Source organism: Triturus cristatus, chromosome 7, assembly GCF_964204655.1.
Source record: "Triturus cristatus chromosome 7, aTriCri1.1, whole genome shotgun sequence".
In the NCBI taxonomy this organism is placed as follows: domain Eukaryota; kingdom Metazoa; phylum Chordata; class Amphibia; order Caudata; family Salamandridae; genus Triturus; species Triturus cristatus.
Window position 1 is genome coordinate 184030114 of NC_140590.1, and position 1153433 is coordinate 185183546.

The 1153433-nt window shown below is 45.0% G+C and overlaps 1 protein-coding gene across 1 annotated transcript; it reads right to left on the minus strand.

The window, feature by feature from the left end:
• Positions 1 to 32683: 32683 nt before the first annotated feature.
• Positions 32684 to 967453, minus strand: LOC146809179 (alpha-tectorin-like). The gene is made up of 21 exons (XM_085614840.1): positions 967247 to 967453; positions 949703 to 949984; positions 842643 to 842780; positions 841431 to 841590; positions 696923 to 697332; positions 521137 to 521704; positions 504950 to 505548; positions 482337 to 482904; positions 470502 to 471088; positions 467009 to 467567; positions 463744 to 463943; positions 422260 to 422652; positions 346853 to 347136; positions 260776 to 261041; positions 248040 to 248159; positions 176483 to 176667; positions 173542 to 173696; positions 152675 to 152923; positions 101324 to 101486; positions 36821 to 36920; positions 32684 to 32913 (listed from the first exon to the last, which is right to left on the minus strand). The coding sequence occupies exons 1-21, from the start codon at positions 967451 to 967453 to the stop codon at positions 32684 to 32686; spliced, it is 6423 nt and encodes a 2140-aa protein (XP_085470966.1).
• Between the last annotated feature and the right edge of the window lie 185980 nt (positions 967454 to 1153433).

A 1153433-nucleotide genomic window follows, 5' to 3' on the forward strand; every position in this document is an offset into this window, starting at 1 on the left:
CTCATCAGGACAAACAATACATGTACGTTTTTACAAAAGTAAGCAAGGGTGATCGCAGTCCTGGACTCTCTCGGAAGAGGTTCAACTTCTGTGAAAATGGACAAAGTTGACATTGCTGTGGAACCTCTGTTAGAATACCAAAATGATCAGGGAGAAGCTCTCAGTTGACAACTTTCAAAGAGCCAAGAATGGGAACTCCACCAGGACCAAGGCGACTCCATCTTCTAACAAAGGGGTCAGCCCATGAATGATCTGTTTATCACCCAGAGCAACAAGAAATCCCAGTGCTTTGCCAGCAGATTTTGGCTTCAAGGGACTGTGGGCAGTTCCTTTTTGATCAAATGGTCCAACGTCTTTACATGCACCTTTTATGTTTCTTCTGATCCCCAGGGTTTTGAGGAAGGCTAAGAAAGATCACTGCACTCTGATCCTCATTGCTCAGCTAGGCCCAGCCTATATTAATGCACCAAACTACTGAAACTATCTGCACATCCGGGAATACCACTGAAACCGCACTCAAGGTCCCTCTCCAAACACTATGCATAGATATTCCATCACGACCCCAAGTTGTTCAGACTGACAACATGGTACCTGATCATCTAGAGTTCAGCCACTTGGATTTACAGAATGTAGGAAACTCCTACCACAAGTATGGGCAGATATAAAGACATAAAAGGCCAAACAAAAGCATTTCTGTGTTTAGTGCAAAAACAAAGGGTTTCATCCTATTTATGTACAACCTCACTAAATACTCTCAAACTTGTCAGAGTTAGCTAAGAAGGGTCTAATAAATCTATTGGTGCAAGTCCACATTGGCGGCAGAATGAAGATTTAGAAGAACTTAAATCGCCTCTTCCACTTTGTACTCTCAGAGACTCATAAATCAGTTTATGAAGGTACTCTTTTGAGTGTATTCACCTGTACAGAGCCCTTTGGCGTTGTGGGAGCTCAATACTGTTCTGAGTCAATTGATTTTGCCTCCCTCCAAACCAGTTGTGGCCAGCATGACTCGCGGGTGGGGTTTGAGGGGGCCACGCGTTTTAATTTAATAATAAAAAAAATTAAAGCTATCCTTCCTGCTGGCTGGGTCCTGCGTCGTCTCTGCTCTTCTCCTGCTCTTCTGCCACCGGCAGGAACACTAAGCAGGCAGCCAGGCTCTCACCCCGTAAGCCAATCACAATGGTGCAAGCAGCATTGTGATTGGTTGGAACACCGCCCAGCCAGGGGCTAATGGCCCGACCATGTTCTCCATTTAAGCTAAATTGCAGCCTCCACGGAGAATGGCAGAGTGCGCATGACTGGTTTGGTCGGCTCCAGAGAGCAGACCAAACCATGTCCTTACAGTGAAATACTCTCCATTTCGTTTTTCACTGTTGCAAGGCCATCTTGCTCATTGGACATAATGGGGAAGGCTGTGTAATATGTTTCCAGCCTATCTTCCCATAGGCTTAAGATGGAGAGGTGACGTTTAGTATGCCTGAACTCACAATTTAATAAGACATCTTTTTGTAAAGGTGGTTTTTGAATTGTGTGTTTAAAAACCACGCTTTTAGAAGTGGCTGTTTTTTTTTAGGTCTCACATAGGCAGCGCATGCACTGCCTCTCCGAGGCATCAAGTAATCAGTATTACTACTGAAATTCCACCCATTGCATTTGTCTTCATTTTGTCGCTTGCCATTGGTGGAATCTGGCATTGCTGTTCTTATCTTGCTCATTGTTGGCTTGTGGACTGATACATCACTTCCTTTTTCTTCCGTTTCTGGAGGAAGCAGCATCAACCAACTACAGTTAACGTACGCTGCTGGCTGCTGCTAACTTTTTATTTTGGGACTACTTTTTTTCTTTGCTGCTCGCATTTCCACATCTGGTAGCTTCTTGCACTTACGCGACCCTGTTTATTTAATTACATTTAATTTATTCATAATTAAATCACACTTAAATGATACAGCCCACGCCGAGGCTCCAACCCTGTTTTCCTGCTCCAAAGTCAGCAGCGTTATTTGTTGAGCCACTTCCACGCACCTTTTGTTGTATTTGGTTTCAGATGCTACATTTGTCCGTCTCAACTGTGTTTTTTTTATTGTTTTTATTTTTTTTTATCTGTCTCCCCCTCCATGTGTATTATTTTTTACATTTGTCTATCCCCACCCCCCACTCCAAGATCGCTGTGTATTTTCTAATAATTAAATAATGCAGCCCACGTCGAGGCTCAAACCCTGTTCTCCAGCTCCTCTGTGTACATCATCAGTGACGAGTACGGTGAAGTGGCCTCCGCCTCCCACTATGAAATCCGGCCGCTGTGACAGGCATCACTTGCAAGTAAGTGTTTCACTTTCTGTTTTATATTTGGACCGTTCCTCCGGTGCTCTTGTTTAACATTATATCTGTTTAACTGCAGGGCACGCCATTTTCATTTTGTGTGCCGGCTGTTTGGCCAATGCTACAGGGAGAGGGCGGGGCACAGGGGCCGAGCTCTTCAGGGCAACACAGCTGCACCAAGTCAGAACGTGTCACAATTGATGTTTGACTTCTTGTAGACATGCTCTCCTTAGCTGCCACTGTAGTAATACGCAATTGCAATGCTGTAGGTCTCGTGTTTGCCAGACTTTGAGGTATTGGCATTTTAAATGACAATTAATAAAAGCCACTGTCATTTACAATGCCAATAGGTCAAACTCTTGCAAATGTAAAACCTATTGCATAGCAAATGCATGTTTTGTATTTGCCGTTCAGGGTGTTGTAAACCCATGTACTTTCAATACTTGCTCATTGGGTGTAACCAAGTTTCAGGCTTGTTGAGATGTACATACTTTGGCATGCTCGACTGGATGATGAAATGCCATTTAAATAGGGATCTTCTGAGCATTAAAAACATTTGATTTAATAACGTTCTTTAGGCTAAAATGTAAATAGCATTTAAATAGCATTGAGAGTCCGGGAAAGACAATGAAAAGTTACCATGAGCCCAAAAAAGTCCACAAAATCGGATCTCAAGGTGTGGGAAATAGAGGTGCCAAAAGTAAAAGAAAATGTGTCACTGTACAGACCTACTTCTGTTCTTGCTGTTTGTTTAGAGCGACCAATTTCTTGTTTTAAAGTGAGCGAAAAGCCCGGATAAAGCGGAATGTGTGCCCTTATTACATATGTTGATCCATGCACTCTACAACTAGAAAAGGGAAGCCCTTTTTATTGCATGGTGAAAGGTACACGCACGGATGAAACTTAGGGGCCGATTCCGATCCGGTAGCCTCACCTTGCGAGTGTCTCGTACAGGGAGCCGGTCCATCCAGGCGATGAGGTAAGATGCGCAAAACTGACAAAATTCCGTCCGACACGTAGGCTGCGATTCCAGCAGCAATTCCCATACGAGCCGTACCTCTGATTTTAGTCGTCCAGAAGCAGTTCCCAAAGCTGTTTCCGGCCGGACAAGTACGATGCGCAAATCCTTAGCGCCGGATGGGTCGCCACTAGCAGCACGTCACAGCATCCGGTAGAGCTGTATAGCGGGTCCGATTCGCACCACAACACGATCCACGGCTACGAGACGGACCAATTCTCAACGTGTACGAGACGGAGCAACGAGCAGCAAGTACGAGACGAACCAACGATGAATCCCATCGCGCAGGTCATCCCAGTACTGTATATCTATGACCGGATCAGGAACAGACGCGCGCAACGCAGACGGTAAGTCAGACACCCCCACAAATTAAAGTCACGCACACATGAAATGCTACACACACAAAACCACAAGGGTAGCATGGACCTGACTACCAGCAGTCACCACAACTGGGGGGGTGCCCATCACCACTACCAACCTCAACCATAGGGGGCTGTATGTACTGCACCACTACCCACAACTCATAGGGGGCTGTATGTCCTGTACCCCAACCCTCCCCACTCATAGGGGGCTGTATGTCCTGCACCCCAACCCTCCCCACTCATAGGGGGCTGTATGTACTGCACCACTACCCACAACTCATAGACGGCTATATGTCCTGCACCCCAACCCTCCCCACTCACAGGGGGCTGTATGTCCTGCACCACTACCCACAACTCATAGGGGGCTGTATGTCCTGCACCCCAACCCTCCCCACTCATAGGGGGCTGTATGTCCTGCACCACTACCCTCCCCACACATAGGGGGCTGTATGTCCTGCACCACTACCCTCCCCACTCATAGGGGGATGTATGTCCTGCACCACTACCCTCCCCACTCTTAGGGGCTGTATGTACTGCACCACTACCCACAACTCATACGGGGCTGTATGACCTGCACCACTAGCCTCCCCACTCATAGGGGGCTGTATGTACTGCACCACTACCCACAACTCATAGGGGGCTGTATGTCCTGCACCACTACCCTCCCCACTCATAGGGGGCTGTATGTACTGCCCCACTACCCATAACTCATAGGGGGCTGTATGTCCTGCACCCCAACCCTCCCCTCTCACAGGGGGCTATATGTCCTGCACCACTACCCACAACTCATAGGGGGCTGTATGTCCTGCACCCCAACCCTCCCCACTCATAGGGGGCTGTATGTCTTGCACCACTACCCACAACTCATAGGGGGCTGTATGTCCTGCACCACTACCCTCTCCACTCATAGGGGGCTGTATGTACTGCACCACTACCCACAGCTCATAGGGGGCTGTATGTCCTGCACCACTACCCTCCCCACTCATAGGGAGCTGTATGTACTGCACCACTACCCACAACTCATAGGGGGCTGTATGTCCTGCACCCCCGCCCTCCTCACTCATAGGGGGCTGTATGTCCTGCACCACTACCCACAACTCATAGGGGGCTGTATGTCCTGCACCACTACCCTCCCCACTCATAGGGGGCTGTATGTACTGCACCACTACCCACAACTCATAGGGGACTGTTTGTCCTGCACCCCAACCCTCCCCACTCATAGGGGGCTGTATGTCCTGCACCCTAACCCTCCGCACCCATAGGGGGCTGTATGTCCTGTACCACTACCCTCCTTACTCATAGGTTGACCAAGCAAACCACCCCCTAACATCTTGGCAAGATCATATGTTTGTGTGTGCAAAATGGCCACAACACAGATCCTGACAATGAACATACAATGTGACTCACATCACATGTCTGCCCTAAAGGTTGCTGTGGGGTTACAAAAACACGATTTCTAGGATCATTGTGGTAATGGGGTCTAAACCCCACATCACTACAGTGAGCAAAAGGTGAGTGTGGACAAAACAATAGCAGCATTACCAGACCACCATTTGTAACTACTGGACCCAACACCACAACCAATGTGGTGGTTGTGTCACATACAAACATAGATAAGAGAGGCAAAGAATGCTGTGTATCACAAGAACTCCCTCTGCCATGTGAAAGATGGTTGGCCAGATATGAAATTTCCTTCACTCTGCCTCTTAGTGAGATACTTATCAGCACATAATCTATCCTAGATTGGTGCCGATATTTGTGATTTCGAAATGATACTCCTGGCTGCAGACCCGATCTCTGTCTCCATATATCCAAAAAAGCAAATTGTTCCATAGCTTCCAATAAAAACTCACGAGATTTGGAAGGGACCATAGCTCTACTATTTGGGGTTTTGTCAAATGCAGGGTTCAAGACTATATTAAAATCACAGGCTAAGATTATCGGTTCAGGAAAATCTAGTAAATGCGAGAAAATGGTCTTGAGACTGGAGGCGTCATCTTGGTTAGGTCCATAATAACCCACCAGGGTAAACAGAGTCTCCCTCATCATAACTTTACTGATAACCCATCTGCCACCTGGGTCAACCAGTTGCTGTAAAATAAATGCTTTGGCTGATTTCTTAAATATGATAAGGACTCCTCTAATGTTTGCTGTCTGATTCGTGCAAACATATGAGCCCACCCATCTTTTATTTTTAAGGAGAGAGGCTATCTCCTCTTTAAACAGATGTGTCTCCTGAAGAATCAAGACCTGAGCCGGTGAATCTTGGAGATACTGTATAATCTTGTCCCTTCTTGGTCTAGTTCGCAACCTATTGACATTCCAAGACAAAATCTGTATAAGACTCATGGTAAGTCAACCGAAACACCCACAGGAAATTGGAAGTATGAATTAGAGCTAACCACACCAGCATTGAGCCAACGCAGCTCCAAAAACCCTAACCTTAAGAGTGACGTGAATACAGATACGAACAAAAAAGAAGAAAGAAGGAGAATGAGGATATAACGCAAACACCAACCCCGTGCCCTCCCCAAACCCCCCCCTCCCCCCTCTAGGAACCCTTACCCCAATTATCTGGACAGATGAAGTCCAGGCAATACATCCCGGAGGTACCCACCCAGCCACTACCTAGAAAAAAAGGAGAAAATTCCTAAGGAGACAGAGAGACCAGATACGAGGAGAGGCTCTATCTATATTTCATGCAAAAGCAGACTCAAATGGAATCTAATCAAATAAAGAGTGTGAAATTTAAGTAGATGTGCTCTATCTCTATCTCTTCCAATAATGGTGTCACTAACTTTTAATCTCTATAGTCTCTATAGACTCTGTAGTCTCTAATTATGTTTAATCTTCCATGCAAGAGTAGAAAAAGGTAAGACCCTTCTGGGCCAAGTATTACCCCAGTATTACCCCTGATTAGCTCCTTAAACTAAGCTCAGCCATTATAAACCCCCCTTACTGATGCTGTTAAGCAGCTCGTCTGCTTCCTGCACTGGTTTTATATTATTTATTTTGTTGTTGTGCATCACCTTTAAAAAGGCCAGGAATTTCAACTGGGCTACTGCGCCTAGTTTTTTAAAATCTTCCAGCCTCCTGCCCAGCTTCCACTGCCTCTCCAGTGTACCCCTCGAGAGATTAGACCGGATCTCAAACGAGAATTCTTTTGCTCTCACTGTTATCAATTTCAGTGCAGAATTGAGAATTTTTTACTTTAAGGTAAAGGTAAGAAAATTAACAAGGATTTTCCTGGGTTTAGGTCTATCGGGGTTCCTACGGAAAGGATCTCTGTGCACTCTCTGTATATCCTGGCTAAGTTCTTCCTTCGAGTCTTCAAGCTGTAAAGAAGTCTTAAGTAGGGAGACGATATAAGAGCGGATGTCAGATCCTTCGCTGCCTTCCGGAATGTTCAATAAGCGCAGGCTGTTCCTACGTGCATTGTTCTCAAGCCTCTCCATTCTATCGCTAAGGTCGACATGACCTGTCTTTAGCATTTGAATATCAGATTTTGTCCGCCCCAAATCGTCTTTCAATTCTCCAACAGTATTCTCTAGAGCTACCGTCCTAGAGTTTATTAGGTCTACTTTTTTTCCCAAGGATTCGCAGAAATTCCTAATTTCCCCTTGGTTCACTGTGGATACTGCGAAGCCCTTTTTAATGTCCTCAGAAAGTGTAGCGAAAAGACCCTCCCAACCTGAGGGTAGAGATATCGACGACGGTACAGATACAGATAGGGCCCCACCTCATAACCTCCATCAGAACTACTGTAAAACACGGTCAGTGACTGTGGCTGTGGCTGTAACTGTAACTATGATTGACTCAGAGGACAACTCAAAGGGCCCGCGCTCGGACCATTCTTGCCCCCAAGAGGCTCCCCTGAATCACGTCGTTGTTGAGAGGATATGTCTAACGCTAATTCCATACTGCTCCCAGAGACCGTATCTAATGTAAATGCTGGTACTGTAGGGGTGTTTAAGCTTACCGAGCTCTGTCCTGGAGGCTCAGTTCTTGCACTAATAACCAGCACCTCTGGTTGAACCCAAAAATAAGAGCGCAGCGATGGAGTCACTCTACCCAAGCTGTTAATTGACTTACTCTTTTGCTTCCTAGGTTTTATAGACCTGCCTTTAACCTGGTATACCTGAAAGGCAGAGTCACTGCTTGAAGACACTGATTCAGTAATGGGGGAGGGGTCTAGAGTAAACCCGTCAGTGTTCAAATCCTGGGATTGCTCTACGATGTTCCTCGGAGTGTCTATTCTGCCAGAGATACTATTACTATCTACTTTGGCCCTCCTTCCACTCGCTGTGACTTTTTTTGATTTTTTTGGCCCTTTCCTGGTAATGGCTATGACAGCTGTTTGTGCTGTATTATCCTCCTGTGTGCTACTAAGGATCCGGGAGGTTTGACTGTCAGAAGCCACAATCCCTTGCAAATGCTGCCCCTGCGGAGAAACTAACCCTCCAGCCTCTGTCTCCCCCCTGGTGCCTCGATCTTGTATACCGGTAGCAGCTGCTGCCTCGCTGACCTTACTGCTACTTTCCTGCGCGGCTTCACCACTTCAGTCCAGCGCCTGGCGGAAGAAGCCGCTAATGCCGGTTCGGGCGTCGTTCCCCCTAAGGTGGCCTCTCGCACCCGCCTTACGTCCTCTTTGGAGTTCCAGGGCGGCTTCCAGCCAGCGAGATGGTGCAGGTAGGCGTTTCCCCGCCTCCTCTCTACACATTCCCGGCCGCGCAGCTGACTCGTAGCTCGCGGAAACACACCGCAACTGAGGAAAACACCGACCTCACCCGTAAGAAGCAGCAGGGGTACTTAAAGTTGAAGTTAAAAAATCAATCTCCTCCTTTCAATCTCTGTATCTCTGTCCCGACTCGACTCATAAATCGCGTAAGCTTCTCTACATCCCAAACTCAACTCATTGAGTGGCTGCTATGGGAGCTCCGGGTGCTAGCGGCTTATGCATGGCCGCCATGTTCCCGTTTCCATTTCTCATTTAGGGGTCCATCTATGTCTGGTGGGCCCACCAGTAGGGCCCGCCCGGCAATGGTCATTTGACCGCTCCTTACTTTTGGAGGAGGAAGAGAAGTCTTTTTTATTACAAGAGACAGAATGGTTTCTGGAAACGAACCTGTGGTCAACTTCAATGATTAATGTATGGGACTCGCTTATAGCTTTTTTGCGGGGTCAAATTACCAGCAGGATATGTTTTAGAAATAAAAGATATAAGGAGGAGGTATCATCTATAGAAGGGAAGCTGAAGGAGATAGAGGCTGATTTAAACCTCCAAGCCCCTCCTGAAATCCAGAAAGATTGGAAAGCTGAGCGGGACAGCTTAAAGGGGCAGCTAGAGAACATTCTACATTCTAGGCTAATGCGTAGATGGGAGACCAGCAAAATTGCCCATTTTGAGTATGGTGAAGGTGCAGGCAAGCTCCTTGCATGGAAATCCAAAGTTGACCGGGTAAGAAATCATATTAAAGAGATCACTAGTGGTAACGATACTCTCTCCTCAGATGGGGAAATTAGACAAGAATGGGAAAGCAGCGGGTCCGGACGGCCTCCCAGGGGAGATTTATAAGATGTTGGGTGATAAGATCATTCCCACTCTTACGTTGCTTTTTGTAATCATGTACTGGAGGCCGGTCTTGGGCTCCCAGCTTCATGGAATGAAGCTTTAATAATCCTGATTTTGGAACCGGGGAAATCTCCATGAAACTGCGGGTCATATAGACCTATATCATTATTGAATGTAGATTATAAAAATTTTACTTCAATTTTAGCAGCAAGATTAGGCCTTATGGTGGGGGATGTCCTCCACCTAGACCAGAAGGGTTTTGTCAGGAACCAGCAGCTTTCGGATCTTACCTACGATTTTATTGGTGCTATTGATCTCTCTTCCACATATTCCCTCCCTTTGGCAGCCATGACTTTGGACGCCACCAAGGCCTTCGACACAGTGAACTGGACTTATCTGTCGGAGTTCTTGAGGAAGTTCAACTTGGGGGAAACATTTTGTCGAATAGTCCAGTTGATTTACCAGAACCCATCGGCCAGACGTTTGGTTCATGGGAATATCACAGACTCTGTTAAGATCACAAGAGGGACCAGGCAGGGCTGCCCACTCTTCCCTCTTCTTTTTGATCTTTACATCGAGCCATTTGCCCAACGGCTTAGGGATGACCCTAATATTCAGCCTTTTAAGTATGAAGAGTGGGAGAGGAAGGTAGCCCTGTACGCTGATGACATTCTGGTTTTATCTGCTAATTTACAGTCAGCCTTTCCAGCGGTCATCAGTTTAGCCCAGGAGTTTGGTTCTGTCTCCGGATATGAAATCAACGCTTCAAAGACGGAGAGCATGACCTGGAATCTCGCAGAGACCCAGCATTGGGGCTAGCTTAGTTCCAAAAGGAGATATTTGGGAGTCCAGGTGGTCCAAGACATCACTAAGATTGCTGATATCAACATGACTTTAGTGGCAAGAGACTGCCAGAGGCTAATGAGATCTTGGGCACATCTTATACATAGAGTGGGAGCAGGCCTTTCCCGATTTAAATATTTTCAACTGGCAAGCTGGTTTCAATCCCACCCACAATTAAATGATAAAAACACAGTGGGTTGTGGTAGTTTTTTGGCACGCCAGCTTGTCACAAAACCCCCAGGGAGGAAGGAAGTTTCTTTTTGGTACCAAGTTTTATTAGAGAAAGTGGATGGTGAATTCAAGCTGGCTGAGGAACTGTGGGGCGGTTGTTTACCTGCACAGGACTGTGTTCGACTATGGATGAATTCTTGTAAGACCTTACACAAAGTTGTGAAACCAGCTTGGTTGAAAAGAAACCACCTAATACCATTCACAGGGCCTACTTCACCCCTTATAAACTGTCAAAAATCACTAAAGGACCACCAGTGAGTTGCAAGAAATGCAGTCAGGTTGCTGCTACCGACATACACATGTTTAAGGAGTTCCCATCTCTGGCTGTCTTCTGGGGAAGTGTGGGTGAATTTTTAACAAATACTTTGGGTTGCCCTATTAACATAGATCTACCCCTAATCATATTCGGCTTTGCAGAAAAAGTTACTGGCCCCGTGGGAGCTCTGCTCTTCTATGCTATTTTACTAGCTAGGAGGCAAATTTGTATAAAATGGACAGAATCAGAATCATCTCCTCCCACCTTTTCCGACTGGCAGTCTTCAGTCTTGGCGGTTTCCAAATTGGATCTTGCCAGATCAGGCAGTAATAAGAAGAGAGCATTTTGGAACCTTTTGCAATCAAGACGGGGTTCAGAGTCATAGTGACGTCTTATATTTGATTTTTTTCGGTTTTTTCCCCCCCTGAGTCCTATGACTAAGCCATTAACTTTCTTCGGGCTAAGTTGGGGAGTGCCACACTCTATGGCAAATTCTCTGACGGAAGTCATCTAGCTCTTAGAGCTTGGCAGAAGAGGTATCTCAGTGGTTACTTCATTGATCCCCAAGATGTTCTGGTACTAGTAGGCGGGTCCCCCTCTTTAACAACCTACGCCTCTCAGCTGTCTCGGGGGGAGTACAGACATCTAGGGTGTGATTTGAAGTGGGATAGGTGGCGAATGAGGACAAAAAAATGTTTTAAAAAAAAGAACTCCCTCTGCCATGTGCAGACAAGCAATGGCCATGGCCCCTGACAATGCCAACAGTGTACAATTAGACTATGTGAAAAGTGAGCATCATGAAGCATACACACATATCTCTACGAACAGACACACTAAATGCGGAATCCTGTTGAGACTGTCGATGTTAGGTGACAAAATCACATACCATGGCAGCAATGGGACATACTAAACATGATCAATGTGCAGGATGATGAGCTGCAAGACACATGGACACCAGGGACAAACCCCCAAACAACATCCCCCCAATGGAACGCTAAAGCCACACCAATGCAGAGGCACAGATGCTCCAACACAGACTGTCAGCCTCACACTGCATATCATACACAACACGTGTGTGTGTCACAGTGTCCCCAGGCTAGTGCACAACGCATGACAGTGGGCTGAACTACAATGACACACATGTGTTCACAGTGCTATACAAAAGTAAGTCTTTGACTGGGCACACCTTTGGGGGCAAGCAGGCATTGTCAGGTAAGCAAGATCACAAAGGATTCATGTGACACAAGGTGGGTGGAACAGCAACCAACACAGAAAGAGACAGACCCAACCCAGCACTACCCTGCAGTACCCCAATTTGTGTTAACATTAGCCTGTATGCCAATCCCACTGTTATTATAAATCTAGGTTTTTTCCCTTACTGCGTAGCACAGTCAGATGTGCATCCTAGTTCATGTGTCCGGGACCACAAACTCACATCACACCTCCATAAACACAAGTCACTGGCCATGGCCTGCAAACAATGTGCAAAAAGTAGTCATGGGCCTAGACAGGAAACAGCTCCCATTTGACCACCATCAACACCACACACCTTGATCTGCAACAATGTGCATCAGCTAGGCACACAGGGGCTGGTGATATTGCTCATGCACACATGACAATCCTAGGGCTGGTGGGGGATCCAAGGTACCCACAAATCCTCACACATGGACTGGCAACAACACCTGTGAAGGTCTGCACACTGCAAAGCATGTGGCACATCGGCATTACGTGAAACTACACAATTCATTCTGAACCCTGACACACACCTACACCAATGTTGAACAAAATGAGAGCCACAACGAACAAATATCGACACCTTCCAACCTAGCAGCAATGACCCTGATGATAGGGAGTAGTCACACACACATACAAGTGAGCCTGTCACAGAAAGATACCCCATAGGGAAAACAACATGATGTCGGTAACACATAAGTGCCATTGGGAATCCAGAATGTGTCCCACGTGTGTTGTACAACAGCCCTGGAATTTACAACTGAAACGGCCAGGGATGACACCCTAATTACCAGTAGTTTGCCATGCAGCAACAGGCCAGAAAAGGCAGGGCAAAGAAGTTAGTTGAACACAGGCCAAGTCTGCAAGTCCGCAAAACAGGTATATCTGTCTGGAACACAGGTTATGTCCAAAAACGTGAAGTGAACACACACAGACATGCTCACACAACACACACCATGTGCCCAGACAATGTCACGGAATGACACAATGCATGAGGGGACTGCACTCCTGGGGAAGGTCAGCTGTGCCAAACTTTGTCTGTGCAGGCTTCTGTCATGCCAGCACAACACTTGCCCAGTGATCCAACAATTACAACTCAAGAAAAGCTCTGGTCACAGAAGCTTGTGTATGGGAGTCTTCCCTCAGTCATCTGCACATATGCAATACACATGTAGAGCAAGTTGGACTGATGACACAGATGACTTGTGTAACATGGATGCACAAACATGCCTGTCCAGTGGAGATTGGCCAAGTCAGGGAATCTTTCCATGTGCCCAAATGGAGCTGCTTCAGTAAGTCCACAGACTCCACACTCAGGGCAGCAGGGGAGACAGGGGCAGGGGTGCGGTGCCTGGACCAAAGGAGACATGTTCCCTTACACGGGGGCCTCCACAGACATCTGGAATGGCAGCAGATGAGAGGGTGGAGAAGGTAGTGGTGTCAGGGACAGACTCGCTATGTGTTGTCTGGGGTCTGCTGACACCTGCCTCCACAAGGGAGTCCTCACTGGAGATGCTGTGTTCCTCAGCCGAGGTGTTTGTCGCTGATGTCTCTGTGTGGCTCCCCTCACCCTCTGTGCCACTGGGTCCTTCAAAATCCTCTGAAGCTGACCCAGTCTGGCTCTGTGGCTCCTCTTGGTCCATGGAGCTGTCTCCTCCAGTAGCCGTAGATGTATCTGCAAACAATCGGGACAAACAGATCGACATCAGTCACCTGTTTCACCTGACACATCACAGTCAGTACAGCACATCACAGAGGACGCCTTTGCATCAAGTGCCAGATATTGCAAAAAGTGAAGAAATGTTTTGGAAATGACACCTGTCAGTCAACCATGCCCCTCATATCCTGTCCCTCCATGGACCCATCTGTCTGGGGCATGTAGTATGCCACTTCTCGTATGTGTGCACATGCACCACATAGACATATCTCAGAACTTCGGGAATCGTGATTGAAATCTGCCAGGACCAACACATGACTCAGTACATGTGTCAGGAGAAGGGATGGCCAAAATCATTGTCAGTGAAATGGATATGCTTCATTCACAAGACACCATGAGGTGCCCATGTCTTGATGGTCAATGCCACAATAGAGTGCATGCTGTACAACTGACATCACTGCGGGATACACATCAGCAAGTGGGATACCATGCTACGGCCCAGTATGGCTAAGCAGCCAGCACTGGCTAAAGTCTCTGGGGCAGTGCATCCAAAATTAAACACTCTGCACTGTGTCACAACCATTAACATGTTTGAGAATGTAAGCCCTGCAGATGTCAAGTGCACAGGTACACCCAATGCTAACCACATCTTTAGGCATCTGATGATCACACATAATACAAATGCAACAGATGACTGACTGCAAGCACCAGTCTGTAAGCATGATGACATCACAGCATGATGAGAATGAGTTGAGGCTGCCTGCACTGTGATGTACAATACAACATTACGCGCAGCCAAGTGATTCAACACCTATGCATGAATCCATTGTGATGATCCATTGGCCACACCCCAGCTAGCTGCACAAACCAAAATGAGCAACACCACAGGAGTCTAAGAGGCTAGGCCACCTCACAATGACACCGAGGCAAACATCATATAGCACATTTCACAATGCACTAATATTAGGCTGACACACAGGAGTAGAAGGACAGAGTGTACTTCATGTCAGAAGTAGGCATATCTGTCCAGGAACATGTGCAACATGGGATTATCCTGGACACCAGGCATGTGTCCATGCATGTGTGAAACACATGATGTACATTCTTCTGATGACCCTAAATTGTCATTGCTACTACATGGCTGTGTGTCAAATACCCCTGGCACATATGGTGTGCCAAAACATCAATTGGAACACACATCAATTGCCCACACAGAGTACATGTCTTTTTTTCTGGCAATGTGCAGACACATGGAAATCATTTGCCTCAGTCATGAAGACAAAACAATGCACCGGTAGCAGATGCTGTTCACAACGTTAAGTTTGTACAACAGCAGGGACACACAACCCAAGTTACACAAGTCACAGACTGAAAGGGGCACACCTGGGTATCAGATGAGGATGGGACATGACCTAATTTTTGCACATGACTCTGGGACAAGCAGACAGGAAATCTGTGGAAGTGTAACTAGGATGAGTGAGTACAAAGAGCATGTGGGACATTGGACACAGAGTATGCATGCACTTACCCCCTCCTTGCTGCTGTCTGGCCTTTAACTGCCTATCCAGGTCCGGGAAGACCACCGCCAGAATCTTGAGTATGTGGGGGGTCAGTGTCCATCCTCCGCCCCTTCTGCGAGGAGGAGACAGCTTCAACTGGACTCTGGCAATCTTCCAGGTCCAGCCACGAAGGTCCTGCCACCTCTTCTGTAAACCCCCACAGAACGAACAGCCCGAACAATGATCAGCCAGGTCTCCTGCTTCTGGTGGGCATCAACCTGTGAGGATGACAAGGATAGAAAAAGTCCTTTATCACACATGCCACATGTGTGTGCATCACACAATTGGATGTCTTTCTCGCAAGGGTATATGATGGACACAGGCAGTGCAGATATGGTGATTGACAGTTGTCCTGAATTTTCTACAGGGAAACATTGCCTGAGTTTTACAACAGTGTGAAAAAGCACTTTTCCTGCACAGTACCTGTCCACTACAGGGACCTACACATCTTGGGGGTTAAAACTACTCAGTGAGCATGCTAAACACTGTTGAACACACTTTCCTTGGTGCCAGTCAGACAACATACACAATGAATAAGGGATGTGAAGTGCACACTCACCTGCTCCCCTGGTGTCCTATACAGCTTGCTGTACTGTGGAAGGAGGCTGTCCAGCAGGGCCTTGTTCTCCTCCTCTGTGAAGGCTGGGCACCTCTCCACAGTATGTGCCATTCTTGGAGCAAGAGGATGCAGAGACAGCAGCCTTTGTAGCAGAGATGTCAATCTTGAGCATGTAGTGCAGGCAAGTGAGCTCCCAGGGGAACAGACAGACTTATATCTGTGCTGCAGAGGCAGATTCAGTCCCATGTTTCTAAAGCGATAGGTCCAACACGTTTGCATCCTATGAATCTGGCCAATATATCGCATTGCACGCCTCGTACATGCCTTCCGCATCGTTTGAAATATTCAAAAGCATTGCAATGACGAGTCTGAAACATTGATGCAGGCAGCCAACGGATTTTCCAGAAACCGATTCGTACCAGGCTCGAATCCCCGTCAGTTCCTATTGGAGACATTGTGCAAGGCGTGCGTGCAAGGCGTGCATGCGGCTCCGTCCACCCGCATCAGTCCCCAGTGAAGACATTGTGCAAGGCGTGCGTGCAAGGCGTGCGTGCAAGGCGTGCGTGCGGCTCCGTCCACCCGCATCAGTCCCCATTGAAGACATTGTGCAAGGCATGCGTGCGGCTCCGTCCACCCGTGTCAGTCCCCATTGAAGGCATTGTGCAAGGCGTGCGTGCAAGGCGTGCGTGCGGCTCCGTCCACCCGCGTCAGTCACCATTGAAGACATTGTGCATGTTTCACTTAGTGGCACCCACTCCTATGCAGAGCAAGGTGTCATGGGGACAGAGACAATGGTTGGCTGGACACATAAGCACTTTTCAGTGCATGAGGCATGTACACAGTTCCCGGTGTACATTGTGTATGTCATGTGACATACACCCTGACTCTGCAGTGGCATGATATGTTACTCACAGGGTGTCACAGTGCCACATATGTGATTTTCATCCACAGTATGTGTGCATTTCCATGCAGAGATGACTCAGATCTAATGTGCTCAATGTCAAACGGTCACAACATCCATGTATATTGTCAGTGTGAGTTGATGTTGCGTCTGTGTGTCACAGACATCCATGTGTGAGCTGGCAATAAATCAGGGGGCACTTCATGTGTGTGTCGTGTGCGTTTTTTTGTGCAAGGCATGCGTGCGGCTCCGTCCACCCGTGTCAGTCCCCATTGAAGGCATTGTGCAAGGCGTGCGTGCAAGGCGTGCGTGCGGCTCCGTCCACCCGCGTCAGTCACCATTGAAGACATTGTGCATGTTTCACTTAGTGGCACCCACTCCTATGCAGAGCAAGGTGTCATGGGGACAGAGACAATGGTTGGCTGGACACATAAGCACTTTTCAGTGCATGAGGCATGTACACAGTTCCCGGTGTACATTGTGTATGTCATGTGACATACACCCTGACTCTGCAGTGGCATGATATGTTACTCACAGGGTGTCACAGTGCCACATATGTGATGTTCATCCACAGTATGTGTGCATTTCCATGCAGAGATGACTCAGATCTAATGTGCTCAATGTCAAACGGTCACAACATCCATGTATATTGTCAGTGTGAGTTGATGTTGCGTCTGTGTGTCACAGACATCCATGTGTGAGCTGGCAATAAATCAGGGGGCACTTCATGTGTGTGTCGTGTGCGTTTTTTTGTTCATATGGGATGCTACATCATGATGGTGTCCATGTTGCGACACAAGGTCCCTGTGTGTGTCTGTCACAAACCTCTGATGTGTGGGCAGACTTCTGTCCTCACTAGTCACTGTGGTGTGTCCCCGATATGTGACACTCATACTGATGGCTGTGACAGAGGCCATTGATTGTTCACAGCACAGCAGAGACCTTGTTGCGTGGCCCTGTAGAGCTGAGATGTCAGATGATGGGCATGTATCTGACATGTGTGTCCATACCCAACAGCACACACATCATGTACTTGTGTCCTGTAATGCGGTATCATGTGCTATTTGTCTGGTACACTGGCAGATACATAGGGGGAATAACAAACTGTCTTTGCTCTTCTATGTACTGCAGGAGACCAAATGTCCACAGACCGTTCCCAGACCTGCAAACCATGGTTGAATGTGACTGCATGCGACGGTACCACTTCACCAGGCCACTGATCGAAGAATTGGCGGAGCAGTTGGCCCCACATCTGCAACCTGGCCGGACATACCCTACAGCACTGACCCCCAAGGTGAAGGGGATGGCAGCCCTACACTTTTTTGCCACCGGTACTTTCCAACACACTGTTGCTACTGCTGGTGGGATGTCACAGACTATGCTCCGCCGTGTGCTTCGGGATGTGTTGGAGGCAATGTTGCATTTCCTCGACCAGTACATCCATTTCCCTAACGCACAACAACTAGCTGACATCAAGGGGGACTTCTATGCCCTGGGCAGGATGCCACATGTCATTGGCTCCATCGATGGGACACATGTGGCCTTGGTACCACTGCAGGCACATGAGAAGACGTACCTCATGTGCAGGCTGCTGCGGTGCCGAGGGCTCTTCACCAGAACCCTCCTCCCTCCCCGTGGCTGTTGCGGATGTTGTGGCAACAGATGGTGTGAGCGCACTGGGAGGTGTGGTCAGGTTGGTGCTGATCTGGCGGAGGCATGTCAGTATGTCCCTATGCACCACTGTTAGTTCATCCAATTTGTCCCACTTCGACTCCGCCCAGGCCATGTGGGAGTCCAAGCGGGCATGATGGGCAGCCTGCTGTTCTTTGAGTTCCTTGAGGATCCCCACAACCTGTCCAAACCCACCGGTGCTTTCCTGGTACGCATCTATGATGCGTTCCAGGTGTGGCTCATCATGCAATCCAGCCCCCTCTGCAGGCCGTGTCCTCTGCCTGCCCACCCACCCACAGCCCTGACCCACATGAGTAGGACCTGCCATGGCCGGCATCGGCGACACTGGGCCCCCTTGAGTGTTTGCGCCGGTGGGGTTGTCCCTTGCTTCCGGGGGGCCCTGTGTACCTGTTCCGATGTTGTTCTGTGGCCTGGGCCTGTCCGTGTCGGTATGGGTACTCTGTCTGGTGTCCGATGTGGCAGGAGTGGTTGACGGGGGTGCTGATGTTACTGCTGCTGGGGCTGCACGATGGCTCACGCCAGAGGTGCCTGGTCGGTCAAGGTCATCGTCCGAAGAGGACGGAGAGTGATCCATGCCGGGGAGCTCAGGGTCTGCCAGAGTCTGGGACTGGGACCCTTCCTCAGGTCCTGTGGAGTGCCCAGCATCCCCTGTGTTTGGAGGAGACACACAATGTATGTTATGTTTCTACGGACCTCAACGTTTCACACACATGACATTTGCCACTGGACCTCATTATGAGAATCTGTACATTGCATTGTCCTAAGTTGTGACAGACCGGGGTTGATATTGTTGAAGCACTTTGTAATGGCGACATGGAGCATTGCGATGTGCACATCACGCTGTGTGTATGACCAGCTCATGTATTGAACAATTGTCTGTAGTTGGCTATTGGCACTCACGTTCCATCATATGCCTGACACAGCTGTTTTATCCCTGTCCACATTTGTACTTTGACAATGCCAGCCGTACAATTGCATTCGGGTTATGTACCAAGCTTGGGGCATGTGTTGTGTGATTCTTTTATTTCCTGTGTGCTTCACATTGTTGTGTCTGTGCAACATGGTTGCTGTACGGTATGCCTGAGATCTAATGTGGGATACTATTTTGTTGTCTGTGTTACTAGTTCACATCTCTTTTCATACAAGTGATGGTGTTTGCGTAGCTAATGAAGTAGTTGCTGAGTTTTGTAGGTGGTAACGCCTTCTATCGTGTCAAATTCCTCCATAGTGAGAGGGATTGGGCACAGAAGCCCTCTTGCTTTTCCATGCTCATGACAGTGATGGGCAGAGGTGTGTGTTACAGTTCAGCTGTTGTGAGTTGCATGCCTCCTCAGGTACAGTCCAGGTTGGTCATTGTGTTTTGGGTGTTCATGACAGTGTATGATGTGTTGTGTGAATGATGCGTACAATGCAGAACGATGGATTGAAATGCAGCTCACAACTGCACATTTGGGAATGACACCATGCTACAGTGTTAGCTATATGTGAGTGTCCATTCTAGTCACTGTCAGGTGTCCACTGTCAATGATGTATAGGTGACATTGTGTGTGTTTGTTGCTATGTACTATGTCTACATCTCCACAATTGTCATCTACGAGATACACCTTCACAGCCAGGTCAGGGGACACCACAGGGACACTGCATATCCAGAGAGTGGGAGGATACCTACAGTTCCTATGGCTGTGAGTGTAGATGTGTTTGAGTTGGCCAGTGCATGGGTGTGACTTGCATCCAATTCATACATCATGACCATGTCAGCCATCTTGCCAAGGAATTTACTTTTGGAGTGATTGGTCCCAAGGGTGCACTTTGTTGTGGCTGAGAAGGTGTGCTTTGAGGCTGCACTGATGGCATTTTGAGTCATTGCCGGACATACTTCACCCACAGAGGCCAGATAATACCCCATGTGTCATGCTTCCATTTCATGAAGTCACAATTTACGTTCAGGCTGTCTGGCATTGGTGTCCTGTTGTTCGTTGGAGCCCAAGGCCCAGCAAGGCCTTGTGCTCCCCACAGCAGGGCCTAGTGTCAGCCATCTTGTCAGTACTTTTGCACTCCCTGTGAGGTGAGCATGGTTCATGGTGAGCTTGCTGGGACATGTGGGTGGGGGACTGGTGGCTGTGACTGCAACTCCCATCATGCTTTCTGCTACATGCACATTCCCAGCAGCCAAACCTTCCTTCATTTTGACTCAGCTTTCCTGTGAGGTGGTGTGACAGTGGTGGTAAAATGGATGACAGTGTTTGTTGGTTATTTATGGTCATGCCTTGCAGTATTAGTCTTTAGGTTTGTACATGTTGGGATGTAGTTCCATATTACTGTGGGATGGCAGGTATTTTGTTTGTGTAACTGATACACACGTCACAGGATACTTGCCTTTCCGTTGCTATGGCTTTGCTGGCAGTAATTGGTTTCACATTCCCCTTGACAGTGCTGTATGTGTAAAGCCACACAAATTTAAGTAAATAGGTTGTGTCCTCACCAGGCTCTGGTACTCCTGTTAATCCATGTATGCTCTCTGGTGGTAGGATGGCCCGCACCTTTTCCTCCCAGGACCTGAAGTGCATTGGTTTTGCAGGAGGGCCACCGTCAGTCTGCCTGTTCAGGGTGTGTTCCCGGGTCGATGAGCTTCTTGACCCTCCTGCGCACATCATAATACCTGTTCTGTATATCGTCCTTTGTGCGCAAACAAGGTGCTTGTGCGTTGACCTTGTCGACAATCCTCTCCCACATCTTGGTTTTCTGTGACATGGGGGTCTGTTGGACCAATGTGCCGAACAACTGTGACTCTACCCTGAGTATTTCGTCAATCATGACTTACATCTCACTATCTGTGAACTTTGGAATCTTCTTGGGGGGCATGGTGCTGGGTGGTAGTGGTGGTTGATGGGGGGTATATGTGTGTGTGGTGGGTATAAGTTTGTCAGTGAATATGTGATTTAGTTTGTGAGTGGTGCAAATGGTGTAGTGGTTGTGTGTTGTGTGAGTTGTGCTGTGTCTCTGCGGTGTGGTGGTGGTGTCTGCTGTCCTATGCCTGTAGTTTGCAAAGGATCATGGTAGGGATTTCTTGCCTTTATATAGGTGGAGTTGTGGGTGTGTCTTTGTTCCTCTTTTTTTATTTTTTTTATTTATTGACTTTGTACTTTGTTTTGTTGCTTTTTTTGTGACATTTCCTTTGCTTTTGTTGTGCATGGTGGAGACGTTTGTTTCACTGTGTCAGACGCTGCCTGTAGCTCGCGCGGGCTAACCCGAGTCTGTCATACTGACATTCTGCTGTTTTTCGACGTTGGCGTTCGCGTCGGATGCAGAGGGGTCTGTTGTTTGTTGGTCACTATGTGCTGTGCGGCTCGGTTTTCCTGATCGTGCTCCATGTGAGTCGGTCTCAATTCACACGTATTGCATCGTACTGTGCGGCTCGTGCTTCGCGGGTACGTTTCGGTCGCGTCAATTCCCGAAGAGTTTTTAGTCGGTACGATTCCTGGTCATTTTACGGGCGACTTACTGATTTGCGTGTGGTTCGGTCGTGCGGCTCGTTTTCTGTGCGAGTGGGTTGTAGTTCACACGCGTTCCATCGTACTGCACGGGTCGTATGGCGCCGGTCTGTGTCGGTTGGTACGTTTTACAGCCGGAATCGGAATCGGCCCCTTAATTGTTTTAATAAATTATTAGTGTCTAGTGCCGTCAGTGATACGAGCCTTGTTAAAGACATTGAAGGCATCTTTTTGTAAATATGTAATTCATTCATGCTAACACTCATGTTCAAAATGAGAATATGAAGTAATTTCCATTAATATATAGATGTGTTTTATCATATGCGTACATATTGGCATCAATATGTAAACAAAGTTTTTAACTAGTCACTTTTTCCAAACACGTTTATTTTTATTCACTATTCAAATACACTATTTCATATGTTTCTGGGAGGAACAGAAACAGTTTGGGCTGTTCGATGGCACCTTACACTGCTGCCAGCATTGCTCTTACAATAACATATTACACTACTACATTAGTACTTTTAGATCTCGCTTTTTCATTCAGAAACAAGACATGTTGTTTTTACCAGTACTTGTTTGCTTCCGTATGGCTACTGCTCAGGGCCCATCCGGTAGTTCTGTCACCCAAACTCACCCACAGTCCTTGGCTGCTGCGCAGGGCCCATCCTGCATCTCTGTCACCCTAAAACACCTACAGGCCATGACTGCAGCACAGGGTCTGTAGCTCGTCACCCTATGCCACCCACCCGCCTTGATTACAGCGTAGGGCCCATCCTGAAGCTCTCTCAATATAACCAACTCCCAGTGCTGAAATGCAGTGCAGATTGAAAGTGATTCTGTGTAACCCTATCTTATCCCACAGTACGGCGCTGCAATGCTTGCACCATGCCACATTGTTGAACTGCAGTGAAAATGCACACCTTGTAGGTTTTGTCATCATAATTCAACTATATGCTTATCACTGCTTATCACTGCAGCTCTCTACTATAACTTGCTCACAAAGCTAAACTGCAGTGCAGGCTTATCCTGAAGTTTTGTAACAGTAACCCATCTCACACTGGGGGGCTGCACGTCAAGGGCCACCCTGCAGCCATGCCCCCTTAGACCATTTCACACTGCTGAGCTGCAGTGCACAGCCTACCCTTAGCTTTATGTTCATAATCAACCCACAGTCTGGTCTGAAGTGCAGTATTGAACGTGCATCACTATCACCCTAACTGACCCACAGTGTTGAATTGCAGCGCAAGGCCCATCCTACAGCGTTGTCACCTTAACCAATCCACAGTGCTGAACTGCAGTGCGGACCCATTATGTAGTTTTGGCACGTTAAACCATCTGATGTGCTGAGGTGCAGTGCATGGCTCATCCTCCATCTCTGTCGCTGCATCGCACACACAGTTCTCGACTGCAGTGCAAAGCCCATCCTTCAGTTTTTCACCTTAACACATCCACAGTAAAGGGCTGCAGTGCGATGCCCATTTGGCGGCTTTGTCACCCCCACTGGACCACATGATGGACTCCAGTGCAAAGCTCTTCCTCCTGCCATGTAACCTATCCAACTCACAGTGCCGAAAGCAGTGCAGGGCTCATCCATCACTTTTTGGCATCCTAACGGAAGTACAGTGAAGTAGTGCAGGTCCTGTCCTGTAGCTGTGTCACCCTAGGCCATTCACTGTGATTATGTGCACTGCAAGGCACCTTCTTTAGCTGTCTAACCCTTACCCACCCACAGTACTGAGCTGCAGTTCAAGCCCATCTTTAGATCTGCCAGCCTAACCAATCCACAGTGCTGCAGTGACTTCATGGGCCGGTCTACAGTTGTGGCATCCTAAGCCATCACAGGTGCTGGAGTGCTGTACAGGCTCCTTCTGAGACTGTCTCACCCTAACCCACCCTCAGTGTTAAAGTGCAGTGCAGGGAACGTCCTGTATTTGTCTTACCCTAACCCACTCGCAGTGCTGCAGTGAAGTGCCCTAAGCCATCCCAGGTGCTAGAGTGCAGTACAAGCTCCTTCTGTGTAGTCATTGTCTACAGATAAGTCGTACCAGGACCACCGTAGCACAATGCCTCACTTTATGCTCACTGGAAAACCCGGTCAAACTATTTTTGGAATGTTTTTACAACAGATACTTTAGATACAAAACAAAATAAACATGCAGCCTTCCCTGGCATGGCAGTGGTTCCTCTTTTACCCTCCAAAGGGTTAAAATAAAAGAAAACAATTGTGTTAGCTCCAATTTGTTGTCTTTTTGTGCACTTGCACACAAGTTAACGCTGCATTCAGTTATTCATCCTAATTCTTCTTACAAACCAGTCATGCTCTATACGATGGTAACACAGTGAGTCTGCATATTGTCTGCTATTTTTGTTTCTTTTGGTTGGCTATCTCTAGCTATCTGTTGCATCCTCGCTCGCAGACGCACCCTCTCCCTCCCATTATTGTCACTGTCCTTCCTGTTTTTTCTTTGCAGTGCTTACTTACTTTTGTAGCAATCGCTGCATAATGCGCTTTATTTTTAAGCATCTTAAGCTAAAACGCGGCGTGTCGCGATTGCTACAAAAGTACATAAATTTAATAAGATATGGCGCGCGCACTTTTTAAAAATGTATTAACTTTTGTGGCAATGACGGCACGCCGTGCTTTAGCTTTAAACATCTAAAGCTAAAGTGCGGCGTGCCACCATTGCTATTAAAGTCAATAAATAGAAAAACAAAGGCGGGCGGATCCACATTTGTTTTCCATTTATTTACTTTTATAGCAATCGTGCTATGCCGCTCTTTACTTTCAAACATATTAAGCTTAAGCCCGGCATGCAGCAATTGGTACAATAGTAAAATAAAAAATTTAAATCAGGCGGCCGCACAACTTTTTTTTCTATATATTGACTTTTGCAGCAATGGCGGGACACCGTGATTTAGCCTCAAACATCTAAAGCTAAAATGCAGCGTGTTGCCATTGTCACAAAAGTCAATAAATAGAAAAACAAAGGCAGGCGGACGCCGCATTTCTTTTCCATTTGTAAAACCAATGGCCCTCCATTTAACTAATGCGATACCTATTGCATTGCAAATGCTTGTTTGTTACAACAATTCTGTGTGTCTCTGCCTGGTTGTGGATTGACTGTCTGGATTTGAATGTGATAGGATCTGGGAAATGTCTTGACCCAGGGTAGGAGTAGGTGAGACAGCAACAGACTGACCTGCATCTGGAGTGAAGGGGGGAGGAGTAGCCCCCTGGATGTGAAGAGGCCTGGGCTGCTGCCATAAAAGAATGGCTCCACCTCCTGTTGAGTGATTGAGGAACCAAACCCCCACTATCAAAGGAAGAAGGTGTCACTGGCAGGGAGACACCCAGAACTGGTTTGGCCAGGGGTCAGTGCCCCCTGAACACAAAGACTTCGAAGACATTTAGGGGTATAACTACGTGAGATGAAACCCCTGAACGTTGGACTGATCATGACTGAAAATGATTGAAACTACCTGATGGTCAAGAGGAACCTCTGCCAAGGAAGAACATCTGAAAAAACTGAAGAGAAGGACTGACCCTTGCTGTGTGTTCTGAGGCGGGCCTGCCGTTTGCTGATTTAACTAAGGAGAGGCTAAGGGACCTTGCTGTGTGCTGTGTCCCCCTGCTTGAAAGGACTTTTCTGTGTGCTGTGTCCCGAAGTAACTTGTCTCCAAGGGCCCGAGGAGAGCTGGCTCCCTGTGGTGGAAAGTCAGGAACATCAAAGTTTCCAAGTGTGTCTCAGCAACGCTGTGTGCATGTTCTTTTTGCAGCCTAAGACCTTTGTAAGCATTGCCCCGGGACTGTGTGGCCGAAACCCAACCGAGTCTCAGCAACGCTTTGTGTGTCTGCAGCCTGAGACTGCGTGGGGTTCATGGTGCTGGTTGGAAAGTGCCCCGTGACTGCAGTGCCCCCGCAGCATGAATCATCATCCACGCTGCTGTGTAGCTGTTTGTGGCCTGAACCATCATTGTAACGGAGGCTGCGGATCAAGATCGCCGCCGCCGGCCCGAGCCGCAACGTGCTGAAGGATTTTGTAAAGCTTAGGAGGTCGTGGGGTAATCCTGATCGTTGTTCGCAAGAGAAATCTCCCAAAGATCGTCAGCAACGGAGAAGGCAATGCCGTAACCTGTCCGGCTACAGCGTCGACCTGCATCGGAGCTGTGTCGTCATTGGGAGCGCCCAGCAGGAGGTCCGACGAGTGGAGAGAGAGAGAGAGAGAGCAAGGCAGCGCAACCCCCAGTTAAGGCTTTGACTTCGGTTGGGAGCCGCAAGCGTGTGTGGACAGGGGAGGTGTGCAGGAGGAGTACAGGAGTGCTCCAGTCTCTCTCCCGCTGCATCGAGTTAGACGCGCTGAGTCCTCGAGCGGCCCAGACCTGCCTGGCGGTGGAATAGAAGTGGTCCCAGAGTATACATAGAGATTGAGAAAAATCAACAAAAAGAAAAATTGCAACAATTTTAAGACAAAACCATAGTGTTATTTAATCACACTAGGAACAGGCATATAAATGCATAAAGTAAATCACACTATTTACAAATGTGCAGGGTGCCACGGGGAAGGGGAGGGAGTGAAGAATTGGGTAGGGTAGTAGAATAAGTGACTTAGACAAGTTCAAAGCAATGGTACAAATCAATTGTTGGGCACCTTAGTGTCGTGCCAAATATTCAAGAGTCATTCATTGACAAAATCAAATATTATTGCCAGGAGGCCATATACAAGTGAAAGTTCACAGTGCTCGACGCACTATTGAGGGTACTGGCATGATGGGATGTCGACGTTTCGACCCCTCTTCAAAGGTAGGTAGATTAAATCCTTACAGGTGGGGTCTTCCTCAGGACAAAGAGGATGGTGGACCGGGGAAGGTAGGCACCTATGCAAAGATATGGGTGGGAGTTAAAAGAGGAATAGTGCCAAGCGGAAATTCAACTGTAGGACTGGGTAAGGAAATGACTGCCATAATTACCAGAAAAAGAGAGGACATCAAGTCAGTGACAGCTTGGCATATGGGCACAGAAGGCTCAAAAAGTCAGGTGGGAGTGAAAGTCACCTAAAAATTAATTTAAAAGCGACAGTAAGGTCAACAATGCAGTCGGTTTGAAAAGCGAGAGGTGGGTGATGACTCCAAATAAATCTAAACTCACGTGTATTATTTAAAAAAAGGGGAGGAATAGAATACTCCATCAAAAGCACACCGCTGTGTAATCGGTATGTAGGGTGAGACGAATCACCGAGGAAACAGCCTCTAAAAACAAATGGAAAAAGCGTTCTATAAATGAGTGAAACTATAGGTGGTCCTACAATAGAGAAATACAGAGCTAACAGGACCAGGTCACCCACATTATCATCCGTATACTACGATGTCAGAAAGCGGGACTAACAAGTCCAGTCAATAGCAAAACTGAGAAAATGTATAATTAATGAGTCGAATCGAGCAGGAAAATAAACAGAAGGGCGATTAATCGTGTTGTGCACGAGGACTAGTTAACCGGACTGAAGTTTGACCAGAAGCACGTACAGGTGAAAAACCATAACAATAATGAATAAGGCAAAAAATGACTATGAATAAAACGGGGGACTAAACATATGGCCAGGGACGAAAATCTGGGTCAAAATTAATCAAAGTGAACGGAGTGTCTTCCAAAAGGTTCCCTTACCTTGAGACGGCGTGCAAGACTGAACTCGCTCGACTCTACCGGCTAACTGAGGACGCGGAGCGGCTCCCAGATAAGGAGAACGCTGGAACCGCGTGACGTTAAACCGGGTGCAGCAGCAGGATGCTGCCAATAACTAAAGAATAGAAGAAAGACCATTCGAGTAGTTCAAATGCGAGGTTAGAAGATAGAAGGTGGGTAAATGAAATCCCGGACAAAATAAATAGAGTAAATAGAATAATGTCAGATTAAATGTGTTAATGAATATCATTTAATAGAATGCAAGGCTGAAAGAGCCTCGTCGGGGCCCGGGGGATCAAACTAATCAACGGATTGGGGTTGAGATGGTAAAATATGCACGTAGGGGATCACGTAAAAGTAATGAGAAAGGATCTCATTGATTTACAAACGATTGTGCACTTTTGGATTGCAAAATTACATATAATAAAGAGCGTACAGTAAAACTCGTGATCATTTAAACAAACACATAAATGAAGAGACTGTTATACAATGAATGCATTGGTTCGAAGCGTCTCAAGGTTGAAAAATGACACATTAAACCGGCACAGCATATGAATGAAAAAGGCAACCAATGGTTGTTAAAACAGACATATGAGCTCATATCGGTCAACATTTTCAGATGAGGATGCAAGAGAAATAGAAGATGATTACATTGAAAAAAGACGTCAATTGGTCATGTCGATACATGTGAATGGATACAAGCTTGCTGGATATGACAAAGTATGGTTCCAGTGGGAAAAAAAAAACAATCAAAAAATGCATGTGCATAATACGTACATTGGTCAAAAAGGCTCATGGTCAACATCATACAATGTCTCAGAAATAACGTTAACCACAGGTTAGAAAATGGGCTGGGGAGAACAGAGCAAAAAAGAACCTTGTTCATGAGCTACCGAGGGTAGCTAATTGGGCATTACTCGGGTCTTGCTCATTTAAACCAGTTAGAATCGTGTCAAAGCGGATCATCATTTTTGACTCTCTAATAAGCAGGATAGAGGATATATTACCTCCCCGAGGTCCCAGTTCTGTCTTTTCCAAAACAATCCATTTCATTTCTTCGGGGTGGTGTCCCAGTTGGTGATAGTGATCGACTAAGGGTGCACCTGTCACACTACATCTGATTCGACTTTGGTGTTGAAGGATTCTGGCCTTGACTTTCTGCTGTGTCTGGCCAATATATAGTCGGTCACATGGACACAGGATCCCATAGATGACGTTGCTAGAATTGCAGTTGGTATGTGATTGTAATGTAATGGTCTGATGCTTGTATTCAAATTTCTTTGATTGCATAGTTGTGGGGCATGCTTTACACGAACCACACTTGAAGTGACCTATGATTGGTGGTAAGCTCCAGAGTGACCGAATCGTTGGTTCAACCGGGTCCTCAAGGAAGGAATGCACCACATGGTCCATAATGCTCATTGCTTTCTTAAAAGAATGCATCGGTGGGTCAGGTTGGTCAATCTCCGTGGATATAATGTTCCAGTGTTTATTGATGATCTTTTTCACTGCATTACTGCGTGTGGAGAATGTTGTAACACATATCATTTTGTTATTTTGACGTGATGTATTGGGATGTTTGGGTGAGAGCAGAGTGTCCCGTGGGTTGTACCATGCCCTCTTCCGGGCCCTCTTAACCAGGCGTTTTGGGTAACCTCTTAGTATTAACCTGGCTGTTAGGTTCTCAGACTCTGTAGTGTAGTCCGATCGTTTCGTGCAGTTCCTGCGGATCCGCAGGAACTGTCCCACTGGGAGATTGTCGCGCAAGCCGCGCGGGTGGTGGCTACTGTATCTCAGTAGCGAATTTCTTTCCGTTGGCTTCCTATATAGGGTAGTAAGAAGTTTATCATCTTCGTGGAAGATTTTCAAATCGAGGAAGGGTATCTCCTGATTGCTGGACTGCATGGTGAACTGAATGTTAGGGTCGCACTGGTTTAGCCATTGGTGGAACAAATTGAGTTGGATAGTCTCACCGTTCCAAATCATCAATATATCGTCAATATATCTCTTCCAAGTGTTGACATGTGCCAAAAAGGGGTTGTTGGTGAGGACGAACCGCTTCTCAAAGTTATCCATATACAGGATCGCTAGATCTGGAGCGAAGGCAGCCCCCATCGCGACTCCTTTTGTTTGTACATAGAACTTTCCTTGGAAGTAAAAGAAATTCTTTTTCATAGCGATGGTCAAGAGAGCTATGATAAAATCTGTAGGTACCCTTGTTGGTGCTGGTCTTAGATCCAATACTTCCCGCATAACTGCCAGTGCAGGCTCCTGCGGAATGCTGGTGTATAGCGAGACTATGTCACAGGTGACAAGTAACTGCTCACATGGGTTGAAAGGTTGTTGGTCAATCATTGCAATAACTTGCATGGTGTCTCGAAGGTATGTTTCTGTTTCTTCTGCCAATGGTTTCAAGAAAATGTCTATGTACTTGCATAGAGGTTCCAAAAGTGATCCGCAGCCAGATACTATAGGGCGACCTGGTGGATGTAGGATATCCTTATGTATCTTGGGTAACGTATAGATGGTAGGTAGTCGTGGATGTTGTTGATTCAAATAGTCGTATTCCAATTTACTTAGAAAACCACAATTTAAAGCGTCCAGAGTTGTTAAATGGATTTCCTCCATCAGGTCCTTCGTTGGATCAGACCTCAACAGAGAGTAACTGACACCGTCCTGTAATTGCCGTAGAATCTCCGATTTGTATGCAGTCGTATCTTGCACCACTATAGCCCCGCCCTTGTCGGCAGACTTGATCACAATATCTTTGTTATTTCGGAGGGTTTGGAGAGCCGCTTTCTCAGACTTACTGGTATTCGGTATGGTGTGTTTGTATGTAGAAAGTAAAGTACCAACATCGTTCAGAACCATGCTCTCGTAAGCCAAAATCCTGCTACTCATAGCATTGGCAGGTGGAAAAAACTTCGATGGAGGCCTTAATCCAGTGACCGACTTGGGTAGACTGTCTTCCTTATTTTTAAAAAAATACCTGAGACGGATCTTACGAAAAAACCCTTGGAGTTCAGTTTTAAGGTTAAATGAGTTCGGATGGGCAGTTGGGACGAAAGACAAGCCCTTGCAAAGTACCGCCTGTTCGTCAGCGTTGAGGTTATATGCAGAGATGTTGACCACCGGACTGTCACTGGGCTCTACCATCTGTAGACTTTGCGCCTCGTCGATATCTCTCCGTGGTTCTCTTGCTGGAATCGAACTTGTTTCGGGGTTGTCCCTCGGCCTCTGTCCCAATTGGCGCTCGGTGGATTCTGCTGGCCTCTCGGAGGCCCTCTTGGCCAGTTGCCACCTCGTCCTCGCGGTGGTCTCCATTGGCCTTCCCCTAAAAAAGGAAAATAACCTTGGGGGGGATACCAGTTGTCTCGGTAGTTATAGTCGTAACTGGGGCCAGGAGTCTCTGGATCACTGTCAGAACTAACCGTAGAATCGGAAAAAGTGGTGTAATTCCTTCTTCCTCTGAAGGCCCCTCGTCCTCTGCCTGTGAAGCGGCCAGAGGTATCCTGTTTGTAATAGTCTTCGTTGAGATAGGGATATGTGTTCTTTTTCTCATAGAACCTGATGTCTTTGGAGAGTTTATCTAATTTTTTATTCTGCGTAGTGGTTTCAAAGTCTTTAAGTGATTTTACGAGATTCTCAAGAGCACTTTTAGCGTTGGTCAATGTTGAATCCCCTGCAATTTCTTGTTTGAGGGCGGCTATTTCTCTGGTCAGGGCCTGAACCTGTTCGGCCGCAGTTTCTACTCCGAGAACCATCCAATGTCGCGAAGCATTGTTAGCAATGAAACTAAAACCTTCTTTGAATTTTGGTAGATCTACAAAAATAGCAGGTTCATTTCTTATCTGTAGCCCAACTGGTATTATATTCGCCTGTAAATATTTGGTAAGTAAATGGCCATGAAGTTTTGTACGAATTAGTTTCTTTTCCAAGCGTTCGAGTTTAGCTATTTTGTCATTGAGTGTGAAATCAATATTGGGTGTATCGGATGACAGAAAGAGATTCCTGGGGTCCTGTAGCAGCTGGTTAATGTATTCCTCAGTATAGGAGAGGGTTTCACTCTCCACCATTTTATAGAGAGAGGAAGAATTCACAAAGAATTGGGGCCGCCCTCAGAGGTTCAGGACTGTTGTCTGTGGTTGGGGCCTAGTGGGGCCCGCGCTAATCGCGTCAATTGGCCTGGTATTAATCCTGCATTACGAACTGCCTTAATACTTGCATTAGGGATTGTATTATTCCTGCATTACAAACTACCTGATTATGTGCATTGAGGATTGAATTATTCTCGCATTACGACCTGCCTTATTACTTGCATTAAGGACTGCGTTATACTTGCATTACGAACTGCCTGATTATGTGCATTGAGGATTGAATTATTCTCGCATTACAAACTGCCTTAGTACTTGCTTTAAGGATTGCATTATTCTTGCATTACGAACTGCCTGATTACGTGCATTGAGGATTGCATTATTCTTGCATTACGAACTGCATTGATCTGACAATACGAACTGCATTACGAATTGCATAACATTGCATTAGTACTGCATTTGAACATCGTGAACTGCTCATTAATACCGCAAGAACCTACAAGTGTTTGTTGGCTTAATAACCGACAAAGTGAAATATTACGAATACGCATATGTTGGATTCTTATCATTTGGTCTTACCGTATTTTTCTTCTTGTTAAAGATATCGCTATTTTCATACATCAGTGTGGTCTCCATTTGTGGTGTTATCACTGTGTCACTGGGAGTGTGGTTGCAAATACTTTACACATTGCCTTGAAGATAAGCCTGGCTGCTCGTGCCAAGCTACCAGGGGGTGAGCAGGGATTATCAAAGAGGGTGTCATACCTCCTTTCCCTGACTAGAAGCAAGGGTCCCTATTTAGACTAAGGTAAATACCTCAGCCAACTAGAGACCCCCAGTTCTAACAGTAGTTATTACCATTTTATATTTCTGCTTCTCGTACTGCGAGAATGCAGTGGGGCGATGCTCTTCTGCCCTAGTGGAGGAGCCTCCCCTGCTCCAAACTGATCCACAAAGCACATCATAGTTTATATCCTGGGAAAAAAGCTTTCTCCTTGTACTTACGTCAGCAAGGAGTGTAGGAGAGATGTAAACATTCACTATCAAGGAACCCTTTCTTCGATTCTCAAGAGACAAGGTCATCCTGAGTACCAACCCTAAATTTATATCCAAGGTTCCTACAGACTTTCACTTGAAAAACATTGTTGTTCGTTCTTTCCAAATCCAACAGTGCTAGCAGAAAGATCACTGCATTCATAAATCATTCCTAGATCCATCAAAATCTACTTTGACAAAACACACGCTCATCAGACCAACTTTTTCTGTCTTTTGGCCAATCAGAAAGCGATGGAACCCTGTCCAAATAGGGAATAAGACATTGGCTCTCAGCCTGCATCACCGCCACAACAAAGCCAAGCACTTGCTCTAGGGAAGAGTCAAGGTTCATTCCACCTGGAGCATGGCTACGACTGCTGCACTCAACACTGTTGCACACTTGCAAGATATCTGCCATGGAGGAGCAGGCACATGTTAACGAAGCTTTACTGCCTCAAAGTGAACGCAGACGCTGACACAGCAGTGGGACACCAAATACACAAAAGGTGATAGGAGGAATGCTTTCCAACCCATTGTTCTTTTGCCCACCATGCCACCTCAGTTTGGACCCACCATATGCAAATCAGTCTTCACCCTGCTCCAATAGAAACGTTCCGGCCCAAACTGCCAGACCAGCTCCCCCCTGAACTAGAACACAAGCAATCCAGGACCGGTTTCACCTTGATTGGGGCTCATCAGTTGGTTGCAGCTTGGCTCCAGTGAGCAGGGAAGCAACGTCTGGGCATACCCTTGCCACTTAGGGTGGTACATCAGACATACACAAGGTGGTAGGCGGAAAGATTGCAATATGTCTAACCACTGGCAATCACTCAGGGTGGCATTCAGCCCTTCATTCTTTTGCCCACCATTCCACTTCAATTTGGACCCAGCCATAAACAAATCAGTCTTGACCCTGCTCCAGTAGGAACAGTCCAGTCCAAACTGCCATGCCAGGTCCACCCTGAACGGCAGCAACCCAAGACCTGTTTCGCTCTGATTGGGGCTTGTCAGTCTGTTGTAGTTTGGTTCCAGTGGCATGTCCATGTCCATGTCTGGGCATATACTTACCACTCAGGGGCCGCTAAAGGTTCAGTTTGCGGGGATATGTTGCAGACATGCCCTGAGGCAAATAGCCCATCTTTTCCTGGGTCTATTGTGTGAGCTGTCCTTGAACTAACTACTTTTGGCTCTCTCAGCGACATGGGCGGTTAAGTGTGATTATAGAGATGTCAGCTAGGATGTGCATGACTTGCTAAGTACTGGTAGTTGAGCTTTAGGCATGATGTATATAATAATTCAAAGAAGGTTTAAGCATTGTAGGTAATCAAAATCTGTTAATTCTATTGCTCGCCTTTTAGTTGATTACTTATTTGTTGCAGGTATGGTTTTGATAGCAGGCTTCTGTCAAAATTAGCAAAAAGAGGTTCTTGTTTTAGCTTGCGGGCTTTACAGTTTGGCTGCAGGAAATGTGCTGTTTGAAACTTGTTTTTTTATTTCCAAATACTGTTGTTTTAAATTGTATTGCGGGTGCTGGTTTTGGCAGGTCAATGTATAAAATATGCTTTTATGCATTCCAGATTGTGCACAGTCTTGTGACTTCTGTTTTACAGTGTTCAGTTTCTTGGCCTGGTTTGGTCATGCCAATTAAATTATAAAAGTGAATTAGCTTTATCAAAGGTGATGCAATTGGCCTCTCCTTGCCTTGATGTGTACCATGCTTTCCGTGGGCGAAGATAGAGACTTTGTGTCAAAATTTCAACCCCGCATTTGCATGATTTTCGCCTTTGTCCGATTGGGCGCAGATGGTGCAATATCAAAATTTCATTTGCTGCTGTTGGTTTCAATGAAAATTATTGCAACTTGTGCACTGTGATTTACTTTGGGGCTGGGGGTACAAGTCATATATTATTTGGTATTACCTGCGCCCCTTTCATTCTCTGTCTTCCACAAGCAGTATGCTCCTGAGGCTTGCTTCAACTAGAACCACTGACAGTTTTCAGTGATTCTTTTAAAGTGAGTACACCACAATTCATGAAGGGAAAGGTAAAACGTACACCTTCCTTTCATACACACAGGAGACACTAAGTAAAGGCAAGGGGGCTGTCTTCCGAATATGTATACGGCAATATGGTTACTTAAGGAGAAAGTTGTTCTCCACTGTGATAAAGTTGAATTAGGGAGGCCGTTTGGAATCACTGTCTAACAATTGAAGAAGTCAGCTCTCCTTCATGAAACATTGAATAATGTATCCAATAATGTGGTTCTAAAGAGAGTAGCTATTCCTCCATTATATGTATAGAGCTCCTGAAAAAACCTTTTCTAGTAAAATTCGAACATTGGCAAAACAGCTTTACGAATGTTGTGGTGGTGTACAGATTCTTCTAGTGGCCAGTTGAAAAAATTCATATTTCGCTCATTGTCTTTTTTATCTGCTATAATGATTATTGTTCACTTATTAGTGAAACTTTTTGATTCTAGGTCATCCTAGAAGATGACTTAATGTGTTGTCCTGATGAAGACCCTGCCAATATTTGCATTGAGGTTGAAACACCAACCTGATAATTGCCGATTAATAGACAACGCATTTACAATTGTGCCTCCTTTCTTTTTATTCTTGTGTTTTTCTTTACTGTACTACAACTTTTTGCAACTGTGCACCCTGTACTTGCACTGTTTTCCCGCTATTGACTGTAAATAATTAGTGGATATTTGTACATATCTGCATCAGACGCCTGTTTTGCCATTTTTAGATCCTGCCTGAGCCAGCGCATGCGCTGCGAGACATTTAGTAAGTGGGTTTTGAAAGTGCTACCACAGACTTTTGCTGGCCTCAAGCTTGCGGATACGGGCGCGTGCACGTGCGCAGCCACCATCTGTCTTTCCTCTGTCACGGGTCATTAAGTGCATCGCGATCACTTTCATTTTCACGGCTGCGCGGCCAATGCTTGTTCTGATTTTTAATGACGACATCTTAATTACAGTACACTTTCCACGGAATGCCAGCCTTCTGACAGTCACAATCATTGGTATTTAAGAACATAAGATGTATTTGATATTCTATTCAAGAATTGTTGATGTTAGGACTGGAATTTTCACTTTGAAGAGGTGGTGAATACAGCACTGTAGGCTCACACGATGCGCCGATCAGCATTAAATAAAGTTAGATGACTCCTCCAACGGGTGAGGGGAGCAGAGGATGAGGAAGTACATATATAGCAAACGCTACTCCTAGAAACGATTGCTGTTCTTTGTTATCTTTAAGGAAGACACCGTGTTTGCAACCTCATGCCTGTCTGGAAAGTTCTTTGACGTCTGTGTCCTTGCTCTTTTCCATTCCCGACGAGTGAGCTATCTCGCCATCTAGTGGCAGCACCGTAAACTTTTTTTCATATGGACTAACATTACTTACTACTTACACATGCCTACTTCGTACGAAGCACCTAGAATAGGGTGACCAGATGTCCCTGATATGCCGACACAGTCCCGGTTGTCCATCAGCTGGCCCGGCAGATTTAGGCAATTTTGGCTCAGATCCCGTTTTTCAGTGAGGGTCGACTCAAAACATTGGAGGCACGTTTTCATGTGTTGCACAGCAGTACTCAGTAGCAGCTCTTATTAAAAACCAAGTTAAATAACTTACGATACTGGGTTTAAAAATGGACCTGTTAGTTATTTCCTTAGTGCTTGGCCTGTGTTTCTATATTGATGAGCGCCACCATTCTGTGTCCCTCAGATACAGTTGAATCGAGTCCTTCTTCTATTTTTGCGAAATGTCGCTGGTTTTGGCTTTTAAAATCCGGTCACTCTAGCCTAGAACCATTCATGTGGGCATGCATTTGGCATACCGCCAACTTGAACAACAAGCATTGGTATAGCCAATAGGTCTCACCTTTGGGACCTTATAAGTGTTTAGCCATGCAACAGTTGATGTTGTTGCACCAAGGATATTGTGCTGCATAGCTAAATACTTATAAGATCCCAGAAGCGAGACCTATTGGCTATGCCAATGCTTGTTTTATTTTTTATTAGAGCAGGGTTTTATTTCAGGAGCTTTAATATGCACATAAAATAGGGATATTTAACCTCATTTGAAACATATTATCGGATCAATTGCTTAACAACATACCCTAAAGGAAACTGTTTTTCCTCAAATATTCTACCAAGGTTTCCTTTAGGAATACACATTTGGCTGAGGTATACGCGTGTGCTGAAGAAGGCATCTTGACATGCACAACAGTGAATGGGCTTCTCTAAGGGTGCCTGACACTAATTTATGCACCCCCACATGCATACCATGTAACATTGTTAGAAATCTTACCTGGCGCATTCTGTTCGTCAAGACACTCTATTGGGCCAATTGACATGGTGGGAGACTTTTCCTCCCTCTCAGTCACAGTAACTTGAGTTCTACCGCATTTCTGAGGGAGGAACAGAGAAGAAGATACTGACTCTTTTTGCACCATGAAAACTTTCCAGGAGATTTAAAGTCCAATTTTTCCTATCAGTTAATTAAAGCATCAAGTCCTGAATGAGCTGAGTCAATCAACTGTTTTCAGGCTTATCAATCTTACTAAAGAAATTACCTGAAGGCTATAAATCTTTAATAATTCAAGATGTCCATCATCATAACTTATAAATGTATGTTCACGCAGCGTATGCACATTTCAACATATTGTTTACATTGAGCTTTACTTTTCTATAGGGTTTGTTAAGTGATACAATAAACTAGAACCTGACTGCTTGTGGACCAGTGCTTAATTTGTAAAATGTTAAGTGCCAGGGCTCTGACCATGAGGCCACTGCAGCTTGCACCACCCATCGCCCTTGTCATCCCTGCCAAAACAACTACTAACCATCTCTCTCACATGTAAATGCGACAGTTCAAATTATTCCAGGTCCCCAAAGGCATGGCTGGGGAGGCAAGTATTAGCAATTTAAATGTATATTGTATTCCTAAACAACTGTTGTTTTGCTCATCTCTAAATTAGATGAGTAGCGCCACCATATGGTTGACTGTTCTAAGTATGGTGTTGACAATAAGGTGCCGGTGCCGAGCACCGGAAACCAATTAAGTGCCAGTGCTGAGCACCGGAAATTACCGGCTTAAATTAAGCACTGTTGTGGATTATTCCCAGGGAGTGTTGAGTCATCCACTATAACCAGGCGTGTACTATCCACCAAGTTTTATAAATCATTCACTGCCTTGTTATGTGTTGATCCCTTTCTAGCCTTTTTTGCCATGACTTGGTTGGTTGTTGCGGTGACCAGGACTAGTTATTCACTGTCACCATATGTGCCCCTTTCTATTTCCAACATTCAAATGTAGACTGTGCTTAATGATCCATACACTATGGTGCCGATTACGATCCTGGAAAAAAATTCCCCGTACGACTCGTATCCGGTCGTTTTACCGTACGAATCGTACAAGTGCCGTACAAACTGCCAATCACGATTCGCATGGTAAAAAGTCCACACGAACCGCATTGGGAATTATTCCCCACACGTCCTCGGGTCGGAAAATGTGTCCGACACGTCCTCGGACGATTTACCGTACAAATGTGAAAAGTGAAGTCCGACCGCGGAATCACGATCCATCCCGTGCGTCCGATGTTACAACCGTATGGAAAAAACACCGTACTCCCACCCCAACCGAACTCCCATAGCAACCATGGAGACATGTGCCCGCATACGCGCCCAACACCCCCCCAGCCCTCCTATGTACGAGTCGAATCCCCACCCGTGTATGTACACCCGTGTATGTACGAGACGTACCCCCACCCGTGAATGTATGGAGCGTACCCCCACCCCAACCGTGTATGTACGGACCGTACCCTCATCCGCGTATGCATGGAGCGTACCCCCACCCCAACCGTGTATGTACGGACCGTACCCTCACCCGCGTACGTATGGAGCGTACCCCCACCCCAACCATGTATGTACGATCCGTACCCCCACCCCAACCGTGTATGTATGACCCGTACCCTCACCCGCGTACGTATGGAGCGTACCCCCACCCCAACCGTGTATGTACGGCCCGTACCCTCACCCGCGTATGCATGGAGCGTACCCCCACCCCAACCGTGTATGTACGGACCGTACCCTCACCCACGTACGTATGGAGCGTACCCCCACCCAAACCGTGTATGTACGACCCGTACCCTCACCCACGTATGCATGGAGCGTACCCCCATCCCAACCGTGTATGTACGGACCGTACCCTCACCCGCGTACGTATGGAGCGTAACCCCACCCCAACAGTGCATGTACGACCCGTACCCCCACCCCAACCGTGTATGTACGGACCGTACCCTCACCCGCGTACATATGGAGTGTACCCCCACCCCAACCGTGTATGTACGACCCGTACCCTCACCCGCGTATGCATGGAGTGTACCCCCACCCCAACCGTGCATGTACAGACCGTACCCTCACCCGCGTACGTATGGAGCGTAACCCCACCCCAACAGTGCATGTACGGCCCGTACCCCCACCCCAACCGTGTATGTACGACGCGTACCCCCACCCGCGTATGCATGGAGCGTACCCCCACCCCAACATTCTAAGTACGGAGCGCACCCCAGGCCCCAACACCAGCTCCTTCACACAACATCGCGCATGTACGAGTCGTACCAAGCCAGACACAAGGACAGCACTGTACAACAAAATGCCCGAAGTACACACCGTACACACGCTAAAAACGCACGTACACAACCAGGACAAAGCAAAACAACACAAGAATACACCATTCGAATGGCACAAAGCCACAAAACATGTCCAACAAGCACAAAAACAACACATTCACTGACCTGCAACTGCCAAAATCCCAAACAGAGGCCCAAAACACAACCACTCCTTATAACACACCCACCCAAACTTCAAACACAGCCACACCCACCAATGGACCAATAAAAAGGGCCCCCACACACAAACCATGAGCCTTTGCAACAGACTCACTGCTGCCAGACCCCACAGACAACCTACAGCACCATACTAGAACCTTTACTACACCTTACACTTGCACACCTTCACACACCCACCTTCACAAACACCCCCTCATCACATTCACACACACACCTGCACAACCACACCCACACACCCACAACCATCCACACACCCCCCCTCCACCATCCACACCCACACCCCTCACCATGCCCACTAACAAGAATCCAAAGTTCACTAGCCGAGAGTTGGAGGTCCTTGTCGATGAAATCCTCAGAGTCGAGCCACACCTCTTTGGAACATTGGTCAGACAGACCAGCATTTCAGAAAAAACAGCCATGTGGCAGACGATTGTCGATGCTGTGAATGCTGTTGCGGACACCAGAAGGACCAGGCATGAATGCCAAGCCAGGTGGTACGATCTGCGGAGGAGGGTCCGAGCCAAAATGACCGACGAACACAACCAGGCCAACGTCACTGGAGGAGGGCCGCCCCGCAGACGCGTAGAATACCATCCCTGGGAGGAGAGGGTGATGGCCATACTGCTGGTGGTGGCAGTGGACGGATCAGAAGGACTCCAAGACCCGGGTGAGTACACAAACAACTCACCTCACATGGGGGGAACGTCATCCACAACCAAACTCACAAACAGGCACGCAACCACCCCAAGCTATCGCATGACTCAACCACACTCCATGAACACGCACATGCCACTGGCGCCACCATGCCCCATGCACCCAGCTGGACAATGCCAAGTCACAGGCCACAGAAAACACCAACACAAGACACGGTAAGCCGGATGGCGGGAGTGTGGGCCCCAAAAATCACATAGTGCAACTCAGAAGCAGACAACAATGCCCCCTGCCCATATGGCCTAGGTCACAGCCAGACAAACAGTGTGTCCCCCCACAGGAAAGACTTGCCAGCAAATGGCGGACGCCTTGCATGAACACATGGGGGTGACGGCACGTTCTTGCACATGACAGCAGCTAATGAACAGCCAACACTGTGAAAGAGTGGCAGCACACACCACCACAGCAGCAGCGCAGACACAGACACTACACCCAATGGGTGCCTGGAGATCAGAAACAAACTCACATCAACAATCCAAGGGCCATTCAAAGATCTGCTAACAGTGTGTGCCCAGGAAGCTGGGCTGAGGTGACAGAGGGTGACACACAGAGGGAGGGAGAGGGGGACAGAGAGGGAGGGAGACACAGGGAGACGGACAGAGGGAGGAGGCTGACACACAGAGGGAGGGAGAGGGGGACAGAGAGGGAGCGAGAAAGGGACACACAGGGAGAGCAAATCAGCCTTGTGGGGTGTGGGAATGTCTGCTCGTCAGCAGGTGGACTGCGTGCATGTAGACAAGGGTGGCCAGTGCCAGAACCCCCCCTATTCTCCATGGCAAAACACAGGGCCATGTCACAACCTGTGCACGAGCACAACGACAGCTACCTGCATTATCTAAGTGTGTGGAACCACTCCATGTGCCCACGTACAGTGCAACACGGAAGGCGCCAATGCATGGCTCGCCACACCTGCCCACTCCACTGCTGACTGCAGTCACAATTGACGCAGCAAGTAAGACTGTGCCACACATAGGTAAAGTCGCAAAAGCTGTGGCCAAGGGACATGCCCATGCACAAGTGCACTGTGAGTGGAATGCAAGACATATCCAAATTCCCAGAGGAAATGTGCCAACTTAGAAACCAATGAAACATGGATGTTGCATGGAACAAAATTAACATTGTCTCTCTCACACACAGGTCAACGTCGTGGATCACCCCCAACACTGGGGGGGAAGACTCACAGGACCCGGCTCGGCGGGATGACGGAGCCACCGGCAGCGACGACTCTCACCACTGTGTGGACGAACCCGACCCCGACCAACCTGGCCCCTCTGGTGTCCAACGACCTGCAGCACCTGCGTCAGGTACAACTGGGCCAACAACCACCCCCACTCCTGCCACATCCCAGGAGACACCCAGGATCCCTGCCCCACCACCACAATGCAGCCAGGCTGGCCGGGAGGGACACGGTGTACCGGGCACCCAGGAGGAGGCAGGCGACAACGCCAATGCCCCCCTCAGGGGTCCCGGAGACCCGATGTGCCCACAAGGGCAGGCCAGGTGCAAGTGGGCAGGGGTGGTGGGAGTGGAGGACAGCGGAGGCGCGAGCCTGACCAGTTGGCTGCGGAACCGGTATATTCCCATGTCCGAAACATCCTGGACACATACCGGCAGGACACCACGGGCATGGCCCAGGTTGTGTCCACCCTCAACGAGATGAAGGGGACCCTCGATGAGATTAAGACCCAGCAGGCCCAGCAACATGCGGAGCAACATGCCTGTCTACTGCGACACCAAGGGCGGATGGAGGACAGACAGGCTGAGCTCGTGACGGTGTTCACGGGAATTCACAGTACACTCCGTCGGATAGCCGACAAAATGGCAACCCTCCCTGTGCCATCAGGCGTAGAACATCACCACCCACAGGGAGGGATCAGGAGGAGGAGGAGGAGACATCCGACGGAGCATCCCAAACATCGTCACGGCCTGCTTCTGAGGGTCCCCGCAGGAGGGCGGGTCGTCCACGGAAAAGACCGTGAGGGTCAGCGCAACAGCACCATCTCCCAGGACACCTGGCCTGGCCCACTGGAGCAACAGCAGCACAGCAGCAAAAGACATTCTCTGCCACATGGACTTGCTGGTCACTGTCTGACCAATGTTGACAAAGACTGTGGCATGGACTCTGAGGATTTCAAATGGCAAGGACACCAACTCCCCTAGTGAACTTTGGATTCCACACACCCGGAAAGCCCCTCATGTCATAACCCCCCCCGTACCCCAACCAAAATAAAAAGTTACACCATAAAGAGAAGATGCCTACATTTTGCATTATTACCTTACATGTGTCTTGTAAAGTCTAACCATGCCTGAGTTCTCATTTGACTTCAACCATCCACACCCTGGGGCCTGAGTCCGGCACAGGACACACATGGGTCACATTGTATTAGGCAAGACAGACACGGAGCACCATACACACCCGTGATGGGCCCAACCAGCTGAGGGGGTGGCCGCACAACCGTGCCAACACACATTTTGAGTACAGCGACAGCCATGCGCAGAGGTCAGGGATCATGTGGAGTGTCCTGTGGGGCACCCAGGTATGTGTGGACAGGTGGCAGAACCATGTCCTGCAAGCTTGAGTCAGGTGGATGCAGAGAATGGTGGCCTGGCCAACGTTGGATGCATGGGGATGGCACATGTCACAATACCCACACAGTCATGGACATCATGCACAATACACAGTCTAATCCCACACAAACAGCTTGCATCTTGCTACTCTACACATAGACACATAGCCATTATCACGGAAAACCATGCCAGACATGCCGGATGCACCGTGGCAACACACCAGCATTGACTGAGAAGAGGCACCTTGGAGGCATAGGGACACCTTTATTAGTCATGTATTCGGGATTGCAGAGGCAACTCGGAGTACACATGAACGGGTCATGTGAATTAACATGTGGGTCCAACACTGGAACCCCCCTTCTGCAGCACAAATGCGTGATAGCCATGGAACTGGCACACAAGTGTCGGCTAACAGCTAAACACCCCCTGCTGCTCACGGAGAGGCTGCCATACACCATTGATCCGCTGATGTGGAAGTCCCACACCATGTCAAGCCAATGCAAACCGTATGTGTCCGAAGGCAGTGTAACACACATTGATGCCATCATCACAATCCACAATCCCATCACTGATGACTGTCAACAAGTCTGACCATCTATTCAGGTGTACACAGCTGCATGTCATGTGTCCCATGGTGATGCGACATGTCTGCAGAGGAACCAAACATCGACAGGGGCAGTGTGCATACATCGTAAACAACTGCCACACCCAATACACCCCTGATGCATCCCTTACCCTAAGGAGACTTCCAAACGTGTCCGTGCGTGTAACGCTGAGTCAGCACACGATGACGTGGCCATGAGGAATAGCAGTGCCACAACAATGCAACCAGCAGACGGCATGCGCAAGTACCTGGGGATGAGAGACACACAAGAAGTCAGCCACAAAAAGCACAGCCACTTGCATGTGCATGTACTCGACACATGTAAAGATGACAACATGCTAGGTCACAATTATGACTGGGGAAATACACTCATCACTGGCACCATCACTCCAGTGACACATCCACACACACCTCTGACTCACGTGCCATACATGCAGATGGACACACACATCACAACACATGCCACACGGGGACCAATGCATGCACACACAGACACTGGTACTCACCACTAAGCAAAGAAGTCGCGTATGAGCCGAGTCCGGATGTCCTCTTGCGGAACCACATCCTCCACATCACTAGCCCCATTGCCAAGACCTTGGTCCTCCACGGGTGGATGGTCCTGATCATCTTGATCCAGGATGAGTGGCACAGCTTTCTCAACTGCCATGTTGTGCAGCATGCAGCACACCATGAAGATTTTGCAGACCTTCGCCGGGGCATATGGGAGGGCGCCGCCGGTCTTGTGGAGGCATCTCAATCGGCTCTTCAGGAGGCCAAATGTCCTCTCTATCACTCGCCTTGTCCGGCCATGGGCGGTGTTGTAGCGGAGCTGGGCCGGCGTGATGGGGTTGCGGAGAGGTATGATCAGCCATGGCATGTTGGGATAGCCAGCGTCCCCTACATGGAAAGCACATGGACATAAGTAGGACAGGAGAAGCGGTCGTGCTGGAAGTCTACGCAAAATACAGGGCAGACAGAGTGTACCGACCAACAACACATGCTCGTTCGTTGCGCAGCTGCGTCATCATTTCAGGCACCCTGCTACGCCTCATGATGTAGGCATCGTGTGCTGATCCTGGAAAACGAGCACAGACATGTGAAATCACCATGTTGGACAGACACACCACAAGGGCATTTATGGAGTGGTAGTGCTTGCGATTCCTGTCCGCTACCTCCTGTGCCTGTGGTGGTACCAAAGCCACATGTGTCCCATCTATGGACCCAATGACATGGGGCATCCCTCCCAGGGCATAGAATCCACGCTTGACCCCAGTCAACATTTCAGGGGTTGGGAAATTGATGAACTCATCCAGGTGAAGCAACATGGCCTCTAAGAAATCATGCAGCACACGGCAGAACATGCTCTGGGACATGCCACCAACATGAGCGATGGTATTTTGAAAGGTACCCGTGGCAAGAAAATGTAGGGCTGCCATTACCTTCAGCTTGGGTGTGAGTGCCGTAGGATACCTGTGCAGCGGTTGCAGGTGTGGTGCCAGCCTCGCCGTCAACTCCACAATCAACGGTTGGGGGAAGCGGTAGCACCGGATACAGTCATTCTCCCGCATGTCAGCCAAGTCCGGAATTGCTCGGGGAAGAGGCGGCGCTCTGCAGTAATTTGGAAGTGGCAAGGAAGAGTGAGTGCACTACAACAACAATTTTTTGGTGCTGAGCACATGTTAATCTGTCAATACACATATGCGACATACGGAGTCAGGTATGTGCCACATGCCCTGGACACGTATGGCTGCCAGGTGACACTCCTACCAAGACCCAGCTACACACGGAGATTGTGAGCCTCCACATGCCATGGCATGGGATTAGCTGTGTCCCAGTGTAAGTGAACAGCCAGACGCAACACAGGAGTGACATACATCAACACATCAGCAGAAGTAGGATGTCGATTGCAGAGACTGGTAGCGGAACACTAGAGCCACAGGTCACATGACATTACACTAGGACAGCCCACACACCTTGCCATAAAGGTGTACATGTAATGACTCACCACACATTCATAGAGAGGATGCAGACATGTCCTTGTTACGCTACTCCATGTCCCATGCATACATACGCACCTCACATCCGATACCACATGTGGCCTGGTGTGCGGAACAGTGTGCCATGTCCATCTACACACAGACACATGTTGGTTGCTGCAACAGCTGATGCTTTTGAGGGAGCTCCAACATCAAGCTAATGGGAACCCCCCACACATACATGACATAGTCACATCGTGCACCGTGGGTAGTCACATGTCTGGTGTGGTAACCCCTGTAGCGGGCATCAGGGGACACTTGCGTGTGTTGTTGACTGTACCATGCCAGTGACGCTCATCCCAATTGTGCAGTACGACATGCACACATGTCAAAGGAGTGAAGGGCATGCCTGGCATACATTGCACCGTCACACATAACATCTGTACACATCTCATCATACATCTGGTGCCTTCTCGACTCAGGAGTAATGTGCCACATCACAGCCTTTCACACCTGTGCCCCACACATGTAGTACTGCCCAGACAATGCCTTGATGTCCATCCATGGACAAGTATGTCAGCCCTATTCCTTCCTGTGTGCTGCCTGTCACCACTGTGATGTGTGAAAGGCACCGTACTTTCACTCAGAGGGCCTGTGTACGTTCCCTATCACTATGGGAGTGCTGCCGTATGTGTACCCATAGTGATAGTGAGCGTACGCACGCGTGTACGGTCCGTATCACTATGGGTACGCATACGCAAGAACACCCATAGTGAAAGTGAGCGTACGCACGCGTGTACGGTCCGTACCACTATGAGTACGCATACGCGAGAACACCCATAGTGATAGTGAGCGTACAGGCGTGTGTACGGTTCATACCACTATGAGTACGCATACGCGAGAACACCCATAGTGATAGTGAGCGTACGTACGCGTGTACGGTCCATACCACTATGAGTACGCATACGCGAGAATACCCATAGTGATAGTGAGCGTACAGGCGTGTGTACGGTCCGTACCACTATGAGTACGCATACGCGAGAACACCCATAGTGATAGTGAGCGTACGCACGCGTGTACGGTCCATACCACTATGAGTACGCATACGCGAGAACACCCATACTAATAGTGAGCGTACAGGCGTGTGTACGGTCCGTACCACTATGAGTACGCATACGCGAGAACACCCATAGTGACAGTGAGCGTACGCATGCGTGTACGGTCCGTACCACTATGAGTACGCATACGCGAGAACACCCATAGTGATAGTGAGCGTACAGGCGTGTGTACGGTCCGTACCACTATGAGTACGCATACGCGAGAACACCCATAGTGATAGTGAGCGTACGCACGCGTGTACTGTCCGTACCACTATGAGTACGCATACGCGAGAACACCCATAGTGATAGTGAGCGTACAGGCGTGTGTACAATCCGTACCACTATGAGTACGCATACGCGAGAACACCCATAATGATAGTGAGTGTACGCACGCGTGTACGGTCCGTACCACTATGAGTACGCATACGCGAGAACACCCATAGTGATAGTGAGCGTACGCATGCGTGTACGGTCCATATCACTATGGGTGTTCTCGCGTATGCGTACTCATAGTGGTACGGACCGTACACACGCCTGTACGCTCACTATCACTATGGGTGTTCTCGCGTATGCGTACTCATAGTGGTACGGACCGTACACACGCCTGTACGCTCACTATCACTCTGGGTGTTCTCGCGTATGCGTACCCTTAGTGGTACGGACCGTACACGCATGCGTACGCTCACTTTCACTATGGGTACGCATACGCAAGCACACCCATAGTGATACGGACCGTACACACGCCTGTACGGGCCGTTGCGATGCATTTGTGGTGCCCTAGGGCCCCGGGACGCACCGTACCTGTGTGTGAAACTCCAAATTACATAGGGGACACATGAGGGACAAGTAGAAAGGCCTACATGCATGCTGGTTGTCATGGAGACCAAGTTTAAAGTTTGAATTTTTTTCTGCAGCTGCACAGCAGTAGTCAGTTTGAATGAATCTACTTTGTTGCAATGTGGTCCTGGAGTTGACATCATGCTCAAGAAAAAAACACAATAAGAACCCACTGACTGTGCTAGGTTTGAAGGGATTGGAGGAAACATAGGATGCAAATGTGAGTGACCAATCACTCTGTACTCCTGTGCATGAAACAGGCCAGCAAGGCAGATATAAGGCAGCCAGGTCCCATGAGGGAGCACTTGCCTGCACATCTTTGGATTCGACGACCCAGCTGCTGCTACTGATTCCCTGGAACCATGTCAAGGTCTGTGGAGAGGTCACAGCCTTTCACCCTGGAGGAGAACCTGGCTTTGCTGGATGTGATCCTCCCACAGTACCCCCTGCTGTATGGGCAACCAGGGTATCAGGTGAGTGCAGAGTCTACTAGCACAGACTGTGTCCCTTGTTTGTGACTGTGACTTCTGGCATTGTGTCCAGGTGTGACACATATGCTATGTACTGTAGGGGGGGTCCCAGGGGGGGAATGCCTGATGTCTCCCAGCCAGTATATGCTGTGGTGCATGTCTGCCATCCTCACTTGCATTGTGTTTACTGTGACAATCACTGCATGGTGCATGCCACATTCTGCCTGTCTTGTCCTCCTGGGAATGTAGCCTCTACAGTCCTCATTTAATTATGTGGTCAGCCCAGTGTGACAGGTGACTGTACCCACAGATGTGTGTTAGTTCTGTGTACCTGTGCTGAGAGTGGCCACATGATGTGTTCGTACCCTGGACATCGGTGTGTGTGTAAGTCCCCTGTCATGTGGGTGGGTGCATATGTGGAGTGTGGCCCCCGGCCTGCATGAGGGATGGATATACCCTGCCCATGTGATGTGAGCAGGGAGCAGTGCTGTGTGTCTGACGTGCAGAGCCAGCCCCACACCTGTGAGCCCCCCTGTCTAGTGGCACATGTGCAGAGTGAGGTTTGTCACTGCATTTGGCAATGGCAGGTGGATATCCTGTGCCTGTGTGTGTCTGTGTACTCTGCTGCGGTAGCGTCAGTGGCCTGTGGCATGTGACTGCTTAGAGGTGCTGCACATTATCCTGGTGTACCTTCTGATGCACAGTGTGAGCCTGGATCATTGATTGTGTCGTTGCCCTCATTCCACCTGTGTACTTTCAATGGCACGTACTGCTTTTGCCCTTCCCCAGAGGATCATGTCCCTGTGACAAAGGTGCAATGCGTTGGATGCATACTATGCCTTGTTGTAAACAGCTAATTTGTTCTAATATGTCTCTCTGTGACATGTGCCTGGTGTATTGATGTAGTGTCACTTGTTCATCCTCACAGGTAGGCGCCTCTGCCAAGGAGCCGATATGGATGAACACCGTCAGTGCCGTGAGGAGGACGGAGGGTCGCAAGCAGCGCCTGGCCCAGGTGAGGAAACGCTGGCAGGATATCCGGTGCTGGACGCGGAGGATCGCACGGGTCCTGCTGGGGGACTCACCTGAGACCCATAAGAACCGTGGGCGCCGCCGTCTGACCCACATCCACAAGCGTGTGCTGGCGGTGGTATTTCCAGACTTGGAGAGGCGCTTACAGGAGAAGCAGCAGCAGGAAGGGGGTAGGTACATGTGTGTTTGTTGTGTGTCACCAGCATTTGTAAGTGCACAGTTGCATGGATACACTGCCAGGGTTTAAGGGTGCTGTGCAGATCCAGTTACCCACAGTATAGCGGTGCTCTCCTGCCTCCCTTCCCCTCCTTGCTATGTGTTCCCTGGTCTGTGTGTAGTCACTCCTTCACAAGGTAATGTAGGCTGGCGCGTTCTCCACGTGAACTATGCCTGTAGCATCATTTGTGGGGGTGGTGTGTAACAGGTTTTGGGACCTTGCCTGTGCCCTGTCCAGTTCAGTACATGTGGGTTCCATGTCAGTTGGCACTGATGCTGAGTCCAGACATGGGAGTTAGTCTCTCAAGTGTCATGCCTTACAGCACGCATGTCCTATGTTGGGGCCTGTGACATGATGTGCATGAGTGTGCGATACGCATAGTGCAGGGATGGTGGCGTGTGTTGCAGTCATTCCCATTCAGGACCATGGTGTTGTGTGGCCACTACTGTCCCCTGGGGCATATTTTCCTAGGTGTCATGTGTGTCATCACAAAACGTGGACACTCTCAGTGTCTACAGCATAGGTTGTGCTCTGTGCCATTGTCCCCTGGCACCATGTATATTGACGTAAAATGTAGTACAAGTATCCACTGTACAGCCTGACCTGATTTTCCTTGTCCATACTCACGGGGGCCAGTGCCTGTGTGTCTTGTTACAATCATCTGATGCTGCCCATTTGTACATGATTATTTGGACAGGCGCACCTTGGGTATTTGGCGTCCAATCTTGCATTTATGCAGCCTCTGTGTATTTCACCCAGACTAAGAGATGTAAGTGCTTCCTGTGTCTCAACAAATTGTCTCATGTAGGGGGTGGTTGGTGCGGGCAAAGCCTACATGTCAAAACCTGTAATCTCCTTGCTAGGTCTGGCCAGTGTGTGATGTTTGTCTGGACATACACTCAAGGTGCAGGGAGCCAGTCATGGTGGGCATGTTTTCAGTATTACCTATGCTGCATGTGCCTCAAGTTCATGGATATGGTCCCTGCTCATCCCTATTTTCGGCAACGCTGTGTGGTGCAGATGCAGTGCTGGATTGTCCCCAGGGCCTGGCTCCTCTGTCAAACTCCATTTCATGTCATTTGCTATTGTGTCATGCTCTGCATGGTTTTTCTGTGGCATGGTGGGTCAACCAACTGTGTGTTGCATGCCCTACATCTGTACCTTGTTTTGTAGATGTTACTGATCTTTCTTTTCAGGCTATGCACTGTAACCTATGTAGATTGGACTCATGTGACATATGTATACAGGTGTATGATTAATTGCTGTCTCTTCACCTTGCCCACAGCATCGTCGGGGGACACGGAGGGAGACATGAGCACAGACGGAGCGGAGGGACCGAGCACCAGTGCCAGCGTTGACATCGTGGCTGGCACATTGAGTGGAACTGAGGCGGAGGAGAGTGAGGCCGAGGACCTGTCCACTGGCACGACAGAATATGAAGCTGACGGGTCCGAGGATGATCTCTCCGAGTGGGCGGAGGCTGCACCAGCAGCTGACAGCGGCACAACATCTCAGCCCGCCCCCTCCATTGCCATCAGCCGCCTCCCACTTGCTCGTGTCCCTTCCCAGCGTGCCCGGTCACCACATGTCTCCTTCCTGCCAGGCACCGCACCCCCTGCCCCTGTCTCCACTGCTGCCACCAATGCCGAGTCTGTGGACATCCAGCGGCAGTTGCAGGTTGGTCAGGCTGTGATGCTTAATGTCCTCCATGGCCACAGCCAAGTGCTGAACAACATGGAGGCATACTTGGAGGGCATTTTTTCATCGCAGGCTGACCAACGCAACTTGCTGAGGTCCATTGACTCAACACTGACTGCAGCAGTGGGTCTCCTGCAGCGCTACGTCCAACCCCCTACCCCTGACCCATCCACACTTCCCACTCCCATGCCTGTCCCACGTACACCCAGACGTCAGCATGCACCCACCACAACAGACGCAGGCACCACACCAGCAGGGAAGGTCATACGCACACCTCCTGGCAAGCACACACAGGGTGAAGTAGGCACACCCACTGGGTCGGGGGGCAAACGCAAGTCACGCAGCCAGAGTGGGAGTCCGCATTCCACCAAATCCACTCCCTCCAAATCCCCTCCCCTCAGTCCTCCTGGCCACATATCCGGCAAAGACTCCTTCATGGCCGCTCTGTCCCTGAGCCCCACTGTGACACCACCCTGCAAGCGGTCAAGGGAGTCCCCGGTCAGGGTGGTTGAGTCCCCCCCCGTCCACACCCTCCCCCTGTGGCGCTGCGACCCATCCCTCCGCCCCCCCCTCCTTGGGGCCTGTGGTTCCTTCGGGTGCAGGGGAGTCGCTGGAGGACCTTGCAAAGGTGTGCAGCGCCATCCTGACCTCCGCCTTTGGCCCTGACCCACCCCCTGTGGTGGAGTCCTCCATCCCTGAACCCACGACGCCTACCCTTCGCCCTCATGTCCCTGCGGTGCCTGGTCCTTCCTCCCCACATGATGCCCTCCCCGCTCTGGAAGACGAAGGAGTCTGACTGTGCAGGCAAGCTAGGGGACACGCGTCCCACTGTGTCCCCCACCTGGATTGGAACTTTGGTTTGCCCTATGGGCATTGTACTTTTTGAACTTTCAAGGGACAAACATATTTTTGGATGCTGATTAAAGCAATTTATTTTTCCTTAGTACACTACTGTCTGTCTGGTATTGCTGTTGGTCGACCTGCCCCATTATTTTGGGTGGTGATTATGTGTTGGGTGTGTGGGAATTGTCATCTTGTGCTGGTCATTGGGTGGATCCTGGTATCTGTGTGCCATCACAAGCTGTTGGCTACATAACTTTGTTCATGTAAGCAGTTACTTCATGGTGACATCGTCCCAAGGTGTGTTCCTTCCTCTGTGTAACCTGACTTCTTCCCTGCAGGGTCTTTCCAATATGTGGGGCTGAGCTGTGTCTACATTGGCTGGGTGTGTGACGGACTCGTTAGACTTGGCCCATGCATGCTGAGCGATGTCTCCACCTGCATCATTCATGGCGTCATTGGTGGTCACTGTACTTGTGTATGTAGACTGTTGCCATGACTTCATGTGTACATGTATTCTATTAGGCGCTATGCATATGTATACTTCCAGCCTCGCACACATGTGGTACATGTACTGCAGGATCTTTGTGCACCTGACTGACATTTGTGGGCATTGGATCTGTGGGTACTCCACCCTTTTCTTTGCAGGGGCACTGCTGTGAGTATAAGGCACCCACCCCTCCTGTGTCTGGGCACTGCTGGGAGGACTCTGCACCCACCCCTCCTGTCTCTGGGCACTGCTGGGAGTGTTAGGCACCCACCCCTCCTGTCTCTGGGCACTGCTGGGAGGACTCTACACCCACCCCTCCTGTCTCTGGGCACTGCTGGGAGGACTCTGCACCCACCCCTCCTGTCTCTGGGCACTGCTGGGAGGACTCAGCACCCAGCCCTCCTGTCTCTGGGCAGTGCTGGGAGGACTCTACACCCACCCCTCCTGTCTCTGGGCACTGCTGGGAGGACTCTGCACACACCCCTCCTGTGTCTGGGCACTGCTGGGAGTGTTAGGCACCCACCTCTCCTGTCTCTGGGCACTGCTGGGAGGACTCTACACCCACCCCTCCTGTCTCTGGGCACTGCTGGGAGGACTCTGCACACACCCCTCCTGTCTCTGGGCACTGCTGGGAGGACTCAGCACCCACCCCTCCTGTCTCTGGGCACTGCTGGGAGGACTCTGCACCCACCCCTCCTGTCTCTGGGCACTGCTGGGAGGACTCAGCACCCACCCGTCCTGTCTCTGGGCACTGCTGGGAGGACTCTACACCCACCCCTCCTGTCTCTGGGCACTGCTGGGAGGACTCTGCACACACCCCTCCTGTGTCTGGGCACTGCTGGGAGTGTTAGGCACCCACCCCTCTTGTGTCTGGGCACTGCTGGGAGGACTCTGCACCCACCCCTCCTGTCTCTGGGCACTGCTGGGAGGACTCTGCACCCACCCCTCCTGTCTCTGGGCACTGCTGGGAGTGTTAGGCACCCACCCCTCCTGTCTCTGGGCACTGCTGGGAGGACTCTACACCCACCCCTCCTGTCTCTGGGCACTGCTGGGAGGACTCTGCACACACCCCTCCTGTCTCTGGGCACTGCTGGGAGTGTTAGGCACCCACCCCTCCTGTCTCTGGGCACTTCTGGGAGGACTCTGCACACACCCCTCCTGTGTCTGGGCACTGCTGGGAGTGTTAGGCACCCACCCCTCCTGTGTCTGGGCACTGCTGGGAGTGATAGGCACCCACCCCTCCTATGTCTGGGCACTGCTGGGAGGACTCTGCACACACCCCTCCTGTCTCTGGGCACTGCTGGGAGGACTCTGCACACACCCCTCCTGTCTCTGGGCACTGCTGGGAGGACTCTGCACCCACCCCTCCTGTCTCTGGGCACTGCTGGGAGGACTCTACACCCACCCCTCCTGTCTCTGGGCACTGCTGGGAGGACTCTGCACCCACCCCTCCTGTCTCTGGGCACTGCTGGGAGGACTCTGCACCCACCACTCCTGTCCCTGGGCACTGCTGGGAGGACTCTGCACCCACCCCTCCTGTCTCTGGGCACTGCTGGGAGGACTCTACACCCACCCCTCCTGTCTCTGGGCACTGATGGGAGTGTTAGGCACCCACCCCTCCTGTCTCTGGGCACTGCTGGGAGGACTCTGCACCCACCCCTCCTGTCTCTGGGCACTGCTGGGAGGACTCTGCACCCACCCCTCCTGTCTCTGGGCACTGCTGGGAGTGTTAGCCACCCACCCCTCCTGTCTCTGGGCACTGCTGGGAGGACTCTACACCCACCCCTCCTGTCTCTGGGCACTGCTGGGAGGACTCTGCACACACCCCTCCTGTCTCTGGGCACTGCTGGGAGTGTTAGGCACCCACCCCTCCTGTCTCTGGGCACTTCTGGGAGGACTCTGCACACACCCCTCCTGTGTCTGGGCACTGCTGGAGTGTTAGGCACCCACCCCTCCTGTGTCTGGGCACTGCTGGGAGTGATAGGCACCCACCCCTCCTATGTCTGGGCACTGCTGGGAGGACTCTGCACACACCCCTCCTGTCTCTGGGCACTGCTGGGAGGACTCTGCACACACCCCTCCTGTCTCTGGGCACTGCTGGGAGGACTCTGCACCCACCCCTCCTGTCTCTGGGCACTGCTGGGAGGACTCTACACCCACCCCTCCTGTCTCTGGGCACTGCTGGGAGGACTCTGCACCCACCCCTCCTGTCTCTGGGCACTGCTGGGAGGACTCTGCACTAGGCCTGGGCGTAGTTCGCGAAGTAGCACTTCGCGAAGCTACGCAAAGTGAAGTTCGCACTACGCGAGCTACGCATAGCACTTCGCGAACTGCGTAGTACCTTGTTCGCACTGTGCCAGATGTCGTTTTCAATGATTGCACAGTGCGGACAAGCAACCGGCACTGTGCAATCATTGAAAATGGCATCTTGCACAGTGCGAGCTGTAGTTTTCTGCTGCTCGAGTAGATTTTTACTCGAGCTTCAGCTTTCTCAACGCGAACTGGTAGTTTCTCATCGCGAGCGGTCGCGAGCATACGCGACCACTCGCCATGAGAAACCTGACCTCCTCGCGTTGGGAATCTCGCCGGGAGGTTTATTTTCCATGCTCGCGATCGCCAACTTGAAGTTGCTGATCGCGAACAAGGAAAAAGTCTCGCCGGGATGTCATTTTGCTTGCTCGCGGTCGCCAACTTGACGTTGAGGACCGCGAGCAAGCAAAAAATGACCGCAGCACTACGCAACACTACGCTACGCGTGTTCGCACTGTGCTATGTGCAGTTCGCGTAGTGCGAAGTAGCGCGAACTTCGGAAACTACGCGAGCGTAGCGTAGTGCTTTGCCCAGGCTTACTCTGCACCCACCCCTCCTGTCTCTGGGCACTGCTGGGAGGACTCTACACCCAACCCTCCTGTCTCTGGGCACTGCTGGGAGGACTCTGCACCCACCCCTCCTGTCTCTGGGCACTGCTGGGAGGACTCTACACCCACCCCTCCTGTCTCTGGGCACTGCTGGGAGTGTTAGGCACCCACCCCTCCTGTCTCTGGGCACTGCTGGGAGGACTCTGCACCCACCCCTCCTGTCTCTGGACACTGCTGGGAGGACTCTGCACCCACCCCTCCTGTCTCTGGGCACTGCTGGGAGGACTCTGCACACACCCCTCCTATTTCCGGATATGTACGCTTAGAACATACACGGGTGTGGGTTCGCAACATGCATACGAGGTGGGGGTACGGTCCGTACATACACTGTTGGGGTGGGGGGTACGCTCCATACGTACGCGGGTGAGGGTACGGGTCGTACTTACACTGTTGGGGTGGGGGTACGCTCCATACGTACGCAGGTGAGGGTACGGGTCGTACTTACACTGTTGGGGTGGGGGTACGCTCCATACATAAGTGGGTGAGGATACGGGTCGTACTTACGCTGTTGGGGTGGGGGTACGCTCCATACGTACGCGGATGAGGGTACGAGTCGTACTTACACTGTTGGGGAGGGGGTACGCTCCATACGTACGAGGGTGAGGGTACGGGTCGTACTTACACTGTTGGGGTGGGGGTACGCTCCATACGTACGCGGGTGAGGGTACGGGTCGTACTTACACTGTTGGGGAGGGGGTACGCTCCATACGTACGAGGGTGAGGGTACGGGTCGTACTTACACTGTTGGGGTGGGGGTACGCTCCATACGTACGCAGGTGAGGGTACGGGTCGTACTTACACTGTTTGGGAGGGGGTACGCTCCATACGTACGAGGGTGAGGGTACGGGTCGTACTTACACTGTTGGGGTGGGGGTACGCTCCATACGTACGCGGGTGAGGGTACGGGTCGGACTTACACTGTTGGGGAGGGGGTACGCTCCATACGTACGAGGGTGAGGGTACGGGTCGTACTTACACTGTTGGGGTGGGGGTACGCTCCATACGTACGAGGGTGAGGGTACGGGTCGTACTTACACTGTTGGGCTGGGGGTACGCTCCATACGTATGTGGGTGAGGGTACGGGTCGTACTTACACTGTTGGGGAGGGGGTACGCTCCATACGTACGAGGGTGAGGGCACGGGTCGTACTTGCACTGTTGGGGTTGGGGGTACGCTCCACGCATACGGGGGTGGGGGTACGGTCCGTACATATCCGTCCCCACGCTATGTGATGCTTGTGCGGGCCATACCCAGGCCTTTGCCACGTGGGTACAGCCGTCCCGCCATTGTTGGGATGACGTAGGTGTGGGCGTGGTACGACTCGTACCCACGCTCTTAAGGCGTGGGTACGGGACGTACCTGTATTGTTGTGTTGCCGGTTCGCATCGTCAAGCACTTCCGTTGTGGCGGACGCTGGCTTTGCTGGACACGCCCCCACCCCATCGTAGTGACCAGGGCCTGAGGGTCAGGTATGTCCAGGGCATGTGTGCTGTGTGACTTTGGTGGGGTTTTTGTGGCCTGCCCCTGGTCCTGCCCCCCCCTTTCTCCCCTCCCTTTGTTGTTCTGACCTTCTGCGGCGTCTGCGTCGTAACCTGTAGAGGAGGTCGACTGCTATGAGGGCCGGGATGACACGTAGGTTCGGGTCCATGTCTGTCCGTCGCGTGCATGTACTCCTTGTTCGCGTCGTCCTGATTTCCCGGCAGTTTTTGGCTGCCGGAAAATATTCACCGTGCGGGATGACGTCGGTGCGAATCGTAATTCCTGGTTCGTGAATGGCAGGCTGCGTGCGTCTAGACGTCATGTCGGCGCTTTCCCGGATCACATTTGTATGTTTATTTTCGTTGGTCGGGGTTTTGTACGATTCGTACGGAAATGGGATTTCCGTGCGAATCGTAATTCCATGTTTGTATATTTTTTCGACCGGGTACGCGTCGGACGGAGAATATGCTCCGTCCGACGGTTCGTACCCGGTTTTTACCGGATCGTGATCGGCACCTAAATCTATTGATGATTTACCAACTGTACACAAGGACTAATGAAATGACAAGTTGACGCAGTCGCCTCCTCCTGCTTCCACACACTTCGCATGTTCTGCAGATGGATCCCAACCAACACTAGAAAGACCTGCACTCAGGCCCTTGTGATCAGCCGCCTCAACTATGGTAATACCCTCTACACCGACATCTTCATCCAGCTCCTCAGAAGACTCCAGACCATACAGAATGCTGCAGCCAGACTCATCCTGGACCTCCCTTAAACTAACCCACATCACCCCCCACCTAAAAGACCTTTACTGGCTCCCCATCCAGGAAAGATGCCAGTTCAGGATCCTCATGCATGCCTACAAAGCACTCCACGACCTAGGACCCGTCTGCCTCAACCATCGACTGAACTTCCACCAACTAGCTAGACACCTATGCTCCTCTTCACTCACCATCCATCGCACACACCGCTTGCATCCGCTGCACATGCATTGGTGGCCACTCCTTCTCCTACATCACAGCCAATACTTGTAGCAACCTCCCTCTCAAGCTCTGTACGGCACCCTCCCTGGCAAGCTTCAGAAAGAAACTCAAGACCTGGCTCTTCAACAGAGACACCACACCCAGATACCCCAGGGGTGACAAAGTGCCCTTTACAAATGCTGATTGATTGATTGACTAATTAATTGTCCATCACCTTAAAGGCCCAGGAAGTCATTTAAAGTTGCAATAGCTTGGTGAGTCATTCACTCCCTCTAGGGCTTGGTAAGTCATCAGTGCCAAAAGAACAAATGATGGACAGAATGCTGAACAAATCAAACATTCGCCCATAGTCATGGAGCTGGGTTAAATCCATAGTTTTTTTAGCTCATCATGCCATTCCAGTTTGAACGCAGCCTTATGTAAAACAGTCTTGACCCTGCTCCTCATGGGAACAGTTCAGCCCGAACTGCCAGTCCAGGTCCTCCTTGGACTGGAAATAAACTGGAACCAGTTTCTGGGTATCACCCCTTCATCAGCCAGGCTGTCTTGAATCTGGTGGCATGGAGAGCACGGGACCCACGTCTGGGCATATCCTTCCCACTTAAGGTGACAAATGGAATGAGAACAGATAGACGAAATGTTGAACAAATCAAACGTTCATCCCCAGTCACAGATCTGGGTTAAATCCATAGGTTTTTGCTCACCACGCCATTCCAGTTTGGACACAGCCGTTTGCAAATCTGTCTTGACCCTGCTACCCATGGGAGCAGTCCATCCTAAACTGCCAGGCCAGGTACTCCCTGGACCGACAACATGCATCCTGGGACGGGTTTTGGGTATCACCCCATATCAGCCAGGCTAGCTTGAAACCGTTGGTATCAGTGCCACTAGGAGTTGATGACACACCCACTGTTCCACCACTTAACATGCCGTCCACTGGCTCTAAGGATGGTAAGTCACCCATTGTGCAGTTATATCTTGAAAGTGTATGCAGTCACGTATCCTGAGTGTGGGAACATGTCCATTATGTCTGTGCATGCAAGTCAAGGCTATCATCATAGAGGGGGTGTCACGGATCCTGCTGACTAGCTTGTAACTGGATTAGCCACCTGATGTTCATTAATTGGAAGCAACATTATGATCCTGTTATCCTATACTCCCTACTATCACTCTTCCTGCTCATTATCCCGGGTCTGGCATCTTCATGCCTCACAACTATGCTCCATGTGATAAAAGTGAGGATTAATTCTGCAGTGGGGAAATCACTTTCAGAACCAAAGCTGTGGTGGATATGCTGTGCTTCCTTCTATAGGAATGGGTATTTAAATTGACTTGAAGTTCCACATTTTAAAATGAATCAGTCTCTTGGTAATATCATTCAGAGTTTTGTTTTCATGCAATTAGGAGGGCAATAGCTATACAGGGGTTATGTATCCTACATTTCAATTTTTGGTTATTGGCATGTTGGAGTTTGCAGGATATTCCTTCTTGAAAAAGACTGGTCCTCATTAGGTTACTCTATTCTGAAACATGTTTTTCTTCAACAGCAATAACTCACAAGGAGTTTATTAGGTACTGTCATCTCAAAACTCTAAAATGAGATTATATATTTTTATATTTTTTGTATATTACTAGAGGTTGTGGCAAAACCAGATTCTGTGGGGGTTATGGACAGTGACCAAATTCATTAAGGCCTAAATGGTGGGCATCTCTGAAGTAATTCATCTTTTTTTAAATGGCACATTTAAATGTAGTTTCAGTTTAGAAATACGTTCATTTAGATCGTAGGTCTTTAAACAACATAAAAACATGTTACAATAAATATTTTAAAACATACAATACAACGTTTCAGTGACACCTTTGAGACGCAATTCCTGCCTCAATCCTACAGCTTACTCAGTATGCCATTTATAAAAAGCACCAATAATATTCCTCATGATAAAAGTCTGTCTAAAAATATCTCTTAAAACTAATTCTACAGACTAAAGAAATTATTTGGAGCAATGCCAATCCTTGCTTCTAGGCTAATTTTTATCCAACCATTTCTGTTTCCAGCACGGACCTTTTTACCGCCTTCATATATTTTGCAATGGCAATTGCTATATTGATGTATGGCATGTCAGTAAGAAGTTTAATCGCAAATAGGTGCTCGGTTACACCATATTTTAGAAAGATGGGTTGTAAAAACAATTTCCGCTGAGGTATACATTTTTGACGGTCCATTATAATATGTAAATTGTCACATTTTGTGCCCAACCCACAAAAACATTTGCCATCAGATTGTATCAGTACTGATTTTCTGCTCACATGTGCTACACAATGATTAATGCCTATTCTCCATCTAAGCACTTCGGCTCTGAGGCCTGGATTGGGTAGTGTATTCAGGTAGGGGTACCAAATTTAATTCTCCCAGCTATTCATGATGAATGAACAGATTCTTTCTTTCTCAGGTACCCAAGATCTTTTAGCCTGGATACTTCCTTCCTGGCTGTTCTAAGCTCACCGTTTGTTACTTCTACCAGGAGGGAGAACTGGTCGATTTTCACATTTAGATTTTACAAACGGAGACCAGTTTCGTTCTGACCTCTTTGGCCCATTTTAGGTCACTTTGCAAAGCTTCGTCCTTGCACCATTGTGATGCTTTCATAACTTCCTCAGATCAATCTTTTCCAGAATCTTAGAAGGGCCACTTTCACCTGTACGTTCCATGATGTCAGGCCCAGCTCCAATCTGATCGCCTGGATCATAGAGGAGCCTGGTAATGACATCAATGGTTTTAAACATTTCCCTTCCTCAATGTTCCAACTAGTCTTCCCACTTAGGCACTAGACTTCAGCTCCGTACTGCAATTGTGTGGGTATCATTGCATTGTATGCTTTCAACAGTGGTCTGTAGGACATATCCCCATAGATACGGTTACATTTTCTTAACCCATTCCCTGATGTATGGGCTTTGGCATTCTGGGCCGCCAAATGCGTGTCCCATTTTAGAGACTTTTCAGTCCAGATACCGATATATCTGTACTCGTTCACCTTTTCCAATTTGGTTGGGTCCAAATACCATTTAAAACTCTGGGCTTTTTTCCAAAAGCATAAGATTTTAGTTTTGTCTATATTTACAGTTAGACGCTTAGCCACAGAATGTTAATTAAAAGTAGTTAACTTCCTCTGCAATCCCATCTCTGTCTGGTCAAGGATTACCAAGTCGTCGGAATACAATAAGCAGGAAAGTTGTTTCCCATTCATTCTTGGGCTAGCACTTCTATCCACCTTCAAAACAGATGGCAAATCAGTCAGGTATATAGCAAAAAGTAAGGGGGCTAATACACAGCCCTGCCTTAGACCATTCTTGATCATTATTTTCGGTGTCAGGGCCCCGGCTGTATCGTTGCTATATTCTGAAACATGTTTTTCTTCAATAGCAATATCTCAGAAGGAGTTTATTAGGTACTGTCCTCTCAAAATTCTAAAATGAGATTATATATTTTTATACTTTTAATATATTACTAGAGGGTGTGGCAAAACCAGATTCCGTTGGTGTTATGGAATTAATTTTTCAGTAAGGGCTAAATGGTGGGCATCTCTGAAGTAATTAATATTTTTTTAAGTGGCACATTTAAATGCAGATGAATGTTATTTTAAGAATGTCCCTAGACACCGAATCACTGACAGAATATCGAAGGTCAGAATATCGACCTACAGAAATATCGACGCAAGAATATCGAAGTCAAGAATATAGACATCCTATCTTCATTATGGTAAGTACAAAAATATAGAAAAAAAATATCGATGTCAAAAATATCGTTGTTAAAAATATGTTTTTTTATTTAAGTTAAAAAAATAATGTAAAATAAAGTAAATAATACATATAATTAAACTAAACATAGAAAAAATATTTTACAATGTTTAAAAATTATAAGTAATATATACATAATGTACAAATAAATTAAACATTTCATTTCATAAGGCTTTATTCGGAGCTTAAAATACAAAGTCCATAAAAGCAAAAACAGATACACATCAAATACATCAGTCATAAAACCATAATAATAATACTACAATACAGATCACATGGTTAAAACAGTTAAAAATGGTTAAAAGAGCATACTGGGCCTTGCTTTGGTAGCTTGTAGGAGGAAAGTAGCAGTGAAAAAACAAACATCAGGGTAGGGTTTAAAAAGCAACTTCATAGCATCTTGTACACTCCTAACTCCATATTTTAACAGGATAGGCTTTAAATAGGCTTTACGAAAATTACCATATAAATTACACAGTAGAAGAAGGTGCATGGTGCTTTGTACTGATACATTGTCACATGGACATGGGCCCACCGGATGTTTTTTAATACAGGGGAAGGCCACCAGGTGGTGCACTATCCCGAACCTTAGTCTAGTAAGGACAAACCGGGGAGAAGAACGTGTTACTAAACTCAAATACGGCTGTAAACCCACAGTATCACAATATTTTCCATAAAACGTACACGTGGTTAAAATACTGCAGGTCCTTTCCCACCTCACTGATTTATAGTTCATAAAAACTGACTTCAACACTTCCTTAGACAGGCTGGAGGGGGCATAACAATCATCTTTAAGTTTGAAACCATAGATCTCTAAAAAACAATTGAGGACAAATTAATCCAGGGAATCTTTAAGTGGTCATCAGTGGAGAGACAATCTCCAATAATAGCTCTATTTAAGGAGGTCTCCTCCTTTGACCAGATGGTACGCCACAACATTAGTGGTCTTATGGCCAGCAAGTCAGAAAGATGTGAAATGCTAAGCTCTCTGTGCGCCAGGTCATTGGAAACTGATTTGGGCAAACACAGGAGCCTCTTAAGGAAGAGATTTTCCTCCACTTGCAAATTCCCTGCCATGGTATGTCCCCACACCCCGGCACCATAAAGAGCCACAGAAAGACATCTAATTTGGAAAATTTTTAGCATGTTTTTGATCCTTTTGTCTCCAATTTTGGTGGCAAACTTAAATACTCCATGAGAGCTTTTCGCCATCTTGGCCCAGACGTGATTGATCTCACCGGACCAGCTGCCCGATTTTGAAAAAGTAATGCCAAGGTAATTAAAAGACTCCACTGTTTGCACCTTGTGCCCATCAATAAAAAAGGCATGGGGCTTTTTACGTCCCACACCACATTCCATAATGAAGGTTTTGGATTTATTGATCAACAGCTTCCTGTCCTTGATGAACTGCGAAAACCTGTCCATCAGACGCTGTAGGCCAATAGGAATCCTAGACAAGATTACGGCGTCGTCCGCATAAAGAAGAACAGGGACGTAGAAATCGTTTACTTTGGGTGCATCAGACGCAACCGTCTATAAAGCTGAATCCACTTCATTAATAAAAAGAATAAAAAGTAAAGGGGCAAGCACATACCCTTGTCTAATACCTTGCCTGACCCTAAACTTTGGGGTGTGCTCCCCTTCCTGACCGTAAAGGACACTGGTGCTTAATTTAGCATAAAGTCTTGCTAGAAAGTAGACGATGGCCTCCGGTGCCCCCATTTCTAGTAATTTGGGCCATAAAATATTGTGGTCCACCATGTCGAAGGCGCTACTCAAGTCTGCAAAACAAAGGTAGAGGGATCCTTTTTTAGCCTTCGTGTACTTCCCGATTAACAATTCGAGATTAAGACATTGTTCTATGGTCCCTCTACCCTTCCTAAAACCATATTGAGAGTTAGCTAGAATATTATTAGTTTCAACCCATTCTTCCAGCCTAACCATAAGCACCAGACTCATAATTTTCACAGAGGAGTCCAGGAGGGAGATTGGGCGATAATTCTTCACATCCCCCCTGTCACCCTTCTTAAATATTGGTATAATTATGGATTCCTCCCAAGTGTGGGGGACCCCAATATTTACGGCAGCATTAAATACCTTTGTTAGCAACGGACCCCAAATCTCTGGTGCTGTTTTATATACATCGATAGGTACCCCGTCAGGTCCCTGGGCCTTCCCACCCCTACTAGATTTAATGCTATCCCACACTTTAGCAGTGGTGATGTCCAAGGGGATGACCGGCCACCCATCTTCATAGGGTCCCCTAGATCTGTCCGAATCAAAGATCAGAGAGAAATGGGTAACCCAGCTTTCCGCACTAACATTTGCCGTTAATTCGGGCATTTTATCATCCTTTAGAAATGGGCTATTAACTGTCGCCCAAAATAAAGAGGAATCCGCGGTTGAGGCTGCCTGGTCTAGTTTGTCCCATGCCTCTTGTCTTAGTTCTATTTTCCTAGATTTAACTGCGGCCTGGTAAATACCTCGCAGTTCCCTAATCATATTAATATCTCTATTCTGGGCTGCCAAAGCTGTTTTGAGCCCCTTGAGTGCAATAGAACATGCATGGTCAAACCACCCCCTTTGTTGGAGTTTCCTACCCTTGGAGAGTATAGTGAAATTGCTGTCTATGATTAAATTAATATTAATAAAATTACGCACAGTTTCAACAGTTACTACCTCACTTTCTAAAATTGTAGTGATTTCCATGAGACATTTTAAAACAATGGAATTAGACGTAATGTCCGCTTTATTACCTTTCCATCTGATACGAATTCCATTAGGCCGATGTGGCTCAATATTGGTAATGGTACAAGTATTAGAAACCTGTTGCTCCTTCCAAAGTATAACCTCAACGGTAATACAATTATAGTCACTGACATAATTGTCCACAACCACAGGGACCGAACACCATGGGCTAATACCAGAAGACATACAGATAAAATCAATTACTGTATTAGCATTTCTTCCCGTGAAAGTAGGGACAATTACACCAGAGGGTTTGACCTGATTAACCAATATTTCCATATCATAAGTAGTTAAAATTTTATTCAAAGAATTGCCATAGGAATTGTGAGGAAAGTGGGAGACACCATCCCCAAAGTGGTTAGTAAAACCACATACCCTTTGGGCGACAAGGGGGCACACCACTGTGTTAAAATCCCCTACCCAAATGATATCGAAATCAATATCAATTTTGGTTATGATGTCTTCCAAAGCGGACTCCAAAGCAAGTATAACCTGATATCTCGTACAATAAAAAATATTATTATAAAAATTAATTAAAAGGATATTTCTACCCTGCTCCTGTTGAAGCCATAAAATCTGGGAGTGTGCCCCGACCAAGATATGTTTCTTGACTCTGATGGGTATTTCTACAGAGACCAAAACCAATAACCCACCCTTTGCCCTACCCGACTGTGAGGCTACAGCAGGTAGGTGAAAAGAAACAAAACCATTATAATTGATTGGGTCCACACACCAGGTTTCCTGAAAACATATAATATTAAAAGCATTAATGTACTCTGTCCATCCCAAACAGACGTCCTTTGATGAAAGTCCCGCAATGTTCCAACTGACAATCCAGCAAACACTCTTTCTACAAGATTTGGATAAGGGTATAGGGCTAGTGAGATCAGGGGGTACATAATTAGAAAGTGAAAACCCATTCTCACCATCCAAAAGAACCCTATTCTCACTATCACAACAACTAGCCGTCCTGTTGATATTGTCCGGGGGGTTATCGTTACCACTAGGGTCTATTGTAACTAAAACCCTCAAAATGACGTCCCCTCCCATGCCTGTTTTAGTCGGGGCTGGCTCCAGTCAAACGTTACAATCCAGTCCGCTCAGGGCTTGGAAAAGATTTGACGTGGTAATTTTAGGACCAGGGTATAAGTTCATGTCTCCTTCTTTAGCCCCAGTATGTTCGACATTAGATCGATAATTAAAATGCCTGTAAAAATACCCTAGGGGGCGAAGAGATATCCCTTGATCCCGAGAGGAGGATGGTGGTGCTCTTGACAGGACAGTTGAAGCAAGATGAGGGTTTCTAAAATTAATCACAATACAATCACCCCCACAAGTCTTGTGCGAACTACCAATCCATTTAATTCTTCTTGTGCTTAATATGTCCTTTGATAGAACAACTGGGAAACCACATTCCCGGTGCAACCAATCCACGGTCTTGTTCTTCAAAGAAGCATGGGATTCACTATAACTACGACCAGTCTCACTTACTGGGGGAACATTAGTGAGAACTGCCACAAATGGTGCACAAGCCGGGGGCAAATCAATCCTAGGGGTACCAGAGTTTTTAACGCTAAATCCTAACTGATCCTCTGGGGCTGGGTTACGTAAAGTGCTGAGTTGCCCTGAAATCCGCAGGGAATCTGGAGCATTAATTCTCTCCTCACGAAGTCCTACAAAAGAGGTCTTGGGAGGGTTGGTCATAGGCGTGGGTGTAACTTCCCTAGAAACCTGCGGAGGATCATAATTGTTTCCTTGATCCTTAACTGTAGTTTTAGTTTGAATACTAGCTTTAAGGTGTGATTCCAGCAGGCCTCCCAGTCTGACCACCTCATTAGCTACCACATCGAGTTTGATCAATAGAGGTTTAACTAGTAGATCAAACTTTGCATCTATCATGCTAATTAAGAGGTCAAACTGCTTACTATCCATGGAGACAGGGTTACTATCCTGCGCTACACTAAGATCATGGACAGAGTTGGTAAATGAAGGGTCATCTCTCTTAAGTGATCGACCCCCCCCCCCGTTTAGAGTAAGCATTCTTATTATTGTTCCTACTAGAACGTAGTACTCTCTTTGATATGGTGGCCGTCATGGTAGGGGTCGATGGATCCGGTGTAATCGGAATACAATAAGCAGGAAAGTTGTTTCCCATTCATTCTTGGGCTAGCACTTCTATCCACCTTCAAAACAGATGGCAGATCAGTCAGGTATATAGCAAAAAGTAAGGGGGCTAATACACAGCCCTGCCTTAGACCATTCTTGATCATTAGTTTCGGTGCCAGGGCCCTGGCTGTATTGTTGCTATATTCTGAAACATGTTTTTCTTCAATAGCAATATCTCAGAAGGAGTTTATTAGGTACTGTCCTCTCAGAATTCTAAAATGAGATTATATATTTTTATACTTTTAATATATTACTAGAGGGTGTGGCAAAACCAGATTCCGTTGGTGTTATGGAATTAATTTTTCAGTAAGGCCTAAATGGTGGGCATCTCTGAAGTAATTAATATTTTTTTAAGTGGCACATTTAAATGCAGATGAATGTTATTTTAAGAATGTCCCTAGAGACCGAATCACTGACAGAATATCGAAGGTCAGAATATCGACCTACAGAAATATCGACGCAAGAATATCGAAGTCAAGAATATAGACATCCTATCTTCATTATGGTAAGTACAAAAATATAGGAAAAAAATATCGATGTCAAAAATATCGTTGTTAAAAATATGTTTTTTTATTTAAGTTAAAAAAATAATGTAAAATAAAGTAAATAATACATATAATTAAAATAAACATAGAAAAAATATTTTACAATGTTTAAAAATTAGAAGTAATATATACATAATGTACAAATAAATTAAACATATATATATATATAATATATATACTTACGAATAATTTGTAATAATTATTTTATTAACTTATAATTTTAAAAATAACATCATATAAATTATAAATACATCTATACACATACAACAATAATATAAATACAAATTAAATAAACATATATAACAAATAAAAAAATATAAATGTTAATTATATACTACATTAACTAAAATACTACAAAAAAGATTAGATAGCGGAGGTAATAAAATTACTATTCCAACTCCAAACATTACAACAGTAGGGAAAACGTTGGATAGCGTAGGGGTAAAAATTACTATTCCCACTCCAGTGAGTGCAACAGTAGGGAAAGTTTTGGATAGCGTATGGGTAAAAATTACTATTCCCACTCCAGTGACTGCAACAATAGGGAAAGTGTTGGATAGCGTAGGGGTTAAAATTGCTATTCCCACTCCAGAGAGTGCAACAGTAGGGAAAGTGTTGGATAGCGTAGGAGTAAAAATTACTATTCCCACTCCAGGGATGGCAACAATAGGGAAATTGTTGGATAGCGTAGGGGTAAAGATTTCTATTCCCACTCCAGCAAATGTAACACTGTTGAAAATGTAGGATAGCGTAGGGGTTAAATTAACATACTTATTCATTAAATAATTTTTGTAAAATACATAATATATTAAAAATTAATTAACTAAAAAGTTAATAATAAATACCAATAAAATTAAATTAATATTTACTTAAATAACATTATATTACTTCCCATACTATTCCCCCTTAAACACACAACCCGCTACACATAAAAAAGAACACAATTAATTTAATTGTCAATTAATCAATTAATAAAAATTAATTACCCATTATTAATACATTAACAATAAATTAATTAACAATGGCAACGAATAAAAAAGAATAATACATTAATTATAATTAATATAATTATAAATTAATCAAGTAATAAAAATTAATTACCAATTAATAATTAATTAACAATAAATTAATTATCAATAACAATAAATGAAAAGATATTAATTAATTAATATTAATCAAGGAGTCTATTAGGATGGTGGTTGGAAAACCACCCTGACCGCCATGGTAGCGGGAAAATACCGCCCGCCGGACCAGCGGAAAAACGCCGGTCAGATTATGATAAACCGCCAAAATATTCTGACCGCGGCGGTAGGAGGCATCGAAAATCCGCCCACAACCAACAGAGCTGTTAAAAATCCGACCGCGACGGTCTGATTCGCAGCGAAAAAGAAAAAAACGCTGCCAGGCACTCCGAGTCACCGCCCGTGACATTATGATATCCCCAATTCCACAGCGGTACGTTCCGCTGTATCCGACCGCCACGGACACAAACAGCAATGAATGTGATATCCGGCAGATGGGCTGCAGCATAGCCATTGCTGCGGAGGCTCAGTGAAAAAAATGGCGTCCGATTACAAAAACACACAATAAGGCCACCAAATGCACACAGGAAACTAGCCTTGCCCCCAAATTAACTTAAAACCTCACAATGACACACCCCCATGGCAAATTCAAACTAACAAATCACAGGACAACCCACACAACCCACCTGACAGCAATACACTAGCTTGCCACACCCACATAGCTGAGCATAAAACCAGCCCCTTCCCTGACCACAAATCCTTTGCAAAAATACACAACTGAAGGGCCCAATACCAGAGCAAAAATTAGAAGCAAAGCTGCACACATCAGACCACAAACACAACGCACACACACACACCACCTACACCACCCATACCACCCTCACAACTCTACCCCAAAACATCAGCACAGCACACACCATGGCACTACATAAAATGCCAAAATTCACAGAAACAGAGTTGACAGTCATGGTAGATGAGATTATAAGAGTTGAATCACAACTCTTTGGTGACATGGTCCAACAGACCCCACTAGCCACTAGCACCCAAATGTGGGTAAGAATAGTGAACAAGGTAAATGCCGTAGGGGCCACCCCCCGCAACAAGCAGGAAATACAGAAGCGGTGGCATGACCTAAAGAGTGTTGTCACGAAGAAGAGGGCAAAAAAACGTGAGCTGGCTGAGGGGACTGGTGGAGGCCCCCCATTCCACCTAAAACATACTCTGCATGGGAGGAGAAGGTGCTTGCCATACTGCACCCAGAGAGTCTTGAAGGAATAGCTGCGGGAGTGGAGGTTGGTAAGGACTAACAAATGTATACCATCACACTGCTATGTTCTGCCTTGCACAACTACAAAGCTACACCTCCTGCACCACAATACCCAACACAAGTCTCACAGATGTAACCTCCACTCAGCCTGATTCACCACAAAAGTACCCAACATCAACTGTGTTGTATGTGCCCAGCCAACAAGCACTACAACTCCCACCAGCCACCCCTGCCCCCTCCCCTCCACCCCCTCAGCAGGATGGAGCACTCCACCACAGCCAGAAGCATGTGTCAGCCATTGTCTGCTTCACCCTCACCTAACAAGTAGGTATCCATCTTCACAGGGAGAGGGAATGTGTCTTGGGACCCAGCACTACAACTCCCACCAGCCACCCCTGTCCCCCCCTAAGCAGGATGGAGCCCTCCACCCCAGCCAGAAGCATGTGTCAGCCATTGTCTGCTTCACCCTCACCTAACAGGTAGGTAGCCATCTTCACAGGGAGGGGAAATGTGTCTTGGGACCCAGCACTACAACTCCAACCAGCCACCCCTGTCCCCCCCTAAGCAGGATGGAGCCCTCCACCCCAGCCAGAAGCATGTGTCAGCCATTGTCTGCTTCACCCTCACCTAACAGGTAGGTAGCCGTCTTCACAGGGAGGGAGCTTTGGGGTAGGGAGGCCTGCTCCACAACTCCCACCAGCCACCCCTGCCCCCCCCTCAGCAGGATGGACCACTCCACCCCAGCCAGAAGCATGTGTCAGCCATTGTTTGCTTCACCCTCACCTAACAGGTAGGTAGCCATCTTCACAGGGAGTGGGAATGTGTCTTGGGACCCAGCACTACAACTCCAACCAGCCACCCCTGTCCCCCCCGAAGCAGGATGGAGCCCTCCACCCCAGCCAGAAACATGTGTCAGCCATTGTCTGCTTCACCCTCACCTAACAGGTAGGTAGCCATCTTCACAGGGAGGGATCTTTGGGGTAGGAAGGCCTGCTCCACAACTCCCACCAGCCACCCCTGTCCCCCCCTCAGCAGGATGGAACACTCCACCCCGGCCAGAAGCCTGTGTCAGCCATTGTCTGCTTCACACTCACCTAACAGGTAGGTAGCCATCTTCACAGGGAGGGGGAATGTGTCTTGGGACCCAGCACTACAACTCCAACCAGCCACCCCTGTCCCCCCCTAAGCAGGATGGAGCCCTCCACCCCAGCCAGAAGCATGTGTCAGCCATTGTCTGCTTCACCCTCACCTAACAGGTAGGTAGCCATCTTCACAGGGAGGGATCTTTGGGGTAGGGAGGCCTGCTCCACAACTCCCACCAGCCACCCCTGCCCCCCCTCAGCAGGATGGAACCCTCCACCCCAGCCAGAAGCATGTGTCAGCCATTGTCTGCTTCACCCTCACCTAACAGGTAGGTAGCCATCTTCACAGGGAGGGGGAATGTGCCTTGGGACCCAGCACTACAACTCCCACCAGCCACCCCTGCCCCCCCCTCAGCATGATAGGGCACTCCACCTCAGCCAGAAGCATGTGTCAGAAAGTCCCCCCCAAAATGACAACTGGACAGGTAAGCAGACAGTGCATGCACCCCACCATCCCTCAACAAAAGCATTGAGCCATATGACAACACAAGGCCACACTTCACACCAAAATATGAGCAAACGAAATATATATTGACAGTATGCAGACAGCTAGGTGTACGGAACTGTGACAGAAACAGAACTGTGACTCACCAAAATTCATGTTTAAACAAATCCGGGAACATACATGCACTGCCCCGAAAGTCATCTGTAACTTCCATGGGTGCTGAGCATGAAGGACCATAGGAAAAATAAACAAGCATGGTCTGTTGTACATAGAAATCCAAGCACAGGACATGACAATGGCTAGTTCATGCGCACCTGTAATGGCTGCTAGGCAGAGTAATCAGCAAAGATGCCTCACATCAAGTTGTATTTCCGCCAGTTGTCTGATGAAAACCTTTCATTGTAATAGGAAATCCTACCGTGGGGCATGGTATCCAATTACATGTTACACCATTGAAAATAATGAATGTATCTCCACATCATGTCATGACACACATCACTGTGCAGACATACAGTGTGTGATAAACTTAACTGTGTGTAGCAAAACATGTAAATAAGAGACATCAAACACAGCAAGCTTGAGGGATGTAAGGCAATGACAATCTACCCTCTGTCCCACAGGTGATCAACAACTGACTGCAGAGGACGACAACCGCAACCTGCAGAGCCAGTCTCCTTCCCCGGAACATGGACACTCAGATGCGGACTACCAGGAAACTGAGGATGTGGAGGACCAAGCCGGACCATCTGGTGTGTCAGGGCGCAATCTGTCCCAGGCCCCCACTGCCCCACCCCCCTCAGCAACATCAACGCTGACCCCTGCTGGAATGACCTGTGCCGCCGATACCACCCCCATCGCCACAAAAACTCGCCCTGCCCCAGAGGATAACCAGCCCACCCCAACAACTGCGGATGTCAGGGAGAGTTGGCGGGTGCCTACAGTGCTGAGGCAACAGGTCCGTGACAGCAGGCCAGGTGGGAGGCCAAGTGTTACTCAAAGCCAACAGGACACTTGGTCCGAAGCCCTGGCAAACATCACCAGAGTCGTTGGGGCCTATTAACGGGCCCAGGGACAAATGGGCAAGGCTCAGCAAGATGCCCGTAAGCAACAACAGCTGCTGAGGTGCAGAGACAACCGCATGGGCCAACTCATGGACCGCATGGGCCAAATTGTGGACCTCTTGGGCCAGCTAGTGATGGTACTAAGGGACAGGCCTGCAGCACAACCAACGCCTCCATCTCCCTCCGGTGGCCAGCAGGATAACAGTTCCACATCCTCCCTTGCAGTCACGGAGAGGGGAGACTCCTCAGACTCCCATGAGCCTGCACCTGTGTCCCCCCACTGCCAAAAGATCAAGGGGCCGTCCAAAGAAATCCTTGGGAGCATCCCGTGGCAAGGCACCGTCCAAACTCCAGTCAAGGAGCCAGCCATGATGGCACCCCTCTTCACCCTGCCATTGAATTTGTACACTGTCCTCACCCACACTGCCATGGAAATGGCATCCATCTGTTGGACTGTGTCACCACATCAATGTTGTGCTTACTCGATTGTCTCATCTATCATCCCTGCCAAATCATTGATTCACCATTCACATTTATGTAAATATCCACTTCCCTCTCATGGATACACATTGTAAATAATCACTAATCACGCAACAATGTCGTTGTGTCTGCTTCATGTTTATCACAGTGAGTGCAATGTTACCCATGATTACAATGTCAAAGGAGCTGGGATTCTCTGCAGGCAAGTAGAGGCTGAAGGGACCTAGAAAAACACAACAGAACATTAGTCGCTCCTCAGGTGGTGGCCTACCAACCATCGCACAACACTTTTCATCAAGGTATTCCAATCTGCACACATTCCAATGAGCAACACTACCGACATAGACATCAAGTAGCTGTGCCAAACGACCTTGCTACCAACACATTTGCAGCCAGCACTGACTCAACAACAGGCTGCAGTCACAAAGCTCACATAGACCTTATTACCAAGCACAACATCAGCAGACAACGTCCCTGTTGTACATTCTCACTCACCTTCAAGTGAAGTAGTTGTTGATGAGCTGCTGATGCAGGTCAACACCTTCCTCCTCTCCACTATCCTCGTCACTCGACATTTGGGGGTTCGCAGGTGGGGGCTGCGGCTGGTCATCATCATCCAGGATCAAGGGGATTCCTTTCCGGAAGGCCAGGTTGTGTAGCATGCAGCATGCTACTACCATCTGACACACCTTTTTGGGTGAGTACTGCGGAGCCCCTCCGTTCTTGTCCAGGCAGCGAAAACACGAATCAAGTAGTTCAAATGTTCTCTCCACCACCCATGGGCATTGTTGTAGCGGACTTCAGCTGGTGTCCTGGGATTGCGTAGTGGACTCAGCAACCAAGGGCTGTTGGGATATGCAGAGTCGCCTAAGTGTGAAATACACATATAGATTGAGTGTCTTAACTGTGGCCGAGGACAGCATAGCCGAGGACAGCATAGCACACATACAGCACATACAGCACACGACTTGACTCACCCACAATCCATTCCCGCTCCACAAGCAGATTGGCCATCATCTGTGGCACAATGCTGTTGCGCATGATTTAGGAATCATGGGCTGATCCTGGAAAATTGGCACAGACGTGTGAGATGATCATATCGGCCTGGCACACCACCTGCACATTGATTGAATGGAAATGTTTCCGATTCCTGTATATGTACTCCCGTGCCTGTGGTGGAACCAGGCCAACATGTGTGCAGTCTATTGCACCAACAACATTCGGGATGTGTCCAAGTGCATAAAAATCCCCCTTTACATTTGCCAATTCCTGCCTCCTTGGGAAATTTATGAATCGGTCCTTGTATTGCATCATAGCCGACAGGGCATCCCGTAGCACCATGCTGAAAGTTGGTTGAGACATACCCACTGCAATGCCCACTGTGTTCTGGAATGACCCAGTAGCCAAGAAGTGCAGGAACTCCATCACCTTTGACGTTGCTGTGAGTGCTGTTGAATATGTCCTGCGAGGACGCAGGTGTGGCTCCAACATTGCACACAGGTCTTGTAGGTTTGTTCTGTCCAGACAGAATCGGCATATTACGTCATTATCCTCCATGTCAGCCAGCAGGGTGAAGGGACGATACACATTAGGCCACCTCCTAGGTGAGATGAAAGGGTACACGTCATTGCAACACACAATTAGATGTTCCCAAATCTGCAAATTTTTGCGGTCACAGCGCTAACATTGACTGGCATCACTTAAAGCATACAGCACAAGTAAGATGTTGTGCCACCTTGAGACAAAATAGTCGTACACCTTTTCTGTATTTGCACAGTGAGCTGAACCAATACAGGAACTGTCACTGTGAATGCCAATAGTTACATTTCAAGCTCTTGTATACCCAGCCCTGAGAGTATATGATACAGGACATGTGGGAAGCAGAGACACTACTGGCTTCCACGTGGCTACTGTACCTGCCACACCTTCTGGTGCACTCATTACGGAGGACACATTAACCACATAATGTTGAAAGTTCAGTAGGACTGTTTTTGGATTCAGTGCCACTTAAAATCCACACAAGTTCAGAGACATTCACATACATATTCATAAGCATGTGCTAATATTCACTGTCATCAGTACACATGCCACTTCTGATGCTAATTAGAATCCAAAGTTTGACAGTGACAGATAATGCAAAGCATTTGCAGAGTATGTGTACCCGTGTAACAAGACACCATTACACCACTGCCCAATACTCTCAACAAGCACACAGATTGTCAATGTGGCACACAAAAAGTGGATAAGGCACGTGATCAGCAGGGAGTGTGGACAACCTTTATTCTGCTCTTAAGTTTAACAATGACATGCAGTATGAAGGTAGCACTGCCCAAAGACACATCTGAACTACAACAGATGCCATGGAGATATTCATCCAGCTGCTTGGAGACACAACAGTGCCACTACACCAACCTACAACACTACCAGGACAAATCAACCCCAGTATACCAACAAGTCAGCGCATGAATGGACTGGGTGCCCTACAAATGCATAACAGCCTCAGACACATGACACCAGTGGATGTAATTGCACACCACATGTTCCAAAGGACATGCATCCAGAGCCACATTCCCCACAGGCTGGCAGGACCGACACAGCGGACAATCAACATCCCTCCGCAGACAATGACGCTGGCTGTTCATCACTTGTTGGCCACTGGTACCTTACAATGAACTAAAGTAAGAGTTGGATGAGTGTCACAGGCAGCACTATCAAGGTACATCTCACCTGTCTTGGATACCCTCATATTCTTGATTCACCAGCACATTCAGTTCAACCACACAGCGCAGGAACAGCTGGTGAGCAAGCAAGGCTACCACGCCATCGCAGGCACATACACTCGTGTTGGTGGCAATTGACTGCACACGTGTCCTACTTGTGCAACCTACCAACACCGCACACAATTACTGCAAATCAAAGCACACCCATGCCATCAATGTGCAGGCAATAGTGGACCACGGTTGACTGTTCACAAATGCCATATCAAACTTCCCAGGCAGTGAGCACCATCCCCAATTTTGCCTATAGTCCATCATCCAACGCAACATTCTGGATGTGAACAATGAAAATGCACTGGTCGTTGTTGACTACCAACGGAACACACCACACAACTCAAATCCAATATCAACTAACTCACTATTGTGGAAATATACATGTGACAAAATCTCATACAACAGGCACAACAACATGAGCACATACCAGACAAAACAACACAAGTCATTGTGGTAACAGGTGGCAGACATGGAGACAAAACATCCACTAAGGCATATACTCAAGTGACAATGAATAAGAATGTACAGTAGTCCAAGTGTGGCGCTGATGTACTTATCATCCCTGAGTATGTAGATCACCCACATGTACATGTGGACATACACTGCAGGAGTTGCTAGTGTGTCCAATAACATTGCATGAAGGCTGTAATTGGTCTTACCAAAATGACAACAGGGTGACATATGTGTTCAGTGATGACATTCATGCTTAAATTATGAGTAAAAATTGAACTTTAGGGTGACATATGGTCTCCGATATGCAATTGGGGGTCATGTATGGTGTCAGGTATGAAACGGGGTAATTGTTGTGCAACATTAGTAATTACAGTGTGGCATTTGGTGGGAGATATTACGTAAAGGCTGTCATTTGTAACAGGATAACGTATCAATGACATTCTGTGCCATGTTTAAATGTAAGTGTCCACTGTTCTAAGTCCATGAATTACCATTGATATTGACTCAGCATGATGTGTCCTTAGGTGCCCGAAAAGTGCTCCAAAAACCCAATAACGCACACAGTCAACAATGTGATGCAGCAGGCTCACCGTAGCGACTGCCCATCCTGTCCTTGAATTTGGTGGCAGAGCATGCCAACCGCCATTTAAAGCTATGTATATGCCTATCCCTACCACCAGTGTGTCTTGTGTATGACAAGACACACTGGCAGTAGGGATAGGCATATACATAGCTTCAAATGGCAGTTGGCATGCTCCTCCACCAAAATCACGGCAAGTATATTCAATGTATGGCACACATATTGCACACGACTGGCCCTATGAGAAGGGTGTGGGTTTGTGGGATCATGTTCCTCAATGTGACATACATGACACAGTGAGCTATTCACAGGGCAAGGTCGTTGAGGCCTGCGCAGTATTGGACACAGTGAGTCTCCCTCCAAACACATGTTGATATGTGATGTATGTCTTGCTCTACCTGGAAATGGACAGTAGATGTGGGCAGACTACACATGGCTTTCTGTGCTGGCATCCTGCTTGTATATGAGATGTGCAGGTACTGTGTCCCCCCTCACACCTGCATGCATTCACATGTGCTTCTCACATGCAGATGTACCCTGTGAGATGCATTCCTGTCTCTGCAAGACATATCTATGGAGTTGGGATGAGTCAGTATCATGCTACTGTACTGAGAGATTTTGTTACATAACAGTGTGTCACTGATGTTTTCCCGCTCTTGTCTCCCATGCCTGCAGCTCAAAGTACACCAGCGTAAGGCCGTGTGGAGGGCCATTGCAACCAAGGTGCGGGTTCTGGGTGTCTCAAACTGCCGGCGCACCCACTGCCACAAGAGGTGGGACGACATTTCACGGCTGCCAAAGAACATTGCGGAGATAACACTGGGACTGCTCCTTCGCATTGGCAGGTTGGCACGGTGCAGCATGACACCACTAATATACTGCATCTTGGCCGTGACACAGCCTGAGCTGGATGCACGATTGAGGAAGCGTCAGCAGCAAAGTAGGGGTGAGTATTCTGGGAAGGGTGACTTTGGCTGTATGTGTACCAAGCCAGTGCCAGCGCTGGGCTATGTGATGTTGGTAGTGTGATGCAGTGGCTTGCAAGTGGCCTCTGTGCTGGGTGCAGCTGTCATGCATTTGTCCTACCTGTACTTCCTAAGGGAATTCGAGTACTAGTTATTTCTATGGCATTCTGGGTCGTGGGCTTCAGGTCAGAGCTATTTGTGTTACTGTTTGAACGGAGCCACATGCAGGATGTTGTGCTGTGTGGTCATCACATGGCTCACTCATGCCTGCTTTTCTTGTTTACGCGCACTGTTTGAGTTACAAAAGTGTGTTTGCACAATATTATTGCACAGGGTGGCGTGCAACATGTCGATTTAGTCATCCTCAGTGTTGCTTTGCTTGCATATGTTTATTCTGTTGCTGACACTGAACTAACCCTACATCTCTCTCTCTCATGCAGCATCTCCCGTGGTCACGGAGGGACAGGGGATGGACACCAGTGGTGGGGAAACAAGCACAACAGCTGCACAGGAGCCCAGTGACACAGATGTGACCAGCGCCTCGGAGGGGGACAGGAGTCTGCTGGAGGAATCACAGCCCAAGACGCAAAGATCTACGTCGTCTGATGCCAGCGGTGACGCATCCATGTTGGTAGGCACAGGGAATGGGGACTCTGCATCATCTTCCACAACACAGCGAACAGTGCCCACCCTCCCAGCCACTTCCTCTGGTGCTGCCCGTGTTCGCACCAGTAAGAGGGGAAAAGTGTCCTTCACCCCAGGCACCGCTGCCCCTGCCCCTTTCACCCCTGCTGCCATCAGTGCTGAGTCTGTGGATCTTTTGTGCCAGCTGTGTGTGGGCCAGACAGCTCTCCTCAATGCATTCATAGACCACAACAAAAAATTGGCACAGGTGGTTACTTTCATGGAGTGCATACATTCAGACGTGGGTGGGCTGCACCGGACTGTCCAGTCAATGTCCTCCGCAATGACGGCAGCCCTTCAACTGGCACAATCTCGTAGTCCAGCTCCAGTCCCTGTGTGCATCCCATGCTAGTGGCCACGTCTGACGATAGTGACCACGCTACACTGACTTCAAGGACACGATACAGCACACGTAGCACACAGCAGCAGCAGCCCAAGCGGTCCATGGTGCAGAGACCATCCCCACAGAAATCCAAAGCCACCCCAGAGCACAAAGACAAAACTCCGTCAGGCGCCACCAAGGCCCAAAAAGCAAAGAAGCAGACCTCAGGGTCACATGCCTCAGAGCCATCCACAGCCAAGGACTCTCCTGTCCCAAAAGCATCTCGCAAAGACAAGCAGACAGTTTGCGTGCCTACTGAGAAGGTGGTGCCTGCCAAGGCTACACATAAGAAGCGCTCCAAGGCAGATTCACTCACTACCTCGACTCCCATTCCTAGCCCAGTGAAGCAGGGAAAGGAGGGCACTATACGGGGAACACCTGGTAAACAGGGGATGGAGGGGCAGAGGCAAGGCCAGGCGAAGCGTACCGCTGGATCCAGCACGTCCCCAGAGGGAGTGCCAGCGTCTGAACCTGCTGCAGCCTTGGTGTTGAGTGTGCCTGTTGTGCCCACACCACTTCCTATTGATCCAAAGTCAGGCAAGCCATTTAGAATCCCCAAGAAGTGGAAAAGCACCCCTCAACAATCTCCCATCCACACTGTGTCTCATGTCAGCATGACTTCTCCTCCATGTCCCACTACACCACTTGGTCCAAGCAGCCTTTCGGCTTCCCAAGCCACTGATAGCTCTACCTCAGCTGGGCCTCTCTCTCACCAGTCCAGTGCTCCAACTGTGCCCGACACACAGCCAGCTCCCATTCCGACTGAAAGCCAAGTCTGAATGTTGGTCAACCTCACACACCCGTCTCTCCCACAGCGGTGCCTGTGCTGCCCATCGTGACACCCCAGACTGTATTGCTGACCATGGCAGGGTACAGTCACACACATTCCCTGTGCAGCTTCTCCTGGACTCACTTTGTCCTTCCCACTGACCTTGTCCTTCACTGCTGTGTGCCCCCTGCCTGTGCAGATTCTCCTGGACTCACTCTACACTTTGTCCTGCCCACTGGCCTTGTCGTTCACTGCTGTGTTCCCCCTGCCTGTGCAGCTTCTCATGGACAAGCTCTGCACTTCGTTTTGACCACTGGCCTTGTTGCTCCTTGCTGTGTTTAACTATTCCCTGTGCAGCTTCTCCTGGACTCACTCTGCACTTTGTCCTGCCCACTGGCCTTGTCGTTCACTGCTGTGTGCCCCCTGCCTGTGCAGCTTCTCATGGACTCGCTCTGCACTTTGTCCTGCCCACTGGCCTTGTCGTTCACTGCTGTTTGCCCCTTGCCTGTGCAGCTTCTCATGCACCTCATCTGCACCTTGGACTGGCCACGGGCCTTGCTGTTTGCCCCCTGCTTGTGCAGCTTCTCATGGACAAGCTCTGCCCTTTGTTTTGACCACTGGCCTTGTTGCTCCTTGCTGTGTTGAACTATTCCCTGTGCAGCTTCTCCTGGACTCACTCTGCACTTTGTCCTGCCCACTGGCATAGTCGTTCACTGCTGTGTGCCCCCTGCCTGTGTAGCTTCCCATGGACTCGCTCTGCACTTTGTCCTGCCCACTGCCCTTGTCGTTCACTGCTGTGTGCCCCCTGCCTGTGCAGCTTCTCATGGACACGCTCTGCATTTTGTGCCTTGCTGTTGTCTAATATTGGTGCCTATCTGTGCAATTTGTGAATAAAGACAATGTTGTCTGTTTGGTCAGTGTCCTTACTAAATAAAGTTTTTCCTGTGTGTATATGGTTTACTGTGCCACATGCCCTGTGTGCCACTTCAACATTGCCAATGGCTTGTCTGACTTGTTCAATTTTGTACTGGGGTGACAGGGACTTCAGTTCTTCCTGACTGTGATACTTGTGGGTGCCATGTTGTTGTTTTAGATGGTACACTGTTGTCATTTTCATTCTTTGTTCATGTTGGCTATATTGTACACATGTCAGGTTTGGGGGCACTGCCAGCACAGTGTGGGATTCTTTCCACAGGAGTGCAGGCAGGCTGGTCAGGGTCATCATGTATGTGTGTTATTACTTTCTGTGTGCCCAGCAGTGTAGGTGTATGGTCATGTTGCGATGGGCAGTCATCCTAGTCACATGGGTTACTTTCAATGTGTGCACTTGGGTGGTCAAGAAGTGAGCAGTGTGAAGGGGTGAGTTTATCGTGAGTGTTGGTGTGTGTGTGCCCATGCAAAGTCAACTACACACATGTGTCACACAGGAGTAGAGTGCCTGTTTGTGTGATTGTTCAGGCCTGTGATTGTGATTGTGTGCACTTGTGTGAGTTGTATGTTGTGCACTGTGCAGTGTGTTTGTGTGTCCTTGCACTCCTACTTGTTGCTTTTGCCAATTGTGTGTATTTAGAGTGTGTGACTGGCAAGTCCGGGTTTTTTTTTTGAACAGCCATGTGTCTTGATACTGTTTGTACTCACTGTGCATAACTGCTCAACCACACTGACATTGTGGGTGTGATGTTCTCATACATTGCTGTCACATGGTGCTTTATTGCCTCCAGTGTGGCATGTGGTGTGCGGTGTCATACCATCCCCTATCTGTGCTTCAGATGCCTTGACATTGTGAGTCAGCATTCCCTCTATTTGTGTATGGTACACTCCTGCCATGTCCAATCAAGAAGTGCACACCGCTTCACTTTGATGTCAGCTGTACCCTTGTGTTGCCTGTGTGTGTTCCTCCCCATCACTTTTATTTGTGACACTGTGCTTTGTGGTGCAGGTCTTTGGCCAGGAGCACTGTGCCACTCATGACATTTCCCCAATTAGTTATCTGTGTTGTTCTAGTACTGTTCAGCAGGCATGGTTGCCCATGTACAGTTCAACTGTCTGTTCTGCTCAGTCCTCTGGTCAAGTTGTTTCCACTTTTCTGTCCCAGACTTGTGCATCTGTGGGTGTTGTGTTAGGTGTATGTGTGTATGCTTTGGTACTGCTTGACTTCCTTGAGTGTGATGTTGTCAGTGTGCTGTTTTGATTGTAGTTGTGGGTGCTCATGGTGTGTCACTCATGGCTGTGTGGGACTGTTATGTTTTGTGTGCACACACTGCTTGTTGTGTATGCAGTGCTGTGGGTGTATGTTGCCTTGTCCTGGCCTGGTGTGCATCCCCTGATGTCCTGCTGTGTTTGCTATGTGATTGAGTGTCATGTGCATCTGTTGTATGTTTGATATGGCTGTGTTGTTCTGTGATGGTGCACTTCTTGTCTGTGTTGTGGTATGTTGTCTGTGCATTGTTCCTGACTGATGAGGTTGTGCACTCCTGTTGTGTCTGTGCTCCCACATTTTGGCTGCACAGGTCATGTGTGGTCTTGTTGTAGTTCTGTGTGCGTTTCTGTTGAGTTATGTGTTTGGCTGTTGTTTTTGTGCAGGCATTGGTCCTGGCATCCCTGTGTGTGTGTGTGTGATGTTTATGGATACCCCCAGGGAGTGTGATTGTTTGTCTGTGTATTGACTGGACACTATTGATACCCTTCTGTATGTCTGACACTGGGGTTGTGTGCTGCAGGTGTGAGGGGGTATGTGTAAAGAATCCTACTTGTGTTTGACAGTCATGGAGTGTGTCAATATGCCCTGTGTGTTGTGCTGCTGGCATACCCCTGTGTTGTTGTTGTGTACATACGTGTGGCTGTTCACAGTTTGACTTCAGGCCCTTCCTTTCATCCCTGTGCCTATACATGGGTTGCCTTGCTGTCTCCCTGAGGTGACTGTAGTTTGAGTTTACTCACTGTGCCAGCCATGTGTGCTTTGATGGGGTGAGGCTGTTTTTCTCTGTTCCTTGTCTTGCATGTGATGTACACATGCTTGTTGGTTGTCTCCTTGGCCTTCCATTTGTGTGCACCTCACTTTGGCTTTCCTATATGTTGTGCTCCATTGTTGTTGGCATGTGGTCTGTGTATGTGGCTGTGTGTCAGTGTGGGGTATGTCTGTGTGACTTGGTAGGCTGTGTCCAGTAGGATGTTTGTTCACTGTATGTGTGTGTGTTCATTTGGTGCTTGTACTCAGCTTTCTTGCCATGGATGTGGTGTTGTTGTGGTGTGTGGGTTGCCCTGTGCCTGTGCTTATGTGTTGTGTGTTCCTCTGCAGCCACTCCTGCTGTGGCTGTCTTCCTAGTTGTTTGTTGTGTGGTGCAGGGTGTGGATCCACCTAGCTCTGTGTTGGGCATGGGGGTGCACAGGGGGGTGCACATAGCATGTCCATTCATGTTGGGGGGGAAAGTGTGTGGAGTGGGGAGGTGTGGCCCTGTGTACTTTATGCCCTGCCCATGCCTGGCGCTGGCCCTGCCTTCTGCATTGTGTGCATGTTTTCCCTTGTCTTCACCGCTGCGGTGATGTGACCGGGATATTACTTGGAGATCGCGTTGATGTGTGACCTGGCTGCGGAGGGGTGACTTGGTGGCAGATAGGACATGTGTGGTATACTTGTGGATGTGTTCCTGTTCCCACCAGGGTGTCTGGTGTGGCCAGGGACCCTGTATCAGCCTATGAGTTGTGTGTTGTGGTTGTCTGCGGGATTGTGTTGTTGTCTACCTGCGGCGGCGTCCGCGACGGTCCATGAGTTGCTGGTGATGTATCAGGTACAGCACCGGAAAGACGTGAAGAGCTGGATCCATTACAGTCGTGACCGGGAATCAGGTTTCACGCTCCGCTGTCGAGCTTCCGCCATCTCTAGTTGGGAGGGTTCTCCGCTGAGGTGCATTTTCCGCACACCGCAGGCACCGCGGTGGTGCCACCACCTGCCATTCTAATGGACCCCAAATTACTTCCCACCCTATTCCCCTATAAACCGACAATCAGCAACACATAAAAATTAACATATTTAATTTATCAATTAAGCAATTAATAAAAAATAATTACCAATTAATAATTAATGAACAATAACAATACTACAAAATAAAAAAGTCATAATTTAATTATAATTAATATAATGATACATTAATCAATTAATACAAATTAATAATTAATTAACAATAAATTAATTAATCAATAACAATAAATACAAACATATTAATTAATTAATTATAATTAAATTACTTCCCACCCTATAAACCCACAACCCGCTCTGATACTAAAATGCAAAATTGACTTTAAAAAATTACTAATTTATAAACATGTGATACACATATTTAAAAATAATAAAAATACATAAACATTTTTTTTAAACATACATATAAAATACATACTAAAATACATAACAGTAATATAAATATCGATATTATTAACAGCGATATTTTTGCTAACGATATTACTTACTTCGTTATTACTAACTTCGATATTACTTACTTCGATATAAAAAATAACTATATTACTTACCTTAAGGTCGATATTCTGGTCACCTATATTCTTGACATGGATATTCTGTCCCTACGATATTAAAAACTCGATATTATTGTAGGTCGATATAAAAAAATCAATATTTTGACTGCTCACCGTAGAGACCATCCAGCAGAGTGTAACATTAATGGATCATGTGCCTATGGGAGCTGATTTTAACAGTGTGTCTCAGAGTCCAGTGTTCTAGAATATGTTGCATCCATGGATTTGTTTTTGGTATCAGCAGCGGCACAGAGAAATACAAATTTCTACTAATGACCACAAATGTAAAGATAGCAAGTTTAACAAAATTATTTTGTATATACATAACCACTGAAACCATGTCATCTATATCCATTGTGCATTTCAACAGCAGAGTCCACGGCATAATTTTTGGGTATCAGCAAAATGAGACATCTAACTCTATCCCAGCACTCCCGCTGAAGGGTATTCCTTTCACTACTGGTCCAGACGGCCGAGGAGTTAACCCAGTGGGAGGCTGTGGGTATCCAGGCAGTGGAGCACCTGTATGTCCACCGCACTGTCTGTACTTGTTTTTCAAACCTTGACCGCTGGAGCAGGGCTGGGGAGAGGCCAGCTCCTATGGTATGGTAAATAAACGAGCTGGACGTAAGTTGGAATGTGGATGAGACAGAGGCAGCAATGGGAGTAAGACTTGCGACGCGCATGATACCGACTATCGAATATTCAAGGAAGGTCTCTGGAAAGGCTTGTTTTAAGTGTATACAATATGGCATATTACACAAAGCGTACCTACCTAACGCCCAAGAGATCGCATAGAATATTCCCTGGTGCGCGTGCCAGCTGCCCCAGGTGTCGGGCCGACCAGGCTGGCCTCTATCATATGTTATGGCATCAAGCGGTTACTGGGGAGAGACCACTGAATGCGTAGGCACGATTACCGCTGGACCACGACTCGAGACTTTTGGGTACTACAGAATTCACTGATCTGCCACTCCTACTGGGCAAAACTGGGCAAAAGAGCGACCACCATGTGATGGAAATCCTCCCCCCACTTCAAGTACATGGTATGGGGACCCAGAATACTAGGCGGGAGTCAAGAGACGAGCCCTGTGAGGAGAGGAGGTGGGCTGGCTGTGGCGATACCCGAGTGCGGAATACTGGGGCACGTTACTGCAGTCCCTCAAAGATCTGGGGAAGGGTGATGAGCGCCCGCCGTAAATGGGGTTTCTGTCTGGGGAGTCTTGTGAACCTTGAGTGCCCCCCTCCCCAGCCCCCGCTAAAGCGGCGATAATGGGCTTGATAATATGCCCTTGAGAATTCCAATAGAAGTCCATGTTCTGGTGTGAACATGGGCATCTATTGGGCTTCTCCAGGGCATATTATCAAGCCCATTATCGCAGCTTTAGTGGCAGTTTTCTACCGCTAAAGCAACAATAGTTTTAACGCCGTGCTTGATAATAAGCCCCATAGTTTTTATTTTAGAGTTTTATATACCGTGGACTAGACCCGAGACATCGGGTATCAGAGCGCTTTATATTAGCACCAGTTTTGTTACAGAAGGATACATACATTGATTTTTTTAGGCATGGGGAGATTAACTAATTTGCCCAAAATCACAGGATGTTGAGCGTTGTTGCCGAGACTCGAACCCGGTTCCCCAGCTTCGAGGTCGACCTCCCTTGCCGTAAGCGACATCCTCTTATTTCTTGCACCAAAGGATTGATGCTTCCAAATGTGTAATTAGTTTAACAAAGAAAAAACCCCACATGGAGCTCTCGAAGACAAGTTTTTAATCATAGATTTGATGCACAGAATAAAACGTGCGTCTTTAAATACAAGACGTGCGCACTTGTTGATTTGTTTTCTGCTGAGTGCCACAAACTATTTCACTCAGAAAGGTCTATTGCAGAGTTTGGAAAACATTGTGTACCGATTCTCCTTTGTAGGAAATATTAAGTTAAGGTACAAGACATCATGGCTGGCTCTCCGCCTACCTCCCAGCACAGGACCACCCACAAGAGCTCCGCCTGTTGGTGTGGTGATGCACTGTCAACAGAGTTCAATTTGATGCCATGTTCTTTTTCCCACTCAGCATTTGTTTTTTTGCTTTTTCACAAACTAACTCCCTAAGCAGAGTTTGTGTGGGGAAAAAAAAAGTCAACCGCCCTGGCTTGCAGGGAGTGCTCTCCCTGCATGTGAAAGCTCTTGTGTCTTTTTCTGGCCTGGGTTGGTCCTGCCCTGAGTGGTGGGTGTGAGAAGTGCAAATAGACAATGGGAGGGCCATCCTAAATAGCCGTAGCTTCTGGGTTCCTCAATGACTGTTGTCAAGTACAAATACTGCATTACAAAAAGACACCATTCAATACCAAGGAAGCCATGAGTGTTGAAGGGCACACCAGTGTCTGTTCATTTACTGTCACATCATTCGGCATCATGGCACTTGACGGTACCTCAGTCAACGTTCTTACACCTCAACATTTATCCATAGATGTTCAGCGTCAAGAAAGTTTGCTTCATAGTCCACAAACCAGATTGGATCCCCTGAGTGGTCTTCACTTGCAGTCAACATAATTCCCTCAGCTGACCTGTGCAGACACACTTCATCCGGCCCAAGCAGGAGAGTACGGCCCGACTGCGGACCTAAAGATACGGCTCATAAATGACTTCTGTGAATACCAAAATCCATAAAGTTAGACTTTTGTCTCAGATTGCCTATGTAAATCAGGCCCTATGTTCTAAACTATGCAATGAGATCAGATTGGTAATATGACGTAATGTTTGCTGTTCTGTTCTATTGTTCATGCCTTATCAATGAACATCGTAAGATGCAAAGGGAAAATCTACTGGTAACCCTAATTCTTCATTGTAATAATTAGTGAATTTATAAACAACCCTCCCAATTTCTTAGATTCAAAATTTGCTTGCCACTAGATACTAGAGTAGGAATCAAGAAACATTTATAAAAAATAAATCTCAGGCTGTGGATCTCCCTATTGCAATTTTTCTCTTATATTACAAGGCTTGTGGGCAGTTGGGCCTTTTTCGGGTGCAGCGCTGAATAGGAAACGTTGAGTATTTATACTTTTGCGGTCATAGTCATATAACTGCTCTGTTTGGTTTGGGTATATGAAAGCAGCAGGCTTCTTCAGTGGTGGATTATGTATTAGTGCATTCGGCTATATTTACCTAATATGTGGCCTTCAAACCTTTTTAGAGTCTCCTGACATACTGAAAGCATCCCATTGAAATTACAAGCAGTAAATGGCTGCCTTATGATGGGGTGACCATGGCTTAGAACAAGGGTCAGGGCCAGGCCCTTTCAGGCAGGCTATTGCACAACTATACAATATGACACATGCATCAGGCACTGTTGGCAGGGCTTACCCATGTACACACCCCAACTGCTATGCCTGTAGTGTTGAAGATCAGTGCCGTGAAATAATCTGGCTTTGGGGCTTGGAAAACCAGCTGGCTGCTGCACATCTCAAACACCCCTCACTTTCCCACTTATCACGAATGAGGCGGAGTTGGATCAGCGAGCCTCACTGATTGTAACATTTGTAACAAGATGGGAAAAGTTGTGGTCACACTACCTGGCACAGCACCTTTCTGGTGAGGGAAAGCTGCAAGGAGAGTAATAGTCTATGAATTACAATAGCAGAAACCTCAAACTCTGATAGAGGTGAAAGGGGCATGATGATGGCAACCAGACTAGTAATGTAGTGCACTGTAAGATAGGCAGCTCATGTAGAAATGGGCACGGACTACCAATGCAAGACATTTTGTACATCTGGTGATGCGATCAGCACATTGGGTGGGGAACATAGGGCGAAAAAAATAAAGGTCTTCATGCCTTTGTTAGACAGTGGCGCAGGGTTGTGCTGGAATAGCTTAGGATTCTATTTGTCCTAAGGTAGATGACTAGAACAGGTGATAAGTCAGTCCAGTCTATCTCAATAATGACAAGGAATGTCCATTGGTTAAGGGAAAGTTAGACACAGTGGTTGGTGAAGCAATATCTTAGAGATTATGGTGCGTCAAAAATCATCCTCCAAGGAACACACCTACTGAGGGAGTAGCTTGCAGCATTTTGCAGGGGGATGAAGTGGATTGAGCGAGGGGTAGGCACAAGTCAAACATGTTGTTCAAACGGAGTAGCCATTTTAGTAAGAAAGAAAATGCAGGCAGAGGTTATGGATTATAAAGCTGACACTAGAAGTAAATGGGTGATTGTGAAGATGAGGATAAAGGAAAGGGGCTTTGCCTGTGCTAGCTATTATGGTCCAAATACTGATGACCCAGAACCCTTGAGGGTTGTTTTCTAAATCCTTTTGGAATATAATTGTCCAATAGTAATAGGAGGAGATTTCAATGTGTTACTAGAAAATGCTTTGGATAGATCAACCAGCTATAAGTTAATGAGCTATTCAAAATCCCGCTCATATATGAGGTACATAATTAGTGAAGTAGGGCTGTGTGATGTGTGGAGGATTAAGTTAAGAAAATGTATGGTTGGAGTATAGTTTAGTTGCAAAAACATGTTCACTTTTCAAGGCTTCCTACTTGATAGGAAAGATCTGGAAAAATGGGAAAGATGGTACATCGTCCCATTCATTTATCCGATCATGCAGCAGTGTATTTATAGGTTACAGTCAGTAGGCAGAAAGAAGAGTGGAGATGGATGTTGGCTAGAAAAATTCTGTTAGAACAAGAAATATTATCAGACCTAAAAAAATGTTCAGAAGCTTTCTTCACTTTAAATAGGGGGTCGGCAGGTCTACAAATGGTGTGGAATGCATACAAGGCATTATTAAGGGGGCAATTGATATGCTCAAATTGCATGGGAAATAGGAAAAGAGAGGAGGAAATGTATGAGTTAAGTGACCCTAAACTGCAGTTGGAGGAAAGGACAGTCAAAAGTCAATCTCTGCGAGCAACCCAAGATACATTAGAAGCCCTGTTGGAAAATCCAACACTGAGGAGTTGGAAAGTCAGCAAGGTTCACCCTGAATATAGAGAGAAAAGTGGTAAGATGTTGGCATGGAAAGTTCGGGCTAATCAGAATAGGAGTTTTATATCAACATCATGGAGTGTTCAACCAAGAGGGTTTGGTATTCATCCCAAGATTTCGGGAGCGCTTTCCACTGCTTTTATAGTGATCTATATCATGAGAGCTTTAATCCGGATATTTTTGAGTTGCAGCATTGGTTAGAAAGCAAGCAACAGAGCAAGCTGACTAATGAAGAACAAGTAGCACTGAGTAAAGCTATAGAGGCAGAATAAATAGAAGATCTACTAAGTAAATGCCAGAAAGCTGAAGCACCAGTGCCTGACAGTATCTCCAGTGATAAATATATGAATTAGAAGGAAATAATAGCTCAGAGTGGAATATTTTGTTTCATAGTATTTTAGCAGGGTACTCCCCGCCTCCAGCATCCTTTTAGGATGCTACTATTAGGTTAATCTTGTAACCTAATAAACCATCTAATAGATGTGAGTCTTACTGGCCAATATCTCTGCTAAATTGTAAGTTTTGGTTGCTAAACATTCATGCATACCGATGCGATTTGGTATTAGGAAGGGACGCCCTAAACACGCCCCTTAATTTTTAGCGAAGCGCAAACACATTTTGCGATTCGGTAACAGGTTACCGAACCACAAAATAAGGTTTGCTGCATCAGAAGAGCATTTTTTTGCCTTCGCAAATGGCCGATTCTGTGAATCAGCAGTTTGCGAAGGCAAAACATGCTTGATGCATCTGGCCCTATATGAAGTACAACTTCAGGAGGGCCAGTATCTTTACTACTGTTGGAGCACTGTCAGTAAATCCAGACTAACCAGAGTTCCAAACTAGGCAGCCCTAGCTTAGTGTATTTTTACAAGATATCTTTAAGTGATTTTGGAGGGTAGAGACTTGGGCACCAAGTGCTACGTTTGGTTTTTTTGTATTCCGGGAAGATGCTGAAAATTCCGAAAAACAAAACACAGAACTGAATCTAAGGTAATATTATTTATTTATTTATTTATTTATTTATTTATTATTTCTGATTTTGTATAGCGCCTGGTTACACTGTCAGTGTGTCCCCGCGCTGTCAGAAGAGCTAGTTGCTCCGTCAGTCAGACAAGACGGGGCTATTCTTTAGGAAAGAGGAATGTTTTAAGTTTCCTGCGGAAGATGAGCTCCGATGTTTCCACTCTTAAGCTCAGGGGGAGAGAGTTCCATTTATGTGCCGCCAAAGTACGAAAGGATCTACCCCCCATTCTGGCTCTCTTGTGTCTGGGGACAGCGAGGAGGCCTGCTCCTAATGAGCGGAGTTGTCGGGTAGGCGTATAGGGGCAGAGAAGGTTCCGAAGGAAGGCCGGGCCCTTGCCATGTACGATCCTGTGACCAATGCATAGGACCTTGAAGTCGATCCTTTCATTGATCGGAAGCCAATGTAGTATTTGTAGAGATTTTTTAGAGGCGGCTCTTCTGGACAGCCGGAGGACCAGGCGAGCGGCAGCATTCTGGATTGTCTGCAGTCGACGCCGACTAGTGGCGTTGGCGCCTAGATACAAAGCATTGCCGTAGTCCAGTCTCGACGTGACAAGAGCGTGGACCAGGGTCTTCCTTGAGGATTCTGGGAGCAGGTCCAGGGTCTTACGGAGTTTCCGTAGAATCGAAAAGCACGTACCAGCGACCCGTCTGGTGTGGTAGTCGTAATTAAGCTTTGAGTCCACCCATACTCCAAGGTTCTTGACCTGATCACTGGGGGTAGGGAGAGGCCCCAGGGTCTGTGGCCACCAGGCAGATGACCAGACTGAGGGGGGTTTTCCTACAATCAGCACCTCAGTCTTGTCTCCGTTCAGACGGAGGCAGTTCTTCGCCATCCATCCAGCCAGCTCTTGGAGGCATGATGAGAAGTTTGCGGCGGCTTGTTCAGCAGGTTGGGTCAGAGCGACCACCAGCTGAGTGTCGTCTGCGTATGTCACTACTTCCACCCCATAGCGTTCCGCAGTAGTAGCCACGGGGGTGACATATAAATTGAAAAGGGTAGGACTGAGGCTTGATCCCTGAGGCACTCCTTGACCGAGGTCAAAGGTGTCGGAGCGTGCTCCTCCTTGCTCCACCGAGAAGCTACGGTTAGTAAGAAAAGATTCCAGCCATAACCAGGCCGTGCCTGTTACCCCTCCTTTCTTCAGACACTGTAGCAGCGTATGATGTGCTACAGTGTCGAAGGCTGCGCTGAGGTCCAGGAGCACTAGTGCCGCCACATGCCCGGCGTCCACGTGCTTCCTCAGTGCCTCAGTCGAAAAAAGGAGGGCTGATTCTGTGGAGTGGCGGGCCCGGAAGCCCGATTGGTTGGTATGCAGGAGGCCTCTGGACTCTATGTGTGCTGAGAGTTGTTGGTTGACCAGCTTTTCCGCCAGTTTTGAGAAGAAGGGTAGGAGCGAAATGGGGCGCAGGTTGCTAAGCTGGGACGCACTGATATGGGGTTTTTTCTTAAGAGGCAGTACGACTGCTTGTTTCCACCCGTGTGGGACCTTGCCAGTGTTAAAAGAGGTAGACAATATATGGCCTACATACGGTGCCAGAAGACTCATGGCACTGGCCAGGAATTTGGCAGGGGCAGGATCGTGAGGGGAGCCTGATTTGATTCCTTTAGCAGTGGCTATCAAAAGGTCCTCTGTCGGAACCTGGTATGCTGTAAGGCAGTCTTCGATCTTTGCCTCCCAAGTCGCTTCTTCCTGAGGAGGTAGAAGGTTGGAGCCAGTTCTGGCATCATCAGGGAAACTGGTGTAGATGTCGCGTACTTTTTTGTGAAAAAATTCCGCAATGACGTTACAAGATTGTACTGAGGTATCGGCCTGCTCTAAAGAGGGGGGAGGTGTAGTGATCTCTTTATAGATCCTAAAGAGCTCCTTGGATGAGCAGTTAGCACTATCTATACGGTCAGCGTAGAAGGTCGCTTTGGTTTTCCTAATTTGGAAGTGGTATTTTTTTATGCTAGCTTTGTACACATCTCTTGCCTCTGGTGAATAGTTCTTTCTCCAGGCACGTTCGAGCCTCTTGCAGGCTGCCTTGGTTTCTCTAAGAGCTGTGCTGAACCAAGGTGCAGTTTTAGTTTGCCGCTCCGGGCCCTTATTGGCCCAAGGGGCAGTGATGTTTAGGGCTTTAGTGATGTGTCCGTCCAGGGCCATGCAAGCCTTGTCAACATCTACTCCTAAGTCTGTGGGGGAACCATTCAGTAGGAAGTGATATTCAAAAGAGTCCATGGAGAAACGGGCCCATTTCCTTTGTTGTTTATTGGCGCTATGGTGGGTTTGTTTATGGTGAGTCTTGACTAGGAAGTGAAAGGGGACTAGGAAGTGGTCGGTCCACAGCAAAGGAATGGGAGGGTCCTGTTTCAGATCCTCCAAATTACTAAAGATGGGGTCAAGTTGGTGCCCCTGTCGATGCGTCGGGAGGAGGGAGGCTATTTCTAATTGTATGGTTTGCAGCTCTTGACGCAATTCTTGAGCAGCTGAATTGTTGAAGTCTTCGAAGTGGAGATTAAGATCCCCTAATACAAGGAACTTCCTGTATCTCATAGCCAATGGGGTAGCGTTCTGGATGAGACTTTCCGCGAAGTTTCTGCTACCTCCCGGGGGTCTATAGATTAATAGGCCTTTGATGACCGTATTTTTGTCGATATCGATGGAGAAAGCTCCAGTTTCGCTATCTTTTATATTAGCTGGTTCGAGGGAGCATGTCATATTCACTCTATAGATTATGGCAATGCCACCTCCCCTTCCCTTAGGTCTATCCTGCCTGCAAATTGCATAGCCAGGGGGAAGGGCCTCCCTGACTTCAGGGTCTGAGTCCTCGTCCAGCCAAGTTTCAGTGAGGCATAGTATGTCCCATTTGTTGTCTATTATAAGGTCGAATACTTCTAGTTTATGTTTTTTGAGAGAACGACAGTTAAGCAGAGCGCCACTGATTTTCCTAGTGTGCTCTGGTCGGGCGTTGTCGTTGGGCGTGCTTGCTTTAGGATGCTTATTAAGGATGAAGCCACAGTGTTCACAGGGATTTGTAGGACTGCGTATACTGAGATCAATACTGTGCTCACATACCTTAAAGTATTTGTTGCGAAGGTTGAGGAGCTCCTCTTTATCGTATCGGTTATCTGGGAGGTGAGGACTAGGGGGTCTGGCCCCGTGCCCCGGTCTGCCGCGGACGGGCGCAGGCGGGCTTGCCTTAGGCGCGCCTTCGGCGCGCAAACGGCGCTCCCGCTGCGCTCGTCCGCTGCGCTTCCGGAGGCAACACATGATATGGGCGGGGGAGGGCGTGGCCTTGAAAGTGGGCGTGGCCTGTGCATCGCCGGGGAGGCGAGCTAGGGGTCGTTGCAGCCGTCACGAAGGACGCTGTTTAAGATTAGGTTCAGGTAGGTGAAGCAACAAGCTTAAAAGTGAATAAACACAGTTAAAAACAGATTTAACAAGCTTTAAAAAGAACGTGTCTCCCGGCGTCTGCCTGCGGAGCTCTGGCACTATTGCCGGACAGAAATCTTCGCCTGGCAGGGAAGAAAAGTGTATTCTCCAGGATACTTAGCTATTGGATTAGGACCAAAGGCCTATAAGGTAGCCACATGTATCTTGTTAGTTAAGCAGAGAACTGCCTTTTTGTTCTGTATGTGCATTAGAGGACACAATTCACTCAATGGACTTGCGTGCCTTGCCTGTGAAATAACATATGCAATTTCTCTCTCTCTCTCTCTCTCTCTCTGTCTTTCTCTCCAGAGAGTACGCACAACTTGAGAGAAGAAGCAATAGTCAACCTCCATCATAGCTGGGGGGTGGACATCAACTGAATCGTAGAATACCAAAATCGAACTAGAGATTATCATTTCACCTTTGGAATATTAGTAGAGTGGCGTGGAAAATGTCAAGTAGGGACAGGATCTCACAGCCTGCCTTGGCACACAAGACCTTTAATTCCTATAAACTGTTCGACAGAATGACCCTGGGGATAACCACAGTACAAGGGAGAAAGTAAATGCACAGTACTGTTTAAGCTCTTGTGTATAAAGTGCAGTAGAGAAAGAAGGCAAAATTTGAGGCATTGGAATGGTCAGTGAAGGTTGGTTTAACAACGGAATATAGCAGATTTATAAGAGAAATTGTTCTAACCAGGGTGACTGATCAGTGAGAGGCAGTCTGATTAGCACTATAATTGTAACATGGAGCTTTTACTCAATAAAATGCAGAGGGTTGTAAGCTTAGTGGATGAACTTCAAGGATCATTAAGTGAGTAAGAATAGCATGATGCAAAGACTGCATAAATCATATATTGTCTGAAAGCAAAATGAGAGGCTGAAGCTTCAGCATATAATCCGGTCCCTTTTACTTTGCTCAGAGTAGCGAGTGCATGCCCAATGGAGAAACTATTTGATGATCAATTCAGTATTAAAGAGCTTCTTAATGCTCGGTGGGACCCACTGGCAGTATTGGCGGCCTCTGGGGTGAGGCACCTGATGATCCTGTAACCTGCCCGGGGGGCGCCCGCTACCAGGCCCGCGCTAGACTGCGTCCTTTATGTGGAGCTGCTGTGGAGTGGTGCGTGGGGGCGGCAGCGGTGAGCCTCGAGCCGGGGGCTTTCTTGGCGCCGCGCACCGGTGGTCACTCTGCGAATCCGATGCTGGTGAGTTGCGGGCTGGGTCTATTGACTGAGATTATCGCCAGGAGCCCCGCTGCCGGACAAGCACAGTTGGTGGTCCCAGAGCGGCGGCCCGATTGACCGGGGACTCTGTGATCCAGGAATAGACTGGCAGTACGCTGAGAGGCCCCCTCCTTGTGGATCCTAACGGGCCTGACTGCCGGGAGCGAGTGGTTGCCTGCCAGCCTTGGAGGGGTTTGGGACTAGTCTGGGAGTGGCTGTGGGGAGGCGCGTCGGGGCCCGGTGGACTGCGGAACCCCCCCCCCCTTCAGCAGCGTGTGCAATATATCGCCGGGGACTGAAGACCCCGGGAATACATCCAACCCTTTTTTTTTTTTTCGACAGTTGGCCCTTCCCCCTCCCCCCCATCCTCCCCTGGATACTGGGATGGGCAAGGGCAGGCCCCGGTTGCCTGTGCAGCCGTCCGGTGTGAGCCCCCCAGATTGTGCGGATGGACGCCCGGGACCATCGGCGGGGATGGGGTCGTCGACTCCACCCCCGGACAAGTTGGATATGATCCTCCAGGAGATTAGAGACACTCGATCGGCACTGGTGGGCCAACTGGGGGCGATCTCGGTGGACCTGAACCTCCTGAAGGATGATCACAGGAAACTGGCGGACAAGGTGAGACACACGGACCAGACAGTGGAGCCGCTGGTGACCCGTGTGGCGGCACATACCGAACAGCTTACCCTCATGCGCCAACAGATTGATGCCCTACAGACCCGGGCTGAGGATGCGGAAGGGTGCGCGCGCCGCAACAACCTTCGCATTGTGGGATACCCGGAGGGGGCGAAGGGCCCGAACCCCACGACAAACGTTGAAAACTTGCTGCGAACGGTGGTGGCCCCTACTGGATTATCTGCCCACTTTACCGTGGAGAGGGCGCACCGCGTTCCTGCGAGACGGCCTCCGCCGGGAACCAACCCCCGCCCACTCTTGCACGAATTCTCAATTATAGGGATCGGGATCACCTGCTGCAGGCTGCCCGTGCCAGTGGTCCACTACTTGTAGATAACACCACCGTCCTCATCTTCCCAGACTACACGCAGGCGGTTCAGCGACAACGTTTCTTCTTCATGGAGGTAAAGGCGCGGGTCTGGGCTGCGGGCCTCCCATTCGCCCTGCTTTTCCCGGCCAAACTGAGGGTGATCCATCAAAACCAGGCCATCTTTTTCGACACGCCGGACGGCGCATGGGACTGGCTGGACACGCACTTCTCGGAGGCTCTACCGGCTAGGCGACTGGATCCTTCGCGGCCACAGTCGCAGCGGCCCCCGCGGAGACGGAAAAAGACTATGCTCACGCAGAGCACTACCTCCAGCATCCCACGGCAACAGCAAATCCGCAAGGGTCAACGTGAGGCATTGTGTTCGGCCTCTTCCTTCCGATCGACCCGGCCATCAATTAGCACTAGTCCATCCGTAGGGCACTCCTTAGACTCGGATACGGATGGTAGCGTGGCGCTGTTCCCGTCGGATTCCACTCGCCTGAGCAAGGACCCCCTTGAGAACCTCCCAGACTGATAGCCGAATCGCTGAATCATTGGCTGCAACGCACATGCAGTCCGCCCACCTTAATGAGCGACAATGTGGGATAATTCGAACATGTATGAGTAGTTCCCCGGCCTGCCCTGTTCTGGGCACTTCCACGAATTGTACACGCTTTTGACCATTTTCTGTGTAGTCTCCTTTTTCCCCCACTAGGCGATAGCACTGGTTCAGATTTTGGACTTATGTTTCAATTACAGTTTGGTCGGACGCAGTTGGGGCGTCGGACCCAGTATTGGGTATCGAAGTTTATAGTTTATAAGTTTGCCGCACAGTCTGTGAGGGGGTGGGGTGGGGTTGGGGGTGGGGGGATTAGGGGAGTGATTATTTCCTACCATGATGTCGGTCCCAAGGTTGTATGTACTGCTCTCCTGGAATGTAAGAGGAATGGGCTCCATTCACAAACGCCACTGGGTATTAGCCCAATTGCACCACCGCAAGGCTCAGATAGTATGTCTCCAAGAAACTCACCTACTCACTGCCGAGTCCCTGAAGTTACAAAAACGTTGGAGGTGTCAATTCTATGCCACTTCTTATTCCGCCTTTTCTAGAGGGGCTGCAATATGGCTACGGGCCGGGGTTCCTTTTTCCTTGTTGGAGAGCCGGATTGATGATCTGGGCCGGTATGTTTTATTGTGGGGTCTCCTGGATGGACTGCCTGTGGTCTTGGGCTCCCTATACGCCCCTAATGTAGATCATGCCCAGTTCCTCTCCCGGGTTTCCGTAGCCCTGTCTGACTGGAGTGATTGTCCCTGGTTGCTCGGTGGAGATTTGAATGCGGTGTTTGATGTTGACCTAGATCGATCGCACCCTCCACTAGCTGGCACTGCTGCGAGAACCCGCGCTGCGGCCCTGGGTCAGTGGGCACGGGGTTGGAACTTGCTAGATTTTTGGAGAGCACAGCACCCGACTGATAGGGAATACTCCTTTTACTCTTATCCCCATCAGTTGCATACACACCTGGACTACGTATTAGGCTCTCCGTCGTTATCCTCTGCGGTTTCACACTGCACGTATTTGGGTAAAACCCTATCGGATCACAACCCTATTGAATTGCGCCTCCAGTCGGGCCGATCGCCGACACTGATACCGACTTGGAGGATGCAACCCCTTCAACTAGAGGACCAAGTCTTCCGTGATACCTTACAAATGGCGATCACCACATACTTCACAGTTAACGATGGCACAGCCTCGTCACGTTCCATAGAATGGGAGGCCTTTAAGGTCTCTATACGAGGGGTATCCCTGGGCTCCATGGTGGGAGCCCGCAGGGAGGTGATGCGGGACTTGGCAGACCTGGAGGCATCGTTGCAGGAATGTGAGGTGGCAGCCCAATGGGACGAACAGGGTGAGGAACCCTTACAGGCGGCCAGAATAAAGTATGCGGAGGCTCTAGAGCGGCTTCGCTTGATAGATTATAGGGCGTACACCCAGCGTACACACTCGGAGGCTGACAGAGCGAGTACATTATTAGCTCGGTTGATTGCCCCCCCAACCTGCCCTACCCCTATCCTGGCTATTAACACCCCGCAGCATGGACGTACCCAGACCCAATTGGGGATAAATTTAGCATTTCGGACCCATTACGAGGAGCTTTATGGAGCACGCCCGGCGCCGAGTGCAGACGTGATGACTGAATTCTTGACACAGGCGAACCTACCAGTACTAACTGCAGCAGAAATCCATGATTTGAAAGCGCCGATTACCTCGGCCGAGATCAGAGTGGCGATTAAATCCTTGGCCCGTGGGAAGACGCCCGGTTCTGACGGACTGCCCATCGAATTTTACTCCACGTTCTCTCCTTTACTAATTCCCAAACTACTACAACTCTATACGACATCACTGGCAGAGGAGAGACAACCCCCTACCCCTCAGGAGGCGATTGTCACATCCCTTTTAAAACGGGATAAAGATCCTTTAGAAATGTCTTCCTATCGGCCCCTGTCAATCCTGAATACTGAATATAAGATTCTTAGTAAGCTTCTGGCCAACCGCCTTCTCCCGCTTCTTTCACGGCTGATTCATACGCACCAATGCGGCTTCGTTCCGCGGAGGAGTACGTCGCTCAATCTCCGGCGCTTCCACGCGATTCTGCGTGCCTCCGGGCTTGGGCCGTCGGGGGCAGGGTGTCTGTCCTTGGACATCTCGCAGGCATTCGACACCCTAAGCTGGTCCTATATGTTGGCAGTGCTATCAAAGATGGGCGTTCCCCCAGAGTTGAGTGCCTGGATTCGACTACTCTACGCCGCCCCCACGGCCAGGGCAAGGACGGGTTCGTTAATTTCCTCGGCCTACCCTATTTTTCGGGGTACGCGCCAGGGTTGCCAGTTATCGCCCATTTTATTTGTTTTGGCGCTGGAACCACTGGCCCAGAACCTTAGGCGGTCCATGATCCCCCATGGCATTCCAATGGAGGGTGCCCTGCATTCAGTCTCGCTTTATGCGGACGACATGCTGCTGTATTTTCGCAATCTCCGGGCCGACAAAGGGGAGGTGGTAGCTCTTTTTCTTCTTTTCGGGGAGATTTCCGGACTGCACCTTAATGCTACTAAGTCCGTTGCCTATTCCTTTGATGGGACGATCGGAGCCCCGGAGCTCCATTTCAGGCCCTTCTCCTTTAGGGTGGCACCAGTCACTTTTAAGTACTTGGGGATTAATATATATCGGTCAGTACCGGATGTCATAGCGGGTAACCTGGTGCGCACGATTTCTTCATTAGGCTCCCAAATCGCATTCTGGAATACACTGCCTCTTACTGTGGCGGGATGAGTGGCGATATCTAAGATGGTGATGCTACCTCGCCTGCTTTACTATTTTGTCAACATCCCGGTGATCTACCCCGCTTGGATATTCCGAGAATTAGATGTACTGCTGACCTCGTTGGTCTGGGGCCCGGGGAGGCGCAGGGTGGCATTGGCTAAACTGAGACTACCGAGCGGCGCTGGGGGGATGGGGGCGCCGAGTTTAGGGCGTAAAGCATTGCGGGTCAACTGCAGTGGCTGGCATACTGGCTGGCCGGGAAAAACCTGTTTGAGATTGGCTATACCGCGGCATTGCTGGCACACGGCACGTTACAGTCGCTGTTGTGCCCCGGTGCCCCTAGACCATCGGATCCCCCGGCCCTCTTGAAAATAGCACTTCATTATTGGTCATCGGCGTGTAAATATGCTAAGATTCACAATCCCTATTCCCCTAACATACCGCTGTGTGGTCTTCCTACGAGGCAGGGAATTCTGAGTGCCGGGCGAGTACGGAGTTGGACACAGCAGGGGGTGGAGACGCTTGGAGCCTTTTTTCAGGACGGCAGTATGATGCCACACGTGGATTTTGTGCGGGTGAATAGGGTGCCCGATACCCAGTTTCTGCTCCATGCGGCGATCTCCCGGTACATCCGGGCGCAGTGGAGGGCGACACCTGCAGAACCCTCAACGTTTCACCTCTTACGCTCCCTGCATATCATGGGCCATGGGCGCTTCCTGGTTCGCTGGCTGTGCCGGGGACTCCGGGAACACACACAGATCTCCTTGGCCCCTCTTAGGTTGCGGTGGGAAACAGAGCTGTCCCGGGCATTTAGTGATAAGGAGTGGTCCCTTATTCTGGAATACCCCAGAAAGGTGTCCCGCAATTGCAGGTTGAAAACGATCCAATTATTTATCGTCCATAGGGCTTACCTTACACCCCATACGCTGGGTAAGATGTACAATGCAGCAATTGCGGCCTGTCCTCGCTGCCCGGCGTCAGATGCGGACCTGATGCATATGTTGTGGCAGTGCCCGGAGTTGCGTGGATACTGGGGTAGGATAACACAAATCTTAAGTGCAATCACTGAGCGCCCCTCTTGGGACGTCGCAGAGGCTTGTTTATTGGGTCTTTTACCTATCCCCATTAAGGCGAAACTATTGCGAAGCGCCTAATAACGCAGCGTTGGAAATCCCGTGCTCCGCCGCGGGTAGAGACCTGGGGAGAGGAGGTGTTGAGATGGGCGGTGGCAGAGCGCGAGACCCTATACCGCGAGGAGAGCCGGGGGCTGCGAAAGCGTCCTATTTCCTTGGACTGGGCGCACCTAACGGAGCTGTTTAGGGGTGAGATGGAGGAGGTGGTTGGGTCTGAGGGGGCCGCCCCCGGGATCCCCGTTGTCACCCTGCGTGAGCTGGGATGTGTGTGGACGGTTGGGTTTGATGTTCGTTGGAGCCAGTCCCCTGGCATTAAATGAAGACGTATATCGGCTGATGGAGGCTGCATGCAGGTTGGGAGGGTCGACCCTCCTGTGCCCCCCCCCCGAGCCCTCTGGGGAATTTCCACTTATCTAATACTCCCTGGGAGTGGCGTGGCGGGCTGCCTTCCTATTCCAACTGCGGGCGTGGGATGTGGTTCCCTTCCTCTCTCCTCCTCCTCCCCCCCCCCCCGTTCCCCCTAGGGAAATGCCTTGCGGCACTCAGACTGATTTTTAGTGGCGGCATGTTTTGGTATAGGGGGTGGGTTTAGGGTGGGTTTGGGAGTTTCAGGAGTTGTGGGAATGTTCGACGGGCTCTGCCCCCCCCAATGAGTACGATGTACTGAGAGATGGGTATACTATACGCTACAATGTACCTGGTTGCTGGGCCTCTGGGGATCCAGAGGTGATATATGGCTGCAATCCTATACTTCCAACGTTTAGTCACAGGTTTGACTTCTATCGCCTGCATTTTCTCCACTACCGCCTATATGGTTAATGTGATAAATGCAATTTGTAACCCAATGCTCCTTCTCATGAACTCTTAATAAAGTGTTTTTTTTTTTAAAAAAAAGAGCTTCTTAATGCGAATGATATAAAGCCTGACAGAATGACCAATTGACCATCATTCTTTGACTCTTAGAAAGGTTTTGAGGCCATAAAGATTGCAGTTCATTGGAGAAAGTTGAAAACTGTTCTATGCGTTCACTGACCAACCTTCCTGTTAACATCCCGCTCATTCCCCTGCTGTTAGGCTTGCTTGAATCCAGTGGCAAAGTGAGCAAGGGACTCACGTCTGAGTATACCCTGCCAACTTATGGCGAACAAAACAAGAACCAAAGCAAATGATGGACGGAGTGTTGAACATTGCAAGCACTCACCCCCAGTCAACTGATCTGGGTTTAATCCATCACCATTCTTTAGCCCACTCTGCCACCCCAGTTCAGACATGGCCATATGCAAATCAGTCTGACCCTATGCCTCATGGGAACAGTCCAGCCCGAACTGCCAAGCCATGTCTTCCCTGGACCGGAAACAAGCTTCCTAGGACCGGTTTCTGGCATTTCAGCCGTCTTCAGCCAGGCTTGCTTGAACCCAGTGGCAAAGTGAGCAAGGGACTCACGTCTGAGCATACCCTGCCAACTTATGGCGAACAAAGCAAAAACCAAAGGAAATGATGGACGGAGTGTTGAACATTGCAAGCACTCACCCCCAGTCAACTGATCTGGGTTTAATCCATCACCGTTCTTTAGCCCACTCTGCCACTCCAGTTCAGACATGGCCATATGCAAATCAGTCTGACCCTATGCCTCATGGGAACAGTCCAGCCCGAACTGCCAAGCCACGTCTTTCCTGGACCGGAAACAAGCTTCCTAGGACCGGTTTCTGGCATTTCAGCCATCTTCAGCCAGGCTTGCTTGAATCCAGTGGCACATTTTAAAATAATAGACCATTTTGTTTTTATCAGACTTTATGTGAACTCACTGACCTAGATGACATATGTATATGTGAAATTAAGAGAAAAGTGCAGAAGCACATCATTTTATCCTGGTTACACCCTCTACTATACAGAATTTACAGACAGCAGATTATGGACTTGCAAGAGGTTTAGTGGAGGTAGACCAAAATCTGTCTATCTGAGTACCATAGCACTGTCGCAGCACAACAGTGCCATTACCATTTTCTAAAATGAAAACGAAATTCAGCAATTTGGCCTATGTACGATTTGTAACATGTCACATGCTAGTTATAAAATGATTTAATGTGTGTCAGTCTAAATAAAGGAAAGTTTATGAATACGCACTATACTTACCCTGGTGCAAGCAACCTCTTGAATACGACAGAGCTGGACTTTGCAGTGCAGGTACACTTGTTTGGATTGATCAATGAACTTGAAAACACTGAAGGAGAATCGGCCAATTGTAGACAATCCATCCTCTTCTATGACTAGCTGTCCTTCTCTGGGGTTTGGGCATCTGGCATAAAAAAAAACCCGAAATGAAACCAAGTGCTTACATTGAAAACATGCATGCAGTAATCCAGAGAGAGATATATGTGGGGTTTAGGGGAGGATTAACAAAATTCTGAATTTATGTTTGCAAAAAAATGTGCTTTTTCAAGAGCTAACTAGTATTTTGCCAGGAAAAATGTAGTCTCAATGTCTTTTCTGTCATAGAGCTGTTCATGATCGAGAAACACATAAGTGAGCCCACTGCTTTAAATGCCTTTAATTCACATGTTCTCTTGTTTTCTCAGAGGTATTACCCCTAGTTTGAGAGAGTTATAGTTAGGAAAACTTAATTTATTATTTATATACAAAAACAACGTAAACTACATAAACATTAGAAATTCAAACGTTATCGTTTTAAGTTAGTTATAATTTGTGCCCTGCCTAAAACTTACTATAACTCACAGACCTCCTACACAGTGTTCTGCACTCACTAGCCAGACTACATATTAACTATAACTCACAACTTCCACATGCACAGCTTATTCTCTATCATATTGCATCACTTGTAGCATGTTTAATCATATTATTTATAAGAACACTCATGACATCATGTATGTGAAGAGCGTACATGGGGATGAGTTATAGTTAATGTAGTCTGACTAGCAAGTTCACAACCCTGGGTTTGAAAACTAGTCTGAAGCAGAAGATGAAAGTAGACAGTATGGAATCATGGGGATCTTCACAGGTGATTGGGATCTTTTGTGACTTTGGGCCATCTATGTGAACACACTTGTGTCAATTGGAATGGTATGAGGAGAACTAGACAAGGACATTGACAGTTAATCCCATTCAAGACTCCAGGGTGCTTATGAGGGTTGGGTGGGTGACTGTGTCAAAGGAAGCTGAGAGGTCCAGCGATATCAGGGGCAAGAGTCATCTGCAACTGTTGGCAAGAGGGCATCATCTATGATGTGTAGGTCTCAGTCTCCGTGCTTCACGATGATCTGAAGCTAGACTGATAGTCTTGCAGGAGATGGTTAACACTGATGTGCTGTTGGAGTTGAACAAAGACTGCTTTTCAATGATCTTTGTGATGAAGTTTAGGTGAGTTATGGCCCTGTAGTCAGTGAGGTCATCAAGGTCTAGTGTGTGTTTCATTAGAGGCTGGAGGATCTGACTTATCTTGGGAGCATCTGGGAAGATGCCTTAAATGAGAGAGGCATTGACAATGGTAATTAGGGTAAGAGAGCATCCAGAGAGAAAGCTTTGATGAAGGATGATGGTAAGACATCATCTTCATAAGAAGTGGCTTTGAGGTAGTCGCATATATCAGCCAGATCTGGCACAGACAGACTTTGAAGGCTGACCATTGTTGGACTCTAAGAGAAAGGGTGGGAGTAAGAATTGTGGAAGGATTTGTATTGTCGATGTGCTGTCAGATCATCTGATTTCTTGTTAGTGAAGAGATTGATGGCATTGCACTTTTCTATGGAATGAGAAATAAGTGATCCCGGCAGGGCGATGATGCATTACTTGATTTTCTTGGACAGTGAACTGCTTCATTGATTAAAACATTTAATACAGTCAGATATCCATGTTGACCCTCGGTGTCTGTTTGCTTCTAAATTTGCAGAGAGAGTAGAATAATGTTCTCCCGTGTGCTACGTTTTTTCCTAAAACTGGTTTGGAACTTCAACAATTGTGCATTGCTCTCCGTCCAGTCTTGCAGGTAGTTGAGAAGCAGTGAGGTATGCCATTTTTCATTCACATCGAGAGGCACAAAGAGTCGATAATAAGAGGGATCATTTTTGGGTCTTTTTAATATATTGGGTTGATGATGGAGCCTTTCAGAGAATTAAGAATGGTGGCGTCAGGAGGAGCTAGGTGATGACCGAGACGGCCACACACTGATAGTGCTTTCAAGTAATCCGCTTATTAAGGGCCCTCGCTAACGGATCAGGGGTCAAACGACTGCCATAGCTTGAGGTGAGAGCAGTGACACCCTCGAGGAACCACAGGACCGTCCCTTCTCGCACCACCATCTGCATGCTGCACAAGCGCTGACGACCTTTGAAGAGCGGCCAGGGGAAGAGTGACAGCTGCAAGCCCTTTGAGCGGGCACAATAAATGGAAGTTCCGCTATCCTGTCAGGAGTCCCGGGTACTGCAATGTTAAAGGCGCTGTCAATGCCTAAACACCACATCCCTGCTACGGAGTCCCGTGGAGCAGGCTGCACCCCATCACTTGTTTCAGCATTAATCGGAGCTCCAGGGACAGGGCCCGATGGATCACCTCATACGAGGCCCTGATCGGATGTGGGCAGTCTTGACGAGAGATGGCCACGAGCCCACGGAGTAGGCTGGGTAAACTGGAGCACTGCGCTCTTGCCCCCGGAGTCCCAGGTTGACCCACTTGGCATTGGCACTGAAATTCATCCTTACCCAGAGATGAGGCTCATGGCCCAGGCCCTGCAACCATCCCCTTACTCATTCCAGCACAGGCGGGGTTCCATGACTTGGGCCTCACTGGTTCAACACATTTGTGGCCCTTGGTTCACCAGCTGGGCCTTCTAGCCTACGCCAATGGACACCCTACGTGAGGCCCTCCTTTTCTGCTTTATTCACCGCGAAGACAGCCACACTCACCCACTCACTGCAGAGATGCTTGCTGGTTCCCTCCCCTCTCCTCTCTCTCTCACCGGACAGCACACCTACTCTGCCCATTGGGGGTCCTAGCGGAGGTGAGGGTTTGGAGCCTGCTTGTCCTCCAGCATGTACCACCAGGGCAGAGGAAGGACCACTCTGGGAAACTAACAGTCTTGGCCACGCCCACTCAGCAACAAGCTGACTACCTGGAATCAAGCTTTTTCACATGTGCCACAGTGGTAGTACCCCCACACTGAACAATGACCACCCGGCAACACAGACGTATCCGGTCCGCCCCCTGTCCTGGAGACTGCACCGACACAGTATGGCTGCAGGGTTGGAGACCAACTGTGGGGCTAAGGTCCTCGTACCGGTCATACCCCCATGGACCCCCAACTGGTAGGCTAAATGAATGCCCCACGTACTGGAACTGTATCGTTGCCACACTGTAGAACAGGCTCGCAGAGGAACTTTCACACACTGCTACGGCCAACTGAACCCAGCTTTGCCACACACCCTGACATCTGCATTCCTGGTGACAGTGAGAGTACCCCGTAGAGACGATGCCCTTGACCGCTGGGATTCTCATCTGCTCACCCTTGTACAGCCAATTTGCGGTGTCTCTTGCCTTCTTCATGCTGAAGCCCAAGCCCATGGGCTGACAACTGCTCTTCTCTGCGGCGGTGGTGCATCATAAATTTCCAACTCCATCCATATCTTCTACCCAACCACCATGGGCCTCAGCGATGTCTATGGAAGCCACCCTGAAGGAATTTAGGCCATTGGATCCACCTTCTCCACAATGGATGGCTCAATGACAGACCTTACGACTGAGGTTAAATCTCTAGGCTTTTAGCTGACCAATTTTCGCACCCACCTGAACTCCCTTAATTGGCGTGTGGAACAAATGGAAATGCAATGCACTTCACTACCAGACTGGGTCAGAGACATTGACTTCCTACTACATAAAGTCACAGACTTGAAAGACAGATCTAGGATGAATAACATCTGCATCTTTGGGTTCCCAAGAGAGCGGTAGGAGAAAATATTCTGATCTTTCTCAAGGGCCTCTTGCCCAAACTGCTATTGCTCCAACTGTCTGTACTGCTGAATTATATGTGATCCCACTCCACGGCTGCTGCCCAATCATCAACTGGCTAGCGCTATCATAAAAGCGGTGAAGCAATCATCATCCCTGCTGATTTTTGATGACCACCGCATTTCCGTCTCAGTGGATAATTCCTCAACCACCAATACCAGACGCAAGAAGTTCCTGTCGCTATGTCCATGCCTTTGATGTTGGTTTCAACAAAAGGGTATACCAGACCCGGTACACATGCGCATCAAGTTCAATGAATAGACGAATCCCTGCAGATCAGGAATCCTTTCCGGATGACCTTGAGGCTTCTTCTTCAGACAGAAGGGCCACTTCGGTGGCCCTCACCGACTAACCATCAGATGATGGGGCCTGGTCTCTACCCTGCTCTCAACATCGCCATCACAACTAGGCCTTGAGGCACCGGAAATCGAATCATGCTGGTCTCTACCAAGTGGTGGAAGCCCTGACCAAGGATGGAAATAGAGATAAATCTTGCTTACCTCTCCAGCAACCCCAAGCTCCAGGGTAGAAGGGGAGCCCACTTCATGAATAGACTATGGTGGTATGACTCCTAGTTGACCCTTGTTTGATTTGGGGGTCTATAGTTGGCATAGGTAGCTACCTGTGACAAATAGGGACCCTTGCGTCTAGTCAGGGTAAGGGGCTACACTCCTAAAATAACCCCTGCTCACCCCCTTGGTAGCTTGGCACGAGCAGGCAGGCTTATCTCAGAGGCAGTGTGTAACGCATTTGTGAACACATACAGTAATACAGTGACAACACTACAAATGGACACCACACAGGTTGTATTATAAAAACAGGTATTTTTATATAGACTTAACACAAGACCAGACGACAAAAATCCACAATACTGTACTCATCAAAAATAGTCTCTTAAATGTTATAAAATAGCTCAGTTCTCTCAAGTTGTAAATGCAACACTTTACTCTCAATGTACCTTAGATGCGTAGTGCAAAGAAAACCAAATGGGTTGCAGGGAAGGTGATGCGTCGGTTCCTTACACGCAGGGGAGTGGATGCGTCGGTTCCTTACTGCTGCGCAGGGGAGTTGATGCTCGCTTCCTTACTGTGTGGGGAGTTGATGCGTCAGTTTCTTACTGCTCTCCAGTGCGATGCGACACGCTGGCACCTCGATGTGATACTCTTCTCCGGTGTGATGCGACAAAATGGCAACTTGGTTGCGATGCGACAACGTTGGTGTGATGCGACATGCCCGACGGCCGTGCGGCGACGCGATGATCTTTGGAGCCGCAACTGGCCCTGCGACGCAGTTCTCCGGTGATGCGACGATGACCTCTGTGGCAGCGTCCCGCTTCTCCTGCGATGCGCCGCACTTCGGTGATGCGATGATGGTAGCGGCAGCTTGCTTCCTCGGCGATGCGATGACAGCGGCTGCGGCGGTGACATGCTTCTCGTTGTTGCATTGCGCTTCTAGGTCCCAGCGACACACAGTCTCTTAGAAGGCCCTGCACAACAGCAGGCACTTCAGTTCCCAGCAAGGGAATTCAGGGGGGAGCTGGTTGGTGAAGTCTTGTATCCCTGAGACTTCAGGCAGGAGGCAAGCTCTAGTTCAAGCCCTTGGAGATTCTTCTTCAAGTTGATAGAAAGCTCACTCAGTCCTTTTCTCCTCTCTTTGGCAATGAAGCAACCCCTGCAGGCCAACCCCCAAACACACAGCACAGGGGTAGTCTCCTCCTTCAGCTTCCTGGTTCTTCTCCTCAGCAAAGGTTCATCTTGATTCCCAGAGGTGATCTAAAGTTCTGGGTCTGGGTCCCAATATTTATACTCCTTTCCCCTTTGTTCTCTGAAGGCAGAGAGGCCTTTGCCTAGTCCAAACCAGTTCTGGTCAGTCCTGGAGCACTTTGTTGACATGTCTCCTTATTTCCTTTCAGGGTGCAGGGCAGGGACATCAGACACACCACAGGAGGTGGAGCCAGCATTGTGGAGGGAAGGCCCAGCCCTATTCAGGTCCCAGGTGCAACTCCTCCCTCCCATCTAGATGCAGATCTCTCAATTCACCACTGGGCTGACCCACCCTGTCTCCTGGAATCCCCCAGCCCTGTCACTCAAACTCCAGACAATGAATACACAACCTAGCAGAGGCAGGTTTAGATGGTTAGACAAGAAAATGCCTACTTTCTAAAAGTGCATTTTCAAACACAGAATGGTAAAACCAACTTCTATCATTCTGAGTTCAGGCATACTAAACTCAAATTTCTACCATGTTCCCTGAATCAGTTAGGATTATAAAATGTAATAACCAAACTGCCCATTCTGGCCTATGGAGAACAGGTAGCCTTGCAATAGTGAAAAACGAAAATGGGTGTAATTCACTATTAGGACATGCCACACACAGCAGGGCGTGTCCTACCTTTTACCTACAATGCACCCTGCCCTTGGGCCTACCAGTGGGGTGACTAATATGTATAAAAGGTAAGGTTTAGGGACTGGCAAGTAGGTGCACTTGCCCAGTCAGCATGGCAGTACCAGATTGCACACAGGCTCTGCAATGGCAGACCTGAGACACACTTTACAAGCTGCTCCGGTGGGTGGCGCAATCAGTGCTGCAAGCCCACCAGTAGCATTGGTTACAAGCCCTGGGCACACGCAGTGCACTGTACTAGGGTCTGACAAGTAAACCAATCAAGCCAATCATGGAGTCACTAATCCATACATCAATTTACCATAGGAAGCACTTGCATTGTGCTCCTGAAGCCAACCATCACTGGGGGAAAACCAGCCGTCCCAGCAAGGCCTGTCTGGATCCCAAAGCTTGGTGATCTAGTCAGAGAAAAGATCGCGGACAAGAAGGAATTTGGGCCTTCTTACAGACAACCAGTACCTGTCCTAGCAATCCTCGGATCAAGAACAGTACTTTTGCCGCCCCTTGCTGGTAAAAAAGGAGAAAAGATTTGTGTCCATCGACCTGATCAAACCACACTATGTGGCCGATACTAAGCAGTAGGCCAAGTGGACTCCGCCAATGTAGCAGACGCACTCCGCTGGCTACAATCCAAGAGGTTCAAACTGAGAGACTTATCACCTTTGAAGATTCTGCAGTGAGAAGTAAAGGACTAAGCAACACAACTATGGAACTTGTCCCTCTTGAAACTCAAATAACAGTTCATCCTGATACACATGTCTACAACGAAGTAACAAGTGACCAATTCAACAAATCCTAATGCAATTCCAACCATTGACAGAACTGCCTCTGTCTATTTCATGAACTTTGATACATTTTCTGAGGATTCAAGCGAACCTGAAACGAAACCAGGACTTTAAAAGAACAAGCAACAGACTTTTTTCATCTCCTGTAAAAGACTTATCTGGTTTCACCATAGATTGAACTATGGATTGTTTTGGGAATATTCTTCTTTCTACTTTGGTTAGCTCTGGTATTAACTCTGGGTATGCTGATAAATGGAAGATATATTCAAATGGACACAGCAAGTAAAAGAGTGAACTTGCTTCTCCAGCCACACAAATCATCCCATCGTGAAGCAAGAGACTTGTCAGCAGTGAATATCACATCTGTTCCTATACATGATGGTATAGTTTGGGACCCAACTCAAAACACCTTGCAAGTGAATACCATAAAACATCGGCATGTGTTTTCAATACATGTAGAACATTTATTCTGTTTGTATCACAGAAATAACTTGATTTCAATCCGAATGCTTTGTTCATTTGAATTCAATCCATTAAATTGTTCTTTTTGAATGCATTGGGCAAACAGAATAAATGTTCTATATGTATTGAAAACATATGCCAATGTTTTATGGTATTTACTTGCATGGTATTTTTGCCACAGAATGTGGTTTAATTAGAAGAACATGTATGAGGAATTTTTGTAATGTGAATTTTGCAACAGCATATAGGTTACAGTGCACAGAGGTCAAGTTTCTTAACTTGAATTATGTTGTAACAATTCATATTGCCCCTATTTAGGCATAGAAAATCCAGCCCTTATTTAGGCATAGTCCATGCTAACCAAATACAGGCATGGTCTCCTACATCCGTCCATCCACGTCACAACGAGTTCTTGGAAAACCGTACTCTTAAGCCTTTAGGAATTTCCCTTGCTTGGATATTGATTTCTCCAAGAACTCATTTAGTATGCATGAACATCTATTCCTTAGGGGTTCATTCATGACGTTCCGATGCCCGACTTTTACGTCAATACAAGCATTCCTAAACACCTTCAAGGTATAAATATACCAGCACTTGCCCTGGCAAACCACGGTTCCGGCACATTCCAGCTCGACTGCCTACTTGTAGTTCACCACGGCAAGTTCGGAAAGAAATCGAGTTCCAGCCTGACGCACTGACCAGACGCTGTCATCCTCTTCGCAGAGAATCCAGCTCCAGTGTTTCTGACTCCCCTTGCGGGGTGTTAGATATCGAGTCCCGAACAGAGATTCCAACCTCGCACATTCTAAGGTATGGAACAGACTAGAACTTAGAGAAACTTTTGGCAACTCTTGGCAAAACTAAAACTATAGCTATAGTTAGCTATACTTTAGAAAACAGCACCTACTTCTTACCTCGTACTACACTTAGGTTAGGTACACTGGGGTAGAACTATTTAGAAGCATCAGATGAATATCCACATTTTAGCCTGTGGTATTTATGTATGTATTTTAATTAATATATGTTATAGCTACAAACCATGCTATTGCAGTATTATTTTATCTTGCTGCTAACTTTGTACATATTGTACTTTGCAGCCTGTCTCACGATTGTAGCAGGTCATATCTCTTGCATGAGAAATAAAACTGTTCAATAAACCCTTTTTATTGAAACACCCGTCTCTCTATTTCTGTGCAACTCTGTAGAAACGAAGCATGCACGATTGACTGAGTGAAACTGTTATCTATTGTTTCCACGGTTCTGAGAATGTTCTGACTCTAAGGGAAACAAAGTTGTCATGTTTATGCGGTTGTCAGAAACGAATCCCTTCTTGTATATTCGAGAAGTTTCTAGTGACCTCTGAGTTAGCTGGCACACACAAGTAATTAAGTTTAATGTACTCGATAGAGACATACAGACCTCAGTCCTATGTCAAATCTCTAGTGTATATTATTCCTATGCGCAGAGCCTATCAGGGATATAGGAACTACACTACATGGAGCCCAACGATTTGGTAATGCACTAATTTAACGCTAGATACTGAAGTAACTCAGTCATGCTTTTCTCAGAGACCCCTACTCATAATACTCCATAAGACCTTTGGAGTGGGTAGGGATAATATCTGCCATAGCTGAGTAGGACAAAATCCTATGTATTAGCTGTTTGGTTTGTTCAACGTTGAAGGATACAGTGTTCCAAAATATTGCGCACCTTATCTTTGTTCCCTTGAAACTTGCTCTGAAACTTTCATTAAAAAATGACCGAAAATGGCACAAACATCGATACTGGTGGAGCTGCGGCTGACCAAGTCACAGCAGCTTTTAATCCTACAGGTTTTCAAGAAACCGATGAGGATGTTATAATCATCCATCCAAATTTAAGGAGAGCCATCACTCTAAAACTTATAAAACATAGCCTAACACCAAGAGGTAGTAGAGCAGTTTTTGTGATAGAGGCACATGAATCTCCCAGACAGAGGTATTCTATTCATGGATAGCATTCCCAGAATCAAATCCAGTAACACACATGTTTCACTTCTACAAAGAAGATGATCCACCTGAGGAATATATTCCTTTCGAGGATATTGAAATTCCACTCACATACCAGGAGCATGAGCTCTGATTTAAAGGCGCCCTAAAACATTACAATCAATCAATCAATCAATCAATCAATCAATCAATCAATCAATCAATCAATCAATCAATCAATCAATCAATCATATCATTTGTAAAGCGCACTACTTACCCTTGAGGGTCTCAAGACGCTGGGGGGTGGGGAATGCTGCTACTGCTCGAAAAGCCAGGTCTTGAGGAGTGTTCTGAAGGTCAGCAGATCTTGGGTGTGCCGTAGGTGGATGGGGAGGGTGTTCCAGGTCTTGTCAGCGAGGTGGGAGAACGATCTGCCACCGGAGGTCGCTCTTCGGATGCGGGGGACTGTGGCGAAGGCGAGGTTGGCAGAGCGGAGCTGGTGTGTGGGGGTATAGAAGCTGAGTCATCTGTTGAGGTACGCTGGTCCGGTGGTTTGGGAGTGACTTGTGTGCATGGGTGAGGAGCTTGAAGGTAATCCTCTTGTTGACGGGGAGCCAGTGCAGGTCTCTCAGGTGGGGTGTGATGTGGCTGTGGCAAGGGATGTCGAGGATCAGGCGTGCAGAGGCGTTCTGGATGTGTTGAAGCTGTCTCAGGAGTTTGGCCGTGACTCCTGCGTAGAGGGCGTTTCCGTAGTCCAACCTGCTGCTGACGAGGGCCTGGGTGACCGTTCTTCTCGTTTCGGTGGGGATCCACTTGTAGGAGCATGCGGAGGCTGTTGAAGCTGGAGGAAGAGACGGCGTTGACCTACTTAGTCATGGAGAGGGTGGAGTCGAGGATGACCCCAAGGTTGCGTGCATGGTCGGTGGGTGTTGGAGCTTTTCCCAGTGCAGTCGGCCACCAGGAGTCGTCACAGTCCCAGGCTGAAGGAGTGGATCCGAGGATGAGGACCTCTGTCTTGTCCGAGTTCAGCTTCAGTCGGCTGTTCCTCATCCATTCGGCAACGGCCTTCATTCCTTCGTGGAGGTTGGTTTTGGCGGTGTGGGCATTCTTGGTGAGGGAGAGGATCAGCTGGGTGTCATCGGCGTAGGAGAGGATGCTGAGGTCGTGCAGTCGGGCGAAGTGGGAGAGCGGTGCCATGTAGATGTTAAACAGCGTTGGGCTGAGGGATGAGCCCTGGGGTACGCCGCAGATGATCTTGGTGGCTTCGGAGTGGAAGGGGGGAAGGCGGACGCTCTGTGTTCTGCCGGAGAGGAAGAAGGTGGTCCAGTCCAGGGCCTTCTCTTGGATCCCGGCGTCGTGGAGGCGTGTTCGTAGTGTGTGGTGACAGACCGTGTCGAAGGCGGCTGACAGGTCCAGGAGGATGAGGGCTGCTGTTTCTCCGTTGTCCAGCAGGGTCCTGATGTCATCGGTGGTGGTGATGAAGGCAGTCTTGGTGCTGTGGTTGCTGCGGAACCCGGACTGGGAAGGGTCCAGGAAGCTGTTCTCCTCGAGATAGCGGGTCGGTTGTTTGTTGACAGTCTTCTCGATGACCTTTGCAGGAACGGGAACAGATGGAGATGGGCCGGAAGTTCTTGAAGTCCTTGGGGTCCGCCTTGGGTTTCTTGAGCAAGGCGCTGATCTCGGCGTGCTTCCAGCTCTCCGGGAAGGTTGCTGTTTCGAAGGAGATGTTTATGACTTTCCAGAGATGGGGTGTGATGGCTGTGCTGGCTTTGTTGAAGATGTGGCGTGGGCATGGGTCTGACGGAGATCCGGAGTGGATGATGTTCATGGTCTTGATGGTGTTGTCGTTGCTGATGTTGGTCCAGGAGAGCAGGCGGTTGGTGCGGACGGTGGTTGTGGGGACGGAGGTGGCGTTGAAGCTGTCGTGGATGTCTGCGATCTTGCGATGGAAGAGTGTGGCCAGCGAGTCGCACAGGTCTTGCGAAGGTGGGATGTCGTTGGTGTTGGAGCTGGGGTTGGAGAGTTCCTTCACGATGTTGAGGAGCTCTTTGCTGTTGTGCTCATTGTTGTCTAGCCGGCCTTTGAAGGAGCCTCTTTTGGCAGATCTGATGAGGTGATGGTGTCTGCGGGTGGCGTTCTTGTGGGCTGCGTAGCTGTCCGGAGTTCGTTCACGGAGCCAGTTCTTCTCCAGTTTTCGGCAGGTTTGCTTGGAGGCCTGGAGGTTTTCAGTGAACCAGCTGGCTTTCTTTCTGGTGTGACTGTTGGAGGGTTTCATGAACGGGGCGAGGGTGTTAGCGCAGCCGTTGATCCACTGACTGAGGTTGCAGGCGGCGGTGTCGGGGTCGGTGGGGTCGGCGTGTGGGCTCTGGGCGAGGGTGGTGGTTAGCTGGTCTTCGGTGAATTTGCTCCAGCAGCGGCGAGGCATCTGTTGGGTGTGGTGGTGCGTGGTGGGCTTCTTGAAGGTGGAGTGGATGCAACGATGGTCGGTCCAGTGGAGTTCGGTGGTGTGGTTGAAGGAGACGTGGGGGCTTGCGGAGAAGATGGGGTCAAGCGTGTGGCTGATGGAGTGGGTGGGTGTTGTGATGAGTTGTCTGAGTCCGAGGTTGCTAGGTTGTCGATCTGGGTGGTGAAGTTGGTGTCGTTCTCGAGGTGGAAGTTCAGGTCCCCGAGGAGGATGTAGTCCGTGGAGGCGAGGGCAGGTGTGCTGACGAAGTCGGCGATGGAGTCGCTGAACTGTGGTCGGGGTCCGGGGGGTCTGTAGATGAGGGTTCCTCTGAGGGTGGTGTTTGGATCGGTGTGGATCTGGAAGTGCAGGTGTTCGGTGGTGCTGAGGGTGTCATCGGTGTTGGTCGAGACTCTGAGGTTGTTCCTGTGGACGATGGTGATTCCTCCTCCTATGCCGTTGGTGCGGTCCCTGTAGGTGATCTTGTAGCCTTCCGGGACGGCTATGGCGATGTCGGGTGCCGAGGCGGGGTTCTGCCAGGTCTCCATCAGGAAGGCAACGTCTGGGGATGTTGAGTCGAGTAGGTCCCAGAGTTCAACGCCGTGTTTGCGTGCAGAGCGGGTGTTGAGGAGGATGCATCTGAGGTAGTTGGGTTCTTTGGTAGGTGGGTTGCCGGGCTGGATGCTGTTGAAGCTGCAGTTCCGGCAGGAGAAGGGTCCCTGGGTGCACTTCGGGGTGGCCAGGCAGCAGGTGCGTGATCATCCGGTGTTGAGTGCGTGGAGGGTGCTGGAGTCGTACCGGAGATGGGCGTCGTGGCATTTGCGGGGGCCAGGGGTTCTGGCGCTGGTCGCAGTTCAGGCGTGGACGGGCGCAGACAGGCTTGCCTTAGGCGTGCCTTCGGTGTGCCAGTGGCGCGGCAGTGCAGCAGCCGCCATATGAAGGGAGGTGGGAGGGAGGAGCAGCTGGGAGGCGGGAGCGGGCGGCGAATGGGAGAGCAGGGGGTGGGGCCGCAGGGGACGCAGTGGCGGGAAAGAAACAGGAGAGGCGAGGGGTAACAGAAGGCAAAAAGGGTCACAGGGGGAAGCGAGGGAAACAATGTATGAGGGCAGAAGCAGAACACAGTACACAGATACAGTAAACAGTGAACAAAATAAAGGCAGTGAAAAATAAAGCATAATGCAACGAGTCAGCAGGACTTGCCTACCAAGGCAGAGAGGAGCCTCGAACCTGCGGCGGCGGTGGTGAGTGCAGCAGGGACACACCGTCCCACTGGTGGAGCTGAACGGTGAGGGGGAGCGACCTGCCTGAAGAAAGGGTCAAGGGTCGCTCTCTTCACTGCGCAGCGGCCACCATATGAAGGGAGGTGTGAGGGAGGAGCAGCTGGGAGGCGGGAGCAGGGCAGTGAATGGCAGAACAGAGGGCGGGCCGCAGGGGATGCATCGGCGGGAAAGAAATTGGAGAGGCGAGGGGTGACAGAAGGCAAAAAGGGTCACAGGAGGAGGCAAGGGAAACAATGTATGAGGTCAGAAGCAGAACACAGTACACAGGGATACAGTAAACAGTGAACAAAATAAAGGCAGTATAAAATAAAGCAAAATGCAACGAGAGTCAGCAGGACCTGCCAACCTAGGCAGAGAGGAGCCTCGAACCTGTGGCGGTGGTGGTGAGCGCAGCAGGGACACACCGTCCCACTGGTGGAGCTGAGCGGTGAGGGGGAGCGACCTGCCTGAAGACAACACATTACCAGGCTCGGTCGACTAGGTAGACCAGGAGCAACATGGCCAATTTTAGCCGGCTACACACCTGACCCTGACATTGAATTAATGTCAGACGAGGAATTACTTAATAACATACAAAAGCTAATAGAACCATACAGTTAAACCACAATTGTCTGAAAGTCCTGATAAGGTCTTTCCTAAAAATAATCCAACCTCTTCTAAAAAGTGAGAAAATAGCAAACAGCATTCCAAAGAGAAGTGCTCTCAATCCAGAGGTAGGTCTCCTCAAAAGGAGCTCTCTGAAAGGAGGTACAACCTCAGGAAAAGGGATAATTTGTGAAAACCTGACAGATATCATCACAGACATCCGAAAGAAGAGGACGGTCAGAAAACAAAGAAGAACGTGTGAAGTCCAAAGATGATCAACATGTTCAGAAAAACAAACAAAAACCTAAATTCTCCAAGAAGAAGGTAGCAGGTCTTAAGATCAAACATGCCGAGGATTCTGAGAACGCAACTCAAGAACGGAGAATGTTCTCAGACAATGTTGGACAGTGCAGCAGAAGTTACAGTAGCTCGCCAGAACCTGAAGGGGCTTCTGGAGACAGTGGACATGAATGAGGACATTCAAGTTGAAACTGCAGACACCAGGGTTAGTTCTCCGCATAGGTTAAATGAAATAACACTTCGGATGGAGGGAGACATACCAAGAAAAGTGAAAGCACTCTTTTGGGAGCATCTTTCAAGGGGTTATGATATACTTCTAGCAGAAAGAGACTGGCCATCAGAATGTGTCAGGGAGTGCCCACATGGCGAAGACATCATTATGCCAGCCTTCTCTAACCATGTTCCAATCCATTTAAAATATACTTATGCCAGGAAATGGGCAGTGGCCCAGGCCTCAGCATTATACAAGAATCATGTAGGATGGGATGAAGACTCACCTCACCACAAAATCCAGTTAAAAAATCAACCAGTTGCACAAAGGCAGTGCACAGTTAAGCAAGAAGCTAAAAAACAGGTCAGGGAGATCTTAGATCAACTTGAATACAAGGGGGTGATTAAAACATGCACCTCATCAATGAACAGTCCTTTGTTTTCTGTTTCCAATTCAGACAATACATACTGTCTAGTTTTGGATTACAGACACCTGAACTCATGTTGTAAAACATTTGCAGTGCAAAATGCACACAGTACAGCATTATTGAATAACATTGTGCGTAAGAAGTACAAAACCACATTAGACATTTCAAATGGTTTCTTTTGTTGCACCTCAAAGTAGATATCTGACCGCTTTCTCAATAATAGGGACCCAGCGTAATTTTTTTTTACTCCGACAGGGGTTCAAGAACAGCCCGGGGTTATTCTCAGCAAGAGTAACAGAGTTACTACAAATTTATGATGACAAGGTATTGTCATATGTCGATGATATATATCTGACAGACGGTGACCTGGACAGACACTTGAACAGGGTGAACACCATTATATTGGGCATCACTTCTGAGGATTACAAATTCAACTTTAAAAAGTCCAGAATTGCCCATCTCAACATCCTTTTCCTAGGATATGAACTCTCAAGTGAAGGAAAAAGTCTGGCATCCAACCTTTTAGAAAAGTGTGCGCTGCTCCAACCTCCAAAAATGCGGAAGAATTTACAGTCGATTCTAGGTTTCCTGAATTTTGGAAGAACATACATTCTAAACTAAGCAGAGAGGGTTAAACCTCTCTACGAATTAATCAACCCTGATTTCAAATCCACAAACTGGACACAAGAACACACAGAAATTCTGGGTTCACTTCAAACAGACATGTTAGCAACTAAACACTTGCAAACAAGCGTAAATGTACGCAACTTAGTGATCCGAATCATTCTGGGTCAATGCGGATTCACCTACTTAACTTTTAACGAAGGTGAAAAACTACCCATTGCATACAAATTACACTTGTATACACAAGCAGAAATGAAATTCACTTCTACAGAAAAAATTCTGACAGCAGTTCAAACCGCTGTAGCAAAAGAAAGAGCCCTAGCACAGGGGAAACGAATAATGGTCGTGACTCCTGTACCAGCCTTAGAGGCAGTTTCTAAAGCTAGCATTCTGAATGCTAAAGCATTACATCTGAGATGGATACAATGGGTTAATTCTCTTGCTGCAACTGATGTTGAATATGTTTTTGATCCTTAATTGAAAACACAAGCATTCCTGCAACACGAACAAGAATGTCCTCTGCCTACTGAAATTCTCCCTCTTCATCAGTACGAATTTATAATTTATACTGACGGATCTGCACAACCCGCTACGGAGAGTAAACAAGCTTACAGTGCAGCTTGCGCGATTGTTAAAGGTCGTATGCGCAATGGCAAATTCCGACCAATGGTCACAAAAGCGCAATCTCTAGGAGATTGTACAGCTCAGCGAGCTGAATTACAAGCATTCAAGATGGCACTTGAAAACACGGATCGCGAATTCCCCACACTCATGGTGTGCGATTCTTTTCACTGTGTTCAATCTTACGATGAATATTTACAGAATTGGCTTCAAAATGGTTTCAAGGATGCAAAAGGTGGCACAATCAAGCATAACATGCTTTGGGAACAAGTAGTTCAGTTGTGAAACGGACTACAAAAGACTCACGTGATACACACGCTGAGTCATGAACGTGATGGCGTTCACGTTGAAGGGAATTCATTGGCTGATGAAACCGCGAAAGGGGCTGTGCAAACGGCTTCCGTAGCTGCAATCACTCGTTCAAAAACGAACATAGACAGTGAAATAATGCTGGCTGTCAATGCTTCAAGCAAAGGCAGCGGTGCAGCGTTACCTAAGAAATGTCCACTCAAATACTCATATGTAATTGATGCGAACAATGTTCTGTTTGCTCGAATCCCTGGAGTGGGGGATAAGGTAATACCAAACACTGAACAAAGAGCAGCTTTGATTTACGAAGCACATCTGGGAGAGGGTCTGACAAATCAAGGGATCTCTAAAACAATTTTAGAACTAAAAGAAATGTACTAGTGGCCAGGAATAAATACACTGATTCATATCTTCATCAATAACTGCATAGACTGCAATAGAGATCGCAGTACAGAACGCCACCAGATACCTGACTACAACATAGTCAGCCCAGTCCAGACACCATTATTAGACAGCATTAGACTATCTACGTGCAGGCGTCCTCTTGGACAAATGCAATCCCACAAACACTAAATCAAGGTTCCGTTGGATGTGGCCTCAGCGCTCGGCTGACCCTTGAACTGTTTTAAAAAGATTTGCAAGTCTTTATCGGCAAATAACCAATTGGCACACTACATTCTGACCAGGGTCTTGCGTTTAGCTCTCGAGCTTACAAAGAAGCCATGGCCAGTTTGGGCGTAGCATTGTAGTATTCTTCTCCATTCCATCCTGAGGCAAAAGAAAAAACCGGGACATAAAGCAGTCTATAACAGCTAGGGTATTAGGTTTGGGTGATGGGTGGGTCAAACACCTTTATGGGTCCAGCGCGCACTTAATAACTTGCCAAGAAGTTCTCTAGCAGGAGTCACTCCGTATGAAGTTCTATTTAGAACTAGAATGTTGGTACCGGAAGTTGATATGCAAGGCACAGTGATGGAAAATAAGAAATTTGATATCAAAGATCGTTTGGCTGTTTTACAGGACTTAAATGAGCTGAGAACAAAACAAAGCAACGTGCTCCTGAAGCCAACCATCACTGAGGGAAAACCGGTCACCCCGGCAAGGCCTGTCTGGATCCCAAAACGTGGTGAACTAGTCAGAGAAAAGATCGCGGACAAGAAGGAATTTGGGCCTTCTTACAGACAACCAGTACCTGTCCTAGCAATCCACGGATCAAGAACAGTACTTTTTCCGCCCCTTGCTGGTAAAAAAGGAGGAAAGATTTGTGTTCATCGACCTGATCAAACCACACTATGTGGCCGATACTAAGCAGTAAGCCAAGTGGACTCCGCCAGTGTAGCAGACGCACTCTGCTGGCAACAATCCAAGAGGTTCAAACTGAGAGACTCATCACCTTTGAAGATTCTGCATGGAGAAGTAAAGGACTAAGCAACACAACTATGGAACTGGTCCCTCTTGAAACTCAAATAACAGTTCATCCTTATACACATGTCTACAACAAAGTAACAAGTGATCAACTGGTTCCAGCCAATTCAACAAACCCTGATGCAATTCCAACCATTGACAGAACTGCCTCTGGCTATTTCATCAACTTTGATACGTTTTCTGACGATCCAAGCGAACCTGAAACGAAGCCAGCAAAAAGGACTTTAAACGAACAAGCAACAGACTTTTTTCATCTCCTGTAAAAGACTTATCTGGTTTCACCATAGATTGCACTATGGATTGTTTTGGGAATATTCTTCTTTCTTCTTTGGTTAGCTCTGGTATTAACTCTGGGTATGCTGATAAATGGAAGATATATTCAAATGGACACAGCAACAGTGAACTTACTTCTCCAGCCACACAAATCATCCCATCGTGAAGCAAGAGACTTGTCAGCAGTGAATATCACATCCGTTCCTATACATGATGGTATAGTTTGGGACCAAACTCAAAACACCATGCAAGTAAATACCATAAAACATTGGCATATGTTTTCAATACATATAGAACATTTATTCTGTTTGTGTCACAGAAATAACTTGATTTCAATCCAAATGCTTTGTTCATTTGAATTCAATCCATGAAATTGTTCTTTTTGAATGCATTGGGCATTTGTGACACAAACAGAATAAATGTTCTATATGTATTGAAAACATATGCCAATGTTTTGCGGTATTTACTTGCATGGTATTTTTGCATCAGAATGTGGTTTGATTAGAAGAACATGTATGAGGAATTTTTGTAATGTGAATTTTGCAAGAGCATATAGGTTACAGTGCACAGAGGTCAAGTTTCTTAACTTGAATTATGTTGTAACAATTCATATTGCCCCTATTTAGGCATAGAAAATCCAGCCCTTATTTAGACATAGTCCATGCTAACAAAATACAGGCATGGTCTCCTACATCCGTCCATCCATGTCACAACGAGTTCTTGGAAAACCGTACTCTTAAGCCTTTAGGAATTTCCCTTGCTTGGATATTGATTTCTCCAAGAACTCATTTAGTATGCATGAACATCTATTCCTTAGGGGTTCATTCATGACGTTCCGATGCCCGACTTTTACGTCAATACAAGCATTCCTAAACACCTTCAAGGTATAAATATACCTGCACTTGCCCTGGCAAACCACGGTTCCGGCATGATCCAGCTCGACTGCCTACTTGTGGTTCGCCATGGCAAGTTCGGAAGGAAATCTAATTCCAGCCTGATGCACTGACCAGACGCTGTCATCCTCTTTGCAGAGAATCCAGCTCCAGTGTTTCTGACTCCCCTTGCAGGGTGTTAGATATCGAGTCCCGAAAAGAGATTCTAACCTCGCACATTCTAAGGTATTGAGCAGACTAGAACTTAGAGAAACTTTTGGCAACTCTTGGCAAAACTAAAACTATAGCTATAGTTAGCTATACTTTAGAAAACAGCACCTACTTCTTACCTTAGGTTAGGTACACTGGGGTAGAACTATTTAGAAGCATCAGATGAATATCCACATTTTAGCCTGTGTTATTTATGTATGTATTTTAATTAATATATGTCATAGCTACAAATCATGCTATTGCAGCATTATTTTATCTTACTGCTAACTCTGTACATATTGTACTTCGCAGCCTGTCTTACAATTGTAGCAGTTCATATCTCTTGCATGGGAAATAAGAATGTTCAATAAACCCTTTTTATTGAAACACCCACCTCTCTATTTCTGTGCAACTCAGTTAGAAATGAAGCATGCACGATTGACTGAGTGAAACTGTTATCTATTGTTTCCACGGTTCTTAGATTGTTCCGACTCTAAGGGAAACAAAGTTGTCATGTTTATGCGGTTGTCAGAAACTAATCCCTTCTTGTATATTCGAGAAGTTTCTAGTGACCTCTGAGTTAGCTGGCACACACAAGTACTTAAGTTTAATGTACTCGATAGAGACATACTGACCTCAGTCCTATGTCAAATCTATAGTGTATATTATTCCAATGCGCAGAGCCTATCAGGGATATAGGAACTACACTACGATCTGTGGACACCCGTGCTGCAAGCCCCCATCTGCTAGATGGAAGAATACCCCGGTGGGTGGATGAAGGTCTATCTGTTTAATCTAAGGGGCTGACTTTATCTCACACGTGCAAAAGCAGCCTCTCCACGAACCTCCCCTTCAGCTGAAGCCATCCATGCTACTTGTCCATCTTAGGGAATTTAACTGGCCTATTGGCTCTTCTTCCCTCGCCTCCCCTTTGGGGTTCATGGCCCTTTCGTTAGATGGCCCAATTCACTCCCTTGCTGTCCCACAATTAGCCTCCATTCAGAGAAGAACACCTCTACCCCATGTAGCTCTGCCCATTGACTGCATTCCCTACAAAACTTGTCTCACTTAGGGGCCAGTGTGAGAGTGATTGCTACCAGGTGCAGATTTTAGCTCCAGGCACCATTGAGGTTTTTCCTCCACTTCCTCACTTAATCTCACTTCACTCCTCTGTCCTCATCCCCCCATTAGTCCCACCCCAGTTCCCCTAACCATAGGAAGGCTCTCCCTCTGGGTTTTGCACACTTCCACGCTCCCATACAAGTCTACCTGACTGTAGTCCCACATTTTTCTCTGTGGCCTTCCCTGGATATTGCCCATGTCCCTATCCATTGCCTCACCCAATGGCTTGTCGTACTACATTAAGCACAAAAAAGTCCTCCACTACCTGAGAACAATCGGGACGGATATTGCTAGCCTTCCAAAAATGCACCTAACCCCAGAAGAGTTGCAAAAACGTAAACAAGACTGGGTGGGCACTGTCATCAACAGTAGCCAACAGGTGGGGACAGATGTTAGAACATATCCTTCGTGTTGGTGCTCCAAGAAATGCAGGGTGGCCATTCTGCTCCGTAAAACCTCTCTGGTAGAGTGCTTAAGACTAAGGGACTGATTTAGGTCTTGGCTGAAGGGGTACTCCATCACAACGGAGACGGATATCCCGTCCCACTATGGGATTTATATGTTGGCGGGTGTGATATCCGTTACTGTTGTGATGGAGTAACCTATCCACCAAGATCTAAATCAGGATCTAAGTCAGATAATGAGGGACGCTGCGTACTTGCGAACCTACGCTTCACAGACAGAATGCTGATCCTCTGCTCCATTTTGGATCCAACACTAATATGACCAGCTTACTAGTCAGCTTCTCCGGGTTGCTTCTAGCCTTGGTCTGTACCCCTCTACTTATGGATGGTGACTGGAACTTCTCCCCAGACCTGCTCTTTGACCTCACAAGCAGGTTAGCTATCCGTACTGGGGTGGACAGGGTAGTTCTCCGTAACCTATTGTCCGACAATGCACTTATGGATGTGTGGTGCCTTTTGTGTCCTGCAGAGAGTAAATATACCTTTTTTTCCTATCCACATGGCACTCAATTTTGCATTGACTACTTCTTGATCCATCACCCACTTCTCTCCTCTGTTGCAGGTTAGTAATCGCTAGAAGTGGCTGGCACGGATCATAGTATGATCTTCGCCCCAGTTACCGCCCGCAAGCTGATGAATGTGGGATTACGCTTATTCCCTGCCAGTCTACAAGGATGTCCTGCGGAGCCACATCCTCTCCTACATAATAGAAAATGTTGGCTCTGTTGATCCTGCTAGGACCCTTTCAGCTGCTGGGAAGGCTACACTATGTGGGGGGAGATGCCACCATCGCCAAACGCCAGACTCAGGCATTCTTTTCCGACAGCAGAAAGTTAGGTCAAGACATCCCATGCTTGCTACACAGCAACCCCAACAACGGCCAATAGTAAGATATTTGAACTAGCAATGATGCTCCTCAATGTACTCTTTGTAGTAATACGTTTATTGTTTGATTACTTAAAATCATTACAAAAACAACACAAAACAACCACCCCCCCAAATAAATACCACATTGAACTAAAACCTTAATGTCCAGAGTAAAATCCACATCACTTATCAGTAGGATTCAAGTTAAAAACAATTACATTAATAGCTTTTGGATGGGACGACAGAGGAATAAGAACCCAAAGGGGTGCTGGTGATCTCATTAGACTCAAGTTAATTAAGCTCTCCCTCAAATTGACGTAAAAGTCTGCAGACTAGGTTCATATATTTAGTTCCACGGCAAGCTAGTATCGACGAGGTACCCTCTAGCCAGCAAATCACCGCTTGCCTGCTAGAGCGAATGTTCAGCTCAATAAAAATTGGTTTCAAGAACTTTCTCCTTTGGTCTAAAGTGGCTGTACATGCGCATGTTAGATGGATTAATGTTTCTTTTTTAAAGCCACATAGTCTGCAGGATTCCGTTTTGAATGGCTTTTTCCACTGGGGGTAAAAATCCTTAGCCTCATGCACACCCATTCGGAATTTTAAAAAACGGGTTTTTAGTTGTGAGCTGAAATGGGCGGATAGATACGGTTGTAGCCTCAAGAATCTATATGTATTAATTACTGTCCACCCATGCCGCCGCTTGGAGAACTCTTGTTTGTCTGCCCATAGGGATTTCTTTTTGGCTGCGCTATTTACTATTTTGCCAAAGCTTCCTCGATCCAGTCTTTTGGCCCATGCTGTTTGTAGGGCCATCTCAGCCAGGGACTCTCTCAAAAAGCTTCCCCAGGAGTTGGATGTTACATGATCCCCCTGGAGCTTAATTTCTTCCCAACATAGGCTATTTAAAGAGTTCGTATCAGAAGAGCGGAGCATGTGGCACAGTTTAATAAAACAGCTCATTACTCGAAATTTCTGGTGCTGGAGGCCAAATTCCAATCTGACCTGCGAGGGCGAGACTGATTTAGGCAGGTCAAAAACTGCTTTATAGATCTTTGTCTGCAATGTGTTCAATATGTGCACTTCTTTACCACGCCATGGAGCCAGGCCGTTGGACAATTTAGGTAGTATTTGGGCGGCCATTACTTTGAGTAAATGAGAGAAATTTGGACTGTCCATCTTTTTGCGAAGTAATTTATATGCAAAAATTAAAGAATGTGCCTTTGCTGTTAGAGCCAGTTTGTGATCTTTGTGGGTTGCACCCTGCCCAATTATTACACCCAGGTATTTATATGAGCTGACTTCTTCGACAGTTACCCCCTTAGCCGACCATTTGAACTTGAGTTTCTTACGATCAAATAGGCGAACTATTTTTGTTTTTTCTTTATTTAACTCCAGTTGTACTCTAAACTGAGGTGGTCAAAAAGGTTCTAGTGAAATTACGATGACACAAATATGATCAGGACGAAAAGGCAGGCTCATTACTCATTGCCGAGCTGTGCCAGTGTGAATTGCAACTCGCGATCCCAGCCATCCATAATGCATCTGGTGACTGCCCCTTGACTCATCCCTTCAAAATCGTACAGCAGTTCACAATGTTCTGCTAAGAGCTGTGCCGCTCTGATTCAACTGCCTCTCTGGTACAAATTGATGACTTTTTAGGGCTGTTACATTTACTATCCCTCACAGACGAAGGACAGGTATGCTTGGAAGGCGACATCATGGAGAAGAAGTGGCAGATGCCATTCCAGCACTTTCTGAATGCAAATCCTAGGTGAGGAAGGATCACTTGGGGAGATCAATAATGGATAAGCCCCTACCACTCCCTCTCCTGATTGAAGCCTATAAAGAAGCCATAGAGAGTGCACTTTGGGACTGATCCCAAGCAAAGCCACTATCACAGTTATCCTTAAATAGACCTATTGGATTGTGCCAGCAATTGACCAATATCATTAATCAATATGGGTCTCAAAATCCTTGCTAAAATCCTGGAGTATAGTCTGGGAAAATGTATCCCCCAACTGATCTCTGTGTCACAAGTTGGCTTGTTCCTGGCCGTACTTCTTCCGCTCACCGATGGACACTTGCCCTTGCTTTGTGGCATGTCAGGCATGATCTGGAGGAAAGGCTAGTACTCTTCCTCGATGGCGAGAAGCCATTTGAGAAGGTGGTGGGGCCATATCTCTTCTGAGTCATGACAAAAATGGACCTTGGAGACAACTTTATCTCCAAGGTGCAGTTCTGTATGGCTCACCTACTGCTGAGGTCCAATGTGGGGGCTTTTTGTCAGATACTTTCTGGATTCATAGAGGCATATGTCAAGGCTGCCCACTCTCCCCCTTATTGCTTCTGATGCTGTGACCTCTGTCTGTGGCCCTCCGTTGTCCCTGGATGTCCAGGGAATCCCTATAGGGGATACCACAGTGAAGGCACTCCTTTATGCGGTTGACATTTCACATTCTCCTTCTCCTTTTTGACCCAGACCCCTCGCTAGCGGCTGCCATGTTCATCATAGGCCTCTTCTCTAACATATCTCAATACAAAATCAACTGGGCGAAGTGCAATGCCCTACCGCTCTTCAGGAGGCCCACAAAGGGATGTCTTCGGGTCTGGACGTGAGCTGGGTATTGGAGGGACTTCAGTACAGGTACTCAGAATTTGAGTAAACTTTGCTTTCATCCACTGACATTCGTTACTATATGAAGCAAAGCGGACACAACTGGATTTTTAACATCTTCTGGCGGGAGGTCCCTATAATTTTGAAGACCTGAAAAGGCTGACCAGCACCCTACTCTGAAAAGTGTTCCAGCATTACTGACTTTAAGACCTAATTTACATTATCACAGACCAGGACACCAGCCCTCTACCCCACAGTGTCCTTTGTTGTTAATCTCTCCCATCTTCATGTCAGTGTTTGGAGGGCTCTTTTGGTGCTTGGGTCCAGAACGAGTGAACGAGTGATCCGTCAGGAGGGGACCACATCACCCAGAGGGCCCTGCACTCGCGAGAGGAATCGCGCATTCAGCGTGTCATCCAGCGCTTAAATTGCAGAGGGACATCCCGCGGCGCGGAACGCGTGCTGGCTCACCCGGGGCAAGGGCGGGCCCGTCCTTGGCTGTCAGTGGCCGGAGGAGGCTGGGTTGGGCTCCCCCCCTTGAGCAGTGACGACTGGGAAGTATTCTTCAAGACTGGACTGGTAGCGTGAGTACTGTGTTTACAACCCCACAGAATGTCTAAACGGAAAGGGAGTAGAGAAACATCGAAACAACAGGGGGCTGGCCAACAATCACTCCTGACATACCTCACAGGGGCCATGGGAGAAATTGAAGAACAGATTCACATGGTGGAAGAGACATTAACTAATGAGGGTGGAGACCTAATTGCCGTGGAGAAAGGGAATACCATCGGCCCAAAAGCTACACGAAAGCAGGGCACTCGCAGGAACTTGCATAATGGTTGTATAATGCCCGCGGACGACTTAATAACTCTTAGCGATCATAGCGGGATGGGTGAGGATTCATACCCCCCCCCTCAAAGCGTAGTAAGACATCTATACGCTCGGAGGGCCACCAGTCAACTGAAACAGTCAATCAAGTTTTGGGTATCGGACATATTGATAAGGGAGGAAAAAAGAGGAAAAATGTAAAGAAAAAACGGTTTATAAATCTAATGTGCCAAAATTGAACCATAATGTGGGTAATAACTCAATCACGGCTATATTGGAGAGTCAGAAAAGAATAATGGAAACCCTGCAGAATATCATAGCCACCCTTCAAACACATCTTATAGACGCTATGGGAGCATTATCTGACAGATTGGCGGCTATTGAAACCAGTACACGAGGGCCCATAGGAATAAGTGCAGAGGCGTTACATAAGAATGTAGGGAGTCTCCAAGATCGCATTATAAATACTCCTGTAAATTTAACGAGTACAGTTGGTGTGCCTAGAGATTCTAACAATATTTTTCCAGCTCAAGGCATGGGTGGAGAGGGAGAACAAGGCAAGAGTGCTAAGGGACAAAAGGTACCTACTGATAGTAACACAGACATATGCAGGACCCGAGAGCGCTTTATGAGAGGGCAGTTCTGCCTTGATTTACCTCCGGCAGCCAACCCTTATGTGGTCATACTAGCAAATGTCCCAGAGTTGGTCCATCCTAACCAGGAAACATGGAGGGAGCTACGTAATAAATCGTTGCACTGGCTGGGTAATCGGATCAGCCTGTGCGACCCTTTATTTAAGTATTTTAAAATGGCCAGACGTGTACAATGGGTTGGGAAGGGCAGAAAAGAACTTAAGGGGGATTGCATAGTTTTGACTTTTAGTGACCCCAGATTGATAAGGGAGATCCTGTATAGGGCGGGGACAAATCGCCAGGTTTATTCAGAGATTGTTATATTACCTCTAGGATCCTTTTATCCATTAGTTAAGACAGGATCAAATAGTGCATTGAGCACTATTGACAATGCCCCCTCTGGGAGGAGAGCAACCAGTGACCCTTGTGACGTACAACCAACAACTATAAACTGGTCACATCCCAATCGTTATGAACTTTTGTCACGGTTGGATGATCAGGACCGACAGTTCGATAACCAGGAGAGTAAGAAAACCCATGTAAATTGTGTGATCTATAGAGAGTTGGAGGCTGACAGGGCTACCAGGGATTCGAACACTGGTAACACCCAGGATACTGAAGGGATATCACTGGCGATTGATAGGAGCCAGCTTGATGAGGTTGATACTGATCACAATCTAGGTACTATTGATAAAATAGTTAACACCGGTCAGTTAACAACATCTCAAAAAGAATTGTATAAGGAAAAAGTGAGGCAGATGGAGGAAGTAAGCTCTTGTAACATTTTGAGCTGGAATATTGCAGGCTTAGAATCTAAAGTACATGATCCAGATTGGATACTTTTCGTTGAAAAGTATGGCATAATATGTTTACAAGAAACATGGCTGGAGAGGGAAATCCATATTCAGGGTTTTAGCACATTTCATACCCCAGCAATTGTTACTAACTTCGGTCATAATAAGGGGGGCTTGTGTACCTATGTCTCAGTTGATGTTGGGGCATCTAATGCTAGGATAAGGCACTCTACTGAGTTCTTTCAGATCTTGACCCTGAGGGTAATGCGGAATAAGGAGGTGGTCTTAGTGAAATTTTATAATAATGTCCCAACAGATCGCAAAGAGACTATCTTTAGGGAATTAAGTAATATCTTAAAAAATATAGACAATACCATAAGAGGTGATATGCCCCTACTATGGGTAGGGGATTTTAATTGCTCCCTTTGCGTGCACAGTGAACGGGGCATTTGTGGCCTAGGGGAAGATAAAGAGGATAACTCTTTGCATTTCACGGATAATAAAAGTGAGGAGATGTTCAATGATATTTTATTTCAATTTGACCTAGGTTTTGCCAATGAGCTATGTTTTAATTCTACACCCTTCAGTGCAACATTTAATGGGAGAGGTTGCACCTCCATGATTGACTTTGTTGTCCTCTCCAAGCGATACGCATCAAGTATACTGGAGTGTACTAAGGAGGAAATCTCTATGAGTGATCACCACCCTATTTCCCTAAAGCTGTCTGCTCAGAGTAACTGTATAAAGAGCAAGAGACAGCCACATTATGATCATGGGGTGTGTTTGGCGACCAAAAATGGTTATTCCCTAAAATGGGAGAGAGTAGAACCTGAAGCATTTCTGCATAGTTTAATTATTAAAACTCAGGCTGAATGGGATATTTGTCTAACACAGGGGAGTGCTGCTATAGATGCTTATACTGCTTTCTTAAAGATATCAGAGGAAGCCTACAGACTCCTCAGGAGGGAAAATAATTGTGGGAGACTGAAAGCAAAGGGCTGGTTTGACGATGATTGCTCTATAGCTCATACGCACCTTAAAAGGATCCTGCATATAGTACCTAAATGTAAGGATGACATAAAAAAGGCGAGGATCGCTTATCACCTAGCCCGGAAAAAGAGCAAAAACCAGCTAAAGAAAGAAGCCTGGGAAAATCTACATCAGGCTAGTTTCTATCAAGATAGAGAGGTAGATATCATAGACGTGGCCATTACGGGTGAAAGGTGGGTGTAATTCTTTGGGGACTTCTATAAATCCACGGGAGCTGTTTTGGATAGCCGAGTTGCAGATGCGCAGGATATTTTCCCCCTGGGTTTGAACTTTACTCTGGAGGAGGTCATAAGGGCAATTAGGGAGAGTGCGGCAGGGAAGGCACCAGGCCCGGACGGGGTACCTGCGGATGTCTACAGATCCAATATTGACCTGTGGGCTCCATTGCTAACGATGGTTCTAAATAGTAGTTCCACCCTTAAACGTATTCCTACGTGGTCAGATGCCATAGTGGTACCCATTTTTAAGAAGGGGAATAGGAACGAGCCTAGTTGCTATCGGCCTATTTCACTTCTCGACGCCTTACTGAAAATTGCGGGTAGAAATATTCTCAACAGACTTCAAACCTGGGCAAGTGAGGCAGGCTTTTTAACAAACTTACAATATGGTTTTCGTTCAGGCATGGGAACTATGGAACAGGGACTGAACCTAGCCTTGATTATAGACAAATACACTAAAGCGAAGAGGGGGAAACCTTTTCTTACCTTTGTAGACCTGAGTTCAGCTTTTGATGGAGTTGACCATGGCATGTTGTGGAATACCTTAGAAGATCTTAAGGTGGACAGGGTTTTAATACTGTTCATAAAGGAAATGTACAGGAATGCAGGGGCGAGGGTGCGTTATGGGAAGATGTGGGAGTGTTTGGCAAAATTTCCAATTGAAAAGAGTGTCAGACAGGGGTGTATATTGGCCCCTTTTCTTTTTTACACTTTATATTAATAGCCTGGGACAATATCTCATCAGAGACCAAAATGATTATCCGACAATTGGGGGCACCCCCGTCCCTGTTTTACTCTATGCCGATGACTCGGTGATTATGTCAAGGACCCAATTAGGCCTCCAAAGAGCGGTAAATAGTTTTGTTACTTATATGAAAGAGAGGGGTCTAAGAGTAAACATAACTAAGACATACACCATGGACTGTGGTAAAAGTAGCGGTATGACATGCAACATCTTTATTGATAATAGAAAGGTAGAAAGTACCGGTACCTTCTGTTATTTAGGTATTACCTTCGATAAAAAGGGAACATGGAAATCAGCTCTCAAGGCCAGAAAATTGAATTTTAGTAGAGCCCTGGGGGCAGTCATGAATTCTGCTAAAAAAATAGGAGGTAGACCTGTTCCAGAACTCTTGAAGGTTTATAAGGCCAGATGTGTTTCCACGGGGTTGTATGGGGCCGGTTTATGGGGCATCGAAGAACCAGACATTATACAAATCTGTGAAAATGGTTTTATCCGCTATCTTTTGGGAGTTCCTATTTCTACTGCCACCTACAGCTGCCATCAGGAATTGGGACTCTCTTATATATCGGATACCATCAAGATAGCCCCGCTACTATTGTGGCATAAGGTGTGGGCCACAGATGAGACAGGATTTAACAGAGACGTAATCTTGGACTGTCTCAAATTGGAAAGAGCTAAAGACATGGCGTGGCTTAACTACATAAAAATGATAACTAACGCCATTGGGCATCCTGCTTATTTTACAGACCCTAGCAGCCTGGTGGATATCTCGAGGAAAGATTTAAAAACACACTGCATGAAATACCTTGAAGATCAAAGATGGTCCAAAGAGAGTGTAAAACATTCGGTTATGGCGAATCATTTGATTTTGAGCGGCCTGGGTCTTCAACAATATTTGTTGTCAGTTCAAGATAGCTACAGCCGTATGCTTTTGGCCCGTTTCCGACTTGGCTCCTTTTATAGAATGGTTTTATTTCCGGTGACAAATGTTTGGTCCCCTCAAGCATCTGTATGCCCCAGTGATGATGTGTCATTACAATCAACATTGCACTTCACTTTATTTTGTAAATATTTTTCTATACCCAGGCAGCGGTATCTTAGACCGATTCTTATAAATTGGAATTTTAGATATTGCAGGGTAGCATTTTTGAGATTACAGATGTTGGAAACACCGGCAACGATCCTGGCTGTTAAAACTTATTTGAAGGCGATTATAAGGTCCTGGGCTACAATGTAACTTTTGTACTTTTTACCGTGTTTTAATATTCTTTTTATAACTCTTTTAGCTGGTATTTTTAAAGAGAGATCGTGGTAAATCACCTAAGAATATTGTGATGAAGTGTTTTTTTCTATAATAATATATTTTTGTACTTGAAAATTGATTATTATAAGTTGGAATATTAGATGTTGCAGGGTAGCATTTTAGAGATTACAGATGTTGGAAACACCGGCAACGATCCTGGCTGTTAAAACTTATTTGAAGGTGATTATTAGGTCCTGGGCTACAATGTAACTTTTGTAATTTTTATCATGTTTTAATATTCTTTTTATAACTCTTTTAGCTGGTATTTTTAAAGAGAGATCATGGTAAATCACCAAAGAATATTGTGATGAAGTGTTTTTTTCTATAGTAATATATTTTTGTACTTGAATATTGATTATATGTCATGTATATACTTATATGATTTCCTTGTCATGAAATTGATTAAAGTAATTTTGATTTGATTGAGTAAACAGCAGCCTCAGATGGATGGTTGAAGAGAACCTAATCTCTCTACAAGCACAAACCAAACAAGATTTCCTCAAATGGCAACGCTTCAACCTCTCCCTGTGGAATAGATTTCTAGTTCAAACTGTGAATATGGTGGTGGCCCACCAGGTATATTTTTAGCATGTTACCCACGAGAGTCCTCCGTGGACTTCTTCAGGGGATCAAGGCAAACATCAGGTCATAAGTATGGAGTGGCAGCCATCTAAAGCTATGGCCTCCATGCTCTGGGCTGTCACGTAGGCTGGGGGCATTGTTCGCTTCACATGTCCTCTTACCACCTGGCTTTGCACCTCTCCCAGTTGGTATCTTATCTACATCGGTCGGGGGAAAGACCAACGTGGGTGAAGATGTAACAATATCCGATGGGCTCTTCATGCCCATCCCCTCAGTGCTACCTACCGCCCTTGCACCCCACATGGTGAGGCAACAATGTTCTCATAAACACTTCCTTGGCATGGACAACAGCTCATAAACTACTGAGTATTGACTTACGAATCCACGGTAAGGCTCCTCTCTAGCACAATGCATCCATCCATATTGCTGCCACACCATTTCACAGGGTTTGAAGGAGCACAAAGGGAATTCATCATATTGATGATGTTCACTATGTGGGCACACTTAAACTATTTGCGGTGCTTCAAAGAGAGTTTGCTCTCCCCACCAGACCTTTGGCTATAGTGCAAGGTGACCCACTGCCTTCGCTCAGTGCTGCGCCCCCTCCCAGTGGAACTACCATTCTCACCCATTCCACAACACCTCTGACCATGGGGAGGGTACACGGGACTAGTATCTGGACTACACAGCATTCTCCTAAAAAGCACACATTTGGTACCAACTCTTAACTGGACCCACATGAATGGCAGACAACCCTCAGCGGGGAATACATTCCGGATGACGGGCCACCAAATCCGATAGTGTCAGGATCCTTTGGGAGTCTCGCCTTTAATGTCTCTACTTCGAAGTCCTTCACGAATCATACTGGACCAAGTGGAGGCTAAATTGGCCACAGCTACTGCCCCTTGAAATGATGGCAGCTAATTCAGCCAAAATGCCCCGTCCAATTTCCTTTTCTTTATGCACTCTGGGATCTCTGAATGTCTATACACCCATTTCATATTCTCGTTTATGGGTGCCTAATTTGATACCTGATCCCAGTTTCCTGTCGCTAGATTATTACTATATTGAGTCATGAGCATTGGCTGACTTATCAAGGAGGAGACATAAAGCGTTTGAACATATTGATGGTGCTGTTTGTATTATTTCCCTCGAAAGCTGATGGATTAGACTTGATGATCTTCTCTCAGATCCCACTCTGCATAAAGCCTCAAATGCTATTCACTGTGTTTCCAGGCAGCATCATTTTGCCTCCCAGACTTTCTGTTAGTAAACGGCTCACACTGCCTTGTGTGCCATGCCCAGCATGTCATTTGCAGGATGAGACTTCAGTCTTCTATAAGCCTTAGCTAGGTTTTTTTTACTTCCTTTATTGTTGAGTAAACAGTTCTCCCGAAAGCATGCTTACGTCACGCTCGTACTTGCCGTAATTGTCTGCTCAATTCGCTCTGACAAGATAGAGTTATTGGAGGCTTCCCAGGAGTCTATCGATTAATTAGTAGCCATGCTTGTTTAGGGAAACCCCAGGCTGGGGGCTATATAGGTGAGCCATGTGCCCATAAAAGAACTATAATTTGATTGAACTTTATTCTCTTCAGCTGTTCCATGCTGACTGGGGTAGCCAATATGTATAGCCTTTTGTACAGAAGAATTATAATTAAATCATTTCAAATTGTGGCATGTGGTTGGTATCATGTCTGATTTCTAAAGCCTAATATATGTCTAACAGATGTTAAAAAGACCAATGTATAGTCCAAGGCTTTGCTGGGTCCACTTGCTTTGCAAGTGTGGCTTGGTGGTTGATCACCCAGGAGTCAGTCATTCAGGGCAGACAATCCCAAACTACAAAGGACGCCCAAAAGACCTGCCATTAAGTCATCAAACCTTCCCACAAGTATTGTTTTTTGAAGGATGTGCCAGTCATAATCTTGGGCAAATAGTCAAGGTTCAGGCAAAGAATTTGCCATGAGATCAAGGTAAAAGTCACCTGATTGTGTGGGGAATCGACTAAATCCAGGAAGGGGGACGGGTCACAGTGGAAGAAGGCAGCTTCAACCGGCACAAACAAAAAGTGGTGGGGCAGGCGGAGGGGTACAGGAGGGAGTGCGGAGGTTAGCAATAAAAAAAAATAAGTCTTACCTTAAGCTGACCAGCTGACTTCGCACCTTGGTGTTCTTCTGCTTCCTGGTCTCAGCAGACACTGGGACAGCATCAGAGACTCCCTGTACAGTCCCCACGCTACTCTGGAGATTAAACTGAGCGGGCTGGTTTAATGCTCGCTCAGGTACAGGAAGTCTGTGCTCTTTCTCCAAACCAGCTGTGCAATACAGCTGGGTTGGAGAAACCTAACTGTGCTGTGGAAATATGGATTTTTATGATCAGTTATGTCCCCTATCTTGGACCCCAACGGTTTCATGTATAAATCACAAGTACATGTATGTTCCCTCCAGTTCCAGTTATGAAGACGCAAACACATGTGCGTCCACCGTCAACATGTCCTCTTTCAGATCCGCCATGAATGGGCCGGATATTCTATTCCTAAGTATGAAAGGCCACCGGCTTTATATGGTTCATTTATCCCATTTTACGTCCAGGCGAGTAGGCCCTGATTCTGCCATCAAGCCTTTTCCTGCCTTCTGCCTCTGAAAGCTCCAGTCTGAGCTCGCATCTGTATCCATGAACTTTGTCCTACTCCCTGCGCGGCTAACGGTGCCTGACTCGGCCTGTTGGCCTATATGCCTGCCAAAAACTGTATTTCACCTTCAAGATTATCTGCTCTGCTCCGCTCCTCATCCGATGCATTCCTGTCTAACAGTTTAGGTAAACATTCTTCCAGCTTCCGTGCAAAGGGGCCAGGCCTCGCTGCCCTCATGCAAGTAATTCATAGCCCGTTACCATGGAATATTCCTACCCCCTCGCATCTAGTGTAGACACTTAGACGCTTGTACACGCACTAACAGTCAGTATAGTCAGTATAGAATAAGATTCTATCCTAAGAGACCTCTCTTTTTGGATAACACAGTTCTTTAAACATAGGATATTAGATATGATTTGGGATTAGGTTGACATAACCCCAGACTTCTGTGTCCACATGTAGAGCTAAATGTCAAGTCCCCTTCACCCTCTAGTTACACGTCAATCATACGTCATGCTGCTGCGCGCGCATCTCTGCCAAGTATTTTTACTGACATTGCGAAATTCTTTCATGGAACCACCCATTTATGATATCATATCTAATGACGTTCTTTAGTTACGCCTAGTTACACCCATTTTAGTTACGCATGTATGATTTTATCTCTGTTATCAACTGTTACGCCTCCTGCATCTGTTTCACTATAATGCCTCTTCTATAAATATGATTATCTGTCAATAAAGTATTGTCTTTCACTTCCTGAACCTTCGTGGTGACGGAATATGGAGTCCTCAATTCGAATTGATTTTGGAATAAAGCCCGTTCCGAACCTCCAATACCACGGATTCTGCCTCTTATTTTACTGAGCTATTATTATAGATTTTCCGCATCAAATTAAGTACCGGTAATTAAATTATTTACCACATAAATGGCGCCCGAACAGGGACACTTTCTCATCTCACGCGCCGGAGGTGCGTTGCAGGCCCGGTCTCCTGCCACAGCTGGACGGACAACAACGCGTACCCACAGGATTTCCTGTATCTCCCTCCTGCCGAGCGGGGGTAACTGAGGCTGCGATCAACACCCAGACGAGGCGGTGAGAAGTGCGAAGTATCCCGACCAGAGCCTAGCTGAGAGAGCAAGATCCGAGGTATACAGAGGCCCCCCAGGTTCCGAAGTTCCGAAGTTTCGAGTCGAGTCCAGTCCGGTCCGAGTCCAGTTCAGTTCAGTTCCGAGGCCTTCCGTTCCGAGCTACCCGGTGAGTACCATTGTCGGGGAGGCGTTCTGACGTGCACATAGGTTGTGCCGGTCAAGACGGGTTTGGGTACACAAATCCGGTCTGCACTGTTTCAGCAGTGTATCTGTACTGTTCAGCAGTATATCAAGTATGTCTAGTATATAACTCAGAATTACCTAGTTAGTGCCGAGTATTATGCTTAGTGACTAGTTCCCTAAATGGCCATCATTGTTGTTCATTAAATGTTAAATGTTAAAATGTTTTAAATACGTTCTGCATATTGTGGTGTGAATGACTGTTCATTATTGTGTTTTGTTGTATTAAAACGTGTTCAGAATTAGGTATCAGATCAGTTCTCAATATGCCGCTCTTTTCGAAATTAAGACAGATCAAAACTAGAAAAGGGGTACTCGAAGAAGCTGTTCCCATTCCTCCTAGGGACACTCCAGGGTACTTCATGTATCATAAACATGGCCTAGACGCCATATTATTTCTTGATTTATGGGCAGACTACACCAAGGAATTACCAGAAAGTCAGAGGTGGCCCGCAGCTGGGACCTGGGAAGCAGATTGCATCATGAAAGTAGAGGAAGAATTATGGAAAAAGAAAGCTAGACAATCACAGAAAGATGCCATTGAATTATGGCGTAAAGAATCGTATAGACGTACAGAGAAAGCACGCAGACAGGAAGAGAAGAGTAAGGAGAATACAAATAAAGTCCGAGAAAATCTATTAATTGAAGAAGGTACTCGAGTAAAATCAGAACAAGTAGACAGACAAAGAAATGCCCTTATGAATGGTATGTATCCTCTTCTGGCCGAAGGGTTACCTAAGGCTACTCCGGAGATACCAAAAGACTTGCCACCCCCATTGTTTCCGATAAAAGCACATCCCAAAGGGCATCCCAGAACCGCAGAAGATGTTTTCCTTTCCTCTTATTTAGACGACGCAGCTCCCGAGTATGCTAATACCGCGCCACATAGACCGCCTGCCGAGGGGGTTCAACGCCAAGACCCTCCTCCGTCTGTACCTCCGCAACAACAAACTCCGACACAAGTTCCGGCAAGCACATCTGTTTCTACAGCTGTACCCACACCTATGGTTGCTATATCACGTTCAACGAATCCTTTCACACCCAGCACCCCAGGCGGTGCTACAGGAGGTACAACAAACATTTTTTCCACGCCACCCAGAGTAAATAAACTTTCCTTTCAAGAATTAGCCCACCAACGTACGCCCAAACTAGTAACTCCCGACACGCTTAAGGAACTTCTAGTAGATTGTAGATATGACCCTGTGCCCGGCAAAAAGGATGAAATGCTGCTGGCATCATTACGTATCCGACGAGCTGCAATATATTTAGGGAGGCTACCAGGAATGACTACACATTTAGAAAGTATATATCATTTTGTCCAGTCAGGGCGAGATTCTGAAAGTATTAATAGAGCCATGGAGTACCAGAAAGTGGAGATACAGGGGGAACTGTTACGTTTCCTCATAAATTGTGTGGTCAGAAATCAAGACCGACCAGGAGTAAATCCGGAAGAAATGCAAATTCTTACCACATGGAGTCGGAATATATCAGAAGGGAGACATGATAAACGATTAAGTATAATAGCTATGTGCCGAAAAATCCGCAAAGAAGTAGAACGAATACACGAAGAAAGATTAGCAGTAGACCAGCCTGAACAAACCGAAGAGGAGGAAGAATTAGAACTGCCCACAGGACAGTTAGAAACAATGGCCTATGTAGGTAGAGGAAGATCTTGCAATAATACTAGATGCTTTACTGATCCGATACGTCCGATACGTCCAGATAATAACAGAAATTTCCAAACACCTATAATAAATATAAGGTCCCCCGAACATGCGTTCCAAGCCGCTGACAAATTACTCCGAGAACGAAGGGGTTATCATATACTCGATTCTATGGACGAACAAGAATTAGCCAGGTCAGCCGTTCACTGGGTTGACAGTCCCGGAAATTATAGTGATGATACACTAGCACACACGTTTTTGAACCTCAACCCAGATGAACAGCGTTTAGCTGGTATCTATATGATTCAACAACTCCTCGTATTATATAAAAGCCAACACTCTGATCCTGGTCCCTTACCTGATATATTGACTGAATTACTCACGAATAAATGGAGAGGTTCAGGTACTGAGTTGATTAGAGAAATACCAGAATCCAGAAAGCAGTACATTCTTTTTGTATGCCCCGAACATGTCTCACTGCCCATCAAGGAAAGAACGACGTATTATATGGATAGACAGAATCCCTTACGTGAAGTGCACCCGATAAAAGGTGATGACAATCGGTTTAAACATGTGTTTGTATACACACCCATATCCAAAATGGAACTATTAGAAATGAAGAAAGTGGTACCCAGTCATGACAAAGACCCAGCGGGTTTCCACCGTGAAATTAAAGACATGTTGCTCATGGGAGAGTATACCTATCCCGACATTATGAAAATATTAAAGGTATTAATGCCTGCGGGCATTTACGAAAAACTCAAAGAAAAGGATTGGGAGGTGGGAGACCAAAAGATAGATTGGACAGCATTAGAAAACGAAGAAACAGCTCGAGGTCCAGGTTTAGGGCTTGGGGAAAAGACCAAAATACTACCAGGTTTATTAGTACAGGTACTGCCACGTTTATTAACTACGAAAAAGGAAGACTGGGGTGCAATCTCAGCCTGTAAACAAAAGCAAGATGAAGACACTAGTGATTTTTATGCCCGATTCGAAAAATGTTTTGGTATAAATAGTGGAATAAAAGCAAGTAGCGAATCTTATCCACATCTGTTTGTGACAAAATTAGTTGAAAATGCCCTGCCCCAAGTTAAGAATAGAGTATTGAAATTCGAGAGTACCTGGCAAGGTAACACTCCGTCACAAATGTTACAAATGCTGCAGTACCATCACAATAGAATTAGAGAGGAACAAGAACATGAGCAAAGACGCATGAAAGACACGAAAATGAAAATGCTAGTTTCCCAGACAGTTCCAGCTGACGGTCATAAAAAGGGTATGACACAGTCCAGTGTTTCAGCAGGTTCTGTAAAAGGGACATGCAACTATTGTAAACAGCCAGGTCATTATGTACACGATTGTCCAGTTTTAAAACATAATATCGCCATAGGTAATACAAAAGAAAGACCACGGCCACTTAGACAGGATCAGAACCAACAAGGAGCCCCGCAGCATGCACAGGCCATGCCAGCTCCGCAACAGTCTATGCCAGCTCCACCACCGCAGCCTATTGCTGCCACACAGACAACGACACAACAGATGTACCAGACCGCACAGTATGACTATCCTGATTATCAACGATACTCATGAAACAGCCTAGAGAGGGAAGTTGGCTTACCCCTTATTGAGGTCCCTGTAGATCAAGAAGGACCTTATGTACACAGTGAACTATTAGGCCAGGATAGAAAATTTTTACTTGATACAGGGGCAAGCCGAACAAACCATAAAACGTAGTGAAGTTCCAGGGGCACCCCTCTCAGGCTCACAGAATATTTCCCTTGGTTTTTCAGGAAAACCTATCATTAACGAGGTATCACAGCCTCTTCCCCTTACGATTGGTCCTTTGACACGAACTACAGATTTATTGCTTACTAAATCATGTCCAGAAAATCTGTTAGGTATAAAAACATTGAAAGCTCTAGGAGCTATAATATGTTGTTCTCCGGAAGGAGTAAGATTGTTTTTACGTGATTTCAAAGGGCACTACGTGTCCCGAGACATGGATCACCGACTGCAGACTTTACCCACACATTTATGGGCACAAGGCCCTACAGATGTTGGTTGCATGAACATTACACCATATCGAGTCACACTAAAGACAGGAGTGGTACTACCACGAATGCGACAATACAAGTTACCCCCAGATGCTGTAGTGGCTTTACTGCAAATCATTGACAAGCTCATTGCACAAGGAGTGGTTGTGGAAACCGACTCCAATGTATGTAATTCCCCGATAATTCCGATCCTTAAACGAACTGATCCAAAAGCCCCGCCAGTATATCGATTGGTTATTGATCTGCGCGAATTAAATAAATGTATTGTACCACAATACCCCGTAGTTCCAGACATTTCTTCATTACTGACTGCCATTGATTCCGAAGCAACATTCTTTACTGTAATTGATCTCAAGAATGCCTTTTTCAGCGTCCCAATAGATCCGGAAAGCCAATACTTGTTCGGATTTAGTTTAAATGGACGAAGCTTTAAATTCACACGCGCACCTCAAGGATTCACAGAAAGCCCCAGCATCTATAGCCAAGCACTGAAACGAGAACTTGACAGTATCCACATGCCAGTCAACACTGCCCTGCTTCAATATGTCGATGATCTGCTGATCACCGCTAGAAGCGAACCTGAATGTGAAAAAGCCTCACTGACGGTTTTACAATTTTTGGCCGAAAAGGGGCACAAGGTGTCCCCTTCTAAGCTGCAATTCTGTGTTCAGCGAGTTGTTTACCTTGGTCACTCGCTGTCCAAGGAGGGAAGGCAGCTTACACCCGATCGCATCCAGTTAATTGCTAACATGCCAATACCCAAGACACAAAAGGAGGTACGAGCTTTTATAGGCCTCACTTCATATTGTAGGCAGTGGATCCCTCAGTATGCATTTCTAGCAAAACCACTCATTCAGTTGACAACACAGGAGGCGGCCACATCGACTGTCCTCCCTTGGACTCAGGAACATACACACGCCTTTGAAAGCTTAAAGAAAGCTTTATGTCAAGCACCTGTCCTAGCAACACCATGTTACAGTAAACAGTTTACACTCTTTGTTACAGAACGCGAAGGTACTGCCTTGTCAGTACTCACACAGGAACAAGCAGGAGCACACAAACCATGTGCTTATTTTTCTAGTACATTAGATCCCGTAGCTCAGGCTCTGCCTGCGTGCCTGAAATCAGTGGCAGCGACAGCTTTGGCAATCAGACAAAGCGATGCCATAGTGTTGGGACATCAATTGACAGTACAAGTACCACACGCAGTAGAGGTTCTCTTGAACCGCACGCAAACACAACACTTGACTATAGCGAGACTCACCGGTTACGAACTGACATTGTTTCAGCCACATATAGAAATCAGACGTTGTAGTACATTGAATCCTGCCACACTTTTGCCGGTAAATGGAACAGACCCACTAGCACATGATTGTATTGAAGTTATTACTATCACGACGAAACCCAGACAAGACTTGACAGACGTCCCATTGTCAGATCCAGACCTGACGCTGTATGTAGATGGTTCATGTATGAGAACAAGTACAGGAGAGCTAGTGGCCGCGTATGCAGTCACAACAGACACTGAAGTCATTGAAACAAATCGTATTAATACCTTGTCAGCTCAAGCAGCAGAGCTCATCGCTCTGACACAAGCCTGTATTCAAGCCACAAATAAGAAAGTCAACATATACACTGATTCACGTTATGCATTCGGAGTTGTACATGACTTCGGCGTGCTGTGGCGAGAGAGAGGTTATTTAACTTCTCACGGTGCCCACATTCAGCACGGACCCCTCATTCATGCCTTATTAGATGCAATACATCTACCCGCTGCAATATCAATTATGAAATGTAAAGCTCATACGAAAGTTATTGATATCATTTCCCAAGGCAATGATCTAGCTGACAGAACAGCTAAACAGACTGCTCAGAATAAAACTCACACATCTGACATGACAAAGACAATAGTTCAGACACCAACACATTGCATGATGGTTAAGGATCCCGCTCTTGACGTAATTGACATACAGACACATGCTACACCAGAAGAAATAAAGAAATGGACTGAATTAGGAGGGATCCAAACCGATCAGGGATGGATGACGAAGGAAAAATCTATATGGTTTCTTCCCGACTCAATGGTCCAAGTTATCATTAATACAATACATAGTCCAGCGCACCTAGGAGAAAAGGCTATGCTAGACAGCATTCAACACATTTGGTTCAACAAACATTTACGAGCAGCAGCTAAACAAAAAGTTCGTACCTGTATGATCTGTTGTCAGTTTAACCCAGGTAAAAGCATTCCCGTAGAACAGGGTGGATTTCAGCCTCCTGATCACCCTTTTGAAGTCCTCCAGATGGATTATATCCAGATGGAACGATGTCGAGGATTCAAATATGTTCTTGTAGTTGTTTGTGCTCTTTCCCGTTGGACAGAGGCATACCCGGTTTCAGATTACACTGCCCCGACTACTGCCAAACAGTTAGTTCGAGAATTCTTCCCACGGTACGGTTTACCACGTGCTGTCTACTCAGATAACGGCCAGCCGTTCTCATCCGAACTAATGAAACACGTTTCACTTTTGTTAGGTTATCAATGGAGATTTCACTGTGTCCGACACCCCGAGGCAGCAGGTCTCGTGGAACGACATAATCAAACTCTGAAAATTAGATTGTCCAAAATATGTAGAGAGAAAGGTGTTGACTGGGTAGTAGCCTTACCAGTTGCACTCTTTTACATGAGAATGGTAGCACACTCTCGAACAGGGCTATCCCCGTATGAGGTGATCTTCGGTAGACCACCAAATATGTGGGGGACGCCTATACCTCGTAAAATCACTGACGTTGACTGTAATATGCTGACAGATTACTTGGCTTCCTTGATGTCTGCACTACAATCTTGTCGTTCACAGGTAGCTGCAGCCTTTCCCGACAACACCGAGGTGAAACCCCATGACGTAGTTCCCGGGGACTTGGTGTTAGTGCGTTATTTTGACCGGAAGACTCAGCTGGATCCTAGGTGGAAATCGCCTCAACTTGTACTGCTCACCACGAGGACAGCCGTGAAGATCGAAGGTCGCAAAGGTTGGATACATTCAAGTCATATCAAGAAATTTCATGGACTACCGTCTGATGTAAACGTTACACCTCGCGTGTCTTCACCAATTGACTCAAAGCTTCCTTTGGTTGAACAATCGAACTCAGAACTATATAGACTAAAACTACGGTCCAATAAGTCAGACAATTTGATTGTTTAAGTCCTCTCCAAGGTGAATCGGTTGAATTTGTCTCTGACATGTATCCTCTGGACCGGAATAGAGAAAGAAATAATCAAATGCAGTTGAAAAAACATGCGTACTGTAAATCACTGCGTAGTCATTGCACAGTGACGTTATTAATTTTGTTTTTCTTATGTCTTTTAATAATCGCTGCAAGTATATTGTTGCACATATATTATCCTATTTCTAAACATGTTTACAATGTTACTGCTGAACATTCTTTTAGTGAATTACCCCCGCATGAGTTGTCATATAGATTTGCGCTGCGCAACAACACTTTTATTAGTATGTTACATCATTCCCATCAGACTAGCAATGCTACAAATTGTTGGATATGTGGCCGACTCCCTCCCTATCAGAACTATAAGGGAATTCTGCCTCTCTTTCCATATCCGTTCACACACAATGGCTCCTGTGGAGCATGGTTTAGTTTAATTAATTCCTTAGATTCAAACTCAGTAGCTTATCAAGACAACTGGGTATGGGGAAACCTGAACTTAGTTTTGCTTAAAGTCTGCTACCCTAACAAGGAGGGACTTCCCAAAAGAACAGGAACTGATCTAGAAAATGAAGTATATGGATTAGGTAATTTTACGCTTAATCTCATGATCCTGAACGTTGAATCTGAAGCTACACCAATCTTGTCCGCCATGTCCGTATTCCCAGTTAAAGGGGAACTATGCATAAGAAAGAATGGCTCCATACACATGGGCCATAGTAAATGCACCACTGTGATAAAATTCAGTGATCAAGGCAAGTCTACATTTAGAGCTTCTCGTCATTCCTACTTTATATGTGGCCAGACCGCATATATACGCCTACCTCTAGATTGGGATGGTACCTGTTACATAGCATTCCTTCTACCACCTGTTTTCTTAGCTCCTCCTGATTATCATAGAAATACTCATTTAGTACACAATAGACAGCAGAGAGATCTCCCAATCGTCGATTACACTGAAACAGCATGGGAAAAATACACAGATTTCAATAAAGGTTTCTTTCCTTATATAGGTACAGTCACTAATAGTAAGCTGATACGTAGATTAACCAGAACCCTTGAAGCAGTAGTGAACAAAACTATTTCCGCCTTAGGCAATTTAACAGAAGAGCAGTCTGCTATGCGGATTGTTGTGCTTCAGAATCGTCTTGTCCTTGATGTCATCCTGGCCGATAGGGGCGGAGCTTGTAGGGTCATCGGATCAAGTTGTTGCATTTTCATACCAGAAAATTCACCGTCAGTATATAAAGCCATAACCCGCCTTCATAAGATTGTAAGCCAGATACACCAGAGTCCAGGCACCTGGACTTGGTCCGGTTGGTTCTGGGGCGTGTTGTCAGCCTGGGGATGGAGAATGCTCTCCTTCCTAGGTATTGGCTTTCTCATACTATTCAGTTGCTGCTTATGTCTACAATGTGGGCCAGCGATTTGTGGTCTATGTGCCACCTCGTGTATCCCACATCCAAGTTTTCATTCAAGATCCCGGAAGAAGAAAGAAGAACAAATGATGTTATATGAACAGATCAACGGATTGATGAAGATTGATATCTCTTAAGGGCAAGTAGGGGACAAGGAGGGAATGTGGAAATATGGATTTTTATGATCAGTTATGTCCCCTATCTTGGACCCCAACGGTTTCATGTATAAATCACAAGTACATGTATGTTCCCTCCAGTTCCAGTTATGAAGACGCAAACACATGTGCGTCCACCGTCAACATGTCCTCTTTCAGATCCGCCATGAATGGGCCGGATATTCTATTCCTAAGTATGAAAGGCCACCGGCTTTATATGGTTCATTTATCCCATTTTACAGTCCAGGCGAGTAGGCCCTGATTCTGCCATCAAGCCTTTTCCTGCCTTCTGCCTCTGAAAGCTCCAGTCTGAGCTCGCATCTGTATCCATGAACTTTGTCCTACTCCCTGCGCGGCTAACGGTGCCTGACTCGGCCTGTTGGCCTATCTGCCTGCCAAAAACTGTATTTCACCTTCAAGATTATCTGCTCTGCTCCGCTCCTCATCCGATGCATTCCTGTCTAACAGTTTAGGTAAACATTCTTCCAGCTTCCGTGCAAAGGGGCCAGGCCTCGCTGCCCTCATGCAAGTAATTCATAGCCCGTTACCATGGAATATTCCTACCCCCTCGCATCTAGTGTAGACACTTAGACGCTTGTACACGCACTAACAGTCAGTATAGTCAGTATAGAATAAGATTCTATCCTAAGAGACCTCTCTTTTTGGATAACACAGTTCTTTAAACATAGGATATTAGATATGATTTGGGATTAGGTTGACATAACCCCAGACTTCTGTCTCCACATGTAGAGCTAAATGTCAAGTCCCCTTCACCCTCTAGTTACACGTCAATCATACGTCATGCTGCTGCGCGCGCAACTCTGCCAAGTATTTATGCTGACATTGCGAAATTCTTTCATGGAACCACCCATTTATGATATCATATCTAATGACGTTCTTTAGTTACGCCTAGTTACACCCATTTTAGTTACGCATGTATGATTTTATCTCTGTTATCAACTGTTACGCCTCCTGCATCTGTTTCACTATAATGCCTCTTCTATAAATATGATTATCTGTCAATAAAGTATTGTCTTTCACTTCCTGAACCTTCGTGGTGACGGAATATGGAGTCCTCAATTCGAATTGATTTTGGAATAAAGCCCGTTCCGAACCTCTAATACCACGGATTCTGCCTCTTATTTTACTGAGCTATTATTATAGATTTTCCGCATCAAATTAAGTACCGGTAATTAAATTATTTACCACAGTGCATGTCTGTTTGGCCGGCCTAAGACGGCCGGCAAACAGACATGCACACTTAGAATTCTACATAGCACTTAATTCCTCTTCCTGGCCTCGCCTGCTCCCTACACATACAGGCTCAGCCAGCAGCGGAAAAAAACCCGATAATAAAATAGCTGCTGGCTCTGAGCCAGCGGGACGGCGCTCCTCCACCACTGACGAGGTGCCACAGCTGCAAGAAGGTCATTTGGATACGGTCTTTCTGCACACAGAAAGTAGAGTTTTGCTGTATGGAGCAGCTGGGTCCCTAGGTATATCCTACCTCTTAATCTGGAAGGGGGTGTAGCATATAATGTGTCTCAGCAAGGATTCAAAATGTGATTCAAAATGTGAAGGGGGCGAATCTGAAAAGCCTTTGCTTGGATGCAGCACCATAGACGTGTACTGTGTGCGGGTCAGATCCTTAGAGTGCTCAGGACATAACATGAAACGGCAATTAGTCAAGTGGTCCTGCAACAAGTGTAGCTTAGTTGATGAGCAAAAGAAGAGGGCCAACATATTGCATGTAGTACAGTATGTCACAGCAAGGGAGAAATGTGGGGGAGAAGTGTACCCCTGGAGCTTGTCAGTTAAGAGCCTTTCCCAGGGGAGTCTAAAGAAGTGCTTCCAAAGCATTTAAAAAGCTGGTAACTGATTGTAAGGCTTGTATTTGTATAGATTACATTCATGCCCTGCTATGACCATCACTCATTTATTTAGTCTAAATGTTTCAGGACTTGTGGAGTCCTCCAAACCCTAAGTGGACAGACTTTAACAATCATAGGGGCCATAGCCAACCACATGCTCCTGTGTGAAGTAAGCCCTTCAATGCTGGTTATAGCATGTAACACGACGAATGGGACTTGTTGCACTTTGCTCTTTTTGCAGGGTCATCCCTAAACTTTTTGCCTTTCCCCTAGCCTTTTTTCTGCCATCGTGTTGGTGGTTTTAGGCCTTTGGGCACTTTAGCACTGCTGTCCAGCACAAAGTGTGTGTGCTCTCTGTGATAAATGTGGTAAGATTGGTCTACACCTGTTTTGGCCTATTTAATTTACCTGTCAGTCTCTTGTAAAGTGGTACCTCACATAATTAAATGCTACTGGTGGGCTTGCAGCGCTGATTGGTCTACCCACCAAAGTAGCCTTTCAAACCTATCTCAGGCCTCTGCCATTGCACGGCCTGTGCGTGCAGTGTCACTGCCGCTGTGACGTGGCACCTAAAGTGTGTGCCATGTCCATGACCCCCCTTTTACTACATGTCAGTCACCCCTAAGGAAGGCCCTAGCTAGCCCTGTGGGGGCATTGTAGGTAAAGGATAGGATATGTACCCTAAGCGTGTGGCATGTCCTGGTAGTGACAAACAGCCATTTTGGTTTCTCACTACTGTGGGGCTGCCCTCCCATAGGAATGCATTGAGGATTCCCTGATAAATGTTTCAGTGGTGATCCCTGATATGAGAGGCGCAGCGTGGTCAAGTTTGGGATGTTTGGAATAGTGATAATAAATGCTACTCAATGGTGTACGCAGATTTATTATAACTATTTTAGAAATCCCAATTTTAGAAGTTGGCATTTCTGTGTGCTATGTGTCTGCCTGCCTGATGTGTATTGCATGTCTGGCTTTTGAGTGCTAGGGGCTGGGAGGTGTGTGTGGCTCCAGGAGGGCCAGGGTGAGTCAGCACTAGGCTGAATAGGGCATCTGCATTAGGAGTAGTGGGAGGAGTAATCCCCTGGTCCCTGAATAGGTCAGTGCCTGGCCTGTACAATGCTGGCTCCGCCCCCTTGTGGTGTGTCTGATGGCAGAGTCCCATCTCTGAAAGGAGGTTGTGAGCACTGTAAGCAAAGTGCTCCAAAACACCCCAGAACCAGTTGAGACTGGTTCCCCCAAACCCTGTGCCAGGGCAGACAAAGGAAAACTAAGTATAAATGTAGGGGCTGTGACCCCATGTTGGTGTGCTATTCCTGTGCTTGCTCTGACGCTGGGGGCTGCGGCTGCTGGGCCCCAGGAGGAACCGCCGCGAGGGACTGCCTCCCTGCTGGAGTGCCCTGTGTGCTGGCCTGCTTGAGCCCAGCCTTGTGCCCCCAGGACTTTGCTGACTAGAACTTTTGTCTTCAAGCGCCTCGTGAGCACTTTATTTTCATTTGCCCTAAGGAACAGGAACTGGCGAAGTGCAGCGCGCTGCTGCTGTGATTATCGAGGAAATCCTGACCTGGGGATTCCCCCGATCTGCCGGTGGGAGTGGGTGCCCACCCCTCGTTTTCCGCATTTCTTTTTGCATACTTCCACAGTGGGTGCCCAACCCGCGTTTGGTACCTTCGAGCGGGTGCCCACCCCGCAAGTGTTTCTTTATTGAAAACGGGAGCCTACCCCATATTGCCACCGCTGAAGGAGAAAAGAAACGGCCGCTGCGACCGTGCGGCGACCCGGTAGCCCGGCAAAGCTGCCCGTTTGTGGGCGGGGCGCTCCGCGAGCAGAAGGAAGCAGACGAGAGCCCACCCTGCGCACTGGTGGCCAAAAAAGAGGCAGAGTTGTGCCGGGGAGTGGGAGCCTACCCTGCCTTCGTGCACACCAGGAAGAGCAGTGGGGCCTGAAGAGAAGCGCCACACTCCAAGACCCAGGTGGGAGACCACCCCATGCTGGGACGTACATGGAAGGAAGTCCCCGGCCGGGAGCGTGGTGCCGTGAGGAGGGATTCGATCGGAGCCTCGCAGGTTCCCAGCCCGATTGTGGAAGCTCTCCCTGCCAGCGAGAGAGTGGTCCTGTGAGCGGGGCCAGACCCAGGAGCAAAGGGAAACCCCCGCAAGAAGATCGGCCGAGGCACATTGGCGGTGCCTGAAGACTGGAGGAGGCAGAGACCATTGAGGGACAGCCCCGGTGAGTGGGGCGAAGATGTGAGCTGTCAGGGGGTGGTTCGAGGCACATTGTCAGTGCCTAACCCCTCCATTGGGCCTTGTGGGTGCTTCTAGAGCAGAAGTGGTGCCGGTGCCTGATCTTTGTCCTGGTGCAGCTGTGGCGTTGGGCACATTCATTTTGTAGAGTCCCAGTGGGGGACTCAGGGCACAGTGGTGCCAGTGTTTCATTTGGTCACAGCTTCCCCACCGGACAGTGGGCAGCCGCAACATTTGGGGGCCAGTTCTCTGAGGTCAAGAGGGGGTGAGTGTACCCCATGCCCCAGTGCATGTGCGCATTGTGTGGTTGCTGCAGAGGCTGCCACGGGGCCCTTAGAGAGGTCCCTCTTAGCGCCTGACTTGCAGGACATAGGGCAGTGGGGGGCCCCAGTGAAAGGCCAGTTGGCCAGGGGGTCAGTTGAGAGTGTTGGTAGGGCATCAGGCCCTTACGTGATGACCAATGCATAAATGTTCCTGACTACAGTGAGTGTTTACCTTGTTTATGCTTAGGATATTTATGTGCAATAAATGGCCTAAATGTGATTCATGGAATGAGATGCATACTGTGTTTTTATGCTTGTGATATCTAACGTGTAATGTATTTATGCTTAGGCTGTTATCCATAATGGGTTTGGGCTGGTGAGGCCTATTGCGTAATGTGCTTGCGGTAAAGAGGTTTGGGCCTAATGTGTTTTATGCCTAACGTGATAATGCTGAGGTCATTACTGTACCAGTAGTTACTGGTTGTGTTTTAGATTTACTTACCTGTCCTGATGGTTCTGACCATGGCCCGAATGGCCTGGTCCTGTACATAATCCTCTATGAATATTGCCCATGCCAGTTGGCACAGAGTAAATGTGTGATTAGGTTTCTAATGTGTTTATGATAATACAAAGGCTATTTTTTATATAACCTTGTGTGGAGTTTCTTTTGTGGTGTGCCTAGTTTGTTGTTGCTGTGTGTGTGTGTTGCGCAAACGCTTTACACATTGCCTCTGGGATAAGCCTGACTGCTCGTGCTAAGCCACCAAGGGGGTGAGCAGGGGTTATCTTCAGTGTGTAACTCCCTTGCCCTGACCAGAGTGGTGGTTTCTGCCTGGCTTTGGCGCAAGCCTTAGCCAACCAGAAATCCCATTTCTAACAGGACTGAAATATAAATAATGTAGCCCTGTGATGATTGTATTTGAGACCAAAAATGGGAGAGATTGTGCCAATATCAAACAAGGTGTAGTATGTTGCATGTGGCCTGTCCACATATCTCTCCAGTTGAATTCAGACTCATGGGGTCCGAGTGCTGTGTAAGTGTGGACAATGCCCTACATACAACATCTTAAAGTAGCTAATTCAAGACTAGCTTACCTGAGCCCCTTGTCACTGTGTGTTAGCATGTTAGACTATTCACCATTGTCAAACTGGACAGGGCGTTTAGTCTCTACAATTGTTCTGAAGTGCGATGGGGTTGAAAAAGTGTACCCATTATGGTTCAATACAGACCAGACACTACCTCTTTGAATTTACTAAAGATTCTAAAATGCTTCTGTATTGGTGAGACAGCAAGAGAGTATGGTGAGACATACAGTTTTGAACATACATAGTGTGTGAGTTGTGTATCTCTCCACAACTGAGCAGCCGGTAGTACAACAGTCTTGAACCCTCAAAAGATTTCCACTGCCTGCAGTTGAGCACGGCATCAGTTGCATAAATGCCTGCCCTTACCCACTGTGTCCAGAAAATCACCCCGTCGCCAATCTTAAGGCTTTTGTTCCTCCACAGGAATGCTCCCATGTGCAAGTACCTTTCCAGCCCAAGATGTTTATTTGCCATTCCAATGTTGTGGCGTGTAGAATAGGGTTAAAACCGTCTGCCGTCCTACCAACAGTGCAATAGAATACTTACAGATCCTCTCTGTAGGTCTTTCTCCATCAGAACACACTAGGCATGGGTGAAGCAAGGGGGCCTCATGATGGAGCTGGTAAGCCAGGGAACAGGACTCCACATGAGGGAGATGAAGACTCTTTCAGCTTTTGTTGCGTGCAGTTTGGCTGGCTTGAGTCGAGGTCTCGCCAAACCCCAAATACATTTCTTGATCGCAGAGTGAATCTCTGCGAACAGGGATATGTGGGATATGCAAGGAAATCATTGAAGAAATGAAATTAAAATGTGCTTTTGAATTGTTAACAATTTTTACCCAGCCCCATAGTGAAATTTGTAATGTTGACCATTGCTAAAAATCCTCTGCTGTCCACAGCAACAAAGGATGGATGTTTTCACAAACCATATCCCTAGAGCCTCGATTAAGAAAAATGGCCAGATATTTCATATTTTTTAGAATCCAGGATAAGATTCCAAGTATTTCCCCACCTGTGGTTCTAGACACGCAGTGCCTCACTTTTATACCAGAGGATTTTATAGATGGAAAAAAAGTGAAAAGTTGTTGTTTAGGGACATAACCTCTGACAATGTCAATGGGACAGTGTAGAGTAAAATCTTCTGGGGACTTGTGGGTGTTGCAGTACCGTTCACCGGGAGTGATCTGTGGATCTTAGCATCCAAAGACTAGGAGGCCTGTGCTCTTTTTTTGATGCTGCGCTGTCACAGGCCTCTCAATCATATCCATGAGGCGATGCAAAGCCACTCTGAATTGCTTTGCATGGCCTCACAGATATGGAGTAAGGCAAGGCAGTGAAAAGTGCTGCATTGCATTACTCTCTATTAAGTAGGCGTTCCATGGGCATTGCAGTGGGTGTTCCCATGCAACACCCATGGATACTTACACTGTCCCAGATTTACTAAATCACGTAAACCTGGGACAGCGCCCAAACCTTACGCCTCCCCAGAGCAGGCATAATGAGGAGAAATGTTTTCATTTCTCCTTGGTTTTTCCTCTTTCCATGTGTGCTGCATTCGGGAATGAGGAAAACGCCTCTCTGCACAGTTTTGATTCAGGATAGTGCAGGAAGGTATCCGTTCCTGCACAAAAACAATCCTGCATGACGCAAGGGTGCATGCTTTGGAGAGAGGCAGCCAAAATGGTGCCAGCGCAGTGGGAGATGATAGGAATGTCCTGTATATCATAAATACGATGCATTCCTGCCCTTTCCTTTAGACGCAGGACAGCACAGCAAAGTGACCTGCTGTGATGCGTCAAAACCTCGTATGTGAGGCCCAATGAGCAATAGCAAACAGCGCTGTCTCATGCTACGTTTAATTTCAAATGTGTCGGATAGGAAGTGCTACACCCAGCATTACTTCTGTCTGAGTTGTAACGCTTCAAATCTCCCAGCCTTCTCCAGCTTCTCGTAATGATTCTACTTCAACCACTGTAACACATACTCAGCTTAACTTGAAGTTGCCCTTGATTGAAGTGGCGTTATCATGCACAGTGGGGTCCTAACAGATGCTGGTAACTTCCTTTGGTCTTCTTTCATATTCTGCGTCTGCAAAGCAGAGCCCCTTAACCCAGCTGCAGTGTCGCATGGGCATGGGCAGCATGGTCAGATAAACAGCTCTCCAGGATAGATCCAAGTCACACATTGGGTAATCCAGAAGCTAACATCAAGAAAAAAATCAAATTGCATGCAGGTGGCATGAACACAGGATAAAAACATGTGTAGCTACATCTAGAGTTCAGCAGTCAATAAATTGTCTGTTAGGGTAGTGGATGACATTTTGCCTGCCACCTTGATTGACAACCATCTGTCAAATTTACAGAACACCACTTGCCCATGATAGAGGTTCCTATCAAGGTACAAAACGTTTGGTGGACGGTTGCCATTGCTTTTGATGACATTTTTAAGAACATTCTTGTTGTGAATCAAATCACTCAGTGTGGGAGAGCTGAACTAATATAGCCCGCTCAGGCTATGTTACCAATGCAAGCATTTGATGGCAAAAGGCTGAGCAAACGGTATTTAGCAGGATCAGGTAGAGGTCTATTGTGCAAAGCCATGGCATACCTTCTCTCAGGTTCTTGATTCTTAAGTGAGGGACTTTTCAGGGGTGGGTGTATCTTTACAATTGTTGATAGACTGGACTTCATGAAGACAGTATTAATTTGCTGATCGGGTATAGTGTGCTGTATAGTATTTGCATGGATAGTATGTATTTAGTACTTCAGTTGGCATAATTTTACCTCTAAATAAACTTGTTCTATACTACAGTGCTGTGAGTACATTTCCTGTTGCCAATCCTAGAATTCTTCTATCCCCAACCTTAAAGTGTGAAGCAAATTGTATTTTATGCCAAAGAAAGGTGGAGGCACAGGTCTGGAGAAAGATAAGTGAATCATCCTGTTAAGTATCAGGTCACTACATACCTTAACATTCACGAAAGACAGCATCCTCAATAACATCAACGTAATCAGAGCCTCAAACTACAGAGATATTTTAGTTTCATTTGTTTAGGAGTGAAAATACAGACCAAGAGCACGTCCATGAGGGCGTAAAAAATAAACATATACTTACTGGTTTGAGATAAGGTCCCATCTGAAGCCTGATGAAGAATCGTTGCTTGCAGTCACCCAGCACTCCGCTATGGTCAGTACAAACATGGTAGGGTTGGCACCCGAAATACTGAGACCAACATATACTGTGTCATCCACACTAAGCTGGATGGGAGTTTCGGTAAAATGTTGCCTATACTTGGGGTCTTGATACAAGAGCATGGTGGTCTTGTAGATGCCATGGTCATCTGGAAGTTTTGTGCTAACTATACTAGCAAACACAAAAGACAAAAAACAAGATAATTATAAACTGTTTAACATCAGTGTCTCCCAAAGTTGATGTTTGACTGTAGTGTGGTACAGATGGACTGTCATAAGTAGTCAGGATCTTCTAGCTACTAAGCGCAAAATGATAGGATCAAAGTCATTCGGCACACACGTGCAATGTCTACCACTTTGCCCAGCCATCTAATGCACTTCTATCACTCTCATGGATATTGCACAATCATATCTCAATCTACCACTCTTCCTTTATTTGGAAGGAAGATCCTGATAATCATCAACCTCTTCCAGCATCCACCTGGAAGGCTAAGCTGCACAGGAGCGCACATATAATGGCATCACTCCGGTTGAGTGTAACTAGGTTTACACACCTCCATTGCCCTTAGTGTCTCATTGATGGAGGCTGACTCGAGCTTGTCCCACAAGCTGCTATCATTCTCTCCTTAGTGCGCAAAGGCTAGGGAGTCACTAGGAGCATAGCAATACTTCTCTATAGTCACTCACATAAGCAGGAGTGAATGTTTCCCAAACTGGATGCTGAACTGTTGTTAGTATGATTGCCTCCTTCAATGGCCAAATGGCTGGTGTTGCTTGGATCTAGAGTGTGCTGTTGACCAACATGTAAAGTAAGAATGGTGGTGGTTGTAAACCTGGGTAGCTTTGGTTCACCTAGACATCAGCTCACTATACAGGGCCTCAGAGGTTTCACATTCTAATACACTAAGAACTGCTTGCCCTTTTAAACATGACTACATGTGGCAATACCCATACCACTTAATCATGTCTGAGATCTGTGTAGAGCAGGAATAGGTTACTTCTTATTCCCACCTATGTCCTGTCTTCTCATAGTAGTTCAGGAAATGGTTCGAAGATCTAATTTCTTCTATGCACTATGCCGCTTAATGCCTGAGTTAGAGGTGGATAGTAATAGTACAGATACCAAATATTGGGGGCTACCCCATCGCTTCATTCAGAGTGTGAGGGTGGTGGCCTTATATGATAAAGACTTGTAGCCGCAGATTTCTTAGCTTAGAATTATCCTTAGGCTTCAGACTGGATCCGGAAAAAAATTAATGAGCAGTACCCCTGTGTAGGTGGCAACGTTTGGATCTGGTGGCTTCATCCATGCCGGAAGTGATGGGCGCGGTGCCTATATAGGCACCACCATAGTGCGCAGAAACTAATTATTTTCTTTCCGCGCCAGTTAGTGCCAGACAAGAGCTCCCCCCAGTCACTTTTTGACTGACCTTTTCTGGCCATTTGTTGAAGATTTTTTGAGACATTATCTCCTGGTGTAGCAGGGATGTCAATGAGGATGGCTGGTTTTAAGCCCTGTGGCGCCTGTCACTGGCAAAATGTCAGTGATGGTCCAACACCTCATCTGCCTCTGGTGTCTCGAGTGCGACCACAACCACAATGCCAAGACCTGCATTGATTGCTACGCCATGCACCTCAAGGCACTGAGGGAGCGATCCCTCAAGCTCGTTGCCGTTAGATGTGTGACATTGCAACGGTCTCGATCAAGACGAAGGTCGCATAGCCATCAACCATCAACACACTCAAAGTCGTCTGGACACTCGAGTAAGTCCCACAAAAATTAGAAGTTGAACAGATCTTCGAACTCGCACTGTCTATTGAAGTCATCAGACGACTCGAAGTAACATTATCATTCAAGGCCTGGCTGTGCGGTTGAGCCTGCGCCTGGGCTGTCTCTTCACCTCCCTGAGTTTCCTAGAGCTAGAGCGGCCCCCGCCCAACTGGACTTTCGTCTGAGGGTTCACCCCCAGCACCAGTCAGGCCCCTTGGATCCATGGAGGGATTGTGGCCCTGGTGCGTTCCCACTACAAACATCCCCGGTGCTGCCAGAGCCAACCGACAGTGCCCCCGTTCTTGTCCCTGACTTCGACACAGAGCCCGATGGGCATTGTCCAATAACTAATCTAGCACTGACTGGAGGCATTCCATCCAGGGAGGAGCCCGAGTTCCATTCCTATGGGCTGGGACTTGCGGAAGATTGGGAGATACCACTGGACCCTTCTGAATATCAGCCCCTAGACCCCAATGAAGACAACACGTGTGAGGATTTGGCAGATGCCAATGGACTGGACACCTCCCCAGAAACTGGCTTGGTCTCTCTCCCTACTGTGGCTATGGAAGAGGGTGACTCATTTGCAGTGGTGATGAGGAGGGCATCTGAGGTCCTGAACCTTCAGCTTTCCTCCATGGTTATCAGGACGAATGTCTTGAGGAGGTGCTTCAGCTGGGAGTTCCGAACCACTTCTCCCATTTAATGAAGCCCTCACGGATGTCTACTCAGAGCCTGGTCCTAACCCTGCACTGTGACTCCTGTAAATAGGACAATTACCCACCGACAGTGCCCTGCCCCAGGGGACTCCAAATTCCTCACCCAACACCCCACCACGGAGAGCTTGGTGGCCAAGCCTCAACGTCCAAACTAAATTCTGGCACATTCCCTACCACTCCACTGGACTGGGAATCCAAGAGGCTGGATACCTTAGACAAGAAGATGTTTGCTTCCGCCAGCCTGGCTCTGAAGAGTCAGTGAACACCGCTTGACCGTTGGGCCGATACTCCCACTCGCTCTGGAACTCAATTGTGCAGGTACTGCCTATGGTCTCGGAGGAGGCCCAGGCCCTACTCTCTCATGCTGTTGCTGACGAGAGGGATGCAGCTAAGTTCGCTATACGCTGTGGACTGGACAAAACCGACTCATTGGGCAGAGCAGTTTCTTCGTCGGTGGCTCTTAGGCACCATGCCTGGTTGACAACCACTGGCTTTTCAGGGGATGCCAAGTCCTTGCTCATGGACATGCCCTTTGATGGCTCCTGTCTCTTTGGATACAAGACAAACTCAGCACTGGAGTGCTTCAAGGACAGCAGAGTTATGGCTGGGTCCTTGGGGCTTTCCTTTGACCCTCACCTACTGAAATGACCTTTCTCTCCTTTTGTGGCCACAGTGGGGGTTTCCAGTCATGTCTATACCCACTCGGCCACTACTGCATGCAAGCTTCACAGCCCCCCGTGGCCGAAAACACAGTACCTGCAGACCTTGTGGGTCAGGTATCCAGTAGTCGGTCTAGTCCACTACTCCCCCTGCAGACGCAGTCTCTAAGCCTCTTTACTTTGCCCTCTGACTACCATGGACACCCAGTGGGATGTAAGATATGCCATCACCTACACCACTGGAGGTCAATAACATCAGACCACTGGATTCTCCAGATTGTCCAAAGGGGCTAATCCCTTCCCTTTGTGACTACCCCTCCAACCATGCCCCCCACTTGCGACAGGCTGTCAGAGAACCATATCTTCTTACTCCTCCAGCAAGTGGCAGCTCTCTTGGCCAAGGGAGCCATAGAGAGGGAACCGGCATCAGAAGTAGGTCATGGTTGCTATTACCACTACCTTCTGGCACCTAAGTAGGATGGAGGACTTTATCCTATCCTAGACCTGAGCTCTCTCAATTTCTTACTGAAAAAGGAGAAATTCAAAATGCTCACGCCCTGTCATGTCCTGTCTGCGATGGTCCAGAGAGACTGGATGGCAGCGTTGGACTTGCAGGATACTTACTTTCACATCCCTGTCCTGCCTGACCATAGAAGTTACCTTGGTTCATGGTAGGCCACGAGAACTTTAAATTTACAGTGCTCCCCTCAGGCCTTACCTGCACCCCTCGGGTGTTCACCAAGGTGAGGGCAGTGGTTGCAGCTCAACTGTGGAGATCAGAGTGCCAGTCTTCCCCTTTCTCTATGACTGTATGTTAAAGGCGGACTTGTTCCAGGCAGTTGTCTCCCATCTGCACTCTCTGGGGTTCTCTATCAATGTGTTGAGGTCACACCTGACCCCCTTCTCAGACGTTGCCTTTCATCTGTGCTATTCTTTACACAGTGCAGTTTCGGGCTTATCCTCCCAAACAGTGAGTCCAGGATATGATACCGATGTTTCAGCCTTTATTCTGGATTTCGCTGAGACCGACTTTGAGACTGCTAGGCCTCCTGCATGCGACACTTGCCCGCTGGCATTTGCTGGATCTGCACTGAAATTGGAAGTTCCAGTGGGCACAGCATCAGAGAAATCTCTGTGACATGGTCCAGATCTCGGAGGACATTGCGAAATATTGGCAGTGGTGCTTAACAAACCGCGATTGGGTCAACTGCAGACCCCTCTCCCTTCCTCAACCAGATCTAACAGTAGTGATAGATGTGTCACGACTGGGATGGGGCAGGGGAAACAGCCTGAACAACGAATCTTAAACAACGATTGTATTAAACAACGAATCCTTAACCACGACCTTTATCAGATCCACAACCTCATTAACCACTACTGTACACGAACAACGACCACCTGAACCATGACTTACAAAACCAGAGGTAAGTGTTAAAATGTTAATAATTAATCACAAATGCAAGTGCAATTATAATAAAATATTTTGGAACGGGATGTTGATTTTTGGATATATTTAATAATTTAGGAATGTGTAATATTATTTTAAAAATTAATTTGCACATTTCCTGATTTTAATTACGATGTAGAAATATTAGTTTGTTTTAATTTAGCATGTTAGGCCAGTAGATGGCACTGTTTGTTTTTCAGTAATGTGATTAAGATCAGTGCTTGATGCAACTGATCTCTCTGGTTGTTGAGTTGAAAAAATACATCGCAGCCAAATACAGGAGTTTGTGCAGAAATCTAGGGACATCCATTAGAAGGGAGTTGAAAATACCATCTGAAAAATAGGAGGCTGAATATGAGTGTCAGCTGTGAAAATTGAATACATCGTAAACCCTGATTCAGTCTGGCTGACCCCATTTCAAAGCACCTCTGATATAGAAGGAGAGGGGGATTTTGTAGAACATCCAAGACAAGACATCTTATCAAAAAGGATAGTTGAGGAAAACTTTGGGCAAAATGTAATCTTAGTCATCATTGGACATCAAATAGTGATGACCAAATTCCATATAGGCATGTCCCACCTTTACGAAAAGCAGTACATGAATTTTGCTTCCTGTCTCTATCTCTCTTTTCACTGAACTATTGATTCTTTCATTGAATCAAGAATTAAAAGTGACCATCTTCCACAGACTGTTTCAATTGACCCCTTGACTGGTAGATTCCGGTAATATGAAAAAGTATTCATTTTCGTGGTTTAGTAATTTGTTGTACAGTATGTAGTGGTTTGGCTTTGGTAGTGTTTTAGCCTTCGTGGTTTAGGCATTCGTTGTTTAAGTGGTAGTTGTTTAGTCATACAACCATGGGGCGGCCATCTGCGAGAGGTTAAGATCAGAGGCCTCCGGACTCCACATCAACCTGTTGAAGCTTCAAGTGATCTGACTGGCATTGAAAGCCTTTGTACCCTCCATTAAGGGGAGGCTAGTGCAGGTGTTCACGGACAGCAAGTGGTACTGCAATAAACAGGGAGAGATTGGGTCAAAGACCCTTTGACAAGAGACCCTGCATCTCTGGGCATGGCTGGAATGTCAGGGCAATTCCCTGGGGGTTTGACACCTGGCGGGATCTCTGAACGCCAGAGCAGACAAACTCAGCCAAAGATATCTCGCGGATTATGAATGGCATCTCCATCCAGAGGTGGTGCAAGGTATCTTTTAGCATTGGGGAGAACCTTGGTTAGATCTGTTGGCCACTGCTGAGAACATGCAATGCTAGCAGTTTTATACTCTAGAGTTCCCAAGGCTATTCTAGCTCAGTGACACATTTTGTCACAAGTCGAGTTCAGGCCTCTTGTACGCCTTTCTGTCCATACTATTCCTTCTCAGAGTTATTAAGTAGATCCGGAACAAGTGGGCCCAAGTCATCCTTGTGCCTCCGGACTTGACTTGGAGAGTCTTGTATCAGGAGCTGCTGAGCATGCCCATCGGTCCTCTGATCCGGCTGCCCCTTTGGGAGCATCTTCCGTCACAGCAGCAGGAGAGGGTTCTCCACCTGGAACTGTCAATACTCTGCCTTCATGCGTGGAGATTGAGTGGCAACGTTGGCAGCTTTCGACCTTCCATCCAAAGTCTGTAATGGCATCTTGGCAGCCAGACATCCCTCCACCAAGGCAGTATACACCATCCGTTGGGGCAAGTTTATGGCATGGTGTGCAGAAAAACAGGTAGACCCCTTTCTGTCCCCCTTTCTCAGGTCCTTCAGTTTATTCTTTCTCTTGGCTAGCAGGGCACCTTAAAAGGCTTTCTTTCTGCCATCTCTGCATTTTTGCGGTTGCCAGATTAGCCATCCCTTTGCAAGTCCCCTATTATACATAGGCTCCAACATGTTTTCACCTTCATCATGCCTCAGCGGAATCTAAATTTGGTTCTTACTTTCCTGATGTGCGCTTCTTTCAAGCCGCTACGTAATTGTCCTATTAGGCTCCTGTTCTGCTCGATTTTTCCGGCCTTCTTGTGAGGAAAAGATGATTAAATGTGACTTCAGTCTCTTACCATTCAAGTCTAAGGGTTAGAGTAGTGAATGGAGCCTATTTACTAGGCACTTCGACATGATCCTGTGCTCCTCCCCATAGATCAGGGCTTGCACACATAGCCTAGGGGATAGATTCGTTAGTATTAGGGATAACCTGTCCTGTAGTGAGGGTATTTCATGGAGCTGTGCTGAATTCAGGCCTGGTAGGCCTCAAACGGGAGAGACTCCATCTTTCTTTCTGCTCCGGCAGCTTGGGATGCTTCTAGGTCAAATGTAATGTTTTAGTTATGAGGTGTTATTCGCTTGGAGAGAACCGGTTCAGGCCGGCCCTTATCGAAGGATTGTATTTTTCTTCATGCCGAAGACACTACATCAGGCCGGCCGGCTGGGAACGTGTCCTTGGTACGGGGAGGTACAAGAATTTGGTGGGCGGCAGGTTACAGGCCGGAATTTTCCATGAGAAAACGCACCTCTATATTAGTGAAAGTCTGAGGCAGTTACATGTTCAGTCCGTAGGCGGCATCTAGCCGTTAGCAGTAAAGCTACTACTTATTCCAGGGAAGACAGACGCCATCTTGAAGGCGGAGAAGAACCGAGAGACAGATGCTCTCCTAGCAGAATAGCCGGAGAGGAGAGAGTAGCCGATAAGGAAGAGGTCCCAGTGACTCGGAGAAGGGTGATTCCAGGCGAGCCGAGGCACAGATGAGAAGGGAACCTAGATGACCACTGAGTGCAGGCTACATACTACTAAGGTGATGTCGACCCTTTCTTATTAGAGTGTACAACTTAATCTTTCACTTTTCTTTGCAGGTTATGTGTTATATTGTAATGTTATGTGATTACGTATGTAATGAGTAATAAAGTACCCAGTTTGTAGTGAACCAACATGTGCTGCGTGTTCTTGTATGAGAGGGTAGCCTATTCTTCTAGTCAGCTGCGGCTACATGAACAGATGTTAACCCTGATCAGGTAAGTGGTAACTGAATAAGGGAAAGAGGAGCCCCTCGAACCTAAGAACAGGCTATACTCGAACTGGCAATCCTTGTGTGATCTGATGAATAGTGAGATTGATTCCCTTTTTGTATGTTATGGTGATCATAGGATGAACTGTCGCATGAGACTGCCATCTAGGTAGAGAGGTCTGGATTCGTATAGGATCGCGAGGCCGCCACTTGTGATACTGTCGTATGGGCAGAGAGGTCTGGATCCGTATGGGATCGCGAGGCCGCCGATTGTGCTGAGACTGCCGTCTGGGTAGAGAGGTCTGGATTCGTATGGGATCGCGAGGCCGCCACTTGTGATACTGTCGTATGGGCAGAGAGGTCTGGATCCGTATGGGATCGCGAGGCCGCCGATTGTGCTGAGACTGCCGTCTGGGTAGAGAGGTCTGGATTCGTATGGGATCGCGAGGCCGCCACTTGTGATACTGTCGTATGGGCAGAGAGGTCTGGATCCGTATGGGATCGCGAGGCCGCCGATTGTGCTGAGACTGCCGTCTGGGTAGAGAGGTCTGGATCCGTGTGGGATCGCGAGGCCGCCACTTGTGATACTGTCGTATGGGCAGAGAGGTCTGGATCCGTATGGGATCGCGAGGCCGCCGATTGTGCTGAGACTGCCGTCTGGGTAGAGAGGTCTGGATTCGTATGGGATCGCGAGGCCGCCACTTGTGATACTGTCGTATGGGCAGAGAGGTCTGGATCCGTATGGGTTCGCGAGGCCGCCGATTGTGCTGAGACTGCCGTCTGGGTAGAGAGGTCTGGATCCGTGTGGGATCGCGAGGCCGCCACTTGTGATACTGTCGTATGGGCAGAGAGGTCTGGATCCGTATGGGATCGCGAGGCCGCCGATTGTGCTGAGACTGCCGTCTGGGTAGAGAGGTCTGGATTCGTATGGGATCGCGAGGCCGCCACTTGTGATACTGTCGTATGGGCAGAGAGGTCTGGATCCGTATGGGATCGCGAGGCCGCCGATTGTGCTGAGACTGCCGTCTGGGTAGAGAGGTCTGGATCCGTATGGGATCGCGAGGCCGCCACTTGTGATACTGTCGTATGGGCAGAGAGGTCTGGATCCGTATGGGATCGCGAGGCCGCCGATTGTGCTGAGACTGCCGTCTGGGTAGAGAGGTCTGGATCCGTATGGGATCGCGAGGCCGCCACTTGTGATACTGTCGTATGGGCAGAGAGGTCTGGATCCGTATGGGATCGCGAGGCCGCCGATTGTGCTGAGACTGCCATCTGGGTAGAGAGGTCTGGATCCGTATGGGATTGCGAGGCCGCCACTTGTGATACTGTCGTATGGGCAGAGAGGTCTGGATCCGTATGGGATCGCGAGGCCGCCGATTGTGCTGAGACTGCCGTCTGGGTAGAGAGGTCTGGATCGGTATGGGATCGCGAGGCCGCCACTTGTGATACTGTCGTATGGGCAGAGAGGTCTGGATCCGTATGGGATCGCGAGGCCACCGATTATAAGAGGTCTTGGTATGTATAGTAGGAATTCCCTGTCCTTAGGTGGTAGATATATGTGGTTGCACTATTGTAAATAGGCCCTAGGGAAGGGGTAGCATTCTGTCTGGGTTAGTGAGGCTCTGATGAGCGGGTTCTATCTGATCCGAAAACCCAAGCAGAACATTTGGCGTCACGAACCGTTTACGAAACCTGTGTGCGTTGTGGTTGTATCGTGTTTGCTTTCGGCGCGTGCGTGGTTTCGTTTGTATATTATTTCTATATAATTGTGAGTGCAGTTTTTTCTCTTTCTTCTTTCTTCTTTCTCTTTTTCTCTTTTTCTTTCTGTTTCGAGATGTTTTCTAGAAAGTCGAAATCTACTTTTAAATTGCCCGTTGATATTCCCGGCTGGGATTCAACGCCTTATGAAGCCTTAGCCCGTGAGTGGGCTGATTCTACTGGTTTGAGTGAGAATTGGAATTCTTTTTTGGAGCTGGCGGAGCCGGCTAATGTGATTACTTGTTTACAGAAGGCGCCGGTATCTAAGGGTGATGAGCTTCCCGTTTTGGGGCGCAGAGGTTGGATTGTTCTGTCTGCGTACAGGATTCTGCATGAGAGGTTGTTGCAGTTGCAGATATTGCATAAGGATGCGGAAGCGAACTTTGTTGAGATTCAGAATGCTCATACTTTGTTGCGGTGTAAAAATAAGTTGCTTGCTGACAAACTTGAGACGTACCAAACTATTGCCGAGAGGGCGGCTGTGCGAATTGCTCGTTATAAATACAAAAATCGGCGTGGTCGGGTTTCGAAGCGAAAGGTGCGTCTGGTCGTGGCGAAAGCCGGACTGGATTGGAATCCTGATGAATGGGATGGTAATATCTGGAACTCGAGTGATTCTCCTTCCTCGGGTGAGGAGTCTGCCAAGCGCGAGTCCTCTCGCTCCGGCCGTGATTGTAGGTCTGCTTCTTGCGCCTCTGATGGTGCACCCCATGCTTGCGCTCGTCCTTCGAGTGGGGTCGATGCTTCTTACACTGATTGTTCCTCTCTGTGTACTGGTCGAGCTCCTTGTGATGCTCGTCCCGTGGTCTCAGTGCATCCGGTTTTTCGGCGGAAGTTGCAGCAGGCTCCCGGTGCTCCGAATGGTATTGCTTTAGACTCTTTGGAGGATTTTACTCAACAAGAAATTAGTGATATTTTGCAGCGATTTCGGCAGCGAGCTGGTGAGACCTTACTCACATGGATGGTGCGCCTTTATGAACTGGGCGCTGCTGGCATTATGTTGCATTCTGGCGATTGTTTGAAGTTTTGTTCCTTGAGTTCGGATTCTACTGTACAGGATCATTTTCGTAACTTTAATGTTGGTGGTCAAATTTCTTTGCTTCAATTGGCGACTGAGGGTTGTAATCAAAAATATCCTACTGAGTCTGACTGAGTATACTTTGCGCGATGCTGCACAACGTCTCAAAGAGGAGGTGATGAAAACCGCAATTTTTCTAAATACTGCTGACAGGTTGCTTGATGGTTTCTTGACATCTTCTGTGCGGAATCGTATTATTCGTTCTTCCCCTGTTGCTTATAAGCAGGTTATGATGACTTTATTGATTAATCAGACTGGTAACATGTTATCTGTGGTGCTGGAATCGGTACGCCAACTCGGTGAGTTGGGTGAGTGGTTTAAACCTGAACGGCAATCCCGGCCTGACACTCGTACTCCTGGTGACAATAAACTTACTAGACGTGATATGTTTTTTGGTCTTATGGCCGATGGTGTGCGGAAGGAGGACATTGATGGTGAGACTACTTCTCGTTTGTGGGAAATGTTTCGCAAACGTGGCTTGGATCGAAAGGAGGGTGCCCGGCGTGTTCGGACAACTGAGTGTGATCGTGGTTTTTCTGACGGTAGCGGTGATGACGACCGCCGTGGGCGCTCTGATCATCGTGATGATCGCCGTTATGTACGTGATTTGTCCCCCCGTCATGAGAGAGACAGGGAGAGAGAGGGGGAAAGAGAGAGGGGGAGAGATGATTATGTTAACAGCAGACGTAGAGATGATAGGGATCAATCCCCTGAGTTGAGAAGGAGAGAGGATCGACACAGATTGGCCGATCGAAACCCGCAGTACAATGCAGAGAACAGGAATCCATTTCGTAATGGAGATGGATATGAACAGGAGGTATCGATACCTGGGAAACGTGAGAATCTTTATCCTGATTTATCCTGGTACACAGAACGCAGTAAAGATGACTAGGAAATAGGTCAAGCTCCAGTACACAGATGGGCTCACAGAGATAATAGACCCTATGTAGATATTGATATTTATTGGAGACATCGTAATGTCCAAAGGGCCCGAGCATTGGTAGATACAGGAGCGGAGGCCACTCTTATTCATGGAAAATCAAAGAAGTTTAAAAGTCAGCCTTTTACAATTACCGGATTAGGTGGACAGGAAACTCCCGCAGTTCAAACTTTACTTGAAATGAGAATAGGTAGAATTCCTAGAAAAGAATACTCTGTATTAGTGGTACCACTCTTAGAATTCATAATTGGAATTGATATTTTGAAAGGAATTACTTTGCACTTAGATGATGGATGTTACCAATTTGGAACTAAACATTATATATCGTCCAGGCCTGTACGGGTTGGTCGTTTAAGAATGCCCCCCATAAAAGTTCCCCAGGCGACAAAAGTGGTTCGTCAGAAGCAGTATCGTATTCCAGGTGGTCATGAAGAGATTAGTACCACTATTCAGGAGTTGGTGGATGCAGGAGTTATAACCCCAGTTACTTCTGCTTGGAATAATCCTGTTTGGCCTGTACGTAAGAGTGATAATTCTTGGCGCATGACTGTTGATTATCGAGAATTGAATAGACACACACCCCCTTTGACTGTTGCAGTACCGGATGTTATTACCCTAATTGAAAGAATCCAAAAACATCCAGGTACATGGTATGCGTCCATTGATATTGCTAATGCTTTCTTTTCGATTCCGATTGCCCCTGAGTGTCAGGAACAATTCAGTTTTACGTGGAACGGGCGTCAGATGACGTTTAGAAGTCTTCCCCAGGGCTATGTGCATAGTCCTACGATATGTCACCGGCTGGTGGCAGAGCATTTGGCTGAGGTAACGGTTCATCCGCGAATTCAGATATGTCACTATATTGATGATATTTTGATCCAAGGTGAAACACAAGAGGAAGTTCAGACCCAATTGGACAGAGTCATTGAGTGCCTGCGTGAGAAAGGTTGGGAAATCAACCCGGATAAATTACAAGGTCCGTCCCAGGCTGTGAAATTTTTGGGAATTGGAGTTTGTGGCAGAAACAAGGCAAGAGTAGAGTACCGTTAGGTTTTTGGACCAAAAAGTTACCTGATGCTGGTGAGCGTTATACACCTTTTGAGAAACAGTTACTTGCATGTTATTGGGCTCTGGTGGATACCGAGCAATTGACTTTGGGACATGATATAGTTTTGCGACCTGAAATTCCTATCATGCAGTGGGTTATGAGTTCGCCGAAAACTCACCGAATTGGACACGCTCAAGAGGCGAGAGTGATTAAATGGAAATGGTATATACAAGACAGGGCACGTGTGGGACAAAAAGGAGTTGCATCTTTGCATGAGCAGGTGGCACGGGCGCCATCGACTGAGACTGAGAGTGAATGTTCCGTACCTTTAGTACAGGAGTCTCCTGTTAAGTGGGGTAGACCTTTTGATGATTTGTCGGCGGAGGATAGAAACCATGTCTGGTTTACGGATGGTTCAGCAAGGTTCATAGGGACGAAACGGCATTGGAAGGCAGTGTCCTATAATCCGATCACACAAAAATTGCTGAGTACAACTGGTGAGGGTAAGAGCAGTCAATTTGCTGAACTCTATGCTGTTTATCAAGTTCTGAAACAAGAGTTACCTGGCACCTGTCATATTTTCACCGATTCTTGGTCTACTGCCAATGGACTGGCAGTTTGGTTACCGACTTGGCATTCCCATAGTTGGAAAATCCATTCAAAAGAACTGTGGGGAAAAGAATTATGGCAGGAGATTTGGGAAATGCTCCCACAGAGTACTGTTACAATCTTCCATGTGGATGCTCATACCCCGATAGACTCTCTTGACAAATTCTTTCATAACATTGCAGATGAGAAATCTAAAATTGCTGAGGCAGTGGTGGACAGGCAAGATTCTGATATTGCGGGATTGGCGAAATGGGCCCACCAGAAAGCAGGACACTTTGGAGAGAAAGCCACTAGCAGGTGGGCTGCTGATCGAGGAATTTATATTCCCCTAGATTTAATTAAAAATGTTATTCTACATTGTCCCATTTGTCAGCATATCAGGCAGCGCAAAGTGCCCCAAATTGTTAAAGGTCATTTACATCGCGGGAAATTACCCGCTCAAATTTGGCAGATTGATTACATTGGTCCACTTCCTATGAGTAGGAATTGTCAATATGTTTGCACTATTGTTGATACATACAGTGGCCTGTTGGTGGCCCTTCCCTGTAAGCAAGCTACCCAATTGAATACTATTAAAACAGTGGAATTGATTATGATGTATTATGGTGCGCCATTCCAAATTCAATCTGATAATGCATCCCATTTTCGTGGAAGATTGGTACAGGAATTCTGTGTGGAAAACAATATTGAATGGGTGTTTCATATACCATATTATCCACAGGCCTCGGGTCTTGTGGAGAGGTTGAATGGCCTGCTGAAAGACCAATTACGTAAATTAACAGATGACAAGTATAAGAATTGGCGAGACTTTTTGCCTCAAGCGTTATTGATTTTGAATAACCGTCCTTTTCTAAATGCTGAATCCCCACTTATGCGTTTGTTTCCTCCGAATGTTGATGCTAAGCCCAATGAAATCAGAGAGACTGTGATGTACTGGGAAATTACTCTCGGAGCTTTGTCTCCATGTAGAGCGACCCCAGGGTCGGCAGGTTTAGACTTGCATGCCATGGATGACACCGTTATAAAAAGTAAGGATCGAGTCATCATTGAAACTGGTGTCGGTGTTCATATACCAACTGGAAATTTCGGATTAATCGCCCCTAGATCGGGGCTGGCTGTAAAAGGCATTCAGGTGCTTGGAGGAATAATTGATAGTGATTATCAGGGAGAGATTAAGGTGCTCCTGCTGAATAGCAGTGAGGTTGACTTACTGATACATCAAACTGACCGAGTGGCTCAATTGCTAATAATGCCTGTTTTCAGTGGTGAGATCACAAAAGGCACTGCCCCAACGTTGCTAACTGTACGAGGCCAGAAAGGTTTTGGCTCCACAGATAATCCTGGGGCCAGAGTTTGGGTGCAGTCGCCTAAGAATCCCCCTGAGCAAGCAGAAGTCATTGCAACCGGTCAAGACAACACCATTTTAGTTATGAGACCAGGGAAAGATAGCTGGGAAGCAGTCCCGGCTGACAAATGTTACTTACGAGAATGAATAATGCTTGTATTTGATTCTCTTTCAGATCATTCTTTGGACTGTTGCTGCAGGATGTGTCGGCGTTGGACTCCTTTTGGGCTGGTACAACGAAAGAGGAGGGATCCCATCAACCCGGGCTGAGTTGAGAACCCGAGTGTCGCGTTCCTTCGCTGCGTGGGATTCGTCGTCGAACTTTTGGATTACATTAGCCAAACAAGTAACTAAAGCCCCTCATTTCTGCTTGACACCGATGAGATCGGTGACGGATATTCTAGCGACTTGTTTAGTTGCTGTCCCTGCTTCATTGGAGACTTTGACTCATATTTTTAATATATCGAGTGCTCGCCCCAATGTTCTTCTGGGCGATTTTCCTGCCCATGAGTATTGCCCCTTGTGTACTGTACTGTCAGACCCGATACCCCCCATCCAGTCCCAAATAGTTACCTATAATATCACACAAGGTGATTTGTGTTTTTTCCTTACTTGTGATCCTAGTGCGATTTCTGAATGTATGCGTTTAAGATTGAAAGGTGCCACTTCATTCACCGCTCATGAACGAACTTTGTGCCTTCAAAGGACACCGAAAACATGTACTTCTGTTCGGAATAACATGACTTGCAAGAGTTTGGTAGTTACCCCCAGTCATTATCGCACGATGTTACTACCTGCCGGATGGCTTTTCTCATGTGGTAATACTTCCTGGCCATATATTCCCGCAAATATTTCTGGAGGCCCTTGTGCCATTACTAGACTGAGCTTGTTAATGTTCTCATCACATCCGAATGCCAACTCTCGTGTGATTCGAGATACAGTGAGGTTACAGGAGGATTGTGACTCATCTTTGCATTTATATTCCAAGTCTGAATACCTTAGCCTGGCTATTTCAATTGTTGGTGTTCCTGCTTTGGCAGTTTATAATGCCAAATCTATTGGGAAAATGGCCTGCTGGATGGTAAAATCCATCAATCATACTTCTACAGTCCTGTCTGACATGCTATTAGACGCCCAGGGTGAACGTAGGGCTATCTTGCAAAATCGAGCGGCCATGGATTATCTTTTGCTTAAACATGGACACGATTGTTCTGATTTTGAGGGTCTTTGTTGTTTTAACTTGTCGGATCATACAAAATCCATTCAAGCTCACATTGATAAACTACATGACTTGACGGAAGAAGTTAGAAAACACATTGACCAGGGCTGGTTTGACTGGATCTTTAATTGGTTACCTGATTTGCACATGATATTAGGAGGTATTCTGATTACTATCGGCATTTTGATTTCTATCTGTTGCTTTATTCAGTGTATTCCTTCACTACTTCAATTCTGCACACCTGGTACTAGACATAGATCAGTTAGTCTTGTTTCATATTATTCTTCCACAGATATTAGTTCTGTTTAATGAATGTATAATAGACTGAAGTCAAGGGTGAAATGTTCTGCTCGATTTTCCCGGCCTTCTTGTGAGGAAAAGATGATTAAATGTGACTTCAGTCTCTTACCATTCAAGTCTAAGGGTTAGAGTAGTGAATGGAGCCTATTTACTAGGCACTTCGACATGATCCTGTGCTCCTCCCCATAGATCAGGGCTTGCACACATAGCCTAGGGGATAGATTCGTTAGTATTAGGGATAACCTGTCCTGTAGTGAGGGTATTTCATGGAGCTGTGCTGAATTCAGGCCTGGTAGGCCTCAAACGGGAGAGACTCCATCTTTCTTTCTGCTCCGCCAGCTTGGGATGCTTCTAGGTCAAATGTAATGTTTTAGTTATGAGGTGTTATTCGCTTGGAGAGAACCGGTTCAGGCCGGCCCTTATCGAAGGATTGTATTTTTCTTCATGCCGAAGACACTACATCAGGCCGGCCGGCTGGGAACGTGTCCTTGGTACGGGGAGGTACAAGAATTTGGTGGGCGGCAGGTTACAGGCCGGAATTTTCCATGAGAAAACGCACCTCTATATTAGTGAAAGTCTGAGGCAGTTACATGTTCAGTCCGTAGGCGGCATCTAGCCGTTAGCAGTAAAGCTACTACTTATTCCAGGGAAGACAGACGCCATCTTGAAGGCGGAGAAGAACCGAGAGACAGATGCTCTCCTAGCAGAATAGCCGGAGAGGAGAGAGTAGCCGATAAGGAAGAGGTCCCAGTGACTCGGAGAAGGGTGATTCCAGGCGAGCCGAGGCACAGACGAGAAGGGAACCTAGATGACCACTGAGTGCAGGCTACATACTACTAAGGTGATGTCGACCCTTTCTTATTAGAGTGTACAACTTAATCTTTCACTTTTCTTTGCAGGTTATGTGTTATATTGTAATGTTATGTGATTACGTATGTAATGAGTAATAAAGTACCCAGTTTGTAGTGAACCAACATGTGCTGCGTGTTCTTGTATGAGAGGGTAGCCTATTCTTCTAGTCAGCTGCGGCTACATGAACAGATGTTAACCCTGATCAGGTAAGTGGTAACTGAATAAGGGAAAGAGGAGCCCCTCGAACCTAAGAACAGGCTATACTCGAACTGGCAATCCTTGTGTGATCTGATGAATAGTGAGATTGATTCCCTTTTTGTATGTTATGGTGATCATAGGATGAACTGTCGCATGAGACTGCCATCTAGGTAGAGAGGTCTGGATTCGTATAGGATCGCGAGGCCGCCACTTGTGATACTGTCGTATGGGCAGAGAGGTCTGGATCCGTATGGGATCGTGAGGCCGCCTATTGTGCTGAGACTGCCGTCTGGGTAGAGAGGTCTGGATTCGTATGGGATCGCGAGGCCGCCACTTGTGATACTGTCGTATGGGCAGAGAGGTCTGGATCCGTATGGGATCGCGAGGCCGCCGATTGTGCTGAGACTGCCGTCTGGGTAGAGAGGTCTGGATTCGTATGGGATCGCGAGGCCGCCACTTGTGATACTGTCGTATGGGCAGAGAGGTCTGGATCCGTATGGGATCGCGAGGCCGCCGATTGTGCTGAGACTGCCGTCTGGGTAGAGAGGTCTGGATCCGTGTGGGATCGCGAGGCCGCCACTTGTGATACTGTCGTATGGGCAGAGAGGTCTGGATCCGTATGGGATCGCGAGGCCGCCGATTGTGCTGAGACTGCCGTCTGGGTAGAGAGGTCTGGATTCGTATGGGATCGCGAGGCCGCCACTTGTGATACTGTCGTATGGGCAGAGAGGTCTGGATCCGTATGGGATCGCGAGGCCGCCGATTGTGCTGAGACTGCCGTCTGGGTAGAGAGGTCTGGATCCGTATGGGATCGCGAGGCCGCCACTTGTGATACTTTCGTATGGGCAGAGAGGTCTGGATCCGTATGGGATCGCGAGGCCGCCGATTGTGCTGAGACTGCCGTCTGGGTAGAGAGGTCTGGATCCGTATGGGATCGCGAGGCCGCCACTTGTGATACTGTCGTATGGGCAGAGAGGTCTGGATCCGTATGGGATCGCGAGGCCGCCGATTGTGCTGAGACTGCCGTCTGGGTAGAGAGGTCTGGATCCGTATGGGATCGCGAGGCCGCCACTTGTGATACTGTCGTATGGGCAGAGAGGTCTGGATCCGTATGGGATCGCGAGGCCGCCGATTGTGCTGAGACTGCCGTCTGGGTAGAGAGGTCTGGATCGGTATGGGATCGCGAGGCCGCCACTTGTGATACTGTCGTATGGGCAGAGAGGTCTGGATCCGTATGGGATCGCGAGGCCGCCGATTATAAGAGGTCTTGGTATGTGTAGTAGGAATTCCCTGTCCTTAGGTGGTAGATATATGTGGTTGCACTATTGTAAATAGGCCCTAGGGAAGGGGTAGCATTCTGTCTGGGTTAGTGAGGCTCTGATGAGCGGGTTCTATCTGATCCGAAAACCCAAGCAGAACAGCTCCTTACTATCAAGATGGGCTTTCTAGTGGCAATAACATCTACCCGGAGAGTTAGTGAGCTCCATGTCTTGTCATCTAAGCCTCTGTGCCTCAACATCTCCCCAGACATGCTGGTCCTTTGAACTAGAGATTCTTCCTACCGAGAGTGCTCACTCCCTTTTATGGAGACCAGTCCATCACCCTACCTACCTTTTACGCTCTACCTCCTCCCTCAAAGGAAGAGGAGCGACTCCACAGGCTAGACCCAAAAAGAGCATTGCAGTTCTACCTTGAATGCACAAAAGAGTTACGGGTGGATGAACAATTCTTCATGGGGTATTTCGGAGCTCGGGAAGGAGGTACCGAAATGAACATCTCCTGATGGATCTGTATCAAAAACTGTTATGCACTGACGAGAAGCAACCCCATGAGGGTCTGCTTGCTGATTCCACCAGACCCAAACCTGCGACCACTGCGTTAGCATGCAGAGTTCCGGTCTTTGACAGCAACGTGGGCATCTCTGCACACGTTTAACAAGCTCTCCTTCCTGGACAGTCAGGTCCATAGGGAAGGGCACATTGTCAGCTCAGTCCTGTAGGACTTTCTAGTGTGAAATCGTTCAGCAGATCTTCCTCCAGGTAGGTATTGCTTGAGTATCTATTCTGAGATAAGGAATCTGCGGCTAGAAGTCTCTATCAGGTGACCAAGTTACTTACCTTCGGTAACACCTTATATGGCAGAAGCTCTTTCTAGATGCAGATTCCTTACCGACCACCCATCCTCCCTGCTCTGCAAACTTAAGGCTTTTTCCCCGTTTAGGGTACGAGTGGTTAGTAGTCGTCGTGGCGCCATGCTTCTGGCGTGGAAAGTCGCAAAAAAAAAATTACACAAGTATGCTGGGGTGATGCCTATATAAGCACTGTACACACCACTTTTGGTGCGGTCGACGCCTCATGGAGACGAACAACGATACCTAACAGCGCAGGGGTACTGCTCACAAAACAAATTCCGGATCAATTCTGACAACTGGGGATAATATTAAAGTAAGGAATCTACATCTAGATAGAGTCTCTACCAGATAAGGCGCTACTGAATGTAAGCAACTTGACTTCAATGGCTTTGCTTGTGTTATCTTCGCCAACTGAAAAAGGTTGTATTAAAGAATATAGAATACAGAAATATTGTCCTACAATAATATTAATATTATGGCTGGAATATTGACTACTGCAATATTGTGAAGGGAAGTATGTATGGGTTAGTATAAATGTTCTATTCTTAACTCCCACCTATTTACCATAAATACATATGTATGTATGTATATATCTATATATCATCAAGGTACCTAGACGTGGAATTAAGAATAGTAAATGTTTTCTTCCCTATAGATTCTTCACATAATTGTGGTAGTGGATGTTCTAGCTGTGATATTTTTGTAGGACGATATTAAAAATATATTATTGTGATAAAATACCTCCGAAAGCCCTCCAGCACCAGCATGAATTGCGTTAGCAGATGGAACCTCATACCATTCAAAATGACTTTTTTGCAGAGCCCACCATATAAATTATGGTGGTCCTAGTCACCTACAAAGTTCCTCCTCATGAGAACTTCAGCTATTTGGAAGTAAACTATAAAAATGGTGAGCATGCAGATGCTGTGCATGGGCCACACTAGCCTAATGGAAGCTGGAGACCTGGTGCTAAATGATGCCATAAGTTATTATTGCCTTATAGCCTGCTGCTGTGTGCCATTGCAGTTGTTAATGGCCCTGAACCCAAATTATATAATGATTGAGAGGGACTTTAACATGCAGTATAACCTGAGGCAGAAGGGCAATAAGGCTAATATAACATTCCACTCGCTGTGGATAGAATGTTCTAAATTAAAAACATAGAGAAACAGAAAGACAAACATTGGAATGTTAGAGCAGAAGGCCTACACCAGCCAATATTGGCGCTGAGCCACTTCATTGTATTCCACGAAACTCCCAACATTCAAATGATTATTTTGTGAGTTCCTGGAAGGCCAATAAACACTTTTAAGTATTAAATGTGACCAAAATTCCCTTTTGACCTTGTAGATATTTGCCCTAGTGAATCAGAATATTTAGTGACTGATTGTCAATCTTTGTTTGTGGTCTTAAACTGTTTGTCTTGTGTGGGTTTACAGTCAGCAAACACTACCTCCTACAACTTGCCTAATGATAATGTGAAGAGAGAACTCAGCAATATATTTCACCGGGAATGCAAGACAACTACACACAACACTGATCTGATGTGGAAGAACACAAATCAAGAACGAAGAATGGATCTGACTCACTAGCCATGATGAGCGATTTTACCTTATCCCATATGGCGCTAAAGATGCACCCTTCATCTCATGGAACTAAGCAAGGATTGATCAGACACACACATTGAACAGAAAACCTTGATATCCTGAAGCTCCACCAGCTTTACTCACGCCTGGACCGGAGTCACTCCTCTGGGCGGTATGAGGTTGACAGTGAGGGGATATGAGCAAGGAAATGGCAGATATACTGAATGTCTTCTAACCGCTCCTCCCTCTTCGATACGGTCTTGAATTAGGTTGCTGTAGATGGTGTGCGTAATATTCACCTGAGAAGGACATATTAAATCATATGGACATACATTTGAGATTTCCTCATGATGTATACCTATGAGAAATAGTAAGTACGCTCTTATTCAAATTCAAAATTGACTACTGCAAAAGAACTTAGATATTCATTTGTTTGTAAACATAACAGGACTTGATGGACATCAGAGTTACCCACATACTCAGAAGTGCCCTGCACTGCTCTTTATCCGCGGGATGACTGACCAACACTCAACTGAGTCAGTCTTTTTTGCTGTAGTGTCAGATAATCATCTCTGCCGCAGTGGCAGTCTATCTGTATTCATATCTCTTCTGAGAGTATTGTCCTTTGTATGCTAGAAGGTTTCCTGAGCAGTGTGGTCCTCTGAATGCTAGAAGAGTTGCCGAGAGATGTGCTAGCAGACATCCTGAGAAGTGTGGTCCTCTGAATACCAGAAATGTTCCTGAGAAGTGTGGTCCTCTGAATGCTAGAAGGGCCCCCTAGAAGTGTGGTCTTCTGTATGCTGGAAGAGGTCTTCGGAAGTGTGGTCCTCTGTATGCTAGAATAGTTCCCGAGAAGTGTGGTCCTCTGTATGCTAGAAGAGTTCCTGAGAAGTGTGGTTCTCTGAATGCTAGAAGAGTTTCTGAGGCGTGTGGTCCTCTGAATGCTAGAAGACCTCCTGAGAAGTGTGGTCCTCTGAATGTTAGAAGTGTTCCTGAGAAGTGTGGTCCTCTGAAAGCTAGAAGGGTTCATGATAAGTGTAGTCCTCTGAATGCTAGAAGAGTTCTTGAGTAGTGTGGTCCTCTGAATGCTAGAAGACTTCCTGAGAAGTGTGATCCTCTGAATGCTAGAAGTGTTCCTGAGAAGTGTGGTCCTCTGAAGCCTAGAAGAGTTCTAGAGTAGTGTGGTCCTCTGAATGCTAAAAGAGTTCCTGAGAAGTGTGGTCCTTTGTATGCTAGAAGAGTTTCTGAGAAGTGTGATCCTCTGAATACTAAAAGAGTTCCTGAGAAAGGTGGTCCTCTGTATACTAGAAGAATTCCTGATAAGTATGGTCCTCTGAATGCTAGAAGAGTTCCTGAGAAAGATGGTCCTCTGTATACTAGAAGAATTCCTGATAAGTATGGTCCTCTGAATGCTAGCAGAGTTCCTGAGAATTATGATCCTCTGAATGCTAGAAGAGTTCCTGAGAAGTGTGGTCCTCTGAGTGCTAGAAGAGTTCCTGGGAAAGTGTGAGTAGACTGACCAATCCCTGAACTAGTTGTAGAAAAGGAAGGAGTCACAGCTCAGTGCTGAAGTGAACAGTGATGCTATGTGGTGTGTTTTGAGTGGGGTGGCTCAGAGCTGGACTGAGGAACCAAAAGCAGCCTTGGGAAAGATGGTCAAATCAACTTGCACTCTTCGTCTCCTTGTGCTGTCGCTCTCTTTCCATTCATTCTCTTTCTTCCTTCTCTCCTCTCTTCTCCCTCCCTGATCGAGCTATCTCTACATTTCTCCTCCCTCCCTTCCTTTGTGTCTCTTGAATTTTTGCCCTGCCTGGAACAATTAACCTGCCGGAGCAGGTAGAAGTTAGAAAGTCCAAAGGAGCGGCTCTGGGCTTTCAAACCCTGACTCCCAGGGCTGCATTTCACAGAGGAAATGCCTGTGGAATAAAACGCCTGCCAAACCCTAGGGAGGCTCCATAACTGTGATTCCTAGGCATGCCCCTAGTTGGTGAGATCTGTGTGCATAGGTGGTCGAGGTGTAAGGATTCTATCAGTGTAGTTTCCAGATCTGTACCAATTTGTGCACACCAGGAGCATTTGTTTAAAGCGTATGGTCACAGATTGGAATTCCTCCTAGTCTAGTCAGCCTTTCATCATTCAGAGATCAATAAGGTACATTTTTTACTCTGGATTAAACATCTATTATCCAGTGCCAAGAAGCAGTTCAGCATTTAATGAGCGCTTTATAAAATAGATGGTTATGTTACTGCTAAAAGAGCTCATTTGCAGGGCTTCTGAATAAGGCAGCTGCCCTTGGAGAGGTAGGTGGACAATGGAAGTAACTTAGGGGCATATTAACAAGGCGGCGATATGAAATTATCGCCGCTTTTGCTTCCGTTTTCGGGCGAAAAGTGGCGATAATTTCATCGCCTTATCAGCAAAGACACGCTATCGTGTGTCTTGCTGACTTAGCGCCCGTTTGCAGCACGCCTCCGATTGCATCGCTAATGAGATGCAAAGGAGGCGTGCCTGACAAGACTCCCTTGGGAAAATATCGTGAAGGCAGCTTCGCGATATTAACAATGGAGGGTAGCGATTTTTAAAATCGCGTTAAGTATGCCTTAACGCAGGAATTTAACATCTGTTAAATTCCTGACTAAGGCATACTTAACATGTGGGTGGATTTTGTGGCTAAGACCACCGGCTCTTTCATCTAGGATATCACCGTTTTCCACCATGGAAAACGGCGACATCCCAACTATCTCTGGAATTTTTATCGCCTCGGCGATGCGCGTTGTTAATAACGCGCAAACCGGGCGATAAATTCCAGAGATAGCCGGCGATAAATATGCAAGCCCTAAGCGCGCTTTGCGATATTTATCGCCGGCCCTTGTTAATATGCCCCTTAGTTATTCCCTTGGAGTGTAATACTATAAGGGCCCCTTAAATACTAGCAGGCCAAAACCGAGCCCATCGGGATAATGTGTAAAGAAGACACCCAGGAACAGGAGCAAAAGAATTCACACTTATTCAATAAACTGGATCAAGAAGCAACGATTAGTAATCACCCAATTGGATGTCCTCGCACTGTCTGTTGCTAGCTTACCTCCACTTCTGTCCCACAGGCTCGCCTGACAATATCAAAAACGAAGAGAAGCCGGTCATGGAAGAGAGTCCCAGTGCAGCGCTTATCCTCCAGGTGTAGTGAGTTGAGCTGGATTGCATCTGTGAATAGCAGGCATCGTGAGAGGGACACTTGGCTATGTCTGCCTGTGCAGGAGAGGACCATGTCTGAAAAAGAGGTAAGGTCAGAGTTTACAAGGAGTCCATATTAAGAATGGGTAGAAAGGCCATCACATAGTCACAGTAAGACAACCTACACTGCATAGGCCAGGAAGAAAAGTGAACATTGTGGTTTACACAATTTTCACAAACATTGGAAATTATATTTAGTGCAAGACTGCAAGTACTGAATGACTTCGTAAGAGTGCGGCTACTCACCAACTCTACTCGTTCAGTGCATTTGGCCATATTGTCATGGTTCTGTGTTTCCACAGTAACATCAACTACTATGAAAATGTTCTCAACTGAGATTATCTCGCATGAATAATTTATAAGCACTTAGTATCTATCAAAATAGCGGCTTAACAATCTCCTAACAAAAAGTCTTCTCCTCCAGGGGATCCTTATTAATACAAAAACAACAATTGATGGACAGAATGCAGAACAATGTCGTACATTCACTGCAGTACAGAGATCTGGGCCTAAATCCATTGTTTTTTTGCTCACCATGCCATTCCAGTTTGGACCCAACCATATGCAAATCAGTCTTGACCCTGCGCCCAATGAGTACAGTCCAGCCCGAGTCCCAGAAGGCAGCGGGACTTTCTATTCAGAAGCCCATTGGAGGGCAACTATTTTCAAATAAAGTTTGCAGCTGTTCAATCTGCAGAGTGTCTTGCCTATGATTAAGGACATTTTCCGAAACGCGTCAGGCATACTCGCCGGTCGAGGTGCTGGTGGCGCCCATGGAGGATCACGACCCCCAGAGTGCACCCTCGTCTGCTGAGCAGTTGTGGTTTGATGTTAATACGCGCCGGCTTCGGGCGCGGAGGGTCGCACCACCCATAGATGGAAAGGGGGCAGGATGCGAGATGAATGTCATCGTCGCTGTTACAGGGAGGTCGAACCATGGATTGTGGACGCCACTAACGCCCCGCAGCCCACGAAGGGCTGATGTGATGGATTCATACCGCCCATTGGGGTAAAGAGACTGGCTGCAATACTACGAGTCCCAGAAGGCAGCGGGACTTTCTATTCAGAAGCCCATTGGCGGGCAACTATTTTCAAATAAAGTTTGCAGCTGTTCAATCTGCAGAGTGTCTTGCCTATGATTAAGGACATTTTCCGAAACGCGTCAGGCATACTCGCCGGTCGAGGTGCTGGTGGCGCCCATGGAGGATCACGACCCCCAGAGTGCACCCTCGTCTGCTGAGCAGTTGTGGTTTGATGTTAATACGCGCCGGCTTCGGGCGCGGAGGGTCGCACCACCCATAGATGGAAAGGGGGCAGGATGCGAGATGAATGTCATCGTCGCTGTTACAGGGAGGTCGAACCATGGATTGTGGACGCCACTAACGCCCCGCAGCCCACGAAGGGCTGATGTGATGGATTCATACCGCCCATTGGGGTAAAGAGACTGGCTGCAATACTACGAGTCCCAGAAGGCAGCGGGACTTTCTATTCAGAAGCCCATTGGCGGGCAACTATTTTCAAATAAAGTTTGCAGCTGTTCAATCTGCAGAGTGTCTTGCCTATGATTAAGGACATTTTCCGAAACGCGTCAGGCATACTCGCCGGTCGAGGTGCTGGTGGCGCCCATGGAGGATCACGACCCCCAGAGTGCACCCTCGTCTGCTGAGCAGTTGTGGTTTGATGTTAATACGCGCCGGCTTCGGGCGCGGAGGGTCGCACCACCCATAGATGGAAAGGGGGCAGGATGCGAGATGAATGTCATCGTCGCTGTTACAGGGAGGTCGAACCATGGATTGTGGACGCCACTAACGCCCCGCAGCCCACGAAGGGCTGATGTGATGGATTCATACCGCCCATTGGGGTAAAGAGACTGGCTGCAATACTACGAGTCCCAGAAGGCCGCGGGACTTTCTATTCAGAAGCCCATTGGCGGGCAACTATTTTCAAATAAAGTTTGCAGCTGTTCAATCTGCAGAGTGTCTTGCCTATGATTAAGGACATTTTCCGAAACGCGTCAGGCATACTCGCCGGTCGAGGTGCTGGTGCACGGTGCGCGCACCCTAACGTGCGCGAGCGTAATTCTGATTGGTGGTTACATGTCAGTCAACGTTCGGTCGAAATCAGGAAGTGTCGGCCGCCATTTTGTTTGTTTTGAGTGCGAGAGTGAAAAAGGAAGGTGGCGAACGTGAAAAGGGGGCAGGGTAGAGAGTTCCTGACCCCTAGCCTTTGTCAGGGGGTCCCTGAAGGACCCCGAAGGCAGAAAAAAACATTTTAATTTTTTTTAAAAAAATCGCGGGGTGCATGCACGGTGCGTGCACCGTGCGCGCACGGTGAAAAACCATAACAAAAATAAAATAAATTTTTCAGATGTAGTTTATTGTAAAATAAATAAATAAAAAATATAATAATAAATACATAACTTAGCATTTAAAAAAACGTACAAATTCACTGAAAAAAACATAGGTTTCACACACGTTATAGTTAGGAATTAGCATTAAAAAAACCTTGCAAATTCACTTAAAAAACCATAGGTTTCACACATGTTATAGTTAGGTGGACATTTCACTCGTAAAAAACCAATGAAATTCCCCCGTTATAGTTAGTTGAGATAACTATAACTCGCACGACCGCCACTCTATCACAAGGATGATGTCATCAGTGATGTCATGAGTGATGCCACTGACCATGTCATGAGTGATGTAATATGTGACGTCATGAGCAGAGGATTGCAGGCGCGCGAGTTATAGTTATCTCAACTAACTATAACGGGGGAATTTCATTGTTTTTTTACGAGTGAAATGTCCACCTAACTATAACATGTGTGAAACCTATGGTTTTTTAAGTGAATATATATATGTATATACCTATTATGAATTATGTATGTTCTTTTATACAATGTTTACTCATGTAAATTATTTTATCTCATTGTTTGCATTTTCTCTTTTATTGTGATCAAATGATTAATACAATAAAGTATTTTAAACTCTAATAAGGAAATTAGAGATGGTCTCTTACATCAATTGCAGGCTCCTGTGCATTATTGGACCATATTATGTGAAGTACCCCTTATGAATTTCTTACGTTGCATGTTTACTTTGCGGCAATTAGCTTGAAAACGTTGTTTTCTTCAAAGTGCAGCTAACAATGCGTGGACTTTAGATTTAGAATGTTTAGGCTTTGTTTATCTTTTTTAATAAATTGATAATAAAACAATAGGCAATGGTGAGGGTCACTGAATTTAGGCAATTCTATGGCTCAGAGTTTACCAATCATTTTGTGTAATAAAAGCATCAAAACATGTAATATGCTCCAGACTGGCCATGTTTGTAGCAGGGCTAGACTAGAGGCCAAACCCTGTGGACAACCCCTGCTGCGCACGGCCAACACAGTGGGGGGAGGCCGTTGGCTGTCTGTAATGGCTTGGTGCAGGCCTCCTAGCCAGGCCCTGCGGCCACCTGTCTGCTGTGCCTTTGGCCAAGCACAGCGAGTGGTTCTCCATCTGAGGGGCGTTAGATGCAGTCCAAGTTTGTGTTCTACTGATGGATTTTATGCAATCACATCTATTGTGACAAGGTGGCAATCTTTATTCCATGGGATGTTTTGGTCTTGCCACAATAGATCTGAGGCCAAGAATACGTCCATAAATTTAGCTGTCTTTTTACATAGGGAGCTCTAGCAGACACAAGAGGTCTACATGAGGAATTCTTTCTGTTCTAATGTATTTTTGGTGTAAAGTTTATTACTTGCATGATAGGGGTCGATTCAGTTACATATTGGAATTTCTCTTCATTTAATAATCATGTTTTTCTAATTTTAGGTAATTGTTTTTCTTTAATCTTCTCAACAGGATTTTTTTTCAGGTTTTTAATTGTAAGTTTTGTCCATCAGATGTTGGAGGACTGCTCTTGATTAGTGCTCTTGATAAGATTATGATATTAGCACCAGGTTTTACCTTTAACTTGTTATCTTTAGGAAGACTGGTTATGAAAGAAAATTAAATTTAATTTATTAAGCGGAAGAATCACCCCGAATGGTGTGTTGTTCTTTTTTCCCCTGGTTATCATTTCCTCAGTTAGATGATCTTTGTCATTTTTCAATGTTCTTCATTACTAGTTCCGAGAATACATCCATTTTGTTTTCAGCTGGTAAGCTGGGGCAGAATAGTGATTTATTTTTCAGGTCACTCTGACCTCCTGTTTGGGGTATTTGCAGTGGATACAAAAATACTCCGAGGTATATTTACTAGGAAATGGTGCAAAGCGGTGCTGCGAGCTATTGTGCAGTGCTGCGGTGCGACATTCAATAAAGAATATGGTGCACCCCTGTGTTTTCCCTTGCGCTGGTGCTAAAAATAGCTTCTTTGCACCAGTGCAGACACCCATGCGCCATTTTGTAAGGGTATCTGCATTGCAGGAATTAATGTTTATGTGTAGTGACAGAGCACGATTTTTGTAAGTAAAATCTGCTCAATGGAATCCACTCTATTGCATGCCTTTTTAGGTCTCGGCTGAGCTAGCGCTTTAGCACTGCTCTGGCGAGAGTTTTAGTAAGCGGGTTTTGGAAGGGCTAACTAGTGGCTTTTTTCAGGCCTCCAGCTACAGTGCATGTGCGCCGGGCGCGCGCACCATTTGTCAGCCTGCGTGATCACTTTTGCGGCCGCTTTGATGTTCTCAGTGAGCCGGGAGGCCACTGAGAACATCAAAGCGGCCGCGAAAGTGCACACCATTTGCCAGCCTTTTCCGGTGTTTGAACTGCAGTTTTAATTATGCTCAGTGTCCTGCCTTTCCCCTTTACTGCTGGCTTGGGCAGCAGGCATTGTGTCGTTAGATCTAAACAGTGGTAAGGTATTACAGTTGAGCGGCTACATCATTTCTTTACTGTAGGTGACCAGAGAAGTCACAAGTGTCTAAAAAAGTCAGAGATTTGCAACTACATAGTATAATGATGGAAATAAGATCTTATGACCTGCCTGATATACAGGAGATGGGGCGAATGACTAGGGACGTGCGGAAAAACATAATTCGTAATACGCTAATGACAAAGCAGTGGAATTTAGATCTTCTACAAGCTGGGAAATATAACCATACAGTTTTAGTAATTGATACTTATACCTTACAGGCTCAAGAATACTTCGGATGGAATTTGTTCAGTTACATAAAATGGAAATACTTAAGGTTTAGACAATTCTGTATTCCGAATGGGGAGGTTGAACGGTCTTGGAACTAGGCCCTTAAAGGTATACAAATATGTCAGCTTTGTGAAATCAATAAAGAAACTCTTGAACATTCAATTTGCATCTGCCCAAAGCTGTTGCCCATACAGGGGATATATTTACGCCCCTTGTTTAATAATGCTAAAATAAGAACAACTGCAGAGGCTGTACGCTATTGTTTCAGGCTCAAAGAGGACAGTGCAATTATAAGGACGGATCAGTTTTTAGAACATGCCTATAAAACATTAATTGCTTAGACAGCTTTTAATTTATGGATATATATATATATATATATATATACATATGTATATATATATACATATGTATATATTACCTACTGGCGGTCGCCAGTAGGTAGTTATAGTTAGGACCGTGTTTCCATAGGAAATCCGCAACATTCTATTTTGAATAACTTTGGCGCCGATTGACGAATCCTGGCGAAATTTTCAAAATAGGTGGGGCGCTCCGCTCCGCTCCGCTCTGCTCCTATCCTGAAAGTCTTGGAGGGATTCGTCAAGCGGGGGCTGAGAAAAAGGGGGGGTCCCAAAACGTGTTTTCTCCATGCATTTTTCCATAGGACCTTTAGTCCAAGCTACAGCCCGAGCGGCTGAACAGAATTACTTGAAATTTGGCAGAGAGGTAGTCCTCAGGTCAGGGATGTGCCTTTTGTAGGTCTGGTGTAAATGTGTTCAGTATTTGCTGAGAAAATAGCATTTAAATCAATATATATATCTATAAGCGCGCTCCGAGCGCGTACGGTAAGCTTACCATACGCGCACGGTGCTGTGCGCGAGCCTAATTCTGATTGGTGGTTACATGACTGTAAACATTCGAATCGGTCGAAATCAGGAAGTGTCGGCCGCCATTTTGTGTGTCTCACACTGATAAACAAAGGTGGAGAACGTGAAAAGGGGGCAACGAAGAGAGTTGCAGACCCCCTAGCGTTTGTCAGGGGGTCCAAGAAGGTCACAAAAGTATGAAAAATACATATACATTTTTTTTTTAAATCGCGGGGTGCGCGTACGGTAAGCTTACCGTACGCGTACGGCAGAAAAAAATAAATAAAAAAAATAGAAGTAAAAAAAAAAATTAAGTGTTTAGATATTAGGGGGCTCTAAAAAGAGCCGTTGTGTTTATGAAGTGTTTTTTTGTGGTACTTACAAGTAAGTACCAATGCAGAGTCTAAAGTTCAAGAGGAAGACTCTGTTGCCTTCATCAGTGAAATGTACACCGTCTCCTCTATAAATGCCTTGCATGTTGTAACGCAAGTTGTTGTGGTATATAGAACCCATACCATAGTCTCTGAGGAAAGCAGAAATCGATTTGTTGACGTGCTTTCTTGCTTTGTCAATCTGCGGACAAAATTGGTTGGACCAGTTCCACTTTTGCCTTTGGCATATGTTAGAATATACAAAGGCAGATTGAGGAAAAAGCGACATCAATTGCACAAAGGTGTCCTTAATAAGCATTTCCAGACCTACCTCAGTTAAAGTGCTTAGGTCATTTCCACCACAGTGCACAATAATAAGGTTAGGCTGTGGGAGATGTTGAAAGGTTTTCACCAAAGGCAATAATTGGTGCCACTTTAACCCTCTCTGACCAATCCATTTAATGTCTACATTTGGCAAAGCAAGGTCTCTCACCATACCTCTTTTTTCTGCATACTTTTCACTCCAGAAGACATAGATGTGACCTACAATCCACACTGTGAACATCTTTCAAGGAGATCTGGATGCGCTCAGGAGGTGTCTTTCAGTAGAATGGCAATATGAAATGAAAGACAGTTGTAAAATGGAGGCATACATATTTTTTTAAATAAAAAGAACTCATTGGCTGATTCAAATCATTTTACAGTAAAAACTAGGCTGTATGTGTACATTTTTAGAAGCATGTTTTGTATTGGTTCAGAAAATTGTGTTCCCACAGAAGATTAATTTGGATTTGCTGTTAGGTTTGACAGGTGAAGCACTCTTGCTCTTTGGATTTGAAACATTGTGTGCTGAACTTCTGGCCTCTCTGCTCACAGCAGTGTTCCATGAGCTGTTGCTATGGTAGCAGGCAGAAGTCAAGTTGGGGGAAGGGTACATTTGGAAAAGGGTTGAAGTTTTCAACCAATAGAAATGTGTGATTTAATTTGAAAAAATGTGGGAAGCACTGAGATTTGTAATTAACATGTATATGTGTGAAAAAAGAGAGGGAAACATTGCCATTTACTGGTTCTGGAGAGAGGAGAGAGGTGTAGAGCTCTGATATTCTGACTCTGATAGTCTGCTGTTTGAGTGCCACATTTCTTTCTCAACTAAGTCATTTTAAAGGTGAGATATGAGTTTGAGAGAGGATGTATGTGGTGATTTTTTATATAAATATTAGAAATGCGATTCTTCTTTAAAAGTTATGTTTTACATTTTGTGGTTTGGGAGATATTTAACTGTCTTGAACTAGTTAAATATTATGGAGTGTGTTTTTACCATAAGTTAAGGTGTACTGGTATCACTGAGGAATACTGTTTTGTGCCTAGAATCAACCCATGAGTCTGTGTGCACACAGGAATTGTTGTTAGAGATTTTAATAGTGATGGTCCGGTTCTGTAAGAATGGCGTTTGTAGGAAAGGGGCAGCTTTCTTTTTGTAAATATGATGGTTTCCATTCAGCATAAATCAGTAACACACAAATGGGAGGTAAATGGTAACACATTTGAAATTGATATCGCAGATTTTGCTTCTAATCATGCAATTGCTGAGCTTGATCATACATATACAAAACTGCAATTAAACCTTGCCACACATGTACTTTTACATACATTACTACAATGTTTAAGCTGTTATGGATGCATGCATGCATATGTCTCTTGCAACTGAAAATACACAGTCTGCATAAGCAGACTCTTAGCACACACCCAGCTGTTTATCCTGTAGAATCATGCTTAGTATTCACAAGTGAGTGGTGTTTCAGGTAGCAGTGAGTAACGCAAATACATTCAACATCACTAAGGCTGATTTCTTTTGCTGGGGTGTAGTCAGTCACCAAGGTCACACATGTTCATGGTCTCAAAAAGCTGTTTGCACATGTGCTCTTTTCTGTTTCTGAAAACTGTAATGAAAATGTATCAGACTGTTAGAGTACTTATCACTTGCAGAAAAAAACAGTAGTAAGTGTGCTTTGAAATTGGCAAGCAAATTTCGTTTTCAGCCTAGAATCACACAATGAATCTGTGAGCACACAGGAATTGTTGTCAGAGATGTATTTCGTGTCACTCTGGTTCTTTTTGGATGTATCCATGCATATGTCTCTTGTAACTGAAAATACACAGTCTGCAGAAGCAGACTCTTAGCACACACCCAGCTGTTTATCCTGTACTATCATTCTTAGTATTCACAAGTGAGTGGTGTTTCAGGTAGCAGTGAGTAACGTAAATACATTCAACATCACTAAGGCTGATTTCTTTTGCTGGGGTGTAGTCAGTCACCAAGGTCACACATGTTCATGGTCTCAAAAAGCTGTTTGCATATGTGCTCTTTTCTGTTTCTGAAAACTGTAATGAAAATGTATCAGACTGTTAGAGTACTTATCACTTGCAGAAAAAAACAGTAGTAAGTGTGCTTTGAAATTGGCCAGCAAATTTCGTTTTCAGCCTAGAATCACACAATGAATCTGTGAGCACACAGGAATTGTTGTCAGAGATGTATTTCGTGTCACTCTGGTTCTTTTTGGATGTATCCATGCATATGTCTCTTGTAACTGAAAATACACAGTCTGCAGAAGCAGACTCTTAGCACACACCCAGCTGTTTATCCTGTAGAATCATGCTTAGTATTCACAAGTGAGTGGTGTTTCAGGTAGGAGTGAGTAACGCAAATACATTCAACATCACTAAGGCTGATTTCTTTTGCTGGGGTGTAGTCAGTCACCAAGGTCACACATGTTCTTGGTCTCAAAAAGCTGTTTGCACATGTGCTCTTTTCTGTTTCTGAAAACTGTAATGAAAATGTATCAGACTGTTAGAGTACTTAACACTTGCAGAAAAAAACAGTAGTAAGTGTGCTTTGAAATTGGCAAGCAAATTTCGTTTTCTGCCTAGAATCACACCATGAGTCTGTGAGCACACAGGAATTGTTCTCAGAGATCTATTTCGTGTCACTCTGGTTCATTTAGAATTGCATTCGTATGAAAGGGGAAGCTTGTTTTCTGGAAATGTGATGGTTAGCATTCAGCCCAAAACAGTATCTCAAATAAGAGGCAAATGCTAACATATTTGAAATCAACATGGTAGATTTTTCTTCCACTCGTGCAATGGGTCATGTAGTTGCTACATGCTAAATACTCATATTAACCCTTACCACACATGTAGTCTTACGTACATGTTTACAGTGTTTATGCAGTTATGTAAGGGTCCATTCAAGTCTCTCTTGCACCTGACAGTAGACAGTCTCCAGAACCACACTCTTAGCAGAGAGCTAGCTGTTTTTCCTGTACACTCATGCTTACTAATCAGCACTGTGTGGTGTTTTAGGTAGGAGTGAGGAACGCTAATGCATTGAACATCACCAAGGCTCATTACCTTTGCTGGAGTGTAGTCAGTCAGCCAGGTTACACATGTACATGCTCTGAAAAAGCTGTTTGGACATGTGCTCTTTTCTGCCTCTCTAAACTATAAGGAAAATGTGTCAGACTGTTAGAGTAATTAACAGTTGCAAAAAAAACATTAGTAAGTGTGCTTTTGAATTGCAAATCAAATATCGTGTTCTGCCTAGAATCACACCTGTCTGTGTGCACACAGGAATTGTTCTTAGAGATTTAATTTGTGTTGGTTTTATTGTGTTTTTCACTTGTAGGAAAGGGGTAGTTAGTATTCTAAGATTAGAAAAGCTCATAAAAAATATAGTAATATATTTAAATTACAAAAAGGTATTTTTTTTTAGTTTCTTTCAGGTATTGCTGCAGAGCAGTGAAGGAAATATAAGATGCCTATAAATCAAGAGAGCGAAAAGAACAGAAAAAACATGTATATTTGAAGACAACTGGAGGACCCAAGTTAGTTGAAGATGCTCATGTTGGAAAAAAGAAAAAGTCTTCTGGTAAGCAGACAAAGGAATTCTTTAAAAATATATTCAAAAAAAGGAAAAATTTAAAAAATGTCCCCATTGGAAAATCTGTTTCAAGTAGAAAACAACAGGACAAAAGTGAGAATTTACTAAATGCTAATGTACAAGCAGAAGCAATAAAAATTGACTTAAAAAGAAAAACAGCATTTAAAGAGATCCGTAGGAAAATGTTTCAGAGAAGAGTGATGTCCAATTTGCTAATGGATGTGAAAAAATATAAGAAAAAAGCAAAATTTTACAAGAGAAAAAAAGATATTGAAGCCATTGTAGCTAAGGCTTTAGAATTAAAAAGAAAACTATTCATTTTAATTTTGAACAGAAAAAATAGTCAATGTAATGAAGTCACAAAGCAAAACGAAAAGAGTAGTGAAAAGAAATAACTTTTGTAAAGTGTTTTTAGGAGAATGGATGCATAGTTCAAGTACTGAACCATTTTTTAATGAAGAGAGTTATCTTCAAAGTAATAGTTTGCAGCATGCAGTTGACACCACTGGACGAGCTTATGAAGTAAAAGATGGTTGTATAATGGAAAAGAAGAAAATGGTTCCAAGAAATGAGGAAGAAGTGATTGCAGATGAGGTTATGGGGAGACGTCCTAAAGCCCCAGTGTATACTTGGAATTGTAGTAGTATTTGTACTTTGCGACAGGAATCTATTGATAAATTACGTGAGTTTTTAAGAGAATATAGTAAAAAGAGTGTTAAACAGAAGATTAAGGTGCTTCAAGGACTAGATCCATGCAGAGTGAGAGAGAATACTGGTTTGCAAGGACACTCTCTGGCTTGTCTATCTAGAAAAGTTTGTCAAAGTGTTTTTCACCATTTTAGGATGCTGGCAGTTCATCATACTGAAATTAGAAAATTTGTGAGAAGATTGTATTTTGCTTAAAGTCCAGCACTAAATTTAAATGAGTTGAATAGGGCTCTGTTCCGTGGAACTGTATCAGATGTTGAGAAGGTTACTGATGAAATTCAGTTAAGTTACTTTGGTCCGGAACAAGAAAGTGCAGGGAATGACACAGTTATTGAGGAAAATGTGGAAGAGAATGTAGAACCCTCCGTAAATAAGAAATTTGAAGATCAAATAACAAAATTTGCTATCATCTCTAATGAAAGACCAAATATTACTTGTATTTGTTGCCGGAGAAGCCATTATAAAATCCAAACAAGGAATGTTGATCTCTACAAAAAAAGTGAAGAAGAAGATAATTATAAGTGGAAGGATTTTGCAACATATATATTTCTTGAAAATTGTTTTGATTTGGGTGAAGATCATCGTATTTGTAAATACTGTTACAACAAGTTAGAAGAAAATAAAATGCCAGCTAGAGCTGTACATAATAATTTAGAATTGGTTGAAGTTCCTGCAGAACTTTCTGATTTAAAGACGTATGAGTCTATACTCATTCAATGTGTTCATCCATTCCAGACCATAGTACGTATGGAGCCAAAAACAGGCAAATTACCTCCTTCAGATTTACAGAGAGGATTAAAAGGAAGAGTTGTCTATTTGCCGTTGGATTTGAAAAAAAATATGGAAACTATTGATACAGATACTTTGGAAACTGAACCATTAGTTATTCTGGTTAATGGTGTACCTACAAAGAGTAAGAAAATTTGGCAGGAGCTGGTAGATGTACGGAAAGTACAAAGAGCAAATTTATATTTGAAAAGGAATAATAAATGGTATGAATCAATTTATATAGATGAAGATGAAGAAGATTTAGTAGGAGACACAGACACACCAACTGGGCAAATTGAAAAAGTGGACAAGTCAAAAGAAGAAGAAATTTATGAACATTTCAGCATACATCCTCTTCATTCAAAAGAAGTTATGGCAAACACTATTGATCTATTTCAGATGAAAAAAGCCAAAGGAACTCCCGTAAGTGTATGGGAGGAGAGTTTGGAAGCTCGTTGTTTTCCCCAGCTGTTTCCTACAGGAGAAGGTGGACGATACGATGAACGTCCAGTCCAGATTCCTGCTTCTGAGTATCAGACTACAAGATTATATGCAGAAGATCCCAGATTTCGTCAAAGTATTCCTTATTTGTTCCACCTGTTATTTGAAAGTGACTTGTCTGTACTATCTTATGCAGTAAATCACATTTTAAAAAGTGGAGTACATCTACATAATGTGTCACCTAAGGATTTTATGAACAAAGTGCAGCAGCGAGATGATCATTTGGAATCACAATTGATCAATCTGATGGCTTGTCAGCGTGGGACAAATGAATATTGGTACCGACGCCATGGAGAATTGAAATGCATCTTACGGAATTTAGGAACTCCTACATGGTTCCTTACCCTAAGCTGTGCAGAGTACGCTTGGGATGATCTTCTGGATTTTCTTCGAGAGGCAAATTCAAACATTAAAAACATCGAATACAAGACAGCAGGAGAACTGTGCTCATTGGATCCGGTTAATGTTTGCAGATATTTCAATCATAGATTTGAGGCTATGATGTCCTTCATCTGCAATAAAAAAAAATCCACCTCTTGGAGAAGTTGTGGATTTCTTTTGGAGAAAAGAGTACCAAGCAAGAGGTGCTCCTCATATTCATATGCTGTTGTGGATCAAGGATGCCCCAAAATTTGGAACAGATGCTGATGAAGCAGTTTTATCTTTCATCGAAGAATATGCAACATGTGCTATACCTAAAAGCACAGAAGAGAAAAAGTTAAAAGACCAAGTTTTACGTTTCCAAAGTCATCAGTGTGGAAAATACTGTTGGCGGAAGTACAAGAGTAAAGATAAATTCTACACAAAATGTCGATTTGGATTTCCACGACCTGTTCTTTCAAAAGGAAGAGTAAACAGTTTTATGTCAGCTGTGCGACATACTATTACAAGAAAATCGCCTAAGAATACCTACAACCTAAGAAGAAAAGAAGAGTCAAAATATATAAATGACTACAACCCAGTCATTTTATCCATGTGGAATGCTAACATGGATATTCAGTATGTGGCAGACAATTCTATTGCTGTTGCTCGGTATGTCATATCATACATTACTAAATCTGAGAAAACGGAATTGAAGGAAATGTGGGAAGAGATTTCTCACGAGAAAACTGTCAGTAAGAAACTATACAGTTTCAGTTTAAAGATGTTATCACATCGAGAAATTGGATCCTACGAATGCTCAGATAGGTTATCATCTGCAAGTCTGTACTCGAAATCCAGAAGAATAATTTGGGTAAGTTTAGGCCTTGCAGCAATGCGAAATCGGGTACTGAAATCTGTTGCAGAAATTGAATATTTGGCCGAGAACGACCCGGAAAGTACAGATATTTTGAAAACAAACATGTTGGACACGTATTACCCAAAAATAAGTTGTCATCTTGAGAACATGTGTCTCTATGAAGTGCTGCAAAACTACATTTTTTCACGGAAAGCCACAGAAGACATCAATAATGGAAAATATAAAGTCATTGGTGAGGAAGGATATTTGGTGAAGCAAACAAAAGGAAGTTTGATTAATCATAGGAAGCTGAGTTGCGACACTACTGACAAAAAGGAATTTTACTACTTGGCACTTTTACAGCTGTTTAAACCATGGCATACAGAGGACGAACTACTTGGAGAATTTGAAAGCTATGAGGATTCATTCAATGCATGTAAAGATACGATTGAATGCAGTACTTTCATAAATTATGTGCAAATGTTAAATGAAAAGATTGAACAGGAAGCAACAATTGCAGCTGAAGTAGCTAGAGACAGTTCTCAAGACAGCCAAAGTTCTGAAACGCTCAGTCAAGATCCCCTAGGACAACCAATTGTAGAAAATGAAGCTGCAATAGCCATGAATGAAGTTGAAACAGCTATGAATCAAGCTCAAGAAGATTTAATAGACTTACCAAATTTGGAACAACAACTGAATGAAGAACAACAACAAATTTATGAAGAAGTCAGAAAAAAAATTGATCACGGATTACTACATGAAAATAAAGAGTGCACATGCACATCATTTGAACCAATCAGAATGTATGTGAGTGGACAAGCTGGAACTGGAAAAAGTTTCCTAATTAAAGTCATCAGAAGCTACCTACAGCAAAAAACAGATTCAACTGTGTCTTGTGTTGTTACTGCTCCAACTGGGTTAGCAGCATATAATATAAAAGGAATTACCTTACATCGCTTGCTAATGTTTAAGAAAATGGAAGCAGTTGATAAAATTCAGCATGAAGGAATTACTATTACATTAACAGGCAAACTGCAAAATAAATTGGATTCTCTAGAGAAGAACATTTCGAAAACAGCTGGATTAGAAAAAAATCTATATCTTTGATGAACTGTCGAGTATTTTTAAGGAGAAATTTGGATGTTGAAAAAGGTTTAGTGAATGGAGCTATGGGTAAAGGTGTGGGTTTTGTGAAATACCAGAAAAAAGATGGAATTGAATTTTTAAAAATACAATTTGATCAGATTGCAGAGATTAAAGATATTAGTCGTTGTTCAGTCAGTTTTTTGCTTGTAAAAGACTTATATGTACGTAGGAAGCAGTTTCCATTTTCTCTAGCATATGCTGTAACTATTCACAAGTCTCAAGGATTAACTGTAGATAGTGCTTTTGTAAACATTGGTTCTCCTGTGTTCAAAGAAGGTATGGCATATGTTGCTTTGTCACGAGTGAAAACATTATCTGGTTTATTCATGATAGACTTTGATGACTCAAAAGTTAGTGCAGATGCAAATTGTGTAAAGGAGTATAATAGATTAAGAAGAACCTATGCTCCTCATTTAGGTCAGTATCCTGTGTTGGAGAAACGTGTTGTTTCTCAGAAAAGTAGATTTGAGAATATCTGTAATGAGGATGTAGAGAAGAGAAAACAAAAAGAGACTCATGTGATTGCAAGAAAAAGAAAAAGGATAATGTTGAAGAGGTTGTTGGTTGTCATTTTGAAAATAGCTCTGGTGTCAACTGCTACGCTAATGTAGTGCTAAATGTTGTATTTTATCTTGAAAGTTTGCAAGAGCAGATAATAGTAAATCATGATAAAAGATTCTGTTCTGTGCTAAGTCTCCTTTATGAGAAACTGAGTATTGATAAAACTAAAATAGAAAGTGCTAATGAAATTAGAAATCTTTTAGATGTATGTTCAGGACGTACACAGTTTACTCAAAATGTCCAGCAAGGTGCACAGGAATTCTTGATGTATGTCCTTATGGTACTGGAAGATGAAGGCATAGATATTGAGAATATGTTCGGTCTCTCTTATAAATGGGAACATACTTGTGAAAACTGTTTCTACACATGCAGCTCTAATGTTGATTCAGAAAGGTTTATCTATTTAACATTGCCAGAAAGTAAATCAGTGAGTTTTAGTAAATTAGTTAAAGATGCCAATCATAGCATGGAATGCTGTGAATGTAAATCTGACATGTTTTTAACGTTATTTTTAAAGAAATATGGACAGTATGTAATTTTAATGATGCAACGTTGTAGAGCTGATGGTTCAAAATTGGACAATTTAATAAAGAAGTTTATAGAACAGCAATTATCAATTTCAGGAAAAACTTTTGTTACAGTTGCAATAATTTTTCATGATGGACCTACGATAACTTCTGGTCATTACACAGTTTATCTTAAATGTGAAAAAGGCTGGACACTGTGTAATGATTCTCAATTGGTTTTTAAGCGACGTTTGCCTTTTGATTTAGCAAATTCCTATTTAATGTTTCTGAAACCAAAATTTTAGATAGAATTTGCAACATCTGTACAAATCATTTTTGCAATTTTCTTGGATTACCATTGGAAATTTCATCAAAAAAGGTTTTAAAAATTACCATTTGGCCTAAAGGAAAGGTAACAATTTGTATTGTGGACTTCTTTGACACATATTATTTTGGTGATTATGCTTATGCAACAAAAATTTTAAGACGATATTTAGTGCAAAAAGTTATTCTTCTTAGATGATATTTTAAAAAAATATGTAACATTTCTATAAAGGTATGTTTTAGTGAGAAGAGATTCTGGGCTTTTTTTAAACAATCTTTCAGATTGTTATTTGTTTTTGCCCGCTGTTAAGTGATGAATGCTATTGCTTTCACGATTTACAGTGAAATTCAATATATTCTGAAAACAGCAAAAAAAGGGCAACAATTTGTTTTAAAATATGAAATTATGTGCACTATATTCTAAAATGTATTATTAAATATTAATACTTTTTTCTTTTTTTTCAGATTGAGAAAAAAATTTAAAAAAAAAAAAGTTTTTTCTAGCAATTTAAATGAAGCATTTATTAATAAATATGTTATTTTTTTGGTCAGGTAAGTGTGAAATTTCTGTATTTATTACACATTTATTTTCATGCTCCCTTTTTTTCACTTCTCCTCTCTCTGCTTTTCTCATTTCCGTTGTACTCCCTCAAGGACCTTGTAGGGTAAAAAAAAAAATTGTTCTTTTAAAAAAAAAAAAAAAAGTACGCGTACGGTAAAAATAAAAAATAAAAAAATTAATTAAAAAAGTTAAAAAAAAGTTGTGAGGTAAGGATGGCTCTTAAAAGAGCCGTTGTGTTAATACAGGGACAGAGGAAAGAAAGAATGGGAATATTAACAAGGACCACAGATGCGCTGGTCTATCTTATTGTTTATTAGGGAAACACTGCTCTCCCCATGAACAATTAGACCATAACATCTGGTGCACCTCATTTGTACCTTCAGAAATCGAGGGTTCGTTTCCAGAGGAGCAGAAGAGGGTGATGCTCCCACCGCAGAGGAAGGGCTCGGCTGAGCTGCCGAAGATGTACTCGGCTGAGCTTCTGCGGGTGTGCTCAGGTGACTTTCTGAAGGATTTGCTTCAGAATGTCGATCAAAAGTCCTGGGATGTACATCCCTAATGTGTCTCAGCATAGTGTGGTTACCAAAGGAATACTTCTTCCTTGGGTTACCTCTAGATAAGACACGCTCACAAAGTGAGCAGGTGACTAATGGAGCATTTACCTTTTTCTGCCCCTCTGGAAAAGTAAAATACTCCCAAACAAAAGAATTCTTATGATTCCTCCTTCTCTGCCTGATGATGCTGCTGCCCTGCTCACTCTCAGAAGAGGTCTGCTGCTCTGCCATTGTATACCAAAGACAATTCAGCTCCTTCTCCTAAGAAATCACAAGCAGTAATGAGGGGGTGTGGTGTAGGAAGATTCCAGAACTGAAAGTAGTTTAAACCAATCAAAAGTGTTGTTTCTTGATCACATGACCAACCGTACGCGCACGTTAAGCTTACCGAGCGCGTACGGTAAAAGTACGCATGCGCGTACGAAAGACACGCGCACGCGCGCATGCGCATTACAGGCACGCTCGTACACTTCCGCGTAACGTGCGCGAGCGCGTGCGCGCGTAAAGCATGCGCTTACGCGTCGCGTAGGAAGTACGGACGCCTACGCAAATTGCGTAAGCATACGCAAACAGAGTAGAAATATTACATACGCTCACCGTACATAAAGCGAACCGTGCGCTTACGGTAAGCTTACCTTACGCGCACGGTAAAAAAAAAATTAAAAAAAAAAAAAGGTTTGTTGAAGATATTAACTATGTTATACAACTATATCTAACCAATTATTTAAAAAAGGTGAATCTTTATAAATTGAAGAATGAATTAAAACCATGAATATATACATAGGTAGAATAGTGTTTAAAGGAAAAAATAAAAAGGAAAAAAATGATGTAAAAAAGAAAAAAAAACAATAAAAAATCTTAGGTTTCACACACATTATAGTTAAGAAATAAAATTCAAAAAACCATGCAAAAACACAAAAAGATATAGCTTTCACGCGCGTTATATTTAGAAATTAGCTTTTAAAAAAGCTTGCAAATTCACTGAAAAAACCATAGGTTTCACACACGTTATAGTTAGGAATTAGCATTTAAAAAACCTTGCAAATTCAATGAAAAAAACATAGGTTTCACAAATGTTATAGTTAGCTGGACATTTCGCTTGTAAAAAACCAATGAAATTCCCCCGTTATAGTTAGTTCAGCTAACTATAACTCGCGCACCCGCAATCCACTGCTGACGACGTCACATATTACATCACTCATGACATGGTCAGTGACATCACTGATGACATCACTGATGACATCTAAAATGACATCACTGATGACATCACTGATGACGTCAACAATGTGATAAATTACAACATCTTTTCACACCCTTACAAAACCTTTGATATACCAACTCAAAATTACAGAGTTCCATTCTCATATCCATAAATAATGCAATACCAATAACTGCATACCCACATATTAACTTTTAGGTCTACATACACCTACACACACTCACGTGAAACGTCACTCATAGTTACAGTCACTCCATAAAAAATTATCATATGAATTTATACACACACCTATATAGACACTCACACACTAACAATTATCCATAGAGGTACTCTCACACCTAGTCATTCATAAAAATAATCACACTGCCATTTGCTCACCTATACAGTTATACACAATCAAGTTCCCTTGCTCACAAAAATAGTATCAAATTTTTATGCTCCATTAGAATCATTGACAAAAGCACACACTCATCCATACAGTCACTGTCACAATCACACATTCTCACAGCTAGCCACTTATATACTCTTACACACATATATACTGCCTTTCACATATGTAGTTAGTTGCAATTGTACCACTGAGATATACATTGAATCCCTAACACACCCATACATACACTCGCTCAAACGTAAAGTCCATCACAGATGCAATCTTAAAACCATGCACCCATAGAATCACCCACTCACACATCTATGCACAGGTTACACACAGCCTACCCACAATAACACTCAGACAACAGATACTCAGACAACCAATCGATAACCCACATAGACACACATATAAATATTCACAAAACAATGCAGCCACTTATACACCAACAGACAGAAACATCACTGTATTTAGACACTTATTTACCCATGTCTTCTTCCATTAATCTTTAGCTATACATATTTTACAAATATTTATTTTTCATAAAGACACATATGTCATCAGTGATGTAATATCTGACGTCATCAGCAGAGGATTGCGGTCGCGTGAGTTATAGTTGCCTGCACTAACTATAACGGGGGAATTTCATTGTTTTTTTACGAGTGAAATGTCCAGCTAACTATAACATGTGTGAAACCTATGGTTTTTTAAGTGAATTTGCAAGGTTTTTTAAATGCTAATTCATAACTATAACGTGTGTGAAACCTATAGTTTTTTCAGTGAATTTGTACGTTTTTTTAAATGCTAAGTTATGTTTTTATTAAATTGTTTTTTTTCAGTTTTTTCACCGTGCGCGCACCGCGACCGCAATCCACTGCTGATGACGTCACATATTACATCACTCATGACATGGTCAGTGACATCACTCATGACATCACTGATGACATCTCAAATGACATCACTGATGACATCACTGATGACATCATCCTTGTGTAAGAGTGGCAGACCTCCTCTTATCCTAATATAAACTTTGATACACACATTGAAAAATACAAACTAAAGTTTTGAAAACTATAGAGATACCAATACCAGTTAGAACAACCTATTCAGTAATTCCAAAATCTACATACGCATCCACTCATTCATCAACACTTCTATATAGTCACTCATATATGTACTCAGTCATCATATGTACTCATATACCTATACATCCTGTTACACACCTACACTCATACATAGAGTTACTCACACACATACTCACACATGCAAATACACATCCATTTACTTGCATATACAGCTATACACACACCACTATACTTCCTTCTACAGAAACGTACATATGTTTACTCTCTTAAACAATCACTTATAGAAACACATACTTATTTATATAGGAACTCTTCCAATCTCTCACTCTCATACATCCTCACTTATATACATCAATACTCACATATACTAGTTTAAAACATATGGACTTACTCATAAATACACTATTGAGACAGTCAATCACTCTCTTACTCACCCATCCACACACTCATCCACCCATACTGTCCTGCTCACATACTGTCTTCAAAACACATACAGTGAGTCACTCATTCATGCATCTATACGCTAAGTAACATCCCCCACTGAACCATACAGACACTCATACTGATACTCTAAAAACGAACTAATAACCCATATACACACTCATGTAGCTACTCACCACCCCATGTAGCCACTTATACACAAAGTGAGACACTGATACAGATATTTAAATATTTAAACATTACTCACTAATACTTGTATTTACTAAGATACTGTTAATAAGTCAGTTATACAATTAATTTTACAAAAAAACCATCCATTTAGACACTTATTTACCCATTTATTCTTCCATTAACCTTTAGATATACATATATAAAAAATATTTATTTTTCAGAAAGACACATATTCACAGGATGATGTCATCAAAGATGTCATCAGTGATGTCATTTGAGATGTCATCAGTGATGTCATGAGTGATGTCACTGACCATGTCATGAGTGATGTAATATGTGACGTCATCAGCAGTGGATTGCGGTCGCGCGAGTTATAGTTAGCTGAACTAACTATAACGGGGGAATTTCAATGGTTTTGTATGAGTGAAATGTCCAGCTAGCTATAACATGTGTGAAACCTATGGTTTTTTCAGTGAATTTGCAAGGTTTTTTAAATGCTAATTCCTAACTATAACGTGTGTGAAACCTATGGTTTTTTCAGTGAATATATATATATATATTAATATTTCACAGCAACTCGCGATATTCACCCGCTTGCGCGCGGAAATCACCAGCGTAGACCAACTTGTGCAGCATTATTATTTTATTTCCTCTGTGTAAGGACGCGTTTCGGCCGTCCAAGCGGCCTTGATCACCTGATCATACGTCACAGAATTTCCCATTTTTGAAGTGCAAGTGCAACATCGTCATTGATAAACATGGAAGACATACTAATGCTTGTATGAACATAATTCATCATTGTTAAAACTTTTTGCGCAAATTGAGTCCCTCATGTATAAAGGGAATCTAAAACATATAATACAAGCATAAATGCCCTATTTACCTCATATATGTATTGATAATAATATTATGCAATTTTATGATAAAAAAATATAGATTTAGCATTTTATCCAACTTTCTCATGAATCAATTAGTTGCACAGTATACATCAAATAATATTGAGTGCTCACCAAGACCATAAAAAAATCCTAAATATTTTTTCTTCTTGTTTTCTTTTTTTCAAAATAAAGTGCTATAGTGCTGTCATTCTAAGCGTATAAAATACTTAGAAGCCTAATACGCTGAAATCCAAAAAAGTGACAAGTGCATGTAGAACCATTGCATAAATACCTTGGACACAAATTTGAAAAAAACTACAAATTCAGAGATAAGAGATATTGTTCATCCTTATAGAGGTAGAATGTGTAAGATCAATGAGAGTAAAATACTAAAACAAAGACAACAGCCCAGTGACATGTCTAAAACAATCAATAAAAAGACACATAGATAAAAACTACCCATGAAATTCTTAAAACTAACTGTAAAAAACAATGCCACAGGACTACAGACCTTGTAAAAAACAATTTTTCCTCTAATCCTATTATTGTTATTTTAATTAATTTACCCTTCTCACCAAATTTTTAAGGGACTGGGTACTCTAAGTTTACTTGTGTAGTAAAAAGTATACCATGTTATTGACGATCAGAAATGTATCAAACATTGTTAGAGATTTGTTTCAAAAAATGATTTGCTCCGGAGACATGTAGATTAATCTTTCTTTTCTCTTTCTAATGATATAATACCCTACATTCCCAATTTTTCTCATAAAAGGGTGTGTAGATCTTCAGTTGTATTCAAACCACCCGGCCACTTACAATTGAACTCCAATATATAGTTAGTCTCAAGCCTTCGGAGGGTGGCCTTCCTTTCCCCTCCTCTCTTTGTTATGGGGATGGATTCAATGGCAAAATAATGAAGAAATCGAGGATTACTATTATGCGTGATTTCAAAATGCCTTGCAACGGGATAGTTCTGATCTTTATTTGTTATTGCCCTTAAGTGCTGTAGGATTCGCTTATGTACTGCCAATTTGGTGCTGCCCACATATTTAAGATGACAGTCACACTCCAAGACATACACACAATATTCAGTTTTACATGTCAAATGTTGTTTAATTTCTCTGTTGTTGTCAGAGAAAAATGTCCTGTAGGTTTTGGTATTGATTCCAAATTGGCATGCCCTACAGCTTGAGCATTTATAGAATCCTTTTCTAGAAAGTAGCCAGCTCTCCTTTTTACAGATCTCCTGACTGTTTTTGGCCAAGACATTACCCATGCTTGTGGATTTACGAAAAGCTATGGCTGGGTTAGGGGGCATTAATCCACCTATCACCGGATCATCTCTGACAAAATGCCAGTTACGTCTGACAATGTTTCTCAGCTCCTTTTCCTGTCTTGAATAGGTTAAAATTAGGCGAACTGGCTCCACTTTTTCATTTACTATCTCAGTTTTGCATTGAAGAAGTTCTTCCCTTGGCTTGAGCTGTGACTTGGTCTTGGCTGCTTTGACTACTCTGGGGCTGTATCCTCTATCTAAAAACCGTGCCTGGCTTTCACTTTGTTTTATTTTCATATCCACTGGGTTACTGCATATGCGTCTGATACGGAGCATCTGCCCATAAGGTATACTATTTATTAAATGTTTGGGGTGTGCACTCGTGGCATGCAGCAGTGTATTGCCTGCGGTTGGTTTTCTAAAAAGGGTAGTTACCAGCATATTGTTGTACACTAAAACCTGTACATCTAAAAATGTCACTGAGCTTTTACTGATGTTGGAAGTAAAATTAAGGTTAAGATCATTATGGTTAATACTTTCTACAAATTGTAAAACACTCTCCTCAGTGCCTCGCCAAACAATAAATAAATCATCAATAAAATGCATCCAGGAGCACTTACAGGTTTGTTCATATTCACGCTTGAGGACCTGCTCCTCCCACCAGCCCATAAACAGGCAGGCATAGCTGGGGGAGAAGCTGGCCCCCATAGCCACACCCTGTACCTGTTGATAAAATTGGTCATTGAAAAGGAAGTAATTATTCGCTAGACAAAAAGATAACATATTGAGGAGCATTCGTGTATGTTCTGTATGTTCCATCGATCTCCTGCTCAAAAAATATTCAACTGCTCTTAGACCATCCATATGCCTAATGCATGTATATAAGGAGGTCACATCCAGTGTTACTAATAGTAGATCTGTATTCCATGCTAGATCTTTAATTTTATTCAGAAAGTCACTGGTATCTTGTATATAAGAGTCTAGAATCTTCATGTGAGTCTGTAAAAAGTAATCTATATACTTGGAAAGATTTTCAAGAGTCCCATTACATGCTGCAATAATGGGTCTCCCAGGTGGGGCCGTTAGGCTTTTGTGGACTTTGGGTATGAAGTAAATATATGGTACAAGTGGATGTTCTTTTTTTATGAACCTGTATTCATCCCAACTCAAAAGTCCCAAACCCTTCCAAGCTAACAGACTTTGAAATGACATATCTTGCATTGCTTTATATTTCAATAAATTACTTTTCCTGTAACATTGGATGTCATTTAATTGTCTATATGCTTCCTTGAGATAATCCGATACTGGCCATAGGACAATGTTTCCACCTTTGTCCGAGTTTCTTATTATCAGGTCCCCTTTCTGCAGTTTCTCCATCAATTGTTAACACTTTCTTTCATCATTAGAATATTTTTTCTTTTGTCTATTGTTGGCGAGGGTCAGTCTTTTACCTTGCGCAACCACATGTTCATTGAATGCATCCAAGCCGTCACTTGACGAGATAGGAATAAATTTGGATTTTGGTTTGAAATGGGTTTCTGATTTTTTCTGACCCATAAACGCTGCTGCTTCCTGTGTATTACTGTTGTCCCCTGAAGCAAGTTGACACATGTCCTGCAAGAGGCCTAAGTCTGAAATCTTCAAGCCTGGAGCCTCAATTTCATTGGTTGAATTAAATCCTTGACCTATAGTGGCTCTTTGTAGATGATATTTCTTGAGCTTGAGTTTGTGGATACATTTGTATACATCAGCTCTTGTTTTAGTATATTGAAAATTCGATTCTGGACAAAAGCTGAGTCCCAAACACAATAATATATTATATATATATATATATATATATATATATATATATATATATATATATATATATATATATATATATATATATATATATATATATATATATTCACTGAAAAAAACATAGGTTTCAGGGGTGTTATAGTTAGCTGGACTTTTCACTTGTACAAAACCATTGAAATTCCCCCGTTATAGTTAGTTCAGCTAACTATAACTCGCGCGCCCGCAATGCACTGCTGATGACGTCACATATTACATCACTCATGACATGGTCAGTGACATCACTCATGACATGACTTTACCTATGGTTTTTTCAGTGAATTTCTGAGGTTTTTTAAATGCTAATTCCTAACTATAATGTGCCTGAAACCTATGATTTTTTCTGTGAATTTCAAAGGTTTTTTAAATGCTAATTTCTAACTATGCCTACAGAGATAGGACATGTGAAGAAAGAAGAAAAAATGCACAGAAAGAAAAAAAAGAAGTGCAGAAAGAAGCAACAGAAGTCCTCAAAGACGAAGAAAAGTGCAGGAAGAAGGATAACGTGCAGAAAGAACAAAAAGAAGAGCAGAAAGAAGCCTTGTTGCAAAATCATCCTGTACCCTCAACTTTTTCAGATGGATACTGGTGGTAACTGAGTCTGACTAACCAGTCCTAGAGCCAGTGCTATGTTAAAAGACACTTAGAATACAGTGAAAACACCTACATACACTAGGGAACATTATGCGTTGGTGTCCCCCTGTGATTAGCATGACCTCCTCTGTAAGCCCCTAGTATATAATAGGGTAGGGGGATTAAAACTACCTCTTAAAACAGGCCACAGGGCGTTTTTGCACACGTTAACTCAGGCCCCGTCCCCTCCCTTCACCACTGTGTAAACACGCCCTGTGTCCGTTTTTAGTTGGGAGATTAAGTTCATTTGAATCCTGAGGGTCCCTAGGGTCCAACTAGCCCACTAGGTACCTCCAGTAAGTGCCACAGAGCTGCGTTGCAGAGAGGTGTAAAAAGTGGCACGGCCTGGACCACCTCTCTGCAATACAGCTCAGTGGCGCTTACTGGAAGCACTTGGTGGGCTAGTTAGCCCCCAGGGGCCCTCAGTATTGAAGGAAAATTATATCCCCAATTTAAAACGTTCCATAGTGCGTGTTTGCACACGTCACCTCAGGCCCAGTCCCCTCCCTTCACCACTGTGTAAACGTGCCCTGTGGCTGTTCTAAGTTGAGAGATTAAGTCCCCTTGAATCCTAAGGGTCCCTAGGGTCAAACTAGACCAGTAGGTACCTCCAGTAAGCGCCACAGAGCTGCGTTACAGAGAGGTGTAAAAAGGAGCTTGGCCTCAGAACACCTGTCTGCAGCGCAGCTCCCTGGTGCATACTGGAGATGCCTGTTGGGCTAGTTGGCCCTCAGGGACCCTCAGTATTGAAGAGGAATTAATTCCCCAACTTACAACTCGCCAGGGGGCGCGTTTGCAGAGTGCTGCAAGGAGGGGGCGTGGCCTCCGGCACGATGCCAGTTTTTTATTTATTTTAATTTTTTAAGAAGGGGGGGCTGTGTGGCTCCCCTTCTTATTCTAATTTATTGGCCCTGATGAACCCATCCCCCAGGGCCTGTCTCCTAATTATATTTTTTTGACCCCAATCCCCAGGGCCGGCCACAGTTTTTTATTATTTTTTAAAAATATATATTTATAGACACACCTAGGACATGCTGGACAAACCGTACGTACCTATCACCATGACGATTTGCGTGATATTCATTAAAAGGCGACTATGCATACAATGAATCCACGTGGAATGTATTTACACCACTAGTGAAGCTCTGACATGTCTGATGCCCTACCGTGCCTAATCCCGGTAGACACCCTTGTCGTTTATTTATACAAACATGGGTAGCTATTGACGGGCACATTTAATACACATGCACACCAAGCCATTCAAAGGGGATTTGACAAAAATTCGACCAAAACTATGCAAGAAACCCTCCTCACGGTTAATATAACACACATCCACAGCCGGATGTGTAATACTTTTTATTTTACTCTCTGGAAAGGGGACGAACATCACTTGAGAATCACAGCGCGCTCCTGGCAGAGCCCAATGCTGTGTTACACCCACCATTGCCTGCTGAGTGCCACACACCTCTGTGTTGTATTCCACTAGCTAGTGCATATGCTATGACACTCTCTAGCCCATGTGCACTGTAACACCACCCCGTGAATATGTCATGCCACACTTGTCTTCGCACGGGTTATATTGCCCCATCTAACGTGCCTTCCTCGATGCCTATGTTATAACGCACAGTGCTATGCCATACATATTACAATCTGGGATCCATATCTTTGTCACAGTGCTTATGCAACGTTACACTCCCCAGCACATATTTGATATTACAACTTTAGAGACTAGTTAGGTTACACAACACTGCCCTGTGCATATTACACTCCAAGGCGCATATCGCATAGCACGCGCTAGTGCCTGTGCTATCTCGCGCTCTCCAATGAATCTGTCATTGCGCACAATGTATTGCATATTATATTTCACGCCCGGTTCATCTTATATCACACTTTTTGGTGCATAGTTTATACCATACACTATATCTAGTTTTCATTTTCAATCGTGCTCTCAGGACTATGTTCTATATAACACGGTGTTCACCTACCCTTTTCACGGGCATTACATTTTGCGATAGGGGTGGAGGGTCAGGGGGTGTTTCTGCCAAGTGAGCCCGGAGTCACAGTCACAAACGTCCTCTTCTTCTGTGGTAAATATTTAAATTACCTGTACTTTTTTTTATGCGGTAAAGTCTAGTAAGAATAACTCAGTCAAAATAAGAGGCAGAATCCGTGGTATTAGAGGTTCTGAAAAGGGCTTTATTCCTTACAAAGGAATTATAGTTCGAACTAGGCAATCTTATTCCATCACCACGAAGGTTCAGGAAGGGATAGGCAATACATTATTGACAAGTAACAATATATATATGGAAAGCATTGCATTAAGACAGATGCAGGAGGCGTAACAGCTGATAATACAGATAAGAATACACATACGTAATGGAAATAGGCGTAAATACAGGCGTATACTAGAAACGTCATTTAAAATGATGTCACAAGTGGGTGGATCCATAAGAGAATCCTGCAGTGTCAGCAGAAATATTTGGCAGAGATGCGCGCGCAGCCGTATGACCTGTGATTGACGTGCAACTAGAGGGTGAAGGGGAATTGACATTTAGCTCTATATGTGGAGACAGAAGTCTGGGGGGTCAGGTCAACCTAATTCCAAATAGTATCTACTATCTTTGTTTAAGGAACTGTTTTATCCAAAAGGAAAAGGTCTCTCGGACGGAATCTATTCTATACTGACTGTTAGTGCATGTACAAGCGTCTATGTGTCTACACGAGATGCGAGGGGGCAGGAATCTTCCATGGTAACAGTGACTATGAATTACTTGTATAAAGACAGCGAGGCCGAGCCCTTTGCTCGGTAGCTGGAAGGATGTTTACCTAAACTACTAGACAGGAATGCATTGGGTGAGGAGCGGAGCAGATAACTTGAAGGCTGAATACAGTTTTTGGCAGGCAACAGGCCGCGTCAGGCACCGTTAGCCGCGCAGAGAGTAAGACAAAGTTCATGGACACGGATGCAGGTCCAGGCTGGAGCATTTCAGAGGCAGAAGCAGGAAAAGGCTTGATGACAGAATTCAGGGCCTACTCGCCTGAACTGTAAAACTAGAAAGGTGAACCATATAAAGTCGGTGGCCAATCATACTTAGGAATGGAATATTCGACCCATTCCTGGCGGATCTAAAAGAGGGCATGTTGACGTTGGACGCACATGTATTTGCGTCTTCATAGCTGGAACTGGAGGGAACATACATGTACTTGTAGCATGTACATGGAGCCGTTGGGGTCTAAGATAGGGGACATAACTGGTCATAAAATTCATATTTCCTCACTTCCTGAATAAAAGTGAGATTATGCTGCATACTTGTTCATATTTTAAGTAGTTCGCACAGACACACATTTTAAAAACAATAAAGTTCCTAATACCCGCCTTCTCTGAACAGTTTGCTTGCTGCCCCATCCCCCTCCTCCCTATCCTCTGTTGTGTGAATCCATGGACTAGCCTCCTCCCTCCTGCCATGCATAGTTTGACGTGCTGCCACTGCCCTCAATTTAGTATGATGTACCAGTCCACTCCTCGTGCCCTCCATTGCCCAATTCTATGCCCCATCATTGACCTCCTGCTTAAACTCTGTGCTTAGCTTGCTGCCCCTATTCTCCTTCCCCCTGCCCTCCGATGTCTTTGTGGATGCCCCTGCTCCATCCTTTTTGCCCACCATGTTCCATGGACCTGCCACTCCTATCTACTCTGAGTGTTCTGTTGAGCTGCCACTCCCCTCCCACCTGCCTAGCATTGTCAGATGACTGTAACCTGTCCCTGCCACCTCCACCCTGCCTGTCCACATGCCATGCCCCTATCCTCTTCCTCCTGTCCTATATGGTCCATTGTACTGCCACACCCTTCTGCCCTCCCTGGTCTGTTGTGCTGCAACTGCTCCTCCTGCCTGCCCCGTGCGGTCTGTTGTGAGGCCCCTTCCCCTGAACTTTCTTGTCTGTGCACAGGTCCTGACCCTCCCTTCTATCCTCCATCGTCCTTTGTGCATGCCCCTGCACCCTCCTTCTTGCCCATCATAACCATTGTGCTAACACTAACCCTCCCACTTGCCATGCATGGTCTTCTGTGCTGCCATGGCCCCTCCCACCTTCCCTGTGTGGTCAGTTAGCTGCCCCTGAACCCCTCCCACCTTCCCTCCATGGTCTGTGTGTATGCCATCACAGTCTCACTGTTGCTCTTCATGGTGTGTCTTGCTTCTAGTGCCCATCCTGCCTGACCTCCATGGCTATCTTGCTGCTCCTTCCCTGCCCCCTTGCCCCCAGCCCTCTGTTTACATGTGCAGACCCCTACTCCCTCCCTCCTGGCTGGTCTGTTCCATTGTAATGCCCCTGATCCATCCCTCCTGCCCTTTATGGTCTGTTATGCTGCAGCTTTCTCTCCTGTCTGTCCATTATGGTCCTGCCTCTTGCCCCTCTGTTCTCTGTTGTCCATGTGCATGGTCCTGTCCCCTCCCTCCTGCTTTCTATGGATTGTTGTGCTGCACTCCCGTCCCGCATGCCCTGTGTGGTGTATTGTGCTGCTGCAAACCCTGATGCCTGCCCTGCAGGGTCAGTTTGGTGCCTCCTGTCCTCTGTTATCCAAGTCCATGTCCCTACCCGATTTCCTTCCATGATCCAATGTACCATACTTGCGAACATTTTGAACTTGGTAAGAGGGAGATTTTGAAAAAAACTGGGGTATTGATTTTCCCCTTTGAGTTACATTGAAAAAGAGGAGATTGTAGACAGGAGACAGATAAAATAAAGCCCATTTGAGCTTAAAAACATTGGACGTTTCCTGGCTGATACGGGTCTGTTGGCATGTATGGTTGTACTACCATTGCCTCTTCCTTCTGCTCACAATGGTCTATTACATTGCCACAGCCTCTCTTGCAAGTCCTGTATTGTTGGTTTGTTGCCCCTGCCCCCCTTTCCACTGCCCTCCATAGTCTGTTGTGCTGCCACGGCCCTTCCTGCCTGCTCAGTGTAGTTAAATTGTTGCCTTTGCACCCTCCTACCGGCCTTCAATTTTCAGAGTCCGTGCCCCTGGCCTCTGCCTCTCAACAGTATCCTAATGAACAACTAGATTGCTAACATTCTATATTGATTACAAAAGTGTGGAACGCCTGACGTCATCTTGATGTAATCAAAACTGTAATACCTTGAGCATTTCCTTTAGAAATTACATATATGAGAGGGTCTTATTGGCATCAAAATTATGGTTAGTGCTCTAAAAGACTAAAATAAGGACATATTTTCTGAGTTTTCAAATAGCGAGAAAGCACTTTTAAATTATTTGTTACCTTTATGTTTTTTTATCCAGTTGACCACTTGATTAAATGTTGCACTTAGGGGAGAGGATGTGGTGTTACTTCCAGAACTGCAGACTTTGCAACTGGGGAACCAGGTTGGAGTTTCTGCTTCAGCTCGACATTCTGTGATTCTGGTCAAATCACTTAATCTCCCCATGTCTACAACCAAAATGAATTTGTTCTTGTGTGATGTAACCAATGCTCATGTAAAGCACTCCAATACCTGACAAGTCTGCACTATATAACACTGCAAAAACACAAAATAATAAGTGTTTTGCACACTTCTGTCATTGGGCTATATTTGGGCTACATCTGGGTGATTTTGGGCTACATTTGGGCTCTTTTGTCTCCGGTGGCCATCTTGGGAGATTTATTTGTTATGAAGTTTCCTAATTTCCTCATGTACTGCAGTCTCCTCGGTAGGAAATGCTTTCATTTTTTTACTTTGATTCCATCATGAAGGTATTCAGATATGTCACACATTTGCCATAAATTCTGAATGTTAGCACTCTAGTTGCTCATTAGATCACTGTAGTAAAACTATTGTTCACCATGGAAGTCTGCTCCTGGTATTAAAAGTGCATGTTTCAGTCTGCATGTCAGAATTTTTTAATGAAATAGAAGAGGGTTTGAGAAGTCACTCAAAATGTGCCCTCATTTTCTTTCTTCAGCATTAATCATAATTTCTATGGCAAAATGAACCCCCTCATTGTGTTCCTTTTTAAATTAAATGTTTTAAGTGTTACCAGTTTATTCCAATCAAGATGGCTTCAGGTGTGCCATACTTTTGTCATAATGAAGACAGTAAGCGCTCTAGTTGTTTTTAAGAACACTCTGGGACATTCTGTCATTGGGCTATATTTGGGCTACATCTGGGTGATTTTGGGCTACATTTGGGCTCTTTTGTCTCCGGTGGCCATCTTGGCAGACTTATTTGTTATGAAGTTTCCTAATTCCCTCATTCACTTCAGTCTCCTCAGAAGGAAATACTTTCAGTTTTTTACTTTGATTCCAAAGGCATTCAGATGTGTCACACATTTGCTATAAATTCAGAATGTTAGCACTCTTTTTGCTCATTAGATCACTGTAGTAAAGCCACTGCTCACCAGGGAAAACTGCTGCTGGTATTGAAAGTGCATGTTTCAGTCTGCATGTCAGAATATTTTAATGAAATAGAAGAGGATTTGAGAAGTCACTCAAAATGTGCCCTAATTTTTCTTTCTGCAGCACTAATCGTACTTTTTATGGAAAAATGAACCCCCTCATTTTGTTCCTTTTTAAATTCAATGTTTTAAGAGTTACCACTTTAATCCAAGCAAGATGGCTTCAGGTGTGCCATACGTTTATCATAAGTAGGACTGTTAGCGCTCTAGTTGTTCTTTGGAACACTCTGGGAAGCTGCAGTAGAACACAAAGGAATCAACTGACAGTCTCTGCCCTTGTTGGATGTACATGTTTTACTGAGAATGTCAGACTTCATTCTCACATGACTGAGAAAGATAATGTGAATTTACAGAAAATAAGCTCTCAGTTTAGCTGATAGATCACCTTCCAAACCTCTGTGGGAAAAGCATAAGAAAATATTTTTCTCTCAATCATGATATCCCAGCAGAAGGCTTTTTCACATGGTGAAATCACCTTAGAACATACCACAACTCCTAAAATGAGTATGGTACCATCAACAAATGATTTATAATTTAACTAAAGTCTTAAAACCTTCTATTAACTGCAATGCTTTTTAATGAGGTGCTATCATGTATATTGGTCCCAAGATGGCTGCCAACACTTCTTGGATGAAGTGCTGACAGCCAATCAGATCTCAGAATGAGATGTGTGGTTAGGCTCCGCCCACATATATATATGATTTTACTTTTGATTTTCTCAGGAACTACTGAACAGATTGACACCAGACCTGCAAAAGGCACATCCCTGACCTGAGGACTACCTCTCTGCCAAATTTCAAGTAATTCTGTTCAGCCGTTCGGGCTGTACCTTGGACTAAAGGTCCCTATGGAAAATTGCATGGGGAAAACGCGTTTTGGGACCCCCCTTTTTTCTCAGCCCCCGCTTGACGAATCCCCCCGAGACTTTCAGGGTAGGAGCGGAGCGGAGCGCCCCACCTATTTTGAAAATTTTGCGAGGATTCGTCAACCGGCGCCAAAGTTATTCCAAATAGAATGTTGCGGATTTCCTATGGATACACGGTCCTAACTATAACTATCTACTGGCGACCGCCAGTAGATAATATATATATATATATATATATACATATATATATTCACTGAACAAACCATAGGTTTCACACATGTTATAGTTAGCGGAAATTTTACTGATAAAAAACCAGTGAAATTCCCCCGTTATAGTTAGTGCAGGCAACTATAACTCACGCGACCGCAATCCTCTGCTGATGCTAATACTGTATTTAGACACTTATTTGCCCATGTCTTCTTCCATACATTTTTAGCTATACATATATTACAAATATTTTTTTTTCATAAAGACACATATGTCATCAGCAGAAGATTGCGGTCGCGTGAGTTATAGTTGCCTGCACTAACTATAACGGGGGAATTTCACTGGTTTTTTATCAGTAAAATTTCCGCTAACTATAACATGTGTGAAACCTATGGTTTTTTCAGTGAATTTGCAAGGTTTTTTAAATGCTAATTCCTAACTATAACGTGTGTGAAACCTATGGTTTTTTCAGTGAATTTGTACGGTTTTTTAAATGCTAAGTTACTTTACGCCATTCGTGGCGTGCGCGCCCACTTAACGCAGTTCGTTCCGTGCGCGCACGGTGCGCTTCGCGCACCGTGCGCGCACAGTAAGCACGCGGTGCTTACTGTGCTTACGGTGCTTATAAGCCATGCACAAATGGTGCCCTTCGGGCACCATTTGCACACGGGGTGGAGAGAGTGTGGATAATTTTTTCTTTGATTATTTTTGGTAAAAATATTGTGGTTTTTCACACTACTGATAAGCCCTGCACATTTGGTGGACTGCGGCCACCAAAAGCACAGGGGGTGGGGAGAGTGTGGATAGTGTTTTTTTTTTTACATTTTTTACCGTACGCGTACGGTAAGCGTAATCGGCGAAATTAGCGAAAAAATAAAAATGGCTTTTTGGGCCTTGGGGGGTCTTGGGGGACTCCCTCATCATGGCTATGTGTGTGTGAGCTGTCAAAACAGCTCCTTTACATGTGTATTGGTTTTATTTAACAACCTAACTCTCAGTGCGAGAGAGAAAATGGCGGCCGCCGCTTCCTGGTTTCGGCCGATTCGAATGTTTACTAAGATCTAAGAGCCAATCCGAATCGCGCTCGCGCACGCCACCGTACGCGTACGGTAAGCTTACGGTAAGCGTACCGTAAGCTGGCTCAGATATATATATTGATTTAAAGGCTATTTTCTCAGAATCTACTGAACAGATTTACACCAAACCTACAAAAGGCACTTCCTTGACCTGAGGACTACCTCTCTGCCAAATTTCAAGTAATTCTGTTCAGCCGTTCGGGCTGTAGCCCTGTCTAAAGGTCCTATGGAAAAATGCATGGGAAAAACGCGTTTTGGGACCCCCCTTTTATCTCAGCCCCCGCTTGACGAATCCTCCCGAGACTTTCAGGGTAGGAGCGGAGCGTAGCGCCCCACCTATTTTGAGAAATTCGCGAGGATTCGTCGACCGGCGCCAAAGTTATTCAAAATAGAAAGTTGTGGATTTCCTAGCATTTCCTGGATTTACGGCAGGGTGCGTGCACAGTGGCGCACGGTGCGTGCGTATAGATATTAATATGCTTTGAAATGCTATTTTCTCAGGAAATACTGAACAGATTTACACCAGACCTGCAAAAGGCACTTCCTTGACCTTATGGCTACCTCTCTGCCAAATTTCCCGTAATTCTGTTCAGCCGTTTGGGCTGTAGCTGCGACTAAAGGTCCTATGGAAAAATGCATGGGGAAAACGCGTTTTCCTATGGAAACTAGTTTGTAACTATAACTATCTACTGGCGACCGCCAGTAGATAATTATCTACTGGCGGTCGCCAGTAGATAGTTATAGTTAGGACCGTGTTTCCATAGGAAATCAGAAAATTCTATTTTGAATAACTGGCACCGGTTGACGAATCTTCGCGAAATTTTCAAAACTAATGGGGTGCTCCGCTCAGCTCCTACCCTGAAAGTCTCGGGGGGATTCGTCAAGTGGGGGCCGAGAAAAAAGGGGGGTCCCAAAACGCGTTTTCCCCATGCATTTTCCCATAGGACCTTTAGCCGAAGGTACAGCCCGAACGGCTGACCAGAATTACTTGAAATTTGGCAAAGAGGTAGTCCTCAGGTCAGGGAAGTGCCTTTTGCATATATGGAGTCAATCTGTTCAGTAGTTCCTGAGAAAGTTGAGTTAAAAGCACATAAATATCTATAGCCGCGCACCGTGCGCTCACCCTAACGTGCGCGAGCGTAATTCTGTTTGGTGGTTACATGTCAGTCAACGTTCGAATCGGTCGAAATCAGGAAGTGTCGGCCGCCATTTTGTTTTTTTGAGTGCGAGAGTGAAAAAGAAAGGTGGCGAACGTGAAAAGGGGGCAGGGTAGAGAGTTCCTGACCCCCTAGCTTTTGTCAGGGGGTCCCTGAAGGACCCCGAAGGCAGAAAAAAACATTAAAATTTTTTTTTTTTAAATCGCGGGGTAAGCGCACTGTGCGTGCACCGTGCGCGCAGGGTGAAAAACCATAAACAAAATTAAAAAAAATGTATAAACCTATTATGAATTATGTATGTTCTTTTATACAATGTTTACTCATGTAAATTATTTTATCTCAATATTTGCATTTTCTCTTTTATTGTGATTAAATGATTAATACAATAAAGTATTTAAAACTCTAATAAGGAAATTAGAGATGGTCTCTTACATCAATTGCAGGCTCCTGTGCATTATTGGACCATATTATGTGAAGTACCCCTTATGAATTTCTTACGTTGCATGTTTACTTTGCGGCAATTAGCTTGAAAACGTTGTTTTCTTCAAAGTGCAGCTAACAATGCGTGCGCTTTAGATTTAGAATGTTTAGGCTTTGTTTATCTTTTTTAATAAATTGATAATAAAACAATAGGCAATGGTGAGGGTCACTGAATTTAGGCAATTCTATGGCTCAGAGTTTACCAATCATTTTGTGTAATAAAAGCATCAAAACAGTAATATGCTCCAGACTGGCCATGTTTGTAGCAGGGCTAGACTAGAGGCCAAACCCTGTGGACAACCCCTGCTGCGCACGGGCAACACAGTGGGGGGAGGCCGTTGGCTGTCTGTAATGGCTTGGTGCAGGCCTCCTAGCCAGGCCCTGCGGCCACCTGTCTGCTGTGCCTTTGGCCAAGCACAGCGAGTGGTTCTCCATCTGAGGGGGGTTAGATGCAGTCCAAGTTTGTGTTCTACTGATGGATTTTATGCAATCACATCTATTGTGACAAGGTGGCAATCTTTATTCCATGGGATGTTTTGGTCTTGCCACAATAGATCTGAGGCCAAGAATACGTCTATGAACTTAGCTGTATTTTTACATAGGGAGCTCTAGCGAACACATGAGGTCTACATGAGGAATTCTTTCTGTTCTAATGTATTTTTGATGTAAAGTTTATTACTTGCATGATAGGGGTTGATACAGTTACATATTGGAATTTCTCTTCATTTAATAATCATGTTTTTCTAATTTTAGGTAATTGTTTTTCTTTAATCTTCTCAACAGGATTTTTTTTCAGGTTTTTAATTGTAAGTTTTGTCCATCAGATGTTGGAGAACTGCTCTTGATTAGTGCTCTTGATAAGATTATGATATTAGCACCAGGTTTTACCTTTAACTTGTTATCTTTAGGAAGACTGGTTATGAAAGAAAATTAAATTTAATTTAGTAAGCGGAAGAATCACCCCGAATGGTGTGTTGTTCTTTTTTCCCCTGGTTATCATTTCCTCAGTTAGATGATCTTTGTCATTTTTCAATGTTCTTCATTACTAGTTCCGAGAATACATCCATTTTGTTTTCAGCTGGTAAGCTGGGGCAGAATAGTGATTTATTTTTCAGGTCACTCTGACCTCCTTTTTGGGTTATTTGCAGTGGATACAAAAATACTCCGAGGTATATTTACTAGGAAATGGTGCAAAGCAGTGCTGCGAGCTATTGTGCAGTGCTGCGGTGCGACATTCAATAAAGAATATGGTGCACCCCTGTGTTTTCCCTTGCGCTGGTGCTAAAAATAGCTTCTTTGCACCAGTGCAGACACCCATGCGCCATTTAGTAAGGGTATCTGCATTGCAGGAATTAATGTTTATGTGTAGTGACAGAGCACGATTTTTGTAAGTTAAATCTGCTCAATGAAATCCACTCTATTGCATGCCTTTTTAGGTCTCGCCTGAGCTAGCGCTTTAGCGCTGCTCTGGCGAGAGTTTTAGTAAGCGGGTTTTGGAAGGGCTAACTAGTGGCTTTTTTCAGGCCTCCAGCTACAGTGCATGTGCGCCGGGCGCGCGCACCATTTGTCAACCTGCGTGATCACTTTTGCGGGCGCTTTGATGTTCTCAGTGAGCCGGGAGGCCACTGAGAACATCAAAGCGGCTGCGAAAGTGCACACCATTTGCCAGCCTGCGTGCCTCTCTCCGCCTTAGTGCGCGCGACGTGCCCTACCCCACTCCCTTATCCCACTTCCTGCTTGTTTAGTAAGTTTTGATCCATTTAAACTAGAAACATTTTTTTGTGTTCAAATCTGCAGATCATGCAGCAGATGATAATAATGTGGCACATGCAGCAAACCAATAATCATGCAAAAACAGAGCCGCTGAATGGCATAATTCCAGTGGCCTTGATCATCCCCACATTTGCCATTGGTTAGCTGTTAACCCACAAGCCAGTCCAATTCACTTGGTAAATGCAGTGGGAATTGTTTTCTGAGAAGACAAATTTCACATCCGCCTCCTCATAATTTGGAGAGTGAAGACCGAAACACATTTTTCATGTCAGCGCTATGGTCGTCACTAGGCATAACCACCGACGCACTGTGTGCCACAGTTGCATGTGTACGGACAGTCCGCAAAAGCTTATCCCTGCCAGCACCTTCAAAGTTCATAAAAAGCATCGCCACTTAATACTATGTGCGTTAACATTAACAAATGACACGGGAGGCACTGTAACCAGGAAAATAGAGTGCATGCATTTAGAAACGTTTGCATTGCTTCCTAGAGCTTTGCTGCATTATGGGTTTTCTCCACACGTTTTCGTGCAGTGACGTGATGTTCCAGTGACAAGGCCAATTCCACGGTAATAAATTACCATTACATCCAGACTGAAAGGCGTTTTATTTTCATTTCCTAGCAGAGACAGGTGAGATTAAACCGGGGTGGGGGGGATAGAGTTCACTTGAAAAAAACACTCTGCCGAGAGATTGTGGATGAAAATGTTTGAAGTTTTGCATCCATTAAATGCGATATGTTCGTCTGGACGTTTCTTTTATTAAAAATAGATTCCTTCATATTCAGTTTGTGGCCATTCCATTCACAATAGCACAATAATAAACACTTATAAGGTCCCAAAGGCGAGACCTATTGGCTATGCCAATGCTTGTTACTAAAGTGCGCAAGTTTACGAACAATAACATGAGAGTGTACAACACGTAAAATGTGCACACGGCACAATAGTTTGATAACCTTAGACAACATGATTAGAATAATGCTAACAGAATGTTACTAAAATGCACAATCTGAATATTTGGTTTTAACCAAGATGTAAAGGCCTGTTTCAAGTGATCCTGGCAATGACTCTTGAGAAGTGTGGTGGCCTTCCAAATTGGGTGCATACATGTAGGGTCCCGTGTCCCCTTGAGGGTCCCGTGTCGCCTTGAGAAAACAGCTCATCAGCAAAAAGGTTTCTTTTCCTGCACATAAACAATCAATAATAGTGATTTGCTCCTTCTATGTGTGCTGCACAATGCAGAACACATAGAAAGAGCAAACAACAAGCAGAAATAAAAGTATTTCTTCTCGTTGTGCGACTCTAGTGCCTGCTTTTCATTAGCGTTGTTTTTGACGCTGACTCAGATTTACAGATCCTTGTAAATCTTGGGTTTCATCAAAATGGAATGGGTGTCACCCACAGCAATACCGATTGCACGCACCTTTCACGCAAAATAACATGTGAAAAGGGGCTGTATTTACAAGGCGCTGTTAAGCCACTCGAAGTGGCTTAGCACCGCTTTGTAAAGTGGCTTAGCGCCACTTTGTAAATATGGAGCAGGGCATAGCACCTCTGGAGGATGGGTAAAAGTGATGCTCCGCTTAGCTAAGGGTTCCTTTGTAAATGTGGAGCCGGGCATAACGCTACAGGAGTGTTGGTAAAAGTGACGGTCCGGTGGCAGCACACACATCAACATAATATAGTTATTTTCAATGAGCATGACATGCGATTACCTTATTTTCTCTGTGTGACGTATGAAAGATTTCATTACAAGACCGGAGGCTACCATTTTACATTATCCCTTTAATGCCACTCCACGCAGCACTTGGAAGTATTGTACATCCCAAAGAAAACATGCCAGAATAGAACAGTCAGCACACATAAGATTTCCATGCAGTGAGTATTCTGCCACTTTTAAATGCTGCTCCTCGCAGATAAGTATCCTCCATTTGTTATTGCTCTGTTTACTGTTTCCTCATAAATAATGTCTTCTGTTTAGAGCTAAGTAATTGGACTAGTATGGCTCACTACTAGAAGCATTGCGTAGCCTTTTTAATTTCCTTTGTCATCACTGTTTCCAATTTACGGAAACACCTTGAGGCAGACTTACAAGCCCCTCGACCCACTTTTGCGTCACTTTTAACATGGGAAAAGTGACGCAAAAGTGGCGCATGGGGCTTGTTAATCTGCCCCCTTGTTTTCTTTTGTTACTGCGCCTTTGTGGGTTTGGAATGACAGTAATTAGGCAAGCATGCTTCACGTATCAATGAGAATAATAAGGCAAGCGCTTGATTGTCTGATGCTGCTGTTCTCGCGCCGGTGCAACGCCCTGGTTTTTCAAACCCGACCTGCACGGTCCGGCTGCCCCACTCACATCCCAGGGATTAGAACTACGGGCCGTAGGGACAGGGACCGTCTACCTTGGTTCCAGTGGTGCCCGTCTTGCTGGGCCTTCAGGTGCGGACGGCCACTATCTGTGGTAGGCCGCATTGACGTTTTAACATTTGAGAAATGCACACAGTGTAGCGGGGCGATTCCTGGGCCCCAGATTGCCTAGCGCGCAGGCGCGTAGGGCAGCGCAGATAATGATGAGGCTTACACGTTGCTGCTATTGGGAGTGACCTCACCCCCGAGTGGGCGGTCCCTTTTATTAAATCCCCGCAGGCCACGCCTGGCCTGCGGATGTGGTGCCGCGGTCTGGTCGTAGACTAGAACGCTAACTATTACATCCCTATCCAACTTGGTCAATGAAACAACCAACTCAAACAGTTCAGACAGTTCACACATAGGTGTTGGTACTTGCGTGGACTCCACGTGCTGTGGCCGGATGTCCTCAGCAGGCAAAGTCCTTCAGGCGCTGACTCAGGCGAGTGTTCGGTCTCAGGCTGTACCTTTGTGGGCAGCCCCGCAGCAGCGGGCTGTTGGGAGTCTCGCTCTCTGGCACTGAGCTGGACGGCCTCACGGTGCCGGCCTCTGTGGTCTCTGGTGCTGGAGTATTTGTACCATCTGGTTGTTGATCAGCTGGCCTCCCATGGTGTTCTGTCGGGACTTCCTTAAACCATGAAACATTCCGGGACACCTCCTCTCCTCCTCTTTGAGCGGTTACCATGGTCCCACGGTTCGTAGTTCTTTTTGAACTTCCCTCCAGGGCAACGGTCTCGCAGAAGTCATTCGTGCCTTCATTTTGGTTATTCCTTGATGCCCTCCGTGGGCCAATTGACTCGCTCTGTGTTTCAGGGCTTGCGGTATCACTAGCCTGGGCCTTCTTAGCAAGATCCCATCACTTGTGGCGCTGAGTTCGTTCCATGTCTGCCACATCTTCGTCAGGTGTTCATGCTCCTCTTGGCTCCAGGAGTTGGCTTGCCGCAGGTAGTTTGTCCACTATCCTTCTTGGACTGCTTGGAGGGTCCTGGTATATACCGCATCAGTGGTGGCCGCTTCTTTGATGTCTTCCAGGGTCATGTTCTGGGGACAGGTCGCAGTGGATACCAAGTGGACATAGTGTTCCGCGTCTTCGGTGTCGTCCTGTGCCTCACCGGGACGGGGTGTCTGGACAAGAAGTCTGCAGGGTTTTTGGCTCCCGGACGGTATATCACTTCCATTTTGTACGGCTGTAGCTGGACCACCCATCTATCAATACGCGGAGGGGGGTGAGGCGACGTTCCTTTAAAGAGTGGAACGAGGGGCTGGTGGTCGGGGACCACTGTGAACGGCTGTCCTTTTAGGTATAGATGGAAGTGGTTGCAAACCCACTTGATGGCCAACGCTTCTCGCTCGACTTGGGCGTATCTACTCTCTGTGGGTGTTAGGGACTTGCTGGCAAATGACAGGGTTGCCCAGCGGCCAGGTTCATGTTCTTGGGCCAGTACCGCGCCGAGCCCTACGGGGCTTGCATCGACGAGCACTTCCGTTCTTTTAGCTGGATAAAAGTATGCCATAGTGGCTTCTCCCAGAAGGGCATTGTAGTATAGGTGGTAATCAGAAACAAAGAAGGCAGCAGTAGATCATCAGAGGGTTCTTTAATGTAGCAAGTAATCCAGAGACCTCATCCTCCAACATAACAGATCTAACTGACTTCACATTCAATGAATCACATTCCACTTAAAGAACATTCTGAAAGAGAACATATTCTGAGCACATGACATCACCAACTCAACATGGATACTTCAGCATAATGAAGTCAGAACACTACATCACCTCCCTCTTTTCATCAACCAAATAAAAAGAAAGATACAGCTAAGAAAAGAAAGCAAAGACAAAAAATATTATAGTTAATCTAACAATCGAAGAGGAACCTTCTTTAGTCTGACCGCTCTCCTATCCTCACAAAGAGAAGAGTTACTAGGAATCTCACGAACATTATCCTCGCTACATTTAGGAGGACATTTTGCTATTCTACTGAGATTCCAGACTCTGTGATTTTGTGTTCTGACTGCATTACCAAGAAGTTTAGTCACCCTAATTGGTTGACTAAACTTGGATTTACCAGATCTTCCCTCAGGAAGTTTTATTCTGACCAAGTCCCCAACTTGAACAACAGTCATTTTTACAGAATTTCTTGCGTCAAATACTTGTTTCCTTTTTATCATTTTTTCTAGCTCCCGATTTTTCCAGTCTACACTTCTGTCAACCATGCCACCCACTTCCAATCTCTTAGAAGCCACCCAAAGAGGACTTACTTGTGTACCAACCACCCTACCTTTGAATAAAGTAAAAGGAGCAACCCCAGTAGAAGAGTGCGGAGTGAATCTATACTCAAAAACTTTCTTCTTGATAGCTTCCTCCCAATCAAGATTAGAGGTTAGAGCCAATTGCATAGTCTGTTTTAAAACTCTTACAAATCTTTCAACCACCCCATTGCATTCCGGATGATATAAAGCCGCTCGTTTATGAGTAATCCCTCTTTCACTCAAAAACTCCTCAACTACTCTGGAAACAAATTGCACTCCATTGTCTGACAACACAGACTTCGGTAACCCCTCACTCGCAAAAAGTTCATCCAGGAACCTTATAACAGACAATGAATCTACACAATTGACGACTTTGATAAATGGCCACCTAGAGAACATATCTAGACAAACCAGGACATACTGATCTTGAGATCTTACCTTGATAGGGCCTAAAATATCGATAGCAATATCTACCCAAGGACCCGTAGCTTCCTCCCTGACCACCTTAGGTCATAACCTAGGGATTTGACAATCGATGTCAGCTGAACCTTGAATACAGCGAAACCACAACCGGACTAGAGCAGTCCACGATGAGGAACATGAAAACAAATAACTGAGTTGCAGTTTTCTCGAGGCACCAATCACAAATCCGGGGTGACTGAGGTGACGGCTGAAGGCAAAAGCGAAGCGAAGCTGACAACCAGAGGCAAAAGCTTGGACAAGATTAACGAGCCAATCCAGATGAAAAATAAAATGTTCCAGGAGTTGAGGTCTCTTGAAAGTAAGTCTCCAATCGTCGCCAAAATGTTGTATAGGTGGTAATCAGAAACAAAGCAGGCAGCAGTAGATCATAAGAGGGTTCTTTAATGTAGCAAGTAATCCAGAGACCTCATCCTCCAACATAACAGATCTAACTGACTTCACATTCAATGAATCACATTCCACTTAAAGAACATTCTGAAAGAGAACATATTCTGAGCACATGACATCACCAACTCAACATGGATACTTCAGCATAATGAAGTCAGAACACTACATCCATCCTTTATTCCTTGAAATGCCTCCTCTTCTTTCGGTCCCCATTGCCACTTTGCCTCTGCTCTAGTCCTGGGATGAATCTCCCGCAGTGCTTAGCCAGGCCTAGAAAGCTACGCACTTCCGTCGGTGTTGTCTGCGTGGGCACATCTTTGATGGCCTGCGATTTCCTCGGGTCCACTTGGATGCCTTCTTGGTTGAACACGTACCCAAAGAACTCCAGGGACGGCTGAAAGAACTGGCATTTGTCCTTGTGTAGGGTGGCTCCATGTTCACTGAGGCGTTTCAGCGTGTTGCGTAGATGTTTATAGTGATCCGCGGCCGTCGCCGAGTGGATTAAAATATCGTCGCTGATGTTTAGCACTCCAGGGAAGCCTGATAGCATTTCTCGTATTGTGTTTTGGAATACTTCTGCCGCCGAAGATATTCCGAAGTTGAGCCTTTTGTAACTCCGTAACCCTAGATGGGTGCTGAAGGTGGTGATGTAACGGCTTTCTTTTGATAATGGAAGCTGCTGCTATCCTGCGTTCAAGTCAATTTTTGAGAACCATTTTGACCCATTCACATCCACGATCATGTCATCCATCGTTGGCGTGATGTGACGTTCCCTTCGTATAGCTATGTTCGGCAGCCTCAGATCGATACAGAGGTGTTTGGCTCCCTGCTGCTTTGGCTTTTCCGCGATAACCATCGGGGACACCCAGGGCGTCGGTCCCGACACTTTTTCGATGACGCCTTGTTTTTCCAGAGTCTCTAACTCTTTTTCCACTAGTGGCCGCAGGTGGAATGGGATCCTACTATGCCGCAGCGCGACTGGGGCAACTGTTTTGTCGATGTGTAATTTGACAGGGTAGCATCTGATGCGTCCGAGCCCCTGGAACAATTCAGGTAATTGACTGAGTAGCTCCTCCCTTGGTGAGACTGAATCCCCTTGCGAACGAGATGAGTCCGAGATCTTCTGCAGTGTGGCTGCTCAGTAAAGTGTCCGCTTCCCTGTTGATGACGTGGATTGTTGTTGTTACTTCGAGGTAGTCTACAATCTTCCCTTTTAACGGGAGAGGAGTGTCCGCCCTGTAGGCGTAGATTCTGGTCTTGGATAGCGTCACTGGTGGGCATGGCCGTAGGCGGCGATACTGCTGGAGGCCCATGACGTTAACTGTTGCTCCAGTGTCAATGACTGCCTTTATTTCTGTTCCTGCCACTTGAATCATGCACATTGGCTGAGGCCTGCGGCGTTGCTTGAGTTCCCGCGCAAACGAGATCAGGTATGCTTCTCCATCATCGTCATCGTCATCTGAAGAGTCTTCACTCGGTTCTTGGTATCTCCTGCCCTTTCTTTGCGTGTCTTCCGGTGGAGCCAATTCTGTCACTGACAGTTGTCGCACTGCCCGCGTTGGGGGTTTTTGGTTCCGGAAGTCACGACTTCTGCCGCACCTCCTGCACACGGTGGCGAAGTGGTTGGGTATTCCACAGTTGGTGCACGTCTTTCCTTGCGCGGGGCAGTCTTTTGCGGCATGTGGTTCATGTCCACAGTATCCGCACCTTGGCTTGGACGTTTCCAGCTTCGGTCTCCTGAACGAGTCTCCTTTTTGCTTGGCCCGGATGGCGTCTGCACGCTCCGTCTTGATATTGTCGGACCGTCCTTGGGGCTTGATTAGCGCTTGGTCCATCTCGTTTGCCCTGGCTGCCGACAGGTCGTGTGATCTCGCCAGTATCAGCATGTTTTCGAGCGCGATCTTCGGTTGGCGCAGGATGAGCCCCCTCAGCTTTTTATCCCAACACCCCTGGATCAGTTGTGCACGGATCTCTTTCGGTTGGTCATCTTCCGTGCACGTACTGGCGAGTTCCTGAAGGTGTGCATAGAATGCATCCATTGACTCTCCCTCTCTCTGCCATGCTTGGCGTAACTTGAACCGTTCGAAATCTGGGTTCAACTGCGGGTCGAAATGGGCGTCCAGCGCGGCTACCGCTGCGTTATAGTCAGCCGCAGCTCCTGTGTTGGGCAAGTGCTTGAATAGTTTGAAGATTTTGTCCCCCGCGTAGTGCAGTAGCAGGGATATTTTTATTGCCTCATCTGTCTCCCGGGTTACGATGAAATAGTTGTTGAGGCGCTCTATCCAGATTTTCCATCAGGGAGAGGCTGTCACGGGGTCCTCCAGTTCACTGAACGGAGGTAGGACCCCTGATGCCGCATGCTGGAACGGTACGCGGGCCGGTGCTGCCGATTGGCCTGGTGCTGCCGCTTGGTCGTTATCCCCCATAGCGCTTGGTGTCCGAAACCACTGGGTATGTTGGGGCAAGTGACTTACTCCTCCCTTGCCTGATGGCTTCAGCAGAGGTGGTAGTGCAGGGCGGAGGGCCCGTTTCCTTGCTGTGTAGGCGCGTGGCGATGTGGGCCTTTAGCAGTGGGCGTGGCAGTAGCTCCGCATGGTGTGTCTTGTGGGCATATGTGCCTATCCGCAGCTCCCCTGTGAAAATCACCTACTATGCAGGGGCCTTCCGCACAGGCTGATGTGAGATTGTCCTTATTCTTCTTTTTTTTTCCCTTTCCTTTCTGATGCTGGGTTGGCCTCGTGTTCAGTTCCCCTGTGTGTCCCTCATGCTGCTGGGGCCTTGTGCAGGGTTGGCTGAGTGTGGTGGCTTTGTTGTGCTTTCCTCCTTTGCTGCTGTCTTGGCTTCATGCGTGGGATGAGCTCGTGGGGGTGCACTTGCTGGAGCGGGTAATGCAAAAATGTTGTATACCCTCCCCATTTCTGCATGTTTATATTAATTAGATTATTAATTAAATATAATCGAACTAATTGATTGAAGTGAAAATTATTAACCAATCTTATTAATATCTGAAATACACGTGGGATTGCATTTGCATGACTTCATTAATACGTAAACTAAATTATGTACGCATACTAATGATAGACAATTAAAATACTGCATGATATATGTTGCTTTTGGGATGTATTTGTGATTTGTGCTTTATTCAGTAAGTATAAACCGCTTGAGTGTTGCTTTCTGCTAGATAAATACACACACATATGGGTATTAGCGAGGGAATAACATTTTATTAGTCATTTATAAGTATTAATTGCGTTTTGTGTTTCTTTTGCTTAAGTTGACCATTTGGGCCTGCCAGAAAATGGCTGCCTCCTGTACCTGACTTGACTGACGACGCTACACGAGGTTTTGGGTTTAGTGCGCCTGCGCTAACGCCAGCAACAGTGGCCTCGTCGTAACCCTAACCAGACTGTACCCACCAAGGTCACCCTGGGAAGCAAGCCAGCTTTTCAGAAGAACAATAAGATGCCTCTTAAAACTGGAACAAGCAAGACTGATGACCTAAGAGACATTATTCCATGTGAACTCTGTCGGACGATCTCTGATTGTCCAATCAGAAGAGCTGAGAAACAATATTTGATAATGTTTGACAATGATTTTACTACAAATTATGGTAGAATAGAGAGGTTGTATGGCTTTCTCGTTTTCCTAACGTTATGCTGACGGAGAGGACGGTGACGCTGCAGGACAGCTGTTTCCCTGAATCTTTGATGGACTGAATTAATGCTCAATTTCCTGATGAACTGAAATTACTAAATTTGATGGGCATAGATTTGCGAGACTACCGGATTTGACTTAGAGGACGACAATTAGCCAGAATAGGTAAATATGATGATTGACGGCTTGAATAAACAAATGATTTAATTTGCATTAATTAGATAAAGATTGAATTGATTAATTACAAAATAAGTTGGGTTGTTTATTCATCGAAAATGTATTGATTCAAAGGTAAATAAAGAATTAGAAATTAGCCTAAACCAGCAACTAACTGATTCATCCCAATTTATGAAAGGAATACCAAAGGTGAAATTCAGGGCCTAATGAGAATCAGAAGGTTACGTGGATTTGTTGCTCATTAGGGTAAAGAGGTATTTCCTTCCATGTCAGCGTTTGGAGTAATCATCCCCCGAGAAACACAGATTGATGGTGAGTGAATGTTGGTGTTATGGGCCCCACCAGCGAATCTATTGGTTGTGTGTGTTTGTGAGATCTTTGGTCTGTGACGGAGGGAGGGATTTTGTACTCCACGCTGCAGCAGTTTTCTAGTAGCAGTATGATGGTTGTTATTGTTTTGGTTTGGTGATAATTGCTTGTACATTGCTTATTGATTATTGGTGATTGATTAGTATTGATTTATGTACTAACACTCTATGTTGAGTTGCGTCGAGTTATATGTCGTTAGCACGGCTTCTGGGATGTAGGGAGTCGGAAGTTTGTAACGGTTCCATAGTAGAGCAGAGGTAAGCGCTGCTCTCGGGAAAGACGGAATTGTTGTTGCTCTGTAGGTACACAGGGGGAACGTGTAACGATTGAAGTTGCACGACGCATTGTCTGGGGTCGATTCAGTAGCATCGTCGTGTGTTGCTATTAGAGACATTTACAGTGTGAGAGAAGAGTGTATGATAGCAAAGGTTACCTGTGAAGTTCTGGTCTTAGGTACCAGGGATCCAACTGGAATTCCAATAACACTTATCACTGGAAAGGTAATAGGTATTCTCTGAGCTTGTTTAAAAGGACAAAGTAGAGGGAAGCGCTGCTTTGTTAACGTGTGTCATAATTAAGGGTGGGCGTAGTGGGCGTAGTGGGGCTACGTGAAGCAGCGCGTAGTGTGCCCAAATCTACGCACACTACGTGCTCCGCGTAGCCAAACGACGCGCCACCCGCCTCCCGCCCGCCCTCCTTTTAAAACATACCCTAATTGTAAATTAAATAAAAGTAAAGACACTTACCTGAAGCGCGGCGTCTCCGGGGCTCCCTCTTCCTGGTTTCCAACTTCTTCTGACAAATGCCCATGCGTGGACGCCCGCGCATGCGCATTTCTTGTGAGTTGGTATTCATTTGTTTGTTTGCACAGCCTTGAGGAGGTCGTGGGACTACATTCCCGATACGACGAAACACGTGTTGGCTAAGACTCTGATGTTTCGCTTGAACACTTCTTAAAATAAAGAAGACAAGAAGAAGATTGTGTATTTGATTCATGGTTTTGTTCTCCGTGTACTCATGTTTTGTCACACACCACAGACCCAAAGATTTATTATTTGCGTGTGCTGAGGATTCAGAAAATTGTCCACGACTTTGGCCAACTATGGCTGCAAAGAGGTTTCCTAACCTCAAGTGGAACTCCTATTAAGAATGCTGAAGTGGTTGGAAAGTTGCTTGAGGCGATACAGCTGCCTAGACAATTGGCTGTTGTAAAATGTGCTGCTCATAGTCAAGGTGGTGACTATATCACCACAGGAAAAAGATATGCCAATGACATGGCACGAAATCAGAATTCGGTCAATCGGGCTAAGGAAAGAAAAATGTCTTCTTGCTCATTGATGTTTACTAACATTGTGGGAACTTGGGTAGAGGTAAGACAGTTGCAAGAAGAGGCAGGAGATGAAGAAATGAAACAGTGGGTAAAAGCAGGATGTGCACCAAGAGAGAGGGATCATGTGTGGGTCTATCGAGATGGAAGACCAGTTATGCCTGATAGCATGATGTCTACCATGGCACGGATGTATCATGGCCAGGGACACATTGGGAGAGACGCCATGATCAGGTCATTTAAGCCGACCTGGTACAATGCAAAATTCAGACTTGTAGCAGAAAGTCTTTGTCAAAGATGCCTAATATGTCAGCAATACAATCCTGGGAGAAAGACAGTAGTGAGTCTAGGAACAATAGGTCGAGAAGGAGGGCCTTTCACCAGAATGCAAGTAGATTTCTTTGAGATGCCTCCCTGTAACAGACTGAGGTATGTTTTGGTTGTGGTCTGCCTATTCTCTAGGTGGGTGGAAGCATTCCCAACAAGGAGAAATTATGGGATGACAGTAGCCAAGCTACTGTTGAGAGAGTTCATCCCTAGGTTTGGGTTCCCAGTGACAATTGAATCAGACCGAGGAGGACATTTCCATAATGAGATCGTAGGATTAATTTGTGAAGCATTGAATGTACAACAGAAACTACATTGTGCCTACCGACCAGAGACTTCTGGTGTGGTTGAACAGATGAATGGTACTATCAAAAATAGAATAGGGATAATGTGTTTAGCCACAGGAATGAAATGGCCTGATGTCTTGCCTCTAGTACTCATGACTATTAGATCAATTCCAGACAGAACTACAGGATTAAGTCCTCATGAAATAATCATGGGACGCGCCATGAGACACGTATTTATACCAGTCAACAAGCTTATGACTATAACTGATGACATGGTGTTGGAATACTGTAAAAGCCTGGCTGACGCAGTTCATTCCGTGTTTCATCAGGTTGGAACGGATGCCACCACCCTTGAAAAGAAGCCAGCTCATGATCTGAGCCCAGGAGACTGGGTAAGGATAAAGGTCCACAAAAGAAGAAATTGTTTGGTTCCAAGGTGGGGAAAGCCAAGACAAGTCATTCTGACCACGACAACAGCTGTGAAGTGTGCTGGTCTGAAAAACTGGATCCATGCAAGTCACAGATTGAGACTTCCTAATCCAGAGGACAGCACAGAAAAAGAAGATTTTGATGAATCAGAATCAAGTACTGAGTCAGATGACGAAGAGTCAAAAACACGAGAAAACTCTGAAAGGGGGGAAACAGAACCAAGTCTAACTTTAGTCCCCAGAAGTAGCTCTTTGAGAAGAAGATTGCAGATTTCTGAATCCAGCGATTCCGGAAACGAACAAGAAACGCAAGGTTCCAGAAAAGAACACAGAAAGAAAAGAGGAAAAGATAATTAAGAAATAATAAAAGAAATTTGTGAAAAGGAAGTACCAGATGAGAGACTGAGAGAAATTCCACCTGAAATAACAAATTTACGTGAACAATGGACAGGTACAGAGAGAGAGGAACAGATTTCTGCGGAAGACCCCCGAGGAGGTGTAAGGAACTGCAACATCCAGTTAGGTAAAGGGACAAGTAGCCAGCAGGAAGATTGCGTGTCGGAGACCCGAGGAGGGACAGAAGTAGGGAAAACAAAACAAGTGGTGGAAGAGAAAATTGTTGAAAAGAAAAAGCAAGTTGAGACAGAGTCTGAAGAGAGCGAAAATGAAATACCTGAAAGTCGAGTTCTAAGAAAGGAAGTAAGGTAAAAAGAGTTGCAAAGGATGACATTTGGCCCAATAAAATAAAGAAATTGAGATATCAACTGACACGAGTGAATTTGCCAAGAGCTGAACAGGTGAATGAAGTGACAAGTCAAGAAAAATCAAAAGAAGAAGAAACAATTGAGAATAAAGAAAGTAAAAGAACAAGGATACCTAACCAGAAGTATACGTCACCAGAATGGACGTACGTGGCTCTGTCTGAAAAGGGAGAAGAGGCAGATAGTCAAGGAAATCCAGAGGAGGCTGTACTGAAAGTGGTTGAAGAAGAGGAAGAATCGGAAATCCTGAGAGTTCTCTTGTCCGACATTGGAGAAGAAGAAACGGAAGTTCAGGAAATTCTGTATTTGGATGACGAGAGGAAAGTGAAGGATGATGAGATGCCGAACTGAATAGATCAAGAAAGCTGTTGATGAAGAAAATAAGAAATTAAGTCAAAAGATAGATACTGGTAGAACCAAATAGGTGTTTAGAGCCTTAGGTTAGAAAACTAGTGGTGAAGTGAAAGAGGCTAAGTCAAAAGACACGGTCCATTTTAACGAAGATGGCTAACATAGATAGTAGCAAAGGTAGATGTACATTCATGAAAAGATGGTGTAAAATGTGTTGTTGTTGTACAGGATTATTAATGCTTCAATGGAGCATACTTCCTCTTCTGATCTCTTTTAAAGTCACTATAGATACAATAGAAGGACATAGTGAGAATAAAACTAATATAGGGAAGATTCAAAAGGTAGTTCCGACTAGAATAGATAATAATTATTTACATAAAGACAGGTCTATAACTGATGTTTCTAATAATGTGTTTTCAAAATTATTGTACGAATATGTAAAGACAATGGATGTAAGGGACTGCTACGTATGCATGCAGTTACCTGCCTCTGTTTCCGAAGGAGTAACTTATCATCACCTTCCAGCAACGTATGGAATAACATGTAGTGTAATAACTAGTTTATTTTATCAGACAGGACAATTAGAATATTATTTTTCAGATGTAGATAACATTTTTGCATAAGTGCCTGCCATTAACAAACTAAACAAGGTAAAACCTGCTAGGGTATTAGGTGAAGTTTTCTTAGAAACTAAAGAACTAACATTAGAACATATTTTTAGAAACAATTTGACTTGCAGTTTGAAGAAAGAGGAAAAAACATTCGTAGACATGGTTGAAGAAAGGAGACTGAAAACGCAAAGAAAGGTAGCAGAGGGAAAAGTGGAGAAAATTTGTCTGGGATGTAGAAAGGGAAAAACATTTGGAAGGAGAAGCTAGTCCAACTATAGCTTTAGATTGGCCTCAGAAAGGGAAATTTTGCATTCGAAGGAATCAAACTGTGTATGATAACTATTTTCTAGGTAATAGTGAGTGCCATGATACATACCGAATCATGGGTGGATGGGGATTTAAAGGCGGAAAAAATCCAGTCTTTCCTGGATTATTTTTTATTTGTGGGAACAGGGCATATTATCGCTTGCCAGACCATTGGTATGGCACATGTTACGTAGGCCTGGTTTTTCCGAAAATTTTTCATATGGATAGAGGAGAAGATGTGTATAGTTTAAGTAATCATTTAGTAGGTAGTAAGAGAGAATCTTGGACAGAAATTGTAGGTGACATTTTTGGAGCATTGATACCAGCAGTGGGAATATCTTTGAATGCAAACAAAATTAGAAAATTATCAACAGTAGTGGATCGCTTGTCAACAAGCACCGCTGGAGGATTTTTATTGGTAGACACTGAAATGGTTGCCATGCGTGCTATGGTAATGCAAAATCGACTTGCCCTTGATATATTATTGGCAAAAGAGGGTGGAGTATGTGGAATGCTGAAGGTTCAACATTGTTGTACTTACATTCCTGACGAAAGTAAAGATCTGAACATTTATATTAGGAATATTACAGAATTGCATGATGAAATTACACCACTGGAGGTTGAAGGTGTTTGGGAAAAGATCGGAAAGAAAATAGCTGCTATTAAACATTTCTTAGTAAAGCTAATATTGTTTCCATTAACATGTGTGATTTTCATAATATTAGTGATAAGATTTGGTTGTAACTGTTGTAAAAATAATAAGAACAAGAAAAGATTAAAAAGAGAAAAGTTAAGAAGAAAAGACAAGAAACAAGAAAGAGAATTTGAGGAGATAGAATTGGAAGAGTGGAAGGAGAGTATGTATGAATCAGCAAAAAGAGGGGACGTGGGTGAAACTGAATTATGATTAAGAGCAAGAAAACATTTAAGATTCCGTAAAAGACAGAACAAAATTATTGGTTGGTATGGTGATAAAATCACCAAAGGGGGGATTGCTGGAGCGGGTAATGCAAACATTTTGTATACCCTCCCCATTTCTGCATGTTTATATTAATTAGATTATTTAATTAAATATAATCAAACTAATTGATTGAAGTGAAAATTATTAACCAAGCTTATTAATAACTGAAATACACGTGGGATTGCATTTGCATGACTTAATTAATACGTAAACTAAATTATGTACGCATACTAATGATAGACAATTAAAATACTGCATGATATATGTTGCTTTTGTGATGTATTTGTGATTTGTGCTTTATTCAGTAAGTATAAACCGCTTGAGTGTTGCTTTCTGCTAGATAGACACACATATGGGTATTAGCGAGGGAATAACATTTTATTAGTCATTTCTATGTATTAATTGCGTTTTGTGTTTCTTTTGCTTAAGTTGACCATTTGGGCCTGCCACAAAATGGCTGACACCTGTACCTGACTTAACTGACGACGCTACACGAGGTTTTGGATGAAGTGCGCCTGCGCTAACGCCAGCAACAGTGGCCTCGTCGTGACCCTAACCAGACTGTACCCACCAAGGTCGCCCTGGGAAGCAAGCCAGCTTTTCAGAAGAACAATAAGATGCCTCTTAAAACCGTAACAAGCAAGACTGATGACCTAAAAGACATTATTCCATGTGAACTCTGTCGGACGATCTCTGATTGTCCAATCAGAAGCGCTGAAATCCAATATTTGATACTTTTTGACAATGATTTTACTATAAATTATGGTAGAATAGAGAGGTTGTATGGCTTTCTCGTTTTCCTGACGTTATGCTGACGGAGAGGACGGTGACGCTGCAGGACAGCTGTTTCCCTGAATCTTTGACGGACTGAATTAATGCCCAATTTCCTGATGAACTGAAATTACTAAATTTGATGGGCATAGATTTGAGAGACTACCGGATTTGACTTAGAGGACGACAATAAGGCAGAATAGGTAAATATGATGATTGGCGGCTTGAATAAACAAATGATTTAATTTGCATTAATTAGATAAAGATTGAATTGATTAATTACAAAATGAATTGGGTTGTTTATTCATCAAAAATGTATTGATTCAAAGGTAAATAGAGAATTAGAAATCAACCTAAACCAGCAACTAACTGATTCATCCCAATTTATGAGAGGAATACCAAAGGTGAAATTCAGGACCTAATGAGTATCAGAAGGTTACGTGGATTTGTTGCTCATTAGGGTAAAGAGGTATTTTCTTTCATGTCAGCGTTTGGAGTAATCATCACCCGAGAAACACAGATTGATGGTGAGTGAATGTTGGTGTTATGGGCCCCACCAGCGAATGTATTGGTTGTGTGTGTTTGTAAGATCTTTGGTCTGTGACGGAGGGAGGGATTTTGTACTCCACGCTGCAGCACACTCATCGTGTTCCTCTCCATGTTTCTCTCCGTTGCTTGTGAGTCGGCCGGGTGTTCTTCCACTAGGCCTGGTGTACGCGTGTGCGCGGGCACCGATTGTTCACTCCATTTTACTTTTTTTTTGTCCGGCCGCACGGTGATGTGCGCGACGGTTGGTGCACGGGTCCCGATATCCCAGCTCGTTGCCAGTGTAGCGGGGCGCTTCCTGGGCCCCAGATTGCCTAGCGCACAGACGCGTACGGCAGCGCGCATAATGATGAGGCTTACACGTTGCTGCTATTGGGAGTGACCTCGCCCACGAGCGGGCGGTCCCTTTTATTAAATCCCCGCAGGCCACGCCTGGCCTGCGGATGCGGTGCCGCAGTCTGGTCGTAGACTAGACCGCTAACTATTACACACAGCACTGACTTCAGCAGGGTGTATGGCACCATTTTGAGTTGGGACTCGAGCGGTATGCTCGTAGGAAGCCTATGCTGTCGGTAGGAGTCACTGTAATGTATCACGCTCATAAACAGTTGACGGTTACAGTGCCCACTCTGTAGCAATCAGCTGAGAGTTAATCAACGGACTGTGTACTTCGAGAAGACTTTTTAATCTGCTTCCATTAAAGTGGCAATTAATCCCTATGACTTGTTAAAATAGGTATAAATTACAATCCGCCTCATAAAATAACACAGACTGCTCCTGGGCGTATTTTTAGTTATTTGAGTTAGTTCTGTATCTATATAAACCCCATCATGTCTGATCAGGGAGAGACCCTTGAGACCCAGCAGAGGAATTTTAATGAGGACATGATTTAAAGACTAATTCAGAGAAAAAAGCGCTCATGCTAGAGAGAGACCCTTGATCTGGTCATGGCATTAAATGGTACTGCTGAGGAGACTGATGAGGAAAGAGAGACATTTTAAGGAGAACACTTGTCTCAGGTTAGCAAAGGAGGTAAGAGGAAAAGAAAGGGTACACATGTCCAAAAAGGGGCAACAATGTCTAAAATGTTAGGGTGGGTAAGCACCTCACAAGTATCAGGAGGTCTAGGCACCTGCCAATATATGAGTGTCTTACACAACACAAGAATTAAGGATGCCCGATACGACACAGGGGATTCAGATGCCACAGATGGGAGACAGAATTCTGAGCTTGGGGTGAAGAGCCTCTTAAAGAGAGCCCCATTGATGAATATTTTCTGGATTTAGATCAAGATGATCTTGATGAGGATGACCTCTTTCGGGAGTCAGATTCCCCCTCTGCTTCCAAAGCTACTATCAAGGACCCATTAGGAGAGGAAATGTTCTCTCTGGATAATATCAGGCACCCGCATAGGGCTGAATGGTGGCCGCAAGACCACGTAGCTAAATTTATAAAACAACGGATACAGAATCCACTTGATCAAGGGGCACATCATGTTTTAAGGGCCGAGTGTTGAAGGCCAGTAATTCAGGACAATGTTTATCTTACCCCTAACCTTGATCCAGAGTTAATAACGTTTATATTTAAACTGAGTCGGGACCCTAGAAAAGGGTCTGGTGAGGTCCCTTACGCCATGCCAGGACTGCCTCCTTGATGTGGTCAGGCCACTGGCAAGAATTATAGATATGGTAGAGCAGGCTCACACCAATGACCTCCCTCTGGTCATCAAACTACTTCGGGGGTGGAGCCAAAGAGCCTTGGTATTCTTAGGGAATGTTGCAGTAGTTAATCTATCTGTCTTCCATGCCATCCTCTTCTATGACGTCTATTCCTGTCTATGATGTCAGCTCCATGGTTACAGAGTGTGATGGTTTGAACATCAGGGGCTGTTGTTCCAGTCCCTGTAAGCTGTGGAGATGAACGGTCAATAAACTTAAAGCTCTTACACTTACCTGGACCTGTGTAATCACTACAAATTTGGCGACGAGTTTGACCATTTTACATCTACATATGCGCTGCACCTTGTGCTGAATTTTCTGATCTTCTCTTCTTGACTTCTGTGGTCGCAGTTCTTGCAGAGTTCCAGCGTCCTTGCTTTGTGTCCTGTATCTGCATTTAAGTTTGGCTCCGCACCGGGAAGCTTCTCATCACGACTTCCCCGCTGGGAAGTGATGTTTATTTCCTAGTGAATAGGAGACTGTTTTTCCATCTCTACCCAATAGCCACGTCCAGCAAATGTCCATAATATCATGGAACGTGGCGGGAATAAGCACCAAACTTAAGTGCCCTGAATGGGGTTCCTTTGTAGACACCTACGATGTGATTTTATTCCAAGAGACTTGGGCTGGGGAGGGAGCCCATAGATTGGGGTTTGTAGCCTTTAATACCATGGCACGTTGGGGTGGCATTGGGAGGCCGTCTGGCGGCCTGTCTACGTGGGTTGGTATCCACCTGGGTTGCAATGCAGAACTAATAGAGACCAACTCAGCTGACATTTTATGTGTCTTACTGACATGGCAATCCTCTTTTAAACTAGCCCTAATCAATGTTTATTCCCGCCCCACAGCATTGGCTAGAGAATCTCAAACCATCAGAGAACTTTCAGCTTTTCTCGACTCTTTGAATCGGGAGATCCAGTTTATTATTGCAGGTGATTTTAACTGCCATTATGAGCCCCTACCAGGGATGGACGAGGGAGCCTTGTTGGAAGAAGATGAGTTCTGGGGAATTCCTCCATGCAACTCTGCTCCTGCTAAGGCCTGGTCCCCACTAGCTACACAGATTATGTCTCTTACCCTTCACAATTCAGTTAGGGCGGTTAACGGTAGGAAACCCTCGGACATTCCGTCTAGATGCACGTACAACAAAAAAGATCACGAATCTCATCTAGACTATGTTATGGTCGAGACAAGGCTTTGGCCAAAGATCGTGGATCTGGAGGTACTGCCCAGGATTGATAGCGATCATAACGCTCTGGTGCTAAAGATGTTATCGCCTCTTGCTTTAAAGCGACATCCCGAACTGCCATCTGACCCTGGCCTTATTCTATCTAATAACAGGCGGCGTGTCAAATGGGCGAAACTGCAAGATAAGAGGGATGCCCTCCCTAGATTATACTTAACTATTCTCCCCTTTCTCACCAAGGCACGGGATATCCTGATCGCGGAAGAGCATTCTGCTCCCTCTGTGAACTTGCTCACTCTTCACCAGGACTTGGTGGTCTCATTAGACGATATTTATAACCCAGTTGTAACCTCCAATAAACCTATGGTGCCCCGCCCTTCCTCCTGGTATAATGCGGCGTGCAGGAAGTCAAAAACTCTTTTGGTAAATGCAATTAAGGATGGCACGGATAGTTCAACTATTCATGCCCTCAGACGCTCCTACAAGGAAATAATGGAACAGGCAAAAATTGCCTGGGATTGGGAGCGCTGGCACGATCTTGCCTCTGCACTTACTAGTAAGGATTCGCGGAGATTCTGGGCAATTGTAAACAATGGGACTGCAGAACCCAGCAAGGCTATAGAAGTAAATTTAGATCCCGGGGTTTGGGAATCCCATTTTAAGTCTCTCTATGCAGGATCTTCTGATCTAGATGTTCTGCATTTTTATCCACTTGCACTTGGAGTTGACGAGGTTGAGACCTTGGCCTTTACACACGAGGATACTATCATTGCCCTGGGAAAAATGATGTGGGGCAAAGCCCCAGGTTTAGACAAACTTCCAGGTGACATGTTTAAGGACCAGCCCCTGATTTGGGCACCGTATCTGTGCGCTCTATTTAATAACATCTTGCGAGGCGCTGAAGTTCCCGGGTCGTGGCTGGGAGCAGAGATTATACCTATCTACAAAAAGGGGTCGCCTCTGCTCCCAGCAAATTACAGACCTATCAGTCTCATTGATGTCCCCCAAAAAATATTTGCGCGACTTATTTTAGATCGCCTGCAAGAGTGGATCAATGAGAATAATATTTTGTCACCCTACCAGGCTGGCTTTAGGAGTAAAACATCCACCACGGATCAGCTATTCCGCCTAGCTATGCTATACTGGAAGACCGTCACTATAGAGGGTGGCAGCCTCTATATGGTGTTCGTTGATCTCCGTTCAGCATTTGACACCGTGCCTAGGGGGAAATTGTGGGCTGTTCTCCGGGACATGGGAGTACCTAATGCTTTGTTGAACATATTAGTGAGATTGCACACTCAGAATTTTGCGCAAGTCAGGTGTGCGAGGGGAGGAGTTTTGTCCGCAAGTTTCCCGGTAGACAAGGGAGTTAGGCAAGGGTGTGTCCTTGCCCTCACTTTGTTCTGCCTGTACGTGAATGGGTTGATCTCTCGCCTGGATGCAGTCTTAAACAACGATGCACCCAGGCTGGCAGGTAAGAAAATCGCGGCAATAATGTTTGCCGACGATACTCTCTTATTAGCTAAGTCACCCATGGGGATACAGCGTACATTGGTTGGGTTCCACGAATTCTGTATTGATCATGGTCTACAAATCAATGTAGACAAAACTAAATTCATGATTTTTAATCCCCCACGACGCACCAGACCCCCTCCTATACTGGACACAGTTTCGCTTGAGAGAGTGCAGACCTTTCAATACCTAGGTGTCACGTTGAGCGAAAACTTTTCCTGGGTGCCCCATCTCTTAAAATCCCAGCTTAAACTGACCCAAACAGCGGGTGGAATATTGAAAATGAACAATGCCTCAACATATAGGCCCATAAGCCCAGGTTTAGAAATTTATAAAACCAGGGCTAGATCAGCGGCCCTGTATGGGGGTGAACTATGGGGGTATGTTGTGAATCCCGAATTAACTAAAGCGGAGAACAGATTCTTGAGGCAGCTGCTCATGCTCCCGCAGAGTACCCCCCTTATTCCTCTTCGGCTTGACCTGGGCCTACTCCCAATCCAGGAGGAATTGTCTCTTAAACCCCTTAGATTCTGGAGGAAATTATGGCTAACTCCTGAACTCACACAATATAGAACCGAACTGCAGGAAGTATTAAACCTGAGCAAAGCTGCGCACATCCCCTGGCTCTCCTATGTCAAACAGGAATTAATGTTAATAGGTCTTGCGGATTTGTGGTACCAGCCAGCGATTGCCTGTAGTGTGATCTCAGGAAAACACCTTACCCAGTCATATAGAGCTAGATGCACTAGTGTTTGGCTGCATAACTCACACATTGGTCCTATGGTAAATTCATTTTTAGAGTACAAATCTGTATACTCCTTTGAGGACTATTTAAATGTAATCTACCCTGTGCTGGCCAGAAAGTTATACATCCAATGGAGGTTCGGCTGCCTCCCCCTTGCATGTTTCACAAACAAGTGGTCTAGCTCCGGGGTTTCCAAATGCCCTGGCTGTGGCTCGGATCTAGAGAATGAATGCCACATTCTTTTCTTCTGTCCCATGTATAGCAGAGCTCGGAAGCACTGGATTATACCTGTTTGTAGGAACCTGGGCTTTCGTAAATATGCAGATGCACTTAGAGTCTTTAAATCTAATACAGCAGCTCACATTGTGTTTGTACTTTCCAAGTATCTCCATGCATTCTGGATAAAAAGGAGTTTTTTAATTCGAAACAGTGCCTAGACTAATCTGGGGTGTTAGCTGAAAAAATTTTGTCTTTTATTAACTGATGATGTTTTTATTCTGTATTTTATTGTATTGTGTTTTTATTGTTACTTTTATGGCCGAAACAGGTCGAAATAAAGTATTATTGAATTGAATTGAATAGGAGAACGGCGGTGTTTGCTGCTCTTTCTGCCCTTGCTTCGCAAAACCTGTGAAGAGTGTCAACCTTTTACCAGGCCAGAACACGTGAGAGCACCCACCCGCTTCACCGCAACAAAAACTGCGAGTTATGCCATTCTCAATTGGTTTGGGGGCGTGCTGTTTGTTGCTGCCTGGTGCGAATGCAATGATAGCGCGGAGATCTGTTCATGACCAGAGCAAGACCGGAATGATGACGCACAAGAATGTTAATCTCTAAGCATAAGCCTCCATGTAATTTTGCACGCTGTGTTCCTAATGCATCACGCCTTGCCCTGTTGCTAGGTATTATCAAACGCTTCGCCTAGTTGTTTGTTGATAGATCCCTGCGTAGGAAGTCAGGGAAGAGGTGTGGCGCAGCAGCCAGGGCGACTGACTCCGGCACCTGGGGATCACGGTACGATCTCCAGCGCCGGCGGCAGATTAGCCCAGCACCATGTGACTCTGGGAAATAGCTTACTTAATCTTCGCTACGGCCCCCATCGCCTAGAGATCCTTACGGATGATTGTTCGCGCTTTACAAATGTGGATTAATTTTTATTATTACCGCGCCTCGTCTGTTGGACATCTGCTCTCAAGTGTCTGGTTTCTAGGCATCCGCGAGCATCCTGCTTCTCAGCTGCTCATCCACGCACTTGCATCCTGACGGCAGATCATCAGTGGCATGCGCCCCAGCTTTATTGACACTTTGCTGTTTGGTCCATTCCGCACCGTTTTTTTACCTTTACCGATGACGGGTGCAATTGATATGCAGGCGCATTGAATGACTGAAAAGTTTTGTCTGTTGTGTGCGAGGCAGGTGGAATTTAACTGAAACTACCCTGTTCGTTTGTGCCTGTCCAGTAGGTGCTCATTCACATCCACCTGCAGGAGGAGTCATTCCTTCACAAGAAGAGCCATTGCTGCAGTCATCCAGTTCTACAGTACAATTGTATCATAGACTACAACTGTATTAGTCTGTATGTTTGTAACCAATTTCTTTTTGCAGGTGGACTTTAAGTGACTGTGTCTGCTATCACTTATTTAATTTGAGGTTTGCTTTTCCTTTGTTTCTCATACTATTATTTAGAGAGATTCTGCCAACATGCAGAATGTACAGGCTCCTCCCTCCTTTTTTACAGCTTGCAGGAGACCCACCAGTGAAGTGGAAGTTTGGTACAGAGCTTTCACCAAATATTTAGGAGCCATGGGGGATAAGGTTCAGTGCAGAACACAAGATATTCATCCTAGAACACAATCTAGGGTTAAAGGGACAAGCTGCCCTTGAACAGTTACCTCCCCTAGAGGTTATTGAGGGCGAAGAGGCACTAAATGAGTTTGATCAGACCGTGACAATGTTAGAGACACAGGTCGATGTTGTGGGCAGTTTAGTCATAGCCAGGCACAAGTTCTTCACACGAGAACAAGAAACTGACGAAAGCATTGTGTCATATGATGTGCCATTGCATATTCTGACATCAGAATGTGAGTTTGAGCATTTCACCTCTCAGCTAATCAGGGATCAGGTTGTAGTGCATTGTAGAGACGAAAAAGTTCAGGAGAAGTTGTTAACGCTGAAAAATCTGTCTTTGCAAGAAACCATCACTATTGTTGAGAACATAGAGTTCTCTCAGAAAGCTTCCAAAGAGCTGAAACCTGACAAAGCAGTTGTGGGGGCGGTAAAAGAACAAAGAGATCAGGGAGATAAACAACAGAGAGAGAGAAACAACAGGGTGAGCTAGGGGCAGCAAGTACACAGCTGCCAGGTCTGAGAAGAAAGAATGCCAGCCAAGAAATATATGTCGCTTTACCCCAATACTCGATTTTGTCCTGCGAGAAATGCCTCCTGTCACAAATGTGGCAAACAAGGGCATTTCGCTAAATTGTGTTGTTCCCGGGACAGTGTCAATACGGTTTTCTCTGATGAAAATAAGGGTGATTTGTCGGGTGATATAATGAGTTCATTGAGTGATTTGGGTCTCGTGATCAAAGTTGAGTCTGATGATTGTGTGGATCTTGTAATTGAGGTGAATGTTGATGGAAAGTCTATTCAACTGTTGGTGGATTCTGGTGCATGTATGACCATGATCACAGAAGAGTTGTTTGAGCGTAACTGGGGGGACAAACCTCTTCAAGCACCAGACAGAAGTGCTGTTTCCTATGAAGGCAAGAGGATCGAGTTAAAGGGGTTTTTCAAAATCAGCCTAATTTTCAAGGATAGGTGTATTTGGGGAAAGGTCTACGTGGCAAAAAAAGGGCCAACATTTTTGGGGTGGTATCACCAGGGTCTTTTCGGTATGATCCTTAGGCCAGGCACGAAAGAACAAGTGTCTGTGGTGGACGACTGTAGTCAGGGAGAAGGCCTGACTGTGTGGGCCAACAAATTCAGAGGTGTGTTTGCTGACAAGTTGGGGTGTGCTAAAGGATTCAAACATCTCATCAAGGTGAAGGACCAGGCTACCCCAGTCAAGCACAAATTGTGCATTGTTCTGTATAGCATCAGAGATGATCTTTCAGATGAGCTTAAGAGGAGGTGTTTATCTGGGGAAGAAGAATGGGAGTTTTTGAGTGTGCATTGAATTGGACAATCTAAACAAGGAAATCTGTGTTCGCTCGCACCCTCTTCCTGTCTCGATGACATTCTCTCCATGTTTACTGGTGCTAAGTATTTTTGTAAAATAGGTCTAGCTTCCGCCTACCTTCAAGTGGAGTTGGACACTGCTTGTAAGCATTTGACTGCTTTTGTGTCACCGGTGGGTACCTTTCAATTTAAAAGGATGCCTTTTAGGCTTGCTTCAGCAGCCTCGGTATTTCAGCGCATCATGGAAAAGGTGTTAAAGGGGGTTGAGGACAAAGTGGTTTTTCAAGATGACATTGTGGTTGCTGGGAAGTGCAAAGCATCACATGACAATCACCTTATGGAAGTACTAAACGGACTTTAGGAAAGAGGGATTGTGGCTAACCAGCTTAAGTGTGTGTTTGGGGTGGAATTGGTTGAGTATTTGGGGTACTGCACATCGGGTGAAGGGATTGAACCGCGAGAAGGTTTGATTGAGGCCATCGTGAATACCCCGTGCCCCAAGTACAAAGATCAGGTCTCCTCATTTTTGGGTGTGTGTGAGTTTTACACTAAATTTATTCCCAATTTTCCTGCAAAAACTGCCCTTTTAAGGGAGTTACTTAAGAGGAAGGTCACCTTTGAATGGATCAGGTTCATTAGGATGACTTTGTTTGTATAAAGCAAGAACTTGGGACGTGCAAGATTCTCACGCCTTTTTATCCCCACAACCAGTGCATCGTGTCAGTAGATGCAAGTTTGGATGGTTTCGGGGGCATGATCACCCAGGTCAAGCACGGCAAGGAACATACGGTTGGGTTTGCCTCTCTGGCGTTACGACAGAGTGAGAAGAACTACTCGGTCATTGAAAGGGAGTTATTGGCTTGCTGCTGGGCTGTTGAAAGTTTAAACTACTTACTGTGGGGCAAGACATTCAAGGTGTTTACTGACCACAAGCCTCTCATTCCCATCCTTAATGGGCATATTGTTAAGGAGCATACCCCAAGTATCGCAAGATTGAGTTCCAAGTTGTTGCAGTACAATTTTGAAGTGGCACACATTATTGGTGGGAAAAACACAAGGACAGATTTCCTCTCACGGTCACCATTACCTTTGGGAAATTAGGAGCAGGTTGGGAGTGACGAAGATGAGGAGTGCTTGATTGCAGCTGTGGATGTTTGCAGTGTGGGTTGTTTTTCTGAACAAGAGTGGTTTGATGCCAGGCAGTCTGATTCTGTGCTTAAAAGAGTTAAGGAAAACATCATTCTAGGTTGGCCTAAAGAGAAGCATCTAGATGGTGAGCTTCAGCCCTTTGCCAAGATTGCTGTTAAGCTTACATTGGAGTGTGGCAAAATGATTATGCGGGGGATAAATGTGTTCCTCTTGAGGGATTGAGGGCACGCATCATTGAATCAGGCCATGAGGGACATTTTAGGCAAACGTGTAGGAAAATAGAGAGTTTGTGGAGTTTACTGGTAGCCATCCATGTATCATCAGGGGGATGATGTTGTCAAGGGGAGTGTGACATGTTGTACTGTGACAAAGTTATCAAGATAGTAACTCCTCCTGTTCAGGAGGTTGAGTTCCTCTGTGGTCCATGGATGAAATTGGTTGTTGATTTTGTGGGTCCTTTCAACGCTTTGCCAAACAAATACAAGTTTGCTTTGGTGGTAGCCGACTACTACAGTAAGTGGTGGGAGGTACATTTTAGGCTTGATCCCAACACACAGGAGGTTATCAAATTTTTTCAAAGCCTGTTTGCTGGGGAAAATTTCCCTAAAGGAATCATGTCTGACAACGAGATTCAATTCACGTCCAAGGAAATGTCTGAGCAGTTTTGTTAAAGATGAACAATGTTTCCTCAGTAGCGTATATAAATCGCTTAGGTGGTACGAGATCCACAGACTTACCAGACTTAGGAAAGAAACTTCGGCTTTTTTGCTTGGAACAACCTTAATGGTTAATTTTTACTCGGGAAAGTGAATGTTTCTGCAGACTGTAATTCAAGATTCTTACAGCATTTCAGTGACTGGAAACTGAACAGTTATTATTTCATCCGGCTAACTCAGTTTTAGGGCTCCCTAGAGTTAGATCTTTTGGCGAGCAGGCTGACGTTTCAGCTGTAAGATTATTACAGCTGGATGCCAGACCCCGGTGCTCTAGTGGTGAATGCTTTCCTTCAAACTTGCAGGGAACTAATACATATGCATTTCTTCTTTGAAATGATTCAGGGAATTATCTAGAAGGTAAGGCAGGAGAGTTGCTTAATTGTCCTGATAACTTAATTTTGGGTTTCACAGCATGGTTCCCAATGCCCTTGGAACTTGCTTGCAATGGTCCCTTTTACCTTCCGGCCCTACCAGGTCTCTGCAAAACACAGACGGGGATGAACATCCTTTGGTGTTTACAGAGACTTTGAACCTTCTTGCTTGGAAAGTGTCAGGAGATCTAAAGAAATGTCAGGCCTTCCGAGAAGGGCTGATGAGCTCTTACAGGAGTCCTGGGCCCCAGGTACCCCTAGTAGATAAAGTGGAATCTGTAAGTCATGGGTTCGTTGGTGCTTGTAAATGGATTTGAATCCCGTGTGGACTCCTAAAATTCGGGTGGTTAATTTCCTTGGGGCGGCAATCTCTGCAGGGCATTTTTTAGTTAACGGCAGATCTGTAGGAAAGAATCTTTTGATCTATAGGGTGCCTAAAAACATCAGATTGCGGAGATTCCCAAAGCTAGGTATGATACTCTGTGCGATGTTAATTTAGTTCTTTCATTGGGGCCGATTCACAAAACTGACTTAAGACAAAATCCTAAACCTACTACTTTTGGTATTCACAGAAATTAGGATTTTGTCTTAAATTTGTTTTAAGACAGACTTAAGACAGACTTAGGACAGACTTAAGACAAACTTAAGACAAAATCCTAGCTTAAGTCTGTCTTAAGTCTGTCTTAAGTCTAGTCTTAAGTCTGTCTTAAGTTTGTCTTAAGTCTGTCTTAAGTCTGTCTTAAGTCTGTCTTAAGTCTGTCTTAAGACAAACTTAAGACAAAATCCTAACTTCTGTGAATACCAAAAGTAGTAAGTTTAGGATTTTGTCTTAAATTAGTTCTGTGAATCGGGCCCATTGTTTTTATCCTAGCCTGCTTATAGATAGATTTGAAGAGACTTTAGTTGAAGTTACCCTCTTTACTTTGCCTTATATCTTATCGAAGATTTCATTACAAGACCGGAAGCTACATTATGCATAATCTTTTAATGCAGTTACAAGCAGCCGCACTACATCATAAATAAAACAGTTCTAGAATGGAATGAACAGATGGTATGAATGGCGTGTGCACCAAACAGACAGCCTCTTTTAAATGCGGCTCTCAAGCAGATAAGTTACCTTTACTATTACTCTGTTCTACTTTACCAAATGTCTCTTTTTGATAGTAATTCTTAGATTGGTATTGATTACAATGTACAGTTCTCAAATACTTTGATTACGTTTGGGATATGCTCAGTTTGAAAAGGCTTCCTCCACCTCATTTTCCCCTCCTCCTCCCCTTGAATTCCAATTTTTGGTCTTCAAGCCCTCCCGCCCTTCCCCTTACCGATCTGACCCTCGTGTCAGTCGTTCTCGGGCGGATCCACACTCAACACTCCTAATCGCGGAGATCGAGTTTTTCTGCATTTCTTCGCTGCCTTATCTCCGCGTTGGTCGCGGATCTTCGTTTGTTTCCCCAAAATAACTAACCCTGACTATTTACTCGACTTAGCCCGGTCTCCCTTTTTCTCTGCATAAGGTATTAAGACGAATGAGGCGTCCAACCACGTCCTTAGAGGATCGGTCGTTAGCAACGCTAGTGCTACACGCATATCCCTTCAGGGTGCTTTCCTCTAATTTCTCCGGTGGCAGCTGTTCTCGAGCGCACTCGTCAGTTATCAGCTGCCACCGGAGAGTGTGTTTGACTTGTTACTTCGCTTCTTGCTTGATTACCCCTAAAAAAAAAAAAAGGAAGGATTAAGGGAGTGTTTCATTTTATTTTAAAGCTCAGCATTTTATTTTTAATCTCTTTATAATTTACCTACATCTGACCAATTCTCACAACATAATGTCAGATATTGATTCAGATGATGCTGCATCTAGCTCCCCTAATTATAACAACGAGTCTTTTAAAAAGTTTATTCAAAAAGAAATGAGGTCTTGTATATTTGATACATTTAAAGAGGATATGTCCTCGAAAAGACCCCTCCCCTTTCAGGACGACCTCCCTGAGGGGCCAACTACGCACAACCTCACAGTTATTAACCAGGGAAAAAGAGCAAAAATATCTAATTATACCGAGCCTTGTCTTAAGAGCACCATGGGAGGTCCTAGCACCTCAAATGACTTGGGAGGTCATAGCACCTCAAACATTCTGGGAGGTCCTCGCATCTCAAATTTGAAAGGTGTCCCTAGCGGCACAATTTACTCGGGTGTCCATAGCGGGACAAATTACCCAGGTGTCCCTCGTGGCATGTCTTACTTGGGTGTCCCTAGCGGCACAAATGATCGGTGTGCTCATTACATTGCAGACTCGGATTCTGAAATTGAGCATATTTTCCCTAATCCTTCTGACGAATTTGTCCTTGATTTGGACGATGATGAGGACCTTGATTTCAATAATGAACCTAATGATGATTCACCTTCCTCATCTAAGAATGTCATCCTGGACCCTTTGGGCGAGGAAATGTTTTCGCCACTTAATATCTCCCTTCCTAGAAGCTCAGAATGGTTCCCCTAAGAGCATGTGGGGAAATTCATTAAAAAATGGCTCAGAAATACCATGGAAAGGCAAACTCGTAGTACCCTCAGGTCCGAGTGCCCTAGACCATCAATTCAATACAAGGTCTGTCAGACCCCTAACCTTGACCCTGACTTAATTAAGTTTATGTTCAAACTGGGAAAAGACCCCAGAAAGGGTATCAAGAGGTGCCTGAAGGGCTGCCAGGATCGCCTCCTCGACATCCTGGGTCCCCTAACCAGAATCTTAGATGCAGCAGAAGAATCTTGCATCAACGATACTCCTCTTGACACTGACCTGGTCAGGGGATGGAGCCAAAGGGCATTAGTGCTTCTCGGCAATGCTAACTCTAGCCTTAATATCGATAGAAGGAGAGCCCTTCTCACTAAAATGAATTCCAAATTGGGCGACATGGCCGAAAAGGAACCTTCATTAAACCCTAAGGGACTCCTTTTTGGTGAAAATATGATAAAGTCCATTGGTAAATATGTCTCCACCTTCACCGCCCTGGATAAAGCCCAAAATAATATGAAACTTATTTTTAATTCAAACCTTTTTGGTCGGGCTGGAAGAAGGGACCTTTCTTCTGGCCGAAGCTACCACAGGCCCTTTTCAAGATTCAGCGGCTCTGGAAGAGGGTTCTTCCAGTCCAACTTCCAATCCAACCCTCAATTCTACCCCCAAAGAGGGAGAGGCTCATGGTACAGAGGATCCAGGCCCTGCGGCATGCCTAACAACTCCAATATTCAAAGTATGTACTCCTATTCCTCCTTCGTCTTTCCCTCCAAAGGTAGGGGGTAGGCTACAATTCTTTTACAACATATGGGAAAGTTTATCTCAAGAGCCCTGAGTTTTGGAGACTGTTCGGGGTTTCAGAATAGATTATATCAACATTCCTACACAAACATCTCTCCCGAGAGTTTTAACTCTTTCAGAGGATCAACACAAAATTGTAGAAGAAGAAATTTCCTCCATGCTTCAAAAGGGTGCGATCTTAGAAGTTCCGTGGAGTTTAAGGAAGTTTGTAAGCACACTCATTCTCGTTCAAAAAAAGGAGAAAGGCTGGAGGCCAGTCATAAATCTACGAGAATTAAACAAGTATCTGGTCTACAGGCATTTCAAAATGGAGGGCATCCACCTCCTGAGAGACCTACTTCTAGAGGGAGACTGGTTGGTCAAATTGGATCTGAAAGACACATATTTTACCATTCCAATGGCCCAGGAACACCAGCCCTTTCTTCAGTTCGCTCGGAACAATCGTCTCTTTCAATTTCAAGCCCTACCTTTTGGGCTTTCTTCTGCCCCCTGGTGTTTTGTGGCTGGGGTGCTCGCCTTCTCGACCGAAACACCAGTGGTGTATGGTCTCTTGCAGAGACATCATATCGCATAAACTATTTGGAGCTTATGGCAGGCCTTTACACTCTAATGAGCTTCAGACGCTCCCTTCAAGGGAGATCTGTTATCCTGAAGATGGACAGCATCTCCGCAGTTTCTTATATCAACCGCCTAGGCCGGACCAAATCAGCAGACCTCTCCGATTTAGCCAAGAGGCTCTGGGTGTTTTGCCTAGAACACAAGATCGCTCTGAGGGCAGAGTATCTCCCCGGAAAATCAAATATTTACGCGGATTGGAACTCGAGATTCCTCTTGGACTTGAGCGATTGGAAACTCGACCCGAATGTCTTCAACGCTCTAAATCAAATTTGGGGGCCACTGGATGTGGACCTTTTTGCGAGCAGGTTAACTTTCCAGTTGGAGAAATACTTCAGCTGGATGCTGGATCCGGGCGCTCTTGCAGTGAACGCCTTTCTCCAGGTCTGGTCAGACCTTCGGGGTTACGCCTTTCCCCCCTTTGTAATGATTCAGAGGGTTCTTCAGAAGGTCAGACAAGACCAATGTTTCCTAGTCCTGATAACCCTCCTTTGGCCTTCACAGGCCTGGTTCCCAACAACTCTGGAATTGGCCTGCAGCATTCCTTTCCTCATTCCTGCGGTCAAGGGTCTGGTTACAAACGCAGACGGAGAAGATCACTACCTAATTCTTTCAGGGAATTTGAACCTTCTTGCCTGGAAGGTGTCAGGAAATCCAATGAGCTCTCTGGCCTTTCGACGTCAGCTGCGACTCTCCTCGGAGAATCTTGGGCCCCAGGAACGCATTATAGGTACAACAACATTTGGAGAAAATGGTTTCGTTGGTGCCTGGAGAGGGACTTGGATCCTGTGGAGGCCCCTATTGTACACGTAGTTAATTTTCTTGTCGAACAATTCAATTTGGGTCTTTCCTATAGATCTATTAATTGTTATAGATCTGCTTTCTCTGTTTGCCATTCTCTTATCAATGGTAAGACGGTAGGTAACATTTTTATTGTTTGTAGAGTCATGAAGAGTATTAGGCTGAAGAGGCATCCTAGAGCTAACTATCAATCCATGTGGTACATGAAGGCTATTTTAGATCTTTTTTCAACTTGGCCTGATAATTGTTTTCTTAATAGGAAATGACTTTCTATTAAACTTGCAACTCTCTTGTGTTTAATTTCCTGCCGTAGAGTTTCTGATATTAAATGTCTTGATATAGCTTATAGATCTTATGATATGTTTGGTATTAAATTTGGAATCTTTAGAAGAACGAAAACTATGTCAGATTCTATTTTTTATCCTCGTTTCGGCATGTGTAAAAAACTTTGTGTTGTAGACTGTATAAAGGAATACGACAGTAGAATGAATGATATTCGCCCTCATAACGCTAATCAACTGCTTATTTCTTTTGTCAAACCATTCAAACCCATTTCCTCTTCCTCCATTGCCAGATGGATGGAGTCCGCTATGAGCCTAGCTGGCATTGATTTATCTAAATTCCAAACCCATTCTATCAGAGGTGCTATGGCCAATAAGTCCTTCTGGTCTGGTGGTAAGTTGGAGCGGACTGGTCCAACGCATCCACATTTTCTCGACATTACTGCAAACCTATTGAGCACATGTCTGATGTTGTCCTACATGGCTACCAACATGCATAATGTAGCCTCCGGTCTTGTAATGAAATTGCGATTCTCCTATTAACATGACCAGAGAATCTGGATTTCATGGACATGGAGGCTAACATTATCCCACCTGTCCCTCCCTTGGGCGGTTTTCTTTTTCCATAATTTATTATTGGATGTTTTATCAAATGCTTTATTGATTATTGCTTTATTCTAACATGCTCCGATTATTATCGAATGCTTTATTTGATTACTGCTTTTTTCTACATGCTCTGATTTTTTTCTGTGCTCTGCTATCTCCAGTTCTTAACGTGTTCTTCTTTCCTTTCAGACAGTTCCTTTTAAGGGATTCTTCTCATCATCCTTGATTCATCCTCTCCTCTCTTCGTTACTCCCTTCTGGATTCTTTGGATTCTTCATTCTCAAGAACAAGTTGATACTGGACCTTTTGGAACTTTCATTATTTGTCCACATTTAAAAGAGGCTGTCTGTTTGGTGCACATGCCTTTCATACCATCTGTTCATTCCATTCTAGAACTGTTTTATTTATAATGTAGTGCGGCTGCTTGTGACTGCATTAAAAGATTATGCATAATGTTAGCCTCCGTGTCTTTAATGAAATCCAGATTCTCTGGTCATGTTAATAGGAGAATTGCAATTATCAGATGTTAAGGCCTTGGAGGTCAGTAAAAGGATTTATGATGCCTTCGGTGTTACCTTTGAGATAAACATAAGAACAAGGACTATGTTTGTTTCTATATTCTATCCTGCTTTTGATTCCTGTAAAAAGCTCTGTGTTGTGAATTGCATGAAGGAGTATGACTCCAGAATGAGTAAATTCAGACTGGATGGGTCTGATCAGCTTCTGTTTTATTTTGTTAACCCTTTCAAAGCAGTTACCACAGCTACAATTGCAAGGTGGGTAAAATGCATTATGCAACAGGATGGTGTAGATTTACAGAAACTTCAGGCTCATTCTATGAGGGGGGCAATGGCTAGCCAGTGTTTTTTTAAGGGTGGCAAATTGAAGTATATTATGAAGGCGTCTCATTGGTCCAATACCTCCATCTTTGCATGCCATTATTGTAAGCTAATTGAAAATATGTCTGAAGTAATGTTTAGGGGCTACCAACATGCATAATGGTGGCATCCAATCTTGTAATGAAATAGTGATTCTCGAAACTTAATGACATAAGAATCTGAATTTCATTAAAGACACAAAGGCTAACATGATCCCACCCTCCCTGCCCTATTTACAGGTTTTAAAAATAAATACATAAATAAATAAATACAGTATAATTAATAAAATTGTGGCAAAGGAATTCGTAGTACTTGAAAATGTTAATGACATATTTGATAAAGATTATAATTGTTTGCATTTTGAGTACATTGTAATAAGCTTATGAAAATTTGTATGAGCCTTGTTTATTTATGACCAGTAATACTTTTTTCTGGAACTCTAATATTTTGCTTTTTATTCTAGAAATTACCTAATAGTTTCCTACATTTACGGAGAGATCCTTATCAATCATTTTCATGTTCAAGAGGATTTGTTTTCTTAATTCAAGGGGATTCGTTCCTTCTTTCGGTTTTGATGAAAGTTACATTCAGCATTTAAAAGAGGCAGAATACTCACTGCATGGACTTTTATGTGTGCTGAATATTCTATTCTGGAATATTTTCTTTGTGATGTATAATACTTTCAAGTGCTTTGTGGAGCAGCATTAAAGGAATAATGCATAATGGTAGCCTCCGTGTTTTATTGAAATTCAGATTCTCTTGTCATTAAATTTGGAAAATCGCTATTTCACTTGCACCAGGTAGGCTGGTGATGGTTCATGTAACAATTACATGTATACATTGCAATTCTAACCAAAAATAATTTCATTTTACCATAGTTGGCCTTCTGATGGTCATCATAATCATCATAGCAGAAGCACCCGAATTCCCCGTTGCGCTCGCCGCACCATTCTGAGGCTGTACACATCAACTGCTCACACGGATCCTCCTCTGCTGTGGATATGTACAAGTTTATTTTAACAAATTAAAGTGCATTGAAAGTTAATTACAATTACTTATGGGCATCCGAAACTAAGAATAGTTTGGAGTACCAGGCACTGTCTCAAACATACACAATATACCTACTCTTTTGAGTATATCTTTGAAATCATCTGATTCCTCTAAAGAGAAGCTAAGGATGGGGTGAATGTCTCAAATCTTGAGTTACCTGTATAATTCACACCCCACAGACAAAGGCAAAGGCTGGAAGAATCATGAAGGATAAATACCCTCCCGTCATGGTCTTTATTCTCCCGCCACCCCACTGAGATTAGGGGAGATAAAGTTGAAGGTAATATGCTGGCATTTTACCTAAAGGAGCAGGGAAAGATGGTCCTTAAGTTTTCACAAACCTTTAAAAAATCTAAATTGCAATTTGATGGTGTGAGGAGCATTTTGTACAATCTACTCTTCAACAGACATGACTGGAGAGTTTAACCCTCCATTTCAGACTGAAAAGAACACAGATTAAGGGATACAAAATAGTTTTGATGTTGTGCTTCAGTTCATGATTCACATTGTGCTACTAAAGTTTCTTTAAAGTGCTGTTATTATCATGCGTTCTCCATTGGGAATCTTTATTTATAGTCATAAACACTGAACTATTCTGCCCATGCCTGGGATCCCAGAGCAACATTTAAAATGACCTTCAGGAGACAACTCAAGACATGGCTCTTCGACCAGTAACAGCTCCCCCCTCCCCCAGCGCCTTGAAACCCGCCCGGATATGTAGTGCGCTTTACAAGTTATATGATTGATTGATTGATATTTATTTGCTAAATGCAGTAGTTGGCGAACCACCATTGACAAGGCCACTCCAGAGCAATCAAGATCATCCTCACTTTGTCTCTTATGAGCTTGTTGATCACAGTTGAAATCAGGGTCAATGGAAGAAATGCGTACACACACTTCCTTCACTAACTCATTAAAAGGACATACTCTAGAGCGCCTAGAATCCAAAACCTTGATGGGTAATTTGGCCACATTTTTTGTTTTATGTGTTTGTGAATAGATTTATGTGGGTGAAAACCTCATCCTCAAAAGTTGTTTATGCACTGTGTCATTTAGAACCCATTCAGCATTCTCTTGATATACCCTACATAGAGAGTTTGCTTCTGAAATCCAGACACCAATAAGAGGAGCTGCTGTGATGTGCAAATCCTGGCAATCTAACATGTGCAGATTGTCTGCGCCTCTATATTCATGGCTCTGCATGGTGTACAAAGAAGAAGCAAAAACAGAGTTGGGAAGCAGAGAACAATGGGCAGAAAGTGGCACACTCAAGAAGCAACAAACATAGAAAAAAAGACAGATAACCATAGGTAAAACCGGAGGAAAAAGGCATAAGGCAATAGGTATGAAAGACAGAGAGAGACAGAGAGAGAGAGAGAAAGAGAAAGAGATATTGATCGAGAAAGTGATAGAGAGAGAAGACGAGTGGCCAGGATAGGTGCAAGATGGGACCCTCAGGTGCAGGAGCCGGGTCCTAAAAGACCTTGTCTGGATATAGTTCCAGGCACAGCAAAGTCTCCAAATATGCAGGATGCCATTGAACCTTGAAGTAATGAGATTTGATGGACCATCGGATGTTTCATTATTATAAGATCGTGACTCTTTAGCCAGATAGAGCACAATCTCTACTCTACAGTAAACACTCTTGATACCTGTGTATCTATTATGTTTCCCTGGTAACTGATGGACTGGATTCAGACTGCAGTAGACTTGGAGTGATTCACTCTGACTCCAACGAACTGAAGTATAGGAAATGCACATTGAAAGGCCCTGTGCTTATTAGAGGTAGCTGCTTTTGTAAGGCAACTGCCAAGTAGGAATACACAAATCAACATATTCCCTAGATATGCAGTGAATATGGCCATGTGCTTTGAGCAGACTTGGGGCCAAAGGGAAGAACTCTATACTTATTAGTGTACAGTGGCACCAGAAATCTCAGAAATTGTCATTCGTCTGTATGAGACATGTTAAAATGATGTTCTGCAGGTCTGTGCCACACAGCAAATATCCCTTATGGTAAGAAATAGATAATATTAGTTTAGGGTGTTGATGACCTACCATAAACAACCACAATCCTTGTCAGGGTGAACCACTAAAATCACTAAATTAAGCAGAGCTCAAACGCTTGGTGGCACAAAGCAGACAGGGTTAACGTAGGGGCAATTTGTAAAGTATTTATGTGGTGCTGAAACTAATAAATTCAAACACAACACAAGAAAAATCCCAATTCCATTTACAAACAGAGTGAATTTTAATAAATAAAATGACATCAAAACAACAAAAATCTAATAATGGGAACATTGGACTTATTATCTGAAATGGAAGTCAAAAATCTTAAGCAGGGCAAGTCAGCAGGTTATGGCTAAAGAGGTCTCTGCAGTGTTGGATAGCCGGTGAATGAAGTCCTGGTGAAGGTGTTGACTTTTTCCAGAAAAGTTTCTTGTGGGAGAACTTTTAAATTCATGCCTAGGGAACGTCCCCAACCGGGTGAAGATTTCAATCACTTTTTTGGTGCTCAGATACCTCCAGTGTGGCAAGGCTGCAGGATTTAGCCGAAGAGGGTTCCATGGGACTAAATACTTTCTGTGAAGCTAAAATGTTTCCAGTTGCCAGGATGTTAGTAGGAGTGCACTTTGACACAGCCCAGGGACCCAGGATCCCAAGAGCAGCACTTGCAGGTCAAAACTCACTCCAGCAGAAGCTCCCAGCATGGTCCAGGGCAGGGCCAGTCAGCTAGGCAGTCGCAGGAACGGCCTCTTCTAGCTTGTTATGTCCCTGTAGCCTCAACTGGAGGGCAGACCTATGGCTCTTGGTGTCCACTTATTTGTCCTAGGTACAAGAAGGAGTGTAGGTCCAGTCCCTCAGGTCTTTCTCAGGACCCAGACAGCAGGTTCAACCCTCTTCTGGTCTTCCACAGGTCCAGAAGTGTTCTGAGGAGGGTACTAGAGATGCAACACTTATGCTTGGCACCAGCTTGTGGGTATGGGTGACTCGTGTCCCCTCTCTAATCAATGAGGTAGAAGTTCCCAGGTAGCCAGCCCAACTATACAGCATGTACCATGTGTCCTACATCAACCAATCCCACAATGTCCCTCTGCCTAAATCCAAGAGGGTGAAACCCTTTTTGTAAAGCCTGTGTGCCGACCCCAGAGATGTAGCTAGGGAAATGAGCAACTCCTCCTGTGTGTTAAATCTAAAACAGTTCTGGGGGCAGCTTGCCATCCACTGTGATTGGAGTCTGCTTGGCTAGGGGAACATGGACGAGGCCTGACCACTTGTGACCTAACATTTGCCTTGACAGGGTTGGCTTCCTTTGAAGGTAATTACGTTCCAGGGCACTGCCCAAATGGTCATCATGGCAGAGAAACAGAAACAACTCCCCACGCCCAAGCCTTTGTCGTCTGCTCTGGGAGTAGTTTTTGCACCTCATTCAAAGCTAAGCACTTTAGGCTTTAGACAGGGAAAATGTAACTTTCTAAAATAACCTTTTCCATCCATAATATTTATGAAGCATTTTTACTTTACTAGTGAATTGGGCTTTTAATAAATATTCTAAAGCCTCCAAGAATGAAATGTGTAGCAGTTTCCTACCCAGATATAACATTATTACATTTAATATTTCATCTTAGTGCTGTCCTATGGACCAGGCAGCCTGTGCCTGAAGCCTCTGAAATGGATGGCGTAATAGGTGCTGCAGGCCATTGGTGACATTTAACTTACACGTCGTGGGCACACCATGTACCACATACCAAGGATTCATAGGCAAACAAAATATGCAATATGAAGTATACCAATTTTATCATTTGAAAGCAGGAGCAAGGGCATTTTACTGCTGGTTAGCAGGGATAAAGCACACAGAATTCTATAGCCATCAAAGACAATTAAAGCAAAACTCTGGTGGTACAGCATGTACAAACTATGCTGAAGTGCCAATATTCCCACAATCTCTTTCTTTGCATTTTTATTTACTGCTCATAAGTTGAGAATAAGTTGATAATCTTCCTTTGGACTGCTCTTTCTCAACAGAATACATTTTCCTTCTTTTTTAGCCTTTTAGATAAGAGTACTGACCTCCAGACCCAGTCACCGAGGAATTCTCTTCCTATGACATGGTAATGTGTAGGGGGGCCATAATCCTTGATTTCCAGCTCCCCACCGTGGAGTTCAGGACTAATGTATTAACCAAAGTCCTCCAGCTGGGGCTGATGTCCTCTGAGTCCCTTTTGCCGTTTAATGAGGTAGTAACGCATACATTGTTGGGGGCAAACCTCGTTCTTGTCCCTGAGTCACTAGACAAATAGCGAGGCAACATCATCCTCCCCTGGGAGACCCTGTGTTCCTCTATCAGCACCCATCCCCTGAAAGGTTAGTGATGCAGGCATCTACAAGCAGATGCAACCCCAATACATTTCTGGCTACTCCCCCCGATAGGGAGGCCAAATGGGTGGAGATATTCAGGAAGCAAGTTTTTTCTTCCACCAGCCTATATTGTCATTCAGTAATTGCCAGCTGCCTCCTGGGTTGCTATTCCCACACACTTTGGGCATCAGTGGCTCCAGTACTCCCTTGTGTCCCTGAAGGCCTTCGTCCTGTCCTTGCCCAAACCGCCCAAGATGGTTGTGGTATGCCAAGTTCACAATTTGTTGTGGCTTGTGCACCACTGATTCCAGTGGGCTGCATTGGCCCTAGTGCAGCCATTTGCCGCCATGCATGGCTGCGATCAATTGAATTCTCAGGCGATGTCCAGTCCTCAGGTGATTTCCAGTCTTCTCTTCTGTGCATGTGCTTTGACGGGGCTCGCCTGTTTGGGGACATGGCTGATTCCACTTAAAGCTACTGCATGCTCTCTGGGCTTATGCGCCCTACCTCACAAGCCACACCACCCTTACCACTCCCTTCCCAGATGTCGCAGAGTTGTACTATACCACCAGCCAGTCCAGCCTCAGCAAGGAACTCAACAGTTTCTCAGTCGAAGCTGTGGTGGCAAAAGCTCCTCCAGTCAAGGTCAACAGTCCTCCCAGTCCACTGCTCCCCTGCATCTCCACCTGCCAAATACCTTTAGCATGCCTTTAGGGAAGTACATCAATTCAGTGCGAGGTAGGATACAAAATCTCTTCCCCTCCTGGCAACCCAAAACATCAGACAGGTGGGTCCTGCCAATCATACAAAGGGGTATGCCTTACCATTCCTCTCTTCTCTGTCTCTCCTTCCACCATCTGACCAGCAACTGATGGAGGAAGTGGTAGAATGTGCAAGCCCTTTTGTCCAAAGCAGCTGTTGAGAGGGTGCCGGCGCCCAAATTAGGATGTGGTTGTATTTCCCTCTATGTGCTTTCTTGTGCCTAAGAAGGACGGAGGCCTTTGTCCTCTGTTAGCCCCTGTGGTGGCTAGTGAGGTTTATGAGTGGTGGAGCTGGGTTGGTCCAGAGGGGGAGGGGGAGGCTTATTAGATGGGCGCACCAGGAGGGTAGTCACAATTTCCTTTGCTTATCTTATTTAACAAAAATTGATGTAGCATGTGTAGAAGCAAGGTAAAGAATGACAGAGTGCTTTATAACAGGGTAGCAATAGCAACACACCGCTGTGAAATATGCAATTTACATTCTCATGCGGGGTTAACAATACATTTACTGGAGAGCAGAAAAAAATTACTATTGACAAAGAGATTACATTAAATTGTGCTGAAACTGAATACATGAGATATATATTTAGGAGTGTTTGAGTGGAGTCGCCTTACATGTGATGCATACGCATACCTTCTGTCGTGTAGAGTGAAGTCCTCTCAGAAACCAACCTAGGCATTTGCAATAACATTTATTGCTAACTTCAGCTGGTGTAGGCCTAACTACTGCCGTAAATATATTCCCAACAGTTCAGTCAAAGAGGCAGACAGGCCCAGCTGGCATTTTTGTTACATCATATCGACTATCTATGTACGCTGTCTCCCACCTCTCATTTTAACTCCTACCTTGCACGCTGCATGCAATAAATTGTTCTATTTATGGAGAATCCTAGGCCAATTATTTATGTTAATGAAGCCATTAAGCGACGCAATTTCATTATGACCTCAATGTCTCAGGCTCACTCTCCTTTACTCCCCCACTTGTAAATAAATCATGTATTTGTCTCTAAACAGACACACGTGGACGCCGGAGCTAAAATGGCATTCAGGATTAAGTAATTCATGTTGGGAGCAGACACCTTAAGTTGGGTCTGCGCAGTGTATCTTTGCACACCCTTTCACACCCTGTGATGAGTTGGATAAGGTGTGGTGACAATGCTCTCTCCACTCCCTGATTGTCGTGGAGGCTTAGAAGTACAGAGCTTGAGTCTGAAATGCTCAGGACTAACTTTACCCCCACATCATCAGTGGGTGGAGACTGGCCCTTAATGCTAGGACTTTGCTCAGCTGATGACCTTGGAGACCTCAGAGCTGCGAGATTTTCAGCCCGGCAAATGCTCTCTAGACTTTGGGCCTACCCACCAGAGAAGCAAATTGCAAGTTTATGGAAAAGCAGCATGCCATGACACTGACACATTAGGGGAGTGGCAGACAGTGTTGTAGAGAACTTGAAGGCCCCCTTTCAAGTTACTAATTGTATATGAGCATACAAGCTTTTTTAAATGCAGATTTAGCATTGCACATTGCTTTCTAAGCACCAACACTCCCGCACAGAAACCACTGCTGGTTAGACCTCTCTCAATACCTTACTCCAGAAGCAGAAATTCAAAATGCTCATTCTAGACCTGGTCTTGCTGCCCTTGGCACTGGAGACTGAATGGTGGCTTTGGACTTGCAGGACGCCTAATTCCATATACCCGTCCTGCAGGCCTATTGGCACTACCAGTGGTTGGTGGGGGGGACATAAGTATTTTCAGTTCTCTGTGCTCCCCTTTGGTCTCACCAGAGCTCCACGGGTGTTCAAAAATGTGGTGGTGGCAGCACACCTTCAAAGGTCAAGGGTGCCAATATTCATCTACCTCGACGATTGGCTTTTGAAGGCAGGCTTGCTCCAGGCAGTCAACCACCTCCAGACTACGGCGAACCTCCTGTTATTTTTGGTATTCAGTATCAACATCCTGAATTCACACCTCACTCCTTCTCAGATGGTCCTCTTTATCAGAGCCATTCTGGATGTTGTTCGGTTTTGAGCCTTTTTCTCACGAAAGAAAGTCCAGGTCATTTGGTCCATGATCCCAATCTTTCAACCTCGGTCCTGGATTTCAGTGAGGTCAACTCTGGGGCTGATGGACTCGAACACACCAGGTGGCATAGGCAGTCTCTGCATTGGGATCTGAAGTCTCAAATGGCCCAACGTTAACGCGATGTCTCCAACCACGTTCACATTACATAGTACACTGCACTAGATCTACAGTGGGGCTTACAGGACATGGATTGGGTCTTCAGCAGAACCCCTCTCCCTTCCCCACCCAGAACTGAGAGCTGACAGTGGTGATTGATGCATCACTTCCGAGTTGGTGCGACCATATGGGGGAGATGGAGATCAGAGGTCTGTGGTCGCCAGGAGAGTCCCCACTCCATATCATCCTTCTGGAGATGAGGGCCACCTGCTTGGTGTTGCAAGCCTTCCTTCCATCTATCAAGGGGAGGTTGGTAGAGGTAATCACAGACAACACTACTGCCATGTACAACTCCTATAAATATGGCGGGTGGGGTCACAGACTCTATGCCAGCGGCCTTGCACCCCCTGGAAATGTCTGGACCACTAAGGGATCTTCTTGGTAGCGAACCACCTGGCAGGATCATTGAATGCCAGGGCAGAGAGCACCATGCATATCACGACTGGCAGTTACACACAGAGGTGGCACAAGGTCTCTTCCACAAATTGGGAGACCTTGTCTCTATTTATTCAGCATCACCGAAAATGTGCAATGTCAGTACTTTACGCATTGGAGTTTCCAAGATGTCTCCCACTTGTAGATGTGTGCTGCCACAAGTATACATTCCCTGGTCGATACCATGCCTGGCCAAAATTCTCAAGAAGATAAAAACCGATTGGGCCCAAGTCATCCTGGTGAACCATGACTGGGCATGGAGAGTATGGTATGCAGAACTACTGGGCTCACGCATCTGTCTTCACTTAGTGTTGTAAGCCTTCTTCCATCTATCAAAAGGAGGATGGTAGAGGTGGTCACTGACAACACCACCACCATGTACAACTGCTACAAACAGAGCGGGGTTGTTGCCAGGGGTCTTGCACCCCTGGAAATGGCTGGACCACTAAGTGATATTCTTGGTAGTGAACCACCCGGCAGGATCATTGAATGCCAGGGCAGGCAGCGCCTTGCATATCACGACTGGCATTTACACACGGAGGTGGCACAAGTTTTCTTCCACAAATGGGGAGACCTTGCCTCTAGTTATTCTGCACCACCAAAGATTTGCAGTCTTAGTACTTTTCCGCATTGGAATTTCCAAGATGTCTCCCACTTGTAGATGCGTTCTGCCACAAGAATACAATCCCTGGCCGATACCACGCCTGGCCCAAATTCTCAAGGAGACCTAAACCGATTGGGCCCAAGTCATCCTGTTGGGCCACGACTGGGTATGGAGAGTATGTTACCAGAACTACTGGACTTGAGCATCAGTCTTACGATCCGGGTACCCCTCTGGGAGGAACTTGTGTCTCAACAACAGGACATGGTTCTGCACCTGGGCCTTTGCAATCTCCACCTTCTTGCATAGAAATTGAATTGTGATAGCTGAACGACCTTCCTCAGAAAGTGGTTGATATCTTGGCAGCCAGGCGTCCTTCATAACAACCTGTATATGCCTGTTGCTGGGACAAATTTGTGATTTGGTGTGGTACATGTTATGTTATGTTAAGTACATTTATTACGCGCGCAGACACTCAAAGAGTGTCCCGGCGCGGTCAAGGGAGAACCAAATTAAAAGTCGAGTTTAAGAAAAGAGGTGCATTTTTAAAGGTTTTTTAAAGGCCTCCAGATCTTCAACAGAACGTAATGAATGGGGGAGCGCATTCCAAGCGCGGCCAGCAGCCACGACCAGAGAGGCGCCACCTAACCGGTGACGCTGAAAACCAGGAATCTTCATTAGCCTAAGAGAAGAGGACCTCAAGGATCGGCCCGGCATGTAAAACGAGAAGCGTTTCTGTAGGTAACCGGGACCTTGCCCATGCAGAGCACGATGGGCTATAATGAGGGATTTGAAGGCCACTCGAGCCTTAACCGGCAGCCAATGAAGGGAGCGACGATAGCCATGAACGTTCTGCCTAGGACCCAGCCCACCCAGCAAGCGAACAGCCACATTCTGGGTAAATTGAAGCTTGTTGAGAGCATATGCTGGGATCCCAGCATAGAGGGCATTTGCGTAGTCCAAACGGGACAAAATAAGCGCCCGAACCACCGATTCCCTAGCCGCTTGAGGGAGAAGCAGCAGAAATCATCTCAGAGCTCTGAGAAGGCCAAAACAGCAACCTGACAGACGCTTGACCTGACTGGAGAAAGAGAGATTACAATCGAAATAGACTCCCAGATTCTTCACGGTCTGGCTGTTAGAAGCAGGTGGTGGAAACTCGGAAGGACAAATTGACTCTCTAAACCCTGAGGGGAAACTGCCGAACATCAGAACCTCAGATTTGTCCTCATTGCATTTTAGATGAGCCGAAGCCATCCACGCAAAAACCGAGGAGAGGCATCTCTGCACAAGGGCCACCGAGGACCCCTGCTTATCCCAAGTGAACAGAAATTGAGTGTCATCGACATAAGCAATGACCTTAGCCCCCAACCCCTCCGCTAGATAAACCAGAGGAGTGAGATAGATGTTAAACAGGAGGGGGCTAAGGGAGGAACCCTGAGGGACCCCCGTGCCTGCTTGACTGGGTGATGAGGCCAGATTGATGTTATTCAGGCTTGGTTATCTGATATTCTACTGTTTGGTTTATCCCTTGCCCGGCAAGGCTTTGCTCTGGGTACTGCTAAGGGGCACCTTTCAGCACTTCCATCCTTCTTACGGTTGCCAGACAAGCCGTCATTTTTAAGTCTCCTGTTGTTATGCGTCTTAAAAGGGTTACAACATGTGTTTCCTTCCTATCTCTTTGTCATGCAAGAGTGGAACTCAAGCTGTTCCTTGCAGCTCTTCACCCTCAAAACAGTGTTGCTCATAACCATTACATTGGTGCAGCATGTGAGTCAGCACCATGTTCTTTGCCACAATACAGTGCCACAATACACTACCTTTTTCCCCAGATAAACAGTTTTTTGACAGGGGCCTCTTGCATGTCAGTCAGAACATCACCTTGTGGGCGTTCTATGCTCCTCCTCTACACTATAAGGAGGTCAAGAGACTCTATCTCTTGGACCTCAAAAGAACCCTGAGCTTTTACATCGATCGTACCAAAGAACAATGGGTGGACAATCAGTCCTTTGTGGGGTTTTCTGGAGTGAAAAAAGGTAAGGTTGTGCAAAAGACAGCCATCTTCCTCTGGACTGTGCTCCGCATCAATATCCTTATGCACTGGTTAAAAAGCAGCCTCCAAGGACTGTGCGCTAATTCTACCAGGGCTAAAGCTACTCCGTTCACACACAGAGTTCCTGTCCTAGACATCTGCTACATGGGTGTACCTCAGTACATTTATGATGCACTATTGTCTGGAAAGTCAGATTCACTATGTGGGGGCATTTTGCATGCTCTGACCTGCAGGACTTTCTAATTTGAATCCATTCAGAGACTCACCTCCAAATAGGTAATACTTTGGTATCTATTCAAAAGGTGATGAATCTGCGGCAAGAGGACTTGGTCAGAAGAACACGTTACTTACCTCCAGTAAGGCCCATTCTGGTAGAGACTGTATCTAGCTGCAAATTCCTCACTGACCCGCCCATCCTCATCATTCTGTGGTTGGCCTATATCCTTTAATAAGATCCCAAGTCTATAAATGTGCACAGTGATCACACCACATTGCTTTTGAGGCTCTGAGTCTGGGGGAACAGGCAGTCCTGAAAGCAACTGCCATCAGCACGTGGGAATGGCGCCTACATAGGCCCCACACCTAATTTCTACAAAAGGTGAAGGAATCTGCAGCTAGATAGAGTCTCTACCAGAAAGAGTATTGCAGTAGTGAAGTAACATATTCATCTGCAACAAAAAAATTAAAATTCCTCTATAAAGTAAGTAATTGGTTGCAAAATGTATTTTGAGTAGTTAAAATTAAACACTGTGGAAATCAATTCATTGTAGTTCACAATGTGTGGTGACATGCAGAGAGATTCCTGAGCTTTTTGCCTGTAAAGAAAGAGGTGAAAACCTACTTGTTCCTTTTATTGTTTAAAAAGCCATTGTAAATCTGTGGACTATCCTAACTGTCTGATGGCTCTTGCAGTAGGCATAAAGATGTTATACCTCAACTGTTATAACATATTTTGTCTATGGTATACTCACAAAAACAGTATTGAATTAGTGGCAGGTACTGGCTAATTATTGTGCAGTTAAGTCTGAGGCTGTATAGAAGACCTGCAGTCTGTGTTTTTATATTCTCAACAGAACCAACAGATATAGCTTTAATGTGAAGATGCATGCAAACACAGAGATGCAGAAATATATTTTCCTTCAATATCACACTAAAGCTAAATCAACAGGCATTGCCAATGTTTGGGGGTGGTGGCAGTGGTAATGTTGGTGGTGGTATAGTTTTGCTGTTGGCAGTATTGGTGATGGTGATAATGTTGTTATTGGTAATAATGGTGGTAGTGGGGTTACCATTAGTGTTGGTGTTGATGGTTGTGTGGAATTGGTGGTGAGGGTATTGGTATTGGCATTGGTGGCAGTATTGGTGGTAGTGGTTAAATGATTTTGTTGGTATGGTTGGTGTTAGTGTTATTGGTGGTGATATTGGCGGCATTGGTTGTGGTGTTATGTAGAGGAAATTATTATTGTTGTTATTGGTAATGTGGTAATTTGTAGGTGGTTGAGGTATTGGGTTTTGTGAAATTGTTGGGGATGTGAAATTGGTGGAGTATTGATGATGCTAGTGGTGAAATTGTGGTAGTGATACTGGTATTGGTGGTGGTGGCATTAGTGGTGATATTGGTGTAACAGTGATGGTATCATTACTAGTGGTAGTATCAGTGCTTATAATTATAACTGATGCTGATATTGATATGTGCACTGGTATCAAATGTGTGAGATAAACAAATAAATGTTACAGTGTGATTGTTAAGTGTCCTTTTTAAATGTAAAATACTTTGTCATTAATTGCAATTCATTGCAGTGCATTGACTACATAGGAGGTGGTCTGGCACAAAAAACAGCCAATAGAATGAGGTAAGACAGAAATACGCCTTATGGAATTGGTACAAATGCCTGGATCCACTTTTTGATCTTGAAAATTCTGTTCACATATTTTAAAATGTGTTAATCTCAGCAGATAATGTTCAAAACATTTCAACGATATATGCATATCAAAAATAATACATGATACTTCTTTGAAGAAGCAGAAACAGATAACTGGGGTAAAAACAGACAGGCCTTTCATTGGGCAGAACTAGAAAAAAACTATAACACAACAGGAAACATCTTACGGCACTGAACCAAGGCTCGCCATGGTGGGACCATCACTCCATGAAGCTTGCAGACCTCTTCGTAGGATGCCAGAGCTTCACACAGCATTCCATCCTCCATTCCATGGTGGCAAATGTCATATTTACATGAAGTGTAGAACAGGGCTGGGTCCTCATGCCAGTGGCACTCAGCAAACGGTCCGGAGTGGTTGGTTAGGATATCACAAGACTTATCCCTACCTTGGGGGCTCTGGCACACTGATAGCAGAGCGGCTTCATCTCTACATCTAGAAGAAAACTGACATTAGTTGAAACCCCATACAAATATTTGAAAATGTTATTTAAAATGCTACTCTTAAGCAGCAACATTTTATGTCAAAATACATTTGTACATTGGATGTGTTGTTTGAGAATGTGAAATGTTTTCAATAAATGTCTCTTGTTCCAGGGTGAGTTGGAAGTGCTATAGCCTATTGGAAAACATCTTGTTACGGAGTAGGCTTAGTGGCTAATAAGTCAGAAGCAGTAAATCTAGATTCCGCTTTCAGTTTCTTCACTTGAAGGTTTATCTGTTTATGTGCGGAGTTTTCCGCCTCGACTGCTGAGTCTCCACAGTCATATTCTTACTATTAATATGTGGTTTGTGAATACAAAAAAACTAATTCAGCTTACACAAATGTGCACATTTGCCTTGGTGAATCAGGCCCTTCATGTGGATCTTAACCAAAATAAAGTTAGCGCCTAGTGTCATAAGGAATCCTTAAAAACAGGCAAAACATTTCTGTGAAGGATGGTAGCTATCAAGAAACGAAGATTTCTGAAATTAAGCATCCATGTTGTTCTATAGGCCAATCATGAGGCGCTCTAAGGATTCATAATCTGGAATTTCTATCAATGTGGATATCTTTTGTCAGGTATCTAGATTATAAATGATCTCTATTATTAACGTACTTTTGTAACAGTGGATCACCATTCGCAAATTTCTTTTCTTCTTCTTATTGAAAATATTGGTAAAAGTAGTAGAAGTGGTGTAATTATTACGAGGCATCAACATTCAGAAGACTATCTAATACAGAATTTCCATTTTCAGGGATTCTATTTTTAGCAGTCAGTATTAAAATGAATTTCCATAATCTAGTACCCCTAAATTGAGGAACAAATATTATGACAAATCTCTTAGATCAGGGATGAGACATGCCTTTATATCATCTTTAAGACTGATACTTGTCTATAGAGATTTTACATGAAGCCTAATCATTGTGTAACCTGGCTCCTAATGTAAATCATGAATCTTACTGATACAATCGGTGCTATCTTACACAAACAATGATGGTTCTGGTGTATGTGGGGAAAGAAAATGATCAGCATATCCCATTGCATTCTTCAGTACACTACCAATAGTAGAAACTAACGGTCTACCCGTGGAATTGATCTTATCATTATAGATATTAGGAAGAATTTGAATGCTGGTATTCTTGGGAATTCAGTTTTGTCTCTCTATCACACTCACACACACATATACCCACACAGGTGCACTCACATACACACACATACACACATGTGCGAAATTCAAATCAACAACTAGCACCCTATGGGAGAAGAATCCTTGTGTTAATTGCAATATTTTTGTACTACCAACTGCTAACAAAGAGGTCACTCTATGCAGGTGTTAGACCCTGGTACCAACGTGATTCCACCAATTGAGCCACAGCTTATGTGGTGTACAAGGTAAAGTATCAATGGGATCTGTGCTGTATTGGTTCAACCACATGCAAGAGCAAGCTGTGTATTTAGGAACACATCATTATGATATGACGTCAAAGATCTTTCACTAAGGTGATAAGCCATTTTTATGAGCCATTAATGAGTCCCTCGGTATTCGGGTACGTTTATAGCTTCTTATGTTTGTACACTGGCTATGATATGATGATGTTCTTTTGTTGATTAGAACGCATTTTAAGAGACACGTATCCAACTATAACAATTCTCACCTCTCACTTTAATTCACTCCTGTCCTTTGACATTTCTTGATTTTTGCTGGGCAAATAAATATTTAATTGTTTCTGCTATCATTGTAAGGTGTAGCCGTTAATACTATTTTATAATTTACAAACAAGTGTGAGCGTTCTGGGAATTTCCCTTTTAGTCAAAAACATAACATACGTTTGGTTGCCTAGAAGACCAAATTGAACTACATCCAGGTAGACCCAGTATGTCTTCCTCCACTTGGGTCCAGGTACATAGACAAACCTATGTCTCCGTTTTTACACTGTCCATGTTCTATACTGGTTGAGTACATTCCTAAATTCTTCTATTTGTTTTTAGTTGTGTGTTTTTTAGGGTTGCTACTTTGTCCTGATGAAATTACCTCTACCTTTATGCCAATGAAACATGTCGACCTCTTATGTAGGTTCAAACATGTCATACTAATTTTGATATGTACAATAGATTAACAATAAGTCACATCTCACTAACACATTCTTAGTTTCTCACTTTGGCCTCACCCACTTACATGAGGGTACTACAGACTAGTACATTAGGTACCTCATTACAGGCGGCCCGGGTAATAGTGATAGGGAACTGTTGTTACTGCTAATACTGCAACTGTGAGTTCAGTGATCAATATCTGCTGGCCAAACCATTGAATTTATCAGATAATCCACATATTATTTACCAAAAAGGCGTAACTGGGAGGTATGTATCACATTAGATAAATTCTGACTCACCAGATTTTATCAGGTGACAAATATCATACCAATTAGTGGGCCACTTGTCATGAGGACCTAAGTGATAATCTTAGCTAATTTCAGGCCTTTTTAATATATCCCATTATTAGGGTCTTAAGAGGATTGAAGTTCAAACTAGCATTCCCCCCTTATAAATATTAGGCCTCCATTAGTATGGAACAAACACCAATGATGAGAAGCATGGACAAAGTAATATTTTGTTTTGTGGTTACCTTTCTGTTACTCCCGTGAGGTGTCTTCTCTCAATTTTGTGGATCTCTCTGAGTCCACATCCTAAAAGTGGTATTTCTTCTGTTATATCAAAAAGTTGGCCAAAGATTGTATCTAACAGATACATGGAGTAGATGCAATCTTTGACAACATTTTAGTTTTAGTGATTAAGAAAATTTCTTTAGCAAGATTGGTGTTTGGCTGGTGTCTAATATTTGTATCATAGTGGGGGTGAAGGGTGCCCCAGTCTTTAGATCTCTTGACTCTCTTTTGTGCAAAATACAACAGTCAGATGATCCTTCTCATAAAGAGATGTGCTAATGTTCCACACTCAAATTATTCTTAGCATCAAGTGTTTGTGTCGTTTATTATTTGCACTAATGTAGACCTAGGCAGTGCTTAATATGAGCCTGTGGTTTTCGGGGCTCGGCAACAGCAATTAACCGTCAACACCGGCACTAATGGCGTGAAATCGACCCAAAGGTATTGGAGCGCTTTTCATGAGCACCAGTCAGGATATATATTTTTTTTGTAGGCACAGGGAGATTAAGTAATTTGCCCAGAATCACAGGATATTGAGCCTAAGCCAATCCTCGAACCTGGTTCCCCAGCTCCAAAGATGGCAGCTCTGGCCTTTACGCCACATCCTTTTCCTACTTGTAGGGTTTCACGGTTAGTAGTTAGTTCTATTATAGGCGGTGCTAATAAGAGCAATGGGCTGGTGCAAGCTGCCTCCTGACAAGAGACCCGGCACTTATGTTTTCAAAAATTAACCACTGACCTAGGGCCTGTTGCCTCCATCCCTGCCTTCCCGACTGCAATGCCTTCATCCACAGATCCGAAGTCCAAGTTCCCTGTCCCTTGGGACAGCCCTGGCCACAGCTGGGGCTATGTTAACACTTCTGCTAATGATTTTCCTGCATGGCATAATGGCAGACACACATACATGCCAACAGACTTGATTGAGATTGCCTCTCCTTCAATAGAAGTCAACGAGAGAAATGCAATCCTCCCATTATTATTTTTAAGCTCTCGCTTTCCTGTTCTAATATGTTGGCATGTATCAACACATTCCTCCTCCTGTGTAGGGGCTGATGGCCCTGGCCCTCCAATCACTGCACAGCATGAACTGGTGAAACAAACACTTTGCAACTCTCAAGCCCTCATTATGAGTGGCACAGTGAACTGTTATATGTGTGGTAACTCCTGTTACCACACATATGTGTGTAACTCCTGGGTGTGATTATTGACAATCAACTCTCAATGAAGCAGCAAGCGGTAAAAGTGGCTTCTACCTGCTTCACAATCCTGAAATGGCTCAGGAAGATCCTTTGGATGTTGCCTAGTTCTACTAAAAAAACAGTAGTCCAAGCACTTATCACATCCAGACTGGACTACGGCAACATCCTATATTTGGGAGCCAATAAGAATGTGAAACGTAGGCTGCAATTGGTGCAGAATACGGCAGTTAGGCTGCTTTGCCAGATTCCGCGAATGAATCCTGTCTCCAGTTCTCTTTGTGAACTTCATTGGCTCAGGGTCGAGAGTCGTATAAAGTTCGAGACCCTGAGCTATATGTTCAAGGTGAAGTGTGGCAGTGCCCCTCAATATCCAAAGGCCATTGTTCATTCTTATCTTCCTTCGCGGTCCCTCCGTTCTGCTACCCAGGCTACGTTTTTAGTACCTAGGATCAAACGATCCCGTCTGGGTGGTCGATCCTTTGCTTATTTAGGTCCTCTTCTTTGGAACTCTCTTCCCTTATTTCTTAGGAAAGAAACTGTTTTCAGCAACTTTCGTAGGCACTTAAAGGCATGGTTATTCAATCAGTAGGTTCGTGACAGCTTGGCTACTTGTACTTTCTCCTGCACATTGGCGCTGGGAAACCGTTTTGGTAGCTATGCACCTTATAAGATTAATAATAATAACAATAATAATAATAATAATAATAATAATACCACATATATTGCAGTTGTTGGTTAGTGATAAGTATTGGCAGGTCTAACCTCTTGATATTTATCGAGGGAAAGATGCTCAGTTTTTACTGGAACATACTGATTTTGGAGCAGTAAGCTCCAAAATGTGCAGATTATCCCCAAAATGTCATGATTGAGTGGTTTTAATTGCATCCATAAATTCTGGCTCTGCAAAATCGGATTTTATTAGATTTGATATATATCACCCCCTTTAACAGGCTGCTTGTAATAATGGCAATGGAGTAATGTGTAGCCAAATGCCATGAAAGTTTGGACTAGAAGTGTTTTCCATATATCTACTAATTCTCCTTGTAGTATTTGCTTTATTGCCAGCACTTTGGACACAAATGTTTTCAGACCCCAAGTCATTCATTTGCTGTCAGCTAGAGTGCCATAAGTGCATTACAGCAGTGCCGTAGTGCAAGCATTGACTTTCCTCACTAACAATCACATGTTTTGAGTCATTGGCCATGATTCTGAGTTAGTCAGAGGAGAAGGTGCTGTTTATTGCACCAGATACAATCTGACTCCCCATGATTTGAAATTCATCAGGTGGGATAACTTACAAGGTTTGGAGGTACAATGATGATATTGGTGCTTGCCTCACCAAAACCACATCATGGTATGGATTTCCCCTGTTAAATTATGGCATGCTGAAATTTAACAAAGAGTAAGGTATTTAGCACAACCAATTTATTACTGGGTGCAGTAGGTACCACCCAACTTAGAATCAGGGCCATAGTGTTTGTGTGAGCGCAGTTGGGAGCCGACAGCATGTAACTCATTGTCTCGCTTTGGACAAGATCCCTAACACAAGAAACAAGTTCACAAGTTACCTGTATGACAGAAGTTGCTAACTGAATTAAAGCCAACTGTTTCAAGCTCAACACAGACAAGATAGAAACAGCAATACAACAAGATCCAGACCCCAGGCCAGTGGGTGCAAGGTGGAACTCAGACTGATGAAATGTGCTGCTCTGGCAGACTGCATCAATGCCAACACCAACAGAAGCAAAGAAATCTTTGCCATTGTGAAAGATTTCACCTCACCATCGGCCACCTCCAACTCGACCTCCCTGTTGCAGGACCTTTACAACAATCTCTCTCAATTATTAAGCAACAAAATCACTACCATTTACAGCAACTTCAGCCTGCAACCGAACCCTATAGATCTCACCAAATGCCTCTGATCTTATCCAAGAACATATGCTAACAACTTGACCCATCTTCACCCCAGAAAAAACAGCTGCCACCATGAAGGCCATTCACTCAGGGGCTCCATTAGCAGGAAACCTGCTCTCTCTTTCAAAATCCAAACAATATTGCCTTTCCACATGGGGAGCTGCATGTCAGCAGCTCCCCATGTGGAAAAGCAATGCCAGCTCCCGAAGGACGCGGGGAGCCGGCTGGGACCATGGGGGCGTTGGGGCTCCCCCCACGGTCTCCAACATTTTTTTATAAGCCCCGGGGGATGGGGTCCACGGGGATAATAAAAATTAGTGATAGGGGATATTTTTTTTTTTACGGTAAAATTAGGAGTCGCGCATTTTAACGCGTTGGGTGCACGGTTCCTCTTGCATTGGGTGCGCGGTTCTTAACACGTTGGATGTGTAGATCCAAGGAAAAAAAACTGAAATTTTTGGGAGATAAACATCAAGCTTAAGTGTTTTGTTGTTGAGTGGCTCTAAAAAGAGCTGTTGTGTTCATTGAGAGTTTTGGTACTCATAAGTAAGTACATATACAGAGTTTAAAGTTGTTGAGGAAGACTCTGTTTCCTTCATCAGTAAAGTGTACTCCATCTCTCCTATACATCTCTTGCATATGAAAGCGCAGATTGTTATTGTAAATGGACCCCATTCTATAGTCTCGGAGAAAAGCAGAAACAGATTTATTCACATGTTTCCTAGCTTTCTCAATTTGTGGACAAAAATGATTGGACCAGTTCCATTTCTGCCTTTGGCATATGTTGAAATACACAAAGGCAGTTTTGGGAAAAAAGTGAAATCAATTCTGCAAAGGTGTCCTTCATAAGCATTTCCAGACATACCCCAGTCAAAGTGCCTAGGTCATTGCCACCACAGTGCACTATTATGAGGTCAGGGTGTTGGCTATGCATAAAGGATTTTACCAATGGCATCAATTGGTGCCACTTTAACCCTCTATGTCCAATCCATTTAATGTCTACATTTGGCAAACCTAGGTCTTTGTGAATGCCTTCGTTTTCTGCATACCTTTGGCTCCAGAAAATATAGCTGTGTCCCACAATCCACACTCTAAGCATCTTGAAGGGAGGTCTGGATGCACTCAGATGGTCTCTGTAAGTGAAATGGCAGTTTGAAAAGTAATGTTTTTCTAAAATGGTGGCTAAGATGCAGTTTTGAAAAAAGACATCATTGGTTGATTGACAACCTTCTACACTGAAAGGTAGGGTGCATGTTTCTGTTTTTTAAACGCATGATTCTTATTGGTTAACAAAAAGTGATTGAAAGTAACATTATATATGATAAGCAGATATGGTGAAAAGTCAAGCACACTTGCTGTTTTGATTAGCAACATTGTGTGCTGAACTTGTGACCTGTGTGCTCAGTTCAGTGTTCCATGACCTGTTTCTATGGTAACAGGCAGAAGGCAGATTGGGGGTAGGGTTGAAATGTATGTCATTTGGAAAGGGTTGAAATGTTTAACCAATAGAAATGGGTGTTTGGTTTTGAATTTATGTGGGAAGGAATGTGATTTGATGTTTACATGTATATGTGTGGAAAATGAGAGGGAAACTTTGCCATTCTTTGGTGTTGCTGATAGGTGCACAGTGCAGAGATTCTGTATAAGAAAATCTGGTGTGTGACTGATATACTTCTTAATCTACAAAACAACTTGAAAGGTGAGTTATTTAATTGTGAGGGGATGTATGTGCTGTATTTTGATTTTAATCAGACTAATGTATTTTTCCTGGTAAAGTGCAGGGAGTACTTTTTTTGTCTACAATCTTATTTACAGTGTGTGTGGATGTAGAAATCATTCTGTGATAAGCATTTGTGTTTTTCATGTCTTTGTTGAAAGATAACTGTGCTGTTTTTATATTTTGGTACAATTAGAAATCAGTCATTGTTTATAAATTTGCAAAATGAGTCATGTTTCTACACTAAAATGTAGTATTCGTAGATTAGGAAATGTGTTTTGGTATAGTGCAAGGGATAGTGTTGTTTGTCTAGGATCACACAGTGAGTCTGTTTGCATTTAGGAGTCATTTTGAGAGAAACATTTTGGTACTAATCTGTAGTAGTAGTTTTTTTTGCAATGTGTGCAGTCACCTTAGATCTTGTAGACTAGTAAATGTGTTTTGTACAAGGGATTGTTGTCTGTCTACAATCATACTGTGAGTCTGTGTTTATTTGGGTAAGCATTGTGAGAGAAGCATTTGGTAAAATTATGTATTTGCTGACAGACAATTGTTTTAAAACCTGTCATGTTGTCAAGTTTTAGTAGCATTAGAAGCCAGTCTTTGCTTGTGCATTGATAAAATGAGTCAGGCTTTGACACTAAAGTGCAGTACTTAAATATGTAGATTGTGTGCAGTCCCCTTACCCCTTCCAGACTAGTGAATGAGTTTTGGTTAACTCCTAGGATAGTGTTGCTTGTCTAAAATCACACTGTGAGTCTGTGTGCATTTGGGTAAGGATTGTGAGAGAAGCATTTGGTAACATTGTGCATTTGCTGACAGATAACTGTTTTAAACCTGTCTTGTTGTCAAGTGTTAGTAGCATTAGAAGCCAGTCTTTGCTTGTGCATTGATAAAATGAGTCAGGCTTTGACACTCAAGTGCAGTACTTTAATATGTAGATTGTGTGCAGTCCCCTTACCCCTTCCATAGTAGTGAATGAGTTTTGGTAAACTCCTACTGATAGTGTTGCTTGTCTAGAATCACACTGTGAATTTGTGTGCATTTGGGAACCACTGTGAGAGAAGCATTTGGTAACATCATTTATTTGCTGACAGATAACTGTTTTAAAACCTGCCATGTTGTCAAGTTTTAGTAGCATTAGAAGGCAGTCTTTGCTTATGCATTGACAAAATGAGTTAGGCTTTGACACTAAAGTGCAGTACTTAAATATGTAGATTGTGTGCAGTCCCCTTACCCCTTCCATAGTAGTGAATGAGTTTTGGTAAACTCCTAGTGATAGTGTTGCTTGTCTAGAATCACACTGTGAGTCTGTGTGCATTTGGGAACCACTGTGAGAGAAGCATTTGGTAACATCATGTATTTGCTGACAGATAACTGTTTTAAAACCTGTCATGTTGTCAAGTTTTAGTAGCATTAGAAGCCAGTCTTTGCTTATGCATTGATAAAATGAGTCAGGCATTGATAGTAAAGTGCAGTACTGAAATATGTAGATTCTGTTGCTCGTCTAGAATTACACTGTGAGTCTGTGTGCATTTGGGATGTTCTTCATATGTTTGAATACCCATAACTTCTTAAAAACGTTCCTGTTCTCAAGTTTTGGTAGAATTAGAAGGCAGTCATTGCTTATGTTTTCACCCAGGAACTGTCCTCGCAATACTGTAAACATTCAGTTAATATTCAAGTAGTAGCAGAGTGAGGCTGCCTTAGCACATGCATTGATTCAAATGCTTATCCACTATGCATGCAGTTCTCTAACCATCTACACAGTTATCTTTCACACCTTTAATTCCACAGTCATTGTCCATACACTTCAAGCAAACACCCTGTCACTCCCCATGTACTCCTCTAGTGACCCATTCAGCAGCATATACTAAACCATTCACTCTGCCAAAACCCAAACACTTATAAATTCACTCAGGCACTCTCTTTGCAGTACTCTCATCATTCAGTCAGTGTCCAAGTACTCATGCAGCGAGCCAGGCCTTACAACATGGACTGCTTCAAACCCCTATCCAGTATGCATTCAAGCCTCTAGTCACCTACACACTTGTCTTTCACTTATTTAAATAACTAGTCAGTATCTATATAATTCAATAAACATCCTGTCACACATCTTGCACTCATCCAGTGACTGATCCAGTACCATGTACTAATCTTTTTACTGCGCCAAAACTGAAAAACTTAAAGGTTTTACCCAGGCACTCTCCTAGCAGTAGTCTAATGATTCAGTCAGTTTCCAGGTACTCGTGTAGTGAACCATGCATTACCACATAGAGGGCTACAAATGTCTATGCAGTATGCATGCAGTCTTCTAACACACTATACACTTGTCTTTAACAGCTTCAATTCCCCAGTCAGTATCCATGTACTTTCAGCAAACATCCTGTCACTTATCTTGCAGTGTTCCAGTGACTTATTCAGCACCATGTAGTAATGCATTTACTGCGCCAAAACTGAAACACTTGTAAATTTATCCAGGTACGCTTCTTGCAATAGTCTAATCATTCAGTCAGTACCTAAGTACTAATGGAGTGAGGCAGGCCTTAGCACATGGATTGATTCAAACGTGTTTCCAGTCTGCATGGAGGCCTCTAACTACCAACACAATTGCCTTTCAGACCTTCAATTTCTCTGTCAGTATCTATCTGTCACTTTAATTGCACACCTCCACTGACTCATTTGGCAATAAGTACTAAACTATTCACTGCACTAGAATCCAAAATCTTAAAAAGATTCACTGAGTCACTCTTTTTGTAGTACTCTAATGATTCAGTCAGTACTCAGGTAGTGATCCAAGTGTTACTCTATGGACTGTTTCAAACGTCTATCCATTATGGATGTAGGTCTCTAGCCACCTACATACTTGTCTTTCACACCTTCAATATCCCAGACAGTATTCATACAGTTCCCACAAACACTCTGTCACTCACCTTATACTTCTCCAGTGACCCATTAGCACCATGTACTAATCCATTCACTGCACCGAAAGCCAACCACCTATACATTCACCCAGGCACTCTCCTTGCAGTACTTTAATCATTCAGTTAGTACCCAAGTACTCATGCAGTGAGACAGGCCTTAGCACATACATTGCTTCAAATGGCTATCCACTATGCATGCAGTCCTCTAACCACCTACACACTTGTCTTTCACACCTTCCATTCCCTAGTCAGTATTCACACACTTCTAGCAAACACCCTGTCACTCCCCTTGCAGTCCTCTAGTGACCCATTCAGCACCATGGACTAATCCATTCACTGTGCCAAAACCCGAACACTTATAAATTCACCCAGGCACTCTCCTTGCAGTACTCTAATCATTTAGTCAGTATCCAAGTACTATTGGAGTGAGACAGGCCTTAAAATATGGATGGATTCAAACATGTGTCCACTATGCATGTAGGTCTCTAATCACCTACACACTTGTCTTTCACACCATCAATATCCATGTCAGTATTCATACACTTCCAGGAAACACCCTGTCACTCATCCAGTGTGTCTCCTTATAGTATTGTAATCATTCAGTCAGTTAGCATGTAGTCTTTTAGTGAGGTAGGCTTTAGGGCATGAACTGCTTCAAAGTAGTATGCACTATGCATGTTGTGTTTTAACCACCGTCACACTTGTGCTACAGGGCTATAGTTTGTTAGTCAGTTTTTATGTAAAATGTGTTTCTACAGTAATAGAATAGTATAAATTTGAAAGTTATTAATATACTTTTATTTGTGATTCTTTTTTACAGATACTGTTTTTCAACGTTAAAATAGAGAAATCATGCCAGAAAAAAAAAGAAAAAGCAAAGAACAGAGACAAGAGAATTACTTGAAGAAACATCAACCACAAGTATTGAATGTACAAGATAATGTGGCTAAAAAGAAAAAATCTTCTGGTAAGATCACAAAGCAATTTATTAAAAATGTTTGTAGGAGCAAACAGAATGTACAGAATGCTGAAACCACTGAGAATGTTTCAACTAGAAAAAAAATTAAAAATAAGAGGAATAGCAAAAAAACAAATGTTCAGTCAAAGGAGACAAAGTATGCTAAAAGAAGGCAAAATCAGTATAAGGAATTAAGCAAAAAAATATTTTACAAGAGAGTAGTACATAATTTGCTGAAAGATGGAAAGAAATATAAAAAGAGAGCTCTATTTTATAAAAAGAAGAAGCATATTGAAAACATTGTTGAAAAGGCTTTAGTATTAAACAGAATTCGATTACTAGATAAACCAATCCATTTCTTGAAGGCCAAAAGTAGGAGGAAAAGAGTAATTAATAGAAAAAAAATTTGTGATGTTTTTTTGGGAGAATGGAAACACAGTTCCAGTTCAGAGCATTTCTTTAATGAAGAGAGTTATTTACAGAGCAAAAAATTACTGTTTGCAGTTGACACCAGTGGTAGAGGTTATGAAGTTAGAGATGGTTGTCGAATTGAGAAAGAGAAAATGGTTGAAAGAAATGCAGAAGAAGTGATAGCTGATGAAGTTCTAGGGAGACGTCCTAAACACCCTGTGTATACTTGGGATTGCAGTAGTATTTGTAGTGTACAACAGGAATCTATTGATAAATTATGTAGTTTTTTACGAGCATATAGTAAAAAAAGGGTTAAACAAAAGATTAAGGTGTTGCAAGGAACAGACCCTTGCAGAGTGAGAAAAAATACTGGTTTGCAAGGTCATTCTCTGGCTTGTCTTTCTAGGAAAGTTTGTGAAAGTGTTTTTCACCATTTCAGGATGCTGGCAGTACATCATACTCAAATGCGGAAGTTAGTGAAAAGATTGTATTATGCGAAAAGTCCAGCACTAAAGTTAAATGAGTTGAACAGTGCTCTTTTGCGTGGCCCAGTATCAGATGTGAAGAAGGTTTGTGATGATATTGAGTTTTGTTACTTTGGTCCTCAGCAAGAGAGTGCAGAAACTGACACATTAGTAGAACAAAATGTTGAATACAATGTAGAACCCGTAATTACAAAAAATTTGAGGATGAAATCACAAAGTTTAAGGTAATTTCAGGTGAAAGACCAAATGTTTCTTGTATTTGTTGTCGGCGAACTCACTATAAAAATCAGACTAGGGGTGTCAATCTCTATTTAAAAAGTGAAATAGAAGATAATGATAAGTGGATGTAATTTGCAACTTATTTGTTGGAAGAGGATTGTTTTGATTTGGGGTCTGAGCAGCGTATTTGCAAATATTGTTATAACAAATTAGATGAGAATAAAATGCCTGCTAGAGCTGTTCATAATAATCTAGAGTTGGTTGCTATTCCTCCAGAGCTGATAGATTTAAATACGTATGAGTCTATTCTCATTCAATGTGTTCACCCGTTTCAGGCTATTGTTCGTATGGAGCCTAAAACAGGTAAATTACCTCCATCAGAGTTGCAAAGATGATTGAAAGGAAAAGTTGTGTATTTATCATTAGATTTAAGGAACAATATTGAAACTATTGGTGTAGACCATGCAGAAAATGAGCCGCTAGTCATTCTAGTTAATGGTGTTCCTACTAAGAATAAGAAAATCTGGCAAGAGTTAGTGGATGTTAGAAAAGTGCATAAGGCATCATTGTATCTGTTAAAAAATAATGAGTACTATAGGAATGGGTTTGTAGGAGAAGAAGAAATAGATTTAGCAGAAGATACTGAAACATTAAGTGGACAAATTGAAAAAGTGGACATGTCCAGATGTGAAGAAATCTATGAACATTACAGTGTACATCCACTTCATTCCAAAGAGGGGATGGGGAATACGATTGAGTTGTTCCAAATGAAAAAAGCAACAGGAAGTCCCATGAGTGTATGGAAAGAGAGTTTGGAAGCTCGTTGTTTCCCGCATTTGTTTCCAACAGGAAAAGGTGGACGATATGATGAGCGTCCTGTGCAGATTCCTGCATCTGAATATCGGACAACAAGATTATATGCAGAAGATTCAAGATTTCGACAATGTATCCCTTATATGTTTCATCTTCTGTTTGAAAGTGACTTGTCTGGACTTTCATATGCAGTAAATCACATTTTAAAAACTGGAATGCATCTGCAAAATGTAACTGCAAAGGATTTTATGGATAAAGTGCATCAGAGAGATGATCATTTAGAATCTCAGTTGATTAATCTGATGGCATGTCAGCGTGGGACTAATGAATATTGGTACCGTCGTCATGGAGAACTGAAATGTATGCTACGGAACTTGGGAACTCCTACATGGTTTGTTACACTAAGCTGTGCTGAGTATGCTTGGGATGATTTACTTGAATTTCTTCGAGAGGCAAATTCCAATATAAAAAATATTGAATACAAGACACCTGGAGAATTGTGCTCATTGGATCCTGTTAATGTATGCAGATATTTCAATCATAGATTTGAAGCTATGATGTCTTTCATCTGCAATAAAAAGAATTCTCTTCTTGGAGAAGTTGTGGATTTCTTTTGGAGAAAGGAATATCAAGCAAGAAGTGCTCCTCATATACATATGTTGTTATGGATCAAGGAAGCCCCCAAATTTGGAACAGATTCAGATGAAACTGTTTTGTCTTTCATTGAAGATTATGCCACATGTGCTGTACCCAATAGCAGAGAACATAAAAACTTAAAACAACAAGTCTTATGATTCCAAAGCCATCGATGTGGAAAATACTGTCGACGAAAGTACAAGTCAAAGGATAAGTTCTATACCAAATGTCGTTTTGGATTTCCACGTCCTGTATTATCCAAAGGAAGAGTGAACAGTTTTATGTCAGCTATGCGACATACCATCACAAGAAAGTCTCCGAAAAATACCTACAACTTAAGAAGAAGTGAAGAATCAAAATACATAAATGACTACAATCCAGTTATTTTATCCATGTGGAATGCTAATATGGATATTCAGTATGTTGCGTACAATTCCATTGCTGTTGCACGATATGTAACATCCTACATTACTAAATCAGAAAAGACGGAATTGAAAGAAATGTGGGAAGAGATTTCTCACGAGAAGACTATAAGTAAAAAATACAGTTTCAGTTTGAAGATGTTATCGCATCGTGAAATTGGAGCATATGAATGTTCAGATCGGTTATCATCTGCAAGTCTATATTCCAAAAGTAGAAGAATCATTTGGGTGAGTCTAGGTCTTGCAGGAATGCGAAATCGGGTACTGAAATCTGTTCAAGAAATTGAATATTTAGCAGAAAAAGAACCAGAAAGTACAGATATTTTGAAAACCAATATGTTGGACACATATTACCCAAACAGAAGTCATCATCTTGAGAACATGTGTCTCTATGAAGTGCTGCAAAACTACACTTTTAAACGGAATACTACAGAGAACATCAATGATGGAAAATATGCAGTGATTGGTTCTGAAGGATGTCTGGTGAAACAAAGGAAAGGAAATTTAATTAATCACAGGAAACTGAGTTGCGACACTGCTGATAAAAGGGAATTTTACTATTTAGCCCTTTTGCAAATGTTCAAACCATGGCGTTCAGAACTGGAATTACTTGGAGATTTTCAGAGCTATGAAGATTCATTTAATGCTTGTAAAGATAGTAAGTAATTCTTTATTGTTTGATTAGTTAAAATCTTACAAAATTTCCAATACAAAGACATATTTAATAAATATAATACATTTAAAAATAAAAAAACAATTATAACCTAAAAAATTACTTTAAAAATTATTCATAAAAACATTTTTTCTATTTTATACTCCCAGTTTTATAGATGCAATCTTTAGGAACTTTACAAAGGCAACGTTCATGACTATATCGTTCGAATGAAGACAGACTTTGAATGCCTGTCTACATGTCCTTGTTCCACGCATGTTAAAATGAGGTTTCAGTAACGTGCATCTTTCATTTCGGAGTCCTGGACAAATACATAGAAGGTGGACAATATTCTCTTCTCCACTTTTACAAAGTCTGCACAATGTGCTGCTACTAGTTTTTTTCCACGGAGGGACATGACTAAGGCCTTGCTCTCATAAGACATTGTTTACTTTTTTCAGACCAAGGTGTCTCCAAGTATTCTTGTACTTTCTTCTTTTCGTATCCATTTATTACTGCCCACAAATGTTTTCTTTTTGCTAGTGTATCTTTGTCGTGTACAAGTGAAAGGTGGTTTGTTGTTCGATTTACTTATTTTTTAAAGGGTCCATTGCTTATCATATTATTCCAGATTGGCATTAATGCAAACTCTTCTAATGCATCGTTAAGATATTTCCTTACAACTGATTTGGTATTCTTATTTATTTCTTGCCAAAGTAACTGAGATATATGATTATCATGGTCATTTTTGATCCTATACCACGTTTTAATAAATTGGCCTTTTCTTGCAATAACTTGATTATTTAACCCGAACTCCAGTCTAATCTGTGCTGGGGAAGCATTATTTGGGAGATAGAAGAGAGATTTATATGTTTTTGAAAGAACCTTATTTAACAGTTCTGCATCCGTCCCCATTAATGCCTCACTACCATATGTTATTGTTGGGAGCAATTTAGCCCCTATAATTTTCAAAAGTGGCCGATATGTCAGAGTTCCAAGCGATTTCTGTGCTATCTTGAATGCTGCAGTTAGCGAGTTAGCTTTCCTTTGCATGTCTAGTTTTTGTAATTGATAGTTTCTGTTCTGGTCAAATAGTACACCCAGATACTTGTACACTTCTATTTGTTCCAGTTGGGTACTTTCCATATACCATTTATTTTTTTGTCTCAGTTTTATATTCCTAGTGACCACCATGATTTTTGTTTTGGATTCATTTATTACCATTCCATTTTCTTGTGCATACAAAACTGTTCTGTCAATTAAGCGCCGAAGACCTATTTTAGTATGGCTTAGAAGAATGGCGTCATCTGCATACATTAGATTAGTTATCAGCTTGTCCCCTAGCTTCGGAGGATGTGCATTGAGTTCATCGAGGTATCCTGATAAATCTCCTAAAAATAGATTAAAAAGTAGGGGAGCCAACACACATCCCTGCTTTAACCCTTTTGTTGCAGGAATCTCCTTAGTTAGTGATCTGCCATCCCCCATCCTTACTTTTACCCAGGTTTTATTGTGTAACAGTTGAATCAGTCTTAATAGTTCAAATGGAATGTTTTTTTCAATAAGTTTTTTCCACAATAAATTCCTTTGCACACAGTCAAAAGCAGATTTAAAATCTACAAAGCACAGATAGAGGGGCATTTTTTCTCTCAGAGATTTTTCAATTAATAGTGCTGACGCCATAATATTTGTCATTGTTCCAAGTCCCTTAATAAAACCAGTTTGATTCAATGGCAAAATCTTGCTTTCTGCTACCCATTCATTTAGTCTAATTAATAATATTCCTGCAAAAAGCTTGGCGTCTGTATCTTGTAGCGTGATGAGTCTATAGTTCTCCGCAAGCGCCCAATTGCCTTTCTTAAATATGGGGGAAATTAGAGATCCTCGCCAAGACTCAGGGATGTTACCTGTTTCTATAATTTTGTTGAATACCTTTTCCAAATAGCTCGACCAAAAGACTGGGTTTTCTTTAAAAAGGGCAAATGGTATCCCATTGGGGCCTGGTGCCCCATCTTTCTGCTTCTTTATTAGTTTTACTAATTGTTCTTACGAAATTGTAAATTGTTCTTGTATCTCATCCCATGCTGTAGAGCTCTCTATTACGTTCTCAATCATTTTAGTAGCTCCCTTGCTGTTTAGATGTTTTTCAAGAAAAGTAACCCATTCTTGCTCAGTTAGGGTTGATGAGACTACCAATTTGCTCGGCCGTACTAATTTGTTTATAATATTCCAAAATTCTCTTGCGTTTGCTTGTTTACTTGCATGAAATAATTTAGACCACATTTCTTGTTTTGCTTGGTATTTCTCATTCCATATTAGCTTCTTCAAGGATTGATTTAAAGCTTTAAGATTGTTCAAAATTTCATCATTTGTTACTGTGGTTTTTATTTGTCTTCGTATCTTGTTTCGATCTCGTTTTAACTTTGCTATTGTATACGGAAGATTCATATATGAGTCCTTTACTTCTTCTTTCCATTTTACAATCCTTTTATTGAAGTTAACCTGGGTTTGGGGTTTCACTATTTTCTTAGTGAATTCCACCCACTGTTCAATTGTTGTTTCTGTGGTATTTTCAGTAAAACAGGTCTTAATAATATTCTCAACTTTTTCATTCATACTATCCTTATTCAGTTTAGTCCAAATTAGTATTTGATAGTTTATTGTTCCAATATACCCCGGCACAGTATGGTACGGTTGGTTAATATTGTGCCTAATGTTAGTATTTATTATCTGCTGACAGTGATCACTATCTCCAACTTTAACTAATCTATACGAATTTATGTTTTGAAATAAATTGAGTGAAACCATTGTATAATCAATCCTAGTACTTGCATTGTGTGCGATATATGTATGTGCGGGGGGTGTATCCTCTTTAAATCGGCCATTAAGGACTCGCAATCCCAATGCTTCTATATCCTTGATGAATGTTCTACCAATTTGATTTCGTGCTTGGCTATATGTGACTCCTTGATAGTCCTGCTGTGGGATTGACCACTGAAGGTCTTGTAATTGTGAGACATCATCCCTATTGAACGGTATTAACAAGTTAAGATTAAAATCTCCAGTCATCACATAGTCCACCAATGGATTTTCTAGGATTAGTTCCAGTAATATGGTATTAAGGGTTGCACATATGGTTGCTCTACTTGTTTTTGTTGGATGGATATATACATTGATCATAATCAATGACATATCCTTTTGATCTGAGCTTTTATATTTTAGTTTGACTATAAGTATGTTTTTACTATGTGTAGCAAGTTGCTCGTGTTCAGCTTTTATGGAACTAGAAATAAAGGTTGCTAACCCTCCACTCGGGCGTCCATACCTATGAGTTTTACTTGCATTTTCAAAGTGTCCAACATAACCCTCTAATACAAAAGGGTTTGTTTCCCAAGTTTCCTGAAGGAATAGGATGTGACAGGGTAATGGAATAGACCTTATTTGTGCATTGGTAATCTTTGTCCTTACTCCGTTTATATTCCATGAACACATTCTCAACTCTGTTACTTTAGTTGAGGGGATTGGAATATTATTCCTTCATTGTTCTATATTACTATGCAAGGCCTGTGCAAATCATTTTTCGTTTATTCGTATGGATGTTTCTATTATGGAAGGTGGTGATGCCTCTCTTGATGTGCTAATGGATCTCCCCCGGGCATTCCTTAATACTGTTCCTTTTTGATTGATATTTTTTTCTATTTGGAGCAGATTTGATTCACTAATAAGTGGAGTAGGATAGACTTTCGGCTCCTGCTTTTTGATAATTATTCCCCAGGCCTTGAATGTTGAAAACTCTTTTAATATTTTCTCTGCTATTGTCATAGATTTTAATGTGACCAGGGTCAGTTCTTTGGTACTGTTCTTATCGGCAATAAATTCAATGGAATTAATATCATCGTTCTTGATGTTGACTAAAGCTGGAATTGATTTAAATAATCTAAGGATATTCCCTCTGTTCAATGTGTCATATCTACCTCTGGATTCGTATTCAGGTTTAAATATGAGTTGTATTTTCTCGACTGTCAGTAGTTTTTCTTTGTGTATATCTTCCATTATATAATTTGTTCTATGTCTAATTAGTTTTTCTCCTTCCCGTTTTTCAATTATCAGGTGGTCCCAGTATGGTAATTTAGTTTTAGGCTCTACTGTTCTTTCTATACTCAAACTTGCTACCTCATTCCTTTTGACTTTCAAACCTGCTTCTATATTCACATTGTGATACTGATGTTGTTGATCACGTGGATTTATAGTTGTTTTTAATGGCATATCGTCATTTATTCTATTATTATGATCGTATTTTAGATTGTCCTCTTGGATTCCATCTTCTTCCTTTATTATTTCTGTAATTAACGGTGATTTAATTGTAGTCATTTGTTTCTTTATCATCACTTCTTGTCCTTTTATGGTTGTTTGTTCCAGTAATGATTCTTTTACAAATATTGGAAATACTTTTTTTGGTTCATTTTTCGTTATTAAAGAAGTTCTTTCTTCAATTGCTTTTCTTGTTGCAATTCATTGTTTTTTGATGTACCATCCATTTTTGTTGACTCCTCATGCTTTTGATTTTTCCTTGCTTTGCGTAGTTTTTTCTTTTGTCGTTTTGACATAATATAACCGTTTGGGTCTTGCTCTTTACAGTCATAGTCTGCCTTTGTTTCTGTATAAGTTATTTCCTCTTGTGAGGCATCCCTTTGTAGGATTTCTTTTGACATATCTCTTTCATCATGTATATTTTCTTTTTTCTGGGGGATCCTCAATGTTGTTATCTCTTCGTTATCCACTTTTAACATACAATTCTTTTCTTCCTTTTTTCTATTTCCGTATCTTCCCATTTAAATTTCCTTATATTCCCTTCCTGGCCATTTTCTCTTTTTATAGCCTTTTTTGTGTCTTCTATTATGGTATGCAAAACATGAGGTATTGCTACAAGCTTATCCATAAGGGGAGTACAAATACATTCAATTACATTTTTTTGTTGTTCTTTCTGGACTCTAATTATCAGATTATTTAGCTGTGCAAGTTTATTATCTATCCCTGAGACTGCATTTGCCATCATTGTTAGTAGGTCTATCTGAATGTCCATCTTGTTCGATTGATATTTTAATGCTTCTAGAGTTAGTGTCGATGTTTGATAGAAAATGTCCCAATTTATTCCAACATCCGGGATTATTTTCTCTTTCAGATCACTATCACTATCATTTAACCTTCCATTTTTTTGTTCCGTTCTTAGTGGATAATCCGATATATGGATGGTATTTGCTTTTGTGTATACATTATCAGTTATTTTATTAGTTGATCTGGTCTTAATTTCTTCAACTGATGACTGAGGTTTTTTCATAATTTCCACATTTGCTTCTATCGGTATTACTGGTCGCCTTGATCCCATCATGCCACTTTTAATCTCCTGTATATTCAATATTTCCAAATCATCTAATCCAATTGGTTTTTCATTTTTTGTATCAGGATGGATGGTTATATTTAGGATATCCTGGTCTGAAATTTGGAATTCCTGCTCCTTCCTTTGCAGGTTGCAATCTCCGTTTTGGGGAGTACTTTGGATGATTTGCCTACTGTATCTTTCCGTACTTATCGTACTTATCGGCTTTATTGTAGTTTGTAGTTTATCGTTTTCCCTATCCTTATGCATAGTGATAAGAGCACCAGCAGGATCTTTCATGAATTCAAACTTATTAGGGATTTTTCCTGATTTCGCGAACATTCTGGCTATTGGGGAAATTAAAGTTAGATTTGCTCCTGCAATCTTTGCTTTTACCTTTGGCTGTTGTATTTTCTTTATACGTCTGACCGTTGTTCCCGTTGTTCTCACTCTGCCAGAGCGCATATTTCCTTATTTTCTTCCTATAGAGAGCTTTGATTTTGGCGAGGGCGGTATGCACAAGTTCGCTTCCCCAATATACAATAAACTGGGTGGTATATATACTCTCCTCTGTTTACCGCTCAGATTATATACCACTCACCACCTCTCATTCACCCTTCAGCGCTCACCCTACCAGGCTCAACTGCCCTATAATAATTGATAGCTGCCTTCCGGGAGGGAGGAGCAGAGACAAGGGCAGAATGGAGAAGCCGAACACTATAGCAATTGTAGCACAGGACCTCAATGAATTGATGGTAATAGAGGGCACCCTTTGCTATCTCCACCTAGCTCGCCTGGACCAGGTTATACAGGTTATCTATGCTGTTCATAAGAACTTTCCGTGATTTTCCGAAACCTTTCTCCTCCCCTTCAGCTCCCAACCTTGCTCCCACAGTACACAGTATGCAGTTCACCGTTCACAGTTCGCAAATTCTCAGTCAGTCGTTCACAGTTCACAAAACCCAGTCACCCCCAATTGTACTCACTGAATTTGGGACTGTTGTGAGGAGGAGAGCACCAAGAGAGGAGGAGAGGAGGAGAGCACCAAGCGAGCACTAAACGAGCACCAGGCGAGCACCAAACGAGCACCAGGCGAAGGGGGAGCTGACTCTCCAGCTCCCTGGCTCCCTGGCTCTGTTGTCGCAATACTTGCTCCCTTTACAGCTATTTTTTTTTTTTTTCTTCCGTTTATTTTGCCGGTTATGCAACAAAATGCATCAGGTTCCAGCCGTTTTTTTGTAAGAATTGTGAGAATGGAAGAGAGAATTTACTCCTTAGCGCTGCAGCCTCCTATTCGTGTTTTTTCCCACCTTCCGGCGTCCTCCTGAACACCCAGAAACCAGGAACCGGAGAAACCCCAGCAACCTCGGCCGCTGCAGAACCACCTCGTCCGCCAAATGCGTGAAGCTCGGTGCAGTGGAGGCAGTGGCGGTGACGGTCAATCCTCCAGGCGCTCGGCACAGGGGCACAGGGGCAGGGGCAGAGGCCGCAGCAGGCCGCAACAACCCCGGACTCCCTGACTCAGACCAGCAACAGCAGCAGCTCACCCAGCCTCAGGCCCCCGCACAGTCAGCCCAGACGGGCCGCGTCCAACCGACCAACCGACCAGGTCAGAATGGCGAATCCTTGTTCAAAGTGCTCCGTTAGCTCCCTCTAGCTCCCTCTAGTGCTCTAGACCAATTCTCATGTAGGGAGTTCTTTAAGGGAAGTATTCTTTCACATGAAGACCAAACCCGGGAAAACTGGATCTTGTAAAGATAGCATACAATGCAGTGCTTTTGCAAATTATGTGAAAATGTTGAATGATGAAATTGATCAAGAAGCTACAATTGCAGCTGAGATTGCTAGAGACAGTTCTCAAGACAGTCAAAGTTCTGCTGCACTGAGTCAAGATCCACTTGGACAACCAATTGATGAAAATGAAGCAGCAACTGCCATGAATGAGGTGGAAACAGCAATGTATCAAGCTCAAGAAGATGTAATACAGTTGGAAACTTGGAAGAACAACTAAATGTTGAACAGAAACAAATATATCAACAAGTGAAAGAGCACATTGACCATGGATTACTTCATGAAAAGAAAGGGTGCTCATGTACATCATTTAAACCTATCCAAATGTATGTGAGTGGTCAAGCTGGAACAGGAAAAAGTTTCTTAATTAAAGTAATTCCAAGTTATCTGCAAAAAACAACTGAGTCGCATTTGTCTTGCGTTGTCACTGCTCCAACTCGGTTGGCAGCACATAACATTAAAGGAATTACTCTACATCGTTTACTAATGCTACCAGTAGAGCATGAGAACAAATTGGAATACCACAAGCTATCTGGAGAAGCTTGTTGTGAAGTTTCAAGAGTCTTGAAGAAAATGAAACTTTTCATTATTGATGAGGTGAGCATGGTCTCAAACTTGATGCTTGCCTTTGTGCATTTAAGAATGCAGCAAATTCTTAAAACAGAGTATGACGTGTTATTTGGAGGAAACCACGTCATAGTTTTTGGAGATCTATTGCAACTGACTCCGGTAAAAGGACAACCAGTATTTAAAACACTTGCACATGAAGATACCAGAAAGTCTCTTGGTAGTGTTGGTAATGTGAACATTTGGACAAATTTTGAATACAAAGAACTGACAACAAATATGTGACAGGCAAATGATGCTGAATATGGAAGTATTCTTCAAGATATAAGAATTGGAATTCTTACAAAACATGGCAAACAAGCTTTGGAAAGTCGATTACTTTGCAATGTCTTTCCAAATGAAAATGTAGTTCCTGCAAAAGTGTACATGAAAATTGCTGAAAATAAATCAGTGATCTGTTTAATGCCAACACTGCGCTAGTGTTCCATATTCAACGAAGAACTATTGAAACTTGAAAATGAAGAAATTATAAAAATGGAAGCCATCGATAAAATAGAGCATGACGGAATCACTATTATTTTGACGGGTAAGTTGAAAACAAAACTGGATTCTTTAGAAAAAAAAATCTAAAACAGCTGGTTTACAAAAGACACTATATGCGTGTGTAAACTGTCTGGTAATTTTAAGGCGTAATTTGGATGTAGAAAAAGGGTTAGTTAATGGCGGAATGGGTAAAGTGGTGGATTTTGTTAATTATCAGAAAAAAGAAGGAATTGAATTTTTAAAAATTACATTTGATCAGATTGAAGATGTTAAAGAAATTGGTCCTTATTCAGTTCGTTTTTTGCTTGTTAAAGATTTATATGTCCGTAGGAAACAATTTCCATTTTCTCTGGCATATGCAGTGACTATTCATAAATCTCAAGGATTAAGTGTAGACACTGCATTGGTGAACATTGGGTCAACTGTATTTCAAGCGGGTATGGCATATGTTGCTTTGTCGCGAGTCAGAATATTATCTGGTTTGTTTTTGATTGATTTTGATGAGACAAAGGTTACTGCAGATGCAAACTGTGTAAAAGAGTATAATAGGTTAAGAAGGGTGTATGCTCCAAATTTAGGTCAATATCCTGTATTTGAAAAGCATGTGATTGGTCGAAAAAGAAGGTTTGAGAATATCTGTTCTGAAGGTGTCGAGAAGGGAATATAACAAGATAATGTTGTGATTGCAAGTAAAAAGAAATTGGACACTGTTGAAGAGGTTGTTGGTTATCAGTTTGAAAATAGTTCAGTTGTCAACTGCTATGCTAATGTAGCGGTCAATGTTGTTTTTTATCTTGAAGGTTTGCAAGAACAAATTATGCAGAATCGGCAAGAAAGATTTTGTTCTCAGTTGCATTCTGTTTTTGAAAAATTGACAACAGATACATGTAAAATACAATCTGTTTCAGATGTTCGTAATCTTTTGGATGTGTGTTCTGGTTCTACACAATTTACACAAAATATCCAACAAGATGCTCAGGAATTTTTAATGTATATGCTTACCATTTTTGAAAATGAAGGTGTAGAAATAGAAAATATTTTTGGCCTTTCTTACAAATGGGAACATCATTGTGAAAATTGCATGTCTACATGTTCCATTAATGTAGACACTGAAAGATGTCTGTATTTAACATTACCAGACTGTAAATCAGTGTCTTTCAATAAATTAGTTAAAGGTGCAAATCAAAACATGGAGTGTAGCCAATGTAAATCAGAAATGTTATCCACATTATTTTTAACAAAATATGGACAATATATAATTTTAATGATGCAACGTTGTACAGCTGATGGAAGAAAATTGGATACTTTAATTAAGCAGTTTGTAGCAACACAAGTATCAATATCAGGAAGGACTTTTGTAGCAATTGCAATAATTTTCCATGATGGTCCTTCCACCACATCTGGACATTACACTGCCTATCTAAAATGTGACAAAGGCTGGACACTTTGTAATGATTCCCAGTTGGTTTTCAAACAACGTTTGCCTAGGGAATTACCAAATTCCTACCTAATATTTTTAAAGTCAAAGTTTTAGGAAGATAATTCACTCTCTGAGGAATTTATTATTATAATTTAATAGGACTACCATTGGACAATTTACATAAAAAGGAGTGCAAAAAAACATTTGGCCTCAAGGAAAGGTATATGTTTGAATTATGGACTTTTTTGTGCTCATTGACTCGGTGAATATTTTTAAGCGACAACATTTACAGTTTTTATAAGTTAAACTTATAACATTTTGTTAGCCATAAGCATTTCATATATGTGTGATTTGTATCTGTGGTATTTTACTGAGAATAGCATGTTGGGTTTTTTTAAACAATCTTTTTGATTGTTTTTTTTGCCCGCTGTTAAGTGATGAGTACGATTGAAATCACTATTTCTAGTGAAATTCAATATATTCTGAGAACAGCAAAAAAGGCAAACAAATTACTTTGTTAAAATTATTCTGTGTTGTAAAAAATGTATTATTACATGTTATAACTATTTTTTCTTTTCTTTACAGATCCTAATTCTAAAATAAGCAGTTTACATCAATTTTTATTGCAAAAAAAATCTGAAAAAAATGTATACCATTTTTAATTTCTATTACTGTGAAGGTAAGTTTAACTAAGTATAAATATGCAGAATGGGCAGATTTGCAAGAACCTACCAAGATTGAACAACTTATAAAAACACTCTGTTTATATCGATGTAGTTTTGAAATCTCTCTGCTACCGGATATTAAGTGACCTGCAAAAAAACTGATTTGAGTGGTTCATAATATTTCCCATTGTACCTATCGAAGGACCGCAATCATTTCAATCATTCTTGTTTGAGCATCTGTGCAGACAAAACTCAGTGCTTACCTTCTATCATTCGAAAGCAATTTTAAAACAGAAATATGTCACTTTTTGTAACAGTTATTGCGCAAGGCACTCTTTCATATTTACAAAGAGAGGAAAAGGCGCCCTGTGTACTTTTTCTACACCATGTAAATACAACCTCATCAGACACACCACTTTGCATTGAAAAGTTGTTCTATAAGTGTTGTTGTGCATGATTGCACTGAATACTCATAGAACAAGACACATCTCCAGATTTATCAGAAATCATAAATCTCGATATGTGTGTGAATGCTGCACCGTTCTCTAATTGGTGTACGAAAGCACAACAAGGAGAATTGTTTTCTTTTCTCCTCATTTTTAAATCTTCAATGCATGCTAAAATGTTCAGCATACATTGAAGGAGAAAAGTGTGTTTATTGATTGTTTTTGTGCAGGAAGGTGTGTCTTTCTGCACAAAAACAAACAAAACATGACACAGATATCCTTCCACTATGGTGCAAGGGTGCCTGTGTCACCACATGGCTGCAATTTAAGCAGCCGTGCAGAGAGAAGCATAGATGTGCAACATATTTATGTACATATGTTGCATCCCTGTGCTTCGGAAGTACTACGGCACACTGCAGTTAAAGAGGTTACTGTGTGATGCTGCAGCACTACCTCATAGTTCTGCACTATTACATTCACCATACGCTATTAATGCATTCATTCAGTCAATTAAGTTCTACACATACATTCATCTAAACTTTCACACACCAACAAACAAGTATATAGCTCTTTTTTAAACCAGGAAAGTTAGTTCTTAGAAGAACTTTTTTTTTTCTTTTTTCTTTTATTTATTTTTTTGTTTTTTTGAACAATTTGTAAATTTTTTTTGATTTTCTTTAAAAAAAAAGAGGAAAAAATAGAACTGGAGGAAAAAAACAATGAACTTCAGGGGGAAAAAAACAAAAAACTAGCAATGGTGACTTTCTTGCTTGCGGCAGATCAGATCAATAGACTGCTCCCCGTAGCATAAAGTAGCATTGCATTTTATGCAGAGCACTTTCAAAAATTGGAACTGCGGACAGATGACCACATTTTGTGCAGAAGGATGCACTCTTGAAGTGCTTGGCTGTGATGAATCCGTAGGAGTAGGAACGGCTCTCATCCTTCGGCATTCCTCCCGAGCAAGATTTACTGGATGAAGGGTCCTCAGATGCTTCATCATGCTCGTCGTTCCGCATGAATATTTCTTGTTTGGATCCCCATGAGACAGCACTCTCTGGCAGACCTTGCAGGTCACCAAAGTGGCATTGGTCTTTGTTTGCCCCTCTGGATATGTGAAAAATGTCCACATCACAGATGAAAAACGTGGTGTGCGTGGTGGCTCTTCCAAAAATTAATCCTCAGATGAATGAGGAGATCCAGGAGATGCCTGCTGCCCTGAAGCCATTGTTTTGTTAGAAAAAAGCTTGAGCTAAGTTAAAACCTAGTCAAAAAAGCTTCTTCTCTGCAAAGAGATGCTCCTCCAAAGAAGGTCAAAGAAGAATGATTGAAAAGGGTGGGGTCTTTCAATAGTTAGAACAGGAAGTGTAATGAACTAATCAAATCGCTTTTTTTCAGGTCACATGGGATCCGCGCACCGTGCGCTAACGCAGCACGCATCCAGCGCGCATCCGCGAAATTGAATTTAAAAAGAATATAGCATTAAATGTAAAAATATATTACTTTTATGAGTAGTTTACAGTTTGTCTTCACTGATTATTCACATAAAATACATATATATATGTTTTTTTAAATGTAAAATATTTTGCGGGATTTGCGCACCCACCGCGTCTTGCACGCACATGACGCATCGCGGAAGCGTGCAAGCGTCGCGTAACATGCATCGTACGTGTTGCGTATAGGCTTGGAGTCACGTACCGGTCGCATTGTAATCGTGCACTAAACACGTACCCAACGCTCACCGTACGCGGATGCTTTCGCGTGCGGGTCGTGAAGGGTGCGCATAGGGTGCGCGGATCCCCCAAAAATGGAAAAAGAAATAAAAAAGAAAGTTTTGAAAATATAAAAATATATTTTAAAACATTAACAATTTTTTTTTTAAAAACAATAAAAACAAATAATATTTTTTAATTTTTAAAAGAATTAATTGAAAAAATACGTTAGAAAAAGGTGATAAGAATGAATTTTAAAAAAAACATAATTAAAGGAATTGACAGACTGAAATAGAAAAATTTAGAAATCCAATCAAAATCATTAAACATCATAGCTTTAGTGATAAATTATAGATAGGAATTAGCATTTAAAAAACCTTAGAAATTCATTGACAAAACCATAGGTTTCAGGGGCGTTATAGTTAGTTGGACATTTCCCTCGTACAAAACCCTAGAAATTCCCCCGTTTTAGTTAGTTCAGCTAACTATAACTCGCGCCCCCGCAATGCACTGCTGATGATGTCACATATTACATCACTCATGACATGGTCAGTGACATCACTGATGACATCTCAAATGACATCATTGATGACATCACTGATGACGTCATTCATGTGATAAATTAGTGCATCTTCTCACACCCTCATATAAGCTTTGATACACCGACTTAAAATTTCAGACGGCCATTCTCAAAACCATAGATACTCCAATACCAATAACTACATACCCACTCATTGACTCTTAGGTCTACACACACCTCCACTCACTCACCTGTACAGTCACACATAGTTACAGTCACTCAGTACAGGACTATCATATGCAATTATACACCTATATAGACACTCAGATACCGCCAATCATCCATACACGTACTCACACACCTAGTCAGTCATGCAAATAATTAATCACACTCCAATTTACTCACCTATACAGTTATACACACACAAGTTCACTTACTACCAAATTCTGACACTCTTATACAATTACTGATACAAGCACACACTCATCCATACAGCCACTCTCACAATCACACACTCACATATAGCCAGTTATATACTCTTACACACATATACACTGCCTTTCACATATGTAGTTAATGACACATGTACAACTGAGATATACATTCAATCACTAACACACCCATTGATACACTCACCCAACCTTACAGTCCATCACAGTTGCACTCTTAAAACCATGCACCCATAGAATCACCCACACACCCTACCCACACAAACACTCAGGCACCCATACAGATACTCAGACAACCAATCAATAACCCAAATAACACTCATATAGCTATTCACAAAACCATGCAGCCACTTATACACCAACAGACAGACAGATACAGACATTCATACAGTTTAGTCACTAGTCTGCAGTAAGATACATTTAATGACTCACTTATAGAGTCAGTCACGCACCTAGAAAATCATCCATTCACACACTTGTACACCCACTCATTCTTCAACAGGCCTTTCCCTATATATATTAAACATAGTAAAACTTTACAGAATCAGAGACTCACTGGATGACGTCATCAGTGATGTCATCTGAGATGTCATCAGTGATGTCATGAGTGATGTCACTGACCATGTCATGAGTGATGTAATATGTGACGTCATCAGCAGTGCATTGCGGGGGCGCGAGTTATAGTTAGCTGAACTAACTATAACGGGGGAATTTCTAGGGTTTTGTATGAGGGAAATGTCCAGCTAACGATAACGCCCCTGAAACCTATGGTTTTTTTCAATGAATTTCTAAGGTTTTTTTAAATGCCAATTCCTAACTATAACATGATGAAACCTATGGTTTTTTCAGTGAATATATATATATATATATATTCGGCCGTTATAGTTAGTAGACCTAACTATAACTTGCGCCCCCGCAATGCACTGCTGATGATGTCACATATTACATCACTCATGACATGCTCAGTGACATCACTGATAACATCTCAAATGACATCACTGATGACATCACTGATGCCACCATCCAGTGAATGTGTGTTTCTAATAAGTATAAAAATATGTTTTATATATATATATGTCAAGGTGTATTGAAGTATGAGTGGGTGTATGAGCTTCTGAATGGATGATTTAGTAGGTGTGTGACTGACTGTATGGGTGAGTGATTAAATGTTTCTTACTGAATGCATGGGTTAGAGACTGTTGGACCTGCGCCCTAGAGGTAACTTGGCTCTGGTAGAAAGGCTTTATTCGGAAACGCACCTTGTGCTTGCACCACACCCCATTCACACCTTGCGCCACACCACTTCAAAAAGGGAATAAAAGAGACACTACACCGATCGATGTTAAAAGTCACCAGAAGTCTTTATCTCTTCTTCGCAACTCGGTTACTCAATTTCACACTCCAAAAAGAAACATTCCATTACATTTCAGGATAAACGTCTCCCTTCATTTCGGGATAAAACATGTTAATACAAATCAGGATTAACTTTTCATCACATTACAGAATAAACACTTTGTTACATTTCAGGATGAACATTTCCTTACATTTACTTGGACAGTAATGGACCTTGGATGTTAACTCTAGCCCAGCAGATATCTAAACACGCTGTGTGGCTTCCACTCAGCGCCTTGACTCTGGAGGGAACACTACTCCTCACAGACTGTGCTTGGAAGAACACTCCCCGTACCCACAATTCAGGATAACCCTGGATCTAATTAGAGTTCTCCTGACAGCTGGCTTCTCTAGGTACTAAGTTTCCTGGTCCTTAGACTGTTATTAACAACCCGCTCTTTACATATAATAAAAATTAGCGGGACAACAGAAGTACTGTAGGCAGTCAATTGGCTACTTCTAGACAGTTTACTGGTAGAATACTTGAACACTGGGGCAAATCCATCCCCGTTACGCTGTACTTCTAGGCGCTCCCTGGGGCTAGAGCTCACCTCGCTACCTCCAACACCAGGCGTGTGCCTGCTATTCAATTAACCCTGTTTACAGGCATGGTTGCGCCCCGATGCCGGTAGATACAACGGCTCTTAATGGGTTCAATGGGCTCCCTCCTCCCAGATCTTGGCAAAGGATTCCCCAGCCCCCAGTTCTCTCCCCTTCCCCGCGCTGCGTTACCCAGCTTACTGTCTACCAGTGGTGTCCTCCTCCTGGATAGTTCACAATGCTGTGAGACGCGTTCCCTTGCACTTGGAACGGAGCTTGTGGGGTAACCAACCAGGGAGTCCTCACACGAGTGGGGGGGGAACGAAACAGCTCACACCCTCTGGGCCACCTCCCACAAGGGGTTCCCCCGGGTGTGCCCTCCCCTTCAGTGACGGAAGCCACTTTACTTCGATGATGGAAGCCTCGCCACCTCACTGAGGCTGAATCTTTACCACACTGGAAACTCGACTGGAAGGCACCGTTGTCGGCAGTCTCTCGGCTCCCGCTGCCCCTACCCGGAACAGCGCGACCTGCGTGGGCGCGGCCTCCGCCTTCTTCCGACAACAATGGGGCAGCGCTCCGGCCCCTCTCAGGTGACTAGGGCAGCGGCTTCACTGCCTCACATCCCGCACTTCCTGACTGTTGATTTCCTCAGTCGGACGGACACGTCACCCTCTTGCCCGCCACACACCTGGGGCCAATCCCTCACCTCAGGCCTCTCGGCGACAGCGGACTCCTGCCAAAGGACACTAGGTAACCTCTCTACCTTGGGGGAGGGTGGCGGTCAGGGTTCCAAAACGGATCTCGTGGAGGGGAAGGGGGGTTGAAGTAAAGGGTGCCGGCTCTCACACCGGAACGGTTGTGGAGGCCAACTGGACTCTGAGGGCTTGGGCACGATCACCTCTCCTCATGGTCAGAGATGGTGGCAAACGCCAGGCCAGTCCGAGAATCCCAGGCAACAGCGGAATCGATAGTAGATAGCCCAGGTGATGGCTCTCTCCCAGGTCTAATGGGTCAGGGGTTCAAATTACTTGGAGACCTCCCAAAGGTATGAGGATCTCAAAAGTCACTGGCTGCACTCAGGGACCGGTCAGGAGGTTGAGGGTGATGTCACTGACGAGGGGAGTCGTGCAGACCCAGAGACCTGTCCCTTCCCTGTCCAGCGCAGCCACCTCTCTACTCAAGTGCCTTACTCCTGACTGAACTGCAGCTCAACTCTATCCTAAAATGGCCGCCCTCCTGCCACCTCTATTTATCACCTGGGACCTGACTGGCCAGAAGGGCCCAGAAGGTTCCGGAACCTCTCATGGCAGTCATGGCCCAGGTGCTGAGGTGACAGTTGGAACCACCATTTTGTGAATCTAACCTCCCTCTTCCTGTTTCTTCAGTGAAGCACCTTGCGCCTCTCCCTCAGGTAGTGAGGATGAGGCGCCCAGAGCCTCTACATCAACACCCATCAACACCCACAAAAGTTGCCAGGGGACAGAAAAAAAATGAGAAGGGAAAGGGAAAAAAAGAATAATATGAGGAGGGAACTGCCAAAAGGCTGACAGGTCTAACAGAGACTAAACTCTGTGAATGTCTTTATTAGTCTGTTAGTTAGTGTGTAAGCGGCTGCATGGCTTGGTGAGTAGCTACATGAGTGTATATATGGGTTATTTATTGGTTGTCTGAGTATCTGTATGGGTGCCTTAGTGTCTTTGTGGGTGGGTGGAGGGGTGTGTGACTCTGTGCATAGATATTTGAGTGGTTGTTTCACTGGGTGTAAAGGATAAGAGTGCATATGGAAACACCTGTATGGGTGGATGAGTGTGTGTATGGGTGTGTTGGTGAGTAAATGGATGTCTCAGTGTTGCATGTGTGAGTAACTTCATATGTTTTAAAGCAGTATATGTGAGTGTTGGAGTATATAAATGACTATATGTGAGAGTGAGTTATTGCAAGAGTATCTGTATGGATGATTGTGTGTTTCTATAAGTGATTGTTTAAGAGAGTAAGTATGTGTTAGTATCTCTATAAATAAGTGTGGTGGTGTGTGTGACTGTATAAGCAAGGAAATGGGTGTGTGATAGTTTATTTGCATGACTGACTAGGTGTATGAGTAACTCTTTGGGTGAGTGGCAGTGTGTGAGTGTCTATATGGGTTTATGAGTAGATATATCAGTGTCTGTATAGATCAATCACTGTGTGTATGAGTGACTGTATAGGTTAGTGGGTGGATGTGTGTGTAGATGTATGAATCACTGAGCAGGTATGTACTAACTGCTATTGGTCTGTCTATGGTTTCGATATTGGTGGTCTGTATTTTAGAGTGGGTGTATGAAAGGTTTTATTAGGGTATGAGGAGGTGCATCAGATGATCATGTGGATGATGTCATCAGTGATGTCATCAGTGATGTCATTTGAGATGTCATCAGTGATGTCACTGAGCATGTCATGAGTGATGTAATATATGACTTCATCAGCAGTGCATTGCGGGGGTGCGAGTTATAGTTAGGTCTACTATAACAGCTGAATTTCTATGGTTTTATACGAGTGAATTCTCCAACTAACTATAACGTCCCTGAAACCTATGGTTTTTTCAGTGAATTTCAAAGGTTTTTTAAATGCTAATTTCTAACTATGCCTACAAAGGTAGGACATGTGAAGAAAGAGGAAGAAAAACACAAAAATCAGTAAGACAAATTCAGAAAGAGGCAACAGAAGATCAGAAAGACGAAGAGAAGTGCAGGAAGAAGAAGAGATGTGCAGACAGAACCAATAGAGGTGCAGAAAGAGGCCTTGTTGCAAAATCATTCTGTGCCCACAACTTTTTCAGACGGGTACTGGTGGTAACTAACTCTGACTAACCAGGCCTAGAGCCAGTGCAATGCTAAAAGACACTTAGAATACAGTGAAAACACCTACATACACTAAGGAACACTATGCATTGGGGTACCCCTGTGATTAGCATGACCTCCTCTGTAAGGCCCTAGTACATAATAGGGCAGGGGGATTAAAACTACCTCTAAGTCAGAGGTGCAGAAATATGCTACTTTAACTAGTAGTTGCGTTTGCTGATTGGTGGCGAAAGGGTGATGGGTGTCCAACCAACGCTCAGGAATTCCACTGCGTCGGACTTACAGGAGGTACCAACAGGGATTCTTGGCCCCCAAAGTCCCTCAGGACTAAATTGGACTTCATCCCCCTTCCCGTAGTCTGCCACGAGGCACGTTTGCAGAGTGGTAGAGAAAGGGGGCCATGGCTTCCAAAGACGTTTTAGCAATCCCACTGTGTGGGACTTACTGGAGGTAACAAGAGGGGTAGTTGGCCCCCAAGGACATCCTTGGGACCAACTTCCCAAACTAACTTTTTTGGGCCCTATGGGTCCTTGTGGGACCCCCTAAGCAGGGTGTTTCTAACCTGCCACCTTTTCTTATTTTAAGCCTTTATTTTTCTGTTTTCTTGTGACTCGTTTCTACCGAGTCACAAGATGGCTGCCAAAACTTCCTGGTTTGGATTGTTGACAGACAATCAGAATAAAGCGCGTGGTCGGGAGGGTCTACGGATCCACCGCGCTTCTATATATCAAAACTTTAATTTTTTCATTTTCTCAGCAACTACTGAACGGATTTACACCATTTAAGAAAAAGACTTCTTTCTGAAACAAGGGCTACCTTTATGCCAAATTTAGTGTAATTCCGTTCAGCAGTTCGAGCTGCAGCCTTGTTTAAAGTTTCCTATGGGAAATTGATGTTCCGACCACTTTTCTTTGAATTTCTCAGGAACTACTGAAAGGATTTGCACCATTTAACAAAAAGAGTTCTTTCTGAAACAAGGGCTACCTTTTTGCCAAATTTGGTGTAATTGCATTCAACAGTTCGGGCTGTAGCCGTGTCTAAAGTTTCCAATGGAAAATAACACGGAGAAAACAAGTTTTGGCCTTTTATCTCGGCCCCGCTTGGCAAATCAACCCAAAACTTTCAGGATAGGAGCTGACCGGAGCGGGCCACAAGTTTTGAAAATTTCGTGAAGATTCGTCAACCGGCCACAAAGTTATTGGAAAAACAAAAAACGCTTTTCCTATGGAAACTAGGTCCTAACTATAACTATCTACTGGTGACCGCCAGTAGATTATATATATATATATATATATATATAGATAGATAGATATATCCAAGAAAGAAGTGACTCAAACAGATAGATTCACCAAAGAACAAAAATATATTTCCACTACGTTTCAGCTTCCGCCTTCCTCAGGTAGTACAAGATGGTTTGCTCTGTGGCTGCACAGATGACACAGCTGAATTTTCAAAAAGCATCATGAGCGAAGATTCTATTTGGAATGTGGAATCAATGCAGTCCTGAGAGCTCTTGAGATATGCAGTAATCAGGTTGTATTGTCAGTAATGTTCAGTCCATCTGGATGCAGTGATTTTAAACGGTACATCCAGAAGTTTTCCCTGGAGTCCAGTAGTTCTTCCTTTGAAACATGTTCCACGGGGAAAATCTTCAAATCTGATAGTGAATGATCCACAAGGTTGAAATGATTGGCTACAGGCTGGTCAAATTTCTTATTAATTATTGCAGACTTGTGGTTCCTGAATCGTGTACGGAGGTCATTCACTGTTTGGCCTACATATTGTTTTTTACAGCTTTGTCGTTGGCACTGAATCACATAAATAATGCATGTTGAGCGACATGTAAGATGCTGCCTTATTGCATAGGTCCTTCTCGTAACAGAACTAGTTACAGATGATGTTTGTAAAAGATATTCACATGTGATGCACCTTTTAGAGTCACAGCAATAAACCCCTGCATTTGTTACAGCTTGCTTGAGTTCAGCTCTCACAATAAGAGATCGTAAATTTGGAGCTCTGCGGTAAGCAATGACTGGTGGTTTTGGAAAAACCTTTTGCAATTTTTCACAAGTGGACAGTAAGGGAAATGTTTTTTGCATTATATTTCTGTAGTTAGGAGCTGATGGATGATAGTCAACTACAAATGGAGTTCTGTCACTTTTGTTTCTGCCGTTGGTATTCCAAATAAGTGCTTCTCTGGGTAACTGCAAAGACTTGTCAATTTGTTGCTGTATAACATGCAGAGGATAGCCTCGCCTTTTAAATAATGTAGCAAGCTCCTGTAGATGGTCTTTACAGGATTCCTCATTGCTGCAGATGCGTCTTATTCTGAGTGCTTGGCTGTAGATGATGCTCAGTTTAGTGTGGTGTGGGTGACATGAAGTCCAGTTTATATACAAATGAGCATCTGTAGGCTTGTGGTACAGATCAGTTGTAATTTTGTGTTTATGAATGGTGAGTAGCACATCCAGAAAAGGGAGATGAGGCTTCTGTTTAGTATTGCTGCTGGTAAATTTGTGGTAGGATGGATATTGTTGATACAAGCTGTAAATTGTTCCAATGTTCTACTTCCTGCATTCCGTATTATAAATATGTCATCAATGTATTGTAGCCATACCAGTGGTTTGATGCTAGAAGTAGCAAGTATACATTTCTCTAGTTTGCCCATGAAGATATTTGCATAGGATGGAGCCATCCGAGTGCCCATGGAAGTCCCTTGTATCTGCAGATAGTGTTTACCATTGAATGTAAAACTGTTGGATTTAAGGATAACTCTTGCAAAGTTGGTAAGCACATTTGTTGATGGCTTTTTCACAGTTATTTTATCAAGAGCTTCAGATAATGCCATAAGCCCATCCTCATGTGGTATATTGGAGTATAATGATGTAACATCAAATGTAGCCAGAAGAGTATCATCATCAAATGTGTAGGTTTGGTTTAATTTTTCAATAATATGAAGGAAGTGACTGGTATCTTTAACAAATGATGGAAGTTCCTGTACAATGGGCTGGAGGTGCAGGTCGACAAATAAAGATAGTCTCTCAGTGGCTGTGCCATTGCCAGAGATGATGGGACGGCCAGGATTGTTCATTTTGTGAATTTTGGGAAGCATATAAAATCTCCCAGGTCTTGGTTTGGGATGAACAAGTATATCTGCTGTTGTTTCCTCAATAAGGTTTAAGCTCCTGTATCTTACAAGCATGTTCTTAATTTCTTTGTTCAAGTCTTCTGTGGGATCAGTTTCTAAAGGTTTGTAAGTGTTGATATCCATTTGTTGTCTCATTCCTTCCTCAATATAATCACTTACTTTCATGGCAACCACTGCACCACCTTTGTCTGCCGGTTTTATAATGACATCCATTCTCTGTTGAAGGAGGTGGAGAGCTTTTCTTTCTTCTCGGGTGATGTTATCAAAAATCCTTTTAGGTGTTGATTCCTTGATGAGTTTCTTGATAGATAAAATGTATGTATCAAGGACAGGATTTCTACCACATTGTGGAGTCCATGATTTGGGATGGCGGAACTTCTTAAATGGATCTGGAAGGTAGCTTGGCAGATCAACATTAGAATTATTGTAAAAGTATTCTGCAAGTCTGCATCTTCTCTCAAAGGTTTTTAGGTCTCTCATCATGTTGGCAGTATTATGGTCCTTCGGTACAGGACAGAAATAGAGGCCTTTGCTCAAGAGGTTCAATTCGCCTGGTGATAGGAGCCCTCCAGTCAAGTCAATAACTGGGTCGGATGTCTGGAAGGGTTGTAGCTGACTGATGCTATGCAGCCTTTTTTGTCTTATAAATCTTCTATTCTTTTTATGCTGTTTATTCACAGGGCTTTCACTGACAAGAAAATCTCCAAAACAGAATGATTTATGAAGTGGTGAGTTGGAAGAGGAGGTATATGAAATCTTAACATATCTCTTTTTAGTTTTGCAGATTTAATTTCAATAGCTTTCCTGGCAGTCATCTTTTTTACTACTGCAATCCTCTGTAGTATGTGTGCCACTTCAGAGTCACTTTTTTTGTTCTTTAAACGTTCTAGTTCTTTTTGTTGCTTGGATTTAAGCATCTGCATTTTTTGAATGGTTACTTTAATAGATACCAATAGTAGTGCCATTGATGAGTTATGCAGTAAAATATTCCATGTAGCGGACCATTCACAACTAGTTAGTTTAAAAGATGGCTTAGACTTAACCTCCAACCCCATAGGATAGATGTTAAGTTTTTTATAGATTTGTAAATGTGCTATTGTAAATTGGCATTTACTGATTTTCTCCTGGATGAACAGCGCATATCTAGGATGTAGATTTGTTCTTGACATGGTGGTTGCTTCTGGCTTGAGTATCGGATCCAGGGAGGATACAGGTTTGTAATCCCAAAAACAGTATACTTGAAGATGAAGGATCACAAGAAAACAACAGCCAGCCAGGGCAAACATCTGGATCCCAAAGGATACAATGAGTCACAAAGAAATAAAATATCCAAGAAAGAAGTGACTCAAACAGATAGATTCACCAAAGAACAAAAATATATTTCCACTACAACGTTTCAGCTTCCGCCTTCCTCAGGTAGTACAAGATGGTTTGCTCTGTGGCTGCACAGATGACACAGCTGAATTTTCAAAAAGCATCATGAGTGAAGATTCCATTTGGAATGTGGAATCAATGCAGTCCTGAGAGCTCTTGAGATATGCAGTAATCAGGTTGTGTTGGCAGTAATGTTCAGTCCATCTGGATGCAGTGATTTTAAACGGTACATCCAGAAGTTTTCCCTGGAGTCCCGTAGTTCTTCCTTTGAAACATGTTCCACGGGGAAAATCTTCAAATCTGATAGTGAATGATCCACAAGGTTGAAATCATTGGCTACAGGCTGGTCAAATTTCTTATTAATTATTGCAGACTTGTGGTTCCTGAATCGTGTACGGAGGTCATTCACTGTTTGGCCTACATATTGTTTTTTACAGCTTTGCCGTTGGCACTGAATCACATAAATAATGCATGTTGAGCGACATGTAAGATGCAGCCTTATTGCATAGGTCCTTCTCGTAACAGAACTAGTTACAGATGATGTTTGGAAAAGATATTCACATGTGATGCACCTTTTAGAGTCACAGCAATAAACCCCTGCATTTGTTACAGCTTGCTTGAGTTCAGCTCTCACAATAAGAGATCGTAAATTTGGAGCTCTGCGGTAAGCAATGACTGGTGGTTTTGGAAAAACCTTTTGCAATTTTTCACAAGTGGACAGTAAGGGAAATGTTTTTGCATTATATTTCTGTAGTTAGGAGCTGATGGATGATAGTCAACTACAAATGGAGTTCTGTCACTTTTGTTTCTGCCGTTGGTATTCCAAATAAGTGCTTCTCTGGGTAACTGCAAAGACTTGTCAATTTGTTGCTGTATGACATGCAGAGGATAGCCTTGCCTTTTAAATAATGTAGCAAGCTCCTGTAGATGGTCTTTGCAGGTTTCCTCATTGCTGCAGATGCGTCTTGTTCTGAGTGCTTGGCTGTAGATGATGCTCAGTTTAGTGTGGTGTGGGTGACATGAAGTCCAGTTTAGACACAAATGAGCATCTGTAGGCTTGTGGTACAGATCAGTTGTAATTTTGTGTTTATGAATGGTGAGTAGCACATCCAGAAAAGGGAGATGAGGCTTCTGTTTAGTATTGCTGCTGGTAAATTTGATGGTAGGATGGATATTGTTGATATAAGCTGTAAATTGTTCCAATGTTCTACTTCCTGCATTCCATATTATAAATATGTCATCAATGTATCGTAGCCATACCAGTGGTTTGATGCTAGAAGTAGCAAGTATACAGCTCTCTAGTTTGCCCCTGAAGATATTTGCATAGGCAGAAAGCATTTCAATATATATATATATATATATATATATATATATATTTTTTTTATCCTTCTTCAAAAAGTAACACGCACTCTCGAAGTTTAATGCTTAGCAGGAAGCCAATTTATTATTTGCTACGCGTTTCGACAAATGAATGTCTTGTTCACACAAAATAAAAGCAAAATAAAGACGTGTTTAAATACATATGCAAAACTGAGGAAGGACTTCAATTCATTCATGCTATGTCCTATCATTGACAAGTGTCGGCCATCTTATAATAGTAAACATAAACATATGTGGCATTTGTAATCCGATAAATATCATGCTAAATGCAGTTTTTACAGAGGAACAACTTTGATTTTATATTTCTACCTCGCTCTAGTGGCACAAGAGAAAGTAAAATTGAAAAAATATAAAAAATATATTTTTATATTTTCATTATGTGGGGTATATTCAGTTTGGAAATTCATTGTACTAGTAAGGAATACATCAAAGTCGCACTAGTGGCGTTTTGTTTCAACTTAATATTTCAACTGTAATTACTCCATAAAATACATTCAATGACAGAATAATTCCCTGTACTATATTTCATTAAACTCTCTATACATATATTGTTTTTCAAGAGAAGGCCTAATTTGTATCCATTAGACAATAGCAGGACTAAGAGACAAGTGCACACCCTACTAAATGTAAGTCCAAAAGTAATAAAGGTTATCATAAATTAATAACCCAATCCCTAAAAAAGTGAAAAAAAAGTGCAAGTAAATGATCAGACTTTTTTACGCATATTCAAACATAGAATAAGATTACAATTGCTCTCTTATCTTGTTTCACATGTAGTTCCGAGCCCGGTGGAAGAAAAGGGTAGGGTGCCCATGCAGTGACCATCTAATACGGTGGGTCCCTTCCTTTCTTCCTGTAAATGTGAAAACAAGAAAGAAAACAACAACTTAAAATACAATAAAGACCGAACTTTATCGTAACAAATTGTCCAACAACAGGCAAAACATCGAAAGATTATTACAGTTTATCCATCATTTTACGATATAATCAAATAGAGTTACACTGACTAGCAATTATTCTTCATATAAATGGGTTGCCAGTTCATCATCAATATTGTGGCCCCCAGGGAATTTAGCCTGTAATTCAAGTATCCATTTGGATTCTTTTTTACGGAGAGCCAATTCTCTATTGCCCCCCCCTATTGCTAAGGACAATCTGTTCAATAGCATAGAAGCGTAATAGGTCACTGTTTGAATTATGAAATCTTTTGAAGTGTCTGGCAATTGGATAATGAGCGTCAGTGTTGGTAATTGCTCTTAGATGTTCCATAACTCTCTTTTTAATCATACATGTGGTGCTCCCTACGTACCTCAGCTTGCAGGGACATTCCAAGATGTATATTATGTAGGAGCTACTACATGTGAGAAACTGTTGTATTTTCCATTTGCGTGTTCTACCTGGAATACTGAATTCTTTAACAGAAGGACTATATTTGCAAGATCTGCAGTGACCACATGGGAAGAAACCTTTAAGATCATGGAACGTGCTTTTCTTCATGACAGTAATGTCACTTTTTACAAAAAATTCTGTGTGACAATTGGAGTATCCTTAAAACCGATAATATTATTGGTTCAGAATTAGGTGAATGACCCAAAATAACTTATAGAAAAGGTAGAAACCTGAGAGATATCCCAGTAAAAAGTGACATTACTGTCATGAAGAAAAGCACGTTCCATGATCTTAAAGGTTTCTTCCCATGTGGTCACTGCAGATCTTGCAAATATAGTCCTTCTGTTAAAGAATTCAGTATTCCAGGTAGAACACGCAAATGGAAAATACAACAGTTTCTCACATGTAGTAGCTCCTACATAATATACATCTTGGAATGTCCCTGCAAGCTGAGGTACGTAGGGAGCACCACATGTATGATTAAAAAGAGAGTTATGGAACATCTAAGAGCAATTACCAACACTGACGCTCATTATCCAATTGCCAGACACTTCAAAAGATTTCATAATTCAAACAGTGACCTATTACGCTTCTATGCTATTGAACAGATTGTCCTTAGCAATAGGGGGGGCAATAGAGAATTGGCTCTCCGTAAAAAAGAATCCAAATGGATACTTGAATTAGAGACTAAATTCCCTGGGGGCCACAATATTGATGATGAACTGGCAACCCATTTATATGAAGAATAATTGCTAGTCAGTGTAACTCTATTTGATTATATCCTAAAATGATGGATAAACTGTAATAATCTTTCGATGTTTTGCCTGTTGTTGGACAATTTGTTACGATAAAGTTCGGTCTTTAAGCACGTTCCATGATCTTAAAGGTTTCTTCCCATGTGGTCACTGCAGATCTTGCAAATATAGTCCTTCTGTTAAAGAATTTAGTATTCCAGGTAGAACACGCAAATGGAAAATACAACAGTTTCTCACATGTAGTAGCTCCTACATAATATACATCTTGGAATGTCCCTGCAAGCTGAGGTACGTAGGGAGCACCACATGTATGATTAAAAAGAGAGTTATGGAACATCTAAGAGCAATTACCAACACTGACGCTCATTATCCAATTGCCAGACACTTCAAAAGATTTCATAATTCAAACAGTGACCTATTACGCTTCTATGCTATTGAACAGATTGTCCTTAGCAATAGGGGGGGCAATAGAGAATTGGCTCTCCGTAAAAAAGAATCCAAATGGATACTTGAATTAGAGACTAAATTCCCTGGGGGCCACAATATTGATGATGAACTGGCAACCCATTTATATGAATTATAATTGCTAGTCAGTGTAACTCTATTTGATTATATCGTAAAATGATGGATAAACTGTAATAATCTTTCGATGTTTTGCCTGTTGTTGGACAATTTGTTACGATAAAGTTCGGTCTTTATTGTATTTTAAGTTGTTGTTTTCTTTCTTGTTTTCACATTTACAGGAAGAAAGGAAGGGACCCACCGTATTAGATGGTCACTGCATGGGCACCCTACCCTTTTCTTCCACCGGGCTCGGAACTACATGTGAAACAAGATAAAAGAGCAATTGTAATCTTATTCTATGTTTGAATATGCGTAAAAAAGTCTGATCATTTACTTGCACTTTTTTTTCACTTTTTTAGGGATTGGGTTATTAATTTATGATAACCTTTATTACTTTTGGACTTACATTTAGTAGGGTGTGCACTTGTCTCTTAGTCCTGCTATTGTCTAATGGATACAAATTAGGCCTTCTCTTGAAAAACAATATATGTATTGAGAGTTTAATGAAATATAGTACAGGGAATTATTCTGTCATTGAATGTATTTTATGGAGTAATTACAGTTGAAATATTAAGTTGAAACAAAACGCCACTAGTGCGACTTTGATGTATTCCTTACTAGTACAATGAATTTCCAAACTGAATATACCCCACATAATGAAAATATAAAAATATCTTTTTTATATCTTTTCAATTTTACTTTCTCTTGTGCCACTAGAGCGAGGTAGAAATATAAAATCAAATTTGTTCCTCTGTAAAAACTGCATTTAGCACGATATTTATCGGATTACAAATGCCACATATGTTTATGTTTACTATTATAAGATGGCCGACACTTGTCAATGATAGGACATAGCATGAATGAATTGAAGTCCTTCCTCAGTTTTGCATATGTATTTAAACACGTCTTTATTTTGCTTTTATTTTGTGTGAACAAGACATTCATTTGTCGAAACGCGTAGCAAATAATAAATTGGCTTCCTGCTAAGCATTAAACTTCGAGAGTGCGTGTTACTTTTTGAAGAAGGATAAAGATTATTCACCGGTTAGGGCATACCGGCAAATGCACCACCTGACCTCGGGCTCGATCCCGGAATGACCCACTCGGAAGGAAAATGAACTACGAGGGATTTTGAGCCGGCCACTACTTTTCGGATTGCAAGCGATAAACCAAACCGGCAAAGCACCGAGGACAAGCAAGGTTCTGACCAACCCTAGGAGGTAAGCCGTCTTTGCCTGTAGCACCGTGGCGGGAACGTTCGTCGTAGCTATCTGCTCGGGCGGCGTTCTACTTACGAGAGCTGCGGGCGGGGCGATTACTTGCTTCTCTGGGGAGGTCTGTGAACGTTAGTAGATCCACAAAGAGGCACGATACGCAAAAACAAGTTTGCAAGAGTTTATTTATTCTTCGAACGCTAAGAAGGTGTTGTACCGCGACGAAGAGCCTCACTTATATAATTCATATGGAGAGATCGTGAATGTTCCCTTGCGTACAAAACATTAACATAGTGGCATCAGGAACCCCGTTATGGTAAAGGGGGAAGTTTTAATGCTGTCAGAGGAAGCCTAATTTGGAATTATTTAACCGTAATTCCTGAAATAAAGACGAATGACAAGACTTTTTGAACTTTATTCAAATTGAAAAACTTTATCCGCAGTGACAATATGGATGAAGAAAGTGAAAGACGTAAAGCTGCATTGTCACTCTTTGCAAGAGCACCTGGTAAAGGAGGATCAACTGCAACAATTGCCCAGAATAAAGACACTACTCTAAGCAGCCAGTTGAAAAGATATGAAAAACTTAAAAGACAAGAAACATCAAAGTGGTGGGAAGCTATTTCCCTAAAAGACTATGTCGAAAAACAAATGATTCCCCGGGGCTTGAGAATATATATAACTCCCTCCCACGAGTCACCAAACCCACAAATGCTGGATGAATGGGCGGAAAACTCAGTTGCTAGTTCTCGGAATATGCTAAATATATTAATAAAATATGCTTGGGAAGATAGGGAAAAAATCCTGAAAGAACTACATGAACTGGAGGAAGATCTAAAGAAAAATGATGATCAACATAGTGTTAATAAATTCAAAGAAGATCTAAAAGGAAGATTATCAAAACATGAAGAGGAAATAAAGCTTTGCAAACAAAGAAAGCTCCACAGAGACTGCATAGACTATGAGACGGGCCGTATTTTAACGTATAGCCACAAGTATTGTGGAAATATGGATTTTTCTGATCAGTTATGTCCCTTATCTTGGACCCCAACGGTTTCATGTATGAATCACAAGTACATGTATGTTCCCTCCAGTTCCAGTTATGAAGACGCAACCACATGTGCATCCACCGTCAACATGTCCTCTTTCAGATCAGCCATGAATGGGCCGGATATTCCATTCCTAAGTACGAAAGGCCACCGGCTTTATATGGTTCACTTATGCCATTTTACAGTCCAGACAAGTAGGCCCTGATTCTGTCATCAAGCTTTTCTTTCTTTCTTCCTCTGAAGCTCCAGTCTGAGCCTGCATCTGTGACCATGAACTTTGTCTCATTCCCTGCGCGGCTCACGAAGCCTGACATCAGCCTGTTGCCTGCCAAGAAACTGTATTTCACCTTCGAAATTATCTGCTCCGCTCCCTGCCCAACGCATTCCTGTCTAGTAGTTTAAGTAAACATTCTTCCAGCTACCGAGCAAAGGCCTGGCTTCTCTGTCTTTATGCAAGTAATTCATAGCCTTATTATTATGGAAGACTTCTGCCCTCGTATCTAGTGTAGACATTTAGACGCTTGTACACGCACTAACAGTCAGTATAGTCAGTATAGAATAAGATTCTACTCTAAGAGACCTCTCTTTTGGATAACATAGTTCTTTAAACATAGGATGTTAGACATGATTTGGGATTAGGTTGACTTGACCCTCCAGACTTCTGTCGCCACATGTAGAGCTAAATGTCAAGTCCCCTTCACCCCCTAGTTGCACGTCAATCACACGTCATGCTGCTGTGCGCGCATTTCTGCCAAGTATTTCTGCTGACATTGCGAAATTCTTTCATGGAACCACCCTATTATGACATCACATCTGATGACGTTCTTTAGTCACACCCAGTTACACCTACTTTTGCTACGTATGTATGTCTTATCTACACTATCAATTGTTACGCCTCTTGCATTTGCTTCACGGTAATGCCTATTGTATAAAAGTGATTAATTATCAATAATGTATGTACTTCACTTCCTGAACCTTCGTGGTGATGGAACTTGGAGCAACCGATTCGAATCGTCCATTGGAATAAAGCCCATTCCGAACCTCTAATACCACGGATTCTGCCTCTTATTTATTGAGCTATTTTTATTATGTTTCTGTATCAAATTAAGTCCCGGTAATTAAATTATTTACCACATGAATGGCGCCCGAACAGGGACACTTTCTCATCTCACGCGCCGGCGGTGCGTTGCAGGCCCGGTCTCCTGCCACAGCTGGACGGACAACAACGCGTACCAGCAGGATTTCCTGTATCTCCCTCCGGTTAAGCGGGGGCGACTGAGGCTGCGATCAACACCCAGACGAGGCGGTGAGAAGTGCGAAGTATCCCGACCAGAGCCTAGCTGAGAGAGCAAGATCCGAGGTATACAGAGGCCCACCAGGTTTCCGAAGCTCAGAAGTGTCCGAAGTTGTCGAGTCGAGTCCAGTCCGGTCCAGTTCAGTTCAGTTCCGTTCCGAGGCCTTCCGTTCCGAGCTACCCGGTGAGTACCATTACTGGGGAGGCGTTCTGACGTGCACATAGGTTGTGCCGGTCAAGACGGGTTTGGGTACACAAATCCGGTCTGCACTGTTTCAGCAGTGTATCTGTACTGTTTAGCAGTATATCTAGTATACCAAGTATATAAATTCAGAATAATTCAGATAATGCCGAGTATTATGTTTAGTGATTAAGTTTTCCTTAGATCGTCATCATCATTGTTTGCTCATTTAAATGTTAAATGTTAAATGTGTTAATACGTTCTGCATATTGTGGTATGAATGACTGTTCATTATCGTGTTTATTGTATTAAGTTTGTTCAAGATCAAGTATCAGATCAGTTCTCAATATGCCGCTCTTTTCGAAATTAAGACAGATCACAACTAGAAAAGGGGTACTCGAAGAAGCTGTTCCTATTCCTCCTAGGGACACTCCAGGGTACTTCATGTATCATAAACATGGCTTAGACGCTATATTATTTCTTGATTTATGGGTAGACTACACCAAGGAATTACCAGAAAGTCAGAGATGGCCCGCAGCTGGGACCTGGGATGCAGATTGCATCGTGAAAGTAGAGGAAGAGTTATGGAAAAGGAAAGCCAGACAGTCACAGAAAGACGCCGTTGAGTTATGGCGTAAAGAATCGTATAGACGTACAGAAAAAGCACGTAGACAGGAAGAGAAGAGTAAAGAGAATTCAAATAAAGTCCGAGAAAATCTATTAATTGAAGAAGGTACACGAGTGAAATCAGAACAAGTAGACAGACAAAGAAATGCCCTTATGAAGGGTATGTATCCCCTTCTGGCCGAGGGATTACCTAAGGCTACTCCGGGGATACCAAAAGACTTGCCACCCCCATTATTTCCAATAAAAGTACATCCTAAGGGGCATCCTAGAACCGCAGAAGATGTTTTTCTTTCCTCATATTTAGATGACGCAGCTCCCGAGTATGCTAACCCCGCCCCACATAGACCGTCGGCCGGGGAGGTTCAACGCCAAGATCCTGTATCTGTATCTCTACAACAGCAAATCCTGACACAAATTCCGGCAAGCACATCTGTTTCCACATCTGTTCCTACAGCTACTTCTATAGCTGTGCCCACACCTATAGTTGCTGTATCACGTTCTACGAATCCTTTCACGCCCGATACTCCAGACGGGGCTACTGGAGGTGCTACCAACATTTTTTCTACGCCACCCAGAATAAATAAACTTACTTTTCAAGAGTCAGCACATCCACGTACCCCCAAACTCATAAATGCCCGCACGCTTAAGGAACTTCTTGTAGATTGTAGATATGACCCTGTGCCCGGCAAAGAGGACGAAATGATCATGGCATCATTACGTATCAGACGAGCCGCGGTGTATTTAGGGAAGTTACCAGGAATGACTATGCATCTAGATAATATATATCATTTTGTCCAAACAGGGCGAGATTCTGAATGTATTAACAGAGCTATGGAATACCAGAAAGTGGAAATACAGGGGGAACTGTTACGTTTCCTCATAAATTGTGTGATCAGAAATCAAGACCGACCGGGGGTAGACCCGGAAGCAATGCAAATTCTTACCAGATGGAGCCAGAATATATCAGAAGGGAGACATGATAAGCAAAACTGTATAATAGCCATGTGCCGAAAGATCCGTAAAGAAATAGAACGCCTACACGAAGAGAGATTAGCGGTAGACCAGTTCGAACAAAGCGAGGAGGAAGGATCAGGACTGCCCACAGGACAGTCAGACACCATAGCCTATGTAGGTAGAGGAAGATCTTGTAATAATACTAGATGTTTTTCTGACCTGATACGTCCGATATGTCCAGATAATAACAGGAATTTCCAAACACCTATAATAAATATAAGGTCCCCCGAGCATTCGTTCCAAGCCGCTGACAAATTACTGCGAGAACGAAGGGGTTATCATTTACTCGATTCTATGGATGAACAAGAATTAGCCAGGTCAGCCGTTCATTGGGTTGACAGTCCCGGAAAATATGGTGATGATACAGTAGCACACACATTTTTGAACCTCACCCCAGACGAACAGCGTTTAGCTGGGATTTATATGATTCAACAACTTCTTATACTATATAAAAGCCAACATTCAGATCCTGGTCCCTTACCTGATATATTGACTGAATTACTCACGAATAGATGGAGAGGTTCAGGTACTAAGCTAATTAAAGAAATACTAGAATCAAGAAAGCAGTACATTCTTTTTGTATGTCCAGAACATGTCTCACTGCCCATCAAGGAAAGACCGATGTATTACATGGACAGACAGAATCCCTTACGAGAAGTACACCCAATAAAGGGCGAGGACAATGAGTTTAAACGTGTATTTGTATATACGCCCATATCGAAAATAGAATTGTTAGAAATGAAGAAAGTGGTACCCAGTCATGACAAAGACCCAGCGGGTTTCCACCGAGAAATTAAAGACATGTTACTCATGGGAGAGTATACCTATCCCGACATTATGACAATATTAAAGGTATTGATGCCTGCTGGCATTTATGAAAAACTCAAGGAAAAAGAGTGGGAGGTGGGAGACCAAAAGATAGACTGGACAGCATTAGAAAATGAAGAAAAGGCCCGAGGTCCAGGTTCGGGGCTTGGGGATAAAACTAAAGCACTACCAGGTTTACTAGTACAGGTACTGCCACGTTTATTAACTACGAAAAAGGAAGACTGGGGTGCAATCTCAGCCTGTAAACAAAAGCAAGATGAAGACACTAGTGATTTCTATGCCCGATTTGAAAAATGTTTTGGTATAAATAGTGGCATAAAAGCAAGTAGCGAATCATACCCACATCTGTTTGTGACAAAATTAGTTGAAAATTCCTTACCCCAAGTGAAGAATAGAGTATTAAAATTCGAGAGTACCTGGCAAGGTAATACCCCATCACAAATGTTACAAATGTTACAGTACCATTACAATAGAATTAGAGAGGAACAAGAACATGAACAAAGACGCATGAAAGACACGAAAATGAAAATGCTAGTCTCCCAGACAGTTCCAGCTGAAGGACATAAAAAGGGTACGACACATTCCGGTGATTCAGCAGGACCTGTAAAAGGGACATGCAACTATTGTAAACAACCAGGTCATTATATACACGATTGCCCAGTCCTGAAGCGTAATATTGCCACAGGTATTACAAAAGAAAGATCACGGCCACTTAGACAGGATCAGAATGAACAAGGAGCCCCGCAGCATGCACAGTCCATGCCAGCTCCACAACAGTCTATACAGTTCGTGCCAGCTGCACCAGCGCTGCCGGTTGCTGCCACACAAACCACGACACGACAGCTGTACCAGACCGCACAGTATGACTATCCTGATTATCAACGATATGCATGAACCAGCCTAGAGAGGGAAGTTGACTTACCCCTTATCGAGGTCCCAGTAGACCAAGAAGGACCTTATGTACATAGTGAATTATTAGGCCAAGATAGAAAATTTTTACTTGATACAGGGGCAAGTCGAACAACCATAAAACGTAGTGAAGTTCCAGGGGCACCCCTCTCAGGCTCACAGAATATTTCCCTTGGTTTTTCAGGAAAACCTATTGTTAATGAAGTATCACAGCCTCTTCCACTTACGATAGGACCCTTGACCAGAACTACAGATTTATTGCTTACTAAATCATGTCCAGAAAACTTGTTAGGTATAAAAACACTGAAAGCTCTAGGAGCTATAATATGTTGTTCTCCGGAAGGAGTAAGATTGTTTTTACGTGATTTCAAAGGTCACTATGTGTCTCGAGACATGGATCCCTGACTGCAGACTCTACCTACACATCTATGGGCACAAGGCCCTACTGATGTTGGTTGCATGAATATTACACCATATCGAGTTACACTAAAGGCAGGAGTGGTACTACCACGAATGCGACAATACAAGTTACCACCAGATGCTGTAGTGGCTTTACTACAAATCATTGACGAGCTCATTGCCCAAGGAGTGGTTGTAGAAACAGACTCCAATGTATGTAATTCACCGATAATTCCGATTCTTAAACGAACAGATCCGAAGGCCCCGCCAGTATATCGATTGGTTATTGATCTGCGCGAATTGAACAAATGCATTGTGCCACAATTCCCTGTGGTCCCAGATATCTCGTCATTACTGACAGCTATTGATTCCGAAGCAACATTCTTTACTGTAATTGATCTCAAAAATGCCTTTTTCAGCGTCCCTATAGATCCGGAAAGCCAATACTTGTTCGGATTTAGTTTAAATGGACGTAGCTTTAAATTCTCACGCGCACCTCAAGGTTTTACAGAAAGCCCCAGCATCTATAGCCAAGCACTGAAACGAGAACTCGACAGTATCCACATGCCAGTAAACACTGCCCTGCTTCAATATGTCGATGATCTGCTGATCACCGCTAGAAGCGAACCTGAATGTGAGAAAGCATCACTGACAGTTTTACAATTTCTAGCCGAAAAAGGGCACAAGGTGTCCCCTTCTAAGCTGCAATTCTGTGTCCAGCGAGTTGTTTATCTTGGACACTCGCTGTCCAAGGAGGGAAGGCAGCTTACACCCGACCGCATTCAGTTAATAGCTAACATGCCAATACCCAAGACACAAAAGGAGGTGCGGGCTTTTATAGGCCTCACTTCATATTGTAGGCAGTGGATCCCTCAGTATGCATTTCTAGCAAAACCACTCATTCAATTGACAACACAGGAGGCAGCCACATCGACTGTTCTCCCTTGGACTCAGGAACATACACAAGCTTTGAAAACTTGAAGAAAGCCTTATGTCAAGCACCGGTTTTAGCAACACCATGTTACAATAAACAGTTTACACTCTTTGTTACAGAACGCGAAGGTACTGCCTTGTCAGTACTCACACAGGAACAGGCAGGATCCCACAAACCATGTGCTTATTTTTCTAGTACATTAGATCCCGTAGCTCAGGCTTTGCCTGCATGCCTGAAATCGGTGGCAGCAACAGCTTTAGCAATAAGACAAAGCGATGCCATAGTGTTAGGACATCCATTGACAGTTCAAGTACCACATGCAGTAGAAGTTCTTGTGAATAGAACGCAAACACAGCACTTGACTATAGCGCGACTTACAGGGTATGAATTAACATTGTTTCAGCCACATATAGAAATCAGACGTTGTAACACATTGAATCCTGCCACACTTTTACCCATAATCGAAACAGACCCACTAGCTCATGATTGTATTGATGTTATTACAATCACGACGAAACCCAGACAAGACTTGACAGATGTCCCATTGTCAGACCCAGACCTAACGTTGTATGTAGATGGTTCGTGTATGAGAACAAGTACAGGAGAGTTAGTGGCCGCTTACGCAGTCACAACAGACACTGAAATCATTGAAACAAATTGCATAAATACCTTGTCCGCTCAAGCAGCAGAGCTCGTCGCTCTGACACAAGCCTGTATTCAAGCCACAAATAAAAGAGTTAACATATACACTGATTCACGTTATGCATTCGGAGTTGTACATGACTTCGGCGTGCTGTGGCGAGAGAGAGGTTATTTAACTTCTCACGGTGCCCACATTCAGCACGGACCCCTCATTCATGCCTTACTAGATGCAATACATCTACCCACTGCAATATCAATTATGAAATGTAAAGCTCATACGAAAGTTGCTGATATCATTTCTCAAGGCAATGATCTAGCTGACAGAACAGCTAAACAGACTGCTCAAACTCAAACATCCGACATGACAAAGACAATAGTCCCGACGCCAACACATTGTATGACGATTAAAGATCCCGCTCTTGATGTAATTGACATACAGACGCATGCTACACCAGACGAAATAAAGAAATGGACTGAATTAGGAGGGATTCAAACGGACCAAGGATGGATGACGAAGGAAAAATCTGTGTGGTTCCTTCCTGATTCAATGGTCCAAGTTATTATTAACACTATACATAGTCCAGCGCATCTAGGAGAAAAAGCTATGCTAGACAGCATCCAACACATTTGGTTCAATAAACATTTACGAGCAGCAGCCAAGCAAAAAGTTCGTACCTGTATGATCTGTTGTCAGTTCAACCCAGGAAAAAGCGTTCCCGTAGAACAGGGTGGATTTCAGCCTCCTGATCACCCTTTTGAAGTGCTCCAGATGGATTATATCCAGATGGAACGATGTCGAGGATTCAAATATGTTCTCGTAGTTGTCTGTGCTCTTTCCCGTTGGACAGAGGCATACCCGGTTTCAGATTACACTGCCCCGACTACTGCCAAACAGTTAGTTCGAGAATTCTTCCCACGATACGGTTTACCACGTGTTGTCTACTCAGATAACGGCCAGCCGTTCTCATCCGAACTAATGAAACACGTTTCACTTTTGTTAGGCTATCAGTGGAAATTCCACTGTGTCCGACACCCCGAGGCAGCAGGTCTCGTAGAAAGACATAATCAGATCCTGAAAATCAGATTGTCCAAAATATGCAGAGAGAAAGGTGTCGACTGGGTAGTAGCCTTACCAGTTGCACTCTTTTACATGAGAATGGTAGCACACTCTCGAACAGGGCTATCCCCGTATGAGGTGATCTTTGGCAGACCACCAAATATGTGGGGGACGCCTATACCACGAAAAATAACTGATATTGACTGTAATATGCTGACAGATTATTTGGCTTCCTTGATGTCTGCACTACAATCTTGTCGTTCACAGGTAGCTGCAGCCTTTCCCGACAACACTGAGGTGAAACCCCATGATATAATTCCGGGGGACCTGGTCCTCGTGAGGAACTTTGATCGAAAGACTCAGCTGGATCCTAGGTGGAAGTCACCGCAACTGGTCTTGCTCACCACAAGGACAGCCGTGAAGATCGAAGGCAGAAAAGGCTGGGTACATTCAAGTCATATCAAGAAATTTCATGGACTACCATCGGATGTAAACACCACACCTCGTGTGTCTTCACCCATTGACTCAAAACTTCCTTTTGTTGAATCAAGTAGTCACGAACAATATAAACTAAAACTCAGATCTAACCAGTCGGGAAATTTGATTGTTTAAGTCCTCTACAAGGTGAAGCGGTTGAATTTGTCTCTGACATGTATCCCTTAGATCTGAATAGAGAAAACACCCGAAAAATGTTGAAACGACATGCATACTGTAAATCACTGCGTAGTCATTGCACAGTGACGTTATTAATTTTGTTTTTCTTAAGTCTTTTAATAATTACTGCAAGTATATTGTTGCACATATATTATCCTATTTCTAGACATGTTTATAATGTTACTGCTGAACATTCTTTTAGTGAATTACCTCCGCATGAGTTGTCTTATAGATTTGCGCTGCGCAATAATACGTTTATTAGTATGTTACATCATTCCCATCAGGTTAGCAATGCTACAAATTGTTGGATATGTGGCCGACTCCCTCCCTATCAGAATTATAAAGGAATTCTACCTCTCTTTCCATACCCATTCACACACAACGGCTCCTGTGGAGCATGGTTTAGTTTAATTAATCCCCTAGATTCAAATTCTGCAGTTTATCAAGACAACTGGGTATGGGGAAATTTAAACTTAGTTTTACTTAAAGTCTGCTACCCTAACAAGGAGGGACTTCCCAAGAGAACAGGAACTGATCTAGAAAATGAAGTATATGGATTAGGTAATTTTACGCTTAATCTTATGATCCTAAATGTCGAATCCGAAGCTACTCCAATTTTGCCCGCCATGTCAGTATTTCCAGTAAAAGGTGAATTATGTGTAAGAAAGAATGGTTCCATACATATGGGCCATAGTAGATGCACCACTGTAATAGAATTCAGTGATCAAAGCAAGTCGACATTTAGAGCTTCCCGCCATTCCTATTTTATATGTGGTCAGACGGCATATGTACGTTTGCCTCTAGATTGGGATGGAACCTGCTACATTGGATTCCTTTTGCCACCTGTTTTCCTAGCTCCTCCCGATTATCACAGAAATACTCATTTAGTACACAATAGAGAAAGGAGAGATCTCCCAATTGTCGATTACACTGAAACAGCATGGGAAAAATACACAGATTTCAATAAAGGTCTCTTTCCCTATATAGGTACCGTTACTAATAGTAAGCTGATACGTAGATTAACTAGAACCCTTGAAGCAGTAGTGAACGAAACTATTTCCGCCTTAGGCAATTTAACAGAAGAGCAGTCTGCTATGCGGATTGTTGTGCTTCAAAATCGTCTTGTCCTTGACGTCATCCTGGCCGATAGGGGCGGAGCTTGTAGGGTCATCGGATCAAGTTGTTGCATTTTCATACCAGAAAATTCGCCATCTGTATATAAAGCCATAACTCGCCTTCATAAGATTGTAAGCCAGATACACCAGAATCCAGGCACCTGGACTTGGTCCGGTTGGTTTTGGAGTGTATTATCTACCTTTGGATGGAAGGTCCTATCCTTCCTAGGTATTGGCTTCCTCATACTATTCAGTTGCTGTCTATGCCTACAATGTGGACCAGCGATTTGTGGTCTGTGTGCCACATCGTGTATTCCATCACCAAGATTTCATTCGTCCCAGAAGAAAAAAGAAGAACAAATGATGCTATATGAACAGATCAATGGATTAATGAAGATTGATATCTCTTGACGGGCAAGTAGGGGACAAGGAGGGAATGTGGAAATATGGATTTTTCTGATCAGTTATGTCCCCTATCTTGGACCCCAACGGTTTCATGTATGAATCACAAGTACATGTATGTTCCCTCCAGTTCCAGTTATGAAGACGCAACCACATGTGCGTCCACCGTCAACATGTCCTCTTTCAGATCAGCCATGAATGGGCCGGAAATTCCATTCCTAAGTACGAAAGGCCACCGGCTTTATATGGTTCACTTATGCCATTTTACAGTCCAGACAAGTAGGCCCTGATTCTGTCATCAAGCTTTTCTTTCTTTCTTCCTCTGAAGCTCCAGTCTGAGCCTGCATCTGTGACCATGAACTTTGTCTCATTCCCTGCGCGGCTCACGAAGCCTGTTATCAGCCTGTTGCCTGCCAAGAAACTGTATTTCACCTTCGAAATTATCTGCTCCGCTCCCTGCCCAATGCATTCCTGTCTAGTAGTTTAAGTAAACATTCTTCCAGCTACCGAGCAAAGGCCTGGCTTCTCTGTCTTTATGCAAGTAATTCATAGCCTTATTATTATGGAAGACTTCTGCCCTCGTATCTAGTGTAGACATTTAGACGCTTGTACACGCACTAACAGTCAGTATAGTCAGTATAGAATAAGATTCTACTCTAAGAGACCTCTCTTTTGGATAACATAGTTCTTTAAACATAGGATGTTAGACATGATTTGGGATTAGGTTGACTTGACCCTCCAGACTTCTGTCGCCACATGTAGAGCTAAATGTCAAGTCCCCTTCACCCCCTAGTTGCACGTCAATCACACGTCATGCTGCTGTGCGCGCATTTCTGCCAAGTATTTCTGCTGACATTGCGAAATTCTTTCATGGAACCACCCTATTATGACATCACATCTGATGACGTTCTTTAGTCACACCCAGTTACACCTACTTTTGCTACGTATGTATGTCTTATCTACACTATCAATTGTTACGCCTCTTGCATTTGCTTCACGGTAATGCCTATTGTATAAAAGTGATTAATTATCAATAATGTATGTACTTCACTTCCTGAACCTTCGTGGTGATGGAACTTGGAGCAACCGATTCGAATCGTCCATTGGAATAAAGCCCATTCCGAACCTCTAATACCACGGATTCTGCCTCTTATTTATTGAGCTATTTTTATTATGTTTCTGTATCAAATTAAGTCCCGGTAATTAAATTATTTACCACAGTATGATCACTTATATAATCAAACATCCATGCCAGATGAATCATCAGCCATAGATCAGACTGGAACTGTGCAAAATGTGCAAAACGAAACAAGTGGTTCTGATAACGAGGGGTCTATACGGACAGCAAGTTCATCGTCAGAAGTGGAAGTAATTACACGTCAAGCCACTTTTTTAGACGAGTTTCGTGTGATGAAAAAAAGTCGACAACCGGGGAAAATGACCCCAACTCCAACCCCCCCAACTCGGGGCCGAGGAAGGGGCCGCGGAAGAAGAAGAGGAAGAGGCAGGGGAGGAGTAAACAGAGACGACTTAAACGCAAGCGTGGAACAAAGCAGCAACGAGCCAATGAGAACAAGAAGAAGAGGCTCCAACAAGATGCAGTAATAATGGATATGGAAACGGTAAATCTAACCATCATTAATCTTTCATCACGTACTTTGTCGTTCTTTGATAAAACAACTTTGTGTTTGGGACTATCTTTTTGCCCCACAGAACTATTTAATTATACAAACACTCGAATAGACATTTTTAAATTTGTACGGAAAATCAAATTAAAGAAATGGCACATATTAAAGAACAGCGCAACCCAGTCTGAAAACGCAGGCATGTCTGACAACCCAAGTGACATTAATCTCACAGTTGGTGATGCAGATACTTTACTCACAGTATTTGATCTGGGTATAGGTACAGATGCTTTGACAAACCAGGAAAACATTGACTCTGATTTTTTAACTGACAAGGCTGCTTGTACGTCTTTTAAACCACGCTCTGTGTTTTATCCTAATTTACCATATGATGCAATTGACACTTTTCAAGACGTAGTAGCAAAGGAATTGAAAAAACAAAAACATGGATTGAAAAACAAACATGGTATAAAGTACAATTTATCTCCTAAACATCATGATGTGATTTCATCTTTGGCTAAAGATGATAGTTTTGTTATACGTCCCTCTGACAAGGGAGGTAATGTAGTGCTATGGGACAAAAAGTTGTATATAGAAGAAGCGGAAAAACAACTTAATAATATCAGTTTTTACTGTATTTGTGATACCAGTACTTACAATGCCAGTATAACTTCAACATGGGAGAAACTTGCAGAATGGCAAGAGGCAGGTGTCATTTCCTGGCAGGAACATTGTTTCTTAAAGAGAGATTACCCGAAACTACCTGTATTGTATCTTTTACCTAAGATCCATAAACATCCTACTATTCCTCCTGGTAGGCCGATTGTCTCCTCAGTAGGAAACGTGTTGGAAAATATTTCTAAATACGTTGATCAATTCCTGAAAGATTATGTCATCGAACTTCCCTCATACGTAAGGGATACTAAGGACTTCCTTAACAAGATTGAGGGCCTTGTATGGGAGGATGAGTATTTATTGATTACCTTAGATGTAAACACACTTTACACTATCATCGATCATGATCAGGGTGTCGAGGCATGTTTACACTTTTTGAAGTCACGAAATATAATGTATCTGCAACATACCAATATGTTAAAAGACATGATATATTGATATGTCTTAAAAACAACATTTTCCTCTTCAATGGTATTTTATACAAGCAGGTGCGAGGCACGGCGATGGGTACGTGCTTCGCACCTAGCTTTGCCAACCTTTTTCTAGGAAAATGGGAAGAGGAAATCCGTGCAGACATCAACTTATCAGAAGATTTCAAGTCAGTAATAAAATGGCTGCGATACATTGATGATTTGCTGATTGTGTGGAAAGGTAGTGAAGCAGAAGCCCTGAACTTTATCAAGAAACTTAATAACAACCAATATAATATCACCTTAACCCATAATATCAGTAAAATATATGTGGAATTTCTTGATATCAAAATTGAAGTGGAGCAAAAAGAAATCACTACCAGTTTATATCGTAAAGAGACAGCTGGTAATAGCCTTCTTCATGCCCTCAGTGAACATCCAGAAGCCCTTAAATGGAGCATTCCATATGGCGAATTACTGAGGGCAAGAAGAAATTGCAACAATGATGCTAAATACATACAGGAACAAGGTGTCCTTTTGAAAAGATTTAGAGAACGTGGATACCCAGAATGGGTGTTGAAAAAAGCACTAGAAAAGATCTCTAAAATAAGCAGAGAAGTATCATTGGGCCAAACACCCGAATTGGAGACCACTGAATCTGTCACAAGAGTGATTACTACTTTCAATAGTCATTCTAAAAAAGTACAAAAAATTCTGTGTGACAATTGGAGTATCCTTAAAACCGATAATATTATTGGTTCAGAAATAGGTGAAAGACCCAAAATAACTTATAGAAAAGGTAGAAACCTGAGAGATATCCTAGTAAAAAGTGACATTACTGTCATGAAGAAAAGCACGTTCCATGATCTTAAAGGTTTCTTCCCATGTGGTCACTGCAGATCTTGCAAATATAGTCCTTCTGTTAAAGAATTCAGTATTCCAGGTAGAACACGCAAATGGAAAATACAACAGTTTCTCACATGTAGTAGCTCCTACATAATATACATCTTGGAATGTCCCTGCAAGCTGAGGTACGTAGGGAGCACCACATGTATGATTAAAAAGAGAGTTATGGAACATCTAAGAGCAATTACCAACACTGATGCTCATTATCCAATTGCCAGACACTTCAAAAGATTTCATAATTCAAACAGTGACCTATTACGCTTCTATGCTATTGAACAGATTGTCCTTAGCAATAGGGGGGGCAATAGAGAATTGGCTCTCCGTAAAAAAGAATCCAAATGGATACTTGAATTAGAGACTAAATTCCCTGGGGGCCACAATATTGATGATGAACTGGCAACCCATTTATATGAAGAATAATTGCTAGTCAGTGTAACTCTATTTGATTATATCGTAAAATGATGGATAAACTGTAATAATCTTTCGATGTTTTGCCTGTTGTTGGACAATTTGTTACGATAAAGTTCGGTCTTTATTGTATTTTAAGTTGTTGTTTTCTTTCTTGTTTTCACATTTACAGGAAGAAAGGAAGGGACCCACCGTATTAGATGGTCACTGCATGGGCACCCTACCCTTTTCTTCCACCGGGCTCGGAACTACATGTGAAACAAGATAAGAGAGCAATTGTAATCTTATTCTATGTTTGAATATGCGTAAAAAAGTCTGATCATTTACTTGCACTTTTTTTTCACTTTTTTAGGGATTGGGTTATTAATTTATGATAACCTTTATTACTTTTGGACTTACATTTAGTAGGGTGTGCACTTGTCTCTTAGTCCTGCTATTGTCTAATGGATACAAATTAGGCCTTCTCTTGAAAAACAATATATGTATAGAGAGTTTAATGAAATATAGTACAGGGAATTATTCTGTCATTGAATGTATTTTATGGAGTAATTACAGTTGAAATATTAAGTTGAAACAAAACGCCACTAGTGCGACTTTGATGTATTCCTTACTAGTACAATGAATTTCCAAACTGAATATACCCCACATAATGAAAATATAAAAATATCTTTTTTATATTTTTTCAATTTTACTTTCTCTTGTGCCACTAGAGCGAGGTAGAAATATAAAATCAAATTTGTTCCTCTGTAAAAACTGCATTTAGCACGATATTTATCGGATTACAAATGCCACATATGTTTATGTTTACTATTATAAGATTGCCGACACTTGTCAATGATAGGACATAGCATGAATGAATTGAAGTCCTTCCTCAGTTTTGCATATGTATTTAAACACGTCTTTATTTTGCTTTTATTTTGTGTGAACAAGACATTCATTTGTCGAAACGCGTAGCAAAGAATAAATTGGCTTCCTGCTAAGCATTAAACTTCGAGAGTGCGTGTTACTTTTTGAAGAAGGATAAAGATTATTCACCGGTTAGGGCATACCGGCAAACGCACCACCTGACCTCGGGCTCGATCCCGGAATGACCCACTCGGAAGGAAAATGTATATATATATATATATATATATATATATATGTATATATATATATATATATATATATATATATATATATATATATATACACAGGCATACACACACACATATATATATAACATATATATTTATATATATATGTTATATATATATATATACTTCTCACAAAGTCTTCCTCCTCCACTCGTGACACGGCGGCACAGGTACAGGCTCATTCATAATACCTGAAAAAATGCAGCAGGAAAAATAAATGTTTATTGATGAACATCAACTCTTTAGTTATAAGTGCGAATGAAAGAAATACAAAAACTTAAGCGGCTGATGCGTATCAGCTCAACACCTTCAACTGGGCCTCATCTACTGTTATGGTGGACACCAGTATATCACATAATCCTTTCTCAATTTCATTGGCCCTCAAGCACTGGAACGATCAACATCACATTTCTGAATCACAATTTAGACTCATTCTGTTCTTCATTTTTATCCACATGACCAACTCATTTCAAATGATATTACAAATTAATGTGATTCCTCATTATTTTACTACATTAGAACAATTCACACTCCATTTTTTGCTGTGACTCCAATTTGTAACACGTGCATTCCATACAGGTTCCCCAACGTCCGGTCAGATAGTATCCTTCCTCACAAGGCAAAATATGTATTAAACATATCTCAAATTCATACTTCATATTAAATTCAATATTTGAATTGAATATACTATTGCGCATGCTATAAGAATAAGCAAACATTTCCAAAGTGCAATTGCATATATTTAATATAGTATACTTAAAGTTACATGTGCCGATATTGAGGTTGTTCAAAGGACAGTTCCTTACCATACATTGGATACCCTGGTCAATATAAACTAAATAAGCATAAGGCCCCTCCTACGCACTTTGTTCTAGACCAATTGAAGCTATCCCAGTCATCGGAAGTGATTATTACAAAATTAAGTTAGTTTAAAAATGTCAGAGCTAGTTCTACAATAATATACATTCATTCAATAACATAATTCAGTATTGATGTATTAGAACAATTTCAACTCATTTATTATGTTCACTCCCTTTTATGACATGCACACTCCTCACGCCCCCAGTCATATATATTAATTCTACACAATGAGAAATATATATTGCTCAATTCCTGAAATGATGTTTACATTTTAACTCAAGTTCAAAACAATATTGCACATTATATTCAATGAGTCATGCATATTTTATCCTCCCTGATCCTATTTTAAAGTGCTAAAACATGTGTGTAATATAGTATGCTCAAAGGAACATGCTAATCTTCAAGATATTCAATAGACCATTCCCTACCATATAATGGATACTCTGGTCAATATCAGCCTGATGAACGTAAAGTGCTCCGTAATACATTTTTCAGTCCGGGCAGATGTTATTTCACCTGTAATATTCAATACGTCAGGCATCTTTTGTCCCCAATTACCCTAATTCTAAAGTGCTGATGCATATGTGCAATATAATGTGCTTAAAGTCGCATGTGCTAGTGTTTAAGATGTTCAATAGACCATTATCTCTCATCCTAATTTGAAGTAAAAAGTCCACCATGGAGAACTTCATGGTCAAATATTCAAAAACCCATTAGATTAGGAGGTGCCAAGATTATGAAGCCATAAGATCCAGATTCATTTAAGGCAGTTAAAGACATTGACAAACCAACAAGATACAGCCGCATGGGGTAATAGATTATAACTCCATAAGGGATCAAGATCTTAAACTGATTATCACAACACTAACATATGGGGATAGTAGTAGAGAGGGTGAGATCATTTTCTCATTCACTGTTGATCAATGATTATTGTACACCTAGATTCTACAGATGAACATGTAGTTCTGCGTTCGTATTATAATGCGCCCATGTGTTCTTTGATTTCAGTGTCATAATCAGTTGTGATTCTTCTCTCCTTAATTTTTTTCTCTATCCTCTCCTGGCAGATAGGCTTTGATCTGTTTAATCCCAAAGTACTTAAAACTTGCCAGAGATCATTTGTGGTACTGTTCGAAGTGACAAGCCATGGGTTAGTTCCTGTCGCCCTTTTTAACAGCCCGCATATGTTGCAGAATTTTAACTTTTGACTTGTTAATGATGCTACCATCATATAGCTTATTACACTCACATTTCAATACATATACCACACAATCTGTGTCCCAAAGTATTCCTATCATGTAGTGTAATACTCTAATTCTAAAACATTTGATATGTCTTTTGGTTCAGCCGGTATCAGTAGCTTTGCGGGAATTGCATCTAATAAAGCCCTTGGTGTTGTTCGATCACCAATTTTTCTCTCCTACAGGATCAAAATAACTACTTGTCAGAATGTCACCCAATGACTTAGGTTTTTTTTAGATGTTATCCATGGAACTGTACACATTATTTCTTTCAAGCACATTGAAATGTTTTTGCAAGATCTTCTTGATGCTGGATTGGACCACATTTTATTGCAAAAAGCCACTTCACCTTCTCATCTATTTGGGCCGAATTATTGCTCTGCTGGTACAATAGCTGGTCCCTTCGTTACTTGCCAACTCTTTCTTTTGCATGTTCTAAGACACTTAGAGGATAACCCTATTTGTCATTCCTTCTCATCATGTTCAGGACCTCTTTATTAAATTTCTTGTCAGTTGAACATATCCTTCTAGCTCTCAGCATTTGAGCGTAATGAATGCTCCATTTTAAGACTGCTGGGTGGCCACTGTTGGCAAGTATGATGGAATTTGTGGCAGCTGCTTTTCTGTGTATCTTTATTACCAATTTACCATCAGATACATTCAGTTCTGCATCCAAAAAGTCTCAATGAGATTTACTGTGAGTGCTGGTAAATTGAATATTAAATTCGTTGAAATTCAACTTCTCTCTAAAATTGCACAGTTCCATCTCATCTCCTTCCTATGAACAAATCTTTGATAAAATGTATCCATAATGCAACTTTCTTCACGTAGTGTTAATTTTCATCAGCCCAGGCCACATTCTTCTCCCACCACCCCATGAACAAGTTTACGCGGGTTGGGGATGAAGGAGGTGCCCATCATCACACCCTGCTGTCGAAAGTAAAACTTGTTGAAAATGAAAACATTGTGGTCAAGGCAGAAAGCATTTCAATCCTCATCTCCATATGTTAAAGATGTATTATGGGTCTATCCCTTGAAAAATATTGACATGCTTGACTTCCATCCGTATGATCAATTGATGTTTATAATGATACCACGTCAGCCATGGCTTCTGTTTCCACTGGACCCTATCTAGCTTTCTTAAAAAGTCAGTTGAGTCCCTCAAGTAAGATGGCAGGCTGGTGACATATTGCTGTAGTCCAAATATCTCAAACTAGTCTCCAAAAAGGACCCAATGGAGCTTACAATAGGCCTACAGGTGGTTCTTCTTAATTTTACGGAGGAAATATATTGTGGCACTCTTCGCATGTTCTACTCGTAGGTACATATACTCATCCCACTCTAACAGATTGTGATCATACCACATTTTCAATTTTGAGTGATACCCCTCCTCAATTTGTCTCATGGGATTTTGTAGAAGGCAACTATGGTGGGTTTTATTGTTCAATTGACTCTTTGCTACAATTAACTATGCATCCTGGTCCATCAGGACAATATTTCCCCGCTCATCCGAGGTCTTGATAATCAACAATGTGTTCTTCCTCAAAATTGAGATGTCATTCTAATTCTTTAGTGAGAAATTGCTTTATTTATCATTGTTGTGTCATTTCTTTCTCAAGTCTTTCAAGTCTTCTACCACAATATCCTGAAATAGGTCCATTCTATAACCCGGGGCAAATTGAGGGCAGAATTTGATTTAGGTTTGAGCCCACTCACACTGAGTCATCAGTACAAAATCCCATTACATTTAAGGCACCTGCCTGTGAAGTTTTTAATTGTAATCTTTGCTTATTTCCTTCACTTGCTCCAATCCCAAAGCCACTTTTGGCATGTGCTGTAAGCTTCACTTTCGGGTCCAGAAAAAACTTGGCAGTGGGAGTTATATATTATCATTAGAGTATCTCCTCTGCAAGGTCACTCATAGCCAATAAGTTACAAAAATCTGCAGTCTTGAACAAGGAGGGTGTAAGTCTAACATTAATAGCAGAGGTTAATTTCTGTGGCTTCATTTGATAATATTTATGAAGCTTTAATTTCCTGTTGTATTTATACAATTCAGTTCTCGTGTCCATAAAGTTAGGGATTTATGTTCGCCAGAATGTCAATCCAAGGTTAAGTATCCTCTCCTGATTTCAGGTGAGTTTTGTTGGTGAAATATTAACAACCAGGGGTTTGCCCCTGGAACTCTGTCAGTGCATAATGCTCCTATTTCTGACCTCTGTTCTTGCTTTGCCCTCTTAATTTTGCCCCTCCTTGTCCTACAGTCTCTCTTTCGAATCTCCGCTGTGCCCTGCCTCTTCTTCCTTTATGTGTAGCCATGCGCAGGAGACAGAGCTCCTTGTGAAAATCCCCCTTCTCGATGGGTGATTTATCTGCACGTGATCCAGGTTTGGAACTGAACTCACTCTCCTTGGCCCTTAAATGATCCCATTTCTTGCCATATATATCCCAGTGGTGGTCACCGCTGGGTAATTATAGTTAGGACCACGTTTCCTTAGAAAAAGCATTTTTTTTACCTAATAACTTTGCACCGTTTTACCAATCTCACAAAACTTTCCAAAAACATATTCTTCCACCTCCAGGAAAATTAGACACAGCTACAGCCCATATGGCTGAATGGGATTCCACCAAATTACCAGAAAGCTAGATATTGGTCCAGAAAGCGTGCCTTTTCTGATTTTGTGTAAATCCGTTCAGTCATTTATTAGAAGGATCTGCGACAGATTTGCGAGCTCAACCACACATTGTGACTGAAGGAATAGTTGAAGCCACCATTTTAGGACTGGGGTACTTTGTCTAGGCCTGGGCTAAAATTCCATTCCGCTCGCGGAAATTGCGATAATTTGACATTTTCGCGTTCCGCGGAGAGCGCGAAAATGTCAAAATTTCCACACTCCGCATTTTACCGGAAATTTTTTGCTTGCTCATGCTGTAAAATAATACAGTCTCGCGTGCACGCGATCGCCTTACCTGAATCCCCGCGTTCGCCGACAAGTTTTCCCGATCCGGTCACGTTCTCCACGAGATGTTGGATTGTTGGTAGTCATTTGCGCTGTCTCGTGACCGTTCGCGCCCGCAGTAACGTCATTTGTCGCGCGATCACGTCTTTCTTCTCGCGATCATGCACCACGAGAAAAGTGAAAACAAGATGGCCGCGCCCGCGAGCAACCGCATGGGTAAGTTGGCGAGCAGCGACCATGCAGAAAATACCGCGAACGGGCGGGAAAAAAACTTCCGCATCTTCGCGATATTTCCGCGTGTTTGCGGCGATTTTTAACATTTTCGCAATAATTTGCGAAAGTGAATTTCGCATATTCCACCCACCCCTAACTTTGTCTCTGAGTCCTAAGCAATAAATAAGGCATAAGGGAGCAGGGGTAAACCACATAAAATCGCAGACACTCACCAGTTATTGTTATCTCAAGTAACTATAACTCATGCCCTCGCCCCGCACAACTTTTAACCTAGCAAATTACATTACCCATGATATATTCAATGACTGCATTGATAACATCCCTAAGGACATCTAAAATTACATCATTGATAACTGCACTGTGCATGGTGGGGGCACGAGTTATAGTTATGTTAGGGAACGCATTAGAGTTTCTTAAGATAATTATAACTCGAGAATGTCTATGGTTCTGTTAGTTTAAAAAAGTATAATTTAACTAACACTTTCACCTAACTAACCTTCATATGTTTCATTGAAAATATGCAAACTAATATCAGATTTTTAACATCAACGGAAAATCGTTCCTGTCCTTCTGTATGAAGCAGAAACTTGGAGGACAACAGTGACCACCAACAACAAAGTCCAGACCTTCATTAACACAAGCCTGAGGAAAATCCTCCAAATCCACGGGCCAAACACCATCGGCAGCAACGACCTGTAGCAGCTGGCTTTCCGACTCCCTGCTCATGAAAAAATCATGAAAATACTCTGGGGCTGGATAGGTCACACTCTACACAAGCCCTTATCAAATACCTCCAGGAAAGACCTGCCCTGGAACCCTGAAGAGAAGAGGAAAAAAGGAAGGCCAAGAAGCACCTGGCGCCGAGCCCTCAAGGCTGACTGCAAGGGGATGGTATACACCTGCAGTCAGATTGAAAGAAGCGTCCAGGACAGAGGTGTCTGGGGAGTCCTGGTTTATGGCCTATACTCCGGCAAGGGTAGTAAGTATAAGTAAGTTAGTAATTGATAACATTCATTAGGACATCTGAAATAACATCATTGATAACAACATAGTGCATGGCAGGGACGGGAGTTGTAGTTACTTTAGGGCATGAGTTATAGTTACTTGAGATATTTATAACTGGTGAATTTCTGTGATTTTGTTAGTTTAAAAGAGTATGTTTTAACTAACATTTTCACATAACTCCATTTAACCTTTGTTTTTTCATTATATATATGTGTGTGTGTGTGTGTGTGCATGTACATATAACATTACTAAATAATTCCATACTTGTTTAGAGGGAGTTCAATACTGTGGTGAGTCAATTGAGGTTGCCTCGCTTCCAACCAATCAACAAAAAGCATCCAAAGTGCATATCCTCGAAAACTGTAATCTTATATCAAAGGTTCCTACTGACTTTCACTTCAACAAACCTGTCATATTACATTCATTCTTTCCAAATCCAACAATGGTAGCAGAAAGATCTTTGCATTCCTTAAATGTTCGAAAATGCATCAGATTCAACAAATCAAAGAACATGCGTTCATTAGACCAACTGTTTGCGTCTTCTGACGGGTAGGGGTCAAACACTGTTAAAACAGGGGATTGCACATTGGTTCTCAGCCAGTATCACCTTCTGCCACAACAAAGCCAAGCACCTGCTCCAGGGAAGAGTGAGGGAGTATTCTACAAGGATCATGACTACGACTGGTGTATGATACGCTGGGGTACCTCCACCAGACATCTACTGTGCAGCTGCCTGTAGGAGCAGTCACATGTTCACATAGCACTACTGCCTTAATGTGAACGTAGAAACTGACACAGCTATGGGACCAGCAGTCCCCAAAAACCTGTTTCAATAAAGGAGAGACTGCTTTCAGCTTTCTTTTATTTATTATAATTGTTATATAATGCTTCTATTCTAATTCAAGTATGTGAATATATGAAAGATCCAATGCAGGAGAAAATAATTATTACCTGCAACTCCAGCACTTCAACATTGGTATCCTTCCTAAATTCACAAACGACCCTCTCTCTTCACTGGTTAAAGGCGTATTCATTTCATGCTTTTCTCACACATGCTATGACATCAGAGCCATGGTGGCTTTTAGGAGCAGTAGGAGAACTGGCACTTCCACCTCATTGGCTGACATTTAGGTTGCTTCAAAAAGGGTGGCTGTCACAATAAACAAACACTGGGGCTTATTTACAAGCCCCATGCACTGCCGGTGCGTCACTTATAATATTGGAAAAAGTGACATACCGGTGGCGCAAGGGGCTTGTTAAAAAGCCCCCCTGTTTTTAAGGTCTATGCCATTTTGCCACTGTTTAAGGCTACTTAAAATCACTGGAGATGCTTGCCTGATGACGGAGAATGATTAAAGCATGTGAATATGTGGGAAAACGGATTTTTGTTGCAGTACCCTCCGATTTTTGCCTGGTGTTTGGATGCAACCTTGACTGAGGTGTACTGGGTCTCTGCTAACCAGGTTCCCAGTACCAATGTTCTTTCCCTAAATCTGTACAATTGTTTCCCCAACTGGAAAACCATTATCTATCACTGTAAATCCCTAGTAAATGGCACCCTGGTACCTTGGGCTTGGGGTACTAAAGGATGATATCCCAAGGGATGCAGCATGAATTGTGCCACCCTAAGGGACCTATCACCAAACACATACATGACTGCAATTGCAGGCTGTGTGTCTTGGTGCAGACAAAAGTGAAAACGCAACCTGTCACACATCCCTGTGCGCCACGTCTCCTACTACTGCATATCAGATATGCCCCTGTGCTGGTCAGCACTATTGCTGCCAGTGCAAGTGACCAGAGAAGCCATCTCAAATCATGTACTGGAAACTGGTGAAAACCAGTTCCCCCTAATGGCTTCACTGAAAATAGGGACATTTGGTACCAAACTTCTCGTCTTGATACTCCCACACTGATCCCAGTGTTGGATTTATCAAAACATGCCCTCCGAGGGCACCTTAGAGGTGTACCCTGAAAAACATACCAGTCTCAGGTGTGCTTGCTGACTGGATTCTGCCAGCCTGTCACCCGAGACAAATTTCTGACCTCCTAGGGTGAGAGCCTTTTGCTCTTAGGAGGTCAGGAACAAAAGCCTGTCCGGAAAGAGGGTGTAACACCCTCTCCCACAGGATGACCTGCTGATAGCATCCTTGGGCAGAGGAGCTTCAAAGGAGCTGCTGCCCTAGGAAGGTGAATCTGGCACCCCTCACAGGAGAGGAAACCCACCCCCATCCAGAGCCCACTTGGCACCTGGACAGGCAGGAAAATTAGATACTCAGATAATCGTGCCACCCCAGGCTAGTACCACCCCTAAGGTGGGCTAACTGTGAGGTGGACACACATTTTCAGAGGTAGCCATCTTTGTGATGGCATACCTAGGAATTCTGGGACAGGGTTATGCCCACTTCCCACAGGAAGCGGTCATATAGGGGGTGTGGTGATCTCAAGGGTCAGTATCCCATTGGCTTCTACCCTACACTCTCCTAACACTCTTGAATTCAGTATTTAGGGGAGCCCCTGGCACCAGAGAAGCAGAGCCTGATGACCAAAGAAGACAGAGGTCACTGAAGAGGCGCAAAAGCAGAGAAGGCTGAGGAGAGCATCTGACTTGGCCCAAGACCGACCGGCCAGTATGCAGCAAAGTTGACTCACCCTGCAGCTGTGACTCCAGAAACATGAGAGGACTGCCTGCCTTCTAAAAAGACTCTAGACCTCTCAGTAAACAGGGGACCTGTTCAGCAGAAACTCCCCAAAAAAGATTCTGAGGCATCCGGAACTGCCAAAACCCAACACCTAACGCAACCACTGCATCCGTCGCCTTCGGCCCGAGTTGAAGTGGGCCAACGGTGCCAACAAGGTTCCATGCCCCTCTGGAGCTCGAGTCCATCATGGTTTCACTCCTCCTGGACTACCCGAAGTCACCTCCAGCCTCTTCACACAGACCCTCTCCACCGCAACTTCTCTTGTAAGGAAAAACCCGATGACTAAAACACCTATGCACCCATTGGCTCTGGACCTTGGAGAAGAGGACCAAAGGTGTCCACCCATTCCTGAGCCCACTAGCTGGTTCTGCCTGACTGGTTTCCTAGACAGACCCTGCAGCCTATTTTTACGAAGCCTGATCCCCATTGAAACGCTTCGGGCTCCTGATGCTGATTGCACCCTGCACCCGCCTCCCTCATGCCGCTGATGGTGCACTGTTGGTGCTGTCTTGGACCTTGCCCACCACTTTCCTTAACTCCTGGAGATTGGTCCTGTAAGTTGATATACAGTACCCATTTACAGAATGTGTTCTTCCTTCCATAGAATATCATTGTAGAATTCAGAAATTCCAGTGTCCAGTTTTTTAACATGAAAAGAATTTATATTTTAAAATGTACTTACCTGAACAATATTTCTCCGATGCCTAAACATATATAAAGATACTTTATAAATTGGTGTGGATCTCCTTCTTTAGTCGTGTTGTCATTTATTAATCATTGTGGGGCCGATTCCGATGGCCGGTCGGATAGCTGTCCATAGCCTTACCCTGCGACCGACACGTACCCGAAGCCGGTCCGTCCTGTATAGGAAGTACGATGCGCATAACTGCCAAAAACACGACCGACACGTAGGCTGTGAATCAAGACCCATTCTCCGTCCGAGCCGTAACTCCCAAAGAGGAACCGTGTCACCCGGAAGCAGTATCCATAGCAGTTTCCGGCATGACAAGTACGATGCGTAGTTCCTACGCGCCAAACGGGTCGTCACGTACGGCACGTCACAGCATCCGGAAAACAAGCATATCAGCTACGATTCACGCCACAAATCAATACACGGCTACGAGACGGACCAGCTTGCAGCGGGTACGAGACGGTGCAACAAGCAGCGTGTATGACACGAACACATCATGAATCCTATCGCGCAGGTCATACCAGTACTCTACATCTATGACCGGATCAGGGACCGACGCCGACGGCGCAGATGGTAAGTCAGACACCTACCACATAAACAAACCACACATACCCGCAAAATGGCACACACAAACAGGGGATACATATCCTGGCCACTAACAACAGCCCACCATAGGGGTTGCATGGCCAGCACCACTAACACCACCACCCATATGGGGCCTGTTGCCCATCAGCCCTGCCACCCCCACTCACAGGGCATATGTTTCCCATCACCCCTGCCACCCCCACTCACAGAGCTTATGTTTCCCATCACCCCTGCCACCGCCCACTCACAGGGCTTATGTTTCCCATCACCCCTGCCACCCCCACTCACAGGGCTTATGTTGCCCATCAACCCTGCCACCCACACCCATAGGGGGCCTGTTGCCCATCACCCCTGCCACCCCCACTCACAGGGCTTATGTTGCCCATCACCCCTGCCACCCCCACTCACAGGGCTTATGTTTCCCATCACCCCTGCCACCCCCACTCACAGAGGTTATGTTTCCCATCACCCCTGCCACCCCCACTCACAGGACTTATGTTTTCCATCACCCCTGCCCCCCCACTCACAGGGCTTATGTTGCCCATCGGCCCTGCCACCCACACCCATAGGGGGCCTGTTGCCCATCACCCCTGCCACCCCTACTCACAGAGGTTATGTTTCCCATCACCCCTGCCACCCCCACTCACAGGACTTATGTTTTCCATCACCCCTGCCACCCCCACTCACAGGGCTTATGTTGCCCATCAACCCTGCCACCCACACCCATAGGGGGCCTGTTGCCCATCACCCCTGCCACCCCCACTCACAGGGCTTATGTTGCCCATCACCCCTGCCACCCCCACTCACAGGGCTTATATTTCCCATCACCCCTGCCACCCCCACTCACAGAGGTTATGTTTCCCATCACCCCTGCCACCCCCACTCACAGGACTTATGTTTTCCATCACCCCTGCCCCCCCACTCACAGGGCTTATGTTGCCCATCGGCCCTGCCACCCACACCCATAGGGGGCCTGTTGCCCATCACCCCTGCCACCCCTACTCACAGGGCTTATGTTGCCCATCACCCCCACCACCCCCACTCACAGGGCTTATGTTTCCCATCACCCCTGCCACCCCACTCACAGGGTTTATGTTGCCCATCACCCCTGCTACCCACACCCATAGGGGGCCTGTTTCCCATCATCCCTGCCACCTCCACTCACAGGGCTTATGTTTCTCATCACCCCTGCCACCCCCACTCACAGGGCTTATGTTGCCCATCACCCCTGCCACCCACACCCATAGGGGCCTGTTACCCATCACCCCTGCGACCCCCACTCACAGGGCTTATGTTTCCCATCACCACTGCCATCCCCACTCACAGGGCTTATGTTTTCCATCACCCCTGCCACCCCCACTCACAAGGCTTATGTTGCTCATCACCCCTGCCAACCCCCTCACAGGGCTTATGTTTTCCATCACCCCTGCCACCCCCACTCACAGGGCTTATGTTGCTCATCACCCCTGCCACCCCCACTCACAGGGCTTATGTTTCCCATCACCCCTGCCACCCCCACTCACAGAGCTTATGTTTCACATCAGCCTGCCACCCCCACTCACAGGGCGTATGTTTCCCATCACCCCTGCCACCCCCACTCACAGGGCTTATGTTGCCCATCACCCCTGCCACCCCCACTCACAGGGCTTATGTTTCCCATCACCCCTGCCACCCCCACTCACAATCTCATGTTGCCCATCACCCCTGCCACCCTCACTCACAGGGCTTATGTTTCCCATCACCCCTGCCACCCCCACTCACAGGGCTTATGTTGTCCATCACCCCTGCCACCCACACCCATAGGGGGGCCTGTTGCCCATCACCCCTGCCACCCCCACTCACAGGGCTTATGTTTCCCATCACCCCTGCCACCCCCACTCACAGGGCTTATGTTTCCCATCACCCCTGCCTCCCCCACTCACAGGGCTTATGTTTCCCATTACCCCTACCACCCCCACTCACAGGGCTTATGTTGCCCATCTCCCCTGCCACCCCCACTCACAGGGCTTATGTTGCCCATCACCCCTGCCACCCACACCCATAGGGGGCCTGTTGCCCATCACCCCTGCCAACCCCACTCACAGGGCTTATGTTTCCCATCACCCCTGCCACCCCCACTCACAGGGCTTATGTTGTCCATCACCCCTGCCACCCACACCCATAGGGGGCCTGTTACCCATCACCCCTGCCATCCCCACTCACAGGGGACCTGTTGGCCATTACCCCTGCCACCCCCAGCCATAGGATGGGTGATGCGCAACACATCCAGCATACGCAAACATCAGGTATGTGTGGCTCAACTCGCCCTCCGTGCCACTGGGTCCACCTGACTCCTCTCCTTCTGTCCCTGTAAGGCTCTGTGGCTCCTCCTGGTCCGTGGAGCTGTCCCCTCCTGTGGCCGTGGATGTATCTGGATAGGAATAGGAAGTAAGAGAACAACATCAGTCACCTGCACCGACTGCACACACCACAGTGAGTACATCACATCACAGGGCAAGCCCTGGCATCATCAGCTGAACGCAGCTCAAAGTGCCAACAATGTTTAGAATAAGACAATTGTCATTTCCAACATCAACCCTGGCACACATATCCCTCCTTGACTTGCAAACATATGTCTGTTGCATGTTGGATGCCAATACCCCAATGTGCCAACATGCACCACCCACACATTAGTTGTACATGCAAGTGAACATGTAGGAGTATGTCACTAGACCCACAGCACATCTCTTGCGACTGACTCAGCACAGGTGTCCGGATGAAGGGATGGTCAGAGACTCATTTCACATGCTTGGGATGCATGCCAACAACACACACTATGATGTACTCATGTCCTGATGGGCAAGGCTACAATGGGGTGCATGGTGCACACTTGAACACAACGCAGGCTCACTCATAGCAAGTTCAATGCCATGGCACTGGGATGCCCTGTAAGTCAGTCAACACTGTCTCCTGTCACAGGGGCAGGGCATCCAGACAACAACAATATGCATTGACTCACAATCCTAGCTCAGAGGCAAATATGACTCTGCAGATGACCGGCACACTTGCCCATCCCATGCAAACAACATATCCAGGACCCAGAAGACCCCACATCATGAAAATCAGACATATGAGTCTCAGCAAACACAAATCCATGTACATTAACACATCACAGTCTGCCATGCATATAACCCAGCTGCATGAGGAACACAGTTGCATACACATTGTGCGCTGTCAGATGCTCACACACCTATATGTCACACAGGTCTTGTCTCCCACAGTCACATTGCAGATGTCATGCTGACCCTCGGAATCATGGACACCCCAGTTCTACGTAGCAACAAGCCACACCCTAATGACACAGAGGCACACACCTGAGGGCACATGTCACGAAGCACAACCTGCAATTTCACACACAGGAGTGGGATTACAGAGTGTTTCTGAATGCCCTTGAGGGGGCAGGACTGGGCAGGACTTATAGAAACAGTGTTTTGCCCCGGACAGTAGTCAGGTGGCTAAGCAATTGTGGCATACTTGCGATACCTACTCCTGATGCCCAGAAATTGGGGTACCCTGCTGCATGGTTTTGTATTGAATACCCCAGAAACATGTTGCGAGTCAGACCAGCAATTGGTACACATCTCAAGGGCACACACAGTTCACATGTCAGATCTCAGGCATTGTGTAAACAATTGACCCACCCATGACACACACAACAGAGTCACGGGAACTGATGCTGACTGGTACCTGATACAGAGCTGACTGCAGGGACACAGTTCCCTAGTGACACAATCAAAAGACTGTAGGGGCCACACCTGTGGAACAGATGAGGAGGGTGCATCACACAGATGAGGGACCTGATTTTGGGACTACAAGACCTACGTAATTTGGATGTGTGACCCGGACAAAAAACTGCTATTTGCATGTCAGACATAGTACAAAGATCAGGCATGTACTTACCCTCTTCCTGCTGCTGTCTGGCCTTCAGCTTCCTATCCAGGTCTGGGAAGACTACCGCCAGTATCCGGAGCATGTGGGGCGTCAGGGTCCGGTGTCCACCCCTCCTGCGTGGAGGTGACAGCTTCAGCTGGACTCTAGCTATCCTCCGGGTCTAGCCCCGAAGGTCCTGCCACCTCTTCTGGCAGTTGCGGATGCGGCGCTTGTAGACCCCTGCAGAACGAACAGCCCGGGCGATGGTCAGCCAGATCTCCTGCTTCTGGTGAGCATCAACCTGTGAGAAGGATAAAGTGAAAAGTACATTAACACACATGCCCCAGATTTGTGCAGCACACAATTAGATATACATGTCATCATCACAAAGGGAAAATAATTACACAGGTACTGCAACCCTGGGGAATGAAAACTCACATGCATGTCTGACATGTTAACAATGCATGGATAGTTTAAGCTGGCAAAAATGTACTTTAGCAGCAGGAAATATATTCCGTACATGTCCCTACATACTTTGGGGGATGAAAGTAGTCAGTGATAATGCTTGCCACTGCTGTACACACTGCTAGTACTGCTAGTCAATCAACATGCTTAATTAGGAAGGCAGTGGACAGCACACTCACCTGCTCCCCTGGTGTCCCATAGAGCTTTCTGTACTCTGGAAGGAGCCCGTCCAGCAGGGCCTGGTTCTCCTCCTCAGTGAAGGCTGGGTCCCTCTCCAGTGTACGTGCCATAGCAGGAGCCAGAGGATGCATAGACAGCAGCAGTGGTAGCAGGGATGTGGTCCAGTAGCATGTAGTGCAGGCAAGTGAGCTCCCTGCGGTCCATCCAGCCTTATATCTGTGCTGCAGAGGCAGACTCTGTGCCATGTGTCCAAAGTGATAGGTCCAACACTGTTGCATTCTATGAATCTGGCCAATCCATTTAAAAGTACGACTCGTACACGCCTTCCGCATCGTTCAAATCTTCACCTTCATGGAACACTTGAAATTGCAACATTGTTGTAGGCATCCAACTGAATTTCCAGTGCACAACTCGTACAAGTTTTGAATCCGAATCCGTCTCCATGACAGTCGTGAGCCAATGGGTGCGCCCGGCTCGTTCAACTGACTGTACAACGCGTATTTTGAATGTACACATGCACCTGTCTCCATACGATTCAATGGCCAAGGCGTACGCACGGCTCGGACATGACCCGTGCAATGCGTACGCATTGTCACCCGCGGTGGACTTCATTGCATTCAATGACAAGGCGCACGCACGGCTCGGCCATGACCCGTGCAATGCATACGCATTGTCACCCACGTCGGACATCATTGCATTCAATGACAAGGCGTACGCACGGCTTGGACATGACCCGTGCAATGCATATGCATTGTCACCTGCGTTGGACATCATTGCATTCAATGACAAGGCGTACGCACGGCTCGGACATGACCCGTGCAATGCGTACGCATTTTCACCCGCGTCGGACCGCATTAGTGTGACTATTAGACGGATGCAACACACATATTCTCACCATGGACACATGCACACACCTGCTACACTATAGCATTGGCCACACAGTGTCCCATGGCATGTGAGGCTGCAATCCCTGGGTGTTTGAGTGGGCCACAGCAGTTTTTTGTCTGGCACTTTGTGCAGCCACTCCCAGGCTGTTATCTTGTACATGGGGGCAGAGTCCTTTGTGTGTTATGCACATTAGCACTGTGATGTGCAATTGGACAGTAATGGGCATGAGTGAAGGCCACAGTGTCAGGTTGGATATGTTTGGGGCATGTCACATACACCCTGAGTCCTGGGGGTGATGGCATGTACGTCACAGTGAGATCTGTAGCCCCAATACTGATGTGCACCCACGGTCTGTGTGCATGTTGTGTCTCAGATGTGTCTGATCACATGGCACAATGGGTGACAGTCTCCACATCCATGTGGTATATGCATCAACCTTTATGGGGTGTGTGTCTAAGAGATGTACATGTAGGGCCGGCATGAACAACAGTGGCCACTACCTGTGGGACTTATGCTTGCCTTGTGGTGTGTACGTGCTACGCCATGTCCATTGCTGTGTTGATGTGGCAATACAGGGAGCCTGGGTTTCTGCATGGCAAAGATCTGTGATGCCTGGGAGACATGAGTCCTCATTAGTCACTGGGGTGGGTTTTTTGAACGTTGCAGCAGCACATAGGTTGGGTGACACAGCCAGATGATTAGCCCATTGAACTACATGGGACTCATGTGGACATGTGGAATTGAGATGTGAGGTGGTGGTCTTGTAGGTGACATATGTGTCCATGACCAACAGCACACACCTAAGTACAATGTGTAATGTCATGAACTAGCCTGTGAGAGTGATCGTGGACATGGCCACATGGGGGGATGTACTGACAATCTTCCTTTGTGCATCTCTTGACTGCAGGGCACCAGCTGTGCATCGTCCGTTCCCAGACCTTGCAACCATGCAGGAAGGCCACAGCATCAGACGGTACCATTTCACCAAGCCACTGATTGAGGATTTAGCGGAGCAGTTGGCGCCACATCTGCTACCTGGCCGGACATACCCTACAGCACTGACCCCAGAGGTGAAGGTGATGGCAGCCCTGCACTTCTTTGCTACTGGTACCTTCCAGTACACTGTGGCTACTGCTGGTGGTATGTCCCAAACGATGTTTAGTCGGGTGCTACGCGATGTCTTGGAGGGGACGTTGCAATTCCTTGACCTGTATATCAAGTTCCCAAGCCAAGATGAACTCCCTGAAACTAAGGATGCCTTTTCATACACTGGTGAGGATGCCAAACGTCATTGGATCCATTGACGGGACACATGTTGCCCTGATACCACCACAGGCACATGAGCAGGCATACCGGAACAGGAAGCACTACAATTCGATCAATGCTCTGGTGGTCTGTCTTGCTGACACGTTGATCACACATGTGTGTGCACGGTTCCCTGGTTTGGTGCACAATGCCTACATAATGAGGAGTAGTCACATTGCAACGCTGATGTCACAGATGCCAGCTCAGCGTGCCTGGCTTGTCGGTGTGTACTGACTGTTTCTTATTCTGTGTGTTTGTCAGTGTTGTAGTCCGAACTCCTACAAAACTCATCTACTTGTTCATTTTTGTGCCTGTAGGTGACTCCGGATACCCCAACATGCCGTGGTTGCTGACACCCCTCAGGAACCCTGTGACACCAGCCGAGTTGCGCTACAATGAGGCACATGGTCAGAGCAGGAGGGTGATTGAGCGGACATTCGGCCTCCTGAAAAGCCGCTTTCACTGCCTGGACAAGACCGGAGGGGCCCTCCCATATGAGCCTGCAAAGGTGTGCAAAATAATACTGGTCTGCTGCATGCTACACAACATGGCGGTGCGGAAGGAGGTGCCTCTCATCCTGGATGAGGATGACGACGACCAACGTCCGGCACCTGTGGAGGATCCCGGCCTGCGCCAAGATGCCAGTGATGATGAAGATGATGGTGACGTCCGCTCCCAGCTCATCAACAACTTCTTCACCTGAAAGTGAGTTTCCAGGGTTATTATGTCAATGTATGGAGGTAGCCAGGAATGTGTTGAGCCAGCTCTGTTGCTGTCTGAGTGTGTCTGTGTGCCACTTGACTGGATGCGTACTGTGATGTGTTCATTCAGGTGGTGTGTACTCCACAATAGGGTAGTACTGCTAACTAGTGTTTGTGTAGGTGTTTTGCAACATGTTTTGTGCATGTGTATTGCATTTCTCTCCTGTTCGTCTGTGCTTTTGACTGTATCTTGTCTGTCCTTCCCAGGGTCCTTTGCCTGTTGTGTGGTCAACACTGACCCCCAACACCCAGAAGCCAACACCAGTGTGTAAGTTGACAATTCCCATCAACTGATGTACCACACATCCCTGGACTTCCATTCTCCAAAACATTGTGAGCGTGTGTCCACTGTTACGTAGAATTACCGTGCAACTATTGTGGAATAAACGTGTTGCTGATGTGTAATGAACCTGTGCTACCCTTTGTTATGTGCGTTGTCTGTCTTCCCACATCTGAGTGATATCTGCTTACCTCACCACTGACTGTGCTTGGTGTTGTGTCTGTGCATGCCAATGTGTTTCAGGTCAACATCATTGTGTGTGATGAGTCACATGGCCATGGTGAGTTTGTTTTGTGTTGCCATAGTGGTGTGTCTCCCTCACATGTGTCACATCCCCATGACTGACCTTACGTAGGTCACATTGTTGCAGTATTTGGCATGCACTCTGTTGTGTAGCAGATCGACTTCGCCCTGAACATGACAAGTTTGAATCACAACAGAGGCAAGTATGGTGTGCTGGTGAGTTTATTTACAAACGTGTGTGAGGTGCACAGGATGGTGGGTGCTGTACAATGGTTTGGGATTCCAAAGTTCACATTTGAGTTGGAAGGGCTGGTAGATGAAATGTCCAGAGTAAAGTCCACAGTCATCTGATACATTGGCCCAAATTGAACCCTCCATGTCATGTGGGCGAGTTGTGTGCAATTGGACAAGGTGAACGGGTTGCGCACAAAGAACATTGTCCAGAACAGGTTTAGAGGCCCTTGGGGATGTGCTGGGACATCTGCCTCTCACATATCCTTCATCGGATGACCTCTCCTCTTCCGGGGGGGGGAGATCCTCATGTGCAGGCCTCTGCGGTGCAGGGGACTCTCCGCCAGAGTCCTCCTCCCTCCCTGTGGCGCTGGCAGATGGTGTTGCGACAGATGTTGTGGGCACACAGGGGGGTGGGGACAGGTTGGTGTTGATCTGGCAGAGGCATTTTAGTATGTCCCGATGCACCGCAGTAAGAGCATCCCACTTTGCCTCCATGCAGGTATGGTGGGCAACCTGCTCCTGTTTTATGTCCTTGAGGATCCCCACTACCTGGCCAAATCCTCCGGTGCTATGCTGGTACGCATCTATGATGCGTACCAGGTGGGGGTCATCATGCTTTCCAGACCCCTCTGCAAGGCATGCCCTGTGCCTCCCACCCCTCCCAGCACCCCTCTCCACACGGGCAGGACCAGCGGCGGTACGCACAGGTGACCCTGGGACCCCTTGGGTGGTGTTGCTGGTGGTGTTGGCTGTAGCTTCCGGGGGGTCCTGTGTCCCTGTGCTGTGGGTGTTGATTGTCCTTGGTCTGTCTGTGTTGGTGGGGGTGCCCTGTCGGTGTCCAGATGGTGGAGGTGTGGGTACAGGGGGGGAAGATGTTGCTGCTGCTGGTGCTGCATGATGGCTCACACCGGAGAGGCCAGGTTGGTCGTCGTCATCCGAAGAAGACAGTGAGAGAGTCAGACCAGAGAGCTCAGTGTCCAACAGAGTCTGGGACTGTGTATCCTCGTCATTTGTCAGTGGGTGCCCAGCACGACCTGTGTTCGGAAGAGACACACAATGTGATTTATGTTTCTACATGCATCGTTGGTTCACAAACATGACATTTTCTACTTTTCTAACAGATGCCTGCCTGTACACTGCTTTTTCACAGCTTGTCACAGACAGAGTTTGATCTTGTTGTTGGCCATTTGCCAGCATGGCCTTGTGCTCCCCACAACAGAGCCCAGTGTCAGACATCTTGTCGGTCCCTTCCCACTCCCTGTGAGGCGAGTATGGTTCAGATTGATCTTGCTGGGCCATGTGGGTGGGTGTAGGCTGTCTGTGACTGCGAGTCCCATCATACTCTTGGCTACACCCCCTTCCCAGCATGCCCATGCTTCCTCCCTCTTGACTCTGCTTCCCTGTGAGGGGGTGTGACAGCAATGGCAAGATGGCTGACTGTGAAATCCTGGTGTTTGGCTACAAGCCCCAAGTGAGCCCCTGTGCTTCACACAGCAGCACCCAGTACGGGGGATCTTTTGCTGATATTTCAATGAGGTGTGTGTCAATGCATTGTACCCAGTGAGTTGTGTGGAGTTTGTGATGGGGGGTCTCCCCATGCTGATTAGTATGGTCAGGGCTGTCAGTCCTCCTTCCCATCATGACACATGCTTCCATTGTAGGGCGTGCAAGTTGTCTTTCAGGATTTCAGTCAGTGGTGTCCTGCTTGTGATTTGCGCACATGCCCTAGCAGGGCCTTGTGCTCCCCACAGCAGGACCCAGTGTCAGCCATCTTGTCAGTCATTTTCCCCTCACTGTGATGTGGGCATGTTTCAGAGAGGTCTTGATTGGCCAATCAGGAGGGGAGCATTATCTGTGACTACAGGCCCCATCATGCTTTTGTCTACACTCACTTCACCTGCATCCCCACTATTCCTTCCTGACAGTCAGCTGCACTGTGAGGTGGTGTGTTTGTGGTGGCAAACTGTCTTTCTGGATGTATTTGGCTTCGTGCCAGTGGCTTGCTCTATTTGTTTGTAGGTTGGTGCATGTCATGACACAGTTCCCAGTCACTATGAGATGGCAGGTATTGTGTTTGTGTGACTGGCATACACATCTTGGGTTGATTATCTATTGTTTAGTGTAGGTTTGCTTGGGGTGCCTGGTTTCACTGTCCCCTTACCACACAATCTTGGGTTTGTTGTAGGCCTGGGCGGCAAATTCCGTTCCGTTCACGGTATTTGCGGAATTTGGGTAATTTCGCGTTTTGCGGAGAACGCGAAATTGGCCAAAATTCCGCTTTCCGCGACTTCGCAAAGTTTTTGCTTGTTCGCGTTCTCAAAATGCGTGTTCGTGAGATATTTCTCCCCGAGCACGCAAACAGCGATTGTGAACAGGAAAAAAGCATCGCGAACATTGTGTACTCACCAGTCTCTGGGATGTCTGTTAGGCCATGGACGCTCTCTGGTGGTAGGATGACCTGCACCTTCTCCTCCCAGGTGTGCTGACTCAAGGCGTGATCTTTCTCAATGAGTTTCTTGACCCTCCTGCGCACGTCATACCACCTGTTCTGGATATCGTCCTTTGTGCGCAACGTTGGTGCTTGTGCGTTCACCTTGTCCACAATCCTCGCCCACATCTTGGTTTTCTGTGAGATGGGGGTCCTTTGAACCAATGTACCAAACAAAAGTGACTCTACTCTGATGATCTCATCTACCAGCACTTCTAACTCACTATCTGTGAACTTTGGATTCTTCTTTGGAGGCATGGTGATGGGTGGTGGTGGTGAGGGATGTGTGTGTGAGGGTGCAAGTGATGGTGGGTTGATGTTGGTTTTGCTGTGTGTATGTGTGTGTGCTTTTGTATGAGGTGCTGATGGTGTGTGAGTTGTGTGAGTTGTGAGTTGTGAGTGTGTCTGTGGTTGCTGTGTACTGGTGTTTGCTGCTGGCTGTGTCTCCTGTTTGCAAAGGATGATGTTAGTGATTGTAGTCCTTTATATAGTTGTAATTCTGGGTGTGTCTTTGTCCAATTAATTTGTGTTGGGTATTTATTGACTTAGTCATTGCTTGTTTGGTCCTTTTTTTGTGTTTTTTCCTTTGTGTTTTGTAGGCATGTAGGAGACGTTCATGTGACGGAAACTGACGCTGCTGTTGTCTCGTGCGGGCTTCTCCGCCTCTTTCACACTGCCTGTCTTCTGTGTTTGGTAGGCGTCATTCGCGGCGGTCTCTATTGCTTGTGTGCCGGGTTGTCTGTGCGTGTCGGTCGTACGGCTTGGTCTCCGTGCGAGTCGGTCTGGTTTCACACGCATTGCATCGTACTGCGCTAATCGTACATCGCGGGTACGGGTCGGTCGGGTTGATTCCAGGTTCGTGTCAGTCGGTGAAAATTGCGTCGGTTTTCCGGCTGGATCACTATTTTCCCTCCGGCTCGGTCGTACGGCTTGTATTCCGTACGTGTCGGTTGTAATTCACTCGCATTGCATCATACTGCACGGGTCGTAAGGCGCTGGTCGGTGTCGGTCGGTATTTGGTCCGGGGCCGTGTCGGTCGGTTCGTTTTGCGGCCGGAATCTGAATCGACCCCTTTGTGTTAGGCCTAAGGCTGCACGGTCACACTACCCCTTAATAGAGCACTTGGGATTGCATAACAAGCCCCTGTCCACTAGCAGGGGAACCCCTGAACTCCTTGCACGGCATATCAAATTTGAGATATATTACATAAAAAGCCAGCTACCTACAGAATTTGTGAAAGATAAGAGTGTCGGAGAACTGGAGCTACAAATAACACTTTTTGTGGCACACTGTGCTGCGAAACTGTAGTATTCGATTCAAAATGAAAGAGTAGAAGAAAAAAAGTGAAAGGTAACCAACACAAGGGGAAAATAGGAAACCAAAGAACTAGCCTACAAGTTAAAGCACTGAAGCACATGCGTCTTCAGGCAGATTTGCACATGTGGTCGTCTATCTATCTATCTATCTATCTATCTATCTATCTATCTATCTATCTATCTATCTATCTATCTATCTATCTATCTATCTATCTATCTATCTATCTATCTATCTATCTATCTATCTATCTATCTATCTATCTATCTATCTATCTATCTATCTATCTATCTATCTATCTATCTATCTATCTATCTATCTATCTATCGTTATATCTATCGTCATATCTATCTATCTTTCTATCTTTATATATTTCTATCTATAGTTATATCTCTCTAGCGTTCTATCTATCTATCTATCTATCTATCTATCTATCTATCTATCTATCTATCTATCTATCTATCTATCTATCTATCTATCTATCTATCTATCTATCTATCTATCTATCTATCTATCTATCTATCTATCTATCTATCTATCTATCTGTCTGTCTGTCTGTCTGTCTGTCTGTCTGTCTGTCTGTCTGTCTGTCTGTCTGTCTGTCTGTCTGTCTGTCTGTCTGTCTGTCACAGTAAATACAAATTATGGTGCAGGCTCAAGTGCTTAAATCCACTGAAGTTCAGTTTGTCAGAGGAGGTAATCTGCTCCAAAATCATTGCCCACATAGGTGAGATTCCTGAGCTTTCATATAACTAAATAGATCTTTGCAGGCTTTAATATAATGTAGTATCAAACCATTTTTTAAAAGGTCTATTGGCTTAAACATATGCGTTTCGGGATAAATAAGCCAGTCCTACATCCTTTGTCATAACTTTTCACAATACACCCATCAGACTTATGGCATCGGACATAACTTTTCCCAGTAAACTAATCCGGCCTATAGCCTTTGTCATTGGCATCTTAACCAACTCAGGCCCACTGTATTGAGCATGAGCTTTCCCACAAGACACCCATCAGGCATACAGTAATACAATTACAAATGTGTACAAAATTACAATTGCCAAAGTAAAATACTAACTCCTGTAGGAGAGCCTGAGTGGGATTATCACAGTGCAAATCTTGTGTCTCTACGGTTTGTCAGTGGGGGCAACCCATACAGACACCTTTGCTGACTATAGTCATGTTTAAGATTCAAGTTCAACCATATCCCTCTCTACAGGCTTCAATAGAGTAATAACACCCTTCCCTTAAATGCTTATTTAATGTGCTTTTCACAATAAATAGGTCAGGCCTAGCGCCTCTATTGTAACTTATCATAATAAACAGATCTGGCCTAAAGCCTTGATTATTGACTTGACACCATAACTCAGTTCTGCTGTTTTTTGCATAGCAATTCTCACAGGCTGTGCTAAGCTCACCTATGCACCGCTGTGAGCCTGAGGAAATGTTCTGTCTGTGTACACAAAGTGTTAATTACCGAGAGAGCGAGAGAGAGAAACTACGTTTTGACAACGAGTTTAGTGTTAAATGGTACTATCAGTATTGAGAAGTACATGTTAATTGTTTGAATGGTTGTAATTAAATATCAAATAAATGTATTTAAAAACCATTCTCACAAACTACAAAGTGCAATACAAGCCCCCTCTTCCAGTAGAAGCATAGGGCGTCTGCCCAATCAGTGCTCAAGGAACCCAAGATGCCAGTGGAGCCTAAACTCATCTCAGAAGTGATTCTGACAGCGGATTTCCTACTGCTCACATAAGGTCAAGAGACGCGTATGCTGTCAGTCTTAAAAATCTCCAATATTTTCTCATATATATATAACAGAGCATGCCCTTTCACTACCCACACCTATCTGTGTGAGCACTCATGTCACTCTCAGGACTTAAATCTATACTAATGCATTAGTGGCCCACCTGAGGGGAGTTAAGGACATCGATGCCCCCAAACTTAACAACAAGCAGGTGGTTGCACTAATGTTTGCTGATGATACCCTCCTGGTATCTAAATCCCCTATGGGGATTCAACGTGCCCTCGATAGTTTCTCTGATTTTTGTTCCCAGAGAGGCCTTGAGGTTAATTCCTCAAAAACAAAATTTATGATATGCAACCCGCCTAAAAACAACGGTCCAAACCCTTCTCTCAATGGTGTTGCACTGGATAGGGTTTCAGTCTTTGAATATCATGGTGTCACGCTTTCGGACAGGATGGAATGGGGTCCCCAGCTAGCAAAAGCTAAATTGCGACTCACGCAGACCTGCGGTGGGATCCTTAAAATATATAGAGCTTCCATCTCAAAACCGATAGCACCCACCATTGAGATATACAAAGTACAAGCACGGGCTGCATCTCTCTACGGGGTTGAACTATGGGGGCACTGCTCAACTGGAGACATTAGGAGATCAGAAAACTCGTTCTTAAGGTCAATACTGTCCTTACCACCCAGCACTCCCCTGATTCCACTTAGAATGGACTTGGGAGTAAGGTCTATCCAAGACGAAATTGCTTTAAGGCCACTACTGTATTGGCGCAGGCTGTGGGCAACTCCAGAGCTAGTGGATTATCAAAACGATTTAAAATCGTTAATGACCCCTCGTGGTATAGATAACATACCGTGGCTTCTCTATATTAAAAGGGAGCTTATTAGATTAGGGTTTCCTGAACTATGGCACCATCCTGAAACACATGCCCCTACACTTTCTAGAGCTGAATTGGCAAATGCATTTTGGATAAATAATAAAAACACGATGCTAACCAATAATAAATTATGCTCATTGACCTTTGACTTTTTTAATATCAAAGAAGATTTCAAAATAGAGCCAGTCCTAGACCTGATGGAGCCTAATGCCTCTAGAAAACTATATATGCAATTCAGGTATGGAACATTGCCTTTGAGAGCCTTCACAGGGAAGTGGTCGACAAATAATCCTCTCGACTGTCCAACCTGTGGAGCCCTTAGCGAAACTGATCTACACGTTCTCTTTTTTTGCCCCACATACAAAACTATCAGAAAACGTTGGCTTCGTCAACTCTGTAGGAATTTGGGGACCATACATTGTAAAGTTCCCTACAGAATTCTGAAGACAGACACAGCATTACCTATAGTTTTTTCGCTATCACGCTTCTGGTATGCTGTGTGGCGAAGGAGAAGCTCCCTTTTATTGTCGAATTTGCCGGTATAATGTTTTGTTTTTATGATATCTTAACCTTTTAATCTTTTACCTATTGTTTTAATTAAATAACTTAACATAATGTTTCCTAGATTTTAGATTGATTGTAAGTTATTTAATTAAAACAATAGGTAAAAGATTAAAAGGTTAAGATATCATAAAAACAAAACATTATACCGGCAAATTCGACATTTCGTGAAAGTGATGACATGGCGGCTCCAGTTACCAGCCTGCACTGACTGACGCCAAGAGACAAACTGCCCTGGAGCAGTTTACTAACCACGGTTGTATTATTTCCCACATGCATTGACGCCGCGCACATTTCTTCAACTCTGGAGAACGGGTTGTCTTTATGTTTCCCGGATGTACGGCACAGCAGTCAATCGTTTTGTAATTAATCTACAGCATACAAAGCGCTGTTTTTTTTTGTTTTCATACCTTGAATCTTCTGGTGTTTTTCAACACAAAAAGCATGGACTGTGTGAGGGGAGATGACCCACAGAGCACAGTACCTAAGTACATGTTCTATTTCCCTCTGTCTTGAGTGCTCTCTTGCTTCTTTTCTGTCATCCTTTCTCTTTTATCCATCACCCCAATTTCCTCCTCTTCTCGCATCCTACTAACTTTCCCCGGTGGAACAGGTTTGCACCTGTGGGCTGAGTGTTTGTCAGTGCACCACTGGAACACCCTGCCCCTCTTTTTTGCATCGTATCCTGATCATGCCAAATTCTGCAACCAACTAATAGCTATTCTGTTCAAACGTTTCAGTTCAGATGCTGCGCTATAGGCAGCATCTGTGGGACAGGATACATCATCACCCCATACCCTTCAGGGTACCACCTCCTTCTAGAAATAAATAAATGAATATCCTCGATTGTCGCTCACCTTTCTGGGCTGACCTCTGATCTCCAGGAGTTCCCAAACTCGCTGTCATCCCGTGATAACTCTCCGGTGGGCAGCACTTTGTCATCATCCGGGTCCCAGTTGAAGTTTCCACACATCCCACACAGCTGACCCTGGTGCACCCTGTTGACTCTGATGAACAAGAGGCCTGCTCGATACCTGATCTCCATCCCTTTCGATGTCGACAGCACCAACATGTGGCCCACCTTGGAGATATGGGCCAAGGTTCCAAGGCTTTTAGGCAGGGTGGTCCACTCTCCGTTGACCTACACTCGGATGAATAAGAGGCAGAGCTTCAGATACCATGTTGTGGGTAGAGGTAATACAATTCCATGTCTTCAATATATTCCTAAAGGAATTCTATACAAAAATAGAAAGTATTAGCTAAGAAATATCCTCCTGACATTTGTTTCCCAAAAGCAACATGGAAGGCAATTTGTACACATTGAGTATTAGGCAGTGGCTCCTGCCTCCGATGCCACGTGGTAGGGTGGCAAGGGGGTGGGAGGACATAGATACATATAAAATATATATATATATGAAAATAATTACAACTTACCTGATGCTGCGTCCTGTCCGTCTTCCTTCTGTCCCAATCCTCGACTAAAGCACACTGCGCAGGCTCCCGGATTCCAATCCGAGCGCTGCTCTCATGCTGGGAATACCGTTTAGTCTGAGCGGCCTGGTTTGCCTCTCACACAGTTCCTGGGAGCCTGTGGCTTTTCTCCCCCCAGCTGTACAAGACAGCCGGGTTGAGAAATGCTAAGTGCGCATGATGGTCTGGCCAGCCTAAAACGGCTGTCCAAACCGTCATGCACTTAGTAGTGCCTACAACTCCTCCTTCTATAGCTCAGGAGGATGCCCTGGCCCGACTTGCAACTCGGCTACCAAGCAGAGGCAACCACATAAAAGAAAATGATAAGAAAATTATTTTATTATCATTTCATTTGTCACTGTTGCCTCTACTGGGTGGCAACAATGGGGCGACGCTCCTCCGTCATAGTGGAGGAGTCTTCCCTAGTATTAGGATAGATTCAGTATTGCGCTCAACTTAAAAACACGTTCTAATCTGGCAATAATACAAGGACGCTCGTGACGTTCTTGATCCTAATTTTTTATCCGAGGGTTTACATGAATCATTCATAGAAGGTGTTGTAAGCTCTTAGAGCCACAGAGTGTGCATATGCGGTAGAAATTACACAAGACAGCATGCCTCGTAGGAGTTCATGGTAGGACCAAAGCCCATTGAGGATGTGGGTCATATTTGCCTCTAGACTAGACATGAGAGCTGGCCCTATTGCATAGCATTAAGGAAGAAGACTTTTTGCAGAGTGCTGCCACAGCAGCAATGAATGTCTATCCAGGCTATACAACCCAAATGCTGGAAGACGCAGGGGGAGCTGGTAAATGACACGCAAGTTATGCAACAGCTAGGAGTCTTGAAGGTTGCAGATAACAGACTACATGACCTGGGATTGAAGAGGATGGCAGAAAAAAGAGGTAATTTTGTAGCATTCCCTTTGCGTACCAAATCAGGGGTAACATAAAGTGGTGGAAAGGATCTATTCCACAGAGGAGGACTGGGCCAGAGTGTACATAGGCATGATTAGACGTCGTGGTGCTCCCAGAACTAGGAGCACCACAGGAAATTGCATTGATGTCTGTGGTTCCAATAATTGATGGACCGGGAGGGGAGCAGTGGTGGAGCATACTCTGTTCCCTGACTGTGTCCTTGTCTTTAGTGATGTCCAGGCGGTCGCCATACAGGGTGTGCATGGGATGGTACAGCTCAATCTGGTTTTTGGGTGTAGTGCGTGTAAGACACTGAACGTGGCAAGCATAAAAATCAAGTTTGTTCTTTGGTTTTGACTTGGGGAAAAAACAAACCAAAAATGTAGAGTGTACTGAGGTGCTCAGAGAGGCATTATCTTATTTAAAGGCCAACAGCAAGAAATTGTGTGGTTTAGACCTAAGGTAGTCAGGCAGACCTGTCTAAACGAACATATTCATTACTAAGATTCGTGTTGATAAGGGTTTTCAAGACTAGGAAGTGGCCAAGGGGTGGGGTAAACTATAGATTTTGTGTTGGAAATTTTTGTTGATGGTGTGTTGACTTGACCACAGCCACTATTACTGTCTTAGACCTGGAGTTTGAGTTAAAGATGTGTCTAGGTTTCTAACTTGTGTTTTTTGGGAGCCCCCTTCTCTAAAAAAATATTTTTAGGGAGGCCTGTATTGATCTTTCAAACTGTTGAACTCTAGCTTGTCTTTCACGTCTCCAGAGGGGAAATTGCTTGCTGATATCAGTGACACATAGGTAGTTTTATGTGTCTTCCGCCAGCCAAATCCAAAGGGGTCTCATCTTAGGACCTGCTAGGATGTCTGATAGTGGTCTGAAGTAATTCCTGTTGCTTGAGGAGAATGGTGGGGATCCTTGTGGGACACTACATGTTTCTGTTGGGAAGTGTACTTCCCAGCCTTATGCTCTGTTTGGTTTGAGGAAGGATTAGAACCTGCTGATGGGCGTGTTGGACAAAGAGAAAATGTTTTGAATACAAAGTGGCAATATATTGTGTTTACTGTGCTGAATGCCTCTTACTGGTCGGGTATTACCAGTATGGCATGTCTATCTACTTGATTGAATATATCACACTAGACTGAAAGTCTCTGTGCCATGGCAGGGTTAGAAACTAAATGGGCACATATCTAGAATTGAGTGGTTCTTGGCGTGGAGAGGCTAATTTATTAATAATGTTTCCTGCTAGCGAGGCCAGTGATAGAGGATTAGTGGTTGAAATATGATGGGTTGAGCGGGGAGTTTGAGGGGGAGGATGGTTAGGAGATTTTCAAGGACATTGGGATGAACGCTTTTAGGAAGGAGCTATAGAATCATTTTGCCAAGAGTGGTATGCGGGTGTGTGCGAGTACTGCAGCAATAGTTAAAGGACTTGATTATTTGCAGGGTAGCAGTTGTATTCAGATGCAATCAAATTAATTCCTGTATGTGGTCTCATTTTAAAGGGGGATCACTTTGTGAAAGGGTATTGCACTGGTCAGAGTAATCATAGATCCTATAGTATGTGTTTTGCCTACTAACAATGAAGAGAAGTAGTGGTATTACTTTTTTGTATCTATTGGAGGTCAATTATTTTCTGAAACTGTTACTTCTTTGAAGTTATTGCCAGAATACAAATCCTGTTTTTTTAGTAAGAAAACTACTTCATGGTAGGCAAGCCGCACAGTGTGGAACTCTAGTTTAGTGAATAGTCTGTGGATTTGTACATGGCATTTTGAAGTCAGTGACACTTTCTTTTTAGGATGGTGAGGTAGTGAACCTAGGTCTTCGGTTCTGCATTTTCTTTTCCACTTAGAGCCACAGTTTTCAGGTACACAGTAGATTGTTTTTAGTGGGTGCTGAGTAAAAGTGCAGGAGGGACATTGATATGAAAGTTGGCTAAACCTACTAGAATAATTTTTGTGAAAGTGTCTCTGTTTTTTGTTTATGAAGAAGTATATGGTTGTACTAGTTGATAAGTGGAATATTTGTTTGTAGCAAGTAACAGCTTGTGCTGGCCTGACCAGGTGGATGGATAAAGGATTAGTTTCCCTCATAACATCAGAATAATGCTGCTATTGTATCTTGTTTTTTACTGTTGAATCATTTAACACAGGGCTGTGAGTAGGGTGAAAGAGCTACTTGGTATGTTGTTTGTTATAGGAATAATTTTTTCTGCTGCTTTTGTGAAGAAATACATGATCTAAATTAATATATTTTGCTAGCTGATGCAAAACAAAGTGCAGGTTTTTATGGTTGTATGTGCCAAGATCCTCTCAACTTCAGTGTTGAATGTCAGATGAACAAGAAATCACAGTATTGATGCAAGCAATGCAACGCTCCCAAAAGCCCACCAATGTCTGACTCTTCATTGCCAAATGGGTTTCTGTGACAAATATTTGGCTTACAGTCGGTATCTGGCTGATCGGGACATTCCTTAGCTAAATGCATGTGGTACATATGCAACAACACAAAACACTAACAAAGTCAATAAATAACTCAGAGATCAGCACAAATTCGTACCGGATTAGTAAAAATAAGCAAAATGTAAGAAGTCATGTAACAAAATAATGATTACAATCGAAGGTAGGTATCAGGGACGAACGCAAAAACAAAATGCAGTCCATAAGTAGCTAATTGAGATAAAACATCTATGTTCATTTAAGGTGGACAATACATTGAGACCTAAGCACACTCGATGTCCCTATCAAAAATTATATCTTCCTTCTTGCTAGAAGGTGTAGCCAAGAACAGTCGTACAAGTCTGCCAAGGAGTCTTGTTGCAGCCTCAATTTATGTGTTAAAAAAAACTGAGAGCAGAAAAAACTGTAAAGTTGAGGCTGCTCCTTTTTTAGGTGTGCATGGCAATTTGCCCTTCTCTGCCAAAAATTATATATAGACTTTTTTAAAAAAAGGTTTGAGTTGCAACTAGTGTTTGGACAAAATATAGATTTAAAAATATCAGAAGGCAGAAATGTTTTGATATTGTGATACACAAATATCATGCTGCACTTATATCGTTGACAAGAGTATTGTTTTTGAGGTAATAAATATTTAAAGATATTGATATTTTTTATTTTGTTTTTAATAACAGTGGTTAAAAATATTGTTTTTCGAATTAGTTAAGTGTGTTTTAGTTGATATATTAAGGTTATGTATTACTATTATTTATATGAAGGTTATTTTTTTTAAAATAAAGCTTGTAATTTGAAGTGATTTTGAATATTTTATTGAACTTTATATAGTAATTTATGTGCAGCAGTTTGTTGGGTTTATAGGGGGATATGGTGAGAAGTAAATTCGTAAATAATCATTATAAATTATATCATGCATTTTATGTCATTATCTGATTGACATTTATAATGTAAATTATGTAATATTGATTTATTTTTGTTATATGTATTCTTGGGCTGTTAGGTTTATAGGGGTATAGGGTGGGAAGTTGATTAGGTAATAATTAATTAGCAATTCATTATTTAATACATTTTAAATTTGTAAATTATGGAATACTTAATTTTTGTTATATTTTAGGTGCAGACTGCTAGGTTTGTAGGGGTGCCAAGTGGAAAGTAAATATTTCAAAAGTGAATAAAAATTCTTTATGAATTGATAATTTATTTTTTTGAATAGTAATTATGTAAATTTATTGTTTTTCATTCTTTGCTTGTAATATATATATATATATATATATATATATATATATATATATATATATATATATATATATATATAGCTATTACAAATGGTATCTGAAATGTTAACGTTTTTCAAAGCATTTAAGCATGAAAACAAACTGAAGTGGAAAAGTACATTTTCTATGTCCATTGCTTTTGTGAAGCACTTGCACTTTAAAAGGCGGTGGTAATATCTAAGCATTGTCATGTGATCAAGGCCGCTAGTTTGGCAGAAACGCGTCATGGCAGACTTTGGCGAAATAAATTAACTTAAGCACTTATCTGGGTCCGCGCTCGTTTTTTGAGGGTTTGAAGCAGTGACGAGATGTTTGGATATTTGACTGGCTTGGATTGCCACCGGCTCGTGGACCCCCTCCCAGGAAGCAGGCTCCGTAGCTGACAGTCCTTCGTTCCCGGCTGTTCTGCCTATGGCACTACGGGCTTGTGGTGCCGCTTTGGCTTAGATCCCCGTGGCACTTCACAAAGTTCACAACAGAATGGACAAAGCCCCCGTGTTATGCGATACACGCACTGGAAAGTAGTAGTAGTACAAGTTGGTGCTGAGCGAAGCTGCGGTGCCGGACTCAGAGACTTACTTGGCTGAGTGGACACTGGGACGGTTGCCGCGTATGGCCGCTCGACACAGAAGGTACGCAATTAACAAATAACACACAGGTTGGGAGGTGTGGTTTTCTTCAGCCCGCAACGGGATTCATACTGTCAGGGGGTGAAAGCAGAAAACTTTTGATTTACACAAGCCAAGATGTCTGCCGACACGCTAAGGAACCGTGAGAAAGCCACAGAAGAAATGTTTTCAGATTCCCCAGCGGATCTGTCAAATGCCAGTAATGGGGGAACTGAGGAACAGAGCGTCAGAGTCAGTGGATTAAAGGAAAATTTTAGAATGCTGGAAAAGCTTAAACGCCAGGAACAATCAAAATGGTGGGAGGCACGCTCGCTCAAAAGGTATCTGGATGTGGGGAGGATCCCTAGAGGCCTTCACATAATGATTGCTCTCAGCTACGAGGCGCCTAACCCGCTCATGATGGCAGAATGGGGAGAATGCGATCTCGAATCATTCCGCAGACTGGTGGAGATACTGGTCAAGTATGCGGAGATTGATAGAGCGGAACTGCAGACCAGAATTGAGACTTTGGAAAACGATATTAAACAGCAGGAAGGAGACTCCCGTCCCAGACAAAAGTTGCAGGAGGAAATGACAGTGAGGCTGTCAAAGGCGGAAGAAGAAAAACAACAAAGGCGTACAAATTCAAAAGGGACCGTGATGACTATGCCAATGGCCATGTTTTTACATTTGCTAGATGCTATGACTCACTCAGAACAGCAACGGCGAATAGACACATGCAAGCAGGCAGCCAAGGGGACAAAGGTCAACACCGGACTGAATTGAAATTGATATCTGATTTAAGTTCAGTACCAGAGAGTGAATCAGATAATGAAAGTGCGAGAAGGAATATCGAGCACAATGGTATCAAGTTCACTCTAGGGGAAGAGTTGGACATTTTAAAACGGGGCAGAAAGGAAACGTTATGGCCTCTCAACAAGGGATCAGCCACAAAACCAAATCATAAAGAAGAAGGGGGAGACGCCAGGCCTGCAGGTGGTGCGGAGGAAAAGAAACGGGGTCGGAGCCGAGGCAAGCGTTAATAAATGAGATGATTGGAGAGGGCAATGAAAGTTCAGAAAGCAAAGCAAAAAAGCAGGATGCAAACACCATCATCAATTTGGCCAACATAGACCTCTCTGCAGCAGAAGTCCAATTATTATCTTTGGGACTGTCTCATTGCTCCGAATCTAACTTTAATTACACCAGGACGATAGCGGAAATTTACCAGTACATTAGAAAATTGAAGCTCAAGAAATTTCATCAACAAAGGTCAACATCGGGCTCTGATATAGTCTTATATCAGGATCTGCATGAATTGGAAAGCGGCATCGAGATGGGCAATCCGGACCCGTCCCTACCCCCCCCTAGGAGTTAATGTAAGACCATCAACTCCCTTTAAGACGAAATCTAAATTTGTTCCAATTATGGCCAGAGATGGCTTGGATGTCTTCAGTGACTCAAATTAAAAAAATGAACTTTGCCATCAATGGATCAAACATAAAATACACTAACAGGGAAAGGAAATACAACCAATTAATTGCCAAGCTACAAAAAGAAAATATGGTGATTAGAAACTCTGACAAGGGCGGCAATATCGCCCTATGGCCATCAGAGGAATATTTGAAAGAGGCATTTAGTTGATTAAATGATCAGCAGTGCTACAAAAAAAAGTTCTCCACTGAATTTCAAAAGTACACAGGACACTTTGTTCAACACCTATTGGCATGGAAATGTCTAGGGCTCCTCAGCTCGAAGGAATATAAGTTCATTAAAAAGGATCATACCCTGGAACTTATCCAGATATATTGATTATTTTTTGCAGATGTTTGTTAAAAAGCTAAAATCATACGTACAAGACACATGTGATTTTCTAAGAAAGATAAGGGATATAAGTTGGAATTCTGAATATTTGCTTATAGCTCTGGACATATCCTCCCTGTACACATGTATCCTAAACAAGGATGGGATACGAGCTGTGGAGTACTTTTTAAACACTAGACCTATCATATATGCACAGCACACCAAAATGTTACTGGATATGCTGCTCTTTTGTCTAGAAAACAACTTATTCCTCTTTAATGGTCAAATGTTTCAGCAAATCCAGGGAGTAGCAATGAGGGCCAGCTTCTCACCCAGTTATGCCTGTTTGTTTATGGGCTGGTGGGAGGAGCTGGTCCTCATGAGGCAATATGAGGAAATTTATGACGCAAAAGTCATTTCCTGGCTGTGTTTCATTGATGATCTGTTTATTGTGTGGCGAGGAAGTGAGGAAAGCGTTATTGAATTCATTGATCAGATCAACCAGAAGGATATTAATTTGCAATTTACATCTACTATAAGCAGACATACAGTGACTTTTTTAGATGTACAGGACCAAGTTGAAAACAACTTTTTAACAACCACTCTCTTTAGAAAGCCCACGTCCGGCAACACGGTGTTGCATGCATCGAGTGCTCACCTTCCCCATCTTATAAGAAGTATCCCTTATGGGGAGATGTTGTGCATTCGACACATATGTAGTAGCAATGAGGATGCTGAGATCAAACAAGCAGAAAGTCGGGCCCGGTTCCTGGCCAGGGGATATAGGACAGAAATTGTTGATGCCACCATAAGCAGGTCCAGGGCATGGGCCCGGGATGACCTATTAACATATAGGGTCAAAACGACAAATGGGGATGCCAACAATGAAACTGAAGTCCCACAGCCCACCAGGCTTATTCTTTCGTACTCCAGACAAGAAAGACAAATAACAACTATAGTGAGGCACTGTTGGCATTTTATCCAGGATGACCCATTGATTGGGAGGTTAGTACCCTCCAATCCCTCCATAACGTTTAGGAAAACTATGAGTATGGGCAATATGATGGTGAGCAACAGTCAGGAGGAATGCCATAAGGACTTGTGGTTAATGGCTAGAAAGGGTTTCTTTAAATGCCTAACATGTTGGGCCCGATTCACAGAACTAACTTAAGACAAAATCCTAAACTTACTACCATTTTGGTATTCACAGAAGGCACTTACTCATTTTGGTATTCACAGAAGGCACTTACTCATTTCGGTATTCACAGAAGTTAGGAGTCCTAACTTTAGGACTCCTAAATGCCTTCTGTGAATACCGAAAGTCTTAAAATTAGGATTTTTCTCAGTTTAGTAGTAGTATAGTTAGGACTCCTAACTTTAGGACTCCTAAATGCCTTCTGTGAATACCGAAAGTCTTAAAATTAGGATTTTTCTCAATTTAGTAGTCCTAAGTTTAGGACTCCTAAGTTTAGGACTCCTAAATGCCTTCTGTGAGTACCGAAAGCATTAAAATTAGGATTTTTCTCAGTTTAGTAGTAGTATAGTTAGGACTCCTAACTTTAGGACTCCTAAATGCCTTCTGTGAATACCGAAAGTCTTAAAATTAGGATTTTTCTCAATTTAGTAGTCCTAAGTTTAGACTTAGGACTACTAAATTGAGAAAAATCCTAATTTTAAGACTTTCGGTATTCACAGAAGGCATTTAGGAGTCCTAAAGTTAGGAGTTCTAACTATACTACTACTAAACTGAGAAAAATCCTAATTTTAAGACTTTCGGTATTCACAGAAGGCATTTAGGAGTCCTAAAGTTAGGACTCCTAACTTCTGTGAATACCGAAATGAGTAAGTGCCTTCTGTGAATACCAAAATGAGTAAGTGCCTTCTGTGAATACCAAAATGGTAGTAAGTTTAGGATTTTGTCTTAAGTTAGTTCTGTGAATCGGGCCCGTAAAGCTTGCCAATTTGGCACTAATATGAAATCTTATAAAACTGCATTTTCTACGAAGACTAGAGAGATCAAACATCTCACTTGTAAAACAGAATTTTCTATGTATGTCCTCAAGTGTAGTTGTAAACTAAAATACATAGGAAGCACAAAACTAGCTGTCCACAAGAGAATCCTGCAGCATATCCGGGCTATAACAAATAATGATTCAAACTACCCGGTGGCTAGGCATTTTCAAGCTATTCATGATAGTAACCCTAGACATTTAAAATATTATGTCATTGAAACCATTCCTATTTTAAAAAGAGGTGGTGATAGAGAAACAAACTTGAGATGCCTGGAAACAAGCTTTATACTGCAATCCGATTCCAATCATCCAGGTGGTCTCAACACTACTGAGGACCGACACACATTCCTATTATTCTGATCTTTTAGAAGTGTCCTTTTGAGAATTTTACGTAATCTTGGAATCATCAGTATCAATTGGTCACTCTTATTGTGCAATAGAAAATGATTTGGTCAATGAGGTCTATTTATATACTAGTCTTGTACGTTTTATAGGGTTTTATTGGTATTTATATTCATATATATATATTTAGATATTTTAATGGTTGGTCTGCGGCATATTGTCATATTTTTATGTGTCTTATTTCTAATCATTGAGGAAGAGATTTTATGTAAATTTAATTATAAATATATTTATTGAAGAATTCATGAGCCATAATGTTGCTTCCTAAGAAATTATTTTATTGGAACACTCTGTATTAATCTGTTACCATAGACACAAGACAGTCGAATATATTAGGTCTCTTACAATTTGTAGCCTTTAAACCTCGAGACCCCCGAGCACTCAGCACTTTAAGGCATATTATCACTTTATAATCAGGTACTGTAGTACATAGCCAGTTTTTTCGTGGGAAATATGTGGGGCTCATTTACTGTAGGGTCAGAAATTTGGAGACCAACCAAAAATATAATAGAAGTTAAATAATAGGATTATTTCCAATATCTCCAGCCCCACTAACTATGGAATTTCAATAATTTGTTATTCCGAAGCACTTAGTGACGGACATGACAGGTACCTGGTTGTAATTTTCAAAAAATTATATATATTTGTTTCTCATTTTCATTTCCACACATATAGCTAAATATATATATAATATATTATCTACTGGCGGTCGCCAGTAGATAGTTATAGTTAGGACCGTGTTTCCATAGGAAATCCGCAACATTCTATTTTGAATAACTTTGGCGCCAATTGTCGAATCCTCGCGAAATTTTCAAAATAGGTGGGGCGCTCCGCTCCGCTCCTTCTCTGAAAGTCTCGGGGAGATTCATCAAGCGGGGGCTGAGAAAAAAGGGGGGTCCCAAAACACGTTTTCCCCATGCATTTTTCCATGGGACCTTTAGTCCAAGCTACAGGCCGAACGGCTGAACAGAATTACTAGAAATTTGGCAGAGAGGTAGTCCTCAGGTCAGGGATGTGCCTTTTGCAGGTCTGGTGTAAATCTGTTCAGTAGTTCCTGAGAAAATAGCATTTAAATCAATATACATATCTATAAGCGCGCTCCGAGTGCGTACAGTACGCTTACGGTAAGCGCACGACGCCGTGCGCAAGCTTAATTCTGATTGGTGGTTACATGACTGTAAACATTCGAATCGGTCGAAATCAGGAAGTGTCGGCCGCCATTTTGTCTTTTGCAGTCTGAGCCTGAGAAAAACAAATGATGAGAACGTGAAAAGGGGGCAACGAGGAGAGTTGCAGACCCCCTAGCGTTTGTCAGGGGTTCCAAGAAGGTCCCAAAAGTACGAAAAATACATTTACATTTTTTTTTTAAAAATCGCGGGGCACGCATACGGTAAGCTTACCGTACGCGCACGGCAGAAAGAAAACAATAAAAAAAATAGAAGTAAAAATCAAATTTAAGTTTTTAGATATTAGGGGGCTCTTAAAAGAGCCATTGTGTTTATGAAGTGTTTTTTTTGTGGTACCTACAAGTAAGTACCGATGCAGAGTCTAAAGTTCAAGAGGAAGACTCTGTTGCCTTCATCAGTGAAATGTACACCGTCTCCTCTATAAATGCCTTGCATGTTGTAACGCAAGTTGTTGTGGTATATAGAACCCATACCATAGACTCTGAGGAAAGCAGAAATAGATTTGTTGACATGCTTTCTTGCTTTGTCAATCTGCGGACAAAATTGGTTGGACCAGTTCCACTTTTGCCTTTGGCATATGTTAGAATATACAAAGGCAGATTGAGGAAAAAGCGACATCAATTGCACAAAGGTGTCCTTAATAAGCATTTCCAGACCTACCCCAGTTAAAGTGCCTAGGTCATTTCCACCACAGTGCACAATAATAAGGTTAGGCTGTGGGAGATGTAGAAAGGTTTTCACCAAAGGCATTAATTGGTGCCACTTTAACCCTCTCTGACCAATCCATTTAATGTCTACATTTGGCAAAGCAAGGTCTCTCACCATACCTCTTTTTTCTGCATACTTTTCACTCCAGAAGACATAGCTGTGACCTACAATCCACACTGCGAACATCTTTCAAGGAGATCTGGATGTACTCAGGAGGTATGACAATATGAAATGAAAGACAGTTGGAAAATGGAGGCATAAATATTTTTTTCATAAAAAGAACTCATTGGCTGTTTCAGAACATTCAACACTAAAAACTAGGCTGTATGTTTAGATTTTTACAAGCCTGTTTTGTATTGGTTCAGAAAATTGTGTTCCCACAGAAGATAAATTTGGATTTGCTGTTAGGTTTGACAGGTGAAGCACTCTTGCTGTTTGGAATAGAAACATTGTGTGCTGAACTTCTGACCTCTCTGCTCACACCAGTGTTCCATGAGCTGTTGCTATGGTAGCAGGCAGAAGTCAAGTTGGGGGACGGGTTCATTTGGAAAGGGGTTGCAATTTTCCACCAATAGAAATGTGTGATTTCATTTGAAAAAATGTTGGAAGCACTGAGATTTGTAATTAACATGTATATGTGTGAAAAAAGTAAGGGAAACATTGGCATTTACTGGTTCTGGTGGGAGGAGAGAGGTGTACAGCTCTGAGATTCTGACTCTGATAATCTGCTTTTTGAGTGCCACATTTCTTTCTCAACTAACTAATTTTAAAGGTGAGATATGAGTTTGAGAGGGGATGTATGTGGTGAATCTTGATATAAAAAATTGAATTGTGATTCTTCTTTAAAAGTTGTGTTTTACATTTTGTGGTTTGGGAGATATTTAGCTGTCTTGAACTTGTAAAATATTATGGAGTATGATCTCACCATAAGTTAAGGTGTACTGGTATCAGTGAGGAATAATGTTTTGTGCCTAGAATCAAACCATGTGCACACAGGAATTGTTGTCAGAGGTTTTAATTGTGTTGGTCCGGTTCTGTAAGAATGGCATTTGTAGGAAAGGGGCAGCTTTTTTTTTTATAAATATGATGGTTTTATTAATAAATAAGTTATTTTGTTGGTCAGGTAAGTGTGTAATTTCTGTATTTATCACACATTTAGTTTCATGCTCCCTTTTTTCCACTTCTCCTCTATCTGCTTTTCTCTTTTCCGTTGTACTCTCTCAAGGACCTTGTAGGGTGTAAAAAAATGTTTTTGTTTAAAAAAAAAAAAAGAAATACGCGTACCGTACGCGTACCGTAAAAATCATAAATTAAAAATATAATTAAAAAATTTAAAAAAAATTCGAGAGGTAAGGTTGGCTCTTAAAAGAGCCGTTGTGTTAATACAGGGACAGAGGAAAGAAAGAATGGGAATATTAACAAGGACCACAGATGTGCTGGTCTATCTTATTGTTTATTAGGGAAATGCTGGTGTCCCCATGAACAATTAGACCATAACATCTGGTGCACCTCATTTGTACCCTCTGAAATCGAGGGTTAGTTTCCAGAGGAGCAGAAGAGGGTGATGCTCCCACCGCAGAGGAAGGGCTCGGCTGAGCTGCCGAAGATGTACTCGGATGAGCTTCTGCGGATGTGCTCGGGTGACTTACTGAAGGGTTTGCTTCAGTATGTCGAGCAAAAGTCCTTGAATGAACATCCCTAAGGTGTCTCAACATAGTGTGATTACCAAAGGAATACTTCTTTCTAGGATTACCTCTAGATAACACACGCTCACAAAGTAAGCAGGTAACTAAAGGAGCATTTACCTTTTTCTGCCCCTCAGGAAATGTAAAATACTCCCAAATAAAAGAACTCTTCTGTTTCCTCCTTCTCTGTCTGAGGATGCTGCTGCCCTGCTCACTCTCAGAAGAGGTCTGCTGCTCTGCCATTGTATCCCAAAGACAATTCAGCTCCTTCTCCTAGAGAATCACAAGCAATAATGAGGGGAATGGGTGTGGTGTAGGAAGATTCTGGAACTGAAAGTAGTTTAAACCAATCAAAAGTCTTGTTTCTTGATCACATGACCAACCGTACGCGTACGTTACGCTTACGGAGCGCTTACGGTAAAAGTACGCATGCGCGAAAGAAAGACACACGCACGCGCGCATGCGCATTACAGGCACGCTCTTACGCTTCCGCGTAACGTGCGCGCGCGTGCGTGCGCGTGTGCGTAGGAAGTACGGACGCCTACGCAAATTGCGTAAGCATGCGCACACGGAGTATAAATATTACGTACGCTCATCGTACATAATGCGAAGCGTGCGTTTACGGTAAGCTTACCGTACGCGCACGGTAAAATCTTTTTTTTTAAAAAGGTTTGTTGAAGATATTAACTATGTTATGCAACTATATCTAACCATTTATTTAAAAAAGGTGAATCTTTATAAATTGAAGAATGCATTACAACCATGAATATATACATAGGTAGAATAGTGTTTAAAGGGAAAAATAAAGAGAAAAAAATGATGGAAAAAAAAAAAAACCAATGAAAAGACCATAGGTTTCACACACATTATAGTTAGGAATTAGAATTCAAAAAACCATGCAAAAACACAGAAAAAAACATAGGTTTCACACACGTTATATTTAGAAATTAGCTTTTAAAAAACCTTGCAAATTCACTGAAAAAACCATAGGTTTCACAGACGTTATAGTTAGGAATTAGCATTTAAAAAACCTTGCAAATTCACAGAAAAAACCATAGGTTTCACACATGTTATAGTTAGCTGGACATTTCTCTCGTAAAAAACCATTGAAATTCCCCCGTTATAGATAGTTCAGCTAACTATAACTCGCGCACCCGCAATCCACTGCTGATGACGTCACATATTACATCACTCATGACATGGTCAGTGACATCACTCATGACATCACTAATGACATCTAAAATGACATCACTGATGACATCACTAATGACGTCAACAATGTGATAAATTACAACATCTTCTCACACCCTTAAAAAACCTTTGATATACCAACTCAAAATTACAGAGTTCAATTCTCATATCCATAAATAATGCAATACCAATAACTGCATACCCACATAATAACTTTTAGGTCTTCATACACCTCCACACACTCACCTGTAAAGTCACTCATAGTTACAGTCACTCCCTAAAAAAGTATCATATGAATTTATACACACACCTATATAGACACTCACACACTACCAATCATCCATAGAGGTACTCTCACACCTAGTCCTACATACAATTAATCACACTGCCATTTACTTACCTATGCAGTTATACACACTCAAGTTCCCTTGCTCACAAAAATAGTATCACATTTTTATGCTCTATTAGAATCATTGAAAAAAGCACACACTCATCCATACAGTCACTGTCACAATCACACATTCTCACATCCAGCCACTTATATACTCTTACACACATATATACTGCCTTTCACATATGTAGTTAGTCACAAATGTACCACTGAGATATACATTCAATCCCTAACACACCCATACATACACTCGCTCAACCGTACAGTCCATCACAGATGCACTCTTAAAACCATGCACCCATAAAATCACCCACTCACACATCTATGCACAGAATCACACACAGCCTACCCACACTAACACTGAGCCACCCATACAGACAACCAATCAATAACCCATAAAGACACTCATATAGCTATTCACAAAAGCATGCAGCCACTTATACACCAACAGACAGACAGATACAGACATTCACACAGTTTAGTCACTAGTCTGCAGTAAGATACATATGTGATGTCATGAGTGATGTCACTGACCATGTCATGAGTGATGTAATATGTGACGTCATCAGCAGTGGATTGCGGGTGCGCGAGTTATAGTTAGCTGAACTAACTATAACGGGGGAATTTCAATGTTTTTTTACGAGAGAAATGTCCAGCTAACTATAACATGTGTGAAACCTAGGGTTTTTTCTGTGAATATAATATATATATATATATATATATATATATATATGTATATATATATATATACATATTGCCTACTGGCGGTCGCCAATAGGTAGTTATAGTTAGGAGTAAGTTACCATAGGAACATTTCAACATTCTATTCCCAATAACTTTGGCGCCGATTGACGAATCTTTGTGAAATCTTCAAAACTAAATCTTTGTTGAGATCTGCTCCTATGTTGAAAGTTTGGGGGTGATTCGTGAAGGGGGGCCAAGAAAAAAGGGGGTCCCAAAACTTGTTTTTTCAATGTTAATTTCCATAGGAAACTTTAAACAAGGGTACAGGTCGAACAGGTGAACGGAATTACCCCAAATTTGGAAGGGAGAAGGGTCTTGGTCTAGAAAGCACGCTTTTGTTTATTTGGTGTAAATCCGTTCAGTAGTTTCTGAGAAATATCGAAATTTACAGATATCGATATTTGGGAATTCTGCCATCTGATTGACTGAGGCGTTACAAGCACGAGCTTGCTGGTGATTGGCTGCGAGCGGTGCGAGCGGTTGCAACTAGGAAGTGTTGGCTGCCATTTTGTAATTCCGATGAAGCGAGTAAGGATAAAATAGGGAGAAAAAAATGGGAAAGAGGAGGGTAGGAGCGCTGTGAGTTTTGTAGGGTGGGTAGGGTGTGCTAAAGAGGGAGTGTGAAGTGAATTATTTATCCCTACTGGTGTGAAAGTGCTGTTTTGCCCACTGTGAGATGGTGCTGAGGTGAGGTGCTGGTACACTCTGGGATGAAACCGTGCGTCTAAACTGTGAGCTGAGTGCTGTAAAGTGATGTGCTCTGGGCGCTGTAGCATATCTGTGCAGGTGGTGTTAGTATGCGTTTAGAGTATAGCGGGAGTGGGAAGCAAAGTACTTAGTGGTATCGGTATGAAGACTCGGGTATGAAACTGTGAGTGTAAATCGTGAGTTTATTGCTGTGAAGTGATGTGCTGTGGACACTGTAGGATACTGGCCACTGTAGCATACCTGTGTAAGTAGTGTTAGTGTGCGTTTATTCTATACAGGGAGTGTGAAACGAACTACTCATCCCTATTGGTCTGAAGAGTCAAATGTAGTGTTTTGGGAAGCACGAATAAAGGAATAATTGTGAAGAATATAATGCAGAATGTTGCAATGCCAGAGAAGGAAAATGGTAAAATGAGTTGCGTCTAAGAAAGTGGTTGTGTGTAATAAAGGGATGGAGTTTGAAAATTATATAGAAAGTGTCTTTATTTAAGTGCCATAATTGGACCCACTGGTGCAAGAGCTAGGGTATCCAGCTGATGCAAAGTTGAACCACTTCTGCTGTATTCAAACGTAAGCTCCGGCATCGGTGAATTGTATATTACAGGTTACAGTTGCATGTGAAATAAACGATAGCTATTATACTTGATTGACTCTACATTCTATAAAGATAATAAAGGTAGGATACGATTACCACATGTATCGTTTAAGAAAAGAAAGAAATAAAAAAGAAATTGCAAAATGTAGTCATCAAACTTTTTATGTACCTTGGCAGTGCTTTTTTGTAACAGAAATTTCAAAGGTTTTTTAAATGCTAATTCTTAACTATAACGTCTGTAAAACCTATGGTTTTTTCAGGGAATTTCGAAGGTTTTTTAAATGTTAATTTCATATTTTAATATTTATAAAACCTATATTTTCTTTTTTTTTCGTAATATTTTGGAACTCTATTATCCTTTTTTTTTACTTTAAAAATTATGTAATGTTTTATATCTTCAAAAAGAAAATGTATATCTTTTTTGTTTTGTTTTGAGAAAACTGGAGTCCCGTACCGGTAGTGTACCAAGCTCCATCAGCACGCGAATCCTATCCGCCATATTGTTAAACTCGTAAATGATGCGCATTTCGTATCCGACGAGTTTGTGGCACTGCGTCCCGCGTAACATCATATACATATGAGGTCGCGCCAGCTGCTACTTTGGTATGCGACAGGTACCCAGTACCAAGCCACGCATTACGTCAAGTACGTATGGGGTCGCGCCCACTGCGCATTGCGTATGCGATGAGTGCACGCTGCCAGGCCCTGTCTTATGTCATAGATGTATGGTGTCGCCCCGCGAACGCCATTCCCTCATTTTTTTTTATGTGTCAAAACTATATCTAAATGAGTTTAAAGTGTATATGAGAGCAAGCGATAATCTAAAATATTTTAAACATTTATATATTTCTAACTGTAATAAACATATATTATGGTAAATATATTTTCTCAAAGTCGCGTCAGGTGCGGCCTCCTTGCGCGCTCGGTGCGCGATTGCCATGTGACCTTAAAAAAAAGCATTTGATTGGTTCATAACATTTCCCATTGTAACAGTTGGAGGACCTCACCCATTTTAGTCATTCTCTCTACAGCGTTTGATGAGAGACACCTCTTCTGCTTAGAGATCTTTTTCGAAAAGTTTTTTGCTGTGTAGACATATCTTATACTACACACAACATGCAACAAACATCTTGATCAATATTCATGGTCTGTACAGTAGCCTTCCACGTGTGATGGCCATGCATCTGAAACGTTACATGAAAAACACAAATGTGTGTTACACGATGCCCCTGGTGTGTGTGCGCATTATTGTGCTGCCTTTCGGCCTGGGTATTGGTGGCTCAAAGGGGTATCATCAGCCACGGGCAGAGTGCACATCCTAGATCACATGTGACAAACAGTAAAGAGTAATACAAATCCAGTTGGCCGCACACTGCTCGTCACACCAGCATGTTGCCCCAAGGAACCCTGGTCGATGTAGTGGCGACGGCGAGTACGCCTATGCCACAGTGTTGATAAAAAAAGTATGTGTCGCATTAGCCATCCCTGGACACGTGTTTCGAGGTAGTTGCCTCTCGTCAGCAGGGAGCAGGTAAGTGTAAGGGGGTGCCGCGTGGACTGCCAATAACGTAATAACAGGTAAAGTACCTCTCATGGCGCGCAGGTGCTGGTCCAGAGCTCGTCAGCCCAAATGGCTCAAGGGAGCCTTTATATAACAAATCCAGTTGGCCGCACACTGCTCGTCACACCAGCATGTTGCCCCAAGGAACTCTGGTCGATGTAGTGGCGACGGCGAGTATGCCTATGCCACAGTGTTGATAAAAAAAGTATGTGTCGCATTAGCCATCCCTGGACACGTGTTTCGAGGTAGTTGCCTCTCGTCAGCAGGGAGCAGGTAAGTGTAAGGGGGTGCCGCGTGGACTGCCAATAACGTAATAACAGGTAAAGTACCTCTCATGGCGCGCAGGTGCTGGTCCAGAGCTCGTCAGCCCAAATGGCTCAAGGGAGCCTTTATATAACAAATCCAGTTGGCCGCACACTGCTCGTCACACCAGCATGTTGCCCCAAGGAACTCTGGTCGATGTAGTGGCGACGGCGAGTACGCCTATGCCACAGTGTTGATAAAAAAAGTATGTGTCGCATTAGCCATCCCTGGACACGTGTTTCGAGGTAGTTGCCTCTCGTCAGCAGGGAGCAGGTAAGTGTAAGGGATGCCGTGTGGACTGCCAATAACGTAATAACAGGTAAAGTACCTCTCATGGCGCGCAGGTGCTGGTCCAGAGCTCGTCAGCCCAAATGGCTCAAGGGAGCCTTTATATAACAAATCCAGTTGGCCGCACACTGCTCGTCACACCAGCATGTTGCCCCAAGGAACTCTGGTCGATGTAGTGGCGACGGCGAGTACGCCTATGCCACAGTGTTTACAAAAAAGTATGTGTCGCATTAGCCATCCCTGGACACGTGTTTCGAGGTAGTTGCCTCTCGTCAGCAGGGAGCAGGTAAGTGTAAGGGGGTGCCGCGTGGACTGCCAATAACGTAATAACAGGTAAAGTACCTCTCATGGCGCGCAGGTGCTGGTCCAGAGCTCGCATTAGCCAGGGATGGCTAATGCGACACATACTTTTTTGTAAACACTGTGGCATAGGCGTACTCGCCGTCGCCACTTCATTGACCATAGTTCCTTGGGGCAACTTGCTGGTGTGACGAGCAGAGTGCGACCAATCAGGATTTGAGTAAAGAGTAACGTGTAGATTTGTGCTGCTTTTGTCAGGGTTTACCAGTATAGTAGTGTGTCATATGTAAGACTTTCAGATTCACGTTTGACATGCATTGCTTGACTGTAATGAGCATTTTCACTGTGTATGACGTAGCCTCACTGCTGATCATCCCTCCATCCGAGCACATTCACATGTGTGCGCTTCGCGATAGCAACACTTTCAATAATACAGCACACCATTGACATGCGTGTGTCTGTGCATATCCACAAGCATGACATGTGATGTAGGCCATTCAATGTTTTCGGACAGCATCTCATTAGCGATAGTTGCCGCCCTCCCAGTACATGCTACATTAATGTAAATTGCGGATTGTGCGACGTCAAAACTTCAACAGGGACACACACATAAGTACACTTCCTGGCCAGACAGGAAATGAACAATGCCCAGGTCCCCAGAATAATTATTCACACCCCTACGCTGTTCTGGCGTACACAAGCCCCGCCCACTTTGCGTACGTATAAATAGGATAACAACGATGCCACATGTCCCAGTTCTTCCACACTCCCTCAGGTGATATGGCCGCATCCACCTCGCATATCACAATGCGCAATAACAAAAAGGGATCCATGAGGTGTACACCATCCTCGCAATCAAAACTCGATTTGAATTGTGAACCTTGCTGGCCGTCGTGTTTGGACACAGAACAATGACAGCAGGTGAGCAGTGGGGCCTGGGTGCACAGGGGCTGCAATTGAGCGTGGTGCTGCGGGAGGGGTGCGGTGCATCAGCCTGGGTGCGCAGGTGTGAACAAGTGATGTTGCTGTGCGTAATGATGTGATCTCAGACCTCATTCATTCACATCTCTGTCTCATTTTAAGGACCTGCTGGACCGTACTGTAGGCCTAAGCCAGTGGGCAGTGGTGCCCTACAGACATGTGGCGTTGGATTTTGGGGCACTGTAGTGAGCTGATTACTAAGTGTACATGCACACAGGCTTGCGCCACTGCATTACACACGTACATTATGCTTCTAGCATGCGCTCTGTTCCTTTGTATGTGAACGTTGGCATAACATATTATTATTTAACCTTGGATATTCTCGTACACTCCTCTTTGAACCATGATTACCACTAACAGTTGGTAGATCGTACTTCAAGAAGGAAGGATGCACTCAACTGGGTTTCTTTATTAGGCTTGAAATAAACCTTCATTTACCTCAAGACGTTTCCAGCATTATATTATTTCTCCCTTTTCAGACACTGAGTTGGTTACGTCAAAATGGGTGGAGCAGGTGCTCAGCCCGTGATGATGCGTCAGAATGCCCACTTCCATCGTGGTACCAAGACACTGTCCCCGATGGGAGACCTGCTGTGCCACCCTGAGAGAGGCACCCCAGAGTCGGAGCTCGCACCGGCACGTCATTGGACACACCGGTGGTGGCAGGTGAGCAGTGAAGCCTCGGTGCGCAGGAGCTGCAATTGAGCACTGTGCGGGGGAAGGGGCTGGGGTGCAGCAGCCTGGGTGCACAGGTGCGGGTCCAGCGATGTTGCCGTAGATAATAATGTAACCTCTGGCCTCATTCATATCTCTGTTTCATAATAAGGACTTTCTGGACCGCACTCTTTCTCACAGACCCCAGTGTCCCAGACACATGGGTGACGGGTGGTTAACAGTGAGGGCTGGGTGCAGTAGGCCGACACTCTGTCTCCTCCTCCCTCTGTTCTATTGACTCCCCCTCCCCTTCTCCCTTCCACCCACTCGCTCTCTGTGACATTCTCACTTTCTTCCCTTCATTCTGACTACCCTTCTTTTTCTCTTGGACATGGCACACATACTTATGTTTCTTTTTTGTCTTGCAGGTTTTGTACGCTGCTTCCGGAGGAGTCCCACCCACTTATTTCATGTTATACTGTTGTTTCTTCGAATAAAGTTGCGTTTCCATTTATTTGTGTTGTTCTAATAAAGGTTATTTTTTTTACCAATAAATAAGTGAGTGCATGGATCTTTTTTTCTGACAACACTTGTCTGTAGTTTATTGTGAAAATCGCCAGTTGATAGGAGGTTTTGAGGAAAAACATTTCTAATTTTAAGATGCACCTACCAAATATAAACCAACAATCTATTACGTAAATGAAGCTTGTGTAATTCTACAACTGCAAGGGTTCTATGAGTGTATCACTTTATAACACCATGAGTTATGCCCGTGTGATTACAGAACGAATAAGGCACTGCCTAGGGCCACTGAGGCTTCAGGGACTAGCGAGGCCCATCCTGCATATTTAAGTAAAGCCCCGGAGGGTGGCGATCCCCGGACTTGAGTTGGCCTCGAAGCCCCCCGAACAATTAGTAAACAGTACCCGGGGAGGTGGCGAGCCCCTAGGCTTCGAAACGTCTCTGTGCCCTCCCGCGCCTAATTTACATGTGAGATTAAGGTCCCTAGTGCTGCAGAGACCCCGCAATATAATAATAGTATTAGCCCCGGAACATTACCCACCAGGGGGCTCATTTAAATGCACGGGTGAGACCCCGCTTCATTTTTCTTTCTCCTTTTTTACCATCCGGATCAGCTTTATTGAAGCAATACAAGGTTTTCCTCCTCTCGCTTCAACGAGGCAAACATGGATTTGTTATCACAGGGTGGAAGCCATGCTCCCGCCCTGTAATAGCAAACATAAATGTCCCGCGGATGCACACCCCGGGACATTGTATGAGCTGCGCCTGGGAGGTGGCGCTTCATAGGGCCATGATGCATTGGTTACTGCATAACTACAGAATTAGTATAAACGCATACTAACACTACTTGCACACGTTTAGTACAGCGACCAGAGTGTAGTGGAGAGGCAGAGGAAGCCCAAAATAAAAAAATATAAATCCTACCAGAGGTCGTATGACATAGTTCGATGAGCCGACTGAGGAAATATGAATTTTGTGATCAGTTATGTCCCCTATCGTAGACCCCAACGGCTCCATGTGCATGCTATAAGTACATGTATGTTCCCTCCTACTCCAGTTTTGAAGACGCAAATATATGTGCGTCCACCGTCAACATGTCCTCTTTCAGATCCGCCATGAATGGGTCAGATATTCCATTCCTAAGTATGAAAGGCCACCGACTTTATGTGGTTCACTTTCCACATTTTACAGATTCAGGCGAGTAGGCCCTGAATTCTGTCATCAAGCCTTTTCCTGCCTTCTGCCTCTGAAAGCTCCAGTCTGAGCCTGCATTTGTATCCATGAACTTTGTCCTACTCCCTGCGCGGCTAACGGTGCCTGATCCAGCATATTGCCTGCCAAAAAAACTGTATTTCACCTTCAAGATTATCTACTCCGCTCCTCATCTGATGCATTCCTGTCTAGCAGTTTAGGTAAACATTCCTTCAGCTACCGTGCAAAGGGGCCAGGCCTCGCTGTCCTCATGCAAGTAATTCATAGCTCCGTTACCATGGAATATTCCTACCCCCTCGCATCTCATGTAGACACTTAGACGCTTGTACACGCACTAACAGTCAGTATAGAATAGATTCTATCCTAGAGACCTTTCCTTTTGGATAACCCAGTTCTTTAAACATAGGATATTAGATATGATTTGGGATTAGGTTGACATAACCCCCAGACTTCTGTCTCCACATGTAGAGCTAAATGTCAAGTCCCCTTCACCCTCTCGTTGCACGTCAATCACACGTCATGCGGCTGCGCGCGCATCTCTGCCAGATATTTCTGCTGACATTGCAGGATTCTTTTATGGATCCACCCACTTGTGACATCATGTTTAAATGACGTATTTTAGTTACACCCATGTATACGCCTTTGTTAGTTACGTATGCACCTTTATCTGTACTATCAGCTGTTACGCCTCTTGCATCTGTCTCACTGTAATGTATTTTCTATAAAACTACTTATCTGTCAATAATGTATGCCCTTCCTTCCTGAACTTTCGTGGTGATGGAATAGAAAGCCTACAATTCGAATTGTATTCCTTTGTATAGGAATAAAGCCTTTTAAAACCTCTAATACCACGGATTCTGCCTCTTATATTTACTGAGTTATTCTTAATAGACTTTACCGCATAAAAAATAGTACCGGTAATTAAATATTTACCACATAAATTGGCGCCCGAATAGGGACACTTTCTCATCTCACGCGCCGGAGGTGCGTTGCAGGCCCGGTCTCCTGCCACAGCTGAACGGACAAAAATGCGTACCTGCAGGATTTCCTGTATCTCCCTCCGGCCAAGCGGGGGCGACTGAGGCTGCGATCAACACCCAGACGAGGCGGTGAGAAGTGCGAAGTATCCCGACCAGAGCCTAGCTGAGAGAGCAAGATCCGAGGTATACAAAGGCCCACCAGGTTCCGAAGTTCCGAGTCCAGTCGAGTCGAGTCCAGTCCGGTCCAGTTTCAGTTCCGTTCCGAGGCCTTCCGTTCCGAGCTACCCGGTGAGTACCATTACCGGGGAGGCATTTTACGTGCACATAGTCTGTGCCGGTCAAGACGGGTTTGGGTACACAAATCCGGTCTGCACTGTTTCAGCAGTGTATCTGTACTGTTTAGCAGTATATATAGTATGTCTTGCATATAACTAAGTATTATCTAGTATCAGTATTATGTCAGTAACTAGTTTTCTATTAGTTATCAGTGTTCGTTAAAACTGTTAAATGTTAAATGTTTTAATATGTTCTATACATTGTGGTGTGAATGACTGTTCATTATTGTGTTTTATAAAGTGTGTTCTAGTAATAAGGTCTAAAAATGCCGCTCTTTTCGAAATTAAGACAGATCAAAACTAGAAAAGGGGTACTCGAAGAAGCTGTTCCCATTCCACCTAGGGACACTCTAGGATACTTTATGTATCATAAGCATGGCCTAGATGCCGTATTATTTCTTGATTTATGGGTGGACTACACCAAAGAATTACCAGAGAGTCAGAGATGGCCCGCAGCGGGGACCTGGGATGCAGATTGCATCATGAGAGTAGAAGAAGAATTATGGAAAAAGAAAGCCAGACAGTCACAGAAAGATGCCATTGAATTATGGCGTAAAGAATCATACAGACGTACAGAGAAAGCACTCAGACAGGAAGAGAAAGGTAGAGAGAATTCAAATAAAACTCGAGAAAATCTATTACTTGAGGAAGGTACCCGAGTAAACTCAGAACAAGTAGATAGACAAAGAAACACTCTTATGAATGGTATGTATCCTCTTTTGGCCGAAGGGTTACCTAAGGCTATCCCGGAAATACCAAAAGACTTAACTCCTCCATTGCTCCCGATAAAAGTACATCCCAAAACAGCAAAGGACGTTTTCCTTTCCTCCTATTTAGATGACGTAGCTCCCGAGTATGCTAATGCCATACCACACATACCGCTTGCCGATGGTGTTCAACACCAAGAGCATCCGTCTGTATCCCCGCAACTACAAACTCCTACACAAGTTCCCACAGGTCCGTCCGTTTCTACAGTTTTTCCCGCATCCACAATCTCTATCCTACGTCCAACGAATCCTTTCGTGCCTAGCACCTCAGATGGTGCTACAGGAGGTACGACAGACATGTTTGCCACCCCGCCGCGAAATAAACAGACCCTTAGAGATTTAGCACTCCAACGTACACCCCAACTAGCGACATCCGACATGTTTAAAGAACAGCTTGTGGATTGTAGATACGACCCAGTACCAGGTAGACAGGATAAATTGCTCATATCATCACTACGTATAAGACGAGCTACATTATATTTAATGACAATACCAGGAATGGGTGAACACCTAGACGAAATATATCGCTTTGTCCAAACAGGGCGAGGTCCAGAAAGTATTAACGAAGCTATGGAATACCAGAAAGTGGATGTCCAAAGACAACTACTACGTTTTTTCATAAATTGTGTAATTAGGAATCAAGACAGGCCCGGGGCAGATCACGATACCATGCAAAGACTTGTCAAATGGGGTGAGAACATATCAGAAGAGAAACATGATAGACAGGCGTGTATAATCGCCATGTGTCGAAAGATCCGCAAGGAAGTAGAACGAATACATAAAGTAAGACGAGAAACAGACAGAGTAGAATCAGAAGAGGAGGAGGAGTAAGAATCAGAACAATTAGAAACGATAGCTTATGTAGGTAGAGGAAGACCCCATAATAATACTAGAGGCTTTAATGATCAGATACGTCCACTACGTCCAGAATATAATAGACATTTTCCAAACCCTATGTTAAATACAAAGTCCCCCGAACATCTATTCCAAGCCGCTGATAAATTACTCCGAGATCGAAGGGGGTACCATATGCTCGATTCCATGGACGAACAAGAATTAGCCAGGTCAGCAGTACAATGGGCTGACAGTCCCAGCGACTACAATGATGATGTACTTGCACACACGTTTCTGAATCTTGACCCATACGAACAGCATTTAGCTAGTATATACATGATTCAACACCTCCTTATATTATATAAAAGCCAACACTCCGATCCAGGACCCTTACCTGACATATTGACAGAACTGCTCACGAATATATGGAGAGGGTCAGGTACTGATTTGATCAAAGAAATTCTAGAATTCCGAAACCAATATTTAAATTTCGTATGCCCAGAACACGTTCCAGTTCCCATCATAGGAAGAAAAATGTATCACATAGATAGACAGAACCCGTTACGCGAAGTACACCCAATCAGAGGTGACGGTAATAACTTTACACGCGTGTTTGTGTACACGCCTATAACTAAACTGGAATTATTAGAAATGAAGAAAGTAGTACCCAGCCATGACAAGGACCCAGCAGGTTTCCACCGCGAGATAAAAGACATGTTACTCATGGGAGAGTATACCTACCCCGACATTATGAAAATATTAAAAGTCCTATTACCCGCCGGTGTTTACGAGAAACTCAGAGAAAAGGAATGGGAGGTGGGAGACCAAAAGATAGATTGGACAGCATTAGAAAACGAAGAAAGGGCCCGAGCTGCAGGAGCAGGACTTGGGGAAAAGACTACAGCACTAGCAGGACTACTAGTGCAGGTACTGCCACGTTTATTAACTACGAAAAAGGAAGACTGGGGTGCAATCTCAGCCTGTAAACAAAAGCCAGATGAAGACACTAGTGATTTCTATTCCCGATTTGAAAAATGTTTTGGTATAAATAGTGGTATAAAAGCCAGTAGTGAGTCATATCCACATCTGTTTGTGACAAAATTAGTTGAAAATTCTCTGCTACAAGTTAAGAATAGAGTATTGAAATTCGAAAGTACCTGGCAAGGTAATACCCCATCACAGATGTTACAGATGTTACAATATCATCACAATAGAATTAGAGAAGAACAAGAACACGAACAAAGACGTATGAAAGATACAAAAATGAAAATGCTTGTTGCACAGTCAGTTCCAGCTGATGGTCATCAAAAGGGTAATTCCGCAGGTCCTACGAAAGGGAAATGCAACTATTGTAAACAACAAGGTCATTATATACACGATTGTCCAGTCCTGAAACATAATATTGCTACAGGTAGAACCCAGGAGAGACCACGTCCACCTAAACAGGATCAGAATCAACAACAAATCTCTCAGCATGCACAACCTAGGTTAGCTCCGCAACAACTAGCTCCGCAACAGGGAGCTCCACAACAGACCGTAGCACCACCACCAGCGCAGCCTATTGCTGCAACACAAGCAACAACACAACAGATGTATCAGTATGCACAAGCAGATTATCCCGATTATCAGCGATATACATGACATAGCCTAGAGAGGGAAGTTGGCTTACCTCTTATTGAGGTTCCTGTAGACCAAGAGGGACCTTATGTACATAGTGAACTATTAGGGGAAGACAGAAAGTTTTTACTTGATACAGGGGCAAGCAGAACGACTATACGACGCAGTGAAGTTCCAGGGGCACCCCTCTCAGGCTCACAAAATATTTCCCTTGGATTCTCAGGAAAACCTATAATAAATGACGTAACACAACCTCTTCCACTCACGATTGGTCCATTGACACGTACTACAGATTTATTGCTTACTAAATCATGTCCAGAAAACTTGTTAGGTATAAAAACATTGAAAGCTCTAGGAGCTATAATATGTTGTTCTCCGGAAGGAGTACGACTATTTCTACGTGACTTCAAAGGTCACTACGTGTCCAGAGACATGGATCACCGACTGCAGAATTTACCTACACATTTATGGGCACAAGGCCCCACTGATGTTGGTTGCATGAATATTACACCATATCGTGTCACACTAAAAACAGGAGTAATACTACCACGAATACGACAATACAAGTTACCACCCGATGCTGTTGTGGCTTTGCTGCAAATCATTGACGAGCTCATTGCACAAGGAGTGGTTGTCGAAACCGACTCCAATGTATGTAATTCCCCGATAATTCCGATTCTTAAAAGAACGGATCCAAAAGTACCACCAGTATATCGATTAGTTATTGATCTGCGCGAATTAAATAAATGTATTGTACCACAATACCCTGTGGTCCCAGATATCTCTTCATTACTAACAGCTATTGACTCAGAAGCAACGTTCTTCACTGTAATTGACCTCAAAAATGCTTTCTTTAGCGTCCCAATCGATCCGGAAAGTCAATACTTGTTCGGGTTCAGTTTAAATGGACGAAGTTTTAAATTCACACGCGCACCTCAAGGATTTACAGAAAGCCCCAGCATCTATAGCCAAGCACTGAAACGAGAACTTGACAGTATCCACATGCCAGTTAACACTGCCTTGCTTCAATATGTCGATGATCTGCTGATCACCGCCCGAAGCGAACTTGAATGTGAAACAGCGTCACTGACGGTTTTAAAATTTTTGGCTAACAAGGGACACAAGGTGTCCCCTTCTAAGCTGCAATTCTGTGTCCAGCGAGTTGTTTACCTTGGGCACTCGCTGTCCAAGGAGGGAAGGCAGCTTACACCCGACCGCATCCAGTTAATCGCTAACATGCCACCACCCAAGACACAAAAGCACAAAAGGAGGTGCGGGCATTCATAGGCCTCACTTCATACTGTAGGCAGTGGATCCCTCAATATGCATTTCTAGTAAAACCACTCATCCAGTTGACAACACAGGAGGCAGCCACATTAACTGTCCTCCCTTGGACTCAAGAACATACACACGCCTTTGAAAGCTTAAAGAAAGCTTTATGCCAAGCACCTGTTTTAGCAACACCATGTTACAGCAAACAGTTTACACTCTTTGTTACAGAACGCGAAGGTACTGCCTTGTCAGTACTCACTCAGGAACAAGCAGGATCACACAAACCATGTGCTTATTTCTCTAGTACATTAGATCCAGTAGCTCAGGCTCTTCCTGCGTGCCTGAAATCGGTGGCAGCAACAGCTTTAGCAATCAGACAAAGCGATGCCATAGTGTTAGGACATCAATTGACAGTACAAGTACCACATGCAGTAGAGGTTCTCCTGAACCGCACACAAACACAACACTTGACTATAGCGAGACTCACTGGTTACGAACTGACATTGTTTCAGCCACATATAGAAATCAGACGTTGTAATACGTTAAACCCTGCCACACTGTTACCAGTGGGCGGAACAGATCCATTGGCACATGATTGTGTCGAAGTCATTACTATCACGACGAAACCCAGACAAGACTTGACAGATATCCCTTTGTCAGATCCAGACTTGACATTGTATGTAGATGGGTCATGTATGAGAACAAGTACAGGAGAGTTAGTGGCCGCTTACGCAGTCACAACAGACACTGAAGTCATTGAAACAAATCGTATTAACACTTTGTCAGCTCAAGCAGCAGAGCTCATCGCTCTGACACAAGCCTGTATTCAAGCCACAAATAAGAAAGTCAATATATACACAGATTCACGTTATGCATTCGGAGTCGTCCATGACTTCGGCGTACTGTGGCGAGAGAGAGGTTATTTAACTTCTCACGGTGCCCACATCCAACACGGACCCCTCATTCAAGCCGTATTAGACGCGATTCATCTACGTACTGCAATATCGATTATGAAATGCAAAGCCCATACAAAAGTTACCGATATCATTTCTCAGGGTAATGACCTAGCTGACAGAACAGCTAAACAGACTGCTCAGAATCAGACTCTCACAACTGACATGACAAAGACAATAGTTCAGACACTAACACATTGCATGACAGTTAAGGATCCCGCCCTTGATGTAATTGACATACAGACACATGCTACACCAGAAGAAATAAAGAAATGGACTGAATTAGGAGGGATCCAAACGGATCAAGGATGGATGACGAAGGAAAAATCTATATGGTTTCTTCCCGACTCTATGGTTCAAGTCATCATTAACACAATACATAGTCCAGCGCACCTAGGAGAAAAAGCTATGCTAGACAGCATTCAACACATTTGGTTCAACAAACACTTGCGAGCAGCAGCTAAACAAAAAGTTCGTACCTGTATGATATGTTGTCAGTTTAATCCAGGTAAAAGCATCCCCGTAGAGCAGGGTGGATTTCAACCTCCCGATCATGCTTTTGAAGTCCTCCAGATGGATTATATCCAGATGGAACGATGTCGAGGATTCAAATATGTTCTCGTAGTTGTCTGTGCTCTTTCCCGTTGGACAGAAGCATACCCGGTTTCAGATTACACTGCTCCGACTACTGCCAAACAGTTAGTTCGAGAATTCTTCCCACGGTACGGTTTACCACGTGTTGTCTACTCAGATAACGGCCAGCCGTTCTCATCCGAACTAATGAAACACGTTTCCCTTTTGTTAGGCTACCAATGGAAATTCCACTGTGTCCGGCATCCCGAGGCCGCAGGTCTCGTGGAACGCCATAATCAAACTCTGAAAATTAGATTGTCCAAAATATGTAGGGAAAAAGGTGTCGATTGGATAGTAGCCTTACCAGTTGCACTCTTTTACATGAGAATGGTAGCACATTCTCGAACAGGGCTATCCCCGTACGAGGTGATCTTCGGTAGACCACCAAATATGTGGGGGACGCCTATACCTCGCAAAATAACTGATGTTGACTGTAATATGCTGACAGATTACCTGGCTTCCTTGATGTCTGCACTACAATCTTGTCGTTCACAGGTAGCCGCAGCTTTTCCCGATAATACTGAGGTGAAGCCCCATGACGTGGTTCCTGGTGACCTGGTTTTGGTCAGGAATTTCGACCGGAAGACCCAACTGGATCCTAGGTGGAAGTCGCCTAAGTTGGTTCTACTGACTACAAGGACTGCTGTGAAGATTGAGGGTCGCAAAGGGTGGTTGCACTCGAGTCATATCAAGAAATTTTATGGACTACCATCCAGTGTGAATACTCAACCCTGTATTCCCTCACCGACAGACTCAAAGCTCCCCTTGGTTGAGCAATCAAAACCAGAACTGTACAAACTGAAATTGAGGTCTAGCAAGTCAGACAATTTGATTGTTTAAGTCCTCTCCGAGGTGAATCGGTTGAATTTGTCTCTGACATGTATCCTCTGGACCGGAATAGAGAAAGAAATCAACAGATGCAGCTGAAAAAACATGCGTATTGTAAATCACTTCGTAGTCACTGCACAGTAACATTATTAATTTTGTTTTTTCTAAGTCTTCTGATCATTATTTTCAGCATACTATTGCATATGTATTACCCTATTCTTAAGCGTGCTTACAACATAACTGCAGAACATTCTTTTAGCGAATTACCTCCGCATGAGTTGTCCTATAGATTTGCGCTGCGCAACAACACATTTATTAGTATGTTACATCATTCCCATCAGACCAGCAATGCCACAAATTGTTGGATATGTGGCCGACTCCCTCCCTATCAGAACTATAAGGGAGTTTTGCCCCTCTTTCCCTATCCGTTCACACACAATGGCTCCTGTGGAGCATGGTTTAGTTTGATTAATTCCCTAGATTCAAATTCCGCAGTTTATCAAGACAACTGGGTATGGGGAAACCTGAACCTAGTTTTGCTTAAAGTCTGCTACCCTAACAAGGAAGGACTTCCCAAAAGAACAGGAACTGATCTAGAAAATGAAGTATATGGATTAGGTAATTTTACACTTAACCTCATGATCCTGAACGTTGAATCTGAAGCTACACCAATCTTGCCCGCCATGTCAGTATTCCCAGTAAAAGGGGAATTATGTATAAGAAAGAATGGTTCCATACATATGGGCCATAGTAAATGCACCACTGTAATAAAATTCAGTGATCAAGGCAAGTCTACATTTAGAGCTTCCCATCATTCCTACTTCATATGTGGCCAGACCGCATATATATGTCTACCTCTAGATTGGGATGGTACCTGTTACATAGCATTCCTTCTGCCACCTGTTTTCCTAGCTCCTCCTGATTATCATAGAAATACCCATTTAGTACACAATAGACAACAGAGAGATCTCCCAATTGTCGATTACACTGAAACAGCATGGGAAAAATACACAGATTTCAATAAAGGATTCTTTCCCTATATAGGTACAGTCACTAATAGTAAGCTGATACGTAGATTAACCAGAACCCTTGAAGCAGTAGTGAACGAGACTATTTCCGCCTTAGGCAATTTAACAGAAGAGCAGTCTGCTATGCGGATTGTTGTGCTTCAAAATCGTCTTGTCCTTGACGTCATCCTGGCCGATAGGGGCGGAGCTTGTAGGGTCATCGGATCAAGTTGCTGCATTTTCATACCAGAAAATTCGCCGTCAGTATATAAAGCCATAACCCGCCTTCATAAGATTATAAGCCAGATACACCAGAGTCCAGGCACCTGGACTTGGTCCGGTTGGTTCTGGGGCGTGTTGTCAGCCTGGGGATGGAGAATCCTATCCTTCCTAGGTATTGGCTTTCTCATACTATTCAGTTGCTGTTTATGTCTACAATGTGGGCCAGCGATTTGTGGTCTGTGTGCCACATCGTGTATCCCACATCCAAGTTTTCGTTCAAGATCCCGGAAGAAGAAAGAAGAACAAATGATGCTATATGAACAGATCGATGGATTGATGAAGATCGATATCTCCTGAGGGTCCGTAGGGGACAAGGAGGGAATGAGGAAATATGAATTTTGTGATCAGTTATGTCCCCTATCGTAGACCCCAACGGCTCCATGTGCATGCTATAAGTACATGTATGTTCCCTCCTACTCCAGTTTTGAAGACGCAAATATATGTGCGTCCACCGTCAACATGTCCTCTTTCAGATCCGCCATGAATGGGTCAGATATTCCATTCCTAAGTATGAAAGGCCACCGACTTTATGTGGTTCACTTTCCACATTTTACAGATTCAGGCGAGTAGGCCCTGAATTCTGTCATCAAGCCTTTTCCTGCCTTCTGCCTCTGAAAGCTCCAGTCTGAGCCTGCATTTGTATCCATGAACTTTGTCCTACTCCCTGCGCGGCTAACGGTGCCTGATCCAGCATATTGCCTGCCAAAAAAACTGTATTTCACCTTCAAGATTATCTACTCCGCTCCTCATCCGATGCATTCCTGTCTAGCAGTTTAGGTAAACATTCCTTCAGCTACCGTGCAAAGGGGCCAGGCCTCGCTGTCCTCATGCAAGTAATTCATAGCTCCGTTACCATGGAATATTCCTACCCCCTCGCATCTCATGTAGACACTTAGACGCTTGTACACGCACTAACAGTCAGTATAGAATAGATTCTATCCTAGAGACCTTTCCTTTTGGATAACCCAGTTCTTTAAACATAGGATATTAGATATGATTTGGGATTAGGTTGACATAACCCCCAGACTTCTGTCTCCACATGTAGAGCTAAATGTCAAGTCCCCTTCACCCTCTCGTTGCACGTCAATCACACGTCATGCGGCTGCGCGCGCATCTCTGCCAGATATTTCTGCTGACATTGCAGGATTCTTTTATGGATCCACCCACTTGTGACATCATGTTTAAATGACGTATTTTAGTTACACCCATGTATACGCCTTTGTTAGTTACGTATGCACCTTTATCTGTACTATCAGCTGTTACGCCTCTTGCATCTGTCTCACTGTAATGTATTTTCTATAAAACTACTTATCTGTCAATAATGTATGCCCTTCCTTCCTGAACTTTCGTGGTGATGGAATAGAAAGCCTACAATTCGAATTGTATTCCTTTGTATAGGAATAAAGCCTTTTAAAACCTCTAATACCACGGATTCTGCCTCTTATATTTACTGAGTTATTCTTAATAGACTTTACCGCATAAAAAATAGTACCGGTAATTAAATATTTACCACAGTAGAAACAGCTTCACGAACAAAACGGGTCTTCAGCAGAACGCAAGGAAGCTCGAAATATTGGTGAGTGCTGACTTCTTTTTACCTTTCTCCCACTCCTCGCAAAATTTATGTAGTGAAGTGGCAGACAGCAGTGGATCCGATAAGTAGATTTATTCCAGGAAAAGAAGACAGCTTAAACAGCAACCAACAGGAGCAGACAGCAAGGCAACCGTCTTCTCCAGCACCGTGTACAAACTCCCCAAGATTCCCCTCATGACAGCCCTACATTCTAACATTACATACTTACATTCTAGTAGCATTACATACTAACATTCTACTATGACTTACATTGGAATACTACACAGAGTACATGACTTTACAGCAATGAGCTCATGGTTTCATCCTCGAGTCTTGAGACCGGTAGGGGTGAGTAGTTCGCTTCCCACTCCCTGTATTGTATGAACGCACACTAACACTACTTCCACAGGTATGCTACAGCGCCCAGAGCACATCACTTTACAGCAATGAGCTCACGGTTTAGGCTCACGGTTTAATCCTCGAGTCTTCAGACCAGTAGGGGTGAGTAGTTCGCTTCCCACTCCGTGTATAGTATAAACGCATACTAACATTACTTACACAGTTATATTACAGTAGCCAGTATGCTACAGCGCCCATCACTTTACAGCAATCAGCTCGGTTTGATCCCCGAGTCTTCACACCGGTAGGCGTGAGTACTTCGCTTCCCACTTCCAGTATAGTATAAACGCATGGTAGGGGTCAGTAGTTCGCTTCCCACTCACTGTATGGTATAAACGGTTACTAACACTACATGCACAGGTATGCAACAAAGACCAGAGCACATCACTTTACAGCAATGAGCTCACAGTTTAGGCTCTCGGTTTCACACTCGAGTGTAGCAGCATCTCATCTCAGCACCATGTCACTCTGAGCAACACCGCATTTTCAGACCGGTAGGAGTGAGTACTTTGCTTCGCACTGCCCCACAGAGGTTACAGTGCTCCTATCCTCCTGTTTCCTACTCTTTTCGCCCTTTTTTCCCCTTACTTGTTTCAACAGAATCACAAAATGGCTGCCAACACTTCCTAGTTGCAACAGCTTGCAGCCAATAAGCAGCAAGCTCGTGCTCGTAACGCCTCAGCCAATCAGATGGCAGAATTCCCAAATATCCATATATGTAAATTTCGATATTTCTCCAAAACTACTGAACGGATTTACACCAAATAAACAAAAGCATGCTTTCTAGACCAAGACCCTTCTCCCTGCCAAATTTGGGGTAATTCTGTTCACCCCTTCGACCTGTAGCCTTGTCTAAAGTTTCCTACGGAAATTGCATGGAGAAAACACGTTTTGAGACCCCCCTTTTTTCTCGGCCCCCCCTTGACGAATCACCCCCAAAATTTCAACATAGGAGCTGATATGAACAATGAATTAGTTTGGAAAATTTCATGAAGATTCATCAAACGATGCCAAAGTCATAGGCAAAACCAAAAATGCTCTTCCTATGGAAACTGGTCCCAGCTATATATATATTCACTGAAAAAACCATAGGTTTCAGGGGTGTTATAGTTAGCTGGACATTTCCTTCGTACAAAACCCTAGAAATTCCCCTGTGATAGTTAGTTCAGCTAACTATAACTTGCGCCCCCGCAATGCACTGCTGATGACGTCACATATTACATCACTCGTGACATGGTCAATGACATCACTGATGACATCACTGATGACATCTCAAATGACATCACTGATGACATCACTGATGACGTCATCCAGTGACTGTGTGTTTCTGTAAAGTTTAAATATGTTTTATATATTTATAGTGAAAGAACCTGTGGAAGAATGAGTGGGTGTACAAGTGTGTGAATGGATGATTTTATAGGTGCGTAACTGAATCTATAAGTGAGTAATTAAATATATCTTACTGCAGACTAGTGACTAAACTGTGTGAATGTCTGTATGTGTCTGTTTGTAGGTGTATACGTGGCTGCATGGTTTTGTGAATACCTATATGAGTGTCTATATGGGTTATTGATTGGTTGTCTGAGTATCTGTATGGGTGCCTGAGTGTTTGTGTGGGTAGGGTGTGTGTGACTCTATGCATAGATGTGTGAGTGGGTGATTCTATGGGTGCATGGTTTTAAGAGTGCATCTGTGATGAACTGTATGGTTGGGTGAGTGTATGTATGGGTGTGTTAGGGATTGAATGTATATCTCAGTGGTACATGTGTGACTAACTACATATGTGAAAGGCAGTATATATGTGTGTAAGAGTATATAAGTGGGTATATGTGAGAGTGTGTGATTGTGAGAGTGGCTGTATGGATGAGTGTGTGCTTGTATCAATGATTGTATAAGAGCGTAAGAATGTGGTACTATTTTTATGAGTAAGTGAACTTGATTGTTTTTAACTGTATAGGTGAGTAAATTCGACTGTGTTTAATTACTTGCACGACTGACTAGGTGTGTCAGTACCTCAGTACCTCAATGTGTGAGTGTTTATATAGGTGTATAACTGCATATGATAGTCTTGTACGGAGTGACTGTAAGTATGAGTGACTGTACAGGTGAGTGAGTGGAGGTGTATGTAGACCTAAGAGTTAATGATTGGGTATTTAGTTATTGGTATTGGAGTATCTATGGTTTTCAAAATGCCTGCCTGAAATTTTGAGTCGGTGTATCAAAGGTTAAATTAGGGTGTGAGAAGATGCACTCATTTATCACATGGATGATGTCATCAGTGATGTAATTTGAGATGTCATCAGTGATGTCATCAGTGATGTCAATGACCATGTCATGAGTGACGTAATATGTGACATCATCAGCAGTGCATTGCGGGGGCGCAAGGTATAGTTAGCTGAACTAGCTATAACAGGGGAATTTCTAGGGTTTTGTACGAGGGAAATGTCCAGCTATCTATAACACCCCTGAAACCTAAGGTTTTTTCAGTGAATTTCTAAGGTTTTTTTAAATGCCAATTCCTAACTATATCGCCCCTGAAACCTTTGGTTTTTTCAGTGAATTTCAAAGGTTTTTTAAATGCCAATTCCTAACTATAACGTGAATGAAACCTGTGGTTTTTTCAGTGAATTTCAAAGGTTTTTTAAATGCTAATTCCTATCTATAACTTATCTCTGAAGATATCATGAAAAGCATTATTTTTTAAAAGTAGGGTGCACATTAGTTTTGAGGAAAAGCATCTTTGTGATTGGTTAAGAAAAAGGAGTTTCAACTTGAGTACATATCATAGGATAAAATTTCCTCAGCTCAACCACACCTGCTACTTGCATTTGGAAGGCACTGTTCGAACTTAAAACAATCGTCAACTTTTAACCTGCACGTGTCGTTAAATGTTCAAGAAAATGTTACAAAAAAATATCGTAAAGTTTTAAAACATTTATGAACTTTTAACCTGCACGTATTGTAGAATGTTCTAGAAAGTGTGTTGATAGAATACGTTGCACTTCTGACTTTTATGTGTTGTTGAATATTTAAAAAAACGGTTCATATAGAAAATTAAAAAGAAACCAATAGAGAAGTTTTGAAACCTAAAACAATCAAGGAACTATTGTAATTTATTCTTTACATGTGTTTATGTGTGCAGCAACAAAATTATAGACACAACAGCACTAGGAAGAGGAAGAGGAAGAAGCAGGGAGTGGGTGGAGTGGGGGAGATGGGCAGAATGGCACACATGCACAATTAAGTACAACACACATATAGACTAACAATGGCCAAAATGAAACACACCAACAAAGAGCACAAGTTACACAACCTGCCAACATCACACCACTGAACGAGCATAGAAGTTAAAACCACGCTGCATTCATACAGGATGTGTACAAAGCCCAGTCGTTGGTGTTGTGGGATGTCTGAGACCGTGGTCATCATGGATGAGATGCCCAGCATGTGGCACATGGTCGAGTTCACTGTGTGTTATGTTGCCAAACGCCTGCTCCTCCCTCCCACGAGCCCCCACACTTTTGTACAGTGAGCTGTTGTATCTCGTGCACTCGTACGGCACGCCATTGTAATGCCTATTTGCGCATGTCCTGCTACGTTCCAACTACAACATCACAGTGCCGTTTGGAGGTGGTGCATGCCACTTTACAACATCGACTGCTGCGGCTCTTGTAACAGGCCACACCAGAACACAGACACACACTTACTGCACTTCCTGTACACGGACATGTCCGAGCACCCCGTTCCCCTTGCCGGATAGGCACACCCCTGCACTGACCTGTGAATGACAGACCAGCACACGCCAGTTGTGCATGCAGGAGGATGCGTACATAGCTACACATCCAGGCTCACTGCCAACGCTGAGGTGACAGCAAACTGTGATGTTGCAGGGCTCGTGCCTATCATGCTAAGACAATGACCACAGGGACACACTTACTAAGATGTGGGTTTGGGGGGCATTGGCGGTCCTGGAGTTGTTGAGATGAGTCTTCCGGCCCTCATGGGTATCCCTGTATCATGCTCATTGACTCTATGTCACCTGTGGGTGTTCTGGTGTGGCTCTTGGCTGTGTTCCCTTTCATGGTGCAGGTAGCTGTCCTGCTTAACACCAGCAGAAAGCAGGTGTAAAATCCCCGGTGCTAAAGTGTCTTATCTTTTTTTTTTTTTTTTTTTTGTCCTCATACGCCACCAAGGTTCTATGTGTGTGATCGATAGGTTAGCAAGCAAAATGCTACCTCAGTACACAACATCTGGAGGGGACCAAACAATGAGCGAGAACTTCGTCCCATAGCAGTAGAGCTTGACATACCAACGATCAACATAGCGTAACCTTGCAAAGGATTTTGAAAATCCGCCAGATTACTGAACAAGAGTATCAAGGCATTACTTATACCCAGACATGGGATAGATGGCTTAATCATTGGACCTGGGGAAAACAAAAACAAACAAAAAAAAAACCCAGACTCTCAATGATCCCATCTCAGGAGGCGCCAAAAAGATATTTTCGCAGGATTCCCTATTCTGACCAAGTCCAGCTTGGAGACTTGCAGGGCAGAAGCAAACCATTCAATAACAGAGGGAGGTGAACAGTCCTTCCACTTCTTGCATATCTCCCTTCTAGCAAGCAATATAGCATAGAAGACTAACTTTTTCGCCATTTTGGAGACCCCCTCTAGAATTCCGAAGATCACTAACTGAGAATCCAATACTATGTTGAAGTCGACTGAGGTTGACAGAATCTTACAAATAGCTTCCCAGAACTGTGTCTTATCGCCCGAATTTGTTTCGCATTGCAATTGGTGTGAAAGTTGTGATGTGATGTTTTTCGTGTGCACAACAATATACAAACTGAGCAGTGTATCTCGTCAAGATCCAGCACGTGACGCACTATTCCCAATCAATATAAATACAATGACATTTCTTAATAGATTTTGAGTGTACACTGTAAGTGCAGCCAATACCTCAGTGCAATACAATACAGGATTTTAGTATTTAGAATAAATCTCCAAAGTTGCACCTCGTGTCTTTTTGCACGGGAACGGCTACTCTCCATTTCATTATCAGCACTTTAACAGAAGTAAAGTTGAGATAAATCTAACACACTATTCACAAGTTGGTGCAAACTGCATATATCACCAGTATTCCAGCGATAAGTGCCCCAAAATTTAACACCATGGTGGACTCCATCAAATAACAGCAATAAGAACAAGAAAGAGTCACACAGCAGTTAAGAGAACAACCAAATACATTTTTTTTTTCAAACTTTATTTTTTATAATAATAAATATATAAACGATAAACTAGTTTCAAACTTTCTTTTTTTATTAACATAAATATAAACAATAAACTAATAAACAAAATGTAACAACAATATTACAAAACAACAAGGCGGAACACTCCTGTGGGAACCACGGATGTCGACGACAGACCTGGAAAATCAGAAAGATTGTTAAAAAAAAAAACAATATAGTATTCCCAACAAAATACCACAAGAAACAAATCACAGATATATAAAATGCATACAGCTAACAAAATTGTATAAGTTTAACTTACAACAACTGTAAATGTTGGCGCTTTAAAATATTTACCGAATCTGAGGAATTTTTTTTGCAGAAGGCACCACGCCCACAACGTTTTTCTTCAGTGGTGAAGAAATGTTTAACTTTTCCAAGGGGCAAACAAAGACCAATGCCACCTTCTTCATTCGCAAGATTTGCCAAAGAGTTCTGTTACGAGGGGATCCTAACAAAAAATACTCGTGCGGCACAGCAAGTATGATGAAACACCTAAGGACCCTTCATCCAAACATTCTTGCACGAGAAGAGTGCAAACCGATGAGAAACACTCCTGTTCTGTATCTGCAAAAAAGAATCACAAATAAATGTATATTAATAACTTTCAAATGTATACTATTCCATTACTGTACAAACACATTTTATATAAAAACTGACTAAGAAACTATAGCCCTAAACCACTAGTGTGACGATGGTTAAAACACTATATGCATAGTGCATACTACTTTGAAGCAGTTCATGCCCTAAAGCCTACCTCACTAAAAGACTACATGCTAACTGACTAAATGATTACAGTACTATAAGGAGACACACTGGGTGAGTGACAGGGTGTTTGCTAGAAGTGTATGAATACTAACTAGGGAATTCAAGGTGTGAAAGACAACTGTGTAGGTGGTTAGAGGACTGCATGCATACTGGATAGGCATTTGAAGCAGTCCATGTGCTAAGGCCTGGCTCAGTGCATGAATACTTAGGCACTGACTGAATGATTAGAGTACTGCAAGGAGAGTGCCTTGGTGAATTTATAAGTGTTTGGGTTTTGGCACAGTGAATGGATTAGTACATGATGCTGAATGGGTCACTAGAGGACTGCAAAGGGAGTGACAAGTGCTGGACTGTATGGATACTGACTACGAAATTGAAAGTGTGAAAGACAAGTGTCTAGGTGATTAGAAGACTACATGCATAGTGCATAGGGGTTTGAAGCAGTCCATGTGCTAAGGCCTGGCTCAGTGTATGAATACTTAGGCACTGACTGAATGATTAGAGTACTGCAAAGATAGTATCTTGGTGAATTTATAAATGTTTGGATTTTAGCACAGTGAATGGATTAGTACATGGTGCTGAATGGGTCACTAGAGGACTGCAAAGGGAGTGACAGGGTATTTCCTGGAAGTGTATGGATACTGACTAGGGAATTGAAGGTGAGAAAGACAATTGTGTAGGTGGTTAGAGGACTGCATGCATAGTGGATAAGGGTTTGAAGCAGTCCATATACTAAGGCCTGGGTCACTGAATGAGTACTTGGGTACTGACTGAATGATTAGAGTACTGCAAGAAGAGTGCCTGGGTGAATTTATTAGGGTTTGGCACAGAGAATGGATTAGTACAAGATGCTGAATGGGTCACTAGAGGAGTGCAAATGGAGTGACAGGGTGTTTGCTGGAAGTGAACGGATACTGACTTGGGAATTGAAGGTATGAAAGACAAGTGTGTAGGTGCTTAGAGGACTGCATGCATAGTGGATAGGGGCTTGAAGAAGTCCATGTGCTAAGACCTGGCTCAGTGCATGAATACTTAGGCAGTGACTGAATCATTAGAGTACTGGAAAGAGAGTGTCTTTGTGAATTTATAAGTGTTTGGGTTTTGGCACAGTGACTGGATTAGTACATGCTGTTGAATGGGTCTTTAGAGGACTGCAAAGGAAGCAACAGGATGTTTCCTGGAAGTGTATGGATACTGACTAGGGAATTGAAGGTGTAAAAGACAAGTGTATAGTATGTTAGAACACTACATGCATACTGCATAGACATTTGAAGCAGTCTATTTGGTACTTAGAAACTGACTAAATAATCAGACTACTTCTAGGACAGTGCTTAGGTAAAACTTTTAAATGTTCAGTGCTGCCACAGTGAACAGAATAGTACATGGTACTGCACCTTAGTGTCAAACCCTGACTCATTTTATCGATGCATAAGCCAAAACTAGCTTCTAATGCTACAAAAAATTGACAACATGAGAGGTTTGAAATTAGTTATCTGTCAGCAAATACACAATGTTACCAAATGCTTCTCTCACAGTGGTTCTCAAATGCACACAGACTCACAGTGTGATTCTAGACAACAGCCACTATACCTAGGAGTTTACCAAAATGTATTCACTACTGTGGAAGTGGTAAGCGAACTGCACACAATCTTCATATTTCAGGACTGCACTTTTATGTCAATGCCTGACTCATGTAATCAAAACATAAGCAAAGACCGGCTTCTAATGCTACTAAAAATTCACAACATGACCAGTTTTAAAACAGGTATATGTCAGCAAATACACGATGTTACCAAATGCTTCTCTCACAATCCTTACCCAAATGCACATAGACTCACAGTGTGATTTTAGACAAGCAACACTATCCTAGGAGTGTACCAAAACTCATTCACTAGTCTGGAAGAGTTAATGGTACTGCACACAATCTACATATTTAAGTACAGCATATCAGTGTCAAAGCATGACTCATTTAATCAACGCATAAGTAAAGACTGGATTCTAATGCTACTAAAACTTCACAACATGACAGGTTTTATAAAAGTTATCTGTCAGCAAATACATGATGTCAACAAATACTTCTCTCACACTGATCCCTAATACACACTAACTCACACTGTGATTCTAGACATGCACCACTATCCCTAGGAGTTTACCAAAACTCATTCACTACAGTGAAAGTGGTAAGGGAACTGCACACAATCTACATATTTCAGGACAGCACTTTTCTGTCAAAGCCTGACTCATGTAATCAAATCATAAGCCATAACTGGCTTCTAATGCTACTAAAACTTCACAACATGACAAGTTAAAACATTTATCTGTCAGCAAATTCACAATATTACCAAATGCTTCTCTCACAGTGGTTCCCAAATTCACACAGACTCACTGTGTGATTCTAGACAAACAACACTATCCCTTGCACTATACCAAAACACATTTCTTCATCTAGAAGTAGTGCTACATTTTAGAATAGAAACATAACATAACTCATTACACAAATTCATAAACAATGACTGGTTTCTAATTCTACCAAAATATAAAAACAGCACAGTTATCTTTCTACCAACACATGAAAAACACCAATGCTTATCACATAATGGTTTCCACATGCACACACACTGTCAATAAGATTGTAATGAAAACAAGTACTCTCTACACTTTAGCAGGAGAAATACATTAGTCTGATTAAAATCAAAATAGTCTACATACATCCCCTCACAATTAAAAAACTCATCTTTCAAGTTCTTTTGTAGATTTAAAAGTATATCAATCACTCACCATATTTTCTTTTACAGAATCTCTGCACTGTGCACCTCTCATCAAAAACAAAGAATGGAAAAGTTTCCCTTTCATTTTCCACACATATACATGTAAACATAAAATCACAATCCTTCACACATAAACTCAAAAGAAAACACATTTCTATTGGTTAAACATTTCAACCCTTTCCAACTGAAATACATTTCAACCCTTCCCCCAATCTGCCTTCTGCCTATTACCATAGAAACAGGTCATGGAACACTGCACTTAGCTCACAGGTCACAAGTTCAGCACACAATGTTCCTACACAAGACAGGAAGTGTGCTTGACTTTTCAACATATCAGCTTATCGTATATAATGTTCCTTACAATCTGTTTTTTTAACCAATAAGAATCATACCTTTAAAAAACAGAAATATACACCCTACCTTTCAGTGTAGAAAGTAGTCATACAACCAATGATTTCTTGTCTTTTTTCAAAAAACATTGCCGTGGATCCGCATACCCAACGCGTGAGAATCCGTGCACCCAACGCGTTAGGATGCGCGCACCGTGCGCGTATTTCGCCTTTTTTTTTAATAAAAAAAAAGGGGGCCCCAGGGGGTCCTTCTGGGACCCCCTAAGCACCTCTAGAGGGTCAGAGTATTTCCACTCTGCCCCCTTTATATGTTTTACACACTTATTCCCCTTGCTTCTTCAGCCTCGCTTCTACCGAGGCAGAAAATGGCCGCCAACAGTTCCTGGTTTCAAATGAAGAGAGACACTCGACAGCCAATTAGTATTCAGCACGCGATCGGGAGGGTGCGCGCTCGGTTCGGGGAGGGTGCACTTACGGTGCGGGTATGGTCCGCGGATCCTCCGCGGCCATAGATATCACTGACTTTTTTACCCTAATTTTCTCAGGAACTACTGAACAGATTCACACCATTTATGCAAAAGGCACGAGTCTGAACTGAAGACTACCTCTTTGCCAAATTTGGTCTCATTCCGTTCAGCGGTTCGGGCTGTAGCTGCGACAGCAGATCCTATGGGAAATTTTCATGGGGAAAATGCGTTTTGGGAATCCCCTTTTTTGTCAGCCCCCGCTTGACGAATCACCACAAAACTTTCAGGGTAGGAGCGGAGCGGAGCTGGCCAAAAGTTTGGAAAATTTTGCGAAGATTCGTCAATCGGCGCCAGACTTATTGGGAATAGAATGTTGTGGATTTCCTATGGAAAATAGGTCCTAACTATAACTATCTACTGTCGACCGCCAGTAGATAATATATATATATATCACCAACGTCCTTCTTAACGCTTGTCTCCAAGAACACGGCACTTCCAGCAGCTTTGGTAATAAATACATTCATTTTGGCGTGCGAGAAACAACTTAAATGTTTCAGCACAGCAACCTTAGTCACGATTTACGCACCATATTGGATGTTTTCATTTTATAGATTAAACCCAGTGCTCTATTTGTACAAACAAACAATGGACACTCAGGGGCTTATTACGATGTCAGGAGAACCGTCGCAGATACGGGTCTACCGACTTCCGGTCGGCTCTCCCTACCGCCTAAATTTCATGCGATCGCACATGGTGTGGTCTCAAGTTCCCTTTTCTGTATGGGAGCTTGAGCTGCAGTTGGAAACCGGCCGCATCACAAGGTCCTATACAGAAAAGGGAGTTTGTGTTCATCCCTGCACTGCATGGCAGGCACTTTACGAAGCCTGCACATGGTGCAGGGATTAACAGAGGGGCACCATAGGTGCCCCCTTGGCCCCTAACCGGAGGCCGCTGGATGAAGGAGGCCCTGCTCACATGTAATGTTTTCCCATAGTAGGCAATACAATTATTTGTTCAATTCAAAATTTTCTCATTTTGACATCTAAGAGTGTGAATAGAGAATAGAGCATAAGCCCACTGGGGCAAAATACTGAGGGGCCGATTCCGATCCGGGTTGGAAGGGCACCAAATGCGATCCGGCCGGTAAAACTACGAGCCGTACGCGTGTTCTCCAGCCATCTCGTACAGCTGTACGAGCGAGGAAGTATGATGCGAGCTACGTGAAATTCACCGACCGAGTAGTTTCCGGGTGCGAACCGCTCCGTACGTCTCAGTCGTAAGCTAACCGTGGCGTGCAATGGATGCGATTTACGACCGAGCCAGTACGATGCAAGTGTCTGACAGCCTGTGCGAGCCGGAGTGTCTGGCTCGCAAAAGTCTGGGTGGTTGCCTTTGGGGGTCCGCTTCGAACTCCCTGACACCCGCAGCCCTACAACTCGGACACAGGGGGAGACCCATGGGTCTCCCCAACACAGGCATGTACGGTGCGGATGGCACTGACGCGTACCCACTGTAGGGGGCGCACTTGTCCGCAACGTACCCATTCAGTCAATGGGAGCCCATGTACGTGTCGTACGACCGGCTCCCATTGACTTCTATGGGAGTCCAACCGAACCGAGTCCGGCAGCATACGGCCGCATCGTACTCACTCTGCAGGTCTCCGGCTCGGTCGGAAAACACTCCGGATCCGGCTCAGTCGGAGTGCTTTCAAACTCGGATCGGAATTGGCACCTAAATGTTTGGAACATCAGGGACCTGGGACAAAATAATGCCTTTATGTTTAAATATGTCCAATGGGGCAACATGACAATTCCCAAAATAAAGCAATTAATTAATCAGATGCATTTGGCTATATACATGTATATAGCTCTGTATATATGAAGTATGAGGGTTGAAAATGCAGCAGCACCTGCCACAATGTCAAGATAGCGGAATGCAACCGCCAGGGTGGCGGTTGCAACCTAATCAGTGGTGTGGGACCGCCGCACGTCTGGCAGCCAGTCCCAGCACCGCTAGGGTGGCGGGCGGACAAAATTCCGCCCGCCATCCTTATGGGCGTCTAAGTGTACGTTGTTTGTACGTGAGGGCTACATTGGTCCCTGGAAACACACATGAGCACCCGACCCACTGGAGGGTAGAAAGGAGAAAGGTGTGCAGAAAAGGAACTGCAGGTCCCAGCATGCAATGGAAAAGAGAATACATTAATGGGCACACTGGAGGCCAATTGCAATTTGGAAAAGCGTGCAGGGGCCAGTACAGCCGCACGTAACTTAATCTGCTCATGTGGGCCTCTGAAGAAAGGGAAAGGATTCCCTGAAACGTGTCAGGCCGGGGGACACTATTGAGAAAAGGGAAGCTGGCTGTGTTTGGATTAAAATAGTTTGTGACTCACGTGTGACGGAGTGCGGCCTCATCTCTGGGCAAATTGTTGAAGTAATTCATACGCGGCGATTCCGGCCGCGGAGGCAACGCACCACCAATAAAAACAGCATGGACTGTGCGAGGGGAAAGCATTTCCCCTGGTGATCGGTGGAGCAGGTGCTTTAAATGAGAGCCAGCCAGACTCTTTTTCGAGCCTAATGAAGGGCTACATTGGTCCCTGGAAACACACATGAGCACCCAACCCACTGGAGGGTAGAAAGGAGAAAGGTGTGCATAAAGGAACTGCAGGTCCCAGCATGCAATGGAAAAGAGAATAAATGAATGAGCACACTGGAGACTAATTGCAATTTGGAAAAGCGTGCAGGGGACAGTGCCGCTGCACGTAACTTAGTCTGCTCATGTGGACCTCTGGAAAAAGGGAAAGGATTCCCTGAAAGGCGTAAGACCGGGGGACACTATTAAGGAAAGGGAAGCTGGCTGTGTCTGGATTAAAATAGTTTGTGACTCACCTGTGATGGAGTGCGGCCTCATCTCTGGGCAAATTGTTGAAGTACTATATATATTTATATATATTCACTGAAAAAAACATAGGTTTCCGGCCTGATATAGTTAGGAATTAGCATTTAAAAAACCTTAGAAATTCACTGAAAAAACAATAGGTTTTAGGGGTGTTATAGTTAGCTGGACATTACAATACAAAATATACTTTCTCAGAATGAATTACTTTAGTTTAAATACTTGGCAAATAGGCAGAAGACGTTTAAGTACAGTAGTTACAGTTGTTGCAATGGGCAACACAATTTCAAACACAAAGCAACATTGAGCTCAATGTGAATTTCTAGTTAAATGCAATTAGTTACTTTATGGATTACTTTTCTAACCACAGGACTGGATCCTAGATTCAGTCCTTGGACATCTCCTGTAAACAGTTGAGTAAAAGCGTTTTGGTTACAGTAGTAATTTCTAAGGAATATTATTGTATTTTAAAAGTTGACAGAAAATTTTTCACATGGAATCACCAATGTTATCCTAAGGCAGAAAATTCACTTAGCAGGTAAGTAGTGTTATCGTTACTTTTTCTTACTCAGTGGTGGATCCTGAATCCAGCACTGGCCAACCTCCTGTAAACAGTTGAAAGAATGTGTTTAAGTCATACAGACGATTTTTTAGGAATATTTTTAGTTTGTGAAAATAGACACTTAGAAACTTTTCTGCTGAAAACCACACAATAGATTCCTATGGAAGGAAATACAAGTTACTGGTAAGTACGCTTAGAATTACTTTTCAGGGTCAGTGCTGGACTAAAAGATGCAGCACTGGGTTCTCTCATGATTACAGGGGAGTAAATCGGAATTCGTAGTTTGGCAGATTTTAGAGAAATATTTGTATGTTTCAAAAATGGACACAGAAAATTTTCTGCTGAAAACCACACAATGGATTCCTATGGAAGGAAATACAATTTACTTGTAAGTACGCTTAGAATTACTTTTCGGAGTCAGTGCTGGGCTGAAAGATGCAGCCCTGGGTTATCTCCTGATTACAGGTGAGTAAATCAGAATTCGTAGTTCGGCTGATTTTAGAGGAATATTTGTACGTTTAAAAAATGCACACTTGGAAAATTTTCTGCTGAAAACCACACAATGGATTCCTATGGAAGAAAATACAAGTTACTGGTAAGTACGCTTAGAATTACTTTTCAGGGTGAGTGCTGGGCTAAAAGATGGAGCACTGGGCTCTCTCCTGATTACAGGTGAGTAAATCGGAATTCGTAGTTTGGCTGATTTTAGAGGAATATTTGTACGTTTCAAAATTGGACACAGAACATTTTCTGCTGAAAACCACACAATGGATTCCTATGGAAGGAAATACAATTTACTTGTAAGTACGCTTAGAATTACTTTTCAGAGTCAGTGGTGGGCTAAAAGATGCAGCCCTGGGTTCTCTCTAGGGGTGGGCGGAATTGGCGGAAGGCACTTCCGCCAATTCTCGCGAGAATGCACGCAATTTCCGCGATCACGCGATATTTCCGTGATCCCGGAAATTGGTGCTTCTGGCCTGCCGCTGCCGCCCGCTACAGTTTGTGTGCGTACTTGCCACGGCGCCGACGTCCCTGGGGTCCCTCGAGTCAGCTGTCCATCGTAGTGGGGGAAAGGGCGGAAGACGTTGCCCACCGCTGGTGTGTGGGGCGGGGCTTCCATGCAGTTCACATGCCGCGGGCCAGAGACCGATCAGAGCAGCAGACGAGGAGACAGAACCTCCTGGTGTCAGGAACTACACGGGGATTGCGCTCGAGAAAGTCATGGCTGCACATCAGGTAAGGAGTCGCCACGTTACTGAATTTGAGCTTCCACTCGGGCCCCTGCTTTATTTATATCTGTAAGTGCTTCCTGTTGTGGTTGGCAGGCAACAATTTCCGTTCCCTCCCGGAAATTGCGACAATTCGGCATTTCCGCGTTCCGGTCGGAACGCGGAAATGTCGAATTGTCGCAATTTCCGGGAGCGGAACGGAAATTGTCGCCCACCCCTAGTTCTCTCCTGATTACAGGTGAGTAAATCGGAATTCGTAGTTCGGCTGATTTTAGAGGAATATTTGTACGTTTCAAAATTGGACCCAGAAAATTTTCTGGTGAAAACCACACAATGGATTCCTATGGAAGGAAATACAAGTTACTGGTAAGTACTCTTATAATTACCTTTCAGGGTCAGTGCTGGGCTAAAAGATGCAGCATTGGGTTCTCTCCTGATAACAGGTGAGTAAATCAGAATTCGTAGTTTGGCAGATTTTAGAGGAATATTTGTATGTTTCAAAAATGGACACAGAAAATTTTCTGCTGAAAACCACACAATGGATTCCTATGGAAGGAAATACAATTTACTTGTAAGTACGCTTAGAATTACTTTTCGGAGTCAGTGCTGGGCTGAAAGATGCAGCCCTGGGTTATCTCCTGATTACAGGTGAGTAAATCAGAATTCGTAGTTCGGCTGATTTTAGAGGAATATTTGTACGTTTAAAAAATGCACACTTGGAAAATTTTCTGCTGAAAACCACACAATGGATTCCTATGGAAGAAAATACAAGTTACTGGTAAGTACGCTTAGAATTACTTTTCAGGGTGAGTGCTGGGCTAAAAGATGGAGCACTGGGCTCTCTCCTGATTACAGGTGAGTAAATCGGAATTCGTAGTTTGGCTGATTTTAGAGGAATATTTGTACGTTTCAAAATTGGACACAGAACATTTTCTGCTGAAAACCACACAATGGATTCCTATGGAAGGAAATACAATTTACTTGTAAGTACGCTTAGAATTACTTTTCAGAGTCAGTGGTGGGCTAAAAGATGCAGCCCTGGGTTCTCTCCTGATTACAGGTGAGTAAATCGGAATTCGTAGTTCGGCTGATTTTAGAGGAATATTTGTACGTTTCAAAATTGGACCCAGAAAATTTTCTGGTGAAAACCACACAATGGATTCCTATGGAAGGAAATACAAGTTACTGGTAAGTACTCTTATAATTACCTTTCAGGGTCAGTGCTGGGCTAAAAGATGCAGCATTGGGTTCTCTCCTGATAACAGGTGAGTAAATCGGAATTCGTAGTTCGGCTGATTTTAGAGGAATATTTGTACAATGGTGAAGGAAGGGGGCGGGGCCTGAGGTGATGTGTGCAAACACGCCCTGTGGCGCGTTTTAAGTTGGGGAATTAATTCCTCTTCAATCCTGAGGTCCCCTGGGGGCCAACTAGCCCACCAGGTACCTCCAGTATGCGCCAGGGAGCTGCATTGCAGAGAGGTGTTCAGAGGCCATGCCCCTTTTTACAACACGGCAACGCACCTCCATGGCGCTTACTGGAGGTACCTGGTGGGCAAGTTGGTCCCCAGGGATCCTCAGGATTGAAGAGGATTTAATTCCCCAACTTAAAACGCCCCATAGGGCGTGTTTGCAAACATATCACCTCAGGACCCGCCCCCTACCTTCACCACTGTGCAAACGCGCCCCGTGGGATGTTTTAAGTTGGGGGATTAAGTCCCCTTGAATCCTGAGGTCCCCTGGCGGCCAACTAGCCCACCAGGTACCTCCAGTATGTGCCAGGGAGCTGCGTTGCAGAGAGGTGTTCAGAGGCCACACCCCTTTTTATAACACTTTGCAACGCAGCTCCGTGGTGCTTAGTGGAGGTACCTGGTGGGCTAGTTGTCCCCTAGGGGACCTCTGGATTGAAGAGGAATGAATTCCCCAACTTAGAACGCGCCACAGGGCGTGTTTGCACAGGATCACCTCAGGCCCCGCCCCCTACCTTCACCACTGTGCAAACGTGCCACGTGGTGCATTTTAAGTTGGGAGATTAAGTCCCCTTGAATCCTGAGGTCCCCTGGCGGCCAACTAGCCCACCAGGTACCTCCAGTAAGCGCCATGGAGCTGCGTTGCAGAGAGGTGTAAAAAGGGGCGTGGCCTCATTATACCTCTCTGCAACGCAGTCCCCTGGTGCATACTGAAGGTTCCTGGTGGGCTAGTTGGCCTAGAGGGACCCCCAGTATTGAAGGAGAATTAATTCCCCCTCTGCAAACGTGCCAGGGGGCGCATTTGCAGAGTGATGAAAGGAGGGGGCGTGGCCTCCGGCGCAATGCTGGTCCTTTTTTTAATATTTTTTTTAAAGAAGGGGTTCTGTGTACCCCCCTTCTTTTTCAATTTTTTTAGCCCTGGGCATCCCATCCCCCAGGGCCTGCCTGCAATTTTTATTTATAAAAACAAAAAATCGGGAAGGGGGCTGCGTGGCCCCCCTCCCCAGGCCAATTTTTTTTATGGAGGGGGGCTGCGTTGCCCCCCTCCTGTGGCCACTTAAGCTCCCTGGGACCCCATCCCCCGGGGCCGGTTATTTTTTTTTTGTTTTGTTTTTTTTAATAATGGGGGAGGGGGCCGCAGGGCCCCCCTCCCAGGCCACTACTGGCCCCGGGGACCCTATCCCCCGGGGCCTGACCATCTCGTTGGGGACCGTGGTGGGGGTCCCAATCCGCCCACAGTCCCAGCCGGCTCCCCGCTTCCTGCGGGAGCCGGCATTGCTTTTCCACATGGGGAGCAGCTAACATGCTGCTGCCCATGTGGAAAAGCAATCAGCTTTGCTTCATTGAAGCGAAAGCAGGTTTCCCTGCTCTCACTTCAATGAAGCAAAGCAGTTTGCAATGGCAGGGTGGGAGCCGCGAGGCTCCCGCCCTGCCATTGCAAACAGCAGTGTCCCGGGGGTGGGCACCCCGGGACACTGCAGGAGCCGGCCCTGGGGAGTGGCGGTTCCCAGGGCCATCATTGGCTCCAGGAGGGGCCCCCCTGCCACATAATTTAAAGCCCCGGGGGGTGGCTCGCGGCTCCCACCCTGCCATTGCAACCGTGGGGGGATTGGGACCCCCCCACGGTCCCCAACGGAGGCCAGGCCCCGGGGATGGGGTTCCTGGAGCCAGTAGTAGCCCGGGAGGGGGGCCACGCGGCCCCCCTCCTAAAAATAAAAATAAACATTTTTTTTAAAAATACGGCCCTGAGGGATGGGGTCCCCGGGGCCAAAAGGGTCCACAGGAGGGGGGCAAGGAGGTCCCCCTCCAAAAAACAAAACAAAAAAAAAAAGGCCATGCCCCAGGGGATGGGGTCCCCGGGGCAAATTATGGCCTTGGGAGGGGGGCCGTGCGGCCTCCTTCCTGATTTTGGGGTTGTTTTTTAATAAAAAAAAAAATTGGGGCAGGCCCTGGGGGATGGGGTCCCCAGGGCCAATAAATTAGAAAAAAAAGGGGGGCTACACAGCCCCCCTTCTAAAAAAAGAAAAAACAAAAAAAAGAAGGGATCGGGCCAGAGGCCACGCCCCCTCCTTGCACCACTCTGCAAATGCGCCCCCTGGCGCGTTTGCAGAGGGGGATCTAATTCCCCTAGCCCACCAGGAACCTCCAGTATGCACCAGGGGGCTGCGTTGCAGAGAGGTGTAATGAGGCCACGCCCCTTTTTACACCTCTCTGCAACGCAGCTCTGTGGCGCTTACTGGAGGTACCTGGTGGGCTAGTTGGCCGCCAGGGGACCTCAGGATTCAAGGGGACTTAATCCCCCAACTTAAAACGCGCCACGGGGCTCGTTTGCACAGTGGTGAAGGTAGGGGGCGGGGCCTGAGGTGATATGTGTGCAAACAAGCCCTGTGGCGCATTTTAAGTTGGGGAATTAATTCCTCTTCAATCCTGAGGGTCTCTGGGGACAAACTAGCCCACCAGGTACCTCCAGTAAGTGCCACGGAGCTGCGTTGCAGAGTGTTGTTTAAAAGGGGCGTGGCCTCTGAACACCTCCCTGCAATGCAGCTCCCTGGTGCATACTGGAGGTACCTGGTGGGCTAGTTGGCCCCCAGGGAACCTCAGGATTGAAGAGTAATTAATTCCCCAACTTAAAACACGCCACAGGGCGTGTTTGCACACTTCACCTCTGGTCCCGTCCGCTTCCTTCACCATTGTACAAATATTCCTCTAAAATCAGTCGAACTACGAATTCCGATGTACTCACCTGTTATCAGGAGAGAACCCAGGGCTGCATCTTTTAGAGCAGCAGTGATCCTGAAAAGTAATTCTAAGCGTACTTACCAGTAACTTGTATTTCCTTCCATAGGAATCCATTGTGTGGTTTTCACCAGAAAATTTTCGAAGTGTCCAATTTTGAAACGTACAAATATTCCTCTAAAATCAGCCGAACTACGAATTCCGATTTACTCACCTGTTATCAGGAGAGAACCCAGGGCTGCATCTTTTAGCCCAGCAATGACTCTGAAAAGTAATTCTAAGGGGACTTACCAGTAACTTGTATTTCCTTCCATAGGAATCCATTGTGTGGTTTTCACCAGAAAATTTTCGAAGTGTCCAATTTTGAAACGTACAAATATTCCTCTAAAATCAGCCGAACTACGAATTCCGATTTACTCACCTGTTATCAGGAGAGAACCCAGGGCTGCAACTTTTAGCCCAGCACTGACTCTGAAAAGTAATTCTAAGGGGACTTACCAGTAACTTATATTTCCTTCCATAGGAATCCATTGTGTGGTTTTCACCAGAAAAGTTTCTGTGTCCAATTTTGAAACGTACAAATATTCCTCTAAAATCAGCCGAACTACGAATTCCGATTTACTCACCTGTTATCAGGAGAGAACCCAGGGCTGCATCTTTTAGCCCAGCAATGACTCTGAAAAGTAATTCTAAGGGGACTTACCAGTAACTTGTATTTCCTTCCATAGGAATCCATTGTGTGGTTTTCACCAGAAAATTTTCGAAGTGTCCAATTTTGAAACGTACAAATATTCCTCTAAAATCAGCCGAACTACGAATTCCGATTTACTCACCTGTTATCAGGAGAGAACCCAGGGCTGCATCTTTTAGCCCAGCACTGACTCTGAAAAGTAATTCTAAGGGGACTTACCAGTAACTTGTATTTCCTTCCATAGGAATCCATTGTGTGGTTTTCACCAGAAAAGTTTCTGTGTCCAATTTTGAAACGTACAAATATTCCTCTAAAATCAGCCGAACTACGAATTCCGATTTACTCACCTGTTATCAGGAGAGAACCCAGGGCTGCATCTTTTAGCCCAGCACTGAATCTGAAAAGTAATTCTAAGGGGATTTACCAGTAACTTGTATTTCCTTCCATAGGAATCCATTGTGTGGTTTTCACCAGAAAAGTTTCTCTGTCCAATTTTGAAACGTACAAATATTCCTCTAAAATCAGCCGAACTACGAATTCCGATTTACTTACCTGTTATCAGGAGAGAACCCAGGGCTGCATCTTTTAGCCCAGCACTGACTCTGAAAAGTAATTCTAAGCGTACTTACCAGTAACTTGTATTTCCTTCATAGGAATCCATTGTGTGGTTTTCACCAGAAAAGTTTCTAAGTGTCCAAATTTGAAACGTACAAATATTCCTGTAAAATCAGCCGAACTACGAATTCCAATTTACCCTCCTGTTATCAGGAGAGAACCCAGGGCTGCATCTTTTAGCCCAGCACTGACTCTGAAAAGTAATTCTAAGCGTACTTACCAGTAACTTGTATTTCCTTCCATAGGAATCCATTGTGTGGTTTTCACCAGAAAAGTTTCTAAGTGTCCAAATTTGAAACGTACAAATATTCCTCTAAAATCCGCCGAACTACGAATTCCGATTTACTCACCTGTTATCAGGAGAGAACCCAGGGCTGCATCTTTTAGCCCAGCACTGACTCTGAAAAGTAATTCTAAGCGTACTTACCAGTAATTTGTATTTCCTTCCATAGGAATCCATTGTGTGGTTTTAACCAGAAAAGTTTCTAAGTGTCCAAATTTGAAAAGGTTAAAATATTCCTCTAAAATCAGCCGAACTACGAATTCCGATTTACTCACCTGTTATCAGGAGAGAACCCAGGGCTGCATCTTTTAGCCCAGCACTGACCCTGAAAAGTAATTCTAAGCGTACTTACCAGTAACTTGTATTTCCTTCCATAGGAATCTATTGTGTGGTTTTCAGCAGAAAAGTTTCTAAGTGTCTATTTTCACAAACTAAAAATATTCCTAAAAAATCGTCTGTATGACTTAAACACATTCTTTCAACTGTTTACAGGAGGTTGGCCAGTGCTGGATTCAGGATCCACCACTGAGTAAGAAAAAGTAACGATAACACTACTTACTTGCTAAGTGAATTTTCTGCCATCGGATAACATTGGTGATTCTATGTGAAAAATTTTCTGTCAACTTTTAAAATACAATAATATTCCTTAAAAATAACTACTGTAATCACAATGCTTTTACTCAACTGTTTACAGGAGATGTCCAAGGACTGAATCTAGGATCCAGTCCTGTGGTTAGAAAAGTAATTCATAAAGTAACTAATTGCATTTAACTAGAAATTCACATTGAGCTCAATGTTGCTTTGTGTTTGAAATTGTGTTGCCCATTGCAACAATTGTAACTACTGTACTTAAAAGTCTGTTGCCTATTTGCCAAGTATTTAAACTAAAGTAATTCATTCTGAGAAAGTATATTTTGTATTTTAATGTATAATGTAACTATAATGTAATTAAAAAAACATATATCTAAAAATAAATAGTTTTAAAAATGTGATAAATCACTATAAAAAAAATCAGTATAACAATTAATACATAAAAAATTGTCATTTACAAAACCTTTGAAATTCACTGAAAAAAACATAGGTTTCAGGCCTGATATAGTTAGGAATTAGCATTTAAAAAAACCTTTGAAATTCACTGAACAAACTATAGGTTTCAGGCCTGATATAGTTAGGAATTAGCATTTAAAAAACCTTTGAAATTCACAGAAAAAAACATAGGTTTCAGGCCTGATATAGTTAGGAATTAGTATTTTAAAAACCTTAGAAATTCACTGAAAAAACAATCGGTTTTAGGGGTGTTATAGTTAGCTGGACATTTCACTCGAACAAAACCATTAAAATTCCTCCGATATAGTTAGCTGCACTAACTACATCTTGCGCGCCCGCAATCCACTGCTGATGATGTCACATATTACATCATTCATGACATCGTCAGTGACATCACTGATGACATCTCAAAGGACATCACTGATGACATCACTGATGGCATCATCCACATGACAATCAGATACACCTCATCATACACTGGTATAACCTTTCATCACTCACTATAAAATACACAGTGCCAGATTTAAAACCATTGACACACTGATACAAGTTTCTAAACACCCACTCAGTGATACCTAGATCTATACACACATCTAATCACTTACCTATAGATTCACTCATACATGCTGTCAATGATCAATAGAACACTATCACTTATACACCTATATCGACATTACACACCAGCACACATCCTAATCACTAATGAAGTCATCCTACTCACTTATGCAAACAATGGACCACTTCATCTATTCAAATAGATAATAAATCATACTTAGTGTGTTATAAAAACACTATTACAAGTATACAGTTATCCATACAGTCACCCATATAATCACTGAGTCATATATATATGTATTTATATACAACAACTGACAAATACACTGGCTTTTATTTTCCTAATTTGTTGGACATGTACCATTGAGATATATATTGGCTCATCACCACACCCATAAAGATATTCACTCACCCAAACAACTGTTATAACATGTAGTTTTAACTTCTTATACCTACTGACTCAACTATTCACACATCTTTGGGCAGTCACACCTCCCCACCGAACCACACACACATTCACTCTCCCATACAAATACTCAGTTAACTAATCAATAAATAATATAGACGTTCATGTAGCTAGTAATCAACTGGTGCAGCAGTTTACACAACAACTTACAACGTGATACAGATATTCACACAGTTTAGTCACTATACAATATATTTAGTGAGACACTATAAATTAGTCAAGTAAAACGTCAATCACACTTCTTCTAAATCCTCCATCCAGATATTTATATTTATATATCCACTCATTTTTCAATACAAATTGCTATATATATAATACACATTTAAATAACATACCAAACCACATTCACTGGGTGATGTCATCAGTGATGTCATCAGTGATGTCATTTGAGATGTCATCAGTGATGTCACTGACCATGTCATGAATGATGTAATATGTGACATCATCATCAGTGGATTGCGGGCGCGCGAGATGTAGTTAGTACAACTAACTATATCGGAGGTATTTCAATGGTTTTGTTCGAGTGAAATGTCCAGCTAACTATAACACCCCTAAAACCTATTGTTTTTTCAGTGAATTTCTAAGGTTTTTTAAATGCTAATTCCTAACTATATCAGGCCTGAAACCTATGGTTTTTTCTGTGAATATATATATATTCACTGAAAAAACCATAGGTTTCACACATGTTATAGTTAGCGGAAATTTTACTGATAAAAAACCAGTGAAATTCCCCCGTTATAGTTAGTGCAGGCAACTATAACTCACGCGACTGCAATCCTCTGCTGATGCTAATACTGTATTTAGACACTTATTTGCCCATGTCTTCTTCCATACATTTTTAGCTATACATATATTACAAATATTTTTTTTTCATAAAGACACATATGTCATCAGCAGAAGATTGCGGTCGCGTGAGTTATAGTTGCCTGCACTAACTATAACGGGGGAATTTCACTGGTTTTTTATCAGTAAAATTTCCGCTAACTATAACATGTGTGAAACCTATGGTTTTTTCAGTGAATTTGCAAGGTTTTTTAAATGCTAATTCCTAACTATAACGTGTGTGAAACCTATGGTTTTTTCAGTGAATTTGTACGGTTTTTTAAATGCTAAGTTACTTTACGCCATTCGTGGCGTGCGCGCCCACTTAACGCAGTTCGTTCCGTGCGCGCACGGTGCGCTTCGCGCACCGTGCGTGCACAGTGAGCTTCGCGCACCGTGCGCGCACAGTGAGCACGCGGTGCGCTTCGCGCACCGCGCGCCCACTTTACGCAGTTAGTGCCGTGCACGCACGGTGGGCACGCGGTGCGATGACAAAGCAAGAAAGCACGTCAACAAATCTGTTTCTGCTTTCCTTCGTGACTATGGTATGGGTGCCATTTACCACAACAACTTGCGTTATGACATGCAAGACATTTATAGAGGAGATGGTGTGCACTTCAATGATGAAGGGAACAGAGTCTTCCTCTTGAACCTTAGACTCTGCATCGGTACTTACTTGTAGGTACCACTAAAAAATCATTTCATAAACACAACAGCTCTTTTTAGAGCCCCCTAATATCTAAACACTTAAATCTGATTTTCATTTTTTTTTTTTTTGTTTTTTCTACCGTACGCTTACCGTAAGCTTACCGTACGCGTACCCCGTGATTTTTTTTAAAATCAATAAATGTTTTCTTTGTACTTTACAGTCCTTCTTTGACCCCCTCACAAATGTAAGGGGGTCTGTAACTCTCCTCATTGCCCCCTTTTCTTGTTTTCACTCTTTTTTTTCTGAGTGAAATACACAAAATGGCGGCCGCCGCTTCCTGGTTTCGGCCGATTCGAATGTTTACTAAGATCTAAGAGCCAATCAGAATCGCGCTCGCGCACGCCACCGTACGCTTACGGTAAGCGTACGGTAAGCGTACCGTAAGCGGGCTCAGATATATGTATTGATTTAAAGGCTATTTTCTCAGAATCTACTGAACAGATTTACACCAAACCTACAAAAGGCACTTCCTTGACCTAGGGACTACCTCTATGCCAAATTTCGAGTAATTCTGTTCAGCCGTTCGGGCTGTAGCTCGTTCTAAAGGTCCTATGGAAAAATGCATGGGGAAAACGCGTTTTGGGACCCCCCTTTTATCTCAGCCCCCGCTTGACGGATCCCCCCGAGACTTTCAGGGTAGGAGCGGAGCGTAGCGCCCCACCTATTTTGAGAAATTCGCGAGGATTCATCGACCGGCGCCAAAGTTATTCAAAATAGAATGTTGAGGTTTTCCTATGGAAAAGGGGTCCTAACTATAACTACCTACTGGCGACCGCCAGTAGGTAATATATATATTCCATATAGATGAATATATATATTTTGCGCCGTGTTTGCAGCGCTTGATATTCGTTCCGCTACAGTGGGCGTGGCTAAATTGCATACTGGTCGTGGTAGTCAAACTGTAGTAGTATGCTTCAATCTCTCCATTACAGTTCAAATTCCTTTAGTAGGTATGCTGACTGTGGGCACTACCATCTACTTTAGGGCTGCGTCATATGGAATATGTTGCGGCCAGGGCGTGGCCGAGCCGCGAGTCAAGATGGCCGCGTGGCTCTGAAGCTCCGCTGCCAGCCCGGCGCTGAAGCTCCTTTCCTCCCCTCCTGCCGTGGGCGCGGTACTCCAGGCGTTACCGCTGCAAATCCTGAGCCCCCGGAACATGCCGCGACGATGATTGGGACGCTCGGGACCGGCTGAGGAGGCATCGCCCTGGGTCCCAAGATGGCGGACAGCTGCAGGCTGCACGACTGGGAGTCCGAGACCGGAGGCGGCCCGTGAGTCAGGTACCCAGGGACGGGGCGTGGGGGGGGCTTTGAGCGCCGGGGAGCGGACTGATGGGTGTCTGCGGTCCTCCCTGCGCCGCTGTGGGCTGGGGGGCACCGGACGCCCGGATCTTGCCGGGCGCGCCGGGTGGTTCCTTGCACGTGTCCTACTCCCCGGCGCCCCTGGTCGCGTGATCCGGGGACCGGGGGGGCTGCGGGGTGGCCCGCTGGCAGCGTGGGGGGGCGGGTTGGACGCTGCACTGGTTTGGCGCTCGGGCTGTCTCCGCCTCTCTACTCGGGCCCTCCCTGGACGCGACCTGGGTGCTGCGGCCTGGTCGAGCTGTCCTACCTCGCCATACCTGGCTCCACTGATGCTAAGCCGAGGTCCGCCTTGCTATGATTCCCCCCCAATCCATTCTGGACCCTGCCTGCTACACCGGGTGATGTCCCGGACCGGCGGCGGGATGTAGTCGTGTTGGCGGCGGCATTCGGTGGGCACCGAGACACCTGGGAGTCCTGGGCGGCTTGGACAACAGGCTGAACGCTCCTGCCGGCCTACTGCTACGGCATAGCTGAGCCGCCCTTACTCTGCAGCCAGCGGGCTGGTGGCCCTCAGACAGTTGGTGGCATGGGTCGCAAAGACCCTAAACAAAAGACACTGCCATTCGAGAAACTTTCGGAGCGACCTGCGGAAGACCGCCCTGCCATGCCGGGCCCGGCCGAGGGGGCGTCTGGCGGCCCTCTACCCGGTGCCCCGTCCCGGGACTGGCTTCAGGAAATGCGTGCTGGCTTCAGGGCCTTGGATGGCCGCTTCGATGCCTTGGATAAGACGTTGGAGAACATGGGGGCTAAGATCCAGGCTCATGACCAGCGTCTGGGAGAGGCGGAGGCCTGGGTCTCTACCCTTGAGGACAGAGCAGTACAGGAGTCTAAGCGAGTGGACAGGCTTGAGCGTATCTTGAAAGAAGTGGCCATCAAGAACGAAGATTTAGAATTGCGCAGTCGGCGCAACAATGTGCGGATAACCGGGGTTCCGGAATCCACGGCCACGGGCAGACTTGACGTCTTTGTGGAACAATTGCTTACTGACATTTTTGGGCGAGAGGCTTTCACCCCAGGCTTTGTGATTGAGAGGGCCCATTGCTCCTTGGGACCGCGGCCTAACCCGGGGTTACCGCCACGCCCGCTCATCGCCCGGATCATGAACTTTCGGGACCGTGACACTGCCCTGTGCCTAGCCAGAGACAAGGGTGAGATCACTTGGCAAGGCTCGAGACTTTCCTTCTACCCCGATTTCACGGCCACGGTCCAGGAGGCCAGGCGGAAATATGCGAGTGCAAAGGCTGCACTGCGAAATCTGGGCCTCAAGTATGGAATGCTCTACCCGGCTCGACTACGGGTCGACGTCGAGGGCCGCACTAGGCTCTTCGATACCCCCACGGCGGTGCAGGAATTCTGTCGCAACTACAGGCCGCGTCGGAGCCCGCCGAGGGATGACGAGGATGGACGTTCCCCCCCTCGCAGTGGCTCCGCGCACAGCCAGGATCTGTTTGCGACCTCCGGTGTCGGTTGAGATGGCGCCCAGGCTCTAACTTAGCTAACGTTGACTCTTGCTCTTGGAGGACTATTTTGAACAATTGATATATATTTGCTATGCAGCGCTGGGTTGATTGCGGATCGTCGTCACCCCCCTTTGGTTGAAACCGTTGGGTATACTTCTGGGTTATGCAGCTCTGCCCTTTTTTTGTGATGTACATTTGGTATTATTATTTAGAGCTCTGTTTCTTGCTTCCAGGTTGGGGATTGCCTCACGTCCCCACGTTTGCGTGGTTTGGCTGGGTGGGGGGAGGGGGGGGATGTTTAAGTTTGCTTTTCATGATATGGCTTTGTGTGAATTGTTCTCTTTGGTACACGGAGATGTTGCATCGCTCCTGCTCCTACTACGTACAGTTTGGCATCGATGGCCCAGATAGGTCTAAATGTAACTCCCGCCAATCTCTCCCTAATGTCTTGGAATGTCCGTGGCCTAAATAATCAGCGCAAATGCAAACAAATACTACATTACTTAAATCGGCACAGGGTCGACATTGCCTTTCTTCAAGAGACACACTTACACACATCGGGGAATACCGGTTTTGCAGCTTCCTGGGGCGCCCATCGCTATTTTTCCAACTTCAGCAACTATGCTAGAGGCACAGCGGTCTTAGTTCATAAAAGAATCCTGTTCCTCTGCCAGACATTCCTTGGGGACAGGGAAGGGCGCTAATGCATTGTGAAAGGAGTGCTGATGGGACATGTGGTCGCTCTGGTATGTGTATATGCTCCTAACACGGATTCCCCAGATTTTTTCCACGCGCTGGCTGCCCAGTTGGCCTCCCTTGCACCCGCCACCATCCTGCTCGGCGCCGACCTCAACTTGCTACTGAATGTGGGGCTCGACAGCACCTCCGGGGCCGCTGACTCCAAGCCTAGGGCTAGATGCGCGCTCCTGGACCTTTGCACTCGTTTCTCCCTCACTGACGTATGGCGCAGGCGCAACCCAGGCACCACGGCCTACACACACTTCTCTGGGCAACACAACACCTGGACCAGGATTGACTACTGGCTCCTATCCTCCGCCCTGTCCCTCTGGTATCGCACATCAGGAACCCTCCCTAGAACCTATTCTGACCATTCGCCGGTGATACTGGGCTTGGAGGTCCCTCGCCCGGAGGGGTTTGAGCGGCAGTGGCGTTTTCCCGGCAAGGCGCTTCTGGATGATCTCTTTGTCCATGAGGTGACTGAAGCCATAGAAGACTATTTTGCGCTAAACACTGGCTCAGTGGACTCATGGGCTGTCCTGTGGGAGGGGTTCAAGGCCTATATCAGAGGGGTTTGCATTGCTAAGCAGGCTGGGGTCCTGAGGGCACTTCGCTCGACAATCACGCGCTTAGAGGCGCAGCTGGATGCGATTGATGTAGAGGCGCGACGGTCGCCCTCTGACGAGATATTTGCTCAGCGCTTGAGCCTCCTGTCAGACTTTCGGGAGGCTGCGGATAAGGAGATCCTATATCTTGGGAAATATCATGTGGCTCGGCAGTATGGGGAGGGGGATCAGCTGGGGCGCACACTCGCACAGGTCTTGAGACCGCCGTATAGTAAGTCCCTGATAACCGAAGTGCGGGGAGCAGATGGTACGCTCCGCGCACAGCCCGCTGAGATTAGGGATGAATTCCTGGCCTATTATACTGAGTTGTATACCTCCAAATTGGGTGAATCCACTGCCGCTCGGGACGCCTACCTGTCTGAGATCGCGCTTGTGTTTCTGGACAGGGGCATGCAGGAATTTATGGCGGAGCCCGTAACAGTGGCGGAGGTACGGGGAGCGATTAAAGTGCTCCGGAGCTCTTCCGCTCCGGGTCTTGATGGCTTCTCCGGAGATTTTTACAAGGCCTTCTCTGATCTGTTGGCGCCTAGGCTCATAGAGGTCTATGCGGAGGCGTTGGAGCGTGGTTCGCTCCCGGCTACTCTGCGGGAGGCGGTCGTGGTCCTGCTCCCGAAGCCAAACAAGGACCCATCGCTGTGTGGGTCATATAGGCCCCTTTCCCTCTTAAACACCGACTATAAGATTTTAGCCAAAATAGTAGCCAACAGACTCTCCCAGCTGATGGAGTTCATTATCTCGCCCATACAGTCGGGCTTTGTCCCACGTCGCTCGACGTCGCTGAATTTGCGGACGTTATTCACGGTTTTGCACAGGATTAACCCAGCCACACCTGCGGCTGCGATCCTACTTGACACCGAGAAGGCGTTTGATTCCTTAGAATGGCCATTCTTTCTTGCCGTTATGGAACGCATGGGCATGCCGGCGAATTTTCTGGCCACGGTTCATCTCCTCTATAGCCGCCCCACGGCACGTCTGCGTATCAACGGTACGTTATCCCGCCCTTTCTCCCTAACGCGTGGCACGCGCCAGGGCTGTCCGCTTTCCCCGCTCTTGTTCATTTTAGCCATGGACCCCCTGATACGGCATTTCCAGGAACGGCACCTCCACAGGGGTCTCCAGTTTAGGACGGGCCCGCCGCTGGCCTCCCTTTACGCAGACGACACTATCCTGTATGTAAGGGAACCACAGGTCAATCTTGCCCCCCTGATTCGTGAGATCCTGCGCTTTGGTGGCCACTCGGGACTGGGCATAAACTGGCACAAATCTATCATATTTCCATTGACTAGCGGCACCTCCCCGTGGCAGTGTGAGTTCCCATTGGAATGGTGCTCGGACTCAGTACGCTACTTAGGCATTCAGATCCATTTGAGCACAGACGAAATCATCCGCCTCAACTATGGACGCGCGGTGGCGCGGTTGGAGACGCAGGTGGAGGGTTGGCTGCGCCTCCCGCTCTCCATGTCGGCCAGAATAGCCATCATAAAAATGATAGTGCTCCCCAAATTTCTGTATCTTTTTAACAATATCCCTATCCCCCTCACTCGGTCTTTCTTTTCCGCCTTGAGGTCCCTCCTGATCCAACTGGTCTGGGGCGGGAAGCACCCCCGGATTCGTTGGAAGACTCTCACACTCCCACAAGATAGGGGAGGCCTCGGCACACCGGATCTGTATTTATACTATCTGGTCGCGCAGTGTGCACATGCTTATGCCTGGTACCATCCGGACGCTCGAATCCCGTTTTTGCGCCCTGAGGCAGACTTTGTGCTCCCAGGTCAGTTGGCTGCCGTTTTGCCCAAGGGTATCCCCAGAAACCCAGTAGATATCCAACAGTGTCCACCACTAGCTGGGCCTGGAAGAAACTTTTGAGCTATTTAGCTCACCCTCGCCTATATTCCTCTTCGCTCCCTATTCGCAACCCGGGACTACTGCCGGGCACGGACGAGGCGCTTGTGCAGCGAACATTGAGTAAATTTAACCTCACCAAGATGGGAGATTTATACCCGGAAGGGCACATATTCTCGGCGTCGGAAGAGGCGCGCTTTAGCGAGGCTACATTCATGGACAGATTCGTTCTGCGCCGACTCTATTGCGCAGCCAGGGCGGCAATTGAGGGTTTCCCCCTTGAGCCTGCTTCCTTTGAACCCCTTACCATCATTATTGACAGAGATACGGGGGCCCATATAGTCTCGAGGCTGTACAAGGCGTGTGCGGCTTTGCTCCCTTGTGCGGAGGACCGGGCGCGGGCGGAATGGGAGACGGACCTGGGTAGGCCTATCACGGATGAACAATGGACGGCCTGCTGTAAGGTTACTGCTACGGTGTCTCTGAACAGTCGTCACAAACTTCTTCACTATAAATTCCTCCGCCGTTGGTACGTGACCCCAGACAGGCTCCATTCCATTGACCCTGCACGACCTCACCTCTGTTGGAAGTGCGCAGCACCACACGCAGACTTCGCACACTTGTCCTGGACCTGTCCGAGGCTGCAGACATTCTGGACACAAGTCTACAAGGTCTTGGAAGACATGTTAGAGCTTACACTTGTTTCCACCCCGGAGGTGGCGTTGTTGGGCTACACAGCAAATTTCCCTAAAAACGTTCGTAGGTTGGCCGCTATGGGTCTACTCCTGGCTAAACGAGAAATCGCCAGGCGCTGGGGGGATAGACGGGCCCCTACGGTCCAATCGTGGCTCACTGCCATGGCGTTTTGCAGCACGAATAGCGAACTCTACTCCAGTCTCCTTCCCGCAGCAGCGCGTCCTAAGGATATCTGGGGCCCTTACAAATCATACATTGCAGGCCTCCCCGGCTCCCCCTCGTCGCCCACACATTCCGGCATAGTTCCAACGGGAGTAGGGTAGGCGAGGTGACATGGGCGTTGGGAGGCTGGGAACGTCGAGGTCAGACTGAGATGGTGTGTTCCATGGGGCGTTTGTTGTGGGGGGGTGTTTGGCATGGTATGCGCATGGGTAGTGGACTATGCGTGGAGGGAGGGGATGGCTAGGGACCATGGGCATGAATGGGCGCCGTCAGTCTCCTTTGTTTCAGGTTGGACAAGTACTGATGGGGGAATGAGCAAGGGGGTTCTGATGTTGGATGCCACTCATACCTTACATATATTGCAAGGGAGCGGGAAATGTTTTGATGTACCTCCATACTTTGTCATCGATGATTATACAGCTAACATTTGTGTACCGTTTGATTTTGCAACTCTAAATAAAGCTTTAAAAAAAAAAAAAAAAAAAAAAAAAGAATATGTTGCGGCCAGAGAGATTGAAACATACTACTACAGTTTGACTACCATGACCAGAGTGCAATTTAGCCACGCCCACTGCAGCGGTACGAATATCAAGAGCTGCAAAAACGGCGCAAAACCACGCACCTTCTCTCCTGCTGTAACCAGTGACCAAGGGCTGAGTAAGCCCGAAACGTGTTTGGTGTTGAAAATTGCTGCCTCTAAGACACCGTTTTCTTTGCCACCCGATTGAATTAAAGGTTGGACATCGCTGATGTGTGGCACCTCAATTTTAGGGCAACGTCATATGGAATATGTTGCGGCCTGGCTCGGGTCGCGAGACGCCCCGCCGCGGATGAGCGGCTCCTACATACCGTGTGAGATGACAAAGCGGCATGTAAAGGAACAGCGTAACCGAACTCTTGGGGAATACTGGCTGGAAGATGGTAGTCCCCACAGTCAGCATACCTACTAAAGGACTTTAAACTGTAATGGAGAGATTTAAGCATACTACTACAGTTTGACTACCATGACCAGAGTGCAATTTAGCCACGCCCACTGTAGCGGAACAAATATCAAGCGCTGCAAACACGACGAGAAACCACGCACCTTCTCTCCAGCTGTAACCAGTGACCAAGGGCTGAATAAGCCCGAAACGCGTTTGGTGTTGAAAATTGCTGCCTGGAAGACACCGTTTTCTTTGCCTGCCAATTGAATTAGAGGTTGGACATCGCTGATGAATGGCACCTCAATTTTAGGGCAGCGTCATATGAAATATATATATATATATATATATATGTTTATGCTCCACAACACCAGCCAGTTGCACTCTCGAACGGGTGCACGCCAAGCGGGGGTGTTCCCGCTTCAAATATTAAGCTCACAGTTCCATTAGGTAATCGTACCCATCACGGACGACAGCACTCACGGGGGAGAGTTCAAAAAGGATTTATTATTTGAACCCTGGGCAAAGACGCGTTTCGGCACTCAGCCTTTGTCAATTTCTGCAATGAAACGCGGCAGCCATTACACATTTTAAAGCACTTTCAAAATTTCCGGTGTAGAGACAGAAAACAGACTAAGCTTAAATTGTCGACAAATCATAACGCCATCTTAGAACGTCTAAAAGGAAGGGAAATAGTGCAATAAATATAGCAAAAATTCCATATAAAGATATGTAAATACATTCTTATCACAATATATAATTGATTTGATTTAGCCCACAGATGGGCATTCATATACTGTCTCAAAAATTCCACCAGAACTAAGTAGAACACAACAACATAGGGGAGTCATACGTGAATCCTGCCCACAGATGGGCTCGTATTATACCTCCTATGACAGGGCTCGTACATTCGCACCTTATATACATACTCATATAGTACAGTTTGTGTCCAATAAATACAAAAAATGCAGATTATATACAAGAATTAGAGGAAAATCAGAGGAAAAAATTCATCACAATGTGACAATGTGAATCGGTTCATCCTAGATGCACAGCAAGTTCTTCACTACTATTTAAACCCAGTGGATTCTTACTTTGTAAGTCGATGATGTAACGTGATTCTAAACGCCTAAGTTTCTGTATCCTATCACCACCCCTAGGGCTTTGTGGTACATGATCTAGGCAGAAGAAAGAAAGAAGATCTTTATTGTTACGATGCATCTTATTATAATGTCTCGCTACTGGGTAGGATTCATCTACATTGTTTATCGCCCTCATATGTTCAAGAATCCGAATCTTAGCCGGATGAATAGTGCTCCCGATATAACGGAGCCCACAAGGGCACACTAAACAATATATAGCATAAGGAGTAGTGCATGTAAGAAACTTGGTGATCTTTTTAGGTGTGCTAAGTCCAGGTACACCATACGTTAAAGTGCGTTTGCTTTTCTTACAGGCTTTGCACTTACCACATGGATAAAAACCATTAAGTGTTTTAAAAGATATCCTAGCAGGTTCTACGTCATGATAGCTATGGACCAAATGGTCTCTAAGTGATCTAGCTTTCCTGAACGTAACTAGAGGATTCGTTGGTAGATCCTCTTTAATGATGTGATCGGTGAGGAGGATATGCCAGTTCTTACGCAATATCCTCTTCAATTGATTGGCATTTTCAGAAAAAGTGGTAATCAAGCGGAAAGCACCATTTTTGGACTTATTTGCAGCTTTCTCTGCAAGTAGGTCTTTTCTCGGGATCTTATTCACTCTATCTAGGGCACTACCCAGAACCGCTTCGCTATAGCCTCTCACTCTAAAGCGTTGCAGGCTCAATACTGCTGCCTTTTCAAATTCCTTATGGATGGTGTTGTTCCTTTTCAGCCTGAGTAGCTCCCCATATGGAATACTATCAACCAATTTTTTAGGATGGCTGCTAGTAGCAAAAAGGGTGGAATTCCCCGCGGTGCTTTTCCGATAGAGTTTAGTTTGTAGCTGTCCATCATTTACATACACAGTGAGGTCCAAATAATTAACTTCCTTGGTGCTAACTTCACCTGAAAATTTAAGATTCACATTGTTGCAATTTAAAACCTCAATATATGATTTAGCCAAGTCAGGTGGACCATCAAATATAATGAACAAATCATCAATATAGCGATACCAAGCCTTTATCCTCAAGTTCCAAAATGCATTAGGCTCCGCCCAGGCCACCTGCTCCTCCCACCAGCCAACGAACAGGTTCGCATAGCTGGGGGCGAAGCAGGTTCCCATGGCGGTCCCCAACATCTGTCTAAACATCTGTTTTTGGAACAAAAAAATGTTGTGAGTCAAGCAAAAATTGACAAAGTCCAAAATCATCTTACTGTGTTCATAAAATCTCAGATCACGAGTTTCTAAAAAGAAACGTATAGCCTCTAAACCATCAGTATGTGCAATGCATGTATAGAGACTCGTAATATCAAGAACCATAAGACAGTAACTGGCTTGCCATTCAATCTCATCGATGTGTGTTAAACAATCTTTCATATCACTGATTATCATGAGTTGATTTCCGCTTGGTACAAAAAGAATAAACTAAATCTAGAGGAACATCTGTTTTTGAGGTGTTTAAATCCTATCATTCCCACTTTCTACTACCTGCCTAAGGTTCATAAAGACATCAAGAACCCTCCAGGGAGACCTATTATTGCCTCCCAAGGCAGTTTCACTGAACACCTTTCTATGTATGTCGACTTTTTTATTTCCCAACATGTGGTTACATTGAAATCATATTTGAGAGATACAAAAGATTTTTTAACACACATCGATGAGATTGAATGGCAAGCCAGTTACTGTCTTATGGTTCTTGATATTACGAGTCTCTATACATGCATTGCACATACTGATGGTTTAGAGGCTATACGTTTCTTTTTAGAAACTCGTGATCTGAGATTTTATGAACACAATAAGATGATTTTGGAATTTGTCAATTTTTGCTTGACTCACAACATTTTTTTGTTCCAAAAACAGATGTTTAGACAGATGTTGGGGACCGCCATGGGAACCTGCTTCGCCCCCAGCTATGCGAACCTGTTCGTTGGCTGGTGGGAGGAGCAGGTGGCCTGGGCGGAGCCTAACGCATTTTGGAACTTGAGGATAAAGGCTTGGTATCGCTATATTGATGATTTGTTCATTATATTTCATGGTCCACCTGACTTGGCTAAATCATATATTGAGGTTTTAAATTGCAACAATGTGAATCTTAAATTTTCAGGTGAAGTTAGCACCAAGGAAGTTCATTATTTGGACCTCACTGTGTATGTAAACGATGGACAGCTACAAACTAAACTCTATCGGAAAAGCACCACGGGGAATTCCACCCTTTTTGCTACTAGCAGCCATCTTAAAAAATTGGTTGATAGTATTCCATATGGGGAGCTACTCAGGCTGAAAAGGAACAACACCAGCCATAAGGAATTTGAAAAGGCAGCAGTATTGAGCCTGCAACGCTTTAGAGTGAGAGGCTATAGCGAAGCGGTTCTGGGTAGTGCCCTAGATAGAGTGAATAAGATCCCGAGAAAAGACCTACTTGCAGAGAAAGCTGCAAATAAGTCCAAAAATGGTGCTTTCCGCTTGATTACCACTTTTTCTGAAAATGCCAATCAATTGAAGAGGATATTGCGTAAGAACTGGCATATCCTCCTCACCGATCACATCATTAAAGAGGATCTACCAACGAATCCTCTAGTTACGTTCAGGAAAGCTAGATCACTTAGAGACCATTTGGTCCATAGCTATCATGACGTAGAACCCACTAGGATATCTTTTAAAACACTTAATGGTTTTTATCCTTGTGGTAAGTGCAAAGCCTATAAGAAAAGCAAACGCACTTTAACGTATGATGTACCTGGACTTAGCACACCTAAAAAGATCACCAAGTTTCTTACATGCACTACTCCTTATGCTATATATTGTTTAGTGTGCCCTTGTGGGCTCCGTTATATCGGGAGCACTATTCATCCGGCTAAGATTCGGATTCTTGAACATATGAGGGCGATAAACAATGTAGATGAATCCTACCCAGTAGCGAGACATTATAATAAGATGCATCGTAACAATAAGGATCTTCTTTCTTTCTTCTGCCTAGATCATGTACCACAAAGCCCTAGGGGTGGTGATAGGATACAGAAACTTAGGCGTTTAGAATCACGTTACATCATCGACTTACAAAGTAAGAATCCACTGGGTTTAAATAGTAGTGAAGAACTTGCTGTGCATCTAGGATGAACCGATTCACATTGTCATATTGTGATGAATTTTTTCCTCTGATTTTCCTCTAATTCTTGTATATAATCTGCATTTTTTGTATTTATTGGACACAAACTGTACTATATGAGTATGTATATAAGGTGCGAATTTACGAGCCCTGTCATAGGAGGTATAATACGAGCCCATCTGTGGGCAGGATTCACGTATGACTCCCCTATGTTGTTGTGTTCTACTTAGTTCTGGTGGAATTTTTGAGACAGTATATGAATGCCCATCTGTGGGCTAAATCAAATCAATTATATATTGTGATAAGAATGTATTTACATATCTTTATATGGAATTTTTGCTATATTTATTGCACTATTTCCCTTCCTTTTAGACGTTCTAAGATGGCGTTATGATTTGTCGACAATTTAAGCTTAGTCTGTTTTCTGTCTCTACACCGGAAATTTTGAAAGTGCTTTAAAATGTGTAATGGCTGCCGCGTTTCATTGCAGAAATTGACAAAGGCTGAGTGCCGAAACGCGTCTTTGCCCAGGGTTCAAATAATAAATCCTTTTTGAACTCTCCCCCGTGAGTGCTGTCGTCCGTGATGGGTACGATTACCTAATGGAACTGTGAGCTTAATATATATATATGTATATATATAAATTGTCACTGTGCCACTTGTTCTTTCAAATCTTTCAGCCCCGCCTCGTCTCTATTTTAACCAATGTTTCCTCGAAATATTTTTCCTCTATGTGCGGCAGTGTAAGGTTTCTGTGCACTGCAGCCAAGGCTATGTGCACAGGGAACCAGACCACGCATGTGCGCTGCAATTAACGTGAAAACTCCAGCCCTGACAAGTAGCACTAGGCGTTGTCCGCAACACTACACTTAAATGCATTATTCACGCATTTTAGCACCTTGACAATGCTTGTGTAATAGGATTCAGTGACCGCGAGTGTTGGGGCTGAATTTACAGCAGTGCAGTAAGTGTTGGGCATATGGTGCTATAGATGGGACACTGGAGAATTGAACGATGGGCTTCCTGCTTGCATCATTGTTTCAAGTAAGCATTTTACATGCTGTCCGATTACGCAGCTTTGATGTTGTGAGGACAACTGTGGGAAGCACTGTTCTGCGCATGTCAGCCTTGGAGAGGTTCCTGGTGAACGCTGCACGTACTCACAGGCAAAAGAATGTGACTTGTACACGAGCCCCAGGTAGCCCTGTCTGGCATCAGGCACTGACAGGAGTGCGTTGGCACATGCACCTCACTGATCCCAGGTCCAATGTGAGACGAGGGTAGGGCGTAGCTCGTGCCCACTGATCGTGCACCGGCAGCAGCTCAGGTGTGAACACGTAACCTTGGAAAGCACGCTTCCACCTGTGAGGGGCCAATGTAAGGGCTCCTGCTTGCACATGAACGATGAGGGGAATGCAGGTTTGTAAAGAATGGTTCTACTTGAAATACAACAATATGTGCATGCACAGGAATGCTGAGGGGGATATGCAGATTTGTATAGCGTTGTACTTCAAATACAACAATATGTGCATGCAGAGGAATGCTGAGGGGGAGATGCAGATTTGTAAAGCGTTGTACTTTAAGTACAACAATATGCACTCGCACAGGAATGCAGAGGGGGATATGCAGATTTGAAAAGCGTTGTACTTTAAATACAACAATATGTTCATGCAGAGGAACCTCTGAATGTCGGAGTCTGTCTGTGCACAGTATAATGCCGTAGCAGACCAGTGAAGGGGATACACAGCAGAACTGAATCATTGCACGTGCGCAGCTTGTTTGTTGCTGTGTGTCTTCTTTGTGCTGAAGGCCTGCCCTGCTCAGCAATGCTGCATGTGACTCCTCACTATGGCCGAGGCCGTTAGCAATACCAGAGTGTGGCAGTGCGACGATAGGGATTTATCGGATTAAAGCAGAGGCGCTGAGGGTGAGGCCTGATGTCTCATTCTCCCACCCACTGCTCCCAGAGAAGGCACTTACAGCCTGCCACTCCACTGCACTTGTGTGGTGTGTGTGTCTGTCAGTCTCAGTGCTATGCGGCCCCCCACCCCCTTTTGGCTGGGTGTTCTTCAGTGGCTTGTCTGGCCCTTGAACATAGTCACAGGTGACGCCGAGATCTGCACGAGAAGGAGTGCCTGTGCCCCAATGTAAAGAGTAAAATAACACCCACAGCTGCCGCTGAGCCCTTCCCAGCCCTGTGTGCTGGTGTCACTACACCTGCTGCACCTCTGGTAGTGCTGCCCCAACATAAATCCTGTACATTTTCCCATTTCCGGGACACCTATGCACCGCCTGCACTTCGAGGAGCTATCCTTCTCTGGCAGATAAGACCAGCCTCTCTCTGAGACCTCCCTGTCCAGAGCTGACAGGGACTCCGAGTAATCACAGAGTTGTTCTCTGGTGAAGGAGGGGGCTGCCCAGGACAAGCAGGGCACACACTGCACAAAGATCCTCACAGGACCCGGGCGGGATCTGTGTGGATCCTCCACCCCTCAAGCAGCTGTTAATACCACCTTTATTATAGCAACTCCTCTGTAGTTTTCAAACAGGCTACCTTTGCCTTTCATTTGGAATTACTTTTAAAGTCTAAAACAGAAAGAAGGTTTTGCGGTTTTCGATGTGAGAAAGATGGTAACTACTTGTCTTTTGTGATGGCAAGAATCAATGACAAGTGCTCAGTTAAAGGGTGTTTTTGTCAGTGGTTGCTCTGTTTGATGTTTTCATCTCTCTGTGTGCCTGCAGGTGGGCATTTCAGATTCGGGCGAACTCTGCCGCTGGTCTTCAGGGTGCGATTAGCACTTCTGAGCCTTTCTACTTTAGGCAGAAATGCAAATCAATTGTTTAATAAATTAGAACTGAATGCTTGAGTGAACTTGATGTCCTTTTTACTGTCGGAATGACTTCTGTATCAAAGTTTAACTGAACAAGGTACGCATCTCTTTGGCCTCCTAGTTCCATACCTGACTAACTCATACACTTTAGGGTTTTCTTTGCAGTCTGAGACTTGTACTCCTAACTTTCTAACATTATAGCCAAGGCTAAAAGTCTCAAAAGACAAAGAACATTTATGGCTTGGATTTGCTTCTCAGGCATAAAACAAGGAGACTTGTAGCTCCAAATATACTATGCAGTGCATGATTAAAAAAAGACTAGGCTTAATTTAGACAAATAAATCAGTGATTTATTATAGTGTGAATCAGTCCGTTGAAAAGCTTTGACTTGGTGAAACACACGTCACTAACATCCATTATCTAAACAGTGTATGAATCCCACAAAAACCAAATCACCCTTCTGGTCTTTCTGTGAATTTAAGGTTATTGATATTAGTAAGAGCTATTACACTGGAGGGCTTACTCAAAGGAGTGCTTACTTCTTGCGCAAGTCAAGAAGAGAGAAGAAGCTCTGATGTGGTGTCGGAGGTCAGCTTTAGGAGCCAGGTATGAGCAGGCGCAGCATACTGCTCTGCTATTGTGTATGCATGGGATGTATACTAGTGAGAGTGCAGCAGAGTGGAGGTGTTTAGAATGTTGGTGGAAATGAATGCAGCTTTTCAGGTAAGCAGGGCCTGTGTGGTGGAATGCTTTGTAGGTGTGGATAAGGAGTTTGAAGTGTGCGTGCTTGTGTATGGTGAGCCAGTGGAGTTCCTCCAAGGTGTGGTGTGCTGTGGGGTCAGTGTGAGAGATTGAGGATGGCAGCAGCGATGTCCACCGTTGAAGCTGCAGTCAGCCATGTTTTCATGAGGAAGAGGAAGCCCAGGGTGTTGTCGTTCAGCAAGTCCCAGATCTCCATGGTTTGTTGCTGAGTGAACGGTTGTTAAGGAGCATGCATGATATTGGTGTGTGAGGGTTGTGGGTGTGTTTGTTGGTGGGTGATAAAAGTGAGTGTTTGGTTGGGTGTTGTCGGTATGTTCTTGGAGGATGTTAGAAGAGCATGACCAGTGGTGCAGATGAAGTGGCAGAAGGAGCAAGTGAAACTTTCCTCCATCCGGTGTGGTGTGCCAGCAGAGGGTGGCGCAAAGTCCAGGATTCAGAGGAAGAAGGAGAGTGTAGGGGCAGTGGTGGTGGTAGGTCAGAGGAGGGCCAGGGTCTCTGGTACTGGGAATGATCCAGGGGCAGACGGGACGGGCGCATGGTTACACTGTGGCTGCCATTATGTAGGCTCTAGGTGGGGGAATCAGAGCAGGGGGCTGTGGGTGGGGCAGATTTGGAGCACACTTGCAGGACAGCAGAAAGGAGAGAGAAATGAGGATCAGTTAAGGATTGGGGGAAGGCAGATGCAGAGAACGCGGGAAAGGGGCACAGAAAGGGGCATACAGAGGCAGAGATAGAAGATAGAGAGATGGCACAAAGGTCACAGAAGGAGTAAGAGAGATGACAAAAAGGCCAGAAAAGGAGCAAGAGAGGCAAAAGGAGAGAGATGAATGGCACAAAGAGTGATAGAGATGGCAAAGAGAGATAAATAAATGGCTCCCAAGACACAGAAAGAGCGACAGAAATGGGACAAAAAATACAGAAATGTTAAGAGATGTGGCACAAAAGACACAAAACAGTGAGAGTTGTTAGAAAGAGCTCGAGAAGCGGCACAAAAGAGAGAGAGCAAGAGGGAGAAAGGTGAGGTTGTTCCTTCGAGGCACGAAGCCAGGTCTACAAGGTCCTTGATCAGTTGGAGGACTGTCCCACGTGGTGATGTGGTAGGTCGAGGGGGTGCTATATTTATGCACTTCCTTAATCCAGAACAAACAGGGATATACAGTATAGTTACTAAAAACCGAATACTTCTAAATAATCTTTTATACTGGAATGCGTGTAGGCTACAAGTTTGGGGTTTATAGGATTTTCCTAATAGAAGTGAGACAATTTATTTTTAATCCGTTTTGGCACCCTATAATTGAATAACAAGTGAGATGAAATGGACAGTGACAAAGGTCTGTTAAAGCTCAAAACAGAGACATATTCACTTTAGAACTCACCTGTGCACCTTTTGACCCTCCTAATGTCACATTGATTTCAGAATCCTTGTCCTTTATCTGGACTTCAACATGAGATACGAACGAGACTTTGGAGCTTCTCCGGTTCCTATTCTCAGCTATGACTCGGAAAGAGAAGTCTGAGGTGTTTTGGCACGTTCGGGTCACCTCATAGGCACAGGTGCCTTGGAAGTGCGCCAGTGCACCATCATAGGTAATATAGTGAGGATCCCCAGTCACACTGCAAGTGGCCCAAGCGCTGAAGCAGCCGAGTCTTCCATTTTGCACTGCACAGCTTTGTCCTGGGTTGCAGGTGGCAGCGACACAGTGGAACGCTCCTGTCGAGTCACAGTGACACCTCTGGGTGCATCCAGAGAGCCAGACAAGATCACCAACCTGAGACGTAGATAGACATAGTCAGAGATGACATCATAGCAAGGACTGATTTCCTGAGATTCAGCAAGAGTTTTAATTCTGATTAAAAACTAAAAAACATTTAATAATCTCAGGATACCCCATGAAGGAACAATAAGTGATCAATCATTGATGAAACAAGTGAACATAAAGGGGGTCATTAGTATGGCTACATACCCCTGGGAAACGGGACCACCCGCATTGCATGCGGCGGTCCCGTATCTACAATTAGGATGCGCCCGTCACACTGGTGGGCGCATCCTGCATTCATGACATTGCGGTGGGCGGTGCTTTCAGCACAGCCCGCCGCAATGCCACAAAAGCAAGTTGTGCCTTTCAATGCACAACGTGACAGGCACCGCGCGGTGCCGGCCACGTTGTACATTGAAATGCAGGGGGTTCCATAGGTACCCCCCATGTGCACCCCCCACCCCCCAAAATCCCTGGGGGCCCACTATGGGCCCCCAATGTCGAAGACCACCTGCCTTTCCATGGTGGCGTTGCCGCCACGGAAAGGCAACACCCCGCTGGCATCATAACATGGATGGCGGTGTCTACCGGACATCGCCACCATATTAACTGCTTTTCCACCCGGTAGGCAATCGGGCAGATTGCCTACCGCCAAAAAACTGGCGGACGGTCTTTCTGTCTGCCGGGGTCCCCCCTGCCATAGTAATATGGCAGGGGGGAAATGGCATGCGGGCGGGAGGAAATGTCCGGCGGATCGCCACCACCATGCGGGCAGTGGCGATCCGCCCGACATACTAATGGGCCTCAAAGTGTATGGGATCCAAAGAGTGCACTTCTTAAGCTCACTAACCTTGACTACACTTGACTTCACCTCCTCAAATATACTTATGCATAAATAATGTAAAACAGGACTACAGTTTCACCTGATCCTGGGATAGCTCCATTCTCCTAGCCTCATTCACTGTGGTAATGAAACTGTAGTGCACGTGCCCTTTAGACTTCAAAAAATGATACATTGTTATTTTCCTGGTCTGGTTTTGACCATCACTGGACTCCATGGCACATGCATATTACGTCTTCTAGAAAGCTAAAACATTGAAGTGCAATGTAATTGGATATGAATCGCAGATGACTGCAGATTTTGTAGTTGACTCTTGTTGGTATACATATATGTTCTAATCTGTTCTAATAGAGGTCTTTTCAGGCTCTGAAATGAAGCTAAGATTGCGGATGCTTTTTGGGCCTTGAGAACGGTTCAATGGTACCAGACAGCTTTAAGAGGCAGATACAAGAAGATGTGGCCGATACAAGTGTATTCCAAGTAAACACCTGCGCAGAGAATGCGCAAAACAATTGGTACGCGAAAAAATCCAACAATGAGATAGCCTGCCTGACTTTCGCATAGAAGAAGACTACAAGTGAGTGAAGACCAGTTGCCTTTTGATGACATTTACTGAAATTGTGTATGAGAGAAATGAGAGCTCTTGTTTCGCTGAATTTATCTGGCACATCCTGCACTTCTTTAATAGAAGGAACACATTTGTAACTGAGACAACCACAGTTCTCACACCTGCAACCAGCTACTTTTGCACCACAGGACACTGAGTGTGATGCAATGACTTGCTCTAATATTGTTGCTGATACATGAATTGAAAAGTAGCCTATATGACATATTGGTGCATTATAAGTTAAGTAAATACATAAAATAAAAACTGTGGGTGTAAAGCAATGTTGGGCTGACTTGAATGTAGGTCCCTGTTGTAAAGAGGATACAGAGTCCGTCTGTACATGTAGGATGCTTCTTTATTAGTAGCTCAGTTCTGGTATGGGAGATCAGGATAGTAGAAAGGATAGATGGTACAAGGACAGCCCCACCAGGAGCAGGCTCCTAGAAGCTCAGCCTGAGTTGACCAACTGACACTGTAAGCACAGAGAGACACCCAGACATTCCATGATGTCATGGTACATTCTACAGAGCTATTCAGTGGAGAATAGTAGAGAAGTAATTTAAAACACATCCTCCTTCCTTAGGGAACAACAGCAGAAATAAAGAGAAAGATGTGTAAGATACCTCAAATATAACATTAACATGAAAGTACAACAACGAGATGCACATATCTAATAGTGTATTACATGAGGTATCAGAAATACCACTAACAATAGCAGATATACAATAAGATGCAGAAATAACTGAAAATCTTAAAACTGCAAATAACATTACTACTACATGCCCCATCCCCCTCCCTAGGGAAGCATGGCTTAGATGAATAAAAACAAAGCAACAAAGAAGGGTGGTCACCCCCACAACCTCCCCATACACAGGTACACCACAGGGTAGGCACCCTGGTAAACAAAGGTGGGTGTAGACACTGACCCTTGGGAGAAAACAACATCCCCTTATAGGGGTAAGATACACTCCAGATAACCAGAAGAGTGCAACCTCCACAAAAACAACAATACACCAGAGAGAAAACGCTCTGAAAGAAACGAATTTCCTCCGATTAGGATAGAGGGCATGCTGACACTGAAAACTAGGATAAAGGTCCGTTAAGGGTAATGGAAGAGGTGTACATACTAGAGCGAAGCTTCTCACTCAAAGTCCTACGAACATGAAACTCTTGGCCACGAGAGGCCACAAGCAGGTGGACTTCGACCGGAGCATAGTGTTAACATGAAAAGATGCCCCATGGGCAGTAACCCTAGGAACTGACCAAACATCCTCCACCCAAAAAACATAGGGAATAACTCAGCGTATTAACCCTGGAAAATAATACAACCTCCTCTAAATAGGGTACAACACAGGGTACACACCCTGGAAGACAAGAACTACAATTTACCCTAAATAGGGTACACCACAGAGTACTTGCCCTGGAAATCAAAACTACAACCTCCTCTAAATAGGGTACACCACAGGGTATACTACTAACCCTGGAAAACTGCAAACTAAATTAGAGGCATTGACTAACCCCACAACCTCCCCAAGGAAATTGGTACACTCTACGTACGAAGACTAAATCAGGACACACACCGCCCCAAGGTACACTACACCTGTGAGCTGTACGTAACGCTCACAGTCTAACAACACATTAAAAAACTGAATTGGAGCACAGACAACTAACTACCCACAAACAACACACCTCCCCTAAATAGGGTAAACCTAGACGGGTACACCACAGGGTGCTCACCCTGGGGACTGATATGGTGCGTAGACTACCCACAAACAATAGAACCTCCCCTAACTTAAAACTACAACCTCCCCTAAATAGGATACACCACAGGATACTCACCCTGGAAAATTTCACAACCTCCCCTAAGAAGGGTACACCACAGGGTATTCGCCCTGGAAAACCACACAACCTCCCCTAATTAGGGTACACAGAGGGTAAGCGAGTAAACGTCACCCTAAAGAAAGAAAAAGAGTTGAGGCACTGACCCCCACAAAAGAAAGGTACACACCAATACAGAACAAGCATTATCACTATAGGCATTATAAACAAGGAGAGATTGTTCAGCTCCGGTGAGCGGTCTCTCACCCGAGGTCTCTACACACAGCTCCATTCAGTTGCCAGAATCCAATGCAGAGCCAAGAGTTCCATTTCCTCTTGAACCAATGTACCTCGTCCTTCACTTGCCGCACAGGCCGTTCACCACTGGAAGAAACTGTGGGACTCACAATGCAGGCCAAACTGGACCAGAAGACAGACACAAACTTCTTTTGCTGAAATATCATTGATGTAATCGCCAGTGAAAAATCAGCGCAACGAACATCGCTGGTGTACTGAGGGGTTGCATAAACATATAGTGTGAGCCAGGACCAAACACAAAATGGCGGCACACTTCTAGACGCCACGCCGGGTGGCTCAGGGCGCGTTACTGCATACTTTACAGGTACTACAGTCTTGGGTACTCTTCGACATTTTTAAGTGCAGTACCGCATATGATGTTAGAAGTTTTTATTCTAGCTTGAAGTTTCTTTTCTTCAAAGGGTGGACACTTGGGTGCTGATTCCTATCCGTTAAAAATATTCCCCGTACAAATCGTATCCGGATTTTTTTACGTACGAATCGTACAAGTCCCGTACAAACTGGCAAGTACGATTCGTATTTTAAAAAATCCATACGAATCGCATTGGGAAAGTTCCCCGACACGTCCTCGGGTCGGAAAAAGTGTCCGACACGTCCCCGGACAGTTTTACATACGAATCGGTAAACTGAAGTCCGAGCGCGCAAGTACGATCCGTCCCGTCCGTCCGAATGCACAACCGTATGGAAAAAACACCTTACGAAGCGAACTCCCATAGCAACCATGAAGACGTCCAAACATGTGTCGGCATACGCGCCATACCCCCAGCCCCCCATGTACGCGCCATACCCCCACCCCACCCCGTGTAGGTACGGATCGTGCCCCCACCCCCGTATGTACGATGCAGACCCCCACCCCGTGTAAGTACGGTGCGGACCCCCACCCCGTGTAGGTATGGTGCGGACCCCCACCCCGTGTAGGTACGGAGCGTACCCCCACCTCCGTATGTACGGTGTGAACCCCCACCCCATGTAGGTACGGTGCGGACCCCCACCCCATGTAGGTACGGTGCGGACTCCCACCTCGTGTAGGTACGGAGCATACCCCCACCCCTGTATGTATGGTGCGGACCCCCACCCCGTGTAGGTACGGAGTGTACCCCCACCCCCGTATGTACGGTGCGGACCCCCACCCCCGTATGTACGGTGCGGACCCTATGCGCTGGGGGTCCGCACCGTACATATGGGGGTGGGTGTACGGTCCGTACCTACACGGGGTGGGGGTCTGCACCGTACATACGGGGGTGGGAGTACGCTCCGTACCTACACGGGGTGGGAGTCCGCACCGTACCTACACGGGGTTGGGGTACGCTCCGTACCTGCACGGGGTGGGGGTCCACACCGTACCTACACGGGGTTGGGGTCCGCACCGTACATACGGGGTGGGGGTATGCTCTGTACCTACATGGGGTGGGGGTCCGCACCGTACCTACACGGGGTTGGGGTGCGCTCCGTACCTACACGGGGTGGGGGTACGCTCCGTACCTACACGGGATGGGGGTCCGCACCGTACCTACTCTATAAGTAGGGCCTTGTGTACCTTTCATTGCATCCTGCAGGGAAAGGGACCTAGCTACTTACATAGTCTAATATCACCTTATACTCCCACTGGGGCCCTGCGGTCCCTGGGGACGGGGCAGGTTATAATCCCAGTAATCAAGAGCAAGAATGGGAGGTAGATAGTTTCGCTACCTAGCCGCTAAACACTGGAACACCCTCCCCTTTGCTCTCCGGATGGAACCAGCAGAAAACTCCTTCCGGAAACAATTTAAAACATGGCTTTTCAAGATATAGACTCACCCTTGCTTAGTTTTACTATTACAGAGTAGGCCAAGTAGTTAGTGTAACCAGGTGCTTTACAAGCTCATTTATTATTATTATAACACCACACCATTAACAACACACTTCAACATTTTAGATTTATCTCACTTCCGTAATTAACATATTTAATAATTAATCAAAAAAAATTATTAAAAAATCTAATAAACATTAATTACCTACACACACTTTAACTCTATAATGTCCACAACACACACCTACATTACGCTATAAAATAATAAAACACAATTAAAACTTATTTTTAAATTAAAAACTACTATTAACAACTACTTATAAAGTAATTAAAATGTATTTAATACCTACCCATTTAAAAGTAAAAACGACACATACAAAAATAAACAATTACCCAAAATAAATATCAAATAATTAACATTAATTAACAACTACATATACAGTAATTCAACACAAATCACTTCCCATCCATTAGCCCTATAAACACTGCAACACACACCTAAAATTAATTACACAATTGCCATAATAGATTTTCAATTAATTCAATTAATATCAAGTAACAAATAATTAATAAAAAATAAATAAACTAATTAACACCCTTTACCCCTATAACCACAAAAGCACACACCTAAAATTACATACATAATTACCATAATTAATTTACCAATTAATTAAATATAATTAATTAACAACCACCTAATAACTCATCAATTAAGAATAAATTACTTCCCACCCTTTCCATCTATAAACCCCAAAACACACACCTAAAATTAATTTTGCAATAACCATAATTAATTACAAATTAAATAAATAGTATTAATTAACAACAATTTATTAATTAATTAATAAAAAAAATACTTTACACATGTACCACTATAACATCTCAATTAAACAAATATTAATAAATAACAAAATCAATTAATTTGATATAATTAAATTACTTCCCACCCTATTCCCCTATAAAACCAAAACCTGCTACGGAACTAAAAACGCAAAATTCAAATAAAAAAAAACGTAATAACTACTAAAAATTGAGCACAAATATTACAAATACAAACAATTCTTGTACAAAAAAATATACATCACATACATTTAAAACACATACTAAAATACATAACACTAATTAAAAAATCTATTTTTTTTAAAACTATATTTGTGCAAAAGATATTAAACATTTCGATATTTTTAACTTTGATATATCTTACCATAAGTCAATTTTCTTGACCATGATATTCTTGCTGTCGATTTTCTGAACCATGATAATTAAAACTTGATATCTGTGCAACTCGATATTTTAAACTAAGTTGTGCTGGCAGACAAGCAGATGTTAGGGAACCTTTTTCCATTGGAAAATGAAATGGAAATGGAATTTAGTTGTAGCCTGACCAGCAATGAAATGCAATGTATGTAGTGTAATAGTATTTGTATATGCAGAAGTAGATAGGAAGCCATGTGGCCCTGAAAAATGGGTAAAGCCCATGGTGAAGATTCATGGTCATTCATGGAGGAGGTCGAAGTACATTCTTATTGTGTGGGAGGAGAGTTTTCCTCAAGAGGAGAATTTTCATCTTTTTGCATTTGTGGTGTTGGTGCTGTGCCATATCCTGTAAGTGTGGAAGGCATGCTGTGTTTTTTCTTTCTTGCATATTTAGTGTTCAGTCTGGTAATGTCATGGCCCCTGGTCTTGTGCTAACCACCTGAGGTGCTGAGTTGCTTTTTCAGGTATATTGTACTAGTATTTATGATGCTTCTGTAATTGAAGCAACTTGTTCTTAAGATGGTGACGCCTGGAAGGGAAGCTAATGTAATTCCTTAAGCATTGGTGTAATGCAGACAAGTTTTTCAGGACCTTGATGGGAGGTTCCTTGCTGTGGAGGATGCCTTTTATACGTGCCAGAGTAGTGTTGTGTAGGTGGCACAGCCGCTGTCCTGGGGTGAGGGCACCAAGACTTGCATTGCCTTTCTGCAACTGGTGCCTAGATTGAAGGCATTCCTATTTTCAGGGCAGACAACTGGGCTGTGTTGGCCTTGCTATCAATGTGTCCTTTGAAGTTGAAGTTTGTGTAGCGAATGAATCCACGTGAATTAACATTGCCTGTCAGCAGTGGGTGAATCTGTCTTGATTGATGTAGGATTGCCAAGCTTTGATCTGTGGTTGTGTAGAGTTTTTTTGCAAAATAGAATAACCTTTGTTAGCTTTAGGAGCTGTCCTGTTTATCCAAATACCTATTTATTCAACACAAGAAATAGGCACTTTTTACACAGCTGGAAGCTAACAGCTAAACAGTATCAAAATATCTATATTTTGCACATTGATCGAGGAAGATCAGGGGCACATATCAGTTTAGATACATACAGGTAAAGCACCTGCATGTCAACGTATGATGACTTTCTGTATGAAGACAATGTAGTTTGTCTTTTCTCACAGAAGCCTTGCAGAGAGGATAATCCATTTTACCTCCTGCTCTATGGAGACAAGACAGTGGAGGACTCTTTCCATTCTCACTAGCCAGGTCACAAATCCAAGAATAGGTCTGGGTTGCTTGTGAACTTGAGTTCACATCGGGAGGAGACCTAGGGCCCGATTCACAGAACTAACTTAAGACAAAATCCTAAACTTACTTCCATTTTCGTATTCACAGAAAGCACTTACTCATTTTGGTATTCACAGAAGACACTTACTCACTTCGGTATTCACAGAACTTAGGAGTCCTAACTTTAGGACTCCTAAATGCCTTCTGTGAATACTGAAAGTCTTAAAATTAGGATTTTTCTCAGTTTAGGAGTCCAAAAGTTAGGACTCCTAACTTTACTACTACTAAACTGAGAAAAATCCTAATTTTAAGGCTTTCGGTATTCACAGAAGGCATTTAGGAGTCCTAAACTTAGGAGTCCTAACTTTACTACTACTAAATTGAGAAAAATCCTTATTTTAAGACTTTCGGTATTCACAGAAGGCATTTAGGAGTCCTAAAGTTAGGAGTCCTAACTATACTACTACTAAACTGAGAAAAATCCTGATTGTAAGGCTTTCGGTATTCACAGAAGGCATTTAGGAGTCCTAAACTTAGGAGTCCTAACTTCTGTGAATACCGAAATGAGTAAGTGCCTTCTGTGAATATCAAAATGAGTAAGTGCCTTCTGTGAATACCAAAATGGTAGTAAGTTTAGGATTTTGTCTTAAGTTAGTTCTGTGAATCAGGCCCCTAGATCTTGCAGTTCAAGCTGCACTGTTCCTATTGGAGCTCGACCAAGACTAATTTGCATAAAGTGGGTCTCTGTCGAGAATGGCACAATGGGTGAAAAATGATGGTCTGGAATGCGGCCTTTGCGCTTGTAGTGGCTGAGATTTGGCTGAGATCAATTTAGCCATTCTTTCCATCACCTCTGTATTTATTTAGTATCCAAGAAAGGGGCCTTACCAAAGAAAATCCTGGACTTTGGTGGGGGTGGAATAATTTTCATTGGACCTGGGGAAAACACTCAGGTTCAGATGTAATAATGCTTTTCACCAGGTTTGCATTACCTTTGTATGCAAACCCGATGCAAAGCGTTATGCTAGGACTTTCTGTCCAGCACATATCAAGCAAATCAGGATTTGGGTTTGATAGTTTCCCAAACTATTACAAAGTTGTTCTGTGTGCTGCATTTCACTACTTTGCATCAAAGGGGCATTACATGGGTGGTACATGGGCATTTCCATGCAGTCACCAATGGGCTTTGATACAAGTCTTTAAAAAGATTTGTAAACAGGAATTTGCCTAACAGTGGTCAAACAACTTGTCCCAGATTTATTAAAGGCTTGCGTTGCCATTGCGTCATGCAAGGGGATGCAAGGCAACACAAGCCCTTAAGTCAGATTTACAATGCCATGCAGAGCCCCCTTGCGTAGTTCTGCATGGCACAGTAAATCAGGAGTAACATAAGGAAACACAAGTTGCTACCTTGTGTGACTGTGCTGGGAGGAGTTCCATGGGTGGACCCAGGGTTTTTGATGCATTCCCAGATGTACTAAGTCTAGTAAGCGTGGGACTGTGTCAAAATGCTTCACCTTCCCAGGTGAGGTGTAACGAGGGGAAATATTTCTCCTTGTCACTACCTCTTTCTGTGTGTGCTGCATTCTGCAGCACAAACAGAAAGAGGAAAATGCCTACTAAAGGTGTCCCTTCCTGCACAAAAACAATCCTGCCTGTAATGCAAGCACCCTTGCACCATGGCGCAAAGATGCCTGTGTTGGCGCTTGCCACAAGTAAGGCACCAAAGCAGAGAAAGCAGGAATGCGTCATATGTACGCTATTATGGCGCATCTCTGCTCTCCATTTGACTCCGCGCAGCAAGTTCTATTGCTGTGTTGTGCTGTGCCAAATCTTAGTATATCAAGGCCCTTGTGTTTTCCTCATTAATGCACACTGTAATTGTCATTTCAAATATTTCTCAGCACAATTTATTTTATTATCATTACCCGCAGCACATTTCTTGGCAAGCAAGAACTCTCAATCTATTCTTCTGGTGATAATAACAGCCACAGCGTTAGCAGGAAAACGTCACTAGTGCAGGCGTGTTTTTCAGGAAATATTCCAGGACAACCGTGTTTCTCGCTGGTGGCGTGGTGCATCTTCATCAGCACCACATCCTTCTCCAGTTTCTAATAAACAGAAGCTGAGTGGCTACTTCCTCCTGCAGAGGATGTTACCCATCCTTCAACAAACCACTTTCTGAAACTTGTACGTCAGAGGTGTTGCATTCTAAGTAACAAACTGTGGGGACGTGGCCACACAAGCGTCTAAGATGCCTGCTTGCTGTTGAAGCTCCGTCGGCCGGACCAATGTTTCCTGCATTATCCCCATCATTATCCGCAGCATTTGCCCTGACCGGAACAGCGTTGCATCAGTGATTTTTGGCGAACCGACTCAGGAGCTGGAGGGCACCTCTGTTGCCGAGTTACCAGGGAGACGGGACGCGGCGCCCTGGGCCTTGCCGCTATGAGTAGAATGAGAGGTGAGAAGGCGCCCGCGATGCTGAAGGTGAGTGGGGGGCCATTGCTATGGTGATGGTGCCGGTCACGGGGCGGTAGTTGTGATTCCCCCCCTAATATGCCGAAAATGGACTAAGATGCGGTGATGACTGGCCGTGCCCATTCCGGAATGCATGCACCTGCCATTTTCCCGAGGCCGCGCCGGGGACACGCTGTGTGCGTAAGTGGCGCCCATCTGCTGGTGTAAGGGCATAAAAAATGGTGGGGGGAACAAACCTGTATTGGCCCCTCGTATGCTGCGGCCGGCCACCCGGTTACGTGATCCCTTCGCCCCCGCTCCCCAACTACCCAACTGTCAGCGAACCTGACCCACCCTAAGGTTCCCTGAAGCATGAGAGACCGACATTCACCTGCCGCTGCTCCTTGCCCCGCTGAGGCGCCGACGGCACTCCATCTCGACTCCAGGCACCCGCCGCAACGTACACATCTGCTCCTCCTGCTCCTCCTGCTGCAGCCAGCCACCTGTGCTCCTTTGGCAGAAGATTGCCATCTCCACGGTGTGGGGCCTGGTCTGGTTCTCTGGCAGGCGCTGCGACACAGGGCTCATCTGCTTGCTCCTCGGCTGCAAGACCCTCGGAATAAAGCCCCATCAAGAACAAGCTACCACCAGACCTAGGAGAAAGACGCGGGGTCCTAAGGGGGACGCCGAGACCTGCCTGCGGGGCCTGCCTTTTGCACCTGGCTACACAAAGCGTGCCCTCGTACCTAGTATCATTCCCTTTCCATCTCACTGCACCAGCCGTGGATTGCGCCGTTTACATCTTTAATTCTTATGGTACGCTACTCGCAGCTGTTCTACCTTCCGGGAACTACCTTGGACTGCAAACCGTACATAGCGTCACTTTGCTACTTTGCAGTTCCATTGCGCCATGGCACCACGGCATGGGCTGCAAGGACCCCAAACAGAAGACCCTGCCCTTTGAAAAGCTCACGGACAAGGAGGTCTCTACTATGACGGAGAATGCGCAGGGCGTGGAACAAGTGGACAACCTCCCTGCACTGTCAGCGTCAATGCTTCAGGAAATAAGATCAGGTTTCAAAGCCCTAGACGGGCAGTTTGACACATTGGACAAAAGTCTGGCTGACATGGGGGCCAAAATCCAAGCACATGACCGAAGCTTGGATCTGGCTGAAGCTCGCATTTCCGATATCGAGGATGGCACAGCTCAGTCTGAAGCGTCTGGAGCGCAGCAAACGTATTCTCAAGGAGGTGGCCATAAAGAACAAAGACCTCGAGGCACGCAGCAGGCGCAATAACATTCGCATTTTGGGAGTCCCTGAGACCGCCACAATGGGCCGGATGGACTTATTTGTCAAGACTTTGTTGTCTGACATGTTTGGGAGGGAGTCCTTCACCCCGGGGTTTATGATAGAGCGAGGACATCAGTCCTTAGGGCCCTGGCCTAATCCAGGCTGCCCCCCAAGAGCCATCATTGCACGAGTCATGAACTTCCGGGTTCGGGATTCTACATTGCGCCTCGCCAGGGAATGGGGAAACACCATATGGCAGGGATCTAATTATCCAGACTTCACTGTAATGGTGCAAGATGCCCGCCAGAAATCTAATGGAGTCAAGGCCACCCTCAGAAATCTGGGTTTAAAATATGGTATGTTATATCCTGCCAGACTGAAGGTCGATGTAGGGGGCCGGGCTCGCATCTTTGACACTCCTACAGAGGCACAGGAATTTTGTCATACCTATAAACAAAACAATAACAGGACAGTGTCGAGGAGTGGGGGCCCTCCCCGCGGCACAGCAGCTCTGACGCAAGTGTTAAACTATTTTCCAGTTCTGGTACTGGTTGGCATAGTGGCAATGTCTCTCTAACCTGATTGTTGAATTGACCGGGGATAATGTACATTATACTTTTGTACTGTTTCAATTAGTTGGCCGACTGAAGTGGCAGTGCCTCCCCTCAAGGTGTACACCTTGGGTTTGTTCATGTCTTTTCGGAAGTGCCTTTCTTGGGGTTCTTCATTTAAATGTAAAGTCAATTGGTGCTTCAAGTTCTGCGCTTTGTTATGGAACTGCCTCGCTTGGGTTGAGGCGGGGTGGAGGAAGAAGGGGTGAAGCTTCATATTGTTTAAATGTTTTCAGTTATATACGGCAATGGTCACTGTCACAGTTTTGCTTTTTCTTCTGATACTTTACCATGTTATGTTTGATATGTACTTCGATGGCACAGTTATGTAACACTGAAGGTCCCTCTATTTGTCCTTAATGTGGTGGAATGTCAGGGATCTTAACAACAACTGCAAACAACAACAGGTTATTAACTATTTGATGCAACACAATGTGGAAATGGATTATTTGCAGGAAACACATTTGCCTAAAGCACACACGGCCAGCTTTGCTGCTAATTGGGGAGCACACAGATATTTCGCGAATTACAGCAATTACGCCAGGGGCACAGCCGTCCTTACCCATATGAGGGTTCCTTTCAGCCTCAGCTCAGTAGTAGGGGACAGTGAGGGTCGATTCATCATCGTCACTGGCACACTCATGGGACATTACACAGCTTTGGTGTGTGTATATGGCACTGACTCCCCCGACTTTATTTATTCCTTATACGCCCAGTTAGTGAGGTTCGAACCTAGCTTTATCTTGGTTGGGGGGGGCCTTCAACTTACTCCTTGATCCAAGCCTAGATAGCACCTCCACTTCTCCAGACACCAAGCCACATGCACGCCGCGCTCTGCTAGATCTATGTGGGCAACTATCCTTGCTAGACATTTGGCGCAAACGCAATCCTGCTTTCACGGAATATACACACTACTCGGGCCAACACAACACTTGGACCAGGATCGATTTTTGGCTAGTCTCCCCGGGTGTTACCGGCTGGTTCCGGTTACTGGTGACACTGCCACGAACATATTCTGACCACGCACCGGTGAAGCTTCACCTGAATGTCCCTCGCCCAGAAGGCTTTGAGCGACAGTGGTGATTTCCGAGCCGCTCCCTTCATGACGATCTTTTTAATGCTGAAGTGTGCGAAGCCATTGAAGACTACTTCTCCATTAACACCGGTTCAGTAGACACATGGGCAGTCCTATGGGAGGACTTTAAGGCATACATAAAGGGCGTTTGAATCGCGAAGCATGCCGGAGTAATTAAAGATCTTTGTAACACACTTGCGCGGATAGATTGTGAACTCGCGGTCTTGGATGCCACAATGCTCTGCACCTCAGACCCGGACACAGAGGGACAACGGTTGACTCTACTTGTTGAATTTCATGAGACTGTGGATCAGGAGCTATTATATTTGGGCAAGTACCAGTCTGCCAGATGGTATGGAGAAGGTGAGTGACCCGTAAGGGTGCTGGCACAGATGCTCCATCCCCCATACAGCAGGTCTTACATCACCGAACTGCGCTCTTCCACAAATCAGATGCTCTCTTCCACCCCAGAAATTCGTAATGAATTCCTAAATTACTTCACGGTCCTATACACTTCTAAAATAGGGAGCAACCTTTCGGCCCAGGAAGCCTATTTGTCCAAGATCGCACTGATGTATTTGGAAAAAAAAACATGGAGGATTTTTTAGCAGAGCACATTTGGCTGATGTACTGGGCGTGATTGATGCCCTCTGAGGCTCCTCGGCCCCCGTATTGGACGGCTTCATCTGGGACTTCTATAAGGCATACAAAGACATACTAGCGCCGCAGTCGATAGAGGTTTATGCCGAAGCGCTTGAGAGACAGGTACTGCCCCCCACACACCAAGACACCCTCATTATTCTCCTCCCCAAACCTGGCAAGGATATGTCCCTTTGTAGCTCATACAGACCCCTTTCTCTATTAAACTTAGATTATAAAATACTAGCTAAGATTATCGCTAACCGTCTATCCCAAATTTATCATATCCCTGGCACAATCGGGCTTCGTCCCCCACCGATCCACTTCCTTAAATCTCAGAACGTTATTCGCTGTAATTCATAGAATCGATCCGAAAGTACCAGCTGCCACTATTCTTTTGGATGCGGAAAAAGCTTTCGATTCCCTGGAATGGCCTTTTTTTCTGTCGGTTATGCGCCACATGGGCATGCCAGTGGGCTTGATAGCCACCACAGCATTACTATATGGTCCGCCCATGACGAGACTCCTACTGAACGGCACTATATCCCGACCCTTTTTGTTGTCTCGTGGCACCCAGCAAGGCCGCCCTCTGTCCCCCCTTTAATACGTCATTTTCAGGAACGCCATTTACAGAGAGGATTACAATTCAACACTGGTCCCTTATTAGTCTCGCTATATGCAGATGACACTATCCTCTATGTTCACGACCCTCAAGAAAACTTAGAACCGCTTATCAGAGAAATACTCAGATTCGTCAGTTTTTCTGGATTGGGCATTAACTGGCACAAGTCAGTGATCTTTCCCTTAACAACGAGTACGGTTCCATGGGACTGCGGATTACCCCCCCGAATGGTGCAGCGTTTCGGAAAAATATTTAGGCATACATATCCACCTGGACACTGCACAAATCCTCAGTTTGAATTATGGGAATGCAGTCTGTGCCTTAGAAGCCCAAGTGGAACATTGGCTACGTCTGCCGCTCTCTATAGCAGGTAGAGTTGCGATACTTAAAATGGTAGTACTCCCCAAATTTTTGTATCTTTTTAATAATATCCCCATACCCCTCACAAACTTTTTTTTTAGCATTACGTATACACCTCATCAGACTGGTGTGGGGAGGGAAGAGGGTGCTCGTTCGATGGCAGGTGCTTACCCTTCCTTATGACAGGGGGGATATGGAGTCCCAGATCTCCATTTGTATTATTTAGTGGCCCAATGTTGCTATGATTATGCCTGGTTTCATCCGGACGCAAGGATCCCATTTCTAAGGCCGGAAGCGGATTTCATTTTACCCAAAAAACTGGCCACTGTACTACCGAAGGACGTTACTAGAGACCCACACGAAATACAGATTGTTTCCACCACCAGCTGGGCATGGGATAAACTACAGCAACTAGTCGGTGCCACCGCATTAAACTCTTCGGTCCTACCCCTCCCAAACCCCTCCTGGCTGCCAATAACAGGGGAAAAGCTGGTGCAACGCACCTTAGCCAAATTCAATATCACTAAAATAGGAGATTTATACCCGGAGGGGTATATCTTTTTTTTTTTTTTTTTTTTTATTCAGCAGAGCAAGAGGTACAGGGAAAAAAGAAAAAACATTGCGAAGTACAATTAACATTCATATCATAAATCATATGGCTTTGAAATGTAATAGTACAGAGAAAAAGAAGTACTAGGAGAAAGTGCAATGTGCCTAGTGCAAAACAGCAAAAGTACATATACACAATAACCATTAAAGTGCAAGTGCCAAACGTGAATAGTTGCAATAGTATTACAATAAAGAGCATTCGTTGGCATATAAAAAACGATACAAATACATCCATTAAAACAATTCACCACTTCAATAGTATAAAATCTGAAAGTGCAGAATAGATTCTCAATGAAAGCCAATCAAGGCAAAGATACACTTCCAATTGAAAGTGCAATGTGGCCATGTACAAACAGCAAAAATACAATCATCCAATCCACTAAAGTGCAAGTGCGAAACATAGCTATTTACGGAAATGTTACGATCAAAGGAATTCATTAGCATAAAAGCTTCAATTGAAACCAAGTTTCAAAACGATTCACCACTTCCAGTATTTAGAATATAATTGCTAAAAAGTGCTAATACATTCTTGGCAGGCAATGGGAAAGTGAAATTCACTTTCATATGGAGAGGGATATGGAAAGGACTACTGTGTAAATCACCTCCAAAATTGCATTTGCCTATTAAGTCTTCTCCAAAATTTCAAAAAACCTCCAATTTCGCTCGTATTTTTTTAAGGCTCCTACCCTCATAGCATAGGTCTCCTCAAATTTTTTAACCCTTTTCATTTTATCAATCCATTTCTGATGAGAGGGGGGGTTCATTAGATCTCCAATTTTGCAAGATTAGAGAGCGTGCTACCGCACAAGCAATAAAAATGAAAACTCTTTCTGGGTTAGACAATTGTAGGTCTCCCTTGCAATAGCCAAATAAGACAGTCTCTGCTGCTATCGGAATTTTATTTCCGATTGCGCGCTCAATGTCTAGAAAAACGGCTTCCCAAAAAGACCTCAAACCGGGGCATACATAAAAAATATGGTGCCAACCACCTTCCCCAGATTTGGAACACCGAAAACACTTAACTTCCACATCTGGGAACCTTTTACTAAAAGTAGAGGGTGTTAAATAGGCTAGCCACCTTGAGAGAAAGGCCATCCTCTTAAAATTGGCAGCACGAAATGCTCTGCCACCTGACTGGCTGATCCACTCCCATTCCCTTTCGGAAAAACTGCAGTCGGGCTCCCGATTTATTTTTTCCAGATGGTTCAGGATCAGAGAAGGATATTTTATTTTGTGTAACAACTTGTACCAATTGCCTATTCCTCGTAATTTAGCACCAAAAAGGGAAGCTGTCAACTGGTTGGGAGATTCGGTTATATCTCCGTTACTTCTCAACCATGAGACTAGCCGCAGATATTCAAAAAAGGCCGGTTTCCGGTAAGCCCCTGACCTGACCAATATTTCCTGCCAGGAGATCAGTCTATCCTGGACTATGAAATGTCTCAGTTCGGTTAATCCCGAATTCTCCCAGGCCTTAATATGGCTAGCTTGTATCTGGAAACTGAGACTGGCACATTCTCTTATATTGAGATATTGAAAGCCCATCAAATTCATGTCCCTAAAGATAGCCTGGAGTCTAAAAAGGGAGTCCCTTAAAGTTTTATACCGAGTTTTCTTTGGAAGCTTAGCAGTTTTTAAAAACACTGGAGTGGATGAACCAATTTCTAGCAACATTCTATCGAAAAAAAAGTATCTCTACAAGATGAAGATACTAACAGCCCAGATACTAAATCGAGAAGGGCAGCTTCATAATATGATCTTACGTGTGGGAGCACGAGCCCCCCCTGATCTATTGGTAGTTGTAAGGTGTTCAATTTAACTCTGGGGGCTTTTTTCTCCCAAATAAATTGTCTAAAAAGAGTATCAATCTCCCTAAAGAATACCTGATTGATTTTAATAGGGACATTAGAGAATAGGAAGATCAATAAAGGTAGTATAGACATTTTGATTAATGATACTCGCCCTACTATAGATAATGGAAGCAGTGACCATTCATCCAATAATTTGGTTATTTTTATCTTCATCCTTAGATAATTTAGATCAAATAATTGAGAGAACTGTGCGGAGACATAAATCCCGAGGTATCTTATGGGATCAGTTCTGGTAGCCTGTGGTTTTAAAGAACAGGGAAAGGCATCTATATTTGCATTCATGGCGAGAACTTCTGTTTTGTTTTCGTTGATTTTGTAGCCGCCTATTCTTTCAAACTGAGAAAATTCTCCCAAGACCTCCTCGAAATTGATCTTATTAGGGGCCAAGTATCAGATAATATCATCGGCGAATAGTTTAAGTTTAGGCATATCAAGAATAGGGGGGTGGATAGCAGCATTGTTCCGGATTCTTAAAACCAAGGGTTCTATAAAAAAGGTAAAAAGTAGAGGAGAGAGTGGACAGCCTTGTCTCGTTCCACGTTTTATTTGTAATGTTCCTGCGCAGGTGGCATTTATTACAAGCTTAGCTGTTGCACCCTGATAAATATTATTTAGCATTCCTACGACAGTTGGTGGAAAGCCATATTGATCCAAAGTTATAAATAAGGTTTTCCAGTTTACGAGGTCGAAAGCTTTTTCTGCATCGACCATTACGATACTTGCAGGGATACGGTTTATATTAATGTAGTCTAAAGCTTGTATTAAAAACTGGGTATTGGCAGCCATTTATCTACCCGCTATAAAACCCGTTTGATCTCTATGAATGACTTCCTGAGCAGCAGGTAACAAACGCTCGGCCCAAACCTTCATTAGTAATTTGTAGTCAGAATTTAGAAGACTTATGGGCCGATACGAATTCATATCGTCAGGATTTTTATCTTTTTTAACAAATGAGACGATAATCGCTTCTTTGAATTCGGACGGGACCTGGCCTCCTTCTCTTATAAAATTAAACAAGTTCCTCAGAGGAACAAGTAGTTCCTTTGAAAAAACTTTAAAAAACTCAATTGGAAACCCGTCTTGCCCGCAAGCTTTAGACCCCACAGTTGATTTAATAGCTGCTAAAATTTCACCTGCCTCTATTTGACTTTCTATATTAAGGACCCGCTCTGAGGGTAGTTGAGGGAGATCTAAGGTTGAAAAATACTCTTCAATCGAGTTGTCCTGTATTTTTTATTCAGTGGAGTATAACCGGGCATAATGATCCAAAAAGAGTTGGGCAATTCTGGAGCTGTCGACTACTTCCGAACCAGTAGAGGGATCCAATATTTTTATTATTGAGGCTGATTCCTGTTTCTTTCTAGTAGAATTTGCCAGGAGTCTGCCGATCAATTGGCTCTCCTTATAGACCCTCTGTTGGAATAGTTGTGAATTGCAAACCTCTTCAATGGTAAAAAAATCTTTCAATGCCATTTCTGCCTGGTCATATTCATTAGGAAGAGACTGCAATTGAAGGGCATATTCCCGTTCAAGTTCCAGCTGTAATTGAGCTATCTTATCCCTTCGAACCTTATGTTGGGCAGTTGTGAAAGCTATTATTAGACCCGAGCTGTCGTTTTAAACCCACACCAAACAGAAAAAGGGGAAGCAGTATTTTCGTTGATCCGAAAATATTCCCCAATCCAGACCCTGAAATCCTTTACCCATTCCTCGTTCTGCAAGAGGAGACGATCCAGCTGCCACTGGGGTCGTTCCCTATTCACACCATTGATTTTAATCTCCAGATTAATATAAGCATGATCGGAAAAGGGGTTACATCCTATACCTGCCTCAACAATCTGGAGGGACCTGGAGCTAAGAAAGAAATCAATTCTGGATGCAGTTTGAAAACGATGCAAGTAAAAGGTAAAAAATTCTCTTTCCACATTCCTTTCCCTCCAACCATCCACCAATTGGAAACCCTTGATAATAGCTTCCACAACTTTTTTAGTATTCGGTTTCAATTGTCTCCTCTGTTTATTTGACGTATCCTTTTTTGGATCCATTATAAAATTAAAGTCTCCTCCAATTATCATCTGCCCCGGGGCACCCGATAATAAGGTATATATTTGGGTCAATGAATCATCACCTATTGGGCTGTAGTAATTAATTAAATTAAGCCTCTTCCCATATAGCTTTACTGCGACCCATATCCATCTCCCCTGCCGATCTCTATGAACCTCTACAACCTCCCAAGGAAATTTGTTGGAGAGATAAATTGCCACATCCCTCGCTGCTAGACCTGAGGATGCAAAGAATACGTTCGAGAAAATTCTAGGTATAAACAGCTTAGGGGAGTTGGACTTTAAATGGGTTTCTTGAAGGAAAAGGATTTGAGGGCTTAATGAAGTTAGCCACCTAATTAAAGCGCCATACTTTTTTTTATTCAATATGCCATTTACATTGGCTGATAGAATCTTACATTTATTCAATTCCCTAGCCATCTATTCGTCTATTCATAGCCAAATTTCTGCCTTGCCTTTCCAAATGCATTCTAGTCATAACCTTATTCCAAACACCTCTAGCCCTATTTTTCCCCCCCTTACCGTAAGAAAACACTCAACACCCCCAACCCCAACCACCCCTAAAAAAACCCTCCCTAGAATGTGGGAAACCCCCTACCGGCCCCGCTGACCACATTACTACCCACCCTACTAGACCCTAGGGTGTCTTGACCTTACACCCTTAGTGCCCTGAAACCCCCACCCCTTCCCTGTGAATTTAACTTAGAACTTAGAACCTTGAATATCATAAAGAAAAAAAAAGAGAAACAAAAAAAAAAAAAAATCGAGCAGCTTTATCATTTGAATTTAGTCTCCCTTTGCGATTGCCTTTAATAAAGCCTGAGCTTCATCCGGGTCTGAAAACAAGAAGAACTTGCCCTTGACAAGAACTTTTAGTTTAGACTGTTGTGCAATTGAGGCTTGGGCACCATAAGTTTTGAAGAGTTGCAGGAGCTTAACAAATTCTTTTCTTTTACGAGCAGCTGAGGCTCTCATGTCAGAAAAAATACGACATTTGGTGGTGGCATTTAAAAAGAACTGTCTCTGCTGAATTGCTCTTGTTATTATTCTTTCTTTTATTCGGAAGTCCATGAAATTAACCAGAATTGTTCGTGGCATCGAAGAGTTTGGGAAAGGTGGTGCCGGTACGCGGTGTGCCCTTGCAATTGTGAGGTCACCTTCAAATTCCGGGAGGACAGACTGTTTAATAAAGGATTCCACCCATTGCAGTGGCTGTGCCTTTTCAATTCCCTCTGGAACTCCGACTATCCGTAGATTTGATCTTCGTGAGTGATTTTCAAGGTCCTCAATCTTACTTTCGAGATGTCTCTCTTTGCTTGTGGCAGCTTTCATTTCTTTAGAGACAGTAAGCACCTGATCTTCGAGTAGCGAGACTGTAGCTTCTGCCTCCTGAAGTCTGATGGGGAAGCCCTGCATTGCCTCTTCGATTTTTCCCAAGCGTTGATACATTGTTGCTGTTTCGATTTTCTGTGCCCTCTTCATCTCACGGATTTCCTCTAGTATAAGATTGAGAAGATCCTTGATGTCTAATTGCCTTACGTCGCTTTTCTCGCCTTTCTCCGAACTTATAATTGACTCAATCTGAGATATAGTAGACTCGGTAGACTTGGGAGACATATTATGAGTAGTAAAAGTTGTAATTTCCCCTTGTACTGACACTGGGACTGGCATAGAGTCGAGATGCGGAGAGGCCAATGCTGCAGATAAACCTCCATCCGATGTTTCAACAATTATCGGGGTTTGAGTCTTACCGCCCCGTGCATATTCATATTCTGATTTAAATTTTGATCTTTTCCTTGCACATGAATTAAATTTTGCTCTCTTCTTTGTGCTTGAACGGGCTCCAGATTTTCGCCCCCTAGAATTGAATGACTCTGAGGAGTTAATTCCTGTCTTAGGGGTTTACTGTCGGGTGGTTCGGTTATCTAGTCCCTGTCCGCTAAATCGCCCTTGGTTGTAGTCCTTCTAGGTGAACTAGAGCTGGAGACCGGAGGAGGCAAAGTTGCTTTTTTAAAAAATAGCTGAAACTGCTTGGAAGGGTTTATTTTGTCATCGGGACCATCAGCAACCACTCTATCGGACTCACAAAACTCACGGAGGGGCATATCTTCTCGGTGTCCGAAGACGTCCGTTTTCAAACCATCTCCTTCATGGATAACTTTGTGCAAATCCGCTCTGCTCTAAGTGCCACACTGAATTCCTACCCAGTTGAAACCAACTCTTTCACTTCACTCACATTGATCACTGAAAGTGAGGTAGGTACTCATCTCATTTCTAAGCTGTACAAAACGTGCGCTAGCACGAGACCGGTGAGGGACGACGAGGTTCGCACCGCATGGGAACAAGACCTAGGTCGTACCATTACAGATGAACAATGGGCAAAGTGCTGGGCAGTGACGAGAGAAGTCTCACTTAACAGTAGGCATAAGCTCCTACGTTTTAAATTGCTACGCCGAATTTACTGCACCCCCGCCAAAACACACAGAATAGATCCATCCAGGCCCCACAATTGTCAGAAATGCTCCATGCCGTATGTGGACTTCGCGCAACTTGCATGGACCTGTCCCAAATTGCAGTCCTACTGGGAGCAAGTACACAACACACTAGGTGTCATGAATAATCTGTCCCTTATTCTCACACCAGAAGTGGCACTACTGGGATACACGGTTAATTTTCCTAAACAAGTTAGAAGATTGGTGTCCCTTGGATTGCTACTGGCCAAAAGGGAGATAGCTCTATGGTGGGGCTGAAGGACTGTCCCTACTCTGCAGGGGTGGCTGCGCAGTTTGGCATACTGTAATGTTGATAGTGAGATTTATGCCAGCATTATGCCTAGTTCATCACGCCCTAAAGACATATGGGGCCCATATCGGACATATGTGGAAGCACTGCGACAGAACACAAACTCACACCTAGAACGAGGCATAGTCCCGGAGGGTGTGGGGTGATGGAGCGTATCCCCTAGGTTAGATGCTACTTCCCTATAGGGCATCAATCCATGGCAATATACTTATCCTTAGATTGATTTTACCTATGTGTATGACTGCATAGGACCAGACGCAGAGGTGATTACCTGATGTGGCTTGGATGAAGACCGGGGCAAACAGTGGAAAATATGATATATAAGGTAGCTGTATTTTGTCTCTGTGCTGGCAAAGTTGCATATTAAGTAGGCCAAAGCAATTACCCATAGAAGTTTAGGGCATATGTGCACATAACTTTAGTGCAGTATGTTTGATTACATGGAATTATACCTGCTGATGTGAACACAGCGGGAATTGTATGCACTCCTCAAGCCAGGAGTCTGTGGGGCTTCTCAAAGGATTCTCTCAGTCCATTCTTACCATGGAAGAGGGTGGAGATTTACTCCTGACAAAGGATGAATAGTTTAGATATAACAAGCTCCAAGCTTAGGGGGTCATTATGATAGCGGAAGGACTGCCACCACCAGACGTGCGGTGGTGATCCCTCCGCCATCAAAAGACGATTCACCGCCCGCCAGATTAGGATGGCGCGCGGATACAGACCGCGACCATGACGGGCGCAAAGATAGCCCACCATGGATCCGCCATAGGTAATCGTCACAATTGCCTCTCGGAGCAGTCTGCATACATGAAATTGTGGCCGTGCCTAGCAGGCACCGTCCGCCAAATTATGATGCTGGTTACAGCCAGCCTTTCCTTGGCGGCAAAACTGCCATGGAAATGATGGTGGGGAATGGTTTCGGGGGTCCACTGCAGGCCCCCCTTGTGTTTTGGGGAGGTGTGGGTGCACTGGAGGGGTACCCATTTTACCCCCTACATTTAACTGCACTAAGTGGCAGGCACCATGCCTCTCACTTAGTGCAGTGAAATGCACAACCTGCATTTTTGACAGCCAGCAGCACATGCTTTAATGTTAAATTGCAAGATGCGACCGTCATGGTGGCAGGTCGCATCCTAATTTGGAGGGTGGGACCGCCACATACATGGTGGGCGGTCTCGATCCCCACAATCGCCATCGTAATCGGCCCCTTAGGTTTAACTGCACAAACACAGGTCCTGTGGAACTAAAGTACTCTCATGCAGGGGATGTGAAGGTAAGGGGGTCAGTGATGTCACTCTCAATGCAGGTCCCATTGAAATCTGGAGCACTTTGGACTGGTGGAAAGCAATGCAGTTCTAAATTATGGTATATCCATGTGGTGAAGGCAACATGGAATTCTGAAATGTTTCCGCGAGGTGTGTGCAGTCGTCTCTAGGACAATGCATTGGACTGCATGCTGAGACGAGCACCTTTGCAAGCAGTAACTGGGTCCATGACAACACTTGTGTGCATGAAAGAGTACACAATAATTACCAATGATTGTAATCAGGACAAATCCACCCTGCAGGATGCAAATGCAGCATCACCAGAGCTTGGTGGCCATGTTGATAAAGGAGATGGAGTGCTACTGGCAGGGTTTTTCAACTTGTGCTATTCCCGCAAGTGTTTTCTGGTTTCTCAGAACTTTGCAGTATATGTATCTCAAAAGCTTCTGCCGCTTGTGCCTTTACCCCAGCTCTCCCTGGTTTTACAGAGCTCCACAGTTTGCAAACACAGACGCACCAGCTCGTCGGAGGGCAATAGCAGCCTGGCTTGTTAGGTGTGATATGCTGAGCCCCATGAAGCCAAGCTCAACCATCCTTACCTCATGCTGATCTGGCTGTGTCAGTGGAAGACTCGAAGGACCAGAATATTTATAAGAAAGGCAGAAGAAAAATAGGATAGACATTAGAAGGCTCGTACGTGTCAATTATAGGTTTTTTCGAGAAGAGGTAGAACTGAAAACATCAAATGTGTGAAGCCTTCAATACATAAATAGATAAGGAACAACACGATGAAAGAGAGAGTCCACCGGGGAGAATGGAACAGGATTGATTGTGAAGGATGTCAGTTTGACTTGAGCTAAGACGGTTTGGATCTCAGTCTTCAAAAGGCATAAAAAGTGAGTGTGTAAGAGATGGCGGTCGAATATGAGAAGATGGCAGAGCAGAGGATGAAAACGGAGGGCCTAGTGGGGAAGTTACAGGGGCAAAAGTAAGGCAGCTCGACTGAAGCAATATTTTGCTCCCATGATATCATATGGTAACCCTTCACCGAAGCCTGAAGCCTTTCATCAAAGGTAAGGGTAAAAGGTGAAAGGGAGGAGAAGAGGAAATGGGATGTTTTTGTTGTTTGAAAGAATTACACATGCTTTGAGTGAAGGCATAAACTTTAATTTGGTTTCCAAAGGCCTCAAATAATGCTTTCACATGAGAACACAGAAAGCGCCAAGAGGCCCAATGCTTTAAAGCTCTTTTGTAAAGCAGGTTGGGAATCTTCGCAGTGGTCCTGTAGAACGAAGGTGGTAGCCGCCCTTGCAGCCAGTCCCATGGCTGGGTCCTGTCTCATCATGGTCCTGTTCGTCTGGGGTCTTCTTTTTCTCTTTGATCTTAAAAACCCACTGAGGTGAACGTGCCTATGCTACGGTGACTAGAGTGACCACAATGACTTACATTGATTAATCCACAGACAAGGAAGCATGGATGTTCTCCGCCACAACACCCAATGCATCAGAACATTATTGGCCGATGAGCTCCCCTAACATCGAGGAGTGAACAACATGTAGTTGAGACTGAAAGTATTGGTGGAGCGCGATGGTGCTCTAAAATTGTAGGGGTGCATCATAATCGTGGATAGTCCGCACCCGCATATATTCCTGTGTTGTATTAACATCTGGTTATTAGAAAACGTGTTGTAATAATGATGTGATGTTAAATCGATAGAAAAGGTATTTGTGCCATGCAAGAGAAATTGAATGGCATCTATGTTTGTAAAGATTAGCCTTTAGTAAGTTGCATTTGCCTAAATAAAAGCTCATGTGTAATGTAGTGGATTTCGATTTAAACGTGCACCATGATGAAGATTGCACGTGGAGATGACGAGTTGTGCTTAATGTGTAATAACTGTGGGTGTTTGCAAAGCAAAACATGTGTGTATAATTTGATGTGTAAAGGCCTAAATGAAATGTTCAGATTGTGTATATGAAAGGGCTATTTGTTTATTTTTATGTTGGTCGGATTGTGTAAAATGTAATTTCCCTGGCAAGCTCTCACATTTGGAGATAGTCAGTGAATGTCATGTATATGCAAGGTTGTTCTGTTCTCACGTTTCAGTTGCAGGGGTAAGAAGCTGCCTTTGTTAGTTAGACTTTCATTCAAAAACTGACTGCACTTTATTGTTTAAGTTAATAAAAAAACATAACAATGTCATGATGAGTAGGGGTTCGACAATTTACAAACATAAAAATGATTTAAAATATAGAAAAAGAACATATTACTTATTTTATCCTAAAAGCTAAGATAGTATCCTTGTCATGGCAACAATTAAAAGCAAAGCATGATTCTGTATCATAGATTTATTGACAGGATTAGTGTTGCATCAGATATTGACATTAAAACATTTAGCATTTTAAAATTTCAATGGGGTTGCTAGACATTACTGGATTGGAAGTGTCTGATTCCTTCTGCCATTTATTGTTTTTTCGTAAAGTAATAAAAAATGTAATCATCTTACAGGTCAACTGAGGGTCTGATGTACCAAGTCCTTTGATGATGGCCGATCTGCAAGTTTGAATGCCCCTATCATTTAAAGCTTTTTTTAGAAGCAGTACTCTGTTCTATTTTAAGATGGGGCAGACACAAATGAGATGTATGAAATCTTGCCATGCTGCATCACATACGCTACATGTTTTAATGCCTTTATACTTCCAAGCAGGTTGATCGGCCAAACTTGGTAATACCCCAAATCTAATCGCCATTAACTTTCATTTCACGTGAGGCGAATATGTTGTACTGAGGTATTCCGCAAGTTGTAGGGATGTGTAAGATTGGAGAACCATCCAAGCATGGGATCTTTTGGCTAAAGTGCGTTTATCTTCTAATGATGATTGTAGCTTAGCCGCTTTGTTTGTCATTCTGTGAAAGACTTGGAAGGAGGGGTTCTGAGCCCAAAGTTCAGTTGTGTTGGTTTCCTTCTGCGCAGTTTTGAGGAATTTGCCGTAACTTGAGCTTGGATCATCTTCCTGGGCACGCCACAGGTCATCATTTAAAATATTGGATCAGGTCTGCCAAAGTTTGTACCAGGTTTAATTAGCGGCACATTTTCTCCCTATCTCCTGTTGGATACGGCTGAATTCAAGTCGGACCTGATGCGTTCTGAGGTAGACTAAAGACTTTTTTATACGTCTTTGTTTGCAACGAGTCTAGGAGTTTCGCGTCATTGCCATTTAACGCTATGCTTGCATAAGTTAGTGTAGGTAGTAGTTTCACGTCCATCACTGCTGTTAGCGGCTTAAAGGAAGGACCCTCTAATTTTTTTGCAACGGCACAGAATGCATAAATAAGGCCATTTCCCTTTTTTTTCCAGATATTGTTTCTGAAATTGAGAATGTAATCGATTGTCTATATATACCCCCAGGTATTTATATGTACTAACTTATTCCAAGGCTGGTTTCTCCCAGCTTGAATTGATACTGATGTCGCGGGCAATTCATGATTGACATAGTTTTTGTTTTTGTGATGTTAATTTCCAGGGCGTTAGTCTTGGCAAACATTAGTAGCTCATTAAGTGCTCTCTGTAGACCCATTCTAGTGAGACTAAGCAGTACTGTGTCATCGGCATACGAAAGATGAATTATGGTCAGTGTAGCCAGGCGCGGAGGATGGGTAATTGCCTGGTCCAATCGTGGCGAGAGATCTGCCATAAATAGATTGAATAAATGGGGGGCTAGTACACAGACTTGTTTTAATCCGATCTCTGTTTGTATCTTCCTGAACAATTTTGTACCATTTGCTATTTTTACACGAACCCACCTGCATGTGTACAATTGTAGTATGGGTCGTAATATTGTTTCCGGGAGACCCAATTTCGGTAATTTACTCCATAACAGACCATGATTCACACGGTCGAATGCAGCTTTTGAAGTCTATAAAACACAGTTGTAGTTTTCTTTGCAGGTGTTTGCACTTATCAGCTATTGTGGCAAGGGCTAAGATGTTTGTTGTTGTGCCACATCCTTGGACCATTCTACCAAGTCCTCCAGGATTAATGATGCATAGTATTTGGCTTTGACATCTATTAGCGCGATTAGACTGTAGTTTGCTAGGTCCGATCTGTCACCTCCTTTGAAGATCGGGTTGATGATTGACCCTTTCCAGCTCGGGGGAAGGGTATTTGTTATACCGATCTCATTAAAAAGTCCGTCCAACAGTGTTGCCCAATAATCGGGGTCACTCCTTAAGATGGCCTGCGGGATGCCGTTTGGTTGAGGAGCCCCATCGTTGCGTCTCAGTTTTATTATTCTGGATATGTCTTCTACTGTGTAGTGTTGACTGGCTGGGGCTAATGGTAGAGCTAAGAGTTCTTGGCTGAGAATTTAGGCTCCAGAGATTTGTTCTTGTTATCCATTTCGCTTTTAGGGAATGGTGTGAGGTCTTCAAATATTTTACTTAGGGGTACTGTCCATCCGGTCTCGGTTACGGAGGCAATATTTATTAATTCTTTTGGTTTTGTTGTACCATTTACTAATTCCCAAAAGAGACTGTTGTTTGTTTGTTTAGCACAGGAAAGTAACTTTGTCCAGAATATCTCATGTTGTGCTTTCTGGTCCTTCCAGATTTGCTTTTTATACCGCTTCCTGATATTCTTTATATTCTACCAGGCGTAATTTAGGACATTCGGTGTCTTATTTTTCCTGACTGCCTTTCTCAGTTCTTTTCTAAGCAAGTAGGCTTTACTTGAAATTTTTATAATGTGCTTATACCTTGTATTCTGAGCACAATTAATTTTAGGTGCTTGAATTAATAATTTGTTGGTGAAAATGGACCAATTCACTACTGAGGTGCTGCCATGAGTGATCTTTGTTTCAATTATATTTTTTGCTAGCAACGTTAATTCTGGCAGTGTTTCTGCTGACCATCGAATAAGTTTCAAATTAGTTGTAGTCAGATGGCCAGTCTCAATGGGAGCTGGCCGATGTTTTGGGTAGCTTATTTCTAATTCAAGTACCCGATATGAATGGTCACTTCGGGTTGAGTACTTGATAGTATATTTCCCCACACGGGCCTGAAATTGAAGCGTTAGGATTGTATAGTCTAATATTGACTGGGTGTGTGCACCCTGATAAGTCCAACGCGGAGGTGTGTCGTCTTTTGTTCTACCATTTTATACTCGCAAGTTGAGATGTTCCAAGGCTAAAACCAGCTTTTGCCCATTCAAATCATGTCTTTTTGTTGTCGAGGATGTTTGTAAGGGAACAGACCATAGCTCATTAGCCGCTGTTAGTTGCTCCTCTTCATCTGGTGTATAAATTAGGTATGAATTAAAATCGCCAGTTATTATTATCTCCCATGCTGGGTTTTCAAATCTGATTAAAGTGATTATTGACAGAAGTTTTTCACATTTTGACTCTGTTTTTCTAGCATTCGGGTGCAAATAGACATTAATTAGTATAACTGTTGTTGTCAGATTTTTTAGGCCCTTGGTCCATTTTAATTACGTGTAGGTCTGATGTCGTACTAGGTAGCTTTTCAGTTTAAATATTTAGTGCCGTTGATATGTATACTGCTAGGCCACACTTACTTTGGCCTTCCATATTTGTGTGTTCTAGTTGCCATTACATAATGGTGTGGTTAGTTGGCCACTTCCTTGCACTCCGTCAGCCAGGTTTCTTGGAGTGTGATGATATTATAGTTCTCCCAGCATGTCGGAGAAGTGTTGTCCTGTGCTTGTCTTTTTGCACTGGTGATATTCCAGGATAGAAGCTTTACGCTGTTATAGTTGGTGCTTTTTCCCTTTGTGGCAAGTCATTCTATTTTCTGGCCATTTAGAGCTGAGGCCATCCAGTTCCAATTATTGGGGTCTTGTTGTGAAATGTGTCTATTCCTGATTTTTTCAGAATTGTTTGTTTTTCCACCTTTTATTTTGTAATACTGAGTACACTGGGATGTTGTGTTCATCTATATTAGGTCTCCTTGGTGCATTTAGCAGAGGTGAGGGTTAGCGTGGCTTCGTTGGTCTTGCCATGGTAATGCCCTATCCTTCGAACTCTTGTCTGGCATTCGTTATTAAAGACACAATTTCATCATTTTTACAAGTTGATAGTTTTTTCCGTCCGACTGTTTTCTTCTTGAAGGATAAATTGAATTGACAATAGGTCTGTGGTGGTCAAATGCTTTAAAGTAGGGATTTCGGCTATTAATCACAGTATATTTCCTCTATTGAGGAGGTCTTGCTGCCCCTGAGAGACGTAGTGAGGTGTTAAAATAATCTATAAGTTAGACTTAACACTCTTTGTTTTAGGCGTTAGGCATGGAGGAGTTCTTTCTCACTGAAGAAGGCCTGGGAATCAAGGTCATCGTGCTGAACATTGGAAGGAGTTTGGAAGGAGTGTGGAAGACGGTGGAAAATTACCTAGGAGAGGTGTCTGTAGAGATGAGGTGATCTGTGGGCGTGTTTTACGTCTTTGCATTTTGTATTAGGGACAGTGTCCTGAGGGAGGAGAGGTAGAAGGAGACAGGACGAGTTAGGAGAGGGGATGAGGAGATCGATCTGGAAGGAGCTTTTAAAACAAGCTCTGTAGCATTGACTACTTGACCCATACATGTGAATGTATTTCTTTGGAAGTCTTCACGAGCTGACACCTTTAATTGATCTTGCCTGGGAAATGCTAATTAGGGATGTCATCTTAGAGATAGAGTAGGGATAGCGTAATGCATTTCACTTTTCAGCCATAGATGAAGTCTGACTTAAATACTGGAGCAGTCCTTGCTTGTGTTTTGTTCTTGGAACTTTCATTCTTTACATGATTCATCGGCTCAAGCTCGTAGATCTGGCTTTGTATTAGTTCCCATGTATTTTTACAACCTCGTCTTGAGGTGTTTGTACATCCAGTTGTTTTTGGCTTTGTAATAAACCCCCTAAATTATAGTTTGGAGTCTGTGATTCTTTTGAGTCATAGTACTTACAGACTGTTGAATTACCGAAATGAGTTGTTTCTCCCCTTTACACTTCTCAGCAGGTAATAAAGATACATTGACCTAGGATTTCTGTTAAATTTTGGTAACGGAACCCGGCCCTATCAGTTGGTAGCGAGGGGACAGTTACCTCTGTAGTAAGGGGAAAAGTTAGGGAAGAGCTAGTTACAAACCCCAAAGAGCCCAAGAGATGGTTGTCCAGAGGATTGAGAGTAGAAGACGACGGCGCTTGGCGGAGACCGACAGAGAGTGACGGTGCGGCGGAAACAGCAATTCGCAGGGGAGTCAGAATGAATAGGGATCATTGTTAGATTGCGGTGATGATTGATTGTGTGATGTTCTGCGGAGTTGGAATGAGAGTCAAATGGTTGTTGTTTCAGACTGTGAGTGCGCGCGGTCCTTGTGAGTTTTGATGATAGGCTTGACGAGTAGCCTAAGATCCTGGGATAGATAGATTGTGGTGTAGAAGACACCCAGAGTTGTAATTGCCTAACCATTGATTGTGGGAGTCATAAGACGTCATTGACAAACCCACTCGAGATAGAGAATGAGAGTGTTAGTACTTGAGTAACCAACGTAGGTCATGGGTTCCTGTGTGTGTGAAATCGAGTGATTGGATCCTATCAATGATTTATGTGACCGTCCGGCCGTTCGTGGGCAGATGGTCGAGGGCAGTTGTCCAGTCTTTTCGCGGACAGACAATTGTCAGATCGAGGTAGACAATTACAAATGACTGTCCGGTCGTATGGTGGACAGACAGTCGATCAAGTAATTGTCCGGTCGTATGGTGGACAGATAGTTACTTTCTGTATGAGTGCGACGTGCAAGAGTGTTAGAGACAGATTGTGAAGGAGGGGAACTGCTGAGTGAGGAGGAAGAGTGTCGTCGAAGTGTGCCGTGCTGTGATAGGTCAGTTGGTGTAAAGACGCGCTGGTATTGTTGGATTGACATCAGGAAGTGGAACAAAAACATTGTGGGTAAAAGAGTTGATTTCACCGTGAAATGTTTCAAGGTATTGTGGGATCTTTGTAGGGGAGATAGAGGAGTGGTAACTCGAGTGGGGGAAGAAGCACCCCCGAGGATACCCCAGCTCATTACACGGTTACAAACGTAGGGCTCCATACTATAATTTGGCTTCAAAATTGGCAAAAGATTACTGAAAAGGAGGGAGATTTGGCTTTCCCGCATTATGGTTCATTTAGATTTGATATGTTGTATCATTTGAAGGCATTGATAACTGCGTTTCGACCTTCACATAGACCAACACAGTTCAAAGTGCTAGATGCATGGATGAGAGCAGCGCATGCAAGAAAACGAGATCGAAGTCAGGAAAGGGTGAAGAAGTCAATCAGAGTGTTTCAAGATGCGTGACGAAAAGATGGAGGGTAGAAAGATGGAGGGTAGAAACCATTTAGGGAGATATGCTGTTTCCTCTATCGGTAAAGGTGGGAGATGCTCAGAAGAGAAGAAAAGAGGACGATGATAGTGACACGGATGACAGTCTACTGGAAAGGTTACTAGCAGAGCGTTCACCTCCATATAACCCGAGTTCGGAAGAGGGAATGAGAGCAATTGCAGGGGAAACTGGGGAGCCGCAAACAAACTCTAGTGCAAAAGTAAGAGGAAGGATTTCAGGAGGAACAGAGAGAATGGGGACAACACCACTGAGGGGAACAGAAGCGAAGGGTAAAGATCAAGCAGAAAGCAGGAGCTTAATATGATCAGCAATGGGAGCAGGTACTGGTTCTGGAGGGAATGGTACAGCAAGTGGAAGCAGTCACCCTTCGAGACCCTTAGAATCGAGTACAACTTTGCCAGCCACTTCAGATTCTTCTAGAGGTCATGTGGAGCAGATAGCAGCGACGACAGGGTCCTTGGCTGATTCACCATCTGATGTGAGGATGTGGGAACCCACAGTGAGAGGCCCTAGTGGAAGGATGCCAGGAGGTGACAGTGGTCAGGGAGTTTTCAGGGAGTCAATCTGTCTCACGGAACATAATGGAAGGGAATCAGCGGGGAGGTCAGTGTAGTTAGAGTAGAGAGTCAAGTAGTGCGTCAAGTCGAGGAACGATTAAAGCTGCTATGAGGGCTAAAGATGTGGTGAGGTTAAGGCAGAAGTAGAGGAAATAATTAGTGGAATTTTGTCTTTAGAAAGGATGGAACTAAATGAGCCAGATGAATTGCTGTTTGTGGCGAAGGATGTAACTCGCAAGGCGAGGAAAGCACATGAGAAGTTGACATAGTTGGCAAAGAGGTATGATGTAGATTTGTCCAAAACGAAGATGTTACAGGGAAATCACTGGTTAAATTACAGTGATCAGGAACTAGAAGAGAAAATGGTCGTAGGTCTGAAAACACATATTCGAGAATTGATTGTAGGGATACGTGCATGGAGCATGCTTGATAAATGGGAGGAACGATGGTCAAAGAAGAAGAGTGCCAAGAAGAGCATAAGAGAAACTCCACCTCCAGGAGGAGGAATAGTAGTAGTAGAGGCTTATCCATTGCGAAAGATACCGAATGGAGGGTACGTGCATGTGCCCTGGAGTAGATGTGATTTAGCAGCATTCACCAATGATTTTCCTCGGCTGAAGGAAAAACCTGTTGAATGGTACACACAGGCTAATCGATTTGTCAAAATTTCAAAAGTGCTGTGGGTTGATTTGAATACATTGTTTGACATTGTAGTACCTAGTGATGTGTGGTCTGCATGTAAAATTGCTGTTGACTGGCCGTCTTTGGAACTAGAGCGAGATTCTGTTACTCATGGTTCTTTACCTGTGGCCATGAAAAAGTACGAGCAGGTAATCACATGGTTGCAATCCAAGATTTCACCACAAGATATTGATTGGGTTAAGATAAACAGAACTGTTCAGGAGCTAAAAGAGACTGTACATGTCTATTATGAGAGGCTCTTGCAAGCTTTCAAGCAGTACAGCAGGTTAGATACTCTGGACCCAAAGGATATGGGACAGTTCGTCTCTAAATTTGTTTTAGGATTAAGACCAGTGGTTAGCTTTATGATTCAACAGCATTTGATCTGCTGGCAGAATAAATCCGTGGACGAGATTCTATGGTATGCCAGGTACTGTAGTGACAAAGTGGACTCGAAGCATAAGAAGCTCAAGGATAAGCTGCTGATGCTGGTCAAAATGCAGAATGCAGAAAAGGTAGATCAGTCACACTCAAGGGGAGGAAATCGAACCTACCAACAGATGCCCTTTATCGAGATCGCTGATGACTTCGATTCAGACCTGTTGCAATGACAGTGTCTGACGGGGGAGGAAGACTGTACTCTTGGAGCAGTCTTGGAGGTAGACCAGAGAGGACCGTATGTTGAGGCAGATGTTGATGGTCATCCCACCACCTTTTTGGTTGATACTGGTGGTACCCGTTCTACTGTGAGATCTGCAGAAGTTCCCAACTTGCCCCTTTCGGGACAATCAATCCAAGTTGCAGGAGTGGGGAATAAGAGAATGACCAATCCATTGACTGAACCAATAACTGTAAGAATAGGAACCTTTCACGATCGACCATAATTTGTGGTAAGTGACTCAAGTCCAGTCTGTTTGTTGGTTCGTGATCTTTTATGAAAATTGAACTGCACCATCTATTGCATGCCCAAGGGAGTAGAACTGCAGACTAGTGATGATGATGCTGCATTTAAAGTGGTGAATCAGAATCAGTGTACAGAGGTATTTCCAATGTTGACAGTTGAGGAACTCCCACTGGACCTGAGGGACTCTGTCTCTTTGGAAATATTCAATTTCACAGGGGAAGAGATAGGACTGATCAAGGGAGTTGAGCCAGTTAAGATCCAAGTTAAACTAAATGCAGAGTTCCTGAGAACACCTCAGTATAATCTGTTACCGGAAACGGTTGCCGGAATCAAGCCCGTGATTGAGTCTATGATCGAACAGAGAATTCTGAAGGAAATAATGGGAAGCCCATGTAACTCACCAATTATGGGACTGCAGAAACCAAGTGGGAAGTAAAGAATTTTACAGGACCTTCGAAAGGTCAATACGATTGTGGTTCCATGTTGTCCTGTGGTACCAAATCCATCGGTGATACTGTTCCAGGTCCCATGCGAAGCTGAATGGCTCACTGTGATTGATTTGTGTCAGGCATTCTTTTTGATACTATTACATAAGGCGAGACAATTTTTATTTGCTTTCCGTCTGGAAGACCGTGTGTTAACATGGTGTCGTATCCCTCAAGGGTATACAGAGAGCCCATCGATCTTTAACCAGCTTTTGAAAAATAATCTTGAGAGTCTCGTACTGCCACAGAATTCAGTTCTTGTGCAGTACATTGATGACCTCTTGATTGCATCTGAGACAGAGGATGCTTGCAGGATCGACACTGTTGCCTTACTGAATCACTTAGCATAGAATGGACACAAATTATCCTCAAACAAGTTGCAGTATTGTTTGACTGAAGTTCAGTATTTGGGTCACCGAATCAAAAAAAGCAGGAGAAAGGTGTTACCAGATCGAATTGAGGCGATTATGAATATGACTGTGCCCACCACTCAAGAGGAAGTCAGGATGTTTCTGGGGATGGTCGGCTACTGTTGCCAATGGATCCCCAACTTTTCCTTGAAGGCAAAGCCTCTGCAGAGGCCGACGCACAAGGATGTGAGTGATCCGGTACCATAGCATCATGACTGTCTGATTGCGTTTCCGGAGTTGAGCGAGGGCTTGTGTCGTGCTCCAGCTCTAGGGATGCCAGATTACAACAAATATTTTTCACTGTTCTGCCATAAGAGGGAAGGTTGTGCATTGTCAGTTCTAACTCAAGTCATGGAGGTGTCCATAGACCAGTTGCCTCCTTTCCAGCTACTTTAGATCCACTAGCTTCAGCTTTGCCCGGATGTCTCAAATCTGTTGCTGCAACCGGTGTCAGCATCGAAAGATGTAAAAGCATTGTTATGGGTCATCCACTTAATGTTTATTGTTCTGCATTCAGTTGAGCTCCTGATGACGAGGACCAAGACACAACACCTGACAAACAACAGACTCACATGCTATACTTGCCTCGGAGAATGTGACTCTGAAAAGGTGTTCGGTTCTAAACCCTGCTACCTTGATGCCTTTGCCAGATGTTGATGATGGAGATTGTGAGGACCATGACTGTCTTGATGTGACTGAACTTTGCACCAAGACAAGACCTGACATTATTGATGAACCTCTACCTGAGTCTGATGAAATCGTTTTTGTAGATGGTTCATGCTTAAGAGACAGTTGGGTCACTTGAGAACAGCATTTGCTGTATGTACCATTTCTGGAGTTGTGTAAGCTGCTTATTTACAGGGAGTATACTCTGCACAATTAGCCGAAATCGTTGCTTTGACTCGTGCTTGTTTAGTTGCTTATCAAATCCGAGTCACCATCTACACCGACAGTCAGTACGGCTTCGGTGTGGTTCATGACTTCAGACAGCTATGGTCACAGATAGGATTTCTGACGTCATCAGGATCTCCCATCAGAAATGGGGAATATGTGAGACAATTGTTGGAAGCTTTGCAGCGTCCACGAGAAATAGCTGTGGTAAAATGTGTAGCTCATGGGAGGGGAAATGACTTTGACTCCCTGGGAAATAGATATACGGACAAGGTTGCACATTTTTGAGCTGATCAAGGGTGCATTTTGACTGGAGATTATACTGGAGAGAGCCCAGAAAGAACCGAGCTAAGCATGATGTTAGCCAGGGCAGACAATTGGGATGAGCTCAAGCGTCTGCAGGGAGAGGTTTCAGAAGAAGAAGAGGCTGTATGGATTAGAGCAGGATGTGAGAAAATAGATGATGGAATTTGGGTTTAAAGTGATGGTCGAGCAGTGTTACCAGATGACTCATTGAGCTCTATGGTGAGAAAGATTCATGGAAGTGCACCTTGGAAGGGATGCTATGGTGCGAGTGTTCAGACAAACGTGGTACAATCCACGGTTCCGTGCGTTTGGTGAAGCAGTGTGTCATAGGTGTGTTACGTGTTAACAAATGAATGCTGGAAAGAAAACTGTGGTTGCATTAAGTCACATTGGGAGGTCTAGAGGGCCTTTCAACAGAATACATCTCGATTTTCATAGAAATGCCTAGGTGCAATGGTTTGAGGTACATTCTCGTTGTGGTGTGTGTTTTCTCATGGTGGGCAGAAGCGTATCCCACAAGAAGATGTGATGGCCCTTACAGTAGCAAAATTATTGCTTAGGGAATTAATTCCACAGTTCGGTTTTCCAACTTCATTGGAGTAGGATAGAGGAACACACTTCCATAGTGAAATCATGAAGTTACTTTGTGCGGCCTTACATGTTGATCAAAGACTGCATTGTAGCTATCGACCAGAGGCTTCTGGTACGTGGAACAGATTAATGGGACTCTGAAGGTGAGGATGGCAAAAGTGTGTTTGTCTATGTCTTTGAAATGGCTGGATGCTTTGCCACTGGTGTTCATGAGTGTTCGTAGTGTCCCCGATAGTAGAACTTGCCTTTCACCACATGAAATCCTAATGGGGTGGGCGATGCGGTTACCAGCAGTGCCACCCACAGCCTTGATAAACATCACAGATGATATGATCCTTGACTATTACAAGGGACTGGCTGGCGTGGTCCATTCTGTGGCTCACCAGGTGGAAGCTGTAACTGCCCCAACCTCGAGGGACCTCTGCCATGACCTGTGTTCGGGTGACAAGCACATGAGGAAGAGTTTCCTTGAAGCCCGTTGAAGAGGCCCTTACCAAGTGATTTTGGTGATGAATACAGCAGTGAAGTGCGGAGGGTTGCCTAACTGGATTCATGCCTCCCATACTTGCTGAGTTTCAGAACCCCTGGAAGAAACAGCTTCTCTCGCAGAAGAAAATCCAGCTGTGGCAGCAAGGCCACTCGAGAGGACAAGCCAAGCTGTGGGGGTTGCTGATGAAGCTGGTGGTCCACCAGAGCAAGCTGAGGGGGGTCACGCTACACAAGACCCAGGTATTGACTCTGAGGGAGAAGGTAACATTGCGAATGGTATAGAGTCAGACTCCGCTGAAGGAGATCGCAGCTGTTCATCTTGAAATTTTGCAGTGTGTATTATTTGAAATTCGTTCCGAGCTTATAAGAGACTGTGAGTGAACTGTGAACTGTAAATAAATGTTTCAAAGAAAATAACCTTGGTCTGAGTGAAAGAAGAATAAACGTAGGGATTTTCTCCGTAGAAGAAGAAAGAGGGCTAAGGAAGTCTTTTGAACTGTGTAAATAAAAATGTGAGTTACAAACTGTGAAAGAATTTCCAGCACTTCAATGAACTGTGTTTGGACTGCTTGAACAGCCATCTGAGGTGAAGAAAGCAGAATTTTAGTGTATCCTCTTGCTGAACTAATCCAACAAGCTGAAAATGAAGTCTGGAATTTCGAACCATAGGTCTAAGTGTGTAATAGGTACACTCATTGTAGGAGTGATAGTTGTAATAGCAGAAGTTATTATTGTATCTATAAAAGTTTCACATGATGCAGAGGTTGGGGAAGTGGGAGTAGAAGGGACATCTACACCTACTACTTCTAGCATAAAAGAGGGTATTGTAAGAGCTGAAAAAGCTATGCTAGATCAAACTAGTCGTATGTTGCATGTAGATTTGTTTAGGGGTGATTATACGCTTAATGCATATGCAAAGCTGCTAAACAAATATGTGAATATGATGGATGTGAGCTACTGTTATGTGTGTATGCAGTTGCCTGCGTCTGTGGAGGAAGGTACTCGATACCACAATCTCCCTTTGACGTATGGTATTACGTGTAGTCTATTGCTTAGTATGTTTTATGATAAGGGTCATTATGAGTATTATTTTTCCAACTATGATGTAGCGCTTTCGGAAGTTCCAGCGTATAAGCATTTGAACAAGTATGATTACTATAAGCAGGAAGATAGAGTACTAAAGTATTTCATACCTACTGTAACCTTAGATACAGCTTATGCAGCTTATGCACATTGTCACAACCTAACATGTTCATTAACAGATGTAGACAAGAAGTTTATAGATCAAGTAGAAGATAGGCATAGAAAATTAACAGGATATCGTTACATCAAGGAAGGCAAAGTTGAGTGGACCAAAGAAGAGTTTCTTGCATAAAGCAAAAGGGATTAGTGGTCCAATTGCATTGGATTTTGAGCAGAGAGGGAAGTTGTGTGTGAGACAAGTTGAAACATATTATGATAAGGTCTTTGTGGGAGAGAGTGCGTGTGATCATACTTTCACCATTGAGGCTACAGCGAATACATTTTTACAAGATGCAGTACAAGTGGTGCCAAACGTGTATTTTGTGTGTGGGAAAAGTACCTATGTGCGATTGCCATTGAATTGGTATGGTACGTGCTATGTGGCAGTAGTGTTTTCCAAGATTTATCATGTGGAGGATTTGGACCATTTGTAAGGTGGATTGCATCTTAGTGGGAAGCGAGGTGCAAGTGCAGGAGAAATTGTAGGAGATCTTTTTGGAGCATTGATACTAAGTTCGGGAGTGGTGTTGAATGATATCAAGATTAGAAAGTTGTCAACCATTGTGGACAAATTGTCAGCAAACTCAGCTCAATCGTTGTTGCTTGTAGATGGAGAGATGGTGTGGATAAGAGCTATGGTGATACAGAACCGTCTTGCTTTAGATGTTTTACTGGCGAAAGAGGGCGGAGTCTGTAAAATGTTGAAAGTCCAACAGTGCTGCACTTATATACCTGACAACAGTAAAGATCTGAAGAGGTATATAAGTAATATCACTGAGATACATCATGAAGTGCATGACTTAGCCACAGAAGGAATTTGGGAAAAGCTGGGAAAAAGATTTTGTAAAGTAGGAAGTTGGTTTGTGTTCCTTGGAAAGGGAATTCTTGGTTACATCTTGAAGCCTATCATTATAGTGATGGTTTGAGTGATTATGTTGTGGGGACTAGTGAGGATTTACAAGTGGTATAAGGCAAATCGAGTTGAAAGATCTCTTAGAGTGCAAGAGCGAAGGATGGAAAGACTGCAGGACAGTCATTATGAGAAATTTAAAAGCCTAGAGAAGTTCCGACAGGGCAGGATGGCTAGAAGCTCTGTTTAGGTCGGTTCTTTCTCCAGGGAGTGTGATTTGTTGTGATGACACTTGTCATCAGAGGGGGAAACTCATGGAGCGCGATGGTGCTCTAAAATTGTAGGGGTGCATCACAATCGTGGTCTGCACCCGCATATATTCCTGTGTTGTATTAACATATGGTTATTAGAAAACGTGTTGTAATAATTATGTGATGTTAAATCAATAGAAAAGGTATTTGTGCCATGCAAGAGAAATGGAATGGCATCTATGTTTGTAAAGATTAACCTTTAGTAAGTTGCATTTGCCTAAATAAAAGCTCATGTGTAATGTAGTGCATTTTGATTAAACGTGCACCATGATGAAGATTGCATGTGGAGATGACGAGTTGTGCTTAATGTGTAATAACTATAGGTGTTTGCAAAGCAAAGCATTATTAACATGTGTGTCTAATGTGATGTGTAAAGGTCTAAATGAAATGTTCACGTTGTGTATATGAAAGGCCTATTCTTTTTTTCTTATGTTGGCTGGATTGTGTAAAATGTAATTTCCCGGGTAAGCTCTCACATTTGGAGGTAGTCAGCGAGTTTCATGTATATGCAAGGTTGTTCTGTTCTCACGTTTCAGTTGCAGGGGAAGGAAGCTGCCTTTGTTAGTTAGGCTTAACGCTCTTTGTTTTAGGAGTGTGGCATGGAGGAAAAAAGAAATAAAGTAAAAGGAATTTCGATAATTGGGAGCCGGTGTTCTTTCTCGCTGAAGAGGGCCTGGGAATCAAGGTCATTGTGCTGAACATTGGAAGGAATGTGGAAGATGGTGGAAAATTACTTACGAGAGGTGTCTGTTGAGATGAGGTAGCAAGCTCTGTAGCATTGACTACTTGACCCATACATGTGAATGTACTTCTTAGGAAGTCTTCACAAGCTGACACCTTTAATTGATATTGCCTGGGAAATGCTAAGTAGGGATGTCATCTTAGAGATAGAGTAGGAATAGTCTAATGCTTTTCACTTTTTAGCCATAGATGAAGTCTGACTTAATTATTGGAGCAGACCTTGCTTGTGTTTTGTTCTTGGAACTTTTCATTCTTTACATGAGTCATCGGATCAAGCTCACTCGTAGATATGGTTTTGTATTAGTTCCCATGTATTTTTACAACCTCATCTTGAGGTGTTTGTACATCCAGTTGTTTTTGGCTTTGTAATAAACCCACTAAATTGGAGTTTGGAGTCTGTGATTCTTTTGAGTCATAGTAAATACAGACTGTTGAATTACCGAAATGAGTTGTTTCCCCCCTTTACACTTCTCAGCAGGTAATAAATATACATCCACCTAGGGTTCCTGTTAAATTTTGGTGCAGAACCCGGCCCTATCAATATGGTGGGCCGCCACCTAACCAAGGTACCTTGGGAATCACCAAACGTTTCCCTGTACATCTGAACTCTGTGAAATGGACAATATTGCTGAAGTTGACACACCACTGGCTTCATTCACTGTCAGTTCTGCGAAGCTCACTCACCGTGTAATAGCGGCCCTGGTGCTCACAGCCGCAGTCTGTCTCTGGGACGCAGTCATCGCCGCTTCTGCGATAGCCTTCATTGCAGAAGCAGCCCTCGGAGCAGGCAGAGGTGCAGTGATCCCCCAGGATGGAGGTCGCACACGAGGCCTGGCACTGGTCCCCGCAGAGATCGTAGTGGCTGTGATCTGAGCAAGCAAGGGCTGCAAGACACAGCAAAGGTAGGTGAGCTGACCTCAGCAAGGGTACCGCAATATCTTCATTCATCCGTGGCATGAGTGGTCAAGGCAATGAAAATAAGTGGGGAACAGCCTTTATCATAAAGTTTTTACCACAAAATACTACTACAATGCATTTTTTCACCACACAAGTCTTTATCACATAAGTCTTTCAAATAGATATATGCTTGTATTGGTGACTATGTGGTAAGTAATTTTTAACATTATAGGAGTAATTTAAAAATGGTGTTCGGAGGGTCTCCCCCAAAAAAGTAAACCTGTTATGGACATATACATATTTCATTAACAAAAGCTTATTAAGATTTATTGTAACATTTTTCAACAGTAGGTGGTAGTGTTAGACTGTGACTAGATTTTACTATAACAGTAAACATGCTAAAAGTATGCGTGCTAGTGGATTGCGTGGCAATGGTATTTCAGATAAATGAGAATGTAAATGCGTGGTAGTGCAGTGGTATGCATTTTTAAAATCGATGTTGTAAAGACATGCATGGTAAAGAAACACGTGGTAATGTACTGAGCTTGGGGACAACAATTCTCCTTGACCTGGGCTGAGGAGCTGAACAAAATACTGCAACTCAAAACCTATGTACGTTCATGACTAAAAACATGAAAACAGGAATGACGAGGCATGTTTCTCAACATGATTAGTCGTTGTGAACCCACAACTATGACATCTATTTAAGAACAACCAAAGAAGAAGGCCAGACACAAACCCAAACTAATTGCAGTACATTTTCTGCCAGCTTCATCTCAACTTTTTGCATCAATAAATAACAAAGAGAGAGTGAGAAGGGTGAAGGCTTGCTCCACTTCCCTATCAAATTCGACAAACATGTGTGGTGTGGTGTGCTTGCTATGCCCAAACAAATGTAGTATGTCGCCGGCTATCAAAAAATCCTGCATAATGTCTCTCTTGTTTTACTCATTCCAGATACATACAAAGTTTGGTAACGAAGATTGTAAGTTACAAACAACCTTGCAGGTACCACTTGTTAGAATGTGCATGTGTACACCACGTAGGAGTAGCACATGGTTATGGGGGCATTCTGGTCCTGAAGAAAGCCATTTGACCCTGTGGTCAATTATGAAGACGGCTGAAACATGTAGACCTGAGATGTGGGATATCATAATAATCTCTTTGCATATCTACCTGTGTTTTTATTCTTACCCAAGGCTCCCATTATTAATTATTTAATGGTGGGAGCCCTTAAGATAATATGATATTCTTGATCTGTGTGAAGCCAAACATAACCTGCTCCCCTGTAACTCAGGTGTCGTAGCACACCCAGATGCATTAGGCCTCTTGAGTGAGAACCCTATGATGAAGCATGCCACTAATTAGTGTTGGGGGGTGAGTTTTTTTTTATAAACCTAGAGGGTTTTCCAACTCATCTAAGTGAGGGGCAGCACAGGATCTAGGACTTTGGCAGCAGGCTCTCTTTCAGTGTTTGTTGAACTTTATGCATGAGCAATGAGACTTGGAGAACTGCTTCCTGGCAGTAGTGTACATCAAGGATGCTAAAGGCCCTAATTCAAGAAAAACAACATGCCCTTGTTAGTTAGTGAAATGAGAGACCTCTGGATCTGGGTGCCACTAACTCGGCTGCATTACTGATAGCTACAACATTACTTGGGATTAGTAGCCTGTTTTGTGCAATGCTGATGCCCACGTCAGAAAGCAGAGAGTTGTTCTCTGATGTTTAGTTGACCCTTTTGAGTGTTTATAATTGGTAAGAACTCTGCTTGGAATCTCGGCAGCCATCTTCTCATGTGGCACTCATGAGGAAACTAAAGTGACTGCTTCTTTAGAATGATTCTTGTTTTATTACATCTGTCTTGGCAGAAAAACAACCTTTAAGAAGCAATTCTGCGAGAGCGGCATTCCTTCTACCCACATGCTGAATTCCTTGAGTACAGAATTTATTACATCAGCTGAGAGCACTTTTTGTCTTGTTGAAAGGCTTGATCTCAATACACAAGGACTGAGTCGTGTATGCTGATGAGCTGATAATCAAAACTATGGGCCTGAATGATTCTTTAAGAAAAGTTATGTCAGATGCCAAAGGTTTGAACATGTGTATTAAGAAAGGATAGAGGCAGTAGACCTGTCAGAAATTGGGTTCCTGGTTGACTGGGCTTTGAGCCCTGGTCAAGCAGAACCAAAATCCTTGTAAATTGGGCTAAGAACTAATTCAGAAGTATTTTATGGCAATGGCTCTAGGAAATGCTGAACTGTGCTGCTAGGTGCCAGGGATCTCTATGGTAGGACCCCATTTTATGATAACTCTTAATATGTACATGCTGCCTCTCAGATAAGCCTGACTGCTCATGCCAAGCTACCAAGGGGGTGAGTAGGGGTTATTATAGGAGTGTAACTCCCTTGCCCTGACTAGGAAGAAGGGTCTCTACTTGGACAAATGTACCTAACTCCCGCCAACTAGAGAGCCCCATTTCTAACAGCGGGTAACATGTTGTTTTAGTTTTACCGATCAGTAATACAACATGCTTTCCCCCTTTATGACTTGTTTTCCTGGTGAGAATTCCTCTAGGCAGTACTTTGATATATTTGTCAAGGGGAGCACTCTGGGTCAGAACGCGATAGGATAAAAAGGAAAATGCAAATCTAATATCATATGCCAATCAATATAAGTCTCATGATAACAATGTATATTATATAAACAAAAATATTAAAACCTAGTTCATTTTCTGACACTTCACAATAATCTTGCAATTTTCTGTAAGTGCACAGCTGCTGTTAAGAAAATGATTCTATTTCAGATGAGTATTATTTCATACAAATAAATCAAGAGATCAAAAAAAGCGATATCACTCTGCAATCAAAATCAGTGTACCATCATCCTGGCACCAATAAACACTCTTTGAATCTAGAGACAAAATGTGACGCTGTCATTCCATAGCTTTGCCTCATTTTACCACGGACAATAGATATTCAGTTAGAAACAGTAAAGCACCACTATGACGAAATGAAATACAGGGACTTAGAAGAGTAATTTGACAGTTCTTACCACAAAAGGACTCATTCCTCCAGTGGGAGATGGTGACATTTGCAGTCTGGCAAGCAGCAGCATAGGTCTGGATGGAGAGGCACAGTGTGCGGTTGTCCCCTCCCATGAGGCAGTGCTCACTTAGGCATCTGGAGAAGTATTGATCCGGGTCAATATGTTGGTGGCAGAGGGAGAAGGGGCCACTGGAGTCTTTGATAATGTCGCAAAAGAAGTCAGAGTTGAACTGCTCTTCATTCTGGCATACCGGGCATGTTCCTTCACAACCATCGCTGCACACCAAACCTCCCTCGACCTTCCAGCCAGTGACGAACTGAGAAGTGCCATTGGATAATGTGCCATTCTGGGTGGCAAAGTCATCACTGGCATCTCCGTTGAAGTTCCCACAGAGACCGCAGGTTTTATTTCTGTATCTGGAGTGCAGGTTGATGAGTACAGTGAAGGCGTCATAGATCACAGTTAGGCCAAACCTGGTCTTGAGCACCATGCCAATCTCACTCTTATAAACTAGGAGGTCGCCTCCATCAGTGGTGATGGGCAGAGTAACAGACACCCCATCAACCTGTTCAGAGAAATAGGTTATTCCAAATTAGACAAACTTGTGAACTGCTGTCCTTCAGGAGGCTTTTCTAGCCAAAATGCATTTAAAACGTCTTCACACTGATAACCAATGAATCCTGAATTTGGTACACAAAAGACTGGACATGGTTTTCTAGCTTCTACTATTGAGAAAGAGTTGCTGGTGGGCTATACAAAAATGTTACCTTGTTCAAATGTTTCCCTTTTCAACACTGCCTCAAAAATGAGATGCAGTGTATTATTTCCTGGTATTTTCTGCCTTCTCTTCATGTTCTATATTTTCTTACCCTGCTAGCAATTTCTGCATTAGCTCTTAGATAATACACACCAAATTGCTCTATACTTTATCTCATACAAAAGTGGGGCATTGCTCCAATTTTAGTGCCGGATCCAAAAAACCATAGGGTTTAGCCATGTAATTTCCCCCCACAAGTTACAGTGAGTTACACATAGGACTCTCAGGGTACCCTTAGAATAATTTCCTTGGTTATGCCTCATTTGTCTCCAGTGTTTCTCCTACATACTTCTCTTGCTTGCAGCAGGTGGGTTCTCTGGATAAATTATACCATTTGAGTGGAGTTACTGTGCATCATGCATTCCAGATGGGAATGTACAGCTAAGCACAATCTTTCTACTCAACATTCAGATGTATCATCCTGGCATTTAAACACTTTCTTCTGCATGAAGAGAAATCCATCAGTAATCTCAAGGGATGTAAACAACAACAACTGATGCCACTCTAATACGATATTGATAAACATTTAAATGAACTACCCTCTCCTTCTGGTCAACAATAAACACTTGAGATAAAATCAAATATGAATTGGTTCACACAACATCTTCCAATGAGTAAGTGTGTCTATGTCTCACCAACTCACGGGAAACTCTTTGTGAACCAGACTCATAGATGGTAAATGGGGGCATGGCTGACAAATAATGTAGACAGAAAAGGTGAAATGGGAAGTCTCATCATATTTAATCAAAACAGGATGAATGTGCAGAAATATTTCAAGGGCAAATAGCTGGTCTCTGCTGTGAAAAGTTAGTGGTAAAACAAAAAAGTCTCAGGCCTGATTCATAAAGGTTTTACTGACTCTTGGAATACTCTTTGATCAGCAAAGGAAATTGTGTCTTTGAAATGATATACATATGAGTGAATGCTGTTTTCTGATACTTATATAAAATTAATTTTGTACTAACAATTGTGAATAAACTATAATATAAGGGATGAAGTACCCCTGTCATACATTATAAGAAAATTGCAAGTCACTGAGGGGTTCCATACACATATAGAAGAACGAGACCGAAAGCGGAGTTCATTTATAACGTTATAGAACACTAAGGTGACTTGCAATATCCTTATGTACGTCAGGGGGTACTTAATCCCATATACTACATGGTTCCACCATCACCTTTCCCACAAACCACTTAAAACCATGGGGGCACATTTACAAAAGTGTCACTTAGTGCAACAGCGCAGCAAGTGACCTTGCTGTGCTGCACTGGATGACAAGGAAAGGGCAGGACTATGATGTATTTAAGTCAATACGACACATTCCTGCTTTTTCCCCCGTGCTGTTGCCCTTTTGGCAGCCTAGCGACAACGCAGACACCCTTGCACCATGGTGCAAGGATGCTTCTGTTGCACGCAGGATTGTTTTGTGCAGGAAGGGGCAATTCCCTGAGGCATATTCCTCTTTCTATGTGTGCTGCAGAATACAGCACACATAGAAAGAGGAAGTAAAGAGGAGAAAAAAGATATTTCGACTTGCTACACCTCCCCTGGGAAGGCATATCTTTCCGGCGCATTACCAGGTTTACCAATCCTGGTAAATCTGGGAATGCATCAAATTCCATGGGAGTTGCGTGGAAACACCCACGCAACACCCATGGAACGCCTCCCCAGGGCAGAGTAAGGCAACGCAGCGATTTGAACTGCATTGCTTTACTTCAGATTTATTGAACCACTCATGACTATGCAAAGTGGCCTTGCATGTCTTAATAAATCTCAATTACGGTTTGCATCACGCATGTACCGCATTGTGTGCTGCAAACACAAAGCAAACTGAGTCATAAATATGCTCCTTGGTGCGTAGCTCTTTCATATGAAAGAGGAAGCATGTTTGCAAACATGAAGAGTGAAAAAACAAAAACCTCTAGTGCAAAATTAAACACATCAACCACCTCTTGGTTATTTGTTGCAAACAGATATTAGAAACAGTTCAATAAAAGTCAGTTTTTCTTTTTTTTTTAAAGCTGCACTAGCTTGGAATGTGTAGAAACTTGCAGAAAAATTCTAGCTTTTCTCTAAGGGCTGCAAAAAACAAACATGTTCTCTCTCCTTGTCATTGTAAGCTGAAAATAGAGCAAGAAAACCAACCTTCTGTTTTCTTTGCTTTAAACAGCTGCTTCAGTTAAGCTCCGATGCAGATTTTAATGACCTCAGAACTCAACTGTAAAAACGTATATTAGTGATTGCTTTCATGTAGCAACAGTGGGAAAAAAGGTTGTTTCCCACTGTTGTTGCCTCCTAAAGGAATGTCAGCTTGCTCTTGAAGGACTTTCTGAGAGCCAGTCAATTCAGTGCAGTGCTGGCTCTCTGTTCCGATGGAGAGCAAAGAGCACAGTTCCAGAAGAGAAGGAAGTCACAGAGGGTGGTGGGAATTGGTCACAGTAAGTCACAGTTCTAGGATGATACACTTGAATTTTGAGGGTCCTAAGTGACATCATAGATTACTTACATTTATAGATGGGTAAAAAGTAAATACTGGGATGTTTTTCACCCTGGGGTTCTGAGTGGCATCAGAGACAACTTGAGCTTTGCTCTTATTCTCTGTTTGATAACGCAGCTACACATTTATAATTCTATATATCACACTTCAAAGTTTCAGGTTAATGAATGCCATAGTAACATTACCTTGACAGAGCCTCGCTCGAAAGTGATCAGGTAACCCTTGGCCCGCACAGAGACGGCTGTGGTGGCTGGAACTCCATTTACCCAGTTGTCGCCCTTGACTTCCACACGGAAGGCTGTCAGATAATCTGAAGGCGTGCACAGTTCAGACAGAATGTAAGTGCAGTTGTTCTGAATGCTGTATTGCGTCCCATCAAAGGTGCTGTAGTGGGTTCCTCTGGATGCCTGGCAGTGTCCCTCAGGCGGTACTTGGCATTCAAATATCCCATCCCTGTCTACGCAGTCTTCCTCTTGGGCACATGGCGCACTGGAGCACTGGGCTATGCCGGTTGTCTCATTGCATCTACAGATGGTCAGACAGTCCACTCCTCTCCAGGTCTCTCCAGCCAGATAGTGCCTGTTGTAATACCTACACCCACACTGCCCCAGAGGGATGCAGTCTGTCCCATTGAGTACAAACCCATGGTCACACTGGCATCCTTCTCTGCATGGGACTGGACAGCTGGAGGGGATTGACCGGTTGCTGCAGGTGGCCGGGCATGAAGATCCACAGAGCTCATAGTGAGTGTTTACTTTTGGACATTTCATTTCTAGAATACAAAATGGTGGAATTATAAGTTGTGAAGAATCAGGGATGCTGGTGACAGATGCTGTGTGTGATGAGATATCAAAAAAGGGGAGAATTGGGGATGCAAGGGCAGAGATATATAAGGATGGCAAGGAGCGGATTGAGGAACAATGAACTCCAGGCAAGCGGTCAATGTATAGATGGACGATGGACAGAGAGAAGGGGACCATTATGTATAGAAAGAAAGAATGCTGAATGGATAAAAGAAGGGTACCACTGAAGATGGGTGGTACAATAGAATGATGGAGTATGTTTAAATGGTGAACAGGTGAAGAGAATAATGAATGAAACCGAGATTAACACATAAGTGTTGTATAAATGGAAAGACACACATGGAACTGCATTAGACGGGCACAGTGTTTGATGGAAAAGAGAATGATGGGTACATGGAAAGAGAGAAATTGATGCACTGATAAGTTATAAATGTTCTTTAAAAAAGATTTTAGTACAAAATCTATAGTTTGAAAATCATGTAGTTAGAGCTCATTTTGGGTATCATGCAGGGATTGGTGGGGAGGGAATCCCACCTTATATCGACTTTCACTACATGTAGAGGAACAGGAATCCCTGGTTGTGAGCCGACTCACCATCATGGCGACGGACACCGCCACAGGGGCACTACCAAAGACCCACACTATTAAGGGAAGGCCTTCCAATGCAGATTTTCCCTGCTAAATTTGCCATGCAAGACATTGTGGAAATGGGAAGTCAAAATCGACAATGACACCCAAAACTCCCTGCGCTTCAGGGCCAATGTTTGCTTGTTTCCCCAGAAACAAAAAGGATAAATACCAAGCATAGTGCGTAACATAGTGACACCGGGGACCCGATGGGCCGCATGACAACCTTTAAATGAAACAAACAACAACGTGATGGAAGGAATGCTTACATTAATCTGAGCCTCTAGCACTGGAAATCCCAAACATAGGTCCCCAGCTCACTTACAAACAGAATTCAAGATGCACTTAACAGATAAGACCCAATAGCTTGAAACAGGTCTTGAGTTCCTGTATAGGGGGTCTGGTCTGGCAGTTCAGCCAGGGTTGCCTATAGGTATAAAAAAGGACTGATTTACATATGACTGGTCATTGTGGTGAAAATTGATTGACTTTAACCCCTTCGATGCTGATGACGGAGCGGTTCCGTCATGAGCATCGGTTGGGCTGTGCTCATGACGGAACCACTCCGTCATGAGCACAGCCCCTGGGAGAAGCGCTGGCGTTCCCCCCCTGGGGTAACGATCTTGCCCCACAGAGGGGGATGGCAGCGGAAGAGTTTCCGCTGCCACCCCCGACCACCCCCCACGCTTTGCCATGACGTCAGCGCACACAGCGCGCGCCGACGTCATCAGGAAGCGCTGGATACGCTGGAAACCATTTGTTTCCAGCGCGTCCAGGAGGAGGAGGTAGGTTTTGGTCTCCGGTGGTGCGGGGGGCCTAATCTGGACGCCTTGAGGCATCGGGGGAGAGGAAACAGTGTTTCCTCTCTCCTGATGTCTCAATGTAGGGCATTCCTGGTGCACGATCGTTCACAGCGTCGCGATCTTGCACCAGGAATGCCCCACTAGACACCAGTGATTCGTTTTTGGATGGAAAGGAAGCAACCCCTTGGGCAAGGGTCGCTTCCTAAGGGGGAAATATAATTTCAGACTTTTCTGCCTCCCCTCGGGACAGATCAGCCGATTTTTGGCCGTTTCTGGACCGGGGGGAGGGTCGGAGGGGGGCAGAAATGCTCACTAGAGCCAGGGAATTGTTTTTTTTAAAATCGGAAGCGACCCCTTTGGCAAGGGTTGCTTCCAGGGGCAGATAGTTTTTTTTATTTGGCCTTTCTGCCCCAAGGGGGGCAGAAAACCCCACTAGACACCAGGTAATTTGTTTATTTTTAAATGGAAGCGACCCCTTGGGCAAAGGTCGCTTCCAGGGGCCAAATTTATTTAAAAATTATATTCTGCCCCCCCAGGGGACAGATAGCCTGATTTATTTGGCGTTTCTGGCCCCAGGAGGGGCAGGAAATCCCACTAGAGCCAGGGAATTTTTTTTTTTTTTAAATTGAAAGCGACCCCTTGGGCAAGGGCTGCTTCCAGGGGGCATATTTAAAAAAAAAAGTATATTCTGCCCCCCCTGGGGGCAGATCGGTTTGTTTATTTGGCCTTTCTGCCCCCAGGGGGGGGGGGGCAGAAAACCACACTAGACACCAGGGAGTGTTTTAAATTTTAAATGGAAGCGACCCCTTTGGCAAAGGTCACTTCCTTATGGGCCTAAATAATTTTTAAGACTTTTCTGCCCCCCCCGTGGGGACAGATCACCTATATTTTTTGCCGTTTCTGGCCCCGGGGGGGGGGGCAGAAAAGCCCACTAGAGCCAGGGATTTAAAAATAATTAAATTGGTCGCTCCCATGGGACATATATTTTTTTATGTGTATTCTGCCCCCCCCGGGGGCAGATCTGCCCGTTTATTTGGCCTTTCTGCCCCCATTTGGGTAGTGACATAGCATGTTATAATGTGAATTGTTTTATTTCTTGTGAATTGCAATCGTAATGCTTTATTTCTCCCTTTTTGTTCTAGTTCAAGGCTTTTGCTCTTTAGACTGTTGCAGGTTGCGGTGTCGTTACTGGTGGTTCTGCTGTTTGTGTAGTTGCATGTGTATTTTTTGTACAATGTAAATGAGTTTCATTTCTCTGCATGAATGTGTTTTTTGCAAATCGTGTAATAATACCAGTATGTTTGGCTTCTGTTTTTTGAGTGTCAAAAAGATTTTGCATTTGCGCTTGATGTGTATTTTATTGTCTTGTGAGTAATTGGTTTTGTTTTTTTCTTTCTAGTGGGATATCGTTGGTTTTTGCTGTGTCTCTGCAGAGTAGGTGCTGGTGAGTGTAGCTGTCTCTTGTAAGTGAATCGTATAGTTTTTGAGTATATAGATCTTTGTGATAAAAGCACACATTTTTTTACTTACTTATTTTGCACAGTGTTGGTTGTTGTTGACTTGTTGCAGTCTCCTTTCTTAGTAAGGATAATGGCTAGCCACAGGATTACTGCTCAGCAGGTTGTTGGTATGCTTTTTTAGTCTTCCTCTGACCATGGTTCAGAGAGTGACTCTGCATCTGAGGCAGGGGAAGATTCAGGCAGTGAGTTTTTTCTCCACATGGAATCATCAGATGATGAAGCTACTCTCAGTGCAGATGAAGCTACTCTTGGTGTGGATGAAGCTACTCTCAGTGCGGATGAAGTGCCTGTGTTAGAGGAGGATATTGATGTGCCGATAGTGTGGCAAGAGGCATCTGGGCTGCAGCATGGGGCTGCAAGGCTTCCCATTGAAAGTGCTGACCTCTGGGTTGCCCCAGGCATGGTGCAGCCGGCATTGCCAGACTTTACTGGAGTTCCAGGGTGTAGAGTGAATACTGAAAACATTTTCCAGTTGTTTATGGACGATGTATTTTTGGCAGAGATTGTTGAGCAGACTAATTTGTATACCGAACAGTTTTTGAGGGACAACAGTGCCAGCCTTAAGCCCCACTCTAGAGCTACCCGGTGGACTCCCACAAATCTGGAAGAAATGAAGATGTTCTTGGGTTTAACTTTTTTGATGGGCTTGCGAAGGAAGCCATCAATGTCTTTATATTGGTCTACTAGTCCCTTGATGGCAACTGCTATATTTCCGGTAGTCATGATAGGTATTTGCTTCTACTTAGGATGATGCAGTTTGTCGATAATGGTTTAGAGTTGCCATGAGATCACCCTGATTGTGACCGTCTTTTTAAGATTCATCCTGTCATTGATCACTTTGTTGATTGATTTTCTGAGATCTATGCTCCAGGGAAAGAAATAGCAGTGGATGAGTCTTTGGTGTTGTTCAAGGGCCGCTCGGTTTTTAAGTAATACATTTCTAGTAAGAGGGCACGCTATGGAATTAAGCTGTATATGCTGTGTGATAGTCGTACTGGATATGTCTCTAATTTCATGGTGTACACCGGTAAGGAATCCAGGATTAACCCCCCTGGTTGTCCGTCCACTTTTGGAGTGACTGAGAAAATTGTGTGGGAACTTGGTAGAGGACTTTTTAACCATGACCACCATTTATATGTAGATAACTTCTACACTGGTGTGCGGTTGTTCAGGGAATTGGCCAAAGTGGACACTGTTGCTTGTGGCACAATCCGCTCGAACCGTAAAGGTTTCCCAAAAGAACTTGTTTGTCAAAAGCTTGTGTGGTGCAGTGCGTTGCGAAGAGCTTCTAGTTGTGAAGTTTTCAGACAGGAGAGATGTTTACATGCTGACTACCATCCATGATGAAAGCACTTCACCTGTGACTGTTTGGGGTCAGGTTGCTGAAGTGCGCAAACCTGTGTGTATTTTAGACTATAATAAGCACATGGGTGGTGTTGACAGAGTAGATCAGAGGTTGTAACCTTGCGCTGCTCTTCATAAGGCTTACATTTGGTATAAGAAGTTGGCTATCCATCTTTTCCACTTGGCAACCTTTAATGCTTTTGTTGTATTCCAGGATTCTTGTCCTGAGTCAAAGATGACTTTTGCTAAGTTTCAGGAGTCTGCAATAGGCAGCATTGTTTTAGTGGAACAGGCAAGTGTTCCTAGAGTTGGAGTGGGGGAGGATGTTGCTAGATTGAAAGATCGCCACTTTCCTGATCACACTCCTCCCACACCCTCAAAAGACTTTCCCAGTAGGAGATATAGAGTCTGTTGGCGAAGAGGTATGCAGAAGGAGACTCGTATGTGCTGCCCCGAGTGTCCTTCTAACCCTAGGCTGTGTGTGCCTGCTTGTTTTAGAATGTACCACACGCAAAATAATTTTTGGGAGCATACATGAGTGGTAAAGTGAACTGCCTGGCCTCTATTGTTTAATATTTTTTGTTCAGTTTCAAGGTGGGCATTTGTGGAGTGTATTTAGTTTCAGATTTTGTGTTAGTAGATTTGTATCTATTTGCAATTTGTTTGTGTTTTCTTATTTGCATAAAGAATTCCTAAATGTGTTGGTGGTGTGCGTGGAGTGGCGCTTGTCTGGCGGTGTGTGTGGACTGGCGCCTAGCTGCCGGTGTGTTTGGATTGGCGCTTGGCTGGTGTTGTGCGTGGACTGGCGCTTGGCTGGCAGTGTGTTTGGACTGGTGCTTGACTGGCGGTGTGTTTGGACTGGCGCTTGGCTGGTGGTGTGCGTGGACTCGTGCTTGGCTGGCGGTGTGCGTGGACTGGCGCTTGGCTGGCGGTGTGCGTAGACTGACACTTGACTGGCTGTTTGCATGGACTGGCGCTTGGCTGGCGGTGTGTGTGCACTGGCGCTTGGCTGGTGGTGTATGTGGACTGGCACTTGGCTGGCGGTGTGCGTGGACTGGCGCTCAGCTGGCGGTGTACGTAGACTGGCGCTTGGCTGGTGGTGTGTGAGCAGTGACTAGCTCCTGGTCACTACACACAGCTAGCCAAACCCAATACATGCAATCTGTGAGCTGGTGTGGTTGCTGTGTCAGGAATGTGGGCGTGTGAAAGTGATGGGCCCATGAATGGTGCTGTCTGCTGATGTGAGTGTTGTAAAGTGCTGGGCCGGCGGCTGGCGGTGTGAATGGTTTTGTATGTGTCACACATATGAAAGGTGTATGAATGGCCTGTAAAGAGGTTGGTGACTTGTCGTGGCTTTACAGCTCACGAGCTGTGAGTCAATGGTTCAGGTTCTTGTCCCTTCAATTATTAACAGTGCATTTCATTTTTGTGAAATCTCTGGTTAATTCAACTGTTTATACTGAGCCATCACTCACCCTCGTGCCAAGTCCAACCAGTATGTATGTGTGTTTGAGGAATAGGTGGTTGTGCAGAAATATTTGTCTTTTCTGTTTTTGTCAAGCAGGGTATACTTTGTCCCTTTTTGTGAATGTTGCAATGTGTTGGTTTTGTGCCTGGTGTTGTGAATAGTCTAGTGTGTATCATGTATCAAAGTTGTGTGAAGGGCCTGTAAAGCGGTTGGTGCCTTGACGTGGCTTTACAGCTCACGAGCTGCGAGTCACTGGTTCAGTTTTTTGTCCAATTATTGACAGAGCATTTCATTTTTGTGAAATCTCTTGTTAATAAAATTATATATACTGAACCATCACTCGCCCTCGTGCCAAATCCAACCAGTATGTGTGTGTGCTTGAGGAATAAATGGCTGTGCAGTAATCTTTGTCTTTTTATCTCTCTGCCAAGGTGTACATTTCATCTAAGAATAACCTACCAACTGTAGATTTTGTCTTAAACTAAACACCCATGGGAGTACATGGTGATGTCTCTCTTGTGGATCCCAACAAGTTATCTTACCCACAATGTTCTGCAAACCTCAAAATGTCTGTCACATTTTCCTTGCAAAATTGTGCCAAAATGTTCACGCTGCAGAAAGAAACAACAAATTTCCTACCCCTTCACCTTTCTCCAAGTATCCCAATAGAAATGGTATCTCACTAGCGTGGGTGGGTCAAGGACCCGTGACAGGCAAGGGCCCAAAACCACAAAACAACCTGGTTTTGCAAGGGGGGTCACCTGGGTTTTTGGCCCCATGCTCGGCGGCCATCTAGGAAAACCTACCAAACCCACACATTTCTGAAAACTAGACACCAGGGGGATTCCAGGGAGGTATGGCTTGCGTGGATCCCCCAACGTTTCCTTACCCAGAATCCCATGCAAACCTCAATTTTAGCTAAAAAAACCACTTTTTTCACACATTTTTGTGTGGGAAAGTTGTGGCATCACTGGGCTGACACAAATTTCCTACCCCCAGCATTCCCCCGGGTCTCCCAATAAAAATGGTGCCTCACTAGTGTGGGAGGCCTAAGTACCCACGAAAGGCAAGGGCCCAAAATGTATTGAGGCAACATCAAAATTGCCTATTACCAAACAACCTGGTTTTGCGAGGGGGGTCACCTGGGTTTTCGGCCCTGTGCTCGGCGGCCATCTAGGGAAACCTAAAAGACCCACACATTTCTGAAAACTTGACACTTTTTTCACACATTTTTGTGTGGGAAAGTTGTGACATCACAGGACTGAAACAAATTTCCTACCACCCAGAGTTCCCCCGGGTCTCCCTATAAAAATGGTGCCTCACTCGTGTGGGAGGCCCAGGTACCCGCGACAGGCAAGGGCCCAAATCGTAGTGAGGCAACATCAAAATTGCCTATCACAAAACAACCTGGTTTTGCAAGGGAGGTCACCTGGGTTTTTGGTCCCGTGCTCGGCGGCCATCTAGGGAAACCTACCAAACCCACACATTTCTGTAAACTAGACACCCGGGGGATGTGTTTTTTTGGCAATTTTTTAAGTTTGCAAGGGATTCTGGGTAACAGAACCTGGTGAGAGGCAGTCGAGTCACCCCATCCTGGATTCCACTGGGTGTCTAGTTTTGAAAAATGTATAGGTTTACTAGGTTTCCCTAGGTGCCCGCAGGGCTAGGGTTAAAAAACTACAGCTAGGCACTTTGCCAAAAAAGGGACATTTTTCACTGCGAAATTGTGTTGCGTCCACGTTGCGTTTTGCACCATTTCCTGTCGCGGGCACTAGGCCTACCCAAACAAGTGAGGTACTATTTTTCTTGGAAGAATTTGGGGAACGCGGGGTGGGTGGAGATTTGTGGATCCATGCAAATTCCAGAACTTTCCACCGCAGAAATGTGAGGAAAATTTGTTTTTCTGGGCAATTTTTTAAGTTTGCAAGGGAATCTGGGTAACAGAACCTGGTGGGAGCCAGTCAAGTCACCCCATCCTGGATTCCCCTGTGTGTCTATTTTTCTAAAATGTATAGTTTTGCTAGGTTTCCCAAGGTGCCGGCAGAGCTAGGGTTAAAAAACTACAGCTAGGCACTTTGCCAATAAAAGGTCATTTTTCTCTGTGAAATTGTGGTGTGTCCACGTTTGCGTTTTGAGCCGTTTCCTGTCACGGGCATTAGGCCTACCCACACAAGTGAGGCACCATTTTTTGGTAGACTTTGGGGAACGCGGGGCGGGTGTAAATTTGTGGATCCACGCAGATTGCAGAACTTTCCACAACAGAAATGTGAGGAAAATTTGTTTTTTTTGACATTTTGTTAGGTTTGCAAGGGATTCTGGGTAACAGAACCTGGTGAAAGCCAGTGAAGTCACCCCATTCTGTGTTCCCCTGGGTGTCTAGTGTTAAAAAATGTACAGGTTTGCCAGGTTTCCCTAGGTGCCAGCACAGCTAGGGTTCAAAAACTACAGCTAGGCACTTTGCAAAAAAAGGTAAATTTTTCATTGTGAAAATGTGGTGTGTTCACGTTGTGTTTTGAGCCGTTTCCTGTCGTGGGCACTATGCCTACCCACACAAGTGAGGTACCATTTTTATTGGGAGACTTAGGGTAATTCAGTTTTGTAAAGCAACTGTTTTTACCTATTGACTTTCAATGCATTTCTGCCTTCCAAATAAAAGACAATGTGTAAAAAAGAAGTCATTTTGAAAAATGACCGATTATTCTCATGCTAGTATGAGTGTTCCCAATTTCGGAAATGTGCAAATATCTACTGTTTCTAAACTCTATATTTTGTTCCCATTTCAGAAATACATAGGTGTCTTTCATACCAATTTTTCCATGTATACATTTTCCCAGAGTAATTGCTAAATACCCGCTACATAATAAAAAACCATTGCAAGTCGCTGCTCAGTTTCTGGCTCTGGGTTCGTCGGGTTCTTGATGAACCTACAGGCCGTATATATCCCCACAACCATTATGGTACTGTGGATCTAACGGTATATTGTTTTCAAAGAGCTGTCATAATTAGAAGAAGTTACAGGTGAAAACGTTGACACAAAAAGCTTTTTTTTTCAACTAATTTTCAATTATTCCTATATTTAACTGTTAGTTTCTATAAAGAAACCTTAAAGGATCTACACAAATGACCCCTTGCTAAATTCACAATTTTGTCTACTTTCCAAAAATGTATAGCTTGCCAGGATCCATTATTGCTTTCATACCCATTTCTACCATTAACAGGAAGGAGGTTGAATGCACAAAATATTGCAAAAATAGGCTATGTCCCAGAAAAATGCCAAAACTGTGTTAACAATGTTAGTTTTCTGACAAAAGTCTGTCATTCCCTAAAAGCTTGGGAAATGGTAATTTCAGCCTTTTTTCATACCATTTGCAGGGAAAAACCCAGATGCTTTCATTTGCAGCACTATTTTCCTATTTTTCTCCCAAAAAACAAAATGTAGCTGTATTTTGGCTAATTTCTGGGACCCCTCCAGGGGAATCAACAAACCCTGTGTACCTTTAGAATCCCCATCATGTTGGTAGAAATGGACGCAAATTTGGCATGGATACCTTATGTGGTAAAAAAGTTACAGGGGCCTAAGCGCGAACTAACCCAAATAGCCAAAAAAGGCTTAGCACAGGGGTGGAAAATGCCTGGCAGCGAAGGGGTTAATGCGTCCTGCGTCCTTCCATCACTTTGTTGTTTTTTTGCAGTACTTTAAATGAAGATGTTAGTTTTAAAAAGTGTGAAATATGACCCTTCAATATTCACACAACTTGCCATCACCATGACCTGGCACTAATATACAGAGAGGGAAATGAGGGACAGATATTGAACATCTGTAGCATTTCCAGCACCCCTAAACCTACTTGCTGCTCTCTACTGATGAAGCAAGGAATCCAGAAACACATATATAAAGTGACACAGCACACGCTGCACAACAAGGGTGAAATATTAAAGACCACTACTGAAGTAAGTGTTATCATGCACTGCATTTGCCATGATGCATTCGACCGAGCTGAGTGTTGGGATGTGAGGCAGCATACTTCCACCCTCTTCTATCTGCAGGTCGTGGCCTCTCTCTCATTGTTTAAAGTGCTGACTGGCTGGATGAATAGGTGGCTGGGTTGATGATGAATAGATGGATTAATTATCCATTTTCATTGGGTATTTGATATAGGGAACATTTAAAGATCTGTATAGTGCTTTACAGTAAAGATGTTTTATCATAGCATGAACATCTTGAACATTGTTGCACATTGAATAGAAACATGTGTAAGGTCGCATTATTATTGGTCGGACAAGCTCTGAACCCAGGCCCGGATTTTGGTTTCAGAAATCCAATCACTAGACTGCTCCTTGAATGATGGACATAGCAGTAGGTAAGGGTTGTATGACAGAACCCCTCGTGCATTTACCTGGCATGCCTTTACAACGCAGTCAGTCCCCCGACTGTGACCCTACCACGCTTTACTTTACCATGCAAGTCGTTACTATTCCAAATCCAGTCTCTGCAACAGTAGGGAAGGGGCAGGTGTTGGACTTACAAATCCAACACCAATCCAATAACAATGGACGTTATCGTTGTAACAACTTTCAGGTTAAAGGAACACGTGTTAACATCGTAGTCAGGGTAGTGACTGCGTTGTAAAGGCAGGCTGTTTTTGTGGCTGCAAGTTAAAGAATGTTTCCCATAGTTAAGTGGGTGGAAGCAAACAATAATGAATAGAGGAGGGTAACTGGGTAATTTGTGGAGCAAAAAAGGAATGGAGCTATCGAGAGATGTGCTGAGGAACTGAGATAAGAGCTCATGGCTAGAAGCACTAGTACCTGCTTGGATGGATGAATGGTCCGAGGGAACAGTGGAAAGGTAGAGGAACAGAAGATGGAGGATTGCAACGTGGAAGGCCAGACACAGAGGTCAGGTGGAGAGATATTAATGGCTGGCTGTCTACATTTGGAATAATTAAGGATTGGTTTGGCTCGGCGGTGTTCAATGAGTAGATGGATGAATGGGTGGATGGATGGAAGAAATAGGTATGTAATGGAAATGAATGAATAGATAAATATAAAGATGGATTGATAATAGATGGACATGCCAAGGAACAAACAGGTAATATGATAAAGAAATAGGTAGATGGACAGATTTACAATGAAAGTGATGTGAGGACAGACGGGAGGATAGAGCGTAGAAGCGATAGAAAGACAAACGTGTGCAGTAGGGGATGTCTGCCAAAAGGGAAAATCAAGGATGAATGGGCAGTGATGAATTCACAAAGGGAGGGTCATATGAGCAGAGGAGTGCAGGGGACAATGAAGAGGTGAGTTTGGGTGAAGGGTGGGTTAGGAGGATATACGTATGAAAGGATGAATGGATAGTTGGTGCTGTGGAGGTAGTGAGGTAGAGGATACACTGGGGATAGAAAGAGGAAAACATTTACAATACTGTGGCTGTGAGCAGATGCATAAAGCTTACCACACTCTGTACGATCTCTCCAGTGCTGAATGGTGGTACCTTGTTTCTGGCACTGCTGGGCAAAATTTTGCATCATTGAACAGAAGGCCTGTTTGCTGTCACCACTGATGCACATACTGTAAACACAGTCTGTGACGATGGTGTTATTATCCCTTGCACCATCACATCGTCTAAACGGACCTTCAGGGTCAGTGATAACCCCACAATACCTCTTCGAGAAGAAGAAAGCCACGTTTTCCATACCACACGCAGGCACGCGGTCTGTCATTGCACAGATAGCATTATAGGCTGGAACTTGCCAACTTTTTACAAAATGGGCCACGTCCTCCATCACCGATCCACTAGGACCCCTAAAGTCGTCGCTGCGAATGCCATTAAAGTCTCCACAGAGCCCACATACTGCACCTGAGTAGGCACCAGGCACGGTCACCTCTACTACAGATTGATTCCAGTCGTAGGACACTACAAACCCAAAGGCAGCTTCGACCACAAGAGCAGAGCCAATGAAATGGACCTGGAGCAGTCCTGAAAGAAGGAAAATGGGCAAGTCCGATGCACTTCCATTGACCTGCAAGAGAACACACCAGATAACAGATTGCTTCCTCCCTTTGTCAACTTCACAACATTGCCACTGATACCCTAAAGTCTCCTGGAAGACTGCCTGTGTCTGATGTACCACCACTAGGAAAGAGAGAACTGAACACCAAATAAATCACTCACAGCAATTATTGATTTTGCAATGACAGCACCACTCTGGTCTACCAAAGTATTAAGTGCTAGAGTCCTGTACTACTGAACAAAGGTACCAAGGCAACAGTCACCTTTTTACTTTGCAGATTCTTGCTCCATTGTGGATCACTCCAGAATATTGTATAACGTTAAGTCAGATATTGCTGGGGATAATGTGTGGAATTAACTGCCAGCCTGTTGTATGGGCTTAACTTGGACACTGCTCTAATAACCCAGGCTCGATACTACTGTGTGTGCACAGCAGGGACCGTGTCTGCTCCAGCATGCTGTGTTTACTTTCTATCTGAGGTGTTTGAGCTCAAACATTGGGTGTTGTATGGTGTTTGATATGGTTGTAAGGTTGAAGCTTACCTAGGAAGCATATATCTGTAGTAGTCTTGTAGTCAAAGTGGGGGTCATGGTTGGAGTCGTCTGCGGTGTCGGTAAGAATTTCAGGTTCTGATGGTGATGCCTGGATACCAGGTTAGGATAGTACTGCATATTTAAAACGGAAGCTGTGAATAAACATCCTTGGGCTTGGCCCAAGATAATCATACTTTATGCCGAAGTCATGAATTTAGTTATTTTTGCAATTGTGTTCTTTGTCCATGATCCTTTTAGTATGTCCCTACTGATGTGCATTCCTGATAAGAAAACAGATGTGTGAGTTCAGTTTTGAGGCAGATCTGTGGGCTTAGGAGATGGATATCTGATGTCAGCTGGAACATTAACGTGTGGGCTAAACTAGGATGCTCATGTGCACGCGGCCTAGGTTGCTACTATGTATTCACAGATATGACCGTGATGCAGAGATCCAGCAAAAACTGACTTGTGCGATCAAGTAGGAGACTGAGGTGTCGGCTTATGAATGACTCTGATGAGGATCTCCAGCTACTCAGAAAGCTCTCTGATCTCGCGGCTGAAAGTTGCCCGCGCTGAAAAGGCTTAGAAAGGACTGCGATCTGTAGTCTCAAGTATGACACCGATGTTTAAACTCAGAAAGGGGTCTGATGTGTAGGCACAGAGAAGCCACTAACGTAGACACTCAGAAAGAGTGCTGATGTGTAGACACAGAAATGACTCTGATGTGTAGGCACAGAGTGGTGACTTTTAAAGCAGACTCTTGGAAAGAGCTCTGATTTGTAGGCACAGAGAAGTCACAAATGTAGAGACTCAGAAAGAGCTCTGATATGTAGGCACAGAGTGGTGACTAATAAAGTAGAGACTTGGAAAGAGCTCTGGTTTGTAGGCACAGAGAAGACACTAATGTAGAGACTCAGAAAGAGCTCTGATGAGGAGGCTCAAATACAACACTAATGTATAAATTCAGGAAGGACTCTGATGTGTAGATACAGAGAAGATACCAATGTAGAGACCCATAAAGAGCTGTGATGTGTAGGCACGGAGAAGACAATTATGTAGAGACTCAGAGAGGATTCTGATGTGTAGGTACTGTGAAGACACTAATGTAGAGACTCAAAAAAGCTCTGATGTGTAGGCACAGAGAAGACACTAATGTAGAGACTCAGAAAGAGCTCTGATGTGTAGGCACAAAAAATACACTAGTGTAGAGACTCAGAAAGAGCTCTGCTTTGTAGGCACAGAGAAGACAATAATGTAGAGACTCAGAAAGAGCTCTGCTTTGTAGGCACAGAGAAGACACTAATGTAGAGACTCAGAAAGAGCTCTGCTTTGTAGGTACAGAGAAGACACTAATGCAGAGACTCAGAAAGAGCTCCAATGTGTAGACACAGAGAATACACTTATGTAGAGACTCAGAAAGAGCTCTGATGTGTAGGCACAGAAATGACTCTGATTTGTAGATATAGAGAAGACACTAATGTAGAGACTTAGAAAGAGCTGTGATGTGTAGGCACGGAGAAGACAATTATGTAGAGACTCAGAGTGGATTCTGATGTGTAGGCACAGTGAAGACACTAATGTAGAGACTCAGAAAGAGCTCTGATGTGTAGACTCAGAAATGACTCTGATTTGTAGATATAGAGAAGACACTAATGTAGAGACTTAGAAAGAGCTGTGATGTGTAGGCACGGAGAAGACAATTATGTAGAGACTCAGAGTGGATTCTGATGTGTAGGCACAGTGAAGACACTAATGTAGAGACTCAGAAAGAGCTCTGATGTGTAGACACAGATAATACACTATTGTAGAGATTTAGAAAGACCCCGATGTGTAGGCACAGAGAATACACTTAAGTAGAGAATCAGAAAGAGCTCTGGTTTGTAGGCACTGAGAAGACACTAATGTAGGCACTCAGAAAGATCTCAAGTGTAGCCACAGAGAGGTGACTAATAAAGTAGAGACTTGGAAAGAGCTCTGGTTTGTAGGCACAGAGAAGACACTAATGTAGAAACTCAGAAAGAGCTCCGATGTATAGGCACAGAGAAGACACTAATGTAGAGACTCAGAAAGAGCTCTGATATGTAGACTCAGATTGGACTGTGACGTGGGGGTTCAGAAATGAAAAAGATGTTTAGACTCAGAAAGGGCTCTGATCTGTGAGCTCTGAAAGTACTCTGTTGTATAAGCTAGGAAACGAGTCAGTTGATTAGACTTAGAAAGGATTCTGTGGTGTAAGCTAAAAAAGAACTTTAATGTCCAGTCTCAGATATTACAATGATGTTTAGACTCAGAAAGAACTCTGATGTGTGTGTTCTTAAAATACTGTGTTGTGTAAGCTAGGAAAGAATTATTTTGTAAGCTTGGACTCAGAAAAGACTCTATTGTGTAAGGTCGGAAAGAACTTTGATGAAGAGGCACTGATGTTTAGACTCAGAAAGGACTCGGACGTTAAGGCTCAAATGTGACATTAATGAATAGACTCAGAAAGAACTGTGCTATGTAGGCTGATAAAGTACTCTGATGTACAAATTCATTGATGACTGTTGCGTGGACTAAAAAAGACTCTTTCCTAAGCTCAGAATAGACTTATGTGGAGGCTCAGCTATGCCACTGATATTTGGACTCAGAAAGAACTCTGATGTGGCGCATACATTATGACAGTAATATATAGTCAGCGAGAACTTTGATTATACATTCAAAAAGAACTCGGTTGTGTAGATTCTAATGTGGGGTTGGGATTCTGTTGTCCACCTGTGGATAATGCACTGCGAATTCTATTAATATTTATGCTGAACTAGTGTTGAAGTAAACTTTGTAACAATTACTTAAATATTACAACTTTGAAGCATCTCATCCAATTTTTATTATAACTTTATTTGAAACATAGACTACTTGGTATACTATTCCTCTTGTCAAATTTTTAGACGATTTTACAAAGTGGCTTATGAATTCAAATGTTGTTTTAGTACTGCCTGTCTTAACTCACCTTTTGTTGTGTAGCCTGTTGTTCATGCCATAGCAGCCATGGATGAAGTGCAGTTAACTCTAAGAGAATGAGCTATTCCTTAGCTAGAATGAATGAATGAATATAAGCTTTGTAAAGCGCAAACTTAGCCCAGGGACATCAAGGCGCTGTGGAGAGAGATCAGAGTTCAGAGTCAGAGATGTCCATAGTTATCCGGGTTTACAGGTTAGGACAGGTAAAAAGCCAGGTCTTCAAGGCCTTACGAAACGAGGAGTGACTTTCCAAAGTGGAAATTGGGGAAGGAAGTGAGTTCCATAGATTAGCTCCGATCAACGAAAAGGCCCTCCACCCCACCTAGCTTTCCTAATCCTGGGAACTGTTACCCGGTTCTTGCTGGCAGATCTCAACTCCTTGCCAGGGAGATATCTCTGAAACATTTTATTAAGGCCTTCTGACCCCATATTGTGGACGGCTTTGTGAACCAGGCATAAGGCTTTAAAGACAATCTTCTTTCCCAAAGGGAGCCAGTGCAGACTTCTGATGGTGGCTGAAACAGAATGGAATTTAGGGAGGCCCATCACCAGCCTAGCAGCGGCATTCTGCACAAGTTGAAGTCGGTGTAAGAGCCCCTTATTTATCCCTACATAAATGGCATTGCAGTAGTCTAATCTAGACAACACAAGGGCCACCACTGCCTGTTTCCGTGAGGGTAGGGAGAAAAAACGGAAGGTCTTTCTGAGAATCCGTATCATCCCAAAACAGGTAGAGACAGTTCTATTTATTTGTGGGCCCAGGGAAAGGGAAGAGTCAACGATGATGTCCAGATTTTTGGCCCTAAGGCAAGGGCAAGGGCGGGATCCAAGCGTGTCAGGCCACCAAGCCTCTGACCAGATGTCCTTCTTGTCTCCAAAAATTAGGACCTCTGTTTTATCCCCTTTGAGTCTTAAGTAGTTCTCGACCATCCATGAAGCCACCGCCCGCATGCAGTTTTTAAAATGTACTGCTGAGGCTACGACACTCTCAGTGATGGAGATCATGATCTGAATGTCATCAGCATAGGATAAGACTTCTAGGCCAAAGGACCTTACCATGCTGGCAAGTGGGGCTACATAAATATTAAAAAGAGTAGGACTCAATGAGGATCCCTGGGGAACTCCACAGAACAATTGATTAGGGGCAGAAAGAAATTGGCCCATCTTGACTCTTTGTGAGCGGTTCAAGAGGAAGGATGAAAGCAGATTGAGTGCAGAACCTTCTATTCCTATTTCCCGGAGTCTCCCAACCAATCTGAGAGGAGAAATTGTATCGAAGGCTGCCGTCAGGTCCAGGAGGATCAGTAGGGTGGTATGATCAGCATCAACCTGTTGGCGAATATTGTTGAAAACAACGGTTAACGCCGTCTCGGTACTGTGTTCACTTCTGAACCCATGCTGCGAGCCATCGAGCGGTTGGTATTCCTCCAGATACGTACTGAGGTGGCGGTTAAGATGTTTTTCCAGCATTTTGGCTGGGACGGGTAACAGGGAAATAGGCCAATAGTTTTTTAATTCTGTCGGGTCCAGAGAGGCCTTCTTTAAAAGAGGTTTAACCACCACCGTTTTCCATGCGGTGGGAAATTGGCCAGAAGAGATGTCGGTATTAAGGATGGTGGTCAGAGGTGGAGCAATGGCCTCTTGTCCCAATTTCAGGATCTTGAGGGAACAAGGTTCGAGGGTAGATCCAGATCTTATTCCACCTAACATCAACTCAGTATCCTCTTGAAGTATAAGAGGAAAGGAGCGCAGGCGGCAAGCCTTCAGAGGTACTACGAGAGGATCCAATAGTGGATCTAACTTAGATCCCACAGAATTGGACTTCTCCAGAGAGGAGTATATGTCCTTGATTTTGGCATAGAAGAAACCTGCCATTTTATCACAGAGGTCCAGAGAAACCTCGGTGTTGGCAGTAGCCGTGGGAGCTAAAAGGGAGTTGATCATAGTGAAAAGTTCCCTAGGGGATCTAATAGATTCCGTCATTTTGGAATAATAAGTGACCTTTTCCTCATTGATAGCCTGCTTATATTCCCATAAACTAAATTTGTGCAGCTCCCTTTCGACTGTGGTAGGGTCACTGCGCCACTTTTTTTCCTGATGTCGGCAGACCTGTCTGAGTTTTCTCAGCCTCTCAGAGAACCATGGGCCGAAGGGCACTTTCTGGCCATGTAGTGCTTCTTGAGAGGGGCAAGAGAGTCCAATGCTGCCGCCAACCAGTTGGAGAAATTGTCATAGATGGAATTGACATCTGCATGAGGGAGGTAGCAATACTTGCTGAGTTTATTAAGAAGATCCTCCTTACTAATCCTTCGAAGATTTCTCTTCAACTCCAACCTGTTCTTAAAATTAGGGTTAAGGTGGGATACTGGCATTTCCATGATGAATGGGATGGCAGAATGGTCAGACCTTGGAAGTGGAATAGGATCCATCACCTCTATCCTAGGATCATTAGAGAAGATCCCGTCCAAAATGTGTCCTGCCGTATGCGTGGGGCTCCTCACTAGCTGAGAGAAACCACAGGAGTCCATAACTTCCAAGAAGGCCTGCGTTTCAGGGCACAGCGAGTGAACATTGCTCGGGGTCCTGGAGGCCGGTAGGTGACAACTCCAACGAAACTTTCGGTGGGTAATACCTTCAAGGAGAAATAAAGGGCCTGATAGGGATCCGAGGGAGAAGTGAGGGCCTCGGTGAAGCAAGAGTAGATGTCTTTATACATTACTCCTAAACCCCCACCTACCCTCCCTTCCCTATCAAGTCTAGCCAAGAGATACCCAGAGGGAATAGCCTCATCTAGATCTGGACCCAAGCAGTCTCTAGCCCAGGTTTCAGTAATGAAAACCCAATTGGGTTTTCGAAAGGACACAGAATCATTAAATTCTATAGTATGTTTGATCAGGGATCTAGCATTGAGGAGATATCCCGTAAAGGAATGTTTCAGAAGCAAGGGATGGAGCCGACAGCTATCCTCAAGGGAATTGTGAGCTGCCCCCAGCAAGATAGCTGCCTCACAGTTGGCACACTCATACCTTTGACAGCCAAACGGAGGCTCGAGGTTCATAGGTCTCCAATGCACGTGCTCCTGTGATTGAAGCTCCAGGAGCTGTTCCCTGGAGTTGGCCAGGGGCTTACCAGAGTTAGAGAAAAATTGGACAGAATCTCTGTCGCTAGGCGCAGACTTGGCACGGATGGGCGCAGACAGGCTTGCTTTTGATGCGCCGGGGGCGTGCCCGCTGCGCGTCTGGCCCAGCATACCGATTAAATAGCTGGGACCGGGAAAAACTAGAGCCCCGCCCATAGAGCTGCGGCAAGAAGTGAAGGGGAGGAGCAAAAGTAGAATACTCACTTCCCTCCACACAATCGGCAAGCCGTGGTGGACCAGAGAAGGAGCAAGAAACCCTCTGCAGACCCCCAAGCCAGCGAGCAAAAGTAAAAGAATCCCCAGTAAAATGCTGTGAGAATCGGAATATAATAAAGTTTTTAAAAAGTTAATTCCCCACAAAGGCACACAGTAATGTTCTTAAAATACTAGAAACTAGACTGTTGCAGTAGTGAGAGGCTCCTTCCCCAGTGTATTACCCTGCTTCCTCATTTGAGCTACTGAACCTGGGTCCAGCAGTACCTAGCAACCTTGAGTTAGATTTAGAGGGCAAAGGTTTTTTTAGTTTTAGTTTGCATTTTGTTGGGTTTTCCCTCATTTCTGTTTGGATTATGTCTTTGGTAGATCCAAGTTGGGTGCTTTGTACCCTGTTTTCCTTTGAACAGTAAAGTAAATCTGGCAACTTTGTCCGCTTTGAACAGTCTGGGGCCGAGGGAGGTGTTTGAGGACTGGTCCCTGGTGGTGAGAAGCAAGGCATAGAAAGCAGACTTTGAAATGTCCCTTAGAATCTGGAAGGACGCCTAACAAGTACAGATCACTTCTGTGGGTTAGGCACGAGCAAACATCTCCTGAAAAAATGCAAGAGACAGGGTGGGCAGAAGCAGCCATCCTCCATGAGAGACACCCTTTGTTGACACCATCCCAAGCTGGAAGCGCTTGAATAAAAGAGACATGCCTTGCAGGGCAGACATTTCTACTGACTCAGTCACTCCGAAGAATCATTCAACTCCAATGAGTATAGTAGCACAAACATCGCAGTGAGTGAAAACCAGGCTTAGAAGAGGTAATGCCTCCTATACTGACATATGTGGTACCTAGCTATATGAAATAGTGTATCTCATTAGAAATGACACTTCAGATGCTGGTGGTAGAGGAGAGGCATTGGAGATTATTCATCCACAGTAAGGAAGCATTTACAAGTGACAGTCTCTTCGCTACGCCTTTGTTCTTGTATTTTTCACCATGCTCTTCCCTCACATGCAACAATTTAATATCTAATTGTTGCTTCCTGCAATTGGAACTTTTTCTGGATCTACTTTTCGATATCCTCGCATGGCTCTTTTCTCTTTCCTGTATAAAGATGTTTGGTGCGGTGCTGTTAACTTCTGTATTACTCTTCATCTTCTTTACCGACCTGCAGGATTGCCAACAAGGTGTTTGCGTTTTTCTCCTTCTAAGTGGGGATCTCTTAAAAAGAAAACTGACACCTAATTGGAGGAGTCCTCCTTTTCTCAGGCAATCAAGAAGGAAACACTTTTCTGCTTTCATTCCTTAAAAGGGTGGCAATTCTATAAGTCAAGGTAAGGCAACAGACCAATAGTGCCACTATAATGACATTACGCCGGCCACCCTTTTTAGGTCTCGCCTAGCGATGCAGTGCGAATGCACTGCCTTCGCTTTGCGAGGCATGCAGTCTACACTATAGTGTGGAAGCTTCTGGGAAGCTCCGCCCATTCTCCGGCCCATCTTCTTCATTGGCTTAGGTTATAAATGCTGCCTTCTGATTGGTTTTAAGCTTGTTAGTCCCTCCCCATGACAGCCATGTCAGTCATTTGTATCCTTCCATGGCTATTGGCCCCTTTACTGCAGACTACTTTCTTCCCATCCCTTCCTAGCCCCTCTCCTGCAGTCCCTGACTTCTCAGCCCCCCTCAAGCCCCCCTACTCCCACTCGTGTCTTCCCGCCCGCCTTCCTGTTTCAGTGCAATAGGTCTCGCGCATTGGAAATGCTTGTTTAAAAAGTTGAGTCTCCTGGAGTATTGCCCCCGGGAACAAGTGGCTACGCACACGCAATCCGATCCCTGCATTTTTATTCCCGGCGCAGCGCGTGTTTTCGGCATTGCTGTGTTGAACCTTGCACTTTACAGTGCCCCGGGGGCACAAGCAGGGACCCACTACAGTGCTGCTGTAGAAGCACGCAGTCTACGGTCCTCCCGGGGCACAAGCAGGCATCCACTCCGGTGTGCTTTTCTTGTTGAAATTGAATGCGAAAAAAGTGACGTTGGCTGACCTGGACACCAGTAAGCATACATGCCAACATTTCAGAAGGGCAAAGTGGGAGATTTTTTAGAAAAAATAGGGAGAGTGGACCCTTGAATCAGGTTACTGTCATGTATGGGCTTTGGAAGTGTGCTGCTGCAGGATCGGACATTTGAAACGCAAATGCACGGTTTTTTTCTTCATGGAGCACAATGGCAAAGAGAGGGTGATACAAGTGTTGTGCACTGGCCTGGCAGGTTGCTGGCAGTTCATACACCAACACTGCCCCCTCCCCCCCGCAGCCCGGGCTGAAACAGTTTCCCGGGCACACACACAGCGCCCCCAAGTACATCACAGGTCTTTTAAAGACCATTCGCTTGTTAACGAGTCTTTGTAGGTCTTTCACCCCTTCTAGAGCCCACGCATCGCCACTCTGACAATTGCTGGAAGAATTAGCACGTTACACAATACCAAGCCCTGTCAGCTGAAACCCCGAGGAATCGGGTTGCTGGATGCTTGAATCGGGAGGTGGGAGACTAACCTTGAAATCGGTAGTCTCCCGCCTGAATCGGGAGGGTTGGCATGTCTGCCAGTAAGGTTTACTAGAACGGGTTAAGCATTCCATTTGAGCGCTTTTGTTTACAGATATTTGCCTCTTGAACTTCTCTCACCTCCGCTGTGTTTAGCTCTGTCGCCTTTGTGCTTCTTCTGTCCCCCTCCATGTTGCCCTCTGCCTCGTGTATTCCCCTTGTTGCATTCTCCTGCCTGCTCCACATTACATTTTTCTGGTTTGCTCTCCTCCATGTACTTCACTTTGTGCTTTCTCGCTCTGTTGTCTGCTTCCCCCACCTGCGAACCAGTGTTGCTGTTGCCTCTTGCTTCCCCCTCATCAGTTAAAAAAATCCTTTGCGTTTCATTCCCGTTTATACATATTAGCATAGCATTACAAAAATGTCTGTGCAGACTAAAAGGATTGTATTGCCGTTTTATGCTTATTGAAAGAAACATTCAGCAGTTGTGTTTTTGAAGATCCGCTTTCTTGTTTTTATTTCTTGAAGGTTCCATCACCTGTTTGAGTTTGTGGAAAGTCACATCTGATCTCTTGTATGTTGAAGGCATCATTGCCTGATTACTATTTTCTGTGTGTGCTTTGACTCCTTGAGCAGCTCAACCTGTCAGCAGCCTCTGGTCAGATTTCGGCTCCTCCTCCCGGTGGCTGTAATGTAATGAATGATTTAAGGAGCTTTCTCAGGCTGTGTGATAGGTTATTGATTGTTTTGCATCAACATTTTTTATATAATGATAATGTATTTCTCCTGGAGAACTTGGAACTAACTGAAGTTGAGCTACGGAGGTTATTCATCTGTTGTTTATCTGTCTGATCATCTTACTGTTAGAGCATCCCTTGTGTGGCATACTCACACAGTTACCATTGATAAATCGGTGACGTTTACCTAGCTACATTATTAAGTGAAGCGGGCCTAGTATGCTTCGCTCTGTTTGCATTATCCTTCCAAGCAGCTGCAATTTCTACAACCTCATACGTACGAGCCACTTACTGAACCATACTGCACATTTAACCTAAATGTATCTGACAGTAAAAACATCCATACGAGCATATACAGATGTCTGTGCCATGGCGGCGAAAATAAATGTGGCCCAATAGAATGTCATGCAGAAAAGCTGTACCCATAAACAAACACTCATTCACACATTTATTAATACAGTGCAAGGTCAGACTCGACATTATTACCAGAACAGATGTGACATAAAAAAACACTGTATGTGACGCACAGATTGCATATTTCAGTTGTTTTACATGTGGAAACAACTTTCATTATGGCTAAGAGGCCTCATGTGTCCTCAATTTACTGCACAAATGTAACCTCGAGCACTTCTATCGTGGCAGCGTACCTCAGAGTGTGCCCGGTTCCAGCTGGCATTAAGAGTGTTTTGCAGCGTTTGTGTCAGGCGGAGCTAGGCACACTAGCTCAGTGGTACTTTTCTTCTTAAAGATTGGCCATGAGAAGGCCGATTAGGACTTTCTGGGCTTCTAAGCATTCCTCCCCAGTCTATTATGCAGTGGATGCTCAACCCACTTAGCTGTTTTATTGGCCCTGGCAGTTGTACTCTGTTTTGTTAAACACCCATGGGCAAAATGGTAGACTCCTTGCCAGTGTCTGACCTGGTTGATTTTAGTTTTGTACACAAAATGAAACGCGCATTGACAAAGCCAATAGCCAAGTCTTGTATTTTGAGGCCTGCTGAAGTGAAAAAACAAGCATTTGCAATGCAATAGTTCTCGCGTTTACGCGAGTTTGAGCTATTGACATTGCAGATGACAATGCCTTTTATTTTTGTTTTTCATTTTTAAAACATAAATAAAAGGCATTGTCATTTTTTTAATACGAAACCGCACAAGCGTGGCATGGTACTTCTTTTATGTCTGCAACTTCATACTCCGTGCCCGATTCCCAGGGGCTCATTGTTCGTCGTGCCTGTAGCCATGCCTTCGAGTATCCTGGGATATAGCAGTGCTGCTGATGTCATGTGATTCGCGTTGGAAGTGGTGGTGTGCAGTAATGGGCAGCCAGTTATACATGTACTGCTTGTGGAACCGAACATGTTTTTTTCTCCATGATCTGGATTCATACAAACTACCCCGACCCTAAACCATCTATAGCTCAATAATTCAGAGCAGTTACTTTGCTTATCTGCTACTAGTTTTTGCTAACCCACTAGGCACCACGTGGGTTGTGGCAGACTGCCCCACATGCTGTTTTCCCCCTGGCTGTACCTACTCTCATCTTCCCTTATTTTGTCGGACTCTGGCTGACCACGTTTCTTTGGATTTGATTTAAGTCATCAGTGGGATATGCTTTTGCCCCTTCTCTCTCTCTCTAAGACTACCTTGGAAATAACAGTGCCAGGGCTATGGCTTGGCTCTAATAACTAATGCACAAGCCAAGCCGTAAAAATATGTAAACAAAGTAAGTCATGAAACAAATCTCATGAAAAACATTTCTTAGTGTCGTATTTTTTTTAAATATGAGAATACCCCCAAGGCTGATGTCATTGCCACTAGTTATCCAAAATGTGTCATGCTTTCTGTTTTAAAATAGCTTATATTGTCATTAATGTGAAACACAAATATATTAACTGTGTAAAAATGGGAACTTGTACTGAATTACTTCGAGGTGCTCTCAGACTGTTTTTTTTTAAAAGAAAATGCTACATATTGAAGTAAAGCAATGACCACACATCACAGTTTGGTCAAGTGGGGAAGCTGTGATTTGAGCCCAGGATTTCTGGTTGCACATTGTGCATTTCAGGCAGAGACTGTGTTCTACATCCCTCACAAAAGGTCAGAGGTATTCATGTATTTAATTCGTGATCGTATACGAAGTCCAATAAATACATTTATCACTCCTTAAATCAGACTTGCACTATACACATATATGCATGTGCATACTCATGAGCTGTGAAGCTGTGCGTTTGTTTTTAACGTTTACAGAGACTCTGGACATCACAGAGAACAACATGCCTGTCTGAAACCATGCAGCACTTCTCCAAGCGCCTCCTGGAAGAACAGACTCTGCAGGGCCTCTGAGCCCTCTCTGTTATTGCTGATTATTTAACTGCTGTCATTGGGGCTTCAGCCTTTCATAAAATGGTTTCTTTTGCTCAGTCAGTTAACATAAACCAGCCTCGCCCGCCTTGCGTTACTCTGCTGGCTTGACTGGGGGATTTTAGGAGAGGTTCCACACTCCAGTGGCCACAATTAAATAATCGATAAAACAACAAGAACACCGACTGCCTCCATGTTTCTCACAACAGAGTTTGCTCCACCAATCGCACTGCTTCAAGGAGGCATGTGATATGTAGCAGGACCTCAGAGAAACCTGTTGCGACTGCCCCTGTTTAATCTGCAGTTTTCACTTTCAGATATTGGGGGGGCAGAGAGGAGGGGTGATTTTATCCCTCCGATTTAAAAAAAAATGTGGGGTGGTAATCCCCCGCCTTGAAGCTCGCTTCCTCTCCCCCAGTTCTTACCCCCATGCTAATGACGTTACACACATTTGCGGCTGTGAACCAGAGCATTGTAGGAAAGCTGAAGTCCCATTTTCATTAACTTTACATCACCAGAGAAGCTGTTTTTGGTCGATCCTAGACAGCGCAGCTGTCATTTGATCCATTGTATGTACTTTGTGGGGTCTGGCCCATTCCACCGCTTTGGATTGGCTTATGTCTGGGTCGTTCCAAAATCATAGCCTGCAAATGGCTAATAGTTTTTGCATGCCCCACATTTTTTTACAAGTTAGCTCCCATTGAGTATTGCCTCAGAAATGAGCAGTGACATGCAAGCTGCTTGCATGTTTTTTTAACCACACCTTTTGACCCTGCCCCCTCACGCACTGACCCTGCCCCATTGCACACAATATCAAAGATCCCTTTACATCCTTTTTAATGCAATTCGACCACTGCCCTAAATCACCAAGTCGCCTTGTATAATCTCTGATTGACTATTATTTTTAGGCTTATTTGGAATTATCGTTGCTGTACCCACAATAATTTGCTTCATAGCTAAATACTTATAAGGTCCCAAAGGCGAGACCGATTACATTAAAAATGCTTGTTGTTACATGAGGAGCGCCCCACAAGTTAAAAGTACTCCTTGTTGGGGGGCGTGGCTAGCACGCCGCTGTGTAATGGCGGATCGCGCTTGAGCTCCGTAAAGAGCGAGGGCCGACGGAGATATTGCTGCCGCTGCGGACTGCCCCGTTCAGCGCAGAGGATGATATCCTGTCTGTGAGACTGCCGTGTGTGCTACGAGGGAGTTTTCCGGCGGTGGGAAGCGGCCAGGGACCATATTTCGGCATTTTAAGGTGGCGCTCGATGGTTTCACGAGCGGCCGCCATTTTGTTTCTTCACTGAGGGAGTTTTACTCTCTCCTCTACACGACGAAGCTACTGGGACTATCCTGTCAGGAATGGAGTCATACAAGTACTGGTGACGTTTTTCACTTTTTCTGTGCTTATTTTGATTTTTTCCGTCCGCCTATTGCAGTGCTGCCCATTGTGAGAACTTTTTGAGGTTTCTGCTAATATATTACTCGTCAGGCGCACTGCCACTTCCTTATGTGAGGCTTCTTTGCTCTATGCTTGCTCTTGGTTGTTTTCCTGACCTTGTTCGCCTGCCATAATCATTGTCCTGCTTTTTTTGCTGAAAGTGCGTTATCCCTTCCTGCTCGTTTTTCTTATCGCACATTAAGGGTCTTACATCCCCTGGCATTTCCTGCCCTTACTCTATCTGAAGGGGTGTATTTTGTTCCTGTTGAGGTGGTGTGCCCTATGGCTGCGAATATGGGCCCCTCACCGAATGCTAAAGACGTAAAGGACTCTAAAGCATCCCTTAAGAGGTCCAAACAGGTATCCCCTACACCTGAGTCTGCTCCAAAAGACACTAATTCCACTCTTGAGTCCATCCTGACGCGCCTTAATGAGGTCTATGAAATTGCGCAGTCTACTAAGACTAACACAGATTTATTGCAGGTGGAGGTGTTAGCCATCAGGAATGATTTCAAGGCCCTTTCCCTTCGTGTTTCAGGTACAGAAACACGGATTAGTGGCGCAGAGGATACCATGCAAAAGCACTCTAGATCTCTCACTCAGATGGAGCGTTCCATGGCAGCATTGAGGAAAGACCTCACTGAACAAGAGGATCGTAATCGCAGATCTAATCTGCGTATTTTTGGTCTTCCAGAGGATGTTGAGAAAGATGCATCTTCCATGATTGAGTTTCTTTATCAATGGATTCCTTCTACACTACAAATTTCTTTCCAAAGAGATTTTGAACTGGAACGTGCACACCGTGTTCCCACCTTTCGCCCCAAGTCTGCTACGCAACCAAGAGCGGTAATTTTTAAGCCACTGCGTCATCAGCATACAGAGCAGATTTTGGCCCATATGCGGAAGGTTAGAGCTGTCTCTTGGAATGGCCATCGTATTTCAATTTCTCAAGACTTTGCCAGAGACACGGTGATAAGGAGGAAGGGCTTTCTTAATCTCCGGAAGCGTTTATCTGAGATGAATATCCCCTTCTCCTTTGCTGGCCCTTCAAAATTCCGCATTACTTTCAAAGGTCGTGTCAGAATCTTTGATGAACCTGCTGATTTGGCCTCGTTTTTGGACAATCAGATGGAGTTACAGATGGAACTTCAAACGGAGGCCTCACATGTTCCTGGTTCTTCTGGCACCTGATGCGGTTATACATACTGCAATGGGTTTTCTTCTTTGTCAGATCTATTAAGTCTAGTTGCTTTTAGATCTGCGCGGTGGTCTTTATGTCCATTGGTTTTGGTGTGTCTTTGTCGTCTTTTGGTGCTCCCTTGTTATTGTTATGGTGTAATGGTCTTTATTGTTGTTAGTTTTATTGTATAAACCTTCCAATTTTTTGTGGTAGCATCTCTTGATGGTTTGTCTTCACTCCTGCTCGCGTGTCGTCCTTTTACTCCTTGCCTTCCCAGTTTGTCTCTCGACGTATTAGGTCCTGGTCCGTTTCTTATCCCGTTGTATGACTTCTTTATTTTCGCCGAATTTTGATGTGAAATTTGGTTCTTCTATTTGTGGTTGGTCTTTCTGCCTCATGGATGTCTTTTGTTGTCTCGTATTTATGGAGTAGGCCATTGTTTTTTCCTTTGTTTTATCAACGTGTTGTTGTATGGTTTGTTTATATGTTTGAATCATAGGTGTTTATTAGATGCTTATTTATGGCTTTAATTAGAGTCAATATGTTTCGTCTATATAGTTACTAGTTATATCTATTTTACTGATTTATCACTGAGTGGTTTGTTTATTTAGTATTACTAATTATCTTTTTCGAATAGGTCAGATTTTTATAGATGCTTTGTAATTGATAGTCTTATGCCTCTTTACCTACATGTTCACTTACTTAGGTAAGCTTACCTCTTTTTGCCAAATTGTGTGTATCTGGTTTTATTTATTCATGGTCAGTTATCTATAAGCTTATCTATAGATTTTACATATTTATATATAGTATTAGTTCTCTTATCTATCTGCCATAGGGCTTCATTGATTGTTATATTGAGAGGTTACTATATGCCGTTTTCTATTATGTTTCACTTATTTTTCCCATAATGTATCATATAGTATGCTTTAGAATGTGTTTCTTCTTTTCTCTTCGTTCTGTTCCTTTTTCTCTTCATGAAGTCTGCTTTGGTTTTGCTCTACCTAATAGTAATATTAACTGTTAGCTCACTTTCCACCAGCTCTTATTGCTTGCACTTGTCTTTTTTTTCTCTCTCTTTCCTGCCCTTCCCGTTTCTATGATCCATTTTAGCTGGTACCTATATATCAACTTGGTTAAACGTGTTGCCTTTATAGTCTTTCATTTCGCTCTGTTTCCAAAATACTATAATTAATTCCAGTTCTTAGCTTTTAGATAGTTCTTCTTTTAAACACGTACAATCAGCTATGTACTGTTTTGGGGTTACTTATGCTGATGTTTTTTATTCCTCTTGTTGGTCCCTTGCTCTTTTTCCCATGTTCCCCCTTGTATGAATTTGGTCTTTTTCAGACCTGCCTTATGGGCCCTTCTCTCTCTCTTTCTGTGTATTTTCTTGCTTTCTTTTTCCTCTTCTTTCCTTTTTTCTCTTCGGATTTCCTTTTTGGTTTCACCTTGGTTCGTGTTGGCTTCTAATGTCTGCTGGTTGGTTCTCCTGGACGTTGCAGTTCATTTGTCATATATGAAATGTCTTTTTTTCCTGATAATGGTTCTATGTCTGGATTGAATATACTTTCCCTTAATGCTAAAGGGTTAAATCACCCAGTTAAAAGGTCAAAGATTTTGGACTACTGTAAATCTCTTTCTTCGGATCTCGTCCTTTTTCAGGAAACAAAGCTCTCTGCCAAGGAGGCGTTGTTTCTGAAGAAAGAGTGGGTCTTTGATGTTGCTTGTTCAGATGCTTGTGGTAAAAGAAATGGGGTAATTACCTTAGTTTCTAAACATTCTGGATTATCTATCGTTTCCTCTGAGCAGGATAGAGAGGGTCGGTGGTTGCTGTCTAAGATGTCCAATGGTAATGCTGACCTCTTTGTCATGAATATTTATGCCCCCAACAAGGATGACCCGTCCTTTTGGAAAGCGATCACCAAAAAGCTAAATGATACACCTCACTCTGGTAATCTTATTGTAGGTGGAGACTTTAATTTGCCAATGGATCCCAATTTTCGTCCCCCTAAAGCACATAAACAAATGATTAATATGTGCTCTCTTACCCATCTTCAGGATGTCTGGCGTCTTCATAATCCCACTGGTAGTGACTTCTCCTTTTTTTCTTCCCCTCATTCGTCCTTTTCACGCATTGATTATCTTTTGGTTCACTCCTCTCTGGTTCAATCTTCTTCTTCTCCGCTTATTCACCCTATTTTAATTTCTGACCATGCCGCAGTGACTTTTACTCTTATGTCCTTTGCCCCTAGGGCACGATCTCGTTCGTGGAGACTAAACACAGAAATTTTACATGATGAGTCCTTGGTGCGAGAGTTTTCCAATGATATTGAGACGTTTTTTATTGAGAATGTTGGGTCAGTTAGTTCCCCTGTTGTTCTCTGGGACTCTTTTAAATGTACTTTCCGTGGTCAGGTCATAAATGTATGTCAAGGAGAAACGCAGCCATTAAAAAGGAACTCACGGACTTAGCAGATGAGATTAAACGTCAGGAATCCCTTTTTCGACATTCTAAGGATAAGTCCTGCCTCCAATCTATTAAGAATTTAAAGTATACGTACAATACTATAGTCACTAAGAGAGCTCATATTGGCCTTCAGGCTCAGAAATCTAAGAAATTGCTGTTAAAAAATCGTGCGGGCAAGATTCTTGCAGCCACTTTAAAGTTTCAGGAATCTTCTTGTAATTCTTCCCAAATTTCTTCTATTGCTGACCGGCTTGGTATGAAAAAATTTCAAACTGTAGAAATTCTTGAGGTCTTCCGCGATTTTTATAATAATTTATATACCCCGTCTGCTCAAGCTTCTTTTGAACAATGCCAGGAGTTCTTGAAGTTGGTTCCTTTGAAAGTTGTTTCGGAGGAAGATAATAACTCATTGAATTGTCCGATTACTTCTGACGAAATCATTTCCGCGATTAAAGCTACTCGTTCTGGTAAAGCTCCTGGTCCTGATGGATATCCTATTGCGTTTTATAAAACCTTTATTTCCGTGCTTGTCCCGAAACTTCAATCCGTTTTTGATGCTTTTATTAAGGATGGTTCTGTGTCTGGTTCCGCGGCTGATGCTACTATTGTAGTTATCCCCAAAGAAGGGAAGGATCATGCAGATCCCAGAAATTCTCGTCCTATTTCCCTTCTTAACATGGAAGCTAAGATCTTTGCTAAAATCTTAGCTAAACGCTTAGAGTCCTTTATTCCTCAATTGGTTCATCCTTCCCAAACAGGTTTCGTAAAGGGGCGTCTTGCACGTGATAATATTCGTACTTTTTGTCATATTCTTGGTGCCGCCAAGCGATCTAATCTTCCGGCGGCGGCCTTGGCCCTTGATGCTGAAAAGGCCTTTGATAAGGTCTCTTGGCCTTTTTTAAGAGCTGTTTTATGTGCACATAACCTTGGTGACTCCTTTATTCGTATGGTTATGTCTCTTTACTCCCGACCTAGGGCTAACATACGGGTGAATGGTGCTACGTCTTCCTTTTTTAACCTTTGTCAGGGCACTAGACAAGGGTGTCCTTTGTCCCCTCTCTTATTTTTGTTGTCCATTGATCCTCTTCTCAGAATGATTGACTCGCATCCAGATATTAAGGGGTTCTCTTTTGGGTCTCATCAGTTAAAACCAGCTGCATATGCAGATGATGTTCTCATATTTTCTGATGATATTGCACTGGCCATCCCTGCTCTTTCGGATACGATTTCTCTTTTTTCAAAAGTTTCAGGATACACTCTGAACAAAGATAAGACAGAGATGTTTCCCTTAAATGCTTACTGCTTCTCCTCTCATATGGGCTCGGCGGGTTTTAAATGGCAATCTAAACAGCTAAAATATCTGGGTATCTATTTTTGTTCCACCCTTTATGCTACGGCTACTTATAATGAATCCCAAACTATTCTTAAGGTGAGACGTCTTTTAGAAACTTGGTCTCCGAAGCATATTTCTTGGTGGGGCCGACTGCAGACTCTTAAAATGATGATCACTCCTATTATTAATTTTGTTTCCTCTATGCTTCCAGTAAGGCTTTCTGATTCCTTCTTTCATGAACTTGATTTGCTTACTTCCAAATTTCTATGGAATGACAGAAGGGCTAGGATTGCTTATAAATTTTTACGGAAATCTTATGATATGAGTGGCTGTAATTTTCCTGATTGGGGGAAGTATCAAACGGCTTTTTTGGCGTCCCAGGGTGACCTTTGGTTTTCTTCTCCATCTCTTCATGTTCCAGCATGGTTGTCAATAGAACAGGAACTGGCCTCCCCACTGCCGACTGCCTCTTTTTTAACCACGAATACCCTTTCTATTCCATTCTCTCGTTCTATTATTTTAGACACTATTGCTGCGGTTCGCAAGGTCGATAAGAGAGTAGCAATTCCACTGCATAAAACTAGATGGTCGTCCATTTGGCGCAATTCTAAAATCAAAATTAATATTGACCCAGAGTTGATGTCTTACTGGGCTGGGAAAGGTGTCTCACTTGTTAAACATCTCTATGATTCCAACAATGACCCTTCCCCTTTCTCATCCCTAGCTCAACAATTTTCTTTATCTAATTTAGACTTTTATACTTTTCTTAAGATAAAGGTTGCACTTGCTAAAATGCACCTTCATCCTTCTTCCCCTATAATTACGCTTTTTCAGTTATGGATCAGGACAGGTCATGTTGCGTCTCGGATTTACAAATTCTTATCGTCCTCTACACTCCCTTCCCAAACTGTTGCACAGCAAAAATGGTTACATCATTTTGATCATAGTGTTACCGATCATATCTCTACCTGGCAAGATATTGGTAAATGTTCTCTTTGTAACAAAATCGCCCCCTCTTTAATGCAGTCTAAGTTTTTCTCTATTAATCTTCTTCACTGGACTCCCACTCGTTTATACTCGCTAAATCTCAAAGAAGACAATCTGTGCTGGAGTTGTGGGCTTTTACCAGGCGATTTTCAACATATGTTCCTTGATTGCTCCCTTCTCCAATCCTTTTGGGATTTAATTCACAAACACCTCATGCTCATCTTTAACATTAAATTCCAACTTTCTTTTCCATTAATCCTTTTAGGTCCGTTGGCGGCCCCAGTCCCTCTGCCTTTAGATCCCATGGAGTTACAGTTGCTGGATCTCTTATTGACTATTGCAGTCAAAGTAATTCTCATGGAGTGGAAATCCTTTTCATCCGTCTCTTACCATACTTGGCGGGCTTGGGTTTCCTTTCTACGAAGTGCTCATACGTCAGTTGACCATGCTCATCTATCCCCTTCTATTTCTACTGGTGTTTGGAAAGCCTTAGATTCATACATGGAGTTGGCCTCCGAGGGGCTGGTGGAGCAATATCCGTTTGATTTGTCTGGTTAGTGTTCTTTGTGTGTCGGGTGAATCCTTTGGAAATCCTCTCCTCTTCCTTTTCTCCTCTCTGTCTCTCTTTTTCTTTCCTCATCTCTTTCCTACTCTTTCCGTCTTTTCTTACTTCCTCTCTTTTCTTTCCACTTATCCCTACTTTGTCATCTGAGGGTGATACTTTTGATAAGTATCTTTGCCGGATATCAATTTGGTTCGTCCCTCCTTAAGTAATTTATTTATCTGATATCTGCGGATTAATGTATGACAATGATTTGATTTCCTGTTATTTAATTTTATTATAATGTATCTATTGCCTCTGTCTGATATCAATTGTATCACTTTTGCTTGTATCTCTTGTTTCGTATTTGCTTCTTTAAAATAATAAAATTCTTTTGAAATAAAAAAAAAAAAGTACTCCTTGTTTGGAATGCTGGAGTATTGTCAGAAGTTTGTCAATTTCTTAGGACTGAGTAAACAATTTAACTAATCATTGTAGCCACTGATGTCTGGCCACTTGGAAGAGTTAAAAAGTGTTAAATAACGGATACATTATAATAGAATACTTTATAAGAAAGCAACAGATTGCACTGAGCTATGCATGATATAGTGTGAACATAATGAAAAAGCGGTATAACACTGCATGTTGAGAAATAGGAAAACATGATTAGTTGATGGCTAAGGTACAGTACAGATATATGCAACAATCTGTCTATAGTTTTAGAAGAGTCCGCCATTTTTGAAGTCACTATAACCCCTTTTGAGGACAAACACATAAATTATGTTAAGGCAAGTTGCAAATATTTATGACAAGTCATAACAAGGCAGGACCCTTTCAAAAAGTGTCCATCGCTGTGCCCTACTTAGAAGTTGTGGGTTGATTGCAGTTGTTTAACAGTCTTCTTGGTCAGCGGAATATGGTGTTTTAGCTGGTGTCAGGTGTAGTTATCGTTTGTTGTGGTCTATCCAGATAAATGTCATGTCTTTAGCTGTCGGGGATGTGGTTCCTTTCCACAATTATCAGATTGAGTGCCCTGGTCTGTGAGGTGCAAACAATCGGTCATTAATTACTCAGTAACACATTATTAAGCGAGCTGCCAGCTCTACATTTGAAACACGGACTCTCTAGGATAGCACGGTGGGTGCAGGCCTGGAAGAAGGCCACGGCGCCTGTGGAATAGTTGGTGATCTGGGATAAGCAGTGGGGTTTACGGCTTCAAGCGTCCTGGATTAAAACAGTTAAACGGTGTTGGGACTACAGAAGCCCAGTGATAGGAAAGGCATTTTCCTGCACATTAGCCCAGCATACGCCCCTTTTGCTTGCAAATGTTAAGAATCATTGTAGTAGTGGGGTGAAGGGCACATTCATCCAATCATATTTGCCACTTGAGTGCACGTGTGACCAGTCATTTATACTGCAGGGACTTTTTACAATAGGGACGAAGCTGAGGTATTACACGGGTGATTAAATACTATGTACTATAACCTTGCTCAAACAAAACTCATGGGGGTACTCCAAGGGGTACGCTAGTGATTCTTGGCTGCAATGTGGGTGCGGTTCTCTGTCTGCTATCATGCCGCCTCTCTCCTTACCTGAACGCTTCCTCTGTGTGCCGCGGAGATGGCAATGCGAAGTCCGTACACCCGCACCTCAACCAGCTGCGCCCACGGGGCCTCCGTAGATGTCCCACGTACGTTCTCCACTTCCACACTGAACTCCCCGAGGGGCCCCAAGTGTCCGCAGGTCCTGGTGAGTGTATATCTGCAGGCGCCTTCGGAGGTGTAATTGAGGCCATCATAGGTGTGGTAGTGTGGGCCCCCCCACACCCGGCAGGTTCCATTGGGGGCGGGGTGGCAGCCCCTGACTGTGTCTATCACACTACACTTTTCATAGGGGCCGCAGCTGTGACCCTCGCACTCCATGGTCCGGGATGGACTCCTGCACGTGCACCTCCTGGTGCAGTGATCATCCAGTAAGACTTCCTCCCCCAGCGCGTAGTAGCGCCCGCCGACGGTGCAGCCGCACTGCTCCACAGGCACGCACGCCCCGGCACTGAGGGTGTAGTTCGGCTCGCAGAGGCAGCTCTCCCGGCAGGGCTGGGTGCAGAACTGAGGGGCCTCGGGATCTGTGCAGGTGGTGGGGCAGGCGGGGCCACAGGTAGAATACACGCTGTTCTCTGGACACGTTGCCTCTGTAAACAGAAACAGGTCATCAGGCTTACACGTAAAAGAAGTGCTTAGAAACAAATGTATGCCGCATTGACAGCACTGGACTAATATCGAGCCAATGAATGCGCTTGTATCACAATGGCTTCTGGGAGATGTGAGTATACAATTGTATCTTCAGATTACTTCTTTGCTCGCACGTAACTATGCGGTAGAACATGTGGTGAGACAGACAGTAGTATCGCACCAGTTTTATCTCATTTTTAAAGTACTTTGCTCATGGTGATCTGTGTTGACACCACCGAGTAACAATGATGATCCAGTGGTTATAATGGCAATAATCCCACCTCATGAATGGTAGATGTAAGGATGAAAGGCAGTGACATGTTGTGCAGCTGTGCCATCACTGCTATGTATTTATTTTCTTTGCGAGCTTTATTCAACACTTTGTGCGGCCCCTGTGCCCTTAGGGACGTGCAAAATGGTGCTGTTGCTGAGCCCTGAGGCGGGAAATACTTAATTGATCTCCTCACCTGGACATCTCCATGGGAAAGCCGCCATTTAGCATTCTACATATGCCCTGCTGGGTGGCCGTGCCTGCACTGGCCTCACCAGGAGGCATTGGGCGGTTGCCTGGTGAACCGGTGCCCTGAAGACTGTTATTTCCTATGCCTGATGCCGCCTCTCTCTGACCCAGCCACTCTCAGCTGTCCTTCCGTTCCCCCCTGGTTATTCTGGGCTGACATCGGAGCTGTGCAGGGCACTAATGGGGTGGCTACCATTGGTGCCACAGGGGCAGTGGCACCAAGGGCATTGGACCCTGATAAGTACTGTATTTTACAACCCTCATCCTTGCTTGCACCAGGATCCATGGCATCCTTGCTTCGCTATTGCAGATCACAGCCGCAGTGTCTCAGTAAAACAGATTGGAACTCAAATATAAACTGAACATGTGAGCTTGACCAATATCTATAGTTTGTAGATTTGGAATGCATGTGGCACCAGCTTTTTTCTCACACCCATTGAAGACATCATCATTGACAAAGGCTATGACACGATTAGCCACAACAACCCCACCCCCAGCGACTGCAACCAACAGACCCTACTTACTTGGACTCCCTCACGACAGAAGACAACCTAAAGACTATGAAGAGCATCCACTCCAGTGAACCTTTAGACCCCTGCCGCCCACACATCTTCCACAGGGCCGCCACAGCCATCGTACCTGAGCTATGTCTAACCATCCACTGCTCCATCGAGATCACATTCCCCCAACAACTGGAAACATGCCGAAGTCAACTCCCTCCTTAAGAAACCCTCCGCAGACCCTCCACACCTAAGGAATTTCAGGCCCATCTCACTGCTTCCTTTCACAGCCAAAGTCATCAAAATGGCTGTCAACACCCAGCTAGCCTACGCCATCAAAGCCAAAATCATTGTAGACACCACCCAATCTAGATTCCGTAGCAACCACAGCACCGAGACTACCCTCCACGCTGCCACAGATGACATCCACACCTCCTCAACCAAGGCCAAATGGCAGCCCTCATCCCCCTGGACCTAACATTAACCTTCGACACCGTCTCCCATGCGCTCTAGCCACCAGACGCCATGATGCTGGCATCCAAAGAAAGGCCCTAGACTGGATACGCTCATTCCTCATGGGCAGAACACAGAGAATAAGACTCCCGGTCTTCCTCTCAGAACCAACAAAGACCCGATGGGGAGTACCCAAAGGATCCTCCCTCAGTCCCACCCTCTTCAACCTCTACATGGCCCCCTTGCCAACATCATCAGAAACCATGGGCTCAACATCGTCTCCTACGCTGATAACACCCAACTCATCCTCTCCCTCATCAAGGAACCCAATATCACCAGGCACACCTTCCAAGAAGGGGTGAAAGCCGTCGCAACCTGGATGAAGAACAGCTGCCTAAAACTCAAATCAGAGAAAACAGAAGTCCTCATCCTCGGTTCCACCCCCTCTGCATGGGATGACACTTGGTGGCCCCCATGCCCTCGTAAATCCACCCACCCCGACAGACGATGCACACAACCTCGGCATCATACTAGACTCATCGCTCACTATGAGTAGCCAGATCAACGCTGTCTCCTCCGCATGCTTCAACACCCTCAGCATGTGAAACATTCAAATGGATACCCACCGACTCTAAAAAAACAGTCACTCACGACCTCATCACCAGCAGACTGGACAACGGCAATGCCCTCTATGCCGAAATCAACAAAAAACTCCTCCGCAAACTCCAGACAGTCCAAAACGCCGCAGCCAGACTAATTCTCAATATCCCACGGCACAAGCACATCACTCTTCTCCTTCGCGACCTCCACTGGCTCCCCATTGAAAGACGAATAACTTTCAACCTGCACATGCACGCCTACCAGACTCTCGACAACATCGGAGATCAACACTTAAACAACCGCCTCTCCTTCCAGGCCCCCAAGAGAAACCTCCGCTCAGCCAACCTCTCCCTAGCCACTGTCCCATGCTGCTACAGGAACAGAGCGGGGTGAAGGGCCTTCTCATACCTCACAGCCAAGACCTGGATCGATCTCCCCCTTCACCTCCGGTGAAGCTCAACACTGCACCAATTCAGGAAAGACCTCAAGACCTGGCTCTTCAAATGACCTCAATGGGACCGCACACTTCCCCCCAGTGCCTTCAGACCCTTACGGGTGAATAGTGCGGTTTACAAACCCCTGATTGACTGATTGATTAATTGAATCAACTATCAAGAAGCCATCTACCTCTGTCTTGACCTTTGAAGTATGCATCAAAATCTCTGTTGATAAGCCCACTGTGATATAATTAGTTGCCTCGCTCCTGATGAGGGAGGCGCATGTGGTCTCCTCGAGACCGACATTAGTAGTGTAGCAGCATATTGTTGTTATTTAACTATGGTTCCAAGCGCGGGTATTAGTGTGGCAACTGTGGGTCTCCCAGCAACAATTCAGTTGTGACGAAGATCTGCGTATGTCGGACGCTTCCGGTCGTGGGTGCCTGCTTTACGCTGAATAAACTTCAACTATATTAACCATTCTCTGCCTCCAACTGCACTATTTCATATTGGCGACAATGTAGCGGTTCATACGCACACACCAACCAACCTCTTCTTGTTTTGGTACCGGATCATGGTGTTTTCACTGGCTCGACCTCTCGCCGGAGTCCTCGCCTCATTTATTCCATTCCATTTAATTTGTAGAGCGTGCGGCTACCACCAACGGTGGTGTCCCGCCACTAAGCAGCGGAAACCCCCCCCCAGCGGAGAACAGAGAGAATAAGACGGGCCAAGGCAGATCAAATAGCCAAGTTTTCTAGGCCTTCCTAAACGCAGTCTACGACTTGGCTATATGAAGATGGTTAGGTATGGAATTCCAGAGGGTAGCAGTTCTCACCGTGAAGGCTCGCCCACCTATCCTGGTTTTGGAAAAGCGAGGAATCCGTAGCAATTCCTGAGAACTGGATTGCAGGGTCCTAGCCTGGCTGTACTTCTGGAGTCCCACCTTCAGGTATCCTGGGCCTCTGTCGCTAGAGGCTCTGAAGGCCAAAGACAGAGCCTTAAACTCTATTCTTTTCCTAACTGGGAGCCAATGTAGGCTACGCAGATGAGGGGAGATATGGTGAGTGACGTGGCGGCACATTTCTAATAAGTCTAGCAGTGGCATTCTGGATGGTTTGCAATTTTCTCATCAGTTAGGCTGGAAGGCCCAGGAACAAGCTATTGGCATAATTCAGCTGGGATGTAACCAGAGTGCGGACCACCGTTTCTCTGCAGTCCATCGGCAGAAGATTCAGGAATCTCCACAGGGCTTTCACCTTCCAGAAACAGTAAGCGGAGACATGCCCTATCTGGACCTTGCACGAAAGTGAAGAGTTAAATTTGAAGCCTAGATTTCTGGCAGATGTGACAGGGACAGGAGGGGGATTAATCTCTACCGGCCACCATAGATTGGTCCGTGGTGGGGACGGTTAATTAAAAAACATCACCTCTGTTTTATCGGTGTTCAACTTCAGGCAACTGTCAGTCATCCATGAAGAAATTTATCATTCCCGGACTCTGTTACGCTCCTGAAAAGAGGATTTCATTCTCCTCAAGGAGTTCGGTTGTCCTCGCTTCTGGAAAGTGGGATGCTTCAGTACTGCTCAGTGGGCTCTCAATGCCTTGCAGTTCACGTGAGTGTATGCGCGCTCACTGCAACATGTTAACGTCAGCGTGTACTTCCATCTCAAGTGAGTGCAGTGCAGCCGCTGGTGTTTGTCTTCACCACAAGTAGCTGCTACTGCAAATGTGCATCGGCTTGTCTCTCTCTCAGCTTGCACAGATGTGGAACAGCTTGGCAACACTTTACCTCATTACAGGCTACCATTTGCACTTCAAGGCATACAGGTACTGTCATTCATTTATTTTTCTTCTTTTTTTATGTGCATGTTAGAACTAGGGGCCTCTAGTTGTCAGAGGTAGGTACCTTGGACCAAATAGGGACCCTTTCTTCTAAGTCAGAGAAAGGGGATTACATTACTGGATAACACCTGCTCCCCCCTTGGTAGCTTGGCACGAGCAGACAGGCTTATTCTAGAGGCAGTGTTAAGCATTTGTGAACACATACAGTAATACAGTGAAAACACTACAGATGGACACCACACAGGTTTTTATAAAAATAAGTATTCTTTATATAGACTTAACACAAGACCACAAATGACAAAAATCCACATTACTGTACTCAAACTAGACTTAAAGATGGTAGAAGTCACTTAGTTCAAGTTGATGGTAAATGTGACTCAGTTCTCACAAAAGTACCTGGATGCGTAAAGCAAAACAAACAAAAGGTTCGCAGGGATGGAGATGTGGAGATGCGTCGGTCCCCTGCTTCGGGGGAGACAATGCGTCGCGCCTCAATGCTTGCGCAGAGTAGGGGATGCGTCTTGGTCCTTACCAGAAAGGAGGTGATGCGTTGATTCTTGTACTGCGTTCCGGTTACGATGCGACAAGATGGCGCCTCGATGCGATGGGACAATCCAGTGCGATGCGATAAGATGGCGCCCTTGATGTGACGACGGGAAGATGATTTGTGCACGCCCGGCGGCCGTGCGGTGAACTCTGTAACTTTGGAGCCATGACAGGCCCTGCGACACGCTTCTCTGGTGATGTGGCGGCGACCTCTGCAGCAGTGACACGCTTCTTCGGTGATGCGATGCCAACAGCTGCGACTGCAACACGCTTCTTCTCGTTGAGTTGCGCTCCCAGCTCCCAGCGACACGCAAGCTTCTGCAGACAGAATTCCCAGCAAGGAAATTCAGAGGGGAGCTGGTGGCGAAGACTTTTGTCCCTGAGACTTCAGCAGGAGTCAAGCACAAGCTCAAGCCCTTGGAGTAATATTCTGCAAGATGATGAAAGTTCTTTGAAAGTTCCTTCTCCTCTCCTTGGCACTGAAGACACCACTGTAGGCCAACCCAGCAACACAGCACACTGGCAGAGGGCAGTCCAACTCCTACATCTTCCTTGGTTCTTCTCCTTGGCAGAGGTTCGTCTTGTTGTTCCAGAAGTGATCTAAAGTCTTGGGGCCTGGGTCCCCATATTTATACTACTAAATCCTCTGTCCTCTGAAGGCAGAGGGGCCTGTACCAAGTCCAAACCAGTTTAGTGCAGTCCCGGAGCACTTTGTTTACAGACTCCTTCTCTCCTTCGGCAGGGTGGGTCAGGGTTCTCAGACACACCACAGGGGGTGGAGCCAGCATTGTGGAAGGCAGGCACAGCCCTATTCAGACACAGGCGCTGCTCCTCCCACCACTCTCCATGCAGATAGGTCTATTCAGTCCTGTGCTGACTCACCCTGTCTCCTGGAATCCCCCATCCCCTGTCACTCACAAAACCAGACCCCAATACACAAGCTAGAAGAGGCAGTCTGGATGGTTAGGTAAGAAAATAGCTACTTTCTAAAAGTGGTATTTTCAAACACAGAATGTTAAAAACAACTTCACTAAAAGATGTATTTTATTGTTCTGAGTTCAGGCATACTAAACTCGAATTTCTACCATGTTCCCTGGGTCAGTTAGGATTATAAGGTGTTATAATCAAACTGCCCATTCTGGCCTACGGGGACTGGTAGCCTTGCAATAGTGAGAAACGAAAATGGCTGTAATTCACTATTAGGACATGCCACACACACCAGGGCATGTCCTACCTTATACTTACAGTGCACTCTGCCCTTGGTCCTACCTTAGGGGTGTCTGATATGAAGAAAAGGGAAGGTTTAGGGACAATGTGGGTGCACTTACCAAGTCAGTATGGCAGTACAAGACTGCACACAGGCTCTGCAATGGCAGGCCTGAGACACATTTTACAGGCTGCGGCTGTGAGTGGCACAATCAGTGCTGCAAGGCCACCACCAGTATTTGATTTACAGGCCCTAGGCACACATGGTGCACTATACTAAGGTCTGACAAGTAAATCAAATAAACCAATCATGGAGTCACTAATCAATACATCAATTTAACATAGGGACCACTTGCACCATGGCACTGAATAGCAGTGGCACAATATCCAAAGCATCTAAACCAGCAAACAGCAAAAAATGGAAGGGAGATTCAAGCCAATGGTACCAGGTCTAACTATGCAATACACTGGAAGCTCCTTGAGATGAAAGACAGTACTTACTGGTCAATTGGGCCTTCTGAACCATATTGTTTTGTTTTATTTTCTTCTTCATTATTTTTTATATTGAATTGCTGACCATGATTCTGCCCACAATTACCCCGTTGCTATTCAGTATCACATTTCATTTTCTTCAAGTGAAGTTAATATTTACCTAAAATATGGCCTCAACACTACAGATTACATTACCACCACCTTTTCTACAGTCGCCTGGCAAACCAATCATTAAGTGGCGCCAATGGGTAAGAATATTTGTGAACTATTTGGTGACAATTGATGCTACATGTTTTTCTCCCACATACAAAGCAGCAATCCTATACCGTTGCATTGTACTAGCAGCACAGCTAACTTACCATGCCCTATACCACAAGGGGGACCAGAAGATGACTGGGATCCCTACAAGGAAGCTTTGGCACGAATGGGTAAGCAATATGATGTGGAACCAACCGATATGCTTGAACGTCACAATTTCTTTAAAAGAAAACAAAGCACTGATGAAAGTGTTGAGGAATATGTAGCAGCAGTAAGGATCCTAGCCTCAAATTGTGCGTTTGCAGCAAGCGTGAATATTCTATACAAGATCAATTTGCCTTTGCATGGTACTCTTAAAAAAAATCAGTAAAGACTTCTGAGTTGTAGGAACCCCACTTTATCTGAAACTATTGATTTGGCAAAGAAAATATAATGTTCAATGGTTTCATCTAGAGCTTTTCATGAAGGACAATCAGTCAGCTCAGTCAGCTTACACGGTGAAGATACCATCAGTTCTATATCTGCTGGCAACAATCCTGAAAAACCTCCATTCAAGAAATCTCTAATATGTTTTTGATGTGGGTCAAAATCCCATATTGGCAACTCTCCCAACTCTCCCACCACTGGAAAAAGGTGCATGTCATGCAAAAAAATGGGCATTTCCAAGCAGTTTGCAAGAATACTAAAAGATCAACAATATTGACGTCACTGAAGATGCCAACATTTGTTCTGAAAAACGTAGTAATGTAGTTTTAACAATTGAATGTAACAAAATAAGTGGAGCACGCAATGCAAAGGTACAATGGTGTGATGCCATAATTGGGGGTGTGCCACCTCAAGTTATGGCTGACTCTGGATCGGTAATTACAATTTTATCTGATATTACTTTTCAGGAGAAATTAAATGCTTCTTTAATGCTTTCTGAGACTGATGTCAATAACAAAGCCTTTGTGGAAACTGAAATTGACATGCTTGGTTATTTTAGATCAAAAGTAGTATGTCTAGGCCGACATACCTTTACTGTAGCCATCAAAGGGAGGGCCAATTTAGGCTAGCAAGACCTAAAGAAAATAGGAGTTTACTTAAAAGCAGGTTTGGATAATCCTGTAGTGCTAGGTGATCTTCCAGAAGGTTATATAGAAGATGTTATCTGTACCGTAGATGTTATTGTAGACTCCAACAAACCCTCTTTTCCAGGTACCTCTCCAGATATTGAAAACATCATTAGCCAATTTCCTACTGTTTTTTCTGACAACATAGGTACTGTGCTAGGTTTTGAGCATCAGATTTGGTTAAAAGCAAATGCTCAACCTGAAAATTAAATTAAATGAAAATTGGAGCTTATAAAGCGCGCGGCTACTCCAAGCAGTGTCCCGGCACTGCTGGACCGAGGGAACAGAGAACTCAGGGATCTGAAGCCCGCACACTAGAGCAGGGCAGGGCCTAGTGGTTAAAAAAGCCAAGTTTTCAACTGTCTCCTGAAAGTAAGCAGGTCCTGAACCATCCTAAGATAAGGGGGCAAACTATTCCAAAGGCGGGCGGCCAGCACTTGAAAAGAGCGCCCGCCCGCCCGAGACCGGACAAAGCTGGGAATATGTAAAAGGGCTTGCCCAGACGACCTCAGGGCGCCGGTGGGCACGTAATGGTGGACCCGTTTCCTCAAATAAACAGCTCCTGTACCATGAAAGGCCCGGAACGCCAAAACCAGTGCCTTAAATCGAATCCTCTTACGGATTAGGAGCCAGTCTAAAGTTTTTAGGTGGGAAGACATATGTGCTCTGGGTTCCACCATAAAAATGGCCCTGGCTGCAGCATTTTGAGCCACTTGCAGGCGGTTAAGTAGATACTAAAGAAGACCCAAATATAGCACATTGACATAGTCAAGTCTTGAGATGATCAAGGACTGAACTACCGTCTTGCGGTGCTCTACAGGCAGCATCGGGAGAAAGTTACGTAACATTCTCAACAAGCCAAAACATGTACCAACCACAGTCTGAATTTGGGCCTTCATAGGGGCATATCAACAATGAGGGGATAGAAAATTTTCGCCGCTTTGGCAGCCGTTTTCGGCCGAAAAGCGGCGATAATTTCATCGCCTAATTAGCAAGGTCACACTAACGCGTGAAACCTTGCTTTAGCGTACGAAATCTTAACGCCCAGCTTTGCATCTCTAACGAGATGCAAAGTGGGCGTTCCTGACCTGACATGACAGGAGAAATGTCGCTAAGCGACATTTCTCCTATCATCAAGCCCCACGCTATGAAGCATAGCGGCAGGAAAAGTAGCGATAACCCCTGTTATCGCTACTTTCCTTCCGCCTGCTTCAGGACTGACTTAGCCATGATATCCTATGGAAGGAGGATATCATGGCTAAGTTTGTGAGTCCCTACCAACAAGCTAACACCACATTACGTTTTTGATTTTTCAGAGTGACATTTCAATTGGTTGAACTGCAGCCAAGAAAAAACTTTCGATAAACAGGTGTAAATCTCCTCACTACTGAAGTCACAACCTTTGTTACGCATGAATAGCAGTTGTGTATCGTCGGCGTAAGATATAATCTTAGCTCCGTGCAAGTCAGCTAGAAGAGCAAGAGGAGCCATAAAGATGTTAAAAAGGGATGGACTCAAAATGGACCCCTGCAGGACCCCCACCTCAAACGGGGGAATGGGGGCCAAAAACAGGGGGGGGGGGACCCTATTTCTTGATGGCGGTCATTGGGGAAGGAAGCAAACCACTTGAGTAACGTGCCCCTGATGCCACGATCCGACAATCTTTGCAAAAGCCTGTTGTGGGACACAGTATCAAAAGCCGTGGAAAGATCTAAAAGTATCAACACCGCACTTCCTCCTTTGTCCAATTGCTCTTTAATGGAGTCAGCGACTTCCACTAAAGCTGTTTCAGTGCTGAGATAGGTCCTGAAACCAGACTGACTATCATGGAGAATATGGTTGGCCTCTACATACTCCGTCAGTTGAAGGTTGATGTACTTCTCAAGAGTTTTGGAGAGGAATGGCAGTAGTGAGATGGGCCTACAGTTTGCGACAACATTAGTGTCTGCCGAAGGCTTTTTCAGCAAGAGGATCATTTTAGCCCTATTCAAATGGCTGGGGACCAACCCCTGCTGTAATGAGGAGTTAAGAACCAAGTTGACTGCAGGATTAATAATCTCTGCAATGCCCGTCATAGTTTTTTGCAGGGCACGGATCTAGAGGAGAGTCGGACTTCAAAGAATGCATAATCTCAGGAGATTTCTCGAGAGAGATAGGCGAAAATTTAGTGAGGCGGTCACTAGTGTCAATGCTGTCCCGGCCCACTGCGACTAGTCCAGCTTGCAAACCAGGGGCGGGGGTGGTGAAAGACTGTTGGATGGTAATAATTTTATCATTGAAATAGTTAGCAATATTATTGACCCAAGTAGACGTGGAGGTGAATGGAATACTCACCGCACTCGGGGAGGAAAACTCCTTAACAATTTTAAAGATTTCCTAACTCCTGTTGCTGGCTGCCTCAATTTTTGAGGCAAAAAAGTGTTGCTTACCCTCACAAATGCCCTTATAATATGATTTAAGGGCCAGATTGTATCTCATTTTTGCTACTGGATCAAATTTAGCTTTCAAAACTCTCTCCAATTGTTTACAGATGCTTCTGCTTTTCCTGAGAGATTCAGTGAACCAGGGAGCAGAAACACGCGTACGTTTAGCCTCACGTGAAGAAGGGGGGGCTAGATCAAAAGCCCGACCCGTTAGCCAGTTGTCCAGACCAAGTGCATCTCTCTCAAAGTCGTCACAAAAACATATTGGATGTTGATCCAGAGCTCTCTTCATGGCCTCTGGTGTCATCTGGCTAAAAGATCTAAAGCTGTATGAAGGAGGTTGACTGTAGGAAGGGGCGAGTTATCTCCTTCAGGATGCCAAAGCCAACCATAAAGTGATCAGACCAAACCAAAGGGAGGGGAGTATGAATCTGTAAGATAATATTAAAAAAGATCTGATGCAGGGTGTGGCCCTTCTCATAGGTGGATGAATATACATAGGGGGCAAGGTTAAAAATCTCCAGAGAATCGAGCAATTTTAGGCATTCTGGGTCATCTAATTTATCCATATGGATATTGAAGTCTCCGAGCACCACACAATGCCTATGTTTGGAAACGATCGGAGCAACATGTGATATATAAGGTTTGACCTTTGCCTCTGAGTGTCAGAGATGATTTAAAAAAAGTTCTGAAGAATCTTTGCTCAGAGGGAATCATCGTTCCATGCAATTCTTCATCTAGGCGATCTCCCAATGTGGTTGTACGGAAAAAGTCTGGGGAGGTGAGACTTTGTGATGACTTGCACTCCTTAAATAGCAAAATTCTTATTGATTGTTATCCCCTCCCCCAAATTCATGAACTTTTGGCTAGTCTGGTATGTCTCACTTCAACTCTGGTAATCATTTTTAAAACAAGTCTTTAAAGGTGGGTGATTGGGTTCTAATCAAAAATCCCAAAAGAGTAATGAAAGGAACTTCAAAAGAAGACAGCCAACGCGTTTCACCCAGACATGGACTTCTTCAGGGCAAAGCAAATATTAGTCAGGACAATAAGGATACAGCGAGGACTCTGCGGCGCTGGACATTGCCCGAACACGGAGCTCCTTTATTCAAATACCTTCACTTTAACTACGGATCAACCTAACAGAGACGGATACCTACGCCCTCTAATTATTGAACTACCTCTGCTTTATTCCGGACGAGTACTTTAGCTCCAGGTGTCCTGACTAATATTTGCTTCACCCTGACGTAGCCCATGTCTGGGCAAAATGCGTTGGCTGTCTTCTTATGAAAACCGATTGCATCTTGAATAAAGACAACTTAAGATCACAAGCAACAAAGTGGACTTCCTTACTTTTTGCTATATGTTCATACTTTATGTTTTTACATTGTGTATATATTGCCTCTCATACCCCTTTGAATCAACTACCATACTTTAAATGAAACCTTCACTACTGTTTATTTGAGCTTCAATGTTTGCTTTCGAAGGGTACTGAAAATAAAGATCTTGCTGGCACAGTATTCAGTATTGCATTTATTATGAGGTATACCAGCACGACTCTAAGTTCCACAAACATATCTCACCCTAAGAAAATATGAAATACATAGATCATACATAACAGATTCTCCAGATTACATGGGCCAGACATTCCTAAACATTATACCTGAGAGTTGTGAGAAAGTCATCCTTTTTGGCCCTATTCACCCCCATTTTGTGACTGATACTGGTGGTAACTGACTCTGACTGTGCCCTAGGCTCTGCAAACCATGCCCACTGTCAGTGCTCTGATGAAAAAGGTATTTGGTAATAAGGTATAATTACAATTGGCAAGGACATACCCTGCATATAATATGGCAGGGGGATTCAAACTACCTATAAATCCCTAGTATATAACAGGGCATGAAGTTTAGAGGACTAGTAGATTTCCTCCACTGGAGTGTGCACTGGTGTGTGCCTATTGTCATTATTAAAGGCAGCCCTGCTTTGCAGACTGTCTTTAAAAGTAAATTACATGCAAATATGACTTTGTGGTATAGGTACTGCCAACATAGTAATCTACCTTATTTTAACATATAAGTCACCCTAAAGGTCTCCCCTAGGTGCCCCAGGGTGGGGTGCCATGTAACCATAAGCAGGGGGAGTTATATAAGATATATGCCCTGGTAAGGGAAAAACTGCCAATTTCGTGTTCCCCTATTGTACATAATTAACTAGGTAGGGGCTAAGGGGCTACAAAAATGTAATTCAAGTCTTAAAAGATTAATAGTGATAAATCCAACAACTTGCTACTGTTGAATGTATCATAACTAGTGCAGACAATACGTTATGGAACTTTCTTTTCTGTGAGTCAAAATCCAGCCTTCAAGCAGCCTTTCCTGATTGGTCAGGCTCAACAGGCTTAGCCTGGCAGCTTTGATGGGGTGAATAGTGGCAGCGTAGAGCAGAGGTTATCTGATGGGAAGAGCTCTGCAGGTACACAGAACAGGCTACGTTGGGGGCTGGGTAAATCAAACTGGGCTTCTAAGAGAGCAGGACAGTAAACAATGTCTGCCGGGCCTAAACCTTCTTTCTGTAACCCAATCCAGATCACAGACCCAGGAGTGGAATTTGCGAGAGGTGAAGGTGGGGTGTTAATGGAAATGAGCCAAACCAGTAGGTTGGTTTAACCAGCTCTTACTCCAAAGAAGAGAAAATCTCCATCTTGAATTTTGAACTTCATTGCTTTGCGGGACAAGAATATGCCACACTTTGGAGGAAGCTGCCATGCTTTTGGGTAGCACCCTGCACATCATTGGACAGGGGCACCCCTCTACTTGTCGCCTTATGTGTGAGCTGCATAGCAACTTAGATTTGCTACCTGAAACTACAAGAAGAAGGACTTCCCTGCTGGAACCCTGGTCTGCACAACATAGGATTGCTCCCTGAAGGACTGCTCCTTTTGCTTTAAAAAAGATTAAGGAGTGGACTCCCTAAAAACAACAGGTTAACAGAGCTTACCTACACCATCTCCCTCATGAATTACCCAGCCTGGAGTGCATCCAGTGGACTTTTAAGGATTTGGCCTGGTGTATTGTGGAAACTGTTGCCCAAACATTCAAGGGCCATCTCAGAGCTTCTAGCCCCTTGGATTTGTATGTTGAATACTTTTAACCCTCAAGAGGAACTTCAGGAAGGATTTCCAGAAATCCAGAAGAACGTTTGGAAAAAGCTCCATAAGTGGACAAGAGTGATGTTGAAAGTCAAGCCAACTACTTTCAACCGTGTTCCGGCCTTGATTTCAGGTATATCCAGCTGAAAGCTCTTGACTTCCAGGATTTTATTGAGGCCATGTGTAAAAGCAATCCAACTGCGTCTCATCGAACTCGGACTGCTGGAGGGGACTGCACGCCTGCAGGAGAAAATCTTCCAGAAAAGTTTCTAAGCTCAAAGGTAAAATTTTGACTGGGGCCTCCCGCTTAGTGTATCTGATCAGGGCTCCATTGCAATTGGCCTCAAACTTTGTCTTTGTCCTGATCAAGCGCGACTAGATGTCCCAAGTTGGCCCTATATGTTTTGAAAGCACTATAAAGTTGCTAATCTTTACAAAATTCATATCTCTGGTTACCTATATTGGGTTTATGTCATTTTGGTGTCATCTTTCCTATTTTTATAAATTGGTGTGTGATTTTTATTGTGCATTGTGTCTTACTTATTTAATGTATTGATGTATTTAAATGCTTTACATACCTGTCTCCTGAGTTAAGCCTGCCTGCTCTCAATCAGCTACCAAGGATTAAGCCAGGAGCTAATGTACAGAGACCTTGTCAGGACCTTATATTGTGTGGGTGGCCTTATTGCTAGTGGTTGATGCTTGCTTACCGTACCAATAACCCATCCTCCAACAAGAGTCATCTATAAAGCCCAGAAAAAGTTTTGAACCTTGCTTAGGAGAAGATTCCCTCAAGCAGCATATGTTAGAGGTTTGTTTCAGACAGAAGAGCACACCTGTAAGGTTTACAGATCTTATGGGTTGGGGCCTAATATAGTAGGGATACCCCTTACATCATGTGTATGTTACATTACATTATGTATATAGTGGAGAGATTTCCTAGTTTTTAATATTTTACAGCTTCACTACACAGGCAGCAGTGCAATATATTAAGTTAAACATATTTCACACATTCCTTTAAACGTAATGCTGTTAGAGAAGCAAACAGACTAATGTCTCCAATAGGTGAACTTTCCAATAGTTTAGAGATCTTTCTGGTTCACACCATCAATGCCATTTTATCTGTTAGCTCATGCAGATTTTACAGGTGCATTCATTAGATTCTGGCTTATACAGGTAACTGTACGGATTTTACATCTATTGCCTCACACTTTCGATTATCTGAATGTCAAAGACTCACTCCTTGGATGGTCGCTCGCTCCCTTTGACAGAACAGCTATCCTTTAGGTAACACATATTCTCATTCCTTTGATGACAGATGGTTCTGTTACTTCGCACAGGCCTTGCAGTTCCCCTGATGAAATAGCAGTACTATCACTCTAATTCTAGAGATCCATGGGGAACAGAGCTCAATTTGTAAAACGTTAAGTGCCAGGGACCTTCTCGGAAAGCCACTGCAGCCTCCACCACCCATTGCCCCTATCACTGCTGCCAATAGCAGTACCAACATAACACCTAAGCATCTCACTACTACAAGTGTGACAATTCAAACTATTTTAGGCCACACATAGCTATAATTATGGGCACGAGAGGCAAGCATTGTTCATGTTCAATGTATATTGGCTTAATAAACACATTTGTGCTTTTCTGAAAATTAAGAAGACAGCAGCACCTTGTGGTGGTTTGTCACTAGAGTTAGTGCTGACAATTAAGTGCCAGTACTGAGCACTGGAAACCACCGACTCAAATTAAGTACAACCAGTAACACGATCTTTTTGTTCATGCAGATATTAGAAGGTTCTTATTTAGCTATCAGAACAGTGCCTCAGTTTACACAGATTATACAGGCCCAGGCCTTGGATTCCAGTGCTGTCTTTAAGGCAACACTCAGGTGTGTGCTTGTTTGCAAACAGAGCACTCCCTCGGAGCATACAGCTTTAATGTCTGAAGGCACATGCCAAGCTCAGGTTGGCCTGTTTTCAACAGAAGTGTATGAGCAGCAACTTACCACAGAATTGTTTTTTCCTCCAGTCTCGGACAGTAATATTTGCTGCCTGGCACTGCTGCACATAAGAGGTCAGCACGTGACATAGCACTTCCCGTGTCCCATTTGAGGCACAAAGTTCTTGCACACAACTCTCCAAGACATTGTGTGAGGAAAGGGCCTTTGTGCACTCCCTGAAGGGGCCATTGGTATCGGCTATGATCCCACAGTAGGCACCTTTAGAGTAGGTTTCCTTCCTCTTGTCACTACACCCTGACACAAGAGGGTAAATCTGGCACTCCGTGTTATTCTCTGAGGGTTCCCGCCACCTCTCGGCCAAGAGCTGCATGGGGGCAGCCTGAGAATCATTTCTTGTCTGCAAGTCATCGGAGGGGTCTCTGCTGGGCGTTCCACACAATCCACAGGTGAAGCTAAAGTAACTCTGGGGAACCGTGGTTGTCACATGGTAGAGCCCATCAAAAGACACAATGACCCCAAAGTCAGTACGGACCGTGACCATGAAGCCACTCTGGAAAACGACAATCTTGCCATCTAGGAAACTGGCCGGGATGAGAGATCGGACCCCATTCACCTGAAAGAAGAGAGCATAAGAGAACCATGAGAGAAGTGACAGGGTTCTTACGCTTAAAGGAAAAGATCAGCAGTCTCTCAGTGGTACAATAGGAGAAGCACACTCACTATGAGCTAACAGAGCAATTTAAACCGAAAATACTTTCAAGAGAAGCTAATACTTAGCAAATGAGAAAAAAAAGTATTTTAGAACATCCTCACAAAGTATATGATAGAAGAAAATGCAATCAGTAAACACACACAGACGTTTTGTTTTTGATTATCAAGTATTGTAAAAATAAATATAGGATTAGTGCCTGTTTGTTTTCTTCTCAACTGTAGGTGTATTTTTAGGTCTGGCCTTTGAGATAGCTTTTGCTGGCTCGCTAGACTACTGTTTTAATTTTTTTCTTTTACATAATATACTTGCATAGAGTCACGTGTGGTCTCCATCTATCGGTCAATTACATTGTCATTCATACTTTGCTCTCGCCCGCCACAATGTACAAGATAGAGCAATGGTACAGCACACTTGAGCGTTGGCTTACTGCTTTGCAAGTGACGGATTTAGCTGGCATAGTAGTACTCTGCTTCACCGTCATCGCCCATGTGTTCTTTTTTTAGTACATATATTATTTTTGACTTTCATAGAAACCTATAATAATATTTCTGTTCTTTATGTAATATCGTATTAGAGCATAAAAAGGAGATAAACAAACAGAAAGATTAGAGTCATTAGACATGTGGAAGATATTCAGTAAGGAATTCCATGTGAAATCCACAGCTCCACCCCAACATAATCTAAGATAATTAAAGGGCCCTTATGCCGTCAGGGTATGTATCCATCATTATTAGTGGAATCCACTACCTCAATTGATCCGGTGGACACTGATGTTCTGGCTGTAGGCTACAAAGACCCGACATTAATACCCCTGACTGACATAAACAAAATTAAACAAAAGATTGACGATTTGTTTAACCTAGGGAGGTCGATCTTGCTCAAAGAATTAATAAAGACTCTGTTAAACCTGATACAGTATATGATGGAACAGTGTTTCTAACAGGAGACATTTCAGTACAATTACGACAGGACAATAATGAAAAAGTGATGGAACAAAATTCAAAAGGCATATTGGAATGGGTTAGCAGGATACCCGTAAACTCAAGTAAAGAAAATGGATAAAATACTAGTACTCCACAGGCGAAGTTTGACTTAGGGGCATGATCAAAGATTTATCAGGAATGGGCTAATGGTTATTGTGACAAGACCACCAGTGTAAAGAGAATACAGAACACAATTGAGAGAATAAGCCATATTAATGATGATTGTTCAAATATATGTAAACCCATAGGGGCTTATTTAGAAGCCCCTTGCGCCACTTTTGCGTCACTTTTCCCATGTTAAAAGTGACGCAAAAGTGGCGCAAGGGGCTTGTAAATCTGCCCCATAGTATATAAGACAGATCAAACACCAGTTGTAAGGGATATGGGATATGATGTTGAAGTTAAGAAAGTGACAGGAGAAGATGAGAAAGATGAGGAAGAGATAAACTCAGGGGGGAGTGAAATCAGAAGGGTTCTTGACTGTGAACGCATGGAATTGTGGCAAGAGGCTGAGAACAGAAATGCTGAAATAAGTAGAAGAAAAATAGAAGAACAAAGTGCCTTTAGAAAACAAACAAGAGGAGAGCAGATATTTCTCAGTAGTATAACAAGGTCTGGGCATCCATTTCGAGCAGAGGGTATGATAGAGTTAGGAAAAACTTCCCCTGCAACTGGAGCAAGATCTCTTTATGTACAAAGTATGCAGGGAATTATGAGTTTAATACAGAGACAAGAAAGGAAAGTAAATAGTGATCTGACACCCAATGAAATAGTAGCAAAGGGAGAAAATAGTTGGTATAATGTTGTCCCATTCACTAATAACCTTGCAGGGTGGACAGAAGGTATGGTGCAGCAGATGAAAGTGTGGCTAAGAGCAGGATCCTTTGACCCTGAATTTATAAATAAGGCTGATTTATGTATTTTTTAAAATTATGAGGACTCAGACTGGGATTATGATTACATGCAATAAAGTCTATGTGTGTGGAAGAAATATGCTATAAGGTTCAAGATACTTAATGAGGGACATGGTAGGAATACCGTTATAATTCAGATGCCACTGATGTATAAGACACAGGGAGCACAGCCTGTCTATGTTCCATTGCAACACATGGATAAAAGATAAAAGGGTTTGAAAATGCAATGGCTGGGATACCTTTAGCTCTTGGAGATGTGAAGAGCCTGTTGAGCTTCATAGTAGGGGATGAGGTAGATAGTATATTGAGAAGCGCAGTATTACAAGGAGTAACTATTACTAAGGGAAAACATGATGGGTCTGCTTTTGAAGTAGTGTGCTCTAGAGTGTGGACTCTATGAAAGACCAGGTACCTTGACTGACCAAACATCGGGCATTGATGACATAAACTATTTTTCCAGGACAGTCCTGTGCAGACTACATAACGATGATGAAGAAAAAGTGGGAAGCAGATGTAGGTCCTGTAGACATGGGAGGTAGTTGTAGATTATTCTACAAAGTTTTAAAACAGGGGCTCTCAGTAGGCAGGCAAGATCATTTAGATCAGGTCGTGGCCGTAGACGTAAACCCCTAGGAAGAAAAAAGGTAGAAAAGGAGAGGAAAAATAAACACCAAAGTGACAGAGCCCAAGCTAACACAAACAAATACAGAAAAATTAGAAGGAAAAAACTGGAAAAGAAATTACTGTGCAGGTTCCTGTTGCAAACAGAGTGCAAGGAAGGGGTAAAAGAGATGGGAAACAGATGCTAGGAAGGAGAAATGTTAAATGCCATCACTGTGATAACATTGGACATTTTATTGGTGAATGCCACTTTAAGAAGAGTGATGAAGCGCAGAAAGTGATGGGAATAGGAAGAGGAAGGGGACGACAAAATGTCAACATCTCAGGGCCAGCGCCTTAATGTGGTCTTTACCAGTATGTCCCCTACCCTCAACAACAAATAACTCCACTACCACAGTTTTAGATGCCACAACAGCAATTTGCTAATGTACCTGTCCTAGGGTGGCCAGCACCTGCAGTACAGACAGGAGGCCAGCCTCAGGTGCAAACTACTGCAGTGGTGAGCACAGGGAGTCAAGGGCAAAGGGGAGTGATTGTTCAAGGTGGAAACCCCTTTTATCATACAGCTTAAGGGGGTGCACCAGAGTATCCCAATTGTTCTGTGGTAGCTAGGACTCTTGACCCAGAGGAATAACCAATGGTAGAAATGATCGTAATGGGAAGGAGGTATTCTTTCTTGGTTGATACGGGGCAACAAAATCTTGCCTCTCAGAAAGAAATGTTCCGTTATCCTCTGCCACCATGGATAGGCAGGGCTTCTCTGGTGAAGTACAGCACATTCCATACACAACACATGTGCCTATAGAGATGGCATGAGTACGAAAGCAGGAGCGTCGTCTTTATTCTCCAAACTCATCAGCACATTTATTAGGAAGGGATATCGTGTCTTAATTAAACAAGACAATAAGGCTTTCCTCTGATGGGTCTATGACATGTGAAATACCCGGTCAAGCAAAATGTGGAATACATCTGCTAAGAATATCAGAGGAAAATGTGGTTGGGAGGGCGGAGCTAGTGCATTATAAATCACTAGTAGATGCAGTACTTAAGGTTCTGAAGACTGAGGAAATACTTTTAGGGAGATGAATGGAATTGCCACATGGACTAATTTTCCGGAGGCAAGTTAGTGGTTACGAACTGGGACAGGTGAATCCGTTTACCTTGAGTGCATGGAAATAACCAGTGGGTGGGACCCCCTTGTGGCATCAGATAATGATGGAGGGATTTGGAAGGTCCTGATTTTTCTTATACCTGGTCTGAGTCCACGTGACATTTCTGACCCATAACTCTTTTCAGTTGATCCCACCAGGACTAGGATAGTTCACACACACACCATACCCTTGCTAGTGCTTCCTTACTGTGCACAGACAACGTTACCAGTTGGGCCATCCCCCTCGATGATATTGAAGCACTTGCAGTGGGCCCACCTTGTCTGTGGACATCAGCTCCATACGAGGTAGGACTGATACTGTCTGCAGAATTATTTAAGATAAAGTTGAAGCCAGGTGCACAATTGCCCCATATAAAACAATATCCACTGTCCAAAGAAGCAAAAGAAGGTATTACTGACCATCACCTTGTAACACCATAATTTTTCCTCCCCCTTAATGCCATAGTATTAGCACAGTACCCCATAGTGCAAGACCCATCTATGATATTGACTACTATACCAAGTGACAGCGAATGGTTTTCTGTGGTGGATCTAAAGAATGCTTTTTTTTAGCATACCTTCACATCCTGACAGTCACTATTTGACTGCTTTCAGTTTTGATGGTGAACAGCTAGTCTACTCTCAACTTCCACAAGGCTATTGTGAGTCTCCATCTGTGTTCAGTAGAGTGTTGAGAGACGTTTTGTTAAATTTCCAGTCAGACAGTACATTCTTGCAATATGTAGATGATTTACTAGTACATAGTAAAACAGAATATGAATATGTTTTGGACACTGTCAATATCTTAATGCTACTTGCTACTAAGGGATACAAAGTGGACAGAAATAAATTACAGTTTGCGCAACAGGAAGTGCTGTATTTGGGCCAAGTGCTGTCTGTAGAAGGCATAAAAGATAGAAGGTTCTAGAATACAAGCTATATGTGATCCACCTCGGCCAAAGACAATAAAATACATTTACTAAGTCTTTGTAATTTTGTTAATCAGTGTGTATTTGATTATGCTGCCATCATACAACTACAATTATATGGAATAAAGCAAGCTAAAACTGACAACACAAACATGCAGTGGACTGATGAGAGTGTAAGTGCATTTCAGACATTGAAAGAAGCAATTGCTTCTGCCCCAGTGCTAGCAAATCCAGACTATACACAGAGATTTTTTTCAGTTTTCCGCTGCCACAGAGGATTCCATGATATCAGTCCTTACTAAAAAATAACTGATGGGTCGCAAACCTGTTGCTTATTATAGTGGACTACTAGAGCCAGTAATGTTAGGTCACTTTCCTTGTGAGCAAGCGCTTGTGGCAGCAGCTTTTGCTGTACAAAAGAGTAGTACTATTACGGCAAGTTTTCCTGTAATGCTTTATGTTGAGCACTCTGCATTTGCTGTGCTGCAGAAAAGTTAAACTACAGTGACCACTCAAAGAGCGACAAGTTATGAAGTAATATTGTCAAATCCTTCTATCTGCATTGAGCGAGTACACTCAGTCAATCCTGCAATTTCTTTAGTGTACCCACTAGAGCCCACTGGTCATGATTTTAATGTAACATTGGAGGAGGACAATCTCCTGGCACATGAGGACTCCTTGTCTGATGGGGGACAATTGTTCATTGATGGTTTCTTATTGATAGACAAGGAGACAGGCTAAAGGCATACAGGTGCAGCTGTTGCTGAGGCTATTGGTACAGCTACTGATTATACCTTACACACATTACACCTTTTACCCTTGCCATCCCAAGACTCAGCCCAAGTGACTAAGTTAAAAGCATTGATTGCTTGTCAGGCTCAGCCATTAACGATATGCGCTGATTCAGCATATGTAGCTTCCACAGTTCATTCAGGACTGAGGAGATGGGAAGGACGAGGATTTCTCAAATCTGATGGGACACCAGTAGCACACCAACATCTCTTAGCTGACCTAATTGCTGCATTACAAATATAATGTCAAGTGCAGTGGTTAAGTGCCAGGCACATACAAATTGAACAGATTTGGGTGCCGATCACGATCCGGTAAAAAATTCCCCCGTGCGACTCGTATCGGGTCTTTTTACCGTACGAATCGCACAAGTGCCGTACGAACTGGCAATCACGATTCGCATGGTAAAAAGTCCATACGAACCGCACTGGGAATCATTCCCCACACGTCCTCGGGTCGGAAAATGTGTCCGACACGTCCTCGGACGATTTACCTTACAAACGTGAAAAGCCAAGTCCGACCGAGGAATCACAATCCATCCCGTGCGTCCGAGGTTACAACCGTATGGAAAAAACACCGTCCGCACCGAACTCCTACAGCAACCATAGAGACATGTGCCCGCATACGCGCCCAACACTCCCCCCAGCCCCCGTACGTCCGACACGTACCCCCGTATATGTATACCCCCACCCGTCTATGTACACCCCAGTACGTTCCAGTCGTACCCCCACCCCAGTACGTGTCGTACCACCGTCAATGTACACCCCCCCACCCCTGTACGTGTCGTACCACCGTCTATGTACACCCCAGTACGTTCCAGTCGTACCCCCACCCCAGTACGTGTCGTACCACCGTGTACCTACACCCCAGTACGTTCGAGCCCCACCCCCACCCCAGTACGTGTCATAGCCCCGTCTACCCACACCCCAGTATGTTCCAGTCGTACCCCCACCCCAGTACGTGTCGTACCACCGTCAATGTACACCCCCCCACCCCTGTACGTGTCGTACCACCGTCTATGTACACCCCAGTACGTTCCAGTCGTACCCCCACCCCAGTACGTGTCGTACCACCGTGTACCTACACCCCAGTACGTTCGAGCCACACCCCCACCCCAGTACGTGTCATACCCCCCGTGTACCAACACCCCAGTACGTTCCAGTCGTACCCCCACCCCAGTACGTGTCATACCACCGTGAACCTACACCCCAGTACGTTCGAGCCCCACCCCCACCCCAGTACGTGTCATAGCCCCGTCTACCCACACCCCAGTACGTTCCAGTCGTACCCCCACCCCAGTACGTGTCGTACCACCGTCAATGTACACCCCCCCACCCCTGTACGTGTCGTACCACCGTCTATGTACACCCCAGTACGTTCCAGTCGTACCCCCACCCCAGTACGTGTCGTACCACCGTGTACCTACACCCCAGTACGTTCGAGCCCCACCCCCACCCCAGTACGTGTCATAGCCCCGTCTACCCACACCCCAGTATGTTCCAGTCGTACCCCCACCCCAGTACGTGTCGTACCACCGTCAATGTACACCCCCCCACCCCTGTACGTGTCGTACCACCGTCTATGTACACCCCAGTACGTTCCAGTCGTACCCCCACCCCAGTACGTGTCGTACCACCATGTACCTACACCCCAGTACGTTCGAGCCACACCCCCACCCCAGTACGTGTCATACCCCCCGTGTACCAACACCCCAGTACGTTCCAGTCGTACCCCCACCCCAGTACGTGTCGTACCACCGTGAACCTACACCCCAGTACGTTCGAGCCCCACCCCCACCCCAGTACGTGTCATAGCCCCGTCTACCCACACCCCAGTACGTTCCAGTCGTACCCCCACCCCAGTACGTGTCGTACCACCGTCAATGTACACCCCCCCACCCCTGTACGTGTCGTACCACCGTCTATGTACACCCCAGTACGTTCCAGTCGTACCCCCACCCCAGTACGTGTCGTACCACCGTCAATGTACACCCCCCCACCCCTGTACATGTCGTACCACCGTCTATGTACACCCCAGTACGTTCCAGTCGTACCCCCACCCCAGTACGTGTCGTACCACCGTGTACCTACACCCCAGTACGTTCGAGCCCCACCCCCACCCCAGTACGTGTCATACCCCCCGTGTACCTACACCCCAGTACGTTCCAGTCGTACCCCCACCCCAGTATGTGTCGTACCCCCCGTGTACCTACACCCCAGTACGTTCGAGCCCCACCCCCACCCCAGTACGTGTCATAGCCCCGTCTACCCACACCCCAGTACGTTCCAGTCGTACCCCCACCCCAGTACGTGTCGTACCCCCCGTGTACCTACACCCCAGTACGTTCGAGCCACACCCCCACCCCAGTACGTGTCATACCCCCCGTGTACCTACACCCCAGTACGTTCCTGGCGCACCCCCAACACAACCTCCTAAGTACGGAGCGCACCCCATGCCCCAACATCACAACCGCATGTACGAGTCGTACAAAGCCACACACAAGGACATAATCGTACAACCAAATGGCCCATGTACACACCGTACACATGCTCAAAACGCACGTACACAACAAGGACAAAACAAAACAACACAAGAATACACCATTCGAAAGGCACACAGCCACTAAACATGGCCAACAACCACTAAAATAACACAATCACTGACCTGCAACTGTCAAAAACAAACAGAGGCCCAATACACCACCACTCCTGATAACACACCCACCCAAAATTCAAACACTGCCACACCCACCCATGGACCAATAAAAAGGGCCCACACACACAAACCATGAGCCTTTGCAACAGACTCACTGCTGCCAGACTCCACAGAACCAGACTACAAGCTACACCACACCTTACACTTGCACACCTTCACACGACCACCCTCACAAACACCCTCTCATCACATTCACACACACACACAACCATCCACACACCCCCCCAACATCCACACACCCCCCACACCCACACCATCCCCACCCACACCCCTCACCATGCCCACTACCAAGAATCCAAAGTTCAGTCACCGAGAGTTGGAGGTCCTTGTTGATCAAATCCTCAGAGTTGAGCCACAGATCTTTGGAACATTGGTCAGAAGCACCAGCCAGGCAGCCAAAACAGCCATGTGGCAGACCATCGTCGATGCTGTGAATGCCGTTGCGGACACCAGGAGGACCAAGCAGGATTGCCAGAACAGGTGGTACGATCTGCGGAGGAGGGTCAGAGCCAAGAGGCAGGAGGAACACGACCAGGCCAACGCCACCGGAGGAGGGCCCTCCCGCAGACCCGTACAGTACCATCCCTGGGAGGAGAGGGTGATGGCCATACTGCCGGTGGAGGCAGTTGAAGGAGTAGAAGGACTCCGAGACCCGGGTGAGTACACAAACAACGCACCTCACATGGGGGGAACTGCAACCACAACCAAAATTACTAACAGGCACCCAACCACCACAAGCCATAGCATGACTCAACCACACTCCATGAGCAGGCACATGCCACTGCTGCCACCATGCCCCATGCACCCAGCTGGACAATGTCAAGTCACAGGCCACAGAAGACAACAACACATGACACGGTAACCCGGATGGCGGGAGGCTGGGCACCAAAAATCACATAGTGCGACTCCAAAGCAGACAACAATGCCCTCTGCCCATATGGCCTAGGTCACAGCCAGACAAACACTGTGTCCCAACACAGGAATGACTTGCCAGCAAATGGCGGACGCCTTGCATCAACACATGGGGGTGAAGGCACTGTTTTGCACATGACAGCAGCTAATGAACAGCCAACATTGTGAAAGAGTGGCAGCACACACCACCACAGCAGCAGCGCACAGACACACAGCTGACAAAATGGGTGCCTGGAGATCAGAAACAAACTCACATCAACAGGCCAAGGGCCACTCAAAGATCTGCCAACAGTGTGTGCCCAGGAAGCTGGGCCAAGGTGACAGAGGGTGACACACGGAGGGAGGGAGAGGGGGACAGAGAGGGAGGGAGAGGGGGACAGAGGGAGGGAGAGGGGGACAGAGATGGAGGGAGAGGGGGACAGAGAGGGAGGGAGAGGGGGACAGAGAGGTAGGGAGAGGGGGACACAGAGGGAGGGAGAGGGGGACTGAGAGGGAGGGAGAGGGGGACAGAGATGGAGGGAGAGGGGGACAGAGAGGGAGGGAGAGGGGGACAGAGAGGGAGGGAGACACAGGAAGATGGACAGAGGGAGGAGGCTGACACACAGAGGGAGGGAGAGGGGGACAGAGAGGGAGGGAGAGGGGGACAGAGAAGGAGGGAGACACAGGGAGAGCAAATCAGTCCTTTGGTGTGTGGGAATGTCTGCTCGTCAGCAGGTGGACTGCGTGCATGTAGACAAGGGTGGCCAGTGCCAGAACCCCCCCTCTTCATCATGGCAAAACGCAGGGCCATGTCACAACCTGTACACGAGCACAAGGACAGCCACCTGCATCATATAAGTGTGTGGATCCACTCCATGTGCACATGTACAGTGCTACAAGGAAGGCGCAAATGCATGGCTCGCCACACATGCACACTCCACTGCTGACTGCAGTCACACTTGACGCAGCAAGTAAGACTGTGCCACACATAGTTAAAGGGGCCAAATTGGTGCCCAAGGGACACACCCATGCACAAGTGCACTGTGAGTGGAATGCAAGACAGATCCTAATTCCAAGAGGAAATGTGCCAACTTTGTAACGGATGAAACATGGATGTTGCATGGACCAAAATTAACATTTTCTCTCTCACACACAGGTCAACATCGTGCTGCACCCCCCAACACTGGGGGGGAACACTCACAGGACCCGGATCTGCAGGAGACCGATCCCACCGGCAGCGACCACTCTCACCACTCTGCGGACGACCCCGACCGACCTGGCCCCTCTGGTGTCCAACCACCTGCAGCACCTGCGTCAGGTACAACCGTGCCAACCACCACCCCCACTCCTGCCACATCCCAGGAGACACCCAGGATCCCTGCCCCAACACCACAATGCAGCCAGGCTCGCCAGGAGGGACACGGTGTCCCGGGCACCCAGGAGGAGGCAGGCGACAACGCCAATGCCACCCCTCAGGGGTCCCGGAGACCCGATGTTCCCACAAGTGCAGGCCAGACGCAAGTTGGCAGGGGTGGTGGGAGTGGAGGACAGCGGAGGCGCGAGCCTGACCAGTTGGCTGGGGATCCGGTATTTTCCCATGTCCGTAACATCCTGGACTCATACCGGCAGGACACCATGGGCATGGCCCAGGTTGTGTCCGTCCTCGAGGGGATCAAGGTCCAGCAGGCCCAGCAACATGCGGAGCTAATAGCCTGTCTACAGGTACACCAACGGAGGATGGAGGACAGACAGGCTGAGCAAGTGACGGCGTCCCAGGGGATTCACGCTGAACTCCGTCGGATGGCCGACACCATGGCCGACCCTCCCTGTGCCAGAAGGCGGAGAACATCACCACCCACAGGGAGGGATCATGAGGAGGAGGAGGAAACATCCGACGGAGCATCCCAGACGTCGTCACGGCCTGCTGCTGAGGTTCCCCGCAGGAAGCCGGGTCGTCCACGGAAAGGACCGTGAGGGTGGCTGCTACATCACCATCTCCCAGGACACCTGGCCTGGCACCTGGCCCACTGGAGCAACAGCATCACAGCATCAAGAGACATTCTCTGCCACATGGCCCTGCTGGTCACTGGCTGACCAATGTTGACAAAGACTGTGGCATGGACTCAGAGGATTTCCAATGGCAAGGACACCAACTCCCCTACTGAACTTTGGATTCCCTAATCCCGGAAAGCCCCTCACTTTGTCCCCCCCCCCCCCAATAATAAATCACACTATTAAGAGTAGATGCCTGCTGGTAGCATTATTACCTAACATGTGTCTTGTACAGTCTAAACATGCCTGAGTCATCTGTTCACTTCAACCATCCACACCCTGGGGCCTGAGTCTGGCACAGGACACATGGGTCACAGTTTATTAGGCAAGACAGACATGGAGCACCATACACACCCGTGATGGGCAGAACCAGCTGAGGGGGTGGCCGAACAACCGTGCTGACAGACACATTGAGTACAGCAACAGTCATGCGCAGAGGTCAGGGATCCTGGCCCGTGTCCTGGGGGGCACCCAGGTATGTGTAGACAGGTGGCAGAACCATGTCCTGCAAGCTTGAGTCCGGTGGATGCAGAGAATGGGGTCATGGACAACGTTGGATGCATGGGGATGGCACATGTCACAATACCCACACAGTCATGGACATCATGCCCAATACACAGTCTCAGCACACACACACAGCTTGCATCTTGCCACTCGACACATTGACACAGAGCCACAATCAGGGAATACCATGCCAGACATGCAGGATGCACCGTGCCAACACACCAGCATTGACTGAGAAGAGGCACCTTGGAGGCATAGGGACACCTTTATTAGTCATGTTTTTGGGATTGCAGAGGCAACTTGAAGTACACATGAACACATCATGTGGAGTAACATGTGGCTCCAACACTGGCACCCCCCTTCTGCAGCACAAATGCGTGATAGCCATGGAACTGGCACACAAGCGTCGGCTAACAGCTAAACACCCACAGCTGCTCACGGAGAGCCTGCCATACACCATACATCCGCTGATGTGGAAGTCCCACGCCATGTCAAGACAATGTTAACCGTATGTGTCCGAGGGCAGTGTCACACACATTGATGCCATCATCACAATCCACTATCCCATCACTGATGACTGACAACCAGGCAGCCCATCTATTCAGGTGTACCCAGCTGCATGTCGTGTCCCATGGGGATGCCACATGTCTGCAGAGGAACCAAACCCCGACCGGGGCAGTGTGCACACATCGTGAACAACTGCCACACCCAATACACCCCAGATGCATCCCTTACCCCATGGAGACTTCCAAACGTGTCCGTGCCTGTAACGCTGAGTCAGCCCACGATGTCATGTCCATGAGGAATAGCAGTGCCACAACAATGCAACCAGCAAACGGCATGCGCAGGTACCTGGGGAAGAGAGACACACAAGAAGTCAGCCACAAAAAGCACAGCCACTTGCATGTGCAGTTACTCGACACATGTATGGATGACAACATGCTAGGTCACAATTATGACTGGGGAAATACTACCATCACTGCCACCATCACTCCAGTGACACACCCACACACACCTCTGACCCACGTGCCATACATGCAGGTGGAGACACACATCACAACGCATGCCACACGGGGACCAATGCGTGCACACTCAGACCCTGGTACTCACCACTAAGCAAAGAAGTCGCGTATGAGCCGAGTCCGGATGTCCTCTTGCGGCTCCACATCCTCCACATCACTAGCCCCATTGCCAAGCCCTTCGTCCTCCACGGGTGGATGGTCCTCGTCATGTTGATTCAGGATGAGTGGCACAGCTCTTTCAACTGCCATGTTGTGCAGCATGCAGCAGACCATGAAGATCTTGCAGACCTTCGCCGGGGCATAAGGGAGTGCACCGCCGGTCTTGTGGAGGCACCGGAATCGGCTCTTCAGCATGCCAAACGTCCTCTCTATCACTCGCCTTGTCCGGCCATGGGCGGTGTTATAGCGGAGCTGGGCCGGCGTGATGGGGTTGCGGAGAGGTGTCAGCAGCCAAGGCATGTTGGGATAGCCAGCGTCCCCTACACGGGAAGCACATGGACATCGTTAGAACTGGTGTAGCGGTCGTGCTGGTCGGCTATACAGAATACAGGACAGACAGACTGTACCCACCAACAACACATGCCCGTTCGTTGCGCAGCTGCATCATCATATCAGGCATCCCGCTACGCCTCATGATGTAGGCATCGTGTGCTGATCCTGGGAAACGAGCACAGACATGTGAAATCACCATATTGGACAGACACACCACAAGGGCATTGATGGAGTGGTAGTGCTTCCGATTGCGGTATGCCACCTCCCGTGCGTGTGGTGGTACCAAACCTACATGTGTCCCATCTATGGACCCAATGACATGGGGCATCTCTCCCAGGGCATAGAATCCACGCTTGACCTCAGTCATCTGTTCAGGGGTTGGGAACTTGATGAAGTCATCCAGGTGAATCAACATGGCCTCCAAGAAATCATGCAGCACACCGCTGAACATGCTCTGGGACATGCCACCAACATGAGCTATGGTATTTTGGAAGGTACCCGTGGCCAGAAAATGTAGGGCAGCCATTACCTTCAGCTGGGGTGTCAGTGCCGTAGGATACCTGTGCTGCGGTTGCAGGTGTGGTTCCAGTCTCGCCGTCAGCTCCAGAATCAACGGTTGGGTGAAGCGGTAGAGCCGGATCCTGTCATTCTCCTGCATGGTAGCCAAGTCTGGAATTCTTCGGGCAACAGGAGACGCTCTGCAGTAATTTGGAAGTGACAAGGAAGAGTGAGTGCACTACGAGAACAACTCATGTCTACTGAGCACATGTAAATCTGGCAATACACACATGCCACATAGGGAGTCAGGCATGTGCCACATGCCCAGGACACGTATGGATGCAAGGTGACACTCCTTCCAAGACCCAGCTACACACGGTGATTGAGAACCTCCCCATGCCACGCCATGGAAATAGCTGTGTCCCAGTGCAAGTGCACTGCCCGACGCAAGACAGGAGTGACATACACCCACACATCAGCAGAAGTGTGATGCCGATTGCAGAGACTGGTAGCGGAACACTGGAGCCACAGGTCACATGACATTACACTAGTCCAGCCCACACACCTTGCCATGAAGGTGCACATGTCATGACTCACCACACATTCCTTGTGAGTTTGCTGACATGGCCTTGTCACGCTACTCCGTGTCCCATGCATACATGTGCACCTCACATCCGATAACACATGTGGCATGGTGTTGGGAACAGTGTGCAATGACAATCTACACACAGCCACATGTTGGTTGCTGCAACGGCTGCAGCTTTTGAGGGTGCTACAACATCAACCTGATGTAAATCCCGGACACATATATGACATAGTCACATTGTGCACTGTGGGTAGTGACAAGTCATGTGTCATGACCCCTGTACCGGGCATCATGGGACACTTCCGTGTGTTGGTGTCCGTGCCATGCCAGTGACGCTCACCCCAAGTGCGCAGTCCCACATGCACACATGTCAAAGGAGTCAAGGGCATGCCTGGCACACATTGCACCCTCACACAGTACACATGTACACATCTCATCATACATCTGGTGCCTTCTCCACTCAGGAGGCATGTTCCACATCACAGCCTGTGACACCTGTGCCCCACACATGTAGTAATGCACAGACGATGCCTTGATGTCCATTCCTGGACAAGTATGTCCATCCATGGACAAGTATGTCCGCCCTATTCCTACATGTGTGTCGCCTATCACCACAGTGATGTGTAAAAACCGCCGTACTGCTGCTGAGAGGGCCTGTGCATGTTCCCAAATCACTGTGGGAGTGCTGCCGTATGTGTACCCATCGTGATGGCGAGCGTACAGGCATTTGTACGGTCCGTAGCACTACGGGTACGCATACGCGTGCAGACCCATAGTGATAGAGAGCGTAGATGCGTGTGTACGGTCCGTACCACTACGGGTACGCATACGCGTGCAGACCCATAGTGATAGTGAGCGTAGATGCGTGTGTACGGCCCTATCACTATGGGTCTGCACGCGTATGCGTACCCGTAGTGGTATGGACCGTACACTCGCATGTACGCTCACTATCACTATGGGTCTGCACGCGTATGCGTACCCGTAGTGGTACGGACCGTACACTCGCATGTACGCTCACTATCACTAGGAGTACGCATACGCGTGCAGACCCATAGTGATATAGAGCGTACATGCGTGTGTACGGTCCGTAACACTACGGGTACGCATACGCGTGCAGACCCATAGTGATAGAGAGCGTAGATGCGTGTGTGCGGTCCGTACCACTACGGGTACGCATACGCCTGCAGACCCATAGTGATAGTGAGCGTAGATGCGTGCGTACGGCCCTATCACTATGGGTCTGCACGCGTATGCGTACCCGTAGTGGTACGGACCGTACACACTCATGTACGCTCACTATCACTATGGGTCTGCACGCGTATGCGTACTCCTAGTGATAGTGAGCGTACATGCGAGTGTACGGCCCGTACCACTACGAGTACGCATACGCGTGCAGACCCATAGTGATGGAGAGCGTAGGCATGCATGTACGGGCCGTTGCCATGCATTTGGGGTGCCCTAGGGCCCCGAAACGCACCGTACCTGTGTGTGATGCTCCAAATTACATAGGGGACAAGTATTAAGGCCTACATGCATGCTGGTTGTCATGGAGACCAAGTTCAAAATTCGAAATTGTTCTGGAAGGTGCACAGCAGAAGTCAGTTGGAATTCTTCTACTTTGTTGCAATGTGTTTGTGGGGCTGACATCATGCAGGAGAATGAAACCGATAGAGAACCCACAGACTGCTAGGTTTGAAGGGATTGGTGGAAACATAGGATGCAAATGTGAGTGACCAATCACTCTGTACTCCTGTGCATGAGACTGGGCAGAAGGGCACATATAAGGCAGCCAGGTCCCATGAGGGAGCACTTGCCTGCACATCTTTGCATTTGTCGACCCAGCTGCTGCTACTGATTCCCTGGAACCATGTCAAGGGCTGTGGAGAGGACACAGCCATTCACCCTGGAGGAGAACATGGCTCTGCTGGATGTGATCCTCCCACAGTACTCCATGCTGTATGGGCGACCAGGGTATCAGGTGAGTGCATAGGCCACTGCCACAGACTGTCCCTATGTTGTGACTGTGACTTCTGCCATTGCGTCCAGGTGTAACACACATGCCATGTACTGTCGGGGGGGTCCCAGGGGGGGGTGCCTGATGTCTCCCAGCAGTGCCCTGAGACAGGAGGGGTGGGGGCCTATCACTCCCAGCAGTGCCCTGAGACAGGAGGGGTGGGGGCCTATCACTCACAGCAGTGCCCTGAGACAGGAGGGGTGGGGGCCTATCACTCCCAGCAGTGCCCTGAGACAGGAGGGGTGGGGGCCTATCACTCACAGCAGTGCCCTGAGACAGGAGGGGTGGGGGCCTATCACTCCCAGCAGTGCCCTGAGACAGGAGGGGTGGGGGCCTATCACTCACAGCAGTGCCCTGAGACAGGAGGGGTGGGGGCCTATCACTCACAGCAGTGCCCTGAGACAGGAGGGTTGGGGGCCTATCACTCACAGCAGTGCCCTGAGACAGGAGGGGTGGGGGCCTATCACTCCCAGCAGTGCCCTGAGACAGGAGGGGTGGGGGCCTATCACTCACAGCAGTGCCCTGAGACAGGAGGGGTGGGGGCCTATCACTCACAGCAGTGCCCTGAGACAGGAGGGGTGGGTGTGATGCACAGTGTGAGCCTTGATCATTGATTGTGACATTGCCATCATTCCACCTGTGTACCCACTGTGGCACGTACAGCTTTTTCCCTCACCAGGGGATGATGTCCCTATGACAAAGGTGCAATGCGTTGGCTGCATGACATGCCTTGTTGTAACCAGCTAATTTGTACCCATATGTCTCTCTGTGACATGTGGCTGGTGTATTGATGTGGTGTCACTTGTTCCTCCTCACAGGTAGGCGCCACTGCCAAGGAGCAGATCTGGCTGACCGCCGTCAGTGCCGTGAGGGGTGTGGATGGTCGGAGGCGGAGCCTGCCCCAGGTGAGAAAACGCTGGCAGGATATCCGGTGCTGGACGCGGAGGATTGCACGGCTCCTGCTGGGGGACTCACCTGAGAGCCACAAGAACCGCGGCCGCCGCCGTCTGAGCCACCTCCACAGGCGTGTGCTGCCGGTGGTCTTTCCAGACCTGGAGAGGCGCTTACAGGCGATGCAGCAGCCGGAAGGGGGTAGGTACATGTGTGTTTGTTGTGTGTCACCGGCATTTGTAAGGGCACAGTAGCATGAATTCACTGGCAGGGTTTAAAGGTGCTGTGCTGATCCTGTTTGCCCCAGTATAGCGCTGTGCCCCTGCCACCCTTCCCCTCCTTGCAATGTGTTCCCTGGTCTGTGTGTAGTCACTCCTTCACAAGGTGATGTAGGCTGGCGCTTTGTCCACGAGAACAATGACTGTAGCATCATGTGTGGGGGTGGTGTGTAACAGGTTGTGGGACCTTGCCTGTGCACTGTCAAGTTCACTGCATGTGGGTTCCATGTCAGTTGGCACTGATGCTGACTCCAGACATGGGAGTTGGTCTCTCATGTGTAATGCCTTACAGCGCGCATGTCCTATGTAGTGGCCTGTGACATGATGTGCATGAGTGTGCGATACACATAGTGCAGGGATGGTGACGTGTGTTGCAGTCATTAACATTCAGTAGCATGTAGTTGCGTGCCCACTACTGTCCCCTGGGGCACCTTTTCCTCAGTGGTGTATGTGTCATCATAAACGTGGACAATCTCAGTGTCTACAGCGTAGGTTGTGCTCTGTGCCATTGTCCCCTGTCACCATGTATATAGACGTGCTATTTTGTACAGGTGTCCACTGTGCAGCCTGACCTGATTGTCCTTCTTCATACTCACAGTTGCCAGTGCCTGTGTGTCTTGTTATACTCATCTGAGGATGGGCACTGGTACCTCATTATTTGTACAGGCGCACCTTGGCTGTTTGGCGTACACTCTTGCTTTTTGCCTGCCCCTGTGTGTATCAGCCAGACTATGAGATGTTGGTGCCACCTGTGTCTCAACAATTTGCCTCGTGTAGGGTCTTGTTGGTGCGGGCAATGCCTATGTGTCAAATCCTGATTTCTACTTGCTGGGTCTGGGCAGTGTGTGATGTGTCTGGACACACACGCAATGTGCAGTGACCGTGTCATGTTGGGCATGTTTTCAGCATTACCTATGCAGCATGTGTCTCAAGTTCATGGATATGGTCCCTGGTCATCGGTATTTTCGCCAACGCTGTGTGGTGCAGATGCAGTGCTGGATTGTCCCCAGGGCCTGGGTGCTCTGTCAGACTCCGTTTCCTGTGTTTAGCTATTGTCTCATGCTCTCCATGGTATTTCAGTGGCATGGTGGCTCAACCAACTGTGTGTTTCATGCCCTACATCGGTACCTTGTTTAGTAGATGTTAGGGATCTTCCTTTTCAGGCTATGCAGTGTTACCTATGTCGATTGTACTCATGTGACTGATGTGTACAGCTGTCTGATTAATTTATGTCTCTACACCCTGCCCACAGCATCGTCGGGGGACACAGAGGGAGACATGGACACAGGCAAGGCGGAGGGACCGAGCACCAGTGCCAGCCGTGACATCGGGGCTGGCACATCGAGTGGGACAGAGGTGGAGGATAGTGCGGCCGAGGACCTGTCGACTGGCACGTCAGAATACGAAGCTGACAGGTCCGAGGAGGATGTCTCCGAGTGGGCGGTGGCTGCACCATCAGCTGACAGCGGAACAACACCTCGCACCGCCCCCTCAGTTCCCACCAGCCGCCTCCCACTTGCTCGTGTCCCTTCCCAGCGTGCCCGGTCACAGCATGTCTCCTTCCTGCCAGGCACCGCACCCCCTGCCCCTGTCTCCACTGCTGCCGCCAATGCAGAGTCTGTGGACATCCAGCGGCAACTGCAGGTTGGTCAGGCTGCGATCCTTAATGTCCTCCATGCCCACGGCAAAACCCTCACCAACATCGAGGCTTTCTTGGAGGGCATTCATTCATCGCAGGCTGACCAACGCAACTTTCTGAGGTCCATCGACTCCACACTGACTGCAGCAGTGGGTCTCCTGCAGCGCGACCTCCCCCCACCTACCCCTGCCCCATCCACACTTCCCACTCCCATGCCTGTCCCACGTACACCCAGACGTCGGCATGCACCCACATCAACGGACACGGGCACCACACCAGCAGGGAAGGTCCACCGCACTCCTCCTGACACGCACACACAGGGTGAGGTAGGCACACCCACTGGGTCGGGGGGCAAACGTGTGACACGCAGCCATAGTGGGAGTCCGCATTCCACCCAGTCCACTCCCTCCAAATCCCCTCCCCTCAGCTCTCCTGGCCACATCTCCCCCAAGGACTCCTTCATGGCCGCTCTGTCTCTGAGCCCCACAGTTACACCACCACGCAAGCGGTCAAGGAGGTCCCCGGTCAGGGTGGTTGAGTCTCCCCCCCTGTCTCCACCCTCCCCCGGTGGCGCTGCGACCCATGCCTCTGACCCCCCCCCCCTCCTTGGGGCCTGAGGTCCCTTCGGGTGCAGGGGACTCCCTGGAGGACCTTGCAAAGGTGTGTAGTGCCATCCTGGCCTCCGCCTTTGGCACTGACCCACCCCCTGTGGTGGAGTCCTCCATCCCTGCACCCACAACGCCGCCCCTTTGCCCTGATGTCCCTGCGGTGCCTGTTGCTTCCCCCCCCCCATGATGCCCTCACCAGTGTGGAAGACGATGCCATTTGACTGTGCAGGCAAGGTAGGGGACACGCATCCCACTGTGTCCCCCATCCAGCTGAGAATCATTGACTGCCCTATGGGCTTTGTGAAGATTGAACTGCCTGCGATCCACGGACATTGTGCTCATGCTGAATAAAGCTTAATTTTGTTTTCATTATCACACTACTGCTATGCTGGTATTGGTGCTGGTGGGGCTGCTACATGGTTTTGGGTGGTGTGTAAGGGTTTGGGTGTGTGGGATATGTAGTAGTGTACTGCTCATTGGTGGGACCCTGGGATCTGTGTGCCATCACAAGGTGTTGGCTAACTTTCTTTGTTCATGTAAGCAGTTACTGCATGGTGCACTTGTCCCAGGGTGTATTCCTTCCTCTGTGTACCCAGCTTTCTTCCCTGCAGGGTGTTCCCAATGTTTAGCGCAGAGCTGTGTCTACATGAGCTGTGTGTGACGGAGCCCTTCTACTTTGGCCATGCATGCAGGGCCATGTCTCCACCTGCAACAATCGTGGCATCCTTGATGATCACTGTACTTGTGTGTGGAGTCTGTTGACATGAGTTCATGGGGACATGTTCCCTTGTAGCCAGTATGCATGTGGATAATTCTGGCCTCACACACATGTGTTACACCCCTCCTGTCTCAGGGCACAGCTGGGAGGACTCCACACCCACCCCGCCTGTCTCAGGGCACTGCTGGGAGTGATAGGCCCCCACCCCTCCTGTCTCAGGGCACTGCTGGGAGGACTCCCCACCCCTCCTGTCTCAGGGCACTGCTGGGAGTGATAGGCCCCCACCCCTCCTGTCTCATGGCACTGCTGGGAGGACTCCACACCCACCCCTCCTATCTCAGGGCACTGCTGGGAGTGATAGGCACCCACCCCTCCTGTCTCAGGGCACTGCTGGGAGGACTCGGCACACACCCCTCCTGTCTCAGGGCACTGCTGGGAGTGATAGGCACCCACCCCTCCTGTCTCAGGGCACTGCTGGGAGGACTCTGCACCCACCCCTCCTGTCTCTGGGCACAGCTGGGAGGACTCCACACCCACCCCTCCTGTCTCAGGGCACTGCTGGGAGTGATAGGCCCCCACCCCTCCTGTCTCAGGGCACTGCTGGGAGGACTCTACACACACCCCTCCTGTCTCAGGGCACTGCTGGGAGTGATAGGCACCCACCCCTCCTGTCTCAGGGCACTGCTGGGAGGACTCTGCACACACCCCTCCTGTCGCAGGGCACTGCTGGGAGGACTCCACACCCACCCCTCCTGTCTCAGGGCACTGCTGGGAGGACTCCACACCCACCCCTCCTGTCTCAGGGCACTGCTGGGAGTGATAGGCAACCACCCCTCCTGTCTCAGGGCACTGCTGGGTGGACTCTGCACACACACCTCCGATTTCAGGATATGTACGCTTGGCACATACACGGTGGGGGTACGCTCAAAGCATTCGAGGTGAGGGTACGAGTCTACTTACACTGGTGTGGTGGGGGTACGCTCCATGCATACGCGGGTGAGGGTACGGGTCGAACTTACACTGTTGGGGTGGGGGTACGCTCCGTACGTCCGCGGGTGGGGGTACGGGTCATACTTACACTGTTGGCATGGGGGGTACGCTCCTTGCATACGCGGGTGGGGGTACGGGTCGTACTTACACTGTTGGGCTGGGGGGTACGCTCCTTGCATTCGCGGGTGGGGGTACGGGTCGTACTTACACTGTTGGCATGGGGGGTACGCTCCTTGCATACGCGGGTGGGGGTACGGGTCGTACTTACACTGTTGGGCTGGGGGGTACGCTCCTTGCATTCGCGGGTGGGGGTACGGGTCGTACTTACGCTGTTGGGCTGGGGGGTACGCTCCTTGCATTCGCGGGTGGGGGTACGGGTCGTACTTACACTGTTGGGCTGGGGGGTACGCTCCTTGCATTCGCGGGTGGGGGTACGGGTCGTACTTACACTGTTGGGGTGGGGGTACGGTCCGTGAGTCCGCGGGTGGGGGTTCGAGTCGTACTTACACTGTTGGCATGGGGAGTACGCTCCATGCATACGCGGGTGAGGGTACGGGTCGAACTTACACTGTTGGGGTGGGGGTACGGTCTGTGAGTCCGCGGGTGGGGGTTCGAGTCGTACTTACACTGTTGGCATGGGGGGTACGCTCCATGCATACGCGGGTGAGGGTACGGGTCGAACTTACACTGTTGGGGTGGGGGTACGGTCCGTACGTCCGCGGGTGGGGGTACGGGTCGTACTAACACTGTTGGCATGGGGGTACGCTCCTTGCATGCGCGGGTGGGGGTACGGGTCGTACTTACACTGTTGGGCTGGGGGGTACGCTCCTTGCATACGCGGGTGAGGGTTCGCGTCGTACTTGCACTGTTGGCATGGGGGGTATGCTCCATGCATACGCGGGTGGGGGTACGGGTCGTACTTGCACTGTTGGGCTGGGGGGTACGCTCCTTACATACGGGGTGGGGGTAGGGTCCGTACATATCCGTCCCCACGCTATGTGATGTTTGTGCGGCCCGTACCCAGGCCTTTGCCACGTGGGTGCGATCCGTCCCGCCATTGTTGGGGTGACGTGTGTGGGCGTGGTCCGACTCGTACCCACGCTCTTCAGGCGTGGGTACGGGACGTACCTGTCTGGTTGTGTTGCCGGTTCGCGTGGTGACGGACTTCCGTTGTGGCGGTCGCTGGCTTATCAGGACACGCCCCCACCCCCTCGTGGTGACCAGGGCATGGGAGTCAGGTATGTCCAGGCCATGTGTGGTGTGTGACTTATGTGGTTGTTTTGTGGCCTGCCCTGGTCGTGCCACCCCCACCCCACCCCACTTTCCCCCCTCCCTTAGTTATTCTGACCTTCTGCGGCGTCTGCGTCGTAACCTGTAGAGGAGGTGTACTGCTATGAGGGCAGGGATGACTCGTAGGTTCGGGTCCATGTCTGTCCGTCGCGTACTGGTACTCCTTGCTCGCGTCGTCCTGTCGCGTACGGGTCCTCCTTGATCGCGTCGTCCTGTCGCGTACGGGTCCTCCTTGGTGGCGTCGTCCTGTGTGTCCGTCACGTACTGGTCCTCCTTGTTCGCGTCGTCGTCTGTCCGTCGCGTACTGGTGGTCCTTGTTCGCGTCGTCCTGATTTCCCGGCAGTTTTTGGCTGCCGCAAAATATTCACCGTGCGGGGTGACGTCGGTGCGAATCGTGATTCCTGGGTCGTGAATGGCTGGCTGCGAGCGTCCCGACGTCAGGTCGGCGCTTTCCCGGATCGCATTGGTAGGTGTTTTTTTGTTCGGTCGGGCTTTTTTACGATTCGTACGGTAATGGTGTACCCGTGCGAATCGTAATTCCTTGTTTGTGAAAATTGGAGACCGGGTACGCGTCGGGCGGAGATTGTGCTCCGTCCGACGGTTCGTACCCGGTTTTTGCAGGATCGTGATCGGCACCTTGGTGTCTAAGGGAAATGAAGCTACTCATACATTAGTGACAGAAGCTAGTTTATATGTAATGAAAATGTGCAGTATGGTCACTATATATGCAGGTGGTGAAGTTAAGATCAAACACTATGAGAATATTTGTACTGAGGTATTATTAGACATTCAAAATGCAGCACTACAACATGAGAAAGATCTCTGTAAATTGAGGGGGGGGGGTGTGACTGGATTTCCAGATCTCCTTTATAGATCAGCAACTTCAGGTAAAGTTATAATGCCCCGGTCCCTACTTATAACAGCCCTTCGACAACTTCATTTACCAACACACAATTCTAAAAGAGTAATGATGCATGAAATAAATAAAAACGGGTTCATTCCTAATCTAGGACCATTAGTTGACGTATCCCTAGCACCAAAAATGCCTTCATCCTTCATTCCAAGACCAATAGGTCAGTTCATAGAGTTACACATGGACTTTGTAAATATGATGCAAACATGTAAGAGATATAGGTACTTGTTGGTAGTGGTGTGTCCTATTTCATGATGGATTGAAGTGGGACCCTTCTCCAGGTGTGATGATGACCAGGTAGCCAAATTCCACGTGAGAGAGGTCATACCGAGATGGGGAGTTCTAGTGGGTATATATAGCGATAATGGCAAACACTTTGCTAACATAGTATTTGAGCAAATTGCCAAACTATAAGGAGTAGAACGCCAGTTTAACTCAGTTTACCACCCAGTGAGTAACGGAATTGTACAGAGGATGAATCGCTTAATAAAAAGTAAAGCAACAAATATTTCTGAGATGTTGAAAAAGAATTGGCTTTACTGTCTTCCGCTCGCTCTGTATGCGTTGAGAAATGCCCTTTCAAAGGATTATCATTTGATCCCTCAACAAGTTGTAGCAGGTAGGCATTCTAATTTTTCATCCAAACAAAATAAAATGATTTTTTCTGATACTTAGACTGCATCAGGAAGTGTTTGGCAAGAAATGAATGCATACATATCTGCCTTGACAAAATCTGTGCAGGTTTATTCTAAACAGGTTAATCTGCAATAGACTGGTGTTTGTCTTCAGCAATAAGTATTGGTTCCTGGGTCCTCGTGAGAAACTTCAAGAGGACATGGAAGGACCCCTAGTTTCTATTCTCCTACTAAATAACACAGAGCATGCTAACAGCAATAAAAGAGGAGGCGATGCAGAATTGGGTACACGTAACAGATCTTATTCCATTTTCGGCCTTACTCCCACAGAGAGGGGACGAGGCAATGGTCCAAGAGTAAATGACACAATGACAAGAAAGTTACATTATATTTTTCATATTATAATAATGAGTTCAGTGGTTCTGATTATTACTCTGATAATTTGCTATTGTATCATGTGTTATGTAGACTCAAAAGACCCCACCCATAGGGAAGAAATGTTATGCCTTCACAGAGCTGTTTTTAATGAAACAGATATACATCATTTCTATGATTCTTTACTTGATAATATGTGGTATAAATATATGCATAATATAAGTACTAATATACAAAACGATAGTTAATATGTAAGTTCTCTTATTACCCATGCCATAGAAATGCCACTTTTAGTGTATCCTAAAGAAGTTCTGGTTAATATAACTGTTGGACTTGGCCCTTCTGGCAAGTTCACCCCTAGAACTTTTTGCAGTGTCCTAGCCTTTTTCCTGTGTTGTACTAGTGGTTTTAGGCCTCTAGGCGCTTTCACACTGTGTCCCAGTGGAAAGCGCGTGCGCTCTGGGTATGGTTTGGTGAGACTGACCTGCCCTCCCATAGGAATGCATGGGGGAATGTATGTGTCCCTGGTAGTTCCTGATGCGTGGGGAGTGCGGGCATGACTTTGGTATGTGCGGACTCGTGTGATGAAATGCTGCGCAATGATGTGTGCGGCGTCAATGTACCTGGTGTGGAAGTGCCACTTCTAGAAGTGGGCACTTCTGTGTGCGGTGTGAAATGAGTGCCTTGTCTGACGATTGGCTGGCTGAGGTCATGTGACGGGCTAGGGAATCCCCAGGAGTCAGGATGGGTCTGCCCCAGTGGTGGGTGGAGAGAGCTGCATGTTGATGAGTGGGAGGAGTATACCTGGGACCTGAATAGGGCTGGGCTTTCCCCACACAATGCTGGCTCCGCCCCCTGTGGTGCGACTGATGACCCTGGCCTGCTCTGTGAATAGGGAGAGGGGCTGAGAAAAACAAAGTACTCAGGAACCAGTTGTATCTGGTTCGCCCCTTCCCTGCACCTTTGAGAACAAAGGATTGGGTGTATAAAAGAGGGGCTGTGACCCCATGAAAATGTTCTTGCTCTGACTCGAATCTACCAGGGGCGTGATGCTGCTGGGGCCCAGGGGAAGGCTTGCCTCCCTGGGCCCTGCCCAGCCCCTGGATGCCTGGTGGACTTTTGGGACCATTCGCTGTTCTCCTTTGGATCCTGACAGAGGGGGGGATTGCTGCTGGTGGTGGGGCCCAGGAGGGACCGCCATGGAGGCTACCTCCATGCTGGAGGGCCCTGTGTGCTGGCCCCTGGGCTCTACCTTGCCCCCTGGATGCTGCCAAAAAGGACTTGCTTTTGATGGCCCTGGCACCCTGTGGGCCCCGTGTTTTATATTTCCAGGTGCGCTTTGGGGGCCCTGAGGAGAGCTCCTGTTTTTGCCTGGCAGCGCTGGGCTGCAATCACCGCCGAGGGAATCCCGACATGGGGATTCCCCCATTCTGTCCGATGTGAGGCGGGTGCCCACCCCGCGTTTGGAGTGCTGATTGCAATTTTGTGGAGAGCGGGTGCCCACCCTGCTCTCCTGCTATTTTGAATGGTGGGTGCCTACCCCACATGGCCGCTTTCCAATTGTGTTGAGTGCGGGTGCCCACCCCGCATGCTGTTGTGGGAGGATCGCCGCTGCAGCCCGCTTTGAAGTGAGCCGGCCGGAGGCTGCCGATCGCAGCGCGGCTGAGGCGGAAGTCAGGCATGATGTGCCTGGCGGCGGGCGGGACTTCCGGTTTTGCGGAATCAAGTATCAAGTAATTTAAAAACTTCAGTGTGGCACGATGTGCCCAAAGATATATAGGCTGTTCAATGAGGCCCAAATATTTTTGGGGAGTCCGTCAGTTATGTTTTAAGCAAAAGCAACTGCTCACTGGGTGTAAATAATTGGCTGGGAATTAAAACAATAAATGCGACTGAAGATGGCTTTAATGCCATTAAAGAGAAACTGCGTTCAATCAGAATTATGGTAATGCAGCATCGATATATATTGGATTTGATGACAGTGATCGAAGGAGGGGCGTGTAGGAAGATTGGTTGTACTTTTATACCAGCAACTGATGAAGATGAAGGAAACCTGGCCATATTGACTTTGTATCACTTGCATACACAAATGAAGAAAGAAGGAGGCGCTCCGGGTCAAGTGGTTCACAGGCTGATTTGACTGGGTGCTGTCCTGGATGTCGGAGTTTTTTAAGGCCTTGTTGCCTATAATAGTTCTGTTGCTATTGATGTGCCTATTATTTCAGATTATTTTAGCATGGTAAAGGGGTATTAATCAAAATCTTAATTTAGCTTTAGGCCATAATCATTCTGTTCATTATTCTGTTTTATCTGTCTCTCACTCAGAAACTGCAAAGCATTATTATTTTGTAAAGAAGGAAATCATGTATGATGCTGTTTAAATGTGTGGTTAAAGTGCATGTATACGTTGCACATTTATCTGGTAAATAATCTACAGCCTGCTTTGAAAAAGGTGTAAATGCCGTCTGACTTTTAAGTGTTTTTTTTACTCCTGCACAATGTGTGTTTCTGGGAACCTTTGTGACTTGGATTTTTCAGGAAACTCAGAGCAGAAGAGAATGTTCCAAACTTAGGGCCAGATGTACGACCAGTGTAAATTGCGAGTTACAATTTGCACTCGATTGCGAGTTGCAAATTGTGAATCACAATTTACAATGTACAACAGTGTCAGAGACACTGATTGCGATTCCCGATAGGGTCGCAAAATGTGAGGCTCATGAATATCAATGAGGCACTCTCAATTTGCGACACCATTGGGAATAGCTGGCCCTCCCAGGGATGGTGGCCTGCTGGGCTCAGCAGACCTCCATGCCTGGGACTGCTTTTAAATAAAGCATTTTTTTCAAATGCAGCCCGTTTTCCTTAAAGGTAAATGGGGTGCATTAAAAAAAGAAAAATTAAACATTTTCATTTCATTTTTTAAGGGCAGGAAGTGGTCCCTTGTACCACTGCCTGCCCCTAAAAAATATTTTCCCCTGCATTTGCAAAGGGGATGGGGGTCCCCTTGGGACCCTTTCCCATTTGTAACTGCATTACCACTCTCTTGAAGAGGGCGGTAAATTGCGAGTGTTTTGCGACCACAATTGTGGTCGCAAAACATTCACACATAGGTCTGTGAGTCGCAATTAGGAAGGGACCCCCTTGGAAAGCCCCTTCCTAATTGCGAGTCGCTAAACACTGTTTTGCGTGTCTCAATTTTGTGCGACTTGAAAAATAGTGTCTGTACATGGCCCACGGTGATTTCGCATGCGCAAACGGGTCTCAAACCCGTTTGCGCATGCAAAATTACATTGTATAGCTGGCCCTTATATTTGTATAGGTAGTGTGACTGCTAGAGTCACGAAAACAGCAAAACTGCACTCTGAGGAAGTGTGTGATTATGAAGTAGCAGACTGGGTGGGAAAGAACGGAAAAGCTCAAAGCTTATTCTATTGTTACTATTGTATTGGAGTTATGGCTGCTTGCCAAAAATAGTATTATAAGAATGGACTTGCAGCGTGTGTAATTTGAGACTGACTTGTGCTTCTTTTATGGTGCGGTCAATCTCCCAGCTGTTTCATTTTGAATAAACTTGCTTGTCCTCCCTTTGTTGCAGATGTGGTGATTCATGATTTTAGCTTCATATAGTATTTTTCATGAGAACTTCTTTCCAGGGCCACAACGCCCACTGGGCTGAAAGGGCTTCCTCATGCTCTCTGCTATAGTGAGCAGAAGAAATGAGAACGAAACAAGAGACCAGTGGATGAAGAGTGATGTCGGAAAGCTCTAGACTAACGCCGAACCTAAAGATAAAGAAAAAGTTTTCTATGAATTAAAATATATCAGATAAAGGGGAATATTTAATAAAAAATCATGCAGCACAGCAAGTCACCTTGCTGCACTGAGTGATAGAGAAAAGGCAGGAATGCGCTATATTTAACGTAGTACATTCCTGTCTTTTTACTGCACAGAATGTGTTACCTAAGGCCAACCCAGGCACCCTTGCAAGATGAGTCAAGGGTGCCTGTGCTGTAAGCAGGATTGTTTTTCTGGAGGAAGGAACACCTTCCTGCACAAAAATAATCCTCCGAGACATTTACGTATGCAAAATGCAGCACACATAGAAAGAGGAAGGAACAAGGAGAAAGTTACACCGTACCTGGGGAGGCATAGCATTGTCATGCATTCCTAGGTCTACCAGTGCCAAAATCCCAAAATCCATGGGTGGATGCATGGGAACACCCATGCCTCACCCATGGAATGCCTCCCTCGGGAGGAGGAAGGCAACTCAGCAATTTGATCTGCATTGCGTTACTCTAGATTCATCCAGCCACACATAGCCATTCAAGGTGGCTTTTTGTGGCTTGCTAAACCTTGCTTAAGAGTTGCATCGCTCTTGCGCCCCATTGCATGGCATAAGGGCAAAGTAACTCTTTATTAAATATGCCCAAAGTGCTTTTAAAAACGTTTTTCTGGTGTATTGGTAAACATTCAAAATTAGGGCTTTGGAGAGCACTATTATGAGGCATATTCAAAATGAATAGCCTAGAAAATGGAGGCAACTGAAAGAAAATATACTGAGACACAGGGAACAGAAGAGAAATGAAAAACAAGAAGAGAGATGGAGTAGTGTGACAGAAAAAAACAGAAAGGCAAGAAACAAAACTTTAAGTGAAAGATAGCCTGGATACAGGAACAAAGTGATCGAAAAATGGAGGACAGACAAAGTGTAAGAGAAAGGAAGAGAGAAAAAATCAGAGGAAGGGGGAGAGAATAGAAAAATATAGAGCTACAGACAGGAAAGTTGGGAAGAAAGAGAAGAATGATAAGAAGAGGGACAGAAAGAGTGAAGAGAAAAGGAAAGAGGAAGAGAATGGAGGTGTAAAGAGAAGCAGTAGTAGAAACAGAAGATAAAGAAAAGGGAGGGAGAAATTAAATAGTGACTCAGAAAGTTTTAGCAAGACAGACTGGATAGAGAAGGCAAGTAATAGTGAGAGAAAGCAGGCAGAAAAAAAGAAAAGAAGAGACTTAGAACAGAGTAAGGATCAGGTGAAGAGAGTAAGAGAATTAAGGGGAGGGAGAGTTTGAGAAGGGAGAACGAGAAGAAAGAGAGAATGGGATTGAGATATAGTCAGTTCAGCTGATGAGAAAGGGACAGCCATTTTGCCAAGAGGCACTGCAAACCAGATGTCTGCATCCACAAAGGGTCAATATTTATTACATGCAAAAAGTATGTTTCTTAAAGATCCGTCAGTTTTTCATGAGGTAGGGTAAAGGTTCTGTAAAATCAAGCAGTGTTCACCAACTATGAAACAGTTTACTTGGGGAAGATCCTCTAATCTCTTCTGTTTGTTTTCTAAGATCTTACACTCTGATTCTTAGACCAGTATTGCTGGTTAAATTTGTTTTAAATGAACAATTTTGTATTCTTGTTTGGGTAATTTTCTTGGATAGTAAATGTTACCTCACTTATAAATTCTAAGGTCTGTGATTCTATTTTGAAAGCATATATCACTCACACAACACCACACACCACACCTGTCACACAGTTAGCTAAGCATTGCCACCTCAGCAAGACCTCCACATTGTTACCTTTATTCCTTTCCCCACAGCAAATTAGCACATTAGACACATGCCCTCAAGTCATCACACATTCCAAGGCATTGATGCCTAAGAGTTGGTACCACAACAGCATGTTCTCTCATCAACACTTATTTTAGAATCATTCTCAATAAGACTTCTCATTATGTCTAGCAATACATGACTTTGTACATCTGCGAAAGAATATAAATGACAAGGGGGCATATTATCAATGGAGAATTCCCATAGAAGCCCATGTTCACACCAGAACATGGGCTTCTATGGGAATTCACAAGGGCATATTATCAAGCCCATTATCGCGGCTTTAGCGGCAGTTTTCTGCCGCTAAACCGGCGATAATTTTCACCGCCGTCCTTGATAATATGCCCCAAGGTTCTTTGGCATCTACATCTATACCTATAGGAGGTAGGCTAAATTAAGACAGATGAGCTGAGAAGAACGACTATGTGGGTAAAGAATAAGGAGTGAGAGGGTCGCAGCCCATTCCACAATCACAGAACTCTATCCTTGGATAGTGTCCAGACCGCGGTCGGCCATTTTGAACGGGTTATTACTGAGGCCTTGAATGAACTGGCTCCATTACAGACCCGTCGTCGAGCCAGGAAGAGACCCTCTGCCCCATGATACTCGGAATCCCTTAGACTTCTCAGGCAAGAAGTGAGGAGGATGGAGAGGCTCTGGCATGCTAGTTGGGATCTTAAGAATAAGGAAGCTCATTGGCTCCTGGTCAGGAAATATAAGGCTGAGATAGTGGAGGCCAAACAAAACTATTTCGTGGCCATGACAACTTCCCTTTCCTCGCCGAAGGAGCTCTTCAGAATTGTTGACTCTTTGGTCAACCTACAAACATCTGATCCAGTCATCCCCTCGCAAGATTTGTGTGACAAAATTGCTTCCTTTTTTCACACAAAAATACAAGATATCCATCTAGCTCTCGAGATACAAAAAGCTTCGATCAGTGGGCCCTCCGTATTGGCTGAGGGGGACAGGACCACATCTGACATCTCTCCACTGAGTATTCTCGACTCCTTCCCCCTGCTGGTCCTACAAGATCTGGAGATCTTGCTCGACAAAACTAATTCTGGCTCCCCCTTAGACATCTGCCCTTTGAAGATCATCAAGCAGTGTAGGGAATCTCTCATCTCTCTTACCGCCTCTACTAGAAATTATGAATCGATGTATGAGAGATGGCATCTTCCCCTTGGAGTGGAAGAGTGCAGTAGTTAAACCTCTGCTAAAGAAAGCTTCCCTTGATCCGGAGGTCCTAAAAAACTTCCGTCCGATCTCCCTGCTTCCAGCCCCTGCGAAGATGCTTGAGGCACATCTTAACAAGCATCTCGCTGCCTTTGTGGAAGGCTCGGGCTGCTTGGACTTTTCTCAACACGGATTCAGGAGGGAATACAGTACTGAGTCGGCCCTCACCATCGTGCTTGATAAGATCCGCACTAGAGTAGATGGGGGCCAGACCACCCTCCTGGTCCTGTTAGATCTAACCGCAGCCTTTGACACCCTCTCCCCCTCAATACTTATACACCGTCTGAAGGAGGTGGGGGTGAGGGACGCAGCTCTAGATCTGATGACCTCCTTCCTTAACGGAAGGGAACAAAGAGTCAAGTTGGGAGAGTTCCTATCTCCATCCCGACCGGTGCTTTGTGGGGTCCCGCAGGGGTCGGCTCTTAGTCCGACCCTATTCAACATCTACGTGACCCCACTGGCCAGATTAATTAGAACTTTCGGGATGGAGGTAGTCTCTTATGCAGATGATACCCAGATCCTCGTCTCTCTCTCCCATTCAGATGTACCAACTGCCTCCAATTTTAGATCTTGTATGGAGGCAGTTGGTCAGTGGATGGTTCAAAATTCGCTTAAGCTGAATGGGGAGAAGACTGAGGTGATGGTGTTTGGAGGGAATCAGAACACCTGGTCAGCCAGCTGGTGGCCTGATTCGCTGGGAGTATGCCCTTCCCCCACGATATCTGCTAGGAATCTTGGGGTGATGATAGATCCTGCCCTGAATATGGGCGGACAGGTCAGTAGAACCATCTCCACCTGTTGGGGCTTAATTCACACCCTGCGAAGAATCAGGAAGTATCTTTCCCTACAGTCCAGAAAGCAAATAGCTGTTGCTCTCATCGGCTCACGACTGGACTACTGTAATGCGCTGTATGCAGGGCTTAATAGGAGCCTACTACAGCGCCTGCATGTAGTCCAGAACGCCGCCGCTAGATTTGTTCTGGATGTCCCCAGACGCTCCTCGGCCACTCTGGCTAGGAGAACACTGCACTGGCTACCGGTAGAATACCGAATACGGTTTAAAGTTTTATGTATGACTTACAGAGCCATTGCAAGGAATAATGACATGGGAGTTGGTTCTATCATCTCCCACTATATTCCTGGAAGGGACTTGCGTTCCTCCAAGAAATTGCTCCTGACAGTCCCCCGTATACGAAGAGCCAAGTGGGGTGGTAGGGCTTTTTCCACTCTGGCTCCTAAATGGTGGAATGATCTTTCTTTGGATCTCAGGTCGTTGCCTTCCCTACAGAGATTCCGAAGCGCCCTCAAAACTTGCCTCTTCCTGCAAGCCTATGTGTAAGGTGGTACACTGATATTTTTATCTCTTTTAATAGGCGCCTTGATACCTGCGGGTTATTGTCTTGCGCAATATAAATTCTCAATCAATCAATCAATCAATCAATCCTTCCCTCAGTCCTTTCTCTCCCTGATCAATCCCTCCTCATCTCATATCCCATCTCCACCCTTCCCCTGTCAGCCTTCCCTCCTATCCTCCGCCAATTAGCCTTTCCTATCCTATGGTAATGTTTCGGTATTAATTGAGTGAACGGCTACTCAAAGAGTGTCCTCTACCAAATAACCCAATTTTCCCCTCAGCCCTTCCTCTCCCTCACTAATCCCTCCTCATCCATTCCCTCTCCACCATTCTCCTGTCGGCCTTCCCCCCTGTCCTCCCCCAAAAGTCCTTCCTCACACTCTCCCCTCAGAACTGAACTTCCCTTAATATATTGCTCCTCATCCATTCCCCTACCTATCCTTGTCCTTTCAGCATGTCCCAAAAGAAACCTAGTGAGACATGCAGAGATAGAAAGAGACAAAGAAACCAAGACAATAAGAGAGGGAGCGACTCTGAAAGAGAGAGATGGAGAGGAGTTAGGGAAATGGGAGTGTGAAAGGGCAAGTAGTGCTGATCGAGTGGGGGGGAAACAGGATAGCCAGAAAAGAGAAATCAGGAGAGGATGAGACCAGATAGAGGGAATGAAGAAGGAACATTGGGAATTGAGGGATCTCTGACATATTATCGACAGACACATTATCGAACTACACAAATATCGCATCAAATATATCGACATCAAAAATATCGACATTGTATACTTATTTAAAAAACGACACTAATATCGACACTACAATATCGAAATACAATTATATCGATCACACAAAAATCGCACACATAAATATCGCAATACTAAATATCGACATGAGTAAATAAATATCACACATGTCACAAATATCGATAACCAAAATATAGACATCAATAATATCGTTTTTTTTTAAATATATCGACAATTCTAACACTAATAAAACCAATATTTTAAACAACATAAAGACAATATTTTCCCAAAACATACTTTTTTCAAATGAGATTCTACTTAAACATAAACATAACATTTATAGCAATCTCAATATTTAACAACATAATAAAAAAACACTGAAATAATTATCACATTGGCATTTCGAACACATTTAAAAAACATTCACTACACATTATAAACAATCTTTTTATATATAATAATTTAAAACTCTCCTCCTTTAAAACTAAATATACTCTTACTTAGCATTTTCCATAAAAGAAAACCAATTAACTAAAAAAAATTCAAACCATCCAATAGAAAGGCCACATACAGAAAACAACCAATAACATTCAAGAAACAATTTAAAACCACTATATAAACCAATTAAAACAAGTCTTCTACTGTGCCTTAAACCAAAGCATTGAACGAAGAAGAAACTCTGCTAAACAGAAGAAACCTACATCCTACTACTATTCTAAAAACGTAAGTAAATATTATTTTCTAACTAAACTGCCAAATTAAACTAAAACACTAATTTATCTTTACTCAAATAAATAACTAACGTATATATTCCATCTCTTTATGTTTCCACTACAGATTTTACTCCAAACACCTAAAGAAAATATTGTACCTAATGTATTTCGTGTTTCTATGGGTGATGTGGTTAAGCAAAACATACGTTCTGATGATTGGGATGTTCACGCCATTGAAGCACTATTTTCAGATTTGAAATATTATGCCGCTTTTGATGCTGAAGATTTATATGAAAATGCGGCTAATTATGCGGAACAATATTGTTTTCAACATTATGGCAATCACTTTCTGCATAAAGCAAACACTTTTCATAATTTTGTAAATTTTACCCAATGGGAACACTGTCCCACTCCCTCTTTCGGCAGTTCACCTACATTAGTTGATAAGTATACTTATTTTACTGCTTTCAGTGTTTCCAACCCGGCTTCCTTTTATTTTAAGGTTATGCCTGAGTCTGCCACAAAGGTTAGACTCACACACACCAAGTTACTTTATTCTAAGTCCTTTATGGACGAGTTGTCAATCCAAGGTTATGATCTATGGAAGGCTACTATTGATCTTAAATCGGTTTGGGGTTCCAAACCATGGCAGGTTCAGGGAACTGAAGCTTTGCATCGTGCCTATCTTGTACCAAATCATATGTGGTTTTTAAATTCAACCATCTTCCGAACCACCTGTTTCGGATTGGACACTTCTAAACAACTAAAGTCACCTTCTGTGCTGGATCTGGGTGCTTACCCCAATTGGGATAACCACACAGATCTGTCCCTTCCTGCTTTGCAGTCATTGATTTCTAATACATCTTTCAATATTTCGAAATTTAGTAGTGATGGATGGTTAGTTTGGCAAAGCAGTTCAGATACATGTCAACGTCGTTTTCTAGGTCTGAAACCGGGGTATACTCAGCAACGAGTGGACCCTCGGTTTGAGTCGTCACATACCGTAACTACATACTCTGTAGGAAAGTTATGTCAATCCTGGCTGCGACATTCCACCTTGGCATCTGTCAAAGTTCATTTATCAAGATTACATGACAAAATAGATTTGAATGATGTTGTTAAAGGTCCTGTGGGTGGCAGATCCAAAAGGTGGGCGTATGCTATTTACAACGAAGTATGGAAACTGTCGCAAATAGAGGCAGCGTCACAATTGAGAGCTATTGATCAGGCTAATATGGAAAAGGTATTAGCAGTTATTGATAACAGCATTAGCACTCTTTCTTCCCGTATTTATACATTGGACAATATTGTTTCTTCAATTGTTGATATTGTGCATGATGATGTGTCTGTATTGTATCATGGTCAAAACCAGTTGCATTCTGTTATGCAGTTTGCATGGACATTACAAACGTTAAAGGCAGGGAAGGTCCCCTGGGACTATTTGAATACAACATCTTTATTTCTTCCCTTTAACCTTACTGAAAAACAGCAGTTCATGTCCATGAAATATGCTACATATTCATTGTTACATATTGAAAAATTACAACCTTTACCTTTCTCTGTAGCGGAATTGGATACAGGCGTGTGGTTATTACATGGGTTTATCACTCTCCCGTTCGCGCTTTTCAAGTTTACGTCCTGTATGAAACACTATGCTCTGGGTAGATATGAACAGCTGGGCACCGCTTTCATACATGAGGTTTGGTCCCTCCCTTTTATGTATAGATGTACAAGGGACGGTACTGAGGTTTATCTGACGGGTGAGGAATGTACAACGACACCTGATCACTCTGTAGTATGTAGGCACATTCAGTTACACGGTGCATGCAATGTACAAGCTCCAAATTTGGCCTGCGTCCTGAAAGGTATCCCAGTGCCAGTGATTACGCCATCTTTCACGCTGCTTGCAAACGGTAGTTATTTAATTTTGAACAATGAAGCTTGCTGCGGGATGTTAGTGGGAATCCCTTACATAGTGACTGTATCGCAGAGAGTTGTCTGCTGCAATAATGTTCTATTTCCACCCCGCATGGGCGGCTGGATGTTTCCATCTGGCCTTCGATTCCGACCTTGAAGGCAGAGTTCAACAAGATGAGCAGAATAAGGGCGCTATTGTCCCAAAAGGAGGTGCCATTGACTTCCTCCCGTGAAACATTTGTCCTTCACGTTGCAAATACGCGTACTGGGGTACAGACACTTTTGAATACTGACCTCCCCCTACATTTCGGTGCTTTGATCCAAACAATTTTCAATGCCTTGTCCACGACCGGCCTGGCTAATTTTTTTAAGCTTGTGGGCTCGGGCCTCGTGACCTCTTTCCAAACTATTTTTGGTGTGATTCCGGCATTTTTTCATTCTATTTTCTCGAGCATCTTTGGAGGTGTCCCGCTGATTCTGGCGCTTGTGGCAGGAGTGCTGCTTTTACTTTTCATACTGCGAAATGGCTGCTCTTTCTGTGCCACACGACAACCTGTCCCGTCTGCATCTTCTCCGTGACAGGATGCTTGAATATTATGGTACGCTGCCATTGGCGACTTTGAGCCTGGCGTATGGATTATCCTTCCGGTATTCCTACTTCACCTGCGTACAGCCAGTCTTTCACTGCCTAGATTGTCCCTTTGAATGGCCTTTGGATTTGTGCTTAACCAACACGGTGTCTCCGGTGCCGGATTATGATGGACTGATGAGGCCCTTAGTGTCTCACGAGTTTGCCTGTTCTGGTGTTCGGATTATGGCCTGTGGTGCGGCGCATGGTATCCTGGGTAATTGGGACATCGCAAGAGCAGCCTATGATTTCTTGAATATGAGCTATCTGGTGGAACAATTCGGTTACCCTCTGATTGTGCTAGAGGCTCCGCTCATTGAAGAACATGTATGTTCCTTTTCTTTGATTAATTGGATGGCTGAAACTTTTCGTGGCTCTGCAAACGATTTCTTGTTGGAAGCAGTGGCCACGTATGCTGCATATACGTTCATGGATTGAGTGAACTGTGGTCCTCTAAGTTTTTTCTCCCGTGCCTTTGGACTGCTGTCCACAGCAACATTTTTTAATTTTTCCCATCACACGTTTGTGGTTTTTTGGTTTTTTCTCCCCTTTTCGGTTTTCATGTTTTCGGCTTTTGCCTGAACTATAAATTGTTTATTAATTGAATACGCCTTGTTCTGCTGTGTCGAAACTGAACTTTGCATTCTCTTTTTTCTTGCCTACTGTATAGTGCTTCGATCAAGGGGGCATGTAGTGAGGACTCCCTTAATACGTACATACATTGTTAAGTTAGCATAACCGCGTTAGATGTTAGAAAGCCATATTGCCGCTTTTGCGCACGAGACTGCGTTTACATGTTATTGCTTAAACAAACAGCTGACTCGAGCTTTGCCTCACACGGAAGCAATCTGTTGTTACCATCCCGAGCTCTGCGCAGCGACCTTGGTCTGTATATGGCGTGACAAAACAGTCTGGTTTGTTAGACAATGCATGTTTTCTACTCTAGGTTGATCGACCCACTATTTAAACATAACACACAGGCAGCTGTAAATACCTGAAAGTTGGTGCTTTTAATAACACAGACATCATGTTTATTATTCAGACCGAAGACGAGCCTTCCTGCGAGAAGACTCCTGATGCTCCTGTGATTTGATTTCACTAAGCTGATCTTTGAGGTATGGGGTCCCCTATTCAAGCCTAAGAGACCTTCTATTAGCATAATAATAATATTAGCTTCTTAGTAAAGGGAAGGTGGTATTATCCACTGTCATTATAATATAATCACCCCTTTTATATTCTATGGTATTGTAACGATGCTGATGGTTTTGATTTTAATCATTTGTCTGCTTGTATTAGCCAAAGTACTGCATCTTAGGACACGTGGTCTATAAAAATAAACTATTTTTATTTTCACCGTGTCTCTGTTGATTCTTGTTGTGGACTGATGTGAGAATAATATACGAACAGGTATTTCCGATTCCCACCATTCCTGAGAGTATACTGAGTCGCTTGTTCTGGGTTGTCTTTTCATTGGGATCTCTGAGCCTAATCTCGGATAACGAATGGGACACTAATACTAGCCGGATACTGGGTTCTGGGTTCTGAGGTGAGTTTCTGGTACACCACAATTCACTGAGTTGGCAGTATGTGCTGGACACAGAACTTAATTAATTTACTATTCCCACTCCAATCTATATTTAATTAAGATAAATGCTGGACACTGAACTTAATTAATTTACTATTCTCACTCCAACCTATATTTTCTTAGAGTATGTGCTGGACACAGAACTTAATTAATTTACTATTCCCACTCCAATCTATCTTTAATTAAGATAAGTGCTGGACACTGAACTTAATTAATTTACTATTCTCACTCCAATCTATATTTAATTAGGGTAGATGCTGGACACTGAACTTAATTAATTTACTATTCTCACTCCAACCTATATTTTCTTAGAATATGTGCTGGACGCAGAACTTAATTAATTTACTATTCTCACTCCAACCTATATTAAATTAGAGTAGGTGCTGGACACTGAACTTAATTAATTTACTATTCCCACTCCAGTCTATATTAAATGAAGATAAGTGCTGGACACAGAACTTAATAAATTTACTATTCTCACTCCAACCTATATTTAATTACAGTATGTGCTGGACACTGAACTGAATTAATTTACTATTCCCACTCCAATCTATATTTAATTAAGATAAGTGCTGGACACTGAACTTAATAAATTTACTATTCTCACTGCAACCTATATTTTATTACAGTATGTGCTGGACACAGAACTTAATAAATTTACTATTCCCACTCCAATCTATATTTAATTAAGATAAGTGCTGGACACTGAACTTAATTAATTTACTATTCTCACTCCAATCTATATTTAATTAGGGTAGATGCTGGACACTGAAGTTCATTAATTTACTATTCTCACTCCAACCTATATTAAATTAGAGTAGGTGCTGGACACTGAACTTAATGAATTTACTATTCCCACTCCACTCTATATTTAATTAAGATAAGTGCTAGACACTGAACTTAATTAATTTACTATTCTGACTGAAATCTATATTTAATTATGGGATTAGTAAAATTCTAAATTATATTTAAATTTTCTAAATAATGTTTTTTTTAAATTTAAAAATATATAAACATTTTAAATTAACTTCCCAACCTTATCCCCTATAACCCAACATTCCGCTCCTAAAATAATTTGTAAAATTCTAAATGTAATTTACAATTTCAAAATAACTTTTATTAAAAATTAACAAATATATAATAATTTTTTAAACACTTCCCACCCTTATCCCCTATCAGCCAACATCCAGCTCCTAAAATTATTTGTAAATTTAGAAATTTAATTTACAATTTCTAAATATTTTTTTTTAAAAATTAAACATTATATAAACATTTTTAAAACACTTCCCACCCTTATCCCCTATAAACCAACATCCCGCTCCTAATAATATTTGTAAAATTCGAAATATAATTTACAATTTCTAAATAAATTTATAAAAAAATTAAACAATATATAAACATTTTTAAAACACTTCCCACCCTTATCCCCTATAAACCAACATCCCGCTCCTAAAAATATTTGTAAAATTCGCAATTTAATTTTCAATTTCTAAATAATTTTAATACAAAATTAACAAATATATAAAGATTTTTAAAACACTTCCCACCCTTATCCCCTCTAAACCAACATACCACTCGCTACAGTCTGTGTTGGCTGCGCTGCTTTCGTCCCGCTACAGGAGTAGCCTCATACACCTATCTCGTCGTGGAGGAGTTGCTGGGACGCCGAAATAGATCGTCTGGTGTAGTGGAGGGTGAGGCGCAGGCCCCGGGACTGCGAGGACCAGCATTCAACAGCTCCAGCTGGTCCTCTTCCCGCGAGAGCCGCGCCCCCTCACAGCCCCACGCCCACAGCCAAAGCCCAATAACTACTCGCGGCACCCGCTTCGCGGTTGCCACTCGCTACAGTCTGTGTTGGCTGCGCTGCTTTCGTCCCGCTACAGGAGTAGCCTCATACACCTATCTCGTCGTGGAGGAGTTGCTGGGACGCCGAAATAGATCGTCTGGTGTAGTGGAGGGTGAGGCGCAGGCCCCGGGACTGCGAGGACCAGCATTCAACAGCTCCAGCTGGTCCTCTTCCCGCGAGAGCCGCGCCCCCTCACAGCCCCACGCCCACAGCCAAAGCCCAATAACTACTCGCGGCACCCGCTTCGCGGGTGCCACTCGCTACAGTCTGTGTTGGCTGCGCTGCTTTCGTCCCGCTACAGGAGTAGCCTCATACACCTATCTCGTCGTGGAGGAGTTGCTGGGACGCCGAAATAGATCGTCTGGTGTAGTGGAGGGTGAGGCGCAGGCCCCGGGACTGTGAGGACCAGCATTCAACAGCTCCAGCTGGTCCTCTTCCCGCGAGAGCCGCGCCCCCTCACAGCCCCACGCCCCCACAATTCACCACACTCTAGAAAGCGCTCTCCGGACCGCGCATCGCGGGACGCGCGCGGGTCGCAGCCCGGGGCGAAGACCGGGCAAAGAGCGGGCCGTTTGAGGCCGTTCGAGGACATAGAGGACTGGCCTGGCCCACCCCCCCTTTGGTTCCTGTTATCTGATTCGTCCCTCCTCCATCAGTAAGTACATTGTGGGCACTGTAATTGATATATCATGAGCACACGGGGCAGTCGCAGTAAAACTGCAATGGGGCTGAGCAAGCCCACCGGGACACTGGATGATTTCCTCATTAAGACTAATCTAGCAATTGATGCTGAAATCACCAAAATGCAAAAGAGGGTGTCAGACGAGCTTGATGCGGCACGTAGGCTTTCCCAGACTTTTGCTAACTCTAAAAAATCTTCCCTAGGGAAAATAGCGTTTGCTGCATCTCCACAACATGCTTCTTGTCCTTCCCCATTGATAATTATGGCCGATGTTCATCATGCTTCCCCACCATCTTCCTTTCCATTAGACGCAATATCTACATTAACAACTGGCCTCCCAAAAACTCTCGAGGGAGTCACTTCCACTGGACCTGGAACTGTCATCGTTTTGGCGGATAGTCCTGACCCCCCTGACCCCTCTCCCCCAGCAGTACAAAATAAAAACAAAGCTGGTTCAACTCTTAAAAAGAAAAATAACGCAAGATCTGCCTATGCCCGCAAAAAACAAAAAATTGCGAGGTCACAGTTTTTTAATAATAGGCGAACACTACCCACCACTGGGGGGATCACACAAGCCCCAAATTTGGTAAATCAATCAACAGGGGTGGATAGCGAACATAGCAATCTTAACGTAGTCCTTGACCCTATCCAAGGGCCTTTCCCCACATGTGGTGAGAAACCTATTCAGGGAGGGCAAAGTGAGTCAGGGAGGGACAGAGACAAGGGGGGTGACGACGAAGACTTTCTTAAGATAGTCTGGGGTACATTAAAACAATTACTGTCACCTCTGGAACTTAGGCTTTCTCGTATAGAGAATAATCTCCTCGAGATGGACAAGACCTTAGTCTCCCTGGCCACTCTTAGCCTAAAACAACTGGAAGCAATTTATCCTCATATTGCTGAGAGTACTTCTCAGGAGAATGACGATGCCACTCACCCGGTACCAGAAACTAATGCTAATGCTAGTTCCCTTGCTCCTGAAATTCCAGCTCCGGCCTTGTCCCTACCCCTACCAAAGCCAATCACAATATCCAAACCCTGTTTTAAGCCAACTGTTCCCTTTCCCCCATTACCAAAAACCCCAACATCAGTGGTAACAGGCTCCGAGAGCCAGTCCTTATCCAACCCTATCCCTAAGGCCGCACATAAGCCCAATAAGATTAATGTTCCCCCTACTGCGTGCATAACTAACCAGTACCATGGCCGCCAGAATTTTCGTGGGGGTTACATTGATCTTCCTCCTGATGCCGGGCCTTACGTCGTTATACTGACTGGTGTACCACCACTTGACCCACTTTCTAGGGAGACCCAGTGGTCCCTAAAGAACAAGGTGATCCACTGGCTTAACACCAATAGGCAGCTCCCCAATACCGTCAGGACGAGGGTTCTAATGGTCAGGAGAGTGCCATGGGTGGGTCGTACCCATAAATCTATCCCAGGTGACTGCATAGTGGTCTCATTTGCAGACCCTCACACAGCCCAGCATATCACTACCTGGGATTTACAGGACACCGACCAATCTATTGTCACCAGACCCCTTACCTTTTTCTATCCTCCAAAACAGACGGTTGAGCTACCTGGGGCATGGTCAATAGTCCAAAATCGTAGACGGAAAGGACATGGGGATGGTTGGCAACCTTTTAATAACTGGTGGGAAGGAGCACCCACCATGAACAGGTTCGAATGTCTGGATCAGGTGGATTGACTGGGAATTAGTGCTGCTATAATCCCTACCAACGCAAAAAATCCCCCAACGGAAACCGTTCCGAGAGAAAAATCAATGCCCATACCCCTAGTCCCAACCCACATTGGGATAGATCTAAACCCCCCTGTACAGCGCCCTCTTGCACCACAGGTCAAACTATCGGCAGACTCTGAACACCTGCAAGCTCGGATAGGCATTACTGGGAACGCGGGGCCTTATCAACAGGAAATCAGTAACTCAATGCACTCTCTCCTTTCTTGGAATGTCGCAGGCCTCGATAGTAAGATCACCCACAAGCCTTGGCTGGAGATTGTGCAGAAGTATGGCATCCTATGCCTACAAGAAACTTGGCTTATAGAGGAAGTGCATATGTTGGGTTACCGAACTTTGCATACCCCAGCGGCGCCATCAGCCAAGGGTCGCAACAAGGGGGGCTTGTGTACATATATATCCAATGTAGGGGATGTAAAAGTTTACGACTTTCAATCTAATCAGTACTTCCAAATTATATCATTTAAATGGGGCACCTCGCAAAAGGTGATTCTTGTGAATTTTTATAATAATTTGCTAATTGGTGAGGTGGAACCAACTTTGAACGTCATGATCCATCATATTCACAAGTTGAGAGATCAAGCTTCGGGGGATCACATAATGCTGTGGGTGGGTGACTTCAATTGCCCCGTCTGTCCGTCTTCTGAGTTAGGTTTGTGCGGCCTTGCAGATCTCGGGGAGGACGGTCCCCTGCACTTTTCCCACACCAACATGGGGTCTCTTCTTAACAATGTTATATTTACCTTTGACCTCTCCTTTATTAACCAGGCATGCTCGCCCCCGGTTCCCTTTGCCCCAACGTACCATGGAAGAGGTTGTAAATCTACAATTGATTTTGCCTTGATATCACCCACCTTTCCTGATTTTATAACATTCTGGGAAACGGGGGATGACCCCATGAGCGATCATTATCCTATTACCTTCGGGGTAAATCTCATGGAGGGCAAAGTAAAGGAACCTAGTAGGGTTCTATATCCATTTGAGGTTACCCTATCTAAGACCAACGGGTATGTAATTAAATGGGAAAAAATAAATCCAACATCTTTTTTTCAAAACTTTCTATCCTCCTGCTCCACGGATATACTTGCCTGCTTAGAGGAAGATACTGACCCAAAGAGCATCATGGTTGCTTTTTCCAATATTCAGTGCCACATAAAAAATGCACTGACTAGGAATTGCAAAGACAAGGGGAGGCATACTCGGGGTTGGTTTGACTCTAGATGTACATTAACATTGAAAATCTTAAAGAAAGCTTTGTCTGCCGACCCCAAAGATAGAGTTCAAATTCGTCGAGCGAGATATGATTATAAGCTGGCAATGAAACAGCGGAGGGCGAAATTGAAGCAAGAGGCCTGGGAAGCCCTGGGGGAAGCTGCTGGGAATAAGGACAGTAATGCCTTTTGGAAAGTTATAAGGTCTGTTTATAACTTAAAAGACAGAGATAACTCTGTAGAAGTGGCCATAACGGCTGAGCTCTGGGCAGAACATTTTGGTAACCTTTATTCCAGCAACACACTGGGTAATGCCTCGAACCCAGGCAATGTGAATTTACCACCAGATGGCATTACTCAGGATAGTAATCTTACTGTTTCCCCAGCACCTCCCTACCCTATTGAACTGGTATTCACCACACTAGAAGTGGAAGATGCCCTTAGAGAAAGTCCCTTAGGTAAAGCCCCCGGCCCTGACCACACCCCAGTGGACCTCTATAAATCAGAACCGGACTTCTGGGTTCCCTTGTTAACTAACGTACTTAACATGGGAAATAAATGCGGTTTTATCACCACCTGGTCGGACGCAATTGTAGTCCCCATTTTTAAAAAAGGAAATAGGGACGACTCTGCTTGTTACCGTCCTATATCGTTATTGGACGGACTTATGAAAGTCGCTGGCAGGATCGTCCTCAAGAGGATACAATACTGGGAAAAAGAAAAGAAGGTTATCTCGGAGTTCCAATATGGGTTTCGAAAGGGACTAGGGACATTGGAGCAATCTTTAAATTTGTCCCTATTAGTCTCCAAATATACACAGGCCAAAAAAGGGGATCTATTTGTTACCTTTGTCGACCTCAGCTCCGCATTTGATTGTGTGGATCATGCGATGCTCTGGTCGACACTGGAAGACATCGGGGTGGACTCAGCTATCCTTATATTTATCAAAGAATTATATAGAGAAGCGGGGGCCAGAGTAAGATTTGGGACCCAGGGGCAACGCTCACAAAAATTTGCCATAAACAGAGGGGTGAGGCAAGGCTGCATACTTGCGCCCTTGCTTTTCACATTTTACATAAACTCTATCGCTGAAAGCTTAATAACACTGGCAAGCGATTACCCGGCTGTTAAGGGTAGCCCTGTACCTATTCTTTTATATGCTGACGACGCGGCAATCATGTCTAGGACAAAAATAGGTTTGCAGAGAGCAGTAAATGAATTTTCATCCTACATGGATAAAAGAAATTTAAAGGTGAATATTTCCAAAACTTTCTCTATGCCCTGCTCTCAAAAGAACAATAGACCATCATGCTCAATATATTTAGACCAGCAAAAGATTGCTATTACAGACACCTTTTGCTACTTGGGCATTGTGTTTGACAGGTGGGGAAGGTGGAAACACGCAGTGTCAGCTAGGAAACTCGCCTTTAGCCGTGCCATAGGTGCTTTAAGAACCTTTGCAGCTAAAATTGGGGGTAAACCCATCCAAGAAATGCTACAGGTCTACCGGGCAAAGTGTATAGCAACGGCCACATATGGCGCAGGTCTCTGGGGTTTTGAGAATGTGTCCGCATTACAAACTTGTGAGAACATCTTTATTTGTTACTTACTAGGTGTGCCCAAAACCGCGTCGACTTTTATGACTCACATTGAGACCGGCGTCAAATACCTTAGTGACATTATAAAAATATCACCTTGTCTGCTTTGGCATAAGATCTGGACCACAGAGGAGTGCTATTTGAATAGAAATCTCATAGAAGACTGCATGGGCTTGGACGGTGTAGCAAAAATTAAGTGGCTGCGACACGTACAAGCGATGTTTACTAACATTGGACACCCTGAATTTTACAACGAACCAGAGACCCTACAAACCTTGACTAGACCGGCCCTCAAAAAGCTATTATCTACACACTTAGAGAGCGCTAGATGGGATACCGAGAAACTTAAAGGCACAACCCTGAACTATCAGCAAATCACCCCTACTGAAGGCCTACAATTTTACCTTGGAACTGAAAAGGCACCCTATGTTCGCATGCTCCTAACTAGGCTGCGCCTAGGGACTTTCTTCCGTTTGGTTACTTTCCCGAAACAGAATGACTGGGCCTCATTGAAATTAATATGTCCATGCGACGACCATTCCACACAAAGTAACATTCACATCATGTTCTTTTGTAATTTGTATACCAGTCCGAGGAAATTATTCCTCTTACCCCTACTTAAACGCTGGGGGATAAGAACATGTAAATCTGCATACCTAAAAATTTTGCTTTTAGAAGATGTGGATGTTATTTGGGTTGTTTCTCGCTTTTTAATGTCAGTGATGAAATTTAGAAACTCTATGAGTTAACTAACACATGTCAACCTTGACTGATTAATTCAAATGACTGTCGTACTTTTTTAACTCTTGCGAGAAATGTTTTTTATCCATTTTGGTAACTTGTTTATATGGAAAATGTTTTTTAATTGTCTGCATAAATTGTATCTGTATGCTTTTATGATTTTTAGATAAATCGAATAAAGCTATTAACTAACTAACTAACTAACTAATTTACTATTCTCACTCCAATCTATATTTAATTAGGGTAGATGCTGGACACTGAACTTAATTAATTTACTATTCTCACTCCAACCTATATTTTCTTAGAATATGTGCTGGACGCAGAACTTAATTAATTTACTATTCTCACTCCAACCTATATTAAATTAGAGTAGGTGCTGGACACTGAACTTAATTAATTTACTATTCCCACTCCAGTCTATATTAAATGAAGATAAGTGCTGGACACAGAACTTAATAAATTTACTATTCTCACTCCAACCTATATTTAATTACAGTATTTGCTGGACACTGAACTGAATTAATTTACTATTCCCACTCCAATCTATATTTAATTAAGATAAGTGCTGGACACTGAACTTAATAAATTTACTATTCTCATTGCAACCTATATTTTATTACAGTATGTGCTGGACACAGAACTTAATAAATTTACTATTCCCACTCCAATCTATATTTAATTAAGATAAGTGCTGGACACTGAACTTAATTAATTTACTATTCTCACTCCAATCTATATTTAATTAGGGTAGATGCTGGACACTGAAGTTAATTAATTTACTCTTCTCACTCCAACCTATATTAAATTAGAGTAGGTGCTGGACACTGAACTTAATGAATTTACTATTCCCACTCCACTCTATATTTAATTAAGATAAGTGCTAGACACTGAACTTAATTAATTTACTATTCTGACTGAAATCTATATTTAATTATGGGATTAGTAAAATTCTAAATTATATTTAAATTTTCTAAATAATGTTTTTTTTAAATTTAAAAATATATAAACATTTTAAATTAACTTCCCAACCTTATCCCCTATAACCCAACATTCCGCTCCTAAAATAATTTGTAAAATTCTAAATGTAATTTACAATTTCAAAATAATTTTTATTAAAAATTAACAAATATATAATAATTTTTTAAACACTTCCCACCCTTATCCCCTATCAGCCAACATCCAGCTCCTAAAATTATTTGTAAATTTAGAAATTTAATTTACAATTTCGAAATATTTTTTTTTTTAAATTAAACATTATATAAACATTTTTAAAACACTTCCCACCCTTATCCCCTATAAACCAACATCCCGCTCCTAATAATATTTGTAAAATTCGAAATATAATTTACAATTTCTAAATAAATTTATAAAAAAATTAAACAATATATAAACATTTTTAAAACACTTCCCACCCTTATCCCCTATAAACCAACATCCCGCTCCTAAAAATATTTGTAAAATTCGCAATTTAATTTTCAATTTCTAAATAATTTTAATACAAAATTAACAAATATATAAAGATTTTTAAAACACTTCCCACCCTTATCCCCTCTAAACCAACATACCGCTCCTAAAATTATTTGTAAAATTCGAAATTTAATTTACAATTTATAAATAAATTTATTAAATAATTAAACAATATATAAACATTTTTAAAACACTTCCCACCCTTATCCCCTATAAACCAACATCCCTCTCCTAAAAATATTTGTAAAATTCGAAATGTAATTTACAATTTCTAAATATTTTTAATACAAAATTAACAAATATATAAACATTTTTTAAACACTTCCCACCCTTATCCCCTATAAACCAACATCCCGCTCCTAAAATTATTTCTAAAATTCTAAATTTCATTTCCAATTTCTAAAATTTTTTTAAAATTTTTTAAATATATATAAACATTTTTAAAACACTTCCCACCCTTATCCCCTATGAACCAACTCCTAAAATTTTTTTTACAATTCTAAATTTAATTTACAATTTCTAAATATTTTATTTTTTAAATTAACAAATATATAAAAAAATTTAAAACACTTCCCACCCTTATCCCCTTTAAACCAACATCCCGCTCCTAAAATTATTTTTAAAATTCTAAATTTTATTTACAATTTCTAAATTATTTTAATTTTAAATTGAACAATATATAAACATTTTTAAAACACTTCCCACCCTTATCCCCTATAAACCAACATCCCGCTCCTAAAATTAAATATACATTTCACATTTTAAATAAAATTTTCGAATGAAATTTTACAATATATTAAAAAAATTAATTAACTTTTTTAAAACACTCCCCACCCTCATCCCCTATAACCCAACATCCCGCCCCGAAAACAATATAAATATTTCTCATATTATATACATTTTAACTATTTATACAAACAACTTCAAAATATTTACTAAACATACAATGATGATATTTTCACATGTCGATATTATTACTAACGATATTACTTACATCGACATATAAGTAAAAAAAAAAAAACTATATTTTTCACATCGATATTATCTATTTCGATATTTTGTACATTCGATATTTTTAACTCGATATTTCTGTCCCTCGATATTAAAAAGTCGATATATAGACTGCTCACCGGAATTGAGAGGTCATCCCCAACAGAAAAATGATTTGTTATTAAGTGCCTGACAGGGCAGATCAATATGAAAGAGGGAAGGAGCTAGACATGTTTGATGACAGGGAGAGGAATCAGGGCTTGACTGAGAGATATTCTAGGGTAGACTTTAGCAAGCCACTCAGAGGCAGAAACCTGTCCACATGCTGCACACAATGTGCCTTCCTAGGAAAATTGTTTAGTTGAGGGAGGGATACCTTGGTTTCTGAAATGGGAAGTCATATCTTTTACGAGGGTTGACAGCAGTTGGACGGAAAGGATTACATGCTTGTAATAGGTATTGACAAATGCATGTAATTTACTATTTTGATGTATTTGCTTTCTACTTAGAACTCTATCTCTGAAAATCAAATGTATGTATGAGTCACCGTTTCCACATAATGTTTGCTCTAATTAGACCAAAGTCTTTTATGGTTTTGTTTCTGATTTTCCCCATCAGTCCTTCTGCAAAGCTTGTTATGCTACTTCTGAGCATTTCTCCAAAGGTCCTATTTGATGATCCCTTCGCATCACAAAAGAACTCGACAGAAAATACTCAAAATGCTCTCTGTAAAACTATATGTAAATATTCCACAACATTTCTGGTTAGTATTCAAATTATACTTTATGCACTGCTGCCACTTATTTTTATAAAGATTACTAATATTTCTAATTCTGCTTTAACCAGTGTTCATGGGTATGTTGTAAATTTGGGTGTAAGTCTGTGCTGGAACAGCACCATGAACGCTCAGGCTTTTTGCTTGGTTTCTCTGCTTTATGCATTGTTTTTTCATTTAATATCTTTTAAAATGTGATTAACATTTCATGCCGGAGAAGAATGCCCAAATGTGGGCCTGAGCACACTGTGTCACTGGAACCAAGCTGTACCCATCTGATAAGTCTATAAGTAGGGCAACACTGGTCCTGAGTTTCTTGTGTTCCAGTTGTGGAGCACCTGCCTCGGTAGTTTGGGCTGGACTGTTCTTATTGGAGCAGGGTCAAGACTGATTTGCATATACCTGGGTCCAAACTGAGGTGAAATGGTGTGCCAAATAACAATGGATTGGGATGTTGCTAGATTGATTACCAGTGGCTGAGATTAATTCAACCATTCCATCCATCACTGTTTTGTACACTTAAACCCCTGAATTCCAGTTCTGCTCATGTCAACCCTGCAGGACACAGGAACAAAACAAATGCCAAAACAAATAGTTTGCAAGTGAGCGTGGTGTGGCCAACATGCTTTAAAAATATTGTTTTTTATTTTTTGGGGGAAAGCTTCAAAGCTCTGCAGGTGGGAAAGGCAGCGGGCCTGACCCCAAGCAACAAAAGCAGCTTTTCGGAAGCAGTAAGACCATCCCCCATACTGAAAGCTTACCAGTAAAGCGCCCGATGCCAAGCACAGCCAGTAAAGGTCTGTTGCCTACGTTCTAACACACCTGTCAAATCACCCGCAATTGGCGGGTGTCACCCAGTTATCACTTTTTCTCACCCACCTAATGAATAAAATACCTCCATAAAGTTTAATGGAGTCACCTGCTTTTCAAACATTTATCACCGTATAAAAACTGTTAATTCCCCTTGCACCTTAATAGGGTTCCCTCTTAAGCAACTTATTTCCTTAATCCTGTTTGTGTTGACTCTAGTCTTTCTGAGGACCAACAAATGAAAAACATTTAGTTTAAAACATGCCGCCCAGTAATGAAATACAAACAATAATTTCAGCTACTATACGCATGTCACGCTATGTATTGGCGGCTTCTGCAGTGCTTGAGTGCCCAGGTGCAGTATTTACCTGAAAGTGTGGCAAGATATTTTACCTTAGATCATCATTAAGACGGTCACTAAGCAGTAATCATGTAGCTGATATCACAGACCTTCACCCTGCTCTAATGTTCATTTTATTTTTTAAGCATTCCATGGGATGTGGTGGTAGCAAGATCTTTTCATCAAAGCCATTAGTTATTCCAACCTAGGATTATTTGAGAAATGCTTACAAACAGTCCATATTTTAAGTCTGTGTTTCATGCATCCCAACAAGTAAACTAAGAGCTGATGCCCTGCGTACTGTACTTTGGCATGTACAACACTGCTGTCTAAATTGCTCTATTTGTAGGTAGTGTGGAGCAGATGGTCCTGACCTAAAGCATCAATATTACTGAAAAAAGAAGATAAGGAATGACACTTGTGATGCATCTTTTTATGATATTGTTTCAAGCAACTGATACAATGTCAGTGTAATAGGCACTCTGGTACCATTGGTGCTTATACGTTTCATGGCAGGCTTGGGTTCATTCCTTTGCCTTTCTTGCATATGCTGAAACGTTTGTCAAATACATTATTGGTGTTGGAGATTGCAGCCAATACATTGAGTGACTGGGATACAGTCTGTGTGGATTTTCTCTATTCAACATAATATCTGCATATGCACTCTGATGCATGAAGCTACAACACTCCCCTCCATACCACAACCAGCCACAACTAATCAAGTAACTTAACATGATTAACTGGGACAGGTAGAAAGTTGTATGGGGGGGTTGCATACAAACTCTCCTACCGAAGGATGCTGCCAGCCAGTCTCTCAGCAGCAGCAATTAGCTGACTTGCACCATTCCTTCCGGCAGATGTTACAGGTTTGCATAAAGTGTCATTAATTGGAGACTCTGAAACGAATACTTAAGAGATTATTGAACGGAAACTTTGTAGAACTTTTTAATTCTGAATCTCAACAGTTTTCAGCATTATTTTAGGGACTGAAGCCTATTCCAAATAGTGTAGGTCCTTCGAACCTGATTTTAGACTTTGACAGATGGGTAGCTCCATCACAAACATAACTGAAATCTTATTGATTTTATTACAAGTGTAGTATATCATATGTCACACGTTGACATATATTAGTGTGTGCCAAACTCCGAATCAGACCCTACTTTTTATTGTTTTAAGTTCTGGAGATTTTCAAACTGGCTTCAAATGTCTTTACGTGTTGACAGGTTATGGCATTGTATTATGCTTATTAATGTAACTGTTCAAGTGACATCAACTGGATCGATTTCACTTCTAAGTCATTTAGTCCTACGTTGAGTGGTAAACGAGGGATGCTTAAGTGTTGCACTGTGTTGCAGTTTAGCTTTTACCATCCTTTTGATCAACAAAATAAAACCTTTAAAATCGATGATATGTCATTCTAGGTAACAACAGTGATTTTCATCAACCCACAATTTGGGGACATTTTGTGCAGGTGTTGACTAAATTGGTTTGAGTATTACCTCCTACTTCTCTCAAATGACCAACAGATTTGTGTACCTTGTACTCTGCAATTATCGATGGTTATGTACCTAATCATTATTCTTGTCATACTTATTCAGCTTAGCAGCAAGTGTAAGCACCTGAAACTTCAAATGTGTGTAATGTAATTATCAATTTCGGATGTTTGTGTCTACACATTTCAGTTTACCTCCACAGTACTGTACACCACCTTTTGTACTGCCAACAACCATTGCTGATATCCAAGGGGGCAGGAGGGTCTCACTGATATGGTGGTGCTGGAACAATTCCCAGAGTGGGGATTCTGGTCTGTGACATCACCCATCGGAAAACAAAACAATAAGTGCTCGTTGCACAGGAGAGAGGAGACCCCTTTGGTGCCTCTCTTTGACAATTTGGAACAAGCATTTGCATTGCAAATTGGTCTCACATTTGCTAGAGTTTGAGCTATTTGCACTGTAAATTACAATGTATTTTACTGAGTTTGTGGCATGCCATGTGGAGAGAGTAGCCACATATATAGGAAACATGAGAATGCTCATCCAGGCTTAGCCGCTAACATAGAAAATGGACTTGCCTTCGTTGCCTGTCCATCACTGATGACTGATCACAAAGTGACCATTGTTGAAAGGACTTATAAAAAGTGCGCACAACGTCAGCTCAATGTAGTTCTTTCATTAGGGGCAGATCACCTGGAATGCTTGACGGTTGTCCTTGTAAGAAATTATATTCCCAAATGAGAGACCCTTTTCTTTCTCTGGGAGGGGGGTTTGACAACTCTACCTCAGCTGTCGAATATGAACTGTATTACCTTTTAAATTGTGCTACAAATACAAAGTGAGTGCTTCAGAGCTCACATCAATGCAGCATGGTAGTAAATAGACAGCGGAGTGCGCTGAGTGATTTGTGAGAGAGAATCTGATTCTAAAACATGGAGTCCTTCATTTGCCCTTGGAAAGTGAATTACTTTTCACTTGTAGCCGATATCCTCAAAGTTGTTTTCTTTGCTACCTATACTGTAATGAAAGCACAGAAGTTCGAAATGCTGTGTTTAAATATAGCCATCTCTGATGTGCCCATTGCCAGGGCAACTGACGATGCTAGGTGTGGGTCCAAGGACAGATGCTTTTCTTCATTTGAGCGCATGAACAACTGCTCTCAAGGACTATACCCTTCCTCCCTTCCAAGCCTTGCCAGTTTACTGTTTTCTAAATCTGAACAACTTCTTTCATGTTTTACGGGAGCCGTTCCACATAAGTAAGCCTTGTCACGTCTTAATAAATAAAATACAAAAATACAAAATATCACTCATCTCTCCAAGTAAATAAACCGGTCCCACGTCAGCTACTTCGCCCTACTCGGAGCTGGAAATAGACAGAAACAAACAAGACGCACACGCAGAGGCGTAACACAGCCCCCCTCAGCCCCGCGGTGAGGGGGGCCTTCGAGCTGCAGGGGGCCCCCTCAACACGATATTCAGGCCCAAGAGCTCCGGATAGAACCCGGAGTGGCGGCCCCTCCGTGTACTTTCGTTACACCACTGCGCTCACGGACGCTGCTCTGAAATTATCCCCAGATGTTTTAACACTTCAGAACATAAAAGCACAAGGGGCCTAGTGCAGTGGTCAGAAAGCTGCTCATTAAGAAACAATTAAATAAGCCCCTAACAAAAGAAAGGCACTGAAGCATTGCACCAGTCTCGCTGAGCAATTAAAATGTATAACGTGGGCACGCAGAAGCAGGCGCCGTGGTAATGACAAGGAACATACGTGAACATATGTGAACATACGTGACCAGCTGTTCAATATTACAGACAAAAATAGACATGAATGAGTAAAATACTACTCCTGTTGTGTGCGATGGCTGACCAGGAGGAACACAGGAGGAGTGGCCATTGCCAGAAGAGCGAACACGTTGCGATTGACAACCAAATTAAATAATAAGTGAAATTGGCTGGGAGGAAACCAAGCACCCAGAGCAGTAATAATGCACCAATAAAAAGGCAACATTTCCGATTGCTAAAAAAAGAACCAATGGCAATTGGTGGGCTTGTTAAAGCCTATATTGTAAATACATCAGGTCTTGCAGACAGCGCATGCGTGCTGCCTCGGCTCAACCTAAAAATGGGGCACATGGTGACTTTTAAAGTATATTTTCTCCAAAACATGAGAACAATGGGGTTTGGTCCGCTCCTTTGGAAAAATGTCATTCTAATCTCAGGAGCTATTTAATGCTGTGAAATCAGCAGAAACATCCAGTGGAAAAACCAACCCAGTTTTACTAAATTAATATTCACATTTTAATTACTTTTTCATAATTTAGAGTATGACTGCCTCGTTTATAGACCTGAAAATGATTCATCATGACTCCTAGAACAACCAAAAGCTCTGTCCTCAACCTTGAAGCCTTTCAGAGCTGTGCTCCTCCCTTTAAATCCAACAAAGATTATTAGGTCAAGGTGCTTAGGCCTCTTTTCATTTTTTATTTAAAGACCCAAAGAATCCCCATGTCGTGGCAAGGCTCTGTAATCAAACCAATCAACCAAAAAGGTAATCCTGATCATCTGGCTGGCTATTGTTTAATAACCCTGCTTGACAGCGAGACAAAGTGTTATGCAACATTTGCATGACCTAGAAAAACAGACTAAAGTACAAGAACTCATTCCTCTTAAACAAAGGGGCTTTTACCCAGAAACTGAGCTTAACATGAGCTAATGTCAAAGACTATTTCTACAAAATCGTTACTATCCATTTCTTTTATTGACTTTGGAGCAACGTTTGATAAAGTGACTTTCAAATTGCTGTGGGAAATATGATACAAATGCGGTATTCATTTGCCTCTGTACTGGGAACCCAAAGCAGCCCTAGCAATTTTGACACCCCAAGTCCCCCGGAGAGGCAGTGGGATGCAAGTGTGAAGCACTTCAATATTGCCGTACTGCTGCAAAATCAGCTCACAGTAACAAAACCAGCCCCTATCCTTCCAGCTGCCTGGGGAATTGCCCGATGCCCGTTACAGCCAATCTGGCCATGCCTCTGTTAAAAGCTATCCAGCCCTCTACACCAACACATAGGTGCAGATAAGTATAGTCCGCAACAGAGCAATTTCCATAAACATTGCAACATATAATGGTCGTAGCATGACTTTGTCCTTGCACCTATATTGTTTAAGCTTTCTATTTCAGATTTTTAAATTTCTGAGCAGGCAACTTACAGATGCGACACAGTCTCTATAAGCAAAACACCTGTAGGCCTTTAAAGAGTATTAGATTGCTTGGGCACATACTGTGCAAACAGCATGCTAGAAATTAAATAAAACAAAAACATTGATTATTAGTAGGAAATTAGTAAAAGGGGACCTGTTTATACACAAAAAAAAGATTCAAACAATAGCATAGTGCAAATAAATGGGCATCATCTTTAACCATACAGGAACCTTCCAGGACCACACTCTATCTCTCGCTAGAATTAAAAGCTAATTCCATGGCCCAGGCCTTTAAGTAATTACAAACAAAAACAAAATCTACCTCTTTTGAGTTTCTGTTCATGGTGATGAAAAGCAAAATCTTACCAACTTTATCTTATAATTTATCCGCTCTGCCGGAGTCTCCAGCCTCCATGAGCAACACATTTACCCGTAAAATATATAAGCAAGTTCTCTTCTTTTCACTCAGGGCATCCCAATCGCAAATTAGGCTTGAATTTGCCTTGAACAACCTGCTGATGGAAAGGCTGTCAACCTATGCGAAGCTAATGCATAAGATAAAACTGAGTGGCGATAAGTCTTTCAGCCAATTTATCTGGCAGAACATAAACTCCCAAACTACAATTTTAAATAATAACTCTTACTTCATCTAGAAGAAGCTTGCTTGACTGCAATAAGCCTCTCTCTTTTTAAGAAAGTAGCTCACAAATCGTGAAAAAGTGTTTCAAAAGAGGGTGAAAAAAAGTGTTTTTAGAAACAGCTCATATGCCTGGCCAATAATAAACTTGCATATTATTAGTGCAGAGAAACAATACAGCCCTTTTCACCAAAATGAAAATGAAAATCTATTCAGCATCTCTTTGGAATGTTTAATGCAAGGCTCAATCTCCCCCACAGCTGCCAAGAGACAAGGGCAAACGCTGGATTCTATGTTGGTATCACAAAGAGAAGTTGTCAGTCCTGCAGATTCTTTGCTTCTGCCCATTTCTGATTCGGGCAAGGAGATTGTTTTTGAAACATTGGGACCAGATTTATCAAGGTTTTGCATCGCCCTTGCAACATGCAAGGGGGCTCAAGGGCAATGTAAAACCTAAGTGAGTTTTGTCATGGCAAGCAAGGCCACCTTGTGTGGTCCTGCGTGACTTGATAAATCTAGAGTAATGCAAAGCAGCGTGAATTGCTGCGTTGCCTTAGTCTGCCCCAAAAGGGTATTCCATGGGTGAATCGTGGGTCTTCCCACGCATCCAGCCAATGATTTTGGTGCTTTCCCAGATTTATCACGAGTGGTAGGCTTGGAAATGTGTCAAAATGCTTTGGCTCCCCAGCTGAGGAGTAACAAGGAGACATATCTTTATTTCTCTTCGTTTTTTCCTGTTTCTACATGTGATATGTTCTGCAGCACACACAGAAAGAGCAAAATGCCTCTGAGGATTGTTTTTGTGTAGAAAAGTAGTCCTTCCTGCACATAAACAATCCTCCCTAAAACACAGGTACCCTTGAACCAGTAGGCAACGTTGCGTACATTGGCAATAGTCAGCCAAAAGTGCGCCAATAGTAAGAAAGGACTAGAATGAGCCATGTAATGTTAAATACAGCTCATTTCTGCCCTTTTCTTTTCACGTTGAGCAGCAAGGCGGCTTTCTGAGTTGCGCCACGTGAAAAAATGATAAATATGGGCTTTGGTTACTAGTATTGGACACCAAGCTCTAATCCCATATTTGAATGGGGAAAACAGTCAATATACTTTTAGGTTTGTCGACACTGTGGAGGTGCAGGAGCTTTGGATATCATTTGTAGAGGTAAACAAAAACTTAGTGCTATGAATTTAAAGTATATGCTCCGGTTCCCTGCTAAAATGAGAGTTATTTATTAGGAGAAGTCACTTCTTCACAAGCCCAGATGAGGTGTGGGACTGGCTGAAATGGACAGCAGAATGGGAATGGCTGGAATACCTGGAAGGATGAGGCGACCAGCAGTGGTTGGCATCTACTGAAATGGGTGGGTGCATGTACAGACAAACAAAATAAGATAATAAATTAAAAAGAAAAACACTTACTCGATTGTGACGAACAACGTCCTCCTCACTCTGACCTCCTCTGCTGAGACTACATTGGAAGCCCCAGCCAACTCCCTCGACCAATCCTGGCCTGCTTCGTGCTGTTCACCAGCATGTGAGCAGCACCCTGATTGGTGAGGGCAGCCTCTCTGGGCGCTCCCCAGCTAACTGAGTTCTGCACTTGCTCTCAAACTAACTGTCTTAAGACAGCTCGGTTGAGGGGTTTAAAGTGTGCATGTCTAGTTGGCCATCGCAAGACAGTCGGACAAAGAGACATGCACACTTTAAACAGTGCGAGGGCAGCTCTCTTCCCCATCACTCCTCCCTGCTGACACTCAGCAGGCCTTGCCCCGTGCTGACGCTCGGCTCAAATTACCATTTTATTTTCCATCTCTGGGGCTTTGGGGGGCACTTATGTGGGGCGATGCTCTTTGCTCCAATGAAGGAGACCCCCTTGAGTAGACCCCAAAAGGACGCACAGTGCCCTGGCAGACTCTTCAGGGAACATAAAGACTGAACGAGGTGGCCATTGGCGAGGCATTGATAGTGTTCAAAGAGGATGGTACCATGGGCTTTAAGAGACAGGCTGAATTATAAACACCAGGAGACCCTGAAGGAAACACTAAGGGGCTTATTCACAAGCCCATTGCGCCGCCGGTGTGCCGCATTTTATATAAGTTGCTTCTGTGAGTCTGAGCTCCAGCCAACCCTCAGTAACAACGTCAAGGAATGACGCTGTGCCATGAACTTAATTGCGAAGCACTGTTGATATCGATCATTGAAGCTGATAACAAAGAGAGGCTAGCGAAAATATTAGAGTAAGGGCACTTGAGAAGGGCTGCTGGAGTGCGGAATATCCTCTGGCTGGTTTGAGGCCTGTTGTGAAAGCTAGTGCCAATCTGTGCATCACACATACGCTGACACAAGCAACACTGAACTTTTTAAGATTTATTGTTTTTAACTCAGGGACGGAATGAGAAGACACTAGATGCGAGGCTTTCGGGGTGTTTTTCCGGGAGGTACGGGGAAGGGTTGGAGCTATTTTTATATGCACAATATGGAGGAGGACACTCCACTAGCTCTCAGAACATTCCAGGGTACATGGTGAAATATATTGTAGGGGGTGCTGACCACTTATGACTCATGCACATAGGAAATGTTAGAAGGCGTGACTCAAGAGTAGGACAATAACAATGCCCACTTGGTATGTGTGGGTCCTCAAGGGGTAGGTAAAGAGGAACAGAACATATACATACATCAGAAGACACACAATAAGAATCGCCTACCTCCGAGGCACATCTGACAGACGGCGAAGAGAGAAAAGTAGAGAAAAATTTAGGGGGCAAACATTTTTGGCAATATATTCCACATATATGAGGGAAGTATCAATATAGATGGCAGCTGTGTTCCCCTTTAAGCACAGATACTCACATGCAGACATAGAAGGCTATGGTTTCCTGGGTGTGGTAGAAATGGTCTTGCTAAACTCATATGCCTGTAATATAGATGATAAGGTTTGATTTTGGACACTGTTCAGCCAGATTCTGACTTACGTAGATATACCTATAATCTGCATAGGTGCCTCTAACTGTATATGGAACAGGATCCTGGACAGACACCCGCCAAAGTGACACAATGAACTGGCACTGTCCAGTGCACTCTCAGAAATTATGGTTAAGACTGAATGCACTGATATATTAAGAGCATTGTACCCAGTGCAGTGGGAATAATCCTGTTAATCAGCGACTCACCACATGTGCAGTAGGCTAGATAGAATAATGGGATTGGCGGGCCTTGGAACGAGATAGGCAACCTGGTGAAATAGTCACCTGGAGATTAAATTCAGAAGCCATAAAAGATACAGGGCCCAATTCACAAAGGTAAACTAGGATTTCAGGTCTAAGTTTATCTTTGAGAATTGTGTCCTTAGTCCCCTGTCCTGAACTTCAAAAAGAAAAATGATATAAGGGGGCCCACTAGTCTCCATGGGGGTGAACCAGAAATTCCACCCCAGGCCAATTTTTTTTAAAAATGTCAGTTTTTGCAGTGATCCTGCTGGACTCCTGCAAGATCGAGGAAAAAACAAATCATCATTTTCTTCAGTACGTATATATATACTTATATATATAAATATTTTAGGTGTGTGTGTGTATATATATAAAAATATAAATATAATATATATATATATATATATATATATATATATATATATATGTATATATATATATATATATCACGCTCCAAGTTCCACAAAACGAACAAAGGACCAGCACTCCGGTTAGATTTTAATCCCAATTCGGATTTATTGGTGCAAACAGACGCGTTTCAGCCGTAGCTTTCGTCAGTGTCGGCTCGCGTTCAAAAACGGAAATTGATTTATATCTTATTCTGTAAACATAAACGAGGGACCAATTCAATGTAACTTTGGTCGCCATCTTTAAACATGCAAAATTACATTTCATTCATGTTGCACGTTCCTTACAATCAAATTAAACTCGTAATTCATTCAATTCTTTAGCTTTAAATTGCATGTTTAACAATTCATCAATTCATTCTCGATGAGGCATCTCATTATCATCATATACCAAAAGTATAAAGCCCTGGATGGGCATACCCCAAGATTGCATGTTCACAATATCATTAGTGCACTTTTAAACGAGACATCTCATTACTTCATTAATCACATTTATATAAGTTTTACAGTTTTTCCTTAATTTCTATTCAGCTCAAATGTAGGAACACAGTGACAAGATAGTTTCTCATAAATGGGTAATTAGTTCCTCCCCTGAATTCAGTCCCTCAGGTGTTTTTGTTTGGAGTTCAATGATATACCTGGATTCCAGGCGCCTCAGAGCTTTTTCCCTTTCTCCACCTCTGATATCTTAGGTATGCAATCCAGACTGAAAAAACTGAGGAGCGTTCTATCACTATTGTGGTGAGAGGCAAAGTGTCGTGCAACAGGGTAATTGACATCTCTATTTGCAATTGCCCTTTGATGTTCTAGGATGCGCATCTTAACCGCATTTACCGTACTACCTATATAAAGGTGTAGTGCAAGTTATGAACTTAGTAATCTTTTTTGGAATTTTACATCCCGGAATAGTGTATCTGATGGTCTTTCTACTTGCCTGGCACGCCTTACATTTCCCACAGGGAAATGAACCTTGAAGGTCCCTCAGTCCCAAGGTGGAAACAGATGTTTTTTTTAGGTGACTTTGTACTAGTAGATCTTTTAGGGATCTTGATTTCCTAAAAGTAATCTGAGGATAATTAGTCAAAGAACTACCTATAGTAGTGTCCGTTTTGAGAATCCTCCAATGCCTTCGTAATATCGACCTTATCCTCATGGCTGATGAAGAATAAGTGGTAATTAACCTAAGGCTTCCTGCCTCATCTTTCTTCTTGGGACTGTCTTTTAACAAGGTTAGTCTTGTCACTTCCTTGACTTTCAATTGTGCTTCATTCAATACCTTTTGTGAATATCCTCTAGCTTTAAAGCGTCTAACGCTGTCATTAGCTGCTTGGTCAAAATCCTCATCCATTGAGCAATTCCTTTTTATTCGTAGCAATTCGCCATACGGAATGCTACTTATCAGGTTTCTCGGATGGCTACTCCCGCCATGCAAAATAGAGTTGCCTGCTGTGGTCTTTCTATACAGTGATGTCTGAATCATACCTGCTTTTACAAAGACTTTTATGTCTAGAAAGTGTATTTCCTTATCACTCATTTCATGGGTGAATCGCAGGTTAAGGTTGTTTACATTGAGAGCAGTAATATATTCTTCTGCTGATTGTTTGGACCCCTTCCAAATAACGAAGAGGTCGTCAATGTAACGACGCCAGCAGACAACTTGGTCCACCCAATTGCTATTGTCATCTGCCCAGGCTACCTGCTTCTCCCACCAGCCTACGAAAAGATTCGCATAGCTGGGGGCGAAGCAGGTGCCCATTGCAGTACCCATTGTCTGTCGATACCTCTGATCTTGGAAAACAAAGATGTTATTGTTCAAGCAAAAATCAATAAACTCCAGTAACATTTTATTGTGATCTAGAAACCTCGCTGGTCGTTGCCCTAAGAAGAATTTTGCAGCCATCAGGCCATCCTGATGTTTTATGCTCGTATATAAATTACAAACATCCATAGTTATCATCAGAAAATCATTTTCCCATGTAATGCCCTGCATCTGTTTCAGAAAGTCCTTAGTGTCCTTCGTGTAAGAACTTGTCTGAACCACCAAAGGTGCTAAGAAATGATCGATAAATTTGGACATGTTCTCAGTCAAACCTCCAATAGAGGACACTATTGGCCTTCCAGGTGGATTCACAGTGTCTTTGTGCACCTTCGGTAAGTGATAAAATGTAGGCATCTTTGGATTTTTGTTTTGTAAAAACAATAATTCTTCCCTGGACAACGTTCCTCTTTCGAACCACTTTTGAATCAAATTGGCATAGTTCTGAATGCTGATCTTATACTCTTTTTCAGTTGTTAGGGCATAGTTAGCTTCATCCTGTAATTGACGGAGAGCTTCTTTACAATAACCTGTGTATGTCTGTATGACAACATTACCGCCCTTGTCTGAAGGTTTTATGATTATAGAAGCATCCTGTTGTAAATTCTGTATTGCCTTTCTTTGGTTCAAGGATAAGTTCCATTGTCGTTGATTTTTGCTTTTGCAACTTCCCTCTCTGTTTCGGAGTTCTTTGAGGTCCTGAATTACTGATTCAGAGAATATATCAATGGCATCCGTAGGTAGTTGTGGAAGGAAACGTGAAGGTGGTCTGAAGGGGGTTTTTTCCCCAACTTGGATTATTCCCATATCAGTTGCACGTTGTCGGTTGTCCTTTGTTTGTGGTAACTGGGAGCCGCTTTCTTCACCCAGCTCCTCCAAAATTGCCAATGTTTCCAAATCGCGAACACTCATTTCACATGGCTCTGTTATTACAAGCCGCCTCCCTTTTTGGATCGTTTCGCTTTGTTGCGCAGGATTTCTTTGTTTGAAAAATTTCATTAGTTTTAATTTTCGTACAAATTTGAATAAGTCTATTCGCGTTTGGGTATACTCATAGCAGCTGGTGGGACAAAAAGTTAAACCAAGTTTGAGTACCTTTTCTTCTTCCGTACTCAAGGTCCTAGGTGAAAGATTAATAATGTTCAGACTGTCTTCTATTTCCGATTGTATCGTCCCCTTCGATTCCTGGCGCCGCTTGCTCCAGCCCTTGTGTTTTCTTCCGCCCCTCCTTTGGATGCGGTTGTGTTTGCAGATTGTTCCGGGGGACGACCTTTCCCCCCTCTTAGCCAGGATTGCTTGATGAGATCGAACTCCTCGTGAAAAGAAGGTTGCTGGGTTTGTCGAGGTGCGGTACCGGAGCCTTCTTCCTCCGATTGTTCCGCACTGGTCACCTCCGATTCCGAAGTGACTGTGGCCTCGATTGGTTTGCCCGTCTGTGCTCTCAGGTTTCGACGGGGTACATCAAACCTCCTGGCGAAGGTTAAAATCCTTCCTTTTTCATAATCTTGGGCATCCCGGTCAAATTTTTGTTGTTTCCTTAGTTGTACCTTTTTCTCATAGGTGGCTAGTCTTTTTTTCATCTGCTCCTTCTCTTCATCATGTTTTACTTGTTCCGTTGACTCCAGGATTATTTTCTCCAAGGACTCGATATCCCTCAATGCTTTCTCACGGTACTTCCATGCATATTTTATTAACATTTTCAGCATGCCTTCTGATGTATGGGCTGTGAATTCCGCCCACTCAGTCAAAAAATCCGGGTCCGGATTCTCATAGGATGGAAGACCTCGCGGAACTCTTCTGGCATCGACATAGTGTTGCAACGAAGTTGCCTCCCACCATTTTCTTATCTCTCTTTCGTGCAGCTTTTCAAATTGTTGATATTGCACTCGGATATTACTTTGCACTGTGTCCTGTGCTCGAGTTGAACTTTGCGTATCCCCCGCAGAGCGGGTTCTAAACATCTCAATCGCCGCCTCCCGGCGAACCGATTCACTAAACATTTCAGTGTTTTTCAAATTATTATGGCACCTCTAACTCGCCGATGCCGCAATCTTAGCAATGTCGTTGTCTCCTACCTTCGAGCTTCGTGAAGTCTGCTCGCTGTCTGCAGCGGAACCTGTCGCTTGTCGCTTCACGTTTCGGAGAGAACAACGGTTTCTCGCGGCGGTGCAGGCTTGTCTCAAATTGTCACCGCTCCTGTTTGTTTCGCCCGATTAGCCCGCACTCTGTCTCGGCGGGTGCCCGGTCCAACGGCGGCGATATATATATATATATATTTGAGATGTCATCAGTGATGTCATCAGTGATGTCACTGACCATGTCATGAGTGATGTAATATGTGACGTCATCAGCAGTGCATTGCGGGGGCGTGAGTTATAGTTAGCTGAACTAACTATAACAGGGGAATTTCTAGGGTTTTGTACAAGGGAAATGTCCAGCTAACTATAACACCCCTGAAACCTATGGTTTTTTCAGTGAATTTCTAAGGTTTTTTAAATGCCAATTCCTAACTATAACGCCCTTGAAACCTTTAGTTTTTTCAGTGAATTTCAAAAGATTTTTAAATGCCAATTCCTAACTATAACGTGCATGAAACCTATGGTTTTTTCAGTGAATTTCAAAGGTTTTTTAAATCTTAATTCCTATCTATAACTTATCTCTAAAGATATCATGAAAAGCATTCTTTTTTAAAAGTAGGGTGCACATTAGTTTTGTGGAAAAGCATCTTTGTGATTGGTTAAGAAAAAGCAGTTTCAACGTGGAGTACATATCTATCATAGGATAACATTTGCTCAGCTCAACCACACCTGCTACTTGCATTTGGAAGGCACTGTTCGAACTTAAAACAATCGTCAACTTTTAACCTGCACGTGTCGTTAAATGTTCAAGAAAATGTTACAAAAAAAATCGTAAAGTTTAAAAAAATCGATGAACTTTTAACCTGCATGTAGTGTAGAATGTTCTAGAAAGTGTGTTGATAGAATATGTTGCACTTCTGACTTCTATGTGTTGTTGAATATTAAAAAAAACGGTTCATATTTAAAATTAAAAAGAAACCAATAGAGAAGTTTTGAAACCTAAAAGAATCAAGGAACTATTCTAATTTATTCTTTACATATATGTATTTGTGCAGCAACAAAATTATAGACACAACAGCACTAGGAAAAGGAAGAAGCAGGGAGTGGGAGGACGGGGGGAGATGGGCAGAATGGCACACATGCACAATTAAGTACAGCACAAGTATAGACAAACAATGGCCAAAATGAAACACACTAACAAGGAGCACAAGTCACACAACCCGCCAACATCACACCACTGAACGAGCATACGAGTGAAAACCACGCTGTATTCATACAGGATGTGTACAAAGGCCAGTCGTTGGTGTTGTGGGATGTCTGCGACCGTGGTCATCATGGATGAGATACCCAGAATGTGGCACATGGTCGAGTTCACTGTGTGTTATGCTGCCAAACAGCTGCTCCTCCCTCCCACGAGCCCCCACACTTTTGTACGGTGCGCTGTTGTATCTCGTGCACTCGTACGACACACCATTGTAATGCCTATTTGCGCATGTCTTGCTACATTCCAACTACAACATCACAGTGCAGTTTGGAGGTGGTGCATGCCACTTTATAACATCGACTGCTGCGGCTCTTGTAACAGGCCACACCAGAACACAGAGACACACTTACCGCAATTCCTGTACACGGACATGTCCGAGACACCCCGTTCCCCTTGCCGGATAGGCACACCCCTGCACTGACCTGTGAACCCCAGACCAGCACACGCCAGTTGTGCATGCAGGAGGATGCGTGCGTAGCTACACATCCAGGCTCACTGCCAACGCTGAGGTGACAGCACACTGTGATGTTGCAGGGCTCGTGCCTATCATGCTAAGACAATGGCCACAGGGACACACTTACTAAGATGTGGGTTTGGGGGGCATTGGCGGTCCTGGAGTTGTTGAGATAAGTCTTCTGGCCCTCATGGGTATCCCTGTATCATGCTCATTGACTCTATGGCAACTGTGGGCGTTCTGGTGTGGCTCTTGGCTGTGTTCCCTTTCATGGTGCAGGTAGTTGTCCTGCTTAACACCAGCAGAAAGCAGGTGTAAAATTACTGGTGCTAACGTGTCTTATCGCCGGAATTTGTTTCGCATTGCGATTGGTGTGAAAGTTGTGATGTGATTTTTTTCGTGTGCACAACAATATATGAACTGAGCAGTGTATCTCGTCAAGATCCAGCACCTGACGCACTATTCCCAATCAATATAAATACAATGAGATTTCTTAATAGATTTTGTGTGTACACTGTAAGTGCAGCCAATACCTCAGTGCAATTCAATACAGGATTTTAGTATTTAGAATAAATCGGAAAGGTGCACCTCGTGTCTTTTTGCACGGTAACGGCTACTCTCCATTTCATTATCAGCACTTTAACGGAAGTAAAGTTGAGATAAATCTAACACACTATTCAGAAGTTGGTGCAAACTGCAGATATCACCAGTATTCCAGCGATAAGTGCCCCAAAATTTAACACCATGGTGGACTCCATCAAATAACAGTAATAAGAACAAGAAAGAGTCACACAGCAGTTAAGAGAAAAACCAAAAACGTTATTAATTTTTTTTTCAAACTTTATTTTTTATTATAATAAATATATAAACGATAAACTATTTTCAAACTTTATTTTTTTCTTAACATAAATATAAACAATAAACTAGTAAACAAAATGTAACAAAAATAATACAAAACAACAAGGCGGAACACTCCTGTGGGAACCACGGATGTCGACGACAGACCTGGAAAATCAGAAAGATTGTTAAAAAAAAACAACATGGTATTCTCAACAAAATACCACAAGAAACACATCACAGATATATAAAATGCATACAGCTAACAAAATTTTATGAGCTTAACTTACAAAAACTGTAAATTTTGCCGCTTTAAAATATTTACCGAATCTGAGGAAAATGTTTTGCAGAAGGCACCACGCCCACAACCTTTTTCTTCAGTGGTGAGGAAATTTTTTACTTTTTCCAAGGGGCAAACAAAGACCAATGCCACCTTCGTCACTCGCAAGATTTGCCAAAGAGTTCTGTTACGAGGGGATCCTAACAAAAAATACTCGTGCGGCACAGCAAGTATGATGAAACACCTAAGGACCCTTCATCCAAACAATCTTGCACGAGAAGAGTGCAAACAGATGAGAAACACTCCTGTTCTGTATCTGTAAAAAAGAATCAAAAATAAATGTATATTAATATACTATTCCATTACTGTACAAACACATTTTATATAAAAACTGACTAAGAAACTATAGCCCTGAACCACAAGTGTGACGATCGTTAAAACACTACATGCATAGTGCATACTACTTTGAAGCAGTTCATGCCCTAAAGCCTACCTCACTAAAAGACTACATGCTAACTGACTAAATGATTACAGTATAAGGAGACACACTGGGTGAATGACAGGGTGTTTGCTAGAAGAGTATGAATACTAACTAGGGAATTGAAGGTGTGAAACATAACTGTGTAGGTGATTAGAGGACTGCATCCATACTGCATAGGCATTTAAAGCAGTCCATGTGCTAAGACCTGGCTTACTGCATGACTACTTGGGTACTGAAAGAATGATTAGAATACAGCAAGGAGAGTGCCTAGGTGAATTTATAAGTGCTAGGCTTTTCGCACAGGGAATGGATTAGTACTTGGTACTGAATGAGTCACTAGAGGAACGCAAAGGCAGTGACAAGTGCTGGACTGTATGGATACTGACTAGGAAATTGAAAGTGTGAAAGACAAGTGTCTAGGTGGTTAGAAGACTGCATGCATAGTGCATAGGGGGTTGAAGCAGTCCATGTGCTAAGGCCTGGCTCAGTGTATGAATACTTAGACACTGACTGAATGATTAGAGTACTGCAAAGATAATATCTTGGTGAATTTATAAGTGTTTGGGTTTTAGCACAGTGAATGGATTAGTACATGGTGCTGAATGGGTCACTAGAGGACTGCAAAGGGAGTGACAGGGTATTTCCTGGAAGTGTAGGGATACTGACTAGGGAATTGAAGGTGTGAAAGACAATTTTGTAGGTGGTTAGAGGACTGCATGCATAGTGGATAAGGGTTTGAAGCAGTCCATATACTAAGGCCTGGGTCACTGGATGAGTACTTGGGTACTGACTGAATGATTAGAGTACTGCAAGGAGAGTGCCTGGGTGACTTTATTAGGGTTTGGCGCAGTGAATGGATTAGGATATGATGCTGAATGGGTCACTAGAGGAGTGCAAGGGGAGTGACAGGGTGTTTGCTGGAAGTGAACGGATACTGACTGGTGAATTGAAGGTGTGAAAGACAAGTGTGTAGATGGTAAGAGGACTGCATGCATAGTGGATAGGGGTTTGAAGAGGTCCATGTGTTAAGACCAGGCTCAGTGCATGAATACTTAGGCAGTGACTGAATCATTAGAGTACTGGAAAGAGAGTGGCTTGGTGAATTTATAAGTGTTTGGCTTTTAGCACAGTGAATGGATTAGTACATGCTGTTGAATGGGTCTCTAGAGAACTGCAAAGGAAGTGACAGGATGTTTTCCTGGAAGTGTATGGATACTGACTAGGGAATTGAAGGTATAAAAGACAAGTGTATAGTATGTTAGAACACTACATGCATACTGCATAGACATTAGACTACTTCTAGGACAGTGCTTAGGTAAAACCTTTACATTTTCAGTTCTGCCACAGTGAACAGAATAGTACATGGTACAGCACCTTACTGTCAAACCCTGACTCATTTTATCAATGCATAAGCAAAGACTAGCTTCTAATGCTACTACAACTTGACAACATGAGAGGTTTTAAATTAGTTATCTGTCAGCAAATACACAATGTTACCAAATGCTTCTCTCACAGTGGTTCTCAAATGCACACAGACTCACAGTGTGATTCTAGACAACAACCACTATACCTAGGAGTTTACCAAAAATCATTCACTACTATGGAAGTGGTAAGGGAACTGCACACAATCTTCATATTTCAGGACTGCACTTTTATGTCAAAGCCTGACTCATATAATCAAAGCATAAGCAAAGACTGGCTTCTAATGCTACTAAAACTTCACAACATGACGGGTTTTAAAACAGGTATCTGTAAGCAAATACACGATGTTACCAAATGCTTCTCTCACAATCCTTACCCAAATGCACACAGACTCACAGTGTGATTTTAGACAAGAAACACTATCCATGGAGTTTACCAAAACTCATTCACTAGTCTGGAAGAGTTAATGGTACTGCACACAATCTACATATTTAAGTACACCACATCAGTGTCAAAGCATGACTCATTTAATCAACGCATAAGCAAAGACTGGATTCTAATCCTACTAAAACTTCACAACATGACAGGTTTTAAAACAGTTATCTGTCAGCAAATACATGATGCTACCAAATGTTTCTCTCACAGTGATCCCAAATACACACTACCTCACAGTTTGATTCTAGACAAGCACCACTATCCCTATGAGTTTACCAAAACTCATTTACTACAGTGCAAGTGGTAAGGGAACTGCACACAATCTACATATTTCACAACTGCAATTTACTGTCAATGCCTGACTCATATAATGAAAGCATAAGCCATAACTGTCTTCTAATGCTACTAAAACTTGACAACATGACATGTTTTAAAACACTTATCTGCCAGCAAATACACGATGTTACCAAACACTTCTCTCACAGTGGTTCCCAAATGCACACAGACTCACACTGTGATTCTAGACAAACAAAACTATCCCTAGGAGTTTACCAAAACTCATTCACTACAGTGGAAGTGGTAAAGGAACTGCACACAATCTAAATATTTCACGACTACACTTTAATGTCAATGCCCGACTAATTTAATCAACGCATAAGCAAAGACTGGCTTCTAATGCTACTAAAACTTGACAACATGACAGGTTTTAAAACAGTTACATGTCAGTAAATAAACGATGTTACCAAATGCTTCTCTCACAATCCTTACCCAAATGCACACAGACTCACAGTGTGATTTTAGACAAGCAACACTATCTTAGGACTCTACCAAAACTCATTCACTAGTCTAGAAGAGTTAATGGTGCTGAACACAATCCACATATTTAAGTACAGCACATCAGTGTCAAAGCATGACTCATTTAATCAACATGTAAGCAAAGACTGGATTCTAATGCTACTAAAACTTCACAACATGACAGGTTTTAAAACAGTTATCTGTCAGCAAATACATGATGTTACCAAATGCTTCTCTCACAGTGATCCCAAATACACACTACCTCACAGTGTGATTCCAGACAAGCACCACTATCCCTATGAGTTTACCAAAACTCATTCACTACACTGCAAGTGGTAAGGGAACTGCACACAATCTGCATATTTCACAACTGCAATTTACTGTCAATCCCTGACTCATATAATGAAAGCATAAGCCATAACTGTCTTCTAATGCTACTAAAACTTGACAACATGACAACATGACATGTTTTAAAACACTTATCTGTCAGCAAATACACAATGTTACCAAACACTTCTCTCACAGTGGTTCCCAAATGCACACAGACTCATAGTGTGAGTCTAGACAAACAACACTATCCCTAGGAGTTTACCAAAACTCATTCACTACAGTGGAAGTGGTAAAGGAACTGCACACAATCTACATATTTCACGACTACACTTTAATGTCAATGCCTGACTAATTTAATCAACGCATAAGCAAAGACTGGCTTCTAATGCTACTAAAACTTGACAACATGACAGGTTTTAAAACAGTTATCTGTTAGTAAATACACGATGTTACCAAATGCTTCTCTCACAATCCTTACCCAAATGCACACAGACTTACAGTGTGATTTTAGACATGCAACACTATCCTAGGACTTTACCAAAACTCATTCACTAGTCTAGAAGAGTTAATGGTGCTGAACACAATCTACATATTTAAGTACAGCACATCAGTGTCAAAGCATGACTCATTTAATCAACATGCAAGCAAAGACAGGATTCTATTGCTACTAAAACTTCACAACATGACAGGTTTTAAAACAGTTATCTGTCAGCAAATACATGATGCTACCAAATGCTTCTTTCACAGTGATTCCAAATACACACTACCTCGCAGTGTGATTCTAGACAAGCACCACTATCCCTATGAGTTTACCAAAACTCATTCACTACAGTGCAAGTGGTAAGGGAACTGCACACAATCTACATATTTCACAACTGCAATTTACTGTCAATGCCTGACTCATATAATGAAAGCATAAGCCATAACTGTCTTCTAATGCTACTAAAACTTGACAACATGACATGTTTTAAAACACTTATCTGTCAGCAAATACACGATGTTACCAAACACTTCTCTCACAGTGGTTCCCAAATGCACACAGACTCACAGTGTTATTCTAGACAAACAACACTATCCCTAGGAGTTTACCAAAACTCATTCACTACAGTGGAAGTGGTAAAGGAACTGCACACAATCTACATATTTCCCGACTACACTTTAATGTCAATGCCTGACTAATTTAATCAACGCATAAGCAAAGACTGGCTTCTAATGCTACTAAAACTTGACAACATGACAGGTTTTAAAACAGTTATCTGTCAGTAAATACACGATGTTACCAAATGCTTCTCTCACAATCCTTACCCAAATGCACACAGACTCACAGTGTGATTTTAGACAAGCAACACTATCGTAGGACTTTACCAAAACTCATTCACTACAATGCAAGTGGTAAGGGAACTGCACACAATCTACATATTTCACAACTGCAATTTACTGTCAATGCCTGACTCATATAATGAAAGCATAAGCCATAACTGTCTTCTAATGCTACTAAAACTTCACAACATGACATGTTTTAAAACACTTATCTGTCAGCAAATACACGATGTTACCAAACACTTCTCTCACAGTGGTTCCCAAATGCACACAGACTCACAGTGTTATTCTAGACAAACAACACTATCCCTAGGAGTTTACCAAAACTCATTCACTACTGTGGAAGTGGTAAAGGAACTGCACACAATCTACATATTTCCCGACTACACTTTAATGTCAATGCCTGACTAATTTAATCAACGCATAAGCAAAGACTGGCTTCTAATGCTACTAAAACTTGACAACATGACAGGTTTTAAAACAGTTATCTGTCAGTAAATACACGATGTTACCAAATGATTCTCTCACAATCCTTACCTAAATGCACACAGACTCACAGTGTGATTTTAGACAATCAACACTATCCCAGGACTTTACCAAAACTCATTCACTAGTCTAGAAGAGTTAATGGTGCTGAACACAATCTACATATTTAAGTACAGCACATCAGTGTCAAAGCATGACTCATTTAATCAACATATAAGCAAAGACTGGATTCTAATGCTACTAAAACTTCACAACATGACAGGTTTTAAAACAGTTATCTGTCAGCAAATACATGATGTTACCAAATGATTCTCTCACACTGATCCCAAATACACACTAACTCACAGTGTGATTCTAGACAAGCACCACTATCCCTATGAGTTTACCAAAACTCATTCACTACAGTGCAAGTGGTAAGGGAACTGCACACAATATACATATTTCACGACTGCAATTTACTGTCAATGCCTGACTCATGCTTCTCTCGCAGTGATCCCAAATACACACTAACTCACACTGTGATTGTAGACATGCACCACTATCCCTAGGAGTTTACCACAACTCATTCACTACAGTACAACTGGTAAGGGAACTACACACAATCTACATATTTCAGGACTGCACTTTTCTGTCAAAGCCTGACTCATTAATTCAAATCACAAGCCATAACTGTCTTCTAATGCTACTAAAACTTCACAACATGACAAGTTAAAACAGTTATCTGTCAGCAAATACACGATGTTACCAAATGCTTCTCTCACAGTGGTTCCCAAATGCACACAGACTCACTGTGTGATTCTAGACAAATAACACTATCCCTTGCACTATACCAAAACACATTTCTTCATCTAGAAGTAGTACTACATTTTAATATCGAAACATAACATAACTCATTTCACAAATTCATAAACAATGACTGGTTTCTAATTCTACCAAAATATAAAAACAGCACAGTTATCTGTCTACAAACACATGAAAAACACAAATGCTTATCACAGAATGGTTTCTACATGCACACACATTGTAGAGCAAACAAAAGTACTCCCTACACTTTAGCAGGAAAAATACATTAGTCTGATTAAAATCAAAATAGTCTACATACATCCCCTCACAATTAAATAACTCATCTTTCAAGTTCTTTTGTAGATTAAGAAGTATATCAATCACTCACCATATTTTCTTTTACAGAATCTCTGCACTGTGCACCTCTCAGAAAAAGCAAAGAATGGAAAAGTTTCCCTTTCATTTTCCACACATATACATGTAAACATCAAATCACAATCCTTCGCACATAAACTAAAAAGCAAACACACATTTCTATTGGTTTGAACATTTCAACCCTTTCCAACTGAAATACATTTCAACCCTTCCCTCAATCTGCCTTCTGCCTGTTACCATAGAAACAGGTCATGGAACACTGCACTGAGCTCACAGGTCACAAGTTCAGCACACAATGTTCCTACACAAGACAGGAAGTGTGCTTGACTTTTCAACATATCAGCTTATCATATCTAATGTTCCTTACAATCTGTTTTTGTTAACCAATAACAATCATACCTTTAACAAAAAGAAATATACACCCTACCTTTCAGTGTAGAAAGTTGTCATACAACCAATGATTTCTTGTCGTTTTTCAAAAAACGTTGACGTGGATCCGCGCACCCACCGCGAGAGAATCTGTGCATCCAACGCGATAGGATGTGCGCACCGTGCGCGCATTTCCCCGTTTAAAAAAAAAAAGGGGTGCACCAGGGGGTCCTTCTGGGACCCCCTAAGCACCTCTAGAGGGTCAGAGTATTTCCACTCTGCCCCCTTTATATGTTTTACACACTTATTCCCCTTGCTTCTTCAGCCTCGCTTCTACCGAGGCAGAAAATGGCCGCCAACAGTTCCTAGTTTCGAATGTAGAGAGATACTCGACAGCCAATTAGCATTCAGCGCACGATCGGGAGGGAGCGCGCTCGGTTCGCGGAGGGTGCGCTTACGGTGGGGGTAGGGTCCGCGGATACTCCACGGCCATAGATATCACTAACTTTTTTACCCTAATTTTCTCAGGAACTACTGAACAGATTCACACATATATGCAAGAGGCACGAGTCCGAACTGAGGACTACCTCTTTGCCAAATTTGGTGTCATTCCGTTCGGTGGTTCGGGCTGTAGCTGCGACAACAGATCCTATGGGAAATTGCATGGGGAAAACACGTTTTCGGACCCCCCTTTTTTCTCGGCCCCCGCTTGACGGATCACCGCAAAACTTTCAGGGTAGGAGCGGAGCGGAGCTGGCCAAAAGTTTGGAAAATTCGCGAGGATTGGACGGACCACAGCTGCGTCCACTTCACCTTCAAAAGAACGACGATCCACCACCACCAGCAACAGGCTGCCCGAAGAAGCTGGAACAAGATCACAGCCGACCAGCTCGCCGCTTCCCTGAGCCAGCACCCTCCTGCCAGCTCAGCGAACCCCAGCCAGGCCGCCGACAACCTCACGAAGTGGATCAGCAACTGCGCGGACGAACTCGCCTCACTGAGGACCCCGCCCAGCAGACCCGGCAGCAAGAAGGCCCCATGGTTCACCGACGAACTCAAGAGCTCCAAGACGAACTGCCGAGCCCTCGAGAAAGCCTGGAGAAAGGAACCAACACCGGACAACATGACCACTCTCAAGCTTGCCACCCGGAAGCACCACCAACTGATCCGCACCGCCAAGAAAACTGCATTCAAGGACCGGCTGGACAACAACGCACACAACTGCAAGGAACTCTTCAACATCGTGAAAGAGCTCTCCAACCCCAACGCCGGAAACAACGACATCACCCCATCGCAAGACCTCTGCAACTCCCTCGCCTCCTACTTCCACAACAAGATCGCGGACATACACAACAGCTTCAGCACTCAACCGACGCACGCCACGACCACAGCAACGCCGCCCACCACCACCCTCCGCGCCTGGACTCCGACCACCACCGAAGACACCATCCGCATGATGAACTCCGTCCACTCCGGATCTCCGACCGACCCCTGCCCTCACCACGTCTTCAACAAGGCCGACGCTGTCATCGCACCCCACCTGCGGGACATTATCAACACCTCCTTCAACACCGCCACCTTCCCTGAGAGCTGGAAGCACGCCGAACTCAGCGCTCTACTCAAGAAACCTACAGCGGACCCCACCGAACTCAAGAACTACTGCCCCATCTCACTCCTCCCGTTTCCTGCAAAAGTCATCGAGAAGACCGTCAACAGACAGCTTGCCGCCTTCCTCGAGACAAATGGATCCCTCGACCCCTCACAGTCTGGCTTCCGAGCCAACCACAGCACCGAGACCGCCCTCATCGCCGCCATCGACGACATCCGGGCCCTGATGGACAACGGAGAAACAGCGGCCCTCATCCTCCTAGACCTCTCCGCAGCATTCGACACTGTCTGCCACCGCACCCTAGTGCAGCGCCTCAGCAATGTCGGAATCCAGGAGAAGGCACTGGAATGGATCGTCTCCTTCCTCGACGGAAGAACACAGAGAGTCCGCCTACCACCGTACAAGTCAGAGGCCACCGAAGTCATCTGCGGCGTCCCTCAAGGATCCTCGCTGAGCCCCACCCTCTTCAACGTCTACATGAGCCCCCTCGCGGCCATCGCACGCCAGCACAACCTCAACATCATCTCCTACGCTGACGACACCCAGCTGATCCTCTCCCTGACCAACGACCCCGCCGCCGCCAGAGCCAACCTACACGAAGCGATGAAAGATGTAGCCGAGTGGATGACGACCAGCCGCCTGAAACTGAACTCAGACAAGACGGAGGTCCTCATCTTGGGCCCCTCGCCCTCCGCCTGGGACGACTCCTGGTGGCCCCCCGCCCTGGGCACCGCACCCAAACCGACGGTCCATGCACGCAACCTGGGCTTCATCCTGGACTCCTCCCTCTCCATGACCAGACAAGTCAACGCCGTCTCCTCGTCATGCTTCAACATCCTGCGCGTGCTAATGAAGATCTTCTGGTGGATCCCCACGGAGACCAGGAAGACAGTCACCCAGGCCCTCGTCACCAGCCGACTGGACTACGGCAACGCCCTCTACGCCGGAACCACCGCCAAGCTCCAGAAGAGACTCCAGCGGATCCAGAACACCTCAGCCAGACTCATCCTCGACATCCCACGAAACAGCCACATCTCTGGACACCTGAGGAACCTGCACTGGCTCCCCGTCAACAAAAGAATCACCTTCCGTCTCCTCACCCACGCACACAAAGCCCTACACGATCAAGGCCCGAGCTACCTCAACCATCGAATCAACTTCTACGCTCCCAAACGCCACGTCCGATCAGCCAGCCACGCCCTCGCCGCCATCCCCCGCATCCGAAGAGCGACTACAGGAGGAAGGTCCTTCTCCTACCTGGCCGCCAAGACCTGGAACTCCCTCCCGACTGACCTGCGCTTGACCCAAGACCATCTCTCCTTCAGGAAGAAGCTCAAGACCTGGCTGTTCGAGCAGTAGCGGCACCCCCCCCCCCCCAAGCGCCTTGAGACCCTACGGGTGAGTAGTGCGCTATATAAATGTCATTGATTGATTGATTGAGGATTCGTCAACCGGCGCCAAGACTTATTGGGAATAGAATGTTGCGGATTTCCTATGGAAAATAGGTCCTAAATATAACTACCTACTGGCGACCGCCAGTAGGTAATATATATATATATACATATAAATGCATATGTGCATATATATATACCTAGCTCCAGGCATTCACGTGTTCTTGACCCACAGGTAAAATATTGGACATTGTAGACAGACTCGCAGCATGGGTTTTTAACATAGAAAGCCACAATGGACATGAATCCAATAAATAACTCTGGGTGAATCCAGTAAATTAAAGAGAGTATTTACATCATGTATAAAAGCATAGGGCTTTATTGACAAGTTGGTATATTTCCACTGAAACATCGATATGAAGAAAAGACCGCAGCAGTGTCTGATATAACTGTATTGTGGGTTAAAAACCACCTGGCACTCACAGATATGTGACAGAATGACCATAACCAGAAGAACGGAAGCTATGTCAATGACCTCAAACATTTGAGAATAAATGATCGTACCGTAATCCTGTACTGGATCAATGCCTGTGATCCAGGCTCAAGGATTTGATATATTGCTCTTGTAATATGCACAGTAACAGTGTGTGTCAACATAGAGAGTATACCTGTGGTTAGAAAGTTAGTGCAAAAATAGAAGAACCATGGTGTGCAAGTGAATAATTTAAAAAAAGTGCTCATGTGTACAATATACAAACAATCTCGTTCTACAAACCAGCACAAAGTGCTGAAGCTAACAATTGATGCAAACACCAAATTCATAAACGGTTGTCATGACGTTCAAACCAGAACAGTCAATGCTGATATCACTACTAGGGTAAAGTATCCATAAACGGGACACCCTGCTTCTACTGCCAAGAGCTCTCACTGCTGTAACGCTCCTCACAGGGGGCCAAGGGGGAAGGACAGCGGACCGGGAGAACAGCGGGACTTCAACTCCCACCTCCCCTTGTGGCTTCTGGCACCATCGCACAGCCGCCAACGAGTGCCACCGCGCCATCCGGCGCTTTAAAGATCCTGTCTGGGCTCCCGCGGCGCGGTACGCCCTGCCTCTGCTGCCAAGAGCTCTCACTGCTGTAACGCTCCTTGCAGGGGGCCAAGGGGGAAGGACAGTGGACCGGGAGAACAGCGGGACTTTAACTCCCACCTCCCCTTGCGGCTTCTGGCACTGTTGCGCATCCGCCAACGAGTGCCTACGCGCCATCTGGCGCTTTAAAGATCCTGTCTGGGCTCCTGCGGCGCGGGACGCCCTGCTTCTGCTGCCAAGAGCTCTCACTGCTGTATCACTCCTCGCAGGGGACCAAGGGGGAAGGACAGTGGACCGGGAGAACAGCGGGCGTTCAACTCCCACCTCCTCTTCCTTCTGGTGCCGTTGCGCAGCTGCCAACGAGTGCATCCGCGCCATCCGGCACTTTAAAGATCCTGTCTGGGCTCCCGCGTGACGCGCGCGGGCAAAGGGTGGGCCCGTCTGCGCCCGTCAGAGGCTGGAGGAGGCCGGGCTGGGACATCCCCCTTTTCATTGATATTCTGCCCGCTTGGTGAGTACGTGAATAGGCAACTCTAAAAACGGCAGTGCCTTAACCCTGCCCTAACCTTGCTCTAACCTTGCCTATTGACTCACAGGGATAGCCTATGTAACTGTTGTTTGACATTTTTCCTTAAAAAACAAAGCTGCCACTTATTTTGAAACTGCCAACCACCAGGAGGCTAGTGTAATACCATTATCAATTATAAATATAGCAAGATATTCGGCTAGCAACGTGACACCTGTTGGACTGAAGATTTTATCACTAGTCTGAAAGGCAGAAATCAGTTAAGGACCAGGCAGGAAAATGGACTCTAAAAAACTATTGAAGCCTCACTCCTCTCTATTGAACTAACTGACGGGCGCAATGGGAGCGACAGAAAAACAAATAAGCACTGTTGAAGAGACAATGAATGCGGAAGTTAGAGGGGAAAACCAATCTGAGAATATTTGGTCAACTCCCGGGACAGAAACAATATATTCTCCCATAATTTCCCCTACCCCCATTATAAACGGCTGTGTACAAAGCATAACTGATCAGGTGTGGGTTAGCGATGAGGAGGAAGAAGAATACCAGCCCCCTCCTAAACATGTGAAAAACCTGGTAGGGATGAAGGGAGGGAAAGGGGTTACACACGGGGACCCTGTTGGACAAAAAACATTTAGCCTCAAACAGTGTAGGAAGGTGCCAAAACGGAAAAAAGTAACACAAGTCGATCAGAATGATAAACAACTAGCACTAATTGATCCCGAAAGAGACCCCAGAGATGTTTCCAACCTGATAAAAGATCTAGAAAAAACCCTAAAAGAATCACTGGGAAAGATGGACGAAAGAATGAAAAATATTGAGTCAGCTCTAGAGAAAATACAGGAAAAGTATTCTATACATAGAGAGCAGGAGATCAGAGAGAACGAGACTTCTATGATATCTCGATCACAAAACAAAATACCTACTAGATCACAGGAGGTATCTAATACTTCAACTAGTTTCGTCACCAAATCCCTAGTAAATCGAACAAGAGAAGACACCAAGTCAGCAAGCCAGGATAAACAGTCGGGAATAAGGGGTTTAAAAACCTTTCCTGGGACAGGACATCGACCACAAAATGACCAGGGGGTGGAACAGAGAAATCAACAGCGGAGAAAATTAACCGTAACCCCAACGTACCACACTCACTCAAGCGCCTATTCTACATACCATCCACAGGCAAAAAAGAAACACACTGCCCGAACACTAGATCTCCCCCCGGAGGCGACCCCTTACATGATGATATTAACAAATGTCCCGCTGCTTCCAACACATTAAAGTGAATCCTGGGAGAGTTTAAGAAATAAATACCTAAACTGGCTAGGGTCTAGGACAGGATTACACAGAGTATTGTTTCTGGAATTTAAAATGGTAAGAAGAATGCCCTTGGTAGGGAAAACTCAAAAGGCCCGGTTTTATCTTTTGGCTCCACAGATTTGGTGAGAACAATCTTGGAGCGCTTAGGGAGCACCCTCACCAGCCCCCATAATATAAATGTCGAGCCCTTAGGTTATTCCTACAAACTGCCATCAAGATGGGAGAACTTAAACCTAGATAAAAATAGAGATCGCCCAATGGAGAATCACTGGAAGTACAATATAGATACAGCAAATAGATTTGAAAGCTTGCACAATCTAGACGAACAAGACTGACTATCAAATACAACTATATTATATGCTAGGGAAAAGTACTGGGCAGAAAATGGAATGACTGGACAAGCAGTCATTAAGACCCACTCCACTCCTGCCTTCCAGTCAGTGGTTCTAGACGATCAAGTAGAGCCAGTGACAATCAAGGCAGTATCCGAACAAATACAAAGAACAGAGGATAACTCCTCAAAAACAAAAACATATCAGATTATAACATCAGGTTCCACCCCTGTCCCCATCATGATAGATGCAAACTCTACTAAAGGAACAAAAATTGCTAATGCCAATTTTACACAAGTAGTTTTCTGGAACATAGCAGGCCTCCAAACTAAGATAGGCAGTCCAATATGGTCTGAATTTATAAGGGGGTTCCAAATCATTTGTCTGCTAGAGACATGGAAAACAGAGCCCTTACATCTGAATGGATACCAAACATACCACATGCCAGCGGTTCAAGGGAATCACGGGAGGGCAAAGGGGGGACTAATAATTTTCATATCTAATATGTTAAACATTAAGAAAACTGTACTCAGGTATGAGGAGGCATTTTACCAAGTAATGGAACTGCATTTCGGAAAGAAAGAAAGAGTAGCACTGGTAAATTTTTACAACAATGCACAGACGGACAAAATTGGGGGAATTTTAGAAAGTTTGCTAAATGCTTTAAAAAGATTGCAAAGTGAAGGCACAGAGGACACCTTGATTGTTTGGGGTGGGGATTTAAATATTAACTTGTGTGCTAGGAATGGAATAGATGTATGCGGTACGACCAAAGATGAGGAAATTGATTCACACTTCTTACACTCACACTATGGAACTATTTTAACTGAAATGATGTGTGGTCTTGACCTCGTTTTTGCAAACGAAATAAGCCTTAACCCAGTGCCCTTCAAGAGTACTTTTAATGGAAGAGGCTGCCATACAATTATAGATTATATATTAATCTCTGCTAACCTAGCTTCAAAGGTGAGGAAATTTAACACGTACAAAATTATTCTTAGCGACCACTACCCCCTGAGTGTTTCTTTGAAATTATTAATGTTCCAATTAGAGCACAACTCCAAAACTGTCTACCCCTCTCAACATATGGAAATAACTAGAAAAAATGGTTATGCATTGAAATGGCTGCTGGTTGATCCATTAGAAACGATTTGGAAAATCATAGTGAACAGCAAAGAGGCCATGGAAGCTATTCTAAATGAAACCGTGTCACATGAAATAGTCCTAACTGCCTTCCAACATGTTACTAGAACAATTAATGATGCACTATAGGTATCAAAGCCCAGTCTCACTAAAAAGCCCAAAAGCTGGTTCGACTCGAACTGCACAAAAGCATATTCTGCCTTGAAAAAAATATCACATAGCAATCCAAGAGATCAGATGGCCCTAAAAGAGGTGAGAAAGTCTTATAATAAAGCGATTAAAGAACACAAAAGGATGTTAAAAGAAGAGCTATGGCAGACCCTTTATGACACCATCGAGTCTAAGAGGGGGCAGGTTTTTGGCGGGCTGTTAGGGCACCCTTCCTGGAAACACGGGACATCCCCACCATTGAAATAGCAATCACGGAAGAGCAGTGGGTGAATCACTATTCAGACATTTTTAAAGATAATAGTGTAGCTAACATCGTAGGCATGCAAAACGAGGAGGGGGAAGATAAAACACCAATATGTCAGACAACTGAGAATGATCTCCAAATTACTTAGGATGAAGTAAATAGGGCAATCATGGCAAGCAAGGGAGGTAAGGCACCGGGCCCTGATGGGATCCCATTAGATGTATATAAAAGTAACATAGAATTATGGGGACCTATACTCACTCGAGTAATCATGGCAAGTAGTTCTCTTAATCACATACAGACATGGTCGCAATCTATTTTAGTCCCCATTTTCAAAAAGGGGAATAGGTAAGATCCCATTTGTTACCGACCAATTTCCCTGCTAGATACCTCTGCGAAAATAGCGGGAAGCATAGCTTTAGAGAGATTACAAGAGTGGGCTGAGGAAAACAAAATACTGTCGGATTTACAATATGGATTCCGCGAGGGACTGGGAACAGTTGAACAAAGTCTTAACCTAAGTATTATCATTGGTAAATACTCCTGTTTGAAAAAAGAAAGGCTATTCTTAGCGTTCGTTGATTTAAGAGGAGCTTTTGACTGTGTAATTCACAAGAGGCTGTGGGGACGACTGCTGAATCTAGGGGTGAATAATGCCATTATATCCTTCCTGATATACCTCTATCAGACTGCCAATGGAAGAGTCCGCTATGGGCTTAATGGTGAATGTACTGCACCATTCCCAATTAAGAGGGGGGTCAGACAAGGGTGTGTGCTGGCCCCTTTCCTTTTTAACTTGTACACAAATGGACTAGAACAAGCACTGACTAAGACTACCCTTTGATAAATGGACGACCCATACCGGCATTAATGTGTGCAGATGATGCGGTCTTAATGTGTCATACCCAAGTGGGCCTCCAGAGACTATTGGACGGTTTTGCTGGATATATGTGCGAGCTAGGGCTTCGGGTAAACACTACTAAAACGTTCATCATGAGATGTGGCTGAGGAAGTAATAGATGTAGAGACATGTTCATTGACAGTCAGAGAATACAGTTTATCAACAGTTTTACTTACTTAGGTATTTTATTTGACAATAAAGCTAAATGGTCGCAGGCGGTGCAGTCAAGAAAACTTGCCCTCATGAAATCTACTGTAGCCCTAATAAGTTTTTCAAAAAAACTAGGAGTGAGACCCCCGCAAGCCCTTTTACAAATTTATAGAGCCAAATGCGTATCAACAGCCATGTATGGGGCAGGATTCTGGGGACACTGTAACACCCAAGCGATGCAAACGGTTGAGAACCAGTTTTTAAGATACATACTGACTCTCCCTAGTAGCGTATCGTCATATGTCTGTCACTCGGAATTTGGGATTCCATTCTTAGCAGATATAATAAAAATTGAACCAATTATGCTCTGGTACAGGATAAGGACCTCTGAGGAAACTCACTTAAATAGGGATATTTTAACCAACGTTTTGGGAATGACCGATGTACTGAAACTCAAATGGATAACATATGTTAGGGACTTCTTTGGTGATCTACGACATCCCGAGTTTTATAAGGAATCTATTACAATTAGTTTGATGTCTAGAAAAGAATTGAAACACAAATGCCTATCACTACTCGAATCCTGTCGTCTAACAGATGAAATAACGAAGCCCACAGTACTGCACCATCAAATGTTAGGAATAACTTTGAACATTCAACCCTATCTTATTCTACTGCGTGGTCAATATGACAGATTATTGTTAACTGGATTCAGACTAGATATTTTCCATCGCCTAACGAGTTTCCAAATATGAATGACTGGGCAAGGGTGATGCAATTCTGCCCTTGCGATAATACATCGGAGCAATCGACAATACATGTACTTCTCTTTTGTAAATTGTACAATAAACAAAGGAAAAAGTGGCTGGTTCCACTTTTAAAGACGCTTGCTTTTAAAAGATGTCGACCGGCGTTTTTAGCTTACAATTTTTAGACAATAAATTTACTATACGGATTTCTTGAAAAGTGTGATAAAATGTAGGAAGCTGATAACTCTGTAATGTATCAATGATCTACTTTGTAACTTTGTTTCTATGAGAAATGTTTAAAATCTTTTTTCTTAAATGTACTTTTATGCTGTGCTTTTATGATTTTTTATCATTGAAATCGAATAAAGCTTGATATCTATCTATCCATAAAGCACAAACTGATATATATGGAAAAACTATAGGAGTCTATACAAATATTGCTGCTTAAATGCATTGACTAAGAGAGCTAGAATATGCATAGAAATCAGGACAGGAATTAGAAATAGCTTCTACATGAATCAAAAGAAACAGAATAGTGTAGCTCATTCTCATTTAAAGATAATTGTATAAATCTTCACTAATATTGAGACCAGACAGAGTCTTGTTGTTGAGATCCAAAATGCAGTGTGTTAGAGACACACTACATTTTGGATCTCAATATTTTCTCGCGGTTACCACCGTCTAAGTGTAGGTACACTGTCAGTAAGAAAGTACTTGAGATGTTCAAGGTTGTTATTGTGAACCTCCTTAAAGTGCCGTGACACCGGGTATGAAGGGTCATTGTAGACAATGGCCCTCATATATATATTTTCCAGGAGGTAGTGATAGTTAGGACTATGTTTCCATAGAAAAAAGTGTTTTTTGTTTTGCCCATAACTTTGGTGCCGCTTGACGAATCTTCATGAAATTTACTAAACTTTTTTCCTTTTTGGTTCAGCTGCTGTGTCAAACGTTTTGGAGTGATCCGTCAAGCGAGGGCCGAGAAAAAAGGGATCCCAAAATGCATTATCCCCATTAATTTTTCCATAGGGATTTTAAACATGACTACAGCCCGAACCACTGAAAGGAATTTCACCAAATTTGGCATAAAGCTAGATGTTGATCCAGAAAGCGTGCTTTTTGTGAATTGGTGTAAATCTGTTGAGTATGTTTAGAGATATTTTGGTTTAAAAAGTGGACTTATGGATCCTACTGAAATTTGACTGCCTGCTAACACATCAACCAGGAAGTGTTGGCAGCCATCTTGGAACTTGGCTTGGAGCTGATTCCCCCAACAAATGTCCAAAAATAAAGAAAAGAGGGCAGTGTAGGAATACCCTGAACCTTAGAAATGGTGAGGAGTCTCAGAGGGACCTAGCCAGTGCTTTAAAGCATTTTTTACAATTAAATTGTGCTGTGAATTCACAGGTGGACTCGCAAATCCACAGCAAAATTTAGAAAAAAAAGACATGCAGGCTCCTGCACGTCTTTTATAGGAAGCCCCCGGGTGCGCCAAATCCCGGGGGAATTGTTTTATAATTATGTGGAGGCTGCCCATGTGGCATCCCCCACCCCTGGGACAAACAATAATTACCTGATGTGAGTGGGCACACACAGCCCCCACAGTTCCGGGGACCACCACATGCCCATCATTTGAGACGCCATTAGTGATGTTACTGACCATGTCATGAGTTATGTAATATGTGAGGTCATAAGCAGAGCATTCTGGAGATGTAAGTTATAGTTAGCTCAGCCATATTATCAAAGACGGAGTTAAAATTATCGCCGGTTTAGCGGCAGAAAACTGCGATAATGGGCTTGATAATATGCCCTGGAGAATGCCCATAGTTGCCCATGTTCACACCGGAACATGGGCTTCTATGGGAATTCTCCAGGGCATATTATCAAGCCCATTATCGCCGGTTTAGCGGCAGTTTTCTGCCGCTAAACTGGCGATAATTTTTAACGCCGTCCTTGATAATATGCCCCCAAAATTGTTGAATTTCTCTAGTTTTGTATGAGCCAAATGTCAGCCTAGCTATAACGTCAATGGAACCTTTGTTTTTTCCAGTTGAATTAAATAAATAAGTATACATGTATATATTTGGAATTTGGAGGAAGTGAGAACTGAACAATCAGAACAGCGTCGGATTGGGACCAGGATGGATGTTCAAGGTGACCACTGATCCTGCGGCTGCAGTGTTCATCTCACGTCTAACCTCTGCTTGCAAAACCAAAGTTGCTCCGCTATTTTTAGAAAATACCGTGGCAGTAAACACAAAGCACGGAGATGGACACAGTTCTTGTCTCCCTGGATCATAGGAGAGAAGGGCAGAGGTGGTCATTCCCATTCTCACATCTCATGCTGATTTGTCCAATCACTGCTCACTCCAATGGAAAATAAAGTTTGGAATTTACAGGAAACTCTTATACTTCCAATTATATCCAGGTCCAGATTACAGGAAAGGTTTCCTGTTTTCGAAAGTAAAGATTTAAGTCAATTGAAACTGAATGCATGGTTTCTGTATGAATACAAAGTTTCTGGTCATTGATTCCACCAAATTCATTCAGATTGAAGAAGAAGTAAAGTAAGTGTTCAGTATTTGTTAATGAAAATTCTTTAGACCTCACAGTGGAGATAAGAGGCTTGTTCATTTACTGAACATTTAAAAAAGGAAAAAAAGGGATAAAAAAATAGAAAAATGGCGGATAGATGGAGCCAAAGGGAACAGCTAGTGAAAGAAATGGCTGAGAGTAAAAAATGAGGAAACAAAACATCGCCAGCCTGTGGCTCAGCAGGGCCTAGTCAAGTGAATATCCCCAAACAAGTGTTAAACGACTTGGAGCAATCAGGCATAATGGAGATCAATAAATGGTGGGAGAGTACCATGCTTCAGAAATACATTGAATGCAATCGAATTTCAAAGGGCTTACGAATCTTTTTTCTTTCAACATTGAATGATATGGATCCTGATCTACTAAAGCAGTGGCAAGCAGATACCACAGGTTGCTCAATGAAGCTTATAAAAACATTACTAGCACATGCAGAACGGAAACTAGCAGTGGCATCAGAAAAGATTAAGGATTAGAGAGATTACTGGAAAACTATAAGAGTACATAGGAAGGAACAAGAGCATCTGTGGATCTTGACAAGAAATGGGAGAACATGAGAATGAAGTACAAATAAAAAAAGCAAGAAATTTTAAAAGAGATAAAAATAGGTATGAGGCAGGAAGCGTATACATGTTTGCTCGTTGCTTCGACAGAGGAAGAAAAAGTTACAAGATATATGATGGATTTTAATCAGGCAGAGCTAGAAATAAAAAAAATGATAATCATCTACTGGAACATTCTTAGAAAAGATGAAGATCTGAAACAGGAGATTTTGAACCTTACCAATATTACATATCTATAGACGGCCTCTTTAGGGGACATGTTGATACAAAGCCATTTTACAAAACAAAGAAATTATTAAAAGAACTGGCTAAAAAAAACAGGTTTTTACAGGTGCCAGAAATGCAAGGTGTGTCAAATTGGTCAGAATGTGACCACTTTTAAAACATCAGATGGCAGTACAAAACAGATCAAAGAATGAATCCATTATGAAACTACACATGTGGTGTGCATATTGGAATGTGACTGTGGTTAAAAAACTACATCAGATGTACTGTAAACAAACTGAAACTTCGCATACTTCAGCATTTAGGGGCAATTGGCAATCGCGAATACAGTTATGTGGTTGCAAAACATATTTGGGGAGAGCATAGGGGAGACAAAGGGACACTTTGTTACTATGGGCTACAACACATACGATTCAAACCCAGGGGAGGGGATCACAAATTGGCTTTAAGAAAATGTGAAATCCCAATGGACATTGTCAATTGGAACTGAGATCCCATGGGGTCTAAATACGGATGCTGAACTGCATGTACATCTTTAAGTTTCTAAATTGACTGTCCAGAATATTTGTCAACTTTTTAACCACTTTTTTTTTTACAACTCTTTACGACTTTTTTATCACTTAATATTGTGATAAATATAGGATGGATTCTAGGCTGGTTTTTGATTTCCCCTTAAAAATATTCCAGCGAGGCTGGGCTAGATGCAGGCATTCTCGGTACAAATCTAAAACTTGATCAAGCTGCTATAATCACGCCCTTTAAGAACATTTTGCTGCTAAAACTATGCATTTTATAAAACCCCAGAGGTACTGTCAGGCACTGTAGGAAAGTAGGATCTGCTTCTTATGGTTACGCCAACTTTTTGCTTGATATGATGCTGTTTTTGACTAGCCTGACTAGGATCCTGCTAATCAGGACCCCAGACTATCTGCTTTCTCCCTAAACTGTTGTATTCAGTACCTAGGTACATCCCAGATTGGATCCTGGGGTACCCTTATCAGTCCCTAGTATATGGTTCCCATGTACCTAGGGCATAGGTATCACTGAGGTCTCCCATGGGCTGAAGCATGCATTATGCCACTCATGAGAGACCATTCAAACTGGAACTACAGGCCTCCATTGCAGCCTGTGTAAGTTGGTGCATGCACCACTTACTAAAGATAGAGGTTTACTATATCTAAGGGTCATTGCACTTAAAACCTATAAGTCACCTCTATAGCAGGCCTTTAAAATCCTCAGGGCAGGGTGCTTGGTTCTAAGTGAGCTGGTGCCCCTGTATGAGCAGGACACCCCTGCAGCCTACAGAGTCCATTCTCCCGTGTTGTCAGGAAAGCAGCCATATACTATATAAAGGGGCATCGCGTAATTGTGAGATGACCATCTTGAAAACGGCTGCAACGAATCCTATCATGTTTTGTATTCAACATATTGGAATCATACCCCCACACCATAAATGGTGTGGGAGGTATGATTCCAAGCACTGGCAGAGCCCTCCGTTAGGCTCTAAGTGTTCCTGGTACCAGCCTTCTAGTCCCGGACAGCACGCAATGGTTGCTGCCAACCAGAGACACATTTCTACCCTCCTGCTGCTGAGCCAAACTCGAGCAGGGGAAGACAGAACAATAGGCATCCTGTCATAGGAAGGTGTGACCACCTACTAGAAAGGATTTAGGGCCTCATGTAGGTAGCTAAATACCGGTCGGTAATGGCCGAAATTCGGTAAATATCCCGTTACCGACCGGTATTTAGCTATTTGGGATGTAGGAGGCATAATTCAGGATTCGGTAAATTACCGAATCGGTAAAATACAGAATCGGTAAATACCGAATCCTGAATGTAGGGAGCACTCTAAAGAGTGCAAATTATAATTAAGAATTCGTTATTTACCACCAAATACAGGTTGGTGATAAATAATGAAGTCCTTGCAAAACACAATATTTTGCAGATGTAAGAGTGCCATGTGGCAGACATACATGCCCTTAGGGCATGTATGTGCGCCACATGTGCACACATGCAAGAATCAGGGGTGCAACAGGGTGTCAATGTGACACCCTGCCACCCTTGTATATGCTCCCCCCATTACCGAATCGGTATTTACCGAATCGGTAATGGTGACTGGCTTCCCATTGATTCCTATGGGCCTCCAGGCCCATAGGAATCAATGGGAAGGTATGCCCCATTACCGAATCGGTAAATACCGATTCATATTTACCGAATTTTTTCGAATCGGTAATATTTACCGATTCATTACCTACATCACATTTACCGATTCATAAATACCGAATCGGTAAAATTCGGTATTTATGAATCGGTAAATGTGTTGCTACCTACATATGGCCCTAAGTGCTTTAGGGCTGTGTGGGTGCTCTTGACAGCACCTGAAAGTCTGCATGAGGGGCACATTTTGTGTCCCTGTGCATAGTTCAGTTCAAACTAGTCCTAGGAACCGTTGGCTCAAACTCTGGCACAAAACTCGACAAAGGACATGGGAGTAACCTCCCCTCTATCCAGACCCTCCCCTGGGAGGGTCCCCTGAATCTTCCCAGCCCTTTTCTTAGGGTACTTAAGGGCTTACCTGGGTGTAGATCCCTAGATTCATTGTGGAATAAGATTCAGCACCGAAACCACTGCACTTCTACGTCTGGGCACTCTGGACTTTACTGGACTTCGTTAGGGCCTGACATAGTCTCCCGCCCAGTCTGCTGCATTGTCTGTGCCTATGCATCATACAGGAACCTTCCAAGGCCTCTGAAGAATCAAGGACAACCAAAGTAATCTCCCATGGAGTGAAGGTGTCACTCCCCTGCATTCGTTGTCACCTCAACAAAGATGATCGGTCTGCAGATCCCGAGCTCCTCCTGACTCCGTGAGCTCTGCAACACAGCTGGTGGTTTTCCTCAGCTCCCAAGGCCTGCTCTATCCAGTCCCCAAGTTTGAGCCCAGTAGTCCTTGTGGGGGTTGCAATAACGAACCCCCCGGGTACCATGTCCCTTTCTTGAAATTTTCATGAAAACAATTCTCCTTGCAATATGTGGAATTCATCACAACGTTCTTTGACTCCAATTTATTTGGGGATTATGCTATGCCACAATACAGGCACAATTGATGTATTCTTCTCTTCTCTTTCTCTTCCTTAGTAAGAGGACCTCGTATTGCTCCAATTGGCATAGGTTCTTCTGTCTGGGCATTATCAGCAACCTTATGGGTTTCACTTTTGATTCTATCAAACCTGGGGGGAAGTGGCTGAAGTCCCTCTTCCTTTCAGATCTATGTTCATTTTGGCGATGATCAATCTGTAACACCAGATCTATCAGCTCAGAAATTTCTACGGGTCGACTGGGAACATGTGCCAATGCGTCCTTTAATTCGTCTTTCAATCCACGCTAAAAATTGCTGCTCTTTTTGCATTTGGCCAATTAGTCTCTACAATTAACTTATTGAAATGGGCTATGTAGGCCACAAGGTCTCTGTTTCCTGTCGAAGATCCAGCAATTCGTTATCCGTTGCTTGTGAGGCTGTGCGGCGATCAAATATTCTTAAAAAGTCTGTCTTAAAGTCTTGAAAGTTGTACAGGACTGGGTCATTCCTGTTAATGATGGGCATGGACCAGGCTGCTGCAGCCCCGGTCAGATACGACAATATGAATGCCCCCTTAGACTGATCTTCAGAAAAAATTACCGGATGACACAAAAAGTGTAGGGACCACTGAGTGAGGAAGATTTGGGCCTTATGTAAGTCACCCCCAAAACGCTCTGGTTGGGCCAAGGGAATAATTGGGGAGACCTCATGTATGACTTGGGTTGATAAGCCTGCGGGTTGGGAAACACTGGGAATGTTCGCAGCTCCTCCTGATTGTGACCCTGCTGATGCTACTAACTCATCCGTTTTCTGCTTAATCTGTGATGACTCCTGACTTGACCTACTTAACTCTTCTCTTAAAAATGTATTCTCCTCTACTTTGTCATTCAGATGCTTTTGCATGCCCTCTAGTATGGTAGCTAAAATTTTCAAATCTATGCCCTCTGCCATTCTGCTCGGGTGGAAGTCTACTTCCAAATTGGGTTGGCACTTCAATCTGTCAAGGTACCTTAATTTGACTTCCTCAGGAGAAAAAGATATATCTCCAATATCCCTGTCAGTACCCTCAACCAAAGCACACCTAAATACACCTCGGTTTCAGACACTAACCAAGGGGAAAGGGGAATGGGAAGAAAAGAGAGACTCCTGCAGTCCTAGTGTTTCTTGGGATTTTCTCCTACTATTTGTGGTTAGGATGATGAGGCACCTGTAACGAATTAGCACACAAATGATTAGGGACAAACCTTCTACCAGTCTTATCCCAAAATACCATTACTCTATCAATCAATTAGTCCTTTTACCTTTTTACACTTGGAGGAGATCCTCTCGCTTCTTTGATTTCAAATATGCCTGAATAGATTATTTTCTTCCTGTGTGTCGCTATATATATATATATATATATTATCTACTGGCGGTCGCCAGTAGATAGTTATAGTTAGGACCGTGTTTCCATAGGAAATCTGAAAATTCTATTTTGAATAACTTTGGCACCGGTTGACGAATCCTCGCGAAATTTTCAAAACTAATGGGGCGCTACGCTCCGCTCCTACCCTGAAAGTCTCGGGGTGATTCGTCAAGCGGGGGCTGAGAAAAAAGGGGGGTCCCAAAACGCGTTTTCCCCATGCATTTTTCCATAGGACCTTTAGACACAGCTACAGCCCGAACGGCTGAACAGAATTACTTGTAATTTGGCAGAGAGGTAGCCATAAGGTCAAGGAAGTTCCTTTTGTAGGTCTGGTGTAAATCTGTTCAGTAGTTCCTGAGAAAATAGCATTTAAATCAATATATATATCTGTAAGCGCGCTCCGTGCGGTTACGGTAAGCTTACCGTACGCGTACGGTGCCGTGCGCGAGCGCGTTTCTGATTGGTTGTTAGATCAAAGTAAACATTCGAATCGGTCGAAACCAGGAAGTATCGGCCGCCATTTTCTGTCTCTCGCACTGAAAAAAAAAGGTTGATAACATGAAAAGGGGGCAATGAAGAGAGTTGCAGACCCCCTAGCGTTCGTCAGGGGGTTCACGAAGGACCAAAAAGTATGAAAAATGAATTTAATAATTTTAAAAAAAAATCGCGGGGTACGCGTACGGTAAGCTTACCGTACGCGTACGGTAAAAAAAAATAAAGAATTAACAATCACATTTCATATATAAATCTAAGGACCCCCAAGAGAGAAAAAAACAATTGATATTTTCTAAAAAATGGCGAGGCGTGCACGGTACGAAATGCGCCACGTGGGCGCTCGGTGCGCGAAGCGCACCGAGTGCCCACAGCGCGAGCACGGCGCGCGAAGCGCACCGTGCACGCAAAAATTAAAAATAAATACATAACTTAGCATTTAAAAAACCGTACAAATTCACTGAAAAAACCATAGGTTTCACACACGTTATAGTTAGGAATTAGCATTTAAAAAACCTTGCAAATTCACTGAAAAAACCATAGGTTTCACACATGTTATAGTTAGCTGTACATTTCACTCGTAAAAAACCAATGAAATTCCACGTTATAGTTAGATCAGGTAACTATAACTTGCGCGACCGCAATCCACAATGTGTCATTTCAGATGTCATCATTGATGTGAAGAGTGATGTCACTGACCATGTCATGAGTGATGTAATATGTCACGTCATCAGCAGTTTATTGTGGGCGCGCAAGTTATAGTTACCTGATCTAACTATAACGTGGAATTTCATTGGTTTTTTACGAGTGAAATGTACAGCTAACTATAACATGTGTGAAATCTATGGTTTTTTCAGTGAATATATATATATATATATATACATATATATATATCGCGCTTAGTCTCCAAAAGCAGCCGTGATTTTCACTGCCTCAAATCAGAGTGCGGACCAAAAAATCCTTTACGCCATTAAAAGTTTTTATTCAGCCTCAGCTCACACGATCGACAAATATATATATATTTAGATAGTAATCTGATTCTACGGAGAAGAAGTTCCAGTTGTCAGTTGAGTTTCAGGGTTATCAAACTCACAAGTCTTTCTTTTTATATTTAGAACCTCCGCTTGAATATTTGATGCTTTTCTAATCTCACCATTTTGAACAGAACTCTGGCATTGAACATTCTTAAAAGTTTGTTTCCTCCAATAACTGCTCTGACTCAAATTTCCTCTCAGAAAAATATCTAAAATCCAACCATTCGGTAAATGAATTGAAACGCTACTCACTGAGACCTTGAACCTTCTCAGCGACACATGCTCTAACTCTAAAAAGTGTCTCTCACAAAAATTCTTTACTGCTGACAGGCGCGCTGATGAGACACTGCCATTTCCTCAGCTGCTTCAGTTGAAGTGCGAGAAGTGCTAGTCACTCACGCGCACTTGCCTCTTTTCCATTTCAAAACACTAGACTGCTCACCATCGTTCTTTTGAACGTTAGCGGCCATCTTGAAATTCTCGCAATCGAGAGGTCGGAAGGTCTTCAGAAATACCTTGTCCAGCAAACTTCGAAATGGGTACAGCTTTTTCCGCCTGGGGTAGCGGCTAAACCAACGGTATTTGACTCCTTTCTGTCTATTGTTTTGGGTTGTAGCTGAACAAGATTCTGGGCTCCTGACATGTGACTTTGGCCTCTGGGTCCATTTGAGGGTCACCTTTGTTTTCCTTGGGCTTCCCTGATTACTCGGGGCTTGCCCTGACTCTCCTGCATGTGGTGAGTCTCCTGGACCTTGCTGGTCCCAACTGTGCACCTTCTTGACTTCCTCTGTGGGTTGCATTTGCCAAGGCTTGTTAGTGTTCCCGCTGGACACATACCCCTTAACACTCGACATCCTTCATGGGACAGATTGTATCAAGGTCCTGGTCATCCTCAGCATCACCTGGTCCTCGCAGCAGCAGAGTAAAGGTCACCCATATCTTTCCTAAGCACCCTACATCGGAGGGAATCTGTCTTCCAAGTCTGCTGGTCACTCCAGAGTGACATAGACTCTGTCCCCTCTCCTTTCAGATACTCCTCTTCCAGAATCCATGTTTGGATTCCTCTGGACACTTTTTCCTCTTCCGGCAGTGTCCGACGCCACCTAACACCTATGCTTCCCTGGGATAGGTAACCTAGGTACCACGGTATCCACGGGTGGGGTGGCTCTCCAACCTTCGGTCTTCCACATGGTTTCTTCAGGGTCCACTGGGAAGGGTCCCTAATTTTTAAAATTGCAACTGCGACTTGCACATAGACTTGTACGGAGCACGTGGTCGTGTTCACACACTGCACACGCTCTCTGTGGGGTTCCTATCTACTTACCTTGGGTGGTTCTTTGGATCCCCAGCAATTTAACTTCCTCTCAACTTTGTCCTAACTCGAGTTGTGGTTGTTATGTCACTTTCTTAGTATATGGTTTGGTCTCCTCCGGGGCCCACTGTGTATTAGTGCTATTTACTGTGCTCTCGTTGCTAAGGTATTATGTGATTTCTGTCTATCTCTGTGAAGGAGAAACTGTAACATACTAGAGAGTGTTATATAATAAATACTTATTTTTATAAATACCTTGTGTGGTTATTTTTCATTTAATCTATACTATAAGATTGCATTCTGGTAAAACAAGCTGCTTTACACTCCTTCAAAACTGATCCTGAAGGCTGCTCTCCACAGGTACCACTTGTATAGCTTTCTAAGGTTGTCTAAGACCTCTTAAATCACCATAAGGGTAGTCTGGACTGGTGCAAGGTGTCCACTTACATTAGCTGAAATCATATACCGGGCCAGCTTCTCACATTGGTGGCAGAGGTAGGATTCAAGCTTGCATTGTTTTGCCAGATAAATCTTTGTATTGATTAAGTGAAAACAACACAAGTACTAGGCACATATAAACACAAGCTTAGAAAAGTAAATTCTACTGAACTTAGGTTTGGGTAAGTCAAGGTTCTAGCACACCCTTTCTCCAACCTCAGAGAGTTTAGCTCCCACTAGGTTAGGTAGGTTCAACACCACATCTCACTTAGTATGTCTACTAAAGGAGATGCCAGTGCCTACTAGATACATTGAACCTTTGTTCCAAGAACTAAAAGCACTGTGTGCATCTAGAAAGCTAAAGACAGGGAGAAGTGCCAATACTCAACCCCTTGTAGAGATGTTACTGTTGAATGACCTGAGGAAAGCCTCTGGGTCAGGTGAACAGGACAGAGTGGGTGGGCCAGGGAATTAAGATAGGGCAGGAGGGGAACCCTTCTTTGACCTAGATTCAAACCCTGACCAGGTGGAGCCTAATGTCTCCCACCAGGACAATTCAGACCTCCCAGAATAGAACACAGAGGGACAATAGTATGCCCTCTTTGATCCTCTTGGGAAGGTGCAGAGTAGACCAAGGAGGTCTAGATCCTCCTCTGCAGAATCCAACACTTCTAGACAGTCATTAGGGACCTCCATTTCTAGTAAAGGAGGGAACTCTTTGGATAGGAAGTACCAAATGCTTGAACTTCAGAAAGCTAGGCTTAGGCTCAGGAAAGAGCAGTTGGCCATTGACAGAGAGTCCCTAGAAGTCCAGAAGGCAAGGAAGAAATTGGGAGGACTTAAGTCCCATGGTGGCAGCAACAGTGTCCCTAGAAGTAAGAAATATTCCTTTGACAATAGGAACCTGAGCAAGTTTGTTCCTTCCTACCATGTTGGAGATGGCATCCATAAATGTATAACTGCTTTAGAGAGAGCCTGTAAAGTTCAGAGGGTCCCTCAAGAGCAGTGGGCAGCTATCTTGTGGCTCTCCTTTGCTGACAAAGGTAGAGATAAGCTCCTCACTGTTAGAGAAAAGGATGCTGAAATTACTCAGTTTTTAAGCACGCTCTCATTGATGGGTTTGGCTTAACCACTGAACAATACAGGATTAAGTTCAGAGACACCCAGAAGACACAGAATCAGGACTGGGTGGACTTTGTGGATAGTGCCATTAAGGCTCTGGAAGGTTAGTTCCTTGGCAGAAAAGTGCATGATTTTGATGGATTGTAAAATTTGATTATGAGGAAACAGATCCTTAATAATTCCCCAAATCAGCTTTTGCATCAGTACCTGGAGGACTCAGATCTGACTTCTCCCCAAGAATTGGGAAAGAAGGCAAAGAAGTGGGTCAGGACCAGGGTGAAGCAGAAAAACCAGAACACTAGTGGTGACCAGAAGAAGGAAGATTCTTCAAAAGCTCAAGATAAGGGTGGGGACAAGGTTAAAGACAAAGAGTCTTCATCAGGGCCCCATACACCTTCATCTGTGGGGGAGTCACAATCCCACAAGGGAAAAGGCAAAAAGAAGCCTTTGTGTTACTTGTGTAAGGTAAAAACCATTGGACAAAAGATGCTGATTGTCCAAAAGCTAAGGAAATTACTCCCACCACCACTGCCCCAAAGGCAACTGCTCCCCCCATCACAAGTACAAATGGTGGTACAGGGAACAAGGGTTTAGTGGGGTTAACCTTGGGATCTGAGGTGGGTTCTGGCTTAGTCATAACTCCCGCTCAGGCTGTTTTAGTCCGTGATGGTGGCATAGATATTGCCACCTTACTTGTCAGTCCCAGTAACCTGGACAAGTGCAGACAACAGCCTATGATTAATGGAACAGGGCCAGTGTCACCTTGGTGACAGAGAAACGTGGTGAAATGTACCAAGTGACCAATGCAAACAGTTTCAGGACTGACCATTCCTTGGCAGTTGTTAATTTCAGCTGAGGAGGGGTAACTGGTCCTAAGAAGATTGTGGTAACGTCAGACCTACCAGTTGATTGTTTGTTGGGCTTTGATTTGGAAACTTCAGCCTGAGCTGAAGTTGAATTTAGGACTCATGCGGCAATGTTGGGCACCTCTGCAGATGTGTTTGCTGTGAATAGATCACAAGCCAAACTGACATTCACTGAACAGGCCCTGGATCCTAGAACAATCAACCAGGTGCTTTCCAACAGAAGGAGCAGGAGGGATAAGGCTGTGTCTTCCCCTCAGACTCAGAGTGAGGATCAGTCTAACTCTGAGGGAGATGATCTCGGTTCCTGTGAAGGAACTGCCCCAGATGAGCTTGAGCCTGATCAGGTTGAGTTCTTGGGGACAGGGGGCCCTTCCAGGGCAGACTTGAGATTGGAGCAGAACACCTGCCCCTCTCTTGAACCCCTCAGACAGCAAGCTGCTGCTGACGCTACTGGGAATGTCAGTGGGTCCCACAGGATCTACTGGGATGAGGGACTCCTTTATTCAGAGGGTAGAAACCCCAAGCCTGGTGCTACTTGGAGGTTGGTCATACCTCTGATGTTTAGGGGCTTCGTACTCACCCTAGCACATGACATTCCCCTGGCAGGACAGCTAGGCCAAAGTAAGACTTGGGACAGGCTTGTCCCTCACGTTTACTAGCCTTACATGTCTGAAAACACCAAGGAGTTTTGTCACTCCTGTGCCACTTGCCAAGGCAGGCCCCCCTAATGCCACTGGGGGAGGTTTACCTTTGAGAGGTTTGGGATTGACATAATTGGCCCCATAAACCCTCCTACAGCCTGCCTCTGGGCACAGTTATGTTCTAGTGGTAGTGGACCATGCCACTAGGTACCCAGAAGCAGCTGTGATCTGTGCAGGTACCATAGGTGGGGTCGCGTGGGAGGAGGAGGGTTTTGAGGGACGATGCAGAGGGAAAATTAAATAATTAATTAATTTTGCCTCAGCATCATCCCTCATAACCCCCCATGCGGCCCCACCACCCCACAGCTGTTACCTGCATGGACCGCGGCTGCCCAGAAGCCATTCCCCATAGGACCACTACAGCTCCTGTGGTGGCAAGGGCCCTCTTGGGAATTTTTTCTAGGGTGGGCTTCCCTAAGGAGGTTTTAACTGACAGAGGTACAAATGTAATTTCAAGTTTTATCACTTGAATGTGAAAGGAGCGTGGTGTAAATTACAAATTCACCACCCACTACCATTCTCAATACATTGGGTTAGTTGAGATGTTCAACAAAACCCGCAATGGCATGATGACTCCCAGAAGAGCTTAGGCAAAAATAAGATGTTCTTCTGCCCTGCCTTCTCTTTGCCGACATAGAGATCCCTCAGAAGGGGGTTGGCTACAGCCCTTTTGAATTTCTGATTGGGCATCCAGTTAGGTTACCTTGTGTTTGGTGAAGGAGGGATGGCAGTTACTTCTCAACCCTCCCAAACAAGACATAGTGGACTATGTACTTGGTCTCCACTCCAGGATGGCTGAGTACATGAAGAAGGTAAAAAAAAACCTGGAGGCCAGTCAAGAATTGCAAAAAGCTTGGCATGACCAAAAGGCTGTCCTGACTGTTTATCAGCCAGGCCAGAAAGTGTGGGTGTTGGAGTCTGTGGCCCCAGCAGCTCTCCAAGATAAATGGAGTGGACCCCACAATGTCATTGAGCAAAAAGGTGAGGTCACCTATCTGGTGGATCTAGGCACTCCCAGGAGCCCCCACAGGGTGCTCCATGTGAACAGGCTCAAACCTTTTGTAGATAGGGCTGAAATGGGCTTGCTCATGGCAACTGATGAGGGACTGGAGGAAGAGAGTGACCCTCTCCCTGATCTCCTCTTGCGAAACCCTGACGATGGGTCAGTTGATGGTGTAGCCTTGGCAGGCAGCCTCACTGAACAACAGCAGAATGATTGCAGGAAGGTCCTCAATCAATATAGGCATATGTTTTCTTTGACACCCAGTCAAACCACCTGGTGTACCCATGAAGTGGACACAGGCGAGAGTCTACCTGTCAAGAATACAATCTACAGGCAGCCTGACCATGTGTGAGACTGCATCAGGTCAGAGGTCTGAAAGATGCTGGAGTTGGGAGTAATTGAGCCCTCAGACAGCCCTTGCGCTAGTCCAGTGGTCTTGGTACCAAAACCTCACACCCAGGGTGGTAAGAGAGAGATGAGATTTTGTGTTGACTACAGAGGACTAGGACTGATGCTCATCCAATTCCTAGGGCAGATGAGCTCATTAACACTTTGGCCTCAGCCAAGTTCTTGAGCACATTTGACCTAACTGCTAGCTATTGGCAAATTAGACTAGCTGAGGATGCCAACCCAAAACAGCATTCTCCACCCCCAGTGGGCATTATCCATTTTTTGTGATGCCCTTTGGTTTGAAGAATTGTCCTGCCACATTCCAAAGGCTGGTGAACAAAGTTCTCACAGGTCTGTAAGCCTACAGTGCAATGTATCTTGATGATATAGATGTCTTTAGCTGCACCTGGGAGGATCACCTGGTCCACCTGAAGAATGTTTTGGAGGCCATGTAGGAAAGCAGGCCTCACTATCAAGGCTACTAAGTGCCAGATAGGGCAGAGCAAGGTTGTGTACCTGGGCCACCTTGTGGGTGGAGGCCATGTTCAACCACTTCAGAGCAAAATCCAGACCATCACGGAATAGGTTGCTCCCACAACCCAGACTCAGGTCAGAGCTTTCTTGGGCCTAACTGGGTATTACAGGAGATTTGTAAAAGGATATGGGTCCATAGTGACTTCCTTTGAATGATCTCACCTCCAGGAAAATGCCCAAGAAATTTCAGTGGACAGCTAGCTGTCAGAAGGCATTTGATGATCTCAAGCAGGCAATGTGCACTGCTCCCATTCTGCAGAGTCCTAACTACTCCCAGCAATTTATTGTCCAAACAGATGCATCTGAGTTGGAGGTAGTGTCTGTGTTGTCACAACGTAATGCAGAAGGCCAGTATTATCCAATAGCTTTTATAGGCAGAAGGTTGCCCCCAGAGAGAAATGTTGGTCAGCTATTGAGAGGGAAGCCTTTGCTTTGGTCTGGGCCCTCACTTCATTGTTCAGACAGACCCCAAGCCCCTCTTATGGCTAAAACAGATGAAGGGTGAGAACCCCAAACTTTTGAGGTGGTCCATTTCCCTACAGGGGATTGACTTTACAGTTGAACATAGACCTGGGAGTAACCATACCACTACAGATTGACTCTCCAGATAGTTTCACCTAGAAAATGAAGACTCAACTGGGCAAGGTTAGTCTTATCTCCATACGTTTGGGGGGGTTGTGAAGGAAAGTCAGATCTGCTTCTCATGGTTACCCCCACTTTTTGCTTGATATGATGCTGTTTATGACTAGCCTGACTGGGATGCTGCTAATCAGGACCCCAGTCTATCTGCTTTCTCCCTAAACTGTTCTGTTCAGTACCTAGGTATATCCCAGATTGGATATTGGGGTACCCTTGTCAGTCCCTAGTATATAGTACCCATGTACCCAGGGCATAGGTACCCCAGAGATCTCCCATGAGCTAGCTGAAGAATGCATTATGCCACCCATGAGAGACCATTCAAAATTGAACTACTGGCCTGCCATTGCAGCCTGTGTAAGTTCGTGCATGCACCACTGACTTAAGATATAGGATTACTACATCTAAGGGTTGCTGCAATTAAAACCTATAAGTCACCCCTACAGCAGGCCTTTATAATCCGGAGGGTAGGGTGCTTGGTTCTAAGTGAGAGGGTGCCACTGCATGAGCACGCCTGCAGCCTACGGAGTCCATTCTCCTGGGTTGTCAGTGAAGCAGCGATATACTATATAGAGGGGCATCGCATAATCGCGAGATGACCATCTCGAAAATGGCTGCAACGAATCTTATCATGTTTGGGATCAAACATGTTGGAATCATACCTCCACACCATAAATGGTGTGGCGGAATGATTCCAAGCACTGGGAGAGCCCTCTGTTAGGCTCTCATTGTTCCCGGTAACAGCACACATTTCCACTCTCTTGCTGCTAAGCCCAGATCGAGCAGTGGGAGGCAGAACAATAGGCATCCTGTCACAGTGAGGTGTGACCACCTTTCAGACAGGATTTAGTTTATTAGGGCTCGGTGGGTGCGCTTGCCAGCACCTGCAAGTCTGCATGAGGGGTCTCTTTGGTGTCCCTGTGCATAGTCCAGTTCAAACCAGTCCTGGGAGCCATTGGCTCCCGCTCTGGCGCAAAATTCTACAAAGGACATGGACATGGGAGTAACCTCTTCCCTGTCCAGACCCTTCCCTGGGAGGGTCCCCTGAATCTTCCCTACGCTTTCCTTCGGGTACTTAAGAGCTTACCTGGGTGTAGGCCCCTAGATTTGTCGTGGGATAAGATTCAGAACTGAAACCACTGCACTTCTACCGTCTGGGCACTCTGGACTTCGCTAGACTTCTTTTGGACCTGACTTCGTCTTCCATCCAGTCTGCTGCATTGTCTGTGCCTGCGCATCATACAGGAACCTTCCAAGGCCTGTGAAGCATCAAGGACAACCAAAGTAATCTCCCTTGGAGTGAAGGAGTCACTCCCCTGCTTTTGCAGGAACCGTAACAAAGATGACCGGTCTACAGATCCCAAGCTCCTCCGGACTCCATTGGCTTTGCAATACAGGTGGTGGTTTTCCTAAGCTCCCGAGACCTGCTCTACCCTCTCAACAAGTTTGAGGCCAGTAGTCCTTGGGGGAGTTGCATTAACTGAATCACAGGGTATCATACCCCTTTGTAGTTGCAAAGGCTGGTTGAACTCTTTGCAAGAAGATCTTCGGGCTCCAAGTAGCCCCAACCTCGAGCATTTTCATTGACCAAAATCTTTGGCCACACCGCATCGTGTGCATCGTGGCCTGCATCTTTTGGTGAGCTGCTTGAGGTCCTCTTGCAACTCCTGTGCCTTTGGCCTGTGGGGGGTCACCTTTGTTTTCCTTGGGCTCTTCTGATTGCAAGGGGCCTGCCCTGACTCCCCTGCTTGTGGTGAGTCTCCTGGACCTTGCTGATCCCAACTGTGCACCATCTTGACTTCCTGCATTGGTTGTATTTGCCAAGGCTTGTTGGTGCTCCCGCCATATACCGACCTGGTTATATATATATATATATATTCACTGAAAAAACCATAGGTTTCACACATGTTATAGTTAGCGGACATTTTACTGATAAAAAACCAGTGAAATTCCCCCGTTATAGTTAGTGTAGGCAACTATAACTCACGCGACCGCAATCCTCTGCTGATGCTAATACTGTATTTAGACACTTATTTGCCCATGTCTTCTTCCATACATTTTTAGCTATACATATATTTCAAATATTTTTTTTTCATAAAGACACATATGTCATCAGCAGAAGATTGCGGTCGCGTGAGTTATAGTTGCCTACACTAACTATAACGGGGGAATTTCACTGGTTTTTTATCAGTAAAATTTCCGCTAACTATAACATGTGTGAAACCTATGGTTTTTTCAGTGAATTTGCAAGGTTTTTTAAATGCTAATTCCTAACTATAACGTGTGTGAAACCTATGGTTTTTTCAGTGAATTTGTACGTTTTTTTAAATGCTAAGTTACTTTACGCCATTCGTGGCGTGCGCGCCCACTTAACGCAGTTTGTTCTGTGCGCGCACGGTGCGCTTCGCGCACCGTGCGCGCACAGTAAGCACGCGGTGCGCTTCGCGCACCGCGCGCCCACTTTACGCAGTTAGTGCCGTGCACGCACGGTGGGCACGCGGTGCGCTACGCGCACCGCGTGCCAACGTTACGCTAGATGGGCCATGTACGCACGATGCGCTTCGCGCACCGTGCGCACATGGAGGACATATGATGCACTTCGTTTTGAAAGGTAATATTTTAATTTTTCGTAATTTTTATAAGTGGGGTGTAGAGAGTGTTGTTAATTTTTTCTTTTATTATTTTTGTTTAAATATTGTGGTTTTTCACACATCTAATAAGCCCTGCACATTTGGTGGACTGCGGCCACCAAAAGCACAGGGGGTGGGGTGAGTGTGGATAGTGTTTTTTTTTAATATTTTTTACCGTACGCGTACGGTAAGCGTAATCGGCGAAATTAGCGAAAAAATTAAAATTGCATTTTTGGCCTTGGGGGGTCTTTGGGGACTCCCTCAACATGGCTATGTGTGTGGGAGCTGTTTAAACAGCCCCTTTACATGTTTATTGGTTTTATTTAACAACCTAGCTCTCAGTGCGAGAGAGAAAATGGCGGCCGCCGCTTCCTGGTTTCGGCTGTTTGGAATGTTTACTAAGATCTAAGAGCCAATCAGAATCGCGCTCGCGCACGCCACCGTACGCGTACGGTAAGCTTACGGTAAGCGTACCGTAAGCTGGCTCAGATATATATATTGATTTAAAGGCTATTTTCTCAGAATCTACTGAACAGATTTACACCAAACCTACAAAAGGCACTTCCTTGACCTGAGGACTACCTCTCTGCCAAATTTCTAGTAATTCTGTTCAGCCGTTCGGGCTGTAGCCCTGTCTAAAGGTCCTATGGAAAAATGCATGGGAAAAACGCGTTTTGGGACCCCCCTTTTATCTCAGCCCCCGCTTGACGAATCCCCCCGAGACTTTCAGGGTAGGAGCGGAGCGTAGCGCCCCACCTATTTTGAGAAATTCGCGAGGATTCGTCGACCGGCGCCAAAGTTATTCAAAATAGAATGTTGCGGATTTCCTATGGAAAAGGGGTCCTAACTATAACTACCTACTGGCGACCGCCAGTAGGTAATATATATATATATATATATATATATATATATATATCGAAAAAATTCTCTCGCTTCTCCTTCGGTTATTCAAAGGTACGTCGTCGGTAAGAATCACAGCACCACAAAGAACACTCCAATAATGTTTATTTCAGATGGAAACGGGGCATACTCCACGCAAGAGACGGTCTAGGCATTTCGGCACTCGGCCTTCGACTGGACCATAGAGTCTCAAAGCCCAGAGTGTCTATTTAAAGTGTTAGTGCAAGTTTTTAAGTAGACAGTGAAGACATACTGGACATAGTTGCATCGACAAAACATTTTTAAAGTAAAGAGTTGATTTGTTCTAATTGCTACTACAATTTATCCATTGTTTCAGGCAATTTACAAGGAAAACAATTAATTATACGTTGCAATTGGTTTATAAAGTAATTCAAAATCAGGGTAAAGTACCAACAAAAATTTGGGAGGGAATGAGGAACATAATCACATAAGAAGTGTCTCCAATTAGTGCTGGTTATGACCCTATTAGTAAAGAATATATACAATCTATATATCTACATATAGGTGCCAATTCCGATCCGGTAAAAACCGGGTACGAACCGTCGGACGGAGCCTTTTCTCCGTCCGACTCGTACCCGGTGCGAAATCCATCCGAAAATGCAAGTACGATTCATACGGAAACACCATTTCCGTACGAATCGAACAAAACACCGACCGAACAGAAACAAAACACAATTCCAATCCTGAAAGGCGCCGACGTGACGTCGGTACGCATCCAGCCTACGTTTCACGAACCAGGAAGTACGATTCGAACCGACGTCATCCCGCACGGTAAATATTTACCGGCTGCCAAAAACTGCCGGGAAATCAGGACGACACACGCAAGGAGCAGCTGGACGCGACGAACAGACATGGACCCGAACCTACGTGCCATCCCTGCCCTCCTAGCAGTCCACCTGGCGTACAGGAACCGACGCAGACGCCGCAGAAGGTCAGCACAACAACCAGGGGCAAAGGGGGGGGCAGGGGCAGGACACACAACACCAACACATGGTACCAAATCAGACATGGCCTGGACATACCTGACCATCAGGGCCTGGACACTGCCAGGGTGTGGGGGCGAGGCCAGCAACGCAAGCGTCCGCCACAACGGAAGTGGATGGTCACGCGAACCGGTACGTACCCTACCCAGGCCGCAAGAGCGTGGGTACGGAACGTACCACGCGTCCCCCTACGTCACTCCAACAATGGCGGTACGGCCCGTACCCACGTCAGAAAGGCCTTGGTACAGCTCGTACCAGCATTGCTGGGGTCATGTAGGGGTACGCGTGGTACGACCCGTAGCCACGCCCCCAAGGCCTGTGTACGGTGCGGACCCCACGGCACCGCAACAATGGGGGGACGCACCGTACCCACCCACCAAAGGCATGGGTACGGCCCGTACCCAGGCACGCAGAGCGTGGGCAGGGGTCTGTACGGACCGTACCCCCACCCGTGGAAGTACGGCCCGTACCCCCACCCACCCGTGTATGTACGCACCCAAGCGCCACCCGTGTATGTACGCACCGAACCCCCACCCCACCCGTGTATATACGCCCCGAACCCCCACCCGTGTATGTACGCCCCGAACCCCCACCCGTGTATGTACGCCCCGAACCCCCACCCGTGTATGTACGCACCGAACCCCCACCCGTGTATGTACGCCCCGAACCCCCACCCGTGTATGTACGCCCCGAACCCCCACCCGTGTATGTACGCGCCCAAGCGCCACCCGTGTATGTACGCACCGAAACCTCAACCGTGTATGTACGCACCGAACCCCCACCCCACCCTGGTATGTACGCCCCGAACCCCCACCCGTGTATGTACGCCCCGAACCCCCACCCGTGTATGTACGCACCCAAGCGCCACCCGGCCACCCGTGTATGTACGCACCGAAACCTCACCCGTGTATGTACGCACCGAACCCCCACCCGTGTATATACGCCCTGAACCCCCACCCGTGTATGTACGCCCCGAACCCCCACCCGTGTATGTACGCCCCGAACCCCCACCCGTGTATGTACGCACCGAACCCCCACCCGTGTATGTACGCACCGAACCCCCACCCGTGTATGTACGCCCCGAACCCCCACCCGTGTATGTACGCACCGAACCCCCACCCGTGTATGTACGCCCCGAACCCCCACCCGTGTATGTACGCACCGAACCCCCACCCGTGTATGTACGCACCGAACCCCCACCCGTGTATGTACGCCCCGAACCCCCACCCGTGTATGTACGCACCCAAGTGCCACCCGTGTATGTACGCACCGAAACCTCAACCGTGTATGTACGCACCGAACCCCCACCCCACCCTGGTATGTACGCCCCGAACCCCCACCCGTGTATGTACGCCCCGAACCCCCACCCGTGTATGTACGCACCCAAGCGCCACCCGGCCACCCGTGTATGTACGCACCGAAACCTCACCCGTGTATGTACGCACCGAACCCCCACCCGTGTATGTACGCCCCGAACCCCCACCCGTGTATGTACGCACCGAACCCCCACCCGTGTATGTACGCACCGAACCTGCTATAAGAATGGGGTGTGCCAAACACCCCCAGCAGTGCCCAGACACAGGAGGGGTGGGTGCAGGGTCCTCCCAGCAGTGCCCAGACACAGGAGGGGTGGGTGCAGAGTCCTCCCAGCAGTGCCCTGAGACAGGAGGGGTGTGTGCCTATCACTCCCAGCAGTGCCCAGACACAGGAGGGGTGGGTGCAGAGTCCTCCCAGCAGTGCCCAGACACAGGAGGGGTGGGTGCCTATCACTCCCAGCAGTGCCCTGAGACAGGAGGGGTGTGTGCCTATCACTCCCAGCAGTGCCCAGACACAGGAGGGGTGTGTACCTATCACTCCCAGCAGTGCCCAGACATAGGACAATATACCCCATCAACAAGTTCAGTGACCTACAAGGGTGATACCCCAGATGCAGGCGGAGCCATCGCTGAGCCAGCATGGCTATATTGAACGGCAACCCTCACACATCCAGGAAATGTAGACACAGCACAGCACAGCATTTGGGAGACACCCTGCAGGGAAAATGGCCTGCTCCACAGAGGATGGAACACACCTTGGGACAATGTCACCATACAGTGAGAGCAAACATGACCAAATACCATTGGCAGAGACCTTTGTGATGGCACGCAGATGGCAGGGTACACCCCATGAGCAGCACACTCCAACATTTCACAGACCCCTAACACATCATCACCACCCCAACGCAGGGAGCACCAGCACCAACAGCAAGTCCAGGAAAGCATCAGTGTGCAAAACCAAAAGAAAAGGCTTTATTCAGCAGGAAAATATATCTGAGAAAATGTCCACTATGTACAAGGGCCATGGGCCAGCCCAGCAGCAATGTCCGGGGGGGGGGGGTACACATCGGGACGTGTGTCCCCTAGCTTGCCTGCACAGTTCACAAGTCCATTTCATCCACAGAAGAGGGGGCATCAGGGGGGAGGGTGGAAACAGGCACCGCAGGGACAGGAGGGGAAAGGGTAGGTGTTGTGGGAGCAGGGAGGGATGATTCTGCCACAGGGGGGGTGCCAGCGCCAAAGGTGGAGGACAGAATGGCGCTGCACACGTCGGCAAGTTCCCCCAGCGACTCCCCCGCACCCAATCCAACCACAGGCCCCAAGGAGGGGGGGGGGGCAAAGGGATGGGTCGCAGCGCCACTGGGGGAGGGTGTGGACAGGGTGGGGGACTCAACTCCCCTGGCCGGGTCCCGCCTCCACCGCTTGCGGGGTGGTGTCATCCTGGGGCTGGGGGGCACACTCGCAGTGGATGATGCTGTCACTGACTGTTGGCCAGGAGAGCTAAGGGGAGTGGATTTGGAGGGAGTGGGTTGTGTGGAATGCGGACTCCCACTGTGGCTGCGTGTTCTACGTTTCCCCCCCGACCCAGTGGGTGTGCCTTCCTCACCCTGTGTGTGCGTGACAGGAGGTGTGCGCTTCGACTTCCCTGGTGGTGTGGTGCCTGTGTCTGTTGGGGTGCGTGCACGCTGACGTCTGGATGTGCGTGGGACAGGCACGGGAGTGGGAATTGTGGATGGGGCAGGGGTAGGGGGTGTTACGCAGCGCTGCAGGAGATCCAGTGCTGCAGTCAGTGTGGAGTCTATGGACCTCAGCAACTGCCGTTGGTCAGACTGCGCAGCCGACATGCCCTCCATGTATGCCTCCATCTGGGTCAGCACCTGGGTGTGGGCATGGAGGACATTTAGCATCGCAGTCTGACCAACCTGCAACTGCCTCAGGATGTCCACAGACTCCGCACTTACCGCAGCAGTGGTGACAGGGGCAGGGGGTGCGGTGCCTGGCAGGAAGGAGACATGTGGGGACCGAGCACGGAGGGAAGGGCCACGAGCATGTGGGAGGCCGGTGATGGAACCTGAGGTGGCGGGGGGATGTGGAGGGCTGCCATCAGCTGGGGGGGCAGACTCCGCCACCTCTGGGAGCTCAGCCTCGGACCCGTCTGCGTCATAGTCTGTGTTGGCAGTCAACAGGTCCTCTGCCTCACTCCCTTCGGCCTCCGTGCCACTCCATGTGCCAGACAGGACAGCACTGCTGGCACTGGTGCTCAATCCCTCCTCCCGGTCCGTGCTAGTGTCTCCTTCCGTGTCCCCCGGCGATGCTGTGGGCAAGGTGAAGAGACAGGAGAAAATCAGACACCTGTACACTTATGTCACATGAGTCAAATATACATAGGTCACATTGCATAGCCTGAAAAGCAACAGGAGTAACACCTAAAAAACAATGTACACATGTAGGCCATGGAACACACAGTTATTCGACCCACCATGCCACTGAGACACAATGGAGATCATGACACAACAGCAAATCACTGCACCTGAAATTTTAGAGAGGAGTCAGCCTCTGGGGACAAATGTGCACAGCACCTGCACCACACTGCGTCGTCAAAAAGGGATGAGCATGAATCATATCCATTTACTCTTGCCGCATGCTGCAAAGGCAATACATGAAACCAGGCCACACATGACAGGGTCACTGCACCTTGAGCGTATGTCCAGTCAAACATCACACACAGGCTAAACCCATCAAGGAGGATGAAGCTTCTGACATGTAGGCCTTGTACGCACAAACCACCCACACCTGAGACAATCTCATTGAGACGGAGAAAGTATGTACACCTCTTACTCTGGGATGGAAACACATGGCCTCCACTAATTCATGACTGTACACACACAGCCCCTGGTGGCCATGTCCACACATCATTGACAGGCAAACATCATCAGATTGTCTCAACAACACACACAGGTAATGCCCACTGTGAGTATGCACAAGCAAAATGGGTCCCCCTGTACAGTGGACACATGTAGCAACCTGTAGGTCCTAACAGTTGAGCCCAGGGTACAATGCCACCCTACCCAACCCATGGTGAAGACACAGTGAATGGCCATATTGTTGGATGACGCACATGATACCTAGGAAGAGGTGCCCCAGGGCACAGTAGTGCCCACACTCCTCCATGGTCCAGGATGGACATGACTGCAAATTAAGCAACCGTCCCTGCACTTAGCAGGCCTCCCACTCAGGCACATCATGTCAGAGGGCACACAATTGGACATGCATGCTGGAAGGCTGTACATTTTGGAGACACACCCCTATGTCGTGATTCACAATCAGTGCCAAGTGACATGGACACCACAATGACTGAAATTGGCCATGGCACACGCAAGGTCCCCATACCTGTGGCACATCACCCCCACACATGATGCTGATAGCATAGGGCACCTGCATGAACTGCCTGCCTAAATAACCTTGTGCAAGAGTGGCTACAGACAGACCAGGGAACACATTGCAAGGAGGGGAAGGGAGGGAGTGAGAACAGCACTGTGCTACTTTGTGGAGAAGTTGACGCACTGCACAATCAAACCCTGGCAGTGTATCCATGCAACTGCACACTTACATTGGCTGGGGACACACAACTGACACACATGTACCTACCCCCTTCCTGCTGCTGCCTCTCCTGTAGGCGCCTGTCCATATCGGGGAAGACCACCGCCAGCACACGCTTCTGGATGTGGGTCAGACGACGGCGCCCACGGTTCTTACGGCTCTCAGGTGAGTCCCCCAGCAGGAGCTGTGCAATCCTCCTCGTCCAGCACCGGATGTCCTGCCAGCGTTTCCTCACCTGAGACAGGCTCCGCCTCCGACCCTCTGTACCCCTCACGGCACTGACGGCTTCCCTCCAGATCTCCCCCTTGGCAATGGCGCCTACCTGTGAGGATGCAAAAGAGAGAATACATTAATCCACATGAGCAAAAACACAGAGACACACATATAGAACAATCCTCATTATGAACAGGCCATGGTATGCATGCAACTAATTGCACCTTTGTCATAGGGACATTATCCACTGTGGAAGGCCAAATGCACTACGTGCCAGTGTAAGCACACGGGTGGCATGAGGGGTACCACACACTCACTGACCAGGGATCACACTGTGCCTCACAGGCTACACCAGGATTATGTACAGCACCTCACAGCAGTCACCTGCCCCAGCACACTGATGCTACCTCAGCAGAGTACACAGACACACACAGGTACAGGACAATCACATGGCATTGCCAACTGCGGGTACACACCTCACTCTGCCCATGTGCCAGTAGACGGGGGTGTCACAGGTGTGGGGCTGGCTCAGCACGGCATGCACACAGCACTGCTCCCTGCTCACATCGGATGGCCAGGCCACATCCATCCCTCATGCTGCTTGTGTGCAACACTCCCCATATGCACTCACCCACATGACAGGGGACTAACACACACACCAATGTGCAGGGGACGAACACGGCCTTTGGACACTCACAGCACAGGTACACTGAACAAACACACATCCATGGGTACTGACACCTGTCACACTGGGGGGAACACAGGATCACATCAGGACTGTGGAAACAACATCCCCAGGAGGAGTATGCAGGCAGAATGTGGCATGCACCTTGCATTCATTGTCACAGTAGGCACTATGCAAGTGAGGAGTGCACACAGGAAACACAGCATGCTCTGCATGGGTGACATGAGGCCTTCCACACCCTGGGACCCACTCCAAACAACAGTGCATGTCTGTCACACATGGACACAATGCCAGAAGTCACTGTCACACAAAAGGGGCACAGTCTAAGCTAGTGGAGTCTGCACTCACCTGAACCCCTGGTCGACCATACAGGCTCTGGAACTGTGGGAGGATCACATCTATCAGGGCAAGGTTCTCCTCCTGGGTGAATGGCTGTGACCTCTCCACAGTCCTGGACATGGTGCCAGAGGAATCACTATCAGCAGCAGTGGTCATGGATGAATGGATGTGCAGGCAAGTGCTCTCTCATGGGACCTGGCTGCCTTATATATGCCTGGCTGGCCTTTTCATGTATAGGAGTACAGATTGATTGGTCAGTCACATTAGCATCCTACGTTTCATCCAATCCCTTCAAACCTACCCCAGTGTGTGGCTTTGCATGGTTTCATTTTTGATAATGATGTCAAGTCAACATCCACATTGCAACAATGTAGATTCTTTCAAACTGACTTCTGCTGTGCACCTGGTGCTCAAATTCAAAAATTTAACTCAGTCTCCATGGCAACCATCAGGCATTTAGGCCCTTATACTTGTCCCTCATGTGTCCCCTGTGTGTTTTCATACATTTACACACAGGTACGGTGCGTTCCACGCCCTAGGGCACCCCACAAGCAGTGATACCGACCGTACAAGCGCTTGTACGGTCCGGATCACAATATGGGCGCTGGCGTATGCATACGCCACAGTAGTACGGACCGTACAAGCGCTTGTACGGTCCGGATCACAATATGGGCGCTGGCGTATGCGTACGCCACAGTAGTACGGACCGTACAAGCGCTTGTACGATCCGGATCACAATATGGGCGCTGGCGTATGCGTACGCCACAGTAGTACGGACCGTACAAGCGCTTGTACGGTCCGGATCACAATATGGGCGCTGGCGTATGCGTACGCCACAGTAGTACGGACCGTACAAGCGCTTGTACAGTCCGTACTACTGTGGCGTACGCATACGCCAGCGCCCATATTGTGATCCGGACCGTACAAGCGCTTGTACGGTCCGTACTACTGTGGCGTACGCATACGCCAGCGCCCATATTGTGATCCGGACCGCACAAGCGCTTGTACGGTCCGTACTACTGTGGCGTACGCATACGCCTGCGGCAATATTGGCCCAGGGACCCTATACACGCACTCCGAGCGTATGTACGGTGCGTTTCACAACTGTCAGTGGTGACAGGCGGCACACAAACAGGAATGGAGCGGACAGGTATTGCCAAGGGTGGACACCAATGCATTGTCTGTGCAATACCACATGTGTGTGACACAGGTGTGTCAGGATGTGATGTGGCACTTTACCCCTGAGGTGTGGGCAAAGCACATGTACGATGAGCTGTGTACACATGTCGTGTGTGATGGTGCGCATTGTACCACACATCCCCTGCACTCCTTTGACATGTGTGCATGTCGTACACACTAGTGGAGCCATGAGTCACTTGCATGTCCCAGTCACGGAGACCCGCACCTGTCCCCTGATGCCAGGTACACGGAATATTACACATGACACGTGTATGGCTGCGTTGCACGCTGCAACCATGTCATGTGTGTGGCATGTCTTTCCATGATTTTGCTGTAGGTGTGTGGTTCAATGCATCAGCAGTTGCTGCTGCCAACATGTGTCTGTGTGTCGATGGGCATGGCACACTGTTCCGCACACCAGCCCACATATGTGATTTGCCATGAGGTGTGTATGTATCCAACTACACGGAGTATCAACACAAGTACATATCCACATGCTCCCTATGTATGTTCTGTCTCGACATGTACTCCTCAAAGGCAATGTGTGTGGCCTGTCCTATTCCTATGACATGTGACCAGTGCATATCGCATCCAACTACCTGTCTGTACCATACGCATACTACTTCTGCACATGTGTGGATGTCTGTGAATCCTGTGATGCGTGTGCATGTTCACTTACACTGGCCCACAGCTAGTCTCATGCCATGTCATCGTGATCTTGCCCCCCTCCGTTAGTGGCTGTCCCTTGGTAGGAGTGTCACCTGACTGGCGTACGTGTCCAGGAAATGTGGCACAGACCTGACTCACAACGTGGCATATGTATATTGGCTGTGTAACATGTGCTCAGTGCATTGACGATGTTGTTGTACAGTGCTCACTCTTAGGTGTTCCTTCCATTTCACTGCAGGGCTCCGCCTCTCCCTCGACGTATGCCAGACATTGCTGCCCTGCATGAACGGGACTGTATACGCCGCTACAGATTCAGCCAACGGTTGATTGATGAGTTGACTGGCCGGCTGGAAGCACAACTCCTCCCGCGCCACAGGTATCCCAGTGCACTGACACCCAAGTTGAAGGTGATGGCATCCCTACATTTCCTTGCCACGGGTACGTTCCAACATACCATTGCTGATGTCGGGGGCATGTCCCAGACGATGTTCAGCCGTGTTCTGCATGATTTCTTAGAGGCCATGTTGGTTCACCTGGATGAGTACATTAAATTCCCTATTCGTGAGCAGTTGACAGATGTCAAGCGTGAGTTCTATGCCCTGGGAGGGATGCCCCATGTCATTGGGTCCATAGATGGGACACATGTTGCGTTGGTACCACCACAGGCACAGGAGGTGGTGTATAGGAATCGCAAACATTATCACTCCATTAATGCCCTTGTGGTGTGTCTGTCCAACATGGTGATTTCACATGTCTGTGTTCGCTTTCCAGGATCAGCACACGATGCCTTCATCATGAGGCGTAGCAGGCTGCCTGAAATGATGCTGCATCTGCGGAACGAGCGAGCATGTATTGTTGGTGGGTAGACTCTGGCAGTTCAGTGTTTGGCGTCATCTTCCAATCTCACTGCCTGTGCTGACACACTTCTGTCCATGATGTTTCCTTGTAGGGGACGCTGGCTATCCCAACATGCCATGGCTGATGACGCCTGTCCGCAACCCCAGCACGGCTGCCGAGCACCGCTACAACAACGCACATGGGCGGACCAGGAGAGTCATTGAGAGGACGTTTGGACTTCTGAAGAGCCGATTCCGGTGCCTCCACAAGACCGGCGGAGCACTCCCATATGCCCCGGTGAAGGTGTGCAAGATCATCATCGTCTGCTGCATGCTGCACAACATGGCAGTGGAGGAAGCTGTTCCACTCATACTGGATCAAGATGACCAGGACCATCCACCCGTGGAGGATGAAGGCCTTGGTGACGGGGCAAGTGATGTGGAGGAGGATGAGGCTGTGGAGGACATGCGGAGTCGGCTCATACGCAACTTCTTTGCTTAGTGGTGAGTTCCAGTGTCTGAGTGTGCACGCATTGGGCCGTGTGTGGCATGTGTTGCAATGTGTGTGTCCATCTGCATGTCTGCCAAGTGAGTCAGTGGTGTGTATTGAAGTGTCACTCAAGTGATGGCGCAATGGAAGGATGTTGTCTGAGGGTCATCATTGTCACCTGTCATGTTAACAACATGATACGTGTTGAGTACATGCTTGCGGATGTGCTCCTTTGTGCTGAATCCTTGTGTGTCTCTGTTCCACAGGTCCATGTGCATGCTGTCTGCTGGTGGCATTGTTGTGCTCCTGCTACTCCTCATGAACACAGCAACATGTGCTGATTCAGCGTCACATGCACGGGCAAGTGTTTAAATCTCCTTAGGGTAAGGGATGCCTCACGTCGTTTTGGGTGTGTGAATTGTTTGTAGTCTGTGTGCACTTCTCCGGTTCATGTGTGTTCCATTTGCATACATGGTGATCCTACATGGGGAACATGACATGGGGCAGGCTTCACCTGGAGCCATGGTCAGACTTGGTGACTGTCATGTGGCAGGGGATTGGGGATTGTGATGAGGCCATCATTGTGTGTAACACTGACCTCGGAAACATACAGGTTGCACCGGGTTGACATGGTGTGTGATTGCTCCATCAGGGCCTCAATGGTGTATAGCGGCCTCTCCGTGGCAGCAGGGGGTGTTTAGCTGTTATCCGTCACTTGTGTGCCAGGTCAATGGGATACCAGCATCTGTGTTGCAATGGGGGGTGCCAGTGTTGCTCCCACATGTTCATCCACATGACCTGTGTATGTGTTGACAGAGTATCATTGTCATTCCAACACACATGACTAATAAATTTGTCCCTCTGTCTCCAAGGTGCCTCTTCCCTGTCAATGGTGGCCTGTTGCCACTGTGCGTGCGGCATGTCTGGCATATTTTTCATAGGTGGTGCATATGTGTCTATGTGTAGAGTGACAAGATGCTAGGGGTTTGTCAGGGAGTGGGAACTGTATTATGCACAAGATGCACAGTTCCATCCACCTCAAGGCAAGAGAGACCATCCCCCAGGGCAACTACAACATCCGTGTCGAATCCTACCCTGCAGTCTACGGACATGTGCCTTACGACTCCCATGGTACTTGTCCATATCCGGAGTGCATCTGCACAGCTCTGCTACTGCGTCGGGCAACCAGGCCACATCAACGTCCAAACGGGATGGGGGGAATGTTTCACAGCCAGCTGCAGGATGACCTTCTCGATCCACGCCCACACTCATGATGCAGCCCACAACCCCAACACAACCATGTGGCACTGTGATCCTAAACTGCATTCTGGCATCTCCATGCATCCAACCTTGGCCTAGCCACCATTCTCAACATCCGCCTGACGCAAGCATGCTGCACATTGTAGGGACACATGTCTAGACATACCTGGGAGCGGCAAACCAGGTCACTCCACATGATCCCTGACCTCTGCGCATGACTGTTGCTCCCCTGAATGTGTCTGTAGCCACAGTTGTGCGGGAACCACTCAGCTGGTTGTGCCCAGCACAGGTGAGTATGGTACTCCATGTCTGTATCAGATGAGACATTGGGACCCATGTGTGTCCTGGGCAAGACTGCAACCCCACGGTTTGGATGGTTGGAGTTAATTCTGAGATCAGGCATGCTTTGACTGTACGACACACACATGTATTGTAATAATGTAGAATCACGGCATCATCTTGTAAGTGTGATTAATTTATTTGTGGTGGGGTACGGGTTTGTGGGGATGACAAGAGGTGCACAGCGGGAGTGTAGAATCCAAAGTTCACTGGGGGAGTTGGTATCCTTGCCGTAGCAAAATGTCAGAGTCCATGCCACAGTCTTTGTCAACATAGGTCAGACAGTGACCAGCAAGTCCATGTGGCAGAGAATGTCATGTGCTGCTATTGGGCCAGAGGGCCAGGTGCCAGGCCAGGTGACCTGGGAGATGGTGATGTTCTGCTGACTCTCACAGTCTTTTTCGTGGACGGCCCACCTTCCTGCGGGGACCCTCGGAAGCAGTCCGTGACGATGTCTGTGACGCTCCGTCGGATGAATCCTCCTCCTCCTGATCCCTCCCTGTGTCTGGTAATGGCCTTCGCCTGGTGCCACAGGGAGGGTTGCCCATGTTGTCGGCAATCTGACGGAGTACACCGGTCATTTGGGTTTGCACCGCCACGAGCTCAGCCTGTCTATCCTCCATCCTTCCTTGGTGTTGCAGTTGACAGGCATGTTGCTGGGACTGCAGGGTCTTCATCTCCTGGAGGGTCCCCTTGATGTCATTGAGGGTGGACGCAATCTGGTCCATGCCCCTGGTGTCACGCCGGTATGTATCCAGGATGTTGCTGACCTGGGACACTACCGGGTCCTGAGCTGCCTGGTCAGGTTCGCGCCTCCGCCGTCCTCCACTCCCGCCACCCCTGCCCACGTGCACCTGGCCTGCCGTTGTGGGTGCATCGGGTCTCCGGGACCCCTGAGGGATGGCATCTGCGTTGCCGCCTGCCTCCTCCTGGGTGCCCGGAGGACCGTGTCCCTCCTGGGCAGACTGGCTGGGTGGTCGTGTGCGGGCAGGGCTCCTGGACGTCTCCTGGGATGTGGCAGGAATGGGGGTGGTGGTTGGCACAGTTGTACCTGACGCAGGTGCTGCAGGTGGTTGGACACCAGAGGGGCCAGGTTGGTCTGGGTCATCCACGGAGTGGTGAGAGTCATCGCTGGCGGTGGGGTCCTCATCCCGCGGAGCCTGGTCCTGTGAGACTTCCCCCCCAGTGTTGGGGGGTGTTCGTCGACGTTGACCTGTGTGTGAGAGAGACAATGTTAACAGTGTCACATGTGGCATCCATGTTGCATGCATTTCTGATTTGGCACTCTTCCTCTGGGTAGTTGGATCTGTCCTGCATTCCTCTCACAGTGCACTTGTGCATGGCTATGTCCCTTGGCCACAGCTGTCAGGGCTTTACGCATGTGTGAGACACAATCTTAGTTGATGCATCTATTTGGGTACACAGTCAGCAGTGTGGTGTGCGGGCGTAGCGAGCCATGCAGAGGCGCCTTACGTGTTGCACTGTACGTGGCCAAATGGTGTTTTGCCAAGGCAATTTGATGTTGCAGGTAGGGGACTGAAGCATTTGTGACAGGGTTCTTACCGACACTGTGGCTGGGTATACTGGGTGTGTGGTTAGGTCTGTGCCTGCAGCACGGATGGACTCGTGCACAGATTGACACATGGACCGGTCTTCATCTACGGAAGGGGGGGTTGAGGCACTGCCAGACCTGGTCTGCATGCACACAGTCCACCGGCTGACGAGTGGACATGGCCACACCACCCAAGGGTGATTTAGTCTCCCTGTGTCTCCCTTCCTCCCTCCCTCTGTCACCCTCCTCCCTCCCTCTGTCGGTCTCCCTCTGTCACCCTACTCCCTCCCTCTGTCTGTCTTCCTGTGTCCCCCTCTGTCTCCTTCCCTCTCATTCCCCCTCTCCCTCCCTCTCTTTGTCACTCTCTGTCACCTCAGGCCAGCTTCCTGGGCACACACAGTTAGCCGGTCTTTGAATGGCCATTGGCTTGTTCATGTGAGTTAGTCCCTGTTCTCCGGGCACCCATTGGGCAGTGTGTCTGAGTGTAGGCTGCTGCTGTGGCGGTGTGTGCTGAGACTCTATCAAAGCGATGCATCTTCATTGTCTGTTGTTATGTGCAAATTGTGCCTTCGGACCCATGTCATCCTGCATGGCAGCCACCATTTGCAGGCAAGACAGTACTGTGTGGGTACACACAGTTTGTATGGCTGTGCCCTGGGCCATATGGGCTGAGGGCATTGTTGTGTGCTTGTGAGTTGCTCAATGTTAGTTTTGATGCCCCCACTCCCAGCATCGACCACATCCTGTGTTGTGTTGGTGTTTTGTGTGGCCTGTGACTTGGCATGGCCCTGATTGATGCATGGGGCATGGTGGCGCTAGTGGCATGTGTGTGTTTGTGGAGTGTTGTTGTGTCCGGTGGTGGCTTGGGGGGGGTGGCATGCATGATTGATTGTGTATGGCATCCCCCCCATGTGAGGTGAGTTGTTTGTGTACTCACCAGGGTCTGGGAGTCCTGGCAGTCCGTGTAGTCCCTCCACCGCCAGCGTGGACATCACCTTCTCCTCCCAGGGATGGTATTGTACCGGTCTGGGGGGCGGCCCTCCTCCAGTGATGTTCCCCTGGTTGTGATTGTCAGTCATCTTCCTCTTGACCGTCCTCCGCAGATCGTACCACCTGGATTGGCACTCGTGCCTGGTCCTTCTGGTGGTCCCAACAGCATTCACAGAATCGACGATCCTCTGCCACATGGCCGTTTTTTCGGATATGCTGGTCTGTCTGACCAATGTCCCAAAGAGCTGTGGCTCGACTCTGAGGATTTCGTCGACAAGGATCTCCAGCTCCTCCTTTGTGAACTTTGGATTCTTGGTGGTGGACATGGCGTGGGGTGTGGGTGTGGATGGTTGTGGGGGTGTGGGTGTGGATGGTTGTGGGGGTGTGGGTGTGGATGGTTGTGGGTGTGTGGGTGTGGTAGTGGAGGTGTGTGTGTGAATGTGATGAGGGGGTGTTTGTGTAGGTGGTTGTGTGAAGGTATGCAAGTGTGAGGTTCAAGTATGGTGGTGTGGGTCGTCTGTGGGCTCTGGCAGCAGTGGGTCTGTTGCAAAGGCTCATGGTTTGTGTGTGTGGTCCATTTTTATTGGTCCATTTGTGGGTGTGGCTGTGTTTGAAATTTGTGTGGGTGTGTTATGAGGAGTGATTGAGTTTTGGGCCTCTGTTTGGCAGTTTGGCAGTTGCAGGTGGGTGTATGTGATGTTTGTGGGGTTGTTGGGCATGTTTGGTGGTGTGGGGAAACTCTACTTGACTCTCCTTGTGTAAATATGGTTTGTCCTGGTTCAGTACGTGTTTTTTTGGCGTCAGTACGGTCCGTACATGCACTGGTGGGGGTGCGGTCCGTACATTCCCTGGTGGGGTGGGGGTTCGGTGCGTACATACACGGCTGGGGGTTCGGTGCGTACATACACGGCTGGGGGGGGGTTCGGGGGCGTACATACACGGGTGGGGGTTCGGGGGCGTACATACACGGGTGGTGGTTGGGTGCGTACATACACGGCTGGGGTGGGTGTTTGGTGCGTACATACACGGCTGGGGGGGGGTTTGGTGCGTACATACACGGCTGGGGGGGGTTTGGTGCGTACATACACGGGTGGGGGTTCGGGGGCGTACATACACGGGTGGGGGTTTGGTGCGTACATACACGGCTGGGGGGGGTTTGGTGCGTACATACACGGGTGGGGGTTCGGGGGCGTACATACACGGGTGGTGGTTCGGTGCGTACATACACGGCTGGGGGGGGGTTCGGGGGCGTACATACACGGGTGGGGGTTTGGTGCGTACATACACGGCTGGGGGGGGTTTGGTGCGTACATACACGGGTGGGGGTTTGGTGCGTACATACACGGCTGGGGGGGGTGTTAGGTGCGTACATACACGGGTGGTGGTTCGGTGCGTACATACACGGCTGGGGGGGGTGTTAGGTGCGTACATACACGGGTGGTGGTTCGGTGCGTACATACACGGGTGGTGGTTCGGTGCGTACATACACGGCTGGGGTGGGTGTTTGGTGCGTACATACACGGGTGGTGGTTTGGTGCGTACATACACGGCTGGGGGGTGGTTCGGGGGCGTACATACACGGGTGGGGGTTCGGTGCGTACATACACGGGTGGGGGTTTGGTGCGTACATACACGGCTGGGGGGGTGTTAGGTGCGTACATACACGGGTGGTGGTTCGGTGCGTACATACACGGGTGGGGGGTGGTTCGGGGGCGTACATACACGGGTGGGGGTTCGGTGCGTACATACACGGGTGGGGGTTTGGTGCGTACATACACGGCTGGGGGGGGTGTTAGGTGCATACATACACGGGTGGTGGTTCGGTGCGTACATACACGGGTGGTGGTTCGGTGCGTACATACACGGCTGGGGGGGGGTTTGGTGCGTACATACACGGCTGGGGGGGGTTTGGTGCGTACATACACGGGTGGGGGTTCGGGGGCGTACATACACGGGTGGTGGTTCGGTGCGTACATACACGGCTGGGGTGGGTGTTTGGTGCGTACATACACGGCTGGGGGGGGGTTTGGTGCGTACATACACGGCTGGGGGGGGTTTGGTGCGTACATACACGGGTGGGGGTTCGGGGGCGTACATACACGGGTGGTGGTTCGGTGCGTACATACACGGCTGGGGGGGGTGTTAGGTGCGTACATACACGGGTGGTGGTTCGGTGCCTACATACACGGGTGGTGGTTCGGTGCGTACATACACGGCTGGGGTGGGTGTTTGGTGCGTACATACACGGGTGGTGGTTTGGTGCGTACATACACGGCTGGGGGGTGGTTCGGGGGCGTACATACACGGGTGGGGGTTCGGTGCGTACATACACGGGTGGGGGTTTGGTGCGTACATACACGGCTGGGGGGGGTGTTAGGTGCGTACATACACGGGTGGTGGTTCGGTGCATACATACACGGGTGGTGGTTCGGTGCGTACATACACGGCTGGGGGGGGGTTTGGTGCGTACATACATGGCTGGGGGGGGTTTGGTGCGTACATACACGGGTGGGGGTTCGGGGGCGTACATACACGGGTGGTGGTTCGGTGCGTACATACACGGCTGGGGTGGGTGTTTGGTGCGTACATACACGGGTGGTGGTTTGGTGCGTACATACACGGCTGGGGGGGGTTTGGTGCGTACATACACGGGTGGGGGTTCGGGGCGTACATGCACTGCTGGGGTGGGGGTTCGGTGCGTACATACGCGGGCGGGGGGGGTGGTGGGGTGTTCGGCGCGTATGCGGGCACATGTCTCCATGGTTGCTATGGGAGTTCGGTTCGGACGGTGTTTTTTGCGTACGGTTGTGAAATGGGGAGGACGGGAGGGATCGTACTTGCGCAGTCGGACTTTATTTTTCCGCACGGTGGGTTTTTCGCCCGGGGACGTGTCGGTGACTTTTCCCGACCCGAGGACGTGTGGGGAAATCTTCCCAATGCGATTCGTATGGACTTTTTTCCGTTCGAATCGTACTTGGCAGTTTGTACGCTACTTTGACGATTCGGACGGAAAAAAATCCGGATACGAGTCGGACGGGGAATTTTTTTACCGGATCGGAATTGGCACCATAATGTCTTATTCACACAATTTAATCAAGAAATAAAGTTCTTATCAAGTGAAGAAAGAAATTCATGATTTTTTGCTTTTAGACAATAATTCTTTTTCTAGAGAGATATATACTTTTGATTGGTGTGCTAGTAAAGTACATGATGTATATCTCTATAAGGGGTCAAGTTGGCACAATGGAATGTTAATAACAGGGGTTACTTCATCCAATGAGTTCCCTCCTAATGTGAACCAGTTTGCAAAAAGTTATTATCAAACTTGTCTGTCACAGAGAGGGGTGATGAGAGTAGAAGCAATGTACAGTTCCCAGTTACATGTAGCAAGAATCAAAGATATAAGAATGAGATTGATTGGAACTAGGCAAGGATCATCATTCTTAGGGATGTCCATGTCCTTCTTTTCAGTGGGAGTTCCCATGATTTATAGGTGTACATGTAGTTCAGCGTCCAAATTGTGGCCCCATGGTTTCTCGGTGCCTATTGATAAGATTGTTCTTGACTCCGCCCTTCTTAGCTCAAGAATTCTGTTTCCACCCCTCTCTTTCTGTTTGATGATTTTAATGCCAAAATATTTTAGATGATTACAATCACAAGAGTGGAATTCAGAGAAATGTTTGGCCATAGGGTATGAGAAATCTCTGTTTTTGATGGCGCGGAGATGTTGCAGAATGCGGAGTTTGAGTTTATTAATGGTGCTTCCTACGTATAATTTTTTGCATGGACATTCCAAAATGTAAATTGCAAATTTAGATTTACAGGTTATATGATCTTTGATTCTTTCATCGTGACCATTTTGTAGTTGATATGTGGTAGTGTTTTTTCCATGTTCACATGCTTTGCACTTTGAGCACTTCCAAAAACCCGGAGTATTCAGCCAGGATGTCGTTGTTGCTGGTTTGATCTCAAAGTGACTATGTGTCAATAGGTCACCCAGAGACGCAGTTTTTCTGTAGGTGATCTTGGGTCTCGGGGATAAGATTTTATTGACAGTTTCGTCAAGTAACAATATTTCCCAGTGTTTCCGTACAATCTTACGTAGGTCATCGCTCTGGTTGTTGAAATCGACAATTAGCCTAGATGTTATTCCAACTTCTCCATTGTTTGGTCTGTGATTTACCAACTTGGTTTGTAGAAGATCAGATCTGTTTTTGGAACTGACTCTATTTTTTGCTGTGGTGATGACTTCCGAAGGATATCCTCGTTGTAGGAAACGTTGACTCATTTCTTGTAGTTGTGGATTGAGGTCAGAGAGTTCAGAACAGTTTCTTTTTGCTCTTAGCATTTCCCCATAGGGGATGCTCCATTCCATCAGAAAACACACTGCCCTTGCAGCATGAAAACCGTCCACTCCAAATGTGCTCAGCAATTACTTTATTTGAGGCAAAGATAGGCATGCAGGCATTACGCTTTTACTTAACTAACAACATTGAAAAAGGACGATGTCCATTTCTTTCCAATTTTTAAAGAGGCAGTAAGTTCTTTATCTACCAGTTCGTTTTTGTGCAGCAAAGGTGAGTACATCACCTCGTTTTTCATCAGGTTAAATATGTCAGGAATCGGGGTCGGGCGCCTGCATGGACTACAGCCCCCAGAAGGCCACAGGACTAGGGGAGGAGCCGCGTGCATAAGACGACGCTACGCGCCCAGTACGAGGTGCGTAATTCCTGGTATGAGTCCGTCGTTGATTGCGTTCCAAGCAGGAAGCGTTCCGATCTTCGTAAGCCCGCAGCGGTAGGAGACCGCGACCCAGTAAAACTTCCAGGGGAAGCTGCCTTCTTTTTCAGCCGACCCCTAGCAACCGGTGTTCAACCACAGGAGGGAGCCGACATGAGTGCCCGTGAGCCGTCCTCGGCTGCTGCCAAATAAGTGTTCTGTTTCCCTTGTGTTGTCCTAAGAGTGTTCCGAGTGGGGAGCGCTGTTTGCTTCTGTCTTCCTGCTCCTCCCCTGAATAACTGTAGTGCTTGCCGGTAAGGACACTGGGGTGTCTCGTGTGCATTTGGGATTTGTCTTGGTCCCATGAGCGGTGACGTAACCGCAGGAACTGACCCTGAACCTCCCGTGTCATTATCTTGGAGTGCCTCAGTCCAGAGAGCGGTGACATACCGTGGAGCGCACTCAGGAACCAGTAGTTCCACTTCAGGGGGGTGCCTCATTGGATCCAAACTTTCGCTTATAGCCTCAAGCCTTACGTGACTAACAGACCCTTGTACTCCCTAAGTGGGGATCGTACTAGCATTTGAAAGGTTCTTACTAGCCAGTACATACCACAGTTCATGGTCACTGATTCAAGGGGGGGGAAGTGTGTTCTTTCCTTCAAGCACATGAAACATGTGGTTATATGGTGTGTGGGTGTTGGATCTAGCAAGGATATGGAGTAATATGGCTGCACTAAAAACAGAGATTTTGAGTTACGTTCCTGATCGCAGGCAGAACCTAGCATTGTTCCTAGTGAGAATTTATGAGTTTAGCTTTTAATGCTTCTGTGTTTCGTTTGTTTTTGTGTGCTTTTCTTTTACAGGTTCTACTCCCCGCTGTTCCCTTCCTTCCCTTCCCTCACTTGATCCCTCTAACCTTCCGTGCCATAAGTGCAGGAGTTGGGGATGTCAAGGGGTGGACTCCCTATAGCATCGCACAAATCCTGAGGAGTGTTGGACTGGGGACGGAAACGTAACAAAATCCTTAGAACAACAGTGTTCATTAAATCTATGTTTCCCTTTGTTGCAGCATTGGTTTGTCGTTTTCTTATGTGGTGAAAGACCACAAATCCCATAATGCTATGTAACTGCCGCTTTGCTTCCTTAATGGCATTCAATGTTCGATTTTGGCAAAACCACCCTTGTTTCACTGTGCACCGCTTGCACACATTGCTTTACAAGGAAAGTTCCGTAAACAGGCACAGTCACTCAAAAGCAGGTTCAGCTACCACCAAGAAAATGACAAACCAATGCTGGAACAAAGGGAAACATAGATTTAATGAACACTGTTGTTCTAAGGATTTAACCTGATGAAAAACGAAGTGATGTACTCACCTTTGCTAAGTCGAAACATGTAATGCCTGCATGCCTGTCTTTGCCTCAAATAAAGAAATTGCTGAGCACGTTTGGAGTGGACAGTTTTCATGCTGCAGGGGCAGTGTGTTTTCTGATGGAATATGTGAGGTGTCTGACACACCTGAGACAGGCCCCGACTCATGAGGTTGAGGCGCTCCTGATTGTTAGGCTGTTGTTTGATACCTGTGTTCCTGCATCTGCGAACTGACGGACTTGTGATTTTTTATATATATGTATATATATATATATATATATATATATATATATATATATATATATATATATATCTATATATATATATATATATATATATATTATCTACTGGCGGTCGCCAGTAGATAGTTATAGTTAGGACCGTGTTTCCATAGGAAATCCGCAACATTCTATTTGGAATAACTTTGGCGCCGGTTGACGAATCCTCGCGAAATTTTCAAAATAGGTGGGGCGCTCCGCTCCGCTCCTACCCTGAAAGTCTCGGGGGGAATCGTCAAGCGGGGGCTGAGAAAATAGGGGGGTCCAAAAACCGCTGAACAGAATTACTTGAAATTTGGCAGAGAGGTAGTCCTCAGGACAGGGAAGTGCCTTTTGCAGGTCTGGTGTCAATCTGTTCAGTAGTTCCTGAGAAAATCAAAAGTAAAATCATATACATATGTGGGCGGAGCCTAACCACACATCTCATCCTGAGATCTGATTGGCTGTCAGCACTTCATCCAAGAAGTGTTGGCAGCCATCTTGGGACCAATATACATGATAGCACCTCATTAAAAAGCATTGCAGTTAATAGAAGGTTTTAAGACTTTAGTTACATTATAAATCATTTGTTGATGGTACCATACTCATTTTAGGAATTGTGGTATGTTCTAAGGTGATTTCACCATGTGAAAAAGCCTTCTGCTGGGATATCATGATTGAGAGAAAAATATTTTCTCATGCTTTTCCCACAGAGGTTTGGAAGGTGATCTATAAGCTAAACTGAGAGCTTATTTTCTGTAAATTCACATTATCTTTCTCAGTCATGTGAGAATGAAGTCTGACATTCTCAGTAAAACATGTACATCCAACAAGGGCAGAAACTGTCAGTTGATTCCTTTGTGTTCTACTGCAGCTTCCCAGAGTGTTCCAAAGAACAACTAGAGCGCTAAGAGTCCTACTTATGATAAACATATGGCACACCTGAAGCCATCTTGCTTGGATTAAAGTGGTAACTCTTAAAACATTTAATTTAAAAAGGAACAAAATGAGGGGGTTCATTTTTCCATAAAAAGTATGATTAGTGCTGCAGAATGAAAAATTAGTGCACATTTTGAGTGACTTCTCAAATCCTCTTCTATTTCATTAAAACATTCTGACATGCAGACTGAAACATGCACTTTCAATACCAGCAGCAGTTTTCCCTGGTGAGCAGTAGCTTTACTACAGTGATCTAATGAGCAAAAAGAGTGCTAAAATTCTGAATTTATGGCAAATGTGTGACACATCTGAATGCCTTCTTGATGGAATCAAAGTAAAAAACTGAAAGTATTTCCTACTGAGGAGACTGCAGTAAATGAGGAAATTAGGAAACTTCATAACAAATAAGTCTCCCGAGATGGCCACCAGAGACAAAAGAGCCCAAATGTAGCCCAAATATCACCCAGATGTAGCCCAATGACCGAATGTCCCAGAGTGTTCTTAAAAACAACTAGAGCGCTTACTGTCTTCATTATGACAAAAGTATGGCACACCTGAAGCCATCTTGATTGGAATAAACTGGTAACACTTAAAACATTTAATTTAAAAAGGAACACAATGAGGGGGTTCATTTTGCCATAGAAATTATGATTAATGCTGAAGAAAGAAAATGAGGGCACATTTTGAGTGACTTCTCAAATCCTCTTCTATTTCATTAAAAAATTCTGACATGCAGACTGAAACATGCACTTTTAATACCAGGAGCAGACTTCCATGGTGAACAGTAGTTTTACTACAGTGATCTAATGAGCAACTAGAGTGCTAACATTCAGAATTTATGGCAAATGTGGGACATATCTGAATACCTTCATGATGGAATCAAAGTAAAAAACTGAAAGCATTTCCTACTGAGGAGACTGCAGTATATGAGGAAATTAGGAAACATCATAACAAATAAATCTCCCAAGATGGCCACCGGAGACAAAAGAGCCCAAATGTAGCCCAAAATCACCCAGATGTAGCCCAAATATAGTCCAATGACAGAAGTGTGCAAAACACTTATTATTTTGTGTTTTTGCAGTGTTATATAGTGCAGACTTGTCAGGTATTGGAGTGCTTTACATGAGCATTGGTTACATCACACAAGAACAAATTCATTTTGGTTGTAGACATGGGGAGACTAAGTGATTTGACCAGAATCACAGAATGTCGAGCTGAAGCAGAAACTCCAACCTGGTTCCCCAGTTGCAAAGTCTGCAGTTCTGGAAGTAACACCACATCCTCTCCCCTAAGTGCAACATTTAATCAAGTGGTCAACTGGATAAAAAAACATAAAGATAACAAATAATTTAAAAGTGCTTTGTCGCTATTTGAAAACTCAGAAAATATGTCCTTATTTTAGTCTTTTAGAGCACTAACCATAATTTTGATGCCAATAAGGCCCTCTCATATATGTAATTTCTAAAGGAAATGCACTAGGTATTACAGTTTTGATTACATCAAGATGACGTCAGGCGTTCCACACTTTTGTAATAAATATAGAATGTTAGCAATCTAGTTGTTCATTAGGATACTGTTGAGAGGCAGAGGCCAGGGGCACGGACTCTGAAAATTGAAGGCAGGTAGGAGGGTGCAAAGGCAACAATTTAACCACACTGAGCAGGCAGGAAGGGCCGTGGCAGCACAACAGACTATGGAGGGCAGTGGAAAGGGGGGCAGGGGCAACAAACCAACAATACAGGACTTGCAAGAGAGGCTGTGGCAATGTAATAGACCATTGTGGGCAGAAGGAAGAGGCAATGGTAGTACAACCATACATGCCAACAGACCCCATTCAGCCAGGAAACGTCCAATGTTTTTAAGCTCAAATGGGCTTTATTTGATCTGTCTCCTGTCTACAATCTCCTCTTCTTCAATGTAACTCAAAGGGGAAAATCAATACCCCAGTTTTTTTTCAAAATCTCCCTTTTACCAAGTTCAAAATGTTCGCAAGTATGGTACATTGGATCATGGAAGGAAATGGGGTAGGGACATGGACTTGGATAACAGAGGACAGGAGGGACATGGAGAGGTGCACCAAACTGACCCTGCAGGGCAGGCATCAGGGTTTGCAGCAGCACAATACACCACACAGGGCATGCAGGACGGGAGTGCAGCACAACAATCCATAGAAAGCAAGAGGGACGGGACAGGACCATGCACTTGGACAACAGAGAACAGAGGGGCAAGAGGCAATGGTAGCTAGCTGACCATAATAGACAGGCAGGAGAGAAAGCTGCAGCATAACAGACGATAAAGGGCAGGAGGGACGTATCAGGGGCATTACAATGGAACAGACAAGCCAGGAGGGAGGGAGTAGGGGTCTGCACATGTAAACAGAGGGCTGGGGGCAAGGGGGCAGGGCAGGAGCAGCAAGATAGCCATGGAGGTCAGGCAGGATGGGCACTAGAAGCAAGACACACCATGAAGAGCAACACTGAGACTGTGATGGCATACACACAGACCATGGAGGGAAGGTGGGAGGGGGTCAGGGGCAGCTAACTGACCACACAGGGAAGGTGGGAGGGGGCATGGCAGCACAGAAGACCATACATGGCAAGTGGGAGGGTTAGTGGCAGCACAATGGCTATGATGGGCAAGAAGGAGGGTGCAGGGGCATGCAGAAAGGACGATGGAGGATAGAAGGGAGGGTCAGGACCTGTGCACAGACAAGAAAGTTCAGGGAAAGGGGCCTCACAACAGACCGCACGGGGCAGGCAGGAGGAGCAGTTGCAGCACAACAGACGGAAGGGCAGGGCAGAAGGGTGTGGCAGTACAATGGACCATGTAAGACAGGAGGAAGAGGATAGGGGCATGCACAAAGACATCGGAGGGCAGGGGGAAGGAGAATAGGGGCAGCAAGCTAAGCACAGAGTTTAAGCAGGAGGTCAATGATGGGGCATAGAATCTGGCAATGGAGGACAGGAGGAGTGGACTGGTACATCATACTAAATTGAGGGCAGTGGCAGCACATCAGACCATGCATGGCAGGAGGGAGGAGGCTAGTCCATGGATTCACACAACAGAGGATAGGGAGGAGGGGGATGGAGCAGCAAGCTAACTGTTCAGAGAAGGCGGGTATTAGGAACTTTATTGTTTTTAAAACGTGTGTCTGTGCGAACTCCTTAAAATATGAACAAGTATGCAGCATAATCTCACTTTTATTCAGGAAGAAGAGGACGTTTGTGACTGTGACTCCGGGCTCACTTGGCAGAAACACCCCCTGACCCTCCACCCCCTATCGCAAAATGTAATGCCCGTGAAAAGAGTAGGTGAACACAGTGTTATATAGAACATAGTCCTGAGAGCACGATTGAAAATGAAAACTAGATATAGTGTATGGTATAAACTATGCACCAAAAAGTGTGATATAAGATGAACCGGGCATGAAATATAATATGCAATACATTGTGCGCAATTACAGATTCATTGGAGAGCGCGAGATAGCACAGGCACTAGCGCGTGCTATGCGATATGCGCCTTGGAGTGTAATATGCACAGGGCAGTGTTGTGTAACCTAACTAGTCTCTAAAGTTGTAATATAAAATATGTGCTGGGGAGTGTAACGTTGCATATGCACTGTGACAAAGATATGGATCCCAGATTGTAATATGTATGGCATAGCACTGTGCGTTATAACATAGGCATCGAGGAAGGCACGTTAGATGGGGCAATATAACCCGTGCGAAGACAAGTGTGGCATGACATATTCACGGGGTGGTGTTACAGTGCACATGGGCTAGAGAGTGTCATAGCATATGCACTAGCTAGTGGAATACAACACAGAGGTGTGTGGCACTCAGCAGGCAATGGTGGGTGTAACACAGCATTGGGCTCTGCCAGGAGCGCGCTGTAACTCTCAAGTGATGTTCGTCCCCTTTCCAGAGAGTAAAATAAAAAGTATTACACATCCAGCAGTGGATGTGTGTTTTATTAACCATGAGGGGGTTTCTTGCATAGTTTTGGTCGAATTTTTGTCGAATCCCCTTTGAATGGCTTGGTGTGCATGTGTATTAAATGTGCCCGTCAATAGCTACCCATGTTTGTATAAATAAACGACAAGGGTGTCTACCGGGATTAGGCACGGTAGGGCATCAGACATGTCAGAGCTTCACTAGTGGTGTAAATACATTCCACGTGGATTCATTGTATGCATAGTCGCCTTTTAATGAATATCACGCAAATCGTCATGGTGATAGGTACGTACGGTTTGTCCAGCATGTCCTAGGTGTGTCTATCAATATATATTTTTTAAAAATAATAAAAAACAGTGGCCGGCCCTGGGGATTGGGGTCAAAAAAATATAATTAGGAGACAGGCCCTGGGGGATGGGGTCATCAGGGTCAATACATTAGAATAAGAAGGGGAACCACACAGCCCCCCTTCTTAAAAAATTTAAATAAATAAAAGACTGGCATCGTGCCGGAGGCCAAGCCCCCTCCTTGCAGCACTCTGCAAACGCGCCCCCTGGCAAATTGTAAGTTGGGGAATTAATTCCTCTTCAATACTGAGGGTCCCTGAGGGCCAACTAGCCCAACAGGCATCTCCAGTATGCGCCAGGGAGCTGCGCTGCAGACAGGTGTTCTGACGCCAAGCCCCTTTTTACACCTCTCTGCAACGCAGCTCTGTGGCGCTTACTGGAGGTACCTAGTGGTCTAGTTTGACCCTAGGGACCCTTAGGATTCAAGGGGACTTAATCTCTCAACTTAGAACAGTCACAGGGCGCGTTTACACAGTGGTGAAGGGAGGGGACGGGGCCTGAGGTGACGTGTGCAAACACGCACTATGGCACGTTTTAAATTGGGGATATAATTTCCCTTCAATACTGAGGGCCCCTGGGGGCTAACTAGCCCACCAAGTGCTTCCAGTAAGGGCCACTGAGCTGCATTGCAGCGAGGTGGTCCAGGCCGTGCCACTTTTTACACCTCTCTGCAACGCAGCTCTGTGGCACTTACTGGAGGTACCTAGTGGGCTAGTTGGACCCTAGGGACCCTCAGGATTCAAATGAACTTAATCTCCCAACTAAAAACGGACACAGGGCGTGTTTACACAGTGGTGAAGGGAGGGGACGGGGCCTGAGTTAACGTGTGCAAAAACGCCCTGTGGCCTGTTTTAAGAGGTAGTTTTAATCCCCCTGCCCTATTATATACTAGGGGCTTACAGAGGAGGTCATGCTAATCACAGGGGGACCCCAACGCATAATGTTCCCTAGTGTATGTAGGTGTTTTCACTGTATTCTAAGTGTCTTTTAACATAGCACTGGCTCTAGGACTGGTTAGTCAGACTCAGTTACCACCAGTATCCGTCTGAAAAAGTTGAGGGTACAGGATGATTTTGCAACAAGGCTTCTTTCTGCTCTTCTTTTTGTTCTTTCTGCACGTTATCCTTCTTCCTGCACTTTTCTTCGTCTTTGAGGACTTCTGTTGCTTCTTTCTGCACTTCTTTTTTTTCTTTCTGTGCATTTTTTCTTCTTTCTTCACATGTCCTATCTCTGTAGGCATAGTTAGAAATTAGCATTTAAAAAACCTTTGAAATTCACAGAAAAAAACATAGTTTTCAGGCACGTTATAGTTAGGAATTAGCATTTAAAAAACCTCAGAAATTCAATGAAAAAACCATAGGTTTCAGGGGTGTTATTGTTAGCTGGACTTTTCACTTGTACAAAACCATTGAAATTCCCCTGTTATAGTTAGTTCAGCTAACTATAACTCGCGCGCCCGCAATGCACTGCTGATGACGTCACATATTACATCACTCATGACATGATCAGTGACATCACTCATGACATCACTGATGATATCTCAAATGACATCACTGATGGATGTTCTGAACCTCACATTGTTGTAAACATAGCCCCGGGAAGGTGGTAGTCCCCGGGGCTACAGGGGGTGTGTGGCACCCGCATCTCTATTTATTATTGCCTTCTGGACCTGGCCTACCCGGGGGCCTAAAGGTAACGATGCACAATAGGCTGTGCTTTGTTTTTCTTTCTGCCGGATTCGCAGATCCACTGTGAATCCCGCTGGAAATAAAAACAACAATGCTTTTTTTGGTCCTTGTGCTTTTATTTATTTATTTATTTCGCGATTTTTATCGCGCAAACAAATACCCGAAGGTGTCTCGGCGCATGTGACAAAAACGAGAGACCAAGCCGCAGGATTACTGATTGAACAGCCATGTCTTTAAGAGCCTACGAAAGCTTATCAAATTGGGGGCAGTTTTTATGGTGAGTGGCAAAAGGTTCCAGAGTTTAGGTGTGGCAACCAGGAAGCGCCTGTCTCCCCAGGTTGCCGTTCTGGTGCGAGGTAACGGAAGCAGGCAGGAGTTGGCGGATCTCAGCTGTCTCTTGGGGCTATACAACTGGAATGCTTCAATCAGAAACTTTGGACCGACGCCATGCACTGCCTTATAGGCAATGCAGAGGGCCTTGAATTTAATGCGGCCCTCTACTCTTAGCCAATGCAGGTGACGAATGGCTGGAGTAGTTGGCTGGCGGCGGGGGATGTCAAGAAGAATTCTTGCAGCAGCATTTTGTATGGACTGCAACTTAGATAGAACGAGTTTCTGAGTATTAAGGAAGAGGGCGTTCCCATAATCGATTTTAGAAAACACTAGGGTAGAGACCAGGGTCTTCCCAGCTGAGGTGGGAAGGTAAGGCAGTATTTTCCTAATTTTCTTTAAAATAAAGAACGCTGATGACACAACCTTGTTGACATGAAGGTTGAATGACAGCTTGCTGTCAAAAAAGACTCCCAGGTTTCTGGCCTTATCAACTGGGACAGGAGGAGAGCCCAGCTGGTCAGGCCACCAGGCAGAAGACCAAACCGGGGAGAGATTACCAAAGGTCATGACCTCGGTTAAGCCTCAGACAGTTGGAGGACATCCAGGTACTGACAGCAAGCATGGCGCTTTGGAAATTAGCTGCCACCGCTGGGTGTATTGCCAGAACCAGTTGGGTGTCATCTGCGTAGGATGTAAGTCTCAGCCCATGGGCATTTATTACCCTCGCTAAGTCTGCTAAATAGATATTAAATAGCGTTGGACTTAGCGAGGAGCCCTGTGGGACTCCACAGGGGAGTGCAGAGACAGGAGAATAGAAGTTACCCAACTTCACTGTCTGGGTAGGGTAGGCAAGAAAAGATGAAATGAGATTTCTAGCCATACCGTTTATCCCCAGGGCTGTGACACGGTCGACCAGAATATCATGGTCGACTGTGTCAAAGGCTGCGGACAAATCCAGCAGAATCAGGACAGCCGCACCTCCCTGGTCCATAATGGCTCTAATCTCATCTGAAGCTTTTATTAAAGCGGTCTCAGTTCCATGACCTTTCCTAAAGCCAAACTGCGTTTCGTCGAGAAGTTGGTGAGTATCGATGAACTCTGAGAGTTGTTTATTCATCAGAGATTCGCATATTTTGGCAGGAAAGGGGAGACACGCTATTGGTCTATAGCTGGCCAGAGCTGTGGGGTCCAGGGAGGGTTTCTTCAGGAGAGGTTTGATCACGGCCTTCTTCCAAAGATCTGGATAGTGACCAGTTTGAAATGCGGTGTCACAGATTTTCATAAGTGGATAAGAGATCACCTTGCTAAGGTTAGCCATCACTGAAGGAGGGCAGGGGTCTAAGGGGGAGCCAGACTTGGTAGTAAAGATAAGTCTGCTGATTTGATCTTGCGTAATGGGAGCAAAGGAAAAGAAGGGATCATGATCGGTGGCAGGTTCTACACCACTGCAGACTCTGGATCTTGTCTCTGCGTTCCCTGCAAAGGATGAGTATATATCTGCTACCTTAGTGGTGAAAAAGCTGGACAGAGCATTACAGAGGGACTGAGAGGGTTCGACCCCAGGTCCCGTAGAGGGGGTTGACAGAGTGGTGACCACTGAAAACAGCTCTCTAGCAGAGTTGCTGACATTCTCGATTTGAGCCGAGAAAAATGCACTTTTTCGGGCAATGATAGCCTTTTTGTATATTGTCAGGGCGTCTTTGTAGGAATGCTTGGCTATGGGGCAGTAAAATTTCCTCCAGCGCCTTTCTAAGTTCCTGCAATGTTGTCGGTGGAGCCTAAGCTCTTCGGTATACCAAACCGCCGAAGGGGATAATCTGTTAGGTCGCGTAAACTTCTCCGGCGCCACCTGATCAGCTGCATTCCGAATCCAGTCTTGGAAGTCGGAGGCTGAGAAGACAGGATTGGCTATCCCCATAGGAAAGGATAGTGTCAGGATATCTGCCATCTGATGGATATCCGCATTTTTCCAAGCACGGGTCCCTAACCTAGTTCGTGGCCTGGAATGGGGAGGGTTAGCGTGCCGTGTATGGATCCCAAAGATAATGGCCCTGTGATCTGACCAGGTGAGAGGAAGAATATCCTTTACAAAGATGTCTGAGTTATTGTTAACAGACCATCTAGTATGTGCCCCGCCTTGTGTGTAGTTCCCTTCACCAATTGTTGAAGTCCTAAGGTTAGGAGATCATCAGTGAGTTGAGTGGTTTCATGGTTGCCCTGTTCTTCCAGAGGGAAGTTAAAATCTCCTAAGATCATGTATTCCGGCGAACTTATGATAAGATCATTAAAATCAGAGAGTGTGGCAAGGAAAGAATTTCGGGGCCCAAGAGGTCGGTATAGCAAAATTCCCTTGAGGGCTTGTTTGTGATTAATATTAATAGCAAAGGTGGCTGCTTCACAGTTAATGGACTGTATGGGATCGAGTGTAGTGCGATAGAGATTCTTGTAAATGATAGCAAGTCCGCCACCTCTTCCTATATGTCTATCATGCCTAGCGACACTATAGCCCTCAGGGGTTGCCAGACAAAAGTCCGGTCCTAAACCAGCATCTCCCCAGGTTTCAGTGGCAAAAAGGAAGTCAAGATCATGGGCGAGAATAAACTCGCTGATCTGTAAGCTGTGACAGGGAAGGGAGCGCGTATTAATGAGCGCTGCTCGATAACCATGGGGTTGAGTGATATGCAATTCATGAAAAGGTATATTGCTAGGGGGGTCTAAGGCTGAGGAGCCAGGAAGACGAGGTTGCGGAAGTTGGTATTGACATCCAGGGCAAGGGGTGGGGGTAACGCCCACTGCAGTGGAGAGAGGCCGAGTAATGCAATGCCGGTCGGAATGGCCAGGGTTCAACTGTCTTAGTTGCAGGGAAGAATAGCATAGTGGAGGGCCAGAAGTTATGGCCCTGAGCCGAGTCCGGTCGCGGACGGGCGCAGACGGGCTTGCCTCTGGCGCGCCTCCGGCCTGCGGCTGAGGCTAAGCGTAATGTCACAAACAGCTGCGTGCTTGCATGACTTTGTGTTTTATAGTCTCCCAGTCTGAGAGCGTAACTGCACGTTGCAAGATGGCGCTCAAAGTTTAGGATCTAGACCGATCCAAGATGGCGCTCAAAGTTTAGGATCTAGACCGATCCAAGATGGCGCTCGTGACTAGGAAGAGAGAGAGAGAAAGATCCTGCTCAAGCGGCAGGTGAGTGAATTCTGATTTTAAATGAGGGTATGCGGTTGAGAGTGCAGATAAAAACACAGTAAACACAGTAAAAGACACAATAAACACAGTAAAAGACCGTAATCCGGTCAGTGAACTAGCAGCAACAAAGAAAATATTAGTATTAGCAAATGTCCCTGAGTAGGCAGCAGCAAGTACCCATGGAACAGGTAGTGGCCCCGTTACAACTGACTCCTGCGGCTGAGGCTAAGCGTAATGTCACAAACAGCTGCGCGCTTGCATGACTCTGTGTTTTATAGTCTCCCCGTCTGAGAGCGTAAATGCACGTTGCAAGATGGCGCTCAAAGTTTAGGATCTAGACCGATCCAAGATGGCGCTCAAAGTTTAGGATCTAGATCGATCCAAGATGGCGCTCGTGACTAGGAAGAGAGAGAGAGAAAGATCCTGCTCAAGCGGCAGGTGAATGAATTCTGATTTTAAATGAGGGTATGCGGTTCAGAGTGCAGATAAAAACACAGTAAACACAGTAAAAGACACAATAAACACAGTAAAAGACCGAAATCCGGTCAGTGAACTAGCAGCAACAAAGAAAATATTAGTATCAGCAAATGTCCCTGAGTAGGCAGCAGCAAGTACCCATGGAACAGGTAGTGGCCCCGTTACAACTGACTCCTGCGGCTGAGGCTAAGCGTAATGTCACAAACAGCTGCGCGCTTGCATGACTCTGTGTTTTATAGTCTCCCCGTCTGAGAGCGTAAATGCACGTTGCAAGATGGCGCTCAAAGTTTAGGATCTAGACCGATCCAAGATGGCGCTCAAAGTTTAGGATCTAGATCGATCCAAGATGGCGCTCGTGACTAGGAAGAGAGAGAGAGAAAGATCCTGCTCAAGCGGCAGGTGAGTGAATTCTGATTTTAAATGAGGGTATGCGGTTCAGAGTGCAGATAAAAACACAGTAAACACAGTAAAAGACACAATAAACACAGTAAAAGACCGAAATCCGGTCAGTGAACTAGCAGCAACAAAGAAAATATTAGTATCAGCAAATGTCCCTGAGTAGGCAGCAGCAAGTACCCATGGAACAGGTAGTGGCCCCGTTACAACTGACTCCTGCGGCTGAGGCTAAGCGTAATGTCACAAACAGCTGCGCGCTTGCATGACTCTGTGTTTTATAGTCTCCCCGTCTGAGAGCGTAAATGCACGTTGCAAGATGGCGCTCAAAGTTTAGGATCTAGACCGATCCAAGATGGCGCTCAAAGTTTAGGATCTAGACCGATCCAAGATGGCGCTCGTGACTAGGAAGAGAGAGAGAGAAAGATCCTGCTCAAGCGGAAGGTGAGTGAATTCTGATTTTAAATGAGGGTATGCGGTTCAGAGTGCAGATAAAAACACAGTAAACACAGTAAAAGACACAATAAACACAGTAAAAGACCGAAATCCGGTCAGTGAACTAGCAGCAACAAAGAAAATATTAGTATCAGCAAATGTCCCTGAGTAGGCAGCAGCAAGTACCCATGGAACAGGTAGTGGCCCCGTTACAACTGACTCCTGCGGCTGAGGCTAAGCGTAATGTCACAAACAGCTGCGCGCTTGCATGACTCTGTGTTTTATAGTCTCCCTGTCTGAGAGCGTAAATGCACGTTGCAAGATGGCGCTCAAAGTTTAGGATCTAGACCGATCAGAGATGGCGCTCAAAGTTTAGGATCTAGACCGATCCAAGATGGCGCTCGTGACTAGGAAGAGAGAGAGAGAAAGATCCTGCTCAAGCGGCAGGTGAGTGAGTTCTGATTTTAAATGAGGGTATGCGGTTCAGAGTGCAGATAAAAACACAGTAAACACAGTAAAAGACACAATAAACACAGTAAAAGACCGAAATCCGGTCAGTGAACTAGCAGCAACAAAGAAAATATTAGTATCAGCAAATGTCCCTGTGTAGGCAGCAGCAAGTACCCATGGAACAGGTAGTGGCCCCGTTACAACTGACTCCTGCGGCTGAGGCTAAGCGTAATGTCACAAACAGCTGCGCGCTTGCATGACTCTGTGTTTTATAGTCTCCCCGTCTGAGAGCGTAAATGCACGTTGCAAGATGGCGCTCAAAGTTTAGGATCTAGACCGATCCAAGATGGCGCTCAAAGTTTAGGATCTAGACTGATCCAAGATGGCGCTCGTGACTAGGAAGAGAGAGAGAGAAAGATCCTGCTCAAGCGGCAGGTGAGTGAATTCTGTTTTTAAATGAGGGTATGCAGTTCAGAGTGCAGATAAAAACACAGTAAACACAGTAAAAGACACAATAAACACAGTAAAAGACCGAAATCCGGTCAGTGAACTAGCAGCAACAAAGAAAATATTAGTATCAGCAAATGTCCCTGAGTAGGCAGCAGCAAGTACCCATGGAACAGGTAGTGGCCCCGTTACAACTGACTCCTGCGGCTGAGGCTAAGCGTAATGTCACGTAGCTTGGCGCAGCAAAATATCTTTCGGCGGCGCGCTGTGTCATTTTGTTGTAAGTGAGGCCCTTTTGCAAGCACTGCTGCTGCATCACTTGTTTTGCGATGCATCAGCAGCGCAATCACTGCCCAACACTGCGCTTTATTTACAAACTGACTTATTGGGTCCAATGTATCTGTTTGTAGAGCCCTGCATAGCATTATACCTGCACCAGGCATAATCTATGGAGGGTAGACCTTCTCATGCAAAAAGCCAAGTTATACTGGCACAGAAAAATTTACATTTCACTGCTTCACTCTATCACTTCACTGCATCAAAATCCTTAAGCCTGGTCAGACTTAGAGTAAGGAATGGCACAGGGTTTTTACAATTGGACTCACCTATGTGTTCTGATGCATTGCTCGAGTTGTGTCAGTTTTACGACCTAAACCAGCAATGTGTCACTTTCGCGCCAACAGATGTGTCACAATTTCTGACGCATCTGTTAATCCTTGTGCCATGGACCCCTGTACTGTAAATACAGCATATCCATGGTGTCGCAAGGACATTTGGCACAGGCGCAAAGAAACTGATGCATCGATGCCAATGCATCAGTTTCTTGCAAATGAGGCCCTTGGTGTGTAGCTCATTCATATGGGAAAATGGCTGTTTTCAAACATGAAGAATAAAAATAGCTTCTCTAGTACAAAATTATTCACATCAAAAAATGGTGATCCGATGGAGGGGATTTATTGCATAGTCTGCGAAGCAAGCCGTAATGAAAGTATGCTTACAGCAAGGGCTGACATGTGTCTCTCTTTTTTTGAATGCACAAGCTGCCTTAGGGGAAGGAAAGAAAGAAAGAGAGAAAGGAAGAAAGAAAGAAAGAAAGAAAGAACGAAAGAAAGAAAGAAAGAAAGAAAGAAAGAAAGAAAGAAAGAAAGAAAGAAAGAAAGAAAGAAAGAAACAAACAAACAAACAAACAAACAAACAAAAAAGAAACAAACAAAAAAGAAAAAAACAAAGAAACAAACCATAAAGAAAGAATGAAAGAAACCATAAAGAAATAAAGAAAGTAATTAGAAAAGAGGAAGGTAAAAATAGATGGGATAAAAAGAAAAGCAAACAAAAAGAAGGTAAGAAAGAAAGATAAAATGAAAAAAAAAAGACAGAGAAAGAAAGATAGATAGAAGGAAATAGAAAGAGAGAAAGAAAACAAGCGAGAGAAAGAAAGAAAAAGAAAGAAGGGAAGAAGAAGAGAAAAAGAAACAAATGAAGAAACAAGGATAGAGAGAAAAAGAAGAAAAAACAGAACGAAAAAGAATGAAAGAGAAAGAACGGAAGAAGAACAGAAATAGAAAGAAAGAGGAAAAAGGAAGAAGAAAAGAGGAAGAGAAAAAGAGAGAAAGAGTAAAAGAAAGAGAGAAGGCAAAGAGAATGAAAAGACAAGAAAGAAAGAAAGAAATTAAGAGATAAAGATTGAAAGAGAGAAAAAAGTAAAAAGGGGGATTACTCAATACAGAACAATTTCAAATACAAACAATCTAAACTGGTATGCTGTGAAACAGAAGCAGTCAGAAAAGAAAAACACTCCGAAAGTAATTTACAACAGGATTGGTAGGAGATGGGATCTGATGAATATGGAATGAGCATAAGAAGCATTATGCTCTCAAATCAGGCTCTAAATACAAAGCCAACAATATAGTAATTCTAAAGTAAACAAGCATTTGCAATGCAATAGGTCTTGCATTTACGTGAGTTTGAGATATTGGCATTGTAAATGACATTAACAGGCAGCAGGTGTGGCCGGAAGGAGGCGTGTCATGGTGTCGGAGTAAGAGCGAGAGGACGTCCCGGCGGTTTGCTCCATGTGCCGATCAGCTTTTCTTGAAAATCCCTCTACTGCAGTCTAACGCAGGTTCTCGCTAACACGAAAAAAGGATCGAAAAAATGTTTGTATACCGCTAGCTGACAATAGACACCAATAGCCCAAAAGCCTGAAGTTATGATGCTGCGAAACGAAAGTTAATGATTAATAATGGATGATTAACCTGAACGATCAGATGGTTGAAAAGCGGCTGAAAAGGAAAAAAAACGGCTGAAAGTGGCTAAATGCAAAGAGATTAAACAGCTAAAGGATTAAACGGTGTTGATTGTAACTTGAATGGCCTGATATCTGCATTACTCTTCACACGATACTCACGATATCCACAAGTCTAATGCTTCCCGTGAGTAGCTGCTAAACTTGTTTGGGATTGCTCGAACTTCTCTGATTGTGACTATGGTGGTGGTAGTTTACAGCTCGGAAATTCAAAAGAGCTACTCCGGGCTGTTTTGAGAAAATAAATCAAAACAGTGAGAAAGCAGCTCGAGAGGAGGCGCCACGGCTAGGCAGTATGGCGATATGGCAATCTGGTATCGTGTGATTTACACTCCCTGTGTTTGGATTTGGATTTGGCTTTGAACAAAATGACGGCTTTGAAACCAAGGCTTTGAAATCAAGTTTGGAGTTTCTTGGGGATTACTTGGAGAGTCAGCTGAGCTGGATATATAGATTAATCGTGAGTACTACTTGACTGCTTCATTATTTGGGAAGAAGGAAATACTTTTACCTTCTTCCCTTAGTGAGAGTAACCCGCATATGTTAATCACTGCCGCAGCTGCTACGCTTATCACTCATACCCTACCCTGTTGATACTTAGTATAGACTTATACTATAGACTCACTTTGCCTTCCCTGTCTCCCCTGCCCTGTCCTGCCCTCTCCCGCCACCTATTTTTTTTTTTACAAAACCTGTGCTCTGACGATGCCGATGTAAAACAAACCCTGAGAAACCTTATTTTTGAAATGCTAATCTGGCTGCTAATCTTGCTGCTAAATCTATCGGTTGCAGAGAAGACGAGGTGCCGTGTACGAATCTGCTAAAATCTAGACATCTCCACCAGGATCCTCACCGGGCAGCCGCTGTTTCAAAACCCAGGACAAACCGAGCCCTAGTTTATCAGCGGAAGGGTTCGGAGAGCCCTGCAAGTCTGTCAGTCAGATCATAGGATTATAGGTTTGTCTAAAGCTGGGGGGGCAGTTTTTCTTTCGACAACAGGCACTTCGGTGTTTGTGAGGACTAAATCACAGCCAGTGCAGACGGCTCCCCCCCATAGAACCTGCTCATTAAGACTAATATTGCAGGATTTTTGCTGTTGTTGTAGGGTGGTAAACGACATATTCACGATAAAAAGGAAGGCTGCCCAAGATCCATCGTCATTAAAAAAAAAAAACTGCAGAACGGCAGTTGTGGTACGGTCGACACTCTCATCCAGCGTGTTAAAAACATCAAGACTTACATATACTAAACGCTGCAGGAACCCTACCAGACAAATCTCAGATCTAGATCTAGGATCATTCAGGGTACAGAGCAATAATCAGATATATGATATGGCGGATAATGCTAGTGCAATGGATGGAGCTGACAAACAAGGATTTGAGTCAGTATCTGAACGGATGTTTTAAGAACCATTTGAACAAACTGAGCCAATTATTCCAGAAATACTGGAATTATCTCCACAAATAAATTTAGAGAAACAAAATGATGAAAATACTCAAAAGGTTAAAAATGGACAGCAACGACCGGAGACTAGAGGCTCAAAGGCCAAAGAAAAAGTAATCGGGGACAAAAAAAAAGGTGGCAGCAACTGTAATGTGGATAAACCCAAAACTAAGGACAAAAATAAACATAAAAATACTGGGGAAAAAATAACGGTAAAAGCACCTGACAAGAATTCGGAGAGAAACGCAAATAAAGATATGGTGAAAGAAATGGACAAAGATAAAATGGAGAGCAATGAGCTGATAACTCTAAATGATAATACAATGGCTACTGACAAATGGACCAATGAGGATGATAACATGGAATTAATGGCAAAAAAAGCTAAAAGATTACAGACTATTAAGAATTTGAAAGCAGCAGCTAAAACCACTGGCCAACAGATAGATTCCCAACCTCGGATATCTAACATATTTACCCCTATACCTAAAGACGGGCAAAATAAATCACTAGAAATCTCTAAAAAAGACGAGACGGTAAATATAATATTACCTACAACATTACAAGATGAGAAGGACCTTAAATCTATACTCTCATCTGAACCACTGGGATTTGAGCAATTGGCACTTACATCCTCCTCAGATAGAAATTTATTTTTGGAACCCAAAACATCCAATGCCGAGTCCGATTCAGATATCTATGAGACAGGAGTATCCATCTCTAGTATGACAAGCGACTCAAGTGAAGATGACTCAATTGAAAGAAGTTTTAGTCATAAGTTGCCAGCAACAATTATGGAGCCGCCTGATAATATACTTTTAGCCAAATCAGGGATATCCTGTCAAAATTCTACAACAAAAAAAAAGCAGGAAAGAAAAAGAATAAGGTATGGAATGCATAGAAAAAAATCACACGATGAAACTACTAATCCAAGGAGTAACATGGAATCGCTTGAAGCAAACCTAAAGCATATACGGAATGATTTAATATTTCAAAATCCTGGCAATTTTGATTCTAATGAATGCGCTATGGGGGCCTCAGAAGAGACGATCCCAGTACAAAGGGAGGAGTATGATGAGAGACATGGAACAGCTGATGAGCCATCTATGAGTGAACTGTTTAATTCTATTAAACTTTTTCATAAAGATGTTAAAACTGATAGCAACAAGACTCAGGTGGCCATTCAAAAATTGCAAGGTACTGTATATAAAATTGGTCAAACATGTACTGAAATATCGAACCGTATGGCCTCTGTTGAATCTCGTACAGAAAATCTAGAATCTGATGTCCTTAAACTCCAATCCCAGGAAAAAGAGCATGATGGGATTATTAAAGATTTGATGCAAAAGGTCAAAGATTTAGAGAAAAGAGATTTCATATTTCAAACGGACAATATCTAAAATTTCTGCAGATTCAATCTATTATTAAATACAATGCTCCCAATATTGACTTAGGGAGAATTGAAATTATCGATATTATTGGTAAAAATACAACTAGAATAGGTATAATTTATGGCTTATTGCTGGATAAGATGGAAGATGATATTGAGCACACCGAAATAGTTTGGGCAGAGAAACTTGATAACCCAAATGTAGATATCGATATGAGTCTTTATCTATCATCATGTCTCCTTATGTCTGCTAGACTAAAAGCACAGACATATAAAACTATATTTAACCTTTATTTTACCCCGGCAAAATTATTTACCTGGGGCAAAAGAGAGAATGATCATTGTCCTAGATGTCAGAAAGGCCCCGCTACATTAATACTCATGTTTAGTGAATGTGATCAACTAACTCTTATTAAAAAAATGATCTGTGAATTTTGGAATGAAGTGTTTGGCCATAAGGTACCTGTCTCCCCCACGCTATATCTGTTAGGCACTGATAATACACTTAACTTAAGTAGGGATGAAGAGGCCATACTCTTTATCGGAATGGCGGTCCTTCGGATTATATTAGCAGCTCGGTGGAAAGACCCAGATCCGCCATGTTTTCAAGTATGGTTAGCCCGCTTTCTTGGTGTTTGTAACCAGGAAAGCGCTTTCTACTCCACCAGAGGGTTAAAATCGGCTATGCGTGGCAAGGTAATTTGGCAACCAATTATTAATTGGAGAAAAGGGGTTCGTCCAGATTGAGATTAAATCATGTTTTTTTTTTTTTACTTTTTCTTCTCCTTTTCCTACTATTTCTTATTTGGACTTATTTTTATTATTATAATGAGAACGCATTATATATGAAAATGCCTGTATTATTCTTGAAACTGTTGGTATACAGTATTGTATTGTATGTTTTTGCATATTATCTTTGTATTTTGGATGTCTGTCTCTTCTGGTTCTGAAATAAAAAATTAGAAAAAAAAAAAAAAGTAAATGACATTGACTTTTATTTTTGTTTTACTTTATAAAACATAAATAAAAGGCATTGTAATTTACAATGCCAATAGCTTAAACTTGCGTTAATGCGAGACCTATTGTATTGCAAATGCTTGTTGATTCTGCCAAAGCTTTTCCACATCTTTGCAAGTAGGCTATTGTAGACACTGCACACTTATTTGTGCAGACGTGAAGCTTACTTATAGAATATACACACTATACTCCAATGTGTCTTCATAATTCCACTATAAACTTTGAAACGTTCCAAGGTGATAAACTGCTTCCACGCACATGGGGTTATTGTCCCAGTAACAATATTAGAAACAGTTGTATTACAAAAAGTCAAACACTGTTTTTTGCATATTTAAAATCAGTGAAAACATAGAAACTGAAAAGGCCAAGTCGCCCTTTTCGTCTTTAGCCTTGCTCAGGGCAGATTAATTACAGAAAGGCAAAGATTGGAATGGAGCTAATGTCAGTCATCACAACAAAATCCTTAAAACTAAATATATGTCCGATTATAATACACTATCGAGATGTCTCTGTTTGCAGAATACAAGATGCTTTGTAAATTGTGTTAAGAAAAAGTTCAAATGAAGCTTTACTGGCCCAGCTTTAACAAGACAGCGCGGAGAAAAGAACGCAGCGCTAGAGTGCAAAAAGTGTGTTATCCCCATGCAGTCTTCGAGGTCCAACCCATTCTTCCCACACTTTCCCGAGCACCTGACCGAGCAATGCAGTTAAAGATAAATTACTCTGATTTTGTGTGCACATTTCCGAAATTCAGCTCACCCTTATTTTGTAACTCTCCCAAAACTGCTCTGCGTATAAAACTGATGAAAGCACGTAAAGATGACAATTTAAGTAATAAAAATGCATGAAGCAAGGAAAAGGTGCAGTAACACAGTTACTAGGTGTCCCTGTGGGTGCAATGCCTTATGTTGATAATAGAGGATTGTTTATAACTCCACAGGGACACCTAGTAACAGCCTGTGGTAATTCACCCTTTCCTTGTTTTGTGGATGGGGGACACACAGCGCCAAAGCTGAAGGAGTTGTGTGCGTGGGAGCATACATTTAGTGATAGCGATAGATAATGCGTTTGATAAAATTAGGGATAAGAAAAAAATGTAATAGTGAGGTAAAGAACAGAGGGAGTGTCGGAAAGGATTAAATGGAAACGTGATGGAAGATAAACAGAAGAGAGGGAAAGTGGATGCCGCCTGGAAGCCAGTGCTGTAGCTCCCGGGGATTGTGCTCGGCGCCGCATTTTAAAATAATACGGGGACAGTGGGTGGGCCAGAGAGCTGTGTGAAGGAGGGCAGTGAAAGTGGATGCCACCTGGAAGCCAGCACTGCAGCTCCCAGTGTTTGTGCTCTATGCCGTATTTTAAAATAATACAGGGACAGCGGGCGTGCCAGAGAGGATGTGTGAAGGAGGGCAGTGAAAGTGGATGTCGCCTGGAAGGCAGCGCTAGTGTTAAAACACTCACTCACAATACAACGGAGTGTGTATAAAATTGCATCATGACGAGCGCCGTGCTGATTATGTAGAATTGACAGCGCGGCGCTCGTGAGAGCTCCGAGCTGATTATGTATGCAAGTGAGCATGCTGGGCTGCAAAAATCCTAAAAAAAAGTTCCCCTCCGACACAATTGAAACACGAAAGTGGACAAAAACAGAAGTTAGGCGGTGCTGCTTCCGGAATAAACAGAAGTGATTTATCACATCCACAGCCAACCATAAGCCTGCTAAGAAGAGCAATGCCACAGTTAACAAATGGCAAGTGGCAGGAGAAATTACCCGGGAGTTTTACCCCGATACAGATTACTTGAAGTCTCGGAGAGACAGCGCATGCGCGCTGCCTAGGCTAGACCTAAAAAGTAAAACTTAAAAGCAAAACCACTGGCACCGAAGGGAACTAGCTTGTGTGTGGGTGTGCTACTTGTGAGATAGCAATATGCAGCCACTCACTCAAAGTGAAGTTACCAGTGGCTGAAGTGGGCTGACCCACTGCCCCATACTATATGCTGTAGTGAGTAGAAGAAAAATGTGACTAACACTACAACTGATCAATGGATAAAAGACAGCTGGCTGAAAGGCCCTTTAAGTAAGCATATCATACATATTTTAGTAAAATCAAAAGGTCTTAAATAACGCCAGACCTGCAAATGTTTTGGCAATTAAAGAGATAATGGGCTTTGAAAACAAAGTCAGTGGTAAACAGAGCGAGAATCATCAAACGTTAAGTTTTTCTAGTATTTTTTTATTGAAACTTGTAGGACAAGTGCATGTTTTTCTAGTGCAATCCCACATTACCCTTTTTGACATAACATGACGCCTGGTGTGGTGCAGAGTATATTTTAGGACTGATGAGACATTACCTTTTGTTCTTGCAAAAGTGACCCGAGTGTGAAATTGGAATTTTTTTTCTAAGGCGAATATACAACATTAGGATCCATCTTGCACAAACCTTCCTCACTTTCCACTTGCTTTTGTTCATTTTGTCTCTTTTTCGACTAAAAATACTGCTGTTCTCCTCTGTACGCAAGGAAGGAAGCCACGAGATCGCAGTGCTTACATCTCAGACACAATATTTACTAAGATCTCGCTCTGGAAACAAAACATCACGTCTGTTTTCTCTCTCCCTTGGCTGCAACCACCATCTTTGTGGACTCTCCCAGAGGAAGAGCCAAGCAAAGATTACAACATCAAGAACACCGCCATTGCCGTGCTATGCTGAGCTCTGTGGTGTTGAACAGTGTACTCGTTCGCTGCCAAGATCTATTGACATACTCAGTGTCATTTCAAAACATTCATCCTAGCTTTTCTCACTGGGCTGAAACCAGAAACCTAGCAGGATTTAGAATTTTCCCCTTTCTAACAAAATGCTCTCTGATTTACATGCAGATGAAGAGATTCATGGAATGTCTGACATGGAGACCTAAAGGCAGCATGTCCTAAGAAAAATGAAGTATAGAACAAATGATTTCAAATGGCAGCAGTGCTGCTACCACCAAGAGAGGGTCAGAGTCCCTATTGGCCTCAGCAACAGCATCAAAAAAGACATCCACACCAACAGTGCAGGCCAGCAGGATACAGATGGGGTCAACACCCTTCTGTGGCCACAAGAAGGACTTCTGCTAGAAAGCAGTAAGCAGTGACGCCCTTTGTCCCTAAACACGGTGGGACTTGTTTATGAAAACTTTCGCATCACTGCGACAAAACAGGGAAGCAACAGTTTTCACTGCGCCCTCCTTGCGACACGATGGATCCCCTATATTTATTGTACGGCGCTCCATGTCGGAAGGACAAGGAAAGAGAGATACGTCAGGAATCCTGACGTATCTGTGGGTGCAAAAGACACGCATTGCTGGATTTGTGTCGCCAGCATGACGCAACTCCAGCAATGTGTGGGGGAGGCCTATCTTCAATACACTGCGTCACTCTTATGCCTTTCATGAGGCGTCACCCTAGATGTGGCGCACTGAAATCTAATAGATTTCAATGCGCCACTTCTACGAGGCTTTGATGCGGGGGAACGCCCAGCCTGAATACATTATAATTGATGCAAGTATAATGTGACGCAGGGCTTTACAAGGTGATGCATCTGCCTAGATGCGTCACCTTGTAAATATGGCACAACATGGCGCATTGCTCACGCTGCCACTGCGTCACAAAAAGTGACGCAATGGCAGCGGAAAAGTGCCCCTGGCCTTCATAAATAAGGTCCTGTATGTCACTCCAGTTGGGGGAAGCATCTTTGGAAATCTTGGCAACATCTAGCAAAAGAGTATAAAAGACGCTGATATAAATATTGTGCAAAATGGTTATTCTCAGGTTGAAGATGCTTCCACTAGCAGTTCCTCCAAATAAGTTAACGAAATACCATTGGGACACCCTTAGAAGAAGGTTCAACATCTAACTACAAAAAATGTGAAGAGGGACCTCACTTCCCAGAAAGGAGAGATTTCAAGAACAAATTGAGTCCTATTTTCAACCTCAAAAATAGATAAAAAACAGAAAGTTTCAGAATATTGGCCCTCCACTACATCTGTCCACAGCTCTATTGATGAGACTGGAAGCGGCGATAGACCTCCAGGATGCACATTTTTACATCCTGATGGCATTGCAGCGTCAAAGTCCCTCAAGTTAAAAGCAGGAAGAAATCATTAGTAATGCAAAATCTTGCTTTTTGTGCTGAAATCAGCCACAATTGCATTTTCAAAATGAATGTCATTATTGGTGTGAACTGAAGGATAAGAACGAATTTCATACCTACATAGTTTGTGGATTGGCCAATAAAAGCTTCAGCTCCTCCAAAAGCTGCATCATTACCAGCTGCCCGGCAGCAAACATTCTCTTACATTTAGGATTGCAAGTAATCTATGTCACATCTGTGTCAACTTCAGTCCAATCTATCCTTCAGCTAGGGCCTGCTCAAAATGCCGAAGTGTGAAATTTGGAGGAGAGACTGACTTCTGTCTTAAATCTGTCTGAAATGTCATAAACTTCACAAGACAGTAAGCCCAATGGCCAAACAAATGCCATTTCTTCTGGGCTCAATTGCATCTTAAGTTTTTCTGAACTCAATCTCAGTACTCTAGAAGAGGCCTCTTCATCAATGTCTATGGGACCAAATGTGAAAATTGGCACAACAATACATTGAATGCTTACTCCTGTGGAAATGCAGTCTTTTCCATGGTGGTACCAATTGAAGGACCTAATGCTTAATGTTTCCATCAAACCAGACATATCTTCTCAAAGGATAGTCCCAGATGCTTCCCTGAAGGAATATCAAGGTACCTGCTCTCAGAAAGGGATGGTATATTATGCTGTGTGTATTTGTAAAGCGCACTAGCACCCGCATTTGTTTCTTGGCGCTGGATAGGTGTGTGTGCATAGCCCTCTCTATGATAGATTGGTTCATTGAAAAGCCAGGTCTTCAGTTTTTTGCTGAATTCAGGAAGATAGGAGGCAGCTCTAATGTTGAGAGGGAGGTCGTTCTATGCTTTAGGAGTGATGTAAGAGAATGCTTGGCCTCCTGATTTGGTTCTGTGTATGCATGAGATATTGGAAAGTAAGTGTCCTGTGGAGCGGGGGTGTCTGGAATTGCTACTGTTCAGGTAGATGGGGCCTGAGTTGTGGAGTGTCTTGAATGTGTGTTTGAGGAGTTTGAATTGAGTGCATTTTTGTATTGAAAGCGAATATAGGTGTTTACATTGCATGCGTTTAAAACGCAGTACCATTACAACGCAAGTCTTTACAACAACTTGTTGTAAGGGGCGCTTAACTTAAGAATAATATAATTTACTATTCTAACTCCAGTGTGTGCAACAGTAGGGAAGGTGTTGGAATAGTAAATTATACTATTACTTAGTTTAGAGTGTCCCGTACAGCAAGTCATTGTAACGACTTGCGTTGTAGTGGTACTGCGATGTAACAACGCAGTCGTTGTAACAACTGCATTGTAATTGCATGCAATGTGATAGCTGTTGCTCATTGGAATCAAGTGTAGTTCCCGAAGGTGTGGTGTAATGTGAATTCTGTGTGGGAGGTTGAGGATGATTCTGGCTGCTGAGTTTTCGATGGTCTATAATCTTCTAGTGAGTTGCTTGATGATCCCACATGGAAGGTGTTCCCATAGTCCAACTTCCCAGGTAATAGGACATAAGTGACAGTTTTTCTTGTGTTGCTTGGGAGCCATTCGAAAAGCTTCCTTAGCATCTTCAGGGTGTAGAAGTCGGACGCAGTGACGTTGTTGACTCGTGCCGTCATGTCCAGTTTGTCGTCAATGATTATTCCAAGGTTCTTAGCATGGGTTCTGGGTCAGGGTGTAAATGTGAGTCAGAGTTCGTCCTTCCACCAGTTGGAGTCCCATGATGAGATGCTCTTGCCAAAGATACCTATTTCTGTATTGTCCGTGCTGAACTTGAGACAGTTAGCCTTCATCCAGTTAGTGACTTTGGTCATGCAAGCGGTGGAATTGTCTCTTGTGTTCCGGGTCTTTTCAGAGAGGGAGTGTATGAGTTGCCTGTCATCTGCATTGGAGAGAATGTTGAATTTGTGTGTGCAGGTGATATTGGCCAGAGAAATTATGTATGCAGCGAAGAGGGTGGGGCTGAGCAATGAACCATGAGGGACTCTGCAGATGAGTTTGTGGGCTTCTGGGGATGAAGGTGCCAGGCTGACAGCTTGCCTTCTATTCTTGCATATCTTACCTATACATTAATGTTCTGATGGACAATGGACTACTTGGTGAGTACTGAAACATTTCTCTTTTTGTTCACTTTTTGCCTTCCTTACTCTAGTTTTAATTTAACCTAGAAAACATTGAATTTGCTTTTGTGCCTTTATATGCAGCCCCTTTTGATGCATGTTGTGCTTTAAATGTGCTAAAATCAATCGGGCAGTCAGTCAATCAGGCAGTCTCTCCACCTTCCTCTATAAATGCCTTTTCTTCTCAGTTCTACCTCAGATTATTAGTGTTGAATATGTAACTACGGTCTTTTTTAGGTGCAGGTCTGGAAGGGAATTGGGCTGCATACTATGTCACAGCATGTGGTGTGGGCTGTCACATAGGTAAAACGTATATTTTTCAACGTATCAACCAAGTTGTGGGGGGTCCGCAATTGTATTTAAATGCATAGGAAACCTGGGAGTAAAAATACGTGTAGGTACTCAGTCCATGTGAAGATGTGGCTATGTGCTCTCAAATGGGTGTGGCTTGTGTGTGTATATAATCCCTTTTGTTTGTGAATCTATTTATGTGTGTGTATTCTTGTCTCTGCTGATACATTTCTTTTTAACCACATCTTAATACATGCACTAGAGAAGCCAATCGGTCTCACTCTACCAGTGCTGATTGTTAGGCCGATATTGGCTTTACCAATGCTGGCCATTTAGAAAGTGTGTTTTCTATACCCACAAGATGACCATCACATAGATGCAATGTGACCATTATGCTGAAAGTGTAAAAAATAACATTCAGCCTTTTTGGAATGTTATTTTTTTATAATTCCAAAATGCCCACCACATAGCATCATCCAAGATAACAGCCATCTTGTAAGTGTGAAGAATGCACTTAGAAGTATGCCAGCAGCCACTTTTCGCTTGACCAATTTTGGCATATTTTTAAAAATATCTGGCATTGGCAACATTAATAGTGACAGGAGAGCACTGGGGTGGGAAAGGGTAGTGGTACAGAGTGCAGGCTCTATCGGGAGGGGGATTTTAGAGAGAAAAGGAGCGAGAGAGATAAGGAATTGGAGAGAGAGACATAGAGAGTGAGAAAGAGAGAAGAGAGCATGACACGCAGTCCCACATTAAGTTCTGTGACATCTGCAGTGGAAAGATAACCTCAAACAATCAAACATAAGGGTGAAACCTAAATGCTCCAGACAGAGGACAAACACAAAGATCAAGAACAAAGGCACTGAATCAGGAGCAGGAGAGTGCAATCGATGAAGGAGCCATCAAATCATGTGCAAACGTGAATCCCGAAGTATAGAAGTATTGCTTACCTACAGAGCTATAGATGGGAAACTGTGAGTAACATGGATGTTTTTCGCTCAGGAGTTCTGATTAACATGAAATAGAGAACAAGAGACATATTTAGGGAGTTGTGACACATGGCAGTGCAGCTACCCTACTGCCCTGCTCTGCATCACAGGGAAAAAGCAGGAAGGTACTGCATTTTTCCAATATGGTGCATGCCTGTCCAGCCTGGCGCCAAAGCAAGCACCCTTGCACAATGGTGCAAGTGTGCCTGTGTTGTATGCAGGATTATTTTTGTGCGGTAAGGAGCACCTACCTGCACAATCCAAAGAGGCATTTTCCTCTTTCTATGTGAGCTGCAGAATGCAGCACACATAGAAAGAGGAAAAAACAAGGAGATGTAAACATATTTCTCCTCGTTACGCCTCAACTGGGGAGGCGTTTCTTTTTGGCGCATTCCCAGATTTACCAAGGAATGGGATTTGCATGACACAAAGCCCTCATAAATATGCCTCAATGAGTGTTGGACTTGTCTAGTCTTCCCCCAAACAATTTGCCTTACGCCTCAAAAAAAATTCTGATCTTGTTTTTGTTGGCCTTAGAAGTCCTCAATCCTTAAAATATGGTAGCATTGGTTTCTCCCCAAAGGGCATATTTAATTTACTTGTAAATCCCTAGTAAAGTGGTACTACATGTGCCAAAGATCTATAAATTAAATGCTACCATTGGGCCTGCAGCACTGATTGTGCCACTCATCATCATCATAAAACTTTATTCAAATCTTTTTTTGATCCATAAAAGTGCATACAATTTAAAACTTACTATCAATTAACATATAATATATAATATAATTTAATATAATATAATGCATAATATAACAGTTAAAACTTAATTTGTACAAATCGCCTTGTTATCCCATTTAAATTCTTTTTTACTTTTCAGCCAGGGGTCATCCTTCAATCAACTTCATAGACTAAAGGGTCTAAATATAGAGATTTCCTTCTTTGTACAGCCCTGCTTATAAAACCAGCAACAGCTTGACAAGCGAATTCATGATCAAGGGTACAAATAAACATCATAGTATCCTTGTGAAAGAATCATTTCTGTACGATAAAAATTGTCCGTAGAATATTTTTTCTTATATCTCGATAAAACTTGCAAAACAACATCAAGTGCATCGTGGACTGATTTGCTTTCCCATCACATGGGCATTTGTGAACTATTTTCTGCCATTTTTCCGTGTTTTGGAAAATCCACCAGTTCAGGGGCTGTGCCGAAACACAGTCTTGTCATATAAAATCTGTCCTGAGTGTTTGTAACTTTGACCAAATAGTTAGGTGGACCAGTTGTCTCAATGCTAGCCATATATCTAGATACGCTTGATTGTGCCACTCAAGTAAGTATCTCTTTAAACATGTCCCAGGCCTGCCATTGCAGCCTGTGTCTGCAGTTGTGAACTGCTATGTCAACCTGACAAAATACACCTTTTGCCAGGCCAAAACCTTAATTTTGAATACACTTAAGTCACCAGTAGGGAAGGCCCTAAACAGCCCAGAGGGTAGAGTGCAATGTTTTTAAAAAGTGGCTTTGTACTTTTAAGTTTTACGTGTCCTGATCGTGAAAAACTCTTAAATTTGTTTTTCACTATTTCAAGGCTTACGTCTCCATCCCGGGGCGGGCGGACATCTTGGGGGAACATTTGCATTAGCGCACAAGTGTTTGGCTCCTCTGGCTATATTAGAGAGGATGCAGTCTGCGCCCGTCCGCGCTCAAACGAGACCAGAGGCCAGAAATGCTGCTGCTCCCAAGGCAAAAATGCACCATTTACCCACTATATACTATTCTGCTAATTTCTTGTTTCAAATTAAAAACACGTGCGCAAGTAAATAAGTGTCCTTATTTGAACTGCACTCAGAAACTCTCGCCCACGCTGGAGGGGCCTGTCACCTGCAATTATTGTCAATTTCAAATGGCAGTATCTGCAGGAGCCTCTTCATCTCGGGGCAGTATGGTAGAACCAGTAGCCATGTCTCATAAAAATATCTTGTGTAATGTTAGATCCTTAGCTAAACATCCATTTGAAATATGGGACATGATGGCTTCACATGATCCCACCTTGTGTTTCTTCATTGAAACATGGTTATCCCCCACAAATCATGCCATGATCACGCTGGCAATACCAGAGAGCTATAAATGTATCCATTTGGATAGGGAAAACAAAAAATGAGGAGGGATTGCCATTGATTTTAAAAATGATCTAGATGTGAAATGGGTCTTTACGGTTAGCAATGATTGCTTAGAATTAGGGCTCTTCAAAGTTTCCGTATCCCCTTCTGACACCTGGTACGGAGCCCTAGTATATCGGCCCCCAGGACCTAAAACGAAATTTGCAGATCGTTTGGTGGAACATCTCGCAAATACATGTCTTTTGCTCGGAGACTTCAATTTCCATGGGAAAATGTGGCTGATCCTGAAGTAAACAAACTATTTACCTCCCTCGAACTCATGGGACTTACCCAAAGAGTCGAAGGCTCTACCCATAGTGCAGGACATCTATTAGATCTGGTCTTTTCCAACACAGACCAGATACGATGCGACCCCCCAGATCCCCTTCTATGGACAGACCATTATATGATCACGATCCATATACAGCAAGCAGACCAAAATAGCCTATTAGACAAGATCATGATCAGCGGAGGATCTGGCGTAACCTCACTTTAGTGGCATTTAATGGGGGTATTCTCCCTTGATCAGACAACCAAAACTATGGAAGTTTCCAAACAATTGGAGACTTTCAACACCGCCTTAGAATTGGCCTTTGATGCGGTCATACCAAAAAAACAAGGGAACCACTTACAACGAAGATCCTCCACTCCTTGGTTTTCATTGGAACTGAAATTGGAAAAGGCCAGTTGTAGGTGACTGGAAAAAAGATGGCGCACTAGTAAGACCGATGAAAACAGGGGGCTTAATGTTTCCATCAAACCAGACATATCTTCTCAAAGGATAGTCCCAGATGCTTCCCTGAAGGAATATCAAGGTACCTGCTCTCAGAAAGGGATGGTATATTATGCTGTGTGTATTTGTAAAGCGCACTAGCACCCGCATTTGTTTCTTGGCGCTGGATAGGTGTGTGTGCATAGCCCTCTCTATGATAGATTGGTTCATTGAAAAGCCAGGTCTTCAGTTTTTTGCTGAATTCAGGAAGATAGGAGGCAGCTCTAATGTTGAGAGGGAGGTCGTTCTATGCTTTAGGAGTGATGTAAGAGAATGCTTGGCCTCCTGATTTGGTTCTGTGTATGCATGAGATATTGGAAAGTAAGTGTCCTGTGGAGCGGGGGTGTCTGGAATTGCTACTGTTCAGGTAGATGGGGCCTGAGTTGTGGAGTGTCTTGAATGTGTGTTTGAGGAGTTTGAATTGAGTGCATTTTTGTATTGAAAGCGAATATAGGTGTTTACATTGCATGCGTTTAAAACGCAGTACCATTACAACGCAAGTCTTTACAACAACTTGTTGTAAGGGGCGCTTAACTTAAGAATAATATAATTTACTATTCTAACTCCAGTGTGTGCAACAGTAGGGAAGGTGTTGGAATAGTAAATTATACTATTACTTAGTTTAGAGTGTCCCGTACAGCAAGTCATTGTAACGACTTGCGTTGTAGTGGTACTGCGATGTAACAACGCAGTCGTTGTAACAACTGCATTGTAATTGCATGCAATGTGATAGCTGTTGCTCATTGGAATCAAGTGTAGTTCCCGAAGGTGTGGTGTAATATGAATTCTGTGTGGGAGGTTGAGGATGATTCTGGCTGCTGAGTTTTCGATGGTCTATAATCTTCTAGTGAGTTGCTTGATGATCCCACATGGAAGGTGTTCCCATAGTCCAACTTCCCAGGTAATAGGACATAAGTGACAGTTTTTCTTGTGTTGCTTGGGAGCCATTCGAAAAGCTTCCTTAGCATCTTCAGGGTGTAGAAGTCGGACGCAGTGACGTTGTTGACTCGTGCCGTCATGTCCAGTTTGTCGTCAATGATTATTCCAAGGTTCTTAGCATGGGTTCTGGGTCAGGGTGTAAATGTGAGTCAGAGTTCGTCCTTCCACCAGTTGGAGTCCCATGATGAGATGCTCTTGCCAAAGATACCTATTTCTGTATTGTCCGTGCTGAACTTGAGACAGTTAGCCTTCATCCAGTTAGTGACTTTGGTCATGCAAGCGGTGGAATTGTCTCTTGTGTTCCGGGTCTTTTCAGAGAGGGAGTGTATGAGTTGCCTGTCATCTGCATTGGAGAGAATGTTGAATTTGTGTGTGCAGGTGATATTGGCCAGAGAAATTATGTATGCAGCGAAGAGGGTGGGGCTGAGCAATGAACCATGAGGGACTCTGCAGATGAGTTTGTGGGCTTCTGGGGATGAAGGTGCCAGGCTGACAGCTTGCCTTCTATTCTTGCATATCTTACCTATACATTAATGTTCTGATGGACAATGGACTACTTGGTGAGTACTGAAACATTTCTCTTTTTGTTCACTTTTTGCCTTCCTTACTCTAGTTTTAATTTAACCTAGAAAACATTGAATTTGCTTTTGTGCCTTTATATGCAGCCCCTTTTGATGCATGTTGTGCTTTAAATGTGCTAAAATCAATCGGGCAGTCAGTCAATCAGGCAGTCTCTCCACCTTCCTCTATAAATGCCTTTTCTTCTCAGTTCTACCTCAGATCATTAGTGTTGAATATGTAACTACGGTCTTTTTTAGGTGCAGGTCTGGAAGGGAATTGGGCTGCATACTATGTCACAGCATGTGGTGTGGGCTGTCACATAGGTAAAACGTATATTTTTCAACGTATCAACCAAGTTGTGGGGGGTCCGCAATTGTATTTAAATGCATAGGAAACCTGGGAGTAAAAATACGTGTAGGTACTCAGTCCATGTGAAGATGTGGCTATGTGCTCTCAAATGGGTGTGGCTTGTGTGTGTATATAATCCCTTTTGTTAGTGAATCTATTTATGTGTGTGTATTCTTGTCTCTGCTGATACATTTCTTTTTAACCACATCTTAATACATGCACTAGAGAAGCCAATCGGTCTCACTCTACCAGTGCTGATTGTTAGGCCGATATTGGCTTTACCAATGCTGGCCATTTAGAAAGTGTGTTTTCTATACCCACAAGATGACCATCACATAGATGCAATGTGACCATTATGCTGAAAGTGTAAAAAATAACATTCAGCCTTTTTGGAATGTTATTTTTTTATAATTCCAAAATGCCCACCACATAGCATCATCCAAGATAACAGCCATCTTGTAAGTGTGAAGAATGCACTTAGAAGTATGCCAGCAGCCACTTTTCGCTTGACCAATTTTGGCATATTTTTAAAAATATCTGGCATTGGCAACATTAATAGTGACAGGAGAGCACTGGGGTGGGAAAGGGTAGTGGTACAGAGTGCAGGCTCTATCGGGAGGGGGATTTTAGAGAGAAAAGGAGCGAGAGAGATAAGGAATTGGAGAGAGAGACATAGAGAGTGAGAAAGAGAGAAGAGAGCATGACACGCAGTCCCACATTAAGTTCTGTGACATCTGCAGTGGAAAGATAACCTCAAACAATCAAACATAAGGGTGAAACCTAAATGCTCCAGACAGAGGACAAACACAAAGATCAAGAACAAAGGCACTGAATCAGGAGCAGGAGAGTGCAATCGATGAAGGAGCTATCAAATCATGTGCAAACGTGAATCCCGAAGTATAGAAGTATTGCTTACCTACAGAGCTATAGATGGGAAACTGTGAGTAACATGGATGTTTTTCGCTCAGGAGTTCTGATTAACATGAAATAGAGAACAAGAGACATATTTAGGGAGTTGTGACACATGGCAGTGCAGCTACCCTACTGCCCTGCTCTGCATCACAGGGAAAAAGCAGGAAGGTACTGCATTTTTCCAATATGGTGCATGCCTGTCCAGCCTGGCGCCAAAGCAAGCACCCTTGCACAATGGTGCAAGTGTGCCTGTGTTGTATGCAGGATTATTTTTGTGCGGTAAGGAGCACCTACCTGCACAATCCAAAGAGGCATTTTCCTCTTTCTATGTGAGCTGCAGAATGCAGCACACATAGAAAGAGGAAAAAACAAGGAGATGTAAACATATTTCTCCTCGTTACGCCTCAACTGGGGAGGCGTTTCTTTTTGGCGCATTCCCAGATTTACCAAGGAATGGGATTTGCATGACACAAAGCCCTCATAAATATGCCTCAATGAGTGTTGGACTTGTCTAGTCTTCCCCCAAACAATTTGCCTTACGCCTCAAAAAAAATTCTGATCTTGTTTTTGTTGGCCTTAGAAGTCCTCAATCCTTAAAATATGGTAGCATTGGTTTCTCCCCAAAGGGCATATTTAATTTACTTGTAAATCCCTAGTAAAGTGGTACTACATGTGCCAAAGATCTATAAATTAAATGCTACCATTGGGCGAAAAGCGTTACAACAAACAATTGATGGACGGAATGCTGACAATGCAGACATTCTCCCCCAGTCAAGAGATCTGGGTTAAATCCATCGTTCTTTTGCCCACTACACCACCCCAGTTTAGACATGGCCATATGCAAATCAGTCTTGACCCTGTGCCTCATGGGAACAGTCCAGCCCGAACTGCCAAGCCATGTCTTCACTGGACCAGAATCAAGCATCCTAGGACCGGTTTCTGGCTATCAGCCGTCATCAGCCAGGATAGCTTGACTCCAGTGGCGTAGTGAGCACGGGTCCCACGTCTGGGAATACCCATCCCACTTAGGGCGAAAAGCGTTACAACAAACAATTGATGGACGGAATGCTGACAATGCAGACATTCTCCCCCAGTCAAGAGATCTGGGTTAAATCCATCGTTCTTTTGCCCACTACACCACCCCAGTTTAGACATGGCCATATGCAAATCAGTCTTGACCCTGTGCCTCATGGGAACAGTCCAGCCCGAACTGCCAAGCCATGTCTTCACTGGACCAGAATCAAGCATCCTAGGACCGGTTTCTGGCTATCAGCCGTCATCAGCCAGGATAGCTTGACTCCAGTGGCGTAGTGAGCACGGGTCCCACGTCTGGGAATACCCATCCCACTTAGGGCGAAAAGCGTTACAACAAACAATTGATGGACGGAATGCTGACAATGCAGACATTCTCCCCCAGTCAAGAGATCTGGGTTAAATCCATCGTTCTTTTGCCCACTACACCACCCCAGTTTAGACATGGCCATATGCAAATCAGTCTTGACCCTGTGCCTCATGGGAACAGTCCAGCCCGAACTGCCAAGCCATGTCTTCACTGGACCAGAATCAAGCATCCTAGGACCGGTTTCTGGCTATCAGCCGTCATCAGCCAGGATAGCTTGACTCCAGTGGCGTAGTGAGCACGGGTCCCACGTCTGGGAATACCCATCCCACTTAGGGCGAAAAGCGTTACAACAAACAATTGATGGACGGAATGCTGACAATGCAGACATTCTCCCCCAGTCAAGAGATCTGGGTTAAATCCATCGTTCTTTTGCCCACTACACCACCCCAGTTTAGACATGGCCATATGAAAATCAGTCTTGACCCTGTGCCTCATGGGAACAGTCCAGCCCGAACTGCCAAGCCATGTCTTCACTGGACCAGAATCAAGCATCCTAGGACCGGTTTCTGGCTATCAGCCGTCATCAGCCAGGATAGCTTGACTACAGTGGCGTAGTGAGCACGGGTCCCACGTCTGGGAATACCCATCCCACTTAGGGCGAAAAGCGTTACAACAAACAATTGATGGACGGAATGCTGACAATGCAGACATTCTCCCCCAGTCAAGAGATCTGGGTTAAATCCATCGTTCTTTTGCCCACTACACCACCCCAGTTTAGACATGGCCATATGCAAATCAGTCTTGACCCTGTGCCTCATGGGAACAGTCCAGCCCGAACTGCCAAGCCATGTCTTCACTGGACCAGAATCAAGCATCCTAGGACCGGTTTCTGGCTATCAGCCGTCATCAGCCAGGATAGCTTGACTCCAGTGGCGTAGTGAGCACGGGTCCCACGTCTGGGAATACCCATCCCACTTAGGGCGAAAAGCGTTACAACAAACAATTGATGGACGGAATGCTGACAATGCAGACATTCTCCCCCAGTCAAGAGATCTGGGTTAAATCCATCGTTCTTTTGCCCACTACACCACCCCAGTTTAGACATGGCCATATGCAAATCAGTCTTGACCCTGTGCCTCATGGGAACAGTCCAGCCCGAACTGCCAAGCCATGTCTTCACTGGACCAGAATCAAGCATCCTAGGACCGGTTTCTGGCTATCAGCCGTCATCAGCCAGGATAGCTTGACTCCAGTGGCGTAGTGAGCACGGGTCCCACGTCTGGGAATACCCATCCCACTTAGGGCGAAAAGCGTTACAACAAACAATTGATGGACGGAATGCTGACAATGCAGACATTCTCCCCCAGTCAAGAGATCTGGGTTAAATCCATCGTTCTTTTGCCCACTACACCACCCCAGTTTAGACATGGCCATATGCAAATCAGTCTTGACCCTGTGCCTCATGGGAACAGTCCAGCCCGAACTGCCAAGCCATGTCTTCACTGGACCAGAATCAAGCATCCTAGGACCGGTTTCTGGCTATCAGCCGTCATCAGCCAGGATAGCTTGACTCCAGTGGCGTAGTGAGCACGGGTCCCACGTCTGGGAATACCCATCCCACTTAGGGCGAAAAGCGTTACAACAAACAATTGATGGACGGAATGCTGACAATGCAGACATTCTCCCCCAGTCAAGAGATCTGGGTTAAATCCATCGTTCTTTTGCCCACTACACCACCCCAGTTTAGACATGGCCATATGCAAATCAGTCTTGACCCTGTGCCTCATGGGAACAGTCCAGCCCGAACTGCCAAGCCATGTCTTCACTGGACCAGAATCAAGCATCCTAGGACCGGTTTCTGGCTATCAGCCGTCATCAGCCAGGATAGCTTGACTCCAGTGGCGTAGTGAGCACGGGTCCCACGTCTGGGAATACCCATCCCACTTAGGGCGAAAAGCGTTACAACAAACAATTGATGGACGGAATGCTGACAATGCAGACATTCTCCCCCAGTCAAGAGATCTGGGTTAAATCCATCGTTCTTTTGCCCACTACACCACCCCAGTTTAGACATGGCCATATGCAAATCAGTCTTGACCCTGTGCCTCATGGGAACAGTCCAGCCCGAACTGCCAAGCCATGTCTTCACTGGACCAGAATCAAGCATCCTAGGACCGGTTTCTGGCTATCAGCCGTCATCAGCCAGGATAGCTTGACTCCAGTGGCGTAGTGAGCACGGGTCCCACGTCTGGGAATACCCATCCCACTTAGGGCGAAAAGCGTTACAACAAACAATTGATGGACGGAATGCTGACAATGCAGACATTCTCCCCCAGTCAAGAGATCTGGGTTAAATCCATCGTTCTTTTGCCCACTACACCACCCCAGTTTAGACATGGCCATATGCAAATCAGTCTTGACCCTGTGCCTCATGGGAACAGTCCAGCCCGAACTGCCAAGCCATGTCTTCACTGGACCAGAATCAAGCATCCTAGGACCGGTTTCTGGCTATCAGCCGTCATCAGCCAGGATAGCTTGACTCCAGTGGCGTAGTGAGCACGGGTCCCACGTCTGGGAATACCCATCCCACTTAGGGCGAAAAGCGTTACAACAAACAATTGATGGACGGAATGCTGACAATGCAGACATTCTCCCCCAGTCAAGAGATCTGGGTTAAATCCATCGTTCTTTTGCCCACTACACCACCCCAGTTTAGACATGGCCATATGCAAATCAGTCTTGACCCTGTGCCTCATGGGAACAGTCCAGCCCGAACTGCCAAGCCATGTCTTCACTGGACCAGAATCAAGCATCCTAGGACCGGTTTCTGGCTATCAGCCGTCATCAGCCAGGATAGCTTGACTCCAGTGGCGTAGTGAGCACGGGTCCCACGTCTGGGAATACCCATCCCACTTAGGGCGAAAAGCGTTACAACAAACAATTGATGGACGGAATGCTGACAATGCAGACATTCTCCCCCAGTCAAGAGATCTGGGTTAAATCCATCGTTCTTTTGCCCACTACACCACCCCAGTTTAGACATGGCCATATGCAAATCAGTCTTGACCCTCAGATTGTGCCACTCATCATCATCATAAAACTTTATTCAAATCTTTTTTTGATCCATAAAAGTGCATACAATTTAAAACTTACTATCAATTAACATATAATATATAATATAATTTAATATAATATAATGCATAATATAACAGTTAAAACTTAATTTGTACAAATCGCCTTGTTATCCCATTTAAATTCTTTTTTACTTTTCAGCCAGGGGTCATCCTTCAATCAACTTCATAGACTAAAGGGTCTAAATATAGAGATTTCCTTCTTTGTATAGCCCTGCTTATAAAACCAGCAACAGCTTGACAAGCGAATTCATGATCAAGGGTACAAATAAACATCATAGTATCCTTGTGAAAGAATCATTTCTGTACAATAAAAATTGTCCGTAGAATATTTTTTCTTATATCTCGATAAAACTTGCAAAACAACATCAAGTGCATCGTGGACTGATTTGCTTTCCCATCACATGGGCATTTGTGAACTATTTTCTGCCATTTTTCCGTGTTTTGGAAAATCCACCAGTTCAGGGGCTGTGCCGAAACACAGTCTTGTCATATAAAATCTGTCCTGAGTGTTTGTAACTTTGACCAAATAGTTAGGTGGACCAGTTGTCTCAATGCTAGCCATATATCTAGATACGCTTGATTGTGCCACTCAAGTAAGTATCTCTTTAAACATGTCCCAGGCCTGCCATTGCAGCCTGTGTCTGCAGTTGTGAACTGCTATGTCAACCTGACAAAATACACCTTTTGCCAGGCCAAAACCTTAATTTTGAATACACTTAAGTCACCAGTAGGGAAGGCCCTATACAGCCCAGAGTGCAATGTTTTTAAAAAGTGGCTTTGTACTTTTAAGTTTTACGTGTCCTGATCGTGAAAAACTCTTAAATTTGTTTTTCACTATTTCAAGGCTTACGTCTCCATCCCGGGGCGGGCGGACATCTTGGGGGAACATTTGCATTAGCGCACAAGTGTTTGGCTCCTCTGGCTATATTAGAGAGGATGCAGTCTGCGCCCGTCCGCGCTCAAACGAGACCAGAGGCCAGAAATGCTGCTGCTCCCAAGGCAAAAATGCACCATTTACCCACTATATACTATTCTGCTAATTTCTTGTTTCAAATTAAAAACACGTGCGCAAGTAAATAAGTGTCCTTATTTGAACTGCACTCAGAAACTCTCGCCCACGCTGGAGGGGCCTGTCACCTGCAATTATTGTCAATTTCAAATGGCAGTATCTGCAGGAGCCTCTTCATCTCGGGGCAGTATGGTAGAACCAGTAGCCATGTCTCATAAAAATATCTTGTGTAATGTTAGATCCTTAGCTAAACATCCATTTGAAATATGGGACATGATGGCTTCACATGATCCCACCTTGTGTTTCTTCATTGAAACATGGTTATCCCCCACAAATCATGCCATGATCACGCTGGCAATACCAGAGAGCTATAAATGTATCCATTTGGATAGGGAAAACAAAAAATGAGGAGGGATTGCCATTGATTTTAAAAATGATCTAGATGTGAAATGGGTCTTTACGGTTAGCAATGATTGCTTAGAATTAGGGATCTTCAAAGTTTCCGTATCCCCTTCTGACACCTGGTACGGAGCCCTAGTATATCGGCCCCCAGGACCTAAAACGAAATTTACAGATCGTTTGGTGGAACATCTCGCAAATACATGTCTTTTGCTCGGAGACTTCAATTTCCATGGGAAAATGTGGCTGATCCTGAAGTAAACAAACTATTTACCTCCCTCGAACTCATGGGACTTACCCAAAGAGTCGAAGGCTCTACCCATAGTGCAGGACATCTATTAGATCTGGTCTTTTCCAACACAGACCAGATACGATGCGACCCCCCAGATCCCCTTCTATGGACAGACCATTATATGATCACGATCCATATACAGCAAGCAGACCAAAATAGCCTATTAGACAAGATCATGATCAGCGGAGGATCTGGCGTAACCTCACTTTAGTGGCATTTAATGGGGGTATTCTCCCTTGATCAGACAACCAAAACTATGGAAGTTTCCAAACAATTGGAGACTTTCAACACCGCCTTAGAATTGGCCTTTGATGCGGTCATACCAAAAAAACAAGGGAACCACTTACAACGAAGATCCTCCACTCCTTGGTTTTCATTGGAACTGAAATTGGAAAAGGCCAGTTGTAGGTGACTGGAAAAAAGATGGCGCACTAGTAAGACCGATGAAAACAGGGGGCTTTATAGGAAGTCACTGTCTAAGTATCATCTGAATCTAAAAGCCGCTAGATGGCAATTTATCATCAGCCATATTGATAATGTAAGTAATTCCCAGAAAACTTTGTTTGGCATTGTACGGGATTTTGTTTCACCTAAAGTCTGCGGACAGATGCCACTGGAATCTCAGGAGTTATGTAATTCCTTGGCAATCTACTTTCGTGAGAAGATATTAAAAATGTATGCAAATTTTTCTTCGCCTACTACTTTTGAACTGGCATCTTCACAAAAATCCGAGGAGCAGAATAAGATAGTAGCCAGCTCCCTAAATAGCTTTGAACAAGCCACAATAGAGGAGGTCATAAAAGGCCTTGCGGGCGCTAAATCAGGGTCACCATTAGATATATGTCCACCCAAAATCATGGCGTCTTTAGCCTCTAGCTGGGCCCCGGCAATCCGAGACATGTTTAATCACTCTATCCTTACTGGTACCATTCCAGCTACTTGGAAAGAGGCGATTGTTTGCCCAATATTAGAAAAATCTACGGCGGACCCCTTAATTCTTGGTAAATCTCGCCCCATCTCCCTGTTACCACTGCTGGGAAAAATCCTGGAAAGTATCATTAATCGACAGTTAAGCTGGCATCTGGAGGATAATCATATTCTGGACCCCTCGCAGTCTGGTTTCCATCCAGGTTTTAGTACAGAAACCGCCGTTTTGGCGGTAACTGACACGCTTAGATCAACTGTCGACGCGGGAGGGTCAGTTATCTTGATCCTCCTTGATCTCTCCGCAGCTTTTAATACTATTTCACACTCTAAGCTGTCGGAGAGATTCCTGGATTGTGGTATAAATGGGACAGCCCTTAAATGGCTTGAACACTTCTTGTCCGAAAGAACCCAAACGGTCATGCTGGGACCGTACTCCTCAAGCAAAATGTTGCTTGACAGGGGAGTACCCCAGGGCTCCTGTTTAAGTCCCACCCTTTTTAATATATACATGGCCCTGCTGGCACGAATCGTCGAGCATCTGGGTTTTAAGATCATTTCATATGCTGATGATACTCAGCTTATGTTTACCATCGGACCTAACTCAGAGCTCGACAAAATCAGTTTTGCCTCCGGAATGCTTGCCATCTTCGACGGGATGTCAAAAAATTGTCTCCAGCTCAACCCGGAAAATACGGAGGTTATGTTGATGGGAAAAGCCATCAATAGTTAGTCGGATGATTGGTGGCCTGTCGAACTGGGCCAGGCCCCTAAACAGTCAGCAAAAAATCTAGGCCTAAAATTGCATCAGGCCCTGACCATGAAAGATCATGTTGCGGCGATAGTAAGCTCATGCTACTATGGTTTAAGGCTTCCCAGGATTTTTTTTCCCTATCTGCCTACCTCCCATCGCAGAACTTTATTTGGTCATTAGTCGTCTGGACAATGGCAATGCCCTGTTGGCAGAAGTGGGACAGACTCAATTGGCCAAACTTCAAGTAATTCAGAATACGGCAGCACGATTGATCTTGAATTGCCCGGCAGGATCGGCTTCGGCCCCTCTGCTGAGGGAACTGCATTGGTTAACAATAAAGAACAGATCCTTTTTTAAGATCTGCTGTCTTACACATAATGCATTGAATGAAAGAGGCCCTCTCTATTTGCGTAAAAAACTTTTAAGGTATTCTCCTGGCAGAAAACTTAGATCCAGCACTCTGGATCTTCTCCAGGTTCCCAGAATTCGCCTTCCCTGCACTGGAGGTAGAGCTTTTTCATATCTAGCGCCAAGTTATTGGAATAAGCTCCCTCTAGCCGTACGTAAAATTCCAACGCTAAGCATTTTCAGGAAACAGCTGAAAGTGTTTTTGTTTTAATCAGGACACTTCTCTTGCTATCCGGATCTTTTTACCCTCAGTACATTCTCCTAGTTAGCGCCTAGATGCCCCAGGGTGAGTTGTGAGCTCTATAAAAACCACTTAACATAACATAACATAACATAGGATAACATTGCAGTTACCTAATTACATTTAATTAGGGTAACGTACAAATGGGACCAGGTAGACAGTTCATGTTTGGTGTCTGGAATTGTAATGAGAAATCCACTTTTATGATAAAGTCATATTTTCAATTATATTTTAAATACAAATCTGATTTAGTTCATTGTATTGCTCCTCTAGTGGATAGATTACACAATTTGGAAAAAGCAGTTTCAGCTTTAATCAAGCCATCTGCTAGTACCATGGGTACACTCATTTAGGATCAACCCCCCCAGCTCCATCAGTCCCACCAGTTTCTTCTGATCCCCCTGTGAGAGTGTGTAAGGCTTCTTCTGCAGACAACATTGGGCTAATTCATTGCACTCCACAAGAAGATGTTGACATTTTCCAGCTGTAGATAGCATTTTCTGGAGACAATGTAGCCGTTTCCAATGTAGAGGGGGTTCCTTGCGGACTTATAATTACTTGTGTTTGACAGTGTCTGCCTGGGAGAAAAGGGGGTGTTCCTAGACAGGTAAGAGTCTGCCCTGCCTTAATCGGCCCCCAGACTTTGTCCCTATGTTGCCATTATGACGGGGGTCCCACACTTAACCTCAAACACCGAGGATACCACTATTTAATTGAAAAACTAAGAATGTCAATGGTTGTGCCATAATTCTAGATTGTACATTAACAAAAATAATGACATGTTGTACATGTGAGGAGGGACAGATCGGTGGGCCATGCAGAAGAACACTCGAGGGGTGACTGTGTGGTAATTAACTGCAAGTGCCCTAAACTGGCCAGGCAACTGATACAAAGCACTAACACGTGGCACCCCTTGGAGGAGGGTATAAATATTCTCCTACTTGGCTTCTTTTATGGGCATCAACAATGACATAGCTCCCTCAAACCTTGCGTGTTGTTAAGAAATCTTCTGTTCCCATCTCAAATAGATTTCTCCCCCTGTTATATCTGGACCATAATATTTGACGTCCAATCTCTACATCCTCTAGCCCAAACATGGGGAGAACACTATCATTAACTATACCTTCTTCCCTTAGTCTTGTAATGTCCAAAGAGGACTGTACCCTAAGGCTTCTTTGTTGGAATACCACTGGCATCAGATACAAGTTAATGGATTCTGAGTGGCTTAATTTTTTTACTCAGTTTGATGTGATCATGTTCCAGGAGACCTGGCCCTGGTATCCCATTATATGGGGCAGTTTTGAGTGCTTTTCCGTCCTAGCTACTGTTTCACAGGGCCAGAGAGCTCGAGGCAGATTAGCTACCCTGGTCCATATCTCAAAGAATCTCAAGGTTATCCCAGTTTCTATGAATAATAATGGAATCCAGATCCTGTGTGTTGTTTTGTCTAGTGAGTTTAACTTTTATCTTGTTAACTTTGACAATGCAGTCTATGACCCAGGGTGCCAGATTGAGATTCTATTCCTACTGTTGTCTGTTCTTGGGTCCAGGTCCCTTTTTAAGCTCAACTATTATAATGTGATACTGTGAAGTGATTTTAATGCCAAATTGGGTTTGAACCCTGTTGACCCTGACCCTTGTGTGCGCAGTGACCTATATATGTGTTCCATAACATCAGACAACAGGGTAAGAAGATTTTATTAAGCCCTTGGCCAGGTGGGTGTTTTAAATGTGATGGACATTGTGGGGAATCCCTTTAGTCAATGACCCACCTTTCTCAGCTGGGGCAAAGGGTCACTCATCAATTATGTTTTTATATCCCGCTCTCTTGAAAAATTGGTATGTTTTGGGGGTTCACGATATTTGCTATAGTGGTCATAACCCTATTGAGGGTGTGATGTCATTACCAGCTAACCGTTGTGCAGTTGCTACTCCCGGGCTAACTGGTCTGTCTTCTAAAGACAAGGGATCAAAAGGCACAGAAAATCAATCCCTGTCTTATTAAATACCTTAGCTAGTTCTAATTTGAGTTTGATCATAAACTCATTGCTTATTATAGATACTCTCTTTGCTGCTACTCTAGATGCTTTTCAGTTCCTCAACCACTCTATAAAAGCAATTATGTTTGATTATGTCAGCCAAGGGGCACTCACAAAGCTGGTTGTTTTGATAAAGGATGCAGGGATGCTAATTGGTGGGTTTGTGAAGTTCACAATGCACGGCCGTAAAAATCACAAAGTATTGCAACAGCATGGGCAGTAAACAAACTAGAAATCAGAAGAAGGCAGCAGGCCATAGAGGAGTCAAACTGAAAGAGCCTGTCCTCTACTTGCAACTCTGTTGATGCTATAGTAAATGGGAGACTAAACAGGAAGCAATTGTCTCTGACTCCGTCAGATGGCATAGGTTCGAATATCACTCCCGAACAAAGGGTGGCACGTTTTAAATCAATCTTTTTATTAGGCCTAGGAGGGCCAGTGGCCTCTGTAGAGGAGGCACCATTATTGTCTTTGGAAATTACGTTTGACTTAAAGGAAGTACGTTCTGCTATTTTGGCTAATCCTTCAAAAAAGTCCCAGGGCCCGATGGGGTACCCATGGATCTTTATAAGATGAACATTTCTTTTTGGGCCCCTCTCATAACTAACATTTTAAATGCAGCCCCCCCCACATCTGAGATTTCTAGCTCATGGATAGCTGCTGTCAATCATCCTGTATTTAAGAAATCCAACAGAGAGGACCTTCTGTTGCTACAGACACATTTCTTTAATAGACTCTGTAACAAACGTTGTGGGTCAGGTAATCCTACAAAGAACTCAAGATTGGGCTAGTTATAATAACATTTGTTGCCCAGTCCAGTCTGTCTTTATAGAAGGCAGGGAAATCCTAGAGTAGGGCCTTCATCTTAACCACATAATTGGAAAATAAGTTACAGCTAAAAAAGGGACCATTTCTGTAGCATTTATGGACCTGAGCAGTGCTCTTGATCGGGGAAATAGGTCCAAATTATAGAGTATTGTTATACCTGCTGCTCAGCCAGAGTGACTGGGTTGATGGAATGTTGGCATGTGAGGTGGCAGTGGAAGGTTGCTGAGTGAGGGAGTCAGTTGGTGGATGGGCTGAGCAGCAGGAAGGCTGCTCCTGGGGGGCTCTTGTTAACATCTTACGGACTAAACCTACATGACTAATCTACTTGGAACTGGAACTTCATTCTTCCACACCATATTTTGGCAACGATTTTCCTAGTATGAACCTGCGTGTGCCACCTGGTTGGATGTTAACTATCAAGCTTGAAGTAACTGGAAATTAAAGGGAAATAATATGTTAAGCCCTACCAGTGACCACAAGACCGGTCGGCCCCAACCAGGGCATGCTAGTTCCTGCTGGACCTTCCCTCTTACTGGCTGCTGTAACCTTGCAAGAAGAGTCTGTATCAAATTACCTTGGGAAGTGTTTCCATCAATATGTGTTTCCCTTGGATCAACAAGAAGAGTGTTTGGATGCTGCCACTTGGAGATGTGTCTTTATTGTGCAGTAAAACAATGATCAAGAGGAGTTTACCTGAGGTTCAATCACTATGGGTTTTCCCTATGTGTCTCTAACAGCCTTGAGGAAGAAGGAGTTCCTCTCTGCCTTTGTGAGAAGCAAGTTTCTAATGCTGCTCGTTGCAGGGGTGTCCCTGTCCTGAAGGGTGATTAGCCTGCTGAATTGCATCTTGTGTACGCTTGGCCGTTCTGTCTTGCTGCACAGAGGATCGACTTTGCCTTTCTTTGTACTTGACTTCCGTATGGCATCAATTTATACCTTACAATATTTTAATAATGTTTCACCATTATTCTACTGCCAGTGGGACCATCATGTCAGTTCAACTGCTGTAGTTTTTTTAAAGTATGGCACAAGCGAGTCAAGTGATGCTCGCTGCCCCTACCTTTAACTTGGTCTCATACAGATGTCCTGTAGCGCAGTTTCCCTATGTTCCAGGAATCTTCATGGGTGATGTTTCACCTTCCCATGTGTCTGCACAGCTTTGGTACACATGTGCCAATGTTTGGTGCTCGTTTACGCCTGGAGCCACACTACGCACGTTATGCAGTGTGCCGCCATTTTGTTTGTGGTAACGTTGAAGACGGAGAGTGCCTGATACCTCTCTTCAGTGTCTGTGGTGATCCTTCAATGCCTGCCTGTTCGTGTGCTCCTGGTGGTGTTCCAAAGCGGCATTTCGGTACAGCCAAGAGTTCTGGGCATTAAACCAGTGGATGTCTTCTTTTCCGGTCAGCGTGGAGTACTGTTGCTTAAACGTATGTACTGTTTTCTTAAACGGCGAGGTGTTCTAGTGAAATATTGCTGTTGGCAGACTAAGAGCACTGTCTGCAATCTGAGAAGCGTGTCACACTTGGAACAGGTACTTTATTATTCTTTGTGAGAAGTTGGAGATATTGTTTGTGTTCTGTAATTCAGTGATTTTGGAAAGTATTCCACAGTGGTGAAGAGTTCATTCAGCTTTCACTTATTCAAGATTGGAAGCTCTTTGGATTTATGGTGTGGTGCTGGTTCAGTTGAACATCCATCACCAGAGACTTTAGGGGGCAAGCTTGATCACTTCACACTTTGCTAGTCCGCTGCTACTGTCATGTTTTTCCTTCCAATTTTACCAAATGGCCAGAATATTACTTACTGTTTGCCTTTACTTGTTGTGTACTTGTATGTGTGCGTGCATGTTCCCTGTTCTTGGGAATCATTTCTGATGCTATCAAGTTGTTGTTTTTGTCACTTTAGATGACTGTGGGATGTATGTGAATTGTGAACCACCCTTTTTCTACATTCTTTTGTCTCTTTGGATGACTGTGTGGGGTGTCATTCACCTATTGCTTGCATTATCCTTGATTTCATTGTCGCTTTGGATAATTGTGTCGGGTGTTATTCACCCATTGCTTACATTGGTTCTAAATTCTCTTGTCAGGTTGGATGGTTGTGTGTGGTGTTATTCTACATTCCTAGGCACTTTGAATGACTGTAACGCTGATTGACTGCAGTATTTTTGGATGACTGTGTGGGGTGCATGCCACCCATGCTTCCACACTTGTAATTGTAATTGTAAAGTCACTTATATAGCGCATGGCTACCCGTAGGCATCCCAGCGCTCTTGGCAACGGAGACCCTGGGCTAGTCCGATCTACATTCCTACTGCAAGCTAATTTCTGGGGAATAGGAAGGTTTTGAGTTTCTTCCTAAACTGAAGGAAGGTCTGTTCCTGCCTCAAGTTGCATGGGAGGGCATTCCATTCTCTTGCTGCTTGCAGAGAAAAGAGCCGGCCGCCCAAGCGGGCTCGCTTTATCCTGGGAATGATTGCCAGGTTGTGGTCACTCGAGCGGAGATTGAGTTGGGGCTTATAGGGACTTATCATATTTTCCAATATGGAAGGGCCTTCTCCATGCATGATCTTGTATGTGATGCATAGGGATTTAAATCGCACCCGTTCCTTCACAGGGAGCCAATGGAGTGATCTTAGAGCTGGCTTCGCCGACATATATCGACAAGTTCCAGTCAAAATCCTGGCGGCATAGTTCTGAGCCACTTGTAAGGTTTTAAAAGTGGATGCCGGTGCCCCAAGGTATATAGCATTCCTGTAGTCAATTTGTGATAAAACCAAGGATTGAACTACGGTCTTCTTTGCTTTTTCAGGGAGTTGGGGCAGGATTTTGCGCAGGGATTTGAGTATCCCATGACAAACTGCAGAGGTCTTTCTGGCTTGTGTTTCGAAGGACAACGCGTTGTCGAGCCAGAAGCCTAAACTTTTTATTTCTGGTTTGGGTGGTGGTATGGCACCCATACAAGTGGGCCAAGCTAGACAGTCGGGGATATCCTGCTTTCCTAAGAGCATCAGCTCGGTTTTTCCTCCGTTAAGTCTGAGCTGAGACGAATTCATCCAGTTTACTACCACCTCCAAACAATTAGCCAGATTGTTCGGGGGAGCATCTGTTTGTTGCAAGGAAAACACCAGCTGGGTGTCATCCGCGTAGCTTATTAACTGGATGCCAAACGGAGCAACTAGTTCCGCCAAAGGGGCCATGTAGACATTAAACAGTGTGGGGCTAAGGGACGACCCCTGTGGTACCCCACACTGTAACGCTAACAGGCGAGAGCAGTGGTTACCCTCAAACACCTGAAAATATCTTTCCTCGAGAAAAGATCTCAACCACTCCATGGCTTTCAAGGTTACCCTGATGTTCCGGAGTCGAGACAGCAGCAGATGATGACTTACCGTGTCGAAGGCGGCGCTGAGGTCCAGAAGGATAATGGCCGCGCTGCCACCTGCATCCAAAATCCTTCTGGCCTCTTCTACCCCCCTCAACAGTGCTGTCTCGGTGCCTTGTCCCTTCCTGAACCCCATCTGGGATGGATGGAGAAGATTGTACTTCTCCAGGAATGCCGCCAATTGGATGTTTACCAATTTTTCGGTCAATTTCCCCATCCCAGGTAACAAGGATACCGGTCGATAGTTAGCCGGGTCTCCTGGGTCGAGGTTCCGCTTTTTAATCAGGGATCTGACCATGGCCACTTTCCATGCCTTTGGGACCGTAGCCGATTCCAGGGAGGTGTTAACCATCTTAATTACGGGTTCACTGATGGTTGGAAGTGCCTGGTTAAGTATGTTCATGGGGACTGGGTCTCGTGGTGATCCACTTTTTATACTCCTCAACAGAGAGGGGAGAAGCTCTTCCGTGAGGGGGGCAAACTTGGAGAGTGTTGGACATTCACTTCTTTCCTCCGGGGGAGGTACACTATGATGTGAGGCCGGGTCCGATACCGGGATCGTCTCAAGAATTTTATGTATTTTGGTTTGGAAGTAGTTCGCCATGTCATCACATCTTGTGTCCTGCTCGTCTGCTTTTACGGGGGGATCTGGGATTTTTGTCAAGAGCTTTACAATCTTGAACATTTCCCTGGGGGCATTGGCGGCGGATTCGATTTTGTTCGCAAAGAATGCAGTTTTAGTGGTAATAAGGGTGGTTTTGTATTTCTTCAGTGTGGCTTTGTACCTGGTCTTCCTTTCCATGCTAAAATCCTTCCGCCAGTGTCGTTCTGCCCTTTTACATTCTTGTTTTAGAAACCTTAAGTCTAAGGTAAACATGGATGTTTCAGCTCTCCCTTCCTAATTGTTGAGGGTTTTTTCGGTATAAGCGTATCTAGGGATTGGGTGATCCACTGATTAAAATTATTGACAGCCCCTTCCACATTAGGATTATCCGGTGGCTTACTGCTTTCTAACAGTCCCTTCCATTCGTCCACATCAAGTTTTGTCCAAGGTCTTATTAGTCCTCTGTCTGAGGAAGTAGTAGTACTCGTCCTGGAAATTCTCCAGTGAAAAGGAATCACCGAGTGATCCGACCAGGGTAAGGCTCTCGGACTGTTATAGTCGCAATGTTAGTAAAAATGGGGTCAAGAGTATTTCCTGATTTGTGCGTGGGGCGCCGAACCTTAAGGTTAAGGTTATAGTTCTCTAGGTCATTTTCTAAGTCTTTAGCTGCCCTATCTCCTAGCTTGTTAAAATGGAGGTTGAAATCTCCTAATAGCAGGAAGTTCGTGACCGTACATACCCCTCCTATCACCGCCTCCAGCAAGCTTTCGTGAAATATGCCAAGGGGGCCTGGTGGTCGATAGATCAACATCCCTGCTATCGAGCTCTCACATGAGGGATGGAGGGTGAAATGTGTACTTTCACATCCCTGAATCCTAGTATCCTGTAGTCGGCAGCTTATATTCTCCCTATGGATAATTGCAATCCCTCCTCCTACCCTCCCTGGACGGTCTTTATGCTGTGCTATATATCCTGGGGGTAGTGCCTCGACCAGATCTGGGCCAGAATGTGCCTCCAGCCAAGTTTCCACAAGAAACAGGGCGTCGAGATCTCCGAGGGTGATTAAGAGTGAAATTTCCTCCTTATGTCCAGGCAGGGATCGACAGTTAAGTAAGGCCATCTTCAGGGTTGTAGTCAGTTTAGCTTCGTCAAAAGCCTGTTCCGTTACTTGAAAAGGGCAATGATTGCACGCTTGATGGCCTTTCATCAGGTCTAGCGCATGTAAGCACCGGGAAATGATTGTTCCCTTGCAAGCTAGAAGGTCATCACGAGTATAGACTCCTACCTGAGCAGAGTGTCTGAGCCCGAGACCCGATCGTGCGCGAACGGGCGCAAACGGGCTTTCCTCTGGCGCTCCTCCGGTGCTCCCGCTGCGCCTTACCGCTGCGCGTCCTCATGACCCGTTTATGTAGGCTCTCCTCCCAAGCTCGTGAGCGCTAGAGCGCTACTGAAGAAGATGGTGCCGGAAAACGGCACTTCCTCAACTAATATGGCGTCCTAGTTGATCCGGGGCCCGCTCTAGAAGCGGTGAGTTGTTCGCATTGGCAAGTGGGGGGCGGCGTGCGCGATCACAGCGCAATTAAAATCAAGGCCCTAGGGGGCCCTTACTTTGGGTTAGGGTGAAGGGCAGTGGAGATGCCAATTTTTTGTTAGTGTTGTGTGGCAGTGTGAAGCCACAGTACATGAGATTTTAGTGTTTTTCCACCAAGGGTTAGGGTGAAGGGCAGAAAGTGAGCCACGTTTTTGCAGTGTGAGTCTCTTATAACTTTTGATCGCTATTTCTACCATATTACGAGATTGGATGTGGAACTATGTTGTTCTTTTCTTGGTTTGTGTGGAATGTTTGTTCACACTTTCCATCCTTACTACTGGTAAGGGTGAAGGGCAATTAGATGCCACATGGTTCATGTGGGGTTGTGTCCCACACATAAGAGATTGGATGTAAAACTATGTTGTTCTTTTTTTTGGTTCGTGTGGACTGTTTTATCACACTTTTCACCCTTATTACAGGTAAGGGTGAAGGGCAGTTAGATGCCACATGATTTGTGTGGGGTGGTATCCCACACAATCTTGGTTTGAATGGTTTCCTACTGCACCTTGTGGTTGGTTCCCTTTTTCACCTCTTGTGTGTATTAGCCTGGTCAGCTGGTATGTGAGTGGTACAAGGGTTTGGTATTAGTGTTAGGGTGCAGTGGAGCGTGTGTTTTTTTTTGCTTGGGGAAAGGGAGAAGAGGTGAGTGTTGTGGTGCGTATGTGCTTAGAGAAGTTGTGGATTGCGTGCTGCGTTTATTCTTTTTCCTGAGTTAGTTGTTGTTATCTTTGCATGCATATATTTCCTCCATCCTTACATGTATTACATTGCATTCTCTTGTTGACATTTACCATTCTTACATTTAATATGTTTGTCATAGTTGCATGCAATGTCTTTTAACATGAAAGTTGCGGCGGAAGGCCCACTACAACACCCATTGTTCACCCCTTTCACGCTAAGTATAGTGTGAAAGAGTGCCTTATTTACAAGGGAGCGTTAAGCCATGTTAAGTGGCTTAATACTGCCTTGTAAATAAGGTGAAGCCCCTATCGTCACAGGAATGTCGTTAAAAGTGAAGTTCCTTTGGCGACAGGGCTTGTAAATATTCCCTCACGTGCCTTCCTGTATTAATAAATTGTGAAGCCATCTGGGTGTATCTAAACTGCTTGAGAATTCAGCATGAGGAGAACCTAATTTGGAGGAGATTTTTAGGTTTGGGACCAGCTATCTCTAGTTTTTCCATAAATCAAGAGCTAAATTTTGAATTATATCATTGTTTATTCATTACACTTGCCCCTATGCTCCTGTGGATAACACTTTGAAGCAACAAACATACTGCTTTTAACAGGGATGTGATCAAAGATTGCCTTGCTTGTAACTATTGTCACACAATTACGTGGTTGAACTACATTTGGAACATTTTGGTGTTTTTAGGTCACCCAAAATTGTATTATACCCCCCAGCTGTTAAACAAAGACAATAGAAAAAAGTAAAGAGCTATTTCTAAAGAGGGCTTCTAAGGCTAGAGAGAACAGGGCTCTGGAAAAACCAACCATGAGAGTCTATCTGACACTGAAAACTAATAATCGTCCTGAATTATACCTTTTCCTACTCAGAAATCCCAGGGCTAGGAACTCTGCATACAAAGTTCCATTTGGGGCTAATTTGACCTTGTCTCTGTTTTCCTCCTGGACAATATGATCCAAGTACCATATTATATTTGTACCTGGGATAGCAGCTCGTCTCAAACTCTGATGCACCATGTTTTATTCTGTGGGAATTATGACACCCACTGTGTAGGTATTTGTGTCTATTTTGAAATCTAGGGACTTTTATCAGTATAGACCAGCCTTTTTATACCTACATATGTTATGTGAGCCCGATGCGATATCTGCTGAAGGGTCCTTTCTAAAAAATGCCTTGCATCTAAACAAAAAAATGAACTTTTACTGTCTTTTGTTTTAAACCTAAGGGGCAATGGGATCGCCAAGGGTATGCTAATGGTATTTCTAAGACATATTGGGGCATATTTACAATAGAATGGCGAAGCATGATGTTCAGCAAAAATTGCTAACGCCACACTTCACCATTCTGAAAACGCAGGGATGTGCTGTATTCACAAGAATGCCGTGCACTCCTGCATTTCCCCTAGCTCTGACACTAAATATAGCTGCCTAGCGTCAACACAGGCACCCTTGCATCGTCGTGCAAGGGTATCTGCATTGGAGGGAATGATTGTGTATGTGCAGGAAGGTGTGCCTTCCTGCACATAAACAATCCAAAATGCCAATTTGAAACTCCTATGTGTGCTGCATTGTGCAGCACACTTTGAAGTAGCAAATCATCATTTTTTTAATGATTGTTTATGTGCAGGAAGGGACACCTTCCTATCGTCATGAATGATTGTGTATGTGCAGGAAGGTGTCCCTTCCTGCACATAAATAATCATTCATGGCAATTTGCTGTTTCTGTGTGTGCTGCACGATTAATAAATTATCCTAATTTTGGCAAGTTAAGACCAGGTTTTGCCTAGTCTTAATTTTGGCACTGCATCCTATTTATGCGACCCTTGTAAATAGGGGGCAGCGTTAAAATCAATGGGTGTTGCGGCCGAATGCCCACCGCAACACCCATTGCCCACCCCTTTCACACTAACATTATACTATCTTGCTCCTCTGCAATCCCTTCTACAATCCTTTGAAACTCTAGCCCAGAAACTGTGACTGTGTACTTTCTCGTGTGTACTACATTACAATATACCTGTATACAATACTGGCTTGTACTAGAACAAATGAGTGAAAAACCAATTAACTTATGTACTTGTTTTAAAATGAAATGCCTGCATGTACAGTTGCTTTCTCTAAGTGGTCTCACACATCTCCATGATTTTCTTACCAGAATATGACCAGGCCTTCCTGTAGGCAGCGTTAGCTCATGTTCATAGACTATAACCTTCACGAGCACTGGCCATGCTCCTGATGTTAACCTTGATTCTTCCATTTTGGATATTACTGTGAAAGGTGTCAGGTGGGCATTGTCCCAGCAGAGTTTTGATAAGATAAAGGCGCAGGTCCCGGGTAAGCGAAGTAATCTTTCATCAAATGTTGTAAAATGAAAGCCACCTGAGACTGTGCAGGTTTTGTAGCTAGCAGGTTTGCAGATGTGGTAGCCTAAAGATGGTTGGCACAACTCATTGGACGCACAGGGCTGACGGTGACAGTGGATGCCACTATGTGCTATGCACTGGCAATGCATGAGGCATGTGTTGCTGTTCCAAAACGTTGTACCATGTGGTATGAATTCACCTGTGGAGTTTAAAACATATTTAGTATATGTAATCTCACTGTGTTTCCTAACATACATATAATTGTTAAAAACATCTGCCAATGATAATAAGAAAGTTGGTAATTTTTGAAAAAGTAAAGGCCACTCTAAATATGCATCTAGATATATATATTCACATATATGCATATATATATATATATATATATATATATATATATATATATATATATATACACATATATACATATATATATATATCCCACTGGCGGTCGCCAGTAGGTAGTTATAGTTAGAACCTAGTTTCCTTAGAAAATGTTTTTTTTGATTTGCTAATAACTTTGGCGTCGTTTGACGAATGTTCACAAAATTCTCCCAAAAAAAGGTCTACCCAGGTCAGCTCCTATCCGGAAAGTTTGGGGGTGATTCATCAAGCGGGAGCTGAGAAAAAAGGGGGGTCACAAAAAGTGTTTTCTCCATGTTCATTTCTATAGGAAATTTTATTACAGGTGACAGCCCGAACTGCTTAATGGAATTACACCAAATTTAGGAAAAAGGTAGAGCTTGAGTCAGAAAGTGACATTTTTTTTAAAATGGTGTAAATCCGTTGAGTAGTTGTTGAGAAATTCAAAAAATAAAAGTCAAAAAATCAATTTCCCATAGGAAACTTTAGCCAAGGCTACAGCCCGAACTGCTTAACAGAATTACACTAAATTTGGCAGAAAGGAAGTGCTTGGTTCAAAAAGCGACCTTTTTTTTAAGTCACTGGATGATGTCATCAGTGATGGCATCAGTGATTTCATTTGAGATGTGATCAGTGATGTTATCAGTGATATCACTGACCATGTCATGATGTAATATGGGACGTCATCAGCAGCGCATTGCAGGGGCGTGAATTATAGTTAGCTCAATTAACTATAACGGACAAGTTTTTATGGTTTTGTACGAGTGAAATGTGCAACTAACTATAACGTCCCTGAAACCTATGTTTTTTTAAGTGAATATATATATATATATATATATATATATATATATATTCACTGAAAAAACCATAGCTTTCAGGCACGTTATAGTTAAAAATTAGCATTTAAAAAACCTTAGAAATTCACTTAAAAAACCATAGGTTTCAGGGACGTTATAGTTAGTTGGATATTTCACTCTTACAAAACCATTGAAATTCCGCCATTATAGTTAGTTCAGCTAACTATAACTCGTGTCCCCGCAATGCACTGCTGATGACATCACATATTACATCATTTATGACATGGTCAGTGACATCACTGATGACATCTCAAATGGCATCATTGATTACATCATCCAGTGACTGTGTGTTTCTGGAAAGTTCAAATATGTTTTATATGTACTGACTGACTGACTGTATTTGTAGAGCGCACTTATGCCGAGGCGTCTTGGTGCTAGGTAGCAAGATCTGGGGGTAGCACCGAGGTTAGCCTTGTGTGAAAAGCCTGGTTTTTATAGCCTTTCTGAAGATGGATCGAGATGGCTGAAGTCGGAACGAAGCAGGGAGGGAGTTCCATAGTTTGGCCACCAGGAATGAAAAGCGTTTACCTCCCCAGCTAGCCCTCTTGGTTTTGGGCGGATGGACCAGCCCCACGTCCGAAGACCGTAGACAGCGCGCCGGGATATAGCGGGGGAATGGAGATTGAACATCTTCCACCCCGCCTCCATAGAGCTCTTTGTGTACAAGGCAAAGAGCCTTGAACTCTACCCGACGTCTTACCGGAAGCCAGAGAAGTAGTTTGATGCTCACTGAGGTGGGATGATGTTTAGGAAGGCCATATAGAACTCGGGCAGCAGCGTTTTGGAGTGATTGGAGTTTGTTGAGCTGTTTTACCCCGTGCCCAGATAGAGAGCATTGCAATTGTCTATCCTCGATAGAATAAGGGCGCCCACTACTGTTTTCCTAAGGGAAAGCGGAATAAATATGTATGCCAAGGTGTATTGAAGAATTAGTGGGTGTATAAGTGTCTGGATGGAGGATTTAGTAGGTGTGTGACTGTATAAGTGAGTGATTAAATGTGTCTAACTGAATGAATGGGTTAGTGACTAAACTGTGTGAATGTCTCTATCAGTCTGTCTGTGGTGTAAGCTGCTGCATGGGTTGGTCAAAAGCTACATGAGTGTCTCTATGAGTGTCTATATGGGTCTATATGGGTTATTGATTAGTTGCCTGAGTATTTGTATGGGAGACTGAGTGTGTGTGTGGGTGGGTGGGAGGTGTGTGACTCTGTGCATAGATGTGTGAGTTCTTTATTCACTGGGTGTATGGGTTCAAGACTGCATGTCGAAACAGCTGTATGGGTGGGTGAGTGTGTGTATGGGTGTGTTGGTGAGTGAATGGATATCTCAGTATTACATGTCCATGTAACTACATATGTAAAACGTAGTGCATAAGAGAGTTGGAGTATATAAATGACTATACATGAGAGTCAGTGATTGTGAGAGCGCTGTATGGATGAGAGTGTACTTGTATCAGTGATTGTATAAGACAGTAGGTATATGTTAGTATCACTATGAATAAGTGAGGTTGTGTGTGTATAACTTTATAGCTGAGTAAATAGAAGTGTGATTGATTCTTTGCATGACTGACTAGATGTGTGAGTAACTCTGGATGAGTGGCAGTGTGTGAGTGTTTGTATAGGTGTATGAGTGCCTATTATAGTGTTGTATTGATGAGTCACTGCATGTATGATTAACTGTATGGGTGAATGAGTAGATGTGTGTGTAGACCTAGGAACCAGTGTGTGTGTACGTAGTAACTGGTATTGGTGTCTCTATTGTTTCAAAGATGGTAGTCTGTATTTCAGAGTGGGTGTTTCAAAGGTTTGATTAAGGTATGAAGATCTGCATCAGATTTTCATGTGGATGATGTCATCAGTGATATCATTTGAGATGTCATCAGTGATGTCCCTGACCATGTCATGAATGATGTAATATGTGACATCATCAGCAGTGCATTGCGGGGAGTGAGTTATAGTTAGCTCAACTAACTATAACGACCACATTTCTATGGTTTTGTACGAGTGAAATGCGCAACTAACTATAACGTCCCTGAAACCTATGGTTTTTCAGTGAATTTCAAAGGTTTTTTAAATCTTAATTTGTAACTATAACGTCCCTGAAACCTATGTTTTTTTCAGTGAATTTCAAAGGTTTTTAAAATGATAATTTGTAAGTATAACGTCCCTGAAACCTATTTTTTTTTGTGAATTTCAAAGGTTTTTTAAATGCTAATTTCTAATTATAATGTTCATTAAACCTATGGCTTTTTCAGTGATTTTAAATTATCATTCCATTCTCAACCTGGTTAAAACAGCCGATAGCGCCAGTTTTCCAGCAATAGATTCCGCAAAAAGAAATCGCCACAAATGAGAGCAACAACTAACGCTAATAATAATAATAAAACAGGTGATGTAGGGATGTAACATCTGCCTTTTACTGGTGTAAAGTAGGACGCCTACCTACCGTGTGAAAGTGAGCCCAGCCCAGAATCATATTTGAAGACCAACTCATGTCGTAGAGCTACTGATCATGCACCTCCCATGCCCCAGAAGGCCACAAAACCCACTGCCACCACCCTCAGCACCTCCCCCCCAGACAACCCCCCCTACTACCACGAGGCAGCGCTCAACAGGACAGCGAACCTTTCAAAAACGGCATTGCCCCTCAGCCACACAATAGCTGAATGTTGCAAGATATGGCAACCAAACATGTGTGAAAGACACAAGTCACCCACCAATAATAATGCACACAATACCAAGTGTAGCGGTCATTTGCTGGTCAGTCCTCACTATGCAGAGCACAAACCTCTCCATGTGTACATATACTGCTGGTGCTTGTAGTGATGTGGACAGTGGACGCACCATGTTACCTCAGGCAGTGGGGAAGATCTCGGTCATGTACCTGTGTCATCGTCCCCTGTAAGCGGAAGCGCGGTGGGCTGGTCCAACGTACGCCACTCCAGCGTAGAATAAATAGGCCGGGGCTCTGGGTGTGGTTCCGCTATGTCCACCGGCCTCCTAAACACAGGCCCCCTGCGAACACAGCGGCACAGCACCATAGACTTATGTCTGCACAGGCTACTGCCTTCGATCTACACTTCAGACAGCAGGGCTCAAAATTCAGATGAAGTGGCGATTGCAGATGACGCAGTCCAGTAAGCAAGACATTGCTCCCAGTGCAGCCTGCCCGGACCACGCATCATCGCAGGGTGCGCACACGCTGAGCGCCAGAGGTACCACTAACTCAGTGCACTATAAGTCATCGCCACGTGGACTTAATAATGCAGAATTCAGTACGCAAAAGACATTGCTACCAGTGCGGGACGCACGGACCATGCATCATCGCAGGCTCCGCACATGCTAGTTGCTTCAGGTGCCACTAACTCACTGCACCACAAGTCATCGCCACTTAACCTTATTAAGGCAGAATTCAGTAGGCAAAAGACATTGCTAGCAGTGCGGCCCGCCCGGAACTTGCATCATCGCAGGCTACACACACACACGCTGGTTGCTTCAGGTGCCACTAACTCAGTGCACCACTTATCATCGCTGCCTGCACACACGCTGAATTGCCAATAACTGTGCAGCTCAACTCAACGCCACGTGGCTGTGGGCCCTTGCTGACCGCTGCCTCCTGCCTACACTGCGGTCATCAGGGCTCACAATTAAAATTGAGTCTTCATTCATTAATTGCAGAGGGCAGTAGCAACTAAGTATAACGTCCCTCAAACCTACACAATATCCTTTTAGTATCCTTGCTTCAAGAAATTGTTTTATATCAGTTATAGCTTTACTACAATGATCAAATTCATCTTGCAAGTCCAAACGAACACTAAATGGCAGCCTACACTGCGGACAGCAGAGCTCACAATTTCAACTATAACGTCCCTGAAAACCTACAGATTTTGACATTGTATTTCATAAATGTTTCATCCTTTGTTCCACACACCTACACTGCGGACAGCAGGGCTCACAATTCAGATGGAGTTACAATTGCAGATGACACAGTCCAGTAGGCAAGAGACATTGCTCCCAGTGCAGCCCGCCCGGACCACGCATCATCACTGGCTGCGCACATGCTGAATGTTTTTAATGCCCCTATCTCAATGCAGCACAACTCATGGACCCTTTATGATACACTATTTTGTGTATAATTTCACATCTGTTGCCCTCACCTCAGTGTACCACAAGTCATGGACCCTTTACAATAGAATCTTTTGTGTATTATTTCACATCTGGTGCGCCTACCTTAGTGCAGAACAAATCATTGACCCTTTATGATTGAATCTCTGTGTCTGATCCAATGATTACTGTTGTACTTGTTGCCAGCACCAACCATTCCTGGAGGGCTGGCTTACACTCACCCCACACTCTTCCAGCACAGACGTCACTGGACATGTGACCCTGGTAATAAAAAGGAGTCGAGCGCACGTGCCCATACCCCGTTCAACTATAGATCTGTGTCCGTGTGTTCATTATGTATCCAACATGCTGCCCCTGGGCCCTACCACATTACATTGTGCTCTGGACAACGTATGCAACCAACTTACCTTTGACAGTGGGAGAAAACTTTGGTTATGTACGTAGAGACTGGATAATTAGAGTACAGCAATGAGAGTGTATAGTGAATTTATAAGTGCGTGGGGATAGGTGGAGTGATGGTATAAGTACATATGTTGACACAGACTAACTCCGACAACAAGCTTGTCTCTAATTGGCTGCCCTCCATGTCCCAAAAACAGAAATTTGGGCTTTGCATGGCACTGTAATGCTACAGCTGCAATAATCCACTGAATGTGCAATAAACATTCACATCCACACAGATGTGTCATGTCCACCATCTTTCTTGTGTGGAACTATGGATGAATGTAGGGACAGTGATTCCCCGTACCTTCCATGTTGGCCATGTTGTGGGACTTGGCTCACAGAGTGACACATTGCCGTTTGCGACCCGGCTGACGGCAGCACTACAACAAGAACACCCACATGCCAGTGTTGCCAGATTTTTTAAGCATTCTCTAGCCCAAAGCCAACCAAAAAGTAGCCCAAAGTAGCCCAATATTGCTACTTTAAGGAAATGCGGGGCAGGGACATTGTCAAGCAGGCAGTGAATGCATTGGAATTGATGTTGCAGCAGGCTGCCAAGTAAATATTTGTCTAATAAAGTGCTTTAACATACTACTTTGCTGGAGCACTGTATATATATATTTAAAATCTGGCAACTAGCACAAACCAAACTTTTACCGCACAACCGGGAAAAATGGAGCCCAATTTGCGTGATCTAGCTCAATATGGCAACAGTGCCGCATCAGTTGATTACTCATACAGCTCATGATGGAGCCACGCCCATAGCTCCGGAGTCATTCTTCACAGCCTCACGCAGGACTGGCATATACGGCAGGCCAGCCCACTCTACTTACGCTTACCGGGAAGGACAACAACACTACATGGCCCAGATTTTCATTGCAGTAATCTGCTGGTCACACCCTAGTTGTCAGTACGCCACAGTCACTCCCTCATGGCTAGTGTACACCCACACCACACCCATCCAGCACAGGTGTCCCAGGACACGTGACCCTTCCCAATAAAAAAGACTGGGCACACGTGCTTGATGCCATTTCCATTTCAGTATAGGCCTGAGCCATCGAACAGCGTGGCCTCACTGGTCACTGAGTTAGTGGCACAGCAAGTGCTGAGCAGGTGTGCAACCTGCGATGATGGTGGGTGCACTGGTATGTCCTCTGACATGGCAAAATCAAGACGCAGCACCAAATGTGAGACCTGTTGGCCTGCGGAGCAGGGCTGCATGATGTGGAGGGTGCCCTGTCCGCGAAAAGGTGAGCAGTGAGACCTGGGTATGCCGGGGCGGGCAGACAACTGTGGGTGGCGGGAGTGGATGGGGTGCAGCTGCCTGGGTGCGCAGCGGCAGGACAGCAATTTAGGCGCGCACAGTCGTACATACTCTGCCATTACTAATTCTGTACTATGTTTCAGATGTGGGAGCTTGAGGGCTCCACTAGGTCTCGGCACGTGGTTGGAGACAAAGTAGTGGCTTAAAGGTGAGCTGTGAGGGTTTTGTCCACAGTATGGGCACTCACTGTCCCTCTTCGTCTCTTCCTTTCTCTCCCTCACACTATTTCTCTCTTCCTCCCTCTCACACTGTTTCTTTCTTTCTCTCTCTCTTCCTCTCTCTCACTCTTTATATCTCTCTCTTCCTCTCTCTCACATTATTTCTCTCTCTCTCTTCCTCTATTACACTGTTTCTCTCTGTCTCTCTTCCTTGTATCTTACTCTTTCTCTCTTTCTGTCTTTCTCTGTCTTCCTCTCTCTCACTTGTTCTCTCTCTCTCCCTCACTCTCACTCTTTCTCTCTCTCTCTCTCTCTCTCTCTCTCTCTCTCTCCCCCTTCCTTTCTCTCAATCTTTCTCTCTTCCTCTCTCACTCTTTCTCTCTCTTCCTCTCTCTCTCTTCCTCTCTCTCACTCTTTCTCTCTCTCTTCGTCTCTCTCACTCTTTCTCTCTGTCTTCCTCTCACTCTTTCTTTCTTTTTTTCTCTCTCTTCCTCTCACTCCCACTGTTTCTCTCTTTCTCTCTGTCTTCCTCTCACTCTTTCTTTCTTTTTCTTTCTGTCTTCCTCTCACTCTTTCTCTCTCTCTCTCTCTCTTTCTCTCTCCTTAGATGGATGCATGACGCACAATCTTATCTTGCTTTTTATCTAACAGACTGTGATTTCCGAATCACCGCCCCCCCAACACCACCACAGCTGAACGTGTGTAGAACCTGCGATGATGCATGGCCATTCTGACAATGCCTGAGAAAGTTGCTTTGGCACGTGGTGGACCCTCTTACACACACAATGGTGGCGGAAGGTGAGCAGAGAGGCTTCTTTCTGCAGCAGCGGGCAGTCACCTCTGGGCAGTGGGAGTGGATAGTGTGCAGCAGCCTGGGCGCACAAGAGAGCACTGACACCTCCGAGCAATGGGCAGATGGGCTGTAGCAGCCTGAGTACGTATTGGCAAAACAGAGAATTAGGCGTGTGCAGTTGTATGTAATCTGCAATTAATAATTCTATACTATCTTTCAGATGAGTAAACCTGAGGGTGCACTATGTACCAGCACGTGGTTGGAGACACACCGGTGGCACAAAGGTGAGCTGCGAAGATTTCCTCCATTGTCAACACTCCCTCTCCATCTCTTTCTTTATCTCTCTCACACTTTCTCTCTTTCTCTGTCTCTTCCTCTCTCTCATTCTTTCTTTCTCTTTCTTCCTGTCTCTCACTCTTTTTCTCTCTCTCTTCCTCTCTCTCACACTGTTTCTCTCTCTCTCTTTTTCTTCTACCTTACTCTTTCTCTCCTTCTCTCTCTCACTCTTTCTCTCTTGCTCTGTCTTCCTCTCTCTCTCACTCTTTCTCTATCTTCTCTCTCTCACTTTCTCTCATCCTCTCTCTCACTCTTTCTCTTACTCTCTCTTCCTCTCTCTCACATTGTTTCTCTCTTTCTCTCTTCCTTGTATCTCACTCTTTCTCTCTTTCTCTCTCTCACTCTTTCTCTCTTTCTTTGTCTTCATCTCTCTCTCACGCTTTCATTGTTTCTCTCTCTCTCCCTCTCTCTCATTCTTTCTCTCTTTCTTTTTCTCCTTTGCTGGACTCATGACACACCATCTTATCTTTCATTTTGTCTTGCAGGCTGTGATTCACAAATGGTCCAGCGATGACATGACATGGCTGTACATAGTTTTATTTGTTGTTGTTTTGTTTTAATAAAATATTTTATGTGTAAATCCATACATGACTAAGATTCTTATTTGTCCAACCTCACAAGCATCTTCTTATTAATAATTAAACAACATTACCCAATTTTTTATGTTCCAGATTCCCTAACGTGACTGTCACCTTTGTTTGTTGGGGGTGGGGGTGAGGGGGGATGGCAGACAAGGAGCTCCTGCTGGGGGATGTTTGAGCAGTGTTGGGTGTCCAACATGCACGATCGTTGCCTCCATTGCATCTGTTCTCAGAGACTTACGAGCTGGCGGGCTGGCTCGTAGATGAAGAGATGCGAGCTGACTGGCAGGCTCATAGAGGGAGAACTGGGCCAGCTCGCAGAGGAACACCTGCGGGCCGACTGGTATAGGGAAAGGTGCGGGCCATCGGCTTCCAAAGGGATAGCTGTGGAACAGTGATGTGGGGAGAGGGACCGTGAAGAGCTTATCTCGCAGAGAGAGACCTGCAATATCTTTCCAGTCTTGGCTTCACAGCTACAACTGCGGGCCCGAGAACTCGCACCTGGAGAGCTGTGAGCCGACAAGTGGTTCGCAGAGGGCGACATGAGGGCCCAAGAATGTTGTTGGAGGTATGCTGTTTATGGGGGAAAAGGGTGCGTTACCTGGTGATGTAGGGAGACGCAGAGTGAGAGAGGTATCTCACAGACAGAGCTCCGGTATATTAAATTGCCCCGAGACCTTTCTTTTATATTTTCACTTGATGCGAGGCACAAGATGGCTGCTAACACTTCCTGGTTTGAAGTGTTAGCAGTCAATCAGAGAACACTTCCTGGTTTGAAGTGTTAACAGTCAATCAGAGGCAAGCTCGTGCTCGGGAGCTACACACCATCCAGATATATATATCTTTTTTCCTTTAATATCTCAAACACTACTGAACGGATTTGCACCATTTCAACTAAAGCGCGCTCTTTCTGAACCAAGACCTTTCTCCCTGCCAAATGTGGCGTAATTCCGTTCAGCAGTTTGACCTGTAGCCTTGTCTAAAGTTTCCTATAGAAAATGCATTGAGAAAACACTTTTTCGGACCCCATTTTTTCTCAGCCCCCCTTGACCAATTACCCTGTAATATGTCTTTGCAGCTGGATGGCTCCAGTCGTGGGTGCAAATAACTCGCAATAAACTTGCTTTTAATCAACAACCAAACTTGTACGTCATCAATACACCCCTAAACTTTCAAGATAGGAGCTGATCAAAAAAGAGAAACTTTTTGGAAAATTTAGTAAAGATTCGTCACACGACGCCAAAGTTATAAGCACATGGAGGACTCCAGGAAGAGGGCTGCGCAACCCCCCTCCCAACATGAGTGAAGCCCTGGGTCTGCGGGGACCCCAGCGGGCCCCCGCAGCCCCAGCGAGCCCCCGCTAATATTTTTTAAGAAATGCCCCCGGGACCTAGCCCACCCCGGGGTTTCATTAAAATAAAACGCGGGAACCCGCTACCACAGCGCTAATTGCGCTGATATATATATATATATATTTAAAATGCTTTCTTTGGCCCTGAGGGTCCTTCTGGGACCCCCTGAGCAGGCCTAGGGGCTCAGGGTGTTTCTACCCTGCCCCCTTCTCTTGTTTTATACCTTTGTTTCTCTGTTTTGACAGGATGGCTGCCAACACTTCCTGGTTTGGAGTGTTGACAGCCAATCACAGTGAAGCTTGTGCACGGGACTTAGGCTCCGCCCAGATATTGAAACTTTTGTTTTTCTAATTTCTCAGCAATGTGTGAACGGATATACACCATTTAAAAAGTAGGTCGCTTTCTGATCTAAGCACTACCTTTTTCCCAAATTTGTGGTAATTCCGTTCAGTAGTTTAGCCTCGCACAAAGTTTCCTATGGGAAATTGATTGTTTTGACTCTTATTCCTTAAATTTCTCAAAAACTACTGAACGGATTTACACCATTTAAAAAAAGTTAGCTTTCTGAACCAAGCTCTACCTTTCAGCCAAATTTGGGGTAATTCTGTTCAGCAGTTCGGGCTGTAGCTCGTCGCAAACTTTCCTATGGAAATTAACATGGGTAAAACGCATTTTGGGACCCCCCATTTTTCTCACCCCCGCTTGACGAATCACCCTCAAACTTTCAGGATGGGAGCAGACCTGGATAGACTTTTTTTTAGAGAACTTCGCAAAGATTTGTCAAACAACGCCAAAGTTATTAGCAAATCAAAAATGCTTTTCCTATGGAAACTAGGTTGTAACTATAACTACCTACTGGCGACCGCCAGGAGGTAAAATATATATGTTAGAAATGTGATTTCTGGTTGGCTAGGGCATGCGCCTAAGCCAGGCGGAATCCACCACTCTAGTCAGGGCAAGGGAGTTACATGCTGAAGATAACCCCTGCTCACCCCCTTGGTAGCTTGACAGAGCAGTCAGGCTTATCCCAGAGGCAATGTGTAAAGCGTTTGCCCAACACACTCACACAGCAGTGACACACCAGGCACACCAGAAAAGAAACTCTACACAAGGTTATGTAAAAATAGCCTTTGTATTATCCATGAAACACATTAGAATGTAATCACATATATACACTGTGCCACCTGGCACTTGGTATGACTTTACAGGGATTATATACACTTCAGGGCCAATCAGGCCACTTTCATAACATCACAACTCACAGTTAGTGACAACAACCAGTAACTTCTGGTAACATTGCATCTAGCACGAATACATTAGGCATACATCTTATTAGCAACTGTGCACCACAGTAACACCTGCTACAGGGCACATCTCATTAGCCCTTCTCAGGCGTAAAGGTAATTGCCCATGTGCAACAATATCTCTGGGAGTGCACTGGCCCCCAATTGGCAGTCCCAGCGTCTCTGCGCCTACCACCTGGACTGCCTGGTAGTTCAGTGAAGGCTCCTTCCTCCACCCAGGGTCGGGGGCCTCCTTCGAGGTTCCACCCCGCTCAGTAAGGCTACTCAATGGCCCTTTTTCAAAGGTAGGGCATCCCGCCTGCTGCTTATCCTTCAAGCAGCTGCCTGTGATCTGGTGGTGCAGCTGCGAACACCGATTCTTGCCCCCAAACAAGGAACACACAAAAGCAACTCAGGGCGTCTCAGTCATCAATGGGGAGGGAATCTGACCCCTTGCTCCCCCTCCTCTGTCCTGGCTCAAAATGGGCAATGCCCCCACCTCATAGCGACCGGAGCTCAATACAAGAAAGCTCATCCCCACTCACCATTCCTTGGGGGGGCTGAGCAGTTCTGCTCGCAGCCGTTGGCTGCCCAGCTGGGAAAGTCACCGGTCCTGCTAGACCTGCTGGTCACCCCTGGCAGCCACATCCAGAACTTCTTTCTGCCTGCAAGTAGGGGCTGGCCCCGGAGCGAAGTCTCCGGCAGTTCTCCTCGTAGAAGGTGGCTCCGCCCTCCACACAAGCTCAGGCAGCATGCGGGGCTCTCCACTTCCTTACAGGAGCACCGCTCATGTCCGGGCAACCTCTGCCTATCTTCCTGCCAAGGGAGGCCCAAGGATGTATGGAGCGAAGTCTCTGTTGACTTGGCTCTCTTCCATGTACCATGTGGGGTAAGTCTCCTCGCTACTACGGGCAAAAGGCTGCATGGCGCTCTCCGAGGGTTGACAGAGCCCTCTCCTTAGGCTATGAAACCATGCGGAGCTCTCCTCGTAAACACAGGAGACCCACCCACAACCAGGCTCCCTCTGCCTAGCTTCCTGTAACTATGGAGCAAAATCTCCCTCGATTTCAGCCCCACACTGCCACAACTTTTAACAGCCAAAAGGGGAGAGTGCCCACCACACTCTGCTGCGGCACGAGCCCACGCCAGGGGCTCAGCACATGGGGATCCCACAGCGCCCAAAGCCCAGTCCACGGCAATTAAGGTAGAGCACTCAGCCTGGCGCTAAGTCCCAAAAATCTCATTGGGCAGAGCCGGGCACAGGCAGGCCAGCACGCAGGGCCTCTGAGCAGTGGACAGCATCTGGGTCCCACGGCGGTACCTCATGGCCGTCCAGCAGCCTACCGGCCACAAGTTCCAAGTAAGCACACCTTTCATGGGGTCACAGCCCCAATATTTATATTACTTCAAGTCTTTCTTCTGCCCTGTCACAGGGTCTTGGACCCAGTCCAAGACCCAGTCCAAACCAGTTCAGGGGAGCACTTAACAAGTGCACAACAGTCCCCATTGTTAGCGTAGGCTCTGGCCCCAGACACACCACAGGGTGGCGGAGACAGCATTGTAGAAGGCAGGCACAGTCCTATTCAGGTTCAGGTGTTACTACTCCCACTACTCCAAATGCAGATCGGGCCTATTCAGTCTAGCGCTGACTCACCAAGGACCTCTGGAGCCACTGCACCTCCCCAGCCCACGTCATCCAGAGCCAGACATGCAATACACAACAGACAGGCACAAAGACACTAAGCAAACAAAAATTCCCACTTCTAAAAGTGGCATTTCTAAAATAGTGATAATAAATCTGCGAACACCATTACACAGCATTTATTGCTACTATTACAAACATACCAAACTTGATCACACCACCTGTAAGAATCCAAGCACACAGTGTTGAAGGAAGATAGGGTTTATTCTAGGAAAAGGATCCCATCCACAAGCACCCTGTTACAAAGATCTAGTCAAGGCTCTAACTGAACTCTGAGCAAAGTCACATCATAACATTCTCTATCACCTGGCAACAGGTGTAGAATCTCAGGATGCCACACATCTCCCTTCTTTACAATTTAAGAATACTAAATAAGAAAAAATTACAATAGGGAGGAAATAAATGCCTAAATGTACTTAACAAGTCTTTTAAGTGGCTTGGAGGAAATGAAACTCTTGAGGACTTCCGGATGCCATGTGGAACACTAGAGGCGTCATCCAACTCTTCAAAAGAGTCCTTAGATTCACCTACAAAATCCTTTCTAACCACTACCACCCTGTTCAAATTCCAAATGCGGTTGTCAGCAGTCTTGATGGCATTGTTGAAAATCTTAATGACTCGAATAGGTTTAAAAAATGCTTCAGGTGACTTACTCTTGCAGGGTTTTTTTAGCAATACCCAGTCCCCAACTTTCACAATAGTTTTCTTTACACATTTCTGTATATCATGAAGCTTTTTCCTAGCGTCAATTCTCTTAGACTCCGCTAACCTCTAATCACTCTTTTCATTCTCAATAAATCAATCTGGTTGCATGTCATTCACCCAAGAAAGTGTAACAAGAGTGTTTGCACACCTGCCTCTAAACAACTCAAATGGAGTTCTTTTGGTGACGGCATGGGGAGACAACCTATAAGCTTTTATTTTTTTAAAGACTTCTGTACGCCAATCCAACCTTGCAGACTTGGCCATTTCAATTGTTTCTTTGAGCACACGATTAAAGCGCTCAACTAATCCATTGGTCTCTGGGTGATATAATGAAGACTTCTTATGCTTAATGCCATGTGCAGATAAAAACTCTTCCATCTCCCTGGAGACCAATTGCACACCATTGTCCGTGAGAATAACGTTAGGTATGCCCTCTCTAGCAATGAGTTTCTCCAGAAAAACTTTGACATGCTTAGTTTCATCCCTCACGTTATAGCTATTTCAGGCCACCTTGAGAAGAAATCAACAAGAACAAGTAAATACTATTCTGTGCCAGAAGATCGAATGGGGCCAACAATGTCTAGGCCAACTTCCTTCCATGGACCATCAGGACGGTCTCTTATAACCATGGGTTGTACCTTGGGCTTTGCCACTCTTTCACTCAAAGCACACTACATACAATCCCTAATCTTCCGTTCCACCTGTAAATCCATTCCTGGCCACCAATAGGACAATCTTAACAATTCCTTAGTCTTGGAAATTCCCAGATGACCATCGTGTGCTAAAGAAATAAGCTCTTCTCTAAGAGAAGTTGGAGGAATAAGTCTCAGTCCCCTGACAAGTAAGCCATTTTGTTCTGATAATTCATCCCTCACATGCCAGAATTTATCCACATTTTCATCATCTTTGGGTTTGACATTCCAACCTGTTTTGATACACTCTAGAACCTTTAATAGATCATTATCATCACCTAAGGCTTTTAACCATCTTTCTTTCTCAATGATGCATCCCTCAATGATGCATACCATTTCTCCTTCCTGTTCACACTCATCATCAGGACCAACATCGTCTTCAACAACTAGGCGAGATAAGGCATCTGCTACTCTATTCTCTATGCCGGGTAAGTATTTTATCTCAAAATCATAGTCTTGTAGTGCCACCACCCCCTTTGTGATTCTACTGGAGACAGCATTCATGCCCCTTTTCTTAAAAATTTGTGGTCTGTTCTAACCTCAAATACACCTCCCCACAAGATTTTTCAACTTCTTTATCGACCAATAAACAGCAAGAGCTTCTCTCTCTACCACTGAGTATCACATTTCAGCTCCTCTCAAACTCCTAGACAAAAAGAGTATCACTTCATCATGTTCATTGTTTCTTTGTAGAAGAACGGCTCCTAGACCCTTCATGCTGGCATCAGTTATTAAGATGGATTTCTTGTCTGGATCAAAACTGCTCAATTTTGGTGCCAAACTTAACTTTTCCATAAGGATGCAAAATTCTCTTTCACATTTATAATCCCAAATAAATTCACATCCTTTACGCAACAATGCTCTCATAGAAACACATAGTGAAGCAAAATCTTGAATAAATTTACTATAATATTCAGCCATTCCTAAAAAACTCATCAACTCCTCCTTGTTAGTAGGGGAAGGCATTTTCTGTATCGCAATCACTAAATTTTCCTTCGGCGAAACACCACCCTCAGAGATCATATGACCCAGATAATCAATAGATTTTCTTTTAAACTTGCCCTTCTAAATTTTGACAATTAGTCCAAATTCATCAAGCCTGCCTAACACACCTATCAGCCTCAACTCTTGCTTCTTGTCATTCAACCCAAAAACCAAGATATCATCCTGATAAACTCTTACACCAGGAAGCCCTTTCAAAACAATCTCCAACGCCCTCTGGAAAACCGAGGCCGCCGAAACCAACCCAAAAGGTAGTCTTACAAAATGATACGTGCCAAAAGGGGTAACAAACACTGTCAGATCTTTAGAATCCTCATCTAATCTGATCTGATGGTATGAAGATCTCAGGTCTATTGGGCTAAAAACCTTTGCTCCTTTTAATAGCATTAACATATCAGCAATTTTAGGTAGAGGGTACTTATCTATCACAACATTCTTGTTTAACTCTCTAAGGTCCACACAAAGCCGAAGAGAGCCATCAGCCTTTTTTGCAGCTACAACTGGAGCAAGCCATTGAGTTGCCTCAACTTCTTCAATGATTCCATCTCTTTTTAAGCGTTCCAATTCTGTTTGTACCTGTTCTCTGACTGCTACAGGGACATTTCGTACTTTACAACAAATCGGATTAGCACCATCAATTAAACAAATGTGATGAATATAGTTTTTTAAACAGCCTAGAGCCTCACAAAATACTCTTGGAAACTTTTCTTTTAACATTTGTGTAAAAGTGTTGTCTGTATCACTATCTATGGCAGCAATGGATTTAGTATTAAAATTCTCTTTCAGTAAAATGGGTGGAGAAGCATTGGGGTCTAAAATCACACCAAGATCTCTCTGGTGGAACTAACTTAATATACTATCACCCCTCTGTGGTATATATATTTTCACATTGGTTAATCTGTTCTTGTAATCAAGCAATCCCCAGAAATAACCAAATAGTTTAATTGGCTCACCACTGTAAGCAAAAGATCTAATATCAGGGGAATAAACCTTGGTTTTCTCTTTGATTTCTTTGAGATAGAACTCTTTTGATATTATGGTGATTTTAGCACCAGAATCAAAGAGAACAGTTGTTGGTTTCCCATCAACAAACGTTTCATCCGTGGGACAAATCTTGTTTCCCACGTTTTGGACAATTTGAACTTGAATTTGACCACAATCCACCTCATCACAAGATACGTATGTATCATTTACATCATAACTACTTCGCTAACCATCCCTTTGTAATTTTTACCTTTACAAGCAACCGTAAAATGACCTTTTCTTTTACATTTACTACAAGTAGCTTTCCAACCTGGTCATTTGCCAAATTACCTAACTTACCACAGCGGAAATATTTTGCTTGAGATAAATAGAATTTAGTATTGCCTTCAGAAAACGTTCTTTTCTTCTTATTTTCTTTCTGTCCATTAATTTCCTTCGCATTTTGTTTAATGAGTTGTATCGAATTTTTCTCATTTCTTTCAGAGTCTTTCTTAATCACTTCAACACATTTTAAAGAATGTTCACTTCTTTTTGCAATAACCACTACATTGTCTAAAGTAGGTTCATCTTTTTGCCATAACTCTTCCCTGACCCGCTCAATTCTACAATCCAGCATAAACTGGTCTCTAATTCTTTCGTCAAGAGTAGAACCAAATGTACATGATGATGCCAATTTTCTGAGAGAAGTCACATAATTTTCAACAGTTTCATCATCAGAGATCTGGGACCGAAGTGGTATCTCTCAAGAATGGTACTGACTTTTGGTAAGTAATGTTTATTCAATTTAGCTATGCATATTTCACACTCATTGAGGTTATGGTCATCAAACTCCGGAAGATGGTCAAAGACTTCTTGACCTTCCGATCCCAGGCAATGTGGTAACAAAGCCGTCTTTCTCTCAGCACTTAAGGAGGATCCACATAATCTGGCATACCTTTCAAAGACTTTGCGCCATTTTTGCCATTTTATTGGTGGATCTCTCGGTGATGACAAAAAGAACGGAGGTGCAGTCACATTTTGCATTGTGGCGTTTTTCTTTTTTTTTTTTTAATATATAAACACCCTCTTTTAACAGAGTTGTAAATTTCTAAAAAAAAATTGTAAGAATAACACTTCCACAATGACATTATATACACCAAAATATGCTATCAAATAAAAGAAAGCTCTAAAGTAGATATTACTGTAGCATAAAACCTAGTAAATGCTTATTTTAAATTAACAATACCTAACAATAAAGTCTAATGACCTACAAATGTTGTGTAGAGTTATTATTATAAATCACTGAAAATGAAATTGCAAAGGAGTTATCAAGAAGTGAGCGTGTCACTGATGTAGCACGCCAAACCCTTCATCAATTTTCTTGAACTGTAATGTGAGTATCATAGAGATGACACGCAGATAAAATGCCTCCTCCTTGAAAGTGTGCGTGTCACTGAAAATAAATGTATTACAAAGTGAGCGTGTCACTGATGTGGCACGCGGAACACTTTATTAATTTTCTTGGAATGAAGTGTGCGTATCACTGAGATGACATGCAGAGTGTAACGCGTTGCCCCAGCGTAGATAGCAGTATCCAGGCAACCAAGAACGTGTTGTGCCAGCGTTGTTACCAGTATCCAGGTAACCGCCGGCACATCCAAAATGGCTGCCACATAGAGAGCACTTGAATAAAAAACGTCTAGACGTCAATGACAAGGCGCACGTCACAGTGTGGAGAAGACACGCATGTCAGCAAAAGACTTGGATTCTGGAGCGTAATGGCGTAATCACCCTCGAGCAGCAAAAAGGCAGGTAGGAATGCGAGCCATGATAACAATTTTATTTGAGTTTAAAAAATGCCTCACAGTCACGGTAGCCTTCGAATTTAAAAGATGCCTCACAGTCACGGTAGCTAGCAATCTCCAAAATGGTATGGGGAAAAGCGAGCAAACAAAACACAGCAAGGCGCGATCTCCACACGCTGCAGCACAATGCGCTGACACTTAAAATATTTACCGAGGCTGTAAACAACTGCCTGTAGCCGACCAGAACCAGGGTACTCAGAGTCTCAAATTTACAAAACACTCATATAGGCAAAGTCTCAACTTGATGATACATCGTGAGCCTCAATTTGATGAGAAATCCTGAACCTCGCAGCCTGCACCACACATAGAAATGCCAATCTAGCATGACAGCTCCATCTTAAAAGGTCACAAGTGAATCACTTCACCTTGTTCGATATATTTCTTCTGAGTAAAGATCATGCAGACAGTTGAATAATAGGAATGATAATACATTCGAAAAATAGGTAGTAGAAGTCACCTTCCTTAGCAAAATGCTATAGAGTAGTGTTGGGATCCTTCTTGATTCTTCCTAGAAGAGTAGAGCCATCCTCTGTCGCCAAATGTAAGAATCCAAGCACACAGTGTTGAAGGAAGATAGGATTTATTCTAGGAAAAGGACCCCATCAACCAGCACCCTGTTACAAAGATCTAGTCAAGGCTCTAACTGAACTCTGAGCAAAGTCATATCATAACATTCTCTATCACCTGGCAACAGGTGTAGCATCTCAGGATGCCACACCACCCCTCTCATATCAGGATTTATCACTGAACCATATATCAGGGAATCCCCAATGCATCCCTATGAGAGGGCAGCCTCACAGTAGTGAGAAACCAAATAGGCTGTTTGTCACTACCAGGACATGCCACACAGTTAAAGCCCATGTCCTACCTTTTACCTACAGGGCACCCTGCCCATAGGGCTAGACAAGGCCTACCTTAGGGATGACTGATATGTAGTAAAAGAGGAGTCACAAACTTGGCAACCACTTTATGTGCCACGTCGCAGCAGCAGTAAAACTGTGCACGCAGGCAAGACAATGGCCTGAGACAGGGTTAAAGGCTACTTTGGTGGGTGGCGCAAGCAGCACTGCAAGCAGGTGTAGACCAATCTTACCAAGTTTACCATAAAGAGCACATGCACTTTAAAACTGAACAGCAGTGATAAAGTGCCCAGAGTCCTAAAACCACCAACACCAGGTCAAAAGAAATCCAGGACGAAGGCAAAAAGTTCTGGGATGACCCTGCAAAAAAGGCCAAGTCCAACAATATACATACGTTTTTTATTGTGTGTGTTTATATATATATATGTATATATATAATATATATATATACATATATATATATATTCACTGAAAAAAACCTAGGTTTCAGGGGCGTTATAGTTAGCTGGACATTTCACTCGTAAAAAACCACTGAAATTCCCCCGTAATAGTTAGTTCAGCTAACTATAACTTGCGCGCCCGCAATGCACTGCTGATGACGTCACATATTACATCACTCCTGACATGGTCAGAAACATCACTCATGACATCACTAATGGGAATTTCTAGTTAAATGCAATTAGTTACTTTATGGATTACTTTTCTAACCACAGGACTGGATCCTAGATTCAGTCCTGGGACATCTCCTGTAAACAGTTGAGTAAAATGTTTTGGTTACACTAGTGATTTTTAAGGAATATTATTGTATTTTAAAAGTTGACACTTAGAAACTTTTTCACATAGAATCACCAATGTTATCCTATGGAAGGAAATTCACTTAGCAGGTAAGTAGTGTTATCGTTACTTTTTCTTACTCAGTGGTGGATCCTGGATCCAGCACTGGTGCATCTCCTGTAAACAGTTGAAAGAATGCGTTTAAGTCATACAGGTGATTTTTAAGGAATATTTGTAGTTTGTGAAAATCGACACTTAGAAACTTTTCTGGCGGAAACCAGACAATGGATTCCTATGGAAGGAAATACAAGTTACTGGTAAGTACGGTTAGAATTACTTTTCAGGGTCAGTGCTGGGCTAAAAGATGCAGCACTGGGTACTCTCCTGATACAGGTGAGTAAATCGGAATTCCTTGTTCGGATGATTTTAGGTGAATATTTTAAAGTTCCAAAACTCCACACTTAGAAGAATTTCCAAGTGAAACCAGTCAATGTTAACCTACGGAAGGAAATTCAAGTTACTGGCAAGTACGGTTAGAATTACTTTTCAGGATCAGTACTTGGCTCAAAGATGCAGCACAGAGGTCTCTCCTGATAACAGGTGAGTAAATCGGAACTCGTTGTTCGTATGATTTTAGGTGAATATTTTAAAGTTCCCAAACTCCACACTTCGAAGAATTTCCAAGTGAAACCATTCAATGTTAGCCTATGGAAGGAAATTCAAGTTACTGGTAAGTACAGTTAGAATTACTTTTCAGGATCAGTACTGGGCTCAAAGATGCAGCACTGAGGTCTCTCCTGACAACAGGTGAGTAAATCGGAATTCGTAGTTCGGCTAATTTTACTTCGGTCCAGTATATATAGAGCCACGTTCCTACACCATCCCCTCCCTTCACCACTGTGCAAACACGCCCTGTGGCGCGTTTTAAGTTGGGGAAATTATTCCCCTTCAATCCTGAGGGTCCCTAGAGTCCAACTAGCCCACTAGGTACATCCAGTAAGCGCCACAGAGCTGCATTGCAGAGAGGTGTGAAAAGGGGCGTGGCCTCTGAACACCTGTCTGCAACGCAGCTCCCTGGCGCATACTGGAGATACCTGTTGGGCTATTTGGCCCTCAGGGATCCTCAGTAACCCTCAGTATTGAAAGAGAATTAATTCCCCAACTTAAAACGTGCCACAGGGCGTGTTTGCACAGTGGTGAAGGAAGGGGGCGTGGGCTGAGGTGACATGTCTGCAAACACGCCCTGTGGCGCGTTTTAAGTTAGGGAATTAATTTCTCCTCAATCCTGTGGGTCCCTGGGGGCCAACTAGCCCACCAGGTACCTCCAGTATGCGCCAGGGGTCTGCATTGCAGAGAGGTGTTCAGAGGTCATGCCCCTTTTTACAACACTCTGCAACGCAGCACCGTGGCCCTTACTGGAGGTACCTGGTGGGCTAGTTGGCCCCCAGGGACACTCAGGATTGACAAGGAATTAATTCCCCAACTTAAACCGCGCCACAGGATGTGTTTGCACACATGTGAACTCAGGCCCCGCCCCCTCCCTTTACCACTGTGCAAACGCGCCCTGTGTCGCGTTTTATGTTGGGGGATTAACTCCGCTTGAATACTGAGGGCCCCTGGGGTGCAACTAGCCCACCAGCTCCCTCCAGTACACGCCACAGAGCTGTGTTGCAGAGAGGTGTAAAAAGGGGCGTGGCCTCAGATCACCTCTGCAACGCAGCTCCTGGCGCATACTGGAGGTTTCTTGTGGGCTAGTTGGCCCCCAGAGACCCCCAGTAATCAAGGGGAATTCGTTACCCCTCTGCAAACGTGCCAGGGGGCGCGTTTGCAGAGTGCTACAAGAAGGGGGCATGGCCTCCGGCGCAATGCCGCTCTTTTTCTTTTTTTTTTGTTTAAGTAGGGGGGCTTTGTGACCCCCTTCTTTTCCTAATATTTTGGCTGGGGGACCCCATCCACCAGGGCCTGCTCCCTAATTTTTTTTTTAAATAAAAACTTCGGGAAGGGGGCCGTGAGGCCCCACTCTCAAGGCCATAATCGGCCCCAGGGACCCCATCCCCCGGGGCCGGCCTTTTTTTATTTTAATTTTTTATAAAAAATGTACAATATGGGGAGGGGGTATTTATTTATTTTAAAAAAGCCCCAGGGCTGGCGGTCCCCGGGGCTGCGTGGGGGCTGTGTCCCCCCCACAATGTTAATAAACTCGAGCCCCAGGGGGTGGCGGTCCCCGGGGCTCGGGGGGGCCCTAGAGGCCCCCCCCACATTAAACTATGAAGACTGTGGGGGTGGCAGTCCCCGGGGCTGCAGGGGGGCCATGTGCCCCCCGCAACTATTCATACTTCGCTGTTTGTAAACAAAACAATCAAAACGACACAGAATGCCCATGCCCTGGTTGGCCGAAATCACACACCGCCCAAAACACACATATATGCCACAAGTCATGGTTGTTGGACAATTAATAGACTCCAATGTTTTCCAGCATCAAACACAGCACAACTTAGAATTGACGAATCCAACACCTAGGCAGGCCCAACTATCACACCTACACAAAACCCATACAAGACACAAGTTATATTCAGTCCAAAAATAAAGTATACTACAATGTGACTAACATAAACCATATTGACAAAGTTGGTGTGGGCGAAGTTTACACAGCGGTGGGCCCAACTGTCCCACCTACCTCAGACACATACATGCCACAGGCTATGATGGGTTAAAAAAACACAAGCCATGCTGTAGTGTAAGGTTCTTGAACATCCAACAAAACATATCAAGGAAGTTGGGTGTGGGAGAATCACATGCCGTGGCAGTCCCAACTTCATATCTGCCACATAAACACACACAGCAGTCAAGTTGCTGTGGGTTAATAACAATAAATACAACACAAAAAGTAAATGTAGGGCAGTCCCTAGGCCCTGGGGGCCCAACTGACACCTACAGGTCGCATGTTATGATAGATTCAGTAATATCAATGTACTCATATGCAAACCAAAAACATCAAACAAAGATGTTGGGAGTGAATCCCACACTCTGGCAGCCCCGCCCTCATGCTCACCACACACAAACACACACACACACACGCCACAAGTTAGGTTGTGTTCAAACATAATACATACTTCTGTGTCCAAAAACATGAAACAGAATCCATCAACAATTAATGGTGTGTTTTAAAAAACACTCATAAAACAGAGGTTTATGGCCTTTGATTAAACGTATGCCAATAGTGAGCGCTAACTTCGGAAAGAAATATCACTCAATAAGAAGTTCGCTGACAATATAAAAACAAAATAATATTAGAAAAAAAGCCAGACATGCTGCATGATGTTTGCAAACACCTATGTGAGTAAAACAAGAAAGACAAGGAAAATAAACAATCAACATGTCGCTCGCTATTATAAGAGCCCTGAAAGTATGAAAACAAATGCAATTCCCTGAAAAGGATTAGGAGAAAGTGCAGATTTATCAACTATCGATACTGGGTACACCAAAAAACAAGTCTTAATAATCACTAAGCTACGTGCACTATGTACAGCAGCACCACATGCACTACTCGCACAGAAAAGAACTTTCCTCTGTCCAACACCTGAATTTGATCCCACTTCTTGCACCCAGCAAGACTTCTCCTCATGCCTTACATCCAAGAACCACATAAAACACACAAAGGCCGCAGCCTGCTCCAGGACCCTTAAGTCGTCTGAGAACAGCAAAACAAAGGGAGTTAGTAGAACATATGGTAAAACAACCTATCTCGAGACCAACACCTTCCACACAGCAATCCAATCCCAACATACAAAAAGTTCCCAATCTCCAAATCACCCCCGAGGCCACAACTTACAACAGCCCGCAGCATTCTTACAGTTTCTGCTCCTTTCACCAGGTCACACCTTAAGCGCTTGCCTCCTTAACACCCACAATGTTCCTTCAACCAGGAAGACCCTAAACAGCCATACTCCAAGCTCGTACACGCTGCTACCAGTAAGTACACCAAGCTTTCACTGACCAGTCTGCTAAACGTGGTGATCCTTCTTATCCTTAAAACAACAAGACCGTACCTCATCAAACACTATGCCTCTCTTCCGCACCGCTGCCCCTCACACACAAGTAAAGTCCCTGCCCAATCTGCGTCCCCCAACACGACAAACCCAGCGTTATCCCCTACTGCCGCGTGCATCGAACCTAGGATACCAGAACCGAGGACTGAGCTGCTTCTTCTTCCGCCCCATGTCGTCCACGCGCCGAGTCCTGCAGAGAAGGGGCAAACACAGAGCAGGCAAGATGCAGTCGCCAGCAAGGAGCCGTGCGTAAAGAGCTCACACTCCCATATTGCACCGCGATCAGAGGAAAGGCTGAGAAGAGGAAAGTAACAATAAAGCAACAAATCAAACAGGTGCCAGCTGAAATATTATGCATGGCACCCCACGCCATGTTGTTGTAATGAGGGAAGATTAGCTCACATCCAGGGGTGGGACGGCAGGGAGGAGGAAGCTCAGGCAAGCTAATTAAAGAATGGAAGCGGTACAGCCGCTAAAGATAAAGCGAGCCGTGCTATTTAAATATTAAAAAAATAAGACATTAAAAGGCGCATGTTTAAAACAAGAAGTAAAAGAGTAGGTGGCTGGAGCAGCAGAGCCGGCACGGCTTCCTGTACAGGCTGAAAGACCTCAGCCTACAGAACAACGAGGAGCGTTCATTCAAAGATGCCGTCCTGCAGCACAAGTTCACAGTAGTCGATCGATGCTGCTTCCGCCAAAAACAAAAGAGAACGGAAATGACGTGATGGACCACCAGCCAACAGAGAGCACGTTCGGAAGAGCAATGCCAGATTTCACCAATGGTAAGTGAGGAGGCAAAGAGAAATACAATGGGTGGAGTTTAAATCGTAATGCTAATTACTTAATGCCTCATAGAGGCAGCACATGCGCTGCCTATGCGAGACCTAAATATGAATGCTGGCAAGCAGGCAAGCTGCATTTGCCAGACCAGCCCTCCCTGTTTAAGTCACCTGCAACTCGTTTTTAAAAAAGGCTCCAACACATGTTCCAGCTGAATCCCTTTCTTCGTGCCCCAATGGGACTTGAACCTAGTCTTGACTTTCTTAATGTGCTCACCCTTCGAGCCTATCCACAACTGCTCTCTAAGCCTTCCGAACATTAAAACTGCTGATGCAGGCACTCTCCGTGCACACTTCATGAACTACCTTTTTTCCAGACAAACTGGTTCTGAGAATACGTGCCACTTTCCTGCTGAAAGTGATGATACCCTTCCATGTTAGCCAGGCCATCACACTGCTGACGTTCTTTGCTCTGCCTCACCCTTCCAAAGAGGAGGAGAGACTCCATCGCCTAGGGCAAAAAAGAGCTTTATCTTTCTACATCAATCGTATTATGGAATATCGGGTGAATGATCAACTCTTTATTGGGTTTGCCGAAGCAAACAAAAGAAAGACCATTCCCAAGAGGCCCATCTTAAAATGGATTGTGCTCTGGATTAAAATTTCCTAAGCAGTGACGAAGAAGCAATCCCCTGAGGGCTTGTGTGTTCATTCCACCAGTGCCAAGGCTACAACCACTGCATTATCTTACAGAGTTCATGTCCTCAACATCTGACAGGCTGCAACGTAGGCATCTCTGCACACATTTACCATCTCTACTGCCTGGACAGTCAGGTCTGTTGTGATGGGCACTTTTCCCATTCAGTCCTTCAGGACTTCCTACTCTACATCTGTTCACAGACCAACATTCAGAAAGGTATTGCTTGGGTATCTATTCTAAGGCAAATAATTTGCAGCTCAAAATTTCTTTCAGATGAATGCCTTATCTGATAGAGCCTCTTAACTTGCTGCAGATTATTTATAGACCCTCCCATTTTCCCACCCTGCGAATGGATTGATCTGCATAGGATGACCCTTGTATGTCCTTAGTGTCATGGCTCTGTGCTTCTGGCACAGAAATGTCATGAAAAGAAACTAATATCAGGATGCTGGGGTGGCATCTATGTAGGCACAGTGCACTTCACTTCTGACGCAGATGAAGCCAACTCAGAGCCAAACGACACCACCTACGTGCACACTGAGGTACTGCTCAATATTTTCCGGATCCGGTCTGATGCCTGGGGAATATATATAATGTAAGGAATATACGGCTAGATAAAGTCTCTACGAGGTAAGGCATTACCCAAGGTAAGTAACTTGTTTATTAGTGCAATTTACTCGTTACCATTTCCAGGGCTACCCCTGTGGCAGAGGATCATTTCCGCTTGTGAACCTAAGAAGAATGCAAGTAACAGTCAACTAATATCACAGGCAAGAATAATATTCTAACTTCTTAATTTGTACATTCCTCGCTCTATAGCTCCAAAACTGTCCTAGTTGTAATGCTATACCCATAAAAAAAACTGGTGGAATGCCCATTACAAGCATCGCCTCGCAAAGTTTGTGTTATGCTTGTTATGCTGTGTCCCCAAAACTATGCCATTAGGCCTTGTACCAAAATGTAAGCTCAGGAGCAAAGGAACAACAAACGACCATAACATGAGCAGCTGTTATTCGTGCACTTCTTTGTATAGCAAAATGCGCCCTTGCTTCCAAAATGAATGTAAGGATGAACTTCGCACTACAATATAGTGATAAATGCTGTTTTCGATTTTTGCAGAATTTGGCGTAACTTTGCGTAATTAAATTAAGTGAACTTTGCATGCCCGTATAAAAACCTTAATGTCTTTCTACTCTGGCTTTAACAGATTGCCAGGTCTTTTAAATGGATCTTTTGATGAACATAAAATATATTCAAAACAAACAAGCCTAACATCTGACAAGGTGAAATCAAATTTGGTAGAACTCAAAAACAGCACATCATCTGGAATCGCATTTCAACAAGGTTAGCAAAAATGTACATAGTTTTAAAAAAATTATAGTTTAAAATGTTTGCTCAACTAAGACTGCAACTAATATTTTTTTTTATAAATGTTGAACTTTAGGTTTGAAGGATGTCACCTGTATATTATAATTCAACTAAACAAACATCAAAAAAATCTGAAATATATTTTATTCACAATTGGAAAAAGAAAAAATATTTGTAAAGGACTTCATGTATATGTTTGCCTTTATGAGTTTCAGCATCAAAATATTTGCATTATTGCTCTGGAACATTTCCAGATTTCTACTGTTACATTTTTTTATAGGTTCAGCATACATTTACACACACGTTTCACACAGTTCCTTCCAGCCTTTCAATGACTAATGAAAAATGTGTAGCTCAATAAAAGGCTCCGATGGGCGCATACATTTCTTATTTGAATCTTATATTTTATTTGCCTATAAGTTAACCATCTTATATTAGCAAGGTACTAAGGTGTTGCAAAGAGTATCTTTGTTATTTTCATGCAAAACTAGCACCAATTCAACTATCTCCTATGTTCTGAATCTTTCAAATGGCATGTCTGGGCTTCAAAAAAACATAAGTCTGAAATTAAGAGTTCAGCGTATTTAGATATGACCTGCTTATATTTTCCAAAAAGGATGTGCACCTGTATTTGGTTATTCACAATGAATCTGGTCATCTGTATGTGTGTGTGCGCGCGCTTGTGTGTGTGTTTATATATATATATATCTACAACATGCTGTGTCGTGCTTAATTGTTCCTCCTCCTAAAGATGCTGGTGCCAGCAGCGGTGACGACAACCGCGTTAATTATTCCAAGTGCGTTACACCTTCGGAACTCCGAAAAGTAAACAAGCCACACACCAGAGGATAGCACAATTATGCTTTATTGTGCCCACAACAACGCGTTTCGGCGATGCCTTTTTCAAGTTTGGTAACCTGTGCCTAACTCTGCGTAAAAATAGAGGTCGCAGTTAATAGAAACAGACAACATCCTGACTCATTTCTATTATGTGTTACAATACATTTCACAAAATTCATCAGAATAATGATTGTTGAAGTGTTATAACTTTATTGCAAGGACAATACATAGTTGTTGCACTGCATACTTCACATAAGAGGAGTATATGATCTGTTGAATTGATTGTATTCATGTCACATTTGTGATTAATAGAAAATGGTGACACGATAGATGATGCGCATATTGCTCGTATTTATGACGACGTGCGCCACAGAGTTACCGCAAAATCAAGTGTAGAACGGACATTAAAAATGCCCCTAATTATTTTTTAGTTCCCCACATTTATGAAGAAACATTATTGTTCCGTTAATGAAATGGCAACATTATATTGTTTATTTATAACTTTATTGAATTTTGTGAAGTGTATTGTAACACATAATAGAAATGAGTCAGGATGTTGTCTGTTTCTATGAACTGCAACCTCTATTTTTACGGAGAGTTGGGCACAGGTCACCAAACTTGAAAACGGCATCACCGAAACGCGTTGTTGTGGGCACAATAAAGCATAATTGTACTATCCTCTGGTGTGTCGTTTGTTTACTTTTCGGAGTTCCGAAGGTGTAACGTACTTGGAATAATTAACGCGGTTGTCGTCACCGCTGCTGGCACAGGCATCGTTAGGAGAAGGAACGGTTAAGCACGATGCAGCGTGTTGTATTTGAATCCAGCTGTTGCCGCCACTCCACGAAAGCAAGATCTCTACTAAGTGGGTAAGCATGCTGTGGTGGTGGTTTAATGCAAGTTTATCTAATTGCATGCCGGAGGGCGGGGGGTTAGGATTACGCTCAACTCTTTCCCCACCTACGCGGCAGCAACCCGAAAACGGAGGCATTGGAACAGACGCATCACCCGGTCTGTTATACAGAGAAGGGTGTCGGGGGATTGTTTTGGTGTGAGGGGGAAATAGTATGAATGAATGGGAGACTTCCAGGAAGGCAGAAGCACTTACATTATTCGATGAAGGACTTGATTTCCATACGAGTGTTCTACCATTAGGGAAAGCGACAAATGTTGGCGATTCATCAACTAAGCTAAAGCTGGCACTTTTGGAAAAACTAACCAAGAGAGAAATTAATAAATGGTGGGAGGTGACTTCATTGACAAAATACATCGAAGTAAATAGAGTACCAAGGGGACTCAGAATTACAATTATACCCACTTATGAGAACCCGAACCTTGACTTGCTGAGCGAATGGTCTCTGTATATGGCAAAAACATGTTGGGGTATGTTAGAGATGCTGGTAAAATATGCCTTAATTGATTTGGAGAACACTTGTAAGGAGTTGGCAGAATTCAGACACGAATTGGATAAAATAAAAACTGACAAAGTGGTAGTAGATTTCATGAAAGATTTAGAAATTAAATTAAAGAACTACGAAGATTCGATCAAAGCAAAGAAACAACATAAGTTTCTACGTGATAAAAAAGATTATGCAGAAGGGCGGATTCTAACGTATGCAAAAAGGTTTGATTGGGTGCAAAGAAATTTCCGCCAAACGCAGAAGCTAAAACAACAGGACCCAATTTCTACAGAGTCAAGCTCCGACATAAGTTCTAAGGGGGAATCAACAAGTGCCCCTTTAGGGTCACGACCGCTGACATTCCTTCACAAATTTCAGATTTTAAAACATAAGAAGGAACTAGAGGAAAAAGCACAGATACAAACCAGAGTAGGGGCAAAAGGAAGAGGGGCCAAAAGAGGAAGAGGCGCCGCAACAACAAAAGATTAAGAGTAAAAATCGACATGGTGGGAGAACAAAAGCCCATGGATGACCCCTACTCCCAGTAGGAATTGACAATATGTGCAACAGTAAATCAGTAATTAATTTATCCTCACGTCCGATATCGGAAGAAGAAAAGTCTCTTTTGAAATTGGGTCTGTCATTCTGCCCAACGGATCATTTGAACTTCGTAACTACCAGGATTGATCTTTTTCTATATATTCGGAAACTCAAGCTATTAAAAATTCATCAAATTCACAAAATGTCCAAAAAAATGAGTGACAACAGATTGCATCATCCAGTCATAGCATACATGCCTGATTTGAGTATTGAAGATGTAGATTTACTGCTTGAATTACAGGGAATGAAAAAAAACATGGCAGAACTGACCATTCAGGAGAAACGGGATTTACTTACAGAGTCGGGCTTTAGACCAGATATGACCTGCCATAGTGGTTTGAAACCCCGTTCTCTCTTTAATCCTAATGTTCCCCATGATAATATAGAGGCTTTCAACAATATCATGATTCATGAACTGAACAAACTGAAGGAATCTACATCCAAAACTTGGCAAGACAACCTAACAAAAACACAGCGAACCGCCCTTACCAAGTTATCATTGGATCAAACTATTATTATAAAACCATCTGATAAGGGGGATAATGTGGTCATAATGGATATTGAACAGTATAATCAGGAAGCTTTAATACAACTAGAAGATGTCAATTGTTATGAGGAAATTGGATGGACAACCCATAGAGATTCCATCAAAAAATACCATGGCCTATTGATGAATTGGCGCACAGAAGGAATGTTAGATAAAGATGAATATTTTTTCTTGAAGACAGAAAATCACAGACTACCATGTTTTTATCTCCTACCAAAGGTGCATAAACATCCCACTAGACCACCAGGGAGACCAATTGTATCCTCCAATCGGGGTCTTCTGGAAAGTACTTCAATTTTTCTTGATTTGTTTCTGACACCATTTGTGGTAAAATTGCGATCTTACTGTAAAGACAGTGGTGATTTTCTACGACGAATTCATGACATCAAGTGGGAAAGTAGCTATCATATGATAGCCCTAGATGTGTGTTCACTGTATACATGTATCAATCAACAACAAGGTGTAGATGCCTGTATGTACCTCTTTCGGGAATGTCATATCTCGCTATGGGAACACACACAAATGTTAAAGACTATGATGCTTTATTGTCTAGAAGAGAATATCTTTGTCTTTGATAAAACATTGTATCAGCAACGTTCTGGGACTGCGATGGGCACCTGTTTCGCCCCCAGCCTGGCAAATCTTTTCCTGGGCTGGTGGGAGGAACAGGTGGTGTGGGTGGAATCCAATGACAGGTTCACCGAGCGTGTCCATATCTGGATCAGGTACATTGATGACCTGTTCCTGATATGGGACGGGCCGGTGGCCCTGGCACAGGAGTTTATTGCCGAGTTGGGTAAAAACAACTTGAATTTAAAATTTACCCATTCTATCAGTTCCTCTGACTGTGAATTCTTGGATGTGGCAATAAGAATAGAAGATGTACAAATGGTAACAGGTCTCTTCCGTAAGGAAACTGCAGGGAATACCCTGCTACATGCCACAAGTAATCATCCTGTCCCCCAAAAAAATAGCCTTCCATTTGGTGAGTTTGTCTGGGCTCGGAGAAACTCTAGTATAGAGCAGGGATATCAGAAGGAACAGAATCTTATGAGAAACAGGTTCCAAATGTGTGGATACAATGAGAGAGTCATTTCTACAGCGATATCCCAAGTAGCGAAGGTCTCCCGTAATGATGCTCTTTCTTGCAGTAGAGAGAAGGACAATCATGGTATTTTAATTCCTAGACTGATTACCACCTATAACACAAAATCTAACACTCTGAGACATGTTATGAAACGACATTGGAATCTTTTAACTACAGACACAGTTATAGGTACTGTTGTTGGTAAAGCACCCTCAATAACCTACAGGAAATCAAGATCCTTAAGGGACCAACTAGTTCATAGCTATAACAACACAGCGGAGACTACCACCTGGCTAGGTGGTGTTGCTGGTTTTAAGAGATGCAATTCCTGTAAGGCATGTAGACACAGCCTGAGTAGAGATAATTACAGTGTGGAGGGTAGCATTCTCCAAGAAACTAAAAGATCTAAAAAAACAAAAAAAACTAAAAAGATCAACAAACTGATCACATGTAATAGTGATTATGTAGTCTACATGCTAGAATGCCCCTGTGGTCTTCGATATATAGGAAGCACAAAATTGCTCCTTAAAACACGGATTTTACAGCATATGCGAGGAATAAACAACAGAGATTGCAACTATCCTGTGGCAAGACACTTTGAGGCACAGCATCAAAGCAACAACACGCTTCTCACATTTTGGGGTATTGACAGGATTCTGCCACACCCTAGGGGGGAGACCGTGAAAAAGCCTTAAGAATATCTGAATCAAAATACATCATTGAATTGAACACCAAGGCCCCAAATGGATTAAATTCTGGTGAAGAGCTGGCCATACATATAGGATGCCGATAAAGGCCCTACATGTATTTGTAATAACTATAGCCTGGAAGTCCTTGAATGTTAACAAACACAGTACCATTGCAATTCTCCCCCCCCCCTTTTTTTTAGAAAGATTTCACACTTTTTTTAATATATAGGAGGCAGGAAAGGTGAGCATGACTAGATTAGGCAGGGGAAGATATATAGGCAGATATTGGTATGCGGTATTACCCTTATTTTTTGGGTACAATGAAGTAATTAGGACAGGTCCCGTTTTGTTGTCCCGCCCCTTCCGAACTCCTTCTGTCATGCACTTTGTCTTTCTATTTTGTGGTGTAAAGATCACTTTCTTCACCATTTTTTGACCACTTACACTGATCACCTGTTTCCATACTTTGATTAAAAAAGAGTTGCATAAATTAGGTATTTATTGAATAACAATGGTTGGGGATTCGTTCAAAGTAAGGGTACATTTCCCTCACCATTATTAACCCGGTATATCATCTATGGCAGTGTCTTTATGAATTGATTTGCATTACCATTTGAATTGTGGGTACATTACCCATTGTTTCAGAGCTCCCCGAATTTATAGTGGAATCGGATAGATTCACTATGATATATCATCTATATCAGCAGGATAATGATTGTTGAAGTGTTATAACTTTATTGCAAGGACAATACATAGTTGTTGCATGCGCGATCACTGCATACTTCACATAAGAGGAGTATATGATCTGTTGAATTGATTGTATTCATGTCGCAATTGTGATTAATAGAAAATGGTGACACCGATAGATGATGCGCATATTGCTCATATTTATGACGATGTGCGCCACAGAGTTACCGCAAAATCAAGTGTAGAACAGACATTAAAAATGCCCCTTAATTATTTTTTAGTTCCCCACATTTATGAAGAAACATTATTGCACCGTTAATGAAATGGCAACATTATATTGTTTATTTACAACTTTATTGAATTTTGTGAAGTGTATTGTAACACATAATAGAAATGAGTCAGGATGTTGTTTGTTTCTATGAACGGCAACCTCTATTTTTACGGAGAGTTGGGCACAGGTCACCAAACTTGAAAAAGGCATCGCCGAAACGCGTTGTTGTGGGCACAATAAAGCATAATTGTGCTATCCTCTGGCGTGTCGCTTGTTTACTTTTCGGAGTTCCGAAGGTGTAACGTACTTGGAATATATATATATATATTATCTACTGGCGGTCGCCAGTAGATAGTTATAGTTAGGATCGTGTTTCCATAGGAAATCCGCAACATTCTATTTGGAATAACTTTGGCGCCGAATGACAAATCCTTGCGAAATTTTCAAAATAGGTGGGGCGCTCCGCTCCGCTCCTTCCCTGAAAGTCTCGGGGGGATTCGTCAAGCGGGGGCTGAGAAAAAGGGGGGGTCCCAAAACGCATTTTCCCCATGCATTTTTCCATAGGACCTTTAGTCCAAGCTACAGCCCGAATGGCTGAACAGAATTACTTGAAATTTGGCAGAGAGGTAGTCCTCAGGTCAGGGATGTACCTTTTGCAGGTATGGTGTAAATCTGTTCAGTATTTCCTGAGAAAATAGCATTTGAAAGCATATATATATCTATAAGCGCGCACCGTGCGCGTACGGTAAAACTTACCGTATGCGCACGCTGCCGTGCGCGAGCGTGATTCTGATTGGTTGTTAGATCTTAGTAAACATTCGAATCGGTCAAAACCAGGAAGTGTTGGCCGCCATTTTGTCTTTCGCAGTCTGAGGGGGTGAAAAACAAAGGTGGAGAACATGAAAATGGGGCAGGGTGGACAGTTCCTGACCCACTAGCCTTAGTCAGGGGTCCCAGAAGGACCCCCAAGGGCCTAAATTTCCTTTAATTGTTTTGCGAAAAATCGCAGAGTACGCGTAGCGTGCGCGTACGGTGGAAACGGAAAAATTCCGCGAACTGCGTAACGTGGGCGCGCGGTGCGTGAAGCGCACCGTGCGCGTACGGTATGCGCACGGTGAAAAACCTTAAAAAAAATAAATAAATAAATACATAACTTAGCATTTAAAAAACCGTACAAATTCACTTAAAAAACCATAGGTTTCACACACGTTATAGTTAGGAATTAGCATTTAAAAAACCTTGCAAATTCACTTAAAAAACCATACGTTTCACACATGTTATAGTTAGCTGGACATTGTGAAAAACCATTGAAATTCCCCCGTTATAGTTAGTGCAGGCAACTATAACTCACGCTACCGCAATCCTCTGCTGATGACGTCAGATATTACATCACTGATGACATATGTGTCTTTCTGAAAAAAAAATATTTGTAATATATGTATAGCTAAAAATTAATGGAAGAAGACATGGGTAAATAAGTGTCTAAATACAGTGATGTAATATCTGACGTCATCAGCAGAGGATTGCGGTCGCGTGAGTTATAGTTGCCTGCACTAACTATAACGGGGGAATTTCAATGGTTTTTCATGAGTGAAATGTCCAGCTAACTATAACATGTGTGAAACCTATGGTTTTTTAAATGAATATACATATGATGGCAGAATGGGGAGAATGTAATCTGGACTCTTCCAGACGTTTAGTCCAGATTTTAGTGAAATATGCTGAAATAGATGGGGCAGCTCTACAAATAAAAATAGACGCCCAGGAAGCATATATCCAGCAACAAGGACATGACCCCCAACTACAAGCCAAGTTAAGGGAAGATATGAATAATCGGCTGGGGAAAGAGGAGGAGAAAATAAAGGAACGGAAAATTTGGAAATTTAAACGAGACCGTGATGACTATGCAAATGGTCAAATCTTCACTTTTTCACGGCGCTATGATTCCCTGAGAGTAGCCACGGCCAATAAAAGATATGGAGACAAGGGGTCCCAGAAAGAGCACGTGGAACTTTCCTCACCCTCTAGTTCAGCAAGGGAGAGTGAATCGGAAAATGAAGGGGTACGAAACACATCAGGAATCAAGCTGACGGTGGGGGAAGAGTTGGAAGTTTTAAAACAAGGAAGAAGGGAGACACTGAGGCCAAGACCGCAAAACATGATGGCACCACAAAATGCCAAAGAAGACGGGCGAGACGTCGGGCAAACAAGCAACGGCGAAATAAGGAAGCGAGGACGCGGTCGCGGTCGCTCACGAAGATATTAGAAACCGAGGCTGGTGACCATCAGGCTCAGGAACTTAAGACAATTATCAATCTGGGGCAAATTGAACTTACAAAAGCAGAAAATCAATTACTGAGCCTGGGGTTAAGCTATTGCCCAGAAACAAATTTTCATTATACCCGTACTAGGGCAGACGTGTACCTATTTATTAGGAAACTGAAACTCAAAAAATCATATCTGCAGAAGCCAGTATTGGAGATCGACAAAAGGGCAGACAATAACACCAGCCTTAGCAATCTTCAGGTTTCGGATGCAGCATTGTGTAATGATATATATCAACTGGCAGTGGGCGACCCAGTGGAATCAGGCGAATCAATCTCAGTTTTCAATCAAACGAAGACTGATACTCCCTTTAAACCAAAATCTAAATTCATCCCTCTATCCTCCCACGACGGATTGGATACATTTAGCGACCATGTAACAGTTCAACTTACAAAACTTATGTATACGAGCAACTCAGCAAGGAGAATGAAATATTCCAATCAACAAAGAAAATTTAAACAATTGATTTCGAAACTGCAGAAGGCAGATCTAATAATACGCAATTCGGACAAGGGAGGTAATATTGTACTCTGGCCCACAGCGGATTATCTTAAAGAGGCCCACAGGCAATTGGATGAAGCAGGATGTTACAGCAAAAGTACACCTTTCAAATACAAAAATGCACAAGAGACTCTATTCAAAAATCTATTGGCGTGGAAAGGTATGGGTCTCCTCAGCTGGGAAGAATTTAAATTCATTAAAAAAGAATATCCATTAACACCTTACATGTACTTCATCCCCAAGGTCCATAAAAGTTTGATTCTACCTCCAGGCCGACCAATTATATCTGCTTGTGATGGCCCCTTTGAGAACCTTTCAAAATACATTGATTACTTCCTACAAGACCATATGATAAAGTTGGATTCGTACATCCAAGACACAGGTGACTTTCTTAAAAAGATTGACAATTTCACTTGGAAAGAAAATTATCAGTTAGTTCGCTATACACCAGCATTAAACATCAAGATGGCCTGAGAGCGGCCGAGTTTTATTTGAGTACCAGAACAATTGAATATGCTGATCATACCAAAATGTTATTAAGCATGCTTTCCTTCTGTTTGGAGAACAACTTTTTTTTATTCAATGGTTGTTTTTATCAGCAATTGCGAGGAGTAGCGATGGGCGCCAGCTTCTCCCCCAGCTATGCCTGTTTGTTCATGGGCTGGTGGGAGGAGCTGGTGGTCAGGCGCAAATATCAGCATGTTTGTACTCAGAATGTAATGCTGTGGTTTCGTTACATTGACGATCTTTTTATCATATGGCAAGGGTCCAAAGAAAGTGTGCAGAAATTTGTAGAGGATATCAATTGTAATGATTTTAATCTTTCTTTTACATCAAATGTGAGTCATGAAACAGTGACATTTTTAGATGTACAGGTTTTAGTAAACAACAACATTTTAACTACTACCCTTTTTAGAAAACCTATCGCAGGTAACACACTCCTTCACGCAACTAGCTCGCATCCCCCACATCTTATCAGGAGTATACCCTATGGGGAGAAGCTCCGTATCCGGCGTATATGTAGCAATCCTCAGGATATGGAAATAAAACAAAAAGAATGTATGATGAGGTTTTTGGCTAGAGGGTATAGTTTTGAAGTCGTGGAAGCTGCCATGAAAAGATCCCAACTAAAACCGAGAGAGGAAATTTTGGAATATAGAAAAAAAGATAAAAAGGAGGCATCAAATACCGATAAGGTACCGGTACGCCTCATTCTAACATATTCCAAACAAGAAAAGGAATTGAGGAATATTATGAGAAAGCATTGGCATTTCATACGTGAAGACCCAGTGATAGGGGGCTATATGCCACTCAATCCCTCTATTACTTTCCGCAAAGCTAAGAGTATGGGCAATATGCTGACTGGTAACAGTCAAGATACTTTTAAAAAACAAATGTGGTTGCCTATAAGAAATGGTTTTTTTAAATGCTCGACATGTAAGGCCTGCCAATTTGGTATAAATACCCAAACTTATTGCACGACATTCCCGGGTACACAACGGGAAATCAAACAACATCTTACGTGCAAAATGGACCACTGTGTTTATGTCCTGGAATGTGACTGCTCATTGAAGTATATTGGCAGCACAAAGCTGGCAGTGCATAAACGCATTTTGCAGCATATCAGAGCCATCAACAATAAGGATCAGAATTATCCTGTGGCCAGGCATTTTGAAAAGGTACACAATAGTGACCCCAAATGCCTCAAATATTTTGCTATCGAATCAGTACCATTGAGGAAACGAGGTGGCAATAGGGAGGCAACACTTCGCCGTTTGGAAACCCAATATATCTTAGAGTTCGATTCCAAATGGCCGGGTGGCCTCAATGCCACGGAGGATTTGTATACCTTCCTCTAAACTTCATATAAATTCAGGCAACCATTTTCTTAACTGTCAATATTGCCCTTCCTTCAACTTTTACTCTTAGCAATACAGGTAATATATATTTTGGGACTCTTGGTGCTGATTTTAATGATTGGTTTTAAGGACATTCAGGGTAGGATTTATTTTTTTATATACCCAGTTCTTTTTATTGATCATTTTAATTATGTCACTGGTCCTTTTCTTATATATACTCTCTACCTCTATTTGCCACTTTCGAAGAATATGACTGTAACCTGCTGTTTTGCCGTATTTAAAAATCTTTTCTCCTTTTATATAGTTATATAACAGGATTATTCTGTACCTTTTATGTTTAGTCTCCATCAATTGAATGCCCATGTTAACTTGCACTAGTAGCATTTGTCACTTTAGGTTATCTAGTACTGTTGCATTGTGCACTTTATCTGATACTATATCCAGAATATAGAGTTCTAGAGTTGGACTAGCACTAGTAGCACTTGTCACTTTAGGTTATCTAGTACTGTTGCATTATGCACTTTATCTGATACTGTATTCTGAACATAGAGTTCTAAAGTTGGACCAGCACTAGTAGCATTTGTCACTTTATGTTATCAAGTTCTGTTGCATTTTGCACTTTATTCTGATTTTATATTTAAAACATAGAGTTGAACTAGTGTAGTAGTATGATCGCCTCGTTTCTGTATCAAGTAGCACCAGTCACTTTATGTCCTTCAAATATTGTGGCATTTATGCACTTTAATATATTATTTTTTCTTGTTGGACAACCGTGAAGGCGTTTGTAATCTTCCCTCATGATGGGTTTTTGTGAAATTTTACAACACGGTGAGCACTTTCTTAAAATAACAATATGGCATATGACATCAGGCTTCTTGACGCCACGGAAATAGATATATGTGAAATATTTCCTACTGATAACATCATAGACATTTAGGCCTGCATTTGTCAGTTACAATGTGATTGAATGTATGAAACTGCAAAAATTGAATCTCTGTTTCAACGCATTGTCTGTATAAGGAATTTCCTGATGTCTCAATATGTTTTCTATGTCTATTGTATATTTGTTTGCACTTGCACTTTAAATAGCGGGCCTGCACCAATGCGTGGTCAGGTGATCAAGGCCGCTGTGACGGCCGAAACACGTCCTGACATCCTTGGTGGGGATAATTAATGAATAAAGTGTTTGGCACTCCAAGAGGTCTGCGCCCGTGATTCCCTTTCAGGGAGCTTCTATTGCGAGTTGTTGAGATATATATATATATATATATATATATATATATATATATATATATATATATATATATATATATATATATATATATATATATATATATATATATATATATGTATGTATATATATGTATGTATATATATATATATATATATATATATATATATATATATATATATATATATATATATATATATATATATATATATATATATTCACTGAAAAAACCATAGGTTTCAGGGGCGTTATAGTTAGCTGGACATTTCCCTCATACAAAACCCTAGAATTTCCCCTCCCGGGCCACTTATGGCCCCGGGGACCCCCTCCCCCAGGGCCTGGCCTCTGTTGGGGGCCATGGGGGGTACCCAATCCCCCCACAGCCCCGCCAGCTCCCCGCATCCTGCGGGAGCCAGCATTGCTTTTCCACATGGAGAGCACCTAACATGCTGCTCCCCGTGTGGCAAAGCAATCGTCTTTGGAAGAGAGAGCAGGTTTCCTGCTCTCTCTTCGAAATACAAAAGCAGTTTGCTATGGCAGGATGGGAGCCGCGAGGCTCACACCCTGCCATAGCAAACAGCAGTGTCCCGGGGGTGGGCACCCCAGGACACTGCAGGAGCCGGCCCTGGGGGGTGGGGGTCCCCAGGGCCATCATTGTCTCCAGGGGGGGCCGCGCGGCCCCCCCACTTAAGTTAAAGCCCCAAGGGGTGGTGGTCCCCGGGGCTTGGGGGTCCGTTACGAACCCCCTATTTTACATATTCAGTGCATAGTCAGGTGGCGGTCCACGGGGCGTGTGGGGGGGCTCGAGCCCCCCACACAGGGTTTAAAAAAAAAAAAAGCCCCGGGGGTGGCGGTCCCCGGGGCTGCGGGGGGGGCGTGAGCCCCCCACATACATTAACATAAGCCCCGGGGGGTGGTGGTCCCCGATTATAAAACCATATTGCCCCCGGGACTTGGCCCCCCGGGGGCTAAATCTGAACAAAGCGTGGGAGCCCGCGCTTTTTTTTTTTTTCATTAGCGGGATGCGTGGACCCTACGCGCATCCCGCGATTTAAAAAAATCCTTGTGGGACCTCCTGAGCAGGCCTAGGGGGTCAGGGTGTTTCTACCCTGCCCCGTTGTTGCGTTTTGCGTCTTTGGTTTTGTGCTTTCTTGTGTCTCGGTTCTACCGAGGCACATGATGGCTGCCAACACTTCCTGATTCAGAGTGTTGGCAGCCAATTAGCATTCAGCTCGTGCTCGGGAGGGTTCGGGGAGGGTGCGTCGAGGATCCGTGGATCCTTCGCGGCAATAGATATCACTAACTTTTTTACCTTAATTTTCTCAGGAACTACTGAACAGATTCACACCATTTATGCAAAAGGCACGAGTCCAAACTGAGGACTACCTCTTTGCCAAATTTGGTGTTATTCCGTTCAGCGGTTCGGGCTGTAGCTGCGACAACAGATCCTATGGGAAATTGTATGGGGAAAACGCGTTTTTAGACCCCCCTTTTTTCTCGGCCCCCGCTTGACGAATCAACGCAAAACTTTCAGGGTAGGAGCGGAGCGGAGCTGGCCAAAAGTTTAGAACATTTTGCGAAGATTCGTCAATCGGCGCCAAAGATATTCCCAATAGAATGTTGCAGATTTCCTATGGAAAATAGGTCCTAACTATAACTATCTACTGGCGACCGCCAGTAGATAATATATATATTCACAGAAAAAAACATAGGTTTCAGGGGTGTTATAGTTAGCTGGCCATTTCACTCGTACAAAACCATAGAAATTTCTCCGTTATAGTTATTACTGCTAACTATAACTCGCGCTGAAATTTCTGCTGATGATGTCTCATATTGCATCATTCATGACGTGGTCAGTGACATCACTGAATTTCAAAGGTTTTTTAAATGCTAATTTTTAACTGTGAAAGTAGTTGTACCTAATATTTTGTACTGATCATCTACAGTTTGTTAACTGTTTATTTATAAATATTTTATTCATTAACTAATATTATATATTTTTCTGAAAATTAAAAAAAAAAATGTAAAAAATTCAAACTGAAATATTGATTAATTTTCTTGTTTTCATATATTTTTATTATTTTCTTTTTTTTTTAAATTCGAATTTTTTTCTGGAGTTGGGCACTCAAAGCGTAAACATCAAGGTGGGTGCACGCATTCTAGCCACCATTTTAGAAAAGTCGTGAAGGATCCGCGTACGGTGTGCGACGGCTGCGTGTTTTTCAGTTACATCATATACATTTAATATTACTACTCTCTACTACTCACTCTCTACTACTCTCTACTACTCACTCTCTACTCATCTCTACTACTCTGTCTGTAGTGCTCACTCTCTACTACTCTACTACTCTCTACTACTCACTCGCTACTACTCTCTACTACTCACTCTCTACTACTCTCTACTACTACTCTCTACTATTCACTCTCTGCTACTCACTCTCTACTACTCTCTACGACTCATTCTACTACTCTCTACTACTCTATCACTCACTCTCTACTACTCACTCTCTACTACTCTCTCTACTACTCACTCTACTACTCTCTACTACTCACTCTCTACTTCTCTCTCTCTACTATTCACTCTCTACTATTCACTCTCTACTACTCACTCTCTACTACTCGCTCTCTACTACTCACTCTCCACTACTCACTCTCTACGATTCACTCTCTACTACTCGCTCTCTACTACTCTCTACTACTCTCTACTACTCACTGTCTACTACTCACTCTCTACTACTCTACTAATCTCTAATTCTCTCTCTACTACTCACTCACTACTTCTCACTCTCTACTACTCTACTACTCTCTACTGCTCTCTCTACTACTCATTCTCTACTATTCTCTACTTCTCACTCTATTACTCTCTACTACTCTCTACCACTCACTCTCTACTACTCTACTACTCACTCTCTACTACTCTCTCTCTACTACTCACTCTCTACTACTCTCTACTACACTCTCTACTACTACACACTCTCTACTACTCTCTACTACACATTCTCTACTACTCCCTAGCACTCACTCTCTACTACTCCCTACTACTCACTCTTCTTCTCACTCTCTACTACTCTCTACTACTCACTCTCTACTACTCTCTACTACACTCTCTACTACTCTCTACTACACACCCTCTACTACACACTCTCTACTAATCTCTAGTACTCACTCTCTACTACTCTCTACTGCTCAATCTACTACTCACTCTCTACTACTCTCTAGTACTCACTCTCTACTACTCCACTACTCTCTACTACTCACTCTCTACTACACTCTCTCTACTACTCACTCTCTACTTCCCACTATCTATTATCTGCTACTCACTCTCTTCTACTCACTCTCTACTACTCTCTCTACTACTCTCTACTACTCACTCTCTACTACTCATTCTCTACTATTCTCTACTACTCACTCTCTACTACTCTCTAATACTTTCTCTCTGCTACTCACTCTCTACTACTCTCTACTACTCACTTTCTACTACTCACTCTCTACTACTCTCTACTACTCACTCTCTACTACTCTCTACTACTCACTCTCTACTACTCACTCTCTACTACTCACTCTCTACTAATCACTCTCTACTGCTCACTCTCTACTGCTCACTCTACTACTCTCTACTACTCACTCTCTGCTACTCTCTCTACTACTCTCTACTACTCTCTACTGCTCACTCTCTACTCTCTACCTCTCTCTACCTCTCTCTCCACTACTCTCTACCTCTACCTCTCTAACCTCTCTCTACATGTGTACACACACACATATGCACACATATATATATGCATATATAGGCATATGCATTTATATATATGTATGTGTATATATTTATATACACATACACATATAAACATATATCTAATCTGCATATCTATATAAATACACATATAAATGCATGCATACATATACATATACATAGATGCATACATATGCATGTTATGTACATGAAAGGTTGAAAAACACTAATAAAGCAAAGCTAAAAACCCACCTAATTACAAACAGAATTGCTTTACCTTAAAAGAGGGCAAGACCTATTGCATTTTCAATGCTTGTTTACTTTGGTTCCATCAAGAAGGCATTCAGATGTGTCACACATTTGCCATAAATTCTGAATGGTAGCACTCTAGTTGCTCATTAGATCACTGTAGTAAAGCTTCTGCTCACCAGGGAAGTCTGCTGCTGGTATTCAAAGTGCATGTTTCAGTCTGCATGTCAGAATTATTTAATGAAATAGAAGAGGATTTGAGAAGTCAAAATGTGCCCTAATTTTTCTTTCTGCAGCACTAATCATAATTTCTATGGCAAAATTAACCCCCTCATTTTGTTCCTTTGCAAATTAAATGTTTTAAGTGTTACCACTTTATTCCAATCAAGATGGCTTCAGGTATGCCATACTTTTGTCATAAGTAAGACTGTTAGCACTCTAGTTATTCTTTAGAACACTCTGGGACATTCTGTCATTGGGCTATATTTGGGCTACATCTGGGTGATATTTGGGCTACATTTGGGCTCTTTTGTCTCTGGTGGCCATCTTGGGAGACTTATTTGTTATGAAGTTTCCTAATTTCCTCATTTACTACAGTCTCCTCAGTAGGAAAAACTTTTTTAGGTTTTTTACTTTGATTCCATCAAGAAGGCATTCAGATGTGTCACAGATTTGCCATGAATTCGGAATGTTAGCACTCTAGTTGCTTATTAGATCACTGTAGTAAAGCTACTGCTCACCAGGGAAGTCTGCTGCTGGTATTGAAAGTGCATGTTTCAGTCTGCATGTCAGAATTTTTTAATGAAATAGAAGAGGATTTCAGAGGTCAAAATGTGCCCTAATTTTTCTTTTTTCAGCACTAATCATAATTTCTATGGCAAAATAAACCCCCTCATTGTGTTCCTTTTAATTTAAACTACTCATTCTACTACTCACTCGCTACTACTCTCTACTACTCACTCTCTACTACTCTCTACTACTCACTCTACTACTCTCTACTACTCTCTACCACTCACTCTCTACTACTCACTGTCTACTACTCTCTCTCTCTACAACTCCCTCTCTACTACTCTCTCTACTACTCTCTACTACTCACTCTCTACTACTCTCTCTCTACTACTCACTCTCTACTACTCGCTCTCTACTACTCTCTACTTCTCAAACTCTACTACTCGCTCTCACTCTCTACTGCTCACTCTCCACTACTCACTCTCTACTACTCTCTACTACTCACTCTTTACTACTCACTCTACTACTCTCTCTACTACTCTCTCTACTACTACTCACTCTACTACTCTACTACTCTCTACTACTAACCCTACTACACTATACTACTCTCTACCACTCACTCTCTACTACTCTACTACTCACTCTCTTCTACTCTCTACTACTCTCTCTCTACTACTCATTCTCTACTACTTACCCTCCACTACTCTCTCTCCACTACTCACTCTCCACTATTCTCTACTACACTCTACTACTCACTCTACTACTCACTCTCTACTACTCTACTACTCTCTACTACTCTCTATACTACACACTCTCTACTACTCTCTACTTCTCACTCTCTACTACACACTCTCTACTACTTGCTCTCTACTACTCTCTCTCTACTACTCTCTCTACTACTCACTCTACTACTCACTTTCTACTACTTACTCTCTACTACCCTCTCTCTACTACTCTCTACTACTCACTCTACTCCTCACTCTCTACTACTCTCTACTACTCTCTCTCTACTACTCTCTCTGCTACTCACTCTCTACTACTCACTCTCTACTACTCTCTACTACTCACTCTCTACTACTCTCTACTACTCACTCTACTACTCACTCTCTACTACTCTCTACTACTCACTCCCTATTACCCACTCTCTACTACTCTCTACTACTCACTCTCTACTACTCACTCTCTACTACTCACTCTACTACTTTCTACTACTCACTTTCTGCTACTCTTTATACTACTCTCTACTACTCTCTACTACTCACCCTCTACTCTCTAATCTCTATTACTCATCCTCTACTCTCTACTTCTCTACCTCTCTCTACCACTCTCTCTACTACTCTCTACCTCTCTGCCTCTGCCTCTCTACCTCTACCTCTCTACCGCTACACCTCTACCTCTCTATCTCTCTCTACCCCTCTCTACACGCACACATATGCACATATATATATGCATATATATGCATATGCATTTATATATATATGTATGTGTATATATATATATACATACTTATATAAACTTCCATCTAATCTGCATATCTATATAAATACAAATATAAATGCATGCATACATATACATATATGCATGCATGCATGTTATGTACATGAAAGTTTGAAAAACACTAATAAAAGCAAAGCTAAAAAGCCACCTAATTACAGAACCGAGGCACCAGAAATCAGGAAAGGAAATGTGTAAAACACGAAAAGGGGGCAGGGTAGAAACACCCTGACTCCCTAGGCCTGCTTAGGGGGTCCCACAACATTTTTTTTTTTTAAACGGCAAAATCTGCGGATCCGGCCACAAACAAAAAAACAAAGCGCGGGCTCCCACTCTTCGTTACTATTTAGCCCCCGGGTGGGTCAAGTCCCAGGGGCATTATTTTTTATGTAATGGGGGGCCCAGATGGGGACCGCCGCCCCCAGGGCTTTTCTACAATATGTGTGGGGGGCTCACAGCCCCCCAGCCCTGGGGACCACCACCCCCCGGGGCTTCAAACATAAATGGGTGGGGGGCTCAAAGTCCCCCCAAGCCCTGGGGACTGCCACACCCAGGGGCTTTATGAGAATATTTGTGGGGGGCTCATGGCCCCCCTGCAGCCCCGGGGACCACCACCCCCTGGGGCTTGTGGTTTTTAAAAAAATTACCTGTGTGGGGTGCTCGAGCCCCCCACACGTCCCCGGGAACAACCACCTCCCTGGGGCTTTGGCAATCTTGGAGTGGGGCCGCGTGGCCCCCCTCCTGGAGCCCTGTCATGGCCCTGGGGACCGCCACCCCCTAGGGCCGGCTCCTGCAGTGTCCCAGGGTGCCCACGCCCGGGACACTGCAGTTTGCTGTGGCAGGGTCTGCCATAGCAAACTGCTTTTGGTTTTTGGAAGAGAGAGCAGGAAACCTGCTCTCTCTTCCAAAAACCAAAGACGATTGCTTTTCCACATGGGGAGCTGCATCTGAGCAGCTCCCCATGTGGAAAAGCAATGCCGGCTCTCGAAGGATGCGGGGAACCAGCGGTGCCGTGGGGGGATTGGGGACCCCCCACAGTTCCCAATGGAGTGGGCCAGCCCCGGGGGATGGTGTCCCCAGGGCTAGAAGTGGCCCATGGGCCGTTTATGGCCTTGGGAGAAGGGCCACGCGGCCCCCTTCCAAAGTTAAAAAAAAAAGAAAATAGGGGGCAGGCCCTGGGGGATGCAGTCACCAGGGCCAATAATTAGGAAAATTATTTGGACGTGTTTGCACACTGGTGGCCGTTTTAATTTGGGGGATAAAGTCCCCTTGAATCCTGAGTGTCCCTTGGGTCCAACTGGCCCACCAGGTATCTCCAGTTAGTGCCACAGAGCTGCATTGCAAAGAGGTATAAAAAGGGGTACAGCCTGGACCTCCTCTCTGCAACGCAGCGCAGTGATGGTTACTGGAAGCACTGGTGGGCTTGTTGGTCCCCAGGCGCCCTCAGGATTAAAGGGGAATTATTTCCCCAACTTAAAACGTGCCACTGGGCGGGTTTGCAGACATGTCACCTCAGGCCCCGCTCCCTTCCTTCACTGTTGTGTAAATGCGCCCCCTGGCGAGTTGTAAGTTGGGGAATTAATTCCTCTTCAATACTGAGGGTCCCTGAGGGCCAACTAGACCACCAGGTACCCCCAGTATGCATCAGGGAGCAGGGTTTTTTCAGTAAAAATATATATATTATATATATATATATATACTGCTCCAAACCAACTCTCCTTGCCGCACTTGCGTATGGGTGCCTTAACACGCAGGGGTGAACCCACAATGAATATCTCAGCTCCTTCTCCAAAAGAGGAATCGCCACTCACGGGGATGAGATAATTCATTAGTTTTAATGAGTCATCACATACACGTATTTTCTCGAAATCAACAACGGGATGATTTCAGTGCTCGATTCCTGACAGTCACCATATTGGCATGTCTAACATTTTACATCGTGTAACATATTCATTTCCACATTATATGATTGCAAGTACGAGCAGTTCGAAGATTTTAAAAGCAATATACTGCCCTGTATGGGCTATTGTACCTTGAATAAAAACGATCACATGATTCATATTATAATGGGAACAATACATTTTCTTCATATAAGTGGTGTTGATTAATAGCGATGCCAGTCTACGATATTAGAACACTATCCTGCCCTATATGGGCTTTCCTATCTTGCCCAATACACTGAAATGTGTTTGTTGCACATTCTTCATTAAAACTAATCAATTAACTCATCCCCGTGAGTGCCGAGTCCTCTTTGGGAGAAGAAGCTGATATTTATATATATATATATATATATTTGATGTTTTGGGTGCGGCCACTTGCACCGTAAGGAGTACCAGCCCCTCAGGGTTTCAGCGGCAAGTGTGGCAACTTTTGGACGATCCAAAAACTTTTTGGAAACGCTGAAACCACCGCATACCTGAAACCGTGCCTGGTTGTGATCGGATGGAGCGCGACTGCACTGGAAGGTCACTGCTCACTGTAGCGGTGTGTAAAGGCAGATTTCGGACTTACAGCGGTGGGGTAAGGGACCAGGAGAGCTGTTTACTGCCCACGAAATAAGATCCAGGCACGTACTTGGGGATAGAGCGGACACCGCCCACTGGGGCTAGTACTTACGCCAGAGTTTCCGCTCGACACGAACTTGGAGTGCTGAGTTCGGGCCAATCGCTGGGTGACTGTGTCAGAGGTGCTTCAACCAATTACAGTGAGGCATTTCCTTTTAAAAAGTGAGCTGAAAACCATTTCAGATTCTGGCGGCATCTGAGGAAGTTTGGAGAAACGAAACGCGTCATGCCGATGGTTTAATAAAAGGCAGCTTACCTGGTAACCCGTGTGTGCTCCGCTTTCTTTACCAAGGGGAAGTGTGGTTTTGATGTTTTGGGTGCGGCCACTTGCACCGTAAGGAGTACCAGCCCCTCAGGGTTTCAGCGGCAAGTGTGGCAACTTTTGGACGATCCAAAAACTTTTTGGAAACGCTGAAACCACCGCATACCTGAAACCGTGCCTGGTTGTGATCGGATGGAGCGCGACTGCACTGGAAGGTCACTGCTCACTGTAGCGGTGTGTAAAGGCAGATTTCGGACTTACAGCGGTGGGGTAAGGGACCAGGAGAGCTGTTTACTGCCCACGAAATAAGATCCAGGCACGTACTTGGGGATAGAGCGGACACCGCCCACTGGGGCTAGTACTTACGCCAGAGTTTCCGCTCGACACGAACTTGGAGTGCTGAGTTCGGGCCAATCGCTGGGTGACTGTGTCAGAGGTGCTTCAACCAATTACAGTGAGGCATTTCCTTTTAAAAAGTGAGCTGAAAACCATTTCAGATTCTGGCGGCATCTGAGGAAGTTTGGAGAAACGAAACGCGTCATGCCGATGGTTTAATAAAAGGCAGCTTACCTGGTAACCCGTGTGTGCTCCGCTTTCTTTACCAAGGGGAAGTGTGGTTTTGATATATATATATATATATACATACATACATATATGTGCAAAACCATAATAAATCTGCAATTATAGTTACCTGTGCTAACTACTGCTGCACTACTTATGACCTCACATATTACATCACTCATGACATAGCCAGTGACATCACTGATGACATCATTGATGACATCATCCACAGAACCACTCAACCACCTACTCACACTCCCATGCAACTTCTTGTGCGCCTATTCACACAGCTGTGCAACCAATGACATACATATTTACAGACCTTTACCAGTACTCACACACCCACTCACTCACTCACTCACTCATACACCCACTCACACAACCATTCCCTCACCCATACAACCAGCCACATAACCATACATTCACCAATACAGGTCCTCATACAACCACCTATTTACCTATAAAGTCACACACAAACTCATTCACACAATCAGCTTCTCAACACAGCCACTTACTCACCAATAGAAGCCCTCATGCATTCACTCACACAATCACTTACATACCCATTCACATATCCATACAAGCACTCACACATTCCTGTACTCACCCATACAGGCATTCATACAGACACTCACTGTCCAATACACTGAGTCACACATAACGTCATGTAACGAAACACCTACTCAAACAGCTATTCCTTCACCCACACAGCCACTTACACAACCAGCCAATTACTCATCCAGCCATTCTGAAACACACTCACTCACCAATACAGTCACTACACACTGGATGAGTGACGGTGTTATTGGCTCTATCAGTGGGTAACACTGATAGAGCCAATAACACCGTCACTCATCCACCCATACATACATTGACACTCCCACTCACTGATCAATACAGTCACTCACACACCATCTTACTCATACACACAGCTGCTTACATAGCCACTTATACACCGATATATAGCCACTCACACACCGATACAAACAAGCACACATACAGTCACACAGCCACTCACATAATATATATTTAAAGTAGTATCACTCATTAGTAGTACACCTAGTATACTACTTTAAGTTTTGTAGTACCTTAGTGTGTGTATATATATATGTATATATGTATATATATATATATATATATATATATATATCCATAACCAAAGATTTGCCTTGCAAGGAGTCGCCAACACAGGTTGAAATTTAGCCTTCTTTAATGCAGGTAACAGGCATGGCACGTTCAGTCCCCAACAGCAAAACGCCAAACATGTTTCGGGCTCGATAGCCCTTGTTCACTGGCTGCGCATTTCACTCATAAAAAACCAATGAAATTCCACGTTATAGTTAGATCAGGTAACTATAACTTGCGCGCCCACAATAAACTGCTGATGACGTCACATAGTACATCACTCATGACATGGTCAGTGACATCACTCATGACATCAATGATGACATCTGAAATTACACATTGTGGATTGCGGTCGCGCAAGTTATAGTTACCTGATCTAACTATAACGTGGAATTTCATTGGTTTTTTACTAGTGAAATGTACAGCTAACTATAACATGTGTGAAACCTATGGTTTTTTAAGTGAATTTGCAAGGTTTTGTAAATGATAATTCCTAACTATAACGTGTGTGAAACATATGGTTTTTTCAGTGAATTTGTACGGTTTTTTAAATGCTAAGTTATGTATTTATTTTTTATTTTTTTTTCTGGTTTTTCACTATGCGCACACCCTGCGCGCACGGTGCGCTTCGCGCACCGTCCGCGCGCTGTGGGCGCTCGGTTCACTTCGCGCACCGAGCGCCCACGTTGCGCAGTCCATGCCGTGCGCGCCTCGCCTTTTTTTACGCAGTAACATTTGTTTTTTTCTCCCTTGTGGGTCCTTTAATTTATTTAATAAATGTGATTGTTACTTCTTTATTTTTTTTTAATTTTTTTTTTTGCCGTGCGCGTATGGTAAGCTTACCGTACGCGCACGGCAAAAAAAAAAAAAAACCCGCAATTTTTTTTATAAATTATTACATTTATTTTTCGTACTTTTGGGTCCTTCTTGGACCCCCTGACAAACACTAGGGGGTCTGCAACTCTCTTCGTTGCCCCCGTTTCACATTCCCCACCTTTGTTTTTCAGTGCGAGAGACAGAAAATGGCGGCCGACACTTCCTGATTTCGACCGATTCGAATGTTTACAGTCATGTAACCACCAATCAGAATTGAGCTCGCGCACGTCACCGTACGCCTACGGTAAGCTTACGGTAAGTGCACGGAGCGCGCTTACAGATATATATATTGATTTAAATGCTATTTTCTCAGGACCTACTGAACAGATTTAAATGCATAGTGCATGCACTATGCATTTATTTGAAACAGCGCTACAATTCGTTCTATTTTTGAGCACTCACATTTGTAACCATTACATTATCATGTAGCGACTGTGACTCTAAATGATGTATTCATGTGTGGCATGTAGATATTTATACCCATTTACTTTTCTTGCATTGTTTATTTGAACAAGCTTCATGGTAATCTTTGATGTAAACCCAGACATATGCTATTCAGCATTGCATATTCCAATATGTCTGCCACAGTCTATCTCTGTGTCCACGGGCTGCACCTCTAGTCCTATGTCCATGTTCTTGAATGATAACTTTATCAGTTACCTTGTTTCACACGATCTTCCACGTGATCAAGGCTTCCGAGCTGAAACGCGTTGTGGATTAAACAACCCTCTATTGCATTTCCGTGTCTGTGGTTTGTCTCCTGAGAGCGCACTTGGATTGCTTTTCAATTTTGGGACTAAATTTACCGGCACGCTCCGCCGGAGTGTGCACCACCTCCCCCTGGGTCGCTGCAGTCAGAAGGAGCAATTTTGAGCCTGTATATATATATATATATATATATATATATATATATTGTAAACCCAAGTGCCCAAAGCATTGAGAACGCACTCACTTCAAAAGAAATCTTCCGATTTATTCATGTGGAAAACAAGCTGCAGCATTCATGTAAGTTCTTTATCCGACGCGCATCGAGGCTCCTGCCTCTTAATCATGGATCACTTTACACGCTCAGCAGATGGCTCTGATTCAGCATGCTAATTTAAACCCTCAGTGGGCGTCGCTTCAGTGCGTGATTGCGTACGATGCAGGCTGGTACTTGAAGTCAAGTTCAGATTTCATTTTCACCCTCCGGTGGGCTCTGCTTTACGTGTGATAATTAATTTGCCTTTTGGTGGGCCATGTTTGCAGAGCAAGTTAATTTTATCGTCTTTTGAAGCACTGAAAAGGTAGGCACAGTTCCTACTCACAGCCTCCCACTCGTGTGTCTGGGGATGGTGCAGTTCTCCACGGCAGGGCTGTTGTGTCATTAATTGTAAACCCAAGTGCCCAAAGCATTGAGAACGCACTCACTTCAAAAGAAATCTTCCGATTTATTCATGTGGAAAACAAGCTGCAGCATTCATGTAAGTTCTTTATCCGACGCGTTTCGAGGCTCCTGCCTCTATATCATGGATCACTTTATTTAGCTTGAACTGCTAAATGGAATTACACCAAATTTGGCAAAAAGGTAGCTCTTGGTTAAGAAAGTGTTCTTTTTATTAAATGGTGTAAATTCGTTCAGTAGTTCCTTAGAAATTCACTCAAATAAAAAAATATTGATATCTAGTGACCGCGGTGGATCAGTGAACCCTCTCAAGCACGAGCTCACTTCTGATTGACAAAAAAGTGTTGGCAGCCATCTTGAGACAAGAATAAAGGTTAAAAATAAAGAAAAGGGGGCAGGGTAGAAACATCCTGATCCCCTAGGCCTGCTCAGGGTGTCCCACAGGGACCCCAGGGCTAAAAAAAGCATTTTGTTCTGTATATTTTCAGCGGGATTCACATACGGTGCATGATTCCCGCCGAAAAAGTTTTAACAAAATGAAAATATATGTGGAGGCCCACAGGGGCCCCACAGCCCCAGGGACTGCCACCTCATCAGGGCATGATTAATAGTATGTGGGGAACACGCACCTCCATACAGCCCCAGGGATAGCCACCTTCCTGGAGCTTTATTTAATTAGGGTGGGGGGCTTGCAGGTCCCCCTCCTGGAGCCCACAATGGCCCTTGGGGCCCCCACCCCCCAGGGCCAGCTCCAGTAATGTTCCGGGGTACCTACTGCTCCAGCCCTCCCTTGCAAACTTCTGCTTTGCTTCATGGTAGCGAGAGCAGGAAACCTGCTCTCACCTCCATGAAGCAAAGCAGAATTGCTTTTGGGCAAAGAAAGCTGCATGTTTTCAGCTCCCTTTGTCCAAAAGCAATGCCGGCTCCTGCAGGAGGCGGGGAGCCAGCAGGGATCGCAGGGGCATTGGGGCTTCCCCCGTGACCCAAACGTGAGGCCTGGTGCCAGGGGGTGGGGTCTCCGGGGTCAAAAGTGGCCTAGGGAAGGGGGGCCATGAGGCCCCCCTCCCGTAATTAAATTTAAAATAAATTAAAGAGACAAAGCCCCGGGGGATGGGGTCCACCGGTGCCAAAAATGGCCTCAGCAGGGGGGCAACACAGCCCCCTCCTTTAAAATGTATTAATAAATTAAAAAAGAAGTGGCCATGCCCCAGGGGATTGGGTCCCAGAGGCCAAAATAGGCCTCGGGAGGGGGGCCGCGCAGCCCCTTTTCTGTTTTAAAAAAAATGGCCCAGGCCCCATGGATGTGGTCCCCAGGGCCCTAAAAATATTAATAGAAGGGGGGCCACACAGCCCCCTTTCTAGAAAAAGGAAAAAGAAAAGAGAAGCCAGCATCTCGCTGGAGGCCCCGCCCCCTCTCTGCACCACTTTGCAAACGCACCTCCTGGCGAGTCCTGGGTTGGGGGATTAGGTCCCCTTGAATCCTTAGGGTCCTTAATGGCCAACTAGCCCACCAGGTACCTCCAGTAAGCCCCACACAGTGGGATTGCTAAGCAGTGGTCCAAGGCCACAGCCCTTTTTACACCACTCTGCAAACACACCTCTTGGCGCACTGCTGGTGGGGTGATGAGGTCCTCTTGTGTCCTGAGGACCTCAGGACTAAAGTGGACTTCATCCCCCGAGCAATGCAGGCTTCTGAAGAAGGCGAAGATCATCAGGGACTGTGGGGGCCTTCAGGCTTCCCCAGGTCACCATCAAAGGCAGTAACATCCAGAAAATCTACCAGAATAAGCATCAAGCAACCAGCATTGATTACCTCAATGTGAAGCTTCCGGAAGACAGCCCTCATCAAATTAATCCCTTGCACCTGTTCCTTGCTATAAACAACTAGAATGCAACCTTTGTGGTTATTCCAAAACATCTTCTAATAGACAGTCTCATCAAATTAATCACTACCACCTCTTCCTTGCTATAAGCAATTAGAACGTGACCTTTGTGAACATTCTAAAACACCTTCTAGAAGAAAGCCTCATCAAATTAATCATCTGCATCTGTTCCTTGCTATAATCAATTAAGAACACAACCTTTTAGAACATTCAAAAGCACCATCTAAGAGACAGCCTCATCAATTTATTATCTGCATCTGTTCCTTGTTTAACGAAATTAGAATGTGACCTTTATGAACATTCTAAAGCAGTCATATTAAAAGACCGTCCACACTCCTTCCCTTCCCCTCTTGGCCTGCCACTTACATGTTTCGTGGCTTCCAGGACACTGTCTTGCCAGCTTCCTTGATCCTCCGGCTTCGACATCACTGCAAACAACGTCCCTCATTAGTCTTGCACCTGGATGGAAAAGAGAACAATAAGAAAAGCAGTGATGCATTTTACTACGCGCTGAGCTCAGTCGCAACATCGTGCTACAAACAAAGGTAACCCGTGTTTTTGTTCAACTTGTTCATACTGTTGGCAGGGCTCTGCCAGTGAGGACTTGGGTGACGCTAACCCCATCCAAATTTGCTTGTGGGTTTGATGCTGAAATCATACTCACTACAGTTTCAACAACTTTGATGAAGGGGGCTCTACGGACATTATAAATGAAAACAAAACAACAAAATCAAAAGGTTGGTTGAGTTAAAAAAATACTTTGTTAGTTGATACCTTAAGAGTTAATAGAATAAAGCCTTATTATTATTTTGTTTATAGGTACCAAATCTGCTGATACCATTCATCAGACTGGTGTGAATGCCTGCTGCAGTGTTGCTATTAAGTAGACGAGCCAGAGCATCTTTGACTCTACTGGCTCTCTCCAGCCCAATACTCGCCCCCCTGGGATTTGTCACGGAGCAGTGTCTCTTCCTGTAAACTGAGGGGAAGTTTTGGGAGGATTCGGGAACCAGCATTGCCGCCCCATTGGAATCATCTGGAATCCAGGTAGGTTGCTTATGACAGAAGGCTTAGCCACACACCTAACCTTCCTTTCGGGTGGCGCCATGACCAATAAAGACCAAATATTCACAGATAATCTAGCACGTGTGTAGTGTTCTGGAGTAAACATCTCCTTGAGTTCTGGTTGCCAGGAGATGATGTAGTAATCTAGAATAGAAGCACTTGCAGGGAGAATGTTGATTATTGAAGTTTTTCAGTTGGTTCTTGCTTCTCTGTGGGTAAGGTCTCTAATCTACTTGCTGCACAATAAAACTACTACAAACTACCACTTGTAGATTCGCAGTCTGCTGATTTAATCTAAGGGCATCACCTCAACGTGCCTTATCAGGGGACCTCAACAACGCTAACAATCTGTTTGAGTTAATGCAGCAATTGAAACTAGATCTGAATGGGTTAAAATCAGAAAATGCAACACTTACGGAAGAGTTGCAATTAGAGAGGACACATTTAACACAATGAAGGGATACTAAATCCAAGGATAGTCAGCCAGTTTTGACCCAGCCTGCATTTGGAGAACCATTTTAGAGTGAGGCGTTTACAACTACTGACCAGAATCTGCATGTATCTGTCTCTACTCCCAGTCCTTTGCCCTTAGCAGTTCCAGAATTCTTTCATGGCAACAGCACTAAATTTGCAGTTTTTAAGAGTCAATAACCATTACATTTCCTATGCAAACTTCAGGCATTTCCCAATGATGCTCTTTTTAGACAGAGGCTGTAACCTTACTCTGCGATAATGGGCATACTAAGCGACTTTTCTTTCATCTAATAGACACTCCCACCTTTGGGGTAATTTTGCGAGCATCTTGGCTAGAACACCATAATCCAAAAATCGATTGGGTACACTGCACCGTAACCTTGGACTCACCATTCTGCACTACTACCTGCTACCAAGAGTGTCCAGAGGTGGGAATACCTCTGCATTACACCTTGGTCGTTGGTCCATGAAACAGAAAACCTTAAAATACCCAAAGAATTTCAGGAATTTTAAGATGTTTTTGACCCTGTGAAAGTCACCCAATTGCCCCTACACAGATCCTTTGATTTCCGCATATATCTCCTCCCAGGAGCAATGCTGCCGCCCTTCAGTAGAGTTTACACATTGACAGAACCCGAAATTGAATATCTATGCAAATATCTGGATGAACTACTAGAGACAGGTTTTATATGCCACTCCATATTACCTGTGTCTTCCCCACTCCATTATATACCCAAGAAAAAAGAGGAGATCAGGGCTTGTGTGGAATATAGGGCGGTCAAAAAGGTGACTATTAATAATGTGATCCTCTCCTGTTAACTCCGGTACTACTTGATCAGGTCAGAAATTCCACTATTTACACAAAACTAGATTTACACGGAGCTTACCACTTAATCCGTGTACGAGAAGGCAATTAATGGAATACTGCCTTTAGGACTACGTTTGGGCTATTTGAGTATACTGTTATGCCCTTTGAGCTATGTAATGCTCCGGCAGCATTTCAATATTTTATTAATGAGGTCTAGAGGGAGGTTTAGAATATTTATGCAGTTGTCTACATAGACGACATTCTGATTTACTCAAAGTTAGAACAAGAACATGTACAGCATGTACGTTCCATCTTGCAGCATCTTAGGGAAAATGTTCTCTTTGTTAAATTAGACAAATGTTCCTTCCATGTGCAGTCAACAGAGTTTCTGGGGTATCACTTATCTCCGACAGGCATCACTGCGGATCTCAAAAAAGTAGAAGCCATTAACAATTGGCCAACTCCAACAAATGTCAATAGAATTTAACAGATACTTGGCTTCGCCAATTTTTATCTTCTTTTCATCCCTCACTTTTTAGAGATAGTGGCACCCATAATACAACCGCTAAAACGGGGGAAACATTTGCTTGGCCTCCAGAAGCCAATCAGGCTGTTAAAATCTTTATTCACTACTGCACCCATTCTTCAGCACCCCAATTCAGACCAGCCCTTTTACACTGAAGCTGATGCTTCGCTGGCAGCTATAGAAGGGATTTTATCTCAAAAGAACTTATGAACTGGCCACATGCATCCCCTAGCCCTTTATTCCAAAGAACTTCTACCAGCAGAGCAAAACTATATGGTGGCTGAAAGAGAACTTCTAGCCATCAAACTGGTGTCGCACTGAATGGAGGCATTACCTACAGGGGGCTAAATATACAGTCACAGTATTCTCAGATCATAAACATTTACAATTTTTTAGCTCCATCAGGACTCTCATTCCCCTTCAAATACGATGGCTGCATTTCTTTAGTGGGTTTGATTTCATCAACACATAATGCCCAGGGAACGAGCAGTTATATTCTGATGGTTTTTTCTAGTCTGGGGTATTCTCGCTCTTCTCATTCCACATCAGACTCCCCTACTATCATTCCACTAGAAAAGATAGTCACAATCAGCGAGGGTGACGCCTTTAAGATGGCCTTGCATGAAGAACATAATAAACGAAAGGACAAAGAATGGATCAAATCCCCTTCTATCACAGACAAACTGTTCCTTCATGCTCAGAAACTGTACATCCCTGTCATAGAATTAAGATAATTCAATGGAATCATGAGCCAGCATTAGCAGGGAACCTAGGTATAGCGAAAACACTAGGGAATTGCCAAGAAACCTTCTGGTGGAACAACATGCTGAAGGATATTCAAGAGTATGTATCTGGTTGCCCAAATTCTACATGAAACAAGAACACTCACACTGCACCTGCATGCTTATTACAGCCTCTACTTATACCCCCAGTTCCTTGGCACACCATTAGTCTGGATTTTATTACTAACCTTCCAGCAAGCAATACCTTCACTACAATTTTAGTAGTTGTCGCCATGTTATCAAAAATGACACATTTTACCTCCCCCTCAAAAAATACCCACTGCCACAGAATTTAGTCAAATATTAATTGATCATATTGTAAGACTTCATGGTCTACCAACTAAAATCATCTCAGATCATGATGTTCAGTTCATATCCAAATTTTGGATAACACTCTGTTATAAGTTAGGAATAGAGGTAGCCCGATGTCCACATACCGGCAGGCAAACTGAACAGATCAACCAATCTCTAGAAACTATACTAAGATGTTTACTATCCATGGACACAGGACAATGAGATCAGGCCTTACCCCTATCTGAATTCACTTATAATAATAACAGCAGCCACTCAGCCACAAACTACACACCCTTCTTCTTCATGTCAGGACAACATCATCGGGCCCTTACCATTGATATATCAGAGGTTTCTACTAAGCAACCTTCAATCACAGAAAGATTAGATCAACTACATGAGATCCAAAAACATGCTAGGACCCGTTTAGCAAAAGCCAAATTAGTTATGAAGGCACAAACTGACAAGCATAGAACCCCAGCAACTACAGCAACTATATACATGGAAGGAGACAGGGCATTGGTATCAACACAACATCTACAACTAGAGGGCCCAAGGAAAGTACAACCGCAGTTTATAGATCCTTATGACATTATCAAGATAATTAATCGACTCAACATCAAAATACAGCTTCCCCTGAATACACTATCCACCCAGTGTTTCACGTTTCACTGAACATACCACCGCGCCACATGAAAAGATACCGAACCCCATCTGTTCTGATTAATGGCTAACAAGAGTATGAAGGTTACCATATCCTGGACTCTAAATGATCTCAGGGAAAACTATATTACCATATAAATTGGAAGGGTCTTGACCCTTCAGAGCCTTTCTGAAAACCGGCATCCTCAGTTCATGCCCCTCATCTGGTGAGCAATTTCATGACCTTCACCCGATCAAACCACAACCTTTAAGACTGCTTTTGGGAGAGGTGACTGTCAGGATTCCTGCCACAGCTCACCTATCTTGACTATTACAATGTACCAGCATGACTCATATAATTACTTCCAACACTTATGAATGAACAAATGTCTTGCACCCTGACTTTTGACCATATTACATGCTGTTCCGAATAGCTAGCTGCAGCTGGTACTCACCGGTTTGTTTTAAAAGGCTTTAACAATTATTTTACTATGCATATGCAAAGTCAGTTTTTAGGCACCATGGAAACAATCAAGAAAATCCACCAGAATAAGCATCAAGCAACCGCCATAAATTACTTCAATTTGAACCTTCAGGAAGACAGCCCTCATCACATTAATCACCTGCACCTACTCCTTGCTATAAACATTAGAACGCAACCTTTGTGAACATTCTAAAAAACCTTTTAGAAGACAGCCTCATCAAATTAATCATCTGTACCTGTTCCTTGCTATAAGCAATTATAACGCAACCTTTGTGAACATTCTAAAGCACCGTCTAGAAGGCAGCATCATCAAGTTATTTATCTGCACCTGCTCCTTGTTGCAAGCAATTACAATGAGACCTTTATGATCGTTCTAAAGCTGTCTATTCTAAAGACCATCCACACTCCTCCCCTTCGCTTAGCCTCTTCGCCTGCCACTTACTGGTTTCCTGCATTCCAGGACTTTGTCTTGCCAGCTCCCTTGATCCTCCCACTTCGACTTCACCTTGATCCTCCAGCTTTGACCTCACTGCAAAGAACGTGGTTCATTAGTCTCGCACCTTGATGGAAAAAAGAACAAGAAGAAAAGGAGAGAATCATTAACAGTCTTGATTTTACTATGCGCAGAGCTAGGTCGCAACATTGTGCTACAAACAAAAATAACCAGTGTTTTTGTTCAACTTGTACATACTGTTGGCAGGGTTCTGCCAGAGAGGACTTATGTGACGCTAACCCCATATAAATTTGCTTGTGGGTTTTATTCTGAAATCATACTCACTACAGTTTTGAGAACTTTGATGAAGGGGCCTTTATGGACAACCTAAGTGAAAACAAAACTACAACAAAACTAAAGGCTGGTTGAGATTTGAAAACCTTTCCTGAGGTGATACTTTAAGAGATAGAGTTAATACTAGACAAAAACCTTTTTATTTGTTTGGTTATAGGTACCATATCTGCTTGGATCATTCATCACACATGTGTGAATGCCAGGCTGCAGTGCTGCTGTTGAGAAGATGAGCCATAGCATCTTTGACTATGCTCTCTTCACCCCAACCTCCTGAGATTTGCCAGCAGAGCCGTGTCTCCTCGTGTAAACCAGGGGCAAGTCTCGGGAGGATTCGGGAACTAGTGCCACCCCCCATTGGAATCATCTGGGATCCAGGTAGGTGGTTACATCATAGTCTGTGTAAGTGTGTAAAAAACATTACCGTGAGTTAAAGATACATACCAAGGTATTGCATAAGTTAAATGAGTACTCTTCCAGAGCTACTGCTCTGAGATAGTATTTGTAATGCATGTCATCTGAGTGGATATGTGTGTGTGTGTGTGCATTTGCATTTGAGTGGTTGTGTGAGTGAATCTACAGTTGGGTAACTCTGCCTGTAGCAGTTTTACTGATTGAGTGAATCTCTGTATAGCTGTATGAGTAAACAAGTGGATGTGTGAGTAGTTCTATGTGCAAGTGAGTGGTTTTCTCAGTAGTTGTGGTAAGTGAGTGCCTGAGTGCTTATGTGACTGACTGAGTGGCTGTGTGAGTAGCTCTTAGTGAGTTAGAGGCTGTGTCAGTATCTGTATGGGTGAGTTACTAGGTGTATTAATCACTGTAGGCATGAATGAGTGTGTCAGTGAATGTATGAGTGAGTGGGTGTATAAGTAGTTGTATGGGAAGTGACTCATTCTCTGGGTGACTGAGTAAGTGGGTGTATAAGTGGGTGTATGGGTGTGTTAGTGGCTGAGCCAGTGGCTGTATGTGTGAGTAATGGCATGGCAAAGTGAGTGGTTATTTGACTGGCTATATGAGTAAGCGAATGGGTGTGTGAGTGCATTTTACAATAAATGAGTGTTTTTGTTTGTAGTTGTATGTGTCAATGGATATGTGAGTAGTTGTGTGAGTGGGTATATGAGAGATTTGTATGGGGGTATGAGTTAGGTGTGAGAGTCTTTAGGTAGATGATGCCATCAGTGATGTCACCAGTGATGTAATTTGAGATGTCTTCAGTTATGTAGTGTGTGAAGTCATAAGCAGTGTATTTTGGGGGCATAAGTTATAGTGAGGGCTGTCAACTATAAGTGTTGAATTTCTATGGTTTTGTGCAAGTAAATCCAGTACCTAAGTATAACATCCCTGTAACATTTGTTTTTTCAGTGAATTTCTGATTTTTTAAAATTCTATTTCCTAACTATATATTCCCTGTAACCTTTGTTTCTTTATTGAATTTCTAAGTTTTTTGAATTCTATTTCGAACTATGAATTCCCTGTAACCTTTGTTTTTTTCAGTGAATTTCCTAGTTTTTTTAAATTTCCTTTCCTAACTATAACATCCCTGTAGCCTTTGATTTTTAGTGAATTTCTAAGGTTTTCTTTTTAGTTCTATTTCTTAATAAAAATGTACCTGTAAACTTTGCTTTTTTCAGTGCTTTTTTAAGATTTCTTCTAATTCTATTTCCTAAATAGAACATCCCTGTAACCTTGGGATTTTTCAGCAACTTGCTAAGGTTTTTTTTAAAATTATATTTCCTAATTATAACGTCTATCAGCTTGTGTTTTTTCCACTGAATTTCTGTGCCTTTTTTAAAGCACTGACAGTGTGGACCGCAGGACCTGGTCTGCAGCCGGGCCCTGCAGCCAAACCCTTTTGTGCATCCAACCCCGTGTGTGTATCCAACCACATGCCATGCACACCCTTCAAGGGAAAAGCATTGAGAAGGCACAGAAAAAACAGTTTGTGCCGGCTGCTTGCCTTTCACTCAATCTCACTGCTTTCTCCTTGCCCCCCCATTTTCTTGTGTACCTGCTCCTTGACTTTCCCTCGTTCTCACTCCTTTCTCCTTATTCTCAGCGTACTGAATGCATTTACACTAAATAACAGAAAGTGTGATGTCTGGACCAAAAGCTACCTTTCTGCCCAATTTGGTGTAATTCCATTCAGTGGTTTGGGCTGCAGGCATGTCTAGAGGCTCTATGGGAATTAATATGGGAAACACATTTTTTTTTGGACCCCCTTTCTTCTCAGCTCTCGCTTGATCACCCCAAAACTTTGAATACACAACTAGAATCACCGATGCACTATTTCTTTGAAAATGTTGTGAAGATTCATCAAACGATGCCAAAGACATAGGCAAGTCAAAAAATGTGTTTCCTATGAAAACATTCTCCTAAATATAACTACCTACCTGCGACTGCCAATGGCCAATGGTTTGCTAAAAACTTTGGCACCATTTGACGAATCTTCATGAAACTTTCTTTAAAAAAAAAGCAAATTCACTTCACTTTGAGGTGACCTGTCAAGCAGGGGCCGAGATAAAAGGGGGGGCAAAAAGACTATTTGCCCATGTATATTCCACAAACGTCTTGAAGCAGCGCTACTGCAGAAACTGCTAAACAGAATTATACCATATTTGGCAGGATTCTAGATCTTAATCTGCAGGTTGTGCTTTTTGTAATTTGGTGTAAATCAGTTCAGCAGTTTTTGAGGAATAAAGATACAAAAATATTTGTATGGGTGGACTGTTGGGTCTGAGAGACTTCATCGAGAGTATCGTGGGGAATGCAAATTTGAAATGAGAGCTTTCTGATTGGCCCAGGATTTTTCTTTCTTGGGACATGACCCAGACTCCTGTGGGAGCGAGCACTCTGATTAGCTGCCAGCAACATGAGAAAAGTTTGCTGGCAGCCATTACAGGACTTGGGGACTTAGTGCCCTGTCCTGAAGAAACAAAAAAATATATATATAAGGGGGCAGGATAAGGAATTGGCATAATATCCCACTCTGCTTGGAGAGTTTGCAGAATTCTGCAAGTCTGCGGCCTGTATAGAATGCGTAGTTACCAATAAACTCTGCAAGAGAGCAGAATTTTTGGTGCATCGTGTGCACATAGGGAACGTGACAAGACAGTGGTTGCGAAAGGGGGTGGGGCCTCTGACCACGATTCAGCAATCCCGCTGTGGGAAACTTACTTGTCACAACAATAGGGGTTCTTGGCTCTCAACGACCCTCAGCAGCCAAGGGAACTTCATCCCCCAATCAGTAGTGGGCCAGGATGCTCCTGTGCAGAGTGGCTGAGAAAGGGGATGGGGCCTCCAACCACCTCTCAACAATCTGGCTATGGAGGACTTGTAGCAACAATAGGTGTTCTTGGCCTCCAATGACCCTCAGCAGCCAAGTGGACTTCATCCCCCAATCAGTAATGGCCCAAGAGAACCCTGTGCAGAGTGGTTGAGAAAGGGGGTGGGGCCTCTGACCAGTTTCAGCAACAATAGAGGTTCTTGGTCCCCAATGACCCTGAGCAGCCAAGGGGACATCATTCAGGGTGAATGAGGAATACTCCGCCTGCTCATGGGGCTCCATGGAATTCCGTGGTGTGAAATACCACAAGCTCCACCCAGGCCTAGGTAGGATATCCCTACCCTGGGGCCAATTTAAAAAAGAATTGGCAGATTTTGCTGCGATCCTTTGAGGGTCACGCAAGATTGCTGAACAAAAGGCTACTGCCATATATGGGAACTTCAGTAGGGCCCCCCTCCCAAGCCCGTTTAGGGCCTCAGGACTCCATCACCGTGGACTGGGTATATTTAAGAGGAGGGGAATTGCGGCCTCCCTCTCTGAACCAATAGTGGCCCATCCCTGGGGTCGTTTTTGTAAAAAAGGGGAATGAGGCCGAACGGTCCCCTCTCGGAGTCTGTGAAAGGCCCGAGGGACCCCATCCCTGGGAATGATTTTTTTTTAAACAGAGGGAGGCATGCAGCCCCCCTCACTTAGCCCACTCATGTCCCTGAGACCCCATCCCCCGGGGCCAAAATATAAATAAAGGGCAGGCTCACTTACTGTGTCCTGGGGTGGACTCTCCGAGGCCATTAAAGGCTACAGCAGGCAGGGAAATGTGTGTCTGCTCCCATCTGGTGGGAGTATTTTTAAATGTCCAGCCATACTGGAGCAAACACTAAGGCCTGATAATAATCTTGGTTGAATGGTCCCACCGTCACTTTTTCTTCCCACCTCCTGCCTTGGCAGTCCAACCGCCTGAACATGATCTTGGTGGGAACTCGGCTACAAGACCACAGCATTCCTGCCACTTATGCCAAGACTTCTGCATTGATGGCGGAAGACTCAGAGGTGGGTCTTGGAGACAGTCTCACCAAGTTTTCCTCTATCCAAATTAAAATCTGCCTTTCCATTGAGCTTTTCCTGGCTGAGACACCGCCATGCGCAACTTGGCAGAAAGGTAGGAAAGGAGGTGCAAAGTCATCTTTTTTGGGGTCTGACTTTGGAATGCATGTCAGGCGCCAAAGTCCAGGTCCTTCCTGAGTTGCTACCCCCAGACTATGACGCTCAGCAACCCCATTGTTGCCAGAATCAAAGGAAGGCTTCACTGTCACTTCTACTATGTGGTGAATGGTAACAGTTACTTTTGGCTTGTGGTATTTTACGTGCAACAAAACAGAAAGTACACATAACCTACATATACATCGTGACACATACACAACACATATATGTATTTTCTGATATTAACCCATAGTACTTGCATATCTTTACAGCAGCGACATGTCACTCAGCAAGGACACCGCTGCCAGGAGGCGGTACCTAAAGTGGTGTTTGGTGGGTGCCCTAGGTAGACATTGTGGCACCTCCTATACTTAATGGAGGCCCCAGGAGATCAGGTCCATATTAGGGTCTGGGAGGAGTGCAGCACAGCCTCCCTTACCTTTTTAATAAATTACAGTCTAAGCAGAGGTCCCTAGGGCCTAATAAGGTTTGGGGGGCATCCGCTTTTGAATGTTATGCGGCCCCACGGAATGGGATCTCCGGGGACCTTATAAGGCTCCAGGAGGGGGGGCCACGTGGTCAACCCATTTAAAAAATGATGGCCACATGATATGGGGTCTCTAGGGCCAAAAGAGGCTCAGGGAAGTATTCCGCACTGCCCCCCTCCCTTTTTAAAAACAGACAACCCCAAAGGATGGGGTCCCTTGGCCCTGAGAAACCCCCTCCCCTTTTTTCTAAATTATATTTAGCCCCAGGGGATGTGGCCCCTGGAGCACAAAAATGCTCAGGGTAGAGTGCTGAATGCCCCTCTCCCCTTTTAAAACGGATGGGGTCCCCAGAGCCTATAAGGTCTCAGCAAGGGGGGCCACGTGGTGCCCTCTCCTTCTTTATTGTGTTTGGACCCATGGGATGGGGTCCCCGGGGCCTGATATTACTTGAGGAGCGGCACTGCATGCCCCCTCCCCTGTTTAATTGTGTTTTGCTCAGGGGATGTGGTCTCTGGGGCCTTTTAAGGTTTAGGAGAGGAGGCTATGCTCCCCCTTTTTATGTAAACATGAATAAAATAAAATGAGTAGCTGGATAAGGGCTCTGAAGTTCGTTTCAGCCATCTTCAAGCTCTTGGGTCAGTTGTGACCCAAGTGTTTTCCCCTGTGGAAATAATTTTGTACAGGCATGGGGTGACCTCTAAGAGGTGCCTAACTCTAGGTGAGTGGATAGGGTTATATACAGAAGCTTTAAAAACTCAAGTCGCAACCAGGATATAGTAACAACATTGGCTTGTGATACTAGAGTCACAAAACGTTTTAGGGTTGGACAAGCATCGTTCAGGTGCAGGAATTGACCTCTATTTTTTGTTTGACTTTCAAACCTCTTCTGACATAAGAGCTTTATGACTCTCAAATCACTTTTGACTCAAGAGTTAATGTGGATTGAAAAAAAACACATGCAAAGGCAAACACTGTGACAGGTGTCTGATCACAAGCAAAGACCAAGCCCTTGCATCCAACGCCTTCGTGATTGCCAAAAGCAGTGCACTGTGAGGGATAGACTACAGGCAGGGTGACGCACACAGGACATGGCCACAAGCAAGGCTCTCCATCTAACACCCAGAGGGATGACCATAGGCTGTGTACAGCTGGAGTAAACTGATGGTTGCTGGTAGGACAAAGTGCCTGGCCACAGGCCAGACCCACACTACGTAGAGGCTGACGGCCATGCACAGTGGGAGTCTGCTGATGGCAGAGAGTAGGGTACAGGGACTAGCAACAGGTGAGGGCTGTGACAAAGCTCTATTGCATACAGCCAAAGGCTGGTGTCAGAGAGTTGGCCGGTGTAACTGGCTGCAGACTAGTCCTCTGTCCAACTTCTGCTATGCACGGCTAAACAGGGGTTGGTTGATGGCAGTAGGTTCGGCCAAAGGCAATGATCACTGGGGGTTGTACACTCACAGCAGGTTGGATGCAATGCCTGTCTGCAGGCAAAGGCCTGTAGCTTATCCCTCCTGTGCACAGCTAAAGGCTATGGCCTTCATGATTGGAAACTATATACTTCATAACAAAAAAGCAATAAAAAGCACTAAAAAACACATTTATAATACAACAAACTATTGAAATTTTTCAGATATGGTTACCAATGCACATAATACAGTTAATGTAATAAGATTTTAGCTTCCATTAAAAAACAAACTAGAAATACACTGACAAAGCCAAAGGTTAAAGTGTTGGTAGGATCGGTCTTGAAGTAATACAAAAACTAGCATTTAAAAAACAAAAATATCACTGAAATTGACCAGTTTTTCTGAGCTACCTATAACTTGTGCCCACATCATCCACTGCTTACGACCTCACATATTACACCACTCATGACATGTTAAATTGCATAATTGGTGATAGCATCCAATTAATGACAGTCTGTTACAAGCTTTTCATACTGGTAGGTATTCAGTAAGGTACAAGTAGACCCAAATTTCCATAACCTCTGTAGTGTGAATTGGTGTAACTTCTCGTAACAAGCAGAATATGAAGCACATCAATTAAATCCCCCATAGTGAGTACATATTATGATCTTTTGTTACTGGTATTGAGGTGTGTAACAAATGGAATAGCTCTGTAAACATTACTGAGATCAGCAATTTATTAAACCTTGAATACCGTTCAAAACAGTGTTTGGTCATTATTACCTTAATGAGATGTGCCTGACATAGCATTTTAATTGGAACAGCTGCGCATCTGTACATTAGCCAATGATAAGGCCTGCACAACCAGCCCCTACTGACAACCCTTTTTAGTTTGTATCAGTACCATAAACATATTCCTGAGATAGGTAGTATGGTGCACACCATTTTACCAATGCTTACAATCAAATTGTGACTTGAACCATCTGTGAGTCACCCATAGATTATGTATCATACTATCATAGATTTTTCAGGTGAATTTATGGAATATCTTTGGATTACCTGCACTAAATTTCCAGTTTATACAGAATATGTTGATAGCACCACATGAGAACATTTTATTGTTAGTATGTGCATAGAAATCTACCAGGTGAATAATATTTTGTAAGGAGAGGCTTCTGTTTTTCACATGTTTTAGCAGCAGGCCTTTGAATTACTCCAAAAACCTATTTGAAATACATGTCTGTAACTCACACTAGTTGTGCTCCATCTCTGCCTTATTTAAATGAAGTCATTCTTGCATTTAAAATTTCACTGATAGCTTTTTAACTTTCTCTATACTGAATCAGACTTGCTTTCAGTACAATGCTATTTATTTCATACATGTACATATGTACTTAAAGTCAATCTACGTTGTATATTTTTATGGGGCCCTTTGCTACCAATTACTACCAATTTTGGGCCTGATGCACAAAGATAAACTTACACTTTTATGTAAGTTTACGATTGATATTCAGAAGGGGCTTTAGAAGTAGTACGAGTGCAGAATCTTCATACCTAAAAAGATGGGTATTTTATGTGCATAGAATCCGCACTGGTAAAGATATTCCCTTTACATTTTTTTGTGAATAGCAAACAACCGTAAACTTACACCAAAGTACAAGTTAACCTTCGTGAATCAGGCCCTGTGTTTTTTTAATATGATCAGGCAGGTGATAGAGCTATTTTAGGACTGGAGTATGTCATTTGAGATGTCATCAGTGATGTCACCCATGATTTCATTTGATCTGTTATCAGTGATGTCATTTAACATTTCATGAGTGATTAAATATGTGAAGGTCAAAAATAGTGCATGTTGGGGTGCAAGTTATAGGTAGTCCAACAAACTATAGCTGGCGAATTTCAGCGTTTTTCGGCATCTAATTATAAAGTCAGATTAACCTCGTAATTTCTGTCTTTTTTTAGTGGTGTGTGTGTCTGTGTACATATATACATATATATATATAAAGCAGATAAACAAAGTCATGCTTTAAACTTAAACCGGATTTCACTTTCAAACCTACTGGAGGATGAATACTAATTGAAACTTTGGTTTTTTGGCAGGAACGCTCATTATCCTACAAGTCCCAGGATACCTTCAAGACTGAATATTTGAATCAAACCCACCTGGGGGTAGTCAACTACTATTTAAATGAGGGGCTTGCCGAGATGACATTACTACTGCCTGCAACCAGCTGGTCCGTGAACAAGAAGCAGGAGCTTTGAAACGCGTTGGACCTCTTTGAACTACATTGAAATGAAACACGGTTGCAATGAATTAAAGGACCCTCTTTGAAACTTGGGGGCCCGCTTTGTTTTTTGAGTGCATCTCCGCAAGTGGCAACTTCCTTTTTTGAGAATATATATATATATATATATATATATGCATATTTATATATATATTCACTGAAAAAACCATAGGTTTCAGGGGTGTTATAGTTAGCTGGACTTTTCACTTGTACAAAACCATTGAAATTCCCCCGTTATAGTTAGTTCAGCTAACTATAACTCGCGCGCCCGCAATGCACTGCTGATGACGTCACATATTACATCACTCATGACATGGTCAGTGACATCACTCATGACATCACTGATGACATCTCAAATGACATCACTGATGACATCACTGATGACATCATCCTTGTGATAGAGTGGCAGACCTCCTCTCACCCTAATATAACCTTTGATACACACATTCAAAAATAGAGACTAAAATTTTCAAAACAATGGACATACCAATACCAGTTACAACAACCTCTTCAGTAATTCTAAGATCCACATACACATCCACTCATTCACCAACAGTCCAATACAGTCACTCATACATGTACTCACTCATCATATGTACTCATACACCTATACATCCTGTTACACAATGCCACTCATCCATAGTTACTCACACACATAGTCACTCATGCTAATAAAGAATCAAACATACATTTACTTGCATATACAGTTATACACACACCACCACACTTACTTCTACGGAAACTTACACATACTTAGTCTTTTAAACAATCACTTATAGAAACACATACTTATTCATACAGGAACTCTTTCAATCTCTCACTCTCACATATACTCACATATATACACCAATAGTCACATATACTAGTTTAAAACATATGTAGTTACTCATAAAGACACTATTGAGACAGTCATTCACTCACTAACACACCCATACACACACTCATCCACCCATACAGTCCTGCACACATACTGTGTTCAACACATACAAACAGTGAGTCACTCATTCATGCACCTATGCACTACGTAATACCCCCACCGAACCATGCAGACACTCAGACTGATACTCAAAAAACCAACTAATAACCTATATAGACACCCATGTAGCTACTCACCAACCCATGCAGCCACTTATACACAAAGTGAGAGACTGATACAGATATTTACATATTTAAACATTACTCACTAAGCCATGTATTCACTATGATACACTTAATCAGTCAGTTACACAATCAATTTTTCAAAAACAAATCATCCATTTAGACACTTATATACCCATTTATTCTTCCATCGACCTTGAGATATACATATATAAAACATATTTAATTTTCAGAAAAACACACATTCACTGGATGATGTCATCAGTGATGTCATCAGTGATGTCATTTGAGATGTCATCAGTGATGTCATGAGTGATGTCACTGACCATGTCATGAGTGATGTAATATGTGACGTCATCAGCAGTGCATTGCGGGCGCGCGAGTTATAGTTAGCTGAACTAACTATAACGGGGGAATTTCAATGGTTTTGTACAAGTGAAAAGTCCAGCTAACTATAACACCCCTGAAACCTATGGTTTTTTCAGTGAATATATATATATATAGTATATATAAAAAGAAAAAAAGTCCGGGCCCCGGGGAATGGGTACCCCGGGGTCTAAATTGGCCCGGGAGTGGGGCCGCGCGCCTTTCCCTACCCATTGAAAAAAGGGATGAGGTCACCAGGGCAGAAAATGGCCCAGGGAAGGGGGGCACGCAGCCCCCTCCCTTAAAAAAATGTTTTAAAAAGGAAAAAAAACTGGCAAGTCACTGAAGGCCATGCCCCCTTCACCACCACCTTGCAAAACGCCCCTCCTGGTGCAAGTGGTAGTTGGGGGGTGAAGTTCCCTTGGATGCTAAGAGTCTTGGGGTGCAGGGACCCCTTCTGTTATCTCCTGCAAGTCCCAGATGGGGTGACTTGGAGGCCGTGCCCGTTTCTCCACCACTCTGCAAACGCACCTCCTGGTGCGCTGCTCATTGGGGAATGAATTCCACTTTACTTCTGAGGGCCTCAGGACTAAAGTGGACTTCTTCCCCCGAAAAATAATGCGCCAGGAGGCATGTTTGCAGAATATTGGAGAAAGGGGTCATGGCCTCCAATGACCTCTCAGCAATCAAGCTGTGTGGGTCTTACTGGAGGTAACAGGAGGGGTAGTTGGTCGCTAAGAACACTCAAGAGTCAAGGGGACTTCATCCTACAAATAGTAGTGCACCAGGAGGTGCTTTTGAAGAGTGGTGGAGAAAGGGGGCATGGCCTCAGACAACCTCTCAGCCATCCTCCTGTGTGGGGCGTACTGGAGGTAACAGGAGGGATAGTTAGCCCCCACACAGCGGGGTTGCTAAGAGGTCTTCGGAGGCCACGCCCCCTTTCTCCACCTCTCCGCAAACGCAGCTCCCAGCGCATTACTGGCTGGGGGATAAAGTCCACTTTACTCCTGATGGACCTTGGGGCCCAAGAAGCCCTCCTGGTAGCTGCTGTAAGTCCTACATAGAGGGATTCCTAAGAGAGAGTCAGAGGCCCTGCCTCCTTTCTACACCACTCAGCACATACGACTACTACTTAAAAAACCATAGAAATTCAATGAAGCCACTGTCACTCCACCCATGTGGTCACTTGGGAGTCCTGAACATTGATATCTGCGCATGGCAGGGTGCTGACCAATCGTGTTCGGAGGCTGTGTGAGCAAGTTACTATATGGAGAAAAGCCAGTAGTGTGCGAAATGTACCTGGGCACAATAATAATAACGATCCATGCCACCGCGGCCCTTGCAAGTAAGAGCGGTGGGGCCGGGTTAGGGGGATTTTGACAGACGATGACGGAGGCAAATTTTCCCTCGTCATCATCCATCTAAATTCCCCCCTCCCCACCGCTCTTACCTGCATGGACCGAGGCTGGATCCATGTCTGGGGCCCCTAGTCCACCCTGTTCGAAAGGCAATGCCATCACCTCCCAGGCTATCCACGGCTGTTCCCCAGCCCATAACAGTGACATCTGAAGGGATCGCAGTTGGCATCAAAAATTTTACATCAAAGTGAGCAGGAGATTTAGGAATAAATAAAGAAATTTGGGTAGGATCACCATCTTGGTGATTGCCAGCATCGCAGGCAGGGATAGTGGGAGTCCACGCCAACACTCCACACGGCCGTCTAACCACATCATTACCCACCCATAGTTATCATGCCAGTGATCATTAACATCCCTGCTGAGCCATATCCCAAGACATTTCACTGGGCCATCTGCCCACTTAATTGGACACTCAGGGGTACATTTCACAGTCACATCTGTTAAAGGAAAGAGGGTGAAATTTGCCCCAAAAATTGTGACTCCAGCTAGGCCACAGAAACCTAGTGAATTCCCCGATCAGGGGGTCAAGATTAGCTTGTGGATCCCTGACATAGAGTGTCACATCATCCGCATACATTGAAACAATGATCCTACTGGGTGCAAAGGCACGGCCACGCTGTGTGTGATTTTGCCGCAGGCAGGCCGCAAGCAGTGCCATGACTATTGCAAATAATATTGGCGATATGGGACAACCTTGTCACACCCCGAAACGTTCCAGAGATTCATCAAATGGTGCCAAAGTTATTAGCAACAAAATAAACACATTTCTTTTGGGGATGCTGACTAAACTCTACTTACAAGTGGAGAACACCACTGGTTAATATATATATATATATATATATATATATATATATATATATATATATATATATATATATATATATATATTTTCACTGAAAAAACCATAGGTTTCAGGGGTGTTATAGTTAGCTGGACTTTTCACTTGTACAAAACCATTGAAATTCCCCCGTTATAGTTAGTTCAGCTAACTATAACTCGCGCGCCCGCAATGCACTGCTGATGACGTCACATATTACATCACTCATGACATGGTCAGTGACATCACTCATGACATCACTGATGACATCTCAAATGACATCACTGATGACATCACTGATGACATCATCCAGTGAATGTGTGTTTTTCTGAAAATTAAATATGTTTTATATATGTATATCTCAAGGTCGATGGAAGAATAAATGGGTATATAAGTGTCTAAATGGATGATTTGTTTTTGAAAAATTGATTGTGTAACTGACTGATTAAGTGTATCATAGTGAATACATGGCTTAGTGAGTAATGTTTAAATATGTAAATATCTGTATCAGTCTCTCACTTTGTGTATAAGTGGCTGCATGGGTTGGTGAGTAGCTACATGGGTGTCTATATAGGTTATTAGTTGGTTTTTTGAGTATCAGTCTGAGTGTCTGCATGGTTCGGTGGGGGTATTACGTAGTGCATAGGTGCATGAATGAGTGACTCACTGTTTGTATGTGTTGAACACAGTATGTGTGCAGGACTGTATGGGTGGATGAGTGTGTGTATGGGTGTGTTAGTGAGTGAATGACTGTCTCAATAGTGTCTTTATGAGTAACTACATATGTTTTAAACTAGTATATGTGACTATTGGTGTATATATGTGAGTATATGTGAGAGTGAGAGATTGAAAGAGTTCCTGTATGAATAAGTATGTGTTTCTATAAGTGATTGTTTAAAAGACTAAGTATGTGTAAGTTTCCGTAGAAGTAAGTGTGGTGGTGTGTGTATAACTGTATATGCAAGTAAATGTATGTTTGATTCTTTATTAGCATGAGTGACTATGTGTGTGAGTAACTATGGATGAGTGGCATTGTGTAACAGGATGTATAGGTGTATGAGTACATATGATGAGTGAGTACATGTATGAGTGACTGTATTGGACTGTTGGTGAATGAGTGGATGTGTATGTGGATCTTAGAATTACTGAAGAGGTTGTTGTAACTGGTATTGGTATGTCCATTGTTTTGAAAATTTTAGTCTCTATTTTTGAATGTGTGTATCAAAGGTTATATTAGGGTGAGAGGAGGTCTGCCACTCTATCACAAGGATGATGTCATCAGTGATGTCATCAGTGATGTCATTTGAGATGTCATCAGTGATGTCATGAGTGATGTCACTGACCATGTCATGAGTGATGTAATATGTGACGTCATCAGCAGTGCATTGCGGGCGCGCGAGTTATAGTTAGCTGAACTAACTATAACGGGGGAATTTCAATGGTTTTGTACAAGTGAAAAGTCCAGCTAACTATAACACCCCTGAAACCTATGGTTTTTTCAGTGAATTTCTGAGGTTTTTTAAATGCTAATTCCTAACTATAACGTGCCTGAAACCTATGGTTTTTTCTGTTAATTTCAAAGGTTTTTTAAATGCTAATTTCTAACTATGCCTACAGAGATAGGACATGTGAAGAAAGAAGAAAAAATGCACAGAAAGAAACAAAAGAAGTGCAGAAAGAAGCAACAGAAGTCCTCAAATACGAAGATAAGTGCAGGAAGAAGGATAACGTGCAGAAAGAACAAAAAGAAGAGCAGAAAGAAGCCTTGTTGCAAAATCATCCTGTACCCTCAACTTTTTCAGACGGATACTGGTGGTAACTGAGTCTGACTAACCAGTCCTAGAGCCAGTGCTATGTTAAAAGACACTTAGAATACAGTGAAAACACCTACATACACTAGGGAACATTATGCGTTGGGGTCCCCCTGTGATTAGCCTTACCTCCTCTATAAGCCCCTAGTATATAATAGGGCATGGGGATTAAAACTACCTCTTAAAACAGGCCACAGGGCGTTTTTGCACACGTTAACTCAGGCCCCGTCCCCTCCTTTCACCATTGTGTAAACACGCCCTGTGTCCGTTTTTAGTTGGGAGATTAAGTTCATTTGAGTCCTGAGGGTCCCTAGGGTCCAACTAGCCCACTAGGTACCTCCAGTAAGTGCCACAGAGCTGCGTTGCAGAGAGGTGTAAAAAGTGGCACGGCCTGGACCACCTCTCTGCAATGCAGCTCAGTGGCGCTTACTGGAAGCACTTGGTGGGCTAGTTAGCCCCCAGGGGCCCTCAGTATTGAAGGGAAATTATATCCCCAATTTAAAATGTGCCATGGTGCGTGTTTGCACACGTCACCTCAGGCCCCGTCCCCTCCCTTCACCACTGTGTAAACGCGCCCTGTGGCTGTTCTAAGTTGAGAGATTAAGTCCCCTTGAATCCTAAGGGTCCCTAGGGTCACACTAGACCACTAGGTACCTCCAGTAAGCGCCACAGAGCTGCGTTGCAGAGAGGTGTAAAAAGGGGCTTGGCCTCAGAACACCTGTCTGCAGCGCAGCTCCCTGGCGCATACTGGAGATGCCTGTTGGGGGCGCGTTTGCAGAGTGCTGCATGGAGGGGGCATGGCCTCCGGCACGATGCCAGTCTTTTATTTATTTTATTTTTTTAAGAAGGGGGGCTGTGTGGTTCCCCTTCTTATTCTAATTTATTGGCCCTGATGACCCCATCCCCCAGGGCCTGTCTCCTAATTATATTTTTTTGACCCCAATCCCCAGGGCCGGCCACTGTTTTTTATTATTTTTAAAAAATATATATTTATAGACACACCTAGGACATGCTGGACAAACCGTACGTACCTATCACCATGACGATTTGCGTGATATTCATTAAAAGGCGACTATGCATGCAATTAATCCACGTGGAATGTATTTACACCACTAGTGAAGCTCTGACATGTCTGATGCTCTACCGTGCCTAATCCCGGTAGACACCCTTGTCGTTTATTTATACAAACATGGGTAGCTATTGACGGGCACATTTAATACACATGCACACCAAGCCATTCAAAGGGGATTCGACAAAAATTCGACCAAAACTATGCAAGAAACCCCCCTCACAGTTAATAAAACACACATCCACTGCCGGATGTGTAATACTTTTTATTTTACTCTCTGGAAAGGGGACGAACATCACTTGCGAGTCACAGCGCGCTCCTGACAGAGCCCAATGCTGTGTTACACCCACCATTGCCTGCCGAGTGCCACACACCTCTGTATTGTATTCCACTAGCTAGTGCATATGCTATGACACTCTCTAGCCCATGTGCACTGTAACACCACCCCGTGAAAATGTCATGCCACACTTGTCTTCGCACGGGTTATATTGCCCCATCTAACGTGCCTTCCTCGATGCCTATGTTATAACGCACAGTGCTATGCCATACATATTACAATTTGGGATCCATATCTTTGTCACAGTGCATATGCAACGTTACACTCCCCAGCACATATTTTATATTACAACTTTAGAGACTAGTTAGGTTACACAACACTGCCCTGTGCATATTACACTCCAAGGCGCATATCGCATAGCACACGCTAGTGCCTGTGCTATCTCGCGCTCTCCAATGAATCTGTCATTGCGCACAATGTATTGCATATTATATTTCACGCCTGGTTCATCTTATATCACACTTTTTGGTGCATAGTTTATACCATACACTATATCTAGTTTTCATTTTCAATCGTGCTCTCAGGACTATGTTCTATATAACACTGTGTTCACCTACCCTTTTCACGGGCATTACATTTTGCGATAGGGGGTGGAGGGTCAGGGGGTGTTTTTGCCAAGTGAGCCCGGAGTCACAGTCACTAACGTCGTCTTCTTCCTGAATAAAAGTGAGATTATGCTGCATACTTGTTCATATTTTAAGTAGTTTGCACAGACAAAATGTTTTAAAAACAATAAAGTTTCTAATACCCGCCTTCTCTGAACAGTTAGCTTTCTGCCTCATCCCCCTCCTCCCTATCCTCTGTTGTGTGAATCCATGGACTAGCCTCCTTCCTCCTGCCATGCATGGTCTGATGTGCTGCCACTGCCCTCAATTTAGTATGATGTACCAGTCCACTCCTCCTGCCCTCCATTGCCCAATTCTATGCCCCATCATTGACCTCCTGCTTAAACTCTGTGCTTAGCTTGCTGCCCCTATTCTCCTTCCCCCTGCCCTCCGATGTCTTTGTGCATGCCCCTGCTCCATCCTTTTTGCCCACCATGTCCCATGGACCTGCCACTCCTATCTACTCTGAGTGTTCTGTTGAGCTGCCACTCCCCTCCCACCTGCCTAGCATTGTCAGATGACTGTAACCTGTCCCTGCCACCTCCACCCTGCCTGTCCACATGCCATGCCTCTATCCTCTTCCTCCTGTCCTACATGGTCCATTGTACTGCCACACCCTTCTGCCCTCCCTGGTCTGTTGTGCTGCAACTGCTCCTCCTGCCTGCCCCGTGTGGTCTGTTGTGAGGCCCCTTCCCCTGAACTTTCTTGTCTGTGCACAGGTCCTGACCCTCCCTTCTATCCTCCATCGTCCTTTGTGCATGCCCCTGCACCCTCCTTCTTGCCCATCATAGCCATTGTGCTGCCACTAACCCTCCCACTTGCCATGCATGGTCTTCTGTGCTGCCATGGCCCCTCCCACCTTCCCTGTGTGGTCAGTTAGCTGCCCCTGACCCCCTCCCACCTTCCCTCCATGGTCTGTGTGTATGCCATCACAGTCTCACTGTTGCTCTTCATGGTGTGTCTTGCTTCTAGTGCCCATCCTGCCTGACCTCCATGGCCATCTTGCTGCTCCTGCCCTGCCCCCTTGCCCCCAGCCCTCTGTTTACATGTGCAGACCCCTACTCCCTCCCTCCTGGCTTGTCTGTTCCATTGTAATGCCCCTGATCCGTCCCTCCTGCCCTTTATGGTCTGTTATGCTGCAGCCTTCTCTCCTGTCTGTCCATTATGGTCAGCTAGCTACCATTGCCTCTTGCCCCTCTGTTCTCTGTTGTCCATGTGCATGGTCCTGTCCCCTCCCTCTTGCTTTCTATGGATTGTTGTGCTGCACTCCCGTCCTGCATGCCCTGTGTGGTGTATTGTGCTGCTGCAAACCCTGATGCCTGCCCTGCAGGGTCAGTTTGGTGCACCTCTCCATGTCTCTCCTGTCCTCTGTTATCCAAGTCCATGTCCCTATCCCATTTCCTTCCATGATCCAATGTACCATACTTGCGAACATTTTGAACTTGGTAAGAGGGAGATTTTGAAAAAAAACTGGGGTATTGATTTTCCCCTTTGAGTTACATTGAAAAAGAGGATATTGTAGACAGGAGACAGATCAAATAAAGCCCATTTGAGCTTAAAAACATTGGACGTTTCCTGGCTGAATCGGGTCTGTTGGCATGTATGGTTGTACTACCATTGCCTCTTCCTTCTGCCCACAATGGTCTATTACATTGCCACAGCCTTGAAGGAGGGTAGATTTTGTATCACAGGGGGCCCCTGGCCCGTTCTGTCCACACCTGAAGTATGAGACCCTTGTCCTTGCCCTGCCAGCCGCATTTGTAGGCCGTATTAAATTGACCAGCGGGTCCTGTGTTGCTATATAATTATCCTGAGACATCCTTACCACTCAGCCAGCATAAAACCCCTGTGTAGGCCCTTCTGTTCAATATGTAGGCCTCTTTGTTAAATTGACCATAGCTCTGCAATTTTAGTGTATAGCAGTCTGAAGGCAGTTCTGCGAGGCCTTCTGCTCCAAACTAGTAGCCCCCACCCTACCCGAGTGCTCCGTGCTCGGTATCAAAGTTCAACATCCCCCTGAAGCTGTCGACATACAGTAGGCTACATCCTGGACTGGTACTTGCTTCCTGGGCAGGTTTCCCGCTTTTAAGGAAGTGGCAACCGCAGAGCGTCAAGTTAGGAGAACTGAGGAGATTTTATACATGAATATATTGAATTCCTGTACAATACCCATTATTTTCTGCTTGCTCTATGGAACTTACGATAAGCGATTGGCCTGAGAGACTGACCTTTTCACCCAGTCCATTGTCAGCATTAAGTGGGTAAATGACGAAATGTCTGGTAAAATCTGCAGACGAAGCTTTTGGGTAGCATACGTAGGTAGATGTAGCGTGCAAAGGAGCCCACAAAATGATATAAAACGGGAGCACCCACAGATATCGAAGGACAACCTCGCCGTCTGTATGTAGGTTAACAGGCTGTGCAGGTTTTCCCCAAGAACTGGGAGCTCTTGTCTTCCTTTGCTTAAAATGTCTTGCTCGGCTTTGCTTGAAGTATCTTATTCTATTTTACCTATATGAAATGTCATGGTATGTTTGACCATTGTTCTCTTTACTTTTGCATTTAAAAGATGTTGTATTGTAATTGCAGGAATGCTTGCTCTAAGAGTAAATGTGAGTGTCCCTAGGTAACATTTTCCTTGGTGTAACTTGTTTCTCATGATGCATTTATAGATGTGTTTTCTCTCTCTCTCTGTCAGTCCATTAATTGAGATACAGAGAATATCATGACAGCTGTATGATTATCTGGATTCTGTATTTTGTACTTTAGGTCTCTATTCTGCGGTTTCTTTGAAGTTGCATCTTCTCATTAAACTGCCATTGTATTCTGCCTCCAATTCCATGTCTCATATGTCTGTTTTCTTCATTTTTGGAGCAAGCGTTCCTAGGCACCCCGGCTCAAATTAAGGTGCCCCTTTTGTCCCTGACTCACTCTCCTGCTCAGTTCTGTGGTGGCTCCCGGGGCTCTGGGGACCGCCCATAGCTTCCTTGACCCGTAATAGATCTTCCCTCCAACAGCCTCTCTTGCAAGTCCTGTATTGTTGGTTTGTTGCCCCTGCCCCCCTTTCCACTGCCCTCCATAGTCTGTTGTGCTTCCACGGCCCTTCCTGCCTGCTCAGTGTGGTTAAATTGTTGCCTTTGCACCCTCCTACCTGCCTTCAATTTTCAGAGTCCGTGCCCCTGGCCTCTGCCTCTCAACAGTATCCTAATGAACAGCTAGATTGCTAACATTCTATATTTATTACAAAAGTGTGGAGCGCCTGACATCATCTTGATGTAATCAAAACTGTAATACCTAGAGCATTCCTTTAGAAATTACATATATGAGAGGGTCTTATTGGCATCAAAATTATGGTTAGTGCTCTAAAAGACTAAAATAAGGACATATTTTCTGAGTTTTCAAATAGCGACAAAGCACTTTTAAATTATTTGTTATCTTTATGTTTTTTTATCTAGTTGACAACTTGATTAAATGTTGCACATAGGGGAGAGGATGTGGTGTTACTTCCAGAACTGCAGACTTTGCAACTGGGGAACCAGGTTGAAGTTTCTGCTTCAGCTCGACATTCTGTGATTCTGGTCAAATCACTTAGTCTCCCCATGTCTACAACCAAAATGAATTTGTTCTTGTGTGATGTAACCAATGCTCATGTAAAGCACTCCAATACCTGACAAGTCTGCACTATATAACACTGAAAAAACACAAAGTAATAAGTGTTTTGCACACTTCTGTCATTGGGCTATATTTGGGCTATATCTGGGTGATTTTGGGCTACATTTGGGCTCTTTTGTCTCCGGTGGCCATCTTGGGAGATTTATTTGTTATGAAGTTTCCTAATTTCCTCATGTACTGCAGTCTCCTCAGTCGGAAATGCTTTCAGTTTTTTACTTTGATTCCATCATGAAGGTATTCAGATATGTCACACATTTGCCATGAATTCTGAATGTTAGCACTCTAGTTGCTCATTAGATCACTGTAGTAAAACTACTGCTCACCATGGAAGTCTGCTCCTGGTATTAAAAGTGCATGTTTCAGTCTGCATGTCAGAATTTTTTAATGAAATAGAAGAGGATTTGAGAAGTCACTCAAAATGTGCCCTCATTTTCTTTCTTCAGCATTAATCCTAATTTCTATGGCAAAATGAACCCCCTCATTGTGTTCCTTTTTAAATTAAATGTTTTAAGTGTTACCAGTTTATTCCAATCAAGATGGCTTCAGGTGTGCCATACTTTTGTCATAATGAAGACAGTAAGTGCTCTAGTTGTTTTTAAGAACATTCTTGGACATTCTGTCATTGGGCTATACTTGGGCTACATCTGGGTGATATTTGGGCTACATTTGGGCTCTTTTGTCTCTGGTGGCCATCTTGGGAGACTTATTTGTTATGAAGTTTCCTAATTTCCTCATTTACTGCAGTCTCCTCAGTAGGAAATACTTTCAGTTTTTTAATTTGATTCCATCAAGAAGGCATTCAAATGTGTCACACATTTGCCATAAAATCATAATGTTAGCACTCTTTTTGCTCATTAGATCACTGTAGTAAAGCTACTGCTCACCAGGGAAAACTGCTGCTGGTATTGAAAGTGCATGTTTCAGTCTGCATGCCAGGATTTGAGAAGTCACTCAAAATGTGCCCTAATTTTTCTTTATGCAGCACTAATCATACTTTTTATGGAAAAATGAACCACCTCATTTTGTTCCTTTTTAAATTAAATGTTTTAAGAGTTACCACTTTAATCCAAGCAAGATGGCTTCAGGTGTGCCATACATTTATCATAAGTAGGACGGTTAGAGCTCTAGTAGTTCTTTGGAACACTCTGGAAAGCTGCAGTAGAACACAAAGGAATCAACTGACAGTCTCTGCCCTTGTTGGATGTACATGTTTTACTGAGAATGTCAGACTTCATTCTCACATGACTGAGAAAGATAATGTGAATTTACAGAAAATAAGCTCTCAGTTTAGCTTATAGATCACCTTCCAAACCTCTGTGGTAAAAGCATGAGAAAATATTTTTCTCTCAATCATGATATCCCAGCAGAAGGCTTTTTCACATGGTGAAATCACCTTAGAACATACCACAATTCCTAAAATGAGTATGGTACCATCAACAAATGATTTATAATGTAACTAAAGTCTTAAAATCTTCTATTAACTGCAATGCTTTTTAATGAGGTGCTATCATGTATATTGGTCCCAAGATGGCTGCCAACACTTCTTGGATGAAGTGCTGACAGCCAATCAGATCTCAGGATGAGATGTGTGGTTAGGCTCCGCCCACATATATATATTGATTTAAATGCTATTTTCTCAGGAACTACTGAACAGATTTACACCAGACCTACAAAAGGCACTTCCTTGACCTGAGGACTACCTCTCTGCCAAATTTCAAGTAACTCTGTTCAGCCGTTCGGGCTGTAGCTGTGTCTAAAGGTCCTATGGAAAAATGCATGGGAAAAACGCGTTTTGGGACCCCCTTTTTTCTCAGCCCCCGCTTGACGAATCCCCCCGAGACTTTCAGGGTAGGAGCGGAGCGTAGCGCCCCACCTATTTTGAAAATTTTGCGAGGATTCATCGACCGGCGCCAAAGTTATTCCAAATAGAATGTTGCGGATTTCCTATGGAAACAGGGTCCTAACTATAACTATCTACTGGCGACCGCCAGTAGATAATATATATATATATATATATATATATATATATATACATTCACTGAAAAAACCATAGTTTTCAGGGGTGTTATAGTTAGCTGTATATTTCACTCGTACAAAACAATTGAAATTCCTCCGTTATAGTTAGTTCTACTAACCATAACTCACGCGCCTGCAATCCACTGCTGATGACGTCACATATTACATCTACTAGATGGTGTCATCAGTGATGTCATTTGAGATGGCATCAGTGATGTCATCAGTGATGTCACTGACCATGTCATGAATGATTTAATATGTGACATCATCAGCAGCGGATTGCGGGTGCGCTATGATGGAGGAATTTCAATGGTTTTGTACGAGTGAAATGTCCAGCTAACTATAACACCCCTGAAACCTATGGTTTTTTCAGTGATTTTCTAAGGTTTTTTAAATGCGAATTCCTAACTATAACATGGTTGAAACCTATGGTTTTTTCAGTGGATTTCTAATGTATTTTAAATGCTAATTCCTAACTATATAATATCTGAAACGTATGGTTTTTTCAGTGAATTTCAAAGGTTTTTTAAATGCTAATTCCTAACTATAACATCTCTGAAACCTATGTTTTTTTCAGTGAATTTCAAAGATTTCTTATATGACAATTTTTAAATGTAATAATAGTTATATTTATTTTTTTATATTGATTTTCTACATTTTTTTAACTATTTATTTTGCCATATTTTATTTTTTTAATTACATAATATATTTTTAATATAAATGGAATTTTTTTTTTCAAATATTGAAACTCTGTTTTTTTTGTTTTATATATTTTTTAACATATTTATATTATGTTCTTTATTGGTTTCGCTGCGCGGAACCTAGCTTCCATATTAAGATTGTTGTGTAGGATCCGCATAGGATGTGCGATGGGTGCGTATTTTCCTGCGTGATTGCTATGCGACCGGTACACGACTCCAGGCGCATATGCAACACATATGTATTACTTTACGCGATGCTCGCACGCTTGCGCGTGACGTCATATACGTGTTCGACACGTTAGGAGTCGTGCACCCAGCGCGTGCACACCTGGGGGCCGCACTGAGCGCCGCGCTGGGTGCGCGACTCCTAATTTGCCCGCAAAAAAAATTAGCACCTATCACTAATTTCTATTCTCCCCGGGGAACCCATCCCCCGGGGCCTATATACAACATTGGGGACCGTTTGGCACACTTCTGTCATTGGGCTACATGTGGGCTACATCTCGGTGATATTTGTGCTGCATTAGGGCTCTTTTGTCTCTGGTGGCCATCTTGGAAGATTTATTTGTTATGAAGTTTCCTAATTTCCTCATTTACTACAGTCTCCTCAGTAGGAAATGCTTTCCGTTTTTTACTTTGATTCAATCAAGAAGGTATTCAGATATGTCACACATTTGCCATAAACTCTGAATGTTAGCACTCTAGTTGCTCATTAGATCGCTGTAGGAAAGCTACTGCTCACCAGGGAAGTCTGCTGCTGTTATTGAAAGAGCATGTTTTAGTCTGCATGTCAGAATTCTTTAATTAAATAGAAGAGGATTTGAGAAGTCACTCAAAATGTGCACTCATTTTTCTTTCTGCAGCACTAATCATACTTTCTATGGCAAAATGAACCCCCTCATTTTGTTCCTTTTTAAATTAAATGTTTTAAGAGTTACCACTTTATTCCAATCAAGATGGCTTCAGGTGTGCAATACGTTTGTCATAAGTAGGACTGTTAGCGCTCTAGTTGTTCTTTAGAACACTCTGGGAAGCTGCAGTAGAACACAAAGGAATCAACTGATAGTCTCTGCCCTTGTTGGATGTACATGTTTTACTGAGAATGTCACACTTCATTCTCACATGACTGAGAAAGATAATGTGAATTACAGAAAATATGCTCTCAGTTTAGCTTATAGATCACCTTCCAAACCTCTGAGAAAATAGTTTTCTCTCAAACATTATTCACAATATCCCAGCAGAAGGCTTTTTCACATGGTAAAAGCCCCTTAGAACACACCACAATTCCTAAAATGAGTATGGTACCATCAAGAAATGATTTATAATGTAACTAAAGTCTTAAAACCTTCTACTAACTGCTATGCTTTTTAATGATGTGCTATCATGTATATTGGTCCCAGGATGGCTGCCAACACTTCTAGGATGAAGTGCTGACAGCCAATCAGATCTCACGATGAGATGTGTGGTTAGGCTCTGCCCAGATATATATGTGATTTCACTTTTGATTTTCTCAGGAACTACTGAATGGATTTACACCATTTAACCAAAAGGCACGAGTGTGAACCAAGGGCTACCTCTTTTCCAAATTTGGCGTAATTCCATTCAGCAGTTTGAACTGTAGCTGCGAACAAAGGTTCCTATGGAAAATTGCATGGGGAAATATTTTGGGACCCCCCTTTTTTCTCGGCCCCCACTTGATGAATCACCCCGAGACTTTCAGGATAGGAGCGGACCGGAGCACCCCACCAGTTTTGAAAACTTCGCAAAGATTCGTCAACCGGCACCAAAGTTATTCCAAATAGAATGTTGCGGATTTCCTATGGATAATAGATCCTAACTATAACTACCACTGGCAACCGCCAATAGGTAATATATATATATATATATATATCGAAGACTTTCAACTCCTGCAACTTCCAGCCTCCAGGCGGCGAAGAAGGAGACGCAGACCCCACAGTATTTCAGGCAAGATGTTTTATTATATTAAAATCTCCCACCCACGCACAAAGCGTTTCGGGCTTTAAGAGCCCTTGTTCACATGTGGATTTGCAGATCGCCTTTACATTTTTAAAGTGTTTGCTTGGTATCCACCCACCTCCACCACTCCCTGTCACATGATTACTGCCATAGAAGAGAGACTCACGTTTTGAACTGCTTCTCTAAGGTGCTGTGCGTTGTTCATTGTTTTTACTGGATATTATAAAAAACAGTTAAAAACCAAAAAATCAACACAAACTTATTGTATAAATACACGCTATCAAACATCACATAGCAAATATTTAAAAAAATATATCATCTTTGTGCAAAACATTTTTCTTATGGGATAATCCCCATAAATAAAATGCATGCGATGTAAAAGCAATTGAAATTGGTCCTCTTCAGAAGAAAAAACTAATTTCTGGATAAATCCAGTAAGACATCGGTGTAAAGTGCATATGTGTTTTAGCAGCAAGAAAAATTATTATTGACGTGCAAAATGGTGCAAATGTGCAAAGAATATAGAGTGCAATAGAGTATATGTCTAAAAAAAGTTCTTAGTATAATTAAAATACTTATCTTATAAATATTAATAATAGTAAAATTCAGTAATGGGAAATACCATTAAAAAGATTATAAATAAAAATTGTTACTAAAAGTTCATTATACTAAAAAAAAAGCCTTCCTTAGGAAAAATGATAATCTTCTTGGTAGCAGCTGCTGCGGTTATTATGCACACAGTTTTCTGTTGCCATTAATTGCCATCATTATACTTTTCATTATTTCTTATTTTGGCCAAGTAAACACTGGGTAACAAAGAGAATTCAGTTTTCCAAAACTAATAACACCTTTCACTGTCTGTTTAAAGGAAATTGTACATGTCTTCTGTGTTGTTTAACCCATTAGGCCACAGATTGTCGAATTCCAAAATGATTTTAGTTTCTAATTGTCTAAGTTTACGTTCCCTATTGCCTCCCATTCGTGGTTTTTGGATGGCATTAAAAACAGACTATCTAAGACAATTTACATCATTAGCATGGATTCTTTTGAAGTGCCTGGCTGGGTCGCTGTGAAGAATGGCTCTTATATGCTGTAATATTCTGACATGCACCTGTAGCTTCGTACTACCAATGTAGTTAAGGCCACAGGTGCACGTCAGAACATAAACCGCATATTCTGTTTTACAGTTGTAATTACCATAGATGGGGATTAGAGAATCGCTAAAAGGGGTAGAATAATATCTCTTATTACAGCCAAATGTACACGCTCTACAGGAAGAACATTTCTTAAAACCTCGTGCTGGTTGCAACCAGTTAGCAGCTTTTCTGATCTCCGGAGAGTTTTTGTCAAGGATAGACCCCATTTTTTTCACTCTTCTAAAAGTAATCATACAGGTTTCTGCTATTCTGTTGCGAAACACACTATCCGTTAGCACGATGGGCCAATGTTTTTTGATGATAGATTTAATTTTGCGTTCTTCATTGCAGTATGTAGTGATCAGCCTAGGAGTGTCCACCTTACTTAGCCTAGATGCTGTTCCTTGTTCTTGCTCATGAGAGTCGATATTGTCACTCTTAATTAAGCTTTGGTTTTGCTTTGTTCACCATAAGTTGGCAGGGTATGCTCAGACGTGAGTCCCTTGCTCACTTTGCCACTGGATTCAAGCAAGCCTGGCTGAAGACGGCTGAAATGCCAGAAACCGTTCCTAGGAAGCTTGTCGCTGGTCCAGGGAAGACATGGCTTGGCAGTTCGGGCTGGACTGTTCCCATGAGGCACAGGGTCAGACTGATTTGCATATGGCCATGTCTGAACTGGGGTGGCAGAGTGGGCTAAAGAACGGTGATGGATTAAACCCAGATCAATTGACTGGGGGTGAGTGCTTGCAATATTCAACACTCCGTCCATCATTTCCTTTGGTATTGCTTTGTTCGCCATAAGTTGGCAGGGTATGCTCAGACGTGAGTCCCTTGCTCACTTTGCCACTGGATTCAAGCAAGCCTGGCTGAAGATGGCTGAAATGCCAGAAACCGGTCCTAGGAAGCTTGTTTCTGGTCCAGGGAAGACATGGCTTGGCAGTTCGGGCTGGACTGTTCCCATGAGGCACAGGGTCAGACTGATTTGCATATGGCCATGTCTGAACTGGGGTGGCAGAGTGGGCTAAAGTACGGTGATGGATTAAACCCAGATCAGTTGACTGGGGGTGAGTGCTTGCAATGTTCAACACTCCGTCCATCATTTCCTTTGGTTTTGCTTAGGTCGTATACTAGCCTTTTTCATAGCTTCACTGATGATTTTTTCGCTATATCCTCTAGCTTTCAGTCTATCAGACATATCATGTAAGCACTCATTAAAATCTGCATCATTACTGCAAATGCGCTTAAGTCTTAATATTTCTCCATATTGTATGCTTGAAATTAAATGTCTGGGATGTGCACATGCAGCATAATGTTCCCAGACGTTGGCTTTCTATACAAAGTAGTTTCAAGTCTACCCTCTTTGATGTGAAGCCTCACATCGAGAAATTCAATTTGGGTTTGTGGATGTGAGACGTGAAGGCTAGGTTCATGGAATTGTCATTAATGACTTTAATACATTGTTGGGCTTCTACCTCACTGCCCTTTCACAAGATAAAAACGTCATCAATGTATCTGAGATAACTAAGAACATGCAACTCAAATGATGCCTGATGTGTCTTCTTGAGCACCTGTTCCTCCCACCAGCCAACATGCAAGCATGCGTTGTTGGGGGAGAAACAGGCTCCCATAGCCACTCCTCTCTGTTGTTTAAAAACATCCTTATTGAAAAGGAACATTTTTTTATTGAGGCACCCTGAGATGAGCTCAAGAATTACCTTGCTATGTTCATAAAATTCACACGATCTTGTGTCAAAAAAATGTTTGACTGCTCTCAGACCTAAACTATGATCTTTGCTAGTGTAAAGTGACTCTATGTCCAGCGTTATTAAATATAAGTCATCAGTCCACACTAGCCCCTCAACTTTCATTAAAAAGTCACCGGTGTGTCTGACATAACTGGGCAATCCTTGACCAAGTCATGTAAAAAATAGTCAATATATTGACCTACTTTCTCTCCTACATTGTTAATGGCTGAAATAATGAGACTTTCTACAGAAGGCACAGAATATCCACTGGGGACACGAACACTGGTTGGTGTGTCTGGATGTTGAGAGTCTTTACATGTGTATCTGCCATAGTGTTGGTTTGAAAGCCTGTAAGTACTTCCTAAAATCTAGAAGTATTCACTCCTTAGAGCACACACATATGTTGGATGTATGACGTTACAACGCACACTTTTACAACGCATGCACTTACAACGCATTTTTTACAACGCATAATCCATTACAACGCATGACATTACAACGCATGACACTACAACGCATTTTTAAAAAATACCTTTACAACGCATTACCATTACAACGCATACTACCTTTACAACGCATACCATTACAACGCATAATATTAAATTACATTTAAGGTAAGTATTAGATAGTATAGGGGTAAAAATTACTATTCTAACTCCAGGGGGTGCAACAGTAGGGTAAGTGTTGGATAGTATAGGGGTAAAAATTACTATTCTAACTCCAGGGGGTGCAACAGTAGGGTAAGTGTTGGATAGTATAGGGGTAAAAATTACTATTCTAACTCCAGGGGGTGCAACAGTAGGGTAAGTGTTGGATAGTATAGGGGTAAAAATTACTATTCTAACTCCAGGGGGTGCATCAGTAGGGTAAGTGTTGGATAGTATAGGGGTAAAAATTACTATTCTAACTCCAAGGGGTGCATCAGTAGGGTAAGTGTTGGATAGTATAGGGGTAAAAATTACTATTCTAACTCCAGGGGGTGCATCAGTAGGGTAAGTGTTGGATAGTATAGGGGTAAAAATTACTATTCTAACTCCAGGGGGTGCATCAGTAGGGTAAGTGTTGGATAGTATAGGGGTAAAAATTACTATTCTAACTCCAGGGGGTGCATCAGTAGGGTAAGTGTTGGATAGTATAGGGGTAAAAATTACTATTCTAACTCCAGGGGGTGCATCAGTAGGGTAAGTGTTGGATAGTATAGGGGTAAAAATTACTATTCTAACTCCAGGGGGTGCATCAGTAGGGTAAGTGTTGGATAGTATAGGGGTAAAAATTACTATTCTAACTCCAGGGGGTGCATCAGTAGGGTAAGTGTTGGATAGTATAGGGGTAAAAATTACTATTCTAACTCCAGGGGGTGCATCAGTAGGGTAAGTGTTGGATAGTATAGTGTAATATTATGCGTTGTAATGGTATGCGTTGTAATGGTAGTATGCGTTGTAATGGAATGCGTTGTAAAGGTAGTTTTTAAAAATGCGTTGTAGTGTCATGCGTTGTAATGTCATGCGTTGTAATGGATTATGCTTTGTAAAAAATGCGTTGTAATGGTAGTGCGTTGTAAAAGTTGCGTTGTAAAGGTTGTTCCCCACATATGTTGCTTCAAATGATCGAGATTTACCTCACTGAAAACGTGTTTCTGTTCAATAATATTTTATACAAACAGATACAGGGCACTTCAATGGGCACCTGATTCGCTCCCAGTTACGCCAATCTTTTGGTGGGCTGGTGGGAGAAGCAGGTGCTCTGGAGTGATGTACTTGACCACTGGACAGGTAGAGTGAATTTCTGGTTGAGGTACACCGATTACATGTTCTTTGTGTGGGAGGGAAATGAAAATGACCTGAAGACATTTGGAACTGAAATGAACAGTAACAATGTGAATTTGTAATTAATAATGCAACACAGTCAGAATACAGTTGACTTTTTCGATCTGAGGTTGATCATCATAGAGGATGGCAAACGGCACACTGATCTGTTCAGAAAGGAAACAGCAGGGAATTCAATACTCCATGCAGCTCACTGCCATTCCCCTAATTTCAGATGGAGCATTCCTTATAGCAAATTTTCACGAGTAAAAAGGAACTGCAGTTCCAATCAAAACTATGAAAAGAACAAAAACGAAATGATGGGGAGATTTTGTGCTAGAGGATATTTCCATAAAATGTTGCAGATAGGGGTGACTAAAGCTGACAGTATTGACAGGAACAAATCCCTTTTTCAAGCTCCCAACCCAGTAAAAGGCACAGGTGACCAGAATGGCCCCATAAGGTTCATACCCAATTTCAACACCCAATCGAGAGATGTTAAGATGGCATTAAAAAAAGATGGGATATTTTAGCTCAGGATCCCATCTTGAGTGAGAAGCTGGACAAGTCACCATTTATCACATATAGGAAGAGTCTATATCCAAAAAGACATGCTAGTTAAGAGCCACCTACCACCACACAAAACCAATTGGTTGGAGAGAGGGGGAGATTTTCACAAAAGTGGCCAATGTAAGGCATGTAGCCATATTGAACATGTTAAGGATGTGACATTGTTAAGAACTAACAAACATTGGAAAATCACAAAAAGTATCCACTGTGGTACAGATTTTGTCATTTATGTGAACGCTTGCCCTGTGGGAAATGGTACATCGAATCCACCACTTTCTCCATCAAAAAACGAACCCTTGAACATTGGAGAGCCGTAACCAATAGGGATTTTAGCTACAGCAGGGCTAAACATTTCTATGAGGCACACAATAGGGACCGGACAACTGCAAAGTATTTTGGTTCAGATATGGTTCCCAGGAATCTGAGGTGTGGTAATCGCACCCGGGCTTTACACAGACTAGAATCAAGATTTATCTTGCAGGCTGGAACTATCTTCCCTGGAGGAATAAATAATGACGAAGAATTCCACGTGCACTTATAATTTGCTGACAGTCTCTAGCACCCTACCCCTCAGTACGAGTTCCTGGAGCTGTTCCAATGGATCATTTTAATTCCTATCACAATGTTTTTCACATTTTTTCATCTATTTTTTCACACATTTCACAAATTTGACAAATTACTGTTTCTGATTGATACGTTTTTTTCTGGTTGGCAATCAAACATGGGATTAATAGCGCATAGATTTTAGGAATGAAGGGTAATTTGGAGCTGGGATTCAGGCTTTTTTTAATACAATTTAAGAGTGCCCTGTTAGTTACTGCTCACTGTTAACATATTGTGTTTCTTTGGCAGAACATTTGTATTGAAGCTGATACATAGGAAGAGTAGCCACTCCATAGGAAGTTAAGAGCATGGAGAACAGGGTTTGTTTTTACAGCAGCCACCTCTCTCTAAAAGAAGTAATTACCAGAGTTATGTGTTTGTAGTACTAAGAAATACAGTATATTTGTTTTTTATAAGTTAGAGTCATTGAGTATAGTCGTCTGCTGTGGATCGAAATGACACGACCCTTAGGTGGATACTCCTATATGTCAAAATAGGAAGGTGACTGGAGGTTGATAATCATATAATGATGGATTTATACAATTATTTGTTTTGACGGTACTGTACCCCATAGTCGCATTTGAGATTAAACAAATGATAAACAAAATATTCTGTAATATATGATTCTATCGATTAGGCAGCTCTGACAGCAGACAGGTGTACTAAACTCTCTAATTATCATTTGAATTAATTTATTTTTGTGATTTATTTCGTAATAAGCCGCCATGGAATTTGAAAGCCATTTTGAAAAGGATCATGCAGAGAAATCAGGATTCTGTGGATAAGCCTTTCAATGGATCTCGTGTTTTCTTACCCATCGGACACAGACCATTAATCTTGGCTCCTTCTGCTTACAGACAGTGGAACTTAAAAAAGGAGTTCCTCAGGGATCTTGCCTTATCCCCACGTTGTTCAATATCTATGTGGCCCCGCTAGCAGGGTTACTTAGAAAGCTTGCCTTAAATCCAATTGAATATGCTGATGACACCCCGCTCTTACTTTCATTTGATAAAAACTCCAGTAACACTCAGACCACTTTCTCAGAAGGCATGACTGTTATTGCTGCCTGGATGAGGAATAATTTCCTACATCAAAATACTGGGAAAACTGAGATCATTTTGTTTGGAGATCGCCTCTGCTCTGGTCTCCAGAATGGTGGCCCCCCAAATTAGGCTCGACCCCGGTCACCAAAACTGTGCTCAAGAACCAAGGCATACATCTGGAGCAGAAACTAACAATGAAAGAGCAAGTTACAACTATTGTGGACTTATGTTTTCATATGTTAAGCCTCTTAAGCAAGATATTTCACTTTCTCCCCCTAACCATTCGTAAAACACTCATCCAAGCACTGGTGATAAGTCACCTGATTGTTCTTCTGATTGTGGCATGTGAGTCTTCCCTAAATAGACTTCAGGTAGTTCAAAACACCGCGGCTCGTCTTGTCATGAACTCCCCATCCAGAACAGCCTCTTTCACACTATTACAATGTTTGCATTGGCTGCCGATACGTAAGCGGGTTAGAATTAAGATTTGTTGTATTGTGCATAAAGCACTAAACTCTAAATGTCCTGGTTACCTAGCTGAAAAACTCATTCAATCCCAGCCACTTAGATCCCTCCGCTCAGGAGCAAAATCCTTTTCCTTGTCCCTCGCTTCAAGAAATCTCGCATGGATGGAAAAGCCTCCTTCTACCTAGACCCCTATTACTAGAATCATCTTCCAGTTCTTCTCTGTAAATGTCCAGAATACCTTTTATTTAAACTGCCTGCATCTAATCTGCTCTGACTGCTGCCCCTCCCTAGCGCAGAGATACCCCTTTGGGAGTGATTTGGGTGCTTTACAATTAAATAAATTAAAAATGATTAATACATTCTTAATTTGGAGTCATTCATCTCTTTAGGGTACCCTACCCAATATGTATGTTGAATGATGTCAAAACATGGTACAAACTGTCCTGAATATACTCGATAAAATTGCTCTGTTTCAAATGTATATAGCCGGTCAGGTTTTACAAAGTGTCTTGAACAAAAATGTTCGATAAAGTAACTATGAATGTATTGAGTTAACTGAACAAAACACTTGATAAAGTTACGTTGCTTTGAATGCATTGAGTCAAAAAGGACCGTGTAAAGAAACCAAGTGGTAAACATAGATGAGGGTACTATTCCCGACCACAGCCATTAAAGTCTGAGCGTAACCATATGGTTAGTTCACGCGGGTCCTTGCAATCGTAAAGGTAATAATTAAGAAGGGTGATGTGGTAATCACAGCATAATTGTTATTTCAAGGACCTTCAGTAAAAGGATGCCAATGATTGTATTAACCATATATATATATGAAACGCGTCTGCCTAAGCGTTTCAGGGACTGCCAGCAGCACGCAATGAAATTTTAAAATAAAGCCTTTGAAATTCCCCGGAGTGTGTCGAGCCCTTTTCTTCCCTGGAAGAAGGCAGTGGTCGTTATGTTTGGTCAGCAAGCAGGTCGCTGACATACGGCACACCTCTCGGTCAGGAGCACCGCGGAAGACCAGCAACCCTGGACACTTGCATTGGAATGCAATAACGTGGAGCCCCCCCGGCAGCTGGTATTACCAATTGGGCGTGTTTGCTGCATTAGGGAGAGAGGAGGCAATATCCGATGCCTGAGTAAGGGGATGGCAGGAGGCTTTGCTTCGTCCAACTGGGCACTCAAGCTGGACTGTGGCACAGGTACAATGAGTTTGTTGCATCACATGGTGTTTGAAGTGATTCTGCCACTGTGCAGACCTTCACTTGGACTGCATTACCCAGCATGCACCTGCCTGGGAGGATGTTCGCGTCATACTGCTGCACCTTTAATTGAAGGAGGAGTCGAGCGTCACCTCACTGGGAGCGGTCACCTTATCTGCTGCATCGTTTCAGACCCCCAGAGAGACTACAAAGTCCGTGAAACAGGCACTGAGGAAAGCCAACAATGGCTGAAACGCGTCTGCCTAAGCGTTTCAGGGACTGCCAGCAGCACGCAATGAAATTTTAAAATAAAGCCTTTGAAATTCCCCGGAGTGTGTCGAGCCCTTTTCTTACCTGGTAGAAGGCTTTGGTCGTTATGTTTGGTCAGCAAGCAGGTCGCTGACATACGGCACACCCTCTCAGTCAGGAGCACCGCGGAAGACCAGCAACCCTGGACACTTGCATTGGAATGCAATAACGCGGAGCCCCCCCGGCAGCTGGTATTACCAATTGGGCGTGTTTGCTGCGTTGGGGAGAGAGGAGACAATATCCAATGCCTGAGTAAGGGGATGGCAGGAGGCTTTGCTTCGTCCAACTGGGCACTCAAGATGGACTGTGGCACAGGTACAACGAGTTTGTTGCATCACATGGTGTTTGAAGTGATTCTGCCACTGTACCGACCTTCACTTGGACTGCATTACCCAGCATGCACCTGCCTGGGAGGATGTTCGTGTCATACTGCTGCACCTTTAATTGAAGGAGGAGTCGAGCGTCACCTGACTGGGAGTGGTCACCTTATCTGCTGCATCGTTTCAGACCCCCAGAGAGACTACGAAGTCCGTGAAACAGCCCTGAGGAAAGCCAACAATGGCAGAAACGCATCTGCCTAAGCGTTTCAGGGACTTCCAGCAGCACGCAATGAAATTTTAAAATAAAGCCTTTGAAATTCCCCGGAGTGTGTCGAGCCCTTTTCTTACCTGGAAGAAGGCAGTGGTCGTTATGTTTGGTCAGCAAGCAGGCCGCTGACATACGGCACACCCTCTCGGTCAGGAGCACCGCGGAAGACCAGCAACCCTGGACACTTGCATTGGAATGCAATAACGCGGAGACCCCCCGGCAGCTGGTATTACCAATTGGGCGTGTTTGCTGCATTGGGGAGAGATGAGGCAATATCCAATGCCTGAGTAAGGGGATGGCAGGAGGCTTTGCTTCGTCCAACTGGGCACTCAAGCTGGACTGTGGCACAGGTACAACAAGTTTGTTGCATCACATGGTGTTTGAAGTGATTCTGCCACTGTGCAGACCTTCACTTGGACTGCATTACCCAGCATGCACCTGCCTGGGAGGATGTTCGCGTCATACTGCTGCACCTTTAATTGAAGGAGGAGTCGAGCGTCACCTGACTGGGAGCGGTCACCTTATCTGCTGCATCGTTTCAGACCCCCAGAGAGACAACGAAGTCCGTGAAACAGGCACTGTGGAAAGCCAACAATGGCTGAAACGCGTCTGCCTAAGCGTTTCAGGGACTGCCAGCAGCACGCAATGAAATTTTTAAATAAAGCCTTTGAAATTCCCCGGAGTGTGTCAAACCCTTTTCTTACCTGGAAGAAGGCAGTGGTCGTTATCACCATGCCGAATATTAGGCAATGGCGATATCGGCGTTTCGTGTCAAACATCGAGAAAGGCGACCTGCCGAAACGCGTCTGTTGTGCGCCCAGAGTTCCTGAAATAAATATACCTTTGGAACTCTCCCCCGTGAGTGCTGTCTTCTGTGATTTGGTACGATTACCGACCGACAGTGTGGAGCTGATTTTGATGGCGGGAGCACCCCCACCGTGACTAGCACCATTCATGTGTGCGTTGGGCTGGTGCAACCCAGGAGCGGAGATATATATATATATATATATATCTATATGTATTATCTACTGGCGGTCGCCAGTAGATAGTTATAGTTAGGACCGTGTTTCCATAGGAAATCCGCAACATTCTATTTGGAATAACATTGGCGCCGGTAGACGAATCCTCGCGAAATTTTCAAAATGGGTGGGGCGCTCCGCTCCGCTCCTACCCTGAAAGTCTCGGGGGGATTCGTCAAGCGGGGGCTGAGAAAAAAGGGGGGTCCCAAAACACGTTTTTCCTATGCAATTTTCCATAGGGACCTTTAGTCCAACGTACAGCCCGAACGGCTGAACAGAATTATTGAAATTTGGCAAAGAGGTAGTCCTCAGCTCAGTGTGCCTTTTGCATATATGGAGTCAATATGTTCAGTAGTTACTGAGAAAATCAAAAGTAAAATCATGTATATATCTGGGCGGAGCCTAACCACACATCTCATCCTGAGATCTGATTGGCTGTCAGCACTTCATCCAAGAAGTGTTGGCAGCCATCTTGGGACCAATATACATGATAGCACCTCATTAAAAAGCATTGCAGTTAATAGAAGGTTTTAAGACTTTAGTTACATTATAAATCATTTGTTGATGGTACCATACTCATTTAAGGAATTGTGGTGTGTTCTAAGGTGATTTTACCATGTGAAAAAGCCTTCTGCTGTGATATCATGAACCATGTTTTAGAGAAAACTATTTTCTCATGCTTTTCCCACAGCGGTTTGGAAGGTGATCTATAAGCTAAACTGAGAGCATATTTTCTGTAAATTCACATTATCTTTCTCAGTCATGTGAGAATGAAGTCTGACATTCTCAGTAAAACATGTACATCCAACAAGGGCAGAGACTGTCAGTTGATTCCTTTGTGTTCTACTGCAGCTTCCCATTGTGTTCTAAAGAACAACTAGAGCGCTAACAGTCTTACTTATGACAAAAGTATAGCACCCCTGAAGCCATCTTGATTGGAATAAAGTGGTAACACTTAAAACATTTAATTTACAAAGGAACAAAATGAGGGGGTTCCTTTTGCCATAAAAATAATAATTAGTGCTGCAGAAAGAAAAACACATTTTGACTTCTGAAATCCTCTTTTATTTCATAAAAAAATTATGATATGCAGACTGAAACATGCACTTCTAATACTAGCAGCAGACTTCCGTGGTGAGCAGTAGCTTTACTACAGTGATCTAATGAGCAACTAGAGTGCTAACATTCAGAATTTATGGCAAATGTGTGACATATCTGAATACCTTCTTGATGGAATCAAAGTAAAAAACTGAAAGCATTTCCTACTGAGGAGACTGCAGAAAATGAGGAAATTAGGAAACCTCATAACAAATAAATCTCCTAAAATGGCCACCAGAGACAAAAGCGCCCAAATGTAGCCCAAATGTAGCCCAAATATCACCCAAATGTAGCCCTAATGTAGCCCAATGACAGAAGTGTGCAAAACACTTATTTTTTGTGTATTTCCAGTTTTATATAGTGCAGACTTGTCAGGTATTGGAGTGCTTTACATGAGCATTAGTTACATCACAAAAGATCAAATTCATTTTGGTTGTAGACATGGGGAGATTAAGTGATTTGACCAGAATCACAGAATGTTGTGCTGAAGCAGAAACTCCAACCTGGTTCCCCAGTTGCAAAGTCTGAAGCTCTGGAAGTAACACCACACCCTCTCCCCTTGGATGCAACATTTAATCAAATGGTCAACTGGATAAAAAAACTAAGATTACAAATAATTTAAAAGTTCTTTGTCGCTATTTGAAAACTCGGAAAATATGTCCTCATTTTAGTTTTTTAGAGCACTAACCCTAATTTTGATGCAAATAAGACCATCTCATATATGTAATTTCTAAAGGAAATGCTCTAGGCATTACAGTTTTGATTACATCAAGATGACGTCAGGCAGTCCACACTTTTGTAATAAATATAGAATGTTAGCAATCTAGTTGTTCATTGGGATACTGTTGAGAGGCAGAGGCCAGGGGCACGGACTCTGAAAATTGAAGGCAGGTAGGAGAGTGCAGAGGCAACAATTTGACCACACTAGGCAGGCAGGAAGGGCAGTGGCAGCACAACAGACTATGGAGGGAAGTGGAAAGGGGGGCAGGGGCTACAAACCAACAATACAGGACTGGCAAGAGAGGCTGTGGGGATGCAATAGACCATTGTGGGCAGAAGGAAGAGGCAGTGGTCATACAACCATACATGCCAACAGACCCGTTCCAGCCAGGAAACATCCAATGTTTTTAAGCTCAAATGGGCTTTACTTGATCTGGTTCCTGTCTACAATCTTCTCTTTTTCAATGTAACTCAAAGGGGAAAATCAATACCCCAGTTTTATTTCAAAATCTCCCTCTTACCAAGTTCAAAATGTTCGCAAGTATGGTACATTGGATCATGGTAGGCAGGAGGAATTGGGGTAGGGACATGGACTCGGATAACAGAGGACAGGAGGGACATTGAGAGGTGCACCAAACTGACCCTACAGGGCAGGCATCAGGGTTTGCAGCAGCACAATACACCACACAGGGCATGCGGGACGGGGGTGCAGCACAACAATCCATAGAAAGCAATAGGGAGGGGACAGGACCATGCACATGGTCAACAGACAACAGAGGGGAAAGAGGCAATGGTAGCTAGCTGACCATAATGGACAGACAGGAGAGAAAGCTGCAGCATAACAGACCATAAAGGGCAGGAGGGACGGATCAGGGGCATTACAATGGAACCGACAAGCCAGGAAGGAGGGAATAGGGGTCTGCACATGTAAACAGAGGGCTGGGGGACAGGGGGCAGGGCAGGAGCAGCAAGATGACCATGGAGGTCAGGCAGGATGGGCACTAGAAACAAGACACACCATGGAGAGCAACAGTGAGACTGATGGCATACACACAGACCATGGAGGGAAGGTGGGAGGGGGTCAGGAGCAGCTAGCTGACCACACAGGGAAGGTGGGAGGGGCTATGGCAGCACAGAAGACCATGCATGGCAAGCAGGAGGGTTAGTGGTAGCACAATGGCTATGATGGGCAAGAAGGAGGGTGCATGGGCATGCACAAAGGACCATGGAGGATAGAAGGGAGGGTCAGGACCTGGGCACAGACAAGAGAGTTCAGGGGAAGGGGCCTCACAACAGACCGTGCGGGGCAGGCAGGAGGAGCAGTTGCAGCACAACAGACCAGGGAGGGCAGAAGGGTGTAGCAGTAAAATGGACCATGAAGGACAGGAGGAAGGGGATAGGGGCATGACATGTGGACAGGCAGGGTGGAGGTGGGAGGGACAGGTTACAGTCATCTGACATTGCTAGGCAGGTGGGAGGGGAGTGGCAGCTCAACAGAACACTCAGAGTAGATAGGAGTGGCAGGTCCATGGAACATGGTGGTCAAAAAGGATGGAGCAGGGGCATGCACAAAGACATCGGAGGGCAGGGGGAAGGAGAATAGGGGCAGCAAGCTAAGCACAGAGGCTAAGCAGGAGGTCAATGATCGCCCATAGATTTGGGCAATGGAGGGCAGGAGGAGTGGACTGGTACATCATGCTAAATGGAGGGCAGTGGCACCACATTAGACCATGCATGGCAGGAGGGAGGAGGCTAGTCCATGGATTTAGACAACAGAGGATAGGGAGGAGGTGGATGGGGCAGCAAGCTAACTGTTCATAGAAGGTGGGTATTAGGAACTTTATTGTTTTTAAAATGTGTGTCTGTGCGAACTACTTAAAATATGAACAAGTATGCAGCATAATCTCACTTTTATTCAGGAAGAAGAGAACGTTTGGGACTGTGACTCCGGGCTCACTTGGCAGAAACATCCCCTGACCTTCCACCCCCCATCGCAAAATGTAATGCCCGTGAAAAGGGTAGGTGGACGCAGTGTTATATAGAACATAGTCCTGAGAGCACGATTGAAAATGAAAACTAGATATAGTATATGGTATAAACTATGCACCAAAAAGTGTGATATAAGATGAACCGGGGCGTGAAATATAATATGCAATACATTGTGCGCAATGACAGATTCATTGGAGAGCGCGAGATAGCACAGGCACTAGCGCTTGCTATGTGATATGCGCCTTGGAGTGTAATATGCACAGGGCAGTGTTGTGTAACCTAAGTAGTCTCTAAAGTTGTAATATAAAATATGTGCTGGGTAGTGTAACATTGCATATGCACTGTGACAAAGATATGGATCCCAGATTGTAATAAGTATGGCATAGCGCTGTGCTTTATAACATAGGCATCGAGGAAGGCACGTTAGATGGGGCAATATAACCCGTGCAAAGGCAAGTGTGGCATGACAAATTCACGGGCTGGTGTTACCGTGCACATGGGCTAGAGAGTGTCATAGCATAAGCACTAGATGGTGGAATACAACACAGAAGTGTGTGGCACTCGGCAGGCAATGGTGGGTGTAACACAGCATTGGGCTCAGACAGGAGCACGCTGTGACTCTCAAGTGAGGTTTGTCTCCTTTCCAGAGAGTAAAATAAAAAGTATTACACATCCGGCGGTGAATGTGTGTTTTATTAACCGTGAGGGGGTTTCTTGCATAGTTTGGTCGAATTTTTGTCGAATCCCCTTTGAATGGTTTGGTGTGCATGTGTATTAAATGTGCCCGTCAATAGCTACCCATGTTTGTATAAATAAACGACAAGGGTGTCTACTTGGAAAGTACCCACCAGCGGGGGCGCCGGGATGAGGCACGGTAGGGTATCAGACATGTCAGAGCTTCACTAGCGGTGTGAATACATTCTACGTGGATTCATTGTATGCATAGTCGCCTTTTAATGAATATCACGCAAATCGTCATGGTGATAGGTACATACGGTTTGTCCAGCAACACAGCCCCCCTCCTAAAGAATAAAAAAAAAAAAAAAAAAAAAAGGCCATGACCCGGGGGTCGGGGTCCCCGGGGCCGATTAAGGGTTTGGGAGGGCCAAATTAATTTTTTGCAACTAAAAAAATTAGGGTGCAGGCCCTGGGGGATGGGGTCCCCAGGGCTAATAAATTAGAAAAAGAAAGGGGGCCACACAGCCCTCCTTCTTAAAAATAAATAAATAAAAGACCGGCATCGCGCCGGAGGCCATGCCCCCTTCTTGCAGCACTCTGCAAACGCGCCCCCTGGCCAGTTGTAAGTTGGGGAATTAATTCCCCTTCAATACTGAGGGTCCCTGAGGGCCAACTAGCCCAACAGGTATCTCCAGTATGCGCCAGGGAGCTGCGTTGCAGACAGGTGTTCTGAGGCCACGCCACTTTTTACACCTCCATGCAACACAGCTCTGTGGCGCTTACTGGAGGTACCTAGTGGGCTAGTTTGACCCTAGGGACCCTTAGGATTCAAGGGAACTTAATCTCTCAACTCAGAACGGCCACAGGGCGCGTTTACACAGTGGTGAAGGGAGGGGACGGGGCCTGAGGTGACGTGTGCAAACACACCCTGTGGCGCGTTTTTAAGTTGGGGAAATAATTCCCTTTCAATCCTGAGGGACCCTGGGGTCCAACTAGCCCACCAGGTGCTTCCAGTAAGCACACTGCTCTGCGTTGCAGAGAGGTGGTGCAGGCCATGCCACTTTTTACACCTCTCTGCAACGCAGCTCTGTGGCGCTTACTGGAGGTACCTAGTGGTCTAGTTGGACCCTAGGGACCCTCAGGATTCAAGGGGACTTAATCTCCCAACTTAAAATGGCTAAAGGGTGTGTTTACACAGTGGGGAAGGGAGGGGACGGGGCATGAGGTGACGTGTTCAAACACGCCCTGTGGTGCGTTTTAAGAGGTAGTTTTAATCCCCTGCCCTATTATACACTAGGGGCTTACAGAGGAGGTCATGCTAATCACAGGTGGACCCCAATGCATAGTGTGCCCTAGTGTATGTAGGTGTTTTCACTGTATTCTGAGTGTCTTTTAACATAGCACTGGCTCTAGGACTGCTTAGGCAGACTCAGTTACCACCAGTATCCGTCTGAAAAAGTTGAGGGTACAGGATGATTTTGCAACAAGGCTTCTTTCTGCTCTTCTGTTTGTTCTTTCTGCATGTTATATTTCTTCCTGCACTTTTCTTCGTCTTTGAGGACTTCTGTTGCTTCTTTCTGCATTTGTTTTTTTTCTTTCTGTGCGTTTTTCCTTCTTTCTTCACATGTCCTATCTCTGTAGGCATAGTTAGAAATTAGCATTTAAAAAACCTTTGAAATTCACTGAAAAAACCATAGGTTTCAGGCACGTTATAGCTAGGAATTAGCATTTAAAAAACCTTAGAAATTCACTGAAAAAACCATAGGTTTCAGGGGCGATATAGTTAGCTGGACTTTTCACTCGTACAAAACCATAGAAATTCCCCCGTTATAGTTAGTTCAGCTAACTATAACTCGCGCGCCCGCAATGCACTGCTGATGACGTCACATATTACATCACTCATGACATGGTCAGTGACATCACTCATGACATCACTGATGACATCATCCTTGTGATAGAGTGGCAGACCTCCCCTCCCCCTTATATAACCTTTCATACACACATTCAAAAATAGAAATTACAATTTTCAAAACAATGTACATACCAATACCAGTTACAACAAGCTATTCAGTCATTGTAAGATCCACATACACATCCACTCATTCACCAACAGTCCTATACAGTCACTCATACATGCACTCACTCATCATATGTATTCATACACCTATACATTCTGTTACACAACGCCACTCATCCATAAAGTTACTCACACACGTAGTCACTCATGCTAATAAAGAATCAAACATCCGTTTACCTGCATATTCAGTTATACACACACCACCACACTTACTTCTACAGAAACTTACACATACTTAGTCTTTTAAACAATCACTTATAGAAACACATACTTATTCATACAGGAACTCTTTCAATCTCTCACATATACTCACTTATAGACACCAATAGTCACATATACTAGTTTAAAACATATGTAGTTACTCATAGAGACACTATTGAGACAGTCATTCACTCACTAACACACCCATGCACACACTCATCCACCCATACAGTCCTGCACACATGCTGTCTTCAACACATACAAACAGTGAGTCACTCATTCATGCACCTATGCACTACGTAATACCCCCCACCGAACCATACAGACATCAGACACTCATACTGACACTGAAAAAATAAACTAATAACCTATATAGACACTCATGTAGCTACTCACCAACCCATGCAGCCACTTATACACAAAGTGAGAGACTGATACAGATATTTACATATTTAAACATTACTCACTAAGATACACTTAATCAGTCAGTAATACAATCAATTTTTCAAAAACAAATCATCCATTGAGACATTTATATACCCATTTATTCTTCCATCGACCTTGAGGTATACATATATTAAACATATATAATTTTCAGAAAAACACACATTCACTGGATGATGTCATCAGTGATGTCATTTGAGATGTCATCAGTGATGTCATGAGTGATGTCACTGACCATGTCATGAGTGATGTAATATGTGACGTCATCAGCAGTGCATTGCGGGCGCGCGAGTTATAGTTAGCTGAACTAACTATAACGGGGGAATTTCTATGGTTGTGTACGAGTGAAAAGTCCAGCTAACTATATCGCCCCTGAAACCTATGGTTTTTTCAGTGAATTTCTAAGGTTTTTTAAATGCGAATTCCTAGCTATAACGTGCCTGAAACCATATATATATATCTCTACACTGATAAAACCATAGGTTTTAGGGGTGTTATAGTTAGCTGGACATTTCACTCATACAAAACCATTGAAATTCCTCCATTATAGTTAGTTCAGCTAAGTATAACTCGTGCGCCCGCAATCCACTGCTGATGACGTCACATATTACACCTACTAGATGATGTCATCAGTGATGTCATCAGTGATGTCATTTGAGATGTCATCAGTGATGTCATCAGTGATGTCACTGACCATGTCATGAATGATTTAATATGTGACATCATCATCAGTGGATTGCGGGCGCGCGAGTTATAGTTAGCTGAACTAACTATAACGGAGGAATTTCAATGGTTTTATACGAGTGAAATGTCCAGCTAACTATAAGACCCCTAAAACCTATGGTTTTTTCAGTGAAGTTCAAAGGTTTTAAAAATGCTAATTCCTAACTATAACATGTCTGAAACCTATGGTTTTTTCAGTGAATTTCAAAGGTTTTTAAAATGCTAATTCTTTAGTAAAACATGTCTGAAACTTATGGTATTTTCAGTGAATTTCAAAGGTTTTTTTAAATTATATTTTTAAAATGTTTTTTGTGTTCTAATTTTTTTATATTCTTTAACTACATTTTTTAATCTACTTAGTTTTATATATTTTTTTTTAAATTACACTACACATATTAAAAAAAATATTTTTTTTAAAATAAATATATATATATTTGTTATTTTATATTCTTTTAAATATACTTATATTATTATTTTTTTGCTTGGAGTTGCGTACCCAACGCGTTAGAATCGTGCATCCAACGCGTGCACACCAGGGGGCCGCGCTGAGAGCCGCGCTGGATGTGCGACTCTTAATTTTACCGTAAAAACAAAATAGCCCCTATCACTAATTTTTATTATCCCCAGGGACCCCATCCCGCAGGGCTTATAAAAAACGTTGGGGACTGTGGGGGGAGCCCCAACGCCCCCATGGTCCCAGCCAGATCCCCGCATCGTTTGGGAGCCGGCATTGCTTTTCCACATGGGGAGCTGCTGACATGCAGCTCCCCGTGTGGAAAAGCAATATGGTTTGGATTTTGAAAGAGAGAGCTGGTTTCCCTGCTCTCTCTTTCAAAATCCAAACCAAGTTTGCTATGGGAGGGCGGGAGACTCCCGCCCTCTCATAGCAAACAACAGTGTCCTGGGTGTGGGCACCCCAGGACACTGCAGGAGCCGGCCTTGGGGGGTGGCGGTCCCCAGGGCCCTCGAGGGCTTCAAGAGGGGGGGCCATGCAGCCCCCCTCCCTCAATACATAAGCCCCGGGGGGTGGGGGTGGCTTGGGGGGCCATTGAGCCCCCCACAAATTATACTGGGAGGGACTTTTGAGCCACTCCCAATTTATTTTGTAGCCCGGGGGCCCCCTTTAAATTTAATAATTTTGCCCCCCGGATATGGCCCCCTGGCGTTAATTATAAAAAAAAGTTCAGTTTTATTTATTTATTTTATGGCAGGATCCGCGCACACTTTGCGGTTTAAAAAACAAAATAAAATTGGGGGGCCCTGGGAGTCCTTCTGGGACCCCCTAAGCAGGTCCCAGAAGGGATAAGACATTTGCACACTTATTCCACAGACTTCTTCAGCCTCGCTTCTACCGAGGCACAAAATGGCTGCCAACAGTTCCTGGTTTTGAATGTTGACAACCACTTGACAGCCAATTAGCATTCAGCGCGTGATCTGGAGGGTGCGCTCAGGGTGCGCTCAGGGTGTGCGGATCCAGCGCGGCCATAGATATATATGTACTTTTAACTGTAATTTTCTCAGGAACTACTGAACAGATTGACACCATTTAAGCAAAAGGCACGAGTCTGAACTGAGGACTACCTCTATGCCAAATTTGGTCTAATTCCGTTCAGCAGTTCGGGTTGTAGCTGCGGCTAAAGGTCCTATGGGAAATTGCATGGGGAAAACACGTTTTGGAACATCCTTTTTTTTCCGCCCCCGCTACACAAATCATCTCGAGACTTTCAGGATAGGATCGGACCGGAGCAGGCCAAAAGTTTTGAAAATTTCGCGAAGATTTGTTAATCGCGCCAAAGTTATTTGGAATAGAATGTTGTGGATTTCCCATGGAAAATAGGTCCTAACTATAACGACCTACTGGCAACCGCCAGTAGGTAATATATATATATAGTCGCCAGTAGGTCGTTATAGTTAGGACCTAGTAGTTTTTTGATTTGCCAATATCTTGACGCCGTTTGATGAATCTTCGTGAAAGTTTCAAAACTAATGGGGCGCTCTGGTCAGCTCCTGTCTTGAATGTTTTGGGGTGATTCGTCGAGCAGGGACCGAGTAAAAAGGGAGGTCCCAAAACACATTTTCTCTATGTTAATTTCCATAGGAAACTTTAGACAAAGTCACAGCCCGAGCAGAATTACACCAAATTTGGCAAAATGCCAGCTCTTGGTTTTAGAAAGCAACCTGTTTTTAAATGGTGTAAATCTGTTAAGTAGTTCCTGAGAAATTCAAAAATAAAAAAATGTATTGATATCTGGTGACAGTAAACCCTCCCGAGCGTGAGCTTCATTCTGATTGGCTGCCAACAGTCAAAACCAAAAAGTGTTGGCATCCATTTTGTGACTAGGTTGAACTCAGTCACAATAAAAAGGTAAAAAAAGGTTAATAATGAAGATAAGGGGGTAGGGTAGAAACACCCTGACCCCCTACCCAAAGGGACACCCAGGGCCGCAAAAACATTTTTTTTTCTGGCGTGTTCATGCTGGGTGCGTCACTCCTGCCAATTTTTTTTTTAATTGAAGCACAAGACTGGCACACGTACCGGGGGCAATCTTGTTAATATATGCAGGGGATCGCCACCTCCCTGGGGCTTTTTAAATAATATGCGGGGCGCGGAGCCCCTCGCAGCCCTGGGGACTGTCAACTCTCCTTTGCTTTTTCCTAAAATGCGTGGGGGGATTGCTGTCAACTGCTGCCCCGGGGACCGTCACCTCCCCAGTGCCTTACTGATTATGGGCAGGGGGCCACACGGGCCCTCCCAAGCTCCAGGGACTGCCACCTCCCCGGGGCTTAAATTTAAATAAGAAAGTGTGGGGGGCTGCTGCCCCTACCATTACCTCCCCAGGGCAATTTTAAATTAAGGGTGTGTGTCACATGTTGGGAGGGGGTCAAGTGGCCCCCCTCCTGGAGCCCTCCTTGGCCCTGCTGACCGCCACCCCCCAGGGAAGGCTCCAGCAATGTCCCAGGGGGCCCACCCCTGAGACATTGCAGTTTGCACTGGCAGGGCTGGAGCAGTGCTCCCATCCTGCCATTGCAATCTTTTACTTCGCTTCATGGAAGTGAGACCAGGAAACTTGTTCCCGCTTCCATGAAGGAGGCTGGGGAGCTGCCAGGGACCAAGGGTACATTGGGGTTCCCCCGTGGTCCCCAATGTGATAGCATGTCCTGGGGGATAGGGTCCCCAGGGAGGATACCAAATAATGGTAGTAGGGCGTCTTTTTTCTTTGGATTTTTGAGTCGCGACCCCATTGTGGCTCTCAGCGCGGCCCCTCCTTGTAACGTCACTGTGGATTTGAGGAGCCACCTAAAATAAAGAATTTAGTAGTATATAATTTAGAAGTTAGTGTTGCACTTGTGAAGTTGCTTTATAGAGGTAGTGTGATTGAAGTTAATAATATTATTACATTTGATAGAGTTAGTAAAAATATATAAAATTTAAAATTAAAAGTTAAACCTGAAAAGTGTATTGTGTAATAATACATTGAATTCATGCTTTTGCAGATTTTCGACAGGTGCGCGAATCCACAAAAAATAAAAAAAGAGTATGTATGTGTAAAAAGTTCACTATTGTGTTATAGGCTGGCTCTAACAAGAGCCCTAGTTTTCATTATGAGTTTGTTGTAGGTACATGTAAGTGCGGATGCTGAGCTTTAGGTTGTTGAGAAAGACTCTGTTCCCTTGATCTGTGAAGTGTACTACATCACTTCTGTAAATGTCATCCATATCAAAACCTAGATTGTTGTTATAGATGGAGCCCATCCTATAGTCTCTGAGGTAAGCAGAAACACCTTTATTATCATTCGTTCTAGCTTTTTCAGTATGTGGACAGAATTTATTTGACCACTTCCATTTCTGTCTTTGGTATCTATTAGAGTATACAAAGACAGTTTGGGTGAAAAGCAACATCAATTATGCAAAGGTATCCTTCATGAGCATTTCCAGTCCTACTCCAGTCAATGTGCTTAGGTCATTGCCACCATAGTGCACAATCATGAGGTCAGGGGGTTGGAGATGCAAAATGTTTTTAACCAAAGGCATCAATTGGTGCCACTTTAATCCTCTCTGTACAATCCATTTACTATCCACATTTTGCAAAGCTAGTTTTTTTCAATACCTCTGTGTTCAGCATACATTTTGCACCAGAAAACATAGCTGTGCCTTGCAATCCACACTGTAAGCATCTTGTAGGGATGTCTGTAAGTAATGAGAAGATGTCTGTAGCTGAGGTAGTCAGTTGGTAGAATGAGAGGTTTCTAAAATGGTGGAGAAGATGCTGTTTTTTTAAAAAGCAGGTAACTGATTGGCTGTTCATGAACATTGTACACTCAAAAATAGTATGCATGTTACTGTCTTAAAAAAACATTTTTCTTATTGGTTATTTAAAAAGTGTTTGAAATGTACAGTAGATAGGATTGGGTAATATTTTGGAAACGTCAACCACACCTGCTATTTGCATTTGCATTTGTAAGCTTGTGTGCTGAACTTGAAAATATGGTGAACTTGTGACCTGCCAGTTCAGTTCAATGTTGTAGAAACCCTTACTATGGAAACTGGGACTAAGTAGAATGGGGAAAGGGTAGAAAGTTAACTGTGCTTTTAAAATACAAATTGTAAGTTATATATAAGTGATACATTATTAAAGCAAGATTTCCCAAATCAGTAGTATGTTTAGAAGTGGTCTGTTCATGAAAAATAATATTAGTATTATTAGTAATAGGTTTTTGAACTCCCATATGGATTTGCAGCTCCATCTCGATGCTTTACCGTGATGGAGTCGCGACTCTAGAAAATCAGTTTGGCAATTTTTAGAAGACAGTTGGTAAGGGTTATTATGTCTAACCAATGGAAGTGTGTTTCACAATTTGAATTAATGTAGGAAGAAATGTGATTTGTTACTTACATTTATTTGTGTGGAGAAAGAGAGGGAACATTTGCCCTTGCTGAGAGTGTGCATTACATTGATTGTGTGCAAAATAAAATATTTTATGAGTTTCTTATATATCATATTCTACAATACTATTGGAAAGGTGAGTTACACATTTGTGAGGTGTGTTATGTATTAGCTTAATTTTCTAGCTTTAAAAATAATTGAAGAACTGTGATATTTGAAATATGTTATTAAATGTAGACATGTGTATTGTAGTTTGTTAGTATTTGGAGAGGTCTGCATGGTCTTGTGTCTGAAGTATGTCTCTACTTACACATGTATTCTGATATGTGTTCTCCATCTGAAGATGCTAGACGTGTAAAACACAGGTGTACATATATTTGTATGCTTCTTTTATATATGGTGTCACTAGCAAAAGGTACACACACATGCATGCATGCTTTTAGAAATAGGGGGAGACTTACAACAGAGACATGTGAAGGGTTGCTGCTTTGTATTTAGCTATGCTCAATATCTGAGTGGTAGTAGAATGGTGAAGCAGCAGGAGCAGAAAAGTGATGTTTAAGATATGTTGACGGAAAAATTAGTGATTATGCTACTTTGTATGAGTCTGTGCAAAGGTTTACTTGAAGTTCGCCTCATAAATCTAGGTGTCTGTTTGAAATGTGAACTGCAGTCTGTGGCGTTTTAAGGTCTTCATGGTCTTGTGACTGAGGTATGTGGCTACTTGCACATGTATTATGAGATGTGTTATGCATCTGAAGATGGTAGACGTATAAAACAGAGGTGTACATCTATTTGTATGTTACTTTATTATATGATGCTACTATCAAAAGGTACAGACATGTGTATGCATCCTTCAGGAAGATGGCTAGACTAACAGCAGAAACATATGAAGAGTTGCTGCTTTATATTTTGGTAGGCCCAACACCCTGAGTAGTCATAGAATGGTGAAGGAGCAGCAGAAAAGTGAGGTTTAAGACATTTTTGCAGAGGGATCAGTGATTAGGCTACTTTGTATGAGTCTGTGGAAAGGTACAACTCAAATATACCACATAATTTTCAGTTCCAGCTTGAAATGTGAAGTGCAGTCTATCAATTTATAAGATGTGGATGGTCTTGTGACTGAGGTATGTCTCTACTTGCTCATATATTCTTATATGTGTTATGCATCTGAAGATGCTAGACATATAAAACATGGGTATACATCTATTTGTATATTTCTTTTATATATGATGCTGCTAGCAAAAGGTATATACATATGCATGCATGCTTTTAGGAATATGGTGAGACTTACAGCTGCGACACAAGATGGGTCGCTGCTTTAAATTTGGCTAGGCCCAATACTCTAAGTAGTTGCACAATGGTGAGGTGCAGCACAAAAGTGAGGTTTAAGACATGTTAGGAGAGGGATTAGTGATTAGGCTACTTTGTATGAGTCTGTGGAAAGGTACACTTTAAATATACCGTATATTTTCAGTGTGTGCTTGAAATATGAACTGCAGTCTGTCACATTTAAAGGCCTTTATGGTATTGTGGCTGAGGTATGTCTCCACTTATCCATGAATTCTGATATTTGTTATGCATCCGAAGAGGCTAGACATGTAAAACACAGCTATACATCTATTTGTATATTTCTTTTATATACGATGCTGCTAGCAAAAGGTACAGACATATGCATGCATGCTTTCAGTAATATGGTAAGTCTTACACCTGAGACGTGATGGGTTGCCGCTTTATATTTGTCTAGGCCCAACACTCTAAGTAGTTGCAGAATGATGAGGTGCAGCACAAAAGTGAAGTTTAAGACATTTTAGGCGAGGGATTAGTGATTAGGCTTCTTTGTATGAGTGTGTGGAAAGGTACAATTTAAATATACTGCATAATTTTCAGTGTTTGCTTGAAATGTGAAGTGCAGTCTGTCATGTTTTAAAGCCTTCATGGTCTTGTGACTAAGGTATGTCTCTACTTGCAGATGTATTCTGATATGTGTTGTGCATCTGAAGATGCTAGATGTATAAAACACAGGTATATACCTATTTGTATATTTCTTTTATATACGATGCGGCAGGCAAAAGGTACAGACATATGCATGCATGATTTCAGGAATATGGTGAGACCTACAGCTGTGACATCTGATGGGTTGATGCTTTATATTTGGCTAGGCCTAAACTCTAAGTAGTCACAGAATGGTGAGGTGCAGCACAACAGTGAGGTTTAAGAGATGTTAGGAGAGGAATTAGTGATTAGGCTACTTTGTATGAGTCTATGGAAAGTTACACTTTAAATATACTGCACAGTTTTCAACGTGTGCTTTAAAGTTTAAGTGCAGTCTGTCAAAATTGTAGGCCTTCCTGGTCTTGTGACTGAGGTATGTCTATACTTGCAGATGTATTCTGATATGTGTTATGCATCTGACGATGCTAGACATATAATACACAGGTATATATCTATTTGTATATTTCTTTTGTAGATGATGCTGCTAGCAAAAGGTACAGACATATACATGCATGCTTTCAGGAATATGGTGAGACATACAGCTGTGACATGTGATGGGTTGCTGCTTTAAATTTGGCTAGGCCTAACACTCTAAGTAGTTGCAGAATGGGGAGGTGCAGTGAGGTTTAAGACATGTTTGGAGAGGGATTAGTGATTAGGCTACTTTTTATGTGTCTGTGAAAAGCTACACTTGAAATGTGAATTGCAGTCTGTCAGGTTCTAAGGTCTGCATGGTGTTGTGACTGAAGTATATCTCTGTTTACATATAAATGCTTCTTTTATATATGGCGTCACTAGAAAATTGTAATGACACATACATGCATGCTTTCATGAATATGGTGATACTTACAGCAGCGATATGTAAAGGGTTGCTGCTTGATATTTGTCTAGGTGCAACATCCTGGGTAGTTGTAGAATGGTGAAGCTGCAGCACAAAAGTGATGTTTAAGACATGGTTGCAAAGGAATTAGTGATTAGCTACTATGTGTGAGTCTGGGGAAATGTACACTTAAAGTGCACCGCATAAATGTAGGTGTCTGTTTGAAATGTAAAGTGCAGTCTGTCAAGTTTTAAGTTTAAGGTCTGCATAGTCTTGTGATTGATGTATGCCTGCAAATGAATTCTCATATGTGCTATGCATCTGAAGATGCTAGATATATAAAATATAGGTATACCTCTATTTGTATGTTTCTTTTATATATAATAGTACTAGTAAAAGGTACAGACACATGCATACATACTTTCAGGAATATGGTGAGATTTGCAACAGACTCATGTGAAGGTTTTCTGCTTTATATTAGGGTAGGCCAAACACTTTGAGTAGTCGCAAAATGGTGAAGCTGATGCACAAAAGTAAGCTTAAAGACATGTTGGCAGAAGGTTTAGTGATTAGGGTACTTTGTATGAGCCTGTAAAAAAATACAGGTATAGAACTATTTGTATTTTTTTTTTATATGGTGTCACTAGCAAACGTTACAGACACATGTATGGATGTTTTCAGGAATATGGTGAGATTTACAATAGAGACATGTGAAGGGTTGCTGTTTTATATCTGGGTAAGCTCAACACTTTAGGTGTTATTTTGAATTGGGAACACCAGTCTGTGAAGTTTAAGGGACTTTATGGTGTTGTGTATGACGTATGTGTCTACTTATACAGCTATGGTCTGTTGTATTATACATGTGAACCTAATTGGTTTGGGTACTAATAGAGATAACCTTTAGTTGTGCTCTCTCAATCTGTTACAAAGGCTGTGATGTCTTCAAAATGAAGCAATTGTGCAGTGTCTAACATAGCTCTGCAATGCAATTAAAAGTATTTGTTTATTCATAGATGAGAATTTTTGTATATAATTACTTCAATAATATAAAATATTTTTTTTAGAAACTTTTTTAACTTTTCCTTTTTTCAGACATTCACCATTATTAGTAAAAAAGATTGAGTATGACAAGAAAAGTTCAAAAGTTAGATGCAGTTCAAAATGTGACATTGAAGAAAAAGACTTGTGGTAAGAAAACTAAAAAATTGGTTAAAAGACTTTCAAAGAATGTAATGAATTTTTAAAATATGTGTTAGATCTGGGGGTCTCTAGTTGGCAAGGTAGGTACCACTGTCCAAGTAGGGACCCTTGCTTCTAGTCAGGGAAAGGGGGATACACTGTTAAGATAACCCCTGCTCACCCTCTAGGTAGCTTGGCCTGAGCAGTCTAGGCTATCAAAGGCAATGTGTAAAGTATTTGTACCAACACTCACAGTAACACAGTGAAAACACCACAGATTTACTCCACACCAGTTTTAGAAAAATAAGGTATCTTTACTAAAAACTTCACAAGACCAAATACTACAGACAAACCAACATATAATTCACAAGGTTACTTTAAAGATAGTTCAAGAGCTTGCAGAAAGTACTCCTGAGGCGAAAAGCCGGGAGCCTGATTTGAATCTGTTTTAGCTTTCTGTGTCACTGTTTGGGGTTGCTGATTTTGAGAGCACTCTCACCTCTGTATGGGGACTTTTGCCGCCATCTCCACCGCTCTGCGGGCTCAGCGCCGCCTCGGCGCTGACAGCGGATTTCAGGCAAGACTGACTCGGCGCCATTGCCGGCGTGCGATTGAACCACGCCCCCTTGGTGGCCACGCCCCTCCCTACTCCTACTTAAAACATGTGTCACTTCCGTACGCGCAGCGGACGGGCGCAGCGGGTGCGCCGTTTGCGCGCCGATGGCGCGCCTAAGGCAAGCCCGTCTGCGCCCGTCCGTGCCTGGACCGTGCCCAGGGCCAGGCACCCTGCCTGTCCAGCTGGCTCTGCCCGCACGTGCTGGACCAATACCCAACTACTCCTTTTTAATCCTTCCTCCTGCTCGGCCACTATCCGCTGCAGCCCTGACCACTTGGAAAATGCCTCCTTCCACTGCCCTCAATGTAACTTCACACTCCCGCCCTATATACCTCGTCGTCCTCTATACCCTACACCGCAGCACCCCACGTCTCACCCCCGGACGTTGAAAGCAGGCCTGGTCAACTGCCGCTCACTGCCCCGCCATGCCAACGATATCTGGATGTCAATCACCTCTGATGATTGGGACATTTTATTTCTCACTGAGTCATGGATCACCGACTCCTCTTTCCCAGATATCTACCTTGCCACCCCGCCAGGGTATGACATAAAGTGCATCAATCGGGCTGGGGGCAAATCGGGAGGCGGCTTAGCCGTCATCCTTAAATCCCATCTTCATTTAACCACTACCAAACTAACTAACATCGGGATAATTGAAGCTATGTACTTCTCTGTCTCTGACTCCGCGGCAGCAATACTGGCTGGTACTCTAGTTTACAACCCCCCAGCTGCCGCCTCCCTGTCACTTACTGCACTTACTCACCTGCTGGCTGATCTTTCCCTCAAACACCAACACTTTCTAGTGCTAGGTGATTTTAATCTCCACGTAGACAATTCTCTCTGCGTGAAAGCCAACAATCTGTTGGAAATCATGAAAAGTTTGAATCTTATACAATTAGTCACTGGCCCCACTCATGTGGCTGGTCACACTCTGGATCTTATCTTTGCCAACTTCTCGACTATCACAGTCCTCCCCCCCATCCCCCTCACCTGGTCTGACCACTATCTTATCCCCTTTATCCTTGCTTTGGGCTTAAAACCTGCCCCTACGGTCCCCAAGAAAGAGCTGGGAAGAAAGTGGCACAGGGTCTCCTGTGCCACTTTGGACCCAGTATTCCACTTCCAGGCGGAACATCTCTCCACTGACATTGATGGAAATGTTTCTAGGCTTAACACCGCCCTACTCCAAGCTATTGACGCCATTGCCCCCCAAAAAATCATTTCCTCCGCTCGATCCTGCCCATCCGCCCCTTGGTTCTCCACTTCCCTCCGTGAGGAAAAAAGCAGATGCAAGGCACTGGAACGTAAGTGGAGACAGAATTACGACCCTGAAGCCAAACTTACCTATAAATCTGCTCTGAAAAAATTCCTCAAACTAAAAAAAACTACTATGAGAGATCATTTCTCTCTTCAAATTGCAAATGCCAAAAACTCGTCTAAAATTCTTTTCACCATTGTCAAAGACTTCATTAACCCCCCCCGCTAGGGCCACACAGAACTCTGCTAGTCAGGCCCTATGCGATGGACTCTCTGACTATTTCCTCGATAAAATAAACAACCTTTGTATCTCTTTCCCTAATGGGCTATTTTCCCTGCCTCCCCTCACTAGGTCCCCAGTTTCCTCGTCCCTACTATCCTTCAATAAACTTACCATGGACACTGCTATTAGGCTACTCACCCACTGCAAATCTGGTGCCCCCTCTGACCCGGTCCCTGCTAAACTTATGGGCGAGCTAGCTCCTTCACTAGCCACCTCCTTCCTATCCATCTGGAATGCCTCCCTCCACTATGGCTTTTTCCCAACCACTTGGAAGGAGGCTTTGGTGATTCCCATCCTGAAAAAGTCAGATGCCGACCCTACTATTTTTGCCAACTACCGCCCCATTTCCCTTCTCCCCAAACCCGCTAAAGTCCTGGAAAAAGCCGTGCAGCTGCAACTTATGGAGTACTTGGAGAACAACTCTTTGCTACACAACTCACAATCCGGATTTCGAGCGGGATTCAGCACAGAGACGGCTCTGTTGGAGGTGTCGGAGACGGTCCGGGAGTGCGTGGACAGGGGCGAGGAGGCCAAGCTTGTCCTCCTCGACCTGTCCGCTGCTTTTGATACGGTCTCCCACCCCATCCTCCTTGACCGACTCAAACAGATAGGCATTGGCGGCACTGCCATCAGCTGGATCGAGTCTTTCCTTACAGGTAGAAGTCAGAGGGTCTTGCTGAGGCCGTTCAAATCTGAGGATAAACCCTTGTCATGTGGTGTGCCACAGGGCTCTGCCCTCAGCCCTCTATTTTTCAACGTCTATCTCGCCCCACTGGCCGACGTTGTGGACTCCTGTGGAGTCAGGGTGGTCTCTTATGCTGATGATACTCAGCTGATGTTTTCCTTCAGAGACCACTCGGACTCCACGTTCGCCAACTTCCGCCAGTGTCTCGACAGCATCAGCGTCTGGATGACTAACAACCATCTAAGGCTTAATGCAGACAAGACAGAGGTGCTGTTTTTTAACCAGAAAAATCCCATCCCTTCCTCACGGTGGTGGCCCACGGCACTTGATCCCGCTCCCTCCCCCGTTCACTCTGCCCGCAACCTGGGATTTCAGTTCGACGACTCTCTCTCATGCAAAACTCAGGTTAATAAAGTTACATCTGCCTGCTTCCTGAAGCTGCGCATGATTAAAAAGATACTTCCCTATCTCCCCCTGGACTCCCGCCGAACAGTAACCCATGCTCTCATTACGTCTCACCTGGACTACGCCAATAGCCTTTATGCTGGTGCCCCTCAATATCTGATCGACCGGCTTCAGATTGTCCAGAACGCGGCTGCCAGACTGATTGGAAATATCCCCTACCGTCAGTCAGTCACCGTCTATCGCACAAAGCTTCACTGGCTTCCCGTTGCCAGCCGCATCCAGTTCAAGATCCTTACCCTTGCTTACCGAGCTGTCAATGACCTCGGACCCAATTACTTGAAAAAACGAGTGTCAATATCTCACTCCATCAGATCCTTGAGATCCAAGGACCTCCGCCTTCTGATCTCTCCCCGTTTTAGACTCACCAGAATGGGCGGCAGAGGGTTCAGTGTTATCTCTGCCAAATTGTGGAACGCTCTTCCTATCGATCTTAGATTCTGCCCTTCTGAATCCATCTTTCGGGCTAGACTCAAAACCTGGCTATTTTCTGGACTCTGATACTCACACTGCTGACTTCCTCCCTCTTTTTCTCCCCCTGAGGCTCAGGTTCTAGCGCCGGGACACCCCTTCGGGGGTAGCTGCGCGCTCTACAAACTACATAAATAAATACTCCAGGATGTAAAAGTCAGTGTCTTGCACAATGCGACTCTCAATGCACAAAATGCGACACTTTCGTGTCCAACAGTACCTGTAGTTGCGATAAGGTTCCCAAAAGCTATAACAAGGAAGATGGCAAAGGCGATGCGATACTCCTGAGATCCTGGGGAGGCTTTGCAGCAGCCCTGCTTCACGCAGCAGAGGTGGGTGCGCCGGCTCCGATCTGTAAGGGGAGGATGCGATGACTTTGGCTTTCGTTGCGTAGGTTTCTTAGGGGGAAGCTTCACGCACAGGTTCGATGCGACACTCTTCGATGTGGTGCGATGCGTGTCGCAGCGTTGCCTTCCTGCGCCGCAACTCTCGATGCGTCACGGAACGGGACTCTGCGTCGACGCACACAGCGACTGGAGACTTCCACGCACCGGCAGTGGTGCGGCTCGCAAACTGGTTCTGCGACGACCCTCGCAATGTCAGGAATCTTCACGCTTCGGGACGATGCTCGATGCACTCGGCGATGCGGGGACCCTGCGTGTTGCGATGGTGCCGCGATGAAATTTTCCACGCATCTCGGTCTTGCAACACGCAATCGGATGATGCGTTGGGTACCAGTTGCTCTTTTTCACGCTTCTGCTTCCCAGCTCCCAAACACCGCAAAAACGATCTCCTGAGGCCCCAAGACTGGGCAAGCACTCCAAGGCAGGTCAGAACTCTCTCAGCAGAGTTCCAGGGGAGCTGGTGGTGAAGTCCTTTTGTTCCTGGGACTTCTTAACAGGGAGCCAGCTCTTCTCAGGCCCTTGGAGATCAGAATCAAAAGAAGGGGACACAGCAAAGTCCTTCCCCTCTCCTTGGCAGCAAAGCAAAACAGCAAGCAGGCAGTCTTCTCCTCTTCAGTCCTTTTCAGCTTTCTCCTTGGCAGAGGTTTCTTCTTAGTTCCAAAGTGATCTAAAGTTTAGGTGTCTGGGGTCCTCTTCTTATACCCCTCCAAGTCTTTGTCTCTCTGTGTTTCAGTGGGGGGATTCCCCTGCTCAAACCGGTTCCTGGGTGTGCTCTGCCCTGGAGCACCTGGTTCCTTTCAGAGTGAGGGGCAGGGTCGTTAGACGCTCAGCAGGAGGTGGAGCCTTCTTTGTGCCAGCAGAGGCAGAGTCCTCAGCCTGGCCAGCAGGGGGTGGAGCCAGCTTTGTGCTGGCAGGGGCAGCCCTATTCAAACCCAGGGACTACTCCTCCCACCCATCTAAAGCAGATCTCCCTATTCACCCTGCTGCTGACTCATCCAGGCTCCTGGAGCCACCTGGCCCATCACATGACACCAGTCGGCCAACCAGCACACAGGCACACAGGAAGGTTAAACAGGAGAATAGCTACTTTCTAAAAAGTGCTATTCTCACACAGTGAATTTAAAAACCATCTTGCTAAAAAGATGTATAATCAAATTCTGAACACAGAGATACCAAACTTGGATTTTCTATCTTGCCCTTATGGGAAGATAGGCATGTAAACAGCCTTCCCCATTCTATCCTATGGGCAAGATAGCCTCTCAGCAGTGAAAAACGAAAATGGCTGTAATTCACTACCAGGGCATGTTACACACCTCAGTACATGCCCTACCTTTCAGATACACTGCACCCAGCCCAGGGGGGTACCTAGGGCCACCATAGGGATGCCTGACATGTACAGAAAGGGAAGGATAAGGCCTGGTCAGTGGGTGCACTGGCCAGGTCGACATGGCAGTCCTGGACTGCACATAGGCACTGCAAGCAGGCCTAAGACATCATTTTAGTGCTACTCCTGTGGGTGGAACAATCAGTGCTGCAGCCCACTAGTAGCATTTGAATCACCAGCCCTGGCACACGCAGTGCACTTTACTAGGGGCTAACAGGTGAAACAAATATACCAATCATGGATAACCAATCAATAGAACAATTTATACAGAGAGCATATGCACTTTAGCACTGATCAGCAGTGGTAAAGTGCCCAGAGTCCTATTGCCAACAACCACAGGTCAGAAGAAATAAAGGAGGAAGAAGCAAAAAGTTTGGGGATAACCCTGCAAAAAGGGCCGTTTCCAACAATGTGGAAAAGAGAAAGAAAAGTAAGTTGTACAACCAATCAGAAGGAAATGAAAAAAGGACATATTAATGGAAAATCAAGTTATGGGGAAAAAATCCAAGATGAAAGAATATAAAGACATTAGGAAGAGAATGTATAATAATAGAGTACTACAAAATGTATTGAAAGATTGTAAAAAATATAAAAAGAGATCAGCAGCTTACAAAAAAAGCAACAGATTGAAAGTGTAGTAGAAAAAGCTTTTGGATTGAAACAAAAATTATTTATTTTGGTATTGAAGAGAATGAAAACATTGAATAAAACGATGCACTTTATGAAGGAGCAAAGCAAAAGAAAAAGACTGGTAATAGAAGAAACTTTGGCAAAACTTGTTATGGTAAATGGAAGCACACTTCTAGTACTGAGCCTTTTTTATGAAGAAAGTTACGTTCAATAAAATACATCAATTCATGTAGTTGATACCAGTGGTCATTGTTATGAGATAAAATATGATTGTCCAATTGAAAAAAGAAAAGATGGTTCCTAGAAATGTGGAAGAAGTAATAACTGAAGAAGTTCAAGGGTGACGTACACAAACTCCAGTGTATAAGTGGGATTCTAGTAGTATTTGTAGTATTCAACAGGAATCTATCGATATATTACAAATTTGCTTATGAGAATATGCAAACAAAAGTGTGAAACAGAAGATTAAGATGTTGCAAGGACTAGATCCTTGTAAAGTGAGAAAATATACTAAGTTGCAGGGTCATTCTCTGGCTTACCTTTCTAGAAAAGTGTGTTGAAGTACTTTTCATCATTTAAGAATGTTAGCAGTACATTACTCAGAAATGCGGAAGTTAGTAAGGAGATTGTACTACATAAAAAGTCCTGCATTATCTTTAAGTGAAATGAACACAGCTCTTTTGAATGGTTCAGTACGGGATGTAAAAAAGGTTTGTGATGATATACAGTTTCATTATTTTGTTTCACAAGAGGAGTGAAAAGAAAGTGAGAGCTTGATAAGTGTACGTGTTGGAGAACAGGTGGAAGATATTAGTACTGGGAAGTTTGCAGAAGCAATTACAAAGTTTAAGATACTTCCATTTGAAAAACCAAACTATGTTTGTATTTATTCTAGACGTACTCACTATAGAAGTCAAACTAGGAATGTTGATGTATATTTAAAAATTGAAAAGGAAAACAATGATAAGTGGTAGCAATGTGGTGCTTATTTGTTGGTGGAAGTTCGTTTTGAGTTGGGTACTGATCAACGTATTTGTAAATATTGTTACAACAAACTAGATGAGAACAAAATGCCACCTAGAGCAGTACATAACAACTTAGAGTTGATAGCTATTCTTCCGGAATTGGCAGATTTAAATACATATGAGTCCATTCCTATTCAATCTGTGCACCCGTTTCAGGCTATAGTTCTTATGGAGCCTAAAACAGGTAAGCTGCCTCCAAAAGATTTACAAAGAGGTCTGAAAGGAAGAGTTGTGTACTTACCTTTAGATTTTAAGAAAAATATTGAAGCTGTTGGTATAGAGAGAGAGAGGGGGAAGTGAGCATTTAGTTATTCTAGTTAATGGTGTACCAACAAAGAGTCGGAAAATATGGCAAGAGTTAGTAGATATGACCAAACTTGAAAAGGCTACATTATATATTGTACAGAACAATATTTATTATAAAACTGTAAATGTGGAAGAACAGGAAATACGTTTAGAAGATGATGCAGACATTTCAACTGCCCAAATAGAAAAAGTGGACAAGTCCAGGAGGGCAGAGATTTATAAACATTACAGTTCACATCCTCTACATTCAAAAGAAGTGATTGGAAACACTATTGAATGATTTCAAATGAAAAATGCAAGGGAACTCCTATGAGTGTATGGGAAAACAGTTTAGAAGAGATCCCAGCTTCAGAATACTGCTCGGCAAGATTGTACTCAGAAGAGTCAAAATTTCGACAGTGCATTCCATATATATTTCATCTTCTATTTGAAAGTGACTTGTCTGGACTTTCCTATGCAGTGAACCACATATTTAAAACAGGAGTAACTCTTACACATATTTCTGCAAGGAATTTATGGACAAAGTTCAACAAAGAGATGATCATTTACAATCTCAGTTAATTAGTTTGATGGCTCGTCAACGTGGTTCTAATGAGTATAGGTATCGTCGTCATGGTGAACTTAAGTGTATGTTAAGAAACTTAGGTACCCTATGTGGTTTCTAACACTTAACAAATAAATCCGCACATGCCACTGAAAAGTGTCCTAGTGAATCACAGTAGTGCAAAGAACCATGGAGCACTTCCCTCTATGCCCCTTAACTAGGAACAGAGTCCTATTGACAACATTAAACACAAAAGGGTTCAGCACTATTTAACAAATTGTAACATCCAATATCAGTATTCAGGAGGCAGTGAGCACATAAGAAAATGTCCAAATCCAGGTGTTGATTTCTTAAAAGGATTTCTCTTTATTGCGTTATTTTTCTTAAAAAACAGAAAACAAGACTTCTTCAGGGCTATCAACAAAACATAGAAGTACAATTTTAAAAAGTATTCTTATACATACACTAAAGCACACTCACTACATTTAAAAGGAAACACACATATATACATTTATTGATGAAATATATCATCCTTATTGTAATAAAGAATATTGTTTAGATATTCCTTGGAGCTATAAATAGGCCTATTTACAGTCGTTATCACAACGGGGACAATTACATTAATAGTCAACAGGATTCAATTTACATCTCATTATAGAAAGCACACAAATTAGGCTGGAAGCAGCCCTATTAGTTGGAGATTGTAAATTGAATCCTGTTGACTATTAATGTAATTGTCCCCGTTGTGATAATGACTGTAAATAAGCCTATGCTACGTCATATATAACCAAATCTGAAAAGACAGATTTGAAAGAAATGTGGAAAGAAATTTCGCAAGAGATGAGTCTTAGTGAGAAATTGTACAGCTCTAGCTTGAAAATTCTTTCCCGTCAAGAGATTGGATTCTATGAATGTTCAGATCAGTTAAGCTCTGCAAGTTTATATTCAAAGTTAAGAGGAATCATTTGGGTAAGTCTAGGTCTTGCCGCCACAGAAAATAGAGTATTGAAATCTCTACAAGAAATTGAATACTTAGCATTAAATGAACCAGAAAGTACAGATATTGTTAAAATTAATATGTTGGATACATGATATACCAAAAGGAGTCCACATCTGGAAAACCTGTCTATGAAGTACTGCAACATTACAGCTTTAAGAGAAATGTTACAGAAATATAAAAGAAGAAAAATATGCAGTAATTGAATTTTATGGATGTTTGGTAAAACATGCCAAAGGAAATCTTATTAACCACAGAAAACTCAGTTTCGAAACTTCAGATAAAAGGGATTTTTTCTGTATAACACTTGTACAACTCTTCAAGCCTTAGTGTAGTCAAATGTAATTTTTTTTTTCCCCAAAAAACCTTTATTTAGCACACGATGTTCATACACAGCAGAAAGCCTACAACCATACTTGGCCGGCAGCAGATGATGGTAAGGAAAGGGTAGGAGTGTACACAGCGAATCGCCATCAACCCACAAGGGTAGGCCGCTTCCAGAAACAGAAACAAGTTATGGTCTTTTGGGTTTTTTGCTTTCCCCCCTTTGGGGGTAGAACCAGGGACCTCAGCCCCTAACAATATGAAATAACAATTAATAAACATCCCAAACAACTAGCCCCATGGTGAGAGTGGTCTATAAAGGCACCTTAAAAGCCCTGCTCAGAGATCCCTCAGCTCAGCAGGCACATTAGCCGGGGGGGGGGGGGCCGGAGGCGCCGCATCAGACACCTGCGGAGTAAGCAGTAGGTACGTTTTCAGAGGACCCCACATGTCTTGGGGTCGAGAGTTCGACGGGAGAAGGTCAGAGTACAGGGCAAGCTGCTCTTGCCAGCAAATCATCGTCTCTAGCCAGTCCTTAAACTTAGGTGCCCTCCCTCTGCCCCATTTACAGGCCACCTTCCATTTAGCCAGGAGGAAACAGAAGGAAGCGAATCTCCTGTGCGCCACCGGGAGCTCCTCCGTGTACCCCAGTATGCCCATCAGCGGGGAGAGTGGAAGCACTGTGTTCAACATTTTCCCGACCGCTTCGAATATTCGTTCCCAATACTCCTGGAGGGCCGGACAGCTCCAAGCTAGGTGAAGCAAGTCCGCCTCGTCAGTCCGACATCTATCGCATCTAGCATCCCCCCTTAGGCCGTATCTATGCAGGCGGGCGAGCGTATAAAAGTAGCGTTGCAGATATTTATAGTGCGTGATACGCAACCTGTAGCTAGCAGCCAACCTTTCCGTCTGTGTACAGCAATATCGCCACTCTCGGTCTGAGAGCTCTTGCCCCAGTTCGTGCGACCATTTAGCTCGAGCCGCGCACTGCAGTGTGCCAATTTTCGCGTACTGGGATCTATAGAGGACGGAGACCAACTGAGATGGAGTTTTTGCCATCAGGAGCGTGTGCAGCTGCGGAAGCACTTGTGGTTCTTGCGGATATCCCGGGGTGCAAGCCCGTATGCCTTCCCGGAGACGGGCATAGAGGAATGTTTCCATCCCCATCGGCGGAGAATCGCCACACAGCTGCCGCAGCGTAGCAAATTTCCCATTTCTATATAGTTCGCCCCACGTGTGGATCCCTCTTTACCTTGTGAACTTTTTAAAAATACCCTCCTGTAAGAGGGTCAATTGAGGATGATACGCCAGCGGCAAGTGGGGGGAGTAGAGCATTGGGGCCCCCATTTTGTGTTCAATCCATCTCCATGCGCGCACCGTGCAGTCCACCGTCGTGGGGGCGCGCTCGCAGCGCAACATTTGTTGCAACACTGCCCCCTCTATTGGGACAGGGTCTGCCAGCCAATGCTCCGTGACCAGATGAGCAGTGTACTTCGGGCCATGAAACCAGTAGTACGCATAGTGCGCCTGCGCGCACATGTAATATAGTTCGAAGTTAGGCAGCTCAAGCCCTCCCATCGCGTACGGACTAGCCAGCGTTTCCCATTTTATCCGCGGCTGCCCACCGCCCCACACAAGTCGCAGAAGCTCCCCCCTCAGAGTATCAAAGAAAGGTCGTCCAGGGTGGTATGGGATATGCAGAAAATAGTAAAGGAACTTAGGTAGCACGATCATTTTGACCAGTGATATCCTGTCGGCGATGGCTAGTGGCATGGCTATCCACCTCGTTATCTTGTCGCAGAGCGCGTCAATCGCCCAGCCATAATTATCACGGAGCACTTCTTCCCTGTCGAGGGTGACATTTATGCCTAGGTATCTCACGGCATCGTCGCACCACTCTAGCGGGTATTCTACCTCAAAGGGGGCGGCAGCCGGGGTCAGAGGAAGAATTTGAGATTTCGACCAATTGATCTGTATCCCAGGGAGTCCCCCGTAGTCAAATGTAATTACTTGGAGATTTCAACTGCTAAGAAGATTCTTTTAATGCATGTAAAGATAACATTCATTGCACAATTTTCCCCAATTATCTACAAATTTTACATGAAGAGATTGAACAAGAAACTACTATTGCAGCTGAAATAGCTAGAGACAGTTCTCAAGATAGTCAATTTTCTGCTCCACTATGTCAAGATCTACAAGGACAACCAAATATTTAAAATGAAGCTGCAATAGCCATGAATGAAGTAGAAATGGCAATGCAACAAGCACAACTGGAGATTTTTCATTTGGGAAACTTGGAAGAAGAACTAAATATTGAACAAAAAGAAATATATCAGCAAGTGACAGGACAGATACAGCATGGTTTGCTGCATGAAAAAATAGAATGCCAATGCACATGATTTGAACCTATTCTAAGGTACATCAGTGATCAAGTTGGAACACGAAAAGGTCTCTTAATTAAAGTTTTGACCAGTTATCTACACAAAACTACTGAGTCACATTTATCTTGTGTTGTAACAGCTCCAATTGGATTAGCTGCAGACAACATTTAAGGGATTACTTAACATCGATTACTCATGCTACCAGTTGAACATGAAAATAAATTGTAATATCAGAAGCTATCTGGAGAAGCTTGTTATGAAGTTTCAAGAGTACTGAAGTAGAACAAACTTCTAATCATTGATGAGGTCAGAATGGTCTCAAATTTAATGCCTGCCTTTGTACATTTAAGAATGCAACAAATTATGATGTTCTGTGCGAGAAAAACATGTAATTGCATTCAGTGATCTACTACAAATTACTCCTGTAAAAGGGCAACCAGTTTTTAAAACATTTGTCCATGAAAACATTAGTAAATCTTTAGGAAGTATTTGAAATCTGAATATTTAGTTACTTTTTGAATATAAAGAACTTATTAGGAATATGCGGAAAGCAAGTGATGAAGATTATGGAAATATTCTTAAAGATATAAGAATTGGTGTTTTGATAAAACATGGTAAACAAGCTTTACAAAGTCAGCTACTGAGGAACTTGTTTACAACTGAAAACACAGCACTTGAAATAATGTACAAAAAAAGTGGAGAAAGGAAGTCTATAGTTTGCCTAATGCCTACACTGCAAGAGTGTCCTAAATTCAATCGAGAACGTTTGAAATTGGAAAAACAACTAATAGTGAAAATGGAAGCTATTGATAAAATGGAACACCAACGAGTGACTATTCTTCTCTCAGAGAAATTACAGTGAAAATATGATTCTTTAGAAAAGTCTGTATATATGACTGCAGGTTCAGAAAAAACTTTGGGCCCGATTCACAGAACTAACTTAAGACAAAATCCTAAACTTACTACCATTTTGGTATTCACAGAAGGCACTTACTCATTTCGGTATTCACAGAAGTTAGGAGTCCTAACTTTAGGACTCCTAAATGCCTTCTGTGAATACCGAAAGTCTTAAAATTAGGATTTTTCGCAGTTTAGTAGTAGTATAGTTAGGACTCCTAACTTTAGGACTCCTAAATGCCTTCTGTGAATACCGAAATTCTTAAAATTAGGATTTTTCTCAGTTTAGTAGTCCTAAGTTTAGGACCCCTAACTTTAGGACTCCTAAATGCCTTCTGTGACTACCGAAAGCCTTAAAATTAGGATTTTTCTCAGTTTAGTAGTAGTATAGTTAGGACTCCTAACTTTAGGACTCCTAAATGCCTTCTGTGAATACCGAAAGTCTTAAAATTAGGATTTTTCTCAATTTAGTAGTCCTAAGTCTAAATTTAGGACTACTAAATTGAGAAAAATCCTAATTTTAAGACTCTTTCAATCGCCCAGACACTACCCATGCAGTCATGCAATCACCCAGGCACTACCCATGCACTCATCTATGCACTCAGGCACCGCCCGTGCACTTCTCCAATCACCCTGGCAGTACCCGTGAACTCCTCCAATCACACAGGCACTACCAATGCACTCATCCATACACTCAGGCACTACCTCTGCACTCATGCAATCACCCAGGCAGTACACATGCACTGCTCCAATCACCCAGGCACTACCCATGCACTTATGCAATTACCCAGGCACTACCCATGCACTCATCCAATGACCAACGTACTACACATACACTCATGCAATCTCACAAGCACTACCTATGTACTCCTGCAATCACTTAGGCAGTACACATGCATTCATCCAATCTCCCAGGCACTACCCATGCACTCATAAAACTCACTAACGTACTATGCATGCACTGATCCATGCACTCAGGAACTACCCCTGCAGGCAGTATCCTTGCAGTCTTACATTCACTCAAGCAGTACACATGCACCCCTTCAATCACTCAGGCAGTAGCCATGTACTCATGCAATCACACAGGCACTTCCCATGCACTCATGCAATCGCCCAGACACTATACACATACTCCTGCAATCACTCAGGTAGTATCCCTGCACTCATGCAATCACTCAGGCAATTTTTCTATTTTTAACCCGTTTAAGTGGTTCTGTAAGAACCGTTTGAATTTTTTTTTTAACAATATAAAAAAAAAAAAATTCGAACAGTTTTTTCTTTTTTGGGGTGTTTTTGACTTTTTTTTAAACAAAACTAAATTCAAGAGTCCATTATGACTATTTAAAAAAAGGAAAAGAATATTTGGGAACAGATAAAAAAAATTAAGACTTGTGAGTATAACATCAATGCATGACTCCCCAATGCAGAGTTTTGCATCACACGTTTTACAATTGATTGTAGCATCCACAAGCTCAGTGCAAATGTGTGACTGAGGTGACGTAGATGGAGCATTTGGGTCAACCAGGGCAGCTTGTTCATTTTTTTCTCTCTGCAAGATTTCTTTAGTCAAATTAACTGGGTAAATGGTCTCCAAGTGCGTTTTCATTAAGGATGTACCGCAAGAGTTCATTTTTTCAGATCCTCCTGATAGTACTCTTTTGCACAACTTGCAAGTAACCTTCCTTTCATTGACCTTTTTCTCACCATCTGGCACGTAAAGAAAGCCCAAACAACACTCTCCTTTCTTTTTTCACAGGCTTCTCCACATCATCTACCTCTTCCAGGACATCATCTTCTGGATGACTGAATGCCATTTTTCACAAAAAAAAGTCAAATATCACACCCAAAAAAGAAATTGCAAGAAGCTAGAATAAACAGGTCTTGCCAGGAAGACAGACAAATAATAAGAGAACTAAAATAGGGGTTAGATCCTCCCTCTAACAGAATGAAATGGTTTTAAACCAATTAGGTCAGGTTTTCAGGTCACATGGAGTCATGAAGGGTGCACGCACCCATCGCGTCCAAGTCGCCCACCCATAAAATTTCATATACATAGTAATAAAGTATAAATAGGTGTTTATAAAATATTTTTGAAAGTGTATTAGTGAAAGTGTTTATGCAAAATTGATATTTAAACTTTGTACAGTGACATTTCACACTTTGAAACTTACGCCGGATTGCAGACCCCTGAGCGACCCTGGAAATACGTAACGTCAAGCTTTGGGCATCCTACACACAGATGTCGCGCACTCGTGAAATCTTGTACAGTTTATTATAAAGTATAAATTTGTGTTTATAAATTGTTTTCTAAAGTATATTACTAAAAGTGTTTAATAAAAAACATTATTTAAAATTTCTACAATGATATTTCATACTTTTGAAATTACGCCGGAGTTGCAACTCCTCTGTGATTCCAGAATTTTGCACCAGCAGGGTTCGCGCACCCTGAATCCACGCACCCATTGTATAGGTTTGCATAGGGTGCGCGACACATTTGTAAAAATAAAAAAAAAAAAAAAAATACCATTACACAATAAAACAACTTTCACAGTATTAAAAGCATTATTTCAAGTACATATACATTTAAATTGTTCACATAAATAACAGAATACATTTTTATATATGTTTTTATTCTACAAAATCTATGAATAATTTAAAAATAAAAGTTCAAAAATATGCTTCCAATCATTTTTAAATAAAAGGAATTCTATAAAACACCTAAAAATACCATTAAAAAGGTAACATTACAATAATTTTATACTTAAGATTTAGCATTTGAAAAACCTTTGAAATTCACTGAAAAAACATAGGTTTCAGGGAGGTTATAGTTAGGAATTATCATTTGAAAAACCTTTGAAATTCACTGAAAAACAACACAGATTTCAGTGATGTTATAGTTAGTTAGATATTTCACTCGTACAATACCAGAAAAATTTGGCCGTTATATTTAGCTGAGCTAACTCGCGCTCCCGCAATGCACTGATGATGACATCAAATATTACATCACTCATGACATGGTCAGTGACATCACTCATGACATTTCAAATGACATCACTGATGACATCACGCACGTGATCATCTGATGCACCTTCTCACACCCTAATATAACATTGGATACATCCACTCTAAAATACAGACTACAAACATTGAAACCATATACAGAAAAATAGCAGTTAGTACATACTCGCTCAGTGATTTAAACAACTACACACATAGCCACTCACTAACACATACAGTCACTAATACATGCAGTCATTCATCAATAAGGCCACTGATATATCCACTCATATACCCATATAGACACTCACACACTGCCACTCACCCAAAGAGTTACTCAAACACATAGTCAGTCACCCAAAGAATTAATTACTCACCTATACAGTTATACGCACATACCACCTGACTTATTCATACCATATACGTACTCTCTTCAACAATTACTGACATAAGCGCACACTTATCTATGCAGCCACAGTCACAATCACTCACTGTCACATATACTCATGTGTATACTCCAACACTCACATAAACTGCCTTTCACATATGTAGTTACTTACACATATACCACTGAGACATCCATTCACTCACCAACACATCTATATGCACACTCACTCACCCATACAGTCCCTAACACACACACTCATAACACCTATACAGCCAGTGAATCATCCACTCACACATCCATTCAGGGAGTCACCCACACACCCGCACAGACACTCAGGCAACCATGCAGGTACTCAAACAACCAATCATTAACCCATATAGATGCTGATATAGCTAATCACTAACCCATGCAGCCACTTACACACCAACTGACAGACTGATACAGACATTCACACAGATTAGTCATTCACCCATGCATTCACTAAGACATGTTTAATCACTCACTTATACAGTCAGTCACGCACCCACTAAATCATCCATTCAGACACTCATACACCCACGCATTCTTCAATACACCTTGGCGCATTTATATATATATATATATATATATATATATATATATATATATATATATATATATATATATTACCTACTGGCGGTCGCCAGTAGGTAGTTATAGTTAGGACCCTGTTTCCATAGGAAAACCGCAACATTCTATTTTGAATAACTTTGGCGCCGGTCGACGAATCTTCGCGAAATTTTCAAAATAGGTGGGGCGCTACGCTCCGCTCCTACCCTGACAGTCTCGGGGGGATTCGTCAAGCGGGGGCTGAGATAAAAGGGGGGTCCCAAAACGCGTTTTTCCCATGCATTTTTCCATAGGACATTTAGACAGAGCTACAGCCCGAACGGCTGAACAGAATTTAATGAAATTTGGCAGAGAGGTAGTCCTCAGGTCAAGGAAGTGCCTTTTGTACGTTTGGTGTGAATCTGTTCAGTAGATTCTGAGAAAATAGCCTTTAAATCAATATATATATCTGAGCCAGCTTACGGTGCGCTTACGGTGCGCTTACCGTACGCGTACGGTGACGTGCGCGAGCGCGATTCTGATTGGCCGTTAGATCTTAGTAAACATTCGAATCGGTCGAAACCAGGAAGCGGCGGCCGCCATTTTCTCTCTCGCACTCTGACAGGGGGTTTAAAAACAAAGTGCAAAAACATGTAAAGGGGCTGTTTAGACAGCTCCCAAGCACCTAGCCATGTCGAGGGAGTCCCCAACGATCCCCCAAGTGAAAAAAGGCAATTTTAATTTTTTCGAAAATTTCGCCGATTACGTTTACCATACGCGTACGGTAATAAATAATAATAAAAAAAAAAAAATCCACATTCTCCCCACCCCGTGTGCAAATGGTGCCCGAAGGGCACCATTAGTGCATGGCTTATTACAGCAAAACAAAACATATATTTTACCTGTCACAACGATGCTCATCATATGTCCTCCATGTGCGCACGGTGCGCGAAGCGCATCGTGCGTTCATGGCCCATCTAGCGTAACGTGGGCACGCGGTGCGCGAAGCGCACCGCGTGCTCACTGTGCGTGCACGGTGCGCGAAGCGCACCGTGCGCGCACGGAACGAACTGCGTTAAGTGGGCGCGCACGCCACAAATGGCGTAAAGTAACTTAGCATTTAAAAAACCGTACAAATTCACTGAAAAAACCATAGGTTTCACACACGTTATAGTTAGGAATTAGCATTTAAAAAACCTTGCAAATTCACTGAAAAAACCATAGGTTTCACACATGTTATAGTTAGCTGGACATTTTACTGATAAAAAACCAATGAAATTCCCCCGTTATAGTTACTGTAGGCAACTATAACTCACGCGACCGTAATCCTCTGCTGATGACATATGTGTCTTTATGAAAAAAAAATATTTGTAATATATGTATAGCTAAAATTTAATGGAAGAAGACATGGGCAAATAAGTGTCTAAATACAGTATTAGCATCAGCAGAGGATTACGGTCGCGTGAGTTATAGTTGCCTACAGTAACTATAACGGGGGAATTTCATTGGTTTTTTATCAGTAAAATGTCCAGCTAACTATAACATGTGTGAAACCTATGGTTTTTTCAGTGAATATATATATATATATATATCGCTTTAATACTCTTTTCACCACATTTCCTTCCCTTTGGATACTGGATACTGGATATAAAGAGCACGGAACACAAAATCCTTTCGAAATACCGCTCAGTTTATTTCATGGTTACACAACAGGAACGGCAGCCATTACGCGTTTCGTCCCTCCCTGGGGACTTGATCACATGACGCGCATTTGCCAATAGGAATGCTTTTTATAGGTTACACACTTTTTTTCAGAGCTTGTTTTTTCTCCTTCGTTTTTTTCTCTTTTTTTCTCAAATACATTAACTTTATGTGTTGTGGTTGTGTTTCGAATACAGAACACCTCCTGATTTGATTTCTTAAAGTTGTTAATAACAACATTTAAAAGCAAGTAAAAGAAATCAACATAAATCTGGTGTTTGTTGCTGTCAAGATTTAAATCATTTAAATTAAGATTCAGACTTTGTTCTGTGGATAACAGTAAGGTGCAAGTCATTGTGTGCAAATTTGCAATTAAATAAATAAATAAATAAATAGTTAAATGCTTAATTATATACAAATAATACACAATTTTTGTTTAAAATACACCCATAAAATCAGTAAAAACAATATTATATGTTGATTAAATACATTGCATTACTTAAAAAAAATATATATATTTTTTTTAATTTCATAAATAAACGCATGCACAAAATTTGTATAGTAGGATAAATACCTAATCATTTGATCTGCCTAAATGCTCTTTTTGTTTACTATATTAGTGTTTATGCAGAGTATAGGCTGATCCAGATAGATTATTGGGTTTTAATCATTTTCACATGTTGGATTACCAGTGCTGGTATATTTGACGGATATTTTTTGTTGTGTTTATTATTTAATTAACACCCATTAATGTGCAAAAATGTAGTGCTTGTGAAAAAAGTGCTGAGTGCCTAAAATTAATCTAAAAAAAGTGGTTAAAAACAATTCACTTGGAAAGGGAGAATTCAGTAGGTTGATTGGTCTTAACATTGATGGTAACTTGATAATGGTTCGAATTGCCAATATATTTGTTACAGAGGCTGTTTCTTGCGATAATCGCAATTTCTCATTTTAGTTTGTTATTTCACTTTAAATATTGCAAGATGTACTTCTAAAGAGTATTTCTTGTGGCTCATTTGGTATTTATGCTGGTGGACCATAAGTATTGTCACAGACTGGCATGTAATTCATCAGAACTATTGAGTCCATTCGGTTGTTTGGTAACTAGATTTAGAATATAGTTCATGTCCAAGATACGGAGGGTTCTTTCCCTGTTACCCCCCGCTTGTTTTTGGAGACTGAGTCCAATAGGAAATATTTAAGATCCTTTGGATCACCATCATGTTGCTCATGAAAATGGCGGGCCACAGGATAGGCCTGGTCATGATTTGTAATGGCCCGTATGTGTTGGAGTATTCGCTTGTGTCCTTGCAAGATGGTACTGCCGATATATCTCAGTCTGCAAGGACATTCCAACACATAAATCACAAAATCGGTTTTACAGTTTAAGGCCTTTGTAATCTGTCTGTTTGGTCCACCGAAGGGGGTTGAATATTCAGTGGTAGTTACTCCAAACTGACAAGCCTTACATGTTTTACATTTGTAAAATCCGGTTCTTTGAGCTAACCATGACCCCTTGGCTGTAACGCCACAGGGATCATTGTCCACCAAGGTATCTTTCATTGAGGTATTTCTTCTGTATGTTATGGAAGGTTTTTTGGAAATTGATTCACCTATAATTAGATCCTGTTTAATCAGATACCAATTCTTGTTGATAATTTTGCGTATTGATGACTCATGCTGATTGTATTCCAAGATAAATCTAAATTTACTGTGTGATGTATCTAATTTGCTCGCTTTTACTTTTTGTTTTAGCAAATTATCCCTTGTTTTCAAATTACTCTTGTTTAGTGCTTTAACCAATCAGGTTTTGCTGTAGCCTCGTTCTTTGAATCTAGTTAAGCATTCCAATTGGGCTGTTTCCAAATCTTTGTCATTACTGCAGATGCGTTTAATGCGCAGTAACTCCCCATATGGAATGCTTTGCACTAAGTGTTTTGGGTGTGCACTTTTTGCATGGAGGATGGCATTCCCTGCCGTGGGTTTTCTATGTAGTTTAGTGTCTAATTTGTCCTGATTGACAACAAGCTCTACATCTAGAAACACCACTTTGGTTTTACTAATGTTGGTGGTAAAACTGAGATTTAGATCATTGATATTGATGGATTCAATGAATTTTAGTGCTGACTCTTTAGTGCCCTGCCATACCAAAATAAGGTCGTCAATGAATCCCCACCAACATTTTACGTGAGTTTCTAGAGTTTCCATATATTTGTTCCTGAGAACCAGCTCCTCCCACCAGCCCATATGTAGGCAGGCATAGCTGGGGGAGAAGATGGCTCCCATGGCTACTCCCTGTAACTGTTGGAACATAGCATTCTGGAACATAAATATGTTATTCAACAAACACGTTTCTACCATATTAACTAACATTTTAGTATGGTCAGCATATTGGGTTCCTCTTTTCTACAAAAAATATTGTAGAGCTCGTAAGCCATCCTTGTGCTTGATTGAAGTATATAGCGAGGTCACGTCAAGGGTGATCAGTAAATAGTCATTGTGCCAGGGAAAGTTTACCATTTTAGCCAAAAAATCCCCTGTGTCTTTGATATAGGACGCTAGTTTCTGGACATGTTTCTGTAGGAAGAAGTCAATATAAATTTAAGTGTTTTCAAAAATGCTGTTCCTTGCCGATATTATTGGTCTACCTGGGGGATTTTGTTCATTCTTATGCACTTTGGGAATGAAGTACATAATGGGGATAGTAGGATTCGCATTCCATGGATACTTGTATTCATCAGAAGTATATATATATATATATATATTCACTGAAAAAACCATAGGTTTCACACATGTTATAGTTAGCTGGACATTTTACTGATAAAAAACCAATGAAATTCCCCCGTTATAGTTACTGTAGGCAACTATAACTCACGCGACCGCAATCCTCTGGTGATGCTAATACTGTATTTAGACACTTATTTGCCCATATCTTCTTCCATTAAATTTTAGCTATACATATATTACAAATATTTTTTTTTCATAAAGACACATATGTCATCAGCAGAGGATTACGGTCGCGTGAGTTATAGTTGCCTACAGTAACTATAACGGGGGAATTTCATTGGTTTTTTATCAGTAAAATGTCCAGCTAACTATAACATGTGTGAAACCTATGGTTTTTTCAGTGAATTAGCAAGGTTTTTTAAATGCTATTTCCTAACTATAACGTGTGTGAAACCTATGGTTTTTTCAGTGAATTTGTACGGTTTTTTAAATGCTAAGTTACTTTACGCCATTTGTGGCGTGCGCGCCCACTTAACGCAGTTCGTTCCGTGCACGGTTTTTATCAACTTTAATAAGCCCTGTACATTTGGTGGCCTTCGGCCACCAAAAGCACAGGGGGTGAGGTCAATGTGGATAGTGTTTTTTTTATTTCGATTTTATAATTTCATGTTGCCAAAATTACGTTTTTTTTCTCTATTAATAAGCCCTGCACATTTGGTGGCCTGCGGCCACCAAAAGCACAGGGGGTGGGGTAAGTGTGGATAGTGTTTTTTTTATTTTTATTTTTTTACCGTAAGCGTACGGTAAGCTTACGGTAAGCGTACGGTAAGCGTACGGTAAGCGTACCCCGCGAAATTGCCGAAAAAAAAATAAAACCGTTTTTGCTCTTGGGGGATGTTTGGGGACTCCCTCAACATGACTATGTGGGAGGGAGTTGTCAAAACAGCCCCGTAACATGTTTTTGGCCATCATGTTTGATAAACAACACTCAGTGCGAGAGACAAAATGGCGGACGCCGCTTCCTGGTTTCGGCCGATTCGAATGTTTACTAAGATCTAAGAGCCAATCAGAATCGCGCTCGCGCACGCCACCGTAAGCTTACGGTAAGCGTACGGTAAGCGTACGGTAAGCGTACCGTAAGCGGGCTCAGATATATATATTGATTTAAAGGCTATTTTCTCAGAATCTACTGAACAGATTTACACCAAACCTACAAAAGGCACTTCCTTGACCTAGGGACTACCTCTCTGCCAAATTTCTAGTAATTCTGTTCAGCCGTTCGGGCTGTAGCTCGTTCTAAAGGTCCTATGGAAAAATGCATGGGAAAAACGCGTTTTGGGACCCCCCTTTTATCTCAGCCCCTGCTTGACGAATCCCCCCGAGACTTTCAGGGTAGGAGCGGAGCGTAGCGCCCCACCTATTTTGAGAAATTCGCGAGGATTCGTCGACCGGCGCCAAAGTTATTCAAAATAGAATGTTGAGGTTTTCCTATGGAAACGTGGTCCTAACTATAACTACCTACTGGCGACCGCCAGTAGGTAATATATATATATATATATATATATATATATATATATATATATATATATATATATATATATATATATATATATTCACAGAAAAACCATAGGTTTCAGGCACGTTAGAGTTAGGAATTAGCATTTAAAAAACCTCAGAAATTCACTGAAAAAACCATAGGTTTCAGGGGAGTTATAGTTAGCTGGACTTTTCACTTGTACAAAACCATTGAAATTCCCCCGTTATAGTTAGTTCAATCAATCAATCAATCAATCAAGGAACTTATATCGCGCACTACTCACCCGTAAGGGTCTCAAGGCGCTTGGGGAAGGGGGTCTGCTGCTGCTCGAACAGCCAGGTCTTGAGCTGTTTCCTGAAGGCCAGGTGGTCCTGGGTCATCCGCAGGTGGACGGGTAGGGAGTTCCAAGTCTTAGCTGCCAGGTAGGAGAATGACCTTCCTCCAGCGGTGGCTCTCTGGATGCGAGGGACGACGGCGAGGGCGAGGTTAGCGGAACGTAGCCGGCGGGTGGGCGTGTAGAAGGTGAGGCGGCTGTTGAGGTACCCTGGGCCTAGGTCGTGGAGGGACTTGTGTGCGTGGGTGAGGAGTCTGAACGTGATCCTCTTGTTGACAGGGAGCCAGTGCAGGTCTCTCAGGTGGCACGAGATGTGGCTGCGTCGGGGGGACGTCCAGGATGAGTCGGGCGGAGGCGTTCTGGATACGCTGAAGTCTTTTCTGAAGCTTGGCTGTAGTACCGGCGTAGAGGGTGTTTCCGTAGTCTAGTCTGCTGGTGACGAGAGCATGGGTGACCGTCTTCCTGGTCTCGGTCGGGATCCATCGGAAGATCTTTCGGAGCATGCGGAGGTTGTGGAAGCAAGCTGAGGAGACGGCGTTGACTTGTCTGGTCATCGATAGGGAGGAGTCCAGTATGACGCCCAAGTTGCGTGCGTGGTCCGTCGGTTCAGGTGCGGTGCCTAGTGCCGGGGGCCACCAGGAGTCGTCCCATGCGGAGGGTGATGGTCCCAGGATGAGGACTTCTGTCTTGTCCGTGTTCAGTTTCAGGCGGCTGATGTTCATCCATTCAGCGTCGTCTGTCATCCCTTCGTGCAGGCTGGCTTTGGCTAACTATAACTCGCGCGCCCGCAATGCACTGCTGATGACGTCACATATTACATCACTCATGACATGGTCAGTGACATCACTCATGACATCACTGATGACATCTCAAATGACATCACTGATGACATCACTGATGACATCATCCAGTGAATGTGTGTTTTTCTGAAAATTAAATATGTTTTATATATATATATCTCAAGGTCGATGGAAGAATAAATGGGTATATAAGTGTCTAAATGGATGATTTGTTTTTGAAAAATTGATTGTGTAACTGACTGATTAAGTGTATCATAGTGAATACATGCCTTAGTGAGTAATGTTTAAATATGTAAATATCTGTATCAGTCTCTCACTTTGTGTATAAGTGGCTGCATGGGTTGGTGAGTAGCTACATGGGTGTCTATATAGGTTATTAGTTGGTTTTTTGAGTATCAGTCTGAGTGTCTGCATGGTTCGGTGGGGGGTATTACGTAGTGCATAGTTGCATGAATGAGTGACTCACTGTTTGTATGTGTTGAAGACAGCATGTGTGCAGGACTGTATGGGTGGATGAGTGTGTGTATGGGTGTGTTAGTGAGTGAATGACTGTTCCAATAGTGTCTTTATGAGTAACTACATATGTTTTAAACTAGTATATGTGACTATTGGTGTATATAAGTGAGTATATGTGAGAGTGAGAGATTGAAAGAGTTCCTGTATGAATAAGTATGTGTTTCTATAAGTGATTGTTTAAAAGACTAAGTATGTGTAAGTTTCCGTAGAAGTAAGTGTGGTGGTGTGTGTATAACTGTATATGCAAGTAAATGTATGTTTGATTCTTTATTAGCATGAGTGACTATGTGTGTGAGTAACTCTATGGATGAGTGGCATTGTGTAACAGGATGTATAGGTGTATGAGTACATATGATGAGTGAGTACATGTATGAGTGACTGTATAGGACTGTTGGTGAATGAGTGTATGTGTATGTGGATCTTAGAATTACTGAAGAGGTTGTTGTAACTGGTATTGGTATGTCCATTGTTTTGAAAATTGTAGTCTCTATTTTTGAATGTGTGTATCAAAGGTTATATTAGGGTGAGAGGAGGTCTGCCACTCTATCACAAGGATGATGTCATCATTGATGTAATCAGTGATGTCATTTGAGATGTCATCAGTGATGTCATGAGTGATGTCACTGACCATGTCATGAGTGATGTAATATGTGACGTCATCAGCAGTGCATTGCGGGCGCGCGAGTTATAGTTAGCTGAACTAACTATAACGGGGGAATTTCAATGGTTTTGTACAAGTGAAAAGTCCAGCTAACTATAACACCCCTGCAACCTATGGTTTTTTCAGTGAATTTCTGAGGTTTTTTAAATGCTAATTCCTAACTATAATGTGTCTGAAACCTATGGTTTCTCTGTGAATTTCAAAGGTTTTTTAAATGCTAATTTCTAACTATGCCTACAGAGATAGGACATGTGAAGAAAGAAGAAAAAATGCACAGAAAGAAACAAAAGAAGTGCAGAAAGAAGCAACAGAAGTCCTCAAAGACGAAGAAAAGTGCAGGAAGAAGGATAACGTGCAGAAAGAACAAACAGAAGAGCAGAAAGAAGCCTTGTTGCAAAATCATCCTGTACCCTCAACGTTTTCAGACGGATACTGGTGGTAACTGAGTCTGACTAACCAGTCCTAGAGCCAGTGCTATGTTAAAAGACACTTGGAATACAGTGAAAACACCTACATACACTAGGGAACATTATGCGTTGGGGTCCCCCTGTGATTAGCATGACTTCCTCTGTAAGCTCCTAGTATATAATAGGGCAGGGGGATTAAAACTACCTCTTAAAACAGGCCACAGGGCGTTTTTGCACACGTTAACTCAGGCCCCGTCCCCTCCCTTCACCACTGTGTAAACACGCCCTGTGTCTGTTTTTAGTTGGGAGATTAAGTCCCCTTGAATCCTAAGGGTCCCTAGGGTCAAACTAGACCACTAGGTACCTCCAGTAAGCGCCACAGAGCTGCGTTTCAGAGAGGTGTAAAAGGGGGATTGGCCTCAGAACACCTGTCTGCAGCGCAGCTCCCTGGTGCATACTGGAGATGCCTGTTGGGCTAGTTGGCCCTCAGGGACCCTCAGTATTGAAGAGGGAATAATTCCCCAACTTACAACTCGCCAAGGGGCGCATTTGCAGAGTGCTGCAAGGAGGGGGCGTCGCCTCCGGCACGATGCCAGTCTTTTATTTATTTTAATTTTTTAAGAAGGGGGGCTGTGTGGTTCCCGTTCTTCTTCTAATTTATTGGCCCTGATGACCCCATCCCCCAGGGCCTGTCTCCTAATTATATTTTTTTGATCCCAATCCCCAGGGCCGGCCACTGTTTTTTATTATTTAAAAAAAATATATATTTATAGACACACCTAGGACATGCTGGACAAACCGTACGTACCTATCACCATGACGATTTGCGTGATATTCATTAAAAGGCGACTATGCATACAATGAATCCACGTGGAATGTATTTACACCACTAGTGAAGCTCTGACATGTCTGATGACCTACCGTGCCTAATCCAGGTAGACACCCTTGTCGTTTATTTATACAAACATGGGTAGCTATTGACGGGCACATTTAATACACATGCACACCAAGCCATTCAAAGGGGATTCGACAAAAATTCGACCAAAACTATGCAAGAAACCCCCCTCACGATTAATAAAACACACATCCACTGCCGGATGTGTAATACTTTTTATTTTACTCTCTGGAAAGGGGACGAACATCACTTGAGAGTCACAGCGCGCTCCTGGCAGAGCCCAATGCTGTGTTACACCCACCATTGGCTGCTGAGTGCCACACACCTCTGTGTTGTATTCCACTAGCTAGTGCATATGCTACGACACTCTCTAGCCAGATGCCTATGTTATAACGCACAGTGCTATGCCATACATATTACAATCTGGGATCCATATCTTTGTCACAGTGCATATGCAACGTTACACTCCCCAGCACATATTTTATATTACAACTTTAGAGACTAGTTAGGTTACACAACACTGCCCTGTGCATATCTTACTCCAAGGTGCATACCGCATAGCATGCGCTAGTGCCTGTGCTATCTCGCGCTCTCCAATGAATCTGTCATTGCGCACAATGTATTGCATATTATATTTCACGCCCGGTTCATCTTATATCACACTTTTTGGTGCATAGTTTATACCATACACTATATCTAGTTTTCATTTTCAATCGTGCTCTCAGGACTATGTTCTATATAACACTGTGTTCACCTACCCTTTTCACGGGCATTACATTTTGCGATAGGGGGTGGAGGGTCAGGGGGTGTTTCTGCCAAGTGAGCCCGGAGTCACAGTCACAAACGTCCTCTTCTTCCTGAATAAAAGTGAGATTATGCTGCATACTTGTTCATATTTTAAGTAGTTCGCACAGACACACGTTTTAAAAACAATAAAGTTCCTAATACCCGCCTTCTCTGAACAGTTAGCTTGCTGCCCCATCCCCCTCCTCCCTATCCTCTGTTGTGTGAATCCTTGGACTAGCCTCCTCCCTCCTGCCATGCATGGTCTGATGTGCTGCCACTGCCCTCAATTTAGTATGATGTACCAGTCCACTCCTCCTGCCCTCCATTGCCCAATTCTATGTCCCATCATTGACCTCCTACTTAAACTCTGTGCTTAGCTTTCTGCCCCTATTCTCCTTCCCCCTGCCCTCCGATGTCTTTGTGCATGCCCCCGCTCCATCCTTTTTGCCCACCATGTTCCATGGACCTGCCACTCCTATCTACTCTGAGTGTTCTGTTGAGCTGCCACTCCCCTCCCACCTGCCTAGCATTGTCAGATGACTGTAACCTGTCCCTGCCACCTCCACCCTGCCTGTCCACATGCCATGCCCCTATCCTCTTCCTCCTGTCCACATGGTCCATTGTACTGCCACACCCATCTGCCCTCCCTGGTCTGTTGTGCTGCAACTGCTCCTCCTGCCTGCCCCATGCGGTCTGTTGTGAGGCCCCTTCCCCTGAACTTTCTTGTCTGTGCACAGGTCCTGACCCTCCCTTCTATCCTCCATCGTCCTTTGTGCATGCCCCTGCACCCTCCTTCTTGCCCATCATAGCCATTGTGCTGCCAATAACCCTCCCACTTGCCATGCATGGTCTTCTGTGCTGCCATGGCCCCTCCCACCTTCCCTGTGTCTGTGTGTATGCCATCACAGTCTCACTGTTGCTCTTCATGGTGTGTCTTGCTTCTAGTGCCCATCCTGCCTGACCTCCATGGCTATCGTGCTGCTCCTGCCCTGCCCCCTTGCCCCCAGCCCTCTGTTTACATGTGCAGACCCCTACTCCCTCCCTCCTGGCTTGTCTGTTCCATTGTAATGCCCCTGATCCGTCCCTCCTGCCCTTTATGGTCTGTTATGCTGCAGCTTTCTCTCCTGTCTGTCCATTATGGTCAGCTAGCTACCATTGCCTCTTGCCCCTCTGTTCTCTGTTGTCCATGTGCATGGTCCTGTCCCCTCCCTCTTGCTTCCTATGGATTGTTGTGCTGCACTCCCGTCCCGCATGCCCTGTGTGGTGTATTGTGCTGCTGCAAACCCTGATGCCTGCCCTGCAGGGTCAGTTTGGTGCACCTCTCCATGTCCCTCCTATCCTCTGTTATCCAAGTCCATGTCCCTACCCCATTTCCTTCCATGATCCAATGTACCATACTTGCGAACATTTTGAACTTGGTAAGAGGGAGATTTTGAAAAAAAACTGGGGTATTGATTTTCCCCTTTGAGTTACATTGAAAAAGAGGAGATTGTAGACAGGAGACAGATCAAATAAAGCCCATTTGAGCTTAAAAACATTGGACGTTTCCTGGCTGAATCGGGTCTGTTGGCATGCATGGTTGTACTACCATTGCCTCTTCCTTCTGCCCACAATGGTCCATTACATTGCCACAGCCTCTCTTGCAAGTCCTGTATTGCTGGTTTGTTGCCCCTGCCCCCCTTTCCACTGCCCTCCATAGTCTGTTGTGCTGCCACGGCCCTTCCTGCCTGCTCAGTGTGGTTAAATTGTTGCCTTTGCACCCTCCTACCTGCCTTCAATTTTCAGAGTCCGTGCCCCTGGCCTCTGCCTCTCAACAGTATCCTAATGAACAACTAGATTGCTAACATTCTATATTTATTACAAAAGTGTGGAACGCCTGACGTCATCTTGATGTAATCAAAACTGTAATACCTAGAGCATTTCCTTTAGAAATTACATATATGAGAGGGTCTTATTGGCATCAAAATTATGGTTAGTGCTCTAAAAGACTAAAATAAGGACATATTTTCTGAGTTTTCAAATAGCGACAAAGCACTTTTAAATTATTTGTTATCTTTATGTTTTTTTATCCAGTTGACCACTTGATTAAATCTTGCACTTAGGGGAGAGGATGTGGTGTTACTTCCAGAACTGCAGACTTTGCAACTGGGGACCAGGTTGGAGTTTCTGCTTCAGCTCGACATTCTGTGATTCTGGTCAAATCACTTAGTCTCCCCATGTCTACAACCAAAATGAATTTGTTCTTGTGTGATGTAACCAATGCTCATGTAAAGCACTCCAATACCTGACAAGTCTGCACTATATAACACTGCAAAAACACAAAATAAGAAGTGTTTTGCACACTTCTGTCATTGGGCTATATTTGGGCTACATCTGGATGATTTTGGGCTACATTTGGGCTCTTTTGTCTCCGGTGGCCATTTTGGGAGATTTATTTGTTATGAAGTTTCCTAATTTCCTCATGTACCGCAGTCTCCTCAGTAGGAAATGCTTTCAGTTTTTTACTTTGATTCCATCATGAAGGTATTCAGATATGTCACACATTTGCCATAAATTCTGAATGTTAGCACTCTAGTTGCTCATTAGATCACTGTAGTAAAACTACTGTTCACCATGGAAGTCTGCTCCTGGTATTAAAAGTGCACGTTTCAGTCTGCATGTCAGACGTTTTTTAATGAAATAGAAGAGGATTTGAGAAGTCACTCAAAATGTGCCCTCATTTTCTTTCTTCAGCATTAATCATAATTTCTATGGCAAAATGAACCCCCTCATTGTGTTCCTTTTAAAATTAAATGTTTTAAGTGTTACCAGTTTATTCCAATCGAGATGGCTTCAGGTGTGCCATACTTTTGTCATAATGAAGACAGTAAGCGCTCTAGTTGTTTTTAAGAACACTCTGGGACATTCTGTCATTGGGCTATACTTGGGCTACATCTGGGTGATATTTGGGCTCCATTTGGGCTCTTTTGTCTCTGGTGGCCATCTTGGGGGACTTATTTGTTATGAAGTTTCCTAATTTCCTCATTTACTGCAGTCTCCTCAGTAGGAAATACTTTCAATTTTTTACTTTGATTCCATCAAGAAGGCATTCAGATGTGTCACACATTTGCCATAAATTCAGAATGTTAGCACTCTTTTTGCTCATTAGATCACTGTAGTAAAGCTACTGCTCACCAGGGGAAACTGCTGCTGGTATTGAAAGTGCATGTTTCAGTCTGCATGTCAGAATTTTTTAATGAAATAGAAGAGGATTTGAGAAGTCACTCAAAATGTGCCCTAATTTTTCTTTCTGCAGCACTTATCATACTTTTTATGGAAAAATGAACCCCCTCATTTTGTTCCTTTTTAAATTAAATGTTTTAAGAGTTACCACTTTAATCCAAGCAAGATGGCTTCAGGTGTGCCATACGTTTATCATAAGTAGGACTGTTAGCGCTCTAGTTGTTCTTTGGAACACTCTGGGAAGCTGCAGTAGAACACAAAGGAATCAACTGAAAGTCTCTGACCTTGTTGGATGTACATGTTTTACTGAGAATGTCAGACTTCATTCTCACATGACTGAGAAAGATAATGTGAATTTACAGAAAATATGCTCTCAGTTTAGCTTATAGATCACCTTCCAAACCTCTGTGGGAAAAGCATGAGAAAATATTTTTCTCTCAATCATGATATCCCAGCAGAAGGCTTTTTCACATGGTGAAATCACCTTAGAACATACCACAATTCCTAAAATGAGTAAGGTACCATCAACAAATGATTTATAATGTAACTAAAGTCTTAAAACCTTCTATTAACTGCAATGCTTTTTAATGAGGTGCTATCATTTATATTGGTCCCAAGATGGCTGCCAACACTTCTTGGATGAAGTGCTGACAGCCAATCAGATCTCAGGAGGAGATGTGTGGTTAGGCTCCGCCCACATATATATATGGTTTTACTTTTGATTTTCTCAGGAACTACTGAACAGATTGACACCAGATCTGCAAAAGGCACTTCCCTGACCTGAGGACTACCTCTTTGCCAAATTTCAAGTAATTCTGTTCAGCCGTTCGGGCTGTACCTTGGACTAAAGGTCCCTATGGAAAAATGCATGGGGAAAACGTGTAATGGGACCCCCCTTTTTTCTCGGCCCCCGCTTGACGAATCACCCCGAGACTTTCAGGGTAGGAGCGGAGCGCCCCACCTATTTTGAAAATTTTGCGAGGATTCGTCAACCGGCGCCAAAGTTATTCCAAATAGAATGTTGCGGATTTCCTATGGAAACACGGTCCTAACTATAACTATCTACTGGCAACCGCCAGTAGATAATATATATATATATAACATTCTTAAATGTTTTAACTGTCACTGACCATGTCATGAGTGATGTAATATATGAAGTCATAAGCAGTGCATTGCGGGGGCATGTGTTAAAGTTAGCTCAGCTATACCGGCTGAATTTCTCTGGTTTTGTACGAGTGAAATGCCCAACTAGCTATAACATCCCTGAAACCTGTGGTTTTTTACAGTGAGTATATATATATATATATATATATATATATATATATATATATATATATATATATATACAAATTTATATTTATATGTATATATATTCATAAATATATATTTATATGTATATGTATATATATATATAAATGTTCTAGTAGAAGGTAAGATCTTATTATTTATGATACCTAACTACAACTTCACTTTAACCTTAGGTTTTCTCAGTGAATATCTGGGGCTATTTAACGTAAAATAAGATGTTATACCATATCTAGCTATATCATCCCTTTAAACTTTGCTTCTTTTTCAGTGATTTGCAGTTATTTTATTATATTCTGCCAACCCCCCTTGCCACCCAAAATGCTGCAGATGGCCAAACGCTTTCCGCACATACCCATGTGGCCAGGTCGTGCCCCTAACCCCTGCTGATGATCAACCCTCTATGGATGGCCAACCCCATACAGACCCCAACCCAAATGTATTTATTTAAAAAAAATGTTATGCAGTACACTGTACTCATGTGGTACCACTGTAGAAGCTTTACTTACATGGCACTGCACAACCATATAAGCTTTACTTACAGAAGCCTGCATGGTCCCACAGAACTATGGGGGTGCCACTTGTGTGGCGGCTCCCTCAGGAATTCCACGGTACCTCACTGGAGGGTGCCACTGGGCCCCAGAAGTGTACTGTGGTATCCACAGCACATTTTATTTTTGTCCCTCCATCAGTGAATGAGGAAGATCCCTCCTGGTTCCCCTAAGCAGTGCCATGAAGTCAGAGTATCCCATTCCTGCCCCCTTATATGATTCTTTTTGATTCAAATTCAGGACACAGGGAGCATGCCAAGCATTGAGATGAAGTGGATGAACTTTTTATTTGGAATGTTTTGTGAAGATTTGTCAAACATTGCCAAAGTATTTTGCTAAACAAAAAACGCTCTTTGGAAAACTCTGTGCTAAAACAGTAGCGAGCACATGTTCTAAGCGTTAACAATGTGGGATTCTTCTTTGTCTAGCCATTCATTGCATAAAAATAATACATTTAAAGTAAGCAAAGCGTCTAGGCACATGCAAAAATATGTTTTCATCCAATGGGGAACTCATTCAAAGCAGTAGCAACATAGCACTGCTGACGCATTAATAAAAGAAGCAACAACTTACTTTCAAAAATACAACCATTGGGTAAAGAGAGCTGATCTACTCGAAAAACCCAACGACCTGTCATGTTGATATTGCTTGTGGATCCAATGTGCAACATATCTGGTGTCATAGAGACTGGAATGTTGTAATACTGCATACGGCCACCACCACACACGCCAGCCTAAGAGGAGTAAATTGGATAAAAGTAACGTTAATATATAGTGAAAAATATGACATTAATAACATTAGCTGCATGTCTCCATGGATGCTGGCTGTGTAAGAAGTATGAAATCTGGTTGACGGCCCTGGTAACAATTCCTGCAATTGTAAGGCTATAGGCCTAATTATGGGTACAGCAGACCTGGGACCGCTGTACCCATCGATGGCGGTTTGACCAACCGCCATCGTGTCAGGCTTCCTGCCTGATTACAATGGTGGCAGGGGGACCACCACAAGAATGCCACCTCTGCTGGGATCCAAGATCCCCCGACAGGTGCAGTAGTGAGAGGGTCTGTAAATGGTGGCGGTGTCAATGCCGGCACCGCAGAGCGGATTAGGACCTGCATTTCCATTGCCCATTTCATTGCGGGGAACCCACCACGAAAAGGGTGGCGGAAAGGCAGGGAAGGGGACCCAAACAGGCCTCCTCTGTGAATCTGCCCATGGGGGTGCATGCGGGGTGGCACATTTTGTGTCCCATGGCATTGCACCAACATGAGTGCATTTTATGGCATGTACGACATGGTGCATGCCACACAGTGCACCCGATGTGGAAGCAGTTCCTCGGCAGCAGCAGGCTGTAATCCTGCACAGGTAAAAACTCATAATTGGGTGGTCGAGAAGCCGCAGGCTTGATGGTCTTCCTCAGACCGCCACGCCGGTGGTCCAGCTGGAAGGCCGCCAAACTCAAAATCAGGCCCTAAGATATCAGAATTTACAAGGTCTTTCTTTATCAAGACCTTTGATTTTTAACAGTAGCATTCTAATTATTCTATCAGTGTTTTGCTTTATGATATTCTAGAATTCCATGGATATCCCCTCTCCACCCCCCCAAGCACAGTGCACAAGTTGGGACTTCCATACATAATACCAAATGAAGTAGCGTACCCAAAATAACTCATACCCCAACCTCAAGATTTGTACAGCTTGAAGAGATTTCTGCTGTGGTTTTGCAAAATGCTCCTGGAATGTTCACAGTCTATTCTTAGGCCTTTTAGTGTACTGTGCCCATACCTGAGCAGGAGTGCCACCCAGGCCAGTGTTTCTGTCTCCACCAGTAGATCTTCCACTTGTCCACTGAATGTGATAATAGTTGAAGATGGTAAATGTAAGGTTGCCATCGGTGGTTAGAATGACTTGAAACGTGTTCACCTACGATGAGAAGTCAATCAGAAAGCATACAAAATTGTACATGTTATGTCCATGCAATGTGCAATTGGGCTATTGTAAGAAACTCTACCAAACTGCATGCTTCTAAAAGGGGAAATAGCCTTCACAGCAGTGCATTTACCATGCAATGCCTTTACGAAGCATCCTTTACCACTCATTGTAAATATTGGTAAGGTTAGTATATATATATATATATATATATATATATATATATATATATATATATATATATATATATATATATATATATATATATATATATATTCACTGAAAAAACCATAGGTTTCACACACGTTATAGTTAGGAATTAGCATTTAAAAAACCTTAGAAATTCAGTGAAAAAACCATAGGTTTCACACATGTTATAGTTAGCTGGACATTTTACTCGTGAAAAACCAATGAAATTGCCCCGTTATAGTTAGTTCAGCTAACTATAACTCGCGCGCCCGCAATGCACTGCTGATGACGTCACATATTACATCACTCATGACATGGTCAGTGACATCACTCATGACATCACTGATGACATCTCAAATGACATCACTGATGACATCACTGATGACATCATCCAGTGAATGTGTGTTTTTCTGAAAAATTAAATATGTTTTATATATGTATATCTAAAGGTCGATGGAAGAATAAATGGGTATATAAGTGTGTAAATGGTTGTTTTTTTTTTGAAAAATTGATTGTGTAACTGACTGTTTAAGTGTATCATAGTGAATACATGGTTTAGTGAGTAATGTTTAAACATATAAATATCTGTGACAGTCTCTCACTTTGTGTATAAGTGGCTGCATGGGTTGGTGAGTAGCTACATGGGTGTCTATATAGGTTATTAGTTGTTTTTTTGAGTATCAGTCTGAGTGTCTGCATGGTTCGGTGGGGGGTATTACGTAGTACATAGGTGCATGAATGAGTGACTCACGGTTTGTATGTGTTGAACACAGCATGTGTGCAAGACTGTATGGGTGGATGAGTGTGTGTATGGGTGTGTTAGTGAGTGAATGACTGTCTCAATAGTGTCTTCAGGAGTAACTACATATGTTTTAAACTAGTATATGTGATTATTGGTGTATATATGTGAGTATATGTGAGAGGGAGAGATTGAAAGAGTTCCTGTATGAATAAGTATATGTTTCTATAAGTGATTGTTTAAAAGACTAAGTATGTGTAAGTTTCCGTAGAAGTAAGTGTGGTGGTGTGTGTATAACTGTATATGCAGGTGAATGTATGTTTGATTCTTTATTAGCATGAGTGACTATGTGTGTGAGTAACTCTATGGATGAGTGGCATTGTGTTACAGGATGTATAGGTGTATGAGTAAATATGATGAGTGAGTACATGTATGAGTGACTGTATAGGACTGTTGGTGAATGAGTGGATGTGTATGTGGATCTTAGTATTACTGAAGAGGTTGTTGTAACTGGTATTGGTATGTCCATTGTTTTGAAAATTTTAGTCTCTATTTTTGAATGTGTGTATCAAAGGTTATATTAGCGTGAGAGGCGGTCTGTCACTCTATCACAAGGATGATGTCATCAGTGATGTCATCAGTGATGTCATTTGAGATGTCATCAGTGATGTCATGAGTGATGTCACTGACCATGTCATGAGTGATGTAATATGTGACGTCATCAGCAGTGCATTGCGGGCGCGCGAGTTATAGTTAGCTGAACTAACTATAACGGGGCAATTTCATTGGTTTTTTACGAGTAAAATGTCCAGCTAACTATAACATGTGTGAAACCTATGGTTTTTTCACTGAATTTCTAAGGTTTTTTAAATGCTAATTCCTAACTATAACGTGTGTGAAACCTATGGTTTTTTCAGTGAATTTCTAAGGTTTTTTAAATGCTAATTCCTAACTATAACGTGTGTGAAACCCATGTTTTTTTCAGTGAATTTGCAAGGTTTTTTAAATGCTATTTTTTTTTTTTTTTCTTCATTTTTTTCAAACATATTTTTAATTTAATTTTCTTACCTTTTATAAAGTCTATGCTTAATTTTTTAAAATCATTAAATATTTATTTTATATACATTTTTTAAAATAAACAAGTAAAATTTATTTCCAGATTTTTTTTTTTTTTTATTTTTTTTTTTATAGTACGCGTACCGTAAGCTCACGGTAAGCGTACGGTTTACGCAACGTCCGTAATCTATCTACGCTGCTTGCGTATAGTTACGTACTTTGCGTAGCCGCGCGTACTGCGCGTGGGACGCGTGCGCGCTTACGCAACACGCGCACGTTACGCGGAAGTGCCGGGGAGTGACTGTTATGCGCATGCGCGCAAGCGCGTGTCTTTTTTACGCGCACGCGTACTTTTTGCCGTAAGCGTACCGTAAGCGTACCGTAAGCGTACGGTTGGTCATGTGATCATGAAACACAACTTTTGATTGGTTGAAACTACTTTCAGTTCTAGAACTCTCCTACACCACACCCATTCCCCTCATTTCTGCTTGTGATCCCTTGGGAGAAGGAGCTGGTTTGTCTTTGGGATACGATGGCAGAACAGCAGAGCTCTTCTGAGAGTGAGGCTAGCACCAGCAGCACTGTCTTGAGGCAGAGAGCGAGGAAAGTAAAACCTTCTTATGTTTGGGATTATTTTACTTTTCCAGAAGGCCAGCAAAAGGTGAATGCACCCTTAGTTACTTGCAAGCTGTGTCAGCGTGTACTTTCTAGAGGTAATCCTGACAGGAAGTATTCCTTTGGGAATCACACCATGATGAGGCACCTCAAGGATGTACACAAAAGGACACATGCTCAACTTTTTGGAGGTAACTCTTCAGAAAGACGAGCCAGTACATCCACAGCAGCTCAGCCTGGACCATCACCTGCAGAGCTTACTCCTTCTTCTGCAGCTCAGGTGAGCCCTTCATCTGTGGGGGGAGAATCTCCTTTTGCTGGCCCTCTGGAAATGAACCCTCGATTTCGGAAGGTTGATATTCATTGCACATTTTGTAAAGCTCTAATTTGTTATAGGGAGACCAGTGTTTCCCTAGTGAATAACAAAATAGATCAGCACATTTGTAGCTTTGAATGATTTTCCCATGGTTCCTTTCCTCTGTCCCTGCATGAACACAACGGTTCTTTTAAGAGCCAACCTTATCTTTCATCTTTTTTTTACATTTTTTTTTAAAAACTTTTTTTTTTTTTTTTTTACCGTACGCGTACGGTAAGCGTACCTTTTTTTTTATTTTTTAAAAAAAACACTAAAAATCATTTATCACATTACAAGGTCCTTGAGAGACTACAATTATTACAATTGACTTACCATACTCACTCAAAAAAATATTTATTAATTTGTTTTTTTTAAAAATAGTTTTTAAAATGGTTGTAGTTTACGAAAATTTTCTATATCGATCTGAAAAAAAAGAAAAAAGTATTAATATTTTTAAACCATTTTATAATACAGTACACATATTTACATTTTTTACCCAAAAATATTTTTGCCTTATTTTTGCTGTTTTCAGAATATATTGCATTTCACTATAAATTGTGAAAGCAATTGCATTCATCATTTTACAGCGGGCAAAAAAAAATAACAATCTCAAAGATTGTATTAAAAAAGCCCAGAATCTCTTCTCACTTAAACATATCATTACAGAAATGCATATTATTCTAAAAAAATATCATCTAAAAACAATACTTTTTTCTTTAAAATACCGTCTGATATTTTTGTTTCAGGAGTATAATCACAATATTATATCTCAAATAACTCCAAAATACATCTGATTTTATTTCCTTTAGGCCAAATAGTATTTTTTTTTTTTCCCTGGAATAAATTTCCAAGGGAAAACCATTAAAATTCTAAAGTTTAATCTGTCCAGATCTCACCGATTCTCTGTAACATTTTGGTTCACGAAAATTTTTTGAATAATATATTTAGTCCACAATAGAATTGCTTACTTTTCCACATGGCCAAATAGTAATTTTTTAAATCATTTTTGTAAAAATTTCCAATGGCAGTCCAAAAGCATTCCAAAATTTAAAATGTGCAGAAGTTACCGATTATCTCTAAATTATTGGTTTTTCAAAATTGCATTAAAAATTTAAAAAGTCCACATTACAATTGGTTATCTTTCCTTTAGGCCAAATGATAATTTAAAAAAATATTTTTTCAACAAAATTGCAATGGTAATCCAGTAAAATGGTAAAATTATTTTGTCCAGATCTTGCCAAGTCTCTCTAAAATTTAGGTTTCAGGAAGATTAGATAGGAATTTGCTAAATCAAAAGGCAAACGTTGTTTGAAAATCAATTGGGAATCATTACACAGTGTCCAGCCTTTTTCACATTTAAGATAAACTGTGTAATGTCCAGAAGTAACAGTAGGTCCTTCATGGAAAATTATTGCAACAGTTACAAAAGTTTTTTCTGAAATTGATAATTGCTGTCCTGTAAACTTCTTTATTAAAGTATCCAATTTTGAACCATCAGCTCTACATCGTTGCATCATTAAAATTACATACTGTCCGTATTCCCTTAAAATTAATGTTGAAAACATGTCAGAATTACACTCACCACATTTCATGCTATGATTAGCATCTTTAACTAATTTTGCAAAAGTGACTGTTTTACTCTCTGGCAATGTCAAATAAATAAACCTTTCATTATCAACAATAGAGCCACATATATTATAACAATTTTCACAACTATGTTCCCATTTATAAGAGAGACCAAAAAAAATGTCAATGGGAACTCCTTCTTCTTCCACTACCTGAAGAAAATACATCAAAAATTCGTGTGCATCTTGCTGTTCATTTTGAGAAAACTGTGTTCGTCCTGAACATACATCTAAAAGTTTTCTAATGTCAGTAGCACTTTCTATTTGAGTTTTGTCTTTACTCAGCTTTTGAAAAAGGAGACTGAGCTCTGAACAGAATCTTTTTCCCTGATTTTCTATTATCTGCTCTTGCAAACTTTCCAGATAAAATGCAACATTCAGCACTACATTAGCGTAGCAGTTGACACCAGAGCTATTTTCAAAATGACATCCTACAACCTGTTCTTCATTTTCCTTATTCTTTTTGCTTGCAATTACATCACTCCTCTTTTTTTTCCTCTTCTCTACATCTTCATTACAGATATTCTCATTTCTCCTTTTACGAGAAACTACACGTTTCTCCAACACAGGATACTGACCTAAATGAGGAGCATAGCTTCTTCTTAATCTATTATACTCCTTTACACAGTTTGTATCAGCACTAACTTTTGAATCATCAAAGTCAATCATGAATAAACCTGATAATGTTTTGACTCGTGACAAAGCTACATATGCCATACCTTCTTTGAACACAGTTGAACCAATGTTCACAAATGCACAATCTACAGTCAATCCTTGAGACTTGTGGATAGTTACAGCATATGCTAGTGAAAACGGAAACTGCTTCCTACGTACATATAAGTCTTTCACAAGCATGAAACGAACTGAACAACGACAAATGTCTTTAACTTCCTCTATCTGATCAAATTTTATTTTTAAACATTCAATTCCATCTTTTTTCTGATAATTAATAAAACCCACAACTCTTCCCATCGCTCCATTCACTAAGCCTTTTTCAACATCCAAATTTCTCCTTAAAAACACTCTACAGTTCATGCAAACATATAGATTTTTTTCTAATCCTGCTGTTTTGGAGATATTCTTCTCTAGTGAGTCCAATTTATTTTTCAGTTTGCCTGTTACTGTGACAGTAATTCTTCCATCCTCAATTTTGTCCACTGCTTCCAATTTCTTGATGTCTTCATTTTCCAATTTCAAAAGCTCCTCATTAAAGATTGAGCATTCACGTAGAGTTGGCATTAAGCAGATGACACTTTTGTTTTCTGCAATATTCTTGTATATTTTCTCTGCAACTATTTCTTCCTTTGGAAATAAGTTATGTAACAGCCGACTCTGTAATGCTTTTTTGCCAACTTCTGTGAGTAGTCCAATTCTGATATCTTTCAGAATACTTCCATATTCTTCATCGTTTGCTTGCCTCATATTAGTTGTAAGTTCCTTGTACTCAAAGAAGGACCAAATATTTGTATTTCCAATGCTTCCCAATGACTTCTTCGTGTCTTCATGTGTCACAGTATTAAACACTGGTTGTCCTTTAACTGGAGTAAGTTGCAAAAGATCCCCAAAAACTATGACGTGTTTTCCACCAAATAACACGTCATAGTCTGTCTTCAAAATTTGCTGCATTCTTAAATGCACAAAGGCAAGCATTAAGTTTGATACCATGCTCACCTCATCAATAATGAGAACTTGCATCTTCTTCAATACTCTTGACACTTCCAAGGATGCTTCTCCAGTTAGCTTGTTGAATTGTATTTTGTTCTCATGCTCCACTGGTAACATTAGCAAACGATGTAAGGTGATTCCTTTTATGTTATATGCTGCTAACCCAGTTGGAGCAGTAACCACACAAGACAAAGTAGAATCCGTTTTTTGCTTTAGGTAGCTTCTGATGACTTTAATTAGGAAACTTTTTCCAGTGCCAGCTTGTCCGCTTACATACATCCTGATTGGATGAAATGATGTGCATGAGCACTCTTTTTTTTCATGTAGAAATCCGTGATCAATTTTGTTTTTGATCTCTTCATAAATTTGTTGCTGCTCTTGATTCAGTTGTCTTTCCAAATTTTCTAAGTCTATAAATTCTTCTTGAGCTTGATTCATAGCCGTTTCCACTTCATTCATGGCTATTGATGCTTCATTTTCAACGATTGGTTGTCCTAGGGGATCTTGACTGTATGTTCCTGAACTTTGGCTGTCCTGAGAACTGTCTCTAGCTATTTCTGCTGCAATTGTAGTTTCCTGTTCAATTTCTTCATTTAACATTTGCAGATAAGTTGAGAATGTACTGCATTGTATGCTGTCTTTGCAAGCATTAAAAGAATCTTCATAGCTCTGGAATTCTCCCAGTAGTTCATCCTCTGTACGCCATGGTTTAAACAACTGTAAAAGAGCCAAGTAGTAAAATTCTTTCTTGTCGGTAGTGTCGCAACTCAGCTTCCGGTGATTTATCAAACTTCCTTTGGTTTGCTTCACCAAACATCCTTCTTCACCAACAACTTTATATTTTCCACTGTTGATGTCTTCTGCAGCTTTCCGTGAATAAATGTAGTTCTGCAGCACTTCATAGAGACACATGTTCTCCAGATGATGACTTCTCTTGGGATAATATGTGTCCAACATGTTTGTTTTCAATATGTCTGTACTTTCTGGGTCATTCTCAGCCAAATATTCAATTTCTCCAACAGATTTCAGTACCCGATTTCTCATTGCTGCAAGGCCTAAACTTGCCCAAATTATTCTTCTTGACTTCGAGTAGAGACTTGCAGAAGATAACCTATCTGAACATTCGTAGGATCCAATTTCTCGATGCGATAACATCTTCAAACTGAAACTGTACAGCTTCTTACTGACAGTCTTCTCGTGAGAAATCTCTTCCCACATTTCCTTCAATTCTGTTTTTTCTGATTTCGTAATGTAAGACGTTACATATCGAGCAACAGCAATGGAATTGTCAGCAACATACTGTATATCCATGTTAGCGTTCCACATGGATAAAATGACTGGGTTGTAGTCATTTATATTTTTTGATTCTTCTTTTCTTTTAAGGTTGTAGGTATTCTTAGGTGATTTTCTTGTGATAGTATGTCTCACAGCTGACATAAAACTGTTGACTCTTCCATTTGTAAGAACAGGTCTAGGAAATCCAAATCGACATTTAGTGTAGTATTTTTCTTTGCTCTTGTATTTCCGTCGACAGTATTTTCCACACCGATGACTTTGGAAACGTAGAACTTGCTCCTTTAACTTGTTCTCTTCTGTGCTTTTAGGTATAGCACATGTTGCATATTCTTCAATGTAAGATAACACTGCTTCATCAGTATCTGTTCCAAACTTTGGGGCATCCTTGATCCACAGCAGCATATGAATATGAGGAGCACCTCTTGCCTGGTACTCTTTTCTCCAAAAGAAATCCACTACTTCTCCAAGGGGTGGATTTTTTTTATTGCAGATGAAGGACATCATAGCCTCAAATCTATGATTGAAATATCTGCAAACATTAACCGGATCCAATGAGCACAGTTCTCCTGCTGTCTTGTATTCGATGTTTTTAATGTTTGAATTGGCCTCTCGTAGAAAATCCAGTAAATCATCCCAAGCGTACTCGGCACAGCTTAGGGTAAGGAACCATGTTGGTGTTCCTAAATTCCGTAACATGCATTTTAGTTCACCATGGCGTCTGTACCAATATTCATTTGTCCCACGCTGACAAGCCATCAGATTGATCAGTTGTGTTTCCAAATGATCATCTCGGTGCTGCACTTTCTCCATAAAATCCTTAGCAGACACATTTTGTAAATGTACTCCACTTTTTAAAATGTGATTTACTGCATAAGACAGTGCAGACAAGTCGCTTTCAAATAAAAGATGGAACAAATAAGGGATACTTTGTCGAAATCTGGGATCTTCAGCATATAGTCTTGTAGTCCGATACTCAGAAGCTGGAATCTGTTCCGGACGTTCATCGTATCGTCCTCCTTTTCCTTTAGGAAACAGCTGGGGAAAACATCGAGCTTCCAAGCTCTCCTCCCATACACTCACGGGATTTCCTTTTGCTTTCTTCATCTGAAAGAGATCAATATTGTCTCCCATAACTTCTTTCGAATGGAGAGGATGTATGCTAAAATGTTCATAAATTTCTTCTTCCTTTGACTTGTCCACTTTTTCAATTTGTCCAGTTGGTGTTTCTGTGTCTCCTTGTAAATCTTCTTCTTCTTCTTCTTCTTCTATATAAATTGATTCATACCATTTGTTATTTTTTTTCAAATACAAATTTGCTCTTTGTACTTTCCGCACATCTACCAGCTCCTGCCAAATCTTCTTATTCTTTGTAGGGACACCATTAACCAGAATAATTAATGGTTCAGTTTCCAAAGTATCTGCATCAATAGTTTCCATATTTTTTTTCAAATCCAAGGGCAAATACACCACTCTACCTTTTAAACCTCTCAGTAAATCTGAAGGAGGTAATTTACCAGTTTTGGGCTCCATACGTACTATGGTCTGGAACGGATGAACACATTGAATGAGTATAGACTCATATGTATTTAATTCAGAAAGTTCAGCAGGAATAGCATCCAATTCTAAATTATTATGTACTGCTCTGGTCGGCATTCTATTTTCCTCTAACTTGTTGTAGCAGTATTTACAAATACGCTGATCTTCACCCAATTCAAAACAATTTTCAAGAAATATATATGTGGCAAAATCCATCCACTTATAATTATCTTCATTTTCACTCTTTCTGTAGAGATCAACATTCCTAGTTTGTTTTCTATAATGAGTTCTGCGGCAACAAATACAAGTAACATTTGGTCTTTCATTAGAGACTATTGCAAATTTTGTTATGTGATCATTAAATGTCTTACTTACACAAGGTTCTACATTCTCTTCCACTTCTGCCTCATTTACTGTGTCCTTCTCTGCACTGTTTTGTTCAGGACCAAAGTAACAAAACTGAATTTCATCAACAACCTTCTCTACATCTGATACCGTTCCTCGGAACAGAGCCCTATTCAATTCATTTAACTGTATTGCTGGACTTTTGGCAAAATACAACCGTCTCACAAACTTTCTCATTTCAGTATGATGAACAGCCAGCATCCTAAAATGATGGAAAACACTATTGCACACTTTTCTAGATAGACAAGCAAGAGAATGACCCTGCAAACCAGTATTCTCTCTCACTCTGCATGGATCCAGACTTTGAAGCACCTTAATCTTTTGTTTTACACTTTTTTTACTATATTCTCTTAGAAACTCTCGAAATCTGTCAATAGATTCCTGACGCACAGTGCAAATACTACTACAATTCCAAGTGTACACTGGGGCTTTAGGACGTCTCCCCATTGCCTCATCTGCCATCACTTGTACCTCATCTCTTGGAACCATTATCTCCTTCTCCATTATGCAACCATTTTTTACTTCGTATGAACGACCTCTGGTGTCAACTGCATGCAGCAAACTATTACTTTGAAAATAGCTTTCTTCATTAAAAAAAGGTTCACTACTTGAACTATGCATCCACTTTCCTAAAAACACTTTACAAAAGTTTGTTCTGTTCACTACTCTTTTCCTTTTGCTTTGTGATTTCAGTACATTAACCATTTTATCTAATGTACGCATCCTATTCAAAATTAATATGAATAGTTTCCTTTTTAATTCTAATGCTTTTGCTGCAATGGCTTCAATTTCTTTTTTTCTCTTGAAATATTTAGCCTTTTGCTTATATTTCTTTATATCCTTTATCAAATTGGACATAACTCTTCTCAGAAACATTTTTCTACGTATCTCTTTAAATGCTGTTTTTCTGTTTATGTTAAACTTTTCAATTGCAGAAGGTATATTTGCATTAACTAAATCCTCAATTTTTTGCTGTTCTGTAGGTTTTGTTACATTTTTCCGAGAACAGACATTTTGTACATTTTTGTTTGTTTTCAATATTTTGTTTAGGAATAGTTTTTTTTGCTTACCAGAAGATTTTTTCTTTTTCCCAACATCAGCATCTTCTACTAACTTTGGTCCTCCAGTTGTCTTCAAATATAGTTTTTTTTTTAGCGTTTTTTGAACTCGAGATTTTGTAGGCATCTTAAATTTTGTTCACTGTTCTTCAGCAATACCTGAAAAAAACTAAAAAAAAAATCCTTTATTGTATTTAAATATATTACTACATTTCTTTTCACAATAGTCACAAAACGAAATTTCTTTGCCATTTTGAATGCACACAAACTGCTCTTTTTTTTAAATTTATTTAAATGCACATGTCCAAGCTGTTTTTTTTTTTCAGACCACCACCGTGTGTATTCTCTGTGACTGCCTACACTCCAGCAGGGGCAACCAGCCTTAGTGATGCTGAATGTATTTGCATTACAGACTTAAACCTGAAAACCCCACTCGCTTCTAATTACTGTGCATGACTATACATGGCAAGCACATGGGTGTGTGCTAAGCCTCTGCTTCTTCCCCCAAAAATTCGCTCCTCTTTTCCATCTACTGCAACTGTGAAATCACCAGAGCAAGACGCAATAAATTTCTGCCTATAATTCTTCTATGCACACAGAGTCATGTTTTCACATTAGTCCCAAAACGAAATTTCTTTGCCAATTTGAAAGCACACTTACTGCTCTTTTTTTTTTGGGCCAAGTGAAAATCTCTTTTTACACTTTGAAATCACTTTTACAGACTGACACATTCTGAAACCTTTTTTTAAAATTTATTTAAATGCACATGTCCAAGCTGTTTTTTTTTCAGACCACCACCGTGTGTATTCTCTGTGACTGCCTACACTCCAGCAGGGGCAACCAGCCTTAGTGATGCTGAATGTATTTGCATTACAGACTTAAACCTGAAAACCCCACTCGCTTCTAATTACTGTGCATGACTATACATGGCAAGCACATGGGTGTGTGCTAAGCCTCTGCTTCTTCCCCCAAAAATTCGCTCCTCTTTTCCATCTACTGCAACTGTGAAATCACCAGAGCAAGACGCAATAAATTTCTGCCTATAATTCTTCTATGCACACAGAGTCATGTTTTCACATTAGTGCCAAAACGAAATTTCTTTGCCAATTTGAAAGCACACTTACTGCTCTTTTTTTTTTTGGGCCAAGTGAAAATCTCTTTTTACACTTTGAAATCACTTTTACAGACTGACACATTCTGAAACCTTTTTTTTAAATTTATTTAAATGCACATGTCCAAGCTGTTTTTTTTTTTCAGACCACCACCGTGTGTATTCTCTGTGACTGCCTACACTCCAGCAGGGGCAACCAGCCTTAGTGATGCTGAATGTATTTGCATTACAGACTTAAACCTGAAAACCCCACTCACTTCTAATTACTGTGCATGACTATACATGGCAAGCACATGGGTGTGTGCTAAGCCTCTGCTTCTTCCCCCAAAAATTCGCTCCTCTTTTCCATCTACTGCAACTGTGAAATCACCAGAGCAAGACGCAATACATTTCTGCCTATAATTCTTCTATGCACACAGAGTCATGTTTTCACATTAGTGCCAAAACGAAATTTCTTTGCCAATTTGAAAGCACACTTACTGCTCTTTTTTTTTTTGGGCCAAGTGAAAATCTCTTTTTACACTTTGAAATCACTTTTACAGACTGACACATTCTGAAACCTTTTTTTTAAATTTATTTAAATGCACATGTCCAAGCTGGTTTTTTTTCAGACCACCACCGTGTGTATTCTCTGTGACTGCCTACACTCCAGCAGGGGCAACCAGCCTTAGTGATGCTGAATGTATTTGCATTACAGACTTAAACCTGAAAACCCCACTCGCTTCTAATTACTGTGCATGACTATACATGGCAAGCACATGGGTGTGTGCTAAGCCTCTGCTTCTTCCCCCAAAAATTCGCTCCTCTTTTCCATCTACTGCAACTGTGAAATCACCAGAGCAAGACGCAATAAATTTCTGCCTATAATTCTTCTATGCACACAGAGTCATGTTTTCACATTAGTGCCAAAACGAAATTTCTTTGCCAATTTGAAAGCACACTTACTGCTCTTTTTTTTTTTGGGCCAAGTGAAAATCTCTTTTTACACTTTGAAATCACTTTTACAGACTGACACATTCTGAAACCTTTTTTTTAAATTTATTTAAATGCACATGTCCAAGCTGTTTTTTTTTCAGACCACCACCGTGTGTATTCTCTGTGACTGCCTACACTCCAGCAGGGGCAACCAGCCTTAGTGATGCTGAATGTATTTGCATTACAGACTTAAACCTGAAAACCCCACTCGCTTCTAATTACTGTGCATGACTATACATGGCAAGCACATGGGTGTGTGCTAAGCCTCTGCTTCTTCCCCCAAAAATTCGCTCCTCTTTTCCATCTACTGCAACTGTGAAATCACCAGAGCAAGACGCAATAAATTTCTGCCTATAATTCTTCTATGCACACAGAGTCATGTTTTCACATTAGTGCCAAAACGAAATTTCTTTGCCAATTTGAAAGCACACTTACTGCTCTTTTTTTTTTGGGCCAAGTGAAAATCTCTTTTTACACTTTGAAATCACTTTTACAGACTGACACATTCTGAAACCTTTTTTTTAAATTTATTTAAATGCACATGTCCAAGCTGTTTTTTTTTCAGACCACCACCGTGTTTATTCTCTGTGACTGCCTACACTCCAGCAGGGGCAACCAGCCTTAGTGATGCTGAATGTATTTGCATTACAGACTTAAACCTGAAAACCCCACTCGCTTCTAATTACTGTGCATGACTATACATGGCAAGCACATGGGTGTGTGCTAAGCCTCTGCTTCTTCCCCCAAAAATTCGCTCCTCTTTTCCATCTACTGCAACTGTGAAATCACCAGAGCAAGACGCAATAAATTTCTGCCTATAATTCTTCTATGCACACAGAGTCATGTTTTCACATTAGTGCCAAAACGAAATTTCTTTGCCAATTTGAAAGCACACTTACTGCTCTTTTTTTTTTGGGCCAAGTGAAAATCTCTTTTTACACTTTGAAATCACTTTTACAGACTGACACATTCTGAAACCTTTTTTTTAAATTTATTTAAATGCACATGTCCAAGCTGTTTTTTTTTCAGACCACCACCGTGTGTATTCTCTGTGACTGCCTACACTCCAGCAGGGGCAACCAGCCTTAGTGATGCTGAATGTATTTGCATTACAGACTTAAACCTGAAAACCCCACTCGCTTCTAATTACTGTGCATGACTATACATGGCAAGCACATGGGTGTGTGCTAAGCCTCTGCTTCTTCCCCCAAAAATTCGCTCCTCTTTTCCATCTACTGCAACTGTGAAATCACCAGAGCAAGACGCAATAAATTTCTGCCTATAATTCTTCTATGCACACAGAGTCATGTTTTCACATTAGTGCCAAAACGAAATTTCTTTGCCAATTTGAAAGCACACTTACTGCTCTTTTTTTTTTGGGCCAAGTGAAAATCTCTTTTTACACTTTGAAATCACTTTTACAGACTGACACATTCTGAAACCTTTTTTTAAAATTTATTTAAATGCACATGTCCAAGCTGTTTTTTTTTCAGTCCACCACCGTGTGTATTCTCTGTGACTGCCTACACTCCAGCAGGGGCAACCAGCCTTAGTGATGCTGAATGTATTTGCATTACAGACTTAAACCTGAAAACCCCACTCGCTTCTAATTACTGTGCATGACTATACATGGCAAGCACATGGGTGTGTGCTAAGCCTCTGCTTCTTCCCCCAAAAATTCGCTCCTCTTTTCCATCTACTGCAACTGTGAAATCACCAGAGCAAGACGCAATACATTTCTGCCTATAATTCTTCTATGCACACAGAGTCATGTTTTCACATTAGTGCCAAAACGAAATTTCTTTGCCAATTTGAAAGCACACTTACTGCTCTTTTTTTTTTGGGCCAAGTGAAAATCTCTTTTTACACTTTGAAATCACTTTTACAGACTGACACATTCTGAAACCTTTTTTTTAAATTTATTTAAATGCACATGTCCAAGCTGTTTTTTTTTCAGACCACCACCGTGTGTATTCTCTGTGACTGCCTACACTCCAGCAGGGGCAACCAGCCTTAGTGATGCTGAATGTATTTGCATTACAGACTTAAACCTGAAAACCCCACTCGCTTCTAATTACTGTGCATGACTATACATGGCAAGCACATGGGTGTGTGCTAAGCCTCTGCTTCTTCCCCCAAAAATTCGCTCCTCTTTTCCATCTACTGCAACTGTGAAATCACCAGAGCAAGACGCAATACATTTCTGCCTATAATTCTTCTATGCACACAGAGTCATGTTTTCACATTAGTGCCAAAACGAAATTTCTTTGCCAATTTGAAAGCACACTTACTGCTCTTTTTTTTTCGGGCCAAGTGAAAATCTCTTTTTACACTTTGAAATCACTTTTACAGACTGACACATTCTGAAACCTTTTTTTTAAATTTATTTAAATGCACATGTCCAAGCTGTTTTTTTTTCAGACCACCACCGTGTGTATTCTCTGTGACTGCCTACACTCCAGCAGGGGCAACCAGCCTTAGTGATGCTGAATGTATTTGCATTACAGACTTAAACCTGAAAACCCCACTCGCTTCTAATTACTGTGCATGACTATACATGGCAAGCACATGGGTGTGTGCTAAGCCTCTGCTTCTTCCCCCAAAAATTCGCTCCTCTTTTCCATCTACTGCAACTGTGAAATCACCAGAGCAAGACGCAATACATTTCTGCCTATAATTCTTCTATGCACACAGAGTCATGTTTTCACATTAGTCCCAAAATGAAATTTCTTTGCCAATTTGAAAGCACACTTACTGCTCTTTTTTTTTCGGGCCAAGTGAAAATCTCTTTTACAGACTGACACATTATGAATCCACCATGTGTAACTACAACAAAAACAATTCCCATTTCTATTATTCATTTCTTAAGTTACCACATACATCCCCTCTCAAACTGTAAACTCACCTTTAAAATTAGTTAGTTGTGAAAGAAATGTGTCACTCAAACAGCAGATTATCAGAGCCAGGATCTCTGTTGTGTTCACCTCTCTCCTCTCAGCAGAACCAGATAATGGCAAACTTTCCCTCTATTTTTCCACACATATACATGTAAGTTTCAAATCTCAGTGCTTCCCCCTTTTTTTCAAATGTAATGACACATTTCTATTGGTTGAAAACCAACCCTTTTCCAAAAGTACCCTGCCCCCAACTTGACTTCTGCCTAGTACCCTTCCCCCAACTTGACTTCTGCCTGCTACCATAGCAACAGCTCATGGAACACTGCTGTGTGCAGTTAGGTCAGAAGTTCGACACACAATGTTTCAATTCCACAGAGCAAGAGTGCTTGACTTTTCAATCCTAACAGCAAATCCATAGTACTGTTCTTTGGTTACACATTTTTTTGTACCAATACAAAACATGCTTCTATTAATTTTCACATACAGCCTAGTTTTTTTTCTAGAATGGTATGAAACAGCCAATCAGTTTTTTTTGTTTTGTAAAAAATATGTATGCCTCCATTTCCAAACTGTCTTTCTTTTCATATTGCCATTCTACTGAAAGACACCTCCTGAGTGCATCCAGTTCTCCTTTGAAGATGTTCACAGTGTGGATTGTAGGGCACAGCTATGTCTTCTGGAGTGAAAAGTTTGCAGAGAAAACAGATATGGTGAGAGACCTTGCTTTGCCAAATGTAGACATTAAATGGATTGGTCAGAGAGGGTTAAAGTGGCACCAATTGATGCCATTGGTGAAATCCTTCATGCAAATCCAACACCCTGACCTCATAATAGTGCACTGTGGTGGCAATGACCTAGGCACTTTGACTGGGGTAGGTCTGGAAATGCTTATGAAGGACACCTTTGCACAACTGTTTACACTTTTCCCTAAAACTGCCTTTGTGTTTTCCAACATATGCCAAAGGCAAAAATGGAACTGGTCCAATCATTTCTGTCCACAGATTGACAAAGCAAGAAAGCACGTCAACAAATCTGTTTCTGCTTTCCTCCGTGACTATGGTATGGGTGCCATTTACCACAACAACTTGCGTTACGACATGCAAGACATTTATAGAGGAGATGGTGTGCACTTCAATGATGAAGGGAACAGAGTCTTCCTCTTGAACCTTAGACTCTGCATCGGTACTTACTTGTAGGTACCACTAAAAAAATGACTCCATAAACACAACAGCTCTTTTTAGAGCTCCCTAATTTCTAAACTCTTAAATCTGATTTTCTTTTATTTTTTTTTTTTTTTTTACCGTACGCTTACCGTAAGCTTACCGTACGCGTACCCCGTGATTTTTTTTAAATCAATAAATGTTTTTTTTGTACTTTTCTGTCCTTCTTTGACCCCCTTACAATTGTTAGGGGGTCTGTAACTCTCCTCATTGCCCCCTTTCCTTGTTTTCACTCTTTTTTTTCAGAGTGAAATACACAAAATGGCGGCCGCCGCTTCCTGGTTTCGGCCGATCCGAATGTTTACTAAGATCTAAGAGCCAATCAGAATCGCGCTCGCGCACGCCACCGTACGCTTACCGTAAGCGTACGGTAAGCGTACCGTAAGCTGGCTCAGATATATATATTGATTTAAAGGCTATTTTCTCAGAATCTACTGAACAGATTTACACCAAACCTACAAAAGGCACTTCCTTGACCTAGGGACTACCTCTCTGCCAAATTTCGAGTAATTCTATTCAGCCGTTCGGGCTGTAGCTCGTTCTAAAGGTCCTATGGAAAAATGCATGGGAAAAACGCGTTTTGGGACCCCCCTTTTATCTCAGCCCCCGCTTGACGGATCCCCCCGAGACTTTCAGGGTAGGAGCGGAGCGTAGCGCCCCACCTATTTTGAGAAATTCGCGAGGATTCGTCGACCGGCGTCAAAGTTATTCAAAATAGAATGTTGAGGTTTTCCTATGGAAACGTGGTCCTAACTATAACTACCTACTGGCGACCGCCAGTAGGTAATATATATATATATATATATAAATATATATATATATATCGACAGTAGGTAGTTTTATTTAGGACCATGTTACCATAGGAAAAGCATTTTTTGACTTGCCTATAACTTTGGCGTTGTTTGACCAATCTTCATGAAAGTTTCCCAAAAAAGTATCAAGGTAGGTTCAGGTTGTCATGAAAGTTTAGGGTTGATTTGTGCAGTGGGAACCAAGAATTTGGGATGCGACATAGGGTTACCGTTGTAATTTTAATTCCCATAGGAAATTCTAGCCACACCTACAGCCTGAACTGCAGAACTGACTTACACAAAATTTGTCATGTAGGTAGATGTTGGATCAAGGAAGTGCCTTTTGCTTATTTGGTGTACGTCAGTTCAGTAGTTATTGATAAATCTAAGTTTCAAATCATAGTGATATCTATAGTCGCAAAGTCTTCGCAAACAAAGACAAGCTTGTGCAGGGAAATTAACTTCCCTTATTGGCTGCCAACACTTCAACCAGGAAGTGTTGGCAGCCATTTTGGGACTCAGCAAGAACATTTTACTTTTTACACCCAGGGAGCTGCATGTTAGCAGCTCCCTGGGTGTAAAAAGCAATGCTGGATCCCGCAGGAGGTGGGAGCTGGCCGGGACCGCAGGGGCCTTCAGGCTCCCCCTGCGGTACCCAACGAAGAGGCCTGGCCCCAGGGGATGGGGCCCCAGGGTCGAAAATGTCACAGGAGTGGTGCTACCTGGCCCCCCTACCTTTTAAAAAAAAGAATTTAAATGGCAGTGTCCCGGGGGATGGGGTCCCCGGGGCCGAAAGCAGCCTGGGAAGGGGGGCTGTGCGACACTCTAATTTATTTTATGAAAACATAAAAAAATAGGTCAGGCCCTGGGTGATGTGGTCCCCTAGACCCAAAAGTGTCTAGGGGCCACACGGCCGGCCCCCTTTGTAAAAATAAAATCAAAATCAAAAGCCAGCACCTTGCCGGAGGCCCTGCTCCTTTCTAGACCACTCTGCAAATGCACCTCCTGGTGCTCGTCTGATTGGGGGATGAAGTCACCTTCGCTGCTCAGGGTCCTTAGGAGCCAACTAGCCCTCCTGTTACATCCAGTAATCTCCATATAGTGGGGTTGCTTAGATGTTGTCAGAAGCCACACCCCCCCCCCTTTCTCACCACTCTGCAAATGCACCTCTTGGTGCAGTGCTGGTGGGGAGATAATGGTCCCTTGCTTCCTGAGGGCCTCAGGATAAAGTAGATTTTTCACCCAAGCAGCAGTGCACCAGTAGTCTTGTTTTTGCATAGTGGTGGAGAAAGCGGGCATTGCCTCTGACCACCTCCCAGCAATCCAGCTGAGTGGGCCTAACTGGATTAACAGGAGGGCTAGTTGGCCCCCAAGAACCCTCAAGAGCAAAGGGGTCTTTATCCCCCAACTAGTAGTGTGCCAGGAGGCATGTGTGAGATGGGGAAAGAGGGCATGGCCATTGAAAACCTCTCAGCAAACCCTGTGTGTAGGACTTGCTGAACGTAACATGAGGGGTAGTTGGCCCCAAGGACCCTTAATAGCCAAGGGGACTTCATCTACCTACTAGTACTGTACCAGGAGGTGCGTTTGCAGAGTGGTGGTGAAAGGAGTGTGGCCGGCCATCAGGTCTCAGCAGTCTGCAGTAAGGAAATTATTGGAAGTAATAGGAGTCCTAGCTGGCCCCCAAGGACACAGACAGCGGGATTGCTAAGAGGTCTTCGGAGGCCCGCCCCCTTTCTCCACCACTTTGCAAACATGACTCATACTGCTTCGGGGATGAAGTCCACTTTACTTCTGCTGGACCTTGGGGTCCAAGACGCCCACATGGTACCTCCTGTAATTCCTACACAGCGGGATTCCTGAGAGCTGGTCGGAGGCTCAGCCACCTTTCTCCACCACTTTGCAAACGCAAGTACTAGATAAACAAGCATTTACAATGCAATAGGTCTCACATTTGCAAGAGTTAGAGCTATTGGCACTGTAAATGAAATTGTTTTTCCTTTATGTGTTTTAAACTTGAGTGGATGTATGTGGTGTGTAATGGAATTATGTGGTATGTTGTGCAGTTGAATTATGTATAGAAATTCTGTGATATTTAGTGTATAGGAATTATGTGGACTGGGATTATGTTTTATGGAGAGTAATTATGTGGTATGATACTTTGTGTTCTGGAGTGTCATGCATTGGAGTTTCATTATGTGGTGTGCTGTTGTAATTTTGTAGTGAGATGTTGAATTTTGTGTTGTTTTATGTAATTGTGTTGTGGATTTGTGTTATGTGGTTTCTTGTTGACTTATGTGGTGTGTAATTGAAACATGTTGAGTTTATTTGTGTGATGTAAAATCGTGCAGTGTGTAAACATAGATGTTTGTAAAGTTTAAAAATGCACTTATCCCCCTCCCACACATTGTAGCTATAAATTATAAAGATGTTTTTTATGCCCTGTTTATTTAAACCTTTTACATATTTTCTAAATAACAAAATATATGAAGTTTAGAAAAACTAACAGATAAGACCTACAAAGTGATCCCCAAACAGGATTTAATGAATGATGTGTAATTGATACAGACCCCCTAAGGCAAAATAATGTGCTTCAGAAAATAAAGGAAAATGAGAGTTAGAGCTATTGGTGTTGTAAATGTGTTTTACCTATGTCTTATGGAGTGGAGTGGATGTATGTGATGAGTTGTGGAATAATGTGTGTTGGTTTAGAATGGTTAGGTGTAGCATTGTGTGGCATGGCTTTGTATGGCGTGGAGTGTGTTTGTGTAGTTGATTTATGTGGTATGGTGTTCTGTGGAATTCTGTGGATAGCAATTATGTGGTATTGATTGTATTGTAATTATGTGGAGTGGGATTGTGTATCATGGAGTGTAAATATGTGGAATGGTATTTTGTGTTGTGCAGTTTTATGTAGTGGAGCTTAATTATGTGGTGTGCTGTTGAATTTTGTGGTATTATGTTGAATTATGTGTTGTGGATAGAATTTATGGGGTGTATTGTGTAACTGTGTTGTGTACAATAATGTGGTTTGTTGTTGAATTATGTCTGCACAAAAAACACAAGGTTTGTTTGGGGATGTTATCACTGCTGTCTCAAAAACTGCCTTTGAGTTAGTAATGGAACCTGTAGATAAGGAATTTGGTAGGAGTTATGTAGGTGTATGTGATGAGTTGTGCAATAATGTTTGTTGGTTCAGAATGGTTAGGTGTAGCATTGTGTGGCGTGGCTTTGTATGGCGTGGAGTGGGTTTGTGTAGTTGATTTATGTGGTATTGTGTTCTGTGGAATTCTGTGGATAGCAATTATGTGGTATTGATTGTATTGTAATTATGTGGAGTGGGAATGTGTATCATGGAGTGCAAATATGTGGAATGGTATTTTGTGTTGTGCAGTGTTATGTAGTGGAGTTTAATTATGTGGTGTGCTGTTGAATTTTGTGGTATGATGTTAAATTATGTGTTGTGGATAGAATTTATGGGGTGTATTGTGTAACTGTGTTGTGTACAATTATGCCGTTTGTTGTTGAATTATGTCTGCACAAAAAAACACAAGGTTTGTTTGGGGATGTTATCACTGCTGTTTCAAAAATGCCTTTGAGTTAGTAATGGAACCTGTAGATAAGGAATTTGGTAGGAGTTATGTAGGTGCACACCAATGACAATTAGCTGCAAAGAGTGCAAAAGTGATCAGTTCTGCACATTAAAGTACACTGGTTATAGATTATGAAAAATCTTGTAATGTGTCCCACACCAACGCCTGTTCTTATTGTTGTGTGTAGCATGCTGTGCCTAAAATGTATGCTTGACCCATGTGCACAATATCTCCACACATGCACAGAGTGACTAAACCATGTCTAAATAGTGGATATTGTGTGCTTAATGGAAGGGGCACTAATTTGAAGTACTAATGTGCTCCACAGCAAAACCTGTTCCTTCTGTTGTGTGTAGTGTGCTGTGGACTGGACAAGGATGTCAATTGCAACTGGAACAGAAGCAGTGGTACGAACACGCCAATGATTCATACTTAGAGTGGTGATGAAGCACACATTGACAAAGGCAATAGCTCTTGAATTGGAGCTTAGCCTTTTGGCTTTGTCAATGTCAGTTTTTTGTCATTTTTTTGTAATTTTTATTGATTAGACAATTACTAGAACTTCACAGTATTTATTCAGCCTGAAAATGCACCCATTGCCATAGCAGTCCCTTGATCTGGAGGTAAATACTTTGTGAGTGGACGTGCTTTTTGTGAACGGACAGATTGCCCTATGCTGGATGCTGTAGTAGGAAGAAGAAAAATGTAAATGATTCAATAACAGACCAGTGACTGATGAGGACTGGCTTGAAACACCTACAAGCGAGTAGATGATGCGTATTATCTTAGTTTAAAAAAAAACTTTGTCCGAAAAACGTTCATTGTATTTTTGAAGCAGATAAAAAGGTCTATTTTTGAACATTGGTGGCTTTTGGGACATTTAATGAGTGGTACCAACATGATATATCTTTTAAACACAGTGTTCAAATCTGCTGTTCCTGAGCAAAATGCCTCTTGCCTTGTAGAGCTGGAAAACAGCTTGTGAAAGCATATGCATGTGCAAATATTGCATGTGTTTTGTAATGCATTAAAATACTGTGAGTTGTGATTGGATGAGAAAACCAGTCTCATGCCGTGTCAAATCAAAGAACAGATGATTTGTGTGTGCCAGCTTTGATGAAGTATCATTTAAGGGCAACCAGAAACATATGTCACAACACACATTGACTCTTACTTTCTGCATTTCTTAAATAAATGTTCCAAACTCCTCATAAATATAGAAATGGAATACAAAAGAGCTACATCAGCATTCAATCCCAGAAGCGCAGATGTCTTAGCCAAGAAGACTTCATGGAAGCACCTAAACACACAGCCTCATAAATGGCTTCCTCTATAATGAGCAGAAAGTAACCCAAGCAGTTTCTACTACACACATGTAAGGAGCATGTGGTGTGCAACAGAGGTAGTCTAGTACCTATAGGAGTCTTTACATGTATCATCTTGTCCCTAAAAAGGTACTGACACACTCATTGAGGTCTCTAGAAAAATGTTAATACTCAGAAGAGTGGCATGACGGGAGTGAACCTGTCATTTTGGCTTAGGCATGGCATTGTGAGCGCTGTCTCTCTAATGAAACTGGCAGGGAAAAGTGAGGTTCAACACATGTTGTCAGAGGTATTAACCTCTATCCGAGTCCACATAAGTCTCTATAAAGGTACACTGCAAGAAGGCCATAGATAGAGAGGTGTGGGCTTTAAACTGAAAGTGTGCTCTGTCAAGTTTGAATATCTGACTTGTACCTCGTCTTAGATATGTCAGAGTTACTTCATCCTTCAGTCCCACAACCTCTTAGCTAGGCAGGAGTCATGGAAGCACTTGAATACATAGCTTTATATGTGGTTGCCCTGTGTAATGAACAGAAAGTGATGCATGCAACTTCTACTATGCACATATGGAGAGCCTGCAGTGTAAAACAGATGTAGTGTACTAACTATAGGCTTCTTTACATGTGTCATCTTCTCCCCTAAAAGACACTGACACACTCATTGAGGTATTGCAAGATCTGGTAGAGAAAAGTGAGGTTTAAAACATGTTTAGGATATATTAACTTTAATCCTAGTCCATAGCAGTCTCTGCAGCTGGGAGTGTCTTACTGGAGGTAACAGGTGGTCTAGTTGGCCATCAACGACCCACAATAGCCAAGGGGACTTTATCCCCCTACTAGTAGTGTGGCAAGAGGCCCCTTTGGGGAGTGGTGGAGCAAAGGGGTGTGGTCTCCTTCCAGGTGTGAGCTATCCTGCTGAGTTAGACTTACTGTAGGTAACAAGAGGGATGGTTGGCCCCCAATTACCTCTCCTGTTATCTCAAGTAATGTATGAGTGAATGTTTCAGTGGCTATATTGGTGAGTGAGTTGGTGTATGAGTTACTGTATGGGTGACTGAGTGGATGGGTACATAGACCTGTGAATCAGTGAGTAGGTCTGTAAGTACTGGTATGGGGTCTAAATGGTTTTGAGAATGGTAGTGTAAAAGTTGGAGTGGGTGTATGAAGGTTTACATGGTGGTATGAGTGGTTGTGTCAGAGATTCTGTGGATGCTGTCATCAGTGATGCCATTTGAGATGTCATCAGTGAAGTCTCTGACCATGTCGTGAGTGATGTTATATGTGAGGTCATAAGCAGTGCATTGTGGGGGTGTGAGTTATAGTTAGCTCAGCTGCTGAATTTCTCTGGTTTTGTTCGAGTGAAATGTCAGTGTTACTCCAACGTCCCTGAAACCTTTGGTTTTTTCTCTGAATATATATATATATATTTATCACCTACTGGTGGTCGGCAGAAGGTAGGTATAGTTAGGACCCAGTTTCCATAGAAAGAGCATTTTTTGATTTGCCAATAACTTTGGCGCCGTTTGGCGGATCTTCATGAAATTTTCAATACTAATGGGTCAGTTATGTCAACTGCTGTCTTGAAATGTTTGGGGTGATTCGTCAAACAGGGGCTGAGAAAAAGGGGGGTCCCAAAATGCTTTTTCTGAATGTTAATTTCCTTAGGAAACATTAGACACGGCTACAGCCTGAATTACTGAACGGAATTACACCAAATTTGACAAAAAAGGTAGCTCTTGGTCCCGAAAGCACTCTTTTTGTTAAATGGTATAAATCCGTTCAGTAGTTCCTGAGAAATTTTAAGATTTCTCAGATATACAACTGTGGTCATGGTGGATTTGTGACCCCTGCCGATCACATTCCTGAGATCTGATTTGCTGCCAACATTTCAAACCAGGAAAGGTTGGCAGCCATCTTGTGACTCAGTTGAACTGTGTCACAAGCAAAAACATTTAAAAAAAGGGAGCAGGGTAGGAACACTGTGACCCCCTCGGCCTGTTCAGGGGGGTCCCACAGGAACCCCCAGTGCCAATAAAAGCATTTTTTTAAAATGTTTTCACAGGAGTTGCATTGAATCCACAAATCCCACCAAACACTAAAAAGAAACTAAGCGTGGGTTGCTGCGCTTCGTTTAATTAAGAACCGAGTGGGCCAGATCCCCGAGGGCAATAAATATAATGTTTGGAGGCCTTCTTGAGGGCCCCCTGCAGTCCCGGGGACTGCTACCTCCCTGGGACTGAATCACTAATGTCATCAGTGATGTCGTTTAAGATTTCATCACTGATATCATCAGTGATGTCACTGACCATGTGATTTAATATGTGAGGTCATAAGCAGTGCAGTGTGGGGGCACAAGTTATATTTAACTCAGGTAACTATAACAGCTACATTTCCCTGATTTTGGATGAGTAAAATCTGACCCTACTTGTAACGTCCCAGAAATCTTTGGTTTTTTAGTGAATTTCTATTGTTTTTTTAAATTCTATTTGCTAACTTGAACGTCCTTCTAACCTTTGTTTTTTTCAGTGAATACAAATATATATATGTGTGTGTGTGTGTATGTATGTATATATATATTCACTGCAAAAACCACAGGTTTCAGGGACGTTACAGTTATTAGTTAACATTTAAGAAACCTTAGAAATTTACTGAAAAAAACACAAGTTTCAGAGACGTTATAGTTAGGAATTAACATTTAGAAAACCTTAGATATTCAAAGAAAACAACTGGATTCAGGGACGTTATAGTCAGGCTGACATTTCACTCGTACAAAACAATGTTGTACTCACATCACTATCGAGCGTGCGCTATTATTGTTATGCACCGTTATGAGTGGTATGCTCCTCCAAGGCTGCTTTTACACTGGATTTCTTATTTCTGTTCTATGTTTCAGTACAAAGTTTGTGAGACACATTGGTTAGCCACAACTTGACATTTTGCACATGCTAAAACTTTGTTTTCTGTAACACATGTGTATACTTCACTCTTCCACCATGGTGGCTAAATTCATTCATGATAAGCCACTACATGTGCTTAGTCCTTTGTTAATTTCTACTCAGGAAGTGTATGTACGGATATAAGAGTTTTTTGCTCTAGTGTGTGATCAAGACCATCTCTGGACGGGGGGCTTGGTCTGCCGCGCTGCGGAATGGCCGCCTTTTGTGCGCGCTCCGCCAGCCGGGACAAAATCCTTTGATAATCCTGCACATCGGATAAATGCTGGGTGGCCCTGCTGTTGGCGACGCAGTGCGGAACACCCGCTGATCCTGTGGGTGTGCTCCGATGCTCGGAGTCTCTCCTGGGGCTGCATTATCTTGGTGGAGGCGAGGCGTCTGGGACCTTCTGTTGCTGCGACTGCTGGACCTGCAGGGCGTCGCGAAAATGTAGCACGTGGCTCCGGACTGGAAGCGGGCCGCGCTGCATCTCTACTCGGGGGAAAAGGAGGACCATCCTCTCCCGTCGGAAGCCAGGTACGATGTGAGCTGGGGTGGTGGCGGACTGCAGTTGCCTACTGGTGGCCTCCGGCGTTGCGCCTCTGTGTGTGGACATACGGGGAAGGAAGGAGGGTGCTCCAGGCCTTCCATTTTGCGGCGCCCGCCGGCGGCGCTGGGACAGCTGCCTCCCATACTGTGGGCCTGTGTTTATCACTGCTGCTGCGACGGCGCTGGATGGACGCCTTGGGCCCTTACTGTGTATTAGTTGGAGCTAATGCAAGACCCCATTCCTGTGAGTGGTCGCTCTGATGTCTTTGGTGCAGATGTGGCTTCATACAGTTCTGCTTGCCCTGAGGGAAGGTGAAGGCCAACTGCTGTGCTGACATTGCCTGAGTGCCCTGAGACGCTACCCTTGAGGAGCAGAGGAGAGTCATTCGTTTACCACTGCGGCCTGTCTGTCCAGTGAGTAGCATCTAGGTCGGACTATAAGTGCACGTGTTCGCGGTGCAATTGTTGGACTGCTCTGTGGCGTCTGCTGAGTCGGTGCGCCCCGTGGTCACACTTAGGACCCGGGTGGGAGTTTGGAGCTTGCCCTGTGACCACCGCTAGTGGGCCATCCTGCTGACTGTTGGTGCCTAATTTATATATCACGCCTTCATGACGTGTGCTGTGATCTGCTGTCATCCCCTTGATTCTGCATAGTGCCTGAAGCGGAGTTGTGTGCATTGGCGGCGTGGCCCTGACTGGTCTTGATTAGGCTCTGCACGGGTTACGAGGAAGGTCATTGTGGCACAGCTTTCCCCCAGAGGCACAAAGAGAAGTGGCATTTGTTGCTTGGGCTGCCCGACTGGCGTGACACTGATTGGGGATCCTTCGCTGCGAGCTCCGTGCCCCCCTCACCATGGGTAAGCCAGACGCCAGGCAGCCAAAGTTAACCTTTGATAACAAGCGCACCAGGTGGCATACGGAACCGGACCACTAGGCACAGAAGGATGGCCAACACAACACGCAGACGGACATGAGGACCTGCGGACCCTCATGCTGGAGATGCGGTCCAGTCTCTGTAACATCGACACGAAACTAGACACGTTGACGTCGCAGCTGGACTCCGTCAAGTCCCAGGTATCGACACACAAGTCTCGCCTTGATGTACTGGAGAACCGCCAAACTGATTTCCACGAATTCCAAGTTGAGACAAAAGAACAGCTGCTCCATATGGACAAGCTACTAGGGATCATCAGGGCCAAGAATGATGATTTAGAGGCGAGGTCGTGACGCAATAACCTCCGAATCACTGGAATTCCCGAGACGACTGCCATTTCCAAGATGGAGACCTATATCACTTACTTACTCCATGAACTATTTGACCCAAACTTATCCTCTGTCTTTGTTGTGGAAAGGGCTCATCGATCGCTGGGATAGAGGCCCCCGATTGGCGCTCCACCGAGACCCATCATAGCAAAACTTCTAAATTATCAAGATAGAGATCTCATTCTCAGGTTGGCTAGAGAAAAGGAGAAGATACAACACAAAGGCAACGACACCTCGTTCTATCCTGACTTCACCCCGGCGGTGCAGGCGGCACGTTGGGAATTCCTCCCAGTCAAACGTATCTTGTTACAGGCACAGATTCCATACTCCTTGTTATATCCAGCCAAATTGAAAGTGTCCTTTGATGGAACTGCCCACTTTTTCACTAACTCGAAATCTGCTTTAAAATTTGCCAAGCACATAGGGAGTAAGAAAATAAAGACGCCCGTGAGAACGTTCAATCTTCAGGAGACCGCCTCAGTGACAATGACTGATATGGGTATTGTATGATTGGTTGAGTTCTTACCCTGGACGAAGATGTTATTGACCCCAAGATATTATGTTTGGGTGGTGTCTGTACGATCTGGTGCTCCCAGTTATGTTGTTATTACATGTAATTTGTTGCCATGCGCCAGGGCATGTAGCTTCACTCGCAGTACTCCCGGCCACCTTGTGTTTACGAGGTAGTTTGCCGGTGCCACTGCGCCCCCATGGGAGACTTCCCTGTTTTCAAATGCACAAGTTTTGGTTTTGGTTTTGTTTTTCTTGGGTGGGTATTCTGCAACCTGATTGGGGGGTTGGAGTGGGAGGGGGATGGAGGGTGGGGGTTGTTTTGTGGGTTATTGCCAGTCTGTATGTCGCTCCTTGAATGTCTCGTGGACTTCATGGCTGGATTTACACTCGTCAGCACTATTCATTTAATGCTTGTGGATGTTTATCACATGCGACCTTACTAACGTACTAAACTGCATTACTTGGAACATTCGTGGCCTTAACGATGGTAGGAAATCAAGATTAGTCCAGGCCTACCTTTCTAGACATAATATAGATATTTGTTTGTTGCAGGAGACCCACCTAAATGGCACAACGTCCGCTAGACTACGACGTAGGCATTGGGGCAGTGTCTACTCATCTGTATACTCCAATTATGCACGTGGTGTGGCTGTGTTGATCAAGTGAGGGCTGGATTGGAGGGAGGGATTGGTGCGCATTGACCCAGAGGGACGATATACCCTTCTACTTTGGACATTATGTGGGGTCTCTATGGTCATTGTGGCCATCTATGGTTCTAATGTGGATTCTCCCGAATTTTTTACTGAAGTCTGGATGAGGGTGAGGGCTACAGGCTGCAGCATGATATTGTGGGGTGGGGATTTCAATGCTGTGTTAAATGATGAATTGGACAGGCAGGGAGCTTCTCGATCTTTACATCCCACAGCTGGCGCTGCCCTCAAGGCTATAATTTCTGATGGTGACTTGGTAGATATATGGCGCGATAGGAACCCATTGCTTAGGGAGGGCACCTGCATATCTGATCATCACAGGGCATGGTCCCGCTTGGACTTTGGCTGGTGTTCCGTGATGTTGCCGCTTGGACATTAGATGTATTGCACATGCCGCGCACCTTATCTGATCATGCCCCATGTTTGTTGAAACTACTGATGCCTGGCTCACTCCCACGTACCTTCACCTGGCGCCTCCCCCCACATGCTCTGCACGACGAAGCATTTAAAGAGAGATCAGGTCAGACATAAATGAATATTTTGACTTGAACACTGGGTCTGTAGACACTATGGCCTCACTTTGGGAGGCATTCAAAGTCGTTATCAGAGGTAAATGTATTGCCAGACATGCGGGAGTGTTAAAGGCTCTTAGGGGAACGATGGCCTCCTTAGAGGCCCAAATTAGAGAACTTGAGGAGAGATTCTATTCAACTGTGGACCCAGGCACTGTTGGTCTTCTGAAGGCCAAGCTACTTGAATTCTCCAAACAAGCGCAACAGGAGGATAAATTCCTTGGAAAATACGTGGAGGCGAGGCGATATGGAGAGGGGGATAGGCTGGGGCGCACGCTGGCTGGTATGATTAGACTGCCCAGGTCCACTACCTTTATTCATGAAATACACACTGCACCGGACACAGTAATCAGGGGACAGGCAGACATTTTAAATGTGTTCTTTGATTTCTATTCAAATCTGTATACTGCCACCCAAGACGTGTGTCCTGAGGGGGTGCAGTTCTTCATGGATTCGATTGCCCTAGTCTGGTTTAATAATGCACAGACAATATATGGACCTCCCGTTCACCACAGAGGATGTTGCCCAGGTAATAAAAAGCATGCCACTTGACAAAGCCCCTGGCCCTGATGGCCTAACTACATCCTTTTATAAGGCATATGTTGACGAAATAGCACCTAAACTACTGGCGGTCTATGAGGAAGCATTAGAGGTAGGGGTGTTGCCTGCGTCTATGAGGGAAGCTATAATTATTACTCTATTAAAGCCGGGGAAACCAGACACGGAAGTACATTCCAATCGGCCTTCGTCGTTAATAAATGTTGATGTCAAAATATTAGCCAAGCTGATTGCCAATCGCTTACAACCACTGATCCCCATGGTAGCACTTCTAGATCAATCAGGGTTCATCCCTGGGAGGTCTACATCTCACAACCTACACACTATATTTTCAATCTTGCACTATTTACATCCTGAGGTTCACGCTGCAGTGGTTTTTCTAGATGCAACCAAGGCCTTCGATACACTCGAGTGGCCATATCTGTTTGCCATACTAGGATGAATGGGCTTTAGTCCCGTTCTACTTAATTGGATACGGTTGTTATATACCTCGCCCAGGGCCCGGATCAGGGTGAATGGACTATTATCTGATCCCTTCACTATATCGCGCGGCACAAGGCAGGGATGCCCTCTCTCCCCGCTACTGTTTGCCATTGCGATGTAGCCATTGGCTGCTTGCATCCGGCAACACCACACTGCGAGGGGCATAGCGCTTAGCTCCAGGAGTCTACTAATATCACTGTATGCAGATGACGTGACACTATATTTGCTCAACCCAGAGGTAAACCTAGACCCAGTTTTGAGGGAGTTCATCCGGTTTGGAGGCCTCTCTGGGATTTCTATAAATTGGGCAAAATCAGTGATATTTCCATTAACTGAAGGCACGCCGCAGGTGAATTCTGAATATCCCCTGAAATGGGAAGCTGAAGAGGTCAAATACTTGAGCATATGGATCAGCCGTGACACACAGGCAATATGGAACCTAAATTATGGGCGAACGGTCGAATGGTTGGAGGAAAAGGTCAAGATCTGATCTAAACTACCATAATCCTTAACTGGGAGGATAGCGTTGGACAAGATGGTCATCATGCCCAAATTCTTATATCTATTTGTAAATAATATCCCGATCCCACTCACAACACACTTCTTTAACACTCTTAGGTCACACCTCATCTCGCTGGCTTGGGCGGCTGGACAGGCGAGGACCTCTTGGGACATGCTAACACTCCCACTACGACAGGGCGGGTTGGGCGCTCCGGACATGCATCTTTATGCATTATGTGCCCAGGCCCAGTTTCAGCACTCTTGGGTACACCCCAGGCCATTCCAACCCCATGTTGCAGTGGAAATTGACACTGTTGCACCTATCCCACTACGAGTTGCTATCTACAAGCCGTCAAGGCGCCCACATGGAGACGTTGACACTGCCGGCATGCTGCGGTGGGCCTGGGATGAGTTGCAGAAACGGGCGGGGATCCCATTGCTGTATGCCCCCTCAATCCCATTAGCACAGAATCCAATGATGCCCTGTCTCGAAGACGGGATTAGTAAATCTCTAGCGCAGAAATTACAGCTGCGCACATTTGACGATATATTTCCCGGCAATGAATTTAGACCACCTCCGTCAGCAGAGGAAGGCCAGATGGTACCTTTCTCCGAGCTATTCCTATATCATAAAATACGTGCCACAGGGACTTCCCAGCGGCCCCTCCACAACTTCATGCACTGGAAAACCTATTGAAATTCCCCTCTCCCCGCAAACTAGTCACACGATTATATACACACATGCAAAACACAGCCCCGGTGGTGGAGCCCAAGTCCTTTCAATATTGGAACGTAGACCTTCCCATCCCATTAACCAAGGCACAGTGGGACTCTTGCTGCGGACAACTGGCAGAGCTATCCCCCAACTACAGGCTCAGACTGATCCACTTTAAATATTTAAACAGGTTTTATAGAACACCCATCAGCCTACATCGCATGGGATTAAGAGAGGATGATAGTTGTTGGCGCTGCAAATATTCCCCCGCTACGTTTTTGCATGTGGCTTGGGACTAAGTATTGGTCAAAAATTTTCACCTCGGTCAGTCAAATTATTGGGGTGCCGGATGTTCCATCGCCTATTTTAGGCTTACTGGGCTATGTCAAGGACACACTGCCCAAACTGCGCAAATTACACGCCCTGCTTCTACTTTATGTGAAACGGCAAGTTGCGGTACATTGGGGGAGGAAGAGGATGCCATTGTTTAAGGGGAGGCTTGCAGACGTCACCTATGGCAATGCGCAGCTGAGTACATTATGGGAACGAGTGCCCCCCACCTCACGACCCCGGGATATCTGGGACCCATTTTTGACGTGGATAAGGGGACAGAGCGAATTGGCTGGAGCGCTGGGTGAGGATGCGCGTAATGCACCTTAGTTATGGTCAAGCCTGCGGGTAACGTAATCTTGGGTGCGACCCCAGGACCATTGCACCCTGTGGAGTGAGCTGTAAATTGTATAAGGTTCAATTGTCCCAAATGATATTTGTTCTGCTGTATATTATGTTGTGTGGACTGCATTTCTAGATTCGCAAACTACCATCAAAGAGGACCTTCATGTATGTGATTAGTACTTTTATGTATCGATGATTTGTGCATGACAAGACCAACTAATGCTTTGCGTTTCAATATATAATATGTCATTGAGCCATAATCCATTTTGATGTAACAACAAACTGGCCTGTTATGTTGTAGTACGGTTTTTATATTTTACCAAACGCTAATAAAAATAAAATAAAAAAAAGACCATCTCTGGACAAAACGCATCACAGAGGATTTATGATGCCTAATAAATCCAATTTTTTGCTGATTGGAATGTTTCCTGATTTATTGGCCTGAGAGCATAGATTTACTGGGATTGCACGCAGGAGATATATATATATATATATTCTCTACTGGCGGTCGCCAGTAGATAGTTATAGTTAGGACCTATTTTCCATAGGAAATCCACAATATTCTATTTGGAATAACGTTGGCGCCGGTTGACGAATCCTCGCGAAATTTTCAAAACTTTTGGCCAGCTCTGCTCCACTCCTACCCTGAAAGTTTTGCGGTGATTCGTCAAGCGGGGGCCGATAAAAAAGGGGGGTCCCAAAACGCGTTTTCCCCATGCAATTTCCCATAGGATCTGTTGTCGCAGCTACAGCCCGAACCGCTGAACGGAATGACACCAAATTTGGCAAAGAGGTAGTCCTCAGTTCGGACTCGTGCCTTTTGCATATATGGTGTGAATCTGTTCAGTAGTTCCTGAGAAAATGAGGGTAAAAAAGTTAGTGATATCTATGGCCGCGGAGGATCCGCGGACCGTACCCGCACCGTAAACGCACCCTCCCCGAACCGAGCGTGCACCCTCCCGATCGCGCGCTGAATGCTAATTGGCTGTCGAGTGTCTCTCTACATTTGAAACCAGGAACTGTTGGCGGCCATTTTCTGCCTCGGTAGAAGCGAGGCTAAAGATGCAAGGGGAATAAGTGTGTAAAACATATAAAGGGGGCAGAGTGGAAATACTCTGACCCTCTAGAGGTGCTTAGGGGGTCCCAGAAGGACCCCCTGGGGCCCCCTTTTAAAAAAAAAAAACACGGGGAAATGCGCGCACGGTGCGCGCATCCTATCGCGTTGGATGCACGGATTCTCTCGCAGTGGGTGCGCGGATTCACGGCAACGTTTTTTGAAAAACAACAAGAAATCATTGGTTGTATGACAACTTTCTACATTGAAAGGTAGGGTGTATATTTCTGTTTTTTAAAGGTATGATTGTTATTGGTTAACAAAAACAGATTGTAAGGAACATTATATATGATAAGCTGATATGTAGAAAAGTCAAGCACACTTCCTGTCTTGTGTAGGAACATTGTGTGCTGAACTTGTGACCTGTGAGCTCAGTGCAGTGTTCCATGACCTGTTTCTATGGTACCAGGCAGAAGGCAGATTGAGGGAAGGGTTGAAATGTATTTCAGTTGGAAAGGGTTGAAATGTTTAACCAATATAAATGTGTGTTTGCTTTTGAATTTATGTGCGAAGGATTGTGATTTGATGTTTACATGTATATGTGTGGAAAATGAAAGGGAAACTTTTTCATTCTTTGCTTTTGCTGAGAGGTGCACAGTGCAGAGATTCTGTAAAAGAAAATATGGTGAGTGATTGATATACTTCTTAATCTACAAAAGAACTTGAAAGATTAGTTATTTAATTGTGAGGGGATGTATGTAGACTATTTTGATTTCAATCAGACTAATGTATTTTTCCTGCTAAAGTGTAGGGAGTACTTTTTTTCTCTACAATGTGTGTGCATGTAGAAACCATTCTGTGATAAGCATTTGTGTTTTTCATGTATTTGTAGACAGATAACTGTGCTGTTTTTTTATTTTGGTAGAATTAGAAACCAGTCATTGTTTATGAATTTGTGAAATGAGTTATGTTATGTTTCTATACTAAAATGTAGTACTACTTCTAGATGAAGAAGTGTGTTTTGGTATAGTGCAAGGGATAGTGTTGTTTGTCTAGAATCACACAGTGAGTCTGTGTGCATTTGGGAACCACTGTGAGAGAAGCATTTGGTAACATCGTGTATTTGCTGACAGATAACTGTTTTAACTTGTCATGTTGTGAAGTTTTAGTAGCATTAGAAGACAGTTATGGCTTATGATTTGATTAAATGAGTCAGGCTTTGACAGAAAAGTGCAGTCCTGAAATATGTAGATTTTGTGCAGTTCCCTTACCAGTTGCACTGTAGTGAATGAGTTTTGGTAAACTCCTAGGGATAGTGGTGCATGTCTAGAATCACAGTGTGAGTTAGTGTGTATTTAGGATCAGTGTGAGAGAAGCATTTGGTGATATCATGTATTTGCTTACAGATAACTTTTTTAAAACCTGTCATGTTGTGAAGTTTTAGTAGCATTAGAATCCAGTCTTTGCTTATGCGTTGATTAAATAAGTCATGCTTTGACACTGATGTGCTGTACTTAAATATGTAGATTGTGTGCAGTCCCCTTACCCCTTCCACAGTAGTGAATGAGTTTTGGTAAAGTCCTAGGATAGTGTTGATTGTCTAAAATCAGACTGTGAGTCTGTGTGCATTTGGGTAAGGATTGTGAGAGAAGCATTTGGTAACATCGTGTATTTACTGAAAGATAACTGTGTTAAAACCTGTCATGTTGTGAAGTTTTAGTAGCATTAGAAGCCAGTCTTTGCTTATGCTTTGATTATATGAGTCAGGCTTTGACATAAAAGTGCAGTCCTGAAATATAAAGATGGTGTGCAGTTCGCTTACCACTTCCACAGTAGTGAATGATTTTTGGTAAACTCCTAGGTATAGTGGTTGTTGTCTAGAATCACACTGTGAGTCTGTGTGCATTTGAGAACCACTGTGAGAGAAGCATTTGGCAACATTGTGTATTTGTTGACAGATAACTAATTTAAAACCTCTCATGTTGTCAAGTTTCAGTAGCATTAGAAGCTAGTCTTTGCTTATGCATTGATAAAATGAGTCAGGGTTTGACACTAAGGTGCAGTACCATGTACTATTCTGTTCACTGTGGTAGAACTGAAAATTTAAAAGTTTTACCTAAGCACTGTCCTAGAAGTAGTCTGATTATTTAGTCAGTTTCTAAGTACCAAATAGACTGCTTCAAATGTCTGTGCAGTATGCATGTAGTGTTCTAACATACTATACACTTGTCTTTTACACCTTCAATTCCCTAGTCAGTATCCATACACTTCCAGGAAACATCCTGTCACTTCCTTTGCAGTCCTCCGTAGACCCATTCAACAGCATGTACTAATCCATTCACTGTGCCAAAACCCAAACACTTATAAATTCACCAAGACACTCTCTTTCCAGTACTCTAATGATTCCGTCACTGCCTAAGTATTCATGCACTGAGCCAGGTCTTAGCACATGGACTTCTTCAAACCCCTATCCACTATGCATGCAGTCCTCTAAGCACCTACACACTTGTCTTTCACACCTTCAATTCCCCAGTCAGTATCCATTCACTTCCAGCAAACACCCTGTCACTCAATTTGCACTCCTCTAGTGACCCATTCAGCATCATGTACTAATCCATTCACTGCGCCAAACCCTAATAAATTCACCCAGGCACTCTCCTTGCAGTACTCTAATCATTCAGTCAGTACCCAAGTACTCATCCAGTGACCCAGGCCTTAGTATATGGACTGTTTCAAACCCTTATCCACTATGCATGCAGTCCTCTAACCACCTACACAATTGTCTTTCTCACCTTCAATTCCCTAGTCAGTATCCATACACTTCCAGGAAATACCCTGTCACTCCCTTTGCAGTCCTCTAGTGACCCATTCAGCACCATGTACTAATCCATTCACTGTGCTAAAACCCAAACACTTATACATTCACCAAGATACTATCTTTGCAGTACTCTAATCATTCAGTCAGTGCCTAAGTATTCATACACTGAGCCAGGCCTTAGCACATGGACTGCTTCAAACCCCTATGCACTATGCATGCAGTCTTCTAACCACCTAGACACTTGTCTTTCACACTTTCAATTTCCTAGTCAGTATCCATACAGTCCAGCACTTGTGACTGCTTTTGCACTCCTCTAGTGACCCATTCAGTACCAAGTACTAATCCATTCCCTGTGCGAAAAGCCTAGCACTTATAAATTCACCTAGGCGCTCTCCTTGCTATACTCTAATCATTCAGTCAGTACCCAAGTAATCATGCAGTGAGCCAGGTCTTAGCACATGGACTGCTTTACATGCCTATGCAGTATGGATGCAGTCCTCTAATCACCTACACAGTTGTGTTTCACACATTCAATTCCCTAGTTAGTATTCATACTCTTCTAGAAAACAACCTGTCACTCACCCAGTGTCTCTCCTTATAGTACTGTAATCATTTAGTCAGTTAGCATGTAGTCTTTTAGTGAGGTAGGCTTTCGGCATGAACTGCTTCAAAGTAGTATGCACTATGCATGTAGTGTTTTAACGATCGTCACACTTGTGGTTCAGGGCTATCGTTTCTTAGTCAGTTTTTATTTAAAATGTGTTTGTACAGTAATGGAATACTATAAATTTGAAAGTTATTAATATACATTTATTTGTGATTCTTTTTTACAGATACAGAACGGGAGTGTTTCTCATCTGTTTGCACTCTTCTCATGCAAGATTGTTTGGATGAAGGGTCCTTGGGTGTTTCATCATACTTGCTGTGCCGCACAAGTATTTTTTGTTAGGATCCCCTCATAGCAGAACTCTTTGGCAAATCTTGATAAATGAAGAAGGTGGCATTGGTCTTTGTTTGCCCCTTGGAAAAAGTTAAACATTTCTTCACCACTGAAGAAAAACGTTGTGGGCGTGGTGCCTTCTGCAAAAAAAATTCCTCAGATTCGGTAAATATTTTAAAGCGGCAACATTTAGGTGCCGATTCCGATTCGGAAAAATAAAATACCGTACGACTCGCATCCGTATTTTTTTAAGTACGAGTTGCTCAAGTACCGTACAAACTGCCAAGTACGATTCGCATGGGAAAAACTCCATACGAATCACATCCAGAAAACTCCCCACACGTCCTCGGGTCGGAAAATGTGTCCGACACATCCCCGGACGATTTACCGTACGAGTCGGAAAAATGAAGTCCGACCGCACTAGTACGATCACTCCCGTCCTGTAGATTTTACAACTGTATGCTAAAAACACCATACTGACCGAACTCCCACAGCAAGCATGGAGACACGTGTCCACATACGCGCTGAACACCCCACCACAGACCCCGCATGTACGCGCAAAATGCCCCCCGGCCGCGGATGTACGCGCCGAACCCCCACCGCACCCATGCATGTACGGACCGTACCCCCACCCCACCAGTGTACGTACGGACCGTACCCCCACCCGTGTATGAATGGAGCGTACCAACACCCCACCAGTGTATGTACGGACCGCACCCCCCACCCGTGTATGTACGGACCGTACCCCCACCCCACCAGTGTATGTACGGATCGTACCCCCCGTGTATGTACGGACCATACCCCCACCCCACCAGTGTATGTACGGACCGTACCCCCACCCGTGTATAAATGGAGTGTACCAACACCCCACCAGTGTATGTACGGACCGCACCCCCCACCCGTGTATGTACAGACCATACCCCCACCCCGTGTATGTACGGACCGTACCCCCCGTGTATGTACGGACCGTACCCCCACCCCACCAGTGTATGTACGGACCGTACCCCCACCCCACCAGTGTATGTACGGACCGTACCCCCACCCCACCAGTGTATGTACGGACCGTACCCCCACCCGTGTATGAATGGAGCGTACCAACACCCCACCAGTGTATGTATGGACCGCACCCCCACCCGTGTATGTACGGACCATACCCCCACCCCACCAGTGTATGTACGGACCGTACCCCCACCCCACCAGTGTATGTACGGACCGTACACCCACCCCACCAGTGTATGTACGGACCGAACCCCAACCCGTACGCACCCTACCCCAGGCCCACACACCAGCACCCTCACCCAACATCGGGCATGTACGAGTCGTACTAAGCCATAGCAAAGGACAGCACTGCACAACAACATGGCCCATGTACGCACCGTACAGACGCCAAAAACACTCCTACTGAACCATAACTAACCAAAAAAACACAAGGACAGTCAATCCGAGGCACACAACACCACAAAACATATCCAACAAGGCCAACTACATCCTATACACTGACCTGCAACTGACAAACAGCGAAACAGAGGCCCAAACCACTACCACTCCTTATAACACACCCACCCAAAGTTCAAACACAGCCACACCCACAAATGGACCAATAAAAAGGCCCAACACACACAAACCATGATCCTTTGCAACAGATCCACTGCTGCCAGACCCCAGAGACAACGCACTGCACCATACTTCAACCATCAATACACCTTACACTTGCACTCCTTCACACAACCACCATCACAAACACACCCTCATCACATTCACACACACATACCTGCACACCCACAACCATCCACACCCACACCCATCCACACCCCCACCCCCACAACCATCCACACCCACACCCCACACCATGCCCACCAACAAGAATCCAAAGTTCACAAAGGACGAGCTGGTGTCCCTTGTCGACGAAATCATCAGAGTCGAGCCACAGCTCTTCGGAACATTGATCAGACAGACCAGCATATCAGAAAAAACTGCCATGTGGGAGAGGATAGTCAATTCCGTGAATGCTGTTGGGTCCACCAGAAGGACCAGGCATGAGTGCCAAGCCAGGTGGTACGATCTGCAGAGGACGGTCCGCCGCAAAATGACGGACGAGCACAACCAGGCCAACATCACTGGAGGAGGGCCATCCCGCAGACCGGTACACTACCATCCCTGGGAGGAGAAGGTGATGACCACGCTGGAGCCGTTGGCATGTGACGGACTAGAAGGACTCCGAGAGCCTGGTGAGTACACAAAAAACTCACCTCACATGGGGGGAACGCCATATACAACCCAAATACCAATCATGCACGCAACCCCACAAAGCCAGCACCGGACACAACCACACTCCAAAAACACACACATGCCACTAGCGCCTCCATGCACCATGCCCCAAGCAAGGCCAGGCCAAGTCATAGGCCACACAAAACACAAACACAAGACAGGATGTCCCCGATGCCGGGAGGGTGGGCCTCAAAACTAACATAGAGCAACTCTGAAGCACACAACAATGCCCTCAGCCCATATGGCTTAGGGCACAGTCATACCAACAGTGTGTCCCCAAACAGTACTGTTTTGCCTGCTAATGGTGGCCGCGTTGCAGGACGACATGGGTATGAAGGCACAATTTGCACATAACAGCAGCCAATGAAGACGCAGCACACTGAAAGAGTGTCAGCACACACCGCCACAGCAGCAGTGCAGACTCACACACTCCGCCCAATGGGTGCCCGCAGAGAAGAAACAAAGCCACATGAACAAGCCAATGGCCTTTGCAAGACCTGCAAACTCCGTGTGCCCAGGAAGGTGACAGAGGGTGACACACAGAGGGAGGGAGAGGGGCAGAGAGAGGGACACAGACAGAGGTGGACACAGGGAGACAGACAGAGGGAGGGACGAGGCTGACAGAGGGAGGGAGAAAGGGAGACGGACAGAGGGAGGAGGCTGACAGAGGGAGGGAGAAAGGGAGAGGGACAGAGGGAGGAGGCTGACAGAGGGAGGGAGTAAAGGGAGATGGACAGAGGGAGGAGGCTGATAGAGGGAGGGAGAAAGGGAGATAGAGGGAGACGGACAGTGGGAGGAGGCTGACAGAGGGAGGGAGTAAGGGAGACAGAGGGAGACCAAATCACCCTTGGGTGGTGTGGCCATGTCCGCTCGTCAGCAGGTGGACTGTGTGCATGTAGACAAGGTTTGGCAGTGCCGTAACCCCCCTCCAACCTTTGATAAACACTAGGCCATGTGTCAATCTATGCACGAGTACATCCGTGCTGCAGGCACAAACAGAACCGTACACCCAGTATACCTACCCACTGTGTTCGTCAGAACCCTGTCACAAATTGTTAAGTTACCTACCTGCATTCTCAAATAGCATTGAAAAAACACCATTTGGCCACGTACAGTGCAACACGTAAGGCGGCTCTGCATGGCTTGCTACGCCCGCTGACTACACTGCTGACTGCGTTCACAAAATATGCATCAACTAAGATTGTGTCACACATAGGTCAGGTGTCGAAAGCTGTGGCCAAGGGACATACCCATGCACAAGTGCACTGTGTGAGGAATGCAAGCCAAATCCAACCACCCAGAGGAATAATGAAACATGGATGTCGCATGTAACACAATTAACACTGTCTCTCTCACACACAGGTCAACGTCGTCGATCTCCCCCCAACACTGGGGGGGAAGACTCACAGGACCAGGCTCTACGTGAAGAGGACCCCAACGCCAGCGACGACTCTCACCACTCCGTGGATCACCCAGACCAACCTGGCCCCTCTGGTGTCCAACCACCTGCAGCACCTGCGTCAGGTACAACTGTGCCAACCACCACCCCCATTCCTGACACATCCCAGGAGACACCCAGGAGCCCTGCCCGCACACAACAACGCAGCCAGTCTGTCCAGGAGGGACAAGGTTCTTCGGGCACCCAGGAGGAGGCAGGCGACACCGCAAATGCCATCCCTCAGGGGTCCCGGAGACTCGATGTGCCCACAACGGCAGGCCAGGCGCAAGTGGGCAGGGGTGGTGGGAGTGGAGGACGGTGGAGGCCCGAACCTGCCCAGTTGGCTCAGGACCCGGCTATGGCACACGTCAGAACCATCCTGGACGCATACCGGCGTGACTCCAGAGGCATCGCCCAGGTAGTGGAGACCCTCAATGAGATGAAGGCCCGGCAGGTTGAGCATCATGCCAGGATGGAGGCAAGACATGCAGAGCACTTGGCGGTGCAGAGGGACCTGAGCCAATCCCTCCGTCAGATCGCCCAAAGCCTGGCAAACCCTCCCTGTGCCAGCAGGCGTAGAGCAGCACCAGCCCCAGGGAGGGAGGAGGAGGAGGAATTATCTGACGGAGCGTCCCTTGCACCGTCAAGCCAGGCGTCTGAGCGTCCCCGCAGGAAGGTGGGTCGTCCACGCAAGAAAACGTGAGAGTCAGCGGAACATCACCATCTCCCAGGTCACCTGGCCTGGCACCTGGCCCTATGGCCCAACAGCAGCACAGCAGCAAAGGACATTCTCTGCCACATGGCCTTGCTGGTCACTGTCTGACCAATGTTGACAAAGACTGTGGCACAGACTCTGATGACTGTCAATGGCAAGGACACCAACTCCCCCTGTGAACTTTGGATTCAACACTCCTGCCAAGACCTTTTGTCACCCCCCCAAACACGTACCCCAGCACTAATTAAATTCATCACAATCACAAGATGATGCCTCCATTTTGCATTATTCCACTACATGTGTGTGTTGTAAAGTCAAACCATGCCTGATTCCTGAATTAACTCCGAACAACCACGCCCTGGGGTCTGAGTCTGGCACAGGACACACATGGGTCACAACGTACCATCCAAGACAGACATGGAGCACCATACTCACCCGTGATGGGCCCAACCAGCTGAGGGGGTGCCCGCACAACTGTGCCCACAGACCTATTTAGAAGAGCAACAGCCATGCGCAGAGGTCAGGGATCATGTGGAGTGTCCTGTGCTGGGAGTCCCAGGTATGTGTAGACACGTGGCAGAACCATGTCCTGCATGCTTGAGTCAGGTGGATGTGGCGAATGGTAGGTCAGCCAAGGTTGGATGCATGGAGATGGCACAATAGGGTGTTAGATCACAGTGCCACAAGGTTGTGTTGTGGGTGTGGGCTGCATCCTGAGGGTGTGCGTGGATTGAGAAGGTCATCCTGCAGCTGGCAGTGATCCACTCCACCCATCTCTGTTTGACGTTGATGTGGCCTGGTCGCCCGATGTAGTAGCAGAGCTGTGCAGATGCACCCTGGATGTGGACAAGTATCATGGGATTTCTAGCGCACATGTCCGTAGAGTGAAGGGTAGGAGTAGACACGGATGTCATAGTTGACCTGGGGGATGCTCTCCCTCTTGCCTAGAGGTGGATGGAACTGGGGATCTAGTGCATGATGCAGAGTGTGCTGCCGCATGAGGCACAGATGCTGCTGATCAGCATAACACATGTCAGCAAGCAATCCATGATGGACACCAGCTCGTTTGCATGGACACTGGGTGCCCTTGCAGCAGGGCCTGCAGCAGCATGCGCCATGTCAAGGAAACAATGCCACAAGTAGCACACAAAGACAAGGATCTCAGGAAGGAACCATGCAAAAGGTGCATGTCAAGGAAGGAATGTCTGGTTCAACATGGCACACACACACACAATGGATTCACATGCGGCACAGTGGCCGTCGTGGAGACTGACAGGCCACAAAACCTACACAGCCATGGACATCATGCACAATACAGAATCTAATCCCTGACAAACAGCTTGCATCTTGCTACTCTACACATAGACTCATATGCACCATCTCTGAGAACAATGTCAGACATGCCGCATGCACATTGGCAACAGACCACCATTGACAGAGATGAGGCACCTTGGAGGCAGAGGGACACCTTTATTACTCATGTGTGTCGGTATGCCAATGCAACTCTGTCTACACATACACAGGTCATGTGGATGAAGACGTGGGACCAACACTGGCACCCCCCTTAGCACCACAGATGCTGGAAATCCATGGCACTGGCACACAAGTGACGGGTGACAGCTAAACACCCCCTGCTGCTCACGGAGAGCCTGCTATACACCATTGAGCCCCTAATGGGGAATTCACACACCATGTTAACCCGGTGAAACCCGTATGTTTCCGAGGCCAGTGTTACACACATTGATGGCTCCATCACAATCCACAATCCCATTACAGATGACTGTCACCAAGTCTGACCATCAATTCAGGTGAATTCTGCTCCAGGTCATGTGCCCCATGGTGATTCTACATGTATGCCAAGTAACCAAACATGCACAGGAGCAGTGCACACACATTCCAAACAAATACCACTCCCAAAAAGCCGTGCTGCATCCCTTACCCGAAGAAGATTTTCGAACTTGTCCGTGCATGTAATGCTGAATCAGCACATGTTGCTGTGATCATGAGGAATAGCATGAGAACAACAATGCCACCAGCAGACAGCATGCGCAAGTACCTGTGGATGGGAGACACACCAGAAGTCAGCCAAAAGAAGTACATCCGCATGCATGTGCATGTACTCGACACATATAAGGTTGTCAACATGCTAGGTGACAATGATGACTCAGGAAAGACATTCTTCGATTGCACAATCACTCGAGTGACACATCCAAACACACCTCAGACTCACTTGGAAGACATGCAGATGGACACACACATTGCAACACATGCCACACACAGCCCAATGCGTGCACACTCAGACACTGGAACTCATCACTAAGCAAAGAAGTCGCGTATGAGCCGACTCCGCATGTCCTCCGCCGCCTCCTCCTCCTCCACATCACTTGCCTCGTGCCCAAGCCCTTCATCCTCCACGGGTGGATGGTCCTGCTCATCTGGATCCAGGATGAGTGGCACAGCTTTCTCCACTGCCATGTTGTGCAGCATGCAGCACACGAGGAAGATCTTGCAGACCTTCACCGGTGCATATGGGAGTGCGCCACCGGTCTTGTGGAGGCAATGGAATCAGCTCTTCAGGAGACCAAACGTCCTCTCTATCACTCGCCTGGTCCGCCCATGGGCATTGTTGTAGCGGTGATCGGCTGCCGTTCTGGGGTTGCGGAGAGGCGTGATCAGCCATGGCATGTTGGGATAGCAAGCGTGCCCTACATGGAAACATCATGGACAGGAGTGGGTCAGAGAAGCAGTAAGACAGGAAGATGACGTTAAATACAGGACTGGCAGAGTATACCCACCAACAATGCATGCTCGTTCGTTGCGCAGCTGCAGCATCATTTCAGGCACCCTGCTACGCCTCATGATGTACGCACCGTGTGCTGATCCTGGAAAACGAGCACAGACATGTGAAATCACCATGTTGGCCAGACACACCGCAAGGGCATTAATGGAGTGGTAATGCTTGCGGTTACGGAAGGCTACCTCCTGTGCCTGTGGTGGTACCAAAGCCACATGTGTTCCATCTATGGACCCAATGACATGGGGCATCCTTCCCAGGGCATAGAACTCACGCTTGACAGCTGTCAACTGCTCAGGAGTTGGGAATTTAATGAACTCATCAAAGTGCTCCAACATGGCCTCTAATAAATCATGCAGAGCACGGCTCAACATGGTTTGGGACATCCCACCCACATGGGCAATGGTATGTTGAAATGTACCCGTGGCCAAGAAATGTAGGGCTGCCATCACCTTCACCTTGGGTGTCAGTGCACCAGGATACCTGTGTAGCGGTTGGAGGTGTGCTGCCAGCCGTGTCGTCAAGTCCTCAATCAAACGTTGGGGGAAGCGGTAGCGGCGTATACAGTCATTTTCACGCATGTCAGCCAAGTACGGAATTGCTCGAGGGAGAGGCGGAGCCCTGCAGGGAATTAGAAGGGACAACGAAGAGTGAGTACAGTACACCACCAATGTCAATGTACTCAGCACATGGTCAACAGGCAATACACATATGCTACATACAGAGTCAGGTCCGTGCAATATGTCCTGGACACGTATGGCAGCCATGTGACACTCCTACCAAGAGACAGCTCCACACGTTTATTTCCAACCTCATAATGCCATGCCATAAAACTAGCTGTGGGCCAGTGTAAGTGAGCAGGCAGACGCATTACAGGAGTGACAGACAACCCAATATGTGCAGAGGAAGGATGTTCATTGTACAGACAGGTTGCGGAACACTAGAGGCACAGGTCACATGTACTAGAAAAATGACACACCACACACCTTGCCATTAAGGAGTACATTTCAAGAATGATCCCACATACATTGAGAGTATGCAGATATGTCCTTGTTGTGAAACTCCGTGTCGATGCATACACACACACCTTATGTCGGATTCCACATGTGGCGTGGTATGCGTAACACTGTGCCATGGCCATCTACACACAGACACATGTTGGTTGCAGCAACTGCAGATGCATTTGACCAAACACCTACAGCAAGCCCATGGGAACACACGACACATACATGACATAGTCACATCGTGCAATGCGGGTCGTCACATGTCAGGTGTGAAAACCCCTGTAGCTGGCATGAGGGGACAGTTGCGTGTGTTGTTGACTGTGCCATGGCAGTGACGCATTTCACAAGTGTTCTGTACTACATGCACACATGTCAAAGGAGTGAAGGGGATGTCTGGCACATACTCCACAATCACACATGACACCTGTACACATCTCATCATACAGCTATTGCCTTCACAACTCAGGAGTAATGTGCCACATTACAGCCTGACACACCTGTGCCCGACACATGTAGTACTGCACAGACAATGCCATGATGTCCAGCCTTGGACATGTATGTCAGCTCTATTCCTTTCTGTGTGCTGCCTGTCACCACTGTCAGGTGTGAAATGCACCGTACATGCGCTCTGAGGGCGTGTGTACGTTCCCCATTACTATGGGAGTGATGCCGTAGGCCTACCCATACGGGGCGTATCACTATGGGTACGCATACGCGAGCAAAGCCATAGTGAAATGGGCCGTACATGCGCGTGTACGGCCTGTTTCACTATGGCTTTGCTCGCGTATGCGGAACCATAGTGATACGCCCCGTACCCACGCGTGTACGGCCCATTTCTATGCATGTGGGGTGCCCTAGGGCCCTGGAACTCACCGTACCTGTGTGTGAATGTCCAAATTACATAGGGGACACATGAGGGACAAGTATAAAGCCCTACATGCATGCTGGTTGTCATGGAGACCGAGTTTCAAGTTTGAATTTTTTCATCAGTTGTCCAGCTAAAGTCGGTTTGAAAGAATCTACATTGTTGCAAAGTGGTTGTAGAGTTGACATCATGCTCATTTAAAAAAAAATGCTAAGGCACTGACTGTGGTAGGTTTAAAGTGATTGGAGGAAACATAGGATGCAAATGTGAGTGATTAATCACTCTGTACTCCTGTGCATGAAACAGGGCAGCTAGGCAGATATAAGGCAGCCATGAGAGAGCACTTGCCTGTACTACCTTTGATTCCACACCACAGCTGCTGCTCTGATTCCTCTGGCACCATGTCCAGGTCTGTGGAGAGGGCCCAGCCTTTCACCCACGAGGAGAACCAAGCCCTGCTGGATGTGATCCTCCCACAGTACACCATGCTGTATGGTCGACCAGGGGTTCAGGTGAGTGCTGAGTCCACTAGCAAAGACTGTGCCCCTTTTCTGTGACTGTGACTTCTGCCATTGTGTCCAGGTGTAACACACATGCAATGTACTGTAGGGTGGGTCCCGGGTGGGGGAATGCCTAATGTCTCCCAGCCAGAGCAGGCTGTGGTGCATGTCTGCTCTCCTCACTTGCATTGTGTGTACTGGGACAATCACTGCATGTGGCATTACACATTCTGCCTGTCTAATCCTCCTGGGAATGTTGTTACTACAGTCCTAATGTGAATCTGTGCTCCCCCCAGTGTGACAGGTGGCAGTACCCACAGATGTGTGTTTGTTTAGTGTACCTGTGCTGACAGTGTACAAATGATGTGTTTGTCCCCTGGACACTGGTGGGTGGGTGTAAGTCCCCTGTCATGTGGGTGAGTGCATATGTGGAGTGTAGCACCCCAGCTGCATGAGGGATGGATATACCCTGCCCATCTGATGTGAGCAGGGAGCAGTGCTGTGTGTCTGCGGTGATGGGCCAGCCCCACACATGTGACACCCCCCAGTCTAGTGGCACATGTGCAGAGTGAGGTGTGTAGCTGCAGTCGGCAATGGCAGGTGATTGTCCTGTGGCTGTGTGTGTCTGTGTACTCTGCTGAGTGCGCCTCAGTGGCCTGTGGCATGTGACTGCTTTGAGGTGCTGCCCATAATCCTGGTGTCGCTTGTGATGCACAGTGTGTGGCTGGATGATTGATTGTGTCGTACCCCTCATGCCACCTGTGTACTCTACAATGCCACCTAGTGCATTTTGCCTTCCACAGAGGAAAATGTCCCTATGACACAGGTGTAATGAGTTTGATGCATTCTATGCCCTGTTAAAACCAGCCAAATTGTCCTAATGTGTGTCTCTGTGACATGTCGCAGGTGTATTGATGTTGTCTCACTTTTTCTTCCTCACAGGTAAGCGCCTGTGCCAAGGAGCAAATCTGGAAGGACGCCATCAGTGCCGTGAGGCAGACCGATGGTCGGAAGCGGCGCCTAGCCCAGGTGAGGAAACGCTGGCAGGATATCCGGTGCTGGACTCGGAGGATTGCACGGGTCCTGCTGGGGGACTCACCTGTGAGCCAAAAGAACCATGGGCGCCGCCGTCTGACCCACATCCACAAGCGTGTGCTGGCGGTCGTCTTCCCTGACATGGACAGGCGCTTACAGGAAAAGCAGCAGCAGGAAGGGGGTAGGTACATGTGTGTTTGTTGTGTGTCACCAGCATTTGTAAGTGCACAGTTGCATGGATACACTGCCAGGGTTTACATGTGCAGTGCAGTTCCTGGTCCCCAAAGTGTAGCGGTGCTGTCCTTCCTCCCTTCCCCTCCTTGCCATGTGTACCCTGGTCTGTGTTTAGTCACACTTGCACAAGGTTATCTAGGCTGCCATTTTATCGATGTGCCCAATGCTTGCAGCTTCATGTGTGGCGGTGGTGTGTAACAGGTTTTGGGACCTTGCCTGTGCCCTGTCCAGTTCAGTACTTGTGGGGTCAATGTCAGTTGGCACTGATGCTGAGTCCAGACATAGGAGTGTCCTATTTTGTGGCCTGTGACATGATGTGCATGAGTGTGAGATATGCTGAGTGCAGGGATGGTGGCTTGTGTTGCAGTCAGTACCATTCAGGACCATGGAGTAGTGTGGCCACTACTGTCCCCTGGGGCATCTTTTCCTAGGTATCATGTGTGTAATCCAAAAATGTCGACAATCTCCGTGTCTACAGCATAGGTTGTGCTCTGTGCCATTGTACCCTGCCACCATTTGTATTTACGTGAACTCTGCTACATGTGTCCACTGTACAGGCTGACCAAATGTCCCTTGTTCATACTCACGGGGTCCAGTGCCTGTGTGTCTTGGTAAAATGGTTTGATGATGGCCATTTGTAGATGATGTATTTGTACCGGCGCACCAGGGTTTTTTTGTGTCCAATCAGGATTTCTTGCAGGCCATGTGTTTTTATTCCAGACTAAGAGATGTAAGTGCTTCCTGTGTCTCCAAAAATTGTCTCATGTAGGGGGTGGTTGGTGCGGGCAAGGCCTACATGTCTAAACCTGGAGTCTCCTTGCTAGGTCTGGGCAGTGTGTGATGTTTGACTGGACATACACTCAAGGTGCAGTGACCCATTAATGTTGGGCATGTTTTTAAGTATGACCTTTGCAGCATGTGCCTACAGTTAATAGACATGGTTCCTGCTCATCCCTTTTCACGCCAACGCTGTGTGCCGCAGATGCTGTGCTGTATTGTCCCCAGTGCCTGGCTCCTCTGTCCTAATCCATATCATATTATTTGCTTTTGTGTCATGCTCTCCATAGTTGCTCAGTGGCATGGTAGGTCAACCAACTGTGTGTTGCAGGGCCTACATATGTACCTTGTATTGTAGATGTTACTCATGTTGCTTTTCAGGAATAGCACTGTGACCTATGTGGATTCTACTCATGTGACATATGTATACAGGTGTCTGATTATTTTCTGTCTCTTCACCTTGCCCACAGCATCGTCGGGGGACACCGAGGGAGACACTGGCACCGACCGTGTGGAGGGAGCGAGCACCAGTGCCAGCAGTGCAGAGCTGTCTGGCACATCGAGTGGCACGGAGGCCGACGGGAGTGCAGCGGAGGACCTGTCCAGTCACACCACCAGCGACTATGACGCAGACGGGTCCGAGGCTGAGCACTCCGAGGGGGCGGTGGCTGGTCCCACAGCTGACACCAGCACTCCATCACTGCCCGCCCCCTCCATTCCGATCACCGGCCTCCCACTTGCTCGTGTCCCTTCCCGCCGTGCTCGGTCACCACGTGTCTCCTTCTTGCCAGGCACCGCACCCCCTGCCCCTGTCTCCACTGCTGCCACCAATGCCGAGTCTGTGGACATCCTGCGGCAGTTGCGGGTTGGTCAGACTGCGACGCTTAATGTCCTCCATGGCCACAGCCAAGTGCTGAACCAGATGGAGGCATACTTGGAGGGCATTTCAGCCGCACAGTCTGACCAACGCAACTTGCTGAGGTCCATAGACTCGACACTGACTGCAGCAGTGGGTCTCCTGCAGCGCTACGTCCCACCCCCTACCCCTGATTCATCCACACTTCCCACTCCCATGCCTGTCCCACGTACACCCAGACATCAGCATGCACGCACCCCACCAGACACAGGCACCACACCAGCAGGGCAGGGCAAGCGCACACCTCCTGGCACGCACACACAGGGTGAGGTAGGCACACCCACTGGGTCGGGGGGCAAACGTAAGTCACGCAGCCAGAGTGGGAGTCCGCATTCCGCAAAATCCACTCCCTCCAAATCCACTCCCCTCAGCTCTCCTGGCCACGAATCCAGCAAGGATTCCTTCATGGCCGCTCTGTCCCTGAGCCCAACTGTGTCACCACCCCGCAAGCGGGCAAAGGAGTCCCCGGTCAGGGTAGTTGAGTGCCCCCCCCTGTCCACACCCTCCCCCAGTGGCGCTGCAACCCATTCATCCGCCCCCCTCCCCTCCTTGGGGCCTGTGGTTCCTTCGGGTGCAGGGGAGACACTGGGGGACCTTGCAATCGTGTGCAGCGCCATCCTCACCACCTCCTTTGGCGCTGCCCCACCCCCTGTGGTGGAGTCCTCCGTCTCTGCACCCACAACGCCTGCCCTTGCCCCTCCTGTCCCTGCGGTGCCTGGTCCTTCCCCCCACATGATGCCCCCCCGGTCTGAACTGTGCAGGCAAGCTAGGGGACACGCGTCCCACTGTGTCCCACATCCAGCTGTGACTCATGGACTGCCCTATGGGCTTTGTAAATATTGAACTTTCTACGAACAAACAATTTTTGATCATGCTGATTAAAGCCATTTTTGTTTCCTTTGAACACTACTGCTTTTCTGATATTGCTGTTGGTGGGGCTGCTACATGATTTTGGGTGGTGATCATGTGTTGGGTGTGTGTGAAATGTAGTAGGGTGCTGGTCATAGGGGGGACCCTGGTATCTGTTTGCCATCACAAGGTGTTAGCTAAGTTTCTTTGTTCATGTAAGCAGTTACTGCATGGTGAAATTGTCCCAAGGTGTGTTCCTTCCTCTGTGTACCCTGACATCTTCCCTGCAGGGTGTTTCCAATGTGTTATGCTGAGCTGTGTGTACATTAGCTGGGTGTGTGACGGACCCCTTCAACTTTGGCCATGCATGCAGAGCGATGTCTCCACCTGCATCCTTCGTGGCATCCTTGGTGATCACTGTACTTGTGTATGTGGACTGTTGACATGACTTCATGTGGACATGTTCCCTTTTAGGCAGTATGCATGTGTGTACTCCCAGCCTCGCACACATGTGTTACATGTACTGCAGGGTCTTTGTGCACCTGACTGACAATTGTGGCCATTGGATCTGTGGGTACTCCAACCTTTTTCTTTCCATGGGCACTGCTGGGGGCCGCTGCACACACCCCTCCTGTGTCTGGGCACTGCTGCGAGGACTCTGCACCCACCCCTCCTGCGTCTGGGCACTGCTGGGAGTGATAGGCACCCACCCCTCCTGCGTCTGGCCACTGCTGGGAGTGATAGGCACCCACCCCTCCTGTGTCTGGGCACTGCTGGGAGGACTCTGCACCACCCCTCCTGTGTCTGGGCACTGCTGGGAGGACTCTGCAACCACCCCTCCTATGTCTGGGCACTGCTGGTAGGACTCTGCAACCACCCCTCCTGTGTCTGGGCACTGCTGGGAGGACTCTGCAACCACCCCTCATATGTCTGGGCACTGCTGGGAGGACTCTGCAACCACCCCTCCTGTGTCTGGGCACTGCTGGGAGTGATAGGCACCCACCCCTCCTGTGTCTGGGCACTGCTGGGAGGACTCTACACCCACCCCTCCTGCGTCTGGGCACTGCTGGGAGGACTCTGCACACACCCCTCCTGTGTCTGGGCACTGCTGGGAGTGATAGGCACCCACCCCTCCTGCGTCTGGCCACTGCTGGGAGTGATAGGCACCCACCCCTCCTGTGTCTGGGCACTGCTGGGAGGATTCTGCACCCACCCCTCCTGTGTCTGGGCACTGCTGGGAGGGCTCTGCAACCACCCCTCCTATGTCTGGGCACTGCTGGGAGGACTCTGCATCCACCCCTCCTGTGTCTGGGCACTGCTGGGAGGACTCTGCAACCACCCCTTATATGTCTGGGCACTGCTGGGAGGACTCTGCAACCACCCCTCCTGTGTCTGGGCACTGCTGGGAGGACTCTGCAACCACCCCTCCTGCGTCTGGGCACTGCTGGGAGTGATAGGCCCCCACCCCTCCTGTGTCTGGGCACTGCTGGGAGGACTCTGCACCCACCCCTCCTGTGTCTGGGCACTGCTGGGAGGACTCTGCAACCACCCCTCCTATGTCTGGGCACTGCTGGTAGGACTCTGCAACCACCCCTCCTGTGTCTGGGCACTGCTGGGAGGACTCTGCAACCACCCCTCATATGTCTGGGCACTGCTGGGAGGACTCTGCAACCACCCCTCCTGTGTCTGGGCACTGCTGGGAGTGATAGGCACCCACCCTTCCTGTGTCTGGGCACTGCTGGGAGGACTCTGCAACCACCCCTCCTATGTCTGGGCACTGCTGGGAGTGATAGGCACCCACCCCTCCTGTGTTTGGGCACTGCTGGGAGGACTCTGCAACCACCCCTCCTGCGTCTGGGCACTGCTGGGAGTGATAGGCACCCACCCCTCCTGCATCTGGCCACTGCTGGGAGTGATAGGCACCCACCCCTCCTGTGTCTGGGCACTGCTGGGAGGACTCTGCACCCACCCCTCCTGTGTCTGGGCACTGCTGGGAGGACTCTGCAACCACCCCTCCTATGTCTGGGCACTGCTGGGAGGACTCTGCATCCACCCCTCCTGTGTCTTGGCACTGCTGAGAGGACTCTGCAACCACCCCTCATATGTCTGGGCACTGCTGGGAGGACTCTGCAACCACCCCTCCTGTGTCTGGGCACTGCTGGGAGTGATAGGCACCCACCCCTCCTGTGTCTTGGCACTGCTGGGAGGACTCTGCAACCACCCCTCCTATGTCTGGGCACTGCTGGGAGGACTCTGCAACCACCCCTCCTGTGTCTGGGCACTGCTGGGAGGACTCTGCAACCACCCCTCCTGCGTCTGGGCACTACTGGGAGTGATAGGCCCCCACCCCTCCTGTGTCTGGGCACTGCTGGGAGGACTCTGCAACCACCCCTCCTGCGTCTGGGCACTGCTGGGAGTGATAGGCACCCACCCCTCCTGTGTCTGGGCACTGCTGGGAGGACTCTGCAACCACCCCTCCTGCGTCTGGGCACTGCTGGGAGTGATAGGCACCCACCCCTCCTGTGTCTGGTCACTGCTGGGAGTGATAGGCACCCACCCCTCCTGTGTCTGGGCACTGCTGGGAGGACTCTGCAACCACCCTCCTATGTCTGGGCACTGCTGGGAGGACTCTGCAACCACCCCTCCTGTGTCTGGGCACTGCTGGGAGGACTCTGCAACCACCCCTCCTGCATCTGGGCACTGCTGGGAGTGATAGGCACCCACCCCTCCTGTGTCTGGGCACTGCTGGGAGGACTCTGCAACCACCCCTCCTATGTCTGGGCACTGCTGGGAGGACTCTGCAACCACCCCTCCTGTGTCTGGGCACTGCTGGGAGGACTCTGCAACCACCCCTCCTGCATCTGGGCACTGCTGGGAGTGATAGGCACCCACCCCTCCTGTGTCTGGGCACTGCTGGGAGGACTCTGCAACCCCCCCTCCTGCGTCTGGGCACTGCTGGGAGTGATAGGCACCCACCCCTCCTGTGTCTGGGCACTGCTGGGAGTGATAGGCACCCACCCCTCCTGTGTCTGGGCACTGCTGGGAGGACTCTGCACCCACCACTCCTGTGTCTGGGCACTGCTGGGAGGACTCTGCAACCACCCCTCCTGCGTCTGGGCACTGCTGGGAGGACTCTGCACACACCCCTCCTATGTCTGGGAACTGCTGGGAGTGATAGGCACCCACCCCTCCTGTGACTGGGCACTGCTGGGAGGACTCTGCAACCACCCCTCCTGCGTCTGGGCACTGCTGGGAGTGATAGGCACCCACCCCTCCTGTGTCTGGGCACTGCTGGGAGGACTCTGCAACTACCCCTCCTATGTCTGGGCACTGCTGGGAGGACTCTGCAACCACCCCTCCTGTGTCTGGCCATGTACACTGCATACATACATGGGTGTGGGTACGGTCCGTACATACACTGGTGGGGTGGGGGTACGCTCCATTCATACACGGTTGGCAGTACGGTCCGTACATACACTGTTGGGGTGGGGGTACGCTCCATGCATACACGGGTGGGGGTACGGTCCGTACATACACTGGTGGGGTGGGGGTACGCTCCATTTATGCACTGTTGGGGTGGGGGTATGCTCCATACGTACTCGGGTGTGGGTACGGTCCGTACATACACTGTTGGGGTGGGGGTATGCTCCATACATATACTGTTGGGGTGGGGGTACGCTCCATACTTACACGGGTGTGGGTACGGTCCGTACATACACTGTTGGGGTGGGGGTACGCTCCATACATACACTGTTGGGGTGGGGGTACACTCCATACGTACGCGGGTGTGGGTACGGTCCGTACATACACTGTTGGGGTGGGGGTACGCTCCATACATACACTGTTGGGGTGGGGGTACGCTCCATACGTACGCGGGTGTGGGTACGGTCCGTACATACACTGTTGGGGTGGGGGTACGCTCCATACATACACTGTTGGGGTGGGGGTACGCTCCATACGTATGCGGGTGTGGGTACGGTCCGTACATACACTGTTGGGGTGGGGGTACGCTCCATACGTACGTGGGTGTGGGTATGGTCCCTACATACACGGGTGGGTGTATGGTCCATACATACACTGTTGGGGTGGGGGTACGCTCCATGCATACACAGGTGGGGGTACGGTCCGTACATACACTGTTGGGGTGGGGGTACGCTCCATACGTACGTGGGTGTGGGTACGCTCCATGCATACACGGGTGGGGGTACGGTCCGTACATACACTGTTGGGGTGGGGGTACGCTCCATACGTACACGGGTGTGGGTACGGTCCGTACATACACTGTTGGGGTGGGGGTACGCTCCATACATACACTGTTGAGCTGGGGGTACGCTCCATACGTACGCGGGTGTGGGTACGGTCCGTACATACACTGTTGGGGCGGAGGTACGCTCCATACGTACGCGGGTGTGGGTGCGGTCCCTACATACACGGGTGGGGGTACGGTCCGTACATACACTGTTGGGGTGGGGGTACGCTCCATGCATACACGGGTAGGGGTACGGTCCGTACATACACTGTTGGGGTGGGGGTACGCTCCATACGTACGCGGGTGTGGGTACGCTCCATGCATACACGGGTGGGGGTACGGTCCGTACATACACTGTTAGGGTGGGGGTACGCTCCATACGTATGCAGGTGTTGGTACGGTCCCTACATACACGGGTGGGGGTACGGTCCGTACATGCACTGTTGGGGTGTTGGTACGCGCCATACATGCATGGGTGGGGGTGCGGCCCGTACCCATGCCTTTGGAACATGGGTACGGGCCGTACCGCCATTATTGGGGTGATGTAGGGGTGGGCGTACCCACGCTCTTAAGGCGGACTTGTTGTGTTGCCGGTTCGCGTGTACATCCACTTCCGTTGCTGGACACGCCCCCACCCCCTCGAAGTGACCAGGCCCTGAAGGTCAGGTATGTCCAGGGCATGTATGATTTGTGACTTGGGTGGGGGTTTTGTGTCCTGCCCCTGCCCCCCCCCCTTTGCCCCCCCCCTTTGCCCGTCCTCCCCTTTGCCCCTGGGTGTTGTTCTGACCTTCTGCGGCGTCTGCGGCGGTTCCTGTAGAGCAGGTGGACTGCTATGAGGGCTGGGATGACACGTAGGTTCGGGTCCATGGCTGTCCGTCGCGTACAGGTGCTCCTTGCGCGCGTCGTCCTGATTTCCCGGCAGTTTTTGGCAGCCGGAGAATTTTATCCGTGCGGGGTGATGTCGGTGCGGTTCGTACTGCCCGGTTCGTGAAATGCTGCCTGAAAGCGTCCCGACGTCACGTCGGCGCTTTCCCCGGATCACATTTGTATGTATATTTTCGTCGGTCGGTGTTTTGTACGACTCATACGGAAATGGTGTTTCCGTGCGAATCGTACTTCCATGTTTGTAATGTTTTTTTCCCGGGTACGAGTCGGACGGAGAAAACGCTCCGACCGACGGTTCGTACCCGTTTTTTCCCGGATCAGAATCGGCACCTTACAGTTTTTTTAAGTTAAACTTATAAAATTTTGTTAGCTGTATGCATTTTATATATCTGTGATTTGTTTCATGTGGTATTTTATTTTGCTGAGAATACCATGTTGTTTTTTTTTAACAATCTTTCTGATTTTCCAGGTCTATCGTCGACATCCGTGGTTCCCACAGGAGTGTTCCGCCTTGTTGTTTTGTATTATTGTTGTTACATTTTGTTTATTAGTTTATTGTTTATATTTATGTTATTAAAAAAAAAAAGTTTGAAAATAGTTTATCGTTTATATATTTATTATTATAAAAAATAAAGTTTGGAAAAAAAAATAATAATGTTTTTGGTTGTTCTCTTAACTGCTGTGTGACTCTTTCTTGTTCTTATTACTGTTATTTGATGGAGTCCACCATGGTGTTAAATTTTGGGGCACTTATCGCTGGAATACTGGTGATATCTGCAGTTTGCACCAACTTCTGAATAGTGTGTTATATTTATCTCAACTTTACTTCCGTTAAAGTGCTGATAATGAAATCGAGAGTAGCCGTTCCCGTTCAAAAAGACACGAGGTGCACCTTTGTGATTTATTCTAAATACTAAAATTCTGTATTGTATTGCACTGAGGTATTGGCTGCACTTACAGTGTACACACAAAATCTATTAAGAAATCTCATTGTATTTATATTGATTGGGAATAGTGCGTCAGGTGCTGGATCTTGACGAGATACACTGCTCAGTTCGTATATTGTTGAGCACACGAAAAAAATCACATCACAACTTTCACACCAATTGCAATGCGAAACAAATTCCGGCGATAAGACACGTTCGCACCAGGGATTTTACACCTGCTTTCTGCTGGTGTTAAGCAGGACATCTATCTGCACCATGAAAGGGAACACAGCCAAGAGCCACACCAGAACACCCACAGGTGCCATAGAGTCAATGAGCATGATACAGGGATACCCATGAGGGCCAGAAGACTCCTCTCAGCAACTCCAGGACCGCCAATGCCCCCCAAACCCACATCTTAGTAAGTGTGTCCCTGTGGTCATTGTCTTAGCCTGATAGGCACGAGCCCTGCAACATCACAGTGTGCTGTCACCTCAGCGTTGGCAGTGAGCCTGGATGTGTAGCTACGTACACATCCTCCTGCATGCACAACTGGCATGTGCTGGTCTGTCGTTCACAGGTCAGTGCAGGGGTGTGCCTATCCGGCAAGGGGAACGGGGTGTCTCGGACATATCCGTGTACAGGAAGTGCAGTAAGTGTGTCTCTGTGTTCTGGTGTGGCCTGTTGCAAGAGCCGCAGCAGTCGATGTTGTAAAGTGGCATGCACCACCTCCAAACGGCACTGTGATGTTGTAGTTGGAATGTAGCAGGACATGCGCAAATAGGCATTACAATGGCGTGCCGTACGAGTGCACGAGATTCAACAGCTCACCGTACAAATGTGTGGGGGCTCGTGGGAGGGAGGAGCAGCCGTTTGGCAACATAACACACAGTGAACTCGACCATGTGCCACATGCTGGGCATCTCATCCATGATGACCACGGTCGCAGACATCCCACTACACCAACGACTGGCCTTTGTACACATCCTGTATGAATGCAGCTTGGTTTTCACTTTTATGCTTGTTCAGTGGTGTGATGTTGGCAGGTTGTGTGACTTGTGCTCCTTGTTGGTGTGTTTCATTTTGGCCATTGTTAGTCTATATGTGTGTTGTACTTAATTGTGCATGTGTGCCATTCTGCCCATCTACCCCCCTCCCCCCACTCCCTGCTTCTTCCTCTTCCTAGTGCTGTTGTGTCTATAATTTTGATGCTGCACACATAAATACATGTAAAGAATAAATTAGAATAGTTCCTTGATTCTTTTAGGTTTCAAAACTTCTCTATTGGTTTCTTTTTAATTTTCCATATGAACCATTTTTTTTAATATTCAACAACATATAGAAGTCAGAAGTGCAACGTATTCTATCAACACACTTTCTAGAACATTCTACAATACGTGCAGGTTAAAAGTTCATCAATTTTTTAAAACTTTACGATATTTTTTTGTAACATTTTCTTGAACATTTAACGACACGTGCAGGTTAAAAGTTGACGATTGTTTTAAGTTCGAACAGTGCCTTCCAAATGCAAGTAGCAGGTGTGGTTGAGCTGAGAAAATGTTATCCTATGATATGTACTCCACGTTGAAACTGCTTTTTCTTAACTAATCACAAAGATGCTTTTCCTCAAAACTAATGTGCAGGCTACTTTTAAAAAAGAATGCTTTTCATGATATCTTCAGAGATAAGTTATAGATAGGAATTAGCATTTAAAAAACCTTTGAAATTCACTCAAAAAAACATAGGTTTCAGGGGTGTTATAGTTAGCTGGACATTTCCCTCGTACAAAACCCTAGAAATTCTCCTGTTATAGTTAGTTCAGCTAACTATAACTCGCGCCCCCGCAATGCACTGCTGATGACGTCAAATATTACATCACTCATGACATGGTCAATGACATCACTGATGACATCACTGATGACATCTCAAATGACATCACTGATGACATCACTGATGACATCATCCATTGAGTATGTGTTTCTGAACAGTTTTATTATGTTTAATATATATAGGGAAAGGCTTGTTGAAAGATAAGTGGGTGCACAAGTGTGTGAATGGATGATTTTTTAGGTGCGTAACTGAGTCATCATCATCATAGGCTTTATTTCGATATAGACAATATCTTAAAAAGCAGTACATTTAGTACAGAACAGTAAGAGAATAAAAGGAGCCAGTACATTAACAAGCAATTCATATTACAAATGACCCCAATAAATTAAATAAAATCATTTAAGAACAAATTAAACAAAATAGGAACGCCTAGATGATCTAATGCACCATGCCCAACCCAGGAACTTAGCTATACCACAAGCAAATAGTGGGCGGGGATCATTTTTTAGAACACGTAAGGCCTCCTTAAAATGCCTTGTCCCAAGTTCTCTGCATAGTGGTTTTAACCACCTACTGCGGGGAAGAGCATAGGCTGGACATTCAAAAAACAGGTGTGGGATTGACTCTATCCTATGCTCACAAAATGGGCACATATCGATGGTTTGAGCCGAAGCCTTCCACCTAGAGGTAAGTTCCCCTACAGGAAGTAGGCCTATCCTGAATTGAAAGTACAATGCTCTATCACTGCGCTTTATAATGATGTCCAAATAGGGTTCGCAAAGGGGCATATCTTTTACTAATAGGAAGTCCAGGGAGGTCCTGCACAAATTGGAATTACCAGATCTACTATCGGCTACCCAATTCCAGTATAATTTCTTTAGCACAGCTTTAGGGGGGGCAGTTCTATTAACCCAGGCATTACCGAGGCCCATGTTGAAGAGAAGACGCTTGACTTCCCTCAACCATTGTATCTTAGACCAGCCCGGTGACTCCAACACATCAATCAGGCCTTCCGCGAAGCAAGACAACTCTGGGACTCTCCAGATTCTTGCCCATAGAAGGAGAGGGCGGAGTCTAGCCTGATCACCAATTGATCTTAACCCCATATCCAAAAGCAGTGGGAGTGTTGGGGTACTATAAGGAAGTCCCATTAAATCTTTCAGAAACTTATTTTCCGAGCGAGTCAGCTGGTCCGCCCTATGTGTACCCCAAAGTTCTGCCCCATATAAAACTGCATTAACGCCTCTTGCCCTGTAGATGTCAAGAATTGTTACAATAGGTTTTAGGGTTGAGGCACGTTGTTCCTTGAGAAGGACACCCAAGACCCTTTTATGGGTCAACAACATCTTTTGTAAATGACATTCCCAACTCATCGTGTCACAGAGGCGGATGCCAAGATAGTCGAACTCAGTAACCCTCTCTAAAGGGACAGCATCTAAAATTGGTGGTTTGACTGTCTTTTTCGGGGGATTGAGAACTAAATACTTAGTTTTCCCAGTATTAATAACTAGCCCCCTTGCATCACAAAAGGATTTGATCCTAGATAACAGGCTCTGCAGGCCTACAGGGGTCTTGGAGATCAGGAGGGTATCATCTGCAAATAGAAGAGTAGGTATTTTTCTACCAGCCAGGGATGGTGCATCTGATGGAACTTCCGATAAAAATTCCACCACTCCATTTACATACAAGGAAAACAGAGTGGGGGCTAAAACACACCCCTGGCGTACTCCTCTATTTACAGGTATTCGATTTGTTTTTTGACCCTGATTACCCCACCTGATCTGGGCAAAGTTGTCGGCATGCAACTTTATCAATAGACTTAGAAGGTACGGGGGGATGCCCAGATCATTCAGCACACCCCAAAGTTGGTTGCGCGGGACCAGGTCAAAGGCAGTCCGCAAATCTATAAAAGCGAGATACAGACTGCCTTTGCCCAGTACAGCCACTTTCCAATAGAGCATCAAAAGCCGAAAAGATTGCTCTATCGTCCCTGTTGTAAATTGCAACTTCGATGTGAATAAGCATTTACTAAAGACATGAATTCCTCTGCTTTACACATGCCCCTTTGTTATGTTGACTGAAGTCTGGACTCCATTTTGTATTGTCATGTCTCCACGTGCTCAGCACGAGAAGAGTCTTATCTTTGTGTTAGTTGCTCTTGTAATCTGCCTAGTAACAGTCTATAAATAGTTCCTTTGTCCGTCTGGCGCATGCCCAGACTTGACCACATCTGTTATCAGTTAGTCCTTGCTTGACCATGTTTTCGCGGGCTCAAGGAGTGTGTCAGCTCCGCCCACATATCGATCTAGTATTGCAAATGTCCATAAAAGGTAACATTCTTCGTCTCATGTCGTATCCTCCCACTTATGAGCCCCTCTGTTGTGTATAAAAGGGGTCCGTGTATGCAAGTTCTGTGTGCTACTCTATGCAATACTGAAGGGTATTGTATGGATTGTAGGACCACCCTTAAGGGTTAATAAATTGTGTCTTTGTACTTTGCAGTTTCCGTGCCAACTTCCTTATAGATTCCTTTACAGGAGAGCGAACCCTTGTGTCCTGCGGGCCTAGCTGGGGCCTGTACTCATCAATTGGCGCCCGTCACGTGGGGCTCATCGGCGACTCGGATGCTCGAAGGATTGGTCGCGACGAAGGTGAGGAATTTGGCCGGGGATGTGATCACTGCCAGAGGCACTTTAGTCCTGGCATCCCGAGGTTTTTCTTCCTTCCCTTCCGAGCTGACCATCTGGGTGGCGCCGGTCCTCGACTGAGACCTCTTCTGTCGGTTCTGCCGTGACAGCCGTTTGGGCGAATTTCGGAGCTTGGCAGTTGGAATCTGGACTCTTGATTGGTAAGAACCGTTGTACGGTACTTGCTCCGAGTTTTTGAAGCCTGGGTTGGCTATTTGAGTTTGATTTGTGATGACCGGTCATATCTTGTATTGATTATTGTGAGAATATATGCGTTGCAACACATATAGGCAGGTAATGTGGAGATATTTCTCCGGAACTGTGTAACTTTGAACAGCACAACGTTTAAGTGCAATTTTTTTGATAATACTGCATATTCTGCATTATTTTTGAGCATGCCTGCTTTTAGCGCACTCCGTAAGTGGTGCTGCTGCTTTGGAAACCGGTTAAACCTCGAGGAATATGCTCCAGCTCCCCCAGAGGGGACTCCTAATAGGGATATGTATGTGAAGCATGGTCTTTCCTCCATAATGTACAGCACAGTATGGAGGAAATATACCAAAAAGGATCCTGAGTTACGGTGGCCGTTGTATGGGTCGTTTGATATACGTAAGATTGAGTATGTGGAACAGTGTATGTGTAAACGGCGTGCGCGTCAAGACATGTTTGAATGTGTGCGACTGTGGGTGAAGGAAGTGCGTGAGCGAGAGAAACGTGAGAAAGCGCTGTTTGATAAAGAGCAACGAAAGAATGATCATGTGAGAGCGCAGGAAGCAAAGCGTCGGGAGGAAAGAGAACAGACGGAGAAACAAGAGAAAGAACATAGGTTACAAGTCTCGGGTCAATATGCTGTTCGTCAGCCACTCTATCCTGTCCTTAATAATCATGACGATGATTTTTATTTATTAGATCGTTCTCCGCCTCCTTATGTTGGCGCGTCTGCCCCGAGGCCACAAGATTCTGGATCGGGTTCGAGTAAGGTAGACACGCGGTCCATGTTATCGGCTGAGCGAATGGGTGAGCTTCGACAGTTTTCCTATCGTGCATGTAAGGGCAAGTTATCCCTTGATGAACTGTTGGCTTCTTGGGAGTCGTGGCAGGATAGAGAAAGGTTGTATTTCTTGGGACACTTTTCTGATGAAGTGATTGCTGCCTTTCGGAAATATTCCAGTGTCTTTGAACCTGATGATGTGGTATTAGATTCTAAAGCATTGCGTAATGGTGTTTTCTCTCCCTCTAAGGCGCCTGAGGCGGTTCGGCGACTGTTTGCGTTGCGGGATGCGGCAGCAGACCTTAAAGAGAAAGCGCGCCAACACCTTGAGGAGGAAAAGCGGTCGGAATCGCGTACTGGAGGCGGCCATTCATCCACCTCTCAATCAGATAAGAGCGATCCAGTGCATGCTAAACCAATGCGCGAGGCGGCGCCTTTGTATGTTCCTCCTAAAGGAGCGGGGACTAGCTCGGATATTACCTCCGCCGATGCTAAGGGATATTTTGTGTACAATTGGGTTTATGCTCCCTGGCACAGGGCTGACGTCATGGCATTAAAGAATGCGTTGCCTGATCCTCGCAAGAATCCAGCGGCCTTTTACGAAGAAGTCGAGGGGGCCTTGAATTCTTGTATTATGACCTTAGCAGATATCGATTTGTTCTTTGGGCTTATTCTACCACCAGATATGTGGCGATCCGTGCGGAAGGTGGATGATGTTGCCACTTTTAAGGCTCGATGGTCTGAACTTGAGGATGAGGATAGGGAGAGAAAGCCCGCGCAGAAACCACCTCAGATTATCTTAGATCTCCCCGCTGCTATTCTGACTAAGTTGAAGACCATCATTCCTCCTAAAAAGATTGACTGGAATATGCTAGCCTCGTGTAAGCAGAAAGCCGATGAATCAGTTGCAGATTTCTTTACGCGCTTTGAGGAGACGTTCCATGATTTTAGTGGTCAGTCTCTTACGGATGATACGGGTCGGCACCTTTTTGCTGACAAATATGTGGCGAATTTATTACCGGCAATTGCAGCTCGCCTCAAAGCGAGTGAAAGTTCTTGGTCCACTACGACCCCGACAGCCCTTCTGACTATAGCTCAGTACTATGAGCGCCAGGAGCTAGAAGCGAAGGGGCAGGAGGAAAAGAAATCGAAGGATTTAAAAACGAAGGTGATGTTAGCACAAGTATATGGTCCGCCCCGACGGGGTGTAAATAGAGGTAGGGGAGGATTTTATGGTCCTCCCTCGGGCGATCTGATCTGAATAGGAATCAATGTGCGTATTGTAAGCAATCGGGGCACTGGGCCAGAGATTGCCCAGCGTTGCATGCTTCGCGGCAGGGACACAGTCAGGGACACAATCAGGGTGGCCCGAGAGGTAGAGGGGGTTTCTCGAATTTTAGAGGGAATTCTAATGATCACGCTCGTTTTGACCTTGCCGGACAGCAACGAGATAGGTCTAATGTTTTTGATCGACAAAATCAGTATCAAGTGTCGGGGATTGACCGTTCTGGGTACCATGATTCTCAGCATGCATAGGAATGCGTTGGATGGGGGTTAGAATCAGTTGAGGTGCCAGTTGATCAGAAGGGTCCTTACGTATCAGCTGAGGTTTTGGGCTCCACTGATCAGTTCCTAGTGGATACAGGAGCGACTCGTAGTGCGCTGTCTAAACAATTGGTTCCGAGGGCTCCCCCATCTGGCTTAATGGTTACATCGGTAGGGTTTGATAGTACACTCTCCCGAAGCCCTCTTTCGCAGCCCCTCACATTCCAGGTTGATTCCTTTTCTGCACCCTGTCCGTTTTTGCTTGCCCCGAACACGCCGGATAATATTATGGGCCTTGATATGCTGAAGCACTTCAGAGCTACGATCCGGTGTTCCCCTGCTGGAGTGCGGGTGATATTGAATGACAATTACCCCCTGTCTGAACGGATGTGTGTGGTTACAGAAGATGCTGTGTTAGCTGCCCTCCCTCGTGCTCTGTGGGCCACCTCGGATACTGATGTGGGACAGATGGTGATTCCGCCCGTTCACATTAGTGTCCAGGAGGGGGCGGTGTTACCACGCCTTCCCCAGTATCGTATTTCGCAGGAGGGGGAAGAGGCTCTTATACAGATTGTGCAGGATTTGATTAATGTGGGAGTGGTGGAAGAAGTTCCCTATAATGTTTGTAATAGCCCGATTCTACCCATTCTGAAAAAGGATACGGATGCCAAAGTCTATCGGTTTATCATTGATTTGAGAGAAGTAAACAAGATCGTGATACCTCAGTACCCAGTGGTTTCGGATATCACGACGTTGCTTACTTTGGTCCCGCCTACGGCGACCATGTTTTCAGTTATTGATTTGAAAAATGCCTTCTTTTCGATTCCCATTCATCCCGATAGTCGATACCTTTTTGGTTTCACTCTAAATAATAGGTCTTACCGATTTTGTAGAGTCCCTCAGGGCTATACGGAAAGCCCTAGCATCTACAGTCAAGCCTTGAAAAGACAATTGGACTCCTTTGTTCTGCCCGAGGGTGTCGCCCTCATTCAATATGTCGATGACATCTTGCTGGCGGCTGACACTCCGGAGTTGTGTGAAACAAGTACGTTGTCTTTGCTTTCCTTTTTGGCATCCCACAATCACAAAGTCTCTCGGAAAAAGTTGCAATTCTGTAGACCAAAGGTGACTTATCTAGGTCACCTTTTGTCTAAGGAGGGACGTGCACTCACACCAGATCGTGTTCAAGTGATTCTGGATACACCGACGCCGTCCACGCAGAAGGACGTGCGCGCATTTTTGGGTCTTGTTTCTTTTTGTAGGCAGTGGATATTAGGGTTTTCGTACATAGCCAAGCCATTGTTAGCTCTTTTGACAAAAGATACACCTATCCCGCTTCCTTGGACGAATGAGTGTGACACTGCCTTTCAGAAACTGCGACAGGCTCTCTGTTCAGCACCAGTGTTAGGGACTCCTGATTATACGAAGCCCTTTTCACTGTATGTGCATGAGAAAGACGGATGTGCATTATCGGTTTTAGTGCAGATGCACGGCGACAAGCAGCGCCCTTGTGCATATTTTTCGGCTGCACTTGATCCTGTTGCCCGAGCATTGCCTGGTTGTTTTCGCTCGGTCGCGGCGACAGCTGTGTCAATACGCCAGAGCGAGGGAATTGTGTTATCTCATAAGCTGTTGGTATTAGTCCCCCATGCTGTTGATGCCCTGCTTAATCAGACAAAGACGCAGCATTTGACCAGTGCCCGTTTAACGGGATATGAGCTGACGCTTTTGGCTCCTCATATTACGTTGAAGAGGTGCGTGATGTTAAATCCTGCCACATTGTTGCCATACCCCGAGACTCGGTCTGAGGCACGAGAAGCACATGATTGTATCCTTGTGACCGAGGAACAAACAAAGGGTCGTATTGATCTCCAGGATACGCCCTTTTCAGATGTAGATGGAGAACTGTGGGTGGATGGGTCATGCCTGAAGCTACCAGATGGTACGACTTCAGCAGCGTATGCGATTACCACATTGCAAACAATAGTGGAGACAGCACGCATACCACAGAAATCAGCTCAAGCAGCGGAACTGATAGCATTAACACGAGCATGTGAGCTCAGTACAGGATTGTGTGTGAATGTTTATACAGATAGCCGCTATGCCTTCGGAGTAGCGCACGATTTCGGCCTGCTCTGGAAGGAAAGAGGGTTCTTAACCTAAGAAGTGCCACGGGCCGATCTAATCGGCCCTGTGTTAAAAGTGAAAGCGCTCAGGCCGATCTGATCGGCCCATGAGCTGACATTCATTTGGGAGGGGTTTATTCCCTGCTATGCCTGTTAAAAATAGACACTAACCTCTCATTCCCCTCAAGAACACATCCCTCTTTCTTCGCTGTGCATTAGTTCTGCATATTCTGGCCGAGTTGCAGATATTTTACTTTATAAAAGTTGCGGGGAAATCTTGTTCACAGAATGGAAACCAGGCTGCTCAGAGCTGCATAGGACCTTCTGCACCACTAGAGGGCGCAAATAGAGACATTGCGCTAATCTGCCATGAGCCCCAGAGACAGTGCAGCAAGTGTGGGCGCGTGACTTGACTGGATCGTGACAGTGAGTTTTGGCGTTGAACTTCAGACAATTTTTAAACTAGCGCAGGTACGGCTCGTTTTATTTTTCACAAACAATATCTTGGGTGACACTGAGACTCTGCTGTAAACATGCTGTCCGTTTTTTGTATTATCCTCTATTTAGCCCCACCCTCCAAATACTCCCACTCGTATTCCTATTTTTTGTTGAGACAGGCCACCGTTACAAATATGGGGTCAGTCCTCTGCTCCATGTGTGCTCCTGTTTGCCAATTGGTGCACTCTCCTGTTTGTTTCAGCCTTCCGGAAGGTTTTACACAGGCCGGCTGACGAGGCCTGCAGTCACGGTCTCAGCTCACCGCCACTGCAGGAGCACAACTGCCTGCGCCACCCCTCTGAAGAGCCTGGGTCACAGTGCTGAGCCTGCTTCCAATTCGAGGGACACCTGCACAGTAAGTTCCATTACTTTACCACATGCAGCACGGAACAGGCAGGAGAGCATAAATAACATGATCTGCTTTTATTATTTGCAGTTGAACTCTTCACAAAGGTATTTTACATGAGAACCAGTAACATTAGACATGCACGCATTATTTTATTGGTAGGCACGGGGAAATTGTGATTTGTATATGAGCCGAAGCGGAGTCTCAAACCCCAGCTCCAAAGTCGTCAGAGATGTAGAGGCAGTGACTTAGTGCAAGAAATTAAATCTACATTGCTGTGTTTTTGTTGCTGGTATGCTACAAAAATACGGCAATGTCGTTTTAATTTCTTGCAGAGATGTAAGCACAGTGACGTAGTGCAAGAAACGTCGTGTTTTCGTTGCTGGTATACCACAAAACGAGGCATTGTAGTTTTAATTTCTTGCAGAGAGGTAAGGGCAGTGCCGAAGTGCGAGAAATTAAATCTACATTGACAGGGCTTGCTTTAGGGCGTTGCGACCGGTGCCACCGCACCGGGTGCTGGCTTCCTGGGGGCGCCGTGTTTGCAAGTTAAAAGCACCTGCTGCAGCGTTTCTTTCGGCCGGCATTTACCAGGCCTCACATAAATGTCAAGAAGACTCGTGTGATTAGTTATCTTCCTGGAGAGAGAGCAGCATTTTGTATAGTTGAGGTTTTGACTCATGTGAAGTTTATGCAGAGGGTTACAGAGTGCATATGATGTAAACAGATTACTGCTTTCAAAAGAGACATCCTTCTGTTACTTGCCATTTATGACTTAAAGTCCTAATACAGAACTGCATACACACTGCAAAGTATACATTATTAGAACATTGATTAATGTTGCAAAAAGGATTAATTTGGCTAGAAATCAATTCGTATTATGAAAGAAAACTCCCAACTATGCTGTTTCTTTTTCGACTCTGAGTTTGTGCTTCTCCACACCAAGCACTCTTAAACTATACTGCCTACCAGTATGGATGACATGTGACTCCTACACTTTCAGTCCTTTGGCTTATGTAACATTTCCTATACACTGATTTACAAACGTATGATTGATTGTCTCTGTGTAATGTGTGTGTGATGCAAAGTGCTCGGACACCCTACACTGGTATGAGTGGCGCTATATAACTAATTCAATGCATCTGAGAGAGTGTGGTTATGGTGACTTGGTGACTGTTAAAGGGTGCTAGTGAGGGAATCCGTGGCAGAGGTGGTCATGGGGGGGGAGCCAACAAACATTGTCTCACAGGGCGCCACCAGCACTAAAGCCGGCCCTGTACATTGCCATGTTTTTGTTGCTGGTATGTCACAAAAACACGGCAATTAAGTTTTAATACCTGACACTTGTGTGATATGTTGTTAGAAAGTGGACCAATAATGATGACGCATCTGTTATCTATGAAGTGGTATGCAGAACTACATTTCCTGAGCTTCCCTTATGCCACATGCCTCTGTGTCTACCCAGCTAATGTGAACATCAGTGCTGTGCCTGTCTTACAGATATGCAGGACTGCTTTCCCCAAGAATCCCACATACTACGGGTGACAAGATAATTGCAGTGTGTAATCTTTAATTTTCACATTTTTTCGGAACATTTATTACAATTTTGAAAGACCTCTGAGACCACCATGGACCGATATGACTTAATCTTCTTGCCAGCTATACCATTCAAAATGCTGGGTTCTGGTGATTACATTCTCTAACTAGGATTGAGGCATACTGGCCATCATGGTAGGACAAGGACGAATGACTTGTGATCTTTTGAAACAGGCCAGTGTCATTCAATGCCCCGGTCTCGGACAGCTTAGTGCTGCCAATGCAGACAGAGGTAAGGCTAACCGAGGCTAAAGTCTATGTTGGCAGGTTGAGCTTGATGCAAGATGAGTGCGGAATCATAACTGTCTTGTGTGCCCAGAGTACAGGTACCACTGAGACCACAATTGCCAATAGGTACACCAATACTTGAACGGTAAAACAGAAACAAAAAATGATGGCGCAATATTCTTAATAAGGTGGTCAAAACTCATTTTTTTCCACAACTGAAAACCTTTGTGTTAACATAGTATATTTTACCTCAAGGACTATTTGATTCTGTTATTAGAGTTTTGAGTCATGTGAACACTGCAGGGTAAATCTTGTGAGGTGTGTAGTATAAAAGCAATGAGACCATAAATTAGTACATCGAATTCTGTTAGGGAATTCAGCCACTTATAACTCGTGAATTGTTCTACACTGGGTGTAAACTAATAAGTTAACTTGCAATATTTTTTTTTTATGTACCTTCACTTTTTAGTTGTGATTTGGTACTGTTAAGTTATGTGGTAGAACGTCCTCTCCATTGCATTGTTGGTAATTTTTTACCATTATATTTTAGTTGTTATAACATGTACTTTATTGTGTCTCTTGCTTCAATCTTTTTATTATGTTTTCTTATTGTTTGGTATCTGTGTGAGCGTGTTTTTTAATTTCTTTCTATCCTTTTTGTTATTGTCAGAACCCCTCTCAGAGGGCCAAAGGGTAAGCGTGAGCTACTGGGCACAACCATGGATGCAGTGCCGGTGACCTTTTACTTTTATGCTCAGGACCCAACATACTATGGGTCCAGAGTAACTGGGCCAAGCACTACTCCTTTAGCACTTGGCTCTGTGATCTCTCTGGCTGAGCAGTCCAACGCTCCTCGTGGGCAGTAGATGCAGGATAAACCAAGGCTCATATCTTAAAAAACTCACCAGTGACTCTAATATGATGATTATGCAGTCCAACGTTAACACTTAGAGTAAAAAGCAGTGTTTATTTTGTATGTTAGACAGCTAAAGACTTTTTGGTAACGAAGGGGACATAAAACGAGTGATATTACTTTTCAGTTTAAGTTTTATTGACACAATGAGGCATTAATGCATCCTTCTTTCTTTGCTTCTCTTCCGTCTCCTCTTTCTACAGGGTCTTCTGCTTAAGGCCCTTGGAGGTGGAGTCCTGGCTGCCGTTGTCCCTCGGACAAAAGCAAGGCTCAGGTAAGTGTTTTTTGCGTATTCTGGATTATAAAGGGGAGGGCGTGGGGGACAATATAAACTGTAGTATAATGTGAGAGGAATAGGTGGATGGAGTAACTAAAAAGAAAGAAATAATCAATAGCGATGAAGTTCTCAAATTCCTTTTAACTCTTCTTGTCTTTTCCCTTTTTTTATTATTTAAGGCTGTCCCTTCTTTTAGGTCTCTTTTCTCATCCCATCCCCCTCAAGTCTCTCCTTGAATCCCCCCATTCCAATATCCCCGTAGGTGCCCACGCACCTGGGAAAGCCACGTCCCTCCGGGGCCGTGGCAAGGAGTCTCTGCGTTCTTCTGTGCTGTTTGGCTTCTTGTTCTTTCGGTCTTCTCTCCACCGTCAGGTTCGGGTTTTCCACACTTTACTCCGATCCGGAGTCTTCTTCCCCAAAGGTGCTGTCTCTTCCTCGGTTCACGATTCCTCTTCGCAAATGCTCTCGCCCGCCGCCCTCTGTGTTCCCAGAAGTATTTTTAACGTGCTCTCTTAACCGACCTCAGGCGTGTCGCACATGATGTCAGTCAGCTGGTCTTCGCTTGCTCCTTGTTTAAAGGAGCTGCTTGCCTATTTTTCTACCTTGATGTCTTGCTGATAGTAGTAAGGCCAATTGGCGAAGGGGGACTGTAAATATAGGAGGGGAGAGATTCATGAAGGGATGGTATCACACTCCATTTCTTCTATCTCGTCTTCTGTGACAGGGGTTATCTGACTACAGCACACAAAATAATCCACACAGTATCCGCTCAAGGCTAGGACTTGTTAGGGCGGTGCTTCCCCCATGGGTACTCCCACTGTGCTTTCTTTATATATTCTGGCAGATTCTAGGAGGTAACCCCAGGTGCTGCCCACACTAGTGATGTGCATAAAAGGCTGACTTTGGCCTGGAAAGATTCCAAATCATCGACGAGCTCTAACAAATCTCTCACTATGGCCCTGCTTCCATCTTACACCAACCACGGTCTTCAGACGACTCCAGGAGCCTGTGCTCCACACCGAGAGGCTCTCACTGTTTCCTTCCTATTGTTCAGCTGGATCACAGACACAGGTGATAGCCCACAGTCTCAGTTGAATGGGCAACAGCCAAAATCTCAGTTGTATGGGCGATGGCCCACCACACAGGGTCACAGATGTAGGCAATGACCTCAACAAGATAAGTGCTATCAGGTAACTGCCCGCTACTTCACTGCACCAGTGATGGTGTAGTTGCAGAATTCCACAAGAGAACAAAAGACTATCTCACAATACCAGTCCTGACTGCAACAGGTGCATCAAACTCTGTTGATTTAGATCCACTTGCCAGGGTGCCAACTGGGCCTTGCTCCCTCCAGGTTTTCTCCTTTTCCTCACAGTATCCGCTGGTCTTGGTAGGCAAACTGCTGGTGTTCCAGGCACAGGGCATGTATTCTTGGTTCATGGGCAATGGCCACTCACCTGTATGGGAGACTGGCACGCCTTGGTCCTGATTTCAGTAGCAAGAAGTCTTGGTGATCTTTCCTTTCCTGATGAGGCGATGCTATTCAACAAAGTTTGGGGCATGGGCTCCCAACTTTATACTCAGACACACATGTGATTTTGTGTCTCACCTTTGGAGTTCTTTCTGGGGTTGTTGACTCCTTTGAATTTCTTTCTCCTCTGCATTGCCTTTGTCAAAAGGACAGTCATCAGAAGACATGGCTCTAATTCTGAGTGACCCACAACACAGGCCAAGGGAGTAACCAGGGATCGCCCCTGGCTGCCAGCCTTAACATGAAATATGCCCCCTAAAGTTCAAAGGACTAAGCTGCCTTCTCTATCATATTCCCTGGTAATGCCAGCCTTCTCAGTCCCACCATATCCCTGACAATGAACCCAGGCCCCACTGCCCGGTATCTCTTCCTGGAATCAAATAGCCCCTTGATGTGCACAGAGTATGTCCTGCTCCTCTTTATTCAGTGTGTGTGTGCATGTGTCCCCCATCCCAGCTCTCAAGAATGTCAGCAGTACACATCTCCAATCTGAGGGTCGTAGTCCTCTGCAGGCCATGGGCTTCCAAAATAAAACCCACAGGCCTACGTCTTCATGTTAGGTACCATCCACAGGCACGCACATGCAATCCAGCATACACTCAATTATCATGTTATGTTATGTCATATTGATTTGTATAATGTACTAATCACCTGAGAGTGTACCCAGGTGCTTGGGAAGGTGTGTAGGTTTGTGGGCCAGAAAGTGCTTATATAAAGAGCCATGTCTTAAGGAGTGAGGAGGAGGCTCTGATGTGTTGTGAGAGGTCGTTCCACATCTTGGGTGCAATGTAGGTGATTGAGTGACCTCCAATTTTGCTTTAGCAGATACAGGAAATGTGTGCGAGTGAGGCAGAGCGAAGGTGGCTGGTGGGTTGGTGAAAGTGTATGCGTCTGTTCAGGTATTCTGGTCCTGCATTGTGTAGGGCTTTGTATGTGTGCGTGTGAAGTTTGAACTGACTGCATGTGTGAATGGGGAGCCATTGAAGCTTCCTTAGGAGCGTTTGATGGGGAAGGTCGAGTATGAGTATTGCAGCAGTGTTGTGGATGGTCTGGAGACTGTGTAGGAGTTGTTTGGAGATTCCAGCATAGAGAGTGTTGCCGTACCATTGTCTAGCCTGCTAGCGGTGAGTGCTTGTGTGACGGTCTTCCCATTCAGCCACAGTTCTGTATGCACCCAGATCTGGCAGGGTATAACTTTCTGTGCTGACAGCAGCTCAGTCGAAACTGCTGTCAGCCTGGCAAAGGCTTTTTTGCATGGGCATTAAAAAGAGAGAATAGGGCAGTCAGGTGGGAAGACTGAACCCCCCACCTCTCACAAGCAGGTAATATGGAGGATATATTTGAAAATACATTTGGTTAGGAAGATGGAAGGATGTAAATAAACGGTTAGCAGTGAAGACTGGCAGGACAAAAAGCGTTTTTAATTTTTTTTCAAAATATTTGTGGTGCAAGGGAAGGTTGTTGCCAAGGGTGGTGGGGTGCTCGGTACGATTCTCATGTTTTTAGAGTTGGAGGAACGGCTAGAGTTTGGCAAAGGTAGACCGCAGAATACAAGGGAAACAAATGTGCAATATACAGAATTGGGGTAGTGGCGCTATGTGTCCAAGTCTCCCTCATGATTCCTCTACTACTGGGCGCCTGATCCATGGTCTCAACTATTCAGCATTAGAGGGACTTGGGGTTGTCAAACGCCACATAACATTTTAGATGGGTATCTGTCATTAAAGTCCAGAATTTAACTTTTGTTTTCCAATTGACATAAACAACTTACGCTCCACTCTTGTTGTCTATGATTCCACTTGAAGCTCCTTGGTGGAAAGGAACCCTGATATTGACATCTGCAAGTCTATAATGCTACTATTCAAATGCAACCCACATCAGTTTATGACAACACAAGCTGACTAGCAGATATATTTTAATCCATGTCGGCGGTCCAAGTTTTACATCCAGTTTATGAGCTGAGGAAGGCCTGACGTGGTCCCAGCACCCGGTTTCTGTGACACAAGAGCCTTACATAAATGAGAGTTGTTACCAAGACACACTTGATCAGGTTTTTCACCATCTTTGCCAAATCTATATTCCTGCTTCTTTTCTGTTTTCTGCACTTTCCTGTGCTCTGCCTGTCTTTTCTTTTTCACCTTTCTCCCGCTTTATGCTCCATTTTTCAACTTTTTTTTCACTCGCTTTTCACCATCTTTGCCTAATCTATATTCCTGCTTCCTTTCTGTACTTTCCTGTGCTCTGCTTGTCTTCTCTTATTCACCTTTCTCCCACTCTCCTCCTTTCCCGCCCGGTTTCCCCTGCCGCTGCTGTCCCTGCGGCCCCTTCCCCCCAGCACCACCAGCGCAACCAATCCACTTCCCCATTCCCACCTCTCAGCTGTCCAGCCCTCCCCGACCCCTACTTAATGGCGGCCACTGAGCGGCTGTGCCAAAGGCAAGCCCGTCTGCGCCCCTCCGCGACCCGACAGCGACCATCGCCAGGAACCCTGGACTTCCGCCCCGCCAACGATACGACCCAGCAGCACTCCACAAACTCAACCCAGGCCGCAACAACAACTGCAAGCTAGCTTCACCAGCCGACACCCATGGACCCTTCAGCTGTCATCTCTGCTGACATACCTACAGCACCACCAGGAATACGAACCCAGCACAACCCGACCGTAAGACCACACCCGAACCGAAGACCATGCAATACATCCTCCTCAACGTCCAATCCCTCCACAAACACGCCACAGAAATCTGGGACCTCCCCAACAGCACCACCCCAGAAGTAGCGTTCTTCACCGAAACCTGGACCAACACCACCTCGGAACTGGATATCACCATCGCCATTCCCCAAGGATACAAGATCCCCAGAAAGGACCGCCCCACCCGCCCGGGAGGAGGAATCGCCATCGTCCACAAATCTACCCTCTGCCTGAGCACACTCCCCGACGAGCCCACAGACATGTTGGAACATCTAAACTTCAAGATACAGACCAGCCCTACCACCACCAACCGAGGAACCCTCATCTACCGACCCACCAGACCCCGTGGACTGTTCACCACCTCCATCACGAACATCATCTCCCTTCATGCCATCGCATCCACCAACTACACCCTGCTGGGAGACCTCAACTTCCACATCGACAACCAACTGGACCCCAACACTACGTCCCTCCTGGACAACCTCCACAACACTGGATTCTGCCAAATCGTGACTGAACCCACGCACTCAGCAAGACACACCCTCGACCCCCTCTTCAGAACAGGAAACTCCATCACCTTCAGCCACACCACCAAACTCCCATGGACTGACCACCGATGCGTCCACTTCACCTTCAGAACACCCACCATCCACAGACACCAGCACCTGCTCCCACGAAGAAAGTGGACCAGAATCACCAACTGCCAGCTCACCGCCTCACTTAGCAACTCCACCCCAACCACAGATTCTCACAACAACTTCAGAGCCACTAACAACGCCCACCACCAACTCATCAGAAAAACGAGGAAAAAAGCGATTGAAGACAAAATCTCCACACACGCACACAATAGCAAAGAACTCTTCAATATCATCAAGGAGTTCGCCCAACCCACCAGCGAGTCGACTGACAGCCCTCCATCACAAGACCTCTGTGACAAACTCAGCACCTTCTTTCACCACAAAGTCAAGAGCATCTATGACAACTTCGGCAAAGTCAACCAACACACGCAACCCCCACCAACCACCCCAACACCCTGAGCTTAGCCTTGCATGATCTTGCGGACAGTGCAGAGTAAATAGAACTGCTCTACTCTGCATAATAAATAGCAGTCTAACTTATCAGAAAAGGATACAGAGAAGCATACTGTGTTGACTGACAAGTGGGTGGATATAAACCAGTGGAAAGTCAGTCACGTTTGATGTGGGGGTGAGAGAGGGTGACCAATGTCTTTTTGGAAGTGATTTGATTGCCCTTGGTTTAGCACTCCCATGGTTTCACTAATACCAACCGTGTTCTGCATGAGAGTTTCTGTTGGGATGCTCTGCCTCTGAAAATGCTACTTACAATCCAACTCTGCATAGAAGGAGGGCGAGTATCAAATAAATGGATGGGTGCGATTTGGGGAGTTGTGACTAATAGTATTTAATCATTTTCTTCACATGGTGGAAACTTTACTCATGAGAACACTTTGATGGTGTCTGCGATGAAGGTGAAGAAGATGAACAATCACGTCACGCTGGAAAGACTGTTGGATGTTGCCAAAGAAACATCATTCAGGTAAGTCGGTGACTAGAAGGTATACCAAATCTGTGGACCTCCTGGGAAGCATCTTGGTATACGCTCTAGGAATCCGGATCTAGTTTTTACTCTTTCAACAAGAGGAGCATAGGGTCAGGTTATAGACATATTCTTTTTTCCCTCCTAGGTGGACCAGGAACTTCAACAATAGTCAACTACACGTTTAGCTTAAGGACAGCTTGCAGGTTTATGGCAGCTTGCCTTGAGCTAATGCCCTCACTGAGGTGTTTTTGCTTCCAGCAGAGCCACAGCACCACTTTGTACAGTTGGTTCAAGGCAACCTGCCTCTCGTTTTGCATCTCCTCGCTCTGCCATAAATGTTTAGAACAGGGACAGGAGGTAGGCACACTCTCTCTCTTTTTCCCCTTTTAGGTGGACCAGAACTTCGACAACCGTCAGCTAGACATGTTTAACCTAGGGACAGCTTGTAGGTACAGGCTTTGCAGCTTGCCTTGAGCTAATGCCCTCACTGAGGTGCGTTTATTGGCAGCAGAGCCACAGCACCACTTTGTACAGTTGGTTCAAGGCAACCTGCCTCTCGTTTTGTATCACCTGGCTCTGCCATGAATGTTTAGAACAGGGACAGGTTGCAGGCACACTCTCTCTCTTTTTCCCCTTCTAGGTGGACCAGAACTTCGACAACCGTCAACTATACATGTTTAGCCTAGGGACAGCTTGTAGGTACATGCTTTGCAGCTTGCCTTGAGCTAATGCCCTCACTGAGGTGCGTTTGCTGGCTGCAGAGCCACAGCACCACTTTGTACAGTTGGTTCAAGGCAACCTGCCTCTCGTTTTGTATCTCCTCGCTTTGTGATGAATGTTTAGAACAGGGACAGGTTGCAGGCACACTCTCTCTCTTTTTCCCCTTCTAGGTGGACCAGAACTTCGACAACCGTCAACTAGACATGTTTAGCCTAGGGACAGCTTGTAGGTACATGCTTTGCAGCTTGCCTTGAGCTAATGCCCTCACTGAGGTGCGTTTGCTGGCAGCAGAGCCACAGCACCACTTTGTACAGTTGGTTCAAGGCAACCTGCCTCTCGTTTTGTATCACCTGGCTCTGCCATGAATGTTTAGAACAGGGACAGGTTGCAGGCACACTCTCTCTCTTTTTCCCCTTCTAGGTGGACCAGAACTTCGACAACCGTCAACTAGACATGTTTAGCCTAGGGACAGCTTGTAGGTACAGGCTTTGCAGCTTGCCTTGAGCTAATGCCCTCACTGAGGTGCGTTTGCTGGCAGCAGAGCCACAGCACCACTTTGTACAGTTGGTTCAAGGCAACCTGCCTCTCGTTTTGTATCACCTGGCTCTGCCATGAATGTTTAGAACAGGGACAGGTTGCAGGCACACTCTCTCTCTTTTTCCCCTTCTAGGTGGACCAGAACTTCGACAACCGTCAACTAGACATGTTTAGCCTAGGGACAGCTTGTAGGTACATGCTTTGCAGCTTGCCTTGAGCTAATGCCCTCACTGAGGTGCGTTTGCTGGCAGCAGAGCCACAGCACCACTTTGTACAGTTGGTTCAAGGCAACCTGCCTCTCGTTTTGTATCACCTGGCTCTGCCATGAATGTTTAGAACAGGGACAGGTTGCAGGCACACTCTCTCTCTTTTTCCCCTTCTAGGTGGACCAGAACTTCGACAACCGTCAACTAGACATGTTTAGCCTAGGGACAGCTTGTAGGTACATGCTTTGCAGCTTTCCTTGATCTAATGCCCTCACTGAGGTGCGTTTGCTGCCAGCAGAACCACAGAACCACTTTGTACAGTTGGTTCAAGGCAACCTCGCTCTTGTTTTGTGTCTCCTGACTCTGCCAAGAATGTTATTTTTTTAACATATCTTTATTGCCAGTTTACAACATACCTTCCAATCATATATTCATAGCACTCAGCTTTTAAATGGATTAAAGATTTTCTCACCAGTCGGCCTTTTCAGGTCTTTTCCCCATCTTCTAGCTCTAAGACCCATGCGTCTCTGTATGGGGTACCACAGAGCTCGATCCTTAGCCCAGTGCTATTTAATCTCTATGTTAACCCGCTAGCTACAATTGCCGAAGAAGCTGGGTTGTCTATCTTTTCTTATGCGGATAACACCCAGCTAATCTTCTCCTTATCCTCCAACGAGCTATCTAGAGTGAGAGTACAAAAAGACAAGGTGGAGCTGCAGGAGAGGTGAATTGGAGGTACAAGCAAATATGGCGTGTGCTAAAAGAGACTGGTTTGAAAGTTGAGTTACAAGTGGAAAGTAGGTCGTGAAGGGAGACGTGTTTGAACAAGATCGCCTGACAGAGTGGGATCTAGTGGAGTAGAGAGTCAATCATGATTCTGTGCTTTGAGTTAGTGCACTCAGCTTCACCTGACCTAAATAAACACGATCCTGGCACAAGTACTTTTTGAGCTCTGTTCTGCAACCCTCAGAAGATATGGAAAACCCAAAGCAATTGTGAAAAGATTTTTTGGTGACGTGTTGTGTTAGGGATGCTTGATAGGTATTTTTGGGGACACTATAGCTACCTTTGCTTGATTCTTATTTGGATATGGCTGACAATGCTTTCAACTCGGCTTCGCATGCCATGGGTAAGGGTGGCATTGAATTGACATAGGGATTGTGTTGTACAACTGCATCGCCCTACCTTCACAGAGCAAGACTATTCCTGTCTCAGCCTCTGAAGGCTGTCGCAGGTGATAAGGCCACCTGTGAACTCTTATGTACCTGAAGCAAACTACTATACCAATCGGTCCAGGGTGATGTTCAATCTGTCTGTGGACGTTTTTAGTGGGAATTGTGACATGTTGCCTGGTGTGGGTGCTTTTTGACACCTGGAGGGAGTTGCATACCTGACTGCTATATTGGATGATATTAAGCAAATTAGAGGGGGGGTGAATAACCTGTCTAAAACCTGGGCATTTAACAATATTGCAAAGAAAGAGTTCTCTGTAGGGATAAATCAAGCAATTCATTTGTCAACAATATTCAACTTGTAGGTATGTCTAAAGCAGTGGGATCTATGGGTGTCTGTTCACATTGGTGTTTGATTGTAGGCATAAGTGAATGGCCCAATGAAAAGGTGTCATCCTCATTCATACTTTGTGTCATTTTGGAAAGTTAGGAAAGTCCTAGAAAAAATAAAGATGCCTTTAAGTTCTGTGTTTAACTTGTCACCTCTCCAAGTGCTTCAAAGACAGAGGTCAAATGTCTGGCTATCTCTTCTGACAAATTGCTACAGAATTGGTGTTTATATTTCTTTCTCTGACTGCAAAGTGAAAGGAGTTTTCAAAGTGAATTATGTGAAAAAGTGTAGGAAGCTGGCTCCGTATGTGATATTGCCACTAGGTGATAACATGCAGAGAGTCCAAGGGGTCTCCAAGTGTACAGGGCTCAATGTTGAACCCAAAATGTTCTATTAGTGGTAGTGTTAGAAAGCAGCATTAGGCCTAACACAGAGGACTGTAAAACATGTGTTGCACAACCGTGATCAATAAAGGACATATGACTCAAAAGGAGAACCACAACAATTTTAGAAAATATACTTTGTTTGTATTTTATTTTAAGACTAAGATCTTCACAATCAGGTAAGTACGTTTATGAATAAAAATACTTTTCACTTTCATAAGTTGACAGAATATTTTCAGAACAGTTCAATATCCTATGGTGAAAACAATATAGCAGTAAAACAGGTAAGTACCACATTTGCAGTTTCAGTCTTCGGGACCAAAGGTCAGCTAGGGCACAGGGTAAGGAGAGTACCAAAACTGCACCACCAGTGGCACAGGGGCGGCTGGGTGCAGTGGTCAAAGTTGGAGGTTGGTCCAATGCTTTCCAATGGAGATTGGGAGTGCCTAGAGCCACACTGCTTGCAGATAAGTAGACCAGTTGCCGGTGCCAAGCTTTGGGGGTTAGCTCAAGCACGGGGGACTTCAAAGTAGAACCAAACATACACCACCAGGGGCATAGGGGTTGCCAAGTGCAGGGTGCCAATTAAACGCCAGGCGCCCAATGCTTCTCAATGGAGTTTCTTCTTTTGACAAACAGTTTACAGGTGTGGTACTGGAGGTTGCAGGCGAGAGACCAATGATAGCAGAGGTAAGTAGAGGTGTAGGGGGTCATAGGGGCAGGAAGGATCCAGCCGTAATGCATTAATGACATTGAAAGACTTAGAAAAGTGTAATTAGAGGTCAAAGGTCAACAGACATAATCCCCCGACATCAATTAAACCAATGAAAACGCAAGTATTTATCAAGACAATTACAATAATGCAACACTAGTAACAAATGATCCAAGGGTAATGCAATAACGACCTTGATACACCTAAACAAGTATAAATAGAGGTCAAAGGTCAAAAAGCATAACCTCCTCCAACACAGTAACTAAGGAGGATGTAGGTACTCATAATTCCAATTCCAATAATGCCTCACTTGTAATAAATGATCTAACAGTAATGGATTAATGAACATGAAACACTTAGAACAGTGGAAATAGAGGTCAAAGGTCAAATCACATGACCCCCTCCCACCAATTTAATGAACAAAAATGTAAGTACTTATCATTACAATTCAAACACTGCAACACTTGTAAACAATGGTCTCACCATAATGGAATAAACACCTTAAAACACCTACAATGATGGCAAATAGAGGTCAAAGGTCAAATATTATGACCTCTACAATAATTCGAAGAAGGAAAAAAATAGTACTTTGCATGTTGAGTCCAATAATGCCCCACTTGTTGAAATTGATCCAAGGGTAACAGAATAAAGAGAAAAAAGGTTAAAAAAAATGTGTATTTAGGGGTCAAAGGTCACGTTTTTTTCACCTCTTTTAAAATTTGACTAGTTGACCTGTGAGACCAGACAATGACCTTTCCGAAGACACCTCACTTTGCAAAAACAATTTCACTGTTACAAAGATATATCCTTTGTACACTTCCAGGAGCTACCATTTAGGGTCAAAGGTCAAGGACTGTGACCTTCAGGAGTTATATGCATGAAATCATATGCCAACTATTCACAAAATATGCATCACTAGTGTGCATAAAAGTCAGAAAATACATTTTGAGGTGTTGAACATGTGTCCAATAACAAGACTAAGATCATTATATGAAAAACATCAACAGACGAAACAACATGTCGGCCATTTTGTAGCATGTAAAGTGCTGTGAAAGACAGCAAAAATATGTATTTTCATATATTTACTAACAGTAGTCTCTGAAACATCCATTTTACTTCTGTGAACCAATTCTGCTAGGCTTATATAAGTTTAGATTCTGCACAACAATAGAAAAACATGAAAAATGTATGTGCCTTATATCTATGTCATTGTATGACAAAGAGCCATAAAAAACACAAAAACAAAATTAAAATCAAAATCTGTCCTATTACCAGGTGAGCAAACAGACTAGTAAATATTTCTGCGTATCTGCTTTTGGAAAACACTATTTTTGTTATTACCCTACCAACGCGGTCATTTACTCTTATCATTTTCACAGTCACCTGGCGGCCATCTTGAATTGTGTCATGTGACTTCAGGGTGTTTTATAAATGTAAGTTTTATATATAAAATAATAGCACAAGAAGTACTGAAACCAAAAATATATAGGTTCCCAACATTATAATCATAATTACACAAACTACAGCATGTTGAAGCAAAGCACTCCAAAAAGTCATTAAATGGCTTGGCACTGAAGGATTTTCAATGGGCACTAATATGGTTAATGTCGCATGGAGTACAAATAATGCATGGGGAGTTAGTTCATAATCTTTTAACTGCATTGACATATCCGAAGAAAATTGCTATCATTAAATGTAGCGCCCATAGGAAAGTAGTCGATAAAGTTGGAGAAGGGAATGCGTTAGCAGACCGGGTGGCGCGGGAGACTGCGATGCAGCCCGGTGCTACTGCCATGTATGTAGTGAAGTCGCAAGTAGAAAGATGGCATGATGCGAAGGAAGAAGTGCGAGAAATACAGAGGACCGCTTCTGATAAAGAACGGGAGCAATGGTCCAGTGAGGGAGAATTGGATGATGAGGGTTGCTGGAGAAATAAGCAGATGGATCGATGGAAATTACCCACAGCCTTTGTACAACCTATGGTTCAGATGGCACATGGGCTAGCACATGTTGGAGCTTCCGCAATTGTAAAATTGCTTACCCAAGTTTGGGAGCATCCAGAGATTGCTAGCACGGCAAAGAGGGTGGTACAGACCTGTATGATCTGCCTGAGGTACAACCCAGGAAAGGGGACTCGGACCCCAGCAGGAGGGTTCGTAACACCTACTGCACCCTTTGAGGTTTTGCAGATGGATTACATCCAGCTCGAGCGTTGTAATAATTTGAAGTATGTTCTAGTAGTGGTGTGTGCCTTTAGCAAATGGGTTGAGGCATACCCCACGAAGGACAATACTGCAATGACTACCGCTAAGATGCTGTTGAAGGAGTTCTTCCCTCGATATGGCGTTTGTAGACTTCTGTGGAGTGATAACGGGCCCCACTTTATAGCGGATGTTATAAAGTATGTTCTGAAGGGTCTAGGCATCACCCAGAAGTTCCACGCAGTATTCCACCCTCAATCTGCAGGACTAGTCGAGAAGTATAATGGTACACTGAAGCTCAAGATCGCTAAAATTCAAGCTTCAACGTCTTTGACTTGGCCAGATGCTTTACCGCTGGCATTGTTGTCAATTAGGTCGGTACCGCACTCTCGAATCGGTCTTACACCGTATGAGATTGTCTTTGGACGTCCAATGAATATTTGGGGTCCACCAAAACCTAAGACTGTGTATGATGTACCTTGTGTAATGATGAATGATTATCTGGCACAGTTAACGGATAACTTGGTTTCCATTCATCAACAGGTCCGGGAGGCGCTCCCTGATCGGTCCACCGGCGAAGGACATAGTCTCCGGCCTGGAGACTATGTCATGCTGAAAATCTTCGACAGGACGAACAGCCTGGAGCCGAGATGGGTTGGCCCTGAGCAAGTCTTACTGGCAACAAGGACGGCTGTGCGAGTTTCCAACAGAAAGTATTGGATCCATTCCCTGCACTGCCGCAAAGTACCGCCCGGATTGGTGGAGCCCGCTGTATTGACCGATCAACGAGTGATTCTGACCACAGAAAAAGGCCGTGCTGTGGAATCGAACGACGCTGAGGAGCTCTTTCCGGACCACGCGACTCCTGGAGGAAGGCGATATCATCTGAGGCCAAGAAAGTGAATTCTTCAGTATCGGGACATGTTGTCAGAACGGCCCTCGGGTTAGTGAAACGGAGAGCCAGTGAGGCAAGGGGGGGGGGATCAGCCCTGCATTAGTGTAGCGACACCCGTCTTGGCCCGTTGGTGAAGAAATCGACCGCTGCCCAAGGGGAAGAGTTCTGACAAACCTTTAGTTTCAGGAAGATATTGATTTTCTATTTTGACATGGAGAAAAAGAAGATCCTTTGTGCAACAGGTTTTATGCTCACAGTAGCTATTGTAGGGATAACCACATGGTTTGTGGAGGATGTGACTCCTGCCCGAGAGTTGCTTGTGTTGACCACTCCAGTGCCTGCGGAGCACTATTTCTATACCCTTCCGTATCAAGAATTGAAGCATCGTCAGTCCTATTTGAATAACACTTTCATCCAGATGTTACATCATACCCATGTTGCCACCAATGCTACGAACTGTTGGATATGTGGTATGATGCCAGCTCATCAGAAGAAAGGAGGAACGCCATTCATACCTCTTCCTTTCTCTCATAATGGCTCTTGTAGAGCATGGTACACCTTGCTTTTTGCCACTCGGAAACCCACAGTGGGACGATTACTCTTCAGACTCAATAAAGAATGTCATCAGGATAAAGATGGATATCCGCAAGCGAATGGGACAATTTGGGAATGGGAAGAGTATCGACCAGACAATGAATCGATTCCATATGTTTTCACGAACACCAGAGACACTGTGGGAAAAGACAAATTTGTGATTCAAGTGGCACAAGCTCAAGCGGACCTGTGTGTCCAAAGTGTGGGTTATATTCCTGTCGGTGTTAGCGATTGTATTACCATATTAAATATCGATGGATTGAATAACAGTACTTTCTTAGCATCCCATAATACGTACTTTGTATGCGGAACTAAAGGTTATTACCGTTTGCCAGCCGGTTGGTCCGGAGTATGCTATGTATCATTTTTGTTACCTCCTGTATTTCTGGCACCTGCATCCTATCATAAGGATTTAAAGTTGTTAAATAATGTGACTGTAAATAGGTATAAACGTACTCTATCAATTGATGACGTGGACCAGACTGACACCAGTTTGCAGCAGTATATCGACTTCAATTTAGGATTGTTTTTCTTCGTTGGAGCTGCCCTAAATAGTAGGAAAGTTCGAAGATTAACACGAGTGGTAGAGGCTGTGACGAACCAAACCGCTGCTGCTCTTGGGAATCTTACGGAAGAATTACAGATTACCAGAATTGTTGCATTGCAGAATCGTATGGTGTTAGATGTTATGTTAGCTGATCGAGGTGGAGCTTGTAAAATTATCGGAAGCAGTTGTTGTGTGTTTATCCCTGACCACACACCTTCAGTCTATAATGCAATTAACAGGTTGCATAAAATTGCAGCTGAAATCCATACAGAAAACGGCACTTGGTCCTTTTCTGGATGGTTCTGGGCATTGATCACTGCTTGGGGTTGGAAGGTTTTAACTGGTCTCTGTATAATTATAGCAGTTCTGTTTTCTTGTTGCATCTGTGTTCAATGTGGTCCCTTGCTCTGTTCCTTATGTGTATCATTCTGTATCCCTGATAAGAACGCTATTGCCAATGTCACTTATCAGAAACGTTTAGCTAAGGAAGTAGAAGAGATGATGATAATTGATATATATAATGATTATTCTAACAAGCCGGATGTCTTCAGTAAATGCTGAAAGGGTCGTCTGTTGTACATTGCAACTTCGATGTGAATAAGCATTTACTAAAGACATGAATTCCTCTGCTTTACACATGCCCCTTTGTTATGTTGACTGAAGTCTGGACTCCATTTTGTATTGTCATGTCTCCACGTGCTCAGCACGAGAAGAGTCTTATCTTTGTGTTAGTTGCTCTTGTAATCTGCCTAGTAACAGTCTATAAATAGTTCCTTTGTCCGTCTGGCGCATGCCCAGACTTGACCACATCTGTTATCAGTTAGTCCTTGCTTGACCATGTTTTCGCGGGCTCAAGGAGTGTGTCAGCTCCGCCCACATATCGATCTAGTATTGCAAATGTCCATAAAAGGTAACATTCTTCGTCTCATGTCGTATCCTCCCACTTATGAGCCCCTCTGTTGTGTATAAAAGGGGTCCGTGTATGCAAGTTCTGTGTGCTACTCTATGCAATACTGAAGGGTATTGTATGGATTGTAGGACCACCCTTAAGGGTTAATAAATTGTGTCTTTGTACTTTGCAGTTTCCGTGCCAACTTCCTTATAGATTCCTTTACAGGAGAGCGAACCCTTGTGTCCTGCGGGCCTAGCTGGGGCCTGTACTCATCAGTCCCCATACCTGATCTAAAACCGGCCTGGAAATCAGAGAGAATACTTTTTTCCTCCATCCATTGCAGTATCCTACCTAAGATCACTTTGCCTGCCACTTTCTGTGAGGAGTCTAAAAGACTTATGGGGCGCTAATTAGCGGGATCGACCCGACTCCCTTTTTTAAAAATGGGAACAACTTAGGCACCCTTCCATGAGCCTGGGAAAGTTGCCCCACTGAAACTAGCATTCAGTAGGGCAGCAATAAGTTTCCCCCACTCTACTGGGTTGATACGTAATAAATCCCCTGGCAACCCATCCGGGCCTGCCGCTTTATTGGGGACAAGACATGTAATTGCCCCCGCCACTTCCTTAACTGTGAACATATGCTCCTCAGTAAGTTCACAGGGTTCTACAGAAAAGCATTCTGTCTGACATGTCCCCGCACTCAGGGCCACAGAGTAAAGCAGGGAAAAATGGTCAAACCATGCATCCTCTGTTATTGCATGTAATTAAGGAGTCCACAGGCTTGTCCCTTGCTCTTAGTAAGTCCCAGAAACCCTTGGAGTCCTTCCTTATGCTAGCGGCTTTTAGATCGTTCCAAAACTGGTCCTCCCATGCAATTTTAGCCTCCTTTATAATTCTCCTTTGATTACCCCTCGCAGCACTAATCAAGGCTCTGTTCTTAGATTTAACCGCCTTGATTAGTTCCCTTTTGGCCTCTCGGCAAACAGGAGTAAACCACCCGACGTTGCCCTTTGTGGCGCCTCTTGGATTACGTCTCTTACCCACATTGGGGACTAAGAATAAATCGCCTAGTACATGCGTGGTTTGGTCGAACAATAATGAGATCTCCTGTGCACTAGCAGGGGGAGAATCTAGGCGTTGGGGAATATTGGACATTATTAACTTTACCTCCTGAATCTTACACTCCCTGGCAGCAAAATTTTTCCATTTTAGGCGCCTACCACAATTTGAGGGGCATACTTCATGGGTAGCTCTCCACATATGAGGGATTCGAGGAGGGGAGTGGCCCAACCAGAAGGGGCACAGGGATAGTGACAATGGATTGTGGTCACTGTCAGCAGACGGCAAAACCACCATATCCAACAAATAGGGCCACAAACAGTAGTTCAGCAGAATGTAGTCAATCCGTGAGGAATGACCTACTCTGTTGAACGTGTGGGCCCCCATTAGGTCTGAGTTGGATCTGCCATTAGTGGCTCTAAGGTTATACTCCATACAAAGTGCATTGAGATCAATAGCACCTGAATTCCATCTCCTAATAGGTGGAAGTTGCAATATTGGAATGCCTCTCCTAGTGTCATCTTCTCTATTGCCCAGCACATCATCCGCAGCAAGGGGTTCATACGTGCAATTAAAATCCCCCGCTAGCAAGATATAGGCATCAGATTTGATATTTCTGAGTTCCTCGTCAATGCCAGTTGAGGATAACGTAGAAGAACCCCCCCGTGCTCCTCTAATATAGATATTAAAAATTTCAAGTACTTTCCCTCCACAAGGGCATCTAACTATTAGCCTTTGGAGATCAGGAGACTTAGTGGTAATAGACTTAATAGAGTAACGCAAGGAAATATTCACCCAAATTGTCAGCCCTCCCGAAGGACGGCCTTTCCCTCCCTTAGGGCGTATGGCAGGGACAGAATAGGTGGTATAACCCATCTTGTGTTGAGGTTCCAGAGACCAGGTCTCCTGGAATAGACAGATCCCAAACGATTCAATCAAGGCATTCCAATCTGGTATACCCAAATTCCGTCCAAGACCTGCTATATTCCAGCTAACAACCTTCAATGAGACGCTGCCTCCCTCTTCCCGCCCTATCTCCATATTACTAACAAGGGGGGGGCTAGCAGTAGTTGGAGTTGTCTCAGTGGCCGGCAGCGACAAGGTCTCTATAGTTGTAATAACCTCCATCAGAACAGCCTTGGTTTGGGAGGATGGGACTAACGTTTTTGAATATAGCAGAGATGAATGCAATTGCTCCCTAGGGGGATTTATATTAGCTAGAGTGTGAACAGGTGACCTCAACAATTCCGCACCAGTCAATTGACTAATGCTTGGTAGCTCCTGTTGGACCCGGCCTCGTAGCGTGGCTCTACTTGTCCCCGCACCACCTAACCTGGTACCTGCAGCCCCAAGCATACGGCCTAGCCGATCCTTCCCACCAGAACACACGCACCCGACCCGGACATCCTCGTCCATGGCCTCTCTCCTTTCGGCCACCCCGGGCCCGCGTGCCCACTTCATGCACCAAGATGGCCGCCCGGCCCCAGCGCGACCCGGGCCTAGAGGCGCCACTCCGGCTGGAGGACATCACGCTTCCAGGGGATGAGAGAGGGAGGAGCAGTTTCTATCGCACCTCTGAACTCCCCTGGGACGATGGGTTTCGATCGGCCCTCCGGCCTCCCTGAGGGCTGGCTCCACGCCTGCTGGGTGTCTGAGACTCCTCCCGACCCGGCCCTGAAAGGATCAAAAGACAATGGCAGGAAACCCCGACAAGCGACCCCCAGGTGACAAGACCCCTGCCTGCACAGACTCCGGACATCAAAGAGGGGTCGACCTATAACAAGGGGTGCTCTGAAACTGTCCGGCAGATTCGACGCTGGAACAACGAGAGCCTGCTGACGCGGTCGCGGCTCCTGGAACTTAGAACCACCTGAGCCCTGCTGAGTGACTCGCGGCTCCCTGAAGATCGTAAGACCTCCGAACTGTACCTGAGCCCTGCTGAGTGACTCGCGGCTCCCTGAAGATCGTAAGACCTCCGAACTTGTACCTGAGCCCTGCTGAGTGACTCGCGGCTCCCTGAAGATCGTAAGACCTCCGAAGTTGTACCTGAGCCCTGCTGAGTGACTCGCGGCTCCCCGAAGATCGTAAGACCTCCGAACTTGTACTTGAGCCTGCTGAGTGACTCGCGCTCCCTGAAGATCGTAAGACCTCCGAACTTGCACCTGAGCCCGCTGAGTGACTCGCAGCTTCCACAGACTCCACTGGTCCCGCCGGACCCCGACGACAACAAGCCTACCCCCCAGCTCGAGGATTGTGAGCTGTGCGCCGGGTACATCCTTGCCTTGAACCTTTTTGCCAGAGACTGTCCCGCTACCCCCTATCCCTTCCGAGACTCTTTGAGCCCGTGCTCTCCTTGTACATATTTGCAGTGCTAACCTGTTTGATAAAGATTGGTTCCTAAGAACGCACGGTGTGGTGTTTCTGTGTCGTGTGGTGCCAGAAGTACGATCCTCGATACGAGACTTCTCCTCCTGAGGAGTCTCCCGCCAGTGCCCGGCTACGATACTTGAGGGTGGGTCTCAGGGTAGTCAGGACCCCCTTTCCGGGCTCCTCTGAGGTCGCCGTCTAACATTGGTGGCAAGCGACGGGATTCGGGCCCATCACCGAGAGATCGTACCGTGAACGACGGACGCACTACCAACAAAGATGGCAGAAGGAAACACCATGATCCCCGCAGAAATCAACGCCAACAGGGTGTTCCAGGTGGAACAGCTAGAAGAATACACACACAAAGAACTAAAGCAATTCTGCAAAGAACTTAGAATCGCTACCACCGGTCTCAACACCAAGGAAGATTTGCAGAAAGCACTGAAAGCCTGGGTGGATACCGGGGCCTCCCGCCCGGAAGACACGGGGGAACGCCCCGACGAGGCCGAACCCCCCCAAGGCAAAAGCAGCAGCAATCAGGTGCGAAGCATCATACCAGACGGGGGCCTATCCCCGGAGGAACTCGCGGACAGAGAGAGAAGCCGCAATCACGAACTCGAGTTAGCTAAACTCAAAATTGAAGGCGAATTAAAGTTAGCAGAGAAAAAGCTAGCAGTAGAGCAAATGCGCGTGCAAGGCGAGCTAGAGGAGAAGAAGCTCCAACGGGAACACGAAGGAAGGAAGCTCCAACTGGAGCACGAACGCAGCTTGAAAGAAATCGAGCTCAAGGCCAGGAGCGAGGAAGGGAGGCCCCCGGGAAACCGAGAGGTGACCTCCCCAGCGGAGCAGAAGGTCCACATCCCCAAGGATGTGGTCAAGGAATATTATAAAAACGATGACATTCAGCAATGGTTCAAGGCCTACGAGGTCGCCATGACCTCCGATCGGGTCCCGCAGAAGGACTGGGGGGCAGGGTTGTGGGGACGGTTTCTGAGCGAAGGAAGAGACACCCTGCTCGACCTACCCCTCTCTCTGCAGACCTCCTACAGCCACATGAAAGAGGCTCTACTCACAAGGTACGGTCTCACCCCCGAGATGTACCGTCAGCGATTCCGGGACTGCAGGAAAATCCCGGGCACCACCTGGGTGGAATATGTAAACTTTTTTAGTCGGGCCTTCGATGGGTGGGTCAAGGGCAGCAAAGTCACCACCCTTGAGGAACTCACCGACCTCCTATTATGGGAACACCTGGCTGCGAACTGCTTTGTGGAACTACGCCAGCATCTGCTTGACAGCAAACTCACCGATCCTAGGAAGCTGGCGGTGGAAGCAGACCGCTGGACCAACACCTGGGTCACCCGGGGCATGGTAGGAGAATACCCCCGAGCCAGTCAGGGACCACCCCGCCAGAGAGGAGGGGGGAACCAGGGAGGCCCGAGAGAGTCCCAGCCTAGTCCCCCGAAGACCCAATCTCCACCTTTCCCAGCGCCCCCCCCACCAGTAACAGGACCCCCCGGGAGACGGGGACACAGGGTAACCGTCACTTGTTTCCGTTGCCAGAAGCCCGGGCACTACGCCAATGACCCAGAATGCCCCATGGCCACCCAAAACACCCCTGCAAGACAGATAGCCAACATAGCTCTGGGGGAGGAGGTTGAGGAAACCGGGGAGTGGGAACCCGCAGCCATGGCCCTAGTATCCCTGGGAGATAGGGAGATGGTCCCTGGTAGCCTCCTGCCCTCCAACACGAAGAAATACGGGCAGCTCGTCAAGATCAATGGCCACCAAATAGAGGCCCTGAGGGACACCGGGGCCAGCATCACCGGTGTCCTCAGGCACTTAATCCCCGAGGAGCAGATCCTCCCCAACGTCTTTTGCCCAGTCATTTCCGCCGATAATAGAGAGAGTATGTGTCAGGTAGCTCTGGTGCCGTTTGAGTGGGGTGGAGTGATAGGTAAACTGAGGGTTGCCGTACGAACCTCCCAGCCGGTCGACTGCCTCCTAGGGAACGACCTGGAGAGTTCTCCCTGGAAGCACGTCGAACGCAAGGCCCACCTAGAGATGATGGGGCTCCCCGAGTGGGTGTGCGCCACCACCCGATCCATGTCAGCTCGACTTCCCCCCCTGGGAGAAGTCGAAGACGCCCCGACCGAAGAAGTCATAACAGTAACCCCCGAGGGTCCTCCCATCCCCCATCGGAGGGGCCCGTCGCCAGCGACGAGCCCTCCCTGTCCGACACCGCCCCGGTCCCTGAGTTAGGCGATCTACCCGAGTTGGCCCAATGGCACCCGGGAGGAGTTTTGCCGGGAGCAAGCCACCTGTCCTTCCCTGGTCGGACTGCGGCGCCAGGCCGAGGGCCAAGCCGCAGGCGACCAAACTGGCACGCACCAAATTTATTGGGAGAATAGCATTTTGTATAGTGAGCAGAAGTCGGTGGAGCTGGGATCCGGACGGGTGCTGGTGGTACCCCTCCGCTTCCGAGACTTCCTCCTGGGCTTAGCCCACGACGTCCCCCTTGCCGACCACCTGGGTCAAGACAAGACCTACAGCCGTCTCGTGACCCATTTTTACTGGCCTAAGATGAGAGCAGCCGTAGAAGCCCACTGCAAGTCCTGTCCCACGTGCCAAGCTAGCGGGAAGAGTGGGGGGAAGAGCAAGGCTCCCCTCCAACCCTTCCCGGTCGTCAGTACCCCCTTTGAACGAGTCGGGATCGACATCGTGGGGCCCCTAGACCCCCCCACCTCCCAAGGTCACCGTTTCATCCTGGTCCTGGTGGATCACGCCACCCGATACCCTGAGGCGATCCCCCTACGCACCGTCACGGCCCCCGTAGTGGGCCGGACCCTGATGGGGATCTTTTCCCGGGTAGGGTTCCCCCGCGAGGTCGTGAGCGATCGCGGCACTAATTTTATCTCAAGGTACATGACGTCCCTGTGGCAACAATGTGGAGTGTCCTACAAATTCACTACCCCGTACCATCCCCAAGGGAACGGCCTAGTAGAGAGGTTTAACCGGACTCTGAAAGGGATGATCACCTGCCTAGAAGAGCCCCTCCGGCGTAAGTGGGACGTCCTGCTCCCCTGCCTCTTGTTCGCTTACCGAGAGGTCCCCCAGAAGTCCCTAGGGTTCAGCCCGTTTGAGTTGCTCTATGGACACCCCGTCCGAGGTCCCCTCAGCTTGGTTAAGGAAGGGTGGGAGGCGGCACCCCAGACCACCCCACGAGATGTGTTCCACTATGTTCTGACCCTCCGGAACCAGACCAGGAAGTTCCGAGCACTGGCCGAGGCCAACCTAGAGACAAGCCAAGAAGAGATGAAGCGCTGGTACGACCAGAATGCCACTCTGGTCGAGTTCCAGCCGGGCCAACAAGTATGGGTCATGGCTCCCGTGAAGCCAGGCGCCCTCCAGGACAGGTGGACCGGGCCCTACAAAGTGATTAAGCGGAAGAGTCCAGTCACATACTTGGTGGACGTCCAGTCACCTCGGGATCCCCTCCGGGTCTTTCACGTGAACCGCCTCAAGCCTCACTTCGTGCGGACAGAACTGAGCCTCCTGCTGGCCAACGATGACGGGGCCGAAGATGAGTCCGATCCCCTCCCGGACCTCCTGTGTGTCAAGGAGCAGGATGGCTCCGTGGAGGGAGTGAACCTCTCCCCAGCTCTCACTGCCCAGCAGCAAGAGGACTGCCGCCAGCTACTAGGACAATTTGCCGACCTCTTCTCCCTGATCCCCCGAGTCACCGACTGGTGTGTCCATGACGTGGACACCGGGGACAGCCCGCCGGTGAGACACCGAGCCTACCGGGTCCCCGACCGGGTCCGGTCCTGCATTCAAGCTGAAGTCTCAAAGATGTTGACCATGGGGGTGATCGAGCCATCTGACAGTCCCTGGGCCAGCCCAGTGGTCCTGGTCCCGAAGGCAGCGGCCCACGGTGTCGCCCCCGAGCTCCGGTTCTGCGTGGACTACCGGGGGCTCAATGACGTCACCCGAGCCGATGCCCACCCCATTCCACGAGCCGACGAGCTCATTGACCGACTCGGGCCAGCACGGTTCCTCAGCACCTTCGACCTCACCTGCGGATACTGGCAGATTGCGCTCACCGAGGGGGCCAAGGAGCGGTCTGCCTTCTTCACCCCAGATGGGCATTACCGCTTCCGCGTAATGCCCTTCGGAATGAAAAATGCCCCGGCCACCTTCCAGCGACTGGTGAATAGAGTCCTGGCCGGGCTAGAACAGTTCAGCGCGGCCTATCTGGACGACATCGCCGTTTTCAGTTCCGGATGGAGTGAGCACCTCCAGCACCTCCGGAGGGTGCTAACCGCCCTGCGCCAGGCAGGCCTGACAGTAAAAGCCAGCAAGTGCCAAATTGGGCAAGGATCAGTAGTCTACCTGGGGCACCAGGTCGGGAGTGGCCAGGTCGCCCCTCTACAACCAAAGATCGACGCCATCGTGGCCTGGGAACCCCCCACCACCCAAACGGAGGTCCGAGCCTTTCTGGGCCTCACTGGCTACTACCACAGATTCATCAAGGGGTATGGCAGCCTTGTCGGCCCCCTCACTGAGCTCACATCCAAAAAACAGCCAAAAATGGTTCAGTGGACAACCGCCTGCCAGGAGGCGTTCGATGCCCTAAAGAAGGCCATGTCCACGGCCCCCGTCCTCCAGGCTCCCGACTACTCCAAGGAGTTTGTAGTCCAGACCGATGCCTCCGAGCATGGCATTGGGGCCGTCCTGTCCCAGATGAATGACCAAGGCCTGGACCAGCCCGTCGCCTTCCTCAGTCGGCGGCTGTTGCCCAGAGAACAGCGATGGAGTACCATTGAGCGCGGTCAATCTCCCTTCAGGGGATGGATTTCACCGTGGAACATCGCCCTGGAACGGACCACGCCAACGCTGACGGCCTCTCCCGGTTCTTCCGCCTCAGCGAAGAGAACCCCCCAAGATGATGGGCAGTTCTCTCCGGCTTTCAGCTGGGGGGGACGCGTGTTGGACCAGGCCTCGTAGCGTGGCTCTACTTGTCCCCGCACCACCTAACCTGGTACCTGCAGCCCCAAGCATACGGCCTAGCCGATCCTTCCCACCAGAACACACGCACCCGACCCGGACATCCTCGTCCATGGCCTCTCTCCTTTCGGCCACCCCGGGCCCGCGTGCCCACTTCATGCACCAAGATGGCCGCCCGGCCCCAGCGCGACCCGGGCCTAGAGGCGCCACTCCGGCTGGAGGACATCACGCTTCCAGGGGATGAGAGAGGGAGGAGCAGTTTCTATCGCACCTCTGAACTCCCCTGGGATGATGGGTTTCGATCGGCCCTCCGGCCTCCCTGAGGGCTGGCTCCACGCCTGCTGGGTGTCTGGGACTCCTCCCGACCCGGCCCTGAAAGGATCAAAAGACAATGGCAGGAAACCCCGACAAGCGACCCCCAGGTGACAAGACCCCTACCTGCACAGACTCCGGACATCAAAGAGGGGTCGACCTATAACAAGGGGTGCTCTGAAACTGTCCGGCAGATTCGACGCTGGAACAACGAGAGCCTGCTGACGCGGTCGCGGCTCCTGGAACTTAGAACCACCTGAGCCCTGCTGAGTGACTCGCGGCTCCCTGAAGATCGTAAGACCTCCGAACTGTACCTGAGCCCTGCTGAGTGACTCGCGGCTCCCTGAAGATCGTAAGACCTCCGAACTTGTACCTGAGCCCTGCTGAGTGACTCGCGGCTCCCTGAAGATCATAAGACCTCCAAACTTGTACCTGAGCCCTGCTGAGTGACTCGCGGCTCCCCGAAGATCGTAAGACCTCCGAACTTGTACTTGAGCCTGCTGAGTGACTCGCGGCTCCCTGAAGATCGTAAGACCTCCGAACTTGTACCTGAGCCCGCTGAGTGACTCGCGGCTTCCACAGACTCCACTGGTCCCGCCGGACCCCGACGACAACAAGCCTACCCCCCAGCTCGAGGATTGTGAGCTGTGCGCCGGGTACATCCTTGCCTTGAACCTTTTTGCCAGAGACTGTTCCGCTACCCCCTATCCCTTCCGAGACTCATTGAGCCCGCGCTCTCCTTGTACATATTTGCAGTGCTAACCTGTTTGATAAAGATTGGTTCCTAAGAACGCACGGTGTGGTGTTTCTGTGTCGTGTGGTGCCAGAAGTACGATCCTCGATACGAGACTTCTCCTCCTGAGGAGTCTCCCGCCAGTGCCCGGCTACGATACTTGAGGGTGGGTCTCAGGGTAGTCAGGACCCCCTTTCCGGGCTCCTCTGAGGTCGCCGTCTAACAGCTCCTCTATTACCTCGGTATATATTTCCCTTGTTGGGCTGGTGGTAAGTCAACAATGTTGCAGAGGCCAATCTCGTGGCTGGTATGGAGGCTTGACAGAGAAGCTAGGGTGGAGGAAGGGTCCATGGAACTGTCTGCCACCTCTCTCCTACCGCCCATAGAAGCCAGCTGTCTTCCCAGAAAAGTTTGGGGAATAAAAATAATTAAGATTGTATGTATCAATTTGGACTGAGTCTATAAGTGAGTCATTAAATGTATCTTTCTGCAGACCAGTGACTAAACTGTGTGAATGTCTGTATGTGTCTGTGTGTTGGTGTATAAGTGGCTGTATGGTTTTGTGAATAGCTATATGAGTATCTATATGGGTTATTGATTGGTTGTCTGAGTATCTGTATGGATGCCTGAGTGTTTGTGTGGGTAGGGTGTGTGTGACTCTGTGACTAGATGTGTGAGTGGGTGATTCAGTGGGTGCATGTTTTTAAGAGTGCATCTGTGATGGACTGTATGGTTGGGTGAGTGTATGTATGGGTGTGTTAGTGATTGAATGTATATCTCAGTTGTACATGTGTCAGTAACTACATATGTGAAACGCAGTGTATATGTGTGTACGAGTATATAACTATCTATATGTGAGAGTGTGTGATTTTGGGAGTGGCTGTATGCGCCATAGTTCAAGGATATCTGTGTCATGTGCTGTTTGTTTTTCTGCAGGAAGACACAGAATTTGTTAGTATTTTTATGAGTAAGTGAACTTGAGTGTTTTTAACTGTATAGGTGAGTAAATTTTACTGTGATTAATTATTTGCATGACTGACTAGATGTGTCAGTACCTCAATGTATGATTGGCGGTGTGTGAGTGTCTATATAGGTGTATAAATGCACAGAGTGACTGTAAGTATGAGTGACTGTACAGGTGAGTGAGTGGAGATGTATGTAGACCTAAAAGTCAATGAGTGGGTGAGTAGTTATTGGTATTGGAGTATCTATGGTTGTCAAAATGGCCGTCTGAAATTTTGAGTCGGTGTATCAAAGGTTACATTAGGATGTGAGAAGATGCACTAATTTATCACATGGATGAGGTCATCAGTGATGTCATCAGTGATGTCATTTGAGATGTCATCAGTGATGTCATCAGTGATGTCACTGACCATGTCAAAAATGATGTAATATGTGACGTCATCAGCAGTGCATTGCGGGGGCGCGAGTTATAGTTAGCTGAACTAACTATAACAGGGGAATTTCTAGGGTTTTGTACGAGGGAAATGTCCAGCTAACTATAACACCCCTGAAACCTATGGTTTTTTCAGTGAATTTCTAAGGTTTTTTAAATGCCAATTCCTATCTATAACGCCCCTGAAACCTTTAGTTTTTTCAGTGAATATATATAAATGTGATCAAGACCCGAGTGGGGGTCGAAACGCGTTATGGCGGACAGGCTGGGCAACTAAATAAAGCACTTTTGATTGGCACTAATCGTTTGGGTCCGCTTCTCGTCTCTGTGTTCAAGCGAAGCACTGGCAGTGGCGTTTTGCATTATATATATATATATATATATATATATATATATATATATATATATATATATATACATATATATTTATATTACCTACTGGCGGTCGCCAGTAGGTAGTTATAGTTAGGACCACGTTTCCATAGGAAATCCTCAACATTCTATTTTGAATAACTTTGGCGCCGGTCGACGAATCCTCGCGAATTTTTCAAAATAGGTGGGGCGCTACGCTCCGCTCCTACCCTGAAAGTCTCGGGGGATTCGTCAAGCGGGGGCTGAGATAAAAGGGGGGTCCCAAAACGCGTTTTTCCCATGCATTTTTCCATAGGACCTTTAGACAGGGCTACAGCCCGAACGGCTGAACAGAATTACTAGAAATTTGGCAGAGAGGTAGTCCTCAGGTCAAGGAAGTGCCTTTTGTAGGTTTGGTGTAAATCTGTTCAGTAGATTCTGAGAAAATAGCCTTTAAATCAATATATATATCTGAGCCAGCTTACGGTGCGCTTACGGTACGCTTACCGTACGCGTACGGTGGCGTGCGCGAGCGCGATTCTGATTGGCTCTTAGATCTTAGTAAACATTCGAATCGGCCGAAACCAGGAAGCGGCGGCCGCCATTTTCTCTCTCGCACTGAGAGTTAGGTTGTAAAATAAAGCCAAAAAACATGTAAAGGGGCTGTTTAGACAGCTCCCACACACATAGCCATGTTGAGGGAGTCCCCAAAGACCCCCCAAGTCCAAAAATGCAATTTTTATTTTTTCGCTAATTTCGCCGATTACGCTTACCGTACGCGTACGGTAAAAAATTATAAAAAAAAAAAAACTATCCACACTCTCCCCACCCCGTGTGCAATTGGTGGCCGCCGGCCACCAATTGTGCATGGCTTATCAGAGGTGTGATAAACTAGAATATTTTAAACAAAAATAATAAAAGAAAAAATTATCCACACTCTCTCCACCCCGTGTGCAAATGGTGCCCAAAGGGCACCATTTGTGCATGGCTTATAAAGATTACGAAAAATTTAAATATTACCTTTCAAAACGAAGTGCATCATATGTCCTCCATGTGCGCACGGTGCGCGAAGCGCATCGTGCGTACATGGCCCATCTAGCGTAACGTGGGCACGCGGTGCGCGTAGCGCACCGCGTGCCCACCGTGCGTGCACGGCACTAACTGCGTAAAGTGGGCGCGCGGTGCGCGAAGCGCACCGCGTGCTTACTGTGCACGCACGGTGCGCGAAGCGCACCGTGCGCGCACGGAACGAACTGCGTTAAGTGGGCGCGCACGCCACGAATGGCGTAAAGTAACTTAGCATTTAAAAAACCGTACAAATTCACTGAAAAAACCATAGGTTTCACACACGTTATAGTTAGGAATTAGCATTTAAAAAACCTTGCAAATTCACTGAAAAAACCATAGGTTTCACACATGTTATAGTTAGCGGAAATTTTACTGATAAAAAACCAGTGAAATTCCCCCGTTATAGTTAGTGCAGGCAACTATAACTCACGCGACCGCAATCTTCTGCTGATGACATATGTGTCTTTATGAAAAAAAAATATTTGTAATATATGTATAGCTAAAAATGTATGGAAGAAGACATGGGCAAATAAGTGTCTAAATACAGTATTAGCATCAGCAGAGGATTGCGGTCGCGTGAGTTATAGTTGCCTGCACTAACTATAACGGGGGAATTTCACTGGTTTTTTATCAGTAAAATTTCCGCTAACTATAACATGTGTGAAACCTATGGTTTTTTCAGTGAATATATATATATATATTATCTACTGGCAGTCGCCAGTAGATAGTTATAGTTAGGACCGAGTTCCCCTAGGAAATCTGAAAATTCTATTTTGAATAACTTTGGCGCCGGTTGACTTATCTTCGTGAAATTTTCAAAACTAATGGGGCGCTCCGCTCAGCTCCTACCCTGAAAGTCTCAGGGTGATTCGTCAAGTGGGGGCTGAGAAAAAAGGGGGGGCCCAAAACGCGTTTTCCCCATGCATTTTCCCATAGGACCTTTAGTCGAAGGTACAGCCTGAACGGCTGAACAGAATTACTTGAAATTTGGCAAAGAGGTATTCCTCAGGACAGGCATGTGCCTTTTGCATATATGGTGTCAATCTGTTCAGTAGTTCCTGAGAAAATTGCAGTTAAAAGTACATACATATCTATATGCGCGCACCGTGCGCTCACCAAATGTGCGCGAGCGTAATTCTGATTGGTGGTTAGAAGTCAGTCAACATTCGAATCAGTCGAAATCAGGAAGTGTCGGACGCCATTTTGTGTGTGACAGTGAAAAAGAAAGGTGGAGAACGTGAAAAGGGGGCAGGGTAGAGAGTTCCTGACCCCCTAGCCTTTGTCAGGGGTCCCTGAAGGACCCCCGAAGGGTGAAAAAAACATTTTATTTTTTTTCAAAAAATCGCGGGGTGCGCGCATGGCTTAAAACCCTTAAAAAAAAAACATTTTAAACTGTTTATAAGTTTATAGAAGATATTAACTATGCTGTTCAACTTTATCCAAATAAAAAAAAAAAGAGCTGAGCCATTCCATATTACAGGATACAGTCAATCTATAACTATTTACATTGGTAGTTTATTGTAAAATAAATATATAAAAAATATAATAATACATACATACATTAGCATTTAAAAAACCTTACAAATTCACAAAAAAAACCATGGGTTTCACACACGTTATAGTTAGAAATTAGCATTTAAAAAACCTTGCAAATTCACTTAAAAAACCATAGGTTTCACACACGTTATAGATAGGAATTAGCATTTAAAAAACCTTGCAAATTCACTGAAAAAACCATAGGTTTCACACATGTTATAGTTAGCTGGACATTTCACTCGTAAAAAACCATTGAAATTCCCCCGTTATAGTTAGTTCAGGTAACTATAACTCGCGCGACCGCAATCCACTGCTGATGACGTCACATATTACATCACTCATGACATGGTCAGTAACATCACACATGACATCACTGATGACATCTCAAATGACATCCCTGATGACATCACTGTTGACATCATCCAGTGAATATGTGTCTTTCTGAAAAATAAATATTTTTTATACATGTATATCTAAAGGTTAATGGAAGAATAAATGGGTAAATAAGTGTCTAAATGGATGTTTATTTTTGTAAAATTAATTGTATAACTGACTTATTAACAGTATCTTAGTGAAAACAGTGATGTAATATGTGACGTCATCAGCAGTGGATTGCGGTCGCGCGAGTTATAGTTAGCTGAACTAACTATAACGGGGAAATTCAATGTTTTTTTACGAGTGAAATATCCAGCTAACTAAAACATGTGTGAAACCTATGGTTTTTTCAGTGAATATACATATATATATATTTATATATATAAATATATATATATATATATATGACAAACCACACTCCTGGTCCACCTCATGTGTGGCGTAACCACTTACGGACCACAGAGTGTTCGTCAAAGTAGATTGCAGTGCTTTATTACAGGAATTAAATCTTATCAGCACCCAAAAGTGCAAAGACAAGTGTCCAGCCTGACGCATTTCGACCGCGTTTCCGTGGTCTTGATCAGAGGCCTAGAACCGCCATGATAACATGTACCCTGTGGAAGAGGTGTGATACAGCGGCCAGGGTAACTGACTCTGGAACCCGGGGGCTCACGGTTCCATCCCCGGGGCTGGTGGCAGATCAGCCCAGCACCATGTGACTCTGGGCAATAGCTTGCTTAATCTTCTCGACGGCCCCCAGCGCCTTGACACCTTTGGGTAATTGTTCGCGCTTTACAAACACTGGACATTTACATTTACCCAAAATTGCCCAGCAATTGAGACCGCACACTGCTGCAGGTATGAAAACCATCCTTCAGGAAATAATGGGCGCTGCCATAGTCCCCTTCGTGCTATTTGCTGGGCAATTTTGGGTACAAGTTATCATGGCGATTCCAGGCCATGGAGAGATCGCAACACCCAGGAGACAACGTGGGTCCTCCTTGTAAATGGCGCAGCAGGATATAGTATTAAAGAAGGCAGAGTCTTATCCAGAGGCTCAATGGAGGGCTGTTAAAAATATCCTTAACTATTTGTGAGCAACCAGACCCACTGGACGGTTGAATTAGTGCAAAATTGGACTGCAGGTACCAACGTGCTTTGAGAATGTATTTCAAATGAGTGGCACACCGGAGGTCAATTAATGTTACGTAAATAGCACGCAGGGGACTATGGCAGCGCACATTATTTCCTGACTGCTCACATATGGCCTCTGAGGAAGAAGAAAGGATTTCTTTGAAACGCGTCAGGCCAAAGGATGGATAACGGGATGGGAAGCTGCCTTCTTGCTTAAATAAAGGATGGCTTTCCTACCTGCAGCGGTGTGCTGCCTCAATTGCTGGGCAATTTTAAGTACATGTTATCACGACGGTTCCAGGCTGTGGAGGGATCGCACCACCCAGGAGACAACGTGGGTCCAAACGAGGCAAAAATTCTCCTTGTAAATGGCACAGCATTATATAATATTAAAGAAGGCAGACTCTTATCCAGAGGCTCAATGGAGAGCTTCTAAAAAATATCCTTAACTATAATGACCCTGAAACCTATGTTTTTTTCAGTGAATTAGCAAGATTTTTTAAATGCGAGTTTCTAACTATATTGTGCCTGAAACCTATGTCTTTTTCAGTGAATTTCAATGGTTTTTTAAATGCTAACTATAACATAGCAGTCGTGTTTGCAGAGTGGTGAAGAAAAGTGTGGATGGCCTTCAAACACCTTTTAGCAATCCCACTGTGTGGGATTTAGCGGAGGTAACAGGAGAGATAGTTAGCCCCCAACGTCAACGTGGTCCAAGGTCACGCCCCTGTTTACACCACTCTGCAAATGCGGCATCTGGTGCACTGCTGGTGGGGCGATGAGGTCCTCTTCTGTCCTCATGACCTCAGGACACAAGTGGACTTCAACCTCCAAGCAGCTGTGTGCCAGAAGCCGCGTTTGCAGCGTGGTGTAAAAAGGGATGTTGCCTCGGAACACATCTCTGCAATGCAATTCTGTGGCGCTTACTGGAGGTCCCTGGGGGCCAACTAGCCCACCAGGCACCTCCAGTAAGCACCACAGAGCTGTGTTGCAGAGAGCTGTAAAAAGGGGCATGGCCTCAAACCACCTCTCTGCAATGCAGCTCTGTGGTGCTTACTGGAGGTGCCTGGTGGGCTAGTTGGACCCCAGGATTCTCAGGATTGAAGGGGACTTAATCACCCAATTTACAACACACCAGGGGGCACATTTGCACACTTGTTATGTCAGGCCCCGCCCTCTCCATGCACCACTGTGCAAACGCACCCCCAGTGCATTGTAAGTCGAGGGATTAAGTCCCCTTGAATCCTGAGGGTCCCTGTTGGCCAACTAGCCCACCAGGTACCTCCAGTAAATGCCACAGAGCTGCGTTGTAGAGAGGTGTAAAAAGGGGCGTGGCCACAGATCACCTCTGTGCAACGCAGCTCTATGGTGCTTACTGAAGGTCCTTGTGGGCTAGTTGGACCCTCAGTATTCAAGGGGACTTACAACCCCACTTAGAGCATGCTGAATGGCCCCCTCATCCCCTGGGGCCTGAGCATTTTCTTTTGATTTAAAATACAATGGGAAGGGGGCCGCGTGGCCCTCCTTCCCTGGGCCACTATTGGCCCTGGGGATCCTATTCCCCGGGTCCTGGCCTGGTTCTTTAAAAAAAATTATATTTCCGGGGAGGGGGGCCATGTAGCCCTCCTCCTCTCAGCCATTTCTGGCCCTGAGGACCCCATACCCTGGGGCCAGACCTTTTTTTTTACTAACATGGGGGGGGGCTGTATGGCCCCCATCCCGGGCCACTCCTGGCCCGCAGACCCCATCCCCCAGGGCCAGCCCTTTGCGTTGGGGACCGTGGGGAGAGCCCCATTGCCCCCACAGTCCTGCCGGCTACCCGCCTCCTGCGGGAGCTGGCATTGCTTTTGAGCGAGGGGAGCTGCTGACATGCAGCTCCCCTTGCTCAAAAGCAATCCTGCTTTGCTTCATTGAAGTGAGAGCCGGAGTTCCTGCTCTTGCTTCAATGAAGCAAAGCAGAGTTTGCTATGGCAGGGCGGGAGCCGCATGGCTCCGGCCCTGCCATACCAAACGGCAATGTCCAGGGGGTGGGCACCCTGTGACATTGCAGGAGCCAGCCCTCGGGGGTGGCTGTCCCCACGGCCATCATGGGCTACTAGATGGGGGCCGTGCGGCACACTCTCTTAATTTACATTGCCCAGGGGAGGTGGTGGTCCTCAGGCCATGGGGTGGCCACAGACACCCGCATTCAAATAAGTCTGTGCGCCGGGGAGGTGGTGGTCCCCAGGGCATGTAGAGGGGCTCTTGACCCCACACATCTTTAAAAAAATTATAATTAGAGCCCCGGGGAGGTGGTGGACCCCGGGGCTGCGAGGGGGCTGCGTACAACCGCATCAAATTACAAAAGCCCCGGAGAGGTGGCAGTCTCAGGGCAGGGTGGGGGGTTGGGACCTCCCCACGCTTTCATTTTAAAAGAAGCCCTGGGGAGGTGGTGGTCCCCGGGGCTTTGGGGGTGGTCTCGAGCCCCCGCACATGATTAGCATAGTCCCAGGGAGGTGGTTGTCTCCGGGGCTGTCAGGGCCCCCGCAGGCCCCCGCTATTTCTTTTTGGCTTTTCCCCCGGGACCTGGCCCACCTGGGGGTCTCAATAAAATGAAGCGCTCATTTTTTTTAAAGAAATTGGCGGAATTCGCGACCCCAACGCGAATTCTGCAGTTTAAAAAAAAATGCTTTTTTTGACCCTGGGGGTCTTTGTGGGACCCCCTGAGCAGGCTTAGGGTGTCAGGGTGTTTCTACCCTGCCCCTTTTTCTTCTTTTTAAAGCCTCTTTTTCACTGTTCTCTTGTGACTCGGTTCTACCGAGTCACAAGATGGCTGCCAACACTTCCTGGTTTGGAGTGTTGGCAGCCAATCAGAGTGAAGCTCATGCCCGGGAGGGTTCACGAAACCTCCTCGGTGCTCAGATATCAATGTTTTTTCTTTTTTAAATTTCTCAGGAACTACTGAATGGATTTACACCATTTAACAAAAAGGTCTCTTTCTGAACCAAGGGCTACCTTTTTGCAAAATTTGGTGTTATTCCGTTCAGCAGTTCAGGCTGTAGCCTGTTCCAATTTTTCCTATGGAAATTAACATGGCGAAAACACATTTTGGGACCCTCCTTTTTTCTCAGCCCCCACTTCATGAATGACCCCGAAACTTCTAAAACAGGAGCGCCCCACTTGTTTTGAAAATTTTGCAAAGATTCGGCAAACGGCGCTAAAGATATTGGCAAAAGAAAAACGCTATTTGAATAGAAATGAGGTCCTAACTATAACTACCTACTGGCGACCTCCAGTAGGTAATATATATTACCCAGTGGCAGTTGTCACTGGGTAGTTATAGTTAGGTCAGCTGTTCCATAGAAAAAGCTTTTTATGTGTTAAATAACTTTGGCCCTGTTTGATCAATCTCCACTAAACTTTCCAAAAATGTGCTACATTTCACTCGTTTGTGTATGGAAAGTTTCAAGGTGATCCGTCAAGTGCGTGCGAGAATTAAGGGGGTTCCCAAAATGCAAAATTCCTGTGAATTTCCCATAGACTTCTCTACACAAGATTATAGCAGAAACTGCTGAAAGAACTTACACCAAATTTGAAAGGAGGAAGCTAGATCTTGGTATGCAGGATGTGTCTTTTGTGATTTGGTGAAGATCTGTTTAGTAGTTTTTGAGATATTAAAAATATAGATATCTGGACAGTTAGGCTCTGATTAGCTGCTTTAAAAGGGACTAGTCAATCCTGATTGCTTAGTTTCAACCTGAATAATATATTTTGGCAGCCATTACAAGACTCAGGATGTTCTTCCTGAATCCTGCAAATGAATTACAAAAATATATATACGAGGATGCAGAGTGAGCATGATCTGATCCCAAAGGTCATGTACTGGATGGCCACAACATGGACTACAAGCTGCGGCAACTGTTACTGGACTCTGGGACAGGGACCCTATTGAAATGTATTGTAGTGAATGGCAGGTTTTGAGTACAGTCTAATCTTAGGAATTGTGGTGTGTTGTAAAGTGATGTTGCCCTGTAACAAATTAGGGGTGGGCGGAATTTGCGAAATTGACTTTCGTAAATTATCGCAAAATTGCGCAAAATCTCTGCGAGCATGCGGAACTTTCGCGAAGATGCGGAGATAGCTTTTCCCGCCCGTTCGCGATGTGTTTTTGCGTGCTCGCAGGGAAATATATCTTCAACTTGCCCATGCGGTCGCTAATGGGCGCGGCCATCTTGCTCGTGATGCTTATTTCCTGTTCGCGATCGCAATGACGTGTTCGCGATCGCAAATTCTCGGGGGATAGCGCGATTGGCTACCAACAATCCAACATCTTGTGGCGCGCGCGAACGGATAGGAAAATTCGTCGGCGAATGCAGGGATCCGGTAAGTCGCAACCACGCACGTGAGAACGCATTTTTAAAGCGCAAACAAGAAAAATACTTCAGTTTCGTGGCAGGTTGCGAAAGTTTTGATATTTTCACGCTCTGCGCGGAATGCGAAAATGTCAAAATATCGCAAATTCCGCGAGCGGAACTAAATTTACCGCCCAGGCCTATAACAAATGCTGACATTCTGCTGGGATTTCATGAATGATTTTTGAGAGAAAACTGTTATCTCATGGTTTCCTCATAGAAGAAGTGGAGGGTTCTCCACAAGCGAAAATGAGAAATGCAAGAAGAACAATTGATGGATGCAATGCTGAACAGATGAAAGTGCCAACCATGAGTATCTGGTCACACGAGAGCAGTACAAGGTTATGGCTGATTGCAATGCAGTGCGGTTTGGCTACACGTTGTGGGTTGGGCCCGGTCTCAGCTCAACTTTGGACTTGAAAGAATTTTTTAAGAAAAGTTCCTGAGAAGGTAAAATCCTACCGGCAAGGCAGCTTATAGAGTCAGAAAAAGAGGCATCATCACCGGGTAGCAACCGGAAGGAGTCACGCTGAAGATTTATAATATAGGCCTGGGCGGTGAACTCCGCTCTGTTTTCTGCACTCCGTGAAGCATGCAGAATTCTGAAAAACTCAACTCGGCAAAGAGTTTTTTTCTCGCTCGCGCTCGCCAACATCAACCGACAAGGAAAATCTACCTCCGAGTGAAATTTCTCAACACTGGGGGTCTGATTTTTTAACATGGGCGTCGAGCAGCAAGAAAAGAATCAGCGCTCTCTTATGCTGTGCATGGTGTCGTTACGCTGATATAACAGCACTGGAAAAACACCCACCATTGAAAGTCAATATGAACGGCATGACAAAATGCACTCCGCCTCTTACAGAACTCCGCGTAGAGTGGTGGAGTTTTTTTATTACTTTGTGGAGTTCCGCAAACTCCGCCCAGGCCTAGATTTATAACTTTGGACTATGTCACTCTTTTGTAATTGAATACTCCAGTGGGACAAAGCTGAAGGCTGCAGTAGACGATGGCCTCATGAGGCTGGGTACTTTTGATGAGCTGTCCTGCTGAACAGGATTTGCTGCTGTGAAGAAGAGCATAGTGGGAGCTACAGCAGAGCCTGGCTGATCAACGATGAGCTAAGAATGGATCGATGAGCAGGTAGGTCCCAGACATCTGACGGTTTTCGGGCCACTTTTTGGTGAAAAATGTTTTACAGCCCAACTTTAAGGTCAGTCAATAACAGCACATTCAGTACTACCACCAAGGGTCCAACACTGGAAGGACACCACTTGGAGGGAACAGGACTGACTCAAGCAGAGTCCAGATGCAGGGTTAAAGGTCTATGGAGCTTGTTATGTCCTGGTAGCTCACACAGGAGGCCAACCAACTAGGCCTTGGAGTCACTCTGGCAGTCCTGGGTTGAAGCAGCAGGGCAGTCCTCTGAGAGTACAAGACAAGCCTCAAGCAGCAGCACAGCCTCTGGTAGGAGCTGGGCAGTTCTCTATGGTACAAGGCGGGCCTCATAGAGCATGGCAGTCCTCTGGGAGCCCAAGGTTGTCCTCCTTATATCCTTTGCAGGTCCAGGAGTGTACTGAACAGTTGGTCTGAGGGTCCCATATGAATACTTGGTACCTGTATTTGATGTGCGGGAAACATCTAGGCTAACTCCTTCTCTAGTTCTGGAAAGTACCCACCTTGCCCTGCCAAGGCTTCAAGTAGTCTAGGGTGACAAAAGACAATAAATATAAGACCCTACCTAGAAACGTGAGTGAGGCAGAGAATGACCCCACCCCTTCCATCCAAACAGGAGGGCCCAACCTGCCAACACATAGTCCCCCTTTGTCTCACTCCCTTACATTAATACACAAAGGCCACCTTCTAAGTGATTCACAGTCATGTAAACCAGGATACAAGCAGCAGGCACCAAATAATCAGGTCAAGAAAATGCCACCTTTTTAGAGATAGTACCACAAGAAACCCAGCTACCATTTTTTGTGCAGCTATCTTCTTAAACAGACAAAGGGCCAATATATGATTTTATTGGTCCTGATTATTTATTTAACCATTACTTCATAATTTCATTGTGTCATTTTTTCATTTCATATGAGTCTGAAATGGAGAAAACACTATTTGTTTCTAAGAAATGCAAGACAATAAATTGTGAACATGAAAAACAGCACACTATACACACTAATTTCAGAATAATACGACAAAACAATACACCAGTTGGTTGTTTCAAGAACATCAAACATAAAGCAATCCCATTGTATATAGTTCATAATGTTCTAAAAAGGGATGCTAGCCATGGAGGAGCCTCTTCTGCTGCACCTCATTCAAATCAGGGATGTTTTACTCCTCTTCCCCCGCTGGAAAGGTCTTCACAAAAGCACTGAGTTTATTGGTGTTCCAATGCTTGCAATGCTAACTAACCTTGTAATGCCGGAGAAAGCCCATTTTCCCACCTATGAGTGGGATGTTCAGGTGCAGAGAACTTCACACTCATGGCAGGGATCTCCAAATTGATAAATAGGCCTACACTTGCTTGGAACTGTTTGTGAATTACTGACAGGCTAAGTAAGCTAAATTGAGTTGTAAAAGTTACAACCAAATATACCTTTTTTGTGCCAAGGTTTCTGTACAGTGTGCTTTTTTATTGTGCTTCTATACTACAAAACCTCCCATCATACTATAGCCTTTCACACCACCACACCACCATATATGTACTGCATTTTTACTTATTTGTACAAACATCTTTTTTATCCTTGCACAAGCTGTGCAAAGGCACTATTTATGAATGCAATTACAGAGCAATTTCTCACTTTTTCTCTGGTTTGTTCGGTTGCCACATTCATTGTTTGTCTATGGGACATTCTTACAAATGTCAGAAAGCTTTGCATGCAAAGAACAATATGCAACATGTCCCTCTAAACAGTTCCTGACTTCTACTCACCTTGGAGGAGTTCGACCCATAATACCCCACATGATCCCAGGTGGCTATCAATGCCCAACATGCATTGAAAGCCAGATGTGGGTAGGACCTCAGGATGGAATAGGTCACATTCTGCAAAAGCTCTGGGTGCTGAGTCTGCCTGAAGAAAATGTTGCCTTGAATTATGTTGTTAATGTCAGCCCAGAATATGGCAATGAGTGGACAGACTTCCTTCAGAGGAAAGGGAGATGGTCTGTAAGATGATACAGGTTCCTTGAAGGATATATGGCCATTGTTGTTCACCTACAAGTACAAGTATACAACAAATCATTGCACAATGCCTTCCATTACATTTAACAATTTCATGCTTGTTTTCCATCACATTGATACATTCTTAACATGAGTTACTGTTTGAATCTGGATTACAAGACCTGCACTAACTACTTTGCAATTTTCCACTGTGTCCTCTATGTGGTGTTGGGTAAAACGGTTGGCTCAACTTTACATGATACATCAGCTGTGCACTCTAAAGAACGCTAACTAAGTCCACCCAAGTACCTCTACCACTAAGGAACATGTCACATAGTATTGTCAGGACTCAGTCAGAGGATGATCTTTCGCTTTGCTGTTGAGATGATGAATGTTAGTGTTTGGCGAGTTAGTTGAGAGTGCGGAATGTCCATTGTGATTGGACTTGAAGTAGTGAGTATAGTATACAGAACAAAGCTTTTAGTTGACCATTTTTCTTTTTGAAACAACAGAAAGTTTCTTGAGGTTTCCTTGATGCTAGATATCTGCAAGAAGAAATTTATTCTGTACTGGCTTTAATGCTCAGAATGGTGACAATCTTCTCTATCCATGGTGTACATAAGCATCACTGTAACCATTATACTTGTAATTATAAAGTTTAACTGGCAACAATGCTGTTTTATTACACCTGCCAAGAACATACTGCAGCGTTTGAGAATGGAAGGTCTCTCGGCTGCAAGAGTGCTTTTGTAGCTTGTCCTAATAGCCGGAGTTTAAATGGGATCAATGAGAAGAAGGTCTCAAGGCCTATATTGATGCCATTGGTGAGGGCATTAGTATAAGCAGAAGAAAATGTGCGTTTTGAAGAACTGTTTTGGTGCTGAATTACCTTACCTCCACTTTTATTAGACAAGTAGATAGAATAATGCCAGATTGTAACTGAACAATAGAATTTGGCAAGAAAGTGAATGAGGCTGTAGCCTGACACAGATTTTTGGGAGAAGGAAAGGTACCGTGGATCTAATTTCAGCAATGTATTTCTGCTTGAGGAACATTTGAAGCTACTTGTAATTATCAGCCATTCTATGATGATATGATCAGAGATCAACTTGTACACAAGACATCTACTCTCAGCTCCATGAGAAACTACTACTTTCTAAGAAATTAACATGAAATCAATCATTTGAAATTGCTAAAATGTTTAAAGTTATTTCTCATGAAATTAGGAAATTATCCTAGAGCAATAGTGTTGCTGATTGAGTTAAGAGAGGTAGTTTCCAGATGGAAGAAAGTGAGAATGTGAATGTAGTTGTACCGAAAAATTTGAGTCAGTCAAATATTTATATGTTTCTTTGTTTCCATTGTGAACAAAATAGGCATGTGGCTTTGAGGAAAAGAGTTCTTGGCATTAGTCAAGTGACCACAAATGCAAAGGTAAAGTGCATTTTGCCTAAGTATGCAAAGAAAAGAGTGCCATGACAGAGAAAGAAAAAGCCCAAACCTCGCACACATTAGCAAAAGTGATTAATGGGATGATTCAATTAATTCTATTTTGTACGTTGGACAGATCAAGAAAAATGACCCATTTATGCAACTTATTGGAGGTAAATAGGTCAAGGTTTTAGCAGATTTGGGGGCCATGTACATGTTATTAGGAGATGATCTACTGTACTTGTTTGAGCATGTTAATTGGAAACATCCTGATATTAAATGCGTTGGTTATGGAAACAAAACTATAGACGTCGTCGACCACTTTGAGACCACTTGGTAATCCAAAAATATGCATATTCAGGCCAAGGTGTAAGCTCCTAAATAAGGTTCTTGTTTCAATTTGTGGCTGCAACAAAGGGAGCTTCCTATTTAACTGGTTCCCAATCATCCGAACTGAATATTTGGTCAATCAATCAATCAGGGGATTTTAAGTGTGCTACTCACCCGTGAGGGTCTCAAGGTCAATCGAAGAGCCAGGACTTGAGGGTCTTCCTGAAGATGTGCAGGGTGGGGGCGCATCTGATGTTGATCGAGAGCTCATTCCAGGTCTTGGCCGCGACGTAGGAGAAGATTCTTCCACCCATTCTAGCTCTGAGGATGCGTGGTGTTTCAGTGAGGTCAGCGGATCGGAGGTTTCTCTTGGGTATGTGGGAGGAGATTCTATTATTGAGATATTTGGGTCCTGTGTTTTGGAGGCATTTGTAGGCGTGGGTGAGTATCTTGAAAGTTGCTCTCTTCCCGACGGGGAGCCAGTGGAGGTTTTGCAGGTGTTGGGTGATATTTTCGTGTCGAGGGATGTCGAGGACGAGTCTCGCTGCGGTGTTCTGTATGGTTTGGAGTTTGCGGAGAAGAGACTTGTTGATCTCGGTGTGGAGGGCATTTCCGTAGTCCAGTCTACTGGTTATGAGTGCATGGGTGATGGTCTTTCTTGATTTGGGGGGATCAATTTGAAGGTCTTCTGGTGGATGCAGAGGGGTGTTGAAGCAGGTTGAGTTAACAGCGTTAACCTGTAGGGTCATGGAGAGGGAGGAGTCAAGTATGATCCTGAGGTTCCGGGTGTGGTCCATCGGGGTGAGGGGGCTGCCGAGGGTGGAGGGCCACCAGGTGTTGTCCCATGCAGAGGGGGAGGGTCCGAGGACGAGGGCCTCTGTCTTCTCCGAGTTGAGCTTCAAGCAGCTGCCCTCATCCAGGATGCAATGTCCTCCATTCCTTCATGGAAGTTGAGTCTGGTGGTGATGGGGTCCTTGGCGAGGGAGAGGATGAGCTGGGTGTTGTTGGCGTAGAAAACATTTAGAAGGTGTGTTGTGGGTATACCGGTCTATTCACATACTGAAGTCACTATGAGAGAAAATGTATTTACAAAATACTGGATCTTCATTACAGTTGCATTGGCAATGCAAATAATGAGCAAGGGGCATTGATGGTGAGCAAAGAGATGTATATACTTTATGAGAATTCACGGTCAATGAGATGGTAAGGTAAAGTTTGGTAAGAGGCCCCTAAAGGGGTATTCTCTTTTCTCTTATTAGTTAGAAGTGAAGAGAGTTGGTAGGTACATGGGTGAATTATCAGATGGAAATGTTTAGAGCAAGAGTAAGCTGACGAAGGTGTCAATTTCAAATGTGACACTTTCAAATTCCAAATTTTCCAATTGTAAAGTTGATAACAGCTGTTTTGACTCTACAAAATTTGCACTGCAGGTGGGATATAAGAGGAAGGCATGTCCTCTGCACTCAATGCATGATTTTGCCACATCATAATTGTGTTTGGAAAGGTGAGAATGAAATACCTCTGTGCTCTAATGCATGAATTTGTTAGTAATACCCTTACTATACAATTTATTTATCATAGGTGCCATGTCAATTCACTTATTTATGTCTCTTTTCCTTAATGTGTACATTGTACATTAGGGGCCTGATTCACAAATGTAAGTTACATTTTTTAGGAACTTTATACTCAAGTTTAAGTTTACTACTTTTCAGTATTCACAAACTCTGAGTATAAGTTACTATTTAAAAAAAAAAAGTAGTAAGTCCAGCCCTACACATGGCCAATCATTGGTACTGTAACATCCTCCCATCGAAAATAATGAAGGTAGGAACTTAAATAAAACCCCATAGGTAATAATGTTAAATTTAATTCAATTATTTAAATATATTTTAATACCTTATTTAGAATAAAAAAATATAACAATAAATGTTATTCAAATAAATTGATTAATGTTATTGGAAAGAGCACCCCAGCTGAAGGTGCTCTCACTGTGGTCAGTCAGTCGGAGCACGCAGGGTCTGAGGACGTGGCTTCCGACAGGGGCTGAGCTGGGTGGTGCACGCTCCTCAACGCCTGAGACAAGTGCGATGGACCGTGAGGAGCAGGACCCTGCCGATGCTGCCCAGCTGCATTGTAAACTGTATCTACTGTAAGGCTGGGCCTAAGGCTGGCGCTGTTTCATTCACATTGACCTTTGGACTCTGCTTTGGTGTAACCTGAGGTAGGGCTCAATATATGAACTTTCCTGGACAGTTTTGGTACATGTGGACTGCCCTACTCAGGAATGGTCATGGCTCCTTTACATTCATGAGCCGTTGCTCTTCCTGTTATGCATAATTGGACCCTCCCTCCTTCTTGTGACGTGAGTACGAGCTCACTTATCTGAATTGCCTTTGATGTGACCTGAGCGTGTCTGGCTGACAGTTACAACTGGATATGTAGGGGACGGGCTGCTTACCTGCAGGGGCCAGATTGAGGCCTGACTCTGTTGCACTGTGCTCTGCTGTGCTGGGGTCTCTGTTCACCATATTGCCAAAAAGACCTAAATGTTGCAAGGCACGGAAACAGGCAGTTAGTCCTCTTTTATCCCTTCCTGAGATCTACAAGTGTCCGAATTTGAGCCTGTGACTATCCTAACACCAAGCCCAGGAGCCCCAGTTTCAGCCTTACTTTCAAAGGAAGACAAGTCTTGCATCACTAATTCTATCAAAGATCTTCTGGCTAGCCATCTATGAACTTTCTCAGATAACCTGTGTTCAATGATTACCACTGAACTTTCTCCCTTGGTCTCACGATTGGACATTATTGAGTCCAATTTGGTTTCACTCGATACCGGCCTATCAGGCCCCTCTAAAGGAATTACAACTATTACTTCTACCAGGCACCACTCTGTCAATAACAGACTTGATGAATCTTCAGGAAAGCATATTCTGCCAACACAGGCCCCGTTTACTCCTAGCAACCCATTAGTCCACACAGTCCATTCGCGTAACAATAGTTTCTTGACTGGTCAGAAAGTAGTCCAAATGCCTACTTCCAATGTTATTAACACAATGAGGGACATAGTGGATAGAGTGATTTCAGCACATCTCCAGTCGCAGATACAATTACCTGTTATTAACCTCCCCCCAGTTGCATGTCCTTCTGTGGCTGTTTTCATAGGGGTACCCTCACTGAGTCAGGACCAGCTCGAAACCTATGAGCAACTCTTCAATAAAACCTTAGATTGGTTGGCACGATATAGAGGCATGCCATTATGGCATGCTAAGGATATCCTGCATGTAAGGAGATGTGCCTGAATTGGGCTTAATCACCCGGAATCCCTAGGAAATTGTATTGTGATCAATTTTAGTTCTCCAAAATTTGCACACTACCTGTTATTTAATGCTAGACCCAGTAATCGGGCCAGTACCTCAATTGTCCAGGTACTGTTAGGCTTTTTTATAGAGCCCCACTCCTACCTTAGGCAGTGCCCATGTAATTCTTCCTCAAACTTTAGGGCACATGTTACAAGCTCAACCATCTGCCATGGGGTCATTAATACACACTCAGATAACTTTAAACAGACAGACAGAGTTAGTCTTACACCCTCCATTGCTTCAGCTGTAGCCCAGACCCCACAGTTTGTATCTTCCGTTTTGTGCTTCGTACCCACACCTAACAGAAGTGACACACTTTCCGATCTGGATTGACTTAATGGTCCTAATCACCCTCTAAACCTGTTATTGCCTGCACTACATCTATGACTGTCAATCCTTTAGTAACATCTACTGTCACCTACTTCTTGAGGTCAACGGCAGATACATTACATACTTTGCCTATGCAATACAGATCTTTATCTGTTCTTAGTTGGAACGTGGCAGGCCTTAAAGGGAAGATTAACAATGAAGACTAGAGGGCATTTGTCTCTAAGTTTGATTTAATTATTTTGCAGGAGACCTGACTTACTGTTGCACCACATTTTGAGGGCTATGCTTGTTATGCAAGTTCTGCTATTTCCTCTATTCGTGGCCATGTGGCTGATGGATTAACTACCAGGGTCAGCCTAAGCCTCCAATTAGAGGTCTCGCAAGTTGAATCTAGTTCTTCTTTTTTAGAACTGGTAATTTGTGTACCGAAGACTAATGTGGTTTTTCACCTGACAAATTTTTACAAGAACCATTTTATCAATGCTAGATGCATACATTACAATAGCTTGTTTAATTTTTTATCTCAATTACAAACTAAGGCTGATAACCGTGCCTTTCAAGATCACTTTTTCCTCTGCAGTGACTTTAACGCAAAGATTAGTGGGGCCCTCAGGACACACGATACTTACATGAATGGGCATTGCATTATGCAAGATATGTCACTGCCCATGGCATGATTTATTTACTCGCATTCCTAGGTGGAGCAAGTAATACGTTGACATCATTTAGAGGGGAAGGGAGAGCTTCTCTAATAGATTATATGTTTGTCAGACATGACATTTTACCTTGGTTCTCTTCAAGAGAGATCCTACTGACAGATTGAGGCAATCATAACACACTGAGCGCTTCTATGCTCTTACCGCTCAAGGGACTAGCCTGAAATTTTAATTTAGCTTCCATTACATATCATTCTTCGGATGGTTTAAGATTAGTTTGACGTTTGAAAAACTCAAAAGATTCACTGGCCGCCTTACTTAAGTTACACCTAAATAAATTCCTCTACTGTCTAGCAGAGAATGAACAGGACTAAATGGCTTTACATTATAATAGCCTAACATATACAATCAGGGACTACATGCTCATGCCAATCTGTACCTTGAACACGGACCCAAGACTGTTCGACTGGGCTTGTTCCCTGGCAAATAGAAAGCTGAGGATAGCTCTAAATGCATGCCCCAGGATTAGGAGCAAAATCTCCCTGGTACGTTCTGAATACAAAATTGCTTTCACTAAAAGGAAGAGGGAAATAAATAAACAAGATTGGGAGCTTTTGGAACATGCTTCCCGGGGTAAGGCCATTAAATCCTTTTGGGACTTGGTTAAGCTAATTGGAACTAGGAATTACCCCAACCCCCTTCTGCAAAATGACATCTCGGTGCAGACTGGATCACTCACTTTGCTTCTATTTACCATTTTGAGGACGCACCAATTATGTCAGCTATCCTCCATAACACATTGCAGAACTCCCCTCCACTCTCATTAACACTGCAGGATGCAGGAAGTGGAGTCGGCTATCTGTCACAGTAAAGGTGGGAAAGCTCCAGGGCCAGATTGGGTACCTATGGACCTGTTGAAAGCCATGCGCGAAATATGGTGACGAATACATTTAACAGCTGTCTATCAACTACCATTCCTCCCTCATAGACTACTGCAACGATTGTGCCCATATTCAAAAATGGGATCATATGTTGCCCAAGTGCTATTGACCTTTTTCACTCATCGATAGAACAATTAAAATCATTGGAATAGTCATCTATGACAGTTTGGTTGAATGGGCAGCTGATAAGGATATACTCTCCCCCTTTCAATTTGGTTTCCGGCCAAAACTAGGAACCAACGAACAATGTTTGAACCTGGCTCTGATCCTTTCCATATATACTAAGGCCAATCACTCCCCCATTTACTCAGTTTTCAGGGACTTATCCACCGCCTTTGACTCATTGAAAAGAACCAAAGTTTGATTAATGTTGCTGGATCAAGGTGTGGATCCTCCTCTGGTGATTTTTTTGCACTGCTTTCACTCAGACCTTTCAGCTCGGGTCCATTTAAATTCTTATGGGGAACTTTCCTCCACTTTCCAATAGAAGAGTAGTGTGAGGATGGGGTGTATATTGGCCCCTTTATTGTTTAATTTATACGTCAGTGGCTTAACAGCCTACTTATCCACATCCCATCCAGACATACCCAGAATCGCAGGTTCCCCACTTCCTGCTTTACTGTATGCTGATGCTGCGGTATTGCTAGCCCTCACTCCAAATGCATTGAGGCATCAGGTGGACTGTTTTGTTTCTTTTATGCACAATTTAAACTTAAAAACTAATTATATTAAGTCACACATCATGTCTTGTGGCCCGGGCAAATTAAGGTTAAATAAAATTAAAATGAATGGACATGCTCTGATGACTGTTGATCACTTTTGTTGCTTAGGGCTAACTTTCACTTCATCTGGATCGTAGAACCCCACCTTTGTCAGGCCAGTGTCAAAGTAAATAAAATTGGCTGCACAGTCTGCAACCTTATTAGATCAGATATTAGAGGTACTGTGTTCCCACCACTGGAAGTTTATAACTCGCAATGCATTAGTGTTGCCACCTAGTTTGCAGGAGTTTGGGGTTTTAGTAAATGCTGTTCTTTACAGACTAAGGAAAAATGCTTTTCGCAACGTTTCCTGAGTTTACCGCCATCCACCTCTAGTCTTATTACCCGCTATGGGATTCTTAGAAGATAAGATTCAGTTTGTGACACTTTTATTATAGGTTAGTATCTGGTCGAACCCAGCTGCTAAGCTATGTAAGGACATTATATCTGATTGCCTGATGATAGACAAGGCTTATTACATACCTGGGTTGAGTTATATACAAGTTATTTTTGAATACCAGCTCTTCTTCATCTACAATCCCTAAGTTCACCCGAAACTGTTGTTAGCGTCTGCGCCTTTTTGAAAAGCAGCTATTAGGGCTAGACGAACCATGTTGGATTAACTTGTTAGAATTTTATGTGCAACGTGATATAGCATATGGAGTTTGGTGAAATGATTTGGTTTAATTTTAGGGGATAGTAGGATAGTAGGAGCGCATAGCGGACCGTATTTGAGGTTTTTGTTCTCTCTCCATTCCCTTAATTTGTTTTTTAAACCTCAACCACTCCCTATACCAGTGAAATGGAGCACAGAAATCTTACTACGACTCGCACCTTTTTGCTCATCATAAACATGGTTGTTTGATGTATTGAGGAACTTTTAAAGTTGTTTGTGCATGTATATCCTTTTCAACTGTATTTAATATAAGATTATTTTTAAATCTTCGTGTGCGATTGTGGCTCTGTGCAATATTTATATATACATTTATGGTCTGCTTTTTTATATTTAGACGGAATAAAGTTATATTGAATTGAATTGAAATTAATGTTAATTATTTATATACTTCAGTTTTACAAATGAATAACATAAATGTAAAAAAAAAAATTTTTGATGTGAATTTATTTACATTTCAGAAAAATATTTTGAATCTAATTTAGTATTTCCCCGTTAATGAAAGTTTTAATTCAAAATGCATTTAACAGTGCTACAGCATAATTTTATTTATCAATATTTTTAAAGTAAATACATAAAATACATGTAAAATAATATTTAGCATACCATATTTTAATATTTATTATTTCATATTTCGTTTTTAGTTAAATACATTGTTTAATATTCCATATACTTTACGATAGGTAGTTTGTGCAGCTGGGGCACAGATATCCACATCATGAAGAATAGGGTGAAATACAAAAAAAAAGATTTAACTTGATAATGCATAATAAAAATATTTTTAAGTTAAAAAAGTAATTGGTGGGAACAGCTCTGCAGGACACTGAGGACCTTTGGCTTAACTCCTTATCTCCCACCTTCCACAAAACCCACATTTGGGGCTACACAAGAATTCCTGCTAACCCTGTTAGATTCATCCTTCACCTGAATCTGCTTGAAAAACAGCCAGTCACAATTCAGGTATGTCCTGATGTAATTCCACTTCAGCTGATGGTATCACCTGACTGAGCCTTTCTTAAGATGCAGCAGGACTGGATGACTGCCTAAAATCGAGCCTGGAATAATTGTCTGTTTGCCCTCTTCAACTTAAGGGGAGTCTAACAGATATCTTACTATTTTAATGTACAGTAATGCCACCACTGGCTATCAGAAGTATTTCACTTGTAATGGGAGTGACCAAAGTAGTAGCAAAGGTTGGTCGATTTTCCTTTTCACCGGTCCTTTTTAAGTTCCAAATTCCAGCAGTGTTTATTGCTTGTGTCCTTCATTGCTCTTTATTTAGGATGGATACAGTTCCTTGTAGTGAGGTTGCCAGAAGTACAGTGAGCAGTAAAAAAGGGTAAAGAAAATAGGAGAAGAGATGACACAGCAAGAGAAAGGTGACATAGAAAAAGAGAGGTAGATTGAAAACTACAGAGTAGTGAGCCTGAAGTCGAGGCAGCCAGAGAGATGGAGAGTGTTTGAGATAAAGAAAGAAAAAGAGTAACAAGAGTCTTCTAATATCCATAGACATTTTATCATAGGGCCCCACGGAAGCTGTGGGCCATGGACCATTGCTCACTTGCCTATGCTTTAAAACGTGTCTATTGCAGTCCTTGAAATACTCCTTCAAGGCTGGGAAGGTAATTTAATCACACCCAAATTGGTGGTGGCTTAGTAGGAGTTTCTCTAAAGAGAAAAAAAGGATTCCTTGTGGAGGAAAAAAAAGTAAAAAATGTACATTGCATATTGAGTTACCTTGCCACACAATATTCGTGATCACTGTATAATTACGCTTTGGAGGATGTAGCAGCCTTTAAAAACAATCCCAACTTATTTAGTAGCGTGCTTGAAAATCTACATCTGATGCAACTTCATATGCATGCTACTGCTGAGTTTTGTGAGTATTGTTGTCATAAATCTGCACCCATGAAGCATGCTAGTTTAACAAGTGCTTATTAATCCGTCTGTGAACCAAGGGAGAGAGTTCTGTCCAGAGGTCATACCAATGATGCTGCCTAATCTTTAGTGAAAGGCACATATGGACACTATCCACACAACTCCTGTGGTTTCTGCAGCAGCTTAAGCAGCAGCCGTCCCCCTACTTTTAGAGTTTAACAAATGATAAAGTGACAGTTTTGTCCTTATTTATTTTAAGGGTGAATAGTCCTCAAAAGGCTCACAAAACATCTGTCTGCCCCATCATGCAGGAACCCCAGATTCAGGATCTCTAAATGTAGGAGCAATTTTACAAAGGATCTGCCACACAGGCATGTTCCCTTCTTCTGTAAAGATGTCCCTCATGAGCAAACCAGTGTATCAACTGCAGAGTGAACAATATAGGTGCACAAGTGGTGCATACCTGGCATACGCCCAGCTGTCCCCCCAACGTTCTGAAAACCAACCCCGCTTCATCCATCTCCACTCATTTAATGCAGTTTCAGAGAGTGACTAACTTAATGGCTTGCACAGTCACACAGCCACACGGTGATTGACTACTGTGAAAAATCCAAATTGCAAGGTCTCGGAGCATTCTGAATTTGCTGAGCTCAACTGAATTTATAGGGAGCTTGTATCTATAGCGTCCTGAGGCCTCCATATCATGCATACTCGAAATGGGGACCAAACACCTCTTTCAGCACTTGACTCTCAGGATACCGTGCTAGATCAAAAACTGACTGGGGTGGGGGGGTTGAGGGCTAGCAACTCAGGGACATGCAACAATAACACTCAACAAATCAATGTCTAGCCAGTGCGTTTACTTTATTAAGAAATTTACTTCAATTCACACAATTCCAAATGTATGCAAATTCATCCAAAATTACAGTTTTTACCCCCTCCTAAAGGACACTGCGAAGAATAACCAGGATGCATATCACCTACTTTAAGAAACTGGGTTATTAATTGAGGTGGACATGAGTCCCCCACAAGTAATAAGACCACAAACCTATCAGGGCAAAACACAGTTTCAATAATTTAAACTTGGGCTCAACCCCCTGTCAGCTAGAGCACAGAGTAGATAGGCTTAACTTAGGAAAATATGTAAAGTATTTGTTAGTAGCACAACAGTTAAAAATTTAAAATACAGCACAATATAAATCCCACAAACAATTTCTAATAGTGAAGACGCATTTAATGAGCAAAATAACACCAAAACATCAGACATTCAATAAAAAGAATCGGAGATATGAACTAAATAATTGGGGCAAGAAGCACCAAGAAAATGTAAACACCTATAGTATATGTTCCTGGTTGACCAGGACCTAGGTACAATTATATGCCAACCACAATAGATTGCACGTTGAATATACAAAGAGCGTCATCAAATATTTTAACTTCCGGCTTATTTTTGGTGGGAAATGCTAATAGGGGTAGAAATCAAAACTTCACAGCCACCAAATTTCTCTCGCCAGTCAGATGTTTTCGAGCCTTTGTCCAGTCAAGATTTCTATCTTAGGACTCAATGTTTTTTACGGAGCTCAAACTCCTCCAGCTGGGTAAGCTTGAAGCTGTACCTAGCTAAGACCTCACAAAATTGGCCACTGTTTCCCCAAGGTCCTGCTGAAGCGAACGTCTTCAAAGTCAAACATTTTTCCAAGCCCAGCTTTTCAGAGTTTCTGGAGCAACTTCTCTTGGTCACATCTAACGCTCCAAGGACTTTAGGGGTTTATGGGCCAGGACTCACTGACAAAGAGGCCAACTATAGAGGCCAGTTAAGGTACAGTTCCTACTGGTCACCAGGGCACCTCAAGAAAAAGGCTTCTTGCTGCTTGTTGTTTCCTTGTAGCCACACAGGAGGTCAGCCAACTGACCCTTAAACTCCACATCCTAGTCCTTGGTACACGTGGGAGCAGGTTTTAAGCAGAAGGTCTAGTCCACTTCAATTCTTCTTCAGTCCAGAAAATGTTTTGATGAGCCAGTGGGGGGGGGGAGGGGCAGTGACTCATGGACACTTCCTAACCAATGAGGAAAAGGTTCCATGTTCAAACTTTCCCACTCTTGCAGCACATTATATTTGACTTACTGCAGACTATCCCACAGTGCACTATTATAAGTCAAATCCAAGATGGCACAGCCTTTCTGCCCTTGGAGGTTGCTTGTATGCCAGCCAGGGGGTTGTTTAGGGAAATAAGCAGTCTCCACCTCCTCAGTTACACAAAACTGGCTCTTGGACCCTCCCCCCCCCCACAGGGATGGTACCTAACTGGCTACAGAGAACTAAGGGGACAACATATTTCTCTTCACCGGGCCTCTCTTTACACTTAACTATGAATGAACAGGCCTCACCCAGCTCCATTTCATGTTAATGGGGTTCCTGAATGCTCCACAGCTGCCCTTCTTGAGCTGATATGTGTCGTATAGCTGATACCTCCTGCCCAAAGTCCTAAGACATTGTTTCTGCTCTTGGAGTAGTTTTCAGAACTTCATTAAGGGGAAACACCTACAAGCTACCTGCTGGCAGACTAATGCAGGCTACACAGGTAGGAAAGTTAAGTAGGCCAATAAAAGTTAGATGATTTTCTCATCTTTTACGGGTCAGAGAACTTAAATGTGGTCATGGATAGCAGTGTCCCAGTGTACAGAGTTAAAAAAACAAGCAATACCAATAAAGGTTGCCACTTTCTCACACTTGCCATAAATATATAACACAATGGACAACTAGCTCATAAACATTTTCTGTTTCTGTTATCTCTCTGATTCCACATGACAATTTTCATGACTGCAAGCTTTAACTGAGAAAATCAGCAAACCATACATATGCTTACTGCATTACAAAATCAAACCTACAAGCTTTGCGAAGTTTTTCACAATGAATAATAACAGTCTTCTGCCTTAATAACATTTCAGTATTAATAAAACAGGCCAACTGGTTTGATCATTAACATGAAATTTGTTTGAAGAGAAAAACACAGCATTCAGACTGACATAAATATGTGACATTAACATGAAGTATGCATCATTATTTTATGTCCAGAGTCACCATATAGTAATATTTTCATGATAGATTCAAGATTTCATTGACAGCTTGTGGTGCCTAGACTGCAATCCTAAGCTCAGTGTAGCCCTGGTTGACTAGATACCAGGATATTTATGTTGCAATATGCCAATTCGTGCTTGATGCATCTGTCTGAATACTCTTCTTTCAATTGAAGCATGTCCAAAAGACATAGCTTCCCTGGCTGGACTTTGGGAGCCCCATACTTTCTGAGGCACCTAGCAGTCAGAACAGGGTGGCACCGCTACTCTTCCCCAGCCTCGTGGTCTAGTGCACTGTTACAGCTCATCTACTCCATCAAAGGTGGTGTGGAATGGTTTCAGTGAGGTGCTGCAGTGGAAAGGGTAGGGGATTCAACCAATAGGAGCAGGCTTACCAAACCTTTCTGGCTTGACCATATGCACCACAGCCTCCCATCTGGTTCTTCCCAGGATGAGGATGTATGCTTATATCACATATGCAATGAAAATATTTTAAATGGAGCCCAATTTAAAAAGCTGTATCTTTTTCCAAAATAGTGATGTGTGAGATTTTGTATTGTCAGTTGGTCACTACAGCTTTACCAGATCCAGTGCAACAAATCAAAATATTGCTTATAAGAAGCAACTGCAGTTCAAGATTTCCAAGCCCCTGCTCCACTGATTTGAGATGCTTTTTCAGAACATTCTGCTATACACAGTGATAGTCACCAAATTCAACTACTAGGAGCGGACTGTCCAAAGAATTACTTTGGACGTTACCTACAGCTCCGCAGCTTGCTGTAAGGGCTTCTGACTTTCGCTCCTACCCATCTCTGGTTTTCTCCTGAGCTGGGGCTCTTCACCTCCTCAGTATCACCCCAAATGACCTTAATAGCATACAGCACATTATGCTTGCGCTAACCCATCCAAGTATTCATCCTCTTGCTGGTTGACTGTCCACAGTGCCATCTTCTCTAGGCACTACATCATGTTTATTGACAGCAAGTGCCACAGAATCCCGTCCTTCAGAGCACTTGCTGGTTACTTTCCGCTAAGTCTGACTAAGTCTGGGGATATAAAGGAAACTGGTGCCATCAGCCCTGGAGAAAGTCAAAAGAGTCCAGGCGTGCATGCTTTGAGAAGGCGTACACCTAAGACCGATGAGAAGGATCAGAACAGTCCTTTCTTTCCAGGCAGTTTCTCAGCTCTGCCTGGGTATGGACTTCAGAAGACAGGTAGGGATCTCTGAAATTGGATAGGCACCCACCCTTCCTAATGATGCCACAAAATTAAAATTGTAAAAGTTTCAGTGCTCTGTCCATCATCTCCTTGTGTTTGCTTTGTTCCCCCTAAGTTGGCAGGGTATGCCCAGACATGGGTCCCTTGCTCACTTTGCCACTGGATTCAAACTAGCCTGGCTGATGGAGAGGTGTTACCCCAAAACCGGTACCAGGACGCTGGTTTCCAGTCCAGGGAAGACCTGGCTTGGCAGTACTGGCTGGACTGTTCCCATAAGGAACAGGGTCAAGACTGATTTGCATGTAGCTGGGTCTGAACTTGGGTGGTAAAGTGAGCTAATGAACGATGATAGATTCAACCCAGATCTGTGACTGGGGTGAGTGTCTGAAAAGTTTCAGCGCTCCGTCCATCATCTCCTTGTATTTTCCACATCATCTCTCCTCATCAACTTCACAATCAAGCCGCCCAACCACAGATGCCCCAACACCTATACAGTATTCTGGGAAAAATCAAAAATTGCAGTCCTCTCCAAAAATCAGATCAGGTTATTTATCAGGGCGTGTTTTTTTCCTCATGGTCTGGCCTTTTGCTTTTAAAATTCAAAAGAGACCACCTGCTGGACAGCAGATATAGAGGTTGCTCTCTACCTATTGTTAAGATTAGGTGCTGGAAATTCCAATCTCACTCCCTTCCACCTGCAGGACAATCTTAATCTCCGTGGAATTGAGGTTTTTGTCACTGTAGTCCTTGATCTGCCATGTGGTGAATTTAGAGTGACTACCTTACTCCAAATTAGGTGTGTTAGTCAAATTAGTTAAATGAAATCAAAGTAAATTTGCTTTTATTTAACGTATTTAACCACAATGAAAATGGTGATCACGAAAAAAGTTCAGGACTGGCCTCAGCAGGACTGGGTGGTTCTTGCATGATTGAGTCAAACCCTGGAACAATGGTGGCAGCTCTCGGTGAGTATGGGCCAGTGCTTAATTTGAGCCAGTAGATCTGGTGCTCGGCACTGGCATTTAATTGTCAACACCGGTGCTTGTGACAGTCTGCCAGAAGGTTGTGCTGTCTGGCTAATTTAGAGATGACCACAATACCAGTTAATTATTATTTCAATATAAAATTATAAAATAAAAAGTACTATTACCAGCCACCAAAGCCATTCTCACAATTTTGAGGGCCTGATATAGTCCAAATTGTCACACTTGTTGGATTGTGATGGTTAGTAGTTGTGATGTTACAATCATTTGCAGCATGGCAAGGGCAATGTGTAGTACAAGTTGCAGTGGCCTCCTGACGAGAGCCCTGGCACATATTGTTTTCAAATTAAACACTGGTATGGGCATTTCTGGTGCCAATACTGACACAAACGTATCAATTAATTGCAGAATCTTGGATTTCTGGCATGAAGGGCCTCGCACATTGTGCAATGGTGGAAGTTCATGGCAGATTGTAGGAAATCCAGGCTTTGAGGAAACCATGTTGTAAAAAATCATTTCCTGCCTGATTTTGTGAATTTGCTCAGGTTTACAAAAAGTAAATAGTAGTTTATAATAATAAAATATGTGTATTCTCAGAAACTGCTAATTTGATTAGTTAGGGCCAAATTGCTTTAGTTCCCAATTATATTTAAGGCTGTTTTGTTAACAATGACCCGAGACTGTTAGATCTTCTACACTTTGAATTTGATGTGGGAATCTGCTTAGAAAGGGCATGATCGAAAAATGAGACAGTTGACTGTGGTCATGAAGATGCTATATACAGTTTAAAACACAATGAGCCTGATTAGGATTAGGATGGTGGTTGGACCACCACTGACATGCCGTCGGTGGCGGTTTGACCGCCATCCAGCATAGCGGTCCGACCGTAGCCAGCATTATGAGACAGTTGGTCTGATGGCTGCGATCGGAGGGACTGACCAATACATCCGACAGGCTCAAGGAGCTGGTTGGATCTTATTCCCTACAATAGGGGCAGATCCTCCGCAGCACAGATGTAGGGATTACGATGTCCCTTTCCAGCAGCCTTTCCATGGTGGTCTTTATCAGGGCCCCCATCCCAAAGGGCCTCCGCTATGAGGCCCAGGGAGAACTACAGGTGCCCCCCAAGCATCCATGCCCTGTGTGCCAGGCACTACATGGTCATGGATGTTTTCAAAACATCCCCTTTTCCATTGTGGCTAGTGCTGTGGTCTTTTTCCAGGCTGCAGCACAAGCTGCAATGGTAAAGAGGATGTGTCCGAACACCTACATGGCGGTCACATCTTAATTTGGCGGGTGGAATCGCCGACTACATGTCGGCCGGTTTCCAACGCACTACGATGGCGGCCAATCGCCATTGCAATTAGGCCCAATGTTTTTTAAATTGCCTGTAATGCTTATGGCAGAAGCTGATCCATTTTATAAAGCCTCACAAGGAAGTTGAACTTACTTACCTGTTTGGTGCAATTTGAGAGAGCATATACATAGTGTGACATTTAAATATTTACAAGATTCCACAGGCTCATGAGTCAAGGGGAGATGCCTCCATGGAATGAGGAATCCTACCACATTGTTACCTTACTTGACACTTTGTATCCTTAAGCAGTCATTTGATCTAACATGTACTTCAAAGCATATAACAAGTAAATAAATTGCAGAATGAAAAACAGTAACTCACATAAACACTCCCGTGCGTGTGGTTCATGAAGGTAATGTTCACTGTTGTGATAATCTCTGGGGAGCTCCCATCATCCCTTTTGGGGGTTGCCAGGTCACCGTGCTCCAGTCCATAGGGATAGAGGATGGATTCTGAAGGAACTAAATAGTAAAGGGGTGTTACAACCTGCCTGAGACTTGTTATAAGGCTGCAATATTTGCAGTACATAATGATAACAAACACATTGCCAGTATTAGGACAAATCTTTTATTATTGGCTTACACTGAGGAAATATGAATTTTGTGATCAGTTATGTCCCCTGTCGTAGACCCCAACGGCTCCATGTACATGCTATAAGTACATGTATGTTCCCTCCTGCTCCAGTTTTGAAGACGCAAACATATGTGCGTCCACCGTCAACATGTCTTCTTTCAGACCTGCCATGAATGGGTCAGATATTCCATTCCTAAGTATGAAAGGCCACCGACTTTATATGGTTCACTTTCCACATTTCACAGATTCAGGCGAGCAGGCCCGAATTCTGTCATCAAGCCTTTTCCTGCCTTCTGCCTCTGAAAGCTCCAGTCTGAGCCTGCATCTGTGACCATGAACTTTGTCTTACTCCCTGCGCGGCTAATGGTGCCTGATCCAGCCAGTTGCCTGCCAAAAACTGTATTTCACCTTCAAGATTATCTGCTTCGCTCCCCATCCGATGCATTCCTGTCTAGTAGTTTAGGTAAACATTCCTCCAGCTACCGTGCAAAGGGGCCAGGCCTCGCTGTCCTCATGCAAGTAATTCATAGCCCCGTTACCATGGAATATTCCTACCCCCTCGCATCTAGTGTAGACACTTAGACGCTTGTACACGCACTAACAGTCAGTATAGTCAGTATAGAATAAGATTCTATCCTAAGAGACCTCTCTTTTTGGATAACACAGTTCTTTAAACATAGGATATTAGATATGATATGGGATTAGGTTGACATAACCCCAGACTTCTGTCTCCACACGTAGAACTAAATGTCAAGTCCCCTTCACTCTCTAGTTGCACGTCAATCACACGTCATGCGGCTGCGTGCGCATCTTTGCCAAACATTTCTGCTGACATTGCAGGATTCTTTTATGGATCCACCCACTTGTGACATCATGTTTAGTGACGTTTCTTGAATTACGCCCTCTATTAACTACGTATGCACCTTTTATCAGCTGTTACGCCTCTTACATCTGTTTCACTGTAATGTATTTTCTATAAAACTGCTTAACTGTCAATAATATATGCGCCCTTCCTTCCTGAACTTTCGTGGTGATGGAACAGAAGGCCCACAATTCGAATTGTCTTCCTTTATATTGGAATAAAGCCCTTTTAAAACCTCTAATACCACGGATTCTGCCTCTTATATTTACTGAGTTATTCTTATAGACTTTACCGCATAAAAAATAGTACCGGTAACGAAATATTTACCACATAAATTGGCGCCCGAATAGGGACACTTTCTCATCTCACGCGCCGGCGGTGCGTTGCAGGCCCGGTCTCCTGCCACAGCTGAACGGACAAAAAACGCGTACCCGCAGGATTTCCTGTATCTCCCTCCGGCCAAGCGGGGACGACTGAGGCTGCGATCAATACCCAGACGAGGCGGTGAGAAGTGCGAAGTATCCCGACCAGAGCCTAGCTGAGAGAGCAAGATCCGAGGTATACAGAGTCCCGCCAGGTTCCGAAGTTCCGAGTCCAGTCGAGTCGAGTCCAGTCCGGTCCAGTTTCAGTTCCGTTCCGAGGCCTTCCGTTCCGAGCTACCCGGTGAGTACCATTACCGGGGAGGCATTTTACGTGCACATAGTCTGTGCCGGTCAAGACGGGTTTGGGTACACAAATCCGGTCTGCACTGTTTCAGCAGTGTATCTGTACTGTTTAGCAGTATATATAGTATGTTTTGCATATAAATAAGTATCATCTAGTGTCAGTATAATGTCAGTAACTAGTTTTCTATTAGTTATCATTGTTCGTAAAACTGTTAAGCGTTAAATGTTTTAAATACGTTCTATATATTGTGGTGTGAATGACTGTTCATTATTGTGTTTTCTTGCATAAAGTGTGTTCTAGAAGCAAGATCTAAAAATGCCACTCTTTTCGAAACTAAGACAGATCAAAACTAGAAAAGGTGTACTCGAAGAAGCTGTTCCCATTCCACCTAGGGACACTCCAGGATACTTTATGTATCATAAGCATGGTCTAGATGCCGTATTATTTCTTGATTTATGGGTGGACTACACCAAAGAATTACCAGAGAGTCAGAGATGGCCCGCAGCGGGGACCTGGGATGCAGATTGCATCATGAGAGTAGAAGAAGAATTATGGAAAAAGAAAGCCAGACAGTCACAGAAAGATGCTATTGAATTATGGCGTAAAGAATCATACAGACGTACAGAAAAAGCACACAGACAGGAAGAGAAAAGTAGAGAGAATTCAAATAAAACTCGAGAAAATCTATTACTTGAGGAAGGTACTCGAGTAAACTCAGAACAAGTAGATAGACAAAGAAACGCCCTTATGAATGGTATGTATCCACTTCTGGCCGAAGGGCTACCTAAGGCTACTCAGAAAATACCAAAAGACTTGCCACCTCCATTGTTTCCGATAAAAGCGCATCCCAAATCACATCCCAAAACAGCAAAGGACGTTTTTCTTTCCTCCTATTTAGATGACGCAGCTCCCGAGTATGCTAAGGCCGTACCACCCACATCGCTTGCCGATGGTGTTCAACACCAAGAGCATCCGTTTGTATCCCCGCAATTACAAACTCCTACACAAGTTCCAACAGACCCGTCCGTTTCTACAGTTTTTCCCGCATCTACAATCTCTATCCTACGCCCAACGAATCCTTTCGTGCCTAGCACCTCAGACGGTGCTACAGGAGGTACGACCGACATGTTTGCCACTCCGCCGCGAAATAAACAGACTCTTAGAGATTTAGCCCTCCAACGTACACCCAAACTAGCAACTCCCGACATGCTTAAGGAACTTCTAGTAGATTGTAGATATGATCCTGTGCCCGGTAAACGGGACGAAATGCTGCTGTCATCATTACGTATTCGACGAGCTGCAATATATTTAACGAAGCTACCAGGAATGACTACACATTTAGAAAGTATGTATCACTTTGTCCAGTCAGGGCGAAGTCCTGAAAGTATTAGCAGAGCCATGGAGTACCAGAAAGCGGAGGTACAGGGCCAATTGTTACGTTTCCTCATAAACTGTGTAATCAGAAATCAAGACCGGCCTGGGATAAATCCGGAAGAAATGCAAAAACTTGTCACTTGGGGTCAGCATATATCAGAAGGGAGACATGATAAACAGTTATGTATAGTCGCTATGTACCGAAAGATCCGCAAAGAAGTAGAACGAATACACGAAGAAAGATTAGAGGTAGACGCCGCTAACCTGAACAGAGAAGAGGAGGAGCAAGAGTCAGAGCAAGTAGAAACGATAGCTTATGTAAGTAGAGGAAGACCCCATAATAATACCAGAGGTTTTAATGATCCGGTACGTCCAATACGTCCAGAATATAATAGACATTTTCCAAACCCTATGTTAAATACAAAATCCCCTGAACACCTATTCCAAGCCGTTGATAAATTACTCCGAGATCGAAGAGGGTACCACGTGCTCGATTCCATGGACGAACAAGAATTAGCCAGGTCAGCAGTACAATGGGCTGACAGTCCCGGCGAATACAATGATGATGTACTTACACACACGTTTCTGAATCTAGACCCATATGAACAACGCTTAACTAGTATATACATGATTCAACACCTCCTTATATTATATAAAAGCCAACACTCCGATCCAGGACCCTTACCTGACATATTGACAGAACTACTCACGAATATATGGAGAGGGTCAGGTACTGATTTGATTAAAGAAATTCTAGAATCCCGAAACCAATATTTAAATTTCGTATGCCCAGAACACGTTCCAGTTCCCATTATGGGAAGAAAAATGTATCATATAGATAGACAGAACCCGTTACGCGAAGTACACCCAATTAGAGGTGCCGGTGATAATTTTACACGCGTGTTTGTGTACACGCCTATAACTAAACTAGAATTATTAGAAATGAAGAAAGTAGTACCCAGCCATGACAAGGACCCAGCAGGTTTCCACCGTGAGATAAAAGACATGTTACTCATGGGAGAGTATACCTACCCCGACATTATGAAAATATTAAAAGTCCTATTACCCGCCGGTGTTTATGAAAAACTCAAAGAAAAAGAATGGGAGGTGGGAGACCAAAAGATAGATTGGACAGCATTAGAAAACGAAGAAAAGGCCCGAGCTGCAGGAGCAGGGCTTGGGGAAAAGACTACAGCACTAGCAGGATTACTAATACAGGTACTGCCACGTTTATTAACTACGAAAAAGGAAGACTGGGGTGCAATCTCAGCCTGTAAACAAAAACCAGATGAAGACACTAGTGATTTCTATTCCCGATTTGAAAAATGTTTTGGTATAAATAGTGGCATAAAGGCCAGTAGTGAGTCATATCCACATCTGTTTGTGACAAAATTAGTTGAAAATTCTCTGATACAAGTTAAGAATAGAGTATTGAAATTCGAAAGTACCTGGCAAGGTAATACCCCATCACAGATGCTACAGATGTTACAATATCACCACAATAGAATTAGAGAAGAACAAGAACACGAACAAAGACGTATGAAAGATACAAAAATGAAAATGCTTGTTGCACAGTCAGTTCCAGCCGATAGTCATCAAAAAGGTGATTCCGCAGGTCCTACGATAGGGACATGCAACTATTGTAAACAACTAGGTCATTATATACACGATTGTCCAGTCCTGAAACATAATATTGCCACAGGTAGAACGCATGAGAGACCACGTCCACCTAGACAGGATCAGAACCAACAACAAATACCTCAGCATGCACAACCTAGGTTAGCTCCGCAACAACTAGCTCCGCAACAAATAGCTGCACCACAGAACGTAGCACCACCGCAAGCGCAGCCTATTGCTGCAACACAAGCGACGACACAACAGATGTATCAGTATGCACAAGCAGATTATCCCGATTATCAGCGATACTCATGAGATAGCCTAGAGAGGGAAGTTGGCTTACCCCTTATTGAGGTTCCTGTAGACCAAGAGGGACCTTATGTACATAGTGAACTATTAGGGGAAGACAGAAAGTTTTTACTTGATACAGGGGCAAGCAGAACAACTATAAGACGCAGTGAAGTTCCAGGGGCACCCCTCTCAGGCTCACAAAATATTTCCCTTGGATTCTCAGGAAAACCTATAATAAATGACGTAACACAACCTCTTCCACTTACAGTCGGTCCATTGACACGTACTACAGATTTATTGCTTACTAAATCATGTCCAGAAAACTTGTTAGGTATAAAAACATTGAAAGCTCTAGGAGCTATAATATGTTGTTCTCCGGAAGGAGTACGACTATTTTTACGTGACTTTAAAGGTCACTATGTATCCAGAGACATGGATCACCGACTACAGAATTTACCTACACATTTATGGGCACAAGGCCCCACTGATGTTGGTTGCATGAACATTACACCATATCGAGTTACACTGAAAACAGGAATAGTACTACCACGAATACGACAATACAAGTTACCACCCGATGCTGTTGTGGCTTTACTGCAAATCATTGACGAGCTCATTGCACAAGGAGTGGTTGTCGAAACTGACTCCAATGTATGTAATTCTCCGATAATTCCGATTCTTAAAAGAACGGATCCAAAAGCTCCACCAGTATATCGATTAGTTATTGATCTGCGCGAATTAAATAAATGTATTGTGCCACAATACCCCGTGGTCCCAGATATCTCTTCATTACTCACAGCTATTGACTCAGAAGCAACGTTTTTCACTGTAATTGATCTCAAGAATGCTTTCTTTAGTGTCCCAATCGATCCGGAAAGTCAATATTTGTTCGGATTCAGTTTAAATGGACGAAGCTTTAAATTCACACGCGCACCTCAAGGATTTACAGAAAGCCCCAGCATCTATAGCCAAGCACTGAAACGAGAACTTGACAGTATCCACATGCCAGTTAACACTGCCTTGCTTCAATATGTCGATGATCTGCTGATCACCGCCCGAAGCGAACATGAATGTGAAAAAGCGTCACTGACGGTTTTAAAATTTTTGGCTGACAAGGGGCACAAGGTGTCCCCTTCTAAGCTGCAATTCTGTGTCCAGCAAGTTGTTTACCTTGGGCACTCGCTGTCCAAGGAGGGAAGGCAGCTTACACCCGACCGCATCCAGTTAATCGCTAACATGCCACCACCCAAGACACAAAAGGAGGTACGGGCTTTTATAGGCCTCACTTCATACTGTAGGCAGTGGATCCCTCAATATGCATTTCTAGCAAAACCACTCATCCAGTTGACAACACAGGAGGCAGCCACATCGACTGTCCTCCCTTGGACTCAAGAACATACACACGCCTTTGAAAGTTTAAAGAAAGCTTTATGTCAAGCACCTGTCCTAGCAACACCATGTTACAATAAACAGTTTACACTCTTCGTTACAGAACGCGAAGGTACTGCTTTGTCAGTACTCACTCAGGAACAAGCAGGATCACACAAACCATGTGCTTATTTCTCTAGTACATTAGATCCAGTAGCTCAGGCTCTTCCTGCGTGCCTGAAATCGGTGGCAGCAACAGCTTTAGCAATCAGACAAAGCGATGCCATAGTGTTAGGACATCAATTGACAGTACAAGTACCACATGAAGTAGAGGTTCTCTTGAACCGCACACAAACACAACACTTGACTATAGCGAGACTCACCGGTTACGAATTAACATTGTTTCAGCCCCATATAGAAATCAGACGTTGCAATACGTTAAATCCTGCCACACTGTTACCAGTGAGCGGAACAGATCCATTGGCACATGATTGTGTCGAAATTATTGCTATCACGACGAAACCCAGACAAGACTTGACAGATATCCCTTTGTCAGATCCAGACTTGACATTGTATGTAGATGGGTCATGTATGAGAACAAGTACAGGAGAGTTAGTGGCCGCTTACGCAGTCACAACAGACACTGAAGTCATTGAAACAAATCGTATTAACACTTTGTCAGCTCAAGCAGCAGAGCTCATCGCTCTGACACAAGCCTGTATTCAAGCCAAAGATAAGAAAGTCAACATATACACAGATTCACGTTATGCCTTCGGAGTCGTCCATGACTTCGGCGTACTATGGCGAGAGAGAGGTTATTTAACTTCTCACGGTGCCCACATCCAGCACGGACCCCTCATTCAAACCCTATTAGATGCGATTCATCTCCCTATTGCAATATCGATTATGAAATGCAAAGCCCATACAAAAGTTACCGATATTATTTCTCAGGGTAATGACCTAGCTGACAGAACAGCTAAACAGACTGCTCAGAATCAGACTCTCACAACTGACATGACAAAGACAATAGTTCCGACACCAACACATTGCATGACAGTTAAGGATCCCGCCCTTGATGTAATTGACATACAGACACATGCTACACCAGAAGAAATAAAGAAATGGACTGAATTAGGAGGGATCCAAACAGATCAGGGATGGATGACGAAGGAAAAATCTATATGGTTTCTTCCCGACTCTATGGTCCAAGTCATAATTAACACAATACATAGTCCAGCGCACCTAGGAGAAAAAGCTATGCTAGACAGCATTCAACACATTTGGTTCAACAAACACCTGCGAGCCGCAGCTAAACAAAAGGTTCGTACCTGTATGATATGTTGTCAGTTTAATCCAGGTAAAAGCATCCCCGTAGAGCAGGGTGGATTTCAAACTCCCGATCATGCTTTTGAAGTCCTCCAGATGGATTATATCCAGATGGAACGATGTCGAGGATTCAAATATGTTCTCGTAGTTGTCTGTGCTCTTTCCCGTTGGACAGAAGCATATCCGGTTTCAGATTACACTGCCCCGACTACTGCCAAACAGTTAGTTCGAGAATTCTTCCCACGGTACGGTTTACCACGTGTTGTCTACTCAGATAACGGCCAGCCGTTCTCATCCGAACTAATGAAACACGTTTCCCTTCTATTAGGCTATCAATGGAAATTTCACTGTGTCCGACATCCCGAGGCAGCAGGTCTCGTAGAACGCCATAATCAAACTTTGAAAATTAGATTGTCCAAAATATGTAGAGAAAAAGGAGTCGATTGGATAGTAGCCTTACCAGTTGCGCTCTTTTACATGAGAATGGTAGCACATTCTCGAACAGGGCTATCCCCGTATGAGGTGATCTTTGGTAGACCACCAAATATGTGGGGGACGCCTATACCTCGTAAAATCACTGACGTTGACTGTAATATGCTGACAGATTACCTGGCTTCCTTGATGTCTGCACTACAATCTTGTCGTTCACAGGTATCCGCAGCTTTTCCCGATAATACTGAGGTGAAGCCCCATGACGTGGTTCCTGGTGATCTGGTGCTGGTCAGGAACTTTGACCGGAAGACCCAACTGGATCCTAGGTGGAAGTCACCGAAGTTAGTTCTACTCACCACAAGGACAGCCGTGAAAATCGAAGGAAGGAAAGGGTGGTTGCACTCGAGTCATATCAAGAAATTTTATGGACTACCACCCAGTGTAGATACACAACCCTGTATTTCCTCAAAGACAGACTCAAAGCTCCCCTTGGTTGAGCAATCGAACTCAGAAATTTATAAACTAAAATTGAGGTCTAATAAGTCAGACAATTTGATTGTTTAAGTCCTCTCCAAGGTGAATCGGTCGAATTTGTCTCTGACATGTATCCTCTAGACCGGAATAGAGAAAGAAATCAGCGAATGGAGCTGAAAAAGCATGCGTATTGTAAATCACTTCGTAGTCACTGTACAGTAACATTATTAATTTTGTTTTTTCTAAGTCTTCTGATCATTATTTTTAGCATACTATTGCATATGTATTACCCTATTCTTAAACATGCTTACAATATAACTGCAGAACATTCTTTTAGCGAATTTCCTCCGCATGAGTTGTCATATAGATTTGCGCTGCGCAACAACACATTTATTAGTATGCTACATCATTCCCATCAGACCAGCAATGCCACAAATTGTTGGATATGTGGCCGACTCCCTCCCTATCAAAACTATAAGGGAGTTTTGCCCCTCTTTCCATATCCGTTTACACACAATGGCTCCTGTGGAGCATGGTTTAGTTTGATTAATTCCCTAGATTCAAATTCCGCAGTTTATCAAGACAACTGGGTATGGGGAAATTTGAACCTAGTTTTACTTAAAGTCTGCTACCCTAACAAGGAGGGACTTCCCAAAAGAACAGGAACTGATCTAGAAAATGAAGTATATGGATTAGGTAATTTTACACTTAACCTCATGATCCTGAACGTTGAATCTGAAGCTACACCAATCTTGCCCGCCATGTCAGTATTCCCAGTAAAAGGGGAATTATGTATAAGAAAGAATGGTTCCATACACATGGGCCATAGTAAATGCACCACTGTAATAAAATTCAGTGATCAAGGCAAGTCTACATTTAGAGCTTCCCATCATTCCTACTTCATATGTGGCCAGACCGCATATATATGTCTAGCTCTAGATTGGGATGGTACTTGTTACATAGCATTCCTTTTGCCACCTGTTTTCCTAGCTCCTCCTGATTATCACAGAAATACCCATTTAGTACACAATAGACAGCAGAGAGATCTCCCAATTGTCGATTACACTGAAACAGCATGGGAAAAATACACAGATTTCAATAAAGGATTCTTTCCCTATATAGGTACAGTCACTAATAGTAAGCTGATACGTAGATTAACCAGAACCCTTGAAGCAGTAGTGAACAAAACTATTTCCGCCTTAGGCAATTTAACAAAAGAGCAGTCTGCTATGCGGATTGTTGTGCTTCAAAATCGTCTTGTCCTTGACGTCATCCTGGCCGATAGGGGCGGAGCTTGTAGGGTCATCGGATCAAGTTGTTGCATTTTTCGTACCAGAAAATTCGCCGTCAGTATATAAGGCCATAACTCGCCTTCATAAGATTGTAAGCCAGATACACCAGAGTCCAGGCACCTGGACTTGGTCCGGTTGGTTCTGGGGCGTGTTGTCCGCCTGGGGATGGAGAATCCTATCCTTCCTCGGTATTGGCTTTCTCATACTATTCAGTTGCTGCTTATGTCTACAATGTGGGCCAGCGATTTGTGGTCTGTGTGCCACCTCGTGTATCCCACATCCAACTTTTCGTTCGAGATCCCGGAAGAAGAAAGAAGAACAAATGATGCTATATGAACAGATCGATGGATTGATGAAGATCGATATCTCCTAAGGGTCCGAAGGGGACAAGGAGGGAATGAGGAAATATGAATTTTGTGATCAGTTATGTCCCCTGTCGTAGACCCCAACGGCTCCATGTACATGCTATAAGTACATGTATGTTCCCTCCTGCTCCAGTTTTGAAGACGCAAACATATGTGCGTCCACCGTCAACATGTCTTCTTTCAGACCTGCCATGAATGGGTCAGATATTCCATTCCTAAGTATGAAAGGCCACCGACTTTATATGGTTCACTTTCCACATTTCACAGATTCAGGCGAGCAGGCCCGAATTCTGTCATCAAGCCTTTTCCTGCCTTCTGCCTCTGAAAGCTCCAGTCTGAGCCTGCATCTGTGACCATGAACTTTGTCTTACTCCCTGCGCGGCTAATGGTGCCTGATCCAGCCAGTTGCCTGCCAAAAACTGTATTTCACCTTCAAGATTATCTGCTTCGCTCCCCATCCGATGCATTCCTGTCTAGTAGTTTAGGTAAACATTCCTCCAGCTACCGTGCAAAGGGGCCAGGCCTCGCTGTCCTCATGCAAGTAATTCATAGCCCCGTTACCATGGAATATTCCTACCCCCTCGCATCTAGTGTAGACACTTAGACGCTTGTACACGCACTAACAGTCAGTATAGTCAGTATAGAATAAGATTCTATCCTAAGAGACCTCTCTTTTTGGATAACACAGTTCTTTAAACATAGGATATTAGATATGATATGGGATTAGGTTGACATAACCCCAGACTTCTGTCTCCACACGTAGAACTAAATGTCAAGTCCCCTTCACTCTCTAGTTGCACGTCAATCACACGTCATGCGGCTGCGTGCGCATCTTTGCCAAACATTTCTGCTGACATTGCAGGATTCTTTTATGGATCCACCCACTTGTGACATCATGTTTAGTGACGTTTCTTGAATTACGCCCTCTATTAACTACGTATGCACCTTTTATCAGCTGTTACGCCTCTTACATCTGTTTCACTGTAATGTATTTTCTATAAAACTGCTTAACTGTCAATAATATATGCGCCCTTCCTTCCTGAACTTTCGTGGTGATGGAACAGAAGGCCCACAATTCGAATTGTCTTCCTTTATATTGGAATAAAGCCCTTTTAAAACCTCTAATACCACGGATTCTGCCTCTTATTTTTACTGAGTTATTCTTATAGACTTTACCGCATAAAAAATAGTACCGGTAACGAAATATTTACCACAACACGGACCATCTAGTTTCCCAATAAGATTCAGATGACTTGTTGGGCTGATGAACTCACTTAGGATCAGACCATGGTAAAATTATTACATTTGTGGTGTCTCAATCTTTACATATACCTCTTCATCAGCACTCATGAAAAAACTTATTTTAATGTTACATCAAAAAATTTGTCTGACAGATCTAGGACTTTATTCTCCAAGAACTTTAATTACAAAAATGTTCTAGAGTTTACCAAACCCACCGATGCCTACATTACTGTTAGACCTGACCGCCTTAGGGTGGTCTTCCCCCAAACATTTTTCTTTCTTCCTTCATTTTTTGCTGGTCTAATTTTTGCTGGCCTTAGGACTCTTTGCACTTTATCACGGTTAACCAGTACTAAAGTGCTTGTGCTTTTGCCTCTAAACATGGTAAAATGGGCTTACACCCAGTTGGCACATTTAGTTTACTTGTAAGTTCCTAGTAAACTGATATTACATGTGCCCAAGGCTGTAAATTAAATGGTACTAGTTGGCCTGCAGCACTGGTTGTGCCACTCACTTAAGAAGGCATTCAACATGCCTGAGGCCTGCTACTGTATTCTGTGTGTACTGTTTAAACTGATATTTCAACCTGGCAAAATAAACCTTTTGTCAGGGCTATATCATTCATTATAATACATATAAGTCACCCCTGGGTAGACCCTAAGTAGGCCAAAGGGCAGGGTGCAGCGTATTTAAAAAGGTGGATATGTACTTTTAACTTTTGCATGTCCTGGTAGTAAAAAATGTCTAAATTCACTTTTCACTACTGCAAAGCCTGCTTCTCCCATAGGATAACATTGGGTTAACTTATTACATTTAATAAGTGATCATTTGTAATTGGGAGCAGGGAGAAATATTGAGAAGGGTGTCTTAAGAATTGTAATTTAAAGCCCTGTTTAATGGTAAATTCCGATTTTAAGTCACAATTCTGAAAATGCCACTTTTAGAAAGTTGATGCGGTATCCTGGGATGGGTTTCGGGGTATCACCCCTATCAGCCAGGCTAGCTTGAATCCAGTGGTACAGCGAGCATGGGACCCAAGTCTGGGCATACCCCGGGCGAAAAGTGCTGCAGCAGCAAATGATGGACAGAATGCTGAATAATGTTCCCATCCATAAGGAGCAGGGTTAGGACTGATCTGCATATGGCCGGTTCCAAACTGGGGGGGGTTGAGGGGTAGGGGCGGCGTGGTGAGCAACAGAAATATAGATTTACCCCAGATCTCTTGACTGGGGTGAATGTTTGATTTATTCATCATTCTGTCCATCATTTGATGCTGCAGCACTTATCGCCCTAAGTGGGATGGGGATACCCAGACATCCGTCCCAGTGTAGAAGGCACCAGGGAGGTCAGGCAGGATCATGGCAAACAGAGCCTTGAACTCTGACATTGAACAGTACTTCCCTAGCTCTCCCAAGATTCCCCAGCAGAAATCAGAGTTATAAATATCATCTTAAAAATATTGTGACCAGAATATTGACTACCTCAATATCCTAAGGTCTCGTATATATAGAGAAGTAGAGATTTACTAAACTTTATTCATAATATACATATCTTGACAATATAAGTATATATATATATAGAAAGCAGGCTCCAAATCCCTTCCGGGTTACTGAAATATCGCGTCCGCGATGTCGGCAATTGAAGAGTCAGCCTCGAAGATGCGGGGAGGGTCTGTAGAGCAAAGATCGCCGTACTTTGCCGTGAATGAATGAAGAAAGCAAGTTCCCAAAGTCCAACTAGTAGGTGGAACACGGGTACAGACCACAGCATGCTGGAAATAGATTTGGTGCAACTTTATTCCAGATAGATCGGCATGACGCGTTTCGGCTGCGTTGCCACGGTCTTGATCACATGGCACGTTAGGAACAAATCAAGTAAGATATAGTGAAAAATGGATGACTTCCTCCCACATGAACCAATGGAATTGCGGCAGACAAAATAGCAAACTGCAAGTAAAATCAGGGTGAAAAAATAGAAGAAATACTCAATCATACAGAACCATGTCGTTTCGAAATTCGAACTAAATAATAAATAGTACCATAATGGTAAAAAATTCACATCAACAAATCCTGATTTTTACATTGATCATAATTCCCCCAAAAAATCTCAATTGGCCAGCATTACATACATAGATGGGTCCAAAAAACAATCAAATTCCAAAAACAAAAAAACGGAGGAAGGAAACCACATGAAACAATATAATAGAAAAAGTTTTTTCGAGGCCATAGCGATCTTCTCAGATAAAACTTCCAAATCAAAAGGCATAGTTATTTAAATTTAGATGATGACATTTAAACAGAACCCACTCATTTTTTGTCATGTCACTAATGCTCGTGATTACATGATATTGGTAATAAGCACAGTAGTGTTATATTAATAGATCCAATGTGGTTTTAACCAAAATCTAAACAAAAAGAGCATAAAAGAATTTATGTATATGCATCACTATATTTAATAAATACCTGATTGTATCATAAAAAATCTCATCCACGAATAATGTAATGAAAGATGAAAATATGATAATATCCAATAAAGTGCAAGTGCAAAAAATATATTGGGATTAAATCAAGTTAAGAGAATATTTGTAATTTAAAACATTCTCCAAACGTTAAAAATATACTACAGGATAAAATCAACTGTACATATAATAAAGTGCAAGTGCACCTGTGCAAAAACAGCAAAACATGTGCAAATAGCATAGTAATAGCAGCAAAAAAGAGTAATCTAGATGAGATGTATGCCTTACAGTGCTAGAACCTAAAATAATAAATATTGAGATGTTCATAAAATCGTCCAAAAATCCAGGCTTGTAGCCTCAGTAAAAACCCAATAACAACCAAAAGGATAAAATTAGGTTAAAACCAAAGCATGAACCGGTTAAAAGAACGACAGAATGAAGACCAACAATAAAATGCTATACAGTGAATACAATGCTGATCAGAAAGACTGTGTTACGAAATGTCACCAACACTACCGATAAATGATTCTCACAGTATCATAAAAAGTTATGCATATCCTCCCCTGTATTAAGACCATTTGGCATCTTGGTATCTAATAGCAGTATGTATTGGGTTTCTAGCTGTCTAAGACGTTTTTCCCTGTTGCCTCCTCTCGGTAATTTTGGTACCGCATCAATCACAAAGTACTTTAACTCATTCAAATTATTGTGATGAACTAATTTAAAGTGGCGTGCAACAGGGTAACTAGGGTCAGAGTTGACAATGGCTCCCAGATGTTGTAAAATCCGAGCAGATACCTGTAGTTTTGTGCTGCCAATATACTTCAAATTACAAGAGCATTCAAGTATATATACTGCATAATCAGTTTTACACGTAAAGAAACCCTTAAAGCTAATAGGAGTTTGATCAAATACGTTCATAAATTCAAAGGTGTTGATGCCAAACTTGAAAGCCCGACAAGAACTGCATTTAAAAAACCCCTTATGATTAGATAACCAGGTGTTAGTAATAGTGACCTCAGGACTAGTCCTCACCAGAGCATCCCTCATAGAAGGTGCTCGTCTAAATGTAATCTGAGGTAAGTCGGGCACTAGCTGTGACATAGTTAAAACAGTTTTCACTATAGGCCAGTTTTTATTCATAAGTTTCCTTAGATCTTTGTCCTGACTACTGAAGGTAGTAATGAATCGAACAGAGTCAGGATCCCTAGATTCAATGTTGGTACTTGAAATAGTTCTGTGGGTAGTTTTTCTAGTAACCGTCTCAAAGTAATCACTGCGGTTCATAGTATTAGCCTTAACTAATGCTAATTCTAGATCTTTTCTTTGATATCCACGAGCTAGGAATCTAAACAAGGATTCATTCTGGCAAGTGATACAGTCTGATTCTGAACTGCATATTCATTTAATGCGAAGAAATTCACCGTAAGGAATACTCTTAAGTAAATGATAAGGGTGGGAGCTTCGGGCATGTAGTACAGCATTACCAGCTGTACTTTTACAATGTAGCTTAGTTTGTATGCTGGTATTCTTAATATATAGTTCCACATCAAGAAATTCAACTCGGTCTGAACTAATCAGAGCAGTAAATTCAAGATTCAATTCATTATTGTTAACACAATTCACAAACTCATTAGCTGATTCAATGGACCCATTCCAAATGATGCAAATATCATCGATAAATCTCCACCAACGTATAACATGGGCCATATATAGCTCTCTGTGGGTGTGCCTGAGGACATGCTCCTCCCACCAGCCAACGTGTAAACACGCATAACTGGGAGAGAAGCAAGCCCCCATAGCCATGCCCTGCAGTTGCTGAAATAGCTCATTGTTAAACATAAAGTAGTTATTATGTAAACAAATCTCTATCTATCATACGTAACAACATGGCATTATGTTGATGGAAGATGATATTTCTTTTATCGAGGTAGAATTTGACTGCATGTAATCCATCAGAATGATGTATGCTTGTATAGAGGGAACAAATGTCCATGACAATAAATAAATATCCCTCTTGCCAAGTTACTGTCTGTACAGTGGATAGGAAATGGCCAGTATCTTTGATATATGATGGTAATTCCTCAATAAATTCATGGAGGAAAAAATCCACATACTTAGATATATTCTCACAGAGACTGCGTTGTGCCGAAATAATGGGCCTTCCTGGGATAGGCACTTGTTGCTTGTGCACTTTAGGAATAAAATATAAAACCGCAGTAATCGGAAAATCAACTTTAAAAAAACTGTGTTCATTCTTATTCAAAAGGCTGTCCCTTTTCCATTGCCCAAGTTCTCTGTGAATAGTATCTTTCAATTTCCTTATATAATTGGTAGTGGCCTTCCTGTAACAAAATTCATCGTTTAAATGGCGGTATGCTTCCTGTAAATACTGACTTTTAGCCCACAAAACAACATTGCCTTCCTTATCGGCCTTAGTTATGATAACATCAGTGTTATTTTTCAATTTATTCATTAAGGTAGAATATTGTTGATCACGATAAGATCGATATTTGTTGGTTTTCAAAATCTTTCTGTTCAGCACATTAAGGTCTTGAATGACACAGTCACTAAAAATGTCCAATGCATCTTTAGGCATGAGTGGGATGAAAGTAGAGTTTGGGCGAAACGGGCTCAATGCTGGAGAATTTCCACTAGAGCCTAGATTGGATAGTTGTTGTTGAGTTGACCAATCAGCATCATCTGAATTATTGACAAGAGCATGTAGTGTCTTAAGATTAGTCACATCACTGCCAGCAAGTCGTATACTTGGTTTGCTAGAAATTACGATATTAGCAGCAGTATTCGATGCTTTATTAAGTTTGAAGTGTTTCAATATTTTTAGTTTTCTCATAAACTTGAAAACGTCAATTCTAGTTTGAACATACTTGAAACGACTTTTAGGGCAAAATGACAAGCCCAATGATAATAGTTTTACCTCAGCTTTCGTAAGATTGACATTAGTCAGGTTAATTTTCGCAGGTAACAAGGACCCCCTGATAATTCCTAGGACAGGGTATTATATATTTAGTCAGGTTAATGACAGTATTGTCCATCGTTTGATCAGTGCTTAGTTCTTCTTCTTCGTATTTCGCCATCTGCCCCTGTTGCTTCCTCCTTTTGGTTTTGCGTCTTTGTTTTCTGCATTCATTCCTCCATCTGTTCCTCTCTTGGCTTGAGTAGTTTGCCGCAGAGTCTGGCGGCGGTCTTCTACTAAAAAACCTAGTTCTTCAGACGGAGATAGATTGCTTGGAATTGACATGAACCCTTTGTCTGATCCACTATCTTCTGAGCAGACACTGCTAGCAACTGAGCTAAGGTCTGAATCATCTTCTTCAGGATTGCGTAAACTAGATGTTACTATTGGAGTTGTTTTAGGTGTCAGAGCTTGTCTTTTGACATTGTCAAATTTACGTGAAATAGTGAAGATTCTTCCAGACTCATAATCTTTCTTATCTCTGGCAAACTTAAATATTTTGCGTGCTTTGATAGATTCTTCATATTTTTGGAGGTGTAAATGAATTTCTCCTCTACTTTTAGTAATAATGTCTTGTTGTTCATGTGATGCCAGTACTAGGTTAAGAGCGTCAATCTGTTTCAAGATTTCATCTCTGTCAATGGCAGCATATTTTAATAGTATGGTTACCATATTCATTGAAGCCTCAAGATTATTGGTAGCCCATTCCTTAAGCATTAGGGGGTTCGGGTTTTCAAAAGAGGGGGCAATGAGTACTCTCAGCCCCCGTGGTACTCGTCCTACCTCTTTATATTTCTCCAATGAACGCTTCTCCCACCATTTGTTTAGTTCTGTGCGCAGGAATCTTTCTAATTTCTTTAGGTGAGTTTTAACATCCGTGGCATTCTTGGGATTAGTTTTATGAATTTAAACACCTAGGCAGTCTAAATACAAACAACTAAATAATTCAATGAAAAGACATTAATATTGTTCAAGGAGACACAACATTCATGATATTAAAAAAATGTATATGAAATTTATTATATCCAAATTACACAATGATGAAAATAAATTGATAACGAAAGATAATGCAATTAAGAATACGGTTCAGAAAAATGTCACATAAAATAGACAATACATTACACAGCATGAAACAAATCACATATGTAATCCATCAAAATAGCAGAGTACAGATACAAGAAAATATAAACAGGAGTGGCTGAGGCCGAGATGTTCTCAATGCGCGTTTCGACGCTAATAAAGCGTCTTCATCAGGAGAGCCACAATGTCTTTAATCCTATAAATATACAAAGAATACAATGTAAAGCACAAAAAATTTGAAAAAAATATTTTTTCCTTTTGTTTTTCTTCTAAATATTTTTTATTAAAAACATAGTGCTCCTTCACCAAATTTTATACTGATAACAGAGAAGTGCTGTCAAAAACCAATCAATAGTGAGAGTACCAGATAGAGGAGAAGAATAAGTCCAAGTAATGTATGTAGATGTGTGAAAAGAAAGAAAAAAATAAGAGAGGGAGAAAATGCTATGATGAATGTAGTTAGACCAGTGATCAGGAAGTATCAAATAAAAAGACAAACGTAGAAGTGATATATAGAGAGTGATAAAGCAAGAGAGACAACCAATGATGTAAAGAGTTGTTTCGCAGTAAGAGAGAAGAAAGAAAAAGGAAAAAGAAAGAAAAAGAAGAATAAGAACAAGAAAAAGAGAGAGAAAAGAAAAGGAAGGAATCTTACTGTTTCGATAATCGTGCAAAACGATAGATGAATGCGTAAGGTCCAACCAGAGTTAGCAAGCATGAAGAATACTTCCTGTATAGATGAGAACAGACCAAACAAAACAGAAATGAAAATACTCAGGCTTAATATAAATCATGAAATACAAAGGAATGAAATGACAACAGGTGCAAAAACATAACAGGAGGAAACGCAAGAAGGGGGGACATTCAAGACATACCTAATAGTAAAAAGCGCCGCTTACAGTAAAGATAAGCCAAGGTAGTCAAAATACGTCAAGGAAGAAATGCCAAAAAAGTTCCATTCAAGGCCATGAAGTTCACGAAGGGTTCTGTAAGTAACCGGAAAAATAATAAACCAAACACAATTGATGGAAGAAAAAATATATAACTAAAAATAATGGCGATAAAAAAGCGTCACACACCGCCATAGGGAAAATGCCAATAAATACCTGCAGTGCAATTCCAACGGATATATATACTGATATAAGGATTCAAGCAGTTAGTGAAATTTTGAATGCCAAATGACAGAAGTCAAGCAGAGTTAACAGCTTCATAGCACGCCAAGGATAATTGCATGTATTCAATTGTTGACCACTAAAGAAAGGATGAAAAAAGAGAGAAGAAAAAGGACTGAATGTTACTCAAAAAAGCCTGAGAACGCGTAGAAATGAATGTAACGCCGTCGAGAGACCGAGAGACAACTTACTTGGTTGAGTCACGAATCAAAAGTATCGGCGGATATGGACCACAGGCAAGGGTGAACCAACGGACTTAGACGCCTGATTTAAACAGTTTACGTACGGTCACGTGATGTAGCAAAGGTGGATACTAAACAGTAAGCAAGATAGAAAGAGGACAGCGAAAGAGTCACGAGGGTAAACAATCTAAAACTAATAAACATGAAAAACAAATCAATATAAACAACGAAAAATAGATACAAAAGAGTAAGTGAGGTAACCAGATGTAACGGGAGCGGGCTACAATAAACAATGTCGAACGACTGAGAGCTAACTAACTTGAAAGGGTCACGGATAAAAAAATATAACGGCGGACAAACAAAGGTGAACAAACGGGCAAGGATGCTAAGAGAATAGTATATAAATAATTACAAAAGAAAAAAAGGGGAACTGGAAAAATAATGGACAGATTGATGAAAATAAAATGATAATGATCTGTATGCACAGGTGAACAATACATTAAGCTAAATGCATAGGACAATAAAGTCAGAATGCAAATAAAGAAAGTAAAATAAGAGCACAGACAAGAATGTAGCATATATAGAGGATAAAAATAAATAACAAACCAAAAAGTCAAGTCCAGGGGAGACCTAATGGCTATAGAAAATTAGAATCTGTTGAAAAGAATTGCATTTTCCCAGGGTAAATCACTATTTAATCCTTTATGGAAGGTGTTAAGGGTGAAAATCCAAAAAACTTCCCGTTTTTTATGGTTTTTTTCACTCTGTGTCTCACTTTCCAGATGGATTTTTTCAAGGATATGCCATTTAATTTCTTCAGCTGAGTGTTGAAACTCTTTGTAGTGTTTAACCATAGGAGCCATTAGTTTGTTGGTACGGATAGCTGAACGATGCTCATTGAGGCGAGTGGCAATGGGTCTGGAGGTTTCACCAACATAGCCAGAATTGCACGGGCAGATGATCAAATAGATGACGTTATTTGTTCTGCAATTGGTCATAGATGTGGAATGAGTGGTATGTCCATTGAGAGTAACAGTACAACCTTCTATAGCTCCATCACATGCTTTACAGTTGGAGCGTAAGCATTTGAAAGTGCCTTTGATGGGAAGATTACCATCAATGGTTTTCTGAAGGAACGGGACATGGGTATTGAAACATGATCTGACAATGATATCTTTCAAGTTTTTGTTGCGTCGATGTGCAAACAAAGGTTTCTTTAGGTGTGTAGAGGGATCTTGGTCGGAGTTGAGAATATGCCAATTGGCATTAATGATACGACGTACCTGTTCATTCATAGTAGAATGTTTCGTGATGCATACCAATTGGTCATTAGTTTTGGGGTCTTTAGCTCGTAAAAGAGCATCCCTGTCGTAAAATCTCGCTCGTTTCAGAGATTCTCGAATCAGCCGATGCGGGTAACCTCTAGTGAGAAATTTGGTTTTCATAATCATAGCTTGCGAGTCAAAATCATGGATGTTAGTGCAATTACGACGCAGCTGCAAGAATTGACTGAACGGGATGCTTTGTTTCTGTGCCCTAGGATGGTAGCTGTTGAAGTGTAGCAGAGTGTGTCTGGCTGTGGGCTTAGTGAATAGGTCCACTTCTAGATGGCAAGAATTGTGTGTAATCAAAATGTCTAAAAATTCGACTTTTTGTGTGTTGGTGTGTGCTGTAAATTTAAGGTTCTTGGGATTAGTGTCATTAGTATTCCCAGGTATCACATTATTATTTGGAAGATTGTCAAAAAGTTTGTCTGCTATGGCCTCTCGGTTCCTTAATGCGTCTGCCAATGACGACATAGCGTGGAATACCAAAATACTGCACTCAGGTTCCCGACGCCAATCAAGTGCAGGTATCCTGAAAGTTAAAGCAACGCTTTCCCCGCGCCCGCAATGCCAAACATGTAAATACAAATCACGGCTTACCCTCAAGGAATACCGATAGGTCCACTAGCGTCCTCCGACTCGCATGGACCTCCGTTGTCCGAGAGAAAACACCGCGATTCGCACTACACAATCACTCGGCTGCAGGGGGCTGGCTCCAAATTAATCCCTTCCGGGTTACTGAAATATCGCGTCCGGGATGTTGGTCTAAGAGTCAGCCTCGAAGATGCGGGGAGGGTCTGTAGAGCAAAGATCGCCATACTTTGCCGTGAATGAATGAAGAAAGCAGGTTCCCAAAGTCCAACTAGTAGGTGGAACACGGGTACAGACCACAGCACGCTGGAAATAGATTTGGTGCAACTTTATTCCATGACGCGTTTCGGCCGCGTTGCCACGGCCTTGATCACATGACACATTAGGAACTAATCAAGTAAGATATAGTGAAAAATGGATGACTTCCTCCCACATGAACCAATGGAATTGCGGCAGACAAAATAGCAAACTGCAAGTAAAATCAGGGTGAAAAAATAGAAGAAATACTCAATCTTACAGAACCATGTCGTTTCGAAATTCGAACTAAATAATAAATAGTACCATAATGGTAAAAAATTCACGTCAACAAACCCTGATTTTTACACTGATCACAATTCCAAAACAAAATCTCAATTGGCCATCATTACATACATAGATGGGTCCAAAAAACAATCAAATTCCATAAACAAATAAACGGGAGGAAGGAAACCACATGAAACAATTTAATAAAAAAAGTTTTATATATATACATGTATATAGAAGTATGTGTGTGTGTGTGTATATATATATATATATATATATATATGAGAGAGAGAGAGAGAGATAGGCCAATATCCTGCCATAAACCTCTCCTGAGTGTAATTTTGGGTCAATGACCAGGTCTTTCTTGTCACCCATGCGTCATCTTGACACCTAGCCTGCCACTTGCCTGTGGTCTCCAGTTCCTGCTTGTTCCAGCCTGATTCAGTGATACCGCACCTGCCCGGGTTTTCCTGTTCACCGTCTTTACTGTCAACAAAAGCTCTGCGTACCAAAGGACCTACTTAATGCCTGCCGCAGCATGACCGAATCAGTAGGCACCTGGACTCCTAGCCTGCCATTTGTCTGTTGCCTCCAGTTCCTGCTTGTTCCAACCAGATTCTGTGACACCACCACTCCTTTCATTTACCACCTGGGTTTTCCTGCTTACCGTTCTTCCCGCCAACAGTAGCCTTGCCCATCCCAGGACCTACTTAATGCAGGCCACAGCACGATCACGCCACTGGTGCGCCAAAGGCACTCCAAAAGCATGCCCATCAGTGCTCGCCCGCACCTGGACAACCCATGGCCCTCCCGCCATCGAAGATACACAATCGCGGAGCTCTACACCCTAGACGCCTGACACCGCAATAAACACTGCCCCTGTGCTGACCCAGGCTCCACAGTAGGACCTTTCACCTGCACCCACTGACACTTCACCTACCACAGCACACACACTAGCCCACCGAACTGCCCCACCCCGAATACACCATGGACACCACCTGAACAAAAGCACCAACTCCCATGCGCCCATCTCAGCACACGCTCACTATGCAAGCACACCACTGAGATTTGGGGCCTCATCTCCACCCTCACACCTGATGGCCTCTTCCTCACTGAGAATTGGCTCAACCCCACTGCAATTGCATCAAAAAGTCTGGCGGAGGCATCACCATCATACATAAGGATCCAGCCAATGCACCACCACAAATGACAACATCACCCAAGTTATGGAACACCTCAACTTTCGACTCCAAACAGAAAGCAATACCACCGTCAGAGGCACCCTCACCTACCGTCCTCCAGGACCACATCTAGCCTTCTGCAACTTCATTGCCCACTTCATTGCCCACCTCGCTATAAACTTCAACAACTACATTTTCCAAGGCGACCTCCACTTCCATCTCAACTAGCACAATGACATCAGCACTACCAACCTCCTCGACATTAAGAACATCAGGCTCACCCAACCCATCCATGACCCCCCACACACTACAGGCCACATGCTAGATCACAATCTTCACCACCAGCGACCACATCAGGTACAGCCACACCACAGTACTCACCTGGACCGACCACTCTATCGTCCACTTTACCATTACAAGCTCATGGACCTCTGCCCCCAGTCTTTCCAAAACCCCTCAACACGGATGGGGAAAAGACTCTAAAGACACATGGATAAGTGCCCTCAATGCCACCCACCTCATCTACTCCAAGAACCTAGGCCAGATTTTCAGAAACTGGAACAATTGGATCACCAACTGTGCCAACATGTCGCTCCTATTGGCAACAACAGCCACAGAAGGTCCACCAAGCAGGATCGCTGGTACACTGAAGACCTTGGACCTGCTAACCGACACTAGAAACAACTAGAAAGGAGATGGCGCACCAGTAAGTATGTGACTGACAAGACCACCTTCTAGACAGCCCTCAACCTCTGCTGAAGACAATTGAGAGAATCCGAGAAAAAGGCCTTAGCCTTACACATTGACTCAAGCTCCAATAACTTCAAGAAACTCTTCAACACCGTGAAAGAATTATCCGACCCCTCAGCAGAAACAAACAACATTACCCCCTCACATGACTCTGCAACAACCTTTCCAACTTCTTCCACGACAAGAATGCCAGTATCTAAGGAAACTTCAAATCCCAGACCAAGGCCACCGACTTCTTAAAGCAACACAACAACCCTGTGTTATATCTAAGGTGTTATACTATGCATCTTCCTTGTTTCTCTGCCTCTGCTGCTCAGTCAGTGTGAATGTGTTGGGTAGAATGTTGGTGTGGATGGTAATGTCATTGGAATGCGTGGATTGCAGTGCTGTGGAGTGTCAGTTGGATCCTGGGCTGAGCAACAGGGAGCCTGCTCCTGGTGGGGCCTTATTTACATCTTTACTAGAAAACCTACTTAACATCAAAGAAAAAAAAAAGTATTCATCTGCAACCTATCCACATCTACTGGAAGTCCTTCCTACGATACAACATAAATTGGTGACGAGTTGGATCAAAAACTACGCGTGAGTACTTACTTCAAGTTACTTCTAAGGAATTTTCATTCAAGATTATATTATAAAAGAACCCTCTCATGAATGTTGCACCCTGCTGCCCCACCAGCGTCCAGATTCACCGGACAGCCCATTGATAGGGCGTATGTTTCCTACTGCTATTTACTGGGCATATGTTTCCTGCTGCCATTGTCAGGGCGTCTTTTTCCAGCTGCCATTGATACCCTGCTGCCATTTACAGGGCGTATGTTTCCTGCTGCTATTTACTGGCATATGCTTCCTGCTGCCATTGTTAGGGCATCTGTTTCCCGCTGCCTTTTACACCCTGCTGCCTTTGACAGGGCGTATTACTTCCTGCTCTGCTTACTTCACATTCATATCAAGAGGCTATTTTTTCACAGTATGTGCAGCAGTGAATTTTGTTGGGCTGGCAGAGTTACTATTTGTGCTGTGTGCCTGGTACCTCACTTGGATTTCGACTTAGCCTGGTGCTACTTCAACCCTCTTCACTTGGTGTTTTTTGTGCCCTGTGAATGTACTGTGGATGGTCATGACTTGGGGCATGAGATCGTAAAATGGATGCCACCATTTGTTTTCAAGGCGAGACATCTCTGGTTGTGCTATATCTTCCGGTATGGAAGTTACCAGAGTGACAACTTTTAATTTGCGGCAGCTATTCAGCTGCCTCAGCGCGCACTCTTACCGTTACTAATGTGTGGCATTCAAATTCCTTCCAGCTGCGCAAAGAAGACGTTCGCTTGAGTAAGACTCCTCGTTCATCAGAGACTCCTGCTGTGACGTGTCTGTGGTATTCTTTTCTTTGCTGTCATCAGGGCAGTACTTTGTGCAACATGCACGCACCCGGAGCCACCCGGGACGTCTTTTTTCTATGTGCGAACATTTTTTCATTGCTTTGCTCTCCCTGATGAGGTGTCCAGTGGTAGGTATGCGTCTCCCAAAGCGCGCTAATGCCGACTTTGTGTGGCACTTATCACGCATTAATCCAACGCATTGCCGACAGCCCAGGAATTCTATACCTGCGTGTTCATGAGACTGTTCTGGTAATATTTGCTGGACACACATTTTCTCCACATGACTGGAATGTGTGGATTGCTGTGAGGTGGAGTGTCAGTTGGATCCTGGGCTAAGCAACAGAGAGGCTGCTCCTGGTGGGGCCTTATTTACATTGTTACGGAAAAACCTACTTAGCATCAAAAAACAATAAACGTATTCATCTGTAACCTATCCACGTCTACTGGAAGTCCTTCCTACGATACAACACCCTGCTACCACCACAGACATCCGACTAACTGAATGGAGCCAGCTCGCCCCACAGTACACCATCTACATCATGAACTCGGTCCACTGAGGGGCCCCAATAGACTCATGCCCTCAACACATCTTCAACCTAGGCAAAGACAGAATCAGCCATGTACTCACCACCTTGTTCAACACCATAATTCCCACGGCCTGAGGACTGCAAACACACAGGAGTCAACACCCCTATAAAATAAACCATCAGCGGACCCATGTGAACTCAACAACTACTCACCAATCCCCTGCTCCAGGTTGTGGCCAAAGTATGAGAAAAAGCCATTAACGAAAAACTCTCCTCCCTTCTGGAATGAAACCTTCTACTCGACTCCTTCCAATCCAGACTCCGTAGCAACAACAGCACCGAGACAGCCCTCATCGCAGCTACAGACAGCATCCAAGCCCTACTTGATTGAGGAGAGACTGCTGTTCTGACCCTCCTAGACCTCTTGGTAGCCTTAGATACAGTCTCCTACTGCACACTCATCACTAGACTGCACATCACAGGCATCCAAAGAGCTGTTCCCAGATGGATCATATCTTTCCTCATCAGAAGAATGCAAAAAGGAACGCCTTGCCCTCTTCACCTCTGAACCCAAGGAAATCACCTGTGGAGTACCCTAAGGATCCGAGCTCAGCCCCACCCTCTTCAACACTTATATGACACCTCTGACCAGCATCGCCAAAACCCATGGACTGACCATCATATGTAGGATCGACAACACACAACTCGTCCAAAGATACCACCAAGACCAATTCCACAACTGCATGACAGATGTCGCCAACTGGATAAAAGACAACTGCCTAAAGCTCAACAAGGACAAGACAGAGGTACTGATTTTTGGAAACAAAAGTTCCCCATAGGACGCATTCTGGTGGCCCTCAGAACTTGCACCTATCTCTACCCCCACTGACCACACTAGGAACCTAGGCATTCTAGACAGCAAGCTAAACATGATGACTCAGGTCAACTCTGCCTTCTCCTCCTGCTTCTTCATCCTCTGTGTGCTTCATAAGATATTTAAATGGCTATCCCAAAGCTCAAGACCCACCCTCATCCAGGCCCTCATCTCCAGCCGACTGGACTACAGCAACACTCTCTTTTCAGGGTGCGCAGCTCACCTACTCTGATGACTACAGACCATACAGAACATCGCAGCCAGATTCATCTTTGATCTCCTTAGACGAACCCACATCACACTCTATGTCATGGTACTCCTCTGGCTCCCTGTACAGAAAATATGCCAGTTCAATCTCCTCATCCATCCATACAAGGGCCTACACAAATGTGGACCCGTCTACTTGAATCACCACCTGAACTTCCATCAGCCCACCAGACACTTCCACTCCATGCCCCTTTTGCTAACCCTCCCCCTGTATCTGACACAGCAGATGCAGAGATCGCTCCTTCTCCTTCCTTGCAGCGAAGACATGGAAGGAGCTACCCTTCCATCTACGGACCTCCCTATCTCTTCCAGTGTTCCGAAAGTACCTGAAGATCCAGCTATTAGGCTAATCAACTGGACCCTGCCAGTTCCTGGATAACCTCACGGGTGACAAGTAGCACTCTACAAATCGACTGATTGATTAATTGACTGGTTGATTTATTCACTTTAAGGAGTGAGAACAGATAAGAAGTGACCACTTTTATGAAGACCTTAGCAACACAAATGAATTCTTATATATCACGAAATTATTAGCAGTAAAATTAAAGTTAGGTTTGGGAACGGTAATTCTCATCTGCCAAGCCTGTTGCTTGGCAGAACAAAGAACAGTCGGGCAAATAGCTAACTTGCTGATAGTGAAAATATTAGATTAGCAGCCTTGGATAAGGAAGACAAAAAGCCACCCAGGTTTCTCTTGGTGGGATTACATCTCATAGAAAGACCCAAATTGTGAGCAATTTTGCCATTAAAATTAACCGAGTAGTGTATAGATTACATACACTTCTTAGGGATATATTTACAAGGGCTTTATCTCCGCTTTTTTGGCTTACAAAGCCAAAAAAGCAGACATAAAACCAGCACCCTATTTACAAAAGGGTGCTAACATTTCATAATCGCCTGTTAACACCCTTTTTCCCCAACGCCTCCCTTTGCATCTCCAATGAGATGCAAAGTGGGCGTTACTGGGCGTAACCCCGATGAACTACCTTGCAAATACCGCTGATGTTTACATCGCAATACTTACAAGGCAGCCCACATGATTTTAGCACACGTTAGATTTTGGCGAAAAAAATCTAACTTCTGCAAAAATTCTGTCTTAGCCACCCCTAACATAGGGGGTGGATTATGCTGACCCTGTGGGTCGTATCAGCAAGGTTTTTACCGTTTTGCAGGGACCATCACTGGAAAACAAGGGATGTTCCCTGCAAAAGGGCGATAACCTCGCTATCTCTGGAATTTTTATCGCCCTGGAGAAACGCGTTGTTAATAACACGCTACTAGGGCGATACATTCCAGAGATAGCCTGCGATAATATTATTATCGCTAAGCATGGCGATATGCCCCTTAGTTTTTATTGGAAGTAACAAGGATAGTATATGTTGTAAAACAAGTTCTGGGAAATGAATGGCCTCTTCATGTCTTTTAAAGAAACGCCGATTCACTCTTTAACACTTGTTAAACATATGTGGAAAAATTATAGATTTTTGACTGAATCGGAGTTTCTTGCTTCCCTTCCATGCCTTTACAAGAGACCTTCATGCAGATGGCATCTCTCGTGACATAATTGTACAAAGAGACACGTGGAACAGAGAACATCGCCTGAGTAACTGCAGCTATTAATGTTCTTGTATGTAAATAAAAAAGACCTGAAGAAAATGGGGTTTACAATATATGAATATCACTGTTCAACAAAGAGTATATGATTATTGGGAAGGAAGTGAAGGTAGGTAAGTCAGGTATGCAAAACGGGCTCAAAATGTAAATATGTTTTTAGGTGCAGCCACAAGCTTCTTTAGTTGTTGTCTCCCCAACACATACACAAGACGCAGTACATAGCACACAGAAAAGGATTGAGTCAGATCTCTTTAGCCATTGGTCTTCTCTGGAGAGCCCCCTTCAGGCGGTAACCTGCTGGGCTATCTATCATATTGTCGGACAAGACCATGGGCTGCTGCTGTGGTAATTGGAGTTGGTGATGGGGTGGATGAAAGTCTTGTTTTTGAAGAGTAATAAAGTTAGTTTGCACTATGGTGACTATTCCTCATATTTTCTATCTCCTTGCCTTTACTTTTAAACCATCTTTATTGGTTGAGTTTGTCTATTTTCACTGATAAATAAATCTCAACACAAGGGAAGCCATTCAGTTTCCACATCTTTCCTGGTGTATGCTAACTAGTTGGAGAAATTAAGCTATTTGTTCTTTTCTAATGGAACATTAAGCATTCCCATTTATTACACCTGCCTGTTCTACACTTCTGCATATGCTATCCCCTTATTATGGTCGTTTGTTTTCGTTTCATACCTCAGGAGTTCAAACTCTATAACCCCCCAGTTGATGAAAACTTTCCCCAAACAGACTGCAGTCTTATAGCATCTCAGGGGGTATTTCTCTGATTACTGTTGTTGACAGTTATACTTCTGATAGATATTTCTAACTGAGGATTCCTTGCCTTTAGTAGACCCAGGTGCCAGACGAGCACCACCTACATCACACGCACATGCTGCAGCCCACACACACTTCACACTGCAGCAATCCTTGAAAGTGTCTCATTCATAACCAACCACAATATGAAATATCAAAGTTACTCATATTCCCATGGTACGGCAGTCACCGTCCAGCAGTTGTACGATTGTGTAATCAATTGTTGCTCATGACTAGAGAGTGACACAAGATAGGACCCGAACAGGACCACTGCTCCATGGCGCACCTCAAATGTGGACTTGCACTTCCAAAGACATTATCGGCATGCATTGTTTTGTGGATACAGTGCAGCACTGTTTTCCCAATCATACAAAACAACTGCAAATTTTTGTGTAGCATTGTATTGTCTACATTTGCCCCAGGATTTAACCGCACATTGAAACACACAAACGAACACGCACGTACGTGCGCACACACACCCACACACATGTGCACATCTACACATACAGATTACCTGAGAAGTGACCAGATCCTACTTTTTTTCCAAAGCATTTAAACTGGATCAGAAAGGTCTGCCTATCACTCAGCCATACATCTACTGCCAATTGAGGAGATTGTCACTAACCAGCTCTAACATGAAATCAAGCTTATTGCCCAATAACAAACCAAACTAGGAGGTATTATGCTTTTTTCTAAATTCAGTTTAACAAAGTTGGCTGACGTTCACACTCATATCAAGGATGTAGAATGGAGATATCTTGTGGCAAGGACCTCTTCAAATAGGTCTGGTTGTCGCTTGTGAATTGATGGATAGCGACCCCAGACTTCTCCATCAGGTTCTTAGTGGCTCCATGTAGGGGTGATACTACAGACACCCATGATCATACCCTGAGGGGACATCACAGGAGACGTGTGTAGCTTTGAATGTCTGTCTCTCTGTTCTGACCAGATGTGCCGGATTGGATAAGGATAAAGAGGCGAACCAGCGCAGTACCATAGCTTCAAATCACAACCAGTTCCAGTATCTGCAGCATTTTGTTGTGGTCATATGTTTCAAAAGCTGATGTTAAACTCAGGAATATGCAGAGATAGGCGGGAGCAATGATTGACAATTGTGCATATAAGTGCAGGCCACTATTTAAACTTTATTATGGTGGTGAAACACCTACAGATCTATAGCCAACCCATCCCAGACATTCTCTGGCCACCCTGCCTCTTTCATTGGTGGCACTTTGCACCTCAAATGTTTGTAACCATATCTTACAAATAACATAAAACATGTGTATTTGTAAAGGGCACGTTCACCACGACAGGTATCTTGGCACTGAATAACAGATGTTTTTTGCTACCCAACTCAATGGTACTCATTTTATCGACCTACGAAGGATAAAAGGCTGAGTAGACCCACCAGGGTTTGAACCTCGGACCATAAAGTCAAACACAGGGTCGTATAGTGGACACATTAGTCCACTAAGCCACCTGACATGGCGATGCAACAGACCTGTACTCCACAATCTGCCTCATCGTTGGCCACTGGAATTGTTCATGCAACATATATTTATTGAAGGCCATCCCTATGTGATCTTAGTCCACACCACTGGTCAGCTTGCAATCAGCGTGTCCTCCCTAAATAACAAATTATTTTCTACTTACAATTCTACATCATCTTCATCTTTGTATTTCATATGGTAAACTCTTCTCCTTATAGCAATCTTTCTAAATATAGTAATTATTTTTGTAACTTCTTGTCAGTCTTTAATGATGTTATCTAAGCTGGCTTTGCAACAAAACGTGATGAATCAATCAGTCAATCAATCAGGGGTTTGAAATGTGCAGCTACTAGCCTGTGAGGGTCTCCAGGCACCGGGGGGGGCTTCTGATCCATATGAGTGTGGAGGTTCAGTCGAAGAGCCAGGTCTTGAAGTCCTTCCTGCACTGGGCCAATGACGTGAATTGCCTGAGGTGGAGGGGCAGGTTGTTCCAGGTCTTGGCGAGGTAGGAGAAGGATCTTCCTCCGGTTCTCGTCTTGTAGATCCGTGGGACGGAGGCCTGGGCGAGTTGGGCCATGCGGAGTTGTCTGGCAGGTGTGTGGAAATCGAGACTGTTCAGGTATTCTGGTCCTGCGTTATGCAGGGCCTTGTCGGCATGTGTGAGGAGCTTGAAGGTGATTCTCTTGTTGATAGGGAGTCAGTGGAGTTGTCGGATGTGTTGTGTTATGTAGCTGCAGCAGGGTAGGTAGAGGACCAGTCTGGCAGCAGCGTTTTGGACGTTCTGTGGTTTCCTGAGCTGTTTCTGGGTGACACCGGCATAGAGTGCATTGCCATAGTCCATTCTACTGGTGATGAGTACATGGGTGACTGTCTTTCTGGATTCTGTGGGAAGCCATCTGAATGTCTTTCGAAGCAGGCGTAGCATGTAGAAGCAGGATGAGGATACAGCTTTGATTTGGCAGTTCATTGAGAGCAATGAGTCTAGTATGATGCCAAGGTTGCGTGTGTGGTCCGTATGCGTGGGAGGGGTTCCTAGTGCAGCCCGCCACCAGGAGTCCTCACTAGCTGAGGGGGTAGGTCCCTGTACGAGTTGAGCTTGTGACAGCTGTCTTGCATCCGGGCAGAAACTGCCTTCATTCCATTTTGAAAGTAGATTCTGGCGGCTGCAGGTTCTTTGGTGAGGGAGATAATCAGCTGGATGTCTGACGATAGCTGCGAGGGGAGCCATGTAGATGTTGAGGAGGGTGTGGTTCAGGTAGGAGCCCTGGGGCACTTCATTGCTGATCTCTGTAGGTTCTAAGAAGAACTGGAGTAGTCTGTCTCGCTGTGTTCGGCCGGTCAGGTGTGGCGGTGTCATGGAGTCTCGTGATTAGGGTGTGGTGGGAGATGGTGTTAAAGGCAGTTGAGAGGTCCAGTAGGATGAGGGCTGTGGTTTTTCCCTGGTCAAGGAGGGAGCGGATGTTGTCGGTGGCGGCGAGTAGTGCGGTCTCAGTGCTGCGGTTGCTTCAGAAACTGGATTGAGAGGTGTTTAGGACGTGGTGAACTTCAATGAACTCGGAGAGTTGGGCATCGATGACCTTCTCAATGACCTTGGCTGGGAAGGGGAGGAGGCATATGGGTCTGAAGTTCTTGAGGTCTGTCGGGTTGGTGGAGGGTTTCTTCAGCAGGAGGTTGATCTCAGCGTGTTTCCAGTCATTGAGGAAGGTGCCGGTTTCGATGGAGCCGTTGATGGTGCGGCGAAGCTGGGGAGTGATGGAGGCAGCTACTCTGTGGAATATGTAGTGTGGGCATAGATCCGATAGGACTCCTGAGTGGATGCTTTCATGGTCTTGAGTGTGTCATCTGTGGTGAGCGGAGTCCAGTTGAGCATGATCTTTTCAGGTGTTGTGTGGTTGAGTGCAGTGGTGGTGGGCATAGTGGCAGCGTCTTGGGTGTTGAAGCTGTTGTAGATCTGCCTGATCTTCTGGTGAAAGAAGGTGCTAAATTTGTTGCAGAGGTCTTGGGAGTGTGAGATTTCTGTGGTCTTGCTGTTGGGCCTGGCGAACTCCTTGATGATGGCAAAGAGTTCTTTGCTGTTGTGGGCGGTGGCGTTTATTCTGTCTTGGATGGCCATTTTATTTGTGGTTTTGAGGAGAAAGTGGTGTGCATTGATGGCGGATTTGAAGGTTGCATAGTAACCTGGGTTTTGTTGTTCCTCCATATTTTCTCTAGTCATTACCAGGTGCGTCTGGACTCATGGAGGGCAGGAGTGAACCATCTGGCTTTGTTGAAGTGTTGCTTGCCTGGTGTCAGAAAGTCGGCGCAGTTGGATATCCATTGGTGAAGTTTGCGAGCTGTGGTGTTGGCGTCTGTGGGTGTTGGAGGGGTGGTTGTGCCGAGGAAGTTAATGAGACGTTCTTCAGTGACTTTGTTCCAGCTGTAATGGGGGTGATGAGGGCAGTGGTGTACGGTGGGTGTGGCAAAATGTACGCAGTGGTGGTTGGTCCAGTGGAGTTTGGTGGTGTGGCTGTTGGTGATGTTCCCACTGGTGGAGAAAACGGGGTCGAGCGTGTGTCCAGCTGTGTGGGTCTGTGTGGTCACTAGCTGCTTGAGTTCGATGTTGGCAAGGTTCTCCAGTAGGGAGGTGGTGCTCTGGTCACTAGGGTTGTCTAGGTGGAAGTGGAGGTCTCCAAGTAGGATGTACTCAGTGAATGCGGGGGGCTGGGGTGCAATGAGGTCTACGATGGCATTGGTGAAAGGCGGGTGGGGGCCATGAGGCTAGTAAATGAGGGTGCTGCAGAGGGAGGGTATAGGGCTGGTCTAGATCTAGAAGTGGAGGTATTCCATGGTTGTTGTTGAGTCGTTTGAGTACATGGTCAGTCAGAGGGTGTTCTTGTGGGCAAAGCCTCTTCCTGGTTGGTTGGCACGGTCCTTGCAAGTAATTTTGTAGCCGTCGGAGATGGCGATTGTGATGTCGATCTAGAACTGGGGTTGGTCCAGATTTCCGTGACAAACGCAATGTCGGGAGAGGTGGTGTCAAGGAGGTCTCAGACGTCTGTGGTGTGTTTCTGGAGGGATCACACACTGAGGAGGATGCAGTTGAGTCGTTCAGGTGTGCTGTTGATAGGCAGGGTGGCGAGCGGAGCTGACGTTTTGACACGGGTGAAGGTGTGGTTGCAGTTCCGGCAGGCGAAGGGTCCATGGGTTGCCTTTCGTGATGCTAGGTGGCAGACGGCATGTCGTCCTGAGTTGAAGGTGAGGAAGGTGCCTGCGTTGTAGTGGCGGAAGGTCCAAGAACCAGGGTACCTGGCACTGGGTGAGGTCCAGGCGCAGATGGGCTTGCCTGCAGCCATTAAGTAGTGCTGTGGGGGAGCTAGACAGCTGGGAGGCGGTAAAATGCAGGTGCTGCAAGGGTCACTGGAGGGGAGCGGGCAACGGGGATCACAGCAACAGGGGTGACAAAGGAGGGAAAACAGGAAAAGCACAAAAGGCTGAGGCAGGAGAAATAAAGAGAGAGAGAAAAGCAGAAAGAAAGACAGAAGGGTAGTCAAGCAGCAACGCAGTGACTCTCTACCACTTGACCACTAGGGATGAGGAGCAGGCAGGAGCCTGGGGTTGAAGGAGGGCATTGAACTCCTGATCAGGGGCAAGCAGAAGCTACCAGATGGAGCTGCCCGTGAAAGGTGCTAGTCCACCGAAAGGTTAGTGGGCTGCATTTCCACTGCACAGCAGCTGCTATTAAGTAAAGCTGAAAGGGGGCTGGATGTTTGGGAAGCGGGAAAACGCAGGAGCGGGAAGGGTAACTGGAGGGGAGTGGGGCTGCGGCTATCGCAGTGGGAGGGGCGACAAAGGAGGAAAAACAGGAAAAAAGAAAAAAGAAAAAGCACAAAAGGCAGAAGCAGGAAAAGTAAAGAAAGAGAGAAAAGCAGAAAGAGAGACAGAACAGCAGTCAAGCAGCAGAGCAATGACACTCTAACACTAGTCAACCAGGGATGAGGTGTGGGCAGGAGCCTGTGGATGAAGGAGGGCCTCAAACTCCTGATTGGAGGTTAACAGCAGCAACAGGAACAGCAGCAGCTGCCAGACAGAGCTGTGCCGTGAATGGAGGAAGTCCACCAGTGAATGAGTGCTTGCAAGTTTGTAGGGAAATCCCTTAAATTCTTCGCATGCTATGTGGGATTGAGATATGATGCCACCTCATTGCCACGTCCAGTTTTCTTATTCTTAACAAGCATATTGTTTCCAGCAAGTAGGGTGGATGGTATGGTTCCAGACTTGAGGGTTCATTAAGGAGCACAATGCATTCCAGAAGTTGGGTTGTTCATTTACTTGAACAGAACCAATGGATTTAATATGCTTCCTAACAGTGGCTCTTAAATTTAAAGCCTATGAATATTGGCATCTGTCTGAAAGACGTAATCTGTTAAACCTAATAGTAATAACTATAAACATGGAGTGCATGCTTACTGCTCTACAGATGGGGAAGGTAACAGGTTGCTGTGGCCCTGCTGCACTCATTTGTCTCTGTGTACAGTTATCTTAAGGCTGTGGTCGGAGTCTATTGTGACCTGTAATCCTAATTTTGCAATAGTTTAAATTGCTGAGTGATGTCTGTGAGCCACTAGGCATTCAGTGATGGTGGCTACCATTATTGAAGAAGGGGACATAGTCATGTGAGTAAAGCATTGCTATCTGTTGCATTCATGGGAGCCCTCCAGATTCAGGTGGGAGACTACCGATTTCAACGCTTCCCTACCGATTCCTGCATCAAAAAACCTGATTTCTTGGAAGGCTACAGCCAACAGGGACTGGTCGTGTCTGAGTCGGAGTACTGTCAGTAACCTGCTTCTGCAGGCCACTGCTAAACATTTTTGTCACACTCTCTCTGCCTGCGATAGCCCTTTATCCGTGAACCTAACAATAAAGGAAAAATCTATATTTGTGTTTCTGATATCCGATCCTGCAGAAGCACACTTGCAAGTCCCATACATGAGGATCAATCTGATTCAGACAATATATCTGATTCAGGCGTCAATAAAAGCCAATAAGAGAAAAGCATTCTCCCAATAATCTTTCTAAAATGTCCCACTTTCCTCTTCTAAAACATTGGCCTTCTTGCTGTTATAAGAATTCTGGTTTCGGAGGTTGCAAAGCAAATAAATGGTACAGGGCACTATTTTTGTCAAAGTGTGTCTGTATGCTCTGTTGTCCTGGGACCTGTGAATCTCAGGACAGTCAAACTAGGGGGACCACTTATTCCACTTTCTAGCACGTGACTGTTACAGGAGTGTGGCAAGGATGTCCAAGGTTAACTCAGCAAGGTGCAGTGAGCTTGAAACTTAGAACTGAGCAATACACAAAGTAGAATGAATAAATAATTGACCAGTTAGTGCTTTTTCTTTAATAAGGAAATGTACTTCAATGCACACACAGCTAAATACTGTACATGAAGCTATATTTACAAGCTCTCAGGTGGCATTACAATTTGGAACCCCTTTTAAAATGACCTCAAGAAATAGCCACAGTGCAACTTGTATCCTAAAAAATGTCACAAGGGGCAACTAAACCCTTGTATATAGTCTATTCCCCTTAATCTACATAGCACATGAGAGTCTGCATAGCAGCAAACCTATATATTTTTCATGATTAAGAAAGATGCGTACAGACTTTGTCACTTTTACAACCAATATTATAGGCTACTTTCAATGACTGCACCTGAACTGTGGAACACTTTACCCTTACACCTCCACCCTGACGCACACCTGCCGACCTTCAGTAAGAAAGTGAAGTGATGGTCCTAAAAGCTGTCAGTGGCAACCTCCGATTACTGTATTGAATTGTTATGTGCCTGAGTTAGGCCCATGTAGCAATACTGCACATTTTCTGACATTTCCCTCTTTCTGCACAATAACATTTTATGATAACCTTTTGCTCATATTTGCGTGCGTGACAATATTGGATTCGTTTCTATGAAACTACTTTACGTACACATTTCATTACCCGCAGCATTATCATGATGACCCAAACACCGAGTTCAAGGCCTTTGCACACGCTGTACAATGTTGTTCCATCTTCATCCATGGGGCAAAAGGGCTATCTGCAAACCCAGGTTTAATTTGTAGATACGTTGCAAGGATGGTTTATATTATAAATAAATAAGAATTTCTGGGGGTTAGCCAGAGGAGACAATTCTGTTGATATCAAGAGGTCCCGGCATGCTGATGCTTTAGCCAGCAGCTTCCTTACATTTCCGTGAGTGGTATCCAATTTGTGACCAAGATGTGGTACTACATTCTATCCCGCCAGGTAATGGGGTTGGATCATCCGGTGGGGGGATTCTTGGCTATACACACACACCCTAGACACACATAGGGTATGGTTTGAATAACAGAAGTACACCTAATTCCTACATTGTTTTATATGTCTGCATATATACACTGTTCCTAGCACCGTAGCAGAACTTTACCTGCTATTTACTATTTTGGTGCTGGTAATAACTTTCATATGCTTCTGTCTACTGATCATCAAGGCACATGTACCCTATACAAGAATAACGTTGGTTCAATAAATATATTGAAGACCGTCCCATTGAGTATTCTCTGTATATTTCTCTGAGAACAAGAGTGCACGAGTGACTGATCGAAAGTGTTCTAGGGCAGTTACCACAAACGCTGAGGGCTCAGTGTTGCCATGTTTAGTGATTGCCAGAATCCATTTGCTCCCTGTTTGGGTTAGGGGGGCTTGTGGTGGCACTGTAAGCTAGCAGGACTCTATGCCAACATATCCTGCGGGGGTGCATGGAATCATTCTCAGCACCTCACCCAAAGTTTATGTTGTCCACAAACCTGTAGATACTACTGATTGGTGAGAACTACAAGACATTGTTGATCTCTGTTCCGAGAAGCTCCAGTGAACGTGTGCTAGATGAGTAAATGTAAGAATTCATAACATAAGGCGGGAGTGACTAGCAACAGTAGTATTTTTCATACATGGCATTAAGTAACTATAAGTGTTAGATCATTATTTTAATGCAAATTGCTTTATTACTCTCAATATATTACTTTCTTATGATATATAAATGCACTTTACCTGACTCTTCTATTGCTTGAGACATCTGGGACGAAGCTGAAACCACAGAGCAAAATGGAGACTGTATTTCTTAATTTTGCTGCTTTTCTTATTACATGGTTTGATACAAGTGCAGATTCTATCTAGGAGCAGATGTGGTAAACCAGGAGCGGCCCATGCAGGTAATAGTAGTGGGGAGGGGTGAGGGGAGAGTGCACAGACGATGACGAGGTAAAATTAAATTTAAAAAAAGAGAATACCACTTACCTTGCACTCGTTTCATTGCTGAGTTGGCGATGCAGCGAGCGCAAGGTAAGTGGCTTTCTTTTCTATGAATTTAATTTTACCTTTTCGTCTGTCGACTACCCCACCCGCCCCCTGCTCTTACCTGCATGGGCCGCTCCTGTAGTAAACATTAACACACCCTCTCCAAACACATCGGAAAAAAGTAATAGGTTTTACAATTAGTTCTGAAAAGAAACTCTTGAAAATTCTTAGACATTTCAGACACTGGCAAGATGCACACAATAGTTTTTTCCAGTGCTTAATTTGAGCTGTGGTTTCCCATGCTCTGCTCTGGCACTTAATTGTTAACACCAGCACTTGTGACAGCCTGCCACAAGGTGGCGCTGTCTGGCTAATTTCGAGATGACCACAACAACAGTTCAATATACATAAAAAATTACTATTTCCTGCCGTCCAAGTGTATCTTATAGACTAGGGGCATAAAGTAGTCCGAATTGTCAAACTTGTAGGAGTGTGTTACTATCATTGGCAGCATGGCAGGGGCATTGTGTGGTTCAAGCTGCAGAGACCTCCTGACGAGAGTCCTGTCACTTATTATTTTACAAATTAAGCACTGCTACTTTCCCTACAGCAGCCAGTTCCCTCCAGTATGACAATTGTTTGTCACTCTCCTGGTGCTTCTTTCAAAACTCGTTGTTGTGGTGCCTCCTCTCTATATTCAATTCTGAGTACCTCCCCATATATTCAGCTACCCAGGGCTTTCCCCATGTGTCCTTCCTTAGTGGATGTACTCACCTAAAGCCAGCAGAAGAAGGGAGACATGCCACCCGAGCATGCTGACACCTGGAATGAGAGATCACATTCTAGTTTAAATAGAATATATAACAAGTCAAATCACATGCCATAAGAAGGAGGGAGACCAAAGACAAAAGAAAAAGTGAGAGGGGAGAAATTTCGAAGTTAAATTAGGAAAGAAAGTGGGGAGTGGTAGAAAGCGGAAACGGATGCTATGGTGTTATTCAGTATAAATGCAAAGAAAAGCAGGAGGTGGAATCATGAGATGGTTCAGTCTGACTCAAATAACAGGAAGAAAAATGATGAAAAAAGAAAGAAAGTGGAAATTGTCGTGCTTGAAGGCTATGATGAGAAGCTACAAATAAGGCACACGAGTGAGACTTATCAGATTACACACATTGATCAACTGACCACTTTGGAAGATTGTAACGTTTGTGCTTGTGTTTAACATGCACAAGGAGTTACATGTTCAAATGTTGCCCTCATGTGTGTTTGAAGTCTGACCAGTAGTTGTCTTCTATTGTACAGTGGCACAGTAATTCGACCCACTATCAGACCCATGATCGTGCCACTCTAATAACTGTACGCAGGGCTGTCATTTGGTGCCACTGTTTAATCCTTTAGTGAGGCAGGTTTCTGCTTGGGTGCTAAACTCCATCCAGATCATTATGGACACTGTTTCCAGTCCTGTACTTTTAAATGATAGCACAGTGTTGTACAGGCTTGCACTGCTGTATCCCATGGTGTGCATGTTTGAGTCGCTAGAGAGAGACTTCCACTGCTGCACCCTATGGTGCGCATGTTTGAGTCGCTAGAGAGAGGCCTGCACTGCTGCCCCTCATGGTGAGCATGTTTCAGTGGCTAGAGAAAGGCTAGCACTTCTCCACCCCATGGTGTGCATGTTTCGGTTGCTAGAGAGAGGCTTGCACTGCTGCACCTCATGGTGTGCATGTTTGGGTCGCTAGAGAGAGGCTTGCACTGCTGTGTTATATTTCATATCAGTACCCTAATATAGGTCCAGGGAACATCGTAAAGTTTCCCTACATCAGCTCCCGTTATTTCATATGAACGAGCCTTATAAGGACATAACTCCAAATAAGGACAGAATGCCTTATACGGACATCACGCCTTATAAGGACTGCAGCCTTTTATGGAATAAACCTTTCACCTTGTTCCATGCCGAGGGTGGGTTTTTCCCAATCGATATTGCTAAGACGTCACATATGAATAATTGATGAGTACACTCTCCAGGAGGTATACTTCACCTCTCCCATCGACGCACAAGGTTTAATCCCCAATGTCATCCTCATACTGAACAATGTGTAACACACATACATAGACTGTATAAATATAGCACCTCTTGCTATCAGAAAGCAGGAGTGAACCGAGACTTCGAGGCCAACACACTGATCAGAGATGCTGCAGCTCCAGCATGCCATCGCTCCAGCTGACTGTGGTCTGACGATCCCTTGCGGGGTGTCCAGCTCAAGTCCAGGACGAAGTACTACACTCTCACTATTGAGGTATGGGGGTTCGACTCAATGCTAGCGGGATTCTTGGCTCGGAGGCTCATAGGCTCTTAGGCTTAGGCTCTGTAGCACCTACTCACATGCTAGGTACACTTAGGTACATCTAGTCAGGCATCTTAGGAGTACGCACTTTATTTTATAAATGCATTTTATATTCATGTATGTGTTCATGACTATTGCAAAATGGTAGAACAATACTATTTCTTTTTAATCACTGTACTGGTGGTTTCTATATCTCTGCTACTGTGTTACAGTCGTAACAGCGCACTTATCCTACATGAGAAGAACTATGGTACAATAAATTCTTATTGTAAACTTGCTCAATTGTGGTTTCTCTGTGTCTCTCTGAGAGCAAAACAAGAAAGCACGAGTGGTGAAAAGTAGTATATTGTTTCCACGAGTCTGAGGTTATTGTGTTCTAAGGTTGCCAAAATCTAATCTCTCTGATAACAGGAGATTCTAGTGGCACTGCAAGCTAGCTAATGCAAACCATAGGCTAACACATGTGGCGATGGTGCACGGAGTCAGTCTGCCACCAGACCCACAGTATATGTAATCCGTAAACAGCGTAGGTCCTGTATGAGAGGGTACTATTGGAACTACACTACAGCTGCACCTCATGGTGCGCATGTTTCAGTGGCTAGAGAGAGGCTAGTACTTCTCCACCCCATGGTGTGCATGTTTCGGTCGCTAGAGAGAGGCTTGCACTGCTGCACCTCAGGGTGTGCATGTTGCAGTCACTAGAGAGAGGCCTGCGCTGCTGCTCCTCATGGTGTGCATGTTTCAGTCGCTAGAGAGAGGCTTGCACTTCTACACCCCATGGTGCTCATGTTTCAGTCGCTAGAAAGAGGCTTGCACTGCTGCACCTCATAGTGCGCATGTTTTGGTCGCAAGAGAGAGGCTTGCACTGCTGGACCTCATGGTGTGCATGTTTCGGTCGCTAGAGAGAGACTTGCACTTCTACACCCCATGGTGCACATGTATGGGTAGCTAGAGTGAGGCTTGTACTGCTGTACCTCATGGTGCGCATGTTTCGGTCGATACAGAGAGGCTAGCACTTCCACACCCATTGGTGCGCATATTTTGGTCACCAGAGAGAGGCTTGCACTGCTGCATGTCATGGTGTGCATGTTTGAGTCGCTAGAGAGAGGCTTGCACTTCTACACCCCATGATGCATATGTTTAGATCCCTCGAGAGAGGCTTGCACTGCTGCACCTCAGGGTGTGCATGTTGCGGTCACTAGAGAGAGGCTTGCGCTGCTGCTCCTCATGGTGTGCATGTTTCAGTCGCTAGAGAGAGACTTCCACTGCTGCACCCTACGGTGCGCATGTTTGAGTCGCTAGAGAGAGGCCTGCACTGCTGCACCTCATGGTGCGCATGTTTCAGTGGCTGGAGAAAGGCTAGCACTTCTCCACCCCATGGTGTGCATGTTTGGGTCGCTAGAGAGAGGCTTGCACTGCTGCACCTCATGGTGCGCATGTTTGGGTCGCTAGAGAGAGGCTTGCACTGCTGTGTTATATTTCATATCAGTACCCTAATATAGGTCCAGGGAACATCGTAAAGTTTCCCTGCATCAGCTCCCGTTATTTCATATGAACGAGCCTTATAAGGACATAACTCCAAATAAGGACAGAATGCCTTATACGGACATCACGCCTTATAAGGACTGCAGCCTTTTATGGAATAAACCTTTCACCTTGTTCCATGCCGAGGGTGGGTTTTTCCCAATCGATATTGCTAAGACGTCACATATGAATAATTGATGAGTACACTCTCCAGGAGGTATACTTCACCTCTCCCATCGACGCACAAGGATTAATCCCCAATGTCATCCTCATACTGAACAATGCGTAACACACGTACATAGAATGTATAAATATAGCACCTCTTGCTATCAGAAAGCAGGAGGGAACCGAGACTTCGAGGCCAACACACTGATCAGAGATGCTGCAGCTCCAGCATGCCATCGCTCCAGCTGACTGTGGTCTGACGATCCCTTGCGGGGTGTCCAGCTCAAGTCCAGGACGAAGTCCTACGCTCTCACTATTGAGGTATGGGGGTTCGACTCAATCCTAGCTGGATTCTTGGCTCGGAGGCTCATAGCCTCTTAGGCTTAGGCTCTGTAGCACCTACTCACATGCTAGGTACACTTAGGTACATCTAGTCAGGCATCTTAGGAGTACGCACTTTATTTTATAAATGCATTTTATATTCATGTATGTGTTCATGACTATTGCAAAATGGTAGAACAATACTATTTCTTTTTATTCACTGTACTGGTGGTTTCTATATCTCTGCTACTGTGTTACAGTCATAACAGCGCACTTATCCTACATGAGAAGAACTATGGTACAATAAATTCTTATTGTAAACTTGCTCGATTGTGGTTTCTCTGTATCTCTCTGAGAGCAAAACAAGAAAGCACGAGTGGTGAAAAGTAGTATATTGTTTCCACGAGTCTGAGGTTATTGTGTTCTAAGGTTGCCTAAATCTAATCTCTCTGATAACAGGAGATTCTAGTTGCACTGCAAGCTAGCTAATGCAAACCATAGGCTAACACATGTGGCGATGGTGCACGGAGTCAGTCTGCCACCAGACCCACAGTATATGTAATCCGTAAACAGCGTAGGTCCTGTATGAAAGGGTACTATTGGAACTACACTACAGCTGCACCTCATGGTGCGCATGTTTCAGTGGCTAGAGAGAGGCTAGTACTTCTCCACCCCATGGTGTGCATGTTTCGGTCGCTAGAGAGAGGCTTGTGCTGCTGCTCCTCATGGTGTGCATGTTTCAGTCGCTAGAGAGAGGCTTGCACTTCTACACCCCATGGTGCTCATGTTTCAGTCGCTAGAAAGAGGCTTGCACTGCTGCACCTCATAGTGAGCATGTTTTGGTCGCAAGAGAGAGGCTTGCACTGGTGGACCTCATGGTGTGCATGTTTCGGTCGCTAGAGAGAGACTTGCACTTCTACACCCCATGGTGCACATGTATGGGTAGCTAGAGTGAGGCTTGTACTGCTGTACCTCATGGTGCGCATGTTTCGGTCGATACAGAGAGGCTAGCACTTCCACACCCATTGGTGCGCATATTTTGGTCACCAGAGAGAGGCTTGCACTGCTGCATGTCATGGTGTGCATGTTTGAGTCGCTAGAGAGAGGCTTGCCCTTCTACACCTCATGATGCATATGTTTAGATCCCTCGAGAGAGGCTTGCACTGCTGCACCTCATGGTGTGCATGTTGCGGTCACTAGAGAGAGGCTTGCGCTGCTGCTCCTCATGGTGTGCATGTTTCAGTCGCAAGAGAGAGATTCCACTGCTGCACCCTATGGTGTGCATGTTTGAGTCGCTAGAGAGAGGCCTGCACTGCTGCACCTCATGGTGCGCATGTTTCAGTGGCTAGAGAAAGGCTAGCACTTCTCCACCCCATGGTGTGCATGTTTCGGTCGCTAGAGAGAGGCTTGCACTGCTGCACCTCATGGTGCACATGTTTCAGTGGCTAGAGAAAGGCTAGCATTTCTTCACCCCATGTTGTGCATGTTTGGGTCGCTAGAGAGAGGCTTGCACAGCTGTGTTATATTTCATATCAGTACCCTAATATAGGTCCAGGGAACATCGTAAAGTTTCCCTACATCAGCTCCCGTTATTTCATATGAACGAGCCTTATAAGGACATAACTCCAAATAAGGACAGAATGCCTTATACGGACATCACGCCTTATAAGGACTGCAGCCTTTTATGGAATAAACCTTTCACCTTGTTCCATGTCGAGGGTGGGTTTTTCCCAATCGATATTGCTAAGACGTCACATATGAATAATTAATGAGTACACTCTCCAGGAGGTATACTTCACCTCTCCCATCGACGCACAAGGATTAATCCCCAATGTCATCCTCATACTGAACAATGCGTAACACACGTACATAGACTGTATAAATATAGCACCTCTTGCTATCAGAGAGCAGGAGGGAACCGAGACTTCGAGGCCAACACACTGATCAGAGATGCTGCAGCTCCAGCATGCCATCGCTCCAGCTGACTGTGGTCTGACTATCCCTTGCGGGGTGTCCAGCTCAAGTCCAGGACGAAGTCCTACACTCTCACTATTGAGGTATGGGGGTTCGACTCAATCCTAGCAGGATTCTTGGCTCAGAGGCTCATAGGCTCATAGGCTCTTAGGCTTAGGCTCTGTAACACCTACTCACATGCTAGGTAAACTTAGGTACATCTAGTCAGGCATCTTAGGAGTACGCACTTTATTTTATAAATGCATTTTATATTCATGTATGTGGTCATGACTATTGCAAAATGGTAGAATAATACTATTTCTTTTTATTCACTGTACTGGTGGTTTCTATATCTCTGCTACTGTGTTACAGTCGTAACAGCGCACTTATCCTACATGAGAAGAACTATGGTACAATACATTCTTATTGTAAACTTGCTCGATTGTGGTTTCTCTGTATCTCTCTGAGAGCAAAACAAGAAAGCACGAGTGGTGAAAAGTAGTATATTGTTTCCACGAGTCTGAGGTTATTGTGTTCTAAGGTTGCCAAAATCTAATCTCTCTGATAACAGGAGATTCTAGTGGCACTGCAAGCTAGCTAATGCAAACCATAGGCTAACACATGTGGCGATGGTGCACGGAGTCAGTCTGCCACCAGACCCACAGTATATGTAATCCGTAAACAGCGTAGGTCCTGTATGAGAGGGTACTATTGGAACTACACTACAGCTGCACCTCATGGTGCGCATGTTTCAGTGGCTAGAGAGAGGCTAGTACTTCTCCACCCCATGGTGTGCATGTTTTGGTCGCTAGAGAGAGGCTTGCACTGCTGCACCTCAGGGTGTGCATGTTGCAGTCACTATAGAGAGGCTTGTGCTGCTGCTCCTCATGGTGTGCATGTTTCAGTCGCTAGAGAGAGGCTTGCACTTCTACACCCCATGGTGCTCATGTTTCAGTCGCTAGAGAGAGGCTTGCACTACTGCATCTCATAGTGCACTTGTTTCGGTCGCTAGAGAGAGACTAGCACTTCTACACCCCATGGTGCACATGTTTGGGTCGCAAGAGAGAGGCTTGCACTGCTGGACCTAGTGGTGTGCATGTTTCGGTCGCTAGAGAGAGACTAGCACTTCTACACCCCATGGTGCACATGTTTGGGTAGCTAGAGTGAGGCTTGTACTGCTGTACCTCATGATGCGCATGTTTCGGTCGATACAGAGAGGCTAGCACTTCCACACACATTGGTGCGCATATTTTGGTCACCAGAGAGAGGCTTGCACTGCTGCATGTCATGGTGTGCATGTTTGAGTCACTAGAGAGAGGCTTGCACTTCTACACCCCATGATGCCTTTGTTTAGATCCCTCGAGAGAGGCTTGCACTGCTGCACCTCAGGGTGTGCATGTTGCGGTCACTAGAGAGAGGCTTGTGCTGCTGCTCCTCATGGTGTGCATGTTGCATGTTTCAGTCGCTAGAGAGAGGCTAGCACTTCTACACCCCATGGTGCACGTTTGGGTCGCTAGAGAGAAGCTTGCACTGCTGCACATAATGGTGTGCGTGTTTCGGTCGATACAGAGAAGCTAGCACTTCCACACCCATTGGTGCGCATATTTTGGTCACCAGAGAGAGGCCTGCACTGCTGCATGTCATGGTGTGCATGTTTGAGTCGCTAGAGAGAGGCTAGCTCTTCTACACCCCTTGGTGCTAAAGTTTTGGTCCCTAGAGTGGGGCTGGCACTGCTGCACCCCATGATGTGCATGTTGCGGTCACTAGAAAGAGGCTTGTACTGCTGCCCCTCATGGTGCACATGTTTGGGTTGCTAGAGAGAGGCTTGCACTGCTGGACCTAATGGTGTGCATGTTTCGGTCGCTAGAGAGAGACTAGCACTTCTACACCCCATGGTGCACATGTTTGGGTAGCTAGAGTGAGTCTTGTACTGCTGTACCTCATGATGCGCATGTTTCGGTCGATACAGAGAGGCTAGCACTTCCACACACATTGGTGCGCATATTTTGGTCACCAGAGAGAGGCTTGCACTGCTGCATGTCATGGTGTGCATGTTTGAGTCACTAGAGAGAGGCTTGCACTTCTACACCCCATGATGCCTTTGTTTAGATCCCTCGAGAGAGGCTTGCACTGCTGCACCTCAGGGTGTGCATGTTGCGGTCACTAGAGAGAGGCTTGTGCTGCTGCTCCTCATGGTGTGCATGTTGCATGTTTCAGTCGCTAGAGAGAGGCTAGCACTTCTACACCCCATGGTACACGTTTGGGTCGCTAGAGAGAAGCTTGCACTGCTGCACCTAATGGTGTGCGTGTTTCGGTCGATATAGAGAAGCTAGCACTTCCACACCCATTGGTGCGCATATTTTGGTCACCAGAGAGAGGCCTGCACTGCTGCATGTCATGGTGTGCATGTTTGAGTCGCTAGAGAGAGGCTAGCTCTTCTACACCCCTTGGTGCTAAAGTTTTGGTCCCTAGAGTGGGGCTGGCACTGCTGCACCCCATGATGTGCATGTTGCGGTCACTAGAAAGAGGCTTGTACTGCTGCCCCTCATGGTGCACATGTTTGGGTTGCTAGAGAGAGGCTTGTACTGCTGCACCTCATGGTGCACATGTTTCAGACACTAGAAAGTGGCTTTCACTTCTACACCCCATGATGCGCATGTTTAGGTCCCTAGAGAGAGGCTTGCATTGCTGCACCTCAAGGTGTGCATATTGCGGTCACTAGAGAGAGGTTTGCACTGCTGCTCCTCATGGTGTGCATGTTTCAATCGCAAGAGAAAGACTAGCACGTCTATACCCCATGGTGCACATGTTTGGGTCGCTAGAGAGAAGCTTGCACTGCTGCACCTCATGGTGTGCATGTTTTGGTCGATACATAGAAGCTAGCCATTGGTGCGCATTGGTGCGCATATTTTGGTCGTCAGAGAGAGGCTTGCACTGCTGCACGTCATGGTGTGCATGTTTGAGTCGCTAGAGAGAGGCTAGCACTTCTACACCCCTTGGTGCTAAAGTTTCGGTCCCTAGAGTGAGGCTAGCACTTCTACACCCCATGGTGCGCATGTTTCGGTCGCTAGAGAGAGACTTGCACTGCTGCACCTCATGGTGTGCATGTTGCAGTCACTAGAGTGAGGCTTGCACTTCTCCACCCCATGGTGCGCATGTTGCGGTCACTAGAGAGAGGCTTGCACTGCTGCACCCCATGGTGTGCATGTTTCCATCGCTAGAGAGAGGCTAGTACTCCTCAACCCCCTGGTGCGCATGTTTGGGTCGCTAGAGAAAGGCTAGCACTTTTACACCCAATGGTGCACATGTTTCAATCGCTATAGAGAGGCTAGCACTTCTACACACCATGGTGTGCATGTTTGGGTTGCTAGAGAGAGGCTGGCACTGCTGCACCTCATGGTGTGCATGTTGTGGTCGGTAGAGAGATGTTTGCAATTCTACACCCCATGGTGCGCATTTTTAGGTCCCTAGAAAGAGACTTGCACTGCTGCACCCCATGGTGCACATGTTTGGGTCGCTAGAGAGATGCTTGCACTGCTGCACCTCATGGTGTGCATGTTTCAGTCGTGAGAAAGAGGGTAGCATTTCTACACCCCATGTTTCTAAAGTTTCCAGCGCTAGAGAGAAGCTTGCACTGTTGCACCCCATGATGTGCATGTTTTGGTTGCTAGAGAGAGACTTGCACTTCTACACCCCATGGTGCCCATGTTTTGGTTGCTAGAGAGAAGCTTGCGCTTCTACCCTCCATGGTGAAAATGTTTCGGTCTCTAGAGAGAGGCGTGCACTGCTGCCCCTCATAGTGTGCATGTTTCAGCCTCTAGAGAGAGACTTGCACTGCTGCACCTCATGGTGTGCATGTTTAAGTTGCTAGAGAGAGGCTAGCACTTCTACACCCCATGATGCTAAAGTTTCTGTTGCTAGAGAGAGGTTTGCACTGTTGCACCCTATGATCTGCATGTTTCGGTTGCTGGAGAGAGGCTTGCATTTCTACACCCCATGGTGCTCATGTTTTGTTCGCTAGAGAGAGGTTTGCATTTCTACACCCCATGGTGCGCTTGTTTTGGTCGCTAGAGATAGGCTTTCACTTCTACACCCCATGATGCTAATGTTTCAGTCTCTAGAGAGAGGCGTGCACTGCTGCTCCTCACAGTGTGCATGTTTCGTTCTCTAGAGAGAGGCTTGCACTGCTGCACCTCCCGGTGTGCGTGTTTCAGTCGCAAGAGAGAGGCTAGATATTCTACACCCCATGGTGCTAAAGTTTCCATCGCTAGAGAGAGGCTTCAGTGTTGCATCCCATGATGTGCATGTTTCGGTTGCTAGAGAGAGGCTTGCACTTCTACACCCCATGGTGTGCATGTTTCGGTTTTTAGAGAGAGACTTGCACTGCTGCACCTCCTGGTGTGCATGTTTCATTCTCTAGAGAGAGGCTTGCCCTGGTGCACCTCATGGTGTGCATGTTTCGTTCTCTATAGAGAGGCTTGCACTGCTGCACCTCCCGGTGTGCATGTTTCGGTCTCTAGAGAGAGGCTTGCCCTGCTGCACCTCATGGTGTGCATGTTTTAGTCGCTAGAGAGAGGCTAGAACTTCTATACCCCATGGTCTGCATGTTTTGGTCTCTAGAGAGGGGCTTGCCCTGCTGCACCTCATGGTGTGCATGTTTCAGTCGCTAGAGAGAGGCTTCACTGTTGCACCCCATGATGTGCATTTTTCGGTTGCTAGAGAGAGGCTTGCATTTCTACACCCCATGGTGCGCATGTTTTGGTCGCTAGAGAGAGGTTTGCATTTCTACACCCCATGGTGCGCTTGTTTTGGTCGCTAGAGAGAGGCTTGCACTTCTACACCCCATGGTGTGCATGTTTTGTTCTCTAGAGAGAGACTTGCACTGCTGCACCTCCGGGTGTGCATGTTTCGGTCTCTAGAGAGAGGCTTGCCCTGCTGCACCTCATGGTGTGCACATTTTAGTCGCTTGAGAGGGTTTGCACTGCTGCTGTCAGTGCTTTGTTACTGCACTGTGAGAAACCTGAAATTGTTTTGTTGGTGGAGTATCTGATCTCTGAGTGCATGAACCTTGCCCAATGGTGTCCACATTATACTTTTCTATGGATGATTAGCTTGCACTGCTGCTCCCCGGGATGTTTCTGTACTGGGTAGTGGAAAGAAGCTTGCATCACTTGCTGACCCGTGCTGTAACAGAAGCTAAAGTGGGTGGGTGTAGGTGTGTGTCTACATCTGTTTGAAATTCGAGCTTTAAATCAGTTGGTATAATCGGGCTCTAAGATCCTGGCGTTTTCATTAGAAAAGGGGATACCAGTAATTCTGAGTAGGGCTAGAATAGTTTCAGGAGCAGCGTACCAGTACTTCCCACTAGCAAACTATTACTCGGTGACCTTGCGTGCAAGGAAAGATTGTTGTTGGCCATGTGTCATGTGAGCGAAGCTATCTTTGTCAATGCTGTAAGTGTGTGTGTTTTCAGCTTACTTGATCGCTGACCTCTTAATAAACAAGCTAGTACTGCTTCTGCTGGTGCTATACATGTTAAAGAAGCTTGCAGTACTGCTGTGCAAGGGCATAAACTAGCACTTCTTTTGTACTTGCTGTATCGGTTAAGTGTCTGTAGTGTTTACCTATGCTGAACCTGCTGCTCTGTGTGTCTAAACAAAACGTGCACTGCCTCTGCTGTTGCTATACATGTTAGGGACGCTTGCAGTACTGCTTTGCACGGACAGATGTTTGCACTTATATTGCACTTGTAGCATCACTTATGTGTCTGAGTGTAGTTTTTGCCTCTGCTGCTGTATGAATGAGCGCACTTCAGCTGCATGTGCCTGTGCTCTGTGCATGCCATAAAAGCTGTAATATAGCTGTGTAATGAGCCATCCAGCACCTGCTGGGTGAACCCTGACCCCAAACGGACGGACTACCTAGGCACTTTGGCCCACATGCTACTAAAGAGTGTGGGTCTCTATTATTTGTGCAGCACTCACTGGGCCTGCATGAGCCATGCAGCACTCAGTACTGGCAACGACGATGGTTCCCACCATGGGCACTCTCTCTTTGGCATCAGCCACATTGTGAACACTTCTGGTGGCCCTGGACGATGTCCCTACAGTGGGCCCTCACACCTGGAGCTCTGCACTCACCGCAGGCCGTCAGCACTACTGCGGCCTCTGTGTGTTAGCCCCACTCAGACTGACACTTCATGCCCACAGTGGGCTTGGAGCCCAGTGAGCCTTTGCGCCTTTCCGCCTACACCCGGGGAAGCCTTGCAAGCCTCCTGCTCACACCTCTGGTACTTCTGCTCAGTGATACCCATCCTCAGATCTGCCCATACCAAGGGGCTAAAACTCTACTACCTGCTCAGTGGGGAAACCTGGTATCATCACGCATACCATCCCAAGTTTTGGATGAGGGTTGTCCCACTATGAGGACCTGAGTGCTCCTTCTGCTCCCTAGCACAATGCCGCACACAGAGACAGGCCATCACTACAGTCCGACTGGACCCCCTACAAGTATCTTCCCTGTCCCACACGGCTAAGCATGCTACGCATCATGGTAGATAATGCCAATGCTGCGCAAGGCAATGCGCAGGCCGTGGCAGCCACTCCTATATCCACTGGCCACACCCACAACCCAGCTGCTGATCTACAGCTGTTCAGTGAACTTGCAGACACTGCAATGGCAGTGCCACAATGGAAAACGTGGGTAGGTTACCTTAACAACTATTTTAGGGCCATGAGAGAAACTGATGGGGTGATGAAGAGGTCTTTGCTACTACACTATGAGGAGGAAGACATTAATTAGCTGTTTGAACACTTCCTGGGAACAGGTGCAGACAATGACTACGAAGCCGCTGTAAGGCCCCTGAATGCTCACTTTGACCAGCTTCGACCAGACCCTGATTTACAGTGATTCAAAGTCTGACAAGCTCACCAATGGGAAGGTGGGTCTATTGACAACTACTATGCCTGCCTGAAGGAGCTGGCTAACACCTGTGCTGTTGATGGCCGGCCCAAAGTAGTGTGTATGAAGCTCATACAAGGATGCAAGTCTGTGGTCCTTATAGGACTGATTCTGCAGCAACCGGCCATCAGCCTAGATGACATCTTGATACTTGCCAGATCTCATGACTTCTCTGTGGCACAGGCCGCTGAAATGGATTCAGCGCTCACCCCTAGTCAATGCAGCACCCATGCCAGCAAACAACCCACAAACAAGACGGTGACCACCGACACACTCTAAAGGCGGGAAGGTGAAGCCACCTGGGAACAAGCCCGACACCTGCTACAGGAACTGCAGGAGAGAAGAACACCTAGTAGAGAATTACCCTGCCCAAGTGAGAGCATATTCCAGCTGTGGGAAATTAAACCATTCCGCAAGGGTATGCAAAAGCAGGCCAAAAAGCCCGGGGGCAGAAGGAGAGCTAAACCCAGGAAAGTGATCCAAAACCTCACACTCATTGAAACTGAGTAGCAGAACCAGACATCACGTCACTGGTGGACAGAATACATTCAGGGCAGCTATGTACTCATTGATACAAGGGCATCAATGAACATGATGAGCCAACACCAATAAGTTCACCTCAGACCAAGAGGCCCCCCTACTATTTAGATGAGGTTCCTTAATGTAGGGAAAAATTTATCAGTGTACAGATTTAAGGCAACCATTCAAATTATGATAGTTAGTAATAATACATGAGCAATAGGGAATGGAAAGAACCAAGGCAACAACAACTATTTATCAAAAATGCAAAATATCATTAATTTTAATTCTTAACAATTGGATGATCTGCGATATTCACACACTCACTTTCATGTCCGTCAATCATTCTCCCATACATACTCAAAGTAGTTTAAAAACATGGTTGAAATAGTAACATTTTCCACAAAAGTGATAAATGGACACCATGTATAAGGAATTAATTCAATTGAAACAAAGTGCCACAAAATCAAATGACTGGTGGTGTTCTACGCGCGTTTTGGCACACAGGGGTGCCTTCATTAGGAAGAAGGCCACAGTTGGGACATATGATGAATCTACTGTTGATGGTTATGCAATAACCAGTCGTGCTTTAGGATCAGTTAAGAACGGTACCGTTCTTGATATGTTATCTAGACCTCAATTACCAAAAACATTGGCTAAGATGAAAACGCTAGAATCAGACTTGTCGTTGTATCATTCAGTATTAGTTTAAACTACTTTGAGTATGCATGGGACTATCATTGACGGACATAAAGGTGAGTGTATGAATATCACAGATCATCCAATTGTTAAGAATTCAAATAAATAATATTTTGCATTTTTGATAAATAGTTGTTGTAGCCTTGGTTCTTTCCATTCCCTATTGCTCATGTATTATTACTAACTATCATAATTTGAATGGTTGCCTTAAATCTGTACATTGACTATCTGGGACCAAAACATACACCTATGGATGCCAAGAACCCCTCCCACTAGTGGGGACAGTCAATGTCTCAGTGCAGAACTAAGACAAGAAAACACTGGCCAGATTCCACATTGTGAAAGAAGACTCAGAAACCCAAATTGGGTGCCACACAGCTGCATATCTCAGCTTCATATTCTTTGCCAGGAACTTCCAAGACACCCACGTGCAAGAGTTTGTATGCCAATTCAGAAGTCTTGGGATGACTCAAGGGCCTCCAGTGAAGCTACATACTGATAAGAAGGCAAAACCAGTGGGTCTGCAGCACCACAGGATATCTTTCCACCTACGACCACTAGTTGAAAAAGAGATCAAGACATTAGAAAAATGTGATGTTATTGAAAAGGTTTCTGGGCCCACTCACTTATGGTAATTGTGGAAAAACCCAGACAACTAGGAATGATTTGGCTGTATATTGACATGCTCCTCCCCAACAGGTTGATTAAGAGGGAGAGGTACTTGACACCAACTCTGGATGATATAATTGCCAACCTCAATGAAGCCAAGTGGTATTCCAAGCTCGACCTAAATGCTGGCTATCATCAACTGCAACTGGATGAGGGTTGCCATTATATTACTACTTTCTCAACACACCTCGGCCTGAAGAAGTACAAGTTACTAAATCTTGAGATCTAGTCAGAGGCAGAAGTATTCCAAAACACAATACTCAAGACACTATCAGGGCTCCAAGGCATCATGAACATAATTGATGATATTCTAATTTACTCTGCGACCATTGGAGAAACCAACCACTGACTCCAAGGAACCCTGAAGAGACTCAGGCAGCATGGCCTCACCCTGCATCAAGAGAAGTGGTCATTATTTGAAACTAAGATAGACTTCTTTTAATATATCTTTACACAGAATGGCATTCAGGTGGACCCCCACAAATCACAAACAATCTAACAAGCCCCAGCATCGCAAGTTCGACTCATCTTCCACCCAGGCACTAAGAGAATTACACTGGTTACCCGTCAGAGAGAGGGTCCTTTTTAAATCTCTGTGCCTGGTGCACAAGGCAATTCATGGAACAGGCCCGATCCCACTCCAGGAAAGATTCGCCTGGTACTCCCCCGTAAGGCAGTTGCGGTCATCCAAGGCCAACCTGCTGGTACAGCCCAGCTTCAAACGGGCCAGACTGGGAGGGAGGGCATTTAGGGTGGTCGGAGCTCAAAGCTGGAATACACTTCCACCCGCTCTCAGACTGACGCAGTCACTGATAGAATTCAGAAGGAGCCTTAAGACCTGGCTTTTCCCAGCAGCATGAAGCCCCTGACTCTGCCTCTCTGTGCAATTAACATCTCGTCTGGTCAGAGTGCCTGGATACCCGTAGGGTTACAGTTTTTTTGCGCTATATAAATCTGTATACAATACAATACAATACCGAAAAACACCACAGAGGTGTATGCAGTGTTCTTTGGATGGCCACATCTTGTGGGTGGTTCAGCCCTAATTTACAAATCTAACAGAGCCACTCCGAGCCCTGACTAAAACAGATGCTAGGTGGAATTAGAGAACCAAGGAAACTGAATCATTCAAACACATTAAAAACACACTATTAGACAAGGCTACCATGGCATACTTTTACCCAGTTAAACAGACAGAACTCATTGTTGATGCAAGCCCTGTTGAGGTGGAACCTGGCAGGTGGGCACCTCTCACTTTTACAAGCACAGCCCTCACACCCACTGAAACAAGATATGCCGAAATTGAGAGAGAGGGCTGTGCCATCAAGTGGGGCTGTGGACACCTCCTCGTGTACCTATGTGGGCAGCCAACATAGGTACAACATGATGCCGTAACAGAGGCTCAGTGCACAAACTGCACTTTTAGATTCTTTGCAAATATTGTGCCGGGCACCATGTCCACACACAAACCAGGGAAAGGGTGGGAGGTAAAGGAGCCTGCCAATGATAGAAGGAGTAAAATCAGAACTGGAGAGAGAGATGCGGAGCTGAAAATCAGTAACCCCAAGCCAACAGCAACAGAATATGCTAGATGCTTGTTGGTCAATGTCCACTCTGTAGTTAAACACAAACACGAGTTGGAAGACCTTATCCAACTCTTCGCCAGACTTAGTTTTTTTGACTGAAACTTGGACAGATAGCACCTCTGCGCCTGACTGGAACACTGCTATTTCAGAGGGCTATGCGTGCTTCTCACAAGACAGAGTGACTGGCAAAGGGGCGGGGGATAGCGATTATTTATCACGATCATTTCAAAGTACAGTTGGAGATGATCTCTGCCCTCCCAGCAGAAGCACTTCATTTTCGTATAAAACTAAACAACCTTCAGATCTTCCAAGGGATATTGATATATCGCCCACCGGGCACTAGAGTGGCTTTTTTCCAAGCTCTTCTGACACTCTTGGAATCGTACACTGACTCTCATCCCCTCACTATTCTAGTAGATTTCAACTACCATTTAGAATCCAACAACAATACAGATACTATTAGGTTGTTAGACAATCTTGAGTCTTTCAACCTCAAACAACTGGTAACTGGACCCACCCACCAAGCAGGTTATACATTGGATGGGATTTTTACCAGTAATCCTGACATCACCTTTTCCAACCTACTAGATTTGCCATGGACAGACCACAAGGCTATATATTTTAACCTTAAAATCACCCAGACACACCTCAGAGCACAAGCCAAAGCTTCTATGGTATCAATCAGGCGATGCGACAAAATCAAGGACGGCGACTTTGAGTCGGCACTTGACCTTTTCCCTACCATTTTAAACTCTGATAACAATAAGGCAGTTCTGCAGTTTAACGACTGGCTATCGTCAGCGGCCGATAAAGTCGCACCCAAGAAATTAGTGACGGTAAAAAGAGTCAAGACATCATCACCATGGTACACTCCAGAACTTAAAAGCTTAAAGATCTACTGTAGAAGAGCGGAGCGTCTTTGGAGGCAAGACTATGACAACCAAAAGAAAGTTACTTACAATCACACTGTTTTGCTATGCAAGGAGGCAATCACTGCCACAAAAAAACAGTTTTTTACAGTAAAAATAAAGGAGGCGGGCAATTCCACAAGGGAACTTGTTCAAATCCGTTAATTTGTTGGCTAAACCTCAGCAAGATAGTGCTTTTAAGCCTGATCAAAATCTATGTAATAAACTGGCGGGTCACTTTCAAGAGAAGGTGCAAGGAATCTGTAACGATTTCCCAAGCACTCCTAGACCTCAGGACATGACAGTGTCCATAACTTGCCCCCAATGCAAGCTGACTTGCTTTCAGCCAATGAACAATGGGGAGCTCCAAAAACTTCTACTTTCCATAAAATCTGGTGCACCTACTGATCCCTGTCCCCCTTTCATCATACATCAAGCAGCACATAAGATCTGCGAAAATCTTACCCCTATCTTGAACCAAGTATTAGCCTCTGGTTGTTAACCTACAACTTGGAAAATGGCACCTCTGTTAAAGAAACCAAGCTTAGACCCTAGCGATCCCAAGAACTATCGCCCTATTGCTGGTCTCCCAATTGCTGCCAAAGTTCTAAAGAAACAACTAAACGGAGTGCTAACAGACTACCTCGATGTAAACAACTTGTTGGACACCTCTCAACACGGCTTTCGCCCACTCCACACTACTGAGTCTGCTTTAATCCTGGCAGCTGAAGAGATCCGCAGGGTAGTGGAGAATGGGGGGAAGGCGGTCCTCATGCTCCTTGACCTATCAGCTGCTTTTGACACCGTAAACCATACTGTTCTGGTGCAGCGGCTGAGGGACATAGGGGTCGGGGGGACCGCCCTGTCCCTACTGTCCTTCTTTTTGGAGGCAAGGAAGCAGAAGCTGTTTTGGGACGGCATGAAGTCAGACAGTTTTCATCTTCCCTGTGGAGTTCCACAGGGGTCCGCCCTATCTCCGACCCTGTTTAATCTGTACGTCACCCCGCTGGCCAATCTCGTTAAGAGACATGGCTTTGCTCTGGTCTCGTACGCTGATGACTCTCAACTTGTCATCTCCATCACTAATCAGCCAGAGACCACAGCAGCCAGGTTCCATGCCTGTCTCACCGAGATTATGGCCTGGATGTGTCAGAGTTATCTGAAAATAAATACAGATAAGACAGAGGTGATGGAGTTTGGGCCAGGCCAGCCCCTGTGGAACCGGTCTTGGTGGCCGACTGAGGCCAGAGAGTGTCCACGCTCAGTTGAGAAGGTCAGAAATTTAGGGATCATTTTTGATAATAAGCTAAATTTTGGTGCTCAGGTGAATAGCCTTATTTCCTCATGTTTCTTTCTCTTAAAAATCTTGAGAAAAATCTTTCCTTTTATACCCCAAGAGCTACAAAAAACAGTGATGGTAGCTCTTTTTTATCAAAATTGGACTATTCCAATGCATTGTTCTTGGGAATTGATAAATTCCAATTGCAAAAACTGCAGTCCCTACAAAACGCTGCAGCTAGACTTCTACTGGATTTACATAGAGGCCAGCCAACCTCAGCTGGAATTAGATCACTTTACTGGCTGCCCATCAAACAGCGTATAGAATTCAAATCTTTAACTCTTGTGCATAAGGCAATCTATGGGGGCAGTGTCGATGACCTTCAAAAACTTTTCACACCATATGTTCCTTCACGCGTTCTTAGATCGGCCAGTCAAGGTCTCATTGAAACCACGAAGATAAGACGGGCAAGATGGGGGGGCCAAGCAATAACACACTGTGCGGACAAGCTTCGGAACAAACTGCCTCTGTCTATCAGGCTTCAACCCAATCTCCAGCTCTCCAGGAAGAGTTTGAAAACCCGGCTTTTTGCAGCCGCATAGGCCTCCTTTTACAATCATATTTTTCTGCCCTCGCACCCCAGAGCCAAGACGCTTCGGCATTCGAGCGCTATACAAGCATTAAAACATAAACATAAACATTCCAAGTGGTCACGGACCACCAACCACTAGCATCCCTATTCAAAGGAATCGCACCACATCCTCCACCCCGAACTGAGCGCTGGGTGGTACAGTTACAGCAGTATTATTTCAACATCATATATTGCCAAGGGTCAACAAACCCCTCAGACTTGCTCTCGTGGCACCCCATGCCAAGTGAGATGCCCTCAGAGAGCGACAATGCTCAAGCAGAGTAGTACTTGAGACTAGTAAGCCAACGAGCTTGCCCAATTGCGGTCAGCCTCCAGGATATCCATCAAGCATCAGCAGATGATGGAGTACTCCAAAAGATCAACAGCACCCTACATGAAGGAGTCCGAAAAACATTCCTAAGTGACACCAATCAGTGGTCAAACCCAGTGGACAAACCCAGACAAAAAAAGACTGAGACAATTCTAGGGCGTCAGCAATGAGCTTAGTGCCACACTGCAAGGAATAATTCTCATAGGACATTGGCTGGTAATTGCAGCATTGTTAACTCAAATAGTCACAAAATTGGCTCACAATGGGCACGAGGGAGCAGCCAAGATGAAAAACCGCAGAGGTAAAAAATGTGGTTCCTCGGACTTGATGAAGCCGTAGACAACTGTTTCGTAAGGCCATCCAGACCATGGAGTCCTTCCAAGACTCATCACGGCTGTTGCATAATACCATCCAGACCATGCAGTCCTTCCAAGACTCATCAGAGCTGTTGCATAAGACCATCCAGAGCATGCAGTCTTTTTTAGACCCATCACAGCTGTTGCATAAAAATTTCCAGACCATGGAGTTCTTTCAAGACTCATCACAGCTGTTGCATATGAGCATCCAGATCATGCAGTGCTTTCAAGACTCATCACAGCTGTTGCATGTGAGCATCCAGACCATGTAATCCTTTCAAGACTCATCACTGCTGTTGCATGTGAGCCTCCAGACCATGTAATCCTTTCAAGACTCATCACAGCTGTTGCATGTGAGCATCCAGATCATATAATCCTTTCAAGGCTCATCACAGCTGTTGCATATGAGCATCCAGATCATGTAATCCTTTCAAGACTCATCACAGCTGTTGCATATGAGCATCCAGATCATGTCATCCTTTCAAGACTCATCACAGTTGTTGCACAAGACCACCCAGACCATGCAGTCCTTTTGAGACTCATCACAACTGTTGCATAAAACCATCCAGACCATGGAGTCCTTTCACGACTCATCACAGATGTTGCATATGAGCATCCAGATCATGCAGTCCTTCCAAGACTCATTACGGATGTTGCATAAGACCATCCAGACCAAGCAGTGCTTTCTTTCTGTTCATAATCCACTTCTCACTCAGCAGGCGAGCCCAGTTTCTGAATGAGGTGAACAGATATTCCTTCTCACTTTAATATTCCCCTCTAGTCCCCAGACTCCTTGGCTGCCACTAGCCTCCTCATTCCTGTTGGTTTCTACTCTGTCTCTCATAGGCATACTCCATGGTGCTGTTCCTTGGTGCCTTTAACCGGAGTGCTGGCAAAGTCAATACATCAGGGCCTAAACACACAGACAGCGCTTGTGCATGCTTGTGTTTGCATCTGTCAGTAAATTCTGTCTGACCATTTCTCTATTTTAGTACCGCTTATTGTAAAGGTGATTATTTTATTTTCCATTTTTATATTGTTATTTTTTAAAGATAATAGGCAACCAAGTTTTCAAACAAAGAAAAAGTAGTTAAGTGCAGATCTAAAGCACAGGAGAATAGTAATCAAATATGGTGTTAACAAAGGGAAGAGGTGTGGCGCCGCGGCCAGGGCGACTGACTCCGGAATCGGGGGATCACGGTTTGATCCCCGGTGCCGGGAGCAGATTAGCCCAGCACCATGTGACTCTGGGCAATAGCTTGTTTAATCTTCCTGACGGCGCCTAGAGACCCTTACGGGTGATTGTTCGCGCTTTACAAATGTGGATTATTATATAAGGTGTAGACATTAGAAACTTCCATTCTTTACAACTTCACAGTTTTTGGCAACAAAATATTGCTGGCACACTGAATAAAGAAGACTCACAGTCACATGCCCTGTAAAAGTGTCACTCTATTTCAAAGGTGAGGCGTACACTTCAACTGCTCATTAAAGATATTTGGGACGTAATGCCACAGCCACACTCATTCAATGCAATAGTGGAGCCATACAGGTGCTGTCACTCGTGTGGTTTATATGTCTCTCCCTTTACATAGCGACTCCCACAAACTATCTTGTTTATAGGATCATGAGTAAAACATCTTTCGCACAGAGAATGAGGCAAAATTACATGAGTTGCAGTCAGTGTTGGAAATGACTCCTATATACAGTAGGAGAGGCCTTAACTGGAGGTGCATTAAAAATTGATTTTGTTTGCAGTATTTTATAGTGTTAACTTGACCCAGAGGTATTGGAGCACTTTACACAGGCACCTGTTGCATAAACAAGAAGACATACGTTTTTGTGTTTTAGGCAGGGCAGATTAAGTAATTTTTCCTCAGAATCACAAGATGTTGAGGCGACACCAAGCCTCAAACCAACTTTGTCAGCTCCAGAGTCACCAGCTCTGGATCAGAGTTGCAGTTACAGCAAAAGTAAGTAGCATGTGAATGCCAAGACGTGTTAGCGCTAACAATGCTATCACCAACTGAGTAAAGAAAGAGACTTACTTAACACTAGAGACAAAGAGCGAGGTCTTCAAGGACTTTGTAAAACCCAGCCTATTTGTTTGAGACCTCAATGAGAAAGGCATGGAATTCCACAGCTTGCAGGCCAAATGAAATAAACATCTGCACCGCAATTAGCCCTCTTTAACTTGGGAATAGACACCAGCCAGGATGTAGAGGATCATAAGTCACCTCGTGGGACATGCTACATAAGGAACTTCTAAAAAATCGAAGGTCCAGCTCCATGCAGGGCCTTATTTACAATGCATAAGGCCTTAAATGTAGCTCTGTTCTGGACAGGCAGCCAGGGAAGATCCCCAATGCTCCTTGATATAGAACAAAAGTTGGGAATTTTTAAGAGTAAGCGGGCTGTCGCATTCTGCAGAGACTGAAGCTTCGACTGCAAGCGCTTCTGTGATCCCAAATAGAGAGCATTACAGTAGTCTATCTTCGACAGAACCAAGGCTACTATTACCATTTTTTGTAAGTCCAATGGAATGAATGGAAAGATCTTTTTAAGAATCTTCATAAGATAAAAACATGAAGATGTAATATGATTGATCTGTTCTGAGAAACAAAGTTGGTCGTCGAACATGACTCCAAGAACTGGAGAGGGACATGGACCTGAATCGGACGGCGAGCAAGAATCATTCCAGATGGAGGTGATGTTTCCAAAAATTATCACCTCTGTTTTCTCAGTATTCAACTTGAGACAGTTTTCCTGCATCCAGCTTGTAATGTGTGCCAAACAGTTGATAAATTCCTTGGCCACACCGTCCACCCCAGATGTAATTGATACCACAATCTGCATATCATCCGCATATGAGATTGCAGAAAAACCATGAGATCGAATAAGTTGTGCCAAGGGGGTGGCATAGATGTTAAATAATTTTGGGGATGGTGATGATCCCTGAGGCACCCCATTAGGAAGAGAGAAAGAGTTTTATGCATGCCCTCCAAGCACCACAGTCTATTCTCTATTTGAAAAAAAAAAGAACTGAGCAAGCTCAAAGCCGTACCCTTAAACCCCAGTTTCTCCAGTCAGTTGACAAGTACTTGATGTTTACCTGTGTCAAACTTTGCTGAGAGATCCAACAAAGTGAGTGCCGCCTTCCCTCCCTTATTCACCTGCATTTGAATCTCCTTAGAAGCTGCAATTAACGCTAATTCTGTGCAGTGCTGTGTACTAAAGCCATGTTGCAAATCATCCAAATGATCATTTGGCTCCAAAAAAGCCATCAGATCCTCGGTTAAGGCTTTTTCTAAGATCTTTGTGGGAAGCCGTAGGTAGGATGTAGGTCGGTAGTTCTAAACCTCTGTAGGATCTTGGGATTTTGTTTTAAGGATGAGGGCTTACCAGAATTTCCGTGGAAAGCCTGTCAGAAGGTGACTTTGTGGACCCCTAGCAGGGCCTCCTTCTCCCCTGGGCCTATGGTTGTGAGTCTGGGGGGCACCTATGGTGCCCGACTGTAAATCCCTCCACCGTTGTCAGGCACCGTAAGGTGCCTGCCACACAGTGCAGGGATTTACAGAAACTCCCATTTCTCTATGGAAGCTTGTGCTGCGGCAGCGGTTTCCGACTGCCGCAAAATCTCCCATGGAGAAATGGGAGTTTGCGACCGCATCATGTGAGGTCGCATCATAATTGGGGTTTCGAGACAGCTGACTGGATGTCGGTCGCTTCTGTGCAGAGTTGTCGGTCGGAGGCAACTCCGATCAACATCATAATGAGGCCCTTCGTTGTTCTCAGCTGTCTAATATTTCCACCCACCCTATGTTACCCACAACATATACTCCACGTAAAAGCTTACACCAGACCATGCAAACCAGAGGCAGAAGCAGAGTCAGAGGGTCTTAATGATGTCTATCAGGGTGATAAAGATGAAACTATGCCATAAGATTTTAAAACTTAGTATTTTTGAAAAAGCAGGCAAAATCTCCCAGGCTCAAATTCACCTGAAGTAAATTTTAACCCATCTGTCTGCTTGTGTGATTATTTCTTGCTGAAGCTTGTCCTGTCAATGAGAAGCTGCATGCTTCTTTTCTGATAGTCATTTGGTATGTTGTTACCTGATGCCAGGCAACAAGAAGAGGTAAATGGTGCCAGGTGTGAATACACATGTACATAGCACATATTCAGAAAAAAGGCAACACATTTCTAGGTGGCAGAAATCTGAGCAGAGGATGTCTGCTGAGTGGCAGCAGTCGACCAGTTGCCCCAAGCGACTGTGAGCAGCAGCTGAAAAACTTTCCCATTACTTGAAAGGACTGATGAAGCTGTCCTCCTTCATCTTTTTTATGAACTCTTCATTTTGTGAAGCTGGTAAAGCTTAAAAATTTGAAATTTCCGACTAAAGGCAAGACTTTCCTTTCCTATTAATGTTTCCATAAACACCACAAACACATTACCCTTCTTACTTAGGTGTTGCTAAACTTACTCACACATTGTGCAGCTCACTTACCCTTTGCCCATCTATCACATGCACCTTGCCTATCTCACTCACACGCTGCCCATCTCACTTACTCATTGCCCATCTCAATTACACTGTGCCCATTTTACTGACATATTTCCCATTGCACTCACATATTTTCAATTTCCCATGCATCTTGCCCATCTCACTTACCCATTGCCTACCTCACGCATACAGCTTGCCTATCTCACGCACATTGCTCATCTTACTTACCCATTGCCCATCTCATTTACACTGTGCTTATTTCACTTACAAATTTCCCACTGTACTCACACATTTCCAGTTTTCCATACATCTTGCCCATCGCACTTAATCATTGACCTTTCACCCATTGCCTTTCTCACTTACCCATTGTCTAGTTCCCTGCGTCTCAATTACTCATTGCCCATCTCACGTATGCATTGCCCATCTCATTAGCTTCGCTTTCAACGGCAAGCTTTTGGTTAATCCTCTTTCTTACAAAGTGACAGTTCATCTGGACCTCATCATAGTCTCAAACAGAAAGCAGCATTTGTTTTCTTAATCTTGTTTTTAACCCCTTCTGTGCCCATGACGAGCTGGACTCGTCATGGGCCGCGGTTGCGCTGTGCCCATGACGAGTCCAGCTCGTCATGAACCCCGCCCGCTAATGCAACGCCCGGCACAGGGCGGGGAAAGGGCGTGGCACACAAGGGGTTAATAAACACCTTCTGGGCAAACTGCAACAGTAGCTTATCTCCAGGAAGGAGAAACATCCAGTGTTTTTGTAACCTTTTAATTTCCCTCTAAAGGTCTTTCAAGCATTATTGCAGTGTTATTAAGGAATGCGCCCTGCTTATTAGCATCTGCCTGGGGGTGATTTCCATACATCACTGAACAGAAGGGCCTACTGTATGACTCACAATGGAAGCATTAATAACTGTACTCATGCCACCTCGAGTCCTTGGTTCACCTCTGACCAATGTGTGGACTGTTTTGCACCCTGTGCTTCAGGGAGCTTGTCAGGTATGTACAGTCTTTGAATCATTGATCAGCTGCTCTTTCCTTATCAGCGAGAATCGATTTCTGCAGAGCTTCAGAGATCAACACGGGTTCGCCCAATGTGTAAGCTGTTGCGTTATCTACCTCCGAATCTTGTAGCTTGTTGATTATTAATTTTCATAATTCTAATTTCTGTCAATGCAACGTAGAACATGTGTTTTCAATTTCTTGGCCACTATAAAGCACAGCTCCACACCACCAGCGTTCTGGTAACTTTGGGGTTTTTAACGTATACATTTCTAGATACAATTGTACAACCCATGATAGTCTTTTACCGGGAGCCCCTAATGGTGTTTTACATTCTGAGCACCCTTGACAATGGGAATTTGTGGACAAAGTTCTCCATGATTTTAATTCTTTCATTTACAATGAATTCATAGAAAACAAAATTTGATAGCCGCCACCCACCATCGACTTTCATGGGCTAGAGAGTGGATGTCCATCCACCTTTGTTTCCACTACTTCCTCTCAGAGGGTCAATGATTTCAAAGTTATATGGAGGAACAGCAGTTATCACAACCAAGTTAGTAGGCCACTTATTTGGGATAAAAGATGTAATTCTGTCACCCAACCACTAGGGAAAGAAGAGATCAAAGTTATTTACTGAATGCCTTCATGATTTTAATTTTCGTTTGGATAAGTGCTCTCCAACTGCTGTGATGCTGAGATCCTTTTGCAAAAGCTATTAACTGCACTAGAGAAACGATATTTAATAAGTGAATGCAGGTGGTTCGATCATACATGCACCATGGCCCATCAAGGCTTGATTTAGGTTCTAACAAAACCCAAGGGACTGCTTTGAAATAGTTGCTTGTCATTCCAGATATACGCAAGTGGTGAAGGAAAGCAAATCAGCTCTGTGAGAGAAGGCGAGGGAACAGCTAGAATCTGGACGTAAGCTTAGAGACAGTTCAACTCTTCAGGAGAAAGTTATTCACCCCCTTTTCTTGCAAATAGATGGTGCATCCCACTGGTCTCACATTTTAACAGATAGCTTGGTACATCGCTTTGAAGGGATGTAAGGATTTGAGAGTTATTTTGATCCAACACTGGATTCCCCCCCATGCTCCTAGGAATATCTAGAATCTGTTTTTCACGAGAAGAAGTTTGGGATGCATCAATTCTATCTCCTAGGAATAAACCCCTATTGCGGATTGGTACCTTCTGATTTGTATTAATCAGATGTTAAACGTTGTGCCCCAGTTCTTACTCTGACCGTTAATGCCGTTGTCATACATGGTATTCCACCTTCCTGGTCACATTCAGCGATAATCCAATTATCAACTGTGGTGAACGAATTGGTGCTTGACACGCAATGCTTGGATTATGTAGGACACAACAAATTCCCTAATGTAATTTTGCTCTCAACCGAAGAGACAGGGTTAGTTACAATCCGATCTATATTTTTGCAGTCACGGTATGTTCTCCATGTTATATTGGGTATGATGGCTCCATCTAATTTTAAAGATGTCTGTCGATGTCTTTGGGTGATGTAGTATTTCTGGTCTCTCGTTATAGCAGGGTTATATTTCCTAGGTTGGTTGTTCCCAAGAATTCAGACAGTGTCTTTTCTAGCATGTACACGTCCCCATAGATTCAAAACTGTTCATACCCAATATAACATGGAGAACATACCCTGACTGCAAAAATATAGATTGGATTGTAACTAACCCTGTCTCTTCGGTTGAGAGCAAAATTACATTAGGGAATTTGTTTCTGCAAGAATACATTTGTCTGCTGACTATGATCCAGACGCTTCAATCAGAGATACTTCCATGCTCTTAAATACATATAGACCCCCAGACCACTCTACAGATGAAAAGCTTACTTCTCTTTTGGTCCTGAAGAAGGTGATATAAATGTATAGGTTGTCACCGAAACGTGCGTAGACCATTCATCACACTTCTAGGAGTCCTACCCAAGAACTAAGTGAAAAGAATACCAAACTAAGAATAAATTTGACGGACTTGTGAAATGTCAAAACTGTGCTCTCCGACAACTGTGACAAACAGAATTTACGAGCAGTACTTCATTTCAGAAGTGTTTTTATTGTGACTTTTTGTTTGTGCTGGTATGATTGATGGTTTGCATGAGTAGAATGAAAGGTGAGATTGGAAGGTTGATGGTGTTCTATATACTTTTTTGTGGGGATACTACAATTTGCCTCTAAATCAATAGAAGCCATTAATGGCTTTTTGTAAACTGAAATGACATTATGACTCTGTCGCATGTGTAAATGTTTTTGTGAACCTTATATAAATTATATATCTAAAAAGTTTATGACAATATAGAAAAGAAAAAAATATTTTTGATAAATAAATAAAAGAAAAAAGAAAAATAATGTGTGCAGTGAGATTTTGGGGCCGATTCCGATCCTGTATTTATTTTTCCCGTACGACTCGTATCGGTAAATTTTTCCATACGAATCGTACAAGTCCCGTCTGACCCATGATGTACGATTCGTATGTGAAAAATACATACGGATCTGCCCTATCCGTACGAATCAGATCGGGAAAAGTTGTACAAGACGGACCCGGACACTTCTCTGTACAAAGCCTAAAAATACAGTCCGATCGTACAAGTATGATCCGGACTGGCTAACCGAATTACGAATTGTACGGAAAACGTCCCGTACACGGGGAATCACTTGTACATATGCAATTTCGGTGTACGCACCGTATATAGCAATGTTGGTGTTCGCACCGTACATAAGCAATGGCGGTGTAGGCACCGTACATAAGCAATGCCGGTGTACGCACCGTACATAGCAATGGCGGTGTACGCACCATACATAAGCAATGGCGGTGTACGCACCGTACATAGCAATGGCGGTGTACGCACCGTACATAGCAATGGCGGTGTATGCACCGTACATAAGCAATGGCGGTGTACGCACCGTACATAGCAATGGCGGTGTACGCACCGTACATAGCAATGTCGGTGTACGCACCATACATAAGCAATGGCGGTGTACGCACCGTACATAAGCAATGTCGGTGTACGCACCGTACACAGCAATGGCGGTGTACACACCGTACATAGCTATGTCGGTGTACGCACCGTACATAAGCAATGGCGGTGTATGCACCGTACATAGCAATGGCGGTGTGCGCACCATATATAAGCAATGGCGGTGTACGCACTGTACATAAGCAATGGCAGTGTATGCACCGTACATAGCAATGTCCGTGTACGCACCGTACATACACAACGCATGGGGGTGTGTGCCTGTACAACTCTTACCCCTGTACCGTACTGAACCACGGACACTGTAAAACAGCACAAAGAGGGTCTATTCGACTCGCACAACACCACAAAACACGTCTACACTGCACAAAAAATGGAAAGGACTGACCTGGACACATCCAAACAGGCAAACAAAAGGGCAAACTCACGACCACCCCTTATAACACACCCACAAAAATTCAAACTGAGCCCCACCCACAAATGGACCAATAAAAATGGCCCACACACACAAACCATGAGCCTTTTCAACAGACTCACTGCAACTAGAGAGCACACACCAACAACTGCACCCATCCACCTTAACATATACACCTTCACACAACCTCCTTCACACATACCCCCTCTTCACATTCATACCCACACTGTCACATTCAGACCCACACACCCACAATCATCCACACCCTCACCCCACACCATGCCCACAGACAAGAATCCAAAGTTCACAAGGGAGGAGCTAGAGATCCTTGTCAATGAAGTCATCAGAGTCGAGCCACAGCTGTTTGGAACATTGGTCAGACAGACCAGCATAGCCGAAAAATCACGCCTGTGGCAGAGGATCGTCGATAGGGTGAATGCTGTTGCACCCATCAGAAGGACCAGGACCGAATGCCAAGCCAGGTGGTACGATCTGCGGAGGGCGGTCAAGAGAAAAATGAATGACGACTACGCCCAGAGCAACATCACTGGAGGTGGTGCGCCCCGCAGACCAGTACATTTCCATCCCTGGGAGGAGAAGGTGATGGGCATGCTTCCGCCGGTGGGAGTACATGGACTTCAAGGAGTTCCAGAGCCTGGTGAGTACACAAACAACTTACGTAACATGGGGGTAATGGCATCCACACCCCAACTACACCAAATGCATGCAACTACCCCCAAGCCCTCACCGGCCAGAACCACAGTCAAAAACAACGCTAATGCCAATAACATGTGTATGCCCCATTGAGAAAGCAAGGCCATGCTATGTCCCATGCTACACGAAGCACCAACGCAAGAATGGATGTCCGGTATGCTGGAGGGTGGGTGTCACAACACGCATTGGTGAACTCCAAATCAGACACAATTGCCCTTATCCCATATGGCCCAGCTACATACCCATGCACCATGCGCAATGCACAGGGATTGGGAAAGTACTGACAATATAGCTCACACTCGGCCCTGGTGTAGGCAGCACAAGGCCCTCCTGAGACCAGTGCAAACACAAACACCAAGACAACAAGGTCAGATATCTAGGACAGGAACTCACACTCACTGTCATGGCAGCATGCTCCATGGGGGGACAGCTACATCACCTGGGAGACCCAGGGCCAAATCACACTACACCCACCAGCAGGCCCTGTCACACACACCCCTTACACAAGCAGACACCTCGGGGACAGGCAATGGATTTACCCACTGTCACAATGGACATGTAACACAACAAGACCAATACATAGCTGAAGAAGCATCCAAGCCAAAAATCTACATGTCAAAGACTCAGGAGAACATATCAATCTGTCCCCCGCAACATACCCATACACAAGTGAACATTGAGGAGAATGCTAGGCACATACAACTACCTGGAGGAACAGTGCCAACTTGAATGTGTATGAAACATGCATGTTGCATGAAACAGCATTAACATTGTCTGTCTCTCACACACAGGGCAACGTGATGAATCTCCCCCAACAATGGGGGGGAAGAATCACAGTCCCAGGCTCGGGAGGAACCTGATCCCACTGGCAGCGACGCCTCTCAACATTCCGCGGATGACCCGACCGACCTGGACTCTCTGGTGTCCAAGCCCCTGCAGCACCTGGTTCAGGAACATCTGTGCCACCCACCACCCCCTTTCCTGCCACATCCCAGGAGTCACCGAGGAGCCCTGCCCGCAGTGAACAACAGAGCCAGTCTGACCAGGAGGGACAAGGTGCGGCGGGCACCCAGGAGGAGGCAGACAACACCGCCACTGCCATCCCTCAGGGGTCCCGTAGACCCGATGTGCCCACAATGGCAGGCCAGGCTCGTGTGGGCAGGGGTGGTGGGAGTGGAGGCAGGCAGAGGTGAGAACCTGACCAGCCAGCTGAAGGGACCGGTACGTCACACATACACAACATCATGGATACATACCGGCGTGACACCAGGGAGTTCAGCCAGGTAGTGGTGACCCTCACAGAAATCAAGAACCAGCAGGCCGAGCAACACGCCAGTCAACAAGAACACCAAGGACGGATGGAGGCAAGACTGGTTGAGCTCCTGGCGGTGCAAAGGGACATAAGCCATTCACTCCGTCAGATCGCCAACAACATGGGCAACCCTCCCTGTGCCACCAGATGCAGACAACCACCAGCCACAGGGAGGGAGGAGGAGGAGGATTCATCCGACGGAGCATCCCAAGCATCGTCAAGGCCTGCATCTGAGGGTCCCGCGACGAAGGTGGCTCATCCACGGAAAAGACCTGGCCTTCATGTGCGACAGCATCGCCTCATTGACTGACATCATCTGCCACATGGACCTGCTGGTCACAGTCTGACCAATGATGCCAAACACTGTGGTCTGGACTCTGATGACTTCAAATGGCAAGGATCCTATCTCCCCCTGTGAACTTTGGATTCTATGGTCCCTGCATTGCACCTTTTTCTGTGCACAAATCACGCAACAGAGCTATAATTAAAAAATGTAATACTTGAAATTTTATGTTGCAATCATTTAGCATGAGTCCACAACATACATGTGGGGATATGTCAAAGTATGCCTGAGTATGGAACTAACTCCAGCCATCCATAAACTTGGATCTGAGTCCGGCCGAGAACACACATGAGTCACAATGTATCACCAAATACAGACATGGAGCCCAATAGTCACCCGTGATGGCCTCAAGCTACTGAGGGGTGGCTTGCAATACTGCTCAGACAGACCAATTTGGAAGAGTATGATGAAGGTGTAGAGGTCATGGCTCATGTTGATGTGCCCGGGGAGGGAGTCCCAGGTCTGTTTGGCGAGGTGGGAGAACTATCTCTTGCATGCAGTTTTTATGTGGATGTGATGAATGGTGGCCAGGGCAAGGTGGGCTGCATGGAGTTGGGACAACTGGGTGTTGGATGACAGACGTCCAAGGTCGGTTTTGGGTCTGGGGTTGTGAACTGCCTCCTGGGTGTGGTTGAGGAGTCTGAAGGTGATCCAGCAGCAGACAGTAAGCCATTGTAGCTATCTCAGGTGGACGGTGATGTAGCTGGGGCGGGGGATGTTTAAGATGAGGTGTGCGGATGCACCCTGGATGTGGACAAGTTCTCCTGCAGTTTTGCTGTTGTTATCCGTAGAGGCCGGTGCTGTAGTTGAGCCGGCTGGTGTCGTGTACCTGGGGGACGGTCTGTCTTGCCTTGGAGTGGATCTATCTGTGGATCATTTGCAGCATGTGGAGGGTGTTGCAGCATGAGGTACAGATGGTGGTGAGTTGCATGGTAATTGTGAGCGATGGGTCCATGATGAACACCAGCTTGCGTGTGCGGCCACTGGGTGCTGGTGCGGTGCCCAGGCCGGTGGGACACAAGGAGTTGACCCAGCTGTAAGGGGACAATCCTCAGATGATGACCTCAGTCCTGTCCAAGTCCAGCCACAGGTGGCTGATGTTCAGCCATTCGTCAATGGATCTCTTGCCTTCTGGAAGTTTGGATCTGGCAATGGCTGGGTCTTTGGTGAGTTTGAGGAGCAGCTGGGTGTCAATGGCATACGAGATGATGATGAGGTCGTGTGCGCATGTGATGGTGGAGAGGGGGGTTATGGAGACATTGAAGATTGTCTAGCTGAGAGAAGAGCCCTGGGGCATGGGCCAGATGACCCCAGTGTACTACATGCTGCAGGGTGGAGGCAGACTCCCTGGGCCTTGCTGGTGAGCTACTTTCTGATTTTATCCTGGGCCCTCCTCTGGATTTCAGTGTTGGAGATGTGTGAGCTGACAGTGTGGTAGCACATGGTGTAGAATGCCGTTGAGAGGTCAAGGGGGGTGGGCTCACCATTGTTGAGCAGGGCAAAGTTGTCGTCGGTGGTGGCAATGATGACGGTTGCAGTGGTAATTACTGTGGAAGATGGTCTGGTGCCAGTTGCCTGGTGCAGTTTGCGTGAAGGAAAATTGTCATTTGCTTGTTGAGTGTCTTCGTGATGACATTTGCTGGGTAGGGAAGCAGAGTGATGTTCCAGGAGATCCTGCGGTACTGCCGTCCGTTGTTTAAGAAGGGCCTGGGTCTCTGCATGCCTCCAGCACCCATGAAATGTGGCAAACTCAAAGGAGACATTCATGACGCGCTGGACGTGGGCTTCAAGGGTGGGGAATGATGTGGTTGAGATGTTGTGTGGGAAGGGGCCTGATGGAGAGCCAGAGGGGATGGTGCACATGAGTGACCCAGGTTGTGTACTTGCTGCTGACGGGAGTCCAGAAGGTGGGTTTGTCCTGCGGATAATGGTGCTGTCTGCCTCTGTGTGCCAAGGCTGTCGTGTATGGCCATGAGCTTGCAGTGGTACAAAGTTGCAAGGGATGTGATCTGCCTTGCAATGGTGGGGTGTCTTGGATGGAGATCTGCTGTCAGTTCACTCACAATGCTGATGAGCTCCTTGATGTTGTGTGTCTAGGTGTCTCGGCACTATATGAATGATCTCCACTTGTCCTTGCTGATGATATGGTGATGGCTGTGTGTGGTGTTTTCCAGGGCTGTAAGGTAAATGATGGCTCTTTGTATTGCAATGTTTGCACAAGAGTCTGGCTAGGTCTGTAGGAGTCCAGTAGGTCTGCCTTGTCCCAGGTGCCTTAACTGTTGTTGTGCTTCACAGAAAAGTCTGTCAATGTGGCAAGATTGTTGGATCAGTTGCTGATACAGTGCGTGAGGTTGCAGGGTGTGGCGGTGGTGTTCTTTCGAGTGTCCCACACAGCTTGTCTGTGGTGACTTACATCAAGCATCTTTGGGGTCTGGGTAGTGGGGTGTGGGGCAGTGTGTTGCTTGTCAGAGACGTGGATTCAAATGTTGATGGACCAATGATGGATGGTGGTGTGGTTCTCTTCCAGCAAGAAGTTACTGGCCCCCAGCCACATGTAGCCTGTGGAGGTGAGGGCGTGCGTGCAGATGTACGTGTTGATGGCTTAGCAGAATTGTGGATGTAGGCCTGGAGATCTGTAGATGAGTGTTACTCTGAGGGTTGCCAGGGATTTGCTGCAAAACCGGATTAGTGACTCTGAGGGTGTACTTGTGACTAAATTGCAATTCATCCTCCGGGATTTTTGTTGCCGTCCCTGCGGGTGATCTTGTATCCGTCTGAGATGGCAATGAAGAAGTTGTGTGCTGAGGATGCTTTTGTCCAGGTTTCTGTCATGAAGGTGATGTGTGGGGCTGTTGTGTTGAGGAGGTAACAGAGTCCATTGGCGTGCTGGTGGACGGAGCGGGTGCGGAGTAGGAGGCACATGACCTGGTTGTTCTGACAGGGTCTGGTAGGCTGGGCAGCGCTGTGTAGGCAGTTGGAGTTGCACATTCAGCATGCGAAGGTGTCGTGTGTGCGCTTAGGGGTTGCCTGATAGCAGGCGGATGATTTTATGGAGGACATTGCTTGGAGTTTGGCTGCAGCATGAGCCTGTTGTGTGACGTGGGTCATGCAAAGACCAGAGGGTCGTGCACTGTGCACGTTGCAGGTGCAGACGGTCCTGCCTTTGGCACGGCGTTGGCGCAACAGTGGCACAGAAAAGCTGCTGGCTGCATTTAGAATGGGTGGAGGGGGAAGGGCTGAGCATTTTGGAGGCATGTGGGTTGCAGAATCAGGGCACTCGGTGGGGCGGTGCCGCAGGTGAGGCAGCAGCAGGTGGAAGGGGTGAGAAATTAGGCAAAAAGTAGCCCACAAAGACAAGGAGGTCATAAAGCCACAGTGCAACACGTGTATGTAAAGGAAGGAGTGTCAGGTTACTCATGGGTATCTCCAGGAAAATGTATGAACAATCACCAAAAATGACGGCCACAGGATCAGGCAACAAAATGCAGAGCTGCGCACAGGAGACACACCATCAGCAGGCGTTCACGTCCTGTTGTGGGGAGCAAGCTGCACAAATACATACACAACCAGGTACTTCATGCACAATAGATATTAGCCATGAAGAACTGCATGCATGTTGCCGAAGTACACATACACACATATGCTCAATCTTTGACAATTATGCCATAGATGACGCATGCAAAGTGACAAGAGATCTGCAGTGACAGAGATGAGACACTTTAGATTGTGCTGAACACCTTTATTTCACATACACACACAAAGGGAAATGCATCCATAGGAACAGACTCACAGGTCAGTTGACAGAACATGTGGGACATACGCTGGACCCCCCTTCTCAACACGGATGATGTAAATCTCAATGAACTGGCACACCAGTTAATGAGATGAGCCAAACACATCCTGCTGCACACGGAGAGGCTGCAATTCCCCATAGAGCCTGTTGTGATGTCCCACACTATGTCCACCCGTAGCATACGCAATGTTTCAGAGGCAAGGTTTACACACAATGATGCCTTCATCAGACGCCACACTCCAATACAGATGACTGTCAAGAAGGGTGACTATCATGTCATGGGAGTGAAGCTACATGTTATATGCTCCATGGTGAGAAGACATGTATGCATGTTACCACAACATGCACAGAAGCAGCCCCACACATTCCCAACCCGTACCAACACCAAAAAGCCTTGCTGAAATCCTTACCCAATCTGACACATGTCCGTGCATGGAACGCTGATTCAGCACACGTTGCAATCCTCATGAGGAATAGCAGGAGGACAACGATGACACGAGCAGCCAACAGGCGCAAAAACCTGGGAATGACAGACACACAAGAAGTCACCGAAAACAATTCTCGCCGCACACATGGATATTTACAAAACATGAACAATGTTGGACACATGTAAATTTCAAAGAAAGTCTCTCCGCAAAACTGTATGGCATGACATCATCACTCGAGTGACACATCAGAACTCACATCAAAGTCACTTTGCATTCAGTCAGCTGGACACACACATTGCAACACATGCCACTCATTGCTACAAGCTTGCACACACAAGTTGCGTTTGAGCTGACTCCGGAAATCCTCCTCCTCCTCCTCCTCATCACTAGCCTCGTGAGCAAGCCCTTGATCCTCCACGGGTGGATGTTCCTGCTCATCCGGATCCAGGATGAGTGGCACTGCCTTCTCAACTGCCATGTTGTGCAGCATGCAGCACACGAGGAAGATTTGGCACACCTTCTCCGGGGCATAAGGGAGGGACCCGCCTGTCTTGTCCAGGCACCGGAATCGGCTCTTCAGGAGTCCAAATGTCCTCTCAATCACTCGCCTGGTCTGCCCGTGTGCATTGTTGTTCCGGTGATCTGCAGCTGTTCTTGGGTTGCGGAGAGGTGTCATCAGCCATGGCATGTTGGGATATCCAGAGTCCCCTACATGGAAACATCATGGAAATAAGTGCGTCAGGAGATGCCGTAAGAGCCAAAGATACCGCAACACACAGGACAAACAGAGTATACCCACCAACAAGACTTGCTCGTTCGTTGTGCAGCCGCAGCATCATTTGTGGCACCCTGCTACGCCTCATGATGTAGACATCATGTGCTGATCCTGGAAAACGTGCACAGACATGGGAAATCAGCATGTTAGCAAGACACACCACAAGGGCATTTATCGAGTGGTAATGTTTTCTATTGCGATAGGCTTGTTCCTGTGCCTGTGGTGGTACCGAATCCACATGTGTACCATCAATGGACCCAATTACATGGGGCATCCCTCCCAGGGCATAGAAATCACCCTTGACATCTGTAAACTCCTCAGGAGTAGGAAATTTGATTAATTCATCAAGGTGCTCCAACATGGCTGCTAAAACATCACGCAGGACACGGCTGAACATTGTCTGTGACATCCCACCCACATCAGCTGTGGTCAATTGAAACGTACCTGTGGCAAAAAAATGTAGGGCTGACATCACCTTCATCTTGGGGGTCAGCGCAGTAGGATACCTGTGTCGCGGTTGGAGGTGTGGTGCCAGCTTGTCTGTCAAGTCCACAATCAACTGGCGAGTGAATCTGTAACGGTGGATGCAGGCACATTCCCTCATGGCACCCAAGTCTGGCATTGTTCTTGGGACAGGCTGTGCCCTGCAAGAGATTGCTTGTAAGAATGAAGATTGAGAGTCTGCCAATATCAATGTCAATGAACATCGCACATGCTACACTGCTAATACACATCAGGTAACTATGGAGTCGGGTGTGTGCAATACATACAGGACACATATGCCAGCTTGCTGGCACTCTTACAAAAAGCAAGATACACCTGTTGATTGTCAAGTGTACATGACATGCCCTGAAATGAGCTGGGGGCCAGTTTGAGTGAAGAGCCACAGATATCACCGGAGTGACACACAACCACATAGCTGCATTGGAAGGATGTCATCTCATTCAGACAGCTGACTGCAAGGCACACGCACAGGTCACATGGAATGTCAAATGTACATATCAAACACAGTGCGATGAAGGGGTACACATGTCAACACAAAGACACAGCCATTGAGACAACGCACACATGTATGACTGGGAAAATATGACGTCCGATTCACACAGACCCTACAGCCGTGGGAATCCACATGTGGCATGGTGTGCGTAGATGTGTTCCATGCCCATCTCCACACAGACTCCTGTTGGATGCACCAACAGCAGATGCAGTTGACGGGACACTGACAGCAAGCTCATGGGAACACATGACACACACCTGACATAGTCGCAAAGGGGTACGCTGATCGTGACATGTCAGTTGATAGAGTGTCCCTGTCCCTGGCATTAGGAGACAGGTGCGGGTGTTGATGACTGTGCTATCCCACTGCTGCTGTGCATGACACAGTTGGACTACAGACACAAATGTGGCAAGTGTCAAGGTGATGTGTGCCACATAGTGCCCCATCACACATGGCATGTGTCCACAGGTCATCACAGATCAATTGTGCAACTAGATGAGATGACCTGTGCAATATCACTGGCTGCCACACCTAGGGCCCGCACATGAAAGTATGCAATGACAAGTACTTGATGGACATCCTTGTGCGACTCGTAGCCCTCCATTCCTGGCATGTGTACGCCTGTATTATCATTATAAGCGTGTGAAATGCGTACCCGTACGTGTACTACTAGTGCATACCCGTACGTGTACTACTAGTGTGTACACGTACGTGTACTACTAGTGCGTATCCGTACGTGTTATTTTATGTTATGTTATGTTATGTTATGTTATGTAAATAGAGATTTATAAAGCGCACGGTCACCGGAAGGTTTCATGGCGCTAATTGTTGCAAAATGACGTGGCAGGCAGGCTAGTCATGTGAGAGCGCAAACAGCCATGTTTTAAGGGCCTTTCTAAATCCCATTAAGTTTTCCTGCGCTCTGATGTCTAGGGGCAGCGAGTTCCAGAAGCCAGGCGCAAGGTACGAGAACCTGCGTCCCCCCTGGCTTTTGAGTTTGATGGTAGGTGTAGCAAGCAATCGGAGGTGGCCAGACCGTAAGTTGCGACGTGGGATGTGTTTCACGATCAGGTCGCTGATAAATTTGGGGCTTCTGCAGTGCAGAGTCTTAAAAATTAAGCATCCGGTCTTAACAGCTGCACGTTGTGCAATTGGGAGCCAGTGTAGTTTAGCCAAAAGGGGGATGTCGGAATGCCATTTAGGTTGCTGAAATATTAATCTAGCAGCCTGGTTCTGCACTATCTGAAGGCGTTTGAGCAAAAACATAGGCAGGCCGAGGTTTATGGAGTTAGAAAAATCAAGGCGAGACAGTACGAGGGCTATTACTGCCTGGGTGAGAGCCGGGTGGTGAGTAAGTGAGCAATTTTCCTAATTTTCCTCAGTTGGAAGATGCATGAGGAGACTACGGTTCCCACCTGTCCTCTAAGCGAAAGGTCGGCATTAAGTGTGACTCCGAGGCTTTTTACTGAGGGAGAGGGAGTGGGGGGAGGTCCGAGGTCGGATGGCCAGAAATGGGGCCCCCACATGATTGCGCTTTTTCCCGGTAGGACTAATTCAGTCTTGCCGGGGTTGAGTTTAAGGTGGTTAATATTCATCCAGCGCTGGATGTGGAGCATAGTAGCTTGGAATTCGGAAGCGGAGTTTGAGCCATCCAGTGTAAAAACAAGTTGGAGATCATCTGCATAATTAAAGGTCGTGACCTTCCTGTGTTTTAAGGAGTTGATGAGGGGTTTAAGATAAAGATTGAATAAGAGAGGGGAGAAGGACGAGCCCTGGGGAACCCCGCAGGAGGTGGCGATCCTGGAAGCAGTAAAGGTGCCAAGACGAACGGTCTGTGTTCTGTCTTCAAGAAATGATTGGATCCAATTATATGCCGGGCCTTGTATGCCTGCTTGTTCGACACGGGACAGTAAGATGTTATGGTCCACCGTGTCGAACGCAGCCGACAGATCCAGAAGAATAAGTGCCTGATGGATGCCTTTGTCAGCGTTTGCTCGCAAGGTGTCTAACACGACGAGGATGACCGTTTCAGTAGAGTGTGCGGGGCGAAACCCAGCTTGGATAGGTTCTAGATGGTCAGTTTGTTCAATGAAGTTCGAGAGGGACCTAGCGACGTGAGCCTCAAGAATCTTTGCAAGGAACGGAAGCAAAGAGATGGGGCGATAGTTGGAGTGATTCAATGGGTCAGCCCCAGGTTTTTTTAGTAATGGGACCACTATCGCGTTCTTAAAAGCCGTGGGGATCTTGCCTTGGAGGAGGGATTCATTTAGGAGGGGGAGAACACTGTGGGGGAGGTTAGCCAGGGCCTCTTTTAGAATATGTGGGGGACAGCAGTCATTGGGGGAACCAGATTTGACTCGAGCCAACAGGTCTAATAAGGTTTGGGGGCATAACGCAGGGAAATGATCCAGGATGAAGGAGTTGGTTGTGACGACGTCTGTGTTATCTGTGCAGGAGATGGCGGGAATGCTAGCTTTGATAGTAGATATTTTATCCAAGAAATAGGTATTGAGGGAGTTACAGAACTCCTGAGTGGGAGGCTGAATGGGGTGAGTTCTGTCTGTGTTGCAAAGGTCGTTGATTATATTAAAAATGTCTTTAGATTTGTTTTGGGCATTGAGTATTCTAGCAGAGAAAATGCAGCTTTGGCTTCATGTATGGCCTTTTTATAATCATTTCGGGCTAGGGAGAACAACATTTTGTCCTCCGTGGTATAGTTTAGTCTCCATCTTCTTTCTTTTTGCCGTAGCTCAAGTTTTTGTTTTTTTAGCTCTGTGGAGAACCACTTATGTGCGTGAGTGTGGCGAGACCGTGTGAATTTGGTGAGAGGGGCATAAGAATCACAGGCCTTTAAAAGCCAGTCTGAGATTGCGGTGTTCATAGAGTTGAGGTCTGAGTTGAAAGGGGGTATAGTCCTTGCTAAGGAGTTAGTGAAGCCTAATTTATCAACAGAACTCCATTTTCTAGGCATACCTCCGCTTGTTGATGGAGTCTTAGTTTTAGTGATGGTAGTGATCATGAAATTAATTAGGTAATGGTCAGACCATATGCAGGGTGAGACAATAAGCTCCGAAAGGGTAAGATTTGAAGACCAGATTTGGTCCAAAATGTGTCCTTTAACATGGGTGGGAGAGGAAACGTGTTGAGTAAAATTAAGGTTGGCGAGGAATTCCGTAAGTTCCGCAGCATGTGGCCCGCCCCGGGCGTCATTGAACCAATAGTTCAAGTCGGCTATGAGAAACATGATGGCATAAGTAGTAAATAAATTGGCCATTTGTTTGCTAAGGGCAGACGGGAAAGTGGGCATGGCATGGGGGGGTCGGTAAAATAACACAAAGATAATGGGGCGTCTAATTTAATAACTAAGTTCTCCACCTCAGGGAGGACCAGAGGGGTAAGAGCATTGAAGACATAATCTTTGTGGATAATGGCGGCGACTCCACCACCATTTTTGCCCTGAGGTCGGTTTGCCGCTAAAATGTAGTATTCCGAAGGGAGTGCTACTAAAATATCGGGTGCGTAATCCTGGGTGAGCCAAGTCTCAGTAATCAAAAGGATATCTGGTTTCTCCAGACTGAGTAGCAAAAAGATATCCAGTTGGTGTTTAACCATCGAGCGGTGTTAAGATATAGTATACGTAGAGCGGCCTGCGTAGGGGTTTTGGGAATAATGGTAATAGGGTGGTGAGGGCCTGGAGTAAGGGGAATGTCTTGGTGTTAGACGGACCGGGAGGGTCGGCCGAGGTCAGGGGGAGAGGTCTCCGGGGAGAGCCGTCTCCAGCGATCGTACAGACAAATAACTTCCCCCCCACCGACAGATGCCACACAAGGATAAGATTTAGCGTTCTTTATATGCACTTCTTAAGGTACGATGAAATGGTACAAGGAGGTCTGGACTCAGGGGTCCCCTCGATTTAAGTCTCTCAGGATAGGGAAAGGGGTAGCGGGACAGTCTGTTTACCAGTCTGGTAGTTCGGATGATATGATGATTAGCTCACAATCCTCGAGCTTGGTGGTTTAGCTGGTACGGGCAGCGCCAGCAGGTCCCGGTAGAGATGGTCAGTACACGGTCCGCGGCAGCGCCAGCAGGTCCCGGTGAAGATGGTCGATGTACGGTCCGCGGCAGCGCCAGCAGGTCCCGGTGAGGATGGTCGTTACAACGGGCCGCGGCAGCGCCAGCAGGTCCCGACGAGGATGGATGTTGCAGAAGGCCGTGGCAGCGCCAGCAGGCAGGACGATAGTTCGCAAGATAGGGCTACGGCAGCGCCAGTAGTCCGTCAAGGCTGAGTTCTCTCGGTGTCTCTCGACTCCAGGATACAACTGCCTTCCTGCTCCGGAGCTGCCCCAGTTATAGGGCAGGCGCCCTTTGATGTCCGGACCCTCGCACTTGGAGGTCGGAGGGCCCGGGATGAAGGTGTCCAGACACCCAGTAGGGGGTGGAGCCAGTGCCTGGGGGAGCTGGAGGCGATCGGCACCTGGCGGGGGAGAGCCCTTGACGCTTCGTTCTCCCATTGACCTGCCAAGTGGTCCGCTCACCTCCTGGGTGGATGGTGGTGCCGGGATGTCGGGGCCGACCAGGCCCAGGGTTAGGGTCGGGTGGAGGCCACGCGGCCTCGTGGTGCAGGGCCCAAGATGGCGGCTTGACCCGGCCGGGGGAGCCGGTGGGGGCTGGGGCCCGTGATACATGGAGGTCCGAGGGCAGGAGTTCCGTCGGGAGATGGGGTGCGGGTGCTTCTCGTGGGTCACGCCTGGCGAGCCGGGGCTTGGGCCCTGTCATGCGGGGAGGGAGCAAGCCCTTCGTGGGGCCTGTCCAACATGCGTCCCCCCCAGCTGAAGGCGGGGAGAGTCACCCATCTTCTTGGGGACTCTCCTCGTCGAGGCGGAAAAAGCGTGACAGGCCATCTGCGTTGGCGTGGTCTTGGCCCGGTCGGTGCTCCACGGTGAAGTCCATTCCCTGCAGGGAAATGGACCAGCGCAATAGTTTTGGGTTCTCCCCCCGCATCTGCATCAGCCACTGCAGGGGTCGATGGTCGGTTTGTACCCGGAAGTGGGTACCGAAGAGATAGGGCCGGAGCTTTTTGAGGGCCCACACCACTGCGAAGGCCTCCCTCTCGATGGTGCTCCAGCGCTGTTCTCGGGCCAGGAGACGTCGACTGATGAAGGCCACCGGCTGGTCATGACCTTCGGGGTTCAATTGGGAAAGAACCGCTCCGATGCCGTGGTCGGAGGCGTCTGTCTGTACCACGAATTCCCGACCGTAATCGGGGGCCCGGAGCACAGGGGCGGTGCACAGGGCGGCCTTCAGCTTCTCGAAGGCCGCTTGACAATCGGGGGTCCAGTTAATCCGTTTTGGTTGGTTTTTGGACGTGAGACCCGTGAGGGGCCCCACGATGCTGCCGTAGTCCTTCACAAACCGCCGGTAGTAGCCGGTGAGCCCCAAGAAGGCTTGGACCTCGGTCTGGGTGACGGGGGGCTGCCAGGACTGGATGGCAGCAATCTTAAGTTGCAGCGGGGCCACCAGCCCGCTTCCCACTTGGTGCCCAAGGTAGGTCACGGACCCTTGGCCAATTTGGCATTTGCCGGCCTTAATTGTGAGGCCGGCCCGCTGGAGGGCCTGTAGGACCTCTTGGAGGTGGAGGAGGTGGTCGGACCAGTGGCGGCTGTATACAGCGATATCGTCCAGGTAGGCAGCGCTGAACTCTTCGAGCCCCGCCAAGACCTGGTTCACAAGGCGTTGGAACGTGGCGGGGGCGTTTTTCATGCCGAAGGGCATGACCTTGAAGTGGTAGTGGCCATCGGGGGTAGAGAAGGCGGACCGTTCCTGAGCCCGGGGTGTGAGACCGATCTGCCAGTAGCCCGCTGTTAGGTCGAAGATACTGAGGTAGCGGGCGGCCCCCAGCCGGTCGATCAGTTCGTCCGCTCGGGGGATAGGATGAGCGTCGGTCCGGGTGACAGCGTTCAAGCCCCGGTAGTCGACGCAGAATCTCAGTTCAGGTGTGGTGCCGGGGGCAGCGGCCTTGGGGACTAATACAACCGGGCTGGCCCAGGGACTGTCCGAGGGCTCGATGACCCCGATCGTGAGCATTTTGGCCACTTCCTCTTGGATGCAGGCCCGTACCCGATCTGGTACGCGGTAGGCCCGGTGTCGGATAGGGGGACTGTCCCCGGTGTCCACGTCGTGCAAACACCAAGGGGTGACCCCGGGGGTGAGGGAGAACAGTGTAGCGAACCGCCGCAGGAGGTTCTGGCAGCCCTGGCGTTGCTCCGGGGTGAGGGCATCAGAGAGCCGGACCCCGTCCACGGAACCGTCATTCTCCTGAGTCTTCGGGAGATCCGGGAGGGGTTCGGAGTCTTCCTCTGCCCCACTGTCCGTAGCCATCAGGAGGCTGAGTTCTGAGCGCACAAAGTGTGGTTTGAGTCTGTTGGTGTGGAGGACCCGAAGGGGGTTCCGGGAGGTCCCCATGTCGATGAGGTAAGTGACGGGGCTTTTGCGCTCGACCACTTTGAAGGGCCCTGTCCACTTATCTTGCAAGGCACATGGTTCGGTGGGGGACATCACCCACACTTGTTGACCAGGCTCGAACTCGACGGAGGAGGCATTGTGATCATACCATCTCTTCATGTCTTCTTGGCTGGCCTCGAGGTTCGCCTTGGCCATTTCCCTGAAGCGCCGGGTCTGATTGCGTAGGGCCAGGAGGTATTTGAAGACGTCTGGAGGGGTCTTTAGGGGGGCCAACTCCCAACCTTCCCTGACTAGGCTGAGGGGCCCTCGCACAGGGTGCCCGTACAGGAGTTCGAAAGGGCTAAAGCCAAGGGACTTCTGGGGAACTTCTCGGTAGGCGAAGAGGAGGCACGGGAGTAGTACATCCCACTGGCGACGGAGGGGCTCTTCCAATCCCCCAATCATCCCCTTGAGAGTGCGGTTGAAACGCTCCACTAGTCCGTTCCCTTGGGGGTGATATGGGGTCGTGAATCTGTAGGTGACCCCGCATTGTTGCCAGAGGGACTTCATGTATTTGGAGATGAAGTTCGTGCCTCGGTCGCTGACGACTTCTCAGGGAAAGCCCACCCGGGAGAAGATCCCCATTAGGGCCCGGCCAACCACCGGAGCTGTCACAGTTCGTAGGGGCACCGCCTCGGGGTAGCGGGTGGCGTGGTCCACCAGTACCAGGATGAACCTGTGTCCTTGTGCCGTGCGGGGGTCCAGGGGCCCCACAATGTCTATTCCTACCCTCTCGAACGGGGTGGTGACCACAGGGAAGGGTTGCAGAGGGGCTTTCAGCTTACGGCCACTCTTCCCGCTGGCTTGGCACGTGGGGCAGGACCGGCAGTGGTTCAGGACGTCGTTCCTCATTTTCGGCCAGAAAAAGTGGGTCACGAGGCGACTGTAAGTTTTGTCCTGGCCCAGGTGTCCAGCCAGGGGGACATCGTGGGCCAGGTTGAGCAGGAAGTCTCTGAAGCGGAGAGGTACCACCAGCACTCGACCGGCCCCTAGCTCTGCGATTCTTTGTTCGCTGTATAGCAGGTCGTTATCCCAGTAGACCCAGTGAGATCCGGTGGAGTCCCCTGCGCTCTGGGCACTGGCTTGTTGGCGGAGTCCCTCGAGGGAGGGGCAGGTCTTTTGTTCCTGGCGGAACTGTTCCTGGGTGGGCCCCCCTTCTTGACGCCACTGAGCCAGGCCGGGAAAGTCCGGGGGTTGCGCGTCTCCTTCGGTCGTCGGTTCCGTGGGGTTGGCCTCGTCGTTGTCTCCTACTAGGGCGACCGGGGGCGGAGGTGCTGGCCATTCTGGTTCTTCTGATCGGGGGACGGCCCGGGCGGCCATGGACCGGGTGGTTATGCAGGCCCAGTCCGGGAGGCCCAGCATCCCCAGGTGCTCTCTTCTCTCGACGGTGGCCCACGGGGAACTCTCGAGGTCATTCCCCAGGAGGCAGTCCACGGGGGCATCATCCCGGACCGTCACCTTCAACAGGCCGGAGACCCCTCCCCATTCGAATGGGACGCAGGCCATTTGACACAGACTTTCAGAATTGTCGGCTGAGCGGACGGGGCAGAGAATGTTCAGCAGGATCTGCTCGGGCTTCACCAGGTGACAGCGGACGGCCGTCACACTGGCGCCTGTGTCACGTAAGGCCTCGGCCCGCTGTCCATTAATGGTCACCCACTGACCGTATTTCCTGGTGTTAGCGGGTAGGGGAGCCCGCGGGACCATGTCTTTTCCCCCTAGGCACGCCAGGACCATGGCGGCCGGCTCCCACTCTTGCTGGGCCGGCTCATACTCTTCCTGTTCCTCTGATAATCGCTCTTCCCCCAGGGCGGCGGCAGCTACCTGGCGGGGCTTGGGTGTTTGGTTCTGCGGGCAGCTCGGGTCATTGGCGTAGTGGCCGACTCGCTGGCATCGGTGGCACGTGACGTTGGCTCGGAACCCAGGACGCATCGGGGGGTTGCCCCGGCCGGCCGGAGGCGGGGTGCTGGCCACGGGGGTTGCCGGTAGGGCGTCTCTCCCTCGCCCCTGGCCTCCTCCTCCTCCCCGAGGACGGTGCTGGCCTTGGTTGCTTCGGTTTTGTTCGTGTGGTCCTCTCCGGCCCACCCGGGTGCTTTCCCATCGGTCAGCTTCGGCGGCGAGCTGCCGGGGGTCAGTCAATTTACTGTCGAGGAGGTGCTGCCTGAGCTCGACGAAACAGTTGTTCGACAGGTGTTCCCATACCATAAGGTTAAAGAGTTGTTCGTAGGTCGTGACATGGCTCCCCTTGATCCAACCCTCGAAGGCTCGGCTGAAATAGTTAACGTACTCCACCCAAGTTGTACCCGGGATCCGGGTGCAATCTCTGAACCTCTGGCGGTACATCTCGGGTGTGAGGCCGTAGCGGGTGAGGAGGGCAGCCTTCATGTGGTCGTAGGACGACATCTGGTGATCTGGGAGCTGCAATAGGGCATCGCGACCTTCGTTGACGAACCTCCCCCATAGTCCGGCTCCCCAATCACTCCGGTCAATCCGGTGGGAGGTCATGGCGATCTCGTAGGCTTTGAACCACTGTTGTATGTCGTCTTCTCGGACATACTCTCGGACAACATCCTTGGGGATGTGGACTTTTTTCTCGGTTGGCCCCGGGGTGTGCGGTCGCTCAGGCACCCCCGGCTCTTTATTCTGTCTCCGAAGTTCTATTTCCGCCAATTTGCGCTCGTGTTCGAGTGTTATTCTTTTTTCCTCAAGCTCTCTCTGTCTCTGCTTTTCTTCTCGTTCTTCTCGGAGCCGCATATGCTCTAAATTTAGTTTCTGCTCGGCTAGCTTGAGTTCACCGTCCATCTTGAGTCGTGCCATTTCCAACTCGTGTAATCTGGTTCTTTCTCTTTCTTGGATCTCCTCCTGCGAGAGGCCCGTTCCCCGCTCCTCGGGAGCCGTGGCGTTCCCCTCTGGTGCGACACTGTTTTGGTCGGAGGATCCGGCGATCCCAGTTTCTGTCCACGACTCAAGGGCGTGCTTTAAATCATCTTTGGTACTCAGGCCGGTGGTAGCAATGCCTAGTTCCATGCAGAATTGTTTAAGTTCGCGGTGGCTATATTCTTCCAACTTATCCATTTGGAATTTTTCAGTGGAACCGCTATCTTTGGCTGACATCGTGGTTTTGTTGTGGGGTGAGCTACTCTCTGTACGATTACGCGTTGATTCGGATCGCGCCGCTGGCCACCAATGTTAGACGGACCGGGAGGGTCGGCCGAGGTCAGGGGGAGAGGTCTCCGGGGAGAGCCGTCTCCAGCGATCGTACAGACAAATAACTTCCCCCCCACCGACAGATGCCACACAAGGATAAGATTTAGCGTTCTTTATATGCACTTCTTAAGGTACGATGAAATGGTACAAGGAGGTCTGGACTCAGGGGTCCCCTCGATTTAAGTCTCTCAGGATAGGGAAAGGGGTAGCGGGACAGTCTGTTTACCAGTCTGGTAGTTCGGATGATATGATGATTAGCTCACAATCCTCGAGCTTGGTGGTTTAGCTGGTACGGGCCGCGGCAGCGCCAGCAGGTCCCGGTAGAGATGGTCAGTACACGGTCCGCGGCAGCGCCAGCAGGTCCCGGTGAAGATGGTCGATGTACGGTCCGCGGCAGCGCCAGCAGGTCCCGGTGAGGATGGTCGTTACAACGGGCCGCGGCAGCGCCAGCAGGTCCCGACGAGGATGGATGTTGCAGAAGGCCGCGGCAGCGCCAGCAGGCAGGACGATAGTTCGCAAGATAGGGCTACGGCAGCGCCAGTAGTCCGTCAAGGCTGAGTTCTCTCGGTGTCTCTCGACTCCAGGATACAACTGCCTTCCTGCTCCGGAGCTGCCCCAGTTATAGGGCAGGCGCCCTTTGATGTCCGGACCCTCGCACTTGGAGGTCGGAGGGCCCGGGATGAAGGTGTCCAGACACCCAGTAGGGGGTGGAGCCAGTGCCTGGGGGAGCTGGAGGCGATCGGCACCTGGCGGGGGAGAGCCCTTGACGCTTCGTTCTCCCATTGACCTGCCAAGTGGTCCGCTCACCTCCTGGGTGGATGGTGGTGCCGGGATGTCGGGGCCGACCAGGCCCAGGGTTAGGGTCGGGTGGAGGCCACGCGGCCTCGTGGTGCAGGGCCCAAGATGGCGGCTTGACCCGGCCGGGGGAGCCGGTGGGGGCTGGGGCCCGTGATACATGGAGGTCCGAGGGCAGGAGTTCCGTCGGGAGATGGGGTGCGGGTGCTTCTCGTGGGTCACGCCTGGCGAGCCGGGGCTTGGGCCCTGTCATGCGGGGAGGGAGCAAGCCCTTCGTGGGGCCTGTCCAACACTTGGTAATGAGGTTCGGAGTAAATACTGTATTCCCTAAGACGGTTTTGAATGGACAAGTTGAGGGGTGAACTGCGGCTAGCTAGCGAGCGCAGTGTTTTGGAGGAATAAGTAATAATTTGGCCGTGGTTTTCGGTCCCTGGTCCCGGCTGGGCGCGGACGGGCGCAGACGGGCTTGCCTTTGGCGCGCCGCCAGCGCGCCCGCTGCGCGCTCCCGCGCTGCTGCGAGCATTAGTAGCTAAAGCCCGCCCTCTTTCTCCTCCTCCTTGCAGCCGATAGGCTGGGGGCCTGGGGAGGGGAGTGTCAGGGAGACAGATGACGAGTGAGTGAATTTAAGCAATGCTGTGAGTTAAAAGCAATTACTATCAGGATTTTAGGTAAGTTTACAAGTTTTAAAAACACATCAGAGCATAGCGCAATACAAGCGGCTGCCCGCGCAGTAGATTAGGCAACAATTCCCCGCTCCCGCGCTGCTGCGAGCATTAGTAGCTAAGCCCCGCCCTCTTACTCCTCCTCCTTGCGGCCGATAGGCTGGGGGCCTGGGGAGGGGAGTGTCAGGGAGACAGACGACGAGTGAGTGAATTTAAGCAATGCCGTGAGTTAAAAGCAATTACTATCAGGATTTTAGGTAAGTTAACAAGTTTTAAAAACACATCAGAGCATAGCGCAATACAAGCGGCTGTCCGTGCGGTAGATTAGGCAACAATTCCCCGCTCCCGCGCTGCTGCGAGCATTAGTAGCTAATCCCCGCCCTCTTTCTCCTCCTCCTTGCGGCCGATAGGCTGGGGGCCTGGGGAGGGGAGTGTCAGGGAGACAGACGACGAGTGAGTGAATTTAGGCAATGCCGTGAGTTAAAAGCAATTACTATCAGGATTTTAGGTAAGTTAACAAGTTTTAAAAACACATCAGAGCATAGCGCAATACAAGCGGCTGTCCGCGCGGTAGATTAGGCAACAATCGTTTGACACGTACGTGTACTACTAGTGCTTACACGTACGTGTACTACTAGTGTGTACCAGTACACAAACCTGTACTACTAGTGCGTACACGTACGGGTACACACTAGTAGTACACGTACGGGTACACACTAGTAGAACACGTACGTGTACTACTAGTGTGTACACGTGCGTGTACTACTAGTGCGTACACTTGCATGTACTACTAGTGCGTACACGTATGTGTACGCACTAGTAGTACACGTATGTGTACACACTAGTAGTACACGTATGGGTACACGCTAGTAGTACACGTACAGGTACACACTAGTAGTACCCGTACGTGTACTACTAGTGCGTACCCGTACATGTACTACTAGTGTGTACCCGTACGTATGCACTAATAGTACATGTACGTGTACGAACTAGTAGTACACGTACGTGTACTACTAGTGTGTACCCGTACGTGTACTACTAGTGTGTACCCGTACGTGTACGCACTAGTAGTACACGTACGGGTACGCACTAGCAGTACACGCACGTGTACACACTAGTAGTACAGTGCGTTTGACACGTACGTGTAGTACTAGTGTGTACACGTACGTGTACTACAAGTGTGTACGTACATGTACACACTAGTAGTACACGTACGGGTAGTGCGTACACGTACGTGTACTACTAGTGCGTACCCGTACGTGTACGCACTAGTAGTACACGTATGGGTACACACTAGTTGTACACGTACGTATACGCACTAGTAGAACACATACATGTCAAACGCACTGTATTACTAGTACGTACCCGTACGTGTACTACTAGTGCGTACCCGTACGTGTACTACTAGTGTGTACACGTACGTATGCACTAGTAGTACACGTACGTGTACGCACTGGTAGTACACGTACGTGTCAAACGCACTGTACTACTAGTGCATACCCGTACGTGTACTGCTAGTGCATACCCGTACGTGTACTACTAGTGTGTACACCTACGTACGCACTAGTAGTACACGTACGTGTACGCACTAGTAGTACACGTATGGGTACACACTAGTAGTACACGTACATGTACACACTAGTAGTACACGTACGTGTCAAACGCACTGTTCTACTAGTGTGTACACGTACGGGTACACACAAGTAGTACACATACGTGTACTACTAGTGCGTACCCGTACATGTACTACTAGTGTATACACGTACGTATGCACTAGTAGTACACATATGTGTACGCACTAGTAGTACACGTACATGTACTACTAGTACGTACACGTATGTGTACTACTAGTGTGTACACGTACGTGTATGCACTAGTAGTACACGTACGTGTCAAACGCACTATACTACTAGTGCGTACCCGTATGTGTGCTACTAGTGTGTACACATACGTGTACGCACTAGTAGTACACGCACGGGTACACACTAGTAGTACATGTACGGGTATGCACTAGTAGTACAGTGCGTTTGACACGTATGTTTACTACTAGTGCGTACACGTACGTGTCAAGCGCACTGTACAACTGGTGCCGTAGGGGTACGTGTGGAACGCACCGTACCTGTGTGTGGATTTCAAAATTACATAGGGGACACATAAGGGACAAGTATTAGGCCCTAAATGCATGCTGGTTGTCATGGAGACAGAGTTTTCAGTTGAAAAGTGTCGATCAGGTGTCCTGGAACAGTCAGTTGGCCACAAAATACAATGTTGCAAAGTGGTTGTTGACTTGACATGATGCTCAAAATTTGAACGATGCGAATGCGGTCATTGGTGTATGTTTAAAGGGATTGGAGTAAACGTACGATGCTAATGAGTCTGACCAATCACTATGTACTCCTCAAAATGAATGCCCCTCAGCAAGACAGATATAAGGCAGCCAGAACCCATGAGAGGGCACTTGCCTGCACAACTTTCCAGTCGACCACACTGCTGCTGTCTCTGCTTCCTTTGGACCATGTCACGTACTGTGGAGACGGCCCAGCCATTCACCCAGGAGGAGAATGAGGCCTTGCTGGACTGCCTCCTCCCACAGTACACCAAGCTGTATGGGAGACCAGGGGAGCAGGTGAGTGCTGAGTCCACTACCTTTGCCTAGGCACCTGTTGTGTGACTGTCAATATTGTGTCCAGGTGGTACAGACATGCAATGTTGTTTAGAGTGGGTCCCGGGGGGGGGGGGGGGGGGGACATGCTGATGTCTCTCATGCAGAGCATGATGTAGTTCCTGTGTGCACTCCTCACTTGCATTGTGCTTACTGTGACTTTCACTGCATAGTGCATGACACATTCATCCTATTGTCCTAAGGTGATTCAGTGGTCCCCCTGGTGTGACAGGTGACTGTACCCACAGATGTGTATGAGTTGAGTGGACCTGTGGTGAGAGTGTCCAAATGATGTGTACGACCTCATGGACATTGATGTGTGTGAATATTCCTTTACATGTGGGTGAGTGTCTATGTGAAGTGTTGCACCACAGCTGCATGGAGGAGGCAACAGATCAACCCATCTGATGTGACAAGTAAGCCGTGCTGTGTGTCTGACTTGCAGAGCTAGCATGACACCTGTGACACCCCACTGGCAAGTGGCACATGTGCAGAGTGAGGGTTGTATCCGCTGTCGTCAATGACATGCGAGTGATCTGTGCTTGGGTGTGTCTGTCTAGTATGCTGAGGGTGCGTCAGTGGAGTGGGACATGTGACTGCTTGGCATGTGCTGGCCATCAGCCTGCTGTTGCATGTGCTGCACAGTGTGTGGCATGATCAGTGAGTGTATATCGCACCCCTCATGCCAACCTGTTGACTTTCAATGTCATGTAGTGCATTGGGGCTTGCACACAGGCCAATTTCTTATTGTGTATGATGTAATTCCTGTCTGCATCCTATGCCCTGTTCAACATTTCAAAGATGTTCAAATGTGTGTCTCTGGGACATGGAGCAGGTGTATTGATGTTGTGTCACTTTGTCATCCTGACAGGTAACTGCCAACGAGAAGGGGGTGATCTGGAACAACATTGTCAGGGTCGTGAGATCTGAGGGGGAGCGTAGTCGGCAGCTGCCACAGGTCTGCAAGAGGTGGCAGGACATCCGGTGCTGGATCGCCCGGGTCCAGCTGGGGCTCGACAGTCCTCGCCCCCACGGCGGCCGCCGACGCCTGACCCTCCACATGAGACGTGTCCTGGCGGTGGTCTTCCCTGACCTCGATAGGCAGTTACAGGAGAGAGTGCAGCAAGGAGGGGGTAGGTACATGCCTTTTTGTCGTGTTATGTGTCGCCAGCTTTTGGAAGTGCTCTGTAGCCTGAATACACTCCCAGAGTTTATATGTGCAGTGCATTTTCTGTTCCCTAATGTCACCTGGTGCTCTTTTTCATCCCTTCCCCTCCTTCACATGTGTCCCCTGGTCTGTGTGTAATCACATTTGCACATGGTCATCTAGGGTGCCAGTAAATCTAAGTGCACATTGCTTTCTGCATCATGTGGGAGGGTGGTCTGTGACTTGTGTTGGTACCTTGCCTGTGCCATGACCTGTTCACTATGTTGGGGGTCCATATTTGTTGTCACTGATGATGATTCTCAACATAGGAGTGTGAGGTTTCAACTGAACACACCTGCAGCATGCATGACCAATGTTGTGGCCTCAGACATGATGTGCATGAGTGGGAGATATGCATAGTGCCATGACGGTTGAACATGGTACATTCAGCTCATTCCAGGACCACGGAGCAGTGTGCCCACTACAGTCCCCTGAGACACCCTGGCCTCCTAATCATGTGTGTCATCCAACACTGTGCACATTCTCTGTGGGTTCAGCATAGGTCTGCCTCTGTGGCATTGTTCCCTGGCCTAGTTAGTATTTTTTAAATGTGTGCTACATGTGTTCACTGGACACGGATACACCATTTTGCTTGTGCATACTCACACTGGGCAGTGACTGTTTGGCTATTCACAACAATCTGTTGATGGTTGTTTGTCACAAATATGTGTTGCCAGCCCCACGAGGTGATGTTGTGTAAATGAAGCAATTTTTCCAGCACAGTTATTGTAACCCTGAATAAGAGGTGTCACTTCTTGATCTGTATCATTCACATTGACTCAGGTATGGGGGGGTGTGCGGGAGAGGCATACATGTGCAACCCTGATTTTTCATTGCCAGGTCTGACTTGTGTGTGAGAATTGGCTGTACAAAAAATGCCCGTGCAGTGCCCCTGTGATGCTGGCCAGTGCTTAATGTTCGTGCTTTGCAGCCTGTGTCAGTTTTTTACAAACATGAATCCTGCTCATACATTTTTGGCACCTGTGTGTGGTTCAGATGCGATGCAGTTTGGACTTTGTGTGCTGACATCTGTGTGTACATTCTGGCTTGCCATGAGGGTGTCCCCACAGTACAGCTAGGCTTTTTTACAACCCAATTGCAGGCCCATTAGCTTATGCATTGTCCTGGGTGTGTGCCGCTCTAGATGACGGGCAGTAGGTCATATGTGTAGCCAACTGTGTAATCAGGTGACGGATGGCCATGTGACAACTGACATAGTTCAAGTTGTTACTCTAAAAAAGTTGTACCTTGGCACTCACAGCACTTGTCAACAGTTCTTCATGTTTTAAATGTGGCAATTTGATGATTTGTGTTAAGAACACTGATGTGCCTGCATGAAAAAAGTCTACCAAGGAAGTGCACACCAAACGACATTTCCACTTTCATGGAACACGCTGGCACCTTTTCAAAGAATCCACTGTTAGAATTAAATGGTGTGGCAGATTCTCCATATACATGTTCCCACAGTGGTCTTGATTTTGTGAGACTCCTTTGTTGTTGGTGATACAAACTAATGAGTCTCAAGACATCAAGACCTCCGTGGGCCCATGTATATGTACTTTCTACAACACCATTTATTTCTAACTGTGGCTTCTTAGAAAAGGTGCCAGCTTCTTCATTGACAGTGTAAATGTACTTTTGTGTGCACTGCCTTGTGCGACATAGTTCATGCAGGCACATGAGTGTTCTTTTCACAAGATGGCGAATTGCCACATTCAAAACATGTCGATTGTGTAAAGTATTGTGAGTCCCAAGGTAACAACATTTTTTAGTTTGGTGTTCCAAAGTACTTACAGGTCTCTGAGTGTGGTGACACCTTGAGTATTGAGGTGTGCTCGTTTACCTTGGGTGCACCACTACTGTTTCTTTCAGGGTAAACAAGAGGTGGCATGACTTCATTGTATTGCTGTGCTCACCGGTTCACAGACAATAGCTTCTCAGTGTATTTCTCATTCAAGTTGTGGCCTGGTTTGTTCTTTTTTTCCTGTTGTCCAAGTGGTATGGTGGGTCTACCAACTGGGCAGTACAGGACTTACATATGTGCGGAGTAATCTAGCTGTTACTCATGATGCATTGCCGGATATGCACTGTGACCAATTGTTTTGTGCTCATGTGTCAGATGTATACAGGTGACTGAAGCATTTCGGTTTCTTCTCCTTGCCCACAACATCATCATCTGAAACCGAGGGAGACACCTGCATGGACCTGGAGGAGGGACCCAGCGACAGTGCCACCAGTGCTGTGGAGTCAGCAGGAGCCAGTGGCACGGAGGGCGAGGGGAGACAGTTGGAGGACCTGTCTGGAGGCGAGAGCATCTATGATGCTGACGGGTCTGACGCTGACCTCCCTGAGGAGGCGGAGGCTGCAACACCAACTGGCAGCATCCCCACATCTGTCCCCGCCTCCTCCATCTCCGCCCTCCCAGTTGCTCCCGTCCCTCCTGTCCGTGCAGAGACCCACCATGTCTCCTTCGGCCCAGGCACTGCACCCTCTGCCCCTGTCACCCCTTCTGCCCTCAGTGAAGAGTCTGTGGACATACTGCGGCCCTTGCAGGTTGGGCAGGCATCAGTGCTGAATGTCCTCCATGACCACACTAAACTGCTCACACAGGTGGTGTCGTTCATGGAGGGCATGTCAGCAACGATGTCTGACCAATGCAGGATTCTGCGGTCCATGGACTCTTCACTTACGGCAGCAGTTACTCTCCTGCAGCACTCTGTCCCCCCTTAACCCGAACCCATCCACACTGCCCTCTCCCACGCCTGCCTAATGCACACCCAGACAGCCATGGGCACGCACCCCACCAGACACATCCAGCACACCCCCAAGTAAGGCACAACGCACACATCCTGGCATGCACACACAGGGGGATGTAGGCACACCCACAGGGTCTGGGGGCAGATGACAGACACGCAGCCACAGTCGCAGTCCTCAGTCCTCACAACCCTGTTCCTCCAAAACCACTCCCCATAACTCCCCTGCCTAACTCTCACCCACGGAGATCTACATGGGTGAGGTGGACTTCGCCCACACTGAGACACCACCCCACAAGCGGGCAAGGAAGTCCCCGGGCATGGGAGTTGAGTTCCCCCCATGTCCACCCCCAAGAGCGCTGCACCCCATCCCTCGGCCACCACACCCTCCGTTGGCCCTGGGGTATCTTCAGGTGCAGGGGTTAGTCTGGACGTCCTAGCAGCAGTGTGCAGCACCGAGCTCACCTTCAACTTTGGCGCTGCCCCACCCCCTGTGGTGGAGATGTCCACCCCTACACCCACCACACCTACCCATCCCCCTCCTGTCCCTGCGGTGCCTGGTACTGCCACTGATGATGCCCCCCAGGTCGACAAACCTTGAGGTTACTTTGTGCAGGCAAGGTAGGGGTGGAGGCGGTCCCCTACGTCCACCCTTGGACTTGAGAAATGGACTGGCCATTGGCCTTTGTACATAGTCTCTTTTTAATTTTTTTTTTATGGTGCTTAATAAAGTCTTTTCTTTTACTTTCAACACTATTGCATTTCAGGTACTTGATGTTGGCGATGAGGCTCCTGGAGTTGTTGTTCTGGTAACGTGTTAGGGTTCTGAGAAATGATTTTGTATGATGGTCATGAGGTGGACCATGGTATCTGTGTGCCATCACAATGTCTATGCAAATAATCATTGGTAGTGTGTGTTCATTTTCTTTGGAGACATTGTCCCAAGGAGTGTTCCTTCCTCTGTGGCACCTGACATCTTCCCTGCAAACAGTTGCACAATTGTGGTGCTGAACTGTGTCAACATTTCCTTTGTTGGCGACGGATCCCTTAAAAAATGGCCATGCCTGCTCACCGATGTTTCCTGCTGAATCGTCTGTGCCATCCTTGCTAGTCACTGTACTTGTGTTTTGGGTATGTAGGAATGCCTTCAGGGACAAATTGCCCCTTTTCAGCACTATGCATGTGTGTAATCACGGCCTACCACACAAAGGTTACTTGTTATGCAGGGTATTTGGGCACCTTACTCACAATTGTGGGCATTGTATCAAGTGGAATTGAACCCTATTCCTTCCATGAGAGACAATATCTTGGTGGCTGGACCAGCACCTGAACATTCCTATCACTCCTGCGATGTGCGTGACAGTGTGTGTTCCCTTTGGCTATCTTAGTTTTGTATGCAGTTACATGACTATACAGTCTGTTGGCATGAAATCAGGGTGTGTATTGTGCTGTATCCGACATGGGTGGGTATGCATGTGTTATATGTCCTCACACCCACATGTGGTGTGTCATGCAGTGTGTGAAAGACATCCATCCTCCTGGGAGTGGGACACTGCTGGGAGTCCTCTGGACCCAACCCTCATATTGCAGGCCACTGCTGGGAGTCATGTGCACCCACCCCCATATCTCTGTCCACTGCTGGTAGTCATATGCACCCACTCCCATATCTCTGTCCACTGCTGGTAGTCATATGCACCCACCCCCATATCTCTGTCCACTGCTCGTAGTCATATGCACCCACCCCCCATATGTCTGGACACTGCTGGGAGTCAAATGCACCCACCCCATATCTCTGTCCACTGCTGGTAGTCATATGCACCCACCCCCATATCTCTGTCCACTGCTCGTAGTCATATGCACCCACCCCACATATGTCTGGACACTGCTGGGAGTCAAATGCACCCACCCCATATCTCTGTCCACTGCTGGTAGTCATATGCACCCACCCCCATATCTCTGTCCACTGCTGGTAGTCATATGCACCCACCCCTCATATGTCTGGACACTGCTGGGAGTCATATGCACCCACCCCTCATATGTCTGGACACTGCTGGGAGTATTATGCATCCACCCCTCATATTGCAGTCCACTGCCACTGCCATTTTGCTGCTAACTCCTGAGGCGGAAAGCCGGGAGGTGTTCTATTGATTTTAAACCTGTGATTGTGTATTTGTTTTTAAGAAAAACTTGCCGATTTGCACACTCTCCTGATTCCCAGAACAGCTGATTACTAGCTGTTGGGAATCACAATCTACTCGTTTCTTGGCGCCATTGACCGCCGAAGGGAGACGATAGCCACGCCCATCTATTGCTGGCCACGCCCCCTCCACAGTGATAAATAGGACGCGCTGACCTACGCGCTGCTCCATTGCTGCTAACTCCTGAGGCAGAAAGCCGGGAGGTGTTCTATTGATTTTAAACCTGTGATTGTGTATTTGTTTTTAAGAAAAACTTGCCGATTTGCACACTCTCCTGATTCCCAGAACAGCTGATTACTAGCTGTTGGGAAGCACAATCTACTCGTTTCTTGGCGCCATTGACCGCCGAAGGGAGACGATAGCCACGCCCATCTATTGCTGGCCACGCCCCCTCCGCAGTGATAAATAGGACGCGCTGACCTACGCGCTGCTCCATTGCTGCTAACTCCTGAGGCGGAAAGCCGGGAGGTGTTCTATTGATTTTAAACCTGTGATTGTGTATTTGTTTTTAAGAAAAACTTGCCGATTTGCACACTCTCCTGATTCCCAGAACAGCTGATTACTAGCTGTTGGGAAGCACAATCTACTCGTTTCTTGGCGCCATTGACCGCCGAAGGGAGACAATAGCCACGCCCATCTATTGCTGGCCACGCCCCCTCCTACGCCACCTGCTGTTACTATAAATTATGTGTCAATACCGGAAGCGCAGCGGACGAGCGCAGCGGGCACGCCGATTGCGCGCCGAAGGCGCGCTTAAGGCAAGCTCGTCTGCGCTCGTCCGCGACGAGGACGCGCCTAGCGCCACAAACCCTGCCCAACACAGCCCGCTTTCACCCTGCTATTCCCGGGATGCACTGCTTAATCTCCGAGGGTATGCACACGAAGGTAAGCTCACCTTCGAAGAGACTGCTTCCCCCTTAACTGACTTCACCCACAAGGGCCTAATTGTAGGAGGCCTCTTGAACGTCAGGTCTTTACCGAGGCATGCCACTGAAATTAATCTCCTTATAGACTCACATCATCTTGATGTACTTTTTCTAACGGAGACTTGGACACATGCCAACTGTGAGACCGATCTAGCCTCTGCTTGCCCTCTAAATTTTAATATTCGTCATCTCCCTAGACCCAAAGGCCGCGGTGGCGGTGTCGGTGTCATCTTCCGAGCCTCGTGGCAAATGAACACCATTGATATAGATCCAGTACCCGGAATCGAGCTTTTCGGTCTGACAATAAATTGCCACCTAGGAGTCACCTTCACGGTAATCATCTGCTACCGACCACCTGGGGCCTTCTTCCTCTCGCAACAGCAAGCGCTCCTCACGATTATCACAAATTTGGCAACCTCCCACAATAAACTTATTATATTAGGAGACTTCAATCTCTGGCCAAACGGCAGCCTAGACGCAGGTTTAGACAATCTTTTGCTGTCTTGTGACAGTGTGGGGCTTCACCAACTAATAAAGGACCCCACCCATTCCGCTGGCAACCGCCTTGACCCCATCTTTTCGAGTTCGGGTCTTACTCAAGTAGGCGACATCCTGCCTATGAGCTGGACAGACCACTCGCTCATTAAACTTTACATCAACAACGCCACAATAAGAAAGCCCAAGACCCACTCGTCACCACAATTCTCTTACCGCAACTGGAAAGCTTTAGAAAAACTCAGCATCTCCGCCAAAGTCTTCGAGGTGGAGGATAGCTTCTCCTCTTCCAACTCAGTGGAATACAACTATAGATCCCTTAGCGCAAAAATCACCTCCATTGCGGACTCGGCCGCCCCCCAAAAACTCTGCAAACCCAAAGGTAGAGCACCTGCTCCCTGGTACAACGACTCCCTGAAAACCCTCAAATCAGCCTGTAAACAGGCTGAGAGACAGTGGAGACACGGATACTGCAATAACAATAAAGCCCTCTGGAAAAAGGCACTCCGTGACTATAAATCCGCCATCGCAGAGAGTAAAGCGAATTACTACTGCTCCACTATAGCTAATGCGGCCAATAGTCCTAAAAGCATATTTCAGATCCTGGACAATATTTTACATCCTGATTGCGCCAAAAACCCTATTCCCCCTTTGTGATAGCCTTGCTCAGTTTTTCACCGACAAAATTGAGACTATCATCAACAATCTAGCCACGCCCCCGTCACATATCCATCCTACCCTTCCCGAAGTCAGTCCCATCAATTCTGACTCTCCGAAGTCAGCCTGCCCTCCCATGAACAGGCTCCGGGCTTTCCCCCTTATCTCTCAAACAGAATTTGATAAAGTGGCACAAGGCATCACCTCAGGATCTCCCCTTGACCCTTTGCCTCCAAAAATTTGGAAAGCATGTGGGCACGAACTATTTCATACTCTCCGGATGATTTGTAATCAATCCCTCAGCTGTGGCTTCGTCCCCACTCCCTGGAAGCAAGCGCTCATCACCCCGCTACTAAAGAAACCTACGCTGAATCCAGAATGCCTGTCCAATTTCCGCCCCATATCACTTCTGCCCTTCCCGGTGAAGGTGCTTGAACGCTGGGTCAGTAACTGCCTCTCAACCCACCTCGAACAGCACCACATTCTGGACGAATTCCAATTTGGTTTTCGCCCAGCCCATGGCACTGAAACCGCTGTGCTCACTGCCATGGAGGAGCTTCGAATGCGTGCAGACAGGGGCCAAGCTGTGGCCTTGATTTTATTAGACCTGTCTGCCGCATTCGATACTGTCAACCATGGGATCCTGCTCGAGCGGTTGAGAGAGGCAGGGATCGACGGCACGGCCCTGATCTGGTTCCACTCTTACCTCAGTGACAGAAAACAGGCTGTATCCCTTCCCCCTTTCCAATCGGCCTTCTCCCCTGTCCCTCACGGTGTTCCCCAGGGCTCCTCTATCAGCCCGATTCTATTTAATGTTTACTTGAAACCTCTGGTCACTCTAATTGAATCACACAATATGACCACAGTAAACTATGCGGACGACACTCAGCTCCTCTTCTCTTGGGAGGGCGAAGACTCCATCTCCTTAGAAGCTTTCCATAACTGTCTAAGAGACATCGCAAGCTGGCTGCACAGAAACTCCCTCCAGTTTAAATCCTCGAAAACCGAGGTTCTGTTCTGCCCTATGAGCCGCATACCCCGCCCTCTGCCTGCCGAGTTTTGGCCCCCGGAAAACTCTAACAACCCGCCACCGGTCACCAGTGTTCGCAACCTGGGCGTCATGCTAAACCACCAACTAAGCATGGAAACGCAGGTCTCAAGAACAGTCGCTACCTGCTCAGGCCTTATGCGCTCACTGCGCAAAGTCCTGCCTCTATTACCACCTTCTGCCCGAGCATTGATAGTCAGGTGGACTATTCTTAGTCGCCTAGACTATTGTAATGCCCTGCTATTTGAATCCCCTGCGACACTACTGGACAGACTCCAACGAGTCCAGTCGGCAGCAGCCAAACTGGCTCTTGGCTGGACCAGGAGATCCTCAGCCACCGCAGCATTGGCCGAGCTGCATTGGCTGCCGTTGAAGCAACGCATTGCTTTTAAAGCCCTTTGCCTGGTCTTTAAGGCACTACACGGTGCCGGACCCAGACCTCTCCATCGTCTGTTCTCGTGGTACATTCCCACCAGAACACTTAGGTCTACAACCGCCTGCCTTGTGAAAGTGCCCAGATGTAAGAAGGCCAGGACTGGGGGAAGATCGTTTAGAGTAGCTGCAGCCAAGCTGTGGAACAGTCTGCCTGTCGATATTCGCCAAATCCCTCATCTCCTTCCCTTCAGGAAATGAATTAAAACATGGCTCTTTCCTCCTCCCCTTTAAACCCCCTGCCATAGTTCAACCCCCGTTTAAGAACCCCAGGAGTAGCCAACAGCGCCAGGATACCTGCCAGGTGACAGTCGCGCTTTATAAATACTTTAAATAATAAATTAAATAAATAGTCATATGCACCCACCCCCATATCTCTGTCCACTGCTAGTAGTCATATGCACCCACCCCCATATCTCTGTCCACTGCTGGTAGTCATATGCACCCACCCCCATATCTCTGTCCACTGCTGGTAGTCATACGCACCCACCCCTCATATGTCTGGACACTGCTGGGAGTCATATGCACCCACCCCTCATATGTCTGGACACTGCTGGAAGTCATATGCACCCACCCCTCATATTGCAGTCCACTGCTGGGAGTCATATGCACCCACCCCTCATATGTCTGGACACTGCTGGGAGTCATATGCACCCACCCCTCATATGTCTGGACACTGCTCGGAGTCATATGCACCCACCCCTCATATTGCAGTCCACTGCTGGGAGTCATATGCACCCACCCCTCATATGTCTGGACACTGCTGGGAGTCATATGCACCCACCCCTCACATGTCTGGACACTGCTGGGAGTGATATGCACCCACCCCCATATCTCTGTCCACTGCTGGGAGTCATATGCACCCACCCCTCATATGCCTGGACACTGCTGGGAGTCATATGCACCCACCCCTCATATTGCAGTCCACTGCTGGTAGTCATACGCACCCACCCCTCATATGTCTGGACACTGCTGGGAGTCATTTGCACCCACCCCTCATATGTCTGGACACTGCTGGGAGTCATATGCACCCACCCCTCCTATTGCAGTCCACTGCTGGGAGTCATATGCACCCACCCCTCATATGTCTGGACACTGCTGGGAGTCATATGCACCCACCCCTCATATGTCTGGACACTGCTGGGAGTCATATGCACCCACCCCTCATATTGCAGTCCACTGCTGGGAGTCATATGCACCCACCCCTCATATGTCTGGACACTGCTGGGAGTCATATGCACCCACCCCCATATCTCTGTCCACTGCTGGTAGTCATATGCAGCCACCCCCATATCTCTGTCCACTGCTGGTAGTCATATGCACCTACCCCCATATCTCTGTCCACTGCTGGTAGTCATATGCAACCACCCCTCATATGTCTGGACACAGCTGGGAGTCATATGCACCCACCCCTCATATGTCTGGACACTGCTGGGAGTCATATGCACCCACTCCTCATATTGCAGGTCACTGCTGGGAGTCATATGCACCCACCCCTCATATGTCTGGACACTGCTGGGAGTCATATGCACCCACCCCTCATATATCTGGACACTGCTGGGAGTCATATGCACCCACCCCTCGTATGTCTGGACACTGCTGGGAGTCATATGCATCCACCCACGCACCCCCTTGGAGCTGTATACTGCTGGCCTGGACCTACACACACACCAATATGAAGGTAGCATGCTGGGCCAGTCCTCTAAGCCCACATTCCTGGCGTGTGTACGCCTCGTATCCCAAATGTACTGCTGCCGTAACGGGGTACGTGTGACACGCACCATACCCACGCATTCATTGCGTGTGTACGCTCCGTATCACAGTTCTAATGGTGCCGTAGGAGTATGTGTGGTACGCACCGTACCCACGCATTCATTGCGTGTGTACAGTCCGTATCACAGTTCTAATTGTGCCATAGGAGTACGTGTGGTATGCTCCGTACCCACGCATTCATTGCGTGTGTACGGTCCAAATCACAGTTCTAATGGTGCTGTAGGGGTACGTGTGGTACACACCGTACCAACACATTCATTGCGTGTGTATGGTCCGTATCACAGTTCTACTGTGCCATAGGGGTACGTGTGGTACGCACCGTACCCACGCATTCATTGCGAGTGTACGGTCCGTATCACTGTTCTACTGTGCCGTAGGGGTATGTGTGGTATGCACCGTACCCACACATTTATTGCGTGTGTACGGTCCGTATCACAGTTCTAATGGTGCCGTAGGGGTACGTGTGGTACACACCGTACCCACACATTCATTGCATGTGTACGGTCCGTATCACTGTTCTTTTTTTTTTAAATTCTTTTTATTGACATTTTCAATAACAAACTTAAAACATTGCCTCACACTGCTATGTACGCATCGCAGACAATGGCGACAGGCCCCCCCCCCAACAAGGCACAGGGTGCGGAATGTACAGGATATCCAGGCACTCTTACATGACAATCTACGCTTCAAACCAACCGGCTATCAGTCTCATCTGCCCATCTGGGTATCCCACCTCGACAGCCACCAACCCACCCCACGAGTAGCAGCAAATATTAACGTTTCCCCCCCAACCGAGGGGAGAGCAGCGTGTTACAGCATTTGTAGCGGGGTTTGCTCCAGCCAGTGTATGAAGGGCTCCCAGATGTCTCTGGGTCTGGACCGCGCCGGCATAAGCTCCCAGTACAGGGCTAACTGGGTTTGGCAGTAAGCAACGCTTTGAATCCAAACCTTAATGTGAGGTGATGTGCCCGCCCCCCAGTGTAGAGCAACCTGTCTCTTGGCCAATAATAATACCATTGCTGGCAGTTTACGGTGTTTGGGCTCAATCATGTGTAAAATCCCCAGTAGTGCAACCTGGGGAGTGCAGGGGATCAGTAGGCCCGTGATAGTGCATATTATCTCCAGCACCCTTGTCCAGAACAACTCTATTGCAGTACAGCCCCACGCCATATGCATAAAGGTGGCCCCCGGTGCATGACAGCGCCAGCATTCATCGGTATCCCTTAGACCCATGCGGTGCAACCGTCTTGGTGTGCGGTAAAGCATGTGTATGTACTTGAAGTGGATCAGGCGCAGCCTGTAGTTGGGGGATAGAAGCTCAAGCTGCCGACAGCTCAGATCCCAGTGCACATCAGAGATTTCAGCTCCCAATTCCGCCTCCCACACGCCCCGCGCCGCCGGAAGCATCACGGGGTGGTTAGCCTGCATTCGCACATACAGTCTGGAGACCAGCTTGCGGCCAGAATCCACAGACAACACATTCTCCAAAGCAAGCAGATCCGGCGGCGGCGCCGGGAAAGTGGGGAACAACCTACGACTTGAGTTGCGGAGCTGGTAATACAGAAGCGTGTCTAGTAGCGTCGGTGCCTCCGATCCACACATCTGCTCCATCGTTAGGAAGGCATCGCTCGGAAATAGATCGCCTCCAGTGTGGAGGCCCAGCTCCGCGGCTCGCCCCCCGGTTCGCATAGCCCGCAGCGACGGCCACATCGGGTTCCCACGCAGGGGCACCGAGCGGGTATAAAGCACATCTAAGCCGGCCCTGCTTCGCAAACCATTCCAGGCCCACCTGAGCGCGTGAACCGGGTCGATTTCTGTGCACCGTCGGACGTGCGGCGCGTATAGGGCAACCGCCAGCGGCAGCGGTGCCGCCCTGTCGGTCTCGATCGCCACGTGCGGTTGAAACGGTGTGGGGTGCGCCCAGTAATGCAAGAACTGTGCCTGTGCACAGTATGCATATAAGGAGAAGTCTGGCGCAGCCAGGCCACCCTGTCTTTGTGGGAGAGTGAGGGTCTCCCAGGACACCCTCGGCTGCTTTCCCCCCCACGCCAACTCCACCATCAATGATCGCAGTCGTCGCAGAAAGTGTGCGGTAAGGGGCAGCGGGATATTCGCAAATAAGTAAAGGAGTTTAGGCAGGATCACCATTTTTGCCACCGCAATCCGGCCAGCCAGCGAGAGGGGCAAATGCTTCCAGCGGCCAACTCTCTCCTCCACCCAGCCGGTCACCCGCCCATAGTTTTCTGTCCAGATCTGCTGCATATCTGTGCTCACCCAGATCCCCAGGTATCGCACCGGCCCAGTCGCCCATTTCAGCGGGCAATCTGGGGTAAAGCGGGGAGTCCCGGTGGTCAAGGGCAGAATGACTGATTTCTCCCAATTGATAGTGACACCTGACAGCCGTCCATAGTCCAGTAGTTCTTGTGTCAGAGGGGAGAGGTTGACCTGAGGGTCAGAAACATACAGTGTAACATCATCAGCATATAGCGATATGGTCAGCGCCCTTGACGAGAAGCCAATGCCCCTGGCCGCATGATGTTGTCTAATACGGGCAGCCAGAGGTTCCGTGGCAATAGCAAACAGCAGAGGTGACAGGGGGCAGCCCTCTCTCGTGCCTCTCCGAATGGCAAAAGGCTCAGAGATCAACCCATTGACCCTTACCCTTGCAGTAATGTCTGTATAAAGTAGTCGTATGTAACCGATAAAGGCCTCGCTTACCCCCATGCGCTGCAGCAGAGGGAACAAGAATCCCCATTCCAGGGAGTCAAACGCTTTGGTGGCGTCCAGTAGCACAGCCGCTGCCTTAACATGCGGGGCCAAATAGTGCAGTACTCCGAAGAGGGTGCGGAGGTTATGGGACGTTGAGCGGCCCGGTATAAAGCCCGACTGGTCCGGGCGGATCATCAAGGGTAACACCAGCTGCAGGCGAGTTGCAAGCATTTTCGCAAAGATCTTGGCGTCTCTGTTGATTAATGTGAGCTCGTTACAACCAGGAAGAAAGTCCGGGGTAACGACGGACAGAGCGTTGCCTCACGCCCTGAGTTGTAGCCAGGAGTGTAGGCGCATCCCCGACTTTTTGCGGGTGATTAAGTACATCACTACGGTGCCACATATCCATGGATAAGTAGGTACTTCTGTAGGTTGTATCGTTCTTCTTTTATTTCACTCTTTAGTCACTTACGATCTTGCAGTAGTGTTACCTTTTGGTCCTGACGAAAGCCATAGTCATTGGGTAGACACAGGTTGGCTGAAACATGTTGACCCACGAGGGTGTGGCCCTATAACGTTTGTGGACACGCTCTCTTTACAATTTTTGCTGTTTTTAGTTTGGTGTCATTGGATACAGAATAAAATTTACTTTCCAATGATGATCAATTTTAAACCACCCTTTTTTTACACACTGCATTTAGATTCACCACACTTTTGACAGCTTTCTCAGTCTGAGTTTATCTACCCTCCCAATTACAGGAATCAAAACATCCCGGAGCTCCTCCTTATTACAGTAAACAAAGGAGTAGCAGCTCTATAACTACACCAGGTGCAGTTATGGGAGGTCCCAGATGATGAAGCATGCCACTTCGGTGGGTGATGGGACTTGGTCCTCTTTATAAGGACTCTTTTCATTTTTGAATGTGCTGACCTGTCATTTCTTTCCTTTTGAATGTTTGGCTTAGACCCGCAGACTCTTTTTTGTGTTGATTAATGAGAGCGGCCTATAAGAGTCGCACTGCTGGGCATCTTTATCTGGTTTCAGGAGGGTGATGATGACAGCCGCCCTCATGGAGTCCGGAAGCACACCCTTCTCAACCGCTTCCGCATATACCGCCAGCAGGCGGGGGGCCAGGAGATCCGCATATTCCTTGTAGAACTGCGCCGGGAGGCCGTTCGGCCCCGGCGCCTTACCAGCAGCCAATGACCCTATGGCCTCCTGCACATCCTCTGCCTCAAATGGGCGATCGAAATAACCTTTCTGGTGTGCATTAAACCATATAAGCTGTATGGAATCGAAGTATTCAGACAGCTCCGCCTGAGTGTGGGCCGCCCTAGATCTGTACAGATCTTTGTAGAAAGTCCGGAAGGCATCTAGTATTTCCGGAGGGCTATATACGGTTTCACCTCCCCCAGTCATCATAGCGGGGACAAATGTCGAGGGCCACTACGAGCGCAGCAGGAGGGCCAGCGTCTTACCAGGGCGATCTCCCTCCCCATATCGGCGGGCCGTCGCATATTTCGTCAGGAATTTGAGCTCTCTGTCAGCCTCCGCTTGATATTCAGTGAGCGTGGTGCGAGTTGCTGCCAACGTAGCCGCCGAGGGGTCCGAGCAGTACTGCACCTCCAATGAGTGCAGACGTTCTTCTAATTTACCGAGCGTAGCCCTTAAGGTCTTTAGGACTGCTGCCTGTCCCGCAATGCAGTGGCCCCTTATCACCACCTTAAATGCGTCCCACAGGGTGCCTAGCGATGTCACGGAGCCCTCATTGTGTTCAAAGTAGTCTAGTATGTGTTGGTGAATTTCCTCCCGAAACACCGGGTCCGACAGGGCCTGTGGCGGTAAGCGCCACGTGAAGGGCGTGATGTATGGCTTGGGGACTTTCAAAGTCAGCTCGACAGGGGAATGGTCTGAGAGGGTGCGCGCCTTGTGAGCAACTGAAGACACCCATGCATGTGCCTGTGGGGTCAAGAGCCAGAAGTCTAGGCGGGACCAGGCTCCTTTGTGCGGGGTGAAGCAGGTGCCCTCCCTAACCGCGGGATGCAATACCCTCCACGAATCTAGCAAATTATAATCAGCCATTAGGCCTCGTATAAGGCCAGCAGCTTGTGGGTGATGTGTGCGGGCTGCCCCTTCCCTATCCAGGTCTAGCGACAGAACGGCGTTGAAATCCCCTCCCCACAAGCAATCTCCGCCACCCAGTGATTGTGTCAAGTGCCAGACGTGGCGGAAGAGCCCAGGGTCATCTGAGTTGGGCCCATACGTGTTAACTAGCGTCAGCGGCGTGTGAAAGAGTTTCCCACTCAGTATTATGTAGCGCCCATCTGTGTCAGCATTTACCTTAAACGTTTGCCAGGGAAGGCCTCTACGGATAAGAATGGCCACTCCCCGGGAATAGCTGGAGCAGCCTGAAGTGTGCACCTCGCCCCATCTAGCACCTCGCAGCCTGTCTCCAGCGCTCCGAGGCAAATGAGTTTCCTGCAGGAAACATATGTCAACGAGGTGGCGTGTCAGATACGCCTGCGCCAGGCGTATCTTGCGGTGGTCGTTAAGACCGCGGATATTCCATGTAAGACATCTTAACTCGGTCAGGGAGGTTTATATGTGTGTGTCCCATACGGTGGCAAGGATATCAGCGTCCCACAGACCAGGGGCCCTCGGGGATCCCCCCGCCACCCAGTCCCCGGGAGGAGCGATATCATACAATCAGCCTGCTGTGCGGGTGCGACGCCATTTCATGGTGCACTAAGAAATCGCAGTGAGAAGGCAACAACCAACAAGAACCAAAACCCTCCCCCACCCACTCCAACCCCCAAAACAGGTTGAGAAATAACCCCCCCCCACCTCCCCACCCAACAAGAACTTTCATATAGCAATGTCTCGGGAATCATCCCACAGGGCGTGGGGTCGCCTGCTCACACCCCCGTCGAAAAGACGACAGGGTGGCCGAACAGTGCTGCCTTAGATAAATACAGTACAATGAGCCACAGCGTACGGCGGCCCGACAGACCTCCCCCAGCAGCGGTCCATAGTGCCTGAGCGGTGCGGGCCTCGACAAGTCAAGCCAGTGCGCATAGGTTCGGGACACACCCCGCGGCCCTCAAGGGCCCCCTGGATTACCATACTCGGCTACAGGCCACGTATCTTACAGTTACGTTATCCAGCATCTCTTCACTTCTCAGAGGGATAACACGCTATTTCACTCTGTGTCACTCAACTGGCCACGCGGAGAAGCGCCCTGGTCATCCTCTCGCCCACGGTGCGAGCGCTCCGCCTGCCTGGCAAACTTGAGGGCATCCGCCGCGGTCGTAAAGAACATAGGCTTCCCTTTGTGGTGTATCCGCAGCTTGGCCGGGTATAGCATGGCATATTTAGTCCCCACCTTCTGGAATATTTTTTTAGCCGGTATAAATTCTCGCCTTGCGGCCTGCACCGCCTGTGTAAAATCCGGAAATAAGGAGATGATCATATTTTGGAATCGGTGCTCACCTTTTTCACGCGCCAACCGCAGGATGGTGTCCCTGTCCCAGGAGTTCAGAACACGTGCCAGGATCGGCCTCGGTGGCGCCCCAGGCACGGGCCATGGCCCCAGTGTGCGGTGCGCCCGCTCGACCAGGAACATGGCCGACAGGTCCGCACCAAACAGTTCGCGGAACATTCCTTCAATAAATTGTTCCATGTTACCAGTATTGGTGGATTCTGCATTTCCAATAATGCGAACATTGTTCCTTCGGGAGCGGGCCTCCAAATCCTCATTGCGCCCTCTAATCACCTCCAGGACCTTATCCATGCGAAGGAGCCGCTCCTGGGTGTCTCCAATGCTTTCCTCGCAGTCGGCAATTCGCGCCTCCGCCGCAGCGATCTTCTCCTCATGCTGGTCGACTTTATGAGATATGCCATCAAGCCGCTGGGCCATGGAGTCTAGCTTTCCATCGATTTCCTTGAGGCACCCTTTAAGGTCTCGAAACATACTTCTGACATCGTCCTCCGGTGGTGGGTCTCGCTGCGTTTCAGGGACCACCGGTGGCGATGGCGGAGCCGCCACAGCGCCGCGGGAAGCCTGTTTCTCAAAGTTGAGCTTCCGCTGCTTGGCGTCGGATTTCCCCATGCCGCCCTTTGGGCCCTACACACCCCGGCACCGGGGAAAAATGGGGCAGTCGGCACCTCGTGGGCCCCGGGCCCCAGCCAGCACTAGACCGCAAGGGCCAACACGTGTCCCCGGGCAGGCTAGGCCCGGCCAGCCTTCGTCTCGCCCAGGCAGCGGGTCAGCAGCAGCTACTCATCTATCGGGGGGGCACCGCGGTCAGGTAGCAATCCCAACGGGCACCCAGTCGCTCCATCGCCACGTTCCACTTGCCACCAACTCGCAGTGCCGTATGTCAGTCAGAGGCCTGGGCACGGATCAGCATAGGCCCGCACGCTGGGGTCGTCACATCGCAGGCATGGATCAGGCTTCACGCCTCTCGTCTCTCAGGAGGTTTACCGGCCCCGCCAGCAGCGCCAGGCCACGTCTCCGCTGGCCAGTCAGCCAGATCGTCAGGCCCGCACACCGTGTGCCTTGGAGCCGCCGCGAGGGCCGCATTCAGGCCAGCAGGGGTCCGCAGCTGCGTCTATGGTGGCAGTCGTCGGGTATCCAGCACTCCGCGGGCGTCTACGTCGGTCCCAACCTCGCCACACGAGCCGCGGCCTCCGACCAGGGCCTCGCGCAGCAGACGGCGCCACCCAGCGCGGAACGCCCCAACAGCCGGAGTCACGAGGGCCCGTAACTCCGGATTTCCACAGCCGATTTCTGTCCCAGAAGCACCGCCGGGATCCTCGGCGACAGGGCGCCTCCCGCCGCAGCTCCACTGCTCGAAAAGTCAGGCAGAGAACGGATGGGCTAACGGATTGTTTGTTCGGCCGGCAGAGCCCCGTTACACGGCGGCCATCTTGCAGCTCGGCTCGGCCACGCCCCCCCGTCCGTATCACTGTTCTAATGGTGCCGTAGGGGTACGTGTGGTACGCACCGTACCCACGCATTCATTGCGTGGGTATGGTCCGTATCACAGTTCTAATGGGGCCGTAGGGGTATGTGTGGTACACACCGTAGCCACGCATTCATTGCCTGTGTACGGTCCATATCACAGTTCTACTGTGCCGTAGGGGTACATGTGGTACGCACCGTACCAACGCATTCATTGTGTGTGTACGGTCTGTATCACAGTTCTAATGGTGCCGTAGGGGTATGTGTGGTACGCACCGTACCCACGCATTCATTGCATGTGTACGGTCCGTATCACTGTTCTACTGTGCCGTAGGGGTACGTGTGGTACGCACCGTACCCATGCATTCATTGCGTGTGTACGGTCCGTATCACTGTTCTAATGGTGCCGTAGGGGTACATGTGGTATGCACCATATAAGTCCCCTTCCGTTGCTGGACACGCCCCCCCAAGTGACCAGACCCTGGTGGTAATGTATGGCCTCCATATTATAGGTTTGGGTTTGAGTATGGGGTATGTTTCCTGCCCCTCACCCCCACCCTGGCCCCTGGGTGTTGTTCTCACCTTCTGCGGCATGTGCGTCGGGTGCAGTGCACCAGGTTGTAGGCCAAGAGGACCGGGATGACACGTACGACGGGGTTCATGGCGTGTACGTCACGTACCGGGGCTCCGTTTGTAGGATTCTGCTTTCCCGGCTGTTTTTCGCTCCCGTAATCAAAGAGACGTACGTAGTGACGTTGGGACGAATCGTACTTGCTGGGCCGGAAACCGCTGCTTAAATACGTCCGGATGTCGCGTACAAGCAGTTCCGGATCAGAATCATTGTTTTTTTTTTGCCGTATGGTCTTTTGTACGATTTGTACAGAAAAAGGCTTTCTGTACGAATCATACCTCCTAGGTTGTAAGATGAGTTTACCGGGTACGAGTCGTACGGAGAAAACGCTCCGTACAACAATTCGTACAGCCTTTTCCCAGGATCGGAATCGGCCCCTTTATGTTAAGGGGTAATGTCTAGTTAGAGTGATTACCAATGTAAAAATGAGATAGGCCAGCTAAGAGGTTCTCTCTGTTTTTTTTTTTTTCTAAGGCAGGGATGCGTCAACACAGCGGTGATAATGGACCGATGATTCAAAATTGGTCATTATAGTCAAAGAGGAATGCTGGAAGAATTCAATCATTTCATGGGAAGAAGCCAGGAGTACTTTTGGTTTCCTACACTGTATATTCCATGAACAGTGTCAATAATACATTTTTCCTTCTACCAATTGTTTTGAGAAAAGAAGAAGGAAAGGTTGTTAATGCATCTGTATTGCTGGATAGTGACACCTGTGGAATATTTATTAATTAGTACATTCCTGAAGTAGTTAAGAAGACTCCTTAAGTGATTGACTGTTGATGGCTCACCATTAACTCCAGGTCCGATGCATGAAGCCTCTACTACACTGCAAGTCTTTGGTTGAAGAGAGAGGCCTTATTCCATGTAAGTTGGTGTATTTGAACATTGTTGCTGTCACAATTCTATCATCAATATTGTTATACGTCTATATGTTATTGGTCACCTAGTGATGACAAAAAGGGCTCAACATTCAATTTAATAGTGAAATACCTTTCTTCATGACAATTGCAATGACATGCTGTTCTCCCCATTTTGTTAAGGCCAACGATTGCTCACTTCCCCCTTTCACCAAATATGATTGCACCATGCCTAATGAACATGACACTATTGTTACCTTTAGGTTTTGTTTTTGCTTAGCTGAGAAAAAGAAGAGGATCCTGAAGACATATTTACCGGAAAGTTTCCAAAATGATGTAACTGTACTATCGTCATCACCTGTGGGGCTTCTATGTTTTTTGTTCCCAAAAAAGATCCTAAACCTTGCATTTATTATAGAGGGTTAGATCAGATCACTGATATACTATGCTTCCCATTAATGACATTTTGGATCAGTCTACAAAGCACAAGTCTTCACTAAACATGATTTGTGAGGTGCCTATAATCTGTTGTGTGTAAAGGAAAGCAACAGATCGAAAACGGATTCCAGCATACCAATGGACATTTGAATATTGAGTAATACAATTTGGATTGTTCAATGCCCCTGCTTCTTTCAGCAGTTTATAGATTCAGTACTTTATGCCTTGAATCCATTTAAATTGCTCTATTCAGATGATATACTTGTCTTTTCAAATACTCTCAGAGAACATCAAAAACATGTGAGTTTGGTGGAAACAAGACAGTTTGAGAAGGAAGATGCTGAGAATCTTGTATATAGATTGATTTCTTCAGGCTATTCCATGGATCCAAAAGGATTTTCAGCTGTTTGGTAATGGCTGTCATCTACCAATGTCAACGAGGCTCAATATATTCTTGGATTTACAAACTTTTATCATTATTTGTTGCAGCAGATATAACCACTGACAACAGCTGTATTTTTGAAAAGAGAAAATATAAAGAAAAGGTTTTGATTGGATAATCAAGCTCAGAAAGGATTTATTTCACAGATGTTTCACCAAGCACAAATCTTATGTCATTTTGATACTTTAAAGAAGTTTACTGTGGAAAGGAACACCTTTTAAGGAGCGGTCTGGAAAGAACCATTACAAGAACAATAATATGATGGACAAGAACATGCTGTCTTTTATTCATCTCTAGATAAGCTAGAGTCTAAAAAGAACTACAAGTGCCCTGAAAAATAACTTTTAACCATGAAGATTGCTTGTACTCAATGCAGATATGTTTTGAGGGGCACTAAGAAACCATGTCAGATCCAAAATGACAATTAGAATTTGCATTGTTTGCGAAATCCAAAATGCAGGTCTAGTCATCCAAGTACATAGGCATTTTTCTTTCAATTGTATGACTTCAATATCCCTTGAATTCCCTATTTTAAAATATATGTTTGGTGAATGATCTGGCCCATTGTAATCCTGAGTCATCCCTTACTTGCATTATAAGCCTATATTCTCTCTTAAAATGTGGTTAGAATTATTTAGTCATATTCAAAATCAAGGTAGAGTTAAAAGTTTTTTTTGTAAAGACACCTCTAGTTCCATGAAATAAGTTACATTTTAACCTACAAGCTATGCTTGTACTAAGTATGGAAATACTGCTGAATGTAATGAAATGTGTCATGCCATTAGTTTTGCTATCTATTTCATGACCAACTGTTCATTCTGACTTACAAGAATATGTGTTTGCCTGGTCTATGTGTGCCTTTCCTAGTGTTTGTGACCCATAGGTCAATCTGTATGCTGTGATTAGACACTTCTCTTTAGCAGGATGCAATAATCTCAGAAAAGGCACACTAAAATTGTTTAGTCAAGTTCTCAGTCAATTATTTTTGCCCAGGCATGAGAGCAAACACACTTGGCATCTCCATGCCCAGATGTGCAGTCTCCAACCACCATTGTGAGCAGATTCAGTCTCAGTGGCTCATGAAAGTTGCCCACTCCAATCTGGCAGATCCTGCAATCATGGCTGGAGGATGTGGGGTCACCGTCTTCGAATTGCAATAAAGGAAGAGATAGAACAGGTCACAGTTCCTTCTCTGTGGTGGTCACTGGTGAGTCACTAGTTCATGTTCGCTTATCTTTGATATGTATGGAGTTTAAGAGACACTAAGGAACACTTGATTCAACTTGGGCACATTCTACAGCGGTCTGTTTCTCCTGGGCTGTTCCTCTCTCTGGACTCGATATCCAGACTACTTCTCCTCAGGCAGACAAATCCTGCGTATCAAGTCACTCTTCTTCTTTGTCAGCAGGATGGCAGACTTACAGGTCACAGGCAGGCCAACAGCTCTCCTGTATGATGCATGGACTCAAGGTGTTGTGCCTTCACCTCCGGCAGACTGACTATCAGTAATTTCAGCCATGGATCACAGTAGCTCTCTGAGTATTCTGTGGAGTACCTGTGACTTTGGTCAATGAAGAGACTCAGAAGTGGAACCCAGTGAGGAAATCTGGGACCCACTTTTAGAAACCATTTCCAGAAAGGGGATGTGGATCCACTGTCTAACATTAAGGAAGTAGTTTGGAGCAGCTCTTGTTCACTATTCATTTACTTAATTTACTGCAGGCATTATCTTTGTGTAAGTAAGTACTGAAGAAGTTGGTTCCAAGTGTGAGTACCCATAAAATGAACACAATAAGTGTAAAGCTCTGCACTTCGCTGTCATCAGACTACCTGGACACTCGAAGGGAAGGCAAAAACATCAGGTCCTCCTTAGAGACGTCACTCCATGTAGCTGAGATGGGCCCCCATCAAACATGTTATGTATGTAAGAATTGGAAATTATTCAATAGATCATATTGATCCTCATGTGTTATCTAACTGGGCACAGAGAGCCTTCTGCTTTCTGGGTAATGCCAAGTGAGTCACATCACTAAGAAGGCTCCAGGGGTGGTTAAATAAAACTCTGCCAACTGTTGGTGCGCTTAGAAGTTCAGAGGCTGAGGCAGAAGCGAGACGATCCTTTTATTAAGGAGATGGGAAAGTATTACAAGGTTTCTCTTCCATTAACACAGGTTATTTTGCAGACGTGTTTTTGTCAGGGCCAGTCGATGCATGGGCCCATACGCTGGCTGATCTGCCTTAAGTAACAGGTTCCATGGAAATACCGTAATCTGTCGATATCAACATCCTAAATGATTCACACAGAAGAGGAGGCTGGGTTGAGAGTGTCCACCTTCTTATTACTGGCAGCACCATAGCTGCCTTCTTTCACCATTGATTTTACAACCTGTGCAAGGTTTTCAGAGTTTTTTTCTTCCTTGTTTAAAAAATGTCTAGAAATTTCAAATTGATTTTCAATAGTCAAGTGAAGTTCCCAGAATAGGTTTGATCTTTTGTGATGTTTATGAGCATGTTCTTTACGTGTAATCCCCAGTTGTAGAGAGCCACCCGCGCTCTCTCCTACAATGTGTCGCCTAACACGCATGCATACACCCCTCAGGGCGGGCTCATCCCAAGGTGATATATAAACGGCGGAAGACCGCTCGGGGTCTTCCGGCCAAAATAGCAAAGTAGTGTGTCACACCTTTTGTTAAGCTCTGCTGTGGCCCGATGCCCACATGGCTCCGCCGCGCTACATTGGCGACAAAGCCGGTCGTGCCTCGTGTGTATATCGCCTTCTGCCTGGGGATCAACTGTGAGCTTGTGGCGCCCACCCGCATCGTTCCGCTCCTGCCTGCAGTAAGTGGAGCTGCCCGGCACCCCCGTGGGTCCCAATTGGTGTCTGGGGCCTACTTCGCCCACCCACGCGGCGACTGCCGGTCCGGCGTCCACGAAAACCGGCTCCAACTTCCCTGCCCGCTGTGCCTTGCGCCCGCTCACATGTCTCCCTAGCAAGCGAGAGCACGTTCAGATGGCGGCGCTTGCTGCGGCCGAAGTCTGCTGGGGTGAGTGTCTGCCGCGTGAAGTCTTTCCTTCTGGGCTGCCTCACAGTGGTGAGTGTGGATGCCTCTCACGCTCACCGTGTTTAGCTGCCCCCACAGCGGCCGTTGCACCTCTGCCACCTTTCAGCGAAGCCTCAGATCCTGCCACGGCCGCGCCACGATGGAAAGCGTGGGTTGGACGGCTCAACCATTACTTTAAATGTACCAGGGAGACCGATGGCACTGTGAAACGGTCGCTTCTCATCTACTATGGGGGGCCAGAGATATATGACCTTTTTGAGACGCTCCCCAACACAGGCAACGACGACAACTACGATGCAGCGGTTGCCACGCTCAACAGGCACTTTGACCCCCAACTTAACCCCAACTTCGAGAAGTTCAAGTTCCGGAGGGCGACGCAGTCAGACACAGAGTCTGTCGACAGGTTCTACACGTGGCTGCGCTGACTGGCCAGCACATGCACCTTCACGGACAATAGGGAGGAGATACGAGATCAAATCATCCTGGAATGTCGCTCCAAACTCCTATGAAAACTGATCCTTCATCAACCTGGGATCTCGCTGGCCGAGATCCTTGTCCTAGCCCGCTCCCATGAGCTGTCAGATTTGCAAGCTGATGAAATGGAGGCTGCACTACACACGCCAGTTGCCGCGTCGTATGCGTCCAGACACGCGCCCATCAAAGAAGAGAAGGTCGAAGCAATCCAACGACGCCCCAACACAACCCGCCAAGCACCGAGAATGCCACCTGGTGGGCAGGTACTGTGGTGAGGATCAGTCAGCAACAGCAATCTGCGGGGCTAAGGAGAAGACATGCTCCCGTTGCGGCAAGCTCAACCACTACACCAAAGTGTGCCGCAGCGGACGGTCCAGGCAACCTCCTTCGAAGCCAAGAGGTATGTCACAATGCCTTCGCCAGGTCTCCATTAATGACTCGCCATCGACATGGGAAGTTCCGCAGCAGGAAAGGTGCCTCGCTCTTGATTATGAGGATGATGAGCTGTTTATTGTGTCGTATGTCAGCAGGACTGACCATCGCCAAAGGCCACCACCAATGTGCTCCGTCTCAGTGGAAGGAACGGCGGTTCAGGCCCTGATCGACACGGGTGCATCTGTCAACATGTTGGACTCTGAGCAATACGATCGTCTGTCGCCGCGGCCCATGCTTGCACCCTCCAGGGTCTGGATTTATACCTACGGAGGGACGAATCCAATTCCTCTCCGAGGAGTTATCCATGCCAAAGTAGCTGGTCGGAAGTACACCATGGAAACCAGGTTCCACATCACAGAAGGACGGAAGGGGACACTGCTCAGCTGCCATACCGCTGAAGACCTGAGGCTCGTCTTCTTTGCCAACCAGATCCACGACTCCAACACCGAAGCCATCTTGAAGGAGTTTCCAGCACTATTCACTGGACTGGGGAAACTCAAAGGGAAGAAGTTCAAACTCCACGTTGACCCTACAATGAGGCCAGTGGCCCTAAGGCACCGGCGAGTGCCGTTCAATCTTCGCCCACAGGTGGAGGAAGAGCTGAAAAAGCTCGAAGATCTCGACGTAATTGAGAAGGTCTCTGGTCCCACCCCGTGAGTGTCCCCACTGGTCGTGGCTCCCAAACCCAAACATAGGTTCCGCCGATTCCATTAACAATGATCCTCATTCTGAAATGCGAGCATTTATTCCTCAAAAGTGTGTTTATGCACCAGTTTCACACAAAACATTAGATTCTTTTGAAACATTGATCCGCAATGATTTGACCAAATTGAAATTGCATACATCAGCTCATACTAATTTTAAAAAACATGAACTTGTCATCATTAAACAATTAGCAAGGGATGATAGACTCACATTTCAACTGACAGATAAGGGAGGTGCTCTGGTTATCAAGGACAGAGCTTTCTATGAACATAAAGTGTCTTTACACCTACAAGACACCACAACATACATCAAGCTAGATCAAGATCCTTTGATTAAAGAGACTCTTCAGCAAAGTTTGGAACATGCTGAAGATATGTCATGGATGAACTCCAAAATCCGCAGTTTCTTGTCTGTGTCCTATTCCAGAAGACCTAAATTATACATGTTGCTCAAGGTCCATAAAAATCTACAAGATCCTCCATTTTGTCCAATTGTTTCAGGCTGTGACTCCATTTTTATGCCAGCAGGTCAATTTGTTGATCATTTCCTCCAGAAATTTGTGCAAACGTGGAGAAGTTATGTTAAGGATACTACTCATTTTTTAAATCTCCTCAACAATGTTAAAGAACAATGCTCTGCATCATGGATACTTTGTACCATTGATGTGACATGACTGTACACATCCATACCGGTGAAAGAAGGCATAGAGGCATGTGAATGGGCCTTATTGCAACTACCGGAAATTGGTGTCAACAAAGTTTTCATCTTAGAACTTCTCACATTTTGTTTACAACACAGTTATCTTCAATGGAAAGATGACTTTTATTTACAAACGAGCAGAACTTCGATGGGTTTTTTCTGGGGCCCCATCTGACGCTAATACATTCATGTCTAAGTTCGAATTTGATTACATCTTCACTGATAATTTGTGGAGTTCCAATCTGGCATTCTATGTCAGATTTATAGATGACATCTTTCTCATCTGGAAGAGTTCTAAGGCATTACTTGAAACACAAATCAATGAGTTGGATTTGAAAAATGCGCGGATAAAGTTTACATATAACATCAGTGAAGAGAACCTATCATTTTTGGATGTACTAATAACTAAAAAAAACAATACTTTTGCAACTACAGTGTATTCTAAACCTACCGACAGGAATAATCTATTGCTGTTTTCCAGTTTTCATTCGCCATCATTGTTATGCAACCTTCCCTATTCTCAGTTTCTCAGGATTAAAAGAATCGTATCAGATCAACAGCAGTTAGAAAGAGCTTTGTCTGAGCAATGTGAAAAATTTAAACAACAAGGATATCCTGATCACGTGTTAGATCAAGCTATCACGAAAACAAGTGGAAAGGAACGCATTGAACTACTAACTACACAGCCCATAACTAGTCAAAATCTACATGTTTTTGTTTCTAAATTCTCAACCAATTCAGGCAAAATCATCAAAATCATCAAATCTAGATGGGAATTACTCAAACATGAACCTGACTTTAATGGTTTGTTTGTCCATGAACCATTATTTGCATATACGCGCAGCAAAAACATTAAGGACATGTTGACACAAACAAATGCAGTGAACAAAGAACAATTCACTGGGATGCGAAAATGTTACAATTGTGTAAATTGCCATAATGTAATAACAGACAACATTATCAATCATCCTCATTTAGGGAAAGCCATCTCACTTAGATACAATAAAGATTGCAATAGCAGCAATGTCATTTACACTATCAAATGTCCATGCGGTTTGCTTTATGTTGGGAAAACGTCACGTAAGATTAAAGTTAGAGTTTCAGAACATAAAAGTTCTACACGCACTAAAAGTTTGAAGTCACATCTTGTGGAAATGTGGATTTTCCTGGTCAGTTATGTCCCCTATCTTGGACCCCAACGGTTCTATGTGCATGTCACAAGTACATGTATGTTCCCTCCAGTTCCAGTTTTGATGACGCAAACACATGTGCGTCCACCGTCAACATGTCCTCTGTCAGATCCGCCATGAACAGGCCGGATATTCCATTCCTAAATATGAAAGGCCACCGGCTTTATATGGTTCACTTATGCCATTTTTACAGTCCAGGCAAGTAGGCCCTGATTCTGCCATCGAAACTCCTCTTGCCTTCTGCCTCTGAAAGCTCCAGTCTGAGCCTGCATCTGTGACCATGAACTTTGTCTCATTCTCTGCGCGGCCCACGAAGCCTGACATCAGCCTATTCTCTGCCAAGAGCTGTATTTCACCTTCGAATTATCTGCTTCCCCCTCAGCCGATGCATTCCTGCCTAGTAGTTTAAGTAAACATTCTTCCAGTTACCAAGCAAAAGGCCCGGCTTCTCTGTCCTCATGCAAGTAATTCATAGCCCTGTTACCATGGAATATTCCTACCCCCTTGCATCTCATATAGACACTTAGACGCTTGTACACGCACACAGTCAGTATAGAATAGATTCTGTCCGAGAGCCCTTCCCTTGTGGATAACATAGTTCTTTAAACATAGGATATTAGATATGATTTGGGATTAGGTTGACATAACCCCAGACTTTTTGTCTCCACATGTAGAGCTAAATGTCAAGTCCCCTTCACCCTCTAGTTGCGCGTCAATCACACGTCATGCTGCTGCGCGCGCATCTCTGCCAAGTATTTCTGCTGACATTGCGAAATCATCTCCAGGTATCCACCCACACATGACAATTTACCCATTATCATCAAGTGGACGCCCACATGGACGCCCACCTTCACGCCTACTTACACGCCCACATGCTCTTATCTCATTCTCTCTTGCTCTCTTGCTTACGTACAATTGAGAAATGTATATATACTGTACTCTGTGAATAATGTTTTGAGAATATTGAGAATACTTTTCAGCCCCGTCCAGATCCTTTTTTGGTGATGGTGATATTCTCCCTTTGACTCGAGTTATTGGAATAAAGCCCTTTATGAATCTGATACCACAGACTCAGCCTCTTGCTTTATGCATGATCTTATTGATATCTGAAAAATTATGACAGCGTGATATTTTATTTACCACAGAATGGCGCCCGAATAGTTTAATCTCTTTCCCCACACGCCGGAGATGAAGGTCCTGTTTTGCCCCCTTCCATAGCCGTGATGGACTTCAAGCGTGCACGTCGCGGGTTTTCCCGCCAACTCCCTCAGGCCACCGAAGGGGACAGACTGCGACCAGGCATCCATACGAGGCGGTGAGGAACGCAGATTGTCTACCCAGAGCCCACCTGCGAGAGAGCTGCGTCCGAGGTATACAGAGGCCCACCAGGTTTTCAAAGTCCCGATGTCCAGAGGGTCCGATGTCCGCAGTCGTCGAGTCCAGTCCATTCTCTGAGGCCTTCCGTTTCAAGGAGCTACTCGGTGAGTACCATCGCCGGGGAGGCGTGTTGACGCGCACATAGGTTGTGCCGGTCAAGACGGATTTGGGTACACAAATCCGGTCTGCACTGTTTAGCAGTGTATATGTACTGTTTAGCAGTATATCAAGTATTCCGAAGTATTCAGTTATTGTCAAGAATTCAGCGTGGTGATTAGTTAGGCAGACTGTCATCATTGTCGGTCGTTGTTAAAATGTTTAATGTTTAATGTTTAAAGTGTTCAAATATTGTGGTATGAATGATTGTTCATTGTTCACTGTTCATTATTGTGTTTTTTTCGTATTAAGTGAGTTCAAGAGTAAGTATCAGATCAGTTGTCAATATGCCGCTCTTCTCGAAGTTAAGACAGATTACTACCAGAAAAGGGGTGCTTGAAGAAGCAGTTCCTATTCCTCCTAGGGACACTCCAGGACATTTTATGTATCACAAGCATGGCTTAGACGCCATATTATTCCTTGATCTATGGGTGGACTACACCAAAGAGTTACCAGAAAGTCAGAGATGGCCCGTAGCTGGGACCTGGGATGCCGAATGTATCATGAAAGTCGAAGAAGAGTTGTGGAAGAGGAAAGCTAGACAGTCACAGAAAGACGCTGTTGAATTATGGCGTAAAGAATAGCATAGACGCACAGAGTAAGCGCTCAGAAAAGAAGAGAAAAGTAGGGAGGATTCAGACAAAGCCCGAGAAAACGTGTTAGTTGAGGAAGGTATCTGAGTAAAAGCAGAACAAGTAGACAGACAACGAAACACTCTTATGAAAGAGGAAATGTAGACCAGCTTGGAAGGATGCCATTGAGTTTTTGGCGCAAGGAGTGACATAGAAGGACAGAGTAAGTGTTTCACGAAGCAGAGAGAAGTGGACTGGAGTCTGGAAAAGCCAAGGATGAGATGTTACAGGAGGAATTTGAGCTGGTAAAATGAGCGCAGGCTGACAGAAAAAGAAATACTGACGTTGCTGGTATTTATCCCGTCCTTTCAGAGGGCCCAGCAAGAGTGGCCCCAGTAAAAAGACCAGTTATAATACATATATTAATTACATAGTAGCCCAAAGGTTCTTGAGCCCCCCACCAAATGAACAGCGCATAGCTGGTGTTTACATGGTCCAACATTTGACTACGTTGTCAATAGGAAATTGAGAGGGGTGCAGCTAGAGAAGGAGCAACTCCTGTGATTTGATGACACCCCTAATGTACAAAGTGTTAACGAAAAATAATTAGTGAAAAGTTTAGCTTGGAAAAAGAATTGTGGGTATTTCGAATTTGCAAATTGTTCATGAATACAGGTTTGTGTTCTTGATGGTCCAGTGAGCCAATGTGCTGGGTCAAGTCGGTAAGATTATGACCCCCTGAGTGCAAATTGTATGTAAAAATAATTTTTCAATTGAGCGAATTATTGCAGTTTTTATGGAATTGAGTAGTCTTTTTGTCTTTGACAGCTTCAGAGTGAGGAGAAGGTGGGGGCCGTGTAGAGCAGAATGTGATACAGAAATCGGAGACAGATTCTGACCTTGTAGCCAGTGTAGGTGGGGGCCGATGAGAGGAGCAGAACAGGGCACTGCTTAGAAGGCTTCTCTGACATCGCATCTGTGTAATGCCTGCAGCTGGAGAGCCTTGGGGCCAGGAGTAGGAAAAACAAAAAAAAGATGGCTGGCAGCCCAGGCTCAGGCCGCGCTGAGGGGCTATTTTTAACTTCTCTGATAAGACAGGGCAGCTGAGAAATGTAAGTCGAGAAAGATTCCCTTGTTCTATTCTGTGCAAAACAAGTGCCCCGAGGAAATGTCTATGGAGAAGATTTGTTTTATTTTTTAGCAATTGTTATATTGCTTCTGGTCAGAAAGTAAAATGTTGCTCTTGTTTGGAATTTTAAGGGCTATGTGCCTATATAAAAACGATTTTCAAATTCAGACATTTTTGAATTGTGGCCACAAGCTGCCACCAGTTGCATTGGATAAATGATCCAGTGGTTACGGGTCTGTGAGGAAAGATGTGAGATGCATCTTCGACTAGGACATGAGGGTACATTGTGTACAAAGAAGCATAGCACATTTTTATAAAAAAAAAAAAAAAAAAAGAGACAGGTTCGTGTGTTCGTCATTTTTTGATTATTGTTGCTGATCCTGTGTGTCAGACTTGACGCGGTCATCATTGGGATGACCCACTGCCAGATGGGGTTGTATAGGGCAGGTAAATAAGTTATTGATTATAAGCCTGACAAATTAAGCAGGCCAGAATGTTCGCATCTGAGCTGTAGGTACTGTAATTACGCATCGCTGCTCATTTATATATGTTAGTGTAATTATCTATGCTTTCTGTGCCCGGTATACTGATGGCTTGGCACAATTACTAAATTTCACAGACATGATATTACCATTATCATGCTGTCAAAATAGCAGACAACACGTTATCAGTGTATGTCTAATTGGTGTTGGAGATGAATGAAACAAAAGAAAAAGGCTATGCAAGACTAAAATATTTTTCACATAACTGCCTTTCTCTTATAGACAGGCAGCCTCGGTCATATGTTTCCAGATTGGACATTAAGGAACAATTATGATCTGTGCACTCGCATTTTAACTCTTGAAAGGCCTGTTTTAAATAAGGACTGCCACCACAGAGTGACAAATAAGGCTCGGTATTTAGGGTAATGAGAAAATATCTGACAGGATTTCCTTTTTAAAGTTTGCTTTAGTAAGCTCATTCTTGTGAGTGGTGGCCCCAAAAGTTGACTTGTTTTTGAATTAGGCTATTTATTGTATAGGTGGAAATTATTGCACATTGACTGATTCCTTTAGCAGATAAATTATTAATTATCAACATTAACAACTGTTCTTAAACTTGGTTTTCCGAATATTTAGGTAATTTAGCATTCCTATTAGGGACTCCTAGTATTAATATTGACTTCAGGTTGGTGTAGGTTCATGTAATAGGGACATTTGCATATGAGATGTCATTTGGCTAGCTTATGAGCTAACACAATGAGGTTTGTACATTAATTTGAAGGATTTCTCGCCGTTTCACATACGCTGTGTATCTCCTATAATTTTGCTTACGCCCAGTAGCTACACACAGGGATTAATAGTGTTGACAAGACACAGGGTTTGATAGTGTTTGACAGCAGTGAAATCTGTTTCAGATTTCCTCCTGTCAAAAAGGGGGGGAAGGAGGAGAATATTGGCTTTCTGCTGGCCCCTGAGGAGGTTCGCTTCCCGCTAGCCCCTTAAGAAATTAAGCCCCTTAGAAATTAGCCCCCTTAGAAATTAAGCCGAGGAAATAGGTATGGTGCTTTCCCCTTTTTCTCATGTTTTATTGTGATCTTTCAGGGGAATTAGTCCAAGCCCCGAATACAGCTTCTACTAAAGTCCTCCCTTGGACACAAGAACACACTGTGGCATTTGAAGAATTAAAGAGAGCTTTATGTCAAGCACCAGTTTTAGCAAACCCTGATTACAACAAATCGTTTATGTTTTTGTGACAGAGCGGGATGGAACAGCACTATCTGTCCTAACACAAGATCATGCAGGAAAACACGAGCCCTGTGCTTATCTTTCTAGTACATTAGACCCAGTAGCACAGGCTTTGCCTGCGTGCCTAAAATCAGTTGCAGCAACGGCCTTAGCCATAAGACAAAGTGACTCGATAGTGCTGGGCCACCCTCTGACAGTACAAGTACCACACGCAGTAGAGGTTCTCTTGAACCGGACACAAACACAACACCTGACTGTAGCTAGACTGACGGATTATGAGCCAACGTTATTTCAACCACACATAGAGATCAGACGATGCAACATACTGAATCCTGCTACCCTTTTGCCCTCCAGTACAGAAAGCGTTTCACCACACAACTGTGTTGAAGTAATACATACCGTGACTAAACCAAGACAAGACTTGACAGATGTTGCACTCCCAGACCCCGAGCTAACACTATATGTTGACGGCTCATGCATGAGGACAGGGGCGGGAGAATTAGTGGCAGCATATGCAGTGACTGCTGATACTGTAATAATAGAGACTAAAAGAATAGACATATTGTCAGCACAAGCAGCAGAGCTCATCGCCCTGACACAAGCGTGCATAAGAGCTAAGCACCTGAGAGTAAACATTTACACCGATTTTCTGGCGAGAAAGAGGTTTCTTGACCTCTCATGGGGCCAAGATACAGCATGGCCCCCTTATTCAAGCCCTACTGGAAGCAATACATTTACCAACAGCCATAGCTATCCTAAAATGTAAAGCACATACTAGAGCCACAGATACCATTTCCCAAGGCAATGATCTGGCAGACCGAACTGCTAAACAGACAGCTCAGACCCCACTAGACATGACAAAATCACAGATACTATCACTGTCCAAAGCCATGACAGTTAGGGATCCTTCCAGGGATGTACAAGACATTCAGACACATGCTACTGTAGACGAATTAAAGAAATGATCGGAACAAGGAGGGGTACTGACTGATCAAGGTTGGATGACAAAGGGCAAATCCACATGGTTTCTTCCTGATACCATGGTACAAGTGATTATAAATACCGCACATAGTCCTGCACACTTAGGAGAGAAAGCAATGATAGATAGCTTACAGAATATATGGTTCAACAAGCACCTGCGTGCAGCAGCGAAACAAAAGGTCAGAACATGTATGATCTGTTGCCAATTCAATGCAGGTAAAGGCATTCCGATGGAACAAGGTGGATTCCATCCACCTGACCACCCTTTTGAAGTGCTCCAAATGGATTATATCCAAATAAACAGATGTAGAGGTTACAAATATGTCCTGGTACTAATGAAGCAGGTGTCCCTTCTGTTAGGGTATACCTGGAAATTCCATTGTGTGCGACATCCTGAAGCAGCAGGCCTTGTAGAAAGACATAATCAGACATTAAAATTTTGCGCAGACAAAGGTATAGACTGGATGGTAGCCCTGCCGGTTGCCCTCTTTTACATGCGAATAGTAGCTCATTCTAGAACAGGCTTATCTCCCTATGAAGTGGTCTTTGGTAGACCACCAAAATATGTGGGCACTACAATGCCTAAAAGATTACTTATGTTGACAGTAACATGCTGACAGATTACCTGGCTTCCTTGATGTCTGCACTACTCTCTTGTTGTTCGCAGGTTGCTGCCGCCTTCCCTGACAACACCCAGGTCAAAGAATACTCCATCGCTCCTGGATGACAGGCGCCAAAGTCAGTGCTCTGGACCACGGGGACGGCCGTTAAAGTCAAAGTGCACCTTCACCACTCTTTTACAAAGGAAAAAAAAAAACTTTGAACTTGGATTTTGAACAACATTTTCTAGAGGAGAATGCCCAGAAGTTTCCACAAAGCTAAACCTTGATTCAAAAAGTCAGAACCCGTTTGATCAATTAAGTCCACTAGGTGGTGAAGCGGTTGAACATGTATTCTGGCTCGCATAAGATCTTGGACAATAACAAAGCAAAAATAAGAGAGCTAGATAAGAAGCAAATAGATGTATAGTGACTGTAATTTTTCAATATCTTAAGAGCATCACGATAATATGTATCAGCTTAATACTACATGCTATTTTTCCTCCTATTGCCTCACTCTTATACTCCTCCACTAATGATACCATAAAGCACACCATAAAGCACACATTTAGTGATCTGCCATCCTATGAGCTATCATATCGACTTGCCTTACGCAACAATACCTTTATTCAGATGCTGCACCATTCACATCAGACTAGCAATGCTACAGACTGCTGGGTCTGTGGCCGACTCCCCCCCTATCAGAACTATAAGGGAGTTTTGCCCCTTTATTCTCTATCCGTTCACACACAATGGCTCCTGTGGAGCATGGTTTAGTTTGATTAATTCCCTAGATTCGAATTCCGCAGTTTATCAAGACAACTGGGTATGGGGAAACCTGAACTTAGTTTTGCTTAAAGTCTGCTACCCTAACAAGGAGGGACTTCCCAAAAGAACAGGAACTGATCTAAGAAATGAAGTATATGGATTAGGTAATTTTACACTTAACCTCATGATCCTGAACGTTGAATCTGAAACTACACCAATCTTGCCCGCCATGTCCGTATTCCCAGTAAAAGAGGAATTATGTATAAGAAAGAATGGCTCCATACACATGGGCCATAGTAAATGCACCACTGTAATAAAATTCAGTGATCAAGGCAAGTCTACATTTAGAGCTTCTCGTCATTCCTACTTTATATGTGGCCAGACCGCATATATACGCCTACCTCTAGATTGGGATGGTACCTGTTACATAGCATTCCTCCTACCACCTGTTTTCCTAGCTCCTCCTGATTATCATAAAAATACTCATTTAGTACACAATAGACAGCAGAGAGATCTCCCAATTGTCGATTACACTGAAGCAGCATGGGAAAAATACACAGATTTCAATAAAGGTTTCTTTCCCTATATAGGTACAGTTACCAATAGTAAGCTGATACGTAGATTAACCAGAACCCTTGAAGCAGTAGTGAACGAAACTATTTCCGCCTTAGGCAATTTAACAGAAGAGCAGTCTGCTATGCGGATTGTTGTGCTTCAAAATAGTCTTGTCCTTGACGTTATCCTGGCCGATAGGGGCGGAGCTTGTAGGGTCATCGGATCAAGCTATTGCATTTTTCATACCAGAAAATTCGCCATCTGTATATAAAGCCATAACTCGCCTTCATAAGATTGTAAGCCAGATACACCAGAATCCAGGCACCTGGACTTGGTCCGGTTGGTTTTGGAGTGTATTATCTACCTTTGGATGGAGGGTCCTATCCTTCCTAGGTATTGGCCTTCTCATACTATTCAGTTGCTGTCTATGTCTACAATGTGGACCAGCGATCTGTGGTCTGTGTGCCACATCGTGTATTCCACCACCAAGATTTCATTCAAGATCACGGAAGAAGAAAGAAGAACAAATGATGCTATATGAACAGATCAATGGATTGATGAAGATTGATATCTCTTGAAGGGCAAGTAGGGGACAAGGAGGGAATGTGGAAATGTGGATTTTCCTGGTCAGTTATGTCCCCTATCTTGGACCCCAACGGTTCTATGTGCATGTCACAAGTACATGTATGTTCCCTCCAGTTCCAGTTTTGATGACGCAAACACATGTGCGTCCACCGTCAACATGTCCTCTGTCAGATCCGCCATGAACAGGCCGGATATTCCATTCCTAAATATGAAAGGCCACCGGCTTTATATGGTTCACTTATGCCATTTTTACAGTCCAGGCAAGTAGGCCCTGATTCTGCCATCGAAACTCCTCTTGCCTTCTGCCTCTGAAAGCTCCAGTCTGAGCCTGCATCTGTGACCATGAACTTTGTCTCATTCTCTGCGCGGCCCACGAAGCCTGACATCAGCCTATTCTCTGCCAAGAGCTGTATTTCACCTTCGAATTATCTGCTTCCCCCTCAGCCGATGCATTCCTGCCTAGTAGTTTAAGTAAACATTCTTCCAGTTACCAAGCAAAAGGCCCGGCTTCTCTGTCCTCATGCAAGTAATTCATAGCCCTGTTACCATGGAATATTCCTACCCCCTTGCATCTCATATAGACACTTAGACGCTTGTACACGCACACAGTCAGTATAGAATAGATTCTGTCCGAGAGCCCTTCCCTTGTGGATAACATAGTTCTTTAAACATAGGATATTAGATATGATTTGGGATTAGGTTGACATAACCCCAGACTTTTTGTCTCCACATGTAGAGCTAAATGTCAAGTCCCCTTCACCCTCTAGTTGCGCGTCAATCACACGTCATGCTGCTGCGCGCGCATCTCTGCCAAGTATTTCTGCTGACATTGCGAAATCATCTCCAGGTATCCACCCACACATGACAATTTACCCATTATCATCAAGTGGACGCCCACATGGACGCCCACCTTCACGCCTACTTACACGCCCACATGCTCTTATCTCATTCTCTCTTGCTCTCTTGCTTACGTACAATTGAGAAATGTATATATACTGTACTCTGTGAATAATGTTTTGAGAATATTGAGAATACTTTTCAGCCCCGTCCAGATCCTTTTTTGGTGATGGTGATATTCTCCCTTTGACTCGAGTTATTGGAATAAAGCCCTTTATGAATCTGATACCACAGACTCAGCCTCTTGCTTTATGCATGATCTTATTGATATCTGAAAAATTATGACAGCGTGATATTTTATTTACCACAGAATCTCGTAACATCTCGTTACACATTGGTTAGAACACCAACATTCTAATGCTCAGTTGAAATTTATGATTCTTGAAATAATCGCATTGAAACCTGAAATGGATACTGCTAGGTCATTGGCACAAAGAGAAGTGTGGTGGACTAAGTATTTCCAAACTTTTTTGCCCGGCGGGCTCAATGACAAATTAGAAATGCAATGTTTTCTCTAACTTTTCAGATTGTGAGTATGCTTCCTCCCAGACTATTATCATTTAATCCCCATTCACTTCTATTTTTATTTCACACCATTTATCACTCTCATTTTTATTTATATTTAGGTGGCAGTATCGTTTACTCCTTATTAGCATAGATAGTTCTTATTTATCACTCTGTCATCTATTCATTCATTCTTTACTTTTCAATTTCATCACTCGCTTTTTTTGTCGTCATCAGTTTTTCTTTTCCCTTTATGTTTAACCCTGTGGGTTTTATACTTCTGTCAAGTCTGCACCACTTTTTATCATTTTTCTTCATTATTTTGACATTTCTTTGCTTTATTCTAACCTGTCTCAGCATGCAGGACTTTATTCAGCTTCGTTGGTCTTTCACCTTAAAAATGTCACTTTGGTCATAACATACTCTATTCCCCTCTTAAGATGGCTCCCATACTTGTTCACGCAGAGTCCCTCATCCATGTTTATTTAGATCACATTACATAACGCGGAACGCGACCAAGGCATCATTTACAGGCGGCCACGTTTCACGTCACTTTTACTCTTTACAATTCTATCGACTAGCGGCTTGGTTTTTGCGCAAAAGACTAATCTCGACAATACTTCTTGGTAAATTGGATTAAATTCTTTAAGTTATTTCCAGCATCTAAGGAAGAAGCACAGGTATATTGACCGCGCATTATTGTATTTCCACTTACAGGAATCTGAGGTGTTATATAAAGGATTAGTGCTTGAGTTGCACTCAGCATATTTAACATTTCATGTCGTCGGAGTTAACTTTGATTTGCTGGAATCATGGTGCATTGATTATGCTGACCATAACTTTCAGGTATTCACAGCCACTAAAGGTGTTCTATTTGCTAATTCCGTGACATTTAGACATCACTGATACTTTCGTTTTTTTAAACCAACAGCTATACACAAGCCGTTGCACATATCGTTGTTCACGAGTTTTTCACTGTGGTCGTTGTTGAGCTGTAAGCTCATTTCACACAGGTTGGTTTCCTTCTTTATAGTTTTCTTTTTGAGAGTACCGATAGCACATTTACGAATTCCCTTTCCTATTTTAGAGCCTCAGTCAGTACATACGTTTATTCTCGATTTAGAGAGCCTACAACCTGCAGCAATTCTGAAGCCTTTTTTCCAACACGTAAGCACTGAAGAGCAGCACTAGCAGATTTTCACAAAAATGTGTCTCATACTATGATTGGTCACTGGCTTCACGTGCACTCTATTTCACTTATTCGGCATGTTCACTATCTGTTTTTTCTTGATTCACATTTTTATCATTGTGCACAGGTGGAAGAGTGGAGAAGTGTAGCTCACTGGTTAGAGGAGGCATACCCTGAAGCAGAGATCAGACCCGAGACCTGGGTTCGATTCCCGACGTGGCAGGGTCCAGAGCCAAATCGTCCACGGACTCGATAATTCTCGCTTCGGTGCCCACTCCAAGCACGAGTTCACACTATGCAGCTCTGGGCAACAAGCCTGCTTAATCTCCACAACGGCCCCCCGCGGCGGGATGCCTGGCTTTCACCTTGGGGATGCCCAGTACGGGTTATCTTACAGGGAAAAACCAGGACGGGTTCCCAATGCAAGCGCCAAGATGCCCGTAGGGTGATAGCTGCGCTCTATAAGTACATCAATCAATCAATCAATCTTCATGTATTCCTCACCCTCTGTTGATAATCGTTTTGGATCGAATGCGTACAGGAACTACTTCCACACCATGGTCATTGACGATGCATCTGTAGCACTGTTTTCATTTTACCATATTTTAATTTAATATGTGAACAGTTACACAAAAGTGTTTTTTCTGTTTTCCTTGCAGTGGCCCCTGAAGAAGGGATTTATGGCAATCCCAAAATGCATTGGGCATGATTTATATGATTTTGATATATATCTGTTGTTAGCTGCAGTGATTGTTTATGTTTTTTGATGTACACAAACATGTTAATGTTACATATTTGCCTCTTGTAAATGTATGTTCAACTTGAATTCTATTTTGATGACTCAACACAATTTTTTGGATGCTTTAAAAATTAATTCTAGATAAATATCGCTATTTCAGATAGTTTTTAATGCTCTTGTTCTTTTTGATTAATGTGTTTATATGACAAATACATTGCACTGTGCAGTGCATCCAGTACACTGGTGGCAGTCCACGTGATCCCAAACCCAAACAACCTGGAGCCATCTGGCTCTGCATGGACATGAGGCTACCGAACACGGCCGTCAAAAGAGAACGCCACATTACTCCCACCATGGACGACATAGTGGCAGACCTGAGCGGAGCCAAGAGGTTCTACAAACTGGATTTAAACACAGGATACCATCAGTTAGAACTTGAACCGGAGTGTAGGTACATCACCACCTTCTCGACACACGTTGGCCTCCAGAGGTATAAGAGACTCAGCTTTGGGGTGTCGTCGGTAGCCATCAGAGAAGCATTGTCGGGTCTGCAGGGCTTGATCAACCTCAGTGATGACATCCTGGTGTTCTCACACATTAGAAGACCAACATACTCATCTCCGAGCCACCCTGAAGAGACTGGAAGACTGCAGGCTAACCCTTCACAAGTCAAAGTGCTCATTCTACCAAGAATCTGTCGATTTCTTTGGTTACACCTTCACCAGAGAGGAACTCTTAGTGGACCCCAAGAAGGCTGAGGCCATCCGAGCAGCCAGCACACCGAGGAACCTCACAGAAGTAAGAAGTTTTCTCGGCAAGGCCACATACTGTGGAAGATTTATTCCAAACCTTGCTGCCATGTCAGAGCCGCTCCGGCTCTCACACGCAATGATCACAAGTGGGAGTGGACTGGGGTCGCCAATAAAGCGTTCAACGACATCAAGGCAGGACTGCTGGACAAAACGGTAATGGCGTACTTCCATCCGGGGCGGCGCACTGAACTGATCGTTGACGCCAGCCTAGTGGGCCTGGGAGCGGTCCTTCTTCAGGAGCACAACCATGAAGTCTGGAGGCCAGTGGCTTACGCAAGCAAGGCCCTCACTGACACTGAAACAAGATATGCCCAAATCGAGAGGGAGGCCCTGGCCATTAAATGGGCGTGTCAACATTTTCACCTTTACTTGTGCGGCCAAGAATTCCATGTGGTGACCGACCACAAGCCTCTACTCCCACTCTTTGCGGGATCGTCTAGACTGGCGCCCCCGAGGATTGAGCGATGGGCGGTGCAGCTGCAGTCATACAATTTTAAGGTCATATTTCGTCCCGGGTCACACGACCCGGAAGCCTACCTATCGCGCCACTCTGAGTCCATGTCGTCTCCAGGGCCCTCAACGGATGCATGCAACACGGAGACATTCGTGAAGATGGTGTCGCAAGGAGCGTGTCCCACCGCCATGACGCTCGAAGAGATCGGCCGTGCCACTACCGAAGATGAGACACTATCCCCGTGAAAATCGCACTGGAGAACAGTGGATGGGCACATTTCATGCATGGAATCCACACTCTCAGGACGGACGTCAGCCACGCTCGACAACAGCTTTGGCAAGTGCACCACAAACTCAGTGTAGGGGAACAAGGGGAGCAAGGGGTCGTTTTAAGAGGACATCTGATCGTAATCCCAGAAAGGCTGCAGAAACGGATTCTAATGCTGGAACACGTCGGACACCAGGGAAAGGCCAAGACAAAGGCCAGGCTGTGGAACAAGGTTTGGTTCCCAGCAATGGACTCCATGGTGGAAGAAATGGTGAGACAATCACATGGGGAGATCCGGCACCGGTGCCAGTGATCACCGAAGAACCCAGTGAGACCCCCTGGGCAAAAGTCAGCCTTAACTTCGGGAGTTTCCCCGATGGGCGTCACATGCTGGTAATGGTTGACGCTTTCACAAAGTTTCCTGTTGTGGAGGTGGTGCCGTCGACAGCATTCACACACGTAAAAACAGTTCTGGACAAGACGTTTGCAATGATGGGGCTGCCCAAGGAAATCAAGTCGGACAATGGTCCTCCATTCCAAGAATACCTCAAGAACAAGGCGATTCATCACCAGAAGATCACCCCGTTGTGGCCTCAAGCCAACGGGGAGGTGGAACGCCTGATGCGAACACTTAACCGAGCACTGCGTATTGCTGTAGACCAAGGAGAAGACGTGGAGGCAGCTCTGGACCAATTCCTTGAGATGTCAGACTATCCGGAGAACACCCTGGGTCTCTCCCCACCAGCCTCGCCAGGAACACTGAGTCCATCGCCGAGGAGCTCACGTTGAATGAGCGAAGAGGCTGTGCCCGGTGACGGGGTCGGCCCGTCCTGATGAAGCAACAGTTACCCATGAACACACCATCCAGTGCAGTAGCCAGTTCCAGCTCCCGTAACCAGAAGTATGGTCTCCGGCCGAACCCTGCACCAAGTCAAAGACTGAAAGACTTTGTATGCACCTCTCCATGAAGCCGGAGGGTCTGATGGTCTGGTACTAAAAGAAAGGAGGGATGTAGAGAGCCAGCCGGGCTCACTCCTACGATGCGTTTGACTAATATGCATGCATACACCCCTTGGGCTGGCTTGACCCGAGGGGATAAATAAACGGCGGAAGACCGCTCGGGGTCTTCCGGCCAAGATAGCAAAAGTAGTGTGTCACACCTTTTGTTAAGCGCTGCAGCGGCTCGATACCCACGTGGCCCGCGCCGCGCTACACCTGTATGTGTCATGCCTGCACTAAAATGTTTGAGTCGTACATGACTATGTAGCTCTGTTCTTATGGGCTTTTTTCAACCTAACCACATTTTCAAGTATTCTGTTTTCTGTGTCCATTGCTGATGATTTTGTGGTTGGGGAAAGAGAAAGGCTGGCCAGTAGGTTTTGTGTGTGCTCCTCGGTGTAGGAAGAGATATGTTGATCTGATTTAAGATGGAAGCTCCCTGTTGGGTGATTTAGGATTAATTATGGATATGTAGGTCAGCTGTCAAGACAGCTATCTGTGGTGCATTGCCACCTGACTCACATGAGACATGAGAATATGATGACGAGGCTGCTGACGTCAGCAGGCTCAGGCTCCTGCACCCAACTCACCCATTCAAGCAGATTAATACATCCGGGCCTGAAACGGGTATGTGTGTAACAGCACTGTGATTTACATTTGCACAGTTAGGTAAGTGCTAGTCGAGTAATTCAGTACACAACTGCATTTCATTAGTTACGGAATATCAGCTACTCAGCCAGGGGTAATTCCAGCACCCCCCCATCAGATTGAGGACTGCACTGAAATCCCTACCTGAAACAAACTTGCGACACTGCAGAGTGCATATTCCGCAATGTTGGCAGAGGTCTGTGTGCAAGTCCCCTTTTAAACACGCACAAACTCTATTGGAGACCTAAGGACAGATTTACAATCCCCATGCGCCACTTTTGCGTGGTTTTAAACATAGGAAAAGTGACACAAATGTGGCGCAAGGGGCTTGTAAATCTGCCCCTTAGTGCTTATACAAAATGCCTGTGCGGTTCCCAGAAAAATGTTTATGTTTTTATGTTTATAAATTGCCGCTTTGTATGCAGAAAATATACCGAATAAAAATACGTAAATGATGATTGCCAGTTGCCTCATGTAATCTCGGTTCAGCATTCAGCAAATAAATCAACAGAGAGAATACGTGACTGTTTCTTCATTCATGTTCTCGGAATGCTCTTAGGAACTCGAGTGTTCTTCCTCACGCCTGCTCTACAAACACTCATCTAAACAAACAGGATTGAGGTGCGTCACTGCATCCGGGTTCTCAGTCTGAGCACCAGGTGTAGCAGGGTACCTGAGATAGCTCACGCGAGCTCTGGGATCCACGCCAAGATTTCAGGGGACTAGAACAGGGATGCCCTGCAGACACAGGCGAGATATGGCACACACAGGGACATTATCGCAAAGCCTAAAAAATATTTTTGTAGGAATGATTTTACAAAAATACTATTTTTAACAAGCGTTGTAGAAGCCAGTAGGTTTCTGCCATAAAACATACTGACTTTGCTGATGCTTTTTGTTTTCCAGTAAATGGCTACCGCAGATGCATGTGAATGGTAGTCATCTTTGTGCAAAATTTTAAAAGAAATTAAATAAAATGAGGGTAATAGTGGATGCTCATGTATCCATGGCTGCTGTATTTGAAAGCACATTTTATTTCTATGAATCAGGTTCGAGAATGGCTTTCATGGGTGCAGCCACGTGTTTGGAGGCCATCTTTGAACGGGGTTTGTAAAAACAGAAAACAAATAGAAAGTGGTCCCAGTGTAAGCAAACACATTAGATCCATTTTATAATGATTTTAGAAAATAATGTCTTTAGATACTTTATTTCGGTTAAAATATATGACCATTAAAGTACATGAAAGAGCATTGTAGATATAATTACAACCATAAAGAGAACTGACCCAAGTTGTCAAGTAAGTATCCAGTGCTAGGGCATAATGATGGGTATAGCGTTCAAGTAAAAACACAGAACAAAGCGCCCGATTACGATGGCAGACGGACTGGAGTCCGTCTGCCATCGTGGTGGTGACCGGGACTGTCCGCAATACATCCGACGGTTCCGCACACCAAATTAGGATGTGACCGCCACCATGGCGGTCGCATCTTGCATTTCAACATTGCGGCGGGTGCTGCTGACAGCAGCACCCACCACAATGTTGAAAATGCATGTTGTGCCTTTCAGTGCACTACGTGGCAGGCACCACACGGTGCCTGCCACGTAGTGCACTGAAATGTAGGGGGGCCTAGTGCACATACACCTCCCGCAACACATTGACGCCCCCGAAAATAATCTCCGCCTGCCTTTCCATGACAGTTTCACAGTCATGGAAAGGCTGGATGAAAACCTGCATCATAATATGGTGGACGGTGCCTGCTAGGCACCACCACCATTTTATTGACGCAGACCGCTCCGCCAGGCAATAGGTTTGATTGCCTGTGGCGGTTCCGTGGCGGACAGTCTTTGCGTCTGCCACGGTCGCAGTGTGGATCCCCCCACCATCCTAATCTGGGGGGCGCTCAAGCCACGTTTGATGGCAGACAGATCGCCACTGTACGGCTGGTGGTGGCGGTCCGTTCGCCATCGTAATGAGCCCCATAGTGCATATTCACTCCGACAGGAACAGTCATAATTGCATAACCATGGTTCATGTAAACATAATATCTAATGGTAAGAGACGAAGATAGTAGTTTTATAATGGATAAGCCTCGTTAACAAAATGCTACAGTCCACGCTCTTTTAAGGTGCCTAATGGAAGTGTCGCAGTGAACTTGTGTGATCATAAAATACAAATATAAAAAAGGTAAAACATTAAAAATCAGGGAGCAGATCCTCCATTGGAGAGGAGGGGCATCTCCCCACTAAACATTTCCCCCCAAAGCTCCAGAGATGAAAGCTAAAATGGTAATTTATTACCATTTTATTTTTCATGCCCCGTCCCGCTCAGAGTGTCAGGACGGGGAGGGGACGTTGCTGAGTGACAGCAGCATGTCACTCAGCAGCGAGGAGTGTGGGCTGGCTAATGCACTGTTTAAAGTGTGCATGTCTTTTAGCCCGGCCATCTTGCGACAGCCATGTACACATGCACACTTCAGTCAGTCAAAATCTTTATTCTGTCATTACGAACATCAAAGGGCAAAGAAGGACAAAGTAGTGGATTCACGAACGCATACATTGCCTTAATTCATTCTACAGACAAAGTTAACTGACGGATTAAAATTTATCAACTTCATAAAAATGGTTAAAATTGGGACATAGGGTGGCGGGTATGCCGGATAAGATGCTCACACATATTGGAACCCTACGGGAATTACATAAAAGTGCAAATGCATATAATGTAAAAGTACATTGTTGAAAGCATAGCATTAAAGAATTACGAGTACAACGTCTGCATTCCAGTTAGGTGGCTCCATCAATTAAAACAGCTAGGCTGACGGATAAAAACAACGATTTATAAAATAAAAAACAATACATTGATAAAAATCTTCATGCAGGTGGAATAAAACCTAGACAGAAATACACTCAGGAGCGTACTCTCACGGATTGGACCTCTTGAAGAGATGGAAAAAAAATGTGCAAGTGCGTTCAGTGCAAGAATACCATGTTGCATACATAAGAAGACCAATGGGGGCAGAGCTTACATTGTTGGTCACTTCGCTCCGTTAAAACAGAAGCGGTGGCTCAGGTAAATAAAGCAACAATATGTAACGGAATAGTTCAGAAATGTTGCCATGGTACCAGAAGAGCCCAAGGGATGTTGTGCAGATAATCCTTGCACATAATCACAGAGGCATGGTCACAAATTCGAAAGCTATTAGTATGTGAGACATAGACTATGACTGTAGGCTCACTAAGAGAGGATTGAGTAGTTAAAAGCTGTAAATGCGGTCAACCATTCTTCAGTGCGAGCCTCCTAGTGAACCACATCTTCCGTAGGAATTTGGCTACTGCGCAAGCTATTAGTGGCCAGGAATCTGTTTTTAAAATGAGTTGCACTATGTAAAAAGGTAATCCCCGGTTAATTTAAGGTTCAAGAGGGGGGAGAGAGTCAAAAATATTGAAGTATGGACCTCTTAACCAACCTATCTTATTTTACTGTGTAGAACAATCTCTAAATCAATGTAACAAACCCCCCAGTGTTCCACATAAATGTACTGTCTTCACAACATAGGTGCTTTTTCTTTGTTTTTATTATTTAATCAAAAAGTAAAGCATGATTTTTTTATATCAAAAATATATATCCATATAACATTTTCAATTTTTCTTTTTTTGTTTTGTGATTTACATGAGTTGACAAAAAACATACATGTACATAATCAATCAATGTAGCCAACAATTTAATCGTTGCCTAAAGCAAAAATAATGCTAAATAGTTGACAGTGCCCCTCAAAGAACAACAAAAGAAATTACAAACATAAAAGTTTTAGCTGCCTAATCTCACATACCAACATCCATACCACATACTACATAATGTACACAAAAGAGATTATAAAACATATATTTAACAACTGGAAAGGTTTTCTTTTAATTATTATCTGTCAATGTGTTTATTCTGTTGACATTTTTCTCAGAATGACTTTTTTTCTTCGGTTTTAAGTTGATCCATATGAGTTTATTTTCCAGTTGTCAAAATAGTTGGTCTGGTCTACGCACGTTTCGGTGATAGAATGATTAAGATCACCTTCCTCAGGACCATCAAAGAGTTAAAACCGTAGAGGGGCTACTTTTATTCTGAAAATGCAAAACCACTGTGTGTCAGATATGGGGAACATGAGGGTACTTAATGTATTCCTTAAGAAATTTTTTTATTCAATATTACTTCTAATATGCTGGTTCATGCAAGTCTCAGGTGGACAGAAGAGAGAGAGCCATTAGAGTGAGAAAATTGAAAATTCTATATAGCCCTTCTCCAAAGTGACAAGAAGTGCAATTAATTATGGAAATGACCTCGGAGAAAGCTTGTAATGTGCCTATGGATTGAAACAGAACATAGAACCCTTCTCCTTGTGCTCAACACAGAAAAACAAGAGAAAAACAAGATTGAATCTAGAATACCTGTTTCAACACAGATTGTATAGTTGAATTGCTAGGCTGGCACCTCTGTGGTGGCTATATAATGAAGTAAAAGTCCATAATTCATGCACACTGCACGAAGCTGGAAAAGGCAATGAGAAAAACTAGTTGAAGAGGGGATCTATTGAAACACGCAAGTGTGGCAAAAATAGGAGTAAGTAAAGTTTCTTACACTGACTGCTTGAATATATACAGGGTCAGAAATTCTTATAGTTGTTAAATTTCGTTCTTATTTGCCCGTATTAGCTATATGCCATGAGAATCTTCTTACATGGAAATGTATCTATAAATTAGAAACATATAGGTACAATGAAATATGTATCTTAACATATAGCATGGTTGTGTACAAAAAAGTCTGATGTCGATCTTACCTCTAAGCGAATTGTAGAGCGCCAGACAAGAGGGTTGTCTATTTCGCATTTGAGTGCTTGTGGTTCATGTTAAACTTATACATGATGTTCAAGGTATTGGTTCTGGAAGGTAGATATGGTAGTGTTAAGAAAATTTTAGTATTTCTACCTTCTTATTGCAGTAACAAACCTCTAAGTTAAATATTACATATTTGGATATTTATCGAAGGTTGGGCTATTTGCTTTTTCGTGTTAGTTGTTAAATTCTCAGCTTGCCTGACTATTTGCAGATTTTCGCGTTAAGGTTCTATTGATTCATCGTTGTTATTCTGTAAACTAAACAATAGTTTAGACAGACGAGGTGGCATGGTTCGTCTAAATTATGTATTAGACTAGAACCATATCAATATTAGAGACTGTGCAGTTAGCGACATACGAACGTATTACGCAAGGAGACTGACCTTAATGGATGTATAAATGGGGACCAAACATTACCTAAAATTAGAAGCACTCCGACTAGTAACTCCAGATTAATCTAGGTCTAAGCAGGTAGAGAATCTGCTTATACTGTAATTATATGAAGGTTTAAGCTGACACAATAAGATTATATTTAGTAACGGGGACTTGACAAACTTATTTATCTATATGTCGATTATAACGTAGTCTCGCGGTGATAGGAGCGTGACCAGTATTTTACTGCTAAGAGCTCGGTAACAGAAGCGACATGTTGGAATAGGTCTGGTGCATGCAAAAACGCGAGAGGTCCCATGGTTCTAATTGGTATGTAACGCTTTTAAAAGTATGAACGTTAGAGCAAAAGCATTCTAAACCCAAAGTGGGCTTTGATGATTATACACAAAAAATAAGAACAAGTGCTTGCTATGTCTAAAAAGCTGGTTCAGAATTGAGGGAGAATCTAAGTTGTTTTAATTAAACGGACAGAAAAACAGGCTAACAAGCGGTGACAGCGTCATTGATATATTCTTACCTCTCGTGCTTCAGTACAGCGTGTCCCTCTTGTTGCTCGATGTCATGTAAATGGTAGCGGGAAACAGACAGCTTTAAATGTCTGCTAATTGTCGCGTAATCTCGCGATATGATCAGCCTAGTTGGTGCCGTAGCTCTAAGCAATGGCTTAGTCTAGGTGACATATTAGAGAGGGTCAAAGTCTGCAAAAATAGATGTCAGAAAGGATATTCTACTGCAACATGTGCTGTATCTGATAGATTAAAGGAATATTTGTATTAAGTGTTGCATCATTTATGGAGATCAATCGGGCATAACTAAAAGGGAAAGTATTGTATTACTGCGTGTTTATGATAATAAAAAGCCAGTCAGTAATAGAAATCGAGGAGTTAAGTGCTGAAATTTCAGTCTTTAAAAGTAGGCAAAGAACATACATTACAAATGTTCGAAATGTTTGTCTCACGAAAAAGTACGGATATGCATGTCAGGGATGTGATAAGACAACGCGGGCGCCATCTTAGAGTGGTGAAATGTGCCATCTTAGAATGGTGAAATGTGTTGGTATATTACACTAAAAAGTTTGTAATATACATTCTAATGTACAGATGGGCAAAAGCTATGGTTACTAGTAGTGCAGAGTTGCTTCTAGATATTACTAGGTATCAAGTTGTTTAATTGGCCTAGACTCTAATCCAAAGGATCATGGTCCATAAGGGACGACCATTTGTGGTCTTCCAAAGTGAATCAAAATGAGTGTAATAGCCCATTTATTCAGAGGAGAGACGTATATAGTGCGCTGTATATAGGTTCCACACTATTATTGCTTACTAATTAAGCCTAACAAGGCATTTAACCGAGTGAACAGCTGTTAGTATGGGCAGTAATATCTATAATTCAAGAGGTAACTAGCCATGTTATGTCTTCATTAAGACCTTGGTCTACTGTATCAAGTGAGAAGATCCAAAATGTTTCGCGTTGTTGCTATAGAACAAGAAAAGGGATTCTTAAAACTATGACCAACTGCAGGAGTTCCAACGTAATCTATATGATAATATGTCCCTGCGAACTAGCCTATGTAGGGGAAACATCTAGAGAATTCCGTATACGTTTGTCAGAACACAAATCTGCCATAAGAACGGGCAAACTTCAGGCACCACTAGTCAGACATTTCATGGAAAATCAACACACAGAAACAGACCTTCGTTGGCTCATTTTAGAGAAAGTGAGACAAACGCCAGGGAAAGACCCAACTAAAATTCGCAAACAACGCGAAACATTTTGGATCTTCTCACTTGATACAGTAGACCAAGGTCTTAATGAAGACATAACATGGCTAGTTACCTCTTGAATTATAGATATTCTGAGAAAAATGTCAACAGAATAAACACATTGACAGATAATAATTAAAAGAAAACCTTTCCAGTTGTTAAATATATGTTTTATAATCTCTTTTGTGTACATTATGTAGTATGTGGTATGGATGTTGGTATGTGAGATTAGGCAGCTAAAACTTTTATGTTTATAATTTCTTTTGTTGTTCTTTGAGGGGCACTGTCAACTATTTAGCATTATTTTGCTTTAGGCAACGATTAAATTGTTGGCTACATTGATTGATTATGTACATGTATGTTTTTTGTCAACTCATGTAAATCACAAAACAAAAAAAGAAAAATTGAAAATGTTATATGAATATATATTTTTGATATAAAAAAATCATGCTTTACTTTTTGATTAAATAATAAAAACAAAGAAAAAGCACCTATGTTGTGAAGACAGTACATTTATGTGGAACACTGGGGGGTTTGTTACATTGATTTAGAGATTGTTCTACACAGTAAAATAAGATAGGTTGGTTAAGAGGTCCATACTTCAATATTTTTAAAATGAGTTGCGCCACTTGGTGGCATCGGATACCACTCGGCCAGCAGACAGGGGCTAATTATTTAAGCCTTGGGGTTTCATACAGTGAACATGCGAAAATAAATTGTTTAATCACTCATGGACCACTGGGCAACAAGGACAGCAGCACAATGCATCGGAGGCTCCCCAATGCCAGGCCGCTGTGAACAATTTCAAAGGGAGGGTACTAAATCTAAATTGAGTGTACAGCTTTCTATCACTCGGGATGGTGATGACCGCCATATACTGCTCATACATGCCTAGTAGCTTTAACTCTAAGAATTCTGATGTGAGACAGCCTCCTGTTGTGAGTGTGGCGTTTTTCTGATCCACTCAGTTCCAGCAATGGGTCTTAACACAGTCTCTACTAGTCAGCAAGCTGGCATTGGACTCAACCCACAAATTCCCCAGGACTATCGTGGAAAGCAGTTTCTGGATATTGCTAAACCACCCAATTTTTTGGGACGGATCTAGCATAAGGATTTCTTCAAGGGCAGCCACGTAGTGGATAAGCTCAGGTGTTTGTTTAAACGCAGCCAGAAAAGAAGGGGGCGTAGTCTTGCTTTATCCACTATGGTGGTTGTGCCCATGTCAAGCCTTAGGGGAAGGAGCGGGGTACTCTGAGGGAGAGAACAGAGCGACCTCAAAAAGGTTTTTCTGTATGGAGAAGGCACTCTAAATTGTGGAACCCCCAGATTTCAGCCCCATATGGAGCTGAACCTACCACCTTCTGATCATATATAAGGAGCGGGCTGCTATCGGCCTTTTTTGCAAAGCCCTATGTTCCATAATCAATGCGCCTGTGGTTTTCCTCTGCTGAAGGATTCGTTTTCAGATGTGGTGTTTCCAGGACATTTTCTCCGCAAGGGTTACATCCATATAATCAAAGGTGTGAGCTCTCTCCAAAGGAGTGGGGGTTCATCAGCATAAGCTTTGTTTTCAAGGTATTGACCTCCAGTCCTCTCAATCCACAAAAGGCCATGAAATGGTCAAGTAGCAGCTGGAAGCCACTGGGGGGTTTGGAGACCAGCAGAGTGTCATCCGCAAACAATAAAGTTGTTATTTTTGCTCTCCCCATTGTGGGGGAATCTGTGTGGACCACTGCTAGGTACTTCACCACTCCATTTATAAAAAGCGAAAATAGGGTGGGGGCTAGGTCACAGCCCTGCCGTACCCCTCTAACAACTTTAATTGGGTCTGATAGCTGCCCTTGGTCCCCCCAGCACACCCTTGCATAGTTGTCCTCATGCAGTTGATTGAGAGTGCCATGATGTCATGCGGGAGCCCCTGATCACGTAACACCTGCCATAGTTTGGGCCTAGAGGTAAGATCGAAGGCTGACTTTAGATCGATAAAGGCAGTGCAAAGATTGCACACTTTAAACTTCTCAACCTATCTTTCTTGAGACAGTTGGGTTGAGAGTAAGTGCAGGCCTCCAGAGCGCTGTGGAGCATTGAGTGAGACCGCTTCCACCTATTCTGGAGCTGCTCACATGCTGCATTTGAACAGCGCCTGGATTGGGCAAGGGAGTTCCAGTATCTGGTTCCAGCTCCGAGCAGAGAAGAGGTCCGGAGCGAGGACGTCATGTCAGGTAAGTTTTAGTAATTTTTTGAATAATATTTTCTGTGTGCGCCCTTGCTCACCTCCATAGATGCCGGCCGCCACACTTAAAAATTCCTTCACTGTTGAAATGTACAAGGTTCTAGGGGCCTGCCACCACCAGCCGTGCGGTGACGGGCCCTCCGCTATCGGACGTGGATTCCCCGCCTGCCAAATTAGGATGGCAGGGGGAATCCACAGTGCAGCGTGGCGGTCGCAAAGACCGCCAACACTGTTCCGCAAGGTGGTCCTTTTCTGCCTGCCTTGCGAAACCAAAACATAGGGAATCCTTGTGGCGGTGCCTTGCAGGTACTGCCGTAGGGATTACGATATCCCTTTCTGCCAGTCATTTCTTGGCAGGCATCCCACCACCAAAAAGACTGGCAGAAACTGATTTGGAGGCCTGTTGCATGCCCCCCCTGGTTTGGGGGGAGGCAGCGCTGCACTGGGGGGGTACTACCTGCACTGAGTGGCAGGCACCGCTTAGTACCTGCCACGTAGCGCAGGGACAAGGCACTGCATGCATTTATACTATTGCGGCAGGTGCTGCAGCCAGAAACACCCGCTTCAATGGTAAACATGCAAGATGCGACCGCAACGGTGGCTGCAGCATCGTAATTTGACCACCATACAAGCAGGCGGTCCCAATCACCACCTCGATGGTGGGCGGACTCAAGTCTGCCCTCCACCGTAATGACCCCCCCTAGTCTTGCACTCAATTTAAAGTGACTTGCGTAATAATCTGAAAGTGCTGCAGTGAGCTTACGTGATCATAAAATACATATATAAATACATTAAAACATTAAAAATCTTTCACTGTCCAAGATACAGGGTTCTAGTCAGCCTGTTAAAAGCCCCACTGGGGGTACGTATACTAAAGGTACCTAGCAGCAGCAACAAAAGACAGGAGAAGAAGCAAACCTTCCCCAGGGGTCCAGCTTTAGGAAGTTGAGCAACATGCACTGTGCTCTGTCCCACTGTAGCTGCAGAATCAGCTTGCTTGATTGTCATAAGGAGCTAACTTTATCTAATTCTCCCGCCCACATAAAAAATATAGAGACCGCAAGCACAATGTGCTCCTTGGTATCGCATCTGAGTATCCTGGCAGCTTCCCAAAAGTGTACCATACCCATTAACCTGCACACCGGGATCATCCAACTTTTTTGAGGCAGGGTGTAAGTTGTGTAAACAAAGAGGAAATGGTCCACTGACTATTCCAGATGCGGGCAAAAGGGAAAGTGAGAGAGCACTGAACCATTTTTGTCCCACTTACATGTGCGAGGTTTTAGCAGCAAGATGCCAACCCTAAACTTTAAATATAGGCCTTTTGCCTGAAGTGGCAGATCCTATCCAAACAGGATTAGAAGCTAAAGAAGCATTTGTAGTTGATGAATTTCTCTGCGATAATCCCCACTTTTTGATCTTTCCAAATTTCTTCCAGCGTAGAATTCCAATAAGATTGCTTAAGTTTTGTAAAAGAGCCTTTGGTCATTCGGTTGGGGGAGTACCAGACTTCCTCCATTTTAGCAAACTCACACAAAGCTTTTATTTTCCTGAGTAATGGGATGCTAAGTCCTATATCGATGGAAACTATCTCTACCAGCATTTTTCTTTAAGGTTCCAGTTCAGGTGCCGTCCAAAGACACCCAGAATGCCAAGAGTTTCAAAAGAAGACCTGACTGATTCTCTTTAATGCTAAATTAAGTCATAAAGCTAAGATGAGAGTGCTTACATGCAAATTAAAAAGAGTCCTGATGTATTGATTTTCCATATGGGTGCGCATGGCCACATCAGCGCAAACCCAAAGTTCGGCGCCGTATGCAGCTGTGGCTGCTCCCGAGAAGCAGCAGTGGGGAGAGGGGGAAGAAGGGAGGGGTTATTAAAAATCAAATAACTTATCTGCAGGCCTGCCGGCTGGTTGGCCGCAGCCCCCTATCCTCTGTCCTCTTCCTGGCTTCGGTGCAAGCAGGACGCACCCAGACTCCCAAGATCCACATAGCCAATTACAACGCTGGAATGCAGCGTTGTGATTGGTCTGAGCAGTGCGGTTCGGCGTTCAGCCTGGGACTGGTAGACTGGCCATGTTCTCCACCCAGGCTGTAATGCAGCCTGGGTGGAGAACATGAAAAGTGCGCATTACTCTTTGGACGGTCCATGAGGGCCGACCAAACAGTCCCTGCGCACCTTACATAGTTGCCACCACTCTTACCCCCTGCTCTGAGATCAGAGCAGCCCTGCCCGCAAAGCTGGCAAGCAGAAGGAACAGATAAAATGATAATAACATGTTTTATTTGTCCTTTGCACTGCTAAAAGCAGTGGGAAGACGCTCCTCCACCTAAGCGGAGGAGCCGCCACTGGTCATTTGTAACCCCTGCCACAGTTGTTACAATGTATACTTTGGTATTTAGACAAAATATCGAAAATGTAATATCGAATTACAGAAATACTGAGTTGGAAATATTGTCATACAGAAATATGGTCAGCAAGGATATCATTGACTAGTATATAGATTTTTAGGTAAGTAATATCTATGATGTTAATATCACTGTTAAAAGTGTTGTAAATAATATTAATTTTTTATTAGTGTTATATATAATTTTGTTTATTTTAATTGTATATGTCATAACTTGTTTGTATAAATATTGTTAATTTTGTTCATATATAGTTTATACGATTTTAGCAGTTTTCACATTTAGGTGCCGATTCCGATCCTGTAAAACCCGAATGGTCGTACGCAGCGTTTTCTCCGTACGACTCGTACCCGGAAATTCCACCTTACAAACCAGCAAGTACGATTCGTACAGAAATACCATTTCCGTACGAATCGTAAAAAACACCGTATGGCTAAAAACTACATACAATTCTGATCCTGGACAGCACGTACGTGACATCCGCACGGAGTCAGGCAGCTTTTTAAGGACCAGCAAGTACGATTCGTACCTACAGCACTCCGCACGGCTATATTTTTACGGGAGCCAAAAAGTGCCGGAAAAGCTAAGTACGCTGCGATGCACGATGAAAAGGGGGCCCGGTATGCGACATACATGCCATCACCCACATCGTACGTGTCATCATGTACGGTGCGTACCCCAACATTGCATATGTACGGAGCGTACATAAGCGCTGTTGGGGTACGCACCGTACATAGGCCAACAGTACGTATGTACGGTGCATATGTCCGCACCGTACCCCCCACACCCCCTATGTACGGACCGTACCCCCCACCCCCGCGTATGTACGGACCATACCCCCCACCCCCCTATGTACGGACCGTACACCCCACCCCCGCGTATGTATGGACCGTACCCCCTATCCCCCCTATGTACGGACCGTACCCCCCACCCCTGCGTTTGTGTGGACCGTACTCCCCACCCCCCCTATGTACGGACCGTACCCCCCACCCCCGCATTGTACAGACCACCCTCCCCACCCGCGTATGTCCGCACCGTACCCCAGGCGTACCCCAATCCTTGCGTATGTACGGACCGTACATACGCAAGGATTGGGGTACGCCTGGGGTACGGTGCGGACATACGTGGGTGGGGGTACGGTCCGTACATACGGGGGGTGGGGGGGTATGGTCCGTACATACGGGGTGGGGTGGGGGGGTACGGTGCGGACGTACGGGGTCTGGGGGGTACGGTGCAGACGTACGCGGGAGGGATCGGAGGCTGGGGGGGCCGTACGACTCGTACCCCGGGCACAAGGGTACTCGGGGTAGGGGGTCCTACAAAGTTCGCTCCGTATGGTGTTGAGGAGCTGTGTTGAAGCATTAAAAAACGGTCCAGTGTTCGGCGTGAGGAAGGCGGGTGGGCCAAAACACGAAGGTCCTGAGTTGTAAGTGTAGGAACGGAGTAACACTGGTGAATGCTTCAACACGGCTCCTCAACACCCTTGATGGACTTCTAAGATTCGCCAACGCTTACTCTGATTGGTGACACCAATTGCGGTTCCTGTGTTATCTTCCTCAAATTCTCATTTCTGGACACCCGTTCGGGTTGGAATTATCACCAGCTTACGGCCCATTCCATTGAAATTCACAACTTTTTCAGCCCTGAAGAAGTCACGGGATCACTCCCATAGGTGACGAAACACGTGTCGGCTGGTTGCTTTTTTGTGTTACATTAATTACATTTATTTCAACTCATCATTCTGGTGTGAACCACAGATTCTGTTATTTGACACTGGACATTCCATGACTATACTCTGACCCCAACTACGGGTGCCCGGGACTTTGTTGCTCATTCAATTTTGTGGGTTTCTGGACTCACATAACTATGGGGGTTTTAAGGTGTTTTGCTCCCCCGACCTGGTAGCACCGTACATACACGTAGCTTTGCCGACATACGCAGAATTAACTTGAGCGCCATTCTTCCTGTCACTACTAAAAAATCCTTACACCGACACAAAATGGTATGTTGTTTTACATTTCTTAAGTTATAGGGTAAATGTATGTGTGTATATATATATATATATATATATTCACTGAAAAAACCATAGGTTTCACACATGTTATAGTTAGCTGAACATTTTACTGATAAAAAACCAATGAAATTTCACGCAACCGCAATCCTCTGCTGATGCTAATACTGTATTTAGACACTTATTTGCCCATATCTTCTTCCATTAAATTTTAGCTATACATATATTACAAATATTTTTTTTTCATAAAGACACATATGTCATCAGCAGAGGATTGCGGTTGCGTGAGTTATAGTTGCCTGCACTAACTATAACGTGGAATTTCATTGGTTTTTTATCAGTAAAATGGCCAGCTAACTATAACATGTGTGAAACCTATGGTTTTTTCAGTGAATTTGCAAGGTTTTTTAAATGCTAATTCCTAACTATAACGTGTGTGAAACCTATGTTTTTTTCAGTGAATTTGTACGTTTTTTTAAATGCTAAGTTACTTTACGCCATTCGTGGCGTGCGCGCCCACTTAACGCAGTTCGTTCCGTGCGTGCACGGTGCGCTTCGCGCACCGTGCGCGCACAGTGAGCACGCGGTGCGCTTCGCGCACCGCGTGCCCACATTACGCTAGATGGGCTATGAACGCACGATGCGCTTCGCGCACCGTGCGCACATGGAGGACATATGATGAGCATCGTTGTGACAGATAATATATTAGTTTTTCATGAGTGTAATAAGCCATGCACAAATGGTGTCCTTCAGGCACCATTTTCACATGGGGTGGGGAGAGTGTGGATACTGTTTTATATTTTTTACCGTACGCGTACGGTAAGCGTAATCGGCGAAAATTATCGAAAAAATTAAAATTTCCTTTTTTGCCTTGGGGGATCGTTGGGGACTCCCTCAACATGGCTAGGTGCTTGGGAGCTGTCTAAACAGCCCCTTTACATGTTTTTGCCCTTTGTTTTTCAATCCCCTGTCAGAGTGCGAGAGAGAAAATGGCGGTCGCCGCTTCCTGGTTTCGACCGATTCGAATGTTTACTAAGATCTAACGGCCAATCAGAAACGCGCTCGCGCACGTCACCGTACGCGTACGGTAAGCGCACCGTAAGCGCACCGTAAGCTGGCTCAGATATATATATTGATTTAAAGGCTATTTTCTCAGAATCTACTGAACAGATTTACACCAGACCTACAAAAGGCACTTCCTTGACCTGAGGACTACCTCTCTGCCAAATTTCATTTAACTCTGTTCAGCCGTTCGGGCTGTAGCTGTGTCTAAAGGTCCTACGGAAAAATGCATGGGAAAAACGCGTTTTGGGACCCCCCTTTTATCTCAGCCCCCGCTTGACGAATCCCCCCGAGACTTTCAGGGTAGGAGCGGAGCGCAGCGCCCCACCTATTTTGAAAATTTGGCGAGGATTCGTCGACCGGCGCCAAAGTTATTCAAAATAGAATGTTGCGGTTTTCCTATGGAAACAGGGTCCTAACTATAACTACCTACTGGCGACCGCCAGTAGGTAATATATATATATATATATATATATATATATATATATATATATATATATATATATATATTCACTGAAAAAACCATAGGTTTCACACATGTTATAGTTAGCTGGACATTTTACTGATAAAAAACCAATGAAATTCCCCCGTTATAGTTACTGCAGGCAACTATAACTCACGCGACCGCAATCCTCTGCTGATGCTAATACTGTATTTAGACACTTATTTGCCCATGTCTTCTTCCATTAAATTTTAGCTTTACATATATTACAAATATTTTTTTTTCATAAAGACACATATGTCATCAGCAGAAGATTGCGGTCGCGTGACTTATAGTTGCCTGCAGTAACTATAACGGGGGAATTTCATTGGTTTTTTATCAGTAAAATGTCCAGCTAACTATAACATGTGTGAAACCTATGGTTTTTTCAGTGAATTTGCAAGGTTTTTTAAATGCTAAGTTACTTTACGCCATTCGTGGCGTGCGCCCCCAGTTAACGCAGTTCGTTCCGTGCGCGCACGGTGCGCTTCGCGCACCGCGCGCCCACTTTACGCAGTTAGTGCCGTGCACGCACAGTGGTCACGCGGTGCGCTGCGCGCACCGCGTGCCCACGTTAGGCGGGATGGGCCATGTACGCACGATGCGCTTCGCGCACCGTGCGCACATGGGGGACATATTTTGCGCATCTTTGTGAAATGTATTCTTTGTTAACTTCCTACCTATGATAAGCCATGCACAAATAGTGCCCTTCGGGCACCACTTGCACACGGGGTGGGGAGAATGTGGATAATTTTTTTTTTTTTACTATTTTTTACCGTGCGCGTACGGTAAGCGTAATCGGCGATTTTCCGGAAAAAAATTTTTTTTTTTTTTGGGCTTGGGGGTGGTTTGGGGACCCCTGTATCAATGCTGGGTGGTTAGGATCTCATTAAACTGCCTCTTTACACATTTTTGGGGTTGGTTTTTGCTGCCCTACTCAGGAAGCGAGAGAGAAAATGGCGGCCGCCGCTTCCTGGTTTCGACCGATTCGAATGTTTACTAAGAACTAAGAGCCAATCAGAATCGCGCTCGCGCACGGTAAGCTTACGGTAAGCGCACGGTAAGCGCACCGTAAGCTGCCACAGATATATATATTGATTTAAAGGCTATTTTCTCAGAATCTACTGAACAGATTTACACCAAACCTACAAAATGCACTTCCTTGACCTGGGGACTACCTCTCTGCCAAATTTCATTAAATTCTGTTCAGCCGTTCGGGCTGTAGCCCTGTCTAAAGGTCCTATGGAAAAATGCATGGGAAAAACGCGTTTTGGGACCCCCCTTTTATCTCAGCCCCCGCTTGACGAATCCCCCCGAGACTTTCAGGGTAGGAGCGGAGCGTAGCGCCCCACCTATTTTGAAAAATTCGCGAGGATTCGTCGACCGGCGCCAAAGTTATTCAAAATAGAATGTTGCGGATTTCCAATGAAATTCCCCTGTTATAGTTACTGCAGGCAACTATAACTCACGCGACCGCAATCCTCTGCTGATGCTAATACTGTATTTAGACACTTATTTGCCCATGTCTTCTTCCATTAAATTTTAGCTTTACATATATTACAAATATTTTTTTTTCATAAAGACACATATGTCATCAGCAGAAGATTGCGGTCGCGTGAGTTATAGTTGCCTGCAGTAACTATAACGGGGGAATTTCATTGGTTTTTTATCAGTAAAATGTCCAGCTAACTATAACATGTGTGAAACCTATGGTTTTTTCAGTGAATTTGCAAGGTTTTTTAAATGCTAAGTTACCTTACGCCATTCGTGGCGTGCGCGCCCAGTTAACGCAGTTCGTTCCGTGTGCGCACGGTGCGCTTCGTGCACCGTGCGCGCACAGTGAGCACGCGGTGCGCTTCGCGCACCGCGCGCCCACTTTACGCAGTTAGTGCCGTGCACGCACACTGGTCACGCGGTGCGCTGCGCGCACCGCGTGCCCACGTTAAGCGGGATGGGCCATGTACGCACGATGCGCTTCGCGCACCGTGCGCACATGGGGGACATATTTTGCGCATCTTTGTGAAATGTATTCTTTGTTAACTTCCTACCTATGATAAGCCATGCACAAATAGTGCCCTTCGGGCACCACTTGCACACGGGGTGGGGAGAATGTGGATAATTTTTTTTTTTTTACTATTTTTTACCGTGCGCGTACGGTAAGCGTAATCGGCGATTTTCCGAAAAAAAATTTTTTTTTTTTTTTGGGCTTGGGGGTGGTTTGGGGACCCCTGTATCAATGCTGGGTGGTTAGGATCTCATTAAACTGCCTCTTTACACATTTTTGGGGTTGGTTTTTGCTGCCCTACTCAGGAAGCGAGAGAGAAAATGCCGGCCGCCGCTTCCTGGTTTCGACCGATTCGAATGTTTACTAAGAACTAAGAGCCAATCAGAATCGCGCTCGCGCACGCCACCGTACGCGTACGGTAAGCTTACGGTAAGCGCACGGTAAGCGCACCGTAAGCTGCCACAGATATATAAATTGATTTAAAGGCTATTTTCTCAGAATCTACTGAACAGATTTACACCAAACCTACAAAAGGCACTTCCTTCACCTGGGGACTACCTCTCTGCCAAATTTCATTAAATTCTGTTCAGCCGTTCGGGCTGTAGCCCTGTCTAAAGGTCCTATGGAAAAATGCATGGGAAAAACGCGTTTTGGGACCCCCCTTTTATCTCAGCCCCCGCTTGACGAATCCCCCCGAGACTTTCAGGGTAGGAGCGGAGCGTAGCGCCCCACCTATTTTGAAAAATTCGCGAGGATTCGTCGACCGGCGCCAAAGTTATTCAAAATAGAATGTTGCGGATTTCCTATGGAAACGTGGTCCTAACTATAACTACCTACTGGCGACCGCCAGTAGGTAATATATATATACATATATATATTATATACATTTTGTTATTTTACTATACTTAAAAACATTTGTAAAATTATTAGTTTAATAATATTTTTAAATTAAATATGTTATTAAGTATACATCTTTATTTATGTGTGTGTTTAATTTTTTTAATAAGTATAATAGTTGTATATATTTTTTAACTGATGAAATACATTTAATTTATATTCTATTACTGGTATTTGTAATATTATTTATGTTTATATATATTTATATACAAAACCTTTTGTATTTTTAGTGACATCAATATTTTTTTCCAATATTTTTGTAATTTACATTATAAATATAGGAAATCAATATTTTTTGGTGGGTCAACATTTTTGTCTCAATAGTTTTGTAGGACAATATTAATAGTGTTGATAATATGTCACTGAACCGGAAAAACAATCAACTGTAATGCTGACCGAGTAATTGCCGAGGCTGAGATTATTGCAAGCATTCCAAGTTTTGCAAATGGGTTCCTCCCATTTATTCCACCACAGATATTTTTTGCTTTTGATCACTTGTTTTTTTAACTTTTATTGAGAGGGAGTCTCACTACTTGAGTGTCACTCACAGCAACTTCATGGAAATTGAACTGCACTTGTCTGCCACCAGTATCCGCCTTTTAAGATAAGGTTGATGCGATGCATTTAGGGTAAGAGGCAATGATCTGGTTACACAAGTGCACATGTGTACGCTGCATGTGAGAGACTACCATTGTGCGCAGCTTCGTTTCTGCAGGTAACATGCCTATCACAGTTTTCAACTGCAAATTCGACCTGTCAAAATAACCCCTTTTGACAGGCTTAAACCTTCCTTTTAAATATTAAAAAGTCACCCCTAAGAAGAACGTATTGCCCTGAAAGGCAAGGTGCATGATATTTAAAAGTAGGATATGTAGAAATTTATGGTGGCCATTTCCTCACAGTGAAATATGCCCAAAAGCTATGTTCACTGTAGCAAGGCTGGGTGCTTCCATAGGGAAACACTGAAATACATTGTTACACCTATTAACTACTGAATTTGGCTAGGTAGCTGCTAGAGAAATAATTCAAGCAACTTTTTAATAGTGATTTAAAAGTTAATTTATTTGTCAAGTTGTATTTTAATTTACTGTTTTGGAAATTGCACTTCTAAAAAGTTGTCATTTAAGTGCGTAATACCAAAAGGCATTTCTGCCAGTATTTAGTGTCATAGGACTGCTGATGGCTCCCTTGTTGTGATATGTGTATTGTTTCTAGACAATTGACAAAGCACCTTTGGTATGGGGTGGAAGTTTCTCTACTTGACCGAATAGCCTGGGACCTGTGCCCAGTGAATTGGTTAACTTCAAAGACGCCTCCCTTGTCACAGGCAGATGGAGTTGACACTAGGGCCTGCATCCTCTATTGTCCTGCTAGTAAGCTTGATTCCGAACCCAGTGGAAGGCAGGTGCTGCCCCAGAACTGGTCAGAATGATCACAGAGAAGGGGCTGCTCATTTTCAGGACCATACCTCTGGATAGACACGGGAGCTCTGCACATGGAAGAGGTGTTCTGCATATTGAAATGTCCCAGAATGCTGTGCAGGGGTTTTGGGACATGGGTGGAGGCACAATGTGGCATCCCAGGATTGGCCAGGGGTGCCTGGCATCTAGAGCTTTCCTGGACCTGGATAGTGATGACACCAGAATCACGAACTGCTAGGAGGAGAAGCAACCTGATGCCCTACTAGGACTTTGGATAGGTTCCAAAGAAAGTCCAAATGTTGTCATTATCGTTTGTGTCTCCTTGGGAAACACCCTACTTGGATGGTGCAACTTAATATTGTAGGAGCCTATGTACAAGCTGGAATGTAAAATACAGACACCAGCACTGCAATTGTATAGCTTCAATTGCTACAACATACACTTTTATACCACAAAATATTATTTTTCTTTATTCACATTTTTAATTCAGCGACCCCTATATTCTGGCAGACTCATTTATTAGTTCTCTTTAGATCTATTGCACATCAATGAGATCTCCATTCACTCACTATAAATGTGCATATAAGCATACAGGGCTCATTTCAGGCTATTATCAAGCCAGGCGATAAAATTATCGCCGATTTAGCGGCAGAAAACTGCAGCTAGAACGGCGATAATGGGCTTGATAATATGCTCTATGGAATTCCAATTGAAGCCCATGTTAGATGTGAAGGACATCTAACATGGGCTTCAATTGGAATTCCATAGGGCATATTATCAAGCCCATTAACGTCGTTTTAGCGGCAGTTTTCTGCCGCTAAAGCGGCGATAATTGTATCGCCTGGCTTGATAATATGCCCCTAAATATTTTACTCCTCTGATCCTATTTCTAGGAATCACAAAGAGCAAACCATTTTATATTTTGATATTCTGATGCTGCAAGGCTCATGTGTCCCAGGGAACACTCCAGGGCCTCATTCCACAATATGTAGCATCGGGGGTGATATTATCACATTTACCACATAACGATGCTGCGGGCTGTGCTGTGTATTCGGTGTGGTATTGGCTGCCCACTCTGAGTCCTACATCTCGGAATAGGAGACAGTGTAATAAGACCGCATGTTCAACTGATTCTTATAACTCCCAATGTACATTACACCCTCATGGGTCCTCCTCGTCCCAGTCCTTACATAGTGAGGCAGACCTGCCTCCAACCAGCCAATCAAAACGCTTAGAATCAAAAGTCCAAAGGCACACAAACCCCTCCCACCCACCGCCATGCATGTTTTTTTCTTGCTCCGACGGCGGTCGGAACGCTGGTGCTCCGTGTATCCTGTGGCTGTTTCTGGTTTTGCTGGATGTGTTGCGGTGCTGTGAGTTTTTGTCAACTGTTTGTAAAAGGTCTTAATATTGTGCTGTTTCTTCTGACTTTATTTTCTGTCTCTGCGTAGCTGTACCGGTGCTCCGGTTGGCCACGCTGCTGCTCCTGGGTTGGGATGCTCCCCGCTCATGTGCTGGGCTGGGGCAGGGAGCTTTCCTATTGTGATGGACCCAGGTCGTTCCGGGGCTAAGGGTTTCATGCAGCGTCCAGCCCCCGCGGCCATATTGTGTGTATGTGGCTGTGGGTGGAGACTGCAGGGCTGCCCTTTTTGCTGATTTCAAGTCTCATGCTATGAGACTTGGTTGATTGGGGGCAGTATTTCATGGGAGTTGCTGGGCACTTTCGTTTTGTGTGCTGGGAGCTTCCTGTGCGGTTTACTCCTTTTTTGCTCACCAGGAGTAAAGGGGATTCCTCTCTGGTGCCTGCAAAGGCAGTATCCAATCAGCATAATGTCCAGGACCTGCAAAAGGATGACGTTTTGCAGATTTCCTAGGGCTGATTTGCAGGAGTTGATCAATTCTGCTGTCCAGTCTGCGCTGCTGGAGCCTGCGGGTAAAAGGTCTAAGGATGATGAGGAGGACATGGACAATTCCCCTAAGGGAAAGTATGTTCAGGGCAAGGTTTTTTTCGGACATGCTGGTCCATATTAGGGAGGTGCTTGGTTTTGACCCTAAATCGTTATCAGACAAGGGGTTTTACTCCCAGTATGGTTCCTTTATGGTGGATGACCTTCCCTTCCATGATGTCCTGAAGGATATACTGACTAAGGAATGGCTTGAGGTTGATAAGCAGAATATGCCTCGCTTTCTGGGGAAGCGGTATCGCCTGGCGGATTTTGACACCCAGTTTCCTCCAGTTCCCAAAGTAAATTCTCTTTTGTCTTCTATGGCTTCTTCTTCATCTTCCTCTTTGTCATCAGAGGGGGATTCCCTGGTGGACCCACTGCAACGGAAATTGGAGTCTGCTCTCAAGCCTTCTTATGCGGCTTCTAATTTTGGGGTGCGTGCTAGCACTTATGCGGCCTATGCCTCACAGGTCCTTCTGAAGGATTTTGAGAAGTTGTTTGACTGTTTGCAGGATAAGGGGGACCCTACTCCTGTGTTGGCTCAGATTAAGGTCTTGGCACAGTTCCTCTCGGATGTCACTTTTGATTCCTTGTGGTCCTTCACCTTATCTGCCGAACTGCGGTCTCTGGTATGAGGTCTCTTTGGACCAAGTCTTGGAGTCTTGAAGCTGCTCAGAAGGCCTTGGTTCATAAACTGCCTTTTGAGTGCCCCTGTCTCTTTGGGGACGATTTGAATGCGATGGTGCAGCGCTCTACGGAGGAGAAGAAAATGTTGAAGCCTTTTCAGCCTGTGCCTAAGAAGAAGTCCTTTTTTCATAAGCCGGGGATTCAGTGGGCTTTGTCTCCACAGCCCTTTCGTGGTCAGACCCTTGGTCGGGGGGCCACATTCCTTTATAAATCCCGGCCTCAGCAACAGCAGCAGCAGCATCCCACTGTTGCGGGACAGAAGTGACTATGCTGTTGTGGGGGCTCTGCTCTGTTTGTTTCTGGACCATTGGTCAGCTCTGATTTCTGACCATTGGGTCTTGTCTGTCATCAGGTTGGATTGCCAGATTCCTTTCCGGGGTCCTCTCCTTCTGGATTATTTTCAAGTTACCCCGTTGTCAAGAGACACCGTAAGGCGGTCTGCAATGTTGTCCATGTCGCCATGTTGTTCTCAAAGGGGGCTGTTGTTCCGGTTCCAGTGGAGTAAGTAGGCCTGGTGTTCTATTACCATCTGTTTCTGGTCCCAGAGCCAGACGGTTCCTTCCATCCGATTCTGAATCTCTGGACTTTGAACAAGTTGGTGCAGTTGGATCATTTTTGGATGATCACCTTACAGTCCATCATTCTCCTCATCCAGGAGGGTGATTTTTTGGCGTCTCTGGACTTGGAAGATGCCTATTTTCACATTCCAGTCCATCCTGCCAGTCAGCGGTTCCTGAGGTTTGCTGTTCAGGGGATGCATTTCCAGTTTTAGGTTTTGCCGTTCGGTCTCTACACTGCTCCCAGGACTTTAACCAAGGTATTGGTTCCTGCTGTGGGGGTTTTGCAGCATCGGGGTTTCTCCGTGTTTCCCTATATCAATGATTGGTTGATCTCTGCTTCTTCCTTTCCTAAGGCTTTTCTGGCGGTGGAGGCTATGTTGACCTTGTTCCAGGATCTGGGGTTCAAGTTGAATCTGGCCAAGTCTCATCTGGATTCTGTTTAGAGACTTCAGTTCATCGGGGTTCTGTTCCCCACCTCTCTGGGGGCTATGTTTTTCCCCCTGTTCAGATCCTTTCCCTGCAGCCTCTGTTGCGGGATCTGTTGAGTCGTCCCTCTTCCCCAGCTCGTGTTTGGTTGCCAGTCCAGGGGTTGATGGCTGCCACCACTGCTGTGAGTTCTTGGGCTCGCCTCCATCTCGAGCCCTTGTTAACTGATCTCGTGCTCTGGTTCAGGACTTGGACTCTTGGCTTTACACTCCCAATCTGGAAATGGGGGTATGGTTTTGTCTTCCTCCTCCCCTTTTGTTGACCAAAGATGCCAGTCTTTGGGTCTGGGGGCCACGTAGGGGTCCTAGGAGACCTAGGGTTGGTGGTCTTGGAGGGACAGCACCCGTTCTTCGAACTGGCGGGACTTGGCAGACATTTTTTGGAAGGCGGTGCAGTTCTTTCAGGTTCTCTCCACGGGACGAATCTGTGGGTTCGTACCGACAATCAGGTGGCTCGTTGTTACTTGAACCGTCAGGGGAAGACCAAGTGCATATCTCTGAATCTGCTGTCCTCCATGATTTGTGCTTTGGTGGAATCTCACCTGTTGGCCTTGAGAGCTGTGTACATTCTGGGGCAGTTGAATTTTCATGCGGACGCTTTGAGCAGCAACCTTCCATCCTCTATTCTGAACCATCTCTCTCTTCCTCTGTTCCAGGACCTTTGTCTTCGATTTGGGACTCCCTGATCGATCTCTTTGCCTCACCTCAAAACGCTCTTCAGCCCAGGTTTTGTTCGGCGGTGATGTGTCCTCAGGCTTGGGCGGTGGATGCTCTTTCGATTCCCTGGTCTTCAGGACTTCTGTAAGCCTTCCCTCCTATTCCCCTCCTCCCGAGGGTGCTGCGCAAGATTTGGGAGAAGAGAGTGTTGGTCCCGTTGATTGCTCCCTTCTGGCCTCGCCGCCTTTGGTTTCCTCTCCTGTTGCGGCTGGCGGGGCGGGTTTGTCTGGCTTCCTTTGGTTCCGGCTCCTCTTCATTTTCCGCTCCTGTCTCTGCCTCGTCTTCGTCATTTGCAACTGATGGCCTGGCTCTTGAGCGGTTGACATTGGAGTCTTTGGGCTGTTCTTCTGCGGTGGCTCGTGACATCCAGTTGTCGCGTCGGCCTTCGACCCTTAAATGCTATGGTCAACATTGGGGGTCTTTTGTCTCTTGGTGTTCTTCGCATGGCGTGGATCCTGTGCTTGGGAATCCTGCTTCTGTGCTGGATTTTCTCTGGGATGGTTTTTTGAAGGACCTTTCCCCTTCCACATTGTCTGCTCAATGGGCGGTGGTTAGTACTTGTCAGGGTCTGGGGGCTTCCTTGGAGGTTGTTGCCCCTTTTGTGAATCGCTTCTTCGAAGCTTTAGGCTTCGTCGTCCGGTCTCTCCTGTGCTCGTGCCTTCTTGGGATTTGCCTACAGTTTTGCGGGGTCTGCAGTTGCCCCCTTTTGAGCAATTGTTGGAGGCGGACTCGTTGTGGTTGTCCGCTAAGGTGGCTTATTTGCTGGCCATCACCTCCGCTCGTCAGTTGGGTGAGTTGGGTGCCTTGCTCATTTCTTTACCTTATTTGCAGTTCTTGCAGAATCGGGTTGTTTTATGTCTTGATCCGGCTTTTCTGCCTAAGGGTTCTTCCAAGTTCCATTTGCAGCAGGAGGAGAAACTTCCTGATTTACCTACGGAGGGGGATTCTCTTTTTCCTTCTTCTTTGGATGTCCGGAGGGATCTTCAGATTTACCTCTAGCGTTTGCTGGGGTTTCAGCTTTCTTCTTCCATTTTTGTCGCCTGTGGGCATGTGGCTATGGGGAAGAAGGTTTCAACGTCTACGATCAGTCGGTGGGTGCGTTTGGAGGTCTTCCAGTCCTATAAGTCTGTGGGTCTGCCTCCTCCGTCTCAGGTGCAGGGTCGTTCAATGCGTCTGTGACCACTTCTTGGGCTGAGGCGGGGAGTCTCTATCCAGGAGATTTGTAGGGCGGCCACTTGGCAGTCCCATCACACGTTTGTTCGGCATTATCGTCTTGATGTTTTGCATGCATCTGTTGACAGTTTTGCTGTTGGTATTCTTAATGTTGCTGTTCGTGATCATGTGTTTGATTAAAGTGTTTTACTTTTTGCATGGATCCCTGGTTACTTGCATTTTATTTTTCTTGGTTCTCTGCTTGTGAGTTCCTCACTATGTAAGGACTGGGACGAGAAGGACCCAGGAGGGGGTAATGTCTTATTACTTACCTGTAATCTTCATTACCCCGATTAGGGTCCTCCTCATCCCAGTCCTCTTCTCTCCCTCCCTCCCGCTGTGTTTGTGTGTGGGACTTGTGGATAACAGGCATGGCGGCGGGTGGGAGGGGATTATGTGACCTTTGGGCTTTTGATTCTAAGCGTTTTGATTGGCTGGTTGTAGGGAGGTCTGCCACACTATGTAAGGACTGGGACGAGAAGGACTGAATGAAGATTACCGGTAAGTAACAAGACATTTCCTCTGACAAACTCTGTCTCATATTACATCGCAGAATTTGTGACGGCAAAAATGTTAAGCATTGCTCCAACAGTTCTAATCTTGACTTGTTCACAAAGAGGAGTTTGTTCCTGAACTGGGACTAGCGGCCATTTGTAATGCAGGTTTTAGATGGAGGTTCCAGCTCTGTCAGAGCTTCTTTCTTTGTCAGAACGAAGAGACATATTGACATCAATTCTGCACTTCTATAAAGTAATTTGTTCATTAGCTAGACATACATATTACAAACATAATTTAGATTTTTATTATGAAATATTTTTTCCTTCCTCCATTTGTTAAAACCGAAGGCCATCATCATATACTAAGGTATCAGAATAAGTCCTTTTACAATACAGTTTTCATGGACAATGCCTTTGCACCTGTCAGCACAGAGATATACACTTCAGTACCAACCTGATGCGGCTCAATCATTATAAAACAAATAATAATAAGTTCTTTAATACAGGGCTTATTGACACATAGGGGTCCATTAGGATTTCGGGCGGTGGCACCATCGCGGTGCCGGCAGTGCGGAAAAATGCTTTTTTCCACCCATGAGCAGCGGTCCTTACGTCCGCCATATGAGTATGGCCAAACATAGTCCATTTCCCAACCACCGCGGCGCGACGCGCCGCACACCTCATCAAAGTGTGCCTGCCGCCGCAGCGGTGGGAGCCAATGGAGACTCTCCGCCGTGCGGAATGACATCCGCCCCGCTCCACAAATTAGGATGACCCAAACAAGCAGACGCACCGCAGTGGAGAAACCGCCCAACCAAAGATGGCGGAAGCACGACAGCGGAGCGCGAAACCAGAGTCCCGGTCCACACCACCCCGTCACGACCGCCATGGGCCCTGCTCTACATGTCTTTCCGGTGCTGTACCTGCTACATCACTAGGAACTCATGGACCGCCATGGACGCCGTCGCAGGTACGCAATAACACAACACACAACACATGGGCTGACAAAGGGTCCAAATCCACATCAGACACCCTGATGGGGACAGGGACACATCCAGAAGGGTACCCACACATCAACCTCCTGCCACCAAGTCACCCTTCTGCATCCTGGACACACATCTTCTGGGACTTTGCAGCAATGTCCCGGTCACGTCACCGCAGCGGTGAACACAAGGAAATAGATGCGCACAATGCAGAAGGCAGGACCAGTGCCAGGCATGCACAGGGCACAAAGACCACAGGTTCACACCCCCTCCCACCACACACTAGCACACCCCATGAAGGCACATGCCATGTGCCCCTCCTGTGCACCCCATGCACAACAAGAAGCCAGGTCAATACACACCCTGCACCACACAACAAACAACCAGGGAGACAGACACTGCAGGAGTGGCTGTACAGGAAGACACAACACACAGCACAGTAGCACAGGGCCAGGGAAACACACACACCACCACAACACCACACACAGAGAAACTAAAATGAGGACAAGCACCAAATGAACACATACAAGGAACTAACATCCAAATGGACACACAGCCTGCATAGTCACACATACATACCACAGACTGACACACAGACACACACACCCCACATGCCAACAGCAATGGAGCTCAACAAATAGGAAAACCAAAGTGGGATGCACACAAATGGAATGCCATGGAGACACACAACAAGCATGTGTACATCACATGCAAGACAAGGAACAGAAAACAACACCCTCAGACCATCAAAGCACACATGGCTGATACAGTCAGTGAGGTCAAACCACAGACATCACAGTGCAACAACACAGGGAGACAGCAAGACAAACCATGTATTGGCACAAGGAAGACAGGAAGGCCCTGAAATCAAACTGTGAACAGCCACACATCTATACAACTACTTCACAGGAGTACACCAGCAGCACTACACACAGGGCCCATTGACACACTCCATGACTGACAAACACCAGTAGGAATCTTCACACATACCCCCTCACACCAGCAGCACACAACACCAGTGTCAAACACACTGAAGGCTGGCAATACTTGCCAGTCAACACACACACAAACAATCACACACCCTGGGGGTAGCCACAAACATCACACACACACACAGGGATGCCACAACAAATGTCTGCACAAAAACAATACACAAACACATAACCCAACAGAAACACACATATAACTACAACAAGAACAGACATGCCCTGTGCAGCTAAACTGGGGGAAGGCAATGGGAGCACAGACACAACAGGAGGGTAAAACATCATCACTCAGGAACAATGCACAGACAACATACCACAACACACACAATAAGTGCACCATTACAAAACAACACAGCCACATCAAACAACCAAGAGATGCACAAGCACAAAAATCACACAGCAAACACAGCAGGACATCAGGGCATGCACACCAGGCAATGACAAGGCAACAGACACACACAGCACTGCGTGCACAACAAGCAGAGTGTGCATACCAAGCATACCAGCCACACACAGACATCAGTGACAGAACAGCAACCCACACAACACCATACAGCACAACACAAAGACAACAGCACACCCAGGAAGTGAAGCAAGAACACAGACAACACATACATCCAACACAGCACCAACAGATGCATAGGTCCGGTACACAAAAGTGGAAACAACTTGGCCAGAGGACTGGGCAGCACACACAGTTGGACTGCATAGGAGCAACCATGACTGACAAACAGCACCAGCACATCGCATACAGCCCATTGGGGAAATGCGTTGAGTGACACATTGACCCAGGACAAAGAACTGCACCACAAAGCACAGTGTCACAAATGAAGTGATGGGGAGGCACACACACATGGAAACCAAGGGAACAGCTGACACCAAAGTGAAGTGTACTGCATGCCAGTAGGGGACATGGCAGGAGTGTACCATACACAAAGAGAGGGAGTGCAGACCCACAATGGGTAGGCATCTGAAGCACAGATAGGGGATGGTATGACAACACACACAACATGCCACACTGGAGGCAAGAAGGCACCATGTGACAGCAAGGCATGAGATAACACAACCACAATGGCAGTGTGGAACAGCAGGTCTGCACAGCCCCCACAAACAGCCACCAGACACATGGATGTGCAATAAAACACAACACTGACTCAACAGTCACACACTCTGCATACTCACAAGTGACAGAAACAACAAGTAGGAGTGAGACAGAACTGCAAGGACACACCAGCACACTGCACAGTGCACTACATACAACTCACACATGTGCATTCAACCACACCCACAGGGCTGAACAATCAAAACAAAAGGCATACAACTCCTGGGTGACACATGTGTGTAGTTCACAATGCAGGGGCATGCACACATCAACACTCCCCACAAACTCACCCCCTTTACACTGCACACCACCTGACCATCCAAGAGCACACATGAAAAGTAAGCCATGGGACCAGGATGACTGGCCATCACAAGATGACCACACACATACACCACTGGGCACACATAAAGGAAGAACACACATACAAGATGACCTTGGGCAGCCTGCCCGCAAAACTGTGTGCAGAAACCCACTCAGTGCCAGCAGTGTACAATATAGCCAACATGAACTAATCAAGTAAATTACAACTGCTACACATTATAAAATTACACCATTGCCCCCACAAGTATCTGGTTCAGGAAGAACTGAAGACCCTGTCACCCCAGAAAACTGATTTGTAAGTGAGCCCAAACATTGACCATGTTGAAGTGACATGTAGAGCATGTGGCACAGTAAACCATATACACACAGCAAAAGAACTTTATTCAGTAAGGACACTGACAAAATAGACAACAGGAGCAACTGTCTTTATTCACATATTGCACAGATAGGCACCATAACAAGAGAAGAGCAAGGCACAAAATTCAGAGCATGTCCATGAGAAGCTGCACAGGCAAGGCCAAAACATCAGTGAACAACAAGTCCAGTGGCCAGGGCAGAGTGCAGAGCATGTCCATGAGAAGCTGCACAGGCAGGGGGCAAAACACAAGGCCAGTGGCTAGTCCAAGGTGCAGAGTGAGTCCATGAGAAGCTGCACAGGAAATGTGTGTGACTGTACCTTTCCGTGGTCAGCAACACAGTCAGGGGGTAACATTGTGCAGTAGAGGCCCACCTGTGTGAGAGACAGGTGTGTGAGGGTGACTAACACTCACACTTGGCTGTCAGGCGGACTGCGAGCTGGCTGTGTGTCGGGAACTGTCGTGGCACCTGAATGGGGAGAGAGCGGAACAGCTGAGGTAGAGCTTGGCAAGCCGGAGGGCTCTTTGGACCAGGTGGTGTAGTCAATCAATCAATCAATCAATCAATCAAGACATTTATAAAGCGCACTACATACCCGTAGGGTCTCAAGGCGCTGAGGGTAGGGGGGTGCCGCTACTGCTCGAACAGCCAGGTCTTCAGCTTCTTCCTGAAGGAGAGGTGGTCTTGGGTCAGGCGCAGGTCGGTCGGGAGGGAGTTCCAGGTCTTGGCGGCCAGGTAGGAGAAGGACCTTCCTCCTGTCGTCGCTCTTCGGATGCGGGGGACGGCGGCGAGGGCGTGGTTGGCTGATCGGAGGTGGCGTTTGGGAGCGTAGAAGTTGATTCGGCTGTTGAGGTAGCTCGGTCCTTGGTCGTGTAGGGCTTTGTGTGCGTGGGTGAGGAGGCGGAAGGTGATTCTTTTGTTGACGGGGAGCCAGTGTAGGTCTCTCAGATGTCCGGAGATGTGGCTGGTTCGTGGGATGTCGAGGATGAGTCTGGCTGAGGCGTTCTGGATCCGCTGGAGTCTCTTCTGGAGCTTGGCGGTGGTACCGGCGTAGAGGACGTTGCCGTAGTCCAGTCGGCTAGTGACGAGGGCCTGGGTGACGGTCTTCCTGGTCTCGGTGGGGATCCACCAGAAGATCTTCCGTAGCATGCGTAGGATGTTGAAGCACGCCGAAGAGACGTTGTTGACTTGCCTGGTCATGGAGAGGGAGGAGTCCAGGATGAAGCCCAGGTTGAGTGCATGGTCTGTCGGTTTGGGTGCGGTGCCCAGGGCGGGAGGCCACCAGGAGTCGTCCCAGGCGGAGGGTGAAGAGCCCAGGATGAGGACCTCCGTCTTGTCTGAGTTCAGTTTCAGGCGGCTGGTCGTCATCCACTCGGCTACCTCTTTCATCCCTTCGTGCAGGTTGGCTCTGGCGGCGGCGGGGTCGTTGGTCAGGGAGAGGATCAGCTGGGTGTCGTCGGCGTAGGAGATTATGCTGAGGTTGTGTTGGCGTGCAATGGCCGCGAGGGGGCTCATGTAGACGTTGAAGAGGGTGGGGCTCAGCGAGGATCCTTGAGGGACGCCGCAGATGACTTCGGTGGCCTCTGACTTGTACTGTGGTAGGCGGACTCTCTGTGTTCTTCCGTCGAGGAAGGAGATGATCCATTCCAGAGCTTTGTCCTGGATTCCGACGTTGCTGAGGCGCTGTACTAGGGTGCGGTGGCAGACAGTGTCGAATGCCGCGGAGAGGTCTAGGAGGATGAGGGCCGCTGTTTCTCCGTTGTCCATCAGGGCTCGGATGTCATCGGTGGTGGCAATGAGGGCGGTCTCGGTGCTGTGGTTGGCTCGGAAGCCAGACTGTGAGGGGTCGAGGGATCCATTCGTCTCGAGGAAGGCGGCCAGCTGCTTGTTGACGGTCTTCTCGATGACTTTGGCTGGAAACGGGAGAAGCGAGATGGGGCGGTAATTCTTGAGTTCGGTGGGGTCCGCTGTGGGTTTCTTGAGTAGAGCGCTGAGTTCGGCGTGCTTCCAGCTCTCAGGGAAGGTGGCGGTGTCGAAGGATGTGTTGATGATGTCTCGCAGGTGGGGTGCGATGACAGCGTCGGCCTTGTTGAAGACGTGGTGAGGGCAGGGGTCGGTCGGCGATCCGGAGTGGATGGAGTTCATCGTGCGGATGGTGTCTTCGGTGCTGATCTGGGTCCAGGCGTGGAGGGTGGTGGTGGGGGGTGGTTGTTCGGTCGTGGTGTGCGTTGGATGGTTGTTGAAGCTGTTGCATATGTCCGCGATCTTGTTGTGGAAGTATGAGGCGAGGGAGTTGCAGAGGTCTTGCGATGGGGTGACGTCGTTGTTTCCTGCGCTGGGGTTGGATAGCTCTTTCACGATGTTGAAGAGTTCCTTGCAGTTGTGTGCGTTGTTGTCCAGCCGGTCTTTGAATGCAGTTTTCTTGGCGGCGCGGATCAGCTGGTGGTGCTTCCGGGTGGCAAGCTTGAAGGTGGTCCTGTTGTCCGGTGTAGGTTCTCTTCTCCAGACTTTCTCGAGGGCTCGGCAGTTCTTCTTGGAGCTCTTGAGTTCGTCGGTGAACCATGGGGCTTTCTTGCTGCCGGGTCTGCTGGGCGGGGTCCTCAGCGGGGCGAGCTCGTCCGCGCAGTTGCTGATCCACTTCGTGAGGTTGTCGGCGGCCTGGCTGGGGTTCGCTGAGCTGGCAGGAGGGTGCTGGCTCAGGGAGGTGGCGAGCTGGTCGGCTGTGATCTTGTTCCAGCTTCTGCGGGCAGCCTGTTACTGGTGGTGGTGGGTCGTCGTTCTTTTGAAGGTGAAGTGGACGCAGCTGTGGTCCGTCCATTGAAGCTCTGTGGCGTGGCTGAAGTCGATGTCTGTGCTGGATGAGAAGACTGCGTCGAGTGTGTGTCCGGCGAGGTGGGTGGGGGTGGACACCAGCTGCTTGAGTCCAAGATTGGCGAGGTTGTCGATCAGGGTGCTGGTGTTGCGGTCGTTGATGTTCACCAGGTGGAAGTTGAGGTCCCCCATGAGGATGTAGTCAGCGGAGGGGAGGGCATGCGGGCTGACGAAGTCGGCGATGTCCTCGCTGAATTGGGTGCGTGGTCCCGGAGGTCGGTAGATCAGGGTGCCTCTGGGGATGGTCTTCGGGTCGGTGTGGATCTGGAAATGCAGGTGTTTGGCGGTGGTCAGGGTGTTGTCGGTGCTGGTCGAGAGACGGATGGTGTTCCTGTGGATGATGGCGATGCCTCCTCCCATCTGGTTGGCGGTGCGATCCCTCCGGGTGATCTTGTAGCCCTCTGGGATGGCGATGGCGATGTCGGGAGCTGAAGAGGCGTTCATCCAGGTCTCCGTGAGGAAGGCAACGTCAGGGGCTGTGGCGTCTAGGAGGTTCCAGAGTTCGATGGCGTGTCTGTGGACGGAGCAGGTGTTGAGCAGGATGCACTTGAGGTGGGTGCTGCTGGTGGTCGACTTGGTGGGTGCTGGTGCGAGGCAGGTCCGGATGCAGGTGAACTTGCAGGCGAGGCAGCTGAAGGGTCCGTGGGTGCGTCGTGGTGTGGCTTGGTGGCAACCTGGGAATCGGCCGGAGTTGAGAGCGATGAGGGTGGCGGCGGTGTACGTCCGGTGGGTGGGCTGGGGTCCTCGAGGGCCAGGGGTCCTGGCACTGGGCGCGGTCCAGGCACGGACGGGCGTCGACGGGCTTGCCTTTGGCGCGCCTTCGGCGCACAATCGGCGCGCCCGCTATGCGTTACCGCTGCGCGTTCGCACGGTCGCCATATATGGCGAAGTGCGCGGGGGGCGGAGCAGCTGGGATGAGGGAGCGGGGAGGGTACAGAAGGGAAAAAGGGGCGGGGTTAGCGGCGGTGGCGGGAAGCGGAGAGGGAGTACGAAGGGCGGCTAGACAGCAGGGCAAACAGGAAGGAAAACGCAACCACTAATACAAATTACAGAACAGGCACTAGGAAAAGACAAAAAACAAAAACACCAACAAAACCTAACCAACAGGCGAGCACGGACCACGCCGCTCAAAGGAGGGGGCGTGGTCACGCGGCGGCAGCGAGGCAGGCAACGAGGCAGGCAAGGCAAGGGGGCACACGCAGCAGCTGGTGGCCGTGCGGCGCGGGGGTGTCCTACAACTAGGTCACACTCACCTGCGTCGCACGGTCGCCATATATGGCCAAGTGCGCGGGGGGGCGGAGCAGCTGGGATGCGGGAGCGGGGAGGGTACAGAAGGGAAAAAGGGGCGGGGTTAGTGGCACGTGGAGGTGGAGTCATGCAGACGGGAGACACAGTGTGGCTTGTGGAGGGATGCCTTTCCACCTCTTGGGGATTCTAAATGGCTTGCCTGACTTTGGATCAATGGGAAGTGGTGTGGGCACAACAGGCACACTCACCACCAAAGCCGCATGAGGTGCAGGCACCGGCACCCCTTCTGGTGATGTGCTGGACCCAGCGGAACGCTTTGCCTGGCTTCGCCTCTGCCCCCCCTTCCCCTGTTAACTAGGTGTTACCCCTACAGTGCCCTCCGGCGCCTGCTTCACTGGGCTTCAAATGGGAGTCGAGGTGACGGGTGAATCTGCCTTGGAGCCCTTCCTCGGTGTACCCTTGGCATGCACCACCTCCTTGATGGGCACAAACACTGTATGCTTCTCTTTGCGCGATGCTTTAGGGGCAGGAGAGTCCTTGGATGGGGATGCCTCTGAGGCATGTGTGCCTGAAGTCTGCTGCTTTGCTTTTTGTCCACTGGTGTCGCCTGACGGGATTTTCTCCCTGCTCTCTGGGGTGGCTTTGGTCCTCTGTGGGGATGGTGTCTGCGGCCGGGACTGCTTGGGTTGCTGCTGCTGTGTGCTTTGTGTGCTGTATCGTGACTTTGATGTATGTGGACCGTGGTCACTATCGTCAGACGTGGCCACTGCCAGGGGGATGGACAAAGGGACCGGAGCTGGACTGTGAGTGCCTGTTGAAGGGCAGACGTCACTGTTGATGACAAAGCCTGGACTGTCTGGTGCAGCCCACCCACGTCTGAATGTATGCCCTCCATGAAAGCAACCACCTGGGCCAATTTCTTGTCGTGGTCAATGAAGGCATTGAGGAGAGCTGTCTGGCCTACACACAGCTGGCGCAAAATGTCTACAGACTCAGCACTGATGGTAGCAGTGGGGACATGGGCAGGGACAGCGGTGCCAGGGGTGAAGGACACTCTTCCCCTCTTACTGAGGTAGACACAGGCAGCACCAGAGGAAGTGGCTGGGAGGGTGAGCACTGGCCACTGTGTGGTGGAATACGATGCAGAGTCCCCGTTCCCTGTGCCCTCCAACATGGATGCATCCCCGCTGGCATCAGATGATGTGGTGCTTTGCGTCTCAGGCTGGGATTCCTCCAGCAGACTCCTGTCCCCCTCTGAGGCGCTGGTGACAGCTGTGTCACTGGGCTCCTGTGCAGCTGTTGTGCTAGTTTCACCCCCACTGGTGTCTGTCTCCTGTCCCTCCGTGACCACAGGAGATGCTGCATGAGAGAGAGAGAGATGTAAGGTCAGGTCAGTGACAGCAACAGAACAAACATATGCAAGCAATGCGTTACAAAAGATGACCAAATCTACATGTTGCACACCACCCTGTACAATCACATTGGGCCAACTCACTATATAGACTCAAGCAGTGCGTGGAAACTGGAAACTCAGGCATGTGTGAACCATGTGATGACTACACAGCACGACACCCTGCTTGTGGCTCTGTTCAACTAGACACACAACTAGCTCTGAGCACACCTAGGGACATTATTGGGGCACACTACTTGTTGCCAATGACAGATCTGGATGGAACAGGAGGGGACAACACAGACCCAGACTACAACATGACAGTCCACAATGGACATTAGCCCATGCCACCCACCATGTTGTACTTTGGGGACAATAGAATGGTTCACATTGTAGTCAGATGTGTAGGTCTCCCCAATCTGGGTGCATGCAATGGACGCATTGATGAAGGCACAGTCAGATATGGCACACTGCCGTTCCCTCCCATAGGATTCCCAAGACTACTCCAATGCATAAGAAACCTGAAGAGCACAACTCAGAATGTAATATGAATGCACAGCATCCAAATCACCGTTGTAAGTACAGGTAGGGCAAATGCATGCCACCGGCACCCAGACCAGCAGCCACTTACATGCCACAGCATCACACTACCAACATCACATAGGCCAGCGCTGGCACAGGCTCTGTACACATGCAGCCACTCCCAGCCAAAGTCTGGCTCCCCAAATGCTCACCCCTGGCTTGCTGCTGATGCTCCTTCAAACGTGCATCCAGCTCAGGCTGTGTCACCGCCAAGATGCGCCCCATTAGTGGTGTTATGCTGCGCCGTGCCAAACACCCAGTGCGAGGAAGCAGCCCCAAGGTCATCTCCGCCACGTTCTTTGCCAGCCGGCTGATGTCGTCCCATCTCTTGTGGCAGTGGGTGCGCCATCGGTTTGAGACCCCCAGAGCTCGCATCTTCCCTGCAATGGCCATCCACATGGCCTTACGCTGGTGTACCTTGAGCTGCAGGCATGGGAGACAAGAGGGGGAAATGACCAGTGACACAGTGTCATGTACCGACATCCATCAGTATAGCAGCAAGATACAAACGCATCACATATCCAACGATATGTCTATCAGAGACTATAGTACAGCTCACATGGTACACCTGCATGGGAAAAGCTGATGTAAAAGCATGCAGGTAAGGGGGAACACAATCCCTGCACATCTCACGCACATGCATGATGCCAGCACTGAAACACCTATGTACCCTACCCACATCTCCAGTCCATGGTTGGCTTGAGCAACACATACATCACATGTCAACCTGTGTTTGGGTGTAGACTCGCTGTGTCCAAGACTGTGCAGCCCTCAATGTCACTGCCCTGTGAATAGATAACTGTATTATGGATGTCACATTGAGGGACATGATCTCACAAATACAAAATGCCATTCACAAGGGCGGTTGTGTGCAATCTACAGTGCTGAGATGGCCCATAGCTGGAGTGCAATGTGAAAAGACTGATGTCATACTCTGTATGTGAAGTGATGTCCTTGTCTTTGAAGGCGGGGACTGTGCTGCCCAGCTGGGCTCACACTGAGATGGACTACCAGTGCACACACAGCCATCCAGCCAAGCAATCACTGTCCTGACTACAGCATGAACAACCTTCTGTGTCACTGTATGGCTGACAACACAACACAGGTCACTCATACATACATGTGCAGGGAGGCAAACCTGTGGCATTGGGTACACACACCCTCCCCCTGGAGACAGCATGTCAGGCAGTGCATGACACTACCCCACACTCCCAGGCACATACTGCATCAGTTCAACTACATGTGTGGGCCCCTGCCCTACCCCACCACTGTTGAAGACTTACCACGACATTTGGGGCACCATATAGCCGTGGGTACTGTGTGAGCACCTCGTCCACCAGCACCTCCAGCTCCTCGCTTGTGAGGGGACTGGCACGGATATTCTCTGTCCTTGCCATCACTGTGGACATGACACAACAGCGACAGAATCTCAGGCAGCAGTCCCTAGAGGCAGCAGCAGATGAGGGGTCTCAGGCAGCAATCCCTGGAGGCAGCAGCAGGTAAGGGGTCTCAGGCAGCAGTCCCTGGAGGCAGCAGCAGGTGAGGGGTCTCAGGCAGCAGTCCCTGGAGGCAGCAGCAGGTGAGGGGTCTCTGGCAGCAGGCTCTGGGAGCAGTGGAAATGTGAGGCTCACTTCCACATATATATATAACCCCCTGGGGTCGTTTCAAAGGTGCCAAGCTACAGCAATTGGTGGTCCAGGTCTGCCTCTATCGAGCTTCCCATTGACTCTAGGGCAAGCTCCATGGCGGTGACAAACTGCAGGGGCCCAGTGTGCGCTAGCGCGATGGTGCATCTTTCAAATGCATCCAATGACCACCTCTGCGGTGGTGGAGCACGCCTATTGCGATGTACAAAATTGCATCATGCCATCGCTATCGAGCTTCCCATTGGCTTTAGGGCAAGCTCCATGGCGGGGACACACCGCAGGGGCCCGCTGTGCGCTACTGCGATTTTTTGCGGCGTAGCATGCCAACCGCCTTTTCCACATGTCTCCATGCCAATCACTACTGCACATGTGTGAATGGGGGTGCTGGTGACACACCGCCGGGGCCAGGCGGTAGCTACCGCGATATGGGTGCCATACATTAACACAAAGAACCACCATTCAGGCAGCGGAGCATGCCAACCGCCATTTCCACATGTCTCCATGTCTATCACTACAGCACATGTGTGAATGGGGGTGCTGGTGACACCCCGCTGGGGCCAGGTTATAGCTACCGCAATTTGGGCGCCATACAATTGCAATGGCCATCTGGCAAGCATCAATAGTGCACAGTGCCCACATGGTCAATGGCACATTATTGTGCACACAATGCCAATGTTCCATTTACTCCACTGATGGCTACGCATGCCATGTTTGTGTCTGTGATTTTGTAGATTGGCCTGTACTCACTCACATGTCACTTATGGATTTGATGGTCGGGTAGGCAGGACAGTGTTGTTCTGGACTCTACAATGTGTACACATGTCAATGTGTTGAGGTGCAGTGACAATCACAGCAATGCTCGTCTCAATGAATGATGATCTATTTTGCATTGCCTCTCATGTCTGGTCATGCACACATTCGTCATTCCTGCACCGACTGTGGTCATTGTGTGGTGGATGTGTGCCAGGTTATAATAATGCATTAAGGTGTGACAGGTACAGCAGCTAGGTATGAGACAGTGGGTTTGATTTGTTGCACATATGCTGGATGCTATACTCCCAGGCGTGCCCATGAGAAATGTGGCCATCTCCCTATGTTTATTCACATTGACCAAGGTGGTGTTTTAGGTACTTGTCTTGTGTAAGTTGACAGGTGTGCCCTTTGTGTAGCTGAAGGTGTCCCTACATGTAAGCTGGTCTGTTAGTCAATAGTGATGTCAGTCATTGTTGTTGTTGTGTCACCCAGAACGTGATATGCTGTGCAAATCTCAGGATGTATTGCATTGACATGTGTCCACTATCATCTCAAATAGGAGGAGGCCAAATTTGATTTGTCACTTGATGGTGCTGAAGGACATGGAGGATGTTGTGATCATCCGGAAATGCCGTCTGGATAGAGCCACCCTGAAAACCCTTTGTGATCTGTTGGAGCCCCACCTGCAGCCTCGCCGGACAAATCCAACAGCTTTCACCCCTACTTATAAGGTGATGGCAGCCCTGCATTTTTTTGCCACTGGAGCGTTCCAAGAGACAGTGGCCAGCGCTGGTGGGATGTCACAACCAATGTTCAGCATGGTGCTGCGTGATGTATTTTCCGCCATGATGATATACAAGGACAGATACATCCATTTCCCCAGGGGTGCTGAATTGCCAGCTGTGAAGGGGGACTTCTATCCCCTTGGACACATATCCAATGTTGTTGGTGCCATTGATTGGACCCATGTCGGACGTGTGCCACCACAGGCAATTGAGCACATTTGCAGGAATCACAAGCATTACCACTCCATAAATGTGCAGGTGGTGTGCCTGGCAGATATGATCATCTTCCACATGTGTGCCAAATTCCCAGGCTCGGCCCATGACTCCTACATCCTGCGGAACAACATTGTGCCCCAGCTGATGGCTAATCTGCTTCCCGAGCGTGCATGGATTGTGGGTGAGTATGCATAGTTGTATGGCATGCTGGGTGTGTGACCTGCTCCCCTCAGCCTCAGCGACATTGCAATGTCTATTTGTGTTTGTCATACCTGGGTGACTCTGCATATCCCAACCGTCCCTGGTTGCTGAGCCCACTGAGGAATCCCAGGACCCCAGCTGACGTCCGCTACAATGAGGCACATGGGAAGACACTTTGTGTGGTGGAGCGTACTTTTGGTCTGCTCATGTCACGTTTCCGATGCCCGGACAAGACTGGAGGTACACTGGCATACTCGCCCGGGAAGGTGTGTCAGATTGTAGTGCCATGCTGCATGCTCCACAACCGAGCCATTCGCAAGGAGATTCCCTTGCTCCTGGATGATGGTGAGGGCCCAAAGCCCCAGCCTGCAAACCAACCCGTGTCCAGTGATGAGGACAGTGGAGAGGAGAAAGGTGTTGACCTACGTGAACAGCTCATCAAACGCTACTTCACTTGAAGGTGGGTGATAATGTGCAACATACCCATTGTCTGCTGATATTGCTGTTGTCGTGAAGGGGCATGTGAGAATTGTAACAGCAGCCAGTTGTAGACTCAACGATGGTTGGCAATGTTTCTGGGATAGGTCATTTGGGAACATCTACAGAACGTGTATGTTGACACTTGTTGCCCATTGTGATGTGTGCATGTTGGGTTAACCTGATGGTAGGGGTTGTGTGATGTCTGTGATGCCACACCCAGACCAGTGAAAGTAGATCTGTTGTGTTTCCCTGGGTGCCTTCAACTTCTCCTTGCCTACATACAGCCCATGCTCCTGGTGCATTGTGATCATGTTGAAGACTGTACATCCTGCAATAAAGACGGAGCAGACACAACAACATGTGTGTAAGGATATTTTATTTGCAATGGTGAGATGCAAGGGGGTGTACATTTCCATGGGGGGGTGGAGCAATGAGTTGACAGTTGTGGTAGATGAGATAATCGAGTAGTCACCACAATGATGTGGTGACCCAGTCCAACAGACAGATGCCATTCACAAGGCAGTGTGGGGAAGGACAGTCCAAAAAGTCAATGCAGTGGTGGAGAGGGTTGCCATCATGGCTGGCTCCGTGACTGGCGTCTGGCAGGTGCTTTGCCTCCAGATACTCTCAGGGTCTTCTTAGGACGGCCCCTTCATCGTTTGGCAGGGGGGGCCCTGCTGCAGGGCCAGTGGGGTCTGAGGACTCACCCCTCTCTGTGGGTGCAGGGGAGGATGGTGAACTGTCATCCTGCAGTCCACCAGAGGGAGGTGGAAGTGTTGTTTGTGGTGCAGGCCTGTCCCTCAGTCCTGCCACTTGCTGGCCCAAGAGGTCCACGATTTGTCCCATGTGGGTATCGATGGACCTCATCAGCAGGATGAGCTCGTGCAACAGTTCGTCCGACCGGCCCGTTAGTCCCTGGACCTGTTCATATGTGCCCAGGACTCTGGTGATGTGTTCCAGGGATTGGGTCCCAGCCTGCTGGTGTCCGTGGGTGACCCTGCCCCTCCCACCTGCCCTGCTGCCACGGACTTGTTGCCTCACCACTGTGGGCACCCGCATCCTCTCCCTGCCCTCTTCCGTCGGTGGTGTGTGCTGGTCATCCTCTGGGACAGGGAATGTGTTACAGGCAGCACTGGTGGTGCGGGTGGTGGTGGTGTTATTGGCGGTGGCCACACAGGCCATGACAGGAGGGGTCTGCTGTGAAGTTGTTGTTGCCACAGATGTGGTGGTGGGGATGATGGGGTCCTGGGACCGGTTTCTTCCCAGCACACCAGATGGGCCAGCTTCAAGCTCATCGTCCATGGAATCCTGGGAGTCAACATCCGAGAGTCCATGTACCGGGGGGGAGACTGGCTCTGCAGGTTGCTGGTGTTGTCCTCTGCAGTGAGTTCTTGGTCACCTTTGGGTCAGATGGGAAATGGTAATTGTAGTGCACCCGGCAAGCCTTGTGTTAGCTGTGTGTCATTCACTTTTTGTACACTGCACAATTGACAGATCATCACTTTGTTTACTATGTGCACTACTGTGCTTCCTGACATGATGCAGTGGTACATGCATTACTTGTCCATGGTGTGAGGTGTCAAGGCATACCATGCGACCCGTGCACAATTAATGATTACAGGGACTTGTTGCCATCTAGGGCCTGGCACAATATGTTTTTAATTGAGGACTCATTTTTAATTTGTCTGACCTGGAAGGCATCACATCTGGCCATGGACTGGCCATTGGCATCTCCTGCATACCTTTGCCCTGTCATGTGCATATCTTGATTTGTACCACCACACATGCTTTCGTATTTTTCAAATGGTCCTTGTTGCACTTGCCCCATGGCGATGCACATGTAAATAAGTGTTGTACATGATTGTGCCCTGACTTTCTTCTACTTGTGCATTAGTGTTTCACACTTTGGTAGCTGTGACAGTTTCCTTAGCTTACCTGTGTGCACACAGTGCTTGGCAATGGGGTAGGTGTGCCTCTTTGTGCAAAGAGAGGGCTGGTGTTGTCATATGGCACCATTTCATTTGTGACGAATGGGTGGGTGCATGTATTGGCTACTTACCTGTAATGTGCCCACATTTGGATTTGTTATGTCACACATGTGTGTGTGCGTGGTGGCAGCTTACATCCTGCTCAGTGGGGTCACAGGATAGAATCATATGTCTACCTACCTGTAAGTTTGTTTGGTGTACTGCAATGGCTTCCAACTGCTTCTGTGTGGGGTGGGGGGAGGGCTCCATCCTGCTGAGGTAAGGGCAGGGGGCATGGTGGGAGTGGTAGTGCAGGCCTCCCACCCCCAAACACCCTCCCAGCGAAGATGCCTACTTACCTGTAAGTTTGGTTGGTGTACTGCAATGGCTTCCAACTGCTTCTGGGTGGGGTGGGGGAGGGTTCCATCCTGCTGAGGTGGGGGGCAGAGGGCATGGTGGGAGTGGTAGTGCAGGCCTCCCACCCCCAAACACCCTCCCAGAGAAGATGGCTACCTACCTGTAAGTTTGTTTGGTGTACTGCAATGGCTTCCAACTGCTTCTGGGTGGGGTGGGTCGAGGGTTCCATCCTGCTGAGGAGGGGGGCAGGGGGCATGGTGGGAGTGGTAGTGCAGGTCACCCACCCAAAACACCCTCCCAGAGAAGATGGCTACCTACCTGTAAGTTTGTTTGGTGTACTGCAATGGCTTCCAATGGCTTCTGGTTGGGGGAGGGCTCCATCCTGATGAGGTGGGGGTCAGGGGGCATGGTAGGAGTGGTAGTGCAGGTCTCCTACCCCCAAAATCCCTCCCAGGGAAGATGGCTACCTACCTGTGAGTTTGATGAGGGTAATGTAATGGCTTACACATACCTCTGGGTGGGGTGGGGGAAGGCTCCATCTTGCTGATGCTATGGGACAAGGGGGCCTGGTGGGAGTTGTAGTGCTGCCTGCCTGTACACATGCCCCCATGGTAATGTTGCTAGCTACGTTTGGTGTGAATGGGAGTGGGTGAATGTTGGATCTGTGAGCCATGTTTTTGTGAGTGTGTGGTGCAGATGGATGGAATTTGTCGTAGGTGGTGTAGCTTTGTAGTTGTGCGGGACTGTACATAGCAGAGTGGTGATAGTTATTTGTTTGTACTTACCAGCCTCCACTATCCTGGCTACTCCTGTGAGACTCTCTGGATGCAGTATGGTAAGCACCTTCCCTTCCCATCGTGTGAATGTTTTCTGTGGAATGGGAGGGCCACCGCCAGTCCTCTGATCCTGCTCATGGTTCTTGCTCCTCCTCTCCTTGACCACCCTCTTCAGATCATATCACCGCTTCATGATCTCCTTTTTTGATCTTGGGGTGGTCCCTACTGCATTGACCCTTTGGACTATCCTTGCCCACAGTTGTGTCCCTGTGGCTAATGGTGTCTGTTGGACCAGGCTACCAAAAAGCTGTGGTTCCACTCTGACTATCTCACCTACCATGACTGTCAACTCACTCTCTGTGAATTTGGGCATTTTCTGTGTGGCCATTGTGTGTGGTGTGCAAAGTGGTTGTGGTGCAGGAGTGTGAGTGGTGGGTATGGTTGTGATATGTATAGTGTGTGTTGTGCAGGGGGTTAGTTGTGCAGGTGTGGAAGTGGTGGTGGTGCTCTGTGTGGTGTGGCTAGTGATGTTGTGTCCTTTGCCTCTCCTGTCAGCTGGGGTGTGTGTCCCTTCTCTCATGGAGTATTGCAAAGGATTGTGGTCAGGGAAGGGGCTGGTTTTATACTCAGCTATGTGGGTGTGTCTAATTGGGGTATTGCTGTCAGGTGTATTGTCCTGGGATTTGTACGTTTCTTTTTGCCATGTGGTTGTGTCAGTGGGGTGTGTTTTGTGTATTTGGGGTCATGGCTAGTTTGCTGTGTGCACTTTTAGGCCTTATTGTGGGTTTTTTGTTTCGTCCGCCATATTATTTACGGATCGTCCGTAGCGGTGGCTATGCTTCACCTCTTCCGCTGGCTCTCCCATTCATCCCATTGTGCAACCGCGGCGGCCGGAGACAGCGGTACGTACTGCGGGACCGTCGGGGATCTCCTGATTTCCCGTGCGGTGTCTCCGCTATACTTGCGGCTGGGTTGTGTTTTTCCGCTGAGAATCCAACCGCCGAGGACGGATTTTGGCCATCTTCGCCCGCTACGGGCGGTTTTTCTAGGCCCCGTTCCGCCGCGGTCAGTGTTTTTTGGCGGTTGTTCCTAATTTGGCTGCCGGTTTTTCCACGGTGCCGCCGGGCGGTTGTTTTCCGCTTCCGTGGCAGTCGGGTGCTTTCCCGACCGCCATCCTAATGGGCCCCATAGTTCTAGTGCCTAGGAAATTTAAATAACAAGCATCATAATCAGTCCGGTTCAAGAGGGGGAAGCCAGGAGGGCCACGCCCACCCAAGAGAGACCCCTGTCTCTCGAAAGGCCCATTCAGAAGCAGAAAAGAGTCTGTTTGGATTTTTAGATGTTTGACATGCGCCTGCAGCCTTCTGTGCCTATCCTCCCACGTGCATTAGAGCAAAGGCAGACACACCTTGTTGTTGCAACGAACTCCAGCCTCTCATTAATTGCTCCCAAAGATGGGGCACTCTCAGGGGCATATTTACAATGGCATTGTGCCACCAAAAGGTCACTTTTTCCGACACTCCGGGGGCACAATATCCTGTTCCATATTTACAAGGCGGCGCTAAGTCACTATGAGTGGCTTAACGCTGCCTTGTGAATAAGGGCCTCCTTGCAGCAGTTTTTTGCGGCAAAGGGGAGTTCAATCAGTGTTGCTGCGGATGAACCCATGCAATGCCCATTGCTTTTTGACCAGTGGTGGTTGGTATTTGAAGGCGGTGGGAGTGCGGGTCATGGGGGAAGAGGGGAAGGGAATGAAGTAATAAAAATAAAAATAAATCACACTTACCTATTTGCTGCCCACCGTTGCTGCCGCCTCCTCTCGGTCCTCTTCCTCGCTTCCAGGGCAGGAAGCAGGATGTACCTGGCTCCCAGCCTCCCGAAAGCCAATCACAATGCTGCAATGCAGCATTGTGATTGGCCTGAGTACCGTGGATCAGCACTCAGGCAGGCAATGGGAGGCTGGGCATGTCCTCCATGCAGGCTGTAATGCAGTTTGCATTGAGAACATGCACCAGCCAAACATTCATGTGCACTTTAGGGAGTACAAACCACTCCACCCCTCCCATGCTCTGTCAGCAGAGCAGCCCTGCCCCTGCCGCAACAAGGATTTCTTTTTTTTATGATAACTCAAAGTTATATTAATTTTCATTTTCCTTTAGTGACACTGCTTAAAAGCAGTGGGGCGAATGTTTTTGACACAAACCCAGATTTACAAGGATCTGTAAAACTGAGACAACACCAAAAATTAACACTTTTAAGTAAGGGTGGGCGGACAACTCCGTTCCGCCCACGGAATGTGCGGAGATTTGCTCTTCCGCCTTCTGCGATAATGGGCGGACAAACAGGGCAAATCTCCGAATACTCGGGCATAACGGAAGTTGGCTGCCCGCCTCCCACCCGCAGTATTAAATACATTAAAAAGCAATTTTTAAATAACCTTACCTTATCGGCGGCGTCCACGGGCTTCCATCCTCCTCCAGCGCGTCTTCTTCTGGGAACTGCGCATGCGCAGTTCCCAGAAGATGTGCGTAACGGAACTATGCGGAGAGTGCGGAGATTGGTTCCATCTCCGTGCCTCTCTGCGTAGGTCCCTTACGCACATTATGCCCACCCTTACTTTTAAGGAGGCGTTAGAGTGGTGTAACGAGGAGAAATACTTTTATTTCTCCTGGTTTTTTTGCTCTTTCTATGTGTGCTGCTTTCTGAAGAACACACAGAAGGAGCAAAACGCCATTAATGATCGTTTCTGTGCAGGAAGGTGTTCCTTCCTGCACAAACACAACCATCCATGCAAGACAGACAACCTTGCACCATGGTGCTGGGTGCCATGGTGCAAGGGTGCCTGTCATGGTGCACGGGTGCCTGCGCTGGCGCTAGGAAGCTTTTTAAGCACAGGTGCAAGGGAAAATCACAGGGTTACTCCGTATTCTTGTCAATACAGCACATCCCTGTGTGTTTTAAATGACCCAGAGCGGTGTTGCTGAATTGCTTGCAGCACTGTGCTGCGCCATTTATTTGTAAATATGCCCCTCAGTGTCACTGAACGGTAGATTCTTATGTGTCAAGACTTTAAATCTGTACACTGCCAAGTTGAAGCGTTGCCTCTTTTTTCAGATGAAAATTGCAACAATTTCTTCCCTTTAACAGGTTCTGAATGGACCTTGAGCGGGGGCCAGGGGGCCAGCATATAATGAGTACAATTCTCTGCACTCTCTTTCCAACCCGGCAATGCTCCCCTGTTCGGTTTGAAGATTCTTTAGAATAGCAGAGAAAACTGTAAAGCACCTTTGAAGTGATTTGTTCATGTATCTGTTGTTTTGACTTTATGCCATGAAAAAGAAAAAAATACAGGCTGTTTTTTTCTCATTTGCTTTCCCAGTCTAGACATGAAAACACGTCAGACCGGTAAAATACTGGCAAGGTGGAAACCTGCCTGATGATGGTTAATGATGACACAAGTAGTGTCTTTGAAAAGTTAATAGGGCCGGGTCAGAGTCAATCACATGTCAGGGAATACTTTATTATATTGTTGCCTTGTATGTGATTTAATCTGGCCGAGACTTTGCCTCCTTACAAAGGCAGCAAACTGTTTTCAAACATCACTATTTCAAAGTGCTTTTTCTCTTTTGTATTTCTTTTCTATAACCCTACCATTCTCTAATCACTGTTATTTCCTCAGTTCTTATCAATGCACCATGTCATGTCTTTAAAAAATTATTGGAGAGAAACAAGTTTCATGTAAAATGGTGTTTAATTTATATTTGAGCTGTGTTGTTGACCTGGTATGCATTAAAATGCACCTTTCACTGGTCTTTCAATGTTAATGCTCACAATGATTTAAAGAGCCTAATGTTTAGGCTTCCCTGATACCACAAGAGGTGAGAAATTGATCAATCTGTGGCATCGATTTATGAACAAGTGAAGAAGACCAGATTCCTGTGAAAACTGACAACACAATTGGGGCAGATACATGAATAAGACAGCCGAAAAATACTCCCTCAAAACTGTGCCTGCCCACCACGCGAGGAACACGATACAGAACAAACTAAAAGAGAACATGGGGGGCAAGAAGAAATGCATTGAATGTATTGTCTCAAACGGAGAAAGGCTAGCGTGTGGCAGGATAGAAATCGCTTCATCAGGAGCAGTGACAAGCGACCTTGTGTCAAAGAGCGTGTCTCAGACATTAGGAATAGACAATATTTCAGAGAAATGTCCCATCCCCTGTGACTGATGGAGCTCTGATTACACGGTTTGTGGAGTGGCACTGCGGCAGTTACTTTGGGCAGGGCACGGGGTTTCCACTTGTTATATCTGGATGGATTACTGTGGTTTGAGGCAAGCTATTTGAGACAAGGTCGATCGGATCTATGTTACAGGCCTCGGTGAAGCGATTTGTTTCGTAAAACAGGCGCAGGCCGGCCTCCGTTTCAGACAATACGTTTCTATTGATTTCTTATACATATTCGCTCCTCCCAGGTTGAGAATCGCGGAGCGGAGTCTGGCCATAATTGTAAACATAACTCAATGAAATGGTTTCAAATGAATTAACTCCCTAAGGATGAAAGCCGGACTTGGCCCTACGAGGTTCCGTAGTGCGAACAGTAAGCACCGAGGGATGTAAGCACTCCCCTAGTTGCCCAGTTTAACCACTGCTATAAGTCAAACCTAAAATAGCCTTCGTCAGTTATATCGCCGACTGATAGAAATACTGCGGAATTAAATGTGTTTACCTGACGTGACAGTTATGCCGACACATGTAAATACCGTCGAAGCAAACCGCAGCCCATAGGCATATTTTGAGTTATGCCTGCGCGTCCACGACATCACTGTGATAGAAACGGAGCCCGATGAGGGCGCCTATCTTGGCCTCTCAGTGCCTCATCATCATCGCGCGCCCACGGCACCACTATGATAGAAACGGAGCCGATGAGGGCACCTACCTTGGCCTCTCAGTGCCTCAGCATCATCGCGCGCCCTCGACACCACTATGATAGAAACGGAGCCCGATGAGGGCGCCTATCTTGGCCTCTCAGTGCCTCAGCATCGTCGCGCGCCCACGGCACCACTATGATAGAAACGGAGCCCGATGAGGGCGCCTACCTTGGCCTCTCAGTGCCTCAGCATCATCGCGCGCCCTCGACACCACTATGATAGAAACGGAGCCCGATGAGGGCGCCTATCTTGGCCTCTCAGTGCCTCAGCATCGTCGCGCGCCCACGGCACCACTATGATAGAAACGGAGCCCGATGAGGGCGCCTACCTTAGCCTCTCAGTGCCTCAGCATCGTCGCGCGCCCACGGCACCACTATGATAGAAACGGAGCCCGATGAGGGCGCCTACCTTAGCCTCTCAGTGCCTCCGCATCATCGGCCCGCTATGGTGCGCACTCGCTGCCGCTGCTCTCCTGCTGTGGCTCCGCGTCCCGGGAGCACCCTTCTAATCCCGGGTAATAACGGCGGCTGGTGTCTCCAGGATGCTTTTTCCCGATGTCGCGTCCTTGGCACGGTGCCTTGAGCTGCTGGCAGATGCCCTAGCTGGGACACATCCCAGTCTTTTGGGTATTTCAAGCAATTAAAAGGTCCAACTGAAAAGCAAACAGTTGAGCAAGCAGCCTGCGACGAGCAAGTTTCTCAAACAGGAAGGACAGCGCGGCAGCACAGCAGCCTTGTCCGCACGAGGGTTTGGACTTTGCACATCCCCAAAGCTCGTATTTTCAGGTGCTTCGATTCGTGATAATGAAGAACAAGCAGTAAAAATGCAACAGGTCTCGTCTTTGTCCAAATTAGAGCATTTTTTTTTAGCAAACGGTGTTTCTTTTTAGAAGTGTTTTTATTATTGTGTTAGTAGTTTTCAATGTACATAATATACATATTTATGCATGCATTTAGAGTTTTCGTTATTTAGATGTGCAGATGTATTGTATGTGTATATATGTGCATATATATGTTGGTCTATGTATGTATATAGGTATATAATAGCATAGAGTGCATACATATACAGATCTATAAATGTATAAAAGCATATTTTAGTGATATTGGGATGGATATATGTATATATAGTGATATCTTTAATAAAATTGCTTCAACTTTCACAAATGCGAAACCTGTTGCATTTGTAATGTTTGTTATTTAGTGTATACATATATGTATATATGTGCATATATATGTGGAAAGATATATGCATATATATATATTGACATATGTATACATATATCTATATATATGTATGCGCATATATATGGGGAAAGATATATGCATATATATATTGACATTTCCATTGCTCCGTCGACTTGCAATTCGAAAAGACGAAGAAAGACCCAGGTTAGTGTGCTCTTTTTCAAAGATTTATTGTTTCAAGCCCATACACCATCGCCATTACGCGTTTCAGCCTCGCGGAGGCCTTGATCACATGGTATACATATATACATCGTCCAAAGTCTTGTTCCCAATCAGGAGTGCACACAATGACAGGCGGACTCTCACTTTCCAGAAGAGTCCTTTATTCTGCAGAAAAGCGGCAACATGCAAATTCCTAAATTCCTCCCTACGCATTTCGGAGCCGTTGCTCCTTGCTCACGGGAAACTTGCAGTCAGCAGATGCGAAGGCACGTGTTTCAATTACCCTTTATATTACCCTCCAATGGGTTTTCTGACCCTTGGGCTTCTGGGACACGTAGTCCTTTCGTCACAATATGACCCTGTATGGGTTCTGCTGTCAGCATATTACAGTCACGACTCCCAATGGAGTCTAGCATATGGGTGGCGCCTTTCAATCCACGCATTCCTGTCATCCTGCATCTTGGTTCCGATATCAAAACCACAGTTCACAATCCATAGTGGTGGTGCTACCCCCCGACCAGAACGGGCCGGAATATATATCGGCCCAAGTCTTGTTCCCAAGCAGGAGTGCACACAATGACAGGCGGACTCTCACTTTCCAGAAGAGTCCTTTATTCTGCAGAAAAGCGGAAACATGCAAATTCCTACATTCCTCCCTACGTGTTTCGGAGCCGTTGCTCCTTGCTCACGAGAAACTTGCAGTCAGCAGATACGAAGGCACGTGTTTCAATTACCCTTTATATTACCCTCCAATGGGTTTCCTGATCCTTGGGCTTCTGGGACACGTAGTCCTTTCGTCACAATATGACCCTGTATGGGTTCTGTTGTCAGCATATTACAGGCACGACTCCCAATGGAGCCTAGCATATGGATGGCGCCTTTCATTCCAAGCATTCCTGTCATCCTGCATCTTGGTTCCGATATCAAAACCACAGTCCACAATCCATAGTGGTGGTGCTACCCCCTCGACCAGAACGGGCCGGAATATATCGTCCAAAGTCTTGTTCCCAAGCAGGAGTGCACACAATGACGGGCAGACTCTCACTTTCCAGAAGAGTCCTTTATTCTGCAGAAAAGCGGCAAACATGCAAATTCCTAAATTCCTCCCTACGCGTTTCGGAGCCGTTGCTCCTTGCTCACGTTAAACTTGCAGTCAGCAGATATGAAGGCACGTGTTTCAATTACCATTTATATTACCCTCCAATGGGTTTCCTGACCCTTGGGCTTCTGGGACACGTAGTCCTTTCGTCACAATATGACCCTGTATGGGTTCTGCTGTCAGCATATTACAGGCACGACTCCCAATGGAGCCTAGCATATGGATGGCGCCTTTCAATCCACGCATTCCTGTCATCCTGCATCTCGGTTCCGATATCAAAACCACAGTTCACAATCCATAGTGGTGGTGCTACCCCTCCGACCAGAACGGGCCAGAATATATCGTCCAAAGTCTTGTTCCCAAGCAGGAGTGCAAACAATGACAGGCGGACTCTCACTTTCCAGAAGAGTCCTTTATTCTGCAGAAAAGCGGCAAACATGCAAATTCCTAAATCCCTCCCTACGCGTTTCGGAGCCGTTGCTCCATGCTCACGGGAAACTTGCAGTCAGCAGATACGAAGGCACGTGTTTCAATTACCCTTTATATTACCCTCCAATGGGTTTCCTGATCCTTGGGCTTCTGGGAAACGCAGTCCTTTCGTCACAATATGACCCTGTATGGGTTCTGCTGTCAGCATATTACAGGCACGACTCCCAATGGAGCCTAGCATATGGATGGCGCCTTTCAATCCACGCATTCCTGTCATCCTGCATCGCGGTTCCGATATCAAAACCACAGTCCACAATCAATAGTGGTGGTGCTACCCCCCGACCAGAACGGGCCGGAATATATCGTCCAAAGTCTTGTTCCCAAGCAGGAGTGCACACAATGACAGGCAGACTCTCACTTTCCAGAAGAGTCCTTTATTCTGCAGAAAAGCGGCAAACATGCAAATTCCTAAATTCCTCCCTACGCGTTTCGGAGCCGTTGCTCCTTGCTCACGGGAAACTTGCAGTCAGCAGATACGAAGGCACGTGTTTCAATTACCCTTTATATTACCCTCCAATGGGTTTCCTGACCATTGGGCTTCTGGGACACGTAGTCCTTTCGTCACAATATGACCCTGTATGGGTTCTGCTGTCAGCATATTACAGGCACGACTCCCAATGGAGCCTAGCAGATGGATGGCGCCTTTCAATCCACGCATTCCTGTCATCCTGCATCTTGGTTCCGATATCAAAACCTCAGTCCACAATCCATAGTGGTGGTGCTACCCCCCGACCAGAACGGGCCGGAATATATCGTCCAAAGTCTTGTTCCCAAGCAGGAGAGCACACAATGACAGGCGGACTCTCACTTCCTAGAAGAGTCCTTTATTTTGCAGAAAAGCGGCAAACATGCAAATTCCGCCTGTCATTGTGTGCACTCCTGCTTGGGAACAAGACTTTGGATGACATATATACATATATACATATATATCTTTATATTCACTGAAAAAACCATAGGTTTCAGGGGCGTTATAGTTAGCTGGACATTTCCCTCGTACAAAACCCTAGAAATTCCCCTGTTATAGTTGGTTCAGCTAACTATAACTCGCGCCCCCGCAATGCACTGCTGATGACGTCAAATATTACATCACTCATGACATGGTCAGTGACATCACTGATGACATCACTGATGACATCTCAAATGACATCACTGATGACATCACTGATGACATCATCCATTGAGTATGTGTTTCTGAACAGTTTTATTATGTTTAATATATATAGGGAAAGGCCTGTTGAAAAATAAGTGGGTGTACAAGTGTGTGAATGGATGATTTTCTAAGTGCGTAACTTACTCTATAAGTGAGTCATTAAATGTATCTTACTGCAGACTAGTGACTAAACTGTGTGAATGTCTGTATGTGTCTGTGTGTTGGTGTATAAGTGGCTGCATGTTTTTTTGAATAGCTATATGAGTGTCTATATGGGTTATTGATTGGTTGTCTTAGTATCTGTATGGGTGCCTGAGTGTTTGTGTGGGTAGGGTGTGTGTGACTCTGTGACTAGATGTGTGAGTGGGTGATTCAGTGGGTGCATGTTTTTAAGAGTGCATCTGTGATGGACTGTATGGTTGGGTGAGTGTATGTATAGGTGTGTTAGTGATTGAATGTATATCTCAGTTGTACATGTGTCAGTAACTACATACGTGGAACGCAGTGTATATGTGTGTAAGAGTATATAACTATCTATATGTGAGAGTGTGTGATTTTGGGAGTGGCTGTATGCGCCATAGTGCAAGGATATCTGTGTCATGTGCTGTTTGTTTTTCTGCAGCAAGACACAGAATTTGTTAGTATTTTTATGAGTAAGTGAACTTGAGTGTTTTTAACTGTATAGGTGAGTAAATTTTACTGTGATTAATTATTTGCATGACTGACTAGATGTGTCAGTACCTCAATGGATGATTGGCTGTGTGTCAGTGTCTATATAGGTGTATAAATGCACGGAGTGAATGTAAGTATGAGTTACTGTACAGGTGAGTGAGTGGAGATGTATGTAGACCTAAAAGTCAATGAGTGGGTGAGTAGTTATTGGTATTGGAGTATTTATGGTTGTCAAAATGGCCGTCTGAAATTTTGAGTCGGTGTATCAAATGTTATATTAGGGTGTGAGAAGATGCACTAATTTATCACATGGATGACGTCATCAGTGATGTCATCAGTGATGTCATTTGAGATGTCATCAGTGATGTCATCAGTGATGTCACTGACCATGTCATGAGTGATGTAATATGTGACATCATCAGCAGTGCATTGCGGGGGCGCGAGTTATAGTTAGCTGAACTAACTATAACAGGGGAATTTCTAGGGTTTTGTACGAGGGAAATGTCCAGCTAACTATAACGCCCCTGAAACCAATGGTTTTTTCAGTGAATTTCTAAGGTTTTTTAAATGCCAATTCCTAACTATAACGCCCCTGAAACCTTTGTTTTTTTCAGTGAATTTCAAAGGTTTTTTAAATGCTAATTCCTAGCTATATCAGGCCTGAAACCTATGTTTTTTTCAGTGAATTTCAAAGGTTTTTTAAATGCTAATTCCTATCTATAACGTATCTCTGAAGATATCATGTTTAATGATTTTGATTGGATTTCTATATTTTTCAAATTCAGTGTGTCATTTCATTAATTACATTTTTGTTAAAATACTTTTTTATCACCATTTTGAAATGTATTTTTTCAATTAATTCTTTTAAAAATTAAAAAATATTATTTGAACTTAATGGGTTTTTCAAACATATTTTTTTATATTTTTCAAAATGCTTAGGGGGTCCTTCTGGGACCCCCTAAGCACCTCTAGAGGGTCAGAGTATTTCCACTCTGCCCCCTTAATATGTTTTACACACTTATTCCCCTTGCTTCTTTAGCCTCGCTTCTACCGAGGCAGAAAATGGCCGCCAACAGTTCCTGGTTTCGAATGTAGAGAGACACTCGACAGCCAATTAGCATTCAGCGCACGATCGGGAGGGTGCGTGCTCGGTTCGGGGAGGGTGCGCTTACGGTGCGGACACGGTCCGCGGATCCTCCGCGGCCATAGATATCACTAACTTTTTTACCTTAATTTTCTCAGGAACTACTGAACAGATTCACACCATATA

Excerpts from the sequence above, each read along its gene's own strand:
- LOC146809179 (XM_085614840.1), bottom strand. The coding sequence starts at position 967,453 with ATGTACTGCAAATATTGCAGCCTTATAACAAGTCTCAGGCAGGTTGTA. Across the intron at positions 697,333-841,430 it reads CAATGGTTGTATTTTTGAAA|GTGAATTCATACCACATGGT; the intron begins GTAAGTTGTTGC and ends TAAACTCCACAG. Across the intron at positions 173,697-176,482 it reads CCTGTGGGACAGAAGTGGAG|GTGAATATTACGCACACCAT; the intron begins GTAAGCTAGCAA and ends TGTCCTTCTCAG.